General features: G+C 30.4%; 180 protein-coding genes, 13 long non-coding RNA genes and 4 other non-coding genes across 271 annotated transcripts; 89 read left to right on the top strand and 108 right to left on the bottom strand.

Annotated features, from left to right (window-relative positions):
- Positions 1–4,788: 4,788 nt before the first annotated feature.
- On the top strand, positions 4,789–18,012 carry LOC113790593 (cell adhesion molecule Dscam1-like). Its single transcript, XM_075824667.1, has 14 exons — positions 4,789–5,209; positions 6,768–6,911; positions 6,963–7,184; positions 11,708–11,769; positions 11,855–11,960; positions 12,493–13,448; positions 13,501–13,796; positions 13,847–14,508; positions 14,568–14,927; positions 14,982–15,344; positions 15,401–15,796; positions 15,857–16,127; positions 16,178–16,557; positions 16,603–18,012. The coding sequence occupies exons 1-14, from the start codon at positions 5,080–5,082 to the stop codon at positions 17,853–17,855; spliced, it is 5,601 nt and encodes a 1,866-aa protein (XP_075680782.1). The 5' UTR covers positions 4,789–5,079; the 3' UTR covers positions 17,856–18,012.
- On the bottom strand, positions 18,000–21,654 carry LOC113798222 (uncharacterized). 2 transcript variants are annotated; one of them, XM_027348726.2, is made up of 9 exons: positions 21,495–21,636; positions 21,179–21,272; positions 20,956–21,115; positions 19,823–20,886; positions 19,569–19,773; positions 19,285–19,505; positions 19,124–19,223; positions 18,556–19,067; positions 18,000–18,491 (listed from the first exon to the last, which is right to left on the bottom strand). In XM_027348726.2, exons 3-9 carry the CDS (start codon positions 20,999–21,001, stop codon positions 18,141–18,143), a joined length of 2,499 nt encoding a protein of 832 aa, XP_027204527.2. In that variant the 5' UTR covers positions 21,002–21,115; positions 21,179–21,272; positions 21,495–21,636; the 3' UTR covers positions 18,000–18,140. The 2 variants fall into 2 exon arrangements, with proteins under 2 accessions (XP_027204527.2, XP_027204534.2); XM_027348733.2 differs by lacking the exon at positions 21,179–21,272 and having other exon boundaries at positions 20,956–20,978; positions 21,495–21,654.
- Positions 21,655–21,879: 225 nt separating this feature from the next.
- dod ((peptidyl-prolyl cis/trans isomerase) NIMA-interacting 1 dodo) lies at positions 21,880–24,013 on the top strand. Its single transcript, XM_027348821.2, has 3 exons — positions 21,880–22,056; positions 22,642–22,694; positions 22,843–24,013. The coding sequence occupies exon 3, from the start codon at positions 22,857–22,859 to the stop codon at positions 23,397–23,399; it is 543 nt and encodes a 180-aa protein (XP_027204622.1). The 5' UTR covers positions 21,880–22,056; positions 22,642–22,694; positions 22,843–22,856; the 3' UTR covers positions 23,400–24,013.
- On the bottom strand, positions 23,826–28,635 carry Pi3K92E (phosphatidylinositol 3-kinase 92E). Its single transcript, XM_027348712.2, has 5 exons — positions 28,045–28,635; positions 27,496–27,947; positions 25,257–27,433; positions 24,879–25,182; positions 23,826–24,822 (listed from the first exon to the last, which is right to left on the bottom strand). The coding sequence occupies exons 1-5, from the start codon at positions 28,437–28,439 to the stop codon at positions 24,014–24,016; spliced, it is 4,137 nt and encodes a 1,378-aa protein (XP_027204513.1). The 5' UTR covers positions 28,440–28,635; the 3' UTR covers positions 23,826–24,013.
- Positions 28,636–30,450: 1,815 nt separating this feature from the next.
- LOC113798252 (alkaline phosphatase-like) lies at positions 30,451–33,987 on the top strand. Of its 2 annotated transcripts, XM_075824673.1 has the most exons (7): positions 30,455–31,308; positions 31,393–31,509; positions 31,581–31,828; positions 31,893–32,946; positions 32,997–33,065; positions 33,129–33,631; positions 33,687–33,987. In XM_075824673.1, the coding sequence occupies exons 1-6, from the start codon at positions 31,278–31,280 to the stop codon at positions 33,434–33,436; spliced, it is 1,827 nt and encodes a 608-aa protein (XP_075680788.1). In that variant the 5' UTR covers positions 30,455–31,277; the 3' UTR covers positions 33,437–33,631; positions 33,687–33,987. The 2 variants fall into 2 exon arrangements, with proteins under 2 accessions (XP_027204567.1, XP_075680788.1); XM_027348766.2 differs by having other exon boundaries at positions 30,451–31,509; positions 33,708–33,987.
- Positions 33,571–34,856, top strand: LOC113798292 (uncharacterized). The gene is given in 3 exon segments (XM_075824891.1): positions 33,571–33,631; positions 34,034–34,132; positions 34,168–34,856. Coding segments are annotated over 3 exon segments (798 nt in total). The 3' UTR covers positions 34,806–34,856.
- On the bottom strand, positions 34,826–40,657 carry Mt2 (tRNA (cytosine(38)-C(5))-methyltransferase). 3 transcript variants are annotated; one of them, XM_075824681.1, is made up of 6 exons: positions 40,549–40,657; positions 36,669–36,854; positions 36,328–36,607; positions 35,623–36,272; positions 35,302–35,556; positions 34,826–35,248 (listed from the first exon to the last, which is right to left on the bottom strand). In XM_075824681.1, exons 2-5 carry the CDS (start codon positions 36,736–36,738, stop codon positions 35,426–35,428), a joined length of 1,131 nt encoding a protein of 376 aa, XP_075680796.1. In that variant the 5' UTR covers positions 36,739–36,854; positions 40,549–40,657; the 3' UTR covers positions 34,826–35,248; positions 35,302–35,425. The 3 variants fall into 3 exon arrangements, with proteins under 3 accessions (XP_075680796.1, XP_075680797.1, XP_027204588.2); XM_075824682.1 differs by lacking the exon at positions 40,549–40,657 and having other exon boundaries at positions 34,826–35,180; positions 36,669–36,880; XM_027348787.2 differs by lacking the exon at positions 40,549–40,657 and having other exon boundaries at positions 36,669–36,880.
- LOC113798243 (uncharacterized) lies at positions 36,954–39,197 on the top strand. Its single transcript, XM_027348754.2, has 2 exons — positions 36,954–37,161; positions 37,222–39,197. The coding sequence occupies exons 1-2, from the start codon at positions 36,954–36,956 to the stop codon at positions 39,159–39,161; spliced, it is 2,148 nt and encodes a 715-aa protein (XP_027204555.2). The 3' UTR covers positions 39,162–39,197.
- On the top strand, positions 40,449–42,477 carry LOC113798262 (uncharacterized). Its single transcript, XM_027348777.2, has 2 exons — positions 40,449–41,818; positions 41,882–42,477. Exons 1-2 carry the CDS (start codon positions 40,601–40,603, stop codon positions 42,029–42,031), a joined length of 1,368 nt encoding a protein of 455 aa, XP_027204578.2. The 5' UTR covers positions 40,449–40,600; the 3' UTR covers positions 42,032–42,477.
- An 85-nt stretch (positions 42,478–42,562) lies between these two features.
- On the top strand, positions 42,563–47,458 carry LOC113791238 (uncharacterized). Its single transcript, XM_027340987.2, has 4 exons — positions 42,563–42,756; positions 42,818–45,286; positions 45,336–45,946; positions 46,009–47,458. The coding sequence occupies exons 1-4, from the start codon at positions 42,667–42,669 to the stop codon at positions 47,429–47,431; spliced, it is 4,593 nt and encodes a 1,530-aa protein (XP_027196788.2). The 5' UTR covers positions 42,563–42,666; the 3' UTR covers positions 47,432–47,458.
- On the bottom strand, positions 47,416–50,035 carry LOC113791280 (uncharacterized). 2 transcript variants are annotated; one of them, XM_075824672.1, is made up of 6 exons: positions 49,940–50,035; positions 49,788–49,836; positions 49,038–49,736; positions 48,708–48,982; positions 48,504–48,652; positions 47,416–48,454 (listed from the first exon to the last, which is right to left on the bottom strand). In XM_075824672.1, exons 3-6 carry the CDS (start codon positions 49,730–49,732, stop codon positions 47,495–47,497), a joined length of 2,079 nt encoding a protein of 692 aa, XP_075680787.1. In that variant the 5' UTR covers positions 49,733–49,736; positions 49,788–49,836; positions 49,940–50,035; the 3' UTR covers positions 47,416–47,494. The 2 variants fall into 2 exon arrangements, with proteins under 2 accessions (XP_075680787.1, XP_027196840.1); XM_027341039.2 differs by lacking the exon at positions 49,940–50,035 and having other exon boundaries at positions 49,788–49,932.
- Positions 50,036–50,117: 82 nt separating this feature from the next.
- LOC113791257 (cytoplasmic dynein 1 intermediate chain 2-like) lies at positions 50,118–54,199 on the bottom strand. Of its 3 annotated transcripts, XM_027341011.2 has the most exons (8): positions 53,481–54,199; positions 53,108–53,416; positions 52,829–52,846; positions 52,595–52,615; positions 52,234–52,295; positions 51,491–52,181; positions 50,644–51,416; positions 50,118–50,580 (listed from the first exon to the last, which is right to left on the bottom strand). In XM_027341011.2, the coding sequence occupies exons 1-8, from the start codon at positions 53,812–53,814 to the stop codon at positions 50,497–50,499; spliced, it is 2,292 nt and encodes a 763-aa protein (XP_027196812.1). In that variant the 5' UTR covers positions 53,815–54,199; the 3' UTR covers positions 50,118–50,496. The 3 variants fall into 3 exon arrangements, with proteins under 3 accessions (XP_027196812.1, XP_027196820.1, XP_027196829.1); XM_027341019.2 differs by lacking the exon at positions 52,829–52,846; XM_027341028.2 differs by lacking the exons at positions 52,595–52,615; positions 52,829–52,846 and having other exon boundaries at positions 53,481–54,198.
- A 138-nt stretch (positions 54,200–54,337) lies between these two features.
- Positions 54,338–55,321, top strand: LOC113791370 (uncharacterized). Of its 2 annotated transcripts, none has more exons than XM_075824689.1 (2): positions 54,338–54,598; positions 54,651–55,321. In XM_075824689.1, exon 2 carries the CDS (start codon positions 54,664–54,666, stop codon positions 55,168–55,170), a length of 507 nt encoding a protein of 168 aa, XP_075680804.1. In that variant the 5' UTR covers positions 54,338–54,598; positions 54,651–54,663; the 3' UTR covers positions 55,171–55,321. The 2 variants fall into 2 exon arrangements, with proteins under 2 accessions (XP_075680804.1, XP_075680805.1); XM_075824690.1 differs by having other exon boundaries at positions 54,339–54,598; positions 54,657–55,321.
- Positions 55,322–55,561: 240 nt separating this feature from the next.
- LOC113791247 (uncharacterized) lies at positions 55,562–61,815 on the bottom strand. Its single transcript, XM_027341000.2, has 4 exons — positions 61,483–61,815; positions 60,820–61,423; positions 58,899–59,453; positions 55,562–58,830 (listed from the first exon to the last, which is right to left on the bottom strand). The coding sequence occupies exons 1-4, from the start codon at positions 61,690–61,692 to the stop codon at positions 55,685–55,687; spliced, it is 4,515 nt and encodes a 1,504-aa protein (XP_027196801.2). The 5' UTR covers positions 61,693–61,815; the 3' UTR covers positions 55,562–55,684.
- A 520-nt stretch (positions 61,816–62,335) lies between these two features.
- Positions 62,336–64,874, bottom strand: LOC113791297 (uncharacterized). The gene is made up of 2 exons (XM_027341061.2): positions 64,188–64,874; positions 62,336–64,131 (listed from the first exon to the last, which is right to left on the bottom strand). The coding sequence occupies exons 1-2, from the start codon at positions 64,521–64,523 to the stop codon at positions 62,626–62,628; spliced, it is 1,842 nt and encodes a 613-aa protein (XP_027196862.2). The 5' UTR covers positions 64,524–64,874; the 3' UTR covers positions 62,336–62,625.
- A 177-nt stretch (positions 64,875–65,051) lies between these two features.
- LOC113791335 (polyadenylate-binding protein 2-like) lies at positions 65,052–66,725 on the top strand. The gene is made up of 5 exons (XM_027341121.2): positions 65,052–65,539; positions 65,598–65,665; positions 65,718–65,824; positions 65,879–66,121; positions 66,187–66,725. The coding sequence occupies exons 1-5, from the start codon at positions 65,209–65,211 to the stop codon at positions 66,221–66,223; spliced, it is 786 nt and encodes a 261-aa protein (XP_027196922.2). The 5' UTR covers positions 65,052–65,208; the 3' UTR covers positions 66,224–66,725.
- LOC113791306 (oxidative stress-induced growth inhibitor 1-like) lies at positions 66,711–69,209 on the bottom strand. Its single transcript, XM_027341072.2, has one exon. The coding sequence runs from the start codon at positions 68,612–68,614 to the stop codon at positions 66,788–66,790; it is 1,827 nt and encodes a 608-aa protein (XP_027196873.2). The 5' UTR covers positions 68,615–69,209; the 3' UTR covers positions 66,711–66,787.
- Positions 69,210–70,698: 1,489 nt separating this feature from the next.
- On the bottom strand, positions 70,699–72,494 carry LOC113791325 (uncharacterized). Its single transcript, XM_027341093.2, has 2 exons — positions 72,358–72,494; positions 70,699–72,292 (listed from the first exon to the last, which is right to left on the bottom strand). Exon 2 carries the CDS (start codon positions 72,138–72,140, stop codon positions 70,809–70,811), a length of 1,332 nt encoding a protein of 443 aa, XP_027196894.2. The 5' UTR covers positions 72,141–72,292; positions 72,358–72,494; the 3' UTR covers positions 70,699–70,808.
- A 273-nt stretch (positions 72,495–72,767) lies between these two features.
- Positions 72,768–74,771, top strand: LOC113791315 (uncharacterized). Its single transcript, XM_027341081.2, has one exon. It carries the CDS (start codon positions 72,895–72,897, stop codon positions 74,512–74,514), a length of 1,620 nt encoding a protein of 539 aa, XP_027196882.2. The 5' UTR covers positions 72,768–72,894; the 3' UTR covers positions 74,515–74,771.
- On the bottom strand, positions 74,565–75,114 carry LOC113791397 (complex III assembly factor LYRM7). Its single transcript, XM_027341176.2, has 2 exons — positions 74,768–75,114; positions 74,565–74,718 (listed from the first exon to the last, which is right to left on the bottom strand). The coding sequence occupies exons 1-2, from the start codon at positions 75,018–75,020 to the stop codon at positions 74,675–74,677; spliced, it is 297 nt and encodes a 98-aa protein (XP_027196977.2). The 5' UTR covers positions 75,021–75,114; the 3' UTR covers positions 74,565–74,674.
- GAA1 (glycosylphosphatidylinositol anchor attachment 1) lies at positions 75,060–77,297 on the bottom strand. The gene is made up of 2 exons (XM_027341052.2): positions 76,653–77,297; positions 75,060–76,580 (listed from the first exon to the last, which is right to left on the bottom strand). The coding sequence occupies exons 1-2, from the start codon at positions 77,173–77,175 to the stop codon at positions 75,151–75,153; spliced, it is 1,953 nt and encodes a 650-aa protein (XP_027196853.2). The 5' UTR covers positions 77,176–77,297; the 3' UTR covers positions 75,060–75,150.
- Positions 77,298–77,628: 331 nt separating this feature from the next.
- Uev1A (Ubiquitin-conjugating enzyme variant 1A) lies at positions 77,629–79,474 on the top strand. Its single transcript, XM_027341164.2, has 4 exons — positions 77,629–78,028; positions 78,100–78,251; positions 78,301–78,426; positions 78,484–79,474. Exons 1-4 carry the CDS (start codon positions 78,013–78,015, stop codon positions 78,622–78,624), a joined length of 435 nt encoding a protein of 144 aa, XP_027196965.1. The 5' UTR covers positions 77,629–78,012; the 3' UTR covers positions 78,625–79,474.
- Positions 79,475–80,109: 635 nt separating this feature from the next.
- On the top strand, positions 80,110–81,348 carry LOC113791359 (uncharacterized). The gene is made up of 2 exons (XM_027341130.2): positions 80,110–80,269; positions 80,325–81,348. Exons 1-2 carry the CDS (start codon positions 80,233–80,235, stop codon positions 81,029–81,031), a joined length of 744 nt encoding a protein of 247 aa, XP_027196931.1. The 5' UTR covers positions 80,110–80,232; the 3' UTR covers positions 81,032–81,348.
- LOC113791380 (uncharacterized) lies at positions 81,113–83,033 on the bottom strand. Its single transcript, XM_027341152.2, has 5 exons — positions 82,893–83,033; positions 82,265–82,761; positions 81,930–82,112; positions 81,730–81,882; positions 81,113–81,657 (listed from the first exon to the last, which is right to left on the bottom strand). Exons 2-5 carry the CDS (start codon positions 82,316–82,318, stop codon positions 81,592–81,594), a joined length of 456 nt encoding a protein of 151 aa, XP_027196953.1. The 5' UTR covers positions 82,319–82,761; positions 82,893–83,033; the 3' UTR covers positions 81,113–81,591.
- Positions 83,034–84,530: 1,497 nt separating this feature from the next.
- LOC142646268 (uncharacterized) lies at positions 84,531–86,039 on the top strand. The gene is made up of 2 exons (XR_012847230.1): positions 84,531–85,050; positions 85,114–86,039. It is a non-coding gene; the product is annotated as an uncharacterized LOC142646268 (long non-coding RNA).
- On the bottom strand, positions 85,614–89,200 carry LOC113790303 (uncharacterized). Its single transcript, XM_027339987.2, has 3 exons — positions 86,572–89,200; positions 85,989–86,519; positions 85,614–85,928 (listed from the first exon to the last, which is right to left on the bottom strand). The coding sequence occupies exons 1-3, from the start codon at positions 89,100–89,102 to the stop codon at positions 85,694–85,696; spliced, it is 3,297 nt and encodes a 1,098-aa protein (XP_027195788.2). The 5' UTR covers positions 89,103–89,200; the 3' UTR covers positions 85,614–85,693.
- A 105-nt stretch (positions 89,201–89,305) lies between these two features.
- Positions 89,306–90,314, bottom strand: LOC113791138 (uncharacterized). Its single transcript, XM_027340908.2, has 2 exons — positions 90,011–90,314; positions 89,306–89,954 (listed from the first exon to the last, which is right to left on the bottom strand). The coding sequence occupies exons 1-2, from the start codon at positions 90,256–90,258 to the stop codon at positions 89,417–89,419; spliced, it is 786 nt and encodes a 261-aa protein (XP_027196709.1). The 5' UTR covers positions 90,259–90,314; the 3' UTR covers positions 89,306–89,416.
- LOC142646266 (uncharacterized) lies at positions 90,310–91,184 on the bottom strand. 2 transcript variants are annotated; one of them, XM_075824688.1, is made up of 4 exons: positions 91,049–91,184; positions 90,739–90,978; positions 90,538–90,681; positions 90,310–90,466 (listed from the first exon to the last, which is right to left on the bottom strand). In XM_075824688.1, exons 1-4 carry the CDS (start codon positions 91,056–91,058, stop codon positions 90,405–90,407), a joined length of 456 nt encoding a protein of 151 aa, XP_075680803.1. In that variant the 5' UTR covers positions 91,059–91,184; the 3' UTR covers positions 90,310–90,404. The 2 variants fall into 2 exon arrangements, with proteins under 2 accessions (XP_075680803.1, XP_075680802.1); XM_075824687.1 differs by having other exon boundaries at positions 90,538–90,978.
- Positions 91,185–91,414: 230 nt separating this feature from the next.
- On the bottom strand, positions 91,415–92,980 carry LOC113790873 (acetyl-CoA acetyltransferase, mitochondrial-like). The gene is made up of 3 exons (XM_027340612.2): positions 92,635–92,980; positions 91,980–92,579; positions 91,415–91,910 (listed from the first exon to the last, which is right to left on the bottom strand). Exons 1-3 carry the CDS (start codon positions 92,855–92,857, stop codon positions 91,483–91,485), a joined length of 1,251 nt encoding a protein of 416 aa, XP_027196413.1. The 5' UTR covers positions 92,858–92,980; the 3' UTR covers positions 91,415–91,482.
- A 112-nt stretch (positions 92,981–93,092) lies between these two features.
- On the bottom strand, positions 93,093–98,417 carry LOC142646260 (uncharacterized). Its single transcript, XM_075824670.1, has 2 exons — positions 94,051–98,417; positions 93,093–93,974 (listed from the first exon to the last, which is right to left on the bottom strand). Exons 1-2 carry the CDS (start codon positions 97,619–97,621, stop codon positions 93,322–93,324), a joined length of 4,224 nt encoding a protein of 1,407 aa, XP_075680785.1. The 5' UTR covers positions 97,622–98,417; the 3' UTR covers positions 93,093–93,321.
- Positions 98,418–101,943: 3,526 nt separating this feature from the next.
- Positions 101,944–104,592, bottom strand: Dlic (dynein light intermediate chain). The gene is made up of 6 exons (XM_027340504.2): positions 103,883–104,592; positions 103,397–103,699; positions 103,075–103,210; positions 102,907–103,018; positions 102,610–102,714; positions 101,944–102,555 (listed from the first exon to the last, which is right to left on the bottom strand). Exons 1-6 carry the CDS (start codon positions 104,388–104,390, stop codon positions 102,115–102,117), a joined length of 1,605 nt encoding a protein of 534 aa, XP_027196305.1. The 5' UTR covers positions 104,391–104,592; the 3' UTR covers positions 101,944–102,114.
- Positions 104,593–104,751: 159 nt separating this feature from the next.
- LOC113790400 (uncharacterized) lies at positions 104,752–106,994 on the top strand. The gene is made up of 3 exons (XM_027340100.2): positions 104,752–106,020; positions 106,075–106,567; positions 106,627–106,994. Exons 1-3 carry the CDS (start codon positions 104,881–104,883, stop codon positions 106,977–106,979), a joined length of 1,986 nt encoding a protein of 661 aa, XP_027195901.2. The 5' UTR covers positions 104,752–104,880; the 3' UTR covers positions 106,980–106,994.
- An 86-nt stretch (positions 106,995–107,080) lies between these two features.
- On the bottom strand, positions 107,081–107,190 carry TRNAA-UGC (transfer RNA alanine (anticodon UGC)). The gene is made up of 2 exons: positions 107,155–107,190; positions 107,081–107,116 (listed from the first exon to the last, which is right to left on the bottom strand). It is a non-coding gene; the product is annotated as a tRNA-Ala (tRNA).
- A 265-nt stretch (positions 107,191–107,455) lies between these two features.
- Positions 107,456–109,103, bottom strand: LOC113791237 (cell death-inducing p53-target protein 1-like). The gene is made up of 3 exons (XM_027341024.2): positions 108,257–109,103; positions 108,028–108,175; positions 107,456–107,770 (listed from the first exon to the last, which is right to left on the bottom strand). Exons 1-3 carry the CDS (start codon positions 108,489–108,491, stop codon positions 107,650–107,652), a joined length of 504 nt encoding a protein of 167 aa, XP_027196825.2. The 5' UTR covers positions 108,492–109,103; the 3' UTR covers positions 107,456–107,649.
- Positions 109,104–110,361: 1,258 nt separating this feature from the next.
- Positions 110,362–113,089, top strand: Glys (glycogen [starch] synthase). Its single transcript, XM_027340391.2, has 4 exons — positions 110,362–110,844; positions 110,911–111,866; positions 111,924–112,670; positions 112,738–113,089. Exons 1-4 carry the CDS (start codon positions 110,682–110,684, stop codon positions 112,990–112,992), a joined length of 2,121 nt encoding a protein of 706 aa, XP_027196192.1. The 5' UTR covers positions 110,362–110,681; the 3' UTR covers positions 112,993–113,089.
- LOC113790976 (aldo-keto reductase family 1 member B10-like) lies at positions 113,073–114,639 on the bottom strand. 2 transcript variants are annotated; one of them, XM_027340800.2, is made up of 3 exons: positions 114,501–114,639; positions 113,953–114,167; positions 113,073–113,883 (listed from the first exon to the last, which is right to left on the bottom strand). In XM_027340800.2, exons 2-3 carry the CDS (start codon positions 114,160–114,162, stop codon positions 113,146–113,148), a joined length of 948 nt encoding a protein of 315 aa, XP_027196601.2. In that variant the 5' UTR covers positions 114,163–114,167; positions 114,501–114,639; the 3' UTR covers positions 113,073–113,145. The 2 variants fall into 2 exon arrangements, with proteins under 2 accessions (XP_027196601.2, XP_027196525.2); XM_027340724.2 differs by lacking the exon at positions 114,501–114,639 and having other exon boundaries at positions 113,953–114,263.
- Positions 114,640–114,771: 132 nt separating this feature from the next.
- Positions 114,772–117,120, bottom strand: LOC113790500 (uncharacterized). The gene is made up of 5 exons (XM_027340211.2): positions 116,554–117,120; positions 115,946–116,500; positions 115,479–115,876; positions 115,249–115,426; positions 114,772–115,187 (listed from the first exon to the last, which is right to left on the bottom strand). The coding sequence occupies exons 1-5, from the start codon at positions 117,002–117,004 to the stop codon at positions 114,772–114,774; spliced, it is 1,998 nt and encodes a 665-aa protein (XP_027196012.2). The 5' UTR covers positions 117,005–117,120.
- A 509-nt stretch (positions 117,121–117,629) lies between these two features.
- LOC113789128 (uncharacterized) lies at positions 117,630–126,284 on the top strand. Of its 3 annotated transcripts, XM_075824668.1 has the most exons (13): positions 117,630–117,854; positions 118,571–118,886; positions 119,694–119,777; positions 119,880–120,102; positions 120,207–120,542; positions 120,693–120,870; positions 120,926–122,191; positions 122,257–122,705; positions 122,776–123,855; positions 123,951–124,304; positions 124,369–124,698; positions 124,774–124,911; positions 124,979–126,284. In XM_075824668.1, the coding sequence occupies exons 2-13, from the start codon at positions 118,777–118,779 to the stop codon at positions 125,942–125,944; spliced, it is 5,514 nt and encodes a 1,837-aa protein (XP_075680783.1). In that variant the 5' UTR covers positions 117,630–117,854; positions 118,571–118,776; the 3' UTR covers positions 125,945–126,284. The 3 variants fall into 3 exon arrangements, with proteins under 3 accessions (XP_075680783.1, XP_027194426.2, XP_075680784.1); XM_027338625.2 differs by having other exon boundaries at positions 117,630–118,886; XM_075824669.1 differs by having other exon boundaries at positions 117,630–118,886; positions 122,812–123,855.
- An 874-nt stretch (positions 126,285–127,158) lies between these two features.
- Positions 127,159–130,251, bottom strand: LOC113789099 (gamma-aminobutyric acid receptor subunit beta-like). The gene is made up of 7 exons (XM_027338589.2): positions 129,842–130,251; positions 129,625–129,784; positions 129,245–129,554; positions 129,045–129,185; positions 128,845–128,969; positions 128,324–128,758; positions 127,159–128,263 (listed from the first exon to the last, which is right to left on the bottom strand). Exons 1-7 carry the CDS (start codon positions 130,105–130,107, stop codon positions 127,910–127,912), a joined length of 1,791 nt encoding a protein of 596 aa, XP_027194390.2. The 5' UTR covers positions 130,108–130,251; the 3' UTR covers positions 127,159–127,909.
- Positions 130,252–132,949: 2,698 nt separating this feature from the next.
- Positions 132,950–135,954, top strand: LOC113789108 (uncharacterized). Its single transcript, XM_027338602.2, has 2 exons — positions 132,950–133,316; positions 133,420–135,954. The coding sequence occupies exons 1-2, from the start codon at positions 133,184–133,186 to the stop codon at positions 134,520–134,522; spliced, it is 1,236 nt and encodes a 411-aa protein (XP_027194403.2). The 5' UTR covers positions 132,950–133,183; the 3' UTR covers positions 134,523–135,954.
- Positions 135,955–136,112: 158 nt separating this feature from the next.
- LOC113789081 (DNA-binding protein SMUBP-2-like) lies at positions 136,113–139,016 on the bottom strand. 2 transcript variants are annotated; one of them, XM_027338578.2, is made up of 2 exons: positions 138,806–138,987; positions 136,113–138,741 (listed from the first exon to the last, which is right to left on the bottom strand). In XM_027338578.2, the coding sequence occupies exons 1-2, from the start codon at positions 138,832–138,834 to the stop codon at positions 136,377–136,379; spliced, it is 2,394 nt and encodes a 797-aa protein (XP_027194379.2). In that variant the 5' UTR covers positions 138,835–138,987; the 3' UTR covers positions 136,113–136,376. The 2 variants fall into 2 exon arrangements, with proteins under 2 accessions (XP_027194379.2, XP_027194372.2); XM_027338571.2 differs by having other exon boundaries at positions 136,115–138,741; positions 138,810–139,016.
- Positions 139,017–139,029: 13 nt separating this feature from the next.
- On the bottom strand, positions 139,030–140,859 carry LOC113789117 (uncharacterized). Its single transcript, XM_027338614.2, has 4 exons — positions 140,506–140,859; positions 140,133–140,446; positions 139,373–140,077; positions 139,030–139,316 (listed from the first exon to the last, which is right to left on the bottom strand). Exons 1-4 carry the CDS (start codon positions 140,748–140,750, stop codon positions 139,051–139,053), a joined length of 1,530 nt encoding a protein of 509 aa, XP_027194415.2. The 5' UTR covers positions 140,751–140,859; the 3' UTR covers positions 139,030–139,050.
- Positions 140,860–141,540: 681 nt separating this feature from the next.
- LOC113797851 (G-protein coupled receptor GRL101-like) lies at positions 141,541–159,954 on the bottom strand. 2 transcript variants are annotated; one of them, XM_027348299.2, is made up of 19 exons: positions 159,695–159,954; positions 154,880–155,632; positions 153,419–153,526; positions 152,724–152,840; positions 151,380–151,505; positions 151,178–151,276; positions 147,415–147,558; positions 147,200–147,352; positions 146,916–147,047; positions 146,335–146,859; positions 145,883–145,994; positions 145,626–145,772; positions 145,451–145,522; positions 144,124–144,195; positions 143,813–143,884; positions 143,440–143,511; positions 143,104–143,175; positions 142,751–143,041; positions 141,541–142,690 (listed from the first exon to the last, which is right to left on the bottom strand). In XM_027348299.2, the coding sequence occupies exons 1-19, from the start codon at positions 159,894–159,896 to the stop codon at positions 141,658–141,660; spliced, it is 4,302 nt and encodes a 1,433-aa protein (XP_027204100.2). In that variant the 5' UTR covers positions 159,897–159,954; the 3' UTR covers positions 141,541–141,657. The 2 variants fall into 2 exon arrangements, with proteins under 2 accessions (XP_027204100.2, XP_075680587.1); XM_075824472.1 differs by lacking the exon at positions 154,880–155,632 and having other exon boundaries at positions 159,695–159,943.
- On the top strand, positions 149,535–150,685 carry LOC113797860 (Golgi-associated plant pathogenesis-related protein 1-like). Of its 2 annotated transcripts, XM_075824473.1 has the most exons (4): positions 149,535–149,661; positions 149,722–150,068; positions 150,124–150,247; positions 150,313–150,685. In XM_075824473.1, exons 2-4 carry the CDS (start codon positions 149,832–149,834, stop codon positions 150,537–150,539), a joined length of 588 nt encoding a protein of 195 aa, XP_075680588.1. In that variant the 5' UTR covers positions 149,535–149,661; positions 149,722–149,831; the 3' UTR covers positions 150,540–150,685. The 2 variants fall into 2 exon arrangements, with proteins under 2 accessions (XP_075680588.1, XP_027204113.2); XM_027348312.2 differs by having other exon boundaries at positions 149,634–150,068.
- LOC142646212 (uncharacterized) lies at positions 156,719–157,427 on the bottom strand. Its single transcript, XR_012847184.1, has 3 exons — positions 157,135–157,427; positions 156,893–156,919; positions 156,719–156,806 (listed from the first exon to the last, which is right to left on the bottom strand). It is a non-coding gene; the product is annotated as an uncharacterized LOC142646212 (long non-coding RNA).
- A 7,341-nt stretch (positions 159,955–167,295) lies between the features above and the next one.
- On the top strand, positions 167,296–174,222 carry LOC113798814 (uncharacterized). 2 transcript variants are annotated; one of them, XM_075824558.1, is made up of 3 exons: positions 167,296–167,345; positions 171,079–171,388; positions 171,449–174,222. In XM_075824558.1, the coding sequence occupies exons 1-3, from the start codon at positions 167,311–167,313 to the stop codon at positions 173,921–173,923; spliced, it is 2,820 nt and encodes a 939-aa protein (XP_075680673.1). In that variant the 5' UTR covers positions 167,296–167,310; the 3' UTR covers positions 173,924–174,222. The 2 variants fall into 2 exon arrangements, with proteins under 2 accessions (XP_075680673.1, XP_027205205.2); XM_027349404.2 differs by lacking the exon at positions 167,296–167,345 and adding an exon at positions 169,497–169,866.
- Positions 174,223–174,478: 256 nt separating this feature from the next.
- On the top strand, positions 174,479–175,611 carry AQP (aquaporin). The gene is made up of 3 exons (XM_027350021.2): positions 174,479–174,988; positions 175,053–175,273; positions 175,329–175,611. The coding sequence occupies exons 1-3, from the start codon at positions 174,606–174,608 to the stop codon at positions 175,520–175,522; spliced, it is 798 nt and encodes a 265-aa protein (XP_027205822.1). The 5' UTR covers positions 174,479–174,605; the 3' UTR covers positions 175,523–175,611.
- Positions 175,328–177,689, bottom strand: Aladin (aladin WD repeat nucleoporin). The gene is made up of 4 exons (XM_027349998.2): positions 177,499–177,689; positions 177,096–177,446; positions 176,091–177,036; positions 175,328–176,035 (listed from the first exon to the last, which is right to left on the bottom strand). Exons 1-4 carry the CDS (start codon positions 177,610–177,612, stop codon positions 175,539–175,541), a joined length of 1,908 nt encoding a protein of 635 aa, XP_027205799.1. The 5' UTR covers positions 177,613–177,689; the 3' UTR covers positions 175,328–175,538.
- Positions 177,690–177,992: 303 nt separating this feature from the next.
- scrib (scribble planar cell polarity protein) lies at positions 177,993–189,481 on the top strand. 5 transcript variants are annotated; one of them, XM_075824554.1, is made up of 10 exons: positions 177,993–178,301; positions 179,657–180,089; positions 182,786–182,982; positions 183,041–183,966; positions 184,024–186,354; positions 186,404–186,609; positions 186,670–186,727; positions 186,788–187,035; positions 187,093–187,695; positions 187,827–188,019. In XM_075824554.1, the coding sequence occupies exons 2-10, from the start codon at positions 179,928–179,930 to the stop codon at positions 187,830–187,832; spliced, it is 4,737 nt and encodes a 1,578-aa protein (XP_075680669.1). In that variant the 5' UTR covers positions 177,993–178,301; positions 179,657–179,927; the 3' UTR covers positions 187,833–188,019. The 5 variants fall into 5 exon arrangements, with proteins under 5 accessions (XP_075680669.1, XP_027205776.1, XP_075680666.1 ...); XM_027349975.2 differs by lacking the exon at positions 187,827–188,019 and adding an exon at positions 188,030–189,481 and having other exon boundaries at positions 177,999–178,301; XM_075824551.1 differs by lacking the exon at positions 187,827–188,019 and adding an exon at positions 188,030–189,481 and having other exon boundaries at positions 177,999–178,211.
- Positions 189,482–189,986: 505 nt separating this feature from the next.
- LOC113799366 (uncharacterized) lies at positions 189,987–192,879 on the bottom strand. The gene has a single exon (XM_075824559.1). It carries the CDS (start codon positions 192,234–192,236, stop codon positions 190,008–190,010), a length of 2,229 nt encoding a protein of 742 aa, XP_075680674.1. The 5' UTR covers positions 192,237–192,879; the 3' UTR covers positions 189,987–190,007.
- A 250-nt stretch (positions 192,880–193,129) lies between these two features.
- Positions 193,130–195,077, top strand: LOC113799388 (uncharacterized). Its single transcript, XM_027350010.2, has 2 exons — positions 193,130–193,833; positions 193,929–195,077. The coding sequence occupies exons 1-2, from the start codon at positions 193,240–193,242 to the stop codon at positions 194,985–194,987; spliced, it is 1,653 nt and encodes a 550-aa protein (XP_027205811.2). The 5' UTR covers positions 193,130–193,239; the 3' UTR covers positions 194,988–195,077.
- Positions 195,078–197,010: 1,933 nt separating this feature from the next.
- Positions 197,011–198,306, bottom strand: Hacd1 (3-hydroxyacyl-CoA dehydratase 1). Its single transcript, XM_027338680.2, has 4 exons — positions 198,168–198,306; positions 197,932–198,044; positions 197,338–197,873; positions 197,011–197,279 (listed from the first exon to the last, which is right to left on the bottom strand). The coding sequence occupies exons 2-4, from the start codon at positions 198,015–198,017 to the stop codon at positions 197,197–197,199; spliced, it is 705 nt and encodes a 234-aa protein (XP_027194481.1). The 5' UTR covers positions 198,018–198,044; positions 198,168–198,306; the 3' UTR covers positions 197,011–197,196.
- A 38-nt stretch (positions 198,307–198,344) lies between these two features.
- On the bottom strand, positions 198,345–199,535 carry PI31 (Proteasome inhibitor 31 kDa). Its single transcript, XM_027338668.2, has 4 exons — positions 199,334–199,535; positions 198,772–199,282; positions 198,552–198,714; positions 198,345–198,498 (listed from the first exon to the last, which is right to left on the bottom strand). The coding sequence occupies exons 1-4, from the start codon at positions 199,463–199,465 to the stop codon at positions 198,438–198,440; spliced, it is 867 nt and encodes a 288-aa protein (XP_027194469.2). The 5' UTR covers positions 199,466–199,535; the 3' UTR covers positions 198,345–198,437.
- A 53-nt stretch (positions 199,536–199,588) lies between these two features.
- On the top strand, positions 199,589–200,370 carry ND-B14 (NADH dehydrogenase (ubiquinone) B14 subunit). The gene is made up of 2 exons (XM_027338693.2): positions 199,589–199,737; positions 199,801–200,370. Exon 2 carries the CDS (start codon positions 199,801–199,803, stop codon positions 200,173–200,175), a length of 375 nt encoding a protein of 124 aa, XP_027194494.1. The 5' UTR covers positions 199,589–199,737; the 3' UTR covers positions 200,176–200,370.
- A 261-nt stretch (positions 200,371–200,631) lies between these two features.
- On the top strand, positions 200,632–212,568 carry LOC113789148 (uncharacterized). 3 transcript variants are annotated; one of them, XM_075824556.1, is made up of 6 exons: positions 200,632–200,886; positions 200,952–201,019; positions 204,504–205,438; positions 208,800–210,626; positions 210,703–211,186; positions 211,250–212,568. In XM_075824556.1, exons 3-6 carry the CDS (start codon positions 204,674–204,676, stop codon positions 211,660–211,662), a joined length of 3,489 nt encoding a protein of 1,162 aa, XP_075680671.1. In that variant the 5' UTR covers positions 200,632–200,886; positions 200,952–201,019; positions 204,504–204,673; the 3' UTR covers positions 211,663–212,568. The 3 variants fall into 3 exon arrangements, with proteins under 3 accessions (XP_075680671.1, XP_027194447.2, XP_075680672.1); XM_075824557.1 differs by lacking the exons at positions 200,632–200,886; positions 200,952–201,019 and adding exons at positions 203,973–204,255; positions 204,349–204,392; XM_027338646.2 differs by lacking the exons at positions 200,632–200,886; positions 200,952–201,019 and adding an exon at positions 203,797–203,900.
- On the bottom strand, positions 212,523–213,302 carry LOC142646239 (uncharacterized). Its single transcript, XR_012847207.1, has 2 exons — positions 212,806–213,302; positions 212,523–212,754 (listed from the first exon to the last, which is right to left on the bottom strand). It is a non-coding gene; the product is annotated as an uncharacterized LOC142646239 (long non-coding RNA).
- RagC-D (Ras-related GTP binding C/D) lies at positions 213,297–215,787 on the top strand. Its single transcript, XM_075824562.1, has 7 exons — positions 213,297–213,665; positions 213,716–213,903; positions 213,963–214,057; positions 214,116–214,240; positions 214,313–214,624; positions 214,681–214,823; positions 214,890–215,787. The coding sequence occupies exons 1-7, from the start codon at positions 213,663–213,665 to the stop codon at positions 215,554–215,556; spliced, it is 1,533 nt and encodes a 510-aa protein (XP_075680677.1). The 5' UTR covers positions 213,297–213,662; the 3' UTR covers positions 215,557–215,787.
- On the bottom strand, positions 215,703–219,664 carry LOC113789137 (uncharacterized). Its single transcript, XM_027338635.2, has one exon. The coding sequence runs from the start codon at positions 219,398–219,400 to the stop codon at positions 215,801–215,803; it is 3,600 nt and encodes a 1,199-aa protein (XP_027194436.2). The 5' UTR covers positions 219,401–219,664; the 3' UTR covers positions 215,703–215,800.
- A 184-nt stretch (positions 219,665–219,848) lies between these two features.
- LOC113797095 (uncharacterized) lies at positions 219,849–221,697 on the top strand. The gene is made up of 2 exons (XM_075824560.1): positions 219,849–220,535; positions 220,602–221,697. The coding sequence occupies exons 1-2, from the start codon at positions 219,932–219,934 to the stop codon at positions 221,645–221,647; spliced, it is 1,650 nt and encodes a 549-aa protein (XP_075680675.1). The 5' UTR covers positions 219,849–219,931; the 3' UTR covers positions 221,648–221,697.
- A 7,123-nt stretch (positions 221,698–228,820) lies between these two features.
- dve (SATB1_N and homeodomain domain-containing protein dve) lies at positions 228,821–330,701 on the top strand. Of its 2 annotated transcripts, none has more exons than XM_027342094.2 (7): positions 228,821–229,545; positions 252,119–252,572; positions 292,902–293,348; positions 323,023–323,155; positions 323,663–323,771; positions 328,410–329,795; positions 329,851–330,701. In XM_027342094.2, exons 1-7 carry the CDS (start codon positions 229,429–229,431, stop codon positions 330,178–330,180), a joined length of 2,976 nt encoding a protein of 991 aa, XP_027197895.1. In that variant the 5' UTR covers positions 228,821–229,428; the 3' UTR covers positions 330,181–330,701. The 2 variants fall into 2 exon arrangements, with proteins under 2 accessions (XP_027197895.1, XP_027197904.1); XM_027342103.2 differs by lacking the exon at positions 228,821–229,545 and adding an exon at positions 251,795–251,916.
- LOC142646227 (uncharacterized) lies at positions 229,176–234,546 on the bottom strand. The gene is made up of 3 exons (XR_012847201.1): positions 230,355–234,546; positions 230,274–230,301; positions 229,176–230,202 (listed from the first exon to the last, which is right to left on the bottom strand). It is a non-coding gene; the product is annotated as an uncharacterized LOC142646227 (long non-coding RNA).
- LOC142646225 (uncharacterized) lies at positions 265,305–269,126 on the bottom strand. 2 transcript variants are annotated; one of them, XR_012847197.1, is made up of 3 exons: positions 268,744–269,126; positions 268,281–268,487; positions 265,305–266,391 (listed from the first exon to the last, which is right to left on the bottom strand). It is a non-coding gene; the product is annotated as an uncharacterized LOC142646225 (long non-coding RNA). The 2 variants fall into 2 exon arrangements; XR_012847198.1 differs by lacking the exon at positions 265,305–266,391 and adding an exon at positions 267,310–268,177.
- LOC142646226 (uncharacterized) lies at positions 274,565–277,336 on the bottom strand. 2 transcript variants are annotated; one of them, XR_012847200.1, is made up of 2 exons: positions 277,216–277,336; positions 274,565–277,151 (listed from the first exon to the last, which is right to left on the bottom strand). It is a non-coding gene; the product is annotated as an uncharacterized LOC142646226 (long non-coding RNA). The 2 variants fall into 2 exon arrangements; XR_012847199.1 differs by having other exon boundaries at positions 277,210–277,336.
- Positions 310,391–311,404, bottom strand: LOC142646224 (uncharacterized). Its single transcript, XR_012847196.1, has 2 exons — positions 310,986–311,404; positions 310,391–310,930 (listed from the first exon to the last, which is right to left on the bottom strand). It is a non-coding gene; the product is annotated as an uncharacterized LOC142646224 (long non-coding RNA).
- Positions 330,702–331,750: 1,049 nt separating the features above from the next.
- Bem46 (abhydrolase domain containing 13-like protein Bem46) lies at positions 331,751–333,473 on the bottom strand. Its single transcript, XM_027342168.2, has 3 exons — positions 333,183–333,473; positions 332,386–333,122; positions 331,751–332,323 (listed from the first exon to the last, which is right to left on the bottom strand). Exons 1-3 carry the CDS (start codon positions 333,355–333,357, stop codon positions 332,045–332,047), a joined length of 1,191 nt encoding a protein of 396 aa, XP_027197969.1. The 5' UTR covers positions 333,358–333,473; the 3' UTR covers positions 331,751–332,044.
- Positions 333,474–333,483: 10 nt separating this feature from the next.
- Positions 333,484–334,962, bottom strand: LOC113792261 (U5 small nuclear ribonucleoprotein 40 kDa protein-like). The gene is made up of 5 exons (XM_027342179.2): positions 334,762–334,962; positions 334,573–334,702; positions 334,003–334,512; positions 333,693–333,941; positions 333,484–333,628 (listed from the first exon to the last, which is right to left on the bottom strand). The coding sequence occupies exons 1-5, from the start codon at positions 334,864–334,866 to the stop codon at positions 333,576–333,578; spliced, it is 1,047 nt and encodes a 348-aa protein (XP_027197980.2). The 5' UTR covers positions 334,867–334,962; the 3' UTR covers positions 333,484–333,575.
- Positions 334,963–334,980: 18 nt separating this feature from the next.
- On the bottom strand, positions 334,981–339,372 carry Asap (ArfGAP domain of ASAP). The gene is made up of 9 exons (XM_027342083.2): positions 339,238–339,372; positions 339,106–339,178; positions 338,900–339,051; positions 337,586–338,839; positions 336,894–337,538; positions 336,713–336,826; positions 336,500–336,658; positions 335,559–336,437; positions 334,981–335,510 (listed from the first exon to the last, which is right to left on the bottom strand). The coding sequence occupies exons 1-9, from the start codon at positions 339,367–339,369 to the stop codon at positions 335,289–335,291; spliced, it is 3,630 nt and encodes a 1,209-aa protein (XP_027197884.2). The 5' UTR covers positions 339,370–339,372; the 3' UTR covers positions 334,981–335,288.
- Positions 339,373–339,929: 557 nt separating this feature from the next.
- fwd (phosphatidylinositol 4-kinase beta fwd) lies at positions 339,930–343,067 on the bottom strand. Of its 2 annotated transcripts, none has more exons than XM_075824505.1 (4): positions 342,921–343,067; positions 340,604–342,874; positions 340,413–340,545; positions 339,930–340,363 (listed from the first exon to the last, which is right to left on the bottom strand). In XM_075824505.1, the coding sequence occupies exons 2-4, from the start codon at positions 342,727–342,729 to the stop codon at positions 340,055–340,057; spliced, it is 2,568 nt and encodes an 855-aa protein (XP_075680620.1). In that variant the 5' UTR covers positions 342,730–342,874; positions 342,921–343,067; the 3' UTR covers positions 339,930–340,054. The 2 variants fall into 2 exon arrangements, with proteins under 2 accessions (XP_075680620.1, XP_027197916.2); XM_027342115.2 differs by having other exon boundaries at positions 340,604–342,841; positions 342,921–343,059.
- A 240-nt stretch (positions 343,068–343,307) lies between these two features.
- Positions 343,308–345,544, top strand: Mcm10 (minichromosome maintenance 10 homolog). Its single transcript, XM_027342134.2, has 3 exons — positions 343,308–343,581; positions 343,634–345,261; positions 345,344–345,544. The coding sequence occupies exons 1-3, from the start codon at positions 343,440–343,442 to the stop codon at positions 345,419–345,421; spliced, it is 1,848 nt and encodes a 615-aa protein (XP_027197935.2). The 5' UTR covers positions 343,308–343,439; the 3' UTR covers positions 345,422–345,544.
- A 522-nt stretch (positions 345,545–346,066) lies between these two features.
- Positions 346,067–351,001, top strand: Dmtn (transmembrane and coiled-coil domain 2 protein Dmtn). Of its 2 annotated transcripts, none has more exons than XM_075824506.1 (8): positions 346,067–346,545; positions 347,083–348,771; positions 348,826–348,884; positions 348,938–349,216; positions 349,292–349,455; positions 349,542–349,697; positions 349,761–349,945; positions 350,005–351,001. In XM_075824506.1, exons 2-8 carry the CDS (start codon positions 347,696–347,698, stop codon positions 350,192–350,194), a joined length of 2,109 nt encoding a protein of 702 aa, XP_075680621.1. In that variant the 5' UTR covers positions 346,067–346,545; positions 347,083–347,695; the 3' UTR covers positions 350,195–351,001. The 2 variants fall into 2 exon arrangements, with proteins under 2 accessions (XP_075680621.1, XP_075680622.1); XM_075824507.1 differs by lacking the exon at positions 346,067–346,545 and adding an exon at positions 346,781–346,929.
- On the bottom strand, positions 350,919–352,289 carry LOC113792270 (pyrroline-5-carboxylate reductase 2-like). Its single transcript, XM_027342190.2, has 5 exons — positions 352,016–352,289; positions 351,560–351,952; positions 351,407–351,501; positions 351,300–351,348; positions 350,919–351,249 (listed from the first exon to the last, which is right to left on the bottom strand). Exons 1-5 carry the CDS (start codon positions 352,151–352,153, stop codon positions 351,121–351,123), a joined length of 804 nt encoding a protein of 267 aa, XP_027197991.1. The 5' UTR covers positions 352,154–352,289; the 3' UTR covers positions 350,919–351,120.
- Positions 352,290–352,621: 332 nt separating this feature from the next.
- On the top strand, positions 352,622–353,708 carry LOC113792213 (esterase OVCA2). Of its 3 annotated transcripts, none has more exons than XM_075824510.1 (5): positions 352,622–352,756; positions 352,815–352,911; positions 352,974–353,155; positions 353,218–353,296; positions 353,356–353,708. In XM_075824510.1, the coding sequence occupies exons 1-5, from the start codon at positions 352,733–352,735 to the stop codon at positions 353,646–353,648; spliced, it is 675 nt and encodes a 224-aa protein (XP_075680625.1). In that variant the 5' UTR covers positions 352,622–352,732; the 3' UTR covers positions 353,649–353,708. The 3 variants fall into 3 exon arrangements, with proteins under 3 accessions (XP_075680625.1, XP_075680624.1, XP_075680626.1); XM_075824509.1 differs by having other exon boundaries at positions 352,671–352,762; XM_075824511.1 differs by having other exon boundaries at positions 352,683–352,766; positions 352,837–352,911.
- A 49-nt stretch (positions 353,709–353,757) lies between these two features.
- LOC113792230 (uncharacterized) lies at positions 353,758–358,413 on the bottom strand. The gene is made up of 9 exons (XM_027342144.2): positions 357,087–358,413; positions 355,214–355,990; positions 354,988–355,065; positions 354,787–354,917; positions 354,643–354,718; positions 354,401–354,579; positions 354,214–354,304; positions 353,891–354,150; positions 353,758–353,835 (listed from the first exon to the last, which is right to left on the bottom strand). Exons 1-9 carry the CDS (start codon positions 357,588–357,590, stop codon positions 353,781–353,783), a joined length of 2,151 nt encoding a protein of 716 aa, XP_027197945.1. The 5' UTR covers positions 357,591–358,413; the 3' UTR covers positions 353,758–353,780.
- Positions 358,414–360,373: 1,960 nt separating this feature from the next.
- On the top strand, positions 360,374–362,841 carry LOC113791429 (sodium/potassium/calcium exchanger 5-like). Its single transcript, XM_027341245.2, has 5 exons — positions 360,374–360,995; positions 361,063–361,177; positions 361,245–361,545; positions 361,606–362,303; positions 362,358–362,841. The coding sequence occupies exons 1-5, from the start codon at positions 360,501–360,503 to the stop codon at positions 362,774–362,776; spliced, it is 2,028 nt and encodes a 675-aa protein (XP_027197046.1). The 5' UTR covers positions 360,374–360,500; the 3' UTR covers positions 362,777–362,841.
- Positions 362,683–363,579, bottom strand: LOC113790574 (uncharacterized). Its single transcript, XM_027340263.2, has one exon. It carries the CDS (start codon positions 363,539–363,541, stop codon positions 362,831–362,833), a length of 711 nt encoding a protein of 236 aa, XP_027196064.1. The 5' UTR covers positions 363,542–363,579; the 3' UTR covers positions 362,683–362,830.
- A 1-nt stretch (position 363,580) lies between these two features.
- LOC113791640 (uncharacterized) lies at positions 363,581–364,778 on the bottom strand. The gene is made up of 2 exons (XM_027341474.2): positions 364,118–364,778; positions 363,581–364,062 (listed from the first exon to the last, which is right to left on the bottom strand). The coding sequence occupies exons 1-2, from the start codon at positions 364,682–364,684 to the stop codon at positions 363,769–363,771; spliced, it is 861 nt and encodes a 286-aa protein (XP_027197275.2). The 5' UTR covers positions 364,685–364,778; the 3' UTR covers positions 363,581–363,768.
- On the top strand, positions 364,774–366,812 carry LOC113791533 (uncharacterized). The gene has a single exon (XM_027341359.2). It carries the CDS (start codon positions 364,841–364,843, stop codon positions 366,194–366,196), a length of 1,356 nt encoding a protein of 451 aa, XP_027197160.1. The 5' UTR covers positions 364,774–364,840; the 3' UTR covers positions 366,197–366,812.
- A 15,235-nt stretch (positions 366,813–382,047) lies between these two features.
- LOC113791004 (uncharacterized) lies at positions 382,048–391,649 on the top strand. 3 transcript variants are annotated; one of them, XM_075824699.1, is made up of 5 exons: positions 382,048–382,793; positions 387,165–387,777; positions 387,850–388,777; positions 390,377–390,442; positions 390,766–390,900. In XM_075824699.1, the coding sequence occupies exons 2-4, from the start codon at positions 387,223–387,225 to the stop codon at positions 390,409–390,411; spliced, it is 1,518 nt and encodes a 505-aa protein (XP_075680814.1). In that variant the 5' UTR covers positions 382,048–382,793; positions 387,165–387,222; the 3' UTR covers positions 390,412–390,442; positions 390,766–390,900. The 3 variants fall into 3 exon arrangements, with proteins under 3 accessions (XP_075680814.1, XP_027196526.2, XP_075680813.1); XM_027340725.2 differs by lacking the exon at positions 390,377–390,442 and having other exon boundaries at positions 382,064–382,793; positions 390,766–391,649; XM_075824698.1 differs by lacking the exons at positions 382,048–382,793; positions 390,377–390,442 and adding an exon at positions 386,061–386,293 and having other exon boundaries at positions 390,766–391,649.
- LOC113791026 (D-ribitol-5-phosphate cytidylyltransferase-like) lies at positions 391,550–393,940 on the bottom strand. Of its 2 annotated transcripts, none has more exons than XM_027340754.2 (5): positions 393,336–393,940; positions 392,901–393,221; positions 392,163–392,847; positions 391,826–392,098; positions 391,550–391,772 (listed from the first exon to the last, which is right to left on the bottom strand). In XM_027340754.2, exons 1-5 carry the CDS (start codon positions 393,350–393,352, stop codon positions 391,677–391,679), a joined length of 1,392 nt encoding a protein of 463 aa, XP_027196555.2. In that variant the 5' UTR covers positions 393,353–393,940; the 3' UTR covers positions 391,550–391,676. The 2 variants fall into 2 exon arrangements, with proteins under 2 accessions (XP_027196555.2, XP_027196547.2); XM_027340746.2 differs by having other exon boundaries at positions 392,901–393,248.
- A 125-nt stretch (positions 393,941–394,065) lies between these two features.
- On the bottom strand, positions 394,066–395,874 carry LOC113791016 (26S proteasome non-ATPase regulatory subunit 5). The gene has a single exon (XM_027340736.2). The coding sequence runs from the start codon at positions 395,760–395,762 to the stop codon at positions 394,143–394,145; it is 1,620 nt and encodes a 539-aa protein (XP_027196537.2). The 5' UTR covers positions 395,763–395,874; the 3' UTR covers positions 394,066–394,142.
- Positions 395,875–395,959: 85 nt separating this feature from the next.
- Polr2G (DNA-directed RNA polymerase II subunit Rpb7) lies at positions 395,960–396,567 on the bottom strand. The gene has a single exon (XM_027340776.2). It carries the CDS (start codon positions 396,565–396,567, stop codon positions 396,052–396,054), a length of 516 nt encoding a protein of 171 aa, XP_027196577.1. The 3' UTR covers positions 395,960–396,051.
- Positions 396,568–396,773: 206 nt separating this feature from the next.
- IFT57 (intraflagellar transport 57) lies at positions 396,774–398,177 on the top strand. The gene has a single exon (XM_027340765.2). The coding sequence runs from the start codon at positions 396,774–396,776 to the stop codon at positions 398,043–398,045; it is 1,272 nt and encodes a 423-aa protein (XP_027196566.1). The 3' UTR covers positions 398,046–398,177.
- Positions 398,178–398,776: 599 nt separating this feature from the next.
- LOC113790563 (uncharacterized) lies at positions 398,777–410,088 on the top strand. Its single transcript, XM_075824700.1, has 4 exons — positions 398,777–400,175; positions 407,906–408,467; positions 408,534–408,803; positions 408,860–410,088. The coding sequence occupies exons 1-4, from the start codon at positions 399,768–399,770 to the stop codon at positions 409,057–409,059; spliced, it is 1,440 nt and encodes a 479-aa protein (XP_075680815.1). The 5' UTR covers positions 398,777–399,767; the 3' UTR covers positions 409,060–410,088.
- Positions 410,089–410,178: 90 nt separating this feature from the next.
- LOC113798202 (uncharacterized) lies at positions 410,179–414,209 on the top strand. Its single transcript, XM_027348701.2, has 7 exons — positions 410,179–410,458; positions 410,548–410,665; positions 410,725–412,189; positions 412,249–412,855; positions 412,917–413,094; positions 413,146–413,576; positions 413,643–414,209. Exons 1-7 carry the CDS (start codon positions 410,324–410,326, stop codon positions 413,793–413,795), a joined length of 3,087 nt encoding a protein of 1,028 aa, XP_027204502.2. The 5' UTR covers positions 410,179–410,323; the 3' UTR covers positions 413,796–414,209.
- Positions 414,210–424,715: 10,506 nt separating this feature from the next.
- sli (slit guidance ligand) lies at positions 424,716–444,360 on the top strand. The gene is made up of 23 exons (XM_027340509.2): positions 424,716–424,995; positions 430,225–430,296; positions 432,099–432,170; positions 434,600–434,671; positions 435,391–435,462; positions 435,560–435,631; positions 435,694–435,768; positions 435,856–436,046; positions 436,123–436,297; positions 436,415–436,486; positions 437,104–437,175; positions 437,236–437,307; positions 437,799–437,870; positions 439,930–440,001; positions 440,074–440,388; positions 440,459–440,533; positions 440,632–440,775; positions 440,834–440,905; positions 440,998–441,164; positions 441,226–441,807; positions 441,859–443,163; positions 443,218–443,451; positions 443,514–444,360. Exons 1-23 carry the CDS (start codon positions 424,724–424,726, stop codon positions 443,759–443,761), a joined length of 4,575 nt encoding a protein of 1,524 aa, XP_027196310.2. The 5' UTR covers positions 424,716–424,723; the 3' UTR covers positions 443,762–444,360.
- On the bottom strand, positions 424,964–432,361 carry LOC142646273 (uncharacterized). Of its 2 annotated transcripts, none has more exons than XR_012847233.1 (3): positions 432,000–432,361; positions 431,623–431,933; positions 424,964–425,140 (listed from the first exon to the last, which is right to left on the bottom strand). It is a non-coding gene; the product is annotated as an uncharacterized LOC142646273 (long non-coding RNA). The 2 variants fall into 2 exon arrangements; XR_012847232.1 differs by lacking the exon at positions 424,964–425,140 and adding an exon at positions 425,194–428,328 and having other exon boundaries at positions 432,000–432,360.
- LOC113790822 (uncharacterized) lies at positions 432,424–433,040 on the top strand. The gene has a single exon (XM_075824701.1). The coding sequence runs from the start codon at positions 432,498–432,500 to the stop codon at positions 432,894–432,896; it is 399 nt and encodes a 132-aa protein (XP_075680816.1). The 5' UTR covers positions 432,424–432,497; the 3' UTR covers positions 432,897–433,040.
- A 55-nt stretch (positions 444,361–444,415) lies between the features above and the next one.
- On the top strand, positions 444,416–446,452 carry LOC113790812 (putative GMC-type oxidoreductase Mb1310). Its single transcript, XM_027340520.2, has 2 exons — positions 444,416–446,095; positions 446,155–446,452. Exons 1-2 carry the CDS (start codon positions 444,496–444,498, stop codon positions 446,349–446,351), a joined length of 1,797 nt encoding a protein of 598 aa, XP_027196321.2. The 5' UTR covers positions 444,416–444,495; the 3' UTR covers positions 446,352–446,452.
- Positions 446,453–446,521: 69 nt separating this feature from the next.
- Positions 446,522–452,326, top strand: LOC113798378 (tetratricopeptide repeat protein 21B-like). 3 transcript variants are annotated; one of them, XM_027348905.2, is made up of 24 exons: positions 446,522–446,627; positions 446,683–446,923; positions 446,983–447,047; positions 447,118–447,219; positions 447,284–447,381; positions 447,449–447,719; positions 447,774–447,872; positions 447,933–448,050; positions 448,111–448,493; positions 448,554–448,934; positions 448,999–449,199; positions 449,267–449,529; positions 449,593–449,665; positions 449,717–449,978; positions 450,039–450,168; positions 450,223–450,288; positions 450,343–450,565; positions 450,622–450,703; positions 450,755–450,943; positions 450,994–451,159; positions 451,219–451,273; positions 451,328–451,462; positions 451,515–451,739; positions 451,818–452,326. In XM_027348905.2, exons 1-24 carry the CDS (start codon positions 446,595–446,597, stop codon positions 452,082–452,084), a joined length of 4,128 nt encoding a protein of 1,375 aa, XP_027204706.2. In that variant the 5' UTR covers positions 446,522–446,594; the 3' UTR covers positions 452,085–452,326. The 3 variants fall into 3 exon arrangements, with proteins under 3 accessions (XP_027204706.2, XP_027204714.2, XP_027204723.2); XM_027348913.2 differs by having other exon boundaries at positions 450,785–450,943; XM_027348922.2 differs by having other exon boundaries at positions 446,547–446,627; positions 446,738–446,923.
- LOC113798399 (ceramide synthase 1-like) lies at positions 452,190–453,903 on the bottom strand. The gene is made up of 5 exons (XM_027348933.2): positions 453,378–453,903; positions 453,130–453,310; positions 452,912–453,073; positions 452,701–452,848; positions 452,190–452,645 (listed from the first exon to the last, which is right to left on the bottom strand). The coding sequence occupies exons 1-5, from the start codon at positions 453,901–453,903 to the stop codon at positions 452,337–452,339; spliced, it is 1,326 nt and encodes a 441-aa protein (XP_027204734.2). The 3' UTR covers positions 452,190–452,336.
- A 732-nt stretch (positions 453,904–454,635) lies between these two features.
- LOC113791079 (uncharacterized) lies at positions 454,636–457,383 on the bottom strand. The gene is made up of 2 exons (XM_075824903.1): positions 455,890–457,383; positions 454,636–455,832 (listed from the first exon to the last, which is right to left on the bottom strand). Exons 1-2 carry the CDS (start codon positions 456,785–456,787, stop codon positions 454,775–454,777), a joined length of 1,956 nt encoding a protein of 651 aa, XP_075681018.1. The 5' UTR covers positions 456,788–457,383; the 3' UTR covers positions 454,636–454,774.
- An 827-nt stretch (positions 457,384–458,210) lies between these two features.
- Positions 458,211–462,027, bottom strand: LOC113791063 (uncharacterized). 2 transcript variants are annotated; one of them, XM_027340796.2, is made up of 2 exons: positions 461,216–462,027; positions 458,211–461,157 (listed from the first exon to the last, which is right to left on the bottom strand). In XM_027340796.2, the coding sequence occupies exons 1-2, from the start codon at positions 461,943–461,945 to the stop codon at positions 458,222–458,224; spliced, it is 3,666 nt and encodes a 1,221-aa protein (XP_027196597.2). In that variant the 5' UTR covers positions 461,946–462,027; the 3' UTR covers positions 458,211–458,221. The 2 variants fall into 2 exon arrangements, with proteins under 2 accessions (XP_027196597.2, XP_027196589.2); XM_027340788.2 differs by having other exon boundaries at positions 458,211–461,163.
- Positions 462,028–462,568: 541 nt separating this feature from the next.
- LOC113791098 (uncharacterized) lies at positions 462,569–468,149 on the top strand. Of its 2 annotated transcripts, none has more exons than XM_027340836.2 (6): positions 462,569–462,996; positions 463,082–464,345; positions 464,399–464,684; positions 467,032–467,574; positions 467,644–467,784; positions 467,854–468,038. In XM_027340836.2, the coding sequence occupies exons 2-6, from the start codon at positions 463,927–463,929 to the stop codon at positions 467,896–467,898; spliced, it is 1,434 nt and encodes a 477-aa protein (XP_027196637.2). In that variant the 5' UTR covers positions 462,569–462,996; positions 463,082–463,926; the 3' UTR covers positions 467,899–468,038. The 2 variants fall into 2 exon arrangements, with proteins under 2 accessions (XP_027196637.2, XP_027196631.2); XM_027340830.2 differs by having other exon boundaries at positions 462,574–462,996; positions 467,850–468,149.
- Positions 468,150–468,705: 556 nt separating this feature from the next.
- Positions 468,706–471,087, top strand: CCT1 (chaperonin containing TCP1 subunit 1). Its single transcript, XM_027340818.2, has 5 exons — positions 468,706–468,911; positions 468,968–469,391; positions 469,582–469,763; positions 469,951–470,377; positions 470,436–471,087. Exons 1-5 carry the CDS (start codon positions 468,839–468,841, stop codon positions 470,995–470,997), a joined length of 1,668 nt encoding a protein of 555 aa, XP_027196619.1. The 5' UTR covers positions 468,706–468,838; the 3' UTR covers positions 470,998–471,087.
- Positions 471,067–473,401, bottom strand: LOC142646318 (uncharacterized). The gene is made up of 2 exons (XR_012847274.1): positions 472,407–473,401; positions 471,067–472,259 (listed from the first exon to the last, which is right to left on the bottom strand). It is a non-coding gene; the product is annotated as an uncharacterized LOC142646318 (long non-coding RNA).
- On the top strand, positions 471,127–472,184 carry LOC113791113 (uncharacterized). Its single transcript, XM_027340846.2, has 2 exons — positions 471,127–471,565; positions 471,627–472,184. Exons 1-2 carry the CDS (start codon positions 471,127–471,129, stop codon positions 472,070–472,072), a joined length of 885 nt encoding a protein of 294 aa, XP_027196647.1. The 3' UTR covers positions 472,073–472,184.
- Positions 473,402–475,855: 2,454 nt separating the features above from the next.
- LOC113796382 (protein apterous-like) lies at positions 475,856–486,385 on the top strand. Of its 3 annotated transcripts, XM_075824713.1 has the most exons (6): positions 475,856–475,943; positions 477,691–477,808; positions 477,879–478,139; positions 480,485–480,750; positions 480,815–481,005; positions 486,299–486,384. In XM_075824713.1, exons 1-5 carry the CDS (start codon positions 475,941–475,943, stop codon positions 480,959–480,961), a joined length of 795 nt encoding a protein of 264 aa, XP_075680828.1. In that variant the 5' UTR covers positions 475,856–475,940; the 3' UTR covers positions 480,962–481,005; positions 486,299–486,384. The 3 variants fall into 3 exon arrangements, with proteins under 3 accessions (XP_075680828.1, XP_075680827.1, XP_027202491.2); XM_075824712.1 differs by lacking the exon at positions 475,856–475,943 and having other exon boundaries at positions 477,161–477,808; positions 486,299–486,385; XM_027346690.2 differs by lacking the exon at positions 475,856–475,943 and having other exon boundaries at positions 477,162–477,808; positions 480,488–480,750; positions 486,299–486,383.
- Positions 485,651–488,819, top strand: LOC113795812 (uncharacterized). Of its 2 annotated transcripts, none has more exons than XM_027346147.2 (4): positions 485,651–486,857; positions 486,916–487,922; positions 487,990–488,261; positions 488,331–488,819. In XM_027346147.2, the coding sequence occupies exons 1-4, from the start codon at positions 486,376–486,378 to the stop codon at positions 488,811–488,813; spliced, it is 2,244 nt and encodes a 747-aa protein (XP_027201948.2). In that variant the 5' UTR covers positions 485,651–486,375; the 3' UTR covers positions 488,814–488,819. The 2 variants fall into 2 exon arrangements, with proteins under 2 accessions (XP_027201948.2, XP_027201872.2); XM_027346071.2 differs by having other exon boundaries at positions 485,655–486,857; positions 487,981–488,261.
- A 215-nt stretch (positions 488,820–489,034) lies between these two features.
- Positions 489,035–490,845, bottom strand: LOC113796084 (uncharacterized). The gene is made up of 2 exons (XM_027346360.2): positions 489,942–490,845; positions 489,035–489,882 (listed from the first exon to the last, which is right to left on the bottom strand). Exons 1-2 carry the CDS (start codon positions 490,828–490,830, stop codon positions 489,143–489,145), a joined length of 1,629 nt encoding a protein of 542 aa, XP_027202161.1. The 5' UTR covers positions 490,831–490,845; the 3' UTR covers positions 489,035–489,142.
- An 82-nt stretch (positions 490,846–490,927) lies between these two features.
- Positions 490,928–492,007, top strand: LOC113796294 (m-AAA protease-interacting protein 1, mitochondrial). The gene is made up of 2 exons (XM_027346574.2): positions 490,928–491,430; positions 491,487–492,007. The coding sequence occupies exons 1-2, from the start codon at positions 491,011–491,013 to the stop codon at positions 491,970–491,972; spliced, it is 906 nt and encodes a 301-aa protein (XP_027202375.2). The 5' UTR covers positions 490,928–491,010; the 3' UTR covers positions 491,973–492,007.
- Positions 491,922–493,116, bottom strand: LOC113796196 (uncharacterized). Its single transcript, XM_027346459.2, has one exon. It carries the CDS (start codon positions 493,033–493,035, stop codon positions 492,016–492,018), a length of 1,020 nt encoding a protein of 339 aa, XP_027202260.2. The 5' UTR covers positions 493,036–493,116; the 3' UTR covers positions 491,922–492,015.
- Positions 493,117–493,205: 89 nt separating this feature from the next.
- LOC113795714 (uncharacterized) lies at positions 493,206–505,323 on the bottom strand. Of its 2 annotated transcripts, XM_075824710.1 has the most exons (9): positions 505,200–505,323; positions 499,582–500,950; positions 499,286–499,517; positions 496,447–499,201; positions 495,624–495,849; positions 495,064–495,433; positions 494,007–494,380; positions 493,802–493,933; positions 493,206–493,744 (listed from the first exon to the last, which is right to left on the bottom strand). In XM_075824710.1, the coding sequence occupies exons 2-9, from the start codon at positions 500,388–500,390 to the stop codon at positions 493,582–493,584; spliced, it is 5,061 nt and encodes a 1,686-aa protein (XP_075680825.1). In that variant the 5' UTR covers positions 500,391–500,950; positions 505,200–505,323; the 3' UTR covers positions 493,206–493,581. The 2 variants fall into 2 exon arrangements, with proteins under 2 accessions (XP_075680825.1, XP_027201758.2); XM_027345957.2 differs by lacking the exon at positions 505,200–505,323 and having other exon boundaries at positions 499,582–500,963.
- Positions 505,324–506,633: 1,310 nt separating this feature from the next.
- Positions 506,634–510,276, bottom strand: Nup75 (nuclear pore complex protein Nup75). Its single transcript, XM_027346957.2, has 2 exons — positions 508,967–510,276; positions 506,634–508,911 (listed from the first exon to the last, which is right to left on the bottom strand). Exon 2 carries the CDS (start codon positions 508,689–508,691, stop codon positions 506,715–506,717), a length of 1,977 nt encoding a protein of 658 aa, XP_027202758.2. The 5' UTR covers positions 508,692–508,911; positions 508,967–510,276; the 3' UTR covers positions 506,634–506,714.
- Positions 510,277–510,719: 443 nt separating this feature from the next.
- Positions 510,720–517,332, bottom strand: LOC113795548 (chromodomain-helicase-DNA-binding protein 4-like). 2 transcript variants are annotated; one of them, XM_027345850.2, is made up of 7 exons: positions 516,997–517,332; positions 514,043–516,926; positions 513,807–513,980; positions 513,614–513,755; positions 512,556–513,561; positions 512,360–512,493; positions 510,720–512,304 (listed from the first exon to the last, which is right to left on the bottom strand). In XM_027345850.2, exons 1-7 carry the CDS (start codon positions 517,115–517,117, stop codon positions 510,835–510,837), a joined length of 5,931 nt encoding a protein of 1,976 aa, XP_027201651.2. In that variant the 5' UTR covers positions 517,118–517,332; the 3' UTR covers positions 510,720–510,834. The 2 variants fall into 2 exon arrangements, with proteins under 2 accessions (XP_027201651.2, XP_027201575.2); XM_027345774.2 differs by having other exon boundaries at positions 512,360–512,496; positions 516,997–517,329.
- Positions 517,333–517,530: 198 nt separating this feature from the next.
- On the top strand, positions 517,531–518,861 carry LOC142646277 (uncharacterized). 2 transcript variants are annotated; one of them, XR_012847238.1, is made up of 3 exons: positions 517,531–517,791; positions 518,228–518,419; positions 518,489–518,861. It is a non-coding gene; the product is annotated as an uncharacterized LOC142646277 (long non-coding RNA). The 2 variants fall into 2 exon arrangements; XR_012847237.1 differs by having other exon boundaries at positions 518,492–518,861.
- Positions 518,862–526,495: 7,634 nt separating this feature from the next.
- LOC113789711 (oxysterol-binding protein-related protein 1-like) lies at positions 526,496–539,692 on the bottom strand. Its single transcript, XM_075824824.1, has 10 exons — positions 538,149–539,692; positions 537,915–538,086; positions 537,676–537,857; positions 536,943–537,589; positions 529,990–530,209; positions 529,409–529,762; positions 528,522–529,188; positions 528,001–528,094; positions 527,282–527,436; positions 526,496–526,797 (listed from the first exon to the last, which is right to left on the bottom strand). Exons 1-9 carry the CDS (start codon positions 539,478–539,480, stop codon positions 527,331–527,333), a joined length of 3,774 nt encoding a protein of 1,257 aa, XP_075680939.1. The 5' UTR covers positions 539,481–539,692; the 3' UTR covers positions 526,496–526,797; positions 527,282–527,330.
- Positions 539,693–540,033: 341 nt separating this feature from the next.
- On the top strand, positions 540,034–540,208 carry TRNAS-CGA (transfer RNA serine (anticodon CGA)). The gene is made up of 2 exons: positions 540,034–540,070; positions 540,164–540,208. It is a non-coding gene; the product is annotated as a tRNA-Ser (tRNA).
- A 132-nt stretch (positions 540,209–540,340) lies between these two features.
- On the bottom strand, positions 540,341–541,702 carry LOC113789740 (fatty acid hydroxylase domain-containing protein 2-like). Its single transcript, XM_027339321.2, has 3 exons — positions 541,341–541,702; positions 540,588–541,283; positions 540,341–540,518 (listed from the first exon to the last, which is right to left on the bottom strand). Exons 1-3 carry the CDS (start codon positions 541,367–541,369, stop codon positions 540,380–540,382), a joined length of 864 nt encoding a protein of 287 aa, XP_027195122.1. The 5' UTR covers positions 541,370–541,702; the 3' UTR covers positions 540,341–540,379.
- Positions 541,703–541,760: 58 nt separating this feature from the next.
- On the top strand, positions 541,761–544,551 carry LOC113789731 (general transcription factor 3C polypeptide 3). Its single transcript, XM_027339308.2, has one exon. The coding sequence runs from the start codon at positions 541,897–541,899 to the stop codon at positions 544,453–544,455; it is 2,559 nt and encodes an 852-aa protein (XP_027195109.2). The 5' UTR covers positions 541,761–541,896; the 3' UTR covers positions 544,456–544,551.
- LOC113789720 (TBC1 domain family member 2B-like) lies at positions 544,441–547,841 on the bottom strand. The gene is made up of 3 exons (XM_027339297.2): positions 546,198–547,841; positions 545,141–546,134; positions 544,441–545,086 (listed from the first exon to the last, which is right to left on the bottom strand). Exons 1-3 carry the CDS (start codon positions 547,437–547,439, stop codon positions 544,548–544,550), a joined length of 2,775 nt encoding a protein of 924 aa, XP_027195098.1. The 5' UTR covers positions 547,440–547,841; the 3' UTR covers positions 544,441–544,547.
- A 705-nt stretch (positions 547,842–548,546) lies between these two features.
- Positions 548,547–557,600, bottom strand: cic (Putative transcription factor capicua). Its single transcript, XM_027350074.2, has 7 exons — positions 557,442–557,600; positions 556,029–557,369; positions 555,035–555,965; positions 551,081–552,400; positions 549,125–551,023; positions 548,946–549,062; positions 548,547–548,886 (listed from the first exon to the last, which is right to left on the bottom strand). The coding sequence occupies exons 1-7, from the start codon at positions 557,445–557,447 to the stop codon at positions 548,666–548,668; spliced, it is 5,835 nt and encodes a 1,944-aa protein (XP_027205875.2). The 5' UTR covers positions 557,448–557,600; the 3' UTR covers positions 548,547–548,665.
- Positions 557,601–567,078: 9,478 nt separating this feature from the next.
- Positions 567,079–569,556, top strand: LOC113799854 (aldehyde dehydrogenase, dimeric NADP-preferring-like). 2 transcript variants are annotated; one of them, XM_075824825.1, is made up of 4 exons: positions 567,079–567,159; positions 567,365–568,059; positions 568,144–569,046; positions 569,126–569,556. In XM_075824825.1, exons 2-4 carry the CDS (start codon positions 567,645–567,647, stop codon positions 569,380–569,382), a joined length of 1,575 nt encoding a protein of 524 aa, XP_075680940.1. In that variant the 5' UTR covers positions 567,079–567,159; positions 567,365–567,644; the 3' UTR covers positions 569,383–569,556. The 2 variants fall into 2 exon arrangements, with proteins under 2 accessions (XP_075680940.1, XP_027206353.1); XM_027350552.2 differs by lacking the exon at positions 567,079–567,159 and having other exon boundaries at positions 567,352–568,059.
- A 4,656-nt stretch (positions 569,557–574,212) lies between these two features.
- LOC113799642 (uncharacterized) lies at positions 574,213–579,219 on the top strand. Its single transcript, XM_075824856.1, has 4 exons — positions 574,213–575,658; positions 575,721–576,171; positions 576,276–576,789; positions 576,860–579,219. The coding sequence occupies exons 1-4, from the start codon at positions 574,978–574,980 to the stop codon at positions 578,049–578,051; spliced, it is 2,838 nt and encodes a 945-aa protein (XP_075680971.1). The 5' UTR covers positions 574,213–574,977; the 3' UTR covers positions 578,052–579,219.
- Positions 579,220–579,876: 657 nt separating this feature from the next.
- Positions 579,877–580,630, bottom strand: LOC113788656 (uncharacterized). The gene has a single exon (XM_027338124.2). It carries the CDS (start codon positions 580,561–580,563, stop codon positions 580,000–580,002), a length of 564 nt encoding a protein of 187 aa, XP_027193925.2. The 5' UTR covers positions 580,564–580,630; the 3' UTR covers positions 579,877–579,999.
- A 1,539-nt stretch (positions 580,631–582,169) lies between these two features.
- Positions 582,170–582,920, top strand: LOC113788711 (uncharacterized). Its single transcript, XM_027338176.2, has 2 exons — positions 582,170–582,697; positions 582,754–582,920. The coding sequence occupies exons 1-2, from the start codon at positions 582,257–582,259 to the stop codon at positions 582,790–582,792; spliced, it is 480 nt and encodes a 159-aa protein (XP_027193977.2). The 5' UTR covers positions 582,170–582,256; the 3' UTR covers positions 582,793–582,920.
- Positions 582,792–584,945, bottom strand: LOC113790546 (uncharacterized). The gene is made up of 3 exons (XM_075824857.1): positions 584,628–584,945; positions 583,634–584,566; positions 582,792–583,577 (listed from the first exon to the last, which is right to left on the bottom strand). Exons 1-3 carry the CDS (start codon positions 584,848–584,850, stop codon positions 582,883–582,885), a joined length of 1,851 nt encoding a protein of 616 aa, XP_075680972.1. The 5' UTR covers positions 584,851–584,945; the 3' UTR covers positions 582,792–582,882.
- A 353-nt stretch (positions 584,946–585,298) lies between these two features.
- On the bottom strand, positions 585,299–586,386 carry LOC113788527 (motile sperm domain-containing protein 2-like). Its single transcript, XM_027337987.2, has one exon. It carries the CDS (start codon positions 586,199–586,201, stop codon positions 585,347–585,349), a length of 855 nt encoding a protein of 284 aa, XP_027193788.2. The 5' UTR covers positions 586,202–586,386; the 3' UTR covers positions 585,299–585,346.
- Positions 586,387–586,478: 92 nt separating this feature from the next.
- On the bottom strand, positions 586,479–587,921 carry LOC113788538 (motile sperm domain-containing protein 2-like). Its single transcript, XM_027337999.2, has one exon. It carries the CDS (start codon positions 587,493–587,495, stop codon positions 586,659–586,661), a length of 837 nt encoding a protein of 278 aa, XP_027193800.1. The 5' UTR covers positions 587,496–587,921; the 3' UTR covers positions 586,479–586,658.
- A 270-nt stretch (positions 587,922–588,191) lies between these two features.
- On the top strand, positions 588,192–589,407 carry LOC113788634 (uncharacterized). Its single transcript, XM_027338104.2, has one exon. It carries the CDS (start codon positions 588,583–588,585, stop codon positions 589,258–589,260), a length of 678 nt encoding a protein of 225 aa, XP_027193905.2. The 5' UTR covers positions 588,192–588,582; the 3' UTR covers positions 589,261–589,407.
- A 772-nt stretch (positions 589,408–590,179) lies between these two features.
- Positions 590,180–592,309, bottom strand: LOC113788506 (motile sperm domain-containing protein 2-like). 2 transcript variants are annotated; one of them, XM_075824645.1, is made up of 2 exons: positions 592,291–592,309; positions 590,180–591,181 (listed from the first exon to the last, which is right to left on the bottom strand). In XM_075824645.1, the coding sequence occupies exon 2, from the start codon at positions 591,141–591,143 to the stop codon at positions 590,262–590,264; it is 882 nt and encodes a 293-aa protein (XP_075680760.1). In that variant the 5' UTR covers positions 591,144–591,181; positions 592,291–592,309; the 3' UTR covers positions 590,180–590,261. The 2 variants fall into 2 exon arrangements, with proteins under 2 accessions (XP_075680760.1, XP_027193767.2); XM_027337966.2 differs by lacking the exon at positions 592,291–592,309 and adding an exon at positions 591,718–591,820.
- A 1,001-nt stretch (positions 592,310–593,310) lies between these two features.
- On the bottom strand, positions 593,311–594,122 carry LOC113788645 (uncharacterized). The gene is made up of 2 exons (XM_027338114.2): positions 593,567–594,122; positions 593,311–593,497 (listed from the first exon to the last, which is right to left on the bottom strand). The coding sequence occupies exons 1-2, from the start codon at positions 594,115–594,117 to the stop codon at positions 593,452–593,454; spliced, it is 597 nt and encodes a 198-aa protein (XP_027193915.2). The 5' UTR covers positions 594,118–594,122; the 3' UTR covers positions 593,311–593,451.
- A 163-nt stretch (positions 594,123–594,285) lies between these two features.
- LOC113799620 (uncharacterized) lies at positions 594,286–601,543 on the bottom strand. Of its 2 annotated transcripts, none has more exons than XM_027350289.2 (5): positions 601,194–601,543; positions 596,540–597,442; positions 595,346–596,471; positions 594,992–595,284; positions 594,286–594,883 (listed from the first exon to the last, which is right to left on the bottom strand). In XM_027350289.2, the coding sequence occupies exons 1-5, from the start codon at positions 601,312–601,314 to the stop codon at positions 594,411–594,413; spliced, it is 2,916 nt and encodes a 971-aa protein (XP_027206090.2). In that variant the 5' UTR covers positions 601,315–601,543; the 3' UTR covers positions 594,286–594,410. The 2 variants fall into 2 exon arrangements, with proteins under 2 accessions (XP_027206090.2, XP_075680748.1); XM_075824633.1 differs by lacking the exon at positions 601,194–601,543 and adding an exon at positions 597,618–597,645.
- Positions 601,544–603,545: 2,002 nt separating this feature from the next.
- Positions 603,546–604,736, bottom strand: LOC113788476 (splicing factor YJU2-like). Its single transcript, XM_027337934.2, has 2 exons — positions 604,603–604,736; positions 603,546–604,540 (listed from the first exon to the last, which is right to left on the bottom strand). Exons 1-2 carry the CDS (start codon positions 604,624–604,626, stop codon positions 603,614–603,616), a joined length of 951 nt encoding a protein of 316 aa, XP_027193735.2. The 5' UTR covers positions 604,627–604,736; the 3' UTR covers positions 603,546–603,613.
- Positions 604,737–604,800: 64 nt separating this feature from the next.
- Positions 604,801–605,333, top strand: LOC113788748 (putative peptidyl-tRNA hydrolase PTRHD1). The gene is made up of 2 exons (XM_027338203.2): positions 604,801–604,942; positions 605,022–605,333. Exons 1-2 carry the CDS (start codon positions 604,849–604,851, stop codon positions 605,297–605,299), a joined length of 372 nt encoding a protein of 123 aa, XP_027194004.2. The 5' UTR covers positions 604,801–604,848; the 3' UTR covers positions 605,300–605,333.
- LOC113788769 (uncharacterized) lies at positions 605,300–607,761 on the bottom strand. Its single transcript, XM_027338226.2, has 2 exons — positions 607,448–607,761; positions 605,300–607,386 (listed from the first exon to the last, which is right to left on the bottom strand). Exon 2 carries the CDS (start codon positions 606,829–606,831, stop codon positions 606,268–606,270), a length of 564 nt encoding a protein of 187 aa, XP_027194027.2. The 5' UTR covers positions 606,832–607,386; positions 607,448–607,761; the 3' UTR covers positions 605,300–606,267.
- A 242-nt stretch (positions 607,762–608,003) lies between these two features.
- Positions 608,004–615,610, bottom strand: LOC113799688 (proton channel OtopLc-like). 2 transcript variants are annotated; one of them, XM_027350375.2, is made up of 8 exons: positions 615,283–615,610; positions 614,918–615,214; positions 610,365–610,850; positions 609,740–610,276; positions 609,141–609,669; positions 608,984–609,065; positions 608,359–608,918; positions 608,004–608,302 (listed from the first exon to the last, which is right to left on the bottom strand). In XM_027350375.2, exons 1-8 carry the CDS (start codon positions 615,290–615,292, stop codon positions 608,176–608,178), a joined length of 2,628 nt encoding a protein of 875 aa, XP_027206176.2. In that variant the 5' UTR covers positions 615,293–615,610; the 3' UTR covers positions 608,004–608,175. The 2 variants fall into 2 exon arrangements, with proteins under 2 accessions (XP_027206176.2, XP_075680752.1); XM_075824637.1 differs by having other exon boundaries at positions 615,359–615,609.
- Positions 611,046–613,865, top strand: LOC113799724 (uncharacterized). Its single transcript, XM_027350416.2, has 3 exons — positions 611,046–612,024; positions 612,086–613,315; positions 613,388–613,865. The coding sequence occupies exons 1-3, from the start codon at positions 611,100–611,102 to the stop codon at positions 613,789–613,791; spliced, it is 2,559 nt and encodes an 852-aa protein (XP_027206217.2). The 5' UTR covers positions 611,046–611,099; the 3' UTR covers positions 613,792–613,865.
- A 1,889-nt stretch (positions 615,611–617,499) lies between the features above and the next one.
- Positions 617,500–617,919, top strand: LOC142646257 (uncharacterized). Its single transcript, XR_012847221.1, has 3 exons — positions 617,500–617,596; positions 617,672–617,753; positions 617,817–617,919. It is a non-coding gene; the product is annotated as an uncharacterized LOC142646257 (long non-coding RNA).
- Positions 617,920–619,089: 1,170 nt separating this feature from the next.
- Positions 619,090–629,447, top strand: LOC113799705 (uncharacterized). Of its 4 annotated transcripts, XR_012847220.1 has the most exons (13): positions 619,090–619,640; positions 619,901–620,601; positions 625,947–626,100; positions 626,184–626,667; positions 626,939–626,987; positions 627,062–627,334; positions 627,401–627,557; positions 627,620–627,680; positions 627,807–627,876; positions 628,075–628,317; positions 628,426–628,501; positions 628,594–628,680; positions 628,778–628,917. XR_012847220.1 is itself a non-coding variant. In XM_075824638.1 (12 exons), exons 2-12 carry the CDS (start codon positions 620,041–620,043, stop codon positions 629,075–629,077), a joined length of 2,607 nt encoding a protein of 868 aa, XP_075680753.1. In that variant the 5' UTR covers positions 619,098–619,640; positions 619,901–620,040; the 3' UTR covers positions 629,078–629,447. The 4 variants fall into 4 exon arrangements, 3 of the variants coding, with proteins under 3 accessions (XP_075680753.1, XP_075680754.1, XP_027206198.2); XM_075824638.1 differs by having other exon boundaries at positions 619,098–619,640; positions 628,426–628,680; positions 628,778–629,447; XM_075824639.1 differs by having other exon boundaries at positions 619,098–619,640; positions 626,951–626,987; positions 628,426–628,680; positions 628,778–629,447.
- Positions 629,448–630,278: 831 nt separating this feature from the next.
- LOC113799611 (SUN domain-containing ossification factor) lies at positions 630,279–633,887 on the top strand. The gene is made up of 4 exons (XM_027350277.2): positions 630,279–631,002; positions 631,062–632,009; positions 632,067–633,424; positions 633,483–633,887. Exons 1-4 carry the CDS (start codon positions 630,549–630,551, stop codon positions 633,729–633,731), a joined length of 3,009 nt encoding a protein of 1,002 aa, XP_027206078.2. The 5' UTR covers positions 630,279–630,548; the 3' UTR covers positions 633,732–633,887.
- Positions 633,888–635,524: 1,637 nt separating this feature from the next.
- On the bottom strand, positions 635,525–637,581 carry LOC142646255 (uncharacterized). Its single transcript, XM_075824646.1, has one exon. It carries the CDS (start codon positions 637,438–637,440, stop codon positions 636,988–636,990), a length of 453 nt encoding a protein of 150 aa, XP_075680761.1. The 5' UTR covers positions 637,441–637,581; the 3' UTR covers positions 635,525–636,987.
- LOC113788455 (dermonecrotic toxin LspiSicTox-betaIE1ii-like) lies at positions 635,811–636,947 on the top strand. The gene is made up of 2 exons (XM_027337911.2): positions 635,811–636,358; positions 636,409–636,947. Exons 1-2 carry the CDS (start codon positions 635,811–635,813, stop codon positions 636,884–636,886), a joined length of 1,026 nt encoding a protein of 341 aa, XP_027193712.1. The 3' UTR covers positions 636,887–636,947.
- A 39-nt stretch (positions 637,582–637,620) lies between the features above and the next one.
- LOC113788515 (chymotrypsinogen A-like) lies at positions 637,621–638,641 on the top strand. Its single transcript, XM_027337978.2, has 2 exons — positions 637,621–637,702; positions 637,755–638,641. Exons 1-2 carry the CDS (start codon positions 637,681–637,683, stop codon positions 638,600–638,602), a joined length of 870 nt encoding a protein of 289 aa, XP_027193779.2. The 5' UTR covers positions 637,621–637,680; the 3' UTR covers positions 638,603–638,641.
- LOC113788759 (14 kDa phosphohistidine phosphatase-like) lies at positions 638,588–639,182 on the bottom strand. Its single transcript, XM_027338213.2, has 2 exons — positions 638,906–639,182; positions 638,588–638,849 (listed from the first exon to the last, which is right to left on the bottom strand). Exons 1-2 carry the CDS (start codon positions 639,045–639,047, stop codon positions 638,638–638,640), a joined length of 354 nt encoding a protein of 117 aa, XP_027194014.1. The 5' UTR covers positions 639,048–639,182; the 3' UTR covers positions 638,588–638,637.
- Positions 639,183–639,187: 5 nt separating this feature from the next.
- On the top strand, positions 639,188–641,201 carry LOC142646254 (uncharacterized). The gene is made up of 2 exons (XM_075824641.1): positions 639,188–639,375; positions 639,437–641,201. The coding sequence occupies exons 1-2, from the start codon at positions 639,327–639,329 to the stop codon at positions 641,020–641,022; spliced, it is 1,635 nt and encodes a 544-aa protein (XP_075680756.1). The 5' UTR covers positions 639,188–639,326; the 3' UTR covers positions 641,023–641,201.
- Positions 641,202–641,327: 126 nt separating this feature from the next.
- On the top strand, positions 641,328–645,616 carry LOC113788335 (monocarboxylate transporter 12-like). 2 transcript variants are annotated; one of them, XM_027337801.2, is made up of 3 exons: positions 641,472–642,105; positions 642,172–642,843; positions 642,906–645,616. In XM_027337801.2, the coding sequence occupies exons 1-3, from the start codon at positions 641,604–641,606 to the stop codon at positions 643,028–643,030; spliced, it is 1,299 nt and encodes a 432-aa protein (XP_027193602.1). In that variant the 5' UTR covers positions 641,472–641,603; the 3' UTR covers positions 643,031–645,616. The 2 variants fall into 2 exon arrangements, with proteins under 2 accessions (XP_075680757.1, XP_027193602.1); XM_075824642.1 differs by having other exon boundaries at positions 641,328–642,843.
- LOC113799766 (O-acyltransferase like protein-like) lies at positions 642,838–645,568 on the bottom strand. The gene is made up of 4 exons (XM_027350462.2): positions 644,948–645,568; positions 643,884–644,896; positions 643,361–643,823; positions 642,838–643,286 (listed from the first exon to the last, which is right to left on the bottom strand). Exons 1-4 carry the CDS (start codon positions 645,566–645,568, stop codon positions 643,050–643,052), a joined length of 2,334 nt encoding a protein of 777 aa, XP_027206263.2. The 3' UTR covers positions 642,838–643,049.
- A 711-nt stretch (positions 645,617–646,327) lies between the features above and the next one.
- Positions 646,328–651,412, top strand: LOC113799489 (uncharacterized). 2 transcript variants are annotated; one of them, XM_075824632.1, is made up of 7 exons: positions 646,328–646,577; positions 647,476–647,572; positions 647,649–647,755; positions 647,856–647,942; positions 648,024–648,795; positions 648,951–649,738; positions 649,803–651,412. In XM_075824632.1, exons 2-7 carry the CDS (start codon positions 647,570–647,572, stop codon positions 651,088–651,090), a joined length of 3,045 nt encoding a protein of 1,014 aa, XP_075680747.1. In that variant the 5' UTR covers positions 646,328–646,577; positions 647,476–647,569; the 3' UTR covers positions 651,091–651,412. The 2 variants fall into 2 exon arrangements, with proteins under 2 accessions (XP_075680747.1, XP_027205943.2); XM_027350142.2 differs by lacking the exon at positions 646,328–646,577 and adding an exon at positions 646,758–647,213 and having other exon boundaries at positions 647,475–647,572.
- On the bottom strand, positions 651,183–654,968 carry Mat89Ba (nucleolar protein 6 Mat89Ba). Its single transcript, XM_075824631.1, has 5 exons — positions 654,847–654,968; positions 654,763–654,786; positions 653,556–654,700; positions 652,227–653,498; positions 651,183–652,166 (listed from the first exon to the last, which is right to left on the bottom strand). The coding sequence occupies exons 2-5, from the start codon at positions 654,778–654,780 to the stop codon at positions 651,413–651,415; spliced, it is 3,189 nt and encodes a 1,062-aa protein (XP_075680746.1). The 5' UTR covers positions 654,781–654,786; positions 654,847–654,968; the 3' UTR covers positions 651,183–651,412.
- A 261-nt stretch (positions 654,969–655,229) lies between these two features.
- On the top strand, positions 655,230–658,186 carry LOC113799696 (uncharacterized). Its single transcript, XM_027350386.2, has 3 exons — positions 655,230–655,584; positions 655,642–656,148; positions 656,211–658,186. Exons 1-3 carry the CDS (start codon positions 655,230–655,232, stop codon positions 657,998–658,000), a joined length of 2,652 nt encoding a protein of 883 aa, XP_027206187.2. The 3' UTR covers positions 658,001–658,186.
- A 123-nt stretch (positions 658,187–658,309) lies between these two features.
- LOC113799632 (rho GTPase-activating protein 45-like) lies at positions 658,310–663,492 on the top strand. 3 transcript variants are annotated; one of them, XM_075824634.1, is made up of 10 exons: positions 658,310–658,417; positions 659,165–659,334; positions 659,400–659,628; positions 660,397–660,775; positions 660,873–661,153; positions 661,219–661,724; positions 661,789–661,811; positions 661,872–662,168; positions 662,224–662,492; positions 662,557–663,492. In XM_075824634.1, the coding sequence occupies exons 2-10, from the start codon at positions 659,217–659,219 to the stop codon at positions 663,344–663,346; spliced, it is 2,892 nt and encodes a 963-aa protein (XP_075680749.1). In that variant the 5' UTR covers positions 658,310–658,417; positions 659,165–659,216; the 3' UTR covers positions 663,347–663,492. The 3 variants fall into 3 exon arrangements, with proteins under 3 accessions (XP_075680749.1, XP_027206099.2, XP_075680750.1); XM_027350298.2 differs by lacking the exon at positions 658,310–658,417 and adding an exon at positions 658,486–658,628; XM_075824635.1 differs by lacking the exons at positions 658,310–658,417; positions 659,165–659,334; positions 659,400–659,628 and adding an exon at positions 660,143–660,201.
- LOC113788433 (pre-mRNA-splicing factor RBM22) lies at positions 663,458–664,821 on the bottom strand. The gene is made up of 2 exons (XM_027337888.2): positions 664,680–664,821; positions 663,458–664,625 (listed from the first exon to the last, which is right to left on the bottom strand). Exons 1-2 carry the CDS (start codon positions 664,762–664,764, stop codon positions 663,556–663,558), a joined length of 1,155 nt encoding a protein of 384 aa, XP_027193689.1. The 5' UTR covers positions 664,765–664,821; the 3' UTR covers positions 663,458–663,555.
- A 342-nt stretch (positions 664,822–665,163) lies between these two features.
- LOC113788387 (uncharacterized) lies at positions 665,164–666,726 on the bottom strand. Its single transcript, XM_075824643.1, has 2 exons — positions 666,650–666,726; positions 665,164–666,581 (listed from the first exon to the last, which is right to left on the bottom strand). Exon 2 carries the CDS (start codon positions 666,507–666,509, stop codon positions 665,250–665,252), a length of 1,260 nt encoding a protein of 419 aa, XP_075680758.1. The 5' UTR covers positions 666,510–666,581; positions 666,650–666,726; the 3' UTR covers positions 665,164–665,249.
- Positions 666,727–666,732: 6 nt separating this feature from the next.
- LOC113788738 (uncharacterized) lies at positions 666,733–667,349 on the bottom strand. Its single transcript, XM_027338192.2, has 2 exons — positions 667,166–667,349; positions 666,733–667,087 (listed from the first exon to the last, which is right to left on the bottom strand). The coding sequence occupies exons 1-2, from the start codon at positions 667,347–667,349 to the stop codon at positions 666,876–666,878; spliced, it is 396 nt and encodes a 131-aa protein (XP_027193993.1). The 3' UTR covers positions 666,733–666,875.
- A 181-nt stretch (positions 667,350–667,530) lies between these two features.
- On the bottom strand, positions 667,531–669,202 carry LOC113799844 (cytochrome P450 3A2-like). Its single transcript, XM_027350543.2, has one exon. It carries the CDS (start codon positions 669,140–669,142, stop codon positions 667,547–667,549), a length of 1,596 nt encoding a protein of 531 aa, XP_027206344.2. The 5' UTR covers positions 669,143–669,202; the 3' UTR covers positions 667,531–667,546.
- A 76-nt stretch (positions 669,203–669,278) lies between these two features.
- Positions 669,279–671,099, bottom strand: LOC113799821 (cytochrome P450 3A2-like). Its single transcript, XM_027350521.2, has one exon. The coding sequence runs from the start codon at positions 671,020–671,022 to the stop codon at positions 669,397–669,399; it is 1,626 nt and encodes a 541-aa protein (XP_027206322.2). The 5' UTR covers positions 671,023–671,099; the 3' UTR covers positions 669,279–669,396.
- Positions 671,100–671,176: 77 nt separating this feature from the next.
- On the bottom strand, positions 671,177–674,579 carry Ptp36E (protein tyrosine phosphatase 36E). Its single transcript, XM_075824640.1, is given in 12 exon segments — positions 671,177–671,341; positions 671,416–671,551; positions 671,622–671,938; positions 672,008–672,139; positions 672,204–672,280; positions 672,351–672,450; positions 672,511–672,660; positions 672,724–672,859; positions 672,936–673,744; positions 673,806–673,885; positions 673,981–674,077; positions 674,135–674,579. Coding segments are annotated over 12 exon segments (2,418 nt in total). The 5' UTR covers positions 674,441–674,579; the 3' UTR covers positions 671,177–671,263.
- A 536-nt stretch (positions 674,580–675,115) lies between these two features.
- LOC113788487 (protein BCCIP homolog) lies at positions 675,116–676,579 on the top strand. 2 transcript variants are annotated; one of them, XM_075824644.1, is made up of 4 exons: positions 675,116–675,415; positions 675,482–675,634; positions 675,693–676,197; positions 676,278–676,579. In XM_075824644.1, exons 1-4 carry the CDS (start codon positions 675,218–675,220, stop codon positions 676,313–676,315), a joined length of 894 nt encoding a protein of 297 aa, XP_075680759.1. In that variant the 5' UTR covers positions 675,116–675,217; the 3' UTR covers positions 676,316–676,579. The 2 variants fall into 2 exon arrangements, with proteins under 2 accessions (XP_075680759.1, XP_027193746.1); XM_027337945.2 differs by lacking the exon at positions 676,278–676,579 and having other exon boundaries at positions 675,117–675,415; positions 675,693–676,271.
- Positions 676,436–676,574, top strand: LOC113792392 (U4 spliceosomal RNA). The gene has a single exon (XR_003474798.1). It is a non-coding gene; the product is annotated as a U4 spliceosomal RNA (small nuclear RNA).
- Positions 676,580–676,951: 372 nt separating the features above from the next.
- On the bottom strand, positions 676,952–678,144 carry LOC113788623 (androgen-induced gene 1 protein-like). Its single transcript, XM_027338093.2, has 3 exons — positions 677,807–678,144; positions 677,514–677,729; positions 676,952–677,442 (listed from the first exon to the last, which is right to left on the bottom strand). The coding sequence occupies exons 1-3, from the start codon at positions 677,954–677,956 to the stop codon at positions 677,128–677,130; spliced, it is 681 nt and encodes a 226-aa protein (XP_027193894.2). The 5' UTR covers positions 677,957–678,144; the 3' UTR covers positions 676,952–677,127.
- Positions 678,145–678,307: 163 nt separating this feature from the next.
- LanB2 (laminin subunit gamma-1) lies at positions 678,308–685,048 on the bottom strand. 3 transcript variants are annotated; one of them, XM_027350097.2, is made up of 7 exons: positions 683,971–685,048; positions 683,775–683,905; positions 683,528–683,712; positions 681,671–682,879; positions 681,292–681,477; positions 678,927–681,176; positions 678,308–678,860 (listed from the first exon to the last, which is right to left on the bottom strand). In XM_027350097.2, the coding sequence occupies exons 1-7, from the start codon at positions 684,781–684,783 to the stop codon at positions 678,607–678,609; spliced, it is 5,028 nt and encodes a 1,675-aa protein (XP_027205898.1). In that variant the 5' UTR covers positions 684,784–685,048; the 3' UTR covers positions 678,308–678,606. The 3 variants fall into 3 exon arrangements, with proteins under 3 accessions (XP_027205898.1, XP_027205906.1, XP_027205915.1); XM_027350105.2 differs by lacking the exon at positions 681,292–681,477; XM_027350114.2 differs by lacking the exons at positions 683,528–683,712; positions 683,775–683,905; positions 683,971–685,048 and adding an exon at positions 682,969–683,272.
- Positions 685,049–686,073: 1,025 nt separating this feature from the next.
- Positions 686,074–687,860, top strand: cm (AP-3 complex subunit carmine). The gene is made up of 6 exons (XM_027337842.2): positions 686,074–686,244; positions 686,312–686,731; positions 686,785–686,944; positions 687,006–687,299; positions 687,363–687,650; positions 687,713–687,860. The coding sequence occupies exons 1-6, from the start codon at positions 686,210–686,212 to the stop codon at positions 687,776–687,778; spliced, it is 1,263 nt and encodes a 420-aa protein (XP_027193643.1). The 5' UTR covers positions 686,074–686,209; the 3' UTR covers positions 687,779–687,860.
- On the bottom strand, positions 687,826–688,880 carry LOC113788498 (testis-specific serine/threonine-protein kinase 3-like). The gene has a single exon (XM_027337956.2). The coding sequence runs from the start codon at positions 688,873–688,875 to the stop codon at positions 687,904–687,906; it is 972 nt and encodes a 323-aa protein (XP_027193757.1). The 5' UTR covers positions 688,876–688,880; the 3' UTR covers positions 687,826–687,903.
- Positions 688,881–688,934: 54 nt separating this feature from the next.
- Positions 688,935–694,451, bottom strand: stmA (Protein EFR3 homolog stmA). Of its 2 annotated transcripts, none has more exons than XM_075824636.1 (7): positions 694,421–694,451; positions 691,916–691,995; positions 691,576–691,851; positions 689,732–691,511; positions 689,584–689,672; positions 689,365–689,520; positions 688,935–689,306 (listed from the first exon to the last, which is right to left on the bottom strand). In XM_075824636.1, the coding sequence occupies exons 1-7, from the start codon at positions 694,434–694,436 to the stop codon at positions 689,010–689,012; spliced, it is 2,694 nt and encodes an 897-aa protein (XP_075680751.1). In that variant the 5' UTR covers positions 694,437–694,451; the 3' UTR covers positions 688,935–689,009. The 2 variants fall into 2 exon arrangements, with proteins under 2 accessions (XP_075680751.1, XP_027206123.2); XM_027350322.2 differs by lacking the exon at positions 694,421–694,451 and adding an exon at positions 692,318–692,597.
- Positions 693,304–697,117, bottom strand: LOC142646256 (uncharacterized). Its single transcript, XM_075824647.1, has 3 exons — positions 696,853–697,117; positions 696,032–696,783; positions 693,304–693,574 (listed from the first exon to the last, which is right to left on the bottom strand). The coding sequence occupies exons 2-3, from the start codon at positions 696,036–696,038 to the stop codon at positions 693,384–693,386; spliced, it is 198 nt and encodes a 65-aa protein (XP_075680762.1). The 5' UTR covers positions 696,039–696,783; positions 696,853–697,117; the 3' UTR covers positions 693,304–693,383.
- Positions 697,118–697,503: 386 nt separating this feature from the next.
- LOC113788399 (uncharacterized) lies at positions 697,504–698,902 on the top strand. Its single transcript, XM_027337857.2, has one exon. The coding sequence runs from the start codon at positions 697,638–697,640 to the stop codon at positions 698,832–698,834; it is 1,197 nt and encodes a 398-aa protein (XP_027193658.2). The 5' UTR covers positions 697,504–697,637; the 3' UTR covers positions 698,835–698,902.
- LOC113799776 (equilibrative nucleobase transporter 1-like) lies at positions 698,777–703,465 on the bottom strand. 4 transcript variants are annotated; one of them, XM_027350482.2, is made up of 6 exons: positions 703,098–703,465; positions 701,213–701,879; positions 700,999–701,153; positions 700,856–700,902; positions 699,072–700,237; positions 698,777–699,013 (listed from the first exon to the last, which is right to left on the bottom strand). In XM_027350482.2, the coding sequence occupies exons 2-6, from the start codon at positions 701,849–701,851 to the stop codon at positions 698,885–698,887; spliced, it is 2,136 nt and encodes a 711-aa protein (XP_027206283.2). In that variant the 5' UTR covers positions 701,852–701,879; positions 703,098–703,465; the 3' UTR covers positions 698,777–698,884. The 4 variants fall into 4 exon arrangements, with proteins under 4 accessions (XP_027206283.2, XP_027206275.2, XP_075680722.1 ...); XM_027350474.2 differs by having other exon boundaries at positions 701,213–701,935; XM_075824607.1 differs by lacking the exon at positions 703,098–703,465 and adding an exon at positions 702,988–703,002.
- A 680-nt stretch (positions 703,466–704,145) lies between these two features.
- LOC113790526 (host cell factor 2-like) lies at positions 704,146–706,952 on the bottom strand. Its single transcript, XM_027340207.2, has 2 exons — positions 706,715–706,952; positions 704,146–706,644 (listed from the first exon to the last, which is right to left on the bottom strand). Exons 1-2 carry the CDS (start codon positions 706,911–706,913, stop codon positions 704,381–704,383), a joined length of 2,463 nt encoding a protein of 820 aa, XP_027196008.2. The 5' UTR covers positions 706,914–706,952; the 3' UTR covers positions 704,146–704,380.
- Positions 706,953–707,276: 324 nt separating this feature from the next.
- Positions 707,277–707,935, top strand: RpS18 (ribosomal protein S18). Its single transcript, XM_027338157.2, has one exon. It carries the CDS (start codon positions 707,391–707,393, stop codon positions 707,850–707,852), a length of 462 nt encoding a protein of 153 aa, XP_027193958.1. The 5' UTR covers positions 707,277–707,390; the 3' UTR covers positions 707,853–707,935.
- Positions 707,936–708,146: 211 nt separating this feature from the next.
- Positions 708,147–712,912, top strand: Hcf (Host cell factor). The gene is made up of 4 exons (XM_027350176.2): positions 708,147–708,475; positions 708,618–708,927; positions 708,985–712,074; positions 712,149–712,912. The coding sequence occupies exons 1-4, from the start codon at positions 708,304–708,306 to the stop codon at positions 712,171–712,173; spliced, it is 3,597 nt and encodes a 1,198-aa protein (XP_027205977.2). The 5' UTR covers positions 708,147–708,303; the 3' UTR covers positions 712,174–712,912.
- A 326-nt stretch (positions 712,913–713,238) lies between these two features.
- Tsp (Thrombospondin) lies at positions 713,239–716,790 on the top strand. The gene is made up of 5 exons (XM_027350230.2): positions 713,239–713,506; positions 713,564–713,836; positions 713,897–715,128; positions 715,196–715,545; positions 715,600–716,790. Exons 1-5 carry the CDS (start codon positions 713,335–713,337, stop codon positions 716,636–716,638), a joined length of 3,066 nt encoding a protein of 1,021 aa, XP_027206031.2. The 5' UTR covers positions 713,239–713,334; the 3' UTR covers positions 716,639–716,790.
- On the bottom strand, positions 716,719–719,219 carry LOC113788313 (uncharacterized). The gene is made up of 5 exons (XM_027337781.2): positions 718,316–719,219; positions 718,189–718,251; positions 717,923–718,099; positions 717,681–717,869; positions 716,719–717,621 (listed from the first exon to the last, which is right to left on the bottom strand). The coding sequence occupies exons 1-5, from the start codon at positions 718,389–718,391 to the stop codon at positions 716,801–716,803; spliced, it is 1,326 nt and encodes a 441-aa protein (XP_027193582.2). The 5' UTR covers positions 718,392–719,219; the 3' UTR covers positions 716,719–716,800.
- Positions 719,220–719,363: 144 nt separating this feature from the next.
- Positions 719,364–721,237, bottom strand: LOC113788423 (TBC1 domain family member 13). The gene is made up of 6 exons (XM_027337877.2): positions 721,009–721,237; positions 720,758–720,896; positions 720,569–720,703; positions 720,441–720,508; positions 719,680–720,378; positions 719,364–719,625 (listed from the first exon to the last, which is right to left on the bottom strand). Exons 1-6 carry the CDS (start codon positions 721,023–721,025, stop codon positions 719,502–719,504), a joined length of 1,182 nt encoding a protein of 393 aa, XP_027193678.1. The 5' UTR covers positions 721,026–721,237; the 3' UTR covers positions 719,364–719,501.
- A 607-nt stretch (positions 721,238–721,844) lies between these two features.
- On the bottom strand, positions 721,845–723,954 carry Urm1 (Ubiquitin-related modifier 1). Of its 2 annotated transcripts, none has more exons than XM_027338236.2 (2): positions 723,597–723,954; positions 721,845–723,457 (listed from the first exon to the last, which is right to left on the bottom strand). In XM_027338236.2, the coding sequence occupies exon 1, from the start codon at positions 723,952–723,954 to the stop codon at positions 723,649–723,651; it is 306 nt and encodes a 101-aa protein (XP_027194037.2). In that variant the 3' UTR covers positions 721,845–723,457; positions 723,597–723,648. The 2 variants fall into 2 exon arrangements, with proteins under 2 accessions (XP_027194037.2, XP_075680724.1); XM_075824609.1 differs by having other exon boundaries at positions 721,845–723,529.
- LOC113788588 (uncharacterized) lies at positions 722,377–723,602 on the top strand. Its single transcript, XM_027338064.2, has 5 exons — positions 722,377–722,519; positions 722,590–722,759; positions 722,820–723,108; positions 723,174–723,262; positions 723,330–723,602. The coding sequence occupies exons 1-5, from the start codon at positions 722,485–722,487 to the stop codon at positions 723,401–723,403; spliced, it is 657 nt and encodes a 218-aa protein (XP_027193865.1). The 5' UTR covers positions 722,377–722,484; the 3' UTR covers positions 723,404–723,602.
- A 170-nt stretch (positions 723,955–724,124) lies between the features above and the next one.
- Fibp (acidic fibroblast growth factor intracellular-binding protein) lies at positions 724,125–725,638 on the top strand. The gene is made up of 4 exons (XM_075824608.1): positions 724,125–724,377; positions 724,435–725,171; positions 725,220–725,407; positions 725,460–725,638. Exons 1-4 carry the CDS (start codon positions 724,125–724,127, stop codon positions 725,533–725,535), a joined length of 1,254 nt encoding a protein of 417 aa, XP_075680723.1. The 3' UTR covers positions 725,536–725,638.
- On the bottom strand, positions 725,366–725,865 carry LOC142646245 (protein BRICK1-like). Its single transcript, XM_075824610.1, has one exon. It carries the CDS (start codon positions 725,823–725,825, stop codon positions 725,544–725,546), a length of 282 nt encoding a protein of 93 aa, XP_075680725.1. The 5' UTR covers positions 725,826–725,865; the 3' UTR covers positions 725,366–725,543.
- A 128-nt stretch (positions 725,866–725,993) lies between these two features.
- LOC113788678 (uncharacterized) lies at positions 725,994–726,715 on the bottom strand. The gene is made up of 3 exons (XM_027338146.2): positions 726,489–726,715; positions 726,303–726,419; positions 725,994–726,238 (listed from the first exon to the last, which is right to left on the bottom strand). The coding sequence occupies exons 1-3, from the start codon at positions 726,645–726,647 to the stop codon at positions 726,068–726,070; spliced, it is 447 nt and encodes a 148-aa protein (XP_027193947.2). The 5' UTR covers positions 726,648–726,715; the 3' UTR covers positions 725,994–726,067.
- Positions 726,716–726,782: 67 nt separating this feature from the next.
- LOC113799793 (growth hormone-inducible transmembrane protein-like) lies at positions 726,783–728,266 on the top strand. Its single transcript, XM_027350492.2, has 3 exons — positions 726,783–727,230; positions 727,404–728,015; positions 728,070–728,266. The coding sequence occupies exons 1-3, from the start codon at positions 726,890–726,892 to the stop codon at positions 728,155–728,157; spliced, it is 1,041 nt and encodes a 346-aa protein (XP_027206293.2). The 5' UTR covers positions 726,783–726,889; the 3' UTR covers positions 728,158–728,266.
- LOC113790516 (uncharacterized) lies at positions 728,254–731,511 on the bottom strand. Of its 2 annotated transcripts, none has more exons than XM_075824605.1 (3): positions 731,013–731,511; positions 730,799–730,954; positions 728,254–730,729 (listed from the first exon to the last, which is right to left on the bottom strand). In XM_075824605.1, exons 1-3 carry the CDS (start codon positions 731,335–731,337, stop codon positions 728,310–728,312), a joined length of 2,901 nt encoding a protein of 966 aa, XP_075680720.1. In that variant the 5' UTR covers positions 731,338–731,511; the 3' UTR covers positions 728,254–728,309. The 2 variants fall into 2 exon arrangements, with proteins under 2 accessions (XP_075680720.1, XP_027195996.2); XM_027340195.2 differs by having other exon boundaries at positions 728,254–730,744; positions 731,013–731,510.
- Positions 731,512–731,738: 227 nt separating this feature from the next.
- sdt (MAGUK p55 family member stardust) lies at positions 731,739–740,348 on the bottom strand. Of its 2 annotated transcripts, XM_075824604.1 has the most exons (14): positions 739,877–740,348; positions 739,706–739,806; positions 737,391–737,448; positions 735,839–736,081; positions 734,751–735,749; positions 734,256–734,674; positions 734,065–734,200; positions 733,832–733,999; positions 733,672–733,770; positions 733,301–733,607; positions 733,006–733,237; positions 732,764–732,950; positions 732,560–732,703; positions 731,739–732,491 (listed from the first exon to the last, which is right to left on the bottom strand). In XM_075824604.1, the coding sequence occupies exons 1-14, from the start codon at positions 739,938–739,940 to the stop codon at positions 732,208–732,210; spliced, it is 3,441 nt and encodes a 1,146-aa protein (XP_075680719.1). In that variant the 5' UTR covers positions 739,941–740,348; the 3' UTR covers positions 731,739–732,207. The 2 variants fall into 2 exon arrangements, with proteins under 2 accessions (XP_075680719.1, XP_027205987.2); XM_027350186.2 differs by lacking the exons at positions 739,706–739,806; positions 739,877–740,348 and adding an exon at positions 739,227–739,484.
- Positions 740,349–741,023: 675 nt separating this feature from the next.
- Positions 741,024–744,277, top strand: Rpn2 (Regulatory particle non-ATPase 2). Its single transcript, XM_027350255.2, has 2 exons — positions 741,024–742,526; positions 742,593–744,277. Exons 1-2 carry the CDS (start codon positions 741,140–741,142, stop codon positions 744,200–744,202), a joined length of 2,997 nt encoding a protein of 998 aa, XP_027206056.1. The 5' UTR covers positions 741,024–741,139; the 3' UTR covers positions 744,203–744,277.
- Positions 744,278–744,618: 341 nt separating this feature from the next.
- LOC113799678 (gamma-tubulin complex component 3-like) lies at positions 744,619–748,120 on the top strand. The gene is made up of 2 exons (XM_027350363.2): positions 744,619–745,130; positions 745,252–748,120. The coding sequence occupies exon 2, from the start codon at positions 745,394–745,396 to the stop codon at positions 748,049–748,051; it is 2,658 nt and encodes an 885-aa protein (XP_027206164.1). The 5' UTR covers positions 744,619–745,130; positions 745,252–745,393; the 3' UTR covers positions 748,052–748,120.
- On the top strand, positions 748,009–749,204 carry LOC142646285 (mRNA-capping enzyme-like). Its single transcript, XM_075824753.1, has 5 exons — positions 748,009–748,119; positions 748,181–748,264; positions 748,348–748,427; positions 748,487–748,590; positions 748,646–749,204. Exons 2-5 carry the CDS (start codon positions 748,207–748,209, stop codon positions 749,049–749,051), a joined length of 648 nt encoding a protein of 215 aa, XP_075680868.1. The 5' UTR covers positions 748,009–748,119; positions 748,181–748,206; the 3' UTR covers positions 749,052–749,204.
- Positions 749,205–753,917: 4,713 nt separating this feature from the next.
- On the top strand, positions 753,918–756,142 carry mRNA-cap (RNA guanylyltransferase and 5'-phosphatase mRNA capping enzyme). The gene is made up of 4 exons (XM_027350584.2): positions 753,918–754,137; positions 754,197–754,306; positions 754,375–754,478; positions 754,548–756,142. The coding sequence occupies exons 1-4, from the start codon at positions 754,071–754,073 to the stop codon at positions 755,959–755,961; spliced, it is 1,695 nt and encodes a 564-aa protein (XP_027206385.2). The 5' UTR covers positions 753,918–754,070; the 3' UTR covers positions 755,962–756,142.
- An 86-nt stretch (positions 756,143–756,228) lies between these two features.
- On the top strand, positions 756,229–757,450 carry Etfb (Electron transfer flavoprotein beta subunit). Its single transcript, XM_027338034.2, has 4 exons — positions 756,229–756,424; positions 756,478–756,778; positions 756,845–757,086; positions 757,144–757,450. Exons 1-4 carry the CDS (start codon positions 756,371–756,373, stop codon positions 757,312–757,314), a joined length of 768 nt encoding a protein of 255 aa, XP_027193835.1. The 5' UTR covers positions 756,229–756,370; the 3' UTR covers positions 757,315–757,450.
- Positions 757,417–758,790, bottom strand: LOC113788559 (uncharacterized). The gene has a single exon (XM_027338022.2). It carries the CDS (start codon positions 758,636–758,638, stop codon positions 757,850–757,852), a length of 789 nt encoding a protein of 262 aa, XP_027193823.2. The 5' UTR covers positions 758,639–758,790; the 3' UTR covers positions 757,417–757,849.
- Positions 758,791–768,134: 9,344 nt separating this feature from the next.
- Positions 768,135–769,807, top strand: LOC113788578 (DNA damage-regulated autophagy modulator protein 2-like). Of its 2 annotated transcripts, XR_012847252.1 has the most exons (3): positions 768,135–768,573; positions 768,641–769,591; positions 769,672–769,807. XR_012847252.1 is itself a non-coding variant. In XM_027338045.2 (2 exons), exons 1-2 carry the CDS (start codon positions 768,381–768,383, stop codon positions 769,201–769,203), a joined length of 756 nt encoding a protein of 251 aa, XP_027193846.2. In that variant the 5' UTR covers positions 768,135–768,380; the 3' UTR covers positions 769,204–769,669. The 2 variants fall into 2 exon arrangements, 1 of the variants encoding a protein (XP_027193846.2); XM_027338045.2 differs by lacking the exon at positions 769,672–769,807 and having other exon boundaries at positions 768,641–769,669.
- Positions 769,384–770,910, bottom strand: LOC113788365 (uncharacterized). Its single transcript, XM_027337831.2, has 2 exons — positions 769,573–770,910; positions 769,384–769,512 (listed from the first exon to the last, which is right to left on the bottom strand). Exons 1-2 carry the CDS (start codon positions 770,782–770,784, stop codon positions 769,438–769,440), a joined length of 1,287 nt encoding a protein of 428 aa, XP_027193632.2. The 5' UTR covers positions 770,785–770,910; the 3' UTR covers positions 769,384–769,437.
- Positions 770,911–771,259: 349 nt separating this feature from the next.
- On the bottom strand, positions 771,260–772,562 carry Syx5 (syntaxin 5). The gene has a single exon (XM_027337899.2). The coding sequence runs from the start codon at positions 772,560–772,562 to the stop codon at positions 771,474–771,476; it is 1,089 nt and encodes a 362-aa protein (XP_027193700.1). The 3' UTR covers positions 771,260–771,473.
- A 97-nt stretch (positions 772,563–772,659) lies between these two features.
- On the top strand, positions 772,660–774,019 carry LOC113788466 (protein FRA10AC1). The gene is made up of 2 exons (XM_027337922.2): positions 772,660–772,776; positions 772,890–774,019. The coding sequence occupies exon 2, from the start codon at positions 772,923–772,925 to the stop codon at positions 773,862–773,864; it is 942 nt and encodes a 313-aa protein (XP_027193723.1). The 5' UTR covers positions 772,660–772,776; positions 772,890–772,922; the 3' UTR covers positions 773,865–774,019.
- Pis (phosphatidylinositol synthase) lies at positions 773,915–775,103 on the top strand. The gene is made up of 4 exons (XM_027338075.2): positions 773,915–774,062; positions 774,120–774,408; positions 774,469–774,721; positions 774,783–775,103. The coding sequence occupies exons 2-4, from the start codon at positions 774,133–774,135 to the stop codon at positions 774,941–774,943; spliced, it is 690 nt and encodes a 229-aa protein (XP_027193876.2). The 5' UTR covers positions 773,915–774,062; positions 774,120–774,132; the 3' UTR covers positions 774,944–775,103.
- Positions 775,104–775,361: 258 nt separating this feature from the next.
- Positions 775,362–786,343, top strand: hyd (E3 ubiquitin-protein ligase hyd). 2 transcript variants are annotated; one of them, XM_027350043.2, is made up of 8 exons: positions 775,362–775,823; positions 775,878–776,142; positions 776,202–776,299; positions 776,360–784,530; positions 784,623–785,539; positions 785,600–785,738; positions 785,814–786,015; positions 786,090–786,343. In XM_027350043.2, exons 1-8 carry the CDS (start codon positions 775,693–775,695, stop codon positions 786,187–786,189), a joined length of 10,023 nt encoding a protein of 3,340 aa, XP_027205844.2. In that variant the 5' UTR covers positions 775,362–775,692; the 3' UTR covers positions 786,190–786,343. The 2 variants fall into 2 exon arrangements, with proteins under 2 accessions (XP_027205844.2, XP_027205852.2); XM_027350051.2 differs by having other exon boundaries at positions 776,393–784,530.
- Positions 786,344–789,256: 2,913 nt separating this feature from the next.
- Positions 789,257–792,493, top strand: LOC113799734 (uncharacterized). The gene is made up of 2 exons (XM_027350428.2): positions 789,257–789,633; positions 789,724–792,493. The coding sequence occupies exons 1-2, from the start codon at positions 789,615–789,617 to the stop codon at positions 792,075–792,077; spliced, it is 2,373 nt and encodes a 790-aa protein (XP_027206229.2). The 5' UTR covers positions 789,257–789,614; the 3' UTR covers positions 792,078–792,493.
- A 16,702-nt stretch (positions 792,494–809,195) lies between these two features.
- On the bottom strand, positions 809,196–812,586 carry LOC113799600 (uncharacterized). Its single transcript, XM_027350266.2, has 3 exons — positions 810,110–812,586; positions 809,886–810,041; positions 809,196–809,823 (listed from the first exon to the last, which is right to left on the bottom strand). Exons 1-3 carry the CDS (start codon positions 812,508–812,510, stop codon positions 809,384–809,386), a joined length of 2,997 nt encoding a protein of 998 aa, XP_027206067.1. The 5' UTR covers positions 812,511–812,586; the 3' UTR covers positions 809,196–809,383.
- Positions 812,587–819,553: 6,967 nt separating this feature from the next.
- Positions 819,554–820,955, bottom strand: LOC142646272 (uncharacterized). Its single transcript, XM_075824697.1, has 2 exons — positions 820,843–820,955; positions 819,554–820,759 (listed from the first exon to the last, which is right to left on the bottom strand). Exons 1-2 carry the CDS (start codon positions 820,859–820,861, stop codon positions 819,678–819,680), a joined length of 1,101 nt encoding a protein of 366 aa, XP_075680812.1. The 5' UTR covers positions 820,862–820,955; the 3' UTR covers positions 819,554–819,677.
- A 5,691-nt stretch (positions 820,956–826,646) lies between these two features.
- Positions 826,647–840,760, top strand: LOC113799550 (uncharacterized). 4 transcript variants are annotated; one of them, XM_027350198.2, is made up of 5 exons: positions 826,647–827,351; positions 834,089–834,544; positions 834,611–835,843; positions 838,810–839,354; positions 839,412–840,760. In XM_027350198.2, the coding sequence occupies exons 1-5, from the start codon at positions 827,180–827,182 to the stop codon at positions 840,417–840,419; spliced, it is 3,414 nt and encodes a 1,137-aa protein (XP_027205999.2). In that variant the 5' UTR covers positions 826,647–827,179; the 3' UTR covers positions 840,420–840,760. The 4 variants fall into 4 exon arrangements, with proteins under 4 accessions (XP_027205999.2, XP_027206008.2, XP_075680995.1 ...); XM_027350207.2 differs by having other exon boundaries at positions 826,649–827,351; positions 838,807–839,354; XM_075824880.1 differs by lacking the exon at positions 826,647–827,351 and adding an exon at positions 829,212–829,253 and having other exon boundaries at positions 838,807–839,354.
- On the bottom strand, positions 829,858–831,084 carry LOC113788839 (uncharacterized). The gene is made up of 3 exons (XR_012847261.1): positions 830,921–831,084; positions 830,687–830,834; positions 829,858–830,555 (listed from the first exon to the last, which is right to left on the bottom strand). It is a non-coding gene; the product is annotated as an uncharacterized LOC113788839 (long non-coding RNA).
- Positions 840,761–845,969: 5,209 nt separating the features above from the next.
- LOC113799665 (ATP-binding cassette sub-family G member 1-like) lies at positions 845,970–849,008 on the top strand. Its single transcript, XM_027350352.2, has 4 exons — positions 845,970–846,891; positions 846,948–847,294; positions 847,346–847,881; positions 847,931–849,008. Exons 1-4 carry the CDS (start codon positions 846,223–846,225, stop codon positions 848,470–848,472), a joined length of 2,094 nt encoding a protein of 697 aa, XP_027206153.2. The 5' UTR covers positions 845,970–846,222; the 3' UTR covers positions 848,473–849,008.
- Positions 849,009–850,937: 1,929 nt separating this feature from the next.
- On the bottom strand, positions 850,938–863,048 carry LOC113799437 (uncharacterized). 3 transcript variants are annotated; one of them, XM_075824884.1, is made up of 3 exons: positions 862,442–863,048; positions 855,040–857,901; positions 850,938–854,977 (listed from the first exon to the last, which is right to left on the bottom strand). In XM_075824884.1, the coding sequence occupies exons 2-3, from the start codon at positions 857,324–857,326 to the stop codon at positions 851,091–851,093; spliced, it is 6,174 nt and encodes a 2,057-aa protein (XP_075680999.1). In that variant the 5' UTR covers positions 857,327–857,901; positions 862,442–863,048; the 3' UTR covers positions 850,938–851,090. The 3 variants fall into 3 exon arrangements, with proteins under 3 accessions (XP_075680999.1, XP_075680997.1, XP_075680998.1); XM_075824882.1 differs by lacking the exon at positions 862,442–863,048 and adding an exon at positions 861,931–862,231; XM_075824883.1 differs by lacking the exon at positions 862,442–863,048 and adding an exon at positions 858,625–858,891.
- Positions 863,049–866,140: 3,092 nt separating this feature from the next.
- LOC113796462 (uncharacterized) lies at positions 866,141–869,715 on the top strand. The gene is made up of 2 exons (XM_075824613.1): positions 866,141–869,590; positions 869,649–869,715. Exons 1-2 carry the CDS (start codon positions 866,206–866,208, stop codon positions 869,696–869,698), a joined length of 3,435 nt encoding a protein of 1,144 aa, XP_075680728.1. The 5' UTR covers positions 866,141–866,205; the 3' UTR covers positions 869,699–869,715.
- Positions 869,716–869,960: 245 nt separating this feature from the next.
- On the bottom strand, positions 869,961–870,066 carry LOC113792399 (U6 spliceosomal RNA). The gene has a single exon (XR_003474799.1). It is a non-coding gene; the product is annotated as a U6 spliceosomal RNA (small nuclear RNA).
- A 286-nt stretch (positions 870,067–870,352) lies between these two features.
- On the bottom strand, positions 870,353–871,785 carry Surf4 (Surfeit locus protein 4). The gene is made up of 2 exons (XM_027338010.2): positions 871,499–871,785; positions 870,353–871,445 (listed from the first exon to the last, which is right to left on the bottom strand). The coding sequence occupies exons 1-2, from the start codon at positions 871,565–871,567 to the stop codon at positions 870,684–870,686; spliced, it is 831 nt and encodes a 276-aa protein (XP_027193811.1). The 5' UTR covers positions 871,568–871,785; the 3' UTR covers positions 870,353–870,683.
- Positions 871,786–872,004: 219 nt separating this feature from the next.
- On the bottom strand, positions 872,005–922,462 carry LOC113799519 (uncharacterized). 2 transcript variants are annotated; one of them, XM_075824922.1, is made up of 10 exons: positions 922,273–922,462; positions 906,408–908,502; positions 879,213–879,353; positions 877,135–877,323; positions 875,968–876,083; positions 874,684–875,103; positions 874,341–874,622; positions 873,933–874,219; positions 872,853–873,870; positions 872,005–872,790 (listed from the first exon to the last, which is right to left on the bottom strand). In XM_075824922.1, exons 2-10 carry the CDS (start codon positions 907,147–907,149, stop codon positions 872,110–872,112), a joined length of 3,876 nt encoding a protein of 1,291 aa, XP_075681037.1. In that variant the 5' UTR covers positions 907,150–908,502; positions 922,273–922,462; the 3' UTR covers positions 872,005–872,109. The 2 variants fall into 2 exon arrangements, with proteins under 2 accessions (XP_075681037.1, XP_075681036.1); XM_075824921.1 differs by lacking the exon at positions 922,273–922,462 and adding an exon at positions 908,627–908,808.
- LOC142646319 (uncharacterized) lies at positions 880,242–881,018 on the top strand. The gene has a single exon (XM_075824924.1). It carries the CDS (start codon positions 880,296–880,298, stop codon positions 880,896–880,898), a length of 603 nt encoding a protein of 200 aa, XP_075681039.1. The 5' UTR covers positions 880,242–880,295; the 3' UTR covers positions 880,899–881,018.
- A 4,540-nt stretch (positions 922,463–927,002) lies between the features above and the next one.
- On the bottom strand, positions 927,003–929,411 carry LOC113788667 (uncharacterized). Of its 2 annotated transcripts, none has more exons than XM_075824920.1 (3): positions 929,088–929,411; positions 927,613–927,652; positions 927,003–927,553 (listed from the first exon to the last, which is right to left on the bottom strand). In XM_075824920.1, exons 1-3 carry the CDS (start codon positions 929,190–929,192, stop codon positions 927,045–927,047), a joined length of 654 nt encoding a protein of 217 aa, XP_075681035.1. In that variant the 5' UTR covers positions 929,193–929,411; the 3' UTR covers positions 927,003–927,044. The 2 variants fall into 2 exon arrangements, with proteins under 2 accessions (XP_075681035.1, XP_075681034.1); XM_075824919.1 differs by having other exon boundaries at positions 927,613–927,655.
- A 560-nt stretch (positions 929,412–929,971) lies between these two features.
- LOC142646310 (uncharacterized) lies at positions 929,972–932,927 on the bottom strand. 2 transcript variants are annotated; one of them, XR_012847264.1, is made up of 3 exons: positions 932,724–932,868; positions 932,022–932,665; positions 929,972–929,986 (listed from the first exon to the last, which is right to left on the bottom strand). It is a non-coding gene; the product is annotated as an uncharacterized LOC142646310 (long non-coding RNA). The 2 variants fall into 2 exon arrangements; XR_012847265.1 differs by lacking the exon at positions 929,972–929,986 and having other exon boundaries at positions 932,237–932,665; positions 932,724–932,927.
- Between the last annotated feature and the right edge of the window lie 8,349 nt (positions 932,928–941,276).

Here is a 941,276-nt window from a genome sequence, read left to right on the forward strand (position 1 = left end):
AAGACGACATTAACAACACACACACACACACAAACATAAATGGTATAACAGAATTCCGTATATGTGTGGAATAAAAATTGCATTTTATTTTGCCTGGTTTGCCTATCTGTATCTGATTGTGTGTGAAAATATTTTTCAATTTTTTTCTATCATCATCAACATGATCGTCATTGTCGTTTAAGTTTCAAATTCGTTTCGTTTTTGTCATTCTATGTTATAACATCACCACCATCATCATCATTATCATCTATTTGTTGGTGGGCAAGATCTAGAATCCAGAATCTAGATCTAGATTGTAAAATCTAGATGATGATGATGATGATGACAATCATTGTCGTTTATTGAAACATTTACATTTGATTCATTCCTCGAATTGCAATATTACATACACACACGCATAAAATACTAAAAATACAACAGCCGAAAAAATGTCTTTTTCTTTTCTTTCTTTTTTTTTGAAAATGTGGTTTGAAATACGAATCGAATAGAATGACAACAGAATGAATTGAAGAAATGAAATGAAATGAAACATTTTTTTTTTTTTAAATTTATTTTATATTCCCGTCATCGGATAGATTCGATTTTATAGATAAGTTTTGTTTTTCATCCATCTTTGTAAATGTTTGGTTTGTTTGTTTAGATTTATAAATGACATATGTATCGATTTTATTATTATTATTATTTTGAGTACAAATCGATAACAAATTCTCAACATAATTCATAGGAGAAAAATAAATGTCAACGTAAACAATCAATGTGTGTGTGTTTTTCTTTTCTTTTTCATTTTGTTTCGAATGAAAGAAAGAAAGAAAGAAAAAACACATTGATTTTATTTGAAGAAAAATATCATTTAGTTTTTTTTATTGATGAATAGAAACGATAGAAAATTGATTATTGGATATGATGATGAAAATATTTTACCATGTTATGATATTGAATGTATTGATGTAATGTGTAAATTTATTTGCACAGATTCTTCATTTATCTGATTTGATTGATTCAATCAGTTTTTTTTTCAATATTCGATGTGATTGATGATCGATAATCGTTGATAATAAGGAAAAATATAATTATGTTGAAAATGAAAATAAATTATTGAAAATTATAATGATGACTTTGGAAATAAAAATAAAAAATATTAATAACCGATCAACACAGAAACATAATTATTAATTTTGGAAAAAGAAGGTTAATATTTTGTTTATTTCTGTAACAAATTCTGTTTGAATTCATAGATTTTTTCACGATTGATTTGTACTTATCATTTATTTTCAAATTATTTGTTCTGCTGAGAAGAAAAAGAAAAATCAAGTCTAAATTAAGTGGTATTGAAAGGGAGAGAGAGCAAAAAGAAAGCGAACAAATTGAATTACAACTGAATCAAACGATTTCAATGATGATGATGAGAGCCATCATTATCATTATCAATAGAATCATTGAGAACGAAAAAATTCATACAATTTATTTTGGATAGACAAAAAAAAAGACCAAGACAAACGGACGTGAACAACAACAACAACAAATCATCGTATCGAATCAGAGAAAAAAATATACTAGTAACGAATTTGAATTGAATTGGTAAATGAATGAATGAATGAATGTTTCAATTTCAGTTGTTTCATTCATATGAATGTAAATGTAAGTGTGTGCGGAGATGTTTGCTGTCTCTACGAGAAAAACATACATAAAAACCAACTAGACAGGAAGGAAGAAACTAGAGTAAGATTCGGTATAATGTATGTGTGTGTAGTGCTTCAGCAGAAGATGTGAGAAATTGAAATAAAAATTGATTCAATGGTAACCGATTCTTTGGGTAACGGCTGGTTGTTTTCTTTTTTATCCATTTTTTTGTATTTAGTTGAAAAAAAATAAAATCTTTCGGTAAAGGTTCATCGTTCTAAAAAAAAGAGAAAAAAATTGAAACCGAATTTTGAAAATAAGAAAAAAAATCTCAAAAATAGATATATTGAACAGGAAAGAATCAAAAAGAATATATCAAGAATTGAATCGTCTTTTCTTTGGATGGAAATAAGAAATTCTTTTTTTTTCAAAAAAAAGAATCTCTTCCAATCGAAAAATCAAATGGCTGGAAAATGATTCAAATGAATGAACAGCAGGCATCAATCGGGCAGCAGATGTGCCAAATGATGGTTTGTGTGTGTGTGTGTATACCAAAAAAAAAGACCTAAGTCTTCTATAAGAAACAAATACAGAAAGAGAAAGAAAAAAAATTGGAAAACCATAATACACGTTTGGCCATCAAACTAAATGGCAATCACATCAATGATATATACGTGAGTTTTTTTGTTGTGCATTTGTTATGTGGGTGGATGTATGGATGGATGGTTGAATGGGTGTGCAGACCCGAGAGATGTTCAGATTTTTTTTTCTCTCTCTTAATTTAGCCGAAAAATGTTTATACATACCATAATACAATCGTCATCATCATTAGCAATGATTTTCGACTAGATTTCAGGAATTATTATTATTATTTTGGTCCAAAATTTCGATCTCTCAATGAAAAAAAGGAATAAAATACTGATGGCCATTGAACAAAAACCAAAACTATTATTCTATGAACAAAAAAAAACGTATTCTTCATCTATAGTGATGGATAGTTTTTTTTATAATATCTTTCGATTCGAGAAAAAAATAAATATAAAATATTGGTTCAACATTATTTGACAAGTTTTCAATTGTCTCCTGTGGCTATTTGTTATTATTATTATTATATGCGAAAATTATAACAACAATAAACATTCGGAAATCATTATGAAAATAAGAAAATGACGGTGGTTGCTGTGGTTTTTGATGATATTACCCAAGATTATTATTATGCGAGTGGTTCAGATTGTGATTCTCACTTTTACGATTAAATATTCTAAAAGTGTTTGTCTTGTTTTCTTTGTACACATTACAAAACGCAAGAAGAAAAAAAAACATTTTCAACATGCCTTCAAGGATTTGTATCATTCAAATCTGTACTTTATAAAAAAAAACAACAACAAAATCAATGTGTTAATAATCCGGAAATATTTCACTTACTTGAATTTTTTTGAATCAAACATAAAACATGACATCCGAATGATCATTATTATTATTTGTATCTAATCAAATGAGAAAAAACATCAGCAAAATAAATGTTTGCTCAGTCATAATATGAGAATATTTGGAATTTCAGTGAGAAAAAAAAACGAAAAATTGAATTTAATAACTGACCAACACGAATGATTTATAAATTCAAACTATTCATACCTGGATACGATATGTAAGATGTTTGATGCGTGACTGGAATATTATATGAAAATTGAAATTATATTTATAAAAATATAAGAAAAAAATTCAAAACAATTTCAAGTCTTCCAATTCATTTTAACAATTTAGTCACAGGAATTCTGTTATTGCGACTTTTTTTTGTTCTTTACTTCAAATTTTAAAGTCTTTGTTTTTTCTCTTTAAAAATCATCGTTATTATCTTTGCCTTCGTCGTCGTCAACGGCAAAAATAGCAAAAAGAATTCAGATCACTGAGAACAGGTCTTTTTAAAAAAGTATCTTTTTTTAAAGTGAAAAGTTTTTTCATCTGAAATGCGATTGTCGTTTTTTTGAAGTTGCCAGACAAAACAAACAAAACAAAACAAAACTATTAACGATATTTGAGATTTGATCCATAAAGTTATGACAAACAAAAAAAAATATGATTCAAAACTAATAGTGATAAAAATGTTTGCTGAATTTGACAATGAAAATGTAAGAGTTTTTTTCAGGAAACTTTTTTATAATTCCAAATGAATGAATCTTAATAGATTGATATCTTATGATTAGTTTAAATTGAAAATTTAGCAGTATTCATTCATTTGTTTGTTTGTTTTTTGTTTAAAAACATTCAAAGAAAAGAATTTTAGTTGAAAAAAATCGCGCCAATGCGAATAAGTTACAGAAATTATTAGCAATACTTTTTTTTTGTTTCATATTTCATCGAATTGGTAGTAAATTAGCAAACAAAAACCAAAAAAGTTCGTGTGCAACAAATCACTTATGATGGTGTTGGGTGGACAGTTTGAGCAGAAATTAAACTAGATTATCTGTGTTTATAACAGGTAACCAATGTGGATGTTTTTTTTCGAACATCTTTCCCATATCAAAACTGATAATTTGTAAATTTTTATCATTTTGTGAATATCCGAAAAGATAATCGCTTGAATAAAGTTATTATTATTATTATGAAATTTATCATTCAGATAACTAGGAATTCCAGAATAAGAAAAGAAAATGAACAAAAATTGCTAGTGGTGCAAAAAAATTCATTATAAAAGCTACACACTCATATTATTTTATATAACAGTGTAGCAACCGGCAGAATTTTTTGACGACGCAAGTCCCAAAAAACAATATCCAAAATCTATTTCGATTCAAGTTCGTGAAGTGATAGAAAAAAATTAGAGCGCCAATAAAAATGAATCTCAGTAAACATTTAGACTTGTTCGGTGAATGATCTTGCATCGTAAGCACATTGGAATCTAACGACAGAATTGTGTGGATCAAATATTTTCTTGTTTTGTTTTGAAAAATTATCGATGAAAACAAAGCAATTTGAAAAACCAATTGATATTCATTTGATTCAATGGGTTTTTTTTCGAAAAAATAAAATAAAATTTCGCTTTAAAATATTTATAAATTTTTTTCAATCTGTCAAATGATGTATGTATGTTCGAATACTGAATAAATTGCAAGCAAGATTTTTTCCCAACAAAAATGTGACAAATTCTTTTGGTACAAATTTTTTTTATCATTTTCGTGTCCATACATTTGATGTTCAAATTTAAGTGATTTACATGATTGAAAGTTCAAAATTTGAAATTCAATTCAACAGCAAGCAAGAAAAATCTGATTGTTTTTTTTCTTCATTATTCTTTCCTTGTTTTACTCTAATGCAAAAACAATTTATTTATATTAGAGAAAAAATTTGCATACCAAAAATGAATAATATTAGAATGAATGAATATCAATAAGTTTATTGATCGAATTAGATCGAACAAAATAAACAACATCAGCACCAACAACAAAAATCAAAACAGAAATGAAGAAAAAGATGAAAAAACGTTTAATGAACAAAAAAACATCAAACGATAGAATATTATTATCATCATTATCATCATTTTCAATTATAATTATTACCATTTTGAATGTAATATTTCATCATAAACAAGGTATATAGAATTTTTTTTTCTATTTCTTTTCTTATTTGATTCTTTTCATATTATAAATCTATCAAATTGTATAAATTTTTATCGAAATCTTGAACTGTCTAAAAGAAATACTTAATTTAATAATTTTGTTTCTTGTTTTAAATCCAAACTAATCCCAGTGTTTTTTTTTTTGACTTTTTTATGTTTTTCGTTTTTTCTCTTCTTCTGACAACCTACAACTACAACAGAAAAACGATATGAATTTTGTTAGAAACATTAAATTCGATACAAAATTGTATTTCGAATCGAAATGAATTGATGAAATGATGATGATGAAACTAATTCGATGTATTATTATTATTATTATTATTATTATTATTATTATTATTATTATTATTAGCAATATAAAATAAATATTAATCCTATAGATGTTGAGAAGCTATGATAAGAAATGATATGATGGTTTTTCTTTTTGAGAAAAAAAAACAGAATGTCGAGGACATCCGAATAGAAATGTTGATCCCTGAATGTATATGTCATCATCATAATAATATTAACAAAACAACAACTGAAAACATTGATAGAACCAAACGATCAGATTCATAAATATTTTTCTTACAATCCAAGAATCCAAATGAAAAAGGATTTTGTACCAAAAATAAAGAAAAAAGAAAAGAAAAGAAAATTCAAGATTTTTTTTTCAAGATATAAGTGAATGAATAACCAAAGCAGCCAAAAAAACGAAACTGAAACGATGAAAAGAAAGGCTTGTGGTGATGATTAATAACAATTTAATTAGTGAATCCTTGTTCATTTTTCACAATAGAGATAAATAAAAACAAGAAAAATAAAGCTAGAGTAAAGAAAACCCAAATGAATATGAAATTTATTCACTTCATATTAAGCCATTGTATTTAATAACAACTTATTCAAGCTAACAAGGTCTTTTCTTCTTCTTTTTGTTGGGAATCTTTCCTGAATATTACCACATATCTTAACTAATATTAATTGTTTTTTTCATTTATTCACTTCACTTTAAGAAATAATCTAACTTGACTTGATTTTAGTTGAGGGGAAAAAAATTTCACTGGTTTGTCATTTTTGGGTTTTTTTCAACCAAAGCACAAATACATTAATTTATTTTACCACTATAAAAAAATCTAAATGAAAAATTGAAAAAGTAAAACTTTAAGACTTCATCATCATCATCATTATGATTACCATCATTATGATAATCATTAGTAGAAAAAACTAACTGATAAAATATAAATTCTTTTGTCATTTTATTCCTGTAAATGCATAGCTAATTTGTTATTTGAGCATCACAACAGTAGTTCTTCAGTATAATTCCAGCGGGATGAAAATTAATGATGAAATTTAAATTCTCTCTACAATAATGATCATGTGCATAATAAATGCAATATTTTCATTTTCTTGTATTGTTTTTAATATAGTTTGATAACAAACTTTAAATTTTTTGACATTTTTTTTGTATCCTGAAAAATAAATCAGAACCTATTATTATGAGCATTAAATTTTTTTTCTGGTTTCATTTTTTTCTTCTTCTTTTCGCATAAAGCTCAAGCTGCATTATCACAATCATTATCATTATCATCAAATAAAATTCAACCAGAAAAACGTGGACCAGAATTTTTAGTTGAACCACCTAGTTTGGTGATATTTTTAAATGATACAGGAAGTATTATAACCTGTAGTGCCAAAGGTAAATTTAGATGTTTAATAAACAGAATAATTATTAATTGAAAATGATTAGGAATACCAGCGCCAACAATAACATGGACACGAGCAGATGGAACACCATTAGTACAGATACCTGGAATACGGCAAATACGTAAAGATTTACTAACAACACAGCTTGTATATTTACCGTTTTCAGCATCAACATATAGACAGGATGTTCATTCGGGTATTGTACGTTGTATAGCTGCCAATCAAGCTGGATCAATTCAAAGTCTTGATGTTCATATTCGTGCCAGTAAGTGATAAGCAAATTTTTTTACATTAAAAAATGTTATTTTCAAATCGATGAAACAAAAGTAATATATGATCATTTATTCAGATTATGAATTTTATCATTGAAATGTGATGTGATTGATTAATCAATTCAATTTCGTAACGAAAAAACTATATAAGTGTTTTTTTTTTCGTTTTCTTATTTGCTTGAAACTCTATAGTTTCGATAATCATGATAATGATGATTGCTAAAATGGCAAACGAAAATCTTTTTTTCCATCAACTCGATTCATTTTCTTTCTATTTTTTGTTTTGTTTTCTTCGTTTGATTGAAAATTCAATCAATGTTCAATAATAAGTTATAAGAAATTTGTTAGCTTATTATATTCAAATAGCCAATCATTAATATTATTATCATTATTATCATGAATTATTATGATCACGAATGATGGCCAAAGGCCTTAGAAGAATAATATATTCTCTTCGAATCGAGAAGAAAGAATTGAACATTCATTTTCAATGATGACATATTATTATTGGTAACAAAATGACTAGATAAAAATCTAAGCTTGATTGACTGACAAATTAGAAAAAGAAAAATTCAATATATTGTTGAAAGAGACAAGGAAAATTATTCACATTAACAATTATCATTTTAGTGGAATGAAATAAAAGAAGAATATCAATGACAAGAACCAATAGGAATACCAATATATGAACAAACACAAATTGAAAAGGACCAGAAAAAAAGTTTGTTTCTGAAAAATTCTTATCAAAGTTTTTTTTTCTTCTTGGGATGAATGATTTGCTAAAATGAGGAGGTGGAGTCATTAATGAAAAAATATACAGTGATGATCAGTTTCTCTCTTTTGTTTCAACCACATTTATTACATATATTCAGTCTATTGAGTTGCTATAAAAACTTCTTCATCTTTCGATTCTCTTCTTTTTTTTTAATTCCAATCACAATTTGACATGTCATTGACAATGATGGCCAATTGGATTTTTGGGTGTGCGTGTGTGTGTGTTTGTTTGTGTGTATGCAAACCAGTGTTAAATCTGTTGTTACAATGAATCTCTTTTTTTCATTGTAAAAACAGATTCTAGTATAATATAAAGTCAAAAAAAATTGATAGAAAAAAAATATTTGTCAAACTCATCCATCTTCTAAAAGGTTGCAAATCGATCGATTCTATGAATATTTCTTCTTTTTTGGGTTTGACCAAAGAGAGAGAATTTTTTTTTTTTTTTTTGGTTTGGTTTGTGGATACATCAAAGAACAACGGAGGGTAAAACTTTTTTTTTATTCATTTTCAAGAAATCAATTCATGAATGTCAAATATTTTTTCTTCTTTTTTGAGAGATGAGATTCGTTTCTTTCTTTTTTTTGTTGGTTTTGGTTTTCTACGACCTATTCGAATAAACATTGAAAAAATGCATAAATGTATGGATGTTATTTTTTTCTCGACCATCACATATTTTGACTTTACGATTTTCCATAAATTTTTTTTGTTGCTAATATCCAACAATAAAACGACCATCTACATCATCATCAAAATGTTCGACATATTAACCGAGAAAGTGAAGAAAAAAAATTCATTTCAACATTGAATGACAGCTTTTTTTTTGTTATCCTCCTCCTCAAAACATAAAAGCACATCTATGAAATGAGAAATGAAAAAAAACTTGACATAAGCCATAGGCGCCACATTCTTTTACTCTTCTCCATTTTGACTATCACTTATCGTCATCATCATCGTATACTTTTTTTTCGAATGGACACTTTGACGGTTAATGGTATTTTCGATACTATGAATGTGTTTTATGTTGAAAACAAGTATAAAAAAAAGAGTAATACAATAATAATAATGAAAAAAATAGATAAGAAACGAATGGATGGATAGATTGATCGATGTTATTTATGGATGGATCGAACATTTAGAACAAATGTGTATTTATAGTAGAAAAGTAATAGAAAAGAAATTATCATTTCAAACAATTACAATCCAAATGTCATTGAAAGCATTGAAAAATGAAAAATCTTTGTCGTTTTATTGAAACAATAATTTCAACATCAGACAACAAATTTAATTAGTTGACACTTTTTTTCTCTCATCTTGTGTGGATTTAAAAACAGTGTCACCGATTTTTTCCGTTGTTGTTGTTGTTGATATTTTTTTTTGATTGGATATTTCAATTTTAATTTTCATCAGATGAAATTAATGATGAAATTACTATTATCAATATAAAATATTGATAATAAATAATGATAATGGTGATAAAAATAGAGTTTTACAAAACAATATACAAAAATCTTTTCCTACTCGTAATGTATAGTAATGTATAATTAAAATAATCCTAAAGATCATCATGACAACATTAAGAATGGTTACATCTACTATCGAAATATTAACATCAAGAATTTTATTCACTTACATTTCCTATCCTATTTTCTCTCTTTTTTATTCTTGTTCAATTTATATATAAAAATCTATAATCATTAATTTTCTATTGCCAGAAAAAAAATAATAATAATAAAACAGTAACAACAACCATATTTCGTCAGGCTATTATGGCCTATCAATATATTACCGTTATTTTTTTGTTGCTTCCTTAGATTTATCCACTTTTTTCTTGTGGATGTTTATAATCCAAATGCACGCACTATATCTACATTATGGTAAACATCAACAACAACATTTTTTTTATGGATAAAGTATAATGAACTTTTACATATATCGAAATATATCAATGGATTGATATTGTTGTTGTTGTCTTTTTTTTCTCGTATAATTTTTGTTGTTGTGGGTCTTGAAGGCTTATTTGATTCGATATAAACAACAATAACACATTATTATTATTATTATTTCTTCTTTTTTCGTTTCAGAGTATGATGAGAAATGATCATCAATTTTGTTATTTTAACAATATAGTTGAAAAAAATATAGGCAAAATGGAAAAAAATCCTGTGTGTAATACACACACAAATGGTCTGTAGATGATGATGATCTGAAGATCGTTATTATTAGAGCAATTAATCTGTGTGTGTGTGTGTGTGTGATGGTCAAGTGTTATTATTGTTATTATTATTATCCAAGTTCGGTTATTATTATTTTTATTAATACCATATATAACCATATATAACGAGAAGTCGTATTTTAGAATTCGGTCGATTTTATTTCTCTCTACGAAATAAATTTATGTGTCAGTGTCGTTATATTGTTATATCGGTGTTTCGGTGTATGCATGTAATCAATGATTATCAGATCAAATGATCATCAGACATGTTGTGAATGAACAACAAAAAACAAAACAGATAAAACGAATTTTAGGAAAAAAAAGAAATCAGTTAATAATAAATGAATGAAGGGGAAAAAATGTCATCATCCAAAAAAATGAATTATATCGGTGTGGATTGAAAAAGACCAGAAAAAAATTATAGAAACAAAATTCCGGTCGAAATTTTTTAATTCAATTCTTGCAAGAATTTAAAAAAAATCATTCATTTCATAATCATGAATCGTCTTCAGTCATTCGATAATAAAAGATCTTGGCGAAAAATATCATCATGCAGTATTTAAAAAAATGTGAATGAAAAAAATGAAAGAAAGTGGAAAAAAAGAAAAGTCAAGTCAAATCAACAAAACCATTCAACCGACTAGGCGACCACGAGAAATGCTGAATGTATGTATGAGTTATAAATGGATCGGTCTGGTTGGATGGACTTGTCAAATGAAAAAAAATGAACGAATTCAATTCAATCGAATGGATGAATGAATCGAATGGAAATCTTGCCACCGATAAACAAACAAATATGAAAAATATAAGTGAAATCTATAAGTGATAAAGATGACGGTAGTTGAAAAAAAGGTAATGATACTGAGAAAGCAAGAGAAAAGACTTACTTTATCCACATATAAAATGAAAATCAAATGAAGCATGAAATTTATTTCGAATATTTTTTTCATCAATTCTATTTTGAAATAAACCGATGGCCACTAAATCGAACCAAAAAAAATTTTTAGCATCATTTTTTCATCATCATCATCATCATCATCGTTTGGACATATGCTTTACTTTAATTTCGGAAAAAATAACGGGAATCATCATTTTTTTTCATTCGCTACATCAACCATTTGAGAAAGAAAAAATCTATGAGCAGCTTGAGATCATTGAATATTTTTTTGAGTAAATATATTATGCTCACATCAGATGAAATTCTTTAGCGAAAAACGAATTTGGACAGAAAATTGTGCAAGTGAAAAACGAAAGATTTTTTCCTGGTTGAATGAATTTTCAATATCCTCACTTTCGTTTTTTTTTCTCATATTTCAAATATTGGTGGATTTTATTCGATGCAACGAAATTGAGATCAAAAGAATAAAATCGTCAACGACAAAAATAGAGCGAAATATTTTTTTTATAGTGCAAAAGGAGAAAAAAAATAATGCAGGATTTGAATTATTTTAAAAAACACTGCATAGAAATGCAAGAAAATAGGCAAAGTTGTTAATTATTTTTTTTTCATTTATTTTAATAATTCAGGTGTTCGTCAACCATATGAAATTCAAGTGTATGATGATTTTGCTATTGAAGGGAATACAGGAGTAAGTGTGTAATCTTACTTTTTTAATAAATTTTATCTAACTGTTTTTTTTATCGATTTTAACTGTATAAATTAACATAAACCAGATTCTTCGATGTCATATACCAAGTTTTGCACGAGAATATATTCATGTAACGAATTGGCTACGTTATGGTGATGATGATCATCCGATAATTTCTAATCTACTTGGAGGTAAAAATTTTCCATTCAATTCAATTTAATGATGCATAAAAAATTTGATCAATTTGTTCAGAAAAGAGAAAAAAATCAATATTCACTGTTTTATTCGAACACAAGTGACTGATACCCGAGATAAGATTTTTTTTTATTCGAATCATATCACTTACTTATTTTTCAGGCTAATCAATCAATTTTTGTTGTTCGAGTTTTCGATATAGAGTTGACATATACACTAATAATAAACATTCGAATCGACCTGAGAAAAACCGAAAAAACACATTTCAGATTTTATTTTATTTTTGTTGTGTTTAACATCTTTATCGGCGAGATAAGATCCTTCACTATAGAATGTTTGATCGTACGAACCACAAAGATTTTCTCTAGAGAGAAAAAATTTGGTTTTGGTTGTACCAGAATTGCCAAGATATTTAGATTTGTGAAAAAAAAACTTTTTCCACACCATACATTGGAAAATAATGAAAACTTTTCATTTCGAAAAAAGTTTGAAAAAATCAATCAATGAATCAATATATTCGTTTTGTAGGTGGACGTTACAGTGTCATGCCCAATGGTGAGCTTCATATACATCGAATCAACAATGATGATGTCAATGATAATGATGATAATGATAATAATAATGATGATGATGATCAAAAAATCCAAAAAGATCGCCACCATCATAGTCATAAACGGAAGAAAAAAATGATGTTTCGATGTCAAACGAAGCATACCTTAAGTGGAATGATAAAATTAAGTGCCAATTATGGACGATTGATTGTCACAAAGCCACAGACAAAAATGCCGCCAAAAATCATCTTCAACAGTCCCGGTAGACAGAAAATTATTGCCAATGTCGGTCAGACAATCGAGTTGCCGTGTGTCGCCCAAGCTCAACCTTGGCCATCTTTTACATGGTATCGCATCAAACCAACATCAAACGACTTGCAATCATCCTCTCATCATAGCCTTCTTTCAACGTTAATCGATGGAAACAAATTGCAACGGCTTCAATTGTGGACATTTCAGGTTCCACTAAACAACAGATCCATTGATATAAATGACAAGAATGAATTGCTCAACGGAGAGCAATACATTACACCGTATCGCCTTAGCCGGGCAGGTCGATTCGTTCAAGTGGATAGTTCACTTTTCATTCGTGATGTAGCCATCGCCGATTCCGGTTATTACGTCTGTGTTGCCAACAATTCAATGGGTGAAGATCGTATTGAAATGGAACTGGTTGTCAAGGCGCCATTAAGTGTCACTATGACCCCATCATACATATTAGCTTCCGATGGTGATAATGTAGCATTCAATTGCACGATAACCGGCGGTTCGCCAGTTCAACAAATTCATTGGCGCCGGAACGCTAGACCATTAATGGCTGCGCAAGCAATAACCGCAAGTAATCGTCAGCATGCAAACCATCGTGTGCATTTATCGCACAATGATAGATTGCTCCAGATTCGACAAGTTCGTCGTGAAGACCGTGGCATGTTTGTAAGTATTTCAATAGCGATAAATCTGCAAAAATTAACTTTTAATTCGTCAGCAATGCATTGTCAGTAATGAATTCGAATCGGTCCAAGCGAGCGGTGAGTTGGCGTTGGCCGATGATCCGCCCACATTCATCACGGTTTTCACGATCACCGAACCATTGCGACCAGGTGTGCCTTTGTCGATCAAGTGTTCAGCTACTGGCACACCACTGCCGCAAATTGTTTGGACGTTGGATGGTGCTCCATTAGTCGAAAATGGACGAATTCGAATCGGTGACTATGTCAATGGCGATGGTATTGTCAACAGTTTTGTCAACATAAGTTCTCTTCGTACAGAAGATGGTGGCATGTAAGTCGGATCAATTCTATCAGATTTCAATATCAAATTTGCTTTTCTAGATATTCTTGCACAGCGTCCAACGATGTCCACTCAATCAGCCACTCTGGTCGCATTAACGTCTACGGTCCGGCGTTCGTCCGTCAAATGAAAAACTTGACAGCCATTTCGGGCCACACAGTTCATTTGCATTGTCCGGCGGCTGGTTACCCACTCGAATCGATCGTTTGGTTCAAGAAATCATCTCCTAGCGATCAAGGCAGTCGTTTGCCCCAAAACCATCGTCACAAGTCGCTGTTGAATGGCACGCTGGTTATCGAAAAAGTTGAACGCAACACCGATGAAGGAGCCTACAGGTGCGTGGTCACCGGGCCCAACGGTGCTAGCTCTGCCAGTGCTGAACTGTTCATTCGAATACTTGTTGCTCCTGTTATCAGTCCTTTCAATCCCCCGCCAAATCTTCGGGAAGGAATGCGAGTCATGTTGACCTGTTCGGTTGTCGAAGGCGATTCTCCAGTGCTCATTCATTTCCTCAAGGATGGCGAACCCATCCACGACACTCATAGCACAAGTGCCTCGCGTCGAATAAAGTTGGATGTAACTAATGAATTTTCGGCAACTTTGTACATTTCTTCAGTGATCGCCGAAGACTCGGGAAACTATACCTGCATCGCATCCAACATGGCAGCTGTAACTACATACTCAATCGTAGTCAAGGTCAACGGTAAGGACATCAGAAATTGGAAGTGTATTTGACTAATATGAATTACTTTTGATACCCAGTGCCGCCTAAATGGAAAATTCCACCCACCGATACCGAAGCCATTGAAGGTCAAAACGTGGTCATAGATTGCTCTGCCAGCGGTGAACCTCGAATCTGGTGGGAACGTGCCCATGACAAATCGTCGAGCTTAGCCTCCTCTTCCAAACTATCTTCATCATCGATAGGTCCGGCGGATGGAGAACCAGCGTCTATCGTTCATTTCTTCCGTACTGTGGTCAGCAATTCGCACATGCACACCCTGGAAAATGGCAGTCTCATGATCCGTGATGTGAGTGAAGAGGATTCAGGCGTCTACCTTTGCCAGGCCAATAATGGAGTAGGCTCAGGATTGAGCAAAGTCATCACGCTCAAAGTCCACGGTAAGATTTGAACACGAAAAAGTTCTCATTAACCTCATAACCTCATTAACACAGTGCCCGCACACTTCAAAAGTAAGTTTTCAGCTCATACTGTTCAACGTGGAGAATCAATCGAATTCGCTTGTGAGGCTTATGGTGAATTTCCAGTTTTGATGCAAGTTGCCAAAGATCGAATGCCACTCGATTTTGGTTCCGCATTCGACCGGTTATCATCCGATCCATTGCTTGAACAACAGATACTGCACACAGATAATCGGTATCACCTGCTAAGAAGAGTGACAGGTCAGTCGGATCGAGCAATTACCTCATACATTGTCCGCATCGCAAATGTTGATCGTCGCGATTCTTCCCTTTTCACATGTCTGGCATCCAACAACTTCGGCAAGGATGAATACAACTTTCAGTTGATAGTTCAAGGTAATTTTGATCAGAAGCTAGAACAATCATTGAATTTTTTTCTGTTTCAATTCCAGAACCACCCGGGAAACCAGAAAATGTTCATGTGTTGGAACTAGATAGCAGGTCCGCTGTTGTCGCTTGGTCACAGCCATATTCCGGCAACAGTCCCATTTTCGCCTATCATGTCGAATATCGCCAGTGGTTGGAAATATTACCCTCATGGCATCATCTCGACGCAACAACCAACCTGCAACAGCAAAACATCAATGAGCAAAATGGGAAGCTACACCAGCCATCATCAAAACCGGCCGGTACTATTTTCCGACAAACATTGATAGGAACTGAATCGTCAATCAGTCTGCGTTCTCTTAAACCGATGACTACGTATGAAGTTCGAGTTCAGGCAGAAAACAAGTTGGGACTCGGTCCATTTCAAATGCCACCGCTCAAAATCACGACTAAAGAGGAAGGTTAGGATGGACTGTTTAAATTGGACTGAGACAAAGATTACAAATTTTCTCTATTTCTAGCGCCATCTGGTCCTCCGTTAAACATTCACGTCTACCCATCAAGTGCACATTCACTGCAGGTCACATTCCATCCGCCACGAATAGAACATCAAAATGGCCAGATTCTGGGTTACTACGTTGGCTATAAAGCCATTGATCTGGACGAACACTTTATGTTCAAGAAGGTTGTTGAGGAAAAATCCTCACAACCATCGACTCAGAACAAAGAAGTAAAGATTACAGATCTTCGACGTGCGACCAAGTACTTGGTCATTGTCCAAGCCTTCAATAGGTTCGAATTCCATTGATTATAAACCTGAAACTTATGTCGCTTTGTTATAGAATTGGCCCAGGACCACAATCAGAGGAGGTGATTGGCGAAACTTTGGTGAACGATCCGCCACGAGCACCAATTTTGACATCGGTCAACGTTAATTATGATTCAGTCGAACTAAGTTGGTCGATCGAAGCAACCGACGATTCATACGCTGCAGAGCAACAAACATCCAACTCGGACGTACCAGAGATAACCGGTTACTTTCTGTATGCAAAATCTTCCCAATCTGGAGAGTGGAAGGAACGACAAGTTGATTCTCAACAAAACTCATACACGTTTACAAATCTGTTGTGTGGCACGCAATATCAATTCTATGTTATTGCTTACAACAACGTTGGCAAAGGCGACCCTAGCCAGGCAATTGCCGTTCGCACCAAGGGTTCTGGTAAGATTTGCAAAATTATATGGATTATTAACAATTTATCTTCAGTACCAATAGCCCCGAAGAACTGGAATTCATTCATCACTGTCAACTCAACCGTAGCACTGATTCGTCTGGATGCTTGGCTTGTAAATGGGTGTGATATCAAATACTTTGTACTTAAGTATCGGCCGCGAATGGATTCCGAATGGCTTGTGGCTTCATCAAAAATCTCGCCTCGTGAACAACGTTTTGTTGAATTGGTTGATTTACGACCTGCCACATGGTACCTGCTAAACATGGCTGCCTTAACCGACATAGGCACCACTGAAGAAACCTACATGTTTGCGACCTTGACCATGGATGGTGAAACGATCCCACCATTGGAAACTATCTCACGCACATTGACATCGGAAAATTCAATCTCGGCTTCTTCGGGCTCTATGGGTTCAAGTGGCGGAGTTGGCGGATCAAACACACTTAGCTCGATGCAATCATTGACCATTGTCATACCGGCAACATGTTCTGTGATAGTCCTTACTGTGATCATTTTAGTCGCTTGTTTTGTTACTGGAACAAAGCATCAACGTTCATCTTTTCAGCATCAATTAGAACAACAGCAGCAGCAACAATACGACGATACACTAATCACCGCTCATTCTAATATAAGCAATAATGGATTCACATCAACACACCCAAGTATTACCGCAACACCTTTGCATCAGCATTTTGATCATTATCATTCGGATCAATATTGTACTCCTTATAGCACGACAAATCTTTCACAAAGTGAACCACGATATTGCCTAACAAATGTACAACAACAACAACAGCAATTGCCATCATATGGGTTCTCTGCTTCCAATGAAAGTCTATATGAACTACCGAATGCTACACAATCGACCAAATTCGCAATGGTGTCAAAAACAAAAGCAGCAGCATCATCGGACAATGAAATCGAATTGTTGAATCAGAATTCACCCCAAACAATGACATATGCTACTCTAAAAAAACGGAACATTATTCAAAATGAACAACAAGTTATGTGTGATGTTGACGATAGAAATAATAGGCCATCATTCAATGGACAATCAACGAATACTACGATAATGACCACATGTTTGGATTCCAAATTGATCTGTGATAATGATAATAATAATGAGGAAAGCATCAATCAAATTACAAAACAGAATCTAACGCAACCGTATAATCATCATCATCATGGTATACTTCAAGCAAACAGTACTACCACGAAAAATATTTTATCACCAATGATCTGGCTTTTGGTTGGTTGGTGGAAATTGAATCTGTTGATTTTCTAATCATTTATAATTCTTTAATGCAATCGAACAAGTTACATGATGTCCATATAATTTATCACTGCCAAATAAAAGTGTATATTGAATATTTCCATTGTTGGTTGTAATTTTTTTATACACTAAAAATAAAACAGCATTTTGGATGCATTTAAAATCATAACACGCAGAACTGTGACTTATTTTTAATGGAAATCAGGAATCATATAAATTTTCGCAAATTAAAATAAATCAATTTTAAGTTTTAAGAGAGTGAAAAAAGGTATTTGTTTAAGAGATGTAAAAATGATTTCAACTAAAAATATAATAGTCATCACTAGCCAGTGGTGCATTTGGTATGGTGGCTGGTGATGATGATCCATTGGCTGAACGATCTAATGGTAGACGAAGATCTTGTAATAGATCGAATTCTTCATCTCCATTGGCTGGCGATGATTGATCACGATTACTAATGTTTGATGAATGTGATTCTTCAACATTGCGATTTCTTGTTTGATTATCACCAACAATTGATGATTGCGCTTGAGAGGATGAAGCATATAGCAATTTTTCATTGTCATCGAATATGAGCCATGACCAAATGTTGGCCGCATGTATCAGTATATTTTTCAAATTTGTGGTCAATTGAAGCGTATTAAAATGCTGCAGTTTTAATTTAAAAGTGAACAAATTATTAGAATTTTTATGTTTTATCAAAATTACTAACCTTCAATATTTCTGTGGCATCGAAGCGTTGAACCATGATTAAGTCACGTTCGCGACGAATAATAGCTAAACATATGCACAATACATATAATTCAGTGTCTGAAAGTCGTCGGGATCCACCGCTATAAGTTGTCGTCATTGATTCTTGCGAATCGGTGCTATCGATTGACTCGGAATTTTCCTCAACAATTTTGCATTGTTCGTCAATTTTGTTAGCCAAATCTGATGCTATTTCTGCTGTATTATCTCCATCAATGTTATCTAATTGTGGATTAACAACATTTGATTCCGTTGTTGTTGGAGTTTGATCGTTTGATTTTGACGTCTTTTCAACTACCAATTGTTGTCGAAGTAAATTTTTATAATATTTTTTCATTGATGAACAAGTCCATATTGATTCCCATAATAATAGAACTTCTTGATAATCATCAGAATTTGATTTCATAAATTCTCGTTTGAATTGACAAACAATCCAACGGAATGCAAAATAACAATTGACCGATTCATTATTGGCTGAAAATAATAATTATATGAAAATTATATACCACTTATTCAAACTAAGATCATACCAAGATATTGGGCAAATATTGGATCAGTCAATTCAATCAATTTCCATAGCATTTCCAATTGATGTTTTATTGTCAACTGTGACATTTCAAAATTATTGTTCTATAGATTATACCAACATCAATTATCATGAAATAAAGACAGATTTTTTTTTATAACTCACAGTAAATTCCATGGTCTGAACAAAAAACCAGAAAGCTTTACAGGTATCACCTTCAGCCACATAAAGTAATGGTGAAACAAGATCTGACATTCCTTGCACGTATCCAGTATCAAAATCATACATCATATAAGTTAATAAAATTTCTTTCAATTTGTCCAGGTTTTCATTGCGATCACCATTATAGAATGGGTGGGCTCGATCACAACGAATCACATCACGCTCTGTCACGATAAAAACAATTTACTATCATTATGACAAAACTATATGTAAAATTTAACTATTACCTATCAATGATTTACGCTCTCGAAACAACATAAAACGTTTTTCTTGTTCGGGTAATATTGATTGCCACTGTGATCGATAATGTTCAAATAGTTTTTGCTTTGATGACCAATCAAATTGCTTACGGCAATCTTCATTATCATTATCACCGTCATAAAGTCCCAATATATATGGCCATAGTCGAAGGCGAAGTTTTTCAGAAATTCCCTAATAAAAATACTATTATTTTAGCCTATTTTTATGGAAAAATACATACACCTAGAAAAACCCGTTGTCGAAGTAATTCGATTGTCCAAGTTTTTTCCTCAAATTCTTCCAAATCAAGGGGCTCATGACGAGTTTGAGGATGTGTACATTGAATCAATGGTAAAACTGGTGGCGGTGCCGGTATTCCTTCATCGTCTCTGCGAACAATTCGTTCGGCAGTTCCTGGTGGACGTGAAACAGTAGGCAAAGTCGATGGGTGATTATTAACTGGACTGGCTAAATTGTTGAGAATATTATAGCCATGTGAATAGATTTGAGATGTAGGTACTCGGACCAAATTAGTTACACGATTCAAAGTATTTAACGATGCGTTTAACGGATCATGAAGAAAATCTCTAATGGGCAGAATACCTGGTTTATGCATCGGTGGTGCATACGGATTGTGCATGGTATAATAGCTATGTTGAGATCTCAATGAATGTACATTGGATGTTGCTTGTTCTTGTTGACCGAGATTAGATGATGATGATGGTCTATTGCTACTGGCTTCAACATCAGCAGCAACTGATGAAGCAGTTATAAATTCATGCATTTCATTCATCATTTGTCTACCACTTGCTGGATTCAAGTTAGGATTTGAAACATTATCACCATCGTGGTCAATATCTAACAATAATGTGTCATGTACTTTTTGATAATATAAGGACATTTCTGTTGGTAATGTTGCAATTATATGATCATGCATATGACCTAAAGAGTTTTTAATGGCTGAACCAAGATAGTGGCGAAGTTCGCCACTTAGATTATCCTGATTTATTGATGTTCTATCCCTTTGTTTTTCTTGTTTACGTCGTTCTCGACGTTCTTTTTTAGATGGTCGATTGATTTGTGAATTCGATGATGAAGAAACGGCACTAGTGCTGGCTTCGGTCAAATGAACATTGCTATTTGTTGGTTCTTGATACTGTTGTTCACGATTGATTTCATCAAAGGACTTGGGATCATATTTTTTCAATGAATTTTTTATACGACGCAAATCACGACGTTGTTGACGATCCAAATGCGAACGGGAATCTGATGATGACTTCTTGAGCTGATGTTTTCGTTTATTTTCTATTTAACAAGAAAAAAATCCCATAGTACAATAAAAAATTAGAAAAAACAACCAGAATTAATCTTTACGGGCAGATGATGATGAAGCCGTACTGGATGATCGAGATGGTTCCATCAAAAAATCGTTTGCATTCGGGGGTGGTTATGCAAAAAATGTGACAAAAAAATTCAACAATCAAAATCAAAAAACAATACGTATTCACGTTTTTTTAGTTAAATTTTTTTTCAACTGACAACGAACAAAAATGAATGGATTAGTTGACAATTAAAAGAAAAAACTATAAACTCATACTTTTAATCGAATCGATGTGTGAATTAAAACAAAAAAAAATTTCATCAGTTTTCGATCATTCAATATTAGCAAATAAAATGAAATGAAAAAGAACCTAAAAAGCAAAAAATAACAAAAACAATGAATGAGATTATTGCTATGGAGCAAATATAAAATATGATTGCAGGTTTTAATCAGATAGAAGCAAATTTAATTTTTGGATTTTCGTTTGGTTTTTCAAAGTTTTAGTTTAAAAAACAAATAAACAACCAAAATAATTGAAGCTACTTTTCTCTTCTTCATCATCATCCGTGATAAATAACGGGTTCATGCTTACCAGGGATCTTTTTTCATCAACGATTACACTCGTTGAATTATCTTAAATTTTTGATTTATTATGAATGACAGTTGAAAGCGATTCATCGATAGATTACTTAATTGTTAAAAAATTGGAAAAATCAACTGCGGCGTAGTTTGTCGTCATTAAAATCGATCCAATGATGATGATGAGTAATTATACTTTGGAATATTTTGATTCGTTTATGGGATGATCTCCTAAATTGCAATTTCAGCGTGTTTAAACATTGTATCACGTGACACAAATTCGCTCCAAAGATCCCACCTTTGGAATAAAGTTGAAATTTTCGATACAGTGTATCCTTGACTAAATGCAATGATGTATTTATGAATAATTGATTCGATCGAAACCTATAGTTATCTGTATTTTGACATCTCGATCATGTTGTGTTTGTAATGGTTCAATGATGAAAAATCACACCGGCTTGTAAAATGTTAGGTATCGGTTAATTTATTAAAAATTACTGGTCATTCATTATAATTTATTTGCTAATAAACTCATCCAATTTTAAATTTAATCGAAAAAATCCAATAAATAATCGGTATGTTATTATTTGATTCTAATTTCGAATGATAAAATGACTGAATTCTTGTCATGAATTTTTGCCCTTTATTATCAACTGTTCCGAAATTATTTTTTTTAAAATCTTGTTTATGGGAGGGTGTATTTGATATCCAATTTTGATACTCAATTTCGGAATCAATTTTACACTATTCAATTCATATTCATAAACATACCTCTACCAATATAAGTGAGTTCTGGTTTTTTACTTAGATGAACATAGTGTATAGAATTTGTATCATAATAAATATGGATTCTATATATCACTACAAATAGGAGTAGTATTTTTTTTCTCTGGTCTAACAATTCTGACATGTTTATGTATGCATGGCCTTTTTTTCTACAGATCTATTGGATCACCGGAAAATAATGAGAAAGAGATACAAATTCACTTTTTGACATCTACATATACTGACAAACACGAACTAGAAAATATTAATGATATAATCATTTACATCTAAACAAATTTTATAAGTGTTCAGCGAATCAATTATCCAATATTATTTTATAAAATTTGATAAATTTGGCTATAAAAATTACCATTTGGTTTTTATTTTGACCACAGATAAAAATATTGCCTAAAAAATTTAAGATTTTGTTTATAACAATAATTAACTGGTAAGTCGAATCTTGTCTATACTGTGTTATTCAATTATTTATCAAAAAACAGACACATTGCAAATTCACTTTTTTATTTAATTCGTTGATAATTTTGATTCATCTTTTTTTTTATTTTTTTTTAATTTAATTTGGTATTTGGATTTAGATATCATATCAATAATGGACGCCAATAGTCAAGATGCCAATAATAATCAACAAGATCAACCACAACAATCACAGGATGTCGAACATGATCAAGATGAGCCATTGCCTAAAGGATGGGAAAAACGAGTATCACGATCCACTGGACAGGCATATTATTTGAATATTTACACTAAAGAATCACAATGGGATCGACCTACACAGGAGGCTAGTACAAAGGATAATGAAAAAATAAGATGTTCACATCTATTGGTTAAACATAATCAATCACGACGACCTAGTTCTTGGCGTGAAGAACATATTACACGAACCAAAGAAGAAGCACTTGCTTTGATTGAAGATTATCATGAAAAAATTTCAAACGGTATGGCCACATTAGATGAACTTGCATCCGAACTATCCGATTGTTCTTCGGCTAAACGTGGTGGTGATCTTGGATTTTTCGCTCGTGGTGCTATGCAAAAACCGTTCGAAGAGGCTGCATTTGCATTAAAAGTTGGTGAATTATCGCAAGTTGTTGAAACGGATTCTGGTGTCCATCTTATACTTCGTACTGCTTAGAATTTTTTTTTAAATTTTATTATTCATAATCATATTTGTGTGCTTGAGTGAATGTGTGTCACCTGAGTTTGCTTTGTAAAAAATAGTACGTTTAATGCAGTTAGTGGTTCTATTCTGTACTATAGATATATTATTCATGTCGATTGTCAAATATGTCATTTTATATCCTGTAGAAATGATTTTAGGTTCAATGTCCGTAAATGTTTGTGTGTGTGTGTGTGTATTCCGGGCTAAATTGTTTTATTTTTCTCATTCTCCAAATTATTAAACTTTTTGCGAAATTCAAATTTCGTTTTATCGAAGTAATAATTATTATAACATCGATTTTTTCTAGAAAAGATACATTTTGCCCAAAGAATCTGACACACCTGTTGAAGAAAGCACACTTCATATTCTGAATGCAACTTCCATCACTTTATTTAATAATTATATCAAAAAGTGTATTTATTATTATATCACATATTTAAAATGTTTTAGGACACATACATTTACATATAAAGCATTTGATAATAATTCCATCTCACATTTGATTCATATCTATTGATTATCCTGAATTTTTTTTTCATTCACAGCAATGGTCCAGTAAAAAAATAAATATTTATATGAATTTCAAATTATTTTTGACGATCATTCATTCGATTATCTTTGGCCAAACTATGTGCACACCAATTAAAACTGGTTTTCCAGGAATTTTTCAACGCTTCCATGAATTTCGTATTAAAATGGCCGCGTGCCTCTTCTTCACTTTTATCCAATACTAATGTTTCACGTAAATATTGAAGATCATTTACCGATGATATTTCGGGTATACCCGACGATAACATCATGGCGAACAACGATATAAAAAATGAACCGCGTCTTCGAATGATAATGAATGCCTCTTCACAATACCTTTGAAAACGTCGAAAATATTCCGATTTTTTTGATGATTGTTCTCCATGTGTAATCACATAGACAAAATCATGAGTCAAAACAAATGGCACACGCTCACGGCGAATGCCAAATTTTTCTTTAAACTTTCCAAGAATATGACCAAAATCAATATGAAATAATTGACCATTCTTTTTGACCATAATATTATCATTATGACGGTCGGCCACACCTAATATGTATGTGGCAACACAATACCCGGCGCAGCTAAGTGTAAATTCTTCAATCGCACGATTAAGATCTGATTCCTGAGGATTATGGTCACGTATCCATGCGAGTAGGCTGCCTTTTTTGAAAGCAGCTATCGCTGCATTACCTTTATTTTTCTGTATATTAGCAATGGTATCGGCATTTAGAACTACTTCGATAAGACCGACACAATGCTCAACCGAAATACAACGATAAGGTGTCATGCGGAAATCATAACCGGCCTCTTTCCATAGACGATCCATTATTCGAATCATTTGTAGCGTAAGCATATCTTGACGAAGATCTAAAAATGTAATTGAACCATTAAAGCCAATCTATCCTATATGAATCTAAACTTACCGTCACCATTCTTGAATATCAAATAAATATCACCGGCATCTGAATCATAATTTTCAAATACTAACCAAAGAGGTTTCATTTTTGAATCCATGAATTTACATTTTTTAATTTTTAATCGGCCAAATTTAAAAATCGGATTTAATGGATTAATCACATTTGTAAAGGTTTCCTGATAGAATTTCTGCTCTAATATTTCTTGCATCCAGCCAATCTTTTTTTCACGATTTTCACGACTACGATCATCACGGATGATGATGTTGACACGTTTTAATTTGTTAAGACATTCCATTTGACGGCTAAGAATCTATGTAATTGTTTATAATTAAAAATATAATCAATGATTAAAATCAAGACAAATTAAACATAATAAATCATTACATAGATATGATCAATGGCTCCACGACAATAAGCTTCAAGTATTAGCCCAAACGTTACGGAAACAGCCGGGTTATGCATTTCTGACCTCAATAGCCAAAACAAATGGTGTCCAATACGCTGACTTTCAAATGCACGTTCCAATAGGAATTGAACTAAATCATTATAAATGTATGATTCATATTTCAATGCTTGTACTAATTGCAGCAGATATTGTGATAGATCTTCATTCGATAAAGATTTTAAACATTCGATGGCATATTTTCGAACTAAATTATCCGCATAAGCATAATCAAGTAATTCTAAAGCTTTACCGGGAGAAAGTTTTGGCCATGATTGAAGCAATGAAATAGCATCGCCAATCATACGCTGATTATTCCATTTGAAACTGATCAATAATTTACACAAAGATTCAGGACATTGTTGACAACACTCGAATCGAAGACGCCATAAAAGTTCACGATGTTTTTCTTCCATCCGATGTAAAAGATCTTCTTCGCTAATCTTTTTAATCAATGCTAGATTCTGTTCACGTTCTTCTTGTGATTCTTCATGAGACAATTGAGAAGTTGTAGAAAGAAGTGGAGATTCTTCTATTAATGATTGTTCGGAAATTTTTCGTTCTCTTGGATCATATGTTGATTCATATTCATTCTCTTCATATAATATCTGTGCTGAATTTTGCTGATGATTGCACGATGATGATACGATGTCATTGCTTTGTTGTTGACGGTTTTGCTGCTGAATTGGATATTCTCGTAGAATTTCTTTAAGTGTTGGAAATCTTATGACTGTATTGTCACCTTCCGAATATTTCGTGAATGAAATAGTGAGAAATATTGTTTGATCAATGTTTGGATTCGGTACGACAGTTTCCAAAGGTTTAAACACCGATTGTGCATCATCAACGCATTCATTTTCATTATCATGGAGCCACATTGATAATGTAGTCGAGGATTCCCAGAGTTGACCACGATAATCAAAAAAATTAATATTAGCCCATGCAATTGGTATTGGCTTCTGACGTAATTGTGCTATCTTTCGAGTTGATTGAGATCCAGTAAAACCAACAACTGTGAATGCGATACGAGCCATTCGGGGCAGATCGGAAACTTTTAAATTAAATACGATATCCTCTTCCCAAGGTATGGTATCAAAAATTTCCATGTTTGGATTTTGTGGTGAACTTTTGACCAGATCGGCTAATGTTACCGGTGTAGTTATATGTGAATCACAGAGCATTTCACCACCATGAAAAATGCCGACCATGACGGCCACACGTGTTATATCACTATTAAATTGAAGTTGATTAATATGGGCGGAATGAATTTTTATCAATAGTTTTCGATCCATTGACCACGATGAAACGACCACTTGTTGTGTTCGACGGCGACTGGCAGTTGCCGTTGTTGACATTATCACGTTACCTAATGAACCCAAAGAAATGATCGAATGTGAACGTGGACGAAACTCTTCAGAAATCGCAGTATGAATGGCATATATAGGTTCATCTTCAAATTCTATTGATTGGCGAGGAATGGCCGACAATTGTAGAACGGAATTGTTTGATAATAAAATCTCTTGAATCATTCGATATTGAATGAGGCGATGATTATCAAGCAGATACTCTAAAGTTCCATTAATTTTCAAAAGATATTGGCTTGAATCCATGAAGAGATTGGACAAATCGCTTTGCCATTGATAATTACTAGGGCTTTTAGGAGGATTGTTAGATGGAAAACTGGCTTCATAATAGGACTCTTCTTCTTCATCGGTCGATTGATGATTATGATTCGAATCCAGAAGGAATGAGTCGAAAGAATGAAGCTCGTTCTTAAGTAATTCTTTTGACTGTATTGGATTGTTCAAAACTAACTCGATCGATTGCCGCAGTAATTCTTCGGGCGTAATCTGACAACTGACAGAGACGACAATCGAAAACTTTGGTTTATCAAACAAGATCTGTACATTGATCATATTATCGGATGGTAATCGATCATGGAAATAATTAGGCAGAACTGTCAAATCCAATGGATCTACACTTGTAGGATAAGCATAACGCATTTTATCCAACCATGAATTATTTTGACGAGTTTTAACAATCTCTTCACACAATGAACGCATTCGATAACGAAATTCATTCACTTCGGGATTCAAAAGAGCATCAAAATCTTTCAATGCTATTTAAAAAAATGGAATAATGAATAAAACATAATTCATGTTATTTTTTCTGAAAACTTACATTTACCAATAAGTTGACCAATTTGCTCATCAAGCTCAAGATCATCGATATTTTCCTGGTGTTCAACTAATTTCAGGATATTCCCCACCGGACATGCATCACACAAGCGAATCTCTTCATCAACACATTCTTTCTGCGCGCCAAATTCATCCACATAATAGAATGAATAAAGTTTACGATCCTTTAGGGCGCCATACATTGGACCACGTTGAGATAATTCGAACACTTCTTCTTTGATTTCATAGAATGTCGCATTTTGAGCTACATTGATGGGAATTATTGTACCATTCGGCATCAGTACGTCCAAATCGATTGGTTGATCTGAATCTTCGAGAAAAGAAATAAGTTGCTGTAAGCGAGCTGCACTATCATCTCGAAGTCGGGTATTTAGTCGATCAAAACCCAACGAATCTGTTGAATTATTCGACATGATAGATAAACACGATTGATTTCTTTGTGAATAACAATGTGCAAAAAATATGACGGATTAAAACAAAAAGTGACAATATTTCGCTCAAATTATAGCGACAGAAAAAAACCCAAACTTACGGACATGATGTCAGCCAGGGATTTCCTGCCTGATGATTGCATAGCTGTTGAGCACATTGAAATCCTGTCGTTGTCGATGATGATGAACCTCCGGCCATAGCTGGCATCGAAAGATAAGACCAATATTGGCAGAATGGTGATTGAGAATATGGATCCATTCCATAAAAAGGAATGGCAGCATTGTGTGATGATGGATATTGATGGTAGATACATGTCATATGTTGCGGCTGTTGAAGTGGTCCCAATGAAGAATGATGACCGAAAGAGGATTGACAAAATTGTTGCGATTCTAGTTGCCATTGTAATCGTTGTTGCTGTTCGTTTAAAAACATTGTCATCAACGATGTTAATGGTTCTTGATCGGATGTTGGTTGAATTAATGGATTTAATTCCATTTGGTATTATTTTAGTCAACGATTATCGCAACATTAGAAAAAAGGGATTAAAAAATAATCGATTGGCAAGATTAGACTTCAAATGAATAAATCTTAGGCTATTTTATCATTGTTTAAGTCGAACCAGGCTTTTAAATAAATAAGATTTCATAAATCAGTTTTCAGCTGATTGTCAGGACACTTGTTTCGCAATGGAACACACGAATCACACAATATTACGGTATCGCCATCTTTTATAATAGTATGTAATTCTTTGCAAAGTTTTTTTTCGAAAATTAAAGCCGAATATTGATATTTGTTTTTTCGAATTGATTGTTGATTCTCATCATTTCCTTCATTGCAGGAAATAATGTTTCAATTTAAAAAGAACATGCTATTGCAAAATTATTAATTATTTTCGGTCGATCGATTTTCCTTATACCAACAGTAATAATTCAGGAATAACATGAAATGGGCGAGTACTTGAAATTCATTCATTATGCTTGATCGAAGATGTGGGCTTATCATATTGACTGTTCGAGAATGAAACGTACAATTCAATTAAAATACAACCAAATCAGAACTGTCTATCGCATTAATATTCGATACTTATACATAAAGATCAAAATCTAAAGATACTTGGTCGATCGATCCATTCATGTACCTACTACTAACAAATCGAGTGAATTACATTTTCAATAACAAAATCGGTAATGATATCCATTTTATATACGGGTATGAACATGGTTGAATGAATGATGATCATTTGTTTTCAATTAATGGTGGAAAACAAACACGTCAATAAACTTTGAATGGAATGAATAAAAATGGAATCCATTCAATCAGATGCAATGTATTATATATTAGACATGTTTTGTGGTGAATGATTTTAAATCTAGTTCAACGCCCATCATTGATTCATTCAATTACGTTCAACCTATCAAATATGTTTCAACATTTTATTCAAAAAAAATGACCGGAACAAAAATAAAAATTTTGTTTTTACAGTCATCGATTATCCTTGAGATGAATTTTTTCAAAAAATGATTTCCTAATATTTGTTTTTGTTTTGTCATTAAAATAAAGAAAAAATGGCGTTAAGATCTTATCCTTCATAAGGAAGCAAGCAATTTTAATGATATTGATGATCATTAATAACAATTGCAAAACAAAGATTTCGATGGCGATAATTCATCAACGTAAATATATACTTTTTACAAACTTTACAAACAATAAAAATTTCATCATCATCATCAAACATAAATGTCTCCAATGTCATCGTCGTATGAATGATATTCTAATATAATAACTTTAAAAACGGAAACTTTCTAAACATCGTATATGAGAAAGTGAGGAATTCATCTGGCCTTGTCTTTTTCGTATTCGGTATTATTTGATATCCAAAAATAGAACATGCAACGAATAAAATGATGAAACCTTTGACATTTTTTTTCTCTGATTTGTTTGATCATCTTTACAGCAGTGCGAAAAATTTTTTCTTTTTCAGTTTGTCATATTTTTTTCGATAACATGAATATTTTAATCATATCTGAATGTAAGTTGGTTTATTTTCAAGATCCAAGATCACCTGAAGAATAACTCTTTAAATTCATTTATTGTGATTATTTATCATGAAATCTAATTTCGAATTGTGATAATTTCAATCATTAGTTCTACAAACAAAACTGATTTTTCATTTTTGTAATTCGATACGCACGCAGAAACATAGATGTTGATGATGACACCCGTTGTTATTATTAATGTTAAAAACCATGACGAATGAGCCGTGATGATATGATAACAACACCAATCATCTTCATCATTCTGGACTTGAAATGTTTCTACGATTATCATTATTTCACAAGTTTGACAAGTTTGTCGCACAACAAGTTCTTCAACGTTAATCCAATCGTAGTCTTTTGCGCTTGTTATAATCAATAATCACATCTTACCATGTGCTCGGTCTCAGTATGTTTTTTTATATATTGTGGTTTTGTGTGAATTATCAATTGATAAAATTATCAATAAACTTGAAATTTCGTCTAAATTTTTTTTTATTTCATCTTCCGTTTCATTTTATTAAAACAAACGAGAAATAGATTTTCATGCAATTTTTTCAAAGTTAATTCTATTTTTTTATTATCTCATATTTGTCAACTGTTTATATAATCAACATAATCAAATATCCAAAAATAACATTAATGAAAATTGTCATTTGAATAATATTGATTGCCTATTTGTTTGAACAACAAAGTTATCCAGGCCCATATTTAGTCAATATATTTTTTAAAAATTAACTGAAATAATCCTTTGTGTTCATTTTTTTTCGCGGTTGTTATATTTGATTTCAGAGATAAATTATCAACTGATAAGTTTATGTTTTTCTTTCACATTTGTCGCCGTTGATAGCAATCAATCATCAATAAATCATTTTTCAAAAATCAATGTTGAATGGAATCATTATCATCATTGATTTTTTCAAACAATCATTTCATGCAACTGAATAAACATAGAAAAATAATCAACATCCATAATTTGATTCATACGACTTTGTCTATTATTGTAATAAATACCAAGTACAATTTGGTTTACAATTAACAAAGAATTATTACCATATTGGTAATAATATACGTCATAGCTTCATAGACTTGAAAATTGTAATAATTTTCATTATTGAATTTTAACAATTGTAGTTATTCAAAAAAATGAAATACATTCCATTTTGATTTATTTGAACAGGATTTTTTCCTAAATCATATAGCACAATCAAACTCTTTGAATTTTTTTTCAGCCATTCTACTTTTGACAAACAACATATCCATTCAGCACATTCATAAGATCTAATTCAATTTTCCCGATATGATCATGAATATCTATTTCTTCAGATCAGGTTTCAATTGGAATGAAAAAATTTTTCGACAAAAATTTGTAATTTTCCACAGTATTATTGTCATTGTACATGTTTTGTCTATAGTTTCAGCATTAACTATCAGCATTAATAATGATAATTCCAATCAAACGAACTTTTCAATACCGGAACAACAAGATGATCAGCCGTTTCCTGCCGAATCTTCACAACATAGTTTTTATGGTATATGTTGTAAGATTTTAATGTGATAAAAAGACTTAAAAGCAGCTATTTCCGACTTCACACCATACTAGACTATACACGATTTAGTGAGACTGATCCTCGCCATTGGTATTGGATGGCACGTGCCGACATTCGTGAACGTTTACAGATATTACGTCCAATGCATTATCGAGCGCAGAATGTGATTATTTTTCTTGGTGACGGTATGGGCATTTCCACTATCACAGCTTCACGTATTCTAAAAGGGCAAATTCATGGCCATCATGGTGAGGAAGGATTTCTCGAGTTCGATAGATTTCCGTATTCAGCTTTGATCAAGGTTTCTATTATTTAAATAATAATCTTAATTAGATCTTTTTGAATTCTCTCTTTATTGCTAATAGACGTACAATCTGGATAAACAAGTTCCGGATTCAGCCGGTACTGCAACCGCTTATTTAACTGGTGTGAAAGCAAATTTTTATACATTAGGTGTAGCAGCCAAAGTTAACAAAGATCATCCTGATTGCAATCTTGTACAAAAAAGTTCCGTTGATTCAATTCTTAAATGGGCATTAGATTCTGGTAAGGCAGCTGGTTTTGTCACCACAACTCGAGTGACGCATGCCACTCCAGGAGCATCATATGCTCATACACAGAATCGTGATTGGGAATATGATATCGATGAATCAGTGGTTAACCCCACTACGCGTCATAATTGTAAAGATATCGCTCGACAATTGATCGAAGATGAACCTGGAAAATCATTGAATGTGATATTAGGCGGTGGACGTCAATCATTCATGTCAGATCAAGAATTGGATCCTAAAGGAATGTTATCCGAAGGTCATATACATTCAGTTTCTGGAAAACGACGTGATGGTCGAAATCTGATTGAAGAATGGAAACTGAAACGTTCGAAACAAGATAAAGATCATAGTAATTTTGCCTACGTGAATGATACGCAAAGTTTACATGGTGTAAATTACCAAAAGATACATTATCTTTTCGGCTTATTCAATTATACGAATATGGAGTATGAAAAACTTCGTGATCGAAGTCCAAATGGTGAACCATCCTTGACCGAAATGACCGAAGCGGCTATCAAAGTTTTAAGCAACAATCCGAATGGATTCGTTTTGCTGGTTGAAGGTGGTCGCATCGATCATGCTCATCATGATGGCTTCGCAACACTTGCCTTACATGAGACATTGGAAATGGACCGAGCTATTCGTCGTTCAAGAGAAATGTTACCGATGGAAGACACATTGATCGTAGTCACAGCTGATCATTCACATTCATTAGTTATAAATGGATATCCAAATCGAGGTAATCCGATTCAAGGAGAAAGCCATTCGCGTGATTCGTTTCTGATTCCTTATACTACATTAATGTATACTAATGGTCCGGGATTTAGGACAATAAAACAACGAACCAGCCAAATTCATGATAATCTATGTAAGTTGAAAAATGGATGTTTGTTTATCTCTCTAAAATATTCGGTATAGACCAGTTAAAATATCGTGTTCATTCGGCAGTATACACCAAAGAAGCCAATCATGCTGGTGAAGATGTCGGCAAGTATCAGTTTTTTCATTGTTATTTAATGTAATAATGATTCATCATTTTGAATTTTATAGCTGTCTTTGCAATCGGACCAATGGCCCATCTTTTTGGTGGTACACATGAACAATCACACATTGCACATGTTATGGGATTTGCTGCCTGTATTGGTCCATATCAACAAGAATCACATTGTCAAGAAGGAGTTGATGATAAAATCCGACATAAAAAAATAGAATCTGGATTTCGTCCTTTCAATCCTTTCAACAGTGAATTCGAGAAGCGTAAAACTTTAAACAATGGAAATCATAGTGTTAGCCAGCAATTGAGCTTAATAGTCTTTCTTTCTATTATTATTATTTGGTTTCATAAAATTGCAATTTGATTCATTTTGAATAATTTTCAGAATTATTCCCTTTAATTCAATAAATTATGAATTTTTTGTTTTTTAAATTTCGAATTTTATTTTGAATGAATAAATGGATCGAAAAAGTTTGAATTGATCACATATTGATGACAATGGCGGTTACGGAAATATCGTGGGGTTCAAAACCGATAAAAATTACTACAGGTGCATTGCGTGAGTAATATCCTCAATCTTTTATACGATTAACTAAAATCGAGTTAATATAAAGTGATTTTAATTTTTGGAACAGCTGCCAGTTTTATTATACCGATAGTTTATTTTGCCTTATTTTACAAGAGAAAAACTCGCCGACAATATCCACAATTGGTACGAACATTATTAGATATTTACTATCAAATGCAGCTCGAGCAATTGGAATTTATCAATCTAAATCCGCCACCACCCCCACCATCACAATCACCATCACCATCACCAACAATGAACATAGTATAACATAAAATCATTTGATCAAATAATTGTTATAAATTTTAATTCGAATGTTTGAAAATTAAATTATTCTGTACATTTAATCTCGAAAATAATTTTTTCCATTTGGCTGATTAAAACGATGCCGAGAACTAACGGTACGTTGCAGGCAAGAACATTGTCTTGGATAGCTAGATCAAATGGTTATGGCTATGCAGCTTATTGTAAGAATAATATCTATTTCTAATTGTTTGATAGCTTATTTAATTGATCTATTCATGTAGTTACGTTATTGACTGGAACTGTCGGTATGTTCATAATTATAGCCATTGGTGTCGCCTATTGTCTATTGAAAGCGGAAAGTAACGATGAAAATCCGGATAATCGAGTGCTTATACAAGAGACGTTCGAACAAATTTATGATTTCTTTCGCCGTCGAGCCTATCAGCAGGCATTACTTGAATATCAATACAGATATGAATTACAACAACAAAAAGAACAACAAAAAGAACAATTAAAAGATGATCGACGATTAGACAAACGAAAAAAACGAGCTAAAAATGCGGAAATAGATCGATGGGTACGGAAACAAATGGTTGAGGCTAAAATGGAATTGACAATTGATGATAAAAAACAGCCAAACATTCAAATTCGAAAGCCTCAATTAGGTAGATATGTCCAAAGTTTTATTGGTGATGTTGCCTCTACAGCTATGCGAAGACCACCAAAACGACCTCCCCGTCGAAAGGAATTACCTGTCAGACCAATCGAGCAGGTATCATCAGTAGAAAGCGATGATCAACTATCGGATCAAGTATCGGATCAAGTATCTGATCAATTATCTGATCAAGTATCGAATATGTCATCTTGTGATGACATCGAACAAGGAACGAAGCCTAAAACTGTGGTTCATTATTTTTAAAATAATTAACAATTGAAAAATAAATTTATAATTCATTTATTAACACATAAAGCACATTTATTAGCTATTTTCTTGTTCCGAAGTAGTAAAATCTTCGATATTACGAAAATTTTTTATTGATAATTTTAATGGAAGTTGTGATGAAATTGTCAATTTCTTCAATTGGCCATCACTTGACTTTATTTTCGATACAAAATCTTTATCAACTATGCCATCGGGAAAATTTTCCAGATTTTGTTTGGGAAGTAAACGACCAACTGATGATATAAATCGATCATCTAATATAGATGATAGTTTCATCATTTTTTTATCATTCATAAAAATATCCTCGATTTTGCCGGATTTTTTCGATTTCGAATCACAAAAATTCGAACCCTTCAACCAAAAAACGATCAATAGAAAACATACGAAAGTAGTCAAAATAAAGAATAAAATAAGTTCCACTGAAAATAATTGATTAATAATTTATCTTCATTTAAAGTAAACAAAAACTTACATCTAATACGCCTGGAATTGTCAAACTTGTTTGAAGATGTCCACCCATCAGTATCGTTAGCAACAGTTTCAGAAAAATTCATTTTGAATTTTTTTGCAAAAGAATGAAAAACAAAATTTCCTATTTATTCAATTTTCCGTTTCATTGTTGCAAGTGGGCCAAGTAAAATTTTTAACAAATAGTTACAAACCAATACATTGACAGAATTGCCAAGCAAACGATAACGTTGTTTGGTAGTAAAATCTCCAGGAAATTCTAGAAATAAAAATTAGATAATTGAAAAAATTTTAATTTAAAAAATTGCTCTATTTCCTTACATACCTAAACAACAAGGAAAACACATAAGATTAGCAATTTCTTTTGGAGTAAAAAGTCTAAGTTTTAATTTGTGTAATAATTTGATGATTGTGGCTGAATCGGAAGTTTTTTGTATAGCAGAAAAAATTTCGTCAATAGAAAATTGTTCCGAAGTTTTTAAAATTGATCCACAACCTTCAAGACGATGTCCATAAGATTTTGTGAAACAATTTGTTTTGGCCATAGAATTTTCGGGATCGACAATATCGATTATCATATGATAACGTAGAAGCTGTTCATCGGTCAATTGAAATTTTCGAATATCAAAATTCTCATCTTTTTCCAGATAATTTTTGAGAGAGAATTCTTTGAGTCGAATATTTTTCTTATATTCAACATTTTCATGAGAGAAAATCGAACTATTTCCATGTGGCAAGGGCACCAGAGTCGAAATTTTCACATTTTCTTCATCTTGAAATTCACCAGATTCATGTTTGGCCAACAAGTAATATCGAAGGCGAGAATTCGGTATGCCAAATTGATCGGGTGAAAGAAGAAATTCTCGTATACGATATTTACAATCTTGTAATGTAGAAATAAACAATTGATGAGCATTCGAAATTTCGAAACCTTTTACATTTTCCAACATTATAAATCGAGGTTTATTTCTTATACTTGATGATTAGAGAATATTTAGGTTTTATGATGAAAGATTACTTTAAGACAAACCTTGGAAACAGCTGCATTAGGTGTTTAAATGAAGAACTACGAGAATCCTTAAGATCCAATTGATTGCCTAACCTCGAAAATGGTTGACAGGGTGGACTTATTGTCAACAAATCAAGATTCATACGATCGAAATCATCGCTGGTAAGCGATTCAATATTATGTTCCAAAAGTTTGCATTTGTTGTTGAAATTATGATTCAATCTATAAACTATGTTAGCTGAAGTATTAATATCTATGGCGGTTATATAATATTCGATGGATTTTTCCTCTTCAAAAAGTTCTGATTGATGAATGAAAATGTTCTAAAAGTCTATAAAAACAATTTCTTTTTCTTAACAAACCTTTAATGGCAAAATTAAATCCACCTATACCACTATACAGTTCCAAAACTTTGAAACATGATCTATCCATCTTGTATTCAATAAAAGATCCACGTGTGTGAAAATTCTCAAATTGTTATGCCGTTGATTAACTTATCGCGTACAAACAATCGAAATGGCGCAACAATTTGTTTCGAACGGAATTTCCTCATATAAAAATCGATTGATTTCATTATTATTTGTTGTTTGACTTGAAAGTTTCAGGAAAAGAAACTCCCAAAGAAATATTTAAAATCGAAAAACAATATGAGTAGAAAGATTCAAGAATTTAAATCAATTAAAACAATGCCTTCACCGATTTCGTTACATGAACCTTACACGCGAAAAAATCATTTGTTGCAAGAATTTTATGACGAAATAGATTCGACACCCGAAAAAGGTGAGGTTGGTTCGGAATTCATTCTATATTACATGATAGGCGCTACTATTGTGAGACCGATGGGAATATTTTCCGGTAAATTATAATTCGCCTGCTGATCATAAGTTTTTCAATCATGAGCATTTTTTCAAATAGGTCAAATTAATCGAAAATATTCTGAAATAAATCAATATGTTCTTCGTCGAAGTAATGGACAGCTTGCATGGCTTCCATATCAATCATCCAATCCTGCACTCAAAGCTGATTACCTATACATCACGGAACATGCAACTGCAAGATCACGGCTGTTTAATTTATTAGTAATACCAGAAAATGGACCAAAAAATCCAGAAGTTTTTGTTTATGGTGAGATGTTTGCCGGTTTTTCATTTGAAGCTCCTGGTAGCTTAGAACTAAAAGGTCATATATTTATGACTCATATGTATCCGGAACCTAATGTTTGTGCGGTTGAAGATCAATTAGAATCGGACATTATCATTGAAATTACGGCTGGAACAATTATCGTATTTATTTGTGATGATAAAGATATTGTCATTTTACCTGGAGATGATTGTAAAATGAGATTTTCGGCTGAAAATGAGCAAGTTTTGGAGCAATTCCAAAAAACTCAAAAACCTTTCTCGAGAGTACTATCACCACCTGTAATTTATGGCCAAAATGAGTCTAACAAAATAGCAGAACAAAGAAAATCACCAAAAGAGGACGATAATAGTACAAAAACAAAACACGATTCACTCTCTGAATTGTTGAAGTTAATTGATCAACAAAAAACCAAAACTGAAAAAACAAGTCCTGCAGAAATTCGATTAAGAGGTGAGATGGGAAAAAAGCCTGATGATTGTGTCGCATCGAAAAAACAATCAATTTTATCGCCACAAATTCCAGAAGATTTTCAGCGACCCTTAGAAAGTCCACCCCAAGTGATAGTTGAAGAAACGGGAGAGTTAAACCCAAGTAACGAAAGCAGTAAGAAAAAGCGTAAACGTAAGAAATCATTAAAATTGAATCAAATTCCTATCAAAGATATTGATATTTCGACAAAACCGAATCGTAAAACATATATGGATTCATCTCCATCGGATAATAAGGCTGAAGATAAAATTCCTAAACAACACATATCACCATTGGAACATTTAAAATCTAAATCGTTGATCCAACAAACGGAAGAGCCTAGTATATTGTCTTCAAATAAATCTGGATCGTTAATACAAATCAGAGATGATAACCAAAAAAATAAATCATTAACATTTAAAGAAACTGAATCTGTTGGAAGTTTCTCACCACTATTATCATCGCCAAGCAAATCTAAAAAATCTAAAGATAAAAGTGAACGAAGAAATGGTGATGATAAAAAAAAATCACGATCCAAAGATAAATTGTCCTCGTCGAAATCGAATTTAAGAAAACGTAGCAAAGTATCAGCACGAAGGCGAAGGCGTCATCGTTCTCGTGATTCAGTGGTAAAAATGACAAGATCAAAATTGGCCGATTCGATGCTACAATCACGATCATTGGCAACTAATTCTTCATCATTTTCTCCGATCAATTCGGATCTATTGAAACGTGTGGCAAAAAATGTATCGATTGGAAGAAAAGGAAGTAAATTACGTCAATCACCATTAGAAAAAGTTAACAGTGAAAGTCGAAAGAAAAAATCACCCGATTCATCATCAATCGGACAGAAATGTAAATCTATAAGAACAATGAAAAATTCATTCGAATCTAGGCTATCTGCTGTCCGTAAAGCACTTGATTTTTTTCAAAGTGATAGTATATCCATAAGAAAATTGCGACGAACAATTCAAAAAACAGTCGATTTGGGTATGAAATTATCCGAACGAACATTGCAAGAAAATTGTTTAGATCCAAACATCAATCTTAAATTAGACTCTTATCTACGATTATTACGAGAAAAAGTTAATCATCTGGAAAATGTAGATGATGAATCCAATACAAAACAACAACAAATCGAAATTTTATCATCAATTTTTGATTGTGTACATAACATTCAGGACATAGTTCAAAAGATAGAACCAAGAAGTTCTAATTCACTATCACCATCAACTACATCGTAAAGAAATTATTTTTTTAAATAAAAATTTTTCAATTAACCATTTCAAAAATATTAGTTAGTCTAGGTCAGGTTATGCTTGGCTGTTGTGATTAGTGATAATTATGATTATGATGATTAACGAATAAAACGGGAATAGTGTTCTCTCAAGTCAGGTATGAAATGTGGTAGTGGCGCGCTCTTCTCGCATATCATCATCAAATCCATTCATTCTGAACAAAATCTCCCTTGACATTCCAGATTTTTGAAAGAGTGCGCAGTATATACAATAGCATTTGCTTTCATAAAATTGTTTTGTTTGAATTTCATGATTTGTGTTTGGATTTAGCAGTAGCACATATATGCTACAGCTGTATTTGTGTATACGAATTATTAATAGTAATACAGTGAGCTCACTCCCATATATAAATAATTCGAACAGACTCTGTTTTTGTTTAGTTTCTTTCTCATTTTTATTAAAATTATAATCCATTCATGGATAACAGATAAATAAATAAATAACAAATTGATGTTGGTGTTTACAAACATCGGATCTAATCTCACACATAACTACAATAACTCTACAACAAGATTTTTATTCTTGTCTAAATGTGATAAAAAAATAAATAAATAGAGATGATAAATGATATCATCCGCAACAACAACAACAACTTTAATGACTTTTCTTATCGATCCAACATCAAAACCAGATGATAATAATAATAATAATAATAATACCAGCATTTCTCTCACACATCATTTCCATTCAGTGTTTAAAGAGTTTTTATTATTTATTAAGGCAAAACATTGGATCAGCGATATATAACAATAAGAAAAAAATTCTCATTTTCAAGCAGCTTGATATTGTTACATTCAAAGAAAATTCGAACAATTTTTTCAAATACTTAACTTCTCCATCATCAGCAAATCGAATCGAATCGTTGAAAAAAATCAAACCTATTTCCTCATATTATATGTATTTATGCGAAACGTAAAATATCCTGCAACAACAAAACAACAAATGATAAAGCAATCATTCAATTATGTATCTCATTCAACTGTAGTTTATTATATCCGATCATTTTTTGTTGTTGTTTTTGTTGATTGCATGTCTTAGAAGTTGTAAAAATATCTAATATCAACAGTGTATAAAGAAACGACGACAACGAAAAAACGGCACGACTATATCCTTATGATCCGTATGAAACTTACAATCATGATTAAAAATATAAATTGCCAGGATGATAGTTACTAAATAAAGAGTTTATCGCCACAAATATTTGTGAATATTTATTCACTCTTATGATATGAATCGAATTTTGTTTACAAAATTTGAATTTGTTCTATAATACTCGTTTTTGCAAACAACAACAGAAATATATTCTTATTCAAATTGTTATCAAAATATTTACCTTCATCGAATTGTGTTCCAAATGTAGATCACTTTTGTTTAAAAAAACTACGATGGCCGATCATCAAGAAAATAAGATTGTTAATGATTCTGAAAAATCTATCAAATCGATGGAAAAAATGGATAGAATAGATTTTGAACAAATATCATCAGATATTCAAATGATAACCCAACAAGGAGAAGAAATCAATAATAATGAAGACAAAGAACGAAAATCAAAATCCGAATCTCGAACAAGATTTCCATCATTTTTAAATGAAAATGCATTAGATATTCATGTTAGTGAAAATCATTTATTAATCAATCATCAACGACCATCCACTAGTCGTATTTATCATCTCCAACATGATCATCATATTATGGACATATCATCATCATCATCATCATTACCAAATGCTGCTCCTGTGAATGCTGTTGTGGACATATCTTTGTCATCAACACCATTTGAATCTCAGCCAACATCGCTGTCGAAAATTATCTCAAATCGCCTTGACAACCATAATGATGATAATGTTGATACTAAGAAAATCGACACAGTGGTTGTTTTCAACAGTGATAATCATGCTCAACAAACACAACAGCCGCATAATCCTTATCAACAGCAACAAATGATCCGAACAATATCGATTGACCAACAACCAACCAATATTCTTGAAATTGAACGAATCAATTTGGACGATGATGATGATGATAATGACATTGACAAAGTTAACAAGAGACAAACTAACAGTTATCGACATCGACATAGACATCGAACGAATAATATTGATACGGACGATACAGATGATGATGGTGATGGTGATCGTGATATACGTGGTGCTCGTGATAATTTTCGTCGATTAAATAATCCTATAAGTGGTGATGCTGACGGCATTAGGTCATTTATTGTCAATGATTCCAGACGACAGTCACAACACTCATCATCATCAAATCAGAATATTGATTATCTATTTTCATTATTACCACCAAATGAATTAAATATGGAAATGCCATTTGAAGATCCTATTCAAATTCGTGGGAATGGTAATATTACATTGTTTGGTCTTTCCAATTGCTATGAATCATCATTTCCATCAGCATTATTGGGTCGTGTATCCAAGGAAGAATTCGAATATACTATCGGTCGTATCAATCATTTGTTACAACAACAACATTCCACTAATATTAAATTCTTATTACTTGGGTGTCTTTGTTGTTGTTTTTCATTGGGATGTTCACTACTATGGCCTGGATTTGCCTTATCACGACGAACTAAAAATTCATTAGAAAAGGTTAGTAAATAATGATCTTTTTTATTCATTCGTTTTTAATCATGTTTCAAATCAAATTTTTAGCTTTTGGCCATGGAAAATTCCCGTTTGTATAACAAGCTAGGGTTAAATTGGCGGCTTTCAAAACAACCATCCCATACAAATCATTCATTTATGGAATATATTTTGATCATAGATTTCTTGCCTAAAATGCACATCTATCAACCAGATTGATTTCCATCGAATCGTAACAATCACAGTACATGATTACAATGTTGATTCAAAAAGTCAAACTTTTTATATCTCCTACCTCTATTATATTTTTTCTTTTCTTCTACCTTATTTGTTGCTAAATGTTTTAAAAAATATGAAAATCATTTTACAAAATATTATATGACAAATTTGAATGGGTTTAATATTCTTTGAAAATTTGAAGAAGACTGAAAAAAATTTGATACAATTCCATACACAACCATGTTCTCACACTTACTCATAAACACAAAACAAAGTTAATGTTCAAAAAAAACAAAAGGTTTTCATAATCATCATTGTCATTATTTCATAACAATCACATAATGTTATCATTGGATTTTTTTTTGTGGTCTGTTTTAGCTGTTATCATTTTAATTTATCTATTTAAGAAAAATTGTTTAATAAAAAAAATCTGATTATATTGTTAATTTTATCTGAAATTTGAAGTTTAAATCGGCGAAAAATATTTATTATGATAAGTTAGTTTTAAAATGGTAACCTTGGTGACCGAATTTGTTCACTTTAGTCAATCATAACAAATGAGTTCCTATAGGTTCTCTATAGAGATTCTGAGTCATTGAACGCACACAATAGACACCGAAAGATTTCGAACCATCATGATGTTTGACATATCAAGAATATCGGCAATCGATAATAAATCATTAAGTGAAGAAGAAACTGATTCTTGGTGCAAAAAATTAATCAAGGTATGTTCTAAAAACTAAGATTTTTTTTGAATATTCATTTTAATAAAGTTATTGATATTAGTATCCAATCAATAATGTGGAACAGGATTTGGATAAGAATGAACTCATACAATTGTTTCAATTTACAAGATCCTTGTTGAATGTTAAACATATACAAACAAATGTTCTTCTGGAAGAATTGCAAAACATTGAACAAAAATATGAAGATATTGAAAATGAATTGGATACATTAAGAAATAATCAAACAGATACCGAACTAAAACAATTGCAGAAAAAATATGATGATCAAGAACATCAGCTTCAGAAAGCTATCAAACAACGACAGGAACTAATCAATGAACTTGAACAAAAAGATAAAGAATTGATGCAAATTCAAACATCCATTTCACATAGCACCGATTCAACAATGACTAGTGATAACATATCTGATTCACGATTTTCAACTGATGAGATGAAACTTCGATTGAAAGAAAAAAATGATCAAATCGAACAACTGTTAGATAAATTATACGATTCGGATCGTATTAATCTTGATCTAGCCGAACAAGTGGCTAAACTTCGTGTCGATTTGGCCAAATCGGACAATGACTGCCAATTATTGACAGCTAGACGACAAATGCTTGAACAACAAATCCTTGAATTAGAAAAGCTTAATGAAAGCTTATTAATAGATCGGCAACGTCGCGACCAAGAACTTGATCGCCTTCGTAAAGAAATGATTGGAGAGCAAAAGAACTTGGCTGATTACCAGGGACATTTATCAGACTTGGACACTTCATTCCATCAAAGAATGACAAAAGAATTAGATAAGCTAAAAACTTTAATCAAAGTTAAAGATTCTGAAATACATGAACTTCGTGAAATGATCAAAATGTTGCCAAACGAATCAAATCAAAACGTTAAACAGTTAGAAGAACGAAGAGATCAAATCGAACGCCTTGAAGAAGAACTTAGTATTCTAACTGAAGGTTTGCGGCAAAAATTTCAAGAAGATGGAGAACAAAGTAATCAAGACGAAATAAATGATCCAATCAAACTACGTAAACAAAATCGAAAGATGCGAAATTTAAAAACACAAATTAAATCCCTTGAAATGAGAATAGATGAACTTGAACATGAAGCTCGTAATAAGGACGAAGCATTAACACGTCAGCGTAAACGAATGTCGATGCTGATAGGTGGAGATGAACGCATAAGAAAGTTGTTCGAAGAAAATACCGTCCTTACACGAATGTTAAGGTCACGTGAAAATCGTATAGAATTTCTTATCAATCAACTCAATAAACATAATTTAGTTCCTGAAAGTCCAATCGAATCTGAAGCATCCAATGATTCAAGTATAAAATCTATACAACAAGAAATAGAACTCCGTGACCAATTGATAGCCGTAACTGTTGAACGTGATGTTTTACAACGTCATCTTGAAGCCGTTCAAACCCACATGGAATCTATTCATAATGAAAATTTAGAGCTTCAAATGGGAATGAAAGAAATTCTTGATGGCTTACGACAAACAGATGTCACAACTGATCTGGTACTCGAATGTCCAAGTTTAGAAAAAGTTTGCAGAATGCTTGAAAATCGATCAATTTATTATGGATTAAATGGAAATCAAAATGGTGAAAATCTCACACAGATGATTCTACTAAAATCTGAATTAGATCACATTCGAGGACAAAATGATCAGCTTCGAATCGAACTAAAAAACTTGAGAGCAGATTTTCTATCAGTAATTGATGAATACACTACTGATATACTGAATAATTGGACGATGAGTGGTGATGAACAGGCTCCAAATTCTAACGACAATAATTCTATGCCGAATTCATCTTACATTGACCAAAATGAAAACGATGATGTTATTGTTACAGATGATTACGAAAATGATGATGATACGCTTTCTCAGTCAAAAGATGAAGAAGAATCAATTGCAGAATCAAAATCGACTGAAGGATCAACTTTAAGGCCAAGATCGAGAATTCAAAGAAGACTAAGTTCGCAGGAAGGTAAAGTAGAAGCTTTGACTGATACAAAGCAAGCTCTGGAAAGGATCTCAATTGGCACTATGACTTGTTCATCAGAATCTATTAAAACTCTGGATGTTGGATTAGATCCAATTTTTTCCAAAGAATCTGAGCAAGTACAGATTTCAGAAGCTCAAATAGAAAACAAATCTACACAAAAGTTCATAGTAGAAAAAGTTGATGAAAAATCAATTGGAAATGAAATCGTGAAATCTTATGAAAATCATTTGTCTGAAATGACTAATTTAAATATTAGCGACGAGGATCAATACGTATTAATGACCGATGTTCAGGTGCAAACTTTTTCGCCAAATTTTCATTCTCAATCTACACAAACAACCGAATGGAAAGAAGTCGTACAAGAAACGGTTCACTGTGAACAATGTCAAAAGCATTTGAACATGTTGAATTCGGTTCGCCGGCTATTCGAACAAGAACGTCAACAATTTCGACTTCAGGAAACAAAAAACTTTGAAATGATTGAATCTTTACGTCAAAATCTTACTGTAAGTACCATTATCGATTCTAACATAGTTCTATATTTTTTTATTTTAGTTGGTTAAAAAAGAATACAAGTTGGATGTTGATGCCAGAAATGAAGAAATTCAAGATTTGCGAGACAAAATGGTAAAAATGACTAACTCAATACAAACGATCCAAATGGAAAAAGAACAGAAACAAACTTCTTTAATTGTGATTAAATCCAACAGCAAAGATGAAGAAGAAATTGTTGCGAAAATAGCACAAATTCAGCCTCAACAACAACCACTAGAAAGACAATCAATCGATTCGAATCAAATGAAACAAAACAAAGCGATTCTTGAAACAATGATCGAATGTTTGCAAAATTGTCTTAAACAAAAAGACGAAGCTTTATGTGAATATCGTGCGATGCTAGAACAAATGCGGCAGACGTATGCGACTGCAGACAAATCTCGCCATCATATTCAACAGCAAGCTAATTCGTTGAGCATAATTGAACAGAATCGACAAAGTTTATCCAATCAAAAGGAAGAGAGAAAATTCGTTCAGTCGAGCGTTGAAGATGAACAAATCAACATTTTGGAAATGGAAAAAATTTATGAAAATTTATTCGTCAAACCAAAAATGCAAGAGAATGATCAATTGATGGAGCTGTTGCGGTCGACTTTACATCAGCTAGAATCGTAAGTTTAATTTCGTTAAATCATAGTTATATCCAGGATAAAAATTAATGCCTTTTTCTAAGTGTCCGAACAAAATCACGGGAACGTATCAAACAATTGGAAATGGAACTTCAAACAAAATCTAATCTTATAGTCGAACTCGAATCAAATCTAAATCATGCCACTAAACAATTAGAGGCTAACAAAGCTAAAATTCAAGTTTTCGAATCCGAATCACGATCTAAAGAAGAAAAAATTCAAACATTGAATACTAAATTAAATGATATGATCCGAAGAAATCAACAATCAATTCAAACAGCAACAGCTTTAAAGAAAAAGGTTGAAAACTCAATTTTTCAAGAAAGTGCTGATCTTCGATCAAAAATTACCGAACTTAATGCGGAGGTACGACGAGTTGAATTGGAAAAATGGAATATTGAAAAACGTTTATCACAAGAACGTCAATCGGCACGTGAGCGCCTTAGCGAACGTGATCAACAAGTTACACAACTTAACGAACAATTGTCGAAACTTCAATCATTAATGGCGAAAATGGAACGCAAATTGATTGCTAAAAAAGATAAACCAACGCCAAAAATCGAAACCGAAAATCGATCCGTACAGACTGTGAACGAAGATCAACAAGAATATTCAAATCGCTCTGTTCGATTCAGCCAAATTCAAGTGCAACGAGAGGAACTTCCACTTCAACATTCGTTCGGTAAAAAGAAAATAATCAAACCAGATATTCATGTCAACATGCTTATGACAGACGAATTGGAAAAACCCAAAAAGACCAAAAAACCGATTCGTACAAAAAAACTTTTAAGACCCGATATTCAGAGCATTCACAGTTCGAATGACGAACAATTGAAACAAGTTGATGAACAATTTCATTATTCAAAAGAATTCTCAATACAGAATAACCTGGATCAAATTGAATCAAGTTCTGAAACTGCAGATGAAATATTATCGATTGAAGACGATTCTAGTCGACAAATCGTCATCCATCCGAGAGACCGTGATCATATGTCATCAATTATCAATGAAATTGCTATTGTTGATCGTAAGACACCAACAACAACTGATTCAAATCAAGATATCACGTTAATGAATCAAATCAAAAGACTCAGTCAACGAATGAAAAAATCGTCATCAACTAGTTCGTCTATGGGAACAGCTACCTCTTCTTCTTCGTCCTCTTTATCAATAAAATCGAATGGCTATTGTTTCGATAAAGTTGTACAGAAAAATGAAAAAAAGTTACAAACATCTGATTGCTGCCGTGATTGCAAATCAAAATTGCAAACACACCGTATTGAACAACATTTAATTGATTTAAGCTTAGAACGTTTATTGGATCAAAATGTAGGCCATTTGAAATCATCACTAAACATTTGTGAAGCATCAATTTCGAATTATTCAGCAAAAAAGAAATCAATAGAAAAAAATGATCATGGCCATTATGATCATACAGAATTAGATTGTGATCAAATATATGAATAAGATTATTAATAAAAAATATATACATGATATGGCATCAAACATAAAAGAATTTGTTTTTAAAAATCAATAATTTGTATAACTAAGATATTGTGTTGTTATTGTTACTGGTATTTGTTCCTGCTGCTGAATGGATGTTGTTAAACTAGAATCCTGACCACCGTTATCTTGAGAAGAATTCGTTGATTGTTGATGATGAACATGATTGTTATTTGATGCCTGTTCTTCAACACTAATCAATGTTGCATGATGATTTAATAATTGATTAAGATTTGCATCGGAAGGAACGGACAAAAGGGTTGCCGTCTGCGGCTGTTGAACATGAAGTTGGTGTTGATGTTGTTCATGACCATGTTGTTGTGGCACGATCGTAACCGAAGACAATGGTATTGATTTAATCGCATTCGATAATCGTTGATTTCCATCACCAACACCACTGCCTGACGTAAACAATAATGGCACATTTGTAGAAGAGACGGCTGCTGCGGTTGTTAATTCCAGATTATAAAAGGTTTGGCTAGTTTGTCCAGCATTTCTATCACTTGCTATTTGAATGTTCAGAGATTGATTCGTAATATCATTATTAGCAGTTACCAGACATTGTTGATGATCTTTTATTCCGGCAAATTTTTTGACAAGTGGAGGAGTTACTTCATTTGTCGATGTTTGCTGACCACTATTATTGTTGTTAGTGTTCATAGTTATCGAATTGATGGCTATAACCGTTTCAGTCGTATCATTGCTGTTAATCGCTCTGTTAATATTTTCACGGTCATCATTACAGGTACGTTGTTTGTTTTTATTCGAGAACATTTCTTCGATAAAATAATCTATGACAGCATCATTAGCTTCAAAGCCAAAATGATATGCACGCAAGTGTTCCTTGAATTGTCGATCACAATCAGCTGCAAATGAACATTTTTGACATGAATACATTTTCATTCCTTCGTGTTTTTTGTTTTTTTGTATGTGTCGTTTAATATCGACGATCGCGTTCGCTACGTATGGACAATACGGACATTTGTACTAAAAACAAAATTAATCAGCTGAATTTTAGAGAAAAGTATGTGATTACCTTTGTCGTGAGATGTGCTTGTAAATGAAAGTCTAATGTACTGGGAAATATGGTAACAAAATTACAATCAGGAAATGTACATTTCAAATCGGTTTGTGAAATATTTTTCGATGTTGTTTGACGTCTATTTTTGTTTCGATTTGATGATTCTGTAATTAAAAAAAAATTAAATTAAACCAAAAATTGAATCATAAAAAACCATACGTAATTCATATGTGGGTGATGAAGTTGAAGGATCCACTTCGGTGATTGTTGTTGTTAACGAATGACTGCTATTATTACTGCCTGAGTGTGAATTGGAATTAGTATGAATAGGGCCATCATTATGGTAATATAGTTGAGCTGGTTTTGACGACGATAATGACGCGAATGTTGCTTTTCCGTGTTTTATCGGAATATGCTGTTCGAGGTAGTCATTATGAGTAAAAGTAAATTCGCAATACGGACAGCTCAAAGGTTTTTCCGTAGTGTGTAAATCGCTAAATTGTTTATCAAATGGTATTATTTTAGATGTTCAAAGTATAACAAACTTACTAGATGTGACGATAAACTTGATGACGAGTCAACTTGTCGGTATCACAGGCCGAACATTTATAAATGGACTTTGAATTAGAGTTTCTGGTAGTAAAAGATGTTGTGGATAACATATAATGATGATCAGTAATTTGATGATTCATTTTATGCAGAATTAGTGAAACATTCGACTTAGTTTTGAATTGACATTCATCACATTCATGTATGTATTCGATTAGACGTTGTAACTTTGGCGGATCGGTTGTAAGCTCATGACTTTGATTGTTGCTGTCGATGGCCATGTTCAACGTATTAATCAATCGTTTTTTTATTGATTCAAGATGAGTTCGTTGCATTGATAAGCTATTCTCCTGTAAGGCTTTTGTCTCGGTGACTTCTCGTTGTAATTCCATATATTTTTGTTTCAAAGAAATCAACTCTTTCTCAATTTCTATTCGTCGAGCCTGTTCCTGTTGTAATGATTGCTGAAGATGATCAATTAACGCAACAGAACTTATTGTCGTTGTCTGTGTTTGAGAATTTAGATGTATTTGTTGATCTGTTACGGCATTATTATTATTATTATTTTGTTGAATCAAAGATGGATTTGTTAACGAAAAAAATGTGCCGACATCCATAACGTTAGTTTCATTCCCTCCGTTACCTATACGATTCACAAACCAAGAAGATGATGATGATGATGACGGATGTTCCATGTGTCTACAAATAATGTTTTATAAATTATATAAATTAGTTTTGTCAAGCACTTACTAGAATTTTTCTAAATTGAATATCATGAAATTTGAATCATTTGAATGAGCTATAAGCATAAAGGATTAGAAAATGTGAATATATTTTCGATTGGAAACAATCCTAATTATTTAAAATTAAAATTTTACAAAATGATTTAAAAAACTAAATACCATTTGATCAAAAGAAAGTGGAAAATGACTGTATTTCATGAGCAACTATTCAAATTGCAATGGAACACAATCGACTCGAGAATCCATCGTACATTTGTTAATATCGATGGTTTACAATCGATATTCTTGCAAGCAAGTAACATTTTTTTATGGATTTAAATTTTTAATTATAATAAAATAATAATGATAATTCTTTTAATATCCGGTACTGATTTTTGATATAAACATTTAAATTTGCCCAATTTAATTAAATGTAATGTATATAAATAAGTATTAATAATTAATAAAAATAGGAAGATACAAAGGGGCAAGAAAATGATGTGTAAATCATAACATTTTATCAATTGGCCTATAAGTAGAATCGGGCCAATTTTTTTTTGTTGTTGATTGCTGCTTGTTGGCTGATCGACAAATAGAACAAGAGGTGATGGTGGTGAGAAAAATCGATTACAACATCATTGATTCTTCATAGAAAAATATTTCAATTAACCGGAAAAGAATGAAGATCACTTGAGTTTTTTTTTTAATCTAGATTTCTTGCATCGCATTTTTTAAATCTAGATATCGACATTATTATTCGTAAATTCTTGCAATGTATGAGCGAATCGTGTCCATTCATCACTTTTGGGAAATGCCAATTGCTGAAATATTCGAAGACGAATAATGAATTTTAGAATCATTAAGTTCAAGAGAATTTTACTTACCTCGCTCACATCATAGACCCAAATTTTTCCATTATCATCGCCCACAACAATTTGTTGTCCATTTGGAGACCATATTAATCTATTCAGAGCAGGATTACCTTCGACAATTGTTGATAATGTAGGTAATTCTGTATCCTGATTCAAGTTCCAAAGATCGAGTTTACCAAGGCCATCGGCTGTCGCAAACAATGCTGGATGAATAGGCGACCATCTAACATCATACAAGTAATCACTACCATCTTCGAATGAATACAACAATTTTGAGGATGTTGAATTATCACGCATACTCCACAGTTTGAAAGTCCAATCGAAAGATGCCGTAAGAAAAAGATGCGATAGCTGTTGATCTACTTGATGATGTACCAGCGAGGTAGCGCTGTGGAAATCAACAGCTGTTACCGGACCTTGATGTCCTTCGAACACATCTAATATACCAGCTTTAGCACCATGTCTGCAAGCCGAATAAACAGCACCGTCCTGGCTACCCAGTATAAAATTATTGTAATCAGCATGTGGAAATGACATTGATGTGACGGCAATCAAACGGGATTGCTTTTGCTGACAAAGTTCCATTGTTTCTTGTGGTTGCGATAACATGTCCAAACTCCACGAACAAAGTTTGCCATCGTTTGATATTGAAATTAAATTATGAGAATTAGGCGTACCAACAACTTTCAAACAATAAACAGGATGAGTGTGTACGGAAGCCGATAAAGGGCTACGTTGAACAGGAACACGTTTCCCGGAACGATTATCCCAGAGTACGATTTGGCCTGAAACAATTTTTCATCAAATCATCAAATGGAATAATTAAAGGTTGTAATATAATCGAAATTGAAATACATACCGGAATATGTACCACCAAGAATTAAATTGGGATGAAACTTAGCAAAACATGCTGACATGACGGCCGATTGACAATGAAATACATATTCGGGTGTATTTTTCTTGAATTTCATGTTCCAAACCAAACATATCCCATCAGGTTCGTTTGGAGCATGCTCATTTTGATTATATGAAGCGACTAGCAATTCTGGAAATTGCGAACACCAATCAAAACTTGTTACAGTACGTCCACGGCTCCATCGATCATCCGAAAAGGTTGTGTTCAAACTTAAACGTAAGCCACTTTTGTCTTCATTATCGTGGCCACATTCCACTTGACCAGTGTAATCAACGAATATATCCATCGAATCGGTACAGGAAAGTGCACGTTCTGTAATGCGAACAGCTCGATCAAGAAATTTTCGAAATGCTTCAGTTTGCATTAAATGACGCCGCTCTTCTTCTTTGTATTCTACACGCTTCTTTTTCTTTTGTTGTTGCTGTTCTTCCTGTTGCATATCAACAAGATCGGCTAATGGCTGTGTTGAATGATGATGGTGAAGATGATGATGATGCAAATGATGATGTAAGTCTTGAGGTGTTGTTGCTGGTCGAACCATTTCAACGGTAGGCAGAGACGATTTTGCTTGTTTTGATTGCTGTTGTGGATGTTGATGATGACCATGCTGATTTTGATGTGCCGGCGCTCCATTCTTTAAACAACCAATAATTAGTAAATCGATTCAAAAATAAAATAATACCAACCGTAAAAATTCCGGAACCAGTATCACCATCATCTTCATTGCCAATATCATCATATGTCAGAACTAGGGAGAAAAACAATCAAAATATAATTAATTCGGTTTTCTCGTAATTTTTTACAAAAAAAAAAACAGATTGAAAGCTTATAATGACAACATAAAAAATAAAAAGCAAAAAAAATCAATAGGGACAACAAAAGAAAACTCAAATTACACACAAATATTAATCAGAAAATTATAAGCAATACGCGTTTAAATGTTTGTGTGAATGTCTTTTTCTGTATGTGGGTGGCCGAAATGATTGGCAAAAACAAAAACGAAATGAATGAATTAAACGAACAGCGAACTTGACAAAAACAACTCACCATGAAATTCGTCGTCCCATTCTAAGATTATCAAGACCATAAAATTTTTACATCATTAAAATCATCATTAACAGATGGACAAACGGAAAAGGCATATGTCAACAATATTTAATTAAAATTAAAATGAGAATTAAAAACGAAATATTGGCATGCAATTGTTTGCTATTCAGAATTTAGATTTCAAGATAAACAATCAATATAATGTATCGTTAAAAAAAGACAAAAATAGATTACCTTCATCCCAATGAATTACTGTATTTAGCGAAAAAGCAATGTGAATATTTTCAAGAAAAGTAAAGATAAAAGACACAGAAATACTGGTTAGATAGGGTTAATTCATCGGTCTGATATTGAAAATTGCCAATGTATGTGTGGATGTAAGCAATGAAATTATTGAGTTTTCTTTTGTCAATCAGGAAGGCAATTACATTATGAATGGGCTAAAACTATGTCTATTCTATGAATAAGCTCACTGCACTAACACTCTAAATCGATTCTAAATCTAAAACTTACCATAGTAATCAACAGGACCACCGCGACCATCATTGCCGGTCGATCCAGTCGAACCATTATTACTGGTAGTAGATGTTGCAGTCGTTTGCGTCTGTTTTTCATAGGTTACCTGCTCTTTGGGAGCGATCAAAACCGGTGGGAATGATGCTAGGCCAAGTTTCACAGATGAATTTGAGCCCAACGTTTTCGTTTGGTTCGATGCGACAGATGACGAAAGTGATGAAGCATCTTCCGATATAGTCATATCGTTAGGCGTCGATTGCTGTTGTTGTTGATTTTGATTATGGTTGGATAATGATACCGCGCTACCTGAAATTATAAATCAAACACCAAATGATGATAAACAGGAAGATTTTTATTTGAAATGACTTACCTTTATTCGTCATAATACCGACCGATTCGAGCAGTTCATCAACGTCTCGAGTGGTTGAATCTCCGGGAATGGATGTTAATGATGATGACATTGAATTGTTATTATTATTATTCAAACTATTATTATTTACATTTGTAGGATTATTATTGATAATATTGGTCATCATAGTTGATGATGCTGACATTATCGTTCTATTTGTCTGATGTTGACCAAGTCCAAGATCGGACATGAAATCACGATCACGATATTTATCATTGCGTCGTTGTTCTTTTAATTCACGAAGCTGTTGAAGTTTAAGCTTCTTTTTTTCAAGTTCAGCTCGACGGTCAGTCATTTTGCCGTTTTTATTGTTTGGTTTCGAAATTGAAACTTACAAAAAGTTGCATCCAAATAAAATTGGAATAGAACCAGCGGCAAAAAAAAGGAAAAAAAAGATACGAAGTACAGACGAACTTAGATATAGGCGTTAACCATTAGATTGGATAAATGGAGCATCAAGATAAAAAATTTGTTCCAAAAAATATTACGGAATATTATCGAAGGATAATTATGATCGCTTTTTATCAGAATGATATTGATGAATCATCTGTGTTTGGCCAACAACGCGTAACTATAACATCAACGTATACGGCTTACAGCTATGACAGAGGATTTGACTGGCAAGCCTACCCGCTTGCATAAATATTCTCATCCGAAGATCTGCTATAACCTAAACACACAAGCAAGAGATCATAAATTTCAGGAACATTTCCACTATTTTTACTCAATTTTACTTTCGGGAAATTTTTTTACAATTTATTGGATTATTTTTGATGAAAACAAATTAAGATTTAATTTCACAATATTTGGGCTACTCACTAATCAATAGCCAACATCGAATAATCTTTTCTTAAACTTGTTTGGTCAATCAATATCATTATCATCATCTTTCCGTATCCTGTTGTATTTGAACAGTCGATTGTTTTATATTGAGTGAGTTAGAATAACAAAAATAAAATAAGTGGACAGTTCTATGTTGATGAATCATTGAATTTTGTCCACTTATATCATTCGATTATTTTATTGTGCGTAGGTGTTTTTCTCCACTCGCTCAGGCAATGAGTTTTCATACCAAACTGGTATGTATTTATTTCCATATCTTTTTAGCATAGTCGTTTATAATTTTCAAAGATTCAGTAAAACCATGACATTAGAAGACGAACAACGATTATCATCTTCATCACAATCATCAACACCATCGAATACAGTCGACGTAGAAAACGTAAGAAATACACAAAGTAATCCCGAAGAATCGAATCAGTCAAATTCCGAGCAATCAACATTGACAACACAATACCAAACGGAATTAACAACTACTGAAGAAATCAGACCAAATAATCAAACAGAATCGCAATCCGATCAACAAGACGATTCGAACATTGATCAATTGCAACATTATATCAGTCAAATCCATTTTGATTCGACCACTGGTCGTCATCAGATTCCACCTGAATTATTGGCTGAAGATCAAGATCTTTTGGAATCAGAATTTCAAACGCTTGATAATGATATTGACGTTATTGAGATGTATGTAAATCGATTAAATGAACAGGCAAATGATTTGCAAGAAAAATTGCGTAATTTACTTCAAAATATAATTCAAGAAGATAATTTTTCATCATCAGACATCGCAACTACCAAAACCAATTAGAGTTTTGCATTTTTTTCAAGTTATCATTATTGCATTTATCATTTCACGCATCATGAATTACAACAACAGTACTGATACAAATAGAGATCGGTTAATTGATCGATTGCGAAACGATACTCGTTTGAAACCTTTCCTAAACAAACCTAAAATGCAAATGTTCATCAAGGAAATACTCTCTGATGAGCATAAATTCTTAAATCAACAATTATCTAGATTACATAATGATCGCAATCGGGCATCAACATTATTTGAAGATCAACGACTTGAGCAACAAATATCTCCATTAGAACAACATCTGATCGATGGTCAAGGATCAGATGAACAAAATTTTCTCCGATTATTAATCGAGATTATTCAATGACCGTATTAATTTAAAATATACTACATTCCCTAAAAATTAGTCAATTTGGTTGTATTTTTATTAATAACTTTTAAATGAAAAAAATAAATGAATTTATATCAGTGGAAATTTTTTTTTGAAAAAATAAATGAGAAATAATTAATTAATTTTCAATTAATTAGGTTTCAGCTCAAAATCTTTTTGAACTTGTACGATCGGCACAAATAATTCACTAACATTGGACATTGGTGGCAAATTATTTAAATCGGTTGTTAGGTTTGATGCGGATGATCCTGTTGCACTATTGGGTTCTAATTCAGCCAGTTTCCATTGCCACCGTAATCGTTGAATAGATGCTAATGATTCTGCTTCCAATCGTTGACGATTCAACATGTCTATTTTGATTTTGTTCCATTTATCATCATCATCACTTTTCCATGATAGAAAAACACGGCCATTAAAACGAATACGTCCACAACCGGTCAATGCCGATGGACCGTCATTCAAAAATGATGGATTATCTGTTTTGATCTGTGCAATAATCACGTTATCTTGGGAATGGTCAGTTTCAAGTTCAAGTTTGTTATAAAGTTCTTCATCTTTCAAATATGTACACACCGACAATGGCATTGTTTGATTTTTTTTGTACATATCGGCACGATTATAAAGACGTAATGTCTCCTGTTGTACAACCATACAAAGTTTTTCTTGTTCGACTCGATGTCGCAAACGCAAATGATGACGTTCACGTTCTTGTTCAATAAACAATGAAAACAATGGCGAATCTTTGGTCAATTGATCCGGTGGTGAAATCATTTGTAAAAGATCGGGCAATTTTTGCTGTGATGTTGTTTTTAATAGGTAATCGCAACGATTTAATAGATAATTATGAAATCCAGGCGGTTGTTTTGATTCATTCATTATCGGTATTGGCATGGTCCGACGTCGACGGCGTACATGATCCCGAATAGCCATGAACATTCGATGTGAACTTCGTTCTGCCTGATACTGATAAAGATTCATGTTGAATTCATTGTTTGCTCCGTTTGAACCAATTGAATTACCAGAACCATTTGGTCCACCGTTACCATCACCACCACTACCAGCCTCATTATTATTATTACTACCATCACCATCAGCATTTTCACCGATCTGTCCGGAAGAATTAGTCCCAGACAGTTGATTTGATTGATTTAAATTGGTTTGTCCGCTATTGAAGCCAGAACCACGATCATTCGAATAATTGTAATAGTTGGAATTTGTATTGGCTCCACCAACAATAGTATTATTTGAATTGCCAGAACCACCAGTAGTTGTTGTATTTGAAGCATTCGTATTTCCCACTGCATGGCCATGACCCAAAGATGATCGATTTTTCTTTTTTCTAGTACCAGTCGAAACAGGTACATCATCATCATGATGATGTTTTTGTTGAGCTACACGTTGACTACTTCGTGTAATTCGATGATTTGATGCTGTCGTGGTGGTTGTAGCAGTACTAGTCGTTGTCGATGCCGAACTTGCAAAAATTGACGACGAAGCTGCACCCAAATTCGATGATGTTGATGATATCACAGCAGATGTATTGGTATTCAAATTTGTTACCGATTCAGCATTTGAATTATCCACCGATTCCATTTGCTGCTGATCACCGGTCGTTGAAACAACATATGGATATTTTTGTGCGGTTTGACCACCATTTATAACATTGTTTCCATTGATAGCACTACTTCCATTACCATATTGATCAACACAAGAAACAGTTTGTGATCCATTGCCACTGTTTATCGAATTGACCACGATCATCGGTGGATTGGATCCAGAAGTTCCACTATTCACAGTACTATTGACACCACTGCCGACAACACTCACACTTGAAGAGTTGACCACCGAATTTGAATTCGATGGTGGCAACACGATTCGTAGGGGTGGAACTCTCATCATCATTTGCTCACTACTGGTAGATGATACATTGGATGCTGTTGTATGCGAACCAACAAAAGATGAATCGACATTTTTGCTATCATCATTATCATTATTTCTTTGACCACAATCTTCTCCAGTTGTTGATGATTTGTTCCAATCCATTTTGCTCACTGCTGTCGATTCGGGATCGTTTGAATCATCTTGCTGTGACTTTTTCGATGATTTTGACGAATCTTTGGGCGTCTTCTTACCACTATTATTCGCCGAATCACCACTACGACGTCTTTTACGGCCTCGGAGTTGATGTGAAGCTTGTGTATTCGAAGAATCTTTTATGATGTTTTCATTAACATGAGCATCTTGTTTTGCTACAATTGCTGGTGTCGGTCCAACGCTTGATTCAACGACTGACAATGATTTTTGTTGTTCTATAGTATCCTTCAAATTATCAACGTTTTCGGTTTTGTCACCGACATTTGATACTTGGATATTTGTAGGATCGGATTCACTAGAACCATCTGGTGATTTTTTTGTTTCATTGTTTATTGTCGTTAATGCACTCGATTTTATATCATCATTTTCAAAAGCTGATTTTTGTCCAGAAGAATCACTATTATTGTCGTTATTGGTTGTTGTCGTGGACACAGGTGTTAGCTTCGAAGATGCAGATACAGTCGTCGCTGCTGTTTCAGTATTTGTTCCATTCCCAGAACTAATTGTTGTTGTAATGACTGATGAAGAAATTGTCAATGATAAAGTGGATACCGGTGAGGCGAATGATGATACATGTAGAGGTGGTGACGATACTGTCAATGGCGTTTGTGGTGTGGTCGTGACTGTGGTTGTAGGTGTTGTATTTGTAATAGATGTAGTTTGTTGGCTCGGCATAATCAATTTATCGGATGTTTGATTGTACAGTGGTGAATGTTGGTCACGAATCGTTTGTTCGGATGTTGATGTTATAAATTTGACTATGCTTTGTTCGTTTTCGTCTTCTTTTAACTGCAATTGATTACAATCTTCTCGGTTTTCCGATTTGGTTAATGATTCTTCGTCACTGTCTTTACCAGAAGGCTGAACACTTTTCTTGCTCGAAGATGATGACGAAATAAATTTAGATTGTTGTTTATTTTCCAAATGATTGCGAAGTAATTCTTCGATGTGTTCGTCATAAGCTAAATCGATGGCCGATTGTCCTCGTTTGTTTTGTTGCAATGGATTTGCACCGTGTTTCAATAAAATCTTGACAATAGTTTGATGACCATTTGATGCAGCATCGATCAGAGGTGTTGTTCCACATTGAGCCGAAGCATTCACATTGGCACCATGATTGACCAATACACGAACAGCTTGTGTATGGCCGCGATTGCAGGCTTCATGCAATGCTGTCCAACCTATGCAGAAATTAATTTGAATTGTTATTTATTGTTTGTCTTATATATATCTATAATATTATACAAACCAGCAAAATCTTGTATGTTGATATCATACGCTGTCGCAGTCGATGTAGTTGTATTTATACAATGAAATGGATCGGATAATGATGAAGTTGATGATGGTTGTTCAATCGGAATGGATCGAGTTGATTTTTTTGAAATGCAATTAAAAACGCCGTTGTTCAATTGAAGCAAATGTTCCAATCGGCCAAAATCACCACGGATGGCAGCCAAATGAAGTTCAGTTTCACCTTTGTTATTACGAAAAAATTTTCTTGATGCCGTTGTCGCAGATGCTGGCGATGATGATGAGGACGATGGATGTGTGTATTGCGGATTTAGGTGATGTAAAGATGAATCTTCACCACTTTGTGAATGATGGTATGAAGATGAAGATGAGTGTGTATCCTGATTCGAAAGATTTGAGGATTCTGAATCAGATAATCGATTGTTGGTGGATGTTGTTGTTGAAGCCGGCTGCTGTTGAGAATTTTGATGATACAATTTCGGACTATTCGATCGAGATTTTGATTCAATAAATGGTGTTTGACTTGATGATATCGAATTATCAACGGATAGTTCTAAAGAATAAGTCAATGAAAAAAGAAATGTGGACAAAAAACAAGAGGCATTTTTAATGATTCTTTTATTCTCACTAAAATATTCAAAAAAAAAATCACATCACATCACAATCGAATACGAAAAACAAATCAATTTTATCGTAAAAATTGTATCAAATAAAAAAAGTAAGACAAAGAAAAATCACATTATCATCATTGCAAATTCAGTTAATTCTGCCCCTTCTTTCATACAAAAAAATATGATTAAGAGCAATGGATAACACAAAAAAAACAGTAAATGGCGAAACGCAAATTAATTTTAGTCAACGCGTCTGTTCACCAACTGGCACAAAGAAACTGCGCTCTCAGTTTTTTTCCTTTGCTTTCATCAATGGTGATTAGTTGGTTGCATTGAACAAACCAGCTCAAACAAAAAAAAAACTTGAAACTCCTTGTCCTGTCATTTCATCTTCATTCAATCAGTCATATAGCTATCAGGATTATATTCAAGTTGAGGGCCCCCCATAAACAACTAATTTCAAGAAATTGATAATGGTGACAACAAGGGGAGCTAAATATGCTCAAGATAAACTTTCACTGATTTCAACTGCCTTTTGTCTTTTCTTTTTCTCTCTCTCTCTCTTTCTCTCTGTCTCTTACGTTCTTAGTTTATAAAAGGACCTCTTTCACCGCAAGATGGGGTAGGCTGATCACATATAGACACATAGGCACACACCAACGTAAACAAAAATCTGCCTAAATCACACACATAAATTATAAATTTCCAAATGGTCAAAGTTGACATAAAGTTACAGGATCAAAAAATAAAAATAAAAACAAAAATAATATGGAAAAAGATAATCTTTCTGATGAATTTTGAAAATCAATTTTGTTTTTCACACATAGCAAGTAGTTCAAATATTGGAAAAAAATATAGCTATTTTCACTCGATTGGTTCGAATCAGTGGACAGAGTACGACAAAGGACAAATTCGAACACTCACATTTCTTGATCACACTTTTCACTCATCTTTCTCCTCTCATTGTGTTTTTTTTCGATTGGAATTTTAAAATTGTTGCGATATTGAAATGGCTCACGACGAGGGAATCGATGAAGCAAAATTTCAAGGATGGCGTAAATATTATAATTCTTACACCCGAACAGGACGGGCTGGTGCTGCATCAATCACATTGGGCTTAGTTGGTGTTGGTGTTTTATATTTATTGGTCAAGCCGAAAAAAAAGTGAATTCAATTAACCATTTACTAAATCGTAATGATTTTTATTAAATATTATATACATACACACACACACATATACAGAAATGTTTGTATCTTAGCTACTCAAAATGAATAAATAAAAAAAAATTTCATCAGAATCGCACTTACCATCAATAGAAAGCTGAACGGCTAATTCTATCTGTTTTCGCAATGAGAACGGTGCCGTAATGCTACCGACAATAGATGCGGGTAATGATGATAATTTATTAGTATTGAATGATTCGGTTTTGTTTCCTTTTCTTGATGATGATGAGCCGGATTCATGATCACCGATCATAACTTCATGTCCATCATGTGAAGAATTGTTAGACAATTCATTTTCTTCATCATTATCATTGGCATTCATAGAATTTTCATCATCTCCATCATGATCCTGTTCATCATCATCATCAATGTTTTGACTGTCATCATCATCATTATCCTCATCAATATGGCTTCCAGATGTTACAACATCGTTAAATGTCAAACGTCGACGTGATGATGAAGATGAACCCGTTATTAAATTTCGTTTGGCCGTTTGAGATTTTCGTTGAAACACTTTGCCGTTAATAGTTTTTGAACGTTGTGAATTACTTGTATTAGCTTTTCGTTTACCACTAATTTTTAAATTGTGATGATTATGACGTAAACTATTGTTGAATGTTGTTAATTTGGAATCGCTTGATATGAACAACGATGATGATTTAGAGTATTGTTTTGTTGAACGAAGTTTCTGGGAATGAAAAAAAATTCATAAATCATTTCCATAATTTTTGGAAACTAAGCACAAACCTTATGACTGGACATCAAATATTTACGTGATAAAGAATCATTGCTACTACTATTACTATGTTCATTGGTATGATGATAATTTGGATGGACATTATTATTATTAGGTGTAGTAGTTTTTGCTATTGTCGATCTTTTTACAATGGTCGACGTTGATGGTGATGATTGTTGATGTTTAGTCGAATGTGAACGATCACTGAATAAATTCTTCATGAGATCTCATTAAAAGTTTTCACTTGTTTATAATTATTTATCTTTATTCAAGTATCTTTTCTAAATTCTAATGAACAAATTATGAATATGATGAAATTCATAACACATGTTAATGAATGAAAAGAAATGGCGCCAAAACCTATTTTTTATAACTGTTTGTTTGTAGTATTTTTTAAATTGTTATTTTGATGAACATGATGAAATTTTATTTGCTAAAGAATTTTATTAAAATCAAACAAGAAAAAAACACATCCACAAAAAATTTGGCGCCCATTTTCAAAACTTATTTAAATTCTACATATTTGAATATACAGCTTTTAAATCCACTTCTCTTTAATTAGACAATTTTAAATGGACACTAATTAATTACATAGTAAAATCGATCGATTTAAGTCAATAAATTTTTGGAACATCCAGAATGAAAAAGGTCGAATTTGTTGTTGTAAATATATTGAATTTGAAGGTGTGTAAATGTATGTGTTTCAGAAACAGCTTGAGATTGGCTCGCTACGAAGTTTTCTTGAGCGGGAGAGGGAGAGAGCTAACTTTCTCATTTTCTCCCTCTATCTTATCCTCTCAAATGCACACAAATTATTTTCCCCTCTTTTGCATTTGTTTGGTTTTTTGTTTAAAACTTAGCAAATTCCATCCATAGATGTCGTTTTATGTATTAAAAAAAAATTTAGTGTTGGAACAAAAAGATTATCTTGATTTTTGGATCAAAAATTAAATCTTGAAATATATATAGAAAAGTAGTATCATGATATATAATGAAAATAATGAAACAAAAAAAAAATTCACACATACGTCGAAATACATTTACAATCAAATAGATCTGTTTCCTTTTTATGAATGGAATTAACTTTGGATTTTTTTTTGTTATAGTTGATATTTAAATATGACAATGATTTGTTTTCTATCATGTTAAGTGAATTAAGATGTAGGGGGAGGAGGAGGCATTGAATATCCAACACCACCAGTAGTACCAGAAACTGGTGGTCCGGCTGCTGCTGTTGATGGTGGATATTGTTGCGGTTGATTCGATTGTTGTGATTGATCATTATGATGATAACCACTTGATGACGAAGGACCATAACCTGGATGCATTGATGGTGGTGCTCCACGTGGAGGTTGTTGATATTGACCAGCCGGAGGATATCCTTGTTGTTGAGGTGGCGGCGGGTATCGATTGTGCTGACCACCAGTTTGACTAACAGCCGTTGGCGCTTGTTGTGAACCATTTGATGTTTGCGATGATGTATAAGGTGGTTGACCCCCATACATGTTGGATGGAGGTGGACCATATGGTTGATGGGGAGGAGGTGGATGTTGACCATAACCTTGATAGTAATTAGGCATATAGCCACTTTGTGGAGGAGGATATGGCTGATTTGGGAGAATTGGAGGTTGTCCAGCTGTCTGTTGTGCAACCGATTGAGGACCACCAGCTTGCCCACTGCCATACCATTGGCCACTTTGTGGTGGATAATTTGGATATTGACCATATTGATTTGGCGGATATTGTTGATGAGGAGGGGGGTGGTTTTGATGAGGCGGTGGTGGTCCATAATTTGAGCCGTAATTTGCATAATTTTGATGGCCAGGATATTGCTGTGGAGCAGTCGGTTGTTGTTGCTGCGGCTGTTGTTGTTGAGGGTGAGGTTGTTGTGGAGGATATGGATGACCAACAGTTGGTGGTCCATATTGTCCATATTGGTTTGCGGGTGGATAAGGAGAATTCGGTTGCTGCTGCGGTTGAGTGGATGTAGGTGGCATCCAGGTTTGCGATGAATGAGGGGCAGGCGGATAAATTGGATGTGGTTGTTGACCAGACGGTTGCGATTTTCCACTACCATAATTTGGCCTGGATGGATTAGAATTTGATACGTTCGATGATTGCGATGTTGGTAAAGCTGATACTGATGGTGGCCGTGGTGGTATCGATTCTTGTGATTGCGGTTGTTCTCTTCTGGATGATGATGGTGTTGCTGACCGAGGTGGATAATTTTCATTACTTTCGGATAAGGATTTATTATTACTATTATTGTGATGATCTGCATTAACAGTGTTATTATTTTCCAAATTATTCGGCGGTGTCATGCGTTGAGATTGTGTTGTAGCCGGTGTCGACATTGGCTGATGATGATTAGCTGGTGGAGGAGGATGTGAAGGTGCTTGAGCAGCAGAAACTGTGATATTGGGTGGATAACCTGGGGCTGTGGAATTATGATTCGGAGGTATAGGTGGACCATTTGTTGCTGGTGGCGGAAACATTGGTGGTGGCAATATTTGGTTTAGATTTGGATTAGTTTCAGCAACCGATGCTAGATAGACAAGATTTCTATGTAATGTTTGTTGTAACGCAAAACAATCCTGTGCACGGCCTCGATTTTGATATTCCATTATACAATGAATAAGATGATTGTTCTCGTCCAATATCTATAGACGAAATGCAACAATGAAATATTTAATTCAAACTGCAATCATTCACAAACCTTTTGAACTTGAGACGAGCTGATGGGAGGCGGTGGAACTTGAGGTATTGGATGCTGCCTTGGACCATGATGAGCATGATGATGGCCACCACCATGATGATGATTACCACTGGTTTTACCAACAGGTAATCCTTGTGGCGATTGCTGATGTTGTTGTTGTTGATGATGATGATGATGATGAGGATGATGCGGAGATGGCGGAGGCATCGATGATGAATATGAATGTTGTTGTCCTTGTTGTGGTGGCGGTGGCAACGGTCCAACATTGGACGGTGTTGATGATGATGTTGATGGTGGTACCGCCGCCGAAGCTGCTGCTGATGGCGCCGAAGCCATTATCAATGATTCAATTCTATTTTTTCAATTAAGATTAAAATGATAAAAAAACTAAGAGAGATCAATCAATCAAGGAATGTAAAAAAATTTAGCATGAATCGAATATGCTCCGAATCTGTGTGCGAATAATTTTTTTTCGCTGTTGGCCTTTTCAATACAGTCAAAAATTTATTTGATGTCGATGTCAATGAAGTCGATGAATAGCGAGCGTAATTTGTTCGTTCATTCTTTTGAGCGCAAACAATGAAAGCATCTATTTACACTCGACCGGCATGTTCATTTTGAAAAAATTTTTTTTGGTTGCCAATTATTTATTATTTAGTTTATATCAATTCATTTTAATTTTTTTTTCTAAAATGGATCACATTTTATAGAAATTACTTTTATTTTTGAGAAAATTAAATTTCTTGCCTTAATAAATTTTAATCTGCTCAAAATTGTATTCAAAAAAATTTGTTTGTATCAAAAGTTAAAAAAGCTGCTCAGGTAGAAACAGTCGACAAACCTTTCGAATGCAACGTTCAATTTAATAAAAAAACTGAAGCTTAATTGCATGCATGTGAGATATCATTCTAAGTAACTCCAGTATTCATATTATTCGTTCGAATTTTGTTAATAAATTTTAAAACAAATACTGTTTTTTTCCGATATCATAAAAATATCAGATAGAAAAAGTCATTCAATTATGACATCGACTCTATCTGCTGTAAATGATAATCATGTTGCAGCACAATCATCCTCATCATCATCAATACAACAGCAACAACAACCACCAAATGATTCGGATGACCTAATCGAAGATATGCTCAACGATGGTCAGAATTCCATTCATCAAGAAATGGAATCAGAATCCCATGGTGATGGTGGCAGTCATGAAGATAATGAAGGTGCTCGAACAGGCGATGATGAAGAATTAGAGGTTATAAAAGCTCGCGTTAGAGAGATGGAAGAAGAAGCAGAAAAATTAAAACAAATGCAAGATGATATTACCTCACAGATAAGCAATACTGGCTCAAGTATGTGTCAATTTATTTATTTTTTTTCAAATTCCATTTTCTTATTTTATTTTTATAGATGATCAATCAACCTTATCACCCGAAGAACGAGCCGAAATAGATAGCCGGTCCATTTATGTTGGAAACGTAAGTTTCTATTTCTTTTCCTTTTTAAATTAAATCATTATTCTCTAATCAGGTTGATTATTCGGCCACTGCTGATGATCTCGAAAAACATTTCCATGGTTGTGGTTCAATTAATCGTGTGACCATTCTGTGTGATAGATTTACTGGACATCCGAAAGGGTATGCGATTCATTATTTTTTTACAATGATGATATCTTTTTATTCCATATTAAGATATGCTTATATAGAATTCGCTGATAAGGATTCCGTCGAAACAGCTACAGCCCTAGATGAATCACTATTCAAAGGTCGTCAAATCAAGGTGAATGCCAAACGAACAAATCGTCCGGGATTATCGACCACAAATCGTCCACCACGTGGCCGGGGTATAATGGGACGTGGTCGTGGTGGTTTTTTTCCTCGTGGAAGCGGTGGTAGTCCATGGATGCGTGGAGGTCGTGGTGGTCGTGGATTCAGGTAAATTAATCTTCGAAAAAATACATTTTCAATCGATAAAATTTTGGTAAAATAAAAAAAAATAGATCCCGTACTGGCTGGTATGGTTATTCACCATATTGATGGAAATTCATTTAAACTAAACCAACCGACAACGAAACGAAACACACCACCCAAACATATTTGCATAGAAACTTGCTGTTTATCAAATCATTTTATACGTTCATTCATTGTCATCATTCATAATGATTAACATTCTTTTGGCCATCGATTCACATAGGATCATTATAAAAAATTTTTTCTAAGTTACCAAATACATTATATCCAATATAACAACCCCAATGTATAACCAAAATATGAAAAACAAAAAAAAATCATCCAATCATAATATACTCAAATTTTAGTAAAAATTATTATAAAACGTTACATAGACGAATAGCCAAACAATAAACGTCTTTGTTCATCTTGTTTATAAGCAAACGTTTTGAGATTCATTATTTTCACCAACAAAATTGACAAAAATTCATTATAAAACTGTAAAACCAAAAAAAACATATGTTAAAGGCTAAAAAATAGATATCATTATTAGGAATTTTTGAGACATAAAAAATGAAATCGATCATGATATGTTTATTTGATTTTTTTTGACTTATTCTCAGTCGATTAGAATGTTGGGGCCAATTTAGATCATCGGCGTTCATCAATATCGAATAATGAATGATTGCTGTCGATTATACTGTCATAAGGATTCTGTTGCTCCTTATGGTAGATATGATTGGCAGCTGCCAATGCACCACCTTGAACATAGCGAACGAAATTGTCACCCACCAAAGGACCAAGTGCATAAAGATCTGGAACGCCTTTACATTCATGGGTATATGGATCAATGTCAATCGGATTTATTCGATGATCGATGGGAGCAGATGGATCGCGAGCCATTTTTTGTCGAATATTATCATCGACAAAATCAAATTGAGGATTCGAACCAATTAAAATCAATGCGAACGATATACGAACAGTGAGCTGATGTCTTACAGGACGATGACAACGACAACATAGCGTCGAATCGGTTTTATTTTTATCCAGAAACTCTAATGTCGCCGTACGATGACCATTTGCCATTGTTTGTATGGAAGACAAAATACATTCCTGATATGCTTGATAATGTTCAAAACGCAATAATGATTGTTTTGATGATGATGATGGTATATGATGCGAACCTTTTGGTAAACATGCTAAACAATGAACGTTATTCTGAACAGAATGTTTCATCTGTTGGAATACTTGATAATATTCAGGATAATTGGAATCATTTGTTGCTAATTGGTTGAATATTAATGAACGATCGCGTATAGATTTTCGAAATAAATGTATGATGCGTAATGGATGACGTTGACAGCGTTGTGATAATAATATCAGAGCATCAGCAACAGAAAGTCCAGAACCAACTATCAATACTGGATCGGATGAATTGATTCTAGATGTTGAGGGCATCGGTATACGCCAACATGGTAACAATTGTGTTTTACGTATGATCACATCTAATTTGGTCAATGAATGTAATACGAATGGAAGTTTTTCACCTGTTATGTTCAACATACGAGGTGAAGTTGATGTACCCTTGGCCAACACTACACGCTTGGCACGATATCGAATACGATATTTATGTTGTTTAGATGGCGATGATGATGATTTTCGGCTTACTGTATCAACGATAAAACAATGACTTATCGGATCCCAATCTAATGATGTTGCACGGGTGTAATTGCGAAAATATTTGTCTAAACCGAAATGATTAACATATCGGCGATAATAATCGGCAACTACTCGATAAGGAATTCGATTTTCCAAAGGAAGTTCGCCATCACTATCATTTTGATGATTCTCGTCATCATATATAGGCAAGACGGGCAGTTGCATCAATGATCTCCTCGATAACGTAAGCATTTCGGTAGAAGAAGTGGAACGAAGTTTGGACAAACATGTCTTGGCAATGGCATGCCAAATACCTCCGGGTGATTCGGATGTACCAATCACTACGTGTTCCACACTACGATCAGGTCGATATGTCCATTTTAATAAGGAAGAATTACGTTCACCGAAATCAGCATTTGGATGTTGAAGCTGATCCATTAATACGGAAATAGGATTAGCTCCGGTACGGCCAACAAGATTTAGACCAAGTTCCATCAGGTCGGATTCCATTAAAGAACGTAGTTTTGGTCTCGATAATGACTCATTTTCATTACCATATTTATCACGATAACAGGGTTCTAAAGCACAATGATCTAATATTCGATCATGTAGAGTTTGCAATGTTGGATTTGGTACATTCTCACTATGGGTTTGAAAATCTTCCGGTGAATAATAAGGCCAATGACCAGCTAATAAAAAACTTAGTGTTATCGCCGATGGACCATTACCGATAACCAATACATTAGTAGATTCAATTCGATCAAAGTATGAATCATCTTGTTTATAAGAATTTTGCTTTGATGTGTCTTTTCTGGCCATAACAATTCATTTATATGCGGATAATTTTGAATAAAAACAAAAATCAGGTCAACCAAACGAAATTAGAACTGTCTATCCGGACGATGACTGCCGGCAGTTTTTATATTGAAGCGACAAAGGCTGACGATGTTGAAAATATAACAGTGATGCAAAACAAGCCACAATCAACACTTATCATATTACAAATGATTTTTACGACAAAATTTGATTTCAATAACATATAATGATTATTTAGCTATTTGATGATTATGCAGTTGATGATCCTTATCTAGGATGTTCATAAAACCAGAACCCAGACAAAAATGTGGATCAAAAAATATAGCAAAGTACAATGAATATGCGCAATTCGAACATGTTGATGACAATATATAAATCAATATTCGAATAATTTTCACAACTCTTTCGATTAATTAACCAGAATCAAACTGAGAATCAACAAAGTATGTTATTATCTGCAATGTTGATGGCAAATTTTTTGATTCTAAAGCAAAATGAGAAATATTTTCCTTTTTACAAGATGTGATCACCATCAAAATTAAATGAGACAATAATGAACATGCAAACTTAACGTGAAGATTGTGGAATGGTGAAAAAGAAAAAGCAAGAGAGAAGGAGAGTAAATGCACTTGTTATAGTGAGGATATCAAACTAAAAAAAAAAATGAAAATAAAATCGCTACTATCATCTTGAAGATCAATGGCAAACAAACAGAACTATGTTGAATCGATGGCCGATTATATGTTTCGTATACATATATAGCTGACATTGATTGTATCATGTCGTTTTACTTCTTCTTCAAATTTCTTGTTTCTTCTACATTTTGCCGCATACGATAAATTTTTTTGTTTTGTTTATAAGTCCTGTTTCCTGGCTCTTTATTTTTTTCACCATATTGTCAGAAAAATAACCATGTACATGTAATGAACAAATATATTTGTTATATATATCACATCGGAAAGAATGATTTTCTTTTCATCATTTCATTCAATGAATTTTATACATAGAATCATATAAAATTTAATATTTAATCATTGAAATCCAATTTCGTTTTTTTTTCTCTTTGCAATATGTTGTCAACGGTATTATCGGATTTAAAAGAGAAAAAAGCGTGGCCATCTTCATAATTTTTATTATTGATTGAATTCATCACAAGTTCCGTAATTGTTAATCGTTATTGTTTTACTACTTAGGATCGATTCAATGTACAAGTTGTTGCTATAGATTTTTTTTAAAAATAAAAACAGAATCGTATATGTATCCAAGGTCTTCATTATCCTGTCAGGAAGAATGATGAGAAAAGACATTAAATGTTTATTTTTCAATTATGACGGTAATAATAATTATGATTTTTCCCCAGAAATTCAAAAAAAAAATGTTCTTATAAGTTCATAAGGATTTATGATTATCATTGTTGATTTTTATTCATTAATTTTTCAACTTTTTTATTTTATGTAAATGTAAACATAATGATAATGGTGAATATAATCAAAAAAAAATTAAAAAAATGATTATATCGCATTGCATAATAATAATTTGAATGCAATCAGAAAAATATATCTATATAAACAAAACAAAAATAGAATGTAAATAAAAATAAGATTAAATCAATCATTGATTTGCTAGTTTTAATCATGTATAGTGTTTTTTATTTCAACAACAACAAAATAACATCAAAGTACAGTGCAGAAAAAGTACGAAAATTAGACAAATCAAATCATAAGAATTTTGCATATCTTTTAGGATATCATCGATACCAGTAATCACTATAATATTTTAATGTTTTTCTTTTAATTTCATCAACCACAGAATTTTACCTGGTGATCCATGAGATTTTCAATACATAAAAATTGTAAATAAACAGATCAAAATTTAAATATAAACAAGGATAAATTCGAAAAAAAAACGATAACGGTCGATAAAATCGTAAAAATAAATGTAGATGTAGGTTTGTTGTAAACATAAACAACAGCAAAAATGTTTTTTAAAAATAATAATTTCCTATTGGCTCTGCCTAAAAATAAATTCTACTTTTTTTGTCTTTGATTGATGAATAGATAAGCTAAATAAATTTTCTACGTCGAAGATCCATCAACAAATATGTTTACTGTTCATACAATTTTTTGTTTTGTAAATCACGAGTCCATTATTTCATAAAAATAATTCATAAAAAAAAATATTTAATGGAAGACAAAAATTAATGGCGACAACTTCGTTCCATATCATCGCGACGAAGTAAATAGGCAGGCAAATATATTTCATCAACATCACGATTGTTTTTATCATCATCGTCAAGGCCAATTCTTGTTGACAACTCGGATGTTTCATTTTTATCATTGATTGATTGTTGAAAGTTTTGTTTCAAACTATCGTTGAAATGTCGAATCAACAAGGCTGGATTTGGATGTGTATTTTCCGGACGATCAATCGATGTATATCCATAATCATATAGGGGACAATAAGGCACTTGAAGATTAAGTAAAAATTGCCACACATCTTGATATGACCAATCCAATAACGGATTAATCCGAATGAATTCTGGCCAGCCCATATCGGTGGGTTGTACAGTCGTTAGTTTTTGACCAATTTTTTCTTCAAAATCGGTTCTACGACATCCCATAAAAATTAATTCAAACGTTTGATTTTTATGTACATCATATAGAGCAGATTTTAAATCAGCTCCCGGATAAATGTTCATTCGACAACCATAGAATGCTTGAATACGTTTCAAGTAGAGTTCTTGTTCGGGAAAAAGTTCCGATGTTTTTATCCATAATAAATTTATCAATGAATTCTCCGATTGATTGTTGTTGAGATTAGCCTGATAAATAGTAGCTAACGTGTGTAACAATACGGTGCAATCCTTACCGCCATTAAAACTAAGGCACCATCTTTTGGGATCAGAATCGACTTTTTTAATTTGTTCGCGACAACATTTGAATAGACTATGTACTTTCGCGTTGGTAGCGGCTAATTGTTTTAATCGACGATATGAATCACGAAAATCGAATCGAATCGAAGGTAAAAAATTGAGAAAATTATCATTCAACCGGGACAATCGTAGCGAAAGTTGACGAATTCGATAACGCACATGAGCTTGAATCCAGGCGAATTTTTGTCGATCCTGATCGTCATCAATGGAATTTTTCGAATCAATTTGATAGGCGAATTGACATTTAATAAAGTCAGAATATTTCTTATAATTATTGCCAATAAATTCCTCATCAAATTCATATAATTTTCGTAAATCCGACGGTATTTTGCGAAAATGATCAAGAAATTCGATGAATGTGAACTTATATGAAATAGAAGATTTTCCAATGTTCATTTGATATAATTGATGGAATAAATCATGAAGAAATGATTGAAATGTGTCGATCATTGATCGTTCCAAATAGAAGGAAAATCGATATTCTGAAGAGATTTGAACATCAGTCAAACATTTTACATTCACATTTTGAGCTTCGGCATTCGAAATAAATTTATTCGATGGCATCGTCTTCGACGGATTGACTGGATTCGCAGACATTCAGAGGAAACAACTAAATTAATATGATAGGAAGAATACAAATGACAGGTCTTTGCTTGACAATTTATATTTGATTGAGTTTAGCCATCCATAAATATTTATTGCCGGCTATTATCCAATTTTTTTATTATTGTAATTCAAAAATTCCAATTCTAGTTAGAAAAAAGTCATATACTAGGTATAAAAATCACTTTTTCCAAATAAGAGATTAACTTACTATCGTTATATGTGGAAAATTATTTGATTGTATTGTAATATAATTAGGATAGACAATACTATAATAAAAAACATGATTTCAAGCCATACTTCTAACGTATGTGAATTGGATTCAAAGTTTTTCTACAATTTGTTTTATCGTTTTGTCATCGTGATGATGATAATTAGCCATAAACAAACACAAGTCACCCTATAGGCTAAGTTGATGATAATAAAATTGTAGCTAAAAAAATAAATGAATTCGACTTTAATTGAAAATAAAATCCAAACTAAACAACAATAATATGGACAAATATCACATGAAGATCTGGTCGCATGTATTAATTATACCAACAAACATATACGTCAACATTCGGAAGGTTAACCTGATAATAATGGACAAAATACATGTTGAAAAGGAAAAGAATGTTCTAATCATGAAGCATAGATGGCAGTCCTAATTGCTATAATTTGTTTTCATCAGCTGAGCACCATTTCGAATTTTACAATACACTTTATTTTTATTTTGAAATTCAAAACAAATTGATAAAAAAATTCGATGAATAACGATTTCATCCACACATTGGGTCAACCATCATTTGGAATGGCCAATGTTAATTATCAGCAGCAGCAGCAGCAACAGGCCCAACAAACTTCGAATAGCCATCAAATTATATATGTTCAACCGCAAACTCAACAACAAGCAAATTTAACGGTACGTGCGACAGCAGCAGCTGCTGCAGCAACTATTCAACAGTTTGCCAACAATCAGTTTACTTCATTCGTACAAACACCACAACTGCATACAAATCAATCATCATCATCGACGACATCAACTACCGGTCATCTTAAGAATGTTAACTGTATGCAGAGAGAAATTGAGCAACTTAAGAAACAAAATCTTGAATTACAGAACGAGATTGAAAAACTTCGACAAGCATACACCGAATGTCAATATCAAGCCATGACTGATAATGTTAAAATATCCAACTATTGGGAACAAATACAACAACTACAGAAACACAATGATGAACAATCTCAGCCATTTTATCATAGAAATTCCGAAGATCAATCCCAATATTGTGATGAATGTAATTTCGAGGTGAAATCACAGGTTGCATTATTTATTCATAAATTAAACCATTGTTTTGTATCGAAATCGGGTATTCCTCGCCATCTTCAACTATCTACTCGATCATTTAGCACAATGCCTGATGATTCAATACGATTCAAATATCAATGTCACCATTGTGAAATTGATTCAGAACGAGAATTCCAGAAGCATGAAATCTACATGCACATTTACCAATTTCATACATTTGATGTGCCATATAAATGTAAATTCTGTTTTCTCTATTTCACATCCAATGCCTATCTGAATGATCATCTAGCCGAAAAACATTCTTTGTCAAGCAATAATAGTATCACTAGCCGAGGTAATTTGAAAAATCGACGGATTCGCAATGAAAATAAAATAGCAGTAGCAACTATCCCTAATCAAGAAATATCTAATACTGATTGCTTGAATTCAACATTATCGCTAACGGCTCATAGCGAACCATTAAATAAATCATTTAGTCTTTCCGTAAAACGAAGCCGTACAGATAATAAAAAACCAACCAGCATTAGTGAAATTTTTCAACAGCTAGTTAACGAAACTTCTGAATCCAATGTTACGACGAAGGATAACAATATCAAGCCCGAATCATCTTCGACATGTGAAGCGAGCAAAACATTCGAATTTATGATGCGTGATGCTAATATTCAACAGATTATGGCAGATTTGGATAGTGACAAATCACTCAATTGTAAATACCCCGGTTGCAACTTTTCAGCCACCACCAAAAGTCATCTGAAATTTCATATCAGCGCTCACTTAATGAGCAAATACAAATGTCCATATTGTACGTTTGTCGCCAATCGTTTAGTAGAAATCAAACGTCATATAATGAAAGCAACAAAACATTCTAATCATCATGTATATCTTTGCACAGGATGTGATTTTGCTACCGATTGTGAGAAGACATTCCGCGATCATTATGTAAGATCACACGATTCAACAGCCGATGTCAGTGATGTTATTGAACGAATGTTTCTAAACGAATCAAACGAACTAATTGGCCAAACAATTAGCTCAGCAAAACAACAAACAAGTTCAAATAGTTTGCCCAAAGATTGAATATTTTTTGATTTTTATAATGTAAAAATTTGTAATTAAACACCGAAACATGCTTTAAAATAATTTTTTTTAATAATTTACAATATGATTTACATGGAAAACTAACTGTCTGCAAAATAGTGTCAACATCACTGGGGCCTAGTTGTTTATACATAATTCATTATTTTCCATTGCCATCAATGTTTTCAGTTCGAATTGTTGCCTCTGAAAAAAAGATAATTAATTTATAAAAAATTAAATCAAAATAATTTACCATAGTTTCCTCGTTCATTCAAGCGCGCTTGTATCACAGTACGTTTAAGGATTTCGGCCGAATCATAACCAATCTGAATAGATTCACGAATCTCATCTGGATTCTGAAGATGAGATTTTTTCTCAAATTCTTCACGTGCTTTTTGCTGTGCCAAACGAATCGCATCATAATCATTGCGAAAAATTTGATTAATAGTTTTCAATATCAATTTATAGCACCGTAAAGATTCTGATCGCAGAACTAATTGGCCCATTTTTTCATATAAGAAATTTTGAAATTAAAATCACAAAACTGCCATCAGCTGAAATTTATTTTATTTGAATACATTATTTGCGGACAGTCAATTTTGTAAGATTCGAGATGTGTTCCGTTTTTTATAAATTTTAGACAACTGTTGTAAAAGATTGAAACCATAACTGTAACCAAACTGGATACAGGAATAGAGAAATGATTGGAAATGCCCAATTATCAAAAAGATACCAATCTTCAATAAAATTCATCATTGTTCGTGGTTGCGATCGAAAAGAACGCTTTAAATGTTTCAGTAATAATGAGGGCCAATCATTGAATGACAATTTATGTAATGAATTTAAATCTGGATCCATCGAAATAGACAAGCCAAACAGACAAATGAGATGTAATGTAATTGGATGAATCAATAATAAAATCATTGATTTGATAAAGTTACATAAGCGCTGCAGCCATGTTGAATTTTCTGTCGATCGATGGTGATCCTGTATTGAAAAGATGGATAATAATGGTACATATATCGATGCTAATGCTATGGCTAATGAGATGTTTATCAAAGATATACTCGTCAACAGTAATAAAGTGTTCAAAAGTGTAACCATTGATTGAAGATTGTATTGGTTGGATGATTTTTTAGGAAGTGCCGTCCATAATGCCGGTAAATTCAATGAAATAATGGCCAATATTATAAAGATTGAGAAGGTTAATATTTCAACTGGAATATCATATAATATCATATCAAAAATGCTCAACCGTGTAAGAACCAAAGAAACGATACCAATGGCTAACAAGCCAAATAAATGTGCAAGAACACAAGGCTTAAATGAGTTCCAGAAATCAAAATTATTATCGATGGTTGTGATTTGTTGTCTATTGGAAATTTGAAAATAATAGAAAAGAGATCGACATGCGAGAGGAAACGCCATAAGACCAAAGACAATCATATACGAGGAAATCGATATAAATCGACGAGTCGATGCAAGTAAATAGAAATAAAAACTTCGATTAAATTTTTCCATCATATTGTTCAATGATCGTACTATGCCTTCAATGGATCGGCCAAGCTGTAATCCATTGACCATAACATATTTGGCTCGTCGATCAGGCGCTTCTAAAGTGATGGCCGAAATTGCATACTTTTGAAACAGACCATGAGCACCGGTCGGGAGCATGGTTGCCTGTGTGACCATCATCGATATCATAGTACGAGCTTTTCGTTTCCAGTTTTCCCATTCATTTTCCATCATATAAAATGATTCACCGTGATATAATACAGGGACTGCTTCACGGTTACATAATTCAACAGCGACATTGAACAAATCCAAATTCGGCAGCTGTCCATTGAGACCTTCAAGTTTTACCTGTACATATGGCGGTGAAAATGATTGAAGCTCAAGATTCAATGCAGCCTGGATGGCACCAGCTTTTCCAAGGAGAACATCCGATTCGAGATACTGGCCAAATCGATTCTCTAAACCTTGATACGACTGTAGCCATGCTTGTATACCAAGAAGTTCGTTACCAGAAATAAGATAGATAATATCTTTAGCCCAGTAATTTTTTGCTAAGTGAGGAAGAGAGTAAGCAAAAATTATGATCATAAAAAGTTTAATGCTGTAAATAGAGGTAGATTTACTTTTGAAAAATTTTGCCAACGAATACATTAAAGCGATCGATGGCAGTGTTGAACCGTTAGGATTTGATGGCGATCGATATGGCGCCGAAATGACAATCGATTCGGTGCTAGCAGCTCTCGGTGCCCGAAAGATGGCATACAGATTGAGACCATCCACGGTTGACTGTTCATAACCAAAAGGATATTTGAATTGAAATTTATGTTCGTAAACTTCGAGACCAATGTCTTCGAATTGTTTACGCAAAAAGTTCACGGGGAAATATTTCTCCGGAAATTCGGCGCTCAGATTTGCAAGCTGATGTACAAGATGTTCGGCTTGATTAACGGCAACAAATTCACGACTAGCCAATCCTGGTAGTAATGAATTATCATGAAATGATGTTTTCTGTGGTTCATGGATTAGATAGACAAAAAAGGACCATCCAGCCAAATATGTGATCAAAGATATGAAAACATTGAATTTCATTAATTTCTTAATGAAAGTTGTCACTTTGTTGTGATCGTCAGAGGTTAGGATACTCATCTCTTATCTTATTGCAATACTGATCAAATAAGATCCAAAATAGACATTCGAAACCGATTCTGAGATTAAATAATGAGCTTTTCGAACAAAAATTCTTTATTTAAAACATTTCATTTATGAACAACCGGTCATGCACCGGCACTATGATGGCTCATCACGATTTTGGATTGGCTACAATAACAACATAATTGTTAACGTTTTCATCAACTTTCATATGCTTTCAATAATGAATCATTATGACTATCACTATGCTAAGCATTAGAAAAATCTCTAGCGTAGTACACAGTCATATTATTTTTGCGAATATTATTGCGTAATGATTGAAAATTGATTCATTACAATTGTATACTGCTATGACGCTACAATTAGTCTGCTTCTCCTATGATCATGAAATGTGAAATTTGACGGCGTAGACATTGTGACCGTTCTTCGTTATCGAACATCGTGTTTTATATGTGTATGTATAGGCCGAACCACCAGAAACCAACAAGCCAATGTGAATGAAAAGAAAGAAGTGTAATTTCTGATTATCGATCAAATCAATGATTATAACTTGGCCGATCACGCCTCTCGTTTAGCGTTTATGTGTATGTTATTTTCAACTTATAAAGTCGAGAAAGATTATCTTGTTCTGATTTTAATCGGGTTCATTTTGAGCCTGATTTTTGTTGTTTCGGTAAAAAATCACGAAAGGTTTTTGTTAACCAGTGTTGCTCAAAATTTTCATTCAAATCAAAACTACTATTACACCATTAATTTAGACTTGAATTTTTTTTAAATAAATTAAAACAACTCATTTGCAATTAGCAGTTTTAATCAATAAATTTTCAAATTGCCATGAACTCATCCGGAGGTAAGTACTTCTCAAACTACAATGGATATTGATTCTAGCATTGTCAAATGATATAATTATTTATTCTGCAGCATCGGTAGTTGTACCACGAAATTTTCGTCTCTTAGAAGAATTGGAACAAGGACAAAAAGGTGTTGGTGATGGGACCATTTCTTGGGGTCTTGAAGATGATTCCGATATGACTTTGACATATTGGACCGGTATGATAATTGGACCACCAAGGGTAAATTATTTCTGTCTTTTCTTTGATCGACTCTAAATTTCATTTTCAGACACCATATGAAAATCGAATTTATAGCTTAAAAGTTGAATGTGGTTCAAATTATCCGGAAGATCCGCCGAACGTTCGTTTTATGTCGAAAATCAAGATGAATGGTGTCAATGATTCAAATGGAGCTGTAAGTTTGTTGCTTTGTATGATTTGAGCATTTAATTATTGAATTCAAATTTTGTAGGTCGATCGTCGTGCCATATCTGTGTTGAATCGATGGCAACGTAACTATTCAATCAAAACCATATTGCAAGAGCTTCGACGAGCAATGACATTAAAAGAAAATATGAAACTTAATCAACCACCTGAAGGAACAACATTTTAACAAAAACAAAAGCAATTCAACAGATCGATATAATTAATGAGCGAACGATCCGTGCCCCATTCATCCATCCATCCATGCTTTGTATTGTATGTCGGTCTGTTTACGTGTGAAGGTGTATCGATTTTGATTGTAAGATTTTCTACCAACTTAATGACTAACAATTATCAGAACAAACAGATGTCTTTGGTGCCTAGGATTTTCTCATCATCATCATCATCATCATCCATATGATCATCATTTCCATCACAATCTCATATTTTTTCATCTATTCATTTTCATTAACCATTTTGCATTCGTTTGACATTGCACTTCCCGAATCTAAATTTTCTATCTTGATGAAAAATTTCCTAATCTCCTGTTCTCTTATTGAATACATCACAAAAAATGATACAATTTTTTTTCTTCTCCCCGTAATGATCACCTCTTTTCATGTATACATGCTTGCCTACAAAATTTTCCACATAAATTCGACAATTTCACGTGTGTTGATCGCGAATGTTTGCTGTTAAAATAATGTCGCATTTCTTCTTTTTGTTTAATTTTTTCGCTCTGTAATGCTAATTCGAAGTAATATTCTTTACTTCGATTTATATTCCAAAACAATGTTCAATTTCCTTTTTTTAAATTTGATTTTTTTTTCCATTTTATTTTCGGTAATAGCATTATTATCACAATCGTCTTTACAATTAGCAAACAGCATGCATCAGCAGCAATATATCAAAAACAAACATATACCATACAAATAGTTGTTCTTTTTTTTGAACAATTATCTAATATTATTATTATTATCTATGTAATTTCTGCAACTAATTATTTTCCATTACATTACATTAAAAAATGTTCAAAATTATTAAGTTAAAAAAATTCAACTTATTCTCTTCATTGATAGATGGCGTCAGTTTCTTTGCAGAGGTTATTTGAAAAAAATTCGAAATTGTAATAAAATTCTGATTTGTCTGCCATGGCAATCACAATTGATTGGATCAAATTATCATTGTATTGATCCTTTTCATCGTCTATATGAGCTATATCAATTATCATTGGTTTTTTCTCAATAATTGGATAGTTTAAAAAACAATTTAACTGATTTGTAATGATTTAATTTTCCTATATTGTTGCCTCCATCGTCACTATCCGGTTTTTAGTTGTTTGCTCGTAATTTGAATATTTGTTTGATTAAATGTATAAAATGACTTTGTTCCCGATTTTCACTTTTCATTTGTTGACAATCATGAATAATTTCATGATGATCTGGAATCCCGAAATATAATACAAAACTCTACGTGCAACGACTTGTTGCTTTTTATAATGTTTTTTGGTTTTTACTAGTTTGGAAATCAATATATTTTTTCTTAATTGAGTGATTAGATCCAATTCCACTTGAAGATCATATAAATGCGAGATAAATAGATTTAATTACATCTTGAATGGTGACTGACAAAACAAAGATATTTATATTCAAGTATGATGGTGGTGTCGTCTTAATTATAATCTGATTTAGAATCAATAATCAAAGACTTTAAAAGACAATTCGACTATCACTTGGCATATCAATCTTAATCATTACTGCATCACAACGACATTCAATAAATTGACAATCGATTCATAATGATTAAATCTTTTTTATTATTTTCAATCTATATCGGTAAAATACTTTGATACAATTTTAGTGATTTCAATTATTTCAATCTTTTTTGTAGGATCAATATGGACGTTGCCCGTGTCCGAATTGGCTGGCATGCATCAAATGGACGAAGGAATGATCAACGTTGGTGATAATAAACCAACTAATTTGACCATTTGTAAGGATAAAAAAGATGGTGCATTGATCGGTGATGAACATGATCGTACCTTATTTTATGAATGCTCAAATGGTTTGGCATTTCCATTTCATTGTCCACCCGGTTTGATTTTCGATGACACACGTGGTACTTGTACATTTGATCCGGATGCCTCAACAAAAAAACCACCATATCATGGAAATTCTAAATTCAATTGCACCGGTAAAGAGGATGATTTCTATCCAGATGAAAAGGATGCAACAAAATTTCATGAATGCGTAAATGGTTATCCATATGATTTTGAATGTCCACCAAACACCGTATTCGATGCAAAAAGAAAAGCCTGTGCATTTCGTTCAGCTGAACAATCGCTACAAGAAAACGAACAATCTCAACCTCAGCCTCAATCACAAGAACAACATCGACAAGCTCGAGATGTAACTGAATCAACAACGACCGTAATGACAGAACAATCAACCGATCAATCTGTTCGACGACATCGACGTAATGATGAACAACAACAAAAACATCACCATCAATTGGAAGAAATTGCTAAAGAGAAAAATATTGATCTTCATATTATAGAAACAACTACACCGGAAAATTTCGATGTATGGATTGATTAAATTATAATTATATAATGAAATCAAATGGATTATTCATTTGAAATCCAATAAAATTCTGAATAATAAGAAAATGAACAAACATTCAATTTTTTTGAATTTTTTATTCTTTTCCACATTTTCTTTTTTCCTTTGGTGGTCATCCATAACAAATTATGATCAATTGTGTTTTTAATGTTTTCAATGGGTTTTTTTTTAAATTTTTCAATGTTAACGAATTGTTTTTTATGCAACCATATCAAAGTTTTGTTTTGTCAGAGTTTTGTTTACTTTTTTTCTAAATTTAATTTTCGTTAATTACAAAATTTCAGTTTTTGTCATATTTGGTTCCAAGTGTGTGTGTGTGTTAAGTGTGCGGTAAGTTTAAAAAAAACGTAAAGCAGCACAGAAAACAAAGTTTCCCAAATGAGTAAAAAGTGAGTAGGTGTAGATAATTTTTTTTTGCCTTTTTAAAATATAAAACATCGATCTGTAGATAATAAATTGATGTGGCAAGTAATGATGTTATGGTCATATTAAACGTGTTTTTTCCATTCGTATAGTCAACATTGAATTTTTCAATTCTATAGCCGTTTAGCAAATGTGAAACCCACCGAACATAACATTAAACCGGCAATAATGTCCAAAAACTATGATGATAATGATGTAAGAGTTATTAAATTAAATTTCAAAAACACAATGGCCAGATTAATCAAACTTACCATGACAGCAATATTATTACCATCTTCAGCTTCGAATGCATTCTTTGAAAACAAAGATGTATTGAATCCAATTAAGCCTTTGCATGGTTCACTAAAAGCAATATATGCTCCCCAGAACATAACACCGGCTACACCCAAAATGGCGATCACCACCTATAAAATCAATTAGACATCGATATTATTTGTCATACAAAACTTACCAAAAAGAAAACGATTTTTATATCATAAAGAACATTGGCGATGTTGAAGAAGGCCAAAATGAAAAGTATACCACCGGTTATGATACCAGCTATTTGTATGGGTGATAATTTATCATAATTCTGGCCACTGCCAATGTTGCAATCAGCATTTTTAAGGATGAAAAAACTGGCTGCTGTAGCTAGCTGTGATGACCAAAAAAAGTGCAATAATCAAAAACAGAAATGGTTAAAAAAAGTTTTTTTTAAATGAACAGGAAATGGATGATTTTCAAGTAATTTGATCTTGAACAAATTAATCGAAAATTATAAAACAATGACATTCGAATGGAACTTACACAAACAAATAGGCCCAAAAAGCCATAATAGTTAAGATGTTTAGATGAAGGCATAATTATGTTTTATTGAAATTATGTCAGGAATCGATATCTGATACAATATAAAAATCGTGTGATTCATAAACAAACAAAACAAAAAGATAATGAAAAAAAATCCTCGAACCGAACAAACAATTTGATAGGCAACAATGAAGACAAGTTGAAACTAATGAGAATGAAATGAAGATTTTTTGGCAATATTTTTTTTGACGGATTGGGTGGTGGTTGATAGTGTTGAAGATGCCAAGTAGTAGTAACTATTGATCAGGATACACAAACATAGACACTGTTTGCAAATTTTCACTAACAAGTTATTTGTTTTATATACGGAGAATAGTTTAGTGACACACTTACACACTATGTTTATTTCTTTTTTTGGCGCGTCACGAAATGCAATAGTTGATGATGTTGTTGATTTCGTTGTTTCCAAGGACACGATGAATCTCAGCCATCCAAATCTAATTGAAATAAAGAAAAAGAATGTATAAAAATGTACAAAATAAGTACAGATGAATTCAACAAGTTTTCATTGTGTAGGAGGATGCTAATTGTGGAATGGATAAAATGAAAAATCTAAAGATTATATTACTGGACAAATGGAGGATGTTGATTGAATGTAACTTTCTATTCTATAATCTATGTTCAGGGTTTTTATTTTATTCAATTTTTTCCATTCACTTATTCTTTTTACAACGATTTTAATATTGTTGTGTCAATTCATCATGGATGGATGGCTTTTCGATTTACAATGAATGTGAAAGGAAAAAAACTAAATGGGTAGTTGTTCATGTGAAAGAAAAAAATTTGTTTCCTATTCTGAATTTTTTATTTGTTTGCGTCTTGGGAACATTTTTTCTTTTGGTTAGCTCCATGACAACGACTACGACGACTCAAATCGAATGTAAAAAACATGTATGAATTAAAGAATGAATCGTGTGCACAATATTCTCTCTTAAAATATATGGTCATAATTCAATCTTTTAGTTAGGCAGTTTCCCTCGAAAAACATCGAACCAATATTTTGGATAGTTTGGTGATTATTTTTGGCGAGAAAAAAATGGGCAGGCAGATGAGCAGATGTTTAGACATTATCATTACTAATGAATAAATAGTATATACACCATACAATCAAGGTGATGGTTCTTTTTTGATTTGCTGTTTTGTTTTCTCTTGGTTTTTTTTTCGGGCGGTGTCTCCATTTTCGTCTTTCCATTTCGATTCACACCACCATCATTATCATTAGTTAAACAAATATGATGACTATAGTAATAATCAATGTATTCGTTTCAATGGTCCATAATAAAATCATTGTCAGTCAGTTGGTCATTCACAGTTGACAATCATTTTAATCAAATATATCCAACGATCGACATTGAGCCAGAAAATATTATTTATAAACCAATGAATCAAAATCTGATCCAGTGTATTTAGAGAAATATGCATTAAAGAGTGAAGAAAAATCAATAAATATAAATTTAAGATGGAAAAAATGAGATAAATAAATATTTCGTTATTTAGCTGCAATCGCCAAACAAAGATATGATTTTTATACAAATGCGCAATAAATGGATGGAATGGAGTACAAAGATTGATTTAAGAAAAAAAATCAATCAAAACTCATTCAATAAATAATTTTTATTTTGTTTTGAAAATTCCAAATAACCTGACATCAAATGATGTTTGTCAATTTTGTTGCTAGAATTTGTATCACTATTACAGTCAAAAACCTTAGATTTATTTTGGAAAAAATTCATTGTGGAACAATCTGTTCATGATTTATAATTGTTTAAAATATTATTTTGCCATAACTGTTTTTCTGTACTGTTGATCAATATTAGCATATGTATGATTCTTGTTTCTGTTATTTTGTTTTTCTTTTCGTGAAAATGTCAAGATTTTCAATATAAAATCCCGAATAACAATTGTTGGCAAATATTCGCAGCTAAATAGTCGACCGAGATTCGATTTCGTTTCGCTTTATTATTTTTCTTTTTCAAAATGTTTGTGTATATTTTTAGCAACAATATTGTTCGTATTGTTGTTTGATAACACCACAAAGGAAAATTCTCTAAAATAATCAAAACAAAAACAAAAAATTCAATGTAACGGTAGTTGTTTTTTTCTACAATCAAAGATGATTCATTCAATGTATCGTACTATGTTTTAGAAAAAAAATTTAATGACGAACAGATATCAACACTATTTTCAATTAAAATATTCAACTATTTTCAAGATGTTGATTTTAAATTTCAAATATCAAATGTTTAATACTGTTGTTGGTGTTTATTTATTGTTCAAGATGCAACATTACTTGCGCTATGATGAAGATATATTTACACTTGATTAAATCAAATTGATGATGATAGGAAAAAAAGGATGATGATGACAAAGTTATATCAAATGAATGGAATTAGTTTTTTGATAGCTATCAAAAAAAAATGTCATGATCGGATCAAACAAATTGATTGATTGATCAGAATGAAAAAGAAATGTCATGATCATCATAAATAGAATGGATTCATTGAAAAACATATCAAAACATTAACCATAAACGAAATTCCAAAATATAACGGCATAGAATAAAAAAAGAGATAAATAGAAAGAATGCACAATAATTACTTGACAAGGACACAAAATATAAGTAAATTTTTATAACAATGAGCATCATTAAATTCATCACTGAAATTGTTATGTTCGATTTGATTCTATTGTCCGATAGGTTTATTGAGATTGTCAATCCGTATATGGTATGCCACCAATTTCATGAACGATTTGACAATGTTCAATTTAATACTTTTTTAAAAAACCAGAATCAATCGTTCCAGTGAATGACCTTTGATTTTTTTTCCGATTCTAAAAATGGCTCAATTTTTTCATTTAATAATAGATCGATACGAAATCGATCCAAAATGGCAAGACACGCAAACAAAAATTGCCATCAGGTAATTCTCTACAAATGACCGAAATTGGTCACATGAATAAACATTAGATCACTATATTTCGTGCCATGACAGCTTACATTCATTTTCAAGGTTTTGTCATGTTATCATTATTATTTTTACCACAAATATTCTATACACTTAAAATGAATAGATGGCACGCAATTATTACTATCGATTGGGGTGCGTTTTAATTCACTTTTTAAAACATACATATATAACAATAGATAGCTCATCTGCCATTCAACGACAATCAATGCATGGTTCGATGATTAATTTAATAAAAACAAACATGAATATCGAAAAACCACAAATTATGTTTTTTTCAATCATAAAGGTTATCCCCAATCAAGAGGAAGTAATCACATCACTACAGTAATGCCATCTGTTTATTTCAAATTTAAAAAATTTATGTTGAAAAAGATTATTATAATGAATATAATGTGTAAATCTAAAGAATATTCTCTTTGTTTGATACATTTAATGATTTAGTAGTTGTTTTAGGACGATCATCTGTTGATGGCAATTCTATTGGTTCGAATGCAGATTTAGTCGATGTTGATTGTGGTGGCGGCATTTGTTCTTTGCCTTCAGCAACTCGTGGTCCAGCATTAGCATCAATAACAGGGTCTTGTTTGGAATGAGTTCCGATCAATAACGTTGTGTCTTTTGCTAGATTAGAAATCCTAACAATCGGTAAAATTTCATTAAATAAAGTTTAAAATCAATTTTTCTTTTCTTCTTACCTATCATTGATTAAACGCAAAATTTCCTTGACTTTTTCATTTTTAATTGAATCTTTTTTGTTCGAATCTACTTTGGCCAACAATACAGCAATTTCGTTCGTCAATTTTTCACCAACTTCTTTTTGCAGTTTAATTTGATTTTGCAGAGTCGGAATCAAAGTTTTCGCAACTAGATATTTATGTGCGACTTGTCTCATTGTATTGAAATTTTCGTCATATCTTTCACGATTTCGCTGTAACCGTTGTTGGATTTCAGTGTTTGATTTTTTCAAATTTTCACATTCTTCTTTCAACACATTGGTCTGTTCTTGTTGACTTTGGATATGTTTACGTTGTTGACCAAGTTCATTTTGACAGCGATTGAATTCATCATCACGTTCGGATATTTTTGTTTGCATTTGTTCCATATTCGATTGCAGTGTTTGCAGATTCTTTTCCAACGATAAACGCTCCTTATCCAGAGATTCTCGCTCGGCTTCAGTCATTCGTAAACGTTTTTGCAATGCAGAAATTTTTTGCTCCATGAGCGATCTGATAAATAAAATCTGTAAAATAGATGAGAAAAATTAATAAAACAATTTACCTTTCTTCACAGAATCGTTTTTCTGTTGAAGCAAATTCGGATACAATTTTCTTGTTTTTCTCCAAAATTATTGAATTTTTCGATTCCAGTTCTGATTTGACCCGTTCTGTTTCAACTAAACGTTGAGATGTCTCGTTCAATTTATTTCGCAATTGTTCATGACCAGATTTCAATTCAGCTTCTAAAGCAGCGGTTTTAGTAGTCGATTCTCGCACCATATCATTCAATTCAACGATCTTTATGCGCATTGTGTCATTTGATTGTTGCAGACAGTCCTTTTCAGCCAATAATTTTGTTCGCGATTCAATCCACTCATGTTGAAATTGATCCCATTTTTCATTAAGATCTTTGTTGTCTTTGCGGAGCTTTTCGGTTTCATTATGCAATCGTTGATTTTCATCATAAATATGATCACAATTTAAATGTTTGGCTTGAAAATCATCATACAACTTTTGTAAATCACAATGAACCATTTCAGCTTGTTCAATTTTACCACGAAGTTCTTGTGTTTCTCGGTGATTATTTGTTTTGAGAAATTCCAATTCAACATCTTTATCGCAAACTATTTGTTCAAGACGTGTAATTTTTTCAACCATTTCTACCTGTTTATTGACATTTGCTTCTTGCTCTTGTTTGATTTGCTGTTCGATTTGTTCCAATTTTGTTTCTAATAAAACATTCTGTTCTTCACAGTCGAAAAGACGATTTTCTATAGAAGATCGTGCTTCCTCTAATTCGATTTTGGCATTTGAAAGTTCTTGATTTACAATCATAAGTTTCGAAATTTCGGATTTCGAATCATTTAATTTGACATCATATTTTTTTTCTCTGGTCAAACCGACTTGAATATCTTTTTTTAAAGAATCATTTTCAATCTTTAATTCTGCCAATTTGGATTCAAGATCATTAATTTTGGTTTCGAATTCTTCAATTCGTTGGTCATTCAATTTTAATTTTTCATTTTCGCATTCAACTCGTTTCAACTTTGTTTCGATTTCAAAAAATTTTTCGTTTTGTTTGCTTAGTTCATGACGATTTTTTTCTAATTCTTTATTTTTTAAAACAAGTTGGTCATTTAGATTGTTCATATTCAAAAGATTCGATTCGATAGTAAAATTTAAATTATTGATTTCATTTTGAAGATCGGTAATTGTTTTATCATTTTGCAATTTCAATTTATTCAATTCTTCAAGATGATCGGAAATCAAATTCTGCATTTTTTCTTCACCTTCAAAAGTAGATTTTACTGCTAACCCATCATTCAGACGACTCTTAAGGGATTCGCGCTCATGAACCGATTCGACAAGACGATTATTTAATTCAATCATATTTGATTTCAGCGATTCCATTTTTTCTCTTAGATGACCACGTTGTTCAGCCATTTCAAGAATGCAATCATTGAGTTTCTGATTTTCATCTTGTGATTCATATAATTTTATTGACAATTGTTCATGACGTTGTTTTAATTCGTTGATTTGTGCCAAAGCATTAGTTTCGTATTGATTCTTCATGCTAGCATTGCTCATTCGTAATTGTTCCATTGCTTCTTCCAATTGTCCAACGATCGTTTCATATCGATTTTTCTGCTGTTCTAATTGATCCTGAGATTTTTGGCATTGAATGTCGTATTCCTTTCGAATATGATCAATTTGTTCAGCCTGCATTTTGGATACCTGTACTGAACCATCGTCTTTTTGCTGGTCAAGTTTTTCATGTAGTTCGACAATTTGTTTTTCGTAAGTGATTTTGGTCTGCAATAATTCTAAACGATCTTCGTAGGTAAATGAACATTCTTGATCATCAGCTGAAATTTCGGCCAATATTTTTGGTGATTTTATAAGTGTACTATTGTTGGACAATGTACAGCATGGTGAAACATTAAGATGATCAATATTTAACGATTGTTTGCAATTAGTTAAGGTATGATCCGGTGATTTTGTTGTTGGTGTGGAAACTTTTTCATCATAATCTTCTTCATTATCATCATGATCGGTCAATGTTTGATCCAAAAATTCATCTTGTGCATCAACAAAACTTTCGGAACCGACATCGGATAAAGCTGCGTTATTTTCACTTTGATTATCCCCCTCGTCATCATTTGAAACAATAAATATTTCTGGTGGTGGAGATTGTGTCATTGACGTCATGTAACGATAAATAGATTCATTTAACGTGCCATCTTTGCTCTTATCTAAAGATGTATTCGAAACATCAGTCGATTCCATCGTGACAGTTTTTTCGTCGTCTATTTGAACGTTGGACTCGTGATTCATTTCATCATCAATAGATTTTTTTATTTCATCATCTCTAATACCAGACTCATCTTTAAGATCTGTAGATATATCAGCCATTTTAAAAGAAGAATCTATCAGATTTGCTGGTGGTTTATTTTCAGCCATATTCGAATTTATTGAGCTTGATTTTGGGCTGGAATTCTCTTCGAAATTCATCAGATAATCATTGGATTGATTTTCTTGGTTGACATCTTTTTTATCGGGCACCGATAGACCGAGAAAAGAAAGTTCAGACATGATGAACACAAATATTTTTTTTACTAACGACAGAGAACTAACTTCAATGCAGTCACAAATATAAATGTCTTTGCTATGCACTGGACAATTTCAACGACCGTTCGCGTTCCTCAAAAGCTCTCACACCAAAAGACCGTTTAAGTTTTTTCAGCCAATCAGAAATCAGTATTTTAAAATTGGCAAGCAATCGAAATTACTATCGATTTAGAACAATCGATATTTTATTTTTATAAATCAAAATTTTATCTTGACTATACTCTATCTCATTCGGGCATTAGTTTAACAAAAATTCAAAAATACAATTTCGATGATTATCACATAATAGTTTGAACTTCTTTGATATAATCATCAAGACGATTCATACGCCATAATGAATAGATTTTTAAATCATTACGTTTGATCGCTAATAACATTGCTGTAGTTAGTTCGCCTAATGAACACCATGCGTGTGTGATTGCAATCATTTGAATACCATAGAATTGTATCCATTTAGTAAAACGATGTCCAAAAAATTCATTTTCACTTTTGTCACAATCATTGAAATAATTATTGGAACAAATTTGGCCACAAGGTTGAATCATCAATGCAGTCATCATCCATAAAAAATGAATGATAGTTATGAAAATTTTCGTGCCAATAGTTGAATCAAGAATGTATAATTTTGTTAACCATTTTTCCGTGTTTCGAGCATAAGTCAATGCCGTAATTGTTAAAATTTGTCCAATAATATTAATAAAATACCATACGGATGATAATGCAAAGACGAGTTGATGTTGTTGAAAGCAATCGGCTCGTATGTAACCAAAAATCAGTAAAATGCCCCAAAAAGACCAGAAAATTGAAACTAAACAACTATTTTAAAAAATTAATATTATTACTATTAGTTTTTATCTAGGAATAAGTCAAACCAGATCATATATTCAAGATCCAATGTCCAATAATCAAACTTGACGAATAAATCTACCAAACTTATTTGATTCGACGATGTTAATGAGGGTGAAGTTGTACTTTCATTCGTTGATGATAGTGATCGATCATATTTTTTAGCTGCAGCTAATAATTTTTCATTTCGTAAAAAATTACCAATATTAAAATCTGATGGCAAGGATCGTCGGCTGGACTGATTTTCATTTCGATTCCAATCAATTCTTTCCATTTGATTGGTTTGTGTTCGAAAAAAAAATTATTCTAATCAAACGAAAATTGATTCAAGTTTTTTTTAAAAAAAATTTATTCGATTCAACATTTCGATAATTAAATAATCAAAAAAATAAATTCAATTTGATAAACAAACAAAATACGTTAAACAATGATTAGTCCGAATGTGATAACCAATGCGACAAAAATGATGTTAAACGCTGATTCTAATTCAAGACAAAAAAAAATCAAGAATTTAAATCGAATATGTTTCCAAAACCGAAATCAAGTAACTTACGTTTACTGCTTCCGTTGTGACCCCGGGGTGTGGTGTGTACATTTCCTCCTTTATGTGTGGTAACAACACCCCCTTTATTTGTGGTTACGCCACCACCTTTATGTGTTGTTGCGCCACCTCCTTTTTTTGTAGTTTGATGATTACCTTTTTGGGTAGTTGCCGCTGTTTTATGAGTGTCTATATAATCATTATAATATTCACCATCTTTTAAAACTTCAACGGATTCGAAAAAAGGTGAATCGAATTCAGCCTCATCTTCTTGACCAGATTTTTTTTCATCGTGTGATGTTTCATCAGTTATCATTAGAGATTCTTCTTGCGGTTTTTCTTTATGATGAACAACTTTTGTTGAATCATTTTTCAAAATTTCGCCACCATTTTCGGTAATATTTTGATTCGCAAATATAACTGGTAGAACCAGTATCACAAAACGAAACGAACCTATCATTGATTCAATTCATTAATTCATAATATAAACATTTTTTCATTTATATTTTAATGAAAATCTTACCAAATTTCATTGTTGATTTTAAATTGAAAATGATTCAAGATATTTTTGTTTCTTTCACAGAAATTGATTAATTTATTATGTATGAAATATGTCTGTTGAACAAAAAAGCCAATCGATTAATCCGAATCAAATGGCACCGTATTTATATGAATCGATCATGATTGGAATTTGTATGAGTCCGGTTATAAATCACAAATGATTGCAATAATGTTGAGATCACTATATTTTCAAATGTCATTGTCAAGGCGATCATTTTTAAATTGACTCTATCGATAATTGGTCATAAATCAATGATAGATTCTTGGTTCATGTTTATTTGTCTCAAAAAAATTGACATTTATATTAACCAATTGAATTATGCATATATTTTAACAAAGTTTAACATTTTTATTCTATAGATAACATTTTTATAATTATGCAAAGAAAATTTAATTTTACATCTTTTCAAGCATTAATGCGGATGCACCTCCTCCTGCATTACATATGGCTGCCACACCCAATTGTCCTGGTTCCAAATGTAGAGCTAAATGATTAACAATACGTGAACCGGACATTCCTACCGGATGGCCTAGGCTAACAGCACCACCACGAATGTTTACTTTAGAAATGTCAAGTTTAAGTAATCGGAGATTAGCCAAAACTACAGCACTGAAAGCTTCGTTAATTTCCCATAGATGAATATCATCTTGTTTATAACCCGTCATTTCAAGTAATTTTGGAATTGCAAAAGCTGGAGCAATAGAAAAGTCGATTGGATCGACAGCTGAATCGGCGAATCCAATAATCTTGGCCAAAGGTTTGAGATCATATTTTCGAACGGCACGACCGGATGCTAAAACAGCAGCTGATGCACCATCATTGACTATGATATTGATGATGAGCAATATTTGAAATTTTAGATTCCGACATAGAGAACATGTCATTCACTTACTTTTACTAGCATTGGCAGCTGTTATTGTTCCATTCTCCGGTTCAAATACCGGTTTCAATTTAGAAAATTTAGTAAAATCTACACGTCGATATTCTTCATCTTCGATGAATTTATGAGCTGGTATTTTTTTCGTTGCAGGAATATCGACTGGTACGATTTCCAGTTCGGTTACTTTAGCCGCCCATTTAGCACTTAGCTCATAACTACGTTTCGCATAATCATCTTGTTCGGCACGAGATATGTTCATATTTTTTGCTGTATGTTCAGCACATGCTCCCATTAATTTTTTATAATAAACATCGGTAAAGCCAAATTGTAATCCATCAATAAATTTGATACCACCATATGGTAAATCACCACGAGGTAGAAAAAACGGTACATTTGAGAAACTTTCTTGCCCACCAGCAACACCAATATCGATTTGACCACATTGGATAGCTTGCGCCATTACCTGATATGATTTCATTCCAGATGCACAGGCTTTATTCAATGAAGTTGTTGATACAGTCACTGGTAAGCCGGCTCCTAATGCTGCTTGTCGAGCAGGTGCTTGACCGACACCAGCTTGCCGTACATTTCCCATGATTACTTCTTCGATTACTACAAAAATTTTAAGTGAACTCTCAATTTTAACAATCAAGATGTTAAAACTTACAATCTTTTGTGATATTGGCCGATCGTTCAATTGCACCTCGAACAGCTATTGCTCCTAATTGTGGAGCTGTAAATTTAACAAGTTTAGAACGAAAACATCCGATTGGTGTACGTGCAGCCGATATAATGTATGTCTGATCATCTTTGATATTTATGGATGATAGATTGCGTTTTCCAACCCAATGAAGTATAAAGAATCTATTTACTTTGAAGAATCCCAACATTGTTAGAATATAAAACAAATGATCACCTATATATCGAGCAAAATTAATGCTTGTTTACTATAATTTATTTTTATCATTTTTTTTTGTGGAAAACATTTCTCATTGATTATGATCATGATAATCGAGCCAGCATCAAGTGACATATGTATACATACGTATGGATCCACGTGAAACTTGATCCTATTCAAATGATACGTTCTAATGTATTAAATAAGTTTTAAAAAAATTTTATTTATATGGAGACAGAAAAAAATAAAAGCGAGAAAAAAATTATATTCAAAATAATAACACTACGCCGATGAATTCGACAGCAATGATAATAACATGAATTGATGGAATTGAAAACTGGAAAAAGACAAAAATAGATAAAATGTATTTTTAAAAAATATGAACATAAAATTCATTATGTGGATTTTTTTCGGAATGAATAATCATTCTTCATCAATCGGTATTTGTTCGCAAATTTAGTAATGAATTTTTTTGATTCGAAATTCTACATGTGAACTAAGACCAGGTATAATAGCATTTGATGGTTTTAATTCTTCATGATATTTCATGATACGTTCAGCACGTCTACGACGATTTTCCAATGGATTAGATTTAGCAATCAAAGCCGCCAATGCCATTAAACGATAGATTAATATATGCAATAATAACATCTGTATACAATGATGAAAATAATGATTGCCCGGGATCTCTAGATTATATAGAACAGCTTGAATTTCTTTTGGACCACAACGATCAAATCCATACTGTAGTATCATATTACCTTCAATCATATAGCGACAAATAGAAAACAATGATATAAATTGAAATACATAATGAAGACTAGAAATTCGACTGAAAAAATTTGCCGTCAATAACATCATGATATATGAAAAATTTGCCAATGCAATGAATATGAATGAATTTCCATCGGCCATCAATGTAAGAAAATGGCTAAGACCTTGAAATGCTTGCATGCCAAGATTGAGCAATAAAAACATCCACCAATAGATGCCCGGATGTACGGTTTCATAGATATCGATTATCCATAGATAAACGGCTACAACCACCACCATAGTTATTGTTTCGTAAAGATATTTCGTCAGATAGAATATTCCCGTACTATACCAACCTATTTTCCAAATATATTTCAAGGATTAATAAGTATTGATTGTTTAGGGTCTGTTACCATTGAAAAAAAAACTTACCATTACGATGTTCATTAAAAAAAAATTTTGTCTCTTTAGCAAAGGCTAGTCCACATTGAAGCATAACCAAAAAGGCAAAAATATTGAGAGCAAAAAAATTATATCGACCATTACTTGTTAGATTTGTTTCTTCTTCAATACTGGCTGTCGAACGATTACATGTTTGATTGAAATCCTCTTCCAGAGATATACATCCATCAGCCAAAGCAATTCTTGGATCGAAAAAATATCGAAGAAAAAATCCATAGAATATATAAATAATGACAAACATTGCCCATTCTTGCCATAAATAACCATGAATGAATGTTAAGTAACGAGAACAAAGAATTGGCAATGATCCAATTGAAAAACGAATACGATTTGATGGAATTCCATCCGGTACAAATTGAGTTTCGGTTTCCAAACTTTTGTCGATCATTGTTGTCGTGATTATATTGAAATCGTTGTTTTGAACCAATTTTTGAACAACAGGATCATCATGATTCATACATGAATATTTAATCAATTCTTCAACGGGAAATGTTGCACCAAACATATTATAGCTAGTTATTTGTGATAAATGTTGTCGAATCATTGATGGTGGACCCGAATAGATTCCAACACCACCTTTGGCCAGCACATATATCTGATCAAACATGTTCATTAGATCGGTATTTGGTTGATGTATGCTTGCTATGATGGTTATGTTATGACGATGTACAAATTCACGCAAACAACCAATTACTATTTCAGCCGAATTTGAATCTAATCCGCTGGTTGGTTCATCAATGCAAATCAGATTAGGCATCCACATTGATGTCAATTCTAATGCCAATGCTAAACGTTTACGTTCACCTCCGGAACAATTTTGTACCATTGTTTGGGCCGTCTCTGTAAGATCCAATTCGTCTAATAAATTCATTGCCACTTGTTCATGATCAACTTTCAGTGCTTCATGTACTCCCATTGAATAATTTTTCAATCTTGATGCATAAATCAAACTTTGTTTGGCTGTTAATCCTGGCAACAAATGTCCGGAAACTTCTTGTGTTAGATAACAAATTCTGATCGGCGTAAATCGACTTAAATAAATTTCTGTTTCAACACTTAACTGTGTTTTAAATTGTCCATTCAGCACTTTGAGCAATGATGTTTTGCCCGAGCCCGATGTTCCCATTAATGCATTCATTGTACCGAAACGAAATTGTCCATTCAAATTGCGTAGAATTATTTTCGAATTTGATTGATGTACGGAACGTATTTCATGTATTGAACTTGAACCGAATAATGTAAGATTTCGCCAAGCTACGATAATTTTGTCTCGTGAAAATTGTTCAAATTCTAATTCCGAATTTTGTTTGATGCGTCGTGGAAGCGGTGGTGTTTTTTTCACATTCGATGGCACTGATAAAGTTTCCAAGGATGGATAATCAATTTTTTTAGTTTTAGAACGTTTTGAACAGATCATTGGACGTAATTGCCATGAAAAATCGAATCTTATGAACATTATGACCAAAGTTGCTAGCCGTAAAATCAATGTATTCCATGCAACTTGCGTTAAATTTGAATATACTGTTTCTGGATTGACGTAATATTTGTACAAGATAACAGAGAAAAAATTCTCTTGGTCACAACGATCAAGTCCATAAAATGACCAAAGAAGACCTTTTGATATTACATTTGATGCTAATAATTGTGCAGCCTTCAATACAAATGGATCGTTCATATGCTCAAGGTTAATTAGATAGCCATTTAGCAGACAAAGTATTATGTAATAAACATAAGATACGATCAATGATAATTCGGCATTATCCATAAATATTACGGCAACCAATTGTCCAATGCTTTGCATATAGACATTGTAGAGCCAAAACAGACCAAGAAAATGGCCAAAACGATTCCAATTCAGCTGAAACATTCCTGTATCAGTCATAGTAAGAGATTCGACCGTATGATGACCGCTAGGAAAATACACGAGTATGCTCGTGACTAATGTGAACACGTTCATTTCAATGAATCGTACAAAAAGATATGACCAAAAAAATGTTCCAAGCGAATACCATCGATTACGATGTTCATTACGAAATACTTTGAGCAATGGTGAAAAAACTACTGACGCCATTCCAACCATACCGAATCCGGTGTACATGATACAAAAAGATTGATAGCTAACATATGTTTCCATTAATGCATCATCATTAAGTTTTTGCCCACAAGTTTGATTTTCCGTCGTTGCTGAATAGCAACCACTTGGCCGTACCATTTGTGGATCATATGTGAATGTCAAAAATAGATATGATAAAACGTACATTAAAATTTGCAATAAAAAAACATGGCCATTGACAAGAAATACCACCCGGAAGAGTCGTGATAATTGTAGAAGTAAATCGCCGATTGTGAATGGCTTTAAACGACGAGGTGTTCCCCAAGGTAGGAAATCTAATCGTGATATGTGAGGTAGTAATTTTTCATTTTCCATCTCTAATGTTCGATCGGCTAATAAACGAACGGAATCTGATTCCAGACCATTACAAGCGATTTTTAGATATTGCTCAATTGGTGGTCTTTCATGATGATTATCATCTTTTCCTTCCATGTTCACACGGCTTGATTGATCATGTTCACTAAGGTTGATATCTGGCGATGGATTTAATTGTTGTTGTAGATTTTCTTGTAACAAGGCCGGCGTGCCTGAATAGATGCAAACACCTCCACGTGCTAATATATATAATTTATCAAACATTTCGACAATTTCCGCATTTGGTGTATGTATAGACACAGCAACAGTCATTCGATAACGATTGGCTAATTTTCTAAGACATCGCATGACCAGAAAAGCAGCATTCGAATCAAGGCCTGTAGTCGGTTCATCGACAAACAATAACGATGGTGGTGCCAATGACATAAGTTCTTGTGCAACAGCTACACGTTTTTGTTCACCACCTGAACATTGTTCGAAAGGTCGATCCAATACGGATCGATCCAGCATTAATTCGTCGGTTATCGAATCGATATGTATTTGAGCTCTTGAACGAAATTTCCATCCATTTTTAAAAAGGAATGCATGACGAAGTATTTCACGCACGGTCAAACGACCGATGATTGTTTCATTTACATGCTGTTCAATGAATCCAATCTTAGGGGCTTGTCGTTCGAATTTATTCAGATAAATTTCGGAATCTCGTGTCAGACCCGAATCACGAACATTACCATTGAGACAATTAAGCAATGTAGTTTTACCAGCACCGGATGGTCCCATAAATCCAGTGAGGTGATGATATTCAAGTGTTCCATTTAGCCGACGTAATATAACTTTGTTGGATTGTTTTGTAGGCAGAAAAAAACGTCTTCGTTTTACTTCGAATCGAAGATTTCGCCATGCAAGACAAACATTGGTTTGTGAGTCAATGTCCAAACTTGTGTCGGATGTTTTTGATTTTGTTGTTGTCGTACTATTATTGCTGGTCACTGATTTATCATCATCATTATTTGTGGATGTTGATGCTGTTGATGATGATGATGATGATGTTGATGATGTTGATGAAAGAAAAAATTTTGTCCGCAATAATTTTGGCGATGTTAATGGCGACATTTTTATTGCGAATTTCGGAAGTAATCAATCACTAATTGATTAAACAAAACTCATAGAGAATTCAATTGTTATTTAAACTATTTAATTCACAAAAGATTTTCGTGGTTGTTGTTCATGGATTGTCAACAATGATTTGACGAGTTGTATTGAACATGATTAAATGTTTTATGTTGTTCTTGTTGAAATAAATTATTTGTGATATTTTACCATGATGCTTTCAAAAGGATTGAATTGAAAATGTGAAATAAACAAATTTACGACTGATAATTTGTACCATTTGAATTAAATTGACGATGATCATTGATCAATGAACGATCTAGTGGTTATTTTAACACACACCTAAATAATCAATGATGAATGTATATGCAGATATATATAGATAGATGTGAATAATCAATCAAGTGTTTATCATGAAAATGGTTCATTGTCATTGTCAAGGTAAATATTGCATTTGAAGATAAGATATGAGTATATAATAAAAGGAATTTAAATATATGCTTTCACATTAGCCACTTATTCGTTCATTTCATTTCATTCATTTCAGAGAAAACAAAGAATTCTGTTTATAATTACTAAAAACTAAATATATTGCACATGAATTTATGAACATACACCTGTCAATGACGATGCTACTGCCGGTTTTTTTCGTTTTGTTTTTTCATGTATTACCCATTTACAAATATTTACATTGCAATCTATATAGTTGTGTGTGAATTATTATTTTTTTTGTATTTAGAATTCAATGTTGATAATGACGATGATGATGAAGACAAGAGATGATTGTTGTAGTTTCCGTTTTTTTTCTTTTGAATTTTTCAATTTTTTAAATTCAATAATGAGAATGAAGAAATGAAATTTGTTTTGTGTGAACGTTATTGCAAAAGAAGTTGAGAAAAATAGTTGTTTTTTTTTGCATAAAATACACAACAATTATGAATTATATTTTTAAAATGAAAATATGAAATCATCATCATCATTAAAACATTCGATTAATTTTGTTGATTATAATTATTCACAATAATCGAAAATAAAAATCTGATGTTGGTCGATGTTTTGTTGCGATGTTGTTTTTGTTGAAAAATACAAAAGTGATAAATAATTCAAACAAAAAGTCATTTGATTTAAAAAAAAATGAGAAAAACAAATTGTCACATTACAAATGAAATTCAAATTGAATAAAAAAACAACAAAATACATTTGAATGTCCAATGATGTCGTTGTTGATGGATTGCTGGAACGGTCAATTAATTCGGTTTAAAACAAACAAAAAAACTTGTTTTGCATATTTGAAAACAAGTTGGATAAATAGTTTTTTTGAATGACATGAATGGATTTGGAAAAACCTGGAAATACACTTGGCATTTGGAATGAATATTTGGCAGCAGTACTTTTTTCTCCAGGAAAACACATTTTAATTCAAAACAAAAACATTTTTGTGCATCCTACCCGTGTAGTTATCTCAAGGTAGTTATTATTTTAATGTTGATCCGAAAATCATTCAAAACATTATAACCCTTCAAATGTATGCTAACAGTCTGTGTATGGTTTGCTTATTTGTTAATTTGTCGGATTCACTTGTTATTTTTCGTTGTTGTTGTTGATGTTAATGGTATCGATGAATTCAACAGATAATATCAAATGTCTCTCAAGGAACAATAACAACAACAAGTTTTACTTTTCTCACATGCTTATATGTTTTTTCACAATGATTTGCATTTTCCATTTAAAACATTCAAACATTTATGCATGTTTGTATATCTGTACAAATAACCAAACTTGCTACTGGATCGGAAGAGATTCGGAAATAAATAATAATAATTTGTAGAAGAGTGAATGAGAGCGGACAGGAACGATGATAAAGAGATACATCCGAATCATTGTTCCAGAAAGAAGAAAACATGTATTTCTCTTTCACATCTTTTTTAAATGATCGGGTAATAATGATTGGCCCCGGACACGGACATTGAAACGGAAAATCCGTTAAAATCTTCATCATTTCATTCATTTGTATGAAAAAAAACAATTTTTTTCAAATATTTTACATTATCCTTTTTTAAATAAATAAATTTTTCCATCTAATAGGTTCATCGATGTCGCTACTACACAATGATCCGATTAATAGTGATTGATTAATGTGTCGATTGCTTGTTATGATGTTGATTATATGATCCGTCAATACAGGCAACAAGTAAAAATGAACAGAAAAAAAGAACGTCTATCCATATTTAATTTTATGATTTTGTCGGGTATATTCAAATAATAATGACGATGAAAATTGCCTTGCGGGTATACGTGTTACATATAACCAAATATTCAAATATTTGTGACGTATCATAAATAATTGTAACAAATATTTAAAAAAATTACATGATTTTTTTTTGAAAATTGATTTTTGAAAAAAACGAAGCACTAGAAAATCTCATACATTCATTTATTCAACAGCGAAAATCTGAATTCGATACAGTCAATATTAAAGTCATTGATCAACATCATCATCGTGATAATGAGAAACGAAAAGATAAGATTTTTTTAGCCAAAAAAAAATCGTTTCATTAAAAGATTTCCAGGTATTAAATGACGACGACAAGGACCCATTCCAAATGAGAAGGAATTTTTTTTAATTTTCTTTTTCTCCAAACTTTACTATTTTGTCATGCTTTTATCGTTGTAGTAATTATCATCATCATTTCTTTTCCATTTTTTTCTAAAATTTCTCGAATCAAATATTTTGCAAAAATAAAATATGAAATAGTCGGTGACGATGATTTTTCTATCTCTCTTTCTTTGGCATTTCTCTTGACATCAATTTATTTTCGTTCCGATCGCGTTATACAAGCAATGAAAACCGATCATTTTGAATGATTGTTGGTAGTAATCATCGTCGGCAAACAAAAATGGTGATCCACCCGCAACAACAAACGTCGATGTGGAAATTTTTGTTGTTGTTGTTGTGTATGTGAAAACGAAACAACAAAAATTGAAAAAGAATGAGAAAAGTAAAAGTGATGCTTAATGAGAAACGATTGAATCATCGAAAGAAAAAAATGAGGTGAAGAAGGAAAACACTAAACTTCCTTGAAATAAAATGGATGGCAACAAAAAAAAATTTATTTTCAAAAAAAATCACTGCCGATATTTCCGTTTTGTCTGTGTTTTTTTTTGTCTAACTGTAAATATAGTGTGTCCGTGGTACTGCACAATGTACTAAAGCTTTTTTCGACATAATAAAACATGATTAAAAATCAGGGATCTATGGATACGCAATGGATTCAAAAAAATATTCGAAAAATGGAGTTTTTTAGAAAAATTATTATTTTTTTTTTAGAAACTATTTTTTGATACACGATTGTACTCATAATGGATAAATGTTTCAAAAGAAATAAAATTTTTTAAATTATCTTCCTTTCTTTTTAAAAATGGATAATCCTTGAAATAGATCAATGATAAACAGGATAATAATCCTTGAAATAGATCAATAACAAACAGGATAATAATCATTATCATGTTCATGTGGTGGACATCATTATTGAAATTTGAAAAAAATGGTAAAAAAATCAATTCAATAAATAAACATTTTCAGCCAAATTCAATGTAAGCTAATAAACAAAATGGAAAATTATTTTTTTCAACAAAAACTGTTAGCAAGAACAAGTTCAATGTCATACTATGAAATTTTTCTTTCCCCTTTTCAATGAAAAGAATTCAAGGCAAGAATCTCTTTTCAATCTCTAAATTTGCATGTTACTTTCATTTTTTTAGTAATTAATTCATTAATAAATTGAATGAAAATTGATGTGACGTATGATTTTTTCTGTGGAAATCTCCAAAACACTTGAAATGCCTATAAAATTTTTAAGTTTTTTATTCACTCAGTTCAAATCTAATTTGTTTCAATCAAACATTTTGCATTGATGTGTAAATGACGTAAATTTGGCAATTTTTGAAGCCAACTACTTTGACTATACAAGGATTGATGATGATATTATTACTTGCCTATCATAAAACTCTATCATTTTAGTTGACATGGGTAAAATTATCGGTTTTTTGAATAAAATTTATGACTAATCAAATATTTATTGACAAACAATAAATATTTGACGTATTTAACAATGCATAATTATCAATACATTCCTATATGTCAATACAAATATATCATTTCAGGTTTTATAAGAATAAAGTTCAAAGAAATGAGAATTTCTTCATACTGCAAGGAGTTTCGACAATTCAAATTCCAAATGAAACAATAAAATTAAAAGAAAAAAGATTTAATTGTGGAAAAATTCGCAAGCATTCATAACTTATTAATTACATCATTTTCAGAGTGAACATGGAAACGAATGATTCAATGCATATTTATTCAATTAAAATCATTTTTTTTCATATAAAATTAGTGTTCAATTCCTCATGATTGTTTTTTTTTGTGAAAAAATGGAAATAAATAAAAATATAAATAATCATAATTTTTTCATGATTTCATGATACATGTGATCAAATTATTCATCGTTTGTTGATGATTTTGTACCTTCGATTATGCGATCTAATTCAGCTTGTACATCACGAGCGCGTAATGATTCGACTGCCGTTGATGATGCTGAACTAGGTGTCGAAACACCAGATTGACTATTGCGACCAGATCCAGTTGAATTACCACCACTAGGTGAACTACTGCTTCCACCAGATCCTCCAACCGATTTTCGGCTCAATAATGAATTAAAAAATGTCTGCAAGACACGCTCACCACCGGGAGATGCTTTACCGGATGCATCAAGAAAAGCAGCTGCAGCAGCCGGACTAGCGCTATGACTTGATGAAGTTTGATGTGACTGTCGACGATCCGATTTAGTGGCAGATCCACCGCTATGAGCTCCAGCATTACCAACAAGATTCGTTGTATTAGGAGATGCTTGACCAACAGTGGGTTGACCTCGAAGTGGCTACATCAATAATTAATTGATAATCATAATAAAAAGAAGGTAACAATAACTTACTGTGTTAGTAATATTGGACGGGACCTGTTGATTCAGTTGTGTTCGTAGTTTCATCAAAAATATTTGGTCATCTTCAGCAACTATTTCCGGTTCTTTCATAGTCGGCTATGCAACAAAATAAAAAACGATATTGATTAATAAAATATTCCACAGATTGTTTTTATAAATGGAAAAAAATAACAATAGTCAGTTTTAAAAGGTTTCATCAAAACGTTCAGGAGAACGAAAGTATAAAAAAGGCGCATCATTCTGAATAAAAATAAAGTATTTGAATGACCAAATTTTCGCATAACTTACATTAACATTATGTGGTGCCATTATCACATCATTATAATCATCATCCGGTGAAAATGATTGTATATTATCATAAAGAATGGAAATTTTTTTCTCATTATCCCAACCAGATGGTCTAATCAAATTAATAAATTATATTAAATCTTTAAAGAAAAAAAATGAGTTACTTACATGAAAACGGCATCCTTTTCTACGACTAATGCAGGAGTTTTAAATTTCAATCCGTAAATTCGATGAACAATATATTTGTATAATAGATCACAATTTTTGTTTATCTTAGCGGAAACATACATCAAAGTGGCGCCGTCTGTAAAAAGAAAATAATGAAAGTTGAATTAATGAATGCTGGAAATCATAAAATTCCTATTAATAACAAATCTTTTCAGTTTTGTTTATATGAAAGATCATAATCGAAATTCATATGAGGTCTGTAGCATGATTCTCATTTTTCATCACAAGAAAGTAATTAAAACATTCAAATTAGATTACTCACATTGAAGGCAAAATTTTCGTGCATATTGTTGTATGAAATCGAAATGTTCCTCTCGAAAATCATAATCTTTTTCCAATGTAGACATATAATCGGTTTTAGTAATAGCTACGACTATGTCTAATCCAAGATTATGTGAAAGTACGTTAGGAGGTAATGGATCTCGTTCAGGTTCGATATGATCGATTGGAATGCCATTATTACCGGCTGCGGTTACTGAGTGATCACCATTTTGCGAACGACGCATCGAAGTTAATCCTTCTATTTCATCACCAGGTGAAATATAATCCTGGAATCGTTGTGTATCTATAGAACAAAAATTCAAACTTATTCAATATATTGCTTCTCACTAAAACAAATGATTTTTAGTTATAATGGTCAGTTTTTACGTATTTTTATCATATAATTTAAATCATTACAGGTCTGTGTAAAATAACTCATCATTTTATAAAGGAAAATTTTTGCTAAAAACAAACATTGACAACTTACTTTTATTCTGATATTCTTTAAATTTTTTCGGATCCAAATTCAAATTCTGTACATGTTTTTGTAGGCAATTCATCCAATACTGCAGTGAATTCATCATCTCCCATGGTTTCGTCATCGAACAAACTACAAGTATAGTTGTATCTTCAAAATTGTCTTCATTCAACGCAAAACGTAACAATTGAGACTTCCAATTATAATTGCCATCCAATATCCATACTCCGCATTGTGTTTGTTCATCTCTATATTCATCACGAACCATTAGATAATGATATTCAAGTCCGGATCCTTTGCACGTGGTATCGATGCCTTGCATCTTTGCAATAAGGGACGATTTACCCGAATCATTATCACCGAGTACAAGAATAGATTTATTCGAAGGTAATTTATTAGTTGCAGTCTGTTGTACTTGTTTCAATATCGAAGACCAAATGTCACGTTCAGTCGGTTCAATCGAATCATTAACGTTCGATGATAGTGAGTTTTGAGCACTGTTACGATATGGTGCCATGTGCTAGAATGAACACTAAAACCGGAACAAAAGACACACACGTGGCATGGACAGACAAACAGAGAACTTGTTGAAACTTTGCCACTGACAAAGACGAAAGATTCAAGAAAGTTTCTCCAGAAAATCCTCAATTTCAATTTAATAACTTTAAATTTTATGGATCAAAATAAAATATCTAGTGTTTACTTTTAAGATTTTTATCATTAAACTTGAAAACTTGAACCGAAAAAATTAAAATTTATTGTAAAAATTCCACAATACAAACGAAAACAAGGCGTTGCTATTGCTCGCATTGGCTATCGATTCTATCGATAATGTCGTTAATCACATTTGTAAAGAATTTTTACCTCATGTTCTTGATTCAGCTGAATCAAATTAAATGAATCTGATTTTAATTTCAGATTTATATTGATTTTTGTATTCATAATTCCGGTGATGATTTTTTTAATAAATAATCAAAAATTTTTATCATTTCACAATTAAAATTTTTATGATGATTCCATTTTCATCATTAGTACAAGCGAAAAAATTAATTACACAAGGAAAATTGTTTTTCAATGCAAACTTGTGTTGGAATCGTTCTTTATCGTCATCATCATCTACTGATCCTGGCGATGATCCACCATCGGGCAAACCGGCAATATTGCAACATCAGGTCAAGACTTCTGGTCTAAAATTTCAAAATGTATTGAATTATTTGGAAAAATCTGTTCCATTGTTTGTCGGTGATGTCAATGATGAAGAATCTCGAGAGTTCATTCAGACTTTGAGCCGAGTTCGTTCTAGTCTCGAATCGGTAACAGAATTTCATCAACGAGTCGACAAAATAAATGATGAAACACCGATTGATTCGCAAAAGTTTTTACGCGATCGTTTCTTACAAAGCCGTTCCTCGATTCTAGCTGATGGATCAATCTCATGTCTAATATATCCCGACCTGGGTCTTTGGGATAAAATTTTACCCGAAAAATTTTTACTTGACTTTATAGTCGCAAATATATTGGGAGTTTTAGACTATTTGGATAATGGAGAAAATCTTCAATACTCTCGTTCACCTTCATTAGGACATGATTACATCGAAGAATCTAGGTCATCAAATCAACAACAGAAAAAAACAAATTATATTACAATAGCATATGGATGGAATCATTATCTTATCGATCTGGAACAATTTGAAAATCCTTATCAAGCCTTGTGGCAGATTTTCAAATTTTTATTCGAACAATCATCGGCATCAATGTTGAAAAATCCTTTCCCTATGGGAATTTTATCCACATTGCCACGAAACGATTGTATGTATGGATATAAATTTTTGAACGAATTGGACCTGCAAAAACTTCGACAATCTAAATTATTGGTTTCTATCGAAAAATTCGATATGATTCCACAGAAAACTGATGATGTAGAACGTGATCATCGTATCAGTTTGATGGCAAAACAGATTCTATTGTCGAATGAAGAAAACATAGGCAATCGATGGTACGATAAGTCCTTACAATTGGTGTTTGTATTGAACAAAAATTCTGATCAACTTTATTCACATGGTCTTTGTTTTGAGCAATCACATGCCAAAATCGAATCCATTCTTCAATTAATGGATCATTCCATTAAATTTCTGACAAAATTCAAGGTATGATTAAATTAGAAGAAATATATTGTATGATTAATAATTTCGTTTTCAAAGCCTAAAGTAGAAGGCGAATATGAATCTCGTGATATACAATTTAAAAAGCTTCAAATTTTTAATTCCAAATCCAAACGATTAAACGAAATCATAAATCAAGCTACAAATCATTTTGCGATGGAAAAATACTTGAATATCTGTTCTGATAGACATTTTCAATTATCAATGCTTCAATTTGTTGATTATGGAATGGATATGTTGGAAAAAGAATTTAATTTATCTGCTGATGATTGGATACAAGTTTCATTCAATTTGGCTCTCTATAAACTATCCGGAAATGTTCGACCATGTTATCAACGATATTTACCAAACGGAGATGCAGCAGAAACGTGGTTTCAATGTTTAAATCAAGAAATGGTGGATTTTTTCCATGAACCAAATGATCGACAAAAGTTATTGCTCGCATTGGAATCACTAAAATTTCATCGTGAAATATTAATGCCCGAAAATTCATCACCGAAAGAACCTAATAATATTGAATCTATTCTTCTAGGTAAATTCTTTTCTATTTCATTCTTTAATTTGCCATTTTATTTAAATTTTTATGAAAAGTCTATCAAAATTTAGCGAAATTTCCTGATTTAGACATCGATCCCGCTACGATGACAAATTTAGAAGCATTATTTAAGTTAAAATCATTGAGACGATTACGAAAATCAACAGCTCAAATAACTACATTAAAACCTGGTCAAAATTATTATGATTGGCATCTGGTTACGAATGGTCATCCATATTATGATCATCGTATCAATTTAACTGCACATTTAGCTTCTAATCATATGCATTTTGCATTGACATTGTTACGCTGTGGTAACGATCAACAGTTGCGTACGATTACTGTTGATAGGATTTTGTATGAATTTGATCAATCATTGAGGCAAATAAAAAATTTATTTCAAAATTAATTTAACAATTGACATTTTTGTGCATCAAAAACTCAAGCTCAATTTGTAGCATCATTTTAATTTTATAAAACAAGGATTATTACAAAACAAAAAAAAAGAAGTGGAGATGGAGGGGTTTGAACCCTCGACCTTATACATTCTTGCAAATCCACTTTCAAACTTATAGTTGATCTGATGCAAAGCACACGCTCTACCACTGAGCTACATCCCCATTGATGTTGATGAAAGTGGGTATCATTCGTTGATAAATATTAAAATTTAAAATAGGCAAAATGGACGACAAAATTGATTAATGAATCAATTTTAATTTATCTTCAAACTTTGTCTGGCTTGTATATATACATGACAATGATTCAAGTATTGAAAATGAGTTTTTTCACTGAAAAATATTGATAAACACAAAAAGATGGCGCTGGTTATTAATAATTTCTCATTCGTGGATTTCAATCTATGTTGGTTACTTCGAAAAGTCGTAATTAAAATCAAAATTTTCAATTTTTATTTGGAAAGAAATAGAGAAAATAAATCAAGGATATGATACAGCATTAAAGATATATCTGAAAAATAAGCCATTCGATTTTTCTGAAAAAAAAATGATGCAATGACAATTGTTGAAACAATTGTTCGAGCTTTGATATTATGTAATCATCCAGATTTTCTTGTTCCGATTTCATATACGCAAACGGAAACGTTCATATGATCCTAAATATTTTTTACATTTTGGGCAATAGTGCAATATATCACGTGAACAATCCGTACAGAAGGGAATCAGGCAACATCCGAAAATACAACTGTTTTAAGAAAGAAAAAAATTTCAATTAATTCAAAAGAAGTTAATAATTACGTAGGTGTTTTCAAGGTATAGAAATCATAATGTAATGATGTCATATAAAAACAAAAGTTTTGTCAAGTCATTGACATTTGCGTGACTTGAAACAATTAAATAAAATGCCGGTATAAAAAGGGAAAGATTTTCGATAAAAATTTATTCAAAATTTTATAAAAATTCAATGATTGATTCAAAATAATGATGGTGATCTTAACGTACCCAATAAAACAAAGACCTGCACATACAAGCCATGTACAAAAATTCGATTTAGGTCTAGCAACCGTTTTAACATCTTCCTGACAGAAAAAACATTTCATATGTATCGATGTTGGTGGAAATTTATCCATGATAACTGTTGTTGTATGGGCTAAAATTTATTGGGGAAAAAAAGTTGTAATATGAATACCATCAAAATATATGATAATTCTTTGTGTTTTCCATTGCTTACTCTGTGAAGAAGTTGGCTGTAATACAACAACGTTCGATGAATCTCCCATTTGCTGCTGCGGAACTTGGCTATAATTTGGTCCCATACTATATGGCGGAGGTGGGTGATTATATGATGGTACATATGGTGGCTGTTGATCATGATACGGTATTTTATGGTGATGTTCATCGTCAACAACAAAACCAGGAGCACTTGGAGCGGATGCTTCCGCTGAAATATTTGGGTACATACTCATTTTTTCAAAAAGAAATCGATATACGAGAAACAAATTAAAACCAAATTAATTAAAACCAAATTAATTAAAAACAATTTGAATTGAATTTGAAGAATGATTAATATAACCAAAAGATTCAAAGGGCAGAAATAGAATGAAATTCTTAAAACGTTCAACTAAAAACCAAAATCAACGATGGTCAAAATTCGATGACTCATACAATATCAACAAAAATACAAAACAGTGAGCATTAACGTTTTGTTTTTGTTGCTCTTCAAATCATGACGTTATAATGATGATCATGGTCTCGAAATCCACTGCTTCAAACACAAACACAAAACACACCACACTCTGTGTCGATTTTGATGTTGAATCTAAAGAGAAAATTTTCTCAATATAAAAAAATGATCGAAAAGTTTGATTAAACAAATAACAACAATGAATACTATGTGACTATTGCTGGTCGATTGCATAAAAAAAATCATACCAAACAACTATAACGTTCGATGATGATGGTGATGATGATAATGAGCATCCATAAAAACAAAGCAAATTTCTTTAATAGCAGTGCGTATTTTTTTGCTGAAAACAGTTATAATAATGATAAAAAAAATTTTGTTAGCAATATCAAATTCGCATATATCAACCAATAAAAACTATTGAGGAAAAAACTTGTATTTGAGGAATATATGTTGTGTTCAAATTTCGTTGTTGATATAAATAGAGAAAGAAAATTGGGAAGAAACAAAGAGAGAGAGAGAGAGAAAGAGAAAGAGAGAGCCGAATCTCTCACAATGAAATATGGCTTTATATCATTTCTTCATTCAATTACCATTCACTTTCATTGACAAAGCGAAGTGGTGTGAATATTTTTTTTCCTTGTCATTGATGATGGCTATAGCAAATCCAAACCCCAAACTTGTATTTAATTTGTATATGCGCTTGTCGAAATATACGAAGCTGTGCTGGTATGAAAAAAAGAAATAATTAAAAATGTCGATGATGGCGGTGTTTAATTCTGTGATCAGAATAATGGAAAAAAAATCTGTTGTGTTGGGTCGACGTTTGTTTGTTTATGTCTCTATCGGTCTGTCTGTCTGGCTGACTTTTTTTTTCATATTATCGAGCCGCTTTCTAAGAAGAAAACGGCTTTAAAAAAAAATATTCGACGACGACGACAATCCGACGTCGAAGAAATTTTAAATATTCGTCATGATATTCGTTTGGTTTGTTTTTACGTTTTGGCATAGTTTTTTTTGATTGTTTTGTTTTTCAATTTTTCGATTCGATTTATGTGTATGGTGTTTGTTTCTCTTAATCTTTTTCATTTTTTTCAAATAAAACAGGTTTCTTGCATCAATTTTTATTTTAAAAAAATGGCCTTGCATAATGTCAAATTGATTTTCAGGTATATTAGATGTTTACATGTTGTTCCGATGATATTTGAATCATGAAAAAAAATTGAACGCCATCTGTTGTGTTTTTCAAATTCAGAGAAAAAGCAGTATTTTTTTTGAAAATCGCACATGTGTGAAAATCACGACCAACTTTTTTCTTGAAGATATATCTTCTGCAAGATTGTTGCATAATCTTATCTTCATTGGTATTTGGCATCCATGTTTTACATTCGCCCGGCTGACAAACTGGAATTCATCCAGCTATTCGACAAATTATCATTCTCACATGATGAAAACAAGTCTGAAAAACAAATTAAACTTAAAAAGTTTGCCAGAAAAAAATATATGATGCTGAGCAATAGAAAAATATTGTTTTATTATTACCATTATCATGTTCTTTACTTTGAAAACAAAAATTCATTTGATGATTAAAAAAAATTTTTGATTATTAGTCATGATTAAAATTGTATCGACATCGATTTATGTTTGAATCGTATCATCATATTATCAAAATAATTGTAGTTATAATTTTTTCCGCATTTCAAGTTGACACTTTTTTCCGATTCTAATTTTATCTTTTTATCAATAGCGTGTGTATATATTAAAAAAGAAAAAAATCTATGTACCACCTCCATCCGCCAACATTCAACCAACAACAATAACAGCAAGGTTTTTTTCTCCTTCATTGCCATTGAATGGTCGTCAGCATTATCGTCGTCGTTATTTTCCTTTTTTAATTTTAATATTTGTCAAAAATAGTTTTTTAAAAAAATATCGAATATATTTTAATTTAAATAATTCCAATCAAAGTATTATGATGGCATCGAATTCATTGATGAACTCTGAAGAAACCGCTTCGAATCGAACAAATCGTCGATTCTATCGTGTAGATTCTATACCATCCGGTGATCATGGCCTTACAGCTGAACATGAAAACAAATGGTGTTTTGAAGTGGCCTGGGAAGTTGTCAATAAAGGTTTGAATGAGAAAAAATGTTGATAGGTTTGATTTTAAATCCAATTCAAAAAAATTTCGTAATTAGTTGGCGGTATTCATACCGTGATTCGTACAAAAGCCCAAACAAGTGTTGAAGAATTAGGTAATCGTTATTTTATGATGGGTCCTTATATGGAACATATGGTTCGAACTGAAGTTGAAATTGAAGAAGAACCTACCGAACGATGTTTTCGTGAAACGATTCAAATCTTTCGTGATCATGGAATCAAAGTAGTGTTTGGCCATTGGTTGATCGATGGTTATCCGGCTGTCATTTTGTTCGATATTGGATCAGCTTATTATAAATTGGATGAATGGAAACATGATTTTTATGAAGTTACTCACATTGGTATACCACATCATGATCGTGAATCGAATGATGCTTTGATTCTTGGTTATTGTGTTACCTGGTTTCTTGAAGAATCTTACAAACGTATACAGGAAATTTATGGAACACCATTGATGGTGACACAATTTCATGAATGGCAAGCCGGTGTCGGTTTAATATTATGCAGGACTCGACATTTAGATATTGCAACTGTTTTTACTACGCACGCAACATTACTCGGACGATATCTGTGTGCCGGTAATGTTGATTTTTATAATAATCTTGATAAATTTCATTTGGATCGTGAAGCTGGCAATCGTCAAATCTATCATCGATATTGTATGGAAAGAGCTGCATCTCATTCAGCCCATGTTTTTACTACTGTTTCGGATATAACAGCCATGGAATCGGAACATCTACTAAAGCGTAAACCATGTTTAATCACACCAAACGGTTTGAATGTAAAAAAATTCAGTGCCCTTCATGAATTTCAAAATTTACATGCATTAGCCAAAGAAAAAATTCATAAATTTATACGAGGACATTTTTATGGTCATTATGACTTCGATCTTGATAAGACATTATATTTTTTTATCGCTGGTCGATACGAGTTTAGTAACAAAGGTGCTGATTTATTTATCGAATCTTTAGCTCGTCTCAATCATTATCTCAAGGTAAATCTAAAAAATAATCCTATTTGAATATTCTGATTCTAACATGATTGATAATAGTCCAGCCAAAGTGATGTAACTGTGATTGCTTTCTTGATATTTCCTGGAAAAACTAACAATTTCAATGTCGAATCCTTACGTGGTCAAGCCATTGCCAAACAATTGTTGGAAACAGTTGATGAAGTTCAGGATAATATTGGTAAACGCTTGTTTGATATTCTTTTACAAGGACGTTTGCCCGGTCCATCCGATTTGATGAAACAAGAAGACATTGTTGAATTGAAACGTTGCATTTATGCTGCCCAACGATCAACACTTCCACCGGTCATCACGCACAATATGCAAGATGATAGCTCGGATCTTGTTTTGCAACATATTCGCCGTACACAATTATTTAATAATCGTTCTGATCGTGTTAAAATAATTTTTCATCCAGAATTTTTAAGTTCCACTAGTCCATTGTTCCCAATTAGCTATGATCAATTTGTTCGCGGCTGCCATTTAGGCGTTTTTCCATCGTATTATGAACCCTGGGGTTATACACCAGCTGAATGCACTGTCATGGGCATACCATCAATAACAACTAATCTTTCTGGTTTTGGCTGTTTCATTCAAGAACATGTTGCAGATCCTATTTCATACGGCATTTATATTGTCGATCGTTTAAATAAAAGTCCCGAAGAAAGTGTTCAACAATTAGCTCAATATATGTTTGATTTTAGTTGTCTTACAAGACGACAACGAATTATTCAACGTAATCGTACTGAACGTCTATCTGATCTATTAGATTGGAGAAATCTTGGAATTGTAAGTTTATTTTCAAAAAAACATTAGATAATAATGCTAAAATTTACTAATTTTATTATGACAATAGTATTATCGGAAAGCACGACAATTGGCACTGCATAGAATGCATCCGGAAATAATGACTGAAGATGGTACCATAGCTTCATTTAATTTTCCAAAGCCAATTTCAGCACCAGCAACACCGTCCTCATCACGAGCACCATCACCTGTTTCATCAGACGATGAAGATAGCGTAAATTCGGATGTTGAACGTGATATTTTAATAAATAACAATAGTGTCGAAGATATTCTTGATAATGCAACAGCTTCAAGTCAAGCTTAAAAACATATAAAGAATTGTTATATACATAGTTTTAAATTAATTTTTGTTGAAAAACATTAAAAATAAATGTTAAATAAATCTCAATGGTTGAATCAAATTTTTATTTTCATTCACAAAAATTCAAGGATAAAGATATTCAAAGATAAAGTACTCTTAGAAAGGATAATCGGTCAAATGCGGACCCAAAGAAAACGGACAAGTACGATAATTTTGATCCAAAGACATCAAATCTTTAAGATCTTCATCGGTTAATTTAAAATCATATACCTGCAAATTTGAAATGATACGCTCAAGACGAACACTTTTAGGTATAACGATCATGCCTCGATCGATAGCAAAACGAATCAAAATCTGGCCGGAATTTTTGTTATATTTTTGAGCTATACGAACAACAACAGGATCGTTAAGCAAATCTTTTTTCTTTTCATCCGGAAAGAAAGTCGAGCCAGGATTACCCAATGGTGAATAGGCAGTCAAAATAATGCCATGATCAGCACAATATTTTCGCAATTTTTCCTGATTCAAATATGGATGACATTCTACTTGATTAACGACCGGCTTAATTCGAGCAACTTTCAACAGCCGTTCAACTTGTTCTTCCTTAAAATTTGAAATTCCAATCGATTTAATTAAACCTTGATCGACTAATGATTCTAATGCTTGATAAGCTTCAATAAAATCAATTTTTCCATCAATCAATTTGTCATTTGAATCTTTGGGAAATAATGAATCATCTGTTTGTTCGAAACTCATTGGCCAGTGCAATAAAATCAAATCCATATATTTGAGCTTTAATTGTTTTAGAATTTTATCCAAACAAATCGGTACACGATCTTTACGGTAAAAAGTAAGCCAAATTTTCGAAGTAACATACAATTCTTCTCGTTTCAACTATTTCATTAAAGACAAAAATCGCGTATTAAACAAAGATTCACTATTATAGTTCATTTAAAAACTCACAACACCGGCTTCGATACATTCGGCGATAGCTTGACCAATCTCTTCTTGATTCTGATAAATATATGCACAATCCAAATGACGATAGCCATTCTCTAATGCACCTTTTACAGCACGATAAACTGAACCATCGGGTGGTGATTGCCAGGTACCAAGTCCAAGATTTGGATATTTTTGTCCATTGTTAAACGTGACAAATTTCGAATCAGCCATTTTTTCTAGAAATAGGTACAATATTATACTACTTTGTCAAATCGTACGATTTATAAAAATAAAATGCTTATTGATCATAGAAGAATGAAAGCTTATATAATAGAGCTAGAAAAAAATAGCGAATAACGATGAAATCGTCATAGTGATAATATTTGTTTGGCATAAAAAATGTTATCATTGAGTAATGAATATGACAAAAACTATGGCAACAAATTATATTTCATTTTTTAAACAATTTGCACTAAGTATCGAGTGTTAGTGATCAAAATCATTCTGATAAATCATTGATTTTTGATTTATCAATAGAAATCAATGCGTTTTTCATCGCAAACACGTACCCGAAATCAATGACAATTGGAGCTGAAAATCTTACCACAATTTATTTGTGCAAGAAAGATTGAAAAGTTTTACTGAAATAAAAAAAATATTACAGATGATCAGATATTTATAGCAGAAGAACTTGTTAGTCTACATTGTTGGAAATAGACATTTTATGAGGGAAAGCTTAGTGCACAGGGGAAAAACTTAAATGATAATGATGATGTTCAAAAAATCACGTTTTATATGACCAGTCCAAAATTTCGGATGGGTTGAAAAATCCGAAATTTCCTATCCAAAATTCTTTATTTGTCTGTTTATACTTTTAGTACTGTTAGGATTATCCGAAATTTTATGACAATATTTACAGCGATAATATTTTCGTTTATGTTGTTGACCATTTGTTTGTTTCTTGTTATCATTGTTTGGTTTGCGAAGCCCGTACAATATCTTTGATCGATATTTTCGATGGTGATTATGATGATTTTTTCGACGATATCGATTTTGTTTGATCGTATCTTTTGAATTAAATGTTTTTACCGATGATGGTGATGATGATATAGTTGATGCTTTTTCGATCAATAAAGTCGCCGGAATGTTAGTGGTAATGCAAGCAAAACCATAAGAAATATTTCCAATTTTGGACCATAATTGCCAAGCAATCGATAATGATGTGATGAACAGGAATAATATGAATGTCAGTAAATCTTATCATTGGAAAAAATATCGATTTAAAATAAATTATTATTATGAAAAACTTGTACATACCATTCTTGGTCAAATTTATTAAATTGACAAATGGGTAAACCCTAATTATGTGATAATTGTTATAAAGCCATAGATTATATGTGATACGAAAAAGAGAATAATTCTTTAGTAAAAAGCAGCAATCAAATGGAAGTAGCTGAAGGTAAACAGTTATGAGTGATGTTGAGAGGGCACTCATCTATTTTTGAAAATAAAAATCAGAACAATGTATTTATTAATTATTCACATACCCAAAATAAATCGATGAAATAAAACATTGTCAAATGGAAGACTAGAACGCCAAATACAAATGCAATGTTGAGAAAAAGCTCAAGATTTTGATTTTCATTGTTATATTCGAATGAATAACTTCCATAACTTAACACATACACATTGAACAGAGTAGCCATCAACCAAAACGATAATACAATTGAGTGTAATGATAATGCCAAACGAAGATTTCGAGTGTATCGACAGAAAATTGTCCATATGGATGCTATAATCATACTTATTATGAATGCATAGATTAGATTCTCATATTGACAATGATAACTTTGATTGGAATTATGTGGATGCCATTTTGAAGAAATAGTGGTGAGCAATGATATTGTAAAGGCAAAAACCAGAATAAAAGCAAAAAAGAATATTTCTGGAATTAAAAAAAAATTTAAAAGATTATTATAGAGATAAAAATAACAAATTTTGTAAAAAAAATTACCGAAAATAAAATATCGATAACCAATGAGTGAAACGATTGTTGATAATATGCCCATGAAGACTAGTACAATAATGAATACAATATCCACAGATTCTGAATGCTTATTGATGTTATCGAGATTATGACTAGGAACATACAATGACCAATGAATTAAGTCATTTTGGGCAGCTTCGTTTTTCAAACGAGCAATAATGTTAAAATAAATTGTTTGTTTGGAATTAAACGAGAAATACAACCGCAGTGGTGATTGATTTGGATTTATTCTAGCTATGAGCCAACAATGAGTAGCAATCCAATCATAATTAGACATTAAAATTAATCGATGAAAATATTCTGTCTCATCATTGTCGTCATTATCGTCGGTATGTGCATAGATAAGATATTCAATCTGATTGCGACTTTCTTGGCCGCATTGATATTTCCAATCAGTTTCATTACCCAAAGCTGCATGTTGAAATGTCAGATAGTTGATTAAAGGAAAATTTGTTGGTCTTATATAAATGAATGGAGAGATTTCCAATGGAAATTCAATGTTACATCCACCCGGGACGGGAGCTACATGAAAAACAATTTATTGATAAAAATTAATATAAGAAGCTTGAACATACCATAAATACTCGAATATCTATTTTCAATAAGCAAAACATTCAATGGATCGATGTTAGGATTGTACAAACAGGTTGAATATGGTCGATGATAACGTTTGTCCCGACCGAATGCAACACCAAAATTTGTTCCATTCATTAAAATGGATTTCGGATTTTGCCAACGACATAAAGAAACGTTGCGATTTTTATAAGTATGAATTCCGAAAATAAGGAATTCATTGAAATCATTTGGACTATCATCATTGACTTTGATTAATTCATGTTCACTATTGTTTAATTGAATCAGTTTATGATTAATGACTTGATTGGTTAGTTGAGTTGGAAAAGAATTCATTTCCATGCTGATAGATATGTTGGTGAATTTAACCGGAGCTGAATGACTAGGTATTATGATCATGTTGAACATTATGATCAACACTGATAGGTTATTTATTTTAAAAGGATATGACATTTTTTGTTAAAGAAATATGGCGCCAAAAACGCCATGAATTTTTTTTATAATTCGAAGGCAATTTCAATCTGAAAAAATAAATCGAGTCGACGCTGTTTATTGAAAATAACCGTTGTAAAAAAAAGATAGTTCATATCTATCGATACAAGATGGCATAAATATCGTTTTTTCTATTCAAATTTCAACATAGGATGGCAGCACATAATTCGGTAAATGTTTTTAAAAATTGTTCCAAAAATGAAGGAGACGCGCCTCTATCCGAAAGACCTTTTCAGTGAAAAAAAAATTAATGAATGTAGGCAAGCGATCCAAATAAATGATCGGGTCGATACAGAGGGTGCTAGGACCCATCTATACTTCTCAACACATTAGATGATGGCTGCATTTTTTCTGTAGTACGAATTCAAAAATATCTTCCGAAAAGATATTGACCGGACTATATATAAATAATATTAAGTATTCACAACTGGATACGGTGATTGTAGATAGTATGATAGAAATGATGATACGGGAATATAAATAAAATTCTAGTATTGCCACTACATTGAAGTCTCGTAAAGTATTTTGACACTGCCATTTAGAATTTTTGTTTGTTTGTATGTTTTTGTTGTTTTTTTTTAGTTTTACGAAGCGATGAATTGTCAGAATTCTTATCCGAATTTCTATGCCGTTTTTTCGAAAATAAATGACTATGAACTCTATATTTTATAGTATGAAAATGCGCTACATTTATTGTGAAGAATTTCGCTGTAAAAAAACTAAGAATTTTATTCATTTATTTGATGTTTGAGCTTGAAAACGTTTTATGTTGTTTGGGTGTGAGTGTGTGTGTGTGTGCTTGTACGAAAAGGTTGGTTATTCTCTCTGTTTTTTTTCCAATTTAAAATATGTTTAATTACATCCGCAATGTATTCATGAAATGAATGGATAAATATTTGACAGTTAATGATGATCAACAATGTTATTATTATTATTATATTCATAACATGCGATGTATAGAATCTCTAGTTTATCATGAAACAAATTTAAAAATCAAGGACACCATAGTAACATCTCTAATATTTATAATTAACAACATAAAATTTTGAATCAAAATGAAATAAAATTCACATAAAATAAATCATAACCATACTCATTGGCCATAATATATCTTTTGACAGCTGCTATTTCACGGTTCCATTCATCAATGATTTTTTAAAGAAAAACAGGATCGATGATGTAAATTTTTATTTTGAAAACTTCACATCTGACCTATTTATCTGAGAAAAGACAAACATTTCCTTTGATCATCATTAATTTGTTCATTGTTTATCATCAATTCGAAAGACATTCGTCTAATACTTGTTTTTGTTCATCAAGTGATTCTTGATCGAAAATCTATTTCGATTAATACTTGTCAATCGGTTTTTGTTATTTTTTTCGGTTCGCCGGCGATCATCATTATTATGATTATTATCTTCTAGAAATTATTTGTTTGTCAAATCATAAAATGATATGCAAAAACAAGTGTTTGTTTGTATGATGTTTGATATTTTTTTTTCTCATTTGTCGATAATCATTCGACAGACAGATTATTGTCATCATAAGCTAAAAGCTATATGAACCGACAATCATTTCTATTTTTTGTTTGTTTATATATTTGTTTTGAATCATCAATCATGTCAATATTCGATGACCACACAAGCAATGTTGAAATCCAAAATCTAAATCAATTTTAACGATTTTTTTCAAATTCAAATAAATCAACTGCACATTAAACAAAACGGGAGATAATGGGTAAAGAACAGGATCTATTGGAAGCATCACGAAGTGGACATTATCATATTATTGAAAAGATTCTTACCGCTCGAATTAAGAAAAGTGGACCGCTTAATTTAACAAGGTATTTCAAACAAATAAAAAAACTAATCTAAATTATTTATTAAAATTAAAAACAAAATCAAACTAGAAATTCAATTTTACTTGAAAATTTTTGATTCATTTTTTCCCTCTTGAAAATGATAATATAAATAATAATGTCATACGGGTCAGTAACCATTGAACTAATGATAAAAGGCATTTAGTAATTGTTTGTCTGATTGTTGTTTTTCAAGAACGTTCATGAAATTAAAATTAAAATCAATTTCCGGAAACAACAAAAGAAATAAAAATTATTATTATTTTTTCTTTTTTTAATTCAAACTTAAAAAGTTCAAATGAATAGTTGAAAAGTTTAAACGAAAAAAAATTGATCAAAAATCAGTTATCCTCTTATATTTATTATTCAGATTTTATTGTTTCCGCTATTTAATTTCTGTTTTTTTAAGAATTTCATTTTATTTTATTAATATGTTTGGCAACAATTTAATGAATTTTCAATAAGTTGAACAATTTGAATTTTAAAAAAAACTATAGATACGATATTCATGTTTTATTTATCATAAAATTAATTAAAATTTTCGAAATGGCTATTTTGACCGGGAAAAATTTAATAATCCGCTTGTTTTATTTAAGAAAAAAAAATATATAAACCTAATTCAATTCAATCTATTTTTTACGGTGCTGTTGTTTCATGTTATTGACAAAAAAATGTAAAAGTTTTTAAAAGTTCGCTTTTAATATTAAAATCAATTAATTGTAACTTTTTTAAAAATAAAAATTTATCAATTAATCTTTTTTTTGTTTTCTTTTTTATAATAATAACCGATAGCCTGAGAAGATTACCCGGTCCGAATACAACTGATCCCAGAAATGGTTTTACCTGTTTACATTATGCTTCCCTTAATGGTCATAAGTAAGTTACCTTGGTTTGCTTGATCGATTTTGGATACGATTCAGTTAATTTGTTGTGAAAATTTTATCACTGTTTTTGTTCTTCTAATCTTAAATATTATAGAGACATTGTACGGATATTGTTGGAACATGGTGCCAATCCAAATGTAGTGGATCATAATGGATCATCTCCATTACATCTAGCTTCATGGACCGGAGATTATGAAATTGTAGATATGTTAATTTCGATCAACAATGCCGGTAATGGAAATAATAGCAGTGGGAATAATAATAGTCAGACCAATGATAACTCGGCAAAAAGGACGATAGCGGATATTAATCTCAAGGTTTTTTTTTGGAATAAATTTTACTTTAATTCACATATTTTTTATTTTTTCATCTGACCAAACAATTTTTATTTGTACATTTAATTTAATTGGTTTCTTGGCAGAACAAAGACAATGAAACAGCATTACATTCTGCCTGTCAATATGGTCACACTCCTGTTGTATCGTTATTATTGACTCAAGGTGCTGATCCATTCGTACAGAATATCCGTCACGAAACTCCATTAGATTTAGCTAGTCAATATGGCCGTTTAGAAACGATTGAATTGTTGTTGAGAATACGTTTCGATTTGCTCAATGAATATTTGCCAACAAATAGAAACAATAACCAGAATTCTGTTATACGAAGGCCACATTCACCATTACATTTGGCTTCGCGAAATGGTCATAAATCGATTGTAAAATTACTACTGGATCTAGGATTTGATGTTAATTACCTGGTAATGGCATGCATAATAATTATTTAGTTTGATTAGGATCGTTTTCTATACTTTGATTAACCAAATAATAGACTATTTAATAATTGTATAATTCTAATGTATTTCGATTTTTTCATCTGTTAATTGTCTCTTACTTTTGATAACGGTCAGACGGTGAATGGAACGGCATTGCATGATGCTGTATTGTGCGGTAAAAATGAAGTTGTTCGTTTATTACTAGAAGCAGGTACCAATATACAATTATGCAATGATCATGGACAAAAAGTTACACAACTACTTGAAGGCCTAAACACGTCTGTGGCCAAACAGACAAGAAAATTGATTAGAGGTTAGCTAATAAATGATTATGATGATAATTATAATGAACAATACAATATTTCTAGAACATATACAACGTATAAATGATAATAATTTGGATGATGATGATCAAATCATGAACCGTACGAACGAGTTAATTTCTCCCATGTCCGATACTACAACTAGTCATATTAGTCATACAAACAGCTATGGAGGTGGGCAACTTTGTGGTGATCATTCACAATCTGAAGATCAGGATCTAACTATTGTCGATTCAATGTTACAAGAAGATATGAATATACTCTATAATCATCAAGATAATAATAATCCGGATTTCGATGATCTTATAATGGATGATGAAGATGGAACCGATATTCAATGCATTTCACCACCGCCTGGCTATACTGATGGTGATCATATGAATGAACATGATGACGATCGTCATCAAGTTGATCATCTTTATCCATTGAGTCATGAACATGGCGGTCGCCTCGATTGTATTTCTCCGTCTTCTTCGCTGTTTTCTACATCCATCTTTTCAGAATTAGCATCTATTTTTGATGAACATCTCAATCAAAGAAATGGAACAGAATCAAAATGTATAGAATCGAATCAATTAATGAATGATGGCTCAATAGAATCGCATTCAGCACAAATCAAATCTTCAAATTCTTTCACGATTGATGATGAAAAACTGATGTATCGCTCATCAACATCAAATCAGAGATTTTTCGATGATGATCCTAATAATAAAAACCGTCATTTTCATCATCATCAATCGTTTAATGATGTGGCAATATATGGTCGTGATTCACCATCACGTCGAATTACATCACCCAATCTATTGGTGGGTGGTGCATCATCTTCAAATATTCTAACTCATGATGACCATTTATCCCTTGGAATGATGATGATGATGAGTACATCGCTCAATTCGAAGTCTAATTTTGATAATGTTATTGTGAACAATAACAATGATTCTGTAATCATTTCGTCATCTAATTATTCTATTTCATCTGCTGCATCTTCCACAACCAATATGAACAAGACTTCCGGGATCCAGCCGCCTACTAAGCCGCCAAGAAAAACTATTGATGCTAAGAAAATTTCAAAGGCGAAATCTGTTGATCAATGTTCAGTTTCTACAAAAGTCAAATTGTCAACTTTAGTTGATCAAAATGATAATTCAAAAGTATCTTTAGGAATGACCAGACTAGATAGTGATGAAAAACGACAACCACCATCTTCGACTACTATAAAGACCAATCAAACCGAATCTCGATTATCGGATTTGGTTGATTCAAGTGATCATAGTACTTCACAGGATATGAACAGTGTTATTAGCAAAAATGGTAATTATCTCAATTGGAAAATTTAAAAAACTAAAATATTTTTTTTGCAAATAATTATACTATAGAAAATAATCAAACCAAAAGCAAGAAAACAAAAAAACCTCAAACAATCGTTTCAAAATTAAAAGACAATGATGAAGTACATATTGATTCATCGTTGTTATCATCGGCGACACACCATTCCATTGATGATTTTTATCTACTTTATGATCAGGCTGCACGTGAAGAATATGAAAAAGAGAAATCTAACAATCATCAACAAGATCATCGATCGTCGGTAAACTATCAATGTTGGAAACAGCAGACCCCGCAACAACAACGTTTGCAATCGTCATCGCAACTACTAAAATCGAAAGCAGAAGTAAATGAGCAACAAATCCTAACCAATGTGAATAAACCGATTGTGAGCAATTCTAATCGCGAGACTGATAACATTTTAATGCCGAAAAATGATCCGCCAAGTCCAAATAGTGCCGAAACCGAAATCATTCATGCGATGGAACCGTTACGACAGGTATGTATGCTTAATATGCCCTTATCGAATTGAATCGAATTAAATTTGATTCGATTTGATGGGAGTTTAGCAATTTTATGACGATCATAACATTACAATTTTGAAGACAAATGGCCATTATTCCGTTTCCGCTGAACCGAAACGAACGAAACGAAGAAAAAAAGCTGTTTCAATTTTAACAAAAAATTGTCACCATTATCAAGATTGTCGTGATAATTGGACATTAACTGATCCGGATAATAACGAACAAATCAATGAGAATAATATGGAGAAGCATGAAAATAATAAAAAATCAATTGGAATACTTGTTCAATTGGGAAATGTGGACAAGAATGCTAAATTAATTACAAGATGTGGAGTGGAAGGACATGCTCGTAATCGTCATCATCGAAATCCTAATAAACGACAACAACAACGATCGGAACAGCAACCCAATTTATCTACACAACCGTCAGAACAAAAGCGTAAAAATAATGAACAGCCTCAATCAACTGATTATTATAGCGCATTTTGTGAGACATTAAAATTTGATAAAAAAGGTGAAAAAGAAAATCCATTTGCCGGATTATGTCGAGGAGGATTGACGCCGGCTAAATCCATTGGAAATAACCGAAACGTAACGGTACAACCAGCGCCATCATCATCAAACGGAACAATGGAAAAGAAAAAGAAAACAGTTGAATTGAGTGAAGCGAGAAAATCGCTTCGCAAACAAAGATCTATCCTGAGTGGTCGTGCTGAATCCTTGACCAAACTGAACAATGGCAAATTTTCCGTTCATAATCACACCGGTAATGATGACAATCATGAAGAAAAGAAAAAAACGAAATCAATTGATCAAAGATCATCAACAACAATGACTGGTGCAATGATAACACAGCCGAATAATATTTATGCAACTTTACGAAAGAAAAAGAAAAGTAAAAGTCTTAATGGAGACCATCAATTGACAGTGATTGACATAGATGGAGGTCATCAACAAAACAGTGATGGTCTCCATTCAACCGATACAAAAGATCGATTATTGAACAATAAAACTAGCATTCTTCAGGATCAAAGTCAACAAATTTTCCTTTGGCTCAAAGAGATTGACATGCAACAATATAAAGATATTTTAATTCAAAACGGTTACGATGATCTGGATTTTATGGTTCGTTTAGTTTAAACTTTTTCAAAACAATTTTATTTTTTATTGATTTATTATTATTTGCGCGTCACAAATATACATTCTTTTCATTCCAACAGGATAATAACGTCATGGATGATAATGATCTGATTGAAATCGGCATAATTCAAGCATTGCACCGAGACGCCATTCTTCGCGCCGCTCAATTATTACCCTATAGGACACCTAAGTTGACACGTGATCAAATACAACAGTTATCAATTGCAGAATGGCTTGCGTTCATTCATCTAAAGCAATATGTCGATATATTTCATAATAATGGCCTTACAGAATTAAGGAAAATTCGCAACATTTGGGAAGTAGAATTGGAAACAATGTTGGAGATTGATAAATGTGGTCATCGTAGACGAATCCTCTATTCATTATCCGATTTTAATCAACGTGATTCAATGATCGTGTCGGATAATAGTGATGTAAACTTTTGAACTTTGTATTAGTTACCTTTTAACTTAATCTTTTCCTTTTTGCTCTATTCAGGCTCTTTCGCCATGGCTATCCACGGATAATGCTAGTACGTGCACGAATCTTGAACGCGAACGAGATCGAACAACGGAACAACAACAAAATCCGTCAACAACATCGTGGAAAGGCTGGAAACATGCTCGTCATGAATTAATTAATGGAGAATGCCAATATTTAGTGAATTATTTAGGATCAACATTAGTCCGCGAATTACGCGGAATCGATTCGACACGAGCATCAATTGGAAAATTGAAATCAGCAACAGCCACTTCGAATGAGAAAATACTGAAAATTTTACTATCGATTTCATGCCAGGGAGTACAGTTTAAGGACTCAAAATCAAATGTAAGTTTTTCCAATAATTTCAAACATTACATCAAATAAAAACTACTACTAATCTTATTAACATTCTTTCAACAGAGATTAATATGTGAGCACGAAATCCGTAACATTCATTGCATTTGTCAAGATAGTGAAGATTTAAATTATTTTGCTTACATTACAAAAGATTTTGAAACAAACAATCACTATTGTCACGTATTCATGTCAACACAAACGGTTTGTTAATACAGAATGTTTTCAATGAATATCGAGCATAATTATTTTCATTCATTAATACAAACAGGATCTAGTCACGGAAATAATTCTTACCTTAGGGCAAGCATTCGAGATTGCCTATCAAATTGTTTTGGAGCAATATAATATACATGTTAAACAGCAAACAACGACAATTTCAGCCACAAATCAAGCATCGCTGATAGCAAAAGAACATGGAAATTTATCCTCTTCATCATCTGGAACACAAAATCAGGGTGATCAAAATAATAATTTACATTCAACATTTGTTAAATTGAACCAGCCACAAAAATCAGATGAACAACGATCATCATCTGTAAATGATTCAATACAAGAACATTGCAAAGTTGTTCAACAATCATTGAATGATGATGTATCAATTACTGAAAAACCTATTGAACAAGAATTTAGACTATTATCAACACCAATGTTACCTACATCAATGCATATTGAAAAGGATCAAATTGAAGCAAATTCCAAACCGATCATGTCTAAGGTAGAAACCTATACGAATGGAACTGAAGAATTATATGCTGTTGTGGATAAAAGTCGAAAAACCAAATCTAAATCATTGCAGCAGCAACCCAAAATCATTAACGAACAAAAACAAATGAATGAAAGTGAAAAAGAAAATCGACCTGTTCCTCCAATTCGTTCATCATCTACTGCATCTTCCAATTCAAGTACTGGAACGCGTCCAGATTCCAAACAACAATCACAACCGAAACCAAAACCACCGGTTCGTGTTCAATCAATGCAGAATCAACAAAAACCAGAAGTTTCACCTAAGCCAAAAAATTTGATAAATAAATCCAACACTGTTACATCATCGTCGATGAATTCCAAACCTGTACTGGCAAGATATCAGCCGCAATTGTTTTCATTTCAACAACCACATCCAAATCAATCGAATCATTCCGAATCATTATCGCCTATGACAAATTCATTGCCATCACAAGTATCACAAGTATCCACATTCATCAATCACAATCAAATGATTGATCGAAAATTTTGATCTCATATAATTCTTCAAATTCTTAGAATGTCCATTTTTATTCTAGTTTTTTTCCAAAGCGAATCAAAGCTCATTATTTTATTTTTTGTCGAATGAGGACATGATAATTCTCTATTGTTAAGTTTGCCTTTTACTTTTTATTTGTTATAATTTTCAACAAATATCTGTTGTTTGTTTGTTTCCATAATTGAATTCAATAATCTTATTTTGAACAAATTGTAGTGCAATATCAAATAATATGAAAAATATAGTTATGTGTGTGTGTGTGTCCATATACAAGGAACCAAAAATAGAAATTTGTCTTTTTTCGGCAATTTGAACAATAAAATTTCTTGCTCAATAATATAATTTAAATAAAGAAAAAAAATTACCAAAAAAATTATTTTTTTTTATTCTAATTTATAAAAAATGTATAAATAATTTGATGATGAAATTATATAGTTCATAACTTCCGTTTAGGTGAAAATTAGTCTTCCTTATTGACTTTTTTTTCAGTTGTTGATGATGATGATAATAATGATGATTATTGAAGCAAATGACTTTCGCTCATTTTATTTCTAAAATAATCGTCATCATCATCAAGATAATCGTTAATGATGATTGCCAACGAAATATCGTTACGAATGACAAACATGATCATTAAGCAATAAGTTTGTTATCATCATCGTGAGTAAATTTGGTTTTTTTTTCTGTTCCAGAAAAAAATGGTAAATTTAGTAAACCGATACATTAATCAATCAATTGTTTAGCCAATGATTCATCGTTGATAATTATTTTCACATTTTCAAATTTTCTATTGATCAAATTGCTGATAATTGTTTGTGACGCCCGATCGAAAGATAGATAGGTCGATTGAATACTTCATGAGTCAGGTTTTTGATCTTGATACACCACAATCTAACTTTTCACTGGCTTGAAGTTATTTTTTTCGACAAAATTAATTGGGGGAATGTAAAAAAAAATATTCTTCCGAAATTTAAAAAGGAAATGATGCAGTATGTTGAACAATCTGTTGTAGTTGAAAATATAGAAGAACCTACGGAAAAAAATAAAATAAAATTAGCTAACATTGACTATTATTATTGAGCATGATAAAATCCTAAACCGATGGTTTATATTGATCATTAATTATTGTATTTCGTCAAATTGTTCATATGTTATCAACAATGTATTTTTTTCAATATGAATGGAATTTGAACAATGTTTTTTAGTAATTATTATGAAACCAATTTTTATTTGTTTATTTTCTTATCATTTTGGCTTGTTGGTAGGTCGATTTGATTGGTTCCATGACATCGATTATTTAAGCACGCGATCGGATTCGATCAATGAGAAAAATCTTGTTTATAATGATAGCGAAAGTTACATATAATTATAATATGAAAATACAGATTGTATCCGATAAGAAGGTAAGCCGACAATTTACAACAATTACACTCAAAAAACATTGTTGAGATAAGGTTTTTTTCCCATTTGATATATACATTAGATACTTTACTTTTACAGAAAAGATAATGGATTGTATTGATTTCTTTGATTCAAATCAGCATATTCATTAATAAACAACCACACAATACATAATGGATGTTGATGCTAATGGCGTTTGAAATCGAAATTGAATCAATCAAGTGTTGTCGTTGCTACTAAAATTTTATTCAATTTCTATAGGGACATCAAAAATGGATATTGGATATTGATTAAAAAACAAAAAAAAAACTTGTTTTTTTTTTGATTGTGTGTAAATTGTTTTCCGGTCAGCAATAATAATTTATTTATATATCAAATTTGACACACTCCATTGTCTATATGAAATTTGATCGTTATTTTTTCATATGAAAAAACACAAAATTGTTCATTTTTTATGGTTTTTCATATAATAATCAACAATTGATTATGTAGTAGGTATGGGCGTATAAAGTGATTAAAACACAATTGGCTTTTATGAATTGTGTAATGAATGGCCAATCAATTTTCATCGAATTCGCCAGTGAGAAACTCACTAATATGCATATAAATGATCCAATACATTAGATTAAAACAAAGAAAACAAACTGGAAACACAACACGTGAATATTTATCAATATCGCTTGGACAAACACCGAATAATGTGTTCTGATTTTTTGCTCCGGGTATCGGTATCTGTGGTGGTGGTGTACCAGGTGTCTGTGGTGCCTGTTGTTGACCTTCTTCAACGTCGCTTTCAACCATTGCTAATGATATTTTTTTCTTGTTAAAATCATATGATGGTCGACATTTTGGATCGGATTGACCAGGTTGACTTTGACCACTGGAACTGCCAATCATTCTAAATCGCATTTCCTAATTATACAAATGTTAAGAGTGGAAATTGTGAATTCAAATTTTAAAAATTTAACTTACTGGTGGATTATTTGTGTTCGCGATCGACATTCGAGCTCGTGGCGATTCACCTGTTGTTGAATCTGCAAATGCGATCGGTGGGTGTGGTGTACCAGGTGGCATCATTTCTATACTGTTGGATGGATGACCACTTGATTTTGATGATGCCGCGGCTGCTGCAGCTGCTGCTGCCATCATTGTTGATATCCTATGAGATTGTGCGAATTTGGCTACTTGTGTATGACGATTTTTACGCATAGCTATTCGTTTGCCCATATAACCAACAGTAGCATATTCTAATAAGGAGGCAAATACCATGACGAAACAAGTTCCCAAATAAACATCAATCGATTTGATATAGGAAATCTTGGGCAATGCTGCATTTGTTGATGACATCAACGTTGTCATCGTCAACACAGTGGTTACGCCTAATTGTACACGAGCAGGAGATGCATTCTTTTAAAGCAAAAATTAAATTAAAAAGTGATGATTAATAAATTATACCAATAGTTAAATATTTAAATTAGAATTAATATACATACACGATGTAGCCAAAATGATACCCAACTGATTATAACAATCAGACTAGCAGGAATGTAAATCTGTATCAGGTAATAGCCCATACTTCGTACAAATTCCAATTCACAAACCAGGCGTGAATAATTTCCTGATTATTTTTTCATTGTTGTTGTTGAAGGAAAAAATCAATCAAACATGTCAAATAATTTAGAAATAAACAAACCTGTGCTTAGAACCTCAGTTTTCGAAAACTCTTTGAAGCCTTTGATTTTAAATTGCGGTAGTTCGACAACGTCTGAAATGCCCACCGAACCTTTACCATCGATACCCCATTTATATTTTATGTCAGCCGTTGAATAACCGTCTAGAAACAAATCACAAATTATTGCATGCCATCATCATTTCAAACATTTCTAAACTTACAACTTTCGATTTCAATTGTACATAATTGTCGATCCATCGGAAAATATTGAAGATTCATCGGACAACTTGATGTTACTGTTAATCGAATTGATCGCAATACATCACCATTAGCACGAATCCGTATAAAAGTATTAAAAGTAGTAGCCTGATGAAATTGTGCCCATTTTTCATTAGCAAAAAAGGTATCTGGAACCCAAATTTTATCGGAAACCTCTGAACCGACAAACAAGGCATCAATACCGGGACGTGGTTTAAATGATAAACGTTTATCACGCCAACCTTGCCGGAAATAAAAATCGGCTGTAAAATCCTATATAAAAAAATAAAAAAATATAGGAGAAAATCAATATTTATCAATAAAATAAACGCTTATTAATTACCATTTGAACTTCTGATACGGACGAAATGCTTATTATATACATAGTAACACCCACTTCGACTGGTGGCCCAGCATAGTCGGGCCGGACACGTTTGTCATAACGTTTATCTAGAATAGTATTTAATATTTTCGTTATGTTACGACCGATTTCCGTTTGAGCCCTAATATCGAAGATAATATAAGTAAAAAAGAAAGAAAATGTGTAGAATAAATCATACTTGCTGGGTGAAGCTGGCATTGCTTGTGAAGCCACATGGTGATGATTATTCTGATTCAAAATGATTATGATCAAAAACAGGAAAATTGTTGTACAAATCGATGAAAACGATCGATGAGAAAATGCGAAATGATTTCGAATGAAAAATAAATAAGAAAACATTGAAATTATCATTCGAAACGTGACAAAATGATGAGCAATAATGTTAAAATTCTGATAATTTTCACTAGCATCAAATCGAAGAATAATATTCCGATTTTTGTTCATTTCTAGATTGATCGTTTAATGATGTTCCATGATAACAACGATCCATACTGATAATTATTCATTGATTTATGCAAGGTAACTTGTCAAATTTATTTTTTTGGACACTGTGATAGTGTACATTTGTATACAAAGAAAATTTAGTTGAAAACTCAAAGGAATATCAATTTCATTAATGTCTTGTGTGGCCTATTTTTTCTCTTTGTTACTGCTATTTTTTCATCATCATATTTATTTCATATTCACTTTTCTAGTTTCGAAGGGTAGTAGTGAAACGGATTGAGAACTCATTCCATTCAAGATGATAACGAAAAAAAACGGATGTTCTATGCGCACGATGAATAATCTTTTCAGGCGTCATAACCTCATCGGATAATTCTATATAGTGACCGGTGTTTGTTTGTTCCGAAATTTCTGAACATTTTAACTTATAGAAGATGCTCATATTATATGTGAATATATTTCCCGTATGGTCGCGTTTTAGTCACGAAGTTTTATACGACTGGAACTTTCAAGTTTTGAGATTTTTTTTACATTCAAAATTTTTTCGTTTAATTGCTGAATTTTTTTTTCGTATCCATATTAATTAATAATCATTCTTCGTTTAATCTTGGACGATAATGATATATTGTACATGATGATGATGATCAAGAAAAAATAATGTCTGTATTGATCTTAAAATTTCATGTGGTCGAGATTTTTCTCTTTGTTCCTGATTGCCACTTACTGAGCGATGATGATGAACATCAATGCTAGTTATCGAACAGGGCAACAATTTATATCCAAAACAGAAGCAATGTATAGGATTTTTTTATAATACGGATGATAAATAACAGTTTTTTTTTTGCAAAAAAAATCAAATCGGATCAGTATTAAGAAGTCGATAATGATACAAAGGCCTTTGTCTTCGAAAATTGGCTTTGTTTGTCTGGTTTTAGTAGTTATTGTTTCATTTTAATAACGTTTCATGATGATCGTTTGTTTTTTGGATTTATGCACAGTTTTTTTCATGAATTCAAATGTTAGAAAAACGGAAGAAACTTCTAAACCCGAAAAAGGTCAGGTTAAAGTTATTTCTATTATTTTTATTTTATAAGTTATATAAAATGCATTATTTCTATGTCGACCAAACAAATGACATAAAAATAAGTGAGGAAAAAGCTACGTTACTTTTGGAAATTTGATCCAAAAAAATAAAAGTTCCACAAAAAATGACCTCTGTAACAGACTGTGATTCATGATGCATTTTGTCATTTATGTCCCTGGTGGTTTTGACTTGCAGGCGATTTTCAAGAAATGAAAAAAATCATTTGTCGATTTTTCTTGTTTCTGATTTAATATGAAATTCGTCTCAATTATGTGGTTTACCTAATGAAAAGAATAAATTTTTCGAATTGATTGATTGGAAAACACACACACACACATTCAATAAAATAGTGAAATCATCAAACAAAAATAAAAAATTTCGTCTTGTTCTACTTGTTTTTTTGAAGTAACATCTTCCATCATGATGTTATTTTTTACTCGAAAAAAACCATGACGACAAACATTTTTTTTGCTCATTTGCTTCCCGAACAACATCTCTATGATGATGATGATCGAAAATATAGTCTTATGATTGGTCAAAGAAAAAAAGTTCCTGAAATTGGTCAAAAACTGTCAGTTGAACTGAAAATCGATGGACTTTGCCAGTTGGAAAATTGGATCGATTTTTTTCTTATTTTTAATATTAAATGTAAAAAATGAAAAAAAAGTGAAATTAGATGGCGATTTGATTACGATGGTTAAGAACAGCAGCAATATTTGTGATGATGATAAGGAAAAAAAAGAACAACAGTTGTTCGAATTAAGTCTACAACCACCACCACCATTACCATGATTAACCGAAAAAAGTGTTGGCTTGCTCCGATGTTAATATCACATAGCCATAATCATGATAATAATCGTTGATGGATCATCAATTCAGCTATCATCGTATAAAAGTATTAAACAAAAAAATTTTTGATGAATATTGCCGCCGGTGATTGTGTCCATTATATAATATGCAATCTATGCGGATTTTTTTTGCAAATGCCAATCGAGCAAAAAATCCATCATTTACATTCCAGATAAATTTGTATGAACAGCAATGAAATCAAAATCATTACTAAAATTTAGTTTATTTTTTTTGGGGAAAATTCGAGAACTTTTTTGATTTTCCTTTCTTTTCTTTATTTTTGTTGATTACATCAAAAGCAAATCACTTGAACTTACATCGAGTCTATCCAAAAAAAAACGAATGAATTCATTCATTTGTTTCCTATCATGATAATGGTGATGTTTGTTCGGACCTTCCTTTAAGGAAAAAATATTTCTTTTGTGTGAGTAAAATGTGAAGAAAAGAGAGAGAGGGAGAGAGATATAGTACCATAAAGAGATAAACTGTCGCGGAACTGACTCGTACTCTTCGTGAGAATAAAAATTTTTCTTTCTTTTTTGGAACAAACAATTGTTGCTAAACGAAAAAAAAATTGTCCAAGAGACACCTGATCCAATGAAGGAAAGAGACTAGCAAACTATAATGTGTACTATGTACCGAAAAAAAATCATCGCGTTACTGGAACTGAACGTAGCAATGGAAATTTTAGTTGTCGGCAGCAGCGAAAAAATCATTTTTGCCTATAAAAGTAGCTTGTCGTCAATCAGAAAAAAATAAAGAACAGTTTCCAGGTCACTCACCGATAAACGTAATTTTCTATTCGGTTGGTAAATTTTGTTCAAGTGTCGGTGCATTCGAAAGTGTATCATTCTTTTTTTTTGATTAACTTGCTTAAATATCATTGTTATTTTGAATCATTTTTTGTTGGTTAAAATAAAGAAACAAAAAGATAAAACGAAAACTTTCTGGCGTATCAGCGTGTGTCGTTGTCACCAACCAACAACACCAACCAGTATTTAAAAAATCGCCCGAAATAATTAATTTTTCTTGGTTCCTCATTATTTATCCCAATATCTTAGTTTTGTGTGTTGATTATTATTATTTTTATTACTATTTCGACATTGATGATCCACGTTTTTTTCCACCGTTCGTTTAAAAAAAATGTCAAAAATGGTCAAATTCCATCCCATATTTATTGCCATTATCAGTATAATGATGATGAAAACTGTGTACGGCCAATATCCTGGATATCGGCCAAATTATTCATCAATGGCTTTTTCACCATATCATCCCGGTAAGTTTATATGATGAATTGAAAAAAATTTTGTTTTAAAAAGAATTTTATTCTTGGAAAAACGAATATTTTTCTGGTATTATATATCTTATTGTTATCATAGCACGTATAAATCATGAAACATTGCCAATAAGTCAAGCTGAATTTGCCCAATTAGTTGCTGAATCAATGGCTACTAGTCACGGTCCACATCATCATCATCCGCCAAATACTGATCAAGATTATGAAGGACCAGATCATTGGAGAAAAGAATCTGATAATAATCCACATAATGGAGCAGAAATGATGCGAGATGAACATCATCATCATCACCACCATCATCAGCATCCATTATCTTCTAACCCCGTTGCTTCTCATCAAGAATCTCCAATGTATCAGCAACAATCAACCAATCATTATAATCGTCTTGAAACTGGAACGATACGATCATCGGTACCTTCAATGCAGAGGCCACAATCGCAATATCAACCAGAAGAACAAGGTCCAGGTGAGATAATAGGCAGTGGAAGTCATCTTGATGAATATCCACATCGTGCTCCCGTATTCGAAACCGACTATACACCAGATCCAGAATCAATGAGACATTCATCATTGAAAGAAAGCGATATAGATGATAATGAGCCACAAACGCATGTTTATGGTGGCCGGCCAAATTCTGGACCAGCAGAGTCTTATCACCCACATCATCATCTTGGCAATATTCCAAGATATCATATGGTAGGTGTATCAAATGATCCTCGTGAACAGGATGAATATCGACCATCTGGTAATCAAGAATCTGAAGAACAATCCCCAGTTGGACAGCCAGTTTACGGACCAAGCGATCCTCCTCCGCTAGCTTACCATCAAGATTTCTCTCGTCAATACCATCATGCTCATCAAGTTCCTCGACATCCACATCCACATCCTCATTCTCATCATTATCATCATCCTCATCATCCACATAGGCCATCATTCTATCATCATGGACCTATGCATGCAATGCATTCACATCCTCACCCACGAATGATGATGTCGGTAAGACGTCCTTCTCCGCATTTCAATCCACAGCGACATCATCATCCAATGCAACCAATCGATCATTATATGGCTGCAGATTCCTCCACAAACAATGCGATAGCTATGGTTAGTCCAACGATCATTGCTGATACAATGACAAGTACATTAAAAACTTCTCAAACATCGGCCCAAATAAATTCGAAATAATATGGTTAAATGAATGAACGAAGTGAAGTGTAAGTGTAAGCCAAGTGAGAAAATATTTGTTTCAAATAAATCGACAGTTAAGCACCTCATGCATTATCGACATTAACATCATAATCATAGTAGTTATATCACATTTCACGGTGTTTAACAGATATTCTTAATCATCATTTTGATCATCAATTAATCTATACGAATAAAATGATCAGAAAAAAGTGAGAACTAAAAATGATTCATTTATAAATGCCTATAAATCATCATATCAACATTATGATCATAATTACAAAACGAATGATCATACAAACTGATAAAAAAAAGATCACGATGGTCACTTCAATATCTACATCATCATCTCAAAATCTTGTAAAAATAGTCGTTTTTCATATCAAATCAACAATTATTGCCAGATTTTTCTAAATACAAACAAAAAATACATGCACGAATGATACGATATGATGGGATTAAATGTTGTCAAATAATCATTATCCAACGATTATTAAACACACAAACAAGGAAGAAAACGTCAATATTTTTAAAACATCAAATCGGTTGATATATAATTGTTGTTTTGAAAATAATTTTAATCTAATTAACAAAATAATGAACATAATGATTTTATTTTTTAAATGAATATTTGATCAATATTTGCAAACAAACTTTTTTTCATCTTCTTCACTTCCTTCCTATTTTTTCTCTATATTTCATTTTCATTTTGTTCAGTTACTTAATTTATATATGCCATCACATGTATGTATGTATACACACAGACAAACAAACAAAAATCATCGTATAAATTTTTCTTAAATATCTATTCACCATCATAATCATAATGATCATAATATGTGATCATCATTATCATCGTAATAATCGTCATGCACATTCGCATTCGTTATAATTGTGCAAAGAAAACTTGACGAGTAAACAAGATTTGTCTAATTTTTTTCTTTCGTCATCAGTCAAATCTGTTGTCGAAAGTTTTTATGCTTTCCCATTTCCACCCTCACTAAATTGGTTTAGTTAAAGATAATTTATAATGAATCACAATGTTACCGTCATCATCTCCGATTTCACTTGGGCTAATATATGTCAACCATTTCTAAAATAAGTCTGTCATTTTCATAAGCTGGGTATTTCATTTCAATCAACCGATCATATAATTCATCAAACAAATTTATATTTAACCGTTTCCGTCGAATTGTGAAAAACATTTTTTTTTTTTGCTTTTTTTTATCATGGAAACGAAAAATGTCAATTACACAAATACACATTTACACCAAAAATATATTTTTTTTTTTGTTGTGCAAGTCAAATGGCAAAACACATACACACATAAATGTGTGGGATGATCCAAGAAAGCCAATCCTTTTCTATATTTTAGATTTTTGTTTCAAACAAGTAAATGATATTAATAAAGTTTTTAATGATTAAAATTTCATTTTTTTTTCGTCCCTTGCTGCAAAAATGTTTTTAACCATCTTTATCTCAAGTAAAATATTTAATAGATAATTAGACAGATTTTACCTAAAAAAATAACTTTAATGGTCAAATGAAAATAAAATCTAATTTAGTAATAATAAACTTTGTCCTTGTAATTGTTAGTATAAAAAACAAATCAAAACAATATTTTTGACAAACATAATTTTATTCTTTTGAACATTCAAGTTGAAATTTGAAAAAAGCAGCATTTTATATGCGAAAAAAAGACAATTCATAACATGTCACGAAATGTCATTATCACAGATGTCATCGACCGCGTAACCAAATGCTTACATGTCGATTGTTTTTTTTGGATGGCGAAAATTGGAAACAACTTAGAATTATCAATGTGTAAATTCTGTACATTATTGACGATAAAAATTATAATGGCCTACGAACAATCACTTGTTTTCTTGGCGGATCTGTATTGGCATCCAGAATTTTTGTCTCATGCAACAAGTTCAATTTTTCACATCTTTCATATAGCCGAAATCTTTGACCTGAATTCAATGTTTCTGGAAATCGTAACTCATTAATGAGTGAGTTTTTTGTAAATTCTTCCAATTGTTTAAACAATTGTTCATCTTGATCGTTATTCAATGATTGTTTATCTTTATTGATTGAGATATTCGATTTTGTATGAACATCTCGCTTGCTATTGTTTTGTTTTTTCTTATTTTTATTGTTGTTATCTTGTTTTCGGTTTGATTTTGGATTTTTCTTCAAATCTTTGTTTTTGTTTGATTGTATACCAACCGCTTGCTGTGAATTGGACGAAACCACCTGGGGTATATGATCCATTTCTATCTGATCCATCAATTCCTGATAATCGGAAGCGCTTTCTGCTTTTCCGTGTTCATAACAATAATCAATAAATTTTTCTAATGCCGTTGAATTTCTTGTTACTGTTCCGGAATCGCAAACAACTACTAAATGAGAGCGGGAACGAGTAATAGCAACATTTAAACGACGTTCTTCGATTAAAAATCCAATTGTTCCTTCATCGTTTGATCGAACTAATGACAAAATGATCACTTCTTTTTCTCTTCCTTGAAACGCATCAACAGAATTTATTTCTAGCTGATCGGTGATGCTTTCTGGATACATTCGCCGACATCCGGCTTCTATTAGGCTTGTTTGAAGCCGGTAAGGCGAGATGACACCAATATCAGCAGGTGATAGGCCATTATCTAAAAGGTCTTTGATCACAATGCAAACTAGTTTTACTTCATAAATGTTTCCTTTGGACAAACTTTGTTGATCAGATTCTAATTCATACATTGAGCAACCGACCGTATCGATCAATCGAATAACTGGCAATGGTTCGTCGAGGTTTTTTAATTTCAATCGACGATCAACTACACAATCGTCTGCTTCGAGACGATTTTCATAGAAAAAGCTTGATGGCCAATTCATAATCAATCCATTCATGCGATATTGAACGGTCAACATTCTGACAACTTTATCTGGGCAATCTCGAAATTGATCAACAACTCGTTCAATCAGAGAAATTCCCAAACCTTGTTTTTCGGCCTCCTGTGAACAGATTGTTGCTGGTAATTGTTTGTGATCACCGCCGAGCACACATTTCTTGGCATATGATAATGGTATCCAGGTAGAAGCCTCTAATGCTTGTGCACATTCATCAATAATGACCACGTCAAATGAAAATGTGTTTAGGTCATCATAAAGATAACGTAATTGACCATTCATTACTGCGCCATTACATGTGGACATTATAACATGAGCTTCTCTTAGTTTTTGTATCGAAACTTTTTCTTCGATCTGATCAAATTCTTTCATTCGTTCACGAATCTGACCTCGAGTGTACCTGTTCTGTTTGGTTTCCAACTTTATCTGGTTGATTTCGTTCTTAAGGTCACCAAGTACATCAGCCCCTTCGTTCATAACGATTGAATCTAATGAATATGGTTGTATCTCAGAGTCCATCCGAGCAGGATGACCCATTCTAACGAAATTGAACGATCGTTTCAAGCGATATCTCGCGCAAATATTCTTTTGTGAAGAATGGATCAACTGTTTAAAAATGTTATCAACAGCCACGTTCGAAGGCGCGCATACCAATACCCGAAGACCACGTGTGATCATTTGAAGAATCAATTCAGTCAATGTAGTTGTCTTGCCGGTTCCAGGCGGACCATGTATGACAGCTATATGACGTTGATACAATGCGAATTCGATTGCATTTTTTTGAGAATAATTCAAATTCGTATTAAACCAGATAATATTGGATTGCCCAGCTAATGGATAAGGTAAATCATTGGTATAAGGCGGTAAGACAGTCAACGGATCAAGAAGTGGATTGTTGCCAAAAAGTAATGAGACCAGATAATTTCTAAGAGATCGTTCGTATAAGTTTTCCAATGCATATTTGATTCGGCGATATGTTATATCATTTGTTAATTGAATTAGATTGAAAAATTTGTCGTTTTCTTCCTCGAACATGGTTGTATCAGTATTGAAAGCAATCTCGCAAGTTAAACGCTTTACTTGAAGCACTACACCGGTACACAAAGCCGAAGTCTGCTCCTGTGTGGTAACACCGACTATATCACCATGCGACATGCCGCTATTGATCAAATTGACAAAATCACGTTTTTCAGGTCTTACGGAAAATTGTATAACTTTTTTAGCAAAAGCTGTTCGTTGATTAGTAACCATAAGTTTACGCACGGCATGTCCACTTTTTTCCAATTGCTTTAATGAATGTTTGGATCGCAGTTCTCTAATAAAAATAAGACAATATAAATCAGAAATATAAATTTGATAGTTATTATTAGGAAATTCACCCACTGGTTTCGTTCCAATTCTTCATCATAATCTAATTTAATTAGTCGTAATTGTTTTTGAATCCAAGATTCTATTGTGAGCTGAGTCGGTGATTTTAGCGATTCGACCATGATTGAATAAGTTAAAAGAAGTTATCTGGATGATTTTCCGAAATAACAATACAAAATCCAACAAAAGAATCAAGAATTATCACATGTTTTTCATCTAGTAACACCATCTATAATTAAAATTAAGAACTATTAATTTATTTGTCATCATTTTCAAAATATGAATCCTGAAACAAAGCTAAAATTAATGATATTAGAGTAATTAAAGCTGCAATATGAAAACATAATGTTGGATAAAATGAAATGCTTGAAGCAAAAATAGTAGAAAAAATTAATGCACCCAAGCTTGGTGATAAAGATTCCAGCGTAGAGGTCATACTGAATATTTTTCCCGCTTCATCAGTTGCTACGATTTTGGCCATTTTTGTTTTAATCACTATGCTTGCCAAGCTAAACAAAGAGCCTACAATGAAAAACAATAATAATTTAAAAAATGAAATAAAACGTAACAAAATTTACCTATGAAGATGGCGGCCAGAAAAATAAATAAATTAGGAAATGTTCCGATCAAAACTTGGCTAATAAAACCGGACGTTATTGTCAATGCAAACATTGTTCCATCCTTCAAATGTAAGCTATTGATCAGAATATATGAACTAATCAATAAGACGATTGTTGGTAAGATTTTTATATAAACTGAAATAATGGAATATTCTTGTGCATCTAGTTGATAGACTTGTTCTGAGAATTGCAAGAATATCGAATCGATTCCTGTCATATTAATCAAAAACAAAAATATAATAAAAACCATGAAATATATCTGTTCGCGAGCCTGATTTGGACGGATTTTTATGAAACAGTAATAAGTTTGGCGAACATTGTCGAGATCAAAGAATGTTCCAATAATTTTTTTAATTTCTCCATATTCAGTTTTATGGACCGTGAACGATTCATGCGAATTGTCAATCATTGATTGATTAGTATTGTCTATATTATTCTGGTTCATATCCGGACTGATGAGAGCTTCAGAATCACAATTGATGATCGTTTTCTTGATAGATTCATTTCTATCGACTTTAATTAGCAGAATCATCGTAAATGAAACCAAACTTATTCCAAGCATAATGAAAAAATTTTGGTTATAATTTCTTAGCTGTATATTTTGCTCATTGTCATCTAAAAACCGGATATTAAAACCTCCAATCAATGTTCCCAACGATGGTGCTTGATCAGGATGATAATAAATCAGAACCGGAATAAACAGCAAATGATTACTTACCGATTACTAATAAGACATGTAGAATGGTGAAATAAATTGCATGAAATTCGGAGCTAGAATTGACGACAATGTAGCGATTGATGGCTGCAAGAAAAGTTGTCATTCCACCTGTTAGACAAACAGTCAGGTTGACCAAAAGAAGATAATAGGGACTTAGCTCGAAATAGTATGCATTAGCTATGTTAAATAAATATTCCAAGATTTGTATGACATTCATCCAAATGAATAAAAACTTTGTAGCGTTCGGATATCGGTCCAGAAATGAACCAACAAATAGAGACCATAAAAACATTGGCAATGTTTTAATCAGATTTCTATAAAAATCAATTCAATTTTAAACCCGTACTATAGTTTCGTGACAGAATTGACTTACGCATAATTATTGAACGTTGCGCCAAATGCCAGAATCTCATTACGAATAATTAGTTCGTTTGCATCGAATCGATCATTTTCATTGATATATCTACAAAACGTACGACTTTGATTGAAAAGATTTCGACAAATTTTATCCTGAATTAACCATCCAGTTGTCAGTGAATAAATTCCGAAAGATAAGATGAACAAGAATATGTACAAATCGAATAGAAAATAATTGTTTCGGCGAAGAAAATTCCACATTTTTGGTTTAATTGATTGTTATGATCATAATATTAAGCGATGCATGTGTTTGTGTTTTCAATCTATACCTAAGATCGTTCTTAACAAACTCAACAAAAAATAAAATAATAATCTTATGAAGACAGAAGATAATTGAATCAATATAACATTGCATCTCAATGCTTATCATATGTCTATAACAACTCGTGCATGGTGAATGCCTTTTTTTGTCGGATCAGTATATGAAATGAACCGGTTTTAGTCTCAAGTTCATTGTATCATCATTGTATGAGAATAAATGAAACTCCATTCCTGACCATCTGAATATTCATTGCAAATTCTTACAACATAATATACTTCGATTTCAACAATGTATGATCATGATTACCAAACTGATTCAGTAAATTTTTTCATTTAATATCGATTCGTTTTGATCAAGTTTTGAAAAATGATATTAAGTATCTAATTATTGATTACAGTTTATATGATTGCATATAATATAAAGTTTATATCCTTGAATTCGATGTGCAATACATAAATCCAGATCAATGCTATATGTATAATAATTGTTTATATTTCTAAATCTTAATTTATTATGTAAGAATAAAAGAATTTGTCGAAAAAAATGATCAAGACTTATTCAAATGAACTATTTACGAATTCATTGCCGACAAAATGGCCATCATTGTGTCGCAGATAAATTTTTTATTATATCAATAAATAATCCATCCAAGTATCGTTATTTTGTTTTAATCATCATTGATGATACAAGGACAAATAAATTGAAATTTGATAATTAGAAAAAAAGAGATGCACAAAATTATATTTATTATTATATCTAAAAATAGAAAAAATTACATCTATATTACAAACAATAAATGCAAATGATAAAAATTTTAGTTTTCTTTTCAAGTGAAATGATTTCTCATCATAAATAACTTGTATCATCATTTTCCTCTTGCTCGGATTCGTTGTTTTTTTCATTGTGGACATCATTATAAAGATTATGCTGATTATCAGTATGCAAATGCAATGGCATTTTAAGTAATGGAGATTTAACCATCGGATTTTGATGATTATTATCGGCAAAATGTCGTCGACTTTTACAATAGCCTCCAAATTGGGCTCCATTACTTGATGCTCGAGACAAATTGGAAAAATTTTTACTGTCTTTGTTACTGCAGCTGCCACAATGTGTTCCATAACTGCTTAAGCTTAGATGATAATCTGGAGATCCAGGTTTTCGTGAAGAATAAATATGATTACTGAGACCGTTACTCGATGATCGACGAAGTGGTAATCCGCTTAAAGTATACAATGTAGGATTGACGGCTGCATTCAATGGTAAAATAAAAACGGCAATCCAGGCAAATACCTGTGGTGGAATTCTAACGCCAAATAATGAAACGATTCCAAGTCCAATGATGGGCATCCAACAACAGAAATCTGTCATTACAATAAACATCATTCGTCGTGCCATGCGATTTTGCACTTTCGTTTCGGTTGTTACAAATCTACGACCATTTGATTTAGCAGCTTTTTGTGTTTTCCGAGCAACAATAAACATCCAAAGATACGAGCCACAAATCAATGTAAAGCTTATTAAATTGAGAACAAGAAAAACAAACACAGAATATTCCCAGCCATTTGGACGTTCATGAGTGATGTGTAGCGCAAGACAAACTCCAGAACGACCATAAAAATTATCAAAGTATTCGACAGGTATAAGGGGCAAACCAGAAATAATGATGGCAATTAGCCATAAAGAAATGATGATTAATTTGGCATCTTTAGAACGAAGACGATAAATACGAAATGGAAATGTTATAGTTATCAAACGATCAATAGTGATGACAATAAGAAAGAAAACTGATATTTCCGATGAAAGTGTAGAAAGAAAACCCGCAAAATGACACAACGAACTTTGACGCCACCGTGCATCGACAATAAAATATATGCCCCTATATTAGTTAGAAAATTGATTCTAATAAATTAAAACAAAACAGAATGTCTGTACGTACCGATAGTATGAATCGACACTGGCAATTATTAACAAATAAATGCCCATCAATAAATCACCAAGAGCCAAATTGATGATCAAAAACGAATGAACACGATTGATCGTTTTATAACGAAGACGCCATAATATGACAAACATATTTCCAATCAATGCAATTGATCCGAGACACCATATGCAAATGCGTAGAATTGTATTAGACATGAGATCTTCACAAGAACTAAATTCATTGGGTTCTGGATAACATTGCTTTACATGTCGTACCAGACAACAAAAACGAAATTCATCGAATGTACTACATAAATAATCATGTTCATTATTTATGATGATCAATGATTATCGGAAATTTCCACTTACATTTGTTTCAATGCATTCATTCCTTGAAATGCTTTTGAGCCGACCGATTTTATTTTGTTACCACGAAGATCTCTATTTATATCGACAAGACAAAAAGAAATAAAATAAATCGGTTTTATATTATTATTTAATCATTGTGTGTCTACCATTTTTAATCTAATCCTATTTGAAATGTTTGATTTGATAATGAAAAAAATATCTTATTTGTATCTAATCGGTCATCTATCATTAATGAAAGAATATTATTTATTTCTAAGCTATTGTATTGTTGTTTTTTTCTATTAAACAAAAGTATAAGATTTTCAACAACAAAAACATTGCGATATCATTACTTACATAGATATAACAGATGACAAACCGGAGAAAACGCCATCAGGAAGTTCGTTGATTTGATTATAAGACAAATCACTTAAAAAAATTCGTATTTTTTGGCATTTACAAGATTTTGTTCGGTTTTGGTTCCGATCAATACAATTCCGGTACGTTTAATTTCAAATAGCAATGATGTGTAAAAAATGACAATAATAATGATAAAATCGATTAGTAAAATTCCCATTAAATACAGATAGATAAAGACAATCAATTTTTATTGAACATTTTTTGTAACAAAGAATCGAATCGATTTTATCAATGGAGAGGACGAGACATTCGAAAATCGATTCGATTCAAATTTTTTTTTCATTATGACAACAAACAAATTAATACCTACAGGTTTTTTAACGAACGAAGGCCTGAAAATGAATTCTTTTGTAATGAAGTTATACGTTGATTACTTAGATCTCTGATGAGCAACCCATTTTGGTTTTTTGTTGTTGTTTTGGTACCATGCGTTGTTTTTGTTTGTTTGAAGACATATTTTATGGATGAATGAATTGAAAAAGAAAATAACAGGAAATTATTGTATAAAAAAAGGAATGAAGATGAACACAAAAAAAACAGGCTTTATCATCATTCTCAAGAGAATTGTTGCCAATGATGATTATGATGAAAATAATGTGTCAAATATAGAATAATACGTACAATGTTTTCAACGATGCCAGACCACTGAATGCATGTTCACGTATCAGACGTATACGGTTTCCGTTTAGGCTTCTGCAAATTTGTTTTTATTCATATTTGTTTTTTCGCATACAAACACACACAAAACATCAAGCCAATTGAGAAAAATTCCACAATGAGTTTTTTGTTTTGTTTCCAAACGAAAATAAAACGAAAGAAAAGAAAATAAATCCAATGAGAATAATATTTGTGAATGCAAATTATTATCAAACTCTATCAAAAAAAATGTATTAAATATTAATGAATATTTGGATCAAATAAATAGAAGAGATTTTTCAAATGATAACTTTACATATACAATCAACAACAAAAAAAAGATTTGATTCTGTCTGATTAAAAAAACAGTTAGATAGACATATCGATCATTCAATAATTAGAATGAAATTCAGATTAAATTTAGAAAATGAAATAATTTATTTACAAATTTATGATTAAATTGTGATGATTTATTTTTTCTCACATTTTTTGCAAACACACACATAATGAATGAATGTTAAAAGTCAATCAAAACAAATACGTCAGATCGATTTCATTAAAAAAACGATCAGACATAATTTTAGCAGAATATTTTCTGTATAAATAGAAAAAATAAATGTTTCGTTTTCCTAGAATTTTTCCTTTTTTTTATTTTGCTGGTATATCTTTTAATACTCTTTTAATACATTATTTGTCACTTTTTTGGTTATATAATATTTATCAATTCAGGCGATAACTATTTATCTGACCAACTGGCTAAACATAAGGAAAAAATCTAAATGGTTGAATAGTCAAGACATTTAATAGATAATGTTGTGTGAGTGTGTGTTTGTGTGTGATCATTATTGCCTCAAGTATAAATAGATAAAAATTCTTTATTCTATATTTGTGAAAATATGTAGTCAATGATTACACGCAATGTAAAGGAATTTCAGTCCCTTTTTATAATTATCATTATCATTATTTGAAACAGCATGACCAGTATTGATTCTGTAGATGATGATGTTTTTCATTTGTTTTTCATTTTTTTCGAATCATTCTACGACTACATTTTATCATCTATCATTTCAACACGTCAGAATAATAATATATAAACATCTTGACCATAATTTCTCAACATGTCTGATCGCACAATCCCCAAATCGAAATTCAACTAACGTCATCAAAAAAAAAACAAAAACAAAAAACAAAAACATCTAAATCGGCCGCACATAATGAATGTTTAGTTATGAATTAAACATTATATTACATCTTGTCTTATCCGAATAAATTTAATCTAAATTTTCATTTAAATGTTCATAAAAATACTTACAATGTTCCTAAATTCGGTAGACCGGTAAATGTATACGATTCAATCACTTCGACTAGGTTTTTTCGTAAATGTCTTGACGATGAATCGTCAATATGGGTTATAGAATAATTGGATTGAAAAATAGATAGTCATCATATTTTACGAATCGAAACAAAAAGAAAATTGATACACTTACAGAATCCGTAATTTCCATAATTTGCGAAATAATCCTGGTGGGATAAATTGTATTTGATTGTTGCTAAGATCAATCATGTGCATACGATCAAAACGATTAAACATATTTAATGTTAGATTGAGACCCAATTGATTTCCATTTAAAATCCTTTAATTAAATCAACCGAATCAATTGAATGTTTTGTGTATAAAAATGAAAAGATAGTAAGCTAAAAATAGCAGAAAAAACATATATAAATATCAGAATGAATAACATACATTCGTAGAATTTGATCTTCTATGGATCCCGGTATTGTAAGCAATGATTGTCCAGAACAATTGATCGTCGTATCGATACATTGACATAAACGGCTATCCGAACAATAGAATGCTAAAAAAAATGAAAATAGATATCATTTTAACAAATTGACAAATTGTAAAATAATGTATATCGAAAGATGAAAATCTTCAGATTCTATTCACGATCAACCAATTACTTAATTAGAAAATTGACAAGTGATGAAGAATGTTTTTTAGATAATTTTCAACTTTTATAAATAATCGTTTCCTGTTTTCTATTTCTTTTACTGATTAAAAAAAATGTCTGGATTTTTCAAAACAATAATCAATTTTAATTATTACCCTTCAAATTGGTACTTTTGAAAATGGCAATAAATTTATCCTATAGGTCGAGCGTATTAGTTTATCTATAATTTTAGATGAAAACTTACGACAAAATTGTTCATCAGCCCAATCGGACAATACAGGACAATCCAGACGTTCATTACATTTGAGAATAGAATCGACACAAAAACTTCCCGCACATTTAACACTAGTCGATGATGGACAAGTAAAATTTCGACAGCCATTCAAATTTGAGCGATCGGCACAAATTTTTCTTGGATCTGATGTGAGCAAACAACGAAATTCGGCCGGTATACATTGTCCGTTATCACAGCGAAATTGAGTTTGTGGATCACAGTTGTTGGATGATGATGGAAAGATGAAAGATAAATTATGGTGGCAATTCTGTTCATCCGAGTGATCAAGACAATCGTTGAAATAATCACACCATTGTGATGCAGGTATGCATTGTCCCGAACTACAACGACGATATGTCTGTGGACATGTATGATTTCGGCAGCCGATTTCATCGCTTTTATCATAACAATCGAATTTAGAATTACAACGTTTTTCTTGATCAATACATTGTCCGTTAAGACATTTATATTCATTGGACCTACAAGGTTTTGTATCTTATTTAAATAGATGAAGTAATATTCTCAATAAAATGATGACGCAATTTACTTACCACAATTTAATTCATCAAAGCCATCAAAACATTCCTGAACATGATTACAGCGGACAGATTTAGGAAGACAACGATGTTCAATAGGGCACCAAAAATGATCGTCCATTTTCAAACAACTTTCTTCTGTGTAACCTGAGAAAATGAAAATGTTTTTTTTTCGCTTATTGAACTTATAGTATCAGAAATAATGCAAATAAATTAAGGGATTCTGATATCTAGTTACCATTCCATTAGGATATGAAAACACGAAGAAACAAAAATGGGAAAACAAAAATATTACTCACCACCATATGGACATCCATATTCATCATCAAATAATCGTGGACAATCATTATATCCATTACAAACATATTGATTATTTAAACAACGATCAATATATTGATTGTCATCTGATAATGAACAACTGATGGTCGTTTTACGTGAACAATAATTGACGCCTAATTGAAATGTAAACATTTAATTTATTTAATGTTAAAGGCTCGACAGTTTATTAGTTTACCATCTATTTTTGTATAATATTTATCACAATCAAATTCATCTTCACAATGAATGGCACAATCGCAAATAGTATCACAACGATTTCCCAATGGAATGCATCTGCTATTTGAACAACGGAATTCATTTGGTTGACATTGTTCACGGCCTTGTATTTAATCCAATAATCATTGCCAGTATGAAAAAAAATGAAACAATAACAAAAAAAAATTCAAATTATTATCATCGGTATTAAAATTTCTATTTGAAAATGATTCTATGCATATCAACAATGAATAAAATCATCATTATTATTGATGGTTTAGTTGGTTTCATTATTATTGTAAAAGAAAACAATTCACGGGATAAGGATTTTAACTAGGTTTCATTATCACATCATCATTTATAATAGCTTTGCGTACTTTTATTGTATTTAATTTGCTATGAACATAATAAAATATACGTAATTATCATTAGTTAAATCGAATTTTTCAGTATTTTTCAGCAAAGAAAATTGCATTGTTTGCCTATCACAGAATTTGTGTGATGAAACTATCTATATAATAAACACGAGAAGCGAAGCTTCTCGAGAGTGTCGTGCACAAAAAAATGAAGGGCAAGAGAAATGTGTTAGGAAATTTTTAATACACAAATGTGATAGAAAGGGTCTGCAGAAAAAGTCAATGTGCGCAGCAGCTTGCGCAACATGAATTGCCTCGGGATAGAAACAATTGTTAACGCTTAGGCCCCGGTCTCATTGTTATGGGACCGCGGCCTTAAGCAGGTTAGGTTAGGTTTGTGCAATTAGGTTTTCCGGGAGGAACTAAGTGAAGCGCCAATATTTGTGGCTATCTTTGGCGATTTTTTCAATATTTTTTTGGACCGATTTTCGGTGAAACCCGAAACAAATGGATAGAAAACAAATAATTGATTGTATCGAATGAATAAATAGTTGGATCGATCGCAAAAGAACAAAACTTCAGCCAAAGATTTGGGAGATGGGCGGCGTAGCCGCTCATCTGCCAGAATCTACGGGCTGAAGCAAGTGTGCGTGCTGCTGGCCAAAGGCCAGCAACACACACTTGTTATTATCATATTAAGATGATGAGAATCCAAATGTAAATCCATATAGAGCTTGAAAAATGTTCTTTTCGTACTTTCTATTATCATATTCAAATGATGATATTTTTATTATATTATCGAAAGAAAGATATAGAAAAGATCTGTGAATAAAAATAAGACTGTCCTGTATATATGATTAAAATAAAGTTTTTGTACCATTTCAGAATTCAATATTAAATTATGCGCCGAATTCTTAGACAAAATTGTGTATTTTACATTTTTTTGCTAGATTTTGATTTGTAAACACAATGAAAAGAAATTACAATTTATGCCAACAATGTCGACGTCCATTTCACTTTTACTGAATCAATTCGAGAAAAAAAAATTCTATGAATCAAAAAATTGTGAATGGATTGTGACTTGAAAGAATTTTCATAGCTACATTTTTGAATCTTATGAAATTCTCGACAAAATAGAGATCGTTTTGAAATTATCTAAACAAAAAAAAAAACAAAACAAATTTGGCTGAAAATATTCTAAATGGATATGGTAAAAGTAAAGAATTTTTCTATACCAGCCATTAAACTTCTGATTAGAATTTTCGAATTTACTAACTCAGATTTTTTTAAAAATTATATCCATTATTATTATTATTGTTATTACATTATTAGTGATTTGGTATAAAATATAACATTGTATTACACAAAAACAAATTCCATTTTTATTGATAATTTCTATGACTCTGAAAGAAAATCATCAACATTGACAATGACATTATTAAATTGATATAGTTGTTTTGTTATGTTTTCTTTTTTGGATGAAAATCATTTGTGAAACGAAAATTCGATAATCAAACATAAGTGTGCAAAAAAAAATCTGTCATATAACATCACACCATCATCAACGGTATCGATAACAAAAATAATAGAAACCTATTGCAGATCTATTCAAGTGGTTTAACAATCAGCAAACAAAAAAAGAATTTTGTTTTAGTTAAGCCAATAATATTTAGTGTACGTGTGTTCCAGGAGTTTCATTCCATTACGGATTTATGGATTATTATCAGTAAAATCATTTCCATGACGCCTTGTGTTTGTGAGGTATTTCAATCAAACGTCAACTATGTATTTTTTAATATCAGTAATAAATTTTTAAGCTTATTAAAACCAAAAATTTTCCTTGTTCAATTTTATTTATATGAAACGAGTTGGTAAAAATAAACTTTGAATATTGTTAAATTTAATTTTTTTTCAAATAAATTCTACTATAGTTTGAAAATAAATAAACAAACAAAAAACTGTCTAACAAACACATTATCAACTAATCAAACAGCAGTGCCAGTTTGATTAAATAATACAACAGTAAAACAATCAGAAATAAATGGAGTCAACAGAAACAAAAACACGAAAATGGCGTGAATCGGATGGTACTGAAGTAATCGAAACAACGACTATACGCCGAATTCGTACATCAAGTGGAAAAATGAGCACTGTATCCAGTGCCAATAATGCATCCACTGTGAATTATACTAGTAATCAATTCGAAAAGGATGCATTGAATCGACACAATTATTATCGAGCTCGACATGGTGTGCCTAATTTGGAATTATCCAACCAGGTAATTATAATAGATTTTAATCGATTTAATTAACTAACATTTAAACCTTAAAAAGTTATGTCAACATGCCCAAGAGTGGGCCAATAAACTAGCTGAAAGTAGTTCAATGAAACATCGATCGGAAAATAAATATGGAGAAAATATTTTTATGAAAAGTGGTACCAATATTAGCATTCATGGTAAGGTTTTACTGTCAAACAACACATCATCATTAATATTTTATGAATTTGTTTTTTTTCAATAGGAAACGATGCAGTCGATGCTTGGTATGATGAGATTCATAAATTTAATTTTCATTCACCAAGTTTCCAACCGGGTACTGGTCATTTTACTCAAGTTGTTTGGCGTGAATCAAAATATTTGGGTATAGCATATGCTAAAAGAGGTTCATCAATTTTTGTGGTAGCCAACTATGATCCAGCGGGTAATTATCAAGGACATTTTAAAGAAAATGTTCCACGTCCAAAATAAATGAAAATGAGAATAATAAAAAATAGGATAATGATGATGATATAATCTATTTATTCATTGCCTAGATCATTAAATTTTTCGAAAGATAATTTTAAAAAGAAAAAAACAAAAGAAAATAACTAAAATAAAAATATAATATATTCTGAGCGTTCGGATTTTTTTTCATTTATCAACTAAATGGTTGTTGAATTCAACCAAAGCTTACAGGAAATGTTTTTCATGGCTCAAAAACTACAAACTATTTATTAACTTACTACATTATGTGGTCATATTATGGTTGAAATTTAATCATTAAATTGTTCAGAATTATCAATAATTAATTCTGATAGAATTTGGTCGCATGCTAGAGTTATCAAGAGAAAAGATACTTGAATTATCATTGTTATTCATTATCAAACAGTGACATTTGCTAATGATAATAATAATGAAGAGAATGTTCATCAAAAAACAGAAATCAAAAACAGAAACAAAATGATTTAATAATAATAAAAGGATGATAATAATATCATAGGCGTAATACATTATTGATGTATAAACAATCAAATGAGCTTATTTTTTTGAATTATCCGCCATTAAAATTGGATGAATATTTTGTCATGATCATCATCATTATTAATAATGATAAAATACCTACTTACATCCAAGTTCATCTTCATGGAACACTGAACAATCTGGTCGTCCATCACACCAAAGACTTCGATGTACACGTATACCGGTCTGATTGCATGTAACAAAATCTTTGTTTTTGTCATCATCAAAAAGAGAGAGAGAGAAAGAGAAAAAATAATCAATAAAGAATAAGGCTTGATAATGATGCTGTTCATGATCATAATAACATACCCATAGGATTACATTGTTTTTCATCACTACCATCGATACAATCATTTTGGCCATTACATACACCATATGCTTGAATACATTGGCCATTATCACATTTATATTCACCGAACCAGCAGGCACGATGAGCTGAAATGAATGAATGAATGAAAGAATAAAAATGATAATAAATTTAATTTGATTTGTTCATTTTTTTTGTACTTGAATATAAAAATGAATAAATACAGATATTTTTTCAACAAAAAAGGAAATCCTGTCGTTCCAGTAAAAAAAATCAACGCATCGATAATTCATCATTATTATGAATCATTCTTGAATACAAAGTATAACTGAATCGACATTGGTTAAATGAAAAGCAGATGATCAAATAAATCCCGAATATACGAAAAAAACACTATCCGATTATATAATATTCATTTTTGGGAAATGAGTGCCTGGCAAAACACCAAAGTTGATTGGTTGAAAACATTGGTATTTTTAATCCCATGTGAAAGTGTTGGATGCGAAAAAACTTGAAACATTCCGTAATGATGCTATTGTAGTTTGAGGTTTTTTAATTAAAAAAACAAAGTAAAAATTGAGTAAAAAAAGCATTTAATGATGAGAGAATCAATCATGTTGCCATAATCATTGCTGTGTTTCATCATAATCATCATCGAAATAGAAAAAATTTATGAAACATTCCCTAGAGAAAAATGTTTCAAATGAAAATTTTCTTTTTTGCTGAAAACAATATATAGTGGAACTACTTACGATCATAAAATGATGGTTAAGTGCGAAATTTTTTTTCTAGAAATAATTCAATTTTCTAATGTCAAAATAGACAACGATAATGAAAGGCTATATACACAACCATTGTCAAGTCTATAAAGCTCAAAGATTTATTTTAAATTCCGTTCATTCTTATTTTATCAATAGTTATGAACAATTTGAGGGAATTTAGAATTTAATGATTCAGAAGTGTAATGATGACTATGTGAAAATGAAGACTTGATAAACATGCTAAGCAGCAAAAAAAAAGGAAATCAATAAATTGATTGAATGAAGAATAAACTTCTCTCATAAAATTTAAAATAAAATAAAAACATGAACAAAGGCAAAAATGAAGAAGAAAAACGAAATAGTTTCCGAATAATTCATTGTTTTCTATTTATAATGGGATTTTATTTTATATTTATCTTTTTGGTGACCATAAAAAAAACATAAAACATAATCTATGTTGCTTCTGATTAATGTTTTTGGACTATTCTCGAAAATGTATGAAAATCGATGAATACATATCAACGGAAAAGAAAAATATATATTTTGGAAACAAACAAAGAACGAAAAATATATATAAACACTTACTACAAGCTTCTTCGTCGGAATTATCACCACAATTATCTTGAAAATCACATACATTTTCCGTTGGTATGCAAAAATGATTGTTACATTTAAAATGTGTTTCCGGACAGACATACGTTTCTATAGGATGAAAAGAAAAATAAAAGAATGACAAAATCATGTAGATATGACAATGAAAATTAAATAAAAATTCATTGATGCATGTGTTTTAATTGCCGATATTAGTGTTATATGTGAACAAAAGCAACAAAAAAAAACTTATTTATGTAAACAGAGGAACAACATGAATATTTTGTACACAATAGGGATGCTTGGGATGAGAAAAATACCAACTGATGAAAATACTGTTGATAAAAATCCTGATAAAAAGGTATCTAATAAAAAAGTATTTCGAGTGGTTATTTATTCTTAAATATTTTTATTTTTATTTTTTGGAAAAAAATTCAATCTATAATGCTATCAATGACAAAACTTGAAAGAAACAGTTTTTTTACCGTAAAATTAATATCATTTTTCATTTGCTATTTCAAATTTGAGTGAATGGATTTTGGGATTTTGAATCAAAAAAAAAAAAAAGATTGAAATTTGGAAACGATCAATCATAAAACCTAAATTGTAAAATTATTTTCAATTTATAACACATTTTATTTTAATATCTTCATCAAATCAGGATAAAATTGAATGTTTATAATACATACCACAATTATCTTCATCGATACCGTCTTGGCAATCAAATTTTGTATCACAACGTATCAGTAATGAATCGATGCATGTTTGATTACATTCAAATTCATGTTCCATACAACCTATATAATTGAAGAGAAAAAGAATTAATTAAATCATAAAATTTCATGTCACCAATTTGTGCAAATAGGACTATAGCATAAGACTATAGTGAACGAACACAAGCATTTTCAAAAAGAAAATTCCAAAAAAAAAAGATAAACATAAATCATCATCATTACTGAAATGAATGATGCAATTTTGAATTATATACCTATTCCAAATTGCAAGTGCAAAACGAATAGTCAATCTAAAAATAAATTTATCATTTTTTTCTGAAAAAATTTTTTACTATACAATCTTTTTATCTTTTATGTGGTTATGAAAAAAATGATGGTTTATAATTGGTTGGCTAACGCACGGAAACACAGACACATAATTATAGTTATTTGCACGAACCAAAAAAAAAGTTCAACTAAATATACAATTTTTATCATTCTTTTTTTCATTAAAAAAAATTGATTCAACGAATTGAATGAAACGTAAGCATCAATTCATTACAATGATGGCAAAAAAACAACAACAACAAACTCAAACTCATTACCGTAATTGAAAAAAAACATTTGAATTTATGCTTCTCAATGTTAAAGGTATTCATTTTTATTTAATAGCTATCAACACACACGCAATATACATGACGTGCTATTGAATCGATTGATTGGATTAAAAAAAAACTGTTTACAAGCAATATATTCATAATCATCTTCATTTATAAACTATTAACATTGAAATGAATGTTTGGATTTTTCTTTTTTCCTTTTATATATTTGAGAAGAAAAATCAAATAAATTCATTGTCAAGTGTGAATCTTATTCGCATTCAATTGCTTATTTTTTCATCATTATCAAAATACAATAGTATTTTCAAATTTAATAATAAGCAATTATTGTTTCGAAGAATCAATAGAGAATTGATGATGTTTTTTTTCCTTCAAATTCAAATTGAAAACGAATAGTGAAAATAGTTTTTTCTCTCAATACAAGCGTAAAAAACTTAGCAAAAGACTAATTGATGTTTATAGCCTGAATTTTAGGCCCTAAAACGATTAATATGCATGTGTGTATTTAGCTTTTAGTTAAACTAAATTCATTAAAGAGAAGATAAACCAGATCTGTAATGAAGGGAATGAAAGAAAAGTCCTTTCAATTTTTTTATATTTATTTATTTAAACATCATTGTCATTATTATTTTAAGTTGTAATGAAACAAATTAAATTTAAAAATACAAGAATCTCTAATTAGTTTCAATTTTCTATTATTAATCGTGATTTGAATCTAAATAACGAATTAAAAATTTAAATGGAAATTAATTCTACAATTTTTTAATTGGTACATGAGCATAATTTTTTTCAAATCAAATTTTTTTCTTTTACATACCGCACATTTTGATACTTTCATCAAAACCATTTGGACAATCGGAAACTCCATTACATTTGGTGTCTAAATAGAAACAAGAATCATCATCATTATTACCACAGGTTATGATTTCACGTTGTTGCTGAGAACGTTGATGTTCACTGTTTTGCTGGTGATTATAAGAATGAAAATGATTATGGCTATGATAATAATTATGCTGATGAAAATTGTCAAGGGTTTTTGTCGTAATCAATCTGTTGTGATTAGTTTTGACTGGTGGTTGTTGCCATCGTTGTTTTTGTTGTTGTCGCATCAATTCACATAGATTGAAATGTGATTCTTCGGATTGCGTTTCATTTTCATCATCTTCTTCAACATCATCCTTATCACTATCTATATTTGTTTTATCTGTTTGAATTTCAATAATTAAATCATTTTGTTTGGTTTGATTTTCTATGAATTTATTTGCGATATAATCATTTAGATGTAAATTTTGAACAATAGAAATGTTGTTATCATTATTCATTGTATTGTTAGTTATTGTTGCAAAAGCCATCATATTGGTCAGGGTTGATATGATTGATAATGCAAAAAATAATTGATAATATGATCGATAACTTCGATGAGGATGATGATGAGCAAAATAAATTCGACAACTTTTCACTAAATTGATCAACCACTGATATTGATTAGTTTGGTGAATAAATGTTGAACAAAAATAATAATATCGATGACAATCAATATGATAAATCACAGAAAATCTGAAGAATAGATCTACAAATTGGCAAATGAAAATAATATTGAAAGCGAATATAATACAAAAAATGAATATCGAAAATATGTTCATCATAATCATTTGCAATCATTCATCTATATATAATTTTTCAAAATTTTGCAATTGTTAATAAATTATTACGATAATAATTATGATTATCTAACAATCAGGAAATTATCCTTACAATAATAATGACTATTAGTGAAATATAATTGATTATTAAACCTTGTCTAGATGATAAATGATAAAGGAATGAATGAATGAAACAAAACCAGGAAAAAAACTAAAAGAATTATATTTTTATTGTATATAGATAAGAATAAAACAAAAGATAGAGAAAGAAAGGAGAAAACAAAGCTTATGATACCAAGGTTAACAAAAATTTGTGCCATGTATCAGTTTTTTTTCAATAGATTACTATCCTGTTTGTTCAGAGTTATCATCATTTATTTTATTTTGTTTTCGATTGTCATCACAAACAAATTCATGATCTTGGAATTTTGAAACGAAAGTTTTTTTTACCCCATATCCCCCATCTAAAAAAACAAAAACAAATTTTCAATCCATTTATGGCAACAAAAAAAAATGTTTGGTCACACTTGAATGAACATAAACACAAATCGATAAACAATAAAATACAATTTAATTCGTAACGTTATCAGATCAGAATGGAATCTATATAAAAAAAGTAAAAGGGACGAAAAAATGTTTTTGTTTTTTTATCGGTTCATCATCGCTACAACTGAACAGAACTGAATATCTATTTGTTTCGTCAAACAAACAAACAAAAAACTTTTTCTTTTCTATCTCCCAGAATATGTACACTTATTAATGACAATATACGATACTAAATGTATAGGGAAAAAAATTACCATTAGAAAAATGTAAAATAAAAATATTGGCTTTTTTGTGATCTTCTCCATGTAAATATCGTTACGGATTCTGTAACAATTTTAAAAAATAAGAACAAAAAAATTCATATTTTATTTTTATCATCATCATCATCATCTTAAATTCAGATTAGAATAATGTTGTTATGGTAAAAAACCAATTTCGAATGAAAGAAAAATAGCAATTTTATTATGACAGAATTGAAGATAAGAATAATATTCTAGGTATAGTCGATAGATTTTATTTGGATTGTTTGCTTGTTTATTTTTCAAGTCACTATCACTGATATATAAAAAAATATGATGTCAAAATTTGTAAATGTAATGATTTTTTTCCGTTAGTCTTCCAAAAATGAAGAAAAATCTTACCAATTTTTGGCTGCTTTTTGATCATTGCTGTATTGGTGGTATATATTGTAAATTGTGATAAATTGTAAAGTTGGAAATATCGAAGTTTGGTTTAGTTTTCGACATCAATTTTGTACAAAATATAAAGTTTTTTGTTATTGTTATTATTATTAATATGAATTGAAAACAAGAAGAAAATTAATGAACGGCTACAGCGAAACCAATGATTTTATCTATTTTTTTGTATATATCGAAACATATACCTGAAATATTTTTTTGAAATAATGATGGTTTAAAGAAACAAATGTCCAATTCTCATATACATGACAGGTCCAAGGATATACAAGCAATACGATACTGCAGGGCTCGACGTCTATGAAAAATTTTTTTAATACACAAAATACATCATAATTAAATATTTTAAAACTTTTTGTTGTTCATATTTTTTTTCTCTCAATCAATATTATCTTATTCTTTGATTGTTTTAATATTCATTAATCGATGAATTTATTTAGCTCATTATCCTCTTTTGTATTAGTCACATATTACATACTGAATTCAGTTCATTTTATATGATTTTTTTTTGTTGTTTTAAAGTGTAAACAATCATTACTGTTGATTTATTTCGATTTACATTTCAAATTGAAAAATTTGAATAAAACTATTGATTCATGTATACAGTGTTTGAACTTTTAAATTGAATTCCAAAAAAAAACTTTTTCAACAAACAAAAAACTAATTGAAAGCTCTGCTATATGAAGTTTTGTTCAAGAAAGAATTGGATGAAAAATAAATAATTAGATCGAAATGGATCGCCTACATTAGAAGTTTTGGACCATTGAAAGATTTTTTTCTACACTAAAAGCTCATTCGGATGGTTGATGATCGTTTGGAAAATAAATTGAACCATCGTTTTTAAATTGAAAAAAGTTGAATTTTTTTTCGCTAGTATAGGCCCATTTATATTTAAAATTTACCCAATTTTGTCAAAAATTCTTTAAACTGTGAATAACACACTATAGTTTATAAAAACTCTTGATCGTTTTTTATCATTTTCTTCGTAAATTGAATGCATTAAAAAAATTCTCCAATTTTTTTGAATGAAATTTTTTGGAGAAAATTCTTTTCAATTATAAGGAAAAATAAAAATAAAAAATCAACCTTTTAAAAATTTCATCTTTTTTCCATCAACAAAAGAATTAAATTTTCCATTTTTAAAATTTAAAGTCATTAAATTACGGTTTGCTGATCAATCAATTAGATGACTTGATGATGATCGATCGAGTTTTCATACCAAATAAATATCGAACCTAATTCATTTGGTTTTTTTAAACATTGTCAAATGGTTAGAAAATTTTTTTCAAAAAAAAGGAGAAAACAATGAATAAGAATAAATGAATTCTATAAGCAACTATATTAGCATTATAATTTTCATTTATGAAAATAGATCATAACCAATTCTATCGAAATAATTATCATAAAAAAGGTGAAATATTGGAAATAAATAAATAATTTTAGTTTCCATTGTAAAGCCATAAGCGATCACAATTGTATCGAATAGATTGATTGAATGATTCATATCGTTATTTTGAAAAAAATTATTCAACCGATAAATAAACTTGTGATCAATGACGAAAAAAAAATCGATCAATCAAATCATCGATATCGTTTCATTGAATAATCAATTATTTTCTTTCTCTTTTTTTGAGTTCTTATAAATATTTTTGATTGCCACAAACAACAATAATAACAAAAATCAAGCGTAAACACAAATAAACAAACAAACACACACAGACAAAATGAAGAGAGATTTGGCTATGATGGATGCTAAACAATACTTTTTATCTGTAAGACAAAATTCAAGATGTACTATTTATCATTGAGATTTATAGGAATTTCTATTTATGCAGAAAAAACATAACACAATCAATGATTTTATGAAAATAGAAAAAAGAATAAAAAATTGTAAGCAAAAAATCAAACAAATCACTCACATTTACACACAAATTGTCATTAGTATGCTAAGGATCTTCATGTTACGAATACAGAATTGATTTTCATAGAATCGATCGTTGTTTGAATACAAATTTGATTAACAAAATGAAAATATGTACCCACATTACAAAAAATGTTAGCTGATCAGCCTGGTTTGAATTATAAATTTCGAATTTCAAGCATTTAAAAAAAACGAACAAACTAAGAATTGAAATGCTTTGAACTGTTGTTGTTGTTGTTGTTGTTGTACAACAAAAACACAATTAAATTTAAATTCATATCAAAACAAATTGGTCACTTATATCTCATTTAAATTAAAAACAAAAAAGAAAAAACATATTCTATGCACGAATTAAATAATTTGACTGAATAAATTAATAAAATTGTGGTAAAGAGGATTGAAAATAATTAAATCGAAAAAAATGACAAAAAAATAAACTGTAATAGGATTATTATTGGATGAGAATTTCCGACATTTTTTGGGCATTTATATTTCATTAAAAACGTAAAAAAATTCTGTAACAAACAAAATCAATAGAATTAAAAAAAAGTAAATGAATTGAATTTTCGGAATGATCAAAATGTCTGTCTGTCTTTTAATGCTCCTGTCGTAAGCAGACTGTTTCCGTACATTAGATTAAGATTTGAACGTCGGGAACTAAATAAATCAAGGAAAATTGATTCTTGATCATAATAATCTTTTCTTGGTTTTCTAAATTTTAATTTTATTTTCACAATAATTTGATTAATGTTCAAAAAACGGTTAGTTTATGTTGCTAATTTAAAACATAAGATAATAAAAATTACTTTACAGATTATATAACTTACCGAGATTTGTAAAAAATGTTGACCATAATGATGATGATGATGATGAACAGATTGCTATATACAGAAACACTGGATATACATTATTAAAATGGTCGAATTTGTTGACGTGGAAAAATTTCGAAAAAATCTCAACAATAACAACATAAACAATGATGACAAAAACATTTTGAAAATTTGTTATTTTCAACAAAAAAACTGACATAAATGGCAAGATCCAGGTCCAAAATGGTGACCATAAAAAATAAGATAACAACAAACAAAACAACGACAGAAAAAACATTGAAATAGACAAGGCACATGAAAAAGAACTGTCTAAATATCTATCGCTTGAATTATCGTATATTATTTGTTTATTGTTGATGATATTGTGAAAGATTCGAATGACAATAATACAAATGATCATCGGAATGGTAGACAACAAAAAATCAATCATTTGGAAATAAATAAAAATAAAAAGTGAAAATGAAATGAAAAAAGTAAATGAAATTTGTGAGAAAAAGATAGCGAAAGAAAATGATAGGAATAATGAACAACAATCGGAACAACAGCGAAGACATGTAGAAAAAAAATTGCTGAAAAACACTAATGATAGATCGACAAACCAAACCTTTTTAGATATGATAATCGTATCATCATGGTAATGATTAATAATCTTATTATAATGAATGTGTTGATGATAATCATCATTATTATTATTATTATTGTGACAACAATTGAAATTATGTGAAAAAATTTTCTGAATAATTAAATAAATTGAAAATTGATTTGATTTGTTCACATTAAAAATTGCCATTGTTGATCAATGAATTTAGAGAAATTGTTATTTGTTGTTGTTATCGCTGTTTACGTTGTCAAATATTTACAAATAAATTGTTGTTGGAATTCTTAAAATCCAATTATTCTCAATCCAAAATGTGATGCTGCAGCAAAAAAATTAAAATCACCAAAACTTTTTGTTGTCTGATACCATCGAGATCAAATCCACTACTAAATTCAACAAAGTTAACAAGCACAGAATTTTCTAATTTAATGACGACTACGACCATGATCATGATGAGAATCATCATTATGTCGACATGCGCTTTAATGTTAGCTACAAAACTTTTGGGGACTTTTTTTCCTTTGAATATGATGTCATTATATTTGTGGTATTCACATTTACACAAAATTTTGTAATGGTGCATCATCATTTTTTTTATGAATGTAATAAATTCTTTCTTTTTTTTAATCATTGATTGAAAATCGAAAATCAAAATGTAATAGTCCATTTAAAAATTGAGAAAATTATTTGACGGTAGAAAACGCTAAAATAAAATAAAAATGAAAATAATGATAGAATTTTATTATGAGTAAAAAATGAAAATCAAACAAAGTTATATCTGGTTTGTTGGTTGAATTTATTTTAGCCTGAAAGAAAATGAGAGAAATAAATTGGTTTGTTGTTAGAAAAGATATTTGGAATTATATAATAACAATGGATAAGAGTTTTTATCATCTTTACACAAAAATTGACAACAACAAAAAAAAATCTGACAAGCTTGTGAAATCTTTCAAAATGCAGATTTAAAATGAAAAAAAACAAACCACAAACAAATAATTATAATATGTACATATAAGTACGGATGCAACAAAAAAAGTAATCAAAACTTGCCGAATGTTTTTTTTTCTATACAATTTGACAAAATATATTTGTTTATTAATAATCGGACACCAGACGTGCAGACATCTTTTTATTTTTTATGAATGACGTACAAAAAATGAAATTCATTCATTCATTCATAATATGGAATGGTTACAATTTTTCAAAAAGAATTAATGCAGTCGAGTTTACATTTCAGGGACATTCCATTTACATTCAACTGACAATGTTTACAAAAAAAAAAAAAAAAAAAAAAAAAAAAAAAAAAAAAAAAAGAATAAAACAGAAACAATAATCTCAAAAGTATGAAAGGTAAAATGTTTTGTTACACTGGAATTTATAGTTTCATATAGAAATTGCATTCAATATGAAAAGCAGTGAAAAAAAGCCAATGGCGCTAATTCGAAGCAAACTTTGATATTATCTAAATTAAATCCAATGTAATATTACTGACATGTAAACATAACCAAATAAATGAATGAATGAACGAATAAAAACAATGAGAGGAAAATAAATCGAATAATTATCAGAATTGTTTTACAATATAACATTATTTTGGCTTTGGTTTAGGGCATATTCATGGAAAAAAATTGAATCACGTTTTTTTCCTTCACTTTTATCTTTAGTGAAATGGCTGTTCATTTATCACTATATAAAGTGATTCAATATAAAGAAAAAATAATTTATTGGTTGATAAGTGTGTGGAGTTCCTTTTTTTCACAACATTGTAAAGTTGGTAATGAACTGAATCTAATTATTCAATAATATAATATGAGTTTTATGTCATTTTTTTCCTATAACCATGATAAACAAAGCAATATCCTAATTCAAATGTTTGAACAAAAATAAAAATAGTTTTTATATGGTATTCTTTTTTTTCATTTCTATCATTGATTTTTGAATTCTGGAAATGATTTAAGAAACTACTATTTATAGAAGATATGGGTGATGTCATCACAGAATTTATGGAAGATTGTAGTGATTGTTTTCTTTTCATCTCAAAACAAATGTCAATAGTAATAATAAAAGATGTTAAACAAAAGAAAATGAATGATCAAGAATTATGGTCATGCCAAAAATCGATGTACAGTAAAAAGAATTGAAAGGGGAAGAAATTCGATTTGGAACCGAATGAAATTTTCCTATTCATACAAAAAAAAGCAAACACGAACATGATATGAGTTTTGTTATGAAAACAAATAACATGAGGAAAATATTTTCCAAAATCAAAATTTTGTACAAATCTATTTTATGTTTTTGATTTCGGACTTCAAATTTCACAATGTTAACAAACAAACAAAATAAATGAAACTCAACAGAAAGAAAGAGGATGGGTTTTCGAAATTCAGAATAAAAAATCATTTCTAGATAAGTACTGATAAGTATTCGTATGTAAATTTATTCATTTTTGATGAATTTTTATTTTGATTTGAAAATATTTTCCGGTTGGGATGTACAAAAGAAAAAAAAAGAATTTGAATGGCTATTCAATTTTCAAATCGAATAGGTTACAATTTTGAAAATTATTTTATTTATCCATCTTTTTCAATACTATTATATTTCAATCAAATGACAAATGAATTGGTATTGTTTTCATGTTTTGGTTTTTTTTTCAATGAAAAATTGATGTAATTTTTGATGTTATTTGCAGCAGGAAACAGCAAAAAAAATGAGTATTAAAGTTGTATCAACAGAATCTCATAATAGAAGAAAAAGTCTTTTTTTCTAAAAAATTGCATGTCAAGTTGAATAAATAAATATTTGAAAAAAATCAGACAGAAACCTCATTGTTCCCGATAACGTGAGCAAAAGAATCAACATTAATTTGACATTTTCTTGGAAATGTTTGACAAAATTGTGTAAATATAACGGATATATTGTTGTTGAATTGAAACAAACATTCAAAAAAACGGATATTGTTTGACCATTATAAAACAAAGTCGTTATACTTACACATGGAATGTAACATAGAAAAAAACATGAATCTTTTTATATTTATTTTTCCTTGAAATGTTATTATACTCAATTTTGGATCTAAAACTTGTAAAAAATTTTCATTCAAATATAATGAGTTAATTTTGTTGAAATTTTATATATTCAAACGAAACCTGGTAATATTGTTACAAAAAATAGTTATACAACATTAATGTTTTATGTTTTAAAGAAAGGAATTTCAGTTTTTTTTTGTTTTGATTTATTTTCTCAGGAGATTTATTTCATAGCTAAAATAATGATTCATTTACTCGGTAATGAATGTTGAATGATTTAAAGTTTTTTTTTCATTATAATTTGATTAACAATTCATGATGATGATGACGTACATTTTGAAACAATCATTACGTTGGACTGATTGCACTCAAATTGTTATATTTATAAATTGAAACATTTTATTTAAAATTTCCAGATAATAATCATTGATTTATTCAATGAATTTTTTTTTTGTTCAAAATTCTCAGTAACGACAACAGTTTTTCAATCTAAAAATTTATTGTTGTAGTAAAAAGTTGTTTTAAAAAAATGTTAAGAAAAGTAAAAGCTTTTCCATAAGTTTTTCATAGAATATAATAACAAAAAAAAGAAGGAAAAACGTTTTTTTTTGTTTAAAACATTTCAATAAACAAAAGACTTTTATTTTTTTGTTTAATGATTGTTTTTTAAATTGATAAGATGTCTAAAAAAACTCAAGGATTACTAGCCAAAGAAGTCATCCAAAACGAAATCAATTTCAAACTTTAAAAAAATAGATGAACATAGCAGAATTGATTATCGATCCATTTTAGCTAAATGATTTTTTACGTATTTTTCAAGATGGAACACAATTTACACGATAACATGTATGTACATTTAGATATTTTGTTTATCTATTTCTTCTTTTCTCGATTCTATCATTGTGTTATATTGTGGTCATCATATTATAATGATTATCGAGGATAATAAGTGAACGGTACACAGCTTAAAATTGAACCATATAACAACAACAATGAAAAAGTCAAGACATAGAAAAAATTATTAAATGAAGCTTGAAAAAAACCCATTAGATAAGGCTATATTTCTATAGTGATCTTTTTGTTTTCTCTTCAAAAAAAAACAACAACGTTCATTCGTTGGACATTAACAATAATAAAAACAAAATAAATTATAATAAAATAAAGGGATATTATTCGCAATTTTTTCCACCTATTTTGACAATTGGTAAGTGTAAATTTAATGTTAAAATTTTTTTTAATATCCATTTTTCTTGTTTGTAGATTTGGCCGTTATTTTTGTTCATTTTGATAACAACCATTATTAGCTTCCAGATTTCATTAGCAAAAAAATTGACAACAAAAATCTTAGATAAAAAAATTAATAAACGACCACACAATTGACGTAGAAAACGATTGCAAATTGATAATGAAAAAATTTACAGAAAAAGAAGAAACGTATGAACAGGTCATTGTAGAAAGGATTTGTACACAAACAATTTGAAATATGAAACGTAAATGAAAAAAATGACATGAAACGTGATCTGTGAATTTGATGATTGTGATAATTGAAAAAAATTTTCATCAAATAATCATTCTCAATATACGAATGATGAGAAAAAGCGTAAAACGGATGAGGAGAAAGAGATTACTTTTATCATCGAAACTCTTTCGATAAAATGGACATGTTTCAAACCAAAACCAAACAGAACCAACAACAATACAGCAACAAAAAATGGGCAAAATATTGATACCCCCTTAGGGTGAATTTAATGAAAGTTATATCAATATAACAGAATAAATAAAAATAATAAAAATAAAAATGTTTGACAGTAACCTGATGACAAATTTTCTCTTTCTGTATAGCATTACATTTCATATGTACAACAAATATTGAATGGTGATGCTAACAAAATTAAATTTAAAAAATGGATTCATAATACAATTATAGTTGTCAATAATTTTGTGTCTAATAATAGTCGTTTTATTGAATCAGACAATTTCCGAATTTGAATTCCACAATAACGAAAAAAAATCGAAAAAAAAGAAAAACAAACTTTTCAATTTTTAACACGTTTATTCGATAACGAAGAGGAAACAAAAAAATTTTCTGACATTTTCATGTTTGTCTTTTGCTTGTTTCAAGTCAATAATGGAAATGAATTTTTTGAAATTCTATTTTTAAAAATATAGTATTTGAAAATTTTAATTATGATTATGACACAAAAAAAAGTTTTCATTCGATAAAACAATGAAAAAAATAAACAACTTCTCTTTATTTTATTTTATAAATATGGCATAGAAATTCAAATCATTTCAAATAAAGATAACGGAATTATGTTTGTGTATTTTGTTAATAGATGGCATTACATGATAAAAGTATAAATATTTATCATTATCAACATAAAATATAAATATAAATGGCGGCTTTTTAAACAATGGAAAATTTTGTTCATAATGGAGAAAATATGAAAAAAAGCTAACATCATCCGAATGAATCATCATCATTCGTGTTTGAAGTCAAATTATACAAAAAATTTTAAAATGAATTTATAATCACCATAATTGGAATTGGTTGAAAATTTCCAAATTGATTTGAATAGTTTTTATTGTTATTATTATGATTTTTTATATGAATAATAATGATTACTTTCAACTATAAAAAGTATAGATGATTCAGTATGCAAATTAAGTGTGTTCATTTGATTGTTTGAATAAAATTTTGGGTAGGACATGAAAGAAAACGAATTGAATAACTTCCTTGGTTTATTCACATTAATTTTGAATTTAATTTATTCAACAACAAAAAAATTTTTGACATGAACATTATTGTTGAAGAATTGTATAATCTTTGTGAAATATTTGAGAGGCTTTCCCAAATTTATCTGAAAATTTATCTTTGTGGCAATTATATTTTTTCCCAGAATTGTAAACCGTTGATAAAATTTTAAATGATTTGGCCAGTCAACGATGGCATCGGTTGTTGATGTGTGTGTGTTGATGTTGTTTTTCTACAATTTCTAAATTTAGATTATCAAATTGAAAAAAATCATCATTTACAATGACCAAATATGAGAAGAAAAAGGAGAAAATTTGTGTGCAAACCAAATCAAGCAATGTTTTAATTTTTCACTTTCCAAAAAACAAAAACAATGTTGTTTATTAGTCTCCTAGTATTTTTAATATGTTTTTCAAGATATGAATGATAATGAGAATCTTTTTCTTCCATCTTTTTAAGGTATCATTAAAGATACAGATTAACATTTTCATTACATTCCCAGTACATTTGTCTTGGCATATATTTTTTAAAATTAATTTTATATTTTAATTAATATTCATTCATAATAATAATTTTTTTATAATAGAATTTTGATGAAATTTGAAAATCCAAATAAATCAAGGTTGTATTCGACAAATGTCAACGATTTATTATGATTGACTGAAATATTATACATAAATACTATTGTTATTAACTTTTAATATTTATTATCATTATCATCATCATTGTGATTCTAAGATGTGAACGAAAAAAATGGATTCAGATTGCTTATTATAACAGAAAACGAAACAGAGCAATCTATTTTTGGTCATCCTTCAAACATTAACACTGGACATTAGACTTATGCACACCTTTTTTTTCATCATCAAAAAATAGATTTTTTCATAACTTTGGTTTTTAAAAAAAAATCGAACATCATTTTGGGATATCCAATCAAGATAAAAATAGATCGAAAACGATGAAATTCAAATATGAAACGAATGGTCAGAGCATTTTTTTTGATTCCCCTCGTTGTGAATGAAAATGATCATAGTCATATTTATGTGATGGCTATGATCATTTCCATAACATCTAAACTGAATCAATGAATTGAATAACTATGCTCTTCTTTTTTCTCTCTTTCCCCCATCATTCACTTAGCATCGGTCTTGTTTTTCTTCCAAATAAATTCGAATCAAAATGATTCGATTGCACACACATCATAATATTATTTTGATCATAACAACAACCTGAAATGAATGAACAACAAGAGCATTTGAATCACGAAAGGTAAAGAACAACCAGAAAAAATCTATTTTCAGATTTCTTGTTCCTTTTCCCATCCTGTAAATACTTTATTGCATTAGCTTATGTGAGCATGTGTAAATCAAGTATAAATCTAAAATAATGAAATCATTTTGTGTTGTTGTAAAAAAGAATCTGATTAACGAAAAAAAATTTATCTAGCCGGTTTGATAAAGTTCAACCCTTTGTTTGCTTAATATTTGATAATAATGATAACATTCAAATTCAATCCGAGACAAAATAATTATGGATCGACCCATTGACATGACTTGACTTTCTGAATAATAATTGAATAAATCATGATAAATGAATGAACTGTCACAAAACACAATTGTATTCATCACACACAAACAAATATCCATGAAATAGAAAAAAAAATTGCATTGTCTCATATTGAATCAATGGTGAACTTGACTTTCGACAACAAAAAAAAGTAAAAAGAACATCAGCAAATATGTTATATAATTTATAGTCTAGTGTGTTTTCTTCTCATTTCAATTTTCAAATATATATTATCATCATACAATTTCATTCATTCTATGTATTCCATTATCTTTTATTTGGATTTAACTAAATTTAATTTACCTTAAATATTCAACTTGGATTATTTGATAATTTCGTCTTAAAGATTTTTCCATTTTTTTGACTATATTTATTTATTATAATTTTGATGGCAATTTAATCCCTTAAACACGATGATATTTTATGAAAAGCAGAGAAAATCTAAATGAATAAGTGTTTCAATATAAATAAGAAAATAGACATTGCCAGTGAAGTAGTTTTTAATTGCGAAAATAAAATACATGTAAACAAAATCTTCATAGGCCAAAATTAGTGCCAAAACGAGTTAACGGAATATTAATTAGCTCTTTTTTCATCAGGCTATTGATTGATTGACTCAAACGCTAAAATTGATTTGACTTGTTTTGAATTGCATATTTATTATTAGCGTTTTTTTCTTGTTCCTTTTTGGTTTACCAACTTAAAACAGCCTAATTCATTTCAAAAATTATGTTATTTACCATTTCTGTCCGATAAAAAAAACTCGATTATCGATTATTTTTATTCATCATTGATTTACGATTATATCAAGTTTTTCTTTTTCATTCGATTTAAACCTGACTTTCACTCATCTGACATTTGAAATAGTTTATTGTATATTCGGGTGATGATGATGATTTCAATTTTTTTTATAATTTCTCCACAATCACTTGTTGAGTTTATTTCTTTGAAACGGGATAAAAAATAAGATGAATCCGGTTTTGTTTTTGTTTTAATACAAACTACAACACGAAAAAAAAGTTAGAGAGTAATGTGTATCTAAATATATTGAAGCAATTTTTGTTTATAAATATAATAATCAATTTACATTAATCCATAATTTCAAATGATAAATTCAATCCAATATGACACACACACACACTTCGAGAAAAACATTCCCGATTAACCTAAATTGTGAAATCAACCGAAAAAAATGAAATTTTATTTTACTTTAATTCAATAGGAATTTATAATTATTATGATTTATAATGGTAACCGGTGTTCCGGTTACTGCACAAATAACGATCAACAATAACAGGATTTCATTAACAGTTTATATTTATTTATTAATGGAGAAAAAGACTTATAAATTTTTTTTACTTTTACACATTTGTCATTTGGTTTGAATAACACTATAGTCCATGAAATTAATGATGATGATGATAATCAAGAATTTTCTTTTTTAAATCCAAAAAATGAAATATTTTTTTCTATAAATGACCATTTGTGGAACACAAGACAAGATTGATGATTTCATTTCGTCCATTTTTCTTTACATTCAATTTTCTCTAAATGTTTTTTTGTTCTCTTTTTTTCGTTGGAAATTTCATTTTTTTTTTTTTTTGTAAAACATCTATCTAGCCAATAGGATCATCATCGTCATCATGATCATCCGAAATCAAGATTGGTGAGAGACAATAAATAATGTTTTAGTTTGAACTAAGCAAACTGAAAGGAAAAAAAAGAGAACGAAAGTTATTTGAAAATTAAAAATAAAGAGATTTTGATGGCTGGAATATTGCGGTCGAATCAAGTCAAGTAAGTCAGTTTAGAGTCAGTTAGTGATTTGTTATCCATTTCATTGGTTTGTTAGTTTGTTTTCTGATAAAATAATTATGATTCTGATGATGATGATTCGATTTTATCATTCATGATCATTATCGAATCATAATTATTGGCAAGCAAAAAAAAACAGATTCAACTCTAATTTTACATTTCTTGTCCATTCATTAAATCCATTCGGTACCATGATGGTCAATGGTATTCAGTGAAAATAATTTTCTTTCTTTTTTTCTCCAAACATCAATTTGATTTTGTTTTTAATACGATACAATTGTTTCTCCTGCTCTGTTTTTTTTGTCTATCATTTGTTATCATCGAACTTGAATTAGTGTGTCGACTTCATTAAAGAAGAAAAAATTTATTTCAAGAAATAAATAAATACGACAATGGTTATTCATCAAAGGTAATATTTAAAATAAAATAAAAAATATTTTGTTTTTAAAATTTGACATACATTTCCACAAACGTAATTGAACCGTCGTAAAAAAGATATCATTAGTTCAATGTTACGAAACAATCATCATCGATTTTTTGTTGTTTGTTTTGAATGAATGCAAATGTGTGTTTATTTATGTGAAATTTAAATGAAATGTTCTGATCAACAGCAATCCTAAAAAACAAGAACATAAAATCATTACTCATCGAAAGGAACCTGTTTTTTTCTTCGGATCCAAAAATGATTCATCATTTTAAAGTGTAATAAAACAAGTCACAATAAACAAACACAAAAAATTCTCAATTCTTTGATTTTTCAATATAATCAATATTTTTTTGTTTGTTTAAATGTAGTAATCTCTCTCTCCTCTCATCTATCGTATATATCTACGTTAGATTTTGTGTTGTTGTTGTTGTTTTGCCATTACGAAATCTGTTCTTGTTCGTGTTGCCTCCCTTTTCAATTTCATTATCGATGTTTGTTTGTTTTTTTTGTTTTGATAAAATATGTGGACTAGAAAAAATGAAGCCACGTTCATGTGTGTAACAGAAAATATAATCGATTATAAGAGAAAATTAGTAAATGCTTAAGAAATTAAGTGAAAGCAAACAAGATTGATAAACAAAAGACGGACAATACGTAATGGCAATTATTAAGAAAGAAGGATTTGTATATAAAATCATCAATAGAAACAAAAAACGGAAGTTTAAAATTCAATGCTGACAGGGACGTTTAAAAAACAAAAGTGAAATAATAATAAAAAACAAACTAATACTTTTGACTAATATCTGATTTGGTTAAAACATGGTTATCATAAATGTAAAGAAACATTGAAGAGATGGTTGTTTTACGGTGCTTCCGTAGTATATCACGTTTTTTGTTGTTGATTGTGACACATATCAATCAATCAATTTCCAATCAATTCATCGATTATTCTATCGATTTGATTGTTGCTCGTTTTGTACATCCGTCATTTAATGTTATTGTGAATTTTATTACACACGTACAACAATTCAAATTGTGTTGAAAGTTTTTAATTTGTTTTTTCTTTCTCTTCGCTTGAAATTTTATGGTTTTAAGAGATTTTCAATATTTATGTCAATCAATCCTCAGCGTTTCCTATATTTTTTTGCCGGCATTTTTTTCATGTAATTGTTATTTTTTTATTTATGATTGTAGATCATTTATGAACATGATACCTCATCGGACACAATTCATAATTATTGTGGCCATTCTTGCTGCCGTTATCATTGATTCATCGGCCAATAGCCAAGATTATAGTCATCATCATGATAGCAAAAATGACGAAATAGTGAGCTTTGAATTGCCCACCGATACTGATACTCATAATCATCAACATAATCAGCAACAATTAAAATCCCAGCATCAACAACCTGAAGTATCGCCACCGGTTAAGCGACAAATTTCAAATAATCCTAACTATCAATATTATAGCTTTGAGCTTCCAAATACAAACACAACGAATTTCGTGAGTTATTAGCTAGGATCCATTTTCCATATAATTTTAATATTTCAATCATTTTAACAGCAATTACCACCTGTTGAAGATCATTTTATTCATTATAAGCAACCACAATCACAGCCATTACGTGAACAATCGCAACCACAGCCTGTTCATCGTCATCATTCACCACTTCCTAGTAATCACAATCAGCAGCCACAACAACAACAACAATCACAATATCAGCCACAGCCACAATATGTTCAATCTCAACCAAAGTCAACCAACTATCAAGATCAATTCAATTCGATTCGCCGTTATCCACAATTTCAACAAAATCAGCCGTTGACAAATAATGAGCCATTGATTTCTGTCATTAGTGGTGCGAATCAATTTCATCCTTCACAATCGGTCTCATGGAATCCACCACCAACTCATTTTCTACCACCACCATTATCGTCGCAGCAATCATCTTCAGCTCTGAATTCCGCTCCACCAGTGCTTGATACGATCCGTAATGCTCCACAAAGTTCTTCACAATTATCATTTGTACCATCATCATCACAATCGAATCCCAATCAATTTAATGGTCACCTTGTTGATTCTTCCAACAACCAACGAACAAATTCAAGAAGTCAATCGCAATCTTTTCCTTCAACATTATCTCCAACACAGCCAAGTGAATCTTCCACACAATTACCATCAGCATATCCATTCCAGTATGAAGATTTGCAATCGAATAAATCGCGTATTAATTTCCGACCAGGTGATCATAATTTATTGGCACCGCTAGCCGAATCATCACCACCAGAATCGACACCGTTACCAAATCGTTCAACAGTGCCACCATCGTCAACACCGTCTTCTGTTCAAAGTACAAGCAAAGCATCTAATAGTAGCGATCATAAAAAAGATGATGTTGTCATCTATTATTACTATTATTATGATGACGATAAAAACGCTAAGAATGATCCTAATAATGGACTTGATGCCATTCCTTCCTTAGAAGGATTTGATGGTGGTGTTAGCGGACAATCACAGCCATCGTCGCAATCACAATCGAATGTTGGCAAACCACCTGGCAAAATTGTTGTTAAACAACCTGGAGATTCTCCAATTAAGATGACAGATCCACATTCTGGTGCCAACGTTAAACCGCTTGATATATCGGCTATTTTGAATCCATCTGCTCCAAATTCAGAAAATAGACCGCCTACTCAATCTCAGCAGTCACAATCATCGACACCCCCTCAAATCCAACAAACGCAACCCCAACAATCACAGCCTTCTATTTTGCCACAGATAACGAATCATACGAATCTTGTGTCGAATATTTTCCGATATGGAAACCAACAGCAACCACAATCACCATCAACATCTACTTCTCAAGCTCCTCCTCAATTACCAACACATTTTGAAGCAGAAAAGATTCAACCACATCCTATTGAAAAATTACCTGAACCCCAAATACCAACAAACACTGCAGCCCCAGCTTTGGTATCACGGCCATCAACTTCACAACAATTTTCACCTACCAGTTCCGCTCGACCGCGATACACAACCACCACAACGACTACGACAACAACTACCGCTATGCCTAGTACTGCTGAAGCATCAACTACGACAGAATCTCCGTCACGTAGGCGTTTCGGCAATCGCCGACCTGGATTTGGTGCACCAAACCGTTCCACTCCATCATATCGAAATCGATTGTCAACTACGACTACCACAACTACAACCACTCCAGCACCACAACGAACATTTACACGTGCTCCTCCTGTTAATTTTAATCCAGCCTCAGTTAATATTCGCCGCAATCGTCCATTAGCTAATAATCGGTTCCGTCGTCCACAACGTCCGGGATTCGGTTCACCCGTCAATGATGAACGTCATTCTGGAGATGATCAACATGGAAATGGTGATGGCGGAGAACAACATCACTCTTCGACTTCTACAACTACTACAACAACGACAGCCGCACCATACCGCACAACCCAGGATCAATCGTCAGCTACACCAAGACGATTCGGTAATCGTGGTCGATATGGTGGACGAGGCAGTTATCAACCGCAACCAAGCACTGGACGACAGAATACAGAAGCGCCATCAAGTACCACCGAAACTGCTTTACAATCAACAACAAAACGTCCAAGCGTTTATGCAAGCCGTAATCGTCCACAACTTCGTGGTGGTGCTGGTCGATTACCTTTCCTTCGAAATAGAAATCGTAATCAACCCGAAGAACAACCAGCTATTTCATCTACAACGGAAACACCTGTAGCGGCTTCTGTTTCTGCTCAATCAGACGACCAAAACAATTCAGGAGGAAACGATGATGCAGCTAGTGCGGCTGCTAACGAACCAAGTTTACAATCGGGTGGTGATTCCGATTCAGAATCACAGCCTGCACCAGGTGAACCATCTTCATCATCATTGCCATCATCATCATCAACTGAACGACCTAGAATCGGCAATGGACGACAGCGACCTACACTGTTTGGAAATCGACCAAAGCCAAATCTATTCGGAAGAAGAGCTCCAACGCCGGCTCAAAGTGCCTAAATTGAAATATTACAACAAACTGAAAAGCCATTCCAATTCATTTTATTTATTACTATTTTTTTACGATTTGGATTTTTTTTCACTGGATAATATAATTTGCTTATTTTTCAAGATAATTATTCATTTGTATTTATTTTTCAGATTTTCATGTTTCTGTACAAAAAAAAATAAGATTAAAAAATCAACCAAATAATCGAAAAATATATTTGAATCATTCATATTTAGATTAAATATCTTCGAATGTATTTTTCTAATTCAATTTCAAAATAATAATAATAAATTAAGTAGATCTATTGTGATTTATTTGTTTTTTTCAATGTCAAAATGCTTGGAATCCTTCGATTGATAACTAGGAGATTGTTGTGTTATAAATAGACTTGGATAGTGATTATGTTCATGGCCATGAATGCAAAAAATATCATTAGAAATAGACAATAATAATGATGATGAACGTATTTTTAGTTTTGCTTCCAGTCAAATATCGTTTTTTTCTATATATACTTATAAAATAATAATCAACAATTGGATTGTACCCAAAAAAAAAAAAAAATCAAACTGTTGTTTAATTGTTTGACTAAATCATCCTGGTATGATGAAAATTTTTATTAAAGAATTCGGCTAATGATAAAGATGTTGCCCATGGGAAATGAATTGTGATATTTTTTAGCAGCTATCGCCAGAAATGGCTATACAAATTACGATCGAAGATCATTTTATACCATATTTAGTTTTAATTTTCAATGTGTTAATAGTATATCTTGTTCGATCAATTTCAATTCGCATTCTACCTTCTAGCATTTATCAAATTGTGAATGAATTAATTTCAACGATAGAACTATGTGCCTGTTGTGCTGAACTTGGACCAGTTTGGGAACTACATGGCAATTATGGCATAGCTATAGCATTATTTTTCCTTTGTGTTTGGTGGTGCCAGGTATGGGGAGATGCAGAAGCCTGTCCTTGTGGTCCCGTCGAAGAGATGTTCATTGCTGGACGATCAATTACTTCACCAGATTTGATGAGAAAATTATTTGGACAATTATTAGGAGCTTGGCTTACCTGGAAGTAAGTGATCCACATAGAATCGAAATCAAAATTCATATAGTATGTAAAATTTGACTATGTTTAGATATACCTCTTGGATTTGGTGTTGGCATTTGACCGAACAGCATCATCATCTTCATGAGGCTCCATGTGAAGCATCTTTATATGTTTCACCTTTATACGGTGCTTTAATCGAAGGTCTAATCACATTTATTAGCCGTATCGTTGCGCTTGAATCTGATAATTGGAATCATTTCATGTCAACTGTAGCTAATTCAATGACAAGTGTATTACTTGTTTTATTTGGTAAATATAAATCAACCATACAAAATCATAATAATCAACATATAACCCAAAATAGCACTTAATACAACTGGCGGTTTTTTCAATCCGATATTGGCTTCAGCTTTGATGATCGGCTGTAAAGGTCATACGTATTGGGAACATTTCCAAGTTTATTGGTTTGGAGCTATGATAGGCAGTTTGCTGGCTAGATGGATACATGATAATTTATTAGATTCAACCAAAATTAATAAAAACAACAAATATGATTGAATTAATGTAAAAATTTCTAATCGTAATGAACACGTGTTGAATAAAGTACAGATCGACGAAAAGGTGTTGATGATGAGGAAGTACAAAAAGATTTTGTTTTCTCTGATTGTCTTAAGTTTTTGCAGCCATCAGGTTGTGGTGATTGAATCAAACCATTACCATTCGGTTGAAGCGATGAGGAAATTGAACATCGATTTAAAGAGAAATCACCTGCCGGACGAACAAAACTGGATTCATCGAAACTGGTGCACAATGAAGTAAGCGAACGAATCGATTCGTTTAGTGAGCGATCATTTTTGTTTGAATCAGCTTCTAAAGGTACATGTGTCACAATCCCATTTGACCAACAAATGGTGATCAAGCAACCAGGATCAATGTAATTATCATGAAAATTCATCAATAAGCATCGGACACTTAGTCCTGAAGTAAATGCAGGTTTAAGAATGCGAAATGGTCGAATGTTTAGGCCAGGATTTAAATTCGTGTTGAAAATGGCTATTGCCTTCAAAGGGTCTAAAAGAAACAAATATAAAATTATAAATTTTTTTCTTTTAATCAATTTTTTTACCATGAAATGAAACAACCAATTTGGTGGATTTGGAATCCCAGCACATTTGGCGAATGATTGGCATAAAAGTTATATCATTCTGATCAAAGAATTGTCTTGTGTCAAGTACTAATGTACATTTATCACTGGAGCAGCCACCCACGTCGTCAGCTTCGGCTTGATCATAAAATGTTAATGCATAGACTTTTGATGATTGCTTGGGCACGAACAACAGTATCATTCCGTTTGGTCGTGACCATACCGCCGTTTGACAGAGCTGTTGATTGTGTTCGCATGGGAATGTCCAAAATTTGTAAGACCACTTTATCGATTCGAATACACAAATTGGCTTATGGCGCACGGTTGTCAAAGCCAACAACCGTTGTCCATCAGGAGACCACTGTAGCGAAGTCAGTTGTGGCAAATGAATCAATGATGAAAGTTGTTTCATTCGAATAGATTCGATTTTTATCAATTGACATTTATCATCGAATCGACATAAAGATAGTGAAGCATTACGGGGAGAACAACTAACCAACATGTTGCCATTCATATTGAATGCCAAACTAGTTATTGGACTTTGTAAATGTGTATTTACGATCTGTAATGAAGGCTGCTGTCTTGTTGATGAAGATTCTGCTTTGACTAAAGCTGGGGATGATTGAGCAACATTCGTCGAAAGGCATTCAAAACGCCAAATGAGTATTTTATCTCGACAAGCTACAACCAATACATCATCTAATTTTGGATGCCAACACATTGATGATATTCGTCTTTGGTGAACATTTTTTACACATGTTATATGATTCATTGGTCGTTTATGATCGGCCGAATATACATAAATAAGATCATTTACCAAGGCTAATGCACATCGAAGCGAATTAGGATGCCAGACAAATGTACGCACTAGACCAGATTTCCACTCGGGATTCAAATTGAATTCATTTAATAGATCATCATCAGAGTACTAATGAAGGAACAAACTATTAATTAATCTTTAAAAAAATTGATAAAATTATTAGTTACCTTATCAAATGGATAAAAATACAGATGAATTGCAAGATATATGGAATGAATTTGTAGAATGACTAAGGCAAATATGTATGACAATAACAGACCATAGTTCGTAACATTAGTTGGGTAACCAGATTGATTGTCATCACTTTTTGGATTTGATTGGCGGTGATGTTCATGATACAATTGTTTAATGAATTTCAACATACAAATGAATCCTTTGGTGCGATAATGACGCAACAGACGAATAAAAAGATTTTGATCTGTTCGTTCAACAAATATATCACGACAAAGATGTTCAGGTGCCAATGCTGGTTTCACAATCTCGTCATTTTGAATTAAAATTCGAGGATATTTTTGTCCCTGTTTATAAAAATTGTCATTATCGGATGATAAAAATTAGTGATATACTTACCCTATGATTAATGAGATCGGAATCGATAAACGAATCATCAATCAAAATCTCTTCCATTTTGTCAATAAAACTTTTTCGTGTATGTCGTTGAATTTTTGTTGTCAGCTGAAACATACATGCGATTATAACACGCCGGTTTCATCATTAGTCAAAAATTCAAGTAAGAATTTATAAAAGTCGCCATCTTGAGTCTAAAAAAAATAAAAAATAATTATTATCCATTATCAACCCATGTTGACCAATAAATGTGGAAAAAGACGTTCGATTTGGTATTTCCATACCGCTATCTCTCGAAAGAATTTCATTTTCCCACCCTTTTTCTCTTATTTTAGAAAGTAGAATCCTAATCAACGTTGTTAACAAAATAATTGACTCACCCTACCTTCGCCAATAATTCATGCTACTATCCATAATTATCCATTGAGAATGTGGATTGTCATATTGTAGTTGAATACCACTCCTTTTTGTACATGTCATCAACAGTATCGTGATTTTTTTGATCGATGCTGCTGCAAACATGTTGATGTTATTCTTTGATGACGCGACCTCGTTCAAAGTTTGCTTTTTTTCATTTCCTAAATGATCCAAACAATTAAAGAACAGTCATTTTTTCCAATAACCTTCAAGTTTTGTTTGTCAATACTCAATCATCATCATTAAACACAATAACAACATTCATCCCTAACTAATCAATATCTCAAATGATGCCAATGGTGAATGTTAAAAATCATAGGTTCCAACTGTAGCTTAATGCATAACAACAGATAGCTATTTTGCATATGTGTGTAATGTGCCTTGACGATGTAATTAACTTCAATCTTTTTTAATCATAGATTTGTGATTGTGGTTTTGTGTGTCATTTGAAGCCTGTTGTTGTTTGTTGTGATTGGCTTTAATCTAATGTTAAATGTTTTTATTATTATTAAATCTGTTGCACTTGTATGTATATGATCAAATATATGAGCATTTTTATACAAAAAAGATATAACCAATGTTTCAGTATTATTTCCAAATTGTTTGCCTCTTCATCATCTAATCCACTATGCTTTGATTTACAAAAATGTGTTATTTTATCATTTTTTTCAAATAATATTCGGATTGATACTATTCAAAACATGTCATCTCATACATCCCAAATCTATATAACAGAAATTAATTTTTATTTATGGATTTTATCGAAATCTTTCAAATGTATGTAAATCAACGCCGATTTACCGTTGATACTAGCAGCATAGGATATAATTTACCAGGAAAACAAATATACACACAGACCGTGATAGTGAAATTTTTTCTTTCTCTGAATTCAATCGAAAATGTGAATGTAAGTTTTTTTTTGCGCGCGTGTCAACACGACGACTAATGTATGTGATTTGGATATAAAGGCAGAGATGTGTATACATCATGTCTGTGTGGTGAACCAAAATGTATTTGACGCCGAATCTCCGTTAACCAAATCAACGATTACTGAAAATTGAAACCTCGTAAAACTCTTTACATCAAGAAAAATCCAATACAATCGGAAAGGAAATCCATCATTTTATGAATTGTCAAGCTAACCAAATTCAATAATGTACAGATAAGACTAGATGAAAAACTCTCTGGCAAACATAATCACACGACAAATCAAATACTTGAAGCCTCCTGGCATCTCAGCTTGATCGCCTTTTTTATTTATACATAGCCATACAGTTCATGTCCGTCTACCACATAAAACTCATTCGCCATAGTTGTGTATGTTTATCTGGTTGCTTGGTGGCAAAAAAAAATATACAGCCAAAATACGACCAGAAAATTTCAGCTGCTGGTTAAGAATTGCATTCAACCAACAATCAATCAGTTGATTAAAAAAATAAAATTTTTGGCTGCTGCTACTGCACATCTCTTTACAAGTATCACAATTCAATCTACGGCATTTTCTGTTGCATTCTTTTCTACTTTCTCTTTAAAAAAAGTTGTGTGACTGAGTGTTGTTTTCATATAGACCAATTCTAGCAAAACAATAAAAAACCCATTCACTTCTCTATTTGATGCAATTCTATGACTAGATGTGTGTAGAAGTCTTGTATGAAGCATGTTTATTTTTTTAAAATTTTATTCTTGTTATCTTTTATATTCTAAATTTTTAATTAATACTTATGTTATTCATTTCTTTGATCAGTTCCATGTCCTTTTCACTAGGATTATGGCCACATCATGTATGATTTATAACTGGTACTGAATTGTCAGTAAATATTCATCAGTTAATAGCTTAAAGTAATGGTGATCGATTCATTCGAACAACAAACAATCGATGGACATGGCTGATTGATTTTGTTATCATAAAAGATTAATTTATTCATTTTAATCAATTCGTCTCATCAAATTTTATTTTTTTCATCTAATAAACGTTTTATCCATCAAAATCTAAAAGCCCATCAACAAATTCAAAAATGTTTAAATGTATACCCATATTTCGTGGCTGCAATCGCCAAATCGAAGTAATCGATAAACGCCATAGTAGCTTGCCAATTGTACCGGAAGATATATTCCGTTATGCACGAACATTGGAAGAACTTCAGCTTGATGCCAATCATATTCGTACATTGCCTAAGGTATGTGTTCATTTTCTTCAAGATATAGAGATGAAAATTTCATTTAACAAATAGTTAATTTGAGATTAATGTGAGATTGTTATCTTGATAAATGATATAGGGTGAGGTGATTTTTTTTTGTTATTGTTCATATTTATGATCATGACAGTGCTTTGTTCCGCTCAAAGCATGGGCGTGAACTGTCAAAATTCATCGAAATACCCTTTTTCACTCGCTTTACGTCTTCTTATTTGATGATTATAAATGAATTTTTTTTTACTTTTTATGGATAGGTTTGTTTTAATGAAAAAATTTTATTTTCCATTAATAGACCTTGTGATAATTCAATCCAATTTTTTCTATACGATGATTAAGATCCGAATTTCGATAACTCAATCTTCAATTGACGATTAGCTTTATTGTAATCGTTTCATGAATATTCGATGATTGATGTTTGCATTAGATCTTTTTATAATCATAATGTTTACCTTATGAAAACATTTCGCGCCCATAAAACAACAACATCTGTCCCTTCACATTGATTATACATAATTATTAGTACATATGTTGCAGATTTCGAGCCATTCATTCAAATTGTTGAGGTAGAAAACCAAATTGGCTTATTTGTTATTGTTTCAATGTTTGATGCATTCTGTTTTTTTTTTCGTGATAACTTTGAACACATAGAACTCATCTAAATTTTTTTCCAGTTTTACATGTGAAATAAAATAACACGAATAAAAATAAAATCTGTCAAATGTCATAATTTTTGCAAAAAAAAATGATGAACAACAAGTTTAAATGACTTTGTTATTTTAGTTTTTGCCCTAAAAAATGCAAATTTCTGTCATAAATTTGATTTAAAATGATGGCTTATAAAATTGAATTTTTCAATCAATAAATGAATATGGTGTTTTAACAAAAGAATCGACTCGGATATTTATTATCCTTATAGAATAATACAGACAATAATGCGTTTTATTTTGAAATAGCATTTTGATCCATCACTATATTTATTGTTTTTTTCCGTAATAATTTCTTGTCTGTCATTATACACTGAGTCTGTAGGTTTTAAGTTCAAGATCTTTCTCATGTTCACTTTTCCTATTGTTCATAGCGTTTTATAATGTCAACACAACAATAACGATTAAAAAATAATTGAGAATTTTTTGTTTAAAAATTTAAACACGCCCACTGTTTTTTAACTAATAAAATTTTAACTTTATATTTTATTCACTCTTTTAGACAGAATTATAGAGAAAAAAACCCATTAAGTATTTTCATAATTAAATTGAACCATGGTTCCACCACATAAAGCAATTTTTTAAACGATAAGATTCAAATTTTCCCCTCTATTTGCTCACTAATTTTAGACAGTTATAACACAATTCAAATGTTTCACATTCGAATTTGATTATTTATTTCCGTAATAGTAAAAATTTATCACGTTTTGTTTTTAATCGTTTAAATAATGAGATGATAAGTTTAGCTTACTTGTCATGTATCGTGTAAATCGTTAATCATCAAGTTTTAAAAATTGGATGAATTTATAATTGTTTGTTTGTTTGTTTGTTGCTATTGCCGGTGGTAAACTCCCCATTTAATATCGTTTTCATTTGTTTATATTCAATTTAGTTTAATAAGATATTTTCGTGCTTCAGAAAATATTCCAATTGAATTTACAACTGACAAGCTGGCTAAAATATTTTAACAATATACTTTCGATTGATAATTTATTTTTACTTTGGGCGAAGAGAAAGAACAAAAAAACTATAGTATTTTTAGACATATATTTTGTCAGGATAAAAAAAAGTCGACTGTCATCATCACTATGATATTGTCATAATTGAATGCATGACATCGTCGATCACCAATTACGGGCACAGATGATAACAATAAAAACAACCGTTATGAATTGTCGTTTCATTTTTTTCCTAATACGAATGACCTTTAGAATTTTTTTTATCAATCGTCTGCTGATCAAGTTAAAAAAATTCAATTTTGTCCATGTCATTTTTACATTGACAATCTAAATTGAAAATTATTGGATTTGATGCTGAAAGTAGTATTATTTCTTGTTTCGATGGCTGAACTATCAATTTTCATTAAATTTCATTCCATTTTCAACAATAATTATTTTGATGACTATGATGAAAAAATGTGATCAAAAAAAAGCTTTTCTACAATGCTACAAAGGATAATACTCTGTATCAGTCTTCGGGTCGATTTGTGACTAAATTGATATGTGTCAATTTTACTTTCATAAATAATGAAATGTTTACATTCAATTCAATCTCTTTTGCACGTAATTTTTGGCACGTTTATTTTTCGAAAACTTTGTACACAAAAATATTTTCTGTAGTTTCTGTAGTTTATAGTTTATAATTTCTTACTACTTAAAAAAATTTGAAAATTCTTGTCATGAATTATTAAAAATGATGTTAGAGAGAAAATTTTGTTATTGCCATTAAAAAGATTCATCTGTTTCTGACATGAATTTTGATATTTTGTTCTAAACTAATAATTTATTTATCGCCTTGGCTAATGAAGAATTAATTTTTCAACCATCCAACACACAGTCCAAAACACAAATAAAATTGAAATTATATTTAATTGATTTTGTTATGTTCTTTATCAAAATTATCATCAGGAATATATTGATGTTACATTTTTCGATTATGATAATTTAATCACAAATTTTTGATTTATTCTTTTAGGGCATGTTTCGGCTGGTAAAGCTACGAAAACTGACACTAAGTGATAATGAAATATCACAGATACCATCAGAGATAGGAAATCTCAACCAATTAGAAGAGCTAAATGTATCTAAAAATGAAATTATTGAAATACCGGAATCAATCAAAAACCTGAAAAATTTACAAATTGCTGATTTTAGTTCAAATCCGGTTCAAATGTGAGAATCATTGTGTTCTGTTTATATTAATTGTGACATATTTTTCTCTTTTTCATAGACTTCCGATGGAATTCAGCCAATTACATGCATTAAAATCATTAGCATTAAATGATATTTCTTTACAACAGCTTCCCAATAATTTTGGCTCATTGCAGAATCTTGAATCGCTAGAACTGCGTGATAATCTAATTAAAAAACTTCCTCCGACATTATCTATGTTGGTCAATTTAGAACGATTAGATTTGGGTGCCAATGATTTCAGCGAGCTACCTGCAATGATTGGCCAATTACCTAATTTGCAGGAATTGTGGCTAGATCAAAATGAACTTTCCACGTTGCCTAAAGAAATTGGTCGGCTAAAAAAGCTTTCTTGTTTGGATGTCAGTGACAACCGCCTGGAATATTTACCCGAAGAAATTTCGGGTTGCGAATCGCTCACAGATTTGCATCTATCTCAGAATCTTCTTGAAACTCTTCCTGATGGCATTGGGCAGCTAAGTAAATTGACCATATTCAAAATTGATCAAAATCGCCTCGAATCATTGAATCCAACAATCGGTGGTTGTTCTTGTTTGCAAGAGTTGATTCTCACCGAAAATAAACTGACAGAATTGCCTCCAACAATTGGAAATTTGGTCATGCTTACAAATTTTAATGTCGATCGAAATTTCCTCAGAGAAATTCCACCACAAATCGGCAATTTAACCCGTCTTGGTGTTCTTTCGTTTCGAGAAAATCAAATAACATTCATTCCAGCAGAAATCGGCCAACTTAAAGAACTTCGTGTTCTAGATATATCTGGAAATAAGATTTCCTTTCTTCCTTATTCAATTACTGCATTAAATTTGAAAGCCCTTTGGTTAGCCGAAAATCAATCACAACCATTGTTAAAATTCCAGACGGATTTTGATGAGAATACTGGACAAAAAATTCTCACTTGTTTTCTATTGCCACAACAAGATTTTAAAACTGATTTACAATTCGGTACGTAATGAAATTTTTCGTTTTTTTTTCACTGTGATTAATTTTTTTCTTAAATAGATGCATTTGAAGAAAATTCGCTTGAACGTGTTAATTCATTAAATTGGGATCAACCGCGACACTCTTCCGTTAAATTTGATGTTGATCTAGATGACGAAGATGGTGATGATGATATCGATGATGATAGTGACCCATTGATTTCTGGGTCTGGAACCGGTGCCGAACCAAATTTTGTTCGTCACGATACGCCACATCCGCGTGAATTGAAAGCTAGACATTTGAAATTATTTGCTAATCGTGACGATAATTTCCCGCAGCAAAATCAGTCGAATACTTCACACGTTGCTTGTGGTGATCAGAAAGAATCTAGCGTTGATCAGAATGACGAACAAGAAATGCAACATCGTTTAAAAAATCATTATCAAGATACGGATAATAGCTCACAATCTTCTGTCATAATTAAAGATGATGATACAAATGCCGATGAACCAATCGAACCAATGGAACAAAAACCTGTTCAGTCAGCTGCAACTGCAGCTGTTGTCGGTAGTGGTGGTTCTTATTTCCATAATCGAGCTTTTCAAGATTTCATAAACGGCTCTGGTCTCGATTCCACTGTAGGTGATCAAACTAAAGAATCCGTTGTCCACACCGATTCAAATCATGCAAACCTTACGCAAAAAGTTAGTCGTCATGTTGGTTTTGAAAAAGATTCAAGCATTTCATCAAACACTCAATCATTAAACTTGATCGATTCTAATCAAAATCCTCCTGAAGATCGACAAGAGGAAGATGAGGATGTCCCGGTAGAGAAGCTGAATACAAGATTACATCGTCGAGATACACCACATCATCTTAAAAACAAACGTGTCAATACAAATTCAACAAAAGAAGAAAAAGAAAAAATTGTAAATATTTTATCCAAAACGAATGCGGATAAACCTCAGCCGCCAATACCAGTAAAACCTGCTCTCGAAATTCAAAATGGTCCAATCGTGACCAATGTGACCAAAGAACTTCGTTTAAAATTGAAAAAACATGGTCAATCAATGGGCTTGTCAATTGCAGGTGGTCTCGGTTCCTCTCCATATAAAGGTGATGATGAAGGAATTTTCGTATCACGTGTCACTGAAAATGGTCCTGCGGAAATCGCTGGACTTAGAGTTGGTGACAAAATTTTGGCAGTGAATGATTATAATTTTTCACGAATCGACCATCATGATGCTGTTCAGCAACTAAAATCAGCTGGCGAAGAATTTTGGTTATTAGTCGAACGAGAAATAGTTACCAATCATTCGACTTCTATACCAACTACAGCATCATCAATCGTAACAAATAAAGTGCCTCCAGTTCCTCCCGTTCGAACATCAGTCATATCAAAAAGTTCGAACAATTCAAATGATAGTACACATCAATCTTCAGACGAGCCGCTTGAACCGCAGCAATTGAAATCGGTCCTACGACCGCCTATTGGAGATAAAAAATCATCAACATCATCTTCAGTTTCAACTTCACAACTTCCGTCCACGGCTGCTAAACCTGTTCCATCAAAATTGAATTTGAATCGACATTCATCTGGAGATATTGGCAATACTGTTAATCCATTAAGTCAACAGCTAGGAAAAGAAATCATTTACACAACATTAATTCGTAGTGAGGGTGGTCTAGGTTTCAGTATAACATCTGGTAAACCAGGCATCAAAGATGATGATTCTAATTTGCCAAACGATGATGGCGTCTACATATCTAGGATATTTGAAGGTGGTCCTGCCGAATTGGATGGCAAACTAAAAGTTGGCGACAAAATTCTTTCCATCAATGGTATTAGTTGTGATGGTCTTGATCATGATCAAGTGATTGGTATAATCACTGGTCTTGAAAGATTTGTTCGTTTGGTTGTCGAACGTGAAGGCGTGCCGGTTACGGAAAAAAATCTTCCTTATCAGCAATATTCTACAGGCCTGACGTATTCATCCAACTCGTACATGGCCAATAGACCGTCATATACTGGGTCTTATCGACGACCATTACTTGGCTCGGTATCGAGCCTTTCACATTCTAATGCATTAGATAGTGGATTAACTGGTTCAGCTGGTACTATCTCCACTCCATCAACACCATCATTTACTCATGGATCCAAGCCATTGAGCTCTATCTTTAATGCTAAATTACCTGGTCTTCGTTGCAATACCGATTCAAATCCTTATTCATCATCATCAACTAATCGATCTATTAATAATCGTTTTAATAGTGCCTTGAACAATCCATCACTAGCATCAACAGCTTTAATAAATCATCCATTGAATAAATCTTCATGCCGAAGTTCTTCCGTTCCTCCGCCACAAAATCGGCCCCTCACATTAGCTCGATCATCCGTTCCAGATGACAATGGTAGGATTTTACCCTTATAAATCATTTTTTGATAAATTTTGGTTTTTAGAATCAAATTGTGCTGGTGGTACTTTGATTGCAAATAACATAAATAATGGCAAAATGACTACTGACACAACTTTAACAGAACAATTTCCACCTGCACCAAATGATTTGGGAGTGTTTACTGAAGTATTAACAAAAACTACCTATACAGAGAATACCGTTACACGAGTTACGAATAATTCTAATATGGCACTCCCAACGATCGAAGAGGTTTGTTTTTTCAAGATGGTTCAATTTACTAATATTTGAAATCAACTTTCCCAAACGCAGACAATTGTTATCAGAAAAAATGATGGCGGATTGGGGCTTAGTATTATCGGTGGCTCTGGTATGTAATCATTCCTGTTAAATGTGGATTTATTTTTATTTTTTATTTCATTTTATTCAGATCATTCCTGCCATCCTTTTGGCAATAATGGCCGTGAACACGGAATATACGTTTCGAAAGTTGTTGCCGGAGGAGCAGCTTCACAAACAAAACTTCGTATAGGAGATCGCATTCTTGAAGTGAATGGTCTAGATATGACAAATGCAACACATACTGAAGCTGTTCAAGCATTAACTTCTAGTGTCAGTTCATCACCTAATGAAGTGACATTGAAAATCCACCATGAACCTTTACCACCAGGTTGGAAGGTATGTTGTCCGTTTTTGATCATAACTATCATTCACTAATTATTTTTATCATTTCAGGAATTTATTATTCATAAATCGCCTAGCGAAAAATTGGGTATGAAAATCAAAGGCGGTGCGAATGGTCAGCCAGGAAATCCTTTTGACCGAGAAGATGAAGGAATATTTATATCACAGATAAATCCTGGTGGTGCAGCTGCACGGGATGGACGTTTGAAACCTGGCATGCGAATCATCGAAGTTAATGATGCTAGTTTATTGGGTGTTTCTCACCATCAAGCCGTTCAAGAATTAAGAAATCAAGGCCTTCGTATTCGTGTTCTTGTCTGTGATGGTTATGATCCACTTGTTCCTATAGCAAATAATGAGAATAATGTTAATAATAAAAATACTGATAATACTATCAGTAATTTGATCGTAAATAATAATAATCATCATCAATCACAATTCAGGCCTGAATCATCATCATCATCTATGTCAAATAATAATATCTCTTCATCCGAAAACACACCTGTTATTTCTCCAAAACAGACCAATTCGTTTGATGATCAAGATTCGGTGTTTGCTAATACGCCAACCAGTCCATCGTTGTCGAACAAACATCAATCGACTTCAGAGCAGAAAAAAACGACAACAGTCATAATGAAAAAACACCAGACAATGGTAAGCCAATTACTAATCTATTCTTTAGCTTCTTTTATTTTCTTATCCTAATACATTGTTTTTTATGTTATTATCTTTTCTCACTGTTCTTTCGGTTTTCATTTTTTCGATCTTTTCCACTACAAACGTAGAGCTAGTGCCTTTTAACTATAACTTTCATTATAACTGTTGAGCTGTATAATTTTCGTTTGCTAATCTCTTTTTTTTTAATATTCCGTTGTATGATAAATTATATGATGACCTCTATTCTCCTCGCCTTTTGCTTGTAATTTGATTTTGGTCTCCTAATGATTTACAAATAATTACATCCGCTTACAAAACCGTGATACCATAGTCATCGCCATCAATTGCCAGGTCACCCATCAATCCACCAACAGAAAATCCATTATCAACATCAGAATCGTCACCAGCATTAGATCCGCTTTTGACATCAAAAATACCTGGAGCCAAGCCACCAGTTCCACCGAAAAAACCGGACTTATTATTGAATGCTATTAATAGCAATAAAACAACTAATTTGACACCAAACACCAAATTGGAGCATCCCGAATGGATGTCATTTAGTGAAAAGAAACGCCATTTTGAACGCGCTACAAGTCCAAATTCACAGCAATCTGGCCAGCATTCATTGTCAACTTCACCTCCACAGCCTAATCATCATCAACAACAAACCAAAGAAACGATCACCAAGACAGAACGTTACACCGATACACCTGATGCTGAAATAACGACCAAGGAAACATTGCGCAAAGTCGAAACCTATTCGCAATCTCGAAAAGAAATATTTCTCTCTAATGAAGAGCTTCAACAAATCAAAGACAACGTACTTGATTCATCAAAGTATTTGGCCAGTCATGATCATGATGATGATAATGATGAAAATTTCGATGAATTTGATAATAATAGTCCTTTTGATGAGGAAAGAAAAGAAATTTTCTGCAAAGAAACGACTACTGAAGATGGCGTGACTAGTGAACATCAACAAAAACGAGTGTTTCGAACAGCCAAAGCCGAAAAACGATACATTGAAAAAATGTCAAACTTGGGTATTGATATACAATCGCAAGAATATGCTTGCCTTTCCCCTGGTCAACGCCGAGCATTAGAAGCGGAAAAACGCCGTGAATGGCGCCAAGCACGATTACAATCGTTGGAAGAGGATGCTCGACGTACTTTGATACAGTTTCAAAACAATCATCCAACTAAAGAGAATATTATTGAACCATGAAATGACATTCAATCAACACGGGCAGCTTTTTCATGTTAACCAGTCGATATCATCGTGCTTGTTTTTATTGTTGTTGTTGTTGCCAAAGACAGAAAAATATTTCATCATATTGACAAAAAAAAACAACAATGGATTAATTATCCATTCTTATTGCATCATTGGTTTTATCACTTATCTATATTGTGAAATATTTTATCCACTTTTCCATCTTACCTTAATTTTGTTATCGTATTTTTTTTCCTTTTTTTTGGATGAACATTCTGTACAAAAAAACAACCAACATTTTTTTTCTTTTTTGGCATCTGATCATTGTCATTATATTTTTATCCCATTATACACCCATTTCCTTATTTTTCATATTGTTTTTTGTATGTGCCGTTGCTTCCTGTTCATTTTAGCCCCGGAATTATTTTTAATCATTAATTTACCCCAGCCAACAATCCGAGACTTATCTTTTGGTAATCAAACATTGAAATTTTTAAAAAATGTACGACGAAATTTTAAATATTTTCAATTAACTAAATATTAATTAAAAAATTATTTATGTTTTTTAAATTACTACAATTTTGATGATTCGCTTATTGAACGATTTTTGGTGCCAACAAATGATTGAAAATCTCTCGAGATCTTGCCGACTTGAACATCACAATAATTTTTTAATTTAATTTTTTTTTTTTTTTTTTGAAATAATTAATTCGGTTTTTTTCAGTTGTTTCATTACCTCGAATTTATTTTTCATAATGTCTGGCAAGTTTTTCAAAACTACTTTGGTATTTATGTCCGAAATTCAATACACTTGTAAATCCAAAAGGATTTACTCAAAATTTGAAAGATCAACATGAGTTTTTATTCTGTTAAATATTATTCGACTGATTTTGACATGGAATCGTTTTCATAATAGTCACATGGACATGTTTGGAATATGCATAATACAATTTTATTAGATCAAATAATGAAATTTAAAATTCAAATTCACAATTCAACGTAAAGCCTATGATGATGATAAAGCCATTTGTTTGACTATCGTTTTTTTGCATCAAATCTAGTGTCACAAAAATTCAAATTCAAAACAAATATAAATAATTTATTCACGACTCTCTGCTATTATTTGTTCAATCCTTTCTTGATAAAAATGTTGAATTTGTTTTCTTTTTAATTTGAAACTTGCGGTGACTAAACCATTTTCAGCAGTCCATTCGTCCTCTACCAATAAATAATGTTTAGGAATTTCATATCGACGTAGACCATTTAAGCGGGCATGTATTTGCATCTTTTTTCTGAATATTCGCAGTATTTTTTCATTTTCTAGATTACAATTTTCTTGTTCATTTTTTTGACATTTGGTGAAAATTTGTCTTGTCCAAATTCGTTCAATAGCTTTTTGATTTGGAATAACTAAAGCGATCAAATGATCATGCAATGAATCAGCGAGCACGCAGATTTGATTGACCAAATACGAAGTTTTAAGTTTTGTTTCCACTTTACTAAGGGAAATATATTCACCAAATTGAAGTTTGATGAAATCTTTTTTTCTGTCTATTATCTTGAAAGAACCGTTCGGATACATTTCACCTATATCACCCGTTCGAAACCATCGATCGCCTTTGTGATCTTCATAATAGGCTTCGCGATCTACATCTTTTAATTTGAAATAACCGACCGACAAGGATTCACAGGATAAATGAATTTCGCCACGTGGATTTGGTTCATCGGTTGTTGTGTAACCACCTTCCGTCCAATCGACTAATTTGATTTTGGTTCCAAATTGAGGACCACCAACTTTTCCCAATGAGTAATCATGCGGATCCATGAACAAACCACCACCAACAGTCTCGGTTGAACCATAACCTTGTATAAAAATGACGTTCATACAAGATCTGATCAATTTCTGAGTGTCTGAAGACAATGGTGCACCTCCAGATAACATGCCCATCAGATTGCCCCCCAATATCTCGTTGAACTTACGAAGAAATATTCGGTCCAGCAAAGGTGTTTGAAAACCTTTTGCCATCCAAAAATATTTGTATTCAATAATGAATTCAAATAATTTAACAGCAAACAACCCACGCTGATTCAGTCTTGTCAAGATGGCTTTTCGTATCCTATCTAAAACTAATGGAACACAGGCCATAACTGTGGGTCGCAACAATGTCGCATCTCCTTTACAGCCAGCCATCAATCCTGCACTCATATCGGTTAATGTATGCGGAGTGGAATAACCAATGCGCGCTCCAAGTAAAATGACAAATGTTTCGACACCAAATTCCAGAATGTGTGCTAATGGCAGATATGCAATATAAATGTGACGACGAGTTTCGTGCAAGAAAAACTCGAGTAATCCAATACAACCTTTAAACAATCCCATGATATTTCGTTGTGTCATTAGAACACCTTTGGGTCTGCCACCAGAACCGGATGTGTACATAATGACTGCTAAATCATCTGGATCATTTTTCAAAAAAACAAAATCTTTTTTTCCAGCTTGTAGGATCTGTTCATAGGTGAAAAATTGGACGTCATTTTGGTTATTGTTGTTTAATTCCAAATTCAAATTTTCAATGTCTTTATTCTTTTGATTTTCCATGTGATCAAGAAGAATAATATAACGTAATTGTTGAAAAATCTCATCTTTATTCGGGTGTTTGATCAATTTTTTGAGAAGTTGATTCGTAGTTACAATGACTGTTGTTTCACATTCTTTGATTGCATCATAAACTCCTTGATTATCTAGGGTCGGATATAATGTTGCTACTACAGATCCATTTTTTATAATGGCTTGGGCTGCTATGAACCATCGATAACTTGTTTCAGCATAAATTATGATTCTGTCTCCTTTTTGAGCTGAAAGCATTAGACGTAACGAGCTGCCAAATCGATTGATAGATTGTATTAGTGTTTCCCAAGTCATCCATTGGTACTCGCCCAATTTGTATAGATATGGTATATTTATGTCATTTTGTTTGTTCCATTCACGATCGAGAATAGGACGCCAAGCCAAGCATGGATGTTGTGGTCCGAACACTTTATAACCTTTTATGAATGCTTCATCCAATGTTTGACAATCGTTGAGATAAAATTCGGGTAGATGTGTTCGGGTTGATTTTCGAACCAATTCATCAGAATAATCATCATCTTGAACTGAACGATCTTGATATATAAAAGGCCATAGATGCCATGGTTTATACCATAATAAATAGATAGGTAGAGTGACGATATCAAACACAATGGTCAATGTTGCTACACACAAAACAACGATTCGTATCACTTGTTGCGGCAAAAATTTTTGCCATATACGTTGTAGTCGTTTCCACATGTTTTAGATCACTTTGACTTTAAGAATACGATTGATCAAACCAATATGTCACGATATTTCAAACAAATTTCATATCGACTAAAGCAATCGAGATTGTTTTTTTCAACTGATCAAGATAGCTAATGAACAAAAGAAAATAATAAATAACAAATGGATTGTTTGCAATTATGATGACGCGCCGGTTGTGTAACACACGCCAAGATGTAATTTTTTCGCTCCAAACATCGTTCATTTATATTAATAATTTTTTTTTCGTTTTACTCTTTGTTGATTATAATCAATTGTAATCACTCAACTGGAACCAAACTAGCTTCTTGTTTCATTTTCTTTTCTTTTTTTTTTTTTGACAAATCTCAAATATCATTTCTTCGGTCTATTCGGTCTTATTCAACAATTAATTATATTTTCTCTAGGAAGCCATCGATCATGTCGATTGTATTGCGGAATTCGTTGGAAATTTTTGACCAAATAACAGTTATCTACATCGGTCATTGGGCTATGAAAATTATGTCTTTTTGGTTATTAAAAAAAAATTCACATAAATACTTGGACAAAGAATTAATGAAATTTGAATTATTAATAGTACTCATTTTGCTCGTATATTTGAAAAATATTTAGATTTTCATTCATTTTTTTCATAGAAGGTAATGTGATATTCTATAACTCACGATCATACAATCATTGCTAATGGAGATTTGGTGATAATCATAATTTGGCTGTCATCATGAGTTAGGCAAACAACAACAACAACAAACTTATCACTCTCTGACTATCTATGGTTACAATTATATTTCATGATTTGAATGACTGTGATAATTTGACCATATCGATTAGTTTGATATTGAATCAGACACTTATTTAAATGGTCGAATGATTTGATGAACTGATTAAACTATTTAACTAGGCATAAAGCCGGTTGAGTTTTCTCATTTTTTTACAATTTAATTGCTGTTTATTTTCAACAAGTTTAAACACAGTAATTGATTTTCAAAACGTTCTTATCATGGAAATAAATAAATTTCTCTTTTTTATTCTGACCATTTGTGTATTGGTTCGAGCCGATAGAATTCTTGATTTGATTGAATTACGACCATCGTCGATAGCATACGATCAACCTACAATTTGTCAATTGAACGAAAATGAAGTCAAATCATTGCTGACTTTGTCCGAACAATCAACAAACAATCAGAAATCTATTCTGATTAGAATTCATGAAAATGAGGACTCTTTCATCAATGATATTCGATCACAATTATCTGCATTGGGTTACCGAGTTTGTTCATTCGAATCATCACATGAATCGCTTGTTGTTGCTAATATAACGATTGTTAATAATGACGGACATGTCATACCTTATTATGGTCGCCGTGATCCATCAACATTGATTCGTTTTCTTGCTCATTTGGAACAGCGTATTTCTAAATCACCATATCATACGATTAATGGCAAATTAGACAAGAAAGCTTATGAGCACGTGCTGGAGCCTAAAATAATCGCTTATTATCCCGACATTACAGCGCCAGCATTTACGCAATTTCAACAAGCTGCCAAACTAATGGCTCCTAGTCCTCCATTTTTTGTCGTACATGACCCACAGGTAAATGTTTTGTCGACATTAGTCAATTCACCTTCAAATATTCGATTTCAATGTTATTTGCAATTTAAATAATTATCATTTAATAACACTTACAGCTTGCAGCCAAATTTCGACTCAATCAACCGGGACAAATATCTTTAGTTCGTCGTTTAGAAAAATCTCAAATATTTTTTCCTTCACCAACATTGTCAATGATGTCATCGGAACCAACGCAGACTATTAATGCTCAGGATATTATTCAATGGATTCAAGAAAATCGTGGACTAGTGATGCATGAACTCAAAGATACCAATCTTTATGAACCGGAGATTCATGATCCTAACAAATATCAAATGGTTGCAGTTGGTGACAAATCATCGCCACTTGGTTTGTATTTTTACAAGATTCTCACTAAAACCATACAGAATATTAGTCGTGAGAATGAAATAAAATTGAATCATCCGTTAACAACTGTTGATAATGTCAATGAAGATGAAGATATAACGAGTTCTGATGTACAAGCTGACATTCAGCCAAATGAATCCGTTGATTTAATTCGTTTGGACGATGTCGAAATTGTGTGGATCGATTTGCAACAATTTCCTTCAGCTTCATTAAACTTACAAAAATTATTTCAAATCGAACCTGTTCAAAACGTTTGGTTCGGTCTTATTCATTCGCCATCAACGGCCATTGCTACTCAAGGCTTGGATTCAGTATGGTTTGATTTGAATGGCTTGAATTTGACTAGAAGTGATCGTCAAACCGACCAGGCAAATATTTGGCTAGTTCGTGATTGGATCCTATCGGTTACCGATCGTGAAATGAAATCTGTTACCAATAATTCATCAGCCGGTGAACCAAGTGCTTTTGTCTTAGAACCTGAACCAGTTTCTGTGCGACAAGGTGGCAATTTCCTACTTGAATGTCAAGTTCTTCCTCATTTAAAATGCAGTTGGATGAAAGATTCTCAATCAATTGTTGTTGATGATGTTAATGGTTCCCGGTATCGCTATGCTATTCCAAGTCGTATTGGCGGTGATTGTAGCCTAATGGTAAAAGGAGCACGAATTGAAGAAGATCAAGGAGAATGGACATGCTCGGTAGAAGGTACAACAGAAAAATCTATGCCTATCAAAGTGAATGTTCGATATGATACAAAAACGGAACTATAATTGTTTTTTATCAATCAATAATATTGTGATTTGAATCGTTGGTTTTTATTCTTGATTTAATAAACCTGAAAATAATGAATGAGATGAAAAGACTTTGTTGTTTTAATTGAGATAAATTCCTGAGAATAGTAATTGATTGGTTTAGATTAATTTGATAAATAGCAAACTAATTAAGTAAATGGCCTTTATTTAGTATAATTTAGAATTTGGCTTCATCTTTTGTTGTTGGTTGAATTCAAAACTTTGGAATTAAAATTAGGTTTTTTTTAACAAACATTCTTCGAAAGAAATTAAATTCCAAATTGGGCAACTTTTTCTGAATTATTAATTGATTGACCCATGATTGAATATTTATAAAATTTAAACTTTAAATGAATATAATAAAAATTGCCTAATGATTGGTTTTGTGGTTGATCTAAACAAACTACAGATGAATCAACTGTTTTGTAATTCGATTCATGACGTTGGCCATTGTGGATTTCATATCCAATTATTATGCCATAATTTTGATAGAATTTCAGGTTTAGAAAAAAATTGTCCTGAATAATTCGAAATTCTTTTTTGTTCTTTTCTGCCTTCATTGTTTATTTATTCATTTCTCTAAAAAAAATAATTTTTATTTTCATTTCAATTTCTATATCCGCCCATAATCATCATCATCATCAAACTTTAAAAAAAATCACTTAAACATACATTTCCGATTTTGAAATTTGTGTTTTTTGACAACAACAACAAAAATATTCATCATAAATTATATTATTTAAATGTTTTTGTTCCGAAATATATGAAATCTATCATTAAAGGATCGTTTATTTACGATTAAATTTCAGTTTTTCTTTGGAAAACGACCGTTCAATCATGAAACACACGCACCAAATTCGCTAAACAGAGCTAATCATCAAGCTATTTATGATGTTCGACGCATGAGTTCCAAAATATCATAACATCCAATTTAAGAATCAGTCTCCGCCTTCATGTTGCATCTCAAATTCGAATGGCCATATCAGATCAAAGATCATATAAATAGCGATCATTGAAATGGGCCATATTATAATCTCTATCAATCTGTATCTGACTAACAAAAGCGGCAAGTTGCAAAAAATATTTATTTGCAATTATTTGGTAAAAAATGTCAACGGAAAGTTTCTCGTTGACCTTATTGATTATGGTCTTTAGCATGATGATGGCAAACATTTGTGCCTCATCACCTTCGCCATCTTCATCATCAATGGGTGAAGATATCGCACAACAACAGACGCAATTACCTGGCCAACAATGTACACCGATCGATGTTCAATGCAATCCATCAACGATGATGTCACAAAGATCAAATCCTATATCTTTTCAACTATCAGAACCATCTCTTTCCGCATTATCTTCTATTTTTTCGATACCATCGTCACTATCTTCAAACCAAAATCCTGCTTCATTAACTATTGAATCAAATAATGATGGCGATGGGCCCCAAGAATCGCAACTGCAATCGATAAGAATTCAGGAACCAATCGATTTAGATTGGTTCATGAATCGAATCCCACAGCAATCACACCAAAAATCACTTTTATTGTCAGGTTCATTACCGATCACTGCATCAAAATTAATTCGAGCGTTAATGGTGAACAATGGCAAAAGTGACGGAACAAATTCAATTCAATCACCATTATCATCTTCATCGGTGGATCGTCGAGTGGCTCGTACACCGCTGTTGAATATGGCCAATCGTTTTGGCAAACGAGATAAACTACGTATGTCAAATCGTTTTGGTCGCTAAACTCAGACCATTTTGGGATTTTTAAATATCAAGAAAAAATTCAACAAAATCTTTTCACACCAATCATTCATTCATACATTATCATCATCTCAATACACTGAAATAAAAATCTAAAATAACATTTTAAAATATGATTTTTTAAATATGGGTGTTAATAAATTTATCACACACGCACACATGAATCAAATCAAATATTTCTTCATATCAACTTAAACAGACAGATCATTTCAAAAGATTTGAAAGCATTAAATATAACATTAATTCATACACAAATTTTATTAAATTTAATAAAAGAAATTGATTTAAAAGAATAAAGTTGAAATAAAATAAATGGAATAATTATTCAAACGACAAATTTATGCTTTCGGATTACAAATCATTTGATGTGATCATTTGCATAGATTGATTATTTTGTTCATTGCTCGTTATGGTCACTAGTCAATCTTGTTTTGCCTGTTGTTTAGAGGGACCAAGAATCTTTTTCCGTTGCCCTAACATGTACAGATAAAGCTGAGGGAAAACTAAAAAAAAAGTAAAGAAAAATAAATTATACTATAAAATAAAATGAAATATACTTACAATGAAAGTAACTAAGCATGAATATTACACAATACATATCATAGTAAAATGAAAAATTCAATTTGTTTGGTAATTCTAACGTTAAAAATTTTCGCTGACGAATTTGTCGAAGTGCAGCGTATGTAGTAAGTAATTCACCAGAAACTCCAAGCGGATAAAGTGCGATAAATAACGTGTAACGAAGCCAAGTACAGATGTACGGAACGCAATCATAAATGTTCAAGGCATAGTACGAGTATCGTATACATTCAGCAATACACCAAGCGATCAATAACATCGGTACACCAATCGAATGACGAGCCTGAGACAATGGAATTAATATTCCCCAAACCAACATTAAACGAGAAAAAATTTGAGTGAATGTTGTGATTGGATTCGATCGAACAAAACCAATCATTGCATGGAAAACTTCAATCAATTGATAGGTTTGAAAAATAGTTATAATAGTTGAACAATTCTCCCATAATAGAAGATAATTATGACTTTCTGGTGAAAACAATAAGAACCGTACGGTCAAAAATAATCCATAGGCCCAACTATGGGAATAAGATTAAATCAATTCGATTATTCAAAAATTTAATAAAAGCAACAAACCCAAGAAATTGTACGGAATTATAGATGGCTAAATAATGTTTGACCAATGGTGATTGTTGTCGAGCTTGTGGTTTTTTTGTTTCCATTTCGGAATAAAAATCAATCGAGATCGACTGAGCTTATACAAATAAAAAATTCAAAATGATAAATTTCATAAAAGACAATTTAAAAAATAAGAGGAAAAATGATGTCTTTTGAAATAACCATTACACTGCCATTAGACAAAGTAAACAAACCTGTTTTAAGCAGAGTATGAATTGCAACGTTAACAATAAAATTGCTCACTTTTGAACACGAAAAAGAAAAACGAATCGAATTACTATACTATCAAGCTATTATTATCAATGACGTTAAAATACGTCAAAGGATGTAATGCTGTTGAAAATATGAAAATGAATAATAAAAAATCGAACTTGACAATAAAAAGTATTTTTTATTTTCCAGTATTAAAAAAAACAAAACCGATTGAATCGATTATGAAAAACTGCAAATATTTTCACAATAAATCACATAAAGTGTCCATCAAAACTGGGTCCATGAGGCGGAGGTAAATGATCAGGATCAGGTCTATGTAATTTAGAATTTATCAGAAATTGATAAAATTCAAAAAATATGATTACCGAAAAAAACGAGCATCAGGAGTCGGTCCAATGGGATCATAACGAGCACCAGGCGGCACTGCACCACGCGGCCAATTCATCGGTGGACCACGTTCAGGTCGAAGACGATTTCCAGAAAATGGATCAAATATCATTCCTCCACCAATTCCATGCCCAAAAGGATCTATTTTGAAAAAAGTTATAGCCATGAATGTAATTAAGATATAGAAATACGAATTACCTAAATCGCCACGTCCAATTGGGGGATTAATCAAACGATTTGGATCATCTTCTAGAAGCGATCGAGGTTGAGCAGGAGTAGGAATAAATTTGGAAAATGCAAGATTACTGGGATCATCATGTGATGATGGATTTTCAGATGATGATGATGTTGTAGGGGGAACTATGGACTTTTTAGGGCAATTTAAATTGGGTATGTTTTGGCGAATAAATGTCGCCAGGCGATTCACCTTTTCATTACCAAAGGTTTCGAAAACCTGATGGTCGTCAGGATTGACAAATGTTTTTTTAGAAATCAAAAATCGATGTTTCTCGTTCTGAGAATCAGCTGTAACATCAGAAATGAGAACTTTAATTTTATCAGCATCATTTTCATCAGCAACACAATTCAAAAGAATGTTTTCTGTTTCTAAGATGGCCGAACGATAAAGTAAATTATAATGATTGCGATTGTTATTCCATCCGTTTGGTAATAATTCACTGCCAGGTATGTTCCGATATTCAGCTTTCAACTTTGAAAAAGAAAAAATAAGCGTTACATTTATTGCGACAAAATCGATTACCTGATTATCGACGGCGATGCATTTGAAATCAAAATCCTGTATCAAAATCCAATGTATGACCGATACAATTAGATCTGATGGATCTTTTAAAAGTGGTTTTATTGTTTGATAAAAGGTTTCGTATCCTTTCATTATGAAGCTGTCAATTTGTTTTTAAATTCGATTTTGTTGCGTCATGTTGTTGACAACAATTTATAAATGGCTGACAAAAAAAAACAATTTTTAGAATTCATGCGCAGCAAAAACATAATAACATGTTATATTTGAATGATATCGAATGTCACCTTTGCAGAGCTAGATGGCTATAGTGTTGCAAACATGTGAGTGAATACAGCTGTTTTGTTTACTAACCAAGGCTCAGTGTCGTTTATTGGGTTTTTTAATTTTTTTGCAACAACAAAAAGGTAACCATTAATTTTGATAAAATACATTATATCAATGAATCATTCTTTAAATTTTTTTTTAAGATGGCTTCAAATCAACTGGTCAAACATTTGGGAGGTAAAGTCAAGCCGGTATTATCATTAAATCAAACGGAAGCCAGGCGTCGTGTTTTGAATTTATATCGTGCCTGGTATCGACAAATACCATATATTTGCTATGAAATGGAACTGCCGGTCAATGATAAACAGATGCGCAATAAAGTTCGTGAATTATTTCTGGCAAATCAACATATAACTGATGTTCGCGTGATTGATATGTTGGTCATTCGTGGTCAAATGGAATTGAATGATACAATCAATAAATTCAAATCTCATATGCATGTGATGGCCTATTTTAATGAACATCAGAATCCTAAAGATTTTCTGTCGAAATTTTTGGCCGGTCATAGTAATGAATAGATTGAAAAACAAAAAGAAGTCTCGAAATAAATTTTATTTCTTGAAAAATGTCAAAATACATCCACCAACAGCAGTGGAAATGAATAAGATAATTATCCTCTAATGCTACTAATAATAATGATATATCTGATTGTCACATGTAAATCAATTTATAATAAAATTATTAGATTAAATAATTTTTTGATTTTTAGGAAATGTCCATTTGGTGTATACAATCGTGATCAATAAAGAGAGTGAGAGGAAGAACACTATCGATTATTGTTGGAAACATTTAAAGGTTTTTTTATTCTTTTCTCCATTATTCCTGATCAATGTATGTGAATGATGTTGCAGCAGCATCCAATCGAAAAAATCCAGGGGTGAATCCTTAATGGCGGCATACACATCGACATAATATGAGGAGGATAAGGGGCAATTGATGATTGTGGGGATGGGAGGGGGGCTTGTTTAGTGAAATCTGTGCTCAGTTCTATTGTAGCTCTTTTGGGCTGGTTGGTTGGCCTGGCTTTTGCATTTTTTTGGTTATTTCGGTGGCCGACTCGCGCGCACACCTCAGCACCACCATCAAATAGAAACAAACAAATAAAGAGAAAAAAGGCAGCCGAGTTTTCGGTGGAACGCTGGCCATCATTTACAATTACTGCTTTTGTCGAAATTGGTTGGTTCGTTCATTTACATTCGTTACCATCATTTATGCACTAAAAATTTGATGTATGGTTTGGCTTTTGATAATTGTTTCGGTTTTCCATTTTTCATTGCTTTCTTTCTTTCTTTAGCTGTGTTCAGCGAATTTTTTCACAAAAATCGATAATCCACCAATTTTGGATTGAATACCGTAATCAAGGTAAGATTCATTTAATTCCATTTTGTAGTTTTCATTTCGATAATATATTCTACGTTTGTTTTCATTCAAATAATGTCGAATATAATACCGGCGTAATTTTCAATGATTATTTTTTGTTTGTGTGTATGTTTGTAAGCCATTTTATGTCCTGGTTTGATGATGATGGTATGCTTGTTGATTTTCTTTTCGAATCATCATTATTGTTTTGTTCAATCGATATTGATTTATGTATGCAGCTGGATCTGGATTTTTTGTTTCAATTTTATTTTCCAATTAAATGATTATATTCTTCAATGTAAATGAAAATTTTTTATCTTTTTTTCATCAATGGAAAAAATGTTGGATAGCAGACCATATTTATCATTATTATGATGATAAATATATAACGTATGCACACACTTTTTTTATTATAAAAATAGGATATATTTTTGTTGTTGTTGATTTCCCTCAGTCAACCATCGATGATCAAAACGATCTTTTCGGGCGTCATGTTTATTTGATTCCGATTTATGTCATTGTTTATTGTATGTATTTCGTTGTGTGTTTGTGTGTATGTCACTATTTATTTAGCATGTGATAGCATTGAATTGCCAAATTTACACACACTCGTTTATTTGTCTTGGATTGTCTTTTGATTATCTTCCCTCTTTAAACATATACATTCCAATAGATCAAACTTTAATACTGAATCTGGTGTGTTTTTTTTTGTATTGGTAATATCTATTCAGGCCTATTTTTCAAATTTGCTTGACATTTTTTTCGTTTCTTTAGCATTTTATTTTGGAGAAGAAAGGGGGTTGAAATAAAATGTCTTTGGACTTTTTTTTGTTATTTTAAAATTTATGAATTGTGTATGTGAAATCAATCGAAAAAATGCCTTAGAATGGTCAGTCCATTAGTTCTTGGGTCTTATTTTCTTCTCGTGATTTAACCACTACGACTTTTATGTTTAAAGAAAAAAAGTTGTCAATACTGAGAGAAAAAAAGTTGCTAGTGCTGTTGTTTTGGATTTAGAAGAAGCTATACCACAAAACGAGACCTAACTGGAAACTGAATTTTTCTTTGGTTTTTTGCACTTGATGATTTGACTTGTCTTTACTTCTTTGTTCTCGGTATGTTCACGAATAACACACACAAATACATACAAACAATTTTTTTCCTTCAATATCAACAGCTTGCAAATGTAAATTGAGAGACAAGAATAAGATTCTTTAAAATTTCTTTGAAAATATTAATAGATTCTTAGTAATTAGAATTTCATGTCATATAACTTATTTGATTGTTTGTTTGTGTGTCCAATCCTTCGTTTTTACAATAAGGTAAGTGTTCTTTGTATTTGTTTCGAATAGAGTATCATGAATTTTTCTGGGCTTAATTCTGAAATTTTTGATCATAAACTCTGACCTTGTCTTCGTGTTTGTTCTCATTAATTGCTTTTTATGGTATCCTTATCCAAAACATGACATGGATAGATAGATGGCGCCCAGGTTGTTAATATTTATTTAATAATGAAGTCCCATATAAACCAAAATGGCCATAATGAGCAACAATGGTAGTGTATTTTATAACAACCAAAATCACTTTTTATGAATGTGCAACAATAAAGGAAGACCAGATCAAACCATGACAGAAAATGATTGGCCAAAAGAAAAGGCGCGCAATTTTCAGCATCGCGCATGCTGTGCGTTTCGTTTTTTTCACAATAGAAAATTGCAACAACAATTTCATTCGGCGAACACTGATTTGAAAATTTTCTATCAATGAAAAAAAGAATCGTCTGCACGTCGACGCGTGTCAATTTAAATTTAGCCCTACCCATTTATTCACAGCTGATAATGCTACTACTATAATAGTATGAGTTGAGCAATTTTCATTCATTCATTAATGAAAATATTTTTTGTCGTCTGCATTTGTTTACATTTTTTTATGCGCGTCGTCTGATTGGTTACAAAGATTTTCTATGACGTCAATGGTAGTGGTTATATGCAACATAATCATCGGGTAATGGCGCGCTTTTTTCAATCCCGGTTTCGGATTATCGTGTGTTGTGATGATCGGAATTTTTCCGTTGTTCCAATTTTTTGATGAATGCGTTTTTTATTTTCTATAATAAACTAATATCTAAATCAGAGTATCTAGAATGAGTATTGTATACAGTTTTTTTCTGATTACTATTTCAAATGACCGAATTGAAGTTTGATCACCAAGAGTTCGGATTTTGATTGATTGGTTGATTCGAATCGAACATATCAGTTGGTGGTGCTGGTCTTGGTATAGAACGGGTAATTAACCAGGTGTTGTTACCTTTCCTAAATAAAATCAATTTGTGACATTGGTATTCTTTCTTCTGATGTTTTTGGTTGACGAATTATTATCATAAACTCGAGTTTTTAATCTACAAAAAAAGAGAAAAGGAAATGAAAAAGAAAAGAATGGCAACATCATGGTGTTGGTATTGATGGTGATAATGATGGTGGTGGAGTTGCAAATCGAGATTGCCAAGCTAAAAAAGAAAAAGACTCTCCCGCTGCTTGCCACACCACCAATCATTGTGTTTATTTATTACGAACAGAAGGCACTCCAGTAGTTCTCTTTTTTTTGTATACAAATATGTTAACTATCCTATCCTAATGCAATGTTGGGACCAAGTTTTTTTTCCTTCAACAAATCTCACACATTGGGAATATCTTCTATCATCATAATCATCATTTTTTTTCTTGTTCTTCTGTATATACAGTGTTATGTTTGTCTCATTTTATGCTTCTGCCTTTATTGAATACCATTTTCTCTATCTCTAAACACACTGTGTTGTATGTGTGTTCTGTTCTCGTTGTTTTTTTTTGGCTTGTATATTGCCTTTGTATCTATGTTGTATGCATTGGTAAGTGAAGAACTTTTTTTCTTTTTTTCTTGCTGGGCTCGCGTTTCCTGCTCCATTAAAAATGTGAATTTCTATGTTGGAAATGTATAGTATGTTTTTTCTACTCGATATCAACCGAAGAAAAAAAAATATGAAAAAATAAAGGACAACGACAATACCAGAATTTTCTTTCAATGTTGCCAATTCCCAAATAGATGAAAAAGATGAATGTGAAAAAAAAGTAAAAAATTTTTGTTTTTGTCCAATTTATCCATCAATCCTATCATCAAAATAAATGCTGATAAAATAATATACTGTACTGAATCGTTGGCGTGTGTGTTTTTATGTGTGTGTGTGTGTGTGTGTGTATCCCGGCGTGAGTTTTTTTTTATAAATATTGAAAAATTTTCTCTTCCATATATGATATCAGTAATTGTGATTAATGTTATGAATTTCTTTTTTTGTTAAGAATTCTATTCCAATGATTTTATGTTTTTATTTTATTTTGTTTCGGTAAGATTTTCCATTTCCCACACACACACACAAAAACAGATTTGCAATGAAAAAAATATTCTTTTTTTACCTAGCTAATTGATTAATGATTTTTTTTTGTTTGGACATTAGGAGGACTATGGCTAAATTATAAATCATTATGTAAAAACAAAATCTGACCGATGTTAATTAATGCAACGTAAGATACACGATCACATTCGACAAAAAAAAGCGCTACCATAATTGCCCTGTTTGATTTGGTATTTTAAAAACGAATCAAAATTAATTTAAAATAATAGCGGATGGCAGCTACACCATTGGTGTCTTCCGCTTTAACGCCATCCACTGTCGTTACAACTACTCCAAGATCAGATCTTATGGCCAAACAAACGAATAGTACGACTACAATCAATGTACATGGAAATGAGAATCTGATGAGCATCACCAATGAAACACATGATGATCATCTATATTTATCATCAAAATTTTATAATAATAAACAAAAGAATTTAAAAACTAAACGATCCATGCAGCATGTACAAAACGGAAATAATCATGTTCACTCGAAATCAAATGGAATAACCATGAATGGTGGTAAAATTCAAACAGAATTCATTATCAATACAACACGGCCTTCATTTGTTGAAATTGCTGGTAGTTCATCTAGTTCTCAACATCATCATCATTCGAATCATGGTGTCCATCATCATGGAAGTAATCAAATTTTTCTCAAACAACATCAAAATACATTGAATAATAATCATAATACATTACAATCATCAGATGATACATCTAGTACATTTATCGATGATGATTATATTGATGAAGATTCTAATACGGATACTCAAAGTTGTTCTAGTTCTTCAGGATGTTCTAGCAGTTCAAATTCTATGGTTGGTTCGGTTAATCGACATTTATCATTGAATGTTCATCAAAACTCAATTAAACAACAATTGACTACAACTACGACAATCGGTTATCCAAATATCTTAAAACAACATCAATTGAATGGTTCTACAATAACCAATAATATGTGTCATTATACTAAAGATTTAACGCCCAAACAGGTAAAGTGTTTTGTTTTGTTTTTTATTTAGATTATAATGACAATCATTATCGAATATTGTTCGATTCTATTTTGACCCACCATATTAATTTTTTTTTATAAAAGAAAGAGAGAGCTAGATAGGAATAGGAAACAGAGAATGAACAACAAAAAATTAACTCAGGATAAAGCTTAAACAACGCGCGCGCACAATCAGCTAAAATTAACAAAAAAAAAAATCGACCGATCGAAAACAAGCTAACTAACCGGTCCTATGGTTGCAATTATTATGTTTGTAATATGGTGTATATACGTGCAATCTAGGCACACAACATCATCAACCCAAACAAAATGCATAATAGGGGTTTCACACTAGCAGCAATGTGAATGAAATATTTCAAATGCAATATTTCACTACATTTCAGCCTTATGGACTGAAATATTTCAATGAAATATTTCACAGCAATATTGCTGTAGTGTGAAACCCCTATAACATTTATATTCTGGACAATTTACACCGAAATTAAATTTGATCTTATAAAGAATCAAAAACTTATCGATGGGAGAATATATTGATGCTATAGACATTTCAAAGCATCCTTCGATTTTATTGTTATTCGCAATTAAGTTTGTTTCGGTTGCCTGTAGCAACTACCTTGAAATGACAAACTATAGAATAATTTTTTTTTGTTAAGTGATTAAAAATTAAAATTTTTTCGCATTCGAATTCTCTTTACTCTTTTTCAATTCATTTCAAACATTGGATCGAATCAGATTAAAATAGTCATAATGTTGGCATCGAATTTTTTTCTTGGTAATTTTAATGGTCAGTAAAATGGCTATATTCGTGACTTGACCATCATCATCATTGTATGGTTGAACAGTATACGGGAAACATTTTTGTTTCTTCATTTTGTTAATCTAAAATGCTAAACGCGCATGTGTAGAAAAAGTTTAAATTGATCATTTCAAGTTTTTAATTTTTATGTGAATGCTTTTTCTAGCTAGGCCTCGAAGTGACCAAAAAAATTTTTTTTTCTCATTTAAATCATTGTATTGTTTAGGAACGCAGCTGTATATCGGTATACAAAAATTTATTTTTCTTTTTAAATTCATTCAGTTATTTTGTTGCGCGGTTTTTCTTTTGTTAGAAGCATAAGTTTGCATTAACCACCTGCATATATGTCATCGAGGTGACATACACGAAGTCATATAATAAATAGGGAGCGATAACTTACCTCCCTCTCTTTCTCTCAGTAATTGCATGACATCAGAGTATTGTTCATCATGACTATTAATTATTCATTCAACATTGTTGCTGCTCAATATCTACAATCGAAAAATCTTTAACTCCTCATCATTATCATCTTTTTGATTGTATTCTCATGGATTTTTATTTTTTGATAATTGCCATGCATACCATCGATGCGTACATTATTTATACAGCAATCCAGTCAGGTCAGGTTAGGCCTTCATCATAGATAATGAATGAAAGATGATGATCATTCGGAAAATATGCAACAAGTCATTCTATGATTACTTGCGCCGTCTATTGCATCCTTCATTTTTGATGACTATAGGAATAAATTTTCTTTCATTTTTTTCCCGCCAAACGATCGACGACCCTGTTATAACATTGAATTGTACGAACATAAACACACACACCATGGCACGGTCCACTAAACTTTGGCCTAACCGGGGGTGTTGTCCTCTTTTCAATCTCCTTTAGTTTCATTTTGTCTTGCTACCAACACAACAATTACCATCACTATTGCTTCGGGGCTTTTTTTATGAATGAAAAATTGTTTCGAATTCAATTTCAATTGCTTACAGTGTTAGAGTTAGAGAGAGGTTCACCAACATTGATGATGATGATGATGATTAACTTGGCCAAAGGTGATATAGTAGTAGTTTGCGAATAGATTGAAGGATCGGCTTTCCTTTCGTTTTTTTTCAAATAAAACAGAAAAAACTCAACCGACAAACTTGAATGTGAAGCCAATTTCATTCAAAATTGAATTGAATCATAGTTGTTGCTCTATTTGTTAAATATGTATCCCCCATTGATATGTTGGCATGTAATTTATATCCATATACAAAACATTTATTTGGATGTGTACCACCACCACAGATCAACCACACAATGGATGATTCGTTCGTTCAATGGGATATTTTTTTTGGCGCCAAAAAAAACATGGAAAAAATTGCATTGCTATGCAATGGGGAAGATACCAGGGATAGGCTCGATGGTTCAATGATTGTCCTGTCTTTTTTCTCGGTATTGTTTTTTTGTTTACTTGTGTGATACATTCGATTTATAACGTCCGCCCATTTCACCAATGAATGATGTTAATGTTGTTGTCCAAATAAAATTTCAAGGGGGATATTTTTTACATTTTATTTTTTCGATAGTTTCAGTATTTCGGAAATATAAGTAACAAGCTTAGCCGTGCGTGTAAAAAGATAGAGAGTCTTGTTTAGAGTTCAGTGATCATTAGTTGAGCATCATCATCACTTTTTCAAGATTTTCCCATTGTTTTGCATGACGATTATGAAAGTCGTTTCCTATCATTCTCATCGTGTATGTCATCATTATCTACATGATTATGTGGTTACTATGACATGGAATTTGGCCAATGGGCATTGAAACGACATTCGGATGCCATCATTCTCATCATGCGAATCGATTATTTAATCATTATGATAAACAACTATCAAGCAACCAGTAACCTCATTAATATTATCATTTTTTTAAACATCCAAATCTTTTGTAATACGCAACAGGTCGATCATTCTATGTTATTTCAGTTTAGTTTTTCGCGCCAAAACCAGGAGAAAATCCTTGCTAACATCATTGATTCGATTCTTTTTAGATATTCTCTGCTTGTTTTTTATTTAAACAATTTTGTAAATTCCATACATAAAATTTTATTTTATTCTTATGGGCAACAATAAATTGCCCTTTCTCTTTTTTGAGATTATTTATCATCAATCATTGATGTGATGTGTGCAACTTGCAACACCGACGACAATATCCAAGCTGCAGTCTATGATTATGTGCTCGCTCTGTATTGAATAATATAAACCATGGATAAAAAGTTTGAGTGAAGGTGGTGGTGCTGTTTCGTTTTGCTCTTTCATCAGTTACTGTTATGTTTCTGTGTAATTTGTTTCGGTTTTTGTCTTATGAATCCTCAATCTAAATTGATATTACTGTTTTTCAAATGTTGGATCACTACTTGCATTTGATTGACAATGCCTCACGTTGTTTTAAAGGTCATTATTCTTATTGTTGGTTGTTAATGTTTACGTGATTTATGATTGTTTTCAATTAAAATTAACCTATTCATCAATTCTGATTATTGTTTTATTATTGTTTGCAGGTAAAAAGAAGATTAGACTGGGATTCACCTCCAACATCAGCATCGCCACCCGAATCATCCAATACCATAAATAGTGTTGGCGTTTTAAGCAATGGTAATCCTGTAGCAACAACTACGGCAATTCCAGTGGCCAAAACAACAATGACAGCAGTAAATGGAAAACCCGTTAGTGTTCGGACGTTTAAATTAACAAATGCAATGAAACAAAGCCTTGTGGCATCCGGCTGTTCTCAAGCGGTTGCCGTTGCTGCTGTAGCTGCTGCTTTTCATACAAATGGTGGTGCCAATCAACAACAATCCCAACATCATTCACCCGATCGATTAATAACAGCAACAGCTGCTAGTTGTGGTTCTGACCCGGGTATCTGTCCCGTTACTTCAGCGATCACACCTGCCGTTACTCCGACAGCTGTACAAATTGTAACTAATATTTCAGAACTATCGCCATCATCGCCAACCATTGCTATTGTGAATTCGAGCCCTACACAACTTGCACAGCGAACAACGAACGGTAGTTTCCAAACGGCTACCGCTTCCAATTCGATGCAACGACATCAGACACAAAACGATATATTCAAAACTCCATTGGCACCTAGCACTCCTTCAACGGCAAATGGTCATTCACAGTCTCCACAAAATTCCGCTCATCGTTTTTATATTGTTAACAATGGGGGTGAGTCTGAAATGAAAACTCATTGTTTAAATATCAAATCAAAAAATTCAACTGCGGTCCGATTGACTCCAATATTGGCAAACACAGTAGTCAAACAACAACAGTCATCAGGGAATCAACGATCGAACAAACGTGTTCGAACCATTAAAAAGGAATCGAATTTTGAAGATTCTGTCACCGAGAGCAATTCGCCACGTGTGAACTATATCCGTGGACGGCCGATGAATGGAGCGATGAACGGTCCTAATAATGGCAAGTCGAATTCTTTCGAGTCGTCATTGCCATATTCACCATCTCCGGATCTATCATCATCACCTATCATGATGAGCGAAGATGGTGATGATTGCGGATCAAATATCGGAGATTTGTTTATTAACACTTCATCAGGATCCACTTTTGGAGGCAACGGATATTATGGCAATGGTGGTTTGCCAAGTACATCATCTTTATCATCCTCATATCCATATAGTCCATCTTCATCATCATCAAGTGATTTCGCCCCTCATCATCATCAGCAACATACAAATACATCCAATTCAACTGGTCGTAAATCTGGTCGTACACGCTATGAAACTTCGTTAGGTCAACTGACCCGTAAATTTATCTCATTATTACAAGAATCTGCAGATGGTTCGATCAATTTGAACGATGCATCCGATGTTCTGCAAGTACAAAAACGTCGAATCTATGATATAACAAATGTGCTTGAAGGTGTTGGCCTATTGCACAAAACATCCAAAAATAATATTCAATGGAGAGGTGGTATTGTCGATTATTTTTCTGGTCGCAATCCGTCTGATCTTACTGATCAAACCTCACATTATCGCAATCGTAGGCCACCACCTTTATCATTATTGTTCAATGAAAATAGTAATGAATCTAATAGTGATGGCTACCATAATAATCATAGTGTTTGTTCATCGTCTTCCCAATCCTCATCGATTGATCACAGATTAAGTGAACTTGAAAACGATGAAAATCGTTTAGATCATCTTCTAAGTGTTGCCCGCGATAATCTCAATAGAGTCAAGCTTGATCCTTATCTTTATGCGAGCTATAATGATTTGCGTAAAGTTCCGCAATTCCACGATCAAACTGTGATAGGAATTCGACCTCCTCTCGATACCGAACTTCTTGTTTCTGATCCTTCAGAGGTAATCATCTGAAATTTTATTGATAAATTCTTTTGTTATTAATCCTCTGAACATATTTCTGTTTTTGTTTACATAGAGTTTACAAATTCGGTTGAAAAATTCTCGCCGCCAAATGATAGAAGTCTATCTTTGTCCGCCTCCCAATGATGATGAAACCAATAATGGGGACCCAACACTCGCCAATTATGAGTTCCAATCAACAACTCTTGACGAACAATTGCAGACAGCACCTACGCTGATTAGAAGTTCCTCTTCTTCACCCCCAGTCAACGAAATTATTCCGGTGGATGCCAATCCTGAGGAATTAGTAACTGAAACAGCTACCAACCAAGCCGCATGTCATTCGGATATGCAGAATACCGAATCTGGTTATCATTCATATTATGGAAGTGGTTCAATTCAGACTCCTGTACGAACATCAATGACCGACACAACTAGAATGGCTACCAATTCAGGTAACGGAAGTATTCATAAAAGCCATCAGTCACAGCACGTAATTCAATCGCCTAATAAGTGTTCTTCAGTATATGATGACAATGATAGCCAGATCATCGTCAAAAGTGAGTTAATCTTCCTTTTAATTGTTATACGATAAAACTTGAAATTTTTTTTTGAAATATTAGGCGAACCATCATCTAGCCATGATAGTTACGCACATGCATTCATCTGTCATGATGATGAATTCGGCCCATTTGGATCTCGCACTTATATGACCCAGACTGAAGACCAAATAACATTAAAGTCTTCCTCATCGTCGCCAATATCTAGGCAGAATGAACACAGTGGTAATAGTTCTGCAACGCCAAATAATCATGATCATAGCTCGAACAATAATAATAATAATAATCAAACTCATCGATCCAGTCATCATCATAGCCATTATCATTCATCATTATCACATTGTCATTCATCACCCATCATGATTCCATTAGAGCCACCGGTAACGAACGATGCCGATGATTATAATTTTACCCTTTGTGACAATGAAGGCATCGCCGAACTATTTGATGATAATGGTTTATCTTTTGACATTTAACACCTTTTAATGCACTATTTTAACAACCGATCAGCGATTTTTTTTCCATCATTTTTAAATTTTATATTTTAAAAAATTTGTCCAAGTATGACTGTACTCGATGAGTAAGAAATGTTCATGTGTTTGTTCGCATATCCAAATGTGTTCATGTTAATGTGATGGATAAATAATGGCCGTTTTCATACATTCGATTACTTTGATGTAACTGATTGGTCACCTGAAAACACTTTTATTTAAAAATAATCATTCATGATAGTGGACAAATTCGTAACAAAAATTGTAATCATGTTAAATGACGAAACAAAACAAAAATGATGTCTCCATTCACATTTTTATCATGTACCTCATATTTACACTCAAATCCCTTCCCATCGTTACTTGTTAGCGGAAAAAAAGATTCCCAAAAAAATCGAAACAAAACCCTAAACTTAACTCACATTTATTTTCGTTTGGATTTTATAAACAAACAAAACATACAGTTTCTTTCATCAATTCTGTTATCAACGATCAATTAGATTTACCCTTCTAACCAAAATGTTCAATGATTTTAAATCGTCCAAATTCATTCAAAGACCCATTCGATATTATAGCATGTCATGGAAAATTACATATTTTTTGTTGATTTGATAGAATTTTTCTCATTTTTTGAAAAAGTTTATCATTCTATCTTTTTTTTCTTGGTATGATTCACGCTTTCACTTTTGACTGTTTTTTCTTTTTTTGGTCATTTTATTCAAACATTCAAAACATTTTGGTCATTCACACACATTATGTGTACATATACAAATTGCTACACAAATTCATAACTTATGAGCATTTTATCTGTAATCGATTCAACACTGCAAAAACAAATGATGATATTTTGTTTTGTAAAAAAAACTTTAATAATAAATATTTTTATCATAATTTTTTTAACTTTAACTTAAAATTTTTTCCATTGCGTTTGGATATTCGACAGTCAATTTTCGTCATGTCCTATATGAACATGATCTCTAACGCAGAGCAAAAGCAAAAATCGTTCATTGTCATTATTTTGTGTTATAAGTTTGTTTCGAAAATAAACAAAACAAAACAAGAAATTTCATAATAGTTCTAAAATAGAAGAATTGTATTCAGAATTGGAAATTAATATTCAATATTTACCTCATCATCACCTTGTGAACTAATGATAAATTAATAAATCAACAAATTGTTCAAAAAACAATATTTGTTGATTGATTAATTTTCTTTATGATTGATTGATTTGTTCGACCTATACAATTTTTTTAAATGGTAATGTTTGAATATTCCATCTTTTAATGATGATGATTTTACGCTCATATGATCATTATACTTATTTGCTTCGACCACAATAACCATTGGCTGTGTTAAATTGTATATTAATAGATGATGAGATATGTGTATGTGTTTGTTTGTTTGTTTGTTTGTGTATGCTTTCACCATCTTTTTTGCTTATGAGAGTGTGTGTTATTTTTTTCTGTATGCAGTGAAGCAGTCACATGATATGATCGTTCATGACTCATATGACGATAGGAGAGCAAAGCCAACACGAAGCGATTGAGCTTTGATATGTTCATCAGCGACATAGGACATTCATGAAATCTAATCCCAAATTCCAACCAGTGTTTTACAAACGAAAATTGCAGAAATTATACTTATCTAATGATTTTTATGTGATTTTTTTCGTAGTAATTTTTAAACACTATATACCTGCTGCCCTCATTTTAATTATAATTATATCATTGAATATTTTGTTTTGTTTTTCATGTGTTTCACCGTTTTATGTTTACTACTACTGATCAGCAGATGTTTTCAATAGAAAAAAAATTATTCGAATGGTGATTTTTTTCTTCTCTCCAATAAATCATCTTGCGTCATAATTTTGGATCGATCTTTTGATTGTTATCGCAAGATCAAAGAATCATCTGTGTTAATATCACCACCCACCAATAACAATTCATTGATTAATTAATCTCAAACCTTATTTATTTTATTCAACAATGGTAAGAGTTTGATTTTTTTTTGCTCATTTTAATTATTTCGATTTTTTCAGGATTCATATAGAGAAAGCTATATGGTTCCGGAATCATTCCCCAAATCGTACAATTATCCAAACGAAGAGGAGAATGATCATCATACTCATTCCCATCATATACCACATCATTCAAACAATGAAATTGATGTCATGCGTCATATTACCGATGATATCAAGCCGAAAATTATGATCATGGGCCCAAAGAGGTTTGTTGTTGCTAGCTACTTTAATCAAGAATCGATAACAAACAATTATCCTTGTGTAGAAGCGGAAAATCATCCATACAGAAGGTCGTTTTCCACAAAATGTCACCAAATGAGACACTTTTCTTGGAGAGTACAAATAAGATCGTCAAAGATGGTAATTAAGCGAGAGAGTCAGACATTAATATTGACTTATTTACTCTTACATAACATAGATATAACAAACAATTCATTCATTTCATTTTCTATCTGGGACTTTCCTGGCCAACTTGACGATCGTGAACTTGAATTTGATAATAACTCTAGTTGTGGTGCTCTTGTATTCGTCATCGATTCACAAGTATGTTTCTGATGCATAATTGTTTGTTACAAGTTTTTAATTGACATAAAATTAACCATCTTTTTTTGGCAGGATGATTATGGTGAAGCGCTCGTTCATCTGAATCAAATTGTTCGCAAAGCCCATCAGGTGAATCCTAATATCAATTTCGAAGTGTTTATACATAAAGTAGATGGACTATCCGACGATCATAAAATAGAAGCTCGTCAAGAAATTCATCAACGTGCCACTGAAGATCTACTAGAAAGTGGTGAAGATATTTCGCTGAGCTTTTATCTAACTTCAATCTATGACCATTCAATTTTTGAAGCTTTCTCCAAAGTCGTACAAAAGTTAATACCTCAAATGCCTATACTCGAAAATTTGCTAAATGTTTTTATCTCGGTAATTAAATGTTGAACAATGTTTTGCTTATACAATAAAATTTTCTCTTCTTTCAGAATTCTGGTATTGAAAAGGCGTTTCTCTTCGATGTAGTGTCAAAAATATTTATTGCAACTGATTCATCTCCTGTCGATATGCAATCATATGAACTTTGTTGTGATATGATCGATGTTGTAATCGACATTTCTTGTATCTATGGGTAGGTTCAATTCATTATCATAACAGAACGTATTTTTATATTGCTATTCATATTCGTTTCATATAGAATAAATGAGGATGGCGAAGGTAGTACATTCGATCAATGTTCGTCTTCGTCGATCCGTCTTAATTCGGGTACAGTACTTTATTTGCGTGAGGTTAACAAATTTTTGGCATTGGTTTGCATCTTACGTGAGGAAAATTTTACCAAACAAGGATTGATCGATTATAATTTTCAATGTTTTCGACAATCAATTCAGGATGTCTTTTTTTATCGTATTAGCGAATCACGATTGTCTCAGAATAATAACAATAGTGTTATAGAAACACCATACGGGTCATCTAACGCTCAAGGTATTGATCATGATCATCACCAATTGATGATCAATAATCTAGAACCAGATTTGGATAGTTTGGAGAATGAAATGCTCGGTGACAAGCGAACATCGACACCAATCAATAGATTAACGCCCAGTTCATCACCAGCAACAATAGCAACGCACTTTAAGCCAAGCAACACTAATCATCATCATCCAGGTCGAAAAATAGCCATCCTCCCTTCGACTACAATCCCATCTTCATTGCCCAATCATCAACCTAATATGAATAATTTGGTAACGACGACAACATCGATGAACATGTCAGGCAAATCCAATACTAACAAAATGCATCATTCTCCCAATGTTTTTACTAATTACACGACGAATGGTCCATTAGAACGGCGATTTGTTTGAATGCTGTTATTCGATCAAACTTATGTATCAAATGCTTATGTTTGATTCGCACAAACATGAGCAAATTGTTTTTTGGTTTTTTTAAATTTATCATTGTTTTTTATATATATGGCAAGATGTGGAAATGAATACACACTACAAAATGATTCCATTTTAAATCGATCAAAAGATCGATAAGTTTAATAATTAATAATAAGAAATTCAAAATAAATTTTATTTTTTTTGTTTCCATTTTATTTGTCAATCAATTTGATTCATCGTCAATTCTATACTTAGACAAGGTAAGGGCAACACCAAAATTTGTTTCCCATGCCGAACAAATCAAACGACAAGTTTGTACAAGACTTTGTTGATTAAGAAAGGTCAATTTATACTCATAAATATTAAGCTGATTGCTATTAGTCAATGATGATGATGAGGAAGTTACTGTTTTACTGTTCACTATCGATTGCGGTAAGCAGATAGTGGCCGCAGACTCGTCGTCTTCACGAAAACGCATTACTAGTAATGATTTTGATTTATTGACGTAAATATTCGGCAACAAATTGATGATTGATTCTTTAAACAAAGTTTTAATTTCAATATGATCATTAAAATCTTTATTAAATTGATCTTTTAATGTTTTCGAAATCGATTGCTCATTATTTGTAGATGCTTTTTTGATAGTCGATGATATCTTAGGCAACGAACAAAACATCTCGAAAATGATCAGATGATCATTAGCTATGATTAGACCAATATTTTCGGTGATCGTGAATACATTATTGAATGATGATGGCGACGATGAAGATGATGTGATAATCATGGATGTCGAAGCGTTTTGTAAAAAACGGAATGATTGGAGAATAAACATCCGATACGATCGATCATTTTGTATATCATTATTTTGGAATGTGTGAGATGGTTGTGGCTCGCCACGAATCAGCAATGATCGACAAGTTTCGTCGAAATCTACCTTCAAACAATCGACATTGTCATTTTTATCGCTATTTTCAATTAGTTTGTTTTTAACTTTGATCAATCCATTCATACTGCTGACTAGATCAGTTTTTGAATGATTACGAATGCAAATCTTTTGAAATTCAAATAATAATTCGAGGAATGCTCTACCCACAGTATCATCCCCAAATATTATCAATTCTAATAGGTGATTTGGTTGTTGGCGATTACTACGTTTATTTTTGGCTAATATTTTTTTTTGTGAATCGCTAAGTTTATATTCGATCCAATAGCCAAGGTTTTTAATTGGTCCAGGTAGATGACATACATGAAGTGAATTTGATCGTTTCGATTTTGGTGCAAGCGGGACGTAGAGAATCAAACTGATTAGATCTTGTTTCTTTTCATCAGCCGTTGATCGAAAACTTGATGTGGATAGACTTTTTTTTAGTGGTTGTGGTATCATTTCCTTGTTTGGAATCGATTGTTGAATAGCTAGATGATCAAATAAGAAAAAAAAGTTAGCCGTAAAAACAGCAAGAGCAGGTTTGAAGGAATTTCGTTGAAAATCAAAACGCTGACAATAGAAAAGAATTTCTACTGATTCTGATTTCAGCGATTCATCATCAATTTTTTCATATAGATAGATTTCAATATGTAACTTGAGATAATGGTCAATGTTGTAGCACAAAAAGTTTTCGTCCAACGTAAGAAGGTCATTATTATCGTTAAAATCTGTAGAATCGTTACGAATAAATGTTTCTTGTTGAGGATAATCATTTAGTAATGATTGTAATGGAACATCTTTATAGACTGAGCTTTCATCTTTGATGATCAGGTCGGAGCCACATGAAGGACAATCAGTGATGATTCGATGCGTTCGATTACCACATCGTAAACACATATAAAACCACGGTGCATCTGTTTTCTTATTTCCACTTGATTTATTCTGATCAATGACATCATTTTTTCCCAATGATGATTCGTATTGTTTTTTATAATCATTCAATTTGGAAAGGAACATTTCAACAAAATTATGATAAGATCTTTCATCCAAAAATCGATATATACGTTCTTTTTTTGAAACAACACAAGTGTCAAAATATAGTTTGATTGCTGTGTTTGTATTTATGCATTCATATTTTTCCAATACTTTTAAATCAAGTGTTTGCAATACTTTGCCCGATGTACAATCCTTTTCATAGATTAATCCATCATGAGGTCGGATACGAATAAAATAATAATCAATATCAGGATTCTGAGTTTCTAGAATTGATTCAAATTCCGAAAGGCTTTGATATATTTCAACCAAGAACACTGTGTTTTCTTCCTCCGTATCTTCGTTGGCCCATTCTGAAGTGCTATTCAATAGTTGAGATGGTTCAGGTGTGACAGATTTTTCTGCAATCTTTTCCATGGTTTCATTCTGGTCAATTTTGTCAATAATTGTATCGGAATCATCATCTTTTAACTGTTCCTCTTGCTCTTCATAAACCTCAAACAACTTCGAACTACTTTCATTTCGATTAGGAATACTGCTATAACTTCCACTAAATCCACCAAAAAAGTAGTTCTTAATAGCGGTTTCATTCTGTTGTTGATTGCTAGTAATGGTTGTTGATGATACAACGATCGGTGACAGATCAGTTAAACTAGGAAAAGCTTTGAAATCTTCATCATTTTCATCGATCACAACGAATCGTTCTTTGGAGGGCTTAATTTTTATTTTTCGAACATTTGCATCGTTATAAGTCGTACTAGTTGGCTGATCGGTTGAATAATCATTGGAAAGTCGTATTGCTTGATCGACAATGTTTGAAACAATTGGTAACGGCTGCAATGTTTCACTTATTGTATTTTGGTTTACTCTTTTACCATTAAACAGTGTCAAGCGAAAAAGGACACTTTGACATTTTGATTTGATCCAATGATCATAGCAAATAGGATTATTTTCAATATATAGCGTCTTTAATGTTGATGAAAGATAAACAATTTCGGATAGAAATTGCCCAGTATTGGTAATACTATTCTCAGAAAGATCGAGATAATCTAACGAAATAAAATTTCTCAATCCAAAAATCGAATTAATAAGATTTCCACGAAGAGATAGATGAACCAATGATGAAAAAGCATTACTATTCAGCTTAGGCAACTCTTTTAAAGCGTTATAGTCCAAACATAATTTAGTAATTGTCCCAGTTGATGAATAATTGACTAAGTTGTTAAATTGACATATCCTATTACAGCGAAGATCCAACGTTACGATCGAATTAGGTATAGTCGAAGCATTCATGACAGTGATATTGCTACGAGATATACAGAGATAAGTTAATGAAGGCCATGAACCGAACTTGTCCCAGAAAAGTTCATCGATTCTAAGTGGTTTGAAATTATCACTTTTTGAATCAATATTTCCATGTTGACGATATGATTGCCACAATGAATATATTGATTCACTGATTGATTCATAATTGCCACGTACCCAAATCAAGGATCGCAGATTTTGTCTCAACTTTTCCGTTCCATGCAATCGATTGAATGGAATCCTTATCAATTCAATTGCTTGACATGACTCGAACAATGAAACATCGATCAATCCTCGAAACGATTTGTTTGACGGATAAACAATTTTGATGCAAGGACATTGACGAACTAATGAAATGATAAAATCATCACCACACGATGCTAATGGACATTTATCACTGATGGGCGTTATGATTTCATCTTGTTCTTGCTGATTGTTGACAATTTTTTGTTTTTGTGGTACTCGCAACAACAATAATAAACCATCGATGCAAAGTTGACATTTTCCTTGACGTAAATTTTCTGCTTGTAATCTGCATTCTTGGCTAAAAATGGCCAATGAATGCGTAAAAAGATATGATGATGATGATGATGATGACATGACAATCACATCAAACAAATCAAAACAACAACCATGGACGGATAAATAGAGTATGAATTGGTTCACTTGAGGCGTAAATAATCATAAAATCATATCTTATTTCATCGGTTTTGAATCACATGTCTTTATTTAATGTAGTCGTTGATCACAGATTGATAATTATAATAATTGATTATGATAGGAAATAAAAACACATTCCTTAACTAAAAACGAATCAAAATATACTTTGAATTCTAAACCAAAACAAATGATTCTTTTGATATAGTCGCACTATGTTTATCCTATGAAAATGCTAGTGGCATTTATCACAAGTAATAGAATGGATCGACTATGTATACATATAGTGTATGCATTATCCATTAACCAATGAAACGATTGTTACAAAATTCAAATTGAAAATTTTCAACAATTAAGATAAAACAATGTCTATTAGAGCAAATTTCGAACATTTTAGGAAATAAATAATCCATTAAATCGTGTGAATGAAACTGTTGTTATTCGAATAAATCGAAATAGACTATTCAGTAAATCATGTCTGACATCGAATCGATTCAAAGAAGTCTTAGTGCTAGTTTTTCCGAACAAATGTCAGACATGAGTGAAAATCAATGCGACTACCAATCATTTAATCCAGAATCGGTAGTGATAAACGATGAATTAATAATTACGGATTCAAATGTAAATTATGACGATGATGAATGTTGGCGAAAAATATCCGATGAGTTTCTGCATCATTATCGGCGTCAAACAAAACGATTGTATGAAATTTGTTTCAAAATGACCAGATCTAGTGAACGTCGAGAGAAAATAATAAAAGAATTAAGTGAAAAGCTGTTACACAAAATGGATTCGTTAGTAAAACGCGAGCAATCAAATTTAGAATCATGTTTAGAAGAAATTGATTCGTTGAAAAGAGAAATCGAAACCATTTTAAGTCAAGTGGTTTTATTTATGCCCGAATCAAGATTACGAAAACATCTGAGAATTTCAACCGGATCGACAGTAGAAGAGCAAGACATTCATGAACAATCATGTATTGAAGATCAGTTGGACCAACTGAAAACAATGAGACAATCATTAATTGAATGTCGAGATCAACACATGTCAATGGTGGTTGATTTGCAGGACAAATTGCGTAAGTTGATCGAAATCTTGGGCATCAATGCTTGTGATCATGATGATTATGCTCACCTTTTATCAGCTAAGTTGCTCGATGTCGATGAATTAGAAATGCTTCGCCAAGAGTTATCCGATCTGCATATATTGATGCACCAACGGCAACTTTTTTGTGCCCAAATGGCTCGACAGATCTGTTTTATCGTTCGCTTAGTGCCGTTGCCCAGATTTAAAGAAGAAACATTTCTCATTGATTATCTCGATTTTAATAAAGATCCACTTCAGGATTATTGTATTGGCCATCATTTTGTATATTCTGAGAAAAATATTGAAATTTTGAAAGATTATCTAAATCAATGTCAAATCGAATTCGAAAGTTGTTGGCAATCGATTCAATCTAAATTCGAACAGCTTGAACAAATGTATTCGCTATTCGAATTGCAAGATACGGATAATCATATATTTAATTTAGTTGAAGCTATATTAAATAAATATGATCATCATCTGAAACAACATCAAGATAAGAAAAATATGGCAGAATTTTTGCTTGAAAATTGGAATTCGTTTCATTTTCCTAAAGATATTAATGATCTAGCTTGTATTCAAAAGCAATTAGATGAAGATTATAATCACTATGAACAATTGAAATCATCACGAATGGAAGAAATAATCAATCGAATAAGGGATCAATTTGCTAGTCTTTCAGACAAATGTATGATTAATTTTGAAAGTCTTATTAAATCGAATGACCATTATCGACAATTGTTTCAGAAATCGGACAATTATAATGCTGAATTGCTTGAAGCGCATGAATCGGAATTGTCACAATTAAAACAATATTATAATGAATATGAAAAATTGTTCACACTCATCACACAATGTCACAAATTACAAGAGGAAATCAATGAATGTGAACAACGATCTCGAGATGTGTATACGACGAAAAATCGTGGTGGAATCATGTTGCAGATATTGAATAAAAAACGAAGCACACAGAAACGATTGCTTCATGTACAAGAACAATTACGAAAATGGTACGATGAGTACTGTCATCAACAGGAGAATAATGACTTGAAAATTCCATTTGATTATTATGGTTTTCGTATCGAAGATATTATCAACATTTCATGAGATAAACATTGTATAAATTCAAAAAATAAATCAAATTTTAAAAGCTATCATATTTTTAATTAGTTTCTAATTGTAATATTAGATGTCGCTAATTGCATGTTAGAAGGAAAATAAATGATTCTGTGATAGAATAATTTTAATGGATATATCAATTTCTCTTGAAAGTTTTCGAACATTCATAAACAGGATCGTGAACGTTGTCTGTATCCAAAAATTCATAAAATTCATAAAACAACAACAACAATGTCAATTGAATGTTTGGGGTAGATTTTTTGTCGAGATAATCGCTTATAACACCAAATTTTTTTCTGTGTCGTATTCCTATAGGTTTATTTTAATGTTTGGATGGTTGTTTGATTGGCTCTCTCTGATTTCTCTCCCTTTATATCCGCTGTTTGTTTAGATTGTCGAAGGGCTAAAGTTGCACCTCACATAAATGGTTGATTTTATTTTTTTTAAATCTATCCGTTTATCTTTTCATATAAATTGCAGTCGAATAATTCGTTGACAATTTTTGAATATTTTTTCAATTTACAAATATCAATAATCTCACATTGTCATTGTTCTTTGTCTAAAAAAAACAGTGAATAATAATAATGATAAAACTCCGGAGATAGAGAGATTATTGAATATTGATAAATATGAACGACGAAATTTAAAAATCAATTTTTTTTCAATAAATTTATGTTCTATATCCATGCATGGTGTTTTGCAGAGTTTTGCATATCATGAATATGTTTGGGAAAAAAGAGGAACAATGATGTAATGCTTTGGAAATTTAAATTTATTTGAAAAAAAAAGTTTTTTTTGAAAAATAAATCTATAAAGCGATGACGACATGGCTGCACAAACAGATTTTTTTCTCTTATTTGCTTTGAAAAATGATCTCCGGTAAAGTTATCTGATTATAATATTTAAAAAATATTGTTCATTTCAATCCGATTTTTTTCGAATCGATTAGAGCAATAAGAGTTGAGCTCTATGGGAATGTATTTTGGTATTAATATCATATTCACATTTATCAATAAACAATCGGTTCTTCTCATCGGTTTAAATATAACTGATTTAAAATCGATAGCTCAATTCTTTATGTTTTGAATTTCAACAAAAAAATAAAATAAAGACAAGTTTATTAAGAAGTTTTCATAGGTATTCGAAATGATTGATTTGTTCACAAAGACAATGTTTCTGTGGTTTGTGGGTTTGTTCTCAATGATGATGATGGTGGTGGTGAGACACAAATCAAAAATGATTTTGTTATTGTTAAGAAATAAACCAAGGCTCCCATGCCATGTCCGAGATATAATTATATTTACGACATAACTTTGATCAAAGAACAAAGCAGAGAAAAAAATTCAGGCCGGCATCGATCAGATATTCGAATGATCATGCTTAAAGATAATACCCGAATAATGATGATGATGATGATACTATGATGGTTGTTCGGGTTTTTTTATTGAAAAAAAAAGAAAAACAAAAAATGAAATAATAAAATTCTGCCAAGTAACAATGATCATAATGATTCCATGGTTATATTGATTTCAGTCATTTTTTTCATTTTTGTCATGATAGATAATATATTATGGTTTCCATTGTACCGGTATCATAAGTGTGAGAAGATGTCACTATAAAAAAACATTTATATGATCATTGTGGCGATAATGATGAACAAATAATAATAATGACCGAATAGAGATCCAATTTGACCAATGATGATGCCTTTTGTCTGAATGTGAATTTAAAGCCATTCCGAAAATTTTAAAATATTCGTATAAAAAAAGTATATAAAAACCCGAGCATAACTTTATGACAGTCATCAACGAACGAGGGAGGGAAAGAAAAGGAAGTTTCCGTTTAGTGTCCAGTTTAGATGTGATGTTTTACCATTTTAAAGAAAAGAAAAAACACTTCATTTGTGGCCATCATCACCATGACGATAAAAACAAAAAACAAAATTTTCGCCAGAACTAATAGGAAAAAAAATCGAGATTGCATTTGATAGATATGGTGACAAATGTGTTGTGATGACCCCAGTGATGATAATAAAAGGAAAGGAACGTAGGGGAGAATATAATACATTGTCGTCCAATTTGATGGCATACATAACGATGAAATTGGATGAATGATCACTAACATCACCTGTAGCAATTAGGTACTATTCGCTGCTATTATTATTATTATTATTGTCCATATTATCATTCATTGTGTATCATATTGAGAAATGAAGAGGGGAAGATGAACACTTAACTTTTATTTCAATCATCATCATCATCATCATTTTCGGAATTCATTCGTAGGCGCTGTGACATGATGTGGTTGAAAATATTTAATTTAAAAAATTCAATTTTTTTTTGTATGAAACGAAAATTTTACGATGGATGATAAATTTTGTGAATGAAGATAGTTGACCATCATCATTACTATCATCATTGGGTTATGATTAAAATCATAGTCGTTAATATGACCAAAATCTAAATGGTAATGAACATATTTTCATCCTACACGATGACATTATGAAAAAATTTTTAGCTTTTATCCAATAATCATTCAAATGGAAAGAAATTGAACACGTGTTCATATTGGTCGAATCAATTGGTTAATGTTTATAATAAAAATCGATAAGAAAGGCAAAAGCAAAAGTAAAAAAAAACAAACTTGAAATCCTTCTGAATTCTGAATCTATAATTTCAAATATAAACATAATATCATACAACGTAAGTAATTCATGAATGATATTGTGGAAAAACTGAATCAACAAAATAACAAATAAAAACATATACACATCATACATTGACATCAGAATGGATTCGAAAAATTATCATAAGTACACAATATTAAAAAACCGTTTCGAACATTAAAGTAAACAAATAAACATCACCACATTATCAATGATATTTTCTTGCATTTATTGGTCGTGTTTGTTTGGCCTGATCATGGTGTGTGTTTGTGTTTTTTTTCGGACAAGAATAATAGCAAAGCTAATAATAACCACGAATACGGTATACAGGAACATAGGAATGCTTTTGCCTGAATTGCCTGGTGTAAAATGAGTGCTTGAGTGTTGTGTACATGGGTCATGTTGCCGGGTTTATATGGTCCAGCAAGCCTACTAGTAGTGAATTTCCTTCCTTTTTTCTATTTTGAGATGATTCAATCCTCTTTAGTTGCACATTGGAAGTGTGTATTTAGATGTAAATTAGTTCATACATTACGCTATCCGCATACACTAATAGCAGTAGGATCTTTAGAAAATCTTTTTCGCATTTTTTTATCATCATTGTCTGAAATTCGTCCGAAATAGTTCGTTTTTTCCTAGGATTCAATGATGATTATGATAATGGCAAATAAATGAATAGGAAAAAACAAAAAAAAACGATCACAAACAAACTTTGCCCAATCAACATCGAAAACTGAAGCAAATTCGTATCACAATTTTTCATTTTATTCTGATCTTCATAGGAGATGGTGGAAAAAATTCGAAAAAAATTTTTCAATTCAAATGCTAATTTTCCATTTTGCAACATAACTGTTTGGATAACTCATTTGTCCAAAATTCGTCAACAACAAACAACAACAACAAACATTGTCACTAATATTCGCTTGCATGCGACAAAATTAATAAATATTTATTCTTCAACGTTCTTCTCAAAGAAAGTATTGTAAATAGAAAAAAAATTATTTAGAAAATGAGAAATTTTTTTTACTGCTTGCATGTATACTGTATCGATATTGATGAACGAAAACGAACATCAATCGGATGTGAGTTGATTTTTTGTTTTTGTTTCCATGGTCAACATGTAAATCAAAAGGAAAAAAATCCATTTTGACAATGGACATCATCGTTCAACAGTTCTTAGTTTATGGCTATTTATTTATTCGATTGACGATATTTTTTTGTTTTATTTTATTTTCTTTAAAAACTGTTGATTTTTTTACATCATTTCAGAATCACAGAAGCTCAATGTTGACGATGATGATGATGATGGGGACATTGCCATCATCAATTCCACCTACAATAATAGTAAAGACATCAACAGAGTTGACTACGTTGATTTAATTAGTCATAAAGCTATGAAAAAGAAAAAAAATCAAAGATCATATCATCAACATGTTGGATGCCTATGATATGGCCATCACCATCATCATCATCGATATCAATTGTCATTTTTATTATTATCATCATTATTATTATAGCCGAAATCATCAAGTTGCACAAATCAAACGATAAAAAAATAACGATAATAAACTTGAATACTCAGGTATAAAACCATAATGTACATCACTATCATCATCATCATAAATGAATGACCATCACCATGATCAATATTTATTATTATTATTCAAAAATAAAGAAGAAAAAAAATTCTTAATTGGCAAAGCTCATTTACTTGATTAACTTTTTTCATCATCATTATATTATTAATACTTGTAGATGAAATTGTCTTATTGTGCAATAAGAAGTTTTCATATATTCAAAATTGATTCATCGTGTGTATGTGTATTGAAATAAATATTATAGGCTCAGATGATTATATTTATTCTCTTTTTCTTTGCACCCATTTGAAATTATTTCTATGCCATCGTTCGCTTATTCGTCAATCAATCACGATAATCACATGGGTGAATGGTGATGCCATTTTACTATGGTAATGGCCGATGTATGAATTGATTTTTTTATTGGTTCCACAATCCACAAAGCTAAATCTAAATGATAGGACCAATTACATCTCGCTCAATCTTGCTTTCCAAATAAGAAGAATGACCGGCTTTTTTTACTCTCATCGATAATGATGATGATGATGGAATCCATTCAATAACAAAGATGATATTAGCATGAATATTCAGTAAGCAAAATAAGTGTATCTTGCTTGGTTTGCTGTTGATTTTCTTAACATTGAAGCAATTCGGTAATCTGTTTACATAACCGATGTCGATAGATGGGAATAAGAACAACAACAAAAAAAAGAAGAAAATCTAACCATTGATTCGTTTGATGATGATGAATTGGATGAGATTCGGCAGCCAAATAACAACAGAAGAATGAACAATAATGCTCAATGGTGATATAGCTTTTAATGTGCCCGTGTTATTGCTATGGCTATTATTGAAAATTATTTTTTATTTTTTTCAATTCTTGAGGATTTTTTTCCATTATGATTTTGGTCGATGATGATGATAATCAAATACGATCATTGGCTATTGGTGTGTGAATAAACTAACCAAGGTAAATAATAAATTTTATTAGAACACGAACATCGATTACCATAAAATAGATACACAATACACACATTCATCGTTATCATGATGATGATCATCATTATCATGGGTAAAGGTCGTCAAGATGAGAATAGATAATAATGCTTTGAAAAAAATGGATCACCCAATAGTCAATCCAAGCATCTTTTGTAAGATATAAGGTAAAGGTAACCTGAGTACAATTTACAATGAACAAAGATCAAAATTAATGTAAGTTAAATCGATGACCATGGCTCAATTGTGCTAGGTAAATTGACAACCACAATCAAATGAATGATAAGGAGGGAGAGAAAGCGAGGATATATATTGCGTGATAATTGAAACGAATTTTTTTTATTCAATGATGATGATCATCATCATTTCGAGCTTAACAATTTTTTGGGTGCTTGAAGCTGATTAAGTCACGAAGTTCGTCCAATTGTATAGCTATTTGGCTTTGAAATAATTCAGCTGAACGGATTGATTGGATTTTGTTTGGTTTTATCGGTTTTTTATATGATACAAAAACAACCAAATAAAATAGAAGACAATGGCTGGCAGTAGTAGTAGTATCAATCGGATGATGATGAGCAATGAGCAATGAATAATTAGAATCGATTTGAATCCGATGAATGAATGAATGATGAGTGATTAATCTCGCTTGCCATAATGGATTATGATAGATGATGCATCAACCAGGATATTTCAGCATGACATTGCTGACGATAACGATGGTTCACCAATGACCGATGAGATTTAAAGATAGGCAAAACAAAAGACTTGTTTGGCTGTCATATTGTGTATGGCAGAAATCCATATCCAGATAATTAATCGGCTATAATCAATTCATTGGTCATGTTTGTATTGTGATTCGATTTTTTGTTTTTTCAGATTAAGATCTCAGACCTTCAATAAGTTATTGGGCGCCGACGTCATAAGACAAACCAGAACAAACCTGACTTGATCGATCGTCATTTGATCGATTGATTTCAGTACATTCAGAATGGTCTGATTGCTATTTTTCCTTTCATTACTTTTCTTTCTCCATTTTGTGATTTGTCATTTTGGATATCGATCGATCTATTTAGATCAATTATGATTATATTTGCTTAATACTAATGACTTTACCAAAATAATTATTATTCATTTCGATACGGAATTGAAAGAATCCAAGACAACATAAATTAGCATTTGTTTCTGGAACGTCACACCAGAAGGCGACATCTACCACAATACCTTTTTTTTGTTCATAGAATCAAGTTGATTGACAGGATTAATTGTGAACAACAACTAGAGATAGAATTGCCCGAATAAATACGCCCTTTACTTTAAGTCGCTATTGGAACTTAAGACCAATGATTATAATGATAATAATAATGATGGATCGATATATATATGAAATGGGGAAAAAAGAGAAGCGGTAGCTAAGAATTTTCGAATCGCCATCTTATCATGCAAAGGTATCCAGCATAGTAAACGCCCATTTCTCTAATTGCATCTAATCATTTCGGCGTTGTGCCTGTCCAAACTCTACCCCATCGGCATGCGTAAATGTACTGCTCGGGTTTAGCCACACACTGACTTCTTAAATAAATGTGTGTCCAGGTAATTCTCTTATTCATCCCTCTTTCTATTTGATGAAAATGATGATGATGAGGAGGAGGAGGATGAATATCGAAGCCACAATCATCATCAACCATACTCTGATAAAGCACGGATACAGATTCATATATCCCTAAGAGAATGAAGAGAGAGAGAGAGAGAAAGGATAGAAAGAGGAGTTGTTCGCCGGTCGTAGTAGTAGCATAAGTATTCATTTAAGGATCATTGATATTAGTTTGAAAAGATACTGCTATCATTCATAACATTCAATGGCGCGCCATTTTATCTTCAATTTTCGAATAACATGTTTGAATCGGTGTGCATGTTATCGTGTTATATTCAGTTAAAGTCTGGCCGTGATTGGTAATGGTTCTTCGTTAAAGTTATATTTGTTTTTTTTTTTGAAAGTTTTGGATTCTTTTTCGTTAACATTCGATTTCATTCATACATACTTGATTGTTCCATTAGTTTCAAGCCAGTTAGAAAAAAACTCGTCTGTTCCATCATACTGTTTTTTTTTCTAAAACCAATCCGGTTATCCAATTGAATATTCCAGCATAGATTTATTAATTTAACAACTACAACCTGTAAATTGTGTTCCATGTTTTTGTTTTTTTCTTTCTTACTTGTTTTTTTTGTATTTCTGTGTGTACGTGTATAAATGGTATTTTGAAAAAAAAGATTCGATAAATTTTCCTTGCTTCAATCGACCAAACTGTTGTGCTTTAATTTGTGAGGAAACCGAAAAACAATGCCAAACATATCATTATTTAGTTGTTTATGTTCTATCTGGTCTCTTTTTTTCGAAATCTGTGCGTGAATGTGTATGGTGTCTGTGATGAAATGTTGTTCTAAGTGACAAACATAACAAATTTATTTAAATTAAAAACGGAACTGTTTTTTCCAGTCCTTTTTTTTATTATTCATCTTTAGTTTGAATCGAAATGGATTTTCAATCGATGATGGAAACTTTTGCTGAGGCCTGGGTGGCCGCCAACACTCAGACACCATTAACGGAAGCAGCGGCTGCTGCGGCAGCTGCTGCCGCTGCAAATGACCATGTGAGTAGAAATCGAAACGGATTCATTTATGGACTCGATTCAATTACCGGTGAATAATTATCGTTGCAAGTACCGTTGGTTCGAAATTTTTTTTTCATTTTTTAAAAATCTCATTGATAATTGTATTCCGATTGTATTTGACGATAACTTTTAATAACAATAAAAAAAATGTCCTCAGCATATTAAAAATATGATTGCATGCATTAAACCATCGATGAATGGATGATTGAATTCGTGGATATTATAACATCTGGCGGATTTACTAGATTTTCCCGGATTTGTCTACCTTCTCAGTCGATAGATAAACATACAGAATCAGTAAAAAAAGATCTATCTACCATTTATAAATAGATTCGTCCTGGAAAATCTCTTCAATTTGATCCCAATATAGTCTTTTTTCGGTTGATGCATTTTTAGAAATTGATAATTCAAGATCTAAAACAGGAGAAGAATCGTCATTCTACCTTGCAGCAGTAATCGATCTATCGTTGAAAACATACAATTCGTCTGTCGATGCTAATATATCCATCACGCACACACATGGTTATATTAATATATTTGGCTGGTTGATTTGGTTTTTTTTTTTTTTGGTTTCATCCATTACAATCCAGATTCATGCTTCTAACAAGAATCTTTCGACCGTGAACAAAGAAGAATCTGCGAGAAAAAAAATCGAAACAATTGTATCATTTTGGTTACTTTATAAGTTTGCCAATTCTTTGCCTTACCTTTGGGGGTACCACCGTTATCCCAAAGCTATTCGGTTTAAATTAATTCCAATTTTTTCTGTATACATTATAATGACAAACCTGAGATCGTCGAAATTGAAAATAAAAACCCGATGATGATGATGATCCTCATCATTGATCATCCATCCATGTGATCGTTTTTTTAGCTCCCGCTTATTTTCTTTTTCTTTCATTCTCAGCTTTCAAATAGCGCATACTCTTAGGCCAAATGTGCTGTTTTATACCCAGTGTCAACCAAAATTCTCGTTAACCGAAATGAAATTGATCCGATATTCTTTAGTTTTGCAATGCTGCTCTCTTGGATGAATGAATGGATGAATCTGATACGTGTGTGTGTGTGTGCATGTAGATGCACACAACAGTAATCGTTAATCTTATATCCTTTTGAATCGTTTGTATAATAGAAAATGAATGAGAAGATAAAAAAAATAAAATGGAAAAAATCTATTTCCGCAGATTTTTGCTGCTGCAAGCTTATATAACTTTTTTTTGTTGCATTCCCTATTATTTGTATTTGTATTTTCTTTTTTTGGAATTCGATTATTTTGAGATTCCATTGATAATGATGAAGATGATATCGTTATGTGTATGCTTTGATCGTCGTTTATTTTCAATTCGGTTTTTGTTTTGTTTTGTTTTTTTTGTTTTTTCTATTGCATTCATTCACTATAGTCATTCACAAATCCACAAATTTCAATTCGATACGATTCTAATTTTTTGGACAAAGTAGTAGCATTAATAGTCGTAGTAGTAGCAAAGTATTTGATAAGAATTAAGACAATCCTTGTGGTTCATAGTTTTTTTTGAATTCTGGTTATTAAACGAAGAAGAAGAATTACCATTTATTAAAATTATTATATATTAGTCATTGAGTTAAATATTCACTTGTGATTCAATATGATAATAGCCGAACGGTATGCAACCATAAATGTTAGATCAATATACCCACCCACTCATATAGAAAGAATTCCAAAGACCGTGAAAAAAATCCTGAATGAAAAAAAAAGTTTGCATATATTTTTATATGCGCGCAATGTACACTTTACATTCACACAGAAACCGATTTCATTCATTGTTTTTTCCCTCTGTTAATCTTCGATAAAGATTAGGGATGAAAAAGCGAATAAAACATCGTTTCTACATTATACACTGTGCAAAAAGAATTCAGTAGAATGATAGTGGCAATGTTTTGATGAAAAACTGCTAAGAATTTTTTTTTTTTTTTTTTTGCCACAAACATTCGTATTTAATGTATATTCAATAAGAATGTGATTTACATACATATTATTCTCTGGTGGACATTGTGTATGTGTTTTTATTGTTGGAACACAGAATTTTATTCGAATTATACACAACCAACATTTTTTTCCGTTCCAACGATAGACTTAACTCTTACCTTTGTTCGTTTTGCTGAATGTACTTGAATTATTGAGAAAGAAAAAAAAAGCAAAAACTCTTTGAAGAAACGAAAACAACATCAAAAACATCATTCATTCAAAGAGAAAGTGCTAATTTAATCTTGAAGCTAGATAATCATCTTTGCTGCTTTGTCTAGCTATGACTGTAAATGTGAATGTTGCTAATGATATTATTATTAACATTCTTGTCTTTATATACTAGCCATGTTCCATTTATTTTGCTTTGGTTGTTGGACCAATATTATTGAATAAAGAGAATGAAATAAGAATTGGATAAAAGTTTGAAGATGTTAATAAAACAATGTGAACCGATTACATCGGTTTAGAGTTTTCCATTTCTTCTTATTGTTATTATTATTATTATTATATTGCTGACTTTGTCTCTAATAATTAAAGTTGAATTTATATTATTATACATTTACATTTCTTTCTAACACTTATGATTAAAACTCTTTAGTTCCTTTTTTTTCTTGTATTGTTTTTCGGTATTCAAATAAAATCCTTTTATTTTTCAGCATTTTCTTTGGGTCTTTTTTTCAATTCAACATTTTTTTTGGCATTTTGACAGCCATCATCATCATCGTCATCAAGAATTATCGCAAACATAAAGTAAAAGCAAATTTCGGATAGATTGACGTGCAATCCAATAAAAAATAATAATAATAACCAAGCCTAGCTAAAAACTGTTTTTTTTGTTGAAACATTGTAGCCCCTTTTGGAATGGTTAATTGGTTTTGAATATTACCTGATTTTCATTATTGCCTTAAGGTACATTGGCCACACATATATACTAACTACAATATCAACAAAGGTACAAGGTAAAGGCTCATCATCAACGGTTTGATGATCAATGAAGAAAAAAAAATTGTTGACGGCTAAATCAGCTTAAAATTGTTAGAGTCATATTTTTTGAACATGTTCATGGTATGAATGATTATGGCTCCGAATCGAATGGATAGAACGATTTTATTTTTGTTGTTGTTGCCATTTCTGTCATTGATTTTTGTATACACACATGACTTGACTAGGTCCGGTCCAATCGATTGTTATTATATTTAGGTTTCTGTTCACATTGGATAGATAGATTGATTTGAATTACCTTTTTTTTATTATTTCACTTTAAACTCTCTTCATTTATGGATTGATTGCCGAATGAATCAATAGAGTTTATGTGTGAGATAGAAAACGAAAGAGAGTTGAGAGACACCGCGACTGATTATGACAATCTGACTGACCTTGTTCAATAAGAAATTCGAAGGAAAAAAACAAAATCACCGAAAAGCCAGATCTAATGCCATAGGGCTAGCTTACAAATCCAGAATAAAAAATGAGTTTTTTTTTGCACTCACTCACTCATCGATTGTCGACCAAATATTTAATGTTGAACGAAAAAAAACGTTTATTGATCTTGTGTGTGTTTGTATATTTCGTTTGTTCGTTTTTCGTTAAGACGTGAAAGTAAAAATAAAAATAAAAATCTTGAATGCCGCGATTAACCCAAAGAAATGATCGGTCAAATATTACAAGTCCGATATATATTTACAAGGACACGACATATATTTTTCCTGTTGTTGAGAAGTTAAAAAAAAAGTCTATCCTTACCACTGTTTGTTTGCAAATCTCAATCATATATGGTGATGGTGGTTGTGTATGTTGAAAATGTCGAGACTTTTGTCAATAAAGGTGTGCGATAATTTTCTTCATTTTTTCAACAAAAAAAGAAGAATTTTTCTCCTGCCACACACATACATGCTTAACACTAATTTTAAATCTAAAACCCCCCACAATAATAATGAATGAAAAAAAACAACAACATAAAATACATACCAATAATCATTTATCCTAAATGTAAATACTGAATCATTTTTTTCACCAAAGATCATATTTGTTTTATAAATCTTTATTGTTCCAATCATATGGATCAATTTACAATTGTTGTTGTTGTCCACTTAAGTTGATGTGTTTGTATTATATGATGATGATGACAAAATTTAGCCGAAATCAATACTAAATTTGATTTCAATTTTTCAGTTCATCATTATCATTTTCAATAGTGAATGTTTTTCTTTTGAAAAAAATATTCATTTTTTATTAAAAAGCAAACAATGTGACAACAACCAAACCGAAAAGTTGTAGAAAATATGCAAGGTCATCATTTGTTTTTCTGTTGGGATTCCTTAATTCATCACTTCGGTGGTTTGTTTTCTCCCCCAATATATACATTGTATATAATAAGCACATTGTCATATAAGGATAAATTGATGCGAGTCCAAATTGCTAAATTATTATTAGTTCTTTCCTGTCTTTTTCTTTTGGCTGATTCTCGGGTGAAAGTCTTTTTTGTTTTTGTTTTGTTTTTTAAAATCTGAGTATATGACAAGATAACAATAATAACGATGATGACAAACAGGAAGGGAGGAGGTGTGAGTTATTCCTATGGTCTGATTTTTTTTCGGTTTGTTTGTTGTCATTTCAATTTATTTTTATATGTTTTCAGTTGTGGTTGGAAATCTCTTGTTTTGTTTTTATTTTATCTGTGTGATTGGCAAAAATTTATAGTTTGCTTCATTCACCTTGTGTATGGGTATGTTTTTTTAGCTTTCGATTCGATATGTTTACGTTTCGATACGCTGGATTGATGATGATGATGAGGATGGAGATGGCCAGAAAAGCAACACGGCGTGAGATTTGTCCATCATCCATTCATTCATTCAATGAACGAATGAAATCTATTAGTGTTGTTGTTGTTGGTTTTTTTTTGGTTTTCCATCACCCGGTCTCTTATCACACATAAAAAACAATATACAAATAATCACAAACATACACTTGGTGAAATGAACATCACATCATCATCATTATTATTCTTAAATCCATGGGAGATGGCCAATTTGAATACATTTTCAGTAATAATAACAACAACAACTACAACAAAAAAAGTCAATATGTGGAACGAAATGACAATGATGATGATGACAACGGATGCGTTTTAGTTAGTTTCATATAGGTATTTCAATTAAAACTACTATATTACATCAATAAAATGAACAAAAAAAATACAATATGCCTGTCCATTTGATTATTACAAGTAATTCGTCATTCAATTTCGTTTTTTTTTGTTGATCCTCTAGGTAGCTTTAATATTTTTATTTTTTTGAATAATAAATTGTAACAATCATTCAATTGTGGTTATGGTTACTATTTAGATAAATGCTACCTGGCTTTAACATTATTCATTATTAACCAATAATGAATAACAATTGAATATTACTATCGAATCATATTTACCACCATAAAGATATCCACGCAAACATATTTCCTTTTGGGTGTATTCGATTTGATGGTCATATTTTTCATTTCATTTATCTTCTGTTTCATAAACGAATGGATGGATGTACTACAAAAAATGACATCTATATGCATGACGAATTAATCATAATATAATAAGATTGTCTTTGTCAAAATCTTTTCTAATATTTCTATGAGATGATGGATCCAAGTTTTTTTTTCAATTTTTCATCATCATCATTCATTGTTTATTGTCCAAGGTGAAATAAAGTCCAGATTTTTTGTTTTCTTTTGAAGAAAGAAAAATTTTAAAACAACAACAACATCCATAAAATGAAATATTTGAATTGAATTGATGAGAAAAACGTTTTCGATCATTTCAATGGCAATGACAGCAAATAATGTCAAATCCTTTTTTCCGTACTGTAAATAGTGATTTTGTATTTAATGTTGAGAAATATAGCATCAGTCATCCAAATATCATAGAAGAAGCGGTTTTTTCAAAAAAAAAAATTCTATTTGTCTATTTATCATCAACAACCATAAAAAGAGAGAGAAAAAAACTTCATCGTTTAGAGTGTGACACAATCATCCAACCACAGTGAAATCTTTTATGTTAGCCAGGATTGTCATTATTTATCATGTGTGTGTGTATTAATGATTAAAGCAAAAGAATCTTCATGTCATAATAAATACAAAAACATGTCTTTTTTCTCTAATATTCAATAATAAATCTTTGATCTGATGTTTCGTATTTTTATCGTCCATTCATTCGAATCCGAATCATCTTTTCACAGAATAACAATTTTGAACATCGAAAGATATATATTTTTTTTTAATATTAGTACTTCCCATACCCTATTCTACGAATGACACATTCATTGAATTATTTTTTTTTCTCTGTTGTCCAAATATTTTCATTATCTCATACTTGATCGTAATTGATAATAAGTATTATATTCGAATCAGAAAAGATTACTTTTGTCCGTTTTTTTGATCGAGATTTTTTTCATTTTAGTGTGATATTCGTAATGAAATATACGCTTGGCTAGATATATCTTTTTTTGAGTTTTTCTTTGTTTTGTTTTGTTTTTCAATTTTTGATTCAATCCTCTCTTTCGCTCTCCTGATCCGTGAATTGATTGAAAATCATCATCATTTCTATTTTAATTCGTTAAGCGGAATTCGAAAAAAAATGTTCATTTATCCACAACAGATTCCAAACTTTTGATCGGTGTAAATTGTTTTCTCAGAAAAAAAATTGATGATTATCCATTGGTGACATTTATAATAAATGTTCATCAGCATGATTTTTATCGAAAATTTACGAACAAAAACGTACAAACTTAACCTTCACAAAATTAACAAAAATTTATCCATTTATTTGATTATCATCATCATTGAAGAAAACGTTGAACACCTGTGCAAATTTTTCCTCTTTTTTTCATCATCATTGTCTGTGTCATTGTTAAATGATTTGTATCCCGAGGATTTCGTGTTTTTCATGTAGATACATTTTTTGCACGAATGTTGTATCGAACAAAAATAGATGTACACAAAATAGCATCCTAATCGAATATGATTTAATCAAAAAAAAAGAATCACCATATAACATTATGTGTTGATTTCAGATGTTGTGATTATTCTTCACAACACATAAAGTCAACTCTTAAATCAGTAAATGTATGCATCATAATGAAAAAAAAACAGATTATTTTGTCTTTATACCTAAATTCTAATATATCACATTTATATTATCGAATCGAATTCATGTAATGTTAATTACACCATAATAATGATCACATGATTTGATTCTATTCATTTCAAACTCAAACTTTGCTAATACCTATTATTATCCCTTATATTATTGTTCGGTGGTCTTCAACAACAAAATTCTTTCTATTCATTCATTCCATTTATTGCTCTTCCTTTTTTTTTAATATTGATAATTCCATTCTAAAATTGTAGTAGCAGTCGTTTTTGTTGCTCTATGTTCAATTTGTCACACTCGGATGAAATTAATTTCCATTTCTTTCTTTCCTTCAAAAAATTACATCTAACCTATGTTTCTTTTATTACTTAACATGGCTTTAAATTTTTTACTATTGGAATCTTGTTGTGTCTATGGTTATAACTTAAATGTTCTATTATTCGAATATTTTAGAACTATACATTTTTATATTTACTGAATGTTATAATAAAGTTTTAATTGCTGTTCTGCATTCGTAGAGTTAAGTTCTTTCATTTGTTAACCTCAACATTTGGTAGCAGTCCACGTGGTTTATTTTTTTCATGTGTTATCATGGCAACCAACGATGGCGAGACTCCTGGACCTTTTGATAAACTTGTCAATTTCATGGAAAAGCTCAATGAACGTATTTCCCGTATCGAAAATGAGCGTGTTGATAATCAACAATTGATTGGTCAATCAACAAATTCACCAGTTGTTCGACAAAAATCTAATCATGAAAATTATGTGTTATCGCAAATTGTGAAATATGATGGTAAAAATTTAAAACATTGGTTATCTTCCGTTAAAGCTGCATTCAAAAGTTGTGGTTATAGTCATTTCATGGCAGGCTCCGGTCTCATCATGTCAAGGTAGCAAATATGGTATGTTGATTGTTGATCATAATACTCGTTTTGTATTTGGAATACCTATTGCTTCGAAATCTGATGCTGCAGATAAATTAATTAAATTTATTGAACAGAATGAAAAACGATTAAAATGTAAAGTTAAATCGATTCGTACTGATCGAGGTACAGAATTCGTAAATAATCAATTCAAAACATTTTGTGAAAATAATGATATTGAACATCAATTGACGTGTGCATATTCACCACAACAAAATGGGGTGGTAGAAAGAATGAACCGAACGGTATTTGAAACAGTTCGAGTTATGCTGAATTCTGCAAAAGCACCGCAACAATTATGGGCAGAAACAATGTGTTCGGCAATCTATGTCATCAATACATGGATTCGAAAAGATGGAAAATCTCCATATGAAAAACTATATTCGAAACAGCCAAATTATGATAATTTACGTGTTTTTGGTTGTGAAGTGAAATGTCCGCAAATGTCTGAACGACTTATGTTCATCGGATACACAAATAAAATTGGATGTTATCGATTATTGAATCCTGAAACATTAGATATCATAATATCAAATAATGTTCAGTTTAATGAAAGAAAAATGTATTATGAACGATTTGATTCGGAAAATTTATCTGAAGTCACATCATCATCAAATTTTGATCTAATGAATTGTAATGAAGATAATGATGATTTTATATCTAATTATGAAAATGAATCATCATATGAACAAACAAATGAAAATGAAGAATTGGATTCTACTGATTCAACAACAACAACTTCAACAAATGAAATTTCGGCTGAACCAAGACGTTCATCACGTATTAATAAAGGTGTACCACCAATTCGATATGGATATAAATGTATTGAAAGAATTCCTAACTATAATGAAACGAATTCAATTGGTCAAAATGAATTTATTCGTGAAATAACAAAAGAAAGTGATCAATTAAAGAAATGCAAAACCGTATGGTTTAATGGGTCTAGAAAATTGTTGCAATTTGTAACAACAGATATTGTTTTTGATCTTATCAAGAACATTTAATGTTATAACACAAAAGGGGGAAAATGTTGTGTCTATGGTTATAACTTAAATGTTCTATTATTCGAATATTTTAGAACTATACATTTTTATATTTACTGAATGTTATAATAAAGTTTTAATTGCTGTTCTGCATTCGTAGAGTTAAGTTCTTTCATTTGTTAACCTCAACAAATCTCTAACCTAGAATCGTTTTTTTCAAACCAAGATTACTTATGTTTGTGTTGAGTTGTTCTGTCATAGCTATAGCAGCAATATCGGCAAAGAAACATTCGAAAACATTATGACATAAGCACGATACAATTCAATTCGGTTTTTTCCCTATGACAATGACTAGAGAAAGCCAAAACAATAATATGATGATGATGATGATGATTCGCTGTCGTTGATCTATCTATCCATTCCATTATTATGAGAATTAGTGAAATAAATTCATCTGTGGTTGTTGTTGTTGTTATTTTCTTTGTTTAGACAAAATCTATTATATATACTTTGCGATAAACCACCAATAATCGGGAGAAAAAAAATTAAAGAATCAATCAATCGATCGATCGATTGATTGGGATGATGATGATTGTGTTGGTGCTGTATTTTTTTACTTTTGCTGATTGAATAATTATTTTCGGAATACAATTTCGACGCTCTATTCAATTTTGCTAATATTTGCGCCTGTGTATAATGAGGATTTTCCTTGATTGATTGATTGATTGATGTTGAAAATTATTTTTTTTCATTCATTCATTCGTTTTTGACTAATTATCATCTAATCGAGTGTCAACTGGATTGGTATTCCTTTATACATACACACACGCACACCACTAATAACTACATAGTTTGTCACCCCATTGATAGATGAATAGAAAATAATCACGTTGAAATTGAAAAATAAAATCCAGAAAACAGAATGTCGATGCCATATGATGCATGTGATTATATGACGACCGACCCAAATGTTGTTATCTTTCTTTCTTTCTCTTTTACACAAACACAAAAAACACAAGCTTGATTTGATTTTCTTTACTTGATATCAGAAAAATCTACGGACAATAGACTTAAAAAGTTGAAGCTAAACATGACTACCTGTCTTTTTTTCTAGTTTAATAATAATTTGCTAACACATTTACACAGACACACACACACAACACTGCACACACTGAAATTCTCAAATCTGATCTGGCTTTTGATTTTTTTTGGCACTTTGCCCTATGTCGTCTAAAGCCGTATGTCTATCCATCTTTTGTTATGGTTGTTGGATGATGATGATGATGAGTTTGAAACTCTCGGTTGATTTTTTTCTCTCTTTTTTTCTTTGTTAATCGATAATTTCGGTCGACCTGCTGTTGGATTGTTGTTGGTAGAAACAAAACAACAACAAAAAATTAAATCCAAAGCTTCAGCCAGTAGCAGCTTGAATAACAACTACTTGATGATGATGATGGTGATGGATGCAATGACTGACATGGATGACTGTCATGGATTCATCATCATCATCTCAAGTTTTAAATCAAGATGATGATGATGATTATGATTGTTATTAGCGCCTTTTTGATAACAAAATCAAGAGAAACAAAATTCATCTTCATAAGGATGTTGATGTGTGGTTCCCAATAAGATTCGATATGATGATGATGATGATGGCTATTGCCTGCAAATAAAAATTGACCAAATATGCTAAAAGTGTAAAGCTAAGTTATATAATAGAAAGATTTAAGTTGCCGTGTAATGATTTATTGGCATCTCTCATCTCTAGTTTTTTGTTTTGTTTTGTTTTGTCTACATTTTCAATGCATTATGTGTACGGATAGAAAGATAGATGGATGGATGGATTTGATGATGGTCATTGTTTATTTAGTATTGATAGATAGATAGATCGATTGGATGACTTCAAAGAGAAAAAAAAAGAATTTTTTTTTGCATCACAATTCAGTTCATTGTTATATAATAAAATAACACTCGATTTTTTCTCTCTTTATTTCTCATACACACTTGTGTAACACACCAAATTTTTGTTTTCAATTTGACAGTTTAAGTGAATACAGGTATTGCCGGTTGGTCATAAACAAAAAAACAACACACACACACACAAAAGAATTATCTTATCTTTATCGGCAAAGATATTTTTTGATTATTGATAAAAATAAATTGAGATTGAAAAAAAACAAGTATCTTTCTATCTCGTAATATGTGAATGTGTTCGGTGAATGATGGGAGAGAGAGAGAAAGATGAAGCATTACAAAATAATTTTCATTGGTTTTATCATTCACTTTTTTTAGCTACTGGTTTTATTTTTTCCCCATATACATATTTGGATTTGAACAAATTTTTTATTTTCAATTTTAAAATTATTCTAAATCTATTACATATAATAATAATCGTTTAAATAATCATACAGATGATGATGATTTGTATAATAGATCATTTTTTTGGTTTTTTATTCAATTGTCTTTGATGATGATATTCAATTATTCTATAAAAATATTTTTTTTTTTTTTTTTTTTGAATCTGATTGATTGGAAGGCGGAACAATTTTTTTCATTTTCAAATATATCTAGCTCTTGATTTAAGTGGAAAATAAGTATATTTAAAAAAAAGAACAAGAAGAAAAAAAGGTGTATTCATACATTTCATTTCGATTGTAGCATGTCGAATTATTAATTTGTCGATTTTGATGTTGTAACCAATGTGGAATATATTTTTTTCTTTTTACATCTTTAGTTTAGGTATGATTTTAATGTATTATAATGTGATGGAAAATTTATAAAGAAATAAAAATATGTTATCATCGTTTCGTTTTTTTTTGTATTTGGAGCCTAAAGGCGTCAATTACATATTCATTGTATCTGATGATGATGATGATAATGTATTTCAATCAAATTCTCAATGAATTTGCAAATCATTCAACACGAAATGATAAATGTCTATCTGTTTTTTTCCCAAACATTCATTCAAACATCGGTTTGAATCGATTGGTCGTCTTTTTATTAGAGACAACAATCATTTAAAAATATTACATATATGGTACATAGAATTGAAAAAGAATCAATTGAGATGCAAATGATGTGTCATCTGTTTGCATACAGATTCGTGTAAATTTGTTGCTGTGTTGTTCATGTATTTTCCATCTTCATTTATATTTCATTGAATTTATGAAACCTTGAGCTTCGATTCTGATTTGATTTGATATTTTTCATTTTATAAATGTCACATCATCGAATGGATTCGATGATCTACAGATGTAAGCAATTTTTTCTCTGCTTTCTCCATCAGACTCTGTTGAACCCCTTTTTCAAAATACAAATCAAAAATAGATATACAAAATACTGATAATAATAATAATCAGCCACATATTATAAAAGCCGAACATAACATGACGCCGATGACAACAATAAGTTTGTATTTGATGAATTTTTTTTTCTCTCGGTGACAAATATATGTGGTTTCCATTTTTTTTGTGCATACCGAAGCGAAAAAAAAATCCTCAATCAAACTATCGAATGGAATCGAATATATTTCTGTATTTCTGAATATATACACACATTTGATCATATTTGGTCCATTTGAATTAGAATGTCGAGCAGATGCTATGCTATTGAATTTGATTTCTGTTTGACAAGCAGAGCAATTGATTTTTTTCTTCTTATTTTCTTTTTCAATTTGTGCTAACACTTGCCGATTTGTTTCTTGATAACATTTTCTATTTTTTTCATTATTATTATTCTTCGCCCTGCACAAAATTATTGGTAATTATTGTTAATGGAAAACAAGGCAGAAAGAAAATTTGGTAACCATAAAATTTGATCAAATCAATTCAGATTTTGTTTTGTTGCACTACCTTTTGGTTTCCAAAACAGTGCAGATAATAAAGCTTGTTCAATTTCTGAATCAATTCTATATTTGAATTTGATGTATAAATAGCCATTCATCCTTTTGATTATGTTTTTATTGATATAACAACAAAGAATACTAAATCTTTGACATGATAAATTATGACTAATTTGTCATTCAACAACACTTAATACCATCTTTTAGAATATGACATTCTAAATAACTCAATGATAATAATGATGATGATGATGATGGAGTCGCATCTTTATTCCAAACAAGACAAGACATATAAATATCGTTTTTACACTCGGCATGATATCATCCATTACATGTTTATGTAATACAACAAACACTATACTCATACAAATATTCATTACATAATAAACAGTCAAGTTTTATTTTTACAATCTTAAAAGTCTAACTGTCTGTGTGTGTATTATGTATTTTTCTGTTAACAATATGTGTTACTCAATAATAATCTCTTATTTTTTTTCTTTATTTTATAATATTATTATTAGTCAGCATCTTTCGACATTTTCACACATCCATTTATTGTGTTGTCTTTTTAGGCTGGATTTTTTGCTGTTGTTTTTTGTCACTTCATTTACATTGTTTGTTATTAATTAAGCTGTTTATTATGAAAAAACCATCGATGATTTTTTTCACTGATTTTCAAAGCTCAGGATCATGAATTAGCGATTCTAGGTGTATGTGTCTGTTTTTTAATATGGAAATTAATTTCTTTCTGGATGAAGAGATTGGTTTGTTTACTAAAAACTAATGGATCTTTTTTATGTCGATGTGGATTATAATTTGTTCTCATAGATAATTTCTATTAGATCCTTTTAATGATGATGGCTTTTAGCTACTGTTTCGATTGCAATCTTAATCATGATGATGGCGGTCCGGTTCATTCGACTATATCTATCTTGATTGTTTCTATCAATTTGGCTTAAAAAACCAGTTAACCAATGTTTGAGGTCGAGTTATTTGTTGTTTTTATTGTTTAATTGATAATTATCTATACACAGTAAGCATACACAAACACAAGATCATCTCATGGTTGAATGATTGTTGCGACATGCAATAATCAACGATTCGATCCGATCCGATCAGATCAGATCGGATCATCATCATCATCATATGGACATTTCTTGTGTCGCCCTGTTATCGACAGGTGCATAGTCCATCACAATATAATCATCAAACATGAACAGATTTCCTTTTTTCTTTTCACCAACATATTATGCATGCCTGATGATGATGATGGTAGATTCATTCAGACAAATAGAAGCAGATTGAATTCTACATTATCATCTTGAAGTGTAATAAATAGTGATAGGTCCTTGAAATTAATAAATTTAAAAAAAAATTCTATGTACGGGCCTTGAATCATCTTTTTTAAAAATTATAATCATAATCAATAAATATCCGTTTCATTATTATTATGAAAAAGAATACCGTTATACATAAGATTTTTTTCGTGTTTTTTTTCTTGGATACAACATTAACCATGGATTGATGTTTAACCATGAAAAGCATATGCTTATTTCAATGTCATTATTAATGATAATAATAGTTTTGTTTTGTTTTTTTTTCTTCAAATATGTAATTGATTAGGTGTTAATTGATGCCTTGATTGTCCATTTGATGTATGTGTTGTGTATTTTATTTTGATTTTTTGTTTGATTGAAAAAAAATTGAACAGCTGCAGCCAAAATACATAGCTTCGTGGTCAAAAAAAAATGATTGACCATTAACACTGACACTGAAGGAAATTTAAAACAGCTGACTTTATGAATTCATTTGTATAAGTGTGTAATAATCCCTTAAATTTTTTTCATTTTTATTTGGCACATATAATAATATCGAGCTGAGAGAAAATCGACAAAATCAAAATGATAGATGATGCTTAAAAATTGAAATGCCGGATTCAATTTCGCACCTTTTTCATTTTTTATTTTTCTATTAGTATTTCTATTTGATTAGTCTTTTTTTTCGCACATAAATTTGATTTCAATCTAAAATCGATCGAATTTACCAATGACAACTTATTCAAATATGTTTGTGTTTGTGACTGTGTGTATATTAATTGAATAACTTTCAGTTAAATCAACAATATTTTTGTTGCCTGGATTTTCATTTCAGGAAAAAAATCGGCCATTTTTCATCATCATTCCATTTATGATGAGAATTGAATAAAAAAAACTGCTAAAATGAAAATCATCGATAAACAATTTATGAATGCGTTTTTTTTACTTTTGCTTTGTTTAATTAGTCAAGTGAAATTACTTTAATATCAAATGATAATAATCGCATTTAAATTTTTTTTACGTGTAGATGTTATTTTATCCCAGAACTTGGAAAACTTGAATAGATTCATTCAAGATGATGATGATGAGTAGCATCTGCCCATATCATTTTACTTATTTTCCTATTCACAATCTATGACAATATCGATTTCGTTATGGCTTGTCAAATTTAAACATCATTGATCGCCTTGTAGATTCAATTTTTTTTAATAAGTTGTTATTTGCTATTATCATTGTTATATGGATAAAACGAATGTTTTAACGCGTGCAACAACAACAACAACAATAACATTCAGGATGAATCTTCTTTTCACTTTATTTGTAGGAATGTTGTTTATAATATAAAAATATGTACACCTGCGATTGTCAATGGTGCAATCTCTTTTTTCCTACATTAAACATAAATGATTTGAATCATTGCGTGCAATGAAAATAAAATTTTTTTTCTTCTTCATTCTTTTCAATTGTCTTGAAAATCCAACAAGCGTGTCAATATATCTTAGCATGTGTGACGATCGATTTTCAACCATTGCTATATGATTATCGTTATTATATCTCGTATCTTGTTTTTTTTCTTCTTCAATTCGAATTGTTTAACGCATCACATCAATTTGTCCATATGAATGATTTGATTTGTTTGTATGGAGTGAGAGAAAAAAAATTAGTATTTGCATTTGCATGATAAAAGTAAATGGAGAGAGGAGAAAAAAAAGAGATTTATTACAACACAACACATACAAATTTGCCAAATTGATGGAAACAAACATTCATTTTCTGTCAGAAGTTTAGGTTCGTAAACAACAACAACAGCTAAGAGATTATTTGCGAACAATTAACAACAACTAAATACATTAATTGTTCTCTCATTTGTTTGAATTTATCAAAAAAAGAAAAAGAAAAAATGATGCTTTTATTCAAAATTGGACATAACATGAAATCACACACACCTTAATGATGATTTTGATTCGATTTTCACCAGTTTGGTATTACTTTTTTTTTATTACTACCTCTTTATTTTCATGGTAATAATCGCATTGTGTGGCAAAGTCATCATCATGATTAAGGTGATGATCATAATGATGATGATGATCAAAAAATCACTGATGGTTTGTTCGTTTTTTTCATGAATTGTCAAATGTTGATTATTTGGAAAAGAATGAAAAAAAAGGATCACAATTGAATCAAATGTTGTTGTTATTATTATTCATGTTACAATGTTGTTGTGAATAATGTCAATGAAAACCAGACCAGTTAATAATAATAATAAAAGAATGACTGAATTCTTATTTAACTATTCAGTGTTGAATAGAAGAAAAAAAGGACGATTTAATTGCAAGAAAAAAAATTTAAAACACTATTGTTATAAACCGGCACAAAATTGACAATGTTGAATGACTAAATGAGACCAGTGTCCATTGATGTATGTGAATATCGGATGCATGTTATATTGTCATTTCTATTTATACTAAATGGTGATTTGATTTAAATTTGTCAAGATTTTTTTCTTTGACAAAAAAGAATAGAAAAGAATAAACAATCAGAATAAAGACAGAAAAACAGAAAACAAAACAATTGAACCACCTAAGTATTTTATATGAATGAAAGGGATGAATAAAATCAATTCATGGATGTGATGAACACAGTTTTTTTTTCACTTGACAATCAAAACCGATTTGGCGTATACCTGATGATGAAAGAATATATTTGAAAAATCCTCCCTTTAATGTGACAATTTAAAAAGAAAAAAAAATATTCATTCATCATGTGCTTTACATGGTAATGGGTTGTCATTGTTGTTATCTCATAAATGATACACATACAAACACTCACATTCGCACACACACAAAAAGCATCAAAGATGAATATTTTGAGGAAAAAAATAGATGATTATGATGATGATGATGAGATGATGATGAGAAGATTTTACATTCATTGGATGATGGGTTTGGCAATCACACAAAAAAAATTATCTATATATCTATGCTCTGGTAGTGATTTTTGTCATTTCTATCGTCATCATCATCTTAATGTTATAAAGTAGGAAAAAAATTTTCACCAAAGAATTTTCTTTTTCTTTTTTCATTTTACCGAATCGATGATTATGATGATCAACAAGGTGGTAAATTACCGCTGGTAATCTAATGATGATATCTTTTTTCTCTCTTTCCCTTTTTTTCTGTATAAAAAGATTTTCACAAATTTGATCCAATCATATCATCATATGGAATATGGGAAGGAAAGAAAAAAAAGATTGGTTATGATGATCGGGCTGCTGATTTTTACATAATTCTTTGTGTTAAGGTTAATTCAATAGCTGACTGACGACAAAAACCAAGTTCGATGAAAGTCATGAAGTGAAGATTTTTTTATGTAGAAAATTTCTCCCCTCAAATTGAAAAAGGAAAAGAAACAAAAAAACTAAAACTGAACGAATTGGAATGCAAATTTGCGTGACATGGTGTACGCCCGATTGTCGATCTTATTATTTTCATAAATACAGAAAAAAAATGTGAATTCAGTCGGCACTGATGATGATGATGATGATGGTTGGATTGAATTTAAAAAAACACTATTCAGGGTTCCAAAGATCTAGGTATGAATCGCCTTTACATTCTCATTCAGGATTGTAAATTTGATTGTGGTATAAAGCTGAGCTAATTCTTCTTGTTTTTTCTCTCTACATGGATATGTACAGACAAATCTTTTTTTTTGGTGTGTCTAATTGAAATAAAATGATTCATTTCTGTATACAATAACAATTGTAGCTTGTATAACATATTGGGCATTTTTTCAAACGAAAATTATCATGTTAATGGTGAAAATATAAATGTTAGCTGAACAAGCTTAAGCAAAGAATTGTGATTTTTCCTCTTCTTCTTCTATCATCATCCGTTTATTCCTTGATTTTATTTCATGTTTTTATCCTGCTTTCAATTTTTATTCCATTTAAAGATCACCTTTCACTATCATAAAATCAAAACTAAACTAAAAAAAATACATGTAACGAAACAAGTAAAATATGTTTATTAAGCTGAAATTATTGAATTTGCGAATGGGAGGTGGTTTTTTATTTATTCCATGTATATGTCAGTTTCCTTTCAATCATCTTCATCATCATCATGATTGTTTAATGTCTCTATGACATACACACAAACAATAATTTTGGTCAGCGATAGTAGAAAAATCCAAATTGTAATAAAAAAGTTTAGCGTACTCTTTATATTAACTAAACTAGCCTAAAAATATAGCTGTGTGGATTTCATTTTTTTTACAAACATGTGTATGTAATGTGTTGATGATGATGATGATGATGATAATATTCATTAATCATTACACTAGGAAAATTAATCATTCTCTTGGAAATACAAAATCTCAACAAATCAACAATACAATTACAACAACGACGACGACTACATTCGAAAAGTATAATCCGTTTTTTCTCTTTCATTAAGTAATAAATAGTAGTAAAAAGTGAAATCAAAAGTGAAAAACAAACAAACAAAAAACAGGATTCAATGGAAATACTTGTGTTTGGATTATTATTTGATTGTTTTCACGTATATGCTCGCGTACCTATGTAGCCTTGGAATGTCGATCGATATTTTATGATGGTGTTTTTTTCACTTTTTATTTTGTTAGACTCTTCTTTGGAGATTTACTCATCATTTAATGATGAAATGTATGTATTGGACAGCTTTAGTGTGATAATCGAACATTTGAATGGATAAATAAGATTTGTTTGTTATATTGGCAAAATTGATTTGATGAAATGCAATGAATGTTTTAATGGATAAAGTTTTTGTTTTCCTGACTAAGACCAATAATAATAATAATAATCTTGCTTGAGCTATTCACATTTTTTTCACGATGATGGCCCGTTTTTTTCCACCTTGTGACCAAGGTGTGAATTTTTTCCCCTTGTTTGATCATCATCATCATCATCATCATTATTAGGAAGGTGAATGCAAAAAAAAACAACTAATGCTTGTTGTTTTTTTGGGGGGGAAAAGAGGGAAACTTATATGCTGCAAGTTTACCTTTTTTTTTGTTGTTGAAAACAATGGATCAACATCATCACTGATGGAATGGATGGATGTCCATTGACAACTAGGTGGCTATATGGGTAATTTTATTTTTCATTTTTAATGGTTCAATTCAAGTTAAGTGTGGCCCGAAATGATCAAGAGTGATATGATGGGATGAGATTTATGAGAGATGTTTTCTAATTCTCTTTCTCTTGCTTATTCTCTTGATGTTAATAAATGGCAACCGCCCTTGATCTGGCTAAAGTTTTTCTTTTCATTTCTTGTTTTTATTTTATTTCATTTTTTCTTTTCTGTCTTTCAAGCTCATCATCTTTAGCAGGGTTATATCGTATCTTTTCTACAATATAATTTTAGTCAAACTTTGAAGAATTCTAGGGTCTTTATTCATCGCAGAGATATTTTGGTTAAGAGAAAAAAAATCGGGGAAAAAATAAAATCCCCTGAATAATAATAAAAAGAAGCCGTAAATTCTGAATGTCTGCAACATTGGTTTCTTTGGTCAACAATCGAAAGCAAATCAAAGAAAAAAAATGAAATGTTTGTCTAGAAGATTTTGAAATAAAGAAAAAAAAATCAGACAAACAGTGAAAATTCGACAGTAAAAACGGTCTAAATTGATTGTTCAAGTGTATACAGGAATTTTTTCGTTCTCTATTTTTTTAAATCACTGGATTTACTATCGTTCCTTTTTACTTTCGACATGATTTTCATTGGAAAACAAAACTTATACGCATGAATCCAAGTCATTTTTATGGATTGTTTTTGTTTTGTTAGCTAGTCTAGGTTTTCATAGTTGTTATTGTTATTGTTGTCCTAGTTATCACCTTTAATTCGGAAAAGATTCTGAAAACATCTTCACATACAAACAAACAAAAGAAAAAATGATTTAAAATTCATTTCAAACAATTTGACATAACAAAGAACAAAAGTGGAAAAAAAGAGAGTGACAGGGCAAATAATTACGTTCTTTGAAAGATGAAAGATAAAGACGAAAGCTACTGATGAAAAATTTTCAAACAAATTCACGGCATCACCTTTTTGTCTGTTTATTTGAATTTGAATTGTGTTTTTGTTTCATACAATAAACAAGAATGGATGAAATTATAATCAAAGATAACTAAAGATTAACTTGGATCAGATTAATTGATTACACAATTAAATTAATTGAATAATCTTTACAAATGTTTTTTGTTTCATATCTTGAAATATCTAGATTTTCTATCTAAATTGAATCAACAACGACAATGATGATAATTATGATATAGAAAAGGATAAGGATAAAGAAAATAGCGGTACCATGACTGTCCATGACTGTCCATCATTGTCAATTATTCATTCTTTTTTCCTTAAATCAATCAGTGTATGACCACCATATGATAGTGGATAGTAACAAGAAAAAGCTAAAATGAACCCGTATTTTTTAATGTGATTTTCATAAATCTTAGACAATTTCTTTTTTCCTGGTCGGGTGATCATTGTTAAAATTGCATTACAAAATTGCAATTTTTCTTTATATCGGTCTTCATCTTTGTTCGGAGGTTTGTCCGAAAAATAAAAAATACAAATGATTTCGTTGTCATCATTATCATTATTAATGAAAACCGATGACATTTGCATTGTGAATTGGTCGTGATGTCTATGTGTAGTTTTTCTTCTCTATCGGATTGACCGTACCCGTTTTCCTTCGAGTATTCACGACCTTAAAAATTTTTTTTCTGGTAAATCGCTTCATTCATTTTGTGTGTGTGTGTGTGTGGTTATATGGATGGATGGATGGATAAATGAATGAATAAAATTATCGTCCATTTAGCACGACATTATTATTGTTATTATTATCATTAACCATGTTTGTCGCCTGGTTAGTTATATGAAAAATAGATTTCTTTTTTTTATATTAAAAAAATTTATTTATATTACATTTTTTGCGTTAAAAATCATTCGGCTGTTAGATCAACATAGGTCATCATCATAGTTTATGAATGAATGGGCTTTTAATTTACCTGTATTCTTTATTATTATATTTTTTGGGTTTTTTGTTGTCAAATCATTTATATTTTATGTCGTGTTTCGATTTGTTTTGTTGTGTTCTTTTTTCTTCGTTAAAAATTCTTATCTTTTGGTCGAATGATAATAAAAAACATCGTTGTCTGTCAGATCTATTTGTATGCAACATGTGTGAAACAGAACATCAAGATCAAGGTCGATGAGATTTTCATATTCTTTTTTTTTGGTGAAATATTATTTATTATGGTTCATGAATTTTTCATTATTATTTGTTTTCTTTAACTTATTCAATTCTTAAATCATACAAAAGGAATGGACATTTTGATTTGACTTTTTTCATTCTCTCTCTCTCTCTTTCTCTCTCAATACATCATTCTCATATAGTAATAATAATGATTATGATAATAATTGAAGAGCAATTGGCTACCAGTATATATGTAAATAGTTAGGCATGAATTTTTTTTATCTAATTTATTCAATTCAAATCTTCGTTAGTCGATCAGGTCGGTTTTTTTCTTCTACTTTTTCACCATTCATTTCATCTCGATGATATACAGTAGTTTTGGGATGCTTACTCTGTTTTGTGTTGGGTAATAAAGATTGATATTTTCTTCTGATAATAGACTATACTTGAGTGAGATTTAATCATACTGTATATATGGGAAATTTTTTTTCTTTCAAAATTCACATTTTTATTATTAGATTTTAGATTTATAATCCTGACAAAAAGTGTGTATTGTTTCAATGAAATCCATACAACAATGATATCTATTGATTGATTCATTGATTGTGATAATTAAATAGGATGTAATCATGGATTTTTCTTCGAATGTAAAATCATAGAAGAAATATTGAAACAATTATCCGATAAAATAGAGTTTTTTAAGTATTTCATCATAAAGATAAATTCGCATCCGTATTGCCGTTTTTTTGGATGTGATTTCAAGTCTTGAATCGTAGTCTGTTTGTTTTGTGTGCGTATGTGTTTGGCCTTTTTTTGATCGAATTTTCGGCTGCTGTTTTGTTGTTGTTGTTGCTTGTCGAATATTTATTTTTTCTTGACAATATCAAACAGTCAGTATACTTTAGTTGATTGGTTGGTTGATTCTTGATAAATATTTGCCCAATTCGTCAGCATCATCATCATCGGTAGCAACAATATAAAAAAAATATTCAAGCCTTTTTTATTCTTGCACAAACGATATTGTTGTTTTATTGATGCTGGATTCCAAATCCATTCAACTAAACAATTTCAAATAAACAGTTTAAACTAAATGGTTCTTTTTCCGTTTTTAAAGGCTAATCTATTCATGGGACTTGGCGCTGCAGCTACAAACAGTGGTACTGGTAATGGATCGCCACTTATTCTGGATACAGAATCACGTGGAATTCGTACAACAACCGGATCAAATTCGGCATCGTCAGTCAATATTGCTCCACAATCATCATCATCGACGACAATTTCATCATCGGCAAATCAATCATCACCAGGGTTAAATTTATTATCACATCATCTTCATCATCCAATTCATCAGCAAAAACATCATCAACATGGTACATCGCCGACAACTACATCAACGACAATGACAACCTCGACAACAAACAACCCTGATACATCGGCCGTAGCATGCGATGAATCATTAACGGCTGCATTTGGACAGGCTGCTGTTGCTGCTGCTGCATCACAATTACTCGATATAAAGGATGTAATTGGCACTTCGAATGGGGGTAGTTGTGATCAACAACTAAACGGTAGGTGCTACATTCTCGCATTGATATGAATGTAGAATAAAATAAATATATTTATTATTGTTGATTTATGTCTAAAAATGATGAACTAATACATTTGATGATATTAAATAAATTTATTATTGCATAATGGTTTGCTTTTGTTTACTAAATATTTGTGTGTTATGATATTCTTGGTCTAAGTACACAAGTGGCAATGAAATCGGAGTCGATAATGACTTTATTGTATACCATACGATTATATCAAGTATGGCCACACGTGATCATCAGTTATTATGGATGCTAAAATCGATTTCTGTTTTTTGTTTGTATTTGATAGAAAAAACACCGAAAATAGAAATCATGATCTTGTCCATAGTTTGGTTGAACGATAAAGAAAACAGATTTTTTTCTTATTTGTATAGGTAGTTTGTTGATAATCATTGGTACACTTGTTGCCATTCGTATATACTTAGATAAGTATTTGGGACATTTTGAGATTCAGTTTTTTTTCTAACAAATAACATTTGAATTTTATGTCCACGAAATTCTAAAAAAAAGAATGAAAGAAAGATCGACACGGTCGTTGATTTGATATCCATTTTTTTTTCTTTACTACCCTTAAACCGAAAAACATATTTACAAATGAAAAAGGACAGAACAAGATTCTTGTTTCGAGACAAAGTCCAATTAACCTATGTCATAAATGGCCTGATGATGATAATGATAATGATGTAATGAACGCAAAAAAATGAAGAAGAAGGGATTATTGTATGAAAATGGTTTAGTCTATAGTCACCAGCTGTTTTTCCCTCATTATCATCATTTAATGTTCGTTATTGAATTGTGACTTTCACTTGAAATATTTGATTCGGTTGATTATATATTTGATTCGGATAATGATGAAGATGGTGATGATAAAATGATAGCTTAACCGAAGGAAAAAATCATACATGTATTTGAAATGAATACGGACAACATCAAAAAAAATTTTTTATTATGAGATTTGAAGAATAAATCATTGGTTTGTTGTTTCATATCAATCTTATGATGATCTCTTTCTCTCTTTATCCATCAAAAATCACAAATTCTCATAAACTTTGCCCATGTTTTTGAGTGTGAGTTTGTATGTAAGAAATATTTCCCTTTAAACACAAATATTAATTCTGGGTTTTTATTTTTTTGTTGAATCCAATTCCATTGAAGCAAAAGCTAGCCATTTTTATTGTAATCAAAAAAAAACAATTTCAATGTCATCCGTTTTTTTTATTCACTCATTCGACCAACAGCCGAATAGTGGTCGTTGTTTGTTCATCATTTACAAGATTAGATTTTTTATTTTATTTTTGCCATATAAAAATAATGATGACAGACCATATCATTTAAGCACAGCTAATCTTAAATCGTCGTCGCATTAATATTTGGCCACCATATTTTTAGTTTAGATGTAGTATTTCGTTGTTGTTGTTGCTATTGATTATTTGCAAATCTCTTATTTTTTGGTTTTATCAACCAAAAAAAAAAAAAACGAAGAAAGAAAAGCTAAGCTCGCTAATCTTCTATCCAAAAAAATGTGTGTGTGTATATCTAAAAAAAATAAAATGAACAAAAATCGAATAAAATGACAAGGATTTTTTCATTATTTTCTGGCATGTTTAGTTAGTAGCCCTGACCTTGTATTGAATGTTTTTTCTTTCATTTCATTTCGTTGTTGTAATTTTATTAACAGCTTGATTACTAGCCTAACCCTCATAATAATAATAATAATGTTTTTCTTTGAAGAAGCAGCAACAAAAGAAGAAAAAAATTCTATATCTTTTTCTTATGGCATTTTTTTGCATATGTTTTGATTAAATCAAGTTTAGTTTTAGCATTTATTTTTTCTTTCGTTCTTTCATTCTCGAAAAATCAATCCCATAAATCTCCTAAAATTGGTTATCGTCTCGTGAGGCTTTAAGTGAAAAAATTTTGGTTTTTTACGCACAACAACAATAACAACGACAACAAGAAAATTGGCTGCGATAGCGATAACGAAATAAGCTAAATGACGTTTTTAAACTTTTGAAAACAAACGAAAAAAAACATGATCATCATCATGGAAAATGGCTGAAATGATAATTTCATAAGATTAAGAAGAATTAACCACTTTCGGTTTTTTTTGTGCTTGCAAATCATCCATTCAGCGAGGCTAAAACCAAAAAAAAAGAGAAAATTTAATTTTAATCTAAATGTCTTTGCCAAGCATGTTGATAATGTTTTTATCTCCTTCTCCATGCTGATTCTCAACATGATTATGATATCCCCCATTGAAAAGATGGATAGATTTTCATGTTTTTCTTTTTTTTCAAACCTGATGATAGGAAAGCAATTTATTCTTCGATGAAAAAAAAATTCATTAAAGAGTCAGGTTGCTAACAATTATAGATAAATTAAATATCTATCAACTAAATAAATAATCATTTTTGTTTCGTTGTTGAATGAGTTAAAGAAAAATTTTTTTCACACATAATTCATTGAGATCATTGAAAAAGATAATGCAATCTTATTGGAATTAAATGAAAAATGCTGTTTTTTTTGTTTTACCTTGAATAAGCCATTAGATTTTTGTTTTGAATTTTCTAAATCTCTTTGAGCATCATAATAGGAAAAACATTACTGAATCCATTGATTGGAATTTCGTTCTTAACGGTAATAAGAATATTTCAGAGTACCTTGAATAGCATGAAACAAAAAAAAACTCTTTTAGTAAGCAAATTTTGGCTGGTTAGTTTTTTTCAAAGTGAAAAAAAGATGAATGGTCTTACATATACACACAGGATATACTTAATCGATCTTATTTTTATTTCCATCTTTGTTTTTTTGCTGTCCATTATATATAGACCATTTTTTTCTGTTTGTTTGTGTGCTACTTTCATTTTTATAAGTGTGATGATGTATTGTCCCAAAAAGCAGAAAAAATGATGACTGGTTAGATTTTCGTTAATCCATTCTATAGAAATTGACTGATGGTGATGATAATGATTTTTTCTTTTTCTTTTTTTTGATACACATGCGTATTGAAAATATTTTTATTATTCTTACATTTGAATTCTGGATATTACTTTCATTCAAATATTAACAAATCGTTGAGAAATGTGTTTTTTCTTTGAATCTTTTTATTATCGATTTTATTTATCCATTCAGAATGATTATATAGAAAGTAAATAAATCTATTTTTTCCATTAACAAAAAATCTGCATCTATCCTTCCTATTCATGTGTGTGGTGTTCACAATCAGTTAATTATATGTGTTTATCTATGCTATATTGGTTGCCTGTTAAGTTTCATAAGTCGTAATAAAGATTTGAGTATTTCTAAAATTCTAAGGTTATCCTCATCCCCTCCATTTTGTATATATGTGTGTGTGTCCAGCATTGAATCGTTAAAACCGGGATGATATCAGATGGCCTGCATGCGCTTTTTAGCCCTTTTATTTGAACATTCTCTACGACATTTACAAAGAGAGAGATGGTTTTAGTATGAGCGGCTTAGCCATCATCGTCAAACACAGGCATCATATATCGGCTATACAACAACAACAACAACAGCTGCATCTCATCTATCCCAGTCATATCCGTCCATAGGGAAAAAGCAGGAGTCGAGCAAATCGAATCGAAAACAGATTAGCAGCAGTAGCATCAAAAAGCTGATGGATATAGCTAGATCTAATTCAGATCTTTTACTCAAATTTTTTCCTCCTGTCAATTTTCCTTTTACTAAAAAGCGGCTAATGCATTCTATGGGGATTTTTGTAACTCCATTCAAAATTCATGGACCATCTCCCTCTTCTCTTTTATTAATGCTTTTTGGTGCAAATGCGAATTATCTCGAAGGATATCAACCAAAACGAAGCAGCAATAACATCAACAACAAAAAAAAGAATAAGTCCCAGATTAGCATTGACGAATGTAAAAACTAACTATAATTTTGACATTTTAGCCGTACTTTTATTTTATCCATTGTCTTTGTTGTCACTTTATGATCAAAATATAAAAATTGGTTTTACATTGGAATTTTTTCCTTATAATTATTGTTTCTCATCCTCTATATATCGACAAACCGGGATAAAGGGCCAGATTGCTGCTGTTGTTGTTATTGTGTTGGCCATTTGTTTCAATCATGCTCATCATCATTAGGCATATATAAGCTGCTCATGATGATCATGATGCTATCTTGTCTCTTGAATCTCTATCCATACCTCTCTTTTTCTCATATATACACAAATACGGATTAAGCGCTCGGTGAATTTATTTTACAATTTATTATTATTATTATTTTTCATTAAAAAAACTCTTTTTATCTTTATTTTGTGTTGTTGTTGTTATTATTTGTTACTGTATTATTATTATTGTATTTCATGGGCTCGAAAAAAGACCCATCTATAGCATTAATAATAACCAGTAAAATGAAGAAAAGAGTGAACGAATATTGTTAAGCTTCTCTCTACACTTTTCATGATATCTCATTTCTAGGATGATATTAAAAAAAATTCTCGAATTCTGGTAGGCAAGAGTGAATGAGATAGAGAAAGAGAGAGAGAGAAAAGCTTTATCCATGTGCTTCATCCTGAAACCAACCTATGTATCCATTGAGGCCAAAATGAAAAGTTGGTTGTTGTTGTTGTTTTTTGCCTCTCATCACTTCTTTCGTATTGTTGTTTGTCGGTCGGTTTCATTTCTAGTTTTTTTTTGTTTCGTTTTTTGGAATTAGTTTTAAATTGAACTAGAAGCTTTTATTATTATTATCTCGATTCTGCTGCTCATGATCCTCATGATCTGGATGCATCTTTCACATTCACATTTTAAAATGAAAACAAAAAATATTAATACTATAGTATTTGGTCTCTTCAGTTCTCATCATCGGTTCGAGTATTAAGCTGATTTAGCCCGATTTTTTCCCCATGATTTTTCTATCTCATCCATGGTTTTTGAGCTTGTCTTTCATTTTCATTGCCTTCCCATCTCCCATTATTCTACTCACATTGAATATAATTTGAAAAAAATTGACAATTCAACATCCAATTCAAAAGATATTCACAGGCAAACCAATAACAACGAAAAAAAACACAGCTAGGAATCAAACAAACATCACACTAGAAATAAACGAAACAAATGATCTTCGAATCGTTTTGAAATAAAATTAGAAGAAGCAGCATTCAAAATGACAGAACATCAGCTTAACGTGGTGGATGATTCGGATGGATAGATAGGATAGATTAGCTTCTAATGTATATGTGTGCCTTGAATCGGCCTTGTCCCTTCTCATGCTCTTTTCTAGCATTATACTCTCACCATAATGTTTACGTTTGATAATTGTGTGTTTTTGTGTATATATCCCTAAAATTCTAGATTGGTTAAACCCAAAGTTCATTTTTATCCCCTCTATCTTTCTCCATAGAATTTTCTATAGCAGATTTCAAACTATTGTCACCATTCACATTCGTTTTTTCATATCAGAAAAAAATCATGAATCCTGCTGTCTAAAATTTTTTTTCCTTCTTTCTTTTTTCCTTCGTTCGCTGTATATTTTATCTCCCCGGTGCTAACACTAACACCAATGATTATTAGTTGGATTTTGTTCATTCGATCTCATTCACTATATCTTCTGTTTTGGTTCATTCGCCTTAGTCCATTCATTCATCCATCCGTTTTGTCTCTAGTGAGATTGTGTGTATGTTATTTGACAATGCTTCTGCCCAAAAAAATAAAATCCTATTTGAATCCTGTTGTGGTATATACTACCGATGATTATTCGTTTGTTTTTCATCTATTCCAGAAAAAATGAATTGAAACTTAACCAACCAACAAAAAAAGTGAACGACAAACGAATCACGATACATATTGGGACAGTAGTTGAGAATTAAAGACTATACATACACGTTCCAGGAACACACACAATCATTTTCGTGATGGAAGCAAAACCAAACATGCAGTCGGAAAAAAAGAAAAGAAAAGCAAACAAGTCATTCAAAAAAAAAAAAAAAAAAAAATATTAAGGAAAAAAAGAAAAGTAGGACTAGATTTATTATTATCCATTATATATTTAAGGAATAGTTTTTTTCTTTGGATTTAAGATTAGCTTTTGATTTCGATTCGATTTTTTGTTTCTGTAGAAGTGGTGAAAAATTATTGGATGAAATTGGTCATCCACCGCAGATGATGATGATGATGATGATAGTGGCGGTGGTGGTGGTAAATGGTAGTGACGGTGGGAAATGGTACAAATCGTATTTTTCAAAATCGATTCGAATTGTTGTATAATAAATGTACGACAATCAATATAAGATGATATAGGATGATCCTTTCATGTGTGAGTTTGTGTGTATGTATGAAGTATTATGGTCATTACAAATTGATCTTCGTCATTTCATTTTGTCACCATTATTATCATCGATGAATGAGTATGAGCAAATAAAAATGAAATAAAAACAGCATTAAAGATAATTTCGGTTAACTTTCGGGGTTACACAAAATAAAAAGAGAATTTGCTTCTCATTCGAAAATCCTTTGCCCGAAAAAAAAGTTATTTCTCGCTTATATTGATCACCATTATAGACTTTTTAAAAAATTCTCTCTTTTTTTCACTCGGTCAATCACTAACTTTCGGCCTATTATTATTATTATTATTATTTGATGGATTTAGGATCAAATCTTTGTTGTTGTTGTGAATGTCTTTAGAATAAAAAGTCTTAATTTATATTGGTCATGTTAAGCTATTTTGGAATTATTATTATTATTATGCTGGATTTATATATGAAGAAAAATAAAAACGAAACGAGAAATATATTCACTAAATAATCGGAAATAAAAAGTTAGATTCATGATGTTGATAAATTTGGTTTCAGATTCATACAGAATTGGCAGCTTTGTTACTTTTCTTTTCCTCGATCCGATTTTACAAACGGTAGTACACGAAACCCGAATCCTAATCAACATGAACATTATTGGATGAATTTTTCTTTCTTTTTTCATCCAACTTGGCTAACAAGTTTAAGTTTGAAAAAGACAAAGAAATGAAAAAGATTCGAAATCGAGTTCCAATTCGAATGATGACGATGATGATGATGATAATGTCGGACCGTGATGATAATCCGCTTATATGGTTTCGTTTTATTTTTCCAAATCATCATCATCATAATCATAATAATAATAATCATCATCATCGTGCTTCTTGCTTCAACGTAAAGATTAGCGAAAAAATAAAAAAATGTCTATATGTGTGTGCATGTGAATATAAACGGATGGTATAGAAGTGGCAACTCTATATTTGTGATTCTAATTCTAAAGTAGATTTTATTTCATCAATGCTATGTGTTGAGTATTCTTCTGTTTGACCAATCTTTTTAGTTTGAATAGTTTTTTTTGCAAGGAATGGATGGGGGCAAATGATGACAATTAGAGTAGGGATGGCACTTCAAAATGATTATTGAACAATGTGTATGCTATTACATTCCTCTTTCCATCCGTACTTCAAATAATCATGATGACGATAATCATTTTACAAATCCATTTTTCCAAATTCATCATCCATTCAATTTTGAGCATCATGTGATCACATCATACTATAGAATAGCTATAAGGAATAAAGCATTTTTATCCAAATGAATGAATGAATTAGATGCCTTTTGGCGTTTTTCTTTTCTAATCTTTTGTTTTTCCTATTCTATTCTGTTTAATACCGATGTTGGGATTCAATATATTAAACAACAACGACGAAAAAATTCTTATTTTGATTATTTGTAACAGAAAAACATAGTTTTGAATATTATTGTATTAGAAAAGAATATTGCATATATTTAACTATTATGGATTATATAATAATATGCCAATGAGCGTGTCCATCGAATGTAAATTATGAATTAATATCTATCATACGCACAAACAAATAATACCACCGAGCATGTTTTTGAATTTGTGGTCATGTTCTCACTTGAACATAACCGACAAAACAAACTATAGCTACCCATCGTTGTTTAATGTATTTTGAGACATTGAAATTGAAAAAAATGAGAGAAACTGCTTGATGCATTTGATGATCGGCTGGTTAGGCAGTATATCTTTTCTTTCTCTCTCTTTTTTTACAACAGCAAGTAAAGTAGCTCAAGTAGCTATTGGCCGAATTTTTTTTCCATTCGACTCTCGTGCATAATGATTATACATACATCCATGGTCCAAAAATATATATAATTCAATAAATATTTCCCATAGAAAAACAAGCATCTAATATTCAAATTAAATTTAAGCCTCATCCATGCGAACCAAAGTATCATTGAGGCTGATGAAGAAGAATTTTTTCAACTCAATCGCACACAAAAAAAATGGAGGAAAAAAACATGTAGAGGGAATTGAAGAAAAAAAGCCATTTTAGAGCAATTATATTTTTTTCTTGATATCCATAATGTTGTCTATCGATATTGAACAAATCTATCGAATTTATATGTGTTTTAATGTTTAATAGGGTTATGCGTAAACTGAGAGGAAGTGAAAGGGTTGAAATGGAATTTTTTCGTATCTTTTATTTGCTCAAAAAACCCCTTTTCTTTTTAATCTCTTATTCTTTTTGTTTTTTAATTAATTTTTTTTGTCGTTTTTCAAATCTCATCTTAGCTTAAACTTATTTACTATGACTGAATAAAATAAACATTTTCATCCCATCGATTCTCTGATAAAGAAACTACCGCATCATTTTTTCATCTCACTCAAATGAAAAAAACAAACATTAATGGCTAGTTTATAAGCAAAAAATAAAAATTTCAATTTCTTTTTTTACAATTTTCCTGCCCGCCTACTCGTTAAATTCTATAACTATTGTGATTATTATTATTATTTTCACTCGAACAATTCAATATTGAAATGACCAATAAAGAAAAAAAAAGAAAGAGAAAGAAAGAATTCTTTGCTCATTCGATGACAATTTCAATTGCCTTGTCCAATTTCTACCAGAAATAAAATCTCAATTGGAATTGCCCATAGCAATATATATATTTGTAGCCCCGTCGTCGTCAATGTATATTTTGACCACTTGAAGAATTTATTTCATTTTTTTTGCTTCATTTCATTTTTTCTACTTTTTTTCTTTTATGGAATCGAATTTAAATTTTATTTTTCTTGTCATGAAAAATTCTTTTTATTTTCATTATTCTGGATTAGATTATCGATGTTTTAGAATAAAAGGAAAGAGGACGAATTCAATCGGCATGCCGCAAGTCATTTTTATATGTGGACCATTTATGTGTATAAAATATTCATTGATTTGTGGCCAAGAGAAAAAATCCGAACAAATAAATTCCGTTCCATTCTTCCAGATATTTGTTTATTTTTCTTTTCTAATATTTCTTATACTTGGCAATAAAAACCAGAACAAAGCAGTTGGACAGTCTTTTTTCAAAAGAAACAAAAAACAGAAAATATTTTAAATTTGAACAAAATTTAAATTGAAAAAAATTACCTCGTACATTATCAGTGATAATGATTGACTGGATTTTTGACGAATTGGATCATCATCATCATAATCAGAATTATTTTTTTAAAAAAGTCAATGCATTCTAATCGATCGATCGGTAGAATGATGAAGGAAAAATCGCATTTTTTCGTTACCAAAAAAAAAAAAAAAAAAAATTGTATTGATTGGTATTTTTCAGTTGATCAGAATCTATATTTGTTTCTCTCTCATCATTATAAGCTAACAATAGACCTAGCCCTAGTTTAAATAATAACTACTACTACTGAATTTGAGTATAATTAATTTCGCATCAAATTAACATCTAAAATTAATGTATACATGTAAATAAAAATTTCTTTTTCGGTTCATCCAATTGAAGGTATTTATAATGTTGTTGATGGCTCATGGATGTTGCTAATTTATTATTATCGTTATTTTAAAGGGGCTAATGGTAATGATCATTATCATTATCAATAGATTGATTATGGTGTGTTGATAATGATTGGTAATCATCATCATCATTGAACATAATTAATATTCTTAATAACATTTAACACATTTGGCTTACAATTGACATTCAATCAAATTATTCCTTATGATCAATTGACTATGATTTTCTTTTTTTTTCTTTTGTTGTTAATGTTGTCGTTGATCTTGTTCGTAGATGAGTGTCATCTTTAACCATCCCAATCACATCATCATCATTATTGTTCGTTTGTTCGTTGTCTTCATGAAGATTAGTTGTTTGCATGTATTTACAATCATGATGATGATGAATATAACAAAGATATTTTTTCTTCTTTGTCCTCAATTGCAGTTGTGAATTCACAACGATGATGATGATGATGATGATTAGGATGATGATATTGAATGAATAAGAACAACTTGGAGAATCATTTGATTTGATACGTTTCAACTTAATTTATTTGTTGGTAATATGCATCAACCGGAATGATGATGATGATGATGATGGTTTTGGTGGGGCAGTCATTAATAATATAAAAAAATTTCTATATATTATTATTGAGATAAATGTGATGTGTCAACGACACATTAGTAACTAATTGCAAGTTGCAAATTTGTTCCAATCAATATCATCAGAAATCTCATATATATGAGAGGCATTCACAATAACAAAATGAGCCAATGTGTTAGAGAATAAAATGTACCAATGAAGAAATCAAAAACAGTTATAGTAATTGACAAAAAAAAGAAAATTGGATCTTACTATGTATTCATGTCTCTATTTTTTGTGTGTGTGTGTCAGGGTGTTTGGTAAAATTGATTTCCAGGATCGTTTTTTTTTTTGCTTCGTACTCATTCAATTGACGCCTTAACCATTGTCATCATCTTCATCATTATTTGGATTTATAAATTTAACGTTTTTTTTTCCTATTTCGAATAGAAGCAATTGTAACTATTTTTTCGTTTTCTCTCGATCTTTGATTTTCCCAAAATTGAACGACAAAAAAATTAAAAGAAAAAACGGTCTTGGTTTTGTTTCGTCGATTCAATTCTGTATTATATAATGTATATATTGTAGCCGGATTGATTGTTTAGCTTACCCCAAACACGAATACCGACTGACGACGGATCGACTATTCTATCTCATTTTCAGTTTAGGTTAGTTTTAATGAATTAGTCTACAGATTTTTCTATTTCTTTTTTGCTTTCTTTTGTCGATCCACGACTTGATGGCTTTTCACTTTTTTTTTGCTCACGCACAATAAGTAAAATTAAGATTTTACTTACATTGAGACAAAATAAAAATATTCTCTCAATAGTTCCACTTCAATTCTTTGTCCGATCAGCGGTTTTATTGTGGCTTTATTTTTTTGTGTGTTTGGAAGAGATGGAGCAAGATAGAATTAGAAAAAAAAATTGAGAACCGCATCTCTTTCTGTTCTCTTTTTCATCATTTATTCTCGTGTCGTTTAATTTTTACAGATTTCTCATTTTTTTTTTTTTTTTTTTTGCTTTTCATTTGAATGGTTTTTACCTTTTTTTCTTGTATAACTGTGTGTGTGAAATAAAATCGAATAAAAAAATCGTTTTTCATCCATTCACACCTTCGAATACGTCCGGCGGAAATGTGTTTCATTTTTATCTTTAAGCTAAACAAAAGACAAAAAAGAATTATTTTTAAAAAGTCAGAAAATTATGATTTCTAAATGGTTAATCTTTCCTTGGAATGATGAAAATGATTTATTCTAATGAAGTGTCATTAGATTTGATAAGGTTACAAATCTTTACATATTTTAAGGAGTTTAATTTTTTGTATGGTTTCTCAATTTTTTCCCATAAAGTTCCATACATTATGTAAAAAAAAATTCCCATTTACTATTTTTACAGACGAATCTTTAACTTTTTTTCTATTGAATTCATGTTTTTTCATTCATTTTGATTCTTTTTCGTTGATTGGAAGCTGCTACTTCAGCGAATCTTTCATCATCATCATCATCATCATCAATTGAGGTATAGATTCGCTGTGTGTTCACAAGGTTTTTTCACAATAGTCATCATCATCACGTTGTATCTATTAGTCTGTAGCATTTTTTCATTGTATTTTATTAACAGTATTGATTAGTCTTCCTTTGTATGTATGCATGTGGTTGTTGTCTTTGTGTCTGGTTTTGTCAGATGAAACCCTATGTCATCTATTTTAGTGGATTCGGGGAAATTAAATGAAAAAAACAAAAAATATGGAAGGGGAAATGAAATAATAATAATAATAAGTATAACAGCAATTATATTCTCTTCATAGGATCGAAATAGTTTTTCTTTTTGTTTGGAAAAATATGAAAAGAGAGGGCGGAATACAAAAAAAAACAAATTCAAATAGTTTCAAGATTATCTATCTATATGTAATATCAATAGATATTATCATTATTAAAGATAGGAAACAAAATGCTGATGCTATGAGCTAACCAATAATATTTATACAATGAACAAAAATTGTGAATTAATTAAATCACAAGTTTTACTTTTTCTCATCTTCAAATCTTTCATCCCCACGCTCTCATCAGCAAAAAACGAAAAACAATTCAAAGTTTTGTTCAAGATGATTTGAGGTGTATGTGAGCAAAGCTAAAAGAGTTCTGTATTTTTTTTTCTAATTTTTTTTCCTGATTAAACATTCTCGATTCATTGGCTATATATTTTTCTATTACAATCGTCCCCTATCTGATTTTTGATTTTGCTGATCCTGATTCTTTTTTTTTTTTTTTTTTTTGTTTTTGTTTGAGAGACAAAATTGCATTTATCAATTGTATTTGTGCATCACATCACAACAACAGCAAAAAACATTGAGTTTGGATTTTTTTTCCAATATAAATAATCTTATTTCACGCTATAAATTCAAAATATCTTTTTTTCCTATATGTTTGTTGTGGAGTGAGTTTAGTTTGATCTTCACAAATAGATCCACACAATGAGATCTACACAATATATTAGATGGGACACTTGAAAATACATTTTCGTCTTTTTCATATATATTTGGCTTTGATTTTGTTGGATTATATTTGCTTTGGATTTATTATTCTTCATCATCATCATCATTATTGGTTGTCGTTTCATTTGTGACACTCTTCGTTGTCACACACATGTGCTTGTATTTTAGTAAATTGAAATTTTTGTTTTTTTTTTGCAAACTTTCAAAGATATAGATTATAAAATGAATATCTACAGTACAAATATAAATTCAGCCATTCATTCATTATTTGCTAGTGAAATTGACGGAAAAAAATCTCAGATATAGTGGGCTATCATGCTGGACTTTTGATTCGTTGGAAACGAAATGAAATGAAATGAAAAAATTTGTATCATAATGTAATGACACGCGTGTTATAAAATTGTTTGGATGATCACATTGTGACACATGCCAAAAAAAACTACACTTGAATTACATGAAATGCCAATTTTATTCAATTCTATTTTTATGTCGGTGTGTGTGTGTGATTCTTTTTTTCTATGTCAATGAAACAATTCATGAGAACATCTTGCAATAACCCTGTGTCCGGTTGGCTGGTTGGTCGGTCGATCGATTGGTTAGTTAGCTGGTTGGTTGATTGATTGGCTGGTTGAATGATTTCAATGAATAGATTATTTTCGATAATATCTACAGATATTTAGAATTATTGCAATTGCTACTACTACCTTTTTTTTTGGTTTTCTTCGTTTAAAAAAAATGAAAATGAAAAATTCATTTTTTTTTGCCTCTTGGCTTTTCAAGAATAAATTAATTCATAGACACTCATTTGCTCATTATTAATTGTGATTGCTTCAATGATAATGATGACGATGATCCAATTCTCTGGTATCCATGATTCGTGTGCTTGCTAACTATGTAGATGGCTGTTTCATGCTGTGTAATACAATAGGGAGAAAAAGCAAGAAAGAATTGAACAAAACTAATCTATATATAAATATGAGCTCAAGTTCCAAGTTTGGTTGCATTTTAATTGTCAAAATAAAATAAAAAAAAATTTTATTGTCATCATTATTCCCATTATTTTTGGCTATTCTAGACTGGACTTGGACGTTATACTTGTGTCCATACCATTTCGTATATGTATGTGTTTATGTACGCGCACATTGTATAAGTTTGCAGTGAAAATTTTAATTTCATTTTGCACCCAATCTCTTTTTTTTGATGAATAAAATGTCCTCTCCATAGCCAAAATGAAAAACTTCATTCATTTAACTAGATTTTGATTTTATATGCATCATAATACATTTTTTCTGAAAATCCGGCCGCTATTTTCTCCCATTTTCAATAGGCTGTTTATTTATTAATGAATAATGGTTTGGATTTTGGATCCATCCATTTTGGTCATTGTTAGCCCATGATGTTATGATACTTGATTGCCAAAAGAAATGAAAATTGATTATGAAAGATTCATTCATTGATTTTCATGTCAAAGAGTTTTTTCTCTCATTTATATTTAACATAAATGGATTTGATGCAAAATAAATTCCAAAAAATGAACATCACGAACATATTTCATATATTATGCACACAAAAAAGTGACAATAGATGTGTTCTAATATTTAGATTATCATTATTTCTTTTTTAGGTCTTGATTCCATTAAGAATACGAATACAGTCATTCTTCAACTTACTAACGGAATTAGGTTTTAGAAAGAAATTCGTAACATGAATTTGTTCGTAATTTGCTATTTTGCTATTGCACAACATTGTTAATAGCTTTGATTAATGATAATCGGCAGTGAACATAATCGTTCAATTAATGAATGTAATTTTTTAAAAAATCAAACAAAATTTAATAAAAACAATTTTTTTAATTAAAATTCAAATATCTCGGAAAGTTCAAATCTCAAATGTTCATAAGTCGAGTGTTGTCTGTATAAATCTTTTTTTCCTATTTTCTCATCATAGATAGAATCCAATAAATCTACGTATTAAAATAATGTCATGCGAATGATATTATTGTTATTATTGAATAACAAATACGAAAGATTTACCATTTTTCATATAGCCAGTTGAAGATCACCAACGATAACTATGACGACGACTCGAAAGGATTTGGAATTCATTTGAGCTCATTTTGGACGATATTTGAACGAATTTTTTCTTTTTGCTTTTTATTCTCTTGCATTGTCTACACTACTTTCATCTTTTTTTTTCTTCCTAATCTGATTTGCACTTTATTAATTTTGACGGCTTTTACTTTCTTTCTCTATTCCCCTTCATCGTTTTATTCACACATCTTAGCCAAAATTGTACAAAAAAAAACGGGCATCAATGCCATTTGCCAAACGATCCAAAATGAATACTATAGCACACAAAAATTGTTTTCATTTTTTCAAAGTATTCATTTTTGCAATATTTTTTTCGAGATTGCTAAAGACAGTTTTCGGCTGCCATTTTGGAGTGTGTATGTATGTATGTTAGAGAGCAACGTATTAAGCGCTTTCTTCATCTATCAGACAGTATTAAGATCAAATATCACATATCACATAGATGTTTATTTGAGAAATGTTCGGTGAGGTGTGATGAGCTTACGACGACGACGACGACTACAGCAACTGACTTTATGAATCGAAGATCAAATGAGAACTTTTCTTTCAATATTTTTTCTCGTTATCCTTTTTCGCAATAGCCTTAAGATATGATTTAGATTGAAACTCTTCGAATGTGAAAAAATAGTGAAAACAAAAGCAAAAGAAAAATAAAAGAATTAGAATCCTATATATATTTAACGGTAAATTCTTTATCCTTAAAATACTTACCGATACGTAAAAGCATACATATGGATTCTAACTGGAGGGCAGTTTATAGTTTATCTTTCATGTAGTGTCGATGACAATGATGATGATGTCATGTTCTTCGATATGATATGAGGTGATCATCATCATCATTATGATGATGATGCCAATCTGTAGTAGAATTTCTTTGTTCATTTTATATAGAAAAATTTTTTTTAGTGTATCTAAATCCTGAGTAAATGATAAGTATAAAGTGGAAAAAGAAAACGAAATTTGTTTTATCAACTACAATACAAACAATAATAATAATGATGATGATAAAAAAAAATGAAATGAAATGAAATGAAAAAAATCCGAAATTCTAAATTTTCAATTTTATCCCCATAATATTGAGAGAGATGGAGATAGAATAATTGTGAAAATTGCCATTTTTTCCCATCGGGTTGTTAAAATGACAACGAAACGATTTTTTCGTTGATTCACTCACCCTGTATATATTTTGGAAAAAATTGTTGTTGAAAGGATGCTCAAAAACAAGAATCTGCTGTTAATGACAATCTGATTAGTTCAATCTCTGGTCTTTCGTTTTTTTTGCCAAATTTATGTCCCTGGACCGTTATTTTTATTTTTTTGTTTTGTTTTATATTTGCTGCCCATGGCGTTTATAGAGATTTCTTTTTCGTTTTTGTTGTTGAAAATTCTTCATTATCACTGTTGTGGATTTTTATATTTCGATTTTTTTCAAACAATCCAAACACAAGCTAATAGTTGTTTTTTCCAGATTCATCCTAAACATTTAAACTACAAAAAAAAAGAAAAGAAATCACTACTCTGTAGTTCATTGTTCACTTTCAGAATCATTCATTTGAATTTGAATTAAAAATCTTTAAATCGAATTCAACCAAATCTGAATCATCATCATCATCATAATGACAATGAAGTATTAGTCAATGATATTATTATAACAACTATCAATTATATGATAAAAAAGATGATGTCTATTATTCATACACACACACACACTTACATAAACTCAATGATTCATTCAAAATCAGCTTCTTGATTTACGTTTATAAGTGTGTAAAAACACACAAAATACAACTATTCAGTTTGAAGTCAAAAACCAGACTGATTCATTTTTATTAATTTCTTTTAAAGTATTTTAAATAAAATTCTTTTCATAAATAACGTGATATTTTTCATCCATTTACATCCCCCCGCTTTAAGATTGTAGATTAGGGGAAATTTTGATTATTACAATAGTGTTTTGGATATTATACAATAATTTTTTTGTTTTTGTTTAAATGACAGGGATAAATGATATTACATTTGTATGTTGAATAAGAAATTATGTATTAATAATTTTTTTTTTTTTTTAAATAATTGTTATGGATGTATTTGTTATTTTTTTTATCGTTAAAAGAAAGAAATGTTATTTTGATGTTCATATTTTCATCATGAATAGTACTGGTTGATTCTTTCAATTTTTATAATAATATTTTTTTTTTTTAAATATTTTTTGATATTTTTTCAATATTTTTTTGATATTTTTTTTTTTCAATATTTTTTTATTTGTATTTTTTTGTGTGTGTTTATTTTTTTGTTTTTTAAATAACTTTTCATCTAGCTTAACTTTACAACTTTCTAGATTACTGACTACCAATAAGATTTGTTAATCTAATCAACTGACTCGTTTCGTTATTACTACCTTTCTTTTAACTAAAAATTGAACATAATTGAATGAAATAAAGATTAATAAAGTGAACTGACGACTTAGATGTTGATGATGAATATATCTATTGATTCTTCATGTTAAAGCTAAAAAGGTCATTTTTTTTTCTAAACTGCAAAATTTAATTGAGAATTGAGAAATTATTCTTTTTCTAAATTATTACTAATTATCGTTACTAAACATAAATTAAATGCTAACATTCTGTAGATTATTTAAATGTCTGTTTTTGTTTGTGTTTTTGTTATGAATGTTGAACAATTTTTTTTTCACTTAACAGATTGCAGTTTTGTATAAAACAATTTCATTGTTGTTGCCATATCGATGGTGAATTGAATTAAATTCATTTTAAATCGTTGGTTTAAAAAAATTGATAGTTTGCACTTTAATTTTTCTTCATTCTTTTCGGATTAATATCATGTGCTTCTTGCCCGTTAGAAAATAAAAAATAAAAGTTCATCTTTTTTTTTTTTTTAAATAATTATAAGACATTGATAGATCTTGAGGAACGTCGCGGATTCTTTTAATAATTTGTATTGTATACACCAAAAAAATTATGATTAGATTTCAGGTCCAAATAATCAATGTGCGACAATATCGGGAGTTTAAACAATGTCGATTAATAAACTTTAAGGAACTTGAACATTGGGTGCGATATCAATCAACTTGACTAATAATCTTCAAGAAATCCTTTCCAAGGAATTGCAACAATACAATTTATGTTAGCACCATAGTGGCTTGAAATAATTGTTGATAATGAACAACGTTGTGTTACAATAAAATCATCATAAACACATTCAAAAGTATGCAATTATATTTGATATAAGGGCAATTTGATAATGTGGTAGTTGATTATCATTGATTAAAACTTAAAATTTTCAGATGTTATTGGAAACAAATAATTTTTTTTTCAAATTATGTTGGCCGTATTATGTAATGCACATTGGGATGTTAATTTGTTATCTGTTGTAAAATTGGTGCACGAGTTTGTTTACCATGTTCAAATGCTGCAAATGCAACCAAACAGATATCAAGATTATGTTCATCCAATTTTGTGTAAAACAAGATTTCTGATTGCTATTGACAATCGTTAAAGGGAAATAGATAAATTTCGAATATTCGATAATTGATTCGGATTACGGAAGATATAATAGATTTGATCATTAAATTTATGTTTTGGTTGCTGTTTCTGGGTATGATTTTTTTTATCGATCATATAATTGATGATGATAAAGATTAATAGATAATTTTTTTTGAATATTTTGAAAATTTTGAGAATCAAATTGAGATATGGAAGATATAATTAATATGACCATAAAATTTATGTTTTCCAGACATAATGATTTTTTTCCAATGAATCCGTTAATCAATGACGTAATTGTTATTATTATGGATCGGGTGTTGTATTAATCAATGATGATTGCGTTTGTGAATCGGTGATAAAGTTGTTGCTGGACAACATTGTGTTCTATTACATTCACCATTATCACCTTTAAAATATGTGACTACATTTGATGTTTGAAGCACTTGTAGTGATGGCTGCAAATTCATTAGTCAAACAGATTTTTCGACAGTGTAATCTGATTTAATTTAACCAATTTTCAGTTTATCATATGTCACATAGCAAAACAGAACAATATCACAGGAATTAAGTTTAGACTGTTTCAGCCAAATTTTGCTATTGTAATGTTCAACAAATAGTTTTTTTGTTATAATGGCCATATTATCTTTAAGATGGATATTGTTTTCCCAATTGACAAAGAGACACAACATAATGCATAACAAGCTGTTAATTTCAACTTCAGCGGTAAGGTTGATGCAATTAATGTTGGATTACAATTTCCCGAATACTGTTTATACAACCGATAAAATACCAGATTTATGTTATCAAATTTTTGATTGTCGTACCCCCAAATTTTTAAGGTTTAAATTGTTGTTGTTGGTGATGATAAAAAATTCATCTTCACGTAGATAATTTGCAATTGAATAAAGTAATGAATCAAGCAGTGATTTGTATTTCAGATACGAATGATATTGTTAATCATAATCATCAACATTGATCAATTGTTGTTTGTGACGATTTGAATTAGTTTGAATCACTTGTTGTGGTTGCAGTTGGACAACAATATGAATGACGACAAAAAAAAACAAAATAGATGACAACAATTTGTTGTTTTGATTGTTATTTTTTTTCAATTACGCCGTCATCAAGTGAATGATCAATTTTTGAGTCTGATATGTTTCGACAACCTCAAATGTTTGTTGTTCAACGACTATAGTCGGTTGAGATGTATCAAATTCTTGTTGTGAATTTCTCTTTGTTGTTTCGGTTGCCATAATTTGTAATATATTAATGATATTTGTTGAATAAATCTGGATCGGTATTAAATCATAATTAAATGTTACATCCCTTATATCCGTTTTTTTTCATTATTTCGCAGTTGATGAATCATCTGATTGTATTGGTGGATCTTTTATCAATGATTGATCAACAAATTGGCAGAATGTTGTCATACATTCAATTATATCGAAATGTGCACATTAATTTGTGGTACAAATTGTTGGTTTTTTTTGTGAAAGATAACAGCTAAACCACCGGACAGTGCCATACAATGTAACTATAATGGTGTAATAATTTATGATATTGATTAAATTCCGTGTTTTTTGCCATCTGAATTGAAGTTACACAATATAGTGTTAATAGTTTTGATCATTGTAACGAAAGATAAACCAAGTTCTGATCTGGATATATTGGGGATTCTTGTGAAATCTTTAAATGTTAAACATTTGGATAATGTTAATTGTTCAACACTTTTTATAAAAAAATCGATATCATCATCGTAAAAAATAGCAAATGATGGTTGCCAACCTTCATCCCCCCACATTTATGAAATAGCATCTGATTGATCGGATTTATATTCGAATTTTTTTTTTTTTTTTTTTGCAATATGTGTTACATAATATTTGGAATAAAAAAAAAAGTGATGAATCGAACATTTCATCCTTGTTTTAAAAAAACCACATATACGAATAATATCCGATTATTATTTTCGTTTGTCTGATTTTGAATCATCGTTAATCATGGATACATCTGAAAATGATTTGTGAAATAAATCTTCAACCAATGTTGGTGATAATTTTATAGTATCCGATATTCATATTTGTCCACCATGATTATTATGGTTAGTTTGAGTTTCGTCATCGTTTTGTTTATTGACAATTTTTCCAATAAAAAATTTCTTGAAATTTTTGTAATAAATTTGCACATGAATATCATTCAATGCAATCAAACATATAATATGCATTCGAAATTTAAACAGTTTCAATTGATCAATACCATTTCCTTCACTATCAAGTTGTCCGACCATATTCTTATCAAATGATATAATGATATTAAACCATCAGTTACAATGATATGATGGAAGAAATCAAAATTATGATTATCTTTAATCATTTTGGATACTTTAAATAATGTTGGCATTAAATTCGATACACTTTTTTAAAGAATCATAATCAATTGTGAACTCCGAAATAATTCGATAATTTCTTGAATATATTGACAATAAAATTTTAAAGGGTATCCCTTTTGTGCATTATGATGGTGTTGATACATCTTTGTTCATGTATAGTGGATTATCCAACAAATTGAAATGCGCACTTTGATTGATTAATTAACTTCGGAGAAAGAAAGGAAATAAACAATTGTTTTTTTTGTGTATATTAGGATCTCCAAATGGGACATTTAAAAAAATTGGCTTAAATGATAGTGAATTTGTCCTTAGTTATTGTTCAATTTCATCTCTCTGTTGTTGATCACTATGGTCTTGACATTGTTTACAAGGACATTGTGATTATGATCCAAATGGAATGTCAAGTAAGATCATGAATCTATCGATTGCTTGATGCATTTCTCATCATCGTTCGATTCATCGATTCAAAATTTTTGGTTTTTCTTGTGAGTGTTTCGGAATGTATTGAATTGAGCACAAAGTAAAACAAAATTCACTGTAAATGAGTGTGACTTTGAGTCAGCAATGATTATCGATGAAAACAGTGAAATTGGTGAGATGATTAAATTTGGTTTTTGTAAGTGTTATGGAACTTATTGAATTGAGCACAAGATAAAAGGAAATTCACTGTAGATTAATGTGACTATGAGTCAGCAATGATTGTTCATGCAAACAGTAAAGTTGGTGAGATGATTTGATTTAGTTTTTTTTTTGTGTATTTGTAAACGTTTATGAATGAATGTCATTTGAATGTCAAATTTGTCACCAAAGTTTGTTAAAATAACTTTTTTTATGAGTTGGCGATGATGGATATTGGGTTTGTTGGCCACGTGGTTTTTATTTTCAACGTGGAAATTGTTTTCCATGCATGTGTTATAATCGAATAATTATAAAAAAAATGGATAGGCATTGGGAAATATTGGATTTTTTTTCTGACAGATTCTTCCCCCCAATTAGATAACTGTTTTCTAAGATAAGAAAAAAAAATAATAGAAAAGAGAAAAAGAAAAAGAAAAGGGAGAGAAGAAAAAAAAAACTCATTTGGGCAGGTGTAGTATATTTTATTAAAAAAAAAAAAAAAATTATGATATCTTATCTGATGGATTGGAAATCCTGATGAAAATTCTATATGAAATGATGAAATGGACCAAGGGTAATTGTAAGGTTTCGGTGGATTAATCCTACTGGCTTGTAAAAACACACAAAATACAACTATTCAGTTTGAAGTCAAAAACCAGACTGATTCATTTTTATTAATTTCTTTTAAAGTATTTTAAATAAAATTCTTTTCATAAATAACGTGATATTTTTCATCCATTTACAAGTGTATAATACAAAAATAGAATAGATTTAATTTGGTCAATATAATAAGATGATGATGATGATGTTTATAATAAGATCGAGATCATTATCAATATAATGTTTAGCTTTTTTACAAATAACGATTAGTTTTTTTTGTTGTTGTTGCTTGCATTCGATGACCATCCCTCCATCATCATTATTTATAATATTGGTTGCTTAAGTTTAATATCATATTCTTTTAACATGAATAGATCATTTAAAGATGGATGATGGTGATCATTTTTTTCTGTTGTTGTTAATGTAAACTCTCGTCAGTAGGAGGGAAAATCAAAATGTAGATCAGCGACTTTTGATTATCATCAATGATGATCAAAAACACACAATTGATGATCATTTGTGAGAAGAAAAGGTGTGTGTGTATTTGTATGATATTATTGTGATCTTATCCTTGATTTTAAAGCTAAATCTTATTGGCTAAAAATGTTCGTTGTTACCATTTGATAATCCTAACCTAATGTTGTCGTTATTTCGTAATAATCACTGCCTTTTTTTACAATCTGTTTATCATAAAACCATTGATATAATCTTATCTTGATGTTTTTTGGTTGTTGTTGTTGTCTTATTTCCAATCTGTAATGAGGATGATATATTTTAAAAGTAAATGGTTACAATTTTACCCGAAATAATGATGGTTTATTCTCCCTTTTTTTCACGATTAGTATTATTCAATTTGACAGTTCGATTATTCGATTATTTGTCCTCCAATCTCTTGAATCAAATATTATCGTAGTGATTTTCTTTTCATATTCATTTTCCTTCATCATCATTTTCTTTTTCTCGTCTTTTTTCTGTCAACGTTTCTAGGGAAAAAAATTCATTGTATGTCGTCGTATTTGATTATTATTATCATTATTATATATGATTGCTATTGATATTCGAACGATTCGAGGAAAGACAGCTTTGATTTTTTTCTTTTTTTTTGCTGTCGTCGATTTGAATCAATATTATGGTGTGTAAGTTTGTGTCTCGTGTATTATAATAATAAAAATAACTACTTTCCTTATATATTTGTTGACCATAGTGGATTTATTATTATGGTACGTTGTTGTTGTCGCCAAGAAGAAATAAAAAAGAGAAGAAGAAAATCTCAAGCCAATAAAGCCCAATCATGATGGCTATTAGTGGCATTTTATACGTCCTGGTTATATATAATAATAATAATCATCATAATGGTATTAAAGATGAATCTATAGTCTTTCGATTGCCTTGTCATTTCCTTTTCGTTAGTTTTTTTATTTGTTCCCCATTTTGCCTCAACTGAATTTAAATCGTTTTCTTTTTGTAATTGTTTTGTTTCATATATAGAACAAATTTGAAGAAAAACCTAAATCTTTGGGTGCACACTGACACTCACACACATATTTCAAATACATAGTAGGTCTCCAGAAAAAAGTAGCTTATCATCGAAATAAGCAATTTCACCTTTGTATTTGGCATTATTCAGAAGAAAAAAAACGATTCAAACAAATACAATAAGTTTTTTTGTTGCAATTCGAATACGGGTTTTAGCTTAGCCACCCCATTGAATTAATGATCAATGTTACTTTTTTATATCGGATCATGCTTGTTGTTGTTGTTATTGTTGGCATTGCTGCTGTTACCTGTCTTTTTTTCACTGCCATCAAATTAATATACGATACATTTGTTAGTCGGTGATTTCCAAAACGAATTAATGAATGAATGGCTTATCGTATGTGGACAAAAATAACAACACTAACAACTTACAGTTTTATTTTCTTTTTGGATCTTAGACAAGAATGATTTTTTTTTCTTATTTGTTCGGTTGTTGTTACTAAGTCGATGGTTAGGTGCCAATGAATAACTTTATATATTTGTCTCGTCGAAGACAACAAAAAAAATCAAAATCGTATCGGTCATCATCCAGGATGAATAAAAAACAAGAAAAAAATCAATTCATTCAATTTCAAAAACAAGTGTACAAAATGATGGAACAACAACACAGCTACCTTTCCATGGTTAATAATGAGATCCGAGTAAGCAAAGAGGAATGTTTTTTTTTCGTATGCTTGGATAATCATCTTAACGACCTTCGGATGAATAAGTAAAAATGCAAAAAAAACCATGAAAGTCATCATGGGTTTTGATGGGTTAATTAATATTATCATTATGATCATGATAATTGTCGCATGTTGTTCATCATAATGTCATCGAACATCTTTATGTTATTTTGGCCCGACAAGATTTATCATTATTTAACTATGAGAAGAGAAAATATGTTGCTTTGAAATATTCGAATATTGATAAAAAAAAATTATTTTTGATTTTCATCTTCAACTAAAAAAAAAGGAAAAAACCAATTGAAAATTTTAAATTTTTTTTTAAATATATATACTTCCACCTGGTGATCTTGGATTTTAATTCGTTTGTTTGTTTGTCGCTAAGATGATGATGAAAAGATTATCGTTTTTTTCAAAATAAATAAAAATGTCTTACATCATAGCACAAATTCTTGTTTTTTTTCAAAATATATAAATACTTTTGAAAAAAAATTCCATCTAATCGACATATGTGTGTGTCTTGTTTGTGAATATGTTGTACACACACTAACAAGAGATTAGTTGTGATTAAGTAAAAAAAATAAAAATAAAAGCGCAAGCTTTTTCTCTTTATTTTTTTTCTATAGAATGATGATGATGATGATAATATCTTGTGTGTGTGTTCGATTGATGATCCTGATATGTGTGCGTGATGGATATGAGTATCATCATCATATGGATCTAATCTAAAATGATCTTGGCCTTTTATTATTTGATTTGATATACCGAATATAGCCACATTATTTACTTTATTATTATATTGGAAAAAATCACTTAACTAAACACCATGATGATGATGATGAACGAAAGATGAAATTCATTTCAATGTGAGAAAATTTCATTCATATGATGATGATGACGACGACGATGATGATTATGTGTTTGTCTGTATAATCTATATGGAATAGAAGAAATTTTTTCGTGCACATTTCGTTGATGAGATTCTGATGATGAATTTTTTTTCTTTGATTGTGTTGATTTTGTTTCAAAAACCATAAAATAAAAAAAGGACAATGGCCAATCAATCGCCGATTTAGAATTAAATCTTTTTTTTGTTGTTGTTGTTGGAAATATAATGAATAGCAATGGCTGCATTAATTTTTCTTTATATAATATATCAAAGTCAGTTTATATTTTCAAATTGATTGATGATTCATTTAAAATTGAAAAAAATATATATTTATATAACCAAGATTTAAAATCAAACTATCGATTGTTTGATTTTTTTTGTGGCCATTATTTTCATTTTGAATTGATCACACGCCTTGTATTTGTACAAAGATATACATTCACAATATAATATAATATATTGTAGGAAATCCATCCGAACATAATCATGATCCATATGATCAATATGATTATTATTAATGAGTGGTGGCTTATTTGATGTTTTTTTCATGGCTTTTTTTTCTTCTCCCTCTTTTTAAACATCATGACGACGATGATCAACTTCTAGTTAGTAGTAGTTTGATTATTATTGATAAAATGATGATCATCATTTGATTTAATACCATCCTAACCATTTAGCTATTATTACGATTCAAGCCTGTCATCTGATGCATTAGCAGATTAATGCTCATCATCAACATCATGATGATCACAGAAAGAGATACAGCTCCGAAATCCGAAAGCCATTTGATCTTTCCCTCAATATTTGGCTGAATTTTTTTTTCTTTTGGTGTGTTAAAAAGAGATTAATTTTATCTATCAAATATCTCTCTTCTTTTTTTCGAATTTCTTTCATCATTATCCACTTGATTATTCATCTTTAATGTTAGATAAATTACATTCGGACAACTCCCTTTTCAATTTTTCTCTCTCTATCTCTCTCTTCTCCTAAATGATCCTAATCAGCCAACATAAACGTAAATCAATCCTCATGATTCGAATATTGTCAATCTGACCATTATGGTTGTCGTCGTTTTGGGTTTTTTTTTCTTTCTCTCATTTCAATCAATGATTATAATGACTAGATTGATAAGATATCTAGATAGTTACAGTGGCATCTATTCATTCGTTTATTATTATCCACAATTATCACTTCTATATGATCATCATAAGAATAATCTAACAGCCAGAAATCTATTGATATATAACAAAAATAATAATATAAATTCATTGAATAGAGACTTTTATTATTCCTAATCTATCATCAAATGACTTTCAATTTTTTTTCTCTCTTTCAATCCTTTTCACCAATGAAATCGAAATTGTATTCATTGAAAATAATATCCACCATAATAATAGTTAGATAAAATGTTTCTGTTTTTTTCAATCTTCTTGATTATTTCCAAGTTCTTGGTTGTTGAGATTTATTGCCATATATAAAAAAATGGTCAAATGTCTGTATATTTTTAATCACAATCTTGCTTTTGCTAAATCGTCTCGATGATTTTCCACTTTAGAATTAGCTTTTTCCTGTCGATATTGAAGTTTTGTTGTTTGCAATATTGAATGTTTTTTTACTTATTTTTTTATTAGTTAGTTGCAAGATTAAGACCGACGACGACATAGAAATACATTGGAGACAGACATTGGAGATAGATGCTACTATTCTGTTTATTTCAGTTTTTTTGTAGTTGTTGATTGCTTCGTCATCATTATTCCACATTTTGTATTTATATTTTGTTTTATTTTTCTGAGAAGAAAAAAAAATCTAGAACTAGATTCTTATTGCAAAATTGCAATAGTAGATTTTTGATAAACTTCAACTTAAACGATTTATGGCCTTTTTTCTTTTTCCTTTTTTTTACTACTCCCCTTTTTGTTTCATTTTATTTCAACAAAAAATAGAACAAGTTTTTGTTTTTCATTGCAAGCACAAAATGTTTGATTGATTTTTTTGAAAAATACCTTTACCTTGTATTCTGATTTTCAGATTATAAAATTAAAATGATCCAAAGGTGGTATGATTCATGAATTTGTTTTCTTTTCCAGATAACTTCAAATACACAAAAAAGCATATCGACAAACTTTTGCATACAAATTTAAAAAAATCTGAGATCTTACCTAATCAATGGTTTTTGTTTAAACTTTTGAAAACATAGCTTACAACACCTGAAAATAACATAATTTGTTGATTTAGAATGAATTTTAACGTTGAAAAAACTAATAATTTATTTACAAAATCAAGGTTTAGCCTTTTTTTGTTGTTTTCTCAACCATAACTAAGAACTATTTCAAATCCTTTAATTAAATCTTTTCTTCCGATTTTTTGTGTTCTGTTCTTGCAAATTATAAACAATGATTATGGAAAAAAAATGATGATGTATGATGATGATTGTAGTGGATTTTCATCCCCATTATTTACAACTCGATAGATCACCGTCAAGACAACTCTTATGTATGATGTATGTAAAGCTTCAAAAATAAAAAAATAAATAATTTTTTTTCCTTATTTGATCATTATTGTCCATCTTCAACATGATTATGATGATCAAAAAAGAAAAATGTGAATAGAAGGAAAAACCTCATACAAAATAACGCCAATCACCACCGGTAATTGCACATTTCTTCTTTAGCAATGAATGATATATATGAAAAAAATGTTCTATGTCTTTTTGGTATTAAAGTCAGGTCGTTAAGACGTACAAACATTACAAACAGCTAGAGGAAGGTTAAAATATAATAAAAATCGAGTGAATGGACTGGTTAAGTTAAACATTGAATAAGAATTTTTTTCAAGTTTTTTTTACTGTCCAAAGATTTTAGATAGTAGTTGGATTGGCAATCCTTCATTGTTGGATTGTGTTTTGGTTTTACCAAGGACAAACATCATGATGATGATCAGGCAGTTATTGTTTTAATGTCATTACGTAATTATCGACGTCGATGGTGGTGGTTGTGGTTATGTTTTTTGATGGCGGCATTTTCATATTCCATTTCATTTGTATGGCCACAGATTTTCTTATTTTTTTCTCTGTTTCACAAATATTGCCTCGTTCAAATGAGCCAAATGTTATTTACGATGTACATTCCCTTTTTTTCTTTTTAAAAAAATATTTATTTGGTTTAAATATGACCAACAACGACAACAAAAAAATTGAGTCGCCGCCATCACATTTAAATCTGATAGACATGTATGTTTGTCTTGAAACACATATGTTGCTTATGATATAACCTATGTAGATGATGATGATTGTAGTGGTCAAGTTGCATCCAGATTTATCTATTAGGGCAGCTGTCGGCCTTCTATTCTTAGCAATAATCATTTTTGTTTTGTTTTTTGAATAGATAATTCCAAGTCTCAAACAAATGAATGGTCGATATTCGCTAATAAGCGATCAAGCGACTTGCATCATCACAACCATTCCCCATCATTTAATTGTTTATTGCATTTCATTTATTTCAGTCAAATTCTTTCTTTTTCATACCACAATGATAATAATAATAATAATAATAACCCTTATTCTCGAATGGCTAATTTTTTTCAAATATATGTTTATTATGATTATTGAAATACAAATGAAAGAAAATTGGTTCGAATTTTTATTTGATAGCTAAAAACAACATGAATTATTGGAAAATCTTTTCTTTTGAAGTCTCACAACAAAATTTATCGATTTTGATCCATTTTTTCTTCTTCTTTTGCTTTTGAAAAACAAATTTAAGATAGCCCATTGTTTTTTTATTCTATTTTTTTTTGGACTGCTTTCGGCTTTTCCGATAAGGTTTTAAAGCTTCTTTTTTTAATATTTGGAATCACTAATACACACAAACATACGCACACAATGAGCCATATCATTTGCATGCATATTTATTTTTTCAACGATTCAAGGGGTAGTAATTAGCTACTTTTAATTATGGCAAGATTAGAAAACAAAAAAGACATAACAAAAAAACAATGCTATTAGAATCACTATTCAGAATGTAAAACGATTATCTCACAATTCCTTGTTTTTCCAGCTTTTCAAATGATTTAGATTCAATTTTTTTTTGAAAGAAATTCTTCTCCATTATTATTATTATGTCTTTCGTTGTTATTATTATTTTCGAGATCTTTTTGCGTGAATCTTGTCTTTGCCATATTTTTAATTGCTTTTTAATCGTTTTGCTTGTGGTCGGTCGTTTTTTCCTGTTTATTTGCTTTGATTTAATTTAGTTTTTTGTTTTGCTTTTGTTTATTTTTATCATTTTTGCAAATTGGGTGTTGGTGTTGAATGCCATATTTTATTTTCAATAAATAGATAAATCTTGATGATGAAATTCTTTCTATTATTCAATTTTTTTCTCTTTGAATTCCATCAATTCAAAATTCTTGCATGTCAAGATCGATGCTCTTCAATCAATCAATAAAAAATGAAAAATAAACCTACTGGTAACAAAAATCTTATTTTATTTCAATTTTTTGTCGAAATTTAATCGTTGATTTTTTTCGATGCTTCTTTTCTATTTGTACAGGATCATTTTAATTGCTTTGATTTTTGAAAGCCCATATTTTTTCACTTTATTTTTTTTGGATCACAGAGAATAAAATTAGCTTTTTTTCAATTCTTTTTATATAAATTTTTCAGGCGAAAGTTATTTTTATTAATCGTTATCAACCAATGGTCATTGAATTTCAATTGGCTACTGTCAAGTGCAAACTAATTTTTCTATTTTATTTTCCCTATTTAATAATAACATGAAATCAAGATGAAAAGAAAATTGAATCGATCATTCATCACTGAATAATTTGAGTTTATTACAATTTAAAATCGTAATTTCATTTTTATTTTTGATTTTGATATTTTGGGAACCGCAAACATTTTTTGTATTATTGCAAAAAAACATTTTCTTTTTTCTTATCCATTCATTAAATGCAGAATTTCCTCAGAAAGAATGATTGATATTTGCTTTATTGATTGATCATCATCTGTTTTATATTTACCTAGCATATTCGAGCGGTTCTTGGAACAAGCCTTTTTTCCCCCATCAAACATTCTATAATGTTCAAAGAATCATCATTCTAAAACGTAATCTGTGTGTCAAAAATTACCATTGACAATCTATTATCAAAAATAATATTGTCGCCATCGTCATCACAAGTGGAGAGATTAATTGTTTTCTCTTCGTTTTTTTCTAGGTTTATCAATTACAATTATTTTGCACTCTCCAATGGCTGAATGTTTTCTTTTTTCTTTCCTTTTTTTCTTGTCACTTAGATTCTATTCATTTATTTATATAAACTATGAATGAAAAAAAAGAAAAATAATGATAAAATGGATGAGAATTGTTGAAAATGAATTCCAAAGATGTCTGGGTGTTTGTTTCATTTTTTTTTCGTTTTGTAATTGGTCTTTGGATCTGTGGCCTTTTTAGTTGTCGTCATCATCATCATCGTTTTCGTTTATTAATAATAATAATATTGTTCGCTGCCATGCCGAGCCATGGAGAGCTGTCACAACACTAATCTTTTTTGCTCTTTTTCTCTACTTTGAATGTCATTTTAATTGTCTTTGTTTTCATGATATTTTTTTCGGTTTCATTTGTGCTCTTTACTTATTTCTTGGTTTATGGTTTTTGGTTTGCTTGTCTCAATTGTTAAATACCAGAAAAAAATGTTGGAAAGAAAAGAATGGGGGAATGATAGTGGGTTGGTGATTTTCCCCGTAATTCGATGTGACCAATGATGAATGAAGAATAGCGATGGTTTCCGTTCTTGATTTTAGCTCTTCTGCTCATTCGTTACTAATGCCAACCAAACCAAAGTAAGAGAAAGAATGATTCTTCAAGTGAGCCTACAATACATTCCATTCGTCTATTAAATAGATCAGATTGCAGCATACTGAACACATACACACACACAAACTTTAAGATTCAGAAAACTGGGAGAGTTGAAATAGATTGAGATAGATATTAGATAGATGGATGGATAGATAGATAGATTGTTAGAACGCTAACGAATTTTTTTTCATGAATTAATACATTAATAATTTTTCTTTCCTTTCTCTATCATCTATTGTCTCTATCTTGATTTTTTTCCATCATTTCATTTTATTCTTTATTTTTCTTTTCATTTTTTTTTCTTCTTGTCGTTTCATTTGAAATTTCGATTGATGATTCTTCGAATACGGCCGCGGTTGCCTTGGATCTAATCTTTAACATAACACGACATTTATATATATATAGAATAATGTTTTAGCCTCATTATGAAATGATTGTTCAAATGAAAGCTTGCATGGCTTATTGCCTATTGTTTCAATATTTAGAATCAAAGAATCAAATCAAAGAATGAATGGGGAGTAACAAAAAAAAGAAGAAAATTTAATTCCAGTATTTGAAACAAAATAATGATGATTAAAATAATATTATGGACTGATATGAATGTGGATTGTATTGTATTATTATTTTTCATAAAATCAAAAAGAAAAAAGAATAGCAATGTTTTCGGAAAGTCATCGTTGAGAATGATGATGTATTTGCTGCAGTTCCGTTGGCTGACTGCTCACAATCAGGAACAGAAAGAAAGATTTTGTATTCTTTTCTCTTTCCCTTACAATCAGCATACTTACATTTTCTTTTCAGTTATTATTTCAATGAATATCAATCGTATCAAATTAATTAAAACCAAATCAAAAACTTCAATTCCGTTCACTTTATTCATTGTTTCTATTTTTATTCTCTTGTCTTATGGCTTGTTTTCATTATTTCTTTTTTTCCTTATTTTTGTCATCGAAAAAAAAATCAAATTGTCATCATCATTTCCAATCGATGTTATAATATTTAAGTTTCACATCTTCACTAATCATGATTGCTGTGTGTTCAATATTTTCTTTATTTCTTTTTTGTTTTAGAGTTGTTTAATTATATTCATCCATTACACATTGATTTTTTAATAATTATCGCTCATATTTTGTATTCTAAATAAGGAAGACTATTTTCACCTAAACAGTACCCAAACTTTTTCATGCAAAACATCAAACAACTTTTTTTGTTCGTATTTCATGGTATTTTTTGTTGTTGTTAGATTACCGATTTTCTGTTAAGATTGTTATTATGGTTGCAATATAATTAGATTATACAACATTTATTCGATTATATTGAAATGTCTCGATTGTTATAACCATCATTGATATCACAGAATTTTTATTACAGATTAATTAATCAGATCGAATCCATACTATATCAAATTCATGGATTTTGTTGGTTGGCATTGATTTTGATTGATTAGTTTTTACAATAATCCTTTTGGTCTATTCTTGAGAATAAAAGTATTAAAAAATTGTTCACTTTTTTCCATACTAATTAAAATATTTTCATTCACGAAAGCAAATCGATTCCGGTTCGTGAATGGGAATGAATAAGCAACATAAAAAAGTTCAAGTGTTCAAGTCAGCACTCTTCTTTTGTTCATCGAATGGCTATCATACGATTCATTGGAGAAACCACAATAAGAAAAACGATAACAACAACAACAGCGGAAAAAAAGAATCGTCGAATGCAAGAAGAAGAAAAAAAAATTAATCAATTATTTTTTTCCCTATATTCTCATTTGTAGTCATCATTTTCCGTTCTGAATTTCTTTCTAGCTAACGATAACAATTTTTTTCTCTCGTAACATCTCTGTCTTTGTAGTTTTCATATGTAAGTGGTGGTAGTGATATTCAACTAAAGGACTGAAATATTAATTAATTTTTTTTTAGTTAGTTATTGTTACTTCTGCTCAAATTTACAATGATTTGAAACATTCAATTCATTCGATTAAGATTCCGATTTTTTTTTGATAAGCTAATAAAAAATTTATTCTTCAACTGTATTCATTGTTCTGGAACATATTCAGAAACATAATGATATCATTCCTTCGAATCAATGAGATGTTTCAAAAAGATTTTTTCTCTTTGGTCTGGTGATTTTTTTTCTTATTTTTAACACAATACCATTTGAATCTATTGGCCACACTCTATTATCATCGTCATCGATGAGAAGGTCAATCGAATAGATGTTGTTTAATGTTAGTGACCCACAATAATATTAATAACAATGTTTCTTTGACATGTGACATGACAATAATTTCATATCTCAATTGAATTCCGATGTTTGTATCACATATAATAATAATAATAATAACAAAGGTACCACGGTCCTGATTTTTTTCCTGTCGAGAGATTTTTCTTCATTTAAATGTTGTTAATCAAGTGCAAACTTTGTACGATGGACTTTATTTTTCAAGTTAGCCGCACAAATTAAAATGGTTTTCAATTTCGTTGATGTTTGATTTTCCAAAACACAATTCAATGATGTCGACAATTTTTTCCTCTTCCCAATACCTGTCTATACCTTTTCATCCGAAATTTCAGCATCTAATTCAATCAGAAAAAAATGATGGCAGAATGAAATTTCATTTTGTCTTTTTTGACTATAGTCATATACATTTTTTTACAATTGCTATACAGTTGATAAATGTGCATATGCAAGTGTGTAACAACACTACTTTAGTTCCAATTTATTGGATGACATTCAGCAGAAGCATTTTTACTTCTTGTTCTAGAAGTAGCTTTTTTCAGCACTTTTCACCAATCATTAAAATCATCTCGATTCTTATTTAGTGTATCTGTGTAGAGAACGAAGAAAAAAAATCTTCACTTATTTTTACGATCGAATAATCTTTCAATTGAATCAGGGAATTCGGTCGGAACCAATCGTCACCATTTTTATATCTCACACCTGCTGCCATCCATCATTGATTCTAGTAGTGTGTTTTAGGGCATCATCAATTTTTGTCATTTCGATTGATTTATTTCATTATTTTCAATTTTTCCTGACCAAATAAAATTAATGAAGAAAATTATAATCGAAAAAATGAATTTTGAGTTTACAGAAGTTATGAATGACAGGCAGATAACCCTTAAATATTCTATTTTTGATATGATGACTCAAACTTTTTTTGTCCGATTAATTTGATTCGATTGAGACGAATTGGAATTTAAAACTTTTTTCTTTGTTTTGGATTATTCAACATCAATAGATCATTATTTTGATTCGATTCATGTTATTTTCAATCACCATTTTTATGTTTTTTTTTTATTTTCAGAAAAAAACTATCCAAAGAGGTGTAACGATTTGCTTCGATTATCCTCTAGAGATGGAGAGAGCATTCATTGCATTTTTTACATCATTCTTCAATGCATGTATCAGTGATCAAATTATTATTATCCATTGCTGTGAAGTGAATATTATTGATGTTTGAATCATTATTTTCCACTTTTTCTTCATCTTCACACTATTATAGCTATTTTTGGTTTGTCCAATTGACGGTTTTTAGAATCCGTAAAGAAAAAAGAGAATTCTTTCCATCGGTATAGCTAGTTGTTATTGAATAGTAATAGTTTTACTCATCTTTTATTTTCAACTCACTGTGTATGATGATGATGATCACTTTTTTTCATTTTCACAATCTATTATTGATATACACCGACTGCCGAAAAAGATCGACAGACCGAAAACTCGAAAATGATGATGATGATGTTGAAATGATGTTGATGAACACTAACCGTATCACAGGACTGTTACTATTTCGCTAAGAACATTTACAGAAATTAGACTAAATAAACTTTTTCTTTCATTGAATATAAAAAAACGACAACAACTTTTTTCATCCCCCTCTTTTCTTCACTTATACATGTTTGTATTATGACGATGATGTTCCACAAACAACCGAATACAACTGCTAAGGGAGTTTTCTATTTTTTTCATAAATATTACCAATGTTTCATTGAAACTTTCCATTGTTAAGAGTTCCGTTTTTCATCGTTTCATGAGCCTGTAAATCTTTTTTTTTTTCATTTTTATTTTTCTCTCTAGCCGTGCCGCATTTTTTGTTTGTTTCCTTCTTTGCATTAATCTGAGTAGTGTTTGTGTGTGTTGACTTGGCGTCTTCGTCTTCGTTCGATGATTAACGATCTATTGACGGGCTCTTCATATACCCCGAAAAAACCCCATAATATATCCAACATTAGACCAATGATGTTAGAAAATATATCTATAGTCCTTTGGAAACCTTTCAAACTTCATCTCTCATCTCTCTTTTTCTCTATCTTTTTCTCATTCTCACTGACGTTTTGTTGTCGATGTCGACGGTAGCATCGTTTTATCATTTTTCTAATTTCACTATTGTTTTCAATATTTTATTCTTCATGATTCTTTTTTCGATCTCGACAAGTAAACGATGATGATGATGATGACGAAGAGATCTATATGTGGAATAAAAAGCAACAACAATAACAATATAAGATATCGAACAAAATATAAAAAAAAATAGATTGAACACCACCAAACCAAAGCAACAACTACGGCTGTCTATAGAAAGCTATAAGCTATAAAATTTATGAATTATTCTTATCTTGACTTGGAAAGATTTACAGAATTTAGTGACTAGCTTTCACTGCTTTTCTCACTAGCGATGCCGACCGAAGAAACAAAAAAAATAGAAGACAGCGTACCAAAACGATTCTTACGGACGAACTATACTAACATTTTTTGTTTCTCTTCTTCATTTTTTCATTCCCTTTTTTTGGCAGCCCATCGATACGAATAAATGAAAAAAAGAATAGACGAAAAAAATTCATTTATTAATTCTTGTCTCATACTCGATCAACTTGATCGCTCGACCAAACACACACACACACCATGGCTAACAAAAAAGCCAAAATGCGAAAACAAAAACTAAACCGATCTTATATTTACTTCATTGTTCTTATCATCATTGCAGTATTGGTTTTGGTTTGAGATTGGTAAATTCTCTCTTTTGACTGGACCAGATATAAACATGCATCTTTAGCTGTTCAGATTTTTTCACATTCACACATTCGATACGAATTATTTTTCTATTCGTGTCTTATCGAAGGCCAAAAATCCATATTTAACGTCGTATTTTGTTCTTGTTGTTAGATATACTATTATTCTAGATACATATCTGTTACAGATATTCATTTTTCATATATCTGAATTCGATCATATTTTCGTTTTTTCATTTGATTTATTTGAATGTGATGATAAGTCACATCCGTTATATTGAAATTTCACTTTAATAATGTACTGACTTTTTCTTAAATATCAGATAATAATAATACAATGTTTAAAGATAATCATGATCATCATAGACAACATTAGAAGATTTTTTTCAAGATTGTTTGAATCTGTTAATTACCGATTTAGGCCAATCTCTTTTGTTATTCCATTAGTTTCGCTCACACATTTATCGACTTGCTGAATGTTGAATGTCAAAATATTTTCGGGTAAAAGTTGTTCGGTTTTTTTCGCTGATGGATATTAATTAAAAGGCAACTAATGAGAGAGCTTCTCAATTCCGGTTCTTAACATAAAAACATCATTTTTTCTATTCTTCTTATATGGCTGTTTGAAATCATTGTAAATGGATCCACATTTTTGTTTTCTTTCTTGGATGTCGACACCTGGTCTTATTTTGTTGTTGTTGTTTTTATTTTATTCTTTATTCAATCTTTTACATTCCAACCAAAAAGCTGTCTTTGTTGTTTTTCTTCATTTCTTTTGAAAATCTTTGAGCTCATTGTATATGTCTAAATAATTAACGATTTGTAAATTGAAAAGTTTTGTTTCTTTCCCTCTCTCTTCTTTTCACTGATTTTACTGCCTTTATTTTATTAACTACAGATTCTATATAGCAAAGTAATAATTCTATTTTATCATCCAATTCGATTCAAATTCCATTCATCATTTCATATGTTTCTTTTTTTGCTAAAAATTCTTCCTTTTTTTCACGATTATCAAAGAAAAAAAATTGATTGATCCACAATCTATATATATTTTATATCTGAAATGATCTAGTTATCCATTCAATGTATCAATTCAATCTTTCGTCACCATTACAATAATCATTTTGTTTGTTTGTTGTTTTATTATTATTATTATATAATATAAATGTCTTCATGTGTGATTATTATCAACAGACATTGAATTTTTTTTTCTAGTATGTGTTATGTTTGTGTGTAAAGATTAATGGCTCCCATAATTTTCGGGAGCACGACGGCAACAACAAACTATAGCTGTTAGTTGTTGCTGTCATCGTCAAATATATATGTTGTATGTATGTAGTCGGAATGTTTGTATATATCCTATGTCTGTTGTTGTTGTTGCCGGTTTAATGTTGTTGTTGTCGTTATTGAATAAATGAATGCCCGTAACTCGGGATTTTTCCCGTCTCGCCTTTATTTGTTATGGGGGATATACACACATTCCACTCTTTTTTTTGTCATTTATTCAATTCGGATAAAGAAAGCATAGAAATATAAAAGGGGACTGAAGATAAAGTGAGAAAAAAATGAGCCGTATCTGTAAACAAAACAAAAAAAAAGAAAAAGAAAAAACGGCGGCTACTATTTACACACAATCGGTGTTGATTTAATTATCCGATGAATAATTAGCTCATCATCATCATTATGGCCATCATCACTGTTGTTGATGAATGATTATTAAATAAATGCTTTGTGTCATGAATTTGTCTGAATAATGTTTTCGACGTCCTTAATGCTTATTTTAATATATATAGTTTGGTCGAGCATATTCTTTTTTTGAAGATTGAATGAAATTCATTTGAAGAAAAAAAATCAATGTGATACTGATTTTTCTCTTTCTTTTTTTTCATTTCCTGCTTCTAAATTTTGGTCTTGATTTGTAGAATAAATATGAATTTATCAATTGGAGAAAAAATTGTGATCCCATTTTACCACATTTATCCAATCATTTCATTATTAATGATGTTTTATCAAAAATTTTAAAAAATTAATTTTTTTATTCGTTTTTCTTGTTGTTGCTAAATTTTGACGGAAATGTTTTTTTTTGGTTTGTTTTTCGTTTTCCTCTTTTTTCGGTTATTGAAGACGATTGCATTTTTTTTTGTTGATGCCATAGTCATAAAGTGTGGCTAATTCAACAAACATTCTTGTTGAATTTCGATGACTTTTCTTTGGTTTTTTTATCATGTCTTTTTTTTGATGGATATTAATTGGTTGATTGATAAAAAAAGAAAAAAAAATTCCATTCCATTTCATGTGATTCCATTCCACTAAATGTTGCTTATCATCATCATTGATGGCAACGTTATAATTTTCATATGCATATTTTTTTAAAATAATAATAATAAACGATTTTAATGATGATTATTTGCTTTTTCCTCTCTTGGTTTCGGAAGTTTCAAGCTAACGTTTGAATTAGTAATCATCATCATCATCATCATCATCAGAAAGAATTCTTTGCAGAACAAAATTGACAAGTTTTTCTTTTTTTGCTAAAAAATTCAACTATGAAAAGAAACAACAATCTCAATGTTTGAAATGAAAATAAAACGCATATATTTTAATGGATGTATTTTAAATTAAATTTTTTTGTACTCTTCCCTCTCTGTATCTTTATAAGCATTGATTCTTTTTTCTTTTTTGCTCTAAATAAGATCTGTATGGATGAATTTTTTCTCTCATTCTCTCTTCAAGTACGATTTAAATTGTCATCGCCAAATGCATTTCTTTATTTTATTTTTTGTCATTACTTTTGCCTCAAAACAACAATGACAGCATAGGATTGACAACAACAACAACAATTGTGTAATGCTGATGATGATGATCGCCATCATCATCATGACTGTGATGATGATGATTATGATATTTCTGTTTCAATCTTGTTTGCTTGTCAATGATTATTATTATTATCATTATTGAAACAACATAGTCGACAGACCATACAACATCACCATCATAATCATTGATGATCATCAAAAAAAAGAACAAAGCAAAAAAACCAATCGAGTTACGAAAAAAAAACCATATGGATCGAGGATATAACTGTTTTTTTTTCATTCTTTTTGATACTCAATCTTTTTTTGCCATCAGCAATTGGTAAAAGTATTTTCCATTGGTTATTAGCACTTGTCTAATATGTCTATCGTTTTTTATTTTTTCACTTTCGAACAAATGATAGTTTTTTTTTCATTTGGTCTGTCCGGTTCTATTTACTGTTGGTAGTATTCTTCATGAAATCCACATCTTCTGTTTGTAAAGATGTTACTAATGATGATTAGCACTAACACGCAGACTGATGTATTGAGTTAACGATTAGATTCAAGATTCAAAAGACACACATCCTTGGAAACCGAAATGGATAATAGGAAAAAACATCGGAAAAAATAGTGAAAATCAGCCGTATTGTTGTTCACGATGATGATGTTGACAGTCTTTTATTCTGTTGGTTGATATTTAATGATACTTTTTAGTATCATACACTGATGCAAAATGATTCTATACGTGTACGTTGTTGCTGTTATGATTTTGTTATTTCAGTGGTCGATTGAACGAAATAATAAAGAATAAAGAATCAATGTGTATAAATGTCTATATATATGAATGTTTGAAATATAAAAGTGATGATGAAGTGACACTAATGACAATTTTTCTTTCAATGATCATCCTAATGATGATGATGATGATGATAAAGATGTGATGACGATTCACTAACTAGTACATTTATAACCGTTTACAAATGAATCAAACGAATCTGAATTCACACTATGTATTAGTTGATGATGCCAGATGATGATGATGATAACTTTTCAACAAAAAACAAAACATAAAGATGAAGGAATGGTATCGACCACGAATAAATGATGGACTTTCAGTGATCGCTTTTTATAGCCGATTATAATGATCTCATTCTCAAAATGTCTACTTATTTTTTTTCAATTGTCATTCATTTGTTGTTGCTTTTTTTGCTTGTTCATCCATTCAGTTTAGTATGGAATTCTATTTTTGAATAACATAAATTCAGTGATTCTCTATACTGGCTAATTTTCACTGTTTTTTTCCTATTGGACAATAACGATTTGAAAGGTGAAAAAATCAATATAGCACATGAGTTGACTGATAGATGGCGTGACTAGTTCAAACATATTTTCTTGTTCCTTATCAATCTTTCAATAGTAGAATATTCTGATACAAGTTAAGTAATTGTTTTTTTTTAATTTTTTTATTAATTATTTTAGCTCGTAACACTTTGCCCATTCACTGCATAATTGAACGAATGAATAGCACAATATCGGCAAATGGGTCATCGGGTCCACAACAACAACAACAGCAACAGCAAATAACCGGATCTTGCCATCAGCAATCAACTTCTTCATCATCATCCACACCTCCACCATTAAATGTTAATATTTCCAATCAATCGAATACAAACGATCTCTCACAGATGACCAATCATCCTTCATCGACAAACACATCTGGCATATCTGTTGCTGCATCTAATTCTCCTACAACGGCAGGAATCATATCGAATTCACCTCCATCATCATCAACAACACTTGCATTCGGAAATCTAATAGAACAAGATACCTATGCTATTCTACCATCGACCATTCCATATGCAGACATTATAAGAGCCGTACTTACCAAACTGGGATATGCATCACAAGAAATGGTTGGCGCCAAAGGTAGGTGTCCTTTTTTTCATCATATATCATTACCATGAATAATCATAAACCTAATTAGTGTTGATTTCAAAATATTTTGTTCATTTATTTCTTAGTCTTTCCATTAGATCATGCAATCATTAAGTTTGCGTGAATGAAAAAGAAAAAATTTATTATTGATCAACTGTTGATGATGATGATGATTAGTGTTCTGGCTTTAATTGTCTTTGCTTATAAATCATACTTTCAAAGTTTATTTGAGTACTTCGACTGTTTCAAGTTGACTGTAAAATTTATCGATCACCTTACAAAGCCTAGCAAAGTTGTTTTTTCAGCATTTTAGTTGGAAAATATATACATTAACCATATACAAAAGATATCGTAAAGAATATAACTTTTGATAAATAAGATCATCTATCAATCTATTGATAGATAATGATTGTTTTTGTTTAAATAAACAAAAAAAAATCGTTCGTTCGTTTTTGCACAAATAAATGAATGATTTTCATGTTCCATTTCTTATATGGATAATTGACATCAGAGAAAAAAGAGTCAAAGATCTTTTTTTATTAATGAAACAAATAATAATGAAATAAAAATTACGAAATAAACAAAACATACTTTATACATCCATCATACACAAATGTATTATGTTTTGTCATGTGCGTGTGTATGTGTGTGAACCAAGAACAAATAAGTAAATATCCACCAAATTAAATGAATGAATGAATGAATGCGATATTGGCCCTGATCACACGTGACCAAACATATACCAATGTATTTTTACAGAACCCAATGTTCCATTGTAGCATAAAATGATCTTTCTTTCTTTTTTGTTTCTTTTCGTGTATTGGTTTTCTTTCAAGCTTGATGATAATTATGATGATGATGATGATTCTCTCACAGACCATTACTTCGAATTGGAAGAAATGATGATGGCGACAACCGATTTCAAACATTTTATACAACAATAATAAAAAATATTCTAGTTGACTAATTACGAACTTGAAAAATATGCTATCCTACAGCCCCCTTTTCCAAAACAATATATATCTCGAATACATGGTCCACTTGTTCATCATAATAAGCTCACTTTATATAATTTTGTCTCATTTCATTTTGTTTTCTCAATTTTTTCTTTGAATCATTTTATTATTTTTGGGGTTCTGTATGTGTGACAAGAAGCATAATATTTTTTCTCGCCTATTGCAAAGCAATTGGTTTTTTTTGTTCATAGTTGCATAAAAATCGTTCAATGAATTAAAGTCATTATGAATAAATTCATCATCATCTCTCTATTTTCACTCAGGATCCACTATCTATCCTGTCCACCGTTTTTTGTTTTTTAACTTTTTATTTGATTCATCATAAAAAAGCGAAGCAAAACGTTCAAATCGATTTTTCTTTTCCAGCATAAAGAATTTCGAATAATGAATCATAATAATCATCGGCATCATCAACACTACTACGACCAAACGAAATGAGCCTTTTTTAGGAATCTATAATAAATTCTTGAATTTAACTTTTTTCTTTCTTTCTTTTAATGGATGAGAGGGGAGTATTGAGGTTTGGTATGCTTAGAATTAGATAAATGACAGATATTTATATAAAGGCAGTGTAGCCAACTTTTTATTTCTTAAATTTTATTTCCTTTTTTTGTGACTATGATAATATGTGTGTGTGAGTGAAAGAAGCCGCAACTCAAATTCTGATTAGTCGCCTCTTTTTTTTTGTGTGTGTGTGTATGTATGTTTCGGCAGTTTTGAGTCAAGTCATTGTTATTCAAATAAGACCGTCATAACTGAATAACAAGTTTAAAATTCTTTCTTTTTTTCTTTCAAGTTTTTTTTTCTTCTATAAAAAAATACTTTCATCATGATCATAAACCATGTGTGTAGTTATTTTTTTTGGAGTGACTTAATTTTCGATTGAAAACTGTAATTAGTCATTTACTTTACCTTTTGGTTTTTTTAATTGTTCTAAAATTTCGATTTTTTTATCGAATAAGTAAAATGATCTTCGGTTCATCATAATCATGATTTTAAACCATTTACTATATGCAAAGATTTGACAGTCATCATTATTAATGTTGATAATTCAAGAAAAATAAAAAAAATTTCGGTAGCCAAAATCGATTTTCGACACGAATATTAATCGAAAATCAAGATCGATTAGCGATTTAGTTGAAATCCTTTTTCTATGAACTATTGCTTTAGATGATTCGATCAATGTTTGTTGCCATACACCATAAGGAAAAAGAATAAATTCATTTGGTTCTTCAAGAAAAATACACCATTGATCTATGAGTAATGTGTATTTTTGTGTATGTTGAAATTCATCAAAAATGAATTGAATTAAATAAACCAAGAGAAAAAAAAACATGTGTAAATTAAAGAAAAGAATCGAATGTACTGAAGAAAAAAAAGTAAAAAAAACAGGAGAATAATAAAGAATCATATCAACAAACAGCAAATATAAATGTAGAAAATGAAAGACAAAAGACAAAATAGAACAAATAGACCAAATCACAGATGGAGGTGAATTTCGTTGTTTTCTTTTTTAAACAAGAGAGAATATTCTGTCTTTGAGAATGACTATTATTATTATTAGATGCCTATGATGATCATGATGATGATGACAACGACGGTCATGATATTACAATTATTATATACTAAAATAGTCTGACTTTATTTTTTTTCTAATGAGACTTGGATTTTTTTCATTCTTCGTTTTTTTTCTTTTCTTTATTCTTTCATCAATGATTCTATTGAATTCAGAATCAAAAAAAAAGAGATACACAAGAATCGAAGAAGTAAAAAACGAATGCCGAAGACAGAAAACCAAATGAAACGAAAAATTGAGATGTAAAAATGAAAAGAATGAATATAAAAGAAAGAAAAAGACAAACCAAGCAAATTTGAAACAATGAGATATCGAGAAATAACAAAAAAAAAAAAAAAAATATAGAAACAGGGTGAAATAAAAAGTGGGTGAAAAAAAATCAAAGCAAAAGTGCTTGAAAACTAGAATTTAAACTAATTTCGTTTGCTTACTTGTTTTTATACATTTTTTCATTATTATTATTTTATTCTTTATTCCCTCGGTCTATCGGTCGGTCTTCTGAAACATTGTTATTAATGTATACTTTTTGTATATGTATTGTCCGCTTGTGTTTTTAGTTTGCACACACCACAAAGATTTTTCTTATTTCGAAAAATTCTTCAATACATACAAATACTATGCATGTTTGCCTGATGAACACGACATTTGCTTTCAATTTTTTTTTATTTTGGTTCAGCCTATCTATCTGGATAATATCCTCTTTTTAGTTCCTTCTTTACCCCCCAAAAAATATAGTTATTTTATTCTTTATTCTTGATTTGCCATGTTTTCTCATCCATACATCCATCCATCCATCTATCTATCTATTCATTTGATTCGATTCGATTCATACAGTTGATTCGAATTGAATAAACCGAATGAACAAAACGAAAACAAAAAACGAACGAAAAGAAACGTAAAAGTGAAATCAAAATTTACTTTTTTTTTGTAACATTTCATCTTTGAATTTATCTCACTGGGGACAATTTTCTTTTTCTTTGTCTCTTTTTTCTCTTGTAAGACATGAATGAAAAAAACGAATTATATTCAATAAGAATTCTCTTTGCCTTCATGTTAACTGCCTTGTACAAACACACGAAATATTCTGTATTCACAGGGGTTATGATTACGACTTTTTTCTGTAACCATGAATGAATTTATTGGACTAAGAAATGAAATCGGATAGCAATACTAATTCTCATCAACATAACCATCATCATCATTGAATAGAATCAAATTATCAAAGACAATTAGATGATGAATTCTTTATTCATTCATATTTAAAGCCTTTTTTCATGTTTGGCTAACTGTAATTTTGACATAATCACAATATTGCAATCCAAAATTTTGATGACCAGATTTATACATTTGATAAATAATTTGTTTTTTTATTATTATGATTAAGAAATAAAAGAAATATGAACAACCTTAAAAAATCATTTTGTAATGTGAGATGATATTTTTCATAATAATAATAATGATGAAAATCATTATCATCATGGCCATTTGCTGACATTATGGTTTAATATTCCGTTCCTAGAATCTAATATGATTATGAACAGATAAAGTTGATGAATCCTTGATAGAATTGTTCGGGTTATTAAATTTTTTTTAAATACATAATTTCAAGTACCATTCAGATTATCACCATCATCATTATTATTTATTAGCCGGTAAGATTTTTTTTTTTTGAAGAATTTGTTTCGAAATGAAATTTCATTTTAAAATATGAAACTCATGTGGTCAGTGTCATTCATTCAAGATGTTAAAAGTTTTCCGCTTATAAATATGTTTCATTAATATATTCTTTATATTCACATCTTGCATTCACATATCCAAATTATTCTTTATATTTTAATACTTGTCACAACTGATGCCCAGAGTGATTTTCATTTCAACAAAAAAAAATATGTCGCATATTGCCTGTCAAAGTTCTTAATTATTTCATTCATCATTGATAACTTTCAGCAATGGGAGAAGAAAAAAAAGATTTATTCCTTTCGTTTTATTTTTTTTCACATTTCCTATGATTTTAGCTTCTATAGTGAATTCAGTTACTGGAGAGCTGCCATTGTCGATGAATTTTGCATTAGAGTCTTTTCTATTATCAAAAAAAAAAGAAAAAAAAATTGTTTATTTCATTCTTCATTAAAATTTTAACTTTTTTTATGAATAGAAAAGATGGTGATATGAAGGCGGAAAACGGAGAGAAAAACAAGAAATGAGATGACTAAATAGGTATTTGACAGTTATTAAAAATGTATTTTGCTTCTTTCTTTCTTCTTCTTCTTTTTAGTAGAAAAAGGATATTAGCTAATATGAAAGAAAAAAAGGAAAATAAAATTCAACTTTAAAAAGAGAATTTCATTCACTTTGTTGTCTTGTTTAATAATATTGAAACAACAAACAGTACAAAAATATATTTCGAAATGCTTTTCTTTGTTTTTTTTTTTTGGTAAAATATGAAAAATAGAGAGAAAGAGAGTTTTTAAACTAAAATGCCCTGAATAAATAAATAATCTTAGGAATGGATTTTTGGAATATTTTTCAATTTTTTTTAATGATTGAACATATCTTCGTACCTCGAAGTACACAGGCATTCAAAACATTCGAACAAATATTATTGTATTGTCTAGACATTTTATGTCATGTTTTTGTTGTGGAAAAAAGATTCTTCAACTTATTTTCATTATAATTAAATCTGATTTAATCAATGTTATGACATTGTTGTTTGGTAAAAAATTATTTCATAAACAATTCGATTGATTGTTTTTTTTCAATAACTTGTGGATTCATTTCATTTATTTTGATTTTTTGTTGTTGTTCTAGTATCGGCTGATTGAGTTTGAATAATAATAATAATGATTTGAGATGCCCGAAAAAAGCAATCATCATCAAGTTGATAATCCATGTTTTTTCGGACTGCTATATGTATCTTAGACACACACTCATTATAATCATTCGAGCGCGATGATTATGATGATCAATCTCAATCTTTTTATGTTTCTTTAAATCGATATAAAAGCCAAGTAGTAACTTGTAATCATTATCATCGTCATCACAAATGTATGAAAATTAATTTTACCTGATCACTTTGAAACATTGGCAAATCTAATCGATTTTTTTGAGTTTTTTTTCAAAAAAAAATTTAACAAAAAAGAAATTTACCCAATTCATCAACCATTAAGCTTAATTGCCATTTCATTTGACAATTCGATTCGATTTTGTGAACACAAATCTGATGATTTGAAAAGTTGAGCTGGATTTATGCTAATTTCTTCTCTTTTCTTTTTTCTTTGAATCTGGATATTTTTTCTTCTTGCTTGATCTTTTAATAATTATAACTTTGAACACTATCTAAACGACATTTAGATTGATTACTTTTTAGACAAATTAATCGTATCTATTTACTTGACTTTTTTTTGTCAAAACTATTTGAGTTGCATACAAACATGATCTGCTTGATTTGTTGTTGTTTGTCTTTGAAAAAAAGAAAAATCGAAACTAAATCGAAATCATTTTCATTATTCGAATAATTCGTGTATATAAATTTGGAATTTGGCCAATCAGGAATTTTTTTTTGTTGGTCTCCACTCAAAATTTAAGGATGGCCAAATTATATGAGTAATGATAAAATAAAAGATAAAACCAATGCATAAATGATGACAGGTATCAAAAAAAGAAAAAAACAGTTAAGTGACTCTTCACTTTTGTCGTCGTCCATTTCTATATTTGTTTGTTTGTTAGTGCCATTGAAATTTGATAGATTTTTCTTGCTGATCAATTTTGATTTTTATATATTTTTCAATATTAACTTTTTTTCAATCTCAAATGAAACAAATACATAGTTTGATTTCATTCCAATGAATCTCATCCAAAATAATAACAAGGATATTATAGACAATATCGATAACTTCATAAATCATCCATAAATGATCATGATGATGATCGTTGTCATCATATTTGTATTTACAATCCTTATTTTATTGATTTTTTTATCAACTTTCATTTCGATTCGTTTTTTTCATCTTGATTCTAAAATTAATAATGAAAAAATATATTTCTATTCATTAAAGTGTTTCGTTGAAACAACTTTTTTTTATTTTCACCAATTCTTGATCAAGATCAACCCGAGTATAACTGTATAGCTGTTGTTTTGTTAACACTTGGACAAAATGTTCACTTTTCTCGTATATCTATTATGGCTTATATAAAATTGGTGAGTGGCAGTGGTGTCCACTTTCGGATTTATTAAATTTTTTTCTTTACTTTTCTACTTGAATTAATGGAGGTTCCTTTTTTTCGATTGATGATCTTGATGCTCTTGATGATATTCTTCGCCATTCTTTTTTGGATCCATTTTTTGTTGTCGTTAGAATGAATGTTAGAATTTTTAAGTCAATACAGAATAGCGAAAAAAATTTGATCTATTACGTGAAAATTGGGCTTAATCCGACTTTTCTCCGAAAAAAAATCGAAATCAGAAAAAAATATTTTCACTTCAGGATTTTGTTCTTTTAAAATTCTGAATTTATTCGATTCAAAATATATCAATGATGTTATCATTTAGTGAATACTATAAATTGGCTAGATTCTTTTTCAAACATTGATTTGAGATTTTTTTTTGCATTTAAATCGAAATAAATTGGCATCCATGTTCAATTTTTTTAAAATGAAGAATTCGATTCTCAAATTTCAATTTTTCTTGACATTCATTCGGGTCCATTTCAGGTTTGAAGATAAATTATCTACAATGGTGATGATGATGATAAAACATGATTTTGATTAACACTCAATTTGTTTTGATTTTTTATTTTCACATTCATCCTTTTGATTTTCAAAGTGATCAATTTGTCTTCAAATGTTAATTTATTTTCAGAAAAAAACATTCGATTATATTTTTTGTTTTGTTTTGTTTTCAAGCTAAAAAAACTAATTCTTTCTATTTCTTCATTTGATTAGTATGTCTTGTTGTTGTGTTCTGTTATTTTTATTGTTTCACATCTTGTTTGTTTCAGTTCAATAAATCAAATGCATTTCGGGTAGCTATTTGCAAAAAAAAACCCGAAACATCGATATTCTGTCAATCGGAGCTTTCTCAATCTTTCATTCAACCAATCAAATTGACTATTGATCGAATTTGTGATTTAAGTAAATTTAAATTGATACGATTCATTCAATAAAGCATAAGTAGAGACATTTCTCCCCGTTGGCTTATCTTTTGCTATTCACAAATTGTGTCATAATAATAAGCGACTGAAACAAATCGATTTGCAATTTCCAATTCAAATTAAAACTGAATAGCAACGAAATTAGATAGAAACCAAAATAAAAATCTAGTCCAGTTCCGGTACAATTCTTGATCGATTCATTAATTAGTTTTGATCTTATTTGTTGCTGACTGATTATTGCAATCGGATTGTAGTTCTATTATAAATCTCTACTCAATGAATTTTATTTTCTTCATTATTATTTATCATTTTTGCTTAGAAATCTCATAATTATTACCCCTATAGATGATGGAACAATCAATCGATGTTTTTTGTTTTTGTTTTTGTGTTTGAATTTTTATTTTTCTTCTGTTTTTAGCATTGTGGTTGAAATCAATCGATAAATTCGAATCCTACAATTTCGTGTTTAGAATTCATTTCTCTTTTTATTCGAAATGCTTGGGTTCATCATCATCATCATCATCATCATCTTTATGATAAACTTTTTCTCATATATTTTTCATACAGAGAATACAACAAAATGAACAAATCAATACTAAATTGTCTCGTTCTTTGTTTATGACTTGTTTATTTCTAAAGTTTTACTTTAAAAAAATTATTTTCTCTTCATTAATCGGTATTCATTTCATCGGAATCCTTTTTATCGATTGTTAATTAGTACATAAATTATAATATAATTTTGCCTCACATTCGAGCAATCATTGCCAATTTTTTTCTTCATATCATTTTAATGCAGAAATTCGAATTATATATCGATATAATCATTATTATAATGGTCAAATTGAGATATTCAATTTAGATGATTAGCAATAAACAAATCAATAGAAGGATTCTATATATAAATATCGATTCATTCAATATGGAATTGTTGTTTGTTTTTTCGAATCGAATTCCAACTCAATTTTCTTTCGCTATATTCATCATGATGCATGTTAAGCTGCTGCTAATCTCTTGTTGTTGGACGATCGGATGGTTGATTGGAGTACATTTGCCATCTTTTTTTCTCATCTCATCTCTTCGTTACATTTGTGCATTATTATTATTATTATTTGTATTTAATTTAATGAATTAATGTGGATTAGTTCAATGTTGGAAACACATTAAGATTAATGTTATTACAATCAGTGTGGGGAAAAAACATGCTTCGTGTACATGTAGTTTAATCTTTAAGAATCTCTGGTCTTGTTTTTTCCCTCTCTCGCTCTCTCTTTTTCTTTTTCATTTGATCCACTTTTGGTTTCACTGAAACTATATTCATCTCATCATCGTCTTTGTCGTCAACAGCAAACATACCATTATCGGGCATGTTGGATCAATGCAACTAAAGACCATTTAGTACGATACACTAATACATGATGATACTGAAAGAAATGATACTAATAATGATGAGCTACAGCTTTTTTTTTCTTATGAAAAATAAAAACGAATATCTCATCTCATTTTGATGATGCTAATCGCTCTGTTCCATTGCTTGTGTGTGTGTCGTTTGCCAAATCTTAAAACAAGATCTATTATTTTTTTTTCTCAATGTCGTCATGATGATGATAATGACCGTTTTGTAGTTTATTAATAACATTATATTCTATGTTGTATTCCAGTGTCATTAATATAGACGCATCTTCGTTTTTTTGATTGTTAGTTGGATTCCATAATTCGTGTATTGTTCATTCATTTCAAATTCCATCATTATTCCATCTTTGGCTGGTTTTTTTTGTTGTTGAAATCCGTGCACATTTATAATAACGGTATTAATGATGCCAATGATGATGGCTATATCAGTTTTCTAAATGATTTGAATGATTTAATCGAATCTTTCATTGATTTTTATCAATTATTGTCGTATCATAATAGAATTTGATTTTAATAATAGAAAAAAATTGTTATATGCTACGAATACAATCTGCAAATATTTGTTATTGATTTTTTTAGATGGATTTTCTTTTTTCTTTTTTTTTCTTATTAACAAAATTTGTATTACAATCAATCGGATAACTAATTCTCAATGATTGAGATCATTATCAAACTTGACTCTTAATTACTTTATCTCACGAGAGATAATCAAACTAATATCAACTAAAATGTCCAGCCAGGTTTTTTCTGTTCATCGTTATATTTGTTATATTCGATTAGTTAAATATAACTAACTCGAATTGAAAGAAACAACAAAACATACACAAAAACACAAAAATTTGGAAACTTTTAATTTATTTTCATCAATTCTCATTTACCAGCCGAATAACAACAACAACCAACAACTACATTTGTGTAAATGGTGTGCGTGTATGTTTAATTTGGATTCATTGTTGATTTTTCCTTTTTCTCCTTCCTGTGTTTCTGTTGTTAGTTTGGTTCGCGGTAATGGGATAATAACAACATCAATGATGTTGAGTACAATCGCCGTTTGTATTATTTATTTTCAATGTGTTGATGCACGCTATTGCTATTTGGAATAGATGATGATGATGATCACTTTACTTTTGTTAGACAAGTAAATAATTTTATACAAATGTAAAAACTTTACAAAAGGAGACAACAAGAACAAAACAAAAAAAACGAAACCCAAATGAATCAATATTGATTATTATTTACCTTATCATTTACTTGTTTTATTTTGTCCATTTTGATTATGTTTCAAATGAATTTAGATTTTTTTTTATTTTGTCGATTTGGATTGAAAAAATATCTTGATGACAACTTTGTATTTGTAGTGTGATTGGTCATATATATGAGTTCATATTCTTTCAAGTAGGGTTGCCAGATTGGCGGAGGGCCAGAGGAGGACATTTTTTTTTTACAAATGTATCCCAGGCTCAATTAAATCGCTCTTGTGCACAAACCAGAGAAATTATGCGGCCCAAACTCCATGTATTAGTAGTTTAAACAGTTTTCGATGTTTTGGAAAAGTTTCAATTTCACTTTCATATTTTCAACTGTCCCATTAGCGTTGCAGCTCAAACAAAAAATGAAAATTTTTAATTCAAAATGGTTCATTTGATCCAAATTTCCAATCTTTTCATAACAAATATAAATTGGTAATCTAACATGAAGAATATCTTCATTTAACAAATTCAAATTGGTAATCTAACATGAAGAATATCTTCATGTAACAAATCCAAATTGTTGATCTAACATGAAGAATATCATTCTTCAGCAAACCCAAATTTCCAATCTATCATGAAGAATATCTTCATTCAACAAATACAAATTTCCAATCTAAGGTGAAGAATATCTTTTCATAACAAATACAAATTTCCAATCTAAGGTGAAGAATATCTTTTCATAACAAATACAAATTTCCAATCTAAAATGAAGAATATCCTTCTTCAGCAAACCCGAATTTCCAATCTAACATGAAGAATATCTTCATTCAACAAATACAAATTTCCAATCTAAGGTGAAGAATATCTTTTCATAACAAATACAAATTCCAAATCTAAAATGAAGAATATCCTTCTTCAGCAAACCCGAATTTCCAATCTAACATGAAGAATATCTTCATTCAACAAATACAAATTTCCAATCTAAGGTGAAGAATATCTTTTCATAACAAATACAAATTCCAAATCTAAAATGAAGAATATCCTTCTTCAGCAAATCCAAATTGTTGATCTAACATGAAGAATATCATTCTTCAGCAAACCCAAATTTCCAATCTAACATGAAGAATATCTTCATTCAACAAATACAAATTTCCAATCTAAGGTGAAGAATATCTTTTCATAACAAATACAAATTGGTAATCTATCATGAAGAATATCTTCATTCAACAAATACAAATTGGTAATTCTTCATGTAACAAATCCAAATTAGTAATCTAACATGAAGAATATCATTCTTCAGCAAACCAAAATTTCCAATCTAACATGAAGAATATCTTTATGTAACAAATCCAAATTGGTAATCTGAAAAGTTGTCGTTATTAAGGTTCTCGTTTTGAACATAATCAAGCCACAGAAGGAAATCAATTTGATCTGCGTCTTTAAAATCCAATTCCTTCGTTTTGTAAATTTTAGTCACCATTGCTTTATTGTTTTGGTATTGAATTTGATCCTTATAAATTCCTTGCCGAGAAAAAATTTGTTCCATACAGCATATCTCTCAAAAATTTCCAATACTTTGGCTTGTTTTGTCTCATCTTCGACTATATTATTAAGAAGAATATAATTGTTCATCTCGTTCAGCTGATTGATTGAGCAAAAACGGAAAGAACAAAGAAAAATTTTGATGATAGCTGAGAATCTTCTTCTTTTCCAATAGTTGATTGGAATTGTGAATAGCAATAGTAAATTACATAATTTCGATTGCTGAAGTTCGATATTATGAGATATCACGACTTATACATCATTTCGAGAAAAACCACGTTTTCACAAAGGCAATGAAAGTGACGGAATTTCATTCATTCTCTAAATTGGATAGCAATTATTGAAATTAAAGAAAAAACACTCATACCTTGAAATCTTTGGCATTTTCTTTTAAGATTTTCCAGTTACAATTTTAATCTGTTTTTAGTTCGATTCGCAAATTCGAAATTCAACATTCCAATTAATTAAAAACAAAATTCTTGGGTAAACAATTCGGCTTATGATCCAATGAACAAAAACAACTTCAATCATTTTGTCACAAGTAAGGTTCGATAAAAAGTAAAATGAAAATCAATCTAATCATTCGTATTTTCAATCAAATCATGACACAAAATAAATTTTGGCTTAAAATAAATTTTTGTTCAACACGTTAGAATTTCCAATGGTTATTTTGGCGCCAATTTGAACCGATCATATAACACGTGATTTTCAAAAGATTCACAATTGACAAAAATGACAATCATTAATTACAAAATATCGAATGGAAATGAAAACAAAAATTTTTGATTTATTATTAATTTGAATGTTGAAATGTTAAATAGGAAATTTGGATTTGTTTCGTGAAGATATTTTCATGTTAACTTCCACAGTGCATTTTTTGTTTTGTCTGTCTGTTATTCTGTTCTAATGTGACCGCGGCCTTAGGTTGGATTTGTTAATTGAGGATTTTCTTCATGTTTCAGTGTATGAAAAAGATATACTCATTATTCAGCTTGTTTACACCAATAGTTATGCGAAAGCATTTACCAATTTTATACACGGCAGTTTTAAAAAAGTTATTACATGAAGGTCTATTATAATTGAATAATTTTCAAAATTTTTTTAAAAATTATATGAAAGGAGGACATTTTCATGCTCAAGGAGGACAGGAGGACAAAATTTCTGAAAGGAGGACATGTCCTCCCGTCCTCCCCGTATCTGGCAACCCTATTTCAAGATAATGATTTCTTTCTTTTCTTTACTGATCTTTTTTCCTTCTATTTATTTATCTTGTAAATTTTTGTTTAACATCATTTATTAACAAATGATGACCTCATTCACTTTTGATAAATTTTTTCCTTTTCGTAACAAATCGAAACTTGAACTGATTTGAACTATTTCTAATTAATAACAATTACTATCAGTTTGGAAATGATTTTTGTTCTCTTTTGGTTCAATGTTTTCTATTTTTTATCCATTGCCAAATTAATGTTTTGTTTTTTACTATTGCATTATTTGTTTTTTGTCATTTCATTCACTTTTTTTCTGGATTAAATTTTTTCTAGTTCATTCAATGAATAGGAATCTCAATCATATTTTTTTTCTACTTGGCGATTCTTATTCTTTTTTCTTTGGATCGATTTGAATATTTGTCAAAATTTACCAAAAACAACATGTAAAAATATTCTCGTACTCTTCATTTTTGAAAAATAAGATTTTCAAATGTACATTCGTGAAAAGTGGCACTCTTTTATGGTTATCAAGATTTTCTATTAATTCCCTTGTGAATAATAGTCTATAATAGGTTTGCATAAAAGTCCAGCATCTACAAAACAACAAGAATTGATTATTTTAGTTTTGCTTGTCCATCATCTTTTTTTTCTCTTGTCGTCATAGTTGTAGTTCAGTTAGTAGGCATTAGTAAGCGTAAAGTCTTTTTTCTTCTAAATCTTCTACATAGGCTTGTAGTCTACCGGTTTGATAAAAACAATGATGAATTTGATTTTGAAATACATTTCTGGTTAGCTCATCTTTTGGCGCAAAACAATTTTGTGACAAACAATAAAAGAAAAGAAATTCTACATATATCGAAAAAAAAGATGAAATGAAATTCATTGCAAACATTTGTATATCAGGAATAGATTGCCAAATAATATTCATGTTTTATTTTCAACTTGTTCCAAACTACCAAAAAACGCAATGTCGGTAATGGTGGACAGTGGATGGTGAAAGTAAAAAAAATAAGGGGGCAAGTTTAATGTCCATTTGTGTCAATTTTTCAAACTGTGGTAACCAGCCAACCGACAGATGCACATCAGATTTGGATATGATTTTTTTTGCTGTATGTGTTTGCAACCTCTCAATTTGACAATACCATAATTGATACGACAACGACGATTCTAAAAAAATGGAAAGGAAAAAATGGCTGACACTATGGAGAATCTAATATATTACACATACACATACACAAAAGACATAAGAATCCTAAACACCACATTGCCTTATCTTTTTTCTCCTGTTCACTTTATTCTTGTTTTGTTGTATGAATCGCTTTTGTTTTGTTTCTTCATCGCCAGTTTTATCTTGGTTGGTGATTTTTTTTCTTCAATTTTCAATGCAATGAATCAGCGAATCAATTTATGCAAATCAAAATCGGTCCTTCACAATTCGACAAGATTTTTATTTCTATTCTTTTTTCTCTATTCATAACCCAACTGAAAACAATTCCTATTTTTTCTGTAAAAACTAAAGAAAGAAATATGACATTTTCTAAATAATTGTCACATCATCATAACATAGTTATCCTATGCATATCTCTAAATCTTTTTTTTCATTCTTCAAAGGTTCGAGATGCTCGTTATCTTTAATGGCTTTGTGAAAAACATGAATAGATGTGATCCTTGCATCAAAATTCTTTTTTTGTCATTACATTTGGCTGTTTTTGTTGATTATTTCCAATTTTTTTTTCATTCTCTTTTTCTCTCCCTCTTATTCTATGATTCTTATGTTGTCATTATTATCAAAATGCGTAATGATTAGGAGTTTTTACCTCGTTTTTATTTTGATGAAAAAAAATCTCATAAGCAACAATCGAATGACATCCTGAATATAACATATGGCATATTAGATAGGATCGACGGTTGATGTATTCATCCATCCATTTATTGTGAAATATTAATGAAAAGCTTCAGTTTTTTTTCTATTCTGCCTTAAGGCGAAATTTTTTCTGCACACCCCTTTACGTTTGAAATGCAAACTTATGATTGCAACCTAAACAACTAGAATATTGTATTGTAACGTTTTTGTCCCCAAAATACAATGTTTTATTTTTTTTTCATTTTTATATTAGAGAAAAAAATTCCACACAAACACATTCCATTTACAGCTTGTTAATTTTTTATTCTTTATTCTATTTCATTCGGTAATAATATGGAATCCATATTGGTGTTTATTTTCTACTGTAAATGAAATATACCTTTATTTATGATTTTTTTTTCTCTTTTACAACATCAACATCATTCATCCATTCATTCATTCATTACTTCGAACAACCCTATCTCTTAATCGATTTTTTTCTGTTGAATTTATATGTTTATATTGTCATTTCTTTTCCCCTCATTGATGACGATGCGATAATGATTGCGTGTGGATAAATCTACATTTTAACTAAAAGTGAAAAAAAACTACATTACGGTTTTATATATGCTGATGTTCAAAATAAACCTATACAAACAGATAATGTTATTTGGTTTTCCATTTAATCATTTATATCCACCCATTTTTTCCTAATGTTCCATTTACAAATATATTGATCCTGGAAATTTTCGACTTGGCCATCAATATATAAATTGTCTAATACTTGCACGATATTTGGTTGATATTTAAAAGATAACAAATCTGCACCGAATTATTAAATCAAATGTCATTGTTTTGTTTGTATGTCTGCATGTTTAGACTATCAAATCATTTCAAAATCAAATTGTGTATACATTTATCGATCAGTTAATGTTTGTTTATGGATGAAAATTGTCAAATCATTCATCAGGCATAGATTTTTTTATTTCTAAAAATCATTGAAAAGGTGATGAAATTTAGAAAAAAAAATTGGAAACAAGACAAAAATCTGATCGACCAGTTATCATTTTTCAAACATCGAATGCCTCAACAATAACGTGACGATAATAAAATCAATGATAGTCACATTGATCTCATCAACACACCAACGGCAACCACCTGAATGATATTGTATGCAGAATCACGGCTATCAGTTTCCGATTTTGTTTTTTTCTTCTCTGATATTTTTATCATTAACAAAATATTTTGTTTCTTCTCAGATTTGAAAATGAATAAAATGAATGTTTTTATTTTCATTGTAAAACTATAGTATTATTATTATTCATTAAAATAATCCTAGACAATTGAACAATTTAATGAATCTTTTTAAAAATATTAATACAGTGGTACCTCGGTTAACGACGATGATCGGTTCCTGAAAAACCGTCGTTAACCGAAATGTTCGTTAACCGAAATACAATGCAATACTTGTTTTTTAATCATCGTTAACCGAAAAAATCGTCGTTAACGGTCTCCTGACCGAAATCGTTAACCGAAAATTTCGTTAACCGAGGTGTTCGTTAACCGAGGTACCACTGTATTTTCATTTTTGATTATCATTTTCATAAAATATTGTTGTTGTATATTTTCTACAATGACAATCAATCTGAATGTTGATAATTTTTACCAAATATGTTCGTGTAAAAATATGTGTGTGTGTGCTAAGAATATTAATCGAAAACTTGAAGAACCCATTTTTATGATGATTATTATTATAAATTTAAATTTTGTTTTCTGCCTACCCAAGCAGAAATTTTCATGCTAAATACTGCCTATTTTCGTGCTAAAACACTAACTTTTTGCAAGCTCAAAATGTGCTAAAATCGATATATTTTAGCAGTAAAATAGACAGTTTTTAGTCACCAAAGGCAAAAAAATAGTGCGTTTTTAGCATGTAAAATCGGAACTTTTGTCAGGGAACTTTCCCAATAAATTCCCCAAAATATTCTCATATTCCGTATATTCGCGCCGCACTTTTGCCAGGAAACTTTTCCATAGAAATGAAAAGAATTTCCGAAAACATTTTTATCTTCCGTAAATCCATATTACATTGGAATCATATATAATTCTTAGATACATAAAGATTTGAGATTTTTATTTAAAAAATTAATTCATGAATGATTGATTTTTGTTGCTTTCCCGATTGCCGGGAGCAAATGTTAAACAAATATTAATTGATTGTAAACAGCACAGTTTTACCAAAAAAGAATGATTATAATTATTGGTTACCCAGCATACTGTGTTCTTTGCCAATATATCTTTTTCTTGAGAAGGGACTGCATCTTCTTCAGTTCTGGCTGAATCCACAAGTTTTCATCTTTTTTTTGATATTTTCGGGAAGTAAACTCAGCATATAATTGATAAAGGCGAGAAAACAAACCAGGGATTGAACCTTTAAATTTGATTGTCTCCAAATCTTTCAGCAACTCTCAAGCAGATTGGAATCTTAACCTAGGCATTTCGAGTTCTTCAATAATATCTTTGGGATTTTCAAAACTCATCGAAATCTATTGTTTGATGATGTTTCTTGCAAAAACTTGGGAGCTACAAAAAATTTTTATTATTATTTAGCAATGAGCGTTATCTTTCAATGAAACTGGAATGAATAAAGTTAAATAATTAAAAATTGTATTTTTATAATATAAATTTACACATTGAACAATACGGAAATTCGAATGGGTGGATGTTTGTTTGTCTCCACATTCACTGTTCGGTGAAATCTTGATTCCAATACGATTAGGATATTTGGCAAAATCCCCATGTCCTGATATAAATTGGACATTGTAATAATGTTGAATTTTAATAATGTTGAACAAAGAACAACACGTGGAACTGAGCCCATAACAAATGAATGAGTTTCAATATATGTTAAGCAAAAACTTTAAGTTTTTTCGAAAATCGAACAAATATAAACGATGACAAATTATGACTCAGAAAAATTTTAACTTGACGATTGAAAATAGCAATTTTTAGAAAATATTTAGCAATTTTTCAACCGCAAAAGCCATTTTGACCATTTTGTGCCTATTTTTTTCTTATTGCGTGCTTTTTTCTTGCTTAAGCAGAAAATAGCACGCAATTTTAAAAATTTCTGCTTGGGTATGTATAACACCAATAATAAAACCAGAAACAAAAAAAAATCATTGTTATGTATGAATCATTCTATAATTTGAAAGAAAAAACGATTACGATTGTTTTTTCTTTCACTTTTTTGGTTGACACGACACCCAAATGATGACTTTTGAATTCGATTTTTTTTGTTGGGAAATTAATTTTACCTTTTCTCATCATTATCATCATCATCATCGTCATCAGCAATGAATCATCATTTGGGATTAGCATTTTCAATTCTTGGACAAATTTTCTGGTTCTTATTCTTGTCTATTATTGAATCTTGTAGAATTATTATTTTTCTTCATCAATATTCGGTAAATTGTTTGTACAATGTGATTTGATTCGTTTGTTTTTTTTTGATTTCGGTGTCGAGCAGCACTCAGCATCAAGTGTTTTTTTGGAGTGTTCATGTTGTCGTTTTTGTTATTTTTTGACATTTTTTTCCTCTAAATTTCATTCAGACTTATTGACAATGATGACTCATATCATTTATTTTGGATGATTTTGATTACACAATAATGATGAAAAATTGAATCGATTTTTTAAAATATTAATATTTGAAAAATATTTTTGTTTCACTTCAAAAACGAAAAACGATCTATGATGATCTTATTCTATGCACTGCAGATCAAGATCAATAATAGCTTATATATTTATGCTTATTATCAATTAATATTAATCACGCTTAATAGCTTTTGATCTTTTGCATAAGCCAATGGAAAAGAATTCTTTTCATTTGTTTCAAATATCGATTCTATTCCGATGGTAACGATCAACGAACCAAAACCGATATATTATTATTGTTTCATTTTTCTTTTTTTTTCGTACAGAAAATAATGAAAAATATATTCTATCGTGTCCAATGACAACGACGACCGTAAATAGTAAATATTTACGAATAAATATTTCTCATTTCAAAATTGTATGATTCTGATATTGATGAATTAATGGTATTAACATTTCTTTATCGATATATGTATGTGTTTGGTAAAAAATGATCTTAATGATGGATTCAATAATCATCATCATCATCATCAACTGTACTGTTTGTTTTTCATATATCCATTGTTTTTTTTATATTTAGCTTTGGATAATATTTGAATTAAAAACCAATATCTTTATATAACAAAAATTTCCATTACCCAAGCGTAATTAACTTACGTTTATTAGAATCTTATCTTTTTTTTTGAAATGCGAAACAAATTTCCTTTTTCGATTTCTCTTTTCTCTCTTTCTCACCCTCCCCGATAAGTTCCATAAGTATTCGTATCCATACACACGATAATGACAAGTCAATTCTAATGATTTCTATTCATTTTGGACTACTTCAAAAATAAAATTCAAACGTCATTTGGATGACATTTATTCATTTATTTCATATTCAAAATCCAAATTGGTAAATCGTTTCTGGGTTACCACGGGGAAATTTTTCATCCATTTTCTTATTATTATGAATTTTCATTTCCCTTTTATTTTCCCTTCCCTCTAAAACGTTTTTTACTGGTTGTTTTTCGGAAGATTTTCGATCCATTTGGTAGTCTTTGATTCCTACGGGTTCGAATTGTCAATGCAAAAAAAAAGTTTTTTTTCAACATTTCATCGCCGACAACAGCAAGAAAAAAATGATAGATCTAGATTTTTGAATCCCTTTGAATTGCATTAGATTTTGATTGTCATCGGTTTCAGTCAGTTCATTTATTCATTTCTTCATTCATCAGTAGATCTAAAAAGCGATTGTTAATGTTTGCCGTGCAATCAACTTTTGTTCATTTTCCCTACCCTCAATTCCAACAAAGTTAAGTCTTGATATGTTGTCCATGAAAAAAAACATTTATTTCATAATGACGGTCGCTATAGCTGATTAGTATCGATCGATTCTTGAGTCAAATATTCAACTTGACTTCATCATTATCATCATTAGTTAGTCAGGTTTGTCGATAACGTGTGATTCTTTGCCATATGTCACAATCATTCGAATGTGAATGTAGAATGCGAACTATTAGCTTTTCCATTTGATTCGATTCGTACAATTCGCCTTGACTCGAATTGATCATATAATTTTTTTTCTCTCTTTCTCATATTGGAAAAAATCTTGTTTTTTTGTGTTTATCCTCATCATCATCATTGTTATCAAATAGACAAACATAGAATGGTTTTATATTTAGAAATTTTTTCATTTTGTTATCATTACAAATCGTTAATTAGATCCTGATCATAATAGTTAGAAATGGACAATCACATTTTTTTTAATTTTAAGTTTTCTTTCAAAACAATTTCAGACCGGATATTGATTTTTTTAAACGAAAAAAAGACCATTGATATAAATTTATTATTGTCATAATTTATGCGAAATGATATCAGCCAGTTTTGATGTGCAATTAATCACCTAAATCATTCGATCTGTAAATGTCATTAAGATAATATGAAAGATAGTGAAATAGAAAAAGTATGAATGATTAAAATCGATGTGAACAAAAAACAAATACAATCTTATTGTGAATACTTGAATCTCAAGTTTCAATATACATTGTTTGTATGTGTTACACTCCACACTATGTAAACTTATTATTTTTTTTCAAAATTCATCTATTCATCGAATCTATACATCATTTAATCATCTTATTAACAAGAATCGTCTCTCATTCCCAATCTTTCGAATTCGATTCATAGTTTATCGTTCATCAAATAAACCTTTTCATTTATTATTGGTTGAATTCAGTTCCACACAAAAAAAAATCAAATAATCAAACAAAACTTTTTTTCAAAATTTTTTTCTTTTAGGGTTCTATGTGAATTTAAATTGTATCGTATAAATTATATAATTCACTCAAACACACACATACATCAGTCACTCATCATCCATTGAAACCCGAATTTATGAATTATTTCACAATTGAAATTTCATTTATAACAACAATATTAACAAAGAAAAAATTCGTAAACGAGAATTGTGTGGGCCGATGTTTTTTGGTCATGATGATGATGATGATGATGAAAATGATAAATCTAATTTCACTTGCAAAAAAGTATCTCTATTTTTTTACTTTACTGAATCAATGTATTAGTGTGTGTGTGTTTATGATGATTATTACTATATATTTTTAACAATTTGCATTCAGAGATTTTTTTTCGTTTTTTAAACACTGATCATGTTTGTCTATGAAGTGTATTCATTTCATTCCAGTAACCAGTCCCAATGAGATTTATGCATATTATATTCTACATTTTCATAATAAAAGTAAAAGTAAAAAAGAAAATCAAGAATAAGATATGAAGAATTTCGATTTTGATGATGAAATAAGAATAGTAGAGAGGAGAAAATAAGTAACAACAAAAAAAAGAAAAAAAATTGAAACGAATCAAAAAACGACTATCAAGTGTAAAATATCAAATTTAAAATTTATCAAAATTGTATTTAATCATAATCATATAATGATAATAACTGTAGTATAATGATATAAATATATTCGTTTCATTTTCAATTGTCGTCATCATCATTATCACTATCATAGCCTAAATATGAATAAAGAATTGATATTATTCTTTTCACACTATTTCTGACAATTTCATTTGCTGTGTTTGGTTGTTTTGCTTTTGTGAAGACGAGAAAAAAAATGGAAAAAAGGGGGAATAAAAATAAACGTCAGTCATTCATACATTTTGATTGTATTTATATACAGTGTGATATATTCTTATTGTTCATATTTACATCGATTCTCATTATTAACTCATTCATGTGCATTTCTAACGGATGATGATGATGATGTGTTGGGGTAGAGAAATAAAATATCTTTTTTTTTCTTCAACATATCAAAACCTTAGTCACAGTGTATCTAACTTGAAAAAAAATTTCCAATGGAAATGAAAAATAAATATGTAACTATGTGTGTGTGTGTGCAAAATGAATTTAAATGAATATGAATTATCTCTTCATTTTTTTTCATTTTCAATTTCTTTGTTCAACCCCTTTTTTAAAAAATATGAAGATATCATGTAAAAAAAAGAATTCAGTCTCTTTCTCAACTTGCCAATATGAATTCTATGTTTGTTTATTTTCTAACATTCTAACTAGTTTTTTGTCCTGATTCCTTTCATCAGTATATCTTGATGATCTGATCATAATCACCGTTTTCTAGTTTATGCTGTCAGATTGTCTTTTCAAAAAAAAAATTCAGTTTAAATACACAATAGTTGAAATTAATGCTTAATAACAAACAATATCAATGTGAGCTTGTATAATTATATTCGTTTCTGAATCAAGCTTTAGTTTGTTGTTCTATTGAACTTTGAAAAAGACCACAGAAAATGAATAAAGCATCATCATCAGTAAAAGCGTTTCGTTTCTGATGAGCTAATTTGAATCTCATATAATACTCTCAAAGGGATATATTTAGTTTAACACTCCAGAAAATAACCAAACACATTATTACCAGAAAAAGAAATAAGCGTGCACATGATTTTTTTCCGATTATTTTCAATATGTAACATTAATAGGGGGTTCACACTAGCAGCAATGTGAATGAAATAGTCCATAAGGCTGAAATGTAGTGAAATATTTCATTTGAAATATTTCATTCACATTGCTGCTAGTGTGAAACCCCTATAATGAAAATGTTATGAACCCCATTTGTTGCAATTATATGCGTTCAATTAATTATCTGGATTCGACCAAAAAAGATGTAAAGTTTTACTTTTCTGATTTTTTTTTACTGGATCAATGTGTTCATAATAACATATGATATAAGACTTTTAAATCATCACCACCATTATAGAATGATTAAAAGCTAATTAAAAAGTCAAGTGTCGATTCGAAATGGTAATACACACACACATACTATGAATCCATGTCAATCAGATTCCATTTGGATTTCTTTTTTTTTTTTTCTAAAAAACAAATTTCCCAATCAATATTTTTGGATTTTATATTTGGTATTTCGTTTTAAAAATATTTTTTTTTGATTCAGTGTTGTAATCAAAAGATATTATTTTATCCAAAAATCAGTAGTAGTGATGCAGTAGTAATAATTCTTAATAACCCATCTACTCGAATCGAAATAAAATAGAAAAAACAAATGTATAAACACGAATCGATGTGTGTGTTTGTAAATATTCAATAATACATGGTAAGGCTAATGCTCTTATAATTTATCAATGTGTATATAATAATAACAACTACATTTATTCATTGAACAAACAAATATTCCTATTACTCTGTTGATGATTGTCATTTTCATTGTCATTATTATTGTTGTTGTTGTCAAATGAAAACGAAGCACATAACAAAAAGAAAAAGAAAAATACCTAGAATGAACCGAAAATCTGCTTATGGATTCTGAATACCAGTTTTTGTCGTTCCATTCTACCTATCTACCTACCAGACATATTTTCCCTAATACAATATTACTAATTTTTATTTTATCATCGTATATACACGCAATAAACTTTGTCTCTCTTTCTCTTCTTTGCATCTCTATCCTACTTATTATTATTGTAACAATTTTACATACATTTTCCTATTACTTGATATTTATTCATAGATTTATCATAATCATTTGCATATTTGCACATTATCTATTCTTTTTATTTATTTATTTTCCATTCGATTCATTTCTTTTTAAAATCAAATCTCATATTTTGTTTGTTTGTTTGTTTGTCAATCAGTCTATAGAGGGGAATCGTAAATTCTTATTAAACAACAACGTGAAATGAAAAAAAATCCATTCATTTTGTTCATCTTATTATCGCTTAGCTAAATTCCATATATAATAGTTGGTTTCCCCCCTTTATTCACCATTAAACAGAAACTTAACCCATTCAGAATTCATTTTATTCCATTCATTTGTTTGTGACTGATTTTTCTTCAGAATTTTTTTTAGGATGAAAACAAAAACATAATAAAACAAAATGAAGAAGAAAAAGTGAAAAGGGAAAAGAAATTCAATTTCTAGCTTCATCGAATTTTAAAACTTTAGAATTATTGCATTATTATAACTTTTGTATTCTATTTTTGTTTTATTTTCCATTTTATTCTTATCGTATTTTATTGTATTTGTATTTGTTATATATTATGAAGAAAAATATTATCAAACTTTTGTTTGAACTTTAGAAAAATACACAACAACAACAACAACTTATATTCTGATTCGATTCTATTCGAATTTGTGATGAATGAATGAATAATCCGTTCATTTTCATCATCATCATCAGTCGTTCGTCATAGCTTAAAAATTTTTCTAGCCTGTAAATTTCAAAACTAAAATAAATAATACAAAAAAGAAAAATAAAAGATGAATTTTCGGCTTAGGTAGAATTATTGGAAAAAACGAAGAAACGAATCCAGTCATAAACAATTTATTATTAAGACTTTTGCGATGATGTGTGATGATGATGATGATGATGATGAACCAGCAACAACGAGAGAAAAAAAAACTTTTGTCATTCGAATAATCAACAAAAATATTCAATATATTCTATTCATTATTTAGTTGTTGATGAAAGTGAAACGAATAATTTTTTTTTGTTCTTGGAATTTTCATTTTATTTGAAAGTTGTCATAAATCCTCTTCTCAAGTCCAGTCATGTTGTCATGTATTTATTTATTTCCAAAAAAGATACATGATCATAATGATCATCAAAAACTATTTTCAATAATATATTTCAATAGAATTTGAAAGGTAAGAAAAGAATGAAGAAGTGAAAAGAAACAAAAAAAAAATTGAATTTGAATGAAAAGTATCTTTATTTATTTTTTTCGTCACTTTTAATTGAGTACACAGTGGCCAGAGATAAGGAAAAATCATTCAAGTTGCTGTCTTCATTTTGGTAAAAACAAATCTAATCTATTTATAGTGTTTTTTCATTTTTTTTTGTCGTTGTTTTGTCATTCGTTTGATTGGACTTTATAATATCTCTATATGTCCGTTTACATCTATCTCATTATTTTATTCATATTTTTTTCATCCTATTCTTTTTTTTGATATTTTGTTTCCTATCTTGTCACACCAAATAATATTTGGATTGATAATATTATCAATCAAAAACAAAACAAAAAACTTGCTATGCAGAACAATCAAACACATCGACTTGTTGGGCAAAACAACAATCCCCTTTTTTTGCTTGTTGTTTTTATTTTATATTCTTGAATAGTTTTTTTCGCTTTGTTTCTTTTATTGATTGCTTGTCTGATTTATTTATTTATTCATTCATTCATTTGAATATAGATTAAATAGATAGATGAATATAAAATGAATGCTGAATTATTTTGATTTCACCGTTTCCCCCTTCTTTTTGATTTCGATCAAGCCATTATATTGTATTGATCATAATTAAATCGTATTGAATGAATGTGATGAGAATGTAATCAATTTATTTGGCAACGATAGATTTTTTTTTTTGACCACAAAGAAAAAAAAATGAAAATCTTCATTTATTTATCTACATCTATAACTATGGTCGTTGCCGTAATCGATGAGATTTTTTTCTTTTCGCTTGTCGCTATGATCAAAAATCCAAACAACAACACACAAATTCCAAATAGCATTGAGAGACGATAAATGAATGGATGGATGAATGGAAGAAAATGATGATATCGATAAGAGAATGAATCGAAATGACAATAGCAGGCCTATAGGCTATCATTTTTTTTATGATTATTACAATTACAATTTATATGAATATTGTTGGTGGAAATGAGAGTGGAATAATATATTCGAAGCCTAGCTGTGGAAAAGTCATCGTATTTTATATGATGTTTGCATTCAAACATGCATACGTCTAATAATTTTTTTTGTTTTGTTTTTGTTTTTGCAATAATGATGATGATGATCAATCTGTGTTTTTTTTTCTCAACGAAAAAAAATTATTGATCAGATTGACAAATATTTTTATGAAATGAAACGTAACGAGAGAAAAAAAATGATTGAAAAAAAGATGTGTGGTCACATCGACCATTACTCTAGCTATTATCTCAACTTAAATTAACTCGAAATCCTGTTCATTCGATCGATCGATCGATTTGTCGTCAATCGTCATCTTGGCAATAGTCTTTTTTTTTCTTTCCTTTTTCTTTCAGTCACAATCGAATAATGATTGATATTTTTTTCTTGTCTCAATGAACAAATGAATCGGTCATTCCCTTCGGGTCACCCGAACTGATGTACGCGATATATGATGGCTCGTGTATATCCTGCCGGACATTGACAATGAGTTTTTTTCCTCTTCTTGAGCTAAATGTGATTGATATCTATAACCATGAAACATAACCAAATAATCAACAACAGAATAAAAATCATTTATTACAGACTTGATCTCTATCTTTTGTACAAACGATAAAGAAACTTATTATTTCATCATAAAAAGCTACAAGTTTTTTTTTGGTCTTTTCTTATAGACAATTCAAACTTTACGACTTTATTATAATTTCATACTTTTTTTGGTTAGGTCAATATCATGATGATTAATGGCGAATGATCCGGAATATAATGTTTGACCATCAAAAAGAAAATAAAAATTCTAATAGTCAATCACATCGTATATACAGACTCACTTTTGATTGTTTCATTCATATGTTTCAGTTGAAAATAACAAAAGAAATAATTTGTCGTTTTTTTTTGATTGTCAATCAATGTTAAAATTTCATTTACCATTTCCTACATCAATCTCTTTACAATAATTATTATTTTGCTATATTAATAATGGCTTTGGAAATTGGTGGAACAAAAATTGGACAGATAGGATTATTCAGCCATTCAATTGTAATGACTAAATTCATTTATGTTTTATTCAGTGTTTGATTTCGTTTTTGTTATTATTGTTGTTGATGGCCGATTGTCTGTGCATGCAATTGATGCGTATCATTTATTTTGATTCTAATTCAATAGACAATTCTAAATCATTTATTTATGACATTTTTTTTTGCTTTTGTCTCCTTCATCAAATCCTATGGCAACAATGTTATACATTGTTTGATCTAACAATAAAATGAGCAACAAATTGATAGTTGTATGACTTCATATTTGTCTGGTAAATAATAGATACATACAATACCGACCACAACAATCATAAAAAAGCCATACAGAATCACTAGCAGAAATTGGGCAATTTTTGTTGTTGTTGAATGAAAACAGAAAACTTTCACTTAAATCGGTTCCGTTCAATTAATATGACAATATTTTTTGTTTTGTTTGTCTGATTGTTTGTGGAATAAATGAATGAATTTCATCATTTTGTGATGATAATATTATTATCTAACCTCATCGTCATAGTCATCATTATTAAATTGTGTTAATGAACAGGATGACCTTTTTAGTTATTCATTCATTCAATGAATTTAGATCATGAATCGAATTTTGATTTTTTTTTCATTGTAGCCATATTGATCTTCAAATGATGTTCGATATGCTATTACACACATATAAATGAGTTATTGCCCATATATGTAAAATGCAGTGATTGAAATAATAACAACAATACTAAATTGATGTAAAAAAAGAAATTATGTGACAGATATTGTGTGGAACGATTTCAGTTTTTATTTCATGCAAACATACAGCAAACACACTTACCAAACATTTAACAATGACCAAAATGCCGAAACTTGATCAAGATTTGTGTTTGTTGTTATTGTTCTCCATTTTGTTTGTCAAACAAATGAATAGGAAAAGGAAAGCGAGAGAGAGAGAGAGAGAATATACACAAACATACATATTTGTTGTTGGAACATTCATCCAGTTTTTTGTTTTGTTTTTCATTATGCAAACCATTTGATGAAATTAAATGGCGTCCGTTGTTTTCGATTTTTCGTAAATATTTTGTTCGATTTGTCAATGACGTACAAATGCTACCCGTGTATGTCTGAATGTGGTTTGTGAATTGTGTGTGTATGACTGACTTTTTATGCTATTGCTCATCTAATTGATTGTTCAATGATGCTATACATATTTTTTTCACCTTTTGTTTCCATTTGGCCTTTTTGTTGTTGTTGTTGTCGATTTGTTGTCCCTGTATTACTATTATTATTATTATTATTGACATAATGCGAATATCGAGAATATGCCAAATTAGCAGAAAAATATCCGTTTTATCGTATATTTTCACTTTCATCACATTGTGTCAAAAGTGGCACTTGTAATTGTAATAGTAATGGCCAACATTTTTTTTTTGCTATTTATTTGTTCATCACAATCATACTTTTTGTTTTGGCGACAAATTCTCCCTATTCTTTTCGAAAATTGATTTAAATATAATATGGATGTACTTTTTTTGTATCAGATTTAAAATAGCATAAAAAATTGACCTAACACAAACACACCTCAAATCAACTATAGTGACCAAACTTTTTGCAATGCCAGGATTTTCATCCTGATCCTGTTTTGTTGATGATATTGCACTTGATGCTCCTCACACACTTGGACACCTACATTCATTTTGTTTCTTTGCATGGCGCCCGGCTTCTAAAACGATCATTTTATTTCTGGTGTTTTTCTCTATCAATAAATGAGTGGGAGAGAGAGAGGGAGAACGATAGGCTGTGGCTGCGATGATAATGATGATGATCATTGTACACGCATAGACATGGATTGAAGAGGTGTGCCTTCTATTCATTGTCTGTCTTTATGTATATGTTTGATCGATATCGAGATGTGAATGAAGAGAAAGAGCATCCAATAGTTTATTTTTGCATTGCATTGCCCTAAAACATAAAATGTTTCCTGTTTCGTTTTTCTTGGCTTTAGCATCTCATTCATTCATTGATATTACAGCAACAACAAGAAGGCTGGTTGTAAAGTTGTTTTTTCTCATGTATGAATGAATGTATATCGATTCATGTTGAGTTGATGTGGCTTTACTATCGGCGACGAAGCAAATTGAGAATAAAAAGCTATACCGACGATGCTAACTTCTGTATCTCTTTCTCTCTCTTTTTCTCTCACTTTTGTGTCTCATCATCATCATCATTTGATACCTTACCTGCCCGCCTTTTTTCAAATTTAACATGGATGGCAGATAAAACAAAACAAAAATTGCCTTAGCAGCATAAAGTTTTGATGCTGATTTAAATAATTTTTTTCAACTTCTCAATCGCTATTCAATGAATCTCTGTTTGAATGTGAAAAGCGCGCAAATATCCAAGTCAATCATTCATTCCGTCACTTTGTTGATATTCACCATTTTTGTTGTTTTTTGTCATTCCATTTTTGATTAAGTTTTCCTTCAGCCAGGACATCATTATTTATTAGTCCAGGTTAGTTAATAAATTCATTGAATAAGTGTTACTCATTCTAACAGGCTGATCAACAAAATTTCTATGATAATAAACATCATACTAAATTTGCATCACATCAATGTCATTGTTGTTTTGAATATGATCTAAACCTTGTCAGGTACAGCTAATGATTGATCGATTAAATAAATAACCATTATCCTAATATCGCATCGATGATTAAGTTATATTATGATCATTATATAATGAAATCATCACTTTCATGGTTTATGATTACAATTAAATCGATTGAATAATTCATTACTCACATCTTTTTTTCTTTCTCTCTTTCTTTATTCATCACTATCCTTCAGCCTTCATACAAATTCGTAATTGGAAACCATTAACATTGGATCAAATTAGCGATTTGACCAACAGCGAAATCACTATTGGCGATCTATTCGGTGATATCTGTTCATTCATCACATTACGAATTCGTCTATGCAGGTATGTACATTTTATTCTAGCTTCATTATTTTCCTTCAAATGAATTTTTTTTTGATGATGATGAGTTAATTAAGGAGAAGTTGTCGTTCATCATCCATGCGAAACGATTTGATTATCGGTCGCACGCACCAAAATTGCCAGAGTCTATTCTGAAACAGAATTCTCGTTTGCTTTCATTGTACCAGTACCATAGTGGTAGTAGTATAGAAAACTATTATATAAGATAACATGTCATATAGAATTCTTTCTTTGTTTAATTGTGCATAAATTAATTAACGATTAACTGATAATAATTAGACCAATTAATTCATACCATCATTATAGTTGAAGTCTTTATAATAATTTGACCTATTGTACAATTAAGATATAAAGTCCGCTAGAAGCATCGATTTGTAATTGCTCAAAAACATCATATAATTAACAATGATTGATTGTATATTAACTGAATATTAATTAATTGTGTCTTTATTTTCTTATTCGTTCGTATCCTTTTCATTAATCGGACAGGCCACGAATGAGTGCTGCACACGAGCTTAAGGATAAACTTCTTCAAGTGCTACTAGCACATTCATACAATTTGCTGACCACCAATAATTCCGGATCTTCCATCGATCAGGTAAGTTGAAATAAAATTCCCCCTCTCTCTATCTCTCTTGCTTTCTTCGCATTATCTTAATTCGACCCGTTCAACTGGTAAAATTGCCGATATAAATTTTATCATAAAAATTAATAATGACAAAGCTAGCCGGATCAAATAAAATATGAACAGCGGTTCCCACCATTTTTTTTTGTTTTGGCGTTTTATTAATTATATCTAGATTATTCTAATCTTCTCATCATAATCAAATGACAAAGAGAAAAAATTATTTGAAACGATCATAGCATTATTTTTTCTTTTTCTTTTTTTTTGTTATCCTCTACGTTCTCAAGAACCGAAATGTATGTTTTCTACAAGTAAATGTCGGTGTGATAATTCGGATTTAATAATTTTTCTTCACTGTCGGTCGTCGTCAATCGATCGATGCTGTATGATGCGATGATGATGATGATGATGATAACAACAACAACAACAACAAAAAAATGATGATGATGACGATCATCATTATTAGTGGCGGCAATTCTATGACGATGATGATGATCATGGTAAACAGGACAAAATCAGATAAATTTGTTTGCTTTTTAATCACCATCAACATATATAGTTTTTTTTTGAAAATTCACATGGCTCTTGATTCGAACGCGAAGCATCCAATATCTTCATCATTATAAGAGCGTCGTAATAAGGATAAAAAGAGAGAGAGAGAGAGAGAGAGAGAGGAAAAGAAAAAAAAAATACATCAAGATGGCAAGAGTTTCGCTCTCATTTGCTTACTCTTAATAAACAGAGAGAAAATGTGTTATTAGACGCGAAATTCGAAAATGATCCAACGTTCACTTATTTCTCTTATTCTCTATGTTGATTATTGATTATCAATACGCTTATCTTCAATCTAAATGATTGAACGAAACGAATTATATCAAATTCTTTTGTAAACTTTGGCGGCAACTTTTTTTTTCTCTCTCTTTACCTATGTATTGCGTGTGAATTTTTTCTTCACACATTGATTCGATATATTTAAAAAAGTAAACAGCAATTTTCACATCTTTAAAACTTTCAATCATCCGCTATCGATGATGATGATGATAATGATTGGTCAATAGTGATTTAATCAGTGATTTTTTCCGTTGATAAAATTTAATTGTACTGTTTCATTAATCCTTGTAACAGTTATTTATTTTTTTGGTTAACAATTGAAAGAAATGATCATCGATGAATGTAAACACCTGTAGATTTTTTGTTCTATTTTATTGTATGAAAGATTGCTAAGCCATTTTTTACTTGATTTATTGATTTTCTACAAAAAAAAATTCTTTTCTTCCTCGTTGAATGTTGATCAAATGTCAGGGAAGATTTTCTCTTAGCTGTTTTTGCCAATTACAATCATTACCAAATACCAAATAACCAACAAACAATACCTTTGTTTCTTGAAAATCATTTTATTTTTATCATATTCGCTATAATGATTGCTAGTTAAACAATAATAATAATGATTTCGTCCTTCCATCATCATGTTTTTTCACTAGATTCTAGTTCATACATTCTATTCCACTTTCTAGATTGATTCAATGGTTTCGAATTGAAACAACAACAACAACAGAATCATAAATTGACAAGATACCGTTTTTGCAATTTTTTTTCATTGATCGATCCTAATGCTCAAAATTTGTCAACAAATTAGTTGGAACATTTGTCATTCGTCTTGTTAAATTTTTCTTTCTCTCCCTTTTTTTTTGACAATTGATTAGGATGATGATTTTTGTTTTCTGCTCAAAATAGACACACGACCGAAGAATGAAGAATCTTGCTTATTATCGATAAATAATAATGATAACTGAAATGATGAAAATGGAAAACAAAAATTATTCCGAATAATTTCAATGAATTGTTGCCAGTACTGGCGGGCAAAAAAATCAGATGATGAGCCATTTTTTACGATGAACAATAGTTCATTACTATTTATATCATCATTTATAAGATTTTAATTAGGAAATTCAGGGTTTTTTCCTGTTTTCAAAATGAAAATATAAATTTTTTTTCCAATTAGAATATTGAAATTTCAATCCGATTGATGTAATCAATAAATCATCATTTTTTTCATCAATCTATTGTTCTTGTTTTGATCGGAAAAAAAACAAAAAATCACGAACCATTCATATTTTTTTTTCTTTAACTTTAATTTAAAAGATGTGATTGAATTGAAAAACAAAATCGATTTGCTTTCAACAAAATTATATTCGAATATTTGTTTCGGGTTTTTTTCTTCAATTTTTCATCCAGAGAATATTTTCACACCTTGTTTTGTGATTTGTTCTCGTCATTTTTTAGTGTAGTACATGACTGACTGGTTTTCAACTTTTTCTATGTGGATGATCAAAATGATAACAAAAAACAATATCAACATAAACCAGAAACCAATTCCATTATTATTATTGGAAAAAACATCTTTTTTTGCCACAAAAACAAAAAAATTCAATTTTGATTTTGTTATTGATTTTTTTCTGGTTTCTACAATCGGATTGTCGTTCAATGCTCACATTATTTATCCAAATTATTTGGTTTCAAATTGATTGAAACATTGTTAAAGACAACCAAAAATAGATATTGATCAAATATTAATAATTTTAATCAAAGTTAAAACCAAGCTAATTGAAAATTCAGTGGGTTTCATTTTTTTTCTTGTTGTGCGTGTTTTTGTATATACAAAATATTGAGAGTGTACGAAAAATGAAAAAAACGGTTGCCTTGAATCTCTTGTTTACTAAAGGTAGTGAAAGTCTCATGATAAATGAAATTGAATTTTTATTATTTCTATTTTTATGATTATGAGATGGATCCTTCACCAGTCATCTACATGTTCATCATCATCATCATCTTATATTGAAGTCTAATACCTTTCTTTGAACAAAATCTTTGGAAAATAAACTTGAAATTTTAATGTTCTTTTCTTTGCTTATTTGTTTTGAATTTTGTAAGAAAAGGTTTATTTTTCTATCAAATTTTACTAGCTTTAGTGAATAGAATTTAATATCGACATAAACAACCGAAAAAAAATTCATTCAAAAACGAATCCGATCTTCGGTGTTTCGGACAGTTTAACTCAAAACCATAGGTTTTTCTTATTTTAAAAATTTATGCCGTTTTTCTATTGTGATGATAAAAATGATTCTGTTGTATTGAAGCCAAACAAAACCTAATAGGATTGTGATTAACTCTTTTTTTATATTTCTGCATTTATACGATTCTTTGAATGATAATCATAATTCATCATCTTTGTAATCTTATATTAATATTGGCTCTTTTTTGGCAATTTGATGAAAATCAAATCGAAAGGACAGCCTTACCAGAAATTTTGTCTATTTACATCTTATCCAATGAAGTCGTCTAACAATAGAAAAAGAAATTTTTTTTTGTGAAAAATTTTTTCAATAATAAATTTTAATTACATGATTGCTTTAGGTATTTTGTTTACTAAAGACAATGCTATCCAATCATCAAATAAAAAGTGAAATTTTTTTTTCTTTTTTTCCCATCTTTCATTACCTTGACTCTTCCGAAATCGAGCCGATCCATAAAACAAAATAATAAAATTCAAACAAGTCAATAAATAGGCAAATATTATACAGGTCGCGATATTATCTCAATTTTACAATTGATGTTCATTATCGTTTAATATTGTTTTTTCGACCTCGAATGTAATGCAATGCAATCATATCTTCTTTATTTTCTTTTTTACGAAGAAAAAAATTTCCTGATCAATTCAAATCGATTTTATAATTCCATGATCATCAGTGGTCATGGCCGATAGCGTGCATTCATACACATGTGTTTGTTAATTTTCAAATAATCTTCGCACTTTGTTTGTATGTATAGTATAAAAAAACCTTGTATTTTATCATGTTATCATCCTAAACTTTAGACAAATAGAATAGTGAAAAAGCTAATCTCACAACCTTTTTTTATAAAAAAATGGCTGAATGTTTTATGTCACCTTTGTTAATTTTGAAATGAATTACCACTACCACTTGAATTTATGTTTTATGGATTTGTCTTATATTAAATGACAGAAGTTAGAATTACCTCATTTCATTTTCTGGATGATCAAAATTCACACATGTTAAATTTTAGTGTTTTATACATAATCATTAAAGTTTTTATTAACTTGTAGCCATCATTATTATATGAAATATATGATGGGCTAAAATATGTTTTAATCATATTCTTGTGAATATATCGAAGACAATCGTATTTGTCGTTGAAATTGTCCAGATTGCATTTCATAATTATCATCATCTGCAATAGTTCGAACGAATTAGAGCAATCATCAATTTTTTCTTTCGAAGCATGGAAAACTTCATTCCTTCCATTGTGTCTGAATCAGACATTTTTAATGAAGAACTCAGAAATAATGAACTTAATGTATGAATATGATCCTAAATCCGATTTATTATCTAAAAAATACAGCCATCGAGCCTTTTTTGGAAAATTATCCAAATCAATTCGCATGTTTTTCATTTTCTTTCTCAAACTTTGCTGTCCTTGTGATCAGCTTTGTCAATTTACACTTTTTTCATTTTTTAAAAGTGTTATTTTTATATGAATTTCTATTGATTTCGTCATCTTTTTATCTCTTTTTTTAATCTTTGCCTAAAATAGCAAATACTTTCTTCTTTGATAAGAGGTCGTGATCAGCAACAACAACAACAGCTAGAATTAAATGAAGATGCTCGTCGCCGATTTGATCAATGGTACCTACAACAAGTATTCAACCAGTATCGGCAATTCGCATTGGCAGCTCAACAGCATTCTGTCTCAGTATCTGGATTACGGTCTGGAAATCCATCACCAGGAGCAGCATCAACAGCTGCTGCTGCTGCCAATCATCCATTATTTATGGACATAAATAATCTAACCAATGGCACTGATTCAACATTAGCGGCAGCAGCTGCTGGACTACATCCATCGCTTGCTGCGGCAGCAGCTGCTGCTGCGGTTCGTCCTTCGCCCGTAAACGGAAATATCGTTGGTCCTAGTAGCAATAGTTGTTCAAGCCAGGAAAAACCTTTTGGACATAGCAAAAATAGTAGTGGAAATCACAATTCCCATTCGAGCCATCATCATTCATCGGGTACCAGCTCTCGAACACGAATCCGCACTTCATTTGATCCCGAATTGGAACTTCCAAAATTGCATAAATGGTTTGCAGAGAATCGTCATCCGTCTCGTAGTCAAGTACAAGAATATGTAAAAGAGCTTAATTCGTTAGAATCTCGAAAAGGTCGTAAACCATTGGATGTGAACAATGTGGTATATTGGTTCAAAAATGCTCGTGCGGCCCATAAAAGAGCCGAATTGAAATTCGTATCAAATGATTCGAATTTAAGTAATCATTCGTTCGCAAATGCTTTGGCTACAGAATTTTTTCTTAACGGTGGCGGTAATCACAGTCCGGGTAAAGCCAGTTCGGATGCAAGCGCAAGTGGTAAATGTAATGACGATCCTATGTCTAATGCATCTCGAAATGGATCCAATCTCGATGATTATTATAGCTTTGATGAAGACAATGATTCGCATGAAGAAACGCAGACACTTGATTTGTCTGTTCGTAATCCATTATGTATGTCAACAAAATTGTCCGATAGTCCCCATCAACCGATCGAAGATAAAATGCTTGATGATGGCGATGATTGTGATGACTTTAAATTTGTAGACGATTTGAAACGGCATGATTTGAGCGATGTTAGTGATTTACGACTAGAACCGGACGTACAACTTAAGATTGAATCACGTGACTATGGTGGCAGTGCTGTAAGCGGAAATGGTAGTGATTGCAATTCAATTGAAGATGAAAGTGATGATGATACTGAAACGACACACAATAATAATAATAATTGTAGTCATAATAATTCATTGACATCGCATAGTCTAACCAGTTCATTATCGGCTCTCAATCACAATAGTGGTCATTCATCGCATAATCCTGAAAGTCCTGAAGGGCGGAGGACTCGAAGAAGTCGTACTTTTATCGATCCAATGTCTGAGGTATGATTATCATTATTCTTATTTGCTTTATATTAATTTATTAATCCTGAATTAGGTCCCCAGATTGGAAAGCTGGTTCATGAGCAATACACATCCAGCTCATAGTCAAATCGTTCGCTACACAGACGAATTAAATAAAATGCCTTATAGACAAAAATTTCCTAAGCTTGAGCCGAAAAACATTCAATTCTGGTTCAAAAATCGACGCGCTAAATTCAAGCGAACATCTGGTATGAATACGGTAACCATGAATCTATCATCGAATTCGGCAGTCGTAACATCAGCGTCTGCTTCTAACGCATCTGGTACAAGTCCATCACTATCTAATGCATCGATTCATAATTCATCTGCATTAAATATCGAACGTTTAATTAACGCGCATTGATTTTAGTGGTAAATATATGATAATGCTGCCGTCATATTGGCTTTTCTCGTTCATCCATTGAAACTCAATATTGAAACCATCGCTTTCTTCAGATTTGGATCTGGTATTTGCCGATATTCATTCCAGAATCTTTTTCTTCACAAAACAGGGTTTTGCACTAATCATAATCAACTACCAAATTTATTATATCTTACAATGTTGTCCACATACAATTTTTTTCATCCTCATTAATATCAAGCTTTATTTTGTAACTAATAGAACAAACAGTGATTGTGTATTGAAGAAATTATTGTCATCACAATATTGGTTTAAAAATTATTTCTCAATAATGACCTTTGAATTCACTTTATAAACCAAAAAATAATTTTTCAATTTATATTTACACATACATCATTTGAATATATTCAAATACCTTGATCCAAATAACATAACATATCCTTGCCTCTTATTCAATTATTCTCACAATTCTTTTTTTATCACACACATAATAATACAAATTCAAATAAACTATTCATCTCCCATTCTTTTTTAATTTTTAATTATTTATTAATTTATAACATCAACAGTATAGTATCATTATCAGTCACACACAGAGATATACACAATTCTTTTCATTGATCATTTGAAAACGATGACAGTTGACAAGTTGTCCCGTTATTCTATTTGATTGATATAACATTAGATGTAATACAATTAACACATCTTTATATAAAAATTTCATTTTTTTCTTATATTTTGTATATTTTACACATTAAACACACTAGTCCTCTATTTTGAGAATATAAACAAATTAATGAGCACGATACAACCAGGCATCCTGTATCAAAATCATTTTGTAAATATTTCCACATGTTGAATCAATCCTCGATCATTCAATGCAAACAAAACCAAACTTTTGAGATTCTTACCCAAATGGCAATTCGAGATGACTCACCTATTTAAGATAAATTGTGATTCCAAAATGCCCACATAGTACACCAATTTACCAGAAAAGAAAAGAAAAAACACTGACATTGATGATCTAAGATGTACGATGACCATAATGCCCAATAATGATTTCACTCACCATTGAATTATCATTTCTAGAATGTTGCAATTGTACGATTGTTGATCTATTGCTTTTTGTCCCTATCTTTATCCTTAATCATTAATTTACTTATCCAGAAATGTTCATGATGAATGCAATATTCCTGACTATATTGGTCAGATAAATTTAAGACTACACAATACAAGAATTTGCAACATTTCTATGGTCAAATGAAAAATAATTGGCCAACAACGATGACCAAAGCCATAATACACTATTTAAATTGATCATCATTATCAAAATTGATGATTTTCCTGCACGAATGTTTCTACTCTTAGATCTACCATTATAATCTACCAATCACATTTGTTTACAAGCAACAGACCAATGTCCAGAACTTGAATCATTCCAATTATCATTTTATTGTATTTTAATGTCTAGATATTCTTGCTATCTCTCTCTCTAACATTGTTTTATGACTTATAATGATGATATCGCAATCCATATAAATGAATAAAATAATTTCCGCACTTTGAAATAAGATTTTACAGTCAAAATTGTTTTTTATTATAATGTACGTGGAAACAAGAAAATCAATTATCAACTAATTTCGAAACAAAATTTGAAGATTTTTACAAAATCACTAGATGTCGACATTGTTTTAAATTCCACAAGTGGGTCGCCGTCTTGTGGTGCCATCTTTTACATCGAACTTTAGAACAACATTCGCTAAATGAATTGTGCATATCTGAATAGCTTTGTCATATGGTTAAGAAATACAATAATCAGATTCAAAGTTTTTAAGGATTTTAAATGATGAATTTTAATCTTCTGAATTTATTTTCTATTTGACTCATTATTGGAAGGATCATCGTTTTGAATTTGTTGAGCAATCAAAGGCATTTTTTCGATAGCTTCCAAATCAATAGATTGATAACTAGGAATATCGGTGGGAGTATCATAGGTATTGTTTTCGGTCGACACCATCAAGGCTTTTAATTCAAGGATAGTTTTCAAAAAATGATCAATAGTTTCGTAATAAGAAGGACATTTCCAAGTAAAGTTGTGCGTTCCAGATTCAAATGTGTGCAATTCTTTGTAAATGGCTGGGGAATTCTATATAGAAATGTATGTTTGAACTTTTTTCGAATCGGTTCCAGATTTTAAAATCAACTTACTTTGAATAATTTAGCCATCATCTTCGGTGGAATTAATTCGTCCAATTGTGCAGAAATAAAAATAGTCGGTACAGTTATTCGGGAAATTTTGTCGATAGAATTGAATCGACTTTTGTAGAACCAATCCGGCATGAATTGAAAAAAACGCATAATCCAAAAAGGACAATCAGGTGTATGTTGGGCGATTAAATGGCGAGAAATGTCAGGCACACTAGTAAAAGTATTTTCAATTACCATGGCCATAGGTCGAAGATGGGAAAGTCGTGAATTCCTGTTTATTTTATCAGCTAAACCAATGGCTACAGCAGCTCCTAATGAACGACCGAATAGAACAATTTTTGAAGAATCAACTTGTCTACAACTATTTACAAATTGAATAGCAGCTAATGCATCTTGGTAAAGGCCCTTTTCAGATGGTCGTCCTTCCGAAAAGCCGTACCCACGATATTCTACCATCAAAACATTACATTTTAATCGTTTATGAAATTCTATTGCATTGATTAAACGATGGCCGATATTACCAGCATTTCCATGAAAATAAATCATAGTAATACATTTATTAGCGGTTTCAATTGGTTGTTTGATGAATTGCATATGAATTTTTGTGCCATCTTTAGCATTTAAGAATAAGTTATCATAATCCAGACCATATGATTTAGGTGTTGGAACATTCACACGACTATCTTCGGGATTATAGGGATTATATAATAGCTTATCACAAAGGTTGTAAATATAATCTAAACAATTTAATCAAAAAAAAAAACTTAAAAGGTGACAGATTTTATACCTAAACTTACAGATAATATAAGAAAATAACAATAAAAAAGTGATGAGAAAACCAATCAAATAGCAGACAATGATAATAATGATTGTTATTGTTAGGTAGAAGATGATATTATTTTCCTTAATTTTTCGACAAATACCGCAACTGCAAATAAATTGATAGATTGACCATAATTTTGAAGGACGCATTTTTTTGTTTTGTTTTTTACATTATATAATCAATTTTATTTATTCAATGAATCAATATGTCAATTTCAATGTGAAAACAAATAGATGAATATCAAAACTCTAATGACGCATGCGTCTTGAAACCAATAGAATTATGAATTCTTTTTTAATTATGAATGTATTATGGATGTATTTATAACCACAAAAATAAAAAATAAATGTTCTATGATGAAAAATGATTATGGATCGATTTCACCAAGAAACAATTGTCGATCGCTTGAACACGATAAGACTGTAAAGAAATAGAAATTTAATTTGTTAAAAAAATTAGCAATAATTCAATTAACATTGCTTACTTATAGATTCGTTTGGATGGAAAACAACTTCGTTGACTGATCCATTATGGCCAGGTAATATGTAAATTATTCGTTTATCATAAGCATTCCAAATATATACGTTACGATCAGCCGAGCCGGCAGTAACACGATCTCCGTTTGGTGACCAAGAACAACGTAAAAGATTTTTCTCAAAATTATGTTGATGTCCCGTCAATGTTTTTGTGCAGCGATCAGATTGTACAAATGGACGAATATCCCAAATGCATACTATGAAACAAAATTAGTGTTCAAATGAATGGAATGTGATATTTAAAAAAAAGAAACATACGTGAATTATCCATCGAATTTGATAGGACAAAATTTCCGTTGGGACTAAGAGCCAAACCAGTAATGGTGTCAAAATGTCCCGGCATTGTATACAAAAGCTTATTCTTACGGAGATCGTATACTTTGATCAAATTTTCGATGCCTCCAACAATAACTTGATCAGCAGATTCATTGAAGATACACGCGGTTAATTGATAATTTTCTTTGATCACCGATGAAACTTGTCGTTTTCTGGTATCCCATATCCTAATTGTTTTATCATCCGAGACACTGCATAACAAAGCTTTGGATTGATCACGACAAGGGCAACAAGCGTTAACAATACTCTGATGTCCCTTGAGTTTTTTCATTCGAGCTCCAGTTTTTGCATCCCAAATGATCAAATTTTTATCCGTCGAAGCTGAAAAAATATAATCGCCAGCGCCAGAAAAATGGGCATCCAAAACAGCTCCTTTATGTCCGCCTGACATAATAGCATAATTTTTACACTCACCATATGTATTCCATAAAACTGTCGACAATGGAAAAATTACATTATACGAATAGTATGAACAAATCATCTAAAACTTACATATGTTCCGATCAAAACCAGCAGATAAGATTGTTTCTCCATTAGGATGAAATTTACAGGAGTTTATTTCGGATTCGTGTCCAGTTAATAACATGATAGGTGACTCAAGTTTAGAGGTTCGGTTTACGGCCTAATGAAATATGCCGGTTATAAAATTAGAATCAATTTTGATCACTTTGATATGCTTACGGATATAAGTTGCCCATTTCCAGGTTCGTTATCGATAAGAGCTAATTCTTTTCGAGACCTTTTTTCATAGATCGCTACAGGCATGGATTCATAATTACGTTTCATTTTGAATTTCAAAATTAAATGACAGTTTGAAAATGGATTGAAAATATACTCAGGAGACTAGCGACATATGTTTCACTCGGATACGTTCTCTATGAAGTGGATTCATTGTTCAGATTTCATAAAAAAAATTCAAGTTGTTTATTTAAGATTAATTCTTTTAAGACAATAAATCAAATTAAAAATACATTCGAAAAAAATCATCATTGTTGAATTTGTTCATAAATGCATCAGTGATTCAAAACACAGAGGAAAATTTTAAGATATGTGAAAGAAATGAATTCACAAATCCTAATTATTTGAAAAATTTCAATTGTGACTAGAAAATAACATAATTATTAAATTATTAAATAACAGGAAGATAGTGTCGTGCTTGATGAATGAAGTATTATATAAATAATATATAAATACCCAAATGAAATAAATTATTCAATGAATTGAACAAAAATGGCTGGAAATAACCCTCGCCTCGATGGATCGCCTTCAATCATTCCTTCCATCCAATCATCGTCATTGGTTATTTCGTTGATGACTGTGATTATTTCTCCAGCTTTGAATGAAATCTCATCAGATTGATCAGCATCACAATCGTAAAGAGCTAAACATCTACGAAATTTTCCAGATGTTCCATGAGAATCGTGAATTTTCTACGAATAAAAAAAATTAATAATTTCATCAATTGCTGAAATTGTTACCTTTCGAGGTGGTGGTATTGGATGATGAACACTACTTTCATTTATTTGCTGAACAGACATTTCATTCGGATATCTAGCAAAATGTGATCTATTATCTGATTTGTCTACTTTTGCTGGAATCGTCGATGTGGTCGTCGTTAATTTACCATAAATATTCGAAATTCCAGCTTTTTTACTTGCATTCGAAGTTGTTGTTAACGTTGTTCCTGTCGCTGCTGTATTTGACCCAGGAACAAAAACGGAAACTATGCCTGTTGGTTTAAGAGGAATAGCAGGTTTATTTGGTTGTGGCTGATTATTAATGGTAGATGGCGTGTTTGATTGTTTAACAGTCAAACCAGGAGTAGAAAAGACGGAAGTGACATGTGAATTATCAACAGAATTGTTTCGGATATGGTGACTCATCTTCGATGTCACTTTCTGTTGCAAATTGTTATTAGTGGCAATCGAAATTGAATTTAAGGAATTCGGATCACAGCTTATATCAGCTGATGCTGCTCGAGAATGACCTATCAAAAAAGGTCGCGAGTCGGTAACAATACATGGATCTTCATATGCGTTAGCATCAACAACATTTTTCGACATACCATCTTTATTCGGCATATGTGTTGGTATTGGATGCTCGGATTCGGTCGAAAACCTAAATTTATTGGTTCCGCTGCTATTGTTGCGAATAACATTACCACGAACGATGGAATCCAAATCGGAATTGGTAACAGTAGTTGCAGCTTTTGCATTGGAAGTATCAATATTCACAACAGTTGAATAAAAATCTCCAACAACACTTGATGGTCGAGAATTTTGAGCTGATGAAAAAGATGGTCCCGCAGTCTGATTGACTGAAGAATTGTTGAAAAGAGAGGCCTGAGCATTATTTTTCTGTAAAAATAATATTAAATGGTAATGAATAATGCAAAAAAACAAATGATAATAGCAAATACCAATTCAGTGGAATCAGATTCACTTTCAGTTTGATAGCGAAAAGAAAATTTCCGATTGCTTGAACGAATTCGATTATTCGTCAATAATGATTGTTCATTCTGACTAAACATCAATTGATTCACACGGCGAATTTCCTCGGCATTTCTAATCGTACCATTCTAAGCAGACAGCAAAATGTTATTAAACACTACAGAATTGCTGAAAATAAAAACCTTTTCATCAAGATCATCATCAGAAAAATCGGTAGATGGATCCTCTATTTGGACATTATAGTGAATGACAATATTCTCGAACATTGATTTTTGATTCTTTTCAGCGCATTCAAGCTAACCAAAAAAAAAAAAAGTAAATCAAATTTCCCAAATCACAAAAAAAATAATTAGTTTAGCTCACCAATTGAATTAAAAAAGAATTCTGTTCATCTTGAGCTAAATCCATGGGAGTTTTACCCATTTTATTTCGTAAGGAATAATTGGCCTTCGAACGAAGCAATAGTTTCATACATTCTGGTCGATTATATATGACACAATAATGTAGGGCTGTATTACCATCCGGCCTAGTTATCACATTGAGATCGGGAGAATTTTGAATTAAAAAATCAACAATATGAAGTGAGTAGCCATCATATTCTCGCATTATTGACTGATGTAATGCTGTTTCCATCAAAGAGTTCGATGGTAATGGTGCACTTAAATTTGCACCTTCGGCCCAAACCTGCAGCAGAAAATATATATCCTTCGAATGAACAGCCTGTTCGAGATCATTTAGCAATTCCAATTCAGATGTACAGGTTTTAATAATATATTTTCGATGAAGATATTTATTCCTAATGAATTGATTTCGTTCATCCATCGTGCTGTTCGGTTTAGGTTTGAATGTTTGAATATTACAGCCAGCTTCCATAATATCATTGAAACCATTATTACTCATCATTGATGCAATCAACAACTGTGATGTCCCGATATTATCCAATGTTAATGATTGTATTCGTGAAACGTGTACTCCCATTTCACGATGAATTCCAGAACACTCAATGCACTAAGGAAATTACAATGAAAATATGTTTATTTTGACTAAAAACTTACAGTTAATACACCGAAATTGGTGGCCAGCCAAGTTGGCTCTTGCATAGAACCGCAATCTACACAGCAGTCATTACCAGGCAGTTTCTGTATGTGTTCAATTATGTTTTGACGAAGTTTAGGAAGATTTGAATCAGGATTATTTGTTGAATTTACAAATCGATTACTGGAATTCGTCATGGACAATGACGAAGATGTTAATCCAGAATTCGAAACTTTATCAGTGGAGTTATCAAACTCCTTTTTAAGGGCACCTTCTTTATTGTTTATGAGAACCGATATCCAAGCTTCAGCATCATGTTCATCTTCTACTTGAAAATGATAGGTACGATTATAGGAAATGAGATCGAAATAAGTTCCAAAATTTTTAAGTGGAACACTAGTCGAATTCGTCATGTTAGATGTTTGTGACAATGATGATTGGGCTCTATCATCATTTGTTGAGGATTGTGATTGCACATTCTGTTGTTGCTGACAGGTTTTAATCTGACAAGTTAACAGATTAACTTTGGTTGGAGATTTTGATTCATCAGAATGCCAAATGTAAAGAAATCCGTCTTTGACTTCACATTTACGTTTCTGCCATACTTTTACCCGCATTTTGCTCTCGGATTTTTTCAACAAGTATCCAGATTTATAACAACCATATTGTTTGTTACCTTGCGGCTGGTGTAAAGAATAATAGCCAACTGATCGTCTATTGGATTGATCTGAATGATGTGAATCATTCATTATTGAACTCGTATTTATCAAGGAAGTATCGGATAATGCATTGGATGATTTAAGCAATGATCGCAATTCGAACAATTCACGTTTCTCTTCCTCTTTTCTTTGTCGTGCTTGCTGTATTTGTATGGTACAATCACTGATAAAAGATTGAAATTGTTCAATCGCTTCAAGACCAGCGCGAAAATATTTACATTGGGCATTAAAATATTCAATATAATGAAGCAGCAAATCGAAAGATTTCTTCATATCAATATCATTAGCTTTGATTAAATATTCACACATCTGATATTGGAGCTGTTTCCTTTCACGATCCATTTCTTCTGCCAATTCAGCTCCGGTTATCTCAGTCCGTATCAATCCGGCTTCTTTGGCCTGCGCTTTTTTCTCTTTTTCAAGCTTGTTCATTTTAATTTCATATTCTTTAAACGCTTTATCTACAGGTTTTTTCAGTTCATTTTTTACACCTTTCAAATCGCCCTTAAGAACGTTATCCACAGGAAACATAATTATATTGTATAAACTTTGCATCTGAAATTAAAAGATAAGCATTGTCGAATAATCACTCAATTGTAAATAAGAATCACATACTAAAGTTTTTTCCAAAGCAGCAAGTTCTTTAACTATGAAAGAAAATTTTACGAACGCTGCGCCAATGAATTCTTCTTTTTCGCGTAAATTCGATGAATTGATGCCCAATTTTTCCAACGATTCCGACAATATGATTTTGTTTCCATTATTTGCTAATTCAATTCAAATAATGTTAAACAATAAAGTTTTCAATTCAAAACGCTTACCACATCCTCCATTATAGATTGCTTTGACAGCTTTTTTCATTTTAGACAATCCATTTCTATCAAGATCGAGGCCCTAAATATTGAAAAGTAGAATTATATAAACGAAGATTAATCAACTCAGCTGTGTCCAACCTCTTCGATAGAGTTGACCAACTGTTTACAATAGGAAACATTCGAATAAAATGTCGATGTTGTTGGCGAATGAAAATCATCTTTGGCTTCATTTATAAAGTCTTTGATGGTGAAAAAATTATCGGGTGGCATTTTTTAATGGAAAAAATAAACGATCAGACTAACGTCAAAAAAAGAATGAAAATTTGCATTCGATTCCGATTAATTTCAATAACAAATTGACCATGTGAATTTTTATATTTTATCACAAAACTTTAAATTACGAATTGAATAATTCAGTGTGTGAAGAGTGTTTACAATAAATGCAGAAAGTATGATGAACAAAAGTAAATGAAAATATGCCCGAATGATTCAAGTGAAATGACGTTTAATGCAGGAAGCATAAAATATTATCTTTGGCAAAATCATTTTCAGAATTTCAATGGTCGATCACTATAGAGAATGCTGAAAGAAATTTTTATCAAAGAAAAAACGTCAATTTTTGAATAATTTTTCTACTTGATACAATTATAATTGCAAACTAAAACAAAATAAAAAGACAAAAACAATCGGCAAAATATATTCGGGCAGACCCTGTTTTTCACCACCTAAAGTTGCCATCAATAAAGAACGTGACAAAATGCATGGAACAAAACGAATTTATTCTCCGAAAACGCGGAATAATGCAACTCAAATGATTTTTATTTGAGTAATTTTTTTTAAGATAAATATTTTATTTAGAAAATAATTAACAATGTAAATAATCTGATAACAAAAATAGAATCGAAAAATTTTTGTTTTTGGCCTTTTGGTTGCCTTGATGATTGCCGCATGATTATCAGAAAATACCATTGGTAAAATATTGGAAACCATCATAAAGTTTAGTCGTTATCGAATGGATACTCGTTTCAACCAAGGTATCGACATGCTGTTGCAATTGTCCTTCAGTCATGTTCATATGAAAACGATCACGTAATGAACGTAGAATCGATGCCGTATTCGAAAAACAAGCCGACATCGATGGACTAGTTATGAGAATTTCAATCAAAGTCATCAAACGATCTGAATGTTTACGTGCAGCTACTAAACCTTGTAATATGAGAATTTTGAAATATTCGAACATATCACTTTTTTTGCCGCCCATTACCTATAAACAAAATAATGAAAAACAAATTTCATTATGAATGTTAACTTACATCCACGAATTCTGGAGTTAATTTAAACGGCGAATTCTCAAAGCCCAAATTTCGTGGAGAATTAGATAATATGAAGCCAAAATCTATGTGAATCAAATGGCCTTCATTGTCGAGAAGAATGTTGCCATTGTGTCTAACATAAAATAGAGACATGGTAGATAAAAAATTACATAATTCAATACACCACTTACCGATCCTTCACTTGCATCAAATACGAAACGATACTATAGGCTGCACAACTCTGTACAAAATTCTTTCTTGCTGTTAGAAATAATTCGGAGCTCATCGAACCATCGCCGAATTCTCTGACAAAATATTCGAGTAATGAAATTTGACAATGTTTTTTGATTTGGTGTAATGAAACCGAATTCAGGATCGGTTCAATTATGCCACTATCAGGTGATGTAGAGAGGATAGCATAAGGCCTTAACCATAATGGAACATGTTCCTGTTCCCATATTGATTTTAATGTTTCCAATATCTGATAGACCATCATTTCTTGTCGTAAATCGTCACCACATTTAATAATGGCAGCAACAAGATGCCAAGATTTGATATGGCCATATGGAGATGATTCACGAATTCTCGATACTTTTTCGTCCCATGGCTCCTTCAATGCTGCAGCAGATGGATCTTCAGGACAAAATTTATTGAAATTATTATCCTTTGAAGCAATTGATTCGTTCAAACGACGGCGAATATCACCAGCAGCTATCAATATGCCTTCATTGCTTGTCGTAGAATCAGTAGAAAACTGTGATAGATTGTCATTGGCTTGTCGCTGATTTGGTAGCCGTCGTAACACATTAAACGCGCCATATTGTTTAGCCATCAGCATTTCTTCTTCATCATCATCTGCACCGATTACAATAACAGTGTTGCTTTTGTTGCTGTTAGAATCTTCACATGGAATCGGAATTTTTTCATCAAGATTATCTTTGATTGTCTCTTTTCCATGCTTCATAGCAAATTCGATAAGATTCTCTTCGGATTTTGTCTGTCGAATAATAGATGCCGAATAATTTTGCGAGAATGATTGGGATTGTAATATACATTGTTGTTTCTGGTTTGAATCAAAATTACCATCATGATTATTGTTGGTCATCATTAAAAAATTGATGCTACTACTGCTGCCATTAAGGCTACTTCTGCTATTTGTTAGTGCTTGTTTCACTGGTACTGGCGATTTTTCTATGTCATCACATTCACATATTTCGAAATAAATCAAATATGGTGCTTTATCTTTGGAATTCAACAGGACAGCAGCATGCGGTGGTATTCTTACGATCATATGCGAGTGCTTTGTATATGTAGGTATCCAAACACGAGCAGGTAGTTGAATGTTTAAACTAGATAATTCACTAATCAAAAGTTGGGATTTTATTTCTTTGCTAGGAACCGATTGCATTTTCAAACCAATGTTCATTAAACAACGTATAAATTCATATTCGGGTTTAATTCTGGGAGCCGCACAAAGGCAACTTGGAAATGTTTTCTCACTTTGATTCAAATTTCTCAACATTCCGTTTGTAGTAGATGGAATACGTAAAAAACGATTCTTTTTTTGCTGATGGTGAATGCAGCCGATTATGGCTTCGGTTTGGCTAAGATTGATACCGGATAATTGTGATTTGGTCATTGCGTCACTGAATGATCGGTAATGTGTACGATGATGATTGTGGCTAATTTTCGCTTTATTGGAGGAATGATTCATATAATTACTATTGGTCATGTCGTTTGATTGGTTAAAATCAGCAGTTGATAATCGGAATTCTTCGTTGAGAATCGATTTTCGTAATCTATGTCCTAAGGATTTATTCCTACGGGAATGTAACATCAGTGTTATTGTTGATGATTGTGTTTCCGGACAAAATGCATTCAAAAGCCAAATACATTTAGTTGATGCATAAACACTCTGACGACATCGATGTATTAGATATGGATGTATAGCATCAGCGATGTTGTTATTTTGAATATATAAAACAATTAATTGTGGGAGAAAAAAATCTACATCATCTGCCGGAAATGTAAACATTCGATTACCCAAGTAGGACAATACACCGGATTCTTTCGAATTGAATAGATAAGTGATGGCAATATTCATGTTGAATAATTTAGATTCGAAAAGCCTAAGAAGCCATGATTGTTGCATCGGTGTTTGCGGTCTACACATCATCGATTCGGTTTCCAATTTTTCTATGCTCTTGTTTTTGTTATCACCATCTTTGAAAACATCATCCGATTGACGATCAATCGTTGTATCAATAGATCCATGATTTGTAACGACTGATGATTGATGACTATTTGCAATATTCATATTGAGCAAATGGCCATTGATTAGTGAGAATGTATTATGAATGAGTAGAATTATTTTGAGAATATATCACTATAATGAAGATCAAAATGCGGTATCACGGAATATTTTGCTTCTATATGTTGAATAAATTGAATATAAGCTCTTTCTAATTTATGTTAATAACGTTCATGCTATCGAGAAATCACACTTACCTTTCATTGATAATTCGTCGATTTTTCAGTCGCAAACATATTTTTTTCATGCAAATCATTGTTCTATTAACTTTATGTGATTATTATAATAATACAGATTCATTACAATTACATTTTTTCATTTTATTAACAATTCATTTATTTTTATTCGATGATGAAAAAACTTGAAAATTACAAGGCCAAAGCGCCACAATTTTAGCAATGACGAAGATAATTTTGGGCCACAAATGATAATAAAAATTGTATTTAGAATGGAAAAATAAAGTGGGAAGAAAAATTCAAAACAAAAAATCAATTTGAAATAAAGAAATTCGTAGCAATTCGTTGATTTATTTAAGTTATTTTATAAAGATCATAATATACACAAACAAGACAACAAAACAAGAAAATTGTTGATTTTTTCCATTTTGACTCGTACACACACGTAAAGTTAAAATGGTCCAAAAGTTTACACGAAAAAATTTGCCGCCCAAATCGGTGTTGGTCGTGATCATTTTTTTTAAATAAAAGATTAAAACAATGTCTTTCTCAGCTGAAGATTTATTTGGTGATATTGATGATCTTGATGGATTCAATGATGATGATAATTCAGTTAGTGCAACTAGTAAACGTAAACAGAATTTTCAATCTGATTATAATTCAAACAAAAAAATTCGTCGAGGTATATGTTGCAGTTTGTTGATATTTGTTTAATTTTTTTTTAAATCCTTTAGACAATTGGAAATCCAAAAACTCAGGCACTATTCAGTCTCATTCGAACAATGAAACTGTAATTAAAGAATTGTATTCGGGTATTCGCATGACTAAGCCATTAGTTTCGAGTGATGAACTTCATGAAATGATGCGTGGTCGTAAAATGATCAAGTTATCAAAAATTAAATCGGCTATGAATAAATCCTCTTGTGATATAGAAGGTGATTGGGTTACAATTGGTGTCGTCTTAAACAAAATGACCAAGACAAGTAAAAACGGAAAAGAATATTCCATTTGGAATTTAAGCGATCTCAGTTCGGAAAAGTATTCGGTCAGTTTTTTTCTATTCGGACAGACACATGAAAAACATTGGAAAATGTCAGTTGGAGCTGTCATTGGCCTACTGAATGCATCGTTCATTGACAAAAACTCTAAAAATCCAAAAAGTTCAGAAATCGGCCCTTTAACCATCGATGATCCTGATAAATTATTGCATATTGGTACGTCCAAAGATTTGAGCCATTGCAAAGCGATTAAAAAGAATGGAGATATTTGTGGCAGTTTAATTATGAATGCTGACGATGAATTCTGTTTGTATCATGTTAAGAATGCATTTAGAAAATTCAGCTCGAAACGAGCAGAAATTCAAACTACTTTTTCGGATAAGGAACCTGAACAATATCATTTTGCCAATAATTTTGTACCGAACGCTACATTAAATCAGAATAATATTGTTCTTGAAATGACAAAAGTGAATCGATCTCAATTGACGGATAAAAAACAAGTCGAAAAAGAAAGTCTGAAAAAAATAATCCTTAATCCATTGTCACGATCAGCCAAAAATTTGGCCGTAATTTCGAATTCCCCAACAAATTCACAATGCTTATCATCATCGAAAAAAGTGTCATCATCACCACTCACAAGAGTACAAACCGCATCAGATAAACCAATTTGTCCTCAAGACATTTTTACGCAGCTAAAAAATTCTCAAACAAAATTATCCGAAACACAAAATTTCAAAAGCGATTCACCTTTGTTGGCAAAAGGTTATAAACCTGGACAAATGATCAACTTGAAGATTTCGACAAATGAAAAACAATATAATGCAACTAAACTAAAAGCTATTGAAATTTTCAAGAAGAAACAACAAGCACAAAATACAAAATCGATTACAGCCAAGAATGAAAAACTCGAAAAAATTCTCAAAAAAGTAACCGCATGTCTTGACGAATCGAATGAAGAATTAAAAAAAGAACAGGCCGAAGCTGAAAAAGAAAAATCTAGATTAATCGAAACTGCTATGCAACGCAAATCAATCAACAGTTGTGTTTTGGATGTAATCGAACATAAAGCTCGTGAACAACATTTCCAGGTATTGGAAAAACGTGAACGGTATGAAAATCGATTGGCTGAAATAACTGAATTGATGGCCAAAGTGGTTACTTGTAGAATGTGTAAATATACGGCTCCATCGCAAAGTGATCTATGTAAATCTCGTCAACATTCGGTTCGATTTCATGAAGTGAAAAAACGATTTTTTCAATGCAAACATTGTAAAAAACGCCGTTTTACATATGATTCGCTTTTTCCGGTTAATCAATGTCAACATTGTGGAGCCAGTTCATTTGAACGTACATCAATGATCAATGTTAGTGTGAAAGAGATTATTCTGAAAAATACTCAACGTTCGATTCCTAATAATTTTATTATTTTTCTGTCTTTTTTTATAGCTTAAAACTGAAACTAAACTTGTCGATAATTTATTGGTTCGTGGTGAGGAAACCAAATTTCTCAACAGTTTGAGTTAATGATTGGTAACCAAGTGAATTTATTTCACAATAATCACTGGAAGACTGAGAATTATATTTTAAAATCTCTTACAATTATTCATGACAAATGGAAAATTTTCACGATCAATTGCATTTCAGGTGGTTAGCAAATATTTTATTTGATAGGAATTCATTATTTTTATTATAGGGGTTTCACACTAGCAGCAATGTGAATGAAATATTTCAAATGCAATATTTCAGTCCATTTCAACCTTATGGGCTGAAATATTTTCGTGTATATATTTCATGAAATATTGCTGTAGTGTGAAACCCCTATTAGTAAAATAAATCGACATTTTATTCATGTTCATTGATTTATTTGAGCAAAAGATCATATTATTTTCAAGTTTACAAAACCAAAATTTTTTCCCTCTATAGATGTAGAAAATCATTTATTCGTTTGTTTGGGCGTCATTTTAAACTGAAATCGAATTGTAACCAAAACAAAACCCGCAAAACCAGACAAATTGGTGCCTGCGCGTAATTTATTATTCGAACGAAACCAGCAAAAAAAAAGAACACCAACAACAAGAACGCCACTATGCGGTGTCTTAGTGTAATTCATTGATTCATTTAATTCACAATTAGTTAGGAATCAGGGGGGTGTACAATATTATTATTCGGCTGACAAGCAACCAAACAAAAAAAAAACTCTGGTGTTTGTGTCTGTGTGTATATTGGTTTGTATATGTGAATTGTATGAAAAACCACTATAACGAGCTGAGCTCGAGCTCAAACAGACACTGAATGGATGAATTCGTAAAGATTTAGGCAACAAACAGTAATAACTGTATTGGATTGGATGGCTACATATTTGTTGCCAGTAATCCAATATTTGTTCGATTATCATCAATATTGATTTTGTTTCATTATTGTTTTTATACCTGGACCATATTTATCAAATAAATATTATTACCATACTATAGTATCATATTTTTTTATCGTTGTCCTGTAGTGATATAATTATTTAGTCCTTTTTTTCCGGTGTTTTTATTTTGCTCATGAATCTCTTTCGTTCTGTTTTAAGCTTACATCGATAAACCATTATAGCATCATAATATCACCTGATCTCTTAACTGATGTTGATGACCAAAAATAAAAAGGTATGACTAACGTGACAAGGAATTATAATTGTTTATATTTTGATTAGTAATGTTTGTGTGCGTTTCGTTTATTTCGTCATCATTTTTTGTTGTTGTTGTTGTTGTTGTTGTTGTAAAATTGTCCTTGTCCTTTGCATGAAAAAAAGTTGGGAGAAAATATTTTTCCAAACTTACAAAAATTAAAAGAGACGATCATGATGATACAATGTACATGACTCATTTTATTAAGTAATACATTCAGAAAACATTTCACATTTCAGCTCTTGTGTATTCGCATGACGCTACTGTTGCGTATTTATTTATTGGTATTTAAAAAAATAATGACGATCCAATTTTCTCTTCTGGATATTTTTCAGAATTAAATTTCCGGCTTTGTAATCTCCGGTAAATTTTCTCTTTCAACACACAATAATTATTTGAGTTCAATTTTGATTAACAGTTTTAATTGCCTATGTTGATCATTTCACTTGTTTGTTTATATTAGCTCATTTTTTTATTATTATGTTTTCTGATCAATTTTCATTTTTTTCTTTATAGCTAAAATCCATCACTTTCTGATTTTGTCCAAACACGCTACTGTATAGCCCGTAGCCAAGTTTTTTTATATTTACTAGCCCATCACTTCAAATGTGCAATTACATTTGGCTATGATTTGTTTGTAAAATATTCATTCATTCATTCATTCATCATCATCATCAAAATCATATCAGCATCCTAATTCCACTCGATAAAAATCAATCGTGTTTTTGTGTGTGTATTTTTATATGAAATTGCATTTATTTTGTCAATAATACTAATTTATATATTGATACTTGAAAAAAATATTTATCATCTGGCTCCATATTAATCTGCCAATTATTCTTTATCATAAATCAATCTTTTATCATTCATAATAAATTATTGTTATAGTAAATGATTCAATTCTATCTTACTCTACAAACACACACCCGATTGGTCTGTAATGAAGCATAAATTCCAAAAACCAATCGATCTCTTTTAATCAATGTTGATTTGTACCTGAAGTAGTACATATCCTAAATAATTGATGTCTGTTCATTTACTAATCCAGTATTTAAGCTGGTAACTTATCTGATTCAACAATATAATCGTTTTGTCATGTTGTGGCTGCTCGTCATTAGCATCAAATATAATGTTACGAAACTCTAACGGCAATAATAATACTCGAATTGATACGTCCTCTGTATGCACATCGGATCATCAAATAACAAATATCGATAACAGCATATCGCCGAGTACATTGTCCGTTGATCATAATCGAATATTTAATAATGATAAAACAAATAAAATTGTTGTCGATGATGGTAATGATGATAGAAATAATATCATCATACATAGACAATCGTTTGGTGATGATGTACGATCGAATAATATGAATGCGAGTCATGCTCAATTTCATTTGTTACCCCAACATCCGAAACCATCGCCTACACATTCGCATCATTCGACCGCATCAACGACAACATTATCGTCATCAGCAGCAGGGTTGAAGCCGACACATCGCCGTGGATACAGCCATGGTTCATATAGTACGCTAAATCCTCAATTGATTAGGGATATTCTATCCTCCTCATCGACCAGCACTAATCACCATCATTCACATCTTCCACCACCAGCACCGCAATCAAATCATTTATCACTGAACCGCGCGCTTAACAATTTAGAATCATCACATAGCAGTGATAATCGAAATCGGAATTTTTTATTGAATCCAACGGAAATGACCACAACAACATCCGGATCGATAATGAAATCTAGTTCAAGTGATCAGGTCGATTCAGGTGCGGAACAAACAGCTGCTCCGCCATCTACTACTCTGACTCCGAATGATGAAACTAAACGTGCTATCGCCGAAATCGAACAGAAAATTCGTAAATATAAGAAAAAAATCGCTCAAGAACAAATAAACTGTAATGATAATGTAAATGAATATCTCAAGTTGACATCGAGTGCTCAACCCAATCAAAGTCAACGGTTAAAAACGGTGTTCGAAAAGAAAAACCAAAGATCTTCGCAGAAGATTGCCCGTTGTCAGAAAAAGATGAATCGTTTGGATCAGGAACTTGAACGAATAAAGAATGGTGGTATTTATCATCGTCATCCCAAAGAAAGACTTCGAGATGTTGGAACAAACATTAAAGAAGGCATCAGTGGTCTTTCCGGAGGCGTAATCGAAGGCATCAAATCCGGCATTCATACAGCCGGAGAGTAAGTTTCTAAGGCAAATTTTCCTATTAATTTTACCGATTTCTTTTTGTCTAGAACTGTGATTACTAAACCGAAAGAATTTTTCAAACGAACCACTGTCGATAATGCAGAAAGTATGTCCTTGCTGGATTTTCTTAAAGAATTAACTTAAAAATTTGTATTTCAGAGAATAGTATGGAGCAAGAACCGACCAGTACATTTGTTACATATTTGATTGATTCGGAAGTGTCTCAACATCCCTCAAATATTACTGGCGGTGTAAGTGGAAATGTCGGGATGTTCAATTCAAATAGTCATTCACATAGTCATAGTACAAAATGTACATCAGATGATGATGATGAGAGTTCAAGTATTACATCGGAATCTGGTCAATTGGGAGTTATCAATAGCCATACCAATAGTGCTCATTACAGTAGCAGTCCATTACGAATGAAACCTTTTAAACGTAAGAAATTTGAATATGATCATAAACAGTGATAATAATGTTCATTTACCCTTGAAAAAACTGACACTTCTGTAGGATATTATACTGTTGCTGATATTGATCAACTACGAAATCGTATCGATGAACGAACGCAAGATTGTTTACGTTTTGGCGAAGAAATCGATACACTAAAAAATCAGTTTCAATCCGAATGTTTACTGTTTAATCAAACGCTTCAGGATGAAAAATATCGAGTTGAGGTATATATTATATGATGATATTTGCTTTCTACTTTTGTCATTTTTCCTATAATCATTTTTTGTTTCGTATCGTATGGCCATTTTAGAGATTAGAAGAGCAGCTTAATGATTTGACCGAGCTCCATCAAAAAGAAATTGAAAATCTCAAACAAACAATTTCTGATCTTGAAGAAAAAATCCAATATCAAACCGATGAACGACATCGGGATGTTCATGAAATGTTGGAAAGTTTTCAGACAAGGGTAAGTTTATTGGTCTATTTCTAGAATCGTTTTCAAAAGTACCTTATCTCATACGTACATTAGATATCACGAATGGAGCATCAGCAACACCAACATTTACAACAATTGGTCAATCTTGACTCATTGGATAATTCGAATGCTCGTGCACTCGTACTTAAACTAATTAATGTTCTGTTGACCGTTTTACAAGTTATTTTATTGTTGGTCGCAACCGTTGCTAACATTTTAGCACCATTTCTGCAGACACGGTAAACATAATAATTATTTTTTATTTTCGTTACTCCTTTCTCATTATAATTCGTTATAGAGCTCGAATATTTACTAGTGTATTTGTAATCATAATGTTCACATTCGTCTTTCAACATTGGCCCGAATTAGATATGTGGACAAGACGAAAAATTTATGATAATTGTCTATACGTATTGGATTTGTTTCCATTCCTTTCATCATCATCGTTTGGAGTCAATGCCTATTCAAATCGACTAGCAGTCACGTAGTATCACTATTTCTCTGGATCAGGCATTTAATCAATCGACCCAACAATAATACAAGAATCATGCCATTCAATTCCTGTTCATTCGACAAATCTTCGTTTGATTTGAATCTTCTTGATTTCAATAGTGATATGTTTTCTTTCTTGCTTTTTCGGTGTGATAACTTCATATTCACTATTCACTCAATCACTCTGGTCTCATTCAAAATTGATGATCAATTTACCCACAATCGTCAACCGAATCAACAAAAAATCTCTTTTCACGACAAAAATGACTAGCTTTATCACGATAAAAAATCACATTCAATCGATTTTGAACGATTCAATCACACTGAATGATTATGAAAATTGTCATTCGCTACTATGCTATTTTAAACGTTTGTGATTGCAGATTTTAATTACAATTTTTTCAATCAGTCAACAACAGCCGAATATATTGTGCAAATTTTTTTGTTCTTTTGTTCGATCCTTTTATGTTTCTATTCATTTTTGAATAATGTCTCATTTTATTTTATATTTTTATCAATAAGCTCCTCGTTCAAAATATAAATTCAAATCTAAATCTAATTTTCTATTTGATTAATTTTTTTTGTAAATATTCCTTATGGAACAAGTCGACAAAATCTTTTGTAAACAAATTTCTAGATTTATGAGTTTCTTGACTACGAATTGACGAATTGCAAAAAATAACCATTAATTTCTTCCGATGATGTCCACAAATATCAAAATTCATCGCCAAAAAAGATCAAGATCATATTTATTATGTAATATTTTTGATTTAATTAAAATAAATGACTTTTTGTTGTTTGCTTGTTTGTCTTTGAGTATGAATGAATTTTGTTGATAATCTTATCAGTTTGGCAAAATATGACCCACAAAAAAATTAGTACATTTCGGCAGTCAAAAATAGATTGAATTTTCCATCCAAATTTATTGTTCATCTTTTCGCGCAACATTTGTGGCTACACCAACAGCATCCATAAGTAATGATCGGAAACCATTCTTTTCCAAATGATACATGGCATTGATCGTACAACCAGACGGTGAACAAACATCATCCTTATTTGGAAAATTCACTATCAATAATTCTTGATAAACCAGTCACTTACCTTTAATCCAGCTGGATGTTTTTTGGTTTCTAAAACCATTTTTGCAGCACTTCAAATAATATTTAATTTGTTAATTAAATTTCTTTTGTAAAAAATCAATTAATTACCCAATCAGAGTATGAGCAGCTAAGTTGTAGGAAAGTTCACGAGACAATCCTTGCAATACACCAGCGTCAGCCAAAGCCTCCAAAAACATATAAGTCTATGACAAAAGAGATAATTCGAACGATACAACACTACTGCAACTTTTGACTACTTACGTAAGCCGGACCAGAGCCACTAAGGGCAGTACAAGCATCAATCAAATTTTCTGGCACCTGATCACAGATACCAACACTTTCGAACAATTTTTTCACCACATCACCATCGGATTTCTGTGCATTACGGCCCAATGCAAATACACTTGCTCCTTGTTTAATTAATACTGGTGTGTTTGGCATCACTCGAACAACTTTGGATTGTTCGGGTAATGATTTTTCGATCGATTTCGATGTGATGCCAGCAGCAATCGAAATCATCAAATGCTTTGGTGTGACAAGATTACTAATGTCGTTCAAAACGTATGGTACAATTGGTGGTTTCACAGCTAAAATCACTATGTCCGAATGTTTTAAGACATCTTTGTTCTCATATGTAGTACGGCAGCCAATGTCCTGGCCATGCAAAAACCAATATCGAAATAATTTGGTTTAAAATTTCAGATTTGGCATACTTACACGAGTTTTATAATGATTTGTATAATCATCTTTGGGAGCGCTTGCCAATATACTTTCAACTCGACATATTCCAGCACTGATAAAACCTTTAATCAAAGCTTGAGCTATTTTGCCCGATCCAATAAAACCGATTAACATTTTCCTAGCAACAAACAAATCTAATATTAAATGGACACAAATTTTCAAGAAAAATTTTATTTGAAATCGAATCGATAAAGCAATTTTAATCAGAATGCTTCGTTTTTTCGAATTGTCAGCTTTCTATATATGTGTACATGTTTATGTTTGACAATCAAATATTTTACTTCCAGCACGACAGTTTACAATCAAAGCACATTCAGTGATTTGATTTTTATCACCAAAAAAAAAATTTGAAAACTTGTATTTCTACTCTGGTACTATCTTACATCAAATTGACAGTTGATCTTCAGGTTACGATAAACTGCAAATAAAAAGTTTACTTTTGGACGATTTTAAATAAATAGAAATTCAATAGAGACTAATATTATGGATGGCTAATGTTATGAATTAAAGTAAATAACGGTACTTGCAAATGAAATGACGCGCGCTGTAGAAAAATCAAATTTTTGTATCTTATCGTATATTGTACGTATATTTTGAACATGATGATAACACGTGCATCAATCAATATTGCTGAGGTGTGAAGCATTTTGTTCGCTGTTTTTCAGCAAACCAAATAATAATTCCATAATAATTATGTCTGATATGAATTGTCATAAAGTAACGGTTTGCTAATTTTATTCCAATAATTTCCTCTCTGATTTATGTTATTGAAAAGATTTTATGTTTGCATGGATACAGGCAAAATACTCAATCATTCAAGGCTAAATCGGGAGGATTTCGTAAAGTTCTCAAAAATCAAAATCTCGAGTTTGGTGAGTCTTTGAAGAAAATTGTTGTCTTTGCTGATCACGATTTCAATTTCAATTTTCTCAAGTTATTATCGATGCACCACATCAGATACCAATGGGTGAACAAAATCCCAACGATGAACAAAATTGTTTAAGCTGGTGGTTTTCTGGTACAAACCCCAAATATTTTAGCTCCAAACATGTATCCGATTATGTTGAAGGATATGATGAATCATTGAAGAAAATATGCGATACTTTCCAAGAAATGGTTGGTTACTAATCGATATCATTCTGATCATAAATGATAATGATTATTCGTTGTGAACGTAGGGACCATTCGATGGTTTATTAGGATTCAGTCAAGGAGCATCATTGGTTGCTTTGATATGTATCCTCAAACACTTTAATGGTACTAATTAAATTTTCTAACTCATAATTCCTAAACTAAATGTATCAAATGAAATCCAGAATTTCCTTATGATTTCAAATTTGCCATCTTGTGTTCTGGATTCAAGAGCCTGACATCAAGCCATGTTGCAATGTTTGATAGATTAGCTGGTCAAAAGATACGAATTCCCTCGTTACATATAATAGGTGAAAATGATCAAGTGGTTGATCACGATCGTTCTGAATCATTAGCTAATGATTATTTCCATTGTCCATTTATAATCAAACATGCCGGTGGTCACGCCATTCCATCTCAAGCATCATTTCGACCACAATACATGAATTTTTTTGATAAACTCAATGATTACAGTTAACTTTTTATTTCTCAAAAAATAACGGTTTAATAATAAAAAACAATGATAAAAAAGATATAACATGCATGACTTAGACTGTTAGTGACAAGTGTGATTTTCTTAGCAACTATTGTTTTTTTTTGATGATGATGATCATTTTTTGCCATTCTTTGTTGACGGGCTTTCAATTCCTAAGGATATTTGATAGCTGGTAAAGAAACAAAAGGTTATTTATATGTCATTATAAATACATAGACTATTACCATTCACGATCACTGGGTAGATCGGATTCGTTGAGTTGGAACCAATTTCGAAAAATCCTTGCCACACGAGGTATGGATGGCACCGATTGGGATCGTAATGATAGATAATGATTTAGACTATAGATTTGATGTTGATAATTTTGTTGTTGCTGTTGTTGTAAACCGGCGATTGCATTTTTTTGTAACAATTGCATTTGCATCAAAATTTCATATTGTTTTGCACATTTTTCAAAATTGATCAATTTTTTGCCCTTTTCAGTCTATAAAATAAAAGAAAAAAGGTTCATCTCAATTCAGAAAAATTGAATGGTTGAATAATTTACTTTAATATAATTTTCATAGCGTGTGTTGATCATGGTTATATCGGTCAAAAACGTTCCCAGATATGGCACTGTACCGAATGAATCTTCCAGACTGAATGAACGAATTTTTTTAAATATGAATTTTGGATGACAATAATGAATTGTATTAGTGATTTACTGATGATAACTCGAATCGAATCAAACAAACCTGACTTTAGATGTGCCCTCAATGAATAATTGTGTGTGACGCAACATAGTTTGATTATTAACATCATCGACAATTGAAGACATATTTTGAAAAGTTGTTATTGAATTTCGAGGTAATTTATTCCAGACAGTGGTTTTCAATCGATATATGGATTCATTAGTCAAACCGGCTATGATGGCCTTTGTAAACAAATTCATATAGATTGACTATTTCAATCATGATAAAACAATAAACAAACTTACTTTTAATGAATTAAAATTTCTCATCTTTCTTAAATGATGTGCTATCTCTATCCAATGTATTGTAACTTGGTGGGGTCTAAGTGATCATATTCATTCGAATTATATAATATGATGCAAATTAGTTTGGATTAGCAAAATACTTACGTTGAATGTTGTAAAATGGTGATAATCACATGTCGAGATAATAGGTTGAAATTACGAATCATTGTTTCGATTCTTGTTTTAGATCTTACATTCGATAATAATGTATATGGTTTTAATGCTAGGAAATTTTCCTGTTCCAAACAAATAAAATAAAAAAATTAGCTCACGCATATTCATCATGATTCGATTGCATCAACAAACCAGATCGATGGCGGTCAATTGCTGTGCTACGAATTTGGGATCCAATTCAATAATAGATGAGGATTTATTTACCGATTTCTTTTTTATAACAAAAACAACAATAAAAAACGATTAGATTTTTTTTATTACGGGTATTTTATTTTTAAACTAATGCTACAATTTCGTACTGGAGAGTTTAAGAGTCGATTTTGGATTTAAATTGAAGAATCAAAAAATGAACACTTACATGTATAGAGGAATGAGAGTTGAGTGTTGATGAATTGGTTGTATTCTCTTTTTTCATATCAAGCAAATGAAGGCAATGTTTTTTTACTTCTTCATCGATATGCCTTAGAGAAATCAATTGATCAGCCAAGGTTAATGGCGAGAATCTAGATGATGATATTGATGTTGATGATAATGATGAATTGTTAGATACATTGTTCGATGTGGATGACAATGATAAACTTGGTGTCGTGTAGCTAGCATGATTCGATGACAATGAAGAAGAAGATGCGTATTCACTACACAATGATGATTGATCGTCAAGTAATTGATTACCATTTTCAGGGCTACCATTATTGTTATGGCTACTGGCTTGATCATCGATGTAATTCGTATTTGAATTTGCCATTGATGGTTGACATGGTGTCCAAAAATCTTCTGGATAATTATTTAACCAATAGAATAGGATGAAGTTGAATTGTTTGGTACTGACAAACGGCTTTTGTCGGATAATTTCGGTGAACAATTGCCATGGATAGTAAAATTGTCGATAAGTTGCGAACAAAACATGCATTACATGGGCAACATTGTTTCTTTCTTCCATCAAATCACTTGATTCTAGTTGAGATTCTTCATCACTATCGCTATGATCATTATGATGCTGTTGACTAGATTTTGATTCATTATAATTATTATGCTGTTGCTGTTGATATTCAGTTTGTAGTAAAATGAATTGAACTAAATGTTCCATAGTGGCAGCTTTGATCTGTCGTAATTGTCTTGTTTCCCATTGTAAGCTCTATAGAAATTAAGAGTTATGTGAAAAAAATCACGTTTCATTAAAACAAAAACTGAACAAAAAAATCTAAACAGCCATCAAAGCTGAAGTCTAATTATATTTTTCAAAAAAACTTTCCCATTTTAAAATTTGAACAGACGGAAGTCGTCATTTTAAAACTTCCAACAAGCTGTTAACCCATTACTATATTGCTAAATGTTATCATTCTCAAGTCAAAAACTTTTTTCCAATCAATTAAAATAAACTTTTAAATTGCTCGTTATCGAATGAGTTTTATATATAATTTGAAAAAGTTGGCAAATAATTAGTGGTTATAGGTTTCTTACAAAACATTCACAGTCGAATCCCTCAAACGATTATATGATCCATATGGATCGTTTATTTTTTTCAATTATAGGTAAACCTGATCAAAAAGAAAAATCGTGCCACCATAACTTGTTTCATATTAACAGGATCGATTTGAAAAGTAATATTGCTAAAAATAACATTCTTGTTTGTTGAATATTTTTCTATTTTCTCTTTTTTTCATGATAAATGTAATATTTAGTCTTATCGACCATTATCATCACCACAAAGCAGCAAATAACTGAACCAACCAAAATTAAAAATAAAATGAAATAACTGTTTTGAAATTGATGGATGAAAATCGAAATATGAACAAAGTTTAGGATACAAGCGAAACTGAACACATTTATTCAATATGAGAAAAAAAGTTTGTTTTTTGGGCGCGTCTGAGACATGTTTTGCATTTTGATTCACAAGAAAAAGATTGATTGTTAATTGATAGATAGATGAATACAAGATAATCGTAATCGATGTATGATATTAATAGCTATTCATATTGATTATTTTTTATTCTCCCTAAAAATATTCATCTATATTTTCGTTGCTGCTAAAAATTTATCTGATTATTTATTTATTTATTTATAATCATAGACATATACATGTATAATATCGAATTTAAATGTCAATGTAAAAAAAGAAAATATACAGGTTGAAAAGAAAAAAATGAAAAACAATTTTGGCTAATAAAAAAACCTTAATCATCATCAAATAAATCTTTTGATCATTTAATTAAACAAAATAATATTATTACCTGTTGATCGTCTTGTTGTTGATTATGATTCATTTTGTTATTGCCATTTTTTTTTAAATTTTTTGATGACGAATAATCAACCTGATCACAACGAGTGATGAAATTATCACTTTGTAATTTTTGTTGTTTATTTAAAATATTATTGCAAGTATAGGTTATCTTTTTTAGATATACATTATAGATGGAATCTTCATTCATTTCTTCGGTCATATGTCGTCGTAAACGAGATTGATGATCATTATTTGAAATTTGGTCACTATTTGTTGGATCAATATTCGATACAATCGATGATTTGGCCATTACTGATTTTGGATAACAAAATCCATTAGTATTATCGTTTGAAGTTGATATTATAATCGAATCAAGATGATTATTTGGCGTTATAACTTGATTGATTTTTTCGTTGTTGTTGTTTTTGTTGTTCGCGTTGGTGGTGGCCGTGTTATTGTTATTGCTCACCGAATGTGTAGTGGCCGCCAATGATATGGTTGGTGTTGGCATCATGGTCGTTGTGTTTCTTTCGTTGTTGCAATGATCATCAAGCTTTTGTTATTTTTATCGTGATTATGTTGATACACATCTCTACGACGGTAGATCACAACAAACATCATACACATATCATTACAGACACAATTTTTTTGTTGTTGATTGGGATGAGTTTTATTGAGGTAGGTAGGTAGGTAGACAATATAAACATTTACTTCCTTAAAAAATTAATTTTACCAGATAGAACTATCGTTGCCAGGAATCGGTTTTTTTTGAAGATCCATATTATATAAAATAAAATAAGAGCGCAGATATATTGTTTGTTTAAAAATAAAATGATGGAACGTTCATAATAAAACAGATTTTGATACAATAACTTGATCTTGTCATACACAAAAAACTCATTTAACGAATATGATGATGAAATGCGTTTGTTATTGTTGAATTGTTGCTTCATGTATAATTATTGACGATGTTCATAATGATGTTGTTGTGTGGGATCAATGTAGCAATCCAACTGAAACCTTGAGTCTAAATGATAACACTAGCTTCGACGATCCTTCAAACAATCTCATTCAATTTAAGAGTGAACTTTTCTTATTTCGCTATTGTTCTATCGTTCTCTTTCTTTAAAGGGAATGTATATTTTTCTCTTCTTGCATGGATTGATATTTGATTCGATCATCGTCATCATACATCGGCATTCATTCACTCACCTGTTGATCTTCTATAGAGTTGTGGTTGCTTTGATGGCGTAGCATTGACGGCCACTAAATGCTTAGACTATTCACCGATAATGATAAAAAAGGCTGTTCAAGTTTTTTTTTCGAATAAAATCATTTAACCGAACCGACAGCCGGTTAAAATTAAATATTTGAAATCATTTCAATTACAAGATGGCAGCATTCAATATTATTTCAAAAAAAATCCAATATTTAATCAACAATTCCGAAATATTCTAAATTATCGGATTTTTTCAATTGTTTCATACGAAACATTAATTATCATTAAATTTAGCTGTTTATGTCTATTTCATTGTTTGTTTATTATCAACAGAGTTGATAAAATGATTTAAAAAAAATTCAAGATAAAATGACATCAACAACATTATTTCTAATATCATTATGTTTTCATCGGTACAAATGATGAATGATGTAAAAGATGAGAAACAATTCAATTGTTTTCTTGTCAATAGTGAATAGAGAAACATTTTGTCCGTTTGTCCGAAATGGAATGAACAAATTAGCTGAAATGCTTCTGATTATTTTGGAAGATACTTGCGAAAAAAAGAATAGAATGAAAATTGGTTTCTCTCTTTCAAAAAAAAACTACAATCTGAAGCTAGCTCACCACTTGTTCCACAACAATGTTAATGTGTCCATCCATTACAAGCACATCCATTAATGTTTTATATTTCCGCATTTTTTTCTCCGATGTGAATTATGAATTTTTGCCACTTTTTAGACGAATGTATTGTTTTTTCTCTTCGTTGAAAAACTTTTAATTTTTACAAATATTCCTTATCAAATGATTGACCAAGTTTTTTTTGCTGTGTTAATGATTTATTACAATGTCTTGTCTTTCACATGAATACATTATTTAGAAACATTGATTCAAAAAAAATGTTAGAAAATCGAGTATGTTTAGAAGAAATACATAATGATCAATATGGATGGATTTCTTAAGAAAATGAAAAATTTTCCTCCCTTTTCATAACAAGCGGGGTTTTTTTATCCATTTCTCGATTTATCCATTAGATCTTTGGCCACATGATTTTAACTAAATATCATCAATGAAAAAAAGAACATGAACATTGATGTGTTATGGAATTTTACAATTTTTTCCTCACAGATAAGATAATATTAAAAAAATGATTGATACTAAAGCAATACAATGATGACATTGCTATGACATTATTAGCTATACCGTTATAGTCGAATCATTTAAAAATGATGCGTATTACGGGGTCAGTCAATTGTTTGATTCGATCAATCGCTTTCTCTCTCTCTCTTTCTTTTTTTTTCCATTAATATCATCATTATCCATATAGTGAGAAAAAAAGTAGCGATTGATAGAAGATAATATGTGATGTAATTTATGACATGATGATGTAAACCTTAAGATTTATGTGACCAAACATATTTCGATAACGACAACGGTCAACTGAATTCATTCGTTTAGTCTATTGTACTTTTTTCTCAACTTTTTGACTATGTACTTTGAAATATTTTAAATAATATCATCTTTTTTGATCGGCACACGACAATGTGTGATCGCGAGCCATATGAAGGAAAAATATGTTGAACAATCATTTCATCAATCAATCATGGAACAAATTTATTGACATAATCAAAAATCAATACCATGCATATGCATGTGAAATCTGTCAATCATTTTCTTCGAAGGATTTGAATTATTTTGATCATTTATTTGCAGATAAAACAGGATGTTAGATTCGATGGAAATTTTTCACATCAAATCAAATCACTGCATTTCACTGTGAATTACGCCGTTAAAAACATTGATATGACATTAAAAAACAAACAACAACATTCGATTTAAGAAATAACTACGGATCGTCATTCCTTAATAGCATGATAGCTCAATTACGGAAATAGTTTCCAAATTGTTTGATCAAAAATTGTCATCAATATAATGTCCGAATGGTCATTTAAATCCACCATTCTTATTGCCATCTAGTGAGGTTGAACTGTCCGCTATTTGATGACTGTATGATGAACATTAATCATTGATACAATCATTGATGTACTAATAATAGGGAAAAAGAAGCTTATTTTTTCATGATTGATATCAGTTGCTGATAAGGTCTGAAAATTCAATTTATGTTCTTTTCGATTTTAGTATATATTGATTGGTAAATAACTGTATCGGATTCATTCTAACCAATTACGATTGGTATACCAAGTGATGGCAAAAGCCTTTAACGGTTGGCAAACAAGAAACCAACAGTTTTTAAACTATTTTTCGCGATTTCGTGCATCATCACTCAGAGTAATTATTGTTGCTCTGCTTTTGTTGTTGCCATCGTCATCTATTGTGAATCGATGTCCTGAATTGTCTGTGGTGCAAGCATTACCCATTGGCTTGCAACTTGTTGATCATTGGATTGTTAATCGATTCGATTCGACCATTGGATCAGTGAATCGATCAATCATATCACAAGAACAAGAATTACAATTCATTAAAAAAAGTCCCTCACCCGATGAAGTTACAGATGTAATTCAAACACTTCAATCATCAAACAACGATCATCGAGTCGACATCAATTCGACGGATTCGATTTCAAAATCAGTGGACGATCATCATCATCATATTGTTGCAGATAATAGTCAAGAAAATTCGAATCGTGATTCGCTATCCATAGTGATCGACAAACATTTGAAAGAAGAAGATAATTCAAAGGTAGATTAGATTCATGTAAAAGATTTGTTATAAAGTAAATTTTCACTTTTTTTGTTTAAATAAAAAGGCTCTTTTTGTAATTGAAATTTTGTTAAGAATTGTCATATTTATATATTGCTGCTTGGTTATCGGTTATCTTTGTGACGAATATTTTGTTCCTTCATTGAATAGCATCGGACAAAGTTCGTTACTGATGATAATAATGAAAATTTAATTTATAATATAAAAATTTTCCTGAATTCTATTTAGCATTGAATCTCAGAGACGACCTTATCGGTGCTATACTTATACCATTTGGTACATCTGGTCCTGAAATTTTCTCTTCAGCTATCGGTGTATTTTTCACCGAAAATGATATTGGTACTGGAGCCATCATTGGTAGTGGTGTATTCAATATATTGGCAATACCGGCAGCATCGGGATTGGCTGCTGCATATTTCATTGGCAAATCGATTCGATTGGATAAACATGCCGTACTTCGTGACCTTACTTTCTATTTTATATCAATTATTGTCCTGATATTGGCCATTAAAGACAATACTGTCGATTTGTAAGTTGTTTTATTTTAATTTATTATTTCTCATTTGATTCATAATCATCATATAAATAGTATTGATTCATTACTATTCACGATATTATTCGTGGTATATATTGGTGTCATGTTCTATAGTGCTACTAGTGGCCAAGAACAACCTGAAAAAAAACCGCAGAATCTTTCACCGATTCAATCGGTTGAAAAGCCATTGCAACAAAAACAACATTCCGAAAATGATCGAAAATGTTTACAGAACAATAACCAACAACAACCATTGTCAACAGGTGGTATCCATCTTCCCAATTTAACAATCAATTTTGATAATAATTTTAAAACCGAAAAATCTCCAATTACAAAAAATGGCAAAAACAAAATCATGAAAGAATACCTTAACAAATGCAATGAAATTGCTAAGATCAACAATTTGTTGATTAAAGATAATCGAATAAGCAATCACAATCATCAACAACCACAACCGGATAGCAATGAAAAATTTGAAGATAAATTTAAATTTGAAATATTTATCGAGAACATAATTGTCCAGGATGCAAAATTATTAAAGTCAAAATCGGATTATGAAAAACTGGGCGATGAATGTGATGATAATGGTGTCGGCTTTACTAATAATATAATACTGCGTATCATATTGATGCCGTTCATAGTGATATATTCAATTACAATGCCAGCAAAATGGCCAGTGGTAACATTCTTTTTCTCCATTGTTTGGTTGTCGCTTTTATCATATGTGACCGTATGGTCAATTAGCGGTCTAAGTAAGTTTTACTAATGATTTTTATCATTTACTCATGATCTCGAAATTTCTATAGGCGATATGATCGGCATACCATCAACGATTTCGGGGATGACCATTTTAGCTGCTGGATCGGCTGTACCTGATCTTGTTACATCGATTATTGTCATCAAAAAAACTGGCCAAGCTTCCATGGGAATATGTGCAGCAATAGCATCAAATATTTTTGCTATTCTATTAGGCCTGGGTTTACCATGGGCCATACAATTCTCTTTGAATTGGATTAAAACTGGAACCTATCAAAAATCTATGATTATATTACAGAGCAGTGCATTGCCTTATACATCTATATTATTATTGGGCATCGTTGCCCTCTTATATTTGACATTTAAACAATGCGATTGGAAAATTTCAAAACAATTTTCATTCATTTGTTTCCTTCTACATGTGGCATTTGTTGTGTGTAGCATATTTTTAGAAATATCAATTAGCTGACAATAATTTGTTATTAATTGTAATGATCAATTTTAAAATAAAGTTCGACCAATTTTATTTGTGAAGAGATTTTCTGCCACTTGTATGCGTTGATCTGTTTTTGCTTAGGTTTAAACCGGAAGTGGTCGATGATGCTTTACTTGTATTCGATGTTGATGATGTTTTCGATTGAGCTCTTGAAGATGGTTTAGTGGAAGTGTTCATCGACGATTTTTTCGAAACAGTCGAATTACTAAATAAACTGGTTGGTACACCTTGGTTGCTTGATGTTGATACTAGTTTTGCTTGATTGAAATTGCGGCCAGAATAGTTATTCTTCGAAACACATGATGATACAGCACTCGATCCAGAAATATATGTCGTGTTCAAGGATCTAGACGCACAGGACGACGCTCCTGATCCGGATACATATTGGGTATCAAGTTCATGATTAGCTTGAGATAATGCCACATCTACCATATCGTCAACGGCATGAAATATTTTCGAACCAATCGTAGATTCAATTCCCTCATCAAAATCAGTTGTCATGTAAGATGTTGATGATGATGTCGAAGATTTTGTTTTACTTTGATTTGTTGACGAACAACAACAAGAGCAACTTTTGCTTGTCGATTGTGATGTTGATCCTGATACCGTTGAGCCTGATGTTGAGCATGAACAGGATGCCGAGTGATTGGAACTTTTTTTGCTATCACACGAACAGGACACAGAAGTATTGGTACTTTTTCTGCTATCACAGGAAGCGGAATGAGAATGCCGTGACATTACAACTCAAACTTTGATATTTGATGCTGTTTGGCTGAGTACAGTATTTATAAATACTTTTTTTACTCATTTTAATTTGATTTTATTTTATTAACAATAAATAATTTATTTACAAAACCCAGGCTGTAGCCTTTTGTATTACACTTTGATTATAAATTGTTGAGATGCTCATTATTGCTTATGTCCGAATTTTGTGTTTAACTTGATTACATTGATTAAAATTTCTGCTATTGTTGTTGTGTTAATAACTCTACAGTCATGAATGAATAACAATGTTTTGTTCGAGGATTCTTATATGTATTCTCATGTCGAACCGAGGCAGATGATGTACGACATTTTATTAAACATAATTCAAACGAATCGCTAATGGATGAAAGAAATATTTGCAATGATTTACGCATTTTCTTTTCTTTTTCATCAGCATTCGTAATTTCGTTAACCATTTCATTTAAATGATCGCGATTTTCAGGTGCCATACAACATGATACACAATGTTCGTAAATTTCACAACATCTATTAGGCTGATTGATGGACAATCAAAATTGTTATTCAGTAAGATTTAATCATGGAATATACCTGACAAGTATCGCAGACAAATTTTTTTGTTTCGAAATGTTGATCATTGCAACAACCATTGATGTTTATATGTTGACGTTGACAAACACGGCCTCGATCATCAGTAATTAAAAGTTTCCCCTGCATAGAATTGCGACATTTAATTCCAGAAATGATCATGCTGTTGTCACCATTGCTAATAGCTAAATGTTTGGCTTTTGTTATTGAGCTTTTAGAAGATTGGTTATTACTTTTTAGGTCAATGCTCAATGAAGGCTGGTTAATTTGTACATCATCTTCGAGATTTGAATTCGATTCTTTCAATCGATGTTGACGCCGTAAAGATGAAAATCCATCATCATTCATTTCATTATCAACACTAGCTTCTTGTTCGTTGACGATCGTTGTCAGATAGTCCGAAATTGTGTTTTTATTTTTGCTAGGCGATAATAAAAATATCATTATTGTCAAATAAATGATTATGATGATGACCGTAATGATCGATGAACAAATAGCAATACGTTTCATTCGCCAACATCGAATTGTCCATATACGATTAATATGATGCCAACATTTATTTAAAGACATTTGAACTGAAATGATAATTTGAAAATCTATATAACAACATTATTTCATGTGGCATAAAGTTTGTTTTTATTTAACAGAATGTAAACATAATGGAATTGCAAACAATCTAATTGACCATAAGATGGCAGTGATGATTGTTTGGGATTCAGGATTTACATGAGTTCATTTGTGGAAACTTTCATCGATTATGATAATTTAGAAATTAAAGAAATGGCCAATTCATTTGAACAAACTCATCGAGTGATTATTGAAGATGGTCAACCGTTGTGGTATCATATAAATCAGTTGAATATGACAAAAAATCCTCGTGAACTTCGTCAACGTTCGGAACGTGAACGACGTTCCCGTGAATTCAAACAATATTATCAACAAACAATATTACCGGATATAAAACCATTAGCTCAAGCTTTTTTTGAATCGCAATACCATCCAAACAAACGTCGTGCATTGGAGCTTGCTGGTGTTAACAATTATCTGCACTCTAGATTTGGTTCTGTTGTTTCTCATCGATCATTTTATGATACTTTTGAAAATTGTAGACATCGTCGATTTTACCACTTTAATCTTTACTCAACACGTTCCGAGCCGAAAAACTCTCAAATAGTGGCAATAGGAAACAATAAAACGTTAACTCATATAAAGCAACAAACAATTATTTCCTTCAATCCAAATAACTCAATACTAATGAAACCGTATCAAGATTCTATCTCACAATTAAATATAATTCAAATGGTGGGAAAACCGGGTAAAAAAAATTTCATCTATTCATCTTGTCATGAACGCTACGAAATTATTGAAAATGAAGCATTAATTTTAAAAGAACATCATTCTTTTGCATTGGGAGAAAAGTCTTCCCGAACAAATCCTCATTGTGGAATTGCACATATGGTCCTTGAGGCAGCACATCCAAGAGTTCCTCAGTGTATAGATTTTGAAAGCGATCCTGATTCTGGCGATGATTGTGCTGTTATAGGTTATTCTGATGGAACTATTGAATTTGTCGATCTAAATCAGATACGAAATTGTTTACAAAAGCAACGAAATTCACATCGACCTCGAAATTCATGTATACTAGACATACATAAACTAGGCGAAAATCGAGTTATTGTATCCGGTAGCGAGCATTATCTAGCACAATTTGACAAACGAATGTTTGGTCGCAATGCTAAATCTGTTATTGAATATGAAAATCATTACAATACTAGCTATTTTCATCAAATCAATATTGATCAAAAAAGGAATCTAATAATTAGTTCAGGTTCCGATGATATTGTTCGATTTTGGAATATCGATAATGGTCGATTATGTTATTGTATAAATATGGATGAAGCCGAATATTTTGGTAAAAATAATGATAAACGTCTTCGACAAGCTTATTTTGCTAAAGATTTTTCTTTATTCGATACAAATATTTCTGATCGATTATTACGACCAATTATTAAAGGTGATACATTAATTATAGCCGATGGTGATCAAATGAAATTTCTTGCCAATGATATACACGAATTTTGAGTATTAAATTTATTTGAATTTTAATTTCTATTAAATTTTCATTTTCATTATCTGAAATTATTAAAAATAATATATAATTTGAATTGAAAATTGAAATATCCAAACATAATAACAGAATTAAACTATTTCGAATTATTTCTTTTCCATGTCTATCAAATATATAGTTATTGGCGAATGTTTTGATACTGATAAGCTTTTGAATCGGTCACAGACCGATGAATTTTTCGAATAAATTCTATTTTTTTTCACACGTGTCGCGCTGATTCGAAATTGTAAATTAAAAAATATTGTGAAATTTTTTTTTCATTGTAACTTTTTTTCTAAAAAAAATTCCATATTCATTTGCGTATCACCAGATGTTTTTGAATCCACATAATTGACAATTTGGTCTGTTTGTGTATATGAGTGCTTTGTCTCAAAGGATTAATTGGATTATGAATTGTGTTCATTCACTCATCATCCGTTGCAGTTGGACAATACAATTTTCATAATTAATTCATTTATTCAAGAAGATATTCAGAGGGTTCAGAATAAGCGAACGAATCTAAAAAAACTGATGTTTTTTCTTTCCTCAGAAATTTTTTCTGCTGTCAAGATTAAAAAAAAATTCTTTTTTTTATAAATATTTTTGATTGACGTATAACGACGATGAGATGTATATTGTTGACAATGTCATTGTTTGTAGCGCGTTCCAAATTCGTCCAATGACAACCGAATAGTTTGATTTTACAATGATGTAATATATGCACAATCTCTCTTTCTCTCCCTATCTTTATTGGTGCTGGGTATTTATGTCAAAAAAAAATTGAAATGAAATGAAAGCATGAATAGAAAAAAGGACCATGTTTGTTTTGACAAGCACATTGATCCCTGGTATTTTTATTTTATTTTTTAATTATATTCTTCTGAATAGTGAACATATTTTTTGTTCATTGCGATCTCTAATTCATTTTTTTCGGATCAAACCATTTTATGATCACTATGATGATGGACATTTTTCGTCATCATCATCATCAAAGTGATCAAGACACGTGTTCACTGTTAATTTAGAATTCATCATATTCATGTGGAGATAGATCGATATGTCGATTATAAGCAGATTCATCATAATAATCATAATCATTTGATTTACATTATTTATATCGAAAAAAAAAGAAATTGAACTGAACCATTTTTATCAAGGTGAAGCATATTTTTTGAAATGAAATAAAATCGCTTGGGATACGATGATGATGCCTATTGTCAAGGTAATGGAAAAAATGCTTTATGTTTGATTGATCAAAACGCAATATATATCTGTGGACAGTCACATATTGTCACAAGTTAGTGTCATTTTTTGTCGTTGTTGTTGTTTTTGTTGGAATTTCGTTTTATATTGAATAATAATAATATCTATGAAATCGTTTGTGGTCTTGTTTACTGTACTTTTTTTGTTCATTGCTAATGAATGGATGTTTGATTATAGAAAATGAAAAAAAAATTCATTGATAATATCACTTAGGAGATATACCTAACGGAAAATTCTCTATTCATGCACACAAACAATCAGCCAAAAAGAAAAAAAGAAAAAAATACAATGGATTCAGACACGTGTCCTAATCTAGCCTGATTCGTTGCTTTTTTGTTGATGCAATAGAAGATGTGACAGCAGAGAAAAAAAACGAAAGAGAATTTCAATTAAATGAAAAAAAATATAGTCGAAGGAAATCGACCACAGATAACAAAGTTTGTTGTTATCGACAAATATATTCTATTATATTATATGATGATGACTATTTTTTTTTGTTTGGCCACATTATAAAAAGTTTAGACTATCTAATGTCGGATATTCATATTCCATAATTTAAAACTATTAAATTCAATGATATTATCATCATAGAAATATGATAATGCTTCGCAATAATGAATGATAAAAGTTTGGATTTTTTATTTCGTAAATTTTTTTGAAACTTTTTTTTGAAAATATTTCGATAATCCTATGTTATTTATATACATCATCAATAGATGAATGAATATTATTGTCATCAAAATTATACGTTAGTTATAGTTGTGGATCAAATGACACGATGATTATGATAATTTCGAAAATTTGAGTGAGAAAAAAATCACTAGTTTTAGTTTTTCAATGAGAAATGATTGTTATGTAAAAACAAAAATTCAAAAAATCTAATTTGAATAATGGTTTTCAGTCGGGTTTCTCTTCGACTGAATTATCAGTTGGGTAAATGTCTTTTTTTCGATACTTGCATCCGATTCAAAGTTTTTTTTTCATTTGATAAGACTCATTATGAAACCTTTTATTATAACAAGATGCATTTTGGTTTCGGAATAATTGCTAAAGTTGCTGTGATTATTATTGAAATCCAGATATTCTCTACTATAGAGACAATCTTCAATAATTAGTGGCGGTTGCATCATTCACGAATAGAACCGAAATTCTATAATGATGTTTCTTTCTTTTCCTTAGCTAGTGTAGTGCACGCGACTTTTGAAACTGATTACTATCTAATCATTAAAATTAACCAATTCTAGCCAAAAAAAAAGATTACAATTCTGAAATTTATTAACGAAATAACATTTAAATTTATTTTTATTTTTCGAATGAAACATTTACCTGAAAACAATGATGATCACTTTGCTTTCAAATTCCAATTTTGCTTTTCCGTTATCGTTCACACAATCAACCATGCAACTAACCAATCAACCAACCAGTCAGCAACCCACCCACCAGTCGAACGTTCCATTCATTAGTTTTTTTTGGAAACATTCTGCTATGGCTAACGATCGATCATTTTTTAACTCAAAATGTCATTGAAAATAAACTGGTCGCCAGCTGGTTGCCATCAACAATAAATTTAGAATGGATCTCCTTGAATCTATTTGGGATCCAATCAAAAATAATTTCGTGTCTAAAGAAAAATTGCTATGGCACACGTGTGTGTGTGTTTGTATATTTATTTGTTCCAATTGTTTCCAAATTCGAATCCAAATGTTTTGTCAATAAAATATAGCATCCATCAAATTATGTCGAGAACACAATTACACTCACACACACAAACACATTATATCAATAATGAAACAAGAAAATTTGTTCTTTGAAACAATTATCAAATCGATTGATGGCTGGTTATACGTGTGTGATCGGTTGATGATGACCTGAAATATTTCTCTTGGTAATATGGATCCAAATTAAAATTGTTTGAAATCATCGGCATCTATAAAATTTTTCAATGAAAAAGTATAGTGTTTTCTATTTCATATTTAATTTCTAAAGAAACATTTGTCGAAAAAATTACTGTCCAAAATTTCAACATCCAATCATAATGATGAATTTTTAATGCTGAAAAGTAAAATTTTAAACTAAAATTAACATTGTAGATTATGTTTCAGAAAAATTATAAAATTGATCAACTTGAAAAACTCATCATGATTTTATCATACATCTGTGACCAGTTTTTTTATTCGTTTATCATCATCATCGTCAACCTAATCAATCATAATCAGAATAAACATGGCGCTTTATGGACTTGACAGCAGAAAAAATTTGGACTTTTTCTTTGATTAAATAAAAATGCAATTACTCATCAATAAGATATTAAAAAATTTATTTGAATTTAGAAAAAAATGAAATACAATTACAATGTTTACGATAATAAAGATGGTTATGATGTTGATGAGGTCATCAAGTTAAAGAAAAAACTGTTCCAAAATGGTGATGATATTAACCGAATACTATTTGATTAGTTGGCCTGCTCGGTGTTCATTATTAAGGTTATGTTTTCCCCTTTAAGCAGGATACAACCAACTTTTTTTCTTGTATTACTTTTTTGATTTACTTCGTAGGCATCATCAAGCACCAAGTTCATATATTCATCGAAACCAATAATATGACCTTCGATACGAAGATTGATATTTTCGTTAAGCCAAACTTGAATTCTTGCACGATTCTGTAGGTATCGAAAAATTAGATTGATGGGTTGAACCATAACTTTTTGGATTTTTTGACCACGTCCGGACATTTTTAATCAATTTTTTTTGTCTTTCAAAAAAATTAACGAATAAATCTTGATTGAAGACAATTTGGTATTGATGTTGGAACAAAAAAAACTTTCAAAACAATGAAAAAGAAGAAAGAGCATGTGAGCCGGCTATCCAAGTGAAGGACGAATACTATCGATAGTTTCTCCTGGTTCGTGCTATATAACGATTTCGTGGCGCGCACTATAAAATGACTGGAATGGATAATTTTCCGTTGTTTGACAAAATGTACCGACAAAGTTGCAAAAAAAATGACAATGACAAAATCTATTCTAGCATCGTATACGTGACCATGAAAAAAACAATGAGTTTATGAACACAATTTCTTGAAAAAAGGTAGAATGTAATAATTCTATTCTTGATTCACAAAGAATCCTACACGTATAACCTAAAATTTATTACAAACATGATTTCAGAAAAGTCATGAACAAGAAAAAAAAATACCAAGAGAATCGAGTGCATCAATGATCAAGTACTTTATAGAATGTACTTGAAAATATTGAATTTGACAATTGATAAAAAAAAGATTCATTCGTTAGAATTGGAAAATTCATTCATTGTGTTATTTGGAAAGAAATACAATTTCTTCAAATTGAATAACAATGGATACAACAACAAAAAACAAAATAAACGAGATTTATTTGAAATTATTATGAAAAGATTTTTTTTCATTACTGTCAAGATGATCCTCATTCTAGATAATAGATTTTACATTAAACAAATGTATAATTTTAGATACGATTTCTATAAAGTGTATTTTTGAAAAAAAACAATATTAAAAAACAGCAATGCAAAAACAGACGCTAGCTAGGATTTGAATCATTCAAACTTGTCAATTATAATGATGATGATGAGCATTTATTTTAGTGACAATCATAAGTGGATTATATTTATAATTCTAAGCTCTCAAATTAGACAAGGCATCTGTACTGAAGGTCATCATGATTATTACATTGAATCATAGTAACAACATTATAATCGGGATTTTTTTTCGTTCCAAAAAAAATGATGGATGCATTCGTACGATTATTATTACTATATGATGAAAGCTAGCAAAAAAACTAATTCTTGTTCACTAATGATACGGTTTGCTTTTTTTTGAAATTTCTCTTGATTTTACGCTTTATTCTTATCACTTCTTCTGAGTGTGTGTCAGTCAGCTAGTTTATTTTTTCCGTCGATATTCACCTTCACCCTTCGCATTTTATTTCATTCTTTGTGAAACAAACAAATACATGACACGCGTCCAATTTTATTTTCAGAAAAACATCCATTGATTAGTATTTTGTGTGTTCGGTCATCCGCGATTATTCCAGTCGAAACAAATAACTAACTTACTTTTGAACATGCACTGATTATATTATTAGACACACACACACAAACATACGCACACGAATGAACCTAGAAATTATTTTTTTCGGATGTCAAGTCAAGCAAACCTATCATGCGAGTAGAGATAACACATTCATTAGGAATAATCCTATAGGATCAATCCGAATAAGTGTATGTGATGACAAACGTACGAAAGATAAATATTACAACGTGTCGATTCTAAACAAATGTTAAGCAAAAATAGAAGATTTTTCATTTTTTTCAAATCATTATTCATTCTATTGATATCAGAAAAAAGATTGAAGCCATGTCTAAATCCGATCAAGGAATAATTGCAATCCGAATTTTTTTTTATTCATTCATCAACCATATAGATTCAAAGGATAGAAATAGAAAAGTATATTTATAAGTCACGCAATCGAATATTTTATTTTCATTTTAATGATTGGAAGAAAAAACAAGAAGCTTTGAATTGAAGCATGCTTCTGTATGATGTGCCCAACAAAAAAAAACATTTCTCAAATAACAATAAATGACCAGAGAATGAATAATGTGAATTATGATTAGTTATGAAATTTCAATTACCATTTCATGAAATGAATTATATTAGCTTGCTCGATATTCTTCATTGGTGTTGAAATCTAATAGCAACAGCAACAACAACAAAAGCAAGCAACAGAATATTAGTCATCATGATCATCATTTGGTATGGTTTTTGTTATATATTCAAAATACAAGCAGATACGATCGATGACATTCAAAGCCAAAATGTCATTACAATTTTCTTTTGTTGTTGTTATTTTCAATGTAAATGACATTAGCAGATAGAGAATACAATATACAATAGGTTGTGATTGTGAACAATGATGTACATTATACAATCAGTAAATGATGGTTAGGAATATATGGATGTAAAGAAGATAAAATCTACACAAAAACTAACGACAAACTACTAATCACAACCAATAACAGTAGAATGTAATTTTATCCAATTTACTTCATTTTAGCAACATTTCCGTTCATATTCTAGCCAACACATACACAGTGTATAAAATTAATTCAATGGACATTGTCCGGTTGAATCAATCTGATATTATGATAAATAAATAAGGAAAATGAACATGAACCATGTAAAAAAACAAATGTTCTTTTCATTTTTTTACAAATATTCTGGTCGAAAGGAATGACTCATTTTAATAAGATTTCATAATTTCCATTCTTTCCTGATGAAATGATTTTTCCAATTCAGGTAACTTGATCTATAAGATCCTGAATGAATGAAAATTCAATACAAATAAAACAAAAAATTTGTTGAAATTTACGTTTTTTTCCATTAGTTGACAATGATCAATCATCAATTGGAATAGTAATTCGAGATCATGATATAACTATGTTGAAATGTTTTATAGTTGTAATGATGATTCATACGGAAATCGTAAATTAATCGAGTTATGTTGTTTTAGTTTTTTTACTTCTCATTAGTTAGTGATGACTACATCTAAAAAGTATGTAAATGTTTGAATCATCATTTTATTGGCCAAAAATTATTGATTCATCATCATCATTAGGCCATAATGATCACTGGCAAAAATTTCTAAACATTCGTTATATTGACGTTTTGGAAATGTTTTGTTTTTCCAAAAATTTTTTCCAAGAAACCATCAAATGATTCAATCATTGAATGAGGTTCCTTTAATTTACAAATGCTTTATTATAGCATCATAATTCATATGAAAAAAAAACAAACAAATCTGTTCTTTATGCGAATACAAATAGAAATGATTTGAAATTCAAACGAGAATCATTGACAAACTAGTTGAGATTCAGGCTAGTGAAGAAAAAACATTGTCTATTATCATTTGTTTGTTTGTTGCTGCGCGTGTTTATAATCCACATTATATTCACGATAGTTTGAAGTTCATAAATTATACGCATTGCGATTACCATTATCATCATCATTATTATTATCACCAGTAGTAGTCGTAGCAAATGATAATTCCCGAACAAATGTCTGATCACTTTCTCCTTTTTTTTCTTATTGGTCTATTATTTTGTAATATTCTTGCAATTATATCGAAATAATATGGCATCAAATTTGTAGAATCTATGGAATTATAAAAAAAATGTTTATGTCACGAACTAGAATAATCCATTTTGCCATTTTTTATGTTTGTTGCCTTGTAAATTTAGACTATGTGAGCCCACATTTAAATGAAAAAATGATGTTTTTCTTTTGCTAGAAATGTTCATTCAGAATGATTTCAACCTGTCTGGATAAATCAAAAAGAAATCCCCAAAAGTATTGTTGTCACATGAAACAACAACAACAACAACAAATCTGTATCAATTGGGTAAATAGTAAAAGTTATTTTATCTGAAAATAATGTATATATATTTGATTTTAGTTTGATAATGAAATTGACGATAAGTATGTATTGATAGAATTTTCAAAAAAAAACTTTGCCTTCATCAATGGCCGTCGGGGAATTTGCTGCAGCCATTTTTTTCTGGTTTCAATTCCAATTTGATGTTCCGTTAGTTTTTTTATTATTATTTTATTTATACACAACAACAATATACACATATTGTGATTCTTCTGCCCGGAGCTATTTCGTCATGTTTATTCGATTTGTAGATTTACTTATTTTTTCGAATAAACCATACGGGTATGATGAAAATAATAATAATAATAATGATAAAAAACAAAATCGGAAATTTCAAATAAATTGCCAAAAAAAAAAAAGAATCCGATGATTCATCATACTATGTTTACAATTAATATGAATAGATTGATTCAGATATTTGTTTGTTATAAGAAAATGTTTATCATGTCCAAAGTCTTCATTTTAATTTCTTATCATTTATTTTTTTCAATATCCTGAAGACATTGTAAACATGAACATGTTATTTGCTTATGTGTATGTAAACAATAATCTATCAAAGAAAAAAAAATTTTCAGACAAAAAAGCTTCAAACGGAAAAAATAATCTTGATTAAAGATGAACATAAAAAAATTCTTCTTGTTCTATCAAAAAAAAAAAAAAAAATGTTTGATGTTTGATTTTGAACAAATATTTGATATATGATAAAAAAATAGTGGAAAGAAAAAACTAGATACAAATTTGTCTTTTCTGATGGAAAAAAGTGTAACAAAATAAATTCTTTAACGTTCAAAATTCTTGTTATTCATCGATGATGATGATGTTATCCTAATCATATTGCAATCATCAATGTCAATCTTCATTCGCAATGATGCTGATGATGAAAAAAAAATCAAAACGCACACGTTCACATACAGGGAGAAAATATATTCTGAGATTTATAGAAATCAAACAAAATTACAATCACTCATACATTCATTCACTTATTCAATTGATTTGAATCTAAAATCAAATATTAGTTAATCGAATTCTTGTTATCCTTATTGTCAACATAAATGTGCAAATTGAATTGTCAGTTTGGAATTCTATTATAGACATTATTTGTTATTTGTTTTTGTTTTTTGTACCTTTTATTTTTATTTAAGTGATTTTTTTTTTTTTTTTTGTGTTTTTTTTTCAGTTGTTATTTTTTTTCTTTTAATTACTATTATTATTATTATTTTATTTTTATTATTTTTTTTTCTTTCTTTTTTTTCAAAATATTTTTCTTTGATTGTGTATCATTTTTTTTTTCTTTCATGTTTTTTTTCTTTTCTTATTGTGTTAATGTATTATATCCTTATTTTTTGGTATAAGGATTTTTTTTCTTGATTAAAATGAATGAATGAATGAATGAATTTTGTTTTTTGTTCTCTTTTTTTGACAATTGAATTCGATGCTAGCGAAAAAATGAATGATGAAAATTTTTAAAAAAGTTATATTCAAATTTCTAATACGGATGTCCAATGGTTGCATTATATTGTAGGTCAAAATTTTTATCCTTTGTCAATGGTCGTGTATGCGGCTGGTAATATTGTTCATGACGAAAGTGTATATCCAAAAAACAAAAACAAAAACTATATTACCATTGAATTTAATATGGAGAATAATGAAATTCCCAAATGGCAATTTTCAATAGTACATTAAATTCGTATATGGACTTTGCGTGTTTCATCTCTTTACATTGGGTACTTTTTCTATTCAACCATCAGCCACTTCATTATTATTTATTCTATTTTTTTCAATATAAAAATCCTAAGATACATACATAGCGAACATTAACCTTGAATTAGGGAAAAAATATTTTGTTGATGCTGGATCAATTTGTCAGTCCATTATAATGGATGTGCCTCTAAATATTATTACGCACGCCTTTCATAACATCACTTACATGTACGTAGCAAATATAAACATGAATACATTTAGATCCATTTGTCACAGGTCCCTGGTGATCGGTCTCCTGTGATATCTGTGACGACCATTCATTGCATACAAATACACATACAAAACATATAGAAATTTGCTAGGGTTGTTTTAGGTTTGTTATCACAAACATCCACACTCATTTTAGTGTATATTTCCGTAACAATTTATTAGCAAAACCATTATCGCCCACTTATGAAATTATCATCACTATTATCATCATCATCATCGATGGATCATCCATTTGATTCGATAAAAATTTTTGGTTATATATTTTGGTCCTTGTCCTTGAAAACAAAAACTACAATAGCTATTTTTCTTTTCCGAATTATCTAGGTTCTATTCACAGATTTCTTATTCTCTTGAGAATTTTTCCATCAGAATTCATCACTACAAAATTGATTCAAATGTTTCTGTGTTTGAACATTTTGTTTCATGCATATTGGATTTTTTTTTGGCTGTGATTTTTTTGTTGCTATTGTTTTTAATACTTATTACCAGCCAGGATGAAAAATTGTCATTCAAACAAAATGATGAATCATCCTGGATATGATTTGAATTGGGCGTAAAAAATGAATGAACAAACAAATAGACAGATGTGAAGCCTACATTTTATTTATAATAATGTTTGATTAAAACCCAAAGAAAAACAAACAAATATTTTTGATCATAATGTTGATGGTGTGTTTGAATATTGGTGATGTTATGCAAATTCCATTCTGTGGTAATTCTATTTTTTCAATGTGAAATATAAAGAATCTATAGAATAATGAAATGATGATCTAAATTGAATTATAACAAAACCACTTGAACATCCTGAACGACAAAATCATCCAGCCAAACAAAACCAAATTGAACCGAACCAAACTGAACTGAAATAAACCAATACGGTGATGAGAACCTATATTTGTGAATATTTTTTGGTTTGTTTGTTCTGAATGAATAAAAAAGATTCAAGTGGGCTTTTCTCTTTTTCATTCTCTTGTCATCACATTATTCATGTAACCAGGCAATGTCCTATCAAGTGTTATTGGAAAAATTTTCAACAAAAAAAAATCAAAATGAAAAATATTATCCGATACAATTGGCTACTTTATTACTTTATATGTAAAATATGGAATTTCATACTTTTGACAAAAATGAATGTAAATAACAAGAATGTTCTATTCTATGATCAAATGAATGAATCCATGTAATATTGCTTGTTCAAACAAAAGAGAGAAAAAAATTAGCTTAATTATAAAAGAATGGAAAATATTTTAATTTTATGAAAAACTAAAAACGATTCCATCAATTCCATCAACATTAATTAAATGTTTGATTCTTGTTTCCATTTTTTTTCTTGTTCATTCAATAAAAGGTTTTTTTTTAATTTCTAGCAAAAGATTCTATTGTCATATTGTTAGATTTATTTTTTCACATTGAATCCAATTATAATATTGAATTAGTCATCCATCCGGTATTTCATTTCAAAAAAAATCCTTAATAAAAACACACAATGCACATAATAATTGTTAATAATGAATCAGCTTTTTTCGATTTCACTATTTCTGGCCTAAAGGCAAAAAAATGTTGTTGTTGTTTTTTCTACGTTTTCATATTAAATGGATATCACGTTATTCACAATTCGTTAGAATTTTTTTTTTTTTGTAGTCCATTATCATCAATCCTGTAAAAAAACGAAAAGCGATCCATTGAGTTTCAATTGTGTTTTGTGTCCAATGATGATGATGACAACCAAAACAACAAGCACTAAGGGTGTATGTATGAAACGTTAAATGAACCACCATCAAACTTTGAACAAAAACAACAACAACAACAGCAGTAGCGAAAAAAACCCGAAACAAACATAATGACAATGAATGACAGAAATTTTTCACAATATCATGAATGGATCGAATTCGGTATATATACACGATTCGTCATTCGTCATCAGGATGACGAAGGGATGATTCACGCGTTACGTATATATTAATATGAAAATATACGGTTCAAAAGAGACAATCACATTCATTGATGTGTTCAAAATGATGATGATGATGATGATGGTGATCCAGATATTGAGAAAAGATCGTCGACAATTCAATTAAAACTTGTCGAAAAAAAGAATCCTCGTCAGATGTATGATGATGATGCTTTCGAAATTGAAATCGATCCTATCATTCAACCACAGGAACAAAAAAAAATTCTGAAATTCTGCGAGAAAACATTTCAATTGACAGACGGTTTCCACCACCATCACTATCGTCATCATTATCATAGCCAGCAAACAAACAAAAAAATCATGACAATACATTCTGTCAATGTATTAATAAAATTTTCGTTTGTTCATTCGATAGACTTTCTATCTCTCTCTCTCTCACTTTTTCACTCGATACGAAATAATCAAATTTCCAATTTACACAAATTCAATTTTGTATCGATGGAAAACAAAATCTGGCCAATTTTTTTTTGTTCGGTCGATCCAAAATCAAGGACATCCTTTAACACATCCATCAATTGAGAAAGGTCATAGATTCATGGTCATTATCACTTTCAAGTTGAATTAAATTTTTGAAATATTTAATTTAAAAAAATTCGGGATATTAAGCCCTGAAGGCTGTTTTGACAAAAAAAATGTAATAAAAAGATATTTATTTTAAAAAAATTCAACTTTTAAAAATTATTATCTAGATTTTTATATTCTAATAATGTGCGATTCTTGTGTACAATTTCAAACTAATTGTCATTGTCATTTTATTTGGCTGGGATTTTTCTTTTCGATTTTTCGTTCACCGTTTTGTAAAAAAATGGCCACGTGTCTGCTTGTCGTTGTCATATAGTTTTCATTTGATGTTTGTAAATTTATTTCATCTAATTCTAATGATCGTTAGCTATGTTTTTATCGACGTCAATTTTTTTTTGGTCATGTTGTTGACATGTACATTTTCGGATGATAAGAATAGAAAATTTGTTCGTATTTTTGTCTTGTTTTGTACATTTTTTTTCCAAAATTTAAATTCAATGGAATCAGTAATGTTATTTGTTGACCATTGGTTTGTTCGTGGAAAACCGAATGAATTTTTCGAATGACTCATCTATTTATAAGTGTAAACACAATTTTCTTTTCTTTTTTTGGAATTCTACATTTCGACATCAATTTCCGGCCACTCATCGTCATTTAATACAAAAATATATTCACACACACATGGACAAATGAATACATTGAATGGTTAGAAATCGATATCTGCAAACATAGGTCAAACAAATTCGTTTTTTGTTTTTTGTATTTGTTGTTTATTCTTATTCATTAATTTTGTTGAATTAGAACCCTGCTGCTGTTGTTCTGTGTTGCCAAAAAAAAAAAAAAATTCTGAATCTAGAAATCATCATCCAAATGTGGAAGAAATAGGAGAGAGAGAGAGTCAAGTTGTTTCCGGTCTGGGTTTCATTCCGCAATTCGATTGTGGTTAGGTTTGGTTATTATTGTTCCTATTTTACCTAGGAAGTAATATGGGAATTGTATTCTATAGTCGGGTTTTTGCTTTTCCCATTTGAAAAAAAATTATTATAGTGTTGTTTATGTATGGAATTTGAAATAAAAACAAAAATAAGCAACAAGAAAAAAAAATTCAATTTGGATTTTTTTAAGCTTACAACCAACGGCCAAAACAACAATAACCGAAGCGGATTTATTTGTCAATGTTTCCTATGCGTGTGTACGATTTTGATTGACATCTGTGCCAATCAAAATTAAAGAATTTATGTGAACGACCAAATTAAATTGAATGATGATATTCTAGAAAATAATTGGATTGTTTGGATCAAATTGAAATGAATTATTGTTGTAATATAAATGCGCGTGTTCACATGTTGTTGTTCAAAATCAAATATTTTATTTTTATTTGCTGTTGTTCGTCGATCGTGATAAGCTTAAATAATTTGAATAAATAGATCCTAAGAATGAAAACAATAATCGGTTCATAGTAAGAAAATGTGAATGTTGAAATAGTTTAGTTGACAAATTAACTTGAATTTTTTTTTCATTCATTCATTCATCCAGATATCACAAACAACAACAACATGGTGAATAGAATAACAAAGTTTTATTTTAGAAACTGAACACATAAATATTCCCGATACGATTTATGTTTGCAACAACATTATGTAAACAACAATTTAATTGAAATTCTGTTTCAAAAGAAAAATTCTTCTGATAATATTCCATAGGCTATTATATCATCAGAGTTTTTTTTTGTTCACATCACAAATCTAATCAAATTATCAGAGAAAAAACCAACATCGTCAATGTAAATTTAAATTCATCGACTAAACAATGGAACGTTTTTCAAATGTAAATTCTAATCAAATTAACCTTCACCATGTTTTTAATGATTATTTCAAATTTTATCAATTCGAAAAAATAAAGGGGTGATGAACTTGCATCATCAAGGGAATTGAAGTTTAGAATTTGAGGTATCAATTTTGTTGTTGTTGTTATTGTATGTTCAACATTAGAATTATTGTGAATCAAATTGAGAATGTAAATTATAAATTGCAAAATAACAAAATAAATCTATTCTTTTCCCTTTCTACCATTTTTATTGCCATTCATTCATTTTGGACAGTAAACAAATTAAAATGATCCAAAATACATCACCGTTGGCTAAACAATCACAATTGAAACATTTGATAAGATATATTGACAATATTGAAATAACGGATTGTCAAATATTTACACACACACACGATCTTTTCTTTGGTTCTATGGATTTTTCTCTCTGCGATAGAAAGAATTGGCCCAAAAGCCGCTTAATATTGATGAATTGACAAAACCGACTATTTTTATTGTGTGCATCTGTATGTGTGTGTGTGTGTCAGCAATAATTTCCTTCAGATTATAGTAGTAAAATTATTATTGAAAATGTTTCGTTTTCATTTTTGTTTTGTTTTGTTTCACCGCACATTTGGTTCAATTTCAAATGTGAATTGTAACATTTGTTCCCAATCAAATCGTATTATTTCGCATTTCAGTGTTTTTTTTTAAATTGAATTCGATGGTTGAACACCTAATGAATAAGTGTTACTATAATGATAATAATAAAATTTTATAATGCAGAAAATTCTTTTTAACAACAACAACAAAAAAGTTTAAGCACGTGAAAATCGTTTTTCTCTTTTTTTACCATAGATTCTTTACATGCATCGGTGCATTGTTTCATAACATTCTATGGACACAATAGAATTCCAATTCTTATTTTGAAAATATTTAAAACCCTTTCAAAAAAAATATCTTATATAATGTGTAATAAGATTCTTTAGTTATAATAGAATTTTTGTAAAATCATACGCACGATTGATTTGATGGAATCTCGAATATCAAACCCTTTTATTTGTGTTTTAGTTATAAATAAAATTCATTAAAATTTTGTATTTCATAGACCATTGTCAGATGGTAAAATCTCCAACAAATTTTTTTTTACCGAATCTTGATGCTTGGCTAGACAAAATAGCAAACCCATACAAAATAAAATATAGCACTTGGCACTGAATTTTAATTTTTTTTAACACCCGGCTTTCATTGACTAAAAGCTGAATGCGATGTTGTTCATAAATATTTTGCTATAAATATCCGACAGATAATCCGAAAATTCTATATTCGAAATATCTATTTTAGTCTTAGCATAATGAGAAAAAAAAATAAAATAATCATAATTAGTAACAAGCGTGGGTGAGAATCCTCTTCTGATTTCGGCTTATAATCAAAGAAGAAAATTTTTCCAATCCGGATTCCACACAAAATACGATTTCAAATATCAAACGACGTAAAATACAGTCAATCCTGTACTTTAGCAAGAATTATTATTAAAATCATTCTAATTCGTGCATTCACTGTAGTTTTTTTTATCCATGTATCTCATATCTTTACCGCTACACTTACATAAACGTATCATATAACTTTTTTTATGAGTCATCATGAGAATGACCACATTGAATTTTGTACATATATATGAATGTCCTTCCCACTCACAAAATATCAACTCTGATATACACATACATTGATAGACCTGTTGAGTTTCATTAAACATTACCACTACTACATTGTGACCGATATGCTTGACTCTTATGATGTGTGTGTCTGTGTTTATGTATCCAAAATGATCCACAGAAAAAAATCATCATCATTTGATGTCATCAGATTCATTTAGCTCATAATGTTATGTTCGTAGTCGCGCGCACACATACATGCATCATTATTATTTTGGTATCGGTTTCATTGAATTCTATTCGGAATTCGTTTTTTTTGTCAATTCGAAATTGTTGCACACGTAGACACATAGACGCACACAATTTCACAATGCTTGAAATAAAAAAATCGTCTGTGTCAACCTAACTACGTCGAATTCTAAGAATTTGACGACATCAATCGGTTTTTCTTTTTTTCTCTCTTTCACCCTCTGCATGCACTAATCTACTACTCATCATTTAACCATCATCATTATATTATTGATTCATCGAATTCGATTCTGGTCCATTAATTATTTTGCCAAACAAGTACATCAATTTTTTGAGTTTTTTTTGTAAATTTTTTCCTGTTTATTACACATCTTTATTATCATTTGGATATCTTCTGGTCACATTCCCATTGCCATTAATCACACGATACACTGATCACTTGTTGTTGTTGTGTATTGAAATCAATGTCCACTTTAACTTTCAATCAAATCTCAAAGATTAATGATCATCTTATCTCAAATTACATATCAGCGGCAACAACAACAAAAAAAACAATATCCTCATAAACCACCTTTGTGAGAATTTAAAAAACAAAAACTACCTTTAATGCCCGCCAAAATCCACTAAAATTGATTTGAAAAAAAATCATTCAATAATTTAAATGTCAGGTAAGATTCAAGAATTATTTACTTATATTTTCAAACTTTTTATTTTGTTGAGTTCAATATTGATACGTTCGATTGTTTTTTTATTGTATAATAATGATCATTGATTTTTTTCTGTTATTGTTAAAATCAAATAAATAATAATATGACTCATTCACCTGTCGGTCTGTTATTATTTTTCTCTCTCTTTCTTAACGACCAATTATCTTTTTCGTCGATAAATGTATATCATGTATATGCATTACCTATTTTAATGAGATAGTGTTGATATGATGGTTTTTAAATTTGTCCTTGACTAATATGTTGTTGTTGGATATTTACAGTTTAAAATCAAAATAATTTTTTTTCAAAATCCGAATAAAAAATCGTTTTTTTCACTATTACTAACCAACTTGTTGGTCAAAGTAAGTAAGTAATTGAAAATGAAACAATTAAAACGGAAATAATAGATTATTAACCCTTCTTATAATCATTAAGGTATCAACTTTTATATATGACTCATTATTGTTCTTATTGCCTTTTAGTAAATTATGTGAATGGGCAATTTTCCATTGAATTGTCGTTAAGATTTTTTTCAATGCTAAATGAATAATATTTTTTTTTCATTATTGGAATAATCACTTAACTTATAATTCATAAGACTCTATTTGTTGTTGCATCCTGCATTTATATGTGTCTGTTTTTCTTTCTTTCTTTGCGTATTCAACCTACTACCTTTGTTTTGTTTGTTTTAGTAATAAGTTGCATATGTGTTATAACATTCATTTTCTTTTGTATTGAAAATTACTCCATTTTAAGTTAGGTGTGATTCATCCCAAATTCGGGTATAGTAACAACTCCGGTTTTCCACAAATATGATTTCATTCAATGAAACCAAAAAAAGAAAAAAAATTTCCATGCAATCATACATTCATGATGTGTGGAAATCACTGATCGACAAATGATTTGTTTTTATTGTCATCATAAACACCAGGTCATTCACCATACATGCATTTAAAAAGAAAACTAGAATGACTTAATCATCGGATTTATTGTTTAAGCATGACAAACATCTTTTACCATTTCCGATATTTTCTGTAATAATCTTGACCATTAACACACTATAGTGATCCGTTTGTCTGGTAATAATAATAATGATGATGTTTTCGATTTCTTTTATAATTATTATTCTTGTCGATGATTCATCTCATCTCATCTTTATAGTTTTAACGTTTTGGTTACGATTTTCAAATGACCCCCGGATATCGGGTTTTTTCTCTTGTTTCATTCTTTTGTTTTAACAATCATTGATTGAACCACCCATTATTATTTTTTTTCTTTAGACAATGTCAAGGATATGAGTCATAATGTGATTTAGAATGTCGACTAATCGGCTAAGATCTTTGAATTCAAGCCATTCACCATTATCATCATCATTTTCCAGCAAAAATACCAAATGATTCAAATCATCATTGTACAAAAATTTAAATGACGAAACAAACTTGAAAGAAAGACAAAATTCCATTATCATTAGACTACATGTTAGACTTGTCAAAATATGATCATATCATTTGTTAGGAATCTGGTGTTGATGGCTGTTGGTGACTCACATGTCTATATTATAAGATCGTAAATATAACTTTGTTCTATATTTGTCATTTTTTGTTAAGAATAAAAATAAAAAAATACAAAAGAACGCCCCTATTTATTTCATAATAAAGAAATCATCATTTTGATATTTATTTTGCCAAAAAACAGTTTTGTTTTCCTAGAATTGAATTCTTATAATAAAATCATGGCCATTGTTTTTTTTGATGGTTTTTGTGTTGTTGATCTTGACCTGGCTTTTTTGAAATATTATATAGTCATTATAAACGGCCAAGAATAAAAATATCTGGAACTTTTTTTTCGAATGAACAGTTTTTTTCTTTGCATGGGAAAATAGAAAATGTTAATTTATTTGATTGAAACTACTGGGATTTTATCTAAAAAAAGGTAGTGTTTTTTTTGGTAACAATTGATGATTAATGTTTTTTCTTTTGAAAAACAAAACAAATACAAACAAAAAGAATCAGCTTTGTAATCTGATACCTTATGATCTTTGATTTTGCAAATTTTTCCATCAGATGAATAATGATAATGATCATCATCATTTGTATTCATTATGGATCCTTATTTTTTGTCTTCTTAGATGCACGTGTTTTTTTTTGTCGATTTTTCTTATAATAATAATAGACTACAGTGAATTTTTTTTCAAATCCTTGCTTTTATGTGTTTCCAATTACCATGTTATATGTGTAATTTGATCATGAGATAGTTGTTTTTTGTTTTGTTTTCCATTCTGATTTTATGAAATTCGAACAAAAATGGCGAAAAGATATTATTATTTTCAGCAATTGTCAATTGTTTATTTTGACACTTTGTTATACTGTGTATCGATAATATATTAGTTGGAAAAAAATTCTAATCATATCATGAATCTTCTATGGTTATCTTATAAATTAGATGTACGATTGAGTGAGTGAGTCATCCATGAGAATTGAAAAAAATGTGGGGAGGATTCGCTTCCATGACCACCAATGTTATTTTGATCATTGAGTTGTTGTTATTGGGTATTTATACAATTGAAATCCGGACGCCCAGGATCATCTTGGACCAGTCTTAGCTTTCGTTATTAATAATCATTTAGTCCTCCCTTGATCCATGGTATTCAAGGCGCCAAATCCACTATTGACGATATTGAACATTGTTCCATTGAACCGCTACAACCGCTATCTATTCATCTACTATTATAGATTCTTTGAGAATCAGTTAGAATCTCGTAGAAAAAAAATTTGGCACATACTCACGCATGCGGCGTCAGTTTAAATGTTTTTTTTTGTATCGCTATTAGAATTGAATGAATGACTAATTCGCTGGCACCTTATTGTTCGTGGCTATAACATGACGCCCGTCGACTAAGAATGACCAATCGAATGTGTATGAATTGAATTGATCCCAATGGAATGTATTATCGTTAGTAGTGGTGGCCCTAAAATATGTACCATTTTTTTATGTATATAGAAATCGCCTTGAAACTATACTTTCTATATCAATATTCGTGGATACACACCTTGACTTTATCTACAATAAAGTATACAAATGACTCACGATTGTCGTCACCGATCGTCGTCTCTTAGTCATCACCAAAATGGTGCTGGTAGTTGTTGTTATTTGTTTATATATGAAAAGATTCTTTAATTCTGTTTCTGAAACTATGCTCAACATTCTTCTGCATATATTTTGAGAGGTTCCTATGATTGTCTGAGTCATATTGACTTATTCTTTTATTCTTGATCGAATCTTGTTGGGCTTCGACAACAATCCTATCGGTGTCTTTTTCTTTTTTGTTTGAACTTTAAAATTTTCTTGTGCAATATCATATTTTATGCATGTCCATCTAACATATCATTCTTTTAGACAACGCAAGAATAACATATCATCATTTGCAATAATTTATCATATCATGAAATGTTATTTCAAAGGTAAAAAACAATGTTTGTTGCATTTTAGAATACCATAATCATTTGTAATATTGAATGCCATTGGAATCATGTCCCATTTGTTTTAACAATTTGTGATATATGATTTTTATAATTCTTGAAAATGCTTTTATTTCAATTTCTTTGTTATTACTCATCATCGTTGTTATCTTAAAATACGATTGATGATGTTAATCGAAACTATGACAAAACTTTGTTTGAATTTTCAAGTCCAACATTGACAATTATTATCTATTGATAAAGATTATCGTCAATGTCTATCGTATGATTTTGTTATTCATCTTCAAACAAAAATTGATTAGATAATTATTAAAGTAAATTTTCAATAGAAAATCACTTAGATATTATTATTGAGTCATTTCATTCATCACAATTTCTGACTAAAGCCTATAGCTAAGCAAGCGTTCTATATTCTAACAATATATTTTAGTTAGTTAGAATAATCCAACTAACTAACTGTATTTATAGCCATAGTCATGTTTGTAACTGATTATTTATCCATCACCATAGATGATTTTTGGTTATTGCCCTTTTTTCTGTATAATAATGATGACGATGACTTGGCCATCTTTTGTTAATATATCCTGGTATACTTTCTACCATTTTCGGATGATCGTCTGTTATTAATAACTAATTCCTTGTTTTAATGACGCCCGATATTGATTACAACATACAGACGATGTATATACTACATTCGCGTATATAAATGACATATGAAATCGTTTGGTTTAATTTCATTGTCATGTTTTACCGCCGCTAGTCAAGTGCTACTGAAATTGAATTTAAAAATCTTTGATTTTTTTCACTTCTAATAACTTATTGTTTGATTTTTTTTTCTCAATTAATTCCATAGAAAATTCACTGTGACTTTTATTCGAAAATTTTGTTGAATTTTTCTAAAATATATTATCATGGCATTGGCAATGGTCAGTTTAGATTCTGGTGCCACTACTGGACATTCTTTTGTCAGCTCATTATCATCATCACCTTCATCATCATCTTCATTAACAACAACAACGGTTGATGTGACTACTACTGCTGATGAATTATTATTATCTACCTCTTCATCATCAAATGATTCTCATGATCTCATTATGATGGATTCAATATTATCATCATGTCCACAAACACAAACTTCTTCGATGTTATCGTTACCACCGTTGCCACCATCATCATCATCGTTGAATAGTAATACAACATCGGCCGATATTATGATCTCTGCAAATAATAACAACAATGTTCACCATCTTCAATCGATCGTTCAGCGGCGACAACAACGTCGTCCGAAATTGGACATAACATCAACCAATTCATCATCGTCATTATCACAAAAAGTTCGACTTTCCTTGGATATGAATGGAATCAATCATCATCACTTCAATCACCATCATCATAATCATCATCATGCTAATCCAATGGTAATCACAGTGGCAGATAATAGTCGAAAATTAAAAATTGGAAAATCGGTAAGATTTTTGTCTCATTTAATATTGAAAAATGTTTCTATTAGAAATTTTGCTTCAAATTCGAAATTACAGCAATCACCATGCTGCAAAACTTGTCGGATGCAAGTTTGTCGTCAAAATTCTTATCAACAACAGCAACAATCACAATTTAAGATGGACATTCATGATACTATAGAATCAGATTATAATTCCAATCCATCAAGTGCACCAATATTGACAGGCGATGATGAAGCTTCCAAAAATTCCTTATTATTAAATCCAATAAATTCTTGCTGTAATCTTATGATCTCATCATCAGCTTCATCATCTTGTTCATCCTCGGTATCATCAATGTCACCATCTTCATTTCTATCAAGTTCCTCGTCATCGTCGTCTATGTCCTCGATAGTATCGCCTTCATCTCTATTTTGTGGTGGTTCATCCGCATTAAAACGTACCAAACGTAATCTATTGATGGCGGCAAATGAGCTTCCACCATTGGATAATATGGCTATATCATCTTCATTTACGTTTGATGAAACTCCTTCAGGTTCTGGTGATGATTGTGATGGTTCCTCATCATCGGTAATGGAAGCAAATGCAACACCTATACTGCCTTTTTTGTATTTGGGTAATGAACGTGATGCAAATGATGTCAAACGTTTGGATGAGCTTGATATAACTTATGTTTTGAATGTAACATTGCAACCATCATCAACAACTATCATCGCAAACTCTGATAGTAAAGTTGTCGAGAATATGAATGGATCATTTTCTTGTCAATCTAGTCATGATGATTCATCATCACAATCTAATAGTCATTCTAATCACTGTGATAGAAATAATAAAAATATCGATGATAACATCAATTATCGTGAAGAACCAGAATGCTACGAATCCGAATCTGCAAAACATTTGTCATTGTCGAAAACTATGAATCGTCTTTATAAGTGGTTACCAGCATCGGATAATTATCAACAAAATTTAAAACAATATTTTGAAGAAGCTTTCCATTTTATTGGTAAGTGTTCCATTCTTTCTTTTTTTCCCTTATACATAATGCATTCGAATCGATTCATTCCACCATAATGTAATTGTCGGCTCATATGTTGAATCATCGTCATAATCATAAATTCAGAATCAGATCAACCTCTAGCGCTTGTTTTTTTTTCTATTTCCTCAATTATATAAATCAATCTGTCTCTTTTTAAATGTACGCTGCAGTGTGTGTGTTCATTTGATGACACAAATTTAGATAGAGCTGAATTTTGTATAACGCGTGACCTCTGAATGACTAACGTCATTCATCAGTCAGTCATGACGAGGCCGTCTGAAACATCCTCACACAGTTATTGTGCGTATATATCTCGATCACTTAATTTAATGTTTGTGGTGGCGATGATTGACTGGCCACCATATTTTTTCTCTTGCTTTCTTCCTGTTTATCGAAAATGTTTTGGATCACTAGTTTATAATCATTGAAAAAATCAAGGCCTTACCGTTTCCGCTTCTAGGTCACAAAATGTATATTTTCTACAGCTATTAGGTCACATATGACTCATTCGTTGCACATTCAGCAAGGTCTATAGTAAAGCCTAGCCTCCTTTTTTGCCTAACTTCCCACCCATATAACACATATTGGACCAAAAAACGGATCACTCAAGGCAGGCCGCACGTGTGACCAACTATCTAAGGTCCATCTGCCTTTGATTTTGCTTCGGTTCGATTATATGCGACATTTATGATGATGAGTAATAATGTCCCCCTCAAAAAAAATATAGAATTCAAGGCCTAGCATGTGCTCTGATTTATATGGTTTCATAAAATCTTTCATTGAATGAAACTAAATGCACGTTATTTGATCTATTGATGCTCGTTGATCGATTTTAAGCGTCTCATTCTCTTTATTTGTTTGGTGGTAATGTTGGTTAACAAATAACAATCTGAACAATTGTGGTAATGATGACTCATTCAACGTTTCAGTTTATACATCGGCCTCGGGCCTTGAAAAATTTTCCCATCATCATCGTCGTTTGGGTTAGAAATCATTTGGATTTAGCATGACTCATTTTGGATTCGATGTTTGCGTGTTGTTTGATTTGTATGTATTGAGCGCCGGATTCTAACTATTTGTCATCATTAGATTGATTGGAATGTTAACACCTGGCCATTTGTTTTTTTTTATCCATTATCCAGGTGGTAAATTAATGGCATTCTCGTATGATATCCGATTCTATATAAAAGGATTTCTTTTTTATTTTTGATTTTTATTATCAATCAAATTGTGTGTGGTTTTACACGCTACTTGTCTAATAGTGGACTTGATGAATTAACCGTTTGTTATCTGACTATATTTACTAATGATGATTATTATGTGGCATTGAGAAGAAAATGGTCTTTTTGCACCACATTTTTTCTTCACCATAAATTCTGATGCGTGGCAGATGTTATTGTCAAAATTATTGGCAACATATTATTGAATATAATGGCCGAACATGAATTCTAGTTAGCATCTGTGCCATTAAACAACACACTTGTCCTTTTCTCTTTTTCGTTTTTTCTCTAATAGTCTGAATTATGATTTTTTGACTGGTACTTAGATTTTCTTTTTTTTTAATAGAATCTGGTTTCCTCCCACACTGGGCAACAGCTTGATATTGAGAACACACAATGAAAATTTTAGACGGTATTATTTTGTTTTGCATTTGAATTTTAATTATTTAAATGGACTTGCTAAGTGTTTGACGAATTTCCCAAGTGAACAAACCAATCATCCATTGTTAAACAAAATAGAGTCAAAGAGTTAAGTGCAAGTTTGTTTTGTGAGCGTGCAATATTAGAATTATTTACATACTGGACAACGGTCCCGCGATGTTTTAATATGACAAATTGAATTTGCTCTTAATCGTGCTTTAGGCACTTTATTTCATTTGTTTGTTTGACTAATTTGACTTTTTGTTATTAATTCTCCTCTCTTTTTTCTTTTTATTTTTATTTTCATGGTCACAGATGAAGCCCGACAAAAAGGCCATCGCGTACTGGTACATTGTCAAGCCGGTATTTCTCGTTCAGCAACGATAACCATTGCTTATATTATGCGTCATCTGTATATGACTTTATCCGAAGCCTATAGTTATGTTAAATCGCGAAGACCAATCATCTCACCCAATTTGAATTTTATGGGACAATTGGTCGAATTGGAAGAAATGTTACGCACTCAGCAACAATCACAGCCAAAAATACCAGCTAATGTCTCTACGGATACCGTCGAAATTGCCAAAGATGTTGCATCAAAATCTATCAAATCGAACACTATGGAATCTGAAAATTTAAAATCGATAAGTGACTTTTATGGTGATAATTCATTACCATTATCAACAAATGATATGATCTAATTCAATCATTTGTTATCATCAGCAATATCATCAACAATAACATGAATGGACTTTATCATCATCATCATCAAGAGACATAAATGTAGCCCAACGTTCCTTTGTTCTGCACATTAATATAAATTAATTCTTAGGATTTATCAAATTGTATCATTTTTTTCTTTTCACATTAAACATCTATTCTTTTTTCAAAATCTAAAATCGAATTGATTATCATTTATAGAAATGTAGAGAAATTTTCAGTCATATTTGGTTGCATTCAAACATTTGTCACAAATTTACACTGGTATTTCTGAAGAAAGAAAAAAATTCATTCAGATAACCATTCCATTTTTTTCATCTCGATTTCATCCATAGATTTCTATTAATTTGTTTTTTATCTTACTACACATCACAACAAATTGTATGATTCTATTTATATTTATTATTATTTGTTTATCATGCGAATCAAAAAAAGAAAAAAAATGATTTGATGGAAATTAAAAATGTTTCACTTTGGAATGTGTCGATCGTTTTTTTTGTCGAAATTTAAATGAAAAAAGTTTGTCCCGAAAATTCAAATGGCAGCTCTTTGCTCAAATAGACGGCAATGTTACGAATTCGGGAACTTTCCTGGTCCAAATCCTATTGTAAAATATTGGATGAGATTATGTTGTTGCGAATATCTATTTCCAAACCTTGAGATGAGCAAATATTAGATAGAAATTTCGAATTTCTTTTGATTTAGCTGAACGTGCCCATTTCAATAAACGATTGGAGGCATAATCATTTAGATTAGGTTCATCGGCATCCGAATTGATCACAATATAAACCAGATTTTCATAAGCAGCCAAATTTTGCTCGATAACACGGCTCCAATTTTCACAATAATGTAATAATACGTGAACAGTTCCAGGAGAATGGGAAACAAGTGTATTTTTGAGCTTTGCGGAATCCGAAAAATATTTCACCTATTACAAAAAGTAACAGATTAATTATGAAAATAAACAAAAGTAATGACTAATCATCACATACATTGACAAAATTAGATATCAAATCATCTTTGAGTTCTTTGATGAATTTATAATTAACATTTGGCTTTTCACAATCGAAATCGCAATGAAGTAGAATATTTCGCTGCTCTTTCAAGATATGATCAGCAGCGTAAATATCTTTTCGGTATGTTACTTTAAAATAAACAGAAGGATCGACGGGTATTAATTTAGCATCAAATTTACAATATCGTTTGATAAGATCTAGGCATTCTGTATTATTGTCGAGATCATCGGGTGAGCATTTCAGATATGCATCTGTCAATAAATTATAACGAAAAGCTTGGGGCGTTTCACTTGCTACATATCGAGAACGATCTAACACTCGATTTAGCATAAATGTATCCTTTTGTGGTTCAATGATAGTTGATGTGAGTGGACAATATACACCGGCAACACCGTGCTGATAACATTCGCTGACTAACCGATGTAGCACCTGTTCATCGAGGTAAGGCCGCGCTCCATCATGTACAATGACAAAATCGGGTTGCATTCGTTTAGCATTGATAAAGTCAAGGCCAAATTTAATCGAACGATGACGACTCGAACCACCGGATACAATATCCAAACGTTTTTGCTGTTGTTTAGTCAAAGATAGCAGAATCTCTTGCATTTGAGACATTGAATCCTGAGCTGTCATCACCAAAATATGATCGATCCATTTTAACCTTAAATTGAAAAAAGTCATAGATGAAAAGCTATTACCAATGAATAGACGGACTTAAGAAAAGCGGCCACGGTGTGATAGATGAGTGGTTTATTACAGATGACCGTATATTGCTTTCCCATTAAAGATGATGATTTTTTGTTAAAAAACGGCGGTAACGATTGAGAGCGAATTCTGTTTCTTGCAGTTGTTCCATTGATAATCATAGAGGAAGAATTGTTCGCGCAAAAACGTTCACTTAAACCAGCTGCCGGTATGATGACCATAAATTTAAATGAATTTAAATTGATCAATGATGATGATGCCATGTTCAATGTTGACCGTTCTGTGTATACACATGCATATATGCATCGATGATAAACAACTCTTTGAAGACTATAGTTATAACAATGAACAAAATTGCTGAATAATGAATGATGGCGACAAAAGATAGTCGGCGTTTATTTTTTGTTTTTGTTCTTTGAAAAATTTTTATTTAAAACAACTTACAAGAGCAATATCGTCATCAGGCCAGAAAATCGTGCAGAATTATAAATAAAACTTTTATTTTCTGCTCCTTGTGCAATTATTATTGTTCTATTTTTGGCCTCATATAGTAAACGAAATATTTCAACAATTCTTGCCCAATATTTTTGATAATAAGTATGCAAAGCTTTAAGCCACCCACTGAATCTCCAAACAATCTGCTGTAAGGATTGTTTTATTGTTTAAAAAGCTGATGACAAATCTTGTTTAGATCAAAATCGTAAACAGGCTAATCACGATTCTACTTAGTCTATGTATGTTGAAGCGTCAATAATTACATTATCATTATACATAATACAAAATAAGGTATTACACATTCTTAAATTTAATGGTTTCAACGTTCAAGAATTTCGAATCGACCTGAAAATTTTTGTCTAAACAATTTCACGCGTAATTTTTCCTACCATTCTTGTCACATCACATGTAGTCATTGATTTATTGAGGCAAACAAAACAGGCATTCAATGCTCTACAAACAAAGCGTTAATTCGTCTTGCCTCTTGAAGAATCTTAATTGATATATGAAAAATTAAACAAAATGCGCAACGAAAATTGAAAGAAAAATTAGTTTGTCGCAATTTAATATCAAATTCAAAACATAAATAAAGAAATTCCCATAAATATTCCATAAATTTTGCTTAACATATTATGAAAAACTTTCTCTCATTGCAATTCCTGTCAATAGATGGTGATGGTGAATATAGAATTTAAATTTTATTGTTTCCCATAATAAAAAAAAATATATTTATACAAAAAAGCACAAAAAATTGATTTATGCACTACCGAGTGCAACATTAACTTCTTTGTTGATTGGCCCATCTTTTAAATATCCACGAATTCGTAAAACCGATTCAGGTGGAAACGAAATGCGGACAAAAGGAGACATGGCCAATTCACAGACGATTTCAAATTTAGCATCACGACCTTCTTTACAAGTCTCAGTGCTACGATCAAGTAGATAATCGAGGAATCCAGGATATTCAGACAGCAATTTTTGACCCCAAAGTGACGTGGCAAGTATTCGGATAAAATTAATGGCTGGAATCCGAACATCGATGAAAGGTTCGAGCACAAACTTCATGAATCTATCCAATCCACAGTCAGATGAATCTAAATGAACGTACCAGATTTTTGTCAATTCTGTCGCTTTATTGCCAGGATCACTTCCATTGACCTGCATGATTTCGTTCAAAGCAATGATTGCGCGACTTTTCAAATCATTATGGCTTCCATTGACCATCATAACGATTGTATCCAAGAAAATTGACATTCGATCGGCTAAACTAGATTTGCCTTCATTTGATTGACAAAGAAATGCGACTGATTCAATTGCAAGCAATTGAAGCTCGGGATTACCAGCTCGTTGTTGGCGACAATATTCAGTCAATTTATTCAATACTTGAGGATATTCGTTCAATAATATGGACATGTTTGTTTGAGCAATCCGAATGAAAAAATTTATGCAGCCAGGCAAAATCAACGATCCTAACAAGTCTTCTGTATCAATAGTTTCAATCTTTTTACCCATCAAAGGTAAAAGATCTGTAGAATTTTTTACAAATTCCCAACCATGAGGCTTTGATGCAAGATCTGTAAGTATTTTAATAAAATTCATAGCAACCAATGGATCGCTATTGATTTTTTGCTGCGATTCTTCAACCATTTTTTTAAGCAAACCACTTGCTTCTAGCATGTCAAGTAATAGTTGACTGCTTGCAGCGATATCAACAATAAGTTCGTAGAATCGTATCAAGAATTGCTCGGCTTCTTTTTCTGTTTGAAAATTTTTAGTTTTTAATCCTTTCAAACAGTCAAGAACTTGCGGAGAAAAAAATTCCTGACGAAATATTTTAGCGGTTATCACGCAAATATCGTGCGAAGCAGAAGCAATCGATGTACTTGGGTTAGGCAATAATTCAATAACAGCTGTCAATATTGGGACAATACTAATCGAACTTTTTGAAATATTTTTCATTAATCCTTCATTAGTGAATAATGGTTTGACCACTTTTTGTATCCATATATTACAGATAGTCATGTTCGACGATTGAAGACCTTGAAGGATTTGATCATTATATTTGACAAAAATGTCATTAAGTGGTAATGATTCTAAGAACATGCCAAATACACGAAGTAATTCTTCGGTGAATAGTTCATCATCGACTGACAAAGAATTAAATCGATCAAACAGACGGGCTAGATTCATATGATTGGTTATTTGTTGAACATCTCGGTGATTTGCAGAAATAAGGAGAGCGTTTACATCTGACAATATCTCGCCAAAATTCTCATTGTCACCTTTTTCCAATTGTTGAATACGTTCAGTAAGTTTTTCACGAATCACACTGCTTTGATCTTTCACTTGATGCTGCTCTTTTTGTTCACTAGCCATTATTAATCCGAAATATCTGTAAAGCTGAAAATTTCAAATAAACATTGAACATTAAAATTTATGTTGATTCATTCGATGATTCAATACGATTCCATGTTAATGGACTTATCATAAACAACGTAAATTCGAATTGAGTAATCAATTAATTCTTCAATTGAATATTTATTAAATTAATCAAAAAAAAAAAAAAAAAAAAAAATTAAATCCATTATAATGATACATGAATGAAATTGGTGGATAGGTTATCTACAACAAATGAGATGAATAAAAACCGAGTTGACAGTTTTATTCAATTAAGACCCAAATAATCGTCCATTAGCGTACCGATGGCAAATATATCGGTAGCGTCGACACGTATACCGACAATTTTCACACGGATTTCATCATCCTGATTGATGACCATTTCATCATCTTTTGTTTTATAACATGGTGGGTTAGCATTAGCATCAAATTCCATGTCGGCTGGTATCGAATGTCGTGATATAAAACAAGCCAATGGGCCAATTTCGGTGAATATACCGACCTTGTTGATCTGTGTAACGATAGCATCAAGTACTTCTCCTTTGAATGGCCGAAAAACAATGGCTCGATATTTGATCGGATAAGTTACAAAGCCGGTGCCTGATTGAATGACACCATCACCAATACTGTCAATTGTGGTCACAGCAATGACGAATCCATATTTGCCTGTACAGGTTCCTTCAACGTCTTTGAACAACTTCTTTTTGACCGTGTCCAATAGATTCGGTCCAAAATAGCGAGGATGCAGTTGGATTTCATGTTCTAATTGAATGTGGTAAAACATTTTGCATTCAGTTTGATGATCGTTTTAAGATGAAAATCAACTTTTTTTCAGCGCGTGCCAAACAAAAAACAGAATCAGAATGTCGTTCATAGATAATGTGACCAAGAAAAAATTCAAATTTCCATGGTTACTGAGAATTCAATTCGAAACAATACAAATAAATTCGTAACAAGTCTTGGGTTTTTCTTTTTGATCATAATGTAACAATGCCTGGTGTTTCGAAAAATTCATCGTCAAAAAACATCGCTTCGGAAGAAATTTCTGAAGAATTGTTGGAAAAAATGCGCCAACTTAATGAAAAATTGTTGGCCCTAGATTATTCAAGAGAATTTGTTTCCAATTATAAATGTCCACCTATACATCGATATTTTTTCTGTAAACAAATTAATCAGGCTCAACAATTTTTTGCCTTTTGTTGTTTGAGTTCATATTTGTTGAGTAAATTGAATAATGGTCGACAAGAGATTAAAGTTGATAGTTTTGATGATCCAAATTTGACTATCGACAAGATTATCGGTGCATCGCAACCATATGGCATTGGTGATGTTTCGAAAAACCGGCTCAAAATTGGCTATGGTGCTGAAGTGATTACTTTGCTTTCGATTTTGACCGATAAACTATTTTCGGAACGATATCAGAATCAAGAAGCTAACATTGAAATTATAGTTCGATCAGGAGATGGATCCCGAATTGAAGTTGAAGAGGATGACGATGAGGACTATATTGAAGACGAAGATCAAGAAAATGAAATTGTATTGGAAGAAGAGTTCGAAGATTATTTGGAAACAGAATCCGATTTAGTTGTTCATGATGGCGATGATGAAGAATGGCAAGATACATCACTGGAAACAAATCAACAACAATTACAGCGACAAATGATACAAGCCACAGAAATTGATCTGTCCGAATGGAAGCTTGAATTGGAACGTATTTTACCACAGATGAATGCTCATAGATTCATGAAAAATCAAAGCAAAGATCGCATGACGATGTTTATGGCGACCAACGACATGAGCAACGAATGGCGGATTCATTTGCAAGCTGCACGTCGTCATCATACCAATATCGAAACAATATTCAGTCAAACGGAAGGAATGCTAACCAAAATAGAAGCTGAAATGAAAACATCTATGGAAAAGATCGCAGCAAAAGAAAGCTATCTACATCAGAATTGCAATACCATACTCGCTGAATATATAAATGTTCGTCAACGAGCTATCGAATTGAAACAATCATTGGATCAGGCCGAATCCGAACTTGAGGCAAGATCATTACGGCTACAAGAATTGAATGAAGAAGATCGATCGACTAAACAATCGATCGAAGAATTTAGCCTACGAATGACCGATTCATCACCGCTAGCCGAAGCAAAAAAAGCAAGGGAAATGCTTAAACAGGAAATGATCCGAATTAGCCTACAAATTGGAGTGGCCATACAAATTCTAGTTCGACATGTTTCTGCACATTCATCATATTAAATAATTTATGTTTGATAAATTTCTATAAATGTTTGTTTGTTTGGTTTATCTTTAAAAAGTCACGATTAATTTAACACACAGAATTATATTCGGTAATGCACAATCATTTGAATTAGAATAAAAACCATCTTTCAATGATTTCTATTAAATGCACATAGGTGGCATGACAAATGTATATTTTTTTAATAATTTCTCCGCCTTTGTTGTTGCTGTTGGTGTGTTACGATGGCATAATATCACAACATACTTTTCGCACAATCGAGGAGGGAGTGCACAGCCAGTTTTCGAAAAGCTATTGGCAAATTGAAACATGGGTGGTTAGTTTCAAGTGTAAGCCATGAAGGACGCATGTACAAGAAAAATCAAACCAAACAAAAGAAGCGCGCTCACATTAAGGAATGTGAAAAATTGGGTACGTGTATATGATATACATTGAAAGGAAAAAAAACAAGGAGGGTGATGAAGATGACCGGATACGACAACAAACACATAGGGTATTTTTGTATTTTGGTATATTATTTCACCTGTGTGTGTATACCCTCTTCCAAAAACGGGCTGTCTCTTCTTTCTAAAATACCACTACTTTTATAACAGGGTGTTTTTTTTTGATTATCCAAAAAAAATTGTAGTAGCATGAATCAATGTTGTTGTTGTTGATATGATCAAAATAATAAGTGATAGAGATCCATCGTGCGTTGGCCGCGACCAAAAACTTGTCTTAATCAAAATATCATCCTCTTCTTTCATCATTTTTATTAAATACTTTGTGTGGTTCGTTCATATTCATTCTGTCGCGTCCAGATACACACACACACATACTGTCGACAATATTCTATGCATGTGGTTAAATTATATATATCTTGAATGTTTATTTCTCTACGGTTATTGAAGTTCATCATCATCATCACATAATGTGAACCAAATGCTTCCATCATTCATCTTATCGTCGAATCGAATACATTTATCACTATCATCATATGTGTGAGTTTGTGTGTTTCACTTAGAAATTGTTCAACTCGGGCGCCAATAACCCGAATGAACATCATCTTTTCATATACATCTATGTTTGTTGGCCAACTGAAATTGGATAAATTTTTGGTTATGTGAATATGAAATGAAGCATCAATTGCTGTAAGTTTATCAAACTCTGAAAAAATTCATTGTTCCATTTGGCCGGCCATACTTGCCATTGTCGGTCATTTTCGAATTGATTCAAATTGAACACACGATCATCCCATTTTCAAACAATTATTGTCAACACGTGCATTTCTTATTTATCATGATCCAAAACCAATCATCCATTTGATTCTTGAAGTGTAAAAATCCTGCATCTAATTTTTTTTATTTGGAATCGTCCATCGTCAATGTACGTGTTTTTATTTAGTTCTCGTTCATTCGAGTCATTCTGGTTTTGCGATATGTTAAATTTTGACATGGATCAGCAATGATTGTTTTACCAACAGTGTCTTTTGTCACCATATCATTATCATTTCCATAATTGGACATGATGATTGTCGATTGATTTCGAAATCTGTAAATTCTACAAATTTTTTATTTATTTTCTTCATTTATTGTTGTGGGTGTTCGTTTATGAAAGCCCAAATCGGCTACAGCTCATCTTGTGCTCATTTATCCTCCCTCTCGTTAAAACCAATGGTTTAATATTTCCATTGGAAACACCTTGAAAACATTTGGCTTGATAAACTAAATTCGAAACAAAACATGAAAATGTCATCCACCTTATACGATTCGACATCGATGTCATCGACATCAAGATTAAAATGGAAATATTTACATCAATCTAAAAACAGATCATACTATAGCGAAAAACCAACAACAACTAATCATATTCACCCGAAGCAATCCTTAAATAGTGATTCATCAACATTGACAACAAATGGGTCCATAGATAATAAACATCCACATCATTGTATTCGATCATCAGCATCATCATTATTATCGATGCCCATTACATATAAGTGTTCACCACAATCGATACTGCCATCATCTGATCAACGATTAATATGGCAATTCATTGTAAATTTGAATCCTATAAAGAATCTTTATTTGTTTTCATTGCCGCTTTTGTTGATGATTATAATCGCAACGAAGACAGTATCGACCGAAAAGGCAAGTCAATTTGTTTTTTTTCTTAGTTAGGTGATATCCAACTATAGATGTGTACATCACATAATTACATTGATACTAAAAGGCTTATTTGTTTTTATCATCTGTGTATGTTGATATCCTCAATTTGATTAAATCGATTTGGATTTTCAAAGCTGATTTTCAATTTTTTAATTTATTTTAAGCATTAAGTCATTTATATATTTCAACTGAATTATCAAAAAAAGTTATCATATTAATCAAAATGAAAAAGAAATCAATTCGCCGAAACGATATCATATATTTATACACATTCCAAAACATTGGTCTTGTTTGTCAATTTTATTTATTTATTTATTTATATGATGTCCTTATTTAGGCAAAGATAAAAGCAAAAAATGCATGTAAAAATTGTCCTAGGTCACATATCATCATAATTCAATGAAAGAAGAAACATAGTGCAAAGAATTACACTTGAAGATGTTGTCATGGTGTATAGTCATCATTGTGTCGAACAAAACATGAACGAAATCGATAATGAAATATTTCCAACAAAAAAACGTGTCTATTGTGTACTGAAATTCGGATCTAATCTATTTAATGATGATGTTGATGATCTATCAGCCTTGATCCAAATTTTTGTTTTGTCTATTTTTATATAAATATTAATTGTCAAATGAGAACAACAAACTAGGTCCTGGACTAGAATCTTTTTATTTCTTGATCTTGTTTATTGAAAAATACTAAGATTCTTTTTTTTGCAATCAAAGTCGTCGTGTTTTTTTTCTGAAAATAGTTTTTGAGTCGGTTTTTCTTTTTTGTGTTATTGAGCTGACAATTTTTTCGTTTCTTTCTCTATTATTATCACCATTTTTGTTTTTGATTTCGTTTCATCTTTTCATTGCCGACATCATCATTTTTCCCCCTCTCAAATAGCAGTTGACATAGCAATACTATCAATATCTATCAGTAGCAACCAACAATTTTAAAAAACAAATCCAAAGGTTTTTGTATAAAAAAAAACTATAATTTGATTATCACAGACATGATGTTGTTGTTGTTATTCAATTGAAATCAATAAATAAATTGAACAATTTATTAAAACAGCTGCTAATTAATTAATTTAAAGAAATGGACCAATGGCTAATAGGACTGTTGTTTCACGTCTAACTAAACTCTGTTTGTGAAACGTCAATCAAATTCATGTCCGTTGACATCTGTTTTTTATTTTACAAAAAAAAGAAAAAGAAAATAAGAGACACGACTAATCAGTTTGGTCGTTTATTGGTGTTCGGGAAAACATCTCGATGATTTTTTTTTCATTTCATTACCGATTCAAGTGTTGAAATAATTTCACGAACTTTCAACAACAGCACTATTCACATTCTCGTTTGTTGTTTGTTGTCCAGCGGACAACATCAAAACAGTATGTTTGCAACGTTGACGTTGATTTTGGACAACATTGATTGTTTGAATTGTCCAAATGTGGCCATAGGCGATGGCTGTCTCTTCGTTTTTTTCTGTACAACAGAAAAGCTTTAGATTGAATAAAAAAATTCAACGAAAACAGGAAAATCTAACCAAACTGACCAATAAGGACTAAAATTGTCTCTTTTCCATAGCACAAATAAGGCTATACTAAACTATACCGGCTGACAGCCATCATAATTATTATCATCTGCTTTATTGTCCGTTTTTTTGTTTGTTTGTTTGTTTGTTGAGACAAAATGAAAAACCGGCAGAATTTTTTTCCCTGGATTATAAACGCCAGATCCAAACAAACAATGGATATGGTAAATCAAACCGAAACCAGAAAAAATTGTTTTTTTATTATGACCATATGTGTGTGTCTCCAGTCAATGATATTTCGATTCTTTACCCAAAAAAAAGAAATTGATTCCTTATGTAAAAAATTTGAATATTTTCAAAAAAAATTCCAAACAATAAAAGTAAAAGCAATAGATTCAAGAATTGATAGGGATTAGATTTCTTTTTTTTTCTTTGATATTCAAGTCAAACATCTAACATTTTAAAACTAAAAAAAAATGAATCATTCATTTTGATCCATTTATTCATTCAAGATTGTGTGATCGATGAAACTCATTTGCTTTAGTTTTTTTAAGTTTTTATTATTATGTCATAATCATTTTGCTTATGAACGGTTAAAAACTTTGCATCAAGTTCGTTCACTTTTTCTTTTGCTTTTGACGCCATGATTTTTGTTTGTTTGTGTGTGTGTGTGATAGCATATAATCCATAGTGATGTTTTGGTGTCGTTCGGTTTCCGAGCCCATAAATCATGATGATGTCGGTTTGTGTGTTGCATTCTTAAAAGTTGTGGACTTTTTTTTGTTAGATTTGCTGATAAAATATCAGCAATATTATGAAACAAGTAACTCTGTGTATCTTTTTAGAGAGTCGAAAAGAAAAATTTCTAATGTATATGGAATTGTAAAAAGGGTTAAACTTTTTTTTACTTGGTTTATTTTTTTTTGGTCTAAAAGTTTTTTTTAATATTCTGAATTATTATACTTTCTATAAATTTTGTATTAGTCGTTGATAATAATGATAGGATGTTTTTTCTACCTGATTGTTTGTATATTCTTGTAAAAATTGTGTAAATCTATACTTTGTTTATCTCATTATTGTATTGATATGATAATAATGAACAAAATAGAAAAAAAGATGATCAAATTGCATTTTATTTATTATTTGCTCATTTCATGATTAGACAATCTTTATTCATCATACAGCTGCTGCTTTTTAGTTGCCAATAAGATGTGTAATCATTTTATGTCCATCATCATCATCATCATCAATGGATAAGCTTATAAGTCATCATCAGCAACTCTTTGTGATTGGATCCTTTTTTATCATAATGATCAAAATAAACAATGACTGGTTTTTCACATATATAAAAAGAATCTTAAATAAGGTTTCTTGGCATAAAACCAATCTTGAATTCTATTATATTGACTTGATCATTTGCCAGGAAAAAGAATATTTGGAATAATCGATTATTGTTGGTGGTCATTTCATAATCGAAATAAACATCTTTTACATGATTCTTGATTTATTTATATTCAGTTTTTTTTGTGTTTTGCTTTCAATCATGTTGATATCAATTTTTATCATCGGATCATCAAATCAGGATGGAAAATGTCATTACGACTAATATGCTGTTGCTTTTGTTGACATTTTTTTCCATTAGTCATTTTTGTTATTCATTTTACTGACGATGATCGTTTAGATGCTTTTATGTTTGTTGATTGTTTGTACAAAATGTTTCCTTCCGTTTTTGAATTGATTTAAAATGTATTTAGATGTGACAAAGATGTACTATATGATGCTGATTTTATTGTCTGCATACATCAACATCGACAATGTCCGGTTCAAACACATGCCAGTCAATTTTTTCGTGATGACCCTAAATAAATGACTATCTAAGTTTTATTTGGCTTTAGAAAACACATCTTGGATCGCCATCCCGTTTTTTGGTTGGGTTGTTGTTGTTCATATAAAGACCAAGCAACAACAAACAAAAATTTTTGTATACAAGCAGATGGTACTTTTTAAATATTTTCCTTGTCGGTTTAAAAACATTTGCCATTTGACCTTTTATACCATCTACTCATTCATGCCATGTTCATGTGTGCTCAGAACAACAACAATTTTTTGGATAGCAAAAATTGACAAAAAAAAATTTAACATTTGCTTTTGAGGAAAAAAATTGTGTAATGGATTTTTAGTTTTAATATTCAAAAAAAAAAAACAATACAAAATCTTTATTTTAAACATTAAAATTCAGATTCTTGTTGCTTGCTTTTTAGCCATAAAATCTATCACTTTAATTTTGTTAGAAAAAAATGTTGCTACCAGTTGATTTTTTTATTTGGTCATAAGATGTTGTTGGCCAATGGCCATCATTCATTCAAAATTATTGCCTTGTTTTAAACGATAATGATGTAATGGGTAATGATGCTTACATCTTGATGACTTTTTTCTTGTAACTTATTATTTACTTCATATATACATGAATATATGGAAATTGTTTAAGTATGAATGAAATCTTTGTAATGAATAATTTGTCTCGAATCATTTTATTTAATTTTTATATATTAACAAAACTTATGAGAACAAAATATTTTTGTTGTTGTTTTTTTGTGAAAAAAAAACCATTTTTTCTTCTTTTTTAAACCACAAACAATTAATTGTTTTGTTTTTTTTTCGATTCAATCTTATCGATCGAGGCGATTGATTGGTTACAGAATAGAAACAAAGAATTTATTTTTATTATTCATTTTATGTGAAACTTGAGACAATATATGGCTGCCTTTGGTTGACTGGATTTTGTATAATAATAAATAATTCTATTTTCATTCATTTCACATTGACGCCCAAACGATCGACCAGGAAAAATGATATACGAAAAAAGAACAGCTTTACTTTTTCATTATATAATTAACATGAATGATAATTATGGCTGAAAACTTTTTTTCTGAAAAAATATAAATCGACTATCATCATTGTCAACATTTAATGAAAATTCTTTTGAAATGTCTTATCACTTTATCCCGGTTCTTTGAATTTTCATTGATTTTTTTTTGGCAAAATCTTTCCAACTTATGAAATTTTCTATTCATTTTGTGGTCAATTTTCTTGTGTGTGTTATATTAGAATGGAATTGACCAAATGAATGACACATGTAGGCCGCTGTATCGAAATGTGTGTATGTGTGTATTTCCTCCCCCATCTTGTTATGATGATGATGAGGAAATGTTTTCCAAATTGTCTAGCACTGTTGTTGGTATTTAGTTGGTATGAAAAGTTTTTTTTTTGTTGAAACTTTTGCCGAAAGGTGTGTCGGTGTTGACACCGAATAAAAAAAAACTTGAAAATACAATCTATACCTTTTATATCACAATATACCCGATGAAATTATCAGGTTTTTTTTTGGAGTTTTGCAAATGAATATTATGAATTGCCGACACAACACATAATTTTTTTTTCTTTGGTTACTTTTCAGTTGGTGGTGGTGCCAACAAGTCGAATGGTAAAATGTTTCAATGTTCACCTTTTTTTTAATCGTGGAAATTGTTTCTATATGGTTTTTATTTTCTCTAGGCCCCCAACACCACAACCACCCTACACGAGATTGTCTCTTTCAATTTTTTTTCTTTTGTTCGAATTGAAATCGAAATCAATAGAAAGGAAATTACTATATCGAAGGCCGAAGATTCGATAACGAATTCATATAATCGACTTTCAAGTCAATCTATTCCTTTACTTTTACAGACACAGACACAAAGTTTCAAATACAAGTGAGAGACATAAGGCCGATATGGTTATGGTTTGGTATATTCTAAAATATACATTAACACTTATAAATAAAAATATATGCCATATATGGATAAAAATTTATGAACGAATTATAGTTTAGGATAAAATTCTTGAACATTTTAAGTGTTAAACGAAACAACAACAAAAAAAACAATGATTGTGAAGAGAGTTGACGTCCTCTCTCTTTCTTTTACTAAAGCCCGAAATGGTCATCCAATTTAATAAGTTAATACATTTCATCAATGTATTTGTGTGTGTGTGATCAGAATGTCTGATGACCATGTTTTTTTTCAATGGTCGTCACTATGAATTTGGCTTAATTTTTTATTTTTTTTTTTTTTGGTTTTATTAGTTTATGTTGTAGTTTTTTCCGGTTGATTTTCGCATGCATTTTTTTCATTCATTGTTGATTTATTTTCGAAAACCAACCAAAACGATTCGACAACGTTTAATTAGCTTTTTTTGTCCTAACTTTTAAAAATGGTTTAGTTGATGACCGATAGTACTCTCGTAGGTTATTATTGATTGTTCTTTTGTTCTTCAAATGTAATAAATTTTCAGACAATCCTATCAAACCTGTTAGTGTTTGTAGCCCGATGTTATAATTGCATATTTTTTTATCTGATTAAAATAATCTTTTCTGTCGTATTTTGGTCAAAGAATCATTGTTTGTGTAGATCTGGCTAAACTTAATTTAAATTTTTATATTTAATATATTGTCATCCATGCTTGTGTTGTAAAATTTTATGATTTTATTATTTCAGCAAAGCTGTACAATTGAAATTATTGATAGAATAATTCAAAACTCCCATTTTTAGAACTAAAACTCTGATAAATTGCTCTGCTATTCAAGGCACTAACATTGATCATTGTTGATAAACAAACAAAAATCTCCCCAGTGTTATTATATAAAAAAAATTCTGCCTTAACCATTTATCAAAGTCGATGATGATGATAATGATGTATAGTGTCAGTTTTATGGTGGATATTTTTTTGAAATTGAAGGAGATTTTTTTTTGCTCATATGATTCTTGAAATCAAATCAAATTCAATTGATAAATTAATATGATGTTTTTTTTCATCCGAAATTTTAATCAACTGATCGATTGATGATTGCAATCCTTTTACAACCTTATCTCTGTATAAATGATGATGATGATGAAAATAATGTTTACTAGATTTGAGATGACATCATCACTGTGAAATCATTTATTCAATCTATCAAACTAATCTCAATCGATCTACCTGAAATTTATTTTTTTCAATCAAACAATCGATTAGTTTTTTCCCTTTTCCTAATGTCGATTTTTCCACAAAAAAAATCCATTTCCGTATGTCCATATGCATTTTATTTCTTAAAAAAAAACCAAAATATCGGATAGAATCAATGTTTTTCTTTTGTTGTATATTTGATCCATTACGGATGTATCGATCACACACACACTACATTTGTATGTATATCGATCAACTTTACAGTGACAGTAAAGTCCTGATGTTTTGATTTTTTTTTGCTTTGGCCAAGCATTCGATATTTTTTGAATTTTTACATCTCTACTGCCAAACGATCGATGATGATGAGAAATTTTTTATGTTTGTTTTCTTCATATGTGTTCATGTGGATTACTTTTGCTTTCTGGCCAGAAAAGGAAACTTGCCTTTTTGAAATTGCCAAAAAATAGCTAGAAATCGTTTCTGTTTTTTTTTGTTCGTTTTGTTTGATTTATTCCAGCACCATTTATGTGTATGCATACATCCCCAAGAATGGTCGATGAATATATTTGATTCCTATATTTATTTATGATTTTAAAATCAAACAAAACCATTTAAATAGTTTGGGGTTTATAATATTATTTTTACTCGATAGACAAGTTCAAGCCAATTTTTTTGTGTAGTTGATTTAGCTGGTTTACTATTTTAGTGAAAAAGCTATTAGTTGTTGATTTTTTTCACAAATATAGTTTGCTTATAATGATCACCGCCTTTACCATCTTGATGGAAGCTGGCTTTGTATCTGTAATGGTTGACATTACAGATACAAACAGACTGGCTTGTTGCAAGTTGTTGGTTTGAAAAAGATGGATGTTTTTATTCGATTCATTTGACTATTATTAGCCATAATATGAATGAATTCAACAAAAGCATTACCGACCAAAGCAAAATGCCATGAATTCGATTGATAGATAGATTAATAGATGATGATCATCTTTTTTGATTCGTCAATAAATTATAAGCCCATTGTTGATGATCTATCTCTCTGTGTGTGTGAGGGCAAGAGAAAGGGGATCAAATCGGACAAATTCTGTTTACTAAACAAAATTTGATTAGGAAATAATTTTTATTACTATTCATAAAATAAAATTTTTCATTCCATTAACTAATCATTCATTTGCATTTTGATGATTTAATAATTATAGGCTCATTATGACAATTATCCATCAGTGATTGGCCGATCATCCATTCGTAGCAGTAGTAATCGCAATCACCATCATGACCTAAATATCGATAATAATAGTGGCGAAAGTGGTTTAACATTTCTTCCAAATTCAGCAGATTTTAGGAATAAAAATCCTGCCGACAAACGTGGATTACCTAAACAAGGCAAGCAAGATGACCCTTTTTTGGATATTGCCGAAGGTAGTGGTGGACAACATCATCGAAATCCAAACAATCCGAATGAAGATGAAGAAGATGATGATGATGATAATTCTGAAATTGATGGTTCCGGAGCTGGTGATTCGATCAATGATAAACAATCATCTACTACATCATCGACATCAACATCCACTACAACATCGACAACGACAACTACTACTACAACCACAACTACAACCATGAAACCTAGTATAATGTCCACCACTGTTTTTCCACCAAATACGCCCAAATCTAAGATTTGCAAAACTCCTATCGATGATGAAGATTTGGAAGGATCTGGTGATTGTATTGATAATAACGATAGCGATATAGAAGGATCTGGAGGTAAGATTGAAATTTTCATTTTTGAAAAGAACATATTTAACCATATTGTATAAAAAAAAAAATTAGCTTCCCACATAGATCAGGAATCTGTAGCTGTGCCTAGCAGCAGCAGTACGACAGAATCATCAATAGTTGAAATTCCTTCGTGGACAACATCGACTATACGTCCATTGACTACTTCATCATCAACAACCACGACAACTAGCCAACCGTCAATGATGACTCCAAGTGTTGATGATGTCGAATTTCCAGATTATGTTACACCTCCAAAATATATCCCACCACGTGCGCCATCAGCTTCAGCGTCATTCTTTGCACGACCCGGAATTCTTGCAGGTATGTTTTCTGGATTGTTTTTTTTTGAATCTTATCTTTTTTTTCTATAAAATTAGCTGTCATTGGTGGAACCGTGGTCGGATTATTGTGTGCCATTCTGATGGTCATGTTTATCGTATATCGTATGCGTAAGAAAGATGAAGGCAGCTATCCTATCGATAAAACGACCATAACAAAAACTTATCGTGCCGCCCATAATCATCATCATCATGTGAATCATCATCATCCTCTTCATAGTAACAAGCAATATGCGTAATCTGATGATATGGATTTTTATTGTGATGCTTATAAAGCACACATTGAAAAATCACACATTTATAGTGATGAGCTCTGTAATAATTTTCAATTTTCATGCAAACTGTCATTGTGATATGGACACTCCCCTCTTCGATGAATATTATTGCACTACAAAAAAAACAAACACGGATGACAATTTTTTTTGGTTCACTTTCAAGCAAGGCAAACATTGCCATTCTTATCTATTTATTATCATGATCCGAAAACAAATTGTGGCTATAATCTAGGATCGGTTAACCAAAAATACGGGACTATTACTAATATGTTCAGAACGAAAAATTTTATGCGTATCATTATTGTGGCTCAGAAACAAAACTCATATTTCCTGTTACTTGATGATAATCAACCATTCGATTTATTCATTGAATGGCTGAATCTGTATTGTATTTTATAAGACGATATTTTCCTATGCATTTGTATATATCTATCTATTCAAACATGTATCATTTAATTTCATTCTTGATTACTTTGTTTTTTCTCGTAACTATTATTCTCTTTCTGCTGCTTCTATTTTCATCATACACAGGGACAAATTACATCAAGCTTATTGGATACATTTTATTCTTTACTGTTCTGTTTGATATAAAATGATCGCAACCTATTTGTATTTGTAATTAATTTCATTAATGTTATTTGCACAAATCAAGTATTGAAAAGTATTGATTTTTTGAATAAGCCAAAAAACAAGATATTAATATTTGTGTGGGCGTTTTGTTTTTTTTTGTGTATGTGGGTGTAAATATCCTTCATCCTAAGTTTTGTTTTAAGTCTTCTAAATATTAATGAATAAATGTATTTTTTCATTTGCCATATAAAACAAAAATTACGAGTTTTTTTAATTTTTTTTTTTGCTAATTTTTTTAAAAGTAAAATTTTTCTTAATTTTTTTAATGTACATATTGCCATCTATTGTACAAATGTTATCAACTAAAACATTTATTATGACGGGTCAATTTAAAAATAAAAATGTTTTCTGGCATGCGCATAATATTTATTTCTCATTAAATTCTCTTTCTCCCGTTCATCTTTTCTCGGTGTGTTTATAACAGCTGCCGTTGCTGCCAGTGTTTTGTATGTGTGATGTGTTTGGTTTTGGCTTTTAGAAATTTATTTCAAGAATTTTTCTACGTTTCATCAGATTGACAATATTACTGATTTTTCATTTTTATATAACTTTTTCATCATTGTCAATATTTTCATTTTATTAGTAAAATTAGTTCATAATGGATCATACTACAACATCCGGAGGCGATGAAAAAGCACCTTCATCACCATCTGATGCAATCATATCGGATCTAATTACAGTAACAATCAAGACAATTGATTCACAAAATTTTCGATTTCAAGTTGAAAATGATGTAAGTGTTTTATAAAATTATGAAATCATTTCATCTATGTTTTTAATATTGATCTTTTGAAATAATAATGATAATGATTTTTTATATAGATGCAAATCCGAGCATTTAAAGAAAAAATTGCACCCACTTTGAACATTGAACCAGAAAGTCAAAGAATGATTTTTTGTGGCCGTGTTTTAGCTGATGATAAAACTTTAAAAGATTACAGTAAGTTATTTTTTTTATTGCACTTTATTTATATTCACCTCGTTACTTTAATTTGTTAGAGGTCGACAACGGTAAAGTGATTCATCTGGTCAAACGTGCGCCACCACCCAAAAACGATACAGCCAATAGTGGTTCGAATAATCAGAATAATAACCAACAACAAAATGAAAGAAATCGATCTAGATTTCAAAGTTTTCGTGCCGATGATGGCACATCGGTTTTGATGAGCTCCTTTCCTATGGAACCATCAGGCAATATTATCAGTCAAGTTATGCGACAACTGTTCAACCATCGAACAGGTTCTGGCAGTTCCAATGAATCGAACGCCTCTGATCCAACGGTTGTATCAACATCGCAAAGTGGAGCAAATAGAACTGGAGGAAATGTCACTTCCTCTTCTGCTAATATTCGAGCAAGATTCAATCACATTCGTCAACTGCTTAGCTATGTTGATACCAATTTTCAGGTACTACAAAACCCATTGAATTTACCAACAGGATCCCAGACCATTACATTTAGCGATAATCAATCCATTACATTGTCGGATTACGTGCGCTGCTTTTCCGATGTTATTTCATACATGGATCGTTTGAAACCACACTTGGAATCATGGATTCGAACATTAACTCCGGAAGAACAGCAGCGATCAGCACAGGACATTTCAAGTAATAATGACAGACAATTTAATGATTTTTCTATTATTATGCGAATCGTGCATCATTTATCACATGTATTTCATTCGTTGACTGATTTATCTGTCGACCCGAATAATACTAATTCACCAATTAGCGTCAATGTTCTGGGACCATCCCAACAACAACGACAAGCTTCTAATGTCGGCACACAATCAACTTCAACCGCTTCAAACACCACTGACGATCATAGTGCATCTACTACGGCCACCAGTAATACAAACCAAAATCAAAACAACCCGACTTCAGAAACTAACCCAGAAAACACTTCGCAAGCACAACCAAATTCAAATTCTCCCAGTCCTTCCAATGAATTTGTTTCACCTCCTGTGCCAAGTGGTGATGATCGCTTGCCATCGACTACAGCTTCAAGCAACGATAATTCAATGTTCAGATCATTAGGATCTATTCCTGGAAGTGTCTTTGTAGCACAATCTCCCATATTGTTGATGGAACTTGATGCAACCATTAATGGGCATGATACAAATCTTGGGACGCGCGCGATACGAAATTTTTCGATTTCAGATTTAAATGTTACCATCAGCGATCTAATCAATAATGCAAGTAATGTAACATTCAATTCAATGAGCCAAAATCCGCATACCAATCCGATCGAACCGCAATCACAGCGAGATAGCTCTAATGGCAACAATACAGCGACACAATTCTCGAACCCTCCATTGGATGCAGATGAAACGTCGCCAAATATGTCTAATCAAAATTCTGCTACAGCTACAGTTACCACAAATACCACAAATAATAACGACAGATCCAATTCCATCTTAAATCCTTTACGAATGTTTTCAGCTCATTTTGATCCATTCTTGAATTGGTAAGAATTTGTTTGAATTTTCTTTCATATCTAATTAATATTTTATGTTCAATTCTCAGTAATTCCATTTATACTATGCCCGAGATTCTTCCAACCACAGATTATAATCCGATGTCTTTTTCACGACCATTGATGCAAATGTTTGGTTCAAATGCTACTATAGGTGACATCACTAGTAATTTACAGTCGTCGGTTCTAAATAGTGGAGGCAACGAATCAACAATTTTAGATCTGATGCGACAAAATTTAGTTAATCTTATTCAATTGAATGATTCTCCAAGCTCAAATGAAAATCGGGAATTTTTCGATTTCATTGATTATTTGCAACGACGAATCAATCAACTGCCATCGCATGCTGGTTTACATTTAAATTCTGATGATCAACAACAACCGCCTCAAATCCAAGACTATATAAGTAGTTTGAATCTTCTGAATCAAAATGGCGAATCAATGTTGACAAATATGTTATCAAATTTGTTTCAAAGCCTGAATTTTCAAGATCTGTTTCAAATGATAAACTCAAATTTCAGAGATTTTGGACGTCTTAGGCAACCTTTACAACGTGCTATTCGAGATAACCTGTTGAACGGTCAGGATAGAACCGATGTTCGGGCTGATATTGAAGCAATGATTACCAATAATCATACATTATTAACTGAAATAGTCGTAAGTTTAATATGACATTTTTATTTTTGACTTTAAATTTAATCTTCGTTTAATACGATAGGCAAATATGAGACCTGCAACCGGCGTTAATCACATCGAATCATTTAGAAATTTTGTTCGAGAGACTTTAATCAAATTTTTCAACAAAATTATGCGATCAAATAATGATGAAACGTTTGCAAATGAACTAACTGATGCTGTTAAATATCTTGCGAATGCTTATGTTCATTTCTGTGAAGGTGAGTCGATTTTTCATCAATTATTATTTTTTAATTATTCTTTGATTGTAGCTTGTTTTGCTGACCCTACAAACGCCAGATCAACGATGATAACGCGTTTCATGTCTGAATATGCCGATATGGTTGATCAAGAGTTGATAGATTTTCTTACTCAGATTATCACTCAACGTATCAATCAATGGATAGCCACTGATTTTGTTAAAGATGATCAATTGGATGCAGAAATTCAGTCGTACATTGTCAAACAAACATATGAACAACAAGAACAACAGCCAAATAACGGTATCCCTACGAATTCTTTGGATTCTATGGAAGATATGGAATTTTCTGATGCCTACAGTGATATGCCACCTTCGACCAGCACTCATTTAATGCAAGCAACATCATCTGAATCTCAACATTTGCATCCACCTGCCACAAATCAAATCTCGATCAATAATCAAGAACCTATTGATTGGCAAGCAGTAGTTCCGAATGAATGGGTTCGTAGTTTTTTTTTGTTGGAAATGTTACCAATTTAACTTGATATTTATTCTTTATTAATACAGGTACCAATCATTAAAGAGGATATACAAAAGCAGAAAAGTATTGACAATGATCATCAACCACCATTTAGTGATGCATACCTGAATGGAATGTCAAAAAAACGTCGCCTGGAACATGACCAACAGCAACAGCAATCGAATAAGCAAATGAAATAAATGATGAATTTCATATCTCCACACCTCTTTATTTATTCGTTTATTGATTCTTTATAGAACCAGATCGATTTTCTTCTGTTCATAAAAATAGAAAAAATTACACACACATTATCAGAAAAATGAAAGCTAAACGCCCTAAATAATTTACCCACACACACTCATCTCGACCAGCACAAGGATGATCATTTTGTAGACGTGATTTTGAATTAAATTATCATTAAAATTTTCAATGGATTTAATTTTAAACCAAAAAAAAGTTCATTTGATTCAATATTATGAATTCCGTTGATATGATCACTATGTGTGTGCAAGTTTGTTTTTTCATTTTTTTCCTGGTTCGGTTTATATTTGTCGTTGATTAAAACATTCAGTAAGCTTCTTGAGAATTAATAAATTTTCCACGAAAATAACAAATTCGAATTTTATGATTGTATCTAATTCATTGCAAACATTATCAACAAACTATAGTTGAAAGAGATAAAAGTAAACAAAACAAAAATCAGATATATCAAGTGTCAAATTAGATTCAAAAAGTATTTATTTATTTCGAATGTATTTTTTGGAATTTTCAACAACTTTTTCTTTTTGGTTATGAAATTTGTAGTATTGGACTGAAATGACACATTCTTGGGATTATTTGATTGATAGTATCATCATTATGAGTTCTAATTAAGAAAATAGAGGAAGCTCAAGTGTTTTCGCGTGTAAATCATCAATGTCGATCAATTACTAAATATATATTACATAATGACAGTAATGATGCTTGGAATTTTAGCTCAAGTGGCTCCTTTTTACTGAAACTAAACAAATCAAGACACTTTATACATTTATTTAGTGCATTGATTATCATCCATTCACGATGAAGATGATGATGGACAATAATTGGGAAAAAATGAAATTAGGGTCGCGTGCCACTGTTGTTGGGATGCATACCTTTACTATTCCATAACAAAAATTTTCAACTCATTCATATTTCATTACAGAAAAAATTCATGATTCATTTTATTTGAAAAAGAATTCGATTATTTTTTCTAGCTGATGACATATTCAGTATACCGTTAGATGAGGCCATAGGGACCTAAAAGGAATGATTCATACTGGATCATCGTCACTGTTCTTTTTTTCTTCACATTTTCAGTGTGTGTGAGTCATCAAACAATCCTATACAAATAACTGAAAAAATTGATACTTATTAGCTAGGCGGTCATCATCAACAATAACAACAACATCAACCAGGAATAATCACAAAATACCAATCCGTTCCGGGATGCTTGGTATTCGCTGCCCGTTGTTGAACGCATTTTAGATATTCTATGGAATACAGTGAATCCTATGTTAATAAAATTCAAATCAAACCTTTCATCAAATTGTATATTTCTATTGGTATTATTCGAATATCGTTAAAAAAAGAAGAATGACTGTAGTTAGATATGGCTTATAACTATGGTAGCATACTGCTACCACAGATTTGAACATCGAAAAAAATTGTACAGCAAAAACAATGTTCAATTTTCAAAGCAAAGAGGCGGTTCTTTATTTTTGAATCCTATTCAGAAGATCAAAAAAAAGGCAAGGCGCGCATTCAATTCAAAATATAATCAAAGAAGAAGAAAAAAAACTCGATCTTGTTCTCAATTTTCAAAAAGATATTCAATCTTTTTTTCATCCAATAATCAGTTGTTCCTCTGATGGTCGCTCCAAAAAGGCTGCATACTTTTCTTTTTGTTCGTTGTTGATTTTGCGTTTGTTTCTGTGTATCTGTGTTGGCGCGTATTCCAAATATTTTCAAAATAATTTATCTAATAATAAAAATTAAATTATAAATTGAAAAATTATTCTGTTTTGTTTTTCAAATTTCAAAAAAAAACAATAAATTCATGTGTAAATTGAATCGAATGTGAAAAAAAATAAAACCATTTCCATTCATCAAGTGTTTTTTTCGTGTGTTGTCATCACAAAGTGATGTAATGTGCCATGTAATTGGATATCTCAGATACACACAGATTGTGAATGTGTTGTTGCTATAATATTATCGGTTCACACAATCAATCAATCAACAAGAAACAATAAATAAAATAATAATAATTTATAACCGATAGTAGAAAGGAGAAAAAAGATCAACGGAAAAAAAGGTATGTGAATCAAGAAATCTTATCATCTAAGATCATTTGATATCATTAGAAATAAGAAATGCTTAAAATGATGTAATAATAGTGGAGAAAAAAATGGATACAGTGATCAATGAAAATAAACATCATCATACCGGCATGTTTTAAATGTCAATCATCAACATAAGATTTATAGAATTTTTTAGATTTGATCCGATTTCTGATTGAATTTCAGAAATATTTCTTCTTCTTTTGAATGTTTCTTAAATGCCGTATAGTCCCGTTAATTTATTTGCAAGACGAAAAAAACTTCTTATTTTGACACGACAAAACCAACTATTCTGATTGCTGGCCAAATGTCCATTATTGTCAGCCATTTTCAAAAAAAAATTCATGATTGCCATTATACATTTTTTGGTTTTGTCGTTGTTGTTAAAGTTGTAAACAAAATGCCTGCATTGAATGGATCATAATCAAACACACGCATTATCAATAGAGATGATGATGAGGTGATGTATACATTTAGAATGGATCATTGAATGAAACGATTTTCATTCAACATTCGATTCGTCAACATCATTAATAGCAGAAAGAATATCTATTGCGCCTATATGATCATCACATATTGCCAGAAAAAAAATATTGGTTTGTATGTTTCGTTTTATTCGTTTGGTTTTTATTTTCAATTCAAACGAAAAAAAAAGAAGAGAGAACATCTTTAAGTTTTTGTTTTCGGGAGCCACTCTCTTTCGGTCCCCGGGCTTTTATTTTTTTGAGAGTGTGAAATTTTTTTTTCGTTTCCATTCTCTTTATGTTTTGTTCTCCTATCCATTTTTGGATTATTATTGGTTTGTTAGTCCTTTTTTGTTTTGATCATCATCATCGTCCATCATAAGCAGAATTTTTTGTTTTGTTTCTTTTCTAAAATTTATTTTCTAATAAAAAATATTTTCTGTGTTGTATATGGTAACTTTAACTAAAAAAAGTATGTGCTAATAAATGGTCGGCTTTCCGGTTTTTTTGTTGTTGTTGCTCGGGTTTCATTTTCCATTCATTGAAAAGAATACGTTTATGTTATTGTTGTTGTTTTTTTTCAACCATCTTGTTGCTGCCATCTTTTACGATTATGATGTTGATTTCGGTTTCTTTTCTTTCTTTTCTTGTTTTGATCATTGTTCATTTGTAGTTTTTTGTCATCGAATTAATCTTGTTCCCAATTTTATGTTTTTTCTTCTGGTCGAAAGATGAGAATTTCGTTTTTTTTGTAGTTTTGTTTGAAACAGATGAAATTAGAATGACCAGAAAAAAAACATGAGTGGTCATCGTCATGTCACACTTGACTTGATTTAAGTCAGAAATTTTCCTTATAGTTTTTTCGATTTGTTGCTTTCTCTCTCTCTCTTTATTCTTGACCGGAATGTATATTTTTGGTTCTGGTTTTTGGTGATGGTGGTCATACACACTTATTTTCTTTCTGTTTTTTTTGTTTTGACCAAAGGAAATAAAAAGGGAAAACATGTCTTAGTTGCAACCAACAAAAAAAATGAAATTAATTACAATTCACTTGAATGAACACCAATATACTACATAATATTCTATAGTTTGCTACTACACCAAACCAAATTGATCTCAGTCAGTCAGTCATTTATTCATTCAGTCAATCAATCTGTCACTAATTTTTAAGCTTCTGGTCAACTTGTCAACTTATTCGACCGATTCATACAAACACATACACACACCCAAAAAATAATCTTCATAGTTACTGAAAGAAAAAAATGATTGTCTATAAATATTAAGGCTCATTTTCTTTCGAAATGTGGAATAAATAAATAAATAGAAAAAAAATGAGCAAAAGAATGGCCAGTATGAAAACATTCCAAAAACAAAATAGACAAATCGATTCATAGATTGACCATGTAGAAAAAAATGCACAACAAAAAAATTTCTATAGAATAGACTTTTCTTTTCTTGGATTCATAATAAACCAAATCACATCAATGAATGGAAATGAAAATGAATTTCCATTCCCATTATATTTCACTTTTTGGTTCGTTGATATGTTTTGCTGCTTGCTGTTGATGATGGTTTTTGAAAAAGAATTCGAAATATGCACATTGATTTCACAAAGAAAAAGATGGCATCATCATACACTAGATACAATCACATTTGTATGGATTTTTTTTCTCTTCTCCTCGTTGTTCTTTGTATTTCATTTTCATACAGAATTCAACAACATTTGATCAGTTTGAATTATTTTCTTCTTCTTCTTGTTTTTTTTTCGCATGCCTGAACAAACATCATGACGATCAACATGATGATGATGATGAAAAATTTCCAGATTTCTAGATTTATGTCTTTCAACTGTATTCAGAAGATGATGTTGACCATCATCATCTTTGGTGGTAGCTTTTTTTCCCAAACTTTTCAAAAAAAATCTCATATCATCAATCAATCTTTGTTGTTTCTCACCTGGGCCTAAATGAAAATCGAATGTATTTGTGCACGTATGTGTTTGTGCACATGGGAAATGTATTCGATATTTAAACAGTAAACATAACCAAGAAAAAATATCGATTCACAATTGAATTTTATTTGAAAATTATATTTCTATATTTGTCCTTATTATTATGATTACCACCATACTTTATATGTGATTAACAAATCTGGTCGGGAGATCAAGAACCATTTTTTGGGGTGATTGTTCAATCAATCAAGGCCATTTGTTGTTTGACGATTTGTGTTCAAAAAACCATACAGATTTTATAACCGCCATATTCAACAACAACAACAACAACAAAAATTGTTACAAATTCCCCCGAAATAATCGATAATCCGATCATCATCAGCATCTAAATCAGGATAAAATTAATTTATTTGATTGTTAACACACACAATGACATTACAGCTTATTTACTTATTTCGAATTGTGAATGAGAGAAAATGCAGAGAAAAAAACTGTTGATTTTTTTCTGTTGATCAATTGTGTTCACTTTGGTATTTGTTCTGTCTATTGCAGTGATTCTCAACCTTTTTGTTGTCGCGGCACAATTTTAGAATTTTTGAATATATAACAGTTGCATTTTCAGAATTTCGCGGCACACTAAAGTGCCGCGGCACACTGGTTGAGAATCACTGGTCTATTGATTCATTGGATTAAAAAATATAGAAAATTTGTCAACTATTCGCGAATAATAAAAAAAATTGTTACATTCATAATGGTGATGGCAATTGTTGTGAGGAGGATGGTTTATTTCATTGATCTTTAAATCTAGCCATCCTATGCGATGATGAATAAGAATGAATGATAATTCAATCTTAATCGAATCGAATTATCGAGCTAGATAAACATATTGATTTTCTGAATAAGAAATGCATGAATATGATTATATTGAAACTTGATTAGTCTCCAAGGGCATTCTCGATTGCCAAAAATACACCTTTTCACAATAAACTACGACAGTTTTTTCTTCTTTTTTTCGCCAGAATCGATTCAATTGATTGATTATCGTGTTTGAAAATTATCTAACATTGAAAAGATATTTCAAAAAAAATAAGACCACCTTGTGTTTGTTTCCACTACTGTGTCGATGTTTCAATTGATTTTCAAATGGTTAATTATTTTTTCCTAATGATTTATCTTTAAACTATAAAACATTGAGGAAAAGACATACCAACAACCTCAAAAATATCAGAATATTTATTAGCCTTTTAACTATCAAGAGAGAGAGAGAGAGAGAGAGAGAGAGAGACAGAAAAAAATTTCCATTTTCATATTGATCACGATATTTTTTTATCAAAGAATTACTGTTTACATTTCTCATCCGATTGTTGTTATATAACCTCACAAAGCCAAATCAGTCATTGAATCTTTCAATAACAATAGACAAGAACAATTAATAATCTCTCTTTTTTCCATCCCTTCTCTCTGTGTGTGTGTGTGTTGTATGTGACTAGAATCGGAAATATTTTTTTTCAGGTTGATTTCTGTATTCAGTGGGTATATTGATTGACTTTTGACTTTTTTTTCTCAGTCTCTCTTTCATTCTTTAAGTTTGTTTACATAAACTTTTGTTGTTGTTGTTTTTTTGACTTCATTCAAATCTAAATAGCAAGATGGCAAGAATTGAAATGAGTGAGAGTTGATGCGGTAACTATACCAACAATCTTTGTCTGTCTATTACCTGTCTATGTATTATCTTTTACATTCGATTATCGTTTACTTAAAAAAAAATCATCATTGTCATTGTGCATATTCAATGATGATGATGATGAGGTTAATGAAATTTGACTTTTGACCTTTTTCAATGCATCATTAATTTATGGATAAAATGAAGGTAAATGTTCATTGTAGCCATTTTGTTGTTGTTGTTTTTTTTCGAATTAGCATAACGACTTGTTCAAAGTCAAGAATAGAATGATGATAATGATGATGATGACCATTCAAATTGAATTCTAAAATCTATTAATCGCAAAAACAAATGCTAAGAAAAACAGTTCTTTTAATATTTACATAGAATGGAAAGAAATTTTCAACTTTTTTTCTGTTGAATTCTTGATTCGACTCATTCGTTTGTTTTGTATTGGTCACGTTTTTTTTCTCATTCACTATGGGTGTCTTTGGAGATATATTTCACATTTTATTTGTTTGTTATTTTTCGTTCATACGAAGCAATCAAAACAAATCACACCATAGATGTTGGCCAGAAATTCAATCGAACCGATCCAATATCATTGATTTATTTGTTTTTATTGACTTTTTTAAGCTTAGGAAAAAAATAAAAATTAAATTTTCAATGCAAACAAATGAAACATAAACCCAACAACAGTATTTGAGAAAGGCTGGTGTAAAAAAAAATATCAATTTAGTCGCGACAAGCTTAGAATTTCGATCATTATAATTATGAATTCGATTCTTTTGGATGAAATTCGAAATAAACAACAAACTAAAGAATAGAAAAAAATTCCATCTTAAATGATGGTGACCTGGCGGTTTTTTTTTTTGTTGATTTTTTTCAATCATTTATTATGGCAGTTTTATGACATTTTTTGTTGTTGTTGTTATATTCTGTTTTGTTTTGTCTGATTAGTTGTATTGTGTGTCAATCATGGCTACTGTTTTCAACCATACAATCATAATAAGTTTTTTTTGTCCACAATTAGTCAATTCAAATGTCACTTTCACCTTTAAAATTAAATGGTATTTGATACATGCCGAAAATATTCACACACAAACACAAAACACATACAAATTGTTGTATGTCATACTTACATCAAAGTCTGGACATTGATCGAATGATATATGCCGAAAATTTGACACTTTTTTTACATGAATGATTGGTTACCTGATTGTTTGATGTCTTTTTTTCGTGTGTATCGATTGCACAAGAGAAAAAATTGATTGTATTGCCATCAATAATAGTGAATCTTTACTACATAAATATTGTAATCAAATAATAATGAGAAAAAAATGTTTTTTTTTCTTATCATTCCTTTGTTTTCGTACGATTCAAATGGTGAAAAAACCGGATAAAGTTAATGTATGTCTTTATTTCAGTTACTTATTTGAATATTAATAAAAATCGAATATAAAGACATCTGTTAGTTAGACAAAGTTAGTTTGTTTGCTGATGCGTTTTGCAACGCTACAAAACTTTCAAATCTTTGAGATCTTTGAGAGTTTCTTTCACTCACTTACTCTCTCCCATGAATCTTAAAATGTTTGCACAAACAAACACACGCACACACACACATAATTAATATATAAATCCATAATTTCAAATAAGCAATACTGTCTGGCTGAATAAGAAGATAATTTATTGCTTTTTCTTTCTTGATTATTTCGTCTTATTCATGCATTCACGCATATTGGGAATTATAGATATTATTTGTCTCCGTAAATCTCTTCATTTCTCTCTCGTGCTTTGAACATAAACGAGAAAAAAGTTTTTTTTTCGCATTTTTTTTGTTCGGGTGAGGGGCTGAAGAGAATTGGCACCTGAATAATGAATTTTTCTTCATCTTCATCTTCACATTATGATATTATATGGAAAAAATAAAACTTAAAAAATTGTTCAAAGAAAAAAACCATTTTCAATTTGTTTGATGTCTTCATCATCATCACTTGATAACTAGTTTCATAGGTCATAGATTCTTCATTGATGATTGATTTGTCGGATTTTTTTTAATTTTTTTGGTTTTACTTTGACCCCTAAAGCTTCTTGTGATGGTAGGTAATCAATAAAATCGAATCGAAATAAAATTAGAACTAATGATGATAGCAAAAAAAATGGCCCACCCGAATCTAAAAATTTGCTGTTTTTCTATGGCAATCGAATATTTTTCCAAGAAAAAAAAATATGAAACGATGGACATTTTGTGGCCAAAAAAATTGATGGTGATCTATTCGACTATTTCTCCCATATTGGTTTTAGTTTTTTTCTTCAATGTTTTTTCCCCATTTCTATGCAAACAAACAAAGAAAAACAAAGAAAACTTTGGATGAAAAGCAAATACAAGAAAAAAAACAAAATCTGGCCATTAAGCTCTAATAAACAAGTAAAAAATTTGGCGAACTTGTTTACCTGATGTTATAAACTTGTTTTTTTTATCTTTCATTAACGAATGTGTTCATATCTACTTTTGGTTGCATTGCTGCTGTGTTTCAATTTTTTCCTAGGTTCAAAAATGATTACTGTTTTCAGTTGCTTTTTTCATTCTTCATTGAGAAGAGATTTGCAATATTAAATCAAACAAACATGATGTCATTAGAATATGCAATTTGGTTGGCCCCTTGGCCCGAGAAAAAAAAACATTTGTTTTGACAGGATTTATCTATGGAATAAAATCTGGTCATGGCTCTACTTATCAATCTGTCTATCTAAAATTGTTTTTTTGATGATTAAAATCTATTCGCTTAGGTCATCATTGAATAAATAATTTCTGTGGTATAAGTTAATGTCGTGTCGACATGATGTCAACACTACCATAATTTCCATACGAAGCGTTTTACATTCATGAATGTACATCTTTATCTTAATGATCATTGCCATTAATTTTAGCCATATGGCCACAATTCGTATGTTTATCGTATCATCTTTTTTCCTTTTTCTTTTTTGATTGGTGGTCCATTATAATCGATTCTATTAGTAAACCGCCATCCGACGGTAGCTACCATGAACTGAATAATCATTAGAATCATCAATTGACTATAATTTATTCAAAAGACCCGAGAACCTTGTGTTCAAGAACCGACCATTGACCTTTTTTTACTAATTTTGAAAAAAACCAAAGAAATTCTTTCTTTTTTTCTTGAGTATCTTGCTGTGTATTTAATGTTTTTTTTTCTGTTGTTTTTACTGTATAGGCATGACATCTTTGTGTGGGAACATAAATCTAAATTAAATCTAACCAAACACAACGTACATGAAATAGCCGGTACCGGTCTTGCTACCTTTTCTACCTACATGTCTGACTGAATGGCCACAAAAGATTGATTACTTTGATTATCTAACCAAATCTGAATTAAATTGAAATCGGTCATCATTCTAGGATAACCGATTTTTTTTACTACTACCACTGTGAATTAATTGATTTCTTTTTCATTTTTATTCATTTGTCATTTTGAGCTTGAACAATTTTTTATCATTGAAACACGATGACAACTATCATAATTCATTCCATATTTGTCCATATATTTCCATCTCCATCACACTCCCCCAATTGAAAAAGCTTTTGGTTAATCATTTTTTTTGACAAAAATGAAAAATCACCAAAAAAATTTTTTATCACTGACACCGGATAGCATTTCATTGTTGATTTAGCATTATTTCATTGGTCAAACATTTCACATATACGCCTACACATTATTATTATTATCAAAAAACAACAACATTTTTTTCTGATCGTAGGAGTAACTATTCACTTTGGTGCTAATTGGGTTATTCATACCATTATTTTTTTCTTTTGTTTGTTTTTCATTTTTGTTTAAGAGTTGATCAAATTCCTTGAAATTGTTGTTGTTAAATGTTCAAGAGCTTTACTTATTTTTATTTTTTATTATTATTATTTTTTTTTTTTTTTGCTAACATAATTATCTAATAAAAATGTTATTCATGTTTATTTTTTTATTATTATTATTTACAGGACTTAACATATATTATCATCATAAGCACCGGAAGGAAATTGTGATCCGATTCTCAACATCAACAATATCATGTAATTGTTATTCAAAAATGTATTCCATTCAATCGATGTTTATTTATGAATGATAATAGTACTGATTTATCGTTGTTAATGTGAATGGTTTGATCAAAAACCTAAAATAATTGTGTATACATGCATGTATGTAAGTATTGAATCCATACATGCGTATAAATTAAATTCTATGAAGTTAGTTCTAAAAATATACAAAAAGCTACAACCATATTCGCCAAAATCCATTCGTTTTTATTCGGCGATTGCCGACGACTATCGATACCCAAACAACGACAAGGGCAAGTGTATCCAGTATTCAATGTTGATACTCGATCACAATCGATTAGTTTAGGCGAATCGTCATCCAGATCCGTATCATCATCATCATCATCATCATCATCATCAGGATCATCATTGCAATCGTCATCATCGACAAAAAATAATAATTCGATACGATTTGGATTCTGGAACCTAATCTACAACAATATTATCGTTTTACGATCAATCAACTGGATACAATTGCCCACGTTTTCCGTTTGGTTTTCATCAATTTCATCATTATTACGATTAACATCATCAACATCATTATCATCATCAATAACTGGTGCATCATTCATTCATACTAACATGAATCGTAGATCAACAATAATGATGACAACGATAACAGCCATGCATTTTTTTACATTAGCATTACTATGTTTGTTCATATTACTTGGCGCACATTATAGTGACGCCCTGTTTGATATGAGTCAATCATCGTCATCATTGGATTCGAACATTTATGGTGTTCAATTATCATCTTGTCCACTTGAATGCGATTGTCAAGGTCTGACCGTCGATTGTTCACATCGTGGATTATCATATGTGCCACAAACATTTCCATTGGAAGTGCGACGATTGTAAGTATCACCCAATAACATTTTTTTTTGTCGTTGTTCTGCGTGTGTCCAGGTTTTTTTCTTTTGCATTTATATTCGGCCATTTACCAAGCAATTTAGGGCGCCCATTTTATTAAATTGACATTATCCATTAATCTTTTGTCCACTTAGCGTACAACCAATAAAAAAATAAAGGAAAGAAGAAAATTAGACCAAAATAAATGTCCATATGTGAAAAAAGCTTTTCATCATAGGCAAATTGAATTTCCGTTCTGTCATCGACAATGTCAATTTGCTGATGTTGTTTTTGGTTGAAAAGAACAAATTTCGGATGGTGATCCATTCTCGACAATTTGTCATCAAAATTATTTGTCTTTTGTTTCTTTTAAGTAGTCAAAATTGAATGATTGCAATTTACCATTCAGATTCAAATCATTATTGATATTTGTACATTAATATAATGGAATCTATAGCTATTTTTCAATTGGTGATCCAGTTTTTATATTATTTATTTTGGCTGTTGTTGACACTAATATTTCACTTCATACTATAAATTGAAAAAAAGAAAACATAGAATTGCAGGTGTAAAACTTATTCTGTTTTGTAATCATTTTTAGAATTATTGAAAAAAATAGTTGTCATTTCTTTTCTCTTCGTTTATTTTTCGTTATCGTTTATGTTTGGACATTTTTTTCAAAAAATACATATAAACACAATCAATTGTTGCTTGATATCTAAAAAAGCATGTTTTTGTTCCTTTGATTATTTGATGAACGAAAACAAGCCCAAAAAATTCTTTTTTTACGATGAAAAAAATTACAACAAAATAGGAGTGTTTTATTTGGGTGTTGTAATATATTGTTCATTGTTGATCATATGATGATGACGACCATAACCAAACGAGTGAAAATAAAATCAAATAAAAATAAAAAAATTTCAGCTCATTTTCAGTTTTTATTCTCGGGTTGTAAATGTCTATCATTTGTGTGATTAATTTATGACCGAACCAAAAAAAAATCATCATCATCATCTTGAACATGGTACATTATTCTATTTTTCACTATTAATAAGACATTCATTCTTGTTCCATGCTCGTTTTTACGATCCAACCATTCAATTCAAATGAATGTATTTGTATCCCAAACTTTTAATATTATATGGTTTCATGGACAAAAAAAAATTGTTCAGCTCATCACACACATTGATATAATATTTGGAAAAAAGAGTGAAAAAACTTATCACATTTTCACTGTAATAATAATATAAAATGATTGTTTGTTTTTGGGCCATAATGGGTTCGATTACATAGCAATTTAGAGAAAAAGATATAGATAAATATCATCATCAAAACCAACCAAGTTTTTAATGTTCTTCTTCATTGGTTCTTGAGCCTATACTTGATCAACAACGATTAATAGAATAGTGAAATGATATCTCATTTTCATCATTTATTGTCCACATATATGAATTGAAACTTTTTTTCACTAACCAAGATTAGATTCGCATTCATGTGTTCATTGGTCATCATTTTTAATGTGACCATTTTGTTTCTTCATTTCTTGGATTATAATAAAGATAATGAGAATATATTATCAAATAATAATTGTGGAAATGTATAGCATTATTATTCTGTAAATGATATCATAAAAGCTCATCACTTAATCAGAATCATAAACACTTATTTTAAATGCTAATTGCTTTTCTTTTTTGTTGTTGTTGTCGGTGTTCTTAACAAGAAATGCAAAATGATTTTTTTTTGCATCCGACAGAATCTTTCAATATTCGTGACTATTTTCGTCTTGTTTTGAAATACAGATGTTTATTCTGCAGCACAAATTTTCATGTAGGATTTTTTTCTGATGACATGGTTAAAATGATGAATTTCATATTCGTGTCTGAATGGATGAAGTGTAAAAACGCAAAAAAAAAGAAAAAAGAAAATGAAATTTCAATTTGCTATTCATTAGGAAATTCTTATTCGCTTATTGTTGTTGTTGTTGTTCGAATTTCCATAACATCTAGGCGTTTTAATTCGACAACAACAAAAAAAAGAGGAATGGTCGGATATTGTTATGTGGGTGGTATTTTTATTTTTTTAATCCATTCGATTTGCCTTAATTATCAAGACGGATTTGTTTTACACGCCTTTGTTTTTCAATTGCTTTCGCTTGCTTCATGTTTATCCTAACACATCTGCTAATGACAACAGGTTTATTATGTAGTAGCGTTATTCATGTTTATTTTTGTCTGTGGGCGTTCCAATCCAGATCAAATAAATTGATAATATTCAAGAACAAATGTTTGAAAAAATAAGATTCTATTGATACAATGAAAATTTCCACATTATTCACTAATTATAATGAATATTAATAAGTAATAATTTGCAATGTTGTTGACGACCGAATAATCAAGTTTCTATTTTTTTGGTTAAAAATGTTATCATTAAGAAAAACAACCATTCATGCAGCCATAGATGATTTGTGTCGAAGATATATCATTAGGATTTAACTCTTAATAAATTGATGACCATAATATAACTAAGAATGACAGCTTTAAAATTTTCGATTCCATTCACAACATATACATAGGATGTATGCTTTTTTTTGAAGGTTGGGGTTGAATCAATATTTGATTTGAATGACGGTTGAAATTTTTTTTTGTTTCGCTCATCAATGAATAGGGAAAATCATCAGCCACTGATGATTTTTTCCCTTCATTCACATTTTTCTTTTCGTTAATATGGTCAAATTGAATAATGATTTTTTTGAAAAATTTAAAGATAACGGACAAAGATATAAAAGTTGTCATGATGATGATGATAGTAGCCATCTAATTGGGCTAAACATTTTAACTATGTGTGTGTGTGTGTGTGTGTGCTTAATTTGATCGATGTTGATGTTAATATGGATGAACATGTCTGATCAAATCAGAAACGGATCATCTTGATGATCTTTTGCTGATTTGTGTTCTACTTTGCAATCTTTGATCTTATATATCGAACTATGGCTAGCCATATAATCATTCCTGGCTAATCCGAATTCGATAGCGATCGAAAAAAACATGGTCATTATAAAATGAGCTTTCATTAGGTGAAGATAATCGTGATTCAGACAAATAGTCAAAAAAATTGATTGAATTCGATAATAATAAGAAAAAATTCGTTGTTTTTCATTCGCTGATCGTTAGGTCAAATTCTTATGTCTATTATCATCATCAACATCATTATCATTTATGATTGTTATACATTCAAGAAAGATTAGATTCAACTAGGTATTTATTTGCCAACCAGAAGATTATTTATTCAGCTCAAACTTGTCCATCATTATCGTCGTCGTCATTATTAATGAAAATCACCTGAAAAAAATGGGAAAATGTCATTTTGTTTAATGTGGGATTTTTTGTTTGTTTGTTAACATTGTTTGAACATTGGATTATTATTATTTCCCTATGATTTACATTAACGATCTGAGCGAAGGAAAACCAAATGATATTTGTTCGTGATTTTTTATTAAATCTCAGATTATTATTATGAGAAATTCTTCTTATCGAAAAGCGAAAGTCTGACCTCATATATAAATTCTTACATATACAAATACTTGTGGTGGTAGTTTTGAATCAAACATTCTCACCTTGTGTTTGTTTGATAATAATCACTACCTTTTTTTCCTGTTCACTTGAAACGTCTAATTATTTTCAAGTTAGAATTGAATTCAGATTCAAAAAATAAATAAAAAAAGAAATCCTTATTTTATTGTAGAAGGAAAATTAAAATCTTGTGTCGACCATCTTTTTCTTTTCTTTTTTCTCTTCCACGTTGAAATCGAATGATAATAAATGGCAGACATCTTTATTTGAGAACAAATGACAAGCAAAAATGTGTGATGTTTATGCGTTTTTATTCATATTTTATGTAATTTTCAGTCAATGTTTTAGAAAAAATCATGAAAAAACAATGACAATCATTAGTGTTGAGAAAAAGTTTGTTTTTCATTCATTATTATCATTTCTTTTCCTCGCTACTGAAAAACTAATGATTCTTATTTAGAGTTTTTCAACCAAAAAAAAAGTGAAACACTAAGTGTTTTGACAAAAGTGTTTTAATTCAATTTTAATTTGTTTTATTTTTAATATTCTTGAAAAAATCGTTCCCTTTTTCTTTTCAATACTTTGAATAAATTCGAATGAGTTAATGTATAGTTGACATTTTCAAAAAAAGAAAGATGCCCCTTCCAATTCTTATCATATATTCAGTGTCAATAGGTGCCCATCTTTTTATTTTTAAAAGGATCGATAATAGTGTTTGGTAGTTATTTTATTCTCTTCATTTGCCCGAGAGTATGTTCTGTATACCAATGAATTTTATTATTATTATTATTTTATTCTTTGTGTATTAAAATTCAAAATGAATAAACGCTTTGCGCCAAAATAAAGATTAAATGTACCGTAGCTAGAATTTTTTTTCAAAAATGAACAGCTTTTTTCTTGTCTTCAATCTTCGTTTCTTCGTCAAAAAAAACTTCTAGTTCAATAGGGAACGGTTCAATAATTTCATTGATGTATATCACATATATAGATAGATAGATGGATCGGCATAAAGCCATTATGAATATTTTGTTCATTGTTTCAATCATCCATTGTCTTTTAGTTAAAGATAAAAAGCTTCGTGGTTCATCACTGTTAGTTTTTCTAGTTGAATAAAAATCGTTTAAAAAATACTGGGGCGTTCTTCATCATTTTAAGGCAAAACCGAAGGAAAAAAGCGGTTTTGCTTAATTCAAAGTTATTTCAAATCCCAAATTTATATTTTTTTTTCAAAAAAAAACTTTATTCTCAAATCCACGGATCTAATGTAATGAGAAATAATATAAAAACTGACTGAATCTTATATTTTCAGTAACGAAACAAAAAATCATTGCTTGTATTTTTGTACGACATTACTAATGTGTATTGATGGCGCTCACTCATTTTTTCTGGTTTTAAAATTTGGCATTTTGATCATAAATAACAATCAAAATCTCATATACTATAGCTATAGCTAACTAAAATAAAATGCCACATCATCACCTAAATGGGCACCCAAATGCTGTTTTTCCCGTTCCGTTTGGTAAAAATAAAAAAATTACAAGATTTCTCCCCTCTTTATTTCCTGAATTATTGATTAGTGGATCTTGGAGCGTCATTATAATTGTTTTTTTTTTAAATGACAACTTACTTATTTTAATATTTTATTTTTACTTTATCCTTTTTTAGATACCTTGATGGTAACAATCTGACCATACTACGTCAAAATGATTTCCAACGTTTACCTTATTTGAAAGTTTTGTAAGTATCTTGATTTATTTATCATTGTGTTCATATGGATTATCCTATTAAAACAAGGCTTTATGGAATATATTTTTTTTACTTTGAATATTTGTTCATTTACATCCTTGTAGCTAATTGCCATCATGTTTAATCTGTTAATGTTTGTGTGTGTGTATGTTTGTGATTTATGACGATCACAAACACAATCATAACGAACGATGGCAATAATGCTTTTTTCTTTTTTTCTTCAATTTAAGCATCCAATTTTTTTTGTGTTATTTCATTCAAACACTATCATGAATGTTACAATTATCAATATTATTTTTCTGTAAAGCCCAAATGATTTATGAGAACAAAAAAAAACAAATTTTTTTAACAACGCAACACATTCAAAGAAAAATGAAATGAAATGAGCATCTTTAAATCATTTTGTATTAAATATGTTTCAAAATACCTGATCATTGACAATGTGAATTTAAAAAATTCAATACAAATACAAAATAATTAATCGTTTCAATCAATGAGTGCTTAGGAAAAAAATATTATCAATATAATTGATCATTTGATTTAAAGATATCCGAATAGTGCGTCAATATCATCATCTAAGCATTATCATAATAGCATTTTAATTAAGTTTTTTTTTCTGATTTGTTCTTGTTGCCAAACAAGTGAAAAAATATTTTGTTTTGTTTTTTTTACATTGAAAATATATAGCTTGTCATGATAAAGTTTTTTTTCGAAAAAAGAACAAACAAATTCAAATCTTTCGTACAAATGGCAAACATTTTTTTTCGTGACTCCTTACGTTGCTTAAATTCACTTTTGTCATGATGCAACGTAGAAATTGTCACAAACCACAAATTGATTTTTTTTTGGGCAAATCACTGATTCGTTTGCCTGACAGATATGGTGAACATTATTCTGTTGTATATTAATATTAATTGCAGTCATTACCAATTATCACACGTTGGCAGAAATAAAAGAAAAAAGGAATCTCTGGAATAACTACGATTAGCTAAATAAAAAATGATTCTGTTCATAGTTGATTTTGAAAAATTTCCTAGCTACTGCTACAGGGCTATCAGGCAATAAATCATTCGTATGATTGGAGCCCGAAAAAATCTATTAGCATCGAATTTTTGATATAATTAATAATAGACGTGACCTACAGAATTGCTTTTCTCTTTCTTTCTTGCCATATCAATCAATGGCGAAAAGTAATTTCAAATTCAGATCTTTTGATTTTTATACACTCTTTATCTATCTAAATGTACCATGTTCAAAATTCTATTTCTATATGGCTTCAGAATAAAAACAGAATCGAAAATCGATTTATAAACTTACTTATCAATGTTTGTGTGTGTAGATGATGACTCAACTTTGTTCATTGACTAGATTGGACCATTGGACAAATTTCTATAGTCATTTCGGTTTTATGTCCCGAAAAATTGAATGGTGGAATGATCTGTGAGTCATTGGCCCTTTTTTTCACTAACATCATTCGTGTTCGCTCCATTCAATAGGTGAATCATGCCAAAATTTCATAGCTGCTGCACGTGTTGGTTTCATGTTCAATATCATATAGATTCTATACTATAGAACTCTGTTACTCTCCATGGAGTATTGTTATGCTCACATATTACCACGTGTTTACGCTGAGGGGATCAAAAAAAATAATAATTATTATTATATCAATGATATATATGCTAAGAATCAATTACCATTCCTAGACATCATATGACTCACTAAGAGCTAAATATTATCATGATTATGATTCAACCTTTAATATTTCAAATTAATTTTTTTTATTTGTCCCACAGGCAAATAATGGACAATCAGGTACAAACATTGGAACCGGGTGTTTTCGATGATCTCAAAAGTTTGGAAAGACTGTAAGTAATTGATTATTTTTTTGAAAATTGATTAAATGAAAGCCGATATGAAACAAACAGTTGGTTACATTGTTGTTGCGTATGACTTTTCTCTTTATCATTATTGATATTTGAGAGTAAATAATTGTCATTCCGTCACATGACTATAATTATTGCACATTGATTACACAATTTTCCTCATCCTTAAATTGATATACGCATGTCCGAAAACATTATCAATCAGAAAACGTAAAATTTTCTGCTGATCGTATATAAAGCGATGTAAACAAATTGATCAAAACATGTGTCAAAAATATATTGACGAAAAGAAAGTACTCTTCAAGAATAATGGCTGGTAACGAACAACAAGGACGACAAGAAGAAATAGATCGTCAAATAGCTGCTGCTTTAGATTATGAACAACAAAGATATGAAAATAATCATGGACATTGTGGTCGTCATCAAGCTCATGGTCATCATTTGAATCATTTGAATTTTCAGGGTCATCATGAACACCATGGTCATCACGGACATCATGGTCATCACGGTCATCTCGGACATCATTTTGGTCATCATGGGCATCATGGGCATCATTTCGGTCATCATGTGCATCATTTTGGTCATCATGGACATCATGGACATCATTTTGGTCATCATGGACATCATGGACATCATTTTGGTCATCATGGACATCATGGACATCATTTTGGTCATCATGGTTGTCGCAATGATAGCTTACATCATTAATTCGATTCCTTTTCTTAATTTCTTATCAGTGATCTTGTCATACCGCACAAGCAATGCAAATTCAAACGAAGAAATGTTGCGAACAGAGATTTGTTTTGTCATTTTTTTTTGCAAATTTGAATAAAAAATGTTAAGAAAGGAAAATGTGGTTGCCATTAATATTAATATTATAGCAAATCTAATGTAGCGATAATTCATTTCGTATGTACCACATACAAAATATGGGTTCATGTGAAACTTGGCATCGACACAAACATGTAACTCGTATGATTATTGGGCTTGGCGATAAATTGACAAAATTCAGTAGTAGCTACTGATAATAATGATGATGATGATCCATCGATCAATCTTTTTTTTTGTACATTTGCTTATAAACATGATTTTCCTTATGTCATTAGCTTGCTAGATTTTATTCAGTTTTGACTATTTGTTTTTTTCAATCAAAGAAAAGTTTATATTTCAAAATGTATTCGTTTCAAGATCAAATGACCACCAGTTATCTTTCTTTATGGAATACATCCATGAATGCATTGGCTAAATGGCCTGAAGTTGTTTCCATCATGGAACAGATGGCCGAAATTTTTCAACCCATAAATTCAGATACCAATGAAGATGTGATTGCTGAATTTTCGATGAATGAATCCGAAATGGATCCCGTATGTATGGATGGTAATATACCAAAAACTGATGAACAATCATCAACATCAAAATTATCGTCACTAAAAACGGCGATTGTTCGTAAAACGGTTAATAATGGAACTGCAATGTTACGACGAATTATTGGTGATGAACTTAAGCTGCCTGCATTCGCCGATGTCCTGATCGAAGCAATGCCTACATTAATATCCTTATGCACATTAGCCTATCAATTGACTCAATCTACATCCAACGTTTATAATAGTGAAAAACAAAACAAAGATATTATTAAGACAGAGAAAATTGTCAATGATGAAACTATTGCAACATCGATAGCACCACTTGAATCATTAGTTAATTCGATTGAAACATTGAAACAACAGGAAAATGATAATGTAAAGCGATCGGAAAAATCTTCTCCATCAAAGGAATGTAATCAAAGCTTTCAACAGACATTGATCGCATCTTTACCTACGTTGACATCATTAATGCAAATCATCAAAAATTATTTAGAAGAAAAACAAACCAATAGCCAATTACAATCACAACAATCATCAAGCTTAGAATCGGAAACAAAGTCGAAAATTTTATTAAATGATCCGAAAATGAATGAATCAATGATCAATTCCACTACTACTACTACTACAATAACCTTATCATCACCAAAATTAAAAGAAAATATTGCAGTTGAACTTCCGGGTTTTACCGAAACATTTATCGCTTCATTACCAACATTGATAACATTGATCACTTTGATACACAAAAATGCTATTGGCGAATTTATGCAAAAGGTACCGTTCGTTGGTGATAAAATTCGTCGATTCAACAAATCAAATACTTCATCATCAAGTGATAATCAAATGTAATTTTATGACTTACAAATTATATACGAGAAAAAATCAATAAAAAGTTGCAATTATTGGAAAAAGACCTTATAATTTTCTTCTGTTATTTGATTTTTTGCTTTTAAAAGGCTATTACAAAATGACAATAAAATTAATATTACATCTTGTTCTCTACATAAATTAAACAATTTCTTCTTTTTTAAAATGTATAATTTAAAACAGGTGGCTTAGTCGTAATCATCTTCGCTATTTACCAGATAATGTATTTATCAAAAATTTGGTTCTACACCTAATGTAAGTACATTGACCGTTTCGATTGCTAATATTCATCGAAACCTGTCAAAATATGGAAAACAAAAAAAAAACTAAAATAAAACGAAATATTCAAAATAGATAATATTTGATAGACAGAATTTTCAAAAATCAGCAAAAAGAAGCACTTATTTTTTTGAAATCAATAAGAAGATGACAAATCGATCTTCGTTTTTTTTTTTGCAAAGAATTTTTGATTTTTGTTTTGTTTTGACATTTGATTGAGCTTCGAAATTGAATTTTTTTCATATTTTTTGAAATGGAATTGAAACTCTAAACAACAATCATCGTCAAGATAGCAAGTCAACATTGCATGAGGAACACATCTTGAATTTCAAAAATTTTACAATTTCAAAAGCGTTGTCCATCTAAAATCATAATTTTTCAATTCAAAAAGGAAAAGTGACAATCAACAGAATAGACAGAATAGATAGATTTCTGATTTTTGTCGACATTTTTCTGAAAAAGTAAAACTTGAAATTTCGTACTTTTGAGATAGAAAAGATACATTCGCCAGTGTCATTTTGGCTTGGAATTTTTGAATCAGTTTTTTTCATTTTTTTTTCTTGTTGTTATTAAACTTTGAAATGAAATAAAAAAGTGAATGACCGAATGTAGACAAAATCAAATAGATTCAATAAATTAATTTTGATTGTAATAAATTTCTTTTCTTTTTCTTGTTTTTGTTTGTCCAAAAATAGCGATCTTAGCCATAACAGGATCATGGGCTTGACATCCAATGTTTTTTATGGTCTAAAATCGTTGAAAAGCTTGTAAGTTTTTTATTATTATTATGCTTTCAAATGATTGATTCAATTATGTCATTAAAATATTTTATCATTGTGAAAATGAACAAAATTTATTTGTCAGACATTTGGACAATAATCGATTATCCTGTATTGAAGATGGAACTTTTAGCAAATTGAAAGAATTAGAATTCCTGTAAGTAATAAACACAGAATGTTGTTGTTTTAATTTTAAAAAAAATTGAAATCAATTTTTAGAACATTGAACAAAAATAATCTTACAACATTGACCTATTCGATTTTCGATGGATTGGCTATGAAACTAAAAACATTGTAAGTATATTTTGTTTCACCTTTATTTGTTTTTTTTCGCTGGATAAATGACAACATATTTTGAACACTAATTGTTATAAAATTAAGGCATATGGCAGACAATCCATTCCGTTGTGATTGTTCAATGGCCTGGCTAGTTCAATGGTTTCGAAAATTATTCATCATGCAACATAAACAATCATCACAGCAAAGATTCGATATTGATAGTGCCAAATGTGTGGCACCATTTCATCTGTTTGGAATGAAAATCTCATCACTATCAACCAAAGATTTTCATTGTAAGCATTTTTTAAAATTTTGTTTATTTGAATGATTTGATTTTTTTTTTTTTTGTTCATAATTTTCACTATATAGGCGATCAACCATATTATGATGAATTTCTACAGAATGATGATTCTGGCATAATGCGCCCATGTCGAATAGAGCCACAATGTCCATATCAATGTTCTTGTCAGGATGGTGTTGTTGATTGTCGTAATCGAAATTTAACCCGTATACCGGATTTTATTCCGGACAATGCCATCGAAATGTAAGTGTTCATTTTTTAAAATCATCAAATATTAGAATCTATTCAAACAATTTTTCTAACAACAAAAATCTTTTCGATAAAAATCATTCAAAATGATGATGGCTAAAAAATATGCAGTCGATTGGAACAGAATTCGATTACCGAAGTGCCTTCGCGTGCATTCTCATCGTATCGTCAGTTGGGCCGAATGTAAGTTTTATCATGCAAACAAAAAACAACGAAAAAAATTGGATGAAAGTTTCCATTTTTTTCGTTACTCGCCAATTTTAATACCCAGATTTTTTCCATCCTTCAATCAATTGTCGTTGCTTGCTATGTCTATTATGATTTTAATTTTTTTCCTTCATCCTTTTTTCTATGGCATGATTCATTCAATCGTTTTTTTTTGCAAAATAATGAATGAAAAAGAAAAACAAATGAAGTATAGATAATAGGCTATTGTTCGCATTGTGTTCGGCATTGGCGTAAAACTTGGTGAAAAAAAACTTCTTCCGATTTTGCAACTGTTTATCGCTGTTGCTTGTGTTGAAAAAAAGAGTTCAATTAATTTTTTTTACATGCACAAAAACAGAAATGTAGAATTTTATCAAAAGGGTAAAATTTTTTTTGAAAACAATTTATCTGGGTAACCGATTTTTCACTTTTTTCAGTTATTAATTTATCATCATAATCGAGCTCCTTATTAAAAAAAATTCTGTTTTGTGTCATATTCTAAAATCAAATAATTACAATAACTCCTTTGATTCATTCGATTTCAATAGTCACTAATTTTTTTTTCTTATTAATTATTTTAAATATTACAATAGCGATTTAAGCAAGAATAACATTTCCAGGATAGCTGAAGATGCTTTCAATGGATTAAAATCATTAAATGCATTGTAGGTATCCATTTTGTTTGTTTATCATAATTACAATCATTTTTTGTACTTCATTTTTAGATTTTTATTTGGAAATGAAATCACTGATCTACCGGAAGCTCTATTCAAAGGTCTAGCCAACATACAGCTGCTGTAAGTGTGTCATTCATTTATTTAGTCATTCTTTTATTCCCTTCATAGAGGGATTAATTCCGGAATTTTTATTTTAACAAAAAAAAATATTCTCTTCTTTCTTTTTTGTTATTACTATTTCAAAATAAAAATGGTGTGATTCAATTGCCGAATGTCAAAACCAATTCCTGATACACACTCGAACAAATGAATGAATGAATCAACGAACAAACAAAATATAAATAAATAAATAAACGCGATGCGATGCAATTCTTCACAAACAAACAAACAACCATACGGTTCTGATTTATTTGAATTTGCGGTTGAATGAACCGACGGCTATTTGATTTGATGAATGCCTTTGGATTGGACTTTTTTTTAAAAAAATGGACCTTTGGCTGTGGCCATGATGATGATCGTTTTAAATGTAAATAAAAATGAAAACAAAAACATTGAACAAAACGGATACCAACCAAATATGTCGATGTTTACGCTGATTTGATTTCAATCAGTTTGCTCAACAAGAACAGAATCAAATGTTTACGTCGTGGAATTTTTGCTGACCTTAAACATTTGAATCTATTGTAAGTTTTTCCTCCTTTTATATCATATTTTTCTTTACTTTTTCATACTTAATAACTCATCTTTGCTTCAGGTACTTTAATCCAATGAAAATATTTGTAAATTGAATTTTTCTTTTGAGAATTGAAAAATTCTGAAACCATACTGTCAAAGTTTGCTGAATTTTTATTTCTTTGAAATAAATTTTGAAAGAAACAACTTAAAGACATTGATCAAAACAATTTTTCATACATTAGACATGATTGTCAAACATTGAAAATCCGATTTAGGATAGCTAAGTAATATCGATTCGTACATTTGTTGCTGAAAATTTTCTCTCTTTTTACATGCATATATTTAGTGGCATGCTTCACACAAACACTTTTTTCAAATCTGTCAAACACAAATCGACCGATGCTGTGATTCACACAAACAATTTATTTTCCATTGAATGTATTGTTTACTGTTATTCTTTTCAAAAACAAAAATCTTATGGAATAATCATAGAAACAGTCATAAACGATTTTTCCAAATAATGCTTAATACAAAAGTGATGTTAGCCAAAAATAAACTTTTTTTCGAAAGGTGTTTGATTTGCTCAAGCTCATATAAGTTATGTTGATAGTTTGTATTCGGTCATGTTAACCAAATATCCGTTGAGGCGATTCAATATGATATGATTTGCAAAAATTAAAAAAAATCCACAAAACAAATGACATATGATTCTTTCTTGAGCTTAATTTTGTTTATTCGACCGGAAGAATGGAAAAATTACGAAATCTTTTGGAAACAAGGATGTACAGTTAGGGAAAAAACTAAGCTTGGTGAATAAATTAATTTCACAACACACGATTATGGACCGAATGGATCGTTTCGTTTTGAACGCATTACGCTGAAATATTCGTAACGTAATCTGCAAACAATTCATACAAAATGCATTCATGCTGTCGGTGACCACATTAAAATTATTGATGCGGTTTTATGTTTCGATAAAGAACCTGTTTTCTTTGCTACCATACGTTTTTATGTTTTATTATTATCATAGTCGTTTGTTTCTCATCCCATCGGAACAATGTATAATAAAGATTCTGCAATTCAAGATTCTTGTTTTTTTTCGATTGAGTGATGATGTACGAGTGATAATAATAAAAAAATGACTATATTGTTAGCTTCACTAATGATAGCATATAACTATCGCAATACAGGTATCATTTGCATCGGATATAAATGGCCATAAATGAGGCACATAAAAAGTATTAGAGCATGGAATTGCCAACAAATTAAAGATGTATGACAAAAACGGTCTAGTCAATTGATAATTCATGTCCGTTTTTTCTCTAACCATACTCGATTATCTATTCAAAAAACTTTTATACCAAAAATTTATTCTCAAAACATAGCAATATAAACCAAACAATAATGGTTATTGAATCCATGATCAATGGCCCCAATCGAACATTGTTTGAACCAAATTGATGAATTCTACACAATTAGTTTGCAAAAAGTTTGCATGAAATAATGAAAATAACCATAACAATGTTTAATAAACCATTGACCAATCGTTGACCAAATGATTTATGAGTTTACCTCATAATAATAGTTTCATATCTCAATATTTATAGAAAAACAAATTTATATTGAATATGATCTAATAATAACCATTTCTTAGGCGTTGAAAAAAATATATTTCACTCTTACAATTTGTGTGTTTTCAATTAATAATCAGGCTCTTGTGCAGTATCTTTCTCTATTCACAATTGTTAATCCATATGCATTATCGTTCTATATATTTTGTAAGTTTGAATAGTCCATTAAAATGATGAATTTCGTTACATACGTTATGTACCGGGTTTATTATCAATTTTTCATCCAACAGAATACAAACTTTTTTCCTTGTTTGATCTGACCGGCCGAATGATAATCCTGCTTACATTACATTGAATGATAACAGTTATGAAGAAGAGAAAGAGAAAGAGCGAAAGTTGGTTGAGTGGTTGAATTGCAAATATTTGTCAATTAATCCCAGCGATTGTATATTATGAATTGATGATGTATGTTTTATATTTTTCCGGTATCATGCAGATCATTGTACGATAACAATATTCAATCATTGGCCGAAGGAATTTTTGATCCATTAATCAATATACAAACATTGTGAGTAGTATGATTGATCACTAAGATCATTTTTAAATAATGACCATTCCATTCATCATGATGCGAAAATAGACATTTAGGAAGAAATCCTTTCATTTGCGATTGTAATCTTCGATGGCTATCAAATTATCTGCGTGAACGTCCTAATCTGGAAACATCGGATGCTCGTTGTGAAGAACCTAAGCGTAATAGCCGAAAACGATTAACACAATTGAATCCCGAACGATTCCGTTGCAAAGGAACTGAAGAATTACGAACAAAATATTCAGCACAATGTATGGATAATAAATGTCCAAAGAATTGTGTTTGCGAAGGTACAATTGTGGATTGTTCACGATTGGATTTGCATCATCTACCGGAAGATGTACCAACGTTTGCTACCGAATTGTAAGTCATTGGAAAAATTTCCTGTTAATGATTCGAATGATAATTATTATCCAACATAAATTTATTTTAGACGTCTTACTGACAATCGTATTCGTCGTTTGATAAATAATAATTACTTCAAACGATTACCCAATCTTTTAAAACTGTAAGTTTGTATCTAATTATTAATTGGAATGAAAAAAAGTTTGATCGGATAGTCACGGGATAAAAATTGAATTCATTTTATATTCTTTCCTTTCATAGTGACCTTCGTAATAACCAATTAAATGAAATTCAAGACGGTTCATTACATGGTGCTGAAATGTTACAAGATTTGTTATTGAGTAATAATCAATTGCGACAAATCAGTCCAAAAATGTTCGCTAATCTCCGTAATCTAAGCACATTGTAAGTTTAAAAGTTTTCCTTCGCTTTTTTTGATAATCTTTTTTTTCGCAAATAACAGGGTTCTACATGACAACCAAATTACCTGTATCACCAATGATACATTTGCCGATCTAGAAAATCTGCGTTATCTGTAAGTGTCATCAATGTCAATTACTAATTATATTGATTCTTTTTTTAATTCATCTTTTATTCGTTCGTCTTTTTTTTCTATCTGTATAATAGTTCGTTGAATGATAACAAAATACGTTGTATTACATCTGGCGCTTTCGACAAACTTCGATCATTATTACAAGTGAACTTACAGAATAATCCATTCAATTGTAATTGCCATCTACGTTGGATGTCGTCCTGGTTACGAAAGAAAAGCAGTAATAATAAAATTCTTATTGGTAAGTTTATTGCCCTACAATGTTCTCAATTAATTGAGTTTCCGTCTATTGTGAACGCTAGGCAATATACGATGTTATTCACCGGCCAACGTTGCCAATATACCGATTGAAGATGTTGAACCGGGTGATTTTCGATGTGATGAAGATGAAGAAGAAGCTGAATGCGGTCCTGATGGTCTATGCCCTTCACGTTGCACATGTTCAGGAACAGTTGTTCGATGTTCGCGACAAAAATTAAAACGTGTACCGAAATATATACCAACTACAACAACTGAACTTTATCTTGATATGAATGAAATTTCGGTTATTCCTACCGATCTAAATCGTTTGGCCGAACTTAGTCTTTTAGACTTGAGTAATAATCAAGTGAACATATTGCCAACAAAGATATTTGAAAACATGACCAAGCTACATACATTGATCATCAGTTATAATAAGCTTCAATGCATTCAACCGGATGCCTTTAAAGGCTTGATGTCGCTTCGAAAACTTACGCTTCATGGCAACGATATTTCCATGGTTCCGACCGGTTCGTTTGATAGTTTAAATGTCATAACACATTTAGCTATCGGCGAAAATCCATTTTATTGCGATTGTAATATGCGTTGGCTTGCAGAATGGATACAAAAAACTAATACAGAAAGTAAGTCGATTATATTCTAAACACAGATACAATAAAAACAAATCTTTATAGATGGTATAGCACGTTGTATGGAACCGAGCACAATGCGTGGCAAACTTTTAATGTCAGCACTGCCTAATCATTTCATTTGTACGGGAAAAATTGAACCGCATATAATGGCCAAATGTGATGCCTGTTATACATTTCCTTGTAAGAATGGTGCCACATGTATTTCACAACCAATGCACACTTACGAATGTATGTGTGCTCCTGGATTTCATGGAACAAATTGTGAATACAAGATTGATGCATGTTTCGGAAATCCATGCGATAATGGTGGTACTTGTAAAGTTCTTGAGACTGGTCGTTTTAGTTGTCATTGTTCAACTGGCTTTAAAGGTCATCGATGTGAAATCGATATAGACGAGTGTGCCGAAGATAACAAATGTCAGAACAATTCGACTTGTATCGATGATATTGGATCATACCGATGTGAATGCTTGAGTGGCTATTCGGGATATTTTTGTGAGAAAAAAATCGAATATTGTTTGACCAGAGAATGGAATCCATGTCAAAACAAAGCCAAATGTATAAAAGATGAAGTTAATGATTTTTATTACTGTGAATGCGCACCTGGATGGACTGGTCAAAATTGTACTGATAATGAAGATGATTGTCTTGTCAACGAATGTCAAAACGGTGCCACCTGTTTAGACAAAATTTCTGGCTATGAATGTCAATGTCCAGTCGGCTATTCGGGACAATTTTGCGAATATGCACCCAATGTAGACTTGTTGTATCAACAAACAAGTCCTTGCCAACATCATGATTGTAAACATGGTGTCTGCTTTTTACCACCAGGATCTTCCGATTATCAATGTAAATGTTCACCTGGATATACTGGCAAACGATGTGACGTTATTTCATCAGTTTCTTTTCGACTTGGATCCTATATCGAATTGGCCCAAGACATGAACTTACAATCCAAACCATCATTGTCGATCAAGTTCAAATTCATTACAAAAAAAGAGAGTGGTATTTTATTCTATCTTGGAGGTAATCAAGGTCATCATTTATCCGCTGAACTATTCAAAGGTCGTATTCGCATTAGTTTGAATGTGGGAAATTATCCTGTATCCACAATGTTCTCGTATGAAAAAGTTAACGATGGCCGCTTTCATCAAGTGAATTTCGAATTGATCAAAAAAAACTTTACAATGATTGTTGATGATGGTTCAACACGTACGATTGTCAATGAAGGTCGCAATGAATTTCTGGATGTGGCAAATCAACCATTATATATTGGAGGCATGCCTAAAGCTGTTGGAAATGATGTTCGACAAAAATGGCATATTTGGAATGATACCAGCTTTGAAGGTTTGTCGTTTGATTTAATATTTATAATCCTACTTAATTCATTTGTTTTCGCAGGTTGCATGAAGGAATTATATATCAATTCAAATCCACCCGATTTAAATCAGGCAAAACATAAGCAGGACATTGTCATTGGTGGGGATGGTTCGTGTGATGATTACGAGCAACCCAAACCGATGGATGCTTGTCATGCCAATCTTTGTCAACATGGTAAATGTGTCCCATCTGATGATGGACAAAGTTATCACTGTAAATGTAAATTAGGTTATAGTGGTCCATTTTGCGATCAAGGTATTTGTGTAAAAATTATCATTGTTGTGGATGACTTAACTTATTATTGTTTTCATTTGTAGCACCAACATGTCAGAAAGAAATCAAAAGAGATTTTTATTACGAAAATTCATGTCGTTCGACTAAGAAATTAAAAATGGCCATCTGTGTTGGCTCTTGTGGTGAAGCACAATGTAAGGCACAAAAAACAAAAAAACGTAGTATCAAATTGGCTTGTAATGATGGATCCAAATATACAAAACAGATTGAAATCATAAGAAAATGTGGATGTGGAAATACCAAATCAACATATACCGATCTTTTTTATTAATATTCAACATTGACCGGATTTTATCATTGATTATATGATTATTACGATATGATCTTCATTTCATTGCCATCACCTCAATTTTAGTCTGGTCATCATCATCATCATCATCATAATTATCATCATAATTATCATCATCATCATTATTATCGTCATTATTATTATCATTATCATTATTATTATTTGTATAAAAGAAATTTACAATGCAATCTTTTAATTACATGAAAAAGTGAAAAACATAAAATCAACGGTACATTGACCATTAACATACCTCTTTCTTTCTCTTTCTATCAATCAATCTATCTATCTATAACATTTTTATATTTTATTCTTTTCGCTTTTTTCCTGGTTGTAAATTGTATTTGAAAAATTATGTGTGTATGCGTGTTTTTCGATCAAAAAAAAACCTTTTGTTTCGATTGAATTTGAAGCCTGTATAATTTTTCGTTTGGTTTCAATTTTTTTCTTTTGCATATTTGTAAATTTTGTTCACTTCATTTTTTTTTGTATTCATTATCTGTTCTATTTACTGATGAATGTCCGAATACTTGATGATGCAGACTATTTGAAATGGTAATAATAATGGAAAAAATCCCCGAAAATGGCATGTTAATTAAAGGTAATTTGTGTACAATTGTGAATGCGGGTATCATGGATTTTTCAGCATTATATAAATGAAACAAAAAAATCCTTCTAGTTGATTGAAGCATGATCTTGGTTGATAGTTGATAAAAGCAATGGCAAGTTTGACAACACAATTACTTACCGTATCGATTTTATCGTTACAGCGACAACTTTCACATTATCAGCTTGCATCACGATCTACATGGGATTCTGAATATGATTTCATTGTAATCGGTGCAGGCGGTGCTGGTGCTATCGTAGCAGGACGTTTATCAGAAACAAATTCCACTGTTTTACTACTAGAAGCTGGTGGATCGGAAACAGTTATGACTGATATCCCAGCTATGTATTATGAATGGGTTGGAAATCCGGAAATCGATTGGAATTATCCTATGCTGTATCAACCGAATTTAGGCCAGGCATATCAAATGCCAGCCCATATGTCCGTTGGTAAAGTGCTTGGTGGATCCACCACAATTAGCGGAATGGTTTATAATCGCGGGAATTCTCGCCATTTCGATGAATGGGATTACCGTTTTGGATGTCGAGGATGGAATTATAATAACATTCGTCCTTATTTTCTGCGAATGGAAAATCAAACTGACATGAATTATCGACTTAATCATAATGTATCCGGGCCAATAACAGTATCATCAGATTGGTCACAATCAAATATGTTGCCAGCACACATGGCTTACCTTAGAACTGCTCAAGAGGCCGGTTATCCGTTAATCGATATCAACAATGGTCTAACACAAAATGGTGTTACATTGTTTGAACACACAATCAATCAAGGTGTTAAAGTAACAAGTTCGAGCGCATACCTAAATTTAAATCGTAATCGAAGCAATTTGAACATCGTGACTAAAGCACAAGTAACTCGAATTTTATTTGATGGTTCAACAGCTAAAGCGGTACGATTTCAACGTGACGGTCAGGTTTTTACAGTCACGGCCAACAAGGAAATCATATTATCTGCTGGAACAATCGCTTCTGCTCAATTGTTGATGTTGAGTGGAATTGGACCAAGTGAACATTTGAAGCAATTAGGTTTAACAATTGTAGCTGATCTGCCGGTTGGTAACAATCTTCACGATCATAGCAATACAATTCTATATTTTGATGTTCCTGATCAACGGCAATCGTATGAGCCAATCACATTGACAGCGCAAAATCTGTACGACTATTATGTTAACGGTCTTGGACCATTAACAATGTTTCCAAACGCAGCCACATATATAGTCAGCGATCAAAATAACGATAAAGAATGGCCAGATATTATGACCGAAATGGTTAGAAGCAATAATCATTGGAATAATCTGACAAGGATTTTATCTCAATATCCGCCAGAACAGCGACAAGTATGGGCTGAATATTGGAGGCCATATGTCGGCCGTAGACTTTTGGCATTCGATGTTCAATTGGTTAGACCTCGTGCTCGCGGAACATTGAGATTAAATTCGACAAATCCTTTCGATTCGCCATTGATTGATCCTAATTATATGGGTGACCCTAGGGATATGGCTGCCATGATCAACGGCATTAGACAGGTATTAACTAGAATTACTAATCGAGGACCATTCGCAAGGATAGCTCGCTTTATCAGTAACCCGGTACCTGGATGTAAAAACCTTTGCCAAGGAAATGATTCTTTGTGCGAAAGATATATCGAATGTTTTGTTCGACAAACATCTGTAGCAGTCTATCGACACGGTTCGTTCATAATATTCATAAATCATTCAATTTTATTAATCAATTAATTATGTTCATAGCTGGTACATGTCGATGTGGTTCCAGTTCGAATTCGAATGCTGTAGTTGATGAAAGACTCCGAGTTTTAAATGTGACCGGACTACGTGTAATCGATGGATCGATTATGCCTCAAATAATTAATGCCAATTCCTGGATCGCAACTGCTATGGTTGCGGAATATGGAGCTCAAATGATTCGCGATGATAATGATATTTAATGCTTAAAATTCAAATACCACATTTTTATAGATTAATTAAAATCCATCATTTCATAAATATTTAAAAAATCTGAAATAAAATTTACAAAAGTATATTTTAATATCATTGTTGAAACAAATTTTTTTGTTCATTTTTTTTGTTAGATGGTTACCATGGTGATAATGTTTTTACTGTTTTTTGTTATATAAATTCTCACAATCAATTTATACGAAATAATTTCTCAATATTCTAATATCATCAACATGGAAAATACGAATAATGATAAGATTGTTAAGGTAAGTTTAAGATAATCATCGATAATTATGTTTAAAGCGAATCAAATCAAAATAGTCATCCATACATTATTATTGTTTAAATGGTTTGTATCGTACTATGGCTTCATTAGCTTCTGAAGGCCAAAGAATGTATCCGGGTGATCAAACCTATCGTTTCTATATGGGATGTTCATTGGCATTTGAGGGTCGTGTACAAGAAGCAATAAGGGAATTGGATCGTTGCGTCAATGATCGAGATTTAACAATGGCAGCTACATTGGCTCTAATTTATTCACATTCAAAATGTCAAGTTATTGGTTTGTATTTTCATTGTCGTATCAAACATAACTGACCGAATTGATAAAACACTCAATAGATAAAGATGCGATTGATTCATTGGAAAAGCGACTGGAACAATTAAAAGAACAATCTAACGAAACGGTGTGTGTGTGTGTATTTTTGTGAAAACTGATTTGATTAACAGATTTAATGAAACTTTCTTCTTAAACAGACATTATATTATGCAAGCTTATTCTTATTACTATCAAAAAAATTTGTCCAGGCCAGTCAATACATTGAACAATTGAATCAAAAATATCGTACATTTTTAGATGTAAGTAACATAAAGAATTAATTTCTTTTCTAATCGCCAAATTCTAATCGTTTCTAATTTCAAGGGTAAAGTTCTTTATGGTTGGCTAATTGTGCATAATGCCAATAACGATTCGATGGATGAAAAATCTCTAAAAAGCTATTCACATTTATTTGAGAAAATGTATGTATTTAAATTTTCATCATATTATTTTCTCTTTCTCTAAATTATCTGTTATTTTAAATGTTAGAAATGAACCTGATGTACTGATTATTTTGTCCAAAGTGGAAGAAAAGTTACATAACTATTCTGGATCTATTGAAAAACTTAATCATGCAATTGCTATGTATCCAAAGTTTTTGCCCGCTTTGATTGAGAAGATAAAAGTTCATGCTATGTTAAAAGAATTCGAATTATTGATGGACGCAGCATTTCGATCATTAGTTTTGGATAAACATTGTATTGAACCACATCGGTATTCTATCATATATTACTTAGCCTGGGATTTCAATGAAGAATCTGTAAGTTTAAGAATTGTTTCTTCAAACTTTGTCTAGTTTTATTGATTTATTTAGGCTTTGTCAAAAATTCGAGATCTTATATCATCGTTAGAATTACGTGAACCAAAAAATGCTTACCTTTATTATGAGAGCTCTAGACTTATATCTCGACTGGTAAGTAAAATTAGAATTTGATGGATTCAATTTCGATAATGATTTTGATCTTTTGATAAGGCTTTGAATAATCAGAATATTCTGATGCATTCTTCATCATTGATTGAAAGGGCAGTTTTTTTGGATCCAACAAATATTGATTATATCTGTGAAAATGCTTTTCAATGGGCTTTATTAAGTAAGTAGATTTTAACATTTAACTGTTTAACCAAAATCCTTTTGTTTTGCATAAACGCAGAGCGTTTCCAGGAATCAGAAAGACATTACAAAAATGCAATGAAAATAAATCCGGCTGATTCTAAGCCTATCTCGGGGCTATTAATGACTAAATTAATGCAACATGATCATGATTTAATGGATGGAAATGTGGGAGAAGATGACAAACTCAATCTGTATAAAGTATACGAAGAGATTGATCAATTGGAAGAATTCAATAGGACTACAACTGGATTGACAACTGTCAATGTAGGATCGAAAAATGAAACGATTGATCTTCTACCACCACAACAAGATTTACTTTATCTATGCGTAAAATCTCGAGTAGGTCGCAAACAACATGACAATGTCAAATTGATCGAAAACTATTTGTCGCAATTATTCAATCATTATAACCAACTTAAGGTATAAAAAAATATTGCAAATGGTTTCAATCTGATTCCAATCTAATGATCATTTTATCAGGCCAATCCAATCTCGGTACAATTCTATTCTAATCTACAAATACATCATGTTATGGATATTGTACAAATCTGTACATCTTTATGTGCACCGGAACCATTGGTACGAGGACAGCAAGTTCCCATGTTTCTTTATTATGCACAACAATTCATCAATGTATTGGCAGCAGTCATTCCAAATCATAAACAAATAATTTATCGTATGGCTATGATCAAATATTTGTCCGGAGAGATACGATCAGCAGCGAATCTAGTAAATCGTTGTCTACAATATGATGGCAAATTCATCGATTTATTCATATTAATGGCAAAAATATCTATATACGATCGTAACTTTAAAACAGCTAATCAATGTTTAGAAAATGCTCTTGTTCTTGATTTTAAGGTTTGTTTATTTGTCAAAAATGATTGGTTACAATTTTCTTCTGATGTCATTTATATAAATTTAGATACGTAACGACATTTCCTATATAATTTCTAAATCCTCGATATTAAAATTCGAAAGAAAATATACTGAAGCATTACAGTTAATGAAGGATGCATTACAATCAACAAATAAGTCAACATTATGTGATCATTTCGATTCGATTGATGTTGAGCTATTACTTTTGCTAGAAATGGTCGACATTCATTTATTACTCAATAATACTGTACTTATTGAAAAAAAACATATATCTAACTTATTCATTTATTCTGATAAATTTTTCCACCAAATAGATTGAAGCAAGAAAAATTGTAGAAAAATTAATACAACAATATACATCGGATTATAGTGGAGGAAAACAGGAACAACGAGCACGAATTTATCTATCGCAGGCAAAAATCGATTGCTATTCCGGTGATTATGAAGCAACATTACAAACATTACGTAATATAACGGCAACAATGAGTGATGACCATTATATTCGATCAAGAAAAATGATGGCAGCCATTTATCTCAGCAAACATAAAGATCGAAAACGTTTTATCGAATGTTATCAGTAATTTTGATTTTTAGCTAGTAGTCCACTTAAACCTAATCTATGTATTTCCTTTTTTTCAAGCGAAATTGCCGAAAATTTCCCATCACAACAATCACAATTGATGCTGGGCGATGCTTATATGCACATCCTACAGGTTAGTGTAAACGAACAAAATTTTACTTTGTTAATAATTGAAATCAAACAGCCTGAAAAATCCATTGAAATCTATGAACAAACTGTGAAAAAAAATCCGAAAGATTCTACACTTGTACGCAAAGTTGGTCAAGCATTGATCAAAGCTCATTTCTATGAACGAGCAGTTACCTATTATAAAGCAGCTATTAAATCAAGTGGCCAGATGCCGTCTTATTGTTATGATCTAGCGGAATTGCTTCATCGTCTTGGTCGTGATGACCAATGTAAGGAAATTATTGGTCAAACTACTAAATTATTTGATGCAAACAAAAGTCAGTTATTATTAAATTTTGAATTTAGCATGAAAAAATATGGAATTTTTTTTCTTATAGATGAAATGGATATCGATACTCATATTATCAAAATAAGAATATTCAATCTATTGGCCAAAGTTCATAAACGGTCAGGTGATAAAGGAAAAGCTATTCAAATATTGCGTGATGCTCATGATGAAAATCAAAAGTAAATTAGTAGACTTATGTTTTCGGCCATATTTAATGTTTCTGAATCTGATAGACTGATGCGTCGTTTACCCGTTGAACATCCAGATCGATTGGAAGAACATCGAAAATTTTCAATCAAGTATGTGTTGCCCTATTGAACATTTTCATTATCATTGTAATTATCCTATGTTAGTCTAAGTGATCAGTTAGCGGATCTGTTGTTGGCAGCCGATTATGACAATAATCAACAATCAGCATTGCAGATATACAAAGACTCATTATCATTCGATAGTTGCAACGATGAAATATATCTGAAAATGGCTAAAATGGAAATGAGAAATGATCATTTTGATCAAGCTCATACGTATTGTACAAACGTTTTGAAAAATAAACCCAACATGGAAGAAGCATTAATGGTAGGTGGATCATTGTTTTGTTTTTAGTTATTTTTTTCCAATTATTTAATATCCAGATGATAGCCGATATTACATTTCGTCAGGCAGATTTTGAAGGTGCCCTTAGTCTCTATCAAGAATTGTGGAACAAGAACAAAAGTATAATCTAATTGTTTTGAAAATGTCATTAATTTAATTTGGAATTTAAAGCTAATTTTCGTTCGCTGATGCATCTCATAGATGCCGCTCGGCGATGTGGTCAATTGCAAATAATATCCAGTCTTTTGGAAGAAGCAGGCAAAAAATATAATGATGAAAGGATCAACGATGATAAAACGGCCAAATCGTCAAGTGAAGCTGGATTCTACTTCTGCAAAGCTCTTTATTACTGGTATACAGGTAAGTGAAAACTGTTCACAATCTCATTGCCTGATTATTCTTTATTATAGGCGATGTTAATGAAGCAATCAAATATCTGTACCCGATTCGTAATGATGCCCAATTTGGAAAGGAAGCAACCATTTTAATAATCGAAATTTGCATCCATTCTGATTCGATCACAACGAGCAATAATAATTATTCTATCGCAGATTCCTCCAACCAAGATAGTCAAAGGTTTAATTTGTTTTGATCAAAATTACTCTCTAAGCTAATTATCAATGTAATCGGTTTAGGCCAAGTTCAATTTCATCGAATTCGACATTGAAAACGGCTGAAACCTTAGTCGAAGTATGTGTAATCATTAAACAATTATTTATCATTCAATTGATTTCTGTTTGACAGATATTGAAATTGCAGAATCCGGAAGACTTTCAAGTACATCTGCTTAACAATTTGGTATTGTTGGCAAAAAAGCAGAAAAACGATGCCGAGTTTGTTCTTTCCGATTTAATGAAATATTTGAGCAACGAACGTTACGTATGTAAGAAAAATCTTTTAAGTATTCTATTGATAAATTTATATTGTCAAGTGTGATCATTCGGCCCTTATCTATGGCATGGCTATGGCTTATATGACACTAAAGCAAACACCTAAAGCACGAAACCAATTGAAACGAATCGCTAAAAATAATTGGAAATATTCAGAAGGTGATTACCTGGAAAAAGCTTGGCTATTACTGGCTGATATTCACATACAATCAAACAAGTTTGACAATGCCAACGAACTTTTGAAACGAATTCTTCGCTACAATCGAGTAAGATAGATATTTTCGATAAAAAACATTTAGTTTGACTTATATAATTCTCGTTTGTAATCATATTCGATTGTATAGTCGTGTGCGAAAGCATATGAATATAGTGGTTACATAATGGAAAAAGAGCAATGCTATCGAGATGCTGCTTATAACTATGAACAAGCATGGCATTTTTGTAACCAATCTAATCCGACTATCGGCTATAAATTGGCATTCAACTATATGAAAGCAAAACGTTGGCCTGAAGCAATTGAAATCTGTCAAAAAATACTATCCCGTTATCCGGACTATCCAAAAATCAAAAAAGACATTCTTGATAAATGTATTGCTATGCTCAAATGCTAAAAATAGGGGAAGGTTTCGTAATTATTGTTCACATGATTCTTATGTCCCTGGCAATTCGTAGAATCATGCCAATTAGTGACTTTTTTATTTTACACACGAATGTCATTTATAAAACATTGAAAAAAGTGACAGTAAGATTTTTACTTTATAACTAAATTAATCAGCTTGTATGAACAAAAATAGATTCGATTATTTTAGCTATAATTTCAATTTGCTAACAAATACAATTGTAATTAATTGAAGATTGTTTTTTTATCGTTGACGATTCCGTAAATTGTAGCTCGGTTGTGTTTTGTTTTTGACAAAAGATTCATTATATTGTTGGCCAGGTTCTTTCGATTTTTTTTGTGTATTTTCATCTTCATCGAGTGATTTCTCAGGCGTTATAGAATCGCGAGAATCATGACGAATAGAAACTCCACTATCAACACTCAATTTTCTGCATTCATCTTTTTTGTTAGTTTCGTTAGATTCCTGCTGCTGTTGCTGATGAAATTCTCTGCTATCTTCCAATTCGTCAATTTGTCCGGCAATGACTTTGTATAAAAGACGAATGGCAAACTGTGTAATTGAAAAAAAATTAATCAATTTCAAATGAATTTTTAATTGTACCGACCGAAAACCAATAGAAATTCATAAATAATATAATCCAAAGCATGATGACCAATAATGTCATGAACGGAACATGTATCCGTAATCGTTCCAACTGAATCGATGACATATAAATAACTTTGATCGGAAACCAATACAAGCGATTGGTGATCCTAGTAGACATTTAGAAAAATAAAAATTGATAATGTCCATTAAAAAAAGAAGAATAATATTACCATGTAACAAGAAAAGCGATAAAGCCAATGTTGACAAATATCTCTGCGGATTGGTATGTGTGGCCATGTTGAACTTTAAAATAACGAATTAATTTGGTTGCTTCTAATAATATATCGCAGCCATCATGCAAAAACAAAGTGACCAAGCCAGCCTTATGACTTCTACATCACGGAAAAAATAAAATCACTAAACAAAATGACATCGCAAAATTGCTTACTTGTTACAATATGAAATGAATATCAGACCAACACAAATTATATGATGTAACATTAACGTGTTCGTATCTTTTCGTCGCTCATCGACCATCAATGTCGTATAAAGGGAATGCAAGTAAAAGCTTAATTCGACCATATACAATAAATAAGTGATCGAATCGACGGGATTGTTGATAGAATAATCTTTTGGATAGGGAAATAAATATAAATAAATAAAGCTGGATTGTTATAAAACAAATGCACTACATACTAGTCCAAAAATTAGTCGGATTATAGAACAACTGTCCGCTATGCTGAACAAATATATAATAACTACTAGTAATCCAAGTAAAAAGATAGAACAATAATTTCCATGAACTTTCTGGAATTTTCGATGCATCTGTTGGTCCGATTCCACATATTTTTGTGATCGGCATGAATACATATCGAGTCATTAAATAACGTCCAACTGTCAATGCGATGCTCAAAACGATAACAAAAATAATGTCGAATCGATTTATTTGTCGCAACATTACAGCCAAATCCAAATTAAATTCTTGGCTGAAATAATTTTTTCGTTTTTCTTGTTGTTGTTGCTCTCGTGTTTCTAATATCGGAAACAATTCTTGATATAAAAATACATACAGATTTTGATGAAAATAATTGATGGAATCTCGTATGAAATCCACATAGCTGATATTTAATCCTTGGTTGGTCATCATCATAGAATCAATCACATTCGATCCATTGTTTGTTGTTTTTATGATCATCGTTTCCATATTATCCGTCTTATCCATTGTTTTGATACAGTTCAAAGATGAAAATCTATATCACTTGATTCAATAATTCTTTTATTCATAAAAATGAAAATATTTAGAGTTCAATTTTTTTTTGATAATTTGTTAATGTTCAATTTTCACAAAAAAAATCTTTAATCGCTATGCCAAGCATTCAATGAGTTGATGAATATAGATGCTTCCTGCCTCTAAGTACGTTGATCTGTTGCTAATGAGAAAATGATTCCTGTTTTTGTCCGCACATCGACCAAGACTAATCTGACTGGACGGTCATCATAATTAAACGGCTGGTAAATCCAGTTTAGCAAGTTTTTTCCAAGTAATGACCATCACCTGTAGATGACACTGTAATACCAAGATAACTGGATATTGAATATGACGATTGTGTGTCGTAACATTAATAGATGATAGCTTCACAAAGTTGGACTGTTCCAGTCCATCAACCTTATTCATTCATTATTAACAATTATGGATTGAATCAATATTGACTCAATGAATAAACATGAGCAAATACAATGGCAATGTTTGTCTAAGTCTCTGCAAGATTTATTGTTCCTGGAGCATCACATAACCTATGATTTTTTTTCATAACTCTATTCAATTTTATTCAAGCCCAAATATTGGTTACTAAAAATAAATTCAGATAGATGATACTGTTTACTTCTTGCCTTATTCTTTGTCTATTAAAGTTCAAATTTTTTTATTTACATTGCATATTGGCTTCATTTTCAATAATTTTAAACGAGAGCAAAATGGAATTTATTCTAAAATTTAAAAATAATATTGTAAACATTATGAAAAACATTTTCGCAGATGATGATAGTCAACAACATCAATCGCATTGATGCATTATAAAAATTTTTTCATTATATTATGGACAATTGTTCCATTCATTGATCCAATGATTTAGATTATCATAAAGATTGGCGCCATTTTCGCATGGTACATAACCTTCATTGGTTACATTGTAAATATTTCGGTAATTGGATTCGGCCAACAATGTTATTCTTTTCTGAGCATGTTTCGGAATTTCGATCAACCATTTCATACGGCAATCATTACAACGAAATTCACATTCTGGTTCAAGGTATACACGATTGGTTGATTTATCCAAAAATGGTGCAAATATTTGTTCATCCAAATATTTCATATTCCAATAGCAACCACCGATTTCAGCGAATGATAAATGAACAGGACGTTGGGCACCATTCATGGCCATAAATGCAAAACTATTCTCATTCAAATTGTTAGCCACCATTGTTAAACGTAATGGATGAAAACTTGTGTAATTGGTAGCAAATGCATATTTGTCTACTAAAATAATGTTGTTGCCATCGATTCGTAAGTCTTCCAAATTAGGTAGATTAACAAATGCAAATGATCCTATTGCTTTAATGTTGTTACCGTATAAAACAATTTCTTTTAAATAAAATTGATTTTGAGCGAACGCCATTTCAGGAATATATTCGACGGTACAAGACCAAACAAAAAGACTACGAAGATATTTAAGGCTATTAATAGCTTCGAAAGTTTCGGGTAATCGATCATTGGCGAAATTCGCACCTGATATTCGCAGCTTTTGCATTGTAGAATTTGCAGGAAATGCATGTCGAGAAATATAACGAAGTCGAGATGCCTGTTCAATATGTAATTCGGATATTGCTACATCACCGAATGAATTAAGTGCTAATTCAGTCACGTTTCGTAGGATGACCTCATCAAAATACCATCGTGGATGATGTTTTTTTGATGAACTGCTTTCATTCAGTGCTTTCATTGCAACTAATTTTTGTAAACGATTAAATATATTGGTCACATTGTAAACAATTCCACGTTGATTAATACAACGAATTTGCAATAGTTGTCGATCGATCCCGAATGGCATTAATTGATCTTTTCGTACATTACATTCACATGGAAAAATGATTTCTGAAAATAAATCTCAACGATAATTCGATATGATTTTATATTTGCGTGATTACTTACCTTTTGGAGGACAAATATTCTTACGAGAGGCAATATGTACTTCTGTAAGATTTCGCATCAATCCTAATGGTGCTTTCATTGGTTGAGTTCGGTATGGTTCCAATCCAGTATTGTAGGCATAAAAATATTTTAATGAATTTGTGACCAATTTAAATGAAGCCGGATGAAGATGTTTCAATTGTGGAGCATCTTCGATGATTAAATGTCGAAAACGAATATCGGCAAAAAAATGCTTGGTTATTTTACGAACAGCATCCATATTGGTTAGATGTAACCAATCAAAATATTTTGAGTGACGATTGCCTAAACGTTTACTTAAACGTAATAATATGTTTTCAAATCTACGTTCATATTTAAAATCCGACCCATTACATCGCAATAATGTTCGAAAGAATAAATCATTATGATGTTCAAGACATTTGCAGGGACGGACAAGTTCTGTAGGCGGACAACCAATATGTTGTTGTGGACGAACATTGACAAATGAATCTGCCAGTGGCAAGAAATGTTCATCTGTAACCGTTTTGTTGATAATATTGGAATCACTTGAAGCAGCAAACATTTGATTTGATTTTGGAGGTGAAGTTATTATAACTGTTGAATCATTCGTTATGGATGATACAGATCTACCTATTATCTGCTGTCGATGTAAGTGATGATGATCGCGACCATTATAAAGATTATGATATTTTAAGTAACGACGATTATCAGTCAATGATTTGGCTGCAGTGTCCGAAAAAAAAGGGGAAGGCCATGATAACGATATTGTTGAATCATCTAAATCATAAGATGCTGCCGTTCGATCAATAGGCCCAGTATCGATCAAGAATAATAACATTAATTGTAATTCGAACATTTCAACAATTCGTTGATGAATTCTATGAAATGTGATCATCATTTCTATTCACTATAAACAGGTTCGATTTGAAATTTTGTTGACAAATATCCTTTCCGTTCGGATTTGTGTCCGATCCTCCATGGAACGAATGAATGTCGTGATCGTCAAACATTTATCGCGGCCAACACCACTTGGCCGTCGTTGTCATCATGACAACAGTATTATCTATTCGAATAAGATTCAGATGTGATGTATGTAGTTTATGGTGAAATAAAAGAATGCAATAGATATGTCGTTTGACAGGCAACGATTGACAATCGACAACAAATCACATATATATTACATACACACGCGCGCATATTGTTTGGCCAAAATATCTGAATCTTGTCATCATCATCATCATTCGTCATTTTTCCTACTCTTTTCATGATGTCAAACCATCTTTATATCAATAGAAGATTGGTTGTCATCCTATTCGTTTTCTTGTCCAAAGTATGGCTTATCTGCATCCCATCCCATTGTAAAACTTTTAGCATTTATTATCATTATTTTCTTTTAAACAAAATCCATATTGTCATTCTTGTTTTTTTTTAAAGAAAGGTACGGGTTTCATTTATTTTATTTTCTCTCATATTCGTTTGGTATCCGGTATGAAAACAATCTATACCGAATAGGAATGTAATGAATAAAACAAAATTGGCCTCCGAAACATCAAAAAAATAAAATAAAAATAAAAGGATTTAAATCACGCATGTACCACGCGTTATTTAGACTATAGATAGAAACTTGGTATTATTTTGGCACGATTTCGATCGCCCGATATACGAACATCATAATGCGTATATCTCAAAGAATTTTTTTCAATAGATTATGTTTAAAAAGCCTTATAAATAGCCTGTAAAGGCGTTGGTTTCCATTTTCAATAATAATAATAGTAATAAATATACATGATGATCATATTGTACCATAATCAACTAAAGTAGATTGATACAAACGAAAAAAAAATATCAACTATATCAGCCCAACCAAATCGATCCGCATCAACAATGACGATGGAAGATTACTTTCACCATCATCATCATCATCATGAATGTTTTGTCATTTCGATTATAATATCATCACAATACATTGATTCATAATACAAAAAATTCATTCATTTTTCGCAGTGCATTACTCCGATTATTTTTTTCATTCATTTTAGTCTGAATAGAAATGGGATCGATATTATTATTATTATTTTGTTTGTATTATTCTCAAATTGAAAATGAACCAAATGTTTATCAAACCAAATCGATTAATGATTTATAATAATTGAATCGGTCAGTTGTGGTTGGTTGCATGGTTTTTCTTATTTTTTTTCACCCAACCACCACATATGTCAAACAAGAATGTGAAAAGCTTTTGCAATTCCGTTTTAAATAAATTATGAAAACACACCACACACAATTTTTCTCACCAATTTCCTTTCAAACAAAATTAGATGTTTATATATAATCAGTACATAAATTTAATAGCTAACAATGTGGCGATCACGGCTGCTATGGTTGCCGCTCCAGCCACTGTGACCATGGCTAAGAAATTATCATTGTTTAATAATGGTCGTTTAACTAAAATCAAATCATTGCTTTTTTCATTTGGTTTCGGGAGCTGTTGTTTCGTTTGTTTTGCTTTGCTTGTTTCCAAAATATGACGCAATCGGTATAGATTGGCCAAATGCAATTTTTGTCTATGTTTTAGTTGTTCGATTTGATTGAATAATCGTTTTCGATTCGCTTCCAATTCTTCTTGTAATTGTTTGCGCTGTTGTTCCTCTTTGCTTTCAATTGTCAAATATTCAACAACAGGAGGTGGTGGTGGCAATTTTTCAAATTCTAATTCCAAATTGACTAAATCTTCGCTTGTGCTGGTGAATTCTTCTTCTTCGATATAAAAATCGACCATTTTCTGTCTAAAAATTTCATCATCAACTTTTTTATCAGATTGTATTTTTTGATGTTGCTCCTTGGATTGGAAGGATTTAGATTCGGATAATTGTTGATCAATCAAATCAATTTTGGGTGTCTGTTTGATTTTTGCTTTTGATAATAAATTTTGTAAAGTATGTAATCGAGTTAATGTCACGGTCTTTGGTGCTTGTTCAGTTGTAACATTAGATACCAATTTTTTTCGATACAATTTTCGTTTGCTTGCGGGTGATGACAATTTATTCATTTTACTGTTGTTGTCGTCATCACAAATTTGATTTAACTTATTGATCATTTCGTATTTTGTGGAATCATGCGACTCGACAATAGGTTGTCGTATAGGACTTGATTTAAATTCGTTTGAATTTGTTTCAAATCGCAATGTCTTCGGTTTGTCAATAATGATTGACGGACTCGAATCGAATTTCTTTTGCAATGATTTTGGCAAAGATTTATGTTCCATTAATTTGCTACTGCAGCTGCTTTTTGGAAACGATGGAGACAATTGAATTGTCTTGGCCTCGGCAGCATCTTGTTGATTATCATTCGATGCCGATGATAATTTTTCCAATGGCATTAACGTTTTTGGTGAAGCTCGAATCAAATAATATTGATCTGTTTCTTCTTTTTGAGAAACTGGGCTAAGCAATTCGGCTTCAACCATCACATCTTCTTCACCTGATGCTGAACTTGACGATGTTATAATCACTGTTTTTGTTTCGAGTGGTTCAATTTCCATCTGAATTGATCGATTAGAATTAATATCGTCAATCGTCACGGTCATCGATTTGTCATCCTTTGATTGTTTCATTATGGGTTGATCAATAATAGATGGTGATGCAATTGCCGATGAATTTGATAAAGATGTAGGAGTCACAATAGCAGTATCAATAATGGATGGTGATGCAATTGCCGATGAATTTGATAAAGATGTAGGAGTCACAATAGCAGTATCAATAATAGATGGTGATGCAATTGCCGATGAATTTGATAAAGATGTAGGAGTCACAATGGCAGTATCAATACTAGCAATTTGTTTTTCATTCGATTTCAATGATAATTTTTTTTCTGTAGATTTTTTTAATTGTTCCAAGTTTTCTGTTGATGTTGTTTCAGTTGTTTTCACTTTCGATTCAATATTCAATATTGTTTTGGCTGGTGGACTTTTCATCGTTGCTCGATCATCAAAAGATTTTAATGGTGGTGGAGTTACAGAAAATTTTAATGTAGCAGGTTTTTTTGATACAGATTTGATTTCGCTTTCATCTGTAATCAAAGAAGAAATCAAACGCTTGTTGGCAATGATCTCATTCTCATTAACTGATGATTGAGTTTTGATTGATGATTTTGGTTTTGGCGAAATCATTATGCTTTTGGATAAGGAATTCAACGGTGAAGATTTTGGTGTAGGTAATGGACGTTGAAGATTTTCAAGTTGTTCCTTATCGTTGTCGATGATCGTCGTGTCGGCAGCGAATATTTTTTGATCTGATTGTTGTAGATTGGTCTGTGTTGATACATCATCTTTCACTTCAATATCTTGTTGTTGCTCTTTTATCACATCAATATTATATTTTTCCACACCGCTTGGTAACGATTTTGGTTGTTCTGCCAATTTTGTTGGACCCTTAGGTTCGACCATACTTTCCAATATCATTCGAGATAGAGAAGGATCAACTTCAAGTGCTGTTGAACTTTCATCAGCATCACTTTCGTCGATCGATGATGATGATGCTGATTTGAAACTTTCTTCCGGTGACATTCCTATTTTATACGATTTTTGTTGTTCCTTTATCACTTTATCAACGAGAGATGTTTTGATTGATTCATAATAATCTTCACTCAGTTTTGGTTGCTGTTGTTTATTCGAACTTTCATTTGTAAGGGCTAAATCCGGTTGTTGAGTTGCAGATGCTGCTGATGATGATGATGATTGAACTTCCAAAGCAGATTCCTCTTCTTGCTTAACTGATTTTTTTGACTTACTCATAGCAGTTTGAAAGTTTGACTTATATGATGAAGTTTTTGATTCATTAATCATTGTAGAAAAGAATGGAGATTCTTCTTCTGTTATCGGGGATCTATCATTTGATTTTTCAAAATTATAATTTTCAACTTGATTTGAATCATCCTCGATCGTATCGTATCTTTCGCTTTTAATCGAATCATCTTTGGATAACGACGGTGCAGGTTTAAATCCTAATGAATGAGTTGTGGATTGCTTATTCGGAGTCTTTGGCAGTGGAACAGTTGGTAACGTTTTCAATTGTTTTGATGAATGTTGAATACCAGTTGGCGTCACATATAAACTATATGGTTTTGATGATGATTGTTGTTGATTTTGTTGCAAATAACTTTTTGATTCCAATTGTTCAAGATATTCTCGAAGACATTCAACTAGATCATCAGGTACAGTAAGTACCAAAGATGATTCAGACTTTTCATCTTCGTCTATATCAGATAATTCTGATCCTTAACGATAATAATGAATGAGTAAAAGTAATACAACAATACATCTACTTACCTGAAGTTGTTTTGAATGGATCAATCAAAGGATTTTTAACACTTTCTTTTATGGTCTTTTTAGGAAAAACTGCTGTATCGACTTTGTCCTTTTCGATATAGGCAGAAAAAATTAACTGTTCATTCGGTGTGATATACATTGATTGACGTTCGATTTTGTCCTCTAATCTATCCGCTTCTTTGTCGTTAGTTTCCATTAATTTTGAATCTAAATTTATTGTTTTTACTAATTCCTGCGTTTCATAACGATCAAGAATTTCATCATAACTTTTTATTTCTGTTTTTGCTCGCCGATTTTTACGCTTTCTTTTTTGTTTTTTTCTTTTACCTGTATCTTGGTTTCCCAAATTAATTGCTTCAATCTCCTCTGGTATGAATTCTTTGGTCAATGATGATCGCATTAAACATTCTCTAGCTCTTTGCGTCATTCCAGATTCCGATGTTTGGGAACACGGTGGCTCAATTGTTCCTTTGATCCAATTCTCATGGCTTTGTTTCGTTACATACAGTAATTGATTACGATTTTTGCGATTGCGTTCAATACGTACGTAGGTCCGTTCTACATGTTCTTTAACAATATCCATTAAAACACTATTTTCTTCGTTAACTGCCACAGCCGTTTTTATTGAGGATTTGCCATCATTTGAAGAATTGCTGCCTCCATTACTTTCAGTAGTCACACTTGTACTATTTTCATCGTTGACCGATTGCTTTTCCGGCGAAGAGGACATTGGTCAATTTAGTTTTTTTTGTACAATCTACTATTTAACACAGTAGTTGAATAAAACATACACGCACACACTAACAAATGGTTCATTTGTTTCCATTTGCTTCTTATAAAGGCTACTGAATTGTTAGGCTAATATAGAACGAAATTCGATTATAATTCACTGATTTCAGCTGTTGTTAAACTAATTGATCAATTCTATTGTTATTTTTGATTTTTCACATTCCATGTATATGCACAATTTGTGTGTTATTTGATTTCCGATTATCAATTTCACAATTCGAACATAAAGTTTAGAATCTTATCGCAATTTATTTTATATTGTCTTCTTTTTGGACATGAATTGTTCAATGTCTAGTTTACGATCCATCAATAGCTAATTGATTAGATTTAGTTTCTTTCGTTTTTCTGGTCTTGACTTTTGTTTAGTGTATTGAGCTAGAATATTCAAAGAGGATTATATTAGTAATTTTCAATGAAACTAAACGAAATTCCATCCAGTTCAATGTTGAAAACAATACCTCGGCTGTATTTCGGAACAAATAATAATGAGTTTGACATTTTGTTTTTTTCAAGTTTTTTTTGTTCCCACTGGATGATGGCTAAAATGAATTGTTTTTATGTTTGACGCAGTGTGTTTCTCTTCAGATTTATTCGTGCCTCTCAACTAAAAATAGTCTCTCAGAATTTATTTTTTTCTTTAAAGATCAGATTTGTCATTCAGATTTCATGATGCATGCACATGAATCAAATTAAAGTGTACAAAACAGACCAACAACACACGCAAACAGTAAGCAAAGAGTTGTCAAATTCTAACAAATATACAGAAAATCGCATGATTCAATTTCACATTCCAAAATGGAGTTACGTAAATTTATATGCATAGTACAAGCTAAACACCAAGCAACCCAAAGTGTGATCTATGTGAGAATTCATATCAAAAACTGTAAAGACTAAACATGAACGTAATTAATATCATTTTTGATTAAATGTAAACTATTCTGCAAAAAAAGCAGCTAACAGAATTCTAATCGTTAAAACTTGATCTAATATAAGTATGATAAGTATATAATATATGGTCAAATTTTTATTTTTTGTTATTCAAATTGATTGATTCATATTATTTATTCATTTCATTAGGAAAAACGATCATTGCATCGATCAGAATGATAGATGTTTCATTGACAATACACAACTGGCATTGCATTTTTTTCATCTGATGGTTTCAGTGTTTCTACTCATTGTGACTGTTGCCGATTGGAGATAAGGGAATCATTATTTTATAGAATAAAACATAGAACATCCATATTGTTCAGGTGTCCAATTATATTTAAGCTATGATTATGATTGGCAATTTTCACATTCATTCATTCTAATTTGATTTGATCATGATGGTCAAATTACGTATCATGGAATCGAGACAATCCTTTGCATGAAATAAAATGTTCATCCATATTAGTTATCAACGTTGACATTACATGATTGTAGCTGTATAGTGATAATTAATTTTGTTTCATGCTCGAATGTCTTATTGCAATTTATGATCAAGATGATTATTATAACGGTACAAATGATTTACAAATAAATATATCAACATTTAGATTAATTTTTGATCCAATTGTGTCATATGTATGTTGTTGAGTGTATATTTTGGTGTCTGTTTTTTTTCATTCATAGCGCAAGCGAAACTTTTGTTTCAGAAATGCTTATATAGCCCAAACAAGCCTGCTAACACAACCAATCTTTCTGTTTGGACCTCTACTATGATGAGCGAATAAGTTACAATGTTCCAATCCAGAAAACAAGTAAATGGAATAATATTGTCTAATCAGTAACAATCCAGAATTCAAGTACAACAGACACACATGCACAATCAGAAAAGGATTATGTTGATAATCGTATCTTCATAGCAGATAAAGATCGAATCATAAGTGAACATTGTTCATCATTTTATAAAAATGACAAATTAACATTTGTTTTCTTTCATGATTCTAACAATACAATCATTTTTATCGATGAATCCATACATACATTTTACAAAGATGCCAAAAGTTCGCCATCATCTTCAAAATCCTTCTGATGTTTCATTTCCAGACTATGAGCATCAAAAGTTATTCGAACAGATTCACCGGACATCAACACCATGTCATCGACAATTACCATCATTACCATATCATTATCATCATCAACGATCAACACCATCTCCATCGCCACCGACATTGATGATAACCAATAGTGGAGATATGATTGACAATCTTTGTGATGTCACATCATCCATAACACTTATGAAAGAAAGGCCATCAATAGCAATCGATTCTCAAGATTTGAATCCATATTCAAATGATAATGAAAATTGCTATCGTTTTTATGAACAAAAACCTGACCATACACATTTTCGCCAAAGGTAGGCATAAAATAAATCAAACTGTTTCAAATAAATAATATCAAAATTCATAGGGCATCATTCAACAGTGATTGCCTAATGATACAGCCATTAGATCAAAGGAATATTTCATTAAATGAATCAGATGAATCATTCGTTATTCCTCGGCGACATAGCAGTGCAATGACAACCGTTGTTTCAAAAACACCATTTTGTATATCTAATAATATACATTGCACTAGAGATCTATCACCACGATCCAAATCAAATAATAATAATAACAATAACCAATGTCTTTCTCTCAATGACGATATTAACCTTCGTAGACCAAGTATGCCGACAACGTTTCATTTTCTTCCGGTAAGTTTATGTTTGAAATGTTTTATTTTATCCAAGTATATTTTGTAAAATAATTTAGTAATTTTTTTTCATTTTCAAATACTACAACCTTGAATTATAATTATCATTTATGACATTACATCTTTTTATTAGCCCAAGATTAAATCGTTTCACGGCCACAAATCGTTTATAATGACAAATGATTAGAGAAAAAATTTATATTTTTTTTGTAGTTAATGTTATTAAATTACATAAATAATTAATATTATTAATTGTATTTATGACGATGTGAGGTAAATGAAAGTGCTTCACTTTGAATACCTAAATTCATTATTTTGCCTAAACATTTATAATCGTTTCATTGATCAATTTAGTTCTTGTGTGTTTTCAAAAATGAAAATAAATGAATGAACGAAATGTTCATATGTATTGACGGTAATGGTTCATTTCCTGTGTATTGATTGTAAAGGCTGACTAAATTGTCGTAATTTATTCTCATTTGAACCATTAGAACACGGGTAAAAATAGTGAATTCATTCTCGAAATACTTGATATATCTCATACTATACTCAAGTAAAATTATCATGGCGTCATGTTTTTTCTCTTGATTATCTTTGTTTGTTTCTTCGTATTATGAACATTATAAACAGTCAATTTTCATATTTATGAACACAACTTGTTTTCTTTCTCTCTTTTCCTTTTTATATATCTTACTTTCGATATTGATGAAACTAGTTTGAGTTCTTGTCTCTTCTCTTTTTTTGGTTGATCAATTGTTATATTTTTTGAGTCGATTTTGTCATATGTCTTCGGTAGCTGAGAGTTGTCATTTTTTCCTCTTTTTCAACTTGTTTAAAATCGATTCATTGTTGTCGTCTTTTCTTCTTTAAACATTATTACATTTTATTTCAGGAAAACTTATGAAGACCAATAGTTTGTTTATGTCAACAATTTTGATTAAATGTTGGAACTAACAAAAAATCAAATCAACAACTCTTTTGGTGATTGACAAACGTAAAACGACGATTCAGCAATGTGAATTTGTATATTCGAACAACATCCTTATAAAATTTATAAACCAGTGTTTTAAAAAATCATTTATTGATAATTGTTGTAAATAAAATTGTTCCACAATGGAAGCTTGGTTTGATACTATACGACCCATACGAATACCTCGTCCAAAATTGATGTCCAATAGAACGACCATCGATATAAATATACTTGATGATCATGGTAATCAAGAACATATGGCGCCATCTATTACATCCATGGCATTAAACAGCAGCAGCAATGGTAATCATAATAATTCGGATATGATTGTCACCAAAATGAACAACGGTTCGATCAACAATGAATCATATCCAAGAGAACCTTGTTGTTGACGATAAATCGATCAACAACCTAAACTCATTCTATCATTTTCTCGACAAATTTTTGTTGTTGTTTTTTTGTCTCATGAAACGATTTTTTCCGGTCTTATTTTGTTGAATAAAAAAAAATTCTATTTGTTCAAATTCAATTATCAACAGCAATGATTCAATTTGATTAAAGAATTTCTGTGTAATATATTGATGGGGAGAGAATCGAATTGGATGGAATTTTGTTTAAAAATAGATTGATGAAGCTATTTTCATACACTATACAACAAATTCATTTATGGTAACAAAAAAAACTGACCTGTCAGACATTATCAGGCTATTTTTGGATGATATTAGCGTTTTACACTACCATCATTTATGTTTTCAATTTTAACAATAACAAATTCCAAAAAAATATTATAATTTTTTTTCCTTTTACTTTTTTTTAATGATAACCATTTTTTTAGGTTTTGAAGCTAAAATTTGTCATGAATGAGATAAGCAAACAGAATTCTTTTGCACTACAATCCATATCTCATGGACATTGACGGGTTTAAATGAGATTTTGAAATAGAGAAAAGTGGACGATTTAATCGGATGAATGAATTGATGTCATCATCATTCATCAAATAGTTGAAAAAAAATACGAACGAAAACAAGAACAAGCGAATAGTTGTTTCGAACGTGACCTAGTGTCCTGTTGTCATTACTGATGATGATGGTGACATTTATGCCAAGATAGTCGACATAATTATGGCTTTCTGTTGCATTAACATTATTCAATCGGATCAAATTCTTAACATGTAAAACATAAATATAGTGTCCCGTTTGTCAACATGATAATAACAGTGATAAATGGTCATTTTACATGTTTCATTTTTTTACTTTTCTTCAATTTTTCATGTTTCAACCCTAATTTTATAAATATCATTAAGTTCTGGTTGCCATGTATTATTTCACTTTATAATGATGAATATTTAATCATTATATTTGTTTGAAAAAATCTACAGGTAAATAATGAAAGACGGCGACAATCACAACAACATACTAACAATTTAACGACAACGGTCACAACGGCTACATTATCCACACCATGTTCATCACCATTGAGACGAGAAAATCATGCACAATCATTAATGTCCCATAAGCGGCAATCATCACCATCTTCAGAAACTATTCTGAAAGGAAATGAAACATTTAATCAGGAATCAATGAATGTAGAACAAATGACCATTGAACGTCAACAAATAGACGAACAGGATATTGATGAAATTGATCAGAATGATTGTAATAGACCAGTAACAAGTATTAGCGTCGATCGAAATCATGATTTATTGCAGATACCGAGCATACATCATGAATCTGTCGATCCAAACGAAAGCTCGGATCAATTATCTGAATACTGGCCAGATGAAACGTGGTATCTACAGGGTCATCATCATTTACCTGTTCGTCGGCATAGATCATTGCCTGCCACATCATTTACATCGGCTCCATTGTATGGAATATCAGCTCGTGCTAATCAACAGCGGAGTTCTTCATTTCGTGTTAGGGTAAGAGTGATAGTTATCAATAAAATCAAAAAATAAATTGATCTGTTATATGTTGCTTATCGATGACAGAGTAACAATCGTCTGGTTCATCAGGAACCAAACGGCCGTTGGAGAATCAAAGTGAAAAAAAGTAGACCATTTCTTGGTATTGCTATCGAAGGTGGATCGAACGTATCAACTCAATCACAACCAAGGATTATTAATATTCAGGTTTGATTATTAATATTTTAATGATATTGATCATACAAATCAATGAGACCATTTTCATCCAAAAGGAAGGCGGTGCCGCAGCGGAAAACCTACATGTTGGTCATATTATCTTAGAGGTGGATGGACAATCAACTCAGCTGATGAACCATGCACAAGTGGCACAAATGATCGCCCATGCCTATTACAATACACCCGAAAAAGATTACGTGGAATTTCTCGTTCGAGAAAAATCTCGAAATGAATTTGATCTTCGTCGATCATCATTTATGTTATTAAATAATAGTTTTTAATAATCAAAACATGGTTGTAATTTTTGGAAACATTTGTAATTTTCTTACATTGAAAATAAAATCTTCAAATTTGAATGTGCCCAAGTAAATTCTTAATCAATTGAACTATGATTGAAAAAATTGATTGATTTGATTGTTTCCCATATAAACGGATTTTAATCATTTTTTTCTCTTTTTTGCTGCGTTTTACTTTTGTATTAACAACGCTATTCATTCATTTAAAGTATGATTATTGTATAGCCTTCAAAATGGAACGATCAATTTCATAAAGTTTTGGCCAGTTATAAAACTAATGATTGATTCGGTCTGTCGTTGCGTTTTGGCCCCGACAACACAGCCATTGTTGTTTTTTCTGATTTTTTTCGTTTAAATCAAACAAATGCAGGAGGAAAAAAATGATCGAGAAGAAAACTTTTTATGTTTTTTTTCAATTGAATTTGCAATCATTGTTAAAAATATGTCCATTGAAAATCTAAATAAATAAAATAGCGACATTCAAATCATCATGTCTATAAAATTAATTTTCATTTCAATAAAACAGGTAAATGGCCATGATTAAGTCTGCTGGAAAGTTTTCAGAATTTTCAGCTTGGTTTTGTGCTCATAAACTTTTCGAAAATTATAATGTATTGCCATGCTGATATTGAAATCCATTGTGAAGCCGGATTGAAACACACGCCTTGTCGAATCATTTGATCTGATTAGATTTATATTTTAACTTGTTAAAACATTTTTGATATTAATTGATTATTCATTTGGTGAAAATGTCAGCTGTACAAAATTTACTTTCAGTTGCTGGACAGCGTATTTCGGGACAGAATGTCCGTACACAAAATGGTTTGCTATTGTTTATTTGCACTATAATTATAATTATTGATGATTGATTTTCATAGTCATGGCAGCCTCTGCAATTGCCAATGTTGTCAAATCTTCGTTGGGACCGATTGGATTAGATAAAATGCTTGTTGATGATATTGGTGATGTGACCATTACGAATGATGGTGCAACCATACTTAGCTTATTGGAAGTGGAACATCCAGCTGCCAAGGTTCTTGTTGATTTAGCTCAATTGCAAGACAAAGAAGTTGGTGATGGAACAACATCGGTGGTTATTATTGCTGCTGAACTACTTAAGAATGCAGATGAATTAGTTCAAAACAAAATTCATCCAACATCTATCATTTCGGGTTATCGTTTAGCCTGCAAAGAAGCTGTCAAATATATTCAGGAAAATCTTTGCCTTTCAGTAGATGACCTCGGTAAAGACTCGATAATTAATGCGGCCAAAACTTCATTGTCATCCAAATTGATTGGATCGTAAGTTATTATTTTTAATAGTTTTTTTGTCCCATGAACTTTATCCATTTTACTTTGCATTTATAATTTGTGAAATGGATTATACGCTGGGAGTAAAGAAATTTCGGTCATATCCAATATTTTTTTCATGAAATTAATTACTAATTATCATTTTAATTAATTGGTCTCATCGAATATTGTTATTTCTTAGTGATTCGGATTTTTTCGCGAATATGGTTGTCGATGCTGTGACCATCATTAAACAATCCGATGGTCGTGGTGGATTTAAATATCCAGTAAAAGCTATTCGTGTGCTCAAAGCGAACGGTAAATCGATGCGCGAATCGATGCTTATCAATGGATTTGCATTGAACTGCGTCATTGCAATGCAAGGTAAAGAAATTATATCTTTTCTTTTATGTAAAATTTCCAAAATGATTAAAAATTATGGTCAATTGATGCAGCTCGCAAATGATTGTGATTCTGTTATCCATGTATATGAGAATAAATTGATATCAACATGATAGATTCATTGATAATCAGTTACTAATGATTGAAATTTTTTTTTGTTCAAAAACAGGAATGCCAAAATATATAAAGAATGCAAAGATTGCCTTGTTGGATTTTTCACTTCAAAAAGCAAAAATGAAAATGGGAGTTCAAATGTTAGTAACCGATCCGGACAAATTGGAAGACATGCGTAAACGAGAAAGTGACATAACCAAAGAACGAATATTGAAAATTATCAATGCCGGCGCCAATGTTATTCTTACGACCGGAGGTATTGATGAACTCTGCCAAAAATATTGTCTAGAAGCTGGTGTGATGGCTGTACGTCGTTGCCGAAAAATTGATTTGAAACGTATTGCGAAAGCTACCGGTGGTCAATTAATCTCCAGTTTGGCTAACATGGAAGGTGAAGAAACATTTGAAGCATCAATGTTGGGTGAAGCTGAAGAAGTTGTTCAAGAACGAGTGTCCGACGATGAGCTCATAATGGTGAAAGGGTAAGTATCAATTCTAATGAAATGATGATTTATCTAATGAATTCAAATTCAATCATAGAACAAAAAATCATAATTCAGCATCAATCATTCTTCGTGGTGCAAATGAATTCTTTCTTGATGAAATGGAACGATCATTACATGATTCGTTGTGTGCTGTAAAACGTGTGCTTGAATCAAAAAAAGTCGTACCAGGTGGAGGTGCGGTTGAAGCAGCTTTGTCCGTCTATTTGGAAACCTTTGCGACCACTATTGGATCAAGAGAACAGCTGGCCATCGCTGAATTCGCAAAATCTTTGTTGGTAATACCAAAAACTTTGGCCGTGAATGCGGCTAAAGATGCAACTGATTTAGTGGCTAAACTTCGTGCCTACCATAATAGTTCTCAGCAAAAATCCGAGCATGTTGCATTGAAAAATGTCGGCCTCGATTTAATTGAAGGTTCAGTCAAGGATTGTATAAAGATGGGCGTTCTTGAACCGGCTATTTCTAAAATTAAAAGCTTGAAATTCGCCACCGAAGCTGCAATCACTATTTTACGAATCGATGACTTGATTAAACTTCAAAAAGATAAAGAAGATCACAGATATGGAGGCGATGAATGCTATGCAGGCGATGATTAAATTGAATTATTTCATTCGATAATTAATTTTTTTTCTAAATTTATAAAATTCTTAATAAAATGATTGGAATTATTTTCATTTTCAAATGAATTCGTGTTGTGTATTTTTATTAACAATTATTCAAGTACAATGGACCAACAATTGACTGTGCCTAATACTGTTAAACAATTTCAAAGCTTAGAGAAATCAGCAGCGAAAATTCGCCTGCTGGATTTGAACCGAATAATTGAAAAACCATCATTGAAACAGTATGATCAATCGTCCCGTAAAATTGTCGATATCGATTGTCAAACAGGATGTACAACCGCTTCATTGGTCGCATCATTCCCATCCGCATTTGTAATGGGAATTGATTCCGATGAAAATATGATTCATTACGCCCAAAATCATTATAAACAATCTGGCCATTTCATCAAGGCAGATGTTCGTAAGTCGGATTTCAGCCAACCTCTTAAACATTATGCTGGCGAACCGTTTGCCGATTTGGTCACTGCCATCCATTCGTTTCAAATGATGGATCCAAATATCGAAACTATATTGGCCAATTTGAATTCTATTCTAAAACCAGGTTAGCCTTGAAAAACTTGATGAAAAAAAAATCTAAAAATAATTATATTAATGATGCATAGATGGCATATTATGCGCGACATTTTCATTCTGGAGTGATCTGTTTCGCATAGGAAATGAAGTCTTCCTGTCCGACGATATGTCGTTGCGGTTATCAGATGAATCGGCGTATAAATTTACCAAACCAGATTGGCCTAAAGAAATGGATAAATTGAAGCAATTGCTAGCCAAATACAGATTTCGTACAGACAACTTATCCGTAATGGAATTGGTTGAACAAAGAATTGAGTTCGACACGTTGAAACGAATACAAGATTGTATCCGTTTCATTTATCCATTAACTCCATTTGTGCCTGAATCGAAACGTTTGAGATTTTTCAGCAAATTTTTCGACAATGTTTATGATCATTCAATGTCAGATGGTTGGCAACAGGAACATGAAACATATCATTTTCGTTACCAGTATATATCGCTTCGTACCGCCAAATATGGGCCCGGTAATCAATAGATATTCTTGATAATGAATGTTTGTATGATTAGAACATTGTCTAGTTTTTTTTGTTTATTTTCAATGAACTAGCATCATTAATTTTAATACAATTCAAACACTTGACATTTGATTATGATTGATTCAATCGTTGATTGCTGTTGATCTCATTATTAATACTAGCAATATGATTCTTAACATGGTCAGCCTGCTTTGAATGAATAAATGATTTTAAAAAGAGAGATGGACAGAACAAAAAAAACAAATATTCAATGTGTGTCGTGTCATGTCAGTCAAAATAGCAGAAATAGAACAAAGAATATCCTAAGTTTTTGTCAAAATATAAACCACATACTTCGCGAGCCATTACATGTTGTCATCATCATCATCATCATCTATAGTTGTTTGACTTGACACGATCAAATCATGACCGAACGGCATGACAATCGATGATGTTGATGTGGATCCAATCCACCTACGACGATCCTTTTTTTCACCATTAGCTAACATCTGCCATTATATTTACATGTCGAATGGCTGTGGTTCTTTTGTTTAATCTGTCATGTTTTTTTTATGTAAAATTTTTTCATTCATAAACGATTCGAGAATTTCTCTTTCATTCATTCACAAAGATTTTTTCGATCTTTATTTTTCTTTAGTTGTGGCGGCTCAAGCAAACCAAAAAAAAAAAAATCCGTATTTGTTTTGGACAGGAGCAATTGCAAACAAAAACTACGATGTGTGTTACTTGTTGTTGTTTGTTCATCAAAAAAATGAATATGATGACTACGAGAACACACGGTAACTGGCCCACACTCTTTATGATGAGAATCGAGATGCGTTGTTGTTTTTGCTGCTGATTATGTTTGAGAGCAGGATATACACAAATCAATTCGATAACAAAAAATTTTTAGTGATTGATTGATTGATTGGTAACGTCATAACAACATTGTTGAATAATTTACATGTAAAAAAATGATAGTAAGTATTGCCAACACTTGACCATCATTGATCACACAAAGTGGAGGCGCATCAAAATAATATCGAGTTTTGTTTTTTTTTCAACAAAACAAACATCTTAATCACACGGTGTCCAATATTTTGATGTTGATGATTAAATTATGTGTATAAAAGTACATGACCAACAACATATAATATCCATGTCGATCGTTTGATTGATAACACAGTGATCATCGGTTCTCATTATGTTTAAGGTGGTTATCATATATGATATATATAGTCAAAATTGATTTGAATTGTGATTATTTCATTGCTTTGGGTATTCAATTAAATCGAACCGATGAAAGAATTAAAAAAAATAGTGTCAACAATCGATGATGAGTTGAGCGCCCATAACTAAAAACTGATAAGTGAAAATCAGAAAAGGAATGATAATAATCATTATATAAAAGGCAAAAATGTTCATTCCCTTGCTGACCGGACTATGAAATGTCGAACGAATCAGGAACGTTGAGCATAATTACCATAGTTCATAAAGCGTTTTTTTTGCAATCTAATCAATTTTTTTGCATTCTTTATTGAAAAATGAAATTCTTTTCTACTATTTTCTTTATTCGTTACCATTTGCTAGTTCAATTCAATCGTTTTTATTATTATTATTTCGCAATGGTTTCCTCGAGTCGATGATGAGCCAACGAAAAATTTTCATAAAAGTTATTCGATAGATGAACATCGGCGGCATCATTTCTCTGATGTTTCATGATAGCATTGAGAGAAAAAAAAACAAGAGAGAGGGGGAGATGTGAATTTTGAACCTAAAGCTCGATTTATTCGTTTGATGTGTTTGCTTAACAAATAAAAAAAAACAAATGATGAGAATTCGATTCGATCGATTGATGAAAACAAAAATCCAGTAGTCGTTCGAACGAGAAATTCAATTGAAAAATTTACTCAGTTGTCCAAATGAATTAAAAAACAACAAAAAATTTCTTTGCACAATGAAGATTGGTTGTCGTTATCGATTTGTTTCAATTGAAATATTTATTTTTTGATTCATCAATAAAATTGATAATCCAGATTCGATGATAATGATAGATTGTAACTAAAAATTATCCAATAAGTATTGCATACATATTGAATTTAAGATAAATAATTCCACATTTGATTATATGTTTCATGGATCGTATTCAATCGATGTGTGATCATAGGTGAACATTGACAAACACGGTAGCAGATTGTCAGTTTTGTTGAACTTGTTGTTGGCAATGAAAAAAAACTTTCATTTGCTAAATCCATCCTAAATCATGCAAAACGACAATTGGGCACCCTACGGTGTTAAATGCAGAAAATCAGATACTGTCCGAAGAGAATGTTTGGTTTGTTGATTTCAACTAAATTTGTTTGTTTGTTTGTTTGTTTTTCTTGTTTTGATGCTGACCATGTCAATCACTCATCTTAGATGATGAAAGATAATTATATAGAATGGTCATCATTATTGAGCCATTCATGTGGTATGATGTGATATCAAAGGTGATGAACGAATTTTCAAATATCTGATTGATCGAAATAAGGCGATATGATTATGAAAAGATTCCCTATTCATAAGATAGAATGATCTGATGTTCGACTTTTCTATCATCAGATAAATTTGATTACGATGTATGAACGAATTAATCATTTTGACTTGTCATATAAATATTTGATTTACTTGTCAGATCTTGATTCTCTATCAAAATTCATTTCAATTTAGTTTTTTAAAGCCTGTCTTTAGACAGAATAATTTCTATATGTTTGTGTGTTACGAGACCGCAAGGTCCATCATGTACCAAAATTTATATTTCCATCGAATGAATATTATACCGGAACCAATATTGAGGTATTTCTTGAAAAAAAATTTCTCAAAATTTCATTGACAGTTCAACAATGTTTACATAGATGAAAACATTATTGAACAAAAAAGGTGAGGCAATAGAAGAATGATGATGTAACTTGCAATGTTGTAGGCTTGCCAAGCATCAACAACAATAATATGAACACGACCTGAAAATTCGAGAAAAATTCAATATTGAAAGCTTCGAAATTCCGAATAAATAAATAAAAAATCGAATCGAATTGATGATTGTATGACATTGGACTCATCATTGTTTCAATACAGATCAGAAAAATGAGATGCATAAAATGTAAATGTAAAAAATATCGAATCGACAACTTTAGAAAAAAATAGTCTGTCTATTCGTCTAGTTTCGTTAGGTTTTCATTTTTACGACGTGACAATAACATCATAGAGTTGTAGTAAAATCATAAAATCAAAAAAAAATAAAAAAATAAAAATTCATTCATCGAATAACTTACTCGCCATTCATCAAATACTTTGTCTTCAATTGTATTCACATCCGAATTGATTTTCATATTACTTTAGTAGTTCAAAACAAAATCATCGGAAGTTTTTGTGATTGCAATAAAATTTAAAAAAAACAAGCATACGGCTATCGATCCAATTCGTTTGCAAAATCAATGAATAAAATGCTGCCTCTCTTACTCTTCTCTACTTTTTTACACTTACTATACATTCATTTATTTTACGATTTTTTTTCTTTTTGATTCGGTTCACTTTATTGTTATGTCATCTCATTTTTTTCTTCACATTTTGTTTTGTTTTTCAGACAAACAGTAGAAGTTTCATTTATTATATTTATTAATAATGATGATATTCAATGATAATGATATTGTCATTGTTACGCTTATAACTAAAAATAATTTTAGTTTCTAAATCATCATCATTCTTTCAGAATGAAATCCTCTCTTTTTTTCTTAGTCACAATCAGAATTCATTTTTTTTTGTATGGATTTTTTCATATATAAAGGCATTGAAATTGATGAAATAGAAAATTTTTCCAAAATAACATTTTCGAACAACAACAATCAACTTATGGTAAGTTTACTAAACTTTCATATGGATCACTTTATCAATATATATTCCGAAAAAAATTATATTGATTCCATTGTGTATGACTAAGTTGACCGTTGGGGTATATCATAATCATTTGTCAATTATAGCCACGTGTATTAGAGATTCTTGTGTGTGTGTGTGTAGTAAGATAAATCCAAAGGGAAATATTAAATCAAAGAGACCAAATGATAACAACAAAAATGTCAAACACGTATATACCCCATACCATTCAAAAAAAGGCAAATGGATTTTTATTAGCATAATAAAGTCATCACCACCAGAAACTTTTATAAGGCAATTTTTTTTGTCACTCTAGATGAAAATATCAACCAGAAAAAAGGTCTGATTAGCATAACAACAACAGCCGTGAAATACATAATTCACGCATCGACGAATCTGTGAAAAAATGGAGATTTTTTTCTTTCTTATTGGTCATCATCATCATCATCATTATCATCGACCAAAAACATTTGTCATTTACACTTGGTCATCGACATTGTTTTTATACCATTGATATCAAATTGATAATGTTTAGATTCAATCACTTATCAGTTTATGATTGATATAAACTTGATTGATTCTTTGATTCAGCCATTCACTGTATCGCTTGATTTTTAGATGTTCAACTAGTGATAGTTTATTAGTTAAACAAAAAAAACTGTCGTATATTTTGGAAAACAAATGTGATCTTATTTTTCTGTTTTCAATGCCGACCAATTCGATTCGATGATGATGATGGTGATGATATGATGGCAAGATTGTCATCACTTGGGCAATCGACGCCGAATCAAATTGCAAAACTTGCAATAGTGATGACGACGATGTTGATGTTGACGATTTTGTTGATGATGGTGATGGTGGTGAATTCCCACGCTTCGAGTCAAATCTATCGTTTTGATGTTGATGTTTGATACCATTTTTTAAATTCAGTAATACGAAAAATTCGAAAAAAATCAGTAATATTTGAAAGAAATAGCCCGGTAGCCTTGTCGAGTAATAAAGTTCAAAGTTCATTCACTAACTAGAATATTAGTAGGATATCCTATTGCTATTCATCTGAAGACTATTATCGTTTCAAATTCGATCTACTGATTTCTGACACCTGATTGTAATGTTGTCTTGGACAATTGGTTAATATGATCAGAAGAAGAAAAAAAATTTAAATAAAACTCCGGAAATAGGACATTGAAGATGTAAATCTATATTCATCATATACGGATGCTGAATCATCATGATCAATATAAGATTGATCGAATACTTTGACCCCTTACAAATAAAACAGGAAAAGGGCTTACAATTGATGACAATAATATGTTCGTTTGAAAAATAAATTTATCGATTTTCATCAGCAAACCCGTATGTATTAAACACAATCAAGAGCCAAAAAAATAAGTTGTTATTATTGACGAAACATCCGTAACAAAGTTATGCTAATTTATGCAACTATGCAAATTAGCCAGACACGTTCCTATGTATTTTTGTGTATCATCAATGTCAGTTGATGGTTGTACAAGGCTCGAGATGAATGCAAATTATACCTGCATGATCGGCTAACAAAAGCACCAACTTCTCGAACAAGAAACGTTTGCTGAGATATTGATAGCTATGCATGAATGAATGAGTCAGTGAAAAGAAATTGAAACTGTTGTTGACGATGATGACTTTGGATGGTTTTATTCATTATCATTTTTTTCGCTTTCTTGGTCAAACTATTTCCCGTACATACAAGGATAACCAACAGGCGGCAATCGATATTAATGGGATTCGAAATTCGAAGGGAATTTGGCTTATGGCTGTACAAATTGATTGTTATCAATGTGGACGATTGATTGAACCATTGGAATTGGGTAAATTAATTCTTGCAGGCATCGATTTTCGCAGCAAATTTTAATGTCATGGCTCCATGATTTTATTTAGCGTTTCGTATACCATATGGTCGAAAGCAACAGCTAATACATTATCATGTACGTTGTTTTACCTGTTCGAAATGTTCACGTCAATTGCAAAAAGGTGAACTTTATGGCCTGATAATCAATGATCATACTTTTGGGTTGAATGTGTATTGCGAACAACATTATCGTCAACATCAACATCGGAAACAAGAGAGTCAGTCGAGCGATGGACAACAAACATTTGATCAGATTTCCTCTTTTTCGTCATATAAATGTTTGAATCAAGGTATAAGTCTGATATAAAGTGGCATATTTTTATCCACCCAATCTTTTTTTTTTTGTATTCAATTTTGTGGAGCTAATTGGCTCCAGCTGTAACATTCAATGAATCATAAAAGAATCCGATTGTTACAATCACCGAAATCCGATTTTATGACGATTGCTTGACCCGATCCATAACGAAAATGTCAACTTTTTCTTTTTTTTTTTTTTGATAGTGTTGAATGAAAATAACTGGTTATTGTGCTTGATTGTCAATATTTAGCTATTTGGCTCTTTTGCTAAGAATACATCATATTATCCATTTGTTCAACAATGCAAGCATCTTGTCGTTTGATTTGAAATAATCCTACAAACAAACAACTAAAACAGCTTAGACAACACACACACACGCGACCCAGTATTAGTCGAGAAGAACTAGATCGGCTTCCGAAAAAAAAACTCAATACGATCCTTGAATTCATAAAAAAAGTTACTATTCTTCAAAATCCAGATTATTATTGGTTATGATTGTGTGTATGTTTGTACATCACAATTTTATATTGAGGAGGAGGAGGTGAAAGATTTTTGGTCCTATAGTAGGCATCAAATTCATACAAAGTTAGTTCCAAGGCTGCCCGAGTGAAGAACAACACACACACAACACATGAGCGCAAATACAGATGAAAAATAAAAACAGAATTTGGAACGGTTGTAATGATCATCGTCGTCGTCATCATTGTTGGTTGTTGTACACAAACACTAATCTGGCACAACTTTGCCGTGATGTTCTCTTGTGCATCTTTTTTTTCATCTTCATCTTTTTCATCCTTTTCTTCTTCTTCTTCTGGCTTATTGATTTTTTTCCAAATTCTAATAGCTTGGTTCTCGTGTTTCCAAGCGAAAGAAAATCCGATTATATTACCGAGCACATCAAGCCAACCAAATTGAATATAAACGAAACAAACAGAGCCGATTGTCTATTTTTTCACGAATAATTCTGCTCAGAAAAGCTCAGAAAAAATGTCCACTGATTCGACACTTGACAAACGGTGAATTGTGTGTGTGTGTGTTTAGGCTAATTATGATCTCAGATAAGACGAGTAAGAAATGAAAGATGATCTCAACCACGATAGATTGACATGTTTATCTAAATTCAGTTGTTCCAATGGATCCATATTGGATCGATGATATTGCTTAGAGACAGAAAAAACATTTTAGTATCGGTGGGAAAATCCCATCAGATTTGAATGTGTTGGAAAAATTTTGCTTTTGTCCTTTAACCGAATGTTTGCCAGGGAGAGAAAGAATATCTTTTGTTTATTGAATGAAGATTCAAAGTTTTTGTTTTGCTTAGGACAACAACAACGTTCCGATTTTGCTTGCTTTTGGTTGTTGGCTAACTGAATATTTGTTCCCGTAGAGTCAATTGTTTAGACTAGTCGTTTGTTCGGCCCGGTATCTTATTAATAAACATGAATGCGGTCGCTGTTATATTATGTACCGTCATAGTATATCGAAAAACAAAAACAGTATGTAGTCAAGTTAGGCCCCGAAAAAAATCAATAGACCATTTGATCGAAGTCAATAGCAACAAAGTAGATAGGTAATAGTTACAAAGTGAAAAATATAAATATACGAACCAGATCAGTTGGTCACGTGTTTCCCAAAGGTTTTACAGTTGTTCATACCCTCTGGATTAACAAATGGGTAGTAAAACACGTGCCCACTGTATATATATGCAGATATTTGGACATTGTTTCTTTCAGAGTAAAACATGTTTTTGTTTTGAACAAATATGAAACCCGTTTTTGTTTTTTGAATCCCTCAAACTCTCTTAGTCTATTGTACGTGATGGTACCGATTTCCCCTATCCATCATCATCGATTTGTTTGAAATTTATTGTCATATAGTCAATTCGTCATGAACATGATTGATAGGACCACTTTATCGATGAATAGATTTGACCATGAAAAACAAAACAAAAAATGTTACCCATCACATCATGGATCAACAAAAAAACAAAACAAAAAAAAAGAATGAATGAAACCCGGGACCTTGTATTTCTTTTCGTTTATTTGTTTGTTTATTCATTCATATATGTTGCATATATTTGTGAAATCCTGCTGTGTCTCTGATCTTGTAGTATGGTTGACCTTTGACTGAAATGTCAGCAAGTGATCATGGTCAAGGACTAACAACAAATACTTTACGAAAAATATATGCCAAAAATATATTGATGTTACAGTGACATATTTAAACACGTTTGTCTAAGATTCAAATAATCCACATTTTCATTTTAATTTTTAATTTTGACCAAAATTTCGTTGAAAATAATTTCTTATATAATGTTTTTTTTCGGAATTTACTTAGTAGATGTTGAATGTAAAATTGCCAAAATAAATGAATCGAATTCCGGTGAAAGTAATCGTTATTCTCATCAACAAAATTTCAATCGATTGTCCACATGCGGTCGTATATGGACCAATAATAATAATAATGAAAAACGTATGAGGACCAGTTTTCAGAAATGTCAGCTTGATTTACTACACCGATGTTTCAAACGGACACATAAACCAAATACTGATGAAATGTATCATCTTGTGCAACAGACTCAACTTTCTAAACGTGTTTTACAAGTAAATAATGTTCAAAACAAAAAAGTTTTCAATACCTTCTTTTGATTTTTTTTTCATCCCAAAGATTTGGTTTCAAAATCAACGATCCAAGTGGACGAGATTAATGATGTCGCGACCGCCCATTGTCGGTCCAATCAAAGTTATGGCCAGTAAAGTGGCAGCAGAATCATTTTCCCAAAATATAGCGATCATTGATCAAAAACAACAATAGCAGCAATTTTTTTACGTTGATCATACTTGAGAAAAGAGGATAAAGTTAGTATTTTTCGGTTACGCTCTATAGCTTCAATTTTCAATAAAAAAAAACATGTTTATCATTTCTCGATTTGTTTGTTATTCTGTTAAAGTGTTGTTGTTTTTGGGTGGTTGATTTGTTTTTTTTTCGTTGCAACAATGTTAATATAGCAAATACTGTCATATAAAATCATAGTCAAATATATGTTTGTCAATTATATATTTGATTTATATTCTTTTCGAATACTATTAGTTAGATTTAACAACAAAAATAAAAAATATCGATTATGATGATGAGCTCGCTATCATGCTTTAAACAATGAGAATAAATATATTTATTGCAATGCTACAATGACATTGTCGAAAAAAATAATGTTGAACACACACATAGTATACAAAAAAGCACGGGCGTTTAGCTAGCAAATGGTCCGGAAACTTGGCATTCATTGAGGCTAATGTCTGTAAATAGTTATATTATATTCATAATAATCATCATCATCATTGTATGAATGTTGAACCATCTGCATAAATGAAATTGTCTACCATCATAAAGCTATATTTAACAAGAACTAAAATCTTTGATGTTCATTTTTTTGTGATTTAATGAAAAGGAAAACCAATGAATGAATTATGTATTCATTCATTCATTCAGTCTGTCATTTATTTGATCGAGATTATGACAACAACAACGAGGAATATTCTCTCTTTCTATTTTAGAGATTTTTTTCAATGTTCATTTTCGATAAAAATTCGTTAATCACATATATAGAAGAATGTATGAAGATTCTGACAATATATCGTTGATGATCCAATAATAAGAGAATCAACCATGTCAAGACGATCGGTATATGTCGTCATATCGAGACATCGGTGGTAAAGAAGAAAAACAAAAACAAAAATATTAAAGACAGATGAATTTGATTGATGAGCTGCTGTTGTTGCTTTTCATTTTCTATGGGAATAAAAGACAAGCATTGAATATGAATATCATTGTCATTGTCTCGAATGTATCATGATAAAGATGATGGCAATGGGAAATGTTAAGATGATGAGCGATTTTTTTTAAATTTTATATTTCATTATATTAGCTGAATGAACAAAGAATATGTATTGTATTTAATTTTGGACTTACTATTCATTGGATTAAATTCTACTGGGTAAAATATTTTAGCTTGATATGGTGGTCTAAACAAAATCAGCACCGGTGGTGACAGAGAATCAACAGCTTGATTATTTTCAATAATTGGTTATCGTTCCGGTTTTTTTCTCTTTCATGTGTATACAATTGTTGTACATATAACAAACATAAATCACAGTCGGCATTTTTATGACATGTATTTATTTGCTAAAATAAAAAATAAAAAATTTGTGCATCGTCGTTGTTAATATTGTCACCGCTTCACTGATAATCTGTAAAGATGTCTGCATAGCAATTAGACCCCATGTTTTTTTGTTTTACTATCATCAATTATGATAATCAGGTCTAATTTAATTAAGATTTTCCAATGATAGTTTTTTTCTATTCGAAAATAGTCAATTCATTAGATGATCATCGTGTGTAGTCGTTGTCAAGATGAACAACGGATATAGAACTCGTTTTTTATTTGTTTGTACTGATAGTGTTGAACATATAAAGATCATCAATAGAATCTCTTTTTCTTTTTCTCAATGTTTTTTCGTTAAGTTGGTGTTCATTCAGCCAGATCAATAAGTGTTTTTCTTTTTTTGTTATCTTAGCATTCAAATATGATGACAAAAGACAAACATGACAATTGCCCGGCTCATTGATATTGAAAGAATAAAAATTTTCTTACCTATGAATACTAGTAAACATAATGAAATATTAGATAATAACTGTAAAATTATTCATCCTTATCCATGATAAAGATTTAAATATGTTTTGATTTACTTTTTAAAAAAAATGATATATTTTTTTGATAGAAAATGATAGATGATGTGATATGGAAAGCGAGACAAATTGAATTTTACAACTCAAATGGTAGGGTGATGACATAACACTATATTGCGTATAGATTGACTGATTAAGTGATGTGTGTTTGTTTGTGTGTGTGTATGTATGGTGATGACCATCATGTTGGTCGATCATCATCATCATTATCATCTTCATGACCAAAATCGAAATGAATCAAGCAGTGATAAATAAATTTTTGATCACTATCTATGATCGAAAATTTTCAATTAATTCGATATTCGCTATACTGAAGATGAATTTTTTTTCAATTTTGGCTTTTGGCAATGTTTGATGGCAAATAAATCATCAACACTGTTACATTTAATCAAAAAATTTTTAAAAAAATAGCAGATTATTATCAACGATTTTGACCTCATCATCATCTGTCCAAACATCTGACCATAAATATTTTCATTCCTCTTAATTTCAATTTGTGGATTCCTCATAGGAACTTGCTTGCTTGTTGTTGTTCAAGATGCTCAAGTCAATACTCTTTTTTTCCTGTATTTGACATTCCAATATAATTTTTTTGAAGCTACATTCCATACAATATTGTACTGTTATTGGTTCTGGTGACGATGTACGTGACTCAAAGCCAAAAAAAAATAAAAAGCTGCTGACAAGCACCTTTCCATATTTATTTGTTCCATTGTTCCCAAAAACATAGATTGTTTTTCTCTATGTTCCAGCGAAAAAAGAATCATCATCATCATACCCCCAGCACGAGTGCTTGTTATTTCACAGACAGACAACAATTTCTATTGTTGTTCGATGGTACATGCGAGTGTCATCATTATATCTTTACGTACATGAAATATGTATATTGGCGTATGGCTAGACCGCTGGATCCCAATTATTTTCAAACCAAGTGGAATATTTGAGCTAGATCGACAAAGATAGTTGACATACACCAACAACTGATTAGTCCATCCTTTTTGGTTCATTTATATGTGTGTTTCAAAACAACTTCATCATCAGTAGCAAGGTGAAAATTGTGTGTCTATTGTGTGAGTGATCATAAGGGTGCATTCTAAGTCGCGTGCCATTCTCATGATCATCATCATTGATGACGATCATGATCATGATGACAATCAAACCAAAATCGCAAAAAAATAAAATAAAATAAAAACGGAAACTTCCGACCAATTGATCGACAATTTTTTTTCTAGATGTCATAGACAAAATAACAATAGAATGAATGGAAAAAAGAAAAATATTTTCTCTATAATCTATAGTGGTTTGAATCGAAAATTTATATACATTGTATCGGACAGTGTTACACATTGACGGACATGCTTGCTCATTATATATGGTGGAATAATGTATAAAATTGCTCATGCATCACAACCTCGATGCTAATAGTACATATCCTAGAAAGAATTTTTTTTTAATAAATATCTTTATTCTGGAACAAAATATGAGTAAAAAAAAAGTTTTTTCTTCTTCTTTTTGTGATTTACAAATTTTTTCTTGCTATGATCCCATCATTCAATGGATTCAAAAAAAATAGAGAATGAATGAGTCGTGTGTATGTGTGTCCATAATATTAGGCCAATATCATAAATCGTGTACATCATGATGATTGTTAATGATGGTGAGGATTTCATCGATGTGTTCTCAGTGAATTTTGCCCTTCGAAACAATATTTTGGACACGTGCATATAGCCAAAACAACAACAACAACAACAAAAAAGGAAAAAAATTTGTCACCAAAATCATGTTCATTCATTCAAGTTATTATTCGGTTTTTAGGTATGTTACATGAAATATGATCGGATTTTTTTTCAATCATAGATTTTCCAAATATTTGTCGACTAATTGGTGATGTGAACCCTTCTGTTAATTTTATAGAAAAAATTATGAAAGAATAAATTCTAGGAAACTTGATTCTTTTATTTACCATCATGATTCATGATGAAAAAAAATCTGACTAATAAATTTTTTCTGGTCAGATTATTTTTGGGTTTATTCATGTTAGATTTCATATGATCATCGAAACAATCTGACAAGTTTAATTCAAAACATTACCGCAAATCAGTAGGCCAACAAGTGACAAGTGTCACTTTTGAAATAGTTTACATCAGCTAGCTGACGGAATCTCCTATCATCATTAAGAGAATTGATACTAAGAAAACTGAATGAATCTCGAAATCATACTCAGAACACTGATGAGATATGTAGATTTTGTCATCGACTTGACTTCAAAAAGTACAATTCGCCTCTTTCAAATTCGGCAAAAAAAATCATCGTTGATGACATCTAGAACGACAGATGCATCTTCAAATATGTGTGGCATTGATCATTATCAACTACCATCACCATCATGATCATTATTTTAGACAAGCTTGTATAACAAATCTGATCACTATTCATAGCTGGAATTGTCGAATCCATGCAATTTGATCCAGGATCATAGATAATTTTTTGAGATTGTCATCGTATTTTTGTTTTTCGTTTTTGTCAAGGATCATTGATCGTATCTATAATTTGACTTTGCGAATAAAATATTTTTATTTTTTTCATTAGTTCTCGGTTATGTCAAACTTAAGAATTCAAAGAATTGTTGCATATTGATGATGATGTTGTTGATTGAGTCGCTTCATTTTTTTTGTCATCACCTATGTTACCATTAATTGTTGTTTAATGTATTTGTTGTTGTTTCACAAGTCGCTATTACTGCCGCCAGCATAGTAAAATTAAAACATCTAATAGAATGGCTATATTTGTAAACCCTTCTCTCTGAACAAAAAAAAATCGTATCCGTTATAATGGAAAAAAATACAATCTGAATCTAATTCAACATTGTTCAGGCGCGTCTTTTGTGTTAGAGAGAATGGGCGGCATCATAAGGCGGCCCATAAGGCGGTTCTTGTATTAGTGTTAATGCAGCAATAAGGCTGGCAAATGTTTATTCACTTCATTCATTTTGTTTGAATGAATGATTCACCTACACACACAGAATGAGAAAAACAAAATTTTTATGCTTTTTAAAATCGGGTGCTTCACTATTTGGCTTTGATTATTTGTTTAGATGAACTCTGGTGCATCGCATCTTCGTCTATAGACGGTTCTTAGCAAAAATTCAACATTATGGTTAACAGAACAGTTTTATTATTATTATTATTTGTCATGTGTGTTTGTGTGCATCAATTCTTTCAGTATTCATACAATAAAAGACAATAGTAAGTGATGGGCGCGACAATCATCAAACAATCATAAGTATAACGGTAAATTCGATCTTAGTTCAGCACGAATGATAGATCGAAAAATGTATTACGATCCATATTGGATAGAAAACAGTAGTGTATATTGATGTAATAAAGCAATTGAATCTTTTATCAGTAGTTGACCACATGTTACAGTGATAGTGCTATCCTGAGAGCCATTACAAATCACGAATTAAGGTTTGCAATCAAACCATGATTTTACCTGTATCGTCTTTGTCAATATCATCGTCTTCATCATCGTCATCATCGCCTTCATATTCATTATCTTCTTCATCTTCATCAATGATGATCAAAGAAGAAGCTTCATCATTATTGATCAGAACATCGACTTCATCTACATCATCAGTAGTTATGATTAGTGATATAATGACGAATTCAGCAGTAGATTCGGTTCCAATCGGTTCATCATTATCTCCTAACTCATCATCAACGACCACGGTACAGGCATCGACGTCATCGGTTTCCGAAAGCAATATGCAAATGGTCAAATGCGACACAATGGTTGAATGTGCTGGATGTGGTTCACATATTCTTGATCGTTATTATTTATCGGCTGTTGATCAACACTGGCATGTATCTTGCCTCAAATGTTCCCAGTGCAAAGTGAATCTTCAGGCTGAACCAAGTTGCTTTTCGAGAGATGGCCTCATATTTTGTAAATCTGATTATTACAGGTAATGTTGTCAGGGTCTCATTTAATATTATAGAATGCTAATCATGTTTGCTATTCAGGCTATTTACTATGCGTCGTTGTAGTCGCTGTGGTGAAGGAATATATGCATCGGAATTAGTGATGCGTGTCCGCGATCATAATGTTTATCATTTGCAATGCTTCACTTGCGCCTGGTGTAATGTGACGCTTGCACAAGGTGACCTGTTCGGTGTACGCGATAATCTTGTCTATTGTCGCAATCATTATGAAATGTTGACCACCAACAATGGTTCGATAGGCAATCCTCCCATATCACCGATTCGTTGTTATGAGTCAGAGTCTGCTACGCCCCCACCACAATTGAATTCAACACCATATTCGCCATCACTAGGATCAATCTCATCATCATCATCTTCCGATTTACTAAATCGTCATCATCATATGCAGACTGCTCATCCACTTCATCATCATCATTATCACAACATTAATCGATCATTTCCTAATCCCGTTCATCTAGGACAACATCATCCGTCCGGACCATCGTTATCATCACCACCACCTCCACCACCACCACCATCTATGCATCTTAATGATTCACACTTAATGGGCGATATTTGTAGTACTATGGCTGCCACACCTTATTCTTCAACGGGTCAGCATCATTTATCTTATTCACCATTGTCCATTACAAATTTATCGAGTGGTGTCGGAGGTGGCAGTGGTAGTCCAGCTACACCCGTAGGAGGATCATCAATTCTGAATTCTATGAATGGTCAATCATCATCAACAACATCAACGATGACCACAAGAACAAATACGGGACAAAATATTCGAAAAGGTCGACCGCGAAAACGAAAAAATGTTACGTCTAACAGTAATCATCAACATCAACATCATCATCATCATCAGCAACAACAACAGTCACAGCTAAATAGTTCACCTCATTCACATGGCCATCAACAACATCATTCCAATTCTCATTCACAATCGGATCAGGAAAATGGTGTCATAAATTCGTTATCGCATGAATCTCTTTCATCACCGCCAGCATCATCGTCGCGTAATACTCATAGTCCACTTGTGACAAGTAAGTCTTATTTTGAATTGCGAATTCCTGAGCGTTATTGTTAACATTTTAATAATAGATTCATTAGATGGTCCATTATCAGGTCTAGCAGCATCGATTGAAAATTCATGCAATTCACAATTGACTTCATCTGCAATGAACAGTCTTACTTCACATCAATCGTTGGGTAGCGGAAACAGTGGTAGCAGTTCTAATCAGCGAACGAAACGAATGCGAACATCATTCAAACATCATCAATTGCGAACGATGAAAAGTTATTTCGGTATTAATCAAAATCCAGATGCTAAAGATCTGAAAGCATTGGCACAAAAAACTGGACTCTCCAAACGTGTCTTGCAGGTATGTGTTTTTTTCGAAAATAAATGTTGCGATTAAATTATACAAAAAATTATGGCCATCATTTCGTAGGTATGGTTTCAAAATGCTCGTGCCAAATGGCGACGTAATAACCTGAAGATGATGCCCGATAATCAACATGAATTAAGTCTGAGTGGCCAAACAATGTTGAACACTGCAATCGGTTCGCATAATCCATCTACTCCTTCAACCATTATTGGTAGTCCTAGTGGATCGACTAGACTTTACTCATCACCGTCACCTGCTGCCCTATCACCACCGAATTCGACAGCCGATACCTCATCGCTAAGTCATCAAGCGGCACTAATTTCAGCATCAAATCTAGCAACACCCGGTGGACAACCTCCACCGCCAATACCATCATCATTAAAAACAAATTTACAAGAAGCAACAGCTTTTGTAAGCGGCGGAAGAGGATCCGGTACGGCTGGTGAACATCATCATCATCATCATCATCATCACTTAAATTCTTCGTCATCATCATCGATTGCACCAAGCAACATGATCTCGATGAACTTTCAAGAATTATACTGAGACATTTACAAAATACTCTTGAGATAATTACTGATTTGTAAATAGTTTTGTGTGCTCAAATAATACCCGTAGGTCGTCGATAAGAGTAAAAAAACAGTAACAAAATTTGTATACTTCGATCGTTTTACTCAAAGAATTATCCCTAAGGCGATAAATGAATTGATGAATACTACATCCTTTATTAACAATTAATCGCGTGCATAAAACGCAAACAGAAGCAATGATCAATGAATCAATTTTATTCGAGCTGTATATAAGAATCAATTTTTAGAATGTTTTGAACAATAAAAAAAAATAAATAGTAAACTGTTTACAATCTAGAGCATCATTCAATTTGCCAAAGCTTTATATTGTGATACGGATCGAACTTTTTGATGTTTTAACATTAATTGATAATAATCTTCACCAGCTGAACTGAATTGAGAATCTCTTTTCGGCTGCTTAAGTTCAATCGGTAACGGCTTTTCAGCTATGGGCTTATGTTTTCCAAATGACAAATCCTCTTGTCGATCAGGGATAGTTGCGCCAGCTGGTGTTGGTCGTCGTCGTTGGAAATGTCTTCGTAGGCCACCGCTTACAATACCTGGTTTGACAAATGTTGAGATTGATTTAATTTCATTTTTACGTTTGATGAGCATATTATAATAGCTATCCATATCATTAGTCGCATCCGTCGTTTGGCCAGTATTATCAGTGATTGCTTGAGTACGGCTAGTTATAAGCGATTGTGCTTCATCACTACGATAACTATGCCATCGATTTCGATTTTGGATTGTTGTTGTTGTTGTGTGACGCCGTCGTCTTTTTTGACCAAAAGCCTGTTGCTGTGCACGAGCATATGTATCTTGTAGCTGTTGACGCCAATGTTGGTCGGATGGTATTTTAATGTAATTGATACAAATGGCTAATGGTATAGCCATGCAAATGATACAGAAAAAAAGGAAGATACTGAATCCTGTGGTCACAAGCCAAAATGTATCAGCTTGGAACAAATGATTGGCATCATTCACTGTTTGAAATTCATTTTTGGTCGAAAGTTCGCATGCAAACCCAGCAGTCATAAATGCAACTAGAAACGAGAATAAAAAATAAATAATATGAAGATAATATGTGAGTTAAAATGATTACTTAGAAGCACAATCAGTAAATAAAAGAATCGTGCCAACTTGCAGAATCCTCTACCCATATTGTTATGATAATAGACTTTGATGACATAACGAAATGGCAGAATGAGTATGATAAATGCCAAACAACTCAGGCCACAGGAAATCAATCCAAGCACGAATATCATCTGTAAACGACATTCGGCTCCAGGGTGCGAACATTTTGCCATAAAAGTGAAGGCGTTTAGTGCATATATAATGTTCAAAGATGCATAGATAAAATAATAGGTCTCTAAACAAGTTACATTGCTCGTAGGCCGTATGTCCTCTTCAATTTCAGTTAATTTTTCGCGACCAAAAGGAAATGCTCGAACCTTTTGCATGTATTGTTCCTCGCCGATGGGAAATTGGACTGTAGCAATAATCGAATTAGGTTGGTCCACATTCTGTAGTTCAACCGAATCAACCAATATTGATCCACGGCCATTATGGTATAGGGTGACACATTTGATATCCTGATATCGTTCGGAAGTGCGGATAAATATTTTTGCACAATTCAGACCTTTGTACAATGTAGCACGTTCCATTATTTCCGGTGTAAATGGTATTTCTCTACAACGTCGTATGGAATGATCAATACGTACGGTTACTGTTGTCGATTCAGGTTGGTATGAAGATGAAATACCGGCAAATATTAAACGCAAAACATATTGATGTTGATAATTAAGAAAGTTACAATCATCATAAACAGTCGTCAGAATGTACGGAGAAATGAACAGTCGAACTAAACATATCAATAAGATAAATATGATAAACGTAGCGACGACCGTCATAAACGGACTGCTTAATCGAAAATCAGTCTCGAAAAACATGAGCCAAGTATTTTGGAGCAAGAAATCGTAATCACCATTCATTTATAAAATCTGTGAAACCTTTATATATCAAGAATCGAATAAAAATTCGAATTCAAAAATTTGGCTAATTGTTGTCGAAAACTTTTCCAGTAACCATGTTTGTTACTGGAAATTTTCCCATTTGTTGTGATTGTGAATTTGTTCGAAATTGATTTTTGTTTATGTATAATTCAATCACAAATGGTTATCATTAAATCCTTTTTATACAGGCCATTACCATTATACGCTAATGTTAAATGGTTCAAATGCATCAATGGTCAGTTTTCATCGCAGCGGACTATAATCCAAGCACTTAAACCCATTGTTTCTGTGACAAAATGCGTCAACCATAAAATAAAGGAGAAAATATTGATCAAATCACAAATAGCTACCCGAACATTATGTTCGTCATCATCTGATAGTTCGAAAAAAGCAAACAATTCGAACGATCAGAAAAATGACGAGGAAGAAAGTTCAGTTCCTTTACTAATGAACTTTTTGCCAAGAGGAATGCCGAATCTATTCATGTCATTGAAAAATTTTTACATCATCAATTTGGTCATACGAAATCATATTGATAGGAATTTCACATTCACTAATTTCGTCGAAGGTGCAAAGCAAGTATGTTAAATATAAATGGAATTAATCGATCTACATTCTCTAATCATCGTTCATAGGCATTGATTTATGTATCATCGCATTTGGCCAACAACAAGTTAAATGAATTGGAAGGATTAATAGAACCGAATGCCTTGGCTGAAATAAAGCAAAATTATGAAAAACTTAGCATGGTTCAGCGACAAGAATTTCAGCTACAATCCAGTGATATTGTACTTGCTTTCGCTCATCACATTGATGTAGCGACGATGAAAGAAGAATTTACCGGCACTCGAAAACATGTCGTCACCTTTTTCATTGTTTTCGATTGCATTAAAAACTTACAGGATACATTGCAAGAAAAAGCTAGCTCTAATCAAAAGATAAATACTCGAGAACTATTTCACGAATTCCATGACCGTAAAATTATTTGTAATTATGAATTTCAACGTGAATATATTGAAGGTGTACAAGGCGCTGGCGATATAAAAAAAACTGACTGGATAATCACAAAATTGTTATACATTAAGGAAAAAGATTTAATTAAATTGAATCATATGAAATAAAATCAATCAATATAATTTAGAAAAATTGATCAAAACATCTGTATCATTTCTTTCGTCGACACGATTTAGTGCCTGTTTGAGATTGTTTTTTTGCTTCGATTCGTGCAAGTACTTCACGTTCTGCTGGTGTCATCACAGTCTTTTTGTTCTCTCCAGTTGATGCATCTTTTGAATCAGATTTTGATTGTGATAGAAACAATGATCGGCGTGTTGTTTTGCTTACAGGTCCAGATGAGATGCCAGCATTACTAGTGTTGCTGTTATCTGCTAATGATTGTCGCATTTTTTCATACCGTAATTGAGAAGGAGTTCGAGGCACTATCGATTTTCTACCTCTTTTCGATCTGATGCTATTATTTTGTTCTTCATTTATTTGACTCATTTCCTCATCCTGGACTATTGAAGTTTCCATAAGATTAGTAGGGATTTGCGATAACGTCTGATCCTGTGAATCGCGTCCATTGTTGATTGACGTAAACATTTTATCAAAATCACGAACAATCCGTGTTCGCGTTTCATTCGCATTCGGGGAACGCCATTCGGCTTTCGAAGTAGAAGTGCCATTCTGTTTGGATTGTTCCATTTCAGGATTGGCTTTTTGAATAACTTGGGATTTTTGTTTACTGATTTTCTTCACAATCGAATCGTGGACTTTCTTTGATGAGGCTGCGGATTCGAACGAACTTTCGAAATTTTCCGGACTATTTCTGTCATCATCTCTAAAGTGAGAGTAACTCTGATCGGCAATGTAGACATCGTATTTGCGTTTCTTGATCGGAATACCCATTTGATAGTCGTAGCTTAAAGTACCCGGAGGTGGATCTTTAGTCAATGTTACTTGGAACGGTTGACTTTCTTGTAAGGCTGTCAAATACCGACGTAACAATGATCGTTGAGCTAAAGCAATTTCGTCGATCAAAGGCAAATCGCGTTCCAAATCCATAGCAGTCAAGGATAATTTTGTTCGGTAGCCATGATCGATCAATGTTTGAATGGTAACAGGCTCAATTTCTTGGGCTTGTTGAAGAAAAAACTTGACAAAACAATCCTCGATACCTTCCATGCTGAATGAATGACGAAATTGTATGCAAACTTTTTAGGGATTTTGTTGCTCATTTGATGCTAATAACAGTTGGAAATAAAAACGCGGAATTTTTACTATCGATTGTATCGTTTGATACTTTATATAAAAATTTAAGTTTTTAGTTAACCAGAATTAGAAATTCAAAAAAATACGAGTAAAGAAAAAAAAAATTTTTTTTATTTCAGTTAGCCAACATACAAAAATTGGCCACAATCCAAAAAATGGACATTAATAATTTATAAATAAAACGTTTGCAAATAATTAAAACATTGTGATAGATATGGGTGAGAATTTTAACAACAAACAGATAGAATTAAATAACGTTGACATTATAAATGAATGTTTAATGTATTGATAATATATTAATGAATGATAAATAAAATCAAACATGTGAGTATATATGTACACAAATGTTACTGGCTTATAATTAGCAACAATGAATAGTAATTCAGTAATTAAGAAAGTTCACCAACAGTTGTTAGCCACGACTAGTATTACAAAGGTTTGTGCGGGTGAACCGATTCATTAATCATTAGGAACCAAATTCTTCACCGATAGACTAGTTGAACTGTTAATCGAACGAGGTTTCAACGAATCCGATATCTGCCACATGACATTTTCTGGTAAGAAATCCTGGAAATTGCCAAAAAAGGCAATTATATTTTCATTCTCGTTGATTGAGTATTGACTGTAGATGCAAAAAGAAATCATTAACACAGGATACTAAAAACATTTGTTTACTTACCTTTGTTTGAATTGAGCCATTTGACAGAGTATTTTGTATTGTTTGTAATGTTTGCACCAATTAATCTTGCCATCAGGTAATATATCGCTATTGCCGATATGAACAAATGTCAAATCTTGCAAAATTAGTCCACTGTTGAAGAATCAACAACAACAACAACAAAAAATGATTATGATAAAATAAAAAACACTTGATTATAACTTACATGTATGGAATACAAGGAGGTTTTGAATTCGCCAAAATGTTACGATATGTTCGGAATGATGATGATGAATCGATTAATGATCCATATTCGCGAATCATATCAGTCACATTTTTAGGCCAATCCAATCGGCTGATCGGCGCACAATCAAGTGCCGAAAGAATGGCCAGATAAGAGTTGAAATTGTTCAATTTACGTAAATATTTCATAATCTTGATAAACTTGAGCATATATTTTTCCCGTTCCTTTTGCTCTTGGCATTTGAGTATTTGGCTACGTGTCCAATAAGACATGTTGTTGAAATGTTCGGTAAACGTACTTAAATTTGGTATGCATTCTTCTTTTTGTTCTTTCGCCCAAATCAAAATCTCTGGAGGCTGAAATCGAATAAAAATTGTTTTTAGATCAATAGCATTAGGGCATTCTTTTATTTCACTATCATTTGTTGAACAAAGAAAAATCTACTGCCTACGCTAAAAGATAACATAATTCGATCCCTCAATGAATTCATTGAACAAATGAAACTGAAACTAAACGCAAAAAGATGAGTTCACAAACAAACTTTCTAAAACAATGGCTGCATCATCATTAAGCCATAGTAGGCATGATGATTATTTGGGCATGCAAAAATATTTTGAATTTTCAGCCAAACTTGGTAAGGCCACATTTAATACAGGCCAAAAACATGTTGAGTTGGAATGATCATTGGTATTCACTTGATCGAAGTATCTTCACTAAATGATATTCATCAGGAAGCCATTGATTTTGATAAAACAAGATGGCTAAACATAGTACAATAAAATTTAAACAAAATATACTATTCAATAGTGACTATTGGTTTCCATTTAGTGTCACTGTATGTATACTGAATGAGTGGGATATTTGCATACATCGAACATTGACAACATTGATTAATTGTTCATTCGTCAATGTTGGTCGTTAACATATGTACCGTTTTTCTAATTTTATCTTTGCATAAGTTTTTGTATACATGCGTGGGTGTTGAATCATGGCAAATAATATGGCTTCGTGAAAAAAATTGATTATTATTCAAACAAACCTCGATTTTATAGAAAAGCCGTGAATCAAGTAACGTCATTTGTTCGGCCAAATGTTCGGCTTTGAAATCAAGCAACGTCCATGTTTTGAGATGAACAATATCGAAAGTATTAACATTAACCGCCGTTGTTTGTTTGAATGATGTAACATTTCCAACATTATTGTTATTATCATTTTGTTGTTGGCTATCGAAACTATCATTTGATTGTGATTGTTGTTGCTGTTGTCGACGGAATTCACGCTCTCTGATTCGTAATTTTTCATAACATTTTTCACGTAAAAATTTAGCATTTACCAGATCACCTTTGTTCACAAGTTGATAAATGAATTCCATCATTGTTTGAAATAGCTGTTTATCGAAATCGTAGATGCTTTATATGGCAAAAAAAAATAAAGGACAAAGAATGTTCAGTATATTTGTATGTGAGGTGATTATTCGAAAAGGTGTACGAATGTGAATGTATTTCACCAAATTAAGATTCATGCACACGATCATCGAATGAATGAACACCATTCAAACAAAATGATAGAAATAAATATGTTGAACAAAAAGGAACTTACTAAATTTTGGCGATGAATAGAGTGATAAAATTAACCACTTTTCGAGCGACCGATTGCCTTATAATATCGGTAGTTGTACTATTATTAGTCGATGTTGATGATGATGATGATGATGTTTGGCCACCACTAAAATAACGATAACGAAATGTAAGCTTTGTAAGGAGATCATTGGCTGAGATGAATGAACGATATGTGCTTAGAAAACAATCGACAAATGTTTCATCATCTACAGGCATGAAAACGGTTTTAATTAGAAAGGAAATTTAATCTATTAGAATTCTGTATCAAACAATTTGTATAAAAATTTAATGGCACAAATAATAATTGGGTTGAATCGTCGAGTTATTTTTTTCTATGGTAGAAGATTCAATTTGCTCTGCGTTTGACGGTTTACCCGAAATATGCTATCAATGGCCGTTGTCATGTTAGGAATGTTATGAATGGAATATTCACAATGGCCACAAATATTAACTTTTCGTATCTGCATGAATGATATGTGAAATAAATGCACTTGTTGCCAAGCAATAACTTTTCATGGCTGTGAATCCATATGGCTTTCTCACCAGCTATTTGCTCTCCAGATTGGATTTGTTATAAAGACGAGAAAATGGAGAGAAAATTTTAACAAAAAAAAAAAATCATAAGCAAATGAGAGAACAGATGGTCTAATCAGAAGATTGTCCTTGACAATCTTATTATTTGGCCTTTATTGTCTTTAGTTACAAAGATCGATTGATAATTATATTGTCATTTCGAAATCAGTTCTCGCGTTTCGTATAAATTGAACCTGAAACAGACAATCGAAATATACATTTAAACTAACCTGAAGACATGCTAGCCTGAATAGCTTTGATAATTAAAGCATCGATTTGACCACCACGAATCATATCGGCCGTTATTAGTTCAAATGCAGTGATTGCAACTTGTGATGTTGATCCTTCCGAATCGTTTGTTGTTTCAAGCGTAAACATTTCTGATGATATATCTACTTGAGCCAGTATGCATTCATCATCCGAATGTTTAGTTCCAAGTGAACAATATTGACAAATTTCATCAACAACACTATCCTCATCATTATCACTTGATGTTTCATCTAGTTCTTTTATTGTTGCATTTTCTTGATCATTGGTTGCAGGTTTCTCATGTTTATCATTTGATGCTGTCGAATCAGTCGAAGATGTTTCGTGAAAATGATGAAAGCTGTAGCCATGATGGTGATGGTGATGATGAAAATGAGGCTGAATAAGATCGTCTGATGCAATTACATTCAGTCGCTTGGTCGAAAGATTCGAATCCGTTGATCGTGATAAGATAATTTGACCTCTTCTGGGTGGAAGATTTGGAGGTGGCGATGGTGCCGATTCCGGAGGAGGTGATGGAGCCATAGGTAAATGTTCATATTGATCAGTTGGATCAACATTCGATATTTTAAATGAGGTATCATGCGGTTGAGATGATTTGCCAGTAATCGATGAAAAACTTGAACCAGTGGTTGCTGTAGATATGGAACTATTGGATGATACAACACTGGATGATGTTGATGTTTGACTAATGTGATGACTTTTGATTTGCGATGGTTTCTCGCAAAACATAGATTTGGTTGCACGAAGAAATGTATGTCCTGAATGTTCACCAGTTGGAGAATGATAATTACCTACCATACCCATGTATGCATGAAGGTTACGTTTCGGTGGTAAGGGTGGTGGTGACAGTGATGGTGTTTCATGCAGTGACAATGATGGCCTTCGAGGTAATGATTGTTGCCTAAGAGATTCATCGGTTTGTATCTGACAGCAGCAACAACTATTAGCTTGCGAACAAAAATGTCGATTTTTTGAAGAATGATTGGCAGCCAATGAAAAGCTTTTTGTCAATGGCTGATGTATAGACAATGGTCTAAGGTTCGTTCCTGGTTTTCGATAAGTTCGAATCATTGATCGATTCGAACAACAACAACAAAATTCAGAAGTTGGTGATGTGCCAACATTCTGATTTGGGCAAATATTCATTAGATTTTCCTTTTCTTCTTCAATATTTTTATTCTTGAAAACATCATGTGGTTCGATGATAGAACAGAGGAATGAATCTGGCGCTGGTAATGGTGGTGGTGAATATGATGAGCATCGTTCATCTTCATTGTTTCCATCTGTTCCTACTATAGTATGAGATGATGATGATGTTGCACAACCTTTGTTCTCATCATCAGCTACACTGTCTTGGATTGTCCTTGTACGGTTTCGGCGAGCATTTTTTTTCGATCGCAATGTTACTTGAGAGAAACCAGTGTCCTGTTTATTATCGACTGTGGTCACTGTTTCTTTAGTTTTGACTATGGTTGGATTAGTTACAGAATTTCTATTTCCCAAATCAATAGAATCTAGCTTTTCGATCGGTTGTTGGTAAAGAGTAGATGGCATTGCTGGTGTCGATGAACCGAAACCTGAATCACAATCCTTCATTCGACTATTGCCATTTCTGAGATTTGTATCTTTGCCTATGTTCAATGATGATGATGATGACATTGAACTTATGTTCGATGCAATTGAAGAGCGACCAGAATTATTCATAGATGAAGATGGAGATGTTGTTGTTGTGCTATTAGAACAACGATTGTAAGTTTTGGGTGGTAATGGGGGAGGTGGCGTAGAGTCTATTTTCGAATCATGTTTTTTGGGTGAATTTGAAGATTTTCGACATTGTGACAAGCATGAAGTTTCATCTGAAAAATTTTGATCAATGTCAAACGATTTAGAATCGATGATTTGTTTCAACGTTGGTACTGGTCGATCGTAATGTTGGTGACTAGTGTGCGTCGGTATACTTTCGTTGATCGAATGTTTTCGCGATTGCTGCTGAGGACTAAGATGGCGGTCAGCTGTTGGTGATCGATTTGATGATGGAGAAGATGGTTCAGTCGACATTTGCAACAAGTGTTTCGGTAATAAAATATTTGTATTGATTCGATGAATGTTACTTGCCGATTCCGAACGTTTTAATGATGATGATGATGAATTAGAAAGACTAAACAAAAACGAAAGCATAGTCTGATTTTCGGACAATTGTTGCTGACTGCCCTTATCCTGCTGCCTGGGTAACGAATCTTTTTTACTTCCATGTTGAGCATTTGAACGGAACTTTTTCAATTCAAAATGCTGCGCCATCTTTTGAGCCTGATGCGAAATAATATTAGGAATGAATCGATGAGTTCGGAAAATTGATGACGGCGATGTGGATGATGTAGAACTATTGGTTGTGGCTGAATGCGAAGAATTCGACGATAATAGAGAAGCAATGGTTGATGTCGATCCATTAACCATTGTCCTAATTGATTGATGTGGATGATTGTTGTTGTAATTTGATAATTCTATTCGATCATATTCAGGTGGTGGAGTTACGGATCTTCGCCGCATAGCTTTTTGAATTGTTTCCTGAAAGTCTAAGGATGTTTCATCTTCGTTTCGTCGTTGATTAATTGCATCGGCCATTATATAATCAGCCAATTTGGAATTGTTATACAGATAGTCTTGGTAACATTTTCGTAATTCACATTCTAAATTTCGATATGCTTTGACCAGATTCTATACATTGACAAAAAAGAAAAAGAAAAATGCAGAGATTCATTTTTACATTAGCTCGCTGACCAAATGACTCCTCAAACTTACCTTGAATGAATTGAAAACTAAGCGTGAAATTCGACTACCATCGTCGATTAATTGGCGAGGAATCGGTTCATCACATTCATTAATATGATCCACCATATTCCATTGACTTGGATCCATATCAGAATGATAAAAATGTCGAACTTGTTGACGAAGATAAATTTCATCCGACCATTTAACAAGATCGGAAAGATTTTTATAAAGCTCATTTGTAGCCTCAATAATTGGTGACGTTCTGCGAGTAAAGATTGGTTAATGGATTTTTAGTTGAGTTGTTATAATTATTTCAAAAACCAAACCTTTTTCTAGCACTATTTGTATCGCCATTATCCTCCATATGAATCATACAAAGAATTTGTAATCTAAGTTGAACTTGTTGTAAATGAAGATATGCATCACGTAATCGGGCACAATTCAATGAAATTGTTTCGATCAATATGTTACAGGAGCCGTTAAGTAATTCAAGTTTATCCTTTTTTACGGAATCTTCAAAATATTTCAACATCAATTCGATTTCTTTGCAATATTTTTCAGCATTGAAATGTCTTAGATCGGCCAGATATGATGCCAATGATCCGATCAATGATGGTTCTATTGCAGCTATAGGTATCGCATTTAACAGGTGACCATTTTCAGATTTATTACTAGTCGATGCCGGTATCACAGCTTTAGGCTTTGTCAATACGTTTTGTTCGTGTTGGTGACTATGATCATCATTTTTCTGACTAGTAATTGTCAAAAATTGTCGCTGGTCATCATTGGCGATCTTTTCATACATTCCAGGAAGACTAGAGCTAAGGTGGCTACTTTCACGATTCAATAACTGAAATGATGAATTCACTGAACATATTGAACATCGACTTTTTTGTTGTTGTTGTTGCTGATTGTTGTTGTTGTTGTTTGTAGTCAATTGACTTGATGAAAAAACTTTTTTGAATGGAACTTTACGATTTTTAGCCGGTGGACTAGCTGCGGCGTTAGAATTACCGCCATTAGTTATAAATGCTAAACCAGCTGTAGCCATAGTAGACATCGCTACCGTTGATGATACTGATGATGATGATGATGACGCCAATGATGATTCGTTTTTAGGCGTTTTTGCCATCATTAAAGTTTTTAAAATTTTCGTTTACATAGTTTCTTTTCACAAATATACGCATACATACACACACACACCTACATAAACAAAACAGACACAACACTAATATTGTGTAATGGAAAGGCAATCGATTGGCAGATTTGATCAATCAAGCGATGAATTGAATAAGAAAATGTAATCTAAATGAATGAATGGATAAAATCAAACGTAATGTTTTTTCGTGTGTGTGTGTCTAAATCAAAATTGAAGAAGAGAAATGAACGTCGTGTACCGACGTCGTCACGCGTATAGTTTAAATTGATCCACCACGATACGCTTGGTTTGATTCCAAAAAAAAGCCACAAGAGAAAGAGAAACGTTTGTCAGTAATTTAGAGTCAAATCAATGGTGATGGTGAAACACACACACACAAAAAAAGACAGCAGGTTGGTCGAACTTTTAGTTCCGGAGGAAATTATGTTCTGAAAATTGTTTGTTCATCTCAAACTTTTTTTCAATTGATCTCATTGAAAAAATGCCTTACGGACGCAAATAACAGCAATGGTTAAACGAAATAATAAACAGAAAGCCTGAATAATAGGGTAAGAGAAGAATTAAAAAAAGAAAAAAAGTTCAATTAGATCATTATGGGAAGGTAATCAAAATCGAATGAATAAAAAAAGTTTTATTTGAATGATGATGATGATGATGATGAATCGATGTTATAAATTAAACAAGTACTCATTGAAAATAAAATTTTTTTTTCGATTGGCATGTGAAATTTTACCGTTATCATTGTTGATTAAATGTTTTTGTATTGCTGCTATTTGATATTGTATCAATCCCATATAAATATTTATTAATGATATCATCAATTGAATGAATTGATTTAGACAAAAAATAATAATAACACTGCTAATATGTTCGGGCTACTAATTCTTGGCAAAAAAGATATAATAATGATTTTTTTTCGGAAAAAAGTGATGCAAAACAAAACAAAACAAAAAGCGAAAACTCCCGAAACAAATGGAATGAATGAATGAATAAATGGAAACCTGCTATTATATTATGAAGGCATCCTGTCATTCATTCATCCATTCATTCAAACAAAATACATTCAAGATACAAACAATTATGAGACAGAAAAAAAGAATGACAGTATGACAATCATCTATGGTCTATTCAAACCAAACCAAACCAACAACGACAATCAAATCACAAAGGTAGCTGCTCATCTTAGTTAAGACAGGTATTCGAGTCTTACTATTATTTAATGACCGGAAAACGTTGGTTGGTCATAGAAAAAAATTGTCCCCTCTTTCTTTCTCTCTCTTTTTATTATTTTTCTGTAATGATGATGATGGTGATGATGATGCCCATTTATTCAATGCAGAAATTGTTCATGTTATCAACGACAATCACAATGGTTAAAGTAATTATCATTGAATACATATGTGTGTGTGTGAGTTTGTGTGTAACAATCACGAAAAGACAGTCACTGTTTTCAGTAATTGGATATAATTATCATCCAAAATATATTTCCATTATTATTATTATCCAACAGACAGAGAAATAAATTTGAAAAAAACTTGTCCAAACAGGTCTTTTTTTCTTTAAAGATTACACGCGTTTGTGTCATAAACGTACACGAATGCTACCGTTTTATTGTAATACCTGCCTGTATATAAACATAAACCTATGATACACCCATATGGCTAATTTCAATGTCCATCACGTGTTTGATTCATATCATTTACAACTATTTTTTGATAGAGGGGTGATGGTTGAATATAATGCAAAAAAATAACAACGGATGAAAGAAAAAAGGCAAGCCTTTTTTCTCAACAACATCCTGTCAGATATGCCATTTTTTTGGTGACATAATTTTGACAACAACAAAAATGACCACTAATAAATTAACAAGTAAGAAATGAAAGAAAAAATGGGGCCATAAGAATTGTACAAAATAGAAACAATTTGAAAAGACAATAAAAAATATATATTGGATGCCAGTTTTTTCCCCAATTCAAACATGGCGTTGACCTTTCATTTTTTATCATTTTTGAATATTGTAAAATTAGAGCTAATTGTCAACTTATATGTTTTGTGAATGAAAATGTATGACGCTTCCCAGAATCCTAATAGTTTACTATGTGAAATTTTTCGATAGTGATAGACAACTTGAAAAGAATTCACACGTAATAGGCTAGCATAGGTTGAGATTGAAAGATGTTGATAGTCGAGAAACCGTAAACGAATCAATATGAAAATGACGTTCAACTACATTATTTCATAATCATCAATTCAGTTATCAGAAATTTGTAAAGTGTAAAAAAAGTTAAAATTAGATACCTGTGTGTGTGTTTTACGTTATAACGTCATACACAATCAAAATAGGAATATTATTAGGCAATGTTTGTTTATATTCAAAATAGAAGTTTATATCAAGTTTGCATTGGATGTAAACTCATTATACACATAACAGTCATTTGTGTCGAAATGTCAAGATGAATTCTCTCACAAACAAAAAATTAGTCTACCATAAATGCTACCTGTCACATATGCATTTAAAACGAATCGGTACTGCAGTATTTGCCTATAATTTGAATGAATGAACAAAGGTTTATGTCTAACAACAAGACATTTTAAGATAATAATTACACCGGAAACACATACATACATAGATAAATATATATGTAATCATTTTTTTAAACAACAGAAACTTCATTTGGTGGCTATGATTAAAGTGAATGGATTAAGTAAAAAAGTTATTTAAAAAAAAAATATAAAAACATTTATGCAATTTTCTTTATGCAACACAAAACAAAGTGAAAAACACTACAAATTATAGAAAAAAATTTCAACTATTACATCAAAAAAAAGTTCAATTAGTTTACAAATTCACACATGACCATGATGATAATCATTCATTTTGTTTTTCAAAATGTTTGTTGACTTCAAGTGAATCATGGAAAAAAATTAACCATTTGAACATAATGAAACGGATATGAATGGCATCAAACCAGGAAAAAAAATGTCAACCATAACTACCGGGTTCATTTTTTTCATTGATTCGCCATGTTTTGTGATTGTATACCATTAACTTACAATGATAAAGCATGAAAAAAAACAAAAATTTATTTTTAGAAATGACGTCCCAAATTTACTTGGTTTTTTTTTGTTTGAAAAGACGAAAACAATTGATTTGCGTTGTATTATTCGATAGCCAATGGGCAAAAAAAAAATTTTTTCAATATCAATTTTTTTTCGTTTTTAATGTTGTCGATACTCAAAAAAAATGGAATATTCTAACTTTATATAACCAATGTGTGTTCTGTGTATTCATCATAAAGTTTATTGAATAATAATAATTCAAACAGTAAAACACAATGAAAAAAATGCTTGTCTCCTATAATTACAAAGTCGAAATCATTTGACGACATTTTAAAATGCAGAATTCAGTGAAAAAAACGAGAAAGATAGTTTTTGTTGTTGTTATTATTTGTCATCATCCTTCTTCAAAAACAAACATGGTGAATTCGAAAAAGAACATTAATACGCTTAACCCTAAATAGCGACATCATTAAATGTAAAATGTCTAATGGAAAAAAAATTGGTTAACAAACATTGAATAACAAATAATGATGTTTCACATATGATAATAATAATAATAATTATAATGGTCGTAGAAGAATTATGATTCAACTAATCTAATTATGTTTCAAACGAAGGAAAACAACAACAACAGAAAAAAATTTGAAACAATTTAAATTAATAATTCAGTATAACATTAGCAACTTGTCCATTTTGGAAAGTAATAAAAATACCATCACCATTATCAACATATCGCTTGGCGGATGTAAACATACCGTTTTTTATCATTATAAATTTTTTTCAATGTGAAAATTATTATTATTTTCTCTTTTCATCAAATATTAGATTCAAGACCATATGGCCAAATGTTCAATAATTGAATATTTTGGTGAAACTATGGTAACAAAAAAAAAAATAATTCAATTTATAATTGTCCATCCATATGTCTCAATTTCCAAGAAAGATTTCAATTTTTATTGTTGTTAACTTATGATTTAATAAGGTGAAAAAAATAATCATATCAATCACAAGATCACTTTGTTCAATAAGTCTTGTCATAATATTAAATAAATAGTGTTAGATTACATTACAATGTGTTTTAAAAAAAAGTTGATACGCAGAAAAGACAATTCATTAAATGTCAATTTAATTATTATGAAACTAAATATAAACACTTTTTCTAAATTTTAACTAAACAGGACAATTTTTTATTTTCTGTTCATTAAAATCCAGGACGTATTTTTATTGAACAACCTACGATATAGATTTGTCTATTGATTAAAAATTCAATTATCAAGTGTATTATGTGTTGTTCAAAATCGAAAAAAAAACATCAACATCATCATTGAATTGTTTACAACTAACGTTGAGCCGGATCTTTCATGTTCCGGTTTTGTGTTTTTTTTTGTCCTTTCAAATAGATTCGAATGCTATTATGATGGAAAAAAAATTTCATTTTATCGTTTATATGATGATGGCAAGAAAAATCGAATCAATCAACAATCGAATATAACAACAAAAAAAACTATCCAAAAGGAAACATGGTCGTCATATTTCCGTTGATTTTACAATCGATAATTAACATTTTATAAATAATAATACTGTGATGATGACGACATTTTATGATTTTCTCAATACCTATCATTGCAAATATAATTGATGACAGTTTTGAAATCGAAATCGAAAAGAAAATTTGAGCTTATATAATAACGAAAACAAACAAACATTGTTTATTAGAAAACTTACGGATTTCAATCGATGTTTTTAAATGATGATGATGAGAAACATAATCATATGTGATGAGATATTTCAACAACAAAAAAAGAAATCAATCAATCATTCAATGATAGAAAAAAAAGGCAATCAATCATAAATATACACATGTAGACTATCATCAATCAATCAATTGATTGATTGGTCCATCATAAAAAGGTCGAAGTGAAAGTATATTATTTGAATCAAAAAAATGTGTAATACAAAACCCAATATTTGATGATTCCTTTGATGCACTTTTGTTTTTGTTTTTAATACCAAAAATAAAAACAAAACAAAAATAATATCATGCGAACACAACCGAACACAGCAACAGAATATATTTGTTAACAATTCTTATATTTACTCAAAAAAAATATAGCCATCAATTCTGCGAAATTTGGGTACTGTGTTCTAAATATTCACTTATATTCGACCCGAGTATTGTTGCGTTTAACAAAAATACATGTGCACTGTTTGTTAAACAAAACAAAACAAAACAAAAAAAACACTAATATTCTTTGATTGATTCAATGAAACATTGCGGCTACACATTTTTGTCTTCTTCTTTTTTTTGATAGCCAGAATGAATTATCGGTTAATAGAAACGGGACAAGTGTATGTATGCATGAATGTTGGTGTTTGTGTGTGTGTTCAAGTGGTTCACTGCAGAAGATATCAGAAGATATATTTGGGCACGTTTCCAACGGTATTATGATGATGATGATGATGTTACCACTAGCAAACATTAAATAGACAAATGCTGATACCATTTTGGGATCCTCAATGCATCATTCACATAGTAGTGGCATTATTCACCAAAAAAAAAAAAAAAAAAACAAAAAAACAAAAATAGGGGAGTCGACATGGATTCTCATGTTCCAGCCATGATTAGAATGTATTGGGCGTTGTTTATACACACTAGGAACAATTTTTGTTGATGATTGATAGTAGGCAACAATTTTGATCATTTTATTATAAGATGCCGGTAAAAGGTTATGACCGACAAAGAATCGACTGGCGCCAAAACAAGGATATTGCGCTTACCCTTCACAACTAAACTGCGCCAAGTAATTTTAAAGACTGAAAATGTTTAAATTGTGTTAGTTCAATGCAAGTAAACATTGATTAAAAGGGCGGGCAAAAAAATTCGTTTAGATATACGGTTGTTGATGCTGTTAGCATTGAGACCACACAACCACTGTACGATTAAATGTGCCTCTTCCATTTGGCTACAGGTGCAGCCCCTTTCCTGCATCTTTTCAATCGAAAACAAGCTGACACACTTTGGACCGGAAATGAGTTGACATATGGCATGTCGATCCCTGAAAGACTAGGAATACAGTTACATAGGCTAGGTCCGGCATTGCTATTGTTTAACGGACATCTGTGCTTATTTGTCGCATAAGCTTTAAACTTGTAACAATGTTGTTTTGGTTTATATATCCGGACGAATTTTTTAATATAATAAATGTTAGTAGTATTTTATGAAAATAATGAATACAAAGATTAGAGTACAAAATGATTGGCTAGATGATAGGCAGCAGCCACGCGAAGCTGCTTCTCAATGCGTTGTATACGTCGTTGATTGGATTCATCATCCTCTGCATCCTGTTGTTGTTGTTGTTGGCCATGGTTGCGAAAATAATCCGACAACAAGGTCGATGTAGATTGGTCGCTTTCATGATCCGAACGAGATCGTGCACGATATAAGACCTGTTCCAAAGATGAGATAATCTTACAGATCTGTTTGCTATTCAATTGTAATGGTCCAGGCATGGACATTGAAATCGATGATTTCTGCGGTTGTATCAACGAAAGACAATCTTCTATAACTTTAGTTTGAAAAAAATCTGGTATCGCATTCGATGTGATCATATCGTCGACGAGTATTTTTGCTGCAGGTTCATAATGACCATTTTGACAGAGCTGTCTGAACTCATGGTATTTGCAGAGAAATATCAGACGCTCAGATAAAACGATCGATCCTCCAATGTTAGTGATGATGTCTGCATCCACATTCTGATCAGAAACAAGGTATTGATGCAAAATTTCATCGACAATATGATTTATTAGCATCTTGTCTTTAGCACGGATAGCCCAGAAAAGAGCTGAGCCCAGTTTTCGTTGCGAACCTCGCAGCCATTTTCGAGCTTGTTGTCGGCAGAGAGATAATTCTAATTGGCTAAAATCAAAACGACGACAAGTGGTGAGCAAACGTTGTAATTCATCTGCAGAATCGAATGGAACCCGTTCTAAGCAAGCCAAAATGAATTGTTGCGAATCTGCTGTTTCTTTTCCAACATGAATCAAATATTCGATACTCAATTGCCAGAATCTTCTACTATGAGAAAATAAAGCATTTGCATAATTTACAACAAATGAATCTCTTATCAAACTAATATCAGTAATTTGATAATCAGCATAACGAGCAGAATTGTAGATTAGGTCGACAAAATGTGTGACAAACCACCAATTATCATCGAAACATAAAGAACTTTGTTTGATAACATCAATAAGATCGTAGTTGAATGCAGAAAGAATAAGTTTATCAAACAAAGTGGGCGAATTTCCAATACCATTTGATGATTCATAATAGGCGTTCATTGTTTTTTCAATTAGAATATCGACATCACCTTTGAGGCAAGGATCGGTGAATAGAGCATATGAGACCATCATCTGGTACCAGGAATGAAAAAGATGGCTCACTAATTTAAATGATTCCAAATCGCCGGACAATAATCTGAGCAATAAGTGCAACTGTTGATGCGAGCGTTTCTGACTTGTTTTAGTCGATTGATTTTCTGCTGCTTCTTTGACGCTATCATGCCAGAATCCCCATCGAAGATAATATTCATGTATGACAAACGAATTGCTGCCGTTCATCATAGGGAATTTTTTCAATAAATCTTGAACGACCATAAAAATTGGGTCAGTCTTTGATTCGGAATGTAGTTCGAGCAATAGAGCCGCATTTTCCATATCACCCCGTAAAGCAAAAAACATGATAATATCCCAATAGTTTTCATGCATTTGTGGCAGATCGGCGACAATCATTTCGTCAGCCAATTTTACATAGTAGGTAAAATGCCATTTGATCCAATTCAATAACTGTACTAACAATGTTCCGGCACTAGAAACGTTTATGTAGAGGATTTCGCACAAATGCCACGAAATTTCCATCTGATGTAAAACTTTCGATTGTCGCATCAAATCATCGTTTACTTGTCCATCCTGAGCGGCTAAATCGTCGAGAATTTTGAGATACCATGAATGTATTACCGAACGATATTTACGGCTTGCTTTGATCATTTCCAAATGGCTCAACGGATCTTGACATTTGGATACACGCTGCACAAAATTAAAAACAACACCAGATTCGGATATGAAACCACGTGAATGACAGTTAGCGAATAGACATGAATGTGGTAGCCAATTTTCGGAGAAAACTTGTATCAAAGTTTTTGGACATTTTATTTGCGCCATTATTTTATCATTAATGGATATCTTTATAATTTATTTATATGAAAAAAACTAATATTTTAAAAAAATTCACATAAAATCTGGCTCATATTGAAACCTGACATGAGGAATGGGAGAAAACATGTTTGATATCGATAGAATCGATACCATCAAGAATTTAATTCATTCAGATATTCAGTCGAGTTAAAGCGAATAGCCAGAAAGCAATATACATGCCTAATAGCTAAAAATATAGTTTCATTAAAAATCAATTTTAATTATTAGATTATGTATTTTACCTCTAAGGCCATTCTATATGTTAAAGATCCATACGTAGAAATTACTGGGCCAAATTTTGGCCCATGAAGTAGACGTCCATACCAATCATCGTATTTAAGCTTCAATCTTATCTGTTTGATGTTAGGAACGATGCCTGAAATGTCTTTTTTAGTTTGATGCAATGTCTCGACCTCGAAACACATCGGAACAATCAACACCATTATTATTACCGTATGTACCACAATACCGATAGAAACTGGTATATATTCAAAGGTGTTGAGAACTCCTGATCTCAATAATAAAATAATTGCGATATTCAACGGTATGCTGACCATGATAAAAATCAATAGAATAGGACTCCAAGCTTCACTGAATGCCTTTCGATAAATTTTTGATATGCGTCCATGATCTCGATGAATCATACTTAGCTGGCAATTTATTTGACAACGGCGTCGTTGGCTTATGTTGATAGCTTTCATCTCCGCTCTTATAGATTTTAAAGATGAATTCCATTTTTTTATTTGAAAATAATGGTTCGCTCCAATCAATAACTCCAGGCCCGCTCCAAACAATCCACATTGAACTGATGTATAGAAGACATCATTGAGGATAATATATTCGACAGCGAACCATATTTTCTTGTACCATAAATTCATATTAGAGTGTTTAGCCAGACATTGATAATATTCGACGAATAGTAGACCGATAATCGGCACAGATATGACATGCATTGCAAAATATGAGATGTTTAATAAAATCTGCAATATCATTAAACATCGACGAGCTCGGAAATTGGTGTCCGGAAAATAGATCATTCGAAATTCGACAGACAATTTTGACTGATTAATGTGATCAAAATACAGTCGATATTGAATATCGGTCAAAATGCGGCAAGAAAACTCGATGACCATCCGAGGCAAGTAAAATCGATCGATAAAACATTGTATATTATGGTCGTACCTTGTTTGCCAGATTATTTTTTGCTCTTCATCAGACAGGATACAATGACGAAATTGGTCAAAATTAACAACAATCAAATCATAAGGATAGAGCATAGTGCATGTATCGACCGGTGTAATTAGATGAAAGATAATAATGGCAGATAATCCTAAGAGAAATATCATTGATAATATTACAAAGACATAATAATAAAGTTTGTTGTATTCGTAAAACATGGCTACGCTTAAAGGATCATAGCGCCAAAGGGGACACCATTCCGAGAATTTCAATCTAGTGAATGGTACAAAAGAAAATCGAACAATCATTAAGATAAGTAGAAACACTTCCAGTTTATGGCGACCACGATATTTCGGATCATGATGAAGGTGAACAATTTCTTTCAATTCTGTATATAATAACTTGAAGAATTTGAACTGCATAGTTGTGAATCAATTGTCGATGACTATTGGAAAGGAAATGTTAGCTTATCTAATGTTTTAGGGTCCAAAGTAATTAAAAGTAATTAATACGAATTTTCAAAAGACATTCAAGATTTTGGTTACCATGGTTGAAATTTGTGACAAATATTTGTTATTACGATATTTGGGACTTACTTGGATAATTTTACTTGGAATGGCATCTAGGTAAAAGTGTTTAATCACTATGTTTGAAAACAATTTTCAATAGAATCATCATCTGTAAATGTTGCCGTGTTTACTGACTAACTTGCAAGGCCGAAACTAAAAATATAATCGTGAATGAATAAATTCCGTGGAATAATGACATTAATTAACAAATAAATTGATTGAATTTAATTAATAAAACCATAATGAATTCAAGGGTCAATAATTTAATCAATTATTAGAACAAACAGGCTAATATGAAAAGAAATAGGAGTACAAATTACAATGAAACTAATCATAATAAAAGATATGCTTCTTGCTTTTTCTCAATTACGATGATGGTTCGACGAAAGCAATGAATTCGATGCCAACATTGTCGTATGTTGTGGTTGATGATGCGAATGATGTTGACCAGAGCTATTACTTGGTACTGTACGAGGTGCCAATTGTAATCTGTTAGCTATTGATGGTATTCGTTGCACTGTTTGCGGTATACGTGCACAATCACTTTTCATATCAATCAACAAATCTTCCAAGTGATTACTGGCCCGTTGTAGAATTGGATTAAGGTTTTTAGATGGTTCATTTTCTTTGTTTTGATCAACATTTTCCGAAGTTGATTCACTATCTTTTTCTTTTTCATCAGATTTCTGATCTTTCGTTTCAGTTTGTTCATCTACTCCATTTTTATCTTTATCATCATGACCGTTAGATTCAGTTTTTTCCGGCTTCTTTTCTTCACCTGCAACAATAAATGTAGCTTGATTAGCCAGATGAGCAAAGCGGCGAAGCTGTTCTTCGAATACTAATGCCTGTTCCAGAAGCCGCAAACGACGTTCCATAAATTTATCGCGAATGTTGCCGCTATTTTTGAAAGGTTCGTTGAGGATGGAAAAATCTTCATCATTAGTAATATCATGCCAACGTTCATAGCCATGTTTTACAATGCCAGCCAAAAGCCAATAGTCATGACGTCGATTCCATATATCATGTTCACGGCGTCGCTGCAGTTCTTTTTCTTCAAAATACCAAAGGGTATGCAATTCAGTGAAACCACCATCTTGAATGTTGAATTCGAATGGTCGAACTTGATCTTCTTCATCGTTTTGATTATTTTCTTCTTTTATTTCGTTGCTACTTTCTTTATCATTAGTATTCGATTTTTGATCAGTAGTGGATGGCTGTTGATCAATATCCATTTTTTCATTGCCATCGTCCTCTTTTTTTACCTCAACATTTTTATCATCGGCATTTGATTCGACGGCATTGTTGTCACTTTGAACAGGAATAGCCTCACTTTTGACTGCATCGATTTTATTATCGACATCTGGTTTCGGTTCATTATCAGTTGGATTATCCGTTGACTGACCATTCGTTTGATTCTGGTTTTCAGCAGTCTTTTCATTGCTATTCATGCATACGGTTTGTGATGGTTCTTGCTTTGGCTTTGTCTTAGCTTGCCGATTCGGCATTGATATGGAGCCATTTTTCGCTTCATATTCACATACTTTACGTTTAATCAATGAAATAATACCGATACGTGATAATACTTGGCTAACATTTAGACCTTCTTTTGGCACACCATCTTCGAATGTCAATGCGGCAGGGTCGTCACCCGGTTCGCACAAATGATTTATAAAAAGAGATGTATACGCCCTTAAATGTTTTTCGGGTTTATTTTTCAGTTCACGAATGAAAAACTGTGAATCAGTGAGATTATAATCCAGATTGGGCAAACCAAATCGCATGACCAAATCGAGATATATTTTTCTATGTTTGGGTGTGAATCCAAGTACCTGAAAAAATTAAAATATGATAAATAATATTACAAAAAAGCAAAAGAAAAAATACCTCAGTGTTTTGACCAATCGAAGATAATAGCGGTGGCATTTTCTCTTTAGCTGGTGTATTTTTGTTGGATCGGGTAAATTTTTGATTACGACCTTCTGATCGTTCATCAAAGTCTTCATCATTCTCACTTGCATCTGCTGATGTTTGAAAGCAAAAGAAAGATTAATATATCGAAATATGAATAATGAATACTGACCAGAAGGAACGGAAAAGTCCGAACTTTCGCTAGATTCTTGATTTTGAAAATCATTTTGTCCGGAAGCAGAATCCAAGTAGTTGACTTGCTTTCGAACTCGTTTGCCTTTGCCCAATGAACGAGTAATGTTTTCTTGATATTGGAGATAATGGGCTCCTAATAGCTTTTCCCAGTAATGAGGATCATTTTGTGCCTCATCTTTAGACTGTTTCGAAGAGACAACTTCTTCCAGTTCTTCCTCAACTTCTTCAGCTTCTTTGGTTACGTAATTTGCTACCTTGAAAGACGACAAATATTCGTTTGCCCACATTTCTTTTTGTTCGATACCTTCCTGTGTTCGATCGAGTAAGCCATCAATTGCCTTGTCATCGTAATGAATCATTTCTGATTCTTTTGTCTCTTCCTCTTTGAACAATTCTTCGGTACCAAATTTAAGAATATCATCCAATTCTTGTTTCGACATTGTAGCGTTAGATTTGTTTGATCCAAGACCTGGACGTACGACCAAATGTGTCAACATCATTTTCTTTTTGGCTACTTGTGTGATCCGTTCTTCAACCGAATTTCTTGTCACAAATCGATAAATCATTACTTTGTTCGTTTGACCAATACGATGAGCACGGCTCAACGCTTGGATATCGTTGTGAGGATTCCAATCAGAGTCATAAATAACGACCGTATCTGCAGTTGCAAGATTGATGCCAAGACCACCGGCACGTGTAGACAATAAGAAAACGAATTGTTTGGCTCCTGGAGCGTTGAAACGATCGATGGCTTCTTGTCGAACGGAGCCAGTCACACCTCCATCGATGCGTTCGAATTTGTAGCCTTCGGCTTCGAGGAAATCTTCAAGAACATCCAACATTTGAGTCATCTGTGAAAATATAAGAACTCGATGGCCATCCTCTTTAAGTTTACGGAGCATTTTTTGTAACACTATCAATTTGCCACTTGCTTTGACCAACGGACTGCCTTCGAAATAGCCCAATTTTGTTTTTGGTGCTTCCTAAATATATAAACATCAGCAACAAAGAAAATTAGTATCGTACATAACTTACTTCAGCCGCAACAGGAAATAGATAAGGATGGTTGCAACATTTTTTCAAATCCATAACAATATTGAGCAGTGATACTTGTTTGCCACCAAATTTCGAATTCAACGCATCAAAATTTCGAGTTAATATGTATTTGTAGTATTTTCTAATCAATTAACATTAGATTATGGCAAACACAAATGAAATGGGCACTCACTTTTGCAATGGAGCTAAATCGACACGAATAATAAACTCGGATTTAGCCGGCATACCGGTGAGAACATCGGCTTTCAATCGTCGCAATAAATGTGGACCAAGCAATTCATGTAACTTTTTAACCTGTTCCTCTTTGGCAATGTCAGCGAATTCGTTGAGAAAGCCATCCATATCACTGGCAAAACAAAAATAATCGTTAAACAATTTAATAATTTTATAGCAGATAAAATTACTCACTTGAATCTATCGGGACTAAGAAAATTCAACAAGTTGAATAATTCTTCAAGATTATTTTGTAATGGAGTTCCAGTTAGCAATAGTTTATGTCCTACGCTGTACTGATTGAGCGTTCGAAAGAATAATGATTGGTTACTTTTCAATCGATGAGCTTCATCGACAACCAACACTTTCCAATCGATCGAGCCGAGTAAAGCAGAATCCAGATTGATTAATTCGTACGAGGTGAGCAGCACATGAAATTTGACAGGTACATGTTTACGAATACGGGTTGCTTTGTTGGCAGAACGTATGACATCAGCATCGAAACTTAATTCATTTTCTCGTATGATGATACGAGAGTCTTTGTTACCGGTATAATTTACCACATAGAAATCGGGTGCCCAATCTTCGAGCTCACGTTCCCAGTTAATTATTGTTGATAATGGAGCAGCGATAAGAAATGGGCCACGAGAATGACCTTCTTTGTACAAAGAATATAGGAAGCTAACCGTTTGGATGGTTTTACCCAGACCCATTTCATCGGCTAATATGGTATCAATACCAGATACCCATGAATATCGAAGCCAGCTAATGCCTTCCATCTGATAATCATGAAGCTTGAGTGGCTCAGGAATGTATTCTGGTTGTTGATCCAATTTCTTTTTCGGATCTGTTTTTGGATGGGCACCAAAATGTTTCATTTTTTTACTACCATGATGTTTATCTTTTTTTCGATGTTTCTCACCATCGCGATCTTTAGATTTACGTAGTTTCTCATCATCGACGGCAGTTTCTTCTTCAATAAGCCGACGAAGATTCCAATATTCGTCAATTTTTTTCTGGTAATCAGGTATCTCGAAATCACAATTTTCTGGTTCAGGTTCGGCTGTAACCTCTTCGTATGAAAGATCCCGCCATTTGATAAGGTAGTAAATTTTTCCTCGATTTTTTCGGTGATTAACGATTCGATGTATGAGTAACCATTCTGGACGTACACCATTTCTAACATACGTCTCTTCTATTTCTGACGGTAGATTACTACATCGTTTACGGCGACGATGTTTACTTGCTATAGAAGCGGCAAGGGCAGCAGGATTATCTTCGAATTTATTATTTTGTTCCTCATCAACGGCAGACCTACCAAGGTCGTCAATTGATTTCGGTTCAGAAAGATTTGTCGTCAGCATGCCAGCTTCATCGAACATAGGAGGATTGGTCATATCATTCTTTTGTGCATAGAATCGATACATATTTGAATGAAAAACCTGAAGTTGGGCTTCATCGATCCAAGAACAATGCCAATAGGACATGTCTTTCCATTTAACAAAGAATTCACGTTCGCGAGGCTTGCGATTTTTAAGATTTTTGAGCAAGTTTTTTGTCGTATCTTCGGCTGACATCTGTGTCTTCTGGTCACCATTCATTTCATCTTCTTTTGAAGTGTTAATTTTTTTCCAACGCCAAGTGATAATTCGTTGTACTTTGCCCTTCAACGGTTCGACCGAACAAGCAAGGCAATTCCAAACTTCGGGCATTTCGTCAAGCGGCGGATTCAAACATTGAATATGGATACGAGTGTTGCAAGAGCCGCAGAATACAATATCACCACCACTTTGTCGACATGATTTGCAAACAATTTTTTCTACTTTTTCACTTTTTTCGGTAGTAGAAGTTTCAAGTTCTGCATTACTAGCATCTACACCATGTTCCCGACAATATGGACATGACCATTGGCCTTCTGGTATGTTTTTCATATCTTCGTCCATACAAACTAGATGATATGCCCGTGGACACGTATCACAAAGTAATAGTTCACCACATTGATTACAGATTTCACAATAATCACGATTTTCGATTTCTTTTTCTTTGGAACTGGAACTGACCGCTTTTGTTGCGTATGTTGATGGTTGTTGTGGTGTTGATTGCTGACTTTTGGCAGCAGCTGACATTTGTTTTTTCTTCTTTTTGGCCACAATAGCGGCAACTTGCTGTTTCAATTCTTTAGGTGTCGGTTTTCCGTGAGTTTGACAATGTGGACAGCACCAATCATCAGGCAGCTCATCATTTGCACCAATATCATCGTCGAGACAAACTTTATGATAAGCGCGTGGACAATAATCGCAAAGAATTAGCTCACCACTTTGTCGACAAGAATTGCAAACATCTTTATGAATAATTTTGAAATCAGGTTCCAATTCATCACCAGCACCGCTATCACCACCATCACCTGTTTCTCCGGCATTGTCTTGGATGGTATCCCCTTTTTTGGCATTCGAAACAAATATTCGTTCTGAACGGCGTGTTGGTATATTTGGTGTTGTAGATGATTCCGGATCAGGAACAGAACTTTTCGAAGAACTTTTTCTAGTGTTACTAGTCGAATGGTGGCTATCCATTTGAAAATCATCATCATCGTTGGCTGAGTGAATTGAATCATCGTTATCTCGGTTATTTCGTTTTGAAGATCGTTTAGATTTTTCTCGCGGTGGTAATAGTTTAATTTTCAATGGTGGCAATCGTTGCCCGTTCGATTGTTGATCATCATGGCTAGTTGTTGCTGTCGAACCACAATCTTCAACAGCCATTGATTGTTCAGTATCTGAATCTTGCATCTGATGTTTTGATGACGATGATGATGATGATGATGATGATTTGGATTTTTTTGATTTTTTTCGATTGTCACTGTGGCCACTGTTACTACTGGAAGCCATATTACGAGTTGTACTACTGCTAGTACGTTTCTTTTTTGATGATGATCCAGGTTCGTGATAATCTTCATCCTCTTCATAACGACCGGCTGATGAATTACCAGGAATAGAATTACCATCCCCATCATCATCCGAATCATCACCTAAATTAATAGTTTCGTGTTTTTTCATTTTCGAAGATTCTCGTCGTCGACCTGTACAAAAGAATTATGAAATTATAGGATCTGAATCTCATCGAAAAAGTGGGTATCGAATGGTACTCACTTCTTCGATGATGTTTCGAATTACTATCGTGGTCATCATTGTCTTGACCATATGATTGATCAATAACCGTATATTGCTGATCACTATTATCAGCACTATTATTATCGTCGCTGTCACTCATCACTTAAAATAACATCAAAAGTTTTTTTGGAACACTTATCCAATATAGTATGTATGAACAGGTGAATGTTGGGCATCAAACGAAAGGGACAATTATTGAGGAGCCAAATTATAAGGCAAACAAAACATCAATATGGCCGCCACTGGTGAACGTGGGAGAATTTCTGCTCACATACAACACACACACACACTAATACACACACGGAGCGAATGTGGTGAGCCAGCGGAGGACAACGATCAACACCGCGCCGAATGGCAGCTGCCTGTAAGACAGCCAGCCACCACCATGAATTTAACCAACCAATTGCCACTAACGCCACCGAGCGGCAGATAAAGGGGGTTAACTTTGGGATTTTTGTTTTTGCGATCGACTCTAAATGGGGATGGTCATTCATTCTAAAATTACAGAGATGAATGAAATAACCGGGAGAGCTATCACCAACCGGGGGCATACAAACACATATATTTTGGTGTTTGTGTGTGTGTGTGGCTGTCTGTCCATCCTATCCATCCGTGTCTATCGGTAAGGATGTAGATTAATGCGCCACCAAACGTTGTTGATCAAAAACAGATTCCAAATCTGAAATGATTCGAATTATTAAAAACCACCAGTTGAAAATCCAAATCTATTTAGTTTGTTAAATATTTATCCTAATCCAATAGGATTGTTCACAGGTAAGTCGAATGTTTTAATTGAATGACTGAATATGCAAATTGCGATAGTAGATTACTATGAATCATTTCAATTGTTTGTTCAATTTAAGATTCATTCCTTTTTTTGGAATGATCGATGAATTTTAAATATAAGTGATGATCATTAACTATTGTCAGTTATAACATTGGCATTCATTGGCATTCATTTTCATGCAAGAACACCAATTTGGAAATAGAAAATAAAATGTCAATGATTTATTATCATAATAGATTTAAAATTAGATTATCCATTTTTAAATTGTAGTCAAAAGCTAATGCAATCATAAAACATAATCGTAACAAAAACACTTGATTTTCTATTCATTATTTTCAAACTAAGATTTTGATCGATTTTTTAACGTTTCGTTTAATTTTCAATCTCACAACCTCACAACTTCACAACCTAACCTAACTCAAGCTCACAGCCTCTTAAAATCTAATACAAACATGAACTAAAGATGGCGACACAATGGAAAATTTTTTATTTTTTTTAATTTGAAAAAATTTTCGAATCACTTTTTTTTATTGTTGAACAAAAATTATATGTGAATGAACACACACAAACAAAGACATCGGAATTGACATGACTATTTCCGAATCCAATAATAAGGTTTGTTTATTTATCTCTATTTTTTTTTTTTTTGTCAAATTTTATTATTTATTTTACGTTTTTTTGCAGCAGATGTTTCAAGCGAAAAAAATCCAAACATTTTTATTTATAATAAATTGACAGCAACAAAAATGTAACGATAACAAGCAATTTTTCGATCGTCAAATCAAATATCGAATCGTGTATAAAAGTGGCAAAACAGCCAAAATGAAAGTTTGTCCTATCGTTCCTGGATTTGTCAGAAACTTTTTCTCTTTTACTCTTTCTCTATATTGGCCACAAAGAAAAACGATTTGTCACCGAAAAAAATTTCCCATTTTTTCTTGTTTTTTTCATTTACCATTTCTATGATCGGTAATTACAATTATTTTTGTCCCTATTATTATGTGTGTATGCTACAGCACAAAATACGATTAATTTTATATCAATCAATCAGATTTTTCTTTATTTATTTCTAAATGGGAAGAATTTTCAAAATTTTCGTTCAAATATTATCTACATTGAAAAATCAAAATGAATAAAAACTTTTATCAAAAACAAAATGCAAAAGATAAACGGAATTTAGAATGTAGAAAATTCAATGAATTGGATGAATTTCCAAATAATTTTACGAATGACTTGTATAGATAAGAAAAAGGCGATCGAGGGAGATTTGAACAATTTTTTTTTTGAATTGAGCGAAAAGAAAAAAGTTACAAATCCTATTTCAAAAATATTCTTATGAGAATTGAAACTTTTTGTTTGAAATTTTTCGATAAAAAAAACAAATACTGAGCGATTGAACAAATTAGCCATAATGATCAATTCTTTCAATTGTTTCAACATTCATTCTCTTCATGTAGAATTATAGAGATTAGACGAAAAAAGTGTAGTGAAAGGAATAGGAAAAAAATTGAACAAAACAAAAAAAAATCTTAGCAAAACAGAATGAATGAAAATGAAAAAGATGCCTTGAGAGAAAAGTTCGAATGTTTTGGGTCTTGAGGGTGAAAATAGAGGGGAAGAAAAAGAATTCTAAATTCTCAAATCAAAATCAAATCAACCACCAGAAACGATAAAACTTTCGGTTGTTTTTTTTAACAAAAAACAAAATTTTAAAATTTTAAAACTTTAAGCTTCATTTGCAATATTTAGTTTAAGTAATCATAATTTCGATTGGATCGGTTTTTATTATTTCAAGCTATTATGATTTTTCTTTTGTGAATGTTCCATTTTTTTCTGATATGATGTTGTTTACTTATAACAAGATTGAATCGTTTTTTTTTTTGTTAATATGTTCGTCATCATCAATTTTTATCCCAAAAAATGTAATCAATATGATTAAGCTAAACGAATCATAGAATTGAATGAATTACTATTGTTTTAATGATGGTTTATACCAATCGATAAATGATGTTTTTTAAGGACGCGGATGTAAAAAAAAACTTGAAGGACGAACGAAAAAAAAAAATATTAAAAATTATACAAATAAAAATAATACTTTTTGAAAGAAAGGAAAAAAATTGAAATTTTTTTTTTCGTTCTAAATTGAATTTCTTTTTTTTTTGAAATAATTTTTCAGGCTTATCATGGCCATAGTTTAAGATCATGAATAAAAAAACAAAAAAAAAAGAGCATAATCATTGCAACATTGAACCCAAAAAATAATAATAATTCGTCTAGGGATTTCACTATTCTTTTTTTTTGTTTTGGATTTTCAAATGAGCTCAAGATACGATTCGACAAGCACTAGAATAAAGTACAGTGGTACCTCGGTTAACGACGATGATCGGGACCTGAAAAACCGTCGTTAACCGAAATGTTCGTTAACCGAGGTACGATTTTCCATAGGTTTCAATGGAGAGCGGATAAAATTGATCCGACCTCAGACCTTGATTTCCTATTATCACCTTAAATTCTCGAAAAAAGCCATGTAATCATAATAAACTGATTATTTTTGAATTCGTTCTTATCTACGCTAATCCATAGACTGCATCTGATAACGGAAATCATCACTTATCGATGATAAAAATGAAAAATGTCCCACTTCCCTTAAAAAGTTTGCTTCACTGTCATAATTCTTTACCTTTTTTTTCTCAAAAAAGAGTTGCAATATGTTTTTGATTGTCTAACGATGGTCACTAAAGAATCCAAATTCATTTGTTTGAAGATCATCACTAAAAAATCCAAATTCACTAGCCAAGCAATGATCACTGAAAAATCCAAATTCACTAGCCAAGCAATGATCACTGAAAAATCCAAATTCACTAACCAAGCAATGATCACTGAAAAATCCATTTCTCCTGACCCATCGTCGTTAACCGAAAAATTCGTTAACCGAGGTGTTCGTTAACCGAGGTACCACTGTAGTAGAATAATTTTTTTTTTGAAAATTTAGACAAGAATATCCATTTGATAGTTCTCGACACATACGCACGCACGCTTTAAAAAAACACAGGAGAGATTAATCTTTGTTATATAAAAAAATCCAACCTAATTCAATGAAGAAAAAAAAAGTATTATGATATCAACGGAAACAAAGCAAAAAAAATGAAAAAAAAAAATTTAAAATGAAAAAAATAGAAATAAAAGACGTAAATAAAATGTGTCGAAAACAGGCAACAACAATTTTTTTGTTTTCTCTATAGATGGGTGTGAATAAAAACAAAAAAAGCCTTCGCAGTTTTTTTCTGGAATAAATTTTTTCCCTTTCCTGAACATACGAAAAGCAGAAACGAAAAAAAAACGACCAACCAAATCCATATTATGGATCCATTGGATAGCACATTTTGGGTTTTTTCTTTAGTTATTCATTCATTCATTTCTGGTAGATTTTTTTTGCATCGTAGTTTAAAAGAACTATGAACGAATGATATTTTTTTATTGATTTCATCATCATCGCAAAACTAAACCAGAACAACACAATGATGATGATACTAGTGAAAGGACGAAGATGAATGGTGAAAAAAATTGATTCAGCTAAAACGAACATCATGAATCTTGCTGTTTTTTTCTTTTTATTTGTAAGAAAATGAGAATCAAGCGAATATTTCGAACCCGAAAAAAAGGGATAGAAATTTCGGCTGGTATCGATCGATCGTTTCCTATTTGTTGTTTTTTTCTGTCGTTATAATAACAGGCGTTATATGGATTCATCTCATATTTGATTTTTTGTTTTCTCTGGAATATAAAACTCACAAACAATGAACAGTTTGGAAAAGGTCCGATATATGACTGATGTGAGATGACAATGTTAGATTTAGCCAAATTAATGAAAAGTATTAATGAAAATTTTATCAAAAATAGCTACAGTTTAATCGTTTAATTATAATTATTAATATTACAATATCATGGATCAAGCATTTGATAATTTTGATGGTTTTGATTAACGACGTTCGTATTGAGACAAATTATCATATCGTTATTCAATGACAACAGCAGAAACCATAAAAAAGAAATTAGGAATATTCTACCTGTCAACAACATAAAAATCGAATTAGGAATTATATGCAAATCAACTGTGTGTATCGTTATTGTTCAGAGAAAAATCTCTATAAAAAAATTGCATATTGGAAATTTGAAATGAATATAAAAATGTGGCATCGAAAACATTGAAATTAATGATAGATGTGATTCAAATACGAAAAATAAAAAATGATAAATCATTTATTCTAAGCCACCAAAAAAAAACATCCATCGTAAAATGTTGTTGATTTCGGAATATAAAGAATACATTTCGACAGTCGATGATATTGAACTATCAAAAAAAAAGAATAAAATAAAATAACCACCAAAATCAAAGGCGGATCAAAAAAGAAAAAACATTTTCCTTCTCTTGTGTAGTAGGAGGAGAAAATATTTTTGCCAACACTTTATGATTATTATTATCCATTCCATTCATTTTCTTTGTGAATTTTTCAAGAAGGAACCAAACGATTGTCCAAAAGTCTAATTGATTCTGAAAAAATGTGGTTTAACAATGAAACCATCATGACCATCACGACCCAACAATAACATCAAAAAAGAAAAAATATTGTATTAGATAATGATAAAAAACTATAGATAAAAGACGATACCAATTGAAGAACGATTGATTTTTTTTCGCCTATATTCTTCCAATCCGATTTTTATCATCATCAACATTGAAGATGTGTGCAGATTGAAATGAGGTCGATACAATAATAATAGATTGAAATTTCCGTTTGTTTTCAATCATAATCATCATCATTATTATCAGATCCAAAAAAACAGAATTGAATTTATTCACATCCGTCGTAAATGTCCATATGAAATAATAGAGTTGAGAAAACAAATCAAACGGATATATATAGTAGATATAGCCATTTTAACCGGCAAGTACAACAAAATTGATCAAAATGAAAATTATTGAAAATGGACGTCGAAACAATTGTACAGTGGTAAAAATGTTAATGTTACAAAATAATGATAATAATTATTATCATCATCGTCATATAACGGTACCAAAACAAATTGAAAAAAAACAGAGAACCCGTTGATTATTCCGTTGATTTTTCTATTTTCTCAATCTATTGAAAATAAAAAAATGAAAGCAAAATAGGAAAAAAGAGAACGAAAAAAACGATTATAATCATCCACGAATGATGAAAATGATAATTATCAAATCTTATAATGGAAAAAAACTGTATATAATAATAATAATAATCGCATTTTTTTCGCTCCATTTCGGTTGGATACAGGGCCTTGGAATGACGATAATGATGATGATGGTGGTGATGAAAATCCAGTGGAAAAAAGAATGTAAATGAAAATGAAAATGATTTTATTTAATTCTCGTGGTATTTGTGTATATGTGTGTTGTGTGTATTTGATTTTTTCAGAACATTACATATATTCGTTTAGCATTTTATGATGATGATATGATTATATATGAAAGCTAAGTAAATTGAATTGTGTGTGTGTATTCTATTGACCATAATGATTGTCGTTTTGTTTGACATAAATCTGTGACTGAAAAAGAGAAGAATCTGAATTTTAAAATGGGCGGAAAAAAACTGTACATGAAAATTTTTTTAAAATATTTTTCTCTCATTTCTGTATCATTATTTAATCCGAACCAGAATTCCATGATTGCTAGAATTCGAAAGAATGAGAGAAGAGTAAAAGATGAAAATCAAAGAATAAAATGAAATTGGCAAAAAAAATTCAATTCTTAATGATGGAAATAATAATGATTGGCCTCTTATACAAACACTAATAATAATGATAATAATAATGTATAATAATAAAAATATCAAAACTTTTCGAGTTTTTTTTTTCTCTTTTGTTTTGTTTTTATTTCATTTTTTTTTTCACATGTATATTTTTAGTTTGTCTCATCAAAAAGTAATCTAATTGCTGTTCAACTGTATGCCTGCCAACAGCAATGGTTTTAAAAAATGCTTGTTATATGTACAATTATTATTATCAAATTTCCTATAGAACAGAAACAGAATCAGGCATTAAAAAAGAGAATATAATAAATCTGTTTGAAGGCAATTATAAAAAATGGAACAACAAGATATTGTTTCTAAAAAGAGGCATCAGCTTCATTAGAGGAGATTTGAAATGAATTGAAGGTGAAAAACAAGACTATTTTAAATCAAAATAAAATCGGTGGTCCTTTGGTATTGAATGTTGAAACTGATTTCATTTTTGATTCCCAGATAGATTGATTGATTGAATAACAAAAATCCGGTTGTGAAATTCCTTTTTTTGAAAACATGAAAAAAGTGAAAACTTTGCTATTTTTATGTTAAACAAAAAAACATGACAATTTCCTCTTACTCTAAATGCATCCGAAAACACATGACATATTAACAGCGACAACGACAACAACAAAAACATTTTAAATTAATACGAAATCCAAAGTCAAAAAAAAATTTGATGTTTTTCCAAAAGGATTAAAGAGGATGATTAAAAATACTTGTTATGTCAATTACAGAATACATAATACATGAAAATAATGAGAATATCAATTCAAGTGTAACAACAACAACAACAAAAAAGAAGAAAAAATAATTGACATGTTTACCAACAAAAAAATCAATCAATTATCATCAATGTGCACATATTGATGGATACTTAAGTCAAATTTTATAATGAATCGATAATGATGATGATTGATGGATAGGATATGAAACTAAAGACATTTGAAAATGTCGAAAGATTGATTGATTGATTAAGATAACAAGCATCGATCATAACATAACATATGCTATTATATTTTTTTCTAAAATTAGTTTGATTTTTATTCATTAAGAAAAAAATAAAAAATGAAGCAAACAAATAATTCTGACGAGAATTTTTATCGAAAAAAAGAAAAAGAAAAAAAAATAGCTGCTTTGATTCTGATTCTGGTATAGAAGAAGTCATTTTATAAAAACTACTATCGTACCACGGTGTGCGTTTGCATGGTGAAGAATGTGTTTTTGACAATATCGATTCATGAAATGAAAACAAAACCAAACAATATGGTATTTTTCTGACAATTTTTGTTTGTTTGTTTGTTTAGAAATAGAAAAGAACAATTCGACAATTCTTGAAACGAAAACAGGCCATCTAAATAAGTGGAGAGTATTGATGAAGAAGAAAAAAACTTGAAATGAAATTTTAATTATTTGTGAGTAATGAAAAAAAATCATATATAATAATATCATACAATGGAACAGAAGTGAAATCAATGTAAGAAGAGGTCAGAACAACATATAGCCAAAACTGAATGTCGGAAAATTGAAAACGAAAATTAAGATGAATTGAATCGAATCGATTGTTTGCAATGATAAAAAAATTCTCATTCTTTTCTTTCCTTTCCTGTCTCCATTATTGTTATCATTATTTCAAAAACATTGTTGTCGTTGACAACATTATACACAGCAATAACAGTAACAACAACAACAAGAAAACGGAAAGACCAATGTAAAAATGTTGGAATCAATGTATCAGATAACCAATGATGATGATGATTCTTTGAATCTGGTTTTTTTTCATTTCAAATTTCAGGCTGTTGTTGTTGTTGTAGGAATAGAAAGCATCAATTTTTGTTTTTATTATGGATAAATTTTGATTTTCAATTTGATATGACAACAACAGCAACGACAACAACAACAACAAAAAGAAATTATAATACAAATAACTATAGCAATAAAATTATAACAAGAAAACATGATAAAGATTATCCATCAAGCCTTGTCACCATTTTATTTTAATATAGTCTGGATGAAAAAAGAAAAATTTAATTTAATTAAAAAGAAAAAACTCAACGTGATGATAATAATTTTCAAATGATTTCTTCATAATTGCCAATCATGTTCACACCAACTAATCATCATGATGATGATAAAAAATCATAAGTGGCCATGATTAAATAAATACTACATCATCATCATCGTCAAAAAGTTTTGTTGTGTGGAATTTTTTTTGCTATTTGACATGAATAATAATATATTCTTCATTCTAACGCACTATATCGTTCAATTGAATTCGATTATTTCTTATTTTTATCATTTACAATGTAAAAGTTGAATTTTCTGCTGTTTCATGGTGAAACAGAAATGGCAATGTTATGTTATTATAAAATTCAAGATTCTTGTGTTCGTGTGTGTGTGTTTGTACAATAAGATATTTGAAGAAAAGATGCTTTTCATTTCTTTATATGTATCGATTTTATTGATTGATAGGATGATTCGATTTATATGAGAGTCTCTCTTCATTCGATTGGACGTCAGTTTCATGTATCTGGTATTACATTATTATATTCGAGAAGAACTTGTAAGAAGAATAAGACGAAACAATTTTACAACAAAACCAACAACAACAACAACAACAAAAAAGTTTTCTTCACACGTCATATAATCGAAGTTTGAAGTTGTAGATCAAATATATAGTTTAGAAATATACTTGAATCCATTCAAGCGAAAAACCCAAAAATTCCAATAGATCTGAATTGAGATGTTTCTTTCACTTTTTTTGTTATTATTTTTCATTTCAAAAATTGATACATTTTTTCACGCTTTCTTACAATATACACAAAAAAAATGTGTCATGTGTGTCGTTATCACACTTTCACAATCATCATCATCATCTTAAAACACCTTTTTATTTATTCGTTGATTCTATATGGCATAATATGAATTTATTTCGTTTATTATAAGGAAAAAAATGATTATGAAACACTAAGTGAAAAATATTTGAGCATTTGTCATGATGAATTTAGTTGATTGCGTATTTTTTCGTGTTCTCTCTCCGGTGGCCACAATGTTATTCCACTGGATTAACCATATATCGTGCCGTTTTATCTGATGATGTGTATTTTTTGTGATGATGAAAAACAAAATTCCTTGTTAATTATTATGGTCAGAATCTAGTAACGAAAAAAAATGCTAGAATATAAAAACAAAGAAAAAAAATTAATTTTTTATAATTTAAAAAACTTTTAAATAATAAATTCAGGAAAAACGTTTTTTTTCTATGCAAATTGTCAAGATAAAAAAAAATTCAAACAAACCAAAAGAAAAAAATTCAATCAATGAGCGAAACAAATGAGGAAAAAATCATAAAATAATATAAGGGTGTAAATGCTTGATAAATCTATTATCATCATCATCATATTACTAATATGTTCTTTGGTAATTTGATATCAAGAATCAAATGTTCAATTTAATGTTTATAATGATTAATGTGAAATATGCTAAACATATTTTGGTTGTTGTTTTTTTCTTTGATAAACATTCATTTATTTAGCGAGATAAATAGATTCGAAAAAAATTACATAGAATTGGTTTATTCAGTAAAAAGAAAAGAAAAAAAAGCCTCATTACACATGAAAACGTTGAATTCAATTTTTAAGAGAGAATTAAAGTTTACCTTTATAGCCATCATTTTCCTTGAAAAAACTTATAATTTAATTTGATTTTCAAAAAATATCCGGACATCTAGACCAATCACGTTTAGTCCAATATTCATTTGTGAACATCCAATCTTCTTGGCCAGTATACTGATTTAATTCAGGCCGAAACCACCTTATGACATTTTGGAAAGGATTTTTTTCATGATGATTGAATGAATACGGGTACCGTCGTCATCGTCGTTGTAATCATTATTATTATTATTATTATACGAAGTATCATAATACAAATGAATCAAGTTGTTTTTTAAGGTTTGGATTGTCAACAACATTTCATCAAGTTATTTTGACAAGATGATATTGTTGAAAATGGTTAAAGGAACAAAAAAGTAGATCAAAAGCAATTAGTATAATTGTATAACGGTAGTAACAATAACATATATAAACTAAATGAAAAATGAAGTTGTGTTTGTGGTGGTGGAAAAACAAAAAAGTAAAGTTATCAACAACGACAACAAAAACGTAAACAAGAAATTAACAAAAAACTAAACAATTGCGTGCAAGAAATTTTGTCTCTACAATCAAACATTCAAAAATTCAGTTTTTTTCAGGAATCTCGAATTCCATTTCGTAACTCAAAAAAAGAATAAAAAATAAATAAATATACGAAATAACATTGGACCTTACCACACACGCAAATACAAATATACAGCAATAGTTAAAAAAAAATTCAACTTACAATGGTTGAAATTCTTTGATTTTGCCTTTTTTTCGTAATCGTCTTGCTTCACGTTGTTTTTCTTCCAATCGATTCTTTTCAGCAGCTGCTACATCTGTTGTACATTAAGAATTAGTTGTTTGATTTTTTTTATGAAACAAAAAAAAACAAGAAAATATAATTAATGATAATTCAAAAAAGTTATAAAAAGTTTTTATTTTTTCATATTGGCCAAGGTTAATATTAAAGAATCAGCAAAATAGAAATGTAGAATTTACTTATATCTATTCTGTCAAAAATGGATCATCATTTATCAGATTCAGTAAGAAATGCTAATGTATCATACTATCATTGAATCATTTTTGTTTGTTTGTTTTTAGCTTCAAGCTATTTATTGACAACTAAACAAGACAAAACTAACAAACAAACAAAAACATGAATGAATGTCCAAAATCTATTATATTTGCCTCTTATCTTTTTTCTCGTCTAATATAATATAAAATAAAGATTTGAACATGAAGAATAAATGAGAAATACATTACCCAGATCTCCTTCTTCTAATTTTCTTATATCAGGCCTTAAACGTGAATCAGTTGGCGGTAATCGTTTTAATAATTCTTGTCTTTCATTATCATCCTCAGGCAATTCATTTAAACCGAATGTAAACCAATTGAAATTATAATATTGTGATGAATGTTCGGGTCTTGGTTCAGCTTTCCATAATATTCGAGAATTATTTATATCCAATGAATGTGATGAATCACTTTTAGGAATATCACTTTCGATAGGTTCAGGTGGAAGATCACTACTATCATTTATTTGCTGTTGATTATCATTGTTACCTCCTGCACCAAGATCTAATGATCCTGTCAATTGTTTGGTAAATGAATTCAATTTGGACAGCATTTTACTACGATTAGATGAATGATGATCATTTAGATGTTCACCACCTTTATCACCGATATCGGTTGGTTTATCTGGTGCACGAAATCTATTATTATTAGCTTTTAGATATTCTTCATAATCTTCGATGCTAGCCGATTTAAGATAATCATTCCATTTTCCATAAACAAAACGTAGTTTTTCTTTTTCTGAATCATGTATATAGCCATCCAATCGATTTAGATCATAACCAAACCAACCGGCCGGTTTGAAATTTATAAACAATTTGAATCGATTCATGTGATTTGTAACTTCTACCGTACCATACTATTTGTAATAATGAATCAAAGATAAAGAACAGAAATCAAGAATTTGATTTTGAAATTTTAAAAAAATGAATTATTAAAATAATAGAAAAAAATGCATGATTTTGCTCATGTGGATTACATGAAAAATCAATTTACGATGAAATAAATTGAAAAACATCGTCGCTTTATTTCGATTAATCATCATCATCAAATATCCGAATAAATTCTATCAAACGCACCTGTTCGAACCAAATTTTTCCGACAATGATATTATGTACACAACAATTGACCGATTTCCAGGTGTAGATTTCGCCACGAGATTTAAGCTCAAGTGTTGCCGTTCCTTCAGGTTTCACTTCAATTGATTTACCCCAGAATCGTAATTTTGGTGCACTAGTTCCACGTAATATGAAATGTGGTGATTCAGCATGCCAGGCACTGATTGGAGGATGATGTGAAACTTGTTCACAAACAATTTTTGTTTGTGATGATTCTATTTCATATTCAAACGTTTCACCCAATAACGGATTGAAAGGTTTGTTTAGACGAAGCCAATTTGATGAATAAGCTGAAACAATGTACGCACAGATGTTCTTCATGATGAAAAACAAAATCGGGTAATTAATTAAATAACAATACAATGATAATATAATGATGAGTATGAAAGATTAATCACAAGTCGGTAGAAAAAAAATATACAAAAATATAATGAGAAAAGATATAATAAATTGAATTATTTTTATTGAAGATTAAGATTGCACCAATTTCAAGCAAATACTATTCATTGGGACAATAATGAAAAAAAATAGATTGAACATACCTCCATGCGTTCAACAATATCATCACATTGATCAGCTATGTTAAGATAATGTGTATAATGGAATAGTTCGGTCATACGTTGTAAGAAACTAAGAGGCTCATTGAATATCACTGGGAATGTTATTTTTGATAATTCTTTTCCGATACAATGCTTTAGAATGCTCCAAAGGCCAACTTCATCTCTAGGCACCATTGGCGCTGGTAAACGATCTCGATGTTTGCTATATTAGTTATTTTTTTTTGAAGAGAAAAAAGGAAAAAACCAATAAAAAATTAATTAATTTGAAAAAATTGAAGATTTTTTTAAGAGAGATAACAATAATCAATTAAGATGACAAACCTATTTGCAGTAAATTTGACTAAATTATCATCATCATTATGGTAATTATTGTCATTATTATACATTGAAAACAATGTAGAATCAATAGGTTCAACATTGTTGACGTCCATTTCAGACGTATTTTTAGTATTATTATTAAGGGTGTGTAAAATAAGGCTAGATTTTTCCATAATTTTGCTGTTAGAGATTTGATAGTCATCAGAACAACAAATAATGATAATAAATGATTTTGATCAGTGAAAAAATGAAATTATTAACATGGTAAAATATGCAAAGAAAAAAAATTTGATTTTTTTTATTGTGTCAATGTATAGTTCATATATATCTTTTTTTATTGTTTGTTTGATTATGATAATTTGATATTATAGTAATACGATGATGATATGTGGTTTTTTTTGTTCAATAACATTCATAAAACTTCAAGTTTGTTTCTTTAAATGTCAGACTTTTTTCCTTGGTCGATCGTTAATGGTAAAATCAAAATAAAGAAAAAAAAGGAGGAAAAAACGGTTATTTGTAATCAATCGAAATTATTCAATCGCTGCTATATGGTTTTTTGTTGTCAACTGTTCAATTTGTGTATTTAAAAGAAAAATATTATGCTTGAGATTTAACACTATTTTTAGTTGATTAAAATTATTATTATTATTATTGATAATAATATTCAAACCGGATCTGGTCCGTTATCACTACTATCACTGCTATAACTATTATGACGATTTTGTCGCCGTCGCCTTGCGGCGGCAGCTGCAGCTTTTTTCGCTGCAAACGAATTTGTCGTTTCAATCGCAATCAACACTAATACGATGAATAGTATGAATATAATAATCAATGGTGGTGTTAAAAGGGTGGCGGTCAAATGTATCAACGTATGCGTCGTTTTGAATGATTTTTTATGGATGGCCGGGTACTATGATCGTGCCCGGGGATATTTGTTTTTTTGTTTTTTTGTTTGGTTTTTAGTAGTCGTCGTCGTTGTTGTTGTCAATAAATTGATTGATATAAATCGAAGAAAATGAAAGGAAAATTTTTTTGATTCAAATAAAATAGGAAAAAATGTTCATAAACAAATAGCTTTTTCCAAGATGAATTGTTCTTTATTTCGTCCCGTTTTTCACAAATTTATGAAAATTAATGTTTTCCAAAGAATGGCACATTTGGTGAGAATATATAATGTGGTGCACTGGTATGTACGTCGATCGTCGGATATAATTTATCAAACATACACAATGTGAATTCAACGAAACAAAATTATTGAAACTAAAAAATATGAAAAGTATTCACACAAAATTTTGATTCATTTTCAATCAATCAATCATTTTTGTTCATTGATATCTTCATTAAATTTTGTGTTCTATTTTAAAACAATAATGTCAAAAAGAAAAACAAGCTGGCATCGACAACAGGATCAACCATGATATCTTGGAAATGAAATCTTTTCACTGTTCATCATCAACGTTGTTGTTGATGATGAATTAAATGCTTTATCGATTATTTTTTAGCCTGTTTGATGATTTTTTTCCAAGTTTGTTTACATCAATTTCATATAAACATTTTACGAATTTATCATTAAAACATTTAAAGTGTAGAATTATAATCGATTACCAAAACAAAAAAATTTCATGTAAAAATGTCAAGTTTAAAGATTATGAAATTAGTTTATAAGAAAGAAACTTTTTCAAATAATTATTAAGCTGATGATAAACTATTTGGGCGAATCTTCTTTTTTTTTCTAGAACGTTGGTTGCATAAATATGATTAGGGCTGGCCAACAAATCGATCATAAATGTCATCAACACACACACACACACATGAATATTACAGAGATTTTTAAATAAAAGAAATAACAAATTCAATCACAGTACAAAACTATTGAGATACAAGATAGATCCAGCATAAATTTGAAACAAAATCGTCGAAACAAATGATAAATTCAAACACAATAAAGCTCGAATATTTATATACAGAAAAAAAATGACACGGCTATAGACTTTGGCGAGGTTATTTGAATCGAATGAAGATGAAACAAGGAAAAAAAAATTGATGATCATGAAATAAAAAGAGAAAGAAACAGAATGATGATTCAAATGATCAAGATTGAAAAAAAGGAAAAAAGTAGGTTTTCAATCGATTTATCCTTGATCAAAATAATAAAATGTTTAAACTATGACAATAAAATTGCTGAAATTATTATGTCAGGGAGAAAAAAATGATCGACAAATGATGAATATCATTGAATGACCAAACATTGAATGAATGAGATTAGAAAAATCTGATGATGACAACAAGAATATTTTCTCTCAGTTTTTTTGTATTACATTCGGGATCTGGATAATACCGACACAGACGCTAAAATCCAGTGCAAAATACATAGGATAAATAAGAGAGACAGAAAAAACTGGAACCGAATTCAGTTGCTGCTCTTTTTTAACTTTATACTTTATATATTTGCTGCTGTATCGCTGTAGATGACGATTCTGTTGTCACACAAACGCTACTTTATCAATGAAAAATGTGTATTAGTGCTTTAGCATGTGTGTGTGTATAACGTTTATGGAGCGCGTGATTCGATTCAAACGCAGACTGAAATATATCGGAATAAACGTGGAACAAGAGAAATGTATTAGAGTCCAAGGATTCATAATGTTTTTCTTCATTTCATGGTAAAATTTGCTGTATATATTTTTATCAAAACACATAGCCTAACCACTTAGAAAATATTCTATATTCTAGACGATAATTATAGTTGGAAGTGGCTCATTTCGATGAACGAGAAGAGAAAAAAATGTTATCACCATATATTCAGTCAAACACATGTGACTATGTGTCCATTGATAAAAATAATAATAATAAACATGGAATTGAACTACGCGGACAACATTTAGTTCTCACTATTTTTCTCACTCTTTCGTTTGTTTTTTGCATTGATGACCTAATGCGACGTGCGCGTTATATAAACATATAAATTGAACCAATACATAATAGATTCAGAATGAAAAAAAATGGGAATCAAAAACCAAATAGAATTATATGGCTGGCGCCATGCTTTAATGTTTTAGAGAGAAGTTATTCTCTAATGCCCTTATATACAATTCCAAACAATATACAAATACAAAAGAAATTCAATTGAAAATGAGTTCAATTGTTTTGTTTTGTTTTTTTTTCACTAATTTGATCGGGTTATATTTGTGGTTGTACTAATTTTTTGCTCATCAAAAAACAAATACAAAGAAACAGAGAAAGAGGCAGAAAAAAAGAGTGAAAAAAATTCTTTTAATGTGTGACTTTTCCAAATTGATTTCTTTTTTGTTGTTGTTTTGTTTTGTTCGGATCCGAAAACATTGCAATTCTTTTATCATAGATTTATCGATTCAATGAATAAAATAGACCATATTATATGGTTTATCCGAAAACAATCTGCGAGGCCAGAGAAATAGGATAACCAAAGAAAACTGAAAAGATCTGTAAATAGCCAACAATAATTTCCAAAACAAAATTATTTCAGAAAGAAATGAAAAATTTTTCAGTAATCATCATTTACAAAGAGAGAGAAAGAAATGAAAAAACAAAGCTATAATTTTGCAAACTGCGGAAGCAAGAAACGGAAAAAAAATTCGGTCAAACACATAAATAACAAATTGAAGAAACAATTTTTTTCTTTTTGTCATTTTTTCTGAACGATGTTATAACAAACAAAACAAAACATGATTGAATGATGAATTACGAAAAATTATTTTTGCAACATGAAAAATTCAGAATGATGACAACATTGAAACAAACATACAAACATTTACAATCTGACAAATGGATCGACAAACGGAAACAACAACAACAAAAAATGGAAACAATGAGAATAATTTTTCAAATAAAAAAATGAAAGAAAATAAACGAAGCAATAAAAGACGAAGAACAACAACAAAAAAACAAACAAAAAACAAAATTAACCAGAAAAAAATAGATTTTCAAAAAAATCATTCATGAACCAAATGCTCATCATCATCATCTTTCACTTCAAATAAACACCCCGAAATTTTTCATAGTTTCACAACCAAAACAAACAAGCCAACAAAACAGTCGTCCATGAAACAAAAAATAAATAAAATAGTAAAAAAAACATTGGTGTTGAAAGAAAAGCAACATAACTATAGTCATCATCATTATAATAATGATAATGATGATAAGACTCTTATATTCATTATATTATTATTATTATTCTGGTTTAGAATATAGAATATCTAGAATAATGATAATAATAACCAAAATATAAAAAACAACAACAACATTTCCGTTTATTTAATATGATGAAGAAAAAAACATATATTCATTCAGTCAATACGTCACCATACAAGTCGATATAGTGGATGATGATGATGAAAAAAAAACATTAAATCCTCTGTCAAAAAATTTCCTATATTGTTTCGATAATAATAATAACCATTAATGCATTGACTATCATTATTAAGCTATGATTGGAATAGAATATTCTTTCGACCATAAAGAATCGAATCTTCTGTTAGCTTTTCTACATCTAATAATAATAAGCTTCACGTTTATTTGGCTCATTAACATTCAGCACCATACACACACACAAAGACATTGAGACACATTGGAATAAAATGTGTTATGATCAACGGCAAAAAAATAAGAATTACATAAAAATCTGTCGTCCGTGGTGCGTGTGTGCCGGACCAATAAAATCAAACGTCAAGAATGAAAATAGAATAGAAATTCTACCATTAGCATTTAGCACAATCATTTAAGATGATGAAATAATGATAATAATAAAAAAACAAACAGAATAAAATTATGTCAACTGAACCATATCCAAAAGATTAATCGAAAAACCAAATGAGAATCATAAAAATTGATAGAAATGATCTCTAAGAAATCCGATCAATAGATGGTCTCTTTTTCTTTACTAAACTTCAATTATTGTTATCATTTTATCGAATGAATCAAAACTGAAACTGAAAAAAGATGCTTCGGGTTTAGAAATTATTTAGGATTTAGCATTTATAAAAATAATATTGATATGTGTTTTAGTGAAACAGAACTATAACTAATACTGGATCGTTTATTTATATGACATTTTGATCATGATGAGCATGAAGATTGTTATGATAAAATTTGATGACATGAATCATGAACAAAATAATCATAGGGAACAGAGAAAAAAAAACAGAATTTTTCAGTATGGTTTTTTATTCAAAAATGACACGGAACAAAAAAAATTCAATCCCATTCAATAAAAACAACAAAATATATTGGAAATTATGTTCAAATGAAATGGAAATTTTCTGAATCTTTTTGGTTTCTTGTTTTCAATGCTGCCCATCACTATCTCCATATTGGTTGGCAATAATTATCGAATAAAAGTCAATCGATTGTATTTCATTATCATAATTTATAAGATTAGAAAATAAGCTAATTCAGAAACATACGAAAAAAATCGTTAAATTATAACAAACAACCCAATTGACAATCAAAGACAAAGAATTCGCATTTCTTCATTTGAATCAGTCAACAAAATTCATTGAAGAGTGATCTTCAAACATTCGGTTAAAAGTAGAAGAAAAATACTTCATCTTCAATGAATTTAACCTACAAGCACGAAAAAATAAGGTCGAAAAAACTGACATCCAAATATTCAATTCATAACATACGAACGGATATTTATTTTTTGGATGTGATTTGGATGGTACCATCCGGATTTGAAATTGAATTTTTTTTTCGTATATTTTCATTTAGAAATGTACAATTCTTTGTTCGAATAAAAAACAACCTCGATTCCTTCTTCATAAACATCTTTTTTTTTAAAAAAATAAGTAAATTAGATTTCAATTCTATAATGGCAGAATCCAATTTTGCAGTGGCAAAACACACACACACACAGATACACAAAATGCAAAAATGTACATTTCCGTTCATGTGATTGAATTTCTACCATATTATCTTTTATCCCTCTTTCTCTCTCCCTCTCTCTATCTTTTTATGTGTTCGTTTCAATTATTTTTTTTTATTCGTTTTTTTTCTCAAACAGACTTTTTATGAATTCACAAACACGAACACGAATCGAATTTTGAATGAAAAAAAAATTATCGAACGATGCATATATTAGCATTGTATTCGAATATCATAACTTATTGTACATCCTATACAGAATATTAAAAACATTCCAAAATCAAACATGACAAAGGAGAATTGAAAGAATTTGTCTCTCAATAATAATAATAAATTTACCGAAAATAAATGCAAAATACTAAATAACCGTAATAACCGTGATAAAAAACCGAGAATCTAAAACTTCAATGTATACAAGACAAAATATTAAAAAAAACTAACGAACCAGCGAAGTATTCGATATTATTTTTTTCCCATTGTGCTTGACTAGCTGGAAAAAATGTATTTTTAAACACACATTTTTCTTTGCTAATATTTTATCACGGTTGCAGATGCATGATTAAATTGTCGTAAAATGAAGAAATAAATTATTATTTTTGCTAAGAATCAAAATGTATGCAATTCACCAAAATAATAATTCGTTAAATTCTCCGTAAGTAATTTGATTGTCATCTTTTAGAGAACAAATATAATAAAAATAATAAGGCATCTACCTCAATGAATTTGATGGTAAATCATCCGAACCGATAGTTTTGTCTAAATCACCATCGGGTGATAATGTTGATATTGAATCGTTGATTGTAAGATCATCCGGTTGTTCATTATTTTCATTTGCAGTATGGAATGTTGTTAATGTTTTCAATCGATTTAATGATCCATTTTCATTATCATTATTATTATCATCATTGTTATGCATTTTGATTATTTGATTACTATTATTGCTATTATTATTTATTAACGATTCACAAAGATCAATTTGATCAAGATTTAAATTTGAATGGTGATTTTGTTGATGTTGATAATCTTCATCATCAAATGCATCATCAAAAGCATCAAAAAATTCATCCATATCGGTTGCCATCGATGTTTGCGATAAACATGCAAATGATCGTACAAGACTTTGATTCAATGATTGATTAGAATTATGAGCAGATTTATCAGAAGCTAAAATGGAATTATTTGCATCAACATGGATCGACAATGATGCTGCAGTGGAATGCTGTTGCTGTTTAACATCAGAATTATGTATTGAACGCGTAACTGATCGTTCTAGATCATGATGTTCACGGGCTAACAATTGTAACGCTTCTTCCAATGCACGAACTTTTTCCTGTTCTTGTTGTATTAAAGTTTGTCGTGACTACATCCAGTATTGTGCGAAAACATAAAATTTCAATTTAAAGAATAAATAAATTTTGATAAGAAAAAAAATAATGATTTACGAACTTGATTTTGATGCGATATCAATACTAGACATTGTGTTAAAGATGAATTAGCATTCTTTGATGATTCTAAAATCAAATTCAAATGAAATTTAATTGAAGGTATTGTCGAACGAGAAATCGAATCACTCGATTGCAATGAATGATAGCTATCATTCGCAAGTTGATCATCACGATTTATTTCAGCTATATTATGAATAACTTGATTTAAAAATAAAAAATAAAAACACACTCAAAACATACCAGAAAAGAATAGAGTGTCATCATTTAATAATTGCTGTAATGCATTGATATGTCTTTCGAGAATTTTTTGGTGTGCATTTGCTGTCACTATCATATCCTGAATAGCTATTGGTGATAACAATTGTTTGGTTGCCTCTTCTTCATCATCCGAATCATCACCCATATGAGTTCCCTGTATTAAAGGTTTTTTACATTTAGTATTTGTACCATTAAAAAATTCCTAAATAAACATACTTGTTTGATAAAATTCGTGCTAAAATAAATGTGATCATTGATAGCGTTAATCCATTTTTGTAAATCAAGTTCGGATTGATTTTTTGGCAGTGCAAATATTGCTCTAGAACGATCACCGAATATAATAACAAAACATAATGTTTGTGACGATGGCTGATGATATTTATGTTCAACAATATTATTAGATGATGAACATGAAGTTGATGGATTATTGTTATTATTATTGCCAACATTATCATGTACAACTTCAGTAATGGCATTTTCCAAATATTTATAACCTTTTCGTCGAACTCCAGTTACTGAATCGGCTCGATTTTGAAAATACGAAAATACACCTCTTTCAAGAATGGCCCATATTGGTCGCCAACCAAAAAATCGACCTTTACGTAGAAGGCATCCTTCAAAACGTACAACAGATTTATTTTTCAATGAAGCAACCACTTTTGGTGTCATCACTGATAGATGTGCTTCCTGTATCAATTGTTTAAGCGAAATTGTAGCCGCTACATTGGAAGCCAATTGACCGCGTTTATTTTTGATCGTAGTGTCGATACCATTTTTGAGCAAAAAAATGACCACCTCGGTCTGTCCACGATAAGCAGCACAATGTAGAGCAGTATTGCCCGATGGATCCGTACAATTAATATTAATACAATTTTTTGTATCTTCAAGCAATTCTTTTATGATCGTTATCTGTCCGGAACGTGCTGCACTAAGATAACGTTCTTCACGACGTTTTATATCAAATTTTTCGGCTGCAGTTAATAATTTTTGTATTGAATCAGTTTTTGACAATTCAAATGGTCGAAGAGAATCACCATTAGAAATAAAAACGTTTGCATGATGTGCAAGCAATAATATGACTATATTTTCACGACCAGTATAGGCTGCTTTATGCAAAGGTGTATCGCCTTCTTCGTTCTGTATATTAACATCGGCACCATTTTTTAAGAGAATTTCTACCACTTCATAATGACCGAAATATGCGGCTAAATGTAATGGTGACCAACCGAAATTGGCTTTAACCGTACCTTTACAATCAATATTCAGGGCAATTTCATTGGCATTTCGAAGATTTAATAATTTTTTCACAAATTGCACTTGTCCGATACGAGAAAAATGTAGAAGAAATTCTTCAGAAGTTTCAAAATCAACAAGATCATCTTCATGAATATCGTAGAACTCTTGAGCATCAAGTTTTAATGGTTGGATCTGTTCTTTATGTTGACTTTCAATTTTTCGATCAGCATTTGAATCAGCATTGTTTATGGATTCTTCTTTATCGTCTTTTTGTTTGTTATTCTGTTGATTCGTTTGTTGAGAGGAAGACATTTTTTGTTGTTATATATTTTCACTTAAAATTCTTTTTCTGCATCAATTAATTAAATGAATGGATGATTTAGTGTTATGCTAGTGAAAACGGTGAATTATGGTAACAAAGGAGAGCTAACGATTTAATCATTTTAATATATCCTAATGATTATAATATATTAATCAAAAGTTTGATTTGGTTTATAATTTTTATCCGTGGATAAAACACCCTGCCAATATAAACAGTAACATCGTCAAAACATTCCTGAAAATGTCGAAATAGTTTATCGAATCTAGTGTCATCTATTGTGATTAATTTACATCAACTTCATAATTACAAGAATTCATGATCAGATGTTTTTCAATGTTTTTCTTTTGTTACGATTGGGAATTGAAAAAATTTAACATGAAATAATGATCATTAATGAATGAAAATCAATCAACAAAAAAATTTATCGACATTCCTGATTTTTGGAAAAAATATTTTAGTAAAAATTGAATTTTTCTAGTACCCTTTTAGGGTACTTTAACACCCGGAGATAAAAGTTTTCCACCATACTATTCCAGCAACTGAGCAGCTATGGCCGAGTGGTTAAGGCGATGGACTCGAATTATTTCAATTTCAATTTGATGAAGATCACCAAATTAATATGATGTTCACCATCCAAGAATGGAAAACATTGCTAAGAATTGAAAAGTTAGCCATCCATTGGGATATTCCCGCACAGGTTCGAATCCTGTTGGCTGCGCAATTTAAGGAAAATCAATTTTTTCTCTTATACAACTTTTTAAAATTTTTTTGATTTATTTATTAATTATTTTTTTTATTTCGTGATGTCAAAAACAAAAAAGTGAATAAATGGATGACTTATTTAACTTGATTCATGACAAAATTGAAAAATTTAGATTATTTAATTCGATCATTCAATTTTTGAATAATTTGGCGGTGTTAAGCCAAAATAGATATGATGATTTTGAAAATATTTTGATTTGCGGAAAATTTTATCAGTACCATGCAGCCAATCTAATATGCCAAGAATTCCATAATTCACATTGAATCTATATTAAAATTTAATATTAATATTTACAATTTTAAAAAGGATAAGTTATACATTGAAAAAAACTTACTTGAGATGATGAAAATCATGAAAAACTGGTGATAATGACCATGGAAAATGGTAACCACAATGGTCATTCAATGTTAATAAGACAGTGTATAATAACCAAATATTTTCAACAAGGATATGTGAACGCATTAGAAATGGTCCAATAATGACAGGAAAAAAATTGACAATTGCATGTTCAATTGGATGGCAATAAATAGCTGCAAGAGCAATCGGTGTTTGCCATTCATGGTGGCGTTTATGAATATGACGATAGAGATTACCATGATGACATAATCGATGCGTATAATAAAACAAAACTTCACGTATCAATATGAATGATATCCATTCGGTAATAAATCGGCTGATTGTTGGTATTTGTGTGGATGGTTGTGGAAAAAGAATGTTATTCCTTCTTAAAAAGTGAAATGAAAAACCCATTATGGCACCCAATATTTGATTAATCAACACCTGTTTCACTAATCTGTTCAAATCCTTGCCATTCACCTGCGATTTATCCGTTTGAATTTTATATTTTAAAATAAATTTTGGCCATTGATAAATATCGATGAATGTATAGGCTGCACCAACAATCCAATACAGTGCTATTGTGATGAACAAGCCAGTAATTTGTCCCGCCAAGATATGGTCACCTTTAAAACGTTGATCAATGAACATTTCATATTGATTTTCCACCGATAATCGATATGGCTCCGTGATGCTGTAGAGAAAAAAAATATATTTTAAAAAAATTGTATCAAGTTATTGGTCATCATACTTATCGATCAGATTTAATGTTTTCAACATTTTGTTCAAATGTTATGTGACGACTCTTTTCGAACGACAAAAATGAAAATGATAAATTTCCCAATTTTTAAAAGTTATTTATGAAAACTGGAAAATTCTTATCTCATATTGTTAAACGGGGACATGTGTTTATTGTGCTTATTTTTTGCTTGTTTATATCCAATCTTTTTCAGTATTGCATAAAATATTCAATGCGTTTGATGAATCGGCCATACATCAACAACTTTTATCAAGGCTGATTATTTAGGATTAGGCTATTTATGTAAACATTCGATAATTGTACCGGGTACATTTTGCATATGTAATTAATCTATCATAAATTATATACAAAGATTCATGTCGTTGCAATTTTTTTATATCAATCTTTTGTCAAAATTTGAAAATCACGATTAAAATTATAAAATCGATAGTATCGATTGTTTTTACAAATATGCTTGGTGATCTCCGAACGAAATTGTAAATTGAATTCTTAAAAATTTTCAACTCTAAGGAAATTGAATACCGAAAAAATATAAAGTTTCATTACAATGGACGAAGAAAATGAGAATCCTTTACAGTTATTGCTGAAAATGCGCGATGGTTGTGTGGAGATGAACGAAGAATTGTGTGATGATCAATATGAAATCGATGAAATTGAAATCGATCCCCAACAATATTATCATGAAATGTATTATACTGCCAACAATAAACGTTCATCGTCGAAGCGTCAACAATCTTCGGGATCAACACGGTCAAAAGTTCGTAAAATTTCATTTCAAGAAGAAATCGGTGCAACCGATATGTTAACATTGGAAGAACAGAAAGAAATTGAAGAACCAATTGAGATAGATATGCGCAATATTTATAAAACATATGGTATTAATCCGATTGAAACCAAGCAAAAATTATTTAGAAAAACTTCAAACGATATAATTAATTTTTCAATCGGAGAAGCTTTTATGAAATTTGCACATGGAAAAAATGACGAAGCTATTAGCTTGTTGTTCGAGGTGATCCGTATGAATCCTTTAAATCCAGAACCATATGATGCATTGGGCGATATATATCGCCGATTAGGAAATTATAATAAGGCACTTGAATTCTATCTTTTAGGTATTGAATTCAATCAAAACGATAGTGAACGATGGGCCGAATTGGCCGAACTAGCTTATTTCAATAAGATGTATAAATCTGCATTGAAATTCTATACGAAAGCTGTACGACTCAGTCCACGCACTCTTAACTATTATATTAAAAAATCAAACATATTCGAAGAATTAAAACAGTATGAAAATGCTTACAAAACTTATGAGAAATTGATGTCCATTTTAGAGCCGGAAGATTACAAGATTATCATTTCGATTGCATTCCGTATTGCTAACTTGTTGCTATTTCAATTGAATTCTCCTTCGGAAGCGTTAGCCATCATAGAAAATATTATTGTTCAACATTCGATCGAGCAAGATTCGAATAAATTTGTTTCATTTCGTTTATATCTGGCCAGTTATTTCGATTTGTTACTTACAAATGGTCAGATCGATAAATTAATCACTAAATTTATCAAATATAATTTGATCAAAACGGAACAACTTGATGTCATTGAAAATGTTGAACAATGTCGCGACTTTATTTTCGATAATTTAGATGAAAATCTTTTCAACACCAATGACATTGTATTACAATCAAAGTTAATTTGCGCTTGTTTATACTTTGAAAAACATCGCCACATGGATGCAATAAAAAAATTTTATGATAAATTTTCTGAAATTGAAAATGAAACTGCACAAGAAATGGTTTACAGACCGATAATTGTCGCTTTAATGAATGCGAATGAATATGAACAGGCTCATGTTTATTCGGCTAAATTGGTAAAAAATTTTCGTTCATCAAAATATTGGTATTGGTATGGTTTATGTCTAAGAAAACTTGGCCGCGATGAAGATGCAGTCGAAGCTTATGGTAATGCCATACGTTATGATCAACATAATTACGATGCTGTTAATGAATTGAGTGATTTGTGTAATCGTATTGGTATACCAGAACGTGCACTTGATAAGGTCAATCTTGATCATCTAAAAGTAGATATTAATCTATTGATGAATAGATGTGATCTTTTGTTTGTTTGTAAAAGATGGGCAGAATTTATATCACATTGCCGATTATTATTAAGCTCCAATTTATATTTCATCGAAAATTGGCGTGATTTGGCCGAATTAGTTGCACGATCAACTACATCATTCAGTCTTAGGAAATCGGCACGATCATTGCGTAGAAAATGTTCCCTTATTAGCGGACGGACCGAATTGATTGGTGGTCGTCTGAATAAAGAACAATTTTTTGATTTTTGGAAAAAATCCATATTTGTTTTGCTAAACTATCTCCATGAACATGATGAAGCAGTTCGTTGGGCATTTTCTGGTCTAATGTCTTCATATAGCCATGAATTAATGCAACCAATTTTATTGATTACATTCCGTACTTGTATTGATGCTAAAGTTCGTCGATATACATTCTGGTTGGGAAAACTATTAATTAAAGAATTCCGTAATAGTGGTAAATTATGGTATGCATTCAGTGCAATGTTAAGCAGTATTTATCAGGATTATCGTCATAAACGTTTCTGTATTCGACTTTGGTCAGAATCACCGGAAAATGTTAATATTCTATTAGTAAATGGTCATATTGCATTCGAATCAGGACGTTATCTACATGCATTGGCCATCTATTTAATGATCTATCGTATGCGAACATCGTATCGTTATGATTCATTTCATGTTGCTCTTGCTTATATGCATCTCATCTGTCAGAAACATACTTTGGATAAATGTTCATTGTTTAGTCAAATGATTGCCTTTCTTCATGATTACATGCTCAAAATTGGAAAATGTCAAGAAACCTATTACAATCTGGCTCGAACATTTCATCAACTTGGATTTATCCCTTACGCTATTGAATTATATCAGGCAGCCCTTCAAACACCTCTTAAAGTGCATGATAACCGTTTTGATCTCTCACCTGAGATCGCATTCAATCTATCACAGATTTATCGAAATTCAGGCAATCATAATCGTGCTAATGAATTGATCTCAAAATTTTGTACTATATGAATGTAATTTTATTTTTTCCATATTTTTAATCATTGATATCAAATATAAGTGTTGATAATAAAAAAAGATATGTTAATTTGTTTGCATTGATTTCAATCAGATTCGTTATCATCGAATGATGATTGTTGTAAATTTTCTTTTGGTTTTAATTTTTCAGATTGTGATTGTTCATTTTTTGATTGATCATTGTTTAATGTATGACGAAAATCATCGATTTTTCTCAATTCATCGGTAACCAACGATGTATAATGAGTTCTTTTCGATCGTACTAATCGAGATGGAAACGGATTAAGTTCTCGGAACGCTATATCAGATAGCCGCTGTAGATTGAATTGTCTTTCATCTAACGTACGAAGAAATTGATTCATTGATGCCGAATCAGTCATCTGTAGTAATTCAGATTCATGCAAACGTAGTATGGCCAAAGCAAATCGAAACAAAACTTTACTGCCTTCATGCAGAAATACATCCCAAATATGTAAATAAACGAACACCGGTACATTGTCGACAAAAATAGTCAAAAACCAAGCGAACAATGATATTTCAATATGATGATGATCCATGTGTTGTGATAATTGAGGCAATTTATCCGTTATCAAATCTCGTAATACATATTGATCAACATGGGCGCCTAATCGTTCAACAAAAAAAAATTATAATAAATAAATAACAATTGGAAACATACCAAGCAAATTCCGGCCATAATAGTCTTTAGGCATAATCGTCTCCACGATTGCAACTAGACACCAGAAAGAATCCTCTTCGGGCATAAAGAGCAATGCAACGGCTGCAAGCCGATTCAATCCTTGGCAATAGCCTACAGATGGATTATGAAGGCTGTATGCCAATAGCACACGACGAAGTCTTTCAATACCATCGGATTCTAGGTTTTCAAAATGACGATTATTTGGCAATGTGCGTAATAAGTCCAATTCAATTTGTTTGGCCGATGGATCAAGAACTTTATTTTGCGAACCAAGTTTCGAACGATTGCGCAGTAATGATTCATAATAATCATCACCTAATTTAGTTTTGAGATCTTTGACACGTTGATGTATCAGTGAACGCCAAATCTTACAACGATAATCCTGAGGCACACCGAGCCTAATCATTTGTTTCAGCTCGAAATTACCAATCGGAATTTCACCATGATTAGTCAAATTGCTCATAAAATGGTCCCATTTTGAACGCCATGTTATCTCACTTTTATCAGGATCGAGAACAAAATCATAACATCGTGGTCTTTCATTATCATGATGATAGAATCCCAATTCATCATAATCAGTACCACAAATCGAATTTGAAGTTGATTGATTTGACCATCCAGCCCTTGATCGATTTCCTGGTTTCCAACTTAATGGAATGTCTAACGAACTTTCCTCAAGCAATCTCGAAACTAATTGTTTAACAGATTCATTATTGACAAATGAATTTGATGATGATGATTCGATACCATGAAATTCTTCTTTTTGACAACGTTCTTCATCTTGTATACAATGATTGATTTCTTTCAAAAGTGACAATAATTTTGATTGTATCTGCGATGATTTAGCTTCGACTTCACACAATTTAGCCTCGGATTGTTTGTGTTTGATTTCAAGAATTCTACGAATTTCATTTAATTCGATGATTTCTTTGTTGAGGAAATAATTTTGCTGTTCGAATGCAATGGCTGTATCCTGAGATAAAATTAAACATCAAAATCTAACTTCCCTACCAATCTTGAATACCTGTTGACCTACCTCAAGCTGTTCAATTTTTTGTTTAAGTTTTCTTGGAACTTCATCCTGAATGAATTCTCGTTCCAATTCGGCATGAGTTTGCATTCGAGAATTTTTACATTCCAAATCATAAACTTCATGTGTTAATGAAACTAGTGAACGATCACGAGATTCAAGCATTTCTTCCAACACTTGTTTTGTGGTCGATAATGTGCTATTTTCTTGTCGCAATTTTTCATTTTCTTTAGCCATTGTGTTTAATTTGATTTTCAATGCAATTATATCATCACATCGTGGATCATCCGTATTTGAACAATTTGACGGTTTTTCATTTTGATTAAAAATGCGCAACTGTTCTTGTAAGATTTTGATTACTTCACGATTAGTCTTTACTTCATCTTCTAGAGCCATTTTATCATGCCGTAATGCTATTAGGCTACCATTTGATCGCTTACATTGTGGACAATCTGTTTCGGTATCTTTGGAAGAATCATCATGAATATTGTTAACAAGCTGCTTATTTGGTTTAGAGCTGAACATTCCGCCAAATAGACGAGATGGTCGACGATAGTCATTATTTTGGTTATTGTTTGATATTGGCACTGATAGTTGTTGTTCACGTTCAGCGGGTGGTAACGATTGAGTACGTTTTTGAATTGAAAGATTCGGAAATTTTTGTTTCGGCTTAACTATTTGTTCATTTAAAACTTTGTTTTGACTATTTAAATCAACAGCATTTATATCACAGCTCTGGTTGAAATTGCTTCCATCTGATTCGTCCGTTATAGCACTTTTCACGGTAACTGAAAAATATGATTTATCCGATCGATCAGTTAATGGTTCAGCTAATTGTTGAAAGTAACTTTGACGATAATGTTGTAACATTCGGACCCAATGGAAACCTTCGGTGGGAGTATTCGCTTCGAGCATAAATTGTTTCAGACCTGATCGTATTTCGAATCGAAATGTATCAACACCAGTAGTTGGATTGGCCAATATAAATGAGGATTGATTTATATCGATCTCACCCAATGGAAAAAGATCTTCTCTCGTACGATAATAATAGAGTTTACCATTTTCTTTATTGAAGACGAACCAACGTTTTTTTCGAAGATTGACCAATGGCGATGATTGTTCTTGTTGAATGTTCGAATGTATTAGAAGATAACCTTGGAGAACATCATTGTCCTTGGATTTTTTTCGAAGCTGTCTCACATTTTTGTTCTTGTTATTATTACCACTAATATTACTAATTTGGTTCATAATAATTTTATCACTGAGTAAAATTTTTCTTCTTCAATGATTCAATCAAATTTACAATTTGTTTGGCGAAGCGTAATTTTTTTTCTTTGAATGAGTGTCTATGAAAGCTAATTACGATAATTATGGTGGTGGGCGATAATCATACGAAAATAACGAAATGGTGTTCAAACAATGAAAAAAACAATAGATATAAATTGGTGCAAAATGGCACTGATGATGATATCGTGCATTGATTGATAATAATTGAAAAATTCAAAATCTCAACAGCTTTATTGGAGATTTTCGATTTATTCGGTTCATTCTGAGACATTTATACATCGATTTGACATGATATAAACCATATCATATGGTAAAAAATAACGGTAACAAATTTCCAAATTGAGAGAGTTACTATTGTCAAGTTGGTTTTTGTTTGACAGGTGAAAAGCATACAAAATAATTTGAAAGTAATGCCATCTGGTTTATAATAAATTGCAATCCGAAAAAAAAACAGAATTTTTTATTTAATTTGAAAAATAATTTTTTTTAATTTATTATTTCATTTAATTAATTTACGTATTTTTGTATTAAACTCATCAAATAATAATCAATTTTATGTTTAATTAATCAATAATTATATCGATTCAATTAAACCCTTTTTCTTGATATTTTTTTCATGTTTTGTTTTTATACAATCAAAAATATAATAATATATACCTCTCTCCATTTGATTCAAGTTAATTTTTTCTTATATCGATAAAGGATATATTGATAACAATGAGGCATAGGTTTTTTTTTGTAGAAATCGAAGGAGAAATTGGAATAAAATTGGATGTTTGCATTAAAACAAATTAGGTAGATTAATGGATGGAAATGTTTAAAATTGTTGAACAAAATAAATGGATAATTTTATATATAAAAAAATTATAGTCAAAAAGGGAAGAAAAATGGCTCATATGGTAATGAAGAGCATGATTGATGGGCATGATTTTAAAATAAAAATTTCGTATTTTAAGTAATTTTTTACGTCATCGATAATTTTGACGAATATCTGATGGGAAAATGAAAGGCAAAAACACGGTTCATATCGGATGTGAAAAATTATGGAAAAATGGGGGAGGCAACAAATCAGTCTTATTTACAATTTATTGCATATGGATTTCAAGGATTTTGTTCTGCGCGTAAAATGAGAATGTCAATTAATTTTTGTAAATCGAAATCGAATTGATTTTAACTGGTCTCAAATTTCAATTTTGTTGCGAATCGGTGGTAGTCATTTGTGAAATGACTGTCGATGTTGTTGTGACTGGTATAGAATTATTGCCAGTAGTAGTTGTTGTTGTGGATGAATTTTCCGTCATATTAAATGACATCAATTTTTGACGTACTTCACGAATCTTTAGCTGTAAAGTATTCTTATTTGGAAATATATCATGATATTTTCTTTGAAATTCATTTGTTTCGTGAGCTAATAAAAATTGTTCAAAATCAGATTATCGAACCAAAATTTTTAAATAGATGACTTACTTGATGGAAAAAGACCTTTGTCGGCAAAGAATTGCATGACAAGTTGTCGTCGTTGATCTAAAATCTTGCGAACTGATGATCCTTGCTTCTCACTATTTGCTGAATTTGGTGGTTGATCTGAAACGAAAAAAGTCACATTGAAAAAAAGAACAGAAAAATTTGCAATAACAATCATTTACCGAGTGGAGTTTTAGGTGATATCGAATCTCCGCTATTTGTCAACGTATTCAAATGATTGATGGCTTCAGTAAGATTAAAATTTGGCCCAAAAAAGGCAGCACCAGTTTGAGTACTACTATCAGGTGTTTTTACAATCAATGGACTAAGACTATCCGGTGGTGTTGTCTTATTGCTATTTGCACTCAATTGTGAAGTTGATGACGATGTTTGTTGTGGTTGTTGCTGTGATTGTTGATTATTATTGATACTTGCCGAAATGGCTGCTAATGCAGCTAAATGTTGTTTACGTTGTTGCCGTTTACGATAAGATGATACGAATGCAGCAGTCATCGATGGTGATAATTGTATTGGCGTTGTTGGTGTAACTACCGATGGTGCTATCGATGGATCGAATTCTGGTAACTGTTCAAAATGTTGTTCGAAATTAACTTCTTCAAGTATTTTATCCATTGCATCAGGTTGTTGATAACTATTCTCATCGATAGTCATCACAGTTTCATTATTATTCAAATTTAACTGAGATTCATCAGTAATCATACTATTTGATTGCTCTTTGCATTCACAATTCTTAGGTGAAAGATCTTTGGGCTCATTTTCCTGTGGTAGATTTTCGATTGGAGATGATTCTAATGCAGATTCACTAACAGATTCGTTATTCATGGAAATGGATGTAGATTCAAGCTCTGTAACAGCAGCTCTCTTTGCTTTGGTAGCAGCTGCACGAGATTTTCCTAATTGTGCTGGGGTTGGTGCAAGAATGAATTTCTTACTCTCCGATGTTGAATTAATGGATCCATTTGTTGTAGTAGATGATTCTGGAATCGATGTAATAGGAGTTGGTGGGGTTGTAACCGATAAATTACCCGATTTAAAATTCATTATCGTCTTGTAGAACATTGGGAGTGATTCTTTAGCATTTGTAGATTGATTGTTATCCAACGATTTATTTGCTGTACAAATAACTGGAGATCTTTGTGCCTGATGATATGAAGGCAAAATATCCACATTGTTAATTCCCGATATTGATGATGCTGAACTAGGTGTTGTCGAAGACGATGACAATGTTAGCGGAGATGATGAAATGGATGATGCAGACGGTGTTGTGGATAATGAAGAACTCGATACTGCAGCAGTCGTAACATTTGATTTGTTTACCATGTTTTTGTATTTATATTGGATAAATGAAGGCGAAGATAGCGTTGTTTGATTCGATGAGGATTCTGATAGTTTGGCTATAGAAAATGAGCTAGGTATTGTCAATTTGTCATCCTCATTACTCTTTGATAAATTAATGGCCTGAGATTCTAGTTGTTCATCATTTTTGGATGATTCTTCTTCAGTAACGATCATCAAAGGTGGTGGATCAACATGATCATTATCGTTTTGAGGGGATTTAGGAGATAAAACAATGGGCTGGGTAGCACTGATATCTTCATTTAGTTTGTTTCGGCGTTTTTTATGACCATTCGAACCATTATTATTGCTGCTGGTGATTGCATTCATTGAAAAGATGGCACTACTATTAACATAATCTTCATCATCTTCACCAATTTTTCCATGCTCCGAATCGGGCAGCATTGATTTTGAACACCATTTCCAATCAGGATGACGTTTGTAATGAGCTTCTTTAACTTTATTAGCCAATTCTTGATATTGTTGTTTTTCTTGAGCAGGTAATGAATACCACCATTCGCCGAGAATTTTGGACACAGTACGATTATCTGAATTTGGATGTTTATGATGTACAAGAGCTCGATGTCGTTTCGAAAAGATCATGAATGCGTTCATTGGTCGTCGAATATGTTTTTTATCCAAATCGGTAACAGAATTTGTTTGCTCATTACTATTGTCACCATTTGGAACAGTCCCAGCTGCCGGACGTTTTTTCGAACGACCTTCTAATTAATAGAATAGAAAAAAATTTAACAAATTCTAAAAAAATTGTAAATTTTTACCTTTAATATTATTTATAGATGATAACGAATGACTTCTTCGCTTAGATTTCTTAGAAGATTTTGTATTAGTTTCAGTGTTGATATTGCCATCGATATTTGATTCACTATTACTATCGTTTGTATCTTGAGAATGATCACTTTGATCAATATTGTTTTTAGAATTCAGCACAGTTAGACTGTTTGCCATTGTTTTGGTATCACATTTATTATGTTGGTGCTTTGAATTCTTGACAAAGACATCATCATCATCATCCTCACCATCATTATTATTTTCATTTTGATCATCATTACCACGTTCATCTAAACCAAATGAAGCAAAATGATTACTGTGTTGAAGAGTTAAATGTGGTGGTGCCGAATGTGGCGGTGAGATCGGTTCGGACAAGCTTTCATTTCCAATAATGCCACCTATAGAGGGAGGAAGATATAGAAAACCACCAACTTGTGGCTTCTTATGACAATGAGATTTGGTTGCTGATTGGCCATGATAAAAATCATCACTTGTTGTCAAAGAGATCAATGGTTTTTGATGTTGCGGTTGTGCGGTTGGGGATGAACTAGGTGTATTCGGAGTATAATATGGCACCACAGAATACCACGGAAAATGTAATTCGGAATTTGTTGATGTGGATGAAGATGGCGATATTTTTTTATCATCATTATGATGGCTATGATTTGATAATGAAGTTTGAACAGTCAAATATGGCGATGATGACGACGTAACCAATGATGGCGAATTTGGCAAATGATGCTGAAGATTGGATGATTTCAGATTACCACCATTCGATAAAAAACCAATACCATGATGATGAGAAGGCGGGAATAATGTTGAAGGAGTTCCGGTGGGTGTCGGTTGTGAATTATAATTTAAACCGAATGGTGTCGGTGATGGAGCATTGGATGATCGTGACGATGATGTAGATGATGAAAATGATCGTAACCCATTCACGGCTGTCGATGCTTCGGTCCCGTTGGCATTCGAACTTGAAAAATGCTGTTGATGATTGGCAGTAATCGGTTGGAAAAATGGCAATAATTGCATTACTGGCGTTATGGGCAATGGAGATGATCCAGCCGATGAGCTACCGCCATTACCGCCTTGTGGATACAAACTATTCGATACATTTTGATTATTTTCAAGACCATAATTACGCTGAATGACAGTCGATGATGGAAATAATGATGATCTATAATGGTGTGGTTGCGGCATTGATAAATCATTTGGCGATGACTGACCATTACTATCAGCAGAGCGTTGATTAGAGGATTTTAATGAGACCAATAATGATGCTGCTTCAGATACATCCAAATTTGGTGGACCTGATTTTAAAAAAGAAAGAAAATGAAATATGTTTAAAATCAATATTTTTTTTTGGAAAAAACTGACTATAAGATCGTAATTCTGGTTCTGAATGTTGTTGTTTATCGCCCTTCTCCTTCTCATCATCATCATTATCATCATCATCACTATTATCAGTACTAATACTATTTGTTGGTTGTTGTTGATTGTCTAATAATGATAATTGTTGTTGTTCAATCCTTAAACGTTGTTCAAGAAAATTTCGAGAATCAAAAGCTGATGATGATGACATCAATGGAATTGGCAATTGTTGTTGTAAATTTTGTAGATGAAATGATGGGATTGATGAAATTTGATTTTGTTGTTGAGAGTGTTGAACAATATTCGAAATATCAACATTATTATTAGCAGTATTAAGACCTAAGCCTAGACCCAATTGAGCTAATTGAGCATATGCATTAAAATATTGAAAGATTTCCATCGTTGAATTTTTTAATTTAAAAAAATTATATCAAAATTGATGAAAAAATATGATTGATTAATGTTGATTAAAAACAACAAACAAAAATAACCAATGATGATCATGAAATTAAATGCGACAATATTTTCGGAATGTTTCACATATTTATATAAACAACACCTGCTTTTTGTGTGTGTGTATTGAAAAAGACAACGACAACAACAAATGGAAACTTTTGAGAGAGGCAAGAAAGAACGAGAGTGAAATAAAAAAATTTAAAAAAATAAGGGTCACGATATTTAGTCATCATCAAGTGTATAATAAATTTAAAAAAGTCACCAATAAAACATCACGAAAAAACCGAAAAAAAATCAAGAAAAAAACCATCAGGAAAAAAATGACACTGACAAAAAAATAGAATTGGAGAAGAACTAGGAGATGACTGTGACATACCCAAAAATGACTTAATAAAATGAACGCAAAACAACAACAACGTTTCATAAAACAAACGAAGAAAAGTGAATCCACCAACCAACCGACCAAACAAATAACACAAAAAACAACCCCAAATGTGTGAGTGTTGCTAGAAAAGACACACACAACATTTATGCACTACTATGTTTTATAGTGAGAATGAGAAGAAATAAAATTGAGAAAAAAAATCTGACCGATCATCATTTTCCCCTGGTACAACAAGTGTCATGAGAATCTTGTAAAAAAAATGAAGGTCGTGTATTGACATGACATTTTTGTGAAAACTTTTTATTTCATCATCATATGTGAAATATATCACTGGCCAAAGATATCCTCACATGCTACCACTACACCACGACGATGATGACGACCACCACCATCATATCATATACCCTACTTTTTTAAATCATTAACCATCAGTGTATTTTTTAAATGAAATGTACTATTCCCAAATGATTCCAAAAATAAATTGTTCGTGTTTGCATGCACACACATTGATTGTATCATAAAATATTGAAGAAAAAAATCAAATCAAGATAACCTGTTGTACGAAAATGAGAAAAAAAGACTAACTTGAACCTCACTCATTTATATATAGTAGTATATAGCGTAGTACACAGGTGAAAGGTCAAACAACAATGATGAAAGTGATTTTCTTTTCTTTTTGATTTAAAACAAAAATTCCAGATAAAACAAAACCAACACACGCTGAGAGAAGCAGCATACTATTTGTATTGTTTCAAATAAGTTTGAATTCAATTCTATGTTCTTCATAAGATTATAGAATTATAATGGGAAAACGGGAAACTTTCGCTATTGACAAAAAAAAAAAAATTTGAATCAATTTTTTAGCAAACAAAACAACCGTAAATTTCATACGTAAAATGTCCATAATTTTTTTTTGTAAAGAATTTTTTTTTCAGTTTAAGAAAATCATATTACATATATGGGTATTGGAAGATTCTTGAGATCAACGAACCTTTTTGTTGTTGATGGTGATGATGGGAAGAAGAGGTTCGAAAAAATAGCGAAACAAATTGTTTGTTTCATCACATTGTCACACACATATATCGAAAGTGATATTCTCAAACTTTTTTACCCTTTTAAATCAATACATTTATAAAAAACGGATTGATGGTTGAGTTCAAACAAATGAACAAACAAAAAGGCAATTCAAATGAATAATAATTTAAACATTTACAGATTAAATCAAGTGATTATCAAATCAAACAAAAAATAAAAAAAGTACATTCAACAAAGTAAAAATATATTTCATTTTTGGCTTTGTTTCCAATGAAAATCCGATTAGAAAGCAATAACAAAAAAAAAAAAATAAAATAAAACAACCAAAACACAGATGAAAATGAATGGAATAATTGTGTGTGTGTGTGATTGTAGGGGAGGGGGAAGCAAAAAACCATAATCGTAACTTATACGTGTGAACCTTTTACGGTCATGGACCTCGACCAATGATGATGATTAATAAACCAGAAACAGAAAATACATTTTTTTAAATCTCGATAATTTTTGCACATCGATAATAACGTGGTAATGATATAAAACCAATTAAAATGAATTAACGACACTGAATAATACTATTAATAACAACAACAACAAATCAAACAAAAACAGCAAGAAAGCATTTGTTTGGAACCAATAAAGAAATGAGGAAATGAAAATTCAGAAAAACAAAACAAAATTTTTCGAATCAAATACATACGTTTTTCTTTGTAACTTGATGAATTTGATGATAACGATGATGATGACTGCTGATTGTTTGTAGTCGAATAAGCGGATGTAGAATTATTCATAGATTTTGTCGGTGAAGAAATGACCACTTGTGGTGGTGGTGGTACAACTTGTTGCTGTTGATGATTAGATTGATGTTGATGATGATGATGACTTTTTGTCAATGCGGATATACTTGAACCACGCATAGACAAATGACGAGAACAATATCCACGACGTTGAGATTCTTTTGTACAGCCATCTTTCGAACATAATCGTCGCCATTGTTTTCCATTGAATTTTTTTCTTATACCATTCGGTGTTGAAACAATATCACCCTTTTTATATTGTTTTTGTTGTAAGGCATTTGTCGTTGTTGTTGTTTCTGTTTGTGATTGTTGATTATTTGTATGATTAAGTTCGTTGCATTCAGAATGTTGATGTTGATGAATGTTTATTGGACCAGATAATGTAGATCCTGAGTTTTTTGTAGGTGTTGTTGTTGGTCCAATCCTTTGATGGTTCGATGATTGATGTTGATGATCGATAATGATATTGTTATCATTATAACCGCCAAACATGGCTAAACTTTGATAAACTTCAGCATCGGCTGCTTCATCATCATCATCATCGTTATCATCATCAGTATCATGATCATTATCATCATCGTCATCATCATCATCTTGATTATCACCATTCGTATCGATTATATTATTATCATCGTCATTAACCAAATTCTTATTGCTATCAATCGATCCGGAATCTTGTTTATGTTTTTGATGATAGTATCCCGAATGATGAAGATAATCTGAATAATTATTCTGTTTTATATGCGGATGATGTTGATGATGAAATGGCGAGGTTTTCGACATTATTGATAAATTCTCAAGCTCATATTGAAATTTGTTCATCGTTATTGGCCCCTACAAAAAAAAATAAAAAAATGCCATTATTATGACAAATTCAACATCAAACAGAATTCTTACCTGTATGACATGCGATTTATGAGAATCATTTTCCGTTTGACGAATAGCCGTTGATTGATGTTGATGAATCGATGATGATCCTGCCATTGTAATAACGCTAACATTATGACTACTTGTTGTTGATGGCGTCTTCGATTGTTGCTGAGATCCTCGAACTTCTTGAATCACACCGACTTGAGTTGTAATAAGTTTAGTTGATTCGGTTTGTTGTTGTGAGGATGGTGAAGGTTCGAAAATCGGTATAGATTGTTGTTTCATCATCAAAGGAATATTTGTTACAACATCATGATCATCATTATCATCATCGGACCATGGCTGTAAAAACAATCGAATATTAGCTCTTGAAAGTATTGCCGTTCTTGATTCATTCAATGATGATGATGATGATGGAGAATCAGCAAATCTTACACGATACGAAATCGATGATTTCGATTGAAATTCGTTGCTAGAATTTACTAAAATTTCTTCGATAACACCTTCACGAAATTTTGGTGAATGATTCAGAGATCGTGCGACTACACGACGCCCAACACGAATCTGTCGAGCAGATGGTGCACAATCACCGATTATATATGAAAGACAATTACCATTGTAATATTCAATAGATGAATGTGATTGTGATGAGGAAATTGATTGAGAGAGATCAGACGTTGTCAATGATGATTTATTATTCTCATCATCATCATCATCATCATCAAATTGTACACCGAGACCTTTGATGAGATCAAATGTTTTTATAACACCAGATTGATAGTAATAATATTGATAATTTATCAATTCATTAGACCATCGTTTCCGTCTGGCTAAAACCCGATGTCCAATCCATTCGGATAGATCGGATAATAATGATGAAGAATGTGAAGATGATGTTTTTTCTTCAGTATCCCTGTTGATTTCATTTGTCGCTAATGATAATGAATTATGGCTATTATCACACAGATTGGATGATGAGGTTTCATGAGATGTATTAATTACTACAGTTCTATCGTTCAAATCCGTTTCACTATCTATTGTACGGTAAAGTATTTGATTATTATTCGTATCACTAGTTGTATGTATTCTTGTGGTAATAGATGACGTTGTTGGCGACAATGTCACAGTTGTTGATGGTGATAAATCAAAATGATTTAAATTTAATTTTCGTTTCTTTGGCAGAATTTTTGCTTCATTATTTGCCATGGTTATTGATGATGATGATGATGATTTTCCAATATTGGACTCATCACAAACTCCATGATCGATGACAGATAATGATGACGACGATGATGATAATAATGTCGATGTTGTTGATGATGGTGGCAATCTAGCATTCGATGATGCGATTGTTGTTTCGATCGACATCTATAATTTAAGAATGCAAAAATTAATCGATTCATACAAACAATCGATAAACTCAAAATCAGACAAACTTACCATCATTATGTTTCACTCGAAACAATTTTCTTCATTCAGAGTGGATAATAAAAAGAATTGAAAAATCTGAATTTTCATTTAGAAATCGAAATGAGAATTTAGAATCGTAATAATTTTACAAATAAAAAAATAATAAAACCAGTGATCAAACAACAAAAATCATAACGATATATTAATAATTATAAAAGGTATTCAACAAGGTGTATAATAATAATATTAATGATGATGATGACAATGCGAAAGAAACGATATAACGAAAAACATTTTTTTTCATTTGGCGAACATAGACTTAAACGATGAAACGATTCATAGATTCAGATAATTCATATTCTTCATAGATACCGAAAGAAAAATCATATAACATTAAGTGACGATTGAATTGTAGAATTCAACAACAACATTGCTTGTTTGTTGCTTTCTCATATTGTGTTTTGACAGTTTTTTATTCATAAATGAAAAACATTATACGATGATTTTTTTTGCTTCTCATATATTATTGGTGATGATGAGAAAAACAGATACACTATTGAATTCGATGATCATGATCATAATCGCTGATGATGATGATGATGATCCTAAAAATTTTGTTATGAATCAGATGCTATCATCAATGTTGTTTATGGTCGAAGCAATCATATAATAACTATCAAACAGATTAAGACATTATCGCATTGATCGATTGATTATCGTTGTCATTTAATTTATTTTTTTCTGATAATGGTCGATTTTTTTCTTTTGTGGCTAAGATGAAAAGGAAAAAAAGATGAATATATTTTTCTTCTTCTTCGTCAAATCACCTGATTCATTCATCCGAATGATAATCAAAAAATAGCTAGAAAAAAAGAAACACTTTTGTTCGTTGTCAATGTAATATATTTCTGTTTGTTTCAATTAATAAATTTTAGAAGAAGAATCAATTTGAAACTATAATTGTCAATCGGATTTCATTAAAAAAAACATTATTTAAAAAGTTGAGATCTTGATAATAGAATATAGTTTCCGTTTATATTCGATTTATGATTGAATGAATATTAGTTTGTAAAACAAACCGAAGACATTTTTTTTGATTACTTTCCCTCTCTTTTTCTGCTGTATGGAAAATTTTTTCGATGATGATGATATGGATTGTTTTTGAAACACATACACACATATATCTATGACATTCTATTAATTGGTATGTTTGTCATTGATTCAAAAAGGTTGTTTTTTTTAAATTTTAATTTGATTTTGTTGTTGTTGTTATTTTTACTCTTACTACGGGTTAGATGATAATGTTTTTTTTTGTTTTGTTGAAGATGATTACCATCATATGATGATGATGATATCAATTTTTCATTTTTTTTATTACGTATCGAATCTCCATGGCATCATTTATAGTATTTTTTTTTTTTTTTTTTGTCAATCTATTGTTGTTATTAAAATGATGATAAATGGATGGGTGAAGAAAAAAACCAAACTAATATCAATCCAATTAGTTCTTATTTTTGGTCGATGTTATTCCGTAATATTTTCTGTGAAAAAAAAAGAGAAAAAACAAAAAGATTAAAATTAAGATTGAACAAGAAAAAAAATTCAATTTTTGAATATGATGAAATATTGATTCAAAAAAAAAAAATTATGAATCTAATTCTAATGAATAAAAAATTAAAATAACTAAAAACAAGAATATCTCTCTCATTTTTTTTCGAAATGAACCAAAATCTAAATTGAAAAACGGGAAAAATTTTTCTTTTTTTTTCATCATCATAAAAATTTCATAAACAATTTTTCGTTTCGTGCGTCATTCGCTCATCATCATCATCATGAATGCAAAAAAGTTGAAATTTGTTTCCCAAAAAAACAAAAAAAAAAAACAAAACTGTTGAATAAAATAATAATATAGGATGTCAAATTCTAGAAAAACATCTAGATTTATAATTGAAAAAAATCTGTAACAATGGACACACAATTCATGAAATGAAATTTTTCAATTTTTGAATGACACTTGATTTTTTGTTTTTTGGTTCGATTATTGATTTTTATCGGGCAAAAAATGAAAATAAAAATTTTCAATTTTTTTCTTCGTTTTAATGATCCAAAATCGGTTAGATAAAATTCACAATGTTTAATGAATAAGACATTAGGAAAAAAACTAAAATAATCGATCAAGAAAGAAAGGTAAACAAAAAAATATCCAGAATACTATAAATCCATTTTTGTTGTTTGCCTACAATCACAATGTTTCAAACGATGTGTGTGTGTGTGTGATAATCAACAAACATCATGAACATAATAAAACAAATAATAATTATTATCATTCATTAAAAAAATTTGAAGGATAAACAAAAAAAAATCAAGAAATAATCTACTGTCTTAAATAGTAAAGTCAATTCAATTCGAATCAAAAATCGCATAGGCGGATTTACGCATCATACACACACACACACAAATCCAAACAATATTATCATCATCATTTACACATTTTTCCACCCCGTTATTCATTTTCACCATTTATAAAAATCTTAGTTTTTTCTTTCTTTCAACCATACATTACTTATAATATATTTTACATTTCCTGGTTTACCATATATATCTCTTTCGCTCTCTTTCTTTTCATATTTAATTGTAATTGATTTGAAATCCTTTTTTCTTTTTGAGGAATGAACAAAAAAAAAGAATTTTTCCATTAATGAAAATAAAAAAAAGGGTAAATGAATGAAAACATACACACACAGTGAGGAAGTTATCAAAGAAATGGAATGAATATCGAATATATTCAAAAACGACAAACTAAACAACAACAAAATATCGTTGATTTGATTTGATCATCTATTAAGTATTTCATTTTTTTTCTTCGTTCATTTTCAAATTCATTCGAAATTGATTCGATTGCAATCAAATACCAACCAACCAATCAAACTAACTAACCAACAAGTTATTCAAAACCAAATAATAATAATAATACACATTACCATAATCATAATCATCATCAATCCATCCATCGACAACATATAGCGCACATACATACAATAATAACAAAAAACAATATCATCGATGCCTGAATACAAATTTCCCTTCCCCCATATTTTGTCGTTATTTTTTTTCATCATCATCATGTTGTTTATATGATGATGACGTGATTACGACGATGTTGCAATTTGTAGATTATTTTTTTTTAATTCTTCTCAATTATATGATATATTGATGATGATGGTTGAAATGTAAAAAAAAATTAAATTGTCTAAATATTACAGCTATTATTACACATCGTTGTTAATTTTTTTTGTTGTTCATACATTTTTATCATAATAAAATTAATTCTTTTTATTAGTCAATGATTTTTTCGAACGACAAATGATCGATTTATTTCGATGTCTTTGATCAATGTTTTTGATCAACTAACTAATTAAAAATGATACAATTATTTTTTTTGGGAATAATTTTCTTAAACAACAACAAATAACGATATAATCTTAGATCATATAACATATTTGTTTGATATTTCTGTTTTTTCTATGATGACAGAAATGAATCATCGATTAGATGAATTTATTGCAACATAATTATATACGGAAGTTGATTCATGAATCAATCATGAAAATTATAAAATTTAAAATATGATTTAGATCATGAATATATTACTTACAAATCTATTATATAATCGTGAATCAAGAATCAATTATGAATTGAACACACGTTCAATGTTGGCAAATTTGCAATGATCAATTGAAATCATATCTAAATGAACACATTCAATAAGATTATGTAAACACAATTTAAGAACTTGTGAAAATAAAACAAAAACAACAACAATAACACAGAATCTTCTCAACTAACCGACCACCAATCAATAAATACACAATTTTTTCTGTTGTTGAAATTCAAAACAAACAAAATCAAAATAAGAAATAATTAACTTGTAGAATTATGATTAACAAAAAAAAATGAACAATTCAAAGATCTCTGTGCAATCGTGTGATTTCTTTTTCTTTTTTTTTACTTCTGTATTTAGTTATAGAGTAAATTTTAATAAAAATAATAATGTTTTGATGTTAAAATGATGTTATAGTTTTAGTTGAATGTTGTTGTTGTTATTATTATTGTTGATTTGTTGCTGCCCGTTCCATCATCTGCCAATCTATCTATCTAACTATCCATCCAATACATCCATTCAACATTTGTATACACACATTCCTCATCATATAATAAAAAAAAATCCACATCTTTCCATCCGTATTTGTATGTGTAAAATTACGTAGTAGTAGCAGTGGAAGTACAATTACTATATACAGAAATAGTAAAAAAAATCCATCCAGTTGTTCGAATAGTAGTAGTATGAATAGTAGTAAAAAATAACGATCCTGGTCTCTTTTTTCCCCATTTTATTCTTCAGCCATTTGAACATTGAAGATAGAAAATATTCTTTTTCTTTTCGTGTGTTTGTGTGAGTTGTAAGAAATGAAATTACGAAAAATAAAATTGTAGTAAAAATTATATCAGTAATAGTAACAAATAATTGTAGTAGTGGTATAGGAATGTCATAGTAAAAAATCAAAAAAAAAAATTAAAAGAATGAATAAAATCTATGGATAATGGGAATGCCAACACTTTGCAAGTTTTATTCAGGAAAAAAAAGTGCAAAGGTATGTTTTTGTTTTCGTTTTTTTTTCTACTTTCAAGAAAAAAATTTCCCACATTCGATATTCATCACAAATATTTTCATCGTCTTCGTTACATACATGTATTAGATGAATGAATGAATGAATAAAAAATTCCCTACATTTCTTTTGTTGATCGTCCCCATAAATGAACCTAGTAGCAGCATGTATAAAAACAAGACAAAAAATGTTTCAGGATCGATGGAATTATACTATAATAGTAACGAAAAGATGATGATGTTTGAATTGTTGAATATTTTTTTTATTGATGTAAATGAATGAAAGGTAAAGGGGACTATTGTGAATATCAAATGAGAAGGGAAGGAGGGAAGAAAAAAATTGTCAAATGGACATGTAATAAGGTTTTATTTTATAAAAAACCAACAATAACGTCAATGAAAATAAGAACATTGAGAAGAAGTTTACTGTATATATAGAGCATATGTATTGAATAAATTTTTTCATTCATTTACACACGCCAACATAACATCTGATAGGCGTTTATCTTGTCTATATATGTTTGTGTATGTTTCTGTATGTAATCATCATCATCAATGTTCAATTTCATTGAGATAAACAACAACAACAGCAAAAAAAAAAAAGAAAAAAATACAAACGTCAACCACATACACACGCACATTGTTGCAATACATCACAACGACGTCGACGATGAAATAATATAAAATAAAATTAATGAATAAAAAAACAAGCCCCTGTTGTTGTTGTTATGGTGTGTTGTTGCCTCCCCTAACCCCGAAAAAAAATTTCACCGTAAATAAAGATTCACGCATACGATGTGTTTGAAAAATTTGCTACATTTTTTTTCCTTTTCTATTTCATCCTATATAATAAAAATATAATGAGATAATTTGAATTTTGCAAACACCCTGTAAAATATGTTTGTTTTTTGCTTTTAAAGTATTATTTATTTGAATGGAATTGAATCTTCATGTTTCTGGTGCTTCAAACTAATAGATGAGGGATGATTAGAGGAGGGAGTATGAAGATGACTATCACCTTATTATGTGTATTGATCAGAACGAAAGAGAAAATATTTCATTCATATTTCAAAGGTCAGGGTCATTGTTACCTGACCGTCCGATCGGGTCAGGAATGAATGGAATCATTTTTTTTTAATTTTTTTTTTTTGTTAAAATTAATGATGTTTGGTTGGTGTACATCATTTCCAAGAGTAATTTTCTAATTATCTTCAAAGCTACCTGTATTGGTTATTAATGAAATCTACTTCTTTTTTCTGGAAGAAAACTACTATTAATAATTTTTGGTTTTAGTAAAATTGTTATCAGTTATTTTTCTTTATTTGCCAAAAATACGACTGATAATGTCAATGAATGAGAGTTTTTCATTGGAATAAAATTCTGTCCGGATTTTATTTAATGGAATTTTTTGGACTTTCTAAAAGAAAACAAAAATTTTCGTATTGATTATTTTCATCTTTACTTCATTTTTTTTCATTCATTTTGTATTCGAAAAAGATGATCATAGCAGGAAACATTGAACGGAAATGAATTTTTTTTTTCATTTTTCGACGAAAAAACATTCTTCGTCATACATTCTTCGTCATTTGGTATGCGTTTTTGTTTTTTGCATCCTATAAAAATTCATTCAATTTAAAAGATACCTGATAGTATTAAAAAAATATTACTGTTACTGGTATTTCATATAATCTTATTTCACATTTTTTCTAGCTTTATTATAATTTCAATTTTCTTCAAATTATGAAATTTAATATCGATCAAAATGTTGAGGAAAGATTAATTATTTCAGTAGAATAGATGAGCGAGAAAGAGAGACCCTGAAACAATATATTTCAATTTAAAAAAAATTGTGTAATCTTTATTATTATTTAAAAAAGAAATATTAGAATATAACAACGAAATAATTCCTTTTTTGAATTTGTAATTGTTAATTTTTTTTTCTCAGCTAATCCAACATTCATTTTCATGTATGTTTTTCTTGATAAATTGATTGGAACAAAAAAAGCATTGAATGTATTTTGTATTCAAATCATAAACGAATGATGTTGATCAATTATGAATAACTTTTGCATGTAATTTATATCGATCTTACTTGTATATTCATGAAACAAACTAACAACAAAAAAAAAGAATGAATATTACAAACACTAGAACTTTTTTTTTGAAAAAAATGAAAATCTTTGGACATAAACATTAAGAACAGATGAATACAAAACCAGTATATAGATCATCATCATTTCATTATTTTCGAATCAAATCAAATTATAAAAAATAAATTACCAGATTTGTGAATTATATAAAAAATGTACGTACTTTTCTTTTTTATGTCCTCGAACATATTTATCAAGAATTTTTTTATAATTAACATTTCATATTTCTCAACTCCCCAAATGTTCTTACCATTTTGTTTTTGTTGTTCACGGGTTGAAAAATTGTTTCTATTATTCTGTCAAAATATTAACGACATCTTCCATAGACACTTATTGGGAATTATTTCATCAGTGAGAACAAAAGAGGATTTCGAATCAAAGAAACAGAAAAGAATCGAATCCCAGATTTGGGACATACAATAGTATAAAAGTATGGATTTTTTTTTTTGGTTCTTGCATTTAGTTCTTTTCCTTACTAACGCCAAACATTGTATAAAGTCCAATAAGATAAAAACTTTGCCGAACAAGATTGTCCTATACTATTACTATACAATTTACTGGATACCTACCCAACAACAACAGTATAGTCCTAAAGTATAGAGAATGTAGATGAAAATGTTGAATTCGAAGAATTTATATTATTTTTGTTTAACGAAAATTCTCTTGACATTCTCTATTGCATATAATTTCCTAGATTTTTTTTTGCTTCATGGACAAAATTGCGAAAATTGTATCAGTTGTTCATATTAGACATAAGACATAGAGAGTAAAATTTATCGAAAAAAAAAATTCATTCACTGATGATCTAAATCCAATGTTTACACTATTATTGAATAGAAATTGAAAACCAATTTCATGTAAATTTATCATATTATCATAATGATATCGTTATCTTCATCTATTTATGATAGATGAAATGTACACCATACAAACATTTGAATATGAGATTGGCAAACTTTTTTATTATTATTTTGTTTTAACCCTTTTCGGCAAATGTTGTTATTTGAAATAATAATCTGAAAAACAGGAAAAGAATTTCATCCATATCTACTATATTCAATAAACTTGTTTTTTAATTTATTTAAATTATTAATGGAATAATCTATCTATATAGATTCTTTTGAAACAAACATCATATTAGAAATGAAACAAAGAGAGAATATTCTAGCGTAATGAATAATATGAAAAAATTTGCGGTCAATATTGCAAACGGTTTACGCAATAATGTCAGATTGATTCGATTCCTTTTTTATTTATGGAGCTACAAACATTTAAAAAAATTTTCATTCCCATGAATTTTGGAATGTTGTTTTTTTTCATTCACTGTTGAAATAAAAACCAATGTATTTTCATTAATTTACTCGAATTTATTCGATTTTTCTCAGGAATTTTTTCAACATTGAGAATTTTTTTAAATTTAGTATTACTAATATAATGGTCGTGATGATGATTATGATAGTAACCAGAATTTTATTTGAAGCACCTGAAATCTAAATTTAGATATTCAAGAATTCTGGATCAGATTATACATACATCAAAATGTACTTATGAAAGATTTTCTATCCAATTTGAAATCATAATCTTAAAGGAATGTTTTCCGATATTATCGAAAGTTTTTTGAAATCTTTTTCCTTCTATTTTTATTTTCGAAAGAATTTTTTCTGTTAGTTTTATGGATTATTTTATAAAAGTTTCATTGCAAAAAAAATGATTTTTCAATTTTAATTACGTTTTGTTGTAAAAAAATGTCTGAACAGGAAATTTTTCTCATACTTATAGTGACATCTATCGTTGTTGAATTGTGATATTTTTTCAAATTTTTTTAACTTTATTTTTGTTCCAAGCAATGTGGATAAAGATATAAAAAAATGAATAAAGATCTCACACAACATTTGACAGCTTAATGATGATGATGATGAAAGCCTTTGATGAATTGAAAATTGTTCATTTCTCTATATTACAACAGATTTTTTTGTTGCTCTGACAAGATCAAATCTTTGAAAAGTAAACAAAAAAGAATTACACTCAATTCAAGGAAATCCAAAGGAAAAAAATCTTTGACCATAAAAGGTGATTGCATATGATTATGATTACACACAAACATTTACGCAAACGATTCATGTCCAAAAAAGGATAATTTTGTAAGAAAAAAATCAGCTAAAAGATTTGCAACAAATCATTACTTGGAAAAAGAACAATGGACAGAAAAGCAATGATTACTTCAACGGTATAACACATATAAGAATATTTATTTCATGAAATTTATTAAGATTTTATTTACTATTTAAATGTAAATGAGAAAAAAAGATGTTTCAAAAATGGATAGAGCGAAAAAAGTTCATTTAAAATGATTTCTGATAATGATAATAATAATAATAATCATTGTAAGAAAATTTAAATTTTTTTCGAAATTTTCTCTGATATTCTAAGTGTGATGAATAATACTTTTATTTATTTAAATTTTCAATTCATAATGTTTACTTCTATAGACGTAGATAGTGATCAAAAAATTGTCCTTAATCCTATCATAAATATATCATCAAGTTAACTTTCGTACAGATTTTTAATGATAACAAACAATATACATAGGAAATCGATTCATTCGATTCGATCTAATCGAATGTATTGATTTTATTTTCTACAAATTAAAGATATTATGAAATTCATTTATCAATTAATTTAGATCGAAAAATTTTCTCTTTACTTTGTATAATTTTATAAATTGAAATTATTTCCTTGTGTCCAGATTTCCTAGTCCAGATAATGTATAACGCTTTCGATTTTTATGATTATAATCAATTTCATCACTATACTTAAATATCTATTTCGGACTTTTAAGAAATTTGTATTTATATGTTTACAGATTTAAACATTGAATGAATGGCAACAAGCAACAACAAAAAGAATCAAACCAGGAAAAACAAATCGGAAGGTAAAAACAAAAATGTTCTCCGAAAAACTAGAAGAGAAACCAGATGAGCCAGTTTTTTTTCCTATTTTTTCAAAAAAAAAAACATTATTATTTCTTGATGCTTTCTATCTTTCCATCTTTATTTTTTTCTAAGCATTTCTATATTTAGAATTTATCTCGTTTCATCGTTAATTTTTTTCCCTTCCCGATAATACATTCGATTTAGGCCAATGGACCAAAAAAAATAAAATAAAATAAAATATCCGAATGAAAAGAGTCGAGCCGAACGATGTGAAGATGATGATATCAACCATTGATTTAGATGTTGACGACTTTCGACGATAGACGATTGTGTCAATATCCGTTATTTTTTGTGGAATTTTTTCCTTGAATTTGTGGGTGTTCATATTTGTGTGTTTATATTGTTTTTTTTGTTGGTGGGTGTGAATATTTATTGAATCTGAAAAAAACAATTGAAAGAAATAAACAAACAAAATCTGATTATAATGGCATCTTCCACAATCATTGCTGATGATTTCGAAAGAATTACAAATGAATTGCGACAAGAATTTCGTACCGGTCGTACATTGTCTGTCGCATATCGTAAAGAGCAATTACGAAAATTACATCGATTTCTGGATGATAATCAAAAATTGATTATTGAAACATTGAAAAATGATCTACGAAAACCTTGGTTCGAGACCGTTATTGTTGAAGTTGATTTTGTTCTAAATGAAATACGTTCAACTTTGGCAAATATTGATCAATATTGTCAGAAAAAATGTGTAGCTAAATCGATGACCACATTGTTTGATGATACATTCGTTCATCATGAGCCGTATGGACTAGTCTTGATTGTTGGTGCCTGGAATTATCCAGTACAAATTATTTTGGCACCACTAGTTGGCGCTATAGCTGCCGGTATGTATAATGAATTCAACACAGATGAATTCGTTTTCCTTTTTGTTTCATTTTGTTCTGTTCTTTTTCATAAATTGCCTTTAGGCAATGTGGCCATCATAAAACCATCGGAATTGGCACCGGAAAGCTCTCAGCTTATAGCAAAATTATTGCCCAGATATTTAGATAGTCGTTGTTATCGTGTTGTCACTGGTGATGCTGAAAAATCCAAACGATTATTGGAATATAAATTTGATTATATATTCTTTACCGGTTCCGGTACTATTGGTCGGGCTGTTCATCAGGCTGCCGCACGACATTTGACACCAACAACATTAGAATTGGGCGGTAAAAGTCCCATTTATTTACATGATAGTTTACCATCATCGGCCATGAAAATTGCATGTCGTAGAATGATCTGGGGTAAAATGATGAATGCCGGTCAAACATGCATTGCTCCTGATTATGTACTCTGTAGCAATAAAGTTCGCCAACAATTGCAGCAACATTTGATCGATGTTATTGAGGAATTTTTCGGCCATGATCCACAAAAGACTGATGATTTTGGTCGAATCGTTAATAAACGACATTTTGATCGGCTTATCGATCTCCTGAATACATGTTCGGGAAAAATTTTTTACGGTGGTAAAATCGATGCTAACGATCGTTATATTTCACCGACGATCATATTTGATGTTTCACCTGATGATCCAATAATGAAGGAAGAAATTTTTGGTCCAATATTTCCATTCGTAACAATTCGTACGGCCGATGAGGCCATTCAATTTATTAATACACGACCAAAACCATTGGCCATATATTTATTTGCCGAAGATAAAATTGTAAGAGATCGTTTCATACAGGAAACATCTAGTGGTGCATTATGTGTTAATGATGTTGTACTTCATGTTTCATTGGATACATTACCATTTGGAGGTGTCGGTGAAAGTGGTATGGGTGCCTATCATGGTCGTTATTCATTTAATACATTTTCACATCAGAAAGCAGGTAAGTTTTTTTATATCAATTATCAAATACCTAATATTTATAACTGATTCGAAAACACATTTATTATATGAAAAAACAGTTCTAGTTAGAGGATATAATGGTTTACTTGAGATTATTGGTTCACGCCGTTATCCGCCATATAATCGTACAAAATTGGCAAGATTATTACGTTTGTTGAAAAAAAGACAACTACCATTCGATGATATACCTTATCGATTAATATTAACAGCCATTATATCGTTTATTTTTGGATTATTGGTAGCATATATGTTAATCGAATTGTCATCATCATCATCATCAACATTATCATCATCATGCATAATTCCAAATTTATGATTTAATTTTATGAAAAAAGCAAATTTGTGGCTGCGGGATCATTTTCTTTTTTTTTGTTTCTTTGTCCTCTAGGCCAAAATTATTATCGTTATTCATTATATCGATTTATGTTTGTTATATTTTTCTTTTCTTATCTATCGTTTCATTTTTCATTAAATTTCCATTTTAAAATAATGATTTTCTTTCTTAAAAAAATATATTTTGAATAAAATCTGAATATAATTTAGAACAAACCAAATAAACCAAACAAAACATAGAGACAATGTTCATTTATCAGGAACCAAATATTCGATTTACAGAATGAATTAAAAACTTAGTCGTTGGAAGGACATTTACTAGATAATCATAATAGTTTCTGCTGTTGTAGTTTTTGTAAATCCTCAAATTGTGATCACCATCATCATAATCACGGAATTGATATTTGTGATAAATGATCCATTTTGAAGAATAATTCTCGATAAATTGTGAAAATAAAGATAATTTTATAAAGTGCAAATTTAATTGATGTGTAAAACATTTTATTTTGATAAGCCAGCAAGATTCGAACTTGCGCTCCCAATGGGAAATGGATTTCAAAATTTTATGATGAATTTACCAATCGAAGGAGAATCAGAAGAAAATTATACTGAAATAAATATTGGACAATCATAGAATAATATAATGGATAAAGAAGAAATTTTTTCAAAATATTGAACACTGGTGCATCAAACAAAACAAAACGAAACGAATGGCGGAAATTTATTTTAGCGGGAGGATGTCGTGGAAGATTAAAATTGGTTGGAATTGGCATCGATCATAAACAAATGGGAAGTTATGGACGACAAACAGAAAATTTAATTAAAATTATTGAAAGAATATTAAAAAGTGGTAACCGGAAAATATTGAAATTGGAAATTCCTGGCACAAACTATCGATATCGTATTGTTAGTATGGATTTTGTTTGGTTTAACGATTGGAACGATCATTTATTTTGGATATATCGAAAAACATAAGATTGGTAAATCAGGTGGTAAAGTCGTGGTAAAAAATTAATTGCATAACTTGGAACATTAATAAATGAACATAACGTGCCAAACAAAACGAAACGAAACCAGCAACGAAAACCCATGGCGGAAATCAATTTTAGCGGGGGGATGTCGTGGAAAAATTATTATTCATGGGAATCGGAAAATTAAAACAAACCATCAACAAACTTATTGGACGGAAATGGAAAATTAAACAAATCTTGTTGATGAAATTCGGATTGTGGACAGGATGGAATTGAAATCGAATAAATAATGAAGATTGAAAACAGGATGCCGCAGAACATGGATTAAAATAATATCAAAACATTTGTCGTGAAGAAATTAAAAATTGACGGGAATTGGAAATCAAAACAAATCATCAGCAAACCTATTGGAAGGAAATCGAATATCGAAAATAAACAAATCTTGTTGATGAACTATTGGACTACGGACAAATATGGAGTTGGAAATTGATAACGAAATAATTTAGAAGATCAAAAACAGGATGCTGAATAATATCGAAAAGAAAACATTGATGGCGGAAATCGGCAGTCTAAACATTGGATGGATGTTTTGATCGGATGGAAATATTTGATGGAAAAACATATTTAAACCCCATCAAACTTGGCAAACGGCGGGTTGAATTACGGTTGAATTTTTGGTGGAATTGCGGTTGGATTTTGGTGGAATTGGTTATCGTTTTAATTGGTGAATTCAACTCATTGGTGGAATCAACAACGTATTGGTTTAACGAATTTATTTGGTGGTCAACATTTGTATTTGTTATTTGGTGATGTTTAAATTGTGAAAATAAAGATAATTTTATAAAGTGCAAATTTAATTGATGTGTAAAACATTTTATTTTGATACATATAATAATGTACAGTTTTTATATTTCATTTTTTCCTACAAATACATTTACACAAACTTTTTTTTTCGTTAAGGTTTTTGTCCATATTCAAGATGTTAGCCTTGAACCAGAATCTTCACACGCACAATAAACACAAATATTATTATTATTATTATCAATTCATTCATATTGTATAATTCATTCATTTAATTCCTAATGGATTCGGATTCGAATCTGATAATAGTGAGAGTAAGTGAGAGAGAAACCGCTGCAAATAAAATACGGTATGACACGCACATTTTATTCATTCAATAATGAAGCTTCATGGCCATTGTAGACAACAAAAACTGTAGCTGACACAAACATTCACTACATTCATTTTATTATATTTAAAAAAATTTAATGAAGAATGAGTTCTTGTTTTTTTCTGATGAATATAATCTATTGAATAAGTTTAAACATTCATCATTCGATCCATTAAAAAATATTAGTATGTGAGTAGGTGTATATGGTCGATATATGCCTACTTGTGATCATTAATTTCACATGATTTTTTAGTTTTCAACTAAAGAATCGAATTTTTTTTGTGGTTTTCTATTCAGTTTTGAATTGATTAACGTTTGTAATTCATTTAGGTTTTTTTTGGCGACAATCGATCAATGGTATTTGTGTCAGTGTAGGTCGTTTTTTTTGACATTGGATTGATTTTTTTCCTGTTCCAATAATTATTTTCATTCCGAATTATTCGAAGATAAAATCATAATCAAAGTAGATTTTATGAATATATCTGATTATTCGATTCCCAAGATATTTGCTTTTGAATGATTATCAGTAATTTTATCTTTAATCATCAATATATACTGGTAAAAAAGTTGTGGCTTCATTCTCAAGGTTAATAAATATCCATTATTATGATGATAATAATAAACATATGAATTGTGTCAGAAAAGGTTAACCCGTTGCTTTAAAATCAGTCAAATCAGAAGATATGAAAAAAAAACAAAGACAATATTCATCCGGGAATAATTTCATGACAAAATAAAATCGACAGAAAATTCAAAAATTCCAAAAAATCCCTGGAATTTGGGTATTGTTTTCTTTGTTGACCTTGTCAAGATTCTTGTCCTTCAATATAATGATGTTGGGAAAAAAAATAAACGGACAAATCAAATTATATATTTGCCGTCTAGAAAAAAAACGAATAAGAAAAGAGTTTCAACATCATATATAGAATAATTTAGTTTCCAATTTTTGTGGCGGTTATTTTTGTTGGTTAGATTCCGGGTATTTTGCTGATGTTGTTGTCAATATGACGAAATCAGTGGAAAAACCCCCCTTGATTGTACTTTATCATTATCAGCGATAATTTTTTTTAAAATATTATTATTATTATATATCATCGATTCGGCCATCATTATCAAACACCATAATCATTTATAACACATATGGCTTAAAGGGGTTGGAAACAATTTGAATAGAGATGGATGAATCAAATGAATGAATGTAAAAAATGAAAATAGGACTAGAAAAAAGTATTGCAAAAAGAGATTTGGCCTAATTTTTTTTTACTTTGCACTAGTAACAGTTCCATCATCACCCATATATACACCCCGTGTTCTTAACCTACTTTTAGTTTTTGGACCGTTTTTTCTTGTTGTTCCTCGTCTTCTTCTTTTGTATGCCATTTTCATAGTAACTGAAAAAAATCGGAGTCAAAACTAAGCTATGTTATCATCATTTGTGTGCTATATGTATAGCCGGTTGTCATTCGGCAAAGTAATTGTTGTTGTTATTATTATTTAGTTCGGTTGCTATAACAAGTTGGTGTCTATGATAGGAAATGTATATCGTCAACGACAACAACAACAATAAAATGACAACAATAATTTGTCTCCATAATGTTTTTGAAATGGCTCTTGATTTTCTTTTTTTACTCGTCTTCATTTTTTCTTTTCTTCTTCTTCTTCGTTCAATGATTCCGTTTCTGATCGTTTATTTCATTCGGTTAGATAGATACAACGGAAATCAACTAACCAACCTACGGAACAATACGACCATAAAACAAATAACTGTCATCATCATTTTTTTCCCCACCTGTCATATTATATAAACATACCTGGGCCAAGAATATAAGGAACAAAACTCGACCAATTTCAATTCAAAGGAAAAAGTCTTTAATATCTATGGATGATGTAAATATTTTCGAATGAAAAACCCAAAAGATCATAGCTATTAGATTATTGTGCAAATATTATTTATCATTTTTATTTGATGTGTATTGTATACCCAAACCAAAAAGAAAAAAATTCCAGCCCTATATCTTACTCCCAATACAACCACCACCATCCAAACACGCACATATTAATGCAAGAGAGTTTATAAAAACAACAAAAATAAAAAAAAAGAAAAAAAGCAATAAATTTGTCATCAAATCGAATTAAAAATGAATCATCGACCTAGTTTTTTTTATCATAATAATAATAATATTATTATTAGAGAGAATTGTATTCTTTTCATATCTCTATGTCTGTATGTATGTGGTGAATGATTATCATAAACAATAAACTATAGAATCATGGATCATTCGAAGAAGATAAAAGAATTCGGTCAATTTTTTTTCATTTCATTGAATACTTTTTGTTTGACCGAATGTTCATTCATTCATTGAATCCTTTTGGATTATCATTAAAATTATTTTCAATATTTAAAAACCTTTCATTATTCATTCTCACATGTTTATGCTGATATTGAAAAAAAACGACAGTTCCCTGTTTTGGAAAGTCGGGAAAAAAATCTGTTTCATAATAACGTTTCACAGTATGGAGAATAACCATGTCGATAATAATAACAATTAAAGTGTAGAAAGTGTTTGACGACAGCCCTATAGTTTGGTTATCCTTGATTTTTTTTCTTTGAATTCGAAACAATTTTTCCGAGACCCGATTTTTTTCCCATCTTAAATCTTATAGCATTGATTCGATTTGACATTGAAGATGATGATTATCGGAAATTGAAATTATTATCCCTGTCAGAATAGATTCTTTCAGTATTTATTTGTTATGTAGAGGTTGTGTTTGTCGGTTGTAGATTTAGCGCCTGACAAACAAAAAAATAAATTTTGGATCAATTTGATATATCATCTATCGAAAGAACCACGGCGCACATTCATATGGACAGCGATGACAACAACAACACAAACAATGATTTCAACATTATCAAGGTATATCCATGTCTCTTATTTAACTTTCAAAGAATCATCTCATCGACGCTTCAATGCGGCGTTCTATTTTGTCATTGTAAAGAATCATTCAGATATAGTTGATATTTATGAAAAAAATGCATACATTTTTTTTGAATATTGTGGTAAAAACGGGGCAGCACTCTGTCTCTCTAGTTAGTCAAGAATAATCAGATATGTGCGCGCCAAACAATTGTCTCATTTAAATGATCGACATCGACCGGTTGGTTTCGACATATTTTTCGTTTTTAAATTTTTCTGTCGATAAAAATTTCACCAATGAAGGCCTTAGAAATATTATTATTTTTTCTTAAATGGATTATATATTATAACGTGATTTATTCACTTTAAATCAAAAAAAAAGTTCTTAAGTGATAATTAGTATCACTGTAAATCATTTTGTGGCCATATCTTTTGAAATGTGATATCAATTATTCTTAGACATTTTTTTCGATTCGAAAAAAACAAAAATAAAAAAAATGTGAGCAAAAAAAATAAAAACAATGTCTTCAATAATTCGTGAACGACATCAACCAATTAGTGCCCAATCATCAGCATCATCTTCGATTGATGGTGGCTATTCCTCAACAACACCATCATCATATCCTCATACTGATCATAATAATAACCAACACCAACAACAAAATTCTTCATTATCATCATCATCATCATCATCATCATCATCATCAGCATGTGATCAGCAACAATATTGCCATTTATTTTCTGAAACGAATCATAATCGACGTCGTCATCATCATCATCATTTTCATCATCATCATCATCACCCACATTCTGGATTAATTGGTCATATTGGATTCGGTATGGCTGGCATCGATAGTGGCAATAATCATGGTATTGGTGATTGTAATCCTAATCCAAGAAATTATTGCAAACTCTTATTCAAAATAACAATTGTATTGTTGAGTTTTGCCGGTTTTCTATATCAAGCAACAGATATTTGTGCACATTATTTTAGCTATCGTACGGTTGTCTATACAAATACCGAACAGGATTCATTAGTTGATTTACCATCTATTACATTTTGCTTGCCCACATATTTTACCAAACAATCATTAGAACAATTATATTCACCATACATTAAACGTAATTTAGAGGAAATGTCTGCTTTTAAAAATCAATCGATGCTGGATGCAATCAAACCGGTCATCTATGAAACATTTCAGGTAATTTTTATATTGATCATCATTCAAATAATCGATTTGTACAATGATAATTATCATTATAGAAACAAGCATTCAAAGATCTTAGTGCAGCTCAAATTCTTGATGGTTCGATTTCGGATGATGGCATTATTGAATGTCGATTATTTTATCCACCGCAACATTGGCCCAATTTGACCAGAGAACGAATGTATGAAATCGTACAATATGGTCTGCCATGTGAAGAGGTGACTCAAGTCATTTCATCCATTAATGCCAATGGAAAATGTTTTACATTTTTTAGTCAATTGCTCACTGATAATGATTCATTGAAAGCATATCATACTCAAAGCGCTAGCGATTCTCAAGTGCTCGAATATCAACAATATCCACAGATGACTAGTTTTGCATCATCATCGGCATCTTCAGCATCGACACGCTCAACCGGTCCGGTTGCACCACCCATCGTTCAACATTCTCGTTATGTACCTGTTTCGCATAAAATTTCCGTCAATCACGGTTATCGTTTTCATTCAGGTAATTTGATTAATCCTGTAATTTAGAATTAGAATATTGTTAGACAATAATTGATCATGGACTATTTGTAATTTTAATTTCAATTTATTTTATACAAATAAAAGGTCGTTTTATTCGTCTTCAAATACAATTTAATCGCAATCAATATACTGTGATTTCGGATGGACATCAACGTGAATGTATACAAGTACATCCTCCTTTCAAAATACCTTCGGAAGCTTGTATACATTCGATTAATCCTGGAATGAGTTATGATTTTGTATTAACTAAAACAAAAGCCATATTACAACCACCACCATATCAAACAAATTGTCAATCATATCAGGCAGTTACACAAGCGGAAAGTGAACTTCTCGCATCAAGCAGTGATCCAAGCGAATTGAAAGAATTTTATCTTAAACCAATGTCAAGATCGGATTGTATTGATAAATGTATGATACATATCTATGAAAAATATTGTGGCTGTTTGCCCATACATATAAGCATATGGCAACGAAGTTCATTATTTTTAAACATGTCCGTTTGTGATTATGAAGATTTCGAACGTATAGCACCATGTTTAGAGAAAGAATTGAGCAGCACCTGTTATGATACATGTAAATCCGATTGTATCGATAGGTAAGACAAAAAATAAATTCGATTGTTACTATTGAAATCGATAACACTGATATTTAATTGTATTTATTAGACATTATCATTTGCATGTGGAATCTAGAGTCTATCCATCGGATGAACAAATTAAACAGGCAACTGGTGTTGAACGTATACGATTGAAACGTCTTAGACAGAGTGCAGCTACAATCAGTATATGGAGTAATTATCTAAGTGATATTACCTATGTTCATACGCCTGCAATGTCATTGATACAGTTAATTTGTTATCTGGGCGGTTTGGCTGGTCTATGGCTTGGCGTTTCTGTAATGACTGTTTCCGGTTGGCTAACTCAACTTTATCCATTCATGCAGAAATGGAATTATAAACAGCGTTATATTCTTTTAACTGCTCGACAGAATATGCGTTATTTTTATGATTCATTTCGTTTTCGACAAGCAGCCGAATCAAAACTACCGGATTATCACAAAACATCAATGGTTGAAGATTGTTGTTATAATCCAAATAGTAAAACATGTTGTCTACTTGATAATCATCAAAATGGTTGCTGTTCAGATGATTCTGGATGTTTTGATCTGAATGATAATAGAATCCATCAATATCATCATCCCATATCACGATCAACTTCAAGAATGGTAAAAGAATTGCATCATCAAAAATCATCATCATCATCTACATCAGAATCGGCAACCGATACTCCTAGCCATATCATGCATAAATCATCTTCACAAACAGAAAATGATGAATGTGAAACGGAAGCGATACTTAGAATGGAAGAAGAGAATATATTTAATCAATCAAATCATCAATTAGAACAATCATCACCATCATCAAATAAATCATCTACACTAGATCTAAATGGTCATCAATTGCAATCATCGATAAATATTGGTAAAAATGTTTCGAATATGAATCATAATCGTGCTTTCATTAATGACAGCAATAGCAATAATGATACGGCTAGCGGAAACGATACAAATAATCGTAATCAACAACAACATCAACAAAATTATAATCAAATTCGTTCACATCCACATACAATTGCTCGTCGTGCCGTTTATTGGTCAAATTATTCTTCAATGTCAACATCATCCGATGATTTATCATTAATTTCCTCCAGTACGAATAGCACTAATATTAGTAATTCAGGCATTAGTGTTAGTGGTAATGGTGGTGTCAATGCATCGACAATTTTACGTCGTTTATCATTAATTAACAGTCCTAATCCGGCCATCAGTAATCTGGCCAAATATTCATATCGAGTTTAGTGATCATCAAATGATCATTATTCAAACAAAAAAAAATCATTTTCCTTAATCAAAATTTATCGAATTTTTCAATTTGAAAAAAACAAACAGAAAAAAAGAAATTTTGAAAATAACCTGTTAATCTAGCAATGGAAAAAATAACTATCATTACCTCTCTAGAAACATTCATTCAATAAATACACCCTTTTTTCTTTCCACAATGCATTTGAAATTTAGCCGATAAACATGAAAAACCAAACAAAAAAAAAAAAGAAAGAAAAAAAAGTTAATCTTTTAGCCGAACATATTTTAAATGCAATTGTATTATTGATTTTTTTTTCTATAAAAATTTTATCTTCTTCTTCGATGTTTATGATGTCTATGACTAAGATAAACATCATAAAGAGATACATATTTATATATTTTGGATGAATTCTATTATACTCTATTTACACAGTCACACAAAGATTCTATTATATTCTATTTACAAGAATGAAAAACAAACAAACACACGCCGAGAGAGAGAGAGAATTATATTTGTAGAAAATATAAAAACTTGTCTTTGTGCTTTTTTTCTATCACATTCATTTACTAATAATTTGAATATTATTTTACATAATTTTTTTTTTGCTTCCAGTATTGAGTGAGAAAGGTATGAGTGAGAAAATGAATTTTTTTTTCATTTATTCAAATATTTTTCATTATGTTCAACACAGTGAAAACAATGTAAGAAGAAATTTTAGAGAGAGAGAGAGAAAAAAAAACAAATAATCAAAATAATTTCCGGCAAAAACCATGAGTGTCTTTTTTCTGTCTGGACTATATCTTATATAATTTATTTTTATATAAATTTTACTGCAAAGAAAACACACCTAATATACACAAAAACATATATTTTAAAAAAATTGTAATGAATCTGTGATTAATTGAATATGAATTGTAAAAGTATTATTATTGAATATTGATAAATTGTGTATTGATAAAATTCCGACGATAGGAAAAATTTTTTTAGATATATTTGTATAGAATCCATATAAAGGAATTTTATTCTCGTTAATAATATTTCCATCTACAAGAAAAAATTGTTCATTTATTCGTTCATATTTATTATTATTTTTCAAAAAAGACATTAGTTTATAATTTGGTCAATTAATGTTATTTTCAAAAACATGACGAAAAAAAATTAATGATTAATTTAATATGAATCAATGATTGTAACATTAGAGAATATATTCTATATTGAAAAAATTTTACCTTCGATAATTTGTAATCAAAGAAAATAAAAATGACGAAAAAAATAAGACGAAAAAACATTCATATATAAATTGACGAGTAAAATGGAAAAATTCTTTGTAACTAAATGAGTAATGAGATAGAGCTATAACGAATTAATCAAATCGATAATATCGATGTTTTTTATTTTTCCGAAACAGTTATGACCAAAAAAAGAAAGAAATCTTTTTTTTTCATTTAACAAACTTGGAAAGGAAATCATTATCAAACATTGTTTTAAATGGTGAAATCAATTGTTTTCTTCACTAGCCTACCTGATTGAAAATATATAGTATCAATGTGAAACTTCTATTCAAATGAAAAAAAGATAATGATAATGTCGGATTGTTTGTTGTTAGGCGTGTTTGCTATGGTGGTTTTTCTTTCAATTTCTGTTGAAACTTTTTTTTTGTTCCATGTGAAACGTATCAATCAAAATAAGGCTTTGAAATTAAACTTTTATAAATCGAAACTTGCGTGACATGTTTGCTTATGTGTTATTGGTCGAATGAAAAAAAATTGGTACAAGGTAAATACCGTGGAATTGCAATGATCATTAGTAAAATAATGAAAATGAAAAATTTACAAATAATTTTAATTCTTGAATTTAATAGATTTTTTTCAACACAAATGTAAAAAAAAGAATGAATCAATGCCATTTAAAATCATTTGAAAAACTTTAATGAGAATAAAAAATTCAAGCTCGTCGAGTTTCAGTATTATCGGAATCTTGATTAAACAATTTTACTTTCGATTTTGAATCGATTTTCATTGTCCCGATATGTAATTGAAATCCTGTGCCGGAAAAACGATTAATTCTCAAAGCATTTTGTTTTCTTGAAGGCTGTTGAAAATGACAAACTTTGGGATCTTCATCATCACCATTGGGACAATCAATTTGGGAATTACAGATTTGATTTATATCGATGCACATGCCAATAGTGCCTGCACATGAATATTTTCCTGAACCACAACGATGTCGATCATCATCGTCATGATCATGATCGTGATCATGGTCACTATGAGTCGTTGTTTCCACATTTGGATCAGTGGTACTGGTACTGGTATATTTTCCCCAATCGAATGTTGTTCGTGTTTGTCCATGATTATTGGTTCCGGTGTGCTTACCCCAATCGTATGTAGTTCGCGATGATTCATCACTAGTTATAGTTGTAGATTCATTGGATGTTTCGATATGACTTGATGGCATGGCTATAGCCATGGCTATCATAGCCAACATCAATGCAAATGATTTGATCATTATTTGGTAATTTGAAGTTTGAAATAAGAATGAAAAAAAGGAGTATAACAAAATTGCAAAACTATGATTTTATATATGAGATTTGATGATGACAATTAAATTAAAATCATGAAATACTTCTTACTTATCGATTATCGACACTTGAAAGATCACTTGTGATGTTTTAAACTTTGGACATCTTTCAAATTTTGAAAACAATTGAGCTATCTGATTAGAAATTTGTTTTTTTGAACCGATTTTGTATGTACTATTACTATTTTATCAATATAATTAATATAATTATCGATTGCATCATGATTTTTGCTTGAATAACACTTTATATGATTCTGGCGAATGACCAATTTTATTTTCTTATCATTGGCATTGATACGCAGATAGTTTTAAGTGGTTTGTTTCGATCAATTTAAACAAATCCAGATTGCATTTAAATCCATTAGATTCGCCCTTCTATAAGTTCATTTAATAAGTCGATTTTACTCGATTAAATATATTTTTCTTACAGATCCAATTTTCCAATTTTTCAAAAAAAAATGTTTTTTTCAAAATTAATCGTTTTTGCTTTGATCGTCATGGTCGTGGCCGAATCATCCATTGTCTTTGCAGCTTCAATCGCAGAGGATTCTATGTCAAAATGTAATCAAGCCTATGCTTGTGGACGTAATTCGACTTATCAACGAATGGTCTGTATTCAAATGAAACAATTTTGCGATGGTCGACCCGATTGTCCATTAGGTGATGACGAAAAAAATCCTGTTTGTGAATCGATCAATAAAGTTCGAGAACAAATAAAACGATTACAAGGCACAGAAAATGATTTCTCCGGCACTGGTTTTATGTTTGCAGTCAATAATTTGATCATCGATGGTGGTTCAAATGTGAAGATGTTCAATCAAAATTCTGACAATAGCGTTCCGGCAGCTGAAGAAAACATAATTGTCAAACATTAATTTCATTGAATGTATTTTATTAAATTACGATAAAAAAATATTCAAATAAAAAACCTAATTTTTGCTATTAAAACAATCAATCAATCAATCAAATTGATAAGTTTGTCATCGATATATACTGAGTTCCCCAGAAAAACAAACAAACATACTAATTTATTGTTTGTCATTTGACAATTGTCATTTTGTTTTACCAAAAATAAATACGTTCGAATTCTATACACTAATTTTTGTTCCATTAGTCGTCGTCATCGTGTTGACACAATTTACTGCACCTAAACCTAAGAATGAGAAAAAATAATACATTTCAAATTAATACAATTGAATCGATCAATAGATCGATTGAATTCTAATGATCACTGCATGGGGCTTCTTCACTGTTGAGTGTTGTTGATCAAATCATATCGAATATGCAAACAATGAGGAGAAAAACAAAATTCTTCGGACATCAATTTTTCTGATTCTTTTTGGATTTTATTTATGACTTTTATTGTTGTTGTATTGACTAATGATTTTTTTGTGAAGCTTGATTGATTCCTGATTACATCAACCTATTTTTGCTTTGATTCTGAAATATCGATTCAATCTATGGTTACAATGATTACTTATTTATACAGCTTGTTCGATATATTCACCTGTTGATTTATTTTATATATAAAACATCAAGTTTAATGTGCAAATTTTGACAAACGCCAACAACATCGAATGAATTTTTTAAAATTCAAAGTGATTGAAATAAAAACTTCAAAATGAATCCATGTTTTTCAATCTTGTTTTTTATAACAATTTCAAATTTGTTTGTCATGATTTTTTCTGCACAGAATATTGATATAGCTTCAACAAGGCAATTTCTATCTAGCGATAATACGGCCAAAATTGAAGAGATGCAGCAAGATGGTTCAAAATTGCGGAAACGAATCTGTGAATTAGATGAGAATGAAGCTCGTACATTCAATGACAAGATGAACGAATGTAATCGCTTGAATTACGTATATCAGATCGAAGAATTATTCAAACGATGTCGAGAATTAAAATCTGAAGCACTCAATTATTTGGAATTCGAACGTCAAGAATGTCTATATGAAGAATGTCATCTTAAGGTTATGGAGTCTAGTGAATATAAAAGAATCATGGCAGATTGGGAAAAATTATCACCTATGGAACGATTGAATCGAGATCATCAACGTTTTGTAAGTTTAAATATGCTATAATTTATATCATTTAATAAATTTTTACATTTAAATAGAAATGTGCTTTGGAAGCGCTAGAAATCAACTCGTCATAAACAATACAGAAACATCAACATTCAATTTTAATATTTCTTCTTGGTACAAAAAATCAAATCTAAATGTAACTTTTATTCATGTCATTCAATTCACGATGAAAACAATAAATATTCATTTATAATGTAAATTATCGACACATCAAAATCAAAATTATTCATCCTGTAAGATCCTGATCTTTTTAGTAACAATGAATACAATAAGTCGATTTCTCGTTCATTGATAATATGTGGATCACAATTTTGCAAATACGTATCAATGACATCACAGATTAGTTCTCTTTGGATCGGTTCATTCCAAAATTTAAATAATATATCAAACAGATATGCAGTAATTAAAGAAAAATGCTTCCCAGTCCATTTAGATTTTTGTTTGCGAAATAATTCTGGCACAGATTTTAGTAATTTTAACTGATAATTGATGGCAGCAGCTGACGATTCATGATCGAAATAAGCCAATAGATAAGCAAATAATCGTTCCGATTCGATTAAATTAAATTTGTGTAAATTATTTAGAAGATTTCTTAAATTATTCATCTGTATGAGATCACATTTATCGATGATTATTTGTAATAATAACTTGTCAATAATGCTAAGATTTAATTCATGCTCATCTTCATTGCTGGAAAACGAAATGATATCTGTAACATTCCCAGATGACGCATTCAAGATGTCGACCAATTGGTTGCCGAATAAATGGGCCATATATCTATGGAGGAGATTCGAATGATGCATCACTATTTGATTCATTAGATGATTCAAGGAATGTTCTGGATCGATAAAAGTTCCTAATTTTGAAATTGAAAAGAATTAAAAACATTGAATACTATGATAATATACTGACCATATAAAATTCGAAATGTAGTTTGATGTACGATAGTGTTTGACCAAAAATTTTCAGAATCAAATTTAACCTTCAAATCTAAAAATTGCTTATCAATTAAGATATATGACGATGATTTGGAACGGATAAACGAAAACGATTTTAATGAAAAACAATTGATTCTTTGACTAAATAATCTTCTCATTAGTGAAACATTATTTAAATTACGATAAACCAATACGATGAAAGATAACTCGAATAATTTTTGATAAAGCCTTGGATAAGAACGCAACTCATCTGATGTTAATATTAGAAAGATAAGGTCATAATTCTCTATTGCTTGATTAGCTCGTATCCAACGTGTCCAAAAGTAATTCGATTGTGCTTTCGTCAAATATTCGATAGGATTTTCTATCGAAATCTCTAAATTTTTATGGATAAAATCAAATAAAGCAACCTTGTGATATTGATGGATATTTTTTATCATAAATTCGAAAGACCAAATAGAAAAATTATCAACCCATTCAGCATGCTTGTTTAAATCAATTTCGTTTGAATGATTACAATTATCTTGTCCATCAGTGGCAATGAAAAAAACTTTTTCAATCAGTTGACATCGATTCGAAATGTAATTGCTGATTGAAGTGAACATCTTTGTTTTCGAAATGAAAAACGAATCTGACGCATAAATGTAATCCGTATAACATTCGCGCATTGAAATCCATAATGTTCGAAAAAATTCTTCTGATTCATCATCCATTGTTAAAGATAGCTGTAGTTGATAACATTGTTTAAAATGTAAAGCATATATAGTTAATTTTAAATCATTACAAATCTTGACGAATAAATCCGTATCAATAGAAAATTTACAACAATCAAATAGTTCAAATACAGGTGAAAAATATTGCTTAACTTCTTCATGATCAATGTCTTCGGTCTTTGTATTGAAGAAAACTGTACAAATACAAAATAAACTTTGAAACAAATCTTATAAAAATTTATAATTATCACTTACTTTGAGAAAGGAAAATATGTGTCAACTTATAATCAATAAGGCCGAAATTGAAGGAACAATCGGGTGAAATTTGTAATGAATTTTTCACTATACTTGTTCGCAATAATTTCAAATGTTGGATAAAATTCGGATATTCATCGTTGATGATTGGCGAATGATATGTAGAGAAAATGGTAGCCAATCTTGGCTTATCGATTGGGTCGAAGTCAAATTGTTGATTCATTTCATTTCTATAGCGTCAAAATTCGTATCAAAAATTCGAACGTATTCGATGATAACATGTGACCAATAAATGGTCAACTACTAACATTAACGATAGATGGTGCACTTATAGGATTAAATTAAATTTGATTTTAAAAATCAAATTTAATTTTTCTTTAAAAATTACTTATTTAGAAAAACTTTGATTCTAGTTTATTCGAATCAATGTCGACCGGATCTTTTAATTTTGCTGAGCTATTTTTGCTCCTAATATTCATCATTGCCTGGATTTTATCAATTACAATGTTAGCATTCAATGGTATCATTTCATATGGAATAACCAAAGAACATAAAACATTTATCAAACAAGCATCTAAAGTATCACTTCGACAAACAGAGGTGCAATCTGATCGATTGCTTAATATTGGAATACCATTGGAATCTAATAAGGACGAATAGAATTAATTGAATGCTTTTCAATAATAATGTTATAAGAATTTATTATGAAATAAATTAGTTTATTGCACGAATTTTTTTATTTCTTCATCTGCTTTATCAAGAAATGGTTTCCATAATTTCAGGACATGATCGATTTCTTTTTCCAACCAATCATTTTGCCGACCATAATCGATCAACGTTAAACATTCATCGGGCACATGGTGCGGATCAATTATACTATTGCCACCGAGATATTTAGGTACATTATCACGGTCAATATAATGAAAAATATCATCACCATTACAAAATTTGAACTTTTTTTCTAAATCAGCCGGTAGAAGCTTTTTCATTTGATTCCAAATGGATGTTACAAGCCAAGAAAAATCATAAAGCATTATATAATTTAAACCGGTCGGACAGCAATCGATTAGATTAGTGATACCCCATAAAATGTATTCAATATCCAAATTCATAAGACCAATTGATTTTAGATCAACAATAATGGCCATACCACGTCCTTTGGTTTTTTTATCCATTATTTCCATTTGATAACAAACAAATTGTTTAATTTTTCGATCAAGTTTTTTGATTTTACGATAGAAACGAGGACGCATAAAAACTATTCCATTTCCTTGCCGATCGTGACCACCGTTGAAAGCATATCCAATTTTGAACAATTCTCTGGGAAAACATACACTTTCTAATTCGGGCATATCAATTTCACGACGAAATTTGAGCACATTATCTAATAGCTGAAAACTTTTGTCCACCGTTTTTCCTCGTTGAATATACCGTTCCACAGTCCAGTTGTCATTTTGTAGATATTCAATATCTTTTTCGTGATAAAGTTCGTTATTACTTTCATATTTTTGCATTATGATTGAACGAACTTGTTGAATTTTATGTTCCATATTTTCAGATGAAAATGATGCCATGTTTTATTGTTTGTCTTATCAATTTCTATTCACTTTTAGAAAGCAGAGCCTAGCTGCAGTCTCCTAGATGAAAAGTATGGTGTGACAAAAAATATTTAAACAGACCAAAAAAATGGGCTCACAAAAACAATTATCAAAAAATCAATGATTGTCAAATGAAATCACAATTCATCCTTCAATTAGAATTAATACAGATTTGTCGTCATTCGATCAAATTGCATGTTGGACGATTTTCTTTTGGTTTTTCGCAATGAATTTATCAAAAAAAGTGTACACATTTTTAACAATTCAAATCATCGAATTTAATCAATTGCTAATCGGAATGTTTGATTGTGAGCAAATATTTATCATAATAAACAAAGATTTCGATATGATTTTGTATATCGCTATCATTATCATTGAACATTGAAATATCAAAAACATAAAAAAAACTTTAACTATCATTTCTTTTTCTTTTTCATTGATCCAATAATTTCATTTCATCTTCGCATTTTTCCAGATATGGTTTCCACATCTTTTCAATCTTATCGATTTGTTTTTGCGACCAACCTTTTTGCTGACCGAATTCGGCTAAGGGTAGACAAATTTTCGGCACTTGATAATGATTTAATCGACATTCACCACCAAGAAATTTTGGCAAATTTTCCTTATCAACATAATCGAATATTTCATCACCATTACAGAATTTCATTAAATGTGCTAAATCTTTTGGCATCAATGATTTAACAATATTCCAGACAGTACTCATCATTCGAGGTAGATTATATAGTAATATATAATTAATACTGACTGGACAACAATTTCCAAACGCTTTCATACCCCATCTTGAATAATCCATATCAGTATTTTCCAAACCGACATTATTCAGATCGACAATTATTGCCATACCTTGTCTGTTGGATTTTCGATCAACTTTATCCATTTGATAGATGAGAAATTGTCGCCAAATCATATCCAATTCTTTGATTTTACGATAAAATTGATGACGTATGTACATAACATCATTACCTTGTTTATCTTTTTTGTAATCAAAAACTATTCCCATTTTAAAATATTCAGCAGGAAAATTCGCATCACTTAAATGTGATAAGTTATGTTTATTACAAAATTTCAATGTATTGATCAACATTTCAGCACCATCTTTTATATTTTTTCGCCGTTCCAAGTATTTTTGAATGATACAATCATTTAGTTCCATTGATTCAACGAGATCATCATCAATAAATTCTTTTTCACTTTCATAGGCTTCCAGAACCAACGAACGAAATTCATCAATTTTTGATTGTTCACTCATTGTTTAATTGATAATTAAATGAAAAAAATTGTCAATCGAATAACACTGGTGAATGAATAATGAAACAAATAAAAGAAATGAAAAACAAAAATCTTGAGACAAATCAACCGACTAAATATATTTCGAGGTAACTGCTAAAAAAATGACATGCACATTTTCAACATTTACTTTAACAATACTCATCCAATATTATCATCATCATCATCATTAATTTTGGCAACAAGTTTTTCAATGATATTGAATGATGTACAAACTGTTACGATTTGGTTATCAGTGTAAATTATAGATAAATATCTGAATGCTTTTTTTGTTCTGTTCACGTTTAATAATCTTGCGATATTCACTATAATATTAGGAAAATTATGAACACGTTAACTATGAATGTTGTTCGATAAAAAAAATTCGTTTTACGTCATAATATTCTAATTATAAATGTTATTTTTTCTCTTTTCATTGCAAAATATGATTAAAGAAATAAGTTACTCATTATACTTTAAGAATTTTTTCGATTTTTTTTGTTTTCCAAAAAATTTTTTGATAAAATAAAAATCAATTAATTGTCATGGTAGCCGATTTCCATTTGTTATGTTTAAAATTGCTTTTAAAACAGAAAAAAAGATAACGCACAGGAATGAGGATCAATGATCACTTGATTTTGCGCTCCAGATGATTATCGATTGGTTGTAGGATGAATATATAAAAAAAGATGGATTAGAAGGATGTATGGATTAAGTGTTTGATTCAGACATAAAAAAATATTATGACAATTGATTGATGGCTGTAGACATTTTGCGTTGTGGAACGATCATTCAAAGTAATTGAATCAATAGTAATTAGATATTGGTAATCGAATATCGACAATTGGCATTGTTATATTTCTTTTATATACTTGGACCATTTACAGGCAGTGTGAATAATTGATTCAAGTCAAATTTGCTCAAAAAATCCTATCACCATTATCCTCTACTATTCATCATCTACGTACAACATTGTATTAAACTAACATCTTATTTATTGTCATAAATTTTATTAATCTATAATCAATGATCATATAATTTCGAAATATAATTCGTCATCATAATTAAAAATGAATCCAAAATTGTCAATTTGTTCGATTCTTCTATCTTTAACTACATTCATTTCAATTAACAATGCTAAATATCATCCATATAATGGTAAAATTGGTATCGAATGCCAAACTGAAGATGGAATCATCTTTTTGCGTATTGATGAAATGATAATTGATGACAAAAAACTTGATTGGAAACAATTAGATTATAATGCATCATCTTGTACATCATCGGAAAAAATTATTGAAAATAAAACACCAACAAATATCGAAAAATTGGAATTGAAATTTGAAACTGATATTGGAATGGATTTTGAATTCTTGAAGATTAAAAATAATACATATGAAATGAAAAAAATTACAATCATATTGAATGAAACGTTGTATGAAAAAGATGAATTTGATTTACGATATAATCATAAATTTAAAATCGACACACAGGGCTATCATTGTGATGATCTTATCAACTATTTAAAAATCAATAAAACCGTTCCTAATGTTAAGGATGAAATAAGTGTACAATTTAAACAATTTCAATTTGCTGCCTATCTTAGCCACGAAAATATTACAAAAATTGCATTCAAAGAATGTAATCCATTACCTGGTAATCAACTAGTACCTATTCTGGTCGGCAGTGGTCTATTAGTTTTAATGGGTGTATGTTTGACTATCTATATTTTTATGCGATCACGATAACCATGAAAAAAATATACTGAATTGGATTGAATTAGTGGTAGAAAAAAACAAAAATTAAATTAAATTATTTAAATGTATTTGAATTCATTGTTTTTCATTTTAAACTAAATATTAACAATAATAAATTATCATTATTATCAATTGAAACCGGATATTTCTTCATATTGAAAAAGTTTAGCTATGTAATTGTTATAATTGAGATTTTTTTTTGTTCCTTCCTTTCAAATCACACTTTTATATAATCATTTTGTCCTATTTCCAAGTGTGTCATTATGTGAATGTGAATCAAACGCATTAGAAGTTGATCTTTATCAATGAAAAAAAACAAAATTTTTTTCTAATCACAAATTTCGAGTGATTGGAGATAAATCAATAATCATATATGACTATATTTCTTTTAAAAGATAAAAAACACCTGTTGATTCATTTAGTTTTGAATAATATCAGTTTTTAAATGATATCCCCCTTGATAATCACCGGATTGATTTTTTCCATTGAAATTGTCTTAATTATTGTGATAAATTTTTAAAAAATCCAATTTGATATCCATTTATAAATAACAATGATAGATGGCATGATAATAGATATGTATGAAAATAAAAGACAAAAAAACAAATCATGAACTATTTGGAATAAGGAAAAAATTGAATATTCAAGGTTAATTCGAATTAGAATTCATTTAGTAGAATTTATTATTTGAAAAATTAAAAAAGAAAACCTAATCATCAAAATCAATTACCGACTGATTGATGAGACCATTTGAATTTTTTTACAGAACAAAACAAACAACAAACGTTAATGACCAGGAAAAAATGATAAAATTTCCTTGTTTGATTGATGAATTGCTAAATTGATTTCACTTTTTCTCCACAGATTTTTCGTGCAATTTTAATAAAAAAAAGAAAAATGAAAGAAAATATTCAATTTAAAATCTTTTTTATTATTTTAAAAATAATTTTTTTCATAGTTCATTTGATAAAATCGTATCAAATCAATGGAATTCAATTTTCTGATAGTAAAATTTTACTCTCTTCATCTGCTTCATCCAATAATGGCTGAAATTGTTTAAGATATTTATTAATTTCTTTTATTGTTTTTCCACGTTCTTGTCCGATTTCCATTGATGTTCGACTATTTTTCGGTACATGATGATAATTTATTCGACAAGTACCGCCCAAATACATTGGTAAATTTTCACGATTAATATAATCGAAAATTTCATCTTCTTTACAAAATTTAATTTTGTTTCGTGTTTCGGTTGGTAGCCAACCTTTGATTACATTCCATGCCGATTGAAATAACCATGGTAATTCATAAACTAATATGTAGTTGATACCGATAGGATAATAATTGAGCAATGATGAGACCAAAAACCAGATCATGTCCATATCTAAATTAGCTAAGCCGGTTCCTTTCAAATCGAAAACAATAGCCATACCATTACCATTGGTTATTCGATCCATTTTTTCCACTTGATAAAGAATGAATTGTTTGAAATCATGTTCTAATTCTTTAACTTTACGATGAAGTCGAACACGAAAATAAATCATACCATTTCCTTGTTTATCATTAGAATAGCAAAATATTGTACCAATTTTATGAAATTCTTCAGGAAAATCATCATCCTTTAATCGAGGCATTGCCATTTCATGACGAAATTTAAGAGTATTATCCAACATTTCTTTCGATTCTTTTAGTGTTTTTCGACGACGAATAAATCTTTCAACAGTCCAATCATCATTACGAATACGTTCCATATCGCTTTCATCATATAATTCTTTATTTTTTTCATATTGTTCTTCAATATATTGACGAACTTCTTTGATTTTTTCATCAAGATTTTCTATCACAGCCAATTGATTTCTAGTAGCTTCGGTTGCCATTTTGTTTTGAATGAATCACAATATGGAATATGGACAAACTAAATAAATCAATAATGAAAAAATAAAAAAAAATGTTTTGATTTATTTATATAGAGGAATTTCAATATTTGAAAAAATAAATTTTATCACTAATGAAAACAAAAACAAATTTTTCGAATTGAATTTGATTGATTTTGTTGTTGTTGTTGTTATGACAAATCTATTTTGATATAGCTTGTTTGAAATATTTTAAAAATTATAAATTGATGATCATGATCATATTTATTGACTGGCGGTAATTTTTTCAGTAGGCGAACATCACACACACACACACAAACACACGACAAAGACAAATGGAAAATTTAATTTACGTATTTCATTATTCGAACGTCATCATTGATTGATAATTTTTTTCCCAATCGATTCATGGTTATGACAAAGACTATCAACATTTGAACACAAACACATACAACAACAATTTAAAGGAAACCACCACTGTAATGTGTAAAATATTCGGATTATTAAAACAAATAAAGTGATACAATTATTGATTGCAAGTTACAATCATGAACAATAATATTAATTTTATTTATACCTATTCAAAAACGTATCAAATTTCCACAATTTTTCTTTTTCTTTTCACAACGTATTAAAATTTTTAAATGTTCACCATTTAATTTTGAAAAAATGAGAATAAGAAAAACAAAATAATTAATAAAAAAAACCGATTCAACAGAATTCAATATATGATAATGATGATGATTAGTAATGTTAACAAAATACTTTGTCAATGAAAGTAAATGAAATAATTTTTTCCAACCAATAAGGATATAGTATTTTTGCATTGAATAATGAAAAAAGGGAAATTATTCTTTTGTTTGTCGGTACGTTTCAAATATATTATAATGTCGACAGAATTTTCGTAATAGGGGTTTCACACTAGCAGCAATGTGAATGAAATATTTCAAATGCAATATTTCAGTCCATAAGGCTGAAATGTAGTGAAATATTGCATTTGAAATATTTCATTCACATTGCTGCTAGTGTGAAACCCCTATAATCAAAATTCAATCAAATTTTATTTGAAAGTCAAGGAAATTGTTATTTTATTTTATTTTGTACATCAAACGTAGTTAATTGACAAATATTATTTTTTCTAGAGGAAAACCTGTTGAATTCAATAGTTGATTGCATCAATACATGAAAAAAAAACGACAAAGCAAACAAATGAATAAAAAGAAACAAAAAACAGAATATAAAAGGAGCATATAATAATCGATTATTGATGATTTCAAGTTTTTTTTGTTTAAAAATATGTATACAAAGACACTTGGATCAATAAAATAATGAGAATGATTTTGAAGGTCAAACACAATAAAATGATTATTGGCAATCAAATCAAATCATTTGAATTATTTCACATTGAATGTTCATGACGAATCTCAATCAATTAATCAATGTTAGAATTTGGTTATTTTTTCATTCACTTATATTATTAGAAAATTTTGTATGATAGATATGAAAACGAAAACAACTTGTCTTATGATTTTTGATATAAGACAAAAAAAAATCCAATATAAGAAAAAAGTGAAAATATTTATGGTACAAAAACTGACAAATAGATAAACAAACGAGAAAAAGAGGGAGAGGGAGATAGAGAAAGAGGGAAAAAAGAAATTGAACTTTTAGATATGAATAAAACATGACAAAATTTCTGGATCGGTGAACCTGATTTGAATAGAATAATTGACAATTGATTTGACAGCTGAATTTCTCTTTGTTGTGGAAGAAAAAAAATCAGCACATTTTTGTTTTGTTTCATCACATTACATTAATTTTTGTTTTTTCTTGCAATTATTTCGCAAATATCATTCATTTAAAATATTCGATTTGTCCTTTTTTTCTGATCAATTTGTTTTCATTATCATTTTTACTAAAGTTATTTTTTAAAAATGATCGTTATGCATCAGTGAATTTTTTTTCTTTCATAACAATTTTCAACAATCAATATAATTCGCAATAATGATTAAAACAATAAATTAGACTAAAAATTTTAACTATGAATTATTTTTTATAAATGTTAGATATGAGGCGACAACAACGACAACTCTTTGATAATGCAAAACAGGATTCGAAGTCTATCACACCAATCAAAATACTGAGAGGCGAATTAAGCGGTGGGAGTTAATTCTGAATAAAATAAACCCATAATTATAATTAATTTTATTTTCAACAACGTTTTAGCAGTGTTATGATCAAATTTTTTTCTTTCATTTATCTATGGGCAAAGTGTTCGATGATGATTCATTTAAATGCATTAAATAGACGATTATAGCTTTTTGTTTAGCTTATTGGTAACTGTTTCCGTTGAAAATCTATAAAGAAAAAATTTAGGATTACGACATTGAATGAAAATGATGTTTTTTTTTGTTTTTTGCTCTTACTTTTGTACTTTTTTCTTAACATTATTATTTTGTTTATTACTGAATTCAATTAATTGATCAATGGCTTTTGATCCAATCTGATCTATACTATTCTTTTCAATCCATTGATAAAGTGGTAATAGATAACGTTCCATAATTATTCTTGAGCCATTGAAATAATTAGAATAACACCAATAACCGAATATTAATTGTATGAAAGAAATAAACGGAATCGAATTAATTATGTTATGTGCATAATGTTCGATTGGCATAATACAAGCAAATACTGTCCAATAGTTAAGCCAATGAATTAATTCGGATTTATTTGCATTGGTATGAATAACACGTATTGTTTGATAAGTTGGATAAAGATAGAAAATAATATATTTTAATAGAATACAAAAATATGATGTTGCCATTGTCCAAAATATAAAAACAACGAATGCCTGTATAATATATCGTGGTGGAACATTCAGACATTGTTCAAGGTTCGTTACAGTTTGTTGTAGCCATGGAATACGCGGCACTAGGCCGAATTGAATGAAATCTAAGAATTTATAATAGGTTTCCATTTTATTTATTGATTTAAACTATTTTCGAAAAAAAACAACCGTTAAAAACGGATAAAATTTAAATGATTTAGCTTTATATACATGAGAAAAACAATAACAAAAAGTGACAACAATTAAAATACCCCCACAAGAAAACCGAAGAAAATAAATTGAATTTAACATTAAAAATTAACAATAAGAAAAATCAGCTACATTTTATACACACAAGAAAAAGAACAGGCTCAAATGACTCGTAATTAATAAGATTCAAAAATTTCGAAAAAAATTTTCTTTACAAATTGAATTGATAGTTATTATTTTTTGAATCCAGTTTTACCCACCCACGGATATTGTTTTGGACATTTTTGACAAGTTTTTAAATATCGTGGTCCATCACGATGTGAAGTAGAACAAATCTTTGGCCGATTACAAGCTGGACGATCACTATAATCACATTGGAATGGTTGAAATGATTTAAGCCTTGATAATGGTGTTGGCTGCATCATCCATTGTAATAGTTGCCATTTTGTGACGAAATATACATCTTTATTTTTTAAAATATGATCAATGAATCGTAGAAATCCATTTTTATGATGTGCCGTATTAAACCATGCCGAATGAAAATATAATCCAAATGGTGCTTTGTTCGAATGATAATGACGATTGAAATTTTTTAATAAATTTTCAAATACACCATCTTCGGTGGATGGATGTGAACATGCATCGACCATTGAACAACGGCCACCACGATGATCAATCAACATGACCATACCGACTTCCCAAAGTCCTATTGACATGAATGAAAGTTTTTTTCAATCAATTAAAAAAAAGAAAGTTATGATTTATGAAATACATGAAAAACAATCGAATAGTTCATGTACATGACGACACTTACCAGGAAATGATTTACTAGGGCAAGGCGTAATCATACAATCATGACTCATTGCATAATCAAATGTGTATGGCCAATATGGAGGATTATTTTCGAAAACCGGTAGCGAAGAATCATAAGTAAAATTTGCATCATAAAGCATTTCGTATTGTCGATTACCACCGGGTTGTAAAAATGGTGCTCTCATTCCTCTCACATCTTCATATTTAACACCACCATATAGAGATAATATTTCACGTTGACCATTTACTTCATTGAGCCATTTTTCTTTAGAAAACTTATCACCAAAGCTATGACTATAAAACCAATAAAAAAGTTTTGATTGAATGAAATTACAATGAAATTCAATAAACTTACGTAATTGTATGCGAAGCCATTTCATGTCCAATCGAATAAAGATTTTGAACCTGACTATAATCAGTCCATTCATGTGAAACATAAAATGTACCAAGTATTGGACATCCGTTAGGATTGAATCGATTGGAAAAAATTTCCTGATATAATTCCCAATTAAGTTCATTGATAGAATCATCAAATGTAATCATAACTAATTGTGCAATATCTTTTGATTTCAAACCGTCTGGTATTGTTGATGAACCACAACGACAATAAGGTAAATGACATTGTTGTTCCGTACAACGTTCTGCATTAGTTTTTCCTGATCTTTCTTTCGTCATAACCATTTTAGTTTGTGAGTTTTTTAAATTACTCGATGATGGCGTACGTAATTTATTTGTCATTTGACGTCGAGATGGTGCCCGTGTTGTTGTTGTTGTTGAAACAAAAGTGTGAGAAGAAGTAACGCCATAGTTGTTATAAAAATGATCATCGTATAAATCGTAATCATAATTTGGCAAAGGATGTCGATGATCGTTGTTATTGTTAATTGCAGTTCTGGAAAATGAAGTTATTGAAATCGGTGCTGGTGTTGTTGATTTTGTTGTCGCCATTTTCGTCGTTGTTGTTAATGTGGAAGTTGGATTTGTCAACAATGGAGTGGAAATAAATTGTCGTTGCAAAACAATAGCACTGTTTGTATTTGACCTTTTTGGTGCCGACATCACCGGCCTTGCACCATTAAATAAATCGGATGGTTTATTTTGTGGATTTTGATTATGTTGATGATTATGAAATGTCATTAAATCAACAGGTGTATTTGTCCTTGGAATGATGAATGTTGAAAAATTTTTCGGTGAATTTGTTGAAGAAGATTCAAAAATTTGTTGATTTTCGTTCAATGTAAATGAATGTGGTTGTTCTGGTTCCAATGGTCCAAATGATTTAATCTTATATCGACTTGTTAGATTGATTGGAGCACTATATGACCAATGATAAGATGATGGTTTAGGTGCTGGCCGCCCAAAACTAGCCGAGTGAACACGGAAATTTGGTGGACTTTGAAACGTTGACGAAATATTCGATGGAAGAAAATTCGGTAATGATCGTCGAAGATGTTTGGCAGCTGTGTCTGATTTAGGTATATCTGAAAATGAGTGAAAACATAAAAATTCACATATCTTTTGAAAAATTTAAATCAAAATCAATTATTACCATTACGAAGAATGTCAAAATCTTCATTTTCAGCAAATAATGGTCGAACTGCAACGGTTAATTGACTATGATCCATTGCAATTGATGGCGTCATATTTACAGATTTCGGACGTGGATCTCGAATTTCATTATTTTCATTTGGTATAACAATAACTCTATTTACTATATTGTTATTATTAAAATTGGGATTTGATTCGACAATCTTATTATGATTATTTGTTCGTTGTGCAGTTGAATAAGTAAGATTTGGCTTTAATTTCATATATTTCAATACGATTCGTTTACGTTTGGCTATAGTTCGTTGATTAAGATCTTGACGATGTTGGTGGGCGTTTGATGGATGAGAAATTTTCATACGACTAATCTGTAACATTGAAGGACCGTAAAAATGCAAAAAAGATGGTGTTGACATTTCCGGTGATGGCATCACATATTTGGCTTTAACCATAGTGGTAGATTTTTTGTTTTTTTCTTTTCTTTCATCAACACTTTCATTGGCATTGTCATTCGAAATGATAATTGAATTACTTGTCATTCGATGATTTTGTGGTGAAATTATTTCTTGAAACGATGGTCGTTGTGATGATGATGATGATGATGTTATATTTGAATTAATTATTTGGCTAAAATGTTGGCGATGATAATGTTGTGGTCGTTTGAATTTTAATTTCCTATACGTAGGCGTTGTCAATACCACTAAATTTTCATTGTCGTTGTCGATGGCAGACGGCTGTCGACGTAATTGTAAATGTTTTGGAATTATTGATGCTGATTTTAGCTGCTGATTTCGACTATTTTGATTATCTATAATGAAACTATTTCTCGTTGACAATCGATTCGAATTATTTCTTTCTATCAATATAATTGGTTGATATTTTTGATGATTTGTTGATAATGATTCGCCTATATACCAGGTAAAAAAAATTTTAGAAACGAATATTAAAAAATTGGGATCAATCAATAAAAAAAGCAAAAAATTTATTTGTCAAGTACATATTTTTTTTCATTAAAATCTCATTGCAAATGATTCCATTAATTTCAAGGATAACGAAAAAAAAATTTGCTACGTTTAACTCACATCTCTTATTCATCAACTAACGTTTCCCACCAAGTAAAAATCCATAATTTAATAAAATGATAAAAATTTATATTTTCAAAAAGTGTTAATGAAAATTTCATAGGGCTATCTATGATTGATGTAAATTTATATCAACCAAGCAAAGAAAAATAATTCTAAGAAAGCAAAGAAATGACTGTGGTGAAAAAATTTTAGCAGTGTTGAAATTTCATTATTTTGAAGAAAAAAAATAACAATTTAAAATAAACTATATTTTCATCCATTCATTTAAATTTATTATGTTCAAAATTCTTTTCATTATTCATTATTTCTATTTTATGAAGTTAGGTTTTATTTCACAATCATATCTGACATCAAAGCATAGGCTGAGGAAAAAAACAAAACTTTTGTCTTTTATCATTTAATTTAATTTTTGCATTTTATATAGTTCAATTCATAATAATTTCTTCAAACATGATCGTTCATCAGTTAATTTAGAAGAGAAAAAAATGGCCATTTCCATGATGATAGGATTGTAAATGTGAATTTTTATCCCAGTTCTATATATTAGATTTCTTGTTTCTTGTTATATTTTGTCTTTTGAAATAATTTTGTTTATTTGATGGAATTCATTCATTAGTTATTGATGAAATTATCCATACATTGAAATATATATTTAAACCTAAGCTTATTATATTGACTATCATCATTATTGCTCTTATACATATGTAGTAGTCGATCTTGATTATTTAATTTAATGAATGATTGACGAAGAAAAGAAAACGATTGATATGCATAAACAAAAACAACGAATCAGATATAATAGACAAAAAGTCTCACATCAAACATGACATGTGTTAAAATGTGTATAAATTTTGAAGCCCTAAAGGATTGAGATATTTTTTATTCTGACCACGAACTATTTCGAACAAAAAAAAAAATCAAAAAATATTCATAATTATCAATGAATTGTCGAATGTTTGATTGGAAATCAATGGTATTCTAATACATCAAACATGGATTTTTTCATCCAATTTATTCAAGATAGAAAATGATAAAACAAAATTGCTTGTCATACAAATTGTCATGAATTTGGAAACAAAAAAAAAAAAAAAAAACTATTTGTTCAGGCTAAAATGTCAAAATTGATGACATGATCTGTAGAAATAGCCAACCGAACTTGTCATGTAAATTTTTTTTTAAAGGAAGAAAAGAAAACAACAACAAAATCTCGCCATGCAGACATCTAACGACAAATATGGCAAATTGAAGATTTTGTTGCAAGAATTTTTGTTTGTTTTCGTTATTTTCAACAGCACTTAAGTTTCATTATCGGGTGTCATGTATTTAAAAAAATTATGAAGAAACATTCCCAAATTAACGCTTCCGTGTCACATCAAACAAAACGATTATGTTATGAAAGAAAAGCTCAAGTCATTCAACAACGAAAAAATAATGATTTGTTCTTCATTATCAACACGAACGGACATTGGATATTATCAATTTTTTGTTGTTGTTGTTGTTGCAACAGATATGAGTAAAAATATAAGGCAAGACCGAATCGAAAAATATCTCATTTTTCATCCAATACCATAATAATTTGTGTGAATTTTTTGTTGTTGTTCATGGTGCGATTATTGTTGAAGACAGAAAAACATTGATTTAACAAGCAATGAACAACAAAACCGATGATGATGATGAAGATTATGATAAGAAAAAAATTACAATCAAGAACAACCCAAGTTGTTTATGGTCAGTAAAATGATGTTGGATGATGATGAGATCGCACGTCAGATTTTAATTATCATTAAATGTAAAGAAATGAATCCATCCTGAATATATACGATCACACATCATCATCATATCACAATGTTTAAATCGCCAAAAAATAATGACTTAAAGTAAATGAAAAAAACATTGGAAAAGAAAAAGTTTCAAACGGTGAAATCTACAATGATGAACAGCCAACCAACCAACCAACAACAACAAAATGACAAGATAATTATGGCCACGTTTGGTGATGATGATGTTAATCATAAACAAATTATTAGACGAATGTATCGTCTTCCGATTTATTATTGATTAGATATGAATTGATTATATTATTTTTACAATGATAATAATAATATTAATAATATGTGATAATTCAATCAATTGGTCAATACTTTTTTCCCTGTATAAATCAAATTGAATGAACAAAACTCTGACAATGATAAATTTTGCCTATAACAATGAAACACGAGTTGATTATTATGATTTTGAATGGATAATAACAATCGGGATGTGAAAGAAAACAAAACAAAATGTATACTTAAAATACAATCAATTTTTTTTGGAAAAGGAAGAAATCAAATTGAAAATAACGGACAAAATATAAATATTTATTTAAAATTGAAAAAAAAACATTTTTTGTATGTCAAGATCATACGAAGAATGGTGACAAAATATATAGTTTTTTTTGTGTTCAATCAATCAAAAAATAGCAACGTTTTCATTGTTCGAATTCATTTATCATACAGAATAGTGGATATTGTTTGTTTTGAAAATTGATGATGATTATTGCTGATAATAATAATAAAAAAAACTGAAATTTCGTTTTTTAAAAAGAGACACCTTGAAAATTCAATCATTTTTTCTTTTGAGTGAATGAATGCGAAAAAATTTAAAGTTTTATTGACAAGAGAAAAAATATTTTATATTAATTCGTGATCTTCATCGGGGATTAATGATACATAGGGAAGAAAAAAATCAAGATCACGACTCCCACTAATCACATCCAGATTGAACGTTTATCAATGAAAATTATTATTGTAAATTTTAATTATTTAAACTAAATTTAGTCATCATCATCATTATCAATATGGAATGAGAAATTGATTATGAAATCTTTATTAAAATCGAATGTCAATAAGGAAATCAAGGTATTTGAAAAAAATTAATTACACAATGGATTACTTGGAATCATCATCAAAATCGTATCACAAAAGAAGGAAAAAAAAATTCTTGTTTCGTCTTCCTATTTCAACATAAATGGATTTTTTCATTAAATCTTTTTTTTTAGTTCATTTCACCATGATTAATGTGAAATATGGAAAAGCAAACAAACTTTTCTGGAACAGGATATCTGTATGTTAACAACAACAACAACAACAAAACCAAGATGATGCCATATAAAGTTTGAAATTAATCGATCCAAATAAACAAAAGATAGTCAAACAATGATTTGGTGATTTCGATTTCATGATGATCTTTCAGCAATGATCATGAAATAAAAATTTTATTATTTTTTAAATATTGACCTCACTATCTTTCTCTTTTTGGTATGTCTGTGTGTGCGATATATTTTTTCTGAAAAAAAACTTGAACCGAATACAAAACAACAACAAAAATCATGCCATTTTACAATGATTCCTTCAGGGGGAAAAAACTATGATGATGATGACCTTAGTATAATTGACATCATCTTATCATTATAATAATCAACATGATCATCGATGATTAAAATGAAAGCAAAATAATAAAATAAAATACAACAACCTTTGAGCAACAAGGAAATTTAATAAAAAATTAATAATTGATATGTAACTTAAAACTTACCAAATGTAAAAGGGATTATAAAAAATCCCAAAATTAAAATTAGGTTGATTTTGATCATCGTAGTGTGATGCTGATGGATTGCATTCCAGGTGAATGATGTTGATTTTAAATTAAATGACATTCTGGTAAAAAAAATAAATATCTACCAAATTAGTCAAGAATACTGATGTTGTTGTAGGCAATAATTTGGAAATTAAAAAATAAATTAATTGATTTGTCAACTAAGTAAAATCATTGATAAAACATTCTTCATGATGATGGACACGTTTGGTAGATGATAAAATCGAATAATAAAATATTCAAATGAATTCATTTCATATTCAATAGCGATGTCAAGCCAACAAAAAAAAAAAAAAACAATTTGAAAAAAATGTAAATGGCTGCACCATAAACAAACACAAATGAACGAATAACGCCAATGTCGAAAAGTATTTTAGCTTTTTCTTTTCTTTTCTTTTTAATTCGGCCATAAAGGGAGAATGTATTTTGACTTGAATCAACAATTAATACATTCAAATTACAAACTATCCGAAGATATGAATGCAAGGGAACATGATGATGAGGATAATTTCTCTTTCATGGTTTTCGATTTTTTCTGACATCATCATCATCAGCTAGCTAAAGATTTCTCTTTTTTGCTCTTTTTTTTCATCAAATTCCTTTTGGATCGAAGTTTTGAATCTTTTTTTTCTAATATTCAAACAGGTTTCATTCGTTCAGTGTATGGCAAACAAATAACACATGGCATTTCAATCGTATTTAAATAATCAATAAAATAAGTTCAGCAAAAAATCCATCGGTTGACAATTATCGGATGATGATTATCAAAATAATAATAAAAAAAAACAAAAATTGCTTGAGAAAAAATAAATTTCAATTTAAATCTTCATTTAAATGTGTTGAACACATTATCATATTCGATTAATCATTTTCTACAATGTTTCCATTCTATATCGAATAAATCGAGTGGATACTTTGAAAAAAAGATAATGGCAATAAAGACATTTAGGAAAAAATTTTCGACGATTAGATTTTTTTTCCCATCGTTCGAATCCATGATTGTTTTTTTTTTTTTTTTTTGTTTTTTTGGATCGATCGCGTGCATAGATAATGAATAATATGATATTTACAGCATTATAACACTTGAAAAGTTTATTTATTTTCAATCCAATTGTAAATTTGAAAAAATTTTTCCCAACAACACATACAACAATAATATGAATGAATTTGATTATAAAGATCAAAAATTAATGTTTAAGATTTATGGAATTGCAAAAAAAAAGGAAAAAACCAATCAACAATTCAACAAACAAACAAAAAGCATCAGTAATGAAAGATTTTAAGAAATAAAATTTCCGTAATTTATATCACCATTGTTGAAATGTTCAATGAAGCAAACATTGATTTTTTTTTGTTCAAAACTAATATTTCCGATTTAATTTAAAATGAATGGTGATTTTGCCCTCATTCATTCATTCAATCCATGACTATGGGATTGAATTGTTTTGAATATATTTAATTAGATTTTAATTATAATTTTTAAAATTTTAAATCGATTTATACACTAAATGAGATAAAAATTCGTTGTTCAAAAGGGGACTATTTTTGAAAAAAATTTATTGTTTTCAACTTTTTACAAAATTATGCTTCGACATTTTTTTGTTGAATTTTTATGAAGAAAAATTAACATTTGTTTTTTTTTAACAAAAATCAATGATGCATGATATTGAACTGGTTCCATTTTTAAATTTTTTACCGGATTTAGTCTTAAAAAATGTGGTTATATTTATAGTAACATTTTTGACATTTCTTTTTCATTGTCATTTTATGGATCTTAATTTTTTTGAAAACACGTTTAAAATCAAAAATCAGGATGAATGATGGACAAAACAACATTGGATTTTTTCCAGTGAATTTTCGATCCAAAAATACATTCATCCAATGGCATGGCGAATACGTTTTTTTTCGTCTTATAATCAATCAAAGTTGTCATCATCACCATAATTTTTTCCTATCCTGTTCATCGTTTTTCATTTCAGTTTACGATCAAAGCAACAACAATAGATATATCGAAAAGTGTTTGAAAATGTTTATTTATAATTTCGTTTTTTTTCGTTTCATTCATTCAATGATGATAATGATGATAATTCAGATTCAGATCGATGAAACACACAGTCATTCGATTCGATTGAACAATTAGAGATGTATAAAAACAAATCATTCGAATTTTCCATCAATTTATTTTACCTATCAATTAATCAGTCTTGATACAATATATTAAAAACTATTTTTGTTTTGTTCAATAACAATTTTGATAAATGAATTTGAGATAAATTTGGCTGTAATCAAATATTGGATAAAAAATGGTTGATTATTTTATTGAATATTTTTGCTTTAAAAAATGATAATTTAAATACATTTTAATCAGAATCACTACACGAATAATCGCATAATGATGTGATGACTTCAGATTTGTTTGTCGAATTCGATGCTTTATCTTGTGGCAGTAGTCGATTGTCATCATCTTTCGCTTTTTTCTTTACAACAATCATATTTTGTATAAGTTTTCGTTTACTTTTATTGTTAATTTGTTCTTCGTGGCATGTTTTTGTTGAGGAAACAATGTCCGTACGAATTGGCTTTTGTGCTTGTTCTTTATTTTGAATCGATGATATTTCATTGCAGGAAGATGAGTTCGGTTCTGTCTCATTATACTCTTCAATGATTTCTTCTTCTTCTCCATGATTATAATCACAGTCTTTGTCTTCATTATGGAAGATAGATTTGACGAACATTTCATCTTCGGCTTCTTGACGTTTCAACTCTCGTTCCAATTCTTCTTTCTTTTTTTGCAATAAATCATCATAATTGATGGCCACTTCTCGTTGATTCATTTCTTTGAGATCTTCAAGGGCCTCAAGATTTTCCATTTCTCGACGTGATGCTTTTGTTCGATTCTCCAACATTTTCATCGGATTTAAACGTTCCTCTTCTTCTTTTTCTTTCTCCTCTTCAATAGCCTGTTGTTGGGCTAATTTCAACGCCTTAAAATTAGGTGTTGCGCCGTGTTCGACGGTGTAGTCATAACTTTTAGGGTCTGTTTTGAATGTTATCTCCTGCATACATCTTGGACATTTAAAATAGAAACGAAATACTTTTAGGCCGAGATATTCTTCATTATCAACTGTTTCTTTGCGTGCATTAAATTTTTTGCCGCGAGCAATATAATCTCCACAAGTGTTGCATCGCATATTACATGGAGCCATAATTCGGACAGTGTATTGGCGATTTTTCGCCAAACGTAAACGTGGAATTTTTGACGGATCAAAATCCGGTGGATAATATTTCTATTTTTTTAAAGAGAATTTACGATTAATAAGAATACAATAAATACTATTCGAATACTTACATTCAAAACCTTTCTTTCAGACATTTTGTCATGAAAATATTGAAAATTTAGTAAAAAATTTGTCAAAACTTTAATGTAAATATAAATTCTTCTTTCGAAACAATCAGCCGTTTTCGCATGACGCAACAGAATATCGATGGTCAACAATCGATAGTGAATGAAATCGTTAAAATGCAAAAGCCTCGGAGAATTTATTGAAAATTGTTCATTATTTAAAAATTTATTAACTTTTTAAAATTTACGTTCATGTCATTTTGTATGAAGAATAAAATGGCTAATAATATAGTACAATATGTTATTGTGAGAGGCGATTTAAAATGGCCAACCGGCGCTCTAATTGGTTAGTAATCAAATTGTTCAATTCGATTTGTTTTGGTCTTTTTCTTTTGATTTTTATTTTTACTCTCAATTTATTTTAGGCCAGGGTTGTCATGCATCTGTAGCTGCTATTTACAAATATTTAAATGAGCCAGAAACGGCAGAATATCTGGCTAATTTGGATCGTATGACTAAATTGGTTTTAAAAGCCGAATCAGAAGAGCAAATATTGAAAACTAGTGAATTGTTAGCGGTTAATGAAATCAAACATTATTTGTGGCGTGAACAACCAGAAAATTATGTTACATCGCTGGCAACTGCACCTTATGATCGTAATATTCTCCGACCTTTACTGCAAGATTATAAACTTTTTCGATGATTTATTAAAATAGTTTTTTTTTATTAAAGTTAAACTGCAAAAATCGATTATTGATTAATATAATTGTAACATTTATATGATTAACTTTTATTTCGATTTATGGATGAATGTTCATATGACGGTGGTGGTCCTTGATATGGTGGTGGTCCTTGATATGGTGATGATCCTTGAAATTGCGGTGGTGCTGGCATTGAAAAATCTGCTGCAACGAAACCTGGCGGTGGTGGTGCCGACGAATATTGATTTGTTGCCATCGGATTGACCATAAAGGCATTGTTGATCACCTGGGGTTGTGGCTCTCTCCGAGTTACAATAATCACATTTCCTGCATTTCTCCGACATAAATTACAAATTTTACAGCATAGAATGATGAAAAACGCAATAAAACCTATAGGTAAAATAATAGCTAGAAGTGATACCGGATAAATGTCTTCATCTGCCATTGATGGATTAGGAGCCATCAATATCATTACCACAATAATCGCTGAAAATTTCATTAAATATTGCATTATTTTATTCAGGTTGGTTTGATTCGAAGACAATCAAAATCGAGTAAAAGATTTTCAGCTCTCAAAAATGGTTATAACGTTGAAATTAAATTGATTATTAATGTAATCGATTAGGAATTGATTATAAATTTGTTGTCATTGGTTACTTTAGATATGAAAAAAATTTATGCTAGGAGTCATCATAAACTTTTGCGTATTTAAAATTGATAAAATTGACTTTTTTTGTCATGTAAAAGGTAAAAAATCAAAGTTGTTGCATTAGGTTGTGATGATTGATAAAATTTACGTGAATTTTTCTGACCTATGAAAGTCGACATGAATTTGACAATAAGACAATGATTTTATTTTTGATAATTTGTAATTGGTAAGCAAAAACAATGATAAAAATTTATAGACTACAGGAATTTTTTTTAATTTTGTTGTGCTTTTTGATTAAATTACAGAAAAACAATAGCATCATTAAAATTTTGATGATGTGGAATAATGATAATTACTGTTATTACGATTATTATTATTATTATTATTATTATTATTATTGGATGAATAATTATTCGGAAATATATAACTATATGGACGCTCCATATCGTTATGATTGATATTAACATAATCGTCATCTGTCATATCATAATCGGGCGTGGCCGTAATGGTGTCTGGTATTGATGAACGAATTAATTTTGGTCGTGGTATTTGAAATGGTTGATTGATTATTTTATTTAAATTACCATGATGATCATCAATTTGATTATTTAACTGATGAATAGATTTATCCATCATATTTTTCAATGATAGTTGACGGGAATAGCGATTATTACAATATAATTCTCCATTCGATGTTTGTCGTCGTCGTCGTTGTTGTTGTTGTTGTTGTTCATAACTGAAATTATTATTATCCAAAGTATTTTCCATTTGTTTTGAACGAACAAAATGTTTTCGCAATAATGATATTATCCAAATCAATATGAGCATAAACATTAGGCCTACGATTATTATGGTGGCCAAAATCAACAAATGCAAAGAATTCATTTTGTCATTTGAAACAAAAGAATGTGGAATCGTTTTGAATCACTTCAAAAAACAATTTCAATATAATGACATTTGACACTAACGGTTTGATTTAAATTTATGTAGCAATAATCATCTGATGATGATGATGATGTTGTTGTTGAATCAAACCATTATCTTTAATTAAAAACATCTTTTACTGAGCGATTTTTTTGAATTTAACAATTTTATTTAACTCTAAATTTGTTACTATAGCAATTAATGATCTATAGTAACGACATCAACCAATGGATTAATGCATTACTTACAGACCTAATGATACAATCAATCTAATCAATTCAACGAGATTTTTAATATGATAAATTCATTTTTAGTTGTTGAAATATTTAAAATTCAAATCATTTGTACGGTTGGACCGGCATACGGTGCTGGTGATCGGTTTTCACAACAGCAATGATAACAACCAACACAGGCAAAACACCAGATAACACAGTTTATAATTATACCGATGATTATTAATATGATTCCAACTGCAGTGGTTAAGAAAACTGCCATTGCTCCATCATCATAGTCAGGCTTTGAATTAGAAATTTAGATTATTCAAATATTCAATTTATATTTATATATCAAATCATACCTCAATACAAAAATTTGCTCTGCATACTTTCATACCTGGACAATCAAAATCGTTTTGACAAGAATCATTGATAGGGATGTAAGATTTTGATTGAATTGCTGAATTCGATGCTGTACTCGATACTAAAGGCATAAAGCATGCTAAACAAATCGAAAACATAAAAATCGTTCTCATATTCATCATGATAAATAAGATTCAATTTCAATCTTCAATAATGTGTTTCTACTCCGGTGTTGATGAGAATGTTTATTTTCAAATGCCTGAAATCGTTTTACTTCCAAATCATCAATATTTTATACAATCTGATTCTCATGGATACTGGTTACGATAAGATTGTTATAAATCGTTATTGATCAAATACAAAAAAAATCAATTATGATCAATTATTTGTTTATTTTCGATGTAATACACCGTTTGGATTCTGATCACTAGTTGATAATTAATTGCAGATTTTGTTGAAATTTTAAAGAAAATATAGTACAAAGCATGTGTAATCATCTTTTTCCAATATTGATTCAAAATGAAGATTACAACAACAAAATTGGTGGTATACCAATTTGATGAGAATTTCTAAAATATTTATTATTTTCAATTATATCTCGAAAAAGTTAAAAATGTGATTTTTTTTAATTATATGTACATTTATTTTTAAAAAAATAAAATAAAAAAATTCAAAATTTGACATTATAGTCAAAAACATACAAATCATGTCTGTAATGATAGGATAGTTAAAGATATTCACTTTTGATTTTATATGTACTTTTCCAAATCTCACAAAGGCTTACAGTTGAATGAAAACGATAGAATATTGTTAATGGTGTTGTAACGTGTGTGATTATAGTCCATGCCCAGAATCTTTTCGTTTAAAAAAAATGAATAAAAATGAATAATGAACGAAGAATAAGACTTACCCATAGAATGACATTTGAACTGGATTCGAATCGGCACGTCGTGTTTCTAACGTATTGATGGCCCACATTGAAAAATTACAGACCAATAAAAATGTAACCATTTCACGTCCCGGTTTTCGTCTTACTTGATCGATTGTAGATGCTTTCCTTTTGGATGCATCCAAAATGAATATTGATTGCAATAATGCTTGTATAAGACAAGCAAATGCATTAATCAACACAAGCCGAGTATTTTGTAATTGATTGATAAATTGCGCACCGATTATTGAAAACATTGTAAATATACAAAGTCCAGATTGCGCAATAATGAGCAAAATATTGTCCAATTCGACTCCACGATTACGATTATAGTTCAATTCACGAACTTGAAACAACGCAATTAATGATGCGATTGCCGTAATACAATAGATAATCAATTCAACAATATGTGCTTGTAGAACGGCCAAATTTCTATATTGATGTTTTTTAATGAAAACAAAAAATAGTATCAACGATATGATACACATGACCATTAAGAAAATCCCTGTAAATAAACCTTTATGTGCTTTTGCACAGTCAACCTAAATATTGTTTTTAAAAAAACATTAATCAAATCCCATAATGAAAAGACAAATTCACTGTTTACCTGATAATGATGACGATGATGAACAAATGTAGTCGTTTTGTTGAAATTGGAATATTTTGAGCTATTCTTATGTTTTTCACTTCTAAATAGTTATAATGTATTAATAAAAGGATTAGATTATTCAAAATAATAGATTGAATGAGTTTGAAAAAATTACATTTCACTTATATTTTTCCACATGATATACAGAATGGCAGCACAAATCAAACTATATTCAATGGTGCAAGGAAATAAAAATTGTGATGCATCAGTCACCAATTCTCCAATAACATTCGATCGTCTACAATGACCAGTAGTAATAATATAATGATCATTTAAACTTCGAACTGTACGATGTATTTGATTAATATGACTTTCGACTGATGATGTTGATATCGTGGTCATCAATGGCAATGCTGTCGTTGTCGATGTTTTTGAAACACTAAGCAACATTGATGGTAAATTATTATTATTACTATTGGTTCGATGTAATGCTGGATATGAACCGACTGAATCAAGATAATCTTCTGATATTTCTTCAACAACATCATCAACATGATCCCAAGCATTTGTAAGATCTGAACCGATTATCTCATGTGTTCCATTTGTCTGAACCATGACCATAATTTGATGTTTAGTTTCCTGGATGAGTACATGAAGCCATACACAAATGTTTGTCGCAATCATGTGCATCAATCCAAATCTAGCTATATAATAAAAACAAATAAATACATTCAAATAGATGTGAAAAGTGATGAAAAAAGATTCGATGTTTACCAATGAGCTTATGTCGTGCAATCAACACTCGAGAATTCATGAATATAAAATAAAGCTGTATGAATGTGAAAATCATATGAGAACTAGGCGTAAATCCATAAATAAATGAATAACAATGCTCTTTTGATTCTAGTTCAAAAAATTGTCCGAATTCAAGACCGGAATAAATCATTGACCCAACACCAAATGCAACAGCACCAACACGTAAATAAAATGAACCGCATTGTGCTTGTTGTTGTGGATCGAATTCATAATGTTCTTCATCGATCGAATTATCTGTTGCATCATATGCATCATTATTGGAACCGATACCACCAGTGCAACCATCATTATTCTTTTCACGGATTGTATTACGTACCATAATGGCAGAAATTGAACGACGAAATTGAGCGAATGGTTTACGTTTACGATTTAATAAAAATATGTAGACAAATATGAGAAACAATATGGAACCCATATAAAGATAAAGATAAAATCCTTCATACCAGCTTATTGGTATTCGATGAGAGATTACTTCAGCGATCGGAAAACATAAACCTAAAAGTGAAATTAATCAAAATTTTTTAATAAACGGCACCACCAGAATCCAATGGAATAAATCTAGAACAATAAAATCATGGCTTACCGATCACAACTAAAATTTTGCAATAGATAGCGCTCAGTAAAGATACAATTCCATCGACTGGATCGAGATTAGGATCCGAGTTATTATTTGAATTAGTCGAATTCAATAGATTACTATCATTATGATGAACAATGTTGTTTTTGAGAATATTATTACCAACATTATCGATAAGATCATTATCAACGATATTATTATTTGGATGTAGATGGCTTTGATTGTTTGGTGTTGTCAATGATTTCATCTCTATAAAACTATTCTGTGCACTTGGTGAACAATAGAATTGGTTTGTTGATCCACCACCACCGATAGCAAACATGTCAGCCATTCGAAGATTTAAACCTTCGATTTTATCACGAGAAATATTTCTATCCAAATTGATACGTTGATCTATTGGATTCTCCTCTTTAGCGATTTGAATTTTTACATTCTGAACTTTTAAATCATTTAAAAATGTAGCTTCACGCACACTGTTGGTTGTAGTTGAACCTAATAGATTATTGTCAGAAGAATAAAATGTGGAAAAATTTTTAAGCAACAAGAATGAAAAAAATATATAGAACAAATTTATTAAAATTTATTGAATTTAATAATTGACTTATTTACAATGAATCAATTTTTTAGAATTTTTTGCTATAAAAAGAGAGAAATTGTAGATTGAAATTGAATTGTTCAAAATAAAAAAAAATTCATGATTTCAATAAAAAAATTGAACGTGAAAAAATAAACATTGAGAATATGGATAAAGTCGTTAAAAAGGCCAAACAACGAAGTAAAATATCATCATTATCATCATCAAGGAGAAAACGGAATCAATCCAAAACAATTGAGACCGAATCAGATGAGGATACACAATCATGGAGTTTTTCGCAGTCATATTCGGATCAACCAAAAACATTTGATTCACCAAGTTTTTCTCTCACCGAAAAACCAATGGGAAAAATAGATCCATTAATAAAAAAACCAAAAAGAACACCACCGAAAACAGTATCGATGAAAAGATCAATAAGAGCACAATCGAAACCAGTATCGAGAAAAACGTCAATGAGAACACCACCGAAAACAGTATCGATGAAAAGATCAATAAGAGCACAATCAAAACCAGTATCGAGAAAAAGGGCAATGAGAACACCATCGAAAACAGTATCGTTAAGAATACCAATAAGATCAACAAAATCAGAATCGGTAACACCAATAAGATCACCATCAAAAACAGCATCAGTAAGAAGACAAAAAGGATCACCATCAAAAACAGTATCAATAAGAAGACAAATAAAACAAACATCATCAAAAACAAGAAAAATGGATAAAAACCCTACGACTACCAAATTGAAAACGATTTTATCGAAAATCAAAATAAGACCACATTTATCGAAAAATAAATTAAAATATGAATCGAATAAAACACAGCTATCATCCCCATCAAAAACCCGAAAAAAACCCGGTAGTAAAAAAAATAAAACACTGCAATCAACACCATCAAAAACAACAAAACAAGCAAGGATAATCAAACAAAGCAAAGATAATAAAATAAAAGGATCGAAGATGAAAAAAACGATTGACAAGATAAATAAACGAAAAATTTCCGAAACAAAAATACCACCGAAATCTATCTATGACAAAGCAATTAGTAAACAAGTGAAACGTTTGACAACTCGAAGTGGTAAGTTTTAAAAATTGAATAACTTTTTCCTTCCTCTAGTTTTCAATTTTTTTCTTAATAGAGTTGAATGCTATCGCTGAATTATGCTTAAAATTGATGAGATTTACGCCAAAAACAATGAGTACTGACAAATCAAAAGAAAAAAGTACAAGAATATATAAATCTCCAATAGGATTAATTAAAAGATATGAAATAATTGAAGCATCAACAACAGCCAAACCAGAACAGATGAAAGATACCATTAAACGTGATATAACTGTGATGAAAATTCAGATAACGGAAACGAGAGAAAAACCAAAAGATGAAGATATTAAAAAAACCGAACTACCACCATCTGCAATCACACCACCGCCACCACCTACAATTACACCATTATCTTCAAAAACATCACCACCACCTACAATTACACCATTATCTTCAAAAACATTACCACCGCCTACAATTACACCATTATCTTCAAAAACATCACCACCGCCTACAATTACACCATCATCAAAAAAATCACCACCACCACCCCCACCACCAACACCCACAATTACACCACCATCACTGCCATCACCACCTGAACAAACGATTGCAAAACTGCCAGAAATCATTGTGCCTGCAAAAGATGAGGAAAAACAACAATTAAAAATTATCGATCCGTTTGGCGAAAGAAATTCATTATCCTATCGTCGACTCGAAGATTATGAAAATAAAAATGAATTAGATGCATCAGGTGGATTGTCAATGCGTTTTAATCCATATCTTGAAGGTCGATGTTTCTATGAAAAACTTTATCAACAAAATTTAGATGCAGTGGTTGAAGTAATACCTGGGTTAATTGACGAGGAATTAACTTATACTCCTTCCATATCAACGGTTGATCCAATAGCACAATCATCACTACCATCATCAGTACAGCCAATATTATCATACACACAACCAGGTTTCAAATGGATTGGAGAACAAATCATGGTTGACACAACGAAAACTCAGAGCGTCATTGATGAACCAATTATGGTTGAGACGGCGAAACCTTTGCATGTTATTTATTCACCAACAATGGCTGAAACAACAAAAACTTCGAACGTTATTATTTCACCGGCAATGGGTGAAACAATGAAAACTCCAAACATCATTGATGTTACAGAGAAAAAAGAAGGCACACAAATGTCAGCTTTTGGTGAACGAGATTCATTATTTTATCATAACCCATACAGTTATCCGATTTATGATCAAGATGATACAGAAATTTTGTTTAATCCATATTTGAAAGGAATATCATTCAATTCATACTACGATCCGGGTGGTAAGTTCAAATAAGAGAATTTTCTAGCAGGATTAATAGCTAAAAAAAATTTGTTTTTTTTAAATTATATAGAATTGGATAAATTGATCGAAATCGTTCACGGATCCAATTATAATGATGAAATCAATGTTGATCAGACAGTAGACAATTCGGTTCAACAAAGTTTACTGAAATTAAAAAGAGAAATCAGCACTCCCAAAGTTTTTGAACCAATGATTGTTCCTAGAAAACAAAAACAGCCAGAAAAACAGCAACAACAACAACAACAACAATATCAATCATTATCAAAAATTATACGTAAAGAATCAGGTCAAAATCTAACACAGCCCATAAAAAAATCATCATTAATATCATCTAAATCTCCATTGCCATCAACGATAGAGACTATCACTACCGAAACACATACCAATGAAGTGATTACACTTGAAATAATCGTTGAAGCATTGCCAGAATCAAAATCAAAACAAAAACCATAAACGAATGAGATATTGAAATAATCATTAAAACATTTTACAACATCAATATTATTTTGTTCACAGGTCATGTTCTAATTGGAAATTTAATAAAAAAAATTACAACTATAACAAATATTTAGCCAATTTAATTGTTGAATTCTATTTTTTTAAGATTAGTTTAGAAGGTTAATATATATGGTTATATGGTACGGTTACAATTGTAAAGAAATGAAAAATGAACCAAAATTCTGAGAAGAAACAAATAAAAATTAAAAAAAATTCTAAAAATGTTAAATTATCTATAACTAAAAAATCTTCAATGGTCAATAATTCCCCATCGATTGATTCAATGCAAAAAAAAGTTCAATTATATTTAAAGGAGATCAATAAAAAGATTCCATATCAAGGTTTTCTTATCTATCGAAATCCATCATCACAAAGTTTGATCGAAACACCGTTGACACAACAAAAACTTGAATCAAATAAAAAACGCCCGAATACAATACAACAACCACTTTCATTGGGCGAAACATTGGGTAGTAAAGTTTTTACACTTCCAACAACTTTACAATCCGGCCAGCTAATTATGCAGGATAGTGAAATAAAAATTATAACCAATAATATCCCGATCGACAACAACAACAAGAATAATTTACAAAAGATTCGAAACAATTTGAAAAATTGCAATCATATTCCGATAAAACATTCAGAACCATCATCATCATCATCAGAATCTAATGATAATGAAACTGCAAAATCATCCGAATAACAAAAATTCTCAAATGATTTTGATGACAGACTGTTGCAACATTGTAAATTCGCCTGTCAATGAAAAAAAAAGAAATGAATTTAATGAGAAAAAACAATCAACTTCCTCTCGAATAGAAGGTGAGGAAATGTCAATCAATTTGAAATAATGTAAACATCATTCTATTATCAATAATAGGATAATTTGTTGAATTTGTAAATAATATTCATAAAATTAATGATCAATAATAACATTCATCAAATATAATATTGACGTTGACATGGTTAATTAAAATTATTTTTTGAAACAAGAAAAAAATAGGAAATTGAATTTTGTTTCCAACATGAATAGAAAAACCAAAACGGAAGAGAGAAAAAAATATTTTTAAAATAAACTCACTGCTACGTCGTCGTTGTTCGAACAAAGCCATCGACGATGATGATGATGGTAATATTTTTGGTTGATTTCGAATTACTATTGGTCCATCGATGATTTTTGACGATTCGAGTGATGGTGATATTTTTTTCGTCATTTGTTGTTGATGTTGATGATGATGATTATGATGCAGTATAACAGGAGTTGAAATTTGCATAGAATTTTCTGACATTGGCTCCTGATATTGTTGTTGTTGTTGATTGTTACTATTATCGTCTTGCCGTTTGAATGTAACCATGATTATCATTGAAAAACAAAAATCTAATATTAATAAACAACCGATGAAGTTTTTAAATATTTTTGTGGGTGATGTACTCAATTAAAAAAACCTGATAGCATTTAGATCTATATCAGTGAAATTCTTATTAACTATGGTAACTTTTTATAGAATGCATTTTTAATTACATTAAAATTCTTTAGACGAATCAATTAACTTTCGTGATGTTGAAATTTTCGGGAATATTAAAATTGATTATAATTTGTCTTTGTGTATGTGATGCGAAATATAGCCAAGAACAAAAAAAAATTGGAATCAATAAAATTACATTAAACAAAACATCAAGACCGAAATATGCAAAGAATAAACATCAATGATTTTGATGATGATTAAATTCAATTCAAATATTTATAATGTCACCATGATACACATGTGATGTGTATGTAAAAACATATTGATGTTTAATAATGTTTATCATCATCATTATGATTGATGTCAGGATATTATAATCGACCAACATTTTTTTTCCTTTTTTGTCACTTTATTTTAACTTAAATACTTACGGATATTCTTATCCAAATGATAATAATGTTGTTGAGATAATAACTGAACAAGAACAATTTTGTTTGTTTGCTGGCTGTCTGATATTCATTCATAATCAATAACATGCAAAAATGGAATTGATTAATTGACATTTTTTTATCTCGTCCAACATATGTTTGATATAAAGAGCTTCATTGAGTTTTTTTTTGTATTCGATAATAATAATAAAAATGTGAATAAATCGATAAAATGAAATATAAATGGGTGGTTGGTGGGTAAATGTTAATGTATATGGATGAACTTTGATTGACAAATTTCATTTTGTTGTTGTTGTTGTCTTTGCAAACCATTCAATATTGTTTATAGCATTTCTGGGACAGTTATCATTGCTGTTTGGCAATATCTAATCAATATATAAAAATATATTGTTATCACAATTGATGACAAATAAGAAATGAAAAAATTGTTTGAAATGACACAAAAAAATTACTTTTTGTCATTTTTTGTTGTTGTTGTTGTTGACCAACAATAATGTTTTATAACAGATTTCGGAACAATGAAAACAGGAAAAAACAAGTTGAATTATAGGGTTCTGTTGTTGTTTTTGTAATTCGGTGTTTTATTTTTTTCCCCAATTGACCAGAATAAAATAGCACCCAACTATTAATATTTCCTTTTTTTATCTTTTTTTTTGATCAATCAATTAAACGATGATGACAGTTAACATTTTGTTTCCATTGTCATGATACATCTTTTTTCTTACTTCCTACTTTCAAATTTTCCTAGTCTGTATGAAATTTTGACTTGTTCCAATGTGAAAAAAATTTGATAGAATTGAATATCACAATTTTTGATATTTTTTTTCCAACATAATCTGTTTTTTTTCGATTCGTTTTTTTCAAAATGTTCAGATAAATTTTGACCACCATCACAACCACCCTCAACCCATCAAAATTTTGTACAAGGAAAAAATATGTTATTGATGAAAATAAGAATCTTTCTTTAAAAAGATATTGTTTCTTTTCTTTTTTTAAACCATAACATAAAAATTCATTTGACACACACAAAACAAAGTGCTCTTTAATTGATTTTCATCTGCATCTTTTCTATAGATTCAATTCTTTGTAACATAATAAAAAAAATGTTTAGATGTTGAAATAAAAATTATGTTACAATTGTTCAATTATCAGAGAAAAAATATGATGACCAGTATGATTTTTCTTTTTTACTGTTGTTGTTGTTGTCGAGAATCTGTAACAAAATGTAAGAATTTCATTAAGAAATACGGTATTGACATTGATAAAATTTATGATTATTAACAAACATTACCAAAAAAAAACATGATGACTTCATTGTTCACTGAGTTTCATGCTTACATATTATTATTATTAGCTGAAATAGTTGGGTCCAAAACAATTCTTTTAAATCATTTTTAATGTTTTGAAGAAGAAAATGAAAGAAAAAATTCGATGACAGTAAAAATAACGAAAAAAAATTCTATTTGCTTAGTTTCATTATTTTATTCTACTTGTTCAAGAAAAAAAGAAAATAACAAAATTAACATGATCAATAAACAGACAAAAAACAATTGTTTTCACTTTATTCTGATCGGTCAAGCATGTTCACCGATGTACAACCATCCACCCATTCATCCATCGAAGAATATCTTAATTGAAAAGTACAAAACAAGATGTCATTATATCAAACTGTACACAAAAGAAAATTGAGAGATATAGAAAAGGAGAAAAAAATTAAATCTGTTCACAAAAAAAATATTGTTTTTTTTGTTGTCAGTTGATGAATTCCATCAACTAACAACAAAAAATGAAATGAAATTTCTTTTTTACATTCATTGTATTCTGGATTCTGTATAGAACCTGGTGGTAAATACAAGCTTTTATGACAAGTTCTTTTTAACATTAGATTAAATTTTTTATTATATTTGTACAAAATTACAGAATTATATTGAATTTATATCCTGGGTGCTATAACCTGATGATGATGGTCTTTCGAATCAAATGCTCTCATTTTCGAAAAAAGGTCGTTGTAGGAAAAAAAGAATTCCTTGAAACTTGAATAATTTTTTCTCTGAATAAAAAACAGATTTCTTGCTGAATTCGTATTATTGTTTTGAAACATTATTGTTATTGTCGGCGAAAAAAAAATCTGGATGCTTTTTTGTTTGGTTTCATTATTATTTATCGAATCATTATGGTAATTTATTCATCAATATGATTAAGATTATTATGAAAACAATGGATAATAGTTTTTGTAAATGTTTTATAACAATCATTGTTAGCCATTATCATTATCATTATTATGCATGTTTCTTTTAAAAACATTAAGAAATTGAATTTTTCTCCAATTTCTTCCATTTAATTCTCGATGAACTTAGCTAAACCCAATGAATAAAAAAACCTATATCAATTACATTGTTTCAAGCATTAAATTGCGACATCGATTAATACCAAATAAACATGAAATGGAAATTGTGTACGAAAACTATTCTTCAACACTTTAAATTTTATTCCTCTTTTTTTATATTTAGCTTTAATTAACAAAAAATCAAGATTACCATCAGAAATACGGTTGTTTAGCCATTCAAATTTTATTTTATTTTGTTTTTTTAATAAACAAGCGATAAGCTCAACTTTTATTTATTTCGAAATTTGATACTATGGCTTTTTCAAACATTGATGATGAAGAATTCGTTTGAAATTCGATGATAGTATTAGTCAATATCGGATAAAAATTTATATTAAATTTTCATTGGAAATAATAAGATCACAATTTAATTTTAAATTCAATTTTTTTCCAATAAAATGACCCATTGGGTGTGTGTGAGTGGGTTTTCAAGAAAGCAAATAGACGTGCCTTTATCTATCGATAAATGATTTTTCCTCCTTTTTAGATTTCACAAGATATAATAAAAAAGTTGGACAAACAAACAAACAAACGAAAATGAAGAAATGATTGTTGGCATCCGGGTTTAGAATCCAGTTCAATAAGAAATATCTGCTATGTAAATGTGTGAATCAGATTAATCGTTAAAACAAACGTAAAGTAATTATCTGATTTATTCAAACAAGTTTATTGTTTTTTTTTGTCGAATTTCCATTAATGTAATTATTTATTCCATTTTACAAAGTATTAGATAACGTACGAATTTTCCTAACATTTTTCTGTGCGCTTTTTATTTAAAATGTTTTTTTTTGAACTGTACTCTGTTGCATTCTATAAATTTGATTTGATTCACTATAGATATTTAGATCTATAGATAGCGACATTGACATCACAATGATCTTGCGCATTTGTGGTCACAAAAAAATTGTTTCTCTCTTACTTTCTTTGCTTTTGGACATGCGAAATTCTATAGGATCCAGGATCAATTCAATACAAACCAAAACAACAAGATAAATCCTTTATGATTCGTTGCCGGTGTTTCATACTGAATATTTGTTGTTAATAGTTCAACCGATACTGAACAAAGCGATCACCATTAACATGATTGAAACATCGACAAATTAAATTCTCTTTTTTTTGTTTCAATTTAACTGTAACAAAACAAACTATGAATTTAATGATAAAAAGTTCGAAGCTCATTGACTTCGGGCTAATTGATGTCATTGTTATTGAAATTATTAATATTTTGTTGTTGTTGTTGTTTGTCAGTTGTTATTGAAAACCGATCATACTTTAATGAAAATATGTCTTGATCATCATATTCATCCAATTTATGAAAATAATACCCACAACTTTGTTGAAACACAATTAGGTTAATTGTTCTTTTTTTCATTGTTTCCGTTGACAATGAAAAACACCAACAACAAAAAATTGAAAAAATGAGATTATTTTCAATTTGTTATTGAAAACAACAGACAAATATTGTTTCAAATAATTGATTTTCGAAAAAAATAGACTAGCTTGGTAAGTATGAAAGTCGATACGAATCGATTTTTTTTGTTCATTCTCTCTGTTTTGGTGGGTTCATGTCATCGTTGATGTTTTTGGGCCCTAGAATAACAAGAGTGCTAAAAAAACCAAAGCAAATAATAAAAATAATCGATTTGATGTTTATCATTTTCAATTTTATTTTATTATATTTTTTGCGATTTTGAAGTTGATTTTGAATACTTATTTCATTTTTTCTCTTGTTTATTTTGTGTATTATTTTTCCATTTTCAAAGAATCGATTGTAGAATCTTTTGTTGGACGAATTCTATTTGTTGGGTTGGCGAGTATTTGTCAATGATAAATAGCTTGGTTTTTCCCTGTAAATCATTGTTCAATTTTTTTCCCAAATGCATCAATCATATAATGTTAATGTATGAAATTTGATAAAACTACAAGCAAAAAAAGCTTTACAATAATAATATTAATAATGATGATGGAAATGAAACAGTTTGTAATGGAAGAATTGTCACCAAAACCAACAATAACAACAACAATGAAAACATATAAAGAATCTTTTAATAATAAACGTCAACGCTTTTATTATTGTTCACCATCATCATCATCATCATCATCAGTAAATTTTCCCCAAATTCATTCTATTATCGTTTCTAGTCGACAACAACAATATTGTAGCCATAAATTTTCAACCACAATCACACCAAAACATGTACCGATTACAAATAATTTAACTTCCATCGAATTGCGTTTGGTCAACGATTCGTTACCACACAATCATCATTATTGTTCATCAATCATTATTTTTATAGCAATTATTGTTTTTGTGTTTGCCGAAATCGTTACACCGATGACAACTTTGTCTACAAAATCGATGACTATTAAAACGACAACTATTCCATTATTAATGGATACATCATCATCATCTGTAGCAACAATTTCTACAATCTTATCGGAATCATCTTCATCGTCAATCAAAGTAAGCAAATTTTATTTTATTTTCACTTTAATTCAATTTATATTTATGGAAATGGAAATAATAACTAGAATTTTGAATTTGTTAAGTTTTTACAATTTCATTGTCTTTCAATTTTTATTAATGAAAAGTGTTGAAAATTCAATTTACGATGACCTAACTGCATCGACAATCATTCGGATAATTTTGAATGGTTTAAATAACCGATATTATGTACAGGATCATTTATTTATTTATCAGATAAATCCATTCGCTACTTCAGTTAGCCTTTTCCTGTTTTTTTTTAATGTTTATTTTTTGTTTACGAAAGACTAGTCCACTTAATTTTTGTATTCTTTTTCAATTCAAAACTACAATATAAAAAAAAGAATAGAAATTAGAATCTCTTGTCCAACGGAAAGAAAACGGAAACAATTTTTTCATTTCCTTTTTGAACACATATATGGTAATGTAAATGATCATGGTAAAAGAATTCAATGTGAAAAAAATGAACGTCAATGAGATACATTGTGATATCAAAAAAAGTCATCAAAAATAAAAAAGGGATCAAAACAGTTATGATGAAGAAGTTTCGAAAATTAAAATCACCATATTGATCAATTTTTTTCGAGTAAACATAATTATCATCATCATCATCATATTTAGCCATCAACAATATTGCCAATTTGAATTTTTCTTTTTTTAATATTCACATTATTTAATGAAGATGTTCATCAACATTGATTGAATCGGTTGGAAAAAAATAATAATTTTAACGTCAATCACAATTTGAATGATTGAATCTATTACCATCATCATTATATTTGTTAATAAATCATTTTTTAATCATTATTTTTTGACACTTTGAATTATTTTTTGTTGTTGTTGCCAATATGTTTGTGATGATATTATATCGAAAATTATTTTTCTGAAAGATTATTTTTCTACAGTTGATGTCAATTGATTATTTTCATAATTATGTTATTTTATCATTTAATTCAATGTTTGATAAACAAAATGACATAATTATGATGATGAACATGATGTTTGATGGTAGTGGTGATGTTTATTATTATTATTAACATTTTGGATATAACTATCAAAAACTAATAATAAATGTTGGAGAAACCAAACATTAAGCAATAAGTAAATCAACAGCTGCTATTGACATTTACAATTTTATTATTATTATTTTTTATTTACAAAATTGTTAATGATAATGATAAAAGATTTATAAATATCAATGTTGAATTCAAATAAACAGAATGTTTTTCACCTTAGATTCCAGTCTATTATAGTGTGCATTCCACAATTTCTATTTCTAGATTTTTGTTATGTGTGGTATCCATTTTTTATGTTTTTTTCCGGCTTCATAAATGCTTAATCGTTGCTTGTTAAGGAAACTATAATTATGATTTATGAATATGATGAAAAATTTATTAAATATCGTTGTATTTTTTCTATATTCAATATAAAAAATCAAAGTTCACACTGAGAAACATTAAATTCAATGATGTGCAAGTGGTTTATCATCGATAATACCAAATGAAAACATGTTCATATTTTGATAAACAAATTTTAATAAAAATTCATCCATTTTAATATTTGTTTTTTTATATGAAAACCCTAATAATCATTTGAAGTTTTATCAGTTGAATCAATAATGTATGATTAACATTGATCTGACATTATCAACAACCATAAATATATATGAATGTTCAAAGTATCAAATCAATTTTTCCAAAAAAAACCGATAGTGATAATCGGTTTTGGAAAAAAACATTCATGGATTTTCATTTCCTGATCATTATTCTTAATATTATTTTTTTCCTAGTGTTATGAAAATCAATTTTTTTCTTCAAAATAGAAAAATATCTAATATATGAACAAAATCATATAGCATTCTTATAAGAATTTTTATTTAAACAAATCAAATATGAATGAGAAAATCCTTTCGATGGTGAAAGTATTGGCGAAAAACCAAACTTTATAGACAATTTTGCAAGAAAATTTTTTTGTTTTTAATTAATCCAGCACTTTTTTCACCTCCTTGTTTCTAAGAACAAAATCTTAATTTTCTTTTCAATAGCAAGCAAGAAAAAACTAAGGAAATTCCTATATTGTACTCACCCACACACACATACACAATGAAATTTGAAATGACCGTTACATGCGAAATTTTTAAAGTTTTCCAAAACATTATCGTAAATAAAGAAATTTGAGAATATTATTATTTGTTTCATTAACAAAAAAAAATTGCAATGTTTTTTCTCTCAAACCCACTACAGATCTGTTGTGTTATTCAATTCAAGACCTGATCCATATACCTGATCCCACAGGAACATGCGATTAATTTATCTCTTTGAATGCCAAAAAAAAATTTGATAAAGCAACAACAACATCAATTTCTTACATTATTTAAAATGTGTTTTTTTCACACTTTTTTTTGATTATACTTAATAAAAAAGAAATTTCAACTGATTATTCGTTTCGGTAATTTAGAATTATAATTATCAAGGAAATTAAATTCTATCTTGCATTTTGTCTTGTTGCTGTTGTTGATAACGATGGTGATGGTGGCGGATGTATTGGTGTTAATGATGTATAGAAGGCCCCAAAACAAATCACTCAATTATTTATATGGGCTGTTTACATATGATTTTAAAAGAAAATTGAATCATAATATTCAGGTTATATAATAATAAATCGGTTTTGATCAAATGAAAAATGGATGATGATGATAAAAACGCACATTCACACAAAAAGTAATTTAATATCATCACATTTTTGTTGTTACCAACTTACTTTCGAGAGAAACAAACTAATTTGAAATTTTGTAACATATAAAAATCCATTATTTCATGTTTGACATTCGAGGAAAAAAATTATTTCTTTTATATTCTGTACCGGTGGTTACCATATTATTATTATTGTGAAATTTTGTTGTTGTTGTTGAATATATTTGAATTGTATTTTTAGGTTTTAGTTTTTATTTTGTTATTTTTTATGTCATACCAAAAAGAATTATGCTTATTTGAAAAGTGTCAAATTAACAGAAAAAACAGAATGACTGTTTTTTTTTGAATTTCATGATTTTATACAAAATTCTTCAACAACAAAAAAAAGAGATTTACATTAAAAAAAACAAAATATGAGATTAATACCATTTTTTACAAGAATTTGCGTCTATGGGTCTCATATTGGTAATTTTCATTAAAAATGTTTCATTTGTCAATCATCGTTTAAATTGTGTTTTGATTTTTTCAAAAAAAAAAATTCACAATCATTCAGTGGGACTTTTTTCATTATAATCATTATTCCGTTAGGTTGAAAATATTCATTTTTTTATTCCACCATACAATCCTAAAAGTTTCATTCGAATATTATCCGGAACTGTTGTAGAGCAATAGTCATCATCATGATCATGATCATCATAAAAAAAAACATTTAATTTCAAAATGATCACCATTTTCTACTTTCCATTTAGTGCTATTATATCAATGATTAATTCAAATTTGTCAGATTACTTTGAAATTGATAATTTTTTTTCCATCAAACAAACATAAACGGAAGCTTTTATTATTCACTAAAGGCAGCCATTAAATTTTTTCTGACCAATATAGGAAATAAATAAAACTTGAAAAAAAGAATGACAACGGCGACATGAATGATTACTATTATTATTCTCGAAACGATCTCATCTCATCTCATATATGTAACACACACATAGACAAACTTATAGAACACATTTATCCATTGATCATATTGATAGAATTTTTTTTTCAATTTAAATTTCATCAATTTTTTCTTTCGTTTACTTAATGTCAAGAATTGTAGATTAATATCGGTTATTGTTTGTTTTATTTGTTTTGTTTTGCTTCTATTTACTTCTTCGAATACGATATGATCCAGAGTCAGGAATTTGACATATTTTATTTTTATTTTATTTGTTTGTTCTGTTGAAAAAAGTACTATCTGGTCTATCGTGATGAATATATCGAATGATGAACACCCAATTGAACCAATAAAAACCAATTCCATAAATCGATCAATTTATTGACATTCCAATCCAGTGATCTAATTCATCATATTGAATATTTGTTGATAATTTTGCCAATAATTAAGCCTACAACAAAAATTTTATTATCAAAATTTATTCTGAAAAATTCCATTATTTTTACCTGCAAAAGAAATCTTGTTCAATGAATAATTTAAAGAGAATTTAATTACATATAATTCTCAACTCCATTATCGTTCATAATCGACTAAAATTGGATGAAAATAGGACAAAAAATGCATTAATATTTTAATTGTACAAAAAAATGTGAAAAACTGAAAAGAATTTCTATTTTTTTAAAAATATTCTCGAGTTCAATGAATTAGATAATGACTTTAAAAACATTCAAATAATAATTTAATCCCTGTATATTTCATATCTGAGGAACGATAAAAAATAAATCGAGTAAAAAGAAAAAAATTCAAAAAATTATAATGAAAAAAGAGAAGAAAACCAATTTTTGTAGAAAAAAATCCCGGAAAATTTTAAAATAACATGCATATTTTCAATTTTTTTTCATTTTTAAATTAAATTTTCAGAAAAATAACTTATAAAATTTTAAACAAGAAAAAATTTTTATAAAAATAATGTTTATTCATTTTGTATAAATAAAATAAATCCTCTCGGGTTTTCGTAATGATGTTAATTCGAAAAGAATATCTATCTATGCTAATGTTTTATCATTTTGATTTTGGATGGGAAAAGAATTTCAATTAGAATAATAATAATAATAATAATAATCTGAATGACTATATGCAAAAAAGATGAATTTCTATTCATTCCAATGAAACATTTTTTCTCAAAAATATATCTACAATTCAAAATTTTTCATTTTAAATCGTATGTCAATAAGTATTGTATGAAAATAATTTCGCAATACTTAATATAATCTTTTGTTGACATTTTTCTTTTTTTTTGGCTTCAAACAAGTATCAAGTATAGTTTATTCATCAAGGATTTGTCGGTCGGTGACAAATATTCAATTACACAATGAAAGAAAAAAACAATTTTTCAATATTTGTTGCAGTATTAATTTCCAAGAATAATCAAATGTTGACAAATTTATCAAAAAAAAACATTGAATTTTTTTCCAATTTTGTTTCTGGAACAGATCTAGAATCACAAGAATGAATAAAAACATTTAATTTAAGATTATTCGGCATCAAACAAATAATATATTAATTGAATCTCATGGGATTGTTTTTTATTATTGAATTCATTGTAAAAATTAGATTGATTATTGCATCAATTTGGGAATGATTTTTGATTGGAATGAAATTTTTATTCTTTTTTGTTTTCTTACTATATTCAGGATACAGATTCGAAAATGAAATTGATTAAAAAATTATCCGATCGTGATGAACAATTATCAACATTGAATGCCGAAAAAGAACGTTGTGAACAAATGAATTTTACTCGAAAATTACCCGTCGATTATTATTTTGATGATTATAATTCAAATCAAGGTTTTTTCATTTTTATATTCTTTATGAGATTTTTATCATGTTAAAAATATTTTTTTTTTAATATCCAAATCTAAAACTTATAGATATTGATAATGATGATAATAGTGAACAACGACGATGTCCAATCGTATGGGATGGTGCATTATGTTGGCCTGAAAGCGTTGCTAATAGTATTGTACATCAACGATGTCCAGAATATGTTAAAGGTTTCAATCATCAAGGTTGGGCATACAAAAATTGTACAGAAAATGGAACATGGTTTTATAATAATGAAACAAAACGATTTTGGACTGATTATTCGGAATGTATCATAACACATCCAGTTCATAAAAATGATAATCAATATTATCATCATCATCATCATCATCATCATCATCGTAATCATGATAATAACTCCACCAATCATTCACAGATGAATATTGTTGATCATGATGATGATGATGAAGTTTCATCCAAAATGAACAAAATTCGTTATCATTTGCCAAATTTTCAGATTATTTCACATCTTGGCTATTCGATTTCATTTATTTCATTGGTGGTCGCATTTTTCATTCTTGTTTATGTCAAGTAAGCCAAAAATCAATTCCTTCCATTATGACCACCGTAATTTTTTTTTCATTTTATTTGTTTTTTTTTTGTTTTTTTTTTTTTTTTGGTAGTCATTCATTTTTGTTTTGTTTTATTTCATTTCGCTTTTTTCTGTTTGGAATGTCACAAAAAAGAAAATTTTATTAACAGCACTGTTTAGTGTGTGTTTTTTTTGAAACTACTTAGCAATCCTATCCTGATCAGACTAATCAATAAATTATTCAATTATTATGTTGCATGTTAAAATTAGATTTATTTGCAGAAGACTACGATGTCCACGCAACAGTCTTCATCTTCAGGTTGGTTAAAACTGAAATTGTTTGTCTAATTTTGTTATGATCTATTTGGTTAAATCATTAATTTTCAATAATAGCTATTCATTTCATTTATTATGCGTTCATCAATGTATCTGATTAAAACAAGTTTAGAACATTTTCCATTTGATCTTAATCAATTAAATGTTAATTCAAAATTGAAAACAAATACTTCAAATATTCATGATAATCATGACTATCATCATAATCGCCATCAACAACATTTGCAGAATTCTTTAATAAATAGTATAAAACTTGAAGATGAAAATGATTTAATGGTATTGTCAAATCTTTTGGGCAATTACGATTGGGAAAATTCGTTTCGTACTTCGGTTTGTTTTTCATTTGTTTTTTTTTGTTTTTCGAAATTTTAATTTTTTTATCTAATAATAAATTAGTCGATTGCCTGTAAAGTATTTACAACAATATGGCAATATTCATTATTGGCAAATTATAATTGGATCTTTATGGAAGGTTTATATTTGCATAATGTTATTTTTCTTAACATATTTAATGATAATTCAAACATTATCCCATACATTATACTTGGATGGTGTAAGTTATAGAGAGAGAATGAAAAATGGCATTTTTTATCAAATTTTATTTATATTTTACAGGTCTTCCCATACCTATTGTTACGACATGGGCATTAATGAGATCATTATATGAAGATACACGGTATATATGATCATCGATTTGATTCGATTCGATTCTAAAACAAATTGAATCTAATTTTCTGTTTAAATCAAAATTTAAAAAAAAACAAAATTAATTAATTGTTTTCATTTTTTGATTTTGATACAGCTGCTGGACAACAAATAGTAATTTGAAAATTTTCTGGATTATGCGGGCCCCAATCACAATCGTTATTGTTGTATGTAATTCCAAAAACAAAATTTCCGGTTCTATTATCTTTATTATGATTTTATTTTATTTTTTAAATTTACATTAATTAATGATGTTCAATTTTAAAAGTTTCAAAAAAATAATATAAAAAATTGAAAAAAAACTGTCTGAAATTAATCAAATATTTGTTCTGTTTTCGTTTGTTCGTTTATTCCTTAAAATTCAGTTGAATTTTGTCTTTTTCGTCAACATTATACGTGTATTATTTTTGAAAATGTTTGCCAAATCAGCAGCAACCTATGCAAGAAAATATAAATATCGTACCTGGTTTCGATCAACATTAGTATTGGTACCATTGTTCGGTGTTCATTATATGTTTTTTCTTGCATTCACAACAATCACATTCAATTCATATGATATATTTGAAATTATTTGGTTATATACTGATCTAACATTTACAACATTTCAGGTATTGAAAATTTTATTGATTTTTATTTTATTTTCGAATCGGAATTAAGATTTATTCATCTATTTCTTATTTGTTTTTATTGTTTGTTTTTTTTTCATTTCAATTTAGGGTTGTTTGGTTGCATTATTATATTGTTTCCTAAATCATGAAGTACAGATCGAATTGAAAAAACTATGGATATCATGTAAGCAACATTTGTTAAGTAGACATTTTTCATTGGGATATAATCATTCTACTATGTCGGGTAACAATAATGGTCAACAACAACAACCACAGACAACCAATCATCAAACAAATAATTTATCAAGCCGAATTACAAAACATTCGCTGATATCGAATTGTAGTTCGTTTTTTCGTAGAGAGGTAAGATAATTACAATTTTTTTCGTTGTAAATTTATAAAATTGAATTCTTCTCTTTCCCACTTTTTTTGACCTATATGATGAATCAAATTATCAAAGACGGATCCAAATACATCAAGTGAATTGAATCGATATTCTATTCAATATCAACAACAACAATCACCAAAATGTCAAAATCAAGCATCGAATAATCGACAAGAATATCATCAACAACATTCAAACAATGGACATTTTTCAAATAAATTCAATTCACCATTATCAACACCTGCATGTGGACAACTGCGATTACATTGTTGTGACAATGATGATGATATTCATGACAATGTAGAAGGAGAGGAAGTACCAACTGATCCTGACATGATTAACAAATTGATATTAATTGGTGAAACGGCTATCTGAAAAACCGACCAATACGAAAAAACAAAATCGAAAAGACAGAGAAGAAAAACCAAATTCATTTATATTCATCATCCTTATATATTGAGATTGTTTTCTTTTTTAACCTTCATCAGAAATTCATTCGATTTATTTTCAGGAATCATTCCTTCTCTTTTCAATGTACAAACACAGGTGCACATTCAAGTTATCCAACCTTTTTTGTTCCAATGTAATCGTTATTGACGAAGTTTACGAATTGTTTTCGAAATATATTTTGATTAAAATCTAATATTGTGTAAATAATTTAAAATCAGACATGGAATTTGTTACTTATAAATACATTATTTATTTACAAAAGAATGAAAATTGAAAAAATATTCTTATAAAATGACTTAATTTGATTATATATTTTTTGTTGTGAACAAAAACCAAAATTCCAAAGAAAGAATCTCAAAAAGTTTCAATGGTTATCGATATGAAATGAAAAATAGTTCACTTTTTTCGCAAGTGATTAAATTACTTCTAGTTTCGTTTGAAATTTTTTTTTCATCTTCATCTTTTTCATTGGAACCGTTTTGATTATTCAGTGGCAACGATTATTATATACGATATATTATGATAATTATTGTAATTGTGTCCAAAACTTTTCACCACTTGATTTTTAAAAAATGATGATGATGTGAATATTTTCAATTTCAGACTAATAATCATCATTTTTTTGGTTTTTAAAATTGAAATCGGATCTTTATTTAATCATAGAGTAAATAATTCATTGATTACTATATCAATGATATTATGACATATTATCATTATTGATGATCATTTTCGTTTTGAAAAATTATCACCAATTATTCACACGTTTTGATGATTGTATTTTTTTTGGCTGACGCCATTGCCATATATCGACAAGGTTATCTTTTTGTCATTTATTTTCCATTTTATACTATGTTATATTTCGAATACAAATCCACGTGCATGTCTCGAATACTATCTTGTCATTTGTTTCGAATTAGTTTTCCATCATTGCACATACCTTGAAATATCAGGAAATATGTTGGTTTTATAACACAACCATAGAGATCATTAAACGGAAAATCTACATTCGAAATTATTTTAATTCGAATGTTTAAAAAAATTTCATTACAAAATGTCATTTATGAATGACGCTTTAAACGAAATACAAACTCGCATTTAATATTGAATCAGCAGAGTTATGTCGTGTCTTTGAGACGATAAACACATTTAAGTAAATCGATCATCTTCTATCGTTAATCATGGGGTCGTTTATGAATTTTTAAATCATTTTTGTTGTAAAAAAAACAACAAGCTAACATTTATGATTTGTCTTCTCCTGTCATACGTAAACAATCAATCCTCTTTCAACAATTTTTTCCTGGTTGCATATCAATCGATACACTAAACAATCATCAAAGATATCTTCATAAGGCAATACATCGAGAATGATATTGCAATAACTAAAATACGACAAAAAATGTTCACAAAAAATATTGAAAAAATATTTCTATTTCTTCTGTTAATGTTATGTGCTTGTATTCATTGTCCATCAAATGAATCGACAGAATCGATTAGACTATTGTCATCATTGAAACAATCTAATCATCCTTCTATCGTTACATCATCACAATTATTTAATGATTCAATTACGGATCATTTATCAACAAATAGTGATAAAATTTCTATCGATTCTCAGTCGAATACATCGACCGGACTGAAACGACATACCAACACAATTGATGTCGGGAAATCTTCACCACCGAAATGTGTCAATACAATCGCAACGAAATGGCTTCATTATTCGCCATTATCGCTGCCTATTTGCCTCAAAGTATCACATTCTTGGACTGAAAAAAGAAACGAAGAAAATGAATCAGCCATCAAGGAGACAGATGGAAGTTTTCAGGGTATTTTCGTCAAAAAAATCAAAGGTAAATGATATAATTGTTTTTCTTTCTTAAATTTTACTTTTAAAAAATTTAATATTTAGACGAGAAGCTTATCATTTCTAGTCAAACAACGATTGTAAACAATGTGACCGATAATGATTCGATCGTTTTAAATCAAAGCCTCGATCAGCAACAATCAAGTATAAGTGGTGATAATTTTGTAAGACCCCTTATTCAAATGAAACCATCAGTAGTTTCCTCACAAGATATGCTTTCATTTGAAGAATGGCGTTCGAAAATATCTGAACAAATGGAACGTGGAAATAAAATGGAAATTGATTCAAAATTCGGTAACGAAATCGGCAGCAAACCTGATCCTGTGATTGACCAGATTAGCGGTCAAAAATCAATAAAAATGACAACGAATCGGGCTCGAAATTTTGCATCTCATGAATGTGGAGCTAAAATTGTTGATTCAAATTCCGAGGCCAATTTCGTCAATCGTGTTCTAAATGAACAAATGGATGAATATATGTTAAATCCATGTAAAATCAAAAATTGGTTCGTCATTGAACTTTGTGAAACGATACAGCCACAATATTTAGAGATGGCCAATTTCGAACTCTATTCATCGATACCAAAAGATTTTGCCGTATTTGCTTGTGAACAGTATCCGAATCGAAATGGTTGTAGTTCATTGGGTAATTTCACTGCCAACGATATTAGATCTTTACAAGGTTTTAAATTGCAAAATAATGGTTTTGTTAAATATTTAAAAATTGAATTGAGTTCATTTTATGGATCGGAACATTATTGTCCCATTAGTTTGATTCGAATATTTGGTACAAGCTTATTTGACGAAGTCGAACGTATCGATAATCCGGAAAAATCATCCATCGATTTTCTCGATGATGATCATAATTCGGTACATGAAGAAGGTACACCAATTTCATTATCAGCCAATTTGAAAGCAAAAAACTTTACCGATTTAGATTTATTGGACAGTGCAAAAAATGCCGTCGTTAATGTTGTGCGAAAAGCATTCAATTGTAAGTTAATTTAATAAACGGATTGGAAATCACTTTATTTTCATTTTTTTAATTTAGTTACATTATTCCATGAAATATTATTCAATGAAAAAATGGTAAAAATGAATGATACTGATCCAATTTTTGATATGTACAATCAAACTGAAATTGTTCACCTTTATCCACATTTCGAACACATGATGGATGAATGTGAAGCATATTTCTTTTCTGCTAATGAAGCAGATGCTGGCTTGAATCAAACATCGTTACGCATTCCCAATAAATGCCTTTTCTATCAGGTTTTATTTCGTAATCAGCAATTATTTAAATTAATGTCCACTCAATATCTTATACGAAAATATTTTAATAATCAACTGTTTTTTCAATGTGGTGTCTCAAATGAATCTCAGACAATCGATACCACCCCATCTGCGGTGGCGGTTGAGCAGCTAGTCCAATTGACAAATGGAAATAATCATTCCATTAGCCAGAATGTCTTTAATAAAGAGGATCCACAATCGATTGTGGTTAAACTAACGGAAGGAAATCTGCCCACTAAATCTTCATTTATATCTTCTACAATGTTGTTTGCTGCTAACATTGAAAGTAATATCTCAGACGTTCCCATTATTAATATTACGACATTGGAGCCATCGTTAACGGAGCCTACAATATCGCAACCCGCTGTGACAATGAATACACTTTTACCTACGAATACTTATCGAACGTCAATTATTTCCACTTCATCCGCTTTCGAATCATCAGATCTTAGTTCAAGTTCATCTTTACCATCCCAGCCATCTAATGAAACAAGCCAATTTCAAACTGTTGATTCAATTCAGCCCAATCAACCAATTATAAATCCTTTCACGGAATCAGATGGAGACGTTCATTCATTTAGTTCTATGAGTGGTCAATCAAAAGAAGCAGTTATTGTTCGATTAACAAATCGCATAAAAAATCTTGAGAAAAATATCTCGCTTATGTCTACTTATTTGGAAAACTTAAGTGTTCGATATCGGAAACAAATGGAAGAAATGCAAGCGATTTTCAATCAAACATTTGATCATTTCAACACATCAGCAAGAGTGGCTGCTGAAAAAGATGCTAGACAACAAGAACAGATAATGAAATTACAGAACGAGATCATGGGTTTGAATCAACGATTCGTTACCTTTTTCAAAGATATTGAACAAAGTAATTGGCTTTTTCTTCGCATTCATCTTGGGCTGATGATCATTGAATTGACTATTGTTGGAACCTGTTGCCTTATATTTTATTTGGGTTTCAAGCATAATTTGAATCGAATATTGAAAACTCATCTTCGTCATGACGATCCACAGTCAACATTTTTATCATCACCAATAGATCTTCAATCCAATACTCAGCAATGCAAAGATGCTAAAGTTGAGTTTTCTGGTATCAAACCATTAAAGGTAAGACATAACAAATCTATTTAAATGCAATAATTAAATCGGTTAATTTTTCGCATAGAATATTCAATGGAATCGGTCTAAGTCATTATCCAATTTGGAATCCATGGACACAACTGATCAATATTTCGATTCATTATTTGAAAATAGACGGGATAAATCTGTCGAACAGAAATTGTGTAAAGCTAATCTTGATTGTAATAAAGAAAATATTCATCGTGATATTCATGATCATCATAATTTAAATGATGAACCAACAACTGTTATAGTACCAAAAATTTTGAAAGTTATCAATCAAAATGTTCGTTGAATGTATTTTACTTTTTTTTTATATACGTGATATCAAAGTATTTTACCCCTTTTTTCTTTATTTGGGTGCAATTTTTTTAAATTTATTTATTTCATTTTGTAAAATTAACATTTATTAATTTGGATTGAAAAATTAAAATTGAATTTACATTTCCAATCTGAATGGTGAAAATTGCAATAATAATGCTCAACCAGATTAGATTGATATTGACATATGCTGAACTGGAGCCGTTACCACATTGTTCCGGTCGTATACATTGGTTATCCTTGGTATTTCGAACCAGTTCCTTTTTGCAGAAACAGCCCTGTCGACATTCCATCGTACACATTCGTGGTCGTTGATTTTTATCGAGAATATCGTCACATGTTGGTGGACAACTTGAACCACATGATAAATATTCTTCATTTGTTTCACAAATATCATAATTATTACTATCGAGATATTGTCCATCGATTACATTGTTTCCGATGATAATCACAATAAATATGACCAAAATTATTTTTTCCATCAGTATAATCATTTTAAGTTAACCGTGTTTACGTTGTTCGATAATAAAAACAGAATGAGTGAAAAAAATGAGTCAAGTATTTTAAGAAAACAAAAATATTAGGCCATCTATGGTAACCAAATCATTAAGAGATAACCCACAAATTGCAATCCCATACAACAACAACAACAACAATTCTATAATCTAACATTGTAAACATCCTCAAGTTTTATTGTTATACGATTGTAAATCCAAAGAAATCATTATTCCATATTTCGATTACACACGAATAATATGATTCAATCAAAATAACATGTTGCATGGTAATTTTTTTTTTGATCAATCATTTGGAAAAAAGGGCGGTCAAAAATTAATAATCAGAATGTGATAACCATAAACGAATGATTCTTTATTTGACTAGCTTTATTTTAGCAACATATTTACTGTTTAACTTTATAATAAATTTAATTCAAGGCTAATAATCATTCAGGAAAACAGATTGCAACAATATTTGGTCATGGTATGATGATCGCTTAATGTTAAAAAGCCGAAATAATCATTACATTTTGAAAATAAGTTATGAACATAATCATATTGTAATCATAATCAACAACAAAACAAATATTTTGTGCGGTAGTTATGATTCTAAACAATTTGTTCAAATAGTCATCAGTGATGTGATGATTATGATGATTCGTTTCCGTAGAAACAATCATTTCCTTTGTTTTGTTTCGAGGTTCGAATATTGCCAATAATATAAATCAATTATTTTAATTTGTTCATTTATTTTAATTTTGGTGGCCATCATTTTTATGATAAAGATATCGATATATCTGGAACGGATTTGATTTGATGGCCATTTTGTTGATCGTTAATCACAATACGTGTTTTTGTCCAACATTCATTCATTCGACTTGTTCATTTGAATTTCTGATGTTTTTTTTTCACTCTGATTAATGGCTAAAATGATAAGTTCAAAGTTCATTTTTTTCTTAAACAAATACCTTTGAACACCTTTTTTTCCACCAAAAGGTAAATGGCCGTGAAACTTGTTTTTTTTCATGCATATTATTTTTTCCAATCATGTTATTGTTTTTATATTTGCATTTGATTTTTCGTTCGCGCACTTATCATTCTGCCAGCAGACCTTATCATTATGATCATTAAAAGTATTTTTTCTTAGTAACTTACTAGTCAGCGACAAAGGCAACAGTAGATTACAATCGAACGAACTTAAAATCAATGGTCATATATATTTGATGAGTTTTTTTTGTTGAATTTTTTTATCCATTGATTTATCCATTAATATATTGTTAATAATTTTTGCACAAAAGCTTGCCGTTCGTCATCATCATCCGAAAGACCAACCAACCAACCAACCAACACCCGAAATTGTTTTCGTCTTTTCAACTGAAAACAGTGAAAGGATCATTGCAAATGTTGCCATTTATAATCGTCTTTCTGTCTTCGCTTGGTTAATTGTTTTCATTGACTAGTCATCATTATTCTGTACGATTCATTTTTTTCGTTTCTTTCTGCTGGTCTAAAAATTAATAAAAAATAAAAAATAAAATAAAATCTGTTCGATTTGAATGATGTTTATCACTGATTCCATAGTCCAATTGATTTGTCTGTTTGCTTTATCAATAAATGGATATGAAGCAAGATATTCTCGACGACCTTTTTACAACTTAGCTCACATGTGTAATTCTATCAAGAAAACGATTGATTTTATTGAACGCGGAGCAAATGGCGTAGAGGTGGATGTTACATTCGAACCGGATGATATTTATCTACATCATGGCTATCCATGTGATTGTTTTCGTTATTGTTGGGATCGTGAATTACTTTCTAATTATCTTAGATTCGTACGACAAGCAACAACACCGGGTAATCCAAGATATTATCCACAATGGACTATACTGTATTTTGATATTAAATTAAAATCATTTTCGGAAGAAGAAAAACGTGAAAACGGTATACGATTTGCCAATCATTTAGCATCGTTTTTCTTTGATAAAACTCCAATCAAATCGACCATTCGATTCATTGTTGCCATTTCATACGCTAGTGATGAGGATTTTCTCTTTGGTTTTATCGATAAGTTTAAAGAATTGGGACTATATGATTCGTATAAAAAGTAAATGTTTTATAGTAATTCGAGGCCGATTTTATTCAATTTTTTCTTAGTTTTTTAGGATTCGACATCGGTATCGAAAAAGATGTCAATCGTGTACGGACCATTTGGAATCGATTAGATATTACGAACGTTTGGCAAGGAGAAGGCATTACTAACTGTTTAAATCCAATTGTTCCTAATCACTTAGAAAAATTGGTTCAAATTCGTGATGGCCGAATGTCTTATTTTTCCAAAGTTTATCGATGGACTATCGATTTAACCGATTCACTTAGATCGGTTATGCAACATCAAATTGATGGTGTAATGACAAATCATCCCGAACGTGTCATTAATATTCTCACAAAAGATCCAGAATTCTCTCGAATATATAGATTGGCAACAACTAAAGATGATCCGTTTCAAAGAATACGCGCAAATCGACGGACTCGAATTCACAATAATGTTAATGGAAAATTTAAACGCGCAATACAGGAAATCTCCGATTCATTTGTTTATTTTATTCGGGAAATTTTCAAGTCAATTTTCTAGGATTACAAAAAATTTTATTATCCTTTTTTTGCTAATATGTAAAATTTTGTTTTGTTGAAAACTCGTTTTTTATTTATTTATATGATGTCTGGGAAAAAATTCTAAGCTTTACCACTGCGAATGACAATAAAAATGCCCACCAAAAAGCTTAACATTGATAAACTAAAAGAAATTTTTGTCATAAAATTATGCGACATTTGTGCCAATAGAAAGGATAAAACTACAACCAAGGATTCAGTAATAACGAATATGTGCAAAAGTAGATCAGCTATACGTAATCCAAATTGACCGGTTATTGCGGCAAATTGTCCAACAATGCCTACGATAATTGTAGCAGCTCCAAACATTAAATCATTACGATCCAACGACATCATTACATAGGCATTGAGAAATATATCGAATGTAAGAAGAAATAAAAGTAAAGCTCGGGCCAGAATAATCGTATATGAATCGTTGCTATTTCTAACATGATACGATTCATGATCAAATAGAATTTCCGAATTTCCGTCAATATTTCGTTGTTGTTTGGGATCCATAAAGATTTTTATGGCCATGTTGATGATGAAAGCTACTTTATCATTCGAATTAACAATCACAATAATGATGACAAAAGAATGAACGGTAATTTAAATCATAATTGAAGACGCAGTTTCGTTTGAAAACAATAGCGGATTTGTTTACAAATTTATGCTAACAGCGCCACCGCTTGGATTTTTGTATCTTTAAATATAATATCCTTGATAATAATAAAAAATCAATGTTACATCTCAGATTTATTATTATTAACGATAATAATGGTGGTAAAGATGAATAAAAGTAATTTTATATCTAAAGATAAGCTAATAATAAATCATAATGATGTTTTCAGAAAAAGTTTCAAATGTTTTGATTCTGATACTATTGTTCGGATCAATTAATTTAATTGAATTACCATCTAAATGTGGTCGAAGAATTAATCACTCATTATTAGAATATCGAATTGTCGGTGGTGATTTGTCACAAATTAACCAATGGCCATGGCAAGTATTCATCAATATTACAGTTGATTTTGGTCTCATAGCCAAACAGATTAATTGTGGTGGTTCGATTGTAAATGAAAATTGGATTCTTACCGCTGCACATTGTGTTCCCCATTTCGTTCGATCTGGATTGAAAGTGAATATCGAAGCGATTTTTGGTGCAGTGGATTTGAAAAACAGTAATGGCATACGTCGAAAAGTTGTCCGTTGGTTGGCCCACGAAAAGTTCGATTATGTGAACAAACAAAACGATATAGCGCTAATGCAGTTAAATGAAAGTGTTTCGTTTGATGACAATACAAAGTTAGCGCCAATTTGTCTGTCTAAATTAGATCACAGTAAACTTAGAATACCGATCTGTTATGCAACTGGATTTGGTTTTGAGAATCGATTTTTTCGACAAAATGATCATCAATTACGACATGTTAAAGAGTTAATTATAGATGAAAGAAAATGCCGTCAATATTATCCCGACATCAATAATAGTACACAAATTTGTGTCGATGCAGATCTTGGTGGTGGCCATGGGACTTGTTTGGGTGATTCAGGAGGTCCATTACAATGTTTTCATACAGACAAAAATCGATGGTATCAGATTGGATTAATTTCATATGGGGAACCTTGTGCATTACCCGAAACGCCTGATGTTTTTACAAAAATCGAATATTTTTATGATTGGATATTACAGCAACAATAGACGTTTATTGAATAAAAATATTTTTATTTATCTATTTAATATCCTTCGTTTGACCAGGTCACCTTATAATCTGGATATTTTTTTGATATTAAATCACAGCTAATTTTGTGATCTGCTTGCCCAAACCCTTGAGAATAACCATAAACATGAATCGTTTTTTTTTCAGATGAATGTTGAATTCGACCACCGCCAACACATTCATATTTGAATTTGCTGTCTTGAGGAGCTACAACATCAAATATGTCGGCTGCATCAATAATGAATTTAATTTGATTGAAACATAAAGAAAATATTAAGTATTACCATGATAAGCAGCCCATTTATAGCCTCGAACTAAAAATTTAGATTTATCATCATCAATTACTTTGATGAGAATATATTTAAAACGACCATTAGAATCAATGTCAACATCGGGCAAATCGTCAATGTTTGTAACGCGTGACATTCTTCAAATGTTTATAATTTGTTTCATCAATTTTTAAATGAGATATCCAAATGTTTGTCGATGAAACGAGCCTATCGATAGTATCGCGATATGGCATGTGTCTGTTCTACGATTGACTCGTCGTGTGTATACGTTCGAAAATAAATTTTCTCTGGTTCCATGACTGTTTGTTCGTTAATATTCTTTTCACTCGATCCAAATTCATTTACAACCATTTCAATGTTTAATTAAACAAAAAAAAACTTCATTCTTACCAATTCGAATGTCATTTTTTTCATCATGTCCAATGGTGTAAATGGTACTCGATCATTTTCAATGATCAACAATCGTAATACCTTTATAGAAATTATATTATAAAAATTCTCACTAATCTTTATTTTTGTTATTAGAAATAGATGATTCTTCATTCAAAACGTTGAAAATATTCGATTTAAAATTACGAACAAAATGCATTTACATAGGCAAAACGAAAAATGACATTTCATTTGTTGAAATTCGGCCTGATCGTATTGTGTTTAACAATCTAATTTCTCAAAATAAGTCAACAAAATACAATATTACATTGCCGTACGTGGAAATGACAGTCATACGTTATTGTTTCTGTTCGAATGTTTCAGCCATATTTATCCAACCAATTTATGAATCGTTTCTAAAATTATCTGATTGGATTAAAAATACTGGAGCAAACAATGAAACCCATCAAATTTTGAAAAGGTTAATACCGGAAAATTTTGTTATGATCAACCTCGAAGCTGTTATTAATCGTACACACCTGGATGAATTCTGTAAAGCTGCCAAGAATTGCCAGCCGCGATTACGGATTATCGAGATTAATATTTCATTAGCTTCTGCATATCTTAATCAACCGAATAAATTATTTCAATTGAATCAAATTGTATCATCTACGTCTAGTGACGATAGCTATAATCATTTAAAACGAAAAAAAGATGATAAAACTGAAGAAGTTATCGATATCGATGATGAAGATGAAGAAAAACATGGCGATAATCAGGAACAGGAAAAATCTAATGAAAAGAATAATATATTAGATCAGGCAATCCTAAAATATCCGAACGATGAAGATATCAAACCAATCATCCTATACGGCCACGATCTAAAATGTTTACGTGAAGGCCAATACCTAAACGATAACATAATGAATTTTTATCTCAAGTATTATCAAATTAATGGACAGATTTCCCAGGAAATAGTAGATAAGATGTACATATTCGATGCTTTATTCGCTACGCATTTACTGAATGTGAATACCCGGAAGCGTCAATTCAAGTATATACAAAATTCAAAAATGGTTGTATGCTCTAACCATGATAGCCTTGAAAATTCTTACCATAAGGTTTTAAAGAAATGGACCAAAGATATCGATATATTTTCGAAAGATTTTCTTCTTATTCCATTAGTCATCAATGGTCATTGGTTTTTAATCATCTTATGCTATATTGGAAATGTGATTAGTAACGCAAATAATTCAACCAACTCGTCTTTGATGATGATTACTCGACAGCAGAATGATGTGGCAGCAAAGCGACCAACATTAATTGTGATGGATTCTCTTGACTGTAAGAATAATCGTAGTCAAATACTTTCCTGTATAGTCCGTTATTTGCGACTTGAACTCAAAGAGAAACATTTGATTGAAACTTCGAAATTTGAATTTAACTTCAAAAACATCTCCGCCGTTGTACCACAACAACAAAATTCATATGATTGTGGCCTTTTTGTACTGGAATATATCGAACGATTTTTGAAGGACCCCGAAGATATCTACAATAGACTATTAAGAGATAAATCAGCTCTTCATGATTGGTTTGATTCAACAACATTGCACCATAAACGAGCAAAAATTCAACAAATCATATTGAATATGTTACTTCCTGATGATGCGAAAAATCTCGAATATCAACTAACACAAATTCAACTGGCCGAACATCGTCGTTTGCGAAATGGAATCATATGATTATTGAACATTTTTAAATTTGTAATCAAAAATTGTTGAAATCCGATATTAGAACATTTTTGTTGTAATATGAAAAATTTTATTTTTACTTACAATGAATTCATACACATCATATAATTTTTTTAAAAATCATTTATGAATACAACAAAAAACTGTACCATCACTCAGTTAACGTTAAATTCTCGACAAAATCAGAAAAGTATAATTTTTACATTTTAATTGTAAAAAATAGTTATTTTTGTTTCATAGAAAAAGCGTTCAAGATAAAATTTAAATCAAGCGTACATCGCTCCTAACATACGAAAATCTTTCGACTGTATGTTTGCTTGCACTGATTGATTACATTCGACGATTATATTCGATTATTGTTGATAATAATTTGATGCCAATCGTTGATTAAATCGAATGTTTGATGATAGAAACAAAAATTATGAAATACAAAATCTTTCTATACAACACATCATATGCTTTTTGTGCATTTTGGTGTGCATACTGTCGATTTAGAATCATCAATTCGATTGTATAGCTAATTCAATCCATCATCATTGATTAATAATAATTGATTCAATCAGACAATAGCCATGATCAATCGTTGGTTGATTGCATTTGCTTGTGGCTGGGTCAATCTGTTCATATTTTCCGTATTTCGTTCATCCGGTCTGGTCTATGTAAAAATACTTGAATTATTTGATTGTTCATATCAACAGGCTGCTTATTCCGTTTCATTGGTTGGTAGTGTTGCATCGACTACCGGGATCGCTTCCGGTTTTCTTACTCATTATTTTACTCCAAGATCATTGATTATGATTGGCATACTAATATGTTCGGCATCAATTAGCTTAACGTATTGGGCCAATTCGATTCATTTTGTCATCATTTCTGTTGGAATATTACAAGGCATAGGAATTGGATTTGTCACGTGTCTATTGCCTGCCGTTCTCAATTCCCATTTTAATCGACAAAAATCAATTGCTTTGGGTATTTCATATGCTGGAGCAACTTTGGGTGCATTCATTTTTCCATTGGTCATACAATGGATGTTTTCAACTTATGGTTTTCATGTTACTATGCTCATTTTGGGTGGTAAGTCTAATTTGACATTTGATATAAACTTTTTGCTATCATTTATTTTTTTTCTCCCCTATCAAGGTGTCATTCTGAATGCCATTATAGGCGCCATATGGTTGAAGATTAAAGACAATAACTTTGAATATGAACAAGAAGAACATCAATCGCCTGTACATCAAATCCCTATGGAAATTACCCGAATCACCTCTACGGAAGGTTCTATTGATTGCAACAACGAAGAAAAAAGTGTTGAATTTTGGCAACAATTCAAACATAATCTCATAAAAGACTATCGACTTTTATCAAATTTTCGATTTTTTCTTTGTTCATTTACTTACATTAATTTTATCATCGATTTTATTGCCTTCATCATCATTCTACCCGATGTGGCTAAAGATCGTCAAATTTTACCAGCAGATGCTAAGTGGTTGTTATCCATATTTGCCATTACCGATTTTGCTGGTCGTTTAATACCAGGTTGGCTTTCATTTTGGAAGCTTACATCAGATAAATGCACATACATCATGTCAATCTTAATTCTTGGTTTGTGTATGCTACTTTTAGTCAATATTGAATCTTGGACGAATTTCGTTCTTGTTACATTACTATGTGGATTTGTTACTGGCTGTCAAATGGTTTTATCACCGGTAGTGTTGGCCGATTATTTTGGCACCGAAAATACTGCCATTGCATTCGGTATGGAAAATTTTATCTGCGGATTACTTTCAATGTTTCTTCGACCAATGATAATAGGTAAAAGGAATTTATTTTAATGTATAATTATTTTAAACAATTATTATTCTATTTACAAACAGGTATAAAAGACATTCATGGCACCTATTACTATTTAGGCTACATCTTATTTATTAGCACCATCATCAATATAGCCTTGTGGATATTTGAAATTGTATTTCGTCAAAAAACATTAATTGCACAATGATTGTTGTCTAATAGAATTTTCATTTCATTTCAATAACTGTCATCGGTTTATTATTATTGTCGTTGTTAATGACTGCTTTACTAGTATTGATGGTCAATTGATTTGAACGACTTGCTTTTAATCGAATTTCTCCAAAAGACCAATGACGTTTGCCAATATAAGTTGAATAGATGTTAGCGAATGGACATTCGACAAATAGATAAATGATTAAGGCAAAACAAAAACTATATACCCAATTAATAATGAATTCGTTGAACTGTTGAAAAAATTTTAACAAAAAAAAAAAAAAAAAAAAATTAGATTTCGAAACAGAATTAGACAAAAGATTACCATTGTATAATGATCAAAAACCAATGGTTGTCGTGCGTATGCATATCGAACCCAGGTAATAATGAAATGAATCAGATAAATTGAATAACAAAGTTTGCTGATTGGTGTGAAAATTTGGCTACTTAAAAAATCTTTGACTAAATGACAAGTATGAGTTATTTCACAAAAGAATATAATATAGGCGATCGATAAGGACCAAGCAAGACGATGAAATCCTGCATACAGGCTTTGAATAATCATCGGTGTTTGTGGATATGTAGTGAATAAATAACCACTGATAACGATCAATATCATGAACAATAAAGCTGGAATCCATAAATAGGGGAAAAAATTGGGCATTCTAGGATTAGGTTGTTGGTTTTTGTATGTAACCAACAGATAACCGGTTACAATACCGACTAAATATGGTGTTAAATGAAGATAAGTTGGCATATATATTTCGAACATTTCTCGATACATTTGCCTTAATAAAAGTAATTTGAAAATGAATTTTTGACAAAAAAAAGAAGACAATTTAACTTACATTTCGTCAATCTGGTTGAACAATATGGTCGGATGAAATTGTTTCATGTAAAAATGAATGGTAATCAATGTACAGAATAATAAATTACAAACACTCATTCCAATTATGGCTCGTTTCTGAAATCGATATATCAAAAAGATGAATAAAAAACTGAGTAAAAATAACTGAAATTCAGCCGATAAATACCAAGTATGCACCTGGCATAGATTCTTGGTATCAGAACGAAGATTAGCCGTGAATGATATAATCATCCACCAACTTTGATAACAGCCATTTACTTGTTGATCCATTATTTCTGACCACAATGGACCTTGACCGAGATTCGGTATGAGGAACACTAAGGCAACAATCAACCATAATAATGGCCAAAGTCGTATAATACGATTTGAAATAATTTGCACAATGTTGATTCGCTGTTTTGATTGTAATAATCTAAATGAATTATATGAATGAAGTAAGGCGCTCATTATGAAGAATATATCAACGGCGGGCCAGGCATTGAATAGAAAATACATTTTCATATCAAACAATGATTCAATAAAACGTGTACTCGATCGAAATGCTTCTTTTACTGATAGTAGATAAGCATGACCGTATACCAGCCAAATCATTGTCAATACTCGAAGACCGTTAATGGATGCGAAATTTTCGGTACTAGGAGGTTCGAGTAAAGCGATAATGTTTTGCTTGATTGAAATGCGTCGTAACAAAAAATGCCATTGATTTTGATCGTTTTCATGCCATATTGGTAATAATTCAATCGCTGTTGCAGTAATGATGCTAACAGTTATTAAAGTGAATATGATCAAAATCGATATTTGAAGTGGCGTAAAATGTTCAATATCTGATAAGGTTTGACAGCTATCCACATTGACGACAAATTTGTCAATTTTTAACAAATAATCAACAATTGTTTGTAGATCGTTTTTGCTGCATCCAGAAGGTAAACAAAGTGCCGTACGACCTTGACGAACTTTGAAATAATGAGCGTAACGCAAGAAATCGGTGAAAAACTGAAAGAAATAAAAAAATAATTCTTTGATTAAAATAATTAAACTGCTTACAGTCGATTCTAATGCGGTTCCAGTCGTATTGAAAATTAAATCCTGTGTGATCAAATGAGTTCGGTTTGTAGGAACAACGGCATGATATTTGAGCAGACAATATTGACCATGAATATTTTCATTGGGCAAACTACTTTCGCCAGCATGAAGACATTCATCAAAATCACCAAAATTTGTATAGGTACCAGCCAATATTCCAGATGATACAAAACCACTGGCATCAAGTATTCGATAAGCCCAAGATTCTTGTTTAACTAATGCCATCAGGAAATCTGTCATAGATTGTTCACATTCGATTGAAATTTTTTGTTCAGTAATCAATTCGCTTTGCATTAATGATTCGGAAGCCATGTCGACAATAGCATTGTTAATTTGGCTTAATATTGAACTATATGCTAACCAAGGAGCCAGAATATTATCATTTTTGTCTAAAGTTTTCCAATATTCGGAAGATACGGCATGACCAAACTGTTCAATATTATTGCGAAGATTGGATGTTGAATCATAGATTGATGTTCGATTTGTTTCATCTTGAACGGTAAATGTAAAAAATATTCCAAACCAAATCAATAAAATCAATTTGAATGAAAATTTATTCATTTCAGTTTGTAATTTCAACATTATCGCGATAAATGAACAATAATCTATCCAAAATGAATTTGATTAAAATGTATAAACTGTGATCAAATGCGGGTTTTATTTGCTATTTACATCAAAAATTATGGGCAGTACTTTTCTTTTCATTATTCAAGTTCATTTTTTACTTCAACAAATTAGTTGTCTTTTGTCTTAGAAAAAAGGGGGAAGGATCAGATCGGTTTTTTCGATGCAATGTCGTAACAATTATGATTCAACGGAGCATCGTTTCACAATCTGTAATTGTGACCAATAACCGTCTATCATCATTTCCGATTGAGATAGAACCCAAAAAGGGAAGGATCTTGAAATTAAAAATAAAATTGAATTTTGTTACTGATTTAATTCCTTAATATTTTATTACGTTTTTTAAATTTTTTTCTACACATTTTTTAAATCAATCATAATAACAATTGTTCATTTTTTCATCTAATCATAATAAAATATTTAATAATTATCCGGATTTGTATGAAAATTTTTCATCGAAAAAAATCCGATAAATCCGATTATAAGTGAAAGAAAAAAAACAAAATCGAATTTACGAAGCGAAATTACAATCCAAATTTTTTTTTCAAACAAATTTTCTCAACCAGATGGCAGCATCAAGCAATTACATTACATTGAGATTGCATGTTGCCACACCATGCATCTAACAAATTCGAATGCTACTACAATTAAGTTTTGTTTCCACTCTATTTAAACGCTTATCAAACCACTCATATATGAAAAAAAATTCCGAGTTTACAATCGAACACATACAAAATAAATTGTTAGCTCGCAACGTTTTTTATTATGTTCATTTTTTCCGTAAGCTTCATGGTAGCTTGATGTTCGAAAGACAAATTCCAACGCCAATTTCTATCGCCTTCGTCGTCTCATAGTCTCTTAACGTTTTCACATTTTCATTTTTTTTTTCAACTTGGACAGTATACAATTTCTTAACTATTCATCAACAATTAATCACATAACTTATTTGATTAATCCATAATATTCGGTATTAATTCAATATCAATGCTTGTACAATTTTTATTATACGAGAAAATTCAATTCCATAAATCGTGTTTCTCCCCTTCTGTTTTTTGTTGTTTCTACTACCAAACAAAAAAAAATCTGGTGAATTTTGAAAGATTTTCCGATTCTTTTCTCTGTTTTAAATTTGCCTTTTATTGTTCTTTTGGGTATTTCCTATGATCCAAAGAGAAAAAACGACACAATTTACCTAGCGGATGGTGATGATGGATCATTTTTTCTCATTTTCAATATAATACTCAAATACATAGATTTTTTTTTATTAACTTGTATACTCATCATTATCGATCGTCCGTTTGGAGTCACTGCAATCGTTCGTATGTTTTTACATACGTACTTTTTGTATCTAGGACAAGCAAAGCGATCACAAGTGATGATGTGCGATTTCATCAATAAACAAGTCTTTTTGTTAAATGTCGTTATACAGGCGTTTTATGATTTTTCTATTATCATTATTATTATAAATCCAGGGCAATGGTGGTTCTGCTTCTTTTTTATGTGTTTTGTTGAAGAAAAACTAAAATGTTCGATATTTTTTTTTCTTCAACAAGCACATTGAAAAACACAAGTTGATATCTGATAGTGGAAAAGATCATTATTGGTATAAATAATTATTTTATAATCGATTAATCAATTTAAATGCTCGAATAGATTAGCTTTATTTAGTTGATTGGTTTACGTTTTTCGTAATTTTTATTCACCGAAATTCTAATCTAAGGTTCCCTAATTTTTTTATTTGATTTTCAATTTTTTTCTAACTGATCAGATGAGAAGAAACACGATAACTAAAATTTTCAATGAAATAATTTTTCTAACCATCCGAATTCTTTTTCTTATTTTATTTTCCATATTATTTGTATAGTTTTTTTTGAGAATCATTTGAGATCATTAATTTCAAGGAGAGTACAAATTCGATTTTTTCCAGTTTAAAAATTGGATGCCAGGAAATTTTTTATAATGGTAATTTAGCAATATTTCCATTTTTGTTTGTGATCGATTCAATGATTGAAATGTTTTTTTCTCTTCACTGTTTTAGGCTCCAATAAATCCAGTCCAGATATTAGATGCCTTTACACCACTATTGACAGAAAATGGTGGCATCAAACCGGTAGAGGATCAAACACAATTCCAGAAAATTTACGAGTATGTGTTTTACGAATGGCGATGAATTTCTTTTATTTTTTATGCAAACAAAATTTGAAAAAACTAATCGGATTGTAAAATTTTAATTTTTTTTCCATAGTGTAATGAAAAGTTGTTCAACAAAATTGGTTTCCAAATGTATTTACTATCAAATTCTTATTTCAACAAGCCCGGAAGTGTTGGAACAGTAAGTATTTTCATATCATCATTTTGATAAAATAAATATAAATATAATATATAAAAATCAACAATTTTAAACAATTTTTAGATTTCTTAAAATTGGTGGATGGGACCTTATCTGTTTATGGGTGAAATCGTCACGCGATATTGGCAACGTTACATTTTTGTTGGACCTATTAAAATTGTTACACATATTACCAATGAATATTGATCGTTTACGTGAGAATGAGTGTCCAAAAATTGTTAAAAAATTGTGTAAACATGAAAATGAACAAATAGCATTGAAAGCTAAACAAATTATTAAAAAATGGACTAAAATTATACAGACATTGTCCACAACGACGACGACGAACTCTTCGTCATCGTCATCAGATAAAATCAATAGTAATTCGGGTAAAGAGAAAAAACGTAAATCATTTGATAATTCCTCCTCCTCCTCACCATCATCATCATCATCGGATTATCTTAGTATTAAAAAAAGTAAATTATCAAATTCTACGGATACAGAAACAGAGGTAATAGCGATGAATAAATTAGATCGTTCATCGAATGAAGCAATAACTGACGTATATGAAACATATACGGCAGACGAAATGAATAAACTTATGTTAGAAAAACCATCGGCATCAAGTGAAACGATTATAACTGCAAAACGTCCTGTTACGGCTAAAGTTAAACCGGGCAAATTTCGTCTCGATCTTTCTGTGCCGTCGACAATCAAGAATGATAAAACCAAAAAATTGAAAAGTAATCAAAAAACTGATCAAAGCAATAATGATCAATCGATAAAAAAATTGCTTTCCAAAGATAAATCTTTCAAGGTTACTTCACCTACTCCTGCTAACCGTATTATTTTAAAGGTAAATTTCAGCCAATCAAAAATTATTCACAATTCTGATTTTTTCATTAACAATCACAACTTGTTTATCTAACATCAATTTCTGATCATTACTTTTTTCTTTTGTTTTCATCCATCCTGTTTGAAATTTTTGAAAAAATTGATTAAATTTTTTAGGATTCGAAGAGCTTTATGGATGCCCTATCGATGATGCCCATAACCAATGTTGTCAAAAAAAGACGTAAAACAACGATGAAATTACCTACAACAACACCGACGTCAACTTCAGCTTTGGCTTTGAATGCAAATAATATTAGTACTGATAATATGAAACGAGATTCATTTGCATTAAATGATAAATCAAATAGTAATACTTCAGAAATTGCTATAAATAATATTTCATCATCAGAAAATTGTCAGGATAATGAATCTAATAAGATTAAAAATGAGATCAGTCCAACACTGACTATAACTAATGATTCTGATCTTAGAAATCATTCTGATTCAGGATCAAATGATAATATCAGCAACAACAATGATGATACTATAAATGATGGTAATCTTTCTGTAAAATCTACAACAAAATCTGTCGCTCCCAGATTTTCATTCTATAAAGATATCCTTGATGAAAAATGTGATGGTCATGATGATAATGTTGAGAATGATGCTTCTTCGAAATTGAATAGTAATAATAATACAATTTTAAATGATGATTCCGCTAATAAAAATAGCGATGCTAGCGACGTTACTGCCAATAATAGTAAAAATATTGTAGTTAATGTCCATTCAGAAGATGAAAAATCAATTTCAAATAGGCAAAATGATGTTGGTGATAATGTTGATAATGATGATGATAAAAAGTTGGATTTCAAATCAAATGCAACAAGTGTTACATGTTCGGTTAATTCTTCCAAACCGAAACCAATATTATGCTATATACGCAAAAATTCCAAAAAACGTGTTAGGTACGCATTTAGGATGACTTTGTTTTTGATCGATAACTGATTATCGATTTCTTTTTTTACACAGGTGGCCTGATGATGATACTGATTTGGAGAAGGTCAGATATTTTGAACTTGACGAAACGGAACGAATCAATGTGACCAGACCGTCGGCCGATATGAAACGATTTGATATGAAACATGAAGCCCAAATGATGAGTGATGCTAAAAAGAGTCGATGCTTTAGCTATGCACCATGGCATCTAATACCGATAGATATAGATCCATCTAATATTCTTGTCGAACGTGGAAAAGATTCTCGTGAACGTATTATACAAATGGAACGGATGCAAACAACTTTAGAATGTTTTTACTTTCATAATCAATTGCCGGATAGTGCCGATGAACCGGATCATAATGCTTATGAGCTTATGTCCGATTTATCTAGTCAAGATATTAAAACAAAAATTATACCGTTAGAGGATGAGAATGCAAACACAATGGATAGGGCAGTTATTCAGGACTATTCTTCAACAATGGATCAACCACAACAGCTTCCACCTCCAATAATTGATCCTATTGCATATAATAATAATATGCCATTTAATGTGGGTGGTGGCCCAATAATGGATAATGGTGAAAATTATATTCAAAGTTCTGGTGAACAAAGCTATTTGCCACCACCATCTCAAACATTGCCTTTCAATCACCAACAGTCAATGGGTTCACAACAATCTAATTATAATACCGGAACTCTTCCATATCAAACCAATCTTCCAACAAACAATTACAATGATAACAATATGGGGCTACCGCCACCTAACCATCAACCGTTTGATCATCCACCACCGTCTACGAATAATAATTTCAATAACGATTATAATTCTTATCGACAACCACCAGTTTTCAATCCTGCGCCGCCATTTTCTGATTTTTCGAACGTTCCCCCACCATCTAATAATAATAATAATTTTGGTGCTGGAGCGCCCCAATTTTCCAATAATAATCAAGGTTTTGGTCCTCCGCCATTATCACAACCCATTCAATCGAATGATAATTACTGGCCCGAGCCGAATTTCGGAAATAATACTAATCCAAACAATAATCATCTCAATCCTAATTATCCGCCTGGTGGACCACCACAACCAAGTCTACCGCCTCCACCATATCATCAAGGTCCACCTGGCCCAAGAATGTTTCGCCCAAGAGGTTCAGGTGGTGGTCCACGAGCTCCACGATTCTTTGGTGGATCTCGTGGAGGAGGTGGACCAGGCGATATGTGCAGATTTTTCTTTAAAACGGGAAAATGTAAATTTGAAAATCGTTGCAACTATTCGCATGTGATGGATCAGCAAAAGCCTCCTATTCGTTTCTAAAATTCATTTGCAATTCAATTGTACATTCTTTCATTCAATTTGTAATTGCACACACAAATTCATACTCGTCAAATGCTCATAAAAATTCTAACTTTGTACATTTATCAAATTACATCTAGTTTATTTTTTTCGAAATTCTTTCTTTACCATGAGAATTACATTGATTGTTATTCAATTATTATTTGTGTTTAGATCATATATAGTAATTTCTAGATCATCTTTCATTTAATTGCATGGCTTTTTTGTTATTTTTGTTTATTTGAAATTATTTTCTTTGACCATAATAATGAAAAATAAAATTCGAGATATTTTTATGTTTATATTAATCTTTAATGATAATTTTATCAACTAATCCGTTACCAATAATTTGAAAATCTTCGACCAATGATACCATATTGATGACAACATTATCTGTAGATAATGAATGAGATGTACCAGCTAATTTAGTCGCTTCAACTGATGAATATTTGAAGGGTCGTGTTTCAAGTATCTCTGGTCGCAATAGAACTCCAATTTCACGTCCACCATATTGATCATAAAAAAATAGGGCAAAATTATGATACGCTTTTTTCAACATAGTCAGATAAATGTATGCCGGATTATAATCGACGATCGGCATCGAATGTTGCTCATTATCAGCTGAATATAATGCGTGCTTGATTTGAATATTATCGGGAAAATCGAATGATTCATGTTTGTTTGGCAGAAATTTTGTATTCAATTTGATAATCATATCAAACATGCTCATATTCATTTTAAACAATGATTTCAGTTTGATAGGTTTAAATAATTGAAGCGATTCTCGCAATTGATCGTGTTGAATTCTTGCCAACCTTTGTAGATGAAATACTATTTGTGTATCCGGTGATAATCGAGTATGTTGTGACAGCTTTCGATCATGTCCCGTGACAATGGTAATAATAGGCCAATTGGCTCTTTGTTCTTGAAAACTTTGCCGAATACTATCCATTCGTTCGATTGTAAGTGAATTATTGAAATTTAAAAAAATTAAATTCTTGACAAAATCAAAATGACCGATAAAGTCAAGAACGCGGATGAACATGGTCAAGTGTGAACTAAAAAGATAAAATTAAGCAAAAATCATGGATAAAATAATTATTAAAATGTAAACTTACTTATTAGACGGATAAACATGACTGTCATGTTGAAAGAGATAGGCAACAAGCAGATCGATTGTTATTTCTTCAAAAAAATGTTTGATCATTTGTCGCGATAGCCAACGTTTGAATAGACGACAGGTGAGGTCATAGCAAAAATTTTCATTTTGAAAAGCGTTCAATGAACCACAAATTGCCGGTAATACTTGTGTTTTGAATTCAATCTGATCAGCCTCTATATTTCCAGAGAATTTTGGCCGTTTAGTATTGCTCGATATTTGTCGATGAATCGAAAGTTCTTTTTGTAATGCTATGATTAAACGAAAAACAAATCCTTGTATGTAGATATCCAGATGGGATGAATTCAACTTTACGAATACATTCTGACAACATTCTCGTAATGATTTAGCCAATTCATGGATTAGTAGATATTTTTGATTTTGAAATTCTTCCAAATTATTTGAAAATTTTTGTCCGATTGCATCAAGACGGACAACCAAATTTATTGGTCGTATGTATTTGATTTTATCTTCCATGGCGTTACAATCAAAAATATTGCATTGATTTTGCACATTTTTCGGCCTGGAATTGATAGGCAATGGTGGATACACATCGGTATGACGAGCTGCTGGATCTATGTTGACTACATCATTAACCTTGAACGATACATTTTTCAGATTATGTAAATGTTTTTTGATCATATTGATTGTTTGATTGATCAAAGAAAAACATTCTTCTCCTGTTCCATAATGAAATTGTGGATCATTAAATTTGAGATTTCTCATCTCTAGCATTTCGTCCAGATAATTGTAAGTCCATGAGATGGCATTTAATTTCAGATTCATTCTTCGGTTCATTACATGCTTGATAGCATTTAACACTATCAAACGACGATCACTGAATGTTTGCGCTTCCCAAACAACACACTCTCGTATATCACCATTTTGAAATCGTCGTATTTCAGAACGTTTAGTACCCCAAAGTTCACGAAAATTGTTGGCTTCTGGTTGGTTGGCCATTGGACCTTTAATAATTTGATCAAGAAAATTTTCTCGTCTGATTAAAATGCCAAAAACAATCGACCTGGTTGATGTAATCGGCTGGGCGTTTAAGTCCCATGATTCTTGATGAAGATAATTTTCTGGTTGAATCAATGTCAGACGCTCGCCTACAGCTTGTTGGATCAAATTTTGAATATCAAGAACCATAGTTTGAGTCAAATTTTTTCCACATTGGATATAAAATTTTTGATTTTTTAGTTGATCTTGTTTTAAACAATCGCCTAAAATGCTAATAAAAAAGTAAAGCTGTCAGAGCGGGAAAGATATTTAACTAAATTTAGCTTACCTAATGGAAAAGTCAAAGTATGAAGTAAAATTGATGCTGTTCTGAAAAATTTCATCAAAATCAACTTGTTTAGAATTGAGAATTTTAATTGTTTGATGACAATCTAATTTAATTCTTTCATAAATGCCTTGATTCAAATTATAACACATATTTGAATTCGAACAAGATTCAATAAGGTTGACAGAAAAATTTTTCATATAACATTCTTTGTCGACTTCTTGGATATTGTCATCGACAAAATTGATAACAAGAGGATTCGTTTGCCAATCAGAATCTTTCAATTTGCTCAATATTGTTTCGAATATTTGAATCGATGATGAATTAGGATTCAACAAGTTATTTTCCAACAAATAACAAGTTAACAGTGTCACAATATGTGCAAAGTGCCTACGCAGATTTCGTTTATCCAGCCAAATTCGCATTAGAATAAGTGAATCCTTAACATTTGAATGATTCGAAATGAGATTTTTCATGTATTCACTGGCTTGTACAATAGTTAAATCGTTGAGAATAGTTTGATTATAATATGGTGTCGATTCAAATTCTTCGTTCGTGATCAATGCTTTATTCTGAATAAGACATTTAGTGGGATGAAAAGTTTTATATACGAACGTTTTTCCATATGATGCTGTGGCAAAAATGTTGAATCGATAGTGTAAGCCAAGTTTACCCGTAGGTATCAAATGAATGCAAGTATTGAGATGATCACCATTGAAACGCCTAAATTGTAGGCCCAGTATTAGATCGTTGCAATGGTTCAAATGCTGAGCAATATATGCAAGATAAAAGGCTCGTTTATAATGATAAACAAAATCCATGTGATCTTTTTTCTGCCAACAAGATTTCGGAATTTCCAAAAGAAGATCAATTTCAAAATGATCTTCATTATTTCGGCTATTACACTGCAATGCATAACTTCCAACAACATGAACAGCAACCGGAGATTGAAAGAGAAAAGAAGCTTCGCATTTTTCGAATAATTGTTCATCGATCGGACATTTAACATTGATGAGTAAATTGGAATTCAATTTCTGTGCTGGAACATTCTCAAGCTGAGATAATCGTAATCTTAACGAATCGATCCAAGTGGTAATTTTTGTTGCATTTTTCTCGCCGATTCTATGTCGTAATAAAATATTTTCTACCTTTTAATAAAGTAATAGGAAATTTAAAATATATTAACTAGATCTGCAATGTTTTTAATCACCTTTTCAATTTTAGCCATTCTTTTCTAAAAAAAAATTAAAAAAACAAAATGGGACAAATTATAAATTCCAAAAATAATATTCACATTTCAAAACTCAAGGATTCCATGTGTTCGGCATCATTCATAAATGATATCATAGAATGGATAATAGATTTATTTTATGGTCGTTAACATCATTCAATGCCACTACCAAAAATGTACGTTTGAAAATTTTGAATCCATCGTACCAATTTCGATATTCTTGCATTCACAATTGTTCTGTAACTGTAATTTTTTTATTCAATCGAAATAAAATCAAAATAGAAATAGAATTCAATCTCTTATCAAATCAATTCATCGCAACTACACGATCACAGCATAAAATCCATTTTCCTGTTCCTCGTGAACGTGAGTATCATTACCTTTCTCTTTTCATTGTTGATTCCTTATTTTTTGACTCCTTAATTTGTTTTTTTTTGTTGAAAATTATGTCCAAGCTTAGTGATTCAAGAATGCGTGTATTTGGCGACATTAAAAATGGTCTAGAATTGCCCAAGATAAACTTTAATAAACAACAACAAGAGTCGAATAACGGAAAAGAAGTTAATTTAAACTTGAAACACTCAAATACTACTAACACGAACGTAATCGCTGGTGCAAGAATTTTTAAATCATCAAAAAATCACAGTTCAATTATGACTACGCCAAAAAAATCAGTTTTCATTGGGAAAAATTCTGATAATTCTTCTCATTCGCAAACGAAACGTAATGGATTAAATTTTGAGCTCAGTTTAACTCCTAAAGGAAAAGAGAATAAGATTAATTGCGATAATGATAAAGAAGGTCAGTCATACACATGTTTAGTTGATCCCATTTTAAAAAATTTTTCCCCATTCATAGATTTGTCGCATAAATCGAAATCACTTAGTCAACAAAAAAATAATGGCGCTAATATAGCGTTTAACTTGAATTTGGCTGTCAATATGGATGATACAACAAAAAACAATAGTCATAACATTCCCACAAACAGTGCTAAAAAGATCACCACGAATAGCAACGCCAATACAATGTTATCCGATTCAGGTATTCTCGATACAACACCAAACAAAATTGATCAACCATCGTCAATCAAAGTAGCCGTTCGTATGCGACCATTGGCTAACAATGAAAAAACTGGATCACAAAAAAATGGCAAAATTACAGATGTACTAATAAAAGATAGTAAAGTGATGATACCATCTAAAAAAGATTTATTCGAATTTGATTATTGTTTTGATTCATCAAATCGTGAATTGTTTCATTATGCTTCGCAAGAAGTTGTGTATCGCAAGATGGGTCATCCATTATTAGATTATGCCTTTCAAGGTTATAATGTTTGTTTGTTTGCTTATGGTCAATCTGGCAGTGGTAAGTGTTCATTTCAAGTCCAACAAAATTCATATCTTATTTGTTCGGTTTTTATTCGCTAGGAAAAACGTACACAATGTTGGGCACTGAAGAGAATCCGGGTGTTACGCCTCGTTTTCTCAACGATTTATTCAAACAAATTTCTACTACGAAAAAAGAAATTGAATACATTATCAACGTTAGTTTTCTCGAAATTTATAATGAAAAAATATATGATCTACTTTCTGATGAATTTGAAATGATTGGTAAAAATTTACGTGTACGTGAACATCCTCAAACTGGTCCATATGTTGAAGATTTAACGGTTTTCACCGTAGAAAATTATGAAAATGCTATGGAATTACTTAAAAATGGTCTTGATCGTCGATCGACTGCAACAACAAGTTTGAATGAGAAAAGTAGCCGATCGCATTCAATTTTCAGCATTATTTTGGTACAAAATCGTCATTTTGATAGACACGATGATGATGATGATGATGATGATGGCGGAAATAATCCACGCACAACAGAAACATCATGTATTTCTAAAATAAATCTGGTTGATCTGGCTGGAAGTGAACGCGTAGGTAATTTGAATTCGGATCATTTCCGTGAAGGTACGATGATCAATAGATCGTTATTAACGTTGGGCAAGGTTATCTCACAATTGGCTGATAATAGTAGTAGCCGTCTGAATTCGACACATCATTCACATATTCCTTATCGTGAATCAGTGTTGACTTATTTGTTACAAGATTCATTAGGCGGTAATTCTCGTACATCAATGATCGCAACGATTTCACCAGCTAAGATTCATTTGGAAGAAACAATCAGTACACTTCGTTACGCATCGACTGCACAGAAAATCGTTAACATTGTGCACGTAAATGAGGATCCAAAAATGAAAATCATCAACAGCCTATTGAAACAGATTAGTTTTCTTCGTAAAGAAGTGGATCGTACACGTGATTCACCACTCAATAATAATTACGTGGATAATAATCAAAATGAATTGAATAACTGTGAGTATGGAGACAACGAAGTTCGAAATGATGAATGCTATTGTGATCATGGAACCGAAAAGATTAGTGATCTCAAAAAACGATTTGAGGCCATGCTTAAAAATGGAGGAAAAATTCTCAAAGAAATCAAATCTAAAAAGCATTTCAAAAATGACCCCGATTTAAACCTTGATAGATTAAAATTTGAACATAAACTTGATCATCTTCGATCGTTGATCAAGTCAGTCAAAAAAGAAGATCATTTAAAAGGATTGAAAACGATTACAGAATATGAATCTAGTGATCGAGAGATCAATATAACAAAGAAGACAACTATTACAACCAGTGTGTTCGAATTTGATACCACAAAACATAGCGAAAAAGAGAAGAAATTTGAGCAGCGAGATTTCAAAAAAATTGAAACTAAATTTGATAATCATGTTGAAGAAAAAACCGATGAATTGAATGAAGATGACAAAAAGCTACAGCAAGGGGATAACGATACATTTCATTCATGTGATCAATCATCCAATGATGGAATGTTACAATTGGCCACTGAAGACAGTACGGCTAGTCAAAATTTTAAGCCGGACGATAATGATAGCATCAATAAAGATGAAAATTCCAATGTTTCGGAAGTAAAAGATGATCAAGTCACTGACAATGACTTAAAAGATGAAATTGACGATGAAAAGGCTGATAAATCAAAAACAACCATTAATTCGACTGGTGATCTTAAAGATACTAAAAATAAAGATTCTGGTTCAGATGAAGATGAAGATTGGTCAAGCGGTAAACGAGGTAAAAAGAACAAAAAGGATAAAAAACAAAAAAGTGGTAAAAAACAAAAAAGTGGCAAAAAAGCTCGTTGATGGAATAAATGAAAAAGCAGTTCATCCAAAAACATACACATGCAACAATGAAACAAATTCCTTGTTATAAATTATTTAAATTTTAATCAAATAAACATATCTCAATTAAAAACATGATACCATTAATTCAATTATTAATTTGAAAATTAATATTAAAAAATTAAATAAAGAAAAGATGCCAAATTATATGTAAAGACTGCAAATTATATGAGTTGGGCCGGAAACTCTGCAAAAAATAGAATTTGGTAAATTTATCATTCGACAGATGGGGCTTTTTGTCTTGCAAATGATTACTAAAAAACATTTTTTCCGTTTACATTGATTTATCCCGACATATATTCTTCGCATCTTTATCCAAATATTTATTTGTTTAGTTTCATCACCTTGTCATCGTCATACGCCCCATCATCGATTTGAGTACGTGACGTCTAATTTTTTTTCTTTCCCTATATAAAGAGCTAAATTTAGCCACTTTTCGAATCGCATCATCGTCAGAATCAAGCAAACTACGATTGCAGCCAGTTTTTTTTTCGAAGCAATCTATGATTATGCCTGGCTAAAACAAAGAATCTTGATGATAATCTTGACGTCTAGCTAGCCTTTTTGTAGATTGGCATTGATAGTATGTGTACGTACATGATATGATCAAATAATGTTTAATGGTTTAACATTTAACATTTTCAAAGAATATTCCATGATGCTAGCAATTCATTTTAATCGTTTTGAAAGAGAATACATCACAACCCTATCACGATAGTACAAACTTACTTTAAAAACTAGAAAATTTAATGAAATATAGAAATCATGATAATGGCACCATCATAATTTCTATATTTCACACACACCTACCAACATTATTGAATGAAAAAAATTATAGAGGTGATCATTATCGTGTGATGATTGTGTGTCTGTTTGAGCATCAACCAAAATAACATCTAAAACAACAACAATCAACAATTGTTATTTTAGGCGAATCGATAAAACAAAACAAAACAGAAACATTTTATTCATTCGATCATTGAAATCAATCAATTTGAACTCATCATTGAAATTTGATCTTTATTATTATTATTATCATCATAATTATTATTATTAAATCATTTTTACATTATATTTGACCCTATGATTTGTCTATTTGTAAACAACATGATATTATCGTTTTAGGTTTTCGTTGAATATATCTGACACATTGAAAATACTTTCAATTTCGAACAGAATGGATTCTCAACAACACTATTCTGCTACGGGTGCCGGATCTAATAAAAATATTGGTCATTATTCACAAACATTGACCTATCTACTTGGTGAACTGAAACATGTTTACGATCAGCGAGGTAAGTTTTTTTTTGTTTAATTTTCATCGATTCACAACATGGATTGAATATTATTATCAATATAGATGATCCTGAAGATAAACGTAAAGCAGCTTATGAAAGATTGGCAGAAATATCGAAAATAATGCGTGTAATTTTGGAAAAATATTCCTTACTAGAAAGTAAAGAATTATTATTAAACGCCAGTCAATTGGTAAAAGCTGTGAAAACATATGATTATGATAATTATTCAATTGAATTGCATTCACAATTGGTCGATAACATCAATTCTTTGTATAAATCATTCCAATACAAGTGAGTAAAGATAATATCATAATATTTTCATTTCGATCAATTTCATTCAATCGATCAATCATCAAGTTTTTGTTTATTTAACTTTTTTCCAAATGACAAATTTTGCCTTCACATAATTTAATTTGAAAAAGATCGACAAAATCATAGCAGCGATAAAATTTAATTTTATCACCATAGAAATCCAATTTAATCAGTTATCTTTTTGTTTATTAGCTGCTGCATTAGGCAATATGACAATACCTGTTGCATGTACTGTTTATATGAGAAAAAATGTCAAAATCAGCCATCAAATTAATGTTACCATATAAACCTGATGATTTTAATGATGATGATGTTTATTGTGTGTCGTTTTTTGCTTCTTCATACGATGATTATCTTTTTGTTTTATCGTATATCTTTGGAATTTGGACTTTTTTAAGAAAAAAAACGAAAAATTTTTCAAGTTGACCAACCGATGGTTGATTTATTGTTTTATTTGAAAATTGTCTTGTCCATCAACAAGATTTATGATAAATCTTCAGAATAATTCATGATAGTTCCGGTTATTTATTTCGACTATTATTGTTCGATTTGGTTAGAATAGCTTTTTTTCAATTTCGAAATTAAAATCCATACTCCAACAATTTGATCATTGATGACGATGAGATGTCGATGACCAATAGCTCCCTCATCGATTTTTGTTTTTTTATCATCTAAAAAATTGATAAGTTTGCATTTCAAAACAGATTTTATTTATCATCAATTTTTTTGTTATTTTTTAAAAATCAGTATTTCCAATTGTTTGATGCAAGACGGCGTTTCAATGTCTTCTTCAAAATCATTGGATATAACGCAAAAATTACAATCATCATCATCATCATCTCCACCTCCATCACAGCGACAACAACAAACATCAATTGGTCATCATAGTCCTTGTGTGTCAAATAAATCAAGAACATTGCCGATTAATATGCCCGAAGAGCGTATTTTTTCCTATGAATCAGGCGTAGATGAACTAATGAAACAGGCAAAATGTTGGTACAAATATATGAAAGAATTGGTCGCTTTTATTGAAAAACGTGCCCAAATTGAAAGCGAATATAATCGTGCCATCTCTAAAAACGATCAAAACATGCGAACAACAATTCATCAATTGAAAAGTGATAAAGTAAATATAAAAATGATTAATTTTTTATTTATTTTTGCAAATTTGATTGCAATGTTAATATTAATCAATTTTTCTTATTGTAATAATAATCCATTAGGCTTTTCTTCCTTTTAATGTTGTTTATAATCAATTTTGTCAAAATGAGATCAAAAATGCCAACATATGTGATAACAATTTCGATTTGTTGGGCAAAAATATTTTAGCTTCTGTCAATGAATTTCGTTTAGATTTTGATAAAAAAATTAAAAAAATCAAAGATGATTGGGCTAAAGCGAATAAACAGTTGAATGATGTCATTAATACTTATTCTAAATCGCGTGAAAGTTTTTACACGCCAAAATTACAAGATGCTGAAAGTAAAACGAGACAAAAATTCAGGTATATTTGTTTTTGTTATTTGTTATAAGTATGTTATTTTTCTCTGATTTTTTTCATCATTAAAGTTATTTAGAAAGTAGCAACGAATTCAATGAAGCGGAGATGAACAACACTAAATACCTATGGATTCTTAATGGACAAAAAGAATCGTTTAAAAAATCTAAACGTGAATTAATTATCCGATTACAAGATCTAATGGCCAATACTGAGATTAAGATTAAAGAGATAACTTCTCATTATTTTGAAACACTACGTGATTCAATTACCTATTCGCCTGAGGAAATTCACCGAGCAATTATCGATACTGATCGACATGAAATGGGAAAACCTTTTCGTGATTTTTCCAATAGCCTTCCATTGATGTTTGGCGATCATTCAATAAAGCCAACTAGTCATTATAATATAGAGAATATTGAAACTTATTCTAGCGAATCAGATAGCGGTATCAACAATAATTCAAATGTTTATTTAGTCAAACAGCCGAAGCAACAGCAATCGGTTCATATCCGTAAAGAAAACAAAGCAGTGAATGCCGTCAATTCTAATACACAATCAAATGATTTTCAGATGAGTAAGTTTAGCCTTATGTTGTAATTGAAAAAATTCTCAAAACTTTTTTATCAATTTTTTTGCAGAAGTTATTGAGAAAAAATACAAGGTAATTTTCCTTATTTTTTAGTTATGTTGGTTTTTTATTTGACCACAAATTTCTCCTCAGAGTGTCTATCAATACAAAAAAGGTGCCAAATGTAACGAAAACAAATCCGGTCCAAACCTTTTGTTTCGAGTACCTCTTTGTCAACTGTCTTCCAATGCCGTGCCAGATATTATTAAACAATGTGTTAAACAAATAGAAAAGCGTGGTTCCAGAATATCAGGCATTTATCGAGTATCCGCTGTAAAATCTCAAGTAGATAGCTTGACGAAAGCTTATGAAACCGATCCTGATAGTGTTGATCTATCAAATGTTTCTCCAAATGTGATTGCAAATTTGTTGAAACAATTTTTTCGAATGGTATGAATGCATTAATTTGAACAATTTTAAGATTTTACAGTTTGTATTTTTTTAGCTCCCTGAACCGCTATTAACATTCCAACTTTACAATGAATTGATCGAAGTTGCTACGAAATATTCAAAAAATTCTTCGCTCGATTCTTCTAGTGAAGAAGACATCGTCAATAGATTGAAAAAAATTTGTCGCCGATTACCGACTGTTCATTTTAATACCCTACGATATTTGATGAATCATTTGCGACAAATTTCTAAAGATTCAGAATTCAATCAAATGAATCCAAGTAATTTAGGTATCGTATTCGGCCCTACATTGCTGAAAAAAGCGTATGTATTTTTAAAAAAATATCCTTTCAATTCATATCTTAAGTTTATTTTATTTTATCTAAAGTGATAATGATGATACAAACATGCTATATGATACTAATCATCAAAGCCGAGTGATTGAACTATTTATTCTTTATGCCGACCGAGTGTTTGTTCATGATATCGAACCTGTGGCAATAGGTAGCGGATTACATCGAAACAGTTCATTTGGTCAAATTGATAATAAAAAAACCATGGAAACAGCATCTGATTCATACATGAAACATAATGGTGAAACTATTATGAATAACAGTCATGGCAACAGAATGCCACAATTATTAAAATCGGCTACATGCTCCTCTATACGGTCGGATGTCAATCAAATCAAACATAATATGAACCAGGCTCGATTCGAATTTTTCTCACCTAGTCTTAATCAATCCCAACAGCCGTCGCAACGATTTTATTCATCATCATCATATTCTCCTCCACAAATCGTAGATAATTTGAATCAAAAATCAAACTCAAATAAAGTATTTACGGCGATCACAAACCATTCAAATAATAATGTCCAAAACGATACTATATTATCTCCATTCTCACAAATAACAGCTTCAACAGTTGGGCCATTGAATCGTCATGTAGGCTCGTTACATCAACATCAGCAACAGAGGAACGTAAAACGTATCGTATCGGATTATCATTTGATCTCAAGAACTGGTAGCACTCAACGGCTTCCCGACAAATCAATCAGTCAAAACTCATCACCCAAGCCAATCTATGCTAAACATAATGAGCTTTCAAAATCATCATCCGATATATATTCATACAAAAACATAGATTTCTCTGTCAATTCAAACGAAGATCATGTCTGAAATTATAAAGATTTCTCACCTGTCAATTCAAAATCATTGTCAGCATTTAACCTATAAATTTCAATCCTCACAACAATTCATCTATTTTAAATCGTTACGAATGACACTTGGTAAACATAATAAAACTATATTTTAAAAAAATGGTATTCGATGTTTTTAATTTAGTTATCTTTATGATGCAAAAATGAAGTGGTGATTATGAAATACAATCAATGATCTTTATATGATTTTTTCATTGAAATTGAACCCATTCGGGATGGATCCTGTGATGGATAATAGACGCTAGATGAAGATGAAGAACCTATGCTAGGTGGATTTAAAGCTGGAACTAATCCAAAATAATCTGGTGTACCGGCAGGCAACCCAGGTACTGAAGCAACTTTGTGCTGCTTACTACTGGGACCTGGTTTGTTTCGTTCATCTTCATCTTCATCGGTTTTACGTTTGCCTTGCGATTTGCCCCATCTTATTGTTAATTTAGTACCTTTTATGCTTAGACGTTGGAATGCTTTCTTGACAGCCTCTTCAGCCGCTTGTCTAGTCGTGAACTGTACAAATGCACAATTTGACTTCCGTACTATGTTGATTGAACGTATCTCTCCAAATTGATAGAAATAATCACGTAAATCACTTTCTTCAATTTGTTCGTTAACGTTACCGATATATAAGGTAGTTATGGACTTATCTTCAGGTGGTATAGGCTTTGGCATTTCGGCGGCACGTTTCAATAATTTTTCGGCCACAGGATCGTTTACACCAAAATAACGATCTTTGATATTCTGGTCGGAAAGAGGATCACTTGGATCGGATGGTTTTTCATGACGATACGGACATTCTTCACCTCTTTTGCATTCACCTTTAACCCAAAAACTGCAAATGTGTGGAGCATTTCTTTTGTAATAAGGCGAATTTCTAGCCAATTTATTAAGAACATCTGACGTAGGCGCATCTTTAAGGGCCCCAAATGCTTCGGTTGCATCAGAATTTTGTACCGCACGATCGAGCATCTGTGAATAGTATTCACGATTTATTTCAGATTTCGGTAGCTCTAACTTTGTCCCAAGTACTTCATCACGAACTTGTACTGGTAGGCCATATTGTAAATCTAATAAACAAGTTTGACAGATATTTTTTGCCCGAGCGCATATGGTACAAATTTCAGTTTTTTTATATCGCATTTTTGATCCTGGACACCATCGAAATGTTGTGAATGGTCTATTACACACTTTGCATTCGGCTCCATATTTTTCTTTCATGACTCTTAGAAATGGATTATCACCTAAGTTTAATTTAAAATCAATTACAATCAAAAAATTATGTTGTCCAAACTTACCTAGACAAGTTTGACACAAAATCGGGAAAGATTCATCTTCCCAAACCTGCCGGTTATAATGCGAAGTTCCTTTGGACATAGCCATCTTTATTTATTGAAAACCGAAACAATTTTTTAAATCAAAATAAAATTTTTTCTAAACTGAATTCGAGCACGATCAGAATCCAATATTTTCCACCATTAACACCATTCCAATCCATATGAGTCATAATAGTTGCTCTAGAAATATCAATTCCAAAAAATTGTCCGTTTGAAACAAAATCACGACAAAAATGAGTTTTCAAAATCCCTTCAATTCTGTGCCAGTGATGAATACCGTTACATTGGACGTTGATAACTGTGAAGATGATTTTGAAGAATTCAATGAAGATAATTGGAATGTATCAACAATAAATAATCAACAACTATGGGATGAGAATTGGGATGAAACGGATGATGTGGATGAAGATTTGGCCAAATTTCTCAACATTAATAATACATCGGAAACGCAAAATGCTTAAATTTATTCATGTATAAACAATTTTTTCAAGTTTTGTATAAATAAAAATAAATAAAACAAAAAAAATTCAATCATAATATCACTTTTGTTGCCGGACTTTCAATTTTTGAACCGATTCGAATATAATGAAGGGACCAGAAATTTGTTTGGAAATGTTTAATTAGATTTTGATTTGTTCGACAGTAATTGGCGATGTAATGTTCAAAACTGAATTGACATAATGAAGCCATATATTGAAATGAGATTATTACATTCTTAATATGATCGAGCATCGAATTCACAGGATTATTAATTTTGATAGATTCGTTAGATGACGAACGTTGGTAGTCGTCAAACATCATCAAACTTTTGTTTTGATAATGGAAATTGTATGTAGGACCAATATGAACCACATCTTGTATACCCGTATGATATTTTAGAAACAATACTAGATCAGTAGCAGGAAATTGATTGATAGACATGAAAATCAATAGATCAGCGGGACGATATTCGGTGACTTGAGTGCTAAAAATTCGCCAGGATTGTCGCATTGATTCCCATTCAATATGGCGAAAATTTTCATCGTATTGCCTTTTGTCATTGAATTCGATGGTATTGAGAAATGTAAATGATTTGAATTTTGATAATAAACCGTGATTGAATTGTGTTTGAAGTGAAAAATTGTTTCTAGGTGATTCAAAAATGATATCATTGATAATAAACATGTCAATGAGTGGCGAAAATTCGTCAAGAGTTCTGTAAAGATTTTCCAAGTTGATCTGGTCAAGAGTACTATTTTGTTGATGATGAGAAAGCCAAATCAACGACATTAATAGTCGTCGAGGTTTATTCAGTGTAACGATTTTCAACTCTGAATTTTGCTGTAATACATTCTGGATCATTCGTGGAACCGAACAATTTTGACCAAAATAATTGCCATTACAGATACAAGTTTGAAATCCTATGAGGTTACTTTGAACGACTTGCGATCCTCGCCGTAAACATGAAAGAATATTAGATGATTGCGATGATGTAAGCTTATCTGTTAAAGTTTTATTGAACTGAAAATAATCATCTTGAATTTTATAATCATCCAATGAAGGTAGATCAAAATAAACAATGGAAGTTCCGTTCGGACGATTTTGGATCGTTTTCGTGCCAACTCGATGGCCATGAAATATTGTCGCCCTTAGATTGCTTGCGAGAAGAAAGTTCCAATGAAATTTATTAAGAAATGATGAATTTTGTAAGATTAATACATAGCAGCCAAATGTAAGGCAAAGAAGTATAAATAATTTTAATTTAGATTTTGGAAGACCATTGCCTATCATTGATCTATTTGTAAGGCACATTTTAAATTCCAACAAAATATTCTAGCGTTTATCACCATCAATATAATTAACGATAAAAAACTTTTTCTAATCCTAATAAAAAACACGAATTTGCAATTAAAAAAAAGTAAATTTAAGAAATTTTTGAGTCCATTATTTACGTTTCGATTGATCAAAATCAGTGTGTGCATTTATTTTTTTTATTTTTTTGTCTGTTCATTGAAATGGATATGCACATAACAAGTGTGACAATCGTAAAATTTTAATATATTGTTTTTTTTTAAATATATCGATCGTAAATTAATCTAATTCAGTTATTTTACATTAACTGTCAACAAATTCATGTATTTAAATATGGATATGATAGAAAATAAGATGAACTTCCAATTAGGCAAGATTTTTATCGATTGGTTGAGATGTTTGTTGCAATTGTTGTTGTAATTCGTAATTTCGTTTTCGTTGTTCATAATCAAGAATATAATCTTCATTATTATATCGTTCGACTGTAATCGGTTTACCAAAACCGATATTAGCTATCACTACTTCACCAGGATCACCTTTCATTCTTAATTTTTTATGTAAAGAACTTTTATCGAAAACTAAAAATGAAATTTAAAAAATTTTAATAGATTCGTTTTTTAGTAGGATTCATAATTTATTATTTGCAGATATATTACCGGGAAAAAGTTCGATATCTTTTTTATGTTTATTGAATGTGTAAAAAGAATATGCAAATGCAGTGGCACCAAGACAAACATAAAGATAGCGAGTTCGTTGATACCATTTTCGAGCCACATCGATCGGTATCGGTTTCATAATGGCTCGAAAAAATCGTCGAGCATGATGCCTCAAATACCACATGATTACGATGATGGTAAGAGGTTGAAAAAAACGTGAATAGTAATTCCAAATTAAAAATTTTATTAATGAAAAATTCTGTTCTACGAAATGATTATCCAGATGATTTGTCTTATTTAATTTTTCAACAAATAACAGAATCTATGAACAAATTCAAAATTTAAATGATACAATTTTTTGCAAATACCAGAAAACCATTTTTATTTATACAATGGAACAGCTTTAACAAACACACCATATTTTGGCGTTTCAGTTATTATTTTTTGTTCAATTGTCAATTCATTTTCAGTACTCGGTCCCGGTACTAGTCTGTATCGAAACAATAGTTTTGCTAAAGCCAATTTGATTTCATATAATGCAAACCGCATTCCAATACAATTACGGGGTCCATTGCCGAATGCTTGAAATGCAATTGGATCATAATTCTTTTTATCAAGAAATCTTTCCGGATCAAACACTTCTGGATTAGGCCAATACTCTTCGCAATGATGTAATTGGTATGTCGGTATTCGAATGGTCGAATCTTTCGGGATAATCATGTCGTTGTAATGATAATCTTCTCTGGTGTTACGCGTTATGAAAGATGTGACTGGAGGATAGAATCGCATCGATTCATTGATGACGCATTGCATATATGTCAATTTATTCACCGTATTATAATCAAATTTTTTTTCATTTGCGTAAAGTTCATTAACTTCATCTCGAACTTTATCCTGTACATCTTGACGTGTAACCAGAAAATGTGAGATGAATCCTAAAGCTGTACTTGTCGTTTCATAGCCAGCTTCATAGAAAATGATTGCATTTGCGATGACTTCATCTTGTGAAAGTGATTTGGAATTTTTGAATTTCTGCGCTCCATTCGTTTGTTTGACTGCAGTCATTTCATCATTGGACAGTTCTATGGTCAATTTTGACAGATCTTTTTGTTTAAGTTCATCTTCACTTGCTTGAGCATCAAGCATTAGCTGCAATAGATCGGGCGTTTTTACCGGACGATCCTTTCGCAATCGTATAGCAGCTTCAATTAATTTTGCTAAAATTGTCGAAGCCGATTTTCCTCTAGCTTCGCGTATAATTTCCAATAATCGACGGAATGGATACATTACGATGTCTAATTCAGGAAAACAGGTAAATAACAAAAGAAATCGATTAGGTTTTGTGTCAAACACCATTTTTGCTGCAAGAAAAAATTCATTCTTTGGATCATGTTGAACATTTGTATCGATTCCAAATGCCGTTTTCGATATAACATCAGCTGTGAGAAGCTGAAAATCTTCATAAATATTAAATTCATTTCCATCTTCTGCATGTTTATCGACTTTGTTAATGAATATGTCAATGGCTGATTCTATAATGGGAGTAACCATTTTTAATTTCATCGCACTGAATGTTGGATTCAATATGGTACGATGTTCTTTCCAACGAGCACCACGTGATCCAATAACATTTTCGGAAAATCTTGGATTCGGACGAATACCATGTTTTAGGCCAAATGTTTGTCGGTCAGAAAATTTATCAAAATCTTTGATTTGAAATCGTTTGATCAGTTCTAAATCTATGGTCAATACATTTGGTTTTGCGCCCACATAATATCCACTAGTTTTGCCATAATGATCGATCAATTGTTGAGATCTTTCAAAGTTAGACTTTTTCAACAATGAAAATATATTACCAGTGATCAGATTTGGTTCAGGTCCATTAATACCATTTCGTTTCAGGATGGTCATTTGACGTTTTCGAATCACATAAAATGTGATTAATAAAATTAAAACAAATATAATTGTGCAAATCATTTTGATGTATCCAAATAAATTAATGAAATAATTAGAACAAAATACCAGGCTGTACTACTGTTTTATATTGGCCATAATATCTAATTTTATCAGACAGAAACAATGTTTTATCAATTGAATATTGCACTCGACTAGATTTATCAATCAGTTACTATTTTATTGCAGTAAAAATTTTGATGAGCAAAAGTATTAATATTTATTACATGCACTTTATTAGGACAAATTTTTGTATTGAAACAATGATGTATATTTTTTTAAAAAATAGGTAATGCTCTAACAAACACACCATATTTTGGCGTTTCAGTTATTATTTTTTGTTCAATTGTCAATTCATTTTCAGTACTCGGTCCCGGTACCAGTCTGTATCGAAACAATAGTTTTGCTAAAGCCAATTTGATTTCATATAATGCAAACCGCATTCCAATACAATTACGGGGTCCATTGCCGAATGCTTGAAATGCACTTGGATCATAATTCTTTTTATCACGAAATCTTTCCGGATCAAACACTTCTGGATTAGGCCAATACTCTTCGCAATGATGTAATTGGTATGTCGGTATTCGAATGGTCGAATCTTTCGGGATAATTATATCCTTATAATGATAATCTCCTTTAGTGTTTCGAGTGATGAAAGCTGTGACTGGAGGATAGAATCGCATCGATTCATTGATGACGCATTGCATATATGTCAATTTATTCACCGTATTATAATCAAATTTTTTTTCATTTGCGTAAAGTTCATTAACTTCATCTCGAACTTTATCCTGTATATCTTGACGTGTAACCAGAAAATGTGATATGAATCCTAAGGCCGTACTTGTTGTTTCATAGCCAGCTTCATAGAACAGTACAGCGTTGGAAATTACTTCATCTTTGGTCAATGATTTTGAATTTCGAAATCTTTTTTCATTCATTCTATTATTCTCAACACCAGTAGATTCTTTATCATTTGTCAAAATTTTATCATCGTTTGATATTTCAATGGATAATTTGGAAGAGTTTTCATTCTTGATTTCATCTTCACTAGCTTTAGCGTCTAACATTAATTGCAACAAATCAATGATTTTTATTGGACGAATTTTTCGCAATTGAATAGCTGCTTCAACTAATTTGGCAATGGTGAATTGTGGTGACCAGCCAAAACGTTCGTTTAACACTTCCAATAATCGACGAACCGGATAAAGAATTCGATCTAATTCCGGTAAACACATAAACAACATGAGAAATTTGTTAGGCTTTCTGTCAAATAATAATTTGGCTGCAAGAAAAAATTCATTTTTTGGATTATATTGAACATTAGTATCAATACCAAGTGCAGTTTTAGAGATGACATCAGCTGTGAGTAGTTGAAAATATTCATAAATGTTAAATTCAGTACCTTTTTGCGCTTGTTTATCAATTTTGTCGATAAAAATATCAATTGCCGATTCCATGATCGGTGTGATCATTTTCAATTTCATTGCACTGAATGTTGGAGTAAGAATTGTGCGCGTTTCTTTCCATCGATATCCCTTCGAATCAACTAGATCTTTTGCGAAACGAGGATTAGGGTGAATGCCATATTTGATACCGAAATTTTGTCTATCAGAAAATTTTTCAAAATCTTTTATCTGAAAACGTTTTATTAGTTCAACGTCAATTGTCAATACATTCGGTTTATGACCAACATAATAACCACATGTTTTACCATATTTTTTTATATATTCTCGCGATCTTGTAACATTATCCGAACTGAAAAAATGAAATATATTTCCAGTTATCCAATGGGGTTCAGGTCCATTAATACCATTTCGTTTCAGAATAGTCATTCGTCGTTTTTGTATCACATAGAATATGATGATGATAATGGTGATTGTCAATAATGAAATCAGGGCAAACATAATTATGAAACAACGTTGTTTTTTTTCGTTTCGAATCGAATGAATGTAAATTTTCAAATAAAAACTCACAAAAACTCATTGGTTTTATCTATCCACAATGTTTGCCACATTGATTCATCATCATCATCATCATGAAATCATATCAAATTACACATTGATAATCATAATAAATTTTTATTTAACCATAAAAATTATTCGGGTACAAATGGACTTTGAATATTTGGGAGTTAATTCTGTGTTCTCAATTTCCATCTTTATCCTTGTTAAGATAATGGGTTACATAGTGGAATAGAAGATCGTAACAATATTTATATTCAGTCTGATGAAGGGAAAAAAATAATGATGATGACATTTATTAAATATGCAAAAAATTTTATGAATTAATAAACTGACCATATTTTCAACTAAATGTGGTCGATGTCGACGTACAGTACGCACAGCATTAAAAATGTCCACTTCATTATGTTGAACGACTTGTTCCATTGCAAAATTGGCAGCACAATATACACCGGCTCGTGATTTTCCATTACTTGATTGTAATGACATAGTATGAATGGTCATTATTTGCATATGCATTTTTTTCTAAAGTAAATACTCACTATGAAACAACAATTACTGGACCATAATTAGTTCGTTGACGCCATCGTTCAACCATATTCATCAATTCTACTAAGGCATTGGTTGATGTTGGCACTTTATGATCTAATGGCCAACAGGTAATCTGAAAGAATTGTGTAGTTTTTGGTTCGGCTTTTACACCTGCCATTAATTCGGTTAATGATACTACTTTTTTATTTATCTTAAAAATCCATGTTTTGATTTTCGGATAATGAGCACTTGAAACCATTTCAACACTAAATACTGGGCCATATTTTTGTTTCTTATATCGTTCTAATGGCCAAAAAAATGGATATTCCTTTAACCAATATTAAAGTAATAAAAAAATGAAATCTAATTCTTAATAAAGTCAAAATATTATGATTACATTTGGCATGTTTGGATTATCCAATATAATCACTGAATTACATTCATGATCATAGATTAATGACCATATATCCTGTATGGTACGTTTTAATGGCCATTCTGTTATAATATATTCCTTTGATCGTGTATAACCCTATAGAGGATATTTTTTAGTGATATTTTTGTTTTTTATATTATCGCAATGGCACAAGACTTACATCAACAAAAACAGCATTGATATAATCGGTATTATCATTGCTTTGAAATGACGTCAAATATGGACGAAAATTGTCAGCTAATAGTATGAAAAAGAAAATGGAAAATTTTCATACTACATTTAATAACTATTTAAAAAATGTACTTACGTGGTACTGTAGATACATCACGATTTTTTTCCCGATTTTCAACACGATGTCCACCAGCACAATCACCAATGGTCGGCAATTTGGTCATTTTTTGTATTTTCTATGCAATAAAAAAAATTAATCCATAACAATTTTGTCTGAAGAATATTGTATAACAAACTCTGTATTCCACTTGATATTGATTCAATCCAGTCATTGTACATTTTTGAGATTTAAGTTTAATTTGTGTAGCTAAATCATTCACCGGGAACCATGTTTTACCACAGATATGTGCTTCCTCTAAGGTTTCATAAACAAATTTATACTGATCCTATTTTACAAAAAAATGATTTAATAATAAATAATATTTTTTTAAAATAAAAAAAAAACTAACTCGATTTTCAATCAATCCACGTCTTGCATGTTTGAGTCGTTTGGTATATCCAAATACATCATATAGGCCATCTTCTTCGGCCAATTCTAGATTTGAATCGATGCAAAGAAAAGCACCAGTTCTACCACAACCATTGCTTGAAAGTGAAAAAATGGATTTTTTTTCAATCAAATTTAGAAAACAAAAACAAAAACTTTACCATGAAAACATACCTACAGTGGACAATTGTTGGTCCAACTCTATCGCCTTCATCTTTGATTACTTCCTGTTGATAGATTCGTACACGACGACGAAACTGAAGAATCGAATTTGGAAATGGACATGTATGCGAAGACCAACTGTTGTAATGAAGCTGATAGATGATTCGTACATCATCCTCTTCAATCTCTTCTTCGTATTCGATTTCATCATAAACAGTTGCTGTTGTGAAAGAGGCTTTTTTCGATTTAGTTTTTACACTACCTGTTGTTAATGAATTTTCTAATAATTTTTCTGAATTTAGTTTTTTTGGCTCTCACATCTATACATTCTGATTCTTACTGTTTGTACTATGCGATAGTATTGATTCTTGTGTTGCCCGAGTGCTCGCAGAAAGTCGAGATCGTTTTGATTCACGAAATCGATCTGTCGATTCATTTGCTGTTTCTTGTTCCTGTTCATCTTCGTCTAACATTTCCAATTTTTGATCATTAACTTCTTTATGTAGATTACGAGGTACTAATCGTGTTTTTTTTACTTTTCGTCTCACTAATTGTCCAGGTTTTCGTATTCGCATTGTACGAATAACAAAATCAGCAAGCTGTTCTTCACTCAACAATATCACCTCAATAAGACCATACATTTCAGGTTTATGTTCTTCCATTGGCCAATATTGGCAACATTCAACTCGTATAAAATCAAATACTTTGGTTAACATAACAATCAAAAATGATTGTTGTTCCCATATTAATCTCCAAAAATCCGAAATCGTATATTCATTTGGACCTTGCGCTGCGATATAAGCGTTCGGTTTCAAAATACTCTAATAAACATTAATTAATTGGAATAATAATTTTATCAAAATTGATATATTTCATACATACATCTACATATGATGCATTAATATAATCCGAATCTTCTTCATCCAATGGATCTTTGGACAATACTACACGATTAAAATCATCTAAAACAATCAATGAATTTTTTGAAATTTACCGAAAAAAAAACAAAAAAAAAGTTGAAGAAAATCTTATTATCTTAATAATAATAATAATTTACATGGAACACGATTCGGATATGTATTTTTCAATTCATTTTTAGATTTATGTGCATGTCGAGTACCATGTTTGGTGTAAATTTCATTACGTGATGATGCCTGATTTTAAGAAAATGAATTAAACAAATAACCTAATTTGGGTAATGATGATCATACCTCGAATTCGATTTTAATCAAACATTCATATTTACGTATTTCATTCATATGTTTTTCGAATGTATCAAAATCCATTGGTTGTTTTGGTAAGAATTGATATGCATTGTCCGGATTAGGTTCAATCGGTATAAATCGGCTATTAAATATGGATAGCTGAAGTTTTTTAAACGGTAAAACGGCTGTTGTTGCCGCCTTTTTTAATGTCGGTTTTTTTCGACGATAATGTTTTTTTGTTTTTTTCAGCTTAATCCGAGGTGCCGATTTCATAATATCCGAATCATTTTCAAATAAAACTTCCGGATCCATCAAGTTTAAAGATTGGAAAAGGAAATTATTTTTTGTTTCAATTAAAATTCACCAGATTGAAGAAACATTAAAATTCATTCACACAAAAACAAAACAAATCGATTGCATTGAAAAATCGCAAAGCGAACTTGAATAAAAAATGAACAGAGAATTTTATTATTGTAAAATTTGTGGTATAATTAAACTATACAATCCATTCATTCATTCATCCAGTGCGTCATTTAGTCAGTATACATCACACAAAAAACATGCAAATTTTTTTTCACGGCTACAGAATATTCTGCCCCAATTTCCAACTTTATTTTATGTTTCTATGTCAATAAGCGTTTCCGATTCTCGTTTTTTTTTATGTTTGTTATTCACTTTTGCGCTCCTGCCACAAAAGAGATTTGCAATACAAACAACATTCTGATTTGTCGTTCAAATATTAATGCTATTAATAACCAAACGATAATAGTATCAATGTTATTGTCAATGATTACAATTTTCAGTTGTATTTATTTCTATTCTAAACTTAATCAAACGAAGGTTGATTTCTCTTTCACTATATATCTGCCATCATTCATCATCACACTTGATGATAATGACTTATATTTAAAGAATTTTGTTTTTTAATAAACGTTCGAAAATAAAAATATACTTGATTCGTATAAATTGGGTATTTCTATTCTCTAATATAGAAAAACAATGTGTTTATTTTCAAACACTTTTGATTCATTCATGATTTTTTTTTATTCAATGGTTTTCAATTTTAATAATTAATCATTCTAAAAAAATATGAATCATTCGAATAAAAATAAGCGTAATTTAGATCTTGATCAACATTCCAATGACAAAAGCGATGATCCTGTTAAACGATCAAAGCAGAATGAAGATGATCGTGAAATTGTAGAAAATTTGTCCGATTCAGAGAAAAACGAAATCGATGAAGATGATTATGATGAAAACAATGAAGATGAAGAATTAAGTGATAAAGTAAGTTGAAAAATGATCCATCATAAAAATCTAAATTCGATTTTTTTTTGTTGTTGGAAATATCAGGAAATATCCATTGAATTTACTGCTCATGATCCAATCGAACGTGATTTTCATGGTATTCGATGTCTGTTACAACAGTTATGGCTAAAGGAGAATATAGACATTTCTGAATTGACCGAGTTAGTCATGAAAGATACGATCACTACCGTCATAAAGGTAATTTAGCTTAGACAATTTCGGGATTAATTTTTAAAATATATTTTCAATGATTTAGCAATCGATTGACGAAGACGAGCAACCCGACGAAGATGAACAAAATAATGATGATGAAGATGATGACAACGTATTTGGTGTCATTTCAATCATACCATTTAATAGCCATTTTAATGAAAAGAATTGTGTACAGCAAATCAAGAATTTATTATCGTCATATTTACCTAAAGACAACGACATTTCTCGTAAACTAAACCATTCAGATGCTAAATGTGCTTTAATTATAAACGAACGATTCGTTAATCTACCATCACAAATATCTGTTCCTTGTTATCAACAACTATTAGCCGAATTGAAACAACAAACAACATCAAGCAAATTCGAATTCGATCATATTATTATGATTTCGAAACTTTCGAAGAATCAAAATGATTTATTCTATACTAATGATGAAGATGAAATCTTTAGTGAACGAGCCGAAACTCAATTCGAATATTCCGTATCCAAGCAATCGGATACTCATTCAATAGATTGGAATGATGATGAAAAAACATTCGAACCATATCGTAAGCTGCTTCTATTAACCAAAGAACGATGGATTGAAACTATAAATTTTCTAAAGAATTTATTCTAAATTTTTATATAGAAAATCTTTTCCGTAATATTGATATATCGATTCCTTAATGATTATCCACCTAATAATGTTCTAAAATCACACAATAAATGTTTAAATCAACTTCAATAAATGTAATTATTCATTTGTTTTGATGGTTCATGAGACTAACAAATAAATAAAAAAATTTAAGCTTTGCGCAGTGGCAGTACCGCAAGCAATGAGCTTTTAGCGAGCTGCGGTTATTGCTAGTTGAAAACTAAACCCAATTCCCCGCCATTTAATCGTGTAATACCGATTAGATAGGCAATTTTTGGAGGCCTATCGGCCTTTCATTTTACGAATTTAAAAAAAGGGAGCACAATTAAATTTGATGATACAAGTTTTTGTATGTAAATGATGCAGACATTTGTATCGTATTTTACGAATGGTTTTTATTAACGATTTCTATGATCATATGTTTTTTTATGTTTTTGAACAAATTCCACGCGAGTAAATATACTCATCAAATCAAATAATGTTGAATCTTATCCGGCCTACGTTTGCAAATGTTTCTCTTCGATTATCACAACAAAACATTCTTTTTCAACAAGTACGAGAAAATGTTCGTTGGTATTTTGAACGTTGTTCGGAGGTAAAACGTATTCGTAAACATGGATGGAAGAAAAGAATTTCGACACCAAGTGGCCGTCAGATTATTATGCGTCGAATATTGAAAGATCGTCATGTTCTATCCCATTAAATGTATTTTTTAAATTGATAATAATAATTAGATAATACCGAAAAATAATCAAAATGTTGAAATTTTGAAAATAAAATAAGAATTTCTGATAATAAACATAAATAAATGAAATAATTTGATTAATCAATTGAGAATGTTGATTTAGCGATTTTTTCGCTGTTTAACAGGCCGGTGATCCTGATTATTGTTGCACAAGTATTTTCCGCAAAATAAACTAACGAAATAAGTCATTGAATAGAGAAATAATGATGAAATGTAGAATAAAGTAACAAATGTACTATTCATTTGATCAAGAAAAGGATAGACCCAGAAACCCATTGCCATGCGAAGATATAATGACCAAATGGCATATGTTATAACGAATGTAAAGAATATGAAGAAACCTTTACGTGTTTGGGGTGGTTTGTGTTTGCCAACAAACAATTCCATTATAGTCAAAATGGCAATCATCGTATGCTAATGGAGCCAGAAAAAAATGCATAAAATGAAAACGTAACTAAAGGATGTTTTTGTTGTGATAAACTTACAGTCGAATGATTAAGCCATGGTGGATAGTATGGATCCATACTAGCGGGCAAAACTAATTCACGATCGATAGCCCATAAAATCCAAAATGATGATGATACTATCCATGATATGGGCAATGCCAATGCATAAAAGATCAGATCGATAAAATTTTTCAATCGACGGCTATCGAAAAGTTGATTAATCAACAGAAGAAAAAAGAAGCCAGTTTGAAGAAGCTTTAGATTTGGTAAATAGATGGAAATCAAATCAAATTAAATAGATGATCTATTTAACATTATACTACTATATTTACCAGATCCCAATAAGTCAAATAAATCAAAGGACCAAATAGTTTTCGTTCAGGTGATAAAAATGGAGGTTGAACGATATATTGCCAATAGATTGAAAATAAATAGATCAGAAATGATAATATTCGTACAATGGTTAGAAATTTTTCAGCCATTTTACATATGTGTGTGTGTGTGTTCGAATGAGGAAATCAATAAAATGATTTTTTTTTCAATTTTATCTGTGAATGCTGAAAGTAATTTTTTTTGTTTGTTATTTCCTCTAATCATTTTTTTTGTCAAGTTCTTTAGCTAAAATAGTACTCATCAGACCAAACGTGTTTTTTTCTCGTTCTGTATAATTAATGAACGAATATTTTGCCAAACAAAGAATTTTGCAATTCGATTATATTGCAAAAATTGCCATTAAATAATTGGAATTTTTGCGCCATCTTTTATCAGATTTTAATGTCTTATTTCAAATGTTATGATGTTTTTTTAATCATTGATTTTATCTGCAATTCAAATTCTTTGATCGATAACAAACCAAAATATTATCGAAATTTATTTAATATCGGTTATAATGGTCATTATTTATTGATTTTTTTTTGTTGCTAATTTTGACTGTCGAACTAAATGTACATGATAATTGAAAATGAATGAGAAAAAAAAGAGATATCATCATGAAAAAATAGGAGATAATAATAAATGCAAGTAAGAAAAGGAAATGTGTGAAAAAAAACAAATGTAGATGAAAATTAATATTTAATTCAAATTGATTTTTTGTTGTTGTTGTTTTGTTTGGTAAGGTCATCGATTTGAGATTCTACGGTTCCAAACGGTTACGGCGGAAACATTTATCTGGCAGAGATTGACGAATTTTAGCGATATTCGCCACATCGGCAGCCAATTTATCCAATTCATCCTCGTAATTATGTATCGATTTTTTCTGTTCTTCATTCAATTTTTCCAAATGCATAACACGGCTATCTAAATCGGCTGTACGAAATTCACGTTCAGCATCACGTAATCGTTGTTCTAAATCTGAAAGGTTATTCTCATCCATATCTTCCATTGAATCTGTGTATTTTTATTTTGAAAAAGTTTATTTTTTTAATATTCACAACATTTTTAATGAAAACTTACTTAAATCTTTGAGTATTTTATCCACGGTATACGTTGCATTTTGAACTTTTTTAATAGCATCCATTGCGCTTGTTTTAGCCGTATTAGCTTTACGCAAAGCGTCATCAACAAGGCTTTCATCTTGTTCAGCTTGTTGTTCATACGATTTCATCTTGTCCGATGTTCGATCAACATCTCGTGACAATTCGGCTGATCGAACGAATAGATCATCCGCTTTATCGGTCAATTGTTTTGCAGTACGTAAAGCCATATTCGAAGCTTGTGATACATGTTCAGCTTTTTCTTCGGCCACTTTTGCGGTTTCTTTAGCATTTGATGCTTCGATTAATGCTGAATTCAATGATTTTAATGAATCATCAGATTTACGTATAATATCATCGATTTCTCTTTCTATTTCAGGCACACGATCCATAGCTTTATTGGCCTTTTCTTTGCTTGATTGAACATGTATGTCGAATTCTTTCAATGTTTTTAATGTATTTTTCGCATCATCTAGAATATTATTACCATTCTGTACGGCTTCTTGTGTCATATTGTATGCCATATCGGCACGCGTCAATAGATCATCCAAAGTTTGTTGTTTACGTTCGGCATCTTCAAACAAAAGTCGACCATCATTCAAACGATTTCCTGTACTGTTAAGTAATTCTTCATGTGTTTTAAGCATATTATCAGCATCTATATGAGCTTGTTTAGCCTTATTAATTATATGAATAGCTTCATCTTTGTATTGAGATGCATTCAGATCTGGAACAAAAATATTGCTCACATCAGCAGCCAAATTCAATGCATCTTGATTAGCTTTTTCCGCATCTTTATGCACATCTTGCGATAATTTAATTGTCATTTGATATTGTTCTTTTACTTCACTTAATTTATCTTTCAATTTTTCCAACTCTTCTTTATTAGCTTTTTGAGTGTTGATAGCATCTTTGGCCAAATTGTATGCCGTTTCAGAAATGTTTCTTGCATCTTTGAATTTATTAATAATTCGTTCAGCTTCAGTTTCATGTCCGTCGGCTAATAATCGAGACTCGCGAGCTATTTCAGACATTCTTTCCGATTGTGAACCATATTTTTCTGCACGCATTCTTGCTTTTTCTAATGATCGTCGACCATCATTTTCTAAATGATTGCGTGCATTGTTCAGATCGATTTCTGCAGCATTAACAATCTCCTGTGCATTTGTGATGTTTTTCGTACCATAATTAATTTGATTATTGATAAAATTCATTTGATTTTCAATTTTTTTAGTCATATCCTGAACTTTTCGGATACGATTTTTTATCTGTTCCAATTGAGCAACAAGAGAATCATCATCAATTTGAGCATCTTTAGCTTCTTGAAGTAATTGTTTTACAGCATTCATTACTTCATTCAATTGACGTTCGAAATTCGAATCTTCGACAGCCAGTGGATTTTGTTCGATTTCATCCAATAAAGTTTTAAGACCAGCTACTTTAACTCTATGAGCAGCGATTGATTCTTGTACCAATGTATAACATGGTGGACAATCAACACATCCGGCTTCTTTGTTATATTTATTTTCCTGACAACGTTGGCATTGTTTGCCTTCAACATTTTCACGACATTTACATTGACCAGTAATTGAATCGCATTGTTGTTCTAATGAACCAATCGGATCGCAATCACATTTTTGGCAACCATTTGGACCGAATCCATAATAGTTTGGCAAACATTGATCGCAATGTTTTCCAGTGACACCCGGTTTACAATTACATTGTCCAGAACGATTATCACAAAGAAGATTTTCTGAACCGATTTCATTACAATCACAAGCTTTACAACCTTCGTTAGAATCCAGATCCCAATAACCATCGACGCAGGCATCACATTGTCTTCCAGCTACATTTGGTTTACATCGACATTTACCAGTTACGCTGTTGCAAGTGAAAAAATTCTGCGTTGAAAAGAAATTCTTCAGATATCCTTGACGTTTAGCTTCTTCATAGTCGAAATAGTTATCCTCGGAGATTGTTCCGAATGGATAACAAGCACAAGCTTTGCAATCGCCACGTGGAATAGATAGTGCCGATCCATAATGTCCAGGTAGACATTTTTCACAACTATTACCCCATGTATTGTAAATACATTTTAAACATTGTCCTGTTACTGAATTACAATTACCAATGGCATTTGGATCAATGTTTCCATTACAATCACATTTTTCACATTTTGAATCTTCTGATCGCATTCGATAACCATCCACACATTTCTCACAAAGACGACCTTATAATATTTAAAGAATCGTATTAGATTTTTTTTTGAAATTAATTATTAAGAAAAATATTTTTTAGGTGGGATTGAAAGACCCATTGAAAAAAAATGAAAAAAATGAAAATACCTCCATAGCCTTCTGGACAGTTTAGACAAGCGATCTGTTCGTCAGGTAGAATGGCACATTCACCAGAATTTGGGCAAGGACATAGTTTGCAATCATTTTCTGTGCCCTGTAGTGCATTACCATAATAACCTGGCGCACAACGATCGCATGCATCTCCAGCTGTATTATGCTGACAACTACATCGACCTTTGTTCCATCACCAATTATTGTTAGTTTTAGATATACGTAATAAGAAAGAAAAAAACCGATTCCCCAGGAAATTTGAATTATTATAGTTATATTGCATGTTAATCCCAAATGGAAATTAGACCAAAGTTCATTGAAAAAAATCAAAATAAAGAAAAATCAAAGAAAAAGATTTAAAAATTTTTCGACTTACCCGATTCACTGTCACAATATTCACCATGTTGATTACATTTACACGGGACACATTTAGCTGCTTTACCACCACGTGGTGGATCATGTTTGAAACCAGCTGTACATGATTCACAATGTTGACCAGTATGACCATCCGGACATGAACATGTTTCGACCCAAGTTGCCTGATTTGATCCTGGACTTGCAATAGCTGTTTCAAGCATTACTTCATCAATAAAACCCGAACCCATATCCGAATATGTCGCTTTGATCTTAACGGCCGTAATATTGGCTAACAATGCAATAAAATCTCGTGAATTCAATTGTGGACTCCATCCATAAACCATATCTTCGTTTAAACGGAATCGAAAAGTTTGCATTCGATAAGTAGGTAATGGATTTCCTTGTGCAAAAATAGGTGATGAAATTTTGATGCCATTTCCTTCAATGACCACATCTTCAATGGTTGAAAGAATGTTTCCTTTACCACCAGTAATCTGAAGATTAAATGTCAGGTTTCGATTGTATGAATATTTTTTATCGTCCAAAAATTTATGCGGTGCATGAAAATACAATGTATTATCATGAAAACTTGATGTAGCTCCAATATTTTGTCCAAGACTATTATATTGAATCGGTATGTCATTTCCATATTTATCTTTGACAATCCATCGTTCGGAATCACGATTGAATGTACTTTCGATTAAATAAATGGAATAGCCTTTTGAACTTGTACATTGATTTGAATGTCCATAACAGAAACAAGCAATACAGCCAAGATCATTGTTAAGTTGAAGATCAAAAAATCCCGGTTTACAACGATCACATTTTTCACCTTCAACATTTTTCTTACAACGACATTTACCTTTGTTATCACACAAAGGAACATTATCCTGGCTTCCTTCTACACTACAACCACAAGGTCTACAACCATTATGGCTAAAATCAAAATAATTTGATGCACAACGATCACATCGTTGTCCTTCGACACCAGGTTTGCAAATACATTGACCTGTGCTCGAACATTGTAGACTAACTGAACCAATCGGATCACAGTTACATGCCAAACATCGATTCGTTTCAAGATCAGTATAGTAATTTTCTTTACATCGTTCACAATTCGGTCCATCAGTATCATCGGCACAATCAATACAATGACCACCGTGTCCTGTACGTCTCCATAAAACCTCATCGAAATAACATTTTTTTGATCGGCCATTACAGTTGCAAGCTTAAATTAGAATTAGATAAAAATTGTAAAAAAATTGATTGTTATAAGAATAAAAAGAAAAAATATATAAAATCAAAATCATAGAATACATTGCCATTGTTGACCGGTCCAAACTTTAACCTCATGTGTACTACTAATAGTCGAATAGGTTTTTGGTTGTGCTGATATTATACAAATCGCACTTGTTAGTAATAACAAAGAATGAATCCATAACAACATGATTACAGAATCAATCGACTATGTTTTTTTAATGAACACAATATTTTCACAAAAAAAAATATATAATTTTTGAATTCAAAAAGAAATTAAAACATTTAATCTTTTCGTATAAATTTTTTCATTTTCTTATTTATGAAAATTATTAAAATCAATTCGTATCGACTTTCGCTTCTTCGAACTAAACTTATCAGCTTCACAAATTCGAATGTTTATGGTAATAGAAATTGCTTAAAAAAAAGCGTGGGTGATTATGGTCACCACCTTGATATGAAATCTATTGCCATACATAGCCATAATTGCGCGGGCAGCTAAATGATCAATGAAAGATGCTTTTGACGAAGAGCAACAGGTCTTAATAAATTACGTTTTTTCTTAAGATTCATTTTTTTTTGCATCTACTTATGGATTTATGGATTAAATGATACTTACGTTGACAAGCATAGGCATTTTTGGTGGTAGCTCGACGCCATGGTTGATCATTATAGAATGGTAGACATTTTTCACAATCAAAACCATCAGTATTATGTTCACATTGACAAACTAAACGTCGTTGACCATTCTGATAGTTGTTAGGAGGTATTATACATCGATTCGAATGCCCATTACATTTGCAACTGATTGATGGAACAATAACTATTATAATCACACTACAAATCAAAAAATAGTATTCACTTACATTCCACCAATCGAAAGATCAGATATTGCATAATAATATGAACGAAGCACTTGTTCATCACCAAATATTTCATCGCCAAATGTATTCATATTGTCCAAAACAATCAGAATATCGGTGGCAGTTACAAATTCCTAACATACAATACGCAAGAGTATATAGTTATAATGATATAGATTCGAGAATAATTGGGCTATACCTGTAATCGTTCATTGCTTTCAAAATGAGTTGCATTTGGTCGACCTTCCAATGTGGTAAATACGACATTTCCGCCTGTCAATGGTGAAATGTCACTGAATTCTTTCGTACACATGGCCTGAGTTTCATCAAATTGACTAGAATATGCACGATCAGATACGTTATAAGTTTGTAGACAATTCGAACTATAATATTGGAATGGTATCCATGGCCCATCTTCAGATGTACGTTTGTATATCGCAAAACTTTCAGCACGTGGCGAATAGAACAAAAGTCTTACATAAGTAATTTCAAATGCTTTGCCTAACGGTACGGTGATGTTCACCTGTTTGACACCTTCCATCATTGTTTCACTTTGCCACCATGTTATACGATTCATTTGATCAACATCGATCATAAATTCGGGAGGATGTGCAAGTGCCGGATTTTGTGCATCACAAATTTCACATGTTTTACGCGTTGTTCCAGCTGCTCCGGTTTGAAAACAATATTGACTAAAACCATTCAAACCGCAAGTATTGGTTGCTTCAATCGGGGCATTATAGGCTGCATTGACAAATTCTGGTGCACATTTTAATGGTCGATTTGATTGATCATAACAACTAGAACTTGGATTCGGTACCGGACCCGGATATCTTAGCTGTGGAAATATATTATTATTGTTATTATAATAATTTGTGCCACTAGCTCCATTTCTATAAGGCTGATTTGATTGATAATATGGTTTCGTATATGGAAGAGGATCATAACGATTTTGGCCAAGGACCACTGAAAACAGTATGAATAATAATAGAATCAATGTTCTCATCATCATTATGGTTGTCGGACAAACAAACAAAACAGAAATGGCCACACACTTGTCACTTCAGAAAAAAGATTTGATCGAAAAAAATGATGATTGATGAAAAATTAATTTGAATTTCAACATTGATACATTGTCTGAAAAAGGTTATGATCGATAAATACGATCTTCGAACGGAAATGGCAGTGATTGTTTATTGCAAACTGATAATTCAAAATTGATTTTAAACTAAAAACTAGAAAAAATTTAGTGTTTTGTGTGAGGGAGAAAAAGAAGAGGATCTAAATTTTTTTGAAACAGGGGATGAAAACTAAAGACAAAGACATGAGGTATTGATCATCTTAAATAAAATGGTAGTGGTCTAATCATTGCTCAGTTCTAATTATCACCAAATAAATTTAGACATTTTTTCGGTTCTTGAAAAAAGCGAAAAATCTGTTCATTCCAACACACACTATAGATAGGCTCATCATCTAAAATTACTTGTTCATATGTGTTATTATCCATCGATTTATATCATGGGTGCTAAAATTATACCAAAATCCCTTTTTCTTAAAAGAAAAAGTTCTTAGCCATTTTGACAATCAACTATCAATGAATGAATGATTGGGCAATTCTAATCAAGTGTATGAGCCACTCCTCTACTTCATCATAATATTATCCTGAGAAGAAATTCAAAACCGAATCGAATCATAGTAGTCCGAAAAAAATAAGATATCCAAACCACCACCTCGAACCATACCACACTGTTTTACATAAACACAACCACACACACACACCCAGATACTGTTTATTCAGTTATTCAAAATAACCAAATAATCTTTGCCGTTGCCGCCGAATGAATGAACGCCCCTATCACCAAAATAGATTTACTAGCTATCTTGTAAATTTAATGTATACAAATGATAAATAGCCAAGTTATGTCAACAAACTATTGATGGCCATATGGTGGTTACTGCCAACAAAAGAAAAAAATCATGAATGATAAACTAACCATGACCAACCAGATGTATCCAATCGATAGCAAAAAACAATGTTACTAGGAATAGTTTTTTTTTCAAGTCCGACTTACGACCTTTTTCTTATCGAAAATTTTTGATGAAATCAAACTATAAAACACCATTATCGCTAATGTGATTTACGTTGATCGTTGAAATTGATTTTTGTAATCAAAATCAATAATAATGATTGTGAATAAAATCGATTCAATCGAAAATGGTAATATGGCCGGAAAGCCTGTTGCTTATTATTTTCATAAAATAAAAAAAAATTTAAATTTTTTTCGATCATATCATCTATGAACAGTTCTCATCTATGACGTTGATCATCGATGGATAAATCTGATTTTTTCGATGTTTTGTTGATTTTTTAAAATATTCATTAATATAAATTAATCTATTCCTCATTTTATTCCATTTTTCTTCGCTTTGTTGCAATCATGATTCACAGCCTATTCTTCATCAATAATTCTGGGTGAGAGATCAAATTGGAATTTTTATTAAAATTTCGTTATAACAATTGTTTTCGGTTTATTTTGCAGTGATATATTTATTGAAAAACATTGGAAAAGCGTGATACCTCGATCAGTTTGCGACTATTTTCTCGATGCCCAACGTAAAGCAGATTATTCATCCAATGTTACCCCGGTAATTGCCACACCTCATCATATATTGATTTCGATTCATCGATCTGGATTATATTTTGTTGCTGTTACTACGGGTGAAATTCCTCCCCTATTTGTGATCGAATTTCTTCATCGTGTTGTCGATAATTTTATTGATTATTTCAATGATTGTTCAGAATCTTTACTCAAAGAACATATTGTTGTAGTTTATGAATTATTGGATGAAATGCTCGATAATGGTTTCCCATTAGCCACCGAATCAAACATATTGAAAGAGTTGATAAAACCGCCGAATTTTCTTCGTACCATTGCGAACACTGTTACTGGACGTAATAAGTAAGTGAAAATCACTTTAAAAATGAAAAATAAAATTTAAATGTTATATTTAGTGTTAGTTCTACTTTACCTACCGGTCAACTATCGAATGTACCGTGGCGTCGTTTCGGAGTCAAATATACCAATAACGAGGCTTATTTTGATGTGATTGAAGAAGTGGATGCCATTATTGATAAAAGTGGCTCAGTAGTTTCTGCAGAAATACAAGGATATGTAAGTAAAATCTTTATTGCTATTGAATTTAGTTTTCATTGATACTATTACACACTTAAAGATCGATTGCTGTGTTAAATTATCTGGTATGCCCGACTTATGTCTATCATTCGTAAATCCAACACTATTCGACGATGTTAGCTTTCATCCATGCATCCGTTTTAAACGTTGGGAATCGGAAAAAGTGTTATCATTTATACCACCGGATGGTAATTTTCGTTTAATGTCCTACCATATTGGAGCTCAAAATATGGTCAACATTCCAATTTTTGTTCGTCATCATATTTCATTCAAAGAATCAATCGGTGGTAAACTGGAAATTCAAATCGGGGCAAAACAATTGATGGGCAAAAATGTAGGTTTCAGATCCAAAAAAAAACTGGAACTAGAATATTAATTTAGCTCTTTTTTGGAATAGTTGGAGAACATATTCATCGAAATGATTATGCCAAAAAACGTTTTAAATGTAAATCTTGTACCAAATCAAGGAAAATATACATTCGATTCAGTTACAAAATTATTGGTCTGGGACGTTGGAAAGATGGAAATTCATCAGGGTAAAAGCTTACCAACGGTTAAGGGTAGTATCGTTCTACAAAGTGGTGCCCCTATACCGGATTCAAATCCAAACATACTTGTCAAATTCAACATTTCTCAATTCGCTATATCTGGATTGAAGGTCAATCGTTTGGATATGTATGGCGAGGTATGACATTTTTTTTTGTAAAATAGATAATGCTTAATAATGATTTTTTTTAAATTAAACAGAAATATAAACCATTCAAAGGAGTTAAATATATGACTAAAGCTGGTAACTTTCAAGTTCGAACCTGAAAGAAATCATCTATTATCATATCATATCTTATCAAATTCTTAACGACTTATTTGAAAAAAAATATAAAATTTTTTTTATTGATCTATAGTTTAATTTTTGTTTCATTGCAATTTTCACAAATGTTTTAATCATCTTGACCGGTGCCCGTACGACTTGATGATGTTGACTCATTCGATGAATCTTGCCTTGCAACTCCGAACCATTCATGATGTAAAACTTCATTCATGTTAATCCGTGTTGATGGATTAGGATTCAGATGTTGATTTAATAAATCTTTAATCTGCGATGATAGGTTTCGATTGAATTGATATTTACGATCCATTTGACTTTTCAACAATTCTTTATTGTCTCGATCAGTAAATGGTAATCGATTACTGACCAGTACAAACAACACGACACCCATGCTCCATACATCGCTTATCAATGGATTATATGGTTGTGATTGTAACACTTCAGGTGCAACATATGCTGTGCTGCCACAATATGTATCTGAAAGCATTCGTTGGCCTGAATTACGTTCAAAGCAGGTACGTGCAAAGCCAAAATCAGTCAATTTTGATATAGTTTTAGCACGATTCAATAGGATATTCTCGCATTTGATATCACGATGTGCGAATCCCAACGAATGCATATAACGCAAAGCATCACCAAATTGAAGATAAAAATATCGAGCACGATCTTCGGGCAAAGCTTTAGTACGATGTAGCAGGTCAAGAAAATCACCACCTTCTGCTAGTTCCATGAAAACGATTACTCGATTACCCACAACCAGTATGTCCATTATATCGATCAGATATGGGTGTTTGAGTTTTTTCATTGTATAGATTTCACGTGGCAAAAATTTCAACCGATATTCTTCGGATGTTTTTTCCAAATCTATCACTTTAGCTGCGATCGGTTCGCCCTTGTATGTTGCACGACATACACATGCAAAACTTCCACTATTCAATGGTTCGCCGATTTTGAAGCCACGTTTCTCTAGTAATTTTTCATCGTTTGGAGCCAATCGAACTCTTTGTTTGGATTGCATATTTATTTGATCAACAGAAAAAACGATCAAAGAATAACGGCTAGAATCAATAATCAAAACTTGCATGAATATGAACGACCTTTATACGCTATTCTAAACAATTAATAAAAAAAAATTCGAATAGATTTGATTATTTAAGATTTATTGTTAATATTTGTAATTGACAATTATAACATATAATTGATTAATTAACAATTTTTTCAATAAACAAAAAGATTTGGAAATCTAAGAGCAAACAATGGTGGTGCTCGTGAATTTATCTGACTAATGTCACATATTGACAAAAGAGGGTTATCATAAACATGACAATTTCCATCAAATGATAGATGATTAGGCTGCATTGATTGATTGACAATAGGAATGATGCTTTGATGATCCAATGTATCTAAGCTATGTTTGTTGGGATTTTGTACCATTTGATTTTGATGTACTCTTGTTTCCTGTATTTGAAAATATTTGTCAATAGTGTTCAAGAGAATTTCTTGGAAGGTTTTTTTCTAAAAAAAGGAGAACAATTCAAATGAAATGTATTACAATAGAAAATAAAAAACATACCGATTTGGGATAATTTTCGACTAAATTTTCAAATTTACTATTTCTTAAATTGTTTAATAGATTCATACGGTGACGTAATTCCTGTTTGTGATCACGAGTCGGATTTATCAACACCTCTTTAAAAGTGGTGAAATTAATCTCTTGTTCAGGTAATTTCTAGAATTTTAAAATGACAACCAAAATGAATAATAATCTATAAAAATGATAGGGAAAACTTACGCGTACGGTTCCAGGTGAAGAATTGACACTATCGATTTCAACTGTTATAGCATTTAAATCGCTCGTACTACGTGTCATTGATGAATCAACTAACGATTGAAAAGAAAAATCAAATTTTAATCTAAAAAATAAATCCATAATTACATACCATCACAATTCGATTGGAAGGGTGTGTTCAATGCTAGCGTATCATGGCCGGTTGTCTGAAGTGATTCAGATAAGACTTGTTTATTGAATAAAAGTTCATCAGCAACTAAATAATCGGTACTATTCTGTCTACTAGGACTATTCTCTTTTGATTTGTTACTAATCTCTCGTTGATTATGTACGTTTTCAGAAATGAACAATTCGCCACTTGTGTAATTTTCGGCCAAATGGCAATATTCAGGCAGCAAATATTTTGCTTGGTCAACACGAGTTTTAATAACTTGTTCCACGTGTGTACAGATGGCTGGAATTGCTTTTAGATTACTGAAAAGATGAAGAAAACCGGCAGCGATACTATGAATAAAACATCGATGCGAATCGGATAGGTTAAAATTTCTGGAGATAGCCATATCTTGTAGAGCGAATGTCAATCGAAGCAAATCGATGAGCACTTCATCCGAATTCATTTCTACACAAATCAACGCCATGGTAGTGAAAATACTATCGAAATTTTCTTTTGTATTCGATTCGATTTGAACATTTCTATAGATGTGGACAAGAATGTCATGACCATGTTTACGCATAAAATTTATATCGTAACGGTCGGCCTTCTCAATGGTCAATGTTTCTGGAGGAACAATAGTAACTGGTTTGATGAGGCGAGGTAAATTTTTATGACGATCAAGTAATTGGTGGAAAATTTTCTGCACAGTCAATCGAGTTTTTGGATCCGGTGATAGGGCACGTGTAAGTAATTGATTCAACAGGGTTGATGGGAATGTTTGTATCATGCTCACTGGTTTATATTTAGTCGTTACTTTAAGCAAACTTTTCAATATGATATTTTGCAATTGTTGTTCGGTGGCTGATGTACATGAAGCTGGTGGTGCTTTATCAATGATGAATATCATCGTTTCAATTTTCTGATAATCTGGTAGATTTGTTGTAAATTCACCTAAAGTATTGATTACGGCTTCCTGGAATTGTTTTTCTTCTTCAACAAATTGTGTTTGAATATTATTGATCGAATCATGTAGATGTTGTAGCAGTGAATTGATCATTCCAAGAACAAACGGACCAATTGTATCGGCTGGTATGGCTATGATTTCATTCAAAACATTGACAATGCCAGTCTGTACTTTTATTTTATTTTCTAGATTGCAATTTTCCAATTTTTCACGACGACCTTTGGCCACACAATCCAGATGATTCATTAGAATTTGTATGACAGCTGGTTTTGATTGTATCGAGTACATTATAATTTTGAATGTTTCAATAGCAAAATTATCACCAGTTGGATCAGCTGCCATTTCCCAAAAATGATGAAGGTCAAAATGAGTAATGATAGGCTTAAGAATATTATGTACATGACCGAAACTAGCACGATTAATTAATTCACGTAGGCATTCGGTAGCCACGTCATTGGGCGTGGATGATTCGAAATCGTCTTCGGTAAATCTTACCGGATCAGGTGGCAACAGACGTGTCTGACTATCTTTGAAATGTGTTTCATCTTCAAAATCTTTACTTTTCATATTGAATAATAATGATGGAATTATCTTGCCCATATTGTTATCAGCCCATATATTTACTTGCATATCATCACTGACTGCTTTCAGTATCAATCCTTTAATACCAATCAATCCGGCCATCCTTAAACGTTTACGAGTAACTAGATTTGGATGATTATCGTGACAAAGCGAGGCGAATTTACAGACAAAAAAATCATAGCTACGATGATAAGTCGGTGTATCTTCTTCAATTTTTGCAAATTTTACGAACTAAATGTAAAATTGTAATAAAAAAACGTATAAAAATCATGAAAATTGATAGCTTTATTTATACCGATTGTGTAGCCAAAATTTGTAATTCTGGATCATGACTTTCCAAAACTAGTTGTACGACTTTGAGAAAACTTTCCATAAATAAATGAAGCGAATTGTGACATGTTTTCAATAATTGATCCATAGCTTCAACGGCAATGAAAACAAAACCAATTCGATGCCTGTAAAGATCACGACCAATTCGTTCGGCTAGATAGGCGCCAATTTTATCCAATTTATCTGGTGATGACATGGCATAAAAAATTAATTTTTCCATATTAGATTTAACCAGGCCATCCTATTTGTAAGAAATTATTGAGATAAATATTTTGAAAAAGAAAAAATGAAAAAAAACCAAAAACCTCAGCATTCGATGGAAAGATGGTATCGACAAGTCTTTTATATCTTGGCTTGAATGGTGAACAACAACAAGCACAACAGCCTATGTGTAAGCAAAAAAAAAGAACAATTAATCAAACTTGGCCATTCGAAATATTTTATTTATTCGTAAAGAATTTTTCATTCGTATCATTTCATTATGAAATAAATAAACATACAAAAAAAGGAAAGGCAAAAAAAATATCAATGAAAATAACACAAATACAAAAAATTATATTTATTCAAAATGATAAAAACAAATTGAAAAAAATCCATGCAATGAATATAACAATAACAACAACAAAATAAATAACAAAAACAAATATAAATTGTGAAAAATTAAGAATCTCAATGGGAAAAAACTATTCTACGACGAAATGACTTACATTGATCACATCGGTTAAACCATCCACTACCGCTACTAACACCAGCACTGGCATTTCCATCATTATTGCCATTTCCGGTATTAGAAAGCTGGAATAAATTCTCCAGATTAAAACAACAAACCATTGACATTTTTTTTTGTTTGTCGCTAATCGAAAACAACAAAATAACAGGAAAATTTGAATTACATCAACACAGAATTATGGTTGATGTGGTGTGTGCGAGTGTGTGATAAAGGAAGATAAAACGTCAAAATAATATACAAAACAAAATGTAATCAACAATATAATGTGAGCAAAAATATTGTGACAAGATTAAGAAATAAAAAACTCAACGAATCGTTGCGATTGTCAACAAAATCAGTTAAAAAAACAATACGAACAAATACGGCTCTTTTTTCTGCAGATTTGTCGTCGCCAACAACAACAAGGAAATTAGTGTTTGTTTATTGTGAATAATTGAATAATTTAATAGTGAGGAGAACAAAAATTATTTTTTACTAATGTTGAAAACTGAAATTATTATTTTTTTTGTTGATGTCATCAAAACGAATCAATCAATCAAGGTATCAAGGTGAACCCAAAAACCATCATTCAGGATTTACAATCAATTCGAATTTTTCATATATTGCATACAATAAAAATGGACAATGAAATGATAGTTTTTCTTTCAATTTAAATGTAATTAATTTTTTCTGGTTTTCTGTTTAACATATTTTGTATAATATTGTGTAACATTATTATTAATCATAACGTTTGTTTGACATACAATTGATAATTAGTTATATTTGTTAACATAAGATGAAAATTGCTATTTTAAAAAATTCAAATCTAGATTTATCTTTCTCTCTATGAACCAAGGTTGTTAATTTTTTTTGTTATATATAAGATAATCGATTTTTTGTTTTTTGGAATGAATAATGTTTTTTAACAATTGAAATTGAATAGATTAATTAATGAAATATAATAATAACAATGATATTCAATAATCAATGGCTATAATTCGTTTTTTATTTTTTGAATTTGAATTTGATTATGTTTTGTTTTGATTTCATTGATTGAAATTGAATCAAAGTAGCTGTGAATAACGCCATGTTGCACAGATGCTGGAAAACCAGCAGGTCATTTGCATTGACCGTCTACTACAAGCCATTGTACGTCCAATGACCGTTGTAACTGCCGAAGTATTGGTTCTCATCGCATCACCTTCCGATGATGTACTATCCGATGATGATTGTTCTTTATTCTTTTTCGATGATGCTGGTCGTGGTAACATTGTTATTTTGATTTTTTTGACAATTACAAAAACGATATAATATTAACAAATTGACGGAAAATATTCAATTAGGATTTTTTAAAAACAAAAATACACCGTTAATTGATTTTTTTTGTGTATTTTAATAAAATTGAATTTTGTTATCGTTGTCAACAAATAGGTTGAAAAAAGATTTCAGATCAGAAAAGAAAGTAAAGAGAGAAAAAAAGATTTTCTATTAATTTTATCAAAATCATATCGTCATATTAAAATAAATTCAATTAATCAATGTAGTTTCAAATTACACAAGGAATTGAATTGAAATGGAAAAAGGTTTATGTGTAATATCAATGGATCTTCGATAAATCAAATGTAAGGGGAAAAATATGATGATTTTTTCAAAGAAAAAAGATGTGAAACAGGTTTTTTTCTTTCGTTTTTTTTCGTTGCCTAGGTCAAATGTTGTTATCGTATCGATCGAATCAATGAAATTATTGATGAAATCATAATATTTATGAAGCGAAAAATGAGCAAAGACAAAGATTCATTCAAATTATCACTTTGAATTATTCATATATGAAGCCTTCTAATAATATTTTATAAAATCTTTGACAAAATATTTCTTTTCAAATTGAAGAAAACGTCGATGAAAACGAGGCAACTTGGTTTACAAACACAATCACGCACAACTACTTCAGGCACTTGAAATAGTTGATAGGCTTTTATTAATTATAAATCCAGAATCAAAAATTGCGAACAAAAATTTTCTTCATTTAAAAAAACAGATAAAGAATTTAAATTTCCATGACTTTCAAACACAGACATCACAAGTACAAAAAAAAACAACCTACAGGATTTGACTTTCATCAACCGCTAAACAGACAAACTTAAATACTACAGAACACACACAATTGTTAATGATAATAATGAAAAAAATAACAGACATACAAAAAGTTGAAGCATAATCATAAGTGAAATTGAAATATCAAAAAAAATGAGAATCACATGAGACGATTTATTCATCATAAATTATTATTATATCAAAAAGGGAAAAAATAAGAAGAAACGTCATTGACATAGAAGCAATGGTGAATCCAACAACAATAACAACAACAAAAACGATATGGCAACCAAACATATACATTTGTAAAAATATGTCAATAAAGGAACAACTAACTCCAGACATTGGAACAACAACAAAATCCAAAAAAACGCCATGCGCTATGTATCAAAAAAAAATTTATCTATCCAGTTATTTTTCTGATTGGATTCCCCAGTTAAAAACACCAGCCATAGCAGCAGTTTTTTCAATCGTACAATACAATAAAATAAAAACAAATAATAAAAACAATGAGAGAAAAAAAATTCATTTTTCATCATCATATGTCAATGTTATCATAAATCGATTGATTAACAATATAGTTGATGAAGAAAAAAAAACAATTGTTTGACAAACCAAAAAAACCAATGGAATCAATGGCACCGAATAATAATAATAATTTTAAAAAGCAAACAAAACAAAACAAGGACAAAATCAATTGAATTATTATTATTATAAGCTTAATGGCTGATAGAAATTAATAACAAAAATTTCCTTTTACACATCAATCAAAGGGGGAGGAATAGAAAATTTTTCCCAATATTGAATCCTTCAATTGTTGCTGATAGAAAATTAAAAAAAAATTCATCTCATCTCAATAATCATAAATCAATCAAAGAAAAAGTAAAAGAAATATGCATCAACAATAAAACCAATTAAAAAAATCGATTACTACAATAAATGAAATTAATTGCAGGCGCGGAAAATAAGATTAAAAAATAAATTAGAAAACCTTTTAGTCTTTGAAGTGTTTGAACAAACAAACCAAAACCAAAAACAAAATCATAAATTTTATAGCAGCTAAAAGTTTGGATACATCTGGTCCCATGGCTTTAGGTGAGGGAGTGAATGAAAAAAAGATAGGCTACACTGCAATGCATTTATTCTGGGTCAGCAAAATCACAAATTATATAAAAGACATAAAAAAGTATAATGTTCGATAATACCAACAAGTACTTGACATAGATTTACAAAGAAAATATCTTTGTCTATCAATATTCTATGCAAAAATAAAAATTTGATAATTTAATCGACAGTTTTAATTTTGTTTTCTGGTGAGAAAAATGACAACTAAAAAGTGATTTTTTTCATTTACTCCAAACAAACAATGTTGATCTATTAGAATCCTTGAATGAAAAATTTGAATTCAGCTATACTTAATTTGATACTTAATTCAACAATATTTTTTGCAAGAAAAAACCTACGCGATAATAACCAACCAGAAATAACACATGAACATTATCATTGAAATAATTTCAAGGCAATATTTTTGAGAATGGGGTATAGAAAAATATTAAAATTTTCCATTCAAAAAGAAATTTAAAAAACATTTAAAATGATGATCAATGAAAAAAAATCATACCTGACATTTTTGCAATTTGGAATTTTTTGTTTTGTTTTCAATTTCAATTGTTGATTGATTGATGATTGTCAATCTTAATTGGATTTATATTCTGAAAAATTGAAGAAAAAAATTATATACGAAGGCCAAATGATTTAGACCAAATGAATTGTTTAAATAATATTTGTTGTTTTTTTGAAAACAATGTGCGATTGTCATTTGGTGTTCGTAATGATTTTAAGTAGATTATTAATCGTCAGTTTGATGATGATGATGGTTTTGTGATGATAATTCACTGATAATTCAATCTGACGTGTATGTGATTAATTTGAACACAGTTAATTAGAAAAAGATTTTTTTCAACAAACAAATTCGAACGAAATATCTATAGTATAGTTGAAATGAAAAAAGAAAATTTTGTTGGTCGACGATTGGATGGATGAATGGTTTTTTTAGGTTTCGTATTCAAATCACAAATGACAGAAAAATGCTTTGAATAGTTGGGATGGCTGTCGGAAATGATGTTTGTGAGAAGAATGGATAGATAATTCAAGTGGATGGTTTTTTAACTGAAAATAATTGTAATCGATTATCATGACGATCAATGATGATGATGAAAAAAGATAGATTCAATTGAGTGAACAATAAAATCCAGATCTAGCATCCAACAATGGAACCAAACAAAACAGTAATCGTATAAAGAAACAGTGTGTCAAAAATCATGAGCAGTATGCTAAATTATTATAAATGAAAAGATGCTGGTTTCCAGTTATCTATATATAACAAAAAAAAATGTATGATTCACTATAGTTAACACAAAAAGAGAAACGAAATAAACGAACATTTTACCAAAATATAGCATCATGGAACAAAATTACCACCAAAAGCACAAGTTGACCGTTTAGTTTATAATGATTTGTCAACGAAAAATTTAGACACATACACTAACAAATATATAGAATCGGTAGCGATAAGAAAATTGATCCGCACTGCAGTGAAAAAATAATAAGCATACTTTTCACCACATTCATTTGATAATGAAAATAAAACTGAATTTGAATTCGAATGTTTTGTGATAGAATTTTTCTCTGAATATTCGAATCTTTTAAAATTGTTGGTGTTGGAATTGGAAGCTCAATGTTTTTAGGATATCAAATAAATAAATAGATCCATGTTACAAGTACGCCATCTATTGGATCATTTGATAGAAAATGAAATTTAAATTTTGTTATGACAACAAAAAATTTTCTTTATTTATTTAAATCAATTCAAACATTATTATTTTTGGACATTTTTTTTCCTCGTTACTAATTCATACGAATCAAGTTTGTATGGAGAAAAAAACAAAACGAATACATTCATTTTTTTCATTGATTTCCTGTCTCGATTTCCGAAATGAAAAAGATTATAAGGATTAATGTTGGAATTATTTTCCAGTGAATTATGGAAAAACACAAAAAAAAACAACAACGACAATTTAACAATCAATCATTGACGTTTGACAATTAGCAAATATCATTTCACACGTCTCTGTGATAACAATGTAATTGAATCGTTGGAAGCCAAATTAAATTTGTCATCATTGTAACTGGATGTAATTAATAATTTTTTTTCAAACAAAATAATCATGATTAATATGTGGATTTTATCAACAATTCTGATCATATTTTTGATTCATTTTCAATCAACAATAGCCATTGATGATGAAAATATTTCTGAAAATCAAGAATTATCATCATCATCATCACAACAGATATCGATCGAATGTTCTGAACATTTTAAATGTTTATCATTACAGCGAAATAATGATCATTTACAGATATTGAAAATGAATTCAACATTACCAAATTGGTATGAACTTTGTAATTGTGATCAATATTGTTATATATTTGGTGATTGTTGTTCAGATGCACCTGAAGTTGATAAAATAAATCTTGATCATTGGTCATTTGTACGTGTAAGATTTAGTTCAAGAATTAATTTTCTTACATTAATGAAAAATCAATGTCCAAATGATTATCAACAAAATGAATATATTCGTTTACAATGTGAACATTCATGGTATGATCCATTCTACAATTATCTATTACCTGATATAGAACAATATCTATTGTTTGATCAGGAAAAAGAATTTAAAAATTGGCATGTAACAAGTCGAAAATCATTGATAACATATCGCAATCTTTATTGTAGTATTTGTAATAATGATACGGAAACTGATGCCTGGAATCAAAGATTAATGTGTCAAGATAATAATGATGATCATCGTTGTACGACTATTCATCATCAGATGGCACCGGAAATTCTTGGAAAAGAAAAATTAAAACGAACACCATTACAGAATAAAGTATATTCTACCTGTAATCTTGGATGGTATAAAATGAATTATATGAAAGATCCAAAATCGATTATTGATACAATGAAAAAATGTCTAATATTTTATGCACCGGTTGCTGTTAAAGATTTAAAATCAAAAAAATATATTCTATTCAAAAATAAGCATTGTGCCCATTGTAATGGATATAATTCATCAACAATCGAATGTGCACGTATGGCTGTTGATCAACCTACTCAGGTACCACCTACATTTAATTCGATTACAACATTAGATACGAATGAAATTTTTATCGATAATGAAAATCAACAATGTCCGATCATGTCCATATGGAATCCATTAATCAATAAATGTCAAGAAATTAATGTAGCCAATAATAATAATGCACAACCGATTCGATTCCGTCATTATAATCAAGCATTACAAAATAATTGTTCAATATTTCAAATAATAATTTTATTGATATTGGTTTTATTTTTATTATTATAGTCATTATCAATTATAAATTAAGGTTTTTTCAAAAAAAAAATCAAGTAAATTTAATAATTCAAAAATTTTGTCAATTGATCATTTTCTTTACGTATAAAATATCGTTGTAATGGCGTGATTAACAAATAGATTGGATTGCTCATGATTACAAATGCAATTGCAGTATTCACAATATTTACCTTTTAAAAATTAATTCAAATAATTAATTAATTAATTTAAAAGAATCATATAACTTACATAGATAACGTTTGATTCCGAATTTTTTTCCCATGAATATAATGGTATCTGAAGTAAAGAGATCACAGCACTAATCGAACTCATTATGCCTAGTAATTGATTAAAATGATCCGCATGAAATCGAATTCGTAAGAATGCTGAACCAACAGCTAATAAAAATGAACGATAAATAGTAACGAACACAATAGATGCATAGATGAATTCTTCACGATCAAAATAATGGCATAAAACACAAATTAACAATGTAAATGATGTTATAAATAATGGCCAAAATCCTGATTGTGCTTGTTGAACACGTTTTTCCAATTCATCTTTTTCGTTGATTGTTTTACTTAGTTGCCAATCCATTAATAAACCGGCAATAGGTGATACAACTAAAGCAAGCACTTGAACAACTCCATAAAGGTTAAGAAATAATGTTTGACTTGAACGATCTTCTGTAACTCTTTTAGTCCATAAATCTAATGATCCAACATACATAACCATATAGGTAATCATCCATGAAAACCAAAGCTGATGAAGATTATATGGTATGGTACGAAGAGAAATCCTAAGTGGTGGTGATTTTTTTAACACCGGTGACAAAGAATGTGTTGATTGATTTACATTTTCAATCGATTGATTATCTGGTTCAAATGCATCATTTACAAAACCATTATTCACCTTTTTTCGCATCAATGTAGGCGATCCGATTGTTTTGAAATTCTGTAGCTGAATGGATGGCTTAATTTCTTCAGATGAGGATGATTTTTTATTCGAAAATAAAAGACCATCAATATTGGCAGGATAATATGTGGCTTTATTTTGTTGATGAGATTTTGTAAAATCATCATTCGAAATTGGATTGTTATTTTTCTTATTATTATTATTATTATCCGGTTCTCGAACCTTATCGCTAGGTAATACAAACAATGTGAACGGTATGGTTAACAAACTTAGGACAACCAAAATCAATTGTATCCAGAAAAAATTCCTGCCACTATTATCATAAATATATTGTAGGATAACATATATAATTGATGATGCACTAAATGCACCCGAATAAATCGATATAATTGTCGATCGTTTTGATGGATAAAGATTTGATATCTGCATATTAGCTATGCGAATCGGTACACCGCTCAACGACATTATTAATAAAGCAGGAAATAGTAGCCAATCTCTTCCTTTAAATATCGATAATGATAATGATAAATAAAATATTTTCAAACAAACAAATAAAAAAATTATACATAGAATAAATCATCTGGAAACGAAAACAATCCAAAAAATCTTATATTCATATGTCACACGCACATTATTTAATTATCCTTCAATATATTGACCTTAACATTTATAAAATATCATCATAAGGTGATTGAAACTTATACGAACAGACCTTGCCACCAAAACAAAAAATCGCTATAGAAGATGACTATTCTCATTGATTTATCTTTCATAAATTTTTCGTTTTCCTGGTCTAACTGGAAAAAATTGAAGTTGAAAGTCATTGCCTTTATCGACGCAAACATACATGCATGCATGCATGCTTGCATGTATTGCATGCATCTCATAATGATCATTATTCACAATTAACATTGAATCTTTTTTTTCTATTTCTATTTTCGTATAATGTGTAATTAAACTGACAAGCTCCAATAAGTTTGAAATATTTGAGGGAAATTTAATCTTTTTTGTTCAAATGTTTTTTGTTGTTGATATTGCTGTTGTCGCCGAAATTCAATCAGATTGTTAATCGTAAAAAAAATCTTAAAATGTCCGGTTTACCTATGTTTATGACTTACCTCTGGCAATGAAACAAAGAATAAATGCACCTAATGCAAACATGGCACTATTATCAGGAAAAAAATATGTAAAATATCATTTTAAAAAATATTGAATATTTTTTCGATTAGTAAAAAAAACTTTGGCCAAAAGAAAAACTTACTTGATAATTAGTCGTACGGTTTTTAAGCCTAATTTTTCAAGTAAAAATCCCCATATAAATGCAGCTGCACCCATACAGAATGATCCAATCGAAAAGGCAAGATTAAGTGTTACTTCTTGTTGTTTACAACCCTGATTCATTATTGTCGATGATAACTAATCTCACAACATAATTCGAATAAATTGAAAATTATAAAATTAAAATCAAATCATACCGATGGTTGGAAATTTTCTCGTAAATATAAATCCAGATAATTTTCAAATGTGGATTTTGTTTTTGAAGGATCAGTTACCAGTTTAATGTCACCAAAATTATCATTACCATTAGATTTTAATATTAATGATGAATCATTTAATAGTTGATAGATAAAACTATGATTATAAGTACCCTGTGTCTCAAACGGTATGACTATAACCGTTTGATCATCATTACCATTATCAGTATTATTAACATTATTGTTGTATGAATCATTATTGATTAATGTAAAATTCACTTTTAATGTAAAATTTTTTGGTAATCGTCTGATTGTTGATGATGTAGATGAAAATGATTTTGGATTGATCGGTATGGCACTATTAGTGAATGGCAGAATATTTTGCTTATTTGATTCGGATGTCATTAACATTTCATCATTATCATCATTATCTTTATCGATAATGACCGACGATGATGATGGGATTGTTTTTGTTGTAGAAGAATTATTATTGATATCATTACAAAGATAATCATAGATGCCTTCATTTTTAAGCATCAATTTTAATGATGTCCAGCCAAGTATCGTACCACTAAATATAAGAATTTCTAATAGGCCAAAAACAACAACTAAAAATCGTTTCCATTCAGATTCATACATTTTTAACAGAATTATTTATCGAATCAATCTTTTTGGAGAAAAAAAATTTAGTTTCTTTTCTTTTCTTTTTTCTTTGAACACAAACTAAATTCAGAAAAAATAAAACAAAACAAAACAAATCATATCAATATTTTTTACCTTATCGATTGATAATAATTCAAGAAGAATTTTTTTGTGGAGAAAAACAACAAACACACACACAGAGAATAATGATATAGATCGAGGTAAAAAAATTTCAGGAAAAAAAATTCCATTTGATTTAAACATCACCAATACAGATGAATCATTAACATTGATCGAAAATATTTGGGACAATTTTTTTCAAAAATTGAAAATTGAAAAAAATTAATCAAACATGCAGACACACGTACACACCGACAAAAGCCAATTATTTGGTGGTACCCTAAGCATTTATTTCGGTTGCTAATATCGTTGTATTCCATTCATGATCTGTACACGTACAACAACAAAAACCATAAAAATTACTGGTAACTATGGAATAAATCAATTAGAATTGTTAGGAAAATACATAATAATTTGCAATAATGTTTTCATTCTCTAACAGAAAAAACAAATCTAAAAAGAGAAAGTCCATCCTTTTTTCACATTGATTTTCTCTCAATTTTTTTTCTTTTCTTGAAAAGTAACATTTCGTATACGATTCTCATAATAATCTTGCATAGATAGTGAATGAAAATCTTTCATGAAATTTTTTTTCTTGATTTTGAAATTATCTGGTTGTGACTATCATTCTATTCATTCATTTTAATTATAAAGCCGGTCAGCTATATAATTTACCAATAATTTTGCCTTGAAAATTTTTTATTCGTTGCTTTTCTTCCAGATAATTCTGGTGAATTTGAATAGATACTAAATTTAATAAGAAAAGAATAGAATTATATTGAATGATTCAACTGAACATTTAGCAGATGGGTAGGTGGTCATTGTAGGCGAATGAAAAAAAAATTAAATGAAAAATATTTATGGAAAAAATTTGCATAAATGTTTTTATTATGTGATTTATGTCTATGTGAAACAAACAAATAAAATAATCAAATTTTAACAAATTAAAAAAGTCATTGATGATCATTGATAAAGAATCGGTTTATTTAGCCTTGGATATAGGAAATGCTTACCAAAAAAAAATTTCTGTTTAATTTGATGGACAATGAAATAACAATTTATTTTCATTTGATCTAGTGATCATAAAAACACAGAATTACTAAAAGACCACATTTTTTAATACCTTAATGTTTCATTTGATGGATGGATAGGTTGACCTTTTTTTTGTTTGTTCGTTTGTCATCGATGATTGATTATTGTCGTTTTATATTACCAATACGGTTGTCGGCTTGGCTTGGCTTGGCTTGAATGGATGGCTGTCGTCATCAACCGAATCATTCAATCAACAAATAAAATAAAATGAAAAAAAAACAACTAAATGGTTATTGTCTCATTTATCGACCATAAATTTGACATTGATTTTTTATTGAAGATTATTTTTTTGAAAATAAATGAATGAATAAATGAAAATGAAAAATCATCAAAATGACAAAGAAAAAAAAATCTAATTGTAAAGATAATCATCATCATCAAACTTGATAATGATGCTGTGCTAATGTTTTTATTTACTTATTTCATTTTTTTTTGACAATTTTTTTCTACCGTCTTTTGTCAAATAATAATAAAAATTGATGACAATTATTGAAAATTGTCTAAACAGTCAAAAATGATTCGAAAAATTGACAAAAAAAAAAACAGTTAGGAGATTAATAATGGTCGATTAATCGATGGTATCGAAATTATATGAATGAAATTGAAAACAAATTCGCCTGAAGACAATCTTGTATTGTTCAATTTCATTATATGATCGTAATTAGTGATAATAATAATGATTGGTTTTATTTGAATAAACACAGAGGGTCGGTATAACAGGATAATTTAATTTAACCATTTATATTTGATGTTTTTTCCTACCAAATACTAATTACAACCAAAATTACCCATTGACAGACTTAATTATCATCATTTCATATTTTTTTATGCAACAACATTATTTCAATAAAGTTTAGAAAAAAAGGATGAATTTGAAATAAATAGAAAAAAATCCCACTGTTACTTGTATGTTACGAATAAAAATCGTAAGAAGAAAAATTAATCATGTTGATAGATGGATGGCCAAGACATTTTTCAATGTATTTGATATTTTTTTTTAGTTACATTATTGATCAGATCAATTATGATCTTGAAATTGGATTTGTTCCGTTTCATTTTTTTAAAATTTTGCTTTGACATGATGTTTTTGAAGGATTTATTTTCATTATTAATTACAAATAGGTTTATCACACAAAAAATAGCAATGACAATTTCGATTAAATTGATTTTGAAATGTACAATTTTTTTCATCAAAAAACAGAAACTAAAAACTAACATAACCATGAATTATGAGGAAATCAAATTCGGTGACAAGACACAATATTCGTTCATTATCATTGTCATTTTTTTTTGAACCATCTACATGGCCATATTTTAAGTCAATGTTTCCGGTATGCCTAATTCTTCAAAAAGCCAACGTATTTGTGTTCCTGGACCATAACCATGTCGATTTTGTGAAGCGATTCGAAATATAATGGCCGGTTTTGGTTCAGATTGAATATTTGCCATTTTAATCAATTGTTCGCTAATAATACAATGATTCTGTTTACCTTCATAAACTTTTAAAAATGGTTGATCTTGTAGTTCGTTTTTGTTCGGTACTTTTTCCTTATCAACAGCCATGAACACAGATTGTTCAATAATTTCATTTGATGAGTTTGATGAGGTCGAATTATGCCATGATATATGTATTCCTTCTGATACACGATAAATTTGTACATTACTTGGAGCAGGTGGCAAATGTGCGGCACAGGTTTGAAAATGACCAAGTATCGGTCCTTCACACCATGACCCTAATCCTTGTGCATTGAAACCAGCTACACGAATTTTATAGCGAGTAGCCGGTTCTAATTTTACTTGTTTGAATTGGGTTGAATCATATTCTTTGTCAACACGATTATGAGTTGTTAGTTTTTCGGGATTTTTTGGCACAAAATAATGTTCAATATTAAACGATGGTTTGCGAAATAAACCAACATCGTGCCAAATTTCCTCAATGACGGGCGTAGTGGATGTTGTTAAAGTATTAGGCATTTCACTATCATCGGGTCCATCGCTTTGAGGAATCTTTGTCGTTTCCAGTGACTTAGTTTTATCAATCGAATCTCGTCGATTTTCGTTTTCATCAATTTTGGTATTCATATTGTTTGTGGATGATAAAGAAGAAGTAGGAGGTAGAGGTGTTGGTAACAATGTTGTTGTTGTCGATGATTTATTTGTATTGACTGAAGCAGAGGTTGAGGTCGAAGCTGTCGCTGCTGCTGTTGTTGTGGAATTAGCTGTATTTTTTGATGCAAGATGATTTTTGACCATAACTAATAATTCCTGAGGAGTTATTTTTCCATTATTACGTTCCAGAACTTGTTTAATTTCGGGAAAACATTCTACCGGTGTTTCAGTGAATTTTCCATTTTTCTTATCAAAAATTTTGACGACAATTTTTTTCCCAATGACAACTTGATTTGTAGATGTAGTTATTGGATGATTTGTAGGTTGCTGATTTGATGAGGATGTTGCTGTCGCTATTGATTGCGGCAATAAAGGAGATTGCTTAATGTTTGGAATCGATTGTGTTTTATGAGCGACCTGTGAAATACGTTTAATTTGAACCAAATAACGTTCAGTATTTATATCAGGATCGACAGTCAATAAAAGCGAATCAAATGTTGATTTTATTAATTGAAGATTTTTTGGTGATGTCGGAACATCCAGATCAACATACCAAAGATCACGACAACAAACTTGATTATTCCAAGATTTTCGATAGCCATCTCGACCTGACCATATATAAAGCCGTGAGCCAATAAGGGTTGATGAATGGCCAGCTCGAGGCTTTGGAATTGAATCACTAACATCACTTTCATCAATCTTCGGTGTTATCCAATTTAAATGATCCAGATTCAATATAGCCAATGTATTCGAACATTTCCAACATTCTTTCATTTTGTTGGATTCTGAATCTGTTGAATCTGTAGGATTGTTAATTGACTTGTCCATTAAAGTCCAACCACCAAATATATACATTTGGTTGTTAACAACATTGGCTGTATGCAATGAACGAGGTGCTGGTGCAATACCAGTGATTTGTGGCGAACTCCATGACATTGTGTTTAGGTCCAAAATCCAGACATCGCCTAAGCGATTATTATCCATACCACCGTATATGAGCATCCAATCATGACCAGTCGTTTGATGTTTGTGCATGATTGCTGTATGTGATTCTCTTGGACTAGGCGAATGGCCTTTAGTTACCGGAATCGACCATTTATAATTGCTCGAACCTTTACCAATGTCTAGAACGTAAAGATCATTTAAATATTTAGGATTATGATTAAGCGGATCATCTTCATTTTGATTAAACATTCCACCGAAGAGAAAAATCTGTTGTCCAGATGTATGCATAACAAATGAATGGCCAAGTCGTGCACAAGGCGACTCCTGATTTTTTTCCACAAAAGGTATGATTTTTTTCCATTCCCAATTGTTCAGTTTCAATTCGTATAATGATGCAGAATATCGCCCAAACTCTAACATTCCACCGAATAAAAAAACATTAGTGACATTATTTGTCATTCCAAAAGCGGCAACACCCAGTGGTATATCGCCCGTCATCTTAGGCCATATCCACTTATTTTCATCTGTTCACAGAAGAAATGTTTCGAAAATAAAATAAAATAAACAATCTATATCCAATCAAAATATATTTACAGGGCATATAAACATGAAATTCATCGATAATGCCATCATTGCCACCGCCGAATATTAGCATCATATTCTTGATGGTAATCGCGCGATGCCCATGTCGAGCTTTCGGCGAATGGCCAGAAGAATTTTCAATTTTGCGCCATTTGAAAATTATATTTTTTTGCACGGACATTTTGATCGAACATTGAAAAGCATTATACATTGGTCATTGGTCTGTATATATGCAAAGAATTCATCACACTCTTATCGCTTTAAAAATGCGCGCATACAATGGATACTATTTTCATGAAGGCGTGGCCATCGTTTATTTCCAATTTTGCAACCTCGAGAAATCGCTAACCATCTTAATCATTCTCAAATTTTTTTCCCTAATTTTAAAATTAACCAAAAATAATTTTTCTTAAAGAAGATCAAGACGGTTTTAATCCGATAATTTTATTCTGAAATTCGATCGAAAACAAGAAAAATTAGAATGTCCAAATCGTAAAATACGTACAAAAAAATGCGGCTCAAATTTTCATTATTGATATCGATAGTGAAAACATCGATTGTGTGTGTTTGTTGGCATGTGTGGCAAGCATTGTGCACACTGCTGTCCAGTCGTACTTCCTCTTCTTTTCTGTGTCTGTCTGTGCGTGTTTAAGCTATTGACTTGATCCGAAAAAATTGAATTTTTAAGATGTCTTTGATTATTCCCGAACGGTTCCAACACATTCTTCGTGTTATGAACACGAATATTGATGGTAATCGCAAAGTAATGTTTGCGTTGACTTCGATTAAAGGTATTGGCCGACGATTTTCCAACATTGTTTGCAAAAAAGCTGATGTCGATTTGAATAAACGTGCTGGTGAATTGTCCGAAGAAGAAGTTGAACGTTTAATCACCATCATTTCAAATCCACGACAATTTAAAATTCCTAACTGGTTTCTTAATCGACAGAAAGATATTCGTGATGGTAAATATTCACAAGTTACATCGAACAATTTGGATACTAAATTACGTGAGGATTTGGAACGATTGAAAAAGATTCGCGCTCATCGTGGTCTTCGACATTATTGGGGCCTACGTGTACGTGGTCAACATACCAAAACAACCGGTCGACGTGGTCGAACTGTTGGTGTCAGTAAAAAGAAGAACTAATTTCTAAATGACAATTTGTATCGCTTTCATTTCATTTTTTTTTTTGATTATCAAAAAATAAAAACAATTCTGTTGAAATGAGATTTCTTTTTTTTTTCTATTTTTTTTATTACATCCAGTAGTTTTTATTTTTAATTGGCATTAAATTGTGTTCTGTTTTATAAAATTGAAGTAAAATTTATCAATTTGCTCGAATTCGGTAAAAATTATCGATTGTTAATATCGATATGTTTGTACGATATATCGCTAACAAAAACGATGGTCGAGATTTGGAATCAAGCGTTGGCCACGCCTTGTTTATTGGTGTTTGTGTTGTTTGTACCATGATCTATTCGAGTGTTGAAAGTTATAATTTTGTCATATATTTATTTTTATATTTGTAATTATCATTTTCAATTATTTCAACAAAAATAAAAAAAAACTGGCTATAAAATTATTCGAGGATTCCGAAATGTCCTCGCTAAAAGATTCACTATTATCCAAATGGTGTAAAGTAGAATCGCCGGGAGGTATTAGTCCAAAACCACGACATGGGCATCGAGCCGTTAATGTCAAAGATATGATGATTGTATTTGGCGGTGGTAATGAAGGAATCGTTGACGAATTACATATATACAAGACTTGTAAGTTTTGATTTTCTGTGTTCCTTAAATCAGAATATCGATTTCGATCAATTAAAAAAATGAGCAGAGACATCTATTTTAATTAATGGAGGTTTCATTTCATTCCTTAAAAATACTAAAATATTTGTTTTTTCAATCATAGCTACCAATCAATGGTTTATTCCAGCATTGAAAGGCGATATACCACCTGGTTGTGCTGCTTATGGAATCACCACCGATGGAAATCGAGTATTTATTTTTGGCGGTATGGTTGAATATGGAAGATATTCGAATGATTTGTATGAATTAAAAGTGGCCACATGGGAATGGAAAAAAATTAGAGCACGTACGTCTAAGAATGTTGAACCACCACGCGCTCGACTTGGGCATTCATTTACCATTGTTGGTAATAAAATTTTTCTATTCGGTGGACTGGCCAATGATAGTGACAATCCCAAACAAAACATGCCTAAGTAAGATATCTTGACTTGTCTGGTTAATTCTTATATTTTAATTCTTATATTCTTTAGATACCTGAACGATCTATATGTATTAGAGTTGAAAAATTCGGTTTATCAGTGGGATATGCCAAATTGTAGTGGTGAACCTCCAACACCACGTGAATCACACACAGCTGTAACATTTACACCACGTAATGGTCCTGGACCAAAATTGTTGATTTATGGTGGCATGAGTGGTTTTCGTCTAGGCGATATCTGTATTCTTGATATACCATCCATGACATGGAGTAAAGTTGATCCTTCAGGTTCAATACCATTTCCACGATCGTTGCATACGGCTACAGTAATCGATCAAAAAATGTACATATTTGGTGGCTGGGTACCTGTATCTTGTAATACGGATTCAACATTATCCGCCGAAAAACTTGGTCAACATCATCAGGAAAAAGAATGGAAATGTACTAACACGTTTGCCTGTTTAAATTTGGACACTATGCATTGGGAATTTAACTCTCCTGAAATAAGCGATGATATCAATGTACCAAGAGCTCGTGCTGGCCATTCAGCTGTAGCCATTGGTTCAAGGCTTTTTATTTGGTCAGGTCGCGATGGCTACAGAAAAGCATGGAACAATCAGGTTTGTTGTCGTGATCTATGGTATCTGGAAACGGAAAAACCATCGGCTCCTGTTCGAATACAATTGGTTAAAGCAACAACATCAACTTTCGAAATTACTTGGGGATCGGTTGCTAACGCCGATTGCTACATTGTACAGATACAGAAAATCGAATCACCCGATCAGCAGACACCACCAATTGGATCGACAGCTTCGATGAAAAAGCCTATGCTTCCACCAGCTACAAATCCATTACCAGCATCCATTCCAAGCACATTGTCGACAACACCTGTTGCCGCTGCGGTAACTCCTGCTGCAGTCACTCCCACAGCTGTATCAATTGCAGGGATAAATCCTCAGGCGCCAGGTGCTGCTGCTGCTGTTCAATTGTTAACAAATTCAACTCTTTTGTCAAATACATCTACTGCATCTCCAATCAAAGTTTATACAATTCCAAAGACACAAGCTACGGTTTCTAATCTAGGACAAAATGCACAGATTGTTACAGCTTCTAGTACCACGACCGTACCAACACCGACAACAATGTCCGGTATGGCAGCATTGGCTGCTGCTGCAGCGGCAACCCCACGTATAACAACAAAAACATCGGCCGTTTCAACTGCAAGTAACATTCGAATTGTAACGCCTGCCGCCGTACAACTTCATCCGACTACATCATCATCTCCTACAACTGGTATTAAATTAACACCTTCGGCCAGTACATCAACGGCTACGACACCTCAACAAATTCGTTTCATTACGACATCATCAGTTCAGTCTGGTACTAAACAGATTTTCATAACAGGTAATGCGGGAGGTGCGATACAGACATCACAGTTAATATCGCTAGCTAAATCATCAAATGGTACATTACGTTTCGTGGGAAAAATTCCCAACACTGGTGTTACCGGACAAGGACAGCAGCAGATTGTTAAAATTATAACACAAAATCCATCCAAACCGGTTACTGTATCAGTAGCTTCAACATCATCTTCGGCCACAACTTTAACTACCACAGATTCTGCATCTTCGAATTTATCGACAAACACAACGAATACACAGCAAGCCAAGATTATTAATACACCAACAAATGTTAAAATGATCGTATTACCAAACTCATCTAGATCTGGACAACAATTAGTCATTGCACCTCAGACTGGTACATCTAGTAATGCACAAACTTCATGCTCCACTCCTATGGTATTGAACAAATCAATTAAAATTCCGGTATCTGCCATCCGTAATCAAACAGTACAAGGTGGCGCATCCAAATTGGTCATTTCTGGCAGCCATTTGCAATCAAATTCAATTCGTTTGATTCAATCTAACAATAATCGTGTAGTGTTAGTACAATCCACCCAGCCAACAATATCGACAACTGGATCAACTATATTAACTACTACGACTGCTACTACAATCGCCCAACCGATCAATACAGTTGTGACGGCTACAAAAATCCCTCAAAGTGATGGTCCTGAAGATGAAGAACCAAAAAATGAAATTTCCACCTCAGCGGACGAAGACCAGAAACCATCTTTTGATCATGACCCGAAAATGGCTGATGATCAAAAACCAAAAACTAACAGAATGGAAACCAGCGAATTAACACCCTCGTCGATCGTCACAACCACGACTACGTCAACCATGACAACTACAGCTGCTGCTACAACTATCACACCCGCGATTGCCAAACCAACTATTGTCACAACATTAGGTTTAACCGCAAATAAGAGGACTGAAAACGCAACGACTATTCACCGTCCGTCAAATGTTGCGATTAATAGTAATGACAATCATCATCTGCAACAATCTTCGAAGTTGACGTCTCATAAACCGGAGCAACAACAAGATAAATGGTATGATGTTGGTATATTCAAAACGAATAGCTGTTCGATTACGAATTTTTTGATGCCTAATGATGATTCGATCAAATATGATGCCGAGTTAGATTTTGATTCAAAATCCTGTCCACAGTATGCAAAATTTTCCCGCGTCTATCTTGAACCGGGTACATCATATCGAATTCGTGTGGCCGCTGTTAATCTCTATGGTCGTGGACCTTGGAGTCCTGCTATCGCATTCAAAACATGCTTTCCAGGATTTCCACCTGCTCCAACATCTATTAAAATAACCAAAAGTTTAGATGGTGCTCATATTTCCTGGGCTATACCTCCATCAGCATCAAAAGATATAACTGAATATACAGTTTATTTGGGTGTCAAAACTGTTCTGCCACCTCCTACAAGTGGTGATTCATCATCATTCAATCCATCCCCTTTTGCATTTGCCAAAGTATATTGCGGACCACAAACAGAAGCAATGATACCGAGTCGTGTTTTGATCGATGCCTACATCGATCAAGAGGCCTCAAAACCAGCCATCATTTTCCGTATTGCGGCTAAAAATGAAAAAGGATATGGGCCTGCTACGCAGGTTAGGTGGCTACAGGAAACATACCAATCACCGGGATCCTCATCTTCAGCTGGAACATCATCTGCATTGGCTAATAAACGATCATTTTCTCAGAATAATGATTTCGCTTCGTAAGTATTACCGTCAGTTTCTAATCTGAATTTCACTTGTTTCATTTTTCCATCTATTTTTTTTTTATTTATAGAAACAATAAAAAAAGTAAAATGTAATGATTCTGGTATTGTAAACAACATCGATTTACGACTGCAAACATTTTCGATCATCTGGCTTGTCCTGGTTAATAGGAAGGATTCTAACAGAAATTTCTATTGTAAATATATTCAATTCAAGAAAATGACAAGACATTTCAATTTGTTCTTGCGCCTCTATATAAACTAATTCTTCGTCATCCGATCCATAAAATTATTTGTTTTGGTTAAAAATTCGGCCATCATCATCAACAATTGTCATCAGCACATTTGTTTTCGTAATCATCATATATAAATAGTAACAGACATTGAGAGGAAATGTTTGATTTGCAACTGGCAAAAAATAAAGTGAAATTTCGAGCAAAATTTTAACGCCGTTAATTTTTCAACATTTGATTCATGTCTTTTTTAAAAGATGTGCGTGCTCACGTTCCCATTTTGTTTTCTCAATTGACATAATTCAATTTCAATACAATTTATTTTATCATCTGGAATATTGATTATTATAATATATGCACACATTAAAACTATACTTTTAAATTTTGGATCCTATCTTTTCATTCAAACGTCGACATTGATATAAACATTCTACATTATCATCTATTTTTTTTTATTTTATGCATTGCAAATTCACATTTGGCCAAACCATAAAAATTACTAAACGCTTTGTTAGTTTATTTGAATGTTCATATTATCTTGTGACACATATGTATTCGAATCAATAAGATGTAATCATTAAACCATACTTTTATTTTCTTCACAACATGAAATTCTTTGACCGATGGATTATTATAAATTTTGATTGAATGATTGTTGACCTTATTTCATTTTTTTGATCGGTTCGATTCGAATGATTCAATTTTGTGTTTTGTTCTGTATACATACCATTTGAATTGAATTGATCTGTGTGAAAGAAAAAGGATGAATAAATATTGGTTTATTTAAAAAAAATAAATGATCAAAGACGGATTTTTACTTTCTATTCGGTTACACCAGTAATCGATACATTAAAATTTTCGACTCTTCATATTCAGTTCGCATTTTATTCACTTCAGTCGTTTTTTCATCGACAATTTGTTTTGATTTAAATTAGTTTCTAAGATTCTATTTGGAGAATCTAGCATTATTTTTTGTTTATTTTATAAAATAATTTAAACTTTTCTGTCGTTCTGTGATTGATTGATGATTGCAATTTTCTTCGGTTTTTCGGAATATTCAAATCGTGTGTTTCATTGTCTACCAAATTGTTACAGCAAAATGTTTTTGTTATCGAAGATTGTTGCTACATTTATCTGGTTAATCGTAATTGCTTTCGACCATTGTTATTGCGGCCCATCTTACACCTATGATCCCGGTAATTTAATTCAAAGTTTTTCAAAATTGTTTCGTTTTTTGACATAACTTTTTATAGCTTTAGCAAACGAACTAAAAAGTTTATTGCAAACAAATCCGAATGATTTGAACATTTTTTTTCGTTGGGCTTACACCGTTCAAGAGAAAAAAACAACCGATGTCTTGTTTGAATTACGATGCGACCTGTACAAACTACGAGTCCTCTATCATCATCCAGAATCTCGAATTATCTTAAAAAAATTACCAAGTAGTAGAACAAAAAGTTTGTTGCAACGAAATTCCTTGCATTCAAATTTTTCCACACAAATTTATTTTTATCGACGATCTGATGGTAGGAATTGTCATTGTTTTCATGAAATTTTTCATTTTACTAAATTAATTCTTTGATAAGATTGTTTTGAAATCGCTCATTTCATCATACCAATGCGTGAATTAGATCGAATTGGACGACCTCATGGTTTTTTCGAGATAGTTCGAAATCGAAAATTTTACATTGAATTCAGCGATTCCAATTATGGACCTAAAACTGCCAATTTTCGTTGTTCATATCAAAATTCAACCATTTCGACGACCACGACTACGACTACAACTGCCTCACCTACAAAGACAATTCTTCTAAAATCTCAAGCAGCGGTAACAACTCAAACCAAAAGTCAAAACTCACGGCAATATGAATTTTTGAATCATATTAATTCAATTTTAGCTGAACATACGAAAATTCTGACTGAACAACGGCAACGAATCGTTATGTTAGAAGAACAATTGTCAAAATGTTGTCGAACAACGTGTGATAACTTCAGTGTTTCTATACACCACTGCAATGACCACCATAATCATCATCATCAACATCAAACATCAAATGGAAATTGTACAAACATCGAACAGCCAATACGACCTAAACAAACTTGTGCTCATAATCCATGTTTTCAAGATGTTCATTGCTATGACGATCCTATTACTGGATTCCGTTGTGGGCCTTGTCCTACTGGCTTCAATGGTGATGGAATACGATGTGAAGATATTGATGAATGTCGTTACTATAATCCATGTGATCCGATGGTATCATGTGTGAATATTGCTCCTGGATTCTATTGTGAAGAATGCCCGAGAGGATTTCGTAGCACATTAATTCGCGGTATAGGTCTTGAACAGGCACAAAAATTGCGACAAATTTGTCAGGACATTGATGAATGTCAAGATGGTCGTAATGGTGGCTGTGTAACGAATTCCTATTGCATTAACACAGCAGGTTCTTACACTTGTGGCGATTGTGTGGATGGATATCAAGGAAATCAAACTTTTGGTTGTCATGAAAAATCAATGTCAACTGTAATCTGTCCAGATGGTTGTATTTGTCATCAAGACGCCTATTGTGTTAAACGTAAAGGAATGATTAAATATGAATGTCAGTGCAAAATTGGCTGGGCTGGAGATGGAAAACTATGTAATCTAGATGGCGATCTTGATGGTTGGCCTGATTTCGATCTCGGTTGTGTCGATGTAAGATGTCGAGCAGATAATTGTCCTCAAATACCAAATAGCGGACAAGAAGATACAGATCATGACGGTCTCGGAGATGCGTGTGATCCGGATGCAGATAATGATGGTATAACAAATTTCAATGTAAATATTTGATGAGTGAAATGTTTTTTCAATCTTGTTCACAATAATTTATTGCTTTGGTCAATAGGATAACTGTCCATTGGTTTACAATCATGATCAACGCGATAGTGATTATCGCAATCAATCCGCTGCCGATAAATATGGTGATGCATGTGACAATTGTCCAACGGTTCCTAATCCCAATCAAATGGATTCGGATAATGACGGCGTTGGTGATGCATGCGACGATGATGCCGATAATGATGGCATCCCAAATGCAACGGATAATTGTCCATATGTTGCTAATACCGACCAGAAGGATCAAGATCGTGATCGTATCGGAGACATTTGCGATAATTGCCCTACCGTTTATAATCCTGATCAATTGGATGCTGATAAAGATTTTGTTGGTGATGCCTGTGACACTAATAATGATAGGTAAATTTCATAAAAATTCTTTAAATTTTCTAAATAATTTAAGTCGTTCTATAGAGATTTGGACGGTATTCAAGATAATCGAGATAATTGTCCAGAAATCGCCAATGCTGATCAATTGGATTCCGATGATGATGGTCTTGGTGATGCATGTGATTTCGATAAAGACAATGATGGAGTATTTGATCATGAGGATAATTGCCCATTAGTATATAATCCTGATCAAAAAGATACCAATCAAACAAGCGTTGGTGATGCTTGTCGTGGCGATTTTGATGGTGATGGTGTACCCGACATATTGGACGTTTGTCCAGATAATCGTAAAATTTATTCCACAGATTTTCGATCCTATCAGATGATTGCATTGGATCCAAAAGGCACATCTCAGGATGATCCCGAATGGATCATTTTCAACAAAGGTGCTGAAATATTACAGACAAAAAATAGTGATCCAGGTTTGGCAGTCGGATTCCATTCATTCGGTGGTGTAGATTTTGAAGGTACCTTGTATATTGATGAAGTTGAAGATAATGATTATGTAGGATTTGTATTCAGCTATCAAGATAATTCTCATTTCTATGTAATGATGTGGAAAAAAGCCGAACAATTGTATTGGGAATCTAAACCAATGCGAGCGTTCGCTGAACCTGGTATTCAATTGAAATTAGTTCATTCACCATCAGGGCCAGGTGAATATCTAAGAAATGCCTTATGGAATACGGATTCAACTCACGGTCATGTAAAACTTTTATGGAAAGATCCAAGAAATATTGGTTGGCGAGAACGTACTCCATATAGATGGTTACTATTACACCGGCCAAAAATTGGCCTTATAAGATTGCGTGTTTTCGAAAAGGAACGTCTTGTTGCCGATTCTGGCAATATATTTGATGTTTCTCTGAAAGGTGGCCGATTAGGTGTGTTTGTATTCTCACAAAAAGCGGTCATCTGGTCGAATCTAGTGTATCGATGCAATGAAGCTATCCCAGAATTAATTTACGATCGATTACCAAGAGAATATCAACGGCAAGTAGAAATCGATCAAAGTCGTACGTCCATCATGATACAAGAAGATATTATTGGCAATCATATTTAAATCGACATTCGATCAAATGAATATTTAAAAAAATATCAAAGCGATTTTCATAAAGTTTTAAACAATTTAACTGGAGCAGCTTGTATTTCAACTAATAATTTATTTCAAATTTTTGAAAAATTAGATTGAATAAAAATGATTTTGACAAATAATTATATGAATCTACGGTCTGACAGTAGCCATGCTGATTATTGAATCAAAATCAGTATCAGCAAGAGTAGTCATGTCGTTATTGACTTTGTCCGTTTCATTCAAGACAAAGGTAGAAATTGTTGTTGGTGAAATTGTGGTTGACATCTCATCATCTTCAGATCGACTCATTGCAATGATTTTCGGAATGCTACTTTCGGTAGTCGATGTTATTTTTAAATTATCAGTAATTGAATTCATAGCTACTGTAGTTGTGATTGCGCTCATTATGTCTTTCGATTCAGGTGAATTTATATTTTGTTTTATCGTTGCAGATATGATGTCTTCAGCTATTTCCTTTTCGGTGAAGGTGTCATCCGCATTCGATGTCAAATTGATCATAATTTCAGATTCATCATAAGATCGTCCTAATGATTGACCATTCGGCTCAGTAGTCATTTCGATGTCTTCGATTTTGACAGTAGAATTGACAACTTCATCATCATTGATACTGATAGTTTCTGTTTTTACTGCATTAATTTCAGGTTTCGGTGCTATTGTAGTTGTGTCGATTTCGTTGTCTAACTTTCGAAACTTGTTGGAGTCAGAGTCGGAAATTATTGGAATAGGAGTCGTTTTTTGTGATGATGAAGACGGTACAGTAAAATTGGCGCTAATTTCAAAATGTTTATTGACGACAATAACAGGAACATGGTCCGGTACAATTACTGCCTTTTCAGTGGCGTTTAAATCGATAGGTGAAAGTGGTGGTGAAGATTGTTGCTTCGAAATGTTCGTATGAATAAATTGTGGAATTTTTTCGGTTATTATTCCACCGGGTACGATGCCATATTCTGTTTATATAAATTCTGAAAATAAAAAAATTGCTTTTTAAAATCACAACAAATAATACCTGAAGGACAATGATCATAACGAGGACAACATTCTCCAAGTACATATTCGGGCTCACAATCGAATCGAAATTGACAATCTGCTAATGAACAGGTGATAGAACTGCCTTGACAATAGCATGAATAGCATGGGCTTTCGGCATTCTGTATACGTTCACCATCTTTATAGTATTGACCATTATGTTCACATCCTGTAGAAAAACGCAAATATTATTCATGATTATAAATACGAAAACTAACATACCACATTGATATGATGGGCAGCATTCACCGACATGACGAATGGCACGACATCCAGTTTTGATTTCACAATGTTGAAGCATACAGATAAAGCCAGGGGGACGACATTTACATGTTTCACATGGATCATCGGTTGGTATTGGATCGCCATCTTTGTACACAACGTGATCGACAGTACAAGCTATCAACCACAAATTGTACATACAATCGAAATGTGAGCAAAAAAAAATTGAGAAATTGAAATCGATTGCAATCAAGGAAATCACTTACCAGTTTCATTGGCAATGTAGGAAAATGCTCTTTTCGAACGTAAAAATGGATAACAATCAATGCCTAATAATAGTTTTTTTTAATCACTATATTGATTCTTGATTCGAAAAAAGATCAATTTACTCACGAATATGATTGATTAAAATCGACAATGTAATGATAAACAAAACAAACCGATACCAATGGCCAATCGAAAATTGCATCTTAATTTTAATTCGAAAAAAAACTTAGACCAACAAATAAAAATCGAGTGAAGAAATGCACAGATGAGTGAAATATCTGAAACATCAAAGACTATAGCTGATATTATGGAACGTGATTGGATTGATTGAATGGAAATAGAGACAAATTTTAATATTGCTGAATAATTATAAGCGGGTGTTACAAATATTAATTGGATCCCCGACAAGGCTATTTGTTTTGCATTAGTAAAACTTTCTTGTTTTAATAATTTGTTGTAATAGAGAAAAGAGATTCTCAAACAATTAGAAAAATTTCACTTTGATTGAATGTGAATGTGACCATAAAAGTATTTAATCACTAAAGATGAATTTGATCATAAGTTATTTACATTTCTAATTTTGCAGTTGAATGGTACCGATTCGAATTGAAATAAAATTTAGAAATATTTTGAACATTGTTCTAAAACAACCATTAAAATATCAATGAACCAGTCGAATCAAATAGGAATAATCACAGATTCTTGAATCTAATAATTTTGATAAGGTGTGAGATCAAGTATAAGAGGATTCGACCAACAAAAATCCACAAGTGGTCTTCATGTCATAGAACTCTCGCTTTCAGCTTTAATAAAGCAGTTTACGGACAACTTCAGATTGTCCAGTCGATTAGAATAACTACACGATACCACTCTCTTTAGTTATCAATCCATCTATTTGCTTTTCTTCGGTAATAATTAGTTTTCTTTTATTGCTGGTTTTTAAAACAGACGAAGCGTGAAAGACCTGTTCATTGTATGGTCAATTATTTGAATGGCTACATGTCACTGTCATAGTCTAATGTCATCATCATAGTTTTGCCTTAATTGAAAGAGGAAGAAAACCGAGAGTATACCTTAAGGCAATTGCGCTGCATTTATCGATATCAATTCGAATTTTTTTCATGGATTTTGTCCTTTCTATTGGTTGTGGCAATGAACAAAATAGGCAACAACAAAAAATACACGAATTTTAATTAGATTTATCTATTCATTAAAAATAAAAGAATGGAGCATTTTTTGTTATAGAAAATTATAGGCGGACTCAACGGGTTGATAGAAAATTTGTATAAAAATTACAGATTAGACTTCAGGGCTAAGAAGTCTGTATAGTTTTGGCGCGAGCAACAATAAATGTTATTTCGATAGAATCTGGAAAATTCTGTAACAATTTCATATTGTTTGCGAAATCTCCACTCATCAATTGGTCACGTAGTATTCTAAATAATAAATTGAGAATTAATTAAGATCACCATTTAACAATAGAAACTTACATAATCATTGAACAGCAAAGTTTAAGAAGAAAATCAAATCGATTCTCATCAGAAAACATAAAGTCCCAAAGACGAAGAACATCAGGCAATGGAAACTCTTGTGATAGCAACAATGTTATCCACCGGAATGCATAATAATGTGGTTTAATTCCCTGAATTAAATTTATCCGTTGACACAATTCCAGATCTTCTTTGCTCAATATTTGTACTAGCCGATCCATTCGACTTACAATACCGGATGAACGATCAGAATCCGCATGTTTATTGAAAATGTCACGAATCTCGCTCATTAGACTGGTGAAACACCAAAATGTATCGGCTTCACTATGAGTACGCCATTCCAGTTTAGAATCATTTGAAAATACATAATATATTGGTCCAATGATTTCGTTCATTCCTTGAACATAACCTTGGCCAGGATTAAGTTTAGCATATATGAATAATATTCTAGCCACAACCTGCCAATGAAATTCTCCGTCATTCGAATCAGCTGCCATGGGATCAATATATTGATTTTGATCGTACACTTTGTTTTTACGTATTTCGGTCATTCCGAAACAATCCTTGATAACATCGATACTATGAGCCGAATTGTTCATACGTCCAGAAAGAATATCACTGTCAGAAGAATCGAATTTACGAGCAATTTTTTGCTGAAAAAATGATATGTCTGGATAAAGACGACGGACGTCTTTATCACTGAAATTTACAGAAATGTTAGTTCGTTAGCTCATCCACGAAAAAAAAAAATCAAAACTCACATTTGTTGAAGAATCTCATTTTCACGAAAATAATTTTTCCAATGACTATTCGGATCAGTGTTTAAAGGCTGTTTTTTATAGACAAAAATCAACTTAAAAGTTTAAAATTTTTTCCTCAAATAAATTACATGATCATCTTGTGATTGCCCAATGCTACTATTCTCAATTATCAGATCACGAATAAATTCTTGATAAAGTTGGCGCTTTTGTTGTAAACAATTGTTCCATTCATTTCGATTGATGGGCAAATAACCGAGTAGTATCTAAATCATAACAAGGTTAGAATCACTGAAAAAATCGTATAGACGAGAACAAACCTTCCATACAATTGAACGGATATGTTTATCATCATCAGGACATCCTGATTCAAAACAGATCTTTCGCAATCGGCTTATGTCAAGAGCTGATACTACCTCTAAACGTTCTTCATAAATCAGATCATAAAATGATTGTATCCTTTAAGGAACAAAAGATGAATCATTAGCCGTATTTACATATACAAATCATTCAAGTTTTTCTTTTCTACTAGATTAAGTAGAAAAAATGATACAACTACAACAATATTTACCTTTGTTTGAAAGCCATTCATTAAGAATAGAAAAAAACAAAATAAACGTGATGATTGAGCAGAAAAAATATATTAGATAATTATTATTTCTAAAAAATTGGCGTAATCATTATTATAATCAATCTAATTATAGTTTTGAAGGCAATGATCGAATACACCTGACAATATGCTTTTTGACAGTTTTATACAAAAAAATTAAAATTTGGAATATGTTGAACCCATAAATGATTCAATGAGATGGGCGAATCATAAATCGATATGTATAGTAAAGAATCGATGTATCGTGTAAAAAATGTCAATTCATAAGCATAAATTATTCTTTATAGAATATTCTTAATTTTTCCTATTTGTTATCATCCTCCTTGAAATTTGATCTATTAAAATTTGAATAATCAAAGCTTTTAGTTCCAAAAGTAAAATTATAGCCAAATTATCTCTCAATCGCCTACACACAGAGGTTTAACAACGAAAATTGACATTCATGAACTTTTTTTAAAAAAGATGTCTTTTCCAAATATCAAACGACAACTACAATAAATCTTGGAATTTTTTTTGTGTAATAATTCATTTAATGAATTATGAAATTCAAATTTAGTTTATGTGTTTTCGAGCAACTTTTTTTTAAAATTACATTTTTCTCAAACAAACGAATTATTTAAAAATATATCGAGGATGTTTTGTTTTATTTATTTCAAAATTTCTCTGAGCATTTGATCATGAATATCATCATTTTTACCATAAATAGAAAATACAAGTGATAAGATTGTTTTTTTTTTTTGGTATGTGTATAAACATTTTTTCTCTCAATAATTTTCAATGCATTATATACAAACATAGAAATAAAATGTCCAGCCAGGTGTGTATATTATACCTGTCTTTCTCTTTTGAACAAGCATTTTAATTTTGGTTTCTCGTATATGGCCATATATTTTATATTGCCTTGATCGACAACGAACAACATAACCACACATACACATATACTCAATTCACTGAGAGATCCAACATCGCTGCCTTTTGTTGCAAGCTATCAAATCGTTTCCAGGCAGCCATCCATTGAGCGAGGCTAGCATCTCTAATAAACATCGTCATCACATTCGATACCATTTAAACCATTGATAATAGGTGCGGTATATTGTCTATTTTGTTTCTGTGGTTTTTTTGGTTCGATTAATATTTCATCATCAACATCATCTTATCATATAGACAACGACCAAATATCCTTATAATTAGTAAATAGTGCTGCGATAAATTTTTTTCCATCTAGCTTTAATCAAATCAAAATAATAATAAGTAGCAACTTTTTATATTCTTCGATAACGCCGTTTTTTCTTTGCTTTATCATCACTCTTATTAATGTTTAATTGGTGTGGCATTTTTTGTATTGTCAAATTGATTGATCAATAATCTCCTTCATCAAAAAGATCGATTTTTCAAGAACTGAATCCATTTGTTTTTCATTCGTATCTCAAAACAAATATGTCGTTGGAAGATCCATTTTTAATTGTTCAAAAGTATTGTCAATTTTTTTGAATCGTTTTCAATTTGATTGATTGATTTTTTTTGTGAATTTTTTTTACTTAGTGAAGTATTCGATGCTTTACATAAGCTTCGAAATAATTTCACTCGTTGGACCGAATTACAATCAAATCCAAACGAATTATCCCGCGAAGATTATTCAGCTTTTGTAACTGAATTGAAAAATGGTCTGAAAAGTATCCAATGGGACCTTGATGAGTTGGAAGAATCTCTCGGTACGTTTGGCCGAAATGCTTACATTATAAATGAATTAACTTTACGATTATTATTTATAGAAAATGGTGAAAGAGGAACTGCGTTGGACGGTAATGAACTGACAAAACGTAAATCATTTATCAATAAAACACGCGATGAAATTCAATCAATGACCGAACAGCTAACAAAAGGCAATAATATATTCAAAAAAGTTGATTATACAATCAATTTTGGTTCACAACAATTACCTGGACAAACCGGTACAAAATATTATCGTTTGATTAATGAACCAGAAAGTTCTGCAAATGCGAAACTAACGTTCGATGATGATGAATCCCATAAATCACCTTATGTACCAAATCATTCCATGTAAGTTGATAGATAACTTTTTGATTATTTAACTGGAAATATTAATTTTTCGTTTGAATTAATAGAACATTAGACGAGGCTGATCACGCAATCAATGTTATTAATTCAAGACCGAATAAAATGGAAAGTATAAGGCGGCTATGGTTAAACATCGGTAATTTAATTTACAAATTCGATTTGATAATGAAATTTTTATTTTTAAATTTTCATTTGTTTGACAGATGAAAAACAAAAAGTCATCGCTGGTTTTGCAGGAACGGCAATCATTGTTTTATTAATGTTTTTCCTTTGGTAATTAAATTGGTTGCAATATATGAGGATTACCATGATGCAACAAATCCAAATGCAGCTGTATACAATATAAAATTGAAATAATAATGTTTAGTAGATAAATGACATTCCATTTTTTAAATGTAAATACCTGAAAATTGAAAAAATATTAATCAAGGTTTTTACTAAAGAGGAAAGTTTTATTAAAAAACACTTACTTTTGATGTGTGAGGTGTTTTCTTGGATATGAATGGGATGAATGAAACAATATTATCCACCGTGAAGTGTCGATATAAATGAAATCTGATCGCCAATTTTAATGTGATAATCTTTATCACCTAATAGCTCCCAATCAGTATCATTAACAAGCACTAGAATTCCGGGCCTAACTGAATCACCTGAGCAAAATAATTCAGGTCGTTCTCTAAGGTATTCATCACGAAGATGACCAATCAATCGTTTTATCGTCCATGGATGTTCATTTTCATTGTCATCATTGGATAATGTTATTCGATGTTTTTTTACATTACCAAATAATAGTTCAGCACCACCCGTGAATTCGACAGTAATTTGCATAATTTGATTATAAACTTTTTTTTTCGAAAATTTTTGGAATAAAAATCAAAATGTTGAAATGAAATTTTTAGTTTTAACTTGAATTGTTCGAAATTGCACGACTTGTTGTAAACGTTGTTCTTACTGTTTTAACCCATCCGAATCTGTTTGACTATTATGACTGTAGAGGAATGTTTTTGCCATGTCAATGTTGTACGAAATTTTTATTGTTCGACGGCTATATTTTCATTTATATTTTCATCATTAGCATTATTTATATTGATTCTGGTATTATTTTGTTTCAACGAAAATCATCGCCATCAGCGTCGTATACGACGCCAACAACCACAGCAACAAAAATGTTTACCGAAGTAGATGTATTCATCGGTAATAATACATTAATCGATCCGAAAATCTATGATTATTGGCTCGATGGTTATCCTGGTAAGAAACAATCTGATTTTAAGTTTCAACTGTCATAAATCATTCTTTTAATTATAGCTCAACATGCAGCAAAAGAAGTTCGTGAAAAGGATTTTACAAGTCTAAACAATGTACATGAAGATCTTATTATTAGCTACGTACTTGACCAATATCGAACATTTCAGATGTTGGAGAAATTATTACACATTCCTATTCAATTATCTGAACAATGGACATTTCAGATGACACCGGTTACACAACAAATGTTGATTGAAAAGTATTATGATTTTAAAGATGCTGTGGTGCGTGAAATTCTGGGTAAAAAATTATCTGCTAGAAATCGAAAAGAATTGGATGAAGTCAGCGAGCGTACTGAAGTATCTATAAAAAGTTGTCGACGACAATTCGACAACATAAAACGTGTGTTTAAAATGGTGGAAGATATTCCTGGTAATCTATGCCAAAATATACAATCACATTTCTTGTTACCACCAGATTTGGCCAAAAAATATGCAGCTATCGTTTACATTTCCAATAATCGTTTTGAAACATCTAAACGAAAACTTCAATACCTTCACTTTAACGATTTTCTACATTGTTCACTTGAAATCATGAACAATTGGTCGTGCAATAATCCTGATTGTAAATATGAAGAAACATCCATGGATATCGATCGAGAATTTCTTCATGAACTTCGTGATTTACGAACTCTTTTGGAAAAGGATAATTTAGAAGAACATCGCCTATTAGTATTGCGTATGTTGAAACCAAATCTTACCGAGAAAAAATATAATGATATTGATTCAGCTTTCAAAGTAAGTTTTTTTCAAAATAAACCTAGTTTCAAATTTTTTCCCATTTAGAATATTTCTAGAAATATTATCAACATTGCTTATGGTCTTAATCATAGCAAAGAAATACGTGATCTTTTTCTTGATATAGTGGAAAAAATTATAGAATTATTTAAAGCGATTAAATTTAATCAAGCTGAAACAATCTTATTCCTTCGTCATTATAAAGAAAGTCCACAATTTATTGAATCATTCAAAAGGTAAAAATGTTATATCATGTATAAAAAATACAATAAATTCTTTATTATTTAGCAATCGGAATCTGCTTAAAGTTTGGGATCGTTTTATTACCACATTCAATAGTTGTGTATTGAAAATGTATCATTAATAAATTTGTTATTCAAAATCATCATTAAAATCTTGTTGATCATATTCAAGAACCATCTTTTTAAAATGAATATTCGAATAAATTTGATTCTCCAAAAGTTGAATCTGTTTTTCGACCATTCTTAATTTTTCATTCAATAGGTTTATTTTCGTTTGCCAAACAATGTCAATACGATTCAATTGATTAGTAAGATTAGTGATTAAATCAGTAATTTTTTGTACAAATTCACGAGTTTCCCAATCTTCAATAATGTTTGATCGAGAACATTCTGTACTATTAAAATCGTCCATTTTAATAATTCGACTCTGAAAACCCCAAAAGAAAATGATATAATAAAAAACAAATCAAGCCAGGAAGTATAATTTCCGTTTTGAATATTGAATCAAAGAGGACAATCAAAAATGGCGTATTTATAATATTGGCAGATTAAAAAATTTAGATGGTTGCAAAATTAAAAATTATACTATTTTTATAATTATAATATTTATTATAAATAAATGGTATTTCTTTAAATGAAAAAAAACAATCCAAATCATTCTAATGTTTGTTGTATTTGTTGAAGCAGTTGATCCATGGTTTTCAATGGCTCAGAATTCAATATTTCCAACGCCTGCTTTAGGTCATTCTTTTTTTCGTCGATTGCTTTATTTTTCACAGTTGTTTCAAGTATAGCTTCATTCAACTTTTCTATTTTATTCATATCCTTGACATGCGAATATAAGAGTTAATCGATTCTTAAAATATTGAACAAAATCAAAATTACTTACAGTTATGATTTTCATTAATACATCGGAAGATCCATCGTTCATGATCAAATCTTGTTCCAATTTATCCTCACGCTGGATAGCTTCTACACGTGAATTCAATTGTAATACGACTTTGTCCTAATTCATAAAGGAATTCCAAATAAGAACAAGCGATTGACATAGACAAATAATTCAAAAAACACTTACCATGATACCATTGAATTTTTCCAACAATTCACCAGCTTTTTTTTCAATGAATGCAACATTTCTATAAAGTTTCATCTGATCAAATTCTTCGCTAAAATTTTCCTTCAAATCAACTAAAAGTGTTTTCAAAATGTAATTAATTTCGGTTCTTGCATCCATTATTTGAAATTTTTTTGATGTTTGCAAAATCAGCAAAAGCGCGTAAAAAATCAACGAACAAAAATCGATCATAAACTATGTAACTTAGTGCTGCCCTCTATATACAACAATATTATTATAACAATTAGTTTTTAGTATAAGTACGATGTTTTTGTTTTGACATTTTCAGTGTTAGATTAATTTACAGAATTGCATCAGACACTTCTGTTATAAATTTATTATTTTAATCTTGAGATTGAAAAATGTCCATTATCATAAGAAGTCCACATCTTTTCAACTGTTTACGAAACACAAAGTTTGTCGTGATCACTCCTGCCTTTTCTCCAAAAAATGGTGCGTCTTTGTTGCAGAATGTTCGATTCTTTTCCGTTGGACGTCGTGGTGCTCGAAGTGGAGTCACGCGATCCATCCCTGTAGCCAAGGAACGTCGATCATTGAAAGAGATTCTTATGCAACCAACAAGTGGTGCGCCATTCGCATTTGGTTCATCAGCGGTCGCAGGTGCTTCATTGTTTGGTCTTGGTGCTCTTTGCTATTATGGATTCGGTTTGAGTAAAACCCCGGGAACATTTGAAAATGCCTAGTATGTATCATTTGGATCATATCATATAACAGGGGTGGCCAAGCTCACCCTCCTCACCCTCGATTTTTGAATTATAGAAGTGCGGCTCGCGAGCCACATGCGGCTCGCGAGCCGCAGTTTGGCCAGCTCTGTCATATAACAACAAAAAAAAATATTCATTTTCACCTAAATAGTGCGTGGCCTAGCTATGTTCGCGAGCGCATTAAGAGTACCTATTTTTATTTTGGATCTGGATTGGCCATAACTGCTGGTTCGGCAATTGCTGCTTTCCGTAGCCCATTTGTGATGAATCTGGTTACGAAAAATTCCATGATGGGAATCTTATTGACTATTGGTGCAATGATAGGTACATCGATGGTTGCACAATCGATCCCATATCGTGAAGGATTCGGCAGCAAACAGCTAGCATGGGCATTACACTGTGGTGTAGTCGGTGCCGTAATCGCTCCACTTTGCATACTTGGAGGTCCACTCATGTTACGTGCTGCGCTTTATACAGCTGGAATTTCTGGTGCATTATCAGCCATTGCTTATTGTGCTCCTAATGATAAATTTTTGACGATGGGTGGCCCATTGGCTCTTGGTTTGGGTTTCGTATTTGCCGCATCAATGGGCTCAATGTTTCTACCACCAACGACAGCTTTAGGTGCATCCTTATATTCAATCAGTTTATATGGTGGTCTTTTGCTATTTTCTGCATTTTTACTCTATGATACACAACGAATTGTTCGTCGTGCTGAAACACATCCACCTTATGCAATGATGCCATATGATCCTGTCAATGCGTAAGTAGCGAAAAATTTTAAATGAAAATTCAATAACGATTCTTTTCTATCTAGCTCCATTTCAATCTACATGGATGTCATTAATATTTTCGTTCGATTAGTAACAATATTGGCTGGTGGATCTGGATCGAAAAGACGTTAAAAAACATTTTGGATTTGAAAAAAAATTAGTTTTTCTCTTTCACACATGTGTCTACAGACAAACTCATTTTTTCTGTTTTATTGAAAAAATAAATTTTATTTATAATGGATACTTTTGTCAAATGAAATTTCATAAAAAAATGATTATAATATTCAATTAGATGATTGTTCTCGTATAACCGAAAATTGTATTAATGCTTCATCTTTACGAACATTTTTGATATAATATTGGGCTTTAGGAAAAATTTTAAAATGCGATCCAGTCTTTACCACCGTTTCATTTTCATCATTAACTTTTAAAATTAATGTTCCATAAATGACCGTAAAATATGTAGCATAGGGACCATTGCGACCTAATTTTTTCATTGCTAATGGTTCGAATCGAATCATACCAAATGCTGTTCCTCGATCATCTTTTTCGATTAAAGCTGTATGAATTCCTTTAGATTTATCTGATGGTTTAAATATAAGTCCAGAATAGGATTTCACAAATTCTGGACAATCGGTAATTGATTTAGTTTTGAATTTTTTTGAATGAATTGATAGATTTAGAATATCATAAAATTTTTGGCCGCCATTCGAAGAAGTTTGTCTTTCAGCGCAATGATGTTCATGATGATTATCAACTTTATCGTCATGAGTTTTCCTTTGGTTGGATTTTGTATTCGCTCGACGTTGTTTGATGAGAGGTCTGAGAGGTTTAGCTACGCCAACAACGGTGGGCATAGTTACAATTTGGTTATTAATTTTCCGATTTTCCATTTTATAAATTGGACGTTGGCCACGCCAATAATCCAATGGTTGGATACGATTTCTCTGTGATCGACGCAAATAATTGTCATAATCAACCGGAGAAATATTATCATTACTCTTGCCATTTTTTAACATTAGATCTAAATGATTTGGTCGTTTCTTTTTCTTTTGGCGAGTTATGATTAATTCGGAAGTAGAATCTCCTAAACTTTTGTGACCAGAGCTTTTTACTGAACTTAATGTATCGTCTTTATTGTGCTCTTTAGGATGTTCAATATCGGGCGAAAGATTGGCCAAAAAATGATTATTAGAATCTCTTTCGTCATGTTCACTACGATTATCTACTGATTCATTAAATTCAACATCGCTATCATTGTTTACGTGAATCGGTGACAATGAAGATTCCATTAAATGGTCATTTGCATTTGAGCTAACATCGGAAATACAAATATTGTTGCGGTCATCATCAATATGGCGACTTTTGTTATAAGAATTACTATCGATGGATCGGCGATGAGTGATAGTTCGACGAAATGAGGTATCTTCTTCAGTTGAATTCAGATCATACGGTACCAACAAATTCATTTTTTTCTTTGAAAACGATAAACTTTTTCTTTCCCCTTTATAGCCATTAACGATTGAAAAAGGAGCGCTACTTTTTTCATTGTTCATTGTCAATTTATTCGGCAGGTCAAATGTTTGATTAAGAAAGCAGTTTTTAACATTTTTAGTATTGGTGAAACTTGATTGATTTTTTGATGGTGACAATTCTGGTTGAAAATTAAAGCTATCATTCGATTCCCCATATGATTCGTGTTCTGACATTAACGAAGATTCTTTTTCGTTGTCATGATCAAAAACTTCTGGCTCATCAGGATCCATTGCGCTCATTTGTTCCCCATATGATTCGTGTTCTGACATTAACGAAGATTCTTTTTCGTTGTCGTGATCAAAAACTTCTGGCTCATCAGGATCCATTGCGCTCAATTGTTCTTCCCCATATGATTCGTGTTCTGACATTATCGAAGATTCTTTTTCGTTGTCATGATCAAAAACTTCTGGCTCATCAGGATCCATTGCGCTCAATTGCTCTTCCTCATACGATTCGTGTTCTGACATTAACGAAGATTTTTTTTCGTTGTCATGATCCAAAACATCTGGCTCATCAGGATCAATTTTTTCATCATACACGGATTGAAGTTCAGCCGTTGCATTATTTTTCAATTCAAATTCATCAATAGATTTTACTATTTCGTATTGGTTGCTTTCGATTTCTGATTGAATTTCATTTTCAGGTAATTTTTCCTTATCATCCACAAAAGAATTGCTTCCAATTAGTTTGACTTTATAGTTTTCAACCTGTTCATTCTCAGAATTTTCACTTTCTTCATGAACGGAGACGATTTCCGTAGTCAATCTTATGGGTGATCGATTTTCATCAGTTGTAATAACTTCATCATGCGTATCTTCATAAATTTTTTGACAGTCCCCATCAAATAATTGAATACTACCCGCACGATTGGATAAATTTACTACTTGAGAATCATTACGACGGCATTTTTCGACAGATTTTGTTAGATTCGATTGATAGAAAGTATTCATATGGGTCATGCAATAAACCGATATTTGTTGTCTAGTGAGGTTACGAACAACATTAGGTGTCAATGGTGAACTGTATGGCGAATCGTTATCAAGAATTAGTTTAGAGAATGCCGATTCGTTATTCACTTTTGTCACAGTTCGATTGAATTGTATGTTACTTGGACGTGGTTTTTTCGAAAATCCGTCACCAAAACCATCAATGGATAAATCAATATTTTCTGTAAGAGTAATATCTATCATTGAATTAATCATTGATTTTTTTCAAAAAACGACAAATAAAAACTTACTTCTTTTAGTTGAGTTGTGGAAACTAAGACCATCATTTTGAGGATTTTTTTCAACACTTTTAATCAAAGTAAATGATTTTTCATTTGTCTGTCGAGTCTTAAAAGAATCATTAACGGCAGCAGAAATGGTCAAATTGGATAATTGATGTTTAGAATCTAAGGGATTCACAAATTTGTTTATTCAAATGTTTCACAATCAATACAACAGACTTACTTTTCGATGTATTTTTATCGATCGTTGATTGTTGCAATTTATTGATGGAACGATTGGCCAATGGTGTTCTTTGGATCGACGAATCAGAAATTTCACCGTTACTTGATTTTATTGGTGGCGATTCATTAGTGATAATGCAGTTAGATGATAGTGGAGTTGAACAATTTTTTTCACATGAAAAATTCAGACTCGAGTCAGAAAAATTCACACTCGATAAGGAAAATGAATTATCATTAAGAAAAGAAAGCCTTGGTTGTTCAGTAGCTGGAACCGAAGATAGCATTCGATCCAAAATTCTATCCCAGTTCACTTGATTCGTTCCCATTTTTAAAATCAAAGATTATGCACAGAAAAAAAATTAAGGACTACTTTCCAATTTTGCTGAGCCTATTTTTTTGTGTGCAAATATAATTATCAACAAAAAAATAAACATTTGCATGTCATCAAGAAAGGAGCACTGAAAAAAACCGTTGAAAACAGCAACGAGTCTTTACACAACATTCATACCATTGAGCAACAGCATACTTCTACAAGTATAGTACTATAATTTTACCCGCCAAAACTCACCCAATATGAGGAGGTCTATGTGTTCTCATTCTCAACCCTTGTGAAGCTATTTTCATCCATGTGGCTATTGTGTTTTCGGCTATTTAGAGGTTTCGTCTATTTTTATAGATGTATGTTTTACAAATAATTTTGCATCACCGTTTCTAGATTTCAGAATAATTCAAGTAAAACATTCATTTAATTATAATCTAACCATTTATTAGATCAAAGTAGATAACAATTGACGTTTAAAAATATCGCTATTTTGATCTGATTAATATTTCGTAAAACGTTTATGTTTTGAATTTTCTTATATTTCAAAGATATATCTTATTATTTTGGATAACATATTTACATAAAAAATGGCTAAGAAAATCCCAACAAATGAAAGAAATGAAAACATCGAATATGAATGTTGTTTGATAAATAAGATACATAGGATGATGTGGAAGATTTGAATCATTACAGTAATTTAAATAAAATTATGTTTTATATGGAATGGCAAAGGCTCAATGGCAATTCATAGGAAGAGATCAACAACAAACAAAAAAAGAAAAAGAATATTAACATTTCTTTGGAACGAAAAAATACTAATCAATGATTGAATCGATTAAACAAATGTGTACATGAACCAGAATCGAATCTAATTCTATTTTACCCATTGGCTTGGTATCCATTGTGGCTCATGTTCTAATGCATTAATTTCGGTCATTAATTCTTGATAGGCACTCTCGATATCGGTCATCTGCAGAACCATATCGAAAAAATGGCCAAATTTTATTTCGATTTCAGTAGCTTCATCAATTATAGATTGATAATCAGCAATGGTAAATGTACTGCCTTCGCTCGTATTTTTTAACGCCAATAATCGATGTAAATTTTCTGGTTGGGCAGGTGGAGCTACAAACACAAAAAATGGTTTCAATTTTGCACCTATTTTGTAAGATGAATCATTTTTTTCAATTTTATTAAGTTTTTAAGAAATTAATTTGGATACATACCAGCTTGACCTTGACGAAGTAAAGGAATAGAATGGACATGAAGATTGAGAACACATATTTTACCCGATTGTACTACCGCTTCGATAGCAGCGAAAGATGTGCCATAATAATTTTTCTCATATTCACCATGCTCAACAAATCGACCTGTTTGATATATGAACAGATAACAATAATCTGAGAAAAGAATTAGCTAAAGAAACTCACTTTCTTTGATGTCATGTTCGAACATTTGTCTTGAAATGAAATGATAATCGATTCCATCAAATTCACCATCTTTTCGTGGTCGTGATGTATGAGGAACCGCCGCTGCAAATCGATCTGTTTCTTGCATTAATCTTTGCCGTAATTCATGACGACCAATATTGGCCGGTCCAATGAGAACAATGGGACGCTATCAAACAATTATTTGAAAAAATTTCATGATTGAATTTGTAAAAAAGTTTTACCTTAAAATTTGACCGTGGATGGAAGTAGCATACTTCTTCATAAGTTAATATTTCATCGTGTGTCAATATTAAACGTTGTTTGGAATTTTTCTTCTTTTTTCTCTCCAATGAACGTTTCCCACAATTAAAAAGCAAAGATGGTGATTTTGATTTTCCATTAACAAATCGAGATTTACGATTCGATGTATTGATAGTGGAATCGTTCAATATGGACTGTTTCATTGCTTCACGTCTGTAAATGAAAATATTATTTCATGGTAAATAATTCGATTAATTCAAAAAGTAGAATACATACTGAATTTGAAATTGTATGGAAGGAATTAAACCAGCCAATGATTGATCATGTTCATCACCTTCTCGATATGCTTGCCACCAATTCATATCCGATTGATCAATGACATGTAAAATGTCACCTTTGTTAAAACAAATGCCCAATTCTCGACATGGTATATACAAGTCTTCATCCGGATCATAATCGAACAAAGCACGTAAATGTAAAACTTGATTCTGATTAGCAGCAACGACAGCATTAGTCGCACCCATTAAATGCGGATTTACATGCATCAAACTATCACGTATGGCTATCACAAATGTTAATGTACCTGAAATTCGACAAATGATAATTATAGAGTTAGATGACTCAATCGATCATGACATTTAACTTACCAGTCATTTCGGAAAGCAGATCGCAAACTTGATTCACATTACGTCCTTTCATTTCGATACCATTCACTTCGAGTATTTCATCACCTTCATGCAGCATGCCTGATAACAGAAAACATGAAGAATTTAGGACAAGAAAGAGCTTAAACAGCTAAAATCCTACCAGATTTATGTGCAGCACCACCTTTGATAATTCGACCAATGATAACAGAACCATCAGGTTCATTACGAACGGTAGCACCAAGTGGCTCACATGATGTTTTCTCAATTTGTACAACTTTCACTCCAGTGTGCAAAGTGTCCAGCATTTCGATTTCGTTTACTTTATCCTCTATAAAACAGAATCAAAATGATAATTGTAATACGGTTACCGAAGATAATAACGCTATTATTTACCATGAATTTCATCTGGTATTAGTGCCAGCATGTTTTTTTGGCTTTCAGCTAATACACGATCATATGCATAGCAAAGAGTTTCTAATTCAAATCTGGTCAAAATTTCAAGTAATTCGGCAGCATCCGGGTGTATTAGCTTTAAAAAAATAGGAAGTGATCGAATGAATTTATCAGAAAATTAAGTGTCTTACATTTTGTTGCAATGTATTGATTGTTTCCTGCAATGAATCACTGGCTATGGCATCATTGCTACCATTGTTTCCACAAAATGGCAAAACATTCGAAGGATGGTGACTATAGCCATGAATAGGCTGTGGTGATGAATGAAGATTCAATATATCGGGTTGATGATGATGTGCATAATGGGAATGATGCAATGACGGTGGAGAGGAAAGATTTATTGGCCTTGTGATTGAATTATAGCTTGGTGGTCGAAGAGATTGTTGTGAATCCAGGTATGAATTCATTTTTGAATGTTGATGTTTCATCAATGCCGAATATATGGAAACAAGATTTTTTAGTTTACTTTCCTGTATTAGTTCTTTAAGATCAGCGTTCAATGATTGCCGTATGTTTTCAACAATCATTTCCAGATACGGTAATGGAAGCACTAAAATAGAAGCACACATGAAAAATCACAATAATATTCACAAAAATCAAAGATCAACATGCATCATCGAACAAACCTTTATCAGATTCCCGTTCGATTCGAATATTAGATGATGGTGGCTGTTGTGTTGCAGCAAATGAACCATAGCCATTGTTCGTATATGATACCATAAGTTGCTGTTGTTGATCATCATCCGGTTCGAATGCGATATTCACCATTGGTTCAACAATATGATGATCATTATTGTTTTGTTCTTTTAGTTGTTGTAATTTTTTACTTGATCGTAAGCTTGAACGAAGAAATTCTTCCTCTTCTTTTTTTCTGTTAATTTCATCGGAATATTTTCGATACTTATCCGTTAGATTTAAACGTTGATCTGTATTTGTCGTCACAGATTGTATATTTGATGGCACGGATGATGATGATGCTGATGTAAATCTTTGTGGTGGCTGTGGTGGTGCATGTGAAGGTGGTGGTGGATAACGGGGTGTTTGCTTGACCACACCTACAAATGAATCTGGAACATCGACTGGTAATTCTCGATGCATCTGAAATGATTGATGTTGATGTTGTGGTTGTTGCTGATGATGAGGATGAGTGTGATGATGATTATGATGATGATGATGGTGATGCGATTGTTGGGAATTTAATTCGACTAACTCCATTTTGTTTGAATCGGGTTGATGTTTTTGTTCTTGTTCATCAACTATCGTTTTATCATCGAAATTTTCGTTGTCCAAACGAACTGATGAAATGGAATAACCACTTTCGGATGTAAGCTTGGCGTATTTAAATGATGATGAATTCACAGCAGTCGATGCAGGAATGACTTTTTGTTGTCGTTGTGTATTTGGTAAAATCGACGATGATGATGTTGTAATAACTATAAAATCGGAAGAATTGTTCGATGTGGAATTTCGTGTAGAATCACGATTCGAAGATGATTGATTAGATGATGTTTGCGATACAGATTTATGTTGTTTCGATGATTGATGAATAACTGATGAAGGTATTCGATGCTGTAATGGATTTTTGATTTCAACTTGTTGCTGTTGTTGTGACCGATTGTCTTCGTCTAATTTATCAAATCACCAGATAAAATTGATAATTTATATATATGCAAGATGATTATTTGAAAAGTTGATATAGAAAATAACAACTTACTTAACAATTTAGATAGCTCGGCAATGTCACGCGGTTGGATCACTTTGGTAGGTGTTTTACGATTTTTATTCGGTGTTGATGATGATGATTTAATTGGTTTATCGTCAATATTATTATTTGAGCAATCAATTTTATCATCATCATCAATGTCTTGATTATTATTAATATTATTGACAATTTTGTCGAAATGTTCACGGGCACGATTACCAATGATGAATGCATCGATTGGTGAAGAATCTAGTTCTATTCCATTCATCAATGAAAGAGAAAAAGAAAAGAATATTTGTCACATTAATAAATGAATTTATTGATTTTATAGAGGAACGTAATGAATACATGCATTTATATAAAACAAGTGTGTGTTGCTGGCCTTTGGCCAGCAGCACGCACACTTGCTTCAGCCCGTAGATTCTGGCAGATGAGCGGCTACGCCGCCCATCTCCCAAATCTTTGGCTGAAGTTTTGTTCTTTGCGATCGATCCAACTATTTATTTGTTTCGGGTCTAACCGAAAATTGGTCAAAAAAATACCGCTAGTGGAGAAAATCGCCAAAAATAGCCACAAATATTGGCGCTTTAGTTAGTTCCTCCTGGAAAACCTAATTGCACAAACCTAACCTAACCTGCTTAAACCAAATTTAAATTATATTTGAATATTTCCACTTTTTGGCTATTTTTCCTATTGAGATTTTTTGCAAACCACAATTTTCTCTAAGGCCGCGGTCCCATTGCAATGAGACCGGGGCCTAAGCGTTAACAATTGTTTCTATCCTGAAACATTTCGTGTTGCGCAGACTGTTGCGCAAATTGACTTTTTCTGCAGACCCTTTCTAACACATTTGTGTATTAAAAATTTCCTAACACATTTCTCTGGTCACCATACTTTTTTGTGCACGACACTCTCGAGAAGCTTCGCTTCTCGTGTTTATTATATAGATATTTTGATCGCAAATCATAAATATTGAATAAACAAAACAAAAAAATAACAATGAATTTTAAACGATCAATAATTATTGATTGATATTTTGACATAAAACATTTTCAATTATAAATAACAATCAAACAAAAAACTATAGTCAAAAGTCATTCCCATTCATTCAAACTACTATATCAAAACATCGATTGAAAAAAAATTCCACTTATTCATTCACCTGGTAGTAAAGAAAATGGAGAGGTGAAAAAATCTATCATTCATTCTATATTACATGCATATTTGGCAATTGGAAAAAATTCTTTACATAAAGAAAAATTGATGTTCAAAAAAACATTCATCTCAGTAGAGAGAGAGAGAGAACAACCGACCAACCTAACCAGTCATGCAACACTAAGTAAGTTCAAAAGTCGAGCTGATCATGATCTTTTTTCCTCGGTGGAATCTCTTTTCAGTGATCGTTGTATAAAATATTGAAACAAAAACAAAAACCCTATTCCAATTCAAAATAAAAAATAAAATAAAACCGAAACGTGATTGTCTTTGCAATCTTTTCAGGAAAAGACACCGGTAATTGGTCAAACTTTTCTTTTTTGTTCAAAAAACAAAAATATAAACTTACCCAATTTATCCGTATTACGACGCTTAACTCGAAGACATATGGTACGAGATTTGATGCACTAGCAGATAAAAAACAAAACAAAATTATCAATATAACCGACAAATATCATCAGGAAGAGAATCTTTGTTATTATCATCATCATCATAGTGTTGTAAAAAGAAATGAAAATCATTTTCTTATGAAAATATGCAAAGAAATTTTATTTTATCCAATTATCATCAAGTAGCCATTATCTTTATCATAAACATAACAACAACAATAAAAGTGATGGCCAAAATAACAACTCATCTCATAACTATTGTGAACTGAGACAGCAAACAAAACAAAAAAAATCCGAAAACAATGGCCAAACAACAAAACAGCATAATAATAATGAGGGATAATAAGAAGAAGTGAAAAAAAGAGATGATAAAAAAATGGGTCGTTTACATCGAAATGTTCATATTTGTCATATAAAAATTTGATGAAACAAATATCTAAATCATTATTTTAATGTGGGTGTGGTTTTTCTTAATCTTTAAAACGATAATAATTTCAATGACATTTTACAACAACAAAAAAAAATATGCTGAAATTGAATAATTAGAACATAATTCAATTGTCAAAAGAAAAAATCTTATTGGATTAATGGATAAAAATGTTTGAGAAAAAAGAAAAAAAAATCATTGATGGATGACCAAGAATAAGAATTTCACTTTTGCTTTTGTTTTTTTTTTTGTAATAATCATCTTTGTCTTGAAAAATTACTGATCCATATATAATTATGGCCAAATGTTATCTCATATGTTTAAATTATCAGGATAATTATCCATTCACACATTGTTGTTATTATAAATATTTTATATATATGAAATGGAAATAAACCACAAATTAGTTGCGCATCAAGTAATTAAGTTTGTTCTAAATAATTTACATTATACCAAAAAAAACAAAAACAAAAAATTAATTGATACAATACCCGAAAGATGAATTGATTGATCTATTTTTTTCCGAAACAAATATTCCAATTTATAAATGAATGAATGAATAAATTATTTATTTTTGTTGATAAAAAAAGAATAAAATGCATAGCACACATACATTGTTGATTGCATTTTACTAAAAAAATAAATATACAGGTAATATAAATATCGATGATTACATCGTCATCATTGATCATCATCATCACATAGGATTCACACCTTTTAAAGGCAATATACATTCACAACATATAACAGATGATGATGATGGATTTTAACGTTGGGCGATGCTTCGAAAAAAAAACATCAACTGTATAGGATTTGTTCATAATCAATAATCTAATGATGTTATTGTTGGTTGCTGGTTGTGGTTTCTACAGTGACTGAAATTTATTTTCAACAACCATCATAAAATGAAATGATAAGAACAAAAAAGAAACAAATAACGGTTTCCATTGTAATTTATCAAGGAAATATTTAAATATTTTCGAAATTCGAATGCTTAATGATTATCATGATGATGATAATAATGTTCGACCATTACCAAGCATTTTTTTAAAATTAAATTTAAAAATGATTCTCAATTTAACAATACAAATTGAGATGCGAAACTCATCAATTAATAATTATTATTAACTTACGATTGAAGGTTTAATTCAATTCAATTTCGATTTAAAAACATTGAAGGAAGAAAATTGGCAGAAAAAAGCTTGAGACCGAATATAAAAATGGATGGCACAGAAATAAAAATTTTTCGTAATAAAAATTGTTTAATTTTTTTCGAAATAATTGAAGTAAAAAAAATTCAATGATAAGCTCGTTTCAAAGAATAGAATTCTTCGAAGAAAAAATGATGATGAGGATAAAAATGACTCACAACAAGCTCAGACTTGTTTGTTGAGAAGAGGACAAGAGTCCCAAGAAAACGAAACAAATAGCAGAAGAAAGCGCAACAGTGTGCGGTCCCAAAATCAAAGCTGCTTCTTGAATCGATAAAGATGACGACGACGACAACAACAACAACAACAACCACACAACAGCAAATATGCACCACACAAGAATGTGAAATTATAATATATGCCGAGTGTATATCACTGTGTGTTTTGTATGTGGTATGCATGTTGTCGCCGCACCTGAGGATTGTAATAATAATAAAAATATTTGAAAAAAAACCTGGCTGCGGTAGTGGCTACGTGTAAAGAGAAGCAATAAATAACCTGTATTGGATATGAAGCATCATTTTTTTAAATTTGATTTGTATGATATGGATAGAGCATGCTCGAAAAGAACTTTCGAATTTTTTCCAAATACCAATCAGATAATCATTTTTTTTTTTTTTTGGTAAAATTATCTTACCTGATGTATGTAATCAATGATTTCATTATGAGACATATTATCCAAATTATTGCCATTTACTTCAAGTATTTCATCACAATCTTTGCGGTCAGCTGGTGAGCCTGATTTTGATTTTAAATTTTTTTAAATTCTCAAATTATGGCATTAAAAATGATGGAAAAGTGAACTTACCGAATAATTTAATTTTATCGTCACGTTCGACCAGCACTATCACATAGCCACCAATGTCGACCATTTTTGATAAATAATAATGTTAAATTTTTGATGAAAGAATTTATTGAAAATGAATGATGAACACACAATGTATCAGGACATGGATAATAATGATCTTAAAATAGTTGATAATGATCAATAATCAATTGTATTGTCCATATTTGGAAGATTTGTTTGTTTGTTTGTTAGAATGAACACAAAAAATAGTATCCTACTCGCCACAATGTAGTAGACGAGAGAAGAAAAATATGTCCAATTTGTAGGACATGAGAATATTCTGGTTACATGGATTTTTTTACTTGTCTTGTATTCATCAAATCGTTCAATAGATGAATGGATTCAATGTTTATGTCACGGTTGGAAGAGTTTTCTCTAACATGGAAATCAAGCCAGAACACATCCACACTCACACATATAAGCAAGGGAGCCAAAGTATGTTCAATACTTGGGCCTTGTCAAGGAATTTACTCATTTTCATGGGTAGCCAGAAAAGGATGCGGCTATCAATTTATCAAAAAAAAACAAACGATTATGGGAGGAGTTGCGAAATCGACAAAGATTATTGCACATGTGCCTGTGTTGTTTTTGGTTCCAGGACCTAGACAAAAACTGATTCGGTAATTGCTATATAGAAACCAAAAATATATTGAAGGACTTTCCAGCCTTTGAAATGATGCTTAATAAGCTTCAAAATCAATTGGACACGGCTAGAATAATATACTAACAAAAAAAAATGAGCATTCTATGATCATCGATACGAATGACAATCAGCATCGACTATAGAATCAAAAAATCCATTAAATCCATTCTATAGCTTCCAAATGGTTGATCATTTGTTTTTATTTGGAATTCTTTTTTTTTGAGAAATTTTTATCCTAGAAATTACATTAACAAAGACTGAATATAATGATTTTTTTTTAGATAAAGATTATTCATTATTCGATTTTATGTTCATTATATAAATATTATTACTAAAGAATGGCGCGCTGCTTTCAATTGAAAATTAAATGAAAATTTTCAGTTTTGATTTGTTAAAATAGCCGTTCGATTGATAATAGTCAAAATAGTCGAAAGTGTAGAAATTAAACACTAAACGCTTTGTCATTCTTGGCTGCTTTATTTGTTTGCCTATTCATTCAGATTTAGCCGAGCGTATTTGAAAACAATTTTTTCTTTTTATTATTATTTTTTATTTAAATTGATCCTTAAATTCAACTAACGATGCATCAAAAATTGCATCTTACATCCGCTTCTGGAATCATCTCATTATTAGATGATTCATTATGTGAAATGAAGATTTTCGCTCTCGATAAATTGAACGGAGTTGTTGATGAATTTTGGCCCGAAATTTCCGATGTTATTGGTAAAATTGAAGTACTTTATGAAGATGAATGTTTTTCACATCGTAAACTTGCCGCATTGGTCGCATCAAAAGTATACTATCATCTGGGATCTTTTGAAGATTCATTAACATATGCATTGGGTGCTGGAGAATTATTCAATGTGAATGCTACTAGTGAATATGTCGATACAATCATATCGAAATGTATTGATCATTATACAAAACTTCGTGTGGCTAATGCAATGATATCAGCATCGAATTCAAAAGATTCATTGCAACCAATAGATCCGCGTTTGGAAGATATTGTCAATCGTATGTTTCAGCGTTGTTTCGATGATCATCAATATAAACAAGCCATTGGAATAGCATTGGAAACGCGACGTATGGATATGTTTGAGAAGGCGATTCTACAATCGAATGATCTTAATGGAATGTTGGCATATGCTTTTAAGATAACCATGTCATTGATAGATAATCTTCATTTTCGTAATGAAGTGCTGAAAATCCTGAATCAATTGTATAAAAATCTTAATGTACCAGATTATATTTCCGTGACTCAATGTTTGATCTTTTTGGATGATGATAAATCATTGGCCGAATTGTTGGATAAATTGACTCGCAAAGATGATTCTGTCCTTTTAGCCTATCAAATTGCATTCGATCTCTATGAAAGTGCTACTCAACAATTTTTATCACGAATTATGGAATCATTACGATTAATTGCCCCAATTTCAAGCCTTTTGGTTAAACCATCACCATCAAGTCAGTCCAATGAAGAAAAAAAAGAAGAAGAAAAAATGGAAACCGATCAGCCTACAACCGCACAGCCAAAAGAAGTAGCTGAAAATTCAAAACAATCCGAACCGAAAAAAGAAGACCTTAGCGAAGAGGATCGAAAAAGACAAGACCGGATCGAAAAATTGGCCAAAATTCTAAGTGGCGATGTTTCAATCGAATTAGATCTTCAATTTCTTATCCGTAATAATCATACGGATTTACTCATCTTGAAAAATACAAAAGATGCTGTTAGAAATTCTGTGTGTCATAATGCGACTGTTATCGCTAATGGTTTAATGCATTGTGGAACAACATCTGATCAATTCTTACGTGATAATCTTGATTGGTTATCAAGGGCTGTCAATTGGGCTAAATTCTCTGCTACAGCTAGTTTGGGTGTGATTCATAAACGACATGAAAAAGAAGCTCTTCATTTGATGGCATCATATCTTCCACGAGATAATGGTCCGGGTAGTGGTTATACAGAAGGTTAGTAAATTTGAATAGATTATTTTAATACCGAGGAATTTAATATTTTCTTGAATATTAAAAAAGGCGGTGGATTGATGGCGCTTGGATTGATTCATGCAAATCATGGTGGGCCAATTATCGATTATCTCCTCAATCAACTTAAAGGAGCTACTAATGAAGCTGTCAAACATGGTGGATGTCTTGGTCTTGGTCTTGCAGCCATGGGTACCCATCGAAATGATGTTTATGAACAATTAAAATATAATCTATATCAAGATGATGCTGTTACCGGTGAAGCAGCTGGAATTGCTATGGGATTAGTCATGTTGGGTTCAAAATCGCAGATTGCTATTCAGGATATGGTTTCATATGCACAAGAGACACAACACGAAAAAATTTTACGCGGTTTAGCCATTGGTATATCAATGATTATGTTTAGTTTATTAGAAGAAGCTGATTCATTGATAGAAACTCTTTGTGATGATAAGGATCCTTTGTTACGACGATCCGGAATGCATACAATCGCTATGGCTTATTGTGGAACTGGTAATAACAAAGCTATTGAAAAGTTATTGCATGTAGCTGTATCAGATGTAAATAACGATGTACGACGTGCTGCTGTCGAAGCACTTGGTTTTCTTTTGTTTCGTACACCTGAACAATGTCCAAGTGTTGTATCATTGTTGTCAGAAAGTTATAATCCTCATGTTCGTTATGGAGCAGCTATGGCTTTAAGCATTAGTTGTGCCGGATCAGGTAATAAAGAAGCCTTGTCATTATTAGAACCAATGACCAATGATCCGGTCAATTTCGTACGACAAGGAGCTTTGATTGCTACGTCATTAATCCTTATACAACAAACTGAAGCTTTATGTCCCAAAGTAAAAGATTATCGTGCTATGTATTCAAAGGTCATCTCGGATAAACATGATGATGTCATGGCAAAATTTGGGGCTATTCTTGCCCAAGGTATTATCGATGCCGGTGGCCGTAATGTTACTGTTTCATTGCAATCACGCACTGGTCATACAAATCTACCAGCAGTAGTCGGCATGCTTATTTTCACACAATTTTGGTATTGGTTTCCTTTGGCTCATTTTATTTCTATGGCATTTACGCCAACTGCTTTAATTGGTTTGAATAGTGATTTAAAAATGCCCAAAATTCAATATCGTTCGAATGCTAAACCTTCTACTTATGGTTATCAACCACCGTTGGAAGAGAAAAAAGAAAAAGAACGAGAAAAAGTCACTACCGCTGTTTTATCCATTACAGCAAAAGCTAAGAAAAAAGAAGCAGAAAAGAAAAAAGACGAGAAAATGGATGTTGATGAAACTGTCAAAGAAGATGAGAAAAAAGATGAAGACAAAAAAAGCAAAACTGATGAGGTTAAAAAACCGACAGAAGAAAAAAAATCAGAATCATTAGAAAAACCTAAACCTGAACCCGAAGCAACGTTTGAAATTTTGTCAAATCCAGCCCGAGTAATGCCATCACAATTACGTGTAATTCAAATGGTTGACAAAAGTCGTTATGAACCGATCAAAGATATTAGCATTGGTGGTATAATCTTGATGAAAGATTTGAAAACATCCGAACCCGAAGAATTGGTCGAACCGGTACAAGCTGGCGGTCCAAAAATGGAGGAAGAAAAAGAGCCAGATCCACCAGAATCATTTGAGTATATTGAATGAATCGGCTTAAGATTTTTGTAACATAAATGATAAGATGATTTTTTAAATGAATAAAATTTAATTTTTAAAGATTAATTTCTTAAGTTCAAATACACGCTAGATGGCTCTATAGTTTTGTACACCGACAGCGAAATTTTGTGTCTCGTTTGACTGTATTTTTCACCTAAATAATTTCAGTCTGATAACAACAGATAAAAAATTTTGATAAATTGTAACAATCGTCAACAGATGTCGCGGAATTTTACATTGAAAAAAATTTGGATTTCCAGTCGATTCATTGACAAGTTTCCATCAGTGAAAGGATTCTACATTAGGTCGGGCAGCGAACTCGAGTTTTGTATAGCCGATGCTATAGCATCCTACTTCTATGTTTTTTTTCTAAGTAGTGGAAACCGCAAGTTGTGAAATGTTGGCAAAAATGTTTGAAAATACACTGATTTGTTCGGTTGTACAGAATAACAACAAAAATGGATGCGTCTCACACTTGTGTTCCGTTTGTTTTGTAATATAAATATGATGGGAAAATAAGAATAGTGTGCCATATACGCGCCAGTTTATTTCATTCAATATGTTTGTAGTAGAATCTATTTTTGGTTTTAAATCGTGCAAACAAACAGATGGATGCATGGATTTAATGATGAAAACTGATGATGAAGACGATGAGGATGCTGATGGTTGCGACCAACACACAATCAGACAATTTTTCATCATCTAACTAATTCAAACATAAACCAGCCTGATATGAATATTCAAATGAACAAGAAAAAAGCTTTCGTTTCTTCTCCATTCATATGGATGATATGACAAAATTGTTTGTAAAAATAGAATTCCAGCTTATCATAAGGATTCATTCAATAACTTCGCAGTCTTTGACGTGCGATTGAATTAATCAAGTATTTGGAAGCCAGTTGTTGATCTATAATCACGGGTAAGTTAAATGATTTTCTAGACTAACTTTGTTTGTTTATTTACTGTTTGAATGTCGTATCTAATCTTTCGATTACCGTTGTATCTAACAATTCTTAATACAATTTTTTCAATATTTACAGAACGTCATTACTTTTATCGATGAAAATCATCCTAAAACTTTTATCACAGCAGATATAAAATATCAAATTTCAATGTGCCAAAATATTTTATGAATATTGTGGATTTTGATCACTGATTTCTAGCTTCTGCAATTCGATAGAAATGTCCAATTTAAGTAATCAAAGCAGTGCCGGTACTAGTGGCTCTGGTGGCCACTACAATAGTTCATTTAATCCTGAATTGGATCTATTATTCTCAAATTTATCGACAATCGATAATGAACAATTTTCTTCGCCATTATCATCTGTATCCTGTCAACAATTACAACAGTCATATAATCTGAATGATAGAATTATAACTAATACCTGTTCTAATACAATCGATCATCATCATCAACAACAACAGCAACAAAATTCTAATATGAATTTCAACGCCATACGTGAAGTATTATCCATGCTTAATGGATTGAATGTCGAAATGATTAAAAAAAATCCTAATGATCTGTTCATGTTGCTTAAATATCGTAGTGGTAGTAATCAGAATTCGAATTCAACCAATAACAGTCATGGTCAAAATGATATCAATTTAGATGATGCATGCTGTCAAATGATTATCCGCATTGGTGGAATTGGGAAAATTTTGCTAAAAATTCTCAACTATCTGAATTATTATACAACGGCAAGCAAAGAAAATTCTCTGTTTGCTTATCCAATGTTCGATGATGGTATTACCGAATCCAAAACATTAGGAAATATAAAACAATATTTTGTCAATTCTATTCATTTACAAATCAAAGAATATCATTATCATTTATTAATGATTGAAAGTCGATTTCGACAATTACGAATACATTATTCATTTGCATTAAGGCGAATAATGTTATGGTCAACACAATGGTTGGAAAAATTTCTGTTCATTATTGATCTGTTGAAAAAATGTATCGATTATAAAGGCATTGCATTATTAAATCAGATCTATGATCATTCAAGAAATGGTGATCATAATGTACAAAAAATGGCCCGTTCAATTCTACATCAATCACTTAAGCCATTCATTTTCAATATGTTTGATTGGCTTCTTTACGGAGAAATTAATTCAGAAAAAATTGGTCAAGATTTTTTTATCCGTGTCAAAGATAAATCAAATATTTTGGCACAATTTCCAAAACCAAATAGAAAATCAAAAAAATCTAACGAATCGAATGATGATAAAAAGTCCGAAATGTTTGAATGGAAATCCTATGAACTTAATATGGCTATGTTACCATCTTTTATGTGTCAAAGACAGATAAAGAAAATTTTTTTCATTGGAAACGCCATACGTTTGTTACGATATACAATCAAAGATGAATATGATCAGAAAATGGTCAATGAAATTTTTTCTTCATCACAGATTCAAATCAATTATGATATAATCAGAAAATTTTTATATAAAAATATTGAAACAATCAGTGAATGTGATCGTTTCTTTTTCGAACACGGTCTTGTCGAAGATTTTGACTTGCTACTTGAATCCTATTATGATGTAATCAATGATGAAATGTTCAAAGTATTACAGATGAACAAAATCAAAGCCGAATTCGAGTTATTATTAGCTTATGTATTGATACAACGTGGAGATTTTTACGAAAGTTTAATCGATTATCTTCTACCATTGTTTCGAAAACCAGCCACTGAAGTGATTAACACAATTGCCAATGGAAATTCGACCAGTAATCTACACCGTATATTCAACATGTTCATGATCAATTCAAAATTGATCGATATGCATAAAGTATACAAGATAGATTCATTGCTTTATAATAATTTTGAATTGAATGAAAATCTAGTGTTTACATTTACGAAAAATGTACAAATGATTTCACATCATCTTGGCTGGGATTGTTTTATTGTACGTTATACGTTCAGTAAGAATGTCTACCGTGTCATGTTCGATGCTCAACTGATTCGTTATGAACGTCTTTTTCGTCAACTATTCTACTATAAACGAGTTCTATATTCTATACGAAAAGCTCAACATCAGATTATATTCTATCGTCGTGATTATCGACCTAAACATCCTAGTCGAACACGACCAGAATCACAAAATGTTCGATCGTTACCGGCTGATATGTTAAAAGTTATCGTACACATGTTGAATACGTTACATTTTCTTTTCTTTCATATGTTTGGATTTTCATCAAGAATGTATCGATATTTTGGCCAACAAATTGGCACACTATGGTCAACAATGTTCGAGGTGAAATTTGGTGAACCGCAGAAAAATGTAGAAAAATTTGTTTATGCACATGAGAAATTTCTTCGTTCGATAGAACGTGTGATATTTTTTGATGATAACATTGAGCTACTCACTGCATACGCAGCATTGAATGATTCGATTATTGATTTTTGTGAATCATTCTGTGAAACAGAATTCTTTCCTACCATTGTTCGAATGATGGCCGATGATGGCTATCAAAATCAAAAAAAACAAGATCAAAATCTGTCGAACAAATCTAAGCCACGAAATTATCAACAACAACAACTTTTACAACTGCAAGGTCTTTCCGAACAATTGTTTAAACTTCAATTCAAAATTACCGTAAACATATCGAAATATCGTTGCTGCATGCGAAAATTCATACAACTTTTACAACAATCACAATCATCGCCATCATCATCATCCAAATGGGCAAGCCATTTTGAATTCAAATACGATCTGCTCACATATCAACCATGTTTGGATGGTTTGTTTCGTCTGTTTTCATTCGTGCGACGCCATAATCCTATACCCGAAACATATGGCGATGATGATGTTGAGGATTTAAGCTTAGAATTTTAAAGTGCCAAAATGTATTTTTTTAATTTGATTACGAATTTTTTGAAAATAAGATTGCTACATTATTAAAAGTATTAATGATGTTTTATGACCGAATTAAATTCTAATTTAATAATTAATTTATAAACAAAGTCGATTTGGCAAAAGAAATTTTGTAAATGATGACAGAGCCAAAAGGCTGGGCTAAATGTCCCGAAATGGGAGTTATTGTTGCTGGTATGAAATTTCATATAATTTTTTACTTTTTTTCTGTTCATTCTGATCTTGAATCAAATTCAAATTTTATTCGAACACCATAGATATTTTTGTCCCATTCAAAGTTCCGTTTGGTCCAGATTTTACACCTGAATTGGCTATTCGTAAATTTCAAGAAAATGATGTATTTTTATGCTTAAATTCAATACAAATTTTAACTTGAATCAATATTTTTCTTTCTAGTACGACGTTGGCCTATGGATTGATTTAACAAACACTAGACGATATTATCGTTCATATTTGGTCAAAAATAAAAAGATTCGTTATGAGAAAATTTTCGTTACTGGGTTAGTTAATAATATAAATTTTATGAAAATGATTTTTTAAAATAATGAATTTTAGACACGGTGAATGTCCCTCGAATGTTCAAATCAACCGATTCATTCGAATATGTTCAGATTTTCTTCGCATACACCCAGGTCGAAAAATTGCCGTACATTGTACACATGGATTTAATCGAACTGGGTTTATGATTTGTGCCTATATGGTCCAAGAACTTGGTTGGTCAATTAGCCTAGCAATTGATCATTTTAGTAAATGTAGACAACCTGGTATCTATAGGCAAGAATACATTGATGAATTATTACGAATGTTTGCTGATGAAGATGATGATTTCAAAACAATTACTGCTCCACCAAAACCCGATTGGTCTAGAGATGAAAACCATCGAAGTTTCATTCATCATCGAGGCACATCATCAAGCGATCAGGATAATCTGATAGGATGTATGAATGATCTACGAATTTAACATCTAAATATTGACAATCATGATTTTTGCAATTTATACTGTAATTAATTTTAATATTTTAAATCATCTTATTGAAATAGCTAATACACTAATAACACTTGATTGAATCAATTTTAATTGTTTAAATAAAATGAAAAATTATAGAATTGAAAATTTGATTTTTTTTTAATGTGTAGAAACGAATGATGATTTTATTGGAAAACTGTGACCCTTTTATACACATGACCAGGTCTATTTACACATGAGTTACTATTGTGACTCGAGTAGCACCGAGCAATCCACATATTTACAACACACCCTTCTGGATTGCGTAGGTGCTTACAGAATTAGAATTAAAATACAAATTAGATATTAAAATACAAAAGAACAAATAAACAAGAATATAGAAATAGATGGTAGATTGATGATACGATGTTTCAAAGACCAAACACTTTCGCCATGAACGGTTCAGATTTCTGCCTCGACAGGGGTTTGGTCATCGAATCTGCCAATTGCTGCCCAGTTGAAACTTTGACCACTTTGATAGGATTTTCACGCTCCATCTTAGATAGCAGCAGTTTGATGTCGTAGTTGAAATAGCGAGATTTCTTAAACGAATTCGTCTCCAAGATAGCTGCAGCTGCTGCACTGTCGATATGAAGCCTAATATTCGTGTTGAAATTCAATTCGGTCAATAATTGTCGAATAGGCTCAGCTTGTTTCCATCCATCCAAAGCGGCTACTAATTCAGCTTCACACGTTGAGTGAGTTAGTCTCGTTTGCTTTTTGGAGGACCAACTCACAGGCGTCTGATCCAGAAATATGATGGACCCACTCGTTGCCTTCAAATCAGCGTCGGACCTAAAGCTGGCGTCGGTGAACAGATTCAGCGTTTTATCATTAATCGGTAGAAGACGAAGCTTTCGATATTTGGTGCCTTTTAGATAACGTAGCACTCTTTTGCATGCTTTCCACAATTGTTCGGACGGTAGATCAGCAAATGAGCCAAGATGCGATATGCAAACAGAGATGTCCGGTCTACTTCTAGTGGCCACATAATTCAGACATCCAAGAAGCTCCTTTACGGGACGATTATTCGGTTCACATTTTGACAGATCATCAAAATTATCCATCGGCTTTGTCGTGGGATTACAATCACTGAGCCCAAAACGTTCCAAGACATCGTCGATATAATCAGCTTGACCAATTAGTATCTCATTGTCAGCTATTTCAATTTTTAGACCAAGATACGTTGAACAGTCGCCATAATCGTGAATTTCAAATTTTTTATCAATAATGTTGATGAAATGATCGGCTACAGCAGTTGATTCAGCAGCGATGATAATGTCATCTACATAGACAGCGATCATTAACTTTTCATTGTAGAATATACATTGGTCAACAAGAGAGCACTTCATCTGAAGATCGTTCACCAAATAATCATGCAAGGTTTGATACCAAGCTCGAGGTGCTTCTTTAAGCCCATACAATGCCTTATTCAATTTCCAGAATTTTGCTTCGATACCATCAGGCGGCTTAACATAGATTTCTGAGGTCAGCTCTGAATTGAGGAAGGCTGCACTCACATCAAATTGTTTTATCGTCATTTTTCGGGATAACGCCAGTGTCAGAAATGTTTTTAGCGATGACATATTCAGCGTTGGGGCATAATTATTGCTGGAACCAAATTGTTCAAAGCCGCGGACCACTAATCTAGCTTTGAACCGGCCATCGTTTTTCTTTCTGAAGACCCATTTCGTTGAAAGCGGTTTTTTGTTGTTGACCTGATCCACTTCACTATACACACCCTTCTGGATCAGGTCAGTGATTTCTTTATCGATAGCACGTTTCCATTGTGCACTGTTGGCAGAACTCATTGCTTCAGCATACGTTTTCGGATCATCTTCAACCACATTTTCAGCTTGATTTGAAGAACTATTTGATACAGTCGGCGCAGCTGGTGAATTCGGTTGACTGCTGTTATTAGACTGAGATTTTTGCTGATTGATGGTCGTATAGCCACGAATTGTTTCATCAAACGTGACATTGCAGGATTTGAAAATATTTTTATTTCTCGGATCCAATAGGAGATAATTCTTCGGACTCTCAGTATATCCCACAAAAACAACAGGCAGGGACACTGGGTCTAGCTTCGTTTTTCTCATAATATCAGGCATTTTCCAGTAAGCTAGGCAGCCAAATACTTTTAGATGATCACGTTTAACAGGAAGATTGAGGAACTTTTCAATCGGCACGATACCACTTTTGGCTACCCAGCGGTTGATCAGGTAATTTGCAGCTGAAACGGCCAAATCCCAATAATCAAGCGACAGCTTTGAATCAAACAGCAGAGCCCGTGCACATTCCATGATTGTTCTATTTCGTCTTTCGATTTTTCCATTCTGCTGAGGAACATAGGGCGTTGAAGTCAGAAAATGAATGCCACGTTTTTTAAATGTTGACTGCAGCTGGTAATTGTCGAATTCCCTTCCATTATCGGAAAAGAATTGCTTCAGCAGGACACCAGTTTGTCTTTCGCAGAAATCGATGAATTCAATAACATATTTAACAGCTTCACCTTTAGTCTTCATGAAATAGACACCACCAAATGAAGAATGATGCTCAATAAGGTGTAGAATATATCGATAGCCAGCATGATTTTCGATTTCGCCAAGGTGATCCTTAATGTCCATGAGATCAGCACTAATTCTCTGCATTAGATCGTACGATTCGTTCAATAACGGGTGACTTGCATTGACATCCTTAGCTAGATGGCAATGTTCACAATTCAGCTTTATGTTTGACGGACAATCGATCATTTGGGACAATTTTTGAATACCAGGATGACCCAGCTTTCGATGCCAAGCCATAATTCTTTCAGACACGGTCGCATAACAATGTCCACTTTTCGATGATTCAATAATGTATGAATTTCCAGTTCTTAAAGCTTTCATTTTTACCCATGAGGGATCAATATCAATTTTTAGCTTGTTTTTGTCCACAAATAGACACTCTTTCTCTGTGAAAATCAATACGTTGTTGTTATCACAAGCATTAGCCACCGAAATCAAGTTGTTAAAATTAGGAATATAGCCCACGTCACGTAGCTCAATTTTATGACCAGTTGTTGAATGCACTGTTGTATCGCCAATAAGTTTTACAGCACATTTTTGCCCATTAGCAGTACGAACCCAGTTGTTGCTTTCACGAGGATTAGTAAGACAATTTTTGTTTCCAACATAATGTTCAGAAGAGCCACTATCAACGTAAAAGTAATCAGCATTTTTATTATCAGCAAAATTGACATTTACAGATTGTTCATTTTTGTTATCAACAACATTATTATCAACAATATTATTATCATTAAGATTCTCGGTGAAGAAAGTGTTGTTGTTACCAATTCTGCCATTTTTAACCACAGATTGTTGATTCGATTTGCGCACTGTATTTCTGCCATTTGGACATATGTTGGCTGTATGTCCAATTCCACCACACGAGAAACACTTTCGATCATCTTTCTTAGGACACATATTGACCATATGCCCTGAGGCCCCACAACGATAGCATTTTACATTTCTTTTGTTCGATAGAAAGGCACTCTGCTGAACAGTATTTCGTGGTGTTTCGTCATCGATACGTTGTTGTCTTTCACGAGCTAACTCTTGAACAAAATCCAGCGTGTTTTTACCAGTGTTCGAATACCAAACGATATTTTTAATGCATGTAAATTCTTCAGGCAATGCTTTCATGAAGATTTCTACTGCGTAGTTTTCGTCAACAGCAGCACCAGCCTTTTTAGCACCAGCCAATTTTCCGTTGAACTCACAGATAAAGCGATTAAGTCCAATTTTTCCAGATGATCTATACTTCATTTCGTTTAATTCCAACTGCAGTTTGACTTTCTTCTTTTCCGGCTGTAGATCGTAAAATTTCTCGATATTTTTCATTATTTCCGCTGGAGTCGTGAAATCCTCCACGGCTCTGCAAATCTCGATCTTCATCACGGACAATAATTTTGATTTTAGAAGATCCAAATAAGGTTTATTATTATCATTAGCTTCAGCCATATCCAGATATTTGTTAAAGCCAGTTGCCAAAGACCAATATTCAATACGAGATTTCCATTCCTCGAAGTTCGATCCGTCCAATACGGGCACATTTGCCATCGAACAATTGCGCATTTTTTCCAGTTTCGATTGATCATTATTGGCTTTCAATTGTTCGACAAGAGCAGATATAGCTCTAGAAGAATCAGCTTCCATCCTTGATAATTGCAAACGTGTTAAAACACCAGCCAGTTTAACGGAACCACAATAAAGAATAAACAGCTACAGACGATTTTTCGGCAATTAGGATATTTCAGCAAAATTTATCAGCAATCAGCAAAACAACACAAGATTTTGACAGCAAAACAGTAGATCAGCAAATCGGTAAAACGGAAATCAGCAAAACAGCACAAGATTTTGACAGCAAAACAGTAGATCAGCAAATCGGTAAAACGGAAATCAGCAAAACAGCACAAGATTTTGACAGCAAAACAGTGGATCAGCAAATCGGGAAATCAGCAAACAGCAAGACGGTAAGACAGCAATACAGTAAGCCAGTGAGACAGCAAGACGGTAAGCCAGTAAGACAGCAAGACGGTAAGACGAAGAGAAGAGGAGACGTGTTATTCAGCAACCACGCTCTGCTACCATGTAGAAACGAATGATGATTTTATTGGAAAACTGTGACCCTTTTATACACATGACCAGGTCTATTTACACATGAGTTACTATTGTGACTCGAGTAGCACCGAGCAATCCACATATTTACAACATAATGTACGTCTTCTATGAGCAGGAATCCATGTTTTCATTCCGAAATTATAATAATTTTTTTTTTGAGTTTCATGATCGTCAAAGTCAACATTGACGGAATTAATTCTTACATCAAATTCTTAGGGACGGTATTTTAAAATAACTTTTTAAAAAATAACTGTAAAAAATTACATTATGAACATCGAACTGTAGAACATCTTTTTTCGATACCAAAACAACAATGTCTTCAAGAGGAGGATTACCACCTCGTTGGAAAAATTGTCCAAGATTCGGCGAAGTTGTGGCCAGTATGTTTGATTTGACAAAATTAAATTCATTAGAATTATTCCATTTTTCCTGGATTCAGATACTTTCCTGCCGTTCAAAGTTCCTCTTGATGATTCTTTTAGTTCATTATTAGCTTCGACTATGTATTTTACGCCGACAATGCTAGTTAATTATGGACGAGATAATAATGTAATTTGAATCGTTATTTGAGATTGATCTATTCTAGAATTCATTGTTTTTTGTTGTCATTTTTTTAGATTAACATCGGTCTATGGATCGACCTGACATATACGGATCGATTTTATGATAAAACATTGGTTGAAAAAGAAAAAATTAGCTACGTTAAATTGAAATGTAGAGGGTCAGTACAATTGATTGACCTCATGATCGACTTTTTTGTGTGACCAATACTTCTATTTAAAAACTTTAGTCATGGAGAAACACCATCGCCTGAACAGACACAGACATTTATTGATTTGTGCTCAAGATTTTCGGTTAAAAATCCCGATAAAATAATTGCTGTGCATTGTACGCATGGTTTTAATCGCACAGGATTCTTAATTTGCGCCTATCTAGTTGATCAAGAAAATTGGAGCATCGAAGCAGCTATTAGTGCATTTTCACGTTGCCGTCCTCCCGGTATTTACAAACAGGATTACTTGAATGAATTGTTTCGTCTATATGGTGATGGCGACCAAACGGCCATAATTTTGGCACCACCCTTACCCGAATGGTGCAATGAAGACAATCAATATCAAGATGATGAAGCTTCGGTCTACGGCCCCGGATCATCGACAAATGGCAACCGGCAACAGATAAACGCAGGTGATCCGTTTCTTGATGGCATTGATGGTATCGTTATGGTGGTTGAACAGGATAAAATCAGAACCTTGAGAGAAACCTGCACAGATATGTGCAAATTTAAACTAAAAGGTTTCCCCGGTTGTCAACCTGTTTCGTTAACTCATCAGAATATAAATTATCTTCAAGAAGAATATATGGTTAGCTGGAAAGCCGACGGTAATCGTTATATGATGCTCATATTGGATTCCAATCAGATGTATTTTTTCGATCGAAATTATTCCATTTCTCAGATATTTAATCTAAATTTTTTGCGCCGTAACTCAAAAGAACGTTTATCGGAAACGTTATTGGATGGGGAAATGGTTGTCGATGTAGTCGATGGGAAGCGCTTTCCCAGATATCTAATCTATGACATTGTCTATTGTGATGGACAAGATGTATCCGAAAAAAATTTTCGTGAACGTTTGAACATCATTTACAAACAGGTCATTACGCCTCGTGAAGCAGCCAAACGAAATGGACAGATTGATCGCAGTAAAGAACCATTTGGAGTACGAATGAAAGATTTTTGTGAGCTAAAATATACGTACAAATTTTTTGAGCCAAAATTTCAACGAGATTTATCACATGAGATCGATGGTCTAATTTTTCAGCCAGTTCATTTATCATATTTAGCTGGTCGTTGTGATCGAGTGCTAAAATGGAAACCACCGACACATAATTCAGTAGATTTTTTACTGAAAATCATCGAAGAAACGCGACCTGGTCGAGTGGAAAAATACATAGGCCAATTGTATGTCGGTGGAAAACGGGAACCATTCTCTCACATAAATGTTACTCAAGAATTACGGAAATATAATAATCGTATCATTGAATGTCGATTCAATATGCAACGAAATTGTTGGGAATTTATGCGAGAACGAACTGACAAATCTTTTCCAAATGCTCTATCGACGGCAACAAATGTTGTTTATTCGATGCAGTATCCAATCACAAGGCAATATCTACTCGATTATCTACATAAAAATGGCTTTAAATAACAAATGACTTCATTCACAATTTCCGTTCATAAATTTTTCATAATCATTTTGATTCGTTTCATTATCAAACATCAATTTTTTCGTTCATTTATTCTCATGTGTGATATTCATTCCAACATAAAAAATTTTTTCAACCAATCTAATTGTATTTGTATAATAAATATGAAAAATTGAACATTTATTCATTTTTGAGAAATTTTCTCGGTAATTGAATGTTTTGAGAAGATTTGATAATGTTTACGGGAAAAAGTTACAAGTTTTTCTCTCAAGACTTGGGTCATGTTGTCAGTGTTGATCGATTTGGGGTACATATAATTTTCGGATTAATTGAACTGATCCTCGTATTATTTATTTCATTGTAAATTTTTTCTTTCGTCTGGAATAATTTCCAAAAACTGTGTCAGTAAAAATGTCATTAAAAATTTTAGTTGGTTGCAAACGAGTCATTGATTATGCCGTCAAGGTTAGAATAAATAATTTTCAACTTTTTTTACTCATTCTGTATTTATTTCCTAGATTCGAATTCGTCCGGACAACAAAGGTGTTGTTACACAAGGTGTCAAACATTCGTTGAATCCGTTTGATGAAATAGCAGTAGAAGAAGCGGTTCGATTAAAGGAGAAAAAATTGGCCAAAGAAATTCTAGCCGTTTCAATTGGACCACAAGCAGCACAGGATACACTACGTACTGCTTTGGCCATGGGCTGTGATAAAGCATTACATGTTAATGTTGATGAAAAAAGTGCTGAAATATTGTTGCCAGTTCAAGTGTCAAAAATTCTGGCGAAAATCGCTGAACAAGAAAAAGTTGATATTGGTAAGAATATTCTTATAATTAATCTATATTTTATGTCATAAATGTTATTTTTTTACTTTCATCCAGTGATTTTGGGTAAACAAGCCATTGATGATGATTGTAATGCAACTGCACAGATGACTGCAGCACAATTGAATTGGCCACAGGCGACGAATGCATCGAAAATAGAAAGTAAAGATGATAAAACAGTTTTGGTTACCCGTGAAATCGATGGTGGTCTTGAAGATATAGAATATAAATTACCTGTTGTGATTAGTGCTGATCTTCGTTTGAATGAACCCCGTTATGCTACACTACCCAACATTATGGTAAGCATAGCTATTTGAATGAAAAATTCTCATTTTTTCTTATTTTATTTATTAAAGAAAGCAAAAAAGAAACCGATCGATAAAAAAACACCGAGTGATTTAGGAGTGGATATTACACCGAAAATGGAAATCCTATCCGTACAGGAACCAGCAAAACGTGAAGCTGGTACCAAAGTTGCCGATGTTGATGAATTACTGACCAAACTTAAAGAAGCTGGTCGAATCTAGAAGAACTATTAATAATTGAAATGAAAATATTTATCAAAATCTTTAATTTTTTACGAAAATTACAAAAAAATGGATTTTATGAGTGAATGATTGTCATGAGAATTATAGAATTAAATTTTCATTTATTTCATTTTAATATTTAATTTTTTTTCCTTAATTTACAGATTTAATGATTTCAATTTTATTGGTAGGGGTTATTGTTAGGGGTTTCACACTACAGCAATTTACTACTGCTGTTTTATCACACAAACTTCCGTTTATGTGAATTCTATTTATTAATGCTATATTGTAATGACCCAAACTATTTTAAATCGGAAGAATGAATAAAATAAAAAATTTTGTTATTGTTGCTATAAATTGAATTAAATTATAACAATTGATAACGATTTATATAAAAGAGTTCTAGTTTATTTTTATTTTAATTAAATTTTTTTTTAATTTTAATTTTTTTTGTTTCGATACTGTATAATAATTTTTTGAAATAAATAAAGTATAAGTTTTGTCATTAAATCATTCAAAAAAAAATCATAATTGTTCAATTGAAAATGGAAATTGAATCTATATTCATAGGATCTGATTCTATCTTATAAAGTAAATTGAAAATCAGATGTCTGGCCTGGTATTGGACTTCTTTGGGTAACGCATTCAAACTTAATGCAATATATTTCCCGAATGTCAGTAACAATGGATCACATGAAATTTTGTCTTGATATTCCTCTTCATGTTTCCTTTTTTTTGATATACGCTTAGTTGATTGATTCTCGTTGAAAAATATTTCGTTTTCACTCATTGTTTCGTTTGTCAATTCTTGCGTGAATGATGAAAGCATTTGTGGAATTATTGATTCTTTTTGTGATGTTGTTTCATACACAAATGATGATGATGTCTGTTGATTTGACTCATTAGCTTCTTCATTGGTTGTTGCTAGTGTTGAATCAAAGCCTGTTCGAACCGGAATCTTTGTCATTAGCGATTCGATTTCTTGGAAATGTATCCAACGTATAGCAGTCGAATCTTTTTCAGAAATTCTTTTGTTTTTTAATGTCGCATAAGTAATCTTCAAATTTCGAAATTTAGCCTTGACTAATTTACCACTTATTAAATTTGGCAATTCATAAACATTATTTTTGTTTGCCACATAACAATTTAGTTTCAAGGCGATTTCGTTCCAAATAGCTGCTTTTTTAGTTATGTTCTTGTAATCCGGTTCCGCAACATTCCATAAACATGGATTCGGTTTTATCAATGTGATCATTTCGGAAATCAAATCGTCATCATTCAAATATATAGAAGCTTTGTCGTTTTTAATTTTATAACTAGTCATTTTTAAAAATTTAAAAATTGGAATGAATTGAGCTTAAAATTCGAACAAATATAAGTTTCTTTCTAAACGAATGAATTTTTTCTATAGAAAGTTGATTTGTTTTGATTCGAAATGCAGGCTGAAATATATATTCGTGGAAATATTTCCCTATATTTATTTTTCTGAGCATTTGCGAATGTCAAGAAATATTTTCAAGAAATATTGCTCAGCAATATTGCTGCAGTGTAAAACCCCTAGAAAAAACAATTATCCAACGACAGATGGCAATGCATTCGCATTATAATCAAATGAACGATTTGAATTTTTTCACCGATTCTTGTAATTTAAATAAATTCCATACGAAGAGAATTCAAAGCTGATAATTTTTCGAAATAATCTGACTACTATCCTTCAGTTTAATAGATGTTCATCTATAAATTATTATTATTATTTTGATCTACCTTGGTAATAAAATAAAATGTATTCGGTTATCGACCCCGATCAAAATCGAAAAAATACTTTCGTTTTTTTTTGTTACCAAGAAAAAATTTTAGTATTCAATCGATTTAGTTGGAAAGAAAATTTCACATAGTTTTACTGATTTTCTTGATGAATGGATTCTTTTTTTCGAAATGAAGAAATTCAACAATGAACAGAGAGAGAGAGGGAGAGAGGGAGAAACAAACCTGATTTGGTCATCAAAGTCGTAAATTAAACAATTTTTTTTGAAAAAATCCTAGATGTGAAATTCGAATTCAAATGTTGTATTCGTCTGTCCTGGATTAAATGGAATAAAATGATTAAAATGAAGCAGATGAGAATGTCCATTCTATTATTATTATTTTTTTACTTTTTCCTAAAATTATCTTGATTTTTTTTTAATATTCATAATTTTAAGAAAATGAATCTATTTTTGTTTTGTTTTATCTTTTAATGATGTAATTTAATTTGTTCTTTCTTCTTTTGATCCTTATTTCGACTGGTCAAAATTATTATCATCATTATGATCATAGCAATCATCTTTCTTTCTTTTTTGTCATTAATAAAAATTGTATATCATGTCCAAACTCTTTTCAACTTTGATAAACAAAAAATTTAAGATGAAGTAAAAACAAAAAAACAACAATTCAACTTGATTATTATGATGATAAAGACGGCGGCGGCGACGACGACGACCGAGATGATGATGATGACCATCATCAAACATCCGACGTGCCAAAAAAGAAAAAGAAAGAATAAAAAATGATGATACTGACAAACAAATGTCAGTGAACTCTTTAGTTATTTCGTTTGAATAATTTCATGATACGAATGTACATCAAGTACATCATCCAAAGAAAAAGAAAGAGAGGGATACCAAATCAAAAAATAGAGAAAAAAAACGAAGAATATCGTGAAAGCGAAAGTCAGAACCCTTGAACCTTTGATTTAAAATCATTCGACATTCAATAAACAAGAATTGATTTAATGTACAGCCCTTTTTTCGTCAATTTATTCTGATAGCTACATCACCATCATCGTCGTCATCATAATCATTCGATTACAACAATCGATCAAGATGATGGAGATTAGAATTGAAAGTGAGTGAGTGAAGTAAAGAAAGAAAGGTGTGCAATTGCAATCAACCCTAACCGAACAATGTTTTCCAATGCCAAACATACACATAGACTTGATTATTTTTCGCCAACGCTTCATAACTATAGTTTAACAATTGTAATTGAGCAACAAGTGGCAAGTATAATTTTAGAAACTATTTTTTAAATTTCAAAAATAGCCAGAAAGCTGTGGATTGTGAACGATGACCATGATTCTCTAACACACACATAATACAAACATAAATCATCATCACGATGACGCCATAATGATGATGTTATGTGTGTGTGTATACTGATGTTTTTCGATTCTTTTTTTTCGGATACATTTAGATTTTCGAATGAATCCGAAAAATAATAATGCGAAAATAAACAAATATAGTAGACAAACAAAAAAATTAACCGGATGGCGCCCATGTATACTGGTTTTTGTTGTTGTTGCAGGTTATTTCTCTCTCCGCTATTGAAATTGTTTGATGATGATCATCATCATTTGTTATTAAATCTGGTTGTTATGAATTTTTTTCGAATTGCAATGGGGACATTTTATATTTATAATATGGATGAACAAAAAAAATGAATGAATGAATGAATGGATGGATGGCAACGTTATATATCCTGGTTTTTTTAAATTCTTGTTCATTATAACTTTTTTTTTCTTATTTTGAATCGATTGACGTGACAATGATGATCATGGTTGGATGATCATCATGATCGTCACATTTTTTCTTTTTATTCATCCATCCATGACGACACAATTCCAGAAAAAAAACTGTGGTCAATTTATTGTTGGTATTTTTTTTTAGTGTAGTGATGTAATCAATCAATAAAACTAATCTGTTAATCAAAGAATTCGTTATTCATGTATAATCTATTTCAATGAATTTATTGATTTCAAAATTAATGTTTAAAAACAAAAACAATCAAAAGAATGCAATAATTATCTGAATTTCATCAGAAAAAAAACATCACGATCAATTCGATGTATGAATATGGAAAATTTCTGATTATTATTATTATGGTTATACAATGTATCATTTTTCCTTCATATTCAGTTTTATTTGTTGCTTGTTGCTGTTCGTTTTGGTCAAATATTATATAGTTTAGCTCATCATGATAATAAGCCATTACAGATTACTTTGCCCAAAAAAATAAAAAAACATAATGTTTTTTAAGATTGTTTCAAATATTTTTGCATGTAAATCGTCCTTGGAATTTTGTTAACCATTTTTTTTCTTTTTCTTTTTTGTTTCTGAAAATGTTTGATTTTCATTGCGCTTATATTTTGCGGTTGTTGTTGTTGAAAGAGTTAATATGGCATTCGATAATGAAAATTGAAATAGTCAACACATGTGGCTTTTTTCTTGTTCTATGGTTCAAAGTCGAAATCCTTTTTTCTGGCATTTTCATAAAAACTTTATGACGATATTTTTTCTAATAGAAGAAAAACAAACGAGAAAAAAAATCTTCAAAATCGAAGGCCATCAAAGCCCGAAGTAACACACGCAAAAATCAAAGCGAAAATGAAAACGCGCCAAAATAAAATGAATAAATAAATAACCCAACAACGTTCGTGTTCAAGGCCAACCAAGGTTTATTCATTCTTTCGTATTTATCGTATTTTCGATTCGAAGATGATAATGCTTTGCCATGTGGCCCATATTTTGTTTGAAAACGATCCGAACTTTGAAAGCTTCAACAACAACAAAAAAAGTTTTATTATGACCCATACAATTCACAATGTATTCTTACGATAAATATTCTTTAATGTTGGAAATTAGAAAATTCTCGAGCATTAGCAAAAACAAAATCCTCTTAAATAGGGTATTAGCAAAATAATAAATTTTTTTTATAGAAAAAATCTTCACAATTTTATTACAAATGATAAAAAAAAACATTTGCCCACAAGAATTAACCAAAAAGCAAAAATTCGATAAAATTTTTTAAAAATAAATTTCTAAATCAACGATTTTTACCAAATCAATCTGTTTTTCAAATCATCATTACTTTCTAATCAACAATACTGTTAAGGGCGTATATCATAAAATATTCGTTGATTGTTTTCATCGATTGATTTTTTTTAATACCGATTTATTTATTATGCTAATGTCTAATGAAACGAAACTAATGATTCATTCGAAATTCAAACGACAATGACATTTATTATTTGACATTTGTCCGTTTTGATTTTTGTTTTGTTTGTTTATCCAAACTTTTCGTTTGACCGAACATGCAGCAAAAAATTGGGCGTAACCAACTTTTTGTTTGTTTGTTTTTGTGGAACACATTTTTCTCATTAGCAATCTTTTCATTTATTTTTTATTATATTGTCATCACCCCTCTCTCTATATTTATTTGTCCTAGGCCTAGGTCTTCTAGGCCAAAAAGTATACTCACACACAAGACAAAACAGTAGATTTTGGGCTCGAGATAAAATTTATAGTTTCAGAGAGAAAAAAATTCCATATTTAAGTGTCATCGATAACCATAACAATTTATCATTTCGATTCTGGCCCGATTCGAATCGATTTAACATTTAGCCATCATTTGAGTTGGTTTTTTTTTTTGTTTTTGGTGGATGATTGATTCTTCAGTTTGTTTTTCAGTAAATTTTTTTTTAAAAAATCAAGTTTTATAAGAATATAGAGGTAAGTTTACCCTTTTTTGAACTCTATGTTGAATTTTTTTCTCTATTTTTTGCAATTTTTTGATTTTCCAAATTCATACGAATTATTATTTCATGATTTTATTCTTCAGACAATCGATTGATTCCGAACATCGTTAGTAATAAGAAAACATGCCATGCATTAATTTTTTTTTTTGATTTCAAATTGATCATGCGTAAATCGTTTAAAAATGGCGCGCTCTAACATGCTTGTGATATCTGTTGGTTTTTTTTGAGTGTATCTTTTTACAATGGGATCTGCATTCGAAAAAAAAACTAGAAGCAAGGTGTATAGTAGATCCAAATAGCTACATACAGTCGAATTGGAGAAAACTGGTTAACCAATTGATTGATAGAAATTTTTTTTTTGGGTTCAACAGTTATCACATATTACCACTACTACCACACACTTGTCTCTATTTGAATTGAAAATGACCAGTCTGACTGGTTGGTGCATTTTAACTAAAAAAATGGCAGTTACAACATTTGAAAGGAATTTTCATTTTGATTGATTGTCATAGTAGCATAGAATGAAAAAGCGCACCTTCTATAGAATATGAAAAAAAAGATACATGCAACAGGCATTTGGACAAAAAGTTTTTTTTTCAAATTATCGATGCGAGAGGATCCGAGAAACGAGAAAAAAAATCATCACACACAACCAAACCACCACTATAATCATTTGTCCGTTTGACTTCGATCGATTATGACTTCGTTTTCTCGTTAATTTTTTTGACTTTTTCAAAATGGCTTTCGCCCTATTCCTATTCTTGAGGTTTAGATTGCTCTTTGAATTTTGAATTCTTTTTTCAATATGAATTTTTTCTACTCCATATTGAATTTGCTTTGTGTGCCATTCATTGATGATGCCCAAATTTTGTGGCTCAAAAAATTGAACTTTTTTGTTTTGCCATCCGCGCCAAATTCAACTGAATTTTTTTTCGTTATTTTCAAAATCATTGTAAACGTGTTCCTCATGCATCCATATTTTTTTCCTCTCAAGTTGTCATCGTTTGTTTGTTTCTTTTGGTGTAATTTTGTCAGCAAAAATGTTCTTTGAAACAAAATGACAACCTGTTGATGCTACCGAAAAAAATATTCTTAGAAATCAATTTTTTTTGCTTAGGAACTTTTGCCTGCTTGATTCCTTCGTTGTGATTGTGTAATGTTTTTTTTCGTAATTTGTTTTCATGATCCTGTAATTTATAATATTTTTATTTTACTCTATAACGCGCGCGCATACGAAATGAATATAAAAAACATCTATCTTTTTTTTGAGCGAATCGCATTGGCGGCTGTGTCTATACATTTGGGGAAAGGATCCTTTTTCCTTTTTGGAAAGCCTGTTGCTTCTTTCGGTTGAGAGATGAACAACGTTTTATATATTTTAACCAAGCGATTCGATTTATATCAACAGGCCGATGTCGTCATTTTTTTCACACACAAGCACATAGCGCAAATAATCATATAGACGTGTAAAAGAGAATGAGAGAAAAATCGATTCGAATATCTGACGACGATCACCATGGCACTTGTTGGTTTGGTTTGATTTGATTTGGTTTAAATGTGTGTGTTATTATAACTGCATGTCGTTGTTTCGATTTTTTTTTCTGTAACTAAAACATTTGCCATTGTGTGAGATTATTAGTCGATTTAAGTATATTTTTCTTTTAATTTTCTATATAAAAACTGTTTTTTTAAAAATAAAATAGCGCCTGAACCATATTTATCACCATGATTGAATCCTTTCAACAATATAGCCAACAAAAATTTCAAACCAGGATTTCTGATGTTTCAAAAAAATAGATATTTTTTCTCTAATGAATTTTTCACATTTTGTTTTAATTTTTCAATTTTTTCATCATCTTTGATACAATCTATATTCTATCATTATATATTCATCCATCAATGGTAAACTTTTATTTTTTTCCCTTAAACATCGAATGTGCTGTTAATGTGTGATGATGTGCCATCGGAAGAAACTAATTGTGGTGACAAAATTAATTTCACTTCTTCTAATCAACACGAAAGTCGAATGTTGATGGATGACTGTGCGTCTAGTCCTGTTGTCAATTTGATGTTCGTAATCATCACTCGAACACGCCACATTTATTCAAAAAAAATCGATAATAAAATCGAATCAAAGGCGATGATTTTGAGATGTTTGATTTGATCACATCATCATTTTGATTAAACAAATCATTACATGACTAGATCCACACTCATCCATTACATTATGACATTTGAACTACCAAACAACCATCATTCGATCTTTCTTTCTTTTTATCTATCATTAATATCATTTCATTCAAATCAAACATTGTTCCAACAACATTTGTTATTTCATCGATAACAATTTTTATAATAATAATAATAATAGAGTAATTCCGCACTCGCTTTGATCCAATCTATCCATTTCCTCTTAAATTGTATTTTTATGTTATATAAGCTTTACCATCGATATCATCATTTGTTTATTCATTTCGTTGTCACCAATCGAAAATCAAACATCCTCAATTTGAACATTTCCTTCTCAGTTTTGTTTTATTTTATTTGCTTGCTTGCTTGCTGATGTTATTTCCTTTTTCATTTTTGATGATGATGTAGATGATTTTTTTTTATTATATTTCATGGATTTTTTGAAAATCCCGATTTTGTTTTTGTTTTTTAAACAAACAAAATATTTGAAAAAAATAGATTTTTGTTTCATCCTTTATTTCGAAATAGGATCAGTCCATTAATATTTTATTGTACGTTACACACCCATATAAAAATATTTTGCTATATGTGAAAACAATCACAAAAAAAAGTAGAGTATAGAAACGTGTGGACAATTACAACGAAAGAACGCCAAAAAAAACCGTTGAATTTTTTTTACAGAAAAATTCGTTTTGAACAATTGTTTGAAGGAATGTAACCAACACAACACAACAACTATAGTTTCTGTGTAAACACAACATGCCGCAGCCGGAGCTCGATTAAACTTCCTCTCTTATTTCACTGACTTTAGAAGATGAAAAAAAATTTTACCTGTTTCTTTCTTCTCTTTTTAGTACAATTGTCTATGATGATGGTGGTGGCTATTTCATATTGATGTGTACATTTAAAATTAAGAAAAGAGAGCTAGTCTTTGAATGAATATAAATGAATCGTGTGGTATGTGTATTCGAACGTTTTTTTTGTTGTTGAAAATTTGTACCCCTCATTCTCTCCTTATTCGCTACTTATAGATTGTTTGAGATTTGATTTGAGAGTTCATCACCTGCCACAACAGAAAATTCAAAAAAAAAAATTACTTACTCTGTTTGAAATAATCGTTCGAGTGTGTGTGTGGGTATTTCGGGGGAATATCAAGCAACGATGGCCATTCTCTTCTCTCTCTACTGTTTTTTTAGTTGGCCGTATGTGGTATTCATCATAAATTATTTTTCAATCTTTGTCTATCTCATTGTGTGTGTAGTTGTTGTTGGCTCTTTTGGTTTTTTCCCCATGTTTTTGTGTATACACCCGTCGTTGTTTGAACGAATGAATTTTTTTTAATGGCATGCCAATCAGGTAAAAACCTTCGCTGGTTGTTTTTTATACAGCACCAAAAAAAAACTTGTTTGACGGTCAGGTACTTCCATTCTCTCTCTCTCTCTCTTCAGGATTGATCATCATCATCAGAACATTGATAATGATGATGATTACAATCACGAAAAAACGATGAATGTATTATGGGTAAAAAACAACCAAACATAGATTTGGATGATGAGCGATGAAAAAAAATGGATGGGGGTGACCATGATAATAATGATGGTGGGGCTCTCTCTCTCTCATTTTCTTGTCTTGGTTAAATAAGATTCTATTTTTTTTTTTAAATTTTGGATTGAGAAATTACATTCAACAATTGGGAATTGTTGAATGCGCTTGCGTCATTTTTTTTTGTATTTTTTGTTATGGGCGGCGGTCATTCAAAAATTTTTATCGTTTTTTTTTAAATTTTATTTGTTATGGCACATTAATAATAATGGGGCGACCATATTCTAACCACTCATAAAAAACAAAATATTTTGGAAATGATTGACCATAGAGAACAACAAGCAACATGTAAAATATGATGACCTAATTGATCAAAAATTTTTGATCGATCGGTTTTTTTTTGGAAAAATGGACTATTTTTGAATATCAATAAAAATATTTAAAAAATGACAAAAAAATTCTTAAAATTTTCTCTGGATAATATTGAGTTTTTATTTTGTTCATTTTGCACGATTAGGAAAAACACACAGACAAATGATAATATTTTATTTAAAATCAATATTTGGATGGATTTCGGATGTATCAAAATCGAATGATTATTTTATTTTATTTTTCTACTTTAGTTCACAAATTGGAATATTGATTGATTGATCTTATTGATTGTGGATAGTTTGTATCTTTCAACCAAAATAAAAAAACATTTCTATTATTTAGCTTTTATAAGATGATTAACATAATCATCATGATTATGATAATAATGATTATCAAAAAAAACAAAACCGAATTGATTATGGATTAAAAAGAAAAATATATGAAAATTTCTTCTCTCGGAGTTCTTGAAGCCGATGAATGTTCCTTGGTGCTGTTTTGTTTTTAGTTTATTTTTTGGTTGTATGACATTTTATATTTAGCTCAAAATGTTTTCTGAGCAAAAATAGATAAATGTTACATCAAATTATAAATTACAAAATGATCTTACACGATATAATATCATCACCGGGCTAGCATTCATCCGGTTTTTTATGAACATTTGCCATCGAAATTATGATTTTGTTGCGTGGAAAATTCAAATTAAGGTAACAGTGGTGCCATCTTATGATGAATGATATTGACTTTTATATTTTTTTAATGAATGAAATATGATCAGCCATCTGGTGTTAACTATCGTTTTTGTTTAAATTATCAAATTTTTTTTCACATAAATTTAGCAGGAATTTTTTCTATATTGGATATCACATAATTTATCAGCATATCGATTGACGATGGATCATAAGAAATGACAAAAATTAACAGTCTAATAAATTTTTAAATTTTATCACAAAACAAAGCTAAATCATTGAATGAATGTAACTTATGACGGATACGAATTGTTAATCGAACATATTTGATTCGTCAGAAAAAAAACGCCATTATTAACAAACTAAAAAGTAGTCCGTAATATCCTGAACAGTCATCGAGTTTTGATGAATGTTTTGAAAAGTTTTTTTCTCTAATGAACAGTAATCAATTGTCCTTGATAAGAAACATCAGCAAGAAAAAACATTTAACAACTTCTATGATGTGAATAATTTCTTAATTAATTTTATATTTTAACATTCTTTCTTGCAGATTGAATGTACTTTTTTTCAACACTCAGATTGTTTCATTTTTCCTTTACCTTTTGATTGATAATTCCGTCTGCGCTATTCATTTAAAAGCTGTTTTTAACATTACAAACATCAGATTAATTTTTCGTTTTGCTGCTGAAACTTACAACATTAACATAATGAAGAAAGAGCAATTATGGATTCTTCCATTGATTTTGGCTTTATTCAATGTATTGGTCTGTTTTGTACCGTATTTCATTGCCGTTCATACCGGCTTTGTCGATCCAATTTTACCTTATGTCAGTGATACCGGTTCCGATACGGTTGCAGCTAAGTATTTTAGCTCAATGTTGGACATATGTGCATTTTTAGGTATGTTCAATGAATTTTTTCAAAAAATATTTTTCTAATGAATTTTCATTACATTTATGTTATTTAGCTATGATCATTGGATGGATTAGATATAAACAGATTAATTTTTATATTAAAAATATCAAAATTAACGCAATTAATGTTGATTCTGATGACATGGCTTCATTGAAAAGTAAAAATAGATTATTATTATGTTTCTATTTTCTAAGTGCCTGCGGTATGATTGGTGTTGGAAATATTCGTCTATCCGAATCATTTTATGTACATTGGTTGTTGGGCTTTTTAATCTTTTTTCCATCAATTTTTTATTCATCATTTACATGTTATGTAACACGTATTTTGTATCGATTTGATATTGAATCGTATCCTATCTCTTTAATAATCGGTTGCATTTCGCAGGTTATATTATTCACTCTTTTCATAGTGATGTCATATTTTTCTGTCAGAAACATTTCGTTCAACACTTTTATAGATCTTTCATTTAGGCTTCATTGGCCAACAAATCAATCTGATTATGTTTATCATTGTTTAGCTAGTGCTTGTGAATGGCTAATGATTTTAGCAAATGTAATACTATGTTTTTCATTGTCGAATCGTTTTCGTCAATTTAAATATTGGAATCAAATTTAAATTCATTTTTTTGCAAATTACACTTGACCGATCATTTTATTCACATACAATAAAAAAGAATATTAGTACTTTTCTTTGAAATGCAATAAATTCCGGAATTTTTATTTCAATTAAACATTTTCATGATATATTGTTGATATAAAAACAAATAAAAAATTCTGATGAATAATCAATGAATGATTAATAAAACGAATCATTATTTCATTTTTAATTTTATTCAAATCGACAGTGTAATCAACTTAACGATATTGTTGATCGACGAAACATTTTATACACCATAATAACACCTTTACTATAAAGAATTAAACACTGAATGAGGAAATAAGAAAATCATCAATTTTAAACATATTGAACTATCAAATGACAAACCTTAATGAACGTGTTTAAAGTAACTAAATTAAGTTTATAATAATGGACTCCATAACGATTTTTACAATGAAATTTTTCGATATAATTTATAACTTTTAGATGAGTGATTGTTGATCGAAATTGAGCACGAGCATTTAACGATATCAATCGCAGAATACCATTACGATGAATCTTTTTGGGCAATAAAGTTAATATAAAATGAACACCGAATATACCTACAAATTGTTGCATAGCCATCAATGATAAGATAAGAGTTTCGAGCATTGTTTCCTCTGCATGATGAAACATCATCGACATAACCAAGAAAACATTGTATGGAATATTTGACAATAGATAAGCAGTACCAGGCCATGAATAAGTTTTATTAAATCTAGCAATAACATTTACCGTACCGGTATGTGCAACAATAAACTCTCGTAAATCATTTGATGATAGAATTCGTAGATTATCCTCAAGATATTCATCTAATTGGTGAAGACGTAAAATACTCGAAAAAATACTTGTAAAACCCATCATTACAAGAATGAGAAGATAATTAACCAAAGAATAAAATCCACCGGATACACTTAACAACATTATTTCGGCCAATAATAATTTGAACGGTATAAGAAATCGATTTGCGAAAAAGAAATGACTATTCTGCCAAATTAAATAATACAATTGAAAATGCCAGAATATTGTTATCAAATTGATTAATAATAAAAATCCTTGCACAAAAATAAATGCTAGCCAAACAAATTGTCTAAACTGTTTACATAGCTTTTCGGGTGTTCTGCCCGGTCGATATGGATTGCGGCAATGCTTGTTGATCCAAAGATGAAAAAATGATGTATCATGTTCGAACATGATCTTATATAAAAGTTTAATACTATGTTTATCTGGATCTCTATATTGTGTATTTTCGATAGTTTTTATAGCCAATAACAGCAATGTAAACAAGGCATTAGTTGCCGATTCTATTTTAACAATATAGACAATATCAAAAAACATTATACGATATTCTTTGGGCCATGGAACAATCACAAGTAGCCAATGCCGTAATATGGCTAACCAAAAATATACATTGATCACTTGATGTGTTAAATGAGTTATAGAATCTAATTCAAGCATTGAACGGCAATATTTTTCAAGATAATTTAATCGTTTGAATGGATTAATCACCTCAATAAATTGTTCGAATAATAACCTTATCTTTGGTGGTTCGGATTGCATAATTATATTTGTCTAAATAAAAACTTTTGGAAAAAAACAATTCAAGTTGTATATTAGAACTTTATGGCCAGTGTTCATCCATATAAAATGCTAGTGAAACTAAGAATGAAAAATTTTTCAAGAGCAGTTGCGAATTTTTGTTTGGTATTGATCACAAAAATCCATCATCATCAACAAAGAATGAAAAATTTGGTACAATAATGACAGAGTTCATGATAACTCGAAATTTAATTTATATTTTTCATTCAAATAAATAACAACTTATTTAACCTAATGGTTTCGAATTGGTTTTAGTCAGGAATTTTTTCTAAAAATATTCCAACATTGACTGAAACAACATTTAAAAACAAAATAAAAATATGATCAATAAATAGTTGGAAAATCGATTTTAAAAAAATAATTTAGAATTTTAATGATGATAGATAAAAAAATGGAAACGATTCAAACATTTCTATTTATTTTTTTTTATTGGAAATGTTTTTAAAAACAAACGAATAACAACGAACGGCAATAAAAAATGACAGTCAAAACAGAATGAATAGGCTAATGTGAATTTTACATAAATAATTCAAATGAATTCAATGATGAAATAGTGATGGTGATGATGATGATGATAATGTAAATGAGCATTGATCACAATTCAGAAAACAGATAATTTTAAGAGGACGGTTGTTGATTTTTTTTTTAAATCAAGCGGCAAACAAAACAAATATAAGAAAAAATATGAATAAAACAGCAAACACTTTGATTATTAACCAACGATTATTGGTAACGGATGTTAAATATTGTAATAGAGAATCATGTGCCTGTTCGACATTCATCATGGTATCGGTGACATTGGCATCAATCCTAGTGATCATTTCTTCTTGCTGTTGAACCATCGTAGCTAATTGATTAAAAATGGTACCAAGTTCTACAATGGTCGATTCAATGGATTGCATAGTATTTGCACGATCTTCTAGATATTCATTTGTTTGATCGGGAAATTGTAACAATGTTTGTGTCTGAGCCAATGACATGGAATTATTATGACGATGACCTCGATAGTTATTTCCATTATCAGTATTGGACGTATCACCAAAATCGATCACAGTCGTTTGCGATTGTTGTTGTTGTTGCTGTCGTAAATTTGATGCCGAATGTGAATGTGGCAATGATCCTTGTTGCTGTTGAGCCCGTGATGCTAAAGGTGGTTGTATAACGGTACCAAACGAGAATTGTTCTCGCCGTTTTTTAACTTTTTTTATATTTTCACTTCTAACTTCTAGGGTATCACGAAAACTGTTTGATATTGATGCAAGTTGATGTTGAAGTGTAAGAACAACGTTTTTTGTATGTGATCGTACATTATGTCCACTTGAATTTGATGATGATTGTGTTTCTAATTGAAGTTGTCGTAATCGTTCTATTTGTTGATTTAATGATTGTATATCTTGTTTGATTATGTAGATTAATTCATTGAATTCTTTGGAAGATTCTTCATCATCGAACATGCTCTTTTTCTGTGCCATCATATTGATTTTTTCCAATTTCTGATAAGTTAGATATAGATCACGAGCTATCGAACGTGAACCGCTCATGAAACGTGAAAATTGTCCATATTGTTGGGATTGTGGATTCGATAAGGGTGATGATCCATTCTGTTGTATTTGATTTGTTCCTTTGCGTGCCCGCAATTCCATCGGAAGATGAGAGCCAGCCGTACCATTCAAATATTGAGGTCTGCCAGCCATCGATCTTACGGTGACCATAAATTCGGATGTCCGATCACGAACCATTTTTCAACTTTCAAATTAAAGTTTTTCGATTGTTCAAAAAAAAAATTTATCTATAGCTGAAAAAATCTTATTTTGGAAAACCGATTGGTTTGATGACGTTGAATTGAAAGAGAAATTTTTCAACTCTCTCTTTCTCATCAAAGCGTTATTGAGTTAGAGAATACAGTGAAAACTCTGCATTTTGCATTGCATCAGCTGCTCGTCGACCATTAAGGTAGATATAGACATTCATTTTTTTTATTCGTTCATTCGAATTTTATTAATGATTTGATTTATTAATTAATTCTTGCTTCAAAATTCATCATCATGAATGATTCATATCGGCAGAAAGAATGTGAACAATCTGTAGATTCTAGTAGGATGAATAAAAGAAAAAATCAAAACAACGATGATAAAACTTTTAAAAAGCCAGAAAACATTCAAAATTCTTGTTCAAACAAGATGTTGAAAACAAATACTTCTACAACGATAATGATAGATGAATTTTCCAAAGATGAAAAACCTTGTCGAAGAAATTTTCATTCACTTGATCAATATACTCAACATAAATTGTTAATTAATTATTATAAGCTTACACATCCTGGTAGCTGTCATCAAGTGTTTCAACGAGATCATTCACAAGATAAAGGTGACATACAGGTTTTGATTGAAAATCATCGATTTATCTGGCCGGAAGAAGATTTACAATCAAATCAATTAACCTGGGGACAACGTGTAGCCAAAAAATATTATGATCGTTTATTCAAAGAATATTGTATCATCGATCTTAGTCTTTACAAACAAAATAAATTTGGAATGCGTTGGCGAACCGAACCTGAAGTAATTGAAGGTAAAGGTCAGTTTATTTGTGGTAATAAAGTCTGCTCGATACGATCCAATTTAACTTCATGGGAAGTGTTGTTTGCTTATGTTGAAAATGGAGAAAAACATTCTGCATTAATCAAAGTAAAACTTTGTTTCGATTGTTCAACGAAATTGAATTATCACCGACAACATAAAAAAGCAAAGAAAAACCAAAAAGATGCTCGAAAATTGAAAAACAAAAAATCGAATCACCAACAACAAAAAGTTGAAGTGAAGGAAGAGATTCTTACATCAGACGATGAAGCTGGTTTGTTCAAAAATTCTGAATCATTATTACAAAATGATCATAATGATAATGATGATGAAACTTATGAACAATTGATCGATAAAATATGGCGAAAACCGATCAAATTAGAACAAGAAAGTGATGATGATCAAGAAGAAGGAAAAAAATTGGAAAATGATCTCGATAATTATTTGGATGAACTTTTTCAATAATAACGTTTTATGTGTGTGTATGATCAATTTTTAGGAAAGATTTCGCAATGCTGAGATGTTGCAATGCGTCGGTGTGATGCATTTTGTTGTTTTTGTTTACTGTCATTACAATCAAAAAATCTGAAATTCTTTCATTAAATTTTCTTATATAGCAATGAGTTTCACCAATATTATTGTCATTTAAGCCATTCCATTGAGGTAAACAAAAATGAATGATTATTTTTGATTCATTTTTTCTTTTTATTTTTGCTTTAGATTTCGGACCAATATGGAACATGAAGAGCAAAAAACACAAAAAAATGTCAAAGAGGAAAATATTTTCCTCTTTGTTCCCAATTTGATTGGTTATGCAAGAATTATCCTGGCATTGGTTTCATTCTACACGATGCAAGATAGACCAATTACAACTCTGGTCTTGTATTTTCTATCTACATTTTTGGATGCATTCGATGGTTATGCTGCTAGACGATTTAATCAATCCACACGATTCGGTGCAATGCTTGATCAGCTTACCGATCGTTGTGGTACAATGTGCTTGTTGTTCGTAAGTTTCATCATTTGAATGATCATTCAATTAAAAATTTATCTAAATTAAAAATTTCAGGTACTTGGTACTTTATATCCAGCTTATCTTTTCTGGCTACAATTATCGGCAGTAATCGATATTGCATCACATTGGATGCATTTACAAGTATCATTAATGTGTGGCCGTACTAGCCATAAGATGATTTCATTGGAAGATAATCCCATACTCTATCTGTATTATAATAGTCGTACGGTACTTTTCGTAATGTGTTTCTTTAATGAATTATTTTATGTTTCGCTTTATATGCTTTACTTCTTCGAAGGGCCAACAGGTACGATGAGATTTGAAAAATTTTATTTGAATTGGAAATTCTGAATCTATTTTTTCATTAGTATTTGGATTGGGATTATTTCGCTTGGCCACCTATGTTTCAATGCCGATTGCCATCCTCAAAGCATTTATCAGCATATTGCAGCTGATAGCCGCTTGTTATAATTGTCAACAATTGGATTTAGATGAGCGTCGACATTTTCAAATTCGTAAAGCAAACTAAATGAATCTAGTCTTTTTTTAATAATCATATCATTTGAACTGTGGGCCAATCACAACTTTAGCTAAACTAACATTTCTTTAATCCGAATATTGTTTTCATTCATACATTCATTCATTGTTTTTTTATCATGATTAAATATATTTTCATTTTGTGTCACAAATGATTTTCCTGAAAAAAATCCATTGTTAAAAACATCTTAATTTTGTAAACAATTCCATTCGATTGATGGCATTACTATCGTATTCACCGCTATTGATGTTATAATAGCCGCTATTGGTAGGTGGAGCAGCATTTACGAAAAAATCAATGAATAGGTGTGTTTGTGTGTATGTTGTCTGTCTGTCTGTCTGTCTGTCTGCGGTATTATTCGATTCAATTTTTGCACCAACCCAATACATAACACCGAAGTGTTGAAATTGAGCTCGCATGTTTATTCATCTTTGAGCTATTTCGTTGTGTTTGATGTATCTATTTTCTGGATTTTCGAATAGAAAATTTTTGATTTTTTTTTGTTTATAATCTTAATTTACTGATTAATCGATCAATTTGTGATTTAAAAAATTGGTGATTCTTTTCAGCCATTTTTCGATAAGCAAATACAAAGTATTCGTATTTTTTTAAATATTCTTGCTGCTCGTTTTTCTTTGTGTGATTGTATGTGCTGAGCACGTGCTCATCACATTTCTTTCGTTTTTCAAATAAATTTCTTTATTTTTCTTTGAAATGTTGAAGTTTAAATAAAATTTAAAATGACTTCTAAAAACAACAATTCAACATCATCGTCGTCCACAACGATGACGCAACGTCCATCTCCGCCATCATCTTCAATGTTTTTGGTGGTACATCCATTACCATCAAATGACGATGAATTGAATGACAAGTAAGTTTATACAACTTTTTTAAGAGATTTATAATTTATATTTAAAAACCTTAGAATATTGGAAACTGTTGAAAAGTTTCGATCACAAACGAATCCAAATAATCCGGCTAGTTCTGTTGGTAGTGCTTCAAATTCTTATTCGAATGTGCCTGTTATTAATTTTTCTGGATCAAGTATGTCTTCAGCTATTTCACAAAGTGAATCTTCAACAAATGGTGGGGATTCATCACCAATGAAAATACCACAACAGCAACAATCAGCCGGTCAAACCGTTCTACAATGTGTTGTTAGCCGTAACCATGTTGCAGTTTTGCTTGATGTAAGTTGGCATGTAAAGGTTATTTCTATTTGATGAACGTGAATATAATTTTCCTATAGGACTATCGGGTGTGTCGTTATCCATTCAATATATATGCTGAACGTATAAATAGTTCGAATATCCAATCTGAATCCTCTTCATCTTCGAATTCGAAAAAGTAAGTCGTTTCCACTTTTTCAAAATGTTTTGTTTTTTCACTGATATTTACTGATTCTAGATGTATCTATGCTTCCACATTGAATTCTGTTAGTAACGGTGGTAATAATAATGGCGCTAGCACCAGTGGAGGTGGATCAGCATCACCACGATCAGTTCCATCACGAAGACGTTTAGTTCGTCGTGGTGGTAATCGTAGTTCAGCATCAGTAATCATGAGTCGTAGTCATATGATACCGGCTCAATATGTACCGGAAGAATTGGTAAATCAAGCCCAGGTCGTGTTGCAAGGAAAGTCGCGTAATGTCATCATACGTGAATTGCAACGAACAAATTTGGATGTAAATTCGGCTGTAAATAATCTACTATCACGTGATGATGAAGATTTTGATGATGCAGATGATTCGCCGGAGCAATTGATACATTCAGAAGATCTGATCTCATTGTTAGACAGTGGTTTTGCCGGTCAAGATCATTCAGTTATAATTGATCCAGAATTCAGTGAAGAAGCTGTTTTTTCATATCCGCTTAGAATTCGTGGATCAACATCGATTTTTCCTCCGAATAACCAAAATCAATCAAGTTCAAGTGGACAAAGTGGCAGTGGCAATATCAACTCTGGCAGTACCGGTGGTGGCCCCACTTCAAATAATAATGTTGGTGGTGCTAGTGGAAATAGCAGCAGTTCAAGCAATCGAATCCGTTTGCGTGAAGAACCATATTCATTTGTTGAACGTGAACTTGGGTTATCCTCACCTTCGCAGCAAGGTAAACGTTGGTATTCGGTCACACAAGAATCAGTGAAGAATTTAGATTCGGGTAGCGGTCATCGTCATCAATCATCATCATCGTCAAACAAAAAAAAATGTGATCAAATTCAATTGTCGCCAATATCGTTCACTGATCAGGAATATTGGACTGGATCCAACGATCGAAAATTCATACAGATAGCATCATTACACTCGGAACTGATCGCTATTAATAATCAGGGCCAATTGTGTCAATGGCGTTGGCTAGATTCTGAGCCATTCAAATGTCAAATATCCGAAGGTGTTTATTATTTTCATCCACGTGTACCATCATTGGGACTTTTATCTGAAAAAATTCAGCATCTTGCAGCATCAGTAGTTCGTGCAACCGTTGTAACAGATACAAATAAATTGGCCACCTGGATGGATGAATCAATTGCTGCCGCTGCGTGGAAACTCGAACATTCAGCTACTAATCAATTGTTTGCGGATGCTTTATCTAGTGCTCTTTCTGGATCATTCAAAATTACTTCATTGTATGTATCGTCACTTATGTCTTGCGTACAATTGTCATCTGGGTCATTGTTCTGGTGGGGTACGCCACCGTTTTCACATCGGAAAAAAATGGCCGAAAAAGGCCAGAATGAAAAATCTAAATCTAAAACAAAATCATCATCATCATCAACATCTCAATCAGTATCAAACATGAATAGCAAAGACAATGAGATTGTTCAAGGAACATTGGTGTCCATGCGAAATTCTCCCATTTATCAATGTGGTGAAATTGGATTTACGACCGTTAGTGGTGTTCCAAAAGTTGGCCAGCTTATATCGGCTGCATGGAAAATGTCTGATTCATATTCGTTCCGTATATTAACTCCACAGGAAATTCAATCAAGATTGTCTGCTAATTCTGCATCAACATCATCTTCAACACCAACTGTTTTACCAGTATCAACTAATAATCAAGCATCGTCAAGTAAAAATCTTGAACGTGCAGAAATGCCGCCACCACCGTCACCAGCATCGTCAACATCATCTGAATCTTCCAATACAAATGCACCGGTAGTAAAACGTGCACGTGGTCGTAATCTTAGCTCTTCTGGACAACAACAACAACAAATATCCAGTAATAATAATGAAGAACGAAATTCAGATCGAATCGAAACATGGAACCTAAAAGATGTTGTTTTTGTTGAAGATGTTAAAAATATGCCAATTGGTCGTGTTATTAAAGTTGATGGAAATTTTGTTGCCGTTAAATTTAATGCAAATCCTTTGGATGTCCCACCATCATTTAACAAGAATTTACAATCACCCGAACAACAGCAGCAACAGGTTCGTCCGTCTGGAGAAACAGATTCTATTGAATCATATATACAAGATTGTCGTTTATTACGTAAAGAAGATTTGATTGCTGTACGTTCATTTCCATCAACATCGGCCACTCCTACATTTCTTAATAATTCAATAATCGTTGGTAACAAAGCTTATGATTACTTTCAACGTACACCAAAGCGTGTACCACTCGCTGAACATATGCAAATTTTGACAATGACATTGACGAATCTTGGATTACATGTCATTGCTAAAATGGGTGGTTATCGTCTATCTTATTTGCAGATCAATATTGTTTCTGGCCGTATTGAACATGATAATAAGTTATCAATTGAATATAGTACATTTTTTGGCAGTGGAACAAATCCAAAATCATCATTGATACGATTGTTCAGTGCTGGAGAAAATGAACAGACTACAGTTGTATTATGTCGTGATGGTAATGGAACTTTGTATCCATTAGCTAAAGATTGTACCAATATGGTCATAAGAGAACCGATATCATTGAATCTTGGTCCCATATCAACAGTCGGTTTGGGAATTTTTTCATTGCCCAATATTCATAGTGGAGGAGCTATATCGTATTCAACATCTTCTCAATCGACAAAAACTCATGCTGCCATTTTGGCATTAACTTTGGAACGACAATATCTAATGCCAGTCATTCTAAATTGTGACCTAGATGGTGTTCGTGAATGTCTATCATTATTGAACACATATCCAAAAATATTCTTCCCGATGATCAGTGAAGTTTGTGATGGCAATCATAATATCATCCATGTAGCTGTTTCGGCTTGTTTTCCAACCAGTAATAAACCGCGATCATCTTCCACAGATTCGGTTCGAATACACATTCAATTACTAGAAGATGATGAAGATTTAGGCCATCAAGATCCACGATCAGCGTCATCATCGTTGCTTAATGATACCCCTATGAATGATAATAGTTTAGATGCAACCACATCTACCAATGCACAGCAGCCACAGCCTGCCCAGAATCAGTCATCAGCTACGTTTGGAAATTCAAGTGAACCTTTATTGGATCCGACCGAACAGAAGCCAATAGCTCATTCTATCCTATGGACATTATTAGATTCCCCAGCCTTGTCTGGACATTTATTTGATCTACTTTCGGCACGTGATTATCAAGGGCTAACTCCTTTCATGTTGGCCATATCAGGTCGTGCCTATTCAGCCGCACAGCAAATATTTGTTGTAATGCAACGTGTTGCACGTATAATCGCTAATAATGAATCGTCCACTCAGCAACAACAAGATCAATCATCATCGCCTTCATCAGCTATAACACAGGATTCCATTTATCAACGTACGTTTATGCAGATGTTATATCCCCGAGGATCATCACCAGATCATTCTCCATTGTATATGTTATGCTCAAACGATACTTGTTCGTTCACATGGACTGGTAATGAACATATCAATCAAGATATATTTGAATGTCGTACTTGTGGCCTAGTTGGTTCACTTTGTTGCTGTACTGAATGTGCACGTGTCTGCCATCGGGGTCATGATTGCAAATTGAAACGAACAAACCCGACTGCTTATTGTGATTGTTGGGAAAAATGTAAATGCAAAGCATTGATTTCTGGCTGTCAACCAGCAAGAAATAGCCTTTTGAAACGGTTACTTGAGTCGACGAATTTATCGCAGCGAGTTAATGCACGTGGTGAACATATTCTTTTGTTTTTGGTTCAGACAGTTGGTCGACAAATTATTGAGCAAAAACAATATCGTCCAACTCGATTGAGGGCATTCGCTGTAAGTTCAGGAAACAACAACAGTGGTGGTCGTTCTAAAAATGATTTAAGTGATGAACAATCCAGTGTGCCGGAACACGATCTTGAGCCTCCTAAATTTGCTCGGCGTGCATTAGAAAAAATGCTGAGCGATTGGCCAACAGTTAAATCTATGATTTTTACCGGTTATCGTTCGGCTGAAAATGCCGCTCAACAACAGCGACGGCAAGCATATCTGTGGAATCTTAATGGAACGGCAAACGCTTATTCATTTGAAGAAGAAAATTCCTATTTATCTTGTCAAAATGGCTCAGCTTTATTGGATAAATTCACACATTCATTATTGAAATTGAATTTAAGTGACCCCATCGACCGTATAACTGGAACCATTTTACAGGCATGTAAATCACCAAATATTGCTCAAGAAGGTCGTATTGTTGCACGACGATTTGTACGATCTGTCATACGTGTTAGCTTAGCGCTTTTGTTTGAAGCAAATCCTGTTCAATATTCAATGGCTTATGCTCCGTTAATGGAAATGTCATCATATCGAACATATTGGGAACGTTATTTATCAACTCATCCTTCAACATCGTCATCATCATCATCATCATCGTTGCAAAAGAAATCAAATTCAATGATAATAATGATACGTAAAATTCGTAAAGTTTTCATTTCTTTATTGCCCATTGCAGCTGAAGAATTGTGTGAAATTGCCGAATCATTAATCGCCCCTGTCAGAATGGGTCTAGCACGGCCATCAGCTTCGTTTATGATGTTAGCACCATCATCATCACATACTTCGGATCTTGGTGGTTCTATAACCGATGAACTTTTCTCCGTTGATACATCTGTTTATTCCCATCAACGTGATTTCCTCGATGCTACGTTTGGTCTTCATGATCCAACCATGTTAGAACCGGAATCACTTGGATCTGTTTCACAAAATCATAATTCCCATCACATGCTTTGGAATTCCTATGATCAATCCTCCGCAGACATTAGAGCTGTAGACGCAACATCTGCTTTGCGGTCTTTGGATTCCCAGACCGATAATAATAGTAGCCAAAATCAACAACAATCATCTCAAGATGAATTACGAACAATTGGCAATGAAGGTAATTTAACGGTACCTTCGATTCCTTCATTTCAGTCACTAATTTTTGGTGAACAATCCACCGAATCATCAACTGCGTCTGTTTCTTTGTCGAATAATCAACTGCCAGAAATTATTATTGAAAGACCTGCAAACGAGGAAAATAATTCACCAATGGAATCAGATCAACATCAAAGTAATCTAACGTCTGCTGCATCCGATGCCGATATAGACATGCTTGTTGCCGGTAATCAAATGATGAGTGAAGCTGATGATAATTCAAATGTTGGTGGACGTTTGGATACTGAATCCGATTCTGAATCGAATCCTGATGATGGGGCATCATATCTGAGCAATGCGGATAATGCTTCAGCACAGCGAAGTGTTGTAACCGGTGCAACAGCTGGCAGTGATGTTGGAGTTGCCTCTTTACCTTATGATGATGAATCATTAAATTCAAATGCTGATGATGTCGATGATGACGACGATGATGAACAAGATGTAGAACCTGATGATGATGACTCATCTGATTCTGATGATGCGTCAGATACTGCGGAAACGGAACCAGACACCGATGTCCTTTCAAGTTTTATTAATGATAATGTAGAACGTCGTCTTGGAGGCGTCCAAGTTGGTGGATCATCATCTAATGCTAATTCTGGTGGTGGTTCGCAAACTGCAACAACCGGTTCAGCTCGACACAATATTTTACAACATGTTCAATGGGCATTGCGCTCTCATCGTGATCAAATGTTATCATCAACATCAACGACGAATCTTCCAGAGTCATTCCGTCGTAGTGCTATTTCGAATGCATTAGTTTCTACGGAAAATGTTGTGCAGATAACGAACTCGATGGTTGGCCTAGCCCGAGCTTTTTCTATTATAATGCGGCATATTGCAGATTTAATGGTCATCATACGCGAAACAACAAACGAAGCTGGTTGCATTGATTTCCCTTTTTATTCTATCAGTCCAATAGAATCGAAGCAGTTATTGCAAATGATTGAAGATCGTCTTCTCAATACATGGAATTGGTTGATCATTTCAATGGACACAACGGAAACGCAATTACGTTTTGGATGTGCACTATCCAACCGGCGCCTCACTCCAGTCGTATCTAGAGGAATAAGTTCTTCGACTAGTGGTTCAAGTACTGCAATATCATCTGGATCCGGTACAGCTGGTGTTGGTGGCTCAAATCCTAATTCAGGTAGTGCATATGTGGCTTCTTCAAATCCACGTTCACTTCGATTAAGAACATTTCAAAGTCAAGATGAAATGGCAATGCTTCCAACATTTAATCGTAATAGTTTACGTACTCGCACTGGTGGTGGCAGTTCTTATGTTTTCACTCGTACATCTGCTGGAGCTAGTGCTGCTGCACATGGTGCTTCCGGTTCAGCCGTCGCTTCCGGATCAGGTGGTTCAAGTGGAGCCGGTGGTTCAAATGTTTCTTCAAATGAATCCAATCAAGCAGCTCATCGTGATTTTCTCAACTATGCAATGTCATTGATGCGGGCCCATTCAAATGAACATTATGATTCATTACCCGTGTTGGATGTATCATCACTCAAACATGTTGCATACATTTTCGATGCTTTTGTTTATTTTATTCGTCGTGGTTTCATTACAATGGATTCTTATTCTGAAACTATAGCCAATGAGATTATTGATTCATCATCGATTAAAAGCAAAGATGACATACTAACATCAGGCCGAAATCATGCATTTTTTAGACGATCCAATTCTACATTATTTCTTGGTTGTCCGAGACCTGATCCGTTTTCGGCTCCATATCAGGAAGCTTTGCCGTTGGCCAGTAAACCACAATTACTACAGCCAAATGCTAGACGTGAACAATTGTTCGGTATACCTAGACCATCTAATGCAATGGAAGCAGAAGAAATGATTGAATCGTTACCATCACAGATGAGTCTTTCTAAACGTTATCAATGGAATTATAATAGTTCAATTCGATCACCAAATCATTTACAAATATCACCAGCTCGATCTCAATCTGTCATAACTGAATCATCTACGTCATCATCCTCAAGAGTATCAATCATACAACCGAATAAATTATCAGTGATTGTTATGGCCGGCTCAGCTAAACATCAACAACAGCAAACAACTTTGTCGACAAGTCCAAATTTAAATAACAATAATCAATCTTCTGTTATAAAAATTTCGACTAATCAGCAACAACAAAAACATGTCAATTTTTTCGGGAATATTCAACAACAAGATCTCCTTTTAGGCCGTTGGCATTTAACACTCGAACTATTCGGTCGGCTGTTTGTTGATGACGTGTCACTTGAACCTAATTCCATTATACCGGAATTGACCGGTTTTCCCATTAAAGAAAGTAAATTCAGACGCGAAATGGAACGTCTAAGAATCAGTTGCTCAAATACAGCCGCAAATCAACGTGATTTAAATTTTTATAAATTAGATCGTGATCGGCATCAATTGCTCATACAATCATTCAAAGAATTGAATTCGGTTTTCTCGCCCATTACTCGACGGCTATCATCTCAAACATCCGTTGCACCACAATCATTGACTATTACGCGTGTTAAAGTAACCTTTAAAGAAGAACCGGGTGAAGGGTCTGGTGTTGCACGTAGTTTTTATACAGCATTTTCTGAAGCCGTATTAGCAAATGAAAAATTACCCATTGAATTATTAATGAATAATTGTTGCGGTTCAAACAGCATGGTCAATATTCGTGGAGGTGGTTCTGCTACAAACTCATCCTCTGGTGCTTCGGCTGTAAATTATGAAGCTTTTTCTAGTTATGCCTTCCGTCTACGAAGTCATAATAATAACAATAATAATTCTAATGGTTCATCTTCTGGTCAACGAAATAGCAATTCTACTGGCTCTAGTGGTGGGTCTGTAAATTCAGTTCCACAAAACTCTTCATCCCCAGTAAATGATATTCTTGCTGCCGCATCAAGTAGCAACAACAGTAGTTCAATGCGAAGACCACGTTCCCCAGCACGTTATAAGCCATTCTATCCATCATCATCATCATCATCATCATCGACAGCTCGTCGTACGCAATTAATTGAACGGATTCGGAATATGCATGAACCGCGCTCATCAACATCTCCGTCATCAAGTGGAAGTAGTAGTTCAACATTAGCACCGTCTTCTTCTGCAGCAACTTTCCGTCGAATCGCATTTTCACAGCTTCGATATGATGCACCTTCGTTTGTGCCTACGCAGATGATTAATTCACATCGAAATTCACCAATCGTTCCTTCAGATTCAAGAAATGGAATTGGTAATGATTCTTTAAAAATCTCTTATAATTAACAGTAGTAATAATTGCAAATTATCAATGTTTTTTTTATTGTATATGTTTATTAATTTTAGGTTTAAGGATTTATAATCGTGTATACAATTTATATCCGGTGCATGCATCGAAAATAACCGGAATGTTATTGGAATTGCCCCAAGAAACTCTTTTAAACCTATTTAATAATGAAGAAGAACTGCGTAGTTCTATCGATTGGGCTATGGAAATAATTCATGCAAATGAAATTCGAAATCAGACAAGTAATGGTAACCAAACAACAGCCCAAACAGCAGCCAATACAACACAAGATGGATCGGTTCAAAGAGATGCTTCTAGTTTAAATACCAACGCGCAACAACAGCAATCTTTATTTTTGCCCTCTTTTTTAACGACCGATGCATTAATGTATGACAACTATAATGCAGATCAGAAAATTCAGCTCTCAGTTCAAGGTTCGGGTGCTTATAAAACAATTCCAAATGAGTCATCTGCAACGGCAACAATTTTGCAATTAGACAATTCATTTTCAGATGAAGATGATGCCCCATTATTCTATCAACCAGGGATGCGTGGATTTTATTCACCTCGTGCTGGTCGGTCTAGTGAAAATCGCTTGAACGCATTCCGAAATGTTGGTCGCATAATTGGTGTTTGTTTTCTACAAAATGAGCTATGTCCAATCTCATTTAATCGACATGTGATCAACATGATTCTCGACCAACCTGTTAGATGGCATGATTTAGCATTTTTTGATTCGGAACTTTATGAATCATTGAGGCAATTAATTTTGGATGCCCAGTCCAATGATAAGGATGAAATTTTGGCTGATTGTGATTTCCGTTTTGCCATAGATTTACCACCAGAAGAAGGTGGTCACAGTGTTGAATTGATACCTAATGGCCGTAATATTCGCGTTACGCCACAGAATGTCTATGACTATGTTCGAAGATACGCTCAATATAAGATGGTCGAATCACAAGAGAAAGCGATCAAGGTAGGTGTATTTGAACAAAAATTTATTATTAAAAATACTCTAAAATTCATCTTATCATAGGCAATACGGGCTGGCATATATGATGTCATTCCTCGTATTTCATTTGATGGCCTTACTCCCGAAGATTTTCGATTGTTATTGAATGGAGTGAATGAAATCAATGTTCAACAACTACAAACTTATGTCACTTTTTATGATGGTATTTCAGAAATATAAAAAATTTAATCTGTTTTAAATTATTAATAATTTGCTTTATTTCACATGGAATATTTAGAAAGCGGTGATTCTGAACCAATAACAAATATTCGTAAATGGTTTTGGTGGGTATTAGAGCGGATGACCAATGAAGAGAAACAAGATCTTATTTATTTTTGGACCGGTTCACCAGCCTTACCAGCCAGTGAAGAAGGTTTCCAGCCTATGCCAAGTGTTACTATAAGGCCACGCGATGATAATTTTTTCGTCACTGCCAATACGTATGTTCAATTATTTAGTGCTCATTATTTGATTTGCATTCTAATCATTTTCATTTGCCATTATTCGTATATAGTTGTATTTCACGGCTGTATATTCCATTATATTCATCTCGAAATGTATTGCGGCAAAAATTGCTCATGTCGATCAAATCGAAATCGTTTGGCTTCATTTAGAATCCGGAATATCATTTGTCGCAACTATAAGTGTTGACGAAATAAATTGTATACAAACATGAACACATACAAAATTTTACAATTCAGATGGCTTATTTATTCATATAAATTTTCATTTGCATATGTTTAAAATTAAAAATGATTGATTGGCGAACTTTTTTTTAATCTCTAGAATTTTCATCCAAATAAATCTGATGTGAAAAAAAACAAATTAGCATATTTTCAACAACAACAAAAAAATAGATTTTTCAAAAATTACTATAATCATTAATAAAATGTATATTTTTCAAAAAAAAACAGAATTATTGATAATGAGATTTTTTTTCTCACTAGCATTCAATGTTAGTGGCCATCGTTGGGATTGGTCATTTTGGCAATTTTTTTAAATTTAGAGTTCGATTTGTGTTTTATCTGAATATTTGGTCATTTATTTGAAAAATGATCTAAACCAAACACATCCTGTCAACACTTTTTCTCGACTTTATTTTATCATGGATTGATAAAACGAATGAAGGTATTTCGCGGTAACTGTCTGTGTTAGTGTGAAATGTGAGAAAAAATATTTGAAGAATTTAACCTTCAATTTAAATTCTAAGTGAAAAAAAATCCATCAATTCATTCAACTATTGCAATCTTTTAGATGAAAAACAAAATTTGCAATAACCGAAAATGAATAAATCAACATTTGATGTTTTCAGAATAAAAGTTTTCGAATTTCAGCAAACGCAAATAGCATGAACACGGTAAAAAAACCTGATGATATGTAACTAATTATATCAATGACACTAAGTCAAGTCAACTTAAATAGTAAAAAAACGACGATTTGGTGAAAAACATTGATTGAAATTTAACCTATTTTTTTCTTTTATATATAGAAAAATTTCCTCTGACCACATTCACGTTCATTTTAAATGTTTGTTTGATAATGATAATTTTTGTCTAATTTATTTTTGATCAACGTATGATTCATTGATGGCCACAAATTATCTTTTACTTCATATATGGTGAATGCTTTTTTTTCTCTGCCAAAAGGATATCAAAAGTTTATTAATCAAGATGATGAATTATTATTCATTTCTTGTAGAAAATGATTTGAGCTTGATGTATCTGTTATAACCCTTTTTTTGGGATTGAAAAAATTATGCATTAAATGTTTCTTTAAAAAAATCTGATTGAATAAAACAAACAAAATTAAATGGTTAATTATATTGATGATGAGAATGTTGATTTATTAATTTGGTAATTATTAATGTAAATTATGCGAAACACTGGAAAAAATTTTAATTAATTAATTTCTTTCATTGATCATCAATCGATTGATCTTTAAATGATTATTTAAAAATAACCAAAATTTACCATTCAAAGGAAAAATTTTTCATTATTAGCTATTGGTTATTCATTCGGATAATCCATCAAGATCATGATCATCTTAGTTCAAAAATCAAGTTCATAACCAACTTCAGAAACATTAGAAAGAACTAGTTTTCATTATTATTTTTTTTATTATCATCATCATGATCGATTAATCGATCATTTTTTCACATATTCCAAACTTGATTAAAAAAAGAAATTTCAAAAGAGTACAATCATCATTCAAAATATCAATGATGAAAAGAATTGTGTAAAAATAATTTCACAAGAATCGGCTTATCGAATTGACTATTCAAATTGAAAATTGTTTTTTTTTCGACTATATAGTTTGTCGTTAGGAATAGCACTTAATAAAATATAGGTAACATTGGTTTCATTAATAATCCTGATCAATCAAATGTAATTCAGTCCAACAAAACATTCATTTACAGGATCTAAATACGAAGAAAATTTTTTTAGATGAAATAAAATGAAATGTGGGCCACTATCATCATCATTATCATTATCATCATCGAAACACATCGTAAAAAAACATAAAGTAAAATAATCATTGATTCCAATTAAAGTTATAAGCTTCGTACACTTTCGATCAAATCAAATTGAAATTAACAAATTCTTTCATGACTGATGATAAATTATGGTCACCGATTTTTAAATGCTACTGTTGTTGATTTTATTTGTTTCATTTTTACACACACACGAATTAGTTTCGTTTGAATGGATGAATTAATTCTATTTTTGAATAAGAAAAAAAAAGACAAATATCTAATATAGTCTGGAACAAGTGAAAGAAAAAAATTTCACCTAAATTTAGAATATAGGTTGCAACAAAAAAAATTGATTTGGCCAAGTTTTTTTTGTGGTGATAAATTAGAGATTATCACTTTATAATCCCGTCATCATCAATTTTCGATGAAAGATTTGAGGTAGAAAATTTGTACGAAAAATATTCAAACACCTACGAATTTTTCAATCGGATAACGAATTCTCAACCTATTACTACCATTTTTAGTTGTTTTATCAATTTAATTTTGATTGGAATTTGATTGAAAAAAAAGAAATTTATTGAATGGTATTTTAAATTTAAAAAAAAATTTCAAAAAAAATTTTGTAATAAAATGCACTATCAATATAATTTGCTCAATTCATATTCGAATCATTTTATTTAATCTGAATCTTACATTTTTTTGTCGAACATCATCAGTATGTTGTCTTGACCACTACTCAACATCATCATCATTATCGATGATCATTTTTACCATGAAGGTGTACATCATTGATTTACAATAATAACCAGTAAATACCAGGTTGAAGCTTGTCTCTTTTTTTCCTGTCCAATTCGATCTCGATTTAACGTTACAAATCGACAGCAGCTAGTCGACTATTCACTGAAAATTAAACTTACTGACTAAGAAAAGAAAAAAAATGCTGTTACTTGAGTATAGCCTTGACCTCAGTCGATAAACTAAAAGTAAAAAAAAAGAAAGAAAAAAATGTACATAACGGTACAACCTCCTACTTGATTGAACCAAATGTGGATTTACGATGAGAAGGAAAAATAATGTAGTTGATTAAATCAAATAAGTTTGGCAAAAGAGTCTTTTTCTCTCAATTAGAATTCAAACCTCTTCTTTTTTTTTGTTGCTGGACCCAAAGACAAAACTGACGGATCATATTCAATTAGAAAATTCGATTCGATTTCAGTTCTTCCATTCCAATCATCACCATCTTCCACAGATCATTCATTCAGTTACGATCAGTATTTGTCGAAAGGTCGACCAACTTTTTTCACTTCATTTGGTTTGGTCGTAAAAAATTAACATCATTTTGTGCCAACGAATTTTGCATTGGTGTGTGTGTGTTTTTGTGTGGGTTTCGGTGGATAACAACGTTACAAGATAAACAAAATAAAACCAATTGTTTGTTCGATCAACCGTAACAAACTTTGGCACATCATTTGTTGATTATTTTTTTCGAATATATATCTGATATTTACAATTTACCATTATTCTACCTTTACCTTTGATCAGGGATAATTTCAGTCCTCCGAAATAATGTCATCCAAAACATTATGTAAATATTTTTTTAAATATCTGTTTTGTTTGTTTTCTTTATTTCTGAAGTAAAAAAAAATAATGATTTTTCTTTTGTCTGAAAATTTAGGTCTATTTATCGTCTTGTGGGCGACATTAATAACAACTACTTTTGCTATTGAAAGTAGTAGTGATGATATATCATCATCAACGACTGCTGTGCCATTATTATCATCATCATCACCATCATCATCATTACCAATATCAACAACGGTATATTCAACGCCCAAAGCGCAATCATATAGAAGTAATAATTATCAACAAGAACAGAAAAAACCATGGCCAATACAATCTGGTCCGATTAATTATTATCAATTGGCTAAATCATATAATTATCCATCTTCATTAGTATCAAAATCTTCACCAGGTCAACCACCATCCTTATCATCACTAATGTCAAATTTATTCAGTCCATTCAATAAAGTGATGAGTCGCCGTGTTGCCGGAGGAAAATTATTCTCATTAGTAGATCAATTTAATAGTAATGGAAATGCTAATAATCTTCTTGCTAATGTGGCTGGTTTTGAATATCCAGGTTCCGGTGGTAATCTTGAAGCATTAAATGATGCTGTAAATAATGTCATGTTGGGATTGAACGGCCTACAACCAAATCAAGCTAATCAATTGGCCGGCCAATTGGGATCATATCTTTCAGCTGCTGCTTCAGCTAGTGGTATCGATGCCAGTACTAAGAATGGAAAAAAATTGCTTGATTTTCCTAAACAATGGTATAAATTATTAGGTGAAAAATTATCTGGTGCATCGGAAGCTGCATATTCTGCCACAGTACCTTTCAAAGAATCATTAATGAATACAGTAAAATCTTTCTACAGTTATATTAAGCCAAGTCGATCACAATCAGCTTCACCATTTGGTGATGCAACTAGTATGATAGCTGCAGCTGCTGCCGCAGCCGCATCACAAGATTCTTTGATGACAGCTGCCCAAAATTCACTTCAAGCTGCAACTAGCCTTCAAAACCAGAACAATCCAAAGCGTCGTCAATCAGATTCATATTCTGGTTATTATTATAATAATATCAATTATCCAAATAAAATGATCGCAGCATCACAACAACAGCCACATTATCAACAAGCATATGCTCAACAGCAACTTCCATCGGCTGCTTATCCACAATATTCTAACGGTAGATATGCTTCACATGGTGGTGAATATTCACCACCATCATCTTCAGGTTATTCAAATGTTAAACCTCTATCAACACATCAGGCTTCTGCAGTTCAACCAATTAACAGTGAAATGATGGTGATGGAATCACAAGCCAGTCCTTTAACTGCCAACAATTTAAAGAAACAATACATTCAATATATGGGCAAACAACCGATCGCTACCACAATGAATCAACCAGTGATTCAGATGCCATCTCAATCAACTTCATCTTCTTCAGAACAGCAACAGTCGGCAGCAAAATATGATCAAATGTTAAGTAAAATGATTCAACAATCCATTCAGCAAACTCAACAACAGTTGTTGAATAACAATTCACCTGCTACCTCTGCATCTACTCCTCAAGCGACGGGTGCTAAACAACCGAATGTATTGTATCAAAAATCCAAAGAAATCATATCAAGATTTACGAAAAAACGTATTCCATCCCAATCGTTGCAATCACAATCACAACAATACGCTGCAGCTACATATAATTCGATACCGATGATCAACGAATTTGGTGGATTCGGACAACGACTTCCGAGTCAAACGATAGCAAAAGTTACAAATAAATTACCATCACTTCCGTTGGTATATAATACCAATAGTCAACAACAACAACAGAATACCCAACAACTTCAGTTCAGTAAACAACAACAACAATCGAATCGTATAGAATCAACACAAAATATGCCATCAGTACAATCACAACAACCAACAAAATCAAAAAATTCTCAACATAGTTATTATACTAAACAACCAATGAATCAAAGTCCATATGGAATTCAACCGGTATATCCATCTTTACAGCAACAACAACAACATACATCACCACAAGGGACATCATCATCAACTGCATCACCAATGAGTACTAGTACATCGGTATCGATATCAATGCATCATTCAATAAGTTCACAATATGATGATCATGATAATGATCAATATGGGGATAATATGGAACAATTACAACAACAACAACAACAAGTTCAATATCAACCACAATCAACAAATGTTGATAATCTAAAAAGCTATTTAGATACTAATCCAAATTTAAATACCGGTAGTGATATAAGCGTACAGAATAATCAAGGATCTGTCTATTATTATTATGATCAACCACAACAATATCAACATCTACAACAACAACAGCAACAACAACAATCTGATCAACAATTATCATCACAACAACAACAGCAACAATCAGGACAATCTGATTCACAGGAAGATCAACAACAAAAACAGAAAAAGAAATGATTATGAAAATCAATTAATAAATAAAATAAGAATTTAGTCGCTAATATACACATCATCGATATATATTTATTTATACTCCATATTTTTATCATTAAACAAAAACCCTGGATTTTTTTCCCTTGAAACATTTTTTTGAACATTGTTCATATTTATATATGCCAAAATGAGAAAAAACAAAGAAATTCACTCAAATTTTATTGAACTTTTTTCATTTTTTTATAATTTATACACATTATTGATCTGATTTATTTCACTTTTTTTTTAATTTTGATCATACTATTCATTTGAGAAAAAAAAGAAAATTGAAAAATATTATTCCATTTTTTATTGGTTATTTTTTAAAAAAAAACATCAAAATTTGATTGATTGAATTAAATGATTAGACGGTTGAATACCGGTTTCAATTATCTTTCGAACATTAATATAGCAAAGATTCTTGAATGTTGACAAATTAAAAATTTGTGATGGCAGGTTTAAATTGTAAGAACCACACACACACACACACGTTTCAATAATCGGTATTCAACAACAACAACAAAACATCGAATACATTTTCATACTTTATAGATTATTACAATCATATAGATCAATAGATTTCGAAAAAGGATACTTGAACTTGTTTTATTCAATAAGTTTGATGAATTTTTTTCCAATTGAATCATGACAAGGGGGTCTTATGATTATGGCATTTTTTCAAACGGTCGATTGGTAGGTTGATTTTTTTGTATATTTCATTTTTTCTCTATATATGATAATGATCAGAATAAATGAATGAATGGTATGATCATGATGATTATTTGGGAAGTAAATTATTCGTACATGGCCAATATTTCAATATCGGACTACCGTGAAAATGTCGACCGGTTTTTTTCTTTGTAATCTCAATATATATGACACACACACACACACTGAGAGCTAATTATTAAAGTTGGCCAGTTCATCAATCTGTGTGTGTGTGTGAAAACAAGATTTTACATCATTCGTCAATCTTAGTCTTGTTGATGATTTCGGTCAATAAATAAATTTATTCAATAACGATGATGATAATGATGATGATCATTACTTGAAGAAAGAAGAAAAGAGGTACAAAAAAAATGAAAAAAAACATCAACGGAAAGCCAAGATAGATAGTTAGAATAGCATTTTGATAATGATCATCCTGAATGAAATATATAGCCTAAATATAAATATGGCATTTTGTACACATTTAGCATTAGACAAGAGAAAATTGTGATTGAAAAGAAAGAAGAAGATAAAAAAATAACAAGTGAATATTCGATTGAATACCTGATGGTGACATAACAGAATGTATATAAAGTTTAATTTTCTAACGGTGGCTATCTTTCTCTCTCTTAGTTCATCTCAATCGATTTTAGTGATGGCAATTTAGTGAAAAAAATCAAATTTTCTTTTAAAATTAACTTCTATATTATTCAGTTTGGAAATTCCATTGAAATAATGATGATTGGCTACTATCCAAGGAGAAAATATTGGTGTGTGTATGCGTGTGTGGGGTGGAGTTCAATGATTATCAAAAATATTTTTCTAAGAAAAAAAATTCAAAAGCAAAGATTCATATGAATAGTACCGGCATGTGACAAACAAACAAGGTCAACCAGAAGAAAAAAAAACATCCGTATATATGATCCGAATCCTGAATAAATGTCCTGTGATTAAACTAATTCATCATCAATATTGTACCAAATGTATTCAAAGAGGCAAAAAAACAGGAAAACTAAAATTCAAGATTAAAAAAGAAATATATGTTGAAAATGTTAATTAGTTGTAGAAGAAAAAAGTTCACAAAATAAAAACCATCACCTATGGACAGTGGAAATAGTCAGAGTTTTGACATTAAATGAATATAATAAATGCGATGAACGGATAAAAAAATTGGTAGCATTTAGAGAATTTAAATTTTATTTTAAAGAAAAAAGGGTTTTTTTTCGCTCATCGGGTGAAATTAAAAAAAAGAAAAAAAGAAATGACAAATGACAAACTTGAATGAGGAAATGAATTTTTTTTTCTATATTCCATGATCATTGATATTAGGTGTAGAAATTGAAAAGAGACGAATTATTATGCATCGGCAGTCATAAAACTTTGCAAATTTTATATTGAATTTTTTTCACCAAGCATAAATTTTTTCTTCTTGATTTTGTTCAATCAATTTTTGTTTATTTCGTGAACAACGGTTAGTGATTTAAAAAAATTGTTAACAATTTTTCCCATTGCTGTGTTCGATGTTGCTCGCAATTTGTTACAATTGAGTGATTGAAATGAAAAAAAAACTGTTGCAAATGAATGAAATATTAATTTGACAAAAATTAATCATCCAAATAAATTTTTTAGAGAAATCAGATTAAAGTTGAAGAAAAATGAAAGAAAAAAATTCCGTTAATGACATAGGATGAAAAGATGACCAAATATAAAACCTCTAAAATTTTAATAAATGATTCAATTAATTTAAAAATATTGTCAAGATTAAATGATTAAATGATTGAAAAAAAAACAAACAAAAAAATTTATTTCTCATCCAAAATCATTGCATCGAAATCAGGAAATATAAAAAAAAACTCCAGGAATTGGTCATCAATGTAATGTGAAATAAATTTTCAACAGAATAAGATGAAAATAAAAAAAAATAATACAGAAAAAAACACAGAACAAAAATCTAGGTGTGGATCATCAATTTTATTACATTTATTTAAAGAAATATGTATTATTAATTCATCAATATTAACCGATCAAAACCGATGGGTCAGTCAAATGTTTGTTTCTCTAACAACAACCTGTTGAATAAGATAAATAAATGTATTTTTCATGGATTACTATTATAATTATGATAAGATTTATGCGATTGTAATGAATAACTTGATCAATGATCAAGCTTTTAAAGAATTCAGTTCAATTATTCAGTAATAAATAAAGGAAATGAATACCGCATAAAATTGGTAAAACGAATTCCTGTTTTTAATATCAAATCTTTAAATATTGGAATTCGTGTAAACGAATAAATCGATATAAGCATATATAGGCAACAATCAATCAAAAAAAAATGCATTTAACATTGGTGATGATTTTAAATGACCTTCCTTCTTTTTTTTAAAAAAAACCCACCGTACATTTCTTCCATTATAGCCACTGATTTAATGATCGAATTGATCGATCAATCAGGTCAATCATCGGAATTGTTTTTTTTTCTAAAATTTTCAAATGATAAATTCATCGTCCATATATGATGGCCTAATAAAAAAGAAAGAAAAAAGAATATAAAAGGCTGCTATTGCATTTTGATTCGATAATATTTGTTATGGTTATTATTATCATGATGTTTGATCATGATGATCACCAGCGAATTGGCAAAACCAAAAAAAAAAACACTAATTATCGACTATTTATTTTTCCTATAACGTTTCGTTTACTAGCTCAATTATGATAATTTGATTTTATATAATTTTTATTTTACCAAAAAAAGATTCAGATCAAACACAATCCAGTAAGAAAAAAAACAAGGAAGAGATGAAAAAAAACTATGTGATGCCATCATAATAATGATAATGATGACCTATTGTTTTAGGATAAATAATTCTTAGTTTCATTATGATTATTTTCCTGCTATTTTTCATATCGACTAATTTAAAAGGAAAACATTGCAAAAATCTTGATACAAAAACATACATATACCCACATAGTGATTAAAGCATTTTTCTATTTGACTTAATTAAAGTATAAAAATTTTTCTTGTATATAGATGCAATCAAAAGAAAAAAAGATTACTACCCCCTACATTCAATATATTGATACGACTATAATCACCAAAAAAAGAAAAACGCGGTCGTGATTCGATGATTATTATCATCGCCGTTCATCAACAGCAATGTTATGGAAAAACGATTCGATCTAGTTTAGGAGGTACGACTAGGTACCATGTCGATCATTTTTCATAGATCAAATGATTATTACATTAAAATCATCGTTGACATTCTACAACGAATTTTTATCAACGTTAAATGTCAATGAAATAGTATGGAAAAATGTATGTAACTAAATCAGATATTCTTGAGGTCAACAACAAATTTTCAATGCTATTCATTTGAAAATTGTTAGGTGATATTTTTTTGTGAAAAAAAATTGAAAAAGTGAAATCAATGTTTTCTCTTAAGCCCTGTGCTGCCATCTTTTGTTTTATAAATAATGGTGGCTAAATGTTAACATTCGATTGAAGTAGAGATTTTGAATCTAAGATGGTAGCACCTAATTGTGACCAAAAAAAGATTCTCCTGATCTTCGAATAATTTGAAAAAAGAAATTTTTTATTTTCATTTTTTCTAATTGCTGAAAAATCAAGTTTATAACTGAATAATGGTTTTTCGAGATTCAGTTTTCAAGATTCTCATCATCATTAATTTCATCTATGATGATCAACCATTATGATGATGAATGAGTTTGGTGCCATTGTAAAATGATGATCGTTATCAAAAAAAAATGATAGATGATATATGGAAACAAAAAACAAAAAACAAATATAAAATAACAATGTAGTCGTATTTTTAGGATGTAAAGATTTTAAGAAAATTAATGATTTCTTGATAGATTTGTTAACCATTTTTCAATGGATTTGTAGAATAAGAATGTCTCTAAAGAATGAATCTGATATTATTATTTGTAATCATATAGCAAATCTAAAATTAGAAATTAGATCTTGAATGAATGAATGAACAATTGAATTTATAATCAAGAATGTGATAATCATCAAACATTTCATTTAAAACAAGGTGTTAAACAATTGAATTCGTGCTATTTAAAATTGACCAACATGAACGGTAAGTGCTGAAATCTGATGATGTTTTTTTTTTTGTTTATCTTATCTGATAAATCGTTCTGATTAGAAGAAACAAACAAACAAATTGAGAACTATTTAAAACCAAAAACGAGCAAAGAATCATGCAATAGTAAATATGAATCTGATGCAAAAATACAGAAAAACATGCGAAATGAAACAAACAAACATTGTATTCACAAGTGGTTAAAATGGGTATCATTTTTCCCCTTTTTGATTGTAATAATCAACTATGATATCAGGCACTCTACTCGGCAGGTATAGCCTTCTCTATAAATTCCCTGACAGTATTTTTGATGATCATAATTTTTCATTTATTATAAATTCTAAATTGATGATATGTTTTTGACTTGTAACATCGTTCGATGTTTTTTTTTCGTTTAATATTAGAGAAAAAATCAAACTTTATTTACAAGATCCAGTGTGTTGGCGAACACTGGTATATTTCTCCTGGTCAGCTATCTAGCTAATTTAAATGTACAGAGAAACAAAAATAAAAAACAAAATCCCATATGGATCTTTATTCATTTATTCATTCGTATGAATGATTGCTATATTCGGGATATGAAGATCAAGACTTGTTTTGTTTTCTGGTCAAGATTGAGATGTTGTTGATGTTCTTGGTCGTTGATGTTTTTTTCTTGTTCTTTTTCAATTTGATGATGTGATGAGGAACATTATTTATACAATCATCACTAGATATATTCTATTTTTATTTCATCACATCACCAACAGTTGTTTTTTTTCAATAAAGTTAGTTTTTTTATATTTTGAATCTGTTACGGCTTATCGTTTACTTTCCCGTTCTCGTTCAATAATATTGTTGCTTAAAAGATAAATGTTTTGATGCAAAAACATAGTGATGTTTCAATCAATGTCAGTCAAATAGTCGATTGATTCGAATAGTAAAGAATCAATGTTTATTTGTTTGCTAATCTATGTTTTCATTGATTAAATCTTATGTTGATAATGATGAATATACTATTAACAGAACTATTAATTAAATGTTTTTTTCTAAAATTTTTAGTCAAAAAATGCCTGGTTCCGGGATATTTAAATTATTTCCATTTTTAGGATTTGAAACATTAGTCAGATCATTAATATTAAAGTAAACTACAGTGACGGTTGATCAATAATGATCTGATCGGAACATTTTTTTCATCGAAATTTGAGAAATCTAAAAATTAAAAAAAATGATAATTTCAAAACTTTATGAAAAAGTTCACCCAAGATGACCAATTTTAATTTATTTAAAATTTTCACATGGCAATGATTATATAATGATTATGATAATGAGGATTCCGAATCGAATTACAGCTGGAAATTTGATTTTCATGTCGATTAATTAGTCTAGTTTCTCTCTCTCTCCCTATGATATTTTTTTATCATTGAAAAAATTAATGTCATCCGATGAAGAAAAAAAATTTCATTTTCATATTAATGACAACAAAACCTAATCAAATTCAAATGAATTCGAATGTCATCATCATCAACCATCAACTATCCGCCACCAAACTAAAAGTAAAGATAAAAAATATGATTACAAAAAAAAATCAAAAAAAAAAATTTCCCTCACGAAATTGTGATTGAAAATTTTATTCAAAATCTCATTTGATGACACTCATGAATAGGACCGAATGGAACCAAATGGCTAGAAGCAATGAATACAAAATGAGGCCCGATAATTTATTGAATTGAGAAAAAAAAACTAAGATAAAATTTAAAATTGACTGGAAAATTAAAAATTTTAAAATTTATCTGATAAAAAACTGCAAACAAAATCTACATCACCATTAATCAAATGAGAAACAAAAAATTAAAAAAAAATCCAATTCAGCTATTTATATCATTAATTTTTCTTTTCCCCACTATCAATTTGGCACCAATAAAAGTAACATTCGAACATTTGTGATTGATCAATTCGAAAATGAATATAGGGAATAAAGTGATAAAAAACAATAGCCACAGCCATTATGTCAAATCAATTGTCCAAAAATGTTTCAGGATCATCTAAAAAGAGGTGAGAACAAAAAAGTTTTTATCATAATTTATTCACTATTCATAAATTGAATAAAATGTTTGTTTCTTGCTTCTTGTTATATAAAGATGACAAGATTAATCCGATGAGTGACAAATGTTTGTTGTACAGATAATCATTTATATTGGTGTCAATCGGTAAAAAAACCAATTTTAGTTTGCTCTTCATACATGATTATAATTATATTACTACTACTGGTACTACCAGGATATGACACTGATTTTTTTTCTGTTGCATATTCACTGAATAAAAAATTTGACCGAACATTTGTCTTCATTGCATTTATTCGTTCAATTCAGTGAATTTTTTCCAGATAAAAATGTCGTCTAAATGATATAAATTAAGTGATAAGGAATTAAGATTAATAACACTAAACATTGATTCAAGTAAGAATTAGAAAAAAAAACAACAACAACAACATTTCGCAGTAATGTTTTTGCATATATTCATGATCAGCCCATAGTGTCAATATATTACAAATTTAGCTGTTCAAAAAAAACCATATAAAAATTATTATTAGCAAACATAAAACAAAGACAAATTTAATTTATCATGTGGAAAAAATGGAAAGAAAAATTACATAGCCAGATAATGATTTTTTTTTTCGATAAAGCCATGAATTCAAATTAGAATTTCAAAAATCCGGGATATTCATCATGGGAAAAAATCTTCATCCATTATTCCGTTCATAGGTGACATTCTTGCATTCCAATTCAAAAAAAATTGATAACAGTTTATCATTAAACTATGAAGAGTCGACCATTCAATTAAGTTGACTAATTTAGATATTTTTTCCCACTTTTTTTAAATGCTGTAAAATATCGATTCATTAGGTTGCCATTAAGATATTGCCAAAGCACAAAATAAATAAAAATACCTGAAATATAAATAAATGATTAAATAAAAGTTAATTTAGTGGTCGAGAACAAATTTTCCTTTTTTTTTGAATCGGATGATGATTTAAAATTTAGGGTCAACAACTGGCCACTTTTTTATTAGGATTTCTCAACAACCAAAATAAAACCAACAATCAACTGTTTGTTTGTTTGTTTGTATACAAATAACAAAAAAAAATCACTGTAAAAGGAAAATTGTTTAAAATTCAATTCCAAACATTCAGTATAAACACATATACAAACATTTTTATTGGTCAATTTTTAAATTTAAAATCTATACAATCATTATTCATCATGATATGATTGGACATCAAAGAATTTTCTTGACATATAAGAGAAACAAAATTTCTGAAAATGAATTTTTTATTTCTGTAATTTTATAAAATTTACATCATCTTTATCTAAATTATTATTCGTGATGTTATATTTGTCGAGGTTTATTGAGATTTTTTTCCATAGACAAAACGATTCGATTTTCTTCTTACTCACGAACAAAAAAAATTTGGAACAATTTTAACCCTTTACGTTCGAAGAATTTTTCGGTTTGTATTGTTGAAAGACATAGGTGGTAAGTGAGAGTAGCCGTTGGGATTAAACACAATTTATCAGCATTACTTGTTAAATTAGCCCAAACCAACCTTATCAACATTAGAAATAATGGATCGATTCATTTGCGATAAGCTATAATAGAAAACGTAATTAAGTAAAAAAAGCAGACTAAATCAAAACAAACAGAAAAAAGCTAATTTAGCTTTGCGCTTTTCATATCAGATGATCTATCTTATTATCCATTTCGATTTGGGCGGCAATTGAATTAAAACTAGGTCTGATGAGGCAAACAAAAATGAAATGAAATTAGAATTCGGGAAAATGAGATGATAAAAAAAAGCCTTCTAGTCGCCGAAGATTCATTTTATTTTCTCCCTATTTTGATGACGATTTGAAATTTTAGCTAACTCTTGCTATTTTGTCATATGAAAAGCGAAAAAATAATAATAATAATCAACCATCAATTTGAATCATCGTCATTAAACGAATGACAAACTGATGAAACATTTTTTATCCTAACACCATTACTGTAATGTTGTTGCTATCATTTCCGGATCGATTTTAATATCGGCAATAGATCGATCTTTGACTCAATCAGTTTCAATCAAAATGATTACAACTAGTAGTTTTGGTAAGATTTCCTGAAAATCTGATAAGGTGGATATGAACAGTGCAATATTTTTTTTGATTTCAGATGCAAAATGATCCAAAAATAACCATACAAAAAAAACAACTCGAAGTTTTTGCTATCGTAAATTAATTTACATGATTTTATCAATGGCCAATCTGAACGAAAGATACTAGCCGGGAGATATTGATCTTTGAACAAACACAAAAATTAATCGATCCATAATGACTTGGCTTCCACAAGAAGATCGATATCGATATCGTTTTTTTGATATTTGTTCATCCCAAAAAAAGGTAAAACTTACAGTCGGAAGCTTGCCATATGTGAAAAGATTTATGGTATTTTTTTCTTTTTTTTCTTACTTGCTTCTATCTTATCATGCTTGTCGGTTATATCCTTCACATTTAAACATTAATATTATTTTCCTTACATTTTCGGTTCCCGGTTATTGATGATCTGAATGTGGTTCATTATTCATCCCGGATCTGTAAATCTTATCTATGCATATTTATGTTGTCTTTGTGTTTGTCGTGGTCATTATTTTATTTTATTTTATTTTATTTTTTCTTTTTCTAACACATTTTCACATAGATTTTTTGTTATTGTTCGAATCATTATCATAGACATTGGTGTTCAAGTCCGTTATTATCATTAAGGGATTTCGGAAACACTTTCTTAATCATTACGTAATGGACGAATACCTAGAAAGAAACAGATAAACAAATATCTTGGTATGAAGATGAGGCGGAAAAAAATATGAAAATCACACGATGATGATTTTAACAATTCATGAATCATAATCAACATTTGATTACCGTTTGTTCATCAACAAAAGAAATGAATGAAAAAAATGGGGGGACAAAATTGGATGTTTTGTCTCCTTTTTCAAATAATCTTAGTGGTCATTACACTTATTGAAGGAGAAAATGAAAAATCAACATGTTAATAGTCAAGAAACATGATTGTTCGAATGAAAAGAAAAGAAAAAATTGTAAATTGAATTTTTTTCTCAATGAAAAAAAATTTTACTTCAAATATGAATCATCAATCAGCGAGTGAAAAGGAAAAACAAAAACAAAACAGGAAGATTCGAAAATTCAAATTTCTTTATGTTATTGTCCATAAAGATCGCTATGATTTTTTTCAAAATTTTATTATACCGAAAACAATGAACATTTATTGAATATAAGTAAAATGACAAATACTATTGATCATATACAATGGTCATCATCATCATCATTCTTGACAAATAACGATGAATTGAAAAAAAACCTAACAATTGGCCATAAATGGCCGATAATACACACACACACAGGTGATATTTACATTTCGAATCAATATTTTCAAACAACATCAACAAGTTGTTGTTTTTTTTCAGCGCTGAATAATAATTTTTTTTGTTTGAATAAAGTTTTTTTTACAAAAAAAAACCTTTGTTGCTACGATATTTTTGCTATTACATTTGTTGTTTTTTTTACATGTCAATCGCAAAATTATCATTTACCAAGTCCCGGAGATTCGATTGATTTTGGTCAATTTTTTTCAAATATTGTTTTTGTGGTAAACTTGAATACACGAAACATTTAAATATACGGATGTTATTCAAACAATGACATGTTTTTTACAATTGTTTGTTTTGGATTTCCTTTTTATTTAAATCTTTATTTAATTTTCAGACGATGAAAAAAAACAAAAAAATCAATTTAAAAAGTGAAATCTTCAAATCACCACCACAAAAAAAACAAACTTGGCAAATTTGATTGAATTTGTAGATTTTTTTTGAATTTCAAATTCAATTGAATGATGTTCATGATGAGATGGAAACAAAATAAACTTGGACATCAATTATCATTTATCATCAATCTTTGAATGTAATATTTGTTTGTTTCAATGAATTTTTCATTTTTTCATTCACGTTGCATAAGAATTTTAATCTGATAAGTTTATTTATTTTCTATTTAGTTTTAAATCCAAATTCAAAATCATCAAACAATCATCATAATTATTATGACATTACAATGAAATGAATTTCTTAACTTAAGATTATCTAATTATTGTTTGTTTGTTTGTTTTTTCTTTCAAACAAAGCATTTTAGAATTCATTGAAAAATTTCACTTTTCAATGATAATGATTGTAAAGAATTGAACATAATTTTCATCATCTTTTTTGAAATTTATCTGTTTTAATCATTAATCTTTTTCTTTCAACAGCTATGGCTAAGATAATGGATTACGATTCAAAAAGATGAATTAATTGATTAATGAAGTATAATTTAATCTTTTAGAAATATGAATGTGAATGAATTTAATCAAGACTTGAAAAGTTCAGACATTTTTTCCCATAATTTTTCTTTTAATTGCGATTCATATGGGTTCATCTTCTCAATCTACAAGAATCAAAAGCATTATTATATTATGTAATTTTTCTTTTCACTTTCGAAAAAATAGACATTTATGGGAATATTTTGCTTTTGCTTTTCTTTTTTTTCATAATAATATCATTAACATGGAGATGATACAATTCAATATCGTGATACCATAATTGCATATACATAATATCTACATTTTTAATAATATTTTTCATTTATGAAAAATAACGAATGGTTCATCATCATCATCATTTGTTCCATAATCAGAGATACTTCAGAGAAAATTATATTCGTTATTCAGTAACAAATTTTCACCAATAACAGTAGTAGAATGGATATATGATTTATATATGTGTTAAGTGAAATGTCATGCATGAAATATTTTATTCAAAAATCAAGACTTATCATGCTTTTTTTTGTTTTGTTTCGGAACATCATCTTCGATGTTGAACGCGAGGCCATATAATTTTTTCTTTTTGGACAGATCAAAGACTTTTTTTTTAAAGTGAGTGTGGGATGCATTTCATAATGTGTGTGTGTAGATCTTTATACGCACGAGGATTTGCATTTTAACATTTTTCTTTTTTAGTATGATGATACAGGTAGAAAATTTTGTTTCTTTCATCATTAATTTACAGCATATCATATCGAATTTTCTCATTTTCATTTTTTCCCATTTCGTTTTTCCTGTATATTAATTGAACCTATTCGTTTTTATTATTATGATGTCATTATGACTTGTGTTTGTTTGTGAATGATTGGCTTCAGGTTCAAAGGTAAACTGATTGATGGATTATTCATCAAAAACAAAAACATTTGCATGTTTCTTCATCGAAGTCAAAAGGTTAAACTTGAATTTTGTTGTTGCTTTTCATTCCTTCATTTACTTACCTGGTGATGTATGATGGATTGGTCATTGATTATAATTTTTTTTATTTTTCCTCTTCAAAATTATCATCAATAATAATCGACATGTTGATTGTAAATCAATATGTTTGAATAATCGACCCATATATTTGTTGCATTGCAACAAACATTACAATATGGTAATTGATTCCAAATTGTGCATACATTTATTTGGATTTGGACATCATTATTATAATCAATTTGATTTGATTGTCTTTGATATTTTTTTTTCGTTGTTAGAGATTATTAAACAAAAGATTGAAACAAGTGAAAACACATAACACATGATCATCAATTGTTTGTAACAACAATCATTGGTTCCTTTCATAGAATTTGGATATTTATTTTTTTTATCTATTCAAGTCAAATTGTATGACACATTTTTTTGTTGTTATTCAATTCGAATTCATTTTAATGAATGAAAACAAAATTAATAATGATTATTTTCTTCTGCTTTGTCCATCTTAGGAGATGGAAATAAATAAATCATCAAACCAAAAAACAAAAATTTAATAAAATTCTTCGACATTTTCATGTGAAAAAAACAAAATCTTTCCTAAATTGAAACTAAAATCAATCAAATTTCATTTATCATGTAATCACATATGAACGAATGAAATTAAATATACTTGCTTTGCTATTTGTTTGTTTCACCATTGATTATTCGAATGGGATTTTTCGTTGTTGCAAAAAACTGTTATATATTGATCTCAATTTAAGTGGATTATAATAAGAAATTGATTAATTTTTATTAATCAAAAGAAACTAATCATTGATATTGTACCATTGAATAATCGTTATTATCATAATTTCAATAAGATTAACAAAAAACGCATACATTTTTCATTCAATTATCGTTCGTGAATGAATGTATGAACTAATCAATAATAATAAAAACACAGACAACAAGTTCTTATTGACATCTGGCCATTTTGTTCCTAACACGTTCCAGTTTTTTTTAAACCAATGATTGTCTTCGAGTACGATTATCATCATCATCATCATAAAGATCACGACTCGAATAGATAACAAATCTTTAATTTGTTATTGTTGATTATAAGATGAAATCAGAAAACAAAAAACACAATAAACATTCACTACGGATATATATTGATTGGTGAATAAAAGAAAGTGAAAAAAGAAAAGAAAACATTGTTCATCGAACACGATCATCAACATCAAATTCATTATAATTATTGACAGCTACTGTAGTTTGCTAGCTATTTTTTTTCATTTCATGTTCCAGAAAAGAATGAATTTTTTGTTTTTTTTTTCTTTTCTTTTTAATTATCATTATTATTATTGTTTCACTTGTTGATCGTTATTCATTCAAAATTTTCCAAGATCTAAATAATAAACAATGACCAATATGTTATGTTTGTTTGTTTTTAACCTTTAGATCTTGTATAGTTTGATTGAGTTTGATCAGTTTATCCGTTGTTTTTTGTTGTGTTCAATTTTTACATATCCCGAATCAAAATCCGAGTAATGTTTTTTTTTTTTGGTTTGATGTTGGTTACTTCTTCTATTGACTTTGTTGTTGTTGTTGTTTTTGTCTGATCTAATCCATATTCGATAATTATAATCATTGTATAATAATGACATGTATGTGATATATTTAAGTATTATACAATAATTTATAATGTCATTTTGGGCAAGGTTAAATAATAATCAATGGTAAAAACAGACGGCACCTTGTTTTGTTTTGTTTTGTTTTTCGGTTTTGAAATTATTTATTGTTCATCTATGATTGTGCTTCTATGTATGTTTCTATGTGTGTGTGTGTGTGGAATTTGCTGCTGATAGGTGTGGGCGCCATTTTCAAGATTTAAAATAAATCCTTTGCTCTTGTTCACCTCACCTTGATGATGATGATGGTGGTGGTGGGAGGAGAAGATTATGTCTTATGATGAGGAAATTTTGTTTTTTTTGAGACTGTGATTTTTTCTCCTGTAAAAATTATTATTATTATTGTTCTCATCTTTGGCTGCTCTAAATTTGTAATGAATGAGATGATTGATCATGATCCATCAATGTTAATCATCATAATCATTATCTAAGGTGTGTAATATTTGAGTGTGAGTGTGCTTTATGGAGTAACAATCATTACGCCCTCAAAATATGAATATAATATCCGTATCTCATCTGTAGTTTTTATTTGTATTAATTCCGTTTCCCTTTTAGACATATATAGATCTCATTAAAAAAACAAAGATGATGAATCGTAAATGTTTAAATATCCAACTGTGAAAACAAATTCATTATAACAATTTTTCCGATAAATTCTATAGTGACAATTTATAATTCAATTCACAATGTTCATTATAATTTAATGATTAATGTTTGATAATGAAACAAACCAACAAATTAAATTCAAACATCAAATGAATTTAGATACAAAGCTATTTTTTTGAATTTCCTTTTTATTTCTGATTTGCATTTTGATCATTTGGCTAGAATGAATAAATTGAAATAAACAAAACAAAAAATAATCATCAAGATCATTGAAAGCAGTGAAGAAACAAATATACAAAGTAGATTTCAATTATTTTTTCTTGATTTTTCTAATTTATCGTGGCATTTGTTTCACATACACAGAAACACAATGTTTCAATGTCATATTAATTATCATAAAAAAAATTATCATGTCCATTCAATAAATATGTTGATTCGATGACGGTCAATTATTTATTAACTAGAAAAAAAGGTTAGCTGAAAAAAAATATTTATTGCTTAATGCTGAAAATACAAAGAAGAAAAATTCATTGATTAGATTTGATTTAAATATAAATAAATTATCATGGTGAAAGTTACCATCGTATTGTCATCTACATTTATTGGATAAAGATGACAGGAACATTTTACAATATCAATTGTTGATGTGTTTGTGTATGTGTGATGAATGTATTTTTTGATCATTATCTTTGAATTTTGAATATAAATTTATTTTTAACTTATTCTCATTTGTTCAAACATAGTTTTTTGTTTTTCAAATTGGAACCGAATACATTTCGAAAATATTCATATATGGAATGATGATGATCATCATATAATAATGATAATCATACTAATCATCATCACCTTTGAAATAATAATGAAATTACATTAAGATTTTGTTCAAACCCTTTATTTATCATTCCCACATTTCATAATATGTGGTATGTGAAACGAATACAAAATGATAATGTTAATGGTGATGATGATGATCATCATCATTTTGGCACACAATTGTTAGATTGAATCATCATTTATTACGAATCGAATGGTCAAGAAAACAAAAAATGATGCTAATCACTGTGTCTATGTCTGTTTTTGACCGAAATCGAATCGGATTGTTTCGTACTGACCAAAAAAAACAACATTAATAATGATTATCATTAGCCTGATATTTTTGGCCAAATAAATAAAGAAAAAGAAAAATCATTAAATAATTTGTTCGATTTGTAAATATTTTTTTCTAAATTTTTTAATCAATCAATATAAAATAAGATTCAAGCAAACGAATCGCCATATTGATGTGTTCAGAAGCTAAATAAAAATTGAATCGGAAAATCGAAAACTATTTACACTATTCATCCATATTTAGAGTGAAAGATTTTTTCAAGAATGAATTCCTATTGATGAAAATGATAAAAATTCATCATTTATCACGAAGAAAATTTTTATATGACAGAAATGTTTTGTTTTTGTTTTTTCATCAGTATAATGTTGATGATGATGTTTATTCAATTTTGTAATAATCAATAAAAAAACCTTTAGATTAATAAATGTTCACAAAAATTTTATTCCTTTTTCATTTATTACTGAACACATTCATCTTTTTTACCATTATTTCACCATTATCTTTATCTTGTTTCCTAAAATGATATCAAACAAAAAAAAAAAGGAAAAAAGAAGTATGCCTAAAATTAGCTTCCATATTTTATCTAAAAATTTCGATCACTATCTATGAGTGTTTATTTGAAGCTATTAAACAAAAACAATTCAATAGATGACCAGGTAATGAATGAGTCAATTCAAAAAAAAAAATTTATTTTAAACCCAAAATGATGGCAGCGAAAAATAAAAAAATAAAAAATAAAAGTTTAATTGTGATTGTGTGGAAAGAAATGATCACGATTCTTGATATAAAGAAAAATACTGAACTCTCACTTGGATAATAATGTCGGATAATATCAACATGAAAAGAAAGAGAGCGTACAGCACGAAAATTAGGCGCCAATTAACAAGATTAATTACCGTAGATAGTTTTGATTGTGATCTAATTCTTTTGATTTTGTTTTCTTTGGTATGGTTAGCCCAATCACACAATCAAATAAAAAAAATTAACCATTTGATTTTCATCTGCCATACATACATTATCATTTATTATTCGTCGTCAAAATTAATTTTTTGCTTCATTCCTGTTGTCATTATTAAAAGAATAGTGAAAGTAACTCAAAATAAAAATGATCTAGTTTTTAAATTTCTACTAAAATTTCGAAGAATGTTTTCTTGATCAATGAATGGATCACGATCTTATTCATTCATTCATTGAATACCGATGACGATGATTAATTCTTGCTTGTTTTGTTTTGTTTTTTCTTACTGCCAATTAATCCAAATCGGATAAATGAATAATTTTTTTTTTGTTGATAAATTTCAATCACGATGAGATTTTTATTTTCATCATCATTTTTTACAGTTAACGAAAAAATGAAAATCTTGTGAATTTAATTTGCTTACCTTCTTTTTCATTTTTTCCCAAATATATTCATTTATTATAACTGAAAAAAATTGACATTTTGACGATTCATATTCATATGATACAATTTTTTTTCTTATTCAATCACAATCATCGACAACATCATCAATGAGATCAAACAGAAAAAAATGAAAAAAAATCCATGTAAATTTTAAAATTTTTAATATCAAAATTCTAATTTTAGAACGAAATTCGTCTTTTTTTCAATTGAAACATTTCTTTTATGTTCACCCAAATAATACTACTTTCTTATCAACAACCAACATTTTTTTCTTATTTGACAGGATTTTTTTCACACTTACTCAAAAAATACATTATTATTAGATTAGTATTTCAAACTGATGCATCAGAGTTGGAACTGTTTGCAGAATCACTGCTACTGTCACAACTCTCAGAATTCGTTTTCAATATAGATGGTTCTTCCAACGATTCGCCAATCGTTTTCATTTCTGGTTTTTCGGCTATTATTTCAACAGTTGTTGTAGTAGTTGTAGTAGTCATGGTAATTTCTTTTGGATTTGGCAGTTCTGGTTGTTGTTGTTTTCCCAACTGTTGTGGCTGTTGTTTAGCAATTTTCTCTAATTGTGGACTCGATTGTTTTGTTATAGTTTTTGTTAGTGATGATGTTTTTTTTATCAATGTTTGATCATTATTGGCATCCTCTGGACTTCTTAGACAATCCCGTCGAAATACTTGGGTTTTTGATCTTCGAATCGACATTTGTGATTGGCTTGACATTAGCCCGGGTGTTATTTCGATTACTTGATCCAATTCTAATTTATAAATTATAATAATATTTAAAAACAAAGAATATTGAATTCATTTTTCAACTTACCATCACGTTTATGCAGAGTATATAATTTCTGTCCTCTTATATATGGATTATAAGGAATAATGATAGCCTCCTCTCGTCTATCACGTTTATAATCATCTAGACGACGATAAAAAATTGATGTTCGTTCGAAACGAATTAATGATCTTCTAGCTGCATCTGTAGTTATTTCAAACCATTTACAATAATTAAAAGAATATTCATAGTTATGTGTGTGTTTGTCTTACCGTTTCGATATGTAGCAACGGTTTTTTTATTACTTGTCGATTTTATTGTAATATGTGCATTTCTTTTAATCTGAGACGATGGTGAAACTGGCATTCGTGACATTTTTCTTTTGTCGATAAGTATTGATGAAACAAGATAAAGAGGCAATTCAGTTCTTGTTTGAAACAATGGTTGCTGTTGCTCGTCTGTGGATATTTTTGTTGTTGATATTGTTTCTGGCTGATCATCTTTTGTTGTAATAGACGCGGATTGTTGTATCGTCTGGTTTGGCGGTAAGGATTTCGGTTTCGGATCAAATTTTTCCGGTGTTCTTATAATTGGAGGTTTCGAAGCTGGCCTCGGAATAACTGGCGATCTCTTCTTCCTTGCTGAAAGTATCTTTGACATTGGTGAAATTGGCTTAAATGTTGATGAAAATTGTTTCGACGGTGATGAAATGGGCTTTGACACTGGTGAAAGTGGCTTTAATGTCTGTGCAAATTGTTTCGACGGTGGTGAAAGCGGTTTTGACACTGGCGAAAGTGGCTTTAATGTCGGTGATAAGGGTTTTGACGGTGGTGAAATTGGCTTCAATGTTGGTGCAAATTGTTTCGACGGTGGTGAAATTGGCTTTGATGATTTCTCTGACCCTGGAGAAGTCTGTTTTGACGAGAATTTCTTCAAATTTAGCGATTCGCTAGATGATTGCTTTGGCACTGAAGAAGTTGATTTTGATGAGGGTTTTTTCAAACTTAGCGATGCTTTTGATGATGGCTTTGACACTGAAGTTGATTTGGACGCCGGTTTCTTCAAACTTAGCGATGCTTTTGATGATTGCTTTGACACTGTAGTTGATTTTGAAGCGGGTTTCTTCGAACTTAGCGATGCTTTCGATGATTGCTTTGACACCGTAGTTGATTTTGACGCTGGTTTCTTCAAACTTACCGATGCTTTCGATGATTGCTTTGACACTGAAGTTGATTTGGACGCGGGTTTCTTCAAACTTACCGATGCTTTCGATGATGGCTTTGGCACTGATGTTGTTCTTTTCAAACTCAAAGATGCCTTCGATGATGGCTTCGGCAATGGAGAAGTTGGCTTCGATGATGGTTTCTTCAAACTAGGAGATTGTTTTGATGATTGCTTTGACACTGGAGAAGCTGGTTTTGGTGATGGTTTTTTCAAACTAGGAGAATGTTTTGGTGATTTTTTAGACAATGATGGAGACGTTTTCGACGATTTTTGTTTGCCATCATCACTACTGGACTTCACCACAATTGATTTTGGGATAATTTGTTCGATTTCTAAAGATTGTAACATAGATGGTCCGTCTTTAGTTTCGATTATTATTTCAAAGAATTTCGCATCTTCATCCGTTTTCGCTGCCATTGCTGCCGCTTCAGCTTCAGCTTTCAATGTGGCTATCTGAGATTTTTGTTCTTCAATGCTAGGCATTGGCATAGGAGATTTTCTTACGACAAACATCTCAAGTTTTTGACTCGACGGTTTAGCAGATTTTGGCTTTGCTAGAATTTTTTCAGATTTAGTAGCTGCTCTACTCATTTGAGGTTTAATTTTTTTTGTATCTTTAGTGACTTTTTTCGATTTTTTACTCTTTTCAAATAATTTTGGCTTTATTTTCGATTTACTTCGTCCAGTTGTTTTCAATGAAGACAGTTTTCGTTTTGATCTTTCTTTACTTACATCGGACATAGTTTTTGAGATTCTTGGTCGTAAAGCTGAAGTGGTTCTTGATTGTTTTGTTGAACGCGATGTATCTAAATTCCGTTTAGAAATGGAGCTCATATTTCTGACTGATTGATTTTTAGAAGAAACGGATACAGACTTTTTTACAGTCGGTTTTCTGACATTTGTTTTTGACGATTTACCAGCGATTGATATAGATCTAAATTTCGTTATACTTTTTTTCTGTGATTTGGTTGCATTAGCGCCCGTTTTGGAAATCGAATGTTTTCGATTAACATTTGTTTTGGATATCGATGGTTTTCGATTAACACTTGTTTTGGATATCGATGGTTTTCGATTAACACTTGTTTTTGAAATCGATGGTTTTCGATTAGCACTTGTTTTTGAAATCGATGGTTTTCGATTAACACTTGTTTTTGAAATCGATGGCTTTCGATTAACACTTGTTTTTGAAAACGAAGGTTTTCGATTAACATTTGTTTTTGAAATCGATGGCTTTCGATTAACACTTGATTTCAATTTAGTTTTGCTTTTATCAGTTTTGTTTTTAATTCGAGTTTTTTTACTAATCGATGTTTCTCTATTTTTGATTGGTGTTTTTACTTTTATCGATTGTTTTGATGGTGATCGTGTTTTATTAATGCTGGAATTCGGAATTGGACTTTTTCGTCCCGTTTTCGACAACTTGTTTTTCTTTGTGCTATTATCGGCCATATTTTTTTCTGAAAACAAACAACAATAATAACACCAAAATAATAAAAAGTAATTAACAAAAAAAATAGCTAACGTGTTCGATTGAAATGATCAAATAATTTATACTAGTTACGACAATGAAATTTTTTTGACTATGAATAAAACAAAATTCGATTAAATTCAAACAAAACAATTGATTAATTAGCTAATTAATTCTTTTATTTTTGATTGGAAATTGGTCAACTAAAAATATACATCGATAAACCGGTAATCCAAACAACGCAACAAATCCTTTCAACAATAATGTAAAGTTGAATTATTGGAAATCAAAGTGAAAATAAACGAACGAAAAAAAAATTCGATCACGTTTTGATGATCGACGAATTTAGGATATGAATGAATTGATTAGCCACAATTATTTTCGATTGCTTGGTGAATTTTTTTTCAAGTCTTCATCATTTGTTGGAAAACTTTCTGTGTTTTGTGGTTTAAAACAGTGAAGAAAATCATTGATTAGAAATTAATCAATTATTACAGATGCTATTTATGGACATTGATTATTATCAATAATGACGATCAGATCGATCTTGAATCTTCTATGAAAGTTGGAAATTTTTTCTTTTTTTTTGTTCCAAATCGATTAAAGTTGTGTATGTGAATCTTTTTTTTGAACATCCAACACGATTAGAATGATTATAATTTAATAATCTTTATCTCTTTTTCTTTTTTCTACCTGTAATTAACATGAATTTCTTCACAAAAACAAAAATTAATCCTTGTATTAGTCAAAATTTTGCATCTTCTTCAAATAGAACGAATGTAAGGATGAAAAAAAATAAAAATAAAAACAAGCAACAAATATGGTAATTATGCTAAAATTCTTTTCAATAATGAAAAAATTCCATATCTTTACATCTCTTCAATCTATCGTCATTTAAAATTTACATTGCATATCTTTTCATTATAATAACGATAAAATCTATCACACTGTTTACCAATATTTATGAGGATAATTTTTCCACGTCATCATCATTATCATCATCTATATCTCATCGGATTTACTAAATCTTTGATAAAATTGTAATTTATTCAATCATTTCAAATTTTGTTTTTCTATCTGTCTGTCTTGTTTCAACGCTCTATTTTTGTTTATTCATGTGATTTATACGATCACTCGATCGATCGATCGATTGATTGATTGATGAATGATACTTCAAATGAAACAATCATTTTGTTTTCAAATTAGATCGATAATATATTCAACAATAAATTTGATGATCTTAATATGATGATAGTGTAAAATACTTTCACTATCACTTATTATGTGATCTCCTATTCTATTGTCATCTAGAAAATCGATCAATCAATCAATTGATAAACAATCAATGTGTTATGTTTTTTACCGACCCTTTGTTATCGTTAACTAAAAGTAACAGGCTGCATGCAACAGGATAGTCAACAGGTTGACAAAAAATGCGATTTTTAACTCTACAATTGGGTTGAAAAAAATTCAAGTTGATTTTACCTTTCATTATTATTATTATTATTTGAAGCAAGATGTAATCTTACATTTGTTCCATCATATTTTTTCTGTAAATATAGCTACTGATTGAATCGTGGAAAAAAGGAAACTTTCCTTTTCTTTATGTTTTGCCATATGCATCTGATTTTCATTTCTATTTCTATCTCCAATCCATTGAATAATTTTTTCCTTTTTTTTGTTGTTGATTTTGATATGAAAATCAATCCACCTGATAAAGAATGAATAATGATAATGTTTTCAAAAAAAAAAATTATAAAGTTTTTCAATTTTTTACGGTTTGTCTTTTGATTTTTATTGAAAACAAAAAATTTTTTGCGTGTAGGTGGGTGTGTGTAACCATTAGGTAATCATTATTGCATACCACCACTGATAAACCATATTTTTAATACTTATATTTTGTTGACAACACTTTTTGATTGCTTAGCTCTATCATCATCATCATCATCATCATCATCATCATCATCATCATCATCATCATCATCATCATCATCATCATCATCATCATCATCATCATAATGGTAGAAGTGATGAATAATTTTTAATTAGCCATTAAATTATGATCATAATAATAAAAGATAATTTTTTTCTTGTATATTCAAACAGAATATCTATTTAAGGAGATAATAAAGTCATTTCCTGTTATTGTATTTCTTTACATACATTTTTTTCTACAATAAAAAAAAGTGAATTTATTTCTGTTTTTTTTTCTGAACAAGATTATAATAGACTTTCATTTCTTTTGTGTATGTGTATGTTTCCACATATAATAACTTAATTATTGCTATTCCGGTTATTTTTTTTTACTCATTTTTTGTTCATCAAAGTCGATGATGATGAACGACTTACATAATGTTTTTAGTTTATTATTGTTTTCGGTTTTGTTTTTGTTTTTTGTTGTTGTTGAGCTTTTTCATAAATCTAATCATTCAAAAAAATTTATCATTTTTTAAGGCGTTTTCAGAAAGGCAATTCATTTTTCATTCATTGTTTTGAATAAATTCAAGTTCCGGAATCCCCATCATGTGTGATAGATGAAATTAATCAAGCTATTGATTTTCACTTGCTGTTTTTTTTGGCTATTGATTACATTTTTGTTATCTATTCATATGAAAAAGCTTGATAAAGAGTATATGGAAAAACCAAACAAAAACAACAACTTTTAAAATAGAAATTACAAAATCAAAAGCAATGAAATAAACTCAAATTCAAATAAGTTTTTATCAATTTAATGGAATAAATTTCTTATCTTTATTATTCTATGGGTATATTTTTTTCCCTTCGAATTCATCGAACACATATCTTAATGTACAATCACGTTCTATTTTTGACTTTACTAATAAACACCACAAAAAAAGCTTTGGATAATTTATTTTAATGAATAAAATTTGAAATAAAATGGAAATTATTAATCTTTGAACATGGATTACCAATGAGAAATCACAAAAAAAAAGAATTAAGATATACAGAATGATATTTTCGTTTTTTCCGGTATGTCAACCAAAAATAGAATCTTTTTGTTGTTGTTGTTGTTAAAAAACATAATTAGATTTAGATAATATTTTTATCTGATGTTCGCTATTAGCAGTCCATCGAATTGTTCATTGATTTATATTTGATTGATCGATTGATTTTTTTCATGTTATTGTTTAAAACTGATGATCACCAATATTATTATCAACTTCAGGGGTGGTTAGTTATGATGATGATTCAAACAAAAAGAAAAAAGAAGCGTTAAATTATTCCAAAACAATTTCCGTATCTATAATACCGGAAAACTTTAGTAAATGTAATACATGTTGTTGTTGCCGTCGTCGTTGCTGTTGGATGATCAATCATATTTATTCAATTCAAATCGGATCAAATAATCATCATTTTCGTTTTTTTAGTTGTTGTTGTTAACAAATGTAACATTTATTTCCGAAAGTAAAAAAACTTTTTATTTTAATATTTTGTATCAATTTGTTTGGTTTTGTTATCTGTATATATTTATAATGAAAAAAATGAATGAAAGATATTTTAAGATTTTGAGTTGCAATTTTTTCCAATTCAAATTGTTCTGTTGAACAACAATTACAACAAAGCACGTAATGTTTTCCGATTTGAATTCTAACTAAACGGATTAATCATCATCATAGTCACTACACATTGCGATCATCAAAAAATATTTGAAATTTACAAACACATATTCGAATACAGAGGTTAATGTTGTTAATATCATTGTATTAGTTTAGGAAGGAAAGAAAATCAAGTTTTAAGATAGCAGACTTTATGATAGGAGAAAAATTAGCAAATTTTGAGGATTTTCTGAAACAGATATTAGACAGTTAAAAACAACAACAATAAATAAAATCTCTTGTATGTTGAATGTTAACGTTATTTTTGTTGAAAATTTTCCTTGTAAATTTTATATTGCTTCTTAATTTATAACCATTTTGGAAGATTAATTATTTCATCGTTTTTACATTTCATTTCCGTTTTTTCAGAAATGAATTTGTTGTTCAGTTTTTCTGTTATTTATTTATGTTTACACATGAAATTCAATATTTGATGAAAAAAATTTGCATCGCGATCTTTATGATACAAAAGGGTGAAATAATAATAATAATTTTATTTATGCACACTGCAAGATGCACTTGTGCAAAAAAATTTTGAAATGAAAAGAAATTAAAAAAAATTAATTAACAGTTATTTTTTTTGAAAAATAGCAACAACAAATTTGATTGAATAAATTGAAGTTATGTTGATTCAAAAGAAATTGATCAGGAGAAATAAATTGATGACGGTTAGAAAAATTATAATAATCACAATTAAAAAGAATATGCTGAGGATCTTGAATAAAACGATTACATTCACAAAACGGCGAAGAAATAATATTCATACGATGTAGATAATTATTGAAATTTCCGTGAGCAGAAAGAAATTGCATATTAAAGAAAGTCGGACGAAAGAAGGAAGGGATCGGAAGCGATAAGAAAAAACTACGAAAATTTGAATTTGTTTCATTGAAATAATTTTCTATATATTGTTTTTCACGATTGATACGTTCCAATTTTTTGACCAATTTATCCGGAATAAAATATGTTGATGACAAAATTTCACAATAATCATCGAGATGACAGATATTGCAAACAACCGAGATGATGTTTTTGGAAACCGTACGATATGATTTAGTAGCTTTAATTAAAATATTATGTTGCAACGACACTAATTTTGATTTGGACTTAACAGTAATTCTATCGAACCAAATTTGGCAACCATAAGTAATAGCTGGACGGATCATACTTTTAAAAAGATTAATTCTTTTGATACAATTAATACCCCACGTGTTGCCAATAAACGCGAAAAAAATATTAGAAATCTTCTTAATTTTATCAATTAAATTGTTAATATGTGGAGTAAAATTAAGTTTGTTGAGATGTCGATGATTACCAAATGTGATACCCAAAATTTTAAGAACAAGAGACGGAAATAAATTAACATTATTCGATAATGAAATTTTAGGAATCGGTTTATTGAATAAATACAAAATATTCGTTTTTTTATGATTTATTTCCAGTTTACGACTACAACACCAGCACTCTATGAAAGAAATGGAAGATTTAATAACATCGATCAAATTTAGTTTAGAATCAGCCCAACAGATAATCGTAATGTCATCAGCAAAGGCGACAATCTTTGAATTTGGAATTGAATATGAAACTAGAAGATCATTAATAAGAATAACCCAGAGAAGAGGGGACAAGGCCCCTCCTTGTGGACAGCCATTTGACAATAATTTCCATGAACAATATTTAGAATAATTAAAAGAAACCGAACGATTATTGAGATAAGATTTTAAAATTTTGATCAAGTCACCGGGCAAATTCTGTTTATCAACTTCAAATAATATGGCCGGCCACCAGGCCCTATCAAACGCAGAAGCAATATCGATGGTTATAATAGCAGTTTTATGAGATGATTTATAGAAAAGAGCACAATCTACAATAGACTTGAGTGCAGAAATTGTTGATTTACCTTTAATAAACCCATGTTGATCAGTATGCAAGATATTTGCAAAGTGAGCATAAATTCTACTATTTAACAATTTTTCAAAAAGCTTTGCAAAATTAGATAATAGGCTGATAGGACGGTAACTTTTCATATCAAAATAATCAGTTTTGTTGGGTTTTGCCAAAATACGAACTGTAGCTATTTTCCAGGCGTAAGGAAAGTAATGTAAATCAATACATTTATTAAATAAAGCCAAAATACATGGAGCAATGAGATCAGCAGAAGAAGAAATCATTTTATTCGAAATATGATCAATACCAGGAGCCTTTTTGTGGTTCAAATTTTTTATGAAAAACAACAATTCTTCCATATTAAATAATGTTTTGCTGTGATTATTGAATGAAATTTGATGATTTCTTATGGAACTAGCTGCTGGATTATCATTTGAAATGTTATCATCCGGAAATAAAGAATCTAACATCAAACACATTTTAGCTTGTTTATTAGACGGGGCAAGATCATCAATTAATGGAATTCGATTATTGCTTTTTGATAATAACATTTTCAATATTTTATAAGTATTACCAAAGTGATCTTTGGAGTCAGCATCTTCAAGAAATGTATGAAAAGAATTGCGTTTCGCTTTTCTAATGTTGTTAATATAACTGTTTCTGGCAATGATATACTCATCCTTCGAAATCATAGGAATAGGTCTATAGTACAAATTTTTGATATGATGAAAATGACGTTTTTGATATTCAAGATCTTGAGACCACCAGGAGTATTTTTTCGGATAAGGATTAAATTTACGAATTGGAAGTGAAGAATAGGCAGCTTCAATAAGAATTTTTGTGAGACGGTGAACAGCATGATCAATATCTTGAGGACTAGAACAACAATCAATAAAATGAAACAATTGATTGATATGGTCACGATTAATACTATCAATAAATGGTTGCATATTATTTTCTACAAATTTCCATGTAGATTTGATGAAATGCATTTCAAAATTGTCATTAGGAGAAGCGATATCAAATAAAATAGTTTCATGATCTGACAATTGTGTAAATCTAGAAACTTTCCAGTTTACAATATAATTATAAGCTTTTGAATTAGTGACAGTCAAATCAATTATGCTGGATTGTCGGCAAGTTTTAGATTTGTTATTGATAACAATGAGATTATACAAATCGATGATTTCTTTAAATTTATAACCATTTTTATTTATGATAGTATCATTCCAATAGGTATTTCTTGCATTAAAATCACCCACAATAATGATAGGATAATCATCAAAAGACGCAAACAAATCAGAAAAATAATTGAAATGCACCTCACTGAATGAATTAGAATGCAAATAAATATTAACAAGAATAATTAATGAAGAATTTGTTTGGATTTTGATGGCAGTGGCGAAATAATTAGTAAAATTATCAATTTGATTAACAATTAAAGAATTGTTTAAAACAACAATCGGACAATATATGATAGAATTATCAGAAACTTGAAAAATTCGAGATGCGATGGGGAATGGAGGACGATTATTGACGACATAAGGCTCTTGAAGAGCTATAATATCTGGATTAAAATTTACAATTGAACTTCTTAGTTCATTATGAGCTGTGGGACTTTTTCTTAAATTTTGTTGAATAATTTTAATTTTGTTGTCCATCGATAAGCATGGAAGAAGATGATTGTTGTGACGAAAGTTCAATTGTAGTGGTTAATCGACTAGAAGACGGAAAATCAAAAGGTTTGAATGCTGTTTGATGAAAAATTTTATCAATTTGTTTCTGATACAAAGGACAATCAATAGTATTGGGTTTGTGGCAAACTAAATTAGATTTAACCTTATTTTTAAAGTAGTTGATACAATTCAAGCAATTATGGATTTTTGAACATTGATGAGTACCTTCAGAACCACAGTCAGAACAAATGGGTTTATCTTTACGCGGGCACTCAGTGGATTTATGAGAATTGAACTGAAAACAAAATTTGCACTGTCTGACGAAGACGCGATGATAAAATTTTACAGCTTCAAAATCGGTAAACAAAATATCTTGATGGGAGATACGATTGAAGACATTAGGAGACACTCTTAAAACAATATCACGATGAAATGTACTTGAACGGAATTCAAAAGCAACTTTGATTTCAGATTCCAAACCAGAAAGCTGTTCATTGACATTTGATAAAATGCTAGGAATGTCTTTTGATTGAGTAAATTTGTTGACTTTTTTCAAGACAATAGTAGGATCACGTGGTTTGGGGATGAATACTGTAGCCATACTATTAAATTGATCAATTTTACGAAAATGATCGATGAGCACATCTAGATCGTTGCTATTTGGCATCTTGATTATATTACCTTTGGCACTTCTGATAATCTTATTAATTTTTAAACATGGTTTAACTTTTCTCAAATCTTTAATAGCTTGATTAACTTTACCATTAATATCATTGCTCGATACACCTTCATTGGCATTCACGAACAAGGTAAATTCATTTGGTTTTGAAGAATTAGTAGGAGAGACAGAAAACGAAGAATCATGTTTTGGCTTCGCAGCGACAACATTGTATGGAATAGGGGCATTCAATTTATCTCTTATTTCCAACAATAATTTATTTGATTCATCAACATTGGTATTACACTTATTAAACAAATCATCGTACATTTTCTTCATATTTTCGGAAGCAACAATAATAGCATCAGCATACTTGGAAACAGACCGTTTGTCTTGAATTGAGCAACAATTTTTAATAATATCAAAACATTGATGAAAATTTAAATTTGAAATCAATCCAGTATTCGATATATACTTATCAAAATTGTCATCATCTTTTTTATGCATTTTTGAAGAGTTGTTTTCAGACTCGGAGTCTGACGTAACAACTGAATAAGTAGCGTTTTTTTTTCTCTGTTTTGGCATAAATAAAACAGAAAAAGAATCAAAAAAAGAATCAAAAAAGAATATCAAAAAAAGAATTAAATTTGTAAACACTAAAAGGGTGAAATGAAAAAATTAACCTAAATATTTTCAACAACAACAACAAAATCCTGACAATCTTTATATCTAATCTACTGATGGTTTGTCATTTAATTTCACAAAATTTGAAGAAAAAACTCTTAGTTCAAAAAAAGGAAACAGGTTAAAATTATTTAAACGATTTCGCTTGGTTTGATTTTTTTTATTTTTTAAATTACAAAATGATTCGATTGATAAATTTTTCAATTTTACACATATAAACAAAAACGATAAATTCGTGTGAATAGCCAATAATAGCTTCAAAAAAATACATCTGTTATGGACTGATAATAATAATTTTCATTTTTGCCTTACGATTTTCTTATTTATCATCATCGTTACCGTTTAAATTTTTGTTTTTGTTTTTCACTGTTCACACAATCTTTCAATCTGTGTTTTATTTCTCTTCACCACTCTAATTCAAAAGGGTTACGTTTGTTTTTGTTGTTTATTTTAAGATAAAAATCGATAGATCAAGATTTAAGATCTAGAAAACAAACTGCCACTGTACAGTTTTCTATCTATTTCTGCTCTGTTTAGGCTATATTTTTTCAAATTGTTGAAATAAAGTAATATCCTAAAGATGATCCTATTTTTTTCACATAAAAACTATGTGAACATATTTTTGCTATTTTCCTTTCCTATCAATCATTATTATATCAATGTGTATGGTATTTAATTTTATCGAAAGTAAAATGTTTATTAAAAGAACAAATTCGTGAATCAATTGTGTTTTCTTCAGAAATATTGAACATTTCATCTTTTTTTCTTTTTGTTTGTCGGATAGATTTAAGGCTATATACGTGAGTAAATATCGACAATTAACACTTTGTTTTTTATCTGAACATAAAATATTAAAACGATCTTTATCTTCTGGCCATTTACGAATTAAAGAAAAATGTATTTTCAAATCTATAATCAATTGCAGCAACAACAACAACAATATTCAATTGACTTTGATCACTTGTTTTTCTGTTTCTTTTTTTTGATGTAAAATTAATTGAGTGGTCATGACATATGGCTTATTATGATAATAATCATCATCATTATCATCAAAAAATTTTACAAGCCATTTTCAAGAAAAACAGATAAATAATCGTTAGAGTTTTTAATAGGGATCGGATTTAGAAAATTGTTTTGTTTTTACCCTGAATTATTCGATCAATAATAGATTGATCGAATGATCGTGAACATCGATTGATCATCATAATCATCATTGGTATATTGTACATGTTTTTCTACTTTTTATATTGATTTTATTCGCAAGCTTACCTAAAAGATTATTTCAGAATTTTTTTTCTGGTAATGTATGCTTGTGTGTGTGAATGTTTTTTTTTTTTTTTGATTTTTCAACATGAATACCTAAATATTATTGACAAGACAAGACACATGTTATTTTCGAAATTTTCTTTCTTTTTATCTTTTCACCGAACACCCGGGATTATATATCAAAGATTTTGTTTGGTTTTATTTTTTCAAAAAAAATCAGTTATCTCAAATATATAATTATTAATTGGGAAAAAATCCTACATTATTTTCTGTTCAAATTCTTCAGCTATTATCATTATTATTATTATTTTCCTGAGTAAAGATGAAAATGTTACACCTGTTGTATATGTGTATGTGTGTGTCTTACCTGAAATTGACGGCATCATGCATACCTCATCAACAATATGAACATATGAAACAAAAACACATCATGATTTGATTAGCTGATGTTATCCAAAAAAATTATTATTAGAACAAGAAATTTTCATTTTTGTTTTTCTTTTTTGTATGAAAAATTATGCCAATAAAAATAAACCTAACACACAACATAGATATAGTAATCATCATCATATATCTCATTGAGTGAAAAGATCTTGAAATTTCATTTGAAATCAATATCGAGAAAAATAATTTGGGTCATTTTATTAAATGAAGAAAAGAGTGGTGGGGGTAAGCAAAAATCTAAACAAGTTCCGTATCCGACACAATCAATCAGTAAACACGTCTTTCAGATGTTTGAATGTGAGCGTGTGTTCTAATGAATAAAAGTTTAATTATGTCAAAACTTATTTAAAATGATGTTGTGGTTTGAATACTTTCATCGGAAGTGTGGGGAAAATGACGAACAAAAAAAACAATTTTACTTACCTGGTTCAATTGTAATACTTTTTGTTTGCTCCTCATCAAGCCTTATTTGTCTAGATTTCGTTTAACGAAATCCAAATATAACCGTTGTTTAGTGTAAATAGTAATTAATATGGTATTGTATATTTCCGTCATTATATGCCATCATGTTATTGTTGTTTGTCGTCAAAACAAATTTTGTTAACAACAGTAATTTATTACATTATTATTTTTAACATATTTTTTCAAAACAACTATGTTAATGGGTAATTTGTATTTAAATATTGGTAATTGTTTCATAATTACCAGTTAATCTAAACAAACATAAACCTTACCATGTTAAAATGTCGAATAGAAGAAAAGGAAAAAGAAAATCGATTATTTTAATCGATTCATTTTATTCCGGTTATTAGTGATTAATCATTCAAATTAAAAGATTTTCATTTTTCTCCATTTATTACCAACAATAAATAAATGTACACGCACATAAATAATTGATATTTTAGGTATTTAATCGACATTTGATTGATGTAGATAACAAGAAATTATTATTTACTTTTTTTTGTTGATTCAAAAATTATATGTTTAGCAACAAAAAAAAACATATAAAATGAAAATCACGTGCTGCTACTGGAGTCTATTTATGATTTCGTTGATTTTGGTTTTGAAGACGCTTTCGGGAACGAATCATCTATTTTCATAATGAACAGCTTTTCTTATAAACATAATTTTTAAATGGAATGAAAAATAAATTCCAAAGTTAGATTGGTATATAATAAGGGAGAGAAAGAGAGAGGAAAAACCATTTTTTTGATGATAATGATAATATGTGGCCAATTATTTATCGAATCAATTTATTTATCCGTCAATATTTTTCATGTTTTTTTCGTTTGTTGTGCCTACGTACATATTAATCAAAATGAATTTTGCCCACTAGTAAACTACTACTATTTAGTAGTAATAATCCCATTTAATTCATCGATATCGATTGATGATTGGATCAATCATCGAAAAATAAATAAAAAATACATACATATCGAAATCGAGATCGAGATTTTTTTAGATCGGAATAATTATTTAAGCAAAAAAAATATGGATTTTTCTTTCCACAAATTTCTCATTGAATGGTATTTTGTTTTTTCCTATGGTAATTTAATGATTGAAAAAAATGAAAAATTTCTTCAATCATTTCTGGTTTTCCTACGGCTAAACAAATGTGGTGATGATTGTAAATAATCGAAAAAAATGAACGAAAAAGTTTTTTTTTGATCGACATGATAATAAATCACCTGATTATGAAAAAAAAACCGAAGCTGTCCAATCTATTGACCAAGTTTCATTTTATTCTTTTTTTTACATTTTACTTTTTTATTCATAAAATTTATTCTTTTTATCATAACAGAATAAAAGAATTTTTTTTTCGTTCAATATAACGGAATTTTATCTATTAAATTCCATAATTTTTTTCTCGAAAACCAAAATAAAATCTTTTCGAACAAACTGAACAAGTACAAGGGAAAAAAAAGAAAAGGAAAAGCGATGATGAATCTAACGGTTGTTGTTGTTTTTTTACACACAAACAAACACATACACCTGTTTTATTCATTAGAATTGAATGAATGAATAAAAATGAATGATGAAAGAGAGAGAAAGAAAAAACTATCAAAATCTCAATGAATGGGAAAAAAATGGAAAGATAGAGAAAGAAAGAAAGAAAGAGAAAGATAGAATTAGAGCAAAAGATGTTTAAAATAAAGGGAGAACGTCATTGCCGGCGGCGGCTATTTTTTCTCGAAAAATTTTTCTCCGTGTTACTTTTTCTGTTTACAATTGTCCGAAATGTTCCATAAGGTTGATTGAAAGAGAAAAATATTTTTTTTTACATACAAACATCATCCTTTGATTCATTTCAAGCCCAAGTGAATAGGTTTCAATATAATATCATATATTTATGATCGTAGATTGTGTTCAGACTTGTGCTTGGGAAAAAAGTCTACATATTTTTTGTTTGTTTGTTTTTTTCAATTATTCTTTAATGTTTTATTGTTTTTTTTGTTCGCTTATGTGAATAGCGAAAGTGTATGATAATATCGATGAATCATGTTTTTTTTCACAGAATATTCTAATGGGAAATAATTAATAAGCAAAAAAATAATGAAATAAAACGATGTAACAACTAAAAGTAATGAGTAATTTGACAAATGTGTGAAAATTTGTTCAATTTTTGTGTGTTTTTTGTTAAAAAAAAAATATTTCGTTAACAAAAAAATACATTTTGTTTGTTTCCCATCCTGATCATCGAAATTTTTGCAAAATTTTTAAAGTCTTTAAATCCAAAATTTATCTTATTATTATCATGAAATTTTTCTTCTTTTTGTTTTAGTGCTAATTTTAAAATTCAATCACCGTGTCATTTTTTCTGGTCAGTGTTTTTTCTTATCTTTGTTCCTTTCAAAATCATCAGTGATCAATCGGTCTGTCGGTCAGTGGATCACCAGGTTCATGATCATCATTTTCACTTTAATTGTCAACACACACACAAACACACAACTGTAAACAAATAGTGAATAAAAAACCGTTCTCTTTTTCCACCCAAAAAAATGTCATCTTCATAAATTTTCATGGGCAAAATAAACCAAAAATTCTAATCAGATTGGGTCAATACATCAAGGTGAAGAAAAAAAAATCCACATATCTCTCCTCGACCATTTACGCGGGACACAGCCTAGGCGCAATTCAAGCAATCCGAATGATTGATTTGAAATTACCAGAAAAAAAAAGATTTCATAGTAGAATTGAAAAAAAAATTTTTACTTCATCCTACCACAATCATCATACTCACAAATTTGATCTTATCATCTGTTCGACTTGGCATTTGACATCCCATAACATAACATACCTTATATAAGTTTAGTGTTTTCTTCTTTTTTTCTTCTATTAGCTAACCTATCAAATAGCCTGATTGCCTGCTTTTACTCTGACATTCATACATACACACACACCACTTCGACCATCATTACCATTTGATCATTTTGACATTGGCACAAATTCGTTATCATTTTGCAAGTGTAGCATAAAGAAGAAGAAGATAAAAAAGCTAACCATCAAGAAAAAAAACCGAGACCGAAAATAGCGAATCGAAGATATTATCATTATCAATAACATTTGTTTTGAATTTGATGTACAAAAAAAACTATTTTCTATTTCTTTCTTCAGAAAGCTTAACTACTGACCATTGATTTTTTTTACATCTTTATGGTTATCATAATTTTTTTCGGATTTTTTTCAATCATTCAACGAAGAAACTAAATTGATCTAGTTTTCATTTTCTCCTGTCTCTCACTACGCCAAAAATTATTTTCTCCAAACGCATAGTTTGTCATTTGAATTTGATTATTGAATATGATGAAGACATTTTATTCAACCGATTATGTAAATCTGATGATATAAGATACATTGATCTGTTTGATTGATCGATGATCTTCGTGTGATTTTTATTTTTATTTTGTTCTGGATTCTCATTGAAATTGATTTCATTTTCGTTTTTTTCTCAGTGTGTGTAGTATATGTTTATATGCTGTGTCATATTCATCATTCAATTGATCAATCGGATATTTATAATCCTTTCGTCGTCCATGGATCGGCGTCCTCCATAAAATATGAATATGATCATTATAATGATCCTTGTCTGAACAAAATAACGATCAAAATTGATTCCAAAGCAACAGGTTAATAATTATGATCCGAAAGTGCTATTGATTTTTTCCTTTTTTAAAATAAATCTGATCAATTTTAGATTTTTAACAAGATATATCGATTTCATGATCGATCGATCAATCATTCAAACAACCAACCAATCAATCAATCAATCAATCAATACTTACGAAATTCTAATAGAGCTCGTGACGTGTGTTTGATTTTATTTTCATCAATTGATTGCAAATTTATTCGTTCTTTGTTTTTTCATAATATTCTACATTGAAAATATCGTGTTTTATTCATTTTTGTTTGCTTTGTTCATGTGTGTTTGTTTGCATCAATTCAATCCGGTGAATAGAAATCAAATTATTAATCAAATAATCATGGCATCAAAATCGACCATCAAATTCTGGTCGACCACAACATATAATAGATTTCAATCATCAATCTATCTTTCTTGTTTATTAATTGTCTATCTTTCATCATCATTTGGTATGTTGAAAAAAACTTTCTTATCACATGAAATCCTTCTGTTACTTGTAATTTGGATCTAAACCAATCCCAGTTTTTATAATTATTATTATTAAAAGTAAAAAACAATAAGACGATTGATTTCCTTGTTGATTTCCAAGGCAATTTCATTATTAATTTAACAAAAAAAAATTTCACTAAATACCTAAATCCAGAAAGTTTATTTCAATTAAACATTATTATGATTTTTGAATAAAATTATTTCGTAATTTTATTTACAAATCTTTAAACATAGTCCACTATATATGTAATTAAGTTTAACTATGTTCTACTATGCTGTCATTGACTTTCATTCATTTCAAATATTGATTACTGTTGCTGTTTTTGTAATTTTATTTTTCCATATTGTAAAGATATTCAGGCCACGCCAAACACTTTTTTTCTAGTTATTTAGTTATTGGAAAAAGTAAGAGGCGTATTTTCAATTTTGATTTTCTTTTCTTTTTTTATCATCATCATCATCATCATCATTGTATTATGATTGACATTATCATTATTCATAATCATTGAATTATTTATCTTTGTTTTGTATAGTTTTATCATTTCTATGTAGAAATAGTGTTCGAAAAAAATTACCAAATCAAATTTTACCTGTGAATTAAAATAGAATGATGAAAACGTTGTTATGAGACTAATAAGAATAAAGGTGTATTTTTCCCCTATTTTTTGATATTTGACAGCTAATAACTTCCATACAATGATCGTAATAATAATAATGACAAACATTCGTCAAAACATACCTTTTTTTCTTACCGTTACCTGTTTTTTGTTGTTGAAAAAGCTAATCAAATTTTTCAAGTAATAAATTTTAATAATAATAATGGAAATGAAAATGATAATAACGCTGGGAACAGAAAAATTTGTCCTAATTTTCATATGTGTCAATCAAAAATCAATCAATATTTCACATACAACCTAGGAATTTACAAAAGAATTGAATTGACAACAACAACAGAAAAATTTTTCGACCAAAATTGAAATTTGAATAAACGAAAATATTAATGGATGATTGGGTGAACAACAAACATTAAAGAAAAAAATTGAAAACATTTAGAATCGTATAAAAATCGAATCTAACAGGTGTCCATTCATTTTTTTTGACAAATAAAAATTTGGGTGGCAATTTTTTTCAAATAAAAAAAATCTTGTCATATTTCATTACATCAAAAATCTTTATTATTAAATATAGCTACTTATTTTGTCACTGTATGTCTCAATTTTATTTTCAATGAAATATATTTAACATATTTTGGTCATGTATTACATAAAAGTCATAAATTACATACAATCCATACCTGAATGATTGTCCATTAAATCTAAGGCCAGTGAAAAAAAAATCTAACAACTTAAAATCACACAATATTTTTTCGCAACTTTTTTTATATTCAATTTTACATTGAATTTTATTTTTAAAATATCGATTAGAATCGATTTTTTCTTCTTCTTCAAAAAGTCCCCTTTTTCAGCTATCATTTGTTAGTAATATGTGTTTTGTTATTTTTTATTGATGATGATTATCGAAAAAAGGTGAAATTTTCTATTATTATTCGAAATGAATGTTGTTAGGTACTGCACATAAATAAATAGTTACCACCCGGTTTTTTCATCGTTTTTTTTCGGTGACGAATTTGAAAAAATTTCACACAACCTTTTTTCAATAATATTTGGAAAAAAAATCATCAAATTCATGATGGTAACGGACAGAAAAAAAGATAAATGACATTCGATAGCAGAATCATTTTTATCACTGCTAAATAAACATTTAAATTCGACCACATCTCTCATTTTTAATCTGATGATTATTTAGGATTACAACTTTGCCGTCGGAAAAATGTGCGAAATCAATCCGTTTCTTAAATAAAGGTTAAATTTTATTTCAAATTTTATAAATGATTTCAATGAACTTTCAAAGATCTGATCAAATTTATCCATAGGAAAGATATAGAAAAAAATGTCAAATATTTATCAAACTTAAATAGTTTTTTGTAGCTAATCGACAAATTGATACATTAAAATTTTGTAGAAATTATAGTTATAATTTTTTTTGCATTAAGGTCATTACAAGTCATATGTTCTGTCCACCTCTTCAAATATTTATTTTTCATTTTTTACCATTCTTTCTCTTTTTAAGCTTTTTTCATATTGATAAACAAATCTAAGTATTAGTTCAAAACCTACACAAATATACAAAAAAATAATAATGATGATGATGAAAATTACGATCAAATAATGATTGCGGTGAAAATTTTATAATCAATTATTTTTCTTTCTCACTCAATTCATATTGACATCGGTGATGATGATGAATAAATGAATAATCAATAATCAAATCAACCAAAAAGAAACTATTCCTTCATTCGATATGGATAATGATGCAACATTGAAATTTCCATATTGAATGAATGATCAAATCATTTAATTAATGATTGAAACAAATAAAAATCAGTTATATGAATAATTGGAATGGAAATCGAAACTTTTAAATATTGTTTTTATTTCTTTTATTGATTTTATACGTTCATTGACCGAATCGATGACAACGAACAAACCATCAATATATCAACGATAATTTTCTAAAATGTTCATTATGGTGGTCATTTTTTTGTTTTGTTGTTATTAAAAATAAATTCTGAAAAATTGGCATTATGTGTTCAGTGCTTTCTTCTTTCTCTATCTTTTTCTCTTTCTTTCGCAAACACACTTGATGAAGATGATAATAGCCAATGGCCATCTTGATGATGTTAATAATAATGATTATGATCATCATCAATTATAATCATCATTAAACTATGGAAAAAAACTTTCTACAATAAACAAATATATTTATAAAAAAAAATCTTGAAATATAAAGGTTAATATATCAGTAGTGATTGAAGGTGGTTGTTTGTTCGGCCCTATCATCATCATGATGAAGATGATCAACCATGATCATTATTATAAAAGAATTGATGATATTCGAATAGATTATTTGGTTGTTTATATTCACATTCATTCATTCGATGGCCAACAATTTCTTCAATAATCAATATAATAATAATACCATCCGATATCGTGATTTATTAGCCTGTACATATATTTGATATTTCCGAAATGGCACACTAACACACCTTGTCGCCAATCATGATCATCATGGTAAACAAGGAGGTCAATATGATCAGGATCTATCTAAGATTATCATTATCATTATGATGGTAGATCAAAAACAACAACAACAAATATTATCGTAATAATAATCGTCATATTTTTTTCTTAAGAAAAATTTCTTTTCTTATCCATTCATTTTAGGCAAGACATACCAAACTTTTTTTGGTTGAAATCATTGATATGTTCAGTATGATGGTGATGCTAATGATGATGATATAAAATGTGTATCAAATCAAATAAACCACTTGGCCCAGCTTCGAAAAGCTTAGATTTTGATGAAAATTTGTGCGTGTGTGTGTCCTGGATGTAAAAAATTGAAAAGAGTGAAAAAAATAGAGAAAGAAAGAAAAAGTAAAGAACCATCAAGGAAATCATAAATTAACAACCTTATTCGATTAACGATTTTTGAATTAGAATATATTTGGATCCATTTGCCTTTAGGATAGATAAATATTGTATTCCATGATGATCAAAATAGAAGGAGATAAATAATAATTTGCCCCTGAGAAATATAAAACATTTGAAGAAAAAAAAACATGAAATTTTTTTTGATCTTTTTATTACTCTAAATCAGTGATTCTCAACCAGTGTGCCGCGGCACTTTAGTGTGCCGCGAAATTCTGAAAATGCAACTGTTATATATTTAAAAATTCTAAAATTGTGCCGCGACAACAAAAAGGTTGAGAATCACTGCTCTAAATGTAAAAAGTGTCTATTTCTATCCTCATAGGTATGTTTGTGTGTATATATATTATTATCCTATTCGATGAATTTTTTAAAAAATATGATTCTTTAGCGATTTTTCTGGCAAATGATAATTTGATGTGAGTTGTTATTTCCTTATTGTTTTATCATTTTTTTTATTACCTAAGTAACACTGTGCGAATACAGCGTGAGAAAATAACATATTTTAAATTTGTTCAGTTTTTTAGGTTCAGAAAAAAATTTAATCATTTATACATTGTATCTTGTGATAATTATTTAAATTATCGAATGTATTGTGATGAAGATAACTGGCAGTTGTTGTTCACTAGGTAATGAATGGAGAAACAAAATAAGGAACATTTGATTTTCACCCGATTTTAATAATATTCAAAAAAAAACATGATTTTTGAAGCTTAATCAAACTGATCTTGTTTGTTTGTGATTTGATTTGTAGTTTTTTTCTCTCGTAATGATGCTGATTGTTGGAATTGTTCCTTTTTTTAAAGATCGTGACTTTAAAATGAAAACATCATTGAATGAAATAAATGTTACAATTTATCAAAGATTTAGCAGTTGATTAAATTTTTTTTTTTTGAAAACTTTCACATATCGTTAAAAAAAATCATGTTTTTCCCCTAGTAAAAACTCGATTAAGAATCATCCCAATTTTGTTGTTGTTGTGGTTTTTTTCCGGTGCACAACTAAAGCAAGAAAAAAAAGCAATGATCAATTAACTGATTGATCCAAAAATGGAAAAAAATTATTCTATTAATGTTGAATGAATTGAATGAATCCTACATATATTTTTTTCACTAAAAAATTTTCTTTTTTAAATTATGTTCAAATTTTCATCTTTAATATTTCGACTACCAGAGTACAATTCAATCATCTTTTTTTAAGATAATTATACATAAAAACCGGCTTTATTTTCCAGTTAGTTATTAGATTTTTTTACCTATGGTTATTATCTACTATAGCAATTGGCACATAGATAATTCAATTTAATCATTTTTGCTGAAAATTGATGAAATTAAACATTATCCCGGATAAATAATTTTTTAATTACGAAATCGAAGTAAAAGAAAGAATGATTTTTTCTTAAATTTGACATTTTACCAGTCATATCAGGATATATTTTCTCACATTTTTTTAACCTTCCTATTTTAATTTGGAAATTGTCGTCAAAAAAAATTGGTGCTCAAGGCTTAGAATGATTTTTTGGAGTTATTAATTATTTTGATAAAGTTGAAAAGTTTAATTGGAATTGATCAAATTTCATCGTAAATAAATCATTCATTCATTCGATAATGAAATCAATGATTAAAAGGGTAAGGTTGTTTGGTGCTTTTTTCGTGCCAATTATCTTGCAAATTGCAAAAGTCAATGAGTGAACTTTTTTTGTTGTCTTATTTTTTTATGACTTTTTTGGATTTTTGTTGAAAATATATAAATTAGAAACTTTGGTTACATATACGTATAAATTGATGGGTAAATTAAATATGATGACGGTAATTGAAAAGTTCTCGTTTTTTTTCTCATCAATTAAAATAATAATGATTTTTGTTTATTCGTCTTTAATCTTATTTCGATTTGACGAAATTCATTCACAATGTTAGTGTTTATGATGATGATGAATTTTTTTTTTTGTACAAGGACAACGAAATTTAAAAATTCATAAGATTCAAACATATCAAAGGTGTGTGTGTGTGAGATGAAATGAAACGAATGATGATATCCAAATCTTGACCCAGTTTTTCTGCAAACAAGATGATTTTATTCAATACACAAACCAGATTTTATCATTGATGACACTTTTATTCACGGTGAATAACAACAACAATTCGAAGTCGATATTGATGAAATTTGAAGAACAAAATTAATTAAGCTAAATTTCAAAATGTGAATTTCTATGTATTTTTTTCTTGATAAACTATCTGATGAAGATGAATACTTGATGTTGAAGATGATCATCCGATTTTTGTGATTTCATTTCGAAACATTTGAACTTTTCCTGCACTAATTATGCAAATGAATAAGTTTTGCTTTTAAAATTTGTGATTTTGAAATTTGAAAAATTTTCATTCACTTTTTATCGTACTTTAATACATTCGATCCAAGATAATGAATTGAATTGTGTGATCAAAAATTGAAATAAAGTTCATTTTATTCCTTCTTGTTCATTCATTCATTTATTTGAATATATCAATGATGTTAGATACGATATTGTGGAACAAATTACAATAATGTAAATTAACAATCAATTTAATTGTTCGTGTTTAAATTGAATGATAACACTTGAAAAAATGATGATAATGGGTCATCATTATTCATCATCAAAAAAACTTTCGTATCTCAATATATTCAGGCCACACACGCATTCACTATTGTTGATGATAGAAAATTACAAACAACTACAGTGAAAAAAAATGAAATGAAATTCAAATCTGAATATTACCGAATCGGAATGAAAAAAACACTAAATTTAGATTCTAACTAGATTCTCTTTTGTTCTCTATTCTTTATCGTTATTATCATTTCCAAGTATATCGATTACAGATGATTGGGATTTGATTAATTTAAATATCACACAGAAATAAAACAATACAATTGATGTTTTTTCCCCTTTTCTTTTGGTGATTATTATTTTATGATAGTTTCTATCAGTCTTTATATAATTCGAATAAAGATAAAATTCTATTATTTTTATTATAAAAATGATTGTGTTTGGATCCAAATTGAATCGTAAATAAATTATTAGCTGATCTGACAATGATCAGTTTTTTTTCTGATTGTATCTAAAAATTCTAATTATGTATACATTTGTTTTATTCTTTATAATAATACTCTAGTTCAATGTCAATTTATTAATACACAATCGACGGAAAATTTTCATATTGATAACAATCATAATAATCAACAATCAATATCAGTACATAGCCATGATTTTAATGATAAAACAATATTAGAAAATTCATCATCATCATCATCATCACCATCAATATCAACATCATCCATCATCATCAATACCTCATCATTGTTGATGCCAAATGAAACGACAACAATAACATCGACATCATCATCTTCAACATTGGCAACCACAGATGATCCATTGGATCGACAAGAATCATCATTATATCATCAACAACAACAGCAACAACCATCAATAATTAGGAATGATGATGATAATGTTGAATCGAAAATAATTCGACATAACAACAATGGTGATGATGAACTAAATAATGTCAATCATGGCACCATCAGTATGGAATCGCGAAAACCTGTCGTCATGTTTGCTATTTCTAACGGTATGATTCGAAAAAAATAAATTATTATGATTGATATCGTGATAGATGATTGTTATCTCTTTTCAGATCTACCAAAAAATATTAATAATACTCGTAAACAAATATCACATTCATGGTCGACATCATCATCAGCTGTATTTGGTTTGCCCGATTCAATACATTCATCACAGCCATTATTTTCATCATCTATTGCTCATCATCAAACATTTCCATCATCACAGTCTACGTTACCAGCATCATTTAAGTTGGGAAAAAAACTATTTCGTAAAAAAGTAACGACCAGCATTGCGGTAACCAAACCAAATCCAGCAAAATTACAGCAATTGATAACGAAAAAAGAACAAGATCCTTCGATATTTTCGGCAATCGAATCACCAAGACATAGTTATTGGCTTTCCAAATCAAATCCATCAACAACGAATCATTTTTCTCATTGGTTAAAGAATTCGACCATAATGGAAAATGTATTACAACAATTACCTAGTTCAATTCGACGACGTTCCGATCAATCGACTCCGCTTGTCATAGCTCCTCCTTTAGATGCAGTAAATGTTCCTGGTTCAAATTCACAGACGCCTAAATGGTGGTGGGCAAGATATCTAGTTAATGCTGTCATGAATCATTTACAACAAATAAAACCTCAATCTACAACAGCTAATCAACAACATACAGGCACACCTGGATCAGAAGGTGCCGAATCGTCAAATTCACCTGAATATTCGCCAATGTCACCAGAATTTATTGATATTTTAAAAGCAATACAAACTGGCGCCGTTCAATTGAATCAAATAGAATTGATACCTGATGGACCGCCAGAACCAATGAATGAACAGTCAATGTTCAATGTTCAAACTGAAATTGGCCTGCCACCATCACATCCTCAATCAGTTGCAAATCAACCACAACAACAAATGATTTTCAAGGAACCAAATCGAGTGACTTATACACAATCTCAACCGGTACAGCCTATGGTAAGGCATCAGGCCTCAATGCTGCAACATCCACAATATGCAACTCAATCATTACCACAACAACAACAACAACAATATGGACAAATTTATGGAAATCGTTTCTATCATCGACGATCACCACCAACAATGACATCAATGTCCAATATTGTTATGCCTAATCGAAAACTGTATCCATCTAGCTCACGTTTAACATCATCACCATATTCATATTATGCCTATCAACAATTACCAATTAAATCGGGCGCATCATCTTTTGCTCAATCAACGAATAACAATAATAAATACTTACACACGCAACCGGAAGCATCATCATCCAACAACACGGCGGGTAAGTTTCATAATTCAATAGTAAAATAAAACATCTAAATCTAATTGATTGAAAACAAATAGAATGCATAGATTTTGACAAATGATTATGCTGAATGTTTTCTTGTGGGTTCAATTTATAATGATTAAAGTCAAACAACCACTTGACTTTTGATTTGAACAAAAAGTTTTTTCTACAATTTTCATTGCTATATTATAGTTGACTATTATTATTATGGAATGGGTCAATAAATATGTTCGAATCATTTTGCCAAGATAACAATGAAATTGTTTTTTTAAATATTTTTTTGATTTTGTAAAATCATCATCATCATAATCAAGTGTGAATGTGTGTAGGATGAAACATCTGCTTTTAAACAGGAACCGAGCATTGTTTGTTCTTGTTTTCTTTTAGTTATTTCTACTGGAAAAAAATTAGTCAAGAAAACGGAAATATCTTTCAATCTTGTTGTTTTCAAGTTGAAGATTTTTATCATTCTTTTCAATATTTCTGTTTTTTTTTTCGTTCATGGCATTTATTTTAGCCACAATTTCATCCTAATGATGATGATAATTATAATTATGATACGATAATGAAAGTATGTTATCAGTTAAGGTCTAATAAATTGAAAAAAATAGGGCAGGGACATTGTTGGATTTTTTCGTTTCTTTTGCTTCAATCTGTCAATAAGTAAAACTATATGATCTTGAATCAAAAACGATTGATTTCAATCAATTGATTATTCCAATTGTTTTGTTTTTTTTAATCTATGAAAAAAATTTATTTGCTTAAAAATTTTAATAGATGATTACATGGAAATAAAAAACACCTATTAGATTAATTTTAAAAAAACACACACAAAATTAATCATTTTATTTCATTTTTATTTTATTTTATTTCGATTTAAATTAAAAGTTGAAAATTTTAAACGAATCAATGAGAAAAACATCAAGGTTATCTGTTGTAATTAATTATAGATAGTTTTCTTCGAGACAAAATTAACAATATCCTTGTACAGATGTTTACTTATCAACAATTTCAATATCTTGATATTAGATCAGGTCGACTTTTTCATTAACACACGGAATATCAAATAGATTCATAAGCCTAGTTTAATGTATAGAAAATTCAAATCATAAATCGTTGTCGTCAGTCAATGGGTTAAAAATAATCATAAAATCATTTTGGTAGTATGACGTTTATTTATGAAACCGACCTTTTTTTCGATCCTGTTGATGTTTATTGAGATTTTTTCTCGTTCTAATGATTATAAACCATGAATTTTTGTTTAAGCATTCCATCAATGATGATGATGATTATAATCAATTTACCATTATTTTTCTGTTGTCGAATAAAAAGCACCTTTTGATGAAAATCTATCAGGTGATGATATAATAATGAAATGTTGATGATTGGATTGATTCATTTTGGCTTGCCTGGTTTTAATGATCAATTTTTTTTCTCCATCAAGATTTTTTCATCCTGAATACTTTTTTTTGGTACGCGCAGAATTTTCATCACCCCCTACCATTAATGATGATGATATAATTTTTTATTAACTTTTTCGTATTATTTCTCTTTTTTCCCGATTTATTGATGATCATCATAATCAAATGATTGCCATCATCTCATCATCATCATCATCATCATGATTTTAATCAATTTTCGTATGATTATTTTGTCCCTTATTTTTTGGAAACTACTGGTGAAAGGTTGGCATCTGATTTTGATGTTTATTAGTGTTCATTGATTTATACTTTTCATTCTGCTTTGATCATTAAAGTTTGATGATTGATTAATCGATCGATATTTTAACCGATTATTTTTTCCCTTGTTAGACTCGAATATCGATGTCGATGTTCGATGTTTCATTGGTTCGATTTGTCCATTAAAAAAAAAAACTGTTTGTTTCATTACTGTTCTGTTTTCCTGCAATATTAATATTTTATTTGATAGATCATCATCATCATCATAGAAGTCATCATTTAATCGAATAATTATGGAAAAATGTATTTTATCATATAGCTACTCCTTCTTTCTACATTTGCTTGTTGATTTGTTGATCAAATGGATTTACTGACTGATTTGATATTGATGCCGCTTAAATAAATAATAATAATCTGGTATATAGAAAAATATTTCAATTTTTTTCAGTAACTGATTTTTCCGATCGTTTTTGATTTGATTACATGATGAAACGAAAAAATCTTCAAATCGAGAAAAGGAAAAAAGACCGTCCAAACATACATATCGATTAATGATTGGTTTTTTCTTTATCAAAAAATGTGTTAGCCTTTTTTGATTGGACATTGCCAACATCAAAGAAAAAAGGCCCAATTTTTTCCATTTCAAGACAGCCAAGGTGGTTGTTTCGTTATTCAAAATGAAAAAAAAATTATCATCAAAAATCGATGCTAATAATCATGATTCGAAGAATGATGATGGACAAGATGATTAAGATTTTTTTTTGTTTCGATTCATAACATACCATTTACTTTGGTCCTTTTAACGTACATGATAGCTACCGATTTTTGTCAAAAATGAATAATTTTTTGCTATTTCTTAGTTATTAGTTACGAACAAATGTTAACGTTTTTTTTTGAAAATAAATCGTGCGAAACAAAATTTATCGAAAAAATCCATCCTTTAATAATCACTGAGATGATTATGATTAAAGCTGTCTGCCGTATATGAAAACATGAATCAAATGAATATGATGAGCTTTTGAAATGATAATTTTAGCTCTTTTTACTGCCATTTTCTTCATCATATCATCAACGATGAAATGGTCGGATATTCAGTCAAACTTTTTCCAATAAAAATTTGAATCAATTAGAATTTCACTTTTCATCCAAATGTTTAATGATAATTATAATCATGAAAATCTTCATTTTATTAACATTTATTTTGATATAAGTTTGAAATGTTAACATGTTGTTTGATATATTTCTAATTCTGAATTTTATTTCATTTTTTCTACGTATAAGATTTGTCTATCAGTCAATCACAATCATCGATCGGTTCTACTAAAATCTATCAAACGCCATCACATTCAACAAATAGTGATCATCGATCATTCATACCTTCATCATCATCATCATCATTGATTGGTAATAATTTTTTCAAACAAAATTTTCTTGTCCGTCCACAACAACAATCACAGCGAGCAAATTATCATAATCAAGATTCATCGGATTCATCACCATTTGTAGTAAGTCGAATAAGGCCATCTATCCTACAAACATCGGCATCATCGACCACAAATAATTTTCAGCCACCAATCATAAAATTCAGTGTCAAAGATGGCGTCATTGAAAAAAGTTTCGCTTCACCACAATCAACGAATCTTCAAAAATCGGGTGAAAGTCGATCGTTTGGTAGTGGATCAATGGCTTCAACATTGTTTGATGATGATCTGGATAGTAGTGATTCACAATCATCATTGGATGAACCTAGACGTATCAAAATGGGGTCATTTCTAAAATCTAGATCATTGTGGCGTTCAGGTGATCCTAGCCGTGTCATTCTAGAGGTAAAATGCATTTTTTTTGTTAATGGAAATTTTACATTAAGTTTTTTTCATTTCTAGAAATATGATATGAGTGATATTTTTTGCAAAACCAAATTCAAACCAATGATCAATCCACCGAGTGCAGTATTAGATATTTCTCGTAACGGACGACAATTGAAGCGTTCTTCTTCAAAAAATGAAGAACAAAATGTTGCATCAGAATCGAAACCAATCCGGTTTGTAAACTCTGAATGGACTCCATTGGCTCCTCCCAAATTTCGATTAGCTCGACGATTAGGCATTCAAATCAATAAAGATGCATCACTTGAAAATCCAAATGTTACCACAATACCAACTACTACAGAAATTGCTCCGATTCTTGAAAATGAAACTGTATTGTCTCGTTCAAAACGACAGGTTGCTGCAGTCAATCCCAGTGAATTGGAACGTATTATAGGAAATCTGCCTGAAGGTGCTGTTATTAAAAAAATTGATCCGGCTACTACTGAGTTATTACTTCGATTACTTCGAAACACAAATGCTAGCGATGATATCGAACGAAAAAAGATTACAAAAGTATATTATATTTATTTAGCACCCAAAGCCAACGGTAATTCAGCAAATTTATTCGATCAAAATTCTACATTGAATCGAGAGGAATCACCACCACCATTGGCGAATATAGACTACCAAAGAAATCGACAACCGGCACCATATCAGGAAAATTTTCCAGTCAATAGGCTAAATTATGTTGATACGCCACGACGACGACCATTAACAACAACGACGACAACAACAACTGAGGCACCAATATTGACGACATCCCAACCGAAATTCGTTTTAAATGAACAAGATTATGAATATGGTGAAATACTTTGTGAAGGTAGATTTAATGGTGGTGTACCTGATTTTCGAAATGATTGTCGACTATATTTTGAATGTAATCCACAAACAATTGATACGTATGCCTGTCCCGAAGACCAAAGATATGATATGGCCCGACAATTATGCGTACCAGAAAGAGAAGCTTATTGTCCACAATTTTCTCCATCACAATCAATGTCCGTTAGAAACCAAAGAAGATGAAGGTTTTGTTTTATTTTCCGTTTGTTTTGTTGAATTTTTCCACTTCTTCATCACATCTTTTAGTCTATCTACATAAGAATCAAAACAAAAACAAACAAACAAAACTTAATTATTTATTTTTTAATTATTGTCATGACACTGATTGTTTATTGCTTTCCCATGATAACAATGAACGTAATCTTGAAAAAAAAGATTTTACCAAAAGATGGATATGCGAACGTGAACAACCGAATTGTAAATTATTGATTTTGAATTAACTCTAAAAAACATTCGAGTATAATTTATACTGTAAGAACAGTTCATTTTCTCTGCTTGTAAATAAAATTCTTTATCGATTATAATATTATAAATTCGTGTTCATATGATATTCCGAGAAATTTCGTTTCGTTTCTGGAAAATTGAGTGTTTTTCGAAAATAAAAAAAGAAGAAAAAAAATATGGCCAAATTTCGCAAAAATTGATCACTTTCAAGGAGAATAGTTTACCTTGCTTCACCCTTATTTCCAGTGCATTAGAAAACATTAGTTTGTAATAGTTCCATCTAGTGATGACAATCAAAATCTTTTTGAGTTCAATTTGAATTTCAATAATCATTAAAAAGGTGGCTAAAAATGCATGCTAATTGTAATCGATTGTTATAACCCGAAAAAAAACTAGGTGCAAAAAAATGTCTTAAATTGATCAAACGATAAAAAATGACATTGTCAAGAGTTTTTCAGTGAAAAAAACATATTGAAAAATAACAGGAAAAAGCAATCTATACAATGTAATTTTCGTGAAAATGTCAAAAAAAATGTGCATGAATTTCGATCCTGGATCGCCTAGAATATGTATGATTCATTTTTTAGAACAAAAAAAATGACTAACTACATTTGCTTTGGAATTTAAAATAGGATTTTCAGTATTGTTTTGTATTGTTTTGCTATTTTTGCTAAATTTGTCATTCCTATTCTCTTTTGACTACAGGCTCAAATTAAATTTTGTTCGGAATAAGATTTTCAGAAATTTCAAAAAAGATGTATCTAAGAAATTTCGACCAACAAACTTATTTGATGATGAAAGATATAGTTGAAAACTACAAAAGTTCTTCTTACAGATGGGAACAATATTTTGAAGCATCGTTGTTAATTCTCTTCATTATACGAACAATGAACAGTATTATGAGTTTTTATTTTGAATCATACTACGAATATTGGAGATATGATTTCGTTAGTGCTTTCTTTTACAGCTTTAATTCACGGCTTTATCTTCACTATATGGTTATCAATATTTTGTTCATGATTACATGTTTATTAACAAAATTCGCTTTCTTTTTTCGACCAAACGATCCATCATTTCAATTTTTTTACGATTTGATTGTAGTGAATACCGATAATTTTCAACAATGTTTACTTCCTGATGATGAACAAACATCCAAATTACTCGAAAAATATCATCAAAGAATGTCAAAGAAAAAATGGTCCATTTACCGTCGAATTTTTTTCACTATAGGTTTAAGACGTCTCTATGAATGGTATCATTGGCAAACAACTCAAATAAAATTTATGATCGATTTTGATAATCTAGATAAAACAAGATTCAAAAACTATAAATCAAAATACCTACCAAACCTTTCGGCTGAATCAAGATCAAGAATATCATTACAGTTATATTTAAATAATAAATTCTCTAGATTCATGCATCTCAACCTTTTGCCTACATGGATAGTCTTTATGCGAAAATTTTACCTTGACGTCACTTCATTTATAGACTTTGATGGATGGTATTTTAATTTATGGCTAATTATAGATTCAATATTAATAATTGTAGCTGTCATATTTTCTTTACAAGTGGGTTTTTTATTAGCAGCTGTCCATGGAATTTTATTCGCTTCGATCAATACTCATGAAATTAAAAAACTGAATTTAGGTCTAAAAAAAGTTTGTCGCAAAATTCTTCATAAAAGTGACCGTAAGGTGATGATAATGTATCCAATTATTATATTTAAAATCTATCAAAAACATCTTGAAATATGTTCATTTACAATGAAAATGTATGAAAAATTTTGGAGCAAATTATTTCTTGGATTATATTTAATATCTATACCACTTAATGTATTATGCTTTATAATAATACGTGATCAAAAACTTGGCCTGGGAGAAAGATTTCTGATTTATTACATTACATTTATACATACAATATCCCTTATTTTATATTCTTTTATGATAAGCCGTTCTAATGTTGAGTATCATTGGCCTAAAAAATGTCTTGCAACAATCATACATTCAATCAACCAGCCAAGATTAAAAATCAAACTTAATGGATGGTATGATCGGTTGATACATGGACCGGAATATGTTCCCACCATTTTCATCCTTGGTACTATGAGTGATCGATTAATTTTTCAGGTAAAATATTGATTTTCATCTTTATAACATTGAGATTTTTTGTCTGATCTACTTTTAATCAATAGATGATTCTAGCATATATTGGGTTATTCATTTTTATTCTTTCACGTCTTCGAAGTTTTTACGAATCAAATCTAATTTAAAAAAATAAGTTCTATTGAGTATAATTCGAATTGAAATATTTGCAAAATTAAAACTATAAATCGAGTATAATTTGAAAATTAAGTAATTAAATAAATAAAATTTGAAATTTCATTGTTTATTCATTCAATATCTGAATTGATTGTGAATTGTGTTTATCAAATCCAATTGTAACCAAATTAATACTTTCTTTGTTATTTATCCTTTGACTGTTGAAAAAATGATCTAAATTATTAGTTTTCACATGAAATCTTTTTTGGAATAAATCATTCAAAGTTATGTTTTTCATTCATCATTTTTTATGATTAGTATGAGAAAATTTAAAATATTGTATGTTTTCATAGTTTTTATGATTTATTCCAGTGACTTGGTGGTCGTGAATGTCATTGAATGTCATTTTGAAAACCATAAAATTATTAAATAAATTATGTATGAAATTATGAGCTTTTATATCTTATTATCAGGTTGATTTTCAAAAAATAAAATATAAAAAAAAAATAAACCGATTCTTCTGATATTTGAAGACTTCTTTTTTTAAAAATCGATTTTTTTAGAATAAACAATTATGACTAATCATTGGGTCGATAATAATAATGACATAAACTTGAAAAAAATATCCAATAGCAACCGAAATGTATTCTGATCATGACACCAAAAAATAATGTTCCATTTTTTCTTAACAATCAGGTAATTTTTTTTCTTCATAGTCATTGTTTGTTCATCATCGATCCAAACAACTATTGGTTATGATATATTATATGATTCTTAATGATTGAAGATGATTTTTTGCCTTCGAACAATTATTTGTTTTATTCGAGAATTTTTCACCTTCATACATTTGTCAACAAGATAAATTTTCAGAACAAATTTCAAAATTAAACAATGGATGAACTTAAAAACCTTAACAATATTCCCGATCGTCATGACGTTAAAACTGAAAATAATATAAAGAGTAATACTTCGGGTAATTTATTTTCTCCACATTTATTCAATTGATTTGAAAGAAAATTTATTTATTTTTACACAGAATCCGATTCCTCCACCGATAGTGAAGACGATTCAAATGATGAAAATTCTTTTCAAGTAGTCATGAATCAACAACAACAACAACAAACCACTGAAACTAATTCAAAAATAGAAGAATCCTCGAATTCAAGTAAACATAAACATGGTCCATTGAAACGTTCGTTTACTCCTTTGAAACAATTTTCATTGACAAAATTTAGGCCAATAAATTCATCGGTGGCAAATGTACCATTTGATTTTGCGACATCATCTTTACATTATTCAATGGATAATTTGAAAAATTTGACGGCAAATAGAATGAAATTTCGCAAAGGAAATATGTTTCGACGAAATGTTAAAACTGCACACAGAAAAATGAAACGTAAAATAGTTCGATTTTTTGCCAAAAAACCATAACATTTTTGGGTTTTAACGTCATCCACAAAATGTTATGGTTTTTTTCCTCAATATTTTATGGAAAACTGAAATCGTGAAATATTAGGATTTTTTTCCAGAATATTTCATGATTTTTTGGCCAATCTTATACTCAGCCCAAACATTTCATGGATTTTTTGTTTTGCCCAAACATTTCATGGATTTTTTGTTTTGTCCCAATATTTCATGGATTTTTCTGCTAGCCTCAATATTTCATGGATTTTTTTGCTAGCCTCAATATTTCATGAAAAATTTCTGGACTTAGAAAATTTTTTTCATTTTTTGGATTAATCAAAATTTCATAATAAAATATGTACAATTTGACACTCGGCCAAACATATCGCGTTTGCAATGAATTTGCGAAGTTGGATCTACAAAAAAATGATTGATTTGAAACCACGTTTCAATGAGAATGGAATCCTATCCTATCCTATCTTCCGGACAGAATAATCATACAGACAAAATGGATGTTTCCTAAGCAAATTTTTTTCAATAGGGCTAAAGAAGAAGGTATTGGATTGGATCTTCCTTCATTTGTCTAAGATGAGTTCCTAATATCTAATTTGGTTAAAAAAATATGAAGGGGTCAGATGTGGCAATTTGATCATGAAGCCAAAACTAGTGGCTGTTGTCCACGCTGGCTTCGTAAACAACTTATAACCTAAAATTGCTTTTCAATATCAGATTGGATTCATGATCGATTCATGAAAAGATTTGGTAAATCGATGTTTGTTCGATTGAGCCATAACAATTGAACTTGAAATTTGAAACAATTCGCTAACATTCGAAACATTGTTAATAATTCAATTAAACAATTGAAATAATTCGAATCCAGCATTTTTGTTTTTAAACGAAGTTTTTGTTTTTCGTTTGCCATTTGACTATTTTTCGAATCAGAAAATATTATTTTGTGTAACGGCTCAAAACATGGAAAAAACAATAGAAAGCGTTGTGGCTGGATAAGGAAATCTCCAACGGTCGAACGAGAAATCGGAAGCGATATGGAACTCAAGCAAGCATCAGTGGTGAACTGAGGGCAACCAAGGAAGATTCATCCATTCTTGATAAATTATTAGAAATCACATAGCCATGATTTGAGCGATAATCTGGAAAATAAAGCAAACAAATCGGAGAATTTCAATCTATCCTTGGCCAATAATCTTAATTTTTTATCATTTAATTCACTGATTAACTTGTTTACTTTTTGTTTATGAATTTAAAAAATGATCTTTATGCCACCTTAGTCGGCTAAATTTATCTTTCTTTTCTCTTTTATTTCGCATTTTTTTTGTAAATAAAAATATTTTTAACCAGAATATTTCATGATTTTTTGCCCAAAAATATTCAGTCTTTTTCCAGAATATTTCATGGATTTTTCCAAGAAATATTAGGTCTTTTCCAGAATATTTCATGATTTTTTGGCCACAAATATTTGAGTTTTTTGCCTCAATATTTCATGGATTTTGCCCAGAAATACAAAAAAAGAAAGAAAAACCATAACATTTTGTGGATGACGTTAAAACCCAAAAATGTTATGAATTTTGCCGTTATATTTTACGTTTCATTTTTCTGTGTGTGCCGATGTAAGTTCAAATATAAATAACGAAATCGATTTCGTCTCTCGCAATAATAATGGAAACAATGAACAACAGCAACAAGTGATTTTTGGCTATGTAAATGAAAATGAAGAAAAATCCGAAATTCAAAAAACTGATCAAAACCAGCATAAAGGATCTCCACAGCCGTACAACAAAAAAACATTATTGGGATCAGTCGGCAAATCGAATAATATTCAAGATGAAATTTCTCAAACAATTCCATCTGGTGAATCATTGATGAAGATTGAAATATCATCGGAAAATACTGAAAAGCCATCATCAAATCTTAATGACGGAGCCTTTCAAATTATATGGCGTAATATAATTTATTACCCATTAAATGTTCATGTTGATGAAACTGATTCAATGGATAAAAATCCTACCCTAAAAAAACAAGGATCAAGAAAAGCCATATTGAACAACATTAGTGGAATGTTTAGCAGTGGCCAAATGACCGGTATCATGGGCCCTTCTGGTTCGGGTAAAACAGTTCTTTTGAATTGTATTGCCGGATTTCTTCCAATTCATATCCGAAAAGAAAACACTGGCGATATTCTTGTAAATGGCTTGAATTCAATACGAATCGGATTTGTTGAACAATTTGATCATTTATATGATAGATTGAGTGTGCAAGAAACATTATTGTTTGCATCGAAAATACGTAATGCTGCACGATACTATTTAAATCATGAAAAAGTAGTTAATAATGTCATGGAACGATTAGATCTTGGCCAAATGGCAGAAACCACTGTATCAAAATGTAGTAATGGACAGCGTAAACGGATTTCGATCGCAATAGAATTGGTGTTCAAGTCAGATATACTTATGCTGGATGAACCGACTACAGGCGTGGACAGTGTAAGTGGTTATCAAATTATGAGAGATCTGAAATCATTAACCAAAAGAGTGAGTATTTCTATCAATTCGAATAAAATTTTTTCTAAGTTTCTAAATTTTTATAGCGAAAAGCAATAGCGATTTTGGCCACCATTCATCAACCTAGTTCCCGTATTTTTGCCTTGTTTGATAATTTAATCATATTATCATGTGAAGGGTCCATATTGTTTCAAGGTCGACCGAACGACCTGACACTAATTTTACAAAAAGTTAGCTTACAATGTCCAATGTATACAAGTATATCGGATTTTATTCTCGAAGTGGCAAGCGGTGATTTCGGTCGCAAAAGTCTGCAAACATTATCACATTATAACCATGAAATGAATAAAGATCGTTTTTCGGATGATTTCAACGAGGTTGAAATGAATTCACTTCGTGAAGCTGTGAAAAGATCTCATCTTGGTGATCAACGGTAGGATTTTTCGCAATTTTTTTTAAATAGTTTAAACTAATTTTTCTCTAGATCTTTGGCCCTTTGTACATGGCTAGTACTATGGAGATGCTTTATTTGTATTTATCGTGATCCATTCAGTTTGCAAACTCGCATTCCTTCGCTGACATTGATAGCCATATTTTTGATTTCTTTATATGGTGATACCGTTGGTCAGATTTCGACATGTGCAACAAAATATTTTCTTTGGGATGCGAAAATTGAAAATATCTTAGAATTAATGGAAGAACATTCAAGACGTGCACATGAAAATCTATCCGTAATACTATTGTTGAATATTGTAGCTTTGTTCAATTCTTTGCTTCAATTGGTGATAACGATACCAAAAGAAATTTATGTATTCCGCCGTGAATATAATAATTATAGCTATACCATATTCACATATTTTTTAGCTAAATCAATTAGTGAACTTCCATTCACAATAATCACAACATTTTTATTTACATTTGCAGTTTATCTTGGAACAGGACAAATATTTGACCATTGGAGTCGTATTTGTTACAGTATTTTGCCATGTTGTTTGATCACATTGATTGGACAATTTGTTGGTAATTAAATATTTTATTATACTTATTGGAATAACTGTCTTTTCTATAGGAATGATGATTGGAACAATTTTCTATCGAAGCCAAATACAAGCAGTGTTCTCAATGACTATCATATTGGTACCGATATTAATATTTTCTGGTTATTTTAAAATGATTTCTCAAATGAGTAGCATAATGGCTTTTCTCTCATACATGTCATTTCTAAGACCATCAATGAATTCAATGATGATAGCTATCTATGGACTTGATCGTTGTATTGTTGAGGTTCAAAAAGAATTTCAACAAATTCATTCGATGAATCGAACACGGCCAGATTGGATAGATTCCGTTGCAACATTAGTTGATGTATATGCTACTACATATAATCAAACACAATTAACTACATTAGAAAACGAAGAAAAATTGATCGGATTTATGGGAATCGGCAATGGTCCAAATGATCGGCGACCATTTGTACTACAATATTGGGAACTGTCCGAAACTCTTGATAGTTATTATCATGAAATCTATCATTTGATCATCTATAATCTTGTATTAGCTGTTTTGGTTTATTTAACAATGTTTATTCGATTGAAACGGGAAAAAAATTAAACCATCTCGATAATCAAAAATTTTCCGATTCATATTCGAAAAATATAACTAAAGAAAATACAAAGTGAAAAACATTTCATAACTTTAAATTTTTATTATTAATTTTTCAAATTTAATAATACATAATAAAGATAATATTGATAATCCTCTTATTGAACAAATGAAAAAAAAAGAGTAGATAAAACAAAAATAGCAACCGAAAGGAAACTCTTTTCGTTGCAGGACAATATACAAAATAAATCATAGTAGATTATTTATTTGTAATAAAATTCAACAAGTTCATAATTGAATTAATACGATAATATGAGATAATTTTGAGATTGAAAAAAAAGACATTTTGTCGAATAAAAAGTATCATACGATGAGTGAACAAAAAAAAATAAGAAAATAACAAGAAACAACAAAAACAAAACTTAATGACACTCGAGAGAAAAATAATGTTAATGAGGAAAAAAGAATATTTAAAAAAATAATAGCAAAGAATGAAACATAAATTTGTCATACATCGCATCTTCAATACAATTCGAAATTGAATTGCACATATTAAATGCATTTGATAGAATTGTGCTTTTTTGATATGTCGATTAGTGAAATAAAATTAATGAAATTCTTTAAGATTTCTGACTGTCAGTATTATCATGATTGTAGTTGTTATTTTTTTCATCATCAACTTTAAGACGTTTAGTATGATCAAAAGTATCGATTGAATTATTCATATGATTGATATGAATTATGGTTGTGGCATTTTTAACATTAGAATTCAATACGATTTCGGCATTAACATTTATGGATACGGTGGTTGCAGGTATTACGTGAGTGCATTTCCTTTTTGTTGTTATTGATGGTTCTTTGAACGATGTTGTTTGAACAAGTGTAGATGTTTCTGAAGATTTCAAATCAATTTTATTATCATCAATTATTGGATGAAGACATCGATGACAAACGTCTTCATCATCATTTTCTACGTCTGATATTTTGGCAAGTTTAGAATTTTTTCCATGGCAATGGCTACAATGATGATGGTGAAGAACAAAGTGATGATGATGATGACAATGTAGACAACAGGTATTTTTATCGTCATATTTTTGTCCACAATCTCGATTATCACAATTAAAATGATGCTCTTCATCATCAATGACTGATGATGTTATATCTGGATGCTGCACATTTGTTATTGCGGGTGGTGATTCATTTAAATTTATTTTCTTTTGAAAATCATTCTTGTCTTTGATTAATTCAGAATTTGAAGCTAATTTTATTTTCGATAAAGATTGCGATGGAGATGAAGATGATGATGGACATTGTAGATATGAGTCCGGTGATATACATTGAGATCGAAAAGTTTTCTCATTACAGACATTATCGATTACAGTAGCCGTAAGTGATCCAACTATTAGATCATTTTTGCAATCGGCTTTTGAGGTATCGAATTCCTTCACTTTATTTTGATCTTGATATAATGATTGGAGGAGAGAATCGCTAGAATATGAACGAAGATATTCATGTTTGGGTTTTAAACCAAATAGAGTTGTTTTTTCCTCATCACTTGATGCTGATTCTAATGACCATCTTCGAGAAATTGTTTGTTTGGTTAGCCAATTATTTTCATCATATTCTGCTTCTTTTAACATCTTTTCTGTGGATTTATCATGATTAGAGCAATCTAATTTTGATGGTAAAGATAATGCAGTCGAATTACAAACAATGACAGAATCAGAAATCTTTATGGTTTTGATATTTTCAACTAATTTTTCAGATCTTTCATTATTTGATGATGAACCAATGACAATGGCAGAATCATCCGAATCATAATCAACTAGCGAAACTATTTTGGAAATTTCAAGCTTTTCACCATTAATATCATATGTATGACCAACAGCATTATCATGAAGTTCAGTCGTTTTATGTAAGGCCGAGGATGACGAATTTTTAGTGAAACAATCTATCGATTTGAATTGTTCTTGATCTGAAACGGATATTTTTTCTAGAATTTCATCAACAATACAATGAATATTCGTATCATCAACCATAGGTTTATTTTGGTTGATTTGTGATTCAATTGAATCAATGATAACATTGATAATCTGAAGGCATTCACATTCTAAAGCTAAAGAAGATTCTTGAATATCATTTTCAATTGAATTAGATTGTGGTTGTTGAAGTTTTTTGTTGATTGACTCATTTGATTGACTAATTTCTTCTAAAAATCCAAAATCATCATGATCAAAATGATCAACATTAGTGTTAGAATCTAGATCGTCAAAAAGCCGATCCAGGTCATCATTGGTCAATTGCACTTCAGGTTGTGATTGGTTATTAGGATCCTTCGATACGAAGTCCAATATTGTTGGTTGCATTATTGATTGACGTTGGACAGGCTTAAATAAGGAAAAAAATTATTAATATTTTTTATCATGAAATAATTAAAAATCCAAACCTGTGATGTTGATCGAATCAACGATTGCGATGTCATTGCAGATGACATTTGGTTAATAAATGTTGGATGAGAATTATTGGGATTGATTACTGGTGATGACAATCGAACAGTATCGCTCACTTTCATGATTTTTGAATGTGCTTGAGGCTGTTGGTTGCTATTATCTGGCTGATCATCAATATCATCGAATCTGATCTCTTCCATTGCTTCCAGTAAGAATATCTTTGATAGGTAGCTGTCGAGTAGAAGGATTCAATTCATCTTTGATCATTGTTGATGGTTTTGCTTCAAGAATGACTTTTTGATTAGTGATTGGTGAGGAAAAAAATATCGGAGTGGAAGTCAGACGATGTTGTTGAAAAGCGACTTGCTGTTGATGTTGGCGAATCGTTTGTTGCTGTTGTATCAAATGTTGAGATGATGATATGGGTGCAGCCATAGTGAAAAATGCTTGGGGATTAGGACGATGTGGTTGTCCAGGTGCAAACATTCGCATTGTATTCATCAAACCAGGATTAACCGGTATTAATCTAGGACCATTACGAATAAACATCGGTTGATTGATTGAATTAGAAAAAACCGGATTTAATAATGCAGTACCAGCTTGAGAAGGAGGAGGTCGAACTGTGTATGAACATGGACTAGGTGTATTAGGATGAGAAAGAATAAGATTGATCGTCGAACCATTAGGCGTTTGTGTTTTAATCATTTGTGGTGGTTGAAACGATGGTTGATGACGTGGTGGAGCGAAAGGGCCACGAATCATAAATTGGGGCTGTTGGGTTGGTGCATGAAAGCCTAAATTTTGTTCGGCTGATTGGAATAGAAAAGCCGGACGAACATTGTGCTGAGGATGAACAGTTGACGAATGTTGAATTTGAGGGCTAACTGATGGAGCTAACAATCGAATGGCTGAATTCGGTGGAAAATGGAATACTGGCAAATGAGGCTGAGGTTGCTGTTGTTGTAAAGGAAATCCTTTGGATGGAACTGATTGTTGTTGAATGTAAATTGAATTTGGTACAGGACTCTTTGATGATGTCTGTGACGCCATAACTTGATTAACGGATGAAAGATTTGATTGCAATAATTGAGGTGGCAGTTGAATATTTGAAGAATTGATTTGCAGTTCATCAATATGATGTGAAATTGATTGAATAGGGGTGGGCATTGAGACTGTAGCGGCTATGTTCGTAGTAGTATTTGTAATCAAAGCAGAATTCACTGTTGATTGAATGTGTTTGGGTGAAGAATATGGAGATAGTGGTTTTGGTTCTTCTAGATCAGGTGAAAACGTTTTCATGTCTATGTCGTTATTCAGCAAATCTTTGTTGTCGACATTAAGCAGATTTTGTTCATTTGAATCGGCTACATTTTTGACAATATTATCAACTATTGATGATTCTATGCTTTTTGTTTTATTATTATGACCACCTTGGCCTTGAATAAATGATTCAGTTGTTGTATCGATTTCGGTACTTTTGCTAGACTCAAAAAATTTCTCTGTTTGTTTATCTGTGGACTGTTCAGTGTTCTTTTGTTCTTGAATTCCTATATTACATTCGCCATCATTTTGATCGAACACATAGTCTACATTATCTGAATTGCCCACATTTTCAATATTTTTCAAATTATCCACAAGATTAGATCGATTAGAAATCAATGGATTTACTTCGATTTCTTGTGAAGGTGATTCGTTAGGTTCAAAATCATCAAGATTCATAATAGAATTAATAGCTGAAAATTGTTCATTATCGGATATAAGTTTTGTGGTATCCAAACAATTTATTGGTAGTATCGATTCCATCGATGATGATGGATGATTGGCCAAATTTATGGTTGAACGATCAAATGCTGGAGGTGGTGATGGCGTTCGAAATAATGGATTTTCATCCACAGGATTTGTACTTAAAATAGAAGTCACTTCTTTGACTGTTGCACTATTCATTTCATTATTTTCGAAAGCATCTTGTTGAGAATCATCAATCAAAGCGTTAGTTATTGCGTTTTCTGGGGAATTTGTTGCTTGTTGATAACAGATATTATCTTTATCATCCGATATTTGATTAATAGATTTGATATTCGGTAAAGTAATTTCTGTATTCTCAGTTGTTGAACTACAAATCTGTTCGACCAATTCATTACAAATGGACTTTTCTAAACAGGACGTCATTTCATTGCTATTATTGCCGTTTTGATCAACTCTTGCTTCACCATTTGTAGAAAAACGAATAGTTAACTTTTTTACAGTTTCCGACTTAGATTCGGGGTTATTATTGATTTCTATTTCTTTTTCATTTTCATAAGAATTTTGAATAATTTTAAAACCATTATCATCAGAATCTAAACGTTTGAGTAGAAGTTTAGGTAATTTTGGTGTATCTTCTTGCATCTCATGACATTTTTTTGATGCTTCTTCATCATAGTCAGCGTGATTGAATTTGAAATTATCTAATAACTCATCATTGACATCATCATCATCATTATCTTTATCACCGATTAAAGAAGCATTCAGACAATCCATCATTATTGATTCGGTGAATTTTGGCTTTCCAGTTAGCGTATATTGTTGACGTTTATGAGAATAATTTGATTTTCTGGAGATATCTGTTTGAATACTGGTATTAAATGGAGATTTCGACACTGAAAAATACTGATCAATATCATTATCTTGATGTTTTCGTCGTTTATTTCTATCATTATCATGAGTATCATCATCATCATCATCGTCATCCTCGAAACTAGATGGGGTGGAATAGGTACTTTCATTGGAATCATCATCATATGTATCATCATCCTCATCATCATTATCACTGAATAAATTAGCCGAAAAATTTGAACGCTTTCGTTTTGCAGATTGTGATTGTAATTCTTGTTCTTGTTGTGCTAAAATAGATCGTGTAGCTGTAGATGATGGACAGTGGAACAGTGAATTATTTGTCAATGAAATACGGATAGGCGCTACCGTTTTGACATCATTATTCGATTTGATAGATAAATTATTCATTGATGATGATTGTAGCGACATTGAATCATCAAGATCGTCGAATGGATTTTTAACAATCTCAGTTTCATATTGCTCAATAACTTTATTATCATTATGATTATTATGGTTATTGTTGTTGATATTATACAAAATATGTTTCCTAGTGGCTACATTAGGTAGATCACGAGGTTGTTGCGAGTTGATTTCAGAATGAAGAAATTTTCCATCCGATATCGATTGTTGATGATGAATAAAATTATCTGAATTCATGTTGTCTGATAATGAATGAAATGTCGTTTGTGGTTGTTGTTGTTGATTCATCCATGGTAGTGCTTTATGCTGCTTAGATTGATATTGATGATAAGAAAAACGAGGTTCAGACCGTTGACTAGAAATATTGTATTGAATTTGATCTTGTTGAGCAATAAACCCGTGTTCAGTTTGGTTTGAATTAGAATATGATTGTTGCTGGAAAGAAGGAGGCAGATGTTGTGGATTTCGGGAATGTAAAAGTAAATGATGATCATCTTGAATCGAATGATGATCAAGTTGATCGGAATAGTAATGTAATGATTCGCGCTTTTGCTGTTGTGAATGTCGGGCCCGTTGACGTTGTTGTTGATTAGTCATTAATGCATCGATTACATCAGGTGGAATTTCTAAACCGGCCATTTCTGCTTCTTTGAGAAGAGTTTTCAAAGATTTTGGACGGCCACGACCACGTTTCATAACTGTTGTGGCCGATGATGGTGATGTTGATATTAAAGATTGTTCTACACAGGGTATTCGTGATATTAAAGATGCCGAAGAAGGCAATTTAGCCAATAATGATTGAATCAATGATTTTGAAATGGAATGTCTGGAAGTAGATTTGTTATTACTATTGTTGTTAGCTTCATTTAAACGAGGTCGACCACGAGAACGTTTTTTGCCAATTCCAGTTGTCGTATTAGAATAGGATTGCTGGTGATGATAATGACTAGCTTGACGATTGTAATGGTTATCTGGAATGTGGTGACATTGATCCAACAATGAACTAGAATTACCTGGAAATGCATATGGATCAAAAGATTTCGTGTTGCCTGCAAAAAAAAGAGAAGATATTAATCTTTTTGAAATAGCAAAACAAAAGACGATTAATTACTCGAAAACGTAACGGATGAATTAAGTTCATCACTTCCAGGAGTTAATGGTTGTAATTTAGGCTGCATCGACAAAGGAGGCGGAGATTCGTTATCAAATCTATTGTCACCATCATGGTGTAGACGTCGTTGATTGGATGCCAATGTCGTTACAGGTGACAATGAACAATCATACATTGAACTCATTGATGATGACAATGATTGTGACATTGTAGGATCGGTTGAAGATTGATTAAACCAATTGTTCAATGTTGATTGCGGTGATGAATTGGATGAAGTTGAATGTTTTTTCGGTCGGCCACGTTTTTTACGCTGACGCATTTCACCCAATTTTGGATCAAATACTAAATTTGGATCTAATAATGGTGAATATTGATTATTATAAGAGCCTTGGGATTTGTTATTGTTGGCATGAAAATCGTACGGCAATTTAGATGCTGCCAATGATGATAATGGATTATAAGAGCCACTGAAGTCGCATGACGGACTGGTATTCCTATCATGGCTATTGATGTTTGATTCTTGACATGATGTTTCTATTGATGATGTTGATCGCTGTTGTTGTTGAATGATAGGTGAGACCTGTCGAGAAGTCATTTGCGCCATTTCATTCAGATAGGATGATAATCCACAAAACTTTCTTTCCATACGTGCAGATGATGCAGTATTATACTTTGTCATATTATTATTATCGAAAAAATCATTGTTATGCATAGGATTTTCACAATTATCATCATTTGAATTAAATTCATCGACAATTGTGCTACTATTATTACTGGACATTGACATGAATGGATCGATAGATCTTTCTGTAAATGATTGCAGATCTATGGTTGATGGTGAATGTTTAATCGACAAAGATTTTTGGGATATGTTTGTCGCGTGATTGAGGTTAGAAGTTTGCTGCACCGAATAAGGTGAATTTGACGGTGTCTCTTCATGTTTGATATGATTAATAGATGATGATGTATCCAGAGATGAATGTGCTGAACTATCGACATTATTGTTGAACGATTTCATCGATGATTCGTATTGTGAATGTGTTTGTGGCGTAGTTGTATTTGTTTTAACAAATGAATAAGGCGTCGATGGACAACTAGAAGTTGATGATGATGGACAAAGGCCAGATATAGTTCCGATACTGGTCAATGGTGATGTCACTGGTGAAAATTTATCATTATTCATCAATGTCGGTGGTAAATGTGTTTTTTGGCTGTGACTATTTGTAGTTTTATGTGAGGATGTTGATATAAAAGATGGAGATGTCCTTGAACAAGATGTCGATGATGATGCCATTGAAGAGATCGAAGTAGGCTGTGGTACTGAATATGGTGAGGATATATCGACAGATGAAACTGATCCAATAGATGCTGATTCATAGGGCATGGAGTTCAATCTAGATCCATTTTTCGAATGTGTAAGATTATCATTTGCTACATTCGAATGAAATTCATTCAAAGTATCACCGTTGTTTATTGATAAAAGATTCGGATTAAAATTATCAAGTAAAGGCGAAAGATCATTATTATCGTATTCATCGGAAAGTAGTGATGAAGGCGGAAGGAAATCATTACCAATAAATTCATTCAATGTAGACTGAGATTGAGATGAAATAGGGAATGGATTCAAATCATTCATCCATTGATGAGCATCAGTATTCATATGAGCTTGTGCTTGTGGAAAATTAGCATTCACATTTGTCTTTGAATAGTGGGAATTGTCTATGAATTTAGAATCGACATTGGCCATTTTGGCTCGAGATACAAACGGATCACTTTTTCCATTGAATGATGGACTAGTAACTTGTTGTCGCTGCTTTTGTTGATATTGTTGAAATAGACTTAAATGGGCAGCAGCTGCAGCAATGGATGCTTGTGAAAATTGATTTGATTGATGATGATAATTATTATTGGCATGATCATTATTCAATATTGATGAAGATGGTGATGATAATGATGTGGATGAGGATGATGATGATAATGAAGATCGAATTGATTGATTGAGAAATTGATGATTAGAAGGATGATGAGAACAAGAATTTATCGAAGAATTTCGTAACTTGACCGAATGATGATGAACATTATCCGCCATCATTGTTATTGGAGGTAAATTATGAAAATTGGATGAAAGATTTGAGTTGGCTGGTACAGACATTGTTTGTGAAAATGGATCCATGGATAATGAACCAGATGATAAACTTATTCTGCCGAAATTATCATCACCGAAATTGGTGTTACCGTTTAACAATGTACAAGAATTTGATGATGAGCTTGACAAATTTGTACGCATTGTTGTAATTTGATTTTTGATTAAGTAAAAACATAAAAAAAACGAACACAAATCTTTTCACGAAAACAAAAATAGCAACAATAATGGAAATGACCATCAATAACAATATGACAACATTATCATCTTTATTAACGATGATTACCAGACAATGATGTTGCCAACACGAATTCAATATCCAATTTTTTATGATCTAAGTGGACATCCTTGACGATAATAACATTGTTGTATAGAATCAATTGATATCAAAACAGAAGAAAATTATTGATTCAATAAAATGATTGTGGTCGTTCCGGTAATCATCAAACATTTTTAAAAAATCATCATAAGAATAGATGCTGTCATTACATAAACAATATTGGCAATAACAAATAGATGATTTTCATTCAAAGATATGATGGTTTGAATGCTTTAAGTATCTTGTTCGTCTGATTGATGGCAAATTTACGTTTACTTTTCTTTTTGTCACTAAATTGAATGGCTATTCAATAAGATGATGATTTATACGTGCTGTTTGCGTCATGTCTCTCTCTCTTTAGGAATCAACAAGTGGATACAGCATTATATTTGTTCATGTTCTAGGACGATAATAACAACGGTGATGTTGATGTTGATGATTATAGTATTATGATTGACGAAACGATCAGGAAAGATGAAAAAAACAGGGACATATGAAAAAAAGAGAAAAAAAAACTAGTTAGTCGATGATTTTCATTCGAGGATCGCCATCACCATTATGGCGTTTGGTGACGGCAAGCGAAAAAAATGATTGAAAAGGAAAAAAATAAGGATATTACTACTATATGATTACAACTATCATTTTATATGTATACTCAAATACTCAGTGTCGCACAGTGGTTGGAATTTTTTTTTTTTTTGACTATTTCGATCATTGATCGTAAAAGGGAAAGGAAAACTAAAAATGAAAATCAAAGTTAAATGATGATTATGATGATTATGAGACCAATAAAAGCAAGAGAATCAACAAAAACGTGCAACAGCCATGGCGTGATAATCATCATTATGATGGATTTAAGTCTATTTAAAAATGAAAATCAAAGAATATCACTATGACAATAGAAATTGACAGATATGAAATTTGGGAAAAAAATTCTGTTTAAAACAACAACATACATTGTATATGTGTAATTATTCAAGAAAAAATGTATTGATGTAACAGAATCGGATCCAATTAAATTGAATCCGACTGAATTTCTCAATTCTTATAATGTACAGTAAAAATTATGATTCAAAAATAAAAATTGAACCAAAATGAGTATATGGATAAAAAATGGTCTCACATTTTTTGAGGTGTGTATGATCATTTTTGTCATCTTCATCCAAGCAACGAATCGTATAATGTTGTTAATAATATACTAATTTGGTAAACTTATCAAGCAAAAAAAGCGCCTGAATCAATATATTGTTGGCTGCATATGACATTCAAACAATAATCTATACAAGCAAATGAATAGGAAAAAAAAATGCTTCAAGCGTATCCGAAATGGCAGTAGCAGCAGAGTTGTTTGTATCCGGATTTTATCCTTCGAAAAAAAGACTAAACAAAAACATCATTATCATCATCTATACAACATTCATTATCAATGTATTCAATGTATCAATAATTGACAACAAATCAATAGATTTAAAAATATTCGATCTGATAATCAATCTATGTTATTTATTGACTTGTTATACATTATTCATACAACACAAATAAATTGGACTGTTATCATAATAATTTCGCAATAAATTCTCAAAATTGACAATAAAAAAACAGCTCCGACGAATTCAATTTTTCTTCGTAATTCAAAAATTCAAAATTTGAAGAATCGTTCACAATTCGACAGATCCTGGCAAAGCTCTAATAAAGATAAAACAATGTTGCATAGAAGAAAAAAAACAATTCTACGACAATTCCTATGATGAATTAGTTTAGTTTCAAATTATTCTAACGACTTTATACCAAGTTACCAAAAAAAAAAATTTTGACTGTAAACTTTTTAATAATTATACGACAGCTTGCAGTTTTTTGTTTGTTTGTTTGTCCATCTAAATTGACTTTTTAAACAGTGATCGCATATCACTCGGTTATTCTGCTTTTTATTTCAGCTATGTATCAGTCTATATTTATGTCATGTATAATAATGTATTTCATTAAACCCGATAAAATTTTCAACAAACTAAACAAAAAAAAAACTTCAGGCAAACTGAATTGGTGAATGAAATAAAAAACATGCACTAACAGACAGACAATCGATCCCAATTGACGATGTCAGAATGGAATACAAAACTTTTCTTGCCACCACCTTTGGACAAAATAAACAACAAAACAAAAATGTTTTAACAAGCTAATGGTGTTGAGTCGGAACACACATACAAAACGAAGGACACCATTTGGACTAACAACCGAATTGGTTTCAGTACTCTAAAGTGTTCAAATAAACACTACAGCGAACACATATTGAATGAACATGCGAATTTGAGTACAAGAGCCCGGGTTTTGTATATTTTCACATGTCAGTTTGTTGGCAGTTCCATTTGGAGCATTTATATTGTCTAAGTATTATTAGTTCTAGTAGTGAACAAGGCATTCATTTTCGGAAAAGAAGAGCTTCAACATATTAACGTGTGTGCATGTATGTGTATGCGATCGTGATCGTAAATGGTGGCCATGATGATGATGGAAATGGTGGGCACCGAACAGGCCGACAAGACTAGGCCAGGCGCTATCTGTCTATCTAATAATCATCATAGTTGAGTTAGCCCTAAATGAACATTGTCACCATTGTCAGCCAACATGCTGTTATTGGCATTCATATCTAATACATGCAGCAACATTAACAATCCTAAATCCAACAATAACAACAAAGAGAAAAAATTGATGATTGTAATGCAATATCATTGATATGGAGCGGACTAACATATGGCGCCCGCATTAAAATCAGCCAACCGACCATGACAGGCTGAAGTACTGGCCATAAACGTAACACAAAACAGACAAAAATTTAAAGATAGGTTGGTTTGGCTGAATGCTTTTTGTTATGCATTAAATGGACAATCAAACAAATAGGACAAGCGATACCAATGGATAAATGATGTAAATGTCGTATTGTAAAATGTCTGGATGTCATCGGTATATATCAAGGGAAAAATAGAATATACAGGCAATATTAGACAACCAGCATGATGATGGGCCATACGTTCAAGTTGACAATATTGTCGATGTGTGAAAGAGGTACATTTACTCTTATAAAACAAATGGAAATGACATCAAATGAATAGACTTGATAACAAAGCTAAATATTTCACATTATTGCTGTTGTTGACATATTACATACTCTTTTTGTATAAATGTATGTTTAATCAAACATGTCATTAGTTTAGATGGTCTCAAACAAATTATAATCAGTTTCATATATTGTTAAAAAAATTACAAAGGATTTATAGATTCTAAATGCATTGTTAAATTCAATTCGATTACGACGAAAAATTTCAGGATTGGTTGGTAACAACTGAAAATTCTAGCTAGTCATATTAAAATACTAAATGATATGAATCACGTGTGTTATCATCGAGTGGATTGAATTGTCAATTATTCTGGGTTAATTCAGTATGTCAATTATAGAACATGTCAATTCTTGATTCTAGAATTGACAGATTGTATTATATAAAAGATCAATGGAAAAAAATTGCTAAACAAGACCAAAAATTGTATTGAATAAAATCTAATGATGAAAGAACAAAAGAAAAAAAATGATGATGGAAGAAAAGTAGAACGTGCCAAGAATATTATTATCAGTAGAAATAATATAAACATCTCTCAATAATACAATTGTTATCAATCATTTTTCAACTGTGATCTAAACAGCCCATTGGGCACAAAAAAAATATCGGAAGACTTCCTAGAGCCAAAAGAATGTTAACAGATTTAAAAAAATTGATTTTTTTGAACATTTGAAAACTGATTAAGCTATATAATAAGAATGAATTGGTGTTTAAATTGGATGACATTATTGATGTGTGCCTGGTCTCACTAAAATAAATCCTTTCGTGAATTTTTAGCCAGTTGTTCTTTACTATTCATAATATTTTAGTGACATAAGCTTGTCATAAATGATTATAACAGACAGACACAAAGATTACGGCAACGTCGTCGTCGACGAGGACAGACCGACAGTAAAATAATCAAACTTTGATATCAACAAGTAACATATATAGGCAATGTTTTTATTATCATTATTATTGAAGTTTAAGTTTCAAAACCAAAATTACGACTAATTAATACCTTCAATAGACACATAAAGCCATTCATCATTGGATGATTTAAAATGATAAGGATCATTATCATTATAAATGATTATCATGAACATGTTTCAAACATGATAAAATCTATTTAGTCATGAAATTTTAGAAAAGTATAAAGATCGGATAATCCATTAAGCTGTTAATAAATTATTTTTTTTCTATTGAAATGAAAAGAAAAAAGTTCAACAACAAAATAAAGATAAATTTAGAGAAAAAATGATCAAATGTTTCGAGAGAATGCCAAAATTTTTTTCACAATCAATATATTCTAATTGATGATCAAATATTGATAAACTTACTTATAATTAATTGAAAGAAAGATTTGGAAAAAAACTATTATCAATTAAATATAATGATAGAATTGATGACAATTTTGTTATCATAAATAGAGTAATAGGATTGCCATATGATATCACAAGGGAAATAATTCTTAAAAAAAACAATATTGAATCTGACAATGAAATCAATGAAGAAAGATTTTCGATGATGCAATCATGCGGTCGGTGTGTTTGACTGTTTACTATTATTGCTGACAAACGAATAAGGAGCGAAAAAAACAACAACAAATCACATAACAATTCTGAAGAATCGTTTATAGAATTTAAAATATATTACACACATATACACTCAAAAATCATTCAATTTATTCGATTTGAATGTTGAAAATGGCAAAAATTTGTTGATTGGTAAAAGAAAACTATCCAGTTTAATGTGTTTTCCATCATTCGAACCTCAAATCATTCAAGCACGTACTCAAAATATAGACACACGCACATAGCACTTATAATTTTTAGTAATATTAGCCATTACATTCACATCCATTTCAGTTATAATCATCATTGCTCCCAATGAGAGTCGAATGGAGCCAGACCAACCAAAAGTGAATCCTAACAGCCTACAGATTTGGCAGATCACATCACATCACATCAATTCAGATCACACAACTTATAACATAATGATATAGAAAGGCAGCCGACGCATCCAATAATGGACGAAGATGATGTTTAAAGATTGCACTTGGAGATAATGTGATGGCTGCTGATGTTGATGGTAGTTTGGGTCGGAATAAATTTGTGTGTGAAGAAAACAACAACAACGAAAAATTGTAATTTCGATAATAAATCGAAATTTTAGCTGGCAGTTGTAAATGTCTTGTTCAAATGTTTGTTGGGCTGTTGCTTATTGGAGATTATTATTGCTGATATCGGATCGTTAATTCAGTTTTCGATGATTGTTCATCAGACGGACATCTGTGCGTGTGTAGTTAAATGAATGAGCCACTTTAAAGCTTTCAAAGATTCGATGTAATCATATATTGATGATGAGGATGATGGGGCTTGTTTTTTGAAGTTTGAGTTCCAATTACAGTGTGTGGATAGACTTGGAATGGATGACTGAATGAATGAATGAATAGCTTTTTACGAGAATGTCTGCTTATGCCATGAGCTATATCCATTATAAGCATGTCTGACGCCTGGCGTCATAAATTCGATGAATCCTATAACTAATTATAATGCTACTTCTTCTTGGATAATACCTTTCAAATTAAATTTACCGCTACATTTCAATGATAATTTACTTGTTGTAAAGTTAGTGATTTACACATACAGGATATTATTATTAACAGTAGTAGCATTCTATTATGAAACATTAATAATATAACTGTGATAAGTGTATATATGCGATGGCGGGAAATCCTTGATATAGATTTTGCAACTGTTATGACCACTACTACAAAAATGCCCTGTTTTGACATATTTCTATCTTTGTTGGATTCGATCAACTTCCAAAACATTTCGTCACGATTGCGGTAAATCACTTGATGAGAATCGAGCCATGACCATTTTGTTTTGTTGATCGTTCATCAACTGAATCCATGTGGATTCAATCAAATGGAAAAATTTGGGCTAGGTCGAGCTAATCAAATCGATGCCTTTTGAAATTCTTTATTTTCAACAAAAATAGGAGTCATGAAAATTCAAACAAACAAAAATGAATGAATAGTCAATTAAACTGGAAACATTTGTCATGTTTGTATGTATGTGTGACACTAACCTATTATAATTGTCAACAATGATGATGATGGCAATGAAGTATAATTGTACAATTAGAACAATGACAACAGGTAATAATAATCCATTCATTTGATGGTGACACTAATCGATTGCCCAGTTGTCATTATTATTAAGATGATGATGACAATCAATTAATGTTTGTCGATCCTCAGACATCAGAATAACAGGTTAATAATCATAAGTAAACAAAATTGTCAATGTTGATGAATCCAATTTTCAATCATCATCATCATAATAATAATCAAGGTAATGAGCCATTGAATCACAATTGAATGAAGACTACAATCATTAATTTGATGGTGTTGTATCATTTTTTTTTTGTTTTGTTCTACAGTTTTACTATTATTTTGAATCTTGATGAATCAAGGTCAGAATTTCGTTTTTTTTTTCATTCATTCATCCATATTGTTCGGTTCCAACAAAAATGAAATCTATTTTGTTAAATCTAAATATCACAATTATAAACGGAAGTTTATTGAAATCCATTCAACCAAAGTGATTTTTATGTTTTATGATCCACTCACTATATCCCTGAAATTTAAACTATTTGCAATTGATTCAGGTTTAAATGTGGATTATTTAATGCTGTTTTTAAGCTGTTATCATCATTGTTTTCGCTTCATTATGTTTGCAGCATACTCAAAACACTAATGTTAATGTTAAAGTAAATCTACAATCAAAAAATTGGGACTCATATGCCTCAGTAAAAAGAAAAAGAAATAAGATTATTTTGATCTTGGCATTTCTTTTTCCTGTTTTACAAACTATTTGATATTTTATTTGAATTAATATGTAGAAATTTTATTTTTTAATTATTACAACACATTGAGTTCAACGTATCAACAAATATTTGCCCAAACATCAAGAGTATACCGATAACAAATACATAGGTGATGATATCATGTTCACCCAGTGAATCTCTAATAAATATGTAACTAATAAATGGAAACTTCAACGTAAATCTTTACGTGTTCGAATGTTGTGTGTGCAGCTTTGGCGTTGTAATGATAAAACGGGATATAATTTAGAATAAAATATTTTATTGACCAAGCATATGAAGATCATAGATCTCCAAAATACTCGATGATTGAATGATAATTTAGGAAGGCTTTATATACTAGATTTAAATCAGTTAATTACATTCATTAGGCTACAACATTCATTAGTTGATTAACAAAACATCCAAACGATGGTATTTAGGACATGTAATCAATCAATAACATTCCAAAACAAATCATGTTTTGGAAATATTATTTACATCCCCTCGCTCAAGATGATGCTGGCGGGCCGGATCAGGTTGTTGTTGTTTCCTGCATCAGCTCCATGGTTATAACTGCAATGATGTTGTTAACAGATAATCCAGTATATCTGTGTAAAGTATTTGGTGTGTGGAATTTAGGGATAATATTGACGATATTGGAAATATTTTGGAAAATCAGTTCAGCAAAACAATAAGTCAGTTTGATAATTTTTCAAGTTTTTGATACAAATCACTTGTCAAAACGTTTCTTATTTCACATAAAATTTTCATACGATTTTTTCAATTTTTCTTGATAAAATTTCGATCATTTTGATTGCTCTCAAGCTATTAAAGATGCGTGTCTTGGTGAACCATTTTTTTTGATGAGGTGCGTACCTTAACGCCTACCTTCAGCTTTATCGGGGTTTTTTTTTTGAATTTGAATTTGAATTTGATTACCCTTAGGCTGCCAAGGATTTACAGCATATTTTCGGAGGCCTCTTTTTTTGATAGATTCTTACCTCAACGCTTACCTTCCGCTTTATTGAGCTTTTTGAAACAATTTGAAATTTAAATCTTGATAATTGAATTAATTTGATATTGAAAATTTTTATGAAACGATACTCAGTTTTTTTGAAACAATTTGGTCAATCAGCTTGGTTAAAATTTTCAAATTTTCGTTTTCATTTTACTTGAATTGATTGGGCGGTGTGTTGTACGAACAGATATTGATTGAGACATTGGAGATTCCCACTGTTGACATCCTGTTGGCTTGTAACTAATAAATGGAAACTTCAACGTAAATCTTTACGTGTTCGAATGTTGTGTGTGCAGCTTTGGCGTTGTAATGATAAAACGGGATATAATTTAGAATAAAATATTTTATTGACCAAGCATATGAAGATCATAGATCTCCAAAATACTCGATGATTGAATGATAATTTAGGAAGGCTTTATATACTAGATTTAAATCAGTTAATTACATTCATTAGGCTACAACATTCATTAGTTGATTAACAAAACATCCAAACGATGGTATTTAGGACATGTAATCAATCAATAACATTCCAAAACAAATCATGTTTTGGAAATATTATTTACAAATATAATGTCCATTTGGTTATTATTGTCATAATGATAATTACTAATATTGCATATCTCATTATTGTATATTGATATGTTTGGGTCGAAATAGTGGCCGTGACGGTTGCAATTTGTTGTTTAAAATTTTTTTTTTTGTGATTTTTCTTCATGGAAAAATGGATGATAACAATCAAAATCAAAATTATACTCCGAACCATGATTCTAATAATGATACCAACCAAGCAAACATGGTTTCTGGAGAAGATGACCGTTCGGTTGAAGTCTCCCAACCAGCAACCAACCATGTAAACGACGCAATATTCCAAACGATTGTGGAATTAGCTAATCAACAAAACGAATCAAACGAATGGATCTTTCTTGTAATCTCAAAAATATATCAAAAATACAAACGTATGCCTAATGGATGGTGGCGTAAAGTCACAAATACAGTCAACAACCGATTCAATACTGAAATCAATATCATTCAAGTGAAAAACATATGGAAAAAAGAGAGTAGAAAACGCCAAAACAACGAAATTCACCGAAATTTTGATATTCTTGATTCGTCTGAGAATGAAAACATACCGGCTAAGATATTCAATAAGAAATTATTCAGTTTGATCAAACAAGAGTTGATAAAAAATTGTGATATCTATTGTAAAAATAGAGAACCGAAAATTCGAACAAAGAAAGTGGCTAAGTCATCTATAAACAAAGAAATAATTTATTATTTAAACATCATAATTCGTTCTTCGGACTTGAAAATGAAATACATTCCTACTGGCTCTTTAAGTGAAATATCCAATATGTTGTATGCTTGTCAAATTACGTATGAAAATACCGTTCAACAAAGGAAAAACCAGAATGTAAACAATCCAAAATGTTTCAGGCTCAATGAAAAAATCAAAAAATGGCAAGACGATTTAAACATTCTAAATAACTACGATCAATCTCAACGTCCATCCAGAGAAATAATACGAATTTGTAAAAGATATCATATCCATTCCAAAGATAATGTCGAAGTAACCAATTTGAAAGTGCGCCTAAATGATCAAATAACCATCAAACAAACAGAAATCAAAAGATACAAATCCAGAACTGAATTTAATAAACAAAACCACCAATTTGAATTCAATCGTAAGCAATTTTATCGTAGCCTAGAAAGTAAAGTGAAAAATACCATAAGTGAAAATATCGATCTTGATTCAACAAAAAAGTACTGGGAAGAAATATGGTGCGGACATGATTCGACTACGGGCAATTATGAAAACCTGATAAATACGATTCAACCGATAAATTTACAAATCGACACAAGTAATGAAAAAATAGCTAATATAGTCAAGAACAACATAAGATTTCTGTCAAACTGGAAAGCTCCAGGTAAAGACTTCATCTATAATTTTTGGATAAAGAAACTAACATCACTGCATAATGTTTTAATAAATGCGATATGTGAAGCAATCAAAAATCCTAATGAAAACATTGATGAATCACTATACGAAGGAATCACTTATTTGATACCAAAAAAAGAAATATCTAGTGAACCGAAGGATCTACGACCAATCACTTGTTTATCTAACATATATAAATTAACAAGTAAAACCTTCACAACGTTGTTTAATGAAATATGCGAGATAAATGATATCATATCATCTAATCAAATGGGAACACGTAATAGATGCCAAGGTGCAAAAGAACAATCGTTAATCAACAAAACCATATATACTTCACACCATAATCTTTCAACATGTTGGATCGACGTAACCAAAGCATTTGATTCAATCGACCATAAGTACCTTATGAAATGTATTGAAAAGTTGGAATTACCTGACTTCATGGCCTCATTTATAAAAAGAATGCTGGAAATGCAACAAGTTAGCCTAAGATGCTTGAACAATGATATTGGTACAGTAAAAATCGGTAATGGTATCATGCAAGGTGATTCATTATCACCGAAATTATTTGTATTTGCTCTTGAGCCACTAAGTCGTCTTCTAAATAATACATTTGAAAAAGTACCATGTGATGAAGATTCCTTATTGGAACGCAATCATCTATGTTTCATTGACGACATCAAATTAATCGCATTCGACACAAATACATTGGAATCAATGTGCGAATTAACTAATCAATCTTTATTAACTATGGGCCTAAAAATAAATCAAGACAAATCTAATACAAATGTAACATCGGATCGGGTTGTTGGCGGTTTCCTAAATGAAACCAATACTTATAAATATCTTGGAATTGTTGAAAATTCTGAAAGCCAAATAGTCGAACAAAATAAATTTATTCTTAAAGACAAAATTAAGAAAAGAATAGAAGAATTATGCCAAACTCGTCTAAATGGTGTCAATATGTTTAGAGCAATCAATGAATACGCTATTTCTTCTATCAATTATTATGTAGGTGTCGTTGATTTTTCCCCTGAAGAATTTAAAGACATCGATAAGGAAATACGTCAAATTTTGAATAAATACAAGATAATTTGGAAATCAGCAAATAATGATCGATTATATCTAAAACGCAACGAATTGGGACGGGGACTAATCAATGTCGAAGAGCATGCCGAATTAATGATGTTCAAGCTCCTAAACCATCTCGAGAGTAGACCGGAGACCAGAGTAGTTGTTGAAAATGAAAGAACTAATATCGCACCATTGGGTTACATTCGCGAATATATTCAAGCAAAATATAAATTCAACGATCTAAATTTTGATTTCAAAGATATCCAGATGGAACAGTACATGATGAGATTAGAAAAAATTAAAGAAAAAAAACTTCACGGTATTCTTTTCTCTGATGACGACCACCATATTGATATTAGACAATCTTCTATTTGGCTATCACATGGAAATATTTCGGCACGTGAAGAAGGTGCATTATGCGCTCTTCAGGATCGTAACTTGTTTTATGATCAACGCAGATGTGAAACATGTAACAAAGTCAAGAAAACAGTCGACCATATAGCCACACATTGCGGTAAATATGTTAAGTTTGAATACACCAGTCGCCATGATAGAGTTTTAAAGTGTTGCCATTTGCATATTATGAAGAAATTTGGTTTCACTAAAAATAATAAAATTGGTCTCCACAAAACCGAAAAATCGATGTGCAACAAAGATGGGTCCATAATAATTAAATCTGATACACCAATCTATACCCACAATCAAACAATTACGGAAAACAAACCAGACATTTATGTTCAAGATAACAACAATCGCAATATTGATATCATTGAAATAGGAATTACAAACAAAAATATAATTTCCACAACCGAAATCACGAAACATCATAAGTATGATCTATTGGCAAATTCTCTTAAAGTCATGTATCCTACATTCACGACAAGCAACATTCCGGTAGTGCTATCATGGGATGGCTTAGTGACTAAATACAATAATAAATATATGCAAATGTTGGGCATTAACAAAAAAATTATGGCATTTATTCAATATAGTTCTTTGAAATCTACATTCGAGATTGTATGTAAGGATCGGGGAGTAAGAGGTACTCTCTGGGATGTAGATGAAGGACTCCCTGGTTTGGAAGAAGAACCAGGTGAATATTGATTTTTTATTTGTTTATTTATCTTTTGTAATAAATGCTAAATTTCCAGATTACATTGACCCAGACCTTTTTGTAAATAAGAGATATAAAATAAAATAAAAGTTATTATTATTGCATATCTCCTTGAGTATACAAATGACGTTATGTTTTCTGTCATGAGCTGTTGCTATATTGTTCTCATAGTTAAATTGTCGGCCTTTTTTCCGGTTTGAATAATTTCCATTTCGCTTAGTTGCACATTTGATTGATGAAGTTTACAGACAACGAAAGAAAAAAATTATTCACAATTGTAAAATTGAATTTGAATTTCTACGACATCTATTGTTTAGAATTGGAAACAAAATTTGAATTAAAATGCCAAAAAAATTTGGAACGCTTCACGATTTTGCGTGTCATCCTTGCGCAGGGGCCATGCTAATCTTCTCTGTATCGTTCCAATTTTAGTATATGTCCGGCCGACACCGGACAACATAAATGCATGCAAGGCTCGCTATTTATAATAAGCAAAAACTAATGTTGACATTTGTTACAGTTTTTAATAGGGCCATTGACGAGAAAAAAACTTTTATATTTCGAATTAGCTATCAAAAATCATATAATTTCATACAAAAATTTATTTTTTGTGTATTCAGATGAATTAATGATTGAAAAAAATTTATCAATCTTCAATGAGTGATTAGATAAAAAGATAAGAAAAACTTTTAAAATCAAACATAATCCGAATTCAACGGCGCCATCTATAGCTGAGAACAATTACTAATTTGAAATTCATTTTATTTATTTTTTTAAAATCCTCAATAATAGAAAAATGAAATAAATTACAAAAATATAAGATGTTTGCACACATATACACAACATATCCATTCATTCCAAAATCCTTGGTGTTGTCGGAATTGTTTAATGATAAAGATAGTTATCGATTTTTATCATAATGGTGGTATTGATTGTCATCAAAGACCGAATAACGATTAAAGAAATGGGTACATTCTATTTTCAATATTTGGTTTTATTCAATCGGTTTATGTCCAATAATTTTTGTTTAGGGAAAAAACTTGATTGACATTTTTATTATTGGCACGGTATATTACCAATCTTTTTTATGATTATCAATAGAAATACCTCCAGGACCAAGTAAAACAATCATCAGTAGGCCACCAATTACTGATAAGGTTTGAAAAAAATCATATTTGAGAAAATCATGCATGGGTCTATATGATTCGATGGTCCAAAATGCATTTGAATAAAAATTTAAAACTGTTAGCCACAATACAAGTATAAGTGAACTAAGTTTTGTTTTAAAACCAACCGTCACTGCTCCCATTAAAATAATTGCAATGATATTCTGTAAAACAATTAATGGATGCATATCAAAATGTAAGACGGTGACGAACATGAAAACGACCAAAATTCGTCCCAATAATTGCATATAAGTTTTTGGTTTATTTTCACCTAACGATGGTACACCGGCAAACATTGATCGTCCTTCGGCACGTGATTCTGCCAATAATAAAAGTAAAGCACCACATAATGACATATTACGCATCAAAAACTTAAGATCCCATAGTATTGAATATGCGAATGTTTGTAAAACAACAATTCCGAACAATGTGGAACAAGCTGCTTGAACATAGAATCGGGTCAACACCAAGCCTGATCCGGCTAGTTGACCTAACATATTGATTATGACAAATAATGTTGCAAGAAAATAACCACAATGCCATTGTGCATTCATGTAATCACGTTGTTCTGACCATTGAACCCACATACGAAAACCATCCTCGATGAATGTTGACACAAGACATGCACGAGCGACGGTCGGTAATATCGTTTTTGAGCGACGAAGAAACTAAAAAATGAAATCAAAAAATGAATATTGTCTTTTTAAAAGAACATTATTACCTCATCCGCAAAATCTTCGGCTTTGGAAAAGAATTCTTGTTTACGATTCGGTTGTATGAAATTGTTCATTATTACAGGAATCACAGGAATAAATTTTTTTCGAATAGAATAGAGTGAAATATCCAATATTTTATGAATATTGGCTGTCAATTTCCTTGATCTTTTTATTCAATAAAGTTACAAATCATCAACAAAATATGAAGACCAGCATCGATCAAATCAATAAAAAATTGAAAAAAACAATTTTTTTTATTATTGAACACGTAAGCACAGCAATGTACGTTGTATTGTACCATAACAGGTGCATGTATATATTTTAAACTCAATTTTACATGCTGTTCATCAACGACGTAACACGAAATTTAAAAAAAATTTGAAAATAATAATTTCATTTGAATAATAACCTCTAAATTGAAAATATCATCAAACTCGATTCAAGAGCATCTGATTGATATTTAAATTTTCTCTATTTTGTTACATTTCATAACAAGGAATAATTTGTCATCTCTTTAAACAATTGAAAATGGATTTTTATTCAATTTTTTTAAAAAATTCGGAATAAAACTTTAACAATTACAGGTAAAAAACTTTTTAAAACTAAATAATGATTTTTACAAAGACATTTCATGGTATCCAGTATTTGATGTCGATGATGGCTGCTGGGATTGCATTTCAATTGTATTTGTGGTGCCATCATCAATCATTTGATCGCCATAATCACTGCCATCATTTCCAGAATTCGAATGATTTGTTGCATTAACTTGAAGGCAATAATAAGTGGCTTGTTGTGGATGAGTTGATGATAATGTTGTTGGATTCGTATTGGTTGCAGTTAAAAAAGGCACATAATTTCCGGTAGCAACCGTACCTCCATCTATATTGTCTGAATTATGATTCAAAAGAATTGTCGTATGATGATCATTTAATCCGGATGTAACAGGTCCTTGATGTGCAAACGATAATGTTTTTGTACGTTTACCGATTGTATTCGTTGATGTTGTTGTAGTGGCTGTTGTTATATCCGAAGGAGTTAATTCAAAGCTTATTGGCTGTCTATGATCACCAGGTGTCGGATACATGCTGTATGAGAAATCATTCATATTATTTGATTTCTTACGATTAAAAGTATTATTATTATTGCTTGTCGTATGTAGTATCATAAGATTATCATCTAAATTTTGATCGGCTCGAGTTGATTCACGATATTCATTTCCACATTTATTGCCAAACATTGTCGATAAGTAGGGTGATTGATCACCAGACAAGTTGCATTTTGATTGTATATTATTTATCTATAAACAATTAGAAAAAAAAGATGAATTAATTATATTTCAATAAATGATCAAATCAATACCTCAACGTTTTTATTTTCGTTATTTGATTTTGGATTTTTCTGTACTTTACGATTCTTTTTTAATTGATAAAAAAGTGCGATAAAAAATATGACATTAATAAAGAATAATATGGCGCAAGCAGTGCCTATCATAATTAGCCACCAGGATACCGAACCATCCGGGACTGGTCCATAATACATTGGATGACCGATTCCCATGCCAGAATCATCATAGCGTGTATGCAACAAACGATTTCCATCACTACCATGCATTTCCGTTGAATTTATTGGATGATGTGTAACATTATACCAATTATGATTGATTGAGGATGTTGATGAAAGATTTGCTGTTACAGCTGAATGATTCTCTAGAATTGATGAATTGTGAGAATTGTTTGATTTAAGTGAATCCGTATTATTGTTATTATTTTTATTCAAGGTGTTTGTATCATTTGAAAATGATCGAACAATACCATCATAGGATTTGGGATTATCGTAATCAACAAGAAGATGATGTTGTCGATACAATTGTTTTTCATGTTGTTGTTGTTGACTAGAATATGGTTCGGATGCCATAGCCATTGATCCGGCTACATGTTTGGAAGTTTCACTAATAACACGATCATTTCCTGGGTAAGAATTATTTGGACGATAATAATGATTGGGAAAATTTCGCGAATAATACGAAAATCGTGATGGCAATTTATACGATGTTCTCATAATGTTATTACGGGGATTGTTTGGATCGAATGATTCATTATTATTCGTGAGATTGGCACCAAAATTCGTCTGATAAAAATCTTGATCATCAATCAACAATCGTGGTATAAGATTAAGCCATAAAGAAAGACGATGATTTTGACGATGATCCATTGGTTTTGGACCAGTTGATCCTAATAATAGATAATTTTTCTGTTCCAGATCATATCGAGGCCAAAAATGTCGATGAGTAAGTGCAGTTTTGATTTTTGATTGTTGTCGACTAGAGGATGATGAAGATGATGTCATTGTAAAATGTGATGGTCGCGTATTCGGTTCCCTGAACACAAAATCGAAATAATTAAATCAAAAAGTTAATGGAAAAAATCCCATAATACAAACCCATAACGAGCAAAGTTGACAATATATTGTATGAATAATTCTGATACAATTTGATGTGTTTGTGTCAAATTGACCGGATAATAGAATGGACCAACTTGATTATTGAGGCCGAATTGTAGTTGAGCAATCGGATCTCCAAATAAAAAGGCTAAATCATGTCCAATAGAACAGACAATTCGTTTCGATGATGACAAATGTAATTGATCGGTCGACTGAGAAAAAGGAGATGACGATGATGATATCGACGAAATACGATTTTCATTGAACAATGATTCTTGGCTCACTTGCTGTTGTTATTTTTTCATGTCCAACATTTTGATTTGATTTGTTCATAGAGCCGAGAAAAAAAACAAAATAAAAACAGGTAAACTTATTGTTATTAATTTAAATTTCATTTTATTTTATTACATTTGTATCAAAATAGTAAAAAAATAAACGACCACCAAAAGGTGATTTTTGTGATGATGATGTTGAAGACCATGATTCATTCGAGTGTAAATCAGCCGTACGAACCAATGGAGCAAATACTAATGCATCGCTCAGTATGGATTTAGCCGAATCAAGTATATCGAATGATCGTTTAGTTGTTTTTAAATTCGATAAAGTTGATGATGATGATGATGAATATGATATAGGAGTTGTGGCAGCATTCCATGATGAATATTCATTGTATAAAATTAAAAATATAGCCTGAATTTTTAAAAAATGGTTATCAAATTTTTTTCTATTACTGAGTGAAAAAATAACTTACTTGTTGATGATAATCATAAAGATTACGTACAAGTGTACGAAGTATACGATCACGGCGATCTGGTTCAACGCCATAGATAGATTCATGATCGGAAAATAAACATGGTGAATCGACATCAGTAACACCAATCATTAGGTCATATGATCGGGCCAATGCTAATGGATCAAAATGTGTACGTTCTTTATTAGAATTTGTAGCTCGTTCCAATGATGATGATGATGAAGATGATGAGGGCGATGATGAATGATAAAGTTGATCATTATGATGTTGATGATAATGATAGATATGAACCGGATCAAAAGGCACAACAATCGAATCGATTATTGGACCGAATGCGGTTAAATATTCGGGTGAAATATTTTCATATTGAGCAATTAAATGACTAATTTTTTTTGTACGTAGACAATCGATCATCGTATCCTACACATCATTAAACATAAATGACCAAAATAAAAAAAAATGATCAAAGAAAAAAATTAATATTATTCGATAAATAACTTAGATGTACATTCACATAACTACTAAATTCAGTTCACATCGGTCAATTATTATTAATATTAGATTTCGATTAATAATCATAAAACCTCAGACCAAAAATAAATTGTGTGTATTTGATTGATCATCTAATTTATGACCATTCAATACAATTCATATGAAATTCATGAATTCCTTTTTCCTTTTTTTTCAAATACAAAATTCCTCGGATGAAAAAAAATAAAATAAAAAGTTATCATCTTCAATAAAATTACTGTTTTTTTTCAAAATCATCATATGGAAAATAATAAGCTCTCAAAAACAGAAATTGTCTACTTACGATTGATGGCTAAATTGGTCATCAAACTATAGTAGACAAAAATCAACAACATCAATAAATAGAAATATGACCGATCCTAATAAATATTTGGAAAAAACACTGATTATTACACGAATCGATGATGAAGAGATAATTATAACAAGACCAAAACAAAAACAAAAATCTTTAATGTCAGAAACAAAAATGTCTAAATTTATTATCGATACTGATTTTATTAATTGACCAATATCGAATAAATTTCAAAGAATTTTTTGCTATTGATTTTTTTGTGGTTATTGAAAAATCAACAGGAAACTAAGACTTTCAAATATAGAGATTTAGCATCCTGCTGTTTGGAATAAGCAGACAATCAGCAAAAAAAATTGTTCATACAAATAGAAAAAGAAAACATTTGTTCCATATCGCTAATCAAAACATTGTAAACGAATCAAAAAATGGCTATCTATCTAATAGAAAAAAATTTCACTTACCAAATCGGTACAGTTTAGTTTGCGACCCAATTCACGAGCATAATGTTCGGGATCTCGTGCTATTGCCCATGGACTCAATGCTGAACCGCTCATCAATATCACTCGGTTGAATAAACCTGCGATTTTGTTGAATGAAACAAACAAAAAAGAAAAAAATCAAAATTCAAAAGAAAAGAAATTTTTTTTCTAATCATATGATAATCTTTCAAATAAATTCAGTTATGAATTTTTGAATTCAGAAGAAAAATAAATAAAAAACTGAATAGAAATTTCAATCGATTTCAGAGTAAACAAACAAACAAAACTATACCCGTTTATGATACCAAATTTTTTCTATTTTTAGTAAAAATAATTCATTTCCTTAAATTTGATACAATCTATCGATATACGAAAATATCCATAGTGTGTGTGTGTGTGTATATACAGATCTTAATTTACCGAAAACTAAAGGACAATTCAAAAAAATATCGAAATTTTTATTTTCTCTTCATTGAAAAGAAAACAAAAATTTATTCTATTGAAATATTTTTTTGATGTTATTTGATAATTTAGGCGCGTGATGAACAACAACAACAAAATTTGTGGTAAATAGAAGAATTGCAATCGTGTACAAAACAAAATAGAAAGTAGAAAAAAAAGAACTTATCAAAGCGTAAAAATAAGATAAAAAGCCATTGATTTCATATTCACTTTATTCTGGTATTAAAGACTTTCAACAGAATAAAAGAGAAAAGAAAATTCTTTGAAATTCTTTATGATGATGAACCAGATATATGTGTAACGATGTTAGGCTATAGAGTACAATCTACCAGGAATTTGCAATTGCAATTGCGAATAATTTTTTTGTATTGAATTGAATTGAATTCAATTGAATTATGAATCATGATTCAACTTTTGATTCATTGTATAAGAATTTATTTAATTTCTATACACAAAAAGTGCAGAAAAACTTTATTCTTTTCTTTTTTCTATTTATGTTTCGCTTTTGTCGCAAACAATCTGAATAGTATTATCATTGAATTTTTTATTTTCATCATTAGACATCATTACAAACATTATTAAAAGTGAAAAAACAAAAATTTAAAAATACATTTATTTTTGTTTTGTATATTGACTAATTGGATGAGATGTGATTTGAGAAAACATTTTTGGGTAATTTGGACCTACCTTTTGCCATTGGTGATAACATCAATAGATGAGCAAATGCACCACCATGACCATGTCCAATCAATGTTACATTAGATGGTTGGCCACCAAATTCACCAATATTTTCCTGTATCCAATGTAATGCAGCTACTTGATCCATCAGGCCATAATTTCCACGAATAGTACCATCAGTGAAAGCGGGAAGAAATCCTGTACATAAATAATAGAAACAAAATTATGATGAAAAATGTAACCAAAGAATTTGACCACTATTAAATACAAAGACAATGAATTTTAATAAATTTATATCATTATTAGATACTGATAGATTGTCAAAATAAAATACTTTAAATCCAAAAAACAAACTAATTAAACAAAAAACAGAATCATAATCATCAGCTACAAAAGAAAAATTCTGTCAATATTTGAATGTATGATTGTTTTAAGGATTTATTTTCATTGTTAATTTTTTTTCATGTTTATAGTAGTTTTTCGTATAACACTGTAAAATAATTTCAATAAATATCAAACAGTATTGATATAGCAAAGGATGACTGTATCTGGGGAAAGAAACCGAATTCATTATTCTTCAAACACTCATAGAAATTTTTCTTTTTGATTTCGATTTGAACATGCGCATTCAGAATATAATCAAATAATATTTTACGGCCACTCAAAAAAACATTAATTGTTTTATTGATTTTTCAATAATGAACAAATTATGATGAAGAATTGATAGAAATTGTTTCTAACATTGGCTACAGTTTAGATTAATTGTATATGGTGTATGTAGATTGAATCACAAAAAAAGTTCAATTGCTGTATATTTTGTATATGATTATAATTGTAAATTACAATGCAACCGACACCTTTAAAATCATCTTGAGCTTACCAATTGAATTGAATAGTAAAAAAACTTTTCTTTAATCTTTTTGAAATTTCATTGCTACTTGCCCTAGATATATCTTACCATTCTGGTTTTCATTCTTGTTCGGTTGACTTTTATCTCTGACTATAGTGATATCTTCAATTCACGAATTCGAGATTCAAATAATCGAATCAAAATGTTTGAATCGAATTTTGACGTGATTCATTCGACTAGAACAAGATCATTACACATTTATTGTGACCAATTCTAATAATAATAATAATATTGGAAAAAAGAACAAAAGTGAAAATAGAAATTTGAAATTTGAAACTTTTTTTTGCTATTTTCGTTAAAGAAAACTTTGTTTGAATTCATTTACAGAATCGTATGTGTGTGTGTGTGTCTGTATGAAATCAGTATCAAAATAAAAATTATTACTATAAATAGTGAAAGAAATTTGATAGGAATTTAGAAACTGATTCATTTCTTTACATTGAAATAATGAATAAGAAATTGTTCAATTTGAAAGGATTTTTAATTCACTAATCTTTGGTCAAATTTAATAACTTTTTTGCCCATTTTGTTCAAAACGAATAATGATAATGATTATTATTTCTATAGCCAAGAAAAAAAATTATGGCCTTTATATTTATATCCAGAACCAAAATTGTTTGTTCAAATTTTTAATGTTGATGATGATGATGAATTAGGATCATCATCATTTGTTCAGAATCATTTGAGTTAACAATAAGAATCGACCATCATCATCATCAGTTTTGATTGGTTGCTTTTGTTCTGTTTTCTCTTATTTTATGGAGATAGTTTTGAAAAAAAATTCTTTTCAATACCCAAGTTTAAGAATGAATGTGGGTTCATATACACACTGATAGAGACCGATTGGTTTATGTGAATTTTGGTTTGAATGAACAAAAAAATGGTCAGCATCGAATCATGATGATGGAAAGTCAAGAAAAAAAAGACAATTTTCTTAAAAGCTCTTTGAGGCCGTATCTTGGAAATTTTTTCATCAACAACATCAACAGACGATTATGGGTTGAAGACAAAACAAATGATGATGATAGCCAAAGCAAATTAAATGAATCAACATCTATGAAAGAAATGATGGTGGTTTATACTGGTCATTGAATAATACACATTGATGTCTTATTTATTGGTTTAAATTAATCTTTTTTCTTGTTTTGAATATATGAAACAAACAAAAAACACTGACCTAGAATCCCTAGACGAAAATTGACAGTGACGACTATCACTTGTCCATATGAAGCCAATATGGATCCATCAAATACGTTTCCGGAATGCCAATCATATGATTCACCATGTAATATAACTAAAACAGGAAATGGTTGTGAATCTATTGAGAAAAAATAAAATATAAAAAATGAAGAAATAAAATTAGCCATAGTTGTAAATCAAGATATATTAATACTTATAAAATTATTTTATTTGAAAACAAAATCCCAACCCAAAGGATTTTGAATAAAGAAAATGAAGAAATATATTCAGTTAAAATTTTATAATATAATTAAAATTTACCATCATCATCATCATCACATTGTCTTTAAAATTATTCTATTGAAAATAACTAGAATTTTTTCGAGAATCGAATCTTGCTCAAAAATGAATTTATCATATTTAATATATCCCTTTTTTTCTGTTAATAGAATTAATGAATATTGTATGTCTGAGTCAAACACAAATATTCACCCACCCACAAACGACAGAATTTTCGTTTTTTTGTTTTGTTTTAATCCTTTGAATTCCAAACCACATTCATCATCTTTTCATTGTTTATCAAATGTTTTTTTTCCTTTTTTTCTTCTTGTTCATGGCATAGAAAAAGAAAAAAGATGGGGAAAGAGAAATAGTGAAAAAAAAAGTTCAAACGAATTAAATTCATTTGAGTTTCCCTTTCTTCTTTTTTTGTTGTAATTCTGTTATTTACTTTAATTCAAATTAAAACAACAAATAGAAAAAAGAAAACACATCAATGATAAATTGTACTATAATTCCAAATATTCATTTATCTTCTAAATGTTATTATGTTTAAAGTTCCGTTTTTTTTTGAATTTTCATTTCTGGCTTTCAAACGACATACATACATACACACAGATGAAATGTTCAAAACGATGAATGATAGTTGATGATGATGATGATGATGTATCCATTCATGAATAATGTAAATAATTATTTGAAATTAATATTAACATTTTTCAATAGAAACAAAAAAAAAATCAGATGACATAGAGCTCACATAATGAAATTAGCATCATTCAAAAAATTTTTGTTTTGAAAAATGAATAGTGATAAAAGAAAAGATATTATCATTATAATACTAGCCATATTAGTTTTGGCATCATTTATTCTGTTTATTTTATCAATCAAAAAGGATTATTATCATTTTCGTGAGAAATTAGCAAAAGATGGATCCAATAATCATAATAAATTGGCCGTACTGAATACAAAAATATATCGTTGGTTAGTTGAATGGAATTTAACAAGAAATTGTTATCATGAATTGTATGGAGATCGATCATTATTTGAAAATTATTGTCAAAAATATGGATCAAATGAACCGATATTGTTTCGAAGACAAAAATCTTGCCACAAACAAACAACAGCATCAGATTTAACAAAATCACCAATGTTATTTGATAAGAATGACCCGATAGCCATGGAGAAAAAATTTTGGCTTAAATTTTATATTGAACGATTGCCATTATGGCGTGCACGACGTTTTCGTGAATGGAAATTGGCTAAAACATGGGCAACAAAACATGGATTACAATGTATTATCAACGACAATAGCAACAAAATCAATGATGATGATAATCACAAGCTAATTCATAGTTATAATCATAATGAAAATGAAATGAACCAGAATGCTGATATAAATTGAAAAAATTACTTTGTAATTTGAATTGTAGAATTAAAAGAAATTCGTACTTGTATAACATGTGTTTATGAATGAAATCAGTGAACAAATGATAAGAATAAAATTACATTGAAATTCATTGAATTAATCGTAAAAAAATTGGTATTCACTTTTACAAGACAAAAATCTGTTAATAACTTGATTTTCGTACTAAACAAGATTATCGAATACAAATGTATAATCAGCCAATGTTAGTCGATAGCTTATCATATTATTTTCATAATAATTTCACCAATAATAATCATCATCTAAACTTAAACTTTGTGTTTGTAGTATTGATGACAAATAATGATTTTTTCTTTGTTGAAATTGATTTGGTTAGACAAAAAAATGAAAGAATTATCTCTTTCACAATCGAAATTTAAAAATGTTTCATAAATTGTGTTTTAATTTGATTTGATTTTGATGGCGAAACAAAATGAATCACTAAAACATTGTGAATAAATATATTTATTCAATAATTTTTTGTTGTTATTGTTATTGATAATGTTGATGATGAATAACAAGGATGATGATAGTTTTTACAAAAACAAAATTCATGCGATCATTGACATATTATGAAAGGGATCAGGGAATCAAAAAATGAAATGCACAAAATTAATACAAAAATGGCAATATTTGTCGATTGTCAATTTATTAAGTTATTTTATTGATGATCATCAATAACCGAACATTAAAGGATTGTAGATTTTTTTCCCGTTCGTAACCAGCTTTAACAAGAAAAAATCGATCCATTCGATGGATATATATTTGAAAATAATCGATTGATTCAAACCAACAAAACAAAAATGAGAACAAGAGTTAAATTAAACCAAACAACAGCAAAAAAAAAGCCAATCGCATCAAATTGAATCAAATTAATTTTTGTGTTTTGTTTTTGTTTTTTTTTTTTTGGTCGATGTTTTTGGTAATGTGAATGGTTTATTTTTTGTTCGATTTTTTTCAATTCACTCTTTATATCCTGAATATAGCAAGAATTTTTTGCTGTACAATGCATTTTGATTCGTGTTTTATAAAAATATATGTGTGTCTTTGATTAATTCTCAATAGCATCATCATCATCATAATCATTGATCGAAAATAACAATTTGACCAATAATAATAATAATAATCGATACAAGATGATTACGAATTACAGGCAGAATTTTTTTCTTTTTTTTTTTTTGCTTCAATCAGCTTGATGTTTGGTTGATCAGTTTTTTCTTCTTTTTTTTTTTGACTGAAAGGCAATCGTCATATATACAGAAGAAAAGTGGTAAAAAGCTAAAGAAACACAAAAAGGCTAGAAGATTATGAATTCAAACAATGAATTCTTGGTGATAGCCCTCGGGATAAAAGTTTTGAAAAAAAAAATTCATTCATGATAAAATTATTTGTTGTCTCAGTTAGTTTTCTATATGGAGATGTTGAAAAGAAGAAAAAAATTGAAACCAAATAAAAATTTTAATCTTATTTTGTTTTCGTTGTTCAAATATGAATCGCATTGTCTTGCAAAAATTTCTTCTCTCTTTTTTCTAAATAAATTTTCATTTTCTTTATTCATTGTGATTTGTAATTTGTTGCAAACAAACCGAATTCATTGTTTTAATTTTCCAAATTTATTCGGTTGGGAAAAAACAAACAAATTGCTATTGGTAGTTATTTAAAATAAAAGTATCTATTTTATCCTTCAATTTGTTAATTTGGTAAACATTCGATTGCGATTTAGATTTCAAAAAATAGATATAGAAAATTCATAAGGATAAGATGTAATTTTCGTTTTTATTTTGTCTATTTGATTTGATTTTCTCTTCCATTGAGATTTAAATTGGAATTTTTTTTCTCACTGATCCTAATTATGTTTGCTTCATCGATGTAAGCAGAATATTGAACGAAAACACAACAACAACGTCGATCGATAATAGTTATGTTTGATCATCATCATCATCATCATCGGGATAAAAACTAGAAAAAAAAATCAAATCAAAAAAAAACCCGAAAATGAAATCAAATTCTAACACGAATCATCAGCATAATGAGATTGAATTTTGAAAAAAAAGAAAAGATTACTAACTGAGAAAAAAAATGCATTCATAATGTATCTTCATCTTACTCATTTTCCACACACCTATATTGAAGATTATAATAAAAAGAAAAAAATCATTCTAGTTTTTTTCAACGAATAATAATTCTTGTCGAAATATTTTTGTTTATTCGATATTATTATCTATAGATCATTTTCCCAAGCAATTTTTGCGGTCACATTCATTGTAAATCATTGTCTACAAAATATTTGTGATTGGTTTTATCGAATTTTTCAATTTCATTTTTTTTCAATAACAAAATGTTTTGTTCAAATGTCATTTCATTTATGGATTTTTATTTTATGATTCTATATTCTTCATATATACTTTATGATGACAATTATGTATAATAATCTTTCATTCGATTTCGAACAAAAAAAAAAAAGAAAAATTGACAAACAATAAAAATCAAAACACAACGAACGAACGGTACATCAATTCAAACAATGAACAATATTGTTCATATTGAATTCAATAATTTTGTGTTTGCATACATGTTTGTGCTCAATCGATGATTACAAGTCGTTACCATTTTTCATTGAATATCAATGACAATTTTTCTTTATTTATTATTTTTTTTATTATTATTGTCAATACATTTTTGGTGAACACAAATCAATGAAACTAGAGAATAAAATAGATAGAGCAAAAACGATTTCCTATAAATGTCAGTTGTGAAAATATATTGATATACCATTTCTAAATAGTGGTGGTATATTAAATGTGTTATATTTTGAAAATAAACAGATAGAATATTGAGGAATCGACTTTCTTCAACAACAAAAAAAAATCATGATGATAGCATTCAAATTTTCCGTTTGCATATAAATTGTATTCGATTGAAAATACAATAAGATCGAATAATTTTAAATTAAGAATAATGTTATTGATAAATGATGAAATCATCTTTTTTTCCAATATATTTCCAAAATGAATATAGTTGTTTATTCTTCATTCAACAATATTTGTTTTTATTATTGAACCTAAAATATATTAAAATAATAATGATAATCATCATCATCATCATCATCAGAATCAGCCATACACCAACATGAAAAAAAAGATTTAACAAATAAACGCATAAGTAAAAGGTGGAAGAGATTTTTTGTTGTTGTCGCTACTTTACAATATCATTATCATTATCATTATTTTGTATATTGATGATAAGAGAGAAAAAAATATTATATTTGTATCAACCCTAATTTGACTAAATATTGTTACAATTGTATACAAATTCGATGACAATGACAATGATAAACCAAAACAAAAATATGGGATAATGATTATTATTATTATTGAATGATAGAAAGACAACAATTTCGTATTACTCCCACTCAACCCCACCAACATAAACAAAAAAAAAAATTCCAAACGATGCATTTTGATGTACACTGTAAAAATAGAAAACAAGAGAAATGATAAGGATGTAGTTGAAAATAATGCAAATGATTATGATTAATCCAGATGTGTGTGTATGTATTTCAAGAAGGTCACGAATTACGTAATTCATGTAAGAAAAACAATCATTGATTTTGGTTCTATTGATCATTATCTAGTAACCAAAATAAACAATCAAATAATGATCACTTATAACAATGGCCATAATTTATTTTTATTTTCCGATTCCATTAATAATGTAAACGTTATTTTTGAAAATCATAATTATTTTGTTGATGAAAAATTTGTGATGATTGTTTTTGGAATATATTGGCAATACAATATACAATGAATCAAAAAGATTTCTTATTTCGAGACATTTTTCTATGAAAAACAAAAACAAAAACAAAAATCATCGATTGAATTTTTGGATAATCAAATTTGTAAATAAACAATTCACAGATTTTGTTCTTAAATTCACATTTAAAGTTAACTATTGACCATTGTTGATCAAAACAATCGATAAACATTCATCATTGTAAAAATTATTGTAAGATAAAACATTATAGATCGAAACTATCACTATTCACTATCATTATCATCATCATTATGATTCCAGTCATAATGATAATCATCATTATCATTATGAACATTGATTGTTTCGTTTTGTTTTTTATTTGTGGCCAATAAAAAAATGTTAGTCTTAATGACTAAAAATCATTAAAAGACAGAAATAATTCCCACATTAAGATATTGAATGATCAAAATATTAGAAGTCTTCAATGGCTCATTAATGATCCAGACAAATCAAGAGTCATTCAGGTCTATCAGACAACTAATTTTCATTATTCAATTTTTTTTGTATAAATATTCTTCCTTTTTAACATGCATCATTATATACAACCAGAAATGATAGAAACTTTAACAGGATTGTTTTTCTTTTTGTTCCAAGAAGTTCAACAATGAAACATTGAAAAAAGGGTGAAGAAGATAACGACCACTTAATGATGAAATTTATTTTGTTATTGTTGTTCTATAATATTTAAAAATAATGAAAAAAAAGAAACATTTTTCTTCATAAAGAATCAGGTTCTACATAGATGAATGTGATAATATTCAAATTGAATTTGATGAATAAATTCGGCAAGAAAACCTTACGAAAATATAACAACAATGAAAGAGAAAATTTTCAATAAAAACAAGTCAAATTTTTTTCAAAACAAATGATGAATGAAATTGTAACCAATTGTAATTTTTGAATTTTTTGTTTTTGTTTTTTCAACTTTCTCCCACATAAAATACAATATATAAAGCATTGTCTGAAAGTTGGATTCCAATGATATCGTTTTTCTAAATATGTTTCGGTTTTTTCTTTTCGGAGAACGATTATTTGTTTAGGCAAAAACAAAACAACAACAACAACAAAAATTCCAGAGGGTTATTAAGATAATGGATCCAATTGGAACAATAAATATAGACATGATATAAATGAATAAGAGAAAATTCGACAATACATGGATCCCACACAACACATATGGAACAGAAATTGGGCAAGAAAAAAACAAAAAAATAAAATAAAAACAGCAAATATATGATTGGGTCAGAATCATTACCAGAGAGAAAAAAATTGGTAAAGAAACAGGTTTTTTTTCGTTATTCTATTAGTAATGGATGTATTTTTTATATTTTTTATTTTGTTTTGTTTTAGAACTAACAAACAGATAATATTAATGCTTAATAGAATAAATGTTTAATAAAATCATCAATTCAGAATGCTTGTTTGGTTTTGGTTATATCCGTTGATGATGATTACAATGATGATGATGAGAGACTGATGATATATTTGGATAAACCAATAATAATAAGATTTATGAATGAATATATAATCATGGTGAATAGATAGATAAATGAAACGTAAGGAATTTTTTTTGTATATCCCGGTGATTTGGTCTATTTAACCTAATCATCATCATAATCATTGTATTACAGATATCATATTCTTTATGATTATGATTATTATCATTATCCAACGATATGTATTTTGTATGAAAAAAGTAAGAAGCAATGAGGGGTAGAAAAGAATTCCAAATTACAGTAATAAGAAAATGAATTTAGCTTTGGTTTCCTCGCACACACACACACATATCCGATATGATATTAGTAAATTGACACAATAGAGAGAAAAAAAAGAAAAACTTGAATCAAGAATCTTGAAAAAAATCTGAACAACAAGAAGAATTTCTGAAGAAATAACGAACAAAAAAAACCATCTAGACGATGATGATGAGCAATCTCAAGAATACAACGACAACAGCAATCAGGATAGCAGGGAATTATGCCAGAAGAAAACAGCCACCTTTATTTCTTATTGTTTTGCAGGAATGCAAATGTAATGATTTAAAAAAAATAGCAGAAAATTTCAAAATTGTAGTGATTTACCAACAGAACATAATGAATAAAATGATTACAAAAGAAGAATTGTGATGGTGATTCATTCATAAAAGAAATTTCAAGACTAAAAAAAGATGATTCTTGTTGGTCATTTTGTATTATTTAGCTTATAGCCAAATATATGTGTGCCATATGATCATATGAAAGACAAATTCCATAAGTAATGGATTTTTTTGTTGATTATTTTTTGTTTATTCATTGTCCTGAATATAAATAGAAATGCTTCTGCCAACGCATAGAAAATATATTAAAGAATTATCATGAGTAAAAAAAAACGACATTTGACAATCATCATAAAGTCATGATCTGGATATATTTTAAATGGCTACTATTCAATTTTTTATTCATGGAATAAAGGAATGGTAAAATTCAAGAAAAAAAACCAAACGAAAGAATTTTTTTTTTTTTTGTTGATCAGAAAGTTTCTGAATGGACAACAACAAACTTTATTATGAATAAAAGAGAGATGAATTTTTCTTGGAAATCATCATTCCTTCCAACACTTTTTGTTGTTGTGGCCTGCACATCTTTCTTATCGGTGATATTTGCGTAAAAAAGTATTAAGAAGAATAAAAAGAAGAAAAAAATTCTTCCCAAACATACAAATATTATTATTATTATTATAACTGCATAAACTATATAATACATTCAATATCAGCGTAAATTCAACGCCGTCATATACAATCATCATCATCATCCTTATCATCATAGCTAGAATCATTCATTCGACAATCGAATAATTCAATGAGAATGTGAACGAGAGGAAAAAAAAATAAAATGATGAACAAAAAAAAAGAGAAAAAAAGCCATCAACAACAAAAATAGAAAATAGAATTCAAATCAAACAACACATCACAATTGTATTTGGCCAATTTTTTTCGCTCGGCAATGAATAGATAGAATTTTTTCTTTTTCTTTTTTTGTTTTGCTTGTTGCTTAACTTAACTGGGGTAGCGTATTTTTTTACATGGAAAAAGTTATTGAATTCACGAATTCACACCCACAACATAACAAAATAATCCGAAATGAAAAAAAAATTATGATGACCTGACTTAAAAAAAAACAATTTTATTTTCAACCAAACAAATAAACATCAATGTCAGATAGATATGATTGTAATCTAAACAACAAAAACAATAAAAAGTACAAATGTCAAGGATTTTTCTCAAAACAACAACAAAAAATATATTCGTAATAGGTGTTGTTTTGTTCCAACAAAAAAAAAAAATTTTTGTTTTTGTTTTTTCAATTACAAAATCGACGATAAATACAACATTTATATTATTATTATTTGAAGTATAAGCTACAACTTTTATTTCCTAAGTAAAGAAATATAGAAATAAGAAAACGTAAGGAATAGAATTGATAGAAAAAAATCAATGAGAGAACTTTTGATGATGATGATGATAATGATGTAATGTTTTGTTGTTGTTGTTGATCAATTATTTATCATATAGGATTCATGTGTAACATAAAACACACAAACACAAACACATATGTTATGTAATGAACAAAACAATAATATAAATACCGTTAGCAAAGGAAAGAAATTCTTATTATTATTATGAAAGACATCATTCATACAAAATGTGATTATCACACACACATTTTTTCCCAACGTTTAAACATTCAATATCTTAATTGACTATCATACTTTACTTATTGCTATTTTTTTGTTGCTCAAAATCATTCTATTTTTTTTCTTGTTCCACAATATCAATTTGTATGCTCGATTCAAATAGCCCATTAACATCATTAACAATAACAAAAATTGATGCAAATAGGTTTTAGTATAAATTTGGAAAATTTTTCCAATTTATACCATAGGTGAGAATTTTTTTTAAAAAATTCCATTTGGATTAATTCATCCAAAAAAATAAAGGCTTTTTTAAAATTCGTTTAAACTTTGAAGAAATTATAAATTGTTGGATGAAACAAAGAAAATTTTATCAATGTTTTTCAGATAAGACAACTTTGAATGATATAAAATTCTAGTTTTATTATCATGATGTCAGCTGATTTATTTAATTGGAAATATATTTGATAATGTAATGCAATTCATTTAGTCGAACAATGTTTTTATTCAACATTTTTTTCAATTCATCCATCCCACTTCTCCCAAAAAAAACACGAGAGATGTAAATTGAATATTGAATTATACAAAGGAATTTTTTTTGTTCGTTGAATTGGTTTCATTTCAAAAACATTGTGTTGTGTCATTGAAATGAAAAGAATGGATGGAAAAAATTTAAAAATGTTCAAAATGTCAAATGACACTTATCATTGTAATACAAGATTTTTCATTATAAATTTGAACAAAAAAAAACAAATAGAAAAAAATAACTGGTATAATGAAGTTTTTAATTTTGTTGATTTAATAACCCAATTGCCTTGATAGCACTATATCACTACATTCAATGAACCCATCTATACTACGGCTTACTTTTAAAGACTAATAATAACAACAACAATTAAGAACAAAAAAAAAGTTCAATGGAAATCCACATTAGTGAAGGAAAAAAAATAAAGATAAAAAGAAAAACCTTAACAACATCTTAATCATTCAGTCGGTCGTTCGGTCAGTCATTTAGATTTTTTTTTTGTACCGAAACCAACTGGAAAATAATTCCACTGAATCTATGTTTGTGTGTAAGAGAGACATAGATGGAAAAAGCGGCCGAGAAAATAAAAATGGAAATCGATACTATAAATTTTAAACGAAAAAAATAGAAAGAATCCATTTAGCAATATAAAATTTTTTTAACGGATTGATAAAGCAAAACAAAGGAGTAAAAGAAGCAAAAGAAAAATTGTCAAAAAAGCCAAAATTTAACGGAAATGTTTTAATGAGTTTTCATGATGGACACATAGACACATACAAATGAACATGTACCAAAAAAAAACACAAAGCTGATCATTTACTTGGCACATATATGATCGACAAACTTAAAAAAATGGAAAAATGATAAAGAAAAACGGTAAATGAAACAAGAAAAAACAGAATATTTTTGGGCAACAACACTTGTAATCATCGAAATTGCCATTATCATCATCATTATAAAAGTGTGATGAAATGTCGATCAATTGAATAAGAAAAAAAACGATAAAATTCATTATTTTCGATTATTAAACCGAGAGTTAAAACAACATACCAAAAAAAGAAAAAAAGGTTTTCACAGAACCTTTTTAGCGAAAACAAAGAGAGAGAGAAAGTGAAAATAGAGCCCAATTAAAAAGGGGAAGAAATGAAGAAAAAAAATTCCATATTCCATTTCATACGAGTTTACTTTTCATTTTCTGGACTGATTTCATATCAAAAGAAAAAAACACATTACGAACATATTTCGATCGAACGAATCTGGAGAATAAAAATTGAGGGAGACAACAAAATGATATAACAAAGCGAATAATAGAAGAAGTAAGGACAAAAAAAGTCAACTTGATGTGTTTTGTCGAAAATATGAAGAAATGTCGTTTGATAAAATGACATCAGAATGAATACAAGTTATGTTTTGCTTATGTTTTTATAATAAATATGACGACGACAAAAAAAAATCGATTTACTATTCTAGGTGACGAGATTCATAATATTCATTTTGGATAGAACACATGAAAATGAAACGTGAAATGAAAATAAAAATATCTAAGAAAATAAAGATTCAAACCGATTCGATGATGATGAAACAACATTTTTTTTCACTTTTTCTTTATTTTTTTCATGTCTATGATGTTGTTTTTTTCATTCATTATGGTTATAAATAATGAATTATCAAAGAACTGAAAATGAAAATAAATTTAATCCTATTAAATAATAAATAAAATAAAATGAAGAAATGTTGACATCAAATAGGAAGAAAACAAAAATAAGAAAACAAACGAAAAAACTTTAATTTATTTTTTTATTTATATGTAATGTAATATATTCTGAGTACAATCTTTGAAAAAAAATGGTAAATACCGAATAAATTTTATGACATTCATATGAACAAAACAGAAATGAATTGTATTTTGTGAATAAAAATTTTTTCCATTAAATCAAGGTATTTTTGTGAATTCATTTTGAATTCATGAATTTTTTTTGTCGAAAACGATTCGATTTATGACCAATGTTATTGTTACCATTCGATATAATCATGATCATTATTATCATCGCCATCGTGCCTGGATAAAACGGCATGAAAGATATTCAAAGCTTCAGGGCAATTTCGACATGGGAAATGATATCGATGAATGATAGAAATACATCAAAGATACAAAGCATCATTCTTTGTTGTAATAAATATTGAATCTATGTGTGTGTGTGTGTATGCTAATACAAATCGTACAGTACAGGAAATTTATATCTAAATGATGAAATATATCATCATTGGAAAAAAATATCGAATATTTTTTTTTTGAACCAAACCAAAAATGATGTTTACAAAAAAAATCATGATATGAAACGAAAAAAAACAACTTGCAAAATGTGCAATCATCAATGATAATCATAATAATAATAATGGAATAATATTAGGACGGATATGAAGCAAGGAAATGAATAGAAAAATTCCCGAATCAAAAGGATTTATTTATTTGTGAATGAAAAAAGAAAAATTGTAATAAATAATAATTTTATTCAAATAATCTCGAAATGATTGGTGAGAAATTTTTCATTTCTCTACTAATTAAATCGAAACTTTGATTACGAAATTTTTATATTATTAACAACGAAAAAACTAATGACAATTGATTGACAAAATTTGCTATAGTACATAGAATTAATAAAAACCTAAATTGAATTGAATGAAATGAAAAAGTCGTATATGATATTAAAAAACAAAAGACTACATGAATATTTTGTAATATGATGACGGCGAAAAAAAGAAACTTCAATGTTATTATATCGTTATTGAAAAAGAAATTTTCTGTTTGAAATTGCAAAAATATCAAACACATACCAATAATGAAAACATCAACAAAAAAAATTTCCTCAGACAATAATAATTATTGAGCATACAAACAATAACTTTATGTAATTTTCTGTTGGTTGCTGTTTGGGAAAAATTGATTTTTTTTTCTTCAATGATAATTTTTATTCAATATGGCAATCAGAATGGACAGTGAACAAAACAACCATAAGCAATATTAACACATGGAATCATTTTATCAATATGTCAATAGCTATATATAAATAGATGAAAACATGATAATAATTTGTTTCTCTGATTTCATAAGATTCGTTGTTTCTTATGTTGCAAATGTCAGCAGAAAAAAATATAGACGAAATATAATTGCCAATCTAAGTTGGTTCGGAATTCTTCAAATTTTTTAAAAATAAAATTCCTAGAACAATAAAAAATAATGATGAAATTCGAATGAATTTGGAACATTGAAATGAAAATTTAAAGAAATAATGAAAAATTACACGTGACAATAATTGCATTATTATATTTTTTTGCATACAATCTACCTATCTAATTCATTATTGGATTGGGAAAAAATTGACATTTTGAGTCGAAAAAATAGCTTTACTCACTACAACAATGAACAACAAAACGAAAAAAATTAATCATTAAAATTGTCAACATTAAATGATTCTATGGAAAGAATAAAATTATAAATAATCGGATGTTGAATATAAACCAGATAAAACAATGATAAACTCATGGGAACTATTTTGAAAAGTTTTTTTCTCTCTATACATTTTCGCCAATGATTTGGCTGTGATGACAAATAAAAAAAAAGATGGGGCAACAACGAATAAGAAAAACAATTCTAACTCTATATGAATGTAATTTTTTTCTCGTTCGGTCCCAAAAGTATGCAAGATTAGATTGGTAGAATAAATATCACAACAAGAAAAACAGCAACAAAAACAAAATGATAGTAATACCCATCACAAGTATACGATGAGATATAGATAACTTGATTAAGAAACTTGAATCGAAATCCAAAAAAAAGAAAAGAAAATGTTTGTGTGTTTATACTAATATCGCTAAAAAAGCCAACCATCAGCGATCACGATTCTAAATATTCTCTTAATAACATCACGAATTTTAGTTTATATATTTTTTGGGTTGTATAAAGAGTGATCATGATGATTATTGCTGAAAACAATTCGATCCAGAAAGTAAAGTCTATGAAAATCTGACCATATAAAAAAACGACGACAACAAAAAACTAGAAAAAAAAAGATTTGTTCCGATTCTTTCTCTCTTTCTATGTTTGTGTATTTTTCGATCGCTTTCATTCATTCGAATAGTAAAAATAAAAAAAAATTAGTCCAAATTAATCAATTAATCGCACTATCAATTCAAAAGAAAGACAAAAAAAGTTTTGTCCATTTCATGCTCAAAAGAAAAATATATCAAACTCAGCGATGGCAAAAGCATTGTGAAAACACCAACACACACAAAATCCAATACATTTATGAACAATTTAATACTGTTTTTAGCTTTATTTCATTTTAATTTTGTCATTCGATTTTGATTTAATAAAATCGAAAGAATAAATGAAAATGTTAGTATATAAATAGGAAAACAATGATATGACAGACTAATTGATAATCAATAAAATGGCCAACAATCATCGATCCAATTCATTTTCTTCATCATCATCATTATTGTGTATTGCGCGAATATAATACAATCATCAAAAGATATAATAATCTTTATAAAAGGGGGTAAAGAAAAGAGGAAAAAATAGTTTTGTCCGTGAGTGTTAGTCAGGATTGCGGTGAAAGAGGAGAAAAAAATAAAGCATCGATAAAATCAGAAAAAAAGTAAAGGATGCCCAATAAAAAAACGACTATCCGGAATTTGGAATCTCAAAGGATCCAAATACCGGCCTATTAGCTGTATATTTTTTTCCATTTGTTTTACTGTTCATCACGTTATCATCATTATGATTATAATGATTGTGTGTGTGAAATCAACTTTTGAGACTTAAGATATTATTATTATTATTATAACGTATAATCAACAAACAAACAGAGAAAAATAATAATAATATTGCATACACAGATTGCCCAAATTTCATGTAGTCGTATACTTTTTTTCTTTTTATACGAAAATCATTTATTCAGTTACTCGAAGTAAATAACTGGCAAATTATTCATCAAATTTCAAAATTTAATGTTATTCAATTCGTTGTCGTCGAATTAAATTGTCTTGAAATTTTTAGTGGTTACTTTTACTGCCATACGTTTTCAATCAAAAGTTTTTTTTTGAAAATTCAAAAATTGAATAAAGAAATATGGAAAATTAGATTAGAATGACAATTTTGGATCATCACCATCATGGTTATCAAACATACACAAATATAATGACCAATTTTTGGTTAAAAAATCAATAAGATACTATCGATACCATTGGTTGTAGAATCTAGAATTTAAAAAAATAATAAAAAAACCAAGCGAAATTTCACCAGAAATAATTCGTCGCCAAAAATGGCAAATCCAATAACGATAACGTTGATGAAGACAAAAACTGTCATTTAAAATATTGATTTTATTTTTCCTTCTTTTTGGACTTTTTTTATCATCTTTGTCGGTCATAAAGAAGAAATTTTATATGATTTAAAACAATCATAGCATAGACATGGAAAATATTTTTTTCTCTGTTGGATTCGCTCTTTTTTCTCTTACACACAAACAACAGCAAAAAACAAAAGAGAATCCATAATCAAGAATCATAAAAAAAGAAGAAATTTCTTCTTACAAAATAATAAACAACAAAAAGTTTTGGATTTAGAAAAAAATTTCTTCTTGTTTGTAAGAGAAAAGGCTCAAAAAAAGTTGCCGCTTTGGGGAAAAGAAAAATGTCTTATTCAATTCAATATCAAATTTGAGGATAATTTAAAGTTTTTTTTGTTTAAATTTTCATTTTACTTTTTAAATTTTTTTGTATAAAAAAAATGAAATCCAAATAAAAACAGCGAACTTGTAAATGATGCTGATGATGGGTTTTAAGGCAAAAAAATCTTTGAAACAAATTCGCCACACAGTCATCATCATCTTCAATGATGCAACAAATCACAAAAAAAAGTTAGAACTGGTCACATTGTTAGTGAATGAGAATGAACAAACAAAAAGAAATATGAAATGGAAAGTTTCTTCGTCTGATTACATTTTTTCAAATCCTTTTCCTTTTCATTTGCTGTTGTTCGTGAAAATGATTATTATTTACTACATCTGGACAATCATTATTTTGAATCATTGATTATTAGCAAGAATTTTTTGAATTTCACAAAAAACTTTCCATATATTATCTATTAATTGAAAGAATAAATTCTTCAGTATTTCATTTTTTTTGCCATCATCATCATTCTAAGTTTCTATATCAAATTTCATTTTCGTTCTGCTGTCAAAGTTTTTATACTCAAAATCTATTGGAAATTCATTGGAAAACAAATCATATTGCAGATACAGATTAAACATTCGGTATTCCAATAATGACAATACGAAATAACGAAAAACAAAACTTAAAACAACAAGAAAAACAAAATTCTCTTCAAAAGATTTTATTTATCTTATATTCGATAGTAGCAATGCATTAGATTTTGTTAAAGAAAAGAATATTATATTCCGTCAAGAAAAAAAAACGAAAGAATATTCCGTGAAATCGAACTAAACTTTTAATGTATCATAATGGTGGATGATTTGTATATCATTCAAATCAATCATACAAATACAATAAACAAAAAACAAAAACAAAAACAAAAACAAAAACAAAAACAAAACAAATTTCACTTTCAATCTTATTATTTTTTTTGCATCAATTTATTTTTTTCAATGTTACAAGCAATGATATCCGATTGTGATTGAGTGGGATGCTTTTTTTCTCGGACACATTATCCATCTAAACCCATTAATCTATATTGCCATATTTGTTGGTAAATATATAACTTTTTTCACATTTTCACCAAAACCTTTTTTATTATTATTTGTAACGTAAATTGCGAAATCAACAAACAGAAACAAGCAAGATAGTGAAGAAACTCTATATAGTTTTCTATTCGAATACTCGGTTTACATCCGAATATATTGATATTCGATGAGTTATAGATATGTATTTGATGCAGAGATGTGAGAAAGAGAGTGGGAAAAAAGCAAAAAAATGATGTGAAATTTTTCCGAAAAATTACAACAAAAAATTACAAACACACACTGAAAGAAATGATCAGGAAAAAAAAGTTGTTAAATTTTCATTCTCGTTTTAGTTGATGGCATATGTAATATGGCGGTATGTTTGATGTCAAAATATATTGTCATTGATGGCGGTTGATATTATTTATATTGCGTGTATTGTTACTACGTTATTATAATATATTAAACAAATTCTACACATAAAAATTGTATCATCAGAATATATTCTCGATCCACAGCAACATCAACAACAACAAGAAAAATTTCATATTCAAGTGATAGTATTATTTCATTCTTACCGATTTTTTTCTTGTTTTCTTTCATCATCTTCATCTGATTGATGATTCTAATAGATGTTATATAAACACATAGTCATCATTTGTAGCCGAATTGACTTTATTCATAAAATGAAAAATGATTTATAAAGAATATGAAGAAAATGATAGCTATTATGAACATGAAATAATTTGCATGTCAAACACATAAAACACAGAGACATCATACATGATACTGTGATATGAACAAAACACTAACACTTTTACGAACGATTACCAAAAACAATAATGTTGACAATAAATGATCATAATAAAGAATGAAATTGATACAAACCAACCATGAATTTGATTTCATAAGAATTATCTTGTTATTTGAAGCATTGTTTATCATAGAAAATACTTATGTATGAAATTCTGTAATTTTTTTCTCATTTATCGAAATTATTATTGCGGTATACTTATGAGAAACGATAAGTTTTTTTGCCGAAAACCTTTTCCGAAAATATTTTCATTTTTATCATTTGGCCATTGACTTTCAGAAGATAGTGGAAGCAAAAAAAATCCGACCGGTCATTAAATCAACTAACGAACCGATCATCATCATCATCGAATTCGTTGATGATTGAAATGGTTATTAAAGATCATCATCATTAACGTACAATACTGTAGTAAAATAGAAATATTTTTCAAATCAAAAGTATCATTTTTTATTTTAAAAAATAAGACAGAACATTAAGTAGTGCAAAAAATGAGAAAAAAATTCATATCTTTTTCGGAAACACACTTTAGTCGCATATCACTAGTTCGGTCCAAACCAAAACGAAGAATGAATGAATGAATGAATACATGTTAATCATCATCATCATTCATATCATTCAGTCGAAAAAGATTCTTTGAGTCCAAATTCATTTTAAATACTTGAACATTTAATCGGTTGATGATAAAAAATAGAGAAAAATGAATTTCGGTCCAAGAAAAAAAAAGTTTTCCCACAAAAAAGAAAAGAAATACAAGTATAGTTTTAGTATGTTTTTTTCAAAGGAAATGCCAATAGATATTTGCCGTCATCATCATCATCATCATCATCATCGTAATCATCATTATAATGATTTCGTGAAGAAAATTTTCAATTTATTCTTTTATTCATTCTTATGGTATTTGACTTTTTTTCGGCATCATATTGCAATTTTTTTTCTATTCTCTTGTTTTTTCCTTTATTGGCCATTCTTGAATCACGTTTCTTTCCATTTTTTATTCTTAGGTCTTTTTTTAATGTCTGTCTAGCTATCAATTTTTTTTTTTTGGTTTTTTCTGCTGATGTTAACCGATTGTCCATTGATGATATACCCACATACAAGCAGGAACAATGATTGAGCGTTAGTGAAGATGAAAGAAAACTTTCGGCAACTTAAAAAATATTGCAACGATATATACACGGGATTTTTTTCATCGTTTTATTTCATATTGGCTTCATCGTCGCTACATTTCATTAGTATTTTAAGCGATGAAAAAAATGAATGAATAAAAGAAAGAAATGTAAGCAAACAATTTGTATTTTTTTTTCTTTGTTGTTGTTTAATGCTTCGAATACATTCATTTACCACGAACACATCATACTTCACGTTTGAGAAACAAGGAATTTTGTTTAAGATGGCACGTTTAATCGAAATAAAATGACAAATAGCCGATAACCAGAAAAACAATGACAAGCAAATAAGCAAAACAAAAAAAAACATTATACTCCAAATGCTATCATAGGGTTGACAATATGGAATGGAAACAATAAAAATAACGACAACAAATGATACTAACTATGAAATTTGAAAAATATTCTTCTAAATTTTCATTTCTGTTTGATGAATATTTGCTTTATTGGCCATCGTTTCAATTTTACTTTATTGATTCTTTTTTTTCTGTTCGAATAAGCAAGAAGCTTCTTTATTTTGGTTCAAATATATGTGACATGGTAGTTTTATGTTTATACAATTCGGAAAATTGAATGAATAAAGCTCCAAACAATGTTTACCATCATACCGAATTTGTACCAGTTTTTTCATCAACAAAATAATGTTAATTTCTATCGAAACGCTCAAGAGAATGTATCGATTTCGTTATAACGGTAATACTGAATGGAAACAAACTTATAAGCAAGCATACAAACAAAAAACAAAATATCCGAAAAAAAATATTCAGAAAAACATCAAAATGTGCATTTGTAATATTTGTAAACACAACTATTCTACTTGCTGTTTTAGTATTCTGGCGATAAATTAGCCAAAAAAAAAAAGAAAAACAACAAAAACAAAAACATTGATAAAATCTACATTGATGAAAGTGAATAAAAATGAAACAAACAAACAAAAACCAAATATTCAGCGAATGTTTCAATAAGTGTAAATCGTAATAACATGGTTACATTTATAATAAATAACAAATTCAATATTCAATTCAAGTGTTTATTTGAGAGTTGATGACAACAACAACCATAATAATGTATAAAACTCTAATATTTTGAAAATAATTAACATTTAATCAACGAATTTCTCCACTATATTCGTAATAATTTATCAACAAAGTTTTTTTTTTTGTGAATTAAAATAAAAAGATGAAAAGAACCAGCTCGTCAGCTTGAATTCCATTGAACACAGGTGTATGTTAATTAATGATTCTAGTTGTTTTGGTACTCAAAACTGCCAAAAAAACATTTGTTCAGATTAAACTAAGAAGTTTTCTTAAAAAAACTATTATTTTTTAATTAAAAACTTTGTATCAGATTTAAGATTGGATTGTAGTTTTCGTCATTAAAGAAACTTTTTTACAGCATCATTCAGCATTAATTTTGCATACTCTATGCCTACATACACCATCTTTTAAAATCTAGATTTCAAGTTTAAAAGTTAATCAAAACTTTAAAAGAAATAAATACAGAAAAGCAAGAACTTTTATTTTTTGCTATTATTAATACCTAGATGAACTAAGCTAACGTTGGCCATTTTTAAGATCTTCAATTATTAAACTGCAATTGAATGTCATACATTAATCGAAATTGCAACTGTTTTACGATAATAAATTAAAATAAGAACATAAGAAAGACAAAGAAATTTAATAGAAATAGAATAAAATAATTTTCAACAATTTTCAATTTAGAAGTGATTTTAACTTTATTCTTTTTCTGTTATATAAATAAATACATTATTATCATTAGAGTAAATGACGCTTGTAGCACAATGACTAATGCAATGTGATATTGGAATTTGGTACAATTGTTTTTTCCCCTTATTTTCGTTTAAAGTGAATAAAAATCCGATGACCCGTAGGCATTGTTAAACTTTCATTTTTTCCTTTTTTCTTTATCATTTATATTTTGTTCACAGTAACGAAACAAAGGAATAGAAAAATAATACAGTTAACTCATCTAGATCTTACAATTATTTTCATCATGGGTTCAATTCTTATCTTTCACCATCATCGTTATTGTACGATATATGTTGTATACAACAAATTAAGATAAAAGTTTTATTTCCATTCGTTTCAAACAATCTGAAAATAGAAAAGAATTATGGCTTTCACTTCAAATACAGATAAAAACAAATAGATTGAATACTTGTTCATGTATATTATGTACAAAAAAGTATATTTCAATTATTTTCTATGCTCAATGTACATTTAACTTTTAAAACTTTGAAACAAATTAAAGTCATTTTTTTGAATGAACGGAATCATTGAAGAAAAAAATGACAACAATATTCATCAAAGATGTCGATTATTTCCAAATGATTAGTAATAGTTGTATTCGATTTCAATAAGATTCCACATTGCACAGTATGAAAATCAACCAACAAAAAAAAACGAATGTAAAACCAGAAAACAAAATAGAAAAAAAACCAATGGATTTGTTTTTTCTCGAAATGAAGAGAAAAAACAATGGAATTGAAAAGAATTACCATAATTTTTCATCCAAAATTTCAAAGAAAAAAAGACTATGCCGTCGAATTGTTTTTGTTTTTTCATTTTTCTATTTACTTTTCGACTACTAGAAAAACAGTGGTAAAAATAACCGAAGATATCGAATTTAAAAAAATGGGAAATCAATGATTCAGGAATTCGAGCAACCATGAAGAACTAGAAAAAAATATCATAAACAAAAACCCACATACAAAGGATACAAATTAAGTTGGGATATATAAGAAAAAAAAGATTCGGAAAAAAATAAGAAAAAATGATAAAACAATCGAATCGAATGTTATTTTGGAAAAAAATATCGTTAGTATAACAAGAAACAAATACCTACATGGATCACAGAATTTTCTTTTTTCCTTTTTTTTCACTGAATTTAAATCTACATGTGACGAAACAAGATTTAGTTTGTTTCGTTTTAGAATTATCGAACTATTTTTAAGATATTTTTCATATATAAATGGTTGTTTTCATTGTATTTTATTTTTAGCTGAATGTAACAACCTTTAATAAACTAACATTAATTCGAAACTTTGTGTTCGTTTTTCTACATTTATTAAAGGTTACACGTCAGCATTGTGAATTTTTATGTTTGATTTGTTTTTTGATTTTGTGATTATTTAAAGATTTTTATGATTTTGTGAATCTTCTCAAGATTCCATCGATTTAAACCAGAACCCAGAAACCAGAAACCAGAATCCAGAACCCAGAATCCAGAAACCAGAATCCAGAAACCAGAAACCAGAATTTGTCAATATGATCTCGATACCTGAAGAATTAAAGAAGAAATTGACATCGTGTCGAAGAAATGTCTCACGTCTGACTGAACGAGAATGGGACATCGATCGTGTCGAAGCTTTGCGTTCTGAATTGAATTCTTTGAATGGCGAATTGTTTGATTTGTTCCCGGAAGATGAAGAGATTCCGACTGAAATTACTGATAAAGTTTTTTACTATAACGATTTGTTGGAAAATTATATAAGAAGTTTAAAATCTTCGGATTTTGGCTTTATGGTACCTTCAATTCGATTTAGTAATGTGATTCCTTTGGATATTTCTACTCGATCAATGGATTGTGCCAAACATATATCGATTCCTGAAGTACATGTGAAAAATGTGGATGCTATGAAGAAAGAACCGGATCCAGAATCGTCATCTCTTTTTGGCGTTGAATTTCCTTCGAGAGAAAATTGTTCGATTGAAATTCGAGAAAAAACCAGTGAACTTCAATGTTCGATTATGGAATTCAAGAACGATTCGAGTTTGTTATTGAAAACTGAATCTAATGATGATGTGGATTTTATGAAAGAAGCTGAAGAAATTGTAGGTGGTGCTGATTTGGCTTTTGTTATGAATTGTTTATCGTACCATCCATATTTTGGTGAATTTATGATCATGTTTACGAATATGAATACGAATGACGAAGTTGTGACTGATTTTCCGGAATTGGATCCTGTGAAAACTTGTGATCGTATAGTGATTATCGGAAAGTTTTTCGATCCATACGGTTTTGATCCGTGGAAACTGAAATTTAGATTATTGTATCGACTGGTGATTCATCTCGTTTGGGTCGCTCAGGTTCTGAACGTTTTTGTTGGTCAAGTAAAAAGTCTTTTGAAAGTGGTAAAAGAATTTTTGGATTTGAAAATGTATTTGTATCTTTCGGCTGTTGGAGAAAATTATGGTATTATGTGTGTTTTCGTTTATGAACGCGATATTGAACACGTGAATTTTGTTTCTGGCGATTTGTTATATCGTATCCATCCGATTTTTTCTGGTTTAATCACGTTTTGGTCAGATTCTATTGTGAATTTTTATCGTATTGTTTCTTTGCCTAAAGATCGAAATCGACAAGTGGCTATTCTATTGAAGATGTCAATGAAAATCATCTATGTTTTGAATTTATCGAAAAGCTACGTTAATGGTTCGAACTTTCTTGTCGATTTGTTTTGTGGAATCATTAATGCAAAACGTTTTTTGAATTTGGTATCGCGGTGGGAGTGTGACGAAACAAGATTTAGTTTGTTTCGTTTTAGAATTATCGAACTATTTTTAAGATATTTTTCATATATAAATGGTTGTTTTCATTGTATTTTATTTTTAGCTGAATGTAACAACCTTTAATAAACTAACATTAATTCGAAACTTTGTGTTCGTTTTTCTACATCTACATTCGAAAATAACCGAAACTCCAAAGAAAATATTTTCGTTCGTTAGAATTTCATGATATTTATTCTCTCTTTTTTTTTTGGTCTGTGTGCGGGCACTTAAAATATCACTGACTTTTTTTCAACAAAAAAAAAAAATTCATTTTAAAACATTTTTCATTTATAAATTCACAATGATGTTATAGCGTTTTAGTTTTTTTCAAATATAACAAAAATATGGAATTCCAAACAAACAAACAGTACAGAACAAATAATGTACGATAGATTCATATGAGAATTTTTTTATGGATTTAAACCAACAAAAAAAAATACCGAACAAAAATAATAAAAATTCGGTCAAACTAATGATACAAAGTTAAATAATGGTAAAAAAATTTATTTTTTATAAATAAATATCATTTAGATGAAGAAAGAGACGTGAGATCAAATCGGAACAAGAGAGAGGAAGAGAAATAGAAAATCATTTGTGAAGCATCATTTACTTTATCATATTTTCTAGTTTCTGGTTGTTTTTTTCCATTGTCTAGTTGGTATTTTAATGAGAGTAGTGGCGATGATGTGTTTGATAGTAAAGTTAAAGTAAGAAAAAAAGATCTTTAATATGATGATAAAATGATGGATAATTTTTTACGCTGTTTTATATAAAAAAATCAAGCCAATTTTCTAAATATATATTGATCAAAGCAAAATACATTTAGATGATCGTATTTTGATTTTTTCTTTATATACCAGAATAACACACCCAAAGAATCTATAATTCTCAGTGTACGAATTGTGTAAATTTTTCCTGTTTTTTCCCCATATAAAAGAAATATTTAAGATATCCAATAATGAATATGGATTATAGAATTTAATTCAAAATTAACACATCACATACACAAAAAACAAACAGATTACAGTGAAAAAAATAAAGTAATTAATTTAATTATAATAGGATTAAGGATGATGATGATGATGATGATTGGGAGATAGATAAGATAAAAATAATGATAGAAACAAGGCTAGAGAAGTGAATCAAAAAAATCAGTATTTTTTCTTTTTCTTTTTTCTGCCCATAAGAAACTGAATAAATCGAATCGATTGAAACGAAAAGAAAATGAAAAGATATTTGATTACTTGAGTAAGGAATTAACCGCACCACTATCATCCTTATCGAAGCTTATCTGTTCATATTAATAGTAGTTTTTGGTTTTGTTTAAATAGTCGTATTTCTTGAAAGAATAAAGTGTGGGAGAAAAAAATTGTTTTCATTTCGACTCGATAACTATAGATGAACCTGATTATTTTTCATATCTTTTTTTTGGATTCTTTATAATTTACACAAATAATTGCATTATCTATCTAATAAATATAGTATTTTTTCAAATAATCGAATACTCCTTTGCTTACTTGCTTTTGTGAAAAGAAAAAAGAAAGACGGAAAGATAAAACCGATCATAAGACAATAAAGAAAAAATAGTCATTCTTAAAATATCATTTGGGATACTGTGTCGTACACATCTGCTGCATTCAAGGCCTATGCATTTCCTCAGATATTCATTTCGTTTTTTCACTTGTTTCAAACAACATTTTGGATCTCAAGTCCATCGGTAAAACAAAACGGGGATAGAGATTTATTTATTTATATTTTAGACAATCTGAACGAGTAACGAACAGAAAAAATTGATTTTTGTTTTTGTTCATGCAAAGACAGGAAAATAGAGAATAACTATGAAAAAAAAGACATAATAAAGTAAAATTAAGTGCCTATCTTTTGCCGAAAAAAATAATGTCATCTTGCCTAATCTAGATGTCAATAGCATCTAGATCAGTATTCATGATAAACATCAAACCAAAATTGAATGAATCAATTCGTTGCCATGGTGAAAATTTTCAATTTTCTTGTTTTCCATTCATTCATTCATTTTTTTACCAACTAAAAGGGAAAGGTTTTTTAGCATAAAGTTTGTCGGTAAAAAAAACGATTGGTTTATTTTTTTCGGTAGATATCAATGGACAATATAAACGGATTCTGGCCTGGCAAACCAATGGACCAAAAAAAAGAGAAAAAAACATTTTCGTTGTCTACCGAGAACAAAACAAGTAGGAAATATGAACAAATTTTTTTGTTATTTTAAAACTTTCAATCCGTTATCGTTTTCAGACATCGACACCTTCAACAATAACGACAACAATGAACAACATTTGATAAATTTTTTTTTTGTTCATAAAAATGTAAACGATATTCAATGTATATGGAAATAACAATTCATTCTATTTCTATTCACTACATTTATTTACAATGGAATGGTTACTGTTTTTGATGATCCTGAAAAAACAGTACTTGAAAATTTTATTCTGTTTTGTTGAACGAAAAATACATCACATGTATGCAATGTTTTTCTTTTTTCTTCAAAATATTTTTTACAATTGTTACATCATCATTTCAAAATATAGTTGAATGGTCGAAACATGATCAACAACAAAAAAACGTACAAATCAGAAACAGATGTCGATAATGATTGGGTGAGAAAAAAATTGCAAGAGCAAAAAAAACTGAATATTGAATCGATAATAAAATTTTGATAGAAAATTCTTTAGAAAAAAACAACGGACACAAATTTTCAACATCTTTGTCATCGATGATAATAGACATCATTATCTTAAGCAACAACAACGAAAATTGTGGCTAACCAAACAAGAAAAAAAGCTATGAAAAAAATATATTCTTTCAAAATTGACAATCGGTACTGTATGTATCAATTGCAAATAACAAAAAAAAACAAATCAATAAGATTATTATCAATTGGTTTTTTTTTGTTGAATTAAAACAACCACCATCCACAAAAAAAAGTCTTTAATCATCATCAACAACATTATGATTTAAGAATAGTAATAAATATTTTCTAGATTATTGTCGTTGTTTGATTTTTTGTGTGAAGACTAAATAATATTTTTCAAGTCATTTAAATGATTATGACAATATTATGGATATAGTCATAATAAATGATTGTAAAATTGAAATATGGATTGCGTTCCAAACATTTGAAAACCCAACAACAACAACAATAAAAATGATTTGTTCTGAGATTCTGGTCTTTTAGATCCATAATAATAATAATAAATATAACATAGAACTCATGTTTATCGGTTCGATGATTTGATTTGATGTTCTATACATATAAATAAAAACATCAACTAACAAACCAGAAAAAAATAAAAGATTTTCAACCATATAACAGTTATGATCATCATGATGAATAGCGAAAAAAAAAGATTTGAAAAAATGGCATCCATTTATATATTTGATAGACAAGATGGATGTGGAAAAAAGAATACTGACTGAGAATCAATAATTGAAAATAAGCATGATTTGAATCGAAATGAAATGTTTTAGATTTTTTTTAAACGTAGTAGCCAAAAAGTGTTAGGTGCATATTTTTTTATTGAAATTTTTTTTAGGTCAATCAAAATGGTCAAATATTCTCAGTATATATGCAAGCAAGAGAAAAAAAAGATAATGATTGTAAAAAATCATTGATCATTTCACTTTTATTTCGAAAAATAGCGAAAAAAAACATTGTTCGGGAAAAAGTCCATTGAATGTTGTAATGATTAATGTTTTTATTTATTTATTTGTTTTTTCGGTGGCCAGCCATTTAGCCTGTGTTTGTTACAATCGATTTCGTTACCATCATATCACGGTTATTGTTTGTTTGATTGTGTTTAATGATTTTCAAGAAATATTGTGAAAAAAAAGAAAAACTAAATCGACAAAGATATGAGCATTGAATATGTTAAAAAATGGGTTTTTTGACAATTTGTTTTCTTTCCACAAGGCCATATTGATAAACTAACTACTATATGAATTCTACGAATACATTATGCAAATGATGCCAGTCAATATGACTTATAACAATAACGCAACAAAAAATAGATCATTAAATTTCGGAAGAAATGAAAAATCGTGATACGAATAGACTTGAATGATGATTTATGATTATCAATGTCAGGTATCTAGCTACATTTATATGATTAAAAATGTGTAAGGAAATAAAAATGGCAACAACAATAACTACCTGATGATGATGGTCTATTTGTGGAAATTGCTGGAACATATATGTTTAGATATAAACAATCCTCTGATTGATTGCCAAGCATTGGTATTAAACGACGTAGATATTCATAACGAGAACGTGGCATCCAACGTAAGGCTTCTGTTTCATTTCTTGAACGAATAGCATGATAATCACGTGCCGGTATATGTTGTGGACAAACGGGACGTAAACGAGTTACAAGACGTACACCACGCCAATGTGTTGGTGTAACCGGTGGCATAAAACGTAAACCACCGGTAGGTGGTGTCGCATATGGAACACCTAAATAAGTTTCCACATCAGATAAATCTATTGTAGATGGGTGAGATGAAGAAGACACTTGTGGGTGTGATGATGAAGTTGTCGAAGAGAAACGTTGTTGTTTATTATTTCGAGATAATTTAATTAAATGTCCACGAATTGAACCATATTTTGTTTGTATGGTTCGTGGTGATAATATAACCGATTCGGAAGCAATATTTTGTGATAATAGTTTATGATTATTATTTGCATATTGATGAGCAATTGTTTCAATGAAGATTGATTGCTGTGATGATGTTGTTGACGAACTAGATGCTTTGATCGAATACGGTATTAGTATTAAGAAAAACAATGAAAATTGTAAAAATTGATGAATTCTAGTGGATAATCGTGAGGATATTTGGATGTATATACAAAAAGATTCTATTCTATGATGAATATGATGATAATAAAATGGTGACATTATTAATGAGATGCGAGAATAAACAAGCACAACCTTATGGATAAATAAAGCAGAAAGAGAATTCCAAACTATGATGCGGGCAGTCAAAATCAGAAAAACAGATTAGAATAGAAAAACATTAGAATAGAGTCGACATAATCACAAAAATTTTTCAAACAAAATGATTAGTTTTTGAAATTTTTTGTTTGTTTGTTTGTTTGAAATTTAGATGATAAAATGAATGCTGGTCAATTCCGATAAACAACACAAATTCGAAGAATGAATGAATGATTGATATTTGATATAATCATGATGGCCGCAATTTTCAGTACTTTTCAAAAAAAACACGATGTTAAAAAATAAAATCATGTGCCAAGTTATAATCTAACAACGAAATAATTGAGAAATCATAATATTAGCCTGCTCAAAACCAGCATCAGTATCGCTAATGACTATCATTAATCTGATTATTGCTATCATTATCATTATCATGATGGCAAATCATTTTTGTTAGCAAACAAACAAAGATTGTATCTGTATCTAAAAAAATTTTGGATTGAAAATGATATGTGCTCAATGGTCAAGATTGAATTGAATTTTTTCAAAAAAAAAAATTACGATTTATTTATTCTTTTCGTGACAGTCAAAAAAAATATGAAATGATTCAAAAAAATTAGCTGTTGTTTTGATAGTTGATGAACATTGATTGTTAATCATTAGACAAAAGAAGCGTCGGCTTTCATATCCCATTTTATTGTTTCACATTATTTTATTTTTCACATTTTTCATTGTTGATTGTTTAATATAAATCGGATGATAATGATGATGATTTGGTCGGTCGATATCAACACACAAAAATAGTACGTGATTCCAATTGAAAAACATGTCGCATCATCATCATCATTTCGTATAATGTCAACAACGAATGGCCAACAAAAAAAAGACGCAAATTATTGTTAGCATATGGATGATAAGAATATCGGTAGAATTCTATCTTATTTTTTTTGTTCGGATCAAATACGAAATTCTTTCGCATCTGATTTAAAGTTGATTCATTTTAAAAAGTGAAGATTTAGTTTAACATTTAATAATTGAAGCGTACAAGATAACCATATTATTGCGAAAAAGATTTAAAGAATTTAGATTAAAAAATGACCAAAGTCGAAGAAAAAAAAATGATGAAAGTATTTTTCCCCCGAAAAAAAAGAATAATTGTAAACATTCCAGCTGGGTGTTGAGATTTTTTTCCACCAAAATATTTTTTCTTGTTAAAGTTCACATTTTGTGTTTGTATTCGCTGTGAATAATTCAACAAAATTCGTTATTGAATATGATGGACAAACGGCATGAGAAAAAAAGTTGAAAGATAAGAATCTAAAATTAAGGCAAGAAAAAAAGAAATGAGAAAAGAATTATAATCATCAATTGTGAAATAGAATAAAATGTATTCTTTTTCTATCTAATAGTTTTGCTGAGTAGCGGCTTGTATGAAACAAACATTTTTTTTTCATTCGGCATCAAAGCACGTCCTTGGAATATTGACGAGGCAAAATTTTGGATAAGAAATGAATGCTGCACATACACACACACGCACACACGTACAAAAATGAGTAAGAAAAATAGATTTTATTTCTGTTCCATTTGTTTCATGAAAATTCAAGAAAAAGAAAAAAATCAGAAGTCAAAAGCATATACAAGAGAAAAGAAAAAGAATGCAAAAGAATTCATTATTTAATTAAATCAGAAATAATAATTAGTTTAATTGAATTAATGAACAATAAAGCGTATGACAATGCAAATAATTGCTGGCAAAATTCTATTTCCAAATAATAAGATAACTTCAAATGTAGAAATCGATAAAATATAGAATGATGGTAAAGTGGAAACAAAAAAAAATCTGATAATTACAAAAATCATTGATTAATGTAATTATCAAGAATTAATGGTCGAAAATTTTGTATCAGATAATATAATAAAATAATATTAAAATTGATTATCAACAATTACAAAATCAAAAGAAATAAGAAGAAAAAAAAATCATATTTGATGATAGTATTAATTCATATGATAAACAGTCCAGACAATTTATGATAAACATTCATAATCATATTGTAAACATCAAACATTTAAATGATAAAAATTTTCATCATATGAAAACAGAATAATGGTTGATTTACATCATCTAATTCGCATTGATTTTAATTGAAATTACCATTTCAATTATAATTCGACCGTAAACTAACCGAAAACAAGCAAAAAAGTTGTCTTCACTGCCATAAATCGTACAGCCAAATGTGAAAACAATTCGAGCGAAATTTTTTTCTTCTTTTCTTTTGTTTCTAATTGTAATGTTAGATATTTTTCCCTAGCATTCACTGAAAAAAAAATCTAATTTTCAAACAAAAGAGCAAAATCAGCGACAAAATTTAAGAATTTTAAATAGAAATGAATGGCACAAGTCAAGTGTCTACGAAAAAAAGATGAGCAAATAAGTCTGCTTGCTAAGAAAAAAAAATTCTTTTCATTTTTTAATGAAAAAACTAATTAAGTTTTATGAATGTTTTTTTCTTATTTTTTCTCTTCCTACTAACAGAATTCTAGATGATCAGAAAAAATGAAAGAGAAAAAATGGAATCCAACCAAAGTGAAACACATTCATTTTAATCGAAAAAAAAAATCCTTATACCGAAAAAATAAGGATATAATAAAATTAACACATTAAGAAAAGAAAAAAAAACATGAAAAAGAAAAAAAAAATAATACACAATCAAAGAAAACCAAAAGATTTTGAGAAAAAAAAAAAGAAAAAAATAAAAAAAAAAATAAAAAATAATAATAATAATAATAATCAGAAATCACAGAAAATCATGTTCTTTTTTTTCTCTGCAATTTAATATAAATCATGACACAATGAATATCTTGTACTTGTCTTATTTTCTCATTTACGAATGTCTAATTTACAATTTTGTTAGATTGTTATAATGAATTGGATTGTCATGGAAATCATAAAACTTGGAGGAAAATATTTTTTTTCTTATTTTACATTTTGGTGGGATTTAACAAAAAAAAAGCGAGCAAAATGATTATTGAGGCAAAATAATCCTAACTATGTTACCTATGGTAGAAGTGAAGAGTGAAAAATATTGTACTTAGTTAAAAATGGGCGTTGAATTTTTTTCTTTTAAGATTTTTAATTTCAAATTTCCAAAAAAAAACAAAATTGTAGCTGCACTGTTTCAAAAACAGCACATACACTAACCAACAAAATGAGTCGATGAGAATGAAAAAAAGTCAATTTAAAATTCTTGTACCAGAAAAATTACGAATTAGAGAAAGATGAATTGGTAAAAGTAGATTTAAGAAAAATTTAAACTTCTAATATATTATTCAAGTAAAAAAATAAAAATTTGAAAAAAGGGATAAACGGCCTTTTTTTATACCTTTTCCCGGACAAAATATAAAATGAAAAAACGATTCAAATGGAACTTATAAATTAGAAAAGAAGAAAATTAGAAAACAAAAACAACAACAAGTAACAGAATCAAAATGTTTCAAGATTATTCTTTCTTCAAGATTCGGGAAACATTCGCATGAATTTTATGAATCTAAATTAAATAAATGAGCAAACAGAAACAAAAAATTTTATCTTAACTTTTGGCATGTAAAATCAACAACAGCAAACAAAAAAACATGAATAAGTAAGTTATTGTTGTTGATTATGGCCGGGATTTTTGCCATTTTCGGTAGTACAAAACAAAATCTTTTTGATGGAGTGATTCTTAACACGAGAATAAATCTATGAATTCAAAAAAAAATATTTTGTTTCATGTGTATTCCATTCGATGAATATTAACCATGTTACATCATTAGAGAGAGAAAGAGAGAGAGAGAGAGAGAGAGAGAGAGAGAGAGAGAGAGAGAGAGAGAGAGAGAGAGAGAGAGAGAGAGAGAGAGAGAGAGAGAGAGAGAGAGAGAGAGAGAGAGAGAGAAAGAGAAAGAGAAAAAAAAGATGAGATTGTTTTTTATTATTACTATTATTTTGAATTTAAACAACAACAGAAATCAAAGCATCTGCCTGATTTTTTTCTTTTGGCCAACAAAATACAACTGTATAATGATCACAAAGAATTATTGTGATGATGATGATGATGATAATGATAATCCGGAAACTAGTGTTGCCGATCTTTTTATGATATCGGTCGTGATATTTAATGGATTTTTAAGTCATCTTATTTTAACATTGTAATGATTTTAAAGTTTTTTCTTTCATTCAAAGATAAAAATTATAGAAATTCAAAAGGAAAAAAAGATTTTGCCATCATGATTGAGAAAAGTCATGAAAAATTGAATTTTTTTTCAATGAATATAAAGAAGAATTCTGTTATTTCATTCAATGGTAATAATTGAAAACAGATTCATATAAAGTAATGTGAGCAAGTTACATTTTCACTAAATCAAACATTATGTGAAAATGTTTTTTTTTCAGATTGAATCAATCAATTTTTTGATCGATTATCAATAAAAATAAAATAAAGTAAATAAAAAAATGTCGATCTGATAGCATTCAAGCAATATGATGATGATGATGTGAAAAAAGAAGCAAAAAATTGTCCATCATCAAATTTTGTTAGAATTGTGGTGTACGTGGTTTGTTTGTATTTGTTCATACATACTGAAAAGTTTTTGTTTACGCAACAAAAAAGAATAACAATTTTTCACAACTTTTTTCAATTTATTTTTAAAATTGTAAATGAATTTTTTTTTTTGAAAAGTTTTTTTCAAACTGTAAATATAACTAAATGATTCCAAAAAATTGGGGAAATGGAAAATTCTATCTTTATTTTTTCAAAGTAATGAATCACTTAGAATGAATGCGGATATACAAACACACAATCATATTAATGAGCGATATCATGCTTGTTGAAGCATTTGTTGTTGGAAAAATACCCGAAGAAATTTTCGTATAATCAAATTGGGATAATTCTCATATTGCCACAAAAAAAAATTCAGAAACTTTTTCTCTGAAGTAAATTTCTAATGATATTGTTAGTTTTTCTGATCATAGTTTTTATTTGAACGTTTTATTCGGAGTCATATGATTCGCTAATTTAGTTGGATTGGAATTCTGAATAATGTTGATCTAAATGCCAAACACCCACACCAGGAAGTCATAGATATTAAATGAATCCAATTAAATCAGAGTTTCAAATCTAAAGCCAATATTTTGTTTGAATCGAAAGTTTTTCATCTTGTTGTTGAACGCATAAATGCTTCATTGAAGGACAAATATCTCAATCAAAATAATTTTTTCAAATATTTGATTGAGCTACACTGTTAAAAATGGTATGACTTTATAAGTTCATAAAGTGGAAGTGTGGACTTATAAGTTCACATTTTTTCTCGTATGAAGTTATAAACTCACATTATTTCTCGTTGACCAAGTGAACATATAAACTCACTTTAAGGAATTGTGAGCTTATAACTTCACTTTAAGGAATTGTGAGCTTATAAGTCCACACTTCCACTTTATGAACTTATAACTTCACTTTAAGGAATTGTGAGCTTATAAACTCATACGAGAACGTTGTGAGTTTATAACTTCATACGAGAAAAAATGTGAGGTTTTTAAAATAAAAATAAAAAGGATCCACACTTCCACTTTATGAACTTATAAAGTCATACCATTTTTAACAGTGTAGAAACAAGAATTTTTTAGGAAAGGAAAAAAACAAAATTAATCATTCAGAAACAAACAGCTAAAAAAGATTTAAGAGATTATTAAAACTAACCATAAAAATAAGAAAAAACTCGTCAAACATATTAATGGTTTATTATGGACATTGAATTACTATTATCATATCAATGATGATAATGATAACAATTATTTATTATTGTTATTTTTCATCAAATAAATGAAACCAATAATATAGATACCATGTTTGAATATGAAGGAATTTTTGTTTTGCCAAAAATAGTAGTTATTTAACCAGATGATAATATTATCATGATTATGACATTAGAATGCAAAAAGGATATTTGGAGTCAATAAAAAATGGAAAATATAATTCAAAGAATCATGAATAAAGAAAAGAATTATGGACATATTTTTTGTGAATTTATTTGTAATAGAATCTACATTGTGATGTGTAATGCAGTTTATTTTTATTTTATTCTTTTTTCACGCTTTCTCATTGACTATGAAAAAACTAGCATAATTCATAAACAAATGTGAATCATCATCATCTCGATTATGATTGAATTGAATATAAACAGAAGAAGAAGAAAAAAAAGAAAAAGAAAAAGAATAGGATCATTCGAGTGCAAGTATAGAAGCAGAGGGCTAGAAGCAATAGAAATGATCATAAAGTCTAAGAATTAATATCAAAATTTTATGATAATATCTGTATAGAAAATTTTCAAAACGAATAAAATATGTCTAATATTGCTTGGTTTTGTGTGTGTGTGTCCACATTAGAAAAAAACCAGCTTAAAAGATCCAATCGAAATGTATAAAAAGCCAAAAGCTCAATATTCATCGATTTATTATCATTACTATTATTATCATGATAATCGAAAGAAATAAGCAAAAAAACATCCCATAGTAACCGAACCATTTTCTAAAGATCATTTTGATGACAATAACAGTACTGAAGTATCTATCGGAAAATGATTGTGATCAATAAAAAAAGTCAGAAACTTTTTTCCCTCATGTTGTTATTTTATCCCATTCACAAAAATCTATCAATCACCTATATAAAGCCAACAAACAAACAAATAACAACAACAATCAAATTTTAAAGAAATTTAAATAAATAAAAAATTGAGGCCAACATTTATTCTGATTGTCAACCTTGTTGTCAATGATGGTTTGTAGAATGACATTTTTTTTCTCTTCTTTTCCAGATAGAGAAATGATAGTGATGCTGTTGTTAGTTTTTTTTAAAATTTTTGTATTCGATATTCTAATTTGTTCATTCGGAGTATAATAAAGTAAGTTGTCAAAAACAGTAAATTACAAACAAATAAACTAACAAACAATATGGACAAAATGTACTTTATAATCGATTATCTGTAGAAGCATAAATTTTTAGCCCTTTTTGAATGAACAATTTTTCTTTTATTTTTTTCATCTATTCCGTGATCGTAAACGAATTTGTATACGATTGCGGGATTGATGGATGAATGTTTTTTTTCTACTTCAGGAATTGTCTATTCTATATGTATATTTATCTTGTGAATTACCCGCACACATAATCTTTGTAACTATAATATATGGAGCGTACAACACAACAACAACAAAAAAAAAAGAAAAGAAAAAAATGACAAATCGAAATTATCATTATTCAAATTAAACGAAGTTTTACAAACATAAACAAAAAACGTTTAAAAGAACATAAACAAAAAAATGACAAACATTGCAATTGATGGTGATCATCATCAACATCATCATCCGCTGATCAGGAACACTGATTTTATGAATATAAAGATCCGATTGATTTCATTAATGTACAGATATGAAAAAACAATATTAATGATAAACAGGACTGAAAATGATAAAGAAAAAGAAAAAAATAAACAAAATATCACTTTTTTGTATGAAAATTTTATCATAGAATCTGATCATTATTATGGTCCCAATAATTAGATTAATTGTTGTTTAGTTATCAGACAGAATTCTTTCAAAACTTTTTACAACTTTCAGATGTTAGTCAACTTTTTCGAAACCATAAATTATAAAAAATTAAAAAAAGGTTTCCCAGAATACATTGAAACTAATTTGTTTCTTTATTATTATGGATTTTTATCTGTTGTTTGTTATGATTTCGTAGCTGATGACAAGAAAAACAAAATAAACGTAATGATATTGATGAAAAAAAACTTGGTCAAAATGAAAATGTTGTTTTTTAAAACAAAAATGAAGAAAAACTTTTGTCATGGACCATTATTGGAGGAAAGAAAAAATCCGATTCTAAATTGATCAGACACAAATACCTTTTATACAAGCAGAGTATGCTCAATTTCCCAAATGTAACATCAGTTTACAAAATAATTGATATAGAGATTTTAACCGCAAAATAAAAGAGAAACAAACAAGAAAAACCACCAACATTAACAGAATTCGATATTAGAGAATAGTAGAAAGGATTGCATAGACAAAAAAGAATATTATTAACAATAATAATCCACCACTGTAATTAAAATGCTTAGATGTAAAAAAAATCAGTTTTTATAATTTACTTGCAATTAGTTTATTTCTTTTGCTATCGAAAAATGATAATAGCAGATAATCTTTTTGATTGTTATTCTTAAAATGAACAATTTTGTTTGAAAAAATTATACAAATCTATGACAAAAGATACATGAATTTTGAGGAAAGTTTTTCTTTTCCTTAGACTCCAATTGTAAGCAAATTTTAAATGAATGTGCAATGAAATTAAACTTTTAGATAATAATGTTTTTCAAAATAAAATTCAATTTAAAGAATGTTTTTTTTTTGCATTCAAATAAAGCAAATGTTTTTTTTTCTTAAAAGAGGAAGGACAGGAACACATACTGTTGGATTCGGATGATTCATTTTGAGTGAATGAATAAATTTATATCCAAGTCAATTTTTCTTTGTCATTTTTTTTTATTTTGAAAGCAATGAAGTAATGGTCAATTAATCTTAAACCATAAAAGAAAAAGAATCTAGCTGTTTGGTTTTTGTACTTGATTTTGTTTGACATTTAGCCATTCATTCTTTTAAGACTTCGAGAAAAAAGAAATGGACAATGTGTATTTGGTGGCAGAAACATACATTGTTTGTTTGAAAATTGTATCATTGTAAAATTTACAGAAAATAAAAAAGAGAATGAGGAATTTATCAAATAGATTTCTCTGAATTTTTGTTAAAATTAAAATTTCACAAAGTACAACATTTGCGAAAATAAACTCTGTATTTATCTAGAAAATAACATAAACAAATTTTCTGGTCAATTCTTATGAAACGTCCTTTTTCATCCTAACAAAAAAAACACCAACACCAAGTATATAAACAATCCATAATTCTATGTTTCTTTTCCAGTTAGAAGATGGTAAAATCTAATGCATACATTCTGATTATGGATGGGTCATAGACATATACAACCATTAACAAAAACACGAATCATTGATCACTATAATCATCATCATCATATGGTGATGAACATGATGGAAAATACATCATCCATAGCATTTGTGTATTAAATCTTTGTAAATGAAACATGGAAAAAATTGTATTGAAAAAAATATCACTGACGAATAATAAAACCATGAAATACATCATGTGTTTCTTAGATATTTTATTTTTTTCGTGATTGGAATTTGATTTTTTTCTTCGTTACCGAAAATCGAAATTATCATCATAGTAGAACACAAAAAAAGCAAAAAAAAAGAGAAATCAAATTTAATTTCGATCGCCAAATAACCTCAGTTACTTTTGATTCTGGACAGCTTGATCTTGATGATGATGACAAAAACAGAATGAAATCAAAAGATTTTAAGTCAGAGTGGGGTGACAAAAAAAATTCGCATCACATACAAACAGGAAAAAATGACCGTTATTCTCGATTTATTTTATTCCATCAACGTTGTTGATGATGATCATAATCATCAGTGACAAAACAGGAAAGAAAGAGAGAGAGAGAGAAAGATGTTTTTTAGCTGTAAATTTAGTTTTTCTTTTTTTGTAACAAAAATTTCCCTCACTCTAGAATTTTTCATCATTTATCCGGCTCGACAAAAAAAACACTACACATTGAAAGTGAAGAATAAAAAAAGATGATAATACCAAGAGGAACCATTGAGAAACAAAAAAAAATATGAATAAATGAAGCTTTAGAGAATATTCTTTCACTATTTTTTTCATTGCTCTTGATGACAAGTACGAATGAACGATGTGAGATTTTTGTTTTTGTTGATGTTATTCTGTAACATAACATTTTACCATGTACCATCATGTATCATGATGATGAAGGATATCATCGTAATAAATAATGATGTATAAAGCAAAAATGAAAAATATTGCAAAAATTATTATCATGGTGTAGAAAAGAATAATGACATCTCCAAAAACAATATACAGTGTGATAAAATGGATGAAAGAAAATTAAAAGGGTATAATACCGCAAGAAAAGAATACATGATGTTAATCATCATCATCTTTTGGTATTTGACAAAAAACACAAATTTCGTGGAAATAAAAGATAAATAAATAAATAAATACAAGTTTTAAAATGACCAACGGCTACTTCTGATGATGAATTTTTTTTAATATGAATAATTGAAAATCTTTCTTTATTCATGTGGTTAGGAGAGGATAGAAAAGGAGCGAAAAATGAAAAGTTTTCTGATTTTATCATGTTGTTTTTTGTTGAGATTCTTCACATTTTTATTTTAAACAAGATACGATTGTGTGTGTGGAAACAGGAAAAGAGGTAAATGTTTGTTGAAGCTTTTGGACTTCGATTTTAGAAAAAAACATCCCATTAGTCGATTTCGATTAAAAATCAACAATCAATGGTGAAGGCTACCAGACGATGAACGAAAAAAAATGACAAACAACGAAAATCCTATAAAAAACATCGTTCTAGTTCGTTTGCTGAAATGATGTCAACGTTTTTTTTTCATTTTGTTGTTTTCCCAAAAAAAACGAATGTTGCAAACCAGAACAAAATAACATGATGTGTATTTTTCACACAGAATTTCAGTGACCATTTTCGAGGAAAAAAAGCCATCAGCTAGAATTTTTTCATTTTTTTCTGCCATAGATATATACAGAATATGTTCGGTTTGCTTGTTTGTTGGTGTGTTTTGATTCGATCGAATTGAAAACCATAGGCCAAAAGAAAAAAAAGAAGCGTAAAAAAATTTCCGACTTTAATTTTATATGTGTTTTTTTTTTGTTTATAATTATTATTATCGAAAATTCGATTTTTTTTTTGATTCTCCAATATTTTTAGCTTTATTTTTTTCATCATCATCAATTCTATAGATTGCCATAAATTTTCTGACCATAGTTTTTGTTTTCTCTTTTATATCATGACGATGATGATGATGATGATGATTTTGATAAACATGAACACAATGTTCAAGCACAATAGGGTTTCCTATTTGTTATTTTTTTTCATTTGAAATCAACTTTTTGTTATTTTACTTCGAATTCGATCATAAAATGGCTACTGATCAATGAATTTATATTGAAGAATAAAAAAAAGAGACTAAGAATAAACTAAATTTCTTTTTTATCATCATCATCATCATTGATACTAGTAGCTTTAATCAATAGTAGTTATTGTTCAATAATGATGATGATGTTTTTTTAGCATCTGTCCTATGTGTGTTTAAAATGATTTGATTGTTGATTTTGTAAATCGATATCGATTTGTACAAATACAAACACACATACACACAAAAAAAATATTCGGTTATTGCGAATTGTGTAAATTAAGGATTAATATAATAACAATAACAAGAATTTGTTTTTAGAAATCAAAGAAAACAATCATTTTTTAATGTATCCGTTTTTTGAAATCGATAGCAAAGAATTGGCAGAGGTGGATAATTATAATTTTTTTATTGAAAAAAATGGCCAGAATTCTGTGCTGTGTTGTGATTGTCATATTTTTTCCTTTTTGTTTTTTCGACATTCCAATAAATTGAAAAAATTGATGATTCAAAGAAAAAATACTTACAAATAAATAACAAAAAAAATTAACCAAAAACAACAAATATGATTATACCAACACTGAATATTCATGGTTTCTATGAATAACTGTGCAAAAAAAAAAATCTTTTTTTTTTTACCGGATAGGATTTTTTTATTTAATTTTTCAACAAACACACTGTCTCAGAGAGGCATCCGAATAGGATTTGTTATTTGTCATGATTTATTTAAATTTTTATAACAATACTAAAGAAGGAAATCCTAACATGTTTATTGATAAACTTTACGATGATATTTATAAAACAAAAAGATTTTCAGCAAAAAAAAGAAAATAAATTGTTAATAATTCAATTTCCATATTATTTTGGTTCCTTTATATTTTTTACCAAAATATAAATAGAAAACAATAATAGGGGTTTCACACTAGCAGCAATGTGAATGAAATATTTCAAATGCAATATTTCAGTCCATAAGGCTGAAATGTAGTGAAATATTGCATTTGAAATATTTCATTCACATTGCTGCTAGTGTGAAACCCCTATAAATGAAATATCAGTAAATATTTATAGATTTGTGTGTAGGTAGGTTGAATTTCAAACTGAAATTAAATCTTTGGATTCGATATTTCGATTGTAACTTATATTAACAGGTTCGCTACCAGCGACGCATATGTGCGTCGTTTTAGTTCTTTATTTTGAGCCCGACGACGCAAATTTGCGTCGTTTTTGTTTTTACATTAGATCGAATATGCTTGGTTTTAGTATTCACATTTGATCGAATTTGCGTCGTTTTTGTTTTTACATTAGATCGAATATGCTTGGTTTTAGTATTCACATTTGATCAAAAATGCGTCGTTTTTGTTTTTACATTAGATCGAATATGCTTGGTTTTTGTATTCACATTTGATCAAATTTGCGTCGTTTTTGTTTTTACATAAATGCAAATACTCGTCGTTTAAGATTTTACATTTATTTATCGATTAGATTTTTTCAAATTTCTTATATAATTATTTTTACAAATATGCGTTGGTTTTAAAATCATTGCCATTCAAAGTTCTATTATAAAAAAATTCAATGGGCTGTGGTTAAAGATTTGTTTCTCAAGCGCTGGTAGCGAACGAGTTAAGAACATCTCATATGCATAATATGGTAATAATAAATGCTGAGACAAACAGAATAAAAAAAGCCATTGGCATTCTATTTATGTAAAAAAGAAAAAAAATTGTCTATTATTTGTTGTTCGTATACGAAAAAATTCAATTTCAAAAGTCATTCAAAAAAACGAAATTTAATTATTCAAATCAAATTCTTAGAATGACAACAAATGATTGAACAAACAAACCGAACAAATAATACTGAAACCAACAAAAACAACAAAAATTGACAAATTTGAAAATAAATTTCAAACAAAAAAAACAAAATTCCAATGATTCTGCTTGCGATTCCTCATATTTCCAAGCAGGCATCTTATAGATTCAATTTTTTCATAAAAATTTTCCAAGATTAAGAAAAAATAAAATTTATAAGAATAAAATTCAAAAAAAAATTCTCAATTTCATTTCTGAGAAATGAAAAACTTAACTAGAATCTCATTCGAAAGCTTCACACACAAATCTTTATCGCATGAAGATACGATAGCTTGAATCCTAACTGATAGTAAAATTTCAGAAATATGGACTTTATCATCTTTAAATTTCCATAATAACAAAACTGAAAATGGAGAAAAAATCTTTGAAACAGAAGATAATCAATGATGCAAATGAAAAAAAAATTAATTTTAAAAATTATTTTTTATCTTGTTTTTATTTCAAAAAAGAAAAGAAATGGATGATAAATATTTGTATTCTGTTCATCAATCGATAATTGAAGATTTTGGCAAACAAATGAATGAAAAAAAACGAAATGTAGATCATTCGGACACAACGAAAATGAAATATATCGATAGACAAATAAGAAGAAAAAAAAACACTAGGGAAAAGAGAATAATGGATTTGCGAAATTAATATTGCTGAATAATTTGGAGAAAAAAAATAAGAAACAAATAATGGGTTTTATTCATCACTGCTTACATTCAAGAATGATGAATAATAATAATAAATATAAGCCTCGTATAAGAAATTGAAAAGATGAATAACAACACAATGCCAAAAAAGAATATTGTAGACGATATAGCCACATTTGATGATGACCACATTCATCATTCAACTGGATATTAAATGACCGAAAATATAAAAATAATTTTCACTATAGTTTATTATACAAATAAAAGGAAACGAAAAAAGTGTTTGATTTTTATCAATATGAATACACCGGTTTCACCATCTTTAGATTATTATTGGATAAAATGATGATATGGTATTAATTTCACTACCCGATTTAATATATTTGGAAACTTTTTTTTCTCACTTTTTTCATGAATCAATCTGGATTCAAATTCCAAATGAAAGAATTTAATGATTATCAGAAATAGGTTGCGAAAAAAAGGAAAAAAAAACAATTTATTAATTTATTTCAACAATGACTAGAAAACGTAGCTGAAAAGATGATTGTTACATTGTTATTATAATTAAATGAATCTAATCATCATCATCATCATCATCAGCTATTAATATGATAATTTTTTTGGCATTCAATTGAAATGAGCGATGAGTAGAGAAATCAATTCTTGGAATTTACTATACCGTAAACGATATGTCCCGAATCGAAAAAAATAGGCAATTAAAATGGCAAAAAAAAACTTTTTTCATGCACAAAGGATGTCATTCGAAATCGAAATTAGAGAAAAACCAAGCTATTTTTTTGAATTGAGTTGCCAATTCATTCGAATAAGATGAACATTGAAATGAAATATGAAATAAGAATTTTGATCGTTTCATATATTCGTTTCTATTAAATTAAAGAAAAATCGAACAATTTGTTTTCATTTTTCCTTGAAAAGATGTTTTTTTCCCAAAGTTTTAAATTTTAAAAACAAAATCCGATTATCATTCTCTCATAAACAAAAAAAAACTATGAAAAAATTTGACATTGAAAAAATGAAGAAAATTAAAGATTGCAATGAGTAATGGATAATTCATCAGGAAAAGTTTTTAAGATCATAAAGGATTTTTATATTTTCATTTTTATCTTTTATAATTGAATCGGCTTTCAGTTTAAAAATATATACGCTTCCGAATACAAAACTAGATCTTTTATTGTATGTTGGATCGAATTTTTTTTGAAAAGAAGATTGGCAAAAATGAAAAATAATTTTTTTGTTTCATTTCGACTAAGTGAAACATAACATTTATTGGTTGAGAAAAGTTAAATTTTGTAAGAAATAAATAAATAAATTTAGCAAAAATAGTAGAATTATAGAATCAGATACAACAACAACAAACAATTTTTTCTTAAAAACATATTCTGACTATTCACATGTGAAAAAATAGATGATTTTAAAAAAAAATTTTTGGGTTGACTTACATTGAAAACAGATTGATATTCAGATTTTTTCTATTGTTTCGTAGATTGAAAGAGAACAAAAAAAATCAAACATCAAATCAAATTTGTTAATTATAAATATTCAAGATGTCAGAATTTTCAAATATGAAAAGAAATGAGACGATCACTTTTGATTATAGAATTCGGTGATGACAATAAAATTATGATCATGACTGAAAGTGATCGTATGGTAAACTGTATTCTTTTTACAATAACCGTTGAAAAAAATCGAAAAAAAGAAGTAGTTTTTTTTTGCATTTAATCACTATGATATATAGAAATAAAACTTTTAACCCATAGTACGAGAAGGAAGAAGAGGAAAAAATTCCAAAAAAAACTGGCAGCATTGATCAATAAGGAAGATGATACTTGTTCCTGAGAAATTGCGCACATCATTAAGGAAATTTTTTTTCCAAATTACATACAAATGCGCGCCAATACAATAACAACAAATGATTATGATTGACGGTTGTGAAATGCTAAAAACGAATTTTCAACAACAAAAATTAATCCAAAAACAAAATGAAAGGAAAAATTCTTGCTTGAAAATTTTTCCACAAAGTGATTTACATTAACAAGACAACAACAAAATAATCATTGTAGTACAATATGTTTTCGTGATCATATACTATTATTTGAAATCATCACAAAGAAATACATAAATTATAAAGATTTCATTTATCGAGAAAAAAATATATTCATAAAAAAAAGACGAATGATTTCGCCAAAAATTCAAAAAAAAACAAACAAAATAATAAATAATAGTTTCCATATGAAATTTGTCTACAAGATTATTGAACAATATGATCGAATCATACCTTTCTGTCTTTTTTTCTGAAATACAGTCGTTGAATGATGTTTTTTATCCGCATCTATGTCGGAGGAGGGGAAAGTAGAAAATTACAAATAAAACAAATGGATTACATTCGGAAATGGAAATCAATTTTATTCTCTTTTTTTTTATTGTTCACACTTTTTTTATGTCATAAGTGAAAAAAATATCGATTTCTTTCACTTTTGTCTGTTTGATTTCAAAGAAACAATGATGAAAGATATCGATTTTTTAACCTTTTTTTCCCAAACAAATAAAAGACTGAATCTCATGCCAGGGTGATATTTATATTGTGATAAGCGTCACAGTTTACAGATCATTTACATACATTCAGTAAGTTTAAATTTCTGTTTACAAAACTAAACAAAAGCTATATGCGATTTGGTAATAACTCATTTTTAAATCCGGTATTTTTTCCACTATATATTAGTTTTTCTTTTTATTCAAATTCGATAACCGGGTAAAAAAAATCATTGATACAACCAACCGGATGTTAATATATAAACATAAAGATCATTTAATATAGATTAAATGAAAGGGAAATATGAAGACAAAAAAAATATTACAATCTGTCGTCATCTGGTGATGTTTAATAATGACTAGAACAAGGAATTTTTATCAAAACCGATTATGATAATGAATTTATAATAATAAACCTAGCTAGAACAACGACAAAAAAAAGCTAAAAACAATATACTAAATCCATAAGGAAAATTTATGGATTTAAGAAAATTAAGTTTTTTTTCACATAATTTCTCAAGCGAAAAAAAATACAATTCAAAATGAATTTCGGACAGACAATTTTGACAATCTTATTCGTCTTGTAAGAAGACAAAAAGAAAATGGATGTCAAATTGTTTTTTTTTTTGTACAGTTGCTATGTTAACACACAACATGTTCAAATTGTTTGGACCTGATCTAGTAAAAAAAAGAATAAACGAGATAACTTAGCTAAATGTTCAAAACCAAAATTAAATTTTCATTCACCACTCGAAAAAATCAGTATACAGAATTACGAACCAAACAAACATAAAATCAAAACTTTCACACTGATTCTACATCCACGTAGAATAGATCTCTTGACAATTATTTGGTTGTTAGTAAAATTGAATTTCCAATTTTTTTCTCGTTCAATTTCATGTTATACACACATTGATTTTCAACCATCATTGTCAAAATTTTTGTTTTACAAATTTTTGGAAACACTTTCATCTAACGGTATCCGTAATATATCCGGCATTAAACTCATGCCAAACATTTTGCACAGTTATATTCAATTATTTTAAAATATATTTTACTGACAAATTACTTGAATGAAAAAGAAAGAAGAAGAAAATTTTGATTTATGATTTGCCTATATGATGTCGTATATGGTACAATTGAAAGTCAATTTTTTCAAAGATAAAAAATTATTAGAAACAAAGAAAACAAGTGAAAAAAACATTACTTGAAAGGGAAAAATCCCTTGATTCTAGGGAATAGAATCTTTAAAACCTTAAATTCATTTTTATAATTTGTCATTTTCATTTGAGTTAAAGTCAAGATGTTGTTTCCCCCAACAATCAAGCAATCAAACAATGGAATCATGGATAACGCGAAAAAATTAAACTTTTAAGATTTCAATTCATTTTTTTCTCATCATCTTTTTTTAATTTCATTGTCATATTACTGAAAATTGAAAAGTTTTTTCTTCTTCTATCACTTTTTTTCACTTTTATTTCATTGTTTGTCATCGTTGTTGACCAAGCTTAGTAGAATTTTGACACTAATAATGGATGTTGATGATGAAGATGATGGAAGGGAAAAAATAAAAAAACCCAGATTTAATAAAATCCATTTTGAGACAATGAAAAAATCTTCAATTTTTTTGCTAAAACAAAAAACGGTTATCGGTATAACCGTGTGGAATCTATACACCCAACTATTCATTTTTTCATGATGCAATTTCGATTTCTTTGATATATTGATAATTTATTTGAGTGAGAAAAAAACTAATCAAAATGAAATTTGTCAAACAACCAAAATGAACATAAAATCTTACATTTTTTTTGCTCACCCATTATTTTTTAGAACAGGGTGACATATTTTGAATATTACAACCAACAATTTACACCAGGAACTTTAAAATACCAGGCATTCAACGATGATGATAATGATGATAATAGTGGAATGAAAAAAATTTACAAAAAAAAATGAAAAGACCATGGGTCGTTACCAAAAAAAAAAAACTTTTTTTAGAAAAAAAAACTGAAAAACAGTGAACAAAAGAAGTGAAAAATTCTTGCCTAATTCTTCTTGTTCTTGGCTTTTTCACTGTTTCCCACTCTCTCTTTTGGAACCATTGTTATTCCATCCTGTATTTCAATTACCGATTATTGTAATGTTGAAAGAATGAGAGGATGTGTGGCAAATAAAAACTGAGGGAAAATATTCTTTTTTTTAAAACGATCCATCATAGTGTCGATGGCATTGATTACCAACACAACAATTCACATTGTGCGTCAATGTGTTCTTATGATTTTTTTCTTCATCATCTTCGTCGCTGTCGTCGTTATTCAATTTACATTCAACTAACCATTTCATTGCATTCATTTTTTTAATCCATAGAATCTTTAAACGTTCATCATAATCAACAACAACAACAACGGTAGCGATTCTTTCGATCATATTCATCATCGGCTGAAGTTATGGAGTCAACTCGATTATTCGATTTCGTCATTATCATCACTAGCATAGTTATGAAGAAGAAAAAATCTTCGAAAATAACTAGAATTCAATTAGTCAACCATCTGCCTCTGATGTGATCTGGTTGAATGAATTGAATCGCAATATATCATATATATAAGAGAAAAAGATCTTTTCAACATTTACTTCTCAACAATATAATGTATGACTTTTTTTTTAAATAAATTTTTTCAAGAATGACTTTTAGAAAAAAATGGGCCACATCTGGACAATTATGTTTTTTTTTAATATTTTGTCTTTATATATAGCTCAATATTCATTGTTGATTGTTGTGTACATTTCAATTGGATTAATTAGAGTAAAATATCATTAATAATTTTATCAGTGAATTATTGGGATCCATGGGTGGGCAATGTCTTTCAATTGAATTTGAAAATAGAATGATATAGAAAAGATGACTATTAAAGTACAAATCATCCATGAATTGAAAAATATTATATGTGGACATTGAAATATTTGATTTTTTCAATGAAGAAAAAAATTAGACAATTTTATAAGAAAAATAGTGCACGATTCTGTAAAAATCAAAGAATATTTTCGTCAATGGATTTGTCATGAAAAAAAGAATTGGAATCGCGACAAAGAATTGAGAAACAGACAAACCAATCAAATTGAAGATACACAAGCAAAAAAACATCTAATTTTTGTAGGATTTGAACCAAAGATAAAAAATGTCATTGAGCTTTGAGCTTTTGTGTATGAAAATAATCAAATTATCATACAGTAAACTGCTATAGTGGATTGGATGGTAAGATCATGTAATTTGTGTGTCTAAAAATGTTGGCAACAATTACTTTGATTTGAAAGAAGCAAATGTTTTTTTCTTGTGCCTCCATATTTCCAGAATGATTCAACATCCTCATCATCATTATCGTTTTGTTTCTTTCTTCAAACTAATTCGATTCTTTATTTTTGTTTTTTATAAAATCTCTATTCTTTATTCATTTGTGTGATCGAGGAATTAGAATCGCAATGAAATTGTGAACATTATTTCATTGTTGAATTTAGACTGTTTTTCTGTTGATCTGAATTCGATTTTAATAAAATATGAAAAAAAAATCAAGAATAATAACATTTTAGGATCATTATTGTGTTCCATATTAACAAACTAAAAGAAAATAACGCCATCTTGTAGTTTGTATTTGAAAGAACATATTTTTTATCGTAAAAGAAGATACTAATCCTCCAAGGATGATGGTGTTGATGGAATCGTTACCGATGATAAATGAATTTTAATTGATGATGATGGTTGATTTGAACCTAATGACGATGATGTTTGATCATTATTGGTTATCGTTGTTGTTGTTGTTGTTATTTTCGAATGAAGTTTTTTTAGATTTTCTTGATATTCAGTAGGCAAGTTATTCCTCATAAAATATGCGAGCATTGCGAATGCAAGTATCATGCCAATTGTGGCTAAAATTATTGGAAAAATATTGAACCAGAAATGTAAAGCTGTAGACGTAAATAAATCATTGATATCTGTTTCCATTGATTTGAAAGACGGTGTTTCATAATCACATGTTACATATAGTTCCGATTGATTATCATTTTGTTTGATGATTGTATTGTTGATATTATCATTAACATTATGATTATGAGGATTGTTGACTGTATTATTGGCCAAAATAAAAGCATCTACGTTTTTGTCAAAAATTGCGATTGTTACAATCAGATGGAGAAATCCTATGAACATATTAAATGATTGAAAAATCATAATCACGACATTCAAATTAAATGATCACCAGTATTTAAATGATGGCGAAAATCCAAAGCGAACATTTTCTGCTTTAATCAAATAAAATTTAATTAGAATTTTTTTCAAAATTAATAGTGTGATAATTTAAATAAAAATAATAAACACTAGATGGCCATACTGTTACCGATTCTTTTGTCTTGAACAGTTTAATTTTTTTTTCTTATTGTTCATACATAACTAACTAAAATTCTGTCATTGTTTTTTATTCAATTCGCAATCACTGAATTCATGTAAACACATTTTGGAATTTTTCAAACAACAAAATTGAAAAAAAACAAAAATTTTTCATTTTGTTGGAAATTATTTGTCGTAATAATGATTACTGCTGTCCTGGATAATAAAATATTTTGTCCATCAAAAATGACTTGAATCAGCTAAAAATTCTAAAATAATTCATAATTAAATAAATTATGTCAATAATAATGATGACACTAATTTACTTAAATCTTGATTTCGGTTACTAATTATTTTATTAGTTAATTTGACAGGCCAACGTTTTGAATATAATGTGATTCTAGTATCTACAATCGATTTTTTTCTCCAAAAAAATGTTAAATTAAATCATAACAATTTTTTACTTCATCTAATACATGCTCACCTCAATTAATCGATATCGAGACTGAATTCTTAGAAAAAAACGGGAAGAAATTCTTTGTTCCAAGAATAAAAGATTAAGATCAAATTTTTCTTTTGTTGTTTACTTTCTTCGAAATTCTCTATATCGAACTTTAACTTTTTCGAAATTAATAATTGAATAAATTTCATCTATTTATAATATCTATGATTATCACAGGAATAAATTTGTTTATATAAAGACTTAGTCTATCTTTGATTTTCAATGATGATTGTTAAATCAACACAGAAAACAATCAAATGAAAACCAAACAAACAAAAAAATTCTGAATTATTTTGTAGAAGATTTTGTATTATTGTTCAATATCGATCTTGATGTTTGATGATGACCATTCTAAAAGAATCAATCTATCCAATTTAAACTATGAGAAGAATTTCCAATCATTCATCCATTGTATTCTGTACTAATTAAGCAGCAGCACTTTCTATTGTTTACAATTGTATATATCAAGTGTTGTGTTTTCATTGTCATTCGGGGTTTCGGATAGGAAAAACATTTAACTTTATCCTTATCAAATTCAAATCTAACTAACTTTGCTTTTTATTTTCCTCGTTACAACAAATAAACTTTTTTTACTTCTTTTCTTTTCTTTCAGGAAATCTGAAGTTCGTAATGTTTAAAATGAAACATCCTTGCATTGTTCTGTGTGGACGCGTATAAGAATGAACAACAACGGTTCAAGTTAATTCTTCACTGAAATTCTATTAGGATAGAGCAATGATAATTTCAGAATTCAATGAAGAATTATTATTATTATCATCATCATCATCATCATGATCGTTATGGTTTGAAATTGTCTTATTTTTAAGATTCTATTTTGTTCCTACCTCAATTTTTTTTCGTTGTTGTTGTAAAAGTAATCGTGATTGGCATTCGGAATTTTTGTTGTTGTTGTTGTTGTTGTTGTTGATGAGAAACTTATTGTTTAGCATCTTCAATATATTCAATTAACACACACAAACAAACGTTGATATTTTCAAAATAGATAAAGATTCTGTATTTCTTGATCATAAACATACAAACAAACAACAACAAAGAAAATCTATAGAAATAAATAAAAAGTCATTATCTGATTATTTTCTATCAACTTCAATCGATCTTTGAATTTCACCTTTCAATTTTTTTTGTTGATATGAAATGAAATTGATTTTTGATGATGTTGATGAGTTTTGTTATCGTTATTCAATAATCTATATCTTATATTAAATTGATCTTTTAAAGTAAACGAAAAAATTCTTAAGCCATTAATAAGTGGTAGTAATATAATTATTAATTAGTTCTATTTTCATTTGAATGTTTTAGATATTCCAGTAGTGAAGAAATCATCATTACAGATAATATTTTCGTTTTGTTTGTTAATATTCTACACCAGTTAGTCGTTTGATTGTTTTGTTTTTTTCTATTTTTAGTTTTTATTTTCTAACTATTAATATAATTAATCTTTATAATGATGATAATTACAAATAATTTTTTCTCTTCCTTTCTATTTATTTTGGAAATGGAAATTTCTGTTTGTTTTTTTTGTCGGTCTGCGAAATTGAAAAAATGACATTAATTCGATCCAATTATAATCGATAATCTTAATGATGGTAATTATGATATTATGCGTTGGTGTAAATGTGATTCGTTTCCTTAATTTATTTACGGAAAGTTTTCGCGTGTGTGTGCGACTGTGTATGCTATTTCATTAGGTAATAAGAACAGATAATAGAATCTTTATTTATTTCTATTGAAAAAAAAGATGAAAATGAGAAAAATTATTATTTTTGAATATAGTAGAATAGAATAGATTGGACTCGATTCGGGATAAAAATAATTTTAAAACTATTGGTGACAGGTTACATTTCTTAACAATTCCTATTATTATGAAATGACGATTGGAAATGAAAATATTTCTAATAAAAAAAAAAACTGAAAGCTTCTTATGACATTGAAATTCAATGTTAATTTTTTACCCAAATCTAATGGAATATGATTCTCGACTGAATCACTATGAATCATAATTTTTTTCTTTCAATGCATAAAATTTTGAATGAAATTTACTTTAAAATCTGTTTTTTTTGCAATCGAAATATTCGATGACAAAAATGAAATTTTTTGTAAAAATTTTAAGATTTTTCATTTCTTTGTTGTCGTAAATGAAACTTTTCTTCAGAATTCTTTCATTATTTATCAAAAAGCTTTTTGGTTTCTGGTTGAATTAGTTGATTTTTTTTCTTACATACACACACATTTATGTTGTTAAAACAAGAACAATTCTGGTCAAGTGGAAAAAAAGAAATTTTCAAAAACACAGACTTTAGGTTTTTGTTTTGAAACCCATATTTATTTATACAAACGATACACACCCGGTGGCATGTTTGTGGGCAACTCAATTTGATCGATTGATCATATTGTAGATGACATATTTTGACCATTTTCGTTTTTTTGCTTCTGTTTCGCTTGGTTTCGTTTTGTTCTCCTTTTTTTTATTCTTTGCTAGGATTGCAATAAGTTATCTTATCATCATTTACTGAATTTTTCGATACATTTACACACACGCACTACTAAACGACATGATAATGAATCGAATGATTAAATGGCTTTCTCATTAATCGGATAGTTTGATGTATCCATTTTATTTTAGCTAGTTTCACTTTGATCTATTGAACTTTCTTTTATTTTTGTTTAAATCCGTTTTTTTTGGTTTTGGACAAAATGTGATTTGATTGATTGATTCTTCAATCGATTCATTTTTTTTGTTCCTGGCCATCAGATGACATCATCGATTTGATCGATGGAATTCCGTTTGGTATATATTGGCCGATGTATTGATTTTACAATTTGAAAATATATGGATCATATTTCATCACCTAATTGAATGAACCTAGATTTTGATTGATTTAATCATAAAAGAATTGTTTTTGGATCTGTATGACTAAATTTTAATAATATTTCTATCAATTGATAGTTGGTCCTGTTTTTTTTCTTTATGGATTTGTTTGTTCCGCCTTAAATTTTCATATTTTCACGCTTTTCATATTTCATTCTATTGAACGGAAATTGACAGAGAATATTGTCCTTTTTTTCATTTGGATAATTGTTTTCTATATATACGCATAAGGTCATATTAATAAATCTATTAGATTGAATTCAATGGAATTAAAGAAACATTTACAAAGAAATAAAGAAATGGTAAAATCCTATCACAACGATAATTTTTTTTTCTCTCTCTCTTCTTCATTACAAATCGGAAAATATTTTTCCAATCACCATTAGAATAATCTTCTATCGTTATTTCGAATCGATAAGAAAAATAAAAATTGCTGTTGTTCGAATTAATCTTTGTTTACTTTCTAGCCAATTTTCATCATTATTATCATCAAAATCATTTCATCCATAAGATTTCATAAACAAAACGAGAAAACTTTGGTGATTAATTTAGCTCCGACGTATTAGAAGCAATAATTTTTTTCTGTTTTAATCTTTTGTGGATAATTCTGTCGATAATTGAATAGTGGATTATAAATTATTCTGTTTTTTTTTCTCAAAAATTTTGAAAAATGATTTGACTTTGATCATTTGAGCATGATCATACAGAAATTCTTATTGAATTTAGCATTCTATGTTTAACTTTTCCAACTTCTTTTTTTGTTTCGGTTTCATTTTAAAATGAATTCATAGCAAAAATTTTTTTTTTTTTTTTGATTAAATTGATCGTTTTTCTTTTATCTTTTACATTTCGAAATTCATTGTAGTTGATTTTTTCTTATCACACTTACATTTCCTGCACTTATTATTAATGAATGAATTACAAATTAATGTTCATTTCGAACGTTGATGGATTTTATCGGTTTCATTTTGGTTTTTTTGAACGGCGTTAATTGTTTTCCATTTCATTTCATTTTCAATTTCAAACATTTTTTATAAATGATTTCTGACAAAATAAAAATTAAAAAGAAAAGAAATAAATTCGAAATGACATCATAAATGTGTATCGATTGAAAGAAAATTAAATTTTATTTTGATTCATCAATGAATGTTCATAGGTAGGCGGTGGTAATCCTTGATTTAATGACGATCTTTAAAATTGTGTTGGTACTGGCATTGAAGAATTTGTTCCAACAACAACTGGTGGCTGTGTCGGCGGATATTGAGTTGTTACCGTCGTAGTGTAGATTGCATGCGGCACTCTTCGGTTGACAGTAGTAGCATTTGCGGCTATTCGCACACATAAGTATCTAATAAGATAGATCAAAAACACAATTAATCCAAAAAACATAAGTGTTGATAACACAAATCCCACAATATCGGCCAGTGATGGATTAGAACCCATCATTATCATCACAATAATTGTTAAAAGGTTTTTAGAATGTTCGATCTTATTACGCCTGGTTTGATCAAATCACAAATGATAAATTTCCAACTATCAAAAATGATTAAAATATTGAAAAAGAAATTTGAAAAACCTTAAAATCACCAACCTGAATTGAAATAAAATACGATAATGAAATAGAAATAGAAATTTCATTTATTGTATAACCACGTGATTAGTGTCAGTGTGCTTCTTTTGTCTTTATTTGTTCGATGGCAATTGATTTCTTTTTCCTTTGTCAATCATTGATTTGTCGGGAATTTTTTCTTTATTTTTTCGAATTTTCTTCCAGAAAACTTTTCAGTTTCGTTTTTTATACACAGAATCATTTTTATCAACCGCGTTTCGAATAAAATATTTAATTCAAAATTTTCTCTCAGAATTTATGATATTGATTCAAATTTCTGATGTGAAAAACAATAAAATCATATTTCATATGGTAACATGCAAAAAAATGCTCAACAGAATCTAAAATCTAGATACTCATCATTCAATGTTTTATCAGTGATTGTTGTTTTTATTAAGTTAATGATAATTATGATGATGTTGTTTCTGTGTTATTATTAACCAAATAAATGCTATATTAGTTTGACAGATATTGGGAACCTTGTTTTTAAAAATTAACGTTTTTTTTTTGTTACATCATTCATATCATTCTTCGTTCTTGTTTCACACACAATGATTAATGAAAGAAAGTGTGCAATAGAGATTCTTCACAGATTGTTCAGAAACAAACAAACTTGTTTTTTTTTGTTAGAAACTGACATTGTTGAACGAAATATAATTTTTCATTTTGATTCTCTTATTTTTATTATTCTTCATAATTCCGGGTTTTTTCATTTCATTCTACTCGTCGTCTTTCAGTACTTATCATTATCATAGTTTCAAGATTATGATTATGAAACAAAGAAAAAAGGGGTCGATGTATCTGTTTTAACAAAATACATTGGCAATTTATTTTGATTATATAATCTCTCTCGTTGGTTACTGGAACATAATCATATTTTTTTTCTTTGTTTCCTCAAATAATGATAATAAAAATAAAAAACTTTAAACCAACAAACAAAAAACAAACAAGAATGAAATGAGTTCAATCGAAATGAATTGTTTTTATTTTATTTTTTTTTTTGTTTCTCACAAATCGGAATTATCTTTGTTTTGGTACCAAAATGAATGAAAATGGTCTTTTTTTGTTTCATCTGATGAACAAACTAAATAGAACTAAAAAACGATTGTTGTTGGTGCAAAAATCGAAACATTCATTCAAAGAATTTTGATCTAGTCAATGTTCTTTTTGGATGTTTTGTTGAAGATAAATTGGTTTTATATGTCCTTGCCGACCGAACTAATCTGACCTTCAAATAAAACGATGTTTTTGGTTTGATTTCATTTCGATTTTTATTTTCTTTTGATAAGAATTTGTTTTTTCTCTTCACATTCATTGTATTTGTCGAGATTCGATTAAACTTTTTTTATGTTGTTTATTTTTCGTGTGAAATGATTTTTTATGATTTAATTTGATCAGTGTTTTTTCTTTATGAAGATTATAAAGATTCGATCGTAACAAGCAATGAGATGTTTCAATCAAATACATCGTGTGAATTTAAAATATTCAGTGAAAAAAGAAAGTAGTAATGCGAATCGAATCCCCGTTTTTGCCTATGTGGAAAAAAGCAGAAAAAACTTTTTGTTCTTCATCACTGTTTAAATGTTTCAACAATAAAAAAATGTCTTGTTTGCTAGATCAGGAACCGATTTCTTTTGTTTTTATTTATTTCCTGTTTATTTGTCGATCGATTGATTTTTTCGATTTTTTTCAGGTCAATTTCTTTGGAATCTGGAAAATGAACAAATTAAATGTGAAGCAAAAAACGAAAATTTCAATGACAAGTGTTTTGTTTCTGAAATTCCTGTATATTTTGTGAAAATGTTCAATTCGATAAATTATAAGCGAAAGAATCAATATTACAATTTCATTATTTCTTTTGTTTTTGATTGATTAATAGAATTTTTTCGAAATTGATTATCTTGATGGCCAATAATTGAGAACAATGAAATGATGAAAAAAATGGGAGGATTATAATCTATCTTTTTTATTTTTATTTTATTTTTGATTTGAAATGACAAATAACTTTCATCATTTGATTTAATTTTATATCATTACCATTGTTTATCCTGGAATTCGTTGTTCATTCTTTCTGTGCCGATAAAATAACTCTGGCTTTTTGTTTTTTATTTTTGAATATCGACAATGTGAATGAAACATAGAAAGTTCAGAAAAAAACTGCAATTATTTTTCATTAATGTTCATTGTCAATTGATTTTGACAATCAAATTATGGTTGTGACAATCTAATTTTTCTTTCTTTTACTTTTATCATCTAATTCATTTTCCAAATTCAATGACACTGAAATAGTAAAATTAAGAATTGAATTTAGAATTTTCTCATTATTCAACACTGAATATATTCACAGTGCCATAGCTATCAATTACCAATGACAACAATGTAATGGAAACCTATGAATATTTCATTCATATAAATCTTTCCTATTATAGGAATATCTTTCAAATATTCTCATTTCATTTCATGATATCTTTGCCACGGGTTTTCCAAATTTTCATAGCATTTTATCTCTTACAATTTCCGGACCTTTAATAATGTTTAGAATACAATATACAATAAAATAATGAGAATTATATATGTGAAAAAAAGGAAAAAATTCTCAACATTTTTTGCCTGAATCCTCATTTATTAAATGAATATTGTAGGATTGATCTTTCACATTTTTTTTTGTTTTACATTATATAAATTTGTTTCGGTAGTTTTTTTCTGTTAGAATTTTTTAGACAAATTAATTGCTTTTCTACATCATTTCAGTATTCGTCTTTATCGTCATCAACATTGTGTCATCGTATCGTGGTTGGTTGTTGAAGTTCTAATTAGATTCTTATTTCTATCTTTTTTCGCATAAGCTTGAATAATATCTCAACTACTAACTAACCCGAATGATGGATTCGTTGATTTGAACGAATAATCAGCAACAAAAAAGAGTCATTGATAAAAAGTCAGTCATCTTGTTCATTTATTTCTTATTTTAACATGGTTCATAGTTTTTTGGGATTTAAGAAAATAAAAATTTCTTTTTCTTCATTTTTTCTTATTATTTGATAATTTAGATTCCCATTTTTTGACTTTTAGTTTTGTCTGACTCCTGTTTTTTCAGCAATGAGGAATTCGATTCTTTTTTCTCCATTTGTAAAGCAAATTATCATTTCAAAAAGCATTTGAATTCTAATTAAAATTTTCAATTTTTCCTGATGAACAAATTGATCTTTTACATTGGATATCTCTCTCTATCACCGTTTTTCTCTAATGCAAAATTCAATTCATTCAAATAGAAGCAATTTCAAACAACAACAAGGAAATAAATTTGTCTTTTTTTCAACGAAATCAAAACGATGAAAAAAAATTGAAAATAATAGGTGTCTGTCCTTTTATGATTGTCAAATTGTCACCGAAATATTTTATTTTTTTGATGTAGTCGAAAAATTCTCCAATGAATATATCCAATTCTAAATGTGATGATGACACAATCTAATGAATGTGGCCAAATTTGTGTTTATATTTATTTTTTCTTTAGAAATGATTGACAATCCAAATTTATATTCGATTGTTTTCGTAAATGCATTCAAAACTTATGAAGAAAACAAACTTGATAATGAAATTTTTCTTTTTCTTTTTTTTTCGTTGTCAATTTTGTTGACAACATATTACAACTGGGATTTACTTGAATGTTGTTCATAGAAAACAAGAGAGATTTTTTTCGATTATCATTGTGAAAATTCTTGTGTTCTATTGCATCATGCAGGATTTTTTTACTAACATTCTTTAAATCATTTTTTCTCAAGAAATTTTTTCTTTACATTAAAAAACTGGAAAACAAATGAGATTTGTCCAACGATTTTTTTTCGCTTGATTTCTTTGTAAAGATAATGAATAATTTAGGCTTTAAATAAGACAATAATCCAAGGATAGAAAAGAAAATTTAATGTAAATTTTTTCGAAGAGATAAAATGCTTTGGAATTGTTATTTTTGCTATCCATTGGCAAAACATAATGTCGTGCAGACAGATTATTAGTGAAAGTGAACAAAAAAAAAGAAAAAAGTTTATTACTTAATGTTTATAGTAAATCCCTTTGTTGCTGCAAGTGTGGCGACCAGATTTTTGTTTTCGTTTTTTTTTGTTGAATATCTGAAGGTGAAAATATCATTTTATCATCATACATGTTGCGGTTGTTGTTGTTACATGTTTGTCTTTTTTTTCGTTTGGATAATAACAAAATCATTGACAATATAAACAATATGTAAAACTATCCATCATTAGTGATCGATATCGATGATGGTAAAGGCTATATATTGTTTAACGAATCACCAAAAAAGTAAGAATCTGATGGCCATCCAAAAAAAAAAATTGAAACATAAACCATATTACATAAAATACGTGTCTATTGTCTTAAACAATGTTTGTACGGCATTGAATGATTTTTTTTCAATTTTGTGAAACTAAAAAAAAAATTCCTGATACACTTTTTCTGGAATATAATAATAAATAAAAATAACACATTGTTAATGTAACTACCAGAAGCCTCAGACAAAAAAAAAAAAATAGAATGCAGATGGGTAAATAATGATAAATATTTTTCAATTGAAATATTATGTTTTTTTCTCTCTCTCTCTTTCTCACTTCTTTGTTGTTTTCAAATGGACAAGATTTATTTTCTAATCAAATTCAATGGCCTGCTTACATTGTGAACATATTTTCAATAAATAACTGAATGTGTTGTAAAACTAAAAGAATTTTCTTTTTTCGGGATAGTTCTATGGAAATGTTTTCTCTTGCGGACAGTCTTTGTTATTCTCATTTACACCATTGCAGTTGTTTGTTATCATTAAGCCTATAGGCCATTCTGGATTTTGTTGTTATTTTTTTCGGAGTTTATTTGTATTGTTTTATAAACAGTTGGAAAAATTACTTTTTTCGTTGTGTAGAAAACATTTTGAAATGTTTTTCATTCGTTTTGATATCTATATTCTATTTGGACTGATATAAATAGAGTTTTTTTCGTGATCCAAAACAATAACATCTGAAAACTACCATTAGATTTCCACGAAACCAATTCTAAATACTGAATTCTTTCGATCAATTTTATTATCACTGAATTCAGGCTAAAAATGAATTTCTATTCCAAAAAGAGAATGCTCTTCTTTTTTTCCCCATCTTTCGGCAACATACGATTCGGGTGTTTTCATTCATTGTTAAAATATTTTTATTATTTCAATAAATGGAAAAAATTTAATTTAATTTGTAAACAATCCTTGATCCAATTGATTTGTTTTAGATTGTCTATGTATTTTTATGCTTGGATGAGCAAAAAAATGAATAAAAAAAATAATACTTTATTTTGTTAACCTTAAATGTTTCAATATTAATTTCTTGTGATAGATTTGTTATCCGTCTTTCGAAAAAAAATTCAAATATGAAAATTTTTTAAATAATAATTTTCTATGAATAATGCCAACAACAATTTATTTAATTTGATATGTGTTTTTTTATATCATAATATCATTAATAATTGTAATACAATAAATTCATTCTTTTTTGTTATTTCCATAAGTACAGGTTGACCATGTCTGATTCCATATATCCTTATTGTTATCCATTTCTATTTCATTTAAAACTATTATGATGATCATCATTATTATACGGATAGAAAATAGCTTTTTATTGCCAAATCAACTTATTTTTTTGCACCCACGACACTTGGACGATATTTTCTTTATTTTTATTTTTTTGATTCCATATTATTACCAAAAATTTTTTTATCAGCAGAAAAAAAGAAATGCAGTCAATATGAAAACATATACCGTTCATTGAATGGAGAGAATTTTATTTTCTTTTTTATTCTCCTGTTCATTGTTCATTGAAATACCATGAAAAAGATTTAAGTGGAAACTTTGGCAGGTTTCATTTTATTTTATTTTGGCTAAAATTTCAACATACACACACAAGTTATTCAAATTTATATGCCAAAAAATCTGCGAAAAAAATGAAAATGAAGCAAAAAAATAACAAAAAAAAATGTTGAAACGAACAGCTAAGGGAAATGTGTATGCGAAAGAGAAAGAGAAAAAATTCAATTCAAAGAATTGAATTTCATTCATTTTTTCATCATTGTCATCATCAACACAATCATTGCGTATTCATTCATTCTTCCCGGTATGATTCGGCAAATTTTTTTCCTTCTTTCTCCACTTTTTTTGTTCTTTGCTATCACAATTTATCTCAAAATTTATCTTTTCTGTTTTTCTCGTTTGAATTTTGTTTCTACTTATTAATTTTTCACATCTTTTGCTGCTTATGATCATGATGAAGGCAAAGTAAAATATTTAATTTTCTCTTTACTTTTTCTCACACGATCTATTCATGTGTGTTTGATCATGTCATCGGCACACCAACAAAAAAAATCATAAAGATTCAAATATTTCTCTGATTTCGTTTGTTTCGATGTCAAATTCCTTTGTCAAAACAAACTCGAATTGAATCTTGTTTAATCTTCAGTACGGATATTTTAATATCTCGTCTTTCTGATGTGTTCTGTGTTGATTCTGGAACTAGATTGATAACCGATTATCATCAATGGAGAAAAAAAAATCTATAATTGAATGTTTTTTTGATATTTTATTTGTCATACGCATATTATTCAATAAAATTCATTATTTCTTATTCAAATTTCATTTACCATTCAAATCGAATGGAGTGAGAAAAAAGAAACGGAAAAGAAAAAAAAATCCTCTCAATTCATCATTTGGTTTTCATTCAAATCACATTATTTATTGGCTTTTTTCGGAACGTTATTTTTCACATTCATCATTATCAATTATATTCTATCTTTGTCGTTCAATGCTTATTTTCTCATTTACCCTTTTGTTGTTCATATCATTCGATGGATTTTTTTATTTTTTATTTTTTTTCGCTTTGCTTTGACATTCTCTCTCTCTCTCTCCCTCACTTATAATCTAAATCATCACACAAAATAATAATAATAATATTAACGAAGAAGAACCCAATTTCCGTTTCCGGTTTTATTTCTATTTTAGTTATTTGGTGCATATAAGCAAAGAACACATGGAATTTATATTCCGGTTCAACGAGTGAAACTTGATCGATTCAATTTGAATTTGTTTCTGTGGTAGAAATAGTAGAATTTTTTTTTCGTTATTTCTACCACAACCATCAACCAATACGTTCCTATCCCATACAAAAAAAAACTTTCATTCGAAAAAAAGGAAATCTGATATACTAAACAATTGACTTATGTATATGTCTATGTAATTTAATGTGTTACAGAATTTTTTTTTGACTTCAAATGTAAAATCAAAGTTCTTGTTGAACTCGACATGAATTTTTTTTCATTCCATCATTATTTTCATAAATAATGGTTCCCAAAAATACTTTGAAACCTTGTTTTTTTCTCTCAAAACGTATTTTAAGTTTAATTTTGTTTCTCATTTACATTTATTATATAGTAAAACCAGAATAGATTTGAATCGTGGATCAAAGCCAAAATCTATTCATTTATTTCTACGTTTGCACATCATCGATTGTAATAACAATCATCATCTACCATTATCTCATGATTATTAACTATGATTTCTTTCCATTTTATTTTATTGGCTATTATTTTTTTATAATCATAGCCAAAATTGAATAACAGTACTGCATTTATTTCTAACTTTGATTTCATTTATTCAAATAAAAATCGATTAAAACGTGACTATAGTTTGTATTATGAATATACTTTTATTCATTTACAAATATTTTACGTATAAAAAAATATATCGAAAACATATTGCTGATTATTATCAAACATGGATACAGAATTATAGAATATTAAATAAACGAGAGAAAAAAAACAATTATTTAAAATGTGATAAAACATAACCTAAAGCAATGGATATGATTTTGAATGCCAAAAAAATTGAAAATTTTTCTATTGATTATTACGAATTGTAAATGTTTTTCGATATTAATAATCATTTATGATTGGACATTATTTTTTTTTCTCTCGATTACTGAATTGAATATGTTTTCTAGTCACGATGAATTTTCGATCGAATGATGAAAAATGTAAATCCATTCATAAATTGTTTTCATGATTGGCGGCCTATGTCGGTTTCTTTTCATCTAAATTTTTTTTACATTCTGTTTCCATTTTGATATGTGTTTGATAGAATGTTACGATGACGATTGTCGACATGTGGAAAAAATTGATATGGGAAGTTTTTTTTCATTTTTTTGTCAAATAAGGGCGCCTTACATAATCACAACATCACTATCATTTGATTATTATTCTGAATCGTTTATCATCATTCGTTATCATCATCATCATTCTCATTGAAACAACATAATCATCCGTTCGTATCGTTTTTTTTTGCGAATTTGACAAATAAATGTTAAACAAATTCAATTATATTCACTATCATCATTGCCTTCTATATATTCAATTTTAAATTGTTGAAATAAAATAAAACTTCATAATTGTAGAATGACGATTTTGATTTTGTTTTTGATCAGAATAGCGAAAGCCGAATAAAAGTTC

Source organism: Dermatophagoides pteronyssinus, unplaced genomic scaffold (genome assembly GCF_027571235.1).
Source record: "Dermatophagoides pteronyssinus isolate colony J.1.1.1.1 unplaced genomic scaffold, Derpt_VIB-CSIC_2022.12 sq0002, whole genome shotgun sequence".
Lineage (NCBI taxonomy): Eukaryota > Metazoa > Arthropoda > Arachnida > Sarcoptiformes > Pyroglyphidae > Dermatophagoides > Dermatophagoides pteronyssinus.

Bases quoted from the DNA above. Each gene is read 5' to 3' on its own strand.
- LOC113790593 (XM_075824667.1), top strand. From the start codon at position 5,080: ATGAAGAAAAAGATGAAAAAACGTTTAATGAACAAAAAAACATCAAAC. The intron at 14,509-14,567 runs GTAAGGACATCA...TTTGATACCCAG, and splicing joins AATCGTAGTCAAGGTCAACG to TGCCGCCTAAATGGAAAATT. The intron at 15,797-15,856 runs GTTAGGATGGAC...CTCTATTTCTAG, and splicing joins AATCACGACTAAAGAGGAAG to CGCCATCTGGTCCTCCGTTA.
- LOC113798222 (XM_027348726.2), bottom strand. From the start codon at position 21,001: ATGGAACCATCTCGATCATCCAGTACGGCTTCATCATCATCTGCCC. The intron at 19,506-19,568 runs GTAATAGTTAAA...TTATCGTGACAG, and splicing joins AGAGCGTAAATCATTGATAG to AGCGTGATGTGATTCGTTGT. The intron at 19,068-19,123 runs GTATGATCTTAG...TATTATTTTCAG, and splicing joins AATATTTGCCCAATATCTTG to CCAATAATGAATCGGTCAAT.
- dod (XM_027348821.2), top strand. From the start codon at position 22,857: ATGGACGCCAATAGTCAAGATGCCAATAATAATCAACAAGATCAACCA.
- Pi3K92E (XM_027348712.2), bottom strand. From the start codon at position 28,439: ATGGAATTAAATCCATTAATTCAACCAACATCCGATCAAGAACCATTA. The intron at 27,434-27,495 runs GTAAGTTTTCAG...TTTTTTAAATAG, and splicing joins TGGTCAACTTATTGGTAAAT to CATTGAAAGATTTTGATGCT. The intron at 24,823-24,878 runs GTAAGTTTAGAT...TTACATTTTTAG, and splicing joins GATATTCAAGAATGGTGACG to ATCTTCGTCAAGATATGCTT.
- LOC113798252 (XM_027348766.2), top strand. From the start codon at position 31,278: ATGATCATGAATATCTATTTCTTCAGATCAGGTTTCAATTGGAATGAA. The intron at 31,510-31,580 runs GTATATGTTGTA...ACACCATACTAG, and splicing joins TTCACAACATAGTTTTTATG to ACTATACACGATTTAGTGAG. The intron at 33,066-33,128 runs GCAAGTATCAGT...TGAATTTTATAG, and splicing joins TCATGCTGGTGAAGATGTCG to CTGTCTTTGCAATCGGACCA.
- Mt2 (XM_075824681.1), bottom strand. From the start codon at position 36,738: ATGGATAGATCATGTTTCAAAGTTTTGGAACTGTATAGTGGTATAGGT. The intron at 36,608-36,668 runs GTTTGTTAAGAA...TTCATCAATCAG, and splicing joins ATTTAATTTTGCCATTAAAG to AACTTTTTGAAGAGGAAAAA. The intron at 36,273-36,327 runs GTTTGTCTTAAA...CTAATCATCAAG, and splicing joins CTAATGCAGCTGTTTCCAAG to TATAAGAAATAAACCTCGAT.
- LOC113798243 (XM_027348754.2), top strand. From the start codon at position 36,954: ATGAGTAGAAAGATTCAAGAATTTAAATCAATTAAAACAATGCCTTCA. The intron at 37,162-37,221 runs GTAAATTATAAT...TTTTTCAAATAG, and splicing joins ACCGATGGGAATATTTTCCG to GTCAAATTAATCGAAAATAT.
- LOC113798262 (XM_027348777.2), top strand. From the start codon at position 40,601: ATGGCCGATCATCAAGAAAATAAGATTGTTAATGATTCTGAAAAATCT. The intron at 41,819-41,881 runs GTTAGTAAATAA...TCAAATTTTTAG, and splicing joins CTAAAAATTCATTAGAAAAG to CTTTTGGCCATGGAAAATTC.
- LOC113791238 (XM_027340987.2), top strand. From the start codon at position 42,667: ATGATGTTTGACATATCAAGAATATCGGCAATCGATAATAAATCATTA. The intron at 42,757-42,817 runs GTATGTTCTAAA...TATTGATATTAG, and splicing joins GGTGCAAAAAATTAATCAAG to TATCCAATCAATAATGTGGA. The intron at 45,287-45,335 runs GTAAGTACCATT...TTTTTATTTTAG, and splicing joins CTTTACGTCAAAATCTTACT to TTGGTTAAAAAAGAATACAA.
- LOC113791280 (XM_075824672.1), bottom strand. From the start codon at position 49,732: ATGGAACATCCGTCATCATCATCATCATCTTCTTGGTTTGTGAATCGT. The intron at 48,983-49,037 runs GTAAGTTTGTTA...TAAACAATTTAG, and splicing joins CAAGTTTATCGTCACATCTA to CGATTTACACACTACGGAAA. The intron at 48,653-48,707 runs GTATGGTTTTTT...TTTTAATTACAG, and splicing joins ATCACCCACATATGAATTAC to AATCATCAAATCGAAACAAA.
- LOC113791257 (XM_027341011.2), bottom strand. From the start codon at position 53,814: ATGACTGACCGTCGAGCTGAACTTGAAAAAAAGAAGCTTAAACTTCAA. The intron at 53,417-53,480 runs GTAAGTCATTTC...TTATAATTTCAG, and splicing joins CGGTATTATGACGAATAAAG to GTAGCGCGGTATCATTATCC. The intron at 51,417-51,490 runs GTATGTATTTCA...AAATTGTTTCAG, and splicing joins TCTTGGTGGTACATATTCCG to GCCAAATCGTACTCTGGGAT.
- LOC113791370 (XM_075824689.1), top strand. From the start codon at position 54,664: ATGACATTAGAAGACGAACAACGATTATCATCTTCATCACAATCATCA.
- LOC113791247 (XM_027341000.2), bottom strand. From the start codon at position 61,692: ATGAAGAATTTATTCAGTGATCGTTCACATTCGACTAAACATCAACAA. The intron at 59,454-60,819 runs GTAAGTGCGATT...CTTATTCTTTAG, and splicing joins CGTTCAGCTTTCTATTGATG to AACTATCCGTTGATAATTCG. The intron at 58,831-58,898 runs GTTTGTATAATA...ATTTCTGCATAG, and splicing joins CAACATACAAGATTTTGCTG to GTTGGACAGCATTGCATGAA.
- LOC113791297 (XM_027341061.2), bottom strand. From the start codon at position 64,523: ATGGCTTCGGCGCCATCAGCAGCAGCTTCGGCGGCGGTACCACCATCA. The intron at 64,132-64,187 runs GTTTGTGAATGA...TTTCGTCTATAG, and splicing joins GCTCGTCTCAAGTTCAAAAG to ATATTGGACGAGAACAATCA.
- LOC113791335 (XM_027341121.2), top strand. From the start codon at position 65,209: ATGACATCGACTCTATCTGCTGTAAATGATAATCATGTTGCAGCACAA. The intron at 65,540-65,597 runs GTATGTGTCAAT...TTATTTTTATAG, and splicing joins GATAAGCAATACTGGCTCAA to ATGATCAATCAACCTTATCA. The intron at 65,825-65,878 runs GTATGCGATTCA...TTCCATATTAAG, and splicing joins TTTACTGGACATCCGAAAGG to ATATGCTTATATAGAATTCG.
- LOC113791306 (XM_027341072.2), bottom strand. From the start codon at position 68,614: ATGGCCAGAAAAGACACATCAAAGCAAAATTCTTATAAACAAGATGAT.
- LOC113791325 (XM_027341093.2), bottom strand. From the start codon at position 72,140: ATGTCTGCGAATCCAGTCAATCCGTCGAAGACGATGCCATCGAATAAA.
- LOC113791315 (XM_027341081.2), top strand. From the start codon at position 72,895: ATGAATAACGATTTCATCCACACATTGGGTCAACCATCATTTGGAATG.
- LOC113791397 (XM_027341176.2), bottom strand. From the start codon at position 75,020: ATGGGCCAATTAGTTCTGCGATCAGAATCTTTACGGTGCTATAAATTG. The intron at 74,719-74,767 runs GTAAATTATTTT...TCTTTTTTTCAG, and splicing joins GAATGAACGAGGAAACTATG to AGGCAACAATTCGAACTGAA.
- GAA1 (XM_027341052.2), bottom strand. From the start codon at position 77,175: ATGAGTATCCTAACCTCTGACGATCACAACAAAGTGACAACTTTCATT. The intron at 76,581-76,652 runs GTAAATCTACCT...TTCCTCACTTAG, and splicing joins GTTGGCAAAATTTTTCAAAA to CAAAAAATTACTGGGCTAAA.
- Uev1A (XM_027341164.2), top strand. The intron at 78,252-78,300 runs GTAAATTATTTC...TTTCATTTTCAG, and splicing joins TGATAATTGGACCACCAAGG to ACACCATATGAAAATCGAAT. The intron at 78,427-78,483 runs GTAAGTTTGTTG...CAAATTTTGTAG, and splicing joins TCAATGATTCAAATGGAGCT to GTCGATCGTCGTGCCATATC.
- LOC113791359 (XM_027341130.2), top strand. From the start codon at position 80,233: ATGATTAAATCTTTTTTATTATTTTCAATCTATATCG. The intron at 80,270-80,324 runs GTAAAATACTTT...TCTTTTTTGTAG, and splicing joins ATTATTTTCAATCTATATCG to GATCAATATGGACGTTGCCC.
- LOC113791380 (XM_027341152.2), bottom strand. From the start codon at position 82,318: ATGCCTTCATCTAAACATCTTAACTATTATGGCTTTTTGGGCCTATTT. The intron at 82,113-82,264 runs GTAAGTTCCATT...TGGTCATCACAG, and splicing joins TTTTGGGCCTATTTGTTTGT to CTAGCTACAGCAGCCAGTTT. The intron at 81,658-81,729 runs GTAAGTTTGATT...TTATCATCATAG, and splicing joins GTAATAATATTGCTGTCATG to TTTTTGGACATTATTGCCGG.
- LOC113790303 (XM_027339987.2), bottom strand. From the start codon at position 89,102: ATGTCTGAACTTTCTTTTCTCGGTCTATCGGTGCCCGATAAAAAAGAT. The intron at 86,520-86,571 runs GTAAATTGTTTT...TTTATTTATCAG, and splicing joins AAACGATTCTGTGAAGAAAG to ATCGCTCATGGAGCAAAAAA. The intron at 85,929-85,988 runs GTAAGAAGAAAA...ACCGATTGTTAG, and splicing joins TTGCGTTTAATCAATGATAG to GATTTCTAATCTAGCAAAAG.
- LOC113791138 (XM_027340908.2), bottom strand. From the start codon at position 90,258: ATGGAAAGAATTGATTGGAATCGAAATGAAAATCAGTCCAGCCGACGA. The intron at 89,955-90,010 runs GTTTGACTTATT...TTTTTAAAATAG, and splicing joins GATCTTGAATATATGATCTG to TTGTTTAGTTTCAATTTTCT.
- LOC142646266 (XM_075824687.1), bottom strand. The intron at 90,467-90,537 runs GTAAGTTACTTG...GTCTTGAATTAG, and splicing joins TCACAACGGAAGCAGTAAAC to AATCAGCGTTTAACATCATT.
- LOC113790873 (XM_027340612.2), bottom strand. From the start codon at position 92,857: ATGTTGGGATTCTTCAAAGTAAATAGATTCTTTATACTTCATTGGGTT. The intron at 92,580-92,634 runs GTAAGTTTTAAC...AAATTTTTGTAG, and splicing joins GGCCAATATCACAAAAGATT to TAATCGAAGAAGTAATCATG. The intron at 91,911-91,979 runs GTAAGTGAATGA...TCAATATCATAG, and splicing joins AGCTGCCAATGCTAGTAAAA to TCAATGATGGTGCATCAGCT.
- LOC142646260 (XM_075824670.1), bottom strand. From the start codon at position 97,621: ATGTCGCCATTAACATCGCCAAAATTATTGCGGACAAAATTTTTTCTT. The intron at 93,975-94,050 runs GTAAGTTTTTTT...TTTGGAAAATAG, and splicing joins TTTTAATGAACATCGTAATG to GTTGGTATAGTACGGGAATA.
- Dlic (XM_027340504.2), bottom strand. From the start codon at position 104,390: ATGGCACCATATCGTAACAGTGCTCAAAACTCACTATCATCGAACGTT. The intron at 103,700-103,882 runs GTAAGTTGTCAA...TTTGTTCTATAG, and splicing joins TAAAGAATATCAGAATAAAA to ATACACAACGATTCCAGGAT. The intron at 102,715-102,906 runs GTAAGTTATGCG...TTTGTTGCATAG, and splicing joins TGGCACCACATAATGTTAAT to CCGACTATGAAAGAACCGGA.
- LOC113790400 (XM_027340100.2), top strand. From the start codon at position 104,881: ATGATGATTCCATTTTCATCATTAGTACAAGCGAAAAAATTAATTACA. The intron at 106,021-106,074 runs GTATGATTAAAT...TCGTTTTCAAAG, and splicing joins AATTTCTGACAAAATTCAAG to CCTAAAGTAGAAGGCGAATA. The intron at 106,568-106,626 runs GTAAATTCTTTT...TTTTATGAAAAG, and splicing joins TATTGAATCTATTCTTCTAG to TCTATCAAAATTTAGCGAAA.
- LOC113791237 (XM_027341024.2), bottom strand. From the start codon at position 108,491: ATGAGTATGTACCCAAATATTTCAGCGGAAGCATCCGCTCCAAGTGCT. The intron at 108,176-108,256 runs GTAAGCAATGGA...AATAAATTTTAG, and splicing joins ACAGCCAACTTCTTCACAGA to CCCATACAACAACAGTTATC. The intron at 107,771-108,027 runs GTACGTTAAGAT...TTCTTAAAACAG, and splicing joins GCAGGTCTTTGTTTTATTGG to TTGTATTTTCGGATGTTGCC.
- Glys (XM_027340391.2), top strand. From the start codon at position 110,682: ATGATGGCATCGAATTCATTGATGAACTCTGAAGAAACCGCTTCGAAT. The intron at 111,867-111,923 runs GTAAATCTAAAA...GATTGATAATAG, and splicing joins GTCTCAATCATTATCTCAAG to TCCAGCCAAAGTGATGTAAC. The intron at 112,671-112,737 runs GTAAGTTTATTT...TTATGACAATAG, and splicing joins ATTGGAGAAATCTTGGAATT to TATTATCGGAAAGCACGACA.
- LOC113790976 (XM_027340800.2), bottom strand. From the start codon at position 114,162: ATGGCTGATTCGAAATTTGTCACGTTTAACAATGGACAAAAATATCCA. The intron at 113,884-113,952 runs GTGAGTTTTTAA...TTAATGAAATAG, and splicing joins AATGTATCGAAGCCGGTGTT to TTGAAACGAGAAGAATTGTA.
- LOC113790500 (XM_027340211.2), bottom strand. From the start codon at position 117,004: ATGTCATATCCTTTTAAAATAAATAACCTATCAGTGTTGATCATAATG. The intron at 116,501-116,553 runs GTATGTTCAAGC...TTTTTCATGTAG, and splicing joins TAGATATTCGAGTATTTATG to CTCCCGTCCCGGGTGGATGT. The intron at 115,427-115,478 runs GTATGTGAATAA...TTTCAAAAATAG, and splicing joins ATTTCATCGATTTATTTTGG to ATGAGTGCCCTCTCAACATC.
- LOC113789128 (XM_027338625.2), top strand. From the start codon at position 118,777: ATGGGTAAAGAACAGGATCTATTGGAAGCATCACGAAGTGGACATTAT. The intron at 122,192-122,256 runs GTAATTATCTCA...ATTATACTATAG, and splicing joins CAGTGTTATTAGCAAAAATG to AAAATAATCAAACCAAAAGC. The intron at 124,305-124,368 runs GTAAACTTTTGA...TGCTCTATTCAG, and splicing joins TCGTGTCGGATAATAGTGAT to GCTCTTTCGCCATGGCTATC.
- LOC113789099 (XM_027338589.2), bottom strand. From the start codon at position 130,107: ATGAACAAAAATCGGAATATTATTCTTCGATTTGATGCTAGTGAAAAT. The intron at 128,970-129,044 runs GTTTGTTTATTT...AAAAATAATCAG, and splicing joins AACTGAGGTTCTAAGCACAG to GAAATTATTCACGCCTGGTT. The intron at 128,264-128,323 runs GTAAGTTAAATT...TTGTATAATTAG, and splicing joins CGAACACAAATAATCCACCA to GAAATGCGATTTAGAATGAT.
- LOC113789108 (XM_027338602.2), top strand. From the start codon at position 133,184: ATGTCAAAAATGGTCAAATTCCATCCCATATTTATTGCCATTATCAGT. The intron at 133,317-133,419 runs GTAAGTTTATAT...TTGTTATCATAG, and splicing joins TTTTTCACCATATCATCCCG to CACGTATAAATCATGAAACA.
- LOC113789081 (XM_027338571.2), bottom strand. From the start codon at position 138,916: ATGGTCGAATCGCTAAAATCACCGACTCAGCTCACAATAGAATCTTGG. The intron at 138,742-138,809 runs GTGGGTGAATTT...TATTTTTATTAG, and splicing joins GAAGAATTGGAACGAAACCA to AGAACTGCGATCCAAACATT.
- LOC113789117 (XM_027338614.2), bottom strand. From the start codon at position 140,750: ATGTGGAATTTTCTTCGCCGAAACAATTATTTTCTATTCGATTTGTAC. The intron at 140,447-140,505 runs GTAAGTCAATTC...TGATTTTTATAG, and splicing joins GCAACGTTCAATAATTATGC to AAATCTGATTAAAACATTGC. The intron at 140,078-140,132 runs GTAAGTAATCAT...ATCCTGATCAAG, and splicing joins ACATGTCTTATTAGTAATCG to CACCATCGTTGGGAACATTG.
- LOC113797860 (XM_075824473.1), top strand. From the start codon at position 149,832: ATGGAGTCAACAGAAACAAAAACACGAAAATGGCGTGAATCGGATGGT. The intron at 150,069-150,123 runs GTAATTATAATA...AACCTTAAAAAG, and splicing joins ATTTGGAATTATCCAACCAG to TTATGTCAACATGCCCAAGA. The intron at 150,248-150,312 runs GTAAGGTTTTAC...TTTTTTCAATAG, and splicing joins TACCAATATTAGCATTCATG to GAAACGATGCAGTCGATGCT.
- LOC113797851 (XM_027348299.2), bottom strand. From the start codon at position 159,896: ATGTCAGTTTTTTTGTTGAAAATAACAAATTTTCAAAATGTTTTTGTC. The intron at 155,633-159,694 runs GTAAGTTATATA...GCCAATTTGTAG, and splicing joins AACATTTTTTACAAATCTCG to ATCTATTCTTCAGATTTTCT. The intron at 143,176-143,439 runs GTAAGTAATGAT...CGATATAAATAG, and splicing joins TTGTCATCTGTTATATCTAT to AGATCTTCGTGGTAACAAAA.
- LOC113798814 (XM_075824558.1), top strand. From the start codon at position 167,311: ATGAATGAACAACAAGAGCATTTGAATCACGAAAG. The intron at 167,346-171,078 runs GTAAAGAACAAC...TTATGATTGTAG, and splicing joins GAGCATTTGAATCACGAAAG to ATCATTTATGAACATGATAC. The intron at 171,389-171,448 runs GTGAGTTATTAG...TCATTTTAACAG, and splicing joins ATACAAACACAACGAATTTC to CAATTACCACCTGTTGAAGA.
- AQP (XM_027350021.2), top strand. From the start codon at position 174,606: ATGGCTATACAAATTACGATCGAAGATCATTTTATACCATATTTAGTT. The intron at 174,989-175,052 runs GTAAGTGATCCA...GACTATGTTTAG, and splicing joins GGAGCTTGGCTTACCTGGAA to ATATACCTCTTGGATTTGGT. The intron at 175,274-175,328 runs GTAAATATAAAT...AACCCAAAATAG, and splicing joins TGTATTACTTGTTTTATTTG to CACTTAATACAACTGGCGGT.
- Aladin (XM_027349998.2), bottom strand. From the start codon at position 177,612: ATGTTTCAGCTGACAACAAAAATTCAACGACATACACGAAAAAGTTTT. The intron at 177,447-177,498 runs GTAAGTATATCA...TTTTATAAACAG, and splicing joins CCGATCTCATTAATCATAGG to GGACAAAAATATCCTCGAAT. The intron at 177,037-177,095 runs GTAACTAATAAT...TTCCTTCATTAG, and splicing joins ATTTTTATCCATTTGATAAG to TACTCTGATGATGATCTATT.
- scrib (XM_027349975.2), top strand. From the start codon at position 179,928: ATGTTTAAATGTATACCCATATTTCGTGGCTGCAATCGCCAAATCGAA. The intron at 187,036-187,092 runs GTATGTTGTCCG...TTATCATTTCAG, and splicing joins CTTTACCACCAGGTTGGAAG to GAATTTATTATTCATAAATC. The intron at 187,696-188,029 runs GTAAGCCAATTA...GTGATACCATAG, and splicing joins TGAAAAAACACCAGACAATG to TCATCGCCATCAATTGCCAG.
- LOC113799366 (XM_075824559.1), bottom strand. From the start codon at position 192,236: ATGTGGAAACGACTACAACGTATATGGCAAAAATTTTTGCCGCAACAA.
- LOC113799388 (XM_027350010.2), top strand. From the start codon at position 193,240: ATGGAAATAAATAAATTTCTCTTTTTTATTCTGACCATTTGTGTATTG. The intron at 193,834-193,928 runs GTAAATGTTTTG...TAACACTTACAG, and splicing joins TTGTCGTACATGACCCACAG to CTTGCAGCCAAATTTCGACT.
- Hacd1 (XM_027338680.2), bottom strand. From the start codon at position 198,017: ATGGAAACAAAAAAACCACAAGCTCGACAACAATCACCATTGGTCAAA. The intron at 197,874-197,931 runs GTTTGTTGCTTT...TTATTCCCATAG, and splicing joins AATTCCGTACAATTTCTTGG to TTGGGCCTATGGATTATTTT. The intron at 197,280-197,337 runs GTAAGTATATTT...CTTTTTTTTTAG, and splicing joins CATGCTTAGTTACTTTCATT to TTTTCCCTCAGCTTTATCTG.
- PI31 (XM_027338668.2), bottom strand. From the start codon at position 199,465: ATGAAAGGATACGAAACCTTTTATCAAACAATAAAACCACTTTTAAAA. The intron at 199,283-199,333 runs GTAATCGATTTT...TCTTTTTCAAAG, and splicing joins GCATCGCCGTCGATAATCAG to TTGAAAGCTGAATATCGGAA. The intron at 198,715-198,771 runs GTAATTCGTATT...TTTTCAAAATAG, and splicing joins AATTGGACGTGGCGATTTAG to ATCCTTTTGGGCATGGAATT.
- ND-B14 (XM_027338693.2), top strand. From the start codon at position 199,801: ATGGCTTCAAATCAACTGGTCAAACATTTGGGAGGTAAAGTCAAGCCG.
- LOC113789148 (XM_075824556.1), top strand. From the start codon at position 204,674: ATGGCAGCTACACCATTGGTGTCTTCCGCTTTAACGCCATCCACTGTC. The intron at 205,439-208,799 runs GTAAAGTGTTTT...TATTGTTTGCAG, and splicing joins AAGATTTAACGCCCAAACAG to GTAAAAAGAAGATTAGACTG. The intron at 210,627-210,702 runs GTAATCATCTGA...TTGTTTACATAG, and splicing joins TTGTTTCTGATCCTTCAGAG to AGTTTACAAATTCGGTTGAA.
- RagC-D (XM_075824562.1), top strand. The intron at 214,058-214,115 runs GTAATTAAGCGA...TACATAACATAG, and splicing joins AAATAAGATCGTCAAAGATG to ATATAACAAACAATTCATTC. The intron at 214,824-214,889 runs GTAGGTTCAATT...CGTTTCATATAG, and splicing joins GACATTTCTTGTATCTATGG to AATAAATGAGGATGGCGAAG.
- LOC113789137 (XM_027338635.2), bottom strand. From the start codon at position 219,400: ATGTCATCATCATCATCATCATCATATCTTTTTACGCATTCATTGGCC.
- LOC113797095 (XM_075824560.1), top strand. From the start codon at position 219,932: ATGTCTGACATCGAATCGATTCAAAGAAGTCTTAGTGCTAGTTTTTCC. The intron at 220,536-220,601 runs GTAAGTTGATCG...ACCTTTTATCAG, and splicing joins TGATTTGCAGGACAAATTGC to CTAAGTTGCTCGATGTCGAT.
- dve (XM_027342094.2), top strand. From the start codon at position 229,429: ATGGATTTTCAATCGATGATGGAAACTTTTGCTGAGGCCTGGGTGGCC. The intron at 323,156-323,662 runs GTATGTACATTT...TTAATCGGACAG, and splicing joins TTACGAATTCGTCTATGCAG to GCCACGAATGAGTGCTGCAC. The intron at 329,796-329,850 runs GTATGATTATCA...ATCCTGAATTAG, and splicing joins TTATCGATCCAATGTCTGAG to GTCCCCAGATTGGAAAGCTG.
- Bem46 (XM_027342168.2), bottom strand. From the start codon at position 333,357: ATGCGTCCTTCAAAATTATGGTCAATCTATCAATTTATTTGCAGTTGC. The intron at 333,123-333,182 runs GTAAGTTTAGGT...TAAATTGTTTAG, and splicing joins GTTATTTTCTTATATTATCT to ATTATATTTACAACCTTTGT. The intron at 332,324-332,385 runs GTAAGTTGATTT...ATTTCTATATAG, and splicing joins TGATGGCTAAATTATTCAAA to AATTCCCCAGCCATTTACAA.
- LOC113792261 (XM_027342179.2), bottom strand. From the start codon at position 334,866: ATGAAACGTAATTATGAATCCATGCCTGTAGCGATCTATGAAAAAAGG. The intron at 334,703-334,761 runs GTAAGCATATCA...ATATTTCATTAG, and splicing joins GAAATGGGCAACTTATATCC to GCCGTAAACCGAACCTCTAA. The intron at 333,942-334,002 runs GTATGTTTCTTT...TTTGTTTCATAG, and splicing joins AAATTCGATGGATAATTCAC to TATGCATTTGGGATATTCGT.
- Asap (XM_027342083.2), bottom strand. From the start codon at position 339,369: ATGCCACCCGATAATTTTTTCACCATCAAAGACTTTATAAATGAAGCC. The intron at 339,052-339,105 runs GTAAGCGTTTTG...GAATTGAATTAG, and splicing joins AATCTATAATGGAGGATGTG to CAAATAATGGAAACAAAATC. The intron at 336,659-336,712 runs GTTTTTATTTTC...CTGTCTGCTTAG, and splicing joins ATGATGATCTTGATGAAAAG to AATGGTACGATTAGAAATGC.
- fwd (XM_075824505.1), bottom strand. From the start codon at position 342,729: ATGAATATTGCAAATAGTCATCAATCATCAGTCGTTACAAATCATGGA. The intron at 340,546-340,603 runs GTAAGTGGTGTA...ATTTTATGTTAG, and splicing joins TTGATGCAAGTGAAGGATCG to ACACAATGGCAACATTCTTC. The intron at 340,364-340,412 runs GTAAGTTAACAT...TTTTGTTTATAG, and splicing joins TAACTCCAGAATTCGTGGAT to GTAATGGGCGGCAAAAAAAG.
- Mcm10 (XM_027342134.2), top strand. From the start codon at position 343,440: ATGTCTTTCTCAGCTGAAGATTTATTTGGTGATATTGATGATCTTGAT. The intron at 343,582-343,633 runs GTATATGTTGCA...TAAATCCTTTAG, and splicing joins AAACAAAAAAATTCGTCGAG to ACAATTGGAAATCCAAAAAC. The intron at 345,262-345,343 runs GTTAGTGTGAAA...CTTTTTTTATAG, and splicing joins AACGTACATCAATGATCAAT to CTTAAAACTGAAACTAAACT.
- Dmtn (XM_075824506.1), top strand. From the start codon at position 347,696: ATGTTACGAAACTCTAACGGCAATAATAATACTCGAATTGATACGTCC. The intron at 348,772-348,825 runs GTAAGTTTCTAA...CTTTTTGTCTAG, and splicing joins GGCATTCATACAGCCGGAGA to AACTGTGATTACTAAACCGA. The intron at 349,456-349,541 runs GTATATATTATA...TGGCCATTTTAG, and splicing joins ATGAAAAATATCGAGTTGAG to AGATTAGAAGAGCAGCTTAA.
- LOC113792270 (XM_027342190.2), bottom strand. From the start codon at position 352,153: ATGTTAATCGGTTTTATTGGATCGGGCAAAATAGCTCAAGCTTTGATT. The intron at 351,502-351,559 runs GTAAGTAGTCAA...CTTTTGTCATAG, and splicing joins GTGGCTCTGGTCCGGCTTAC to ACTTATATGTTTTTGGAGGC. The intron at 351,250-351,299 runs GTAAGTGACTGG...TTTCCAAATAAG, and splicing joins AACATCCAGCTGGATTAAAG to GATGATGTTTGTTCACCGTC.
- LOC113792213 (XM_075824509.1), top strand. From the start codon at position 352,733: ATGTCTGATATGAATTGTCATAAAGTAACG. The intron at 352,763-352,814 runs GTTTGCTAATTT...GTTATTGAAAAG, and splicing joins TGAATTGTCATAAAGTAACG to ATTTTATGTTTGCATGGATA. The intron at 352,912-352,973 runs GTGAGTCTTTGA...AATTTTCTCAAG, and splicing joins AAATCAAAATCTCGAGTTTG to TTATTATCGATGCACCACAT.
- LOC113792230 (XM_027342144.2), bottom strand. From the start codon at position 357,590: ATGATGCCAACACCAACCATATCATTGGCGGCCACTACACATTCGGTG. The intron at 354,719-354,786 runs GTAAGTATTTTG...ATGATCACTTAG, and splicing joins ACCATTTTACAACATTCAAC to ACCCCACCAAGTTACAATAC. The intron at 354,580-354,642 runs GTAAGTTTGTTT...TTGTTTACAAAG, and splicing joins GAAATTTTAATTCATTAAAA to GCCATCATAGCCGGTTTGAC.
- LOC113791429 (XM_027341245.2), top strand. From the start codon at position 360,501: ATGGCAAAAGCCTTTAACGGTTGGCAAACAAGAAACCAACAGTTTTTA. The intron at 360,996-361,062 runs GTAGATTAGATT...TTAAATAAAAAG, and splicing joins AAGAAGAAGATAATTCAAAG to GCTCTTTTTGTAATTGAAAT. The intron at 361,178-361,244 runs GTTCGTTACTGA...AATTCTATTTAG, and splicing joins ATTGAATAGCATCGGACAAA to CATTGAATCTCAGAGACGAC.
- LOC113790574 (XM_027340263.2), bottom strand. From the start codon at position 363,541: ATGTCACGGCATTCTCATTCCGCTTCCTGTGATAGCAGAAAAAGTACC.
- LOC113791640 (XM_027341474.2), bottom strand. From the start codon at position 364,684: ATGTCTTTAAATAAATGTTGGCATCATATTAATCGTATATGGACAATT. The intron at 364,063-364,117 runs GTATATTCCATG...TCCATCAATCAG, and splicing joins TTGTCTGCGATACTTGTCAG to CCTAATAGATGTTGTGAAAT.
- LOC113791533 (XM_027341359.2), top strand. From the start codon at position 364,841: ATGAGTTCATTTGTGGAAACTTTCATCGATTATGATAATTTAGAAATT.
- LOC113791004 (XM_027340725.2), top strand. From the start codon at position 387,223: ATGGCATTGGCAATGGTCAGTTTAGATTCTGGTGCCACTACTGGACAT. The intron at 387,778-387,849 runs GTAAGATTTTTG...TCGAAATTACAG, and splicing joins AATTAAAAATTGGAAAATCG to CAATCACCATGCTGCAAAAC. The intron at 388,778-390,765 runs GTAAGTGTTCCA...TCATGGTCACAG, and splicing joins AGAAGCTTTCCATTTTATTG to ATGAAGCCCGACAAAAAGGC.
- LOC113791026 (XM_027340746.2), bottom strand. The intron at 392,848-392,900 runs GTCCGTCTATTC...TTTCAATTTAAG, and splicing joins ACCGTGGCCGCTTTTCTTAA to GTTAAAATGGATCGATCATA. The intron at 391,773-391,825 runs GTTTGGAAATAG...ATTTTACAATAG, and splicing joins TAATATTTGCTCATCTCAAG to GATTTGGACCAGGAAAGTTC.
- LOC113791016 (XM_027340736.2), bottom strand. From the start codon at position 395,762: ATGGCTAGTGAACAAAAAGAGCAGCATCAAGTGAAAGATCAAAGCAGT.
- Polr2G (XM_027340776.2), bottom strand. From the start codon at position 396,567: ATGTTTTACCACATTCAATTAGAACATGAAATCCAACTGCATCCTCGC.
- IFT57 (XM_027340765.2), top strand. From the start codon at position 396,774: ATGCCTGGTGTTTCGAAAAATTCATCGTCAAAAAACATCGCTTCGGAA.
- LOC113790563 (XM_075824700.1), top strand. From the start codon at position 399,768: ATGAAAATGTCATCCACCTTATACGATTCGACATCGATGTCATCGACA. The intron at 400,176-407,905 runs GCAAGTCAATTT...TAATAATTATAG, and splicing joins AGACAGTATCGACCGAAAAG to GCTCATTATGACAATTATCC. The intron at 408,804-408,859 runs GTATGTTTTCTG...CTATAAAATTAG, and splicing joins ACGACCCGGAATTCTTGCAG to CTGTCATTGGTGGAACCGTG.
- LOC113798202 (XM_027348701.2), top strand. From the start codon at position 410,324: ATGGATCATACTACAACATCCGGAGGCGATGAAAAAGCACCTTCATCA. The intron at 410,459-410,547 runs GTAAGTGTTTTA...TTTTTTATATAG, and splicing joins GATTTCAAGTTGAAAATGAT to ATGCAAATCCGAGCATTTAA. The intron at 412,856-412,916 runs GTAAGTTTAATA...TTAATACGATAG, and splicing joins CATTATTAACTGAAATAGTC to GCAAATATGAGACCTGCAAC.
- sli (XM_027340509.2), top strand. From the start codon at position 424,724: ATGAATCGTAGATCAACAATAATGATGACAACGATAACAGCCATGCAT. The intron at 436,298-436,414 runs GTAAGTGTTCAT...AAAAATATGCAG, and splicing joins CCGGACAATGCCATCGAAAT to TCGATTGGAACAGAATTCGA. The intron at 436,487-437,103 runs GTAAGTTTTATC...ATATTACAATAG, and splicing joins TATCGTCAGTTGGGCCGAAT to CGATTTAAGCAAGAATAACA.
- LOC113790822 (XM_075824701.1), top strand. From the start codon at position 432,498: ATGGCTGGTAACGAACAACAAGGACGACAAGAAGAAATAGATCGTCAA.
- LOC113790812 (XM_027340520.2), top strand. From the start codon at position 444,496: ATGGCAAGTTTGACAACACAATTACTTACCGTATCGATTTTATCGTTA. The intron at 446,096-446,154 runs GTTCGTTCATAA...TTATGTTCATAG, and splicing joins TGTAGCAGTCTATCGACACG to CTGGTACATGTCGATGTGGT.
- LOC113798378 (XM_027348905.2), top strand. From the start codon at position 446,595: ATGGAAAATACGAATAATGATAAGATTGTTAAG. The intron at 447,382-447,448 runs GTATGTATTTAA...TTTAAATGTTAG, and splicing joins TCACATTTATTTGAGAAAAT to AAATGAACCTGATGTACTGA. The intron at 449,979-450,038 runs GTCAGTTATTAT...TTTTTCTTATAG, and splicing joins ATTATTTGATGCAAACAAAA to ATGAAATGGATATCGATACT.
- LOC113798399 (XM_027348933.2), bottom strand. From the start codon at position 453,903: ATGGATAAGACGGATAATATGGAAACGATGATCATAAAAACAACAAAC. The intron at 453,311-453,377 runs GTATGTAGTGCA...CCTATCCAAAAG, and splicing joins TCCGACTAATTTTTGGACTA to ATTATTCTATCAACAATCCC. The intron at 452,849-452,911 runs GTAATATTATTC...AATGTCTACTAG, and splicing joins ATCGCTTTTCTTGTTACATG to GATCACCAATCGCTTGTATT.
- LOC113791079 (XM_075824903.1), bottom strand. From the start codon at position 456,787: ATGATGATCACATTTCATAGAATTCATCAACGAATTGTTGAAATGTTC. The intron at 455,833-455,889 runs GTAAGTAATCAC...ATTTATTTTCAG, and splicing joins GAATATTTGTCCTCCAAAAG to AAATCATTTTTCCATGTGAA.
- LOC113791063 (XM_027340788.2), bottom strand. From the start codon at position 461,945: ATGTCCTCTTCGCCGGAAAAGCAATCGGTCAACGATGAAAATAGTACA. The intron at 461,164-461,215 runs GTAAGTAGATGT...ATTATCGTTAAG, and splicing joins TCCATTCAAAACAACTTCAG to GATCAGAATTATCTGATATA.
- LOC113791098 (XM_027340830.2), top strand. From the start codon at position 463,927: ATGATTCTAACAATACAATCATTTTTATCGATGAATCCATACATACAT. The intron at 464,346-464,398 runs GTAGGCATAAAA...CAAAATTCATAG, and splicing joins CATACACATTTTCGCCAAAG to GGCATCATTCAACAGTGATT. The intron at 464,685-467,031 runs GTAAGTTTATGT...AAAAATCTACAG, and splicing joins CAACGTTTCATTTTCTTCCG to GTAAATAATGAAAGACGGCG.
- CCT1 (XM_027340818.2), top strand. From the start codon at position 468,839: ATGTCAGCTGTACAAAATTTACTTTCAGTTGCTGGACAGCGTATTTCG. The intron at 468,912-468,967 runs GTTTGCTATTGT...TGATTTTCATAG, and splicing joins GAATGTCCGTACACAAAATG to TCATGGCAGCCTCTGCAATT. The intron at 470,378-470,435 runs GTAAGTATCAAT...ATTCAATCATAG, and splicing joins GAGCTCATAATGGTGAAAGG to AACAAAAAATCATAATTCAG.
- LOC113791113 (XM_027340846.2), top strand. From the start codon at position 471,127: ATGGACCAACAATTGACTGTGCCTAATACTGTTAAACAATTTCAAAGC. The intron at 471,566-471,626 runs GTTAGCCTTGAA...AATGATGCATAG, and splicing joins GAATTCTATTCTAAAACCAG to ATGGCATATTATGCGCGACA.
- LOC113796382 (XM_075824712.1), top strand. From the start codon at position 477,616: ATGATGACTTTGGATGGTTTTATTCATTATCATTTTTTTCGCTTTCTT. The intron at 477,809-477,878 runs GTAAATTAATTC...GATTTTATTTAG, and splicing joins GATTGAACCATTGGAATTGG to CGTTTCGTATACCATATGGT. The intron at 480,751-480,814 runs GTAAATAATGTT...TTCATCCCAAAG, and splicing joins TTTCTAAACGTGTTTTACAA to ATTTGGTTTCAAAATCAACG.
- LOC113795812 (XM_027346071.2), top strand. From the start codon at position 486,376: ATGATTTTACCTGTATCGTCTTTGTCAATATCATCGTCTTCATCATCG. The intron at 487,923-487,980 runs GTAAGTCTTATT...TTTTAATAATAG, and splicing joins TCATAGTCCACTTGTGACAA to ATTCATTAGATGGTCCATTA. The intron at 488,262-488,330 runs GTATGTGTTTTT...ATCATTTCGTAG, and splicing joins TCTCCAAACGTGTCTTGCAG to GTATGGTTTCAAAATGCTCG.
- LOC113796084 (XM_027346360.2), bottom strand. From the start codon at position 490,830: ATGAATGGTGATTACGATTTCTTGCTCCAAAATACTTGGCTCATGTTT. The intron at 489,883-489,941 runs GTAATCATTTTA...TCTCGTTTCTAG, and splicing joins TTTACTGATTGTGCTTCTAA to TTGCATTTATGACTGCTGGG.
- LOC113796294 (XM_027346574.2), top strand. From the start codon at position 491,011: ATGGTTATCATTAAATCCTTTTTATACAGGCCATTACCATTATACGCT. The intron at 491,431-491,486 runs GTATGTTAAATA...CATCGTTCATAG, and splicing joins TCGTCGAAGGTGCAAAGCAA to GCATTGATTTATGTATCATC.
- LOC113796196 (XM_027346459.2), bottom strand. From the start codon at position 493,035: ATGGAAGGTATCGAGGATTGTTTTGTCAAGTTTTTTCTTCAACAAGCC.
- LOC113795714 (XM_075824710.1), bottom strand. From the start codon at position 500,390: ATGATGGCAAAAACGCCTAAAAACGAATCATCATTGGCGTCATCATCA. The intron at 499,202-499,285 runs GTAAGTTTGAGG...GTCAATGTATAG, and splicing joins TAGTTTTCAATTCATTCAAG to AATCTGGTCAAAGCATATCG. The intron at 493,745-493,801 runs GTAAGTAAACAA...TTGCATCTACAG, and splicing joins ATGGCTCAATTCAAACAAAG to TCAATACTCAATCAACGAGA.
- Nup75 (XM_027346957.2), bottom strand. From the start codon at position 508,691: ATGGCGCAAATAAAATGTCCAAAAACTTTGATACAAGTTTTCTCCGAA.
- LOC113795548 (XM_027345774.2), bottom strand. From the start codon at position 517,117: ATGAGTGACAGCGACGATAATAATAGTGCTGATAATAGTGATCAGCAA. The intron at 513,562-513,613 runs GTAAGTTATGTA...TTATATATTTAG, and splicing joins TATTTCCTGTTGCGGCTGAA to GAAGCACCAAAAACAAAATT. The intron at 512,497-512,555 runs GTCAGTATTCAT...TTCAAACATCAG, and splicing joins GGACTTTTCCGTTCCTTCTG to CAGATGCAAGTGAGAATGAT.
- LOC113789711 (XM_075824824.1), bottom strand. From the start codon at position 539,480: ATGTCTTCCTCTCAACAAACGAATCAACAGAATAACAAACAAAAAGAC. The intron at 537,858-537,914 runs GTATGTTTTGAG...TTCATAATATAG, and splicing joins TGACACTCTATTCTTTTCTG to CTGAAATAAATCGTGATGAT. The intron at 537,590-537,675 runs GTTCGTAAATCA...TACTGGATGTAG, and splicing joins TGATATCGCATCAAAATCAA to TCACGACAAACTTTAATACA.
- LOC113789740 (XM_027339321.2), bottom strand. From the start codon at position 541,369: ATGTTGAAAACATTAAATCTGATCGATAA. The intron at 541,284-541,340 runs GTATGATGACCA...TTTTCTCTACAG, and splicing joins ACATTAAATCTGATCGATAA to CATCACGGAGCCATATCGAT. The intron at 540,519-540,587 runs GTAAGTTTTTTT...ATTTTAATATAG, and splicing joins CATGATTTTCATCATCTCAA to ATTCAATGTGAATTATGGAA.
- LOC113789731 (XM_027339308.2), top strand. From the start codon at position 541,897: ATGGACGAAGAAAATGAGAATCCTTTACAGTTATTGCTGAAAATGCGC.
- LOC113789720 (XM_027339297.2), bottom strand. From the start codon at position 547,439: ATGAACCAAATTAGTAATATTAGTGGTAATAATAACAAGAACAAAAAT. The intron at 546,135-546,197 runs GTAGGTCAACAG...ATTTTATCTCAG, and splicing joins AAAAAATTGAACAGCTTGAG to GATACAGCCATTGCATTCGA. The intron at 545,087-545,140 runs GTATGTTTCCAA...TTGAACGATTAG, and splicing joins TTATGGCCGGAATTTGCTTG to GCGCCCATGTTGATCAATAT.
- cic (XM_027350074.2), bottom strand. The intron at 555,966-556,028 runs GTAAGAATTCTG...TTTTTTTTGTAG, and splicing joins ATAAATCGCATGTCATACAG to GGGCCAATAACGATGAACAA. The intron at 549,063-549,124 runs GTAAATGATTGT...TTTTCGTTTCAG, and splicing joins ATCACCTAAAACTCCACTCG to ATCAACCACCAAATTCAGCA.
- LOC113799854 (XM_075824825.1), top strand. From the start codon at position 567,645: ATGGCATCTTCCACAATCATTGCTGATGATTTCGAAAGAATTACAAAT. The intron at 568,060-568,143 runs GTATGTATAATG...AATTGCCTTTAG, and splicing joins AGTTGGCGCTATAGCTGCCG to GCAATGTGGCCATCATAAAA. The intron at 569,047-569,125 runs GTAAGTTTTTTT...ATGAAAAAACAG, and splicing joins ATTTTCACATCAGAAAGCAG to TTCTAGTTAGAGGATATAAT.
- LOC113799642 (XM_075824856.1), top strand. From the start codon at position 574,978: ATGTCTTCAATAATTCGTGAACGACATCAACCAATTAGTGCCCAATCA. The intron at 576,172-576,275 runs GTAATTTGATTA...TACAAATAAAAG, and splicing joins CGGTTATCGTTTTCATTCAG to GTCGTTTTATTCGTCTTCAA. The intron at 576,790-576,859 runs GTAAGACAAAAA...TGTATTTATTAG, and splicing joins AAATCCGATTGTATCGATAG to ACATTATCATTTGCATGTGG.
- LOC113788656 (XM_027338124.2), bottom strand. From the start codon at position 580,563: ATGATCAAATCATTTGCATTGATGTTGGCTATGATAGCCATGGCTATA.
- LOC113788711 (XM_027338176.2), top strand. From the start codon at position 582,257: ATGAATCCATGTTTTTCAATCTTGTTTTTTATAACAATTTCAAATTTG. The intron at 582,698-582,753 runs GTAAGTTTAAAT...ACATTTAAATAG, and splicing joins ATCGAGATCATCAACGTTTT to AAATGTGCTTTGGAAGCGCT.
- LOC113790546 (XM_075824857.1), bottom strand. From the start codon at position 584,850: ATGAATCAACAATTTGACTTCGACCCAATCGATAAGCCAAGATTGGCT. The intron at 584,567-584,627 runs GTAAGTGATAAT...GTATTTGTACAG, and splicing joins ACATATTTTCCTTTCTCAAA to TTTTCTTCAATACAAAGACC. The intron at 583,578-583,633 runs GTCAGTATATTA...TTTCAAAATTAG, and splicing joins TACATTTCGAATTTTATATG to GAACTTTTATCGATCCAGAA.
- LOC113788527 (XM_027337987.2), bottom strand. From the start codon at position 586,201: ATGGCATCATTTTCATCTGAAAATATGGAACATAAAATTCAACAAGTT.
- LOC113788538 (XM_027337999.2), bottom strand. From the start codon at position 587,495: ATGAGTGAACAATCAAAAATTGATGAATTTCGTTCGTTGGTTCTGGAA.
- LOC113788634 (XM_027338104.2), top strand. From the start codon at position 588,583: ATGAATCCAAAATTGTCAATTTGTTCGATTCTTCTATCTTTAACTACA.
- LOC113788506 (XM_075824645.1), bottom strand. From the start codon at position 591,143: ATGGCAACCGAAGCTACTAGAAATCAATTGGCTGTGATAGAAAATCTT.
- LOC113788645 (XM_027338114.2), bottom strand. From the start codon at position 594,117: ATGGAAACCTATTATAAATTCTTAGATTTCATTCAATTCGGCCTAGTG. The intron at 593,498-593,566 runs GTAAGAGCAAAA...TTTTCTTTATAG, and splicing joins GTTAAGAAAAAAGTACAAAA to ATTTTCAACGGAAACAGTTA.
- LOC113799620 (XM_027350289.2), bottom strand. From the start codon at position 601,314: ATGTCATTTAATTTAAAATCAACATCATTCACCTGGAATGCAATCCAT. The intron at 597,443-601,193 runs GTAAGTTTTAAG...CCTGGTATATAG, and splicing joins TATAATCCCTTTTACATTTG to GCGAATCATTATCAACAAAT. The intron at 595,285-595,345 runs GTAAGTTTATTG...TTGGTTTTATAG, and splicing joins ATGGCTTCGCATACAATTAC to TCATAGCTTTGGTGATAAGT.
- LOC113788476 (XM_027337934.2), bottom strand. From the start codon at position 604,626: ATGTCTGAAAGAAAGGTTTTGAAT. The intron at 604,541-604,602 runs GTAAGTATTCGA...TTAAAAAAATAG, and splicing joins CTGAAAGAAAGGTTTTGAAT to AAATATTATCCACCGGATTT.
- LOC113788748 (XM_027338203.2), top strand. From the start codon at position 604,849: ATGTCATTTTGTATGAAGAATAAAATGGCTAATAATATAGTACAATAT. The intron at 604,943-605,021 runs GTTAGTAATCAA...AATTTATTTTAG, and splicing joins GCCAACCGGCGCTCTAATTG to GCCAGGGTTGTCATGCATCT.
- LOC113788769 (XM_027338226.2), bottom strand. From the start codon at position 606,831: ATGAATTCTTTGCATTTGTTGATTTTGGCCACCATAATAATCGTAGGC.
- LOC113799724 (XM_027350416.2), top strand. From the start codon at position 611,100: ATGGATAAAGTCGTTAAAAAGGCCAAACAACGAAGTAAAATATCATCA. The intron at 612,025-612,085 runs GTAAGTTTTAAA...TTTTCTTAATAG, and splicing joins ACGTTTGACAACTCGAAGTG to AGTTGAATGCTATCGCTGAA. The intron at 613,316-613,387 runs GTAAGTTCAAAT...TAAATTATATAG, and splicing joins TTCATACTACGATCCGGGTG to AATTGGATAAATTGATCGAA.
- LOC113799688 (XM_027350375.2), bottom strand. The intron at 609,670-609,739 runs GTAAACATCGAA...TTTATTATATAG, and splicing joins TGCACGACATAAGCTCATTG to CTAGATTTGGATTGATGCAC. The intron at 608,303-608,358 runs GTAAGTCTTATT...TTAAACGAAAAG, and splicing joins GTTCAAATGTCATTCTATGG to ATTCTGGGCATGGACTATAA.
- LOC113799705 (XM_075824638.1), top strand. From the start codon at position 620,041: ATGAAATTTGATAAAACTACAAGCAAAAAAAGCTTTACAATAATAATA. The intron at 626,668-626,938 runs GTAAGCCAAAAA...TGTTAAAATTAG, and splicing joins TTCATTCTTGTTTATGTCAA to ATTTATTTGCAGAAGACTAC. The intron at 626,988-627,061 runs GTTGGTTAAAAC...TTTCAATAATAG, and splicing joins GCAACAGTCTTCATCTTCAG to CTATTCATTTCATTTATTAT.
- LOC113799611 (XM_027350277.2), top strand. From the start codon at position 630,549: ATGTTCACAAAAAATATTGAAAAAATATTTCTATTTCTTCTGTTAATG. The intron at 631,003-631,061 runs GTAAATGATATA...TTTAATATTTAG, and splicing joins TTTCGTCAAAAAAATCAAAG to ACGAGAAGCTTATCATTTCT. The intron at 632,010-632,066 runs GTAAGTTAATTT...TTTTTAATTTAG, and splicing joins TGTGCGAAAAGCATTCAATT to TTACATTATTCCATGAAATA.
- LOC113788455 (XM_027337911.2), top strand. From the start codon at position 635,811: ATGATGTTTATCACTGATTCCATAGTCCAATTGATTTGTCTGTTTGCT. The intron at 636,359-636,408 runs GTAAATGTTTTA...ATTTTTTCTTAG, and splicing joins CTATATGATTCGTATAAAAA to TTTTTTAGGATTCGACATCG.
- LOC142646255 (XM_075824646.1), bottom strand. From the start codon at position 637,440: ATGGCCATAAAAATCTTTATGGATCCCAAACAACAACGAAATATTGAC.
- LOC113788515 (XM_027337978.2), top strand. From the start codon at position 637,681: ATGGTGGTAAAGATGAATAAAA. The intron at 637,703-637,754 runs GTAATTTTATAT...TGATGTTTTCAG, and splicing joins GGTGGTAAAGATGAATAAAA to AAAAAGTTTCAAATGTTTTG.
- LOC113788759 (XM_027338213.2), bottom strand. From the start codon at position 639,047: ATGTCACGCGTTACAAACATTGACGATTTGCCCGATGTTGACATTGAT. The intron at 638,850-638,905 runs GTAATACTTAAT...TTATTGATGCAG, and splicing joins TAAATGGGCTGCTTATCATG to CCGACATATTTGATGTTGTA.
- LOC142646254 (XM_075824641.1), top strand. From the start codon at position 639,327: ATGTCCAATGGTGTAAATGGTACTCGATCATTTTCAATGATCAACAAT. The intron at 639,376-639,436 runs GTAATACCTTTA...TTTTGTTATTAG, and splicing joins ATTTTCAATGATCAACAATC to AAATAGATGATTCTTCATTC.
- LOC113788335 (XM_075824642.1), top strand. From the start codon at position 641,604: ATGATCAATCGTTGGTTGATTGCATTTGCTTGTGGCTGGGTCAATCTG. The intron at 642,844-642,905 runs GTAAAAGGAATT...ATTTACAAACAG, and splicing joins TCTTCGACCAATGATAATAG to GTATAAAAGACATTCATGGC.
- LOC113799766 (XM_027350462.2), bottom strand. From the start codon at position 645,568: ATGTTGAAATTACAAACTGAAATGAATAAATTTTCATTCAAATTGATT. The intron at 643,824-643,883 runs GTAAGTTAAATT...ACTTTTATTAAG, and splicing joins TTCAACCAGATTGACGAAAT to GCAAATGTATCGAGAAATGT. The intron at 643,287-643,360 runs GTAATCTTTTGT...TTTTTTCAACAG, and splicing joins TTTTTGATCATTATACAATG to TTCAACGAATTCATTATTAA.
- LOC113799489 (XM_075824632.1), top strand. The intron at 647,943-648,023 runs GTAAGTATTTTC...AACAATTTTTAG, and splicing joins AGCCCGGAAGTGTTGGAACA to ATTTCTTAAAATTGGTGGAT. The intron at 648,796-648,950 runs GTAAATTTCAGC...TAAATTTTTTAG, and splicing joins CTAACCGTATTATTTTAAAG to GATTCGAAGAGCTTTATGGA.
- Mat89Ba (XM_075824631.1), bottom strand. The intron at 653,499-653,555 runs GTAAGCTAAATT...CTTTTTTATTAG, and splicing joins TACTTTGACTTTTCCATTAG to CATTTTAGGCGATTGTTTAA. The intron at 652,167-652,226 runs GTAAGTTTACAT...TTATCTTTTTAG, and splicing joins CATGTTTATCCGTCTAATAA to TTCACACTTGACCATGTTCA.
- LOC113799696 (XM_027350386.2), top strand. From the start codon at position 655,230: ATGTCCAAGCTTAGTGATTCAAGAATGCGTGTATTTGGCGACATTAAA. The intron at 655,585-655,641 runs GTCAGTCATACA...CCCCATTCATAG, and splicing joins TTGCGATAATGATAAAGAAG to ATTTGTCGCATAAATCGAAA. The intron at 656,149-656,210 runs GTAAGTGTTCAT...TTTATTCGCTAG, and splicing joins TTATGGTCAATCTGGCAGTG to GAAAAACGTACACAATGTTG.
- LOC113799632 (XM_075824634.1), top strand. From the start codon at position 659,217: ATGGATTCTCAACAACACTATTCTGCTACGGGTGCCGGATCTAATAAA. The intron at 659,335-659,399 runs GTAAGTTTTTTT...TTATCAATATAG, and splicing joins ACATGTTTACGATCAGCGAG to ATGATCCTGAAGATAAACGT. The intron at 659,629-660,396 runs GTGAGTAAAGAT...TTTAAAAATCAG, and splicing joins TATAAATCATTCCAATACAA to TATTTCCAATTGTTTGATGC.
- LOC113788433 (XM_027337888.2), bottom strand. From the start codon at position 664,764: ATGGCTATGTCCAAAGGAACTTCGCATTATAACCGGCAGGTTTGGGAA. The intron at 664,626-664,679 runs GTAAGTTTGGAC...AATTAAACTTAG, and splicing joins TTTGTGTCAAACTTGTCTAG to GTGATAATCCATTTCTAAGA.
- LOC113788387 (XM_075824643.1), bottom strand. From the start codon at position 666,509: ATGTGCCTTACAAATAGATCAATGATAGGCAATGGTCTTCCAAAATCT.
- LOC113788738 (XM_027338192.2), bottom strand. From the start codon at position 667,349: ATGTGGTATTTGAGGCATCATGCTCGACGATTTTTTCGAGCCATTATG. The intron at 667,088-667,165 runs GTAATATATCTG...TTTCATTTTTAG, and splicing joins AGATATCGAACTTTTTCCCG to TTTTCGATAAAAGTTCTTTA.
- LOC113799844 (XM_027350543.2), bottom strand. From the start codon at position 669,142: ATGATTTGCACAATTATATTTGTTTTAATTTTATTAATCACATTTTAT.
- LOC113799821 (XM_027350521.2), bottom strand. From the start codon at position 671,022: ATGTTTGCCCTGATTTCATTATTGACAATCACCATTATCATCATCATA.
- LOC113788487 (XM_027337945.2), top strand. From the start codon at position 675,218: ATGAATCATTCGAATAAAAATAAGCGTAATTTAGATCTTGATCAACAT. The intron at 675,416-675,481 runs GTAAGTTGAAAA...TGGAAATATCAG, and splicing joins ATGAAGAATTAAGTGATAAA to GAAATATCCATTGAATTTAC. The intron at 675,635-675,692 runs GTAATTTAGCTT...TCAATGATTTAG, and splicing joins CGATCACTACCGTCATAAAG to CAATCGATTGACGAAGACGA.
- LOC113788623 (XM_027338093.2), bottom strand. From the start codon at position 677,956: ATGGCTGAAAAATTTCTAACCATTGTACGAATATTATCATTTCTGATC. The intron at 677,730-677,806 runs GTAAATATAGTA...CCAAATCTAAAG, and splicing joins ATTTGACTTATTGGGATCTG to CTTCTTCAAACTGGCTTCTT. The intron at 677,443-677,513 runs GTAAGTTTATCA...TGGCTCCATTAG, and splicing joins CATGGCTTAATCATTCGACT to CATACGATGATTGCCATTTT.
- LanB2 (XM_027350097.2), bottom strand. From the start codon at position 684,783: ATGATGATGAGAACATTGATTCTATTATTATTCATACTGTTTTCAGTG. The intron at 682,880-683,527 runs GTAAGTATCATT...TTCTAATTTAAG, and splicing joins AAATGCCTATGCTTGTCAAC to CTTGCAACTGTAATGGCCGA. The intron at 678,861-678,926 runs GTAAGTTTTCAT...AAAAATACACAG, and splicing joins TAAAATACTCAAAGATTTAA to ATTCAATGGAAGATATGGAT.
- cm (XM_027337842.2), top strand. From the start codon at position 686,210: ATGATTCACAGCCTATTCTTCATCAATAATTCTGG. The intron at 686,245-686,311 runs GTGAGAGATCAA...TTTATTTTGCAG, and splicing joins TTCTTCATCAATAATTCTGG to TGATATATTTATTGAAAAAC. The intron at 686,945-687,005 runs GTAAGTAAAATC...ACACACTTAAAG, and splicing joins CTGCAGAAATACAAGGATAT to ATCGATTGCTGTGTTAAATT.
- LOC113788498 (XM_027337956.2), bottom strand. From the start codon at position 688,875: ATGCAAGTTTTGATTATTGATTCTAGCCGTTATTCTTTGATCGTTTTT.
- stmA (XM_027350322.2), bottom strand. From the start codon at position 692,447: ATGTCAATGGTTTGTTGTTTTAATCTGGAGAATTTATTCCAGCTTTCT. The intron at 689,673-689,731 runs GTATGTAATTAT...TTCAATCGTTAG, and splicing joins CTTCCAATCGAATTGTGATG to TTGATTCATCAATGACACGT. The intron at 689,307-689,364 runs GTATGTTTTTTA...TCCTTTTTTTAG, and splicing joins TCGAAAATTATCCCAAATCG to AAAAAAACCTTCCAAGAAAT.
- LOC113788399 (XM_027337857.2), top strand. From the start codon at position 697,638: ATGATTAATATGTGGATTTTATCAACAATTCTGATCATATTTTTGATT.
- LOC113799776 (XM_027350482.2), bottom strand. From the start codon at position 701,851: ATGTATGAATCTGAATGGAAACGATTTTTAGTTGTTGTTTTTGGCCTA. The intron at 701,154-701,212 runs GTATGATTTGAT...TTGTGAGATTAG, and splicing joins GAGAAAATTTCCAACCATCG to TTATCATCGACAATAATGAA. The intron at 699,014-699,071 runs GTAAGTTATATG...AATTTTTAAAAG, and splicing joins CGGAATCAAACGTTATCTAT to GTAAATATTGTGAATACTGC.
- LOC113790526 (XM_027340207.2), bottom strand. From the start codon at position 706,913: ATGTATAATGCTTTTCAATGTTCGATCAAAATGTCCGTGCAAAAAAAT. The intron at 706,645-706,714 runs GTAAATATATTT...TTCTGTGAACAG, and splicing joins ATTTCATGTTTATATGCCCT to ATGAAAATAAGTGGATATGG.
- RpS18 (XM_027338157.2), top strand. From the start codon at position 707,391: ATGTCTTTGATTATTCCCGAACGGTTCCAACACATTCTTCGTGTTATG.
- Hcf (XM_027350176.2), top strand. From the start codon at position 708,304: ATGTCCTCGCTAAAAGATTCACTATTATCCAAATGGTGTAAAGTAGAA. The intron at 708,476-708,617 runs GTAAGTTTTGAT...TTTCAATCATAG, and splicing joins ATTACATATATACAAGACTT to CTACCAATCAATGGTTTATT. The intron at 712,075-712,148 runs GTAAGTATTACC...TTTTATTTATAG, and splicing joins CAGAATAATGATTTCGCTTC to AAACAATAAAAAAAGTAAAA.
- Tsp (XM_027350230.2), top strand. From the start codon at position 713,335: ATGATTGCAATTTTCTTCGGTTTTTCGGAATATTCAAATCGTGTGTTT. The intron at 713,507-713,563 runs GTAATTTAATTC...AACTTTTTATAG, and splicing joins ATCTTACACCTATGATCCCG to CTTTAGCAAACGAACTAAAA. The intron at 713,837-713,896 runs GTAGGAATTGTC...TTCTTTGATAAG, and splicing joins TTTTTATCGACGATCTGATG to ATTGTTTTGAAATCGCTCAT.
- LOC113788313 (XM_027337781.2), bottom strand. From the start codon at position 718,391: ATGCAATTTTCGATTGGCCATTGGTATCGGTTTGTTTTGTTTATCATT. The intron at 718,100-718,188 runs GTAAGTGATTTC...TGTGGTTGATAG, and splicing joins CTACATTGCCAATGAAACTG to CTTGTACTGTCGATCACGTT. The intron at 717,622-717,680 runs GTATTATTTGTT...TTATATAAACAG, and splicing joins TTATGATCATTGTCCTTCAG to AATATGGCATCGTACCCGGT.
- LOC113788423 (XM_027337877.2), bottom strand. The intron at 720,509-720,568 runs GTAATTTATTTG...TATAAAAAACAG, and splicing joins GGCAATCACAAGATGATCAT to CCTTTAAACACTGATCCGAA. The intron at 719,626-719,679 runs GTAAGTTTCTAT...TTTATTATTTAG, and splicing joins CTTTGCTGTTCAATGATTAT to AATACTACGTGACCAATTGA.
- LOC113788588 (XM_027338064.2), top strand. From the start codon at position 722,485: ATGTCGTTGGAAGATCCATTTTTAATTGTTCAAAA. The intron at 722,520-722,589 runs GTATTGTCAATT...TTTTTTACTTAG, and splicing joins CCATTTTTAATTGTTCAAAA to TGAAGTATTCGATGCTTTAC. The intron at 723,109-723,173 runs GTAAGTTGATAG...TTGAATTAATAG, and splicing joins TATGTACCAAATCATTCCAT to AACATTAGACGAGGCTGATC.
- Urm1 (XM_027338236.2), bottom strand. From the start codon at position 723,954: ATGCAAATTACTGTCGAATTCACGGGTGGTGCTGAACTATTATTTGGT.
- Fibp (XM_075824608.1), top strand. From the start codon at position 724,125: ATGTTTTTGCCATGTCAATGTTGTACGAAATTTTTATTGTTCGACGGC. The intron at 724,378-724,434 runs GTAAGAAACAAT...TTTTAATTATAG, and splicing joins TTGGCTCGATGGTTATCCTG to CTCAACATGCAGCAAAAGAA. The intron at 725,172-725,219 runs GTAAGTTTTTTT...TTTCCCATTTAG, and splicing joins ATATTGATTCAGCTTTCAAA to AATATTTCTAGAAATATTAT.
- LOC142646245 (XM_075824610.1), bottom strand. From the start codon at position 725,825: ATGGACGATTTTAATAGTACAGAATGTTCTCGATCAAACATTATTGAA.
- LOC113788678 (XM_027338146.2), bottom strand. From the start codon at position 726,647: ATGGATGCAAGAACCGAAATTAATTACATTTTGAAAACACTTTTAGTT. The intron at 726,420-726,488 runs GTAAGTGTTTTT...TTTATGAATTAG, and splicing joins AAAAATTCAATGGTATCATG to GACAAAGTCGTATTACAATT. The intron at 726,239-726,302 runs GTAAGTAATTTT...TCGCATGTCAAG, and splicing joins TATTAATGAAAATCATAACT to GATATGAATAAAATAGAAAA.
- LOC113799793 (XM_027350492.2), top strand. From the start codon at position 726,890: ATGTCCATTATCATAAGAAGTCCACATCTTTTCAACTGTTTACGAAAC. The intron at 727,231-727,403 runs GTATGTATCATT...TCACCTAAATAG, and splicing joins GGAACATTTGAAAATGCCTA to TGCGTGGCCTAGCTATGTTC. The intron at 728,016-728,069 runs GTAAGTAGCGAA...TTTTCTATCTAG, and splicing joins CCATATGATCCTGTCAATGC to CTCCATTTCAATCTACATGG.
- LOC113790516 (XM_027340195.2), bottom strand. From the start codon at position 731,337: ATGGGAACGAATCAAGTGAACTGGGATAGAATTTTGGATCGAATGCTA. The intron at 730,955-731,012 runs GTAAGTCTGTTG...TGAATCCCTTAG, and splicing joins CGATAAAAATACATCGAAAA to ATTCTAAACATCAATTATCC. The intron at 730,745-730,798 runs GTAAGTTTTTAT...ATTCAATGATAG, and splicing joins CCACAACTCAACTAAAAGAA to ATATTACTCTTACAGAAAAT.
- sdt (XM_027350186.2), bottom strand. From the start codon at position 739,469: ATGCATACCACATACAAAACACACAGTGATATACACTCGGCATATATT. The intron at 734,201-734,255 runs GTAAGACACTTA...ATTTTTTTAAAG, and splicing joins TCAATACATTGCAACAAAAT to CTAATACACCCGGATGCTGC. The intron at 734,000-734,064 runs GTAAATAATAGC...TCTGTTTTATAG, and splicing joins AATACCAGATGAAATTCATG to AGGATAAAGTAAACGAAATC.
- Rpn2 (XM_027350255.2), top strand. From the start codon at position 741,140: ATGCATCAAAAATTGCATCTTACATCCGCTTCTGGAATCATCTCATTA. The intron at 742,527-742,592 runs GTTAGTAAATTT...ATATTAAAAAAG, and splicing joins GGGTAGTGGTTATACAGAAG to GCGGTGGATTGATGGCGCTT.
- LOC113799678 (XM_027350363.2), top strand. From the start codon at position 745,394: ATGTCCAATTTAAGTAATCAAAGCAGTGCCGGTACTAGTGGCTCTGGT.
- LOC142646285 (XM_075824753.1), top strand. From the start codon at position 748,207: ATGATGACAGAGCCAAAAGGCTGGGCTAAATGTCCCGAAATGGGAGTT. The intron at 748,265-748,347 runs GTATGAAATTTC...CGAACACCATAG, and splicing joins AATGGGAGTTATTGTTGCTG to ATATTTTTGTCCCATTCAAA. The intron at 748,591-748,645 runs GTTAGTTAATAA...AATGAATTTTAG, and splicing joins GAGAAAATTTTCGTTACTGG to ACACGGTGAATGTCCCTCGA.
- mRNA-cap (XM_027350584.2), top strand. From the start codon at position 754,071: ATGTCTTCAAGAGGAGGATTACCACCTCGTTGGAAAAATTGTCCAAGA. The intron at 754,307-754,374 runs GTAATTTGAATC...TCATTTTTTTAG, and splicing joins ATTATGGACGAGATAATAAT to ATTAACATCGGTCTATGGAT. The intron at 754,479-754,547 runs GTCAGTACAATT...TAAAAACTTTAG, and splicing joins GTTAAATTGAAATGTAGAGG to TCATGGAGAAACACCATCGC.
- Etfb (XM_027338034.2), top strand. From the start codon at position 756,371: ATGTCATTAAAAATTTTAGTTGGTTGCAAACGAGTCATTGATTATGCC. The intron at 756,425-756,477 runs GTTAGAATAAAT...TTTATTTCCTAG, and splicing joins TCATTGATTATGCCGTCAAG to ATTCGAATTCGTCCGGACAA. The intron at 756,779-756,844 runs GTAAGAATATTC...ACTTTCATCCAG, and splicing joins ACAAGAAAAAGTTGATATTG to TGATTTTGGGTAAACAAGCC.
- LOC113788559 (XM_027338022.2), bottom strand. From the start codon at position 758,638: ATGACTAGTTATAAAATTAAAAACGACAAAGCTTCTATATATTTGAAT.
- LOC113788578 (XM_027338045.2), top strand. From the start codon at position 768,381: ATGAAGAAAGAGCAATTATGGATTCTTCCATTGATTTTGGCTTTATTC. The intron at 768,574-768,640 runs GTATGTTCAATG...TATGTTATTTAG, and splicing joins GGACATATGTGCATTTTTAG to CTATGATCATTGGATGGATT.
- LOC113788365 (XM_027337831.2), bottom strand. From the start codon at position 770,784: ATGCAATCCGAACCACCAAAGATAAGGTTATTATTCGAACAATTTATT. The intron at 769,513-769,572 runs GTTTGTCATTTG...TTCCTCATTCAG, and splicing joins CTTTAAACACGTTCATTAAG to TGTTTAATTCTTTATAGTAA.
- Syx5 (XM_027337899.2), bottom strand. From the start codon at position 772,562: ATGGTTCGTGATCGGACATCCGAATTTATGGTCACCGTAAGATCGATG.
- LOC113788466 (XM_027337922.2), top strand. From the start codon at position 772,923: ATGAATAAAAGAAAAAATCAAAACAACGATGATAAAACTTTTAAAAAG.
- Pis (XM_027338075.2), top strand. From the start codon at position 774,133: ATGGAACATGAAGAGCAAAAAACACAAAAAAATGTCAAAGAGGAAAAT. The intron at 774,409-774,468 runs GTAAGTTTCATC...TAAAAATTTCAG, and splicing joins GTACAATGTGCTTGTTGTTC to GTACTTGGTACTTTATATCC. The intron at 774,722-774,782 runs GTACGATGAGAT...TTTTTTCATTAG, and splicing joins CTTCTTCGAAGGGCCAACAG to TATTTGGATTGGGATTATTT.
- hyd (XM_027350043.2), top strand. From the start codon at position 775,693: ATGACTTCTAAAAACAACAATTCAACATCATCGTCGTCCACAACGATG. The intron at 776,300-776,359 runs GTAAGTCGTTTC...TACTGATTCTAG, and splicing joins TCATCTTCGAATTCGAAAAA to ATGTATCTATGCTTCCACAT. The intron at 784,531-784,622 runs GTAATGATTCTT...TATTAATTTTAG, and splicing joins AGATTCAAGAAATGGAATTG to GTTTAAGGATTTATAATCGT.
- LOC113799600 (XM_027350266.2), bottom strand. From the start codon at position 812,510: ATGGCCGATAATAGCACAAAGAAAAACAAGTTGTCGAAAACGGGACGA. The intron at 810,042-810,109 runs GTAAGACAAACA...AAATAACTACAG, and splicing joins CGTTGCTACATATCGAAACG to ATGCAGCTAGAAGATCATTA. The intron at 809,824-809,885 runs GTAAGTTGAAAA...TTTATAAATTAG, and splicing joins TACTCTGCATAAACGTGATG to AATTGGATCAAGTAATCGAA.
- LOC113799550 (XM_027350207.2), top strand. From the start codon at position 827,180: ATGTGTGTTTGTTTGCATCAATTCAATCCGGTGAATAGAAATCAAATT. The intron at 834,545-834,610 runs GTATGATTCGAA...ATCTCTTTTCAG, and splicing joins CATGTTTGCTATTTCTAACG to ATCTACCAAAAAATATTAAT. The intron at 835,844-838,806 runs GTAAGTTTCATA...TTTTCTACGTAT, and splicing joins ATCATCCAACAACACGGCGG to AAGATTTGTCTATCAGTCAA.
- LOC113799665 (XM_027350352.2), top strand. From the start codon at position 846,223: ATGAAGATTGAAATATCATCGGAAAATACTGAAAAGCCATCATCAAAT. The intron at 846,892-846,947 runs GTGAGTATTTCT...AAATTTTTATAG, and splicing joins TGAAATCATTAACCAAAAGA to CGAAAAGCAATAGCGATTTT. The intron at 847,882-847,930 runs GTAATTAAATAT...TCTTTTCTATAG, and splicing joins ATTGATTGGACAATTTGTTG to GAATGATGATTGGAACAATT.
- LOC113799437 (XM_075824884.1), bottom strand. From the start codon at position 857,326: ATGCGTACAAATTTGTCAAGCTCATCATCAAATTCTTGTACATTGTTA. The intron at 854,978-855,039 runs GTAATTAATCGT...TTTTTTTTGCAG, and splicing joins TTCATCCGTTACGTTTTCGA to GCAACACGAAATCTTTTGAT.
- LOC113796462 (XM_075824613.1), top strand. From the start codon at position 866,206: ATGGATGATAACAATCAAAATCAAAATTATACTCCGAACCATGATTCT. The intron at 869,591-869,648 runs GTGAATATTGAT...CTAAATTTCCAG, and splicing joins TGGTTTGGAAGAAGAACCAG to ATTACATTGACCCAGACCTT.
- Surf4 (XM_027338010.2), bottom strand. From the start codon at position 871,567: ATGAACAATTTCATACAACCGAATCGTAAACAAGAATTCTTTTCCAAA. The intron at 871,446-871,498 runs GTAATAATGTTC...TTCATTTTTTAG, and splicing joins CCGAAGATTTTGCGGATGAG to TTTCTTCGTCGCTCAAAAAC.
- LOC142646319 (XM_075824924.1), top strand. From the start codon at position 880,296: ATGAATAGTGATAAAAGAAAAGATATTATCATTATAATACTAGCCATA.
- LOC113799519 (XM_075824922.1), bottom strand. From the start codon at position 907,149: ATGTCACCATTTTATTATCATCATATTCATCATAGAATAGAATCTTTT. The intron at 879,354-906,407 runs GTAGTTATTGTT...TTTTCTCAATAG, and splicing joins AAATAGACCATCATCATCAG to ATTCACAACCATTTCCTGTT. The intron at 877,324-879,212 runs GTCAGTGTTTTT...ATTTATGTACAG, and splicing joins TTTTCGTCTAGGGATTCTAG to GATTTCTTCCCGCTTTCACT.
- LOC113788667 (XM_075824919.1), bottom strand. From the start codon at position 929,192: ATGCTAAACAATAAGTTTCTCATCAACAACAACAACAACAACAACAAC. The intron at 927,656-929,087 runs GTAGGAACAAAA...ATTTGATTAAAG, and splicing joins AACAACGAAAAAAAATTGAG to CAGAAAATGTTCGCTTTGGA. The intron at 927,554-927,612 runs GTGATCATTTAA...ATATGTTCATAG, and splicing joins TCGCCATCATTTAAATACTG to GATTTCTCCATCTGATTGTA.